General features: G+C 39.5%; 4 protein-coding genes across 6 annotated transcripts; 2 read left to right on the top strand and 2 right to left on the bottom strand.

Annotated features, from left to right (window-relative positions):
- Positions 1–82,326: 82,326 nt before the first annotated feature.
- On the bottom strand, positions 82,327–438,375 carry CFAP47 (cilia and flagella associated protein 47). Its single transcript, XM_063457869.1, has 65 exons — positions 438,288–438,375; positions 437,185–437,353; positions 435,621–435,772; positions 432,507–432,622; positions 420,490–420,628; positions 417,346–417,571; positions 415,680–415,834; positions 413,863–413,990; positions 413,165–413,397; positions 411,653–411,842; positions 405,800–406,019; positions 401,885–402,037; positions 401,568–401,757; positions 401,164–401,260; positions 400,246–400,462; positions 395,912–396,156; positions 392,055–392,185; positions 391,209–391,331; positions 390,073–390,204; positions 386,741–386,818; positions 385,226–385,370; positions 383,984–384,078; positions 380,975–381,143; positions 377,159–377,259; positions 376,579–376,738; positions 374,139–374,337; positions 370,827–371,033; positions 364,128–364,228; positions 359,552–359,689; positions 340,168–340,366; positions 339,170–339,382; positions 332,842–332,923; positions 323,973–324,104; positions 322,096–322,282; positions 319,356–319,453; positions 318,040–318,156; positions 316,455–316,589; positions 308,043–308,155; positions 292,747–292,897; positions 291,730–291,818; positions 284,329–284,415; positions 272,731–272,804; positions 270,916–271,061; positions 266,971–267,079; positions 265,610–265,836; positions 263,448–263,625; positions 254,950–255,146; positions 253,001–253,144; positions 244,531–244,704; positions 241,493–241,604; positions 234,246–234,377; positions 205,070–205,164; positions 187,316–187,491; positions 182,487–182,594; positions 178,533–178,644; positions 163,814–163,918; positions 157,449–157,605; positions 139,135–139,230; positions 120,569–120,728; positions 117,101–117,195; positions 106,227–106,385; positions 96,065–96,236; positions 94,033–94,194; positions 86,926–87,094; positions 82,327–82,568 (listed from the first exon to the last, which is right to left on the bottom strand). The coding sequence occupies exons 2-65, from the start codon at positions 437,344–437,346 to the stop codon at positions 82,359–82,361; spliced, it is 9,474 nt and encodes a 3,157-aa protein (XP_063313939.1). The 5' UTR covers positions 437,347–437,353; positions 438,288–438,375; the 3' UTR covers positions 82,327–82,358.
- Positions 438,376–445,962: 7,587 nt separating this feature from the next.
- ARHGAP6 (Rho GTPase activating protein 6) lies at positions 445,963–1,086,740 on the bottom strand. Of its 3 annotated transcripts, none has more exons than XM_063457838.1 (13): positions 1,086,021–1,086,740; positions 531,806–531,965; positions 506,689–506,760; positions 497,755–498,011; positions 489,727–489,922; positions 486,813–486,868; positions 485,368–485,518; positions 483,678–483,826; positions 481,765–481,944; positions 477,745–477,842; positions 458,266–458,525; positions 452,295–452,384; positions 445,963–450,417 (listed from the first exon to the last, which is right to left on the bottom strand). In XM_063457838.1, exons 1-13 carry the CDS (start codon positions 1,086,555–1,086,557, stop codon positions 449,738–449,740), a joined length of 2,886 nt encoding a protein of 961 aa, XP_063313908.1. In that variant the 5' UTR covers positions 1,086,558–1,086,740; the 3' UTR covers positions 445,963–449,737. The 3 variants fall into 3 exon arrangements, with proteins under 3 accessions (XP_063313908.1, XP_063313917.1, XP_063313926.1); XM_063457847.1 differs by having other exon boundaries at positions 452,295–452,381; XM_063457856.1 differs by lacking the exon at positions 1,086,021–1,086,740 and adding an exon at positions 685,061–685,378.
- AMELX (amelogenin X-linked) lies at positions 576,102–582,335 on the top strand. Its single transcript, XM_063444617.1, has 6 exons — positions 576,102–576,142; positions 578,220–578,297; positions 580,258–580,305; positions 580,453–580,497; positions 581,114–581,509; positions 582,084–582,335. Exons 2-6 carry the CDS (start codon positions 578,244–578,246, stop codon positions 582,087–582,089), a joined length of 549 nt encoding a protein of 182 aa, XP_063300687.1. The 5' UTR covers positions 576,102–576,142; positions 578,220–578,243; the 3' UTR covers positions 582,090–582,335.
- An 18,905-nt stretch (positions 1,086,741–1,105,645) lies between the features above and the next one.
- Positions 1,105,646–1,143,222, top strand: MSL3 (MSL complex subunit 3). Its single transcript, XM_063444616.1, has 13 exons — positions 1,105,646–1,105,848; positions 1,108,060–1,108,142; positions 1,109,582–1,109,677; positions 1,111,737–1,111,837; positions 1,116,941–1,117,029; positions 1,118,519–1,118,641; positions 1,119,053–1,119,213; positions 1,119,422–1,119,580; positions 1,119,666–1,119,928; positions 1,121,182–1,121,291; positions 1,122,395–1,122,494; positions 1,127,970–1,128,054; positions 1,142,706–1,143,222. Exons 1-13 carry the CDS (start codon positions 1,105,750–1,105,752, stop codon positions 1,142,803–1,142,805), a joined length of 1,569 nt encoding a protein of 522 aa, XP_063300686.1. The 5' UTR covers positions 1,105,646–1,105,749; the 3' UTR covers positions 1,142,806–1,143,222.
- Positions 1,143,223–1,153,433: the final 10,211 nt, after the last annotated feature.

Genomic DNA, 1,153,433 nt, shown 5'->3' with positions numbered 1-1,153,433 from the left:
ACCATGTAAACATTCACAGTGCAGGTGGAAAAAGTATGTGAACCCTTGGATTTAATAACTGGTTGAACCTCCTTTGGCAGCAATAACTTCAACCAATCGTTTCCTGTAGTTGCAGATCAGACGTGCACAATGGTCAGGAGTAATTCTTGACCATTCCTCTTTACAGAACTGTTTCAGTTCAGCAATATTCTTGGGATGTCTGGTGAGAATCGCTTCTTGAGGTCATGCCACAGCATCTCAATTGGGTTGAGGTCAGGACTCTGACTGGGCCACTTCAGAAGGCGTATTTTCTTCTGTTTAAGCCATTCTGTTGTTGATTTACTTCTATGCTTTGGGTCATTGTCCTGTTGCAACACCCATTTTCTGTTGAGCTTCAGCTGGTAGACAGATGGCCTTAAGTTCTCCTGCAAAATGTCTTGACAAACTTGGGAATTCATTTTTCCTTCGATGATAGCAATCCATCAAGGCCCTGACGCAGCAAAGCAGCCCCAAACCATGATGCCCCCACCACCATACTTCACAGTTGGGATGAGGTTTTGATGTTGGTGTGCTGTGCCTCTTTTTCACCACACATAGTGTTGTGTGTTTCTTCCAAACAACTCAACTTTGGTTTCATCTGTCCACAGAATATTTTGCCGGTACTGCTGTGGAACATCCAGGTGCTCTTGTGCAAACTGTAAATGTGCAGCAATGTTTTGTTTGGACAGCAGTGGCTTCCTCTATGGTATCCTCCCATGAAATCCATTCTTGTTTAGTGTTTTACGTATTGTAGATTCGCTAACAGGGATGTTAGCCTTTGCCAGTGACTTTTGTAAGTCTTTAGCTGACACTCACTCCAATTAGCCCTTGGAGATGTCATTAGTCTAGGGGTTCACATACTTTTTCCACCTGCACTGTGAATGTTTACATGGTGTGTTCAATAAAAACATGGCAACATTTCATTCTTTGTGTGTTATTAGTTTAAGCAGACTGTGATTGTCTATTGTTGTGACGCAGATCACATTTTATGACCAATTTGTGCAGAAATCCATATCATTCCAAAGGGTTCACATACTTTTTCTTGCAACTGTAGAGGGAGAGAGCACCAGTTTGATGTCCGTCTCTTGGGGGAATGTCATCTACAGACTCTTAGGGACACTTAAACATTTTTTACATATGGAGGTTTATTCACTAAATACCAATTTAAGTGAACTGCAAACCAAGCTAATACATTTAGGCTAAAATAGTCAAGCTGTGATTTCCAAATGAGCTATGTATGCGAAAATGTTGCAATTTACTCTACACCTCACTGTCTAGTGAATAAACCACTAGACTTAGTTTATAAATTACACTGACTGAAGTGTTAATCAGTTAAGTTAGAGGACAATGCGTTATTCCTGTTTTCTTTGTAACACTTTATGCATGCACTAAAGTGTTTTAACCCCATGATATTTTCCATGTAATATACACTGATCATTAATTATTTTCTGTCAATATCTAAGGATTCCGTTTTCCTTTGTCAATGTATTACTTCTCTGGCTGCTTTGACATCTAATTAACCCTTTCTCTGCTGTTTTAATTGAATAATACCCTTTACTGAAGTTAACACTTTTCTAGTACTGAATTTAGCTGTGACACTGAAGAGTGACATTGGAAAACACAGTAGCTATACGCTCAGAATATTGTAAAAGGCTAGTGACACTGTGTGACAGAAAACAAAGACACAGAGAGAGAATAATACATTGTAAATTAGAGAGAGAAAACCTGACAGCAGGATTAGGGGTGGTGTGTGTTTTATACAGATATGCAGTAAATAAAACACAACATGATGTCCACACGCGTCACTGCTGTGGTAGTGAGTGAATTTAAGGCCTGGCTAGTAGATTAGGACTTGACATTTTGACCCGTGGGGTAAAGGGTTATATAATTGGGGAACAAAGGATGTTGTCCACGGTTATCCAATACATCTCATTTCCATTTACCTCCTTAGTTATCTCCTGCTACATTGATCATCCTTACACTTGTCCATCCTTTTCTTTTTCACCAATACTACCCTGACCTCACCCATACCTTAATGTGCAACTCCCCACCAATTTTGTAATGGGATAAACACACTCACCACAATGAATTAGTCACTTAATTCCATGTTATGCAAACTCAAAAATTCAGCACGTTTCTGTTTTTACCTATAGTTAATTTCATTCTTGACCCCAAAACAACTTTCTTATAAATCTCCTTTAATCCAACTTATCTGAATCCCTTCATTTATTCTGCACCCACATATCAGTTATCCTTAGTTTTACTTTCTAGGATGAAATTACTCTTACAGGTAATATTATTTAGAATTATTTTTTTTATCTAATTCTAAAATACAAATGTAAAGGGTGCTGTAGAAGAATGTTTCATACCAGCTGTAAAATAATTAAATAAATGTTATAGTTCATAATGCAACATCTATTCATCAACAATGTCCTACTTTAATGCATCAAAAGTTCTGATTAGTTTAAATTCCTAAACATACTCTCTACTTTTTGTGCCCTGAATTCCCCTTCAAGCATTGTTATTTAAATGACCTTGGTATAGTGATTTCAACTACAGAAGTGTTAGCCCATAACACTGTCTGTGATTTATAATGGAAAAAAATCATTCTTGTCTGCTGAAAAATTACTTTGCAGAGCAAGGATCACTGATCCTTTATCCAAAATACTATAATAGGCAGAATGTGTAGTACGAGTTTAAGTAAAAAAATTAATTTATAAAATTACATGGCAATAGACATATATTTAAAAAAAGAAATATATTTAACAGATTGCTCAGATTAATAAGGTCACTTATAATTATGTGACAGCAAAGAACAGTTATCGAGATAAAACTCAGTTACAAATCAATAAATATTTGCTTTTGTCACTATAGCATCACTTGACAATACATCCAGTGATGGTGATCCTCTTGCCACATCATCTGTGTGACGAACTGAACCTTGTCACTGGTTCTTGGAGGAGCCTGCTGGCCAGTCTCTTGCCTCACGACTATGGCCCCTGCAAAGACCTGGGCTAATATACTTTAAAAGGCTCCATTCATGTGTTTTATGTACTTTTGTACTCCAGAAATAGAGACCGACCGTTAGCCATAATTCCCTGGAACTGTTTTGGGCATAGGACCATGTGCACCATGTGCATGGACAGTCAAAATTATGACTTCCATGGAAATCCAGGGCCCCTGAAACAATATGGGTGATTTTTGGATATGTTGGTCCCCCAGATCAGGGCTATCAGGGGATGTGACTTTTGTGCGGTTTCCATGTGTTTTGGGGGTACTTCCGGGGTGTTGTTGAAATGTATGTTTTCTGTGCCTGGAGATAATTGAGATTAGTACAGTTCCTGACTCAATTATCTCACAGGCACAAGGGAGGGATTATTCTGTTTTGTATGGGAGTGTCCTGGACCTGAGAGCCAATGTAATTACAGTGTGTACTTTGGCATAGTCCCCTCTCAGGTCCAGTGGGGAATGCCGCTGGAATATGTCACGGTAAACCCCTTGCATGGGGACTTGCATATAAACCGGCCAGTTTGCCTGAATAAATTGATTCCTGTTGTACCCTTCATCTAGTCTAGGCTGATGTTTGGGTATACGTCTGATTGCTTGGGAAATTTACTTGGATACTGCAGTTTCTTCTGGAGAACATTCGAATCAACACCCAAACTGCGAGCTAGAATCACTAGCAGTTTGAGAGGAAGCGAAAACGAACGGGTATCTGAAATACCAGCGTTCCTAACAATCTTTCCTCTTGATTCCATTTCCTTATATATAATTCATTCTCTTTCTACTTGTCTTGGGCCAGTCCACTAAGTTGCATCTTCAAGTCCCCTTTAATATCTAATTTATTTCCTAAACCATGTAATTGCCCCATCTTAATAAAGCCTTCTCTTAACTCATCTTTTCCTAGCTACCATCAATTTCTCTTCTCCCTTTCACTCAAATGTTCTATAATCACTTTGATATAATTAAGAAGAAAAGATCACAGGCACTCCAAATTTAAGCCGTATGCAGCTTTAATGTAACAAAATGCAACGCAACGTTTCGACCAACAAAGGTCTTTTTCAAGCTGACACCACATGGTGATAAATGTGCTTATATAGCAAACAGCATGACAAGCAGGAAATCAACCCATGATTGCATTTTGCATTTTGTTGCATTTTGTTACATTAAAGCTGCATACGACTTAAATTTGGAGTGCCTGTGATCTTTTCTTCTTTGTATATTGTCCTGGGATTGCTGGTCCTGATCTGGAGCACCCTTGGCCGTTTGGATTGAGTGCGGTTCCCACTATCTACTCTGCTCTTTGATATAATTAAGGGCTTGTGAGGCTGAAAACTAGTTAACATAATGTACCTCTTGGTTCCTTTTTTCAGCTCATGTGGAATATACAGTTGTGCTAAAATATTGGCATACCCTTGGAGAATTAGTAATATATGTGGCATTTTTAAAGAAAACATGAGTGAGCAGGCAAACACATTTCTATTAGTTCTTATGGGATTCACATTCAACTGTAGGTTAGTCATAACAGAATGACACAATCATAAAACAAAACATGGTAACAAAGAAAAAAATGAAATGAACGGTTCAAAAGTCTGCATACCCTTAGTTCTTTATACTGTGTATTGCCCCCTTTAGCATCAATGACAACATGCAGTCTTTTGCAATAGTTGTCTATGAGGCCCCTAAATCTTGCAGGTGGTATAGCTGCACATTCGTCTTGACAAAATACCTCCAGGTCATGCAAAGTCTTTGGTCGTCTTGCATGAACCGCACATTTGAGATCTTCCCAGAGTGGCCACTCCAGAACCGCATTTTGTTTGTTTAGAGATTCAGCAATATTTTGACTCAGAAATTTGACTGATCAACTGATTGACCCAAATTCAGATGACTCGCAGTTCATAACAAAATTAATCTCCAAGTCTATTAGTGACATGTCCTTTATGGGATGGAGCAAGATAAGGGTGGAAAGGTATCTTGGGGTGCCAACAGCACATAAATACTAAACCAAGCTAAAATAACTGACAAGGTGGCAAAGAGAGTCAGTATAATGTGGAAAACAGAAAAGGTACTTTTACCAAAATAGACAGTGGGAAAGCCAAGGGTATAAAAGGAATTAAAGAAGGATTGCGTGGTTGACAGTTTTCAAAGCAGCAGAGAGGTTGAAGAGACTTAAAGGAAAGCAATGGTCTGAGCACTGTTCATTATATGTATTAAATTTTCACAAATATCAGGCAGCCTACAGAGTTTCCAATACATTGTCAGTATTATTCACTATAATGTGATCTTTCAGCAGTTTAACAAGGAATTGCTTGAAAAAATCAGTTTGTTTCAAGCCCAGCAATTGTGACCATTGATTTGCAAACCCTTGGTGAATTCCTGAAAACACGGTTTAGTGAGTAGCTATTTGTACCTCTTGTACCAATACATTTTTTTTTAACATAATTCACTATAGCATATCAGGCCTCTTAAAGGCATATCTATAATGACAGGAAGCCAGATATGTTATTGATAGAAACTTTATCATCGGTTTAGAAATGTCAAAAATTCATCAGTGGGTAGTAGCATAGGCATGCGCACGGGGTGTGCTGTGTGTTCCTGAGCACACCCTAATCCCCGTGACCTGTGCTATGAGCCTCCATGAGCCGGTGAGGGAGATCAAAGATCTCCCTCACCGGCCTACAGGCAGGGGAAGAGGCAGGAGAGGACCCAGGGAGCTCTAACCAGCAGCTCCGCCGGTTCCTCTCGTGAGGTCGCAGCGTTGCCGTGGCAATGCTCAGATCTTGCAAGAGTGATCTCTAGCCCCACAGGTTAGAGTTCACTCACCACTGGACCACCAGGGATGGCAGCAGCACGGCCCCCCACCCTACAAAAGGTAAGAAGGGAGGGGGGCTATTAACTAAACGGTCCCCCCACCCCCACACAATACACACAAACAATACCCTTACACAGCACACACTAACAGCACCCACACACAAACATCACCCTTACACAGCACACACACACTAACAGCACCCTCACACTAACAGCACCCACACACATACATCACCCATACACACACAGCACCCTTACACATACATACATCACACTTACACACACAGCACCCTTACACACACACACACACACACACACACACACAGCACCCTCACACACAATGCACCCTTATACATACACACACAACCCTCACAAACACACACCACACCCTCACACACACACACACTAACAGCACCCTCACATACACACAGTTTATATATATATAAAGAGATAAACTTGTCACTCACCCTTTCAAAAAATCTTAGCAGTGTTCTTGCCTGGGTGCAGACCTCAGCATGGGTATGAATATTCCAATATTGTAATAAGGTGCACTCACAGGACTTTATCAATAACTTGCTTTTATTCTAAGAAGTGAATTACATGTGAAGAAAATATCATAAATCGACGTTTCGACCCCTGTAGGGTCTTTTTCAAGATCAATCTTACAGTGTACAACAATGCATATATATAGGTAAATGCTGGTAGTCACTTACCTAAACGGTGTGTGAGAAAAAAGCTGCCGCTCGATAATCCGAAAACCGGAAGTGAATCGGTGTGACCACGTGACAAAACGTGATGACGCGTGTGCGTGCGTCGTTGCCAAGCAACGAACCCAAAACAAAACATAGCCTCCGATGGAATGTATATTCCGCGAGCTGCAAACAGCTCTAGGGGGGATCAAAGGTGATCATAAGTGCCCAGTGACTAAGTGATAAGTGCCAATAGTAATTGGCGAAACTAATCAATATTACCCCATGGAGGAATGGGAAAATTCGTAATCTAGACTGTCAGAGAGGAGAAGGAGGACTGTAAAAAACTAAACCTAGTGATGTCACCCGTGAAAAATTATTATAGTGAAAGTGCCAATGAAAACATGTAAAAAAAGTCCTACTGGGTCCTCCTCGGACAGTTGTGCTAAATCTAACTCTAAGAATACTCAAGTACCCATTCTGTAATATGTGTTGCTATGTGCATGTATAATGCAAATTTAATGCCCATATATTTTTTTGACAACTAGTAAATAACTAGAGCATATATTAAGTACCAATATATAATACAAACTTAATACACATATTTTTACAGATAGTAAATAACTAAAACATATGATATTACCCATAAAACTTTTTGAAATAAATATCAACATGTCATACTGCAGAATACATGATCATAAACAATATTAAGCCATAATTCAATTCTATTGTATACCTGATAAATGCCTCACTCGTTACATAATTTTGTAACTTGAGGTATCGAATCAATTATTAAATCAATTGTTAAATTATACTACTGGGGACCCAGATATTGGACCCTCTACGTCCTTATACTTGTAATCTCATAGATATATAAATCGTAGTGCTTCATACCCCATAATAATCAAGCAAATCACTATAGTTACGGTACTATCAAATGTTATTATAGGATGAATCGGGACTAAGCATGCCACAAACATCTATATTGCCAGGTTATTTTAAATCATTAAACAAAGGTGGCAGAATTTCTGGTAACAAACGGGAACACAAAAGCTGAACCAAAATAGAATGCCAGAGATGCTTGCTTGTAATTCACAGAAACATAGAATAAGTATTATATTCGTTCAAGCCTCGAGGTGTGACTGTGTCCAAAGTGAAAATCCAATATGCTTCCCTTTGGAGCAATATTTTAGATCTGTCCCCCCCACGAGGTAAAGGCGGGACATGATCTATGGCCATAAATCTGAGTGTGGGAAGTCTGTGTGACGCTGCAAGATAGTGTTTTGCTACCGGTTTATCCGTCTTTTGATCCCTGAAGGCTGTCATAATGCCAGATCTATGCCCTCGAATGCGGTCTCGTAGGGTGAGGTCTGTTTTCCCTACATAGGATATATATATATATATGCAGCGTGTGTGTTTGTGCTTTAGGGTGCACACCCTTATGCAATAGTCTGTGCACGCCTATGGGTAGCAGGACCATTGCTACGTAGCAAGGAGAGCAGGGGATTCAGCACAAAGGTTACGTTTATGGCTCCTTCCACATGTATTCTAATATGAACCTATGTTAATAAGCTCCACAGCTGCTATACTAACCCAAAGACATGCTGTATTAACCCTTTACCTCATTGCATTAAAATGTAGCACCTACAGTAATATACCCAAACCATGCTGTATAATTAACTCCATATACAGTGCATTACAGTGGCATTGTCATAGATTATATAACTGGAAGTGTTGTTTCTCTCTCAGTATTACATGAGCCAAAAATGAAATAGTACCAGACTTTTCTGGACTACATTTGGAGCATCAGCCCCTGAAGGGAAGAATTCCGATGTATGGCAACTTTGATAGGTTAATATTCCAATGTGGATCTAGATTTATTTTATTAACTGTGTGAGTTTTTCTAGATTTAAACAATTAGCAAATATATTATCACGCTTAAAGATATTGTCAAGTTTTAATCCAAAAAATCTGACATGGCTTTTAAGATTATTTTGCTCTTTTTTAAACTGAATGTCATTGCTTCAAGCTTCTATCAAATTTTTATGTTGGAATATAGTTGTAAAAAAATTGTGTCTGGGTCAAGTCATGCTATCAAGCTATAGCAACTAGGTAACACAAATTATGGATCTAAGAAAGATTTATGAACTTTCGTTCTTTTTCAACATAGCTTTGTATTCTTCGGAGAATATATGATTTTTTTTTCTCAGAACTATGTCAACACTTAAGAGAAACAAAAGGAGACTAACTTACATTTTTGCTTGCTGCAAAGCAATAAAATTCCTGTAAAATTGATTTTAAAGTATACTTTAGGAGTATGAATACTGTCAAATAAATCAGAATTGCTGTGTTATGGGCTTTTGAGTTCCAGAGGTGTGAGCCATGTATCCCTTAAAGGTAATTGAATGCTTACTGGAACTCATAAAGTAAAAGTACTCTGCATAAGCGTGGAAGTCAGGAAATTATTACCAAGGTTACCTCAAGATAAATAGAGGGAAAGAAAATGCAGAAATGAAAAATGCAGAGTACCTACATTTTATCAAGTTTACTTACTTTCAAGGACAGTGAAACATTCATTTTGTATTCTCTAACTAGAAGATGTAAAATAACCAAAATAAATGTGTAGTGATAAGCTTAATAAATGGATCATGTTTTAAAGGCTGTGTGGGGATGAAACGTCACCCATTTATTTGGCACCATTAGAAAAGGTCGCATTATTGAAACTGGGACTGCGCTGGACTACTTTTTCTACTCTTGCATTTTTGACCACAGTGAAACGAGCAAACTAATATAGATGTAATGTGAAGGTTAAAACAGAAAACTATAGCACCCCTTCACTACATTGGAGAACGTTGGGAGTTGCACCTCTATCAGCTAAGAGCTCCTTCACAGTCCAGGAGTGATCTGCACCCAACAGAGATGCAGATTACAATGCTCTACCCCCAGACCACTAGGAAAAGACCACCATTGGACAAATAAGGATTATATCCCCCTTCTGCCAAAAGGTAGGCAGTAGGGGGCAAATAAGCACACGACACTCAGCCTACAGTCCACACAAAAAAATCAGCCATTATCAGTCACCAAATACAATACTCAGTGATTCCCCATTCACAAAACTGGCTTGAAAAATGAATGTTTCTTTCCAAGCCAGTTTTGTAAATGGGGAGTCACTGATTGACTGAGAACATCAGTTGACTACACTCCAATCAGCAGCATCCATGCTCGGTGAAATTTAAATTTCAGAGGCTGAATGCTGCCTGGGAGGGAGCTTAGATCTGTGCTGGAGTCAACTTTGGGGTTTAACCATTCGCTTAAGGTAAGAATGAGCCTAGGAGCCTCCTGGCACCACAACAACTTAATTTATATGAAGTTGTTTTGGTACTTGCAGTGCCCCTTTAATCTTTTATATTACACCCCTAAGAGCTTGATTTATTTAAAGCTAAATAGTTTTGGGTTATTTTGACTGGACACATTGTTACACATATAATGATGGCAAACTAATTTTGTTTGACTCCTGCACAGACAGCAAAGTAATGGTTCAAAGGATCACTGTGAAGGGCTTAGCTTAATGACTCTGAGTGGCGGTAGTTACTAACAGCAAGAAAAAGTAGTAATCATAAAGCCTAGTGCAGAACATAAAATAATCCTTGTCATAATACCAACTTCATCAATTCAATAAAAAAGGTAGAAAGATTGCAATTGTTACAGACTATAAAAAGTATTTGTAGTAGAACAAATCTCCAAAAAGGTATAAAGATGATTGAAGTTTGCACTGGGAAATAACAGAGATACTGCTATCTTTATTATATCACAATTGAGAGCGGTAAGATCAAGGATGGCCTTATGTTCAGAAATACTATATAAAGCATTATCTTTTATCTTTAGAGGTGTTTTATGGGACATTTTCCAGAAATATATTAGCTGTCTGACATATATAAACCTATCAAGTCAATGAAGTGGTGAAAGACCTTTTCAAGTAAAGATCACATGAAACAATTGTTATATGTAAGTCTCTATTATGAGTTTTTTTACGTTTTACTCTATTTCCTGTATAAACAATCTTGTGAAGATGAAATTGGTCATACAATATATGACTCTATATCCTAGTGGCGGACAATACACACAGAAGATAAATTAGAAGATCCTTACTCATTTTAATATCACCAGCGGCGTAGTCTAACCGAACAAAATAAAAAGAGAAGGCCAAAAATGAAAACATCCGGACACATGTTTGTATGTGAAAATGCAGTTCTACTTAAATCTGTCAAACAGGAAAATCTCACACTGGATTATTAATTAACTGAGAATTCAAAAATTGATTCAAGGTGAATATCAAGTTTGAGGTAAAAAAATGCTGAACTGGAAAAATTGTCTAATTCAGCTATTGTTCTAGTTCAGCTACTTTTGCCTTACATTTTAAATTCACTTGAAACTCACTTAGAATTCTCACGATAGTGAACAATCCTGACAATCGGGATTATTAACTTAATTCAAGTTGACTTCAAAGCAAATTTAACATTTAAGTTCAAAATAGTCACATTGGAAAAATTCTCCAGTTCAGCTACTCTGGCCTCAAATTTGAAATTCACTTTGAATTCTCACTTTAGTGAATAACCATATGTGTTTAAAATAATTACAGCATACAATTTCATATAAAATAATTTATGTTGGGTATTACTGACAGTAGCTGTAGGATAAATAAATAAACAATAATAAAGGAAGTCATCATGTTCGTGTAGTTCATGAGTGATGTTCTGTGGCAAAATAAATGTACATTTGCCCCTCACTTATGCTCTACTAACCATTTTGCACATTTATGTGTATGAAATATCACAGTTTGATTTTGCTCACAAATCCACCCAGGATTTGTTTTATTTCGGTATTCTAAGAAGGGTTTGATCAAATTGGCAAATCTTCATCCAAATTGCCACATTCTTACTGTGACCATGATCATATACACGCACAGTACCTTTTATTAAGGTGAACACTTGGGATTTTCTTTCCCTGTGTTATTTTTTATTTTATGCAAGGTGAATATTAAATGGCTGTGTGGGGAGAAGGGTAACAGTGAGCATTTGTAGGTGCAGGATAGTTATAAGCGTTATAGCTATGTGTGATGGTTTTGACTGTTTGGGGTGTATAGGTAGGTGTGAGGGATGTGTCTAGCTCTGTGTGGGAGCTATGAGTGACCTGTGTGGCAGTGCATGATGGATGTGTAACCAGTGGTGTATCCTGCTTTTGTGCTGCCCTAGGAATTACAAAGCTCAGGCACCTCCCCCATCCCGCCTTCTAAATACAGATACACACTCACTGACAGACACATATACACTCAGTATCAGACACACACATTCACTGACAGACACACATACTCTAGGTAACAGGCATACATACTCACTGACAGACAACATACACACTCACTATCAGACACACACACACACACTCACTCACTCACTAACAGACACATACAGTCACTAACAGACACACAGTCACTAACAGACACACACACACACACACACACTCACTAACAGACACATACAGTCACTAACCGAAACACAGTCACTAACAGACACACACTCACTAACAGACACGCATACACTCTCACTAACAGACATACACACAAGCACTAACACACTCACTAACAGACACACATACTAACACACTCACTAACAGACACACACACACAGACTAACAGATGTACACATAGTAACACACTCACTAACAGACAACAGACACACACACACACACTAACAGACACACACATAGTCACTAACAGACATGCATACACACTCACTAACAGACATGTATACACACTAACATACTCTCTAACAGACACACACTAACACACTAACAGACAAACACATACTAACATAATCACTAATAGACAGGGCCGGACTGGGAATTAAAAGCAGCCCTGGAAAAAAATTATTTACCAGCCCCATAATGCGTTGCGCCAGCATAGTGTGCAGATACAGAGTTAGAAAAGATAACTTAAAATTAAAATTATTACTCCAACGTGAAAAAAAGCACATATAGGCTTAAAAAAAAAGAGTGCAGATTTATTTTAAGCAGACGTGCCTTTGCATATAACCAATGTTTCAGTCCAACTACCATGACATATTAAGGAAAGCTTGGTAATGGGACTGAAATAGTGAATGTATGTAGGGCACAACTGTAAAAAAATTACGTTATCTTGTTTATTTTGAAGTCCTGTGGGTGCGCTCTTCACTTTAAATATGTTATTGTGCTGGAGTATGCACCTAGAAACAAGACTGGGCCAATATCTGCTCATTACATATGGTACATATTAATGACATTTCTTAGTGTATTATGCATATATAAATGTACATTAATATATGTGTAAATATTATAGGCATAATTATATATACATATAAAATCAGTGGTGGATCCAGAGCCTGATCTCAGGAGGGGCACTTATAGATTATTTAAAGAAATAATCCATGCACAATAACCACTACAGCTCTGTGTAGTGGTTATGGTGCCAGGAGTGCCGGGACCCGCCCCCAGAGTAAATAGTCAAACCATTGGGATATGGGGCTGTAGTAGGGTATAGGAGCAGTGGTGCAATGTGTGAGGGGTGCAATGTGTGTGAAAGGTTCAGTGTGTAGGGTGTGTGGGGCAATGTGTGTATAGGTGGCTGTGTGTGTGTGTAGGGCAATGTGTGTATGGGGGTCTGTGTGTGTGTATGGGGGGCAGTGTGTGAATGTGTATGGTGTGTGTGTGGGCAGTGTTTGTATGGGGCTAGAGTTCACTCTCACCACTGGGAACACCAGGAATCCCTGGTGGTCGCAGTGGTGAGAGTGAACTCTAGCCCGTAGCTCCAGGGCTAGAGTTTCCCTGTGGCACTCTCCCTCCCCCTCTGTCTCTCTCTATTCGCCCCTCTTTCTCCCCTTGTGTCTCACCCTCCCCCTCTGTCTCTTTCTCCCTCCTTTCCCTGTGGCACTCTCCCTCCCCCTCTGTCTCTCTCTATTCGCCCCTCTTTCTCCCCTTGTGTCTCACTCTCCCCCCTCTCCCTGTGGCACTCCCCCCTCTGTCTCTCTCTCTATTCACCCCCCCTCTCTCTCTCTATTCACCCCCCCATCCCCTCTGTCTCTCTCTCTATTCACCCCCCTCTGTATCTCTCTCTATTCACCCCCTCTGTATCTCTCTCTATTAACCCCCCCGTATCTCTCTCTATTAACCCCCCCTCTGTATCTCTCTCTATTAACCCCCCTCTGTATCTATCTCTATTAACCCCCCCCCTGTATCTCTCTCTATTAACCCCCCCTGTATCTCTCTCTATTACCCCCCCTGTATCTCTCTCTATTAACCCCCCCGTATCTCTCTCTATTAACCCCCCCTCTGTATCTCTCTCTATTAACCCCCCCTCTGTATCTCTCTCTATTATCCCCCCCCCTCTGTATCTCTCTCTATTCACCCCCACCCCACCCACCTTAGAGGAGTCGAGGAGTCAGGTGGCATCCGTGCTGTGAATTGTGGGAACCGCGAGGGAGCATGGTAGAGATATGCTCCCTCCCCCTTCAGCCCTCAGCAGTAGGAGTGCAGCCGGACCGGCGAGGCTGCAGTGTGGAACGCGGCCGCCGGCCCCCCTCTGAGTGTGCCACCGGACCGGCCACCCGGTGGCACATACTTGCGCAGCCCCCAGATGCCGCGGCCCACCGGGAAATTTCACGGTATCCCGGTGGGCCAGTCCGGCCCTGCTAATAGACACACCTTCTAAAAGACAAACACATAGTAACACACTCACTAACAGACACACACACCAACAGACACACACATAGTAACACACACACTAACAGACACACACACAAACACACACACTCACATTTAAAAAAAATTAAAATCCAATCCCTACCTTTTAGAGTGCTGGGATGGATTCTCACTTTCCCTGGGGTCCAGTGGGGCTGCTGGGTGGTCACTGCAGTCGGCGATGGAGCACTGATTCTCCTGTCTTGCACCCTTGCTCCCTTTATTGTGCATCAGAGACAAGGTCGGTCTGGGTTAGATGGTCCCTGCATGGCCGGTGCAAGGATTTTTTTGGTACACTGGCGAAGATGATTTTGGAGCCCAAAAAAGCATCTTCACCTGTGTTCCTCTTAACCAGCCGTTTGTTTCTAAACCCCTTTTTTAATTGTCTTACCCCGTTTAGTATCTTATCCCCTATTTTTCCCCATTGTGTTTTTCCCCCTTACACCTCCCTTGTGTATTGTATTTTTCCCCCTTACACCTCCCTTGTGTATCTCTTACTAACCCTCTTTGTGTTTCTTACTCCCCCCAGCCTCTTTGTGTTTTTTATTTCTCTCTCAGTCCCTTTGTGTCTTTTACTCTTACCAGCTCCTTTGTGTATTTCTTTCACCATCAGCCCGTCTATCTCCCCCAAGCCCCTCTGTGTCTCTGTTTCCTCTTCTCCAACCCCTCTGTGTCTCTTTCAACCCCAGCCCCTTTGTATTTCCACTCACAGGCCCTTTTGTCTGGTGCTTTCATTCCCAGCCCCTATGTGGACTTTTTCACTCCAAGGTCCATCTGTGTGTCTTTCTCCCCCTCATGTCCCTCTGTGTCTTTATCCCTACTCAGGCCCCCCTGTGTGCCACTCTCCCCTCCATGTCCCTTAGTATTCCTCTCTCCTTCCTTCCATGTCCATTAGTGGTCCCCTTCCCATAGTGTTCCTTCTCACCCACCTTAGTGTTCCTTCCCCCTCCCATAGTTTTCCTTCTCCCCCCCACCATAGTGTTCCTTCTCCCCCCACCATGGTTTTCCTTCTCCCCCCTTCCCATAGTGTTCCTTGTCCCCCCCTTCCCATAGTGCTCCTTCTCCCCCATAGTATTCCTTCTCCCCCCATAGTGCTCCTTCTTTCCCCCCATAGTGCTCCTTCTCTCCCCCCATAGTGCTCCTTCTCTCCCCCATAGTGTTCCTTCTCCCCACCCATAGTGTTCCTTCTCCCAACCCTCATGGTGTTCCTACTCCCCCCATGGTGTTCCTACTCCCCTCCCACCTCACATAGTTTTCCTCCTCTCCCCCCTTAGTGCCCATTTATCTCCCCCCTTTGTCCCCAGTAGGTCTCCTACCTTGTGGCGTGGCCAACCAGTGCGCATTGCGATACAGGTGCTTCAGTCTCCTGTACCCAGCCGGACTGACAGGAAGTGCTCTGTCAGTGAGCACGTCCTGTCAGTCTGGCCGGGTACAGCTCCTGTAACGCGGCGCACACTGCTGGGCCACGCTACACAGAGTGACAGTTAGGAGGGCACTGTGCTCCCACCTCCTGCCGGTCACTCCATCCTGGCGCCCCCCCGGGCCGGTGCGCCCTAAGGCGGCCGCTTGTGCTGCCTTATAGACGCACCGGCTCTGGGTCCCTGCAGCAAGGGATTTTGGTTAGATTTGCCCTGCATCATCGGAAGCTGTGAGAGATGCCGTCTGCTCAGGTTAGCTGGCAAGCCCCGCCCCCACACTGGGCTCTTTTGATCTCGCGGATGTAATGCTGGTAAAGCATTATGGGAGGTTTAGTCCAAAACATCTGGAGTGCCGAAGGTTGCCTATGCCTGATATAGTGCATTTGCAGGACATTCTGCCTCAGTTTTATGAAGAACTTATTTTCTTCAACATTGATCCAAGGGGATTTACAATAGGGGAAGAGGAGATAATTATTTAGAATAGCATTAAATGACCTTATTTCATTATATTGTAGCAATTTTAAAAGGGAATTTGCAAAGTATAAGCCAAAATAGTTGAGGTGGGAAAACAAGTTGACAATTTTCCAGTTCAGGTATTCTAGCCTAAATGTTAAAATGCCCTTGTCTGTTCACAACAGTGTAGAGGCTATGAATGAAACCAATTACCCTTTATAAGTCCTCACAGGCTCATCTATGCAAGGTAAACTACTAAATTAGTAATTTAATTTCCTGACTTTATGTATACCCTTAACTTAACTATTCTATGAACATAGGCTCCTCGTTTAAAAAAAAAATACGAATCCATGTATTCAATCTGATGAAAGTATTTATATATTGCTTAATAATGTAAAATATAGTTAAAAATAGCACTACTCTAATTATAAAGAAAAAATGTTCATTTCTTTTAATTCTATCTTCACCTTAATTAAATCAGGGATTTGTTTATTTTACTTAGATATGTTTGCATTATTTTCTTCTTGTAAGCTGTGGAAAGTAAATCTATTTTAATTTATCTAAATTTCATTCCTCTTCCATGGGTACTTTTTGGAAGTTAAATAGCATTGTTGGGATACTCTAAGCACCATAAGCAATACTGGCTATGGTGCCAGTATTCTCCTGGAGCTGTCCCATGGTAAACTGTTAAATCATTTATGAAAGGTTTCACACTTACTTAGCTCTAGCAGGTGTCCACAGTCTTTGCAGTGTACACTGGTATGCTAACGTTCATATTTCTGCATAACTTTAGATGCTATTGATTTTCTGAGAGAGTCAGCACGCTGCGGTGGTTATGGTGCTTAGAGAATCCATTTAATTTGTAGCATGTACGATAAATAGGTTAGTAATGGCTATTTTGTTGTATACTTATATATGCAAAATTAAGTTGTCTGCTGATGATAAAAAGCAAAGTTCAAGATTATGTGTTTTGACTGCTTAGGAAAAAAGACTGATAGTACACTTCTCTGTAACTGCGCCAATGCACTGGGAGAATTAATAGATATTACTATTTTTGGCATATGAAAAATAAATTCTTATTCCTAAACTTTAGTATGTAACCCTGGCAAAAGATGTAGAACAATGTAATAACAGTCATCAATAGACTCCCTTTGCCATATGGCGTTAGAATTTAGTTTAACTACTGGACATATATTTTATGGAGCCAAGTACTACCAGATTAAATTAAATTAAAAGTCTGTTCTGGAAAGAGGCCAAAATAAAGGTCTAAGTTAATATACAACTAAAAGGTTTAGTTTTTGTGATTTTTAGGATGTTCAGCAATTTGTAATAACCAATTCAGCGATATTATATTATGTAATGTAATAATTTTAACTAAATGTGCTGCAATTAAACCCATATGCTTTGGCACAACAATTTTAAAGTCATCCTCATAAGCATACATAAAGAAAATTGTCAGTATATATGGCAAACTGCAATACATGAAAAATTCAAAGAAACAATGAGTCTTTAATGTGCTAGAAATAAAGCAGATACACATATAAAACGTATTTAAAGAGAAAGTGGGCCAATAAGGAGGGCATGTGAGAGCGTAAAATATGAAGTCTTATTCTACTAGCCAGGCCATAAAAGTTACTAACCACTGCAAGACCTAGTCTGCTCACGTGGGGTGAATTCTATGTCCAAAGCTAAATTTTCACATGCCAATTGCTAGTGATGATTAGAGCCCTGTAATATGGATAGTTAAACTGCAAATCCTTCAATGTTCTCAGAAATACAGAGTCGACTAATGAAATGAACATGTCTTATTTAAATGAATGATAAGCACAGTGTTTCAGAGATCCATTTGTCTCTTCATTCCAACTTCCTGTGACAAACCACCAGTGTACTGGTAGTGATTAGGAACTCAAGTGCAGTGGTACACTTCTTCCTTTCAATCCCAACCCTTGGGGCTACCCTGTATCAGGCAGGGGTCTGATGAGTCTGTGGTGGCATGGAGACTTTATTATCACAAACGGCCAAAAGCAAGGTATTAGTTTGGGACAAAGGCAAATATCAAAATTCGGTTATCCGAAGTTCATGGTAGGCGATGAGATGCAGATACTGGTGGTTGCGCACCTGATTTAAAGGGCTGCCCAAATCATGTGACTGGCTCCTTCCCGCCTCAGGCTCAAACCCAGGATAGCAGAGGCAGCTAGCAAAAGAGTGGGGATACCAGGGACCACAACCCACATGGACAAGCCCCAGGGTGTCGTGGGCACTCATGGACAGGTGATTACTAAACTTCACTAAACTGGGAACTGTAGAGAATAAAGCAGATTTTAGGCCAAAACAGCCATTTTTGCAGTTTGTCTATTTTGACTTAAAACTTGAATTTCCCTTTCTTATTCTCCGCATTAACTCATCTTTGGTATTTTTGACATGGGCTGTAGTGTGTGTGTGTGTGTGTGTGTGTGTAGGGGTTGTAGAGAGTGTATGTTTAGAGAATGTAGTATGTGTTTGCTTACAAGGAATGTAGTGTGTGTAGGTGGTGCAGTGTGTGTGTAGGGGATCTAGTGTGTGAAGGACTCAGAGTGTGTATAGGATATCTAGTGTGTGTAGAGGATTCAGAGTGTATATAGGGATCTAGTGTGTGTATGTGTGTAGATTAGATGTTTCAGAGTTGGGTAAGGGATCTAGCATGCATCTGGGGTGCTGTAGTATATATACATATGTTTGTAAGTAGTGTATGTGTGTGATGAGCACAGTGTGTTGGGAGTGCTGTGTGCATGTGTGAAGGGTGCAGTTGTATGTGTGTGAGAGGGGTGCTCTGTGTGTGAGGGTGTTGTGTATGTGTGTGAGGGTGATGTGAGTGTGCTGTATGTGTGTGTGTGTGTGTGTGTGTGAGTGCTGTGAGTGTAAAGGGCAAGGTGTGTGTGTGTGTGTGTGTGAGGGTGATGTGCGTGTGAGTGTGATGTGTGTGTGTGTGTGTGTGAGGGTGCTGTGTTTGTGAGAGGTACTGTGTATGTGAGAGGGTGATTTGTGGGTCTGTGTGTGAGAGTACTGTGTGTGTGAGAGTGCTGTGTTGAGATTGTTGTGTGTGTGAGGGTCCTGTGTGTGTGAGGGTTCTGTGTGTGTGAGGGTCCTGTGTGTGTGAAGGTACTGTGAGTGTGAGGGTGCTGTGTGTGTGTGAAGGTGCTGTGTGTGTATGGGGGGTACTGTGTGTGTGTGTGTGTGAGTGTGCTGTGTCTGTATGGGGGTACTGTGTGTGTGTGAGGGTGCTGTGTGTGTGTGTGTATGTGTGTGCAGTGTGTTTGTGAGGGTGCTGTGAGCATCAGTCAGGATTCTGTGTGTGTGAAGGTGCTGGGGTGCTGTGAGTGAATATGTTTGGAGGGATTGTGTGTGTGGGTGGGGACAGATTAATTTCAATATATGAAATATGTTTGGTTTTTTTTTATTAGAAAAAAAACAACCACCTTTATATCCCCACCTCCCTTCTTACCTTTTGCTTGGGAGGGGGTCCTTGCTGCCATCCCTGGTGGTCCCTAGCTCACTCTCGCAAGATCTGAGCATTGCCATGGTAACCTCTGCAACCTCGCGAGAAGAACCTGCAAGCTAGTGCTCCTTCGGGTCCTCCTCTCCCTCCCCCGCCGGCGGCCGCATGCCAGTGCCTGTGGGCCTGTGAGGGAGATCTTTGATCTCCCCGCGGGCCTATGAAGGCACACAGCAGGGCCGGCATTCGAATAGTGCCATTTCATTTGCCCATAGGCCTGATGGCCAGTCCGGGTCTGTTCCCAGTACCCAAATCCTTGCTCCTTTGCTGCCGCTAAAAATTCCACCATATCCAAAAGGCAGTAGAGAGGCCTGGCTATGATGATTGGAGAGTCTTGCTTTTTGACAAACCATTGAAAAGCAGTTTGAAAAAAATAACTTAGGGGTGAACACCAAAGACTACTATTATAACTATTAGAATATGCTGTAATGGTTATGGTGCTTAGAGTGTCACATTAATTTATAATCACAAAGTGTGACAAGACATGATTTGACCTTGCCTCTGTTTCCTTGGAGATTCCAGATTTTCCTCAAAGTCTTTCACTAGGTTACTTTCTTTTATTTGTGAGAAAGATGAAAGGTAACATCACAAGATTAAATTGGGGGACTGACTAGGGCATATGAAGCTATTGCTGTCTCTCTGTTAAAACACAAATAACTATTGATCTGAGTCGGTTTGCAATTTTTCCCGCAACTGCAAGGTTTCAATCATTCTGAAGTGCATTTCAATAACGTTCTGATAGCAATTGTATGAAATTAAAGGCTCTCAGAATGACATCGTATCTGTCAGACATAAAAAGTAATCTATTCTAAGTTGATTTTCCTGACAATCAGAAGAACTTTGCAGTCATGTACACTCACATTTGAGAATCTCTAATAGGACTTGAGTACTGTGTTGTGTAACAGTTCAGTTTGATGAGCAGACGGTAAGTTACATTTCGAGCATCTAAGGACAGGAATTCCATTTTTTTCATCTAAAATTTTTTTTAAGTGATAATATTTCATTTCTTCATACTGCAGATGCTGCAGCTATTGCTCTAGAGGATACTGTGCTTGCTACTCCAGATAAAAATATTGTATTTTTTGCAAGACAAAATATAGCATATGTTCCTTTTAAAATGTATTTGGTGTCTAATGTGTATTTCATAACTGTAATAAAATTGTGATAAATTTGAGGAAGAGAAATTCCTCTTTTACAAAAAATCCAAATCAAATGCTTTTTATAATATTATTTTGCAGCTTGGATTTTTTTTTAAATGTTACTTAGTAGATTGATGAGTTAAAAATTTTAATACACTCGGTACTTAGCCAGCCAACGTTTAATTTACATTTATCTATTGTTTAAACACATTTAGGCAGGGCTGGCGCTACCTGTTAGCATAAGGAGAGGGGCTGACAGGAGGGAAGCGCTCAGCGCACAGTGCTCCCTCCTGTCACTCCCTCACTGTAGCGTGGCCGAGCTCTGTATGGTCCACTGGTACAGGGAGCATCTCTCTCCTGTACCCAGCCGGACTAACAGGAAGTGAACACTGTGTGCACTTCCTTTCAGTCTGGCCGGGTACAGGAAACAAAAGCTCCCTGTACCCGCGGACCATACAGGGCTCAGCCACGCTACAATAGAGGTAGAGGAGGTTGGGGGGGAATAAATGGAAAGGGAGGGGGGGCGTAAATGGAAAGGGAGGGGGTATAAATGGAAAGGGGGAGATAAATGGAAAGGGGGGGTAATAAATTGACAGGGAGGGAGGGGGAATAAATGGACGGGGGGGTAATAAATGGACAGGGGGGGTAATAAATGGACAGGGAGGGGGGGTAATAAATGGACAGGGAGGGGGGGTAATAAATTGACAGGCAGGGTGGGGGGATAAATTGACAGGGAGGGTGAGGGGAATAAATTGACAGGGAGGGAGGGATAAGTAATAAATTGACAGGGAGGGAGGGGAAATAAATGGACAGGGGGGTAATAAATGGACAGGGAGGGGGGGGAATAAATTGACAGGCAGGGTGGGGGGATGAATTGACAGGGAGGGTGGGGGGAATAAATTGAAAGGGGGGGAATAAATTGAAAGGGAGGGGAAAGAAATTGACAGGGTGGGGGGAAGAAATTGACAGGGAGGGGAATTGATGGGGTTGGGAGGGGAGAAGAGAGTGACAACGGGGGAGACGAGAGTGACAAGGGAGGGGGGGAGAGGGACAAGCAGGGGAGAAGAGAGTGACAAGGGAGGGGGGAGAAGAGAGGGACAAGGGGGGGAGAAGAGAGTGACAAGGGAGGGAGAGGGGGAGAAGAGAGTGACAAGGGAGGGGGGAGAGATTGACATCCATCACACACACACAATGCACCCCTTACACACAAAGACAATGCACCCCTTGCACACAGAAAAACACAATGCATTACACACACAGACACACACACACACAAGCAATGCAACCCTTACACACACTCAATGCACCCCTTACACACACTGATGCACACACTGCATCCCGTACATACACAGAAACACACCTTGCAGCCCTTACACATACAAACACAGATTCACACAATGCATTCCTTACACACATCAGGACATCCCCTACTCCACCTCCTGTGAACAAACTCATTGGTGGAACATGAAGGTGGACCCTGGGACCCAGACCTTGAGCTGTGTAAAGGGCGTTAAAAAATGGAGCTGCTTCTCGTTCTCCCAGAACATTGATTTTTGTGACCACAGTTACAAACAACCTCCAGAGAGCCTGTTCTACACCAGACCAGTGGAGCCAGACTGCAGCTAGAGCCCATGATCATCCTCATCTGGTTGTAAGTAGGCAATCTAGTATATTATTTGTGGCACTAATCTCTAAATTACCTCCCATTAAAGAAACACTATAGTCCCCAGAACCACTTCAGCTTAATGTAGTGGTTCTGGTGTCTATAGCCTGTCCCTGCAGGCCTTTTAATGTAAACACGGCGGCACTGCAGCACTTGCGTTAGTTAACATGGCAGATCATATGGGTGGGGCATTGTGATGTCATATGGGGGGGCGGCAAACTTTACTTTTGCCTAGGGTGGCAAAAATCCATGCACCGGCCCTGCATTTAGGAGTATAATTACTCTTTAGAATATTGTAATAACCAAAACAGAAAATGTATGCAAAACCAGAGGAGTTGGAAAAGAATCTCAAAAAAGGGATGAACTGGACATATTTTTTTTACAATTCAAATATATAATAAATTCTTAAGATCAGTTTTCAAATAACTAATGCTCACTGACCACCAGTGTTAATTTTGGTGGCAAATTTCAATTCATCTGAATTGTTTTAGTTTTAGTCTAGATTTAGTCGACTAAATCTCCAGTAGATTTTATTCAACATGACAAAAATCTAATGGATTTAGTTAAAGCCTCTGTCTCTTTTGCCCCTTTCCCAGCCCCTCTAGGTCTTTCCCTCCCAAGCAGTGGCGGCTCTAGACTTTGCAAGGCCTAAGGCAAAACTCAAACATGAGGCCCCCACTAACATCATTAGTGAAAAAAGTAGGAGTTGCCTTGTGTGTGTATAAGAAGCTGTAGATATATTGAAAGGTGGGCTTGCAGCGTTAGATACAGAGAGCTAGTCTCTGTATTCATCTTCAGAGGTTTGCAATATTGCGGCATCTTGTGCCGCTCAATTGTGAGCTGTCTGACTGTAGTTATGGCATAATTTGCAAGAAATACATTTAAATTGCAATTATGCTAATCATTTATACAAGATTGCGGGGTATGGTTGCATAGCCTGGCCGTCATGTATACATAAGAGCCAGTGTGAAGGGGTTATTGGAAACAAAAATGTATTTTTTGGTTGGGCTTTTAAAAAATAATTTACCAAATAACGTTACAGATAAGAAAACAAACAATGGGGGGAACTGGGACTCGATCGGAGGGGAGGGCACACTCATTAGGGAAAGAGGGGCCAGGGACGAGTGACCTGAACACTCTGAGATTGGCACCTGTATTGTGGTTTGCGCTGCTGATTTATGCACACTAGTTTACAAGTTAATGTATTACAGTAAATGTTCTGATGTTATGTTATAATGTGAATACACGCATACACCGCGGACACCCACAACCACCTCATGAAATCATGACCCGGAGCTAGAGGTTTACTTGCCCCACCGACGAGGATCGAATTGACGGCACGACTCTCATAGACAGAGCCGATCAGGGGATCCATAGGGATCCGGCAGACAGAGACCAAGACACAGGTTTCGGCCAACCACATGGACAAGGAGAGGGCTGGACCCACCCGGAGTCCCCTTGCCTCCTCCTACAACCTTGCAGGGCACAGCGACCATAGATAGGTGGGCGGAATCCGCGGACGACAGGAAACCGCAGGCTTACCGTTCCCCGTCGCTGACACCTCTCCGTTACCCTACGGGCTCAAATACACGCACACACACACCCTTGTTTTCCCTATCCAACAACCCTACCCAGACGAATCTACCTGACAAACACTTCAAAAGACTCCCAGACCCGACTGTGAATCGCAGGCCAACTGACACAACCACCGGACTGCCTTACTATCCTCTCCAGTAACGCCAGAGGCCTAAACAAACCAGAGAGGCGCTCGGGGGCACTGAGAGACTTCCACATTAACCCCTTAAGGACCCATGACATGTGTGACATGTCATGATTCCCTTTTATTCCAGAAGTTTGGTCCTTAAGGGGTTAAACGAGCCTCAATAGTACTGATACAGGAGACGCATTTTGGGGAAGGGTCCAGGCCGAAATTGACCAATCCCGACGGGTTACTACAGCGACTACCACGCAGGGAAGTCCAGGGGCACTGCCACCCTGATCAACAAAAGGATTCCCTTTGAGGAGGGGGGACAGATGACAGATAGGGAGGGTAGATATCTCTTCCTAAAAGGCACAATTGCAGCACAGACCTATACATTCGCAAACATCTATGCCCCAAACCACAGGCAACATAGATTCCTTGCAAATACACTTAAAAAGCTACAGTCCTCACGGAGGGGCTCCTTATAGTGGGGGGCGACCTAAATTTAGCGCTACACCCGCGCTGGGACTCCTCCTCCGGCACTTCCCGAATACCGACGCAACAGCTCAACCTAATCAAAACACTCCTGACTCGCCACAAACTGATAGAGAGCCCACCACCCAGACGAGAGAGACTACACCTTCTCACACCCACACAGTGCATACACCAGACTGGACTTTTTCTTCACCACACACTATCACCTACCACTAACACACAGTGCGGAACACGGAGTGGCGACGTGGTCAGACCACGCACCTGTGATCCTGTCACTCTCATCCCCCCCTGTACAGACCCAGACTCACTAAGTGGAGACTAAATGACTACCTTCTCACCAGGACTGACCTAACAGCCGACCTAACAGCCGACATAGGGGTGACGCTCAAAGAATACTTTGAGACGAACACGGGCGAACAGACATCGCAGACCATCAGATGGGAGGCCCACAAAAGTGTTATTCGCGGGCACTTCATTCGTCAGGGCGCTACCCTCAAAAAACAGACTGACAGCCGACTGAAGGAACTTGTGACGGAAATACAAAGGCTAGACACCCTCAACAAAAATGCACAACACAGGGCACACCAGGCGACATTATTACAACTATGATGAGACCTGACCAGCCTTCTCCACAGGAAACACCACAGAGACGTAGTCAGGCACAAAGCCTTCTTTCTACTCCATGGTAACAAAAGTGGAAAACTGCTGGCCAGAATGCTCGCCAAAAGGAGACAAACGACGTACATCGATAGAATGAGAGACACAAAAGGCACCCTGCAACGCCTACCCTCTAAAATCCTAGACATAATACGGGGCTACTACTCAGACCTATATGCCCTTCCACAACCCCACTCGGACAAGGTGAAAGCCAACCTCCTGGAGAAAATTCTTAGCTACCTGGCAGTACATCCCCTCCCAACAATAGACAAAGAAGCCGCCGACCAACTGGACGAACCCATCTCTATGGAAGAACTGACCATGGCCATCAAAATGACAAAACAAGGCAAAAGCCCAGGCCCAGACGGGTTACCACTGAGGTATTATAAAACATTCGCTGGCCACCCATATTCCCCTCTGCTAGATGCACTAAATGCACTACGGGAGGGACACCACCTCCCTTAACAAGCACTGACAGCACATATCACAATCATCCCAAATGGGGACAAGGACACAGAACATTTATTAAAAAATTATAGACCTATCACGCTCATCAACTGCGATGTCAAACTAATGGCGAAAATCCGAGCTACACGCCTTCAAACACACATCCCCCACTTGATACACCCAGACCAGGTGGGCTTTGTCATGGGTCCGGAGGCAAGGGATAACACAATTAGGTCGTTGACAATCATGCACGGACGGGGGGAGGCGACGGAGGCCTTCTTCTGCTGTCCACGGACGCAGAGAAGGCCTTCAACAGAGTTGACTGTCAATACATGTTCCATACACTGGCACAAGTAGGACTGGGACCACACTTCAGGTGCTGGGTTGAGGCGCTGTACGACGGGCCCACAGCCCATGTTGTCGTCAACGGAGCCCTGACACCCGAACTTGCGATACATAACGGCACAAGGCAGGGATGCCCTCTGTCCCCCCTGCTATTCGTGCTGGCACTCGAGCCCTTCCTAACACATGTACGATGCAATGCGGACATAGGCAGTCCTGTCAACCACCCCCCTACACCACCTTAAATACAGACAACTACAAAGCTATGTACGCACCCTCCCAGGAGGCACGACCCTGACGCGAGACCCCACCACATTTGAACGAATGTGTTTAGACCCCGACCCCCAACCACACGGGATCTCACTCATCTACTCCATGCTCCAAAGGGAAACCCCGACTGAGAAACCAAAGTTCATGGGGACGTGGGAACAGACATTAGGTAAAACCTTCACTGATGGAGACTGGGAAAAGATGTGCTACCTAACACATCACTGCTCGGTCTTCAGCAGGATGCAAGAAACAGCGTTCATCTACTTACGAACTGGTACCGCACCCCAATCACAGTCCACGCCATAGACCCAGAACACTCTGACCTTTGCTGGAGATGCAGCAAAGTGATAGGCACCACACTCCACCTTTGGTGGGACTGCAAGGCCATCCGACCTTATTGGGAGGGAATACACGGTCTCATCCAAACATTTTCGGACGCACCACCACCCTTCCTACCAGAAACCATGCTCTTACACCACACAAAGACCCCCAGATCACGCTACAAAAAGTCGCTAACCATATGAATATTGAACGTAGCTAAACAAGTGCTCCCACAATTCTGGAAGCAGACAGTAACCCCCCCACTGACCACATGGTTCTCCCAACTGGAGGAACTCAGGGCTATAGAGGAACTCAACATGAGTGCCACTAAATCCTCAGATAAAAATATGGAAATCTAGACACACTGGCTACTGACGACTACCAGAGCAGACTTTTTAAATAGGCTCAAATATGACGTACAAACAGTGAGCAGCGGGACCGTACAGACCGCCACAACAGTTGAAGACGCAGACCGAGACACCCCCCGACAGTAACCCACCCCCACACACACGACAACACAAACAACGAGAGCTGACAACTAGACCCAGTGAAACACCACCTACAGGGGTCGCCAGAAATCGCAACAACCTACACAGAGCTGCACAACTGCGCGGGGGTACTACCCGCGGAAAGAGGCGGTACCCATAGACTAAGCCCACAATTAGGGCACAGGTAGAACCTACACGCCACCGCACAAAACAAAACATTGCATGATAGTGCACGGCAGACCAGGCATGGAGTTTGCAACACGACTCCATGACTTAAAGGCACCGCCAGACACACACCCGACGACCCGAGAATGGACGTAACTAACTACATTGCCAAAATGGGCAATAACCCACCAGACATAACACGCAGGTGAATCACAGACCACCGCATCACACGTTTAACCCCTTAAGGACACATGACATGTATGACATGTAATGATTCCCTTTAATTCCAGAAGTTTGGTCCTTAAGGGGTTAAAAGCTATAGTCAATTATTCTAAAATGGGCCTGCGTGCCGCATGAAAGAAACTTGATGCGAGATCTGCGTATCTCAAGCACATAAAATACTGTACCATACTGAAACCTGTGTGTTTCAAGCCCTCCTAGACCTGATACGCTTGTAATCCTGCTATGGAATTTCATATCTTTCATGAGGCCTGCAAGCCTCGACGGTAATTACCTCTAGTTGATCTTACACTTGGAAAAATCAATAAAATTCTTATTTACAAAAAAAAAAAGAAAACAATGTTATAGACATTTTCCCCACCTATTCTATAATCCTATATGTGATTCCTCATGTATTGTATATGTGTGTTTGCATATAATATATATGTTGCTTGCAACTTTACCTTTGCATTACCCATACCACCCTCACATTGCAGACATAGACACACATACTAATACATACAAACATATAAACATTAATGCACAAATACATATACACACTGATACATGCACACACACACACACACACACACACACTGATGCACAGAGACATAAATATTGACTGTAACAGCACCCCCAGGCATAAAAGGGGTTAACAGCCGTTTAGTAGATCTTCCCTTCCAGAGACACAGGCACAGCTGCTGTAGACACCAATACACCGAACCGGAGAAGCATATGAATGCTCTCAAACATACGAATGCTGTAAACAGCCGTATAGGAAAAACCATACGAATAGGTTTACACTCCTAGCAGTCAAACTGGAACAGCATACAATAAATCCCCCAAAGAACGAGACAAGGCTCTGTTTTGAGGGTCAAGCAGGAACAGACAGAGCTGTGGGTTTATTGTTCTTATATACACATTAGTACCACCCACAGGGTTTTGGAAAACAACCAATAAACACATATAATACACTCAGACACTCCCACACAAAATCCTCCCCTCTGCCTGTGATACAATTACCTTACACAGTGGGTAATGTAATTATCACAGGCAGAGAAATACAGTTTTTCCACATTATTCATAACTTTAAAAGTATGCATCACATTCACATTACATTTTCAGAATCAGCATACTCCAAATACAAACATACGTCAAAATCATACAAATTAGTCCAGTGGTTCAAAAGATAGATCGTAGTCCTTTGTGACCAAATGAAGCATGGCTTTTCTGCCCAAAACCAGTTCCACAGAGTCTTCTATCCTGGAGATAATTGGGAAGTAATCCAATTATCTCCAAGGACAGAGGCAAAACTCCATTGAACACATGGCAGCAAAAGACAATAAAATACATAAAAATATATAACTGTGCAGCCATTGCATAAAACAGGTACATTCAACATATCCCCAGATAGCTCAGATCTGAGTGCACTGAATGGCGCTCAGATCACACACATACAGTTCAATTGCCATGGAGCCAAAGTCTTTCATTATACGAATGGGCTCCATGGCATAGCTATCTGGGGTATCACCGCTCAAACAGGGCAAGCACCGAATGACCCGGCTTTCGTGTCTTTGCAGGGGAAAATCAGGCGTTTCAACATGGGGCCATAGTCTAAAGGCAGCAGGCGGGCAACCAGGCTCCTCCAATGCACAGTGGCGAGATTGATCTCATCACATCTCTCCCCTTTTCCAAACAGACTAACAGGGTATCTGACCTCCTGCCAGTCAGTGCCCTGGTTAGTCCAGCAACCCACCCATAAAACACAATTAGTAGTACAGCCCACCCACAATAAATGGTTACTACACCTGAGTACGGGGAAAAGTTGTCCATGTCCAGGTGCCTCACCATAGCTGTGTGGGGGACTGGTACGCTGAATTGGTGGGTTGTGAGGTGGGCAGAGACCAGCTGTACTCTGCCCTGATGCCAGCACTACTACGGAAGTAGCCTGGTGGGAGCCTGGTTGCTGGAGGGGGAGACCGACTGTCTCCCCTTTGGATACATAGCTGTGCTGCTGGAGGGGGAGACTGATTGTCTTCCCTTTGTACAAAGCACCATGCTGCTATGGGGGGAAACCGACTGTCTCCCCTTTGGCTAAAACAGCCCTGTTGCTGGGGGACAGGACCGACTGTCCCTACCCCCTGTGGTTTGGGCACAGAGACTACGGTCCCATCTGCACCGGTGTGGGGCTTATCGTCTCCCCTTGGTGGGCTAGGCTGCCGCTGGGGAGGGGGGACAAGGTTCTCCCCTCCCAGTAGAAGACTCTGCTGCTGGGGAGCAGGACCGACTGTCCATACTCCCTGTAGCTTTGGCGCAGAGACCATGGTCCCATCTGCGCCGGTGGGGAACTTAGTGTCTCCCCTTGGTGGGCTAAGCTGCCGCTGGGGAGAGGGGGTAACAAGCTCCTCTCCCTTACACACTTTCAGCCACTGATGAGGGGAGACACTGCTCTCCACTCCCTGAATTTCACACACATTCCCTTCAAATCACATTGCCGCTGGGGATGCTGGGCGGTCGGCTCAGATCCCCAGCGGCAGTGTGATTTGCAAGGAATAGAGTGAGTGTGACAGGGTTAAGGGTGTGACAGTGTTTGGGAGGATGGTGAGATACTGACAGAGTGTGGAAGGGGGTGACAGGTGGCAGTGAGGGAAGAAGGGGGTTGACTGGTGATAGTGTTAGGGAAGGAGGGGATGACATGGGGCAGTGGTAGAGAAGGAGAGGATGACAGGTGGCAGAGTGAGGGTAGAAGAGGGTGACAGGTGGCAGTGATGGTAGTAGGGGTGACAGGTGGCAGTTAGGGAAGATGGGGTGACATAGTGAGGAAAGGAGAGGGTGACAGAGTGAGAGAAGGAGGGGGTGACAGAGTGAAGGAAGGAGGGAGTGACAGGTGGCAGTGAGGAAAGGAGGGGGTGACAGGTGGCAGTGAGGGAAGGAGGGGCGGCAGAGTGAGGGAAGGAGGAGGTGGCAGTTAGGTAGCAGCGGGTGACAGATGCAGTGAAGGGAGTAGGGGTGGCAGTGAGGGAAATAGGGGGTGACAGGTGGCAGTGAGGGGGTGACAGGAGGCAGTTAGGGAAGTAGGGGGTGACAGGTGGCAGTGAGGGGAGTAGGGGATGACAGATGGCAGTGAGGGGGTGACAGGAGACAGAGAGGGTAGTAGGGGTAACAGGTGGCAGTTAGGGAAGGAGGGGGTGACAGATGGCAGTAAGGGGGTGACAGGTGGTAGTTAGGGAAGGAGGAGTAATATTTGGGGCGAGAAATACCTTTTTTCCCTCGTGGTCCAGTGGCCTGTCTTCCTGGTGGTTCGGTGGGCTTCCTATCTGGTCTGCAGCTCTGCCGGGTGTGAGCTGCAGACCACATGATAGGAGACTCGCAATCTCCAGAAGTAAGAGCGTTGCCATGGTAACCCGCAGCAACGCTTTGATTGGCTGAGGACCGCAAGACACTTCAGTCTGCAGCTCACACCCGGCGGAGCTGCAGACTGAAGGCTGGCTCTCTGGGCAGACGGGAGGAGCTTTGCACCCGGCAGCACACATGGCAAGTTGCCGGGCTCCCTCCTGATGTCGGGCCCTTGGTCATGGACCGAGAGCCAGAAAAGTCACTCTGCCCTAAGTTGGTTTAGGCGGCCGCGAGGCCCCCGCCAGCACAAGGCCTTAGGCGGTCCCCTAAATCACCTAATTAGACAGCGCCTCTGCTCCCAAGCACTTGTCTGCCTCTTTTGCCCCTTCCACAGGCCCTTTGTTCAGTGTTAATTTTGGTGGCAAATTTCTCTTTAGTTTTTAGTCATCTGAATTGTTTTAGTCTAGTTTTAGGTGACTAAATCTCAAAAATTTTAGTTAACTAAAATTTGACTAAAATTGTTAATTGACAAAATTAGCACTGGTGACCACGATTTATCATTTTTGCATTTCAAATGGTCACAATCCTTTATGAATACTTTTTTTAAATTATCGACTACAGAAGTTACAGTTAAAGTCTATGGGAAAGGCTTTTGAAAAGTGGTAGATCCCATTTTATTTTAATCAATGTGTAAACATTATTGCAAAATACAAAGATATACAAAGATATAAAAAATGAAGTGGATATCAATCCAATTGATTTAATTTTTTGTGTATCTGCCCCTGGCCAAATTAAAGAAATAATGCGTGCATGCTCCCGAAGTAATTTACACCAGACACAAGTTTCCCACTCGGGAGCTGATGTCGGCGGGGGAAGAGAGATCACCAGCGCCTAGGGAGCCCGGCGCTGGATTAAGATAAGCTGCTGAAAGGGATTTAACCCCTTCAGCGCCAAGGGAGGGGGACCCTGAGGGTGGAGGCACCCTTAGGGCACTATAGTGTCAGGAAAATGGGTTTGTTTTCCTGACACTATAGTGATCCTTTAAGATGGTTGCCATGCTCTCTGACCTGTGAGTCATCACAGGGGTGGAGCCACTAGTTAAAGTGAGAGGGAAGTGAGACGGCAGTGTCCTACATTCCAGGTATATAACAATTCTATACACTGTTATCTGCAGGTCACAATAAGGAGAACTGATTTGCATACAATAGTGGAATTAACACAAAATATGGTATTACCTCGCATTTCCTTGAAAGTTCAGGATGTCTTATCATTGAGAATGTAACAGAGGCTGGAGATGAATTGGATTAATCTAACAGGGCTTTTATGGATCAATACATTTATTCAGAGTCATTTAAAAAGCAATTAACATTCCATTAAAACCAAATGGTTATGTGTAAGCAATGCGATACTATTTGGTCATTTATTTTAAAACTCACAGCTAAAATTCCATAAAAATAGCATTATTTTTTCAGACCAAGGCAGATGAGATAAAACAATGACATTAAAGATTTTCTTGTTGTTTTACTGCCACCTAGATTATTTGCTGATATAAGGTTAAACAGAGGTGTAGTACTCTGCACATTATGAAATAATGACTCCCCTGTGTACTCTGACCAGTCCTTTATCTTACAAGAAAGCACAGCAGACCAATGGCAAATTACTATTTAAATATTTATAAACAGACACATATTAAACATGCTAACATCTATCACTTTAAGATTATGATGAGGGCCATTATCACAGAAAAAATATTTCACCCTTGACCACAAGAACCATTTGCCTAATTACATTCCTAATTTACAGAAAATCTTTAACCATTTTCCTTAATAAATACAGGTGCTTTACTGTTGTAAACTGCCAGTAATAAAATTGCTGCATCTATTAAACAGACAATGTAATGCAGCCACTGTTCTACTGCTTTAACTACAGACATTGCCTTGAATTGTTTAAGGACATTTTGCGATCAATCTAGCTGTTTCTTCATAATAAAACAAAGTTCTTGGCTACAATGTTTTAAAATATATAGAATTTTCCCAAATAAAATTCTTACCTAGTGTAATGCCTAAAATGAACAGGGGTGCCCAAAAGGTAGATCCCCAGATGTTTTAAAACAGCTTACATGATGTTCTGCCATTCAAAAAGCATTCCAAAGGCATGCAAGGCATTGTGGGAGTTGTAGTTCTATAACAACTGGGGATCTTCCTTTTGGGCACCCCTGCTTTAGAGCATATAGGATTGTTGAGTGTTTTTGTTGCGTTTTTATTTTATTTTGTTTGCTGCACCTGATACTGCCAAATGGATGTACTCTCCTAATACGCTTGACCGCACCCACACTTAAATACTACTTTTATAATATACATGTAGCATGTTCAGTGTTAAAGAACACATAGAAAAGTATATGTAATGCGTTAAGTGTAAACAATATGCATGCAAGGAACATGTGTGAATGCACTTTAGAGCAGTGATGGTAATTTTTATCAAAAACAATCTATACTTAATATGAAGCTCAACCAGCTTTTAGTAGTTAAGGCACATCTGGGGTAGGAAAGATAGATAGATAGATAGATAGATAGATAGATAGATAGATAGATAGATAGATAGAAAGATAGAAAGATAGAAAGATTGCTTAGGGAATGAATGATACTAATAATTAATTATCAATGAATAGTAACTTGAAATGGTATATTTGTTTAACCTATTTTTATATATGCCCTGTTATTATAACCAACAAAATCCTTTAAGGCTGCTTTATGGGTCACAATCAGGTCCTTAAAGACAGCTTATTATGTATTTTTTGTCCATTGTTAAATGAGCGGGACAAACCATTTTAATGTAGATCTTTAAAGGTTGGTTTGTTATGATGAATGTATTCCATCAGTGGTCATCAAGTGGTTAATTGTATTTATTTTAGCAACATTGCACGAAAGGCTGCATTTAATTTTCCAGAAAACAAACCTATGATTGCAAGAAACTGCAGCTGAAGTTATATGGTACTGAACAATCCACACGTAACTAGCACTACTATGCAACACACAACTAACTAGCCACACTAGCATATAAAGAGTCAGGTAGCACAAATGATAATCACAGATAAATCCCATTACCAGTCACAGATATCTCTCTTTAAAATCACACTGAGATCCCTATGCAGGTCTCCTTAAAGTCTGATGGTCCAGTTTATTGCCTAGTGTAGTATTCACTGTAGTTATAAAATGAATAAAAATGTATACAGAACACTCACATGGCCCAGTCAGGGCCGTCTTTAGCGCGGGGCAAACGGGGCAGCTGCCCCGGGCCCAGTTGCTCCTGGGGGGCCCAGAGCAGCTGCTCCGTGGGCCCCGCGATTTGGGCAGCCCCCCTTGGACCCGGTGGTGCGGCTGCACAGAGCCGCACCATCCCGCATGCTAAAGAGGGCCCCCGGGTGGCCCATGCACTAAGGGCCACCCGGTGGACATGTGTCAGCAGGGGCCCGGTCGGGCGCTGTTACGCTTACAGCGCGACCGGGCCCCTTCCTGTTCGTCAGCCGGCTGGGAGGAAGTGAGTGCCGCGCGTCACTTCCTCCCACCGGAGATCAGAGCCGCACAGGAGGAGAAAGGCAGGGAGGAGGGGAGTTTAAGAGGAGAACTCCCAACTGCCTCAGCCTGCCACTGTTCCCCAGGGAAACCACCCTCCAGAAAAGGTAAGGGTGGTTGGAGGGTGGCTAAATGTATGTCAGTATGTTTGTGTGTGTATGTCTGTCTGTGTTTCAGTGTATCTGTGTGTGTATATCAGTATGCCTGTGTGTGTCATTATGTCTGTGTGTGTGTCAATACTTCTGTCAGTGTGTGTGTGTGTCTGTGTGTGTGTGTGAATACTTCTGTCAGTGTGTGTGTCAATATGTTTGTGTGTGTGTGTCAGTATGTCTGTGAGTGTGTGTGTCAGTATGTCTGTGTCTGTGTGTGTCAGTATTTCTGTCTGTGTGTGTGTCAGTATGTCTGTCTGTGTGTGTGTGTCAGTATGTCTGTCTGTGTGTGTGTCAGTATGCCTGTGTGTGTCAGCATGCCTGTGTGTGTCAGCATGCCTGTGTGTGTGTCAATACTTCTGTCAGTGTGTGTCAGCATGTCTGTGTGTGTGTGTGTCAGCATTTCTGTCTGTGTGTGTGTCAGTATGTCTGTGTGTGTGTGTGTCAGTATGTCTGTGTGTGTCAGTATGTCTGCGTGTGTGTGTCAGTATTTCTGTCAGCGTATGTGTCTGTGTATGTGTGTGTGTTAGTATGTCTGTGTGTATGTCAGTATGCCTGTGTGTGTCACTGTGTCTGTGTGTATGTCAGTATGCGTGTGTGTATCAGCATGTCTGTGTGTGTGTCAATACGTCTGTCAGTGTATGTGTCTGTGTGTGTATGTATGTGCGTCTGTGTGTGTGTGTGTGTGTGTGTCAGTATGTCTGAATGTGTGTCAATATGTCTGCCAGTATATATTTGTGTGTCAGTGTATGTGTGTGTCAGTATGTATCTGTGAATGTTTTAATATGTCTGTCTGTGTGTGTGTATGTGTCAATATGTCAGTGTGATTGGGGGTTGGGCGTAATTGGGGGGTTGGTGGATTGAGAGGGTCGCAGGGCCGAGGGAGCCCAACAAAATTCTTTGCCCAGGGTCCTATTCATATTAAAGACGGCCCTGGGCCCAGTGCCACAAATAGCAGGCTGTATCTATGATCACTTGATACATTTTGGTATTTTGCAGTCTCACCATTTGCTTCTGTCTTCATACTCAGAACATGGAGCAGGATCAATTATCCGCCTCCACACTTCAGGTATACAGCAAACTCAATTGCCTCCTGTGTAAAATGTGACCACTCTATCTAGTCATTTACAGATGCTTCCTCATATGAAGCAATCATGATTATCACAATCATTCACAAAGCGATAACAATTCCATAAATAATGTTACTAGAAACCTTTATTCCAGCTTGCCAGAACCCATCCCTACTTTCTACATTTCTAAAAAAACCTTAATCTAACTTGTCACACAGCATATAGCTATTAATTATTGTGCCTGGTATACAAGTGCAATTATTCTGATCTCACTAGTGATTGTGTCCCTTCTTTGCTTGCATCACTAGGCTAAGCTTAAAAAAAGAACTACCATCTCTCCATTGAAAGAAGTGGCGATGGAGAGCCACACCTGGAAGACCCCAGGTAAGATGTCAAGTCATTATAAAATGTTTTGACTCCTTATAAAGGAAGGGGGGGGGGGGGGGGAGGTAAGGCACTTCAGGCATGCTGCAGCTGTTATGGTTTTTGGAGTATTCTTTTAGCTACAGGGTCATATATACATATGTGTGTTTTATTCAAAAGCTAATTTATCAAAGTAGTTATAGACAAATCTCTGAGAATAATCTACTGTGTTTGCGCCTAAAAGTATATATATTATTACAGTGTGAATGCAAATAACTTTTTTTTCCCCCTAAAATAGACTTTAAAAAAAAAATCTATGTTTTGAGATGTGAGCATTTGTCATAATGCAAAAGGGGAGCACGCTGTGCTTAGACTATCGCAAAGTACTTGTACTCATTGGGCAGCAATCAGTACCTGCTGGACTTGTAAGTACATTTCAAATTACTAAAATATGTCAAACTGTTAGGCATTTCCAAGTCAGTTATAAGCAATTACAACTGGAAGGGTCTACTAGGTGCTGAAATTGAAATACATTGATGAAGTGGTTCGCACTATTACAGTCACCGTTTGAAAATAAATACTTGCTTAAGAACACTCAACATACATAGCACAGATAATGATTGTAATATAAAGAGTCATGATCATGGCATATGATTTTAAATGTCAGCTTAGACTCAACGCAACACATACCAATACACTGGTAAGGCATCTCCTGCAGCTGTGACAATTACAAAGAAACAAAAAGAAAAGCACACTGGCAGCCAATCACCAACAGACTAACAGTACATATTTTAGGCAGGACTTTTCATGGGTCAGTTCTGCTGTCTGATTCAAACAGGTAAGCCTGTTTCACCTACATTCTAACCCCAAGTGTATCAGTTCCTCCAGTGCTTCCCAATCTTGTGACACGTACTAAGCTAATACCAATAAGGAATACGTAATAATCTATTCAAACCACAGTACAGCAGTCATGCACCCCTTCCCAAGTAAAAAAGTTATTCTAACAAAATACGTATGATATATGAGAGCAATAGGTAAAGATAAACCGGCCTAAACAAGCTCACAATTCAAAGGAATAAGGGATATAGTTATAGGAGTGTAGGATTTAAGAGGAGAGAGGTTTCGCTAAAAAAAAAGTGGATTTTTTTTAAGGGCTGCAGACAGGGCCGGCCCCACCATTGGTCCTAGTGTGACAATGGCACCAGGCAGCACTTTGACAGGAGCGGCATTGTGCTGCCCCTGTACCTTTAAAAATTGTGCTGTGCTTTCAATTTGCATATATATAATAATGCTATATATATATATATATATATATATAGAGAGAGAGAGAGAGAGAGAGAGAGAGAGAGAGAGAGAGAGATCTGGGCCCCTGCTGCTTTATCCTATGAAGAGGGTGCCCAGAGATCATATTTCCATCTCCTTCATCAGGTTGTTTTCTCTGCCGAGCCACGGGAGTGTTGCCGTGGGTTGCCATGCAACGTTCCGTACTGCACGCAATGCATGCCGGAGCTCTTGTGACTAGCGAGAGGAAAGGACCTGATGAAGGAGATGGAAATATGATCTCTGGGCCCCTCTTCACAAGACACTTTCCTGTGCCCCTAGACCACCAGGGAATCTTGTGCCCCCCCCCCCCCTTCCTGCCTACAGGTAAGAGGCAGGGAGTGGGGAATACATTTTATCACTATTTATTAGTTATTAAAAAAAAATCTACATCCCTCTCCCCAGCCCATAAATACACATACAGTACATCCAGTACACACCACTAAAAATACACATACAGTACATCCAGTACACACCACTGCAAACACACATACACTACATCCAGTACACACCACTACAAACACACATACATTACATCCAGTACACACCACTGCAAACACACATACACTACATCCAGTACACACTACTACAAACACACATACAGTACATCTAGTACACACCACTACAAACACACATACACTGCATCCAGTACACACCACTACAAACACACATACATAAATCCAGTAAACACACATACACTGCATCCAGTACACACCACTACAAACACACGTACATAAATCCAGTACACACCACTACAAACACACATACACTTCATCCAGTACACACCACTATAAACACACATACACTACATCCACTACAAACACACACTGCATCCACTACACAAACACAGACACTGCATCCACAACACAAACCCACACACTGCATCCAGTACACAGACACACACTACATGCATTCAATACATATTCATACACTGCATCCACTACACAAGCACGCACACTGCATCCACTACACAAACACAGACACTGCATTGAGCAAAACCAAAAACCTTTATCAGATCCTACTTCTAACATTAAAAACATTTTAACCAACTTTTTAAAGAAAGGTCAAGACCAGGAAATTTTCCATGGTTTCATTTTCCATCCCAGTCATCTATCTTCTCCCGAAGATACATAAAAATGAAAAGCTTCCCACTGGTCGCCCAATAGTATCTGGGATTAACTCTGTCTTATAAAAGTTGTCTGAATACCTTGACATTCGCCTCCAACCCCATGTTTTTAATATGAGATCTTACCTGAAAGACAGTATGAACCTCTTACAAATTTTAAACGGTTTTAAATGAAAACCAAATTACATTTTGGTTACGAGTGATGTCCATTATATCCCATGACCTTGGGTGCGCTTCATTAAAAAGAATTCTGGAAAAAAATGGACACGTCCCAAAATCTGATCAATTTTATTTTAGAGGGCCTGGAAATAATCCTTGAAAATAATTATTTTGGGGTTTATGATTCATTTTATTTGCAACAGAAAGGCACAGCTATATGCTTTATGGCCGACTGGGAGGATACTTATATTTGGTCCAATGTACAATGGAAGTCCAACATTATCCTGTACCGCAGATATATAGATGACCTGTTTTTTATTTGGGATGGCACCGAAGATGATCTTAATTTTTTTTTTTTACGTTTTTAAATAACAATGATAGGGGTATCAAACTAAGCACTAACATCAGTATTACTAAAGTCTAATTCTTAGATCTAGAAATCTACACAGACAATGAAAAACTGCACACCAAAACTTTTTTCAAAAAAGTGCATACTAACACGTTTATAGATTTTAGCATCTGTCACTTACCTCCTGGCGTAGAAGTGTCCCTAAAAGTCAACTTACAAGACTAAAACTGTTACTATCCTCCTTGGCTTAGAAGTGTCCCTAAAAGTCAACTCACAAGACTAAAACTGTTACTATCCTCCTTGGCTTAGAAGCAGAGGCGGCTCTCTAATTAGGCGATTTAGGCGGCCGCCTAAGGCCTCGCGCTTGCTGGGGCCTCGCGGCCGCCTAAATCGCCTTAGGGCAGACTGAAATTTCGGGTCCTCGGTCTATGACCGAGGACCCGACAGTGAGAGGGGGCCCGGCGGCTTGCCCAGTATGCCGCCGGGTGGCCCCTCCACATGGTCTGCCTACAGAGAGAGCCATCCTCTGATCTGCAGCTCCGCCGAGTGCAGAGCTGCAGATCACTTACTGTGGTTCTCGCGAGCTTACAGAGCGTTGCCGCGGGTTACCACGGCAACGCTCTGACAGACGCTCGCGAGAACGAGGTCTGCAGCTCTTGCGGAGCTGCAGACAGAATAGTCATCCCACCGGACCACCAGAGACTGCTGCCACTGGACCACCAGGGAATTTCAACACAAAGGTATTTCAGTGTGTGGAGGCTTGTCACAGCCTCCACACACACTGTCACCCACACTGCCATGCCCCCCACACTACCCTGTCACCCACACTGCCATGCCCCCCACACTACCCTGGCACCCACATTGCCATTTCCCCCCACACTACCCTGTCACCCACACTGCCATGCCCCCCACACTACCCTGTCACCCACACTGCCATGCCCCCCACACTGCCATGCCCCCCACATGCCCTGTCACCCACACTGCCATGCCCCCCACAATACCCTGTCACCCACACTGTCATGCACCCCCCCACACTACCCTGTCACCCACACGGCCATGCCCCCACACTACCCTGTCACCCACACTGCCATTTCCCCCCCACACTACCCTGTCACACACACTGCCATGCCCCCCACACTACCCTGCCCCCCACACTGCCATGCCCCCCCACACAGCCCTGTCACCCACACTGCCATGCCCACCACTCAACCCTGTCACCCACACTGCCATGCCCCCCCACACTACTCTGTCACCCACACTGCCATGCCCCCCACACTACCCTGTCACCCACACTGCCATGCCCCCCACACTACCCTGTCACCCACACTGTCATGCCCCCCACACTACCCTGTCACCCACACCGCCATGCCCCCCCACACTACCCTGTCACCCACACTGCCATGCCCCCCACACTACACTGTCACCCACACTGCCATACCCCCCCACACTGCCATGCCCCCCACACAGCCCTGTCACCCACACTGCCATGCCCCCCACACTACCCTGTCACCCACACTGCCATGCCCCCCCACACTACCCTGTCACCCACACTGCCATGCCCCCCACACTACCCTGTGACCCACACTGCCATGCCCCCCACACAGCCCTGTCACCCACACTACCATGCCCCCACACTATCCTGTCACCCACACTGCCATGCCCCCCACACTTCCATGCCCCTCCACACTACCCTGTCCCCCACACTGCCGTGCCCCCCACACTGCCTTGCCCCCCACACTGCCCTGCCCCCCACATCCTCTTCCCCAACACTGCCCTGCCCCTACACACCGCCCCCAACACTACCCTGCCATCCACACTGCCCTGCCCCCACACACTGCCCTGCCCCCCACACTGCCCCAGCACTGCCCTCACACCCACACTACCCTGCCCCAACACTGCCCTGCCACCTACACTGACACACTGACCTGCCTCCCATATACCCTCCCACCCACACTGCCCTTCCCCCCACATACCCTGCCTCACATATACCCTGCCTCACATATACCCTGCCCCACATATACCCTGCCATCCACATGCCCTGCCCCAACATACACTGCCCTGCCACCCACAAACCCTGCCCCCCACAATGCCGTCAGTCCCATACCATGCCCCCCACACTGTCCTGCCCACCACATACACTGCACCCACGTTGCCCTGCCACCCACATGCCCTGCCCACCACATACACTGCACCCACGTTGCCCTGCCAGCCACATACCCTGCCCCCCACACTAACCACCAGACATTGTACCCCACATACCCTGACCCCCACACTGACCACCACATACACTGCCCCCCACACTAACCGCCACAGACATTGTACCCCACATACCCTGACCCCCACACTGACCACCACATACACTGCCCCCACACTATCACACTGATCACCACAGACACTGTCCCCCATATTGACCACCACATACCCTGACCCCCACAATGACCCCCACATAACCTGCCCTCCACACTGACCAGCACATAACCTACCTCCCACATACCCTACCACCCACAATGACCACCACAAACTCTGCCCCCCTACACTGTCTCTCACACACTCTGCCCCCACAGTTTCTCACACACACTGCCCCCCACACTGCCCACACACTGTGTCCAACCCTTCTCTCCCACAAACTGCCCCCCTACACTGTCACACACCCTGCCCCCCTACACTGTCATGCACACCCTGCCCTCTCTACACTGTGTCCCACACACCTTGCCCTCCCACACTGTAACACACACTGCCCCCCACACTGTCACCATCCTCCACACTGCCACCCCACACTGTCATCTTCCTCCTCACTGTCACCCACTCACACCCTGCCCCCTAAACTGTCACATTCCTCAACACTGCTCCCTCATCCTGTTACCCTTTCACGCACTTGCACCCCATATTGTCAGCCCCCAACACTGTCACCAATACATACAGTCACTCCTCCCACACACTGCTACTGCACACACTGTCAACCTTTCCAGTACTGCCTCCCACACTCTCACCTACCCGCCATCAGAATTCCACACACATACAGCCAACCCCCCACATGCTGTCATGCCCCCTTCACCCAGCCTCGCTCACATTAACCTCTCCTAATCTTGTCGCTCTCACCCCCTCCATCCATACCACAATTACCAGCCCTCGCTCTTTCACACTCACCCTATTAATCCCCCTAATCCTATCACACTCATCTTCTCTCATACTGTCACACTCACCTCAAACCCTGTCACACTCATCATTTTTCACATTAACCCTTTTACTCATGCCCAACCATGCCACACTCACCCTGTCACATAATCCTGTCTGACTCACTTTCCCTCGCCTGGTCACACTCCCTCCTCCAGCCATGCAACACATAACCCATAACCCTGTCAAACTCATCCCCCTTCACCCTATCACATTAACTTCTCCTATCCTGTCACTCATCCTGCCTAGACATGCCGCACTCACCCTGTCACATAACACTCCCTCATCCTGTCACTCTCACCTCCTCTCGCCCTGTCACACTTTCTCCTTCAACCACGCCACACTAACCCCAACAATGAATACAGAGACTAGCTCTCTGTATCCAGCGCTGCAAGCCTGTCATACATTATAACTACAGCTCATTTTACACACGATGCAACCGCTATATGTTTTTTACTATGAGTGTTAGTGGGGGCCTCTTGTTTGAGTTTCGCCTAAGGCCTCATAAAGTCTAGAGCCGCCACTGCTTAGAAGTGTCCCTAAAAGTCAACTTTCAGGACTAAAACTGTTACTATCCTCCTTGGCTTAGAAGTGTCCCTAAAAGTCAACTTACAAGACTAAAAAGTATTTATGTTGTATTCACAGGGTGAGTGCTTAGATCTGAAAGTGGTGAGCTTGGTAAAATAATTTTTTGTACTCCTGCATGCTAGACATTTTCTGCATTAATAAAAACCATTGTGTTTATTAAAAAGAAAAAAAGAGGGATTAGGGCTAATTTTTTTTTGCTGTAATTTTGTTGTGAGGCACCTTTTTAGGTTTAGGCTCCCCTAAAAACAATAATCGGTTTGTCTGGTAAAATAGTTTTTAAGATGTCATCCTCTTTTAGGATGTCACCGTGTTTTTTATATTATTTTTTCATTTTAAAACTGTTGTTGTTATAGTCTAAGACAATGGGGAGAGTAATGTTTTTGTGCATTCTTAGATTGTGGTACTGTAATAGATGATTTCTGTCTACTTAATTGATTTTGGTAATGAGAGTGTCCATATGCTGTTAGTTATAGTTTTTTTTCTTTTAATTTCTCTTTAAGTTCTTTGGCTTGTATAAGAAAAACTTATACGGACCATATAGTCCCAATTGCACGAACATAGCCATAGAAAAAGTGTCTCCCCCCTGGCGAGGTGGTAACCTGCCAAAACTCATAGGTAGAAAATAAATTAATTGGGTTTTTAATCTTGACACTTTGGCTCCTAAAGAGTTAAATGTAGACTTTGATCTTTTTAATTTCCTGTAAATATATTTATAATACATTCTTTTTATACAATTTCCATTTACTATCCCATTTGTCTTACCTATGTCTGTTTAAAATCTTGGTATTTTGAAACCTTTTATAACAGAAGTTACTTTTAAATATCTTAAATCTTGTAATTATTTTATATGCACATTTTCTGTTAATATAGTTGCCAAAAAAATGTGTAATTTTTATATATTCACCAGTGTTCTTACATTATATGTCCTCATTTCTATTTTATCTCATATTATTATCCTTAGTTGTACTCATGGATTTCTTCTACATATATTTTTTTTTTATCAATTTTTATTATCAATTGAATACAGTGAGTTTAGGGCTCGCAGGCCCTCACCAACCAAATAATGTAAGAATAGAATAAAGTAGCATTATACAAAGACAATATGGTTAAGTACAGATTCAAGTGCGCTTCCCGAGCCAGTTTATAACAGGTAACATTGTACAGTTGTATTTACATCCCATAGTGGGAGTTGCAGAGTGTTGTCGTATCGATATGTCATGGAGCTGAGTGCATCCGATTAGAGCTAGGGCGATGTGGACACAGTAGTGCCCATAGATACCCTAAGGATGCGGTTCTGCGAGTGGTAAGTATCTATAATAGTCGTCGATGAGTGTGAGTTTGTGATTCGTTGTGTTGGGTGGTGGCCCAACAAGGGGCCGTGTGTGTATAATGGTATACTGTCGGCATGATACGAAGTATATAATGTAGGGGTGAGGAGAACAATGGAATATGATGTCATGATGCCACGTGGTCGGTTCTATAGAAGCCGTCCACAAGCGGGAGAGTCCATCTTGTTTGATGAACACGTAGTCTATTCGGGAGTAGCGATTGTGTATTACCGAGTAATGTGTAATCCCTGACGGAGGGATGAATCGTCCTCCAGCAGTCAACCAACGCCATCTCCCCCAGCGACTTGCGAATGGACCTGATGCGAGATTGCGAGAGGCAGCTGTGGCCAGTGGATGAGTCCATAAGAGGATCTAAAGGGGCGTTGAAGTCCCCCCCCACGATCAGTGCACCCTCCGAGAATCCGTGCTTGCTTCGAATTGGGAACATATATGGTCGCGAGAGTGTACACTCTGTCGGTTATTACTCCTTTTAGGAAGAGGAAACGTCCCTGGTCGTCAGCCAATCTGTCTAGTTCCTGGAAGCCTAGGTCTGCGGCAAGCAATAGTGCGACTCTCGCTCAACGGGCTGTCGGGTGGTTGTTGCAGTAGTTCACTGGGTAGTGAGCACTTCGGAGTTTGGGAGCCGCATCCTCCCTGAAGTGGGTCTCTTGTAGCATCGCTATCGATATGTGTTTCTGTCGCAGGACTCTCAGTAGGTGAGAGCGGCGTTCAAGTATATTCAAGCCTCTGCAGTTAAGGGTCATGACGGACAGGGGAGCGTGGCTGTATGCCATAGTTCCTTCTGTGGCCGTGTGCGCTGATCCGCAGGGGAAGCGTCCGAGCGGGGCGGCGAACCGGGACGACGGTGCAGACTAGTGGGGTCGTACGTGTTACTATGAGGTACAATGTCCTGTGCGTCCTGTTCAGTTCTATGTATGGTTAGGTAACTGAATGTCCCGTGAGCTCCCGACTACGTCCGGGTCATCGTGGGGGCGTCTTCCCTCGTTAACTGTGTCAGGCCGGGATGTGTACAGCAGCCGCAAGGGGTGGTGTAAGTGTGAGTGAACACGTGTGTGTGTACGTAGAGAAGGTATATGTACGGTGTTGGTATTGTAAGTATGTCGATTATGTTAGATAAAATAAGGGTGGGCCGGGTGGGCCCCTCCTTTGGGGAACGTCCCCAGCGGGGTGAAAGGAGGTTATCACCCCGGAATCTCCTGAAAAAGGAGGGTCACTTGCATCGCAGCACGAGTGGCCAGGTGTCACCCCGATAACCAGATCGGTGAGTGAACGAGCCTGTGGCTCCTCTGAGGGTTTGCGCAAGTGAAAGTATAGAGCTGTGGTCGGAGTCTAAACCAGGATTGGTGCGACCTACGTGTCGTGGATAAGTCAGGTTTCGGTCCGTCCCGCTCCAACCAGTTCCTAGCCCAAGTGTTTGGGAGGAACAAACATGCAGGGGGTCAAACATTATTATAACAGACTGAACGTTGTGGGTATGAACATAGACAATATTGGTAACAACCAGCAGTATTATATATCCGCCACCGCCTCAAGCGTTTCCCACCACCAAATCTTCACCACCCCCTGCCCCGCAGCAGACCCCAAGCAGCATTTGTATCCCCAACCCACCCTTCGGGCTGTGCCGTGAAAAAGTACAAACCCATGGGTAGTCAGGTTTGGTCTAACGAGTAAGTTCAGCCAGAATGTCCCTGTCCCCCAATCTATGCATTATACTTGGACCCAGGCATGGGTGAGCCACATATGTTAGCTCTATGGGTTCCTTGGAAATCGTATAACTCCCTATTGTCCCTATGGTAGCAACCCTACTTGTTTCTTATGTTTTTTTTTTTTTTTCGGTCGGTCCAAGTTGCCCCATTGCCAGGTATGCTCTCAGTTCGGGTGCGCCGTTCCTCCATGCGAACCAGGTAGTGCGAAAATGGTGCTGCAGGTTCCCTTGCAATTTCCCCAGGATCCATGTAGACATCACCCATCTCCGTCCAGGCTAGTGTGGGTGTCAGGGCTGTTAGAGTATCAGTGAGGCCATTCAGCTCAAAATAAGTAGCGATGTAGCGTTAAGGACAAGGGGTCTCCCAAGGGCAGATAGGGCAGTATCCGCCTGGTGTTTCAGAGTGGTGGTTGTCATTCCTGGCCCCCTCGCGCATCTCGGCGGCGAGGAGGTGGGCCCGGTGGCGACCTTCCCCTGCGTCGGCGGGGCGCGCGCTGTGGTCTCTGGCCAGCATCCAGCGGTCCCAGGACCCAATCCGGTACAGGTACGGGTGGCAGTCCCAGTTCCTCCAGGAACCTGGGGACCTCGTCCGGCCAGCGGATCGATACCCATCCGTTCTGGTGCCTTGCCGAAATGGCGAACGGGAAGCCCCATTTGTATGTAATAATGTGATCCCTAAGGAGTTATGTGATGGGCCGTAGCGCTCTCCTGGCCTCCAAGGTAACTGGGGATAGGTCGTTAAATAATGATATATGTGCCCCTCTGTATTCCCATGTGGGTTGGGATCTGGGCGCCTTCATGATGGCATCTTTTATGGCAAATGAATGCAAGCAACAAATTATGTCCCTCGGGCCTTCCTCTAGGGAGCGAGGTCTAAGCACCCTGTGTGCCCTGTCATACCTGATCTCCAGCGGGTTGTCACCGGGCATAATCAGGTGGAAAAGGGCTGTCAATGCTGTTTCGACTTCTTCCTCGCCCTCTGCTTCTGGCATACCGCGTACTCGGATTATGCAGCGGCGCCCGCGGTTGTCAAGATCTTCGACCGTTCTTCTGAGCTGCAGGAGCAGGTCACCCTGTCTAGCTACGCCCGTGTCTGTCGAATCCATTCTGGCAGTTTGGGCCTCATGGGAGCGTTCCAGCTCTTTGACACGAGTACCCTGCGCTGCCACCTCTGTCCGGATTCCGGCCATTTCAGCCCGCAGGGCATCCTGGATAGTGGTGGTGAGTACCAGGAGGTCTGCCTTCGTGTCCATGGAGGCCACTATAGTGCGGATTTCTTTCCCGATGCCATCTAATGTGGAGGTAGAGGGAGCTCCGGAGGCGGAGGGAGTGGATGCCTGTAACGGATCGCCTGGCACCCCGACTTGGTACCTCCGTTAATGGATGCTCCTAGTGCTTCCTGAGGACTCCAAGCACTCTGGCAGACACCACAATCACCGTATCGGAGAAGCATATGAATCTTCTCAAGCCTCTGAATGCTGTAGACAGTTGAATAGGAACCATACGAATAGGTTTTCAATCCTAGCAGTCAAACTGGAACAGCATACAATAAATCCTCCCCAAATAATGAGACGACACTTCACTTTGAGGGTTAAGCAGGAACTCTGGACTGTCTCATCCAGCCTGGCTTTTATTACCCTAATCCACATACAGGCCACACCCAGGGGGAGGCATAAAATAACCAATCACATACATGGTTCAGCCCACACATCCCCTCCCCTCAGATAACATTAAACTCAATTATCCGGTACACTTTTTCAGCCAAGTTCTGGATGTACCCCAAAACCCGGGGGTACACCTTTAAATCCAGCATCGCTGGATAGCCCTTATTCAGGGGGACAACATATCCAAAATTCAAGTAATTCGGATGAATGGTTCGTGAGATATGGGGTTCCAAAGATTTGACCGACCGCATGGGTAAAGTATCCGAAAACAGTTCCATGCATTTTGGCCCTGCGGTCGGTCACAAACAAGGGAATGAAAACAGGCGAATTGCCTGTGTTATAGAGCCTGGAGAGGGTTTGAATGAATTCCCTTGTTTATGGGGCTCTTTCTACCGAACGGCGGGTCATTCGGTAGTTTCCATACGAATTTCTGGAAGTATGGAGGTCTCAGCGGTGTTTGCCTAGTCAAGTGTCCGATTTTAGTTCCAGACACTCGACGGCAAAACACCGCTGTTCGGTAGTTTAAGATGGCCGCCGCCACGTGTTTGTTTCCCGAATGGCGGCCACCCAGAGGACAAAGACCACACTGCACTGATTGCCAATTACCTGTTTGCAACATTGTTGCAAACTGTAATTGGAGGCACACTCATTCCTGGGTGGTCTGGTTGTTCGGTAGTTTCACTCAATATACTGAATGGAGTGATTCTACCGAACAATCAGAATGCTGCATACAAATCACCCAGGATAAACTTAACACATCTATAAATACATATATAATATTACAGGCAGTACACTTGAATATGCTTCACAATCTTAAAGGGACAGTAGTCCCAAAAGTCCCAATATGTCCATAGATGCTGTTAAAAGGGCCAGTAGCAGCAATACACAGTACAATATGCCCCAAATAACCCAGGGGCCATAGTCAGCAGGTAGGAGACTAGCAAACAGGCTTCTCCAGGGCCCAGTGGCGAGGTTGGTTTCGCCACATTTCGTTAAAAGGGCCAGTAGCAGCAATACACAGTACAATATGCCCCAAATAACCCAGGGGCCATAGTCAGCAGGTAGGAGACTAGCAAACAGGCTTCTCCAGGGCCCAGTGGCGAGGTTGGTTTCGCCACATTTCTCCCCTTTTCCAAACAGACTAACAGGGTACCTGACCTCTTGCCGGTCAGTGCCCTTGTTAGTCCAGCAGCCCACCCACAAGACAGAACCAGCAGTACAGCCCACCCGCAATAAATGGTCACTACACCTGAGTAATGGAAAAACTTGTCCAGGTCCAGGTGCCTCACCCCGGCTGTGTGTGGGACTAGTAGGCTGTTTTGGTGGGTTGCTGAGTGGGCAGAGACCAGCGGTACTCTGCCCTGGTGCCAGCACTACTACGGGAGTAGTCTGGGTGGAGCCTGGTTGCTGGAGACCGACTGTCTCCCCTTTAGCTGCGCAGCTCTGCTTCTGGGGACCGACTGTCTCCCCTTGAGTTACACAGCTCTGCTGCTGGAGACCGACTGTCTCCCCTTTAGTTACACAGCTCTGCTGCTGGAGACAGACTGTCTCCCCTTTGGCTAAACAGCCCTGTTGTGGGGGGGCAGGACCGACCGTCCCTACCCCCTGTGCTGGAAGTGCAGAGACCACGGTCCCATCTGCACAGGTGTGGGGCTTACAGTCTCCCCCTGGTACATTAAGCTGCCGCTGGGGAGAGGTGGTAACCAGCTCCTCTCCCATTAGAACACTCTGCCCATTGATGATCCGCCGCTGGGGAGAGGTGGTAACAATCTCCTCTCCCATGCCTACTTTCAGTCTTTGTGGAGGGAGACCGACTGTCTCTCCTCCCAATTCAGTGTCCTGCTGCTGGGGAATAGAGACTGGGCTCTCTATTCCCAAAAAATCACGCTGTTGCTGGGGGGTAGGACCAACTACCTCTGCCCCCTGTAACTCAGCCTTCCGCTGGGGAGGGAGGACGCTGCTCTCCTCTCCCTGCACTTCACACTGCCTTCCCGGCATATCACTCTGCTGCTGGGGGGTAGGACCAACTACCTCTGCCCCCTGTAACTCAGCCTGCCGCTGGGGAATGGGGACTGGGCTCCCAATTCCCAACAAATCACACTGCCGCTGGGGGGGGAGGACGGCCCCTTCAGCTCCCTGTAGCTTGGGCGCAGAGACCACGGTCCCATCTGCGCTGGTGTGGGGCTTACTGTCTCCCCTTGGTGTGCTAAGCTGCTGCTGGGGAGAGGGGGTAACAAACTCCTCTCCCTTACACACTTTCAGCCGCTGGGGAGCAGGGCTGACCCTCTGTACTCCCTGTAGGCAGGGCGCAGAGACCACGGTCCCATCTGCGCTGGTGAGGGGCTTACTGTCTCCCCTTGGTGAGCTGTGCTGCCGCTGGGGAGAGGGAATAACAAACTCCTCTCCCTTACACACCTTCAACCGCTGGGGAGAGGGGATAACAGGCTCCTCTCCCTGCACCGTAGACTGCCGCTGGGGAGCCAGAACGGCACCTTCAGCTCCCTGTAACGCACACTGCCGCTGGGGATCTGGGCCGACTGCCCAGCATCCCTGTAGGGCCGGTAGAGAGACCGCAGTCCCATCTCCACCTGCCATTGGTGGGTCTTCCCAGGACCAATCCGTGAGGCCCCTCAACATTTGTGAGTAAGGGCCACCTGCTTCCCCACCTGGCAACTCTGGTTGCTGCTGGGGATCTGGGCCGGCTGCCCAGCATCCCGGTGGAGTGACCTTGGTCCCATCTCTACCTGCCTGTTGTGGTTCCTCACAGGACCAGTCTATGAGGACCCCCACTTCGGGTTCCTCCCGCCGCCTCAGGGAAAGACGGCTAACCTCCTCGGATGCAGCCTCTACCCGGCTGCTGTAACGCTCCTGCTGCTGAGCATACTTCCTCTCTTTTGCCAACCGGAATTCTCGGTCCAGCCTTGTGTTTCGCTCGGCCATGACCTGGTTCCAGATCACCCGGCGTGTCTCCATGGGTATATCATCCCCATACTCAGCCACTCGCTGCCTCACCTCGGCCAGCCAATCATCTCCAGAGCCAGAACCTTCCATACTTGTCTGCTCCCAGGGGCGCTGCACGACTGCTAGCGTTGCCCTCAATTTGTAAATCCAAACGAACTGTGTCTCCGAGCTGTTTTACCTCACACTAGGACGCCATCCCACCGCTTGCCACCAATGTAACGGATCGCCTGGCACCCCGACTTGGTACCTCCGTTAATGGATGCTCCTAGTGCTTCCTGAGGACTCCAAGCACTCTGGCAGACACCACAATCACCGTATCGGAGAAGCATATGAATCTTCTCAAGCCTCTGAATGCTGTAGACAGTTGAATAGGAACCATACGAATAGGTTTTCAATCCTAGCAGTCAAACTGGAACAGCATACAATAAATCCTCCCCAAATAATGAGACGACACTTCACTTTGAGGGTTAAGCAGGAACTCTGGACTGTCTCATCCAGCCTGGCTTTTATTACCCTAATCCACATACAGGCCACACCCAGGGGGAGGCATAAAATAACCAATCACATACATGGTTCAGCCCACACATCCCCTCCCCTCAGATAACATTAAACTCAATTATCCGGTACACTTTTTCAGCCAAGTTCTGGATGTACCCCAAAACCCGGGGGTACACCTTTAAATCCAGCATCGCTGGATAGCCCTTATTCAGGGGGACAACATATCCAAAATTCAAGTAATTCGGATGAATGGTTCGTGAGATATGGGGTTCCAAAGATTTGACCGACCGCATGGGTAAAGTATCCGAAAACAGTTCCATGCATTTTGGCCCTGCGGTCGGTCACAAACAAGGGAATGAAAACAGGCAAATTGCCTGTGTTATAGAGCCTGGAGAGGGTTTGAATGAATTCCCTTGTTTATGGGGCTCTTTCTACCGAACGGCGGGTCATTCGGTAGTTTCCATACGAATTTCTGGAAGTATGGAGGTCTCAGCGGTGTTTGCCTAGTCAAGTGTCCGATTTTAGTTCCAGACACTCGACGGCAAAACACCGCTGTTCGGTAGTTTAAGATGGCCGCCGCCACGTGTTTGTTTCCCGAATGGCGGCCACCCAGAGGACAAAGACCACACTGCACTGATTGCCAATTACCTGTTTGCAACATTGTTGCAAACTGTAATTGGAGGCACACTCATTCCTGGGTGGTCTGGTTGTTCGGTAGTTTCACTCAATATACTGAATGGAGTGATTCTACCGAACAATCAGAATGCTGCATACAAATCACCCAGGATAAACTTAACACATCTATAAATACATATATAATATTACAGGCAGTACACTTGAATATGCTTCACAATCTTAAAGGGACAGTAGTCCCAAAAGTCCCAATATGTCCATAGATGCTGTTAAAAGGGCCAGTAGCAGCAATACACAGTACAATATGCCCCAAATAACCCAGGGGCCATAGTCAGCAGGTAGGAGACTAGCAAACAGGCTTCTCCAGGGCCCAGTGGCGAGGTTGGTTTCGCCACATTTCGTTAAAAGGGCCAGTAGCAGCAATACACAGTACAATATGCCCCAAATAACCCAGGGGCCATAGTCAGCAGGTAGGAGACTAGCAAACAGGCTTCTCCAGGGCCCAGTGGCGAGGTTGGTTTCGCCACAGTGCCATTTTGGGGCCACTGGCCTCGCCGCGTGTGTCTGCTAGCATTTGTAGGAATTCGTCCATCAGACCCAGTGACTGCTGCGATTGGGATCCCTGGGGGTCCCGGGAGGTTCACCCCTTCGGTTCCATCCCATTAGGGCTTATATTAGCGAATTAGTAGGGCTTTGCAAGGACCGGTGGAGCGGAGCTCGTAGCTTAACCCCTTAAGGACACATGACATGTGTGACATGTCATGATTCCCTTTTATTCCTGAAGTTTGGTCCTTAAGGGGTTAAGCTTCCATCCCGGTCGACGTCCAAGCCACGCCCGATCCATATATGTTTTTTACACTGTTTTATTATTTATTATTTATGCGCTCTCATTTAGATGCTGCCAGGATCGGGACAGGGATCCAACACGCAGAGTACAAACAGTAGCCAGATACGTATACCGGACCTTAGAATGGCCGGACTAACGTAAGTAGTACCGTATAGAATGGTCAAAGACAAGCCGAGGTCGAGGGTAACAGAAGACAGGTAAGCGAGAGACAAGCCGAATCAAGGGTAACAGAGATAAGCAGAGTAAGGTAAACAAGCCGGGTCAAAACCAAAAGGGATAATAGAATACACAAGCACTGAGTGACTAGAGCAAGCTAGAACCACGACAGGGCAATGAGCTAATGAAGGAAGCTCTGTTAAATACCCTGTTCAGAGCAGTAACCACACCTCCGAGACGTCCTGATTGGTCCTGCAGCAATTGACTGACAGGTCGATCCGGGGGAGTGTCCTGATGATGACTTCCTGCCTAGATGGTGTAAAAGGCAGTCACTCCCTCGCGGCCGGCCTTGCATGACCGGATAGACCGCGGGGAAGGGAGTCATCAGACCGTCTGGAAGGTGGAACAGCTAAGTCTCTACCTCTTTTGGAGGTAGAGACCACAGGTACCCTGACAGATGCCCCTTTTCTTTTCTTAATTTTTTTCTTACTATCTCATTCCCCCCCTCCCTGTACTACATTTCCCACAATCCTGTGAGATAGGAGGTCCCCCCCCCCCCAAGCCTTCCCCTTTCTTCTTATTGCCATGGAGACTCAACCCGGCTAATCACGTGATCTGGGCCGTGGCCACCATTTTGGATATTCCCACACTACATTTTAGGATACACAATGCTCGTTTTTATTAGGGACTGCCCCATATTTTTTCCCCTTACCCCTTTAAAACATACCCAGGCTGCCTAATTGTTTAACTATTCATGCCTTAATTCCACCATTTACTTTTAGCTGGTGGAGGCCATCTTGGTGTCCCCAAGCAGCATGTCCCAGTGGCTATCTTGTTGCCCCCTCTTAAAGCTATCCCATTCTTTCTAACTTTTTAAATTTATTTTAAAAAAAAGTGTTAGAACTTTATTGTTATACCATTAGGATTTTAAGCATATATTTAGTTTTATGTTTTTATTTCAATTTCTATTATGAAACGTTACCTTATTGTTTTGTCACATGATCTATGATGTCACTAATCAGAATGATGTCAGAAATTGCAATGCTATTTAAATAGGATAGGCAATGTATGCTGTAACACTTTAAAAAAACCTTGCTAACAGGTGAAACGTGTTAGTGTTTTATACAGCCTTTTGCTAGATTGTTTTTATTCTATTTATCTCCAATAAAGATAGCGTATTTAGCTATTTGGAGCCTCCTAGCCTACCCTTTTAACCCCTTAAGGACTGAGCCAAATGTACACGTTGTGATCAAAACAAAACGTAAACAAAAACTTGAAATTGCGCTATATACATCTATGATATTATATATCATTTTATTCAGGGGAAACAGGGCTTTCATTTAACATCAAATACTTAGGTATAAAACATAATTTAATATGAATAAAATATAAAAAAAATGGGAGAAAATAAGAATTTAAAAAAAATTGTTAGTTCTATGTGACATTCTAACTGTGAATGTCATAATACTGTTTGCTTTTACTGCAATAAAATACACATATTTGTATTCAGTGATGTCTCACGTGTAAAACAGTACCCCCTATGTACAGGTTTTATGGTGTTTTTGGAAGTGACAGGGTCAAATATAGCATTTTAAATTTTTCAGTTTTTTCACATTGAAATTCGCCAGATTGGTTACATTGCCTTTGAGACCATATGGTAGCCCAGGAATAAGAATTACCCCCATGCTGGCATACCATTTGCAAAAGAAGACAACCCAAGGTATTGCAAATGGGGTATGTCCAGTCTTTTTTAGTAGCCACTTGGTCACAAACACTGGCCAAAGTTAGTGTTAATATTTGTTTGTGTGTGAAAAATGCAAAAAACTCATTTGAACGCCGATTTTGTCCAGTGTTTGTGACTAAGTGGCTACTAAAAAAGACTGGACATACCCCATTTGCAATACCTTGGGTTGTCTACTTTTGCAAATGGTATGCCGTCAGTCATGGGGGTAATTCTCATTCCTGGGCTACCATACGTTGTCAAAGGCAACGTAACCAATCTGGCGAATTTCAATGTGAAAAAACTGAAACGCAAGCCTTATATCTGACTCTGTAACTTTTGAAACCACCATAAAACCTTTACATGAGGGGTGCTGTTATACTCAGGAGGCTTCACTGAACCCAAATATTAGTGTATCAAAATAGTAAAATGTATCACAACAATTATATCATCCGTGTAAGTGCCATTTGTGTGAAAAATGCAAAAAACGTCACTTTCACTGACGATATCATTGTTGTAATACATTTTACAGGTTTGAAACACTAATATTTGTGTCCAGCAAAGTCTTCCGAGTAAAACAGTAGCCCCAATGTACAGGTTTTATGGTGTCTTGGAAAGTTACAGGGTTAAATATAGTGCTAGCAAATTAAATTCCCTGGACTTTTGGCCTGGGTTGTCAGGCAGGTTCCGCAAATTGTAATTAATAAAATGACCTAATTATGTAAAATTATTACATAAATATATACGTAGAATTATTATATATATATATATATAAATAAATAAATATATATATATATATATATATATATATATATAAATCCAACTTGCTTGCACTCCTGGTTAACTGCCAATGTTGCCTGGTGCTCATCCAGCAAAATTCATAAATATCCAAATAAATGGGTGGCACTCCGAGGTCTTTGTAGTAATAAAATGTAACTTTTATTTCATGTATATGCAGATTTTCTAATCCCTCACGCCGGCAACATCATTCTATACCGTCGTTTTATTGACAATATGTTGATTATCTGGAGAGGTGATGAGAATTCCATCAAAAATAGCATTGATGACATCAATACCAAGAACACGCCAATCCAATTAACCATCACCACGGACACAGAAAGTGTGGACTTCCTTGACATCCGCATATGCAAACGGGATCAACAATTGACATACAGTCTATATACAAAACCCACAGATAGAAACACATTACTGCACGCGGACAGTTTTCATCCAGAACATCTTAAAGCATCTCTTCCATACTCCCAATTCCTACGAATCATAAGGAACAACTCAGATCCGGTGATAGCTCAACAACAAATAGGGGAAATGTGGAATAAATTCAAGGATAGAGGCTACAAAGATCAAGTTCTACAACAAGCTTGGACTAAATGCAATAACGAGGACAAATCTAAAAACGAGAACACAGACAGGTTAGTGTTCCCCACAACCTATACCACTGTCTCTTCAAAAGTCAAATCCTCTGTTACATCCAACTGGCGGATCCTTGTCAACGATCCCTCCCTTCCTGCCGAATTCCACAATCCCCCTATGATGTGTTACAAACGGGGGAGAAATCAAAGAGATCTTCTTGTTAAAACAGACCCAGTACACAATCCTAATAACAGCACCTTTGTGCTGACTCAGAGTGATTGCTCTGTGAATCCACAGTCATGGAATGCGATCTGGCTATGCGTTCTATTGGTTGCCTAGCAACCGTGGAACGCACTCGGCAAGACTGCCGATCTAACCTCTCTCGGCACGGTAAGCGAATCGGCATTCTCCTCGCTACTTTTTTGGCGGGCACTGCACTGGACACATATGTTTTAGGTAAGCACTTACTTATTATGTATATATTGCACTATAATGTCTGTATATGTTATGTTTTATGTCCTGAAGAAGGCTCCAGATGTGAGCCGAAACGTTGATACTCTCTTTTTTTATTTTATTATGAAATAAAAGTTACATTTTATTACTACAAAGACCTCGGAGTGCCACCCATTTATTTGGATATTTATATATATATATATATATATATATATATATATATATATATATATGTGTGTGTTATACTTATGTATATAAAGGTAACCAAGTCCTTGCACTCAGATTGACCCTGCTATATTGAGCATAATGTTAAATGCCGGGTGCTAAAAGCCACAGCCAAAATATACAAATATATGTGGAATATAGGCTAGCACTCACGGTCTTGTAGTTAAAAAATCATCTTTATTCGGTTATTCCATAAAATCTCACCGTTTTAGCCCACATCCTGGGCTTTCTTCAGGAGCAACAAACAAACTTATGTATATAGATATATATATATATATATTATTTCATTCTAAGTATATTTTGATATCAATATATATATATATATTAATTTTAAAATACAGTTAGAATGAAATTACACATATATATACTTTTTTTAACGTATTTACATATATATTTTATATTATATATAAATATATATATACATATATAATGATAATGATATATATATTTACTCAATATCATTGTACGTGTATTTTGATATTAATATATATATATATATAAATTATATATATATATATATATTAATATTAAAATATACTTAGACTATGTATGTGTATATATGTGTATGTGTGTTTATGTGTATATATACTTAGATCATATATATAATAAATATATATTATTTAATTTTACACTGTTTTAAACTTTTTTATATTTTTTTCAGGTAGCAGGGGGAGTACCTGTCATTACAGGCACTCCCCCTGCTGGCAATGTCTTGGATGGCTATGCCGTCCATGTGATCGTGAGGTCCTTGCGAGGACCTCGCGATCACATGGCCCAGGGGGGCGAAGAGGAAGGAGGGGGACTCCCTGGGCTCCCAGGTGAGTCTGAATACCGCGATCGTCGGCGTGGGATCACCAGTGACCGTGTAAGTACATAGGTAGGCGGGGACGTGCTATGCTGCTCCCTGGCGTTTAGAGCCAGGACCCTAAGGACGGCATAGCACGTCTCCCGTCCTTAAGGGGTTAAACATCAACAATTTTATCATCAAGAACCTGAGCACTCGCAAGTGTTTTATTTTTCCTCCTATACACTGAGGATACCGGTTTTGCCGCTATTTGACATACAGAACACCTTTAACCCGAAGACGCCTTTGAAAGTGTATCAGGACCGTCATCATATCCATAGACGGGTATTGTACCATCCAGGCGCATATATCTGGAGCTGAATATAAGCTCCAACATTTTTTTCTTTATTTACCACTGTCAGCGTTTAACATACTACACTATAGCCGTCTCCTCTCCTCTCTCCTCCATATTTCCTTGGGCTTGAGAAGACTACCACAGGTGCTGCTTCCTGACACTGCTTTCCACAGACACTGCATTCACTACACAAACACACACTGCATCCACTACTCACACAGACATTGAATCCACTACACACACATACTGCATTCACTACACAAACATCAACACTGCTAGCAGTACACACATTGCATCCAGTACACAAACACAAACACTGCATCCATTACATACTCTGCATACAATACACAAGCTTAGACACTTCATTAATTACACACTGCATAAATTAATGGATGTAAGCTTGTTTTAGAGAGCTTTTTTTGGGGGGAGAGTGAGGGGGGCAGCATTTCCCCTGTGGACCAATGCCTTGGGCCGGCCCTGGTCGCAGATATGAGAAGAGTTGGATGTTCCATGGGAGGGCATTCCATAAGAAGGAAACCCTGGAAAAGTCATACAAACGAGAGTCTGGGGTATGGATGTAGGAACGGGACAGTAACAGGTAATCAGCAAAGAAAAGAGTACAGCCTGGAGCATATCTGCTGATGAGGGAGGAGATTTAAGTAAGAAGTAAGCACAAGAACTTTAAACTGAATCCAAAAACAGCATTTCCCAGTTGGTGTCCCACAGAACTCTAGGGTTCCCCAAGAACAAAATTGGAGTTCCATGACGATCTGCCCATCGGGTGGCCCAAGTCTTAGGGGCTACCTGATCAGTATTCTGTAGTATTGGATGCTGGGAGGAACTGACAGTGTGTCACTTCCTCCCATATAGAGAGCATGCTGAACGGGATAGGGAAAATGAGCAGCAGCCAGCAGCACACCAGCCTCAGTCAGCAGCCTGCTGCACTTAAAGTCACCCTCCTGTAGAAAATAGGTAATCTAACAGGAGAGTGACTGCAAATATAAGCATTATGAACTGTGTGTGTATCTATGAGTCACTGTTGTATCTGAGTGTGGGTGTATCTGTGTGTCAATGTGTGTATCTGTGTTACAATGTTGGTATCTGTGTGTATGTGACAATGTGTGTATCTGTGTGTATGTGCCAGTGTGTGTATCTGTGTGTGTATGTGCCAGGGTGCTTATTTGTCAGTGTGTGTATCTGAGTGTGTGTGTATCTGTCAGTGTGTGTTTCTAAGTGTGTATGCGCTAGTGTGTGTGTATGCGCCAGTGTGTATGTGTATGTGTCAGTGTGTTTCTGTGTGCCAGTGTGTGTATCTGAGTGTGTATGTATATCTTTGTGCCAGTGTGTGTCTGTATGTCAGTGTATCTGTCAGTGTGTGTATCTGAGTGTGTATGTGTCAGTTTGTGTATCTTTGTGCCAGTCGCTATGTGTATAGGAGTGTGTATGTGTCAGTGTGTGTTTGTGTATATGCCACTGTGTGTGTATGTGCCAGTATGTGTTTGTGTATATTCCACTGTGTGTGTATTTGTGTGTGTATGTGCCAGTGTGTGTCTGTATGTCAGTATCACTGTCAGTGTGTATGTGCCAGTGTGTGTATCTTTGTGCCTATATGCCAGTGAGTATATTTGTGTGTATGTGCCAGTCTGTGTGTGTCTGTGTATATGTGCTAGTGTGTATATGTGTGTCATTGTATCTGTCAGTGTGTGTATATCTGAGTGTGTGTATGTGCCAGCACGTTCTGTGTGCCAGTGTGTGTATCTGTGTTAGTGTGTATATGTCAGTGTGTATATCTGTGTGAGTGATGGTGTCAGTGTGTGTATGTGTCAGTGTGTGTATTGTCAGTGTGTTTCTATGTGTGTTTCTGTTTGTTAATATGTATGTATATCTGTGTAAATGTGTATGTGCAGACATCCGAGCAATCAAACACCAACACAACATGCAAACACACCCTTGTAAACACAAACATGACATACAAAGACACCACTGAACTCTAACGCTAAAATTATGTGCAAACACTCGAACACTAAAACACCAATAATACACACAAATGTAAATCCGCATTTAAAATCCAACACTACATCCAAGCACACCAATGCACATAAATGAAAGCATAACATACAAACACACCCCTGTATTAAAATGCTAAAATTATATATAAATAGTGTTGTCGCGAACCCGAAATTTTCGGTTCGCGAACGGCGAACGCGAACTTCCGCAAATGTTCGCGAACCGGCGAACCGCGCGAACTGCCATTGACTTCAATGGGCAGGCGAATTTTAAAACCAACAGGGACTCTTTCTGGCCACAAAAGTGATGGAAAAGTTGTTTCAAGGGGACTAACACCTGGACTGTGGCATGCCGGAGGGGGATCCATGGCAAAACTCCCATGGAAAATTACACAGTTGATGCAGAGTCTGCTTTTAATCCATAAAGGGCAGAAATCACCTAACATTGACAACTGTCCTCAAAGCCCCTGATACACACTGACACAGAGCAGAATAGAGACTGTTCCCCGTCCTCAGAGACCATGATACACACTGACACAGAGCAGAATAGAGACTGTTACCCCTACATAGGGTCACTTGGCAGATATGGCGGGGTCGTGGGAGGGGGAGGATGACTTTCACCTCTTCCCGTTAGATTCCCGTTGTGCTGTGACATCACCCTTATACGCTGTGTAAAGCATACTATTTAATTTGATCAGCATGGCCACTTGAGTTTTTATAGTTTTCACGCTGCTTGTAGTTTATATATGGTTCACAAAAATCAAACAAACGATAAAGTAAACATGTAAGGATTCAGAATATTCTTTCAAACCCTTACACATTGTGTGTACGTATTTTTTGTCTTAAGTTTGTGGCTTTAAAGAGGTTTACGTTGTTTCTATGATGTGCATAACATGTTCTTGTAAATGTTTGTTAAATTTTTCCTGGAATTGTAATTTTTGAATCTGAATAAAGATAGTCAAATCCCTGATACACACTGACACAGAGCAGAATAGGGACTGTTCCCCCTACATAGGGTCACTTGGCAGATATGGATTGACACCTATCCTAATGATCCCTGATACACACTGACACAGAGCAGAATAGAGACTGTCCCCCCTACATAGGGTCACTTGGCAGATATGGATTGATACCTGTCCTCAAAACCCCTGATACACACTGACACAGAGCAGAATAGGGACTGTACCCCCTACATAGGGTCACTTGGCAGATATGGATTGACACCTGTCCTCAAAACCCCTGATACACACTGACACAGAGCAGAATAGGGACTGTTCCTCCTACATAGGGTCACTTGGCAGATATGGATTGACACCTGTCCTCAAAACCCCTGATACACACTGACACAGAGCAGAATAGGGACTGTTCCCCCTACATAGGGTCACTTGGCAGATATGGATTGACACCTGTCCTCAAAACCCCTGATACACACTGACACAGAGCAGAATAGGGACTGTTCCTCCTACATAGGGTCACTTGGCAGATATGGATTGACACCTGTCCTCAAAACCCCTGATACACACTGACACAGAGCAGAATAGGGACTGTTCCCCCTACATAGGGTCACTTGGCAGATATGGATTGACACCTGTCCTCAAAACCCCTGATACACACTGACACAGAGCAGAATAGGGACTGTTCCCCCTACATAGGGTCACTTGGCAGATATGGATTGACACCTGTCCTCAAAACCCCTGATACACACTGACACAGAGCAGAATAGAGACTGTTCCCTGTCCACAGAGACCATGATACACACTGACACAGAGCAGAATAGAGACTGTTCACCGTCCACAGAGACCATGATACACACTGACACAGAGCAGAATAGAGACTGTTCCCCGTCCACAGAGACCATGATACACACTGACACAGAGCAGAATAGAGACTGTTCCCCGTCCACAGAGACCATGATACACACTGACACAGAGCAGAATAGAGACTGTTCCCCGTCCACAGAGTCCATGATACACACTGACACAGAGCAGAATAGAGACTGTTCCCCGTCCACAGAGACCATGATACACACTGACACAGAGCATAATAGAGACTGTTCCCCATCCACAGAGACCATGATACACACTGACACAGAGCAGAATAGGGACTGTTACCCCTACATAGGGTCACTTGGCAGGTATGGATTGACACCTGTCCTCAAAGCCCATGATACACACTGGGGGGAGCTACTGTCCTCCCCAACCCCTGCGCGGTGGGTGGGGGCCATAAATCACAATGGGGGGACCTACTGTCCTCCCCCCCTCGGCCCCCACCCCTGCGCGGTGGGTGGGAGCCATAAATCACAATGGGGGGGCCTACTTTCCTCCCGCCCGGCCCCCATCCCTGCGCGGTGGGTGGGGGGCATAAATCACAATGGGACGGACCTACTGATAGGAGTGGAGTATTGTTCATATCAGTTTAATACCTTCCGCGTCTCCTATCAGTGGACGTGTATATGGCAGCCATTTTAGGAACCGCACACCTGGGACCCGAGCAAGGTCACCTCGTTCAAGCTGCTCTGGTTCCTTGATGAGCCAGCTGCCCGTGAGTTAACATGTCCCGTCGAGAAGCACTCTGTCCTGTAAAGCCTCACCACAAAAAAATTAAATAAATAACAGCACTCGGAGTGGTGAGTTTAGTAAATGTTCATATCAGTTTAATACCTTCCGCGTCTCCTATCAGTGGACGTGTATATGGCAGCCATTTTAGGAACCGCACACCTGGGACCCGAGCAAGGTCACCTCTTTCAACAGGCGACATGATTTGGCCCTGTAAAACTATCCTGGATATTCTCTACAATTTCTATGGATATGGCATTGATTTATGTAACAGGGAGATGGAAGAAGATGCTTGGTCGGTCCTCTTACTTGAAATTTGGGGCACTGCGCGGGCAAGCTACTGTGCCACCAGATAGGAGTGGTGAGTTTAGTATTGTTCATATCAGTTTAATACCTTCCGCGTCTCCTATCAGTGGACGTGTAAATGGCAGAGATTTTTAATTGTTGAATCACCTCCCCTTTTTAGGCCAAGGTGGTAAGATGCTTAGACCACTGGTATATTGGTGCCATCTTGGAGGATTTTTTTTTGGTTTGGTTTTTGAAGCCACAGTGCTGCACCAGTGGGCCTAAAAATTAGGCATGTACACATGCCTGAAAAATTTGGTATTGTTGCAGCCGCTGCTGTAGCAGCGGCCAGAAAAATTGATGTTTGTTTCACAGGCAGAAAGTGCCCTAAAACATGGCGGCTTGAACCCTAGTTGGTGGCGGATAAGTCACGCAAGTCAAACGTCATTCAGAGCTAAAATACAGCAGCGTGTGGACCATTTTTAGCCCAAGGCAGCTCATCTCATCAGGCCTTTTTTAATCGAATGTATCGCCCAGTGTCAGTCCCTTCGGGATCCATCCCTCATTCATCTTAATAAAGGTGAGGTAATCTAGACTTTTTTGACCTAGGCGACTTCTCTTCTCAGTGACAATACCTCCTGCTGCACTGAAGGTCCTTTCTGACAGGACACTTGAAGCGGGGCAGGCCAGAAGTTCTATCGCAAATTGGGATAGCTCAGGCCTCAGGTCAAGCCTGCACACCCAGTAGTCAAGGGGTTCATCACTTCTCAGAGTGTCGATATCTGCAGTTAAGGCGAGGTAGTCTGCTACCTGTCGGTCGAGTCGCTCTCTGAGGGTGGATCCCGAAGGGCTGTGGCGATGCATAGGACTTAAAAAGGTCCGCATGTCCTCCATCAACAACACGTCTTTAAAGCGTCCTGTCCTTGCCGGCGTGGTCGTGGGAGGAGGAGGAGGAGGATTACTTCCACCTCTCCCCCTGTTAGATTCCCGTTGTGCTGTGACATCACCCTTATACGCTGTGTAAAGCATACTTTTTAATTTATTTTGCAAATGCTGCATCCTTTCCGACTTGTTGTAATTCGGTAACATTTCCGCCACTTTCTGCTTATACCGGGGGTCTAGTAGCGTGGACACCCAGTACAGGTCGTTCTCCTTCAGCCTTTTTATACGAGGGTCCCTCAACAGGCAGGACAGCATGAAAGACCCCATTTGCACAAGGTTGGATGCCGAGCTACTCATTTCCCGTTCCTCCTCCTCACTGATGTCATTGAAGGTATGTTCTTCCCCCCAGCCACGTACAACACCACGGGTACCAGATAGGTGACAACGAGCACCCTGGGATGCCTGTTGTGTTTGGTCTTGCTCCTCCTCCTCCTCCTCCTCAAAGCTACAATCCTCCTCTGACTCCTCTTCCTCACAATCCTCTTCCAGCGTTGCCGCAGGTCCAGCAAGCGATGCTGATAAGGCTGTTTCTGGTGGTGATGGTGACCACAACTCTTCCTCTTCCTCTTCACGCTCATCTACAGCCTGATCCAGCACTCTTCGCAGGGCACGCTCCAGGAAGAAAACAAATGGTATGATGTCGCTGATGGTGCCTTCGTTGCGACTGACTAGGTTTGTCACCTCCTCAAAAGGACGCATGAGCCTGCAGGCATTGCGCATGAGCGTCCAGTAACGTGGCAAAAAAATTCCCAGCTCCCCAGAGGCTGTCCTAGCACCCCGGTCATACAAATATTCATTAACAGCTTTTTCTTGTTGGAGCAGGCGGTCGAACATTAGGAGTGTTGAATTCCAACGTGTAGGGCTGTCGCAAATCAAGCGCCTCACTGGCATGTTGTTTCGCCGCTGGATATCGGCAAAGTGAGCCATGGCCGTGTAGGAACGCCTGAAATGGCCACACACCTTCCTGGCCTGCTTCAGGATGTCCTGTAAGCCTGTGTACTTATGCATAAAGCGTTGTACGATCAGATTACACACATGTGCCATGCACGGCACATGTGTCAACTTGCCCAACTTCAATGCCGCTATCAAATTTTTTCCGTTGTCACACACCACTTTGCCGATATCCAGTTGCTGCGGAGTCAGCCACTTTTCCACCTGTGCGTTCAGGGCGGACAGGAGTGCTTGTCCGGTGTGACTCTCTGCTTTCAAGCAAGTCAAACCCAAGACGGCGTGACACTGCCGTATCCGGGATGTGGAATAGTACCTGGGGAGCTGGGGGGGTGCCGTTGATGTGGAGCAAGACGCAGCAGCACAAGAGGACTCAGCCGAGGAGGTTATGGAAGAGGATGGAGTAGGAGGAGGTGGCAGCAGGACTGCCTGCAATTCGTGGCGGTGTCACCAACTCCTCTGCAATGCCACGCATTCCTTGCTTGTCAGCCGTCAGCAGGTTTACCCAATGCGCAGTGTAGGTGATATACCTGCCCTGACCATGCTTTGCAGACCAGGTATCAGTGGTCAGATGGACCCTTGCCCCAACACTGTGTGCCAGACATGCCATGACTTCCTTTTGCACAATCGAGTACAAGTTGGGGATTGCCTTTTGTGAAAAGAAATTCCGCCCGGGTACCTTCCACTGTGGTGTCCCAATAGCTACAAATTTTTTGAACGCCTCAGACTCAACCAGATTGTATGGTAAAAGCTGGCGGGCTAATAGTTCGGACAAGCCAGCTGTCAGACGCTGGGCAAGGGGGTGACTTGGTGACATTGGCTTCTTACGCTCAAACATGTCCTTGACAGACACATGACTGTGGGCAGATGAGCGGGAACTGCTCAAGGCGGGAGACGGAGTGGCGGATGGTTGAGAGGGGGCAAGAAGGACAGCAGTGGTTGATGTGGCTGAAGATGCTAGACCAGGAGGAGGATGGCGACTTAGAGTAGGCGTGCTGCTTGTACTCATGTGTTGATCCCATAGGCGTTTGTAATGTGAGATCATGTGCCTACGCAAAGCAGTTGTACCTAGGTGGGTGTTGGACCTCCCACGACTCAGTTTCCTTTGGCACAGGTTGCAAATGGCATCGCTGTTGTCCGAGGCAGACACACAAAAAAAATGCCACACTGCTGAGCTCTGCAATGACGGCATTCTGGTGGTGGACACAGCATGCGTTGATTGGCGTGCTGTCGGGCTGACCCCGGGTGCCAATGCATGCTGTCTGACTGTGCCACTAGCTCCTTGCGACGACCCCCCCCTGCTTCCAACTCGTCTCCTCCTCCTCTCTGTCTCCCCATCTGAACTTTCGCCCTGTTCTTCTTCTTGCCGAGCGGGCACCTACGTGACATCCATGGACGCATCGTCATCATCAACCGCTTCGCTTGTATCTGACAACTCAGAAAAGGAAGCAGCAGCGGGTACAACATCATCATCATCACACCGTACCTCCATGTGTTTAATGCTGCCTGCCTGAGACATATCCCTGTTATCTACATCCTCTAGCAATAATGGTTGCGCATCACTCATTTCTTCAAACGGGTGTGTGAATAACTCCTCTGACATACCAAGTAAAGCGGCTGTGGTGCTAGTTTTGGTGGTGGCGGCAGGCGGGTGAGTGGTATCTTGAGAGGTGCCTGAAGCTAAGCTGGAGGAGGATGGTGCGTCAAGGTTCCGAGCGGAGGCTGTACAAGATTGGGTGTCCTGTGTTAGCCAGTCAACTATGTCCTCAGAACTTTTCAAGTTCAGGGTACGTGGCTTCTGAAAACTGGGCATTATTCTAGGGCAAAAGGGAATTACAGCACCACGACCACGACGGCCCCTGCGGGGTGGCCTGCCTCTGCCTGTCATTTTTTTGGGGATTAGTGGTACTATGCGTGCAAGCTACTGTGAGACCAGATATGTTGATATACCAGATATATATTGGCAATGTGAACTGTAACAGTTCTGCAGAGCACACACTGTATGTAGCGGAACGCAGTAAGCCTGTCCTGCAAAATGCCTGTGTGACTGTAATTGTTATATTTTTACCTATGTTGAAATTGCTATTCGCCTATTTAATATGTGAATTGTATGTTATTCGGTAGTTTCCATCCGTACTATATACTTATGGAAACTACCGAACGGAGAGACCACCCCGGAGAGAAGTGTGCCAGCAATTAAAGTTCACATTCTCTCCAAACCGCAAGTTAACCGGCTCATTAACAGTGTGTCTGGGTGGCCGCCATTCGGCATGCGTACACGTGGCGGCGGCCATCTTACGCATGAAAATCTCAGCGGTGTTTTGTCGTCGAGTGTCTGGAACTCCAATCGGACACTCAAACAACCAAACACCGCTGAGACCTCCAGAGCTCCGTAACTGCCGAACGGAGAGACTTAACGAATCCCCATTCGGTAGTTACAAAGTACCGAATGAGGGAATCACTATCTAGGTGAATTAAAGTATGGATGGCAATTATAAATGTCTGTTTTAACTGCCGAACGGAGACCGACCGCAGGGCCCATTCTCATGGAACCCTTTTCGGATACCAACTCGTGTGCGGTCGGTCAAACTTCACCTTCCTGTAACTGCCGAACCACTGGTCCGATCTGGGTGAATTTTGGATATTATATTCACCCAGATCAGGGCTACCTAGCGGTACCCTAATATTAAGGATATGTGATGGTTTAGGGGTACATCCAAGTTTGGGGTAAAGTACTGTACAAGTTAAGGGGATTATGACTCACTCTGAGGGGAGGAGATGTGTGGGAGGTAACAAGCACTGCATTGGTTACTGTCATAATTACTGTAGTTCCCTCCCTTGCATGGGAGCAGGCTTTATAAGAAACCTTGGAATAAACGATTGTCAGTTCTACTCCTGAAACTGTGTGTCGTCCAGTTATTGGGAGTGCTGTGGGGATTTCGCTGTACCTTTTTACCTGCTGGAAACTCTGCTGTGGATTTACTAATGACTTGTTCCTGAGCCTTCCTTGGATCTAAAGTGGAGAATAGCTGCGAGAAATCAGCTCTCCGCTACATTGGTTGGCATTGCTGGGATCCAGACTCACAGAGGAACAAGGATTAATGGAGATTGACCTTTCTACGCTAAAGAGAACCACATTGAAAGACCTTCTGGAAGCGAAAGGTGTTTCTGCCAGCAGCAAATCCAAAGCAACGCTTATCACCGAAGTAATGGCAGAGTACAGAGCAGAAGAGGTCCAGGCCACGGAACAAAGACCTGAAACAGAACAGGAGGAGTTCCAAAGGCATTTACAATTCAGACTGGCCTTTTATGGGGAAAACCCACCAACAGAGATCATCTCTAAAACAATGACAGAGGTGCAGGAGTTTGTGATGAGAAACAGGAGACCACAAACACCGGAAAGAAGTGCAGCAGGAGCTGTGGCACAAGAGGGTAAGCCTAAAATTCCCTATCAAGCGTTTAAAACGTATGTGGAAGCAGAGGAGGATATAGATGCCTTCCTCCAAGATTTTGAGAGACTGTGTACGCTGCATAACATACCAAGGGAAGAGTGGGTACCCATATTAGCAGGACGGCTGTCAGGAAGGGCAGCTGAAGCTTACCGCACTGTGCCTGATATTGAAATTAGGAACTATAGCCGGGTAAAAGAAATTATCCTGGCCCGGTATGCAATAACAGCAGAGGCATACCGGAGGCGCTTCAGGGAATTGAAAAAGGCGGACAAAGATTTGCACGCAGAGTGGGCTTGCCGACTAGAAAGGGCAGCTCTTGGGTGGATGCAGTCGAGTAAAGCGCGGTCCATGGAGGACTTGTTACAAATGCTGCTGTTGGAGCAGTTTTATGAGGGGATATCCTCAGAACTACAGGAATGGGTGAGGGATCGTAACCCCACCACCCTCACCGAGGCTGCCAAAAAGGCAGATGATTTTATGGACGCTCGCAGACAAACCAAGGCAGTGAGTACCAAACCTGTCATGCGACCACTAGGGGGGAATTCCTTCTCTCCTAACCCTCAACCCCCACCAAGACAACTCCCTCCACCAGCACCAGCAGCAGCGCAGCAGAGATACCGCACACCTGCTTCTGTGCAATGCCACCGATGCCAGAAGTGGGGACATTTCCAACGAGATTGTCCGCAGTCTAGAGACCGCACCACCTGGATCCGACCAGGGCCTCCACCACCACCACCGAGAGCAGCAGCGCATCACTACAAGGACGAGGTACCACTTCCCTACAGCTCTGCCGTCCCAGTCACGACTGTAGAACAGTGGGAAGTGCTGCATGAGGCCAACCCCTTACAAGCACTGGCAGATAATCGGCAACACCATAGGCAGACCGTGTATCTGGAAGGGAAGCCTATGCAGGGGCTCCGAGACTCGGGGGCCACCATCACCCTGGTGCAAAGCCATTTGGTTTCGGACAAAGCTAAACTGAATAAGACTGTGGCTGTCAGGGTTGCAGGGGGAGCCGTGTATCGGCTGGACACAGCCAGGGTACACTTGCATTGGGGTGCGGGGTTTGGGAATGTGGAAGTGGGGCTAATGCCGCAATTACCTGCTGAGGTGGTCCTAGGGAATGATCTGGGCAAACTCACCTCCGCATTTGAACCACAAACTACTGAGGAAGCACACCCAGTAGTCACCAGGCAACAGGCCCGCACCCAACACAACAACGCACTGCCGGAGGTCCAGGTAAGAGATTCCTCCCCTTCCCTAGACTGTATCCCTTGGGCCCCTCCTGACGAGTTTGTAGCCGAGGTGATCACTGACCCTACCTTACAAGTATACCGAGACAAGGTCACCTCTATCCAACCGGGGGCGGAGGGGGAAAGATTTGTATGGGACAGGCAGTTATTATACCGGGAAACGAGTAAAGAGATAGCTGGGTCAGACCCCATTACTGCAAGACAGCTGGTGGTACCTCAGAGGTACCGAACCGAATTACTCCGGATAGCGCACGATATTCCGCTATCCGGACATTTGGGGGTCAGCCGTACCAGATATCGGCTGACCCAAAGTTTCTTCTGGCCAGGGATTAGCCAGGAGGTGCGCAGGTATTGTAATACCTGCGATACGTGCCAGAGGGTAGGAAAGAGAGGGGATAAGCGTAAGGCGAAGCTGCACCCCCTACCCATAATTGAGGAACCCTTTCATAGGGTTGCAGTAGACATTGTAGGCCCCTTCCAGAAGCCTAGCCCATCAGGCAAACGGTACATTTTGACCGTAGTGGACTACGCCACTCGCTACCCCGAGGCGGTAGCCTTAACTAATATACATGCAGAGACGGTGGCTGAGGCGCTGATGCAGGTTTTCTCCCGGATGGGGTTACCCAGGGAGATCATCTCGGATCAGGGCACTCAGTTCACGGCAGAGGTCACCCAACAGCTCTGGAAGTTCTGTAAAATTAAGCCCATAATTAGTGCTCCGTACCACCCCCAGACTAATGGGCTCTGCGAACGGTTCAATGGCACCTTAAAACAGATGCTCCGAACCTTCGCAGAGACTCACCGAGACTGGGAAAAATTCCTGCCGCACTTACTGTTTGCTTACAGGGAGGTGCCGCAGGAATCTACGGGATTTTCCCCCTTTGAACTGCTATTCGGGAGGAGAGTAAGGGGGCCCCTGGGCTTGATTAGAGAACACTGGGAGGGAGACCGTAGCGCTGACGGCACCCCTATTGTACCATATGTGTTGGCCCTCCGAGATCGCCTGGAAGCCCTCACAAAGACGGTAAAGGAAAACCTACAGGCAGCTCAGACACGTCAGCGCACCTGGTACGATAGAGGCGCCAGGGACCGCAGTTTTCAGGTCGGACAGAAAGTTTTAATTTTAAAACCTGTCAGACACGATAAGCTACAGGCCACCTGGCAAGGCCCTTATAAAGTGGTAGAACAAAGATGTGACACCACTTATATAATTGGCCACTGCGCAGGGAATGGGGGGCGACGCATGATCCATGTGAACATGCTGAAGCCTTACCAAGAACGATCAGAGGAGGTGACAGCTATCTGCGCCCCCACCTCTGAAGAAGGCGACAGCCTACCCCTCCCCAATCTGTTAGAAGACGGACAGCTGGCTGGGGATTTAGGAGCGGTTGTACTGGGGGATCGGTTGAGCCCACAGGAGCGTATCGAGGTACAACAACTACTGCAAGAAAAGCAGGAGACCTTTTCTAATGTACCTGGATACACCCCTCTGGCTACCCACCGAGTAGAAACCCCTGGTCAACTTCCCATGCGCCAGACTCCGTACCGCATCCCTGAAGCGGTACGGGAGAATATGCGCAAAGAGATTGAAGAGATGATACAGTTAGGAGTCATTGAGCCCTCAGATAGCCCCTGGGCCTCTCCAGTAGTCCTCGTACCAAAGCGGGACGGCACGACCCGTTTTTGCGTGGACTACAGGAGATTGAATCAGAAGACCGTATCCGACGCATACCCGATGCCTAGGATAGATGAGTTGCTGGACCGGATGGCCAGGGGTCAATACCTTACCACTATTGATTTGTGTAAAGGGTATTGGCAGATTCCCCTGGCCCCGGACGCCATCCCTAAGTCCGCCTTTGTCACCCCATTCGGCCTGTACCAATTTAAGGTCATGCCGTTTGGGATGAAAAACGCGCCGGCTACCTTCCAGCGGATGGTGGACCGCCTCCTAGATGGGTTCCAAGACTATACCTGCGCATACATATCTCGATGATATTGCCATATTTAGCGATACCTGGCAGGAACACTTGGCCCATATAGGAGCGGTTCTAGACAGGATCAGGGAGGCTGGTTTGACCCTAAAACCAGCGAAATGTAGCATTGGGATGGCCGAGGTGCAGTACCTGGGCCACAGAGTAGGCTGTGGTAAACAAAAGCCGGAACCAGCCAAAGTAGAGGCAGTATCACAGTGGCCTACCCCGAAAACTAAAACCCAGGTGTCAGCCTTCCTAGGGACAGCAGGGTATTACCGGAAGTTTGTGCCCAACTATAGTACCCTGGCCAAACCCCTCACTGACCTGACACGTAAAAACCTTCCCCGCCAAGTAACCTGGACCCCGGAGTGTGAGCAGGCATTCCAACACTTGAAAGATGCACTTGTTAATGCCCCTGTCTTGGCCGCTCCCAATCCAACTAAACGTTTTCTTGTTCACACAGACGCTTCTATGTTTGGATTGGGGGCAGTATTGAGCCAAGTCGGGGCCGATGGCGGAGAACATCCAGTGGCTTACATCAGTCGCAAACTTTTACCCCGGGAAGTAAGCTACGCCGCCATCGAGAAGGAATGCCTGGCTGTGGTGTGGGCCTTGAAGAAATTACAACCCTATTTGTATGGACAGGCTTTTTCTTTGCTCACGGATCACAACCCGTTGGTCTGGCTGAACCGGGTGGCTGGGGACAATGCCAGGCTGCTGCGCTGGAGTTTGGCGCTGCAGCCCTTTGACTTTAACATTCAATACCGCCCGGGTAAGCAAAATGGAAACGCCGACGGGTTGTCACGACAAACTGATCTGGAGAAATAATCCGTGAGCACCCCGGTCATCCCCAAGCCGATCCGTGTGGGATCAGACTGTGTATGCCGGCTTGTGGGCAAGGGGGAGCAGTGTAGCGGAACGCAGTAAGCCTGTCCTGCAAAATGCCTGTGTGACTGTAATTGTTATATTTTTACCTATGTTGAAATTGCTATTCGCCTATTTAATATGTGAATTGTATGTTATTCGGTAGTTTCCATCCGTACTATATACTTATGGAAACTACCGAACGGAGAGACCACCCCGGAGAGAAGTGTGCCAGCAATTAAAGTTCACATTCTCTCCAAACCGCAAGTTAACCGGCTCATTAACAGTGTGTCTGGGTGGCCGCCATTCGGCATGCGTACACGTGGCGGCGGCCATCTTACGCATGAAAATCTCAGCGGTGTTTTGTCGTCGAGTGTCTGGAACTCCAATCGGACACTCAAACAACCAAACACCGCTGAGACCTCCAGAGCTCCGTAACTGCCGAACGGAGAGACTTAACGAATCCCCATTCGGTAGTTACAAAGTACCGAATGAGGGAATCACTATCTAGGTGAATTAAAGTATGGATGGCAATTATAAATGTCTGTTTTAACTGCCGAACGGAGACCGACCGCAGGGCCCATTCTCATGGAACCCTTTTCGGATACCAACTCGTGTGCGGTCGGTCAAACTTCACCTTCCTGTAACTGCCGAACCACTGGTCCGATCTGGGTGAATTTTGGATATTATATTCACCCAGATCAGGGCTACCTAGCGGTACCCTAATATTAAGGATATGTGATGGTTTAGGGGTACATCCAAGTTTGGGGTAAAGTACTGTACAAGTTAAGGGGATTATGACTCACTCTGAGGGGAGGAGATGTGTGGGAGGTAACAAGCACTGCATTGGTTACTGTCATAATTACTGTAGTTCCCTCCCTTGCATGGGAGCAGGCTTTATAAGAAACCTTGGAATAAACGATTGTCAGTTCTACTCCTGAAACTGTGTGTCGTCCAGTTATTGGGAGTGCTGTGGGGATTTCGCTGTACCTTTTTACCTGCTGGAAACTCTGCTGTGGATTTACTAATGACTTGTTCCTGAGCCTTCCTTGGATCTAAAGTGGAGAATAGCTGCGAGAAATCAGCTCTCCGCTACACTGTAGGCCTGACACACCCGCTTGAAGACAAGTAACTGCTATTCAATCTATAACAGTGAAAAACAAATTTTCTTTGTAAAAGCACGCTATAGAGACACCAGATATGATTGGCAATGTGCACTTGAACAGTTCTGCAGAGCACACACTGTAGGCCTGACACACCCGCTTGAAGACAAGTAACTGCTATTCAATTTATAACAGTGAAAAACAAATTTTGGTTTTAAAAGCACGCTATAGAGACACCAAATATGATTGGCAACTGTGAAAGCACGCTGGAACAGGTCTACAGAGCACACGCTGAAGTAGGCCTGACACCCAGACGCTTGCAGACAACTAACTGATCTTCTATTACAGTGAAAAACAATGATTTCTTTAAAATCTAAAGCTTAAGCTATTGTTAAAACAGATATGAGTGGTGGCACTGACTGTGCAAATGGGCAAGGCATCCAACCTGACACAGAAGCTGGCAGGCAGGCAACTGCTCTTCTATTACAGTGAAAACAAATTATTTCTTTTAAATCTAAAGCTTAACCTATTGTTAAAACAGATATGTTAAAACAGATATGAGTGGTGGCACTGACTGTGCAAATGGGCAAGGCATCCAACCTGACACAGAAGCTGGCAGGCAGGCAACTGCTCTTCTATTACAGTGAAAACAAATTATTTCTTTTAAATCTAAAGCTTAACCTATTGTTAAAACAGATATGAGTGGTGGCACTGACTGTGCAAATGGGCAAGGCATCCAACCTGACACAGAAGCTGGCAGGCAGGCAACTGCTCTTCTATTACAGTGAAAAAAATATATTTCTTTTAAATCTAAAGCTTAACCTATTGTTAAAACAGATATGAGTGGTGGCACTGACTGTGCAAATGGGCAAGGCATCCAACCTGACACAGAAGCTGGCAGGCAGGCAACTGCTCTTCTATTACAGTGAAAACAAATTATTTCTTTTAAATGTAAAGCTTAACCTATTGTTAAAACAGATATGAGTGGTGGCACTGACTGTGCAAATGGGCAAGGCATCCAACCTGACACAGAAGCTGGCAGGCAGGCAACTGCTCTTCTATTACAGTGCAAAAAAATTATTTCTTTTAAATCTAAAGCTTAACCTATTGTTAAAACAGATATGAGTGGTGGCACTGACTGTGCAAATGGGCAAGGCATCCAACCTGACACAGAAGCTGGCAGGCAACTGCTCTTCTATTACAGTGAAAAAAAATTATTTCTTTTAAATCTAAAGCTTAACCTATTGTTAAAACAGATATGAGTGGTGGCACTGACTGTGCAAATGGGCAAGGCATCCAACCTGACACAGAAGCTGGCAGGCAGGCAACTGCTCTTCTATTACAGTGAAAACAAATTATTTCTTTTAAATCTAAAGCTTAACCTATTGTTAAAACAGATATGAGTGGTGGCACTGACTGTGCAAATGGGCAAGGCATCCAACCTGACACAGAAGCTGGCAGGCAGGCAACTGCTCTTCTATTACAGTGAAAACAAATTATTTCTTTTAAATCTAAAGCTTAACCTATTGTTAAAACAGATATGAGTGGTGGCACTGGGCAAGTAGGCACAGTATCCAATGTGAACCTCACACAGAAGCTGGCAGGCAGGCACCTGCAATTACATTACACAGGAAAAAAAAAAAAAAGCAGCCTGATGTTCTAGCCCTAAAAATGGCTTTTTGGGGTGCTGTCCTTACAGCAGAGATCAGATGAGTCCTTCAGGATTGTAGTGGACACTGAATGCCCTAGCCTAGCTATCAATTTCCCTATCTAATCAGCAGCAGCTAAACTTTCCCTCCTCTCACTAAGCATGCAGCTTCAGAATGAATCGAAAATGGATGCTGGGAGGGAGGTTGGAGGGTGTGGAAGGGAGGGAGTGCTGCTGATTGGCTGGAATGTGTCTGCTGACCGAGAGGCACAGGGTCAAAGTTTGCCCAATGATGACGAATAGGGGGCGGATCGAACTGCGCATGTGTCCGCCCGCCGCGGCGAACGCGAACACGCTAAGTTCGCCGGGAACTGTTCGCCGGCGGACAGTTCGGTACATCACTATATATAAACACCAACTCTACACACAGAAGCACGCCTGCTACTAATTACTACAATCTGTTTACTCTCTGTAGAAATTTGGCAAAAAAGAAAACCTGATGCTCTCATAATTTCCTAAGGAAACAAGAAGCCAGTGTAAAGACTGGCAGAGGGGTCATGTGTAAGAACTGCTGGTCACTTTGCAGTCTGACAAGTATAGGGTTACAATAATTGAGGGAGGATCAACAAGAGCATGGATAAGTGTCTAAGTTGCATCCCGAATGAGAAAAGGGTGAACTTGGAAAATGTTTTTAAGGGGAATGCGACAGGATTTGGTGTTCATATTATATAGATTATATGTAAGGGCTAAAGGAAAGGTCAGAGTCAAAGAGCACATTAATGCAACATGCCTGCGGGGTAGAGGTTATAAAAGCTTCATTGATCTTAAAGGAAACTGAAACAGACATAGCCCGAGGACTTAACAAGTAGTTACATAGTAAAGATAAAAAGGAATTGGGGGCACACCCGGAACATGCATTTTGCAGGAATGGTGCTGCCGTAGTGACCAACATTTATACATAATACAGATTAAAGAACAGCACACACATAGAAATACATTTTTACATTTTACAAGGCTACTTAAAATATGGGGATTCAGTTCCACCATATGGCCATATTGTATTAAGCCCCCACTACTTCACAATACCCCAATATCGGTGGGTCCTACACTAATTCCAATGTGGGAGACAAATTAAATAGTGCTAAATAACCTAAAGTGTATTTTAATCTGTTGTAAGAGTATTGTAAGAGCACCATTCCTGCAAAATGCATGTTCCAATTCCCTTTTGTCTTTACTATGTATGCTGGGTAATTGATGGAGAATAATGAAATGGAGCTATACACCTTCATTTCTTTCACAAATTCAGGTAGAGAGTGCAGGGGGTTAGTCAGGGAGAATAGCAAGTCATTTGGGTAAGCAGTAAGTTTGTATTCAGTGTCACTGTCAATGAAGCCGGTAATAGTTTTGTTGGCTCTAACAGCATTCAGGAAGGGCTCTAAGGTAACGGCGAACAGCTGAGGTGAGAACAGGCACCCCTGACATGTGCCATTATTATTGTATATTGAGTCTGATAGTAGGCCATTTACTCGAATCCTGGCATAACACTGCGAGTAAAGTGCACCCACCCATTTTTGCCACTCAAGACCAAATCCAAAACCCTGCAGGACCTCCTCCAGGAATGACCAGTCCACCCAATCAAACACCTTTTCATCGTCGGTGGTTAGAAATTCAGATGGGACCTTGGAATGCCCTGCTTTAAACAATAAGTTGATCACCCTGATAGTGTTTCTGTTGCTTCTCTAGTGGGGATGAAACTCACCTGATCGGGATTGGTCTCAGTGTGCTGGCCAATATTGCAATAATGAATAGTTTCAGATCGCTATTTAATAAAGAGATTGGGCGGTAGCTGCTGCATACTTCTGGGTCCTTATCCGCCTTGGCAATAAGTGTAATGTACGCTTCAAGGGTCTGGGGAGGGGTTCCATCTTTGTCCATGAATATGTTAAATGCTTTGAAGTATGGGGTCAGCAGTTTAGATAGGTGAGTTCTGATGTATGTGTCTAATGGGCTGTTGGGTGTCCATGTGCCGTCTTTATTTGATGGGATATTATACAAGCGGGAGTAGTATGCCTGGAATTCACTGGCTATCTCTGTGGAGGTATGGACTCATTGACCTGTGTTGGAGTGGATTTTAGCTATATATGTTTGCTGGTGTCGTTGTTTGAGAGCTCTCGCTAAGTGATTGCCACATTTGTTGCCGTTTTGGTAATATACATGTTTAGTGATTAGCATAGAGTGCTTGGCCCAGGTGTCAAAGACATCGTTCAGGCGTTGTCTGGTATCTGTCAGTTCGTTTAGAATGTCGGTGGCGAGGTACTGTTTATGCTGTTGTTCTAAAGGTTGCACTTTAGTTAAGAGGGTTTGGATGTCTTTAGTCTTTTGTTATTTAGCTGTAGAGCATGTTCCACAGTGTCATTAGGGTGATATTGGAGGTGTCATTCTCTTTGAAATAGTTGGTAATGGTGGTATAAAGTTTGGTCCTGTTGTCAGGTGACAGCAGTAGGGAGACATTTATTTTCCAGAACTGATTGAACGGCTGTGGAGAGTCTGGAGTGATAATGAGCAATATCATTGCATGGTCAGACCAGGTCATGGGGAGGATGGCAGTATCTTTCAGTAGGTGCAGGCGTCGGTGCAATAAAAGGAGCATGTCATTCCTAGAGTACGACTGCTGGACATGGGAGTAGTACGTAAAAAGTCTTTGGTGTTTGAGTATTGTATATGCCAGCTGATGTTTGTAGTATGCTCGTAGTTTACACCTGTGCCGCGAGTCACTGTTAATATTATCTGATGTATTGTCCAGTCTGGGGTCAAGGGTAATATTGAAGTCCCCTCCTGTGATTAAATTCCCTCTGTAAAGTCTGCGAGTTTGGTCAGTATCCTCACAAGAACAAAGGTATAGAGTATATCTGCAATAAGACCTTTGACAAATGTACATCTGCCATCACAATCCATGATGTGTGCTTGAGGTTGAAATGCCTGGGTGCTTGAGAAGAGAATTGCTGTGCCTCTAGACTTAGATTTAGTCTAATTGCCGTAGAAGCCAATGGGAAATATGTGGTCTCGAAATGTAGGGGCTTGCTGACCCTTAAAGTGTGTTTCTTGCACAAAAATAATGGAAGCTCTGGTTGCATGGAAGTCTCTAAGGGAGCGTGTCCTTTTCTCCGGTGTATTTAATCCCCTGACATTAATATATAATCTTGCGACATTTGTGATGCTGTGGATTACTGTGTAGGGAGTCAGTTGCCATAAGAGCCTGAGTAGGGAAAAAGGGGGTAAGAACCATTTACATAAAAAACATTAGTAAGCATATACATCATTGTAGTTAGTCGGGTATCCATAAGGTGTTGGGTATGCTGTAACAGTAATAAAAACTGTTGGGGATTGTCCAAACTGTGGATACAAGTGACCACTCTTATGGAGCGAGCACCTGAGGCAGTGGGAGGCAAAGGTGCCTAGTATATAGAAGCCGTATTATCACTTTCCATAGTGCCTATAAAGGACTGACGTGAGACTGGAAGCATGAGACACGATTATACACTCTGGGTACAATGCAGTAAACGGCCCCGGCTGCCACTCCAGGTGTGCCGAGCACTAGGAGGCCGGCCGGCCATGCAGCACGGCATGGAACCCAGGGCCTCGGTTGAAAGCCAGGAGGGCTCTAAGCTCTATCTGGTGGTGCTGGGTCTCATCCCACACGTCCCGGTCTGCGCTTCGACTGTGTGTTATCCAATCTGTCCTGTTCCAGCATTAAGTATCGCTGGGGATTCCCCCTCAACTTAACGATCCACCATGAAGGCCTGATATCAACTATAACCTCCCTGGAGGACATACTGAGCTAGCCAAACGTCTGGAGTTACAAGTCCCCTCTATACCACCATGGCACAGCAATATACAACCACAAAGTCCCCTGAGTGGGCAGACAGTGAGTCCTCGTCTTCCTCAGCGTATGGCGTGGCTGACATTTTAGACCTTTGAGTGGGTCACAGCTGTTCCGCTAGAAATAGATTAATTTGGGCAATCTTCTTGCTCTCGGGCTCAGGCTGTTGTGGCTGGGACACATCAGGGGACTTATGCATGCGTATGGCGGGCATATTCCAGGGGCAAATCATGCATGTAGATAGCTTAGTGCCTCAGGGCTTGGAATCTCCAGTTTCATGTGTCTATCTTTGAGCTCAGTAAGAACACGCCCTCAAATTTGTATTATATGCTCTCACAACACTGTATTATATTGTATTATATGCTCTCTCAACAGATTACAAGACACTTTAGTGGGGACAGAGACTGACCTTGAGCTGGCTCCTCAGAAAACTCACTTAAAAACCTGGATTTGGGGGACCACGCTGTCTATCCACACGGCTACCTCACAGAACTCACCACAGAATACCTCACCGCAACACCCTGTTCCACACTGCAAAGTCAAAACGGCTAAAACGCAGATCTGGGGTCTACCACCCACCCTCGGACCTCGACGGGGCTGGACTGCTGGGCAACCTTGTTCTCCCCGGGGTGCCTGAGACATATGCTCCACAACCCGATCGTAACAAAGCCATGGGACGGAGGTCTCAGAAGTCACAGCCTTACATAACCACGGGGTAGTTGGACATCGGGGCCTTCCCCAGCGGCAATCACAGCCGGCGCAGGAGTGCCGGGCTGTATCAATGGCGGCGCAGAAGAGCAGCGCTGTATAAGATGCCCAGTCAGGACCCACTCCACCTGAGTCACTCCCGCATTCTGAGCTGACAGGACTGAAATGTGCACAAACATATACACATGGTGGGCCAGCATCTGTAACAAAACAAGACTTCACCAACCTTGTAGTGGAGATAAAGAAGCTGCTTGCAGCAGATGTGGCGCTCCTTAAGGGAGAAATGCAAACAGACCTGGTGAAGACCTCTGAAGAGGATATTGAGGCCCTTAAACAGGGTCTGTCATCATTGAAAGACACCGTACAAACCCTACAAGCATCAAGTCATACTCTGTTGCTTTCCTATACCACACTGGACGACAGATCTAGACGCAACCACTTAAAAGTCAGAGGCATACCTGATGCTGTCACGCCAGAAGAGCTCCCACACTATGTAAGGCATCTTACCACCAAGCCAGGCCAAGAAGATATCCATGGGCGGAACATATCATCTCCCGAAATGTGGAAGAGCGCCTACCACTGCAGTACGCAACGTCATTGTCTGCTGCTGTCTAGCCCAAGATAAAAAAAAAAAATCCTACTAACAGCACTGAAAGGCAAGACACCTCTTGCCTTTGAAGGCTCTGATCTTACATTCTATCAAGACCTCACCCATTTCCACCCTACAGTGGACAGTGGAGATGGTCTTTGACTCCTGTTACAAGCCAATTGAGAGTGTCTGGAGTGGAGTACCGGTGGATGTCACCATGGTTCCTTGTGGTCACATATAGGAAAACACAATATTTCAATGCTAGCGGAATCTCCGGGGGCTCTGGGCCTATCCGTTCCATCAAACTGAATCTGAAGGACAGCAGGCCACTCATGTTTGGGAGCCATCTCAAATTGTCCTTTTTCTACCCTCAAGTCATTCAGCCCAGACACCTGGAACTTGACTTGCAATGTTTTTATATTTAGTTAGCTTGAGTTTTTATATTTAGTTAGCTATTTGAGTTCACTCCTTTTCATTTTTAAGCTCCCCACACTAAATGTAACCTCCTACACTAGAGCTCTGATGATATGGGCATAGCCTGTTTTAGAAGGTGTCCTGCTCCACACCTACTCTTATCCCCCCCCCCCCCGCGACCCCCACACTTAGGGGTTACCAAGCCAGCTTGCACATGTAACTATAGCTAAGGATATATCTGAATCTTCACAAACCTATCATAACTCCACTCACAACTGCTTGGTTCCCAACTCAGGCTGTCCCCTCACCACAGTACGATTCTTGCATATAAATATTAATGCTTGATTCTCATGACCCTATACAAATTGCTATATTGAATGTTATCTAATGTTATATTTTGCATCGATGTATATGATATACTACTGTTTATTGTCTTACCGAACAAGCATTGATAAGAAAAATAATAAAAGAGATTGACAAAAAAAAAAAAAAAACTTTATTTAGCACTAGCACTATTTAATGAGTCACCAATGTTGGAATTAGTGTATAATGTGTATATTAGGTATAAACTTGCTGACCAGTTTCATTCTCTACATTTCAAGACTTTTTAAGGAGTTAAAAAAAGGAATATTGCAATTATAAATGCTACTCGACATTAAATGCCTGTTGTTTACTGTGTACTTACTTTTTACTCCAGTGGCCGGGCCCATTTATAAGCGTTTTCCTATTCACATATTTTTATTGAAGATTTTTCAAATAATATATACATTTCTAAAATCAGATATTATAATAATAATAATAATAATAATATCAATTAAAACAGAAAATAACATATTATAAAACGGGATAAATATCCAGTGGGATACGAATAATAACTTATCAGTTTATATACACTATATTATTATATACAATCAAATATATACAACATATTAGCAATCATCATCCATTCAGAAACAAACTACAAAATTAGATAATAATTCTGATGTTTTTTTCCCCATAAAAGACACTCTTATTTCAGAATTTTAGCTTTCGGTGTTGGTAAGCGGAAATCTATTTCGCAAAGTATATTTTCAAATATGTTTTGAATGACCTCATTTATGTGTGGTGATTTAATAGATTTCCAGTGTCGGGTGATAATTGTCGTTGGAGAAATAAGAATATGGCCTAGTATAATTTTATTATAATTTGGTAAATTTATGGGAATTTACTTGAAGAGACAATGCTCTGGTGTCAAATTATCAATTGTATTGTTAACAGTTTTAATTAATGTATGTATTAAATTACAGTAAGGTCTAATTTTAGGGCATGACCACAGCACTTAACACAAAGATTCCATTTCTCCACACCCCTTCCAGCATGTAATTGTATGTGATGAATTCAATTTGTGTAATCTGGAGGGAGTAAGGTGCCAACGGTGTAACATTTTATAATGGGACTCTAAACGTGCCACGCACTGTGTAATACCCCTCAAAGCATTTACAAAGTTAATCCATTCTGTGGTGTTAAATGTTTTACCCAGTTCTCCCTACAACTTTATCATTGAATCAATTTTTTTTATTTAGTTCCCCCACCAAATGAGTGTAGAATATAGAAATGGCTACCTTCCGAGCAGGATCCAAATAGTATATCTTTCTAATTTTGATATTTCCAATTTACTTTGGTTCGGATCCTGTCCTGAAAGGCCACAATTAACAATAATCAGATGAATTATTTGGTTGCATATTATTTCATCGAAAATGTTCAAATCATAGAAACATAGAATGTGACGGCAGATAAGAACCATTCGGTCCATCTAGTCTGCCCAATTTTTTTTAATATTTTCAATTATATAGAAAAGACAGGGAAGGCAAAAAAGGGGGAGGGATGACCCATTTAAAAAAGATTTTGGGGCAAAAGTTAACTGTAGTTTAGTGCCTATACCACTTACCATTACACCAACATTTTAGATTTAGGCACCATTGATGAAAGTATGTAATTTATTTTACTGGAGTACTTTTTGATGGCTTTAGACAGCCAGAAAGAGATTCAGGCAGAGAGAGATACACAGATAACTTGACATAGAAATACATGCCATGTTAATTCATTTTAATGTGCAAACTAAATTAACAATATAAGAGCAGTTTGGTTTTAAATTGAAAAGCAGCATTTATTAATATTTTTATTGATTGCATTTATACCAAGCTTATAAAAATATGATAAGATATTCACACAGTATCTACTTTGTTCTTAAAACCAAGGGTGTTCCTTTAATAGGCGAAGATACTGCTGTTGTTGCAATTTTCAGGTTTTCACGTATATAATTACGCTGCTGTACATATACTGGCTGCTTAATACCCACAGAACGTATTTTGGGTGAGACATTTTTAGGAGGCAAAGTTTTTGGATCTCGTCCTTTGATTTCATAAGTCCACTGCATGGTCGATGTCTAGAAGAGCAAACAAAATAAATTATATTAGATTTTACACAGGTAAAGGTACTTTCCACTGAATTTCTAAAAAAAGAAAATGATAATACAATATAAAAATACTGTCATGAAGTATTTATATTAAAATTGGTTCATCTTTTTTAGTGTGCACCAAAAAGAGCAACAGAAAATCCAACAATGGGACATAATAGAAAAAAGTACCACAATTTGACCAATCACTGTGGAAGCCAATGGCATTTCCCTGTTGTTAGCTCCACATTAAAATTGCTATTGATACATATTTTCAATGAATCTTAAATGTAGAAATAAAATGGTGAGGGAAAAGGGCAGGTGGCAAGATCTTCCAAACTTCAAACTGTACTACCAGGCCACACACCTTCAATTGGGGGGTTGAGTGGCCCAAGGCCAATATGCACAAACTTTGTAAGGTTGTGGAGGCTCCCCAGGTTGAGAGGTCAATGGATGTGTTGCATGGTTAGAGACAGCCTGGAGAACTATATTGGCAGCCCCTTGACCTCAGAGGATACCATTCTCTACAGCTGGTTTGAGTGTCTCCTGATTCGCCATTTTGGACAAAGATTCACACAATCATTAAAAGGTTTTCAGATATTCTTCCATTGTTCCGGTCTTCCCCTGTGCTGCTCCACCACACAGCCACTAGAACATCTGCAAAAAGTCCATGACCCTATTGATCCTAGAAGCTTCCAAGGCAACTAGGTACGCCCACCTGGGATCAAATATAACACTTATAGAGCTTTTCCTCAAGGAAGAAATTTTACAAAAAGTCAGACAGATGGGAATTGTTCATCTGGATGGCCAGAGCATACTAGTCTTCTAGGACTTGTCCAGATTGATACTGCAGGCCAGGATGGCTCTCTCACCTGTCACCTCAGCACTTTGGGCAGTCACCTTACCATATTGTTGGGGATATACCTTTACCCTCTCTGCTTGACATTTCCCTCAGATTCAGGTGCAGTAAAGGCTGTACCCATGATTCCTTCATCTGGTGTCAGGCTAACAACTGCTCCTACAGCCTCTACCAAGACAGGGACCAAGGTCAGGCCCAGACCTTGATGGCCTTCACCATCCCAACTCAAAGATGAGCAAGAACTGATGTAGTCTTGGACTGGATATGGCCAGATGACTTGTCTGCTGGACAGTGGTCCCCTACACCACAATTTAAGTGGTAATCCTGATACCAATACTTGCCCAAATCACAAGCACTCTTCTCTACTCCCCCCTCACCCTGGCCCCATTCCTATTTACCCGCACAGGCACTTCCCCTGCTGGCACTTCCTCGCAAGGGACTTCACATTTTACTCTTAAACTCATAAAATGTATACAAGACTAGACTACTTCTTTATGCAGCATTTGCTTACCCTACTCTGAGAGTTGGGCATTCTGCCAATGTTTTGGTGCGACCAATGCCCACTGGGGATGAAGATGTGTGCTCTCTTGTTCCACCCCAAACAATTCCCTTGGCTCTCAAATGAGTCAATACTATTGGAATTATCTAGTAGTTGAGGAGACCAGATCAGCCATTTGTGACTTTTTATCCACAAATTTGACTCTTATGGGCCTCCTAGCTCATAAAATTGGGGACAATTTTATGAGCTGGGAGGCCCATAAGATGGTTCTTCAAGGGCATTTAATTTCACTTTGTTCAGCCCATAAAAAATGTCATTCATAACATATTGCAGATCTTACTCTGGAGATTGCAGATTAGGAGAGACGTCAAACAAATGTTTGATGAAAACTCATCCAGGGACTACATGACTAAGAGAAGCCAGTTAACGGTCATCCTCATTCAGTCCATTAAAAGAGCTTTCCAGCATTATAAAAATGTGATTTATGAACACGGTAACAAATGCAGTCAACTACTGCCACAATTAATCCGACATTGTCAGACACAATGCTACATTCCAAAAATCAAAACGAAATAAAAAAATCAAGACTCAACCCAATGAATTCAACACCTCTCAGAGAATATTCTAAATCTTTTCTACACTACTGAAAGAGCTTATAAAGCCTACACCCATAACTTTAGCCCCCCAAAAAAGATAAAGGATTGAAATTACATAGTTAACTACACCCACTCTGCAAATATGCCACAACTAGACAAGTCTGTGTTAGAGGATCTATACAGACCAATTGCCAAGGAACTCAAAACATCGAAAACAGGCAAATCTGTTGAGGATAAATCATCCTTTAATTATGTTCAGGGGGACCCAAATCAATTCAAGCGCTTGGAGTAGCAACACGTGGTGATAGTTGTGAATCCAGAAGATCTGCTTCTAGTTTTAATTGGGGACAATTCGTTTTATACAATGGGGGATACGTGCTTACGTGGGAAACATATTTACTGTTTTTTTAACAGTCATAGGAAAGGAATGTAAGAAGAGACATATTTCTAAATGTTAAAAGATAAGTAGTTTAGCAAGTACTCCGGTGGGGGCTAGTTGTTATAAGAAAAAGAACTTAATGTAGGACAAAGTTAATTTAAGCATAAAGCATTACATGAGTCCAAGTTAGCCAATTTTAGTATTGGCTAGCCATTTATGGCACCTACAAGCTTGAGCCTTGGAATCAAGGTGCATTCCTTCACATCACCGAGCCCAGATGACTTTTGACTCCTTTATCACACAACCTTCTAACCGAATATAGGTACAATGCTCCTGGACGCTCTCGTCTCTATCCTGGATGGAGCCTCACCCTCAGTGCCTTTTACATCTGCAAACATTACACTTCTACTGAAAGAGGGCAAATATTTAACATTATGCTCTAGCTATAGGCCAATATCAGTTCTTAATATAGATCTTAACCTCTTATCTAAGATACTAGCAGAACACCTGTCACCATCCATTCCTGATATTCTCCGCGTGGATCAAAACGGATTCATCTCGGGTCGTGAGCACAGTGACAATATGATTAGAGTCTTGAAGGGGTAGCAGTGGATTTGTCTGAAATCCCTCACCTGAATTAAAGCTCTTTATGCAAACCCCCAGCGAGGCTCTGCATCAAATACAAACTACTTCAGATATCAGAAATGGGAAAAAGATCTTCAAACTACCTTCTCTGAAGAGGAATCTAATAAAATGACACGTCCCATACAGAAGTCGTTGGCCTTAGCCCGACTAGAGGAAAATGCTTACAAATTCTACTGCAGGGGGTAGCAAATTTTAGTATACCTGCCATGAACCTTCCGTACCAGAGGCCAGGTAAATTTACCCCTGATATTTACACACAGCTCGAAAACATGCACCCACCTGCTTCTAGCATACACATAAAGAGTGCTTACATTGATATATTCTAGACAGAGAATATTATTAAGGGATGAGCATACCTCTGTCAACTAAAAACCAGTTTTCCTATTGATAACAATGAACAAACTGCTATTCAGTAAGCAGGATTACTTATTGTAATAGAATTCAGCTCCATGCATGCAGTAAAGCATGTAAGCTATATCCATTTAATGTGGGATAATAATTAGCAACTCTACCAGATATAATTTGTATAGAGGTTTTCTTCTGCACACTAACAAATTTAAATGGAATTATAAGCATCACTATTATGCTTTGCTAAGAATCCTGGGCCTAAGTAGCCCAGAAGAACCTTTGTTATATCCTATAGATTTCAAATGTATGTAATTGATTGCGGTTTACAGCTCCTTTTATTTTACAATTAAGAAACATTACTAAAATGACACAAAAATCTACAGATACAAAAAAGAAAAGGTAAATTATTACTAACAGGACAGAATGCTTACTGTGGCTCCATACAAATTTGCAAGACATCTAATGCTGTACATATGCATTTAAAATGTCTATGTCATCAATTAAGAATACAAGTCATATTATGAAACATCAAACTAAAGCAGGAAATAAGTGACATATCATTTGGCCATCATGAAGAAGGCAGCAGACGTTTAAAGTAATTGTTTATACAATCCCTACAGATAGCCAAAGCCATTAACTGGGAATGTTAATAAGCAGACGTCTACTTCTAAATTAGAATACTGATAAAATGTAAAGTGCCAAAACTAGATTGCATTTGTTTAAGTGCTGGCATGCTTGATACTAGTAAAGAAAAGATCACTGAGGAATTCATTACTGAACTCAAGTATCACTTGCCGCTTATAACAAACGTATGGCGCCAGCTTTGTCTATGAAGCTTTTTTTTTTTTAACAATTAAGTATTCATTTATGTACAATCTAGAAGGGGCAACAAGCAAAACTCTTGTGATATAGACATTTATCAACTGGTGTCTTAAAAACACAGAAGCCAAAAAATGATAGAAAAATAAAATGTTAAAATATGAATTGATAGTTCCCTTTTTTTAAATACATCAAATTGTTACCTGTACAACCAGTGTTGCTTTGTGTTTCTTGCTGTACATAGTGGGCTTGAAACCTACAGTCATAAGTGTTCCAGCTGTTCCAAGAGGAAGCAATTCTCCAGTTTGTGGAGATACTAAAAACTCCTTATCACTGCCTGGTAAGAAGTATGCACTAAACGGCTCAGGGTACCTAAATAGGACAAAAACATATTTACAATTACATTTTATTCATCAAACACAGTTCAGAATTACAAGAATCTGTGACTTTTTTTTAAATGAGCTAACTGTGAAACCTTTGAAGATATTGGTGAAAAAATACATATTTATTTTTAGACGTACAATATTCTTTGATCTATTTAGATTCAGCTTCCTCTTTATAAGTTAAAACAAAGTTAATACGTTATAAGCAAAAATCAAGGTAAAACAACTTACTTGATGACTTTTGTCCGACCCAGTGCTTCTAACAGAGAAACATTAGTGACCTATGGCACATTTAATAATGAAACATTTACAGCATTTGGTGTCATCGTGATGGAACGTAAAGACCTCCCATTAGGAAATGCTTCTCGTGGCTGTCAGTGTGACAGTCACTAGAGGAGTGTTTTCTTACAGAAACAGCTTCTCAGAAAGTGCAGTGGTTACATTTGTGAGAGAAAAGGGGCAGCACGTATGCACCCAAATCACAAGATTAAGAAATAGTGTTTTTTGTACCTACAAGTTTCTAAGTTACAATTATGGCAATTCAAGGGTCTCACGTCATGCTCTGCCTGATGCTCTGCCTGTCATTGCTGTACAAAGCTGAGCGGATTTCTACAGATAATGTGGAAGTAATTTCGCCTGTATCCATGAGGCTGCACAAGGGGTGGACTACGGCTGCTGGGGAGAACTTCTGTTGTTGTTAAACCGTTCCAAAACAGTGTGACATAAAACCACGGAATTATAACACCATAAACTCTACAATGCACCTGCAATGCTCATTTAAACTGTTATTTTAAAAATCCTTATTTTTTTTTAATTGTTTTGTTTGATTGTGTTTTTTGTGTTTTTTTCCTTTTTTCTAGTTATTTTTCAGTGATTAGAAGAATACAAATGTCAGAACCATGTTTTCCTTCAATCTATCACTATCAGTTGTTTTCAGACACAGACAAGAATGGTTTTGAAATTATGTTGACCTGACCTTGAATTATTTAGTCAAGACTCTTTCCCCTGACGAGCCCCTAAACAGGGCGAAACGCGCGTCGGGTCTCTAGACATTCCGACAAAGCTCTTAGTACTTTCGTCAAGATACTCATCTATGACTGCCTCCTGGGTTTTTGAGCAAACCAATTTGTTCGCATTACTGACCGCGGTACTGGGAAGGTAGTACAGTGACGAGTAGTATTGAGTGCTATTCCGACCGGGGTTGTATATACATACACACTTTTACTAAGCTCTCTGCACTTTCGTCAGCATACTTACCTGATGGTAGTAAGTGACGAGCAGTATTGATACCGTTACCGTTTGTGGTGCCAACCATCTGGTACTATAGCCACTATAGCCAGTACTTACTTTTTATACCAGCAAGTTCTTTCAAACCCTTTCTAAACCTCTCTTTCCTATGACTAAATGCCCATGAAGGCATTTTTTCCTACTTTGTAGCAATCCTTAGGCTTTGATTTGTATCTCTATGGCGCTCTCTCAGCTATCACCCTATGCTGGACTAGATATTACCACACTCCGTATCTAGCCAACAAAACTTCTGTAGCATTGAGAACTATCAGGATCAATAAGATTTCTATGATCCGTGCAATAGTTATCCCTCTATACGGACCCCCCAAAGTATCTTGGTGTGGTGCCAAGGGCTACACTGCTTACCGTAGCACCTGTGAAATTGCTGAGACCGCTAGACTCACTTGTACGGATCATCCCCATTGTAACACAGTATCTATAACGATACATTATTACAGTGACCACCTCAGGATAACTTGGTTAACTTCCTGTAGCGCTAGAGATTCACTAAGTGATTTCCTACTGAGGCTTGGACACTTCCTGTAGCGCTAAAGATTCACTAAGTGATTTCCTACTGAGGCTTTGACACTGGCTAATAGTTTGGCTATAAGGTCTGGACCACAGGGATTCTCAGAGGTATATCCTCATCCCGGTCCATCCAGACTACCTGTACTGGAACCGACAAATTATTTGAATGGTTGTCACTACAAGCTTACCATTTTAGTGAGAGATTTAACTATTATGGGAGTATTGGTGTAGTGGATCACACTTATCGTGGCAACACATCTTCTGCTACACTTTGTGTCTTTTTGTCCTCCCAACCCTCCCCCATTTGTTTTCCTGTTTCCCACCTCACCCCCTAGGTACACGCCTCCATAGGTGTTATATCCATTACTCTGGCTACCAGCTACTATTTAGCCACGATACACTGGATTAAATACACTGGGGACAGTTTACCTTAGGAACGTTTTTCTGTTACTCATTAAAATATTGATTTTTAAACGTTTTATATTCTAGAGCACATTATTTTGAATAATTGTGACACTTGACGTTGGGAACGTCCCTTGTGATACCAATATTCACTATTGTGTTTTCATTTTTTAGGACAGTGTTCTCTCTCTTTGTTCTTGTTCAAACTTTTGAGGGTTACCCCCTCTCTGTCCAGTTACATTATAATTATCGTATGGGCCAACCCATTTTCCTATCACAAGAAAAACGATAGTACAAATAAAATTGTATATATATTATGCACTACATATCTTGTTTAGGTCAGTGTATAAAAGAAGACATCAGTGATCAAGATGATTCACACTAGTCTCAGTGTCCTCAATAGTTACCTACTCTCTGCTACAGTTGCCACCCCATCTCCCTCCAGACAATATTACGACAGCAAAATGTATATGTTATGAGAAGACTTGAACCATCTTCTAATATTTTAGTCATATCTAGAAATAAGAACATGGAATTGTCCTGTCCTCACATATGGGAGTCCAGAACGTTTGATCCTGTGTATTAAAACGTAGATATCAGTTTAGCTTGAATGCCATCAGACAAATGCGATATTACAAGAGACAATATTGAGTTTATTTTTTTGAAAAGAGTGAACAAGTGAAAAACATTTTTAGCATGTTTAATATTTGAGTGAAAGAGTTGCAGAGTGAGAGAAATCCACAGTTGAAAGATAGTTTTTCCCTTATACACTAGTAAGCACTGCATGAGATGTTTTGGTCCTGCTGGTGGATTCTGACCCTACTTCCTTGAGTTTATGCATCTCCAAGCAAGAATGTGAGAACATTCCCATATGCAATACTGTAGATTATAAACCAAATGTAGGGTCGCAAATAGGTGAAGGGGGTATTAATACTCACCAAAATTATAACTTTAACTAGATATTCTATGCCTTTCTATAAGTCATTGTGCCAAAATATCATTAGCTCTTTGCAGAATCAAGAGAGAAAAGACTCTCTACGTATGTCCTCAAAGTGGCATATCCATTTTTTATTGTAAGAACTTTGGGGGTCTTCTACCATGGCAAGCACGTAATATATATGAGAGAATTTCCCTTTACTTGAGAAGGAAGTGATGTAATAAAGCTACTAGGATCTATTTGGGGGGTGGATCAATATATACTATAACTTCACTAATCCAACAGATAGTTTGTTATGATTTTATGATTATATTAATAGGAGTCCGTGTATTCATACAGAGATTTAAGCAAGAAAAGACAAGCTCATATCTCCCAACATATCTGAACATGGGACGGAAGGCAATCATGATATAATAAGAGGTGGATCCTCGCGAAAAGAAGGTGATCCTACCTAAATAGGGAGTAGGTGAGTCTGATGTACATGCAAAACTCAGTAGCAGGTAAAAATGGCTTGAGGATCAACCCACTCACTGTTAAATTAGAGATAATATTATATGTAACTGAAATTAGGATAATAAGATGAATATGAGTAAATTGCAATATATTAGATAGCAATATCTAAACATACCCTGAAAGTTAGCATGAAGTTAGCTCTGTTATCTTTAAATTAAACATAAAATATCTGAAAACTATTTTTTTTTTGTTTTTGTTTTTTTCTAGTTGTTTTTCAGTGATTAGAAGAATACAAATGTCAGGACCATGTTATCATTCAATCTATCACTTTAAGTTGTTTTCAGAAACAGACAAGAATTGTTTTGCAATTATGTTGACCTGACCTTGAATTATTTAGTGCTTCTGAATCCACAGTAATCTTTTGAGCAATTTTTTTTTTTTTTAAGTGCAAAACAATTGGTTTAGAAAAAAACATATTTGATACTCACATATGCCCTAATTTGTTACATTAATATGCATTAAAATTAAAAAAGTTAATGTTATGGTCTAGATCATCCAGAGCTTCTAAAAATTTATTTTCATAACAGTGTAATACACACAATGGTTATGATGAGTACTTGCACTACAGCCCGCAAGCTTAGGTCCTAATAACAATGGTTGGTGGTTTTGCCAATGCATTTTTAGATGAAAGTCTGCAATGTTCATTTTTGTTTAAATTTAGGACAACACTGTCATGAACTGAAATTATTAAACAAATTTGTGTTTTGTGAGAAAGATGTAATTACAGAGGAATATAAAAGGTTTACTGGTTTCCAAAATCCCATTATCATTGTTTTCCCTTATCTGGTAATAGTGTTTCTGTTGCAAACCTCCCTGAACATTACAATCAAACAAATTAGGAATACAGTTTGCGCTTTCAGGCTAGAGGGACCAGCTGGGTTTAATGTGCCATCATAATCTACATATCTACACCATACAGAAACATAATTCCTTCCCCTTTTGATTTGCATTACTGTATTTTTATTTCTTAGAAAAGTCTGAATATAGTAATTCTGCCTACAGATTATATGTACCACAATAACCTGTTATCGGGTTACACTGGCCTAGAATTACTATTTTTTTTTAAATGAAGTTTTGCTTTTTATAATTAATGTTTAAGCTTAGTTTATATTACTACATGACACAATCATATCTGCAAAAAAACAGAGTTCTGGAACAGCCAAGATAATTTTGCTGCTATTCTATTACATATTTTTAAAATACCCTGGCATAATAAAATATGAAATAATTGCATTTCAATAAGAGACCAAACTTAGCTGAAACTAGTATACAGTTAAATAACTAAACAGTTTTGTGCTAAAATAGGATCTCCTCCGCAATTTAATTGCTACGTTTCACCTTAGACAACTTTTCACTAATATGCATGGAAATTTGAATGCAATTAACACAAATAAGCAGAGAAATATTCAATGCTGTAATTACAATATAATCCTCCCATGGAATGCAAGTTAAAAATCATACAAATACCTGTAACCTACTCTGACCCAACCTCAACAAATCTTTGGCAATTGTGACAATATATATATATATATATATATATATATATATATATATATATATTATAGTTCAACTCCAAATGCCTACTGGAATAATTATAGTCTCATAAAGGTCTAATGAACCGATAATTTGATCATAAGCATTAAGCAAAATATCATGTTTTACATTTAATAACTCTTATAGTTTTGCTATTCCTCTTGTTTTAAGACACAAAAGGTAATTTAAATGTAAGCAATGACTTTTAAATAATACTAACAAACATCTATAGAGAAACACAGAGTAAACGTACTTGTTTTCCTCATGGCTGAAACCAGTGAACTTTGGCTCTTTCTATGATAATTAGCCAGACTCAGGGTAGATCACAAATATTAGTTTGCCAATGTTAGCAATCATCAATGTAAACTCTATACATATAACCTTTAGTTAGTACCAAGAGGGATGGGTCGGTCAGAAGGGCTTGTCCCTGTAAGACGTAGAAGGGTGTGCACACAGCACCCATCATAGCTGCACAGGACCTGGGTAGAAGATTTTACTATCTTATACCCGGGTCTAGCAGGGGATGAGCTGCCATCACCTGCTGCCTGGTAATTGCAGGGGGACTTTTCCCTAGCCACTACACAGCAGGGATTGTAATTCTGCTACTCTCCTCTTCATTTTACTAAAGTGAGAATTTAAAATTAATTTCAAAGTTAAGGCCAGAGTAGTCAAACTGAAAACATAGATTACTTAGATAATGTTTTGGCTATTTTGACCTAAAAGTTGAAATTCACATTAAATTCACCTTGTTATTCTTACTTTTGGGGAATAGCACTTTGTGTGCCTCTGATTGTGTATATGACCGTGTATGTGGTGTGTGTGACTGTGACTGTGTGTGTCTGCGTGCATCTCACTGTGCAATTGACCGTGTGCATCTGACTGTGTCACTACATGTATGTGACTGTGTGCGTCTTACTATGTCACTGTATGAGACTGTATTTGATTGTGACTGTGCTTGTAGTAACCCTCATATAAATATAGACTAAATCTAATCAATTATTCACTGGCAATATACATGTTTTGTGCTATGTGATCTATCACCACATCCTGGTGCAGCTGTTGACGGATGAACAGTTGATGAAGGTAAGGAATTAAGTTTTTCAGTGTTTATATCAAATGATAATGCACATTAATTTTGTGACTTACAAATAAATTACCAGAGTTTTGTGTTTAATCATTTTAATGGCTACTGCTCTCTTATATTTTAAGCCCATTTGCTAATAATTTGATTTTGGGTCTAAATTAAAAATGCTCATCAAGATAAGAAATGCATGTGAATCATCTCACTGACACCATCTGCTATAGCTTTCTAAAACTTATTTAACTTTTTTGGACTCTTCATTCTGTCAAACAAAGAGGAAAAGATTATGGAATTGCCAAGTAATTGCTTCAGTTCTGATCCTGAAATAGCACTTTGGATGAAAGCCGATAAAAGAAGCATTAGTGAAGATACCATTAAAGTGGATCTAGAGAAGTATTATCATTGCTGTTGTCAGACAGATCATCACCTGAAACAATTCTTTTTGATTTTATGATATTGAACAAAAGTTTCTACAAAAACTTTTACATCCAAAATTATAATGTCAAATAGCTTTTACATGTAAATTGTTTCATATTGATACCCACCTGCAAAATTCTACTGAAACCATTTTCTGTACGCATTAAACATTACTATACATTTTTTTTTACCAATAACTTAAGTCAGTAAAATATTTGCTCTATGTTACCTTGTTTGACTTGTAAGTCTGAAACCGACAACGGATTCTTTGTTTAGACCTATGGCTTCAATCTCAATCACATCATCAACATTGGGCTCAGTAGCAATTAGTTGAATGGGGAACTTCCAAATTCCACCTGTGGCACATTTTACCACTAACGTGACAGAGTGTCTAAAAAGAATGGATGATTTTTATTAATGAAGAAAGACTAGAACATTTCTGATTGTTTACTCAAGTTAAATGGTGATTTTACATTGGATTTACATTAGATATAGGTCCAAAACAAATAGCTTTTTATTCATTTATAATCGAACATAAAACTAGATTGTACTTCCAGTAGCAGAACACATTATTTACAATTGGTATTTGAAGAACGTAATATATTGTTTAGGGAGGTTATTCAATTAAATGCCTTTAACATTTCTGGAAGTTCATTTCGCAAAAACATGAAGATAAAATGGTTAATAACAATGATAATAATATAAATAAATGTTAATATGCTGACAAATCAAACTTTCATTTTGGAATATGAAAAATATCTCCATTTCTGAATCAAAACTGGAAATTGATTGTATGTTCTTTTTTAATGTGTTATAAAATACCGTATATACTCGAGTATAAGCCGAGTTTTTCAGCACATTTTTTTGTGCTGAAAAACCCCAACTCGGCTTATACTTGAGTCAATGTCTGTATTATGGCAATTTACATTGCCATAATACAGACAGGGGGCTGTGGGGGCTGCAGAGCGGTTACTTACCTCTCCTGCAGCTCCTGTCAGCTCCTTTCTCCTCCGCGGCGGTCCGTTCAGCACCTCGGTCAGCTCCCAGTGTAAGTCTCGCGAGAGCCGCGGGGTCATAGTGCGGCTCTCGCGAGACTTAGTGTGAGCTGACAGAGAAGCTGCACTGACCGGCGCGGAGGAGAAGGGAGCTGACAGGAGCTGCAAGAGAGGTAAGTGCTCTCCGCAAGTTCCCCTCCCCCCCACTGAACTGCCAATGCCACTGGACCACCAGGGAAGGAGAGCCCCCCTCCCTGCCATGTATCAAGCAGGGAGGGTGGACGTAAACAAATAAAATAAAATAAAAAATAATAAAAAATAATAATAATAATTAAATTAAAACATAATAATAATAAAAAAAATAATAATAATAAAAAAATATTAAAATAATTTTAACAAAATAAATAAAATTGCCCACCCCCCACCAAGGCTCAGCTACACACACACACACACACAGCACTCATACACACACACTGCACTCATACACACACTGCACTCATACACACACTGCATTCATACACACACACTGCATTCATACACACACTGCATTCATACACACACTGCACTCATATACACACACTGCATTCATACATACACACACATCACTCATACACACACTGCATTCATACACACACACTGCACTCATACACACACGCTGCACTCATACACACACGCTGCACTCATACACACACGCTGCACTCATACACACACGCTGCACTCATACACACACGCTGCACTCATACACACACTGCATTCATACACACACTGCATTCATTATATACACACACACTGTAAATAAATATTCAATTAATATACATTTTTTAGGATCTAATTTTATTTAGAAATTAACCAGTAGCTACTGCATTTCCCACCCTAGTCTTATACTCGAGTCAATAAGTTTTCCCAGTTTTTTGGGGTAAAATTAGGGGCCTCGGCTTATATTCGGGTCGGCTTATACTCGAGTATATACGGTACATTTTTTCTGCATTATGGCAAATTTAAATTAATATTTGAATTAGCTTCTTGATCCAAGAAGATATCAGACTGCAATTCTGAGGTCAAGAAGGATTTTTTTTTCCTAGTTTGTTGCAAGTTGGATGTGCTTCAGACTGGGGTTTTTTTTTTTTTTTTTGCATTCTTTTAGATCAACAGCAAAACAAATGTGAGAGAGGCTGAACTTGATGGACACATGTCTCTTTTCATACTATTTTACTTTCAAAACATTCCCCTACTCATCACACAAATAATGTTGTACATAAAACTTACCGCACTGCTTTATTGGGTGCAAAGATTAGGTTGAATGTTAATGTGACAATCCCAGATGGCGCATCTCTTTCTTTCCTTACCAGCTCAATAGCCACAGATGGTTCTAACTGGGATTTCAGTTCTTCAGATTCATATGTTATTTCGTATAAAAATTCTTCTGTCGTGCTGAACCCTAAACAGACACATAATCTTAATGACCTTGTTTCTGGATATCAATAGCAACTCACGTTTACTTTTGTGGCAATTATATCACAAGTAAATTTTATTTACATTCAATGTTTAATTTAGAAATATTATTTTATATTTCAACTTTTATTTTAAATTAATAATTGTTTTAGTATGATTGTTGTCTTGCTTCATTAACAGAACCTGTGAAAATGGATTTTGTTAAAATAAAATTCTCATGTGTCTGTGTGTCAATAACCATTTATTACACTACTTCTAATTGTAAAATGTAACTTAGGAATTAAAAAGAGATAGTAGTCAAATGCAGTTACAAACGACGACAGATTTCCCTCTGCCATTTCTCATCAGTCGTTTAAAGCTTAACTTGGTAAACATCTTACCAATGGTTGTTAAGAAATAGAAATGTGGAAAGATACTAAAGCTATTGCGGCTTCAAATACAATTATTACTATGATGAATTAATTTCAAAACAATTCATTCAAACCATTTACAAATGACATTAGCAATAACAAAATATTTTGAAAACATATGGACGTATTACTAACTTTGAATTTATAATATAAAATTCACAAACAATCCATTTTTTGTTGAGTATGTTGAGTAAAATTATATACTATGACATCATAACTCCCAATTGAAAAAAAAAGAGTCATGGCATTTCATTAAAATGATTGTATTTTTTTTTTCATTATCCTCTGGTACATACAATTGTGTCAGTGTTCATGGTTTGCTTGTTCTCATGGATTTGCAAGAGCTGAATGTTTTGTGAAAACCCAGAGTTGGCAAACTCATGAAAAAAGCAGGTGCAAAAAGTAATCAGAGTGAAATAACAGTCAGCACTTTAGTATGTCTGTTTTATTAATGGAAAAATATATAAATATATGTTCTATCTACTTATCTATCTACCTACCTATCTACCTACCTATCTACCTACCTATCTACCTACCTACCTACCTACCTATCTCTATCTAGCCATCTCTATATCTATCTATCTATCTATCTATCTGTCTCTATCTAGCCATCTCTCTATTTATCTATCTATCTCTATCTAGCCATCTCTATATCTATCTATCTATCTATCTATCTATCCATCTATCCATCTCTCTAGCCATCTCTCTAGCCATCTCTCTAGCCATCTCTCTAGCCATCTCTCTAGCCATCTCTCTCTCTCTCTATCTATCTATCTAGCCATCTATCTAGCCATCTATCTAGCCATCTATCTAGCCATCTATCTAGCCATCTATCTAGCCATCTATCTAGCCATCTATCTAGCCATCTATCTAGCCATCTATCTAGCCATCTATCTAGCCATCTATCTAGCTATCTATCTAGCCATCTATCTAGCCATCTACATAATTTCAGATACTATAACACAAGTAGTAGTTAGTGTAAAAACTACTTATATCTGAAATGTAAGCTTTTCTAATAGTTGGAATGTTCATCATTTTATCAACAAAACTGTGTCAATTTGTTCATAAGATAAATAATTTGTTAGTGTTATAATACTATATAATGCCAAAAACATGAAGCTATTTAGGAAAGTAATAATTCTAGTGGAAACTAGGTCAGGATACAATGTCTGGTGTGGGACTGAAATATTACATCTTATCCTCAAACTAAATGCTATAGGCATCACATATTAAAAGCACCATTTAGGTTGTTGTTTTTTGTTGTTTTTTTATCTTTTTATTTGCATATTGAGGATATTACTAGTTGACATAAGATATCTGACGCAATTACATTTACATTAATAAATGTTAGCTCTACCCAGCTACTTTTGTTAGTTATTAAAGGCAAAATTGCACATTTTTGTTTATACTCCTCATGTACAGGTTTTATGGTGTTTTGGAAAGTTACAGGGTCAAATATAAGATTTGTCAATTTCTGATTTTGCAAATTTAAATATGCCGGATTGTCTTTGAGACGGTATGGCAGCCCAGAAATTAAAATTAACCCCACCATGGCATACCATTTAAAAAAGGAGACAACCCAGGGTATTCAAAATGGGGTATGTCTAGTGTTTTTTAGTAGCTACTCAGTCACAAATTTAGTGTCCATATTTGTTTTTTGCATTTTGTACACAAAAAATTGCATTTTACTGGTGATATCACTGTCGTGATAAGTTTTACTGTTTTATAACACACAAATTTGTGTTCAGCGAAGTCTCCAAAGTTCATTAATCCCCGCCCTTCCCTCTCCCCCTCCCTCCCATGTCCAGGTTTTATAGTGTTTTGGAAAATTATAGGGATAAACATAGGACTTGGAAATTCAATTCTCTGGACTTGTTGCCTGGGTTGTCAAGCTGGTCCCTCAAATTATAATTTATAAAATGACTTAATTATGTTAAAAGATTACAAAAACATACACATAGAATTTAAATATATATACATATATATGTATTTAATTCCTACATGTATATTTATGTAATTATATTTATTCATATGTATATATTTTTATACATATATATATATACTTTTATTCTAAATTTATTTTGATTTATATTTTTTTTTTTTTTTTTTTTTATTTATATATATATATCAAAATACTTTTAGAATGAAATTGCATATATATATTTTTAATCAATTAATTAATGCATTTAATGTACTTATTATTTTAATTTTATTTATATATAATATATAGATAGATAGATATAGTAGAAAGGACCGCACTCCAAGGTCTTTGTGATAGTTTTCAAATAAAATGTAACTTTTATTTAATCCATATAAAAGTCAACGTTTCAGCCCCCACATGGAGCTTTCATAAGGACCTGATGAAAGCTCAATGTGGGGGCTGAAACGTTGACTTTTATATGGATTAAATAAAAGTTACATTTTATTTGAAAACTATCACAAAGACCTTGGAGTGCGGTCCTTTCTACTATATCTACATGATTTTGCCAGACCTGCACCGGGCATTAAGAATTTATCCAGGAATGCAAGACCTTGTTACATATATATATATATATATGTATATGTAACTCTATAATATATAACAAGGGCTTATATATATATATGTATATGTAACTCTATAATAAGTGTATTTTGATATTGATATATATAACTATCAATATAAAAATACACTTATTATGGAATAAATATATATCTATATATATATATATATATATATATATATATTCCATATATCTATCTATATATCTATATCTATATTTATCTATCTATCTATCTATCTATCTATCTATCTATACCATAAATCTATCTATATCTATATCTAGATAGAGGAGATAGATAGATAAATAGATGGAATAGATAGATATGTGGAATATATATATTTTCCCTCTGATTGCTTTAATAATACTTTTTTTTTCTCTTTCAGTTTAGGCAGCCCCCCTGCAGGTACCTGCATAGGCAGCTATGCCTGCCATGTGATCGCTCTTTGAAAGCGATCACATGGCCCCCCGGGGCCTAAATTGCTGAGGGGGGACTGACTGGGCTCTCAGGCAGTCCTCCAGAAGTGGACCGCAGCAGATATGAGTATTAGCTGGGCACTGGGGCTCAAAGCCGTTAGGGTGTTCTATGCTGCCATACAGGATTTAAAGGACCACTCTAGGCACTCAGACCACTTCAGCTTAATGAAGTGGTTTGGGTGCCAGGTCCCTCTAGGATTAACCTTTTTTTTTATAAACATAGCAGTTTCAGAGAAACTGCTATGTTTATAATAGGGTTAATCCAGCCTCCAAATCCTCTAGTGGCTGTCTCACTGACAGCCGCTAGAGGCGCTTGCGTGATTCTCACTGTGAAAATCACAGTGAGAGCATGCAAGCATCCATAGGAAAGCATTGTAAATGCTTTCCTATGAGACCGGCTGAATGCGCGCGCAGCTCTTGCCGCGCATGCACATACAGCCGAAAGGGAGGTTCGGAGGCGGAGAGCTCCCCGCCCGGCGCTGGAATAAAGGTAAGTTTAAACCCTTTCCTCATCCCAGAGCCCGGCGGGAGGGGATCCCTGAGGGTGGGGGCACCCTCAGGGCACTATAGTGCCAGGAAAACGAGTTATAATGGGGACGGCATAGAGCGCTCTAACGGCGTTAACTGGTTAAAAATGCAAAATCTGTGGTCTATGTTCTTTTGGGGTTTAATGTTAACCCTGTCAGGTCAGGACAGGAACAGTTTTGGCATGTTTGCTTTCTCTTTGTTGACATGTAATATCCCTTTTTCTTATACCAAAGGCTAACTTCAAATAGACAAACCGCAATGTATGATTTCTTTTAAAATAAATACATAAAAGTAATGCATCATATAAAGGACAGTTTGGCCTTTCTGTTGTCACTATACATACAGTACATTATTTTTAACTTGCTATATATTATAAATATATAGCAAAAACAGAGATATGCATTTAAAAAAAAGTTACCTATGGCAATTTGTAACCGATTAGTACAGCTAAAGTAAAAAATCTTAAATAGACAAGTGTCCAGAATTTCAAGGTACCTCATATTCCCGTGAGGTTGGTTTCGGCTGTAACAGATGATATATCAAAGCTGGTAATTACTATTTTGCAGTTAAATGTTTTCAAAATATGCCATCCCAGTTTACAAAGTATCATAAATCCAAAGACAAGACCAATAAAGCATCTAATGTTTTAATTTATTTGAAACAGTGAACATTCACAGTCTGGAATTGAAGACATGAACCCCTAAATGCTTTACTATGTGTCACTTTTAAATATTTTTGAAAAGCACGAGCAGTCTTCATATATATCATACATGATGATTGCAATCAAAATACATGTGACATGTTTAATGTGAATTATTTGCCTTGCCTTTTTTAAAAGACCACACATCATATTGTTCCTCTCAGGTGAACTTACATTGTGCCACTATTATTTTCAGAATTTTTTTTTTTGTGTGCAAAAGGTTTACAGACATGCAGGTAATGCCACAATAGCAGGTACCGACAACTTGTATTTGACATATATATGGCATAGGTTGGATCTGCACAATTTTTTAAGTTAAAACAGTCAGGCTTAAAGAAACATGAGTCAAGCTTACATTTACAAATGACAGGTCGAGGGGGTGATGTAGGACTCGATCTAGAGAGTGCATGAGGGTTGTGTTTTGCATGTTGAACTGGGAGAGTAGAGTAAGAGGGAGGGGTAAAGTAAGGAGTGTGACCAGTGGTGCCCGTTGTGTAATGAGAGGGGCAGTAGCCCTTCTCCATGCTAGTTGTGTAGGTCTGAGCACCTCTGGTGTTGAGATTCTCCTCTGTGTGGGGTGCCCCTAACCTTGGGGGTGGCGGGGGGGGGGTATATAAAATTAGTTTGCCAGCGGGGATCGTTGGTCCGTGACCGCGTGTAGGTGCGGTATATTAGGCATCTTTTAAGGCCGTGTGGCTATATCGCTTGTGCTGCGTTACAGCATGTATATCATGGTTGGCAGGGTGGTCAAGAGTGTGAGAGAACTGCAGAACATTTGTTGGTAAAATTAAAGGAAAAGGAAGCAAAAACAAGCAAACATAAAGGAAATGCAGGCACACCATGGTGCGATTTTCTGTAGTATGGTATATAGTCAGGTTGGTGGAGGCGCTGCTGCACCAGATCTTGGTTCAAATATCGCAATGTTAGCTGGATCCCAGGATATAGGATTCGGCGGCCCAGATGGGATAGCGGTGGGCACGTGTAGCCCCAGTGCAGTCAGGAGCGTTGGTCCTTCGGAGACAGTTCCCAGCTTGTGTGTGGCTCATTCGTGTGATACCAGTAAGGATCGTGGGGTCCCCCATCTGTATGCGATCCCTGCCGTGCGTAGTTGAGATGTGATTGGTTGTAGAGATCTACGCCATTGTAGGGTGGCCCTTGTGAGGTCCTGGTAGACCGTGAGCTGGGAGCCTTCGAATGTATATGGGGTTTTGTCCCTCAGGGCTGTCAGCAAGTGTCCTTTGTCCTGATATGATATGCAGCGGAGTATAATATCCCTGGGGGCAGCTGGTTGTGCCTTGGTGGGTCCTGGTAAGCGGTACACCCCATCAATAGTAAATTTTCTCGCCGCTGGGGCCGGTAGGACCGAGGCCACTAGGCGTCGCAGGTAGTGGGGAAGTTCCTCTTCTGTTACTGTGTCAGGGACCCCGCGGATCTTGACGATATTACGCCTGTGGCGGTCTTCTAGCGCTGAAATTTGTGAGGTAAGTACCTGGTTAGCGGACTGAAGGTTGCTTAGGGTGTGTTGTATAGTTGATATCTCTGTGCGGACATCGTGTATGTCATTCTCTGTGGCACTGACGCGGTCTGTGACCTGCTGGACGTCCTTTTTAATTGCCGCTGTGTCAGCTGCCAGTAGTTTCTGTATGTTCAGTAAGAGAGTTTGTAAGTCCTGTTTAGTGGCCAGGTTGCTGGTTATGGAGTCAAGGTGTGTGGTGTCTGTGTCATCTCTCACCATTGTGGCTTGTGTCCCCTTGTGTTCCAACCTGTCTGAGGAGCTCTTCGCGCACCCGCTCTCTCCGGCCGCCATTTTGGATGGTGCCGATTTTTGCAGCATTGTGCTTATGTCCCTTGAGTCCTGGACATCTCCGTGTGAGGGCTTTTGCTGTTTGCGCCTCATGTCCACCGGGTTTGCTGTGGGACTCTGTGGGGGCTGTGGAGGTATCTCTTCCGCTCTGGTAAGTGCTGCACCTCCAAGAAGCGTGTCCCAGCTAATGTAGGCCGGTGCTTTGAAGGCCCCGGACCGGCGCTTATTTTTGCCCGATTTCGGCGGCTGGAAGAAGGGCATCGGTGGGCAGCAGGTCAATCCCCCGAGCTGATGGTGGTGTCGTCGGGGTCGGATTGCCCCTGGTATGTCCCTTTTTTCACGGAAAATCATTTTTTCTATCGGAGCCCAAGTAAATGGCGTCCGCTCGGCTGCGCTGGCAAGCTCCGCCCCCCCCTATTTTCAGAACATTTCTGATACACAAATAGTCTCTTTTCCACTAAAGGATTGTACCTCTCCATGGGAAGGACACTTAAAGACACTGTCTAGTCCAGATCAATATTTTATCATTAGAGTGTACATGCTCTATAATGTCTATATTCATTCTGTTTCAGACCCCAAATTAAAGAGGTGAGACAGGAGACAAGTGCTCCTGATTCCCTGATCAGTAATGAGTAATTACATGTTTACAGACATACAGGAAGCTTCACATATATGCTCATTTAGAGAAAGTGAGAAAAAGACAAGTACTAGAACTACCCACTAAACAGCATGCTTTACCGCCAAGTCTCACAAATGTGAAGAATTTAATGCCTCCTTTTATTAAAGGGACACTGTAGGCTCCCAGACCACTTCAATGAGTTGAGTTGTGTGAAGGACAACTTACTGAAACATATTTTTCTTCCATTTTCACTGAATATAGTTTTGAAACGTTTAGTTGAACGGCAATCTATTATTCATGGAATGTACTTTTAACATACTTCTGAAATTGCTTACGCAAATACTTTTCATGGAATTGTTATGTACCAAACATTCTGACCACAACTCCTCCATGCTCATAGGTAAGAAGAATGCGCTAGCTGTTATGTTATGCTCTCGATCACCTGTTATTAATTACGTAGACACTGTTCGCTTTCTGTATAAAAACTTTGCTCTCCCATTAAAATTTTAGAAATCAACTTACATTGACAACCTGTGTCTGCGTGTCTGATTTCCCGAGCACTTGATATTATCTAATCTGGAAACGCTGGGCGAGGGTATCAGTGTCACTGTACCCCAAATTATTCCAATCCAAATGCAATTGAGCAAAAATCGTTTTCACTGATTCCTCTTTATCTTGTGTAAGGTCAGTTAAAGGAGACAAGAGATCCTGTAACCTAGTCTTAGCCCATGCTTCTAGGGCAGTGAAGTAGGAGGACCCTGAGTCATACTCATGTAGGAACCATTTGGGTAGGTGGGTTCTCTGGAGATTGATTTTAACAGGATCTGTGGTTTGGGAAATTACAGAAGCCATTACTGGCCCAGCTTTAGCCTTAACCAGTGATTTTAGGTCTGCCCAAGTGCAAGAGTAGGTGGCTCTAATACTCTCTGTTTAAGCTCATGGGAATGTGCATGCAGGGTGGGGCGCAGGGTCGCCCCAGCGCCGAGGGACATCGGCGCTGGGATCAGGTAAGTTAATGAAGGGTTTTTGTATTCCTGGCACTATAGTATCCCTTTAATGGGAACTGTCTGGCATCTTAAACTGTCTGGCATCTTAAACTGGAACATTTACTATATTCATAACTTCATGTCTTGCTTTACATCTGAAAGAGTTAATTATTCTTGAACATCTCTAGGGTTTTTTTTCTTGGCATCATGGCCAAAATATTACATGACAGATGAAGTCTGTTCAGATTTCCTTACTTTGTGATTATTCCACCCTATTTATGAACTGGAAAATTGTCTTATTACATAGAAAACACACATGATTAACAGCACTAATCACATATGCAGTAGCAAATTTATTTTGCTGCCTTTTCACTAGTAACTATTAAATTCCAACAAGGCCACAGCTGTTTGACAGGCATCAAGTTTATATATGACTAATAACATTAAAATGCTACAAACTACATCGGAAAATCTGTCAGATTTTTATGATATATGTTCATTAAGTGTCAAAGCATTTCATCACCTTTCTCCCATGCTTAGAAGGATTTCATGTTCCAAATCAACACCTCCCCTTTCCTTCTAATGCCAGCATTCATAAACAGATTGTATTTCATCTATAAAGTTATGCATTCATACCGCTAACAATATCACTTAATGCAGGAAGTATATAGAAAACAACTGTATTTCAATCTAAATGACATATTGTGGCAGTGATAACTATAATTTTATTCAGAATGTATAACCTCAAGCTGTAAACGTAACTAATGCAGTCAAAATATAAAACTGCACAAATGACTAAGATATACCTTAATGAGGCATGTTGGAAATGATTCAGCAACATCATTTATATACATACCAATGGGTGCTAATTAATAAGAAAGAAAAAAAAAATGAATTGCCAGACTTTCCAAGGAACCTAATAAATTAATAAAAAAGAGCCTGAACATTCTTCAGAATAAGCAAAATACTTGCATAGTACAGGAATGAAAAATGCTATTGTTTTTAATTACATTTTTTTGTTTAATGTCTATAGCTCACAATTGCCATATATTTTCTTGATTTCTTTCTTCGTTGGCCATGATGCATATGAATCAAATATTCTAAAGAGCCAATGCACCCAACAATGTAGTTATTTTTCTATGTGGTCAAACCCATGGTGCATTTTTGACATTTCTAAACAGGTTAAGACTACACACAGAGAGGTTAAAAAATCAAAAATAAGAAATACAATCTTATAGAAGTGCTGCTTATGCGCACTTAATAAACAGGAGTAAGTTCAACATGAATAAAACAAAATCCGCAGATATGCACACACAATCAGGAGACTGAGTTACTTGTATGCACACTCTACTGCCTATGAAGATTTGCAGTGCTGTTTCAAAGCAACAATTTTATAAAAGTGGCAGCACAGCAGATTATCTGTGGCAATCAAGAATGCCAATAGAGCTGGACACCAGCAATATAAAGCTATGTAGAGATTGTAGAGATCTGCTTGTCAGAGCCAGTCCTAATCTAACTCAAGTACTGTACAGGGAGTATTTCAAATGCTGCCACCAACAGCCTACATAACTCCAAGATAGATTTATAGCGGAGCGAGATCACAAGTAGCAATAAAATAACAAACACCAGATAACAGTGTTAAGAAAGTGGAAGCCCTATATTGACCTCTTGGTATCTGGTGCATGATTTTCAATAACATTGGTATTATTGCAGATGTGAGATTGTGATCTGCCATCACCTCCTCTAATATATAAGAATTGCCTGTGACCAGCAGATGTGAATATTACAATAAGTCAATAGAAGTTTGCTTGGAGAAGGTGCAGACATGTCTGCAGTTGTTTTGTGTATTGTTGTATTTATCAATAGCAGTAATACAGTAATACAGATATAAAGGCAATATGTTAAGGAATCATACCATTGCTGACTTGAACTTCCTCCTGTACTTGATTTGTACTTTCTCCATGTTTAACGCCACAAGCAGTTTCTGGCATAGCAGTCTGACCCGGAACAACACCCGTTAGCAAAACTTCTACTCTTTCTTCAGTTCGACTCCTTGCTTGACAACACACAACAGCTGGAAGAATGGTTAACACAAAGTCTGTTGAAAAGGGCATTCAAGGTGGATTTAACTATTCTTTTTTAAAACATAATTTAAAAAAGCCATACTTCATTCGTATCTCATACATACTTCAACCATGTCTCCACAAGCGCTGATCCGCTTCCAATAAAAATAATCTTAAACCATGAAGTAGTGGACATACCACAACTAGTTCTTGATCCTGATTGTCAAATTAATGTCACAAGTACAATGTCACATGTCATGCACCCCCTGTACCGTACAACAGCCTATCTGATGTAAACAGGAAAGGTAGGAAATAAGTCACCTTTTATGTATTACACATGCCAATCCTGGAATTTTTTACATTTGCATACCCATGTGTAGCGGCAGAACTGCTGCCAGTAAGCTGCATCGGGGCCCACCAGGTGGCCCAAGTGTTAAGGGCCACCCGATGGGACCTATATCTTCAGGGGCCCAGTCAGCACTGCGGCCGTGTAATAGTGTAAAAATTGCAACCGCACGTTGTGCTGGGAGGAAGTGACGGCCGGTCACTTCCTCCCAGCTCCCTTCGAGAGGGAGGGGAGAGAGACAGGCTGCGAGGACGAGAGGGCCAGCCGACTCCCATCAGCCCCAGCCACCCTCCTGCAAAGAAAAGGTAAGAAAAGTTAGCTATGTGTGTGTATGTCAGTATGTATGTGTATGTATGTATGTCAGTATATCAGTATGTATGTATGTGTATGTATCTGTATGTGTATGTATGTATATGTATGTCAGTATGTATATGCATGGCAGTATGTGTATGTATGTCAGTATGTATGTATATGTATGTATGTGAATGTATGTCAGTATGTATGTATGTATCTGTATGTGTGTGCATGTATGTATGTATCTATATGTATGTGTATGTATGTATGTTTATGTATGTCAGTAGTATATATCTGTATGTATGTCAGCATGTATGTATGTATGTATGTGTGTGTGTTTGTGTGTGTATCTGTATGTTAGTATGTGTCTGTGTGTCTGTATATGTCTGTGTGTCTGTTTCAGTATGTGTGTGTCAATATGTAAGCATGTATGTGTGTATGTCTGTTTCAGTATGTGTGTATCTTTGCATGTGTATCTGTGTCCTTTTTTGTATCAGTGTGTTTGTGCCTGTGTGTGTGTATTCCTGTGGGTGGGATTTGGTGGCGGGCTTGGAGATGGGCCCCCAGGGGCCCAGACCTTGAGCAGTGTTAGGGGCCCCAAAACTTCTGATCGCAGCCATGATTGTAAGCTATCCATGGAGTGCTACTATAGTTCCCTTAACAAATAGTCCCTAATTTACGTTAAATATAGTTTGAAATGGCACAGTTGCAAAGTGTTAATGGAATTATACACTATACCAACTACATTTTTAAAAAGCACATTGGCCAAACTTAAATGGTTCACGTGTACAAAGACAGTCAGGTTGAAGAGAACATTAAAAGAAGTGTATAGTGGAAATGTGTGTATTAATACATTTTTAAGACCACCAAAACAAATTTAAGCTAGTGTTAAGGGGCTGTTGTAAGATGGCATATTACCTCCATACCCCCAAAAATAAGACAGTTATAACAATCAAAAAATGTTTAATGCTACTTTTTTTCTTTATAATAATTATACAACATTTGAAATCAGTATCAACAATATCATGTAGCTGTCACATTAGCATTTTCACTACTCATTATCTGTAAAAATTATATAATCTTTCCAATTTCTAAATTAAGCTCTTTCGTCCACAGTATCTTTAATGTAATTTTTCAGAAACAATCATTTAATCAATATAAATCAAGCAGGTGTGATCATTTTGTATTAATTTGCTATATTGTTAAAAAGTACTTCAAATTCTTATATATCAGACAGGAACAATAGTATCGTTTATTCCTGCAGAAAGGTCCACACAGTGGAAATTAAATCACATTTAGGAGTTAAAACTCTAAATTTCTAATAACACATTATATTATAGATATTTTCTTTTCATAAGTGGTATGCAGTATGCTCTCATTTATTGAGAGGTCTGGAGAAGGCAACCTTAAACAAAAATAAGTCTCTGTAGGTGACATTTGGCCAAGAAAATCTAAATAAAATTTATGACACAACATATCTATATACACCAGCACTGAAATGCCCCTTTTACACTAAAAATAGTTTTGCAATACCTCCCAAATACTTATTTCACTCATTGACGTGCAAATCTATTTATAACTTTTTTGACATGTGATTTTCTGGATTTTTTTTTATATTATTCTGTCTCTCCCTGTTAAAATAAAGTACACCTACCATTAAAAATATAGACTGATCATTTCTTTGTTAGTGGACAAACGTTAAAAATCAGCAGGGGATCAAATACTTTTTTTCCCCCTCACTGTATATAGGAGCTCCATATTGTTGGTGTGTCTGAATACTTACTAGTGCTCCATAGCAAACTTCAATAAATATGTTTAGAAATCAGTCTGTGTACATAAGATACACTGTTATTGTAAATAACATTTTAGATGCCTAAGCGGTTATTTAATAAGTCACCTACAAGTTTTTAGAACTGCCCAACCACTGGTCACATCCCCACTGACTCCCCAAAAATTCAAGTTTCCCTCAGATAGATTATTACCTTCTGATACTTTATTTAATATATCTGATAGGGAGAGTATATGTGTACATTGCCAGGGAAATGAGCACTAACCATAGTTTAGAACAGAAAAGAGTGTGGGTGAATCAGAGATCTGAGCATCCTCAAGAGTTATTGGCTGTGTATGTGTTTCCCTTTAGTCTTGTGTTAATGAAAATATGTGTGGCAGTGTTTTGGGCATTCCTTTGCCACAGCAAAATCTAGGGGAAGGGGCCCTCATAATTCTTATTAGAATTTATATATTTATTTATTATTTATTTATTAAAAATTCTTAAGAAACGCAGTCTTGTTACCCATAGGGTCTCGATGCGCATACCAGCAATAAAAACAGATAAAACAATATCCAGCAAACAACAGCATTGAAATCAAGTGCATTTAAAACCAGGGTTAAAATTTTCATGTAATCCCGTACGCCTGAGCAAATAAGACTGTTTTTAAGCTCCGGCGGAACTTCAGTAGATCATTCTCAAGTCTTAATGTCAGGGGCAGGGAGTTCCAAAGTTGCGCTCCCTGAACATCACTCGTCCTCCCTCCGCACTTTTTCTTTTTGAAATTTGGAATCTTCAATAAGTCCAAATCAGCTGATCTCAAGGATCGACTGGGAGCATAGCGTGTGAATTTATCCTTCAGATAGTCTGGTCCCATGCCATGGATTGCCTTGTATACCAAACAACCAGTTTTAAACAGAACCCGTTCACGAACGGGCAGCCAGTGCAAGGCTCTTAATGATGGAGTGATATGGTCATTGCGGGCCACACCCGTAAGTAGCCTTGCAGCTGCGTTCTGTATCAACTGGAGCTTGTGTATGATGTTCTGAGGCAGTCCAAGGTATAGAGCATTGCAGTAGTCCAATCGACTACCGATGATGGCGTTGACCACCGAGATTTGATCGGAGGGGGCAATGAATCTAAAAGTAGACCTCAGAAGTTTCAGGTGGTAGTGGCAAGAACTTACCACCTGATTAATCTGGGGCTTCAGTGTCAACCTGGAGTCGAGGATGACTCCCAGATCTCTGACCTTGGCGGCAGGACTCAGAGATATAGTGGCAAATTATTCTGCAGCATTTTACATTTTAAAAAAATTGGATATTTGAAGGCTCCTGCTCAAATGAGCTTACAATCTGAGAGGATTTGAGGTAGGTGAATGAATATATATTATTAGGTGTCTTGCCCAAGGACACTAACTGGTAAGATTCTAACCTGTGCATCCATTGCTGTAACTAGCTGATATATAACAACTATAGTACATTTTGACAATAGCACTTCCAGGGCTGGGGCTGCATTAAGCTCATTGACACGTGTATGTTGGGGAATTCAGTACAGAGAATTCAATTTCTTATTTGCTATTAACTATAAATATGTGTATGTTTCAAAAAACTGCTCCATAAATGACCTTTCAAATAATATAATGCTAAACTAATAACTCTACTAATTACTATTTGTTACAGCATCTCTCCACCTACCAGATATACAGTAGAAAATAGAGCCTGTCTTGCTTATAGGAAGTCAGGTACCACCCACTCCACTCCACAGAAGAAGGCCCTAATCATGTTTTCTATATATGCTATTACTAAAAAGAAACATCATCTGATCTACTTCTAACAAAATTAGCCCCTACCACCCACTATAACTCCTATATTCTCACTATAACCCAATCCCCCCACTAAAGCACCTATCCGTCAACTATAGCCACTATTACCCCAAATGCAGCCCCTAACAGTCCACTAAAGCTCCTGTCCCCGAACTACAGTTCCAAATGCAACATTAAAAGCAGCCCTCTATACACACATCCAAACACTCACCTAGTCACATTCACCATTCAATCATACCCCAAACTAGTACTTTGCATATATACCGTATATACTTGAGTATAAGCCGGGTTTTTCAGCACATTTTTTGGCTTATACTCGAGTCAATTGTCTGTATTATGGCAATTTACATTGCCATAATACAGACTGGGGGCTGTGGGGGCTGCAGAGTGTTTACTTACCTCTCCTGCAGCTCCTGTCAGCTCCCTCCTCCTCCGCGGCGGTCCGTTCAGCACCTCTGTCAGCTCCCAGTGTAAGTCTCGCGAGAGCCGCGGGGTCATAGTGCGGCTCTCGCGAGACTTACACTTGGAGCTGACAGAGGTGCTGAAAGGACCGGCGTGGAGGAGGAGGGAGCTGACAGGAGCTGCAGGAGAGGTAAGTAAATGCTCTGCCAGCCCCCTCCACTGAACTGCCAATGCCACTGGACCACCAGGGAGTGAGAGCCCCCCTCCCTGCCATGTATCAAGCAGGGAGGGGGGACGAAAAAAAAAAATATAATAAAATAATATTAAAAATAATAATAATAAAAAATAATATAACAATTTTTTTTAAATAATAATTAAAACCTCTCTTGATCAAGCAACCACTGACTGAAACAATCTAAACATGTTTAATATAAAATACCTGTGCAGTTTTCCTCATGTGCCACAATGCTTTACAATTTGAAATGCTTCTGTTTTACTATGTTTTAAAATGCGTTAAACTGTGGCAACACACACATGTATGCCAATCATATGCACAACAAAAATAAAGAATTATAAATAATAATTAAAAAAAATAATAATAAAAATGCCCACCCCCCACCAAGGCTCTGCAACACATACACAAACACACACTGCATCACACACACTTACACTGCACTCATATACACACACTGCACTCATACACACACACACTGCACTCATATACACACACACGCTGCATTCATACACACACCCTGCACTCATACACACACGCTGCACTCATACACACACGCTGCACTAATATACACACACGCTGCACTCATATACACACACGCTGCACTCATATACACACGCTGCATTCATACACACACGCTGCACTCATACACACACACTGCATTCATACACACACTGTAAATAAATATTCAATTAATATAATTTTTTTAGGATCTAATTTTATTTAGAAATTTACCAGTAACTGCTGCATTTCCCACCCTAGTCTTATACTCGAGTCAATACGTTTTCCCAGTTTTTTGGGGTAAAATTAGGGGCCTCGGCTTATATTCGGGTCGGCTTATACTCGAGTATATACGGTATATGTATAATGGTATTAAAAGATATTATTACAACTCTAATATCATGACTGTTCTTCCCAATGAAGGCACAATGTCAGATTGTAGACTGAGAATCAGGCAATTTAATGAGCACCGGGAGTGAATAAATGAAGTTAAGTAATTTTGAGACAGTGTTTATTTTACCTGCATAACTTTATCTAATTAAATACATATTTATTCCAAACGGTGAAATCATTACAACGTTTCTCAAGTTTTGAGGATAGTTAATTATGCCGTAAAACATTTAAGTAAAGTAAAAATGTAATTGAATACATTTTAGATGTGGATTCAGAAGACCTAAATGAAGGGCATTATAAAAAATCACGTTAACATTTTTAATATTCTCTTGATAAATAAAGTTTCGGGTGACAGTTCCACTTTAATTCATAATGTTACTTAATCCGCCTATTTGATTAAATGAAGACATTTGATTATGGTAAAGATTTATGGACACATAAAATCCGTATATAGCTGAGATTCTTGAAAATGTCTTGACATTCATTTAGTTCCAAAATCCACCCTCACATAAAAAATGTTAATGCTTTTATAGGATTACTTCAAGCATCATAACCACTTCAGTCTACTGTTTTTGCTTATGAAGTCAGGAGTACCCTGCCACTGTTTTCTGGTAATAAAGCAAACCATTTTGAAATGGTTTGCCCTCTTACTTAGTTCTTGCTCGATACTGGGTCTCGCCTGGACTGATCCAAAAAAGTAGGTACATTTTCTGTTGGTACTTCATGGAGAACATATTCCATTTGGCAATGAAAAAGAAACAGAATCAGTGAAGAGAATTGACCTTTACTTTGTTTCTAGAGAGTTGTCTCTAATATAGAATATCCAGCTTTACTATAACAAAACTTTGCACAATTTATGGCTATTTCATATTTCCATTTAATACTGGTAATACTTAGGTTCTTTTAAGTTACAAAAGATGCCAAATGAACTTCCCTAATTAAAGAAAAAATAATATACCAAAGCAGAGCACTATAGTTTATTATATTATCAGAAATAAAGCATTGGATCATTGTAGCCTATTTAATGTATTTTGATAATTAATTCTTAGATTACTTAGCACTGAGATGCTTAGGTGGATCACATTTTAACCCCTTAAGGACCAAACATCTGGAATAAAAGGGAATCATGACATGCCACACATGTCATGTGTCCTTAAGGGGTTAAGGGGTTAAGGAAAGCATTGCAGGTAGCTATACTGCTAGGAATACTACTTTGTATTTGTAGCACTATGGTATCCCATGAAGTATGGAAGCAACAGCAGAAGAGGGACCTGACACTTGTGACAAAGAAAATGACACAAGGGTACAATTTACTAAGCATGTGGTAGGCCATTTTATTTCTTCTGAGGGTAATAGTGAAATTGAAGTTTGTTTTCAGAAGAACTGAGACATTATAATATAGAGCATTTGGATTTTCTCTTTTTACTCTAATGAGATTTTCCATTAACTGTGCTTTGGAGTAATTCCTGTCTACTTCGTCTCTGAAGGAAAACATTCATCTTGAGCATTACACAGTTTTCCGTGTTTACCAATCATTAAATTGTTCACGGGTGATTGCGGACGGTGAACCAGCAGGAGATAACTTCTTTCAAAAAATAATCAACCTCGACATCTTTCAATAGATTTCTTGCCGTTTCCACTTTAACTATTCTCACAGATTAATTCAAGTTTACAATTTAGAGAGGAGTTTCAGAAAATCAGAAAACACAAACAATAGTTTCAAATACATATACAAATGTATGCATTAATAAAAATCCCAGTCAGATTTCAATGAATCAATATAAATTAATGATTTATATCTGTTCATCACACTAAAAAGTTTTCTGAAACTGTTATGATCAATTAATGCCTTGCACAATTTTGTGGATTCCTACTTGTCCACAAGCAAATATGTACAACTATACCACCTTCAAACTTGACATACTATACTGTTGATATCTTAAAGACTAAAGCGCTTGGTTCACGTCTTAAAGACTGTAGCGTGAGGAGCTAATGTTCTCATTCTATTTGTTTTGCACATTTACTTAGATGATGATACAATTATCCAACTCCATGAATAAGCTGAAATGTTAAATATCGATTATACTCAGCAATTTACTTGCAATGTGCTTAACGATTCAATACTGCAGGCATCTATACTATTATATATCACACTGTAAAAACAATTAGTATAGTGATTTAATCATCAGCAGGCACTAAGACAACTAGATGGATGAATGGAAAAATGGATGAAAAAATAAATGTATATTTTAAGATTCACGAAACACATTAGTCTGAGTTTATTTAGAGGCACCAAGTTATTACGTTTTGCTTATCGTATAAAGGAAGATAAGTGGGGGTTTATCTATACAAAATACAAATGTAACTATCGTGTTTTCAGAAGAGAAGACAGATTAGAAGGTGGAAAGCTAGTATACAGATATTTACATTATGAGCATTCATTTAATTCTTCATAGATGGCAATAAAATATGTTATAAAGTATCCCATATTGTACAGAGGGAGGCAGGTGAAATACTTGTTAGATATGAAGATATGAAGCGAAGAGGAGGGAACGTAACAAGGTTGAAATGGACCTTATACCCGGGGCCGGCCTTAGGGGTGTGCAAGCTGTGCGGTCGCACAGGGCGCCATGGCGACAGGGGCGCCCTGGCAACCGACACAGCTCGATGTCTGCAGCTATCATGGATGGGCTGGGGAGATCAGGAGATCTCCCCAACCAGCCCACAGTACTTAACTAAGCAGTACTTACTGCACGCTCCTACACTCCTACCATACTGGCCGAGCAGCACTGGTAGAAACCAATCCCAACAGCAAGGCTTCCAATTCCTGTGCTCAGTGCTCTGTGTGAGAAGGACTAGGTGTGATGTCATAACCCCGCCCCTCCACACAGAGCAAGCACAGTGTGCTGTGAAGGCAGGAACAGAATGGGATACAGGTAAGAAGAAAGAGAGAAGAGGTGGAATAAGATAGAAAAAGGTGTGTGTGCGTGTGTGCGTGTGTGTGTGTGTGTTGAGTGGCATATGCAGTGGCTCAATGCAACTGCTGCTTTTACAGAAGAACTACATATTGCAAGTTCAAAGGGGTTTTGAACTACTAGCACCAGCACCTAAATTGCCTTGCTTTGGGAAGTGTCCTAAAGCAGGGCAAATCAATCTAGATCTTTATCTATTGCAAGTTTGAGATTTCATATATCCACCAAAAAAAAAAAACATGCACAAATAATTGCATGCATATTTTGCATTCATGCATGCGTACATCTACTAAGTTGCTAGAAAAAATAAATGGCTAGTTCCTTCAAATCGAGTGAAAGGTATGTTGGATGTCACTATGTTACAATCTCACCTGCAACTCACCACCTGCCTTCTTCTATGGTGGCACAGAGGAGTCCACTCACAGTGTGTGCCCTGTGATTGCACAGGCTGTACACCCCAAAGGCTAGCCCTGGGTAGTTGGTGAGAAGCGGGGAGTAGAGACATTGTAGAAGTGACAGTGATCAGACAGTGATATCCATTAAAAATACACCTGAATTTGGACATGCCTTACAAATACACACTGCATACATTATTTGCTCAAATACTCTCATGCATTCGCACACGATGATATCCATAAAAATAGAGCCTGGAATTCACACAAACGCTCACTGACTTGCCTAATAAACAAACCCTGCATTCACACACATTCACTGATTAACCCTACAATTACAGATCTACATACACTCCAAACTTATACACAGTTGTTAACACACTCTTGCATTGATACTCTGCCTTTGCACATATTGGTATAACGCAGTTGAAGTTACACACCTAGTAATGCAAATAAAATGTACCCTTCAGAATTATGTATTTAAAAACAAACTCCAAAACTAAACATATCAAACACAGGCACTGCTCATAAATACACAGACCTGAATTCAAACAAACTTCTACTACTAACATTTAGAACCCTGCATTCACACAGTCTCTTGCCTCATGCAAATAAACTCCTGCATATACACACAGATACTACATGAAAATATATGCATCTTGACATTGCCCACAAGTCCAGCCCTGCAGTGACAAACCCTAACACCACACATTACATACTTACATTCAGACATGCTTTCACAAATTTGCCCTATTCAAAAAAGGCAATTTGCAATTGCACAATCCAGATGCTTTCATAAATTCACACATACTAGCAATAGACCTACGCATATGCACTTACTGTCTTAATACATACGCTCAAACTTGCATTCATATACATGCCTTCACTCTATATGCATCAAAGAAATGCAGGCATTATTCATTGAACTAGTAATTATGGAGAACTGACAAGTGGAAATTGTAGGCCAAATCAGCTGTTTTGTACTAGATGTTTCAGAGTATTTTCTCAATTCAATACAATTAACTTTCTCATGAATACAATTGTGTGCATTTTGGACATAACAGTGGTGGAGCGCCTTAATTTGCCTAGTGGTTCAAACTGCTGTCAGTACATTCCTAGAAGGGAAGGCCTGGAAGCTTATCCATAAGAATGGGAGGTTTTTAATGATGAGAGGTAATGGATAAGGCTGTTAATGGCCAGGGGGGGCACTGTGAAGATTTTTCACACAGGGCGCTTAAAGGCCCTGCTTATACCTCACATTAAAATGGTTTGTGATATCCTGATTGTTACTGCTTTGATAATTGTTGTGCTTTACCAGCCAAAATATTAAAACGCGTTATCGATAATCGGCTATGCACACCATATTATAATAAATTTCATATTGGCTTCTGACTGTAGAAATATAAACTAAATCTGCTTAATGTTTTTTTTTTTTTTGCCTGAATCAACATAACAATTTTAAACAATTTTAAACAATACATATGGGACATATAAATAGTGTAGCAACGCAGGTAAATTAGCTTACACTTATAAAATTAATAGAAATATAACTTACACTTTCAAGATAAAAAAAGGGGGCATAACAGCTTTGAAAAACGTAATACCTGGAGAGGACTTCAAAGGCTTTGCTTCTGGTATTCCATGAATTGGGTAAATCCACCTTATACCTGAAATTTCTCCATTCTCAGTCCTGGTTATACTGTTTACAAATTCAAAAATGCAATGATTTAGTGAAAATGGATCGGATACTTGCTTGACGCTGCAGACAATGTGAAATATTGACTCTATTACTGGGTTATTCACTATAGTAAGATACATTTAAATGTACGGTAAGTCCAAGGTAGCTTAACTGAAAGCACAGCTGACTTCCAGTTTGGCTATTTTGATCTAAATGTGACATAGACTTTGTATTCACCTTGAATTCTCTCTTTAGTGAATAACTTTGTCAAAACAAGTTTCTGCCATTATTTAACAATTAACGGATTAAATGAATAAACATTCTTAAAACGGCTAATGCTATCAATATATATGATGGGCATATGGACTTTTTGGAAGAATGGGTTGAACTACTTAACATTTCTTTTCCTACAGGACAAAGGAAATCACCTATCAAACCTGAGAATTTCTAGTTATGCACATCTCTATTTATGGCTTCCATAATATCAGCTAATGATAAGTACTGTTCTATAAATATTCCTCTTGAGTCCTTTGAGAAGAGCTCTGCATTATTTAGACAGAGATATTTGAAACAGAAAGCACATGCAAGGTTTCCCTGCTTATTTACTAAATAAAGAGAAACATTTGAAAGTAGAAGATGCCGTTTTCTATTTTCATTAACAATACCGTTAAATATTGACTTAAAAGCAATTAGGTAGTGGGCCTCCTCTAAAACAACGAAACATTCTGAATAAAATGCAATGGCCTTTAACCCCTTAAGGACACGTGACATGTGTGACATGTCATGATTCCCTTTTATTCCTGAAGTTTGGTCCTTAAGGGGTTAATAAGCTTTCCAAATGATTAAATATTGTTAGAAAAACCTTCCAAATTATTTATCTCCACAAATTCGCACACTTTTATGGTGACTTTTGTAACTAAATAATTTGGCAAGTTTTTTTCTACCAGTATTGAATTATTTGGAAAGCTGATTAACGCAAGGTTAATATATCTAATTTAACAAAATATATTGTTTCCTATTCTATGAAGATTAATTTAAGAGAGCAATGTGAGCAGAATCTAGACTTCTAAACATAATAATAATAATAAGAAGAATAAAAACATTTCTACCATGTCAGAGTATAGGCTAAGCATGTATGCTACTGTTATTTAAATCTCCAGTTATTTAAATGTGCATAGGGATTTTTCTGATAATGCAATGGTAACTTTCTTGGTGGGTACAGTTCTATGTATGCTACTATGACCAATTTTCATTTAGTCTTATTGATACAGCACTTACAGAAAGAAATATACAATACACTTATTTATGACTAAATTGCAATTTGTTTTAATTTAGAGCCATCAGCATGAAATCTGAGTATCATAACTCCGAAGCGCCATATGGACACATAACCAAACAAACAACTCATGCAACGAACAAGCATGATTGTTTTAGTCACCAAAAAAAATAAATTCTAGGAATTGAAAAAAAATAATTATTAGCTCGCTTGTATTAATCGTGCATGTCACTAGCATAAACTAGTTAGCTGAACCCCTTTTTGTATGATTATAATTTTTGTCAGAAGCATTGACTGTGGGTGGACGCGCCACATAGTGATTTTCCCGATTAACCTGAGACTCCAATGGCAAGACTTAAACGAGGCTTCCCAGCCATGGTAGTTGCCTGCATGCAATTCTACAAAAGATTAAATCAAGGATGTATTGCTTTGTTATTGTAAAATTCTTTACAATTAAAAAAACATCTATATTGTCCTTAATAACTTGTAAATATAAATATTAGACTGTTTTGTCCTTAATAAAGTAACTTATTATTTAACCCACTCAACTGGCATGGATCAGATTTGTTGTTCCTGCACATTCAACAAATGCTCAAATAGATTGAGGTCTGCTGAATTTGGAGGCCAAGGCAAAACCTTGAACACTCTTTCAAGTTCCTGAAACCATTCCTGAACAATTTTTGCATCAGGGTGCATTATCTAGCTGAAAGAGGTCACTGCCATCAGGGAACAATATTGCCATAAGTTTGTTTACATGGCCTGCAACAATCTCTAGGTAGGTGATATATGCCAAAGTAACATCCACATGAATGCTATGACCCATGATTTCCCAGCAGAAAATTTTCCAGAGCATAACACTGCCTCTGCTGGCCTGCATTATTCCTATAGTGCATCATGCTGTCATCTCTCAGGTAAACAATGCACATGCACCTGGCAATCCACATGACCTAAAAGAAAATGTGATTCTTCAGACCAGGCAACCTTCTTCCATTGCTCCATGATCCAGTTCTGACACTCTGATCAGTCTGCAGCTACACAGCCCTATACAGGCAAACTGCAATGCACTGTGTGTTCTGACACCTTCCTATTATGGCAAGCATTATGTTTTTCAGTAGTTTGAGCAGCTTGATCTGTGTGATCAAACCAGATGGCCTTCATCCCCACATGCCCCAATGAACTTTGGACGCCCGTAATCCTGACGTTCACCAGTTGTCCTTCCTTACACAACTTTTGGTAGGTACTAACTAAATATAGGGGACACTTGCCATGTTTGAAATGCTCTGAGCCAATTGTCTATCCATCACTATTTGGCACTTGTCCGAGTCACTCAGATCTTTTCACTTGACCATTTTTCTGTATCCAAAACATGCACTTCAAGAAGTGACTTTTCACTTCCTGTCGACAGGTACCATTGTAATGATATAATCAATGTTATTCACTTCACTTGTCAGCAGAGCCATCTTTATTATTCATTGGACCCTGGGCAAAGCATTTGCTTGGGCCTCCTGAATCATGCCACCACTCCTCCCTTGCATGCGCTCACAAATACACACACACTGACAGCTATACTGGCACACACACATACACTGACAGCAATACTGACACACACACATCCTGACAAGCATATTGACACACATTCACAGACACACACTGGCACAAACACACTCACAGACATACTGACAGATGCACATATACTGAAAGACATTGACATACATTCGCTGACACACACACTGACAGACATACTGACATATGCTGACAGACATCCTGATATACAGACATATACTGACAGATATTCACAGACACACACACACACACACAAACTGAGACATACTGACATGCACAGACATATACTGACATACATTCACAGACACACAAATACACAAACTGACAGATGGGCCACCCAGTGGGCCCCCTTAGTGTGCGGGTCCCTGGTAGCACTGGCAGGCCTATGGAGGGGGAAAAGACATGGTTGAGGGCAGCAGGGCTCTCGGGGCAGCTGCTTGGGGCCCCCCAGCTATTTTGCAGATACTGTTCCTATTCCTTGCTTTTAAAAATACTTTTTAGTTGTTAACATACTGCATGACCTGTATAACACAATAAAGTTGTAGTGCAACGCACCTTTTGAGCTCTGTCTTTGATTCTTCAAAATTATCCTGAGCCCAGATGTCACCATTTGCTTTTACCATGTGCACTACAACCAATGCTTCACATAGTTTCATTATGTCTGGTGCAAATAACACAACAATATCGAACTTCTCCTTGGGAGCCAATGGGATTCCTGAAAAACAAAAACATATTTGTATATATTAAAAGATGCATATTCAAGCTGCACACAATCTAATTTTAATCATTATATATGAAAACATTGGTGAGAAACAGATTGTGAACCATTCAAGATTATCTGAATTTATATTATTTTATATTTATACTATTTACGAAAAATTCTGATCAGATCTTTACTGACCATAAATTAAATCTAAGTGTTTTAAAAATACTTTACTTAGCTGTTTAAAAAAACAGCTATGAAACTGTGCACCCAGGTCTTACTCTGCAGAGGAATTTTATCATTCAATATGGGGAGGAGACACATTTCCTGAGATAGATTGATGTTTCTATCTTGCTTCACAAGCTTCCCAAAAGCTAAATAATAGGTCTTTATAAATATGTAACTATCTGTATGTTGATTTCAGGCTGCTGCTGCTGCTATTGAGTAAATATTGTATCATTCTCACTAAATAAAACAAAAAACTAAAAATAACAAGCAAGCGTGAGGAGATGGCGCAAAGTTGAGATTTTCGGTAGTCAGTTGTAGACTAGTACTATCATCAAGGAAGAGAATCAGGGGTTAATCATATGAGTGTTGCCAACTTCAATATGCTTTTTCTGGCATCTGAAATTGATCTATACCTACAAAATTTGAAGGCCTGTTCCTAAGACAATGTTTAAATGAAGAGGTACTACACTAATAAAGTTATTTAGAATGACTGTTCAATGCACAAAATAAAACAGGAAATGATTGAGACATATAGAGGACTTCCAGGTCTCAATGCGCACCAAGGTCTACATTCTGAGATGCTATCATGTGATATCCTACCTGCATGGATGTAAGCTACAGTTTGACAGTGGCTATGGTAAGATGGTGCTGATGTTTAGAGCCAGCAGACTAATATTTATCATGATTTGAGACATTTTACACTGCAATGGAGATATTTTTTTTTAGATTTGTGAAACTTCTTAAATTTAAATCAAGCTGGAACATGTGACAGAGTGGGCACTAAGGTCTAACTAATTAATCGGCCTCAGTTGATGGGACTTTTGCCATCTAGGGTTAGGATATCTTGCAACATTACTCCATTTGTCCCATGGTTGATGGAAGGCATGTTATGATAGCGAAAAAGAGTTACATGCCCTTTCTCCTAAATCCCTATGTATATTTAAACAAATGGAGGTCATTTAGATACTCCAATGGCCATTGGAGGGAATGCCTGCCTGCCAACGTCAAGGCAGACCCGCTCAGGTGGGTCCTACACTGAGACCCTTCACCTTGCTTCCTTGAGCTTCTGGCAAAGATATCTCTAATGAGACAGAGAGGGGTATTTTTTACATACACCCCTATTACTTATTAACCCTTAATAGGGATCACATAGGATGGACAGCAGCATTGTAACATAGCTGTGTGATACAAAAAGTGAATACAAATACGAAAAAACAAGTCCTTCGCTCACTCCCATCACTCCTGGGCAGCAGCAACGATTTGGAGTAACTAAATAACTTCCATTTGTTTAAATATACATAGGGATTTAGGAGAGAGTGCAGGTAACCTTTTTTTTTTTTTTACTGTATGTATTGGGGCTGATGTGTATTGTGGCCGTTGCTGCCACCCAGTAGTGATGGGAGTGAGCACAGGACTTGTTTTTTTTTTTTATGTTATGATAGCGCTCTTCAAAAGATATATATATATATATATATATCTATATATATATATATATATAAATATATAGTCTAATTTGATCATAACAGAAGTATTGTATTTTCTTTCTTTCTGTTTTTACATCTGCTTTTATATGTTATTTACATTCTGCCCATGTGGTTCACAAATAAGTAAATCTTTATCTGGAAATTGATTTGGAAATTGTATGGGCTGCCTACATTTGACCTGCCTACTACAAACAAATAGCCCAACTTGAGGCCAAACCAGAAAACTCCACTCACTTTCTTAAATTTAAACTAAAATGTTATCATATTTCAAGACCAAGAATTCATTAATAATAAAACACTGTAATATAGTTTCATATTATAGTATAATATTGTATTGTGAGGTTGCAAACCCACAACCCTCACTATACTAGTAACCCTGGGGGCAACTGCCCCCCTGGCTCCTTTTAGCATAATATTGTACTGTGAGGCTGCAAACCCACAACCCTCACTATACTAGTAGCCCTGGGAGCAACAGCCCTCCTGGCTTATTATAGTATAATATTGTACTGTGAGGCTGCAAACCCACAACCCTCACTATACTAGTAACCCTGTGGGCGACTGCGCCCCGACTCCTTACCAGCTATCCAAAGGTGAACTAGGGATTCATTTAGAACTTTGTTATGCAGAGTTATGGCTTTAGTTGAAAGCTGCAATGTCACCCCAATGAAAAATTAGTATTTCATAAAGATTAGGGATGTACATGGGCAAAAAATGTGGTTCTTTTCTGTACTGAAATTTTGGGTAATTAAAAAAATGTGTCTGCTTTGGCAATTTGGACCAATGGCATTCGGTTTGGTTCGGCATTTCCGAACTACAGAACCTCGGCAATTCGGAACTTCGGACATTCGGAAGCATTCGAATGTCCGATTACATGAAACTAATTGCACATGTCTAGTAAGTGGTTGTGGTGGCAGTCCGGGCACTGAGAGCCCTATAGATATGTAAACGGTTGTGGTGGCAATCCTGGCAATAGGAGGCCGACAGATGTGTAAGTGATTGTGGTGGCATTCCTGGCACTGGGTGCCCCCTGCCAGAACTGCCACCACAACCACTTACACATCTATAGGACTCCCAGTGCCAGGACTGCCACCAAAACCACCTACAGATCTGTGTGGCTTCCAGTGCCAGGACTGCCACCACAATCACTTACACATCTATAGGGCTCCCAGTGCCCAGACTGCCACCACAACCACTTACAAATCTAAAGGCCAGGAATTAGCTTGTGGTCAAGATTTTTGTTATCATTCACGTAATTTTCCCTCCCTCTCTCTTGTTTTGCCACTTTTCAGAAATCCAAAACACTTTGGCAATTTGGACAAATGTCATTCGGTTCAGCACTTCCGAACTACAGAACTTCGCACTTCGGACATTAGTAAACATCCAAATGTTCGAATTTCCCGAAATTCTTCCGAATATACATTTGGAACGAAACAAATTGCACATGTCTAATAAAGATGGAATTTCTATGAAATACTAATTTTGACTGTGTTGGAATTTTACTGAAATTCCAACCCAGTCAAGAGAAATACAGAGACAAACTACGGATTACTTTGTCTATGTATTTATCCTCAACCTGACTTTCTTAGACTCAAGGTGGAGTCTAAGAGTCAATCTACTGGAGGGTCTACTGTTATCCCCGATCGCCTTCCTTTTTGTAGTGATGTCACCTCTTGGCGTTGAAGAGGAGAAGTGGGAGCCTGCAAGGGACAGGTTCAGGTAAGAAAGCTCAACCTTTACCAGCCCCCTAGGGCCACCGGAAGACCAGGGCAATGTCATTGTCAGCATGTCACAGTCGAAGTCCCCAGGCGGTGACTGCACTGCTTTAAGTTGCTAACATATTATTTCCCATTCATGAGCTAAATAATAGGTCTTTATAAATATGTAACTATCTGTATGTTGTTTTCTGGCTGCTGCTATTGAGTAAATATTGTATCATTCTCACTAAATAAAAAAAAAACCAAAAATAACAAGCAAACGTGAGGAGATGGCGCAAAGATGAGATTTTCGGTAGTCAGTTGTAGACTAGTACTATCATCAAGGGAGAGAATCAGGGGTGAATCATATGAGTGTTGCCAACTTCAATATGCTTTTTCTGGCATCTGAAATTGATCTATACATACAAAATTGGAAGGGCTGTTCCTAAGAGAATATTTAAATGAAGACGTACTACACTAATAAAGTTATTTAGAATGACTGTTCAATGCACAAAATAAAACAGGAAGTGATTGAGTGTTACAATAGGTAAACACAGAAGAAGTTGAAACTCTAGAAGAAATGGGGAAGAGTAATTCCTATGCACAGGGTCACTACGCAGATCAAACCTTCTGTACAGAATATAGCACACAAAATAAAGATGTGGTTGCTAGTTGCTTAAAAAACATTAACCTATCTGAAGGTTGGATCCTGTATATAAGAATGTGATAGAACAAATCAAAAGCAGGAATCACATGAAAAGCCAAGCATCACAACATTGTAAATGTGTACAATATGTTCCCGAGAGAATATAGACCAGATATAACGAGTTACCTTCCCATTACCCGTTAATCCCTGGCAATTTGGAACAAGATCAATTGTGTAGTACAGAGTTCTACATCATGGTCCTAAAGATCACTCTGAACAATCTTCCATACAAACTATGGGAGGGTTGCAAAATCACACTTTAATCATATTTGTACAAAAGCCAAGATCAAACCTTATAACCAACTCCCGGAAGAAAATTTAATTTCAGATAACAGATTCAAAATAGTTTTGGAATACCTCCCAAATACTTATTTCATTCATTGACATGCAAATCAATTTATAACTTTTTTGACATGCGTTTTTCTGGATTTTTTGTTTGTTATTCTGTCTCTCACTGTAAAAATACACCTACTATTGAAATTATAGACTGATCAGTTGTTTGTCAGTGGGCAAACTTTGAAAATCATATATGTATATTTTGATAAGGAGTTTCCCATTATATCATATACTCCTAATATTTAATTGAATCAGTATAATTTAAAAGCCAAGAAACAGATTCTTTAGATTAAAAAATAAGAAAGCTCTTAAAAGTGGAGCTATTACAATTAATATTTTCCTCTTTTAAGGAACAAAAATAAATATCTATCTATTTTAGGCAATCTATGCATAATCTTCTATAGTAATGAAAGTCTTTTATCATGGACCTATGATAAGCATGGTAAAATTGCATATTTGGGTCTGATTCCACAAATTTGCTATTTAACAAACTCATCAATAATAAATGCTGCCTTGACAAGTAAATGGATATTTTAGATCTAAAGTTATGCTTCATTTTTAACAATCTATTTTTCAACTAGAAGCAGAAAAGGTGTTCAGTTTCAGATTAAGATAAAGTGATGCTAAAAAGCTTTTTTTATCTTTTTCTGGAAAACTCACAGCTACATTTTACTATATTTTTACTATATTTTATATTGCAGATACCAATTTAATCAATCTGCAGAAAAAACATGAAAGCTTAAGTTTTTGTTTTATTTCCACCGATAGAACCCTTAAAAATTTAAAGTAGTGCCTACAGAATGAACAAATTAACACACAATGATATCTAAATATATTTCACCAAGATTCTGACACGGAAAATTTCTTTTTGAACATGTAAAAATAATCAAGTATAGGCTGCACAGTGTATTTGCAAAAATCAGGAAAACTTTAAAAGATTAAATGGTCAAAAATAATATGCAACGTTTTGGCCCATGGATCAAAAAACTGTGTGTGTCTATATCTACATCTATATCTACATCTACATCTATATCTATCTAAACATATACAGTGAGGGAAAAAAAGTATTTGATCCCATGCTGATTTTGAACATTTGCCCACTGACAAAGAAATTATCAGTCTATTATTTTAATGGTAGGTGTATTTTAATAGTGAGAGACAGCATAACAAACAAAAAATCCAGAAAAATGTATGTAAAAAAAGTTATAAATTGATTTGCATGTCAATGAGTCAAATAAGTATTTGATCCCTTCAACTTAGTACTTGGTGGCAAAAACCTTGTTGGCAATCACAGAGGTCACCAGATTTTAGTTGGTCACCAGATTTTCACACATCTCAGGAGGGATTTTGTCACACTCCTCTTTGCAGATACTCTCCAAGGCATTAAGGGTTCAAGGCTGACTTTTGGCAACTCGTATCTTCAGCTCCTTCCACAGATTTTCTATGGGATTAAGGTCTGGAGACCGTCTAGGCCACTCCAGGACCTTAATGTGCTTCTCCTTGAGCCACTCCTTTGGTGCCTTGGTTTTGTATTTTGGGTCGTTGTCATGCTGGAATACCCATCCACGACCCATTTTCAATGCCCTGGCTGAGGGAAGGAGGTGCTTACCCAAGATTTGATGGTACATGGCCCCGTCCATCGTCCCTTTTGATTTGGTGCAGTTGTCCTGTCCCCTTAGCAGAAAAACACCCAAAAAGCATAATGTTTCCACCTTAATGTTTGACAGTGGGAATGGTGTTCTTAGGGAAATGGTAGCATTACTCCTGCTTCAAACACGGCAAGTTATGAACTTAAAAAAAAACTATTAATTTTTTTCTGCCTGGAGATAATTGAGTTATTACTTTATCTGACTCAATTATCTCACAGGCAGAGAAGAGGGAACTATCTGTTTGTATTGGGAGTGTCACACTTTGTCACTGTATTGTCATTGGTTGTAAACTTTGTGTCCCTGTTCCCCACAAGGTCCATGTGGGAGTGCCCCTTGCCTGGGTACTTGCATAAAAGCCAGTGTGGCACCCATTAAAATCATTCCTGTTGCACGCTTCATGAAGTCTAGGCTCATGTTTAGGTAACTGTCTACTTGCTGTGGAGAAAACTTCTTGGATGCTGCATTCGTCTGGAACCGTTCTTATCTACACCTGAACTGCTTGCTATAATCACTCAGGCTTAGCAGTTCGGGAGGAAATAGGTGAACAGGGTATCTACTATACCAGCATTCGTAATATGGGATTTATATGGGCCATAAACAATGCCATCACTGGGATTGGACAAAAGTTCATGGTGGAGCATCATGCTTGTTTGTAAGGCAAGGTAGTCCCTACTTTGTCTTGTAGTATCTTTGGTTATCATTTGAAATTCAGTGAAATTCAAATGTAATACAAATCAGTATTTTATAAAGAATATATATTTATGAAATACTGAAAAATGACAGATCTACTTTAACCCCTTAAGGACACATGACATGTGTGACATGTCATGATTCCCTTTTATTTCAGAAGTTTGGTCCTTAAGGGGTTAAAACATCTGCCTCAAGTGAAAATATGAGGATTTGGTTGTACCTTATGGCTATACTATGCACACCATCACATTAAAGTCTCCAAATACTGGTGCATATTATTTAAATTATAACATGGGGATAAACATGCCAGCAGCATTATTTACTGCATAAACTGCTCTAAGTTGCTCTCTTCTATAACTAATGGCTCTTTATTGGTGGTCACGTGTGTGGAGTGGTGGGAAGCTTAAACTTGGTGTCTAATCAGAGTTTTATGGCAATAATACATGCCTTCCAACATTCTAAATTGACCCAAAAGGAAATTTTAATTTTATGGGAGTGAGTGGATGTGTGGCCAAGTATGGGGCTGACCTGAGAAATTTTAGTTGACGTCCTAATAATAATTGTTGCAACTAAAATGTATAGAAGAATAACTAAGTATCTTATTTACTCAGACTTATTTCTAAACAGATCTGTAGTAGTTTGAAAAAAACGGTACTATGAGTATTATTGTTTGGAGCTCGGTAACTTAGATACACTAACAATATGGAGCTCCTAGATAAGAGGGGCAGAGAGATGTATTCCCTGAATAGTGAATGTCCCTTCTAGATAGGGACACTTTGGAGATATAATAATGTGATTACATTTCCATATTTTTGTGAGAAAGGTCATTTTAATTAGCCATGATTATCTTAAACTGTGTTTTTGTATTCATGTATCATTAGTTTTTGGTGATTTTGTATAAATGTAAGTCATGTCAGCAGTGCCACAAATAAGAAATGCACTTTTCGGTGTGATTCCTAAATCTCACTAAAGAATTTTAACTTAAACTATCCAATTTCACAGTATAAGTAACATTACATAAAATGACAGCACATGTACTGTTGTAGTCCTGAACTGCAATCTCTGTCTAAACCAGTGGTCATTTATTTTTTTATTCAGATAAGAGTTTATCAGTTTGTATACCCTGAAAAGGTGGGACTGGGGAAAACTAGATCTGAATCACTTGTGGAATAGACAAAGTTTTTGCAAAAAATAGAAATGAAAAGTTGAAGGAACCAGCCTTAAGATATATTAGCCTTTTACAAAATAAGCTACAAAATGTACATTTATTCCTTAATAACTTTACTGCATGTATTCTACATGCCCCAGGACAAATAGAAGAGTTAGATAATCTACTAGTTGAGGAAATAGCTAAAATGACAATGAAGGGGGAAGTTATCATCATGGGTGACTTTAATCTTCCTGATGTGAACTGGAAAACCAAAATAGCTGCTTGTGCCAGGAGCACACATATTCTAAACTCCCTACCGAGATTGTCTCTAAAACAAGTCATTGAGGAGCCAACTCGTAAAGAGGCAATACTAGATTTAGTTTTAACACATGGAGATTTGGTATCAGATAGTACTGTAGGTGAAAGTTTAGGACCCAGTGATCATCAGTCAGTGTGGTTTAATATAAGAACAGTGACTGAGTCACACCACACAAAAACAAAAATTATAGACTTCAGAAAAACTGAATTTTCTACAATTAGAATATGTGTAAAGGAGTCATTATCAGACTGGAGCAATTTAAATGGAGTCCAAGAGAAATGAGATTATTTAAAAGTTTCACTGATGAAGGCCACAGAAAATTGCATTAGACTTGTCAGTAAAAGCAACAAAGCCACTGTGGTACTCCACAGATGTGCCCATATAGTAAAAAACTAAAAGTTAGCATTTAGAAATTATTAAAAAAAAACAGAGTGAAGAAGATAGACAGATCTACAAGATTAGACAGAAAAGGGCTAAACAAGTTATAAGAGCTTCCAAATCACACACAGAAGAGAAAATAGCAATGTCAGTAAAAAAAGGGGGACAAAACATACTGTACATATGTGCACTTGGACCCATTCTCTTCAATATTTTTATTAGTGATATTGCAGAAGGTCTTGATGGTAAGGTATGTATTTTTGCTGATGATACTAAGATATATAACAAGGTTGATGTTCCAGGAGGGATAAGCCAAATGGCAAATGATTTAGGTAAACTAGAAAAAGGGTCAGAGTTGTGGCAACTGACATTTAATGTGGATAAGTGCAAGATAATGCATCTTGGATGTAAAAAAACCCAGGGGCAGAGTACAGAATATTTGAAAGAGTCCTAACCTCAACATCTGAGGAAAGGGATTTAGGGGTAATTATTTCAGATGACTTAAAGGTAGGCAGACAATGCAGCAGGAAATGCTAGCAGAATGCTTGGTTGTATAGGGAGAGGTATTAGCAGTAGAAAGAGGGAAATGCAAATGCTATTGTACAGAACACTGGTGAGACCTCACTTGGAGTATTGCACACAGTACTGGAGTTCTTATCTAGTATTGATACTTAAGAGAGAGTTCAGGGAAGGGCTACTAAACTGGTTCATGGATTGCAGGATAAAACTTACAAGAAAAGGTTAAAGGAACTTAACATGTCTAACTTGGAGGAAAGATGAGACATGGGGATATGATAGAAACATTTAAATACGTAAAGGGAATCAACACAGTAAAGGAGGACAACAAAAGGACATAGTGTCATGATCTGGAGCAGGTCAGATAGGAGACTTTGGCCAGAGTAAACATTAGAGGCTTTATTGGTACGTTTAAACATAATTGAAACAACAGGAAATCCTATAACTGAAATTATAGGAAAGAGAGAGGAAACAGAAATAAAGTAAGCAATATGCCCTAAATAGAATATAAACATGAATGTGAGTAAATAACAAAAATAGGGTAAAATAGAAGGACAAAAGAGACAGAACAGAACAATAAAGTTGCAGGATTAAAGGAAAAGGAGAACTTTAGTTAGTAAGCTCCCTGTTGGAAGGAGTATTGCTCAAGCAGGAAAATAACACCATGTAATATTACTTTGAGGCAAAGTCCAGAGTGGTGTTTTGCAGGCAGGTATAGAGCAAACAGGGTGTATGGATTAAGAAAGTATAAATCGGGATGACAGGATAAAGCTGGATAGTTGTGAAGTTCACGTTGATATTGTGCAGACTGGAAGACAAGCAGGAATGCAGAGTTATTCAGGCAATTCTGGAGCAGGTTGGTATGGAGCAGGTTTGGAGCCAAGAAGGTAAGTCCACAGGAGTCAGGATCTGAAGTGTTTCCGGCAAATCAACAACTTCAATGTAAAGGCGATATGGTGAGTTGGGTGTAGCCTTTTGTGGGATCTTAATTAGTCCAGGCAGGTGAGGATGATAAGGTTTAGTTTCAGAACTAGAGACAAGGGAGGCCACTAGTGGTCAAATATAATCAGCGCGGGAACTTGGTTATTAAGGAAAAGAAAAAATGGAACAAAAAGTCTTGTTTGTCAGAACAGGATCCTGACACAATCTTAAATTAGAAGAGCAAAGGTTTAAAAATAATATCAGAAAGTATTACTTTACTGAGAGGGTAGTGAATGCATGGAATAGCCTTCCAGCTAAAATGGTAGAGGTTAACACAGTAAAGGAGTTTAAGCTTGCGTGGGATAGGCATAAGGCTATCCTAGCTATAAGATAAAGGCAGGGACTAATGCAAGTATTTAGAAAATAGGACACACGAGATGGCCCGAATGGTTCTTATCTGCCGTTTACGTTAGACACATTTTTAAAATTCTTTTTGCTTGCTTCTATTGGTAAATATGCTAGTTTAGCTAATGCAAACAATAATAACTGCTACAAACTGGGCTGAACACAAGCGTAATACTATGACAAATACTATTAAACCCCTATGCTATGCTTCACAGAAAGTGATGGCACCCTTAACGACATATGAAATTTCCATAATTTACTAAAATCAATGCTTGATCACCACAATCACAGCGATTGTGGGGTTAGTGCTGCTGCAGGCTGCTTTGATGTCCGAGGAAGGCCAGCAGCCTCCAATCACGCTGTCCCAGCACATGTGATCGCTGTGTAAATAACAAATTCCAACCCTCCCTTACCTTAGGCTATTAAAATGTAACCCTTTCCATGCGTTTTGATCACAGTGATTAAAATACAGATCATAGTATTTTACTGTGATCTGATTTTTTTACCGGTTTTTAAATCAAATTAAATTAATTTAATTAGTTATTGTAATACTTTTAAATTGGTTATTTAGTTTGCTTGGGTGGATGGAAGTTGGTGAGAAATTGGGGAGTTTTGTGTCAAGCTAGTTAGGGGTTAACAGTAAAAAATGTTTTTGAAAAAGTAAAACAAATATTAAAAGAATAAATAATTTTTTAATTTTTTTTAAAAAATGCTTATTACCACTACTCTATGTGCAAACTAGCGAAAAAAAGATGCCACACTAAGGCTCAAAATATGTTATTTTAAATACTCTAAAATGGGACATGGACCCACCATAAAAATTCAAAGTTTGAAAAAAAATGAAATGGCTGCTTTTCAAGGGGGGATGTTCCCCTTCAACATCCACATATGCCTGGTAAAGATACATACTGGGCTATTGCTGTACTCAGACCACATAGCTGAGCAACATATGAAGTATTATACTGCCATAGCACACATAAGGTTTGCAAAATAAACAATAAAATATGTGTGAAATATGTGTGTGTGTGTGTGTGTGTGTGTGTGTGTGTGTCAAAAAGGCAGAAGAAAAAAGCTTACTACCACTACACTTGGTACAAGCTAGTGGAAAAATGATCCTACGCTAAGGTTCAAAATATGCCTTTTAAAATAATCTGGGGTGTCTTCTTTAAAAAGTGGTAGGCCTTTGTGGGGTAATTTGGATTAGCAACCTGCTAAAATGCTTCAAAATGGAACATAGACCCATCAACACGATCTATGAAAATTCACACTTCAAAACATGAAATTGTCACGTCTCTTACAGCACTGTAACTTTTAAAATAAGAAACAGTGTCTACTCTAGGCCATACATTGGGCATATTGTTTTACTCAGAATATGTAATAAAGCATGATTTGGGGGATTTTATCACTGTAGCACATATCAAACTTTGAAAAACATTTGTAAAAAACAAAACAAATGGCGGCAAGTTAATGCACAATATACACCATATAAGATATCCCGGAGGGACTGCTTTCTCAAATGGAACAGTCAAACTGATATACTGCTCCAAAATAAGACATAGGCCCAGCAAATCTATCTATGAAAATTTTAACCATAGAAACTGAAATCTCTTATATGGAATTGTAGCTTCACAGAATAGTGGCAAAGGCATACAATGGGGGTATCATTTTACTCAGCAGATCATCTGAACATCTATATGGTGTCTTGTAAAGGAATAGCATGTACTCAACCTTGTTATATGTCTGTATGTCAAAAAAGCACAATTTTACTATAATAATTAGCAGTGATTGTAGCTGAAATGGGTACGTAAAAAGTGTCAAAATAACCTTAGGTATATAACCTGTGATGTCTACTTTATATAACTATATACTTTTGTGTGGCAATTTTGTTTTCTATGATTGCCATTAAACTTACAAGACATACCAACATACAAAACTGTTTCACATTGACATTTTATGTTACTCCTTATATTTTGTGACCTGTAACTTTCAAAATAAACTGAACTCAAAGACATATTATGTACTCTGTAAATCAAAACAAAATGCTTGTGTCCTTAAGTGTAAGTCTAGCTTCCTTAAGGAGTTAATATCATTTGCTGTGATACCTGGAACTGTTAAAACACACCAAGCTAAAGTGTTAGGTATATGAAGCTAACCTTGAAGACTGAGAATTTAAATGTAAACATGTACATCAACACATACACTTTACTGCAAAATATCTATTTCATTAATCTTGTTTGCACGAGCATATATAAAGCATAAGATTTTATGTCAAATCGAAAACTAAATTGGTTTTGTTTCAGGTACAATTGAATTTTTGGTGTGTATGAATTATGTTTGATCAGGTTTGACAGATAATTTGTATTTTCCTTCATAATACTGTGCTTTTTCATTTTACATCGAAAATTGGATTTAAAAAAATATTATTAATATTTATACATATCAGATCACTGCCAAAAAGCACAGGATAAAATGTCCATCTGCTGTAAATTATTCTGGCTGTTGCAGGGGAATATATCATTGGCATAAACAAACAGATGCTTAAATTGTGCATTGGCAACAAATTAAAAATACTGCCAGAAAATTGAGCAAGTGATACCATAATTTAATATAACTGATCAGTCCTGTGCAATTTGTTTGAATATCTCCTTGCATGTAATGGGTTAATTTTTGATCTGATGGGTATCAAACTGATGTCTGCAATAAAAGTTGGGACTTCCATCTTTGTTATTATTTCAAAAATGTATTATTTAGATTTGTGAGCAAGGATGAACATGGCATATAATAAAAAAAACATAAAACAAAGAAAAAAATAAAAATACTGCCTAAATCAAATCTCATCGGGGGTAAACAACACCAATTTTGGTCACAACCCTGACACTGATCCCAGGGCAGCCAGCTGACATCGCTGATGCTGTTCTTTCTCACGCCCGGCTCCAAGACTCGATGCCGAGGTGGCAAGGCCTACCACACGGGCGAATGGCAGCGAGCCACAGCAGAGGGAATCTGGCCCTGGGGCACACCCTACCTGGAAGATTGGCATCACAGCCTACCAAATACAGGTGAGATGGGGCGCAAGTCTCAGAAACCGCCACCACACAGCCCAAAGCCGCAGCGCAATATAGGCCAAATGCTGCATGCTCCAGGTGCAGCGTGGACCCCAACTCACCGCGACACCTCCCCACTGCCCTCAGAGAAAGGGGAACCACCAGACAGCCCACCACTCAGTCCCTGTCACCCAGCTCCCCCACGGGTAGCAAAGGCCACCAGCCTCAAAGAGTGACATACAGGCCATGCTGACAGGCCTACAACAGAATCTCAGGCAAATGTGGGAGGCTGATCTGGCAGTGATACAAGTTGATGTACAAGCAGTGACAGCACGTACACAAGTGACCGAAAACGAAGTTGAGGGCCTGAAACAGGGACTACAAGCACTGGAGGAGAAGGTACAACACCTACACTCCACACAGACAGCCCTGTCCAGACAAGTCAACCTACTAGATGACAGGGCGAGATGCACAAACGTAAAAATCAGAGGGGTACAGGAATCCATGCCGCTGGAAGAATTACCACACTTCATCAGGCGCCTTGTGACCATACTACTACCAGCCAGACAAGCCAAAACTTTCCTATTCAACAGAGTTTATAGAATTGCTAAATCCTTGCAAGCACCCAACGCAGCTCCTCAAGACATCATTCTACGGTGCCAATCAATGTCAGAGAAATTGGGACTCTTGGTGGCGCTGCAAGTAAAGACTCCTTTAGCGTTCGAGGACTGTCGACTCTCCGTTTTTCAGGACTTGAGCAGGCCACACTACTCTGACAAGCACTACAAGGCCACGGACCCCTCAGAAGGCCCAGCACTTATGGCAGCACTGGGACTCCCTGCCCTAGTGATGACCTCAATGACACAGCCAGGCCACCAACCTGGGAATACAGAAGCAGCCACAGTCGGCACACCTAGATCCCACAGAGGCATCAAGACCTGAACCAATGCTCACAGCCTTAGGCCTCTAATAAATTAATTTAGCTATTAAGATTAGCACCGTTTGTTAGCTTATCTACTTTTGGTTAATCATTTTGTTGCAATACCCAATGGCAGTCCCTAAGTTGTGATAGGGACCTATTGGAGGTTCCACCAACCAGCTCTGGTGGCACCTGATGCCCCTCGCCCTGGGGTAACAGGGTATTACCAGCACAGGAGCTCTATACCCTTGCATAGCGTAATGCTTTTAGTCACATCTGCCACCATTAGACCTCTGCCCTACGGGCGCAGGTAGCCTCTCCCACAGCTCCCACCCACCTAGACACATACTCGACACAGACACTAAACCATCTCACGACTACACATAGCCATCACCACTACTATAAAATAGCTCATGACCCACAGTGCACTTCCGATGGGTGCCAACATGGGTGTAGGCCAATTGGGCAAGGGGCTCCTGGAGGGAACGCCACAACACACCACACACCTAACACGGCTCAAGTCCTGGGCACCACAAGGAGCACCTTAATTCAATAGACTTAAGCGACTAGACCGGAGTTTGTCCCCCATAGCCAGAAGGCATACCAGATACCACACGCCTCACCCATTCTATGGCTCCAAGCTAACTGCGCTGACACACATAGACAGGTGTATACACACTCACAGTTTCCCTAGTTTAGGCCCCCGTTACAAAATATCAGCCCAATAAAATTGAAAATGTATGCGAAATATACCTCAACAATCCATGTATTCAATGTGAAATATTTCTGAATTGTGTACATGCAGTTGTGGTATTACACATATGACTGTCTTTTCATCGCATGAAAAATAAAGAACTTAAAAAAAATCTATATTTATTTAAACAATATAACTTTTCTTCTGTAATATCTCTCATTTAATCCTGCTTTTATCAAGAGTTTTTCTGTGATATTTAAGTAGCACTTACCTATTGCTTGAACATAATTTTTCACATTTGATTGGTCAGGCTCTACCCTATTTCTGTCAGTTCCTCACAAAGTAAATTATACAACAAGCAAGCTTACCCCACAAAAAAAACTTCTTGCCTTGGCATAATGTGTTTTTAATCTGCTCTTTTTTGCATCCATTATATCCAGTCATAGCTAAATCATGTTACTTTTATCGCAAAGCTATAATTTACAACCATCCTTTTCTAGCTCAAGATGCAACCATAGTTCCTATTCAGGAACTCACTATCACCAGATTATTGCAACATGCTGTCCTTCAATCTCACATGTGCAACTGAAGCACTGATAGTGGCCTTGTTCACTCCATACTTGATTACTGTAAGCCATCGGTCATCGGTCTGACATGTGCCCATGTATAATGATTTCTGCTGCTTGGATATTTGTGACCTTTTTCTTCACTCAATTTATACGTTTGCACACAATAGAGCAATGTGCTTAACAAAGTGACTAAATACCAGGTATATTTTAATGACCTGATTAAACTTTAATGCTTACATTCCCGATTCAAACACCTTTCACTCTGATCTGGATAAACTACAAAATGCCCTTGAAAGCTAATATATACAATTCTTCAGAAAATAGCAACTCCTCTGCATCTCTCTGGCACTGTTGCACGAGGCAACTGGAAAACGTTTTCCAAGTATTAAGAGAGAGAATATAATATCTAGGTGTACCAGTACATCTTATTTAATTTGCGTAGTTGAATGATAACTACCCATCATCAGATTGTAAGTGTTCATCTGTATTTCTTTGTATATTAATGTGTAAGAACATTCTTCTATGATATATGCTGAGGCCAACATTAAAAATGCATAAAAAAACTATGTCCCTGTGCATTTATGAGTGGATGCAGTATTTGTCCAAAATGTCTTCAGTATTGTAAAAATGTACTGTTATATGGTTTATTATTGTTAGGATTTTTCCATAATAGGTTAATTTCTCAAACTATTGAGACTGCTAACCATGCTTACACTTAGACAATCTATATTGTATATAAATATAAATATTTATTACAACCAAACTGAAGAACTGTTTAGAGTACATTCTGGAGATGAAACTCAAATGATTTTACAAAGTGTTTGCTCAACAATTTTTCAAAAGACAAAGAAATTTGCCTGCAACCAAAGTGAAAACAGAACTGAACTCATTTAGAGAATCTTCCTAATTCTGTTATTCTGACCTAAAAAAAAATTAACACACCACTTTTCTTCCTCATTATTACAATGGGAGAAGCATGAGGTGTTTTTTTTTTTTTCTTAGGAATATTCCTTTCTCTCTCCTTCATTAAATGATTATACCAACTATAAGTTGGTCACTGGCTCCTACATATATTTTAGAAAAAGCTATTTGTAGCCCATCTTGAACCATTTACGTTCATATAATAGACAAAATAGAATTGTGCTAGTTAATTTTTGACTTGGGAAGAGAATTTCAATTTAGACCTGTCTTTATTTACTGAAGTGAGAATCACCAGGAATTCAAAATAAATTCTAAATTGAAGGCTAAAATAGCTAAACTTAAAACAGAATTGACTTAGAGAATCTCTGATATTGGGTTATTTTGGCCTAATTTTTTTTAACTCATGTTGAATTCCCCTGAATTCTCACTTTAGTGAATCTCTCTGTTAGAATGTTTTCTATTCTAACAGGTTAATCACCTCTAAACATGACTAGATATAAAGCTTACTTTAATAGGAAACGGATTGTGAATAGTCATAAAGGACACCTGACTCTCCATTTTTCTAGGTTTTTTGTTTATTTTAACTTCTGGCAAAAAAGGATAACTGCAGGCCTCCATTTAACAGCATTGGTTTATTTCATAATGCACCCTCATGTTATAAGGGTTGGTTTAGTTTTCACAACTAGATGCCATCTGCAGGTTTAAAGTGGATATGTGGTAGGTGTACATTATAGAGAGAATTATATATAATCGCCACCTGAGAAAAAAGTGTCCAATAGAGCAGAACCATGTTGTCCTTATTCAAGAACCTCTAGAAAATATTTATTTCTAAAAGTTGTTTTCTGGATCATTTTGAAGCTTTATCATCATTCTGACTCCTCTATATAATATGTTAAATATTTAACGCAAGAGATTACATATGTAATTAATAAAAGTTAAAAATAATAAAACAAAACCCAAGATGGGTACAAATAGCATCTATGCCCCAGGACATACTTGAAAACTAGTGAGGGCACAATATACTCTTTTTAAATAGTTTTTTAACCCCTTAAGGACACATGACATGTGTGACATGTCATGATTCCCTTTTATTCCAGAAGTTTGGTCCTTAAGGGGTTAAAGCACTGAACCAAAGAGTGCACCTTTGTTTCACTCGTTTTTGGCAAACATACAAAGTTAGCTATTAAATAACTTAAAGGCCAAGTTCATATTGCTAGGAATCAAATTTGCTTCTTTAAAATACTGCATCTAGAGCACTATTAACACTTACGACACTTGAATTTGTATACGTATACACAATGTTCAGTGTATGAGGCACCATGTATAGTGGAAAGTCCAATATTATTTAACAAAATTGTATAAGTATGATCTAGACCAGGGATAGGCAACCTTTGGCACTCCAGATGTTGTGGACTACATCCCCCATAATGCTTTTATACCCATAATCCTGGCAAAGCATCATGAGAGGTGTAGTCCAAAACATCTGGAGTGCCGAAGGTTGCCTATGCCTGATCTAGACAAATGTAGGATTCTCATAGTCTAGTTATTCATCTACTGTATTTGTGAATTTAATAGGTTATGTTACTTATCATTTCGTTTCAAATGCATAATGGCAAATTAATTAAATACAGTCAGATACATAGACACTCCTAAGCAACTCTATAAAGCATATATAATCGTGCTACAAGCAAAATCAAAAAGCAGAGCTTCTGCAAGGTGTACAAATGCAGCAAATACATGCAACTATTCTACAAATTATTACAAAATATCACAACAGAACTTAGTAAATAGGTACCTTGTGTTTGTTTCAGAGGCAGACAGAAAGCAGATTGTTTACTGATCGAATGGCGCAGAATAGATGCACTTAGACGATGCATGGTCTGTTCTTGATCTGAAAATATATAACAAAACATGGAAAATACTTTTATACTTCAATGTCAAATTCTAGGAAATTAATTCACTGATGGTTGAAATGTGATCAAAGGCCATTTCTAATGAAAGTACTTCACGGATGAATGTTCTTCAAAGCACACTCTCAAATAGGAGGTGACAGCGTCTCTCTTTCTTTCTTTTTCTCTTTGCATTTTTAATCACTATGCCTGTCAGGCCTGGAAAAAAAATTAAGGCTTCAACCTGAAAATCAAACTTAATAACAGAATTGTTTATTCCTGACCCTAGCATAATAAAACAGAATTAAAAGAATGAACAAGCACTAAAAGTGTTGAAAAGGTAATGAAAAGGATTTCATGCGGGTGAAATTTGTTAATTTAAATATATTTAATTTAAATATAAAGAACCTGACAATGGTATTATAAGGTTTCACAAAGAAGAATGACAATTTAAAATTATGACATATCTAAAAGAATAACTAGTGATAGAGCATGGCCGAAATTTTGAAATTCACTTTGGATCCTTGACAGTTCACACTAGTGAATAATTGTAACAGTGTAAATGGAATTAGTCTGTGGTCTATTCTCAGGGTATATCTTGTATTTGTCTTAGTTCACTATCCTTATTATTGATAGTGTAGTACATTATATCATAAATGATATTTTCAAAGTTGTTTTCTTTTTAAAACATATTCAGACAACTATAACACATTTATTATGGAATGTACTCAATGCAGGAACTATCAGAAAATAGAACAATTTGAAACTAAGAATAAAAAAAGATGGAACAATTAATGAACTAAGCAATTTGCCTGATATTGTTACTACTAAAACACACATAGCATTTGTTTTAGATAAGAATTGAAGAAGAAAAGATACAAAGGGATTGTCATTTTAAAGTCCTTTTGAATGGACATACGCTTAATATTTTGTCCACTATTCACTTCCATTTAGCTTTTTAAATTGCTTGCAGAATAATAGCCTATACAGATCATAAGCAAAACTAAAATCAATGAAAAAATAATAATAATAATAATTGCAGCATTCGTTTCAAATTGAGTTTGGTAAAATCTTTATTTTCATAAAGGTTTTTCAGGCAGTATTGTTTTCAAGTTCAAACAAGGTGAGTTTGTTTCTTCAGTCTTTTCATATAAACTCCTACCTTCAACCTGATCCAAATTTATTTATAAATAAACATTTCTGGCTTATGATGTCATCTCTTTTGGTCTTCAGGGTCTGAATTATTGACCACTTTTTTGTAACATATTTTAATACTTGTATTATTATTAATTAATAATGTATTGCAATTAAAGTTATTTTTTAATTGAAGAGACAATTTTCACAGAAATGTGGTCTTCTATTGACAATTCCGAATTCTGTAAATATGAAATTATTATTTTTACAAGTTAGAGTTATTAAAGGTGAGGGAAAAACGTTATTATGGTCATTAGAGGCAATATATATATATATATATATATATATATGTTAAAAGGCCTGAACTTGTGGAGGCCTGAATTTGTGGGAGGAGTAAGTCCCCTACTTAAACTCCCAGCCCCTACTCACCTCTGCCTTTCAGCTGATTGTTTTGTCCCCATAGCAACCAGCACTTCCTGTCCAGCTTCCCTCCAGAATTTTTTCCTGTTTCCAGCAGTCAGACGTCCTGACCAGTCCTCTGTCCGTTTGAGGCCTTCCACTCGGTTCCCGGTCAAGGTACCCGGTTTCCGGTCACGAGACCGGCACGTTCACGTAAGTTAGGCGTAGGAAATAGCGCCCCGCTATTTCCCGCCGTTCGGGCCTAAAAACGTAGGGGTAGGCTCCCTCTATCATATTCGTACAAATACACGCTTTTTTAACAGATTTCAGTGTTCACGCCAAAACAGACGAACGCTCGGCACTTTATCACTGCTTTTACATATTCGTACGGAAACTACCTAATCTATTATTATTTATATACACAGTAATATTATTACGGGCATTCTCTTATTTCCGTTTGGTCACCCAGGACCAATCTATTTCGTACGATTAAAACACAAACACCTTGCTCTAAATCCATATTCGGCTAGTTCTTATTCAAATAGGCTACAGTATGCACTAAGTTCTATTTCACGAATTCTACTTTTCTTTACGTATATTCCCTGTTCGGTCATATTGCTACTGATACCTTTTTTTGTCAGTTTGGGGATATAATTAGCTTGTTTAAAAATCTGCCTTGTGATTTTTCTTTCTATGTTAACCAGTTAATTTGTTTTACTACTTTTTAAAATATCCACGTCTATCATAAACGTACGGTTTCTATACACTGTGGCAGGATGGCCAGGCTCGTCACAAACTTCAAATGCAACAGTCAGGATAAAATAGTACTGCAGTTTATTGTCACTTTCCACAATATATACAAGGTTGTGCTCTCCCACAAAATAAAACAAAAAGAAAATAAATCCTACTCCAACTTGGAGACTTACTAAACAGTATTACTAACTATCCAACTGGCCAGCTAATCTGGTTCCCAGTTTTAAACAAAATGAAATACAGCACTTTAAGCAGGTTTCACACAGTACCTTTGTCTCAGGCTTAACTGCCTCCTCTCCCCCAGCTGTTAGACTCTCTGATGTCTTCAGAGGCTAACCTTTTAAAACCCTAGTGCTGGTTAATTACATTCACCTGGTTGATAACATTCAAGGGGTGATTCCCACCAATTAACCCCATCATGCTGGGAATAGAGAGCACTCCAATCTATTACTAACATAGAAAGCCTCTATGACCTTGCCACAACACATATTTACCTATTAAACACTTCATTTTGTCACATATACTAATAAATACTGTTTATAAACACAATATCCGGCACATAAACGTCTGTACTATTCATTTTCCATATAATCACGCTGTCACATATTTTTGGCTTTACAGACTGCATCGGTTTCTCGCTTTTTCTGCGCTAAAGTTGTTTATTTCAAGGTCTTTTATTACAGGAACAGGTATTGTATTTTATCACTTTGCATTATAAAGCCATAGGCCTAAAATGTTTACATATTGGGTTTTATTACTTACCTCCACACCTGTCGTTAACTATGGAATTTTTCTTCGGTTAACCCTTAGCTCCAGTATTATTCTAGGCTTCCCCCGGTTCTACACAGTTAAACCGTTTCACATAACGTAATTTCTTTATGTCAAACCAAGGTATAGTTCACAACTCGTTTGTTACTACACCTCATATAAAACCTATCACGGTCTCAAGTTCATTACTACTTTTCCACAGGCTTACGCCCACGGTACGTTAATTCTTTACTATTATTTCTACTCAGACATACGGTCATACAGCCATCAGGCTCCGGAAAACACCAAAACCTGACCCGGTACTCAGCCATACCTTCAGGTACTTACGTCTATACCCAAATACGTCCAATCGTCACCCCAAGGCCTCATCCAGCCTTCTCACAAATATCTATTTCAGCCCAGTCACACACTTAAACCTTCCAGATCCCTCAATGCAGGATCTCACGTTGCGCCCCTAACAAACAACCTACTCCCAATTCAAATCATACGCCACCACGATACGCATAAATACGTCAACATCTGTCTTAAAGCCTCAGGACTCTTCCTCAAGGACAGCATAAGACGAGACTTACCACACTTATTACCACCAGAAGGTTCCAGATACCATTCGCAAGAAGTCAAGGTTAGTATCTACACAACATTCCAGTCCTCTCACCTTATCCTTAAATATACAATCGAACTGGCTACAGGGTCTAGGCTAATGCCTTAGCGCACCCTATCAGAAAACCCGTCCCAGCGAGGCCTTCCATCCCCCCCCCCCCACCTCAACACGGAGGTACGGCCCCACGCCCAAATCATAGTTACAAGCCTCGCATGCCCTACTACAGGGCGCTAGTCAGGGCCTCACCTGTCACGGCCACACCTTTTGATTTCTCTCTACTGTCACCGAGAGGCCAACATCCCGCCACCACGTCTGTGGCAACTACGTCATAAGCCAAATCATAGGTAGAGCCTCTCACCGCCACTTGGCATTAGCAGGGCCTCACCTATCCAAACATTCAACAGTTAAGTTTTTCGCTTTGGCATCTAGCATTACAGTCCAGTTCTTCCATATACACCACCCCGCCTACTTACCTTATGCCCCTTCTAATATATCTTTCACATAATCATTCCTTTTAGAATGTCCCAAGAACCTATTCCAACCAAAGAATTAACAGAAGAAACTCCATTCACACCTACCAGACCCGGGTCTCCAGGCGAATCACTCACTCTTTCAAACCCCACGTCCTTGAGAGCATGGACTATTCCCAAAATTACGGCCGAGCTTAGGCTCAGGGGAATCCCCTTTCCGGCCAACAGCTAGGAAGGCTGAACTTTATAGGCTACTTACTCACCAAGCCCCCGAGCCCAGGCCAGGGACTAGCTCTCAAGGACAACCACCAAGCAACAGCACGGCCACCCAGGATACCCTGGCAGAGATCTTGGCCAATCTACAGACCCTCAATAGCAGGCTATCTAAGGTGGAAAGCGCCATCTCCTCCCCAGGTACTACCACGGTAGTCCCAGTCGCTTTCACGGCTGTACCTACTATACCAACATGCCCTCCTATACTCCCCCCTCCAGCACCGGGCACAGCCATTACACCATTTGAGTCACCAGCACACTCCGTCCCTGACTCTATCAGGAAAGATATCCTAGACGGGAAGGATGTGTGTCTGGTGTCCTTGCTCATAGCCTCACAGGATGTACTTGAGAACAAGGCATTCAATTACGGTGATATCTCTGTGGTGCTCAAGACAAGGGATCCCAGGCTTAATCATCTGGTGGATTATCTCACCACAGGGTTCACTAAAGGGTTTCTCACGGGTATTGTAGCCATTCCCCCAGGTACACTAGAATGCCCTAATCTCCAGTCAGCACGTTTAGACCCAGTCTCCATAGACACTCTCATTGCCTCTGAAATCACCAACGGTTTCATGATCGGCCCCTTCACCTCTTCACCATTCTCCTCCTGGCGCACTAACCCCATTGGTATTGCTATTCACAAATATTCTAAAAAAAAAAAAAAAAAAGTCTAATTATTGATTTATCGGCACCGCACTCCTCTTTTGTTCCAAGCATAAACGCACTCATTCCAGCAGACAAATTCTCACTTCAGTACGTAACCATCGACGACGCCATACAGTCCATCATATCATCTGGTAATCGACCCTGGCTTAGCAAAACGGACATCACAAACGCGTTTAAATTACTACCCATGCACCCCTCACTCTGGCACTTACACGGTGTTAAATGGCGAGGGAAATATTACTTCTCTACACGACTCACTTTCGGTTCTCGAGGCAGCCCCAAACTGTTCGACATTTTCGCAGAGTCACTATGCTGGCTGCTTCTGAACGTCGCCAGGTGTCACTCCGTTATCCACTACCTCGACGACTTTTTACTAATAGAGCCAGGGTCACCTTCACCCACAGCAATCAGAAGCACTACTGCACTATTTTCCACACTTGGAGTCCCTTTGTCCACAGCCAAAACTATAGGCCCCACAACTAAATTGACCTTTCTGGGGATAGAACTGGACTCGGTTAACCTCAGAGCTAGCCTCCCCCACGACAAACTGTCACGTTTGAGAGGGGAGATGACTTGTTCCTGCGGAATGATGTTTGCACTAGAAAATAACTTCAGTCCCTTCTCGGATCCCTGAACTTTGCGATGCGCATCATTCCGCAGGGAAGGTCTTTCATATCCAGACTCCTTTGCCTGCTGCACGGAGTTCCGGACTCTGGCACAGTTTCTTTGGACCCCCACGCCAAGGCTGACTTGGGGGAAGTTTTTTGAAGGACTGGAATGGAATCTCCATGTTTATCCCCCCTCTCTCCACCTCTTCACCCATCATCCACACAGACGCAGCAGCCAATACCGGTTTTGCAGCCATTTTTGGGAACCACTGGTTCAGGGGCCATTGGCCCACTGATACGGATGCCTTGCCAGGATTCAGAGAGACCTCAGCACTATTTGAAATTTATCCCATTGTGGCGGCCGCACACACCTGGGGTCATCTCTGGTCTGGCAAGGCAGTCAAATGCTACTCTGATAACTCGGCAGCTTGCGAAATCGTGAACAAAGGGCGATCATCTTCCCTGACCATCATGCGGCTGATTCGCAAGCTGACCTGGTTGGCAGCATCCGGCCAGTTTCACTTAGTTTGTTTTCACATCCCGGGTATTCACAACACGGCCGCTGACTCTCTTTCTCGTTCTCAATTTCAGGCATTTTCTCAGGCACTCCCAACGGCTCACCTACAACCATCCAGGACACCACGGTTCCACGATCTAATCCTGGATTAAGCACACTCTTGAACCACGCTAGAGCACTCACTCACCAAGCATTATCACCAAACACGGCTATCACTTACAATAGGGCTCTTAATATATTTAATAAATTCACAGCAGAGTTCGGTTTACAAGGTGACTTCTCTATTCAAACCATGGTGGCTTTTGCCTCTTTTTTCCACCTACACCTTAAACTATCTCACAACACCATTAAACTATATCTCACGGGGGTCCAGCACCACAGCCTCACCTTTTTTTCCTAACAACACACCTTTCCTGTCTTCATACCCCGTCAAAAAGGTTTTCAAAGGAATATCAAAGGTTTCACCTCCACTCTCTACCATTAGATTACCTATAGATGGGCCTATCTTCAGGTCACTTAGCAATCTCCTTGACACAGCCCCATTCGACATCGGCACAAATACGGTGATCAAATCTGCTTTATATCTCGCTTTCTACGGTTTTCTCAGACCTAGAGAGTTCACCGTAATTTGTCAAGGAGATACGAAGCTAAGACTTAAAATATCACACCTCACTAAAATAGAGGATCACTACCAACTTTCGATCCCTACAACTAAAACCAACCAGTCACTACACCCTACTATAATTCCTCTCTTCCCTACTGATAATGCCTGGTGTCCGGTAAAAGTACTAGACCACCTACGGTCAACTCTGCACGGTCACCTACTGGACTCTCCGCTCTTAACACTACAAGGGCACCCGTTAACCACAGCAAAATTGATGGTTCATATCAGAATTCTGTTATCTAAGCTCGGACACAACCCGATTGCATTCTCTAGGCACTCCTTCCGTATAGGAGCAGCCTCTAGCACTAACACACCGGTCCATATCATCAAGAGACTGGGGCGGTGGAAATCCTCCATATATACTGCATATATTCCACAGCCGGAGAAAGAGCTTCGCCAAGCTTTCAGCAACTTGGTTTTGTAAAAAATGCAATAAAGTGTGTATTTCTCTAATTTATCTTTTTGCCCTCTTTTATTTACAGGCCCACTCGTACGTTGGTTTCGGCACACCACAACCAACTTTGCTCACAGTTACTATCCATTACGTATTTAAATTCCGAGCACAAGTTAAAAGGCCTGAACTTGTGGAGGCCTGAATTTGTGGGAGGAGTAAGTCCCCTACTTAAACTCCCAGCCCCTACTCACCTCTGCCTTTCAGCTGATTGTTCCCACCCACCTACACCCTGTTATAATTACATTCTCCTTGGTGGGCCCTCTTTTATTTACAGGCCCACTCGTACGTTGGTTTCGGCACACCACAACCAACTTTGCTCACAGTTACTATCCATTACGTATTTAAATTCCGAGCACAAATATATATATATATATATATATATATATAGGAAACATGGGGGGATGGTTGCACTCACCTAAACATGCTTAAATGGGGTGCTGCTGGGTGCCATATTATACAATAAAAAATACACAAGATCCAGCGCACTCCCCTATCTGCTAAACAGCAACTTCAATGTTGACAGATTTTATTAGTTTGCAAAAGTTTTTTTTTTTTTTTTTTTTTTAAAACACCTAATCTAGGCAATAAATGGGGATTTAGTTACATTATATGATCATACATTGCATAAGCCTGCCACAACGTCAATGTACCCCAGCTTATGCAATGTATGATCATATAATGTAACTAAATCCCCATTTATTGCCTAGATTAGGTGTTTTTTAAAAAAAACTTTTGCAAACTAATAAAATCTGTCAACATTGAAGTTGCTGTTTAGCAGATAGGAGAGTGCGCTGGATCTTGTGTATTTTTTATTGTATAATATGGCCCCCAGCAGCACCCCATTTAAGCATGTTTAGGTGAGTGCAACCATCCCCCCCATGTTTCCTATATATATTTGGGAGTCTAGCCAACTCCTTGGTTTTGCACCCCTCCCTGGTACAGGTGCCTCATCTCAGGTCCCTATTTAGCCTTGTACTGCAGAGAGCCTCAGATGGAATTTTTTCCCAAGTAAGTGGTTAATCTCATAAGAGCAGACATTAGACTGTGAGAGTAGGACCTGCCAAAGATGGGGTACATTGACGTTGTGGCAGGCTCATGCAATGTATGATCATATAATGTAACTAAATCCCCATTTATTGCCTAGATTAGGTGTTTTTTAAAAAAAAAACAAAAAAAAAACTTTTGCAAACTAATACAATCTGTCAACATTGAAGTTGCTGTTTAGCAGATAGGAGAGTGCGCTGGATCTTGTGTATTTTTTATTATATATATATATATATATATATATATATATATATATATATATATATATATATATATATATATATTCCAGGATAAAAAGAATAAAAGTAATTCAGTGAATAGGTGGCCAGGGGCTGGAGGACCACTGACCATATTTCTTTGAAGGAAGGTATAGAGTAGATTTCGGCAAACTTTAGCACTCCAGCTGTTAAAGACTACATATCCCATAATGCTCTTACAGTCGTAAGGTTAGCAAAGCATCAGGGGAGGTGTAGTCCACAACATCTGAAGGGCTGAATGTTGTCTACCCCTGGTATAGAGCATAGACAATTAGGACCACGAGGATAGGAATATCCTGGTCCTCTGTAAAAGAGTAATAGCAGCAAGAGACTTGTGGACTTTCTGAGTTTTGTATATGAGGGATGAGCATGTAATGGCACCCTATATAAAGATTTGATGGAAAATTATAGTAGACCTTCTTCATCCATGTGTCAAAGTTAGCATAATTACACAAAGTAAGCATAAATACACTTAGTCAAGAGTGGGGAACGTCAAACGACAAAATCATTTGGTCCAGCCCGACATGGCGCTGCAGGCAGCATATTATTAGGTGCATTATTCGTTGGTCACGGACGGGCAGCAGCACTATTTTATTATGTGGAGGAGGACCGTGGAGGCGCGCAGCGTCATGTACCAACATGCTCCTCCTTCACGGTGTTTCCTGAAGGCGCGGAAGGATGCACTTTGACTGGAGTGGTTCTGAGTGTGGCAGTTCCCTGTCAGCAGTGGACATCTTTGAAGGAGCATGAGGCGCCTGATTAATTCTATTTGATCTGCTCTGATCTGATCAAATATTGTGAGTTACTCTGCTTGGCTTTCCTATTTTAAATGCTTTTTAAATGGGGCAGGGTAGGAGTTTTGTAGGCTGGGGGGGCTGCAGATTGTGTTTCTTGGTGTGCTGAGGGGTTGCAGAATGTCCTGTGGTGGATTGCTGATTGTGTTGTGTGGGGTTGGGGGAGTACATATTGTGGATTGGGGGATTACCGATCATGTGTTGTGGGGAGTGCTGATTTTGTTGTGGGGCTTGGGGGGTCACATATTGTTTTGTGGGGATCACAGATTGTGTTTTCAGAAATCGGGGGATCACATATTGGGTTTTGGGGATTACAGATTGTTTTGTGGGGATTGGGGGATCCCAGATTGTGTTTTGGGGGATTACATATATTTTTTTTTTGGGGGGGGGGAGGGTTGGGGGGATCACAGATTGTTTTGTGGGGATTGGGGGGATCACATATAGAAACATAGAAATATAGAATGTGACAGCAGATAAGAACCATTCGGCCCATCTAGTCTGCTCAATTTTTTAAAATACTTTAATTAGTCCCTGGCCTTCTCTTATAGCTAGGATAACCTTATGCCTATCCCATCCATGCTTAAACTCTTTTACTGTGTTACCCTCTACAACTTCAGCTGGAAGTCTATTCCATGTATCCACTACCCTCTCAGTAAAGTAATACTTCCTGATATTACTTTTAAACATTTGCCCCTCAAATTTAAGACTATGTCCTCTTGTTGTGGTAGTTTTTCTTCTTTTAAATATAGTCTCCTCCTTTACTGTGTTGATTCCCTTTATGTATTTAAATGTTTCTATCATATCCCCCCTGTCTCGTCTTTCCACCAAGCTATACATGTTACGATCCTTTAACCTTTCCTGGTAAGTTTTATCCTGCAATCCATGAACCAGTTTAGTAGCCCTTCTCTGAATTCTCTCTAAAGTATCAATATCTTTCTCAAGTGAGGTCTCACCAGTGTTCTGTACAATCGCACGAGCTCTTCCCTCTTTCTACTGCTAATACCTCTCCCTATACAACCAAGCATTCTACTAGCATTTCCTGCTGCTCTATTACATTGTCTGCCAACCTTTAAGTCATCAGAAATAATCACCCCTAAATCCCTTTCCTCAGATGTTGAGGTTAGGACTCTATCAAATATTCTGTACTCTGCCCTTGGGTTTTTACATCCAAGATGCATTATCTTGCACTTATCCACATTAAATGTCAGTTGCCACAACTCTGACCATTTCCCTAGTTTACCTAAATCATTTGCCATTTGGCTTATCCCTCCTGGAACATCAACCTTGTTACATATCTTAGTATCATCAGCAAAAAGACAAACCTTACCATTAAGACCTTCTGCAATATCACTAATAAAAACATTAAAAATAATAGGTCCAAGTACAGATCCCTGAGGTACCCCACTGGTGTCACTCAGCCACTGCCTTACCCATTCAACAATATTGGAATCCAAACTTAAGGATTGCAGTTTATTGATAAGCCTTCTATGTGCAACAGTGTCAAAAGCCTTACTGAAATCTAGGTAAGCAATGTCTACTGCACCACTCTGATCTATTATTTTAGTTAACCACTCGAAAAAAAATCAATAATATTAGTTTGGCATGATCTCCCTGAAGTAAACCCATGTTGTCTCTGATCTTGAAATCCATGTGTTTTTAGATGTTTAACAACCATATCCTTTAACATGGTTTCCATTACTTTCCCCACTACTGAAGTAAGGCTTACTGGCCTATAGTTGACCGACTCCTCCCTACTACCTTTCTTGTGAATGGGCACCACATTTGCTAACTTCCAATCTTCTGGGACTACTCCTGTTAACAATGATTGGTTAAATACATCTGTTAATGGTTTTACTAGTACACCCCGAAGCTCTATTAATAACTTTGGGTGTATTCCATCAGGTCCCATTGACTTATTTGTCTTTTCTTTTGACAGTTGAAATAGAACCTCTTCCTCTGTAAATTCCCATGTAACAACTGACTCATGTGTCCCTTTTTCTAACTGAGGCCCCTTTCCTTGATTTTCATCTGTAAATACTGAACAAAAATATTAATTGAGGCAGTCAGCTAGACCTTTATCATCCTCTTCTACATACCTTCCTTCTTTTGTTTGTAATCTAACTAATCCTTGTTTTACTTTCCTTTTCTCATTTATGCATCTAAAAAATGTTTTGTCCCCCTTTTTTACCGACTTTGCTATTTTCTCTTCTGTGTGTGATTTGGAAGCTCTTATAACTCGCTTAGCCTTTTTCTGCCTAATCTTATAGGTCATTCTGTCTTCCTCACTCTGGGTTTTTTTATAATGACTAAATGCTAACTTTTAGTTTTTTACTATTTTGGCCACATCTGAGGAGTATCACAGTGGTTTCTTGAATTCTTTGCTTTTACTGAGTCTTATGCAATTTTCTGTTGCCTTCAGCAGTGCAACTTTTAAATAATCCCATTTCTCTTGGACTCCATTTAAATTGTTCCAATCTGATAATGACTCCTTTACACATATTCTAATTTTAGAAAAGTTAGTTTTTCTAAAGTCTAAAACTTTTGTTATTGTGTTTTGGGGGATCACAGATTGTGTTTTGTGGGTTGGGAATCACATATTGTGTTTTGGGGGATTTGCTTTGACAGCAAGAGTCAGGTGCACCATATGACCATACACTATATATATATATATATTTTTTTTTTTTTATTTTTTTTTTTTAGTTACTAAAAAAAAAAAAAAGAAAGTTGTTAAGAATGCAGGCATATATTTTCAACAAAAAAACACAAAGAGCCTTTCTTTGTAACAGATAAAGAAAAAAACATTATCTCTAGTGTTATTAAATTTATGTTGATTTTTACGGTTTGTTTTAATCTGTATGGTGTCTTGGCAGATGTTGATATAAAAGAAATATGTGCGAGTGAAAGCTTTTTTTACACATGCTCTAGGACTTCCCGCTGGATAAATTAGTTCAGGGTAGTTTGCCACAATTCTTTGCTGGGAGCTAGGAAGAAATTTAATTTAATTAACCTTGGGTGAAAAGTTCATGCTTTGGCATAACCCCATTACTTTCCCCAGCTCAGCTATGAGAAAGAAAAAAACACCAACTTTCGTAAAGAATCAAGGGTATACATGACTTGATAGCATTGTATTGTGTGCTAATGGCCTTACTGGCAAAACTCTGTTTTATTTAATGAAATGTCATTATAAAAGGCCAAATAAAGTTATTTTTACATGCATGTACAGCATAGCTAATTTATCAAAAGAAAAAGTATTATAGCCATCAACCATCACTACCCTCCTCCCCCACTCCTCAAACTCTACATCTCCCTATTGTGTGGCTGTCACACAGATATCATGAGCACATTGCCCAGCAAACAGAATGCTTGTGTGAGATCAGCACAATCAGCAGTGTTCCTAGGATCAAAGAATATCTTGAGATTAAACCCCCAAATTATTTGTTGATCCCTTCCTAATGCTCCTCCCAAAAACCCCAACTATGCCCCTCCCCCGATTCCAGCACTTAACACGCTTCTTGTCATGCTCACAGTTGCTTGCACAAACAAACAGATTCCCATACATGCACATGTGCACAGACAGGCTCCAGACAGTACAGAGTGTTGCTCGGGTAACTACAACTACAGGAAGTCTGCTCTCAGCAGAGGAAGAGTCAGGAGGCGCCACACACTGAACCACCCTGCCTTAAAGGTAACTAATGGGAGGGAAAATTAAACTGGATAAATTGTATATTTTCTTTAAATAAATCTTTCATATCCCTACTTGTCCATACATGCACCCCTCTTCATGGCCAGTGGGTGCATTTTAAGGTAGCACTGCCGGATATTTTCTTGAAATAAACATTTGATCTCCCCACCAGCCCATGAAGATCCCCCTCTTCATGGCTAATGGGTGCATTTTTTAAGTAGCACTGCTCGATATTTACTTTAAATAAACATTTGATCTCTCCATCATCCTATAAATATACCCCTCTTCATGGACAGTGGGGGCATTTTAAAGTAGCACTTCTGGCCCTGTGGAGAGGGAAAAAAAAGGGAAAATCCCCATATTCGGGGCTTTATACCCCTTAAACCTCCCCCAATACTCCCGCTTGTCAATACCCATGCGCACAGTCATGGTTCCTACACCTGTATAGCCTTGCAACAGGGCCAAATTTTTGTCTAATACACAGAATTCAGAAAGCACCCCCTTCCTCCTAAATATATATAAAAAATTGGTCGGGCCCCTCACCTAGATACAAACACTTTGCATAACACATAAACACACACACATATATTGTTATACACATACACTGTTCCACAATAGATACACCAGAGGGGACACACATACACAATGTCCACAATGCATGCACAAATGGTCACACACATAAACAATATACAATGTTAGGCACATACACTCTTTTAGACACATATACACAAATTCCTAAGTCACATGCATTGTTTTACAAAGTCAGCACAAACATTGATGCACACACTGTCAGACACACAGTCAAACAAACACACTCATACACACACAGACACTAGCACATACACACACTGGCAAATACACAGACAAATACACACAGTCAAACACACTCACAAACATGTTTGACACATGCACCATCTCAAACACACACACACACACAAATATTATCAAAAACATACACACATTTACTAACACACATACACTAACACTCGTTCTGACACATAATTAAATATATCTCTGTCTGTGAATCCACTTACGTTCTTTTTCAATAATTTGTAAAGCATTCTATATAAAAGAGTTATATACGCATTGTAAAATAGGTTAATAGATGAACACCATAGGCGTGCGCACGGGGTGTGCCGGGTGTGCCTGGGCACACCCTAATCCCCGCGGCACGCCTATGGATTGAGTCCTGCATGAACGGCGTTCCTGCACTTTTTTTGTGCAGGAACGCTGTTCCTGCAGGCACTCAGCGCCCCCTTCCTCCCCCCATGTCCCTCCTGTCATGGATGGGGGGGGGGTGGGCAAGATGTTATGGACCCCCCCCGGTCGGCTCTCTCAATATCAGCCGCGGCGAGGGAGCTGTGAGCTCTCTGCTCCCTCTCGCCGCGCGCTGCTTGCTGATGCTGGGAGCCGGAATATGATGTCATATTCCGGCTCCCAGCTACAGCAGACAGCCCACGCGGCGAGAGGGAGCAGAGAGCACACAGCTCCCTCGCCGCGGCTGATATTGAGAGAGCCGCCCGACCCACTGGACCCCAGGGACAAGTCCACGCCAGCACTCCAGGTAGGGAGGCTGGGTGGACATTTTTTTAATTAAAAAAATCATTTGTGTGTGTGTGAATGTGTGTCTGTGACTGTGTTTGTGTGTGTGTGTGTGTGTGTCTGTTTGTGTGTGTGTGTCTTTGACTGTGTATGTGTGTGTGTCTGTGTGTGTGTATGTGAATGTGTGCGTGTCTGTGAATGTGTGTCTGTGAATGTGTGTGTGTGTGTGTGTGTGTGTGTGTGAATGTATGTGAATATGTGTGTGTCTGTGAATGTGTGTGTGTATGTGAATATGTGCGTGTCTGTGAATGTGTGTGTGTGTGTGTGTGTGTCTGTGAATGTGTGTGTGTGTGTCTGTGAATGTGTGTATGTGTATCTGTGAATGTGTGTCTGTGAATGTGTATGTGTGTCAGTGTATGTGAATATGTGTGTCTGTGAATGTGTGTGTCTATGAATGTATGAGTGCGTGTCTGTGAGTGTATGTGTGTGTGTTTGAGTATGCGTGTCAGTGTGTGTGTGTGTATATATATATATATATATATATATATATATATATATATATATATATATATATATATATATATATATATATATATATATATATACACACACACACACATATACATACACACACTGGAGTGTATATTATTTTTTTGGGGGGGGGTGGGAATCTTGGTTCCCACACTTTATTCCTCAGGACTTTATTCTCCCCTGTCGGCTCACGCAGAACCGGCGCTGAGTGTCGGCTCTGCTCTAAGCCTCCATGGGCCGGCGGGGAGATCAAAGATCTACCTCACCGGCCCACAGCAGCATGAAGGGAGGCAGGAGAGGACCCGGGGAGCTCTAGACAGCAGCTCCGCCAGGTTCCTCTGGCGAGATTTGAGCGTTGCCGCGGCAACGCTCAGATCTCACGAGAGTTAACTCTAGCCCGCAGGCTAGAGTTCACTCTCCACTGGACCACCAGGGATGGCACATGGCAGCAAGGATCCCCCCTCCCTACATAAGGTAAGAAGGGAGGGGGGATATTTACTAATCTGCCCCCACCTCCACAATCTGTCCAAACATACAGCACACACACACGTACAGCACCCACACACAAAAAGCACCTACAGACATACAGCACTCTCACACAAACAGCACACACACAGCACCCTCACACACACATACAGTACACATACAGCACCCCCACACACACAGTACACTAACCGCACCCTCACAAACACACACAGCACCTTTACAAACACACAACACCCTCACACACAGCACACTAACAACACCCTCGCAAACACACACACACAAATAGCACCCTCAGAAATACACGACACCCACACACACATCACACAAACAGCACCCTCACACACACAGCACCATCACACACACATCACACAAACAGCACCCTCACACACACAGCACCCTCACACAGCACACTAACAGGACCCTAACACACACACACAAACACCCTCACACACAAACAGCACCCTCACACACACACACACCCCCTCACCCACATAGCACACTACCAGCACCCTCACACACACACACAGCAGCACCCTTACACACACCGCACACACACACACAGCAGTGTTTGTATATGTGTGTGTATATATATATATATATATATATATATATATATATATATATATATATATATACATATACATGCGGCTTGTGTTTGTGCTTTAGGGTGCACACCCTAATGCAATAGGCTGTGCACGCCTATGATGAACACATTTTAATGAAGAGAGTCTCTGTGCTGTTCCAGGTATCTAGTTATGGGGGAGGAGGATAGTTGCAAACTGGGCATTACAACATTCCATTCTGCTTCCTTTAAGCTTCTAACCATGATCAGATAGCCAGCAATTGCAAGAATATAACCTCACAGCACCTGCAGCATGCCCCATTGATACTAAGCAGAGGGTGGAGTTACGAGGATTAACTTCATACTTTGAACATCTTACATTACAATATTATTAACACTCTGCCCTGCATCCTGCTATTTTATTGTGAGAGCTGTCCAAAGATGGTGAGAAAGCACTGACATGTTACCCTGCCTGCTTCAGGCCTGATCCATGCATTTGGCAGGGCCCTAAACAGGCAGGGTGACATCACATTGCTTTCTTACCTAAAACTGATGGAAGTGGCCCACAGTAAAACAAAACTAAAGCCTCTGCTGAGGAGATGTTTGGTTTTGCAGGCAAGTTTGAGGTTATGCAATGGTGCTTCACATAACAGGGAGTGATACAGTGCCTGTTAGATGTTGTAAAGTCTATATAAGGGCCACCTCAAGGTCCATTTTATGGCTACCTTAAGGCTCCTGTTCATTTTACAGGCAGATAAATTAGTGGTGTTGTCAGGATTATGACATGCCCCCTTCTGGACAGAGATGACTGCAGGTTCATGAGGCCACTAACTATCTTTGCAAAAAGTGGCACAGTTTGCGGGAAAGCGATAGCCTAAGGGCTCATGTGTATGTATTATTGAAGTAGTGTTAACTTGAATGGCTAGAGTTTGTGATTGTGCTGTTTTGAGTGAGTACATGATAGTTTTGTGAGTTTGCTAGATTGTGTGTTTTTTTACCAACAAATAGTATTGACAACGGATGATGGTTTAATATTTACGGACAAGGATCGCAAGTGTTCAAGTCAGCAGCAGACAGGCAAATTGGCCACTGTGTATCTTGGAATTACATTTAACTTCTCACCTTGGCTACATCTTGGCTAGACATTCATCATTGATCATAGGCTACACATTCATCTCAACCCTTCAGCCCCCTACCACACACATACAAACACTAACTGGCTGTAAGTTGCTCATTAACTTGATTAAATTCAAAACATTAGAAAAAATGTACAGACATGGTTTTATATAAAAGGATAGGATATACTTTTTTGAAATAACAGTACACTTATATGTAATGTACAGTATTTCAAACTTTCACTTATCCTCAAACAATTCAATCTTTTCTTCAACCTTTTCGCTGATCTGGAAGGATCAGTACAAAGACAAGATAAAGAATAGGAACAGTATATACCGTTTCAGAAACAATAGGATTATCTACAAATGTTAGATATAAATGACACCATGAAACCAAACAAATGCATCATAACTTAATTCATTTTAGTTTTACTCTATATAACCGCAATGACTTACATATACAATTTAATTCAACACAATAAAATTTAAATGGAGACATAATACGATTTGATGCTTATAAATCAAGATATTAAATTGGCCATGTTGTAGGGTGCATAACATTTTAGGACAAGTGAAAAAAAAATACAATTAGGAGAAATAATAAATCTAGAATGGCATAGTCATGCTGCCAAAATAAAACGCCTTATAACCCTAAGGAACCTAAACTGCTGGGAAAAAACTTTTTTGGTAATGTATCTATTATTTTACATTACGATTTTTAGACAGGATAGTTATTGAGATATTCATCATTATTAAACAGTGAAGCATACTCATATTGTATTATCTCATTATTTTACTTCTAACCTTTAGCTACATCTGGGCACCATTTGTAATTGAATTAATTCAAAGCAATTTTATGATAATTACATTTTTATAGTTACAGCTATTTTTATCCATTACCTGTTAGAATCACATCAATAAGAACATGTTCATCTGTTGGATTTCTAAAGGGAATAGTAATAGAGGATAAACCACCGACACTAGCACTTATGCTTGCCGACTCCATGGGCTGGGGTATGAGACCTATCCCAGAAACATGGAACATCCATTCTTCTACCTGCAAGGAAGTTGGATGCATGATATTAATCTTTAAATCACCTTTCAAAGTCAAATCAAGAAACAATTATTGCACTACTTTTTACATTTAAATTTATATGATGCATTTTTTTTACAAACAAACATTTAAAGGAATACATATCATTTCATTAAAAGAACAGTGATATTTCAAAAGAAGTTCAGTATATATATAAGAGCACATTTAGAGAATTAGATATATCATATAATTATACTGTATTTTCTTCAATAAAAACAACTCTGATCTGAGTGGGCATTGGAATGGTACTGCCCCTCATTACCCTGCCAATTCTCCTCATTAGAGGTGGTACATTTCATGTTGCACAGAGTCACCAGTTTTGCTCAGAAACATCCATCCCTGTCTCTCTGAATGAATGAATGTTTCCAGAATGTTTGCCATGAAAGCTATCAATGTTCTGGGTTAATGGGTTGGGTTCAATGTGCAACGGCAGACTTTTATTTCTTTCCTGCGTAGAAACTACACAAATATGTATTTGAGTCCATATTTACATATCGATAACTTGTGGCGAGTCAGATTGTTCTGAATAAAACAACGTCCCAGCTATATAAAGAGTCAAGAAAAATCACCTGCCACATGGGGTACCTGCATGACAAATATGTGGATTTATACGAGACTATAAACTGGGTAGTATTTTGTTCAAGTGCCCTTAGAACTACAACTCATTGCACTTACATGTGTATTTGTTTCTATCCCTTCCTAATGAAGCCTCAACCAAATGAAGTGAATGAGGTCCTGTGTATAAGAAAGCAAGTCACTATTATGAATGGCATACATCTGGTTGACTCTCAAGCTTGGACTCTTACTAAGAAGTAAGATGTTATAGAAGTGTCACATCTTTAGAAAATCATACAGAATGCTACAAAGACTGATCTGCAAGTACATATTGCCAAACTAAAGCAATTATGAAGTCCAAATAACTTTCAGAGACATCTAGGGAAAAAAGAAAGCTGCATAAGAATCATAGAATAATATGATAAATAATGTAAAAATACAGGGTGTGCGTGTATGCTTGTGATAAAGAGAAATATATCCAAAGTTATTTTCTAACATCATATTAAATTACAGTCTTGGAGGACGTAAACCTAAAGCTAGATATACATTTATCACAGGCAATACAATGCAGACCACAGAGACATATTATATCAAAGTACATGGAAGTGAATTGGGTCTGATTCAGTTATTCATTGTTCAAGTATAAAAACTGCAAAAATAGCCAACTCTCTTGTGGACAATGCAGGTCTCTGAGGAATATTTTTGCCAGTTTCATTAAGGACCAGGTGCATCAGAGCAGCATATTTTTCAACATCCTTTGTAGATATGCCAGGAGCATATAAGCACTCCTGTTATGTTTGTTGATAGTACCATATTTACTCTGTCCAAAACTCCCTGATGGCAGAATTCTCTGTAATTGAAGATTTAGAAGCAGCTGCATGAAGAAGTAGTTCAGTAAAACTCGTAACACCATTTAAGTGTGCTCAGGTTGTTTTGTTCTCAAGAAAGAACAAATTCCATCATCAACATGAGCTATGGTAAATCTAAAAGTCAGTATAAGAAAAGCATAATCAAAATCATTTAAATGTCAATTGCCATTGTCTACATTTATCTGATTTTATTTATTTGTTTCTAAAAAGTGTAAAGGTTACTTTTAGTGAGCTGTGTTACGGTGGATGAAAATATTAAAAAAGTGATTAATGTGAATGAATAATGCACAACACAATCTGTTCTCAGTACAGAACCTACTTTACATATAAGGGTAAATGTGATCCATATGTGATTAATAGCTCACATTACCACATCGTATACATTAAATCAAGCAGTGCTGCTATTGTGTTTGCTAAATTGACACTTCCCCTCCTAAATACAGAGGCTATATGTAGGAGGGTAAGTGTATATTTATATATGTATTGTTTAGTGCTCCACTGGGTTCACTCTTTGTGGTTTAAGTGCATTGGGTTCACTCTATTTTAATAAGAATTTTCTGTTTAGTTTGAGGTACTTGCATGTGTGTTAAGCTGCTGTAATTTTCTATTTGTTTGAATGCAAAGTGCACTTTCTGATAGCCCAATAAACCTGTCCACCATGCTAATCTATTATCCTGACACACTCATATTGGGGCATCTGCATAAAGCCCATGGCATATGAAAATCAGATTTCCAAATTTTAGGAGAAAACATTCATGCTGTCTATAGCTGAGATGGAGAATTTTTCAAAATCGGTTATTATGGCCTAAATGGTGCCACTTTCACTTCCTGTAATGCAAGAAGCACTAGTCTTACTTGTGGTACTAGAAAGCAGCTGAAATGTACAGCTCAATAATAATAAATTTCCTACCCTAATGCCTTTAAAATAGCAACAATATTAGAAATGCCAAACCACCTCCATAGCAACATTACACATGCATAAAGTTATCAATCAGTGAATAGGAGAACACTGTTGATTTACATCACATTTTTTCTGAATATTGTCATTAAATAGTAATTTAAGAGATCTTTTGAGGAAAGAAGATGGTGCCAATTTTCATTTTATCTTAGCCTAGAGCCCCAATTGCCTCTGGGTCACAAGTATTGAGTTAAAGCAATCTAACAGATAGTATACATGAGCAATAAGGCATAATCACTTGAGAAGAAATTTCATTAGCCTGAATGCAAGCCATTAGTCTGACTTGTAAGATGCAGAGGTATAAGACAGAGAAATGGGGTGGAAATTAAATTGAATATTTGTCGTAATTTCAGCACTCATATTCGTAAACGCAGTCCCAATCCATTTGATTTTCAAATATCAAATGTGGTATTGCAACTGTAGAGAATACTTATTCTGAAGGGCTCTTCATTCAGATTTAAACCAAAAACAAATGAAGCAGATAATAACTCAAAATGGTTTTCTCAATTCAGCATACAGGCCCAATCAGAAACATTTAAAGCTCACTCTAGAAGCTATGTCATTAGTTGATTTTAGATTAGTCAGCTACCCAGCTATGAGATGGTTTAAATTGCTAGAACTGTCAGTTCAGGTACATTTAATCAGTGAAATCAAGGGAGGAAAATCAATGCCATTTTTCTATAAGGTTAAAAGTTGCTTCACAATCTGCAGACATTAAAAAGAATATGCGTGCCATGGATAAAGATAATATTCTTTCAGCTGTTGGGCACGTACATAACATTTGTTTTGCTTTCCATTTTGCTAAAAATTAGCAGCCTACAGTAGGTCACTGTCAATTTGGTAAATATTGCACTGTGGAAAAATGTGAATGTGAACAACACAAGACAATCTAAAAGGTCGACACTTAAACTTAAAATGTTAAAGTTCCAAAGATCAAGAGAATAACACAGGTTATCATTCAGAATGAAATAAATTAAGCAGATGCCAAGGCCAGATTACTTATTGGATCCTGTCTCAATTGATCATAAACCACTTACTTTTTCCCCTTACATGCAGTTTTATTCTTAACTCAGTTTACAGCTTTGATGAAGCAATGCAGGCCACATAATGATATATGACACTAAGGACATTGAAGTGTCTCTAAAAGTAAATTTTTGAGACAGCTCTCTACGTCTATATATGTTTAGCCATGTTTATCCTGACAACTATAGGTTTAATTTGCTTTTGGTATGTACATAATAGATTGTTATAGATAGGATTAAAGTAAAGAAGGGGTATATGGTTTGAGGGCTAACATTTGGATATAAGGAAATTTTGTTTAGGTTTGGGGGGTTAAATTTAACGGTCGGAAAAAGGGTATTTAAGGTATGTCTGGGTACATAAATACATAGTAATCTAGGTTGAATAAGTCCATCAAGTTCAACCACTATACTGTTGATACAAAAGTAGACAAAAAACAAACAAACAATTGTAGACATTTCCAATTTTGCCACAAAAAAGGGAAAAGCCCTTCTTGATTCCATAGTGACAATTTAATCAGATTTCTCCTTGGATCAACAACCTGTTCATGTACATATTAAAACGGCACTGTCATGGCCGAATCCAGGTTTTTGTTAACCCCTCTCCCAACTTCACTACACCTAATTGTCCCCCCAGTCACCCCCAAATGCCCCTAAGCCCCTAATCTTTATTTTCTGCCCAGACCTAGGTCTTGGGCACCGTCAGCTTTGTGTGGGTAGATGATGGCCCTGTAGGACACGTCATCTGCCCACACTAGATTTAGTTTCATTGTATCCCCCTCACTATTTTTAAGGTGAGGGGGGTAGGTAGGGATTCATTGAATTTTATTTGGGTGGGGGGATGACTAGGGGCTTGGGGACCCTTCGTCACGGGGGGATATTTTTACAGGACAATAGGTCCCCCACCCCTATTGTAATTTAGGGCCCCCACCTGCCGCACATGGGTGGGGGTCGGGGGGGGGGGGCAATAGGTCCACTCCCTTATTGTAATTTAGGACCCCCATCCGCCACTCATGGGTGGGGGGTGAGGGGGCAATAGGTCCGCCCCTTATTGTAATTCAGGACCCCCACTCACCGCTCATGGTTTGGAGGCCGGGGGGAGGATAGGTCCTCCCCATTGTCATTTAGGGAACCCACCCGCCACTTCAGTTTAATTGCCCAAACTCGTGCGGCATGGGTGGGGGGACACAAGGGTTATTTGAAGAAAAAAACATTACAACAGTGAGCAGCCACAGACCGTGGGAATTAGGTAGTTCTCTACTAAGTGGCTGTAAGATGCAGCCGCGTCATTCGAATGAAATTCTGCTCCGAACAAAGTCCCGAACTGCATCCTAACATGAATGAACAAACTGTTAGGACAAAATTCAGTAGTTTCGCCGGCGTTCTGTCTAAATGACAGGACGTTCGGGAATACTGACAGGAAGCATCGCAAGATCACGGTGGAAAGGTGAGACTTGTGGGAAAATTTCTCTGACCACAGGAAACGGAGCACACTTTGTTCCTCCGCTGGTCAGAGATGATCAGGCGTAGGAAACCTCCATAAGACAAAAAAGTCCCTACTTTGTCTTATGTTTTAATGAAAACTAGGGCAGACAGGAAGAAATGAAGAACAGATCCTGACAGAGGGAAAGAAGAGGAATCGATTGGGGAAAGATAAGTTCGGCATGACAGTGCCGCTTTAAGTATGTATTTAAATATTCTGTTTTTGCAAACAAAAAAATATTTTATTTCTTTAAAATATCTATAGAATTTGGCAAGACAATGTCTTTAGTTAGATAATTACCCATTTTTGTTCTTACTGTAAAGAACAATTTTCTCCACTAAACATTCAAGTGATGAGTTAAGGCATAAGGGCAACTAATGCCCTATACACCCTGGAATATAGTTTGCCATAAATGGTACTGTACAAAAAACTGGACCCCTAATAAATCCAGAAATATTTTATAAATAAAACAAAACACGGAACTGCCTGAGAAATCGGAACATAAAAGCTGTTAAAAGTGTGTTCTGCTATTAATATATCAAAGGGATATTATAGGCACCAAACAACTTTAGTTTAGTGAAGCAATTTGATGTATAGATCATGTCCCTGCAGTCTCATTGCTCAATTCTCTAACATATAGGCGTTAAATCACTTTTGTTTCTGTTTATACAGCCTAGCCACACCTCCCCAGACAGTCTGCATAAAAACATTGCTTCACTTAGATGTTAACTTGGTTTAGATGTTTTTTTCATTTCCTGCTCTGTAAATGTCCCTTTAATCTAACACAGAAGGTCCTGCAGTTTCTAGGAGACTATTAGCATAGCAGGAGATAAGAAATTCTATTACTATTAAACTGACTGTGTGGGATCCTAGACTATCTAGGTTCCTTTTCAGCAAGTGTTAAGAAAAGCTGTGCAAGTCACATGCAGGAAGGTGCCTAAATGGCAGATAATTGAGCAGTTAGACTGCAGGGACTTGATCTATACACTAAAACTGCTTCATAGAGATAAAGTTGTTTTTGTGCCTATAGTGTCCCTTTAAAAAAGACAGAAATACATTTTCCTTCAGTATATGTGAACAAAAGAGATAACTGCGTTATGAGGGTCACAAATATTCTGCTCATTCATAAAGTTAGGTTAAGAGAAAAGGAAATGGCTGGCACCAATAAGAGTTGCCCACCATCTGTAATACCTTGAGTTATGCCACTACAAAAAAATATATAGAAACACAAAGTTTAATTTAACCCAGGAAATACAATGTTCAAGTTATAGGTTAGTTATACACATACCTGTGGATTTTTAAAGGTGATGGATGCTCTGTGATTTCCTTTACCAAGGGCAGATGGGCAAAACTTGGCTGTAACTTCACTAGTAGTGTGAGGTGGCACCAATACCTGTACAAAACATAGCATAAAGAGATGGTGATCAATAGATTTGAGGCAGTAGCAGTTATAAGCAAAGCAGATCTCCTGGTGATTAGTGTGCTGCACTGTAAGCTTTCTTCACCTTAGGCATTCATGGCCTGCTAAACATGATAAAGTAAACAGTTGTAATATAGCCTAAAGCAATCACAGCACCTTCAGTAACTAATAAGGTGAAACTGAATACTAAATAGAAAGCTATGCTACAAAGTCTTAATGCAAGCTAATACATGAAATTCTTCAACTTATCTAGGTAGTTTTATATGAGATTTTTTTTTCATACTAAAAAGAATGTGTATTATGTGTATTTTGAATAATGGCAATTTAATTTGAAATCCGCAGTGGTAAGATTGTGACAGTCTGATAGTGTCAACAGGGGATGTACAAATGAAGACACTATTCCTAAGGCTAAACATTTCCCTTAGTTTTATGTCAGCATCTGCTCTTGATTGTATAATGACATCCGAACATCTGACATCTAACATCTGAATTGGTTTTAGATCAGTGGATATATTGCTCAAAAAGAAAGTCTTAAAATTAGTTCCAAAAACTTCTCAAATAAAACTTTTCCTATATTACGGATAATCTATTAAATAATAATAATTTTGTATGATTTTAAACTATAAAGATGTTTCAAATGTAACTGATTTTCCTAAAAAATCTTAAACGTATGTACATATAGCACATTATTATTTTAATTCTTAATTTTTTATTTCAATTCATAGTTATAGCAAAACAATATATAAAAGCATGAATGTAAGTTCATACAAAATATTATGCAGATTGATAAACCAAAGCATATACCAGCAAAGCATGCCATAAATTGAAAATGTTTGATTATAGTAAGTATGCTCACAGCTGAATACAAAGAACATCCGAAATAACCCTAATATTTGACTAAATAGCTATTATCAGTTAAGCTCTCGGTGCTATAAAAATAATGCCTAAGGTTGCTTCAATATATGGATGTATGGGTATGAATTTGGGTAAAATTAATACTTGCCTATCCTGATTGGCTCTAGGTGTCAGTGTCATCTAGAGTATCTAGAGGTGGGGGGGGGGGGGGGGGGAGGATTCTATTAGGTTAGTAAACTGATCCAGTTTAGTGCAAAAAGCATTAGACTAGTGATCAAACTAAAGTAAGCAAGTTGAAACAAGGTAAAGCCACATCAAGCATGGACAAGCTTCCTCATAAGGAAGGTCAGGTAGTGACAGATGCATAAAAGTCCAGTGTGGACGGTTTAGGTATAAATGTTGCCGTCACTGGATTCCATGTGTGAGGTGCAAATTCTGCTGCCCAGAGCCCTGGGGTTTCAGAAAGTCATGTGGGAGACTCAAGGTAGCAAGCAATGCCGTCTCATTGGCAAGGTCATGAATTACATGCCTATCTTCACCTTTAAGGACCATGAGTGCGCATGCCATCCACCAGCAGTACTGGATGTTTTGCTTTCTGAGAAGAGATGTGAATGGCCGTAATGACCGTCTCCAGTGTGCCTTCCAAGAGATCTGCGTAAAAGGTGAGTGACATTGATTTAAAGTCATTGGGTATGCATTTATTAATGGCCTCCAGGACTGCACCCTTGCCTTTGCCACTCTGGAAACGAACCACCTGGTACTTAGGCACTGCGTCTGAAACCTCAGATGACTTGGGCACTCGGAAGAATCCTTCCAGCCCTATCACCTCCCCTTGTCTTTGGGGCAGGATCGCAAATAATAATTGCCTTAGTAGATGTGGCAATTCTGCTGCAGGGATATCTTCCCTGATGCCCCTGTCCTTCACATTGTTTCTATGCCTCATGTCTTCCATCGCTGCAAAGTGGAGATCATAGCTTACGGCCTGTTGTTGCAGTGAAGCCAATTGTTGTGTGTAATTACCTGTAGCTTCAGGGCTTGCATGCTTTCCAATAGGCCCTGAATATCCATATGGATCGTTGCTGTATCTGATAGTATATTAGTCTGGAGGTCTGCTAGCATCGCCTTCAGCACACGGTTAGTGTCAGACTTCATGGGGGCCAGCCTTGGAGATTATTTCTCCAGGCATATCATTCAGCTCCTCCTTGTGGTGAATTTTAAATAGTGTGGAGCTCCCAGTAAGTGTGACCGCTCAGCTCAGTTACTCGGCTCCACCCCTCATCACGACAATTGTATATGTTGGGGACATTAGTACATAGTGTTGTTGCTCATAATAATAGAAGGAACAAAATAACCAATACATCCAATGAAAAGGATTGTAACACGGAATTATCTTCAAAATTATGACTGCAGCCAAATAATTTAATATTTAATTAATATTAGTTTGATTGTGAAATGTACCAACTAAAAAAGAGGTCTGACATTTGGCTTACATTCAAAATAACCTGAATTACAGGGTTAAAATTACGTAATAAATGAAGAGTAGCCGGTTTAAAAGTAATGACAGCATATGAAATACAATGACAACCCTATTGGTAAAGACATGATCACAAGCCGTAGCTCAGAAGAAGGGATAGGCAGATATGATTCAGAACTGAACTGCTTGAGCAAAACATGCATGTCATTTTTAGATAAGGCAAACCGTTTTAAACAGTTTGAAGCCAAAGATAATGCACAGAGTTGAATAATCTGGATTAAGAAGCTCAAATCCTTAAATCACTTAGAAAAAAGTAATTTGGTTTGATTAGTCATCTTACAATCTAGTTTCAATAGAATCATAGGTTTATGTTTAAAGAAAGCCAAAAGAATGCCATCAACCTACTAGGTCTGTTGACAATTACCACACATGGTAACGGTGTCCTTTAATGTTATGTAACTAATTTTGAGACAATAATTTGGTTAATCGCCAAACAATATGAGATCATTTCACAATACTAGGTGTATGTTCCCAAATTCAAAGCTGATCTTAAATCAACCTAACTTCACAAAAAATCAGTCTAAAATAATTCCTTTAATTCAGTAATGACAATACACAACTACTACACAACACTTTAATGTGTTGCTTACGCAAGCACAAAATAGTAGCTGGACCAAATAAATAGGGAAGCTCTGTTACCCTTTATTGTAAAGGCCACATTCTTGGTTAATGTGTTATCTCTCAGTGTAAGAGTCTGTCAAATAGTATATGTGAAAGTGTGCCTAAAATTGTCCATAGGTCTGTAAGACTAGGTTTGAGTGTCTGAATTTGTCTGTAAAGAATTAATGTATGAATGACTAAAAGAGTTTCAGCAAGTGTCAAAAACAGGGTTTCTGAGAGTGTGTGTATTTGTTGTTGTGTGTATGTGCTTTTAAATGTGTCTGTGAGAGTGCTTGTAAGAATGCATGATTGTGTTTGTAAATATTCATGTACCCATTAGAAGGTGTCTGAATTTGTACATTTGTATGTATAAGAATAAGTCTTTGAGAATGTAAGGGAATCTTAGTGAGTCTGTGTGCCTGCAAATGTTAGTCCATCATTATTGATTACCAACATTTAATAAATAATTATATTTATAGTATGATATAAACAGTCATGGTTTCACACACATTTGCAGATGATCTAAAATTCATTGTAGCTGTCTTTCTCTCTTTTTTTTTTTTATGCGTTCAAAGAGGCACTGTCACCTCCCCCCATCCAAATGACTATTTCATAAAGATACAATCTCTATGAAATACTCTCATTAAATGTGTTGGGGTTTCTGTGAAATTCCAACACAGTCAAGAGATATATTAAAACATATTAGGGACTACTTTGCTTTAGTAGTTTTCCTCCACTTGACAAGCTTAACAGAAAGGCGGGGGGGTACATTTTGTCAAGTCTTGTCAAGCTCCTAGCTTTCACTCCATAGATCTCAATAGTGTAACCTCGATCATGTGGAAGACTCTAACGCTGACGTGGGCTCCTGACAGCAGGAAGAGCTTGGCAGCTTTTGCGAGGGACAGTCTCAGGTAAGTAGAACTCACCTTCTGCTTTTCCCATGGAATATAATGCAAAGACAATAATTGATGGTGACAGAGCCACTTTAAATTTTATTACTAAAGAACAATAATGGGTATCTAGGCACTGGGGAAAACAATATTATTATGTTGAAAACTGCTATCAACAGCAAATTTATACATATAAACCATTAGAGTAATAGTTTGCAGTTCTAATACTATAGTTTTAGTGTATATATAGCTGGTAATTAAATATATTGATATTTGATTCTTGTCCTGCATTCTATAACATGTGGAGCACAATGTTTGACTTGTATATGACAGCAATGGAGACAATTGGCCATTGAGTTTACTTATCTATAAAATACAATCAATAATGCACTCTGTTGAAAGAGATGAATGTTCTGGTCTGTGATTGTTAAAAGCAATATATGTTTATAAGTAAAGGAAAATAAATCAGTATAATCAATAACATAAATACAGAGCTAAGTAGTTATTACATGAACATTTATTGGCACTGTGACATGAGTTTAACTGGCAGGTAATCTGCTAAAATAACAATGTCTGTTTTAGCACATTTGTGCTGTATATTAAACAGTGTAGTCATTTTAAACATGTTTGTGGGGGTTTTTTAGCACATATTTTTAATGTCCCACAGCCAGACCGGGCTATGTACCCCAGTGCCAGGGTCAACGTCCCAGAACGGGAGCAACAGAGCCACTGGTCCCACAAAGAGTCCCGGGGCAAAGCACCAGCCTGTTTGTCATGAGTGCCAGCGCCAGGGGCATTTTGTGAGAGACTGTCCTTCCCGGCCCATGGTCCTAATCGCCCAGTTCCACCGGTCCAAATGGTGGGAAAGTGGGGTCCTGAGGAATATGTTGGGACAGCAGAAGAAGCGGGTGGACCAGTACCATGATTGTTCGGACTGGCCCACCTGGTTCCTAGGAGTGACGCCGGTGCTGACCACACAGGAGCCCAGAGATGACCTAAGCTGCCACCACCACCAGCGAAAGCTGGTAAATGGCAACCTTCAGAAATACTGCGTGACACCGGGGCTTTCTTGACTATTGTTAAGCCTCATTTGTTGGGAGGTGTCCCGCGATTGCCCCAACCCCAAGTGATTGCTGTTGCTGGCGGAGGGCGACTTGCTATTTCTATGGCCTGTGTGGCTGGACTGGGGTGCAGGCTGTGGATACAGGGAGATGGGAGTGTTGCGAGGCCTTCCTGTGGATATATTATTGGGGAACGACATGGTTCCAATAGAGAGCTACTTCGTCCAGGTCATAACCTGGGCTCAAGAGGCTAAAGCAAAGAACTTTTTCCCAGACTACGTACCCCCTTTAGCCACAGCTACTCAGCCACTTCACCAGCGACCAAGAAGAAGCAGAAAGCGCCCCACCCCAATCGTTCCGGCATCGCTACCACAGGGCGGCACTGGCACTGTGAGGATGGACCAAGGGTGCCGACAGCCGCCATCCGAGACAATGATTCACTGGTAGTGAACCTTTTCACTCAACCCACCATACACAAAGGTGGCACTCCCACTCTGGCAAAGGATCTGGTCAAACCGAACCCCCGTGATCTGACTAAGACTGCGTGGACTGACCCTGCTGGACCCTAGATTAGCTGGGATGAGGGACAGGGTAGAGACAGGAGAGGTAGGACCACAGGGAGAGAGGATCTTTTGGGTGGGAGGACTGCTGTACAGGGAGAGTAATGTAAAGGAGGCGGGGCAGGAATGGAAAGTGACCCGTCAACTTGTTGTCTCTTCTTACTGCCAAACCCAGCTGATGACCCTGGCCCATGAGGTCCCTCTGGTGGGCCACTTGAGAATCAGTAATAATGCCAAGTGGATGATCAGGGGAACGAGCATCCAGTAGTTTTTATCAGCTATGCGGCCATAGAGAAAGAGTTCCTTGCTGTAGTCTGGGCTCTCAAGAAACCTATATTCATGGAAGGGAGTGCACGGTGGTAACAGACCACAATCCCCTGTGCTAGCTAAACCGAGTGGCAGCTGACAATGGGCGGCTGCTGAGGTGGAGCTTGGCACTTCAGCAGTACAATTTTACCATCCAATATCGCAAAGACCAGTCACATGGTAATGCTGATGGACTGTGTAGGAGAATAGAGGGGTAGCCCTATCCTCCTGCAGCCTGTGACCAGGGCACAAGGCCGGCGCGTCCATAAGGTGGCTGCATTAGGGCACCTGAGCGGGGGTGGGAGGAGAAGGTGGCTGCAAAAATCCAAATCCCCAGCCATCGGCCAGGGATTCAGATTTTTCTACAGGCACAGCCTACCTTGCCCTTGCTTGAAGATGTCAGGAGGAGGGTGCAACTTTCACCATCCCCAGAGTCCCCTGCAGTCTGATGCTGACGCACCTGGCTTCCGCCCACGTATGGGCCAATTTGCTGCAGATACAGGGAGGTACGGGAGAGAGCTAGAACAGCCTGCATAGTAAGTAATATTCAGTGTTACACTAACATTCTAGCCTACTGCAAAATCATTGCTGTATGCAATGCTACTTAGAAAAGCATGGTTATGCTGACATTTTTGCTTACTTTTACACTGATTATCTGCAAGAACATATTGTGTTGTCACATAATGACAGTGATGGACATATAGGAATGTTGGGTGTCTCATTAAATCTTTGATTTGTTTCCTTGCAGACTCCAGTGACAGTGAATGTTAGTTCAGGCAGCCCAGTCAGTCCACTGAGTCATTTTGCGCAGCCCTATTCTCCAAATACCTCTCACCTCCCTCGCTTAATTCCAATGCAGTCATCATGCAGCATGGCAGAATGTCAGGTATGGTTCTCAAAATGTGCTAGTTCTATGGATAATATTATATGGATTAATAGCTCTGTGAGCTAGTTAGCAGGTGTTCTATACACTATGTAGTATCGTATAATAGTTTTGCAAAGGTGTGTTATGTAACCGGCCGGTAATGAGAAATTAACAAAGTCCACGCAATCACAATTAAAATATAAAAGAAATGGTTAAAAACACCCACAATTAAAAAGGAAGGCTAGAAGCAAATACATACTCACTTGGATTCCAAATACACTGAATTAAGTGCAATTAATATAGAAATACTCTAACAATAATAAGCATTCAAAATGAGTTTATTTAAAAATAAATCTGAATATGTCAAACTTAAGGATAGCCCTAGATTTAATTTCAATAGGTGCTGCATTCCCTAAGGTGGTTACCTAATAAAGAGATAATAACTGGATAGTGTTCTCTTTCGTAATAGTTTTGTTTTTTTTAAAGTTAAAAACACTCAAATTATCAAAATAAATACAGGCATATTCAGGGATAAACAACCAGTGGTGTCCTCAGAGTTCTCCAAACAGCCCTTGTCACACCTCCCTACTTGTCACTTGCAAAGCCTTCCTAAGCACTTTATGTAAAGAGAAATCTAATGTTTAACCTTCCATTATCGTACATTCTGGAGAGAACCACTAAGGGACATGGAGGGGAGAGGAACAGTAAGAGATAGATGGGGACACCTAAGGGACAGGGAGGGGAGAGCACTAGTAAGGGACATGGAGGGGAGGCAAGAGGAACACTAAGGGACGTGGAGGGGAGAGTGACATAGAGGGGGGCCTGAGTGGGGAGACAGACACACATGGGGACATGAGGGGATAAAAAGACACAGAAATGAGGCTGGGGATGTAAGAGACACACAGAAGGGCCTGGGAGTGGAAAAACAAAGGGACTGGGGGTGGAAGAGGGGCTGGTGAAGAGGAAAAAGAGACACAGAGGGGCTGGGGGGAGACAGATACATAGGGACATACACAAGAAGGTGTAAGACACACAATGGGGAAAAATAGGGCATAAGATACACAAACAGGGGTCAGACATTCAAAAGAGGCACACAGATGAAGATGCTTTTTTTTGGGTGGGGGGCCGCCAAAATAACCTTCGCCTGTGTACCCAAAAATCCTTGCACCGGCCCAGCCTAGGTAGTAGGGTCTCAGCCTGGCAGCAGGACTTTCTTTGGGGAGGAGAAATGTTACAAAAAGACTTTAAAGTGCAACATGGCACAATATGCGGAGCTTTACCCCACGCTGAGATACCTGCCTGGCCGAACTAGGTATGCTTTTGTTTTCCAGGTGGACTTGCAGATGGGCAAGGGAAATGTAGTTTGTATATACTGATGTGAAGTGAAATTAAAGGCAGTTTGTACCAAGAAAAAAGCTGGTTGTTTCTTTCCTTGCTGTAACTGCTTTAATGTGGATAAAGAGACTCCAAGCCCAGGTATAGTGATCAGCTGTGTAAGTTAAGTGAAGTATCCATGGACAATATTAGGGCTTTATTGTCACACTAATAATTAACTTGAAATGTAAAATCAAGTTACCAGTAGTCTATCTATACCCGTTGTTGGGAAGCAATGCATTACAATATAAAGATTCAGTTATTCATCTATTTCTAACAAAAGTTAAAATGATTACCGTAATTGTTTAGATTATTATTATACCACATAATGGGTTCTCCATTGACTAAGGGGTCTATCTAACAGACAATTATTTGTCATTTCTCATATAATCCCTATCTTTTAGCCTGTAAGGAAGGCATTAAAAAGTTAATGAACTGAACTGATTTTTCAAGGGGTCCTTGTATTGTACTAGGCTTTTACTTCTGATGACATTTCGGTCACTCTTAATGAACTAGAGCAACTAGGCAACGAGGGGAATATTTTTAACTCTCTGGATAGTTCACTTGCAATAAGCTTGAGTCAGAAGTCAGGATAATTAAATTCAAACCCATTTCTATGTTAATGACTTATGAAATAAAATTGAACTTCAAACATATTTCTGAATTCCTATAGCAAGATAACAAAACATTATGAATTACATTCACAAGAAGCTAAGCTATTAAATACTGAGTTGTACAGATAGACCATTTTACACCAAAAAACTGTTTTCTTAGCATAGAGAAGCTAAAAGAGGTGCCAACTGAAAAATAGCAAAACAGGTCATATAGGTGAATGAATGTAGTCTGTTTTTTTATTCATTTATGGAAATAGATCTTGTATTAAATATGAAAATGAGTGATTTATTTAGTTACTTTCAGCTGTGTAACCTTTTACGCCATTCGAATGCAGTGCATTGAAACTGGTGGATAGCTTTATGAATAAATAAAGGAATTGGAATTTATTTCAAGTCACTGAGTTTCTTCAAACTTGAGATGTTTTTTTATTCAGCAGTATTTTCACACAGAAGAAACATTTTACCACTTAAAATAGGATTCCAAATGATATATTTTGTTATTCTGCTATAGAAATGGTGCGGTTTTGTAGCCTTTAAATGGAGGTATTAGGGTATAGTATAAACATTAGCCCTTTCAGAAGCCATTTGCACTATAACTCTCTTCGGGAAGAATATGAACTATGGAAAGGATTCAAAAATGGAGGTTATTTGAGTCTTAAAATTACTGTTGTAAAAATTTAAGTTTACATCATGACAGGAGGCTCATATTTTGAATTATCCTTCTTTACTAAACTCCACAGCAGCAAAGAACTTTAACATAGAAACAAGGCAAGTAATCAGAAAACAGTTCGGCACATATATAGAGTGGAGTGACTTAGGCACCTCCTCTTTCTATGCTTTTCCACAGTATCACGTCAGAGCTTTTACTTTCATTTTATGTTACTCACTGTTGAATGGGTAAGGCAGTGGCTGAGTGACAGGCAGCCGAGGGTTTAGTCAATAGAGTATATTCCAAACATGGTCTTGTCAAAAGTGGGTTACCTCAGGGGTCTGTACTTGAACCCATTCTCTTTAATATTTTTATTAGTGATATTGCAGAAGGTCTTGACTGTACGGTATGTCTTTTTGCTGATGATGCTAAGATATGTAACAGGGTTGATATTCCAGGAGGGATAAGCCAAATGGCAAATGATTTAGGTAAACTAGAAAAATGGTCAGAGTTGTGGCAGCTGACATTTAATGTGGATAAGTGCAAAATAATGCATCTTGGACGTAAAAACCCTGGGGCAGAGTACAGAATATTTGATGGAAAGGCATATAGGGGTAATTATTTCAGATGACTTAAAGGTAGACAGACAATGTAATAGAGCAGCAGGAAATGCTAGCAGAATGCTTGATTGTATAGGGAGAGGTATTAGCAGTAGAAAGAGGGAAGTGCTCATGCCGTTGTACAGAACACTGGTGAGACCTCACTTGGAGTATTGTACGCAGTACTGGAGACCGTATCTCCAGAAGGATATTGATACTTTAGAGAGAGTTCAGAGACTAAACTGGCTCATGGGTTGCAGGATAAAATTTTACAAGAAAAGGTTAAAGAAACTTAACATGTATAGCTTGGAGGAAAGACGAGACAGGGGGGATATGATAGAAACATTTAAATATATAAAGGGAAACAACACAGTAAAGGAGGAAACTATATTTAAAATAAGAAAAACTACCACAACATTAGAGGGGCAAAAGTTTAAAAATAATTTCAGGAAGTATTACTTTACTGAGAGGATAGTAAATGCATAGAATGGCCTTCAAGCTGAAGTGGGAGAGGTTAACACAGTGAAGAAGTTTAAGCATGCGTGGGATAGGCATAAGGCTATCCTAGCTATAAGATAAGGCCAGGGACTTATGAAAGTATTTAGAAAATTGGGCAGGCTAGATGGGCCGAATGGTTCTTATCTGCCGTCACATTCTATGTTTCTATGTTACAGTATCTCACAAAAGTGAGTAAACTCACATTTTTGTGAATATTTTATTATATATTTTAATGTGACAACACTGAAGAAATGACACTCTGCTACAATATAAAGTAGTAAGTGTATAGTCTGTATAACATTATAAATTTGCTGTCCCCTCAAAACAACTCAACACACAGCCATTGATGTTTAAACTGTTGGCAACAAAAGTGAGTTCACCCCTAAGTGGAAATGTCCAAATTAGCCATTTTCCGTCCCTGGTGTTATGTGACTTGCTAGTGTTACAAGGTCTCAGGTGTGTTAAATTTGGTGTTATCGCTCTCACACTCTCTCATATTGGTCACTGTAAGTTCAACATGACATCTCATGGCACAGAACTCTGAGAATCTGATAAAAAATAATTGTTGCTCTACATAAAGATGGCCTAGAGACTATAAGAAGATTGCCAAGACCCTGAAACTGAGCTGCAGCACGGTGGGCAAGACCATACAGCGGTTTCACAGGATAGGTCCCACACAGAACAGGCCTCTCCATGATCGACCAAAGTAGTTGAGTGCACATGTTCAGCGTCATATCCAGAAGTTGCCTTTGGGAAATAGATGTATAAGTGCTGCCAGCATGGCTGCAGAGGTTGAAGGGGTGGGGGGTCAGCCTGTCAGTGCTCAGACCATATGCCGCACACTGCATCAAATTGGTATGCATTGCTGTCGTCCCAGAGGGAAGCTCTCCTAACGATGATGCACAAGAAAGCCCGCAAACAATTTGCTGAAGACAAGCAGACTAAGGACATGGATTACTGGAACCATATCCTGTGGTCCGATGAGACCAAGATAAACTCATTTGGTTCAGATGGTGTCAAGCATGTGTGGTGGCATCCATGTGAAGAGTACAAAGGCAAGTGTGTCTTGCATATAGTCAAGCATGGTGGTGGGAGTGTAATGGTCTGGGCCTGCATGAGTGCTGCCGACACTGGGGAGCTACAGTTCATTGAGGGAACCATGAATGCCAACATGTACTGTGACATACTGAAGCAGAGCATGAGCCCCTCCCTTCAGAGACTGGGCTGCAGGGCAGTATTCCATCATGATAACAACCCCAAACACACCTTCATGACGACCACTGCCTTGCTAAAGAAGCTGCAGGTAAAGGTGATGGACTGGACACATGGTCCAGCATCTGTGGGGCATCCTCAAATGGAAGGTGGATGAGCGCAAGGTTTCATCCACCAGCTCCGTGTTCCCACCGAAGGATGCCTTTGTATGATCAAGAAGTCCCACTGATGAAGGTCGTTCAGTTGGAACTCCCTTGGTGGCTCTGGAATATGCAAGCCTGGAATGGTTGGGCAATCTTTGGACCCTGATCACATTTCATACTAGAGTTGGATGCCAGCCTGTGGAGCTGGCGTGTGTATAGCGCAGAAAATTGCACAGAAGAACATTGGTCAGAACACATTGGAGTGGTCAGAGAGTTCTTTGCACATCTATTGTCTGTAACCGATGGGGAGTGCATTCACAATCCATAGCTTGGAATGGGAGAGATTGAATTGTTGCACCCACCTAGGATGGACGTGTCAACAATGAGGTATATCAATCGCCTGGGCAGTGCTTGCTCTCAATAGCTGACAGACATCATGAAGGAAATATACAAATAATGTCTGTCTCGCAACATTTTCCTGAGACAAATCTCACCGCAAATTGGTTCTCCAGGCAACAGAGGGACGCCAAAAATTGGAAACTGGAGATGACAGTGTTTTCACTCAGCTCCATGAGCATTGGAACATTTTCCCTCAGTCTGTTTCTCTCCTGGCTCACATCCCTCTCCGGCGGTCTTCAGCTGGCTCCCAAATCTGGAATGCATGGCTGTGGATGCTTTTCTCCAAGACTGGCCACCTCGCGGGGCATATGCATTTTCCCCTTTGCCATTTTGGTTAGAATGATCCATCATCTTCGCAGTCATCGAGTGACAGGGTGGCCACTCAGGAAGAGCAAGCCTTGGTTCCTGGATCTTGTGGATCTATAGTGCAAAGACCTTCTCCTCCTTCAGGATGTTCAAGATTTTGTGATGGATGGCTCATCCTTTGATCCTGGTTACATCTTGTGGCATGGACACTTTCAGTGGATCTTGGCACATACCTACATTATTGGCGACTGCTAAGGACCTCTTATGGGACTCATGGTCACCAGCCACTAGACACTGCTATCTGTCGCATGGGATTCCTGGTTGTGCTGCTTGTGTGGTGAGGGATCACAATCTGTTTACTGACCCTGTTACTATGTCTTGCATCTTTTTTTCTTTGGGAAGTTCCTTTAGATCAATTAACTATTTCGGCTGCCCACGTTCTAGTTCAGGTTACGGTTGGTAAGGACCCACTAGTACGTTGTATGTTGTGTGATATTCATTTATGTCACCTTCCAGGCACCAGGCTAGCTTGTGGCATGTTGATGAGGTTTTGTGCTTTTTGCTGGCTGGCCCCCACCCACCGCTCAGTGGTGGGGGCCAGGCGAGAGGACCTTAGGTCCCCCCCCTCATTCTAATTTAGGGCTCCCATCCACCACTCAGGGGTGGGGGTTAGGGGGAGGACATTAGGTCCCCACCTCTATTCTAATTTAGGGCCCCATCCACCGCTCAGGGGTGGGGACTGGGGGGGGCAATAGGCCCAGGTTAGAAGTCCCCACTCGCGTGGCACAGGTGGAGGCTTAGAGGGGGATGTGTTTTTTTGTTTTGTTTTTTACAGTGAGCAGCTATAGGCGGTATAGCGTGTAGGGGCATAATTTACTAATACTAAGTAATCTTTACTTAGTATTAGTAAATTTGGCTGAAAGACCAATTCAGATCTTTCAGCCTTTAGTAGATAGCTTCCTAATACCGTGGGAATTAGGGAGTTATCTACTTATTCATTCCTGTCATTACATTGACTGGCTGAGTAACTTACATTTTATATGAATGTACGTTACTTGATTGTTGCAAATGCTTACAGCTGAATCCTGGCTATGTTTGTATACTTTTTATTTAAACTTGTATACAGTGTAACATTCTTCTTCTTCCACTGGGTAAGTATATTAGTACTTAAGCAATACTGTGCTTCGGAACTTCGGAACTTTGGTAATTTCTGAACTTCGGGACCTCGACAATTCGGCACTTCGGCTATTTGGACATTCGGAAGTACCCGAATGTCCGAAATTCCCCAAATTGGTCCGAATTCATATTCGGACCGAAACGAATTGCACATGTCTAATGTAAAATACCCACCTCTTGTCATTGCTAAAATTAAGATGATAAGTACACTAAACCTAGCATAATCTTCAATTGTGACTTCTTTCTTTGTGTGTGTATGGATGGATATTCTGAAATAACTAGAGTACTGGAGCATGCAGTTTTTTTATCAGACTAGTAATTCATTTTAAAAGACAAGCATCTCAGGTCTGATGCAATACCAATCAATATGATGGAAGTTAACATTTGTAACATATGACACAGTAAAGGTATCAGTGCAATACTGCAATAAAAAGATAATCATCTCTCCATGGCAGGATAATAGTTCATTTAAAGCCTAAGCAGTGCTTCTGTCCAAATAGCTATGTTTAACATAGCATGCTGTTGCCAAGGGAATCTACAGAATGCATGTAGGAAATGTAAAATTGGGACATTGCTAGTTGTGTTTATTTGCATATTTTACCATTCTAGGAATCACTGAATATTAGAATTAGAACATTGAATTTGCATATTAAAATGTGCATATGTTTAATGTGAAAGGGTTTAAAAATGCAGTTTTATGATAACACGTATATTTTTGTTAAGATGAGGTTGGGGTCCACTTATGATTGACTATAGTATTGACAGAGGCCACAAAAAACTGCAGTTCTGTTACAGTTTAAATTAAATTGTTATCACAAGCACATACTTTAAACAATAGTTAGTATTTCTATGACATAGCATTTAAAAAAAAAAAAAAAAAAATGTTCACCCAAATAAAGATTGTATCTTGATGGATACCACATTTTCTCACTTAGTAATAACTTACTGGCATCGTTGGGTCTACTTCCACTGAGAAATGCTCAGGGTTACTATTGACAACATCAAGCTCTAAAGTCTCCTCTGTTGGATTATGTAATGGAATAATAAGGCGAGCCCATCTGGAGAGAAAAAAATACATATAAATAAACTTCAAGATATAACTCTATCCTTTTGCTGTCCTTAAATTCACACCCGTATTTTTCAAGAAGTCACAAACCCACATTCTTCTAGACTGTAAACACTTATAATTATGAACCGCATTCCCTTTTTCCCAGGTAGAGACATTCAGTCTCTTCACAGGGAAATAGCCAATCAGAGGCAATGATGAGCAATTTACCCATGAAGAGACTAAAAGGGCTCCTTCCATGCAGGTGCATGCAGCACACTGATCTGAGGTCTGGATGCTAGTCTGAGCTATGCTTGGGTAGAGCGCATCGTTCCACTTCCATTAGCTCAGGGTAAATAAAGGAAGCAGGAGGAATCCCTCCCCCCCCCCCATGGTGTTTTTTTTTTTGACAGCCAGAAACATGTTTCATTAAATTATTTATAAAAGTGCTGATTTGTAAGAGAAATCTGCATTTTTATAAACTGTCATTATTATGGGATAATCCTCACCCATAAAGCACTTCAGCAAGCTGAAGGGCATTATAGGTGTGGAGTGGTCCTTTAAAGGAGCCTTAGGTCTAACCCTCACCATAATCAAAATGTTTTAAAAATCATGTAATATAAAAGATACTTAATGCTGAAGCACACGTTCGAAAGCAATCCCATCTCGGGCATTCAGTATTGTGGTTTATGAAGTATTTAGATTTTTCCAGAATTTTCTGAGAGAGACAGAGTGCATAATTTAAAAGTACGGCATGGAGGTCTTTAACTAGAAAACAAGTGGCATCTGTACTGGGTTACAAAACACAACTGACCTTTCAATCTATATACCAGACTTGATAAACGTCTGGTGGACAGACTGTAATATTGATTGAGTTGTGTACAATAGACATATTTGAATTTTCAGTTAGACATCTACAAGTATTTCATGCTTGTGCACTCCTTGTGAACAGTCTTTATGTACAGTATTCATTCTGTGAATTATTTGCAGATTTAGAGGGCATAATTATCTATCTATCTATCTATCTATCTATCTCCAGCTGATGTATATAATGTAATTGATATATGTACATATTCACAAATTATATACACTGGTCAAAAAAATAAAGGGAAAAATTAAAGTGGAAAAACACACTACAGGCTGATCCAACTTTGATGTAATGTCCTTAAAGCAAGTCAAAATGAGGCTCAGTAGTGTGTGTGGCCTCCATGTGCCTGTATAACCTCCCTACAACGCCTGTGCATGCTCCTGATGAGGTGGCGGATGGTCTCCTGAGGGATCTCCTCCCAGACCTGGACTAAAGCATCTGCCAACTCCTGGACAGTCTGTGGTGCAACGTGACATTGGTGGATGGAGCGAGACATGATGTCCCAGATGTGCTCAATTGGATTGGTCTGGGGAACGGGCAGGCCAGTCCATAGCATCAATGCCTTCGTCTTGCAGGAACTGCTGACACACTCCAGCCACATGAGGTCTGGCATTGTCTTGCATTAGGAGGAACCCACGGCCAACCGCACCAGCATATGGTCTCACAAGGGGTCTGAGGATCTCATCTCGGTACCTAATGGCAGCCAGGCTACCTCTGGCGAGCACATGGAGGGCTGTGTGGCCCCCCAAAGAAATGCCACCCCACACCATTACTGACCCACTGCCTAACCGGTCATGCTGGAGGATGTTGCAGGCAGCAGAATGTTCTCCACTGCGTCTCCAGACTCTGTCACGTCTGTCACATGTGCTCAGTGTGAACCTGCTTTCATCTGTGAAGAGCAAAAGGCACCAGTGGCGAATTTGCCAATCTTGGTGTTCTCTGGCAAATGCCAAACGTCCTGCATGGTGTTGGGCTGTAAGCACAAACCCCACCTGTGGACGTCGGGCCCTCATACCACCCTCATGGAGTCTGTTTCTGACTGTTTGAGCAGACACATGCACATTTGTGGCCTGCTGGAGGTCATTTTGCTCTGGCAGTGCTCCTCCTGTTCCTCCTTGCACAAAGGCGGAGGTAGCGGTCCTGCTGCTGGGTTGTTGCCCTGCTACGGCCTCCTCCACATCTCCTGATGTACTGGCCTGTCTCCTGGTAGCGCCTCCATGCTCTAGACACTACGCTGACAGACACAGCAAACCTTCTTGCCACAGCTCGCATTGATGTGCCATCCTGAATGAGCTGTACTACCTGAGCCACTTGTGTGAGTTGTAGACTCCGTCTCATGCTACCACTAGATTAAAAGCACCGCCAGCATTCAAAAGTGACCAAAATATCAGCCAGGAAGCATAGGAACTGAGAAGTGGTCTGTGGTCACCACCTGCAGAACCACTCCTTTATTGGGGGTGTCTTGCTAATTGCCTATAATTTCCACCTGTTGTCTATCCCATTTGTTACATTGTTACATTGTGGTGTTTAAGAGCTCCCTTTGTTTTTTTTTTAGCAGTATATATATATATATATAAAATATGAAAATATATGGGGGGCGGAGCCAACTACCGAACCGAGCAGATGCACTTCAGAAGGCTCTGTGCCATAACAGGCAAAATAGCTGACTTTTTGGTGGAAATTGGGCACTTACCGACCCACAACTTACCCTGCACATCGCAGACATCAAGATGGGCAGGAAAAACAAAAAACCCAGGGCAGACAAAGCTCCTGCAAGCCATGACATCGGCGAACTCCTGCGGAACTCTCAGAAAGCCGCATGGGAGAAAATGGCGCTGGGGGAAGAAGGATTTTCGGACTCCTCTGACGACGGCTATACCAACACGGGAGAGGGATCTTCCCTGAACAGACCTGTGGGGCGAACGACCAAACCGTCTCCGCCGGGTGATCCCGTCACTGTAGACCTCCTAAAGAGTATGTTTGCCGAACTTAGGCAGAACCTGGCTAAGGACATAGCCTGCTTTAAGGACGCCATTGCGGGCGCAACCACGAGGCTTGACCTTCTCGAGACCACAACAAATACTCAGGACACCCGACTAAGCACCTTGGAACAAAAGGTCTCTGACCTCCAAAAGCAACAACTCAGCACCGCTGAAAAAGTGGAAGCCCTAGAGGATAACAGGAGGAAACATAATCTTAAGGTTAGAGGGGTGTCTGAAACCGTTGGATTGTCTGACCTCCCACACTACATTACGCGCCTACTGGCTACACTGCTACAGCCTAAGCAGGCCAAAAACATAAAACTGGACGGACTTTTTCGTTTACCGAAACCCACAGCAGCACCACCCACGGCCACCGCGGACCTTATAGTACGGTTCCAATCTCTGCAGGACAAGGCTACTCTGCTGGCAGCGGCCCGGGGGAAAACCCTGTTTATATTTGAGGACTCCCAAATCTCCTTGTTCCCTGATTTAACGAGGAACACTCTCTCATGGCGCAAATCGCTCCAACCCCAACTGCAAAATTTGCGCACCAAGAATATCCCCTATCGATGGGGGGGACCTAGGCTAATCACCATAACATATCAAGGGACTACGCATCGGGCAAGGAGCTCGCAAGAACTAAGCACTCTTTTGGGCCAGCTGGGCCTCTCAGCTACAAAGGAAGCGACCTCGACCAATCTGTCTCACCTGGATCCTTCCACAGTAGCTGAGTTCATCCCGCGGCCACAACGACGACAACAACTACTGGATAAGGCTGCTGGACTGACCTAAGCTGGAACAGACACCTGTCCCTCCAGAGGACTGCCACACTTTCCACCACCACAACTAATGCATAAGCAAACACGTTTCTAATGTTATTTTGTCTAACCTATTTATGTTTCTCAGTTAATATTATTATCTCTTTTGTACTAATCGAACCTACCTGTGTCAGAGTGGGTGGGTATACTAATATTAAATATTATTTGTAATAATAATTATACTTACTTTCCAAGTTCACATGGCAATGGGGCAAGTGTTTTAGGCAATGGTTTCTCTGATTTTAGCTTTAATTCATACCAAAATTCTCCACAAACTTCAGACTGGAAAATCACACTAAAAAGATATATACAATGTACGTTTAATTATATATTAATACATCATCAAAACAGAGAAAATAACATATATTCTGTTGTTATATTATGTATGTAAATATAAATAAACAAATGCAGATAACATTTAATTAATTTTATAGTTTTTCCTCTACTATGAACTAATTTAAATAAAATGTTGGCTATTTTAAGAAACCTTTTAATACATTCCTCTCACATCACATTTCTTCTCAAAGACTGATGGTAAATGTTGTAATAAATACAGGTTAATATTAACATGATTTAATTGATTGTTGACAGGTAAAAAAAAAAATACACAAAGCTGATCCATGTCTATAGGTACTTAAAAAAACAAAACCTATTGCTATTCTAAACTAAGTAGTACTACATATACTTAAGTAGTAATACATTTCTAAGTATAAAATGACAGTTTTATTCTTAAAGCGACAGCCTCAGCACCAAAACAACTGTAGCTTAATGAACATATAGTTAAAAAATAGTTAAATAACTTTTTTTATTAAGTCTTAGCCACGCCTCCCCATCTGTGACTCACACAGATTTAGAATTTTTCATCTCCTGATCTATTAATATTGAGCATGCAATAGTCTCACATGTGATACAAGTCCAATTAACAGAGCATGGAGCTTCAAAAATAAACACATTGCACTGTAAGATATGATTGACCCCTTACGGAATGAGCCAAATGTAAAACAAAACGTAAACAAAATGTGGAATTTACGTAAGTAAGTGAGGGGTGGAATGTATCAGTGCTTGTAATATGGCTGCTAGAACTTCCCTGGAACCAGGTTATTTGAAAGAGCCTTGCTAACAGGTGAAACTCATTAGTGTTTTATACAGTCTATTTGCTATTTAATTTTATTTTATTAATCTCCAATAAAGATAGTGACTAAGTGGCTACTAAAAAAGACTGAACATACCCCATTTGCAATACCTTGGGTTGTCTACTATTGCAAATGGTATGCCATCATGAGTGTAATTTTCATTCCTGGGTTACCATACGGTCTTAAAGGCAACGTAACCAATCTGGCAAATTTCAATGTGAAAAAACTGAAACGCAAGCCTTATATTTGACTTTGTAACTTTTGAAAACACCATAAATCCTGTACATGAGGGGTACTGTTATACTCGGAAGACTTCGCTGAACATAAATATTAGTGTTTCAGTAACAGTAAAACGTATCACAACAATTATATCATCAGTGTAAGTGCCATTTGTGTGTGAAAAATGCAAAAAATGGCACTTTCACTGATGATATCATCGTTGTAATGCATTTTACCGTTTTGAAACACTAATATTTGTGTTCAGCGTAGTCTTCCAAGTAAAACAGCCGAGTAAAAAAAAAAATAGTGCTAGCAAATTCTCTGTACTGTAAATATATACGTAGAATTATTATATATATACACACACACTTTTGTATTTATATATAGGCATATATATAGTAATATAAATAAATAAAATATATAGATATAGATATATTATTTAGTTCTATGTGTATTTTGATATCAATATATATTGATATCAAAATACAGTTAAAGCGAAATTACACATATGTATATTTTAATTTATTTTTAACGTATTTACATATTTATTTATTTTATCTTATATATAAATATATATAAAATTATAACTATATATATTTAAAGGGAAACTCCAGTGCCAGGAAAACGATCCGTTTTCCTGGCACTGGAGGTTCCCTCTCCCTCCCACCCACCAGTGAAAACCCCTTCAGTGACTTACCTGAGGCAGCGGCGATGTCCCTCGCCGCTGTCTCCTCCTCCGCGACGCTCCTCCATGTGATTGCGTCGGCCGGTGGGCGAGACTGATCTCGCCCACCGGCCGAGGAGACCTAATGCGCATGCGCGGAAATGCCGCACATACGCATTACGTCTCCCCATAGGAAAGCATTGAAAAATCATTTCAATGCTTTCCTATGGGGAAATGAGCGACGCTGGAGGTCCTCACACAGCGTGAGGACGTCCAGCGACGCTCTAGCACAGGTTTCCTGTGCTAGAAACCAGGAAGTGACCTCTAGTGGCTGTCTAGTAGACAGCCACTAGAGGTGGAGTTAACCCTGCAATGTAATTATTGCAATTATGAAAAACTGCAATAATTACAGTTGCAGGGTTAAGGGTAGTGGGAGTTGGCACCCAGACCACTCCAATGAGCAGAAGTGGTCTGGGTGCCTGGGGTGTCCCTTTAATCAATATCAATCTACGTGTATTTTGATAATATATATATATATATAGATATAATTTTATATCTATATATCTATATATATATATATTAATATTAAAATACACTTAGACAGTGTACGTATATGTATGTGTATGTGTATCTGTAAAAAAAGGTTAAAACTGTTTAAAATAAAATTATATATATGATCTAAGTATATATATATATATATATATTAAAACTGTTTAAAATAAAATTATATATGATCATATGATCTAAGTATATATATATATATCTATATCTATATCTATATATCTATATATATATATATAGATATATATATATATATCTATATATATATATATATATATGTATATATATATATATATATATATATATATATATACTTAGATCATATATATAATTTTATTTTAAACAGTTTTAACCTTTTTTTTACAGGCAAAAAAAACATTTGCCACTCCCCTTGCTGGCACTGCTGTGGACGGTTATGCCGTCCATGTAATTGTGAGGTCCTCGGAAGGACCTCACGATTACATGGCCCAGGAGGGCTGGAACGGCAGCAGGGGGGACTCCCTGGCATGCCAGGTGAGTCCCCCCACCGCGGGTAAGTACATTGGACGGCAGGGACGTGCTATGCCACCTCCCGGTGTTTAGAGCCAGGTCCCCAAGGACGGCATAGCGCGCCCGCCTACCTTAAGGGGTTAAACATGAAACCTTTCTTTTATGGAGGTTGGGTGAGTCCAAACCAGGAGACATGTAGCAAGGGCTCCATAAACAGAAACAAAACTGATTTCACTCATAAATGGCAAAGAATTGAGTATTGAGACTGCAGGGACATTATCTATATACCAAAACCACTTAATTACATTAAAGTTGTCGTGGTGCTTAGTATATCACTTTAATGTGATTAAAAAAAAAACAACTATATCATGCTTTACTTCTGCTTTTTAGTTGATTAGTTGAATCCAAACTTTGTTTTATTCAAAAGCATTGTCTTACCTACGCTTAACTTCTATTTTATTTAAAAGTAAGTTAGACATGCCTGCTTAGTTTGATACTCTTACTTAAATCGCTTAAACAATGTGCACTTTTTCTTTGTCATGACATTGATTTTGAAATGCTTCCAATTGCTTTTGTGGCAATGTAAGCCTGATTGATACTTCATGCACTATGAAAATAAAGAATTATAAAAAAAAACAAAAAACCACATATATTACATTACTAGTTATTTTTTTAGGTTATGTTTACCACAATAACACCTAATATCGTTTTTTGTTTTGTTCTGTTTGTGTTTTTTTTTTTTTATAGCAAACAGATGTCTATATGAAATAACTTTAACTTTGCCCAGTATATTAGTTAATAGGCGCTCACATTTCTTTAACTTGCTATGCAACTCTACTTCTTCAATTATTCCTCTTTATCATAAAAGTTGTATTTTAGAAGTTTAAAGGTTTTGCACAAAAAAAACATAGAAATCACGGAAAATTAAATGTTTGGCATTCAATGACTTACCAGCAATTTTTAAAATTAGTAAAGTGCAAAATATTTAGCATAGTACTTTCTTATACTAATACTTGTTATGATATACAAAAACTTAACTTACAAATTGTCAATACATTATTTTTAATGTCCGCAGCCTTTATAAGTTAATAACTAACTTGTATTTTAACTAGGAAATGGATTGAAAGGGATGGAGGACGATTAAGAGTATCACTTGACATTTAATTGAATAATATTTCTACGGGATTGACTCACACATCCAGGGCAGACCAGATCACTAGCTTCTTTGGTTATTTTTATACATTGTTAGATTTTTTTTTGGCACATACTTGAGGTTTGTTTCTCTGGTCATTGTCATAGAGATTTGTAAAAAAAAAAAAAAAAAAAAAAAAAAAAAAAAAAAAAGTGGAAGTGGAAAAGATTCAACTCCATAGATTGAACTCCAAAATTTACAAAGACATAAAGACATTACGCCACATCAGGTGGATTCATGAATTATTGTTTTTTTATGTTTTGTTTATTTTTTCATCAACCTCTCCAACTCTATCTCTGCAACCTTAGCAATGGTTTCTTAACAGCAATTCTCTTCTCTTAACAGCTAATGTTAAAACATTTGTAGTACAATTAGCAGTTATCATTTGTGAGGGTGATAATCAAAAACCTGTGGGTAGAATCTCTGGTTTTGAGGCCACTTGTGCTGGTTTATTTATACCTGACAGTCTGACCTAATAAGCAGTATACAAATAGTTTGTTGATTAGTTACAATGGTAGTTAACTCAAAAAACATTCAACAACGACACTATTATACATAGCTTAGTGCTCTAGCATTATGTTTTATAAGTTTCAGACTTATTCTTTGCAGTGTTTTCAAACTTAAATTAATTTTCTGCGTGCAACCATTTCATTTTCCATTTAAAAATATAGTAGTCTGTGGTCTTTTTGTTCATTATTTATATACATTTGGTTAAGCAGAATTAACTCTCAATGCTTGTTACTACTCTTTTCTGTTACCTTCCATATGTTGTTCCTCGTCTTGTTGGAGAATATTTTGCCATGTAAGGAAATGTTTCTCTTGATTGCAGAATAAAACTTTTCTCTCCAGTAAGATCAGATCCAGTTAATAATACATCCATGGACAGAATGCAACTCATGGGATTAGTAATAGGTATATCAATACCAACTGTTTCCTGGAAAAGTAAAAAAAAAAAAAAAAAAAATATATATATATATATATATATATCCGAGTAAACACAATGTTTTGGGATTTGCATTTTTAGACTTTTAGACTTTATTATTTTTATTCATTTATATTAATATTAATATTCATTTTAACACATTGAACCAACAAGCAAAATTAAACTGATGTTTGATAATTTTTATTCTGAAAATATATTTTTATTAATTGGTGTTAGGGCCGCGGCTTAAATAGGAATATTAATCTTTTAATATCAATATACAATAATTAAACAAAAAGTTACAAGATTAATATTTTTTATAGTTCTTGATATTATGGTTGAATATGTGGATAGATATGAAATGTTGTAATATTAAATGTCAGTTTACTACAATAATTATAGCAAGTAACAGGCTATAACAAATGATAACACTAACACAAAATTACGGTACAATACAATGCAGAGCATAAACAAACTACAACATTTAACACGTAGTGGGATTAAACATTTTTAGTAACCAGTTCAGACTTTTTTATATGTTTCCAACTCCACACGGCTGGCCCAAGACATTGTGCTGCCTAAGTCCATGACTCCATTTGTCCATGACTCCATTTGTATTTATTACATAAATCAGTATTTTAAATCACTACAGCATTCACTTAACCAATGTGCTTTATTTTTGTCAATGCGTTTTTTTTATTTGTACCTAACTCTTCCTTTAGATTTCATGACTGACATAAAATCAGTATTGAAATAAGTGTATTTGATTTTACTTCTACACCGACCCATAAATCAAACGATTATATCTGCTGAATATGAATGAGATCCACACATGCTAAATAAGTAAGTCACGGAACAGTGAAAACCAAAAAGCATAAAAAGTCCATCTTACACATAGTACATCTGTAAATGACAAGTGCTTCTATATGAAAACCAGTCATGTAAAGCAAACTGTAATTTTAATGGATTTGTGTTGACTGTATCAGTAGTAAGGCTGTTAGCTGTCAAAACTGTACAAATGAATCATTAGGTCTTTGCTTCATGGTTGTGTAATGATTCATTCTGGACCAACTGCTAAAATATTATCATATCAGAAACATTCATAAAGAGACTAGACATTTAAGATAAGCTTATAAATAGGGAGATGAGGATTGCAAACTCAATCACTCATTTATTTGTTGCAGTAAAAAAAAAAAAAAAAAGTTTATCTCTATATATACAACATGTGCATTTGTGCAGTTAAGGAGGACTCTGCGTAGTACTATAAAGGCTAGCTTGCGTTTGTCCTTAAGGATAAGGAACTATTTCTTAGAGTTTATTTTTCATTCCCCAGTAAATTATGTGGAAGCAGTAGAAGAATAAATCTGAAAGGTTTGTATGCCATGGAATGACTTTATATAAAAAATAGATCTTCCATGCTGTGGAGTGGGCTGGTATGCAGAGAAAAGAGGGAGGAATGATGATCAGTTGGAAGCCTATAGGAGGAGAAGCAAGCAGCAGGTAGATGGGTTAAATCTGTTCTACAACACACAGACCTCCTGCGTTCGATTTTCCCCATAGCAAGGCATTGGATATTGCTTTCCTATTGGGAGGTCTAAGGCGAGCACGGCCATTGCCGCGCATGCACATTAGGTCTCCCCCGCAGGCTGATGTTGGCGGGAGAGAAGCGTCAGCAGAGCCTGACCCAGCGCCGAGGGACATCGGACCCCATAAACAGAGGGTTAAGATCCCACAGGGCCCTACACTAGTTACCAGTTTATGCATCCCCATTGGATGGTTAATGTTGCCAAGCAAATGAATGATTATGGGGCCTGTGGGCACTAGGCGGTTGCCTACGATGGCTTTATGGAGAATCTTGCTCTGCCCATAAAGTGTCCAATAATAATAATTTAACAATACGTAATGTAATATTAATGGCTGTGGGCTAAAGATGACAACTTCTCTAGAGACATTCCCTTGCGATCTCTTCAAATAGACAAATAAACACAATCTATAAAAAAACAAAATGAAAATGTTAAATAGTGTTATATCGCTTTAAGACTGGAAGCACTCACAAATAGGATTTAAGAGATCCGAGGTGTATCCCCGATTTCCTGGGGAACTAACACCTTCCTGTTTCTCCGTGGAATTGGGAACCTATTATAATTTATTATTACATTGAAAAGTGATACAAACAGATATTTTAGAAGAAAGCAGTAAACGTTGAGTAATAATGGGATAGATGTTTTTCTATGATAAAATTGTAAGGCACTTTAAGATGTAACCATTATTACTTAATTAAGATTTACTTTAAAAATATCAAGTATTTTATTATGTTTATTGATACCAAATGAGATCTTGGTGTAAAAGATTTACAAATGTTGTTTTACTGTGTTTTGTACAATAATTACTATATTGTAAACTTTTTTATATGTTTCAGTTGATTGTAATAGTTTATCAATTAAAGAAAATTGATTCTGAGTTTCTTTCTATTGTGAGAGAGTTGAAAGCATTGGCTAAGTGGAATGCACACTTTATCATTTTGGAGGCATATAACGGGGTATGGAATGTAAACATTATTGAATGGGAGGGGATTGAAAGGAGGGGAAAAGATTATTGCCGAATTTGACCACTAAAGAATCAGAAGATGAGGGACCTCATACACCCACTGGACCACCATTTAAATGGAAACTTTGGTGAGATTGATTAATGCTTTTTTTTTTTTTAATTCTTTATTTTTCATTGTGCAAGATATAACAAGACAGCCTCCAAAGCCACAACGGCTTATGCAGGCACATTAGTAATACTGTCGTACATTTTGTAGCATTAATAGTCTTAGCACAAATTTTTGATAGATAGTTATAGTCAAACTTTATAACGTGTTAGATTGTATGTTTAAGTGTAAACTTGTATAGATATGCCACATCACCATGCATCTAATCTTTTTCTACTTAACAGTCTTCCTATGAGTTGGCTGAGGTACGTTCTACACATTTTTGGTGTAATGGGCTGGTTGGTCATAACGCGTATATTTGCTGTGCCACTGGTGTGGGTAGTGGCTAGTGCTGCCGACGTGGAGCATTTGGCTAGTGTTTTAATTCTGGCACAGAAGAGTAGCTTATAGGGTCCGGGCCCGTTGCGTGTTTTAGAGTGTATTTGGGTTGTTGATAGTGTAAGGGATGAGTGTGTGTGATTCGTTGTTGTGTAAGAAGTCGTATTTCGGAGCGTGGTTGTCTATGCTTTCCCCAGTCTTGGCTTATCTTGTCTGCTTATAGAGGTTTTACTGTGCTTTAGGGCTGGGTTAGTGACTAGAGTGGGTGACTATGCCCTTTAACCCCAGGGCATTAGGGGGGGGGGGAGAGGGGTCTATAATCTGTATGCAGGACATCCACCTCGCCTTTCCCTGGCTTGTTGACTGTGTCTGACCAGCAAGATTAGTTCTAGGTTGAGAGTGAGTATTTGGTATAATATCTAAAATACATTATAAGCTAACAACATTTTAACTTAGGTCTGGGTTTGTAGGCGCTGCAGGCTTCAAGGTATTGTCCCAGGGTGCTCGACTGGTGTGTCCGTGGCAGTATTGGGAAGTCCTAGTGTGGCCATCAGGGCTGGAGCTTCCTCCAAGGTGGAGATCTTGTAGTGGTGTTCGCCCTTGGTCACCCAGAGCATTCTAGGAGTTGGCCATCAGTATGGGATGCCCGCTGTTTGTAGGGTGGACGTGACGGGTTGCAGGCTTTTGTGCCACAGTAGGGTATCTCTGCTTAATTCCTGGAAGAATGTAAGCTGGTGTGTTTCAAAGTCGTGTGGTGATTTCCCTTTGATTGCTGTCATCAGAGCAATTTTATCCGTAAGTGACTGGCATCTCAGAATGATGTCTCGTGGGGCTGCCTGTGGTGCTTGACGAGGTTTGGCAATACGATATACGCCATCAAATGTAAAATGTTTGGCCTGCTTATTTGTGAGGAGTGAGGCCACCAAGCGTCTTATGTAGTGGGGCAGTTCACTACATAATTATTTTAATGTTCTTTCTCTTGCCCCTGTCTTCTAGTGCATTTTTTTTTTCAATTCTTTATTTTTGTGGTGGGAAAATGCATCCCATGCATGCTTAAACTCACTGTGTTAACATCTACCACTTCAGCTGGAAGGCTATTCCATGCGTCCACTACCCTCTCTGTAAAGTAATACTTCGTGAAATTATTTTAAACCTTTGCCCCTCTAATATAACTACACAACTCTTTGTCAACCACGGACTAAAGGGAGTCTGGGATTACTTAACAATTATCATATAGGGGTTATGCTAATATGTATTTATCTGTGGGCCAGGCCAGATTCTGCTACACAATGGATAGATGCATCCATTTACATTGATCCCCGTCTCCACAATACTGTGGTATCCTGTACCTAGAGGATATTTGTCCTCCAGCGTACCCTTCTATTGCTCCAACAGTTGCAATCTAGAAGAAACATAGGATAGACATGACATAACTGACTACATTAGAGACACCCTAATCTCATAACCTTTCTTCCATGTGATGCAGGGCCTTATGCCTCTCACACCGAGTATGTAATAGATGTTATACCGAAAGCACAAAGTATCCCCTTACAAAGACTAGCACAACCCAGGGAAAAAAAATGTCACTACTGCACTACCAATATTTCCAGATATGCCAATTTTAAAAACCCTATATCACACTAGCTAACTTACACTAAATTTGAGACACATAAACAAAAGCTTGGGCCATGGATTTGTAACATTCATTTACAGATAAAGACTGGAGCAGACTGTTCATGCTCAATTATGCTTCCTCACTAGACTCTGTAATGTAGTTAGTCAATTATAAGTTAATGAGGAGGTGGCATCTCACCCCTCAGGCCCTGCATCGTATATTCTCTAATGTAACTAAACAATGTTGGAGGTGTGGGGAACACATGGGCACTTCAGCTCACATTTGGTGGCTTTACATCTATTTCATGTCTACTCAACTCTCTCACTGGTAATTCAGTACCCTGCACCACTATACAACAGTCCCTCTCAAACAGTATACAAGATCTCTGATACCCCATCTACTAAGCACAGACAATGCACTGATTCATCTACACTGAAGGTCAACTGCAACTCTCTCTCAAAAGAATTGATAGACAAAGAAGAGTGGTGATGAGACACAATAAGGGCAATTTAAATAGCACATATGTCACAACTTGGGCCCCATGGCTACACCATTTGCACATATCCCCAGCTGGGAGGGATGGAAAGCAGGGGAGAAAAGTATCACTGAAAAGAAAAAACAACAAAAAGCCAGTTGCCTGGGGCAACCAGCCTGTAAGTGTGCCTGGGGAATCCAGAAAAGGGGGTAACCCTTACATACGTTTATAGAGAAAAGAACTAAGGAGGAAGATCTAGAGAGAGATAGGAAACTCCTAATCTCTACTACAGATCGACCACGGTAGGAAACCCCTTCCTAGCTGTAATGCTAAAACTTAACCTTTAATGGAGATGTGACGTAACCAGAAGGGCGGTACGAATTGAACGCCGGTTTCGGCGCGAACGGGTCCGCCACTCCCTCCTCATGTTACCGGCTCGTCAGGTATAAAAGAGCCAGCAGGAGGACAGGACGACGCTTTTACCTCTGACGAAGGCGCATTTAGAAGCGCTGAAACGCGCGTTAGGTAGTTTAGTCAGGAGTGATTCCAGATCTTGAGACTTTAGTCTAGCTAGATTGTTTGTTCTTATTTTGGGACTTTGGGGGTTTACTAGGAGGGGCTTCTGTAGTTAGGAGTTCTAGTCGGCGATTCAGTTAGCCGTGTTTAGACTCACTTTCTCTGCTCTATGTGGGTGGTCTCCTGTAGTCACATTGTATGGGAGCTCCTACGGATACATGGTTTTGTTACAAGCTTTATCTCACAGTGCTATTTGATTATTGTGTCAATTTGTTAGCCTGTGAGCACCAGCTTGTCTGTATCCTCAAACCTTCACATTTAAGAGCTTTAGAAGGCAAACAAAGTATCACTCTGGCTTTCTCCCTCTACCTTCCCCAATGTGTGACTAGTGTGGACTTTAGATCCCTAATTATAGGTGGTTTTCAAGGACGACAATTTGATTTTTCTACGATTGTTATTGTCCATTACAACAGTAATTAAGGGAACACTCCTTATTTTTATACTTTATTATTTTTGTTTTCTTTTTTACCTTTATTATTTTTTCTATTGGTGTTCACATTGTTTTATTACATCTCCATTAAAGGTTAAGTTTTAGCATTACAGCTAGGAAGGGGTTTCCTACCGTGGTCGATCTGGAGTAGAGATTAGGAGTTTCCTACCTCTCTCTAGATCTTCCTCCTTAGTTCTTTTCTCGAGAAAAGTACCATCCTAGACAGTAAATTATACCATTAACACAAGTCTCAGACAAGTAACCAGTGACACATCTCAAATTATTCTCATTACCCTGTAGGAGCTTCCTGGGAATGCTTATACTGTGAGCCTTACCTTACTATGTTATCCCAATCTCAGGCGTCAGTTCTTTATTTCTACTGTTAACCATAATTATTATTCTTTTATTTTCATTTGTTGCACCTCTGTTGTTTTTCTATTCCATATTTACAACCATTTATTTTGTGAAGTAATATCATTGCTATCTTTATCACTTTATACGACTGGATAAAGAATATTGTTTTGTATCTCTTTAATAAAACCCAATAAATTCAAAAGAAAAAAAAAAAAGAAAAAGAAATGGAAAAGAAAGCACAGCATTACATATAAAACAAGGTTAACACAAGTTATAGGTGATTTTCCATTGTTTTCATTTCCAAAGAATTAATTTAGTCTTTACTAGCGATATCTATATAATGGCACAAGTGGGTGTGTGTGTTTAAAAAAATCTACTTTTCAATCTAACAATATTAAGAACTGTGATGTTACCTAAAGCCGTTTCACCAGAAATGTCTCCTATTTCATTCCTGTACTTCTGATTTGAAATGGTTCAATATTATGCTTCATAATATCATTGTATTAATGTTTTTTTTCTCCCATATTATTTCACTAGCAAATTCTATTTTGCAACCAAAATTATGTTGTTTTAACAGAAGATTCCTTAAGTGTTTTTCTTTGTGCTACTATTGTATACAGTAAGGGATTTTCCATGGTTTTTGCCCTGATGACACTGTCCTTTGGCAAAAATACATTATGTATAGCTGTGAACCTTGGCTTGATACCATCTCTTTTTATATACCTCACGGATGTCCAGTATTTTATATATTACCTGGCAAAGTTAAAAAAAAAAAAAAACAACCTAGTTGTAAAAGCCTTGGGGAATGATATCCATTTATATTCACTTATTTGGCTATCTGATGGTGTGGAGCAGAAAATAATTTACAGAGATGTTTGATAAGTCAAGTAGAAAGAAAATAACATAAGTTGAAGCTTCATTAATATTTGAGAGGAGTCAAAAGAACAGATATGGATCTCTGCAAGCATTCTATTACTGTATGTTGATTTAGACACAAAGAATATAAATACAGCAGATCTCATAAATTCCACTTGGCTTTCATTGAACATATTCAGAATATTGTCATTATAATTGGGGACTCTAAAATTGCTGTAATGTTCAACATAGCTGAACATGCATGAGAATGATGTACCAACAATAAGACACTAATTGAATGATTCTATCGTATTTTTTACTTTTGTATTCAATACCATGTCAGAGTTATATCTTGTGTTATAGCAAAACAACTGCATATCATTTATTTTCTTTTATTTTTTTACATTTTAGCAATATTATGTATGTGTGATAGAATTGCTTTTGTTGCTATGGAAGCAGTACTGCTACCATTGCTCTCATAAACGAAAACACCATGCTGATAAGATCACTGGCCCGCTTAGTCTTAAAGCTCATTTAGAAGACTGAAAACTCTTTATGTTATACTGCGATGCCTAATCATCAACTTGGAGAAATGCTCAATGGAATAGCATATACATTTTTACTTTCTAAAGTTTATTGCTTAGTAATTTAATCCTGCAGACTCAATGGCATTCTTCTCCACATCAGTTTTTTTTTTTTCTTGTTGTAAAGCCAATCTTATATAAAACAAATGTGTTAAAACATTTATTGAGGATAGAGGGCAGACACAATTCAAAAACTCTCCCAGATGATTTACTTTATTCACAATAAATATCATTCACAAACAAAATACACAACACAAAGTAAACAAAATATGCAAGCCTATATCAATTCAAAAGTGGCTAGAACTCTACACCATAGGTTCGCGGGTTATTTGTGTTCTTTAGAAAATCAGATTATTGATCATTTAAGGAATATCTCCTTTAAATGTTAAAATACATATGTGAAGGTCAATAGTGACACTTAGGAGCTCACTATTCAGAGAAGGAAAATCAATAGAAAGAAAACATGAAATGAGCCCTTTAAAGAAGACCTACCACTGTAGGCATAAAATCCCATTGGTAATAACATACCAATATTACAACTTCTTTTTCAAAATATAATCGAAACATAGAGAGAGAGGCTCTATACCAATTTTCAGAAAGAAAGCAAACTGCTCAAGACTAAAAGAATCTTTTAAATACTTGGATATTAAATTTAAAGTTTTTTTTGTGAGATTATTACCATTTATATCTTGCTTCATTACATAGATATCAATCATTTAAATGGAGGATATATATATTCATAATTGTGGTTGTTCTCATCTGTTCATTCCTTTTATTATCCCCTTAATGTCAATGTTGTTTTCAGCACAGTTGGAAAAGCATATTGGTGTTTCACTATCTGCTGTGCTATGAATTGGCGAAGCTGAACCACTTAAATTGCAGTGGATTTAATAGCCAATTATTATTTTATACCACGATAAATACATACTACAGATAAAGTGCTTTTTTTGTTTTGTTTTTTTTTTTGCTTCTGAGGCTTGTACTGTATTTATATGTATAAACATACACATATCACCAACTATACCCTATAAAAACTACTAGCTCAGAAGCAGGGTCCAGGACCAGATTTCCACACATTTATGTAATTGGAGTTGGGTGGAGTGGCCTTGTTATTTCACAATTAACTTAGAGGCTCAGGGTTTGACATTTGGTTTGATGGTTTGACTAGTTAAAGGGTAAGTGTTGCTTCTCTGGAAATTGCACCACTGCACTTATAACGTTTGTAAATGTTTTTTTCATGAGATGCTTAATTTTCTTTTCAAATTTGCTTTAAAGATTTAGCAAATGGCATCATAACACAATTCAGACAAGGCAAAGCCAGAGCAATAATTGCAAATAAGGAGAAGAAATAGAAACAGTTCTCTGACTGACAGCTGCAAAGAAAAGAACAACTGATGGCAACATGATGGAAGCTTGTATCACTGCAATTACATATCCTGGGCATGGTAGCTGCACTGTTTTTCTGCCAATCACCGTGACCCACTGACACACGAAAATAAACAAAGCACTCCCATGACAAAATACAAGTTGCGGTGGTGTCTTCTCTCATGTGCCCAAAACAAGATGGCGCCTTGAGTGCCATGTCTCTGGCTTCCCCAGCATATCTGACAGAACACAGCGATGACACCTCCATCTCTTGCAAACAAACTGCTCCAGCAACAGATGGGTCAGTAAAACACATGCCGGAAAATATCCTCCATCAAAGCAGATTTAAACTCCCTATCAGCAAAAATCAGAGCAGGCTTACAGGCAATAGGGGAGAGTATCACACACTTGGAATAAAAATCCCAAAAATAATTTAGCTGCTATGGACACCAAACTCCAAGCTATTAAAAATAAGCTGTAGACTATGAAGATATGACCAGGAGGAATAATATCCGCATTAGACAAACAGAGAAAAGTTAACCGGTAGAGTATATACAGAACATGTTTAAAACAATCCTACCAGAGGCTTCAGATCAGATGCTTATACTAGGCTGCATACATAGATTTGCAAAACCCAACCACCTTTCACCCTCGGTCCCCAGGGACACTATTACCAGAGTGCATTTTACGACATAAAAGAGCAAGAAAACTTATACATTATGTAAATTATTAGCATACAATTATTAATGGATCTATCAACTTTAGACATGGCCACAAGGGGCACTTTTGCGACCATCACTAGATCCCTGAGAGAAGCACACATCTTGTACCAATAGGGTTTACCAAGAAATTGTTGGTGTGGAGGAATGGAGTGGAGAAATCCATCACTACACCTGAGGAAGGTACTCATCTCCTAGTACAATGTAACATCCCACGTTCTCCTGAGACTTTGACTACAGCCTGCAAGAGAAGATCATCATCTAAAGTACCAAAACAATGGCACAATATACCTGCCTATACTTGAGCAAGAAAGGTCTGCAGTAAGCAAATTGTCATTCCTACACGCAGGTCTCATTTACATCCTTATTGTGGAACTTACAAGTTAGTAGACATGTGCAATTCGTTTCGGTCCGAATATGAATTCGGACGAATTTCGGACAATTTGGACGAATTTCGGACATTCGGGTACTTCCGAATGTCCGAATTGCCAAAGTGTTGAATTGCCGAATTGCCGAGGTCCCGAAGTTGCCGAAGTTCCGACGTGTCAAAGTGCCGAAGTTCCAAAGTGTCAAAGTCCGAAGCACAGTATTGCCTAAGTACTAATATACTTACCCAGTGAAAGAAGAAAAATTTTACATTGTATACAATTTTAAATAAAAAGTATACAAATATAGCCAGGATTCACCTGTAAGCATTTGCAACACTTACAACAATCAAGTAACATACATTCATATAAAATGTAAGTTACTTGGCCACTCAATGTAATGACAGGAATGAATAAGTAGATAACTCCCTAATTCCCACGGTATTAGGGAGCGATCTACTAAAAGGCTGAAAGACCTAAATTGGTCTTTCAGCCAAATTTACTAATACTAAGTAAAGATTACTTAGTATTAGTAAATTATGCCCCTACTCGCTATACCGCGAGTAGGGGCATGTCTATTAAACAGTGAGCAGCCTATGGCTGCTCACTGTAAAAAAAATAAAAATAAAATAAGTTCCCCCCTCCTGAGCCCCTGGCCCCCACCCCTGAGCGGTGGGTGGGGGCCCTAATGTAAAATAATGGGGAGGGACCTATTGTCCTCCCCTGGGCCCCCACCCCTGAGCGATGGGTGGGGGCCCTAAATCAGAACAAGGGGGGACCTAATATCCTCCCCACTGGCCCTCACCCCTGAGCGCTGGGTGGGGGCCCTACAGTAAAATAAGGGGGAGGACCCCGAACCCCTAGTCACCCCCTCCCCCCCAATAAAAATGATCTCCCTACCTACCCCCCTCACCCTAAAAACTAATGAGGGGGGGGACCTTTAACTAAGTACCTGTAAAAAAAAAATTACCATTCGATGTTTTCTTTCTTCCAAAATCTTTTTTCAGCCCCAAAAAGGTCAAATAAAAAAAACCATAATAACCGAAGCAATTATAAAAAAATAAAAAAATAATCCTTCTTCACCCGGCGAGGGCTCCACGCAGACTGAGCTCTGCAGGGTGGGGGAAGGCTTATAAAGCCTTGCCCCGCCCTGCAATTAGGCTCAGAGCACTCTGATTGGTGGGTTTAAGCCATCCAATCAGAGTGCTCTGACAGGTAAATGAAGAGACTGACAGGTAAGTCTCTACATTTACCTGTCACAGCACTCTGGTTGGTTTGAAATCCACCAATCAGAGTGCTCTGTGTCATTTTACACAGCGTGGGAAAGTTCTTTGGAATTTTTCCACTCTGTGTAATTTGACTCATAACTCTGATTGGTGGATTAAGTAACCAGAGAGTTATGAGTCAAATTACACAGCGCGGAGCCCTCCATGGGTGAAGAAGGATTTTTTTGCGCTCGTCCCCCCCTCATTAGTTTTTAGGGTGAGGGGGGTAGGTAGGGGGATTTTTATTGGGGGAGGGGGTGACTAGGGGTTTGGGGACCCCTAGTCACCTGGGGGGGACATTTTTTTAGGGCCCCCACCCGCCGCTCAGGGGTGGGGGCAAGGGGGGAGGACACTAGGTCCCCCCCTATTACAATTTAGGGCCCCCACCCGCCGCTCAAGGGTGGGGGCCAGGGGGGGACATTAGGTCCCCCCCTATTACAATTTAGGGCCCCCACCCGCCGCTCAAGGGTGGGGGCCAGGGGGGAGGACATTAGGTCCCCCCCCTTATTTTACTGTAGGGTCCCCACCCACCGCTCAGGGGTGGGGGTCAGGGGGGAGGACATTAGGTCCCCCCCCTTATTTTACTGTAGGGCGCCCACCCACCGCTCAGAATGGGGGGCCAGGGGGAGGACATTAGGTCCCCCCCCTTATTATAATTTAGGGCCCCCACCCACCACTCAGGGGTGAGGGCCAGGGGGAGGACATTAGGTCCCCCCCTTACTAGTATTTAGGGCCCCCACCCACCGCTCAGGGATGGGGGCCAGGGGGAGGACAATAGGTCCCCCCATCATTTTACTTTTAGGGCCCCCACCCACCGCTCAGGGGTGGGGGCCGGGGGGCACTATTTTTTATTTATTTTTTTAAACAGTGAGCAGTCACAGGCTGCTCACTGTTTACTAGACATGCCCCTACTCGCAGTATAGCGAGTAGGGGCACAATTTACTAATACTAAGTAATTTTTACTTAGTATTAGTAAATTTGGCTGAAAAAACAATTTAGGTCTTTCAGCCTTTTGGTAGATAACGCCCTAATACCATGGGAATTAGGGAGTTATCTACCAAGCGGCTGCAAGAGAAGTCCCGAGGTGCCGAAGTTCCGAAATGTCGAAGTGCCGAAGTTGCCGAATATCCGAAGTGTCGAAGTTGCCGAAGTGTCGAAGTTCCGAAGTTGCCGAATTTCCGAAGTTGCCGAAGTTCCGAAGTTGCCGAAGTGCGAAAATCCCGAATTTTGGAATGCTGAACCGAAACGAAAATTTTCCCCAAGCACATGCCTACAAGTTAGAGTGAGTGCATGTGCCAACCCCAACTGAAGAGCTCCTTTATTGGTGGTTCAGTACACACTCAACACCCTGTCTGTTTAGGAGCAGTGAAGCCTATGTTGACCTTATACATTTGAAAAAACTTTTTAAAAAATCCTAACAGAAAATAGTAAAGACAACCCAGTACGCTGTATACATCTATGTTTTAACAGCTCAGTAACACATCTTGAGCTTTTTCCACTCTGCTGCAGGGTCATTTGAGCCATGGTCTGTTACCTCCAGGTCTAATAATGAAAACAAGTGTTATGGGAATTCCATTTATTAATAGTTTCCCATTTACCTAGACACGTGAATATAATTGGTTTTGTATCAAAATGGGTTACCTGGCTAATTTCGGATCGTAGTGCAGGCCCTTGTGCATCTAAGAGCGGGAGCCAGGAGGGGACAGATGTTTGTTATAACAATCTGCTATTCGCACAGATTTATCTCAGTCACTAAACTTTTGGTCATGCTTACATATTTCTCCCTTAATGTCAAGGAACACACAAGAGCAGACTAGCGTTGTAAGAGGCAAATAAAGCTAATGCACAAGTTGTGTTCATCCAAGAGACTCATTTAAAAATGGGGTCATGCCCCAAAACTCAGCTTACCCAAATTTCCAGTATTCTACCACACCTATTACACCACAAAAAAAAAGTGTTACTTCAATCCTGACCAACAGGGACTTCTTAGCTGCCAGGAAAGGGGACAAGGACCTAATTTTAACATGCCTCATAAAAATACCGCCTTCACCTTGGTAAACATATATGGTCCACATGAAGAACAGCTGCAATTTATCCAGTCTATATTCCCGTGGCTCTCCATCAATGCACATGGCACAATTGTTAGCAGACTCCAATTATACCCTAGAGCCCCAGTTAGATTCCTCCTCCTCCCAGAAACTGCAACATGAACTCTACCCCAATGTAGATGCATTACCAAAGTCCTGAACCACATATTGGCAGAAATGGTGTTTTGTGATCCCTGGAGCTCCCTAAACATCACTGACAGAGATTATGCCTTTCACACCTCTGTATATGATTCATACATGCAAATAGGCAGGTTTCTGGTGCACTCGCTCTCCCTATCACTGGTGCGGACTGCCTGTATTGGAGAAATAATGTGATCAGACCATGCTCCAATATTACTAAGACCTTTCCAGCTAAGAGAGAGGGGCTGTGGAGACTGAATGAGCAACTGCTGCTTGATCCACTAATCATATCTACTGTGACAAACTAATTACAATGCTACTTTCAAACAAATGCAGAGACAGACACACATACAGATACAATCTGGTTGGTGCACAAAGCCTATATAAGAAGTATTTTTTCTGAAACATGTATGCCACCAAAATAGATTATGAAAGAAAAAAATATATGGACTTCTTGACCCAGATAACGAAGACCCAAACTTTAAATGCAATCCCTCCACATAAAATGTATGGGGTTTGAATATCATCCTATATCCCAAGCCTTGTTCCTGTGATTGAATTTTCCATGAGAAATGCCATTCTTTAAGCGTGATCTGACCATACATGTTATCATAGCGGCTAAGAGCTTAATAGTGCTAAGATCATATTGTTCCCACACAGGGAGACCTACTGACCACAATCCACACAATGTATTTGTATGAAACTATATCAGAAATTAACACAACTCAGAAAAAGAAATGCTATACGATTTGGGCTCCACGGTGCCAATAGCAAAATAACTGAAACCTGACAATAACAAAAAAAAAATGCAAAAAAACGTTGTTGGACTCAGTGTCAAGGGGTGTACCCGGTGTGGGCATTGATGCTCCTTAACCAAGTGATTAGCTCACGTGATCCACTAGTCTAAGGGAATGCTTTGCAGGGAAACCGGGCAATAGCATTCAACCCTAGTTTATCATAAAACTGATGTAGAATGGTATAGTGTCTTTTTCTCCGTTGCACTGTTGTTTCTTCTTCATGTTACCTTTGTGATTTTTTTTACGTAATACAAGACGATATTGATATGATTCTGACATTTTAGTTTTTATAAAACTCAATAAAATGCGATAAAAAAAAAAAAGGATGACTGACAGGGAACTTGGATGGAGACACCAAGACGCTGGATAAAGATTCTATATTTAATTCTATTTTTTAAATCTCACAGTAACATATTTTTTTAAATATTGGCATAATTATACATAATATTAAGATTTTTGATGATTTTAATAATATGTTTACTTATTGCCTACATATTTAACATATATGTTTTTTATTTGTGCTCTGAAAAATAAAATGACATGCAGAAATCCACAATTCTATCCTGAAACTGGAATCCTATATCTTGACTAACTGTCAATCATACTCATAAATGTATTTTTCTGCCACAGTGAAAGAGGAGAAACAGAAATAATTTTTCAGTTCTCCTTCTCATTTGCTTTGTGTTCCCTGTTTGTGGTGAGATTAAACCAGATGTCACTTTCTAAATCTTTAAAAAGAGATTGTAGGCACTATAAACATATCATCTCATTGAATTGATTATAGTGCATGGAGTTCCCTGATGTCATCCCTCCATCCACTGTTAAACCATTTTTGAAACGTTTAACCCTGAATCAAGGTCCCTAGTCACGGGTGGTATGGCAAAGGAAGAGACTACACACTTCCTCAGTCATACCTGTTCATACCAGTAATAACAGCTGTGTTACACTGGGAGCAGTCAGTGGACAGTTTTAGCCAATCACTGCCACCAGTTTCTGTTGGGGATATTGCCTAGGACAGAGGGGACAGGCTGCTGGGGACTTAAAAAACAACAACAAAAAAAAACATTGACAGCAGTTGACATTTTGGTTGTACTTTATAAAGAAATGTCATCTGATAATCATGTGATCACCTGAAAAGTGATTGTGTGTACAAAGCTCAATCATTGTGTTTTGTATTGTGCACATTAAATACAGATGATAATTTTTTTCCACAAATTGGTAAATTTATAAGAATAACTGAATGAGCACTAGAACGGCATAAAAGTACATTTCTGATTTACTGACATATTAACTGCAAAACTAACAATTCAAAAGGAAAGTATAGGTGCTGGTAAACAAATACTAACAAGGTAGCCGTATTGGCTTCTTAGATTTAAATACGTAATATATATATATATATATATATATATATATATATATATATATATATACACACACATACAAATGAAAATTTATGTACATGTCTTGTAATATTGAATTAGGCTGGTTTCTTATATTATAAAAAATAATGCATCTCACAATGACCACATTCAAAGTATAACTAGTCTCAAAAACTAAAGTTAAAAATTAAGGTACTAAAACACAGAATCCTAATTTTACATGATAAATACATTTAAAAAAAAAAATACAAAATCACCAATTCAAATTACTATCAAACTAAAATTATATTTAATTAGTTTGCTAATTTGTCCTTTAATTTGTGCAATTGACTAAAAAGGAAGCACTAGTTAACATTGCATGTTTACATCATCAAGTCACAGGAGATGTTTGGTGTGACAGGCTGCCAGGCAGGGTAGCCAATAATGGATAACATACCCAAGTTCTACTGTAGGTTATTGGTTTAAAAGGTTATTGGTTTAAAAGTTTAACAATGAGAGGAACACAAGAGTGGTTAAACAGGCACTCGCTGTGCACTTTCCCTCTATCCTCTTGACACCAGGTGACCGTGGTGGGCTGTTGGGTAATCAGAAGCACACTTGTGACACACAAGAGATCCTGTGACATAACTGGCCTGAAAGCAACTTAGAAATGTTTGGATGGCTCCTGACAGAATGTATGAATGAGGTGTGAAATATACATATAACTATATCTTCTGCTTTTTGAAGTAGTCATGGTAGTAGGAATACAGATGTGCAGTGTTTCTGCTTGAAACATTATGTGCTGTGGGGTAGTAACTCAGGCTGCCAATGTCAATTCTGTGCATATATTTACTTCAGCACACAGACGTAATGCAATTCTCCCCTTACAGGCAGAGCTTTGTGTCCCCTCCCTTCATCCCAGCAGCTTTCCCATCTCTCAATTTCTTTTACATTGTTTGGGCTCCCTCCCATCACACTCCCTCTCCCACTCCTATTGCTGGCTCAGATGGTGCGCATGAGCATTCTTTATGAGAAGCCATGGATTGGATGCGCATTGGTTGCCATGACGTCTGAAACATCATCTGGCGCTTGATTCCAGGTAAAAATAAGTCTAAACTAATTTAACTAGCGATTGGGATATATGACATATCATATACATATAAACAACAAGCAATGAAAGACAAAATATATTATATGTTTATTGGAAATTATATCACCATGACCTTATATTTTTACATTTCTCAGCATTGACTTAATATGAAATTGTATGCACTGTATGCTTAATTTTTCATATTTGCACATATGTTTTTTTTTACTGAAAAAAAGCTACTGTAGCATTGCCATTTGTATCCTTTCTCATTATCTTCATTATAAAGGTTTTACAGAATACATTTTTTATTGTTTACACTGTTACACTTTAAATTAGCCATATGGTCTTGCTGCTTCCTTTAAAAAAAATGAAAGAACTAAATCTACTGCTTCCAAATTTAGTTCACAGCTTCACTTTAGCACTAGCTTAACAAATCTTTAAAAATAATATTTTATAGGGTAAAATAAATCTAACAGCACTTACCAAGACAGGACAATTCACAATTATCGTTCTTTCAGGTGGAGCTGGGTGACTCTTAATTTCGACTGAAAACCACACTTTGTAAGGCGATTTCTTTCCTGTGGTATAATATAAATATTTTAAACGATATATATCATGTATTTAAACTCTTTCAAGCTGATTGTAACATGGGACAACATGCAGGTACTGTGATTATTACGGTGTTACAGTTTACCTCTTGTAAAACTTATACTAAACTTAAAGGACCACTCTAGGCACCCAGACGACTTCAGCTTAATGAAGTGGTCTGGGTGCCAGGTACCTCTAGGATTAACCCTTTTTTTTATAAACATAGCAGTTTCAGAGAAACTGCTATGTTTATAATGAGGGTTAATCCAGCCTCCAAATCCTCTAGTGGCTGTCTCATTGACAGCCGCTAGAGGCGCTTGCGTGCTTCTCACTGTGAAAATCACAGTGAGAGCACGCAAGCGTCCATAGGAAAGCATTATGAATGCTTTCCTATGCGACCGGCTGAATGCGAGCGCGGCTCCTGCCGCGCATGCGCATTCAGCCGATGACGTCGCGATCAAGATGGAGAGGAGGAGGAAAGCTCCCCGCCCGGCGCTGGAAAAAGAGGTAAGTTTAACCCCTTCCTCTCTCCAGAGCCCGGCGGGAGGGGGTCCCTGAGGGTGGGGGCACCCTCGGGGTACTCTAGTGCCAGGAAAACGAGTATGTTTTCCTGGCACTAGAGTGGTCCTTTAATAATTAAACTCTATTAACCTGAAGAGTGGATTGGTGCCCTCAACATTAACTAATCTTTTATCTGTTTAACTGCATATGTATAAAACTCTACCAGTTGTTTGGACCAAGTGACAATCTGTCATGTAAAGGGGAAAGTCTGTGATCTGGTGTTTCACAGAAGGTAAACATGCATAACGTTTGGGAAAGAAAAAAAAACAAAGATTGTTTAAAATGCACAAACATATTTATTATGTTATTAAAATACCATATAAGCATGATTAAAGTTACATTTTAAGTTGTGTCTAGGTGATAACGTTAAAGTTACACTTAAGTATTGAGAAGACCCAGTTTTTTAAAGAATTACATAAACGCATTAATGATGACAAATCAAGCGAGCAAGAACAGGTGCCAAAACCTCTACTAAAATGAGCCAATGTCTTCCTGAACACATTTTACTGGCGGCAATATTTTACCAGGTGGCTTATTTACGCTAAAGACAGTGCATAGAGTGGCAGATTGCAGTGTTCATTTTATTGAATAACAATTTTCTACATAGTTTTTGTCAGCTGTAATTTTTTAATGACAAAAACTAAACTATAACTAAGCTAAAAGGACAAAAAATTATGGCGTAAATGCATTGCAATTTTTTTTATCAACAAACGAAAATGAAATGAAAATGTTAGGTAGGGACTGTCACTGCCATGAATTCACAGATTTGGACTACGTGTTCTATTTCCTTGGATTCTGCCAAAGCCCCAGTCCTAAAAGCAGTAGTCCTAATTCTGCTCTGCTGCCATCTGGAATAACACCAACTGCATGGTGCACACAGGAAGATATTACTTTGTCCTGAATGCTCCTTCATTCGTACTGTCACGTGTGTTGTTTAAGCTCCACCTATCTCCCTCGCAAGTTAACACTATACAGTTTCAGAATGAGGACTGTTCTCTCACCCCCATTTACTGCCCCATCCCCATTTCCACATTATCTCCCCAAAGTATATTTGCTTCAAAGCACAAACCTATACAACAATTGCACTCTCTCATTCTTGCAGCCATTTTGCACTTCTGTTTGTAAAAAAAAAGCAATATTCTTGTTTGTTTATGAAACGTGTTTTTATTTAAAGGGACACTAAAGGCACACTATATCCCACCAGACTTTTTGCAGTAAACATTGTCTTTTCAGAGAAAAGGCAGTGTTTACAATGCCCCCTAGGGACACCTACCCTGGCCAACTCGTGAGATGGCCACTGAAAGTGGTTCCTGGGGCAGTTCTACACAGGAGCCAGCACTGCCGTTCAGCGTCTCCATGCTCTACATGGAGAAGCTGAATTTTCCTCATACAGATGCATTGATTCAATGCATCTCTATGAGGAGGTGAGGATTGGCCAAAACTATGTTTGGCCCCGCCCCAATTTTACCTCCTTGTTCCTGTGATTTCCTTTTAGCCAATCCAATGCTTTTCCTATGGGAAATCAATGGATTTGCTAAAAATCGTAAATTCTGATGATGTCACCAAGGAGGCGAATCAGGAGCGGGGCCAACGCTGGAAAAGAGGTAAATTTTAATCTCTTCTAAGAAGGCTGCTGGGGCAAGCCACCTAAATGGTGGTTTTAACACTATAAGGTCAAGAATACAAGTTTGTGCTCCTGACAAAGATAAATAATAAAGATGTTATGTATCACGAAATGTTAAATCTGTGTTTGTATTGCATGTTCAAACCTTAAAGGACCACTCTAGGCACCCAGACCACTTCAGCTTAATGAAGTGGTCTGGGTGCCAGGTCCCTCTAGGATTAACCCTTTTTTTTATAAACATAGCAGTTTCGGAGAAACTGCTATATTTATAATAGGGTTAATCCAGCCTCCAAATCCTCTAGTGGCTGTCTCACTGACAGCCGCTAGAGGCGCTTGCGTGATTCTCACTGTGATTTCCACGCAAGCGTCCACAGGAAAGCATTATAAATGCTTTCCTATGAGACCGGCTGAATGCGCGCGCAGCTCTTGCCGCGCATGCACATTTAGCCGAAAGGGAGGATCGGAGGCGGAGAGCTCCCCGCCCGGCGCTGGAATAAAGGTAAGTTTTAACCCTTTCCTCTCCTCAGAGCCCGGCGGGAGGGGGTCCCTGAGGTTGGGGGCACCCTCAAGGCACTATAGTGCCAGGAAAACGAGTATGTTTTCCTGGCACTTTAGTGGTCCTTTAATACCGATAATATGTATGAACATGTTAATAGATTTTTACTCCTGGAGTATAAATGAGTTTGGGAATTTTACTTAAATAATTAATTACACTGCAACTAAACCTATTAGATTTTAGTTGTGTCCACTAAAACTAGACTAAAACTAAAATAATTCAGATGATTAAAGTACAACTAAACCGAAAATGGCTTTTTAGTGATTATGACTAAAACTAAATTGAAATTTGCAGTCAAAATTAACAGTGGCAGACTGTAGTGGCTGCAAGGGCCAAACACCACTAAACCACTAATTGCCATCTAAGTTTACATTCTATTGTTATTCTTTATAGTACCTTATGAACAGCAGGGCATTCAAATTTTAGTACTGCGTAGAAGTATTGTTAATGTGAAAAGCTTTTTCTTGATTTTAATTTCAACTCCTTGAGCAAGTCATATTATCAACTACAATCTCAAATACACAAACTGATAAAAACCAACACATTGGCTTTTATTGACGGGCTATTTTCATTGTATAGCACAGTGTATCCTCATTTATAGAAAATAAATGTTCGGTTTGTGTTCCTTGAAACAGTAAAGCCCCTTCTAAATGGTGGGGGGGGGGGGGAGGGGGAGGAACCAACAACAGTATTAATTATGATTTATTGAAAAATAAAGAACCTAATGATAGTATAGAATATATAAAGAGACACTTATCACTGATTGAACTTTTGAACCAACTAAAAAATGTACATCTAGAACCATGAAGCTTTAACTCATGAAAGTAACAATGTTGGAATAATAAATAATGTAAAACCCTTGACTGCAGTTACATTGCTCTGTAGTGAACTATGAATGCGTAACTTCAGACTTCTTTTAAATTAACATAACTGTGTGGGTAAAAACAAGGCTTGAATAAGCAATTTTAACTTGTTTACAGATCTAACTGTAGAAACTATATAAGAAGGACCAAAGATGCTTACACAAACATAGGTGTATACAATAAAGTTTAAAAAGTTAAAAAATGAATAACACTATATTGTACATCACTAGACACAAGCAGCTCATAAGATCACAGTTATCTGTGTCTTGCCATTAAATTGCATGCCCATTAAGATGTTTATTGGCTATGTTACATGATAAGCAGCTAACAAGTCTCCTGTGCATCAAACAATATGTAAATGTTGAAAAATCATGCATTTGATAGAATTGCAATTAAAGCAAAGGAGAGCCTCTATAAATGTCAGACAAATTTTATCCATGCATAACAGCTCCTCTTAATGAATCAGTAATTGTATTCTGGACTTCCTGTGATGTATTTATTCCAAAATCAAAGGTCAAACTGGCTTTTCTAGTCATAAGTATGAATACTGGTTAATAGATAGACATTTTAATTAATCAGTAAATCACTAAAAACTAAAACTAATGGAAACGCAGAAATTGCTTGCTGAGAGCATAGGTGTGAAATGCTATATCAGCCAATAAAACATTTTACTATTTCATCAAAGTCAAAAATGTATTTCATAATGCATTTGTTGTGTATGAAAAGTAAAGAACATTTGTGACTGACTGGTCATAAAACTAGCTGTGCATTAGCATTTTGACACATTAGTCATCTATATCATTTTATATATTCAATCTTTCTATTTGTTATAGTAGAAGGTATAAAGACTAATGTGCATAGTAGATTATATTTTTGTTTTTTAAGAACAGCTATATAATGTATAAAGTTATTAGTGAAAACATACTCTAAGGTACTCTAAAGTACTTGACCAGACAGTTTGGTCTCTGTTTGCATATGTATTGTCAGTTATTTAAAATGTTACTCAAAGCACCATTACCTCTTATGTGATGTAAAGTGGTAATGGTGGCTGGAGTCTGTAAGTGCAGAACTTTACTGTAACCCCTCTGCTGCAGGGGGTGTAACTCCACCTGTGACAGCAATAATTGTGGTCAGCTGACGATCTCATTTAATAGCTGGCAGGATTGGCATCCGGCTTTGCTACTCTGCAGAAGCCAGATGCACGTCACAGCCAGCCTTAAAGGAGACAAGGCATCTGGCTGAACCATGTAAGAGGGCAAACCATTTCCAAATGGTTTACCCCATTACTGGGAAACCATATCATGACCACTGCAGTGACTCCACTGATTTAAATGCAATATAGTGACATAGTAACATATAATTCGGCTATTTAAAGTCTATCAATGTAACCTATTATTATATATCATTATATATAATTATATAATAATACAAATATCAGAATTATTTACATGACAGTATGCATTGGGACTTTCTTTCATTTTCAAATAAGTCCCGTAGTATAGCTATTATTAACCAAATCAATGGCATTTATTTTATTGACCTTGGAAAGAAAAAAAGCATAAGACAACCCTACCAGGCACTAAACCCTCAGTCTGAACAGGTTTAGGATAATAAGCTGATCTATTTAATTGGCAAACAACCTTTCACTCGTTAGGTTAAAAATTATATTTTACAATAAATATAAAACAAGGTTACGAACAGCTATAAATATGATATTAAAAATCACCAAACAGTTGTGCATCTTAATCTGTTTGCGCATGGTTTCCTAGCAGAATAAAAATCATCACCATAGTGAAAGCTTAAATCATACATGTTTCCATATACTAACTATGCAATGTCATTTTGATAAAGACATCATTTTGACAACAATAAAATCTGTGAAATGCGCAGACCATCCGTGACTAGTGTGTCAGATTACTGCTTCAACAGATTTCAAATACATTAAATACTGCCACGTCTGTGTGAGTAGTACAGTACAGATAGTGTGCAAAGTAATCTGTAAATAATAATATTTAGTGAGATTTCCTGTGCATATGGAAAAGTTGTAGCTGCCACCTCTCAGAAATCATCAATCTATGATGTGGTATGTAATGAAAATCTGCAATTGCTTGGAAGCATTATGGCCATTTTACGAACTATTTTCTATTCTGTCATGGTATGTGAACGGCCAATGATAATGGAATGCTGCCTAATGGAGCATTGGTAACATTATATCAAGTGCATATGTATTTTAGCGTATTAGAATAACACAGTAGCGGAGTGGAATTGCAATATGACAGAAGCTATTTCAATTATGGAGACTGCAACGGTGTCATAAATGATGCTATATTAAAACACATTATGACACTTGTCAGTAGTGTTACAGCACATGGGGAATGCAATGACCATTTATTTAGACACTTTTAATAAAAAACTAAACAAAACTAAAAAAAAAACACAGACATATTAATAAAATCACATTCAGTATCTACATATTTTGCTAGTTTAAACTTTAACAAAAAACAGCATACACTTGCTAAACTTTGACAGCTCTGTAGCCAAGATTAATTTTAGAATTCTTCAAATGCAAAAACATTTTCCTTTGGTAGAAAAATGAATGGCACCAATTAAATGACCTACACATAAAATAATGCAATATATATGATAACATATGTATATGCAAACATACTATGACGGATGTCATTCTCTTGAATCAGTAAAGTGTGGATTGCATTAAAGTATTAAAGAAAAAGATATCCAAGATTCCTTGCAAAATTGTATACATTTTAATTATCTTTGCAATTGATAGATGGGTGTACATGCAATTGATACTGGTTAAACAACATAGAAATAACACTGCAAGCACAATGAATATCATTGTATGTACACATATAAACATTATGTAAAACAACATTTTAGATATTACTGCACAGATTATTTCTATGAATGTGAACTATAACTTTTGGCTAGGTATCCTGTCAACAAAATGGCAAGGTATTCAATTCTTTTTGCTGAAATCACATAATGACACTAGAAACTAAAAGGTTTAGACATATCAACAAGCTGCAATTTTCACTAGGGAAGGTTGTATTGCACAATACTTGTACATTCCTGACCCATGTAATTGGTTCGACATTTCTCAGAGTAATTATATTTGTTTCTGGGTAACTTTCCTATCTATCACCTGCTGCAAGTCAATTTTTTTTTTTAATTCTTTATTTTTGTTGTGCATTTATATATACATCACAGGCAGGTAAGAGGTGCCCCAAAAGCAGTCCTCCAACTTTTCCCACGCTCAACATGCGGGGCACAGAATGAACAGGCACATTTTGTAATAATAACAAGGGAAAACAGTCGCTCGTGACAGTGGCTACATGGTTAATTTAGGCTAGAACTATGCGTAAACTATTGCATTATGCGTGGACGGTAAGCTTGCATGAAATTGCAGTGAGATAAAGTTAGTTACTATGCTCTTAAGTTACTTACTATGCTCTTAAGTTACTTAGCAGTGCTGACATATAAAATATATCATGAGAAGGTAGACAATAAGCATGCATTTGCTAGCATCATGTTAATGTCAAATAGATATTAGTATACTTGAGCTCTTTGAATCATGTTGCTAATATTTAAGTACTATCGTCGCTCATTCTATGGGATTACACAGGGGTAGGCAACCTTTTAGCAGCACTGTGCCGATATAGGATTGTGATGTCCCGTAGCGTGCCGGTCCTATTTTTTTTATAAATCGAGGTGTGTGTGCTGCCGTATTCTGCTTGTGTTATTTGTACTGTAATTGCTTTGTATCGTTGTATTTGTGCGTATATATGCAGGGCTGTCTTTAATAATGACTGGACCCTGGGCAAAGCATTTACTTAGGGCCCCCTGGACCTTGTCCCCCCTTCCCAGACATGCAATCACAGTGGCAGACCTAAAGTAGAGAGGTGCAAGAATTCTTGGCGGTCTCCCTGTTGCACGGGTGATTACAAGGTAGATCCCCATCTGTCGTGCAACTCCAGAAATGCATTGACAGCTGGGGCTCTACCATTTACTCATGTTTGCAGGTCTGTATTTAGCACTAAGCAGTTTTTGTGTGTTTTTGTGGAATATGTTTGTATGTGGTGTTGTCGTGATTGCAAGCACACACACACACACACAGATATACTGACACACACAGAGACATACTGACATACACACAGACATGCTGTCATACAAACATACTGACACACACACAGATATACTGACACAGATATACTGACACACACACAGACATACTGACACACAAACATACTGACACACACAGATATGACACACACACAAACATACTGGCACACACACACTGACAGACATACTGACACAGACATACACTTTAAAACTCACCCTCCAGTTTCCTACCTTTCCTGCTGGTGGCTGAAGGCGTTGGGAGTTGGGGTCTAGAGCTCTTGGCCAGCCCCCCTCCAATCTGCCTACTCTTCTTTCCTGCGCGCTCCTCTCTTTGTGGGAGGAAGTGATGCGTGGCCGTCACTTCCTCCCAGCCTGCTGCCGAAAAGCAAGGGGCCTGCTCGCGCTGTTAAAGCACCTCAGCGTGTGCCGGGTCCCTGCTGACAGAAGCCCAGCGGGTGGTCCTTTGTGCATGGGCCACCCGGTGGGCCTCCTTAGTGTGCAGATTACCAGCCAGAGGGTTAGAAATAGTTGAGGCCAGCAGGGCTCACGGTGCAGCTGCCCAGTTTGCCCCACGTTAAAGAAGGCCCTGCGTATATGAGCTATTATATTGTTTATGTTCATGAGTAGTTTATGGTATTTTGTATGATACATATGAATGTAAGCTGTGTATGGGTGCTGCTTGTGGAATTGTGTGTGTGTGGATGGATATGTCAAAGTGTGTGTTTGGTAGTGTGTGGGGGCTGTTTGGGGTATTGCATGTGTGTTTGTGTGCATGTATGTGGATTGTTAGTGGTGTTTCGTTTGTGCGGATTGTGTGTATGTTTGTGTGTGGGCTGTCCGTATTATTTGTATGAGGGGAGGGTTATTCTGCATTTCTGTGTATATCTAGCAGTGTGGGTGGCTTCCCTGGGTTCCAGTGGGGACTAGTCTGGCCAGTTACATGTCAAGGACAGGAGCTGCAACAGCAACTGCGAGCTGCTCTACTACAGTGTGGCTTCCTATTCACAAGTGCTGGGAGGAAGTGATCTGAGATCACTTCCTCTACGTGCTGCAATGCATAAATTGAGCATTGTCCTTCACCACCTTTTCGGATTAGCAGATATCTGAAGTTTTACTGGGAATCCTGATAGGCCAGAGCCTGTTTGACTCTAGCAGCCTTGAGTGCCGTGCAAAGACACCTCGAGTGCCGTGCATGGCACTAGTGCCGTAGGTTGCCTACCCCAGCACTAGGGTTCTGCTTGGGACCAGAGACTAAATGCGCAATTATTTAAGTACGTAGATTACTGATGTGTATACGGGCGCTTTTATAGAAGAATAGTCTAGCGAAGGTACTCGCTTGGGTAATGTACCACCAGGCAGACTATAGCTTACTGAGTTATTGACAACGATAAGCAGGGTATCGAAACCAACATGTGCTGTAACCTCAACTGTTGGCAGCAGGTAAGTCCGGTTAGTGGTTACTACAGCCATGGTGTCTTCTGTTAAGGCTGTCGGTGATGTGTCCTGCGGTGTGCGCCTTAGTTGCCTTCCTTCATGAGGCTCTGCGTGTCAGGATCGGGACAGGGATCCAACACGCAGAGTACAAAGAGTGGAAAGGTACGTATACCGGGCCTTAGAATGGCCGGACTAACGTACCGAGAGTAAAGAATAGTCAGAGGCAAGCCGAGGTCGAGGGAACGAGAAGACAGATAAGCGAGAGACAAGCCGGGTCAAGGGATAACAGAGAAACAGGGTAGTACAACGAGCCGAGTCAAAACCAATGGAGCAAACTAGAATACCAGAGCACTGAGTGACTAGACAAGCTAGAACCACGACAGGGCAATGAGCTGAAGTAAGGAGTAAGCTTAAATACCCTGGCTCTGGATGGAAATCACGCCTCTGACAAGTACCGATTGGATATCGGACACTTGAGTGACAGATTGCTCGTGCTAGCGTCATGACGTCACGTATTGAGCGTCCTGCTAGAAAAGGACGTGGATTCCTCGCGGCCGGTGTTTAAGTGACTGGATGAACCGCGAGGAACGGAGGAAACAGCTCGCCTGGACGGATACACCACCAAGTCTCTACCTCCCTTAGAGGTAGAGGCCTCAGGTACCCTGACAGTACCCCCCCTCTCAGATACGCCCACCGGGCGGAATGAACCGGGGCGAGATGGGAAGCGAAGGTGAAATGCTCTGCGAAGGCGAGAAGCATGGACGTCCTCCTGAGGTACCCAACTCCTCTCCTCAGGACCATATCCCTTCCAGTTGACCAGATATTGCAATTTTCCCCTTGAAATTCTGGAGTCAATGATGGAGTTGACCTCGTACTCCTCCCGACCCTCCACCTGAACAGGACGAGGCGAGGAGACCTTAGAGGAGAATTTGTTGCAAATGAGGGGTTTCAACAAGGAGACATGAAAAGAGTTAGGAATGCGTAAGGCAGGTGGCAGAGCAAGGCGATACGCAACCGGATTGATACGAGTGAGAACCCTGTAAGGGCCTATGTAACGAGGAGCAAATTTCATGGACGGAACTTTTAGGCGAATATTCTTAGTACTCAACCATACCCTATCCCCAGGAACAAAAACAGGAGCCGCTCTTCTATGTTTGTCAGCGTGTTTCTTGAACAGCGAGGAACTATGTAATAGAATTTGTCGAGTCTGGTCCCATAATTTCTTCAGGTTGGCGACATGATCATCAACCGACGGTATCCCCTGAGAAGAGGAAACCGAAGGAAAAATCGAAGGATGAAAGCCATAGTTCATGAAGAAAGGGCTAGAGCGAGTTGAATCGCAAACAAGGTTATTGTGTGCGAACTCCGCCCAAGGAATCAGACCGACCCAATCGTCCTGGTGTTCGGAAACAAAGCAACGCAGATACTGTTCGATCTTTTGATTAGTACGTTCAGCAGCTCCGTTAGACTGAGGGTGATAGGCAGAGGAAAAGTTCAATTTGATGCCCATTTGAGAACAAAAGGATCTCCAGAAACGTGAGACAAATTGAGAACCTCTATCAGAAACAATCTCTGAAGGGATCCCATGTAGACGAAAAACTTCTCTCGCAAAAATCTCCGCCAATTCAGGAGAAGTCGGAAGTTTGGGTAGTGGCACGAAATGGGCCATCTTGGTAAATCTATCCACCACCGTGAGGATAACAGTCTGTCTTTTGGAAGCAGGCAAATCAACGATAAAGTCAATGGACAAACAGGACCAAGGTTTCTCAGGAATGTCCAAGGGGTGTAACAGGCCACATGGGGATGCATGAGATAGTTTAGTCTTGGCACAAGTCTCACAAGCTGCAACGAACTCCTCAATATCCTTACGAAGTGAAGGCCACCAGAAATCCTTGGATATCAGAGAGTACGTCTTGCGAATACCAGGATGACCAGCTATTTTACTTTCATGAAAACATTGTAAGAGCTCCAGTTGAAGTTCAGGGGGAACAAAGTTTCTTCCCTCAGGAGTGTTTCCGGGAGCTAGATGTTGTGATTTCAAGATCTGGTCAAGTAGCGGGGAATGAATTTTGAGACTGGTATTAGCAATAATATTGCATTTGGGTACAATGGAAGACAAAAGTGGTTCAACTGAAGCAGAGGGTTCATATTGGCGAGATAGCGCATCGGCTTTAGAATTCTTTGACCCAGGTCTGTAAGTCAGAACGTAATTGAAATGGGTAAGAAACAACGACCAACGAGCCTGCCTGGAGGACAGACGCTTGGCCTCTCCGATATAGGACAAGTTTTTGTGGTCTGTCAGGATGGTAACAGGATGTAATGTACCTTCCAATAAATGTCTCCATTCTTTCAAAGCCTTGATAACCGCTAGTAATTCTCTGTCACCAATGTCATACCTGCTTTCAGTACCGGTCAATTTTTTAGAGAAAAATCCACATGGATGTAATGGTTTATCAACACCCAACCTTTGAGATAGAACAGCACCTAAACCAGTCTCTGATGCGTCTACCTCGAGCAAAAATGGCAGAGAAGTGTCAGGGTGAACTAAAATTGGAGCGGAAGCGAAAAGCTCCTTGAGAGTCTTGAACGCAAGGAGAGCTTCAGTAGTCCAATTCTTAGTGTCAGCCCCCTGTTTGGTCATGTTAGTGATGGGTGCAATAATGGAAGAATAGCCCTTAATAAAGCGCCTATAATAATTGGAAAAACCAATAAATCTCTGTATGGCTTTAAGACCTGTGGGTAAAGACCACTCTAGAATGGATTGGAGCTTATCCGGATCCATCTTAAATCCCTCCCCAGAGATCACATAGCCGAGAAAGGTTACCTGGGTTTGATCAAAGCTACATTTCTCCAACTTGCAGTACAAGCCATGCTGGAGAAGCTTGTGCAAAACCCTCCTGACTTGTTTGTGATGAATCTCAATGTCACTAGAATGAATGAGTATATCATCTAGGTATACAATGACGCACTCTTGCTGAAATTCCCTAAGAACCTCATTAATCAGATCTTGGAATACTGCTGGCGCATTGCATAACCCAAAAGGCATGACAGTATATTCATAGTGGCCATATCGAGTATTGAATGCCGTCATCCACTCATGTCCCTGCTGGATTCTCACCAAGTTATATGCCCCTCTGAGGTCTAACTTGGTGAAAATTGTAGAGCCCTTCAAACGATCGAAGAGTTCGGTGATCAAGGGAATCGGGTAGGCATTTTTAATGGTTATCTTATTCAAGCCTCGATAATCAATACAAGGTCTCAAAGAACCATCTTTCTTTTTAACAAAAAAAAATCCAGCCCCGGCAGGAGAGGATGACCTCCTGATGAATCCCTTGTCTAAATTTTCGTGAATATATTCCTCTAGGACTGAGTTCTCCTTTATAGATAATGGGTATACATGACCTCTGGGAGGCATGGTACCAGGGAGTAGGTTAATTTTGCAATCAAAGGACCTGTGTGGGGGTAAGGTATCGGCTTTCTTTTTGTCAAATACTGCCTTTAAATCTAGATACTGAGACGGAATTTGTGTCTCTGTAGGATTGTCAGAGGTATTCGATGTATTAGTTAATCCAAGAGGTAAGACCTTCCGCAAGCATTTTTCTTGACAATTCTCTCCCCACGAAACTATCTCCCCTGATTCCCAATTAATAATAGGGTTGTGTCTCCTCAGCCAGGAGTACCCCAGAACTATGGGAATAGACGGAGAAGAAATGAGCATCAAGGATATATCCTCTTTATGCAGGATGCCAACAGTCAAGTTAATCGGTATGGTTTCATGAAAAATAACAGGCTCAAGTAACGGTCTACCATCGATGGCCTCAACAGCCAGAGGTGTCTCTTTTAACTGGGATGGAATAGCATGCTTGGCAGCAAAACCCTGATCTATAAAGCTCTCAGCAGCTCCAGAATCGATTAGTGCCATAGTCTTAACTACTCCCTTCTCCCACTTTAAAGAAACGGGTAACACAAGCCTGAGCTCCTTGTAGTTGTGAATAGAGGACAAAGTAGAAACACCCAAGGCCTGTCCTCTAGAGGAACTTAGGTGCGAGCGTTTCCCGAACGATTGGGACAATTTAGGCGTAAATGACCCCTGACTCCACAATACATACATAAACCCTCCCTTCTCCTGTACTGTCTCTCCCTTTCAGTGAGATGAGTACTGCCTATCTGCATAGGTTCAGGAATACGTAAGTCTTCGAACTCAGAGATTTGAAAGGTAGGCGCTAGTTTAAAGGAGGGTCTACGGGTCCTATCTCGAGTGTTCTGCCTCTCTCTTAAGCGTTCATCAATACGAGATATAAAAGAAATTAAATCCTCCAAATTTTCAGGGAGTTCTCTAGTAGCGACCTCGTCAAGAATTACATCTGATAACCCATTCAGAAACACATCTATATAAGCCTGTTCGTTCCACTTAACTTCTGCCGCCAAGGATCTGAACTCTAGTGCATAATCCACAAGTGTTCGATTGTCCTGTTTAAGGCGCAACATTAATCTAGCTGCATTGACCTTTCTGCCAGGAGGGTCAAAAGTTCTTCTAAACGCAGCTACAAAGGCATTATAATTATAGACGAGTGGATTATCATTCTCCCATAAAGGATTGGCCCATCTCAAAGCTTTTTCAATGAGCAGAGTAATAATAAATCCAACCTTTGCTCTATCTGTAGGATAAGAGCGGGGTTGTAGTTCGAAATGGATGCTAATCTGGTTTAGAAAGCCACGACACTTCTCCGGTGACCCGCCATAACGTACTGGTGGGGTAATACGGGAAGAAGCACCTACAGTGGCTACCTCTAGACCTGAGACTGCAGGAGAGATAGAAGGAGTACGTGTCTCCTCAGGTGGATTACTAGCACGAGACAAAAGTGCCTGTAGTGCCAAAGCCATCTGATCCATCCTATGTTCCATGGCGTCAAACCTGGGATCCGAAGAACCAAGCTGACTGTTTGTACCTGCAGGATCCATTGGCCCTGTCGTAATGTCAGGATCGGGACAGGGATCCAACACGCAGAGTACAAAGAGTGGAAAGGTACGTATACCGGGCCTTAGAATGGCCGGACTAACGTACCGAGAGTAAAGAATAGTCAGAGGCAAGCCGAGGTCGAGGGAACGAGAAGACAGATAAGCGAGAGACAAGCCGGGTCAAGGGATAACAGAGAAACAGGGTAGTACAACGAGCCGAGTCAAAACCAATGGAGCAAACTAGAATACCAGAGCACTGAGTGACTAGACAAGCTAGAACCACGACAGGGCAATGAGCTGAAGTAAGGAGTAAGCTTAAATACCCTGGCTCTGGATGGAAATCACGCCTCTGACAAGTACCGATTGGATATCGGACACTTGAGTGACAGATTGCTCGTGCTAGCGTCATGACGTCACGTATTGAGCGTCCTGCTAGAAAAGGACGTGGATTCCTCGCGGCCGGTGTTTAAGTGACTGGATGAACCGCGAGGAACGGAGGAAACAGCTCGCCTGGACGGATACACCACCAAGTCTCTACCTCCCTTAGAGGTAGAGGCCTCAGGTACCCTGACACTGCGGCAGCTGTCGGCTTCGTGCTTCAGGAATGGCTCCAGTAGGCATCCCGCTTTCGGCACAGGCGCAATCCCCGTAGGGCACCCCAGAGTCCTTTGAGTCCCAGGCACCCGCTGCAGGGCAAAGTGTCCGTACATCGCCGTGTTCCCACTACCCGGTCGGCAAGTGAGTGCGGGTGTGGTGCTTAACAGGCTACAGTGTCCAGGTGTGTGTTCTTTCCGGGTACTCACTCAGTGTTAGTCCGTGGAATTAGGTATAGGGAGCTCCGGTGGGGTGTGCACAGTTGGGGTAGGCACCAAGCCTGCTGCCGTTGCAGAGTTACTCCAGAGATGGTCATGGCTCTGGCTGTGTGTTGTGAGGCTCAGCGCATGAGGCTCGGCCTGTGAGTTAGATGCGTCGCTGTCGGACATTTTGTTGGGGCCGCATGCTAGCCGGTAGTTGAGTCACCCAGGGGCACTGCAGATGTTTATGTGCCCGGTGGGGACCGGGATAACCCCCGCCGGTCCAGAGGGGGGGGATGAACGGTGCCGGGGGGGCCACAACTGTGCTGTTCAGTAGCCGGGTCGGAGAGTGAGGCAGCGGCCGTCCGCCCCACTCCCCTCTCTGGTAGGCCTCGGACCCCAAGCCCCGGAGCATCTCTCCAGGACCCAGAGTCACCTGAAATTCGGTGCTCCAGCTGCACCGGGACACTCCAGGACCCCGTACCATGCATTTCCAGGGTCATCCATGCCGAGTAGAGTAGGTATGTGCCCATCTTTAGTTGGATTCCTCAGGAGCCATGTTGTCTAGCAGCCTGGTAGCATGGCCGCCCGGCCCCGCCCCCTGCAAGTCAATTTTTAAGTGTGATACTTATCCTATTCTTATATTCCCTTTTTATCAGAATGTGTCAATAAGTATGATGTGTGAGCAGTTACACTGATGACAAACGAAAGAGTAAAAATAATAATCAAATAAGAAGAAGGACTGGTTCCATAATATTATACACTTATTTGTACAGTTATTTAAAAAAAAAAAAACGAAAAAAAAAACAACTGGCTTGTTTGTAAAGCATAAGTACGTGGTAGGGAATATGTACAAAAAAAATAATAATGGACCACTCCCTTATACCAATGCTATATAAATAATCATTCACATAAATATTAAATCATATGAACCCCTTTATGAGCATACAATTTAAAATATTCCTTACATAGCTATGACCTTGAAAAAACACTGCTAGAATTATAAATTGTAAATTGATGTTCAGGCACTATGGGATCTTAATCCTTACCTGTCTCCTAGTACAAGTCAAAACTGTTTATTCCATAAATATTTCAGTCTACAGATGTAATATAAAAGATAATATTAGTGTCTTACCTTTTTTTATTGGACAGAGTTTTAGGAAGACAAGCGTTTGGGAGATCCTCCCTTTCCAAGTCTATGGCATTTGAGAGAGAAAGCTCCCAAATGCTTGTTGTTCCAAAATTCTGTTAGTCCAATAAAAAAGGTATGATAAGATACTAATTTTATTTATTTTACATTTGCATCACTTGGCTAATATAGCTAACATTTCTAGTACATTACAGTTCATAAAGCGAAACATATATCACAAGAATATACTTGAAAGGGTTACTCCAATCTCCATGCCCATGGAGAAAGGAATTTGTATGTGGAATGTTTCTACTTGAACATCTAAACCTACAGAGATATCTGCAATTTTGTGTTAGGGGCATGGGGCATGGGGCATGATACACAAGGCCTAGGCAGATCAGATCGTAATCAGATCACCCGGGAGGTATCCAGGCAGCCCACGATCGCAGGGGTTGTGGCTGCGGCCAGGCCCTGGAGTGAGCGGCCCGGTCACAGCGGCAACCCCTGCAACCATGGTAGGTACACCACTGACTGGCCTTATATTAATATTTTTGGATAACATTTTCAAATTATTTAATATTTTTGGATACATTTTTAAAATTATATAATGTATTGAAAAATATTTTAATATTTTTTATATATTGATATATGCAGCAGTATATATAAAAAATAATAAAATGAATATGTGCAATAGATGTAGGAAAGCAAAAATATGCCATAACAGTCTGTCCACAACTGTTTGAGATATTTATCCTGAAACAGGAACCAGAGGCTAACGTTGGAGAAGCAGCTAATTAAATTATAGCAGTAGATGATAAATAATTAAAAGTATTAATCAGGTACCTATTTCAAGTGACCAGAAAAACACATTAAAAAACAAGATAACTAATCCAAAATCACAAGTTCAATATAGGAACGTAAAGAGCACTTGTGAGGTAATTAATCAAACATAAAAAAAAAAAATCAGAAAGTCTAAGTCCAAGTGTGATGGAATGGTTGTTGGTGTCTTACTACCCTGGTGTCTGCTGATGAAACCATTGACCATAGGGTCACATTGGGGAAATGAACCAACATAGATTGACATATCCAGAATCTGACGATCCAAGCTTTTAGCAAAATCAAGGATGTCTTCCAGCTGTAGAAAATAACTGGCCTTGGTGTTGCACCACAAGATTTAAGGGGTTTCCTGACCTATATACAGTCAACACTTCTGGGCCAACTGTTTCTGGCACACATCTTACATGGAAGTTATTCCTCATAAAATCAATGTTTCAGCCCTTTATATATCTATGTAAAGTGCAATTTGCTGGGACAATGACAGTACCAGATGTTGAAGTTGCAATACCTCAGTAAGAGTAGTATCCCTTTCTTTCTCCTGGCCTGCCACTCATACTCTAATAGTTTCATGTGTTCAAATTGTCTTGTATTGAAGATTCTACCTTCTCACGCGTATGAATAATATCGCACTTGGTGGGTAGTTGTTGGAATATTGTTCTGATATCAATGAGCCTGTCTGGCCTGATAAGCACCTCAGAGCCTGTAGATACGGCGTCATCAGTATCCTTCCACTTCTGTTCCACCATCTTGGACTGAGTCACAGAGTGCTGAGAATCCATGAAATAATGGTACATTGCATTTCATCTCTCTGGTGAAATTGAGCTCTAGGCAAACATTTGTACATTTTAGTGATTGTGTCATATCTATCTGTTGTCAGTCTAAATATTTGACACTAACATTCCTTGACATTTCAGCAAAACACAATGTTTAATCTGGAAGCAGTTGTGCGTTTGGGAAACTTTGATGTAAGTAGGAATGTTCTTAGTCATTAACAGAAAGGATATGTAATCTTTGAATTTAGAATGTATCCAATGTTTTAATCTAAGTTAGAACACTAATTAGGGCACTCTCAAAACAATATGCAGTGGAGGAGTAGGTTTTTGTTGCAATAAATCAATCAGTAAATCTATTAGCATTGTAAGGACTAATGGATCTATTAGAATTATATTAGCATTGTAAGGACTAATGAAAGACAAACTATTAGCATTGTAAGGACTAAAGGAAGACAATCTATTAGCATTGTAAGGACTAATGGATCTATTAGCCTTATATTAGCATTGTAAGGACTAATGCAAGACAAACTATTAGATTTGTAAGGACTAATGGATCGAATAGCATTATAAGGTCTAATGAAAGTCAATCTATTAGCATTGTAAGGACTAATGATTGTCAATCTATTAGCATTGTATGGTCTAATGATAGTCAATCTATTAGCATTGTAAGGACTAATGGATCTATTGGGATTGTAAGGTCTAATGAAAGTCAATCTATTAGCATTGTAAGGTCTAACGATAGTCAATCTATTAGCATTGTAAGGACTAATGGATCTATTGGGATTGTAAGGTCTAATGAAAGTCAATCTATTAGCATTGTAAGGTCTAACGATAGTCAATCTATTAGCATTGTGAGGACTAATGGATCTATTAGCATTGTAAGGTCTAACGATAGTCAATCTATTAGCATTGTGAGGACTAATGGATCTATTAGCATTGTAAGGTCTAACGATAGTCAATCTATTAGCATTGTAAGGTCTAACGATAGTCAATCTATTAGCATTGTGAGGACTAATGGATCTATTAGCATTGTAAGGACTAATGATTGTCAATCTATTAGCATTGTAAGGTCTAATGATAGTCAATCTATTAGCATTGCATGGACTAATGGATCTATTAGCATTGTAAGGACTAATGGATCTATTAGCATTGTAAGGACTAATGATTGTCAATTTATTAGCATTGTAACGTCTCATGATAGTCAATCTACTAGTCTGTTAGTTCACCCATTGTACAGCGTTATGGAACTTGTTTGCACTTTATAAATAATAATAATAATAATTAGAATTGTAAGGACTTGATTGAACAGGACCCTCCGCACTTACTGTTCCCTTATGTTAAATATGTTTTTTAGAATTAAATGTCCATTATGTCCATAGATCCATTAGTCCATGCAATGCTAATAGATTGACTATCATGAGACCTTACAATGCTAATAGATTGACAATCATTAGTCCTTACAATGCTAATAGATCCATTAGTCCTCACAATGCTAATAGATTGACTATCGTTAGACCTTACAATGCTAATAGATTGACTTTCATTAGACCTTACAATCCCAATAGATCCATTAGTCCTTACAATGCTAATAGATTGACTATCGTTAGACCTTACAATGCTAATAGATTGACTTTCATTAGACCTTACAATCCCAATAGATCCATTAGTCCTTACAATGCTAATAGATTGACTATCATTAGACCATACAATGCTAATAGATTGACAATCATTAGTCCTTACAATGCTAATAGATTGACTTTCATTAGACCTTACAATGCTATTCGATCCATTAGTCCTTACAAATCTAATAGTTTGTCTTGCATTAGTCCTTACAATGCTAATATAAGGCTAATAGATCCATTAGTCCTTACAATGCTAATAGATTGTCATTGTAAGGACTAATGATAGTCAATCTACTAGTCTGTTAGTTCACCCATTGTACAGCGCTACGGAACTTGTTTGCACTTTATAAATAATAATAATAATAATAATTAGCATTGTAAGGACTTGTTTGAACAGGACCCTCCGCACTTACTGTTCCCTTATGTTAAACATGTTTTTTAGAATTAAATGTCGGTCTTGTTTACGTATTGTACAGTGGTGCAGAATATGTTGGCACTATATAATAACTGAAATTTTAATTGTATTACGTGTTAGAAAAACGCATGTATCTGTCAGGATTTTACCAGCAAAAATGTATCAAGATTTGGTAAAAAAATGTATATAATGTCCTGAAAGGCAGGCCTGTGTCTTTAATGATGTTCTTGGGAAAAAAGCATCAGTAGTTGGAGTTGGATCTCTTTAATCCCTTAAGGATACATGACATGTGTGACATGTCATGATTCCCTTTTGTTCCAGAAGTTTGGTCCTTAAGGGGTTAAAGTGCTTATTGTTGATCAAATACATAGCTATTTATCTAGAGGTTTATGACATCTCACTGGGTCCAAGTCAGAGTCAGGGTTGAGAAATTGACAGGGCCCGGCAAGTCAGGGAGTTGAGCACCTCACCATCTTTAAACTTCACTGGTTGCCACTGACAGTATGATAATATTTGAGCAGTATCAATGGAAAATGAATATGCTTAAAAAACTTTAAAGACTTAAGTTTGTGTTTGTGCTTTGATTTAAAACATTCTTGGGGTGTAATGTTTGTCCCATGTGGCTGCATTCCTCTGTTCACTTGCAATATACAATGAATAAACGAACATATTAACAGTAATGTAATACGACCTTAATCTCATCCTAATCATTCTGTCTCAAATAATTAAATGTATGTGCCACCTCTAATATCTTTAATATGTAAGAGTTTGCTTGAGGGTTACATGGAATATTAATTTTTAACCTCTGCTATAAGCCTAGCCTTTGGGGACCAAGACTTTTGCAGTTCTTTTTAACTAGTATATACGCTTCAGAGTATGTGCTGTTATCTTTTATTAACCTTTCACATATGTCAGAAATATTCATTTTATGTCCTCTAACTCAGTGAGATTTATATGCTGCAATGATATATCCCTGTGAGCTGTCTCTCTTTTGCAGCTTAAACCACGTCAGGCCATAATGCTCAATGCATTTTATTACTCACCTACCACATAAGGCATATTTATAGACTTGGAAGTGTTTCTCTGAATCTGCCATATAACTATATAATTCAAAGAACCCAATCGCCTCATCCTAGAAAATACATTAAGCCCAATGACATATTGAGAAACATTAATAGCAAAAATTTTACCTCTAAGCTAACTACAGACAGATCAGTAAAAAGCATCTGGTCTGCAGGTTAACAGATAATTAAAGAAGGGAAAATAACAGAGAAGTCATTAGAAGAAAAATCTAATCTGTCTACCAGCTTGGCGTAGTCATTTCATTTAGATGACATTACCCCCCCTAGAACTATCAAGTCCCAGAGCATGTTTGAAGGTATTTAAATCTAGGACACAAGTATAATAAGGAAAATAAAAGTGCAAATCCATATGTCATTTTTTTCAGACAGTTTTCATGTGCTCAGCAAACATCATAAATGTTGCCATCATAAGATTTCATTTTTAAGGACTAGCACTAAGTTGTATCAAACAGACAGCATACCATTTCTTTTCAGTTATCTTTGTAGACATTGTGTTAAACACATCTTAGGTGAACGAGTTTACTTGAAGCAATGTGCTGACATATTTGTGAAATCAGTAAGTTGTTTTGCAAAGAAGTTTAACACTCTACTGTTGTAGTGCTAATAAGATATATGGTATATGTTTGTTTTATTCTATGCTTAAAGGAACACTATAGGATCAGGAACACAAACATGTATTCCTGATCATATAGTGTTAATAACACCATCTAGACCTCTCAGCCCTCCATTTCTCCCATAAATAAAGCAAACTCTTACTATTATTGCAATCTGCTGCTGCTGGCTCTGCCCTAATCTGCCTGTTTGACTGATCTGAGCCAATCACAATGCTTTCCCATAGGAAAGCATTAGATTGGCTGAGAGTGTAATGGAGTCAGATCAGGGGCAGAGCCAGCACAAGCCAAACACAGCCCTGGCCAATCAGCATCTCCTCATAGAGATACATTGAATTAATGCATTTCTATGAGGACAGCTCAGTGTCTCCATGCAGAGGGTGGAGATTTTAAATGTCAGAGCTGCACACTGTCCAGTACTGCCACAGGAAGCACCTCATAGCCATACGAGGAGTGGCCAGTGGAGGTATCCCTAGGCTGTAATGTAAACATTGCAATTTATCTGAAAATACAGTGTTTACTGCAAAAAGCGTAAACGTGAATGATTATACTCACCAGAATAAATACAACAAGATGTAGTTGTTCTGATGACTATAGTATCCCTTTAAAATATATATCAGATGTAAAATACATTTATTACTAGATCACTTTTCCAACCTCTCCATGAATCATGTGTACAGGAAATGGAAATAAACTAAATAAAGCCCGCTCTGAACAAAAACAATTTATAAAAAATGGTTAATTGTCTTTGTCTGATGAAAAAGTGAATGAATAGATGCCATAGAACATGTTAGTATGAGTCAAATATGTATATACCCATAAAAATTGGATGCAATTAAACCACAAAGTACAGTGAGGGATAATGAAGTTAACTGATAAAAAGAAAACAGTTCTATTAGGTTCTATAATTGAAAAGTAAAAACTATCTTTCGCTGTGCTGCATTGTATGCTTATACAAATCCTGCCTAAGAAAAATATATATACACAAGCAGAAAGGCGCTATGTGATATTAGTGATAATAAATAGCTTATAAATCAGTGAAACACTATATTTTGCTATAAAGCTGCACCTTAAAATGAGAAATAGCTCAAAACATCACTAAAAATACAATACAAAAAATAATAAAAATAAATCCTGCCTAAGGCCTACAGTAAGGAAACAGTGCAACAAACGCTAATGCCGGTCAAAGAAAAATAATGAAATAATCCTAATAATCACTTCCGTAGAAAGTGACTAATAGGATAAGATCCCAGTCCAATCTAGAAATAGCCTTGAAAATTAACAAAAACTTTGTTAGTATCACTTAAAATTACTGGAGGGAGACATTTATCCTACAAAGTGGCTTGATCCTCATTTTCCTACAGAGCACCACAATTATGGAATAATCTCAAGGACACAATCAAATCTTCATTCAATCTAAAATCTGTTAAGAGATTTATGGCAAAAGACCTCAATACAGAAATGCACTTGTCATGGTTGACTATATTTATTACCTGTTATGTTTTAATTTTTTATATGTGTGTATGCATATATATATAATGTTTGTATATTGTATTTTTTGTAAAATTGTATCCTTTTGTAACAATGGTTTTTGTGGACCGAGGATGAGAAAACAAGAGACATTGCAATCCTTCCTGGTAAAATATTATATAAATAAATAGATACTGGATAGTTTTCCTTCTTGTCTCGTATTTCTTTAAACTTGCCTACATCTCAACACATGCAATATTTTCCAAATGGTAACACGCCATTGAGGGCTAATCTTGTAACTGATACATTTCCAAACTACATATTGCATGATGTTCAAAAATCCTTTGAGTCTCACAAACATCTGGGGCACTAAGGTTAGCCATCACTTGAATATGAATTTGTTAATGACTATTTCACTTAAAAGGGACTTTAAAATTGAGACTGTACAAACAAAAAATATTTTATTTCAAAGGAATAGAACTAGGTATAAAGAAAGTCATCAAAAAACAAACAAACAAACAAACAAGGCCTGCATTTAGTTACAGTACAACTGCCCTTGGGATGGTGGCAGTATTAGACAACAATTGAAGGTAAATCCAACATGTGGAGTAATTTGGATGAAACAAACGTCTAAGTTGGTTCAAATTTTTTTTATTATTATCGTAAAGATTTGGCATGGTGGTATCATATTACCATGGTTTAAAAAATACAAGTCATAGTTGCAGAATGCCAAGAAATTTCAAGTTTGCAAAAGTTACATAAAATGACAAAACATATTCTGTTCTGAGAAGGGGGATGTTTTACATTTTGCGTGCTGGAACATGGAGAATAGAAACGGCTATATAGATGGATGGTCAGCATTTACAAACAAACATTGACTTGGGAGCTGCTGTTCCAGTAATTATTAAAGCACAAGCAACGGCAAACACTTCTACACTCAATCAGAATCTACAAAAAAACAACTTATTCCTCGGATGTGACAAAGCGAACTGAATGTGTAACTGTTCTCTCAAAGTATGAAGAAGGAATTTTGTAAGTGTCAAACATAGATAGGTCAAATTTATTTGTGGCAAATTAAAATTATGAACGATGCTTTTAGATTAACAGTATTATCACAAAACAGGAACACCTCGAATACACCAGCTACTATGGAAACAGATAACTGGATAAAAGGATACAATAAAGATATAGCCTAGTACTCAAGTAACAACTTGAGAAACATCACAAATAGTGGTAGAGGAGGAAGGAGAACTGTAAAGGTTAGAAGAGTTGGATATTATTCTAAATGAAAAACATATATATTGAACCACAGATGTCATATACGTCAAAAAAAGTAAAGTGATTTAAAACATATGGATATTCCATGTGAATATCAATCACCTACTGATTGAATCAGACTGAAAACATTTAATGGCTGGTAGAAAAAAATTGACACCTTCAACTAGCTATGCATGAAGCTAATAAAGAGTATCAATACACCAGTATGGTGGACCAATTTGATCAAATATAGTAAACTAGGTTTTGGTGGGCATACATTTCATAAACTGCTTGCTAGATAACATGCTGATCTCAGGAAGAAATGTTGTGGGGAAAATGCTGAGCCAGCCCTAAAGAGACTAATAATGAATAATTTATTAATGCTGGTTAATAGTCAAAAAGTATAGTGCCTAAAGAGGAATATTGTGCATACTCTGTGAACAAGCAAAGTATTCATGCATCAGAGAACGATGTTTATGTGCTTGCAAAATTAGCTGTATTACAAATTATGAGTCACCTCAGATTTAAGGTTGAACTCGAAGGACTATAGTATGGAATAGTAATCAGAAATAATAGTAAATACCTGGTGCTAATATTTGAAATAATACCAATATAAAGTGCTCGAAATGTGCAACCAATACCTTAACAAACAAAAATTGAAAAATCACATCAACATTACTAATGCAGCAACAAATGTGTTTTGCATCCCAAAAACACATAAATAATAAATCTCAAAGAGTAAATAAACATTGGTGTGGAAAGAATACATTTTGCAAGACACTTATAACCAAGGACACAAATACAAAATATGTTACTGCAAAGAAACAAATATACAAAAAACGGTGCAATATTGTAAATTCAAAAACATCCTATAGAAAGTACAAGTTCCCCTTGAAATGTAAACACACAAAATCAGAGTTACTGTGCGCCACTCAGACAATCAGATTCTGGGAGGCCCAGCCCCTTTAGAGTGTCTGATGCTATGTAGCAGGTAATGATGAAATCAACTGCCACATATCCAAAAGTAGTAAAAATATGTATTAAATATTAGCTATTAAAAACTCTAATCAGTGTGTGGAGGCATAAAATACAAAGGGAGAAATGCATTGTGGATTCTTAATGAAGGTTTATTGGCTACTTTATTATTGGGAGTCTGCCATATACCTTTTTTATTGTTATTATTACATCTGCCTGGCATCCTGTCTATTGTTCCAGTGAGGATCTCACCAAAGAATCACAGGTGCGGATTATTGGAGCTGGAGCTGATTTTTGCTCTACCAAATTTGACTACCAAAATTACCAAATTACCAAATTTGCTCTACCAAATTTGACTACGACTACATAAAATCTTCAAAGCACAGCACTTAAACATTGTGACATATTGCACGATTGGATCTTTGCTTTTTTGTATATGTCTACATGAATTTTAAGCATTTAAGCGACAAGACACTAAGGAGAAATCTCCTTACAAGTCTGCACGATACATTATGTATACAAACTTTTGAATAGAAGGTATTCCTATCTGGGACTGCTCTTATGGGCCTGGTATCCAATTTTTTATTATCTTGCATTTTCTTATCAAGGACAATATTCAGGTTTTATTGTTCACTCTCTTTGGTTTTATGTCAATATTTTAATTTATAATACCTATTTTTAATCTCTGGCGCACCCTATTTCTTGTTTTTGGGGGTTTTGTTTTTGTTTAAGTGTTTTTGAGAAAACCCCCTTAACTAGTTGTGCTGCCTCTAATATCTCTATTTTTTCTCAATTGTCTATCGCTGCCCCGTTACTTTATGGTAGACTTTGATAATGGTATATCTACCTCTTAAAGCGTGTACTTCACTTGTCAAGATGTTGTAAAGGGTTGTTTCTTTACCACTAAAATTATCCTACAATTATTATCATTAATAGTTTTCCATGGAACTCTTGCCTTTTTGTGTTGCAGGGCTTACCAGTGAGGTTTTTGTTTTCTTAGAATGTACCAAATTAACCCCTTCAGGACGGAGTCAATAGTACACGTTCTGATCAAAACAAAACGTAAACAAAAACTGGAATTTGCGCTATATGTCTGTTCACCCGTAGTTCCCCTCTTTCATATTATATGCACCCACACTTATCATATATCATTTTGTTCAGGAGAAACAGGGCTTTAATTTACCATTAACTATTCATATATGGAATATAATTTATTATGAATAAAATAAAAAAAACTGTGAGAAATGTATTTATTTTTAAAAAATGTGTAGTTCCGCCTCACATTTTAGCTGTAAATGTCATAATACTGTTAGGTTTTACTGCAACAAAATGCACATATTTGTAATCAGCGATGTCTCACGAGTACAACAGTACCCCCCATTAACAGGTTTTATGTTGTTTTGGAAAGTTACAGGGTCAAATATAGAACGTTCCATTTTCAAATTGAAATTTGCCAGATTAGTAATGTTACCTTTGAGACGGTGTGGTAGCCCAGGAATGAGAATTACCCCCATAATGGCATACCATTTGAAAAAGTAGACAAGCCAAGGTATTGAAAGTGGGGTATGTTTAGTCTTTGTTAGTAGCCACTTAGTCACAAACACTGGCCAAAGTTAGCGTTCATATTTGTTTTTGTGTGAAAAAAGCAAAAAACGAATATTTGGCCAGTGTTTGTGACTAAATGGCTACTAAGAAAGACTGGACATACCCCACTTGCAATACCTCGGGTTGTCTACTTTTGCAAATGGTATGCCATCATGGGGGTAATTCTCATTCCTGGGCTACCATACGCTCTCAAAGGCAACATAACCAATCTAGCAAATTTCAATGTGAAAAAAATGAAACGCAAGCCTTATATGTGACTCTCTAACTTTCCAAAACACCATAAAACCTGTACATGGGGGGTAATGTTATTCTCGGGAGACTTCACTAAACACAAATATTAGTGTTTTAAAACAGTAAAACACATTACAACAATAATATAGTCCATAAAACTGCCGTTTGTTTGTAAAAAATGCAAAAAACGTCACTTTTACTTAAAATATCATCGTTGTAATACAATTTGCCAGTTTGAAACACTAATATTTGAGTTCAGCGACGTCTCCCGAGTAAAACAGTACCCCCTATGTACAGGTTTTATGGTGTCGTGGAGTATTACAGGGTCAAATATAGTGCTTGCAAATTAAATTCTCTGCACTTTCTCCCTGTGTTGTCAGGCATGTCAATCAAATTTTAATTAATCAAATCACATAATTACGTTAAAAGATTATTTAAATATACATGTAGAATTTTAATATATATACATATATATGTATTTAAATTCTACGTGTATACTAATGTAATCTTTTATGTAATTATATGTATTTATCTATATATATATATTTGCGGTTATTTGTATTTTATATATAGATAGATATATATAGAATGTCATTCTAAGTGTATTTTGTTACCAATATATATATATTAATAACAAAATACAGTTAGAATGAAATTACATATGAATATATAATTTATATTAAATTTTGTTTCAATATTTTATTTATTTATTTTATTATTTTATTTATTTATTATTTTAATTATACGTATATATATATAATATATATGTACATCTATTTTATATATATAATATATATACATATTTATATATATTATATTATATATTATATTAGTATTAAAATACACTTTGTATGACGTTACATATATATAATATGTATATATATTATATATATAATATATATACATATTATATATATATAAAAATATTTTCAATTTATTTTTTAACATGTTTAATTTCTTTTTTTATACTTTCTTACCAGCAGGGGGACTGTCTGATATTTTAGACAGTCCCCCTGCAGGCAGATCCATAGCCAGCTATAGGGGGCCATGTGATCGCTCTTTGAGAGCGATCACATGGCCCCCGGGGGCCTCATTTGCCGTGGGAGGGCTGCCTGGGCTGTCAGGCAGCCCCCCAGAAGAGGATCGCGGCGGAGGTAAGTATAACTTACCTCCTGGGGCTCAAAGCCGTTACGGCGTTCCATGCCGCCGCAACGGCTTTAAAGCCCATTATAATGGGGACGGCATGGAACGCCGTAACGGCGTTAACGGGTTAATGATTTGGCCACTGTTGATTTGTTCTCTATGATGGATTTTTACTTTTTGTTTGCAGCCTAAGGATAGTTGTTTCACTTGCATTGAGAGCTACTTTGACCACATGTTGTGGGTTCACATCAACAGCTTTCTAATGTGAATGCTACACCTGGAATCAACTTAAGACCTATTACCTCCTTAATTAATGACAAAATAACAAAGTAATAGCCCACACCTGTCGCCCACACCTGTCCATAAAACAGCTTTTGAGTCAATTGTCCAATTACTTTTGGTCCCTTGAAAAAGAGTGGGCTACATATTAAAGAGCTGCAATTTGTAAACCCTTCCTCCAATTTGGATGCGAATACCATCAAATTAAAGCTGAGAGAGAGTTATTTTATTGTAACTTTCATTTACTTTTGTAAACAGCCAAAATAACAAAACTTGTGTCAGTGTCCACATATGTCCAGACCTAACTGTATATTCTGATAGAAACATCCATTACTTCATAATACTACTAGCACATTGTGTGTGTTTTGAATACTTGTAGATCAGTATGGATGCAGCTAGACTTACTGAAACCAAATTCTGCAGCCGATCATTTGAGTCGAAAGTATGAGGATACACTATACACAATGATTGAGAATAATTTTAGATAGACAACATACACCAATAAGCAATGGTGGACTCAAAATGTGTATTAGTAATTCAAAGAATAGTTCAATGTTAACAGAGTCATTGTTCTCTAATAGTAATTTAAGTGATATCTTCCCCTGTTCAGTTAAATCATCTAGCAATGGAAGAATAATCTTATAAAGAAAGACATCATCTGTATAACAAAAAAAAGACTTCCCATGACATACTTTTTATTGGAAAACATACCTATGCTTGCTACATGGGACGATGATGATTTATCTGATGATGAAATACTAGTGTCTCTGCTATCTGTATTCTGTGGTGGACTGTCCTGTTGAAATCGCTGCTCTTTTTCTTCATTAGTAAATGAAATGATACCTTGAATAAAGATACAACATTAATTAAATATTAGCTCAATTAAGCAGGTGATAGGTTTTCTTTGCCAGTCAGTCAATTTACAAGTAAAATGTAAAGTTGTGTATATCCTAGCAATGACATGCAATACTAGCAGAGATACAAAAATCGTTATTGCAAATCCTTAAACCACAATTTAAAAATATTTGTGTTAACAAATAAAAATAAAATAAAAAGACTAAACATGCAGACAGTGAACACACTTTCATATACAAATAACCACTGAAAATACAATTTTAAATTGCAAATAATATGACCTATCATATTATTACTTTCTTTGAATCCTCTGAGTATGCAACTTGACCTGAACATCAGAGCATTACTTGAAAAAGTAAAACTAAAGTAGCGCAGTTGGTGAATGTGACAGCTATGATGCCTGTTCAAACCTCAGGGTCACAAGCAGGATTTCCAGCAGGGCTGACAGAGTCATTTTCACTCTTCAGAGAATCATACATTTAGTTCTATTAGTAACAACGCATACTAAAAAGCCATCAGTTTGGTTTAATTAAAAAATGCTTGCAATCAGAGTTCCATTGGGAAAAATATAAAATTATTATTATTAAAACTGTAGGATGGTGTTACTCCAAGTACCCTGACCATTTCATTACTTTGAAGTGGTCATGGTAAATCAAGTCTGTATGTGCAGTGTTTTACTGAGGGAGATTTTGATCATGGCATTGGAAGGTAACTTGTTAGATGTTTGTTTGTTTCTAAGTTTGGAGGGGGCAGATCAACAAGGCAAGGGTTACTTTAACCAAAAGAGAGCAAAAAACAGGTCGCAAGAGTATTCTGAGAACGGACAGCAACTTAAATAGCCTGCCCTTCGGTGGGTCCCCGCTCAGAACTCATGCTGGTGTTAGCTCATCTTGTGCCATAACAGAGAGAACATATCTGAAGCATATCAGACTGATCCCACCCATACGAGCAGTCCAGATCCGACATGCCAGCAAGTTCTCTCTGCACGAGAGACACAGCAACCCCAGATGATCGTTTCAGCCTTGTTAGGCATCATTAGTGAGGCATAGCTGATATCTCTCTAGGCACAGTGAGCAAGGGGTCCATGTCTGGATTACCCTTTAAACTTATGGAGAGCAAAAAACAGGTCGCAAGAGTATTCTTTCATTTAAAGTTTTTCTTTCATTTAACTTTTGTAGTATTAAGAGTTAGGTGGCGCTACATTTACTCTGCATCACCTCTGTGATTTCAATGTGATTTCAAGCAACAAGTTCCAGCGTGAGCAAATTTTTTAAGTCACCCAGTACTCCCTCCCCCCCCCCCCCCCCACCGAGGTGAGGTACTCTTTCATGTAGTGTGTCAGTGTTTTTTTTTGAGACATTGACGTTTGATATTCCGGCACACATCTTTCATTCTTTTTTATTATATGTACTTTTGATTTATTCTCTTCCTCTAATAGGAAGGTATTTATGTTGTTTATTGTTTTTCTGCTTCACTAATACAAGTGCCAGAGTGTGGCTCTGTAGATTTTTACAACATGTAGTGAGTCTACCCTCTTTCTGCTTTCACATTAGACCTTCAGTTTTGGACTGCAACACGCTGTTTCTGTTTAAATTGAAACTGTTGCAGTTTCCCCCATTTGGGAAGGTTATATTATGAACAGTTATAAGAACCAGAATCTTTATTGATACATTGCTGGATTGTGTTACATATACCACTACAGAGGTTTACTTACATTGAAAGGGGGGAAACAACTTCTTAGATTTTTTATACTGCTGTATTTCATTAAAGGTATTTTTATCTTTTAATTATAAGAATTTTTTTTTTCTATCCACCTACACTGTTGGAGCGCACATACAATATCTTGAATTTGTAGTTTCTATTTGCCAAGTTGCTTTTTTTGTATGTAGCTGCCCGTTTCATTGTACATATTGGTTACCAATTTGTATCCATGTATCTAGTACTAAAGCCTTAAGATACACTATATTCTACCATATTATACTACTATATCCTACTATATTCTACCAATACATGATGCCTACTAACATTACAAGTCAACTTTATCAACTCAAAACTAAGACCAAGAAATTTAGTGAATTCATGCACGGTTTAATCTGCATTACAAAACAGGGAAGCCAGCATTGAATTGCCTTTGAAACTTTTAGCACATTTTACTTGGACAACATTGCTTAGTTTATGATATTTCCTTATTTTCAGTGTAGGTTAGCAGATGTTTGTACTATATCAGGTTGTTTATTTGGCATGGGTTATTTCCCACTGGCATCTTCTCCTTATGACAAAGTGCACCCGCCCAACACTCGATATTTCATGTTATATTATGCTCCATGAACAAGCCAAAGCAAAGTGCACCAGCTTGTTAATATTGTATGTTCATACAACTTAGAACTACAAAATGATATTGATTAATTAGAAATGTACTTGATTTATAGCAGACAAGTAGGTGTATTGTGAGCACATATCATACATCTGGTCAAGTCGACAGACTCAGTGAGCAGAGCCGGAGTCTTTTTATAACAGTGAGCTCTTTGGGTAATATCATTAAAAGTTAAATATGATCATATTTAGACAACATGGCTTTCTGGTGAAACATGGAATTAGCCTATCCATCTACGGTTGCCACCTGGCTAGTATTTTACCAGCACAGCTGTTTTTTTGAACATGTCTGGTCGGTGGTGCTGGTACTGCAAAAATACCAGCAATACAGAACGTATTTTCGTATTTTCAGAATGAACACAGCATGTCCAGCATTTACACACATTGCTACATGACAAAATGACACACTCCCTTCCCTATTTATACACAAGAAACACAGAATGACAGACACTACCAAACACATACTCACAGTATACCCACATTGACAAACACAAATACAGCATGCACACAGTCAGACACATTCTGACAGAAAACAGCATACACACAATGAAACACACTATACCATATACAAACAATGACATACATACATACATACATACAGTGAAACAAATATACACACAAACTCAGACACTGCATAACCGTACTGACACAAACACCAAATATATGTTTTTCTCTTATGTAACTCCCTGCGATATTACATAAAATCATTTGATATTCTGTGATATCATGCATGTATTCAAATAATTATGTAGATTAGCATAGCTGGTATTTTTTTTTTTTTTTTAAAAGACATCCCTCTGGAATGTTATTGCAGGTGACAAGACAGAAAAAATATTCAGAAGCGGGAAATGTCACTTTTTTATTAAATATATCACATGTTGAAAAAAAAATATTCTGTAGTAAAACAAGGAAATGTTATCAGCAGTTTAATCACACTATGTGATATATGTAAAACAAGTATGCAACAAAATGAGGTTTATACACTGAACCAGAAATTGCTGCTATTTTGGCCTATAAATTACAATTCTTTTCTCACTTCTCTTGAATTTCATTTGTGTAACCCATCAAGGTTATTCAGTAAACGTGCAATTAGAAATTGATCACAGAGTCAAGTAAGCCAAGCAGCTAAAATGGCAAAAATATCCAAAGTAACTATTTTTCTAGCAAACATGCTTTGGCTTACACTTTACAATTCTTTGGTCAATTCTCAAGAATTCCTCGTTTACTATTCAAACCTGGGTGTGTTAATTAAGATAATAATTGTTCAAATTCATTGGAAAATATATGCACAGTAAATAGCAGTATAGTCTACTAGCAATGCAAAGTGTAGCACATAGTTTCACTAAAGTGCAGTTTTACATAAAGCTCAGTCTTTGGGGTCAATTTGAAAAAACAGAGATTCAAAACAACATATGTGGCCTAACAGCCAAGATGGCCGGACGTGCTCTTGGTGAGCTCCTGCACAACTGAGCAAAATAGCGAAAATTCCGACTAAATAAACCAACTAACATACACAAGCGACCACAAAAGCGGTGCAGGAACGTACAAGGCACACAAGGATGCCCATCCAGCACCACTGCACGATGCAGACACTCTCACCGAGCACGAGGCCTACAAAGCAGCGGGACCCGAGGCCTGGAGGAGGCGGCCGACCCTCCAGCACGAGACCTGTGCGAAAACAAGCGTCGAGTGAAGCCCTGCTACCCCCCCCCCCCTGGACCGGCGGGGGTCATCCCGGTCCCCGCTGGGAGTGATCACCCCAGCACAGCAGCCTAAACGGACGACCAATCCAGCACCTCACCGAGAAGGTAGGGGTCCAGGCAACATGGCGGTACGAGCGCGCCTGGCGCCAAAAAGCCCCCTCTCCAAGCCACCCAGGGACACCCGGGAATTCATCACCCGGCTAAGTAACAGCCTGCAGGCACAGTCCAGCACCATGGGCCAATCCCTCCACCAAGCACTGAGGGTGATAGCGGGATGGATTCGCCCGACCATCCGGCGCCACATAGACAGATACCTGCCTGGAGCCCCCAGAGCGGCCTCCGGCCAGAAACAGGGAACAAACAGGCGAGAAAAGGCCAATGGTCCCTCATGTGCCGACAACCGACCCCACGCACACCAGGGAGAGCCCACTCACCACTCGGCTACACCGGAAACCTCTGAGCACCGAGACACGAATCCACAGCCAGGAACTCACGCTGATCGCCGCGAGACCGCCCGGGAAGCAGCACAGTCTCCTCCTAGCGAACGGCACAGGCAAAGAACCCCACGGAGGCACTTGGGACAAGGACTTTTGCCGCAACGGCAACTCAGGAGAATCCCCAGGGAAGACATGGATCTGCCAAGCTGAGGTATTGGCTGATCGAGCCACATACCGTCGAGCAAGGTACCCATGTCCCCTAAAGGACTTGCAGTTCAACCCCAGCCTGCCGGTACCAAAATAGATGTTAAAAAGACATCATAGTCACTCCCATATAGCTGCCTACAGTTTATTGTTTCTTGCTTATTCATTCCAAAACTGGCGGTGAAACTGCTGATTTATCTATACACTTAAATATGTGCAACTGATACCTAAAGCATAAACGCTCCTAGTCTTACTAATGCACAGCGTTACACTTATCACCTTAAGCGAAACTAGTTTGACTATATACGCTTGCCTGTTTTAGCAGGTTTCACTACACAATACTGTTGTCTACTAAGTCCTACCTAGATCTAGCTTAACTTGCAGTTATCTTTAATGCACCAAGTCTACACACTACATTAGATATGATTAATCGTTCATGTCAACCTCTTAACCATTAACTCATTAACTGTTTGACGCTAGGATGCAGATGCATGTCATGTTTTCCCCCTTTGTCACTCCTCTGTTTTCGACTTTCTGACATGTCCTTCCTACTATCTATACAAGCGAGAACCTACACCATTATATATTGTCTTTCCTAATATTGACATGTACCTACTTCGCAAACGCCAAGACAAATAATGTTATGTTCAACAATGTTTCAAAAAAAAAAATGTGCTTTTACCTCAATGCCACGTATGTTTAAACCTGTGAACTTACTGTGATTATGCTGTTGTGGCAACGTACATCATTCTGTCAAACCATGCACAACAAAAATAAAGAATTAAAAAAAAAAAAAAAAAACATATGTACCAATTTGATTGTGTTGTATATATTTTCCATTTCAGTTGCTTTATTCTATGTTGTGTCACAACAATTCACTGATTTTCAGACACCTTTATATCTGCTTTACCTGAAAATAGTTTCTTTAAAATGTAGACATTGGAGAAGGTTTAAGCAGTTTCTGTTGCCTCATATTGCAAAAAAAAAAAAACACTGTTTAATATATATGCCCCAATGAAACATGCATGCATTGATTTATTTAAGTTTTTTTTCCATTGGGATATTTCTAAAAACAGCTTGCAAATGCTGCACATCTCTTGTCTGCTGCCTATGCAAGCCCTCTTCTTTTAACCCAGCCAGTCTCACTGTGGCTTTCCAATCACAGACTTCCCAAGGCAACTCAATGAGAAGTCTTTGCAAGACAGGTGCTCTGGGCAGTTGCTTGACTCTTAAATCTGCACTTTTTGTAAAATAAAAAAAAAAAGAGATCACACTCTTCACACATAAAGCACATCAGCTAGCTGAAGTGCTGCAGAGGTCTGGAGCATCCATTTAAGTGCTGTCTAGCAGCATCCCCTTTAGTGCTTCTATTTGTTCATATTCACATATTACTCAAAACCAAAGATTGCTTACATATGCCGGCAATTGCATACAGATATTATTATATCTCACTGCTTAAACTAACCAACAACTTTTCAAATGAAAGCCTTTCTAGATGCTGGCTAGAGTTGTACCTACAGTATTTATGATACATTTCCCACTAAAATCCCAATTTTATCAAATGTAATAACTATGTTGCAGAATTTGATTTTGACGCTGAGCAATGCAGAATTTCAGTGCAGCACCAGGACATACATTTCCCAGCCCGAGTATGATCATACTTATGGATAAAAGAAGGGCCACCATCATCTTAGTCCCTCTCTCATTATTAATCAGTAATAGAGAAACACATATCTCTCTTTCTTTCACAGTATATCAGTTATAGGAGAGGGGTTGAAATAAGGAATGAATCTGCAAGCCAGGTGCTCTGGGCAGTTACTTGACTCAAATCTGCACTTTTTGTAAAATAAAAAAAGAGATCACACTCTTCACACATAAAGCACATCAGCTTGCTGAAGTGCTTCAGAGGTCTGGAGCATCCAATTAAGTGCTGACCTGGAATTTAACTTCAACTAATCGTGAACAAGCCAAGACATAAATGACCCAATTCTGCTCTCGCCCTATCTCTATATCTAAAAATCATGCAATACAAAAGTTGCATGTATCACGAGAAAGCAATGCATTTTGTGGCTCCCTCACTGCCATTATTTTAGCCATAACACAGTACACCAAGAAGTATCTATGTATAATTTGCTACTGATCGTTTATCGTGTATTTTTACATCTGACTATTGTGATATGTTATTGTTTTTAATGAATCTTGAATGTTTATGTGTATGAGGGCGAGATTACATTACACTCAGTACAAATACTATATGCTATGTATAATTTTCAATGAGCTATTTTATAAAAAAAATCCTTAGTTATTGTGTTTCCAAGTAGGCGCTAGTTATAAATAAACCTAGATACATTCTAATATGATAGATGCCAAAGCAATTTGTTATTACCTTGAAATAAGCCACGTTTCCATGGTGATACATTCACAGTGTAAGGCGTTGATGTGCCAGGGTTTACAGTAATGGTTTGAGGTCCACCTACAATTGGAATATCTGATGTCACCTGAAAATTAATAATAAAATGCAACTACAGGTTATATACAAAACATCAAGAATTATATTTTGACAACTACATAACAGCTTAAGAAAAAATAATGAACTGATAATCCCAATAATGCCTAAATTAACAGCTGTTGAATGTTAAATACTGCTGTCATAAACAGTGAAACTTAGCTAGTTGGTAGAAATATACACAGCTAGTCATTAAGCATTCTGTGCATTAAAGGACCACTCTAGTGCCAGGAAAGCATACTCGTTTTCCTGGCACTAGAGTGCCCTGAGGGTGCCCCCACCCTCAGGGACCCCCTCCCGCCCGGCTCTGGAAAGGGGAAAAGGGTTAAAACTTACCTTTTTCCAGCGCTGGGCGGAGAGCTCTCCTCCTCCTCTCCGCCTCCGTTCCTCCCCGTCGGCTGAATGCGCACGCGCGGCAAGAGCTGCGCGCGCATTCAGCCGGTCGCATAGGAAAGCATTCATAATGCTTTCCTATGGACGCTTGCGTGCTCTCACTGTGATTTTCACAGTGAGAATCACGCAAGCGCCTCTAGCGGCTGTCAGTGAGACAGCCACTAGAGGAAAAAGGGGAAGGCTTAACTAATTGATAAACATAGCAGTTTCTCTGAAACTGCTATGTTTATAAAAAAAATAGTTAACCCTAGCTGGACCTGGCACCCATACCACTTCATTAAGCTGAAGTGGTCTGGGTGCCTAGAGTGGTCCTTTAAGTTTATACATTAGAAGGAGGTGAAAATTTGATATTATTTGAAATTAAGCTAGCATAGTGTAAAGATAATAAACTGATGACAAGACAACTATAATAATATACAACTTTTAAGATATTTTCTAGTGCTGAGGTCCCCAATAGGTAGATCATCAGATGTTTAAAAACAACAGCTTCAATGATGCTTTGTCATTCTAAAGCATGGGTCCTCAAACTCCGCCCCCCCAGATGTTGCTGAACTACAACTCCCATGATTCTCTGGCTATCTATGTAATTCAAAGAATCATGGGAGTTGTAGTTCAGCAACATCTGGGGGGCCGGAGTTTGCGGACCCATGTTCTAAAGGCATGCAAAGCATCATGTAGTTCTACAACAACTGGGGATGTACTCTTTGGGCACCCGTGCTCTACTGCATTGTTCTTAATTCCTGTTCAAGTAAAATACTAAAATGGCATAGAGTATAAATGTAAAAAAAATAATTTATGAATAAAATTAAATATGCAAATTTGCTAGCAATTTGTAAGTATAGATGCTCTGCATTTTCTGTAAAAATCTACATACATTTCCACCTTGTCATTTCATGTACATTAAATAGTCTCTGTTATAACAGTGGCATCATGAAATACACAGGACGCTTATATAACACTAGCCCTAGGAAGTAACTTGTGCTGTATCTGTTTGATCCTCTTGGGGTAATCAGAAAATGTCCCCAGTCTTGCATCATAAAGAAGCACCCATTCTATATCGTTTCTTCTAACACTCACAAAAAGCTCTGCTCAATAGCCTGGTCCAAAACAAAAATATCCGGCATATTGATTTCATAATCACACTGATTCAGTTAGCTGCACAGAATGGAACATGGTTTGTGGCATGTGTCTTCAGAATAAACAACATTCCGGTGTGCTCTTCAAACTAAGCCATCAGGCATGAGTTATGTAGTATGTCACAAATAGTTAATAATAATAATAGCTATTAAGGAAGCAACTAAGTGAGAGAAAATGTAAGTGTAATACTTTTCATTACTTTCCTGTTGCTAACACATCATGCTGGTAGATAAAAAAGGTCAGACCTCACAAAAATAAAGTTAAAGATTTAGTGGTATACATAAGTGCAATATTTGTCTTTAAAACAGAAACAAACTAATTCTTCCAAACATTTCAGCATTTGCAAAACAAGAGACCTTGCTCTGCAGTTTTATTTTATTGTGTCCATTCATCTCCCTTCGAAACGATCTGCCAGAAATCTAATGGTAAGTGTGTAACTGGCACATATCAATTGTAGCATTCACAAGAGTTAACACAAGCAACAGTTATTTCATGACCTAAATGGTCTAACTTAGAAAAGCACAATTTTTTACTTTAACTCTGTTTCAAAGTTATTTTTAGAATGTTTACAATTTCAATACAATCACGGAATAAAAAATATATTTATACAATTCTTTTCTTATTGTATGATCTGTAGGACTAGAAAAATAAGTTATTTGCAAAGCATGTGCTCTAAATTAATATATTATGTTTTATTAGTATTTGTAATATCTTCCAACCACAACACATTATATTCTGGACAGACGACGGATATATTCCGTCATGATTCCCTTTTATTCCAGAAGTTGTGTCATTAAGGGGTTAAACTATATTTCATCTCATTTGGAGTTAGGTAATCAAAAGTTCCTCATGCTTAAATAAATACACACACACGCAGTGTTAACAGACCAAGGTATTGACAGGTAAAAACAAGAACAATGTAAAGCACAGAGGTTCAACACCATTAGCCACTTTGGTTAGAACAATACCAGTAAAGTTCTTAGTTATGGAACAAATTTGAAGAGGAAATAGACAGTAATACATACACAATAATACTATGGCAAATGAGAAGTCAAGCAACATGCTGCAAATTTCATAATTGGAAGGTATGTATGTACCTTACTACTGCACTTAAGGAATTAAGGAATTTTTACTAATTTAGTTTATGTATATTTTATGTCATATATATTAGATGTCATTTGCTTATATTTGAATACCTAAAATCATTAAAACATGTCAGTTAATAATTATATATATATATATATATATATATATATATATATATATATATATACACACATACATACACATATGCAAACATCTTTCTCTGCAATACAAATGAAAAAGAAGGAAAGTACATAAATTGATCTGAACTTTATTCTAAACTCTGAAATTGCTTCAACTCTTACCTTGAATGTCAATTTGTTGTTAGTATAATTGGGCACCATAAGGACCTTCTGTGTAATTTGCCTCACTTGGCAATCTATCACGATATGATCCACTGCCAGGGGTTCTTGGCCAATACCTTTGAGGCCAAATATATGTTCTGTGCCATCTGTTTCATTTTGAAGTATTAGTCTTCCCTGTTAAAAAAAAAAGGGAAGGTATTGAGTCTTTGGCTGTAAACATCTCATTTTTAAATTCCAAAATGCATCCTTTAAACAATTAATTATACAACCAGCTTAAGATCTGAATTACATAAATTGTTTTCTCCCTTGACATTTTGGTTTACAGAATAAACTGCATAAATAACTGAGTTTAATTATACTGCATTATAAACTTAAACTCAATAATGTATCCTATTGTGTAGCCACAAAATGTTTTAACATAATTTAATCTTAATATAGCAACACATGGGGAGTGACCAGACGATGATAAAGTAAGGTGCACGGGCAGGGAACTCCCACTCGATACCTTTCCTTAAACACTGTACAAAGTATAAAACTGCACAAATTACCTACCTTGAAGAGATTGTCTATACGCACCTAAATGCGATCAACTGGCTCTAAATTACATAAAGTAGGAGGGTGAAGCCTGCATGTGGCTGTCGAACCTCAAGGGCAAAGAGCCCAAGATGGCGAATCCAGGCCTGTGTCTCCAGCCTCTAGTGTGGCAGACTGTTTCAGCTGCGGCAAAGATGGCAGTGATTGAAGTCACCATTCAGATGATGATGGACAAGTTCCAGGCTTCAATGAGTATCTCCATGCTGACAGCAAAAGTCCACAAAGAAAATGCTTCATTGGGACCACATGGACAATCTACAATCTTTAACACAAAATGACTCACCAAGGCATACAATTCCATGGTGGATGTGCATGAGACCCTAGAACACTGCGTGGCAGTGGCTGAGTTAAAACAAATTGATTTAGAGGATCGTTCCAGGAAGAAAAATTTCCGGCTACAAGGAGTGGACATACGCGGGCAATCATGTACTCTAGAATTTTGTGGATCTTACTTCCTTTGCTGCCCTTCACGGTACTCAATGATTTGCTCCTGTCCGAGTACATAGTTTGCAGCGTCTTAGCTTATCCTGCACCATAGACTCATGACATACCCTCCCAGCTGGTGCTATGTCTCATCACTTTTTTTTTTTTAAAACAACTTTTTATGCAGGTTCCCACCACCACCTACTCTCTTCACTCATCCCTTCCACCTTCCTTATTTTCATTTGATTTTGTTTTCTTCCTGTGTTAAAGAAGATTTCAATATTTAGTCTTTCTTTTATAAGGGGTGGGGAAATGAGATATACGGTGGCGAAAGATGTACAACAGGTGAACGTTGTACACGTCTTGTAAGCTGCTATCCTAGAAAAGCTCTATTACATTGAAAGATTCACAATGTCCTCAACTGTACTAAATATAAAATGCATATTGTATTTGCATACCTCCCTTTTTGCTTTCTGTTCCCTGAAAAATGCAAAGTTCAATGAAGAATTTTAAATAAAAAAAAGCAACACATAAACTCAACTATCATAGTTATATCAAAATCACCACTGTATGACATATGGGCCATCACTAAATCCTGGACCAGTGGTTATCATATCTTGCAAGACTGAATCGAGAACCACTGATGTACCACATCTACTTATATTGTAATGATGGGAAGCCATGTCCTAAAAAAAATATACATATTACTTGTAATAAAAGTAAGTGTATATATATATATATTGTCTTATTATTCTGATGAATTAGTACTCATAGTTCCAAGTCTGTATGTAATTGGGTCAAATGTCTTAAATCTCTTAATAAGTAAGAAATTCAGCCATGATAGTTGACTAAAATGCCAATCTGACAAATAACCTAGTAATGTGATAGAAAACTGATTTTATAACAAGACACGGAGGCTCATATTGCATAACCCTTTCTTTACTGTCCACCAATAGCAGCAAAGAATACAAACATAATGAAAAAATGAAGAACATACATTAACATAGGCCCCTCCCCGCTCAGGTCCCGGTATATTAGGCAGCACTTCCCTTCCATATCCCTATTTCTTTGCTGCTCCGATCAAAGATAAGTACATGTCACTTTGCCTTTATAGTTATTTCTTTCAATACCGTTTTAAATTTATTCTCAGTATTATTAGTTGTTTACTCTATATAACCTTTAGCTATTGTTACTATATTCTTATTATTGTTATTAATTTTATTAGTATTTTATTAGTATTTTATTAATATTTTATTAATATTATATTTACATTATTCTATCCTGATTTACCTTATTGCTTCTTGCTTTAATTGTTTTTCCTCTCTGCATACTTGGTAGTTGCTATTGTGCCCAGGGTCCAGACCCCCTTTATTTTTCTCTTATTCTCCGTTTTACTTTCTTCTTTGCTTTTCCCGCATCGGCGCCATTTTGCGCACGTTTTTTCTCAAGCTGTCTTTCATAATGCACACTAGCCGCTCACCGTTCGGCAGTTAGGGCCATTCGGCTGTTTGCTGCGTTCGCCTGTTTCTTGCGAACGGCCCGTTCGTCAGTTTCGTATTTTGTCCTATACTCACCTTATTCATCTAATTCATCTAATTCATCTAATTCACCTCTTTTAAAACGAACGTTCGGTTGTTTCTCTTTATTCACCTTACTTCATTTTTGGCCGCGAATCTCGCGAGATTCTCGGCGGCCATTTTTCTAAACTTCCTGTCTTCTTCCCTATTCCCTGTCAGAGTGTGCACTGGTCTGGGCCCTGGTGAGATCGTTTTTTCTTTGCTTGTTAGTACTTTGGGTGACTAACCCAAATCTGTTCCTTGTCAGTTTTTCCTGAGATTTAGTATTGATTACCTAACTATTCTCACTCTATCTAAAATGCCTAAACCCAGACTAAATTCTGGTTCACCTCCCTCTGGGGAGTCTGATGCCCCACTCAGCAGGGGAGAAGCCCCTGTCACCTCAGGTAATTCACCTGCTCGCTCCGACAGAACTACCCACTCAGATGGGACTCAGTTCTTAGCGCTTCAGCGCTCAGTGACAGACGCCATTATGGCAGCCATGGGGTCCATGTCCTCTACTCTCTCCCACACCATTTCCCAGGCCCTCCAGCCACGTCCGCATCCTCCTGTGGACCCACCGGGAGATTTACCCAGGAAAGCTACCCACAAATCTAGATGTCCCTCTGCCTCCAGAAACACCATGACTGGCGTACCTTCGGTCGCCCCTGAAAGCGTGTCACAACCACGCAAGAGAGCCTTTCCGCGCCAGGCAGAACGGGCGCGGCTATGGAAATGTGCCAGAGCACAGGTAGAGAGCGACTCCGACTCAGAAATCGGGTCAAGTGAGGAGGCTAGGATCGAGTCTGACAGTGACTCTGAAGCGGATGCCGCTAATACAGGTTTTGATCTCCTTCCCTCTGCCCAGGCAGAGACGTCCGGAGGCGAACCAGGGACTAGGCACTCCGCGGCTGCGGAGTCCGCCCTTGTGGATCCGTCGGGCGTTCCACTCTTCGACCCGGATGATTTACACCATCCGAGATCAGCAGAGTGGCTCCCGGCCGACCACGTTGCCACATATTTGGAGAAGTGGGTGCGTCACCCACTTAGCAAAGCGGCACGCAACAAATTGAGGGCAGAGTGTCCAAGGCCTGTTGTGCCTAACAAAGCTTGCGACACTCCCGAGGTAGACCCCAAGATGACCCAATTCCTTACCAAGCTAGGCTGGAATCCCCGTAAGGGGCTCGAATCCGCCTTAAAATCCTGCCAGGATAAGCACCTGGACATATTTGGCCCATTGGCTAAACTATTTGATTTGGCGGAAGACGCCAGAGCGGAAAACCGCATGGTTGACCCTGAAGTCCTCCGTGGCTGGGTCCAGAGAGCAATCTGTATTGCAGGGAATGTTAACACCTCATTATCAATTGAGAGACGTAAGGCTATCTTATTTAAGATAGAGCCCAAATTGGCTAACCTCGCCCTAACAGAAGCCGGTAGGGACGCCCAAGGCCTCCTCTTCGGCGATTCCTTTATAAAGGACCTGGGTCGATTTGTTGGGGCATTTACTGCCCTGGATAAGGCTCAATCCTCTATGAGGCGAGTTTTCCAGGGACGGGTCTCTACCAGGGCCGGCAGATCCAGGAGCCGTCTGTCCGGCCGGAACTATTTCCAGTCCCGTGGCACGGGACGAGGCTCCTTTCACCAACGCTCTCAATACCAGGAGGCTAACACCCGCCCCTCCTTCTTCCCATCTCGAGGACGCCCGTGGCGATCTAGAGGCTTCCGAGGACAATCTGGTTTGAGACGACCCTACGGTGAGTTACCTCAAGCCTCATGTTTTTTCTCATGTTTGTGTAGGGGGCAGACTCCAGCATTTTTTGCCAGCTTGGTCACAAATTACCTCAGACCCCTGGGTACTGACTACCATTCGAGGGTTTCACATAGAACTGATAGACAACTTCGTTCATATTCCCCCTCCTCGACCGATCTGCTTTTCACTCCAGGATCGCAGACGGACCGACATGGAGCTTTCCACCCTTCTTACCAAAGGGGCTATAGAAAAAGCACCTCCCGAACCCACAGGGGTCGTAAGCAATATTTTCCTGGTGGAAAAGAAAGGCGGATAGTTGAGGCCCGTCATAAATCTGTGCCCCCTCAATGCCATAGTCCGATACCGCCATTTCAAAATGGAAGGTATTCACCTACTACGGGACCTTCTCCTTCACGGAGACTGGCTAGCAAAGCTAGACCTCAGGGATGCATACCTGACGGTGCCGATTGCATTGGACTCCCGAGACCTCCTACGCTTCCAATGGCAACACGAGACTTGGTGGTTTACATGCCTACCCTTCGGCCTCTCCTCAGCACCGTGGTGCTTCACAAAGCTACTACGCCCTGTGATGGCATGGCTACGCAGCTGGGGAGTTCGTCTAATCGTATACTTAGACGACATACTCCTTATGGCTCAAGATCACTCCACTCTCCTTGCCCACCTACGGCTGGCCATAAACCTCCTTTCCCGCTTGGGCTTCGTTATCAATTGGGAAAAGTCATGCCTAACCCCCGCCACGCGGATGGAATTCCTAGGATTCCTCGTGGACTCAGGGGAGGCGACTCTGAGCCTGCCAAGGTCCAAGATACTCGCCATATGCAAGGAGTTACGCAGAGCACTGGTACGGCCCCAACTCACCCTGAGACAGCTGGCACGACTCATTGGCCTACTGGCCTCATCTATACAGGCAGTGTTCCCGGGCCCACTACACTACCGGGCACTGCAAAGACTGAAGATCGCACACCTGAGAGCCGGTGCATCCTACGCAGACCAGATGTCACTGGACACCGAAACGAAAGACGAACTGCGTTGGTGGATTCTCAACCTGTCCGCATGGAACGGCAAGGCGATCTTCGGCCCGCAACCGGAATTCACAATCGACTCCGATGCAAGCCTCCACGGATGGGGAGCCCATTGCGAAAGGGATTTCTACAGGAGGCCGTTGGTCGGCAGCCAAGTCACGGCTACACATCAACGCACTGGAACTTCTGTCAGGCTCCTTCGCCATCCGCAGCTTCGCGAGGGACAGAGCCCTAACTTGCATCCGTCTGCGCATGGACAACGTCTCCGCGGTGAGATATGTCAACCACCTGGGGGGTACACAGTCAGCAGTGCTGGCCGCCCTGGCGAAGGACTTTGGGGAATTCTGCCTGGAACGGAACCTGATGGTCCAAGCGGAGTATCTACCTGGTCTCCACAACGTCCAAGCGGACTGGGGGTCACGTTATCTTTCAGACTCCAGCGACTGGAAGTTGGACATGGAGGCGTTCTCCAGTTTATCGTCTCTCTGGGGTCCATTTTCCATAGACCTCTTCACTTCCCAACTCAACACCCAGCTATCTCGATTCTTCAGCTGGAGACCAGACCCGATGGCGGAGGCAGTAGACGTCTTCCTGCAAGACTGGAGCAGGGACCTCCTATGCCTTTCCACCGTTTTCCATGATTCCACGCTCCCTCCTCCAGACCCGCAGACACCGGGCAGAATTAGTCATGGTGACCCCATTCTGGGAAACCCAGTCTTGGTTCCCCCAAATTCTCGAGATGACGATGGACTACCCACGGCTACTACCGTCACACCACAATCTACTGCTAGACCCGATGGGACGGTGTCACCCGCTCCGATTGGACGGCTCCCTCCCACTCCTGGCATGGCGGATCTCCGGGGACCCTGGGAAATCCAAGGAGTTTCGGACACGACTAGACGCCTGTTGGCGGAGGCATGGGCCCCAGGAACTAGACGAGATTATGGGTCAACTTGGCGAGCTTGGACTAGCTGGTGCATGGCTAGGGACGCGGATCCCGTTTCGGCCCCTGTAACCATGGTCCTGCAATTTTTGACGTCCCTCTTCGAGGCGGGGAAGGCTTACAGGACTATCAACCTTTACAGGTCAGCCATCTCTGCAATTCATCAAGGTTTTGATGGATGCCCAGCGGGTCAACATCACTTAGTGTGCCGGCTCCTCAGGGGCTCGCGATTCTCCCGACCACCCAGGCCTCGCTACTCCACGACATGGGATGTGTCCGTTGTACTATCCTTTATCTCGTCGTGGCCCGCTAACTCAGCGCTCTCCCTGAAGCAACTTTCTGCCAAATTGGTTTGCCTGCTCTGCCTCATATCTTGCAAGAGGGTCTCGGACGTTAGAGCCCTGGACTTCGATGCCAAGTCATACACCCCGGATGGGGTCACGTTCAACATCAGTCACCGGACAAAAACCTCTATCAAGTCGGTGTCCTATCCAGCTTTTCCTGCCTCTCCAGCATTATGTCCCGTGGCTTGCCTTCGCAAATACGAAGATCGTACCAAACTTCATCGTTCACATGTCTCCCCACAGCTGTTCCTGTCCTTTCGACCACCCTTCCGACCGGTCTCTAGCACCACCTTGTCACGCTGGGTGCGATGGTTATTGGATCAGGCGGGCATCGATACCACTATCTTCGGCGCCCATTCGGTCCGGGGGGCCTCAGCATCCTCGATGATGACCGCAGGGGCTCGTCTGGAAGATATTATGAGGACAGCCGACTGGTCTAGGGAATCTACTTTCCGTGAATTTTACTTTCGCCTGGCCCCACATACTTTTACGGCAGTAGTTAATCAGCTTTAAACTTGCAATATGAGCCTCCGTGTCTTGTTATAAAATTGCATGATTTTGCTATTACATGACGAAAAGTCATGATTTTATTAAAGACACGGAGGCGAGTATTGTCCCGCCCACGTTTATTATTCAGGTTTCCCCACCCATTTTGTATGGTCGCAATGAGTCACATCGAATAATTTTGGTACGGTAAGTGGGGCCATGTCTCAAGGTTTGGTTTATGTTATGATAAGTTTACTAATCACTCTAGGATGTGGGTTTGTATTCATTTGAAATTTTTTCTCCTCAGTTGGTACCTGACAATAGTTGCAATTATCGATCTTAACCTCTCGGCTCCTGTTTCTTTATGTTTTCACAGCCTGATCCAATAAGATGGCATGTTGTTATCCAACTTGAAAGGACTCTTCCCGCTGAAAATCTCTGGTCCTACAGCTCATCTGGTCCTGCTTCCCTGTTGTGAGATTCCCTAATGTGGACTATTGGACTCTGTTCTTGTTCTTGTTCGGACATTGTTACAAGGTCGCATCTTCAGAAAGAGGGATATGGAAGGGAAGTGCTGCCTAATATACCGGGACCTGAGCGGGGAGGGGCCTATGTTAATGTATGTTCTTCATTTTTTCATTATGTTTGTATTCTTTGCTGCTATTGGTGGACAGTAAAGAAAGGGTTATGCAATACTCGCCTCCGTGTCTTTAATAAAATCATGACTTTTCGTCATGTAATAGCAAAATCATGCAATTGTATTAGACTATCTTTGTCAGAATTATATAACATAACTACACATATTGTGTTGAACAGAGATCTTCCTAAACAATTGGAGTACCAATTACAGAAAGTCCAAAACAGTAAAGCAAGAATTATACTGGATACAGAATCTTGGTAACACATCACTCCAGTATTGAAGCAACTACATTGGTTTCCAATTAAACTGATAGTTCTCATCCACCTGTAAGGAATAGATTTCTGTCCCAAATTGTCTGACAAAGTGATAAAAATCCTACATAGTAGAAGTCAATGGTCAAACAGCATTGCCCACCCAGCAGTCATTATCACAAATAGGGTTTGTACATTCTGTGAATCAGAAAACGCACATTCTCTGTGCTATAAATACATTATATCAAACCTCTGAATTGCAATATGATAATGGTAACATGATTTTTTATTTACAATATATTGTGATTGTAACTGGAATCATATATTTTATCATTTATCAGTTTATCATTTACATTAAAGAGAAAACTAAGAGAAAGGAAATATGTGGAAGTCATGAAAATAGAAAATCAGCTCTTTTGTTTGCACAGCTTTGCACTTACCAGACACATGCATCGTGAAACAGGCTTAAACATCAGAGAGTACTGAGCTGTTTCACCTGCTGGTATAAACAGATATGGAGGGCCATAAAATGAACCTCCTTCCAAGACAGCTTTTATCTTCCAGTCTTGTTCGGTCATGTTACTCTACAAAATAAAGATTAATATTTTTATTTTTAGTGCAGAACATAATCTAAGGTAAATGAATATACATGAGGCAGAATGTTATTATCATTATCATAGGACCAGAACAGAGGAATAGTCAAATTACCTAATGTATAGCTAATGATGCAGAGCACATCCACTGATCATCATTAACTGCTAACCCAAACACTTGCTTAATATTATTTGCCATTAAAGTTTTTAAGAGAGTTCTAGCTTTCTGTGTTGCTTGGTAACCTAATTTGCCTAAAAGAGATAAAAATGCTCAATAAAAATTGATTTTGAAGCAAAAAACAATTCCATAATGTTGTTTTTATTGTATAATTTTAGTAAACTTTAATATTGTGTTTTTTCATTGAAAATTACACAAATCTTCACATATCCCCCATGGAGCCTGGCATTGTTCTAAACAGTTACACAGAAATTTGAACTATAAGCACTTTGTTATCATCTGCTCTAAGGCTGACAAACAGAAAAACTAGACTAATTATACAAACAATCTAAACAAAATATGAAAGTTATCTTTCTAACACCCCTTAGTATATTTTGAATTTAAAACTTTGCCTAAGTGTTCGTTAATATGTAAGCTGTATTAGAAACATAGAATGTGACGGCAGATAAGAACCATTCGGCCGATCTAGTTTGCCCAATTTTTAAATACTTTCATTAGTCCCTGACCTTATCTTATATTTATGATAGCCTTATGCATATCCCACGCATGCCCAAACTCCTTTGCTGTGTTAACCTCTACCACTTCAGCTGGAAGGCTATTCCATGCATCCACTACCTTCTCAGTAAAGAAATACTTTCTGATATTATTTTTAAACCTTTGCCCCTCTAATTTAAGACTATGTCCTCTTGTTGTGGTAGTTTTTCTTCTTTTAAATATAGTCTCCTCCTTTACTGTGTTGATTCCCTTTATGTATTTAAATGTTTCTATCATATCCCCCCTGTCTCGTCTTTCCTCCAAGCTATACATGTTAAGTTCCTTTAACCTTTCCTGGTAAGTTTTATCCTGCAATCCATGAACCAGTTTAGTAGCCCTTCTCTGAACTCTCTTTAAAGTACAATACTCCAAGTGAGGTCTCACCAGTGTTCTGTACAATGTTATGACCACTTCCCTCTTTCTACTGCTAATACCTCTCCCTATACAACTAAGCACTCTGCTAACATTTCCTGCTGCTCTATTACATTGTCTGAAATAATTACCCGTAAATTCCTCTCCTCAGATGTTGGGGTTAGGACTCTATCAAATATTCTGTACTCTGCCCTTGGGCTTTTACGTCCAAGATGCATTATATTGCACTTATCCACAATAAATGTCAGCTGCCACAACTCTGACCATTTTTCTAGTTTACCTAAATCATTTGCCATTTGGCTTATCCCTCCTGGAACATCAACCCTGTTACATATCTTAGTATCATCAGCAAAAATACATACCTTACCATCAAGACCTTCTGCAATATCACTAATAAAAATATTAAAGACAATGGGTCCAAGTACAGATCCCTGAGGTACCCCACTGGTGACAAGCCCATGCTTTGAATATACTCCATTGACTATAACCCTCTGTTGCCTGTCACTCAGCCACTGTCTATCTTGCAATTACTTGTCTCTCATTTAAATGAAAATACATCTATATAACCAAATTACAAAAAAAAAAAGGCACATTTGAAATTAATCACTTTGCAAACACTGTATTACATTTTAATAATGTAATTATTTGGCATCAATCACCACATCACAATAAAAAAAATAGCTGTTATTTTACACATAGTATGTCCACTTACTACTGGTATGTCTTGAATCACTGCTTCACAGGCAGGAGTAATAAATTCAAGCTCGATGTCTGTGCTGCTTGGGTTGACCACACACTCAATCATATACACTCGTACATCATGAGCAGAACGTAGCAAGATTTGGCAAGGATAGCGACCAGGTTTCTCAGGGACAAATCGCATTGCAAGTAAAACCCTATTCGTTCCATCTAATACAAAATGAAATAAAAAAAATGGAGGTTCTCAACTAGTCATACTTTTTCAGAATTTGCCTTGCATTTTTTCACTTAACAAATGCAGGCCTCTTTATGAAATAAAGTTGATTCATTTTATAAGAGAAAGGGTATCATACAGACACACATCAACGTTAGTGATGGCGAGGACCCACTTATCCAACAAATGTAAAATACCTAGGCAAGGTGAAACCAGACAAGGACGCTCAAAATGCGTAAAATATTTTTATTTGTTTGAAAAGAAGACAAATAGTATTATAAATGGGTTATCATATTATTATTTTTTTTACTTATTAATCTCAATCTTGTAGACTTTTAATTAACAATGAATGATTTTCTACCCTGGCGCAACTATAGTATATCATGTAAATAAATGTACCCATCACTGTGCACATGACTGTGCCCATAGTAATATGGTGCAATGGCATTGCCCTTATCATAGAAGTGCTGCTTTTTTTATTTGACTCACCTGTACTACTCACACCAGTAATTACTTCATTAGCGTTTACCGCATCAACGGAACTAAGATCTTTTATTTTCTTAGAAGTGCTGGTTTCACTTAAGACAAACTGGATAGAATTTCAATTCTTATTCAGTTGTGGATACATTGTGCATACATAATTTTACCACAATTAAGTTGTAGACTACCTTTTCTTTGGTTGTCCTGACTATATAGTATTTGTACCAGTATTCTTGATTACAAATACATTTAAGTAATATAATACAATTTTAATAGTAACATTTCTATATTACTTAACCAAATAATGTTAGATCTGGTCAAACATTCTGGAAAAAAAGATGGAGAACAATGGGTTTTTTTTTTCTATGAAAAAGTTGCTCAAAGCAGGAAGAAGAAAAACTTCATTGCAAAGTGTCAGAATAAAGAAATATAACATGAGTATTCCTGAGTAGATAAAAGGTTAAAATGACTTCACCCATTGAAAATCCATTTATTCAATAAAATAGGAGATATAAGTGTCTGAATCTTCTTATTCTTTTCCTAGAATGAAATCTATCTTGTCTGGTTCCAATTCTCAATGCTTTTAAAATCATTGTCATATTTTTCTTTTTGTTCAGAGAAGATATTTCTTTTGAAATATCATACAGCTGCTTTTATCTGTGGTATATTATATATGAATATATATGTAATAAATGTAGAATTAAACTGTAAATACAATGCCTTTCACAAGGTCCTACTTCAGATATGATGCATCCTTTATTACAATACAATTTATCTAAGATTCCCTAAGCTAATTTGAAGGACCCTATTACAGGGCACACAATGTCACGTCTTGTTCTACTATCCATGCTTTAAGGTAACTCGCCACCAAAAGTGCATGCAAAATAGGATATTTGTAAAATTCTGTTTTGTCCCCACCAGTGAATATCAGTTCTGTTGTGCACATGTGTGTTAATGCAGTTGTGAATGTGCGTTGAGGGCTAGTATGTGTGTATATGCTAAGCTGTGCTGTATATGCTAAGCTAGTTTGTGAATGAAGAGTTGTTTGTGTATTTGTAAGTCCAGGGTCTCTATGTGTAGATATATGTGTGCTAAGCTTTGTGTTTATATGTAATTGTGTATAAACAGTCTCCATACACACAGACACACTCTCGAACTTTCCCCACCTACTCTGGAGAAAGTCTCTGTAATTGAGCCACAGCTTTCCTTGCCTGTATTGAAGGATTGCATCAGCTGCTCTCTGAGCTCTTCCCTCGGAGTTTAATTAATATACAAATATATGAAGCAATATTCTTACTGTAGAAAAAGCATTTATGTGTATATTTGGCACAAACAAATAATTGCTTTTCAAAAGAGATTATATAAACTAATTATAAAATGACAAGTCTGATAATTAAGGTATAATACACAAAAGGTTAATACATTACACTACACTTTTTTTTACATATGTAGAAATTAAGGGTCTTGCTGGATTCCAGGAACAACTGGGGCTTGAGCTCAAAGGAAAACAAAATAATTCCCACACTTAGAGAGTATTCCCACTCTAAACCCATGAACTGGGATCTCAATGGAAGCATAGCTTCACACTCAGGTACTCAATGCAATTCCAACATGCTACATACCTAAGAGGGGTTCAGTAAAGTTCTGTTACCCAGCACCCATTTCTGACAGTCACCTGAGTGATCTCACCTACTTCCCATAAGTAGCCTGTTAGAGAACTATATTACTCATCTTTCATTTCATAATACCTGGTTGCATTAAGAAGCAGTTGCCTGATTTCAAATGAAAAAAAAAAAAAACAGTAATACTAAAGGTTTTTAACACTGGATAAAACCAAAAACTCAGTTTATTGCTGCAGTGTATTAATGTAGCAAATTGGTAATAATCCAATAGACCTGGAACTAAAATTAAACACATAATAAGTCTGCAAGAAATCAGGAAATCATTTTTGCTACAATTATCACAAATTCCTGGTAGGATACTATCATCAAAAGTCTATTTTTTTTTTTTTTTTTTATGAACTTGGCCAATGATTTTTTATTTTTTTTTGCTATAGGTGTATGTGCATGAGCCTGCTACGGTCAAAACAATTCATTAGTACACAATAGTATTAGACTAATATAACACAATTTAAGTTTGATATTCAATAAATATTAACTGTGTGATTTGACAAAATGTCCTGCCTAAAAAGGTAACTTGATAGGAATGAAGCATATAAGAAAAGTATTAATAGTAACAAGAAGAATTTGACCTGATTAAAATACCATATTTACTTGAATCTAATGCTCACTTGTATTGGTAAAATAAAGTCTCCTAACTTTGAAAGCACATTAAATTCAAGTCCAATTCCAGTACTGACAAAAAGGAAAGCACAGTGCAATCAAGACAAACCACACATGCGTACTGCTTTCTTTTGCTGACTCACTTGCTCCTCACTTTACGACCTACTCGGACAATGACCACTTTGAGATACAATGTGCATAAGACTCAAATTCGCTAGGGCGAAATTTGCATCGCTGCGACATTGATGCGAGACTTGGTTTCCTTGTACAGTAAAGCTGTATCTTGTACGTTGCAGCAGTAGTGTCTTCTTGAACAAATGCACATTACATTCCCCAGCGAAAAACATTTTACGTCTTCCAGGTTTCAAAATGTAAATGCGCATTAGACTCGCTGGCGCATTAGAGTCAAGCAAAAACGGTAAATATGCATTATTTAGAATAATCCACACTTAAATCTTTTTTTTCCAAAGATTATGGAAGAATATCATAATTAAATATTTACAATATAGTAACTAAAGCTTCCCATTTTAAGTATTTAATTAAAATGCCACCGTTGGACAGGATTGTTTACAATGTGACACAAATAAACACAGATGAGGTGAGTAAAATAAGAGGAGATAAGGAAAGAGACAAAGTCATGTCCGCCTGTTACCATCTGTATTGCAACTGTATGGATATATGCAAATAGTGTTAGTCCATTCCTTATAATGTATGCAGTCAATCAATATGATGAACAAAATTGAGCTCGGATTGCTGCTTAACCCCTTAAGGACCAAACTTCTGGAATAAAAGGGAATCATGACATGTCACACATGCCATGTGTCCTTAAGGGGTTAAAGCTCAAGATTAAATTTTTGGTGGTTTTTACATATTCAATTTGATATTCCGTCTTTTGCCAGCTGCAAAGGGGGCATATCACACTAATTACCTTTTCATTGAAGTCATTTAGTGTTGCATTAATAAACTAAAAGGGACTGAAGGCAAGTTCTAAATGAAGGGGCACACATACTATTATGCTGTCAGTACATAAAGACTATTATACCGACAGTGCCATAATCAAAATGGCTATTAATAATTTTTTGCCCACTGTATTTTTCCATTATCTAATGTGAGTGTACATTTCCATATGTTTATTTAATAAATAAGATACAGACTTGCATTTTATTTTTGTGAAAAAGTATAATACAATCGCTATGTCACTAATTTTAGTCTATACAAAGTGTCAGTATATGTATTGCTTCTTGTGCTCTACAAAAAAGTAGTCTGCGCACTGCATGTTAGAATAGCAAGTTAACAAACTTAACTGCAATAAATATGACAGAATGACATTTGTGTAGTGTGTCAAAATGTCAAGGTTATGGTTATGGTTAATAAGGCTAGAGTTAGGGTGTTTGATTCAAATTTACTGTCATTTCATCAAACGAGATTAAACTGTAATTAAAAATGTATTAAAAATGTTCTATTTCTTATGAATCTTGTGTGTGTTGTTTCACCCCCCCCCCCCTCCCCCAAGTACTACATTCTGCACTGTAGAAAATATGTTTAAACATTATGTAATGAGATAAAAGCAAATACTATTTATTTTACATATAGAAATGGAAAAATAATTTACAAATGTAAAAAATGTAAATATTGAAACAAAACGGTTATTCAATTTTGAAAATAAAACCAGGTAATATTTATTTATTTATTTATTTATTTTTAAATGCACCAGTCTTATCAATAATACCTTAATTGAATAGATGTAAACTTATCGTGTCATAAATACATAGAAACATAGAATGTGACGGCAGATAAGAACCATTCGGCCCATCTAGTCTGCTCAATTTTCTAAATAATTTTATTAGTCACTGGCCTTATCTTATAGTTAGGATAGCCTTATGCCTATCCCACGCATGTGTAAACTCCTTTACTGTGTTAACCTCTACCACTTCAGCTGGAAGGCTATTCCATGCATCCACTACCCTCTCAGTAAAGTAATACTTCCTGATATTATTTTTAAACCTTTGTCCCTCTAATTTAAGACTATGTCCTCTTGTTGTGGTAGTTTTTCTTCTTTTAAATATAGTCTCGTCCTTTACTGTGTTGATTCCCTTTATGTATTTAAATGTTTCTATCATATCCCCCCTGTCTCGTCTTTCCTCCAAGCTATACATGTTAAGTTCCTTTAACCTTTCCTGGTAAGTTTTATCCTGCAATCCATGAACCAGTTTAGTAGCCCTTCTCTGAACTCTCTTTAAAGTACAATACTCCAAGTGAGGTCTCACCAGTGTTCTGTACAATGTTATGACCACTTCCCTCTTTCTACTGCTAATACCTCTCCCTATACAACTAAGCACTCTGCTAACATTTCCTGCTGCTCTATTACATTGTCTGAAATAATTACCCGTAAATTCCTCTCCTCAGATGTTGGGGTTAGGACTCTATCAAATATTCTGTACTCTGCCCTTGGGCTTTTACGTCCAAGATGCATTATATTGCACTTATCCACAATAAATGTCAGCTGCCACAACTCTGACCATTTTTCTAGTTTACCTAAATCATTTGCCATTTGGCTTATCCCTCCTGGAACATCAACCCTGTTACATATCTTAGTATCATCAGCAAAAAGACATACCTTACCATCAAGACCTTCTGCAATATCACTAATAAAAATATTAAAGAGAATGGGTCCAAGTACAGATCCCTGAGGTACCCCACTGGTGACAAGCCCAAGCTTCGAATATACTCCATTGACTACAACCCTCTGTTGCCTGTCACTCAGCCACTGCCTCACCCATTCAACAATATTGGAATCCAAACTTAAAGATTGCAGTTTATTGATAAGCCTTCTATGTGCAACAGTGTCAAAAGCCTTACTGAAATCTAGGTAAGCAATGTCTACTGCACCACCCTGATCTATAATTTTAGTTACCCAATTAAAAAAATCAATAAGATTAGGTTGGCATGATCTCCCTGAAGTAAACCCATGTTGTCTCTGATCTTTAAATCCATGTGTTTTTAGATGTTCAACAATCCTATCCTTTAACATGGTTTCCATCACTTTCCCCACTACTGAAGTAAGGCTTACTGGCCTATAGTTGCCCGACTCCTCCCTATTACCTTTCTTGTGAATGGGCACAACATTCGCTAACTTCCAATGTTCTGGGACTACTCCTGTTATCAATGATTGGTTAAATACATCTGTTAATGGTTTTGCTAGTACACCACTAAGCTCTTTTAATAGCTTTGGGTGTATTCCATCAGGTCCCATTGACTTATTTGTCTTTACTTTTGACAGTTGAAATAGAACCCCTTCCTCTGTAAACTCACGTATAATAAATAACTAATTTATCCTTTTTCTTAACTATGGTCCCTCTCCTTCATTTTCATCTGTAAATACCGAACAAAAATATTCATTGAGGCAGTCAGCTAGACCTTTATCCTCTTCTACATACCTCCCTTCTTTTGTTTTTAATCTAACTAATCCTTGTTTTACTTTTCTTTTCTCATTTATGTATCTAAAAAAAGTTTTGTCCCCCTTTTTTACTGACTGTGCTATTTTCTCTTCTGTGTGTGATTTGGAAGCTCTTGTAACTTGCTTAGCCTCTTTCTGCCTAATCTTATAGATCATTCTGTCTTCCTCAGTCTGGGTTTTTTTATAATTACTAAATGCTAACTTTTTGGTTTTTACTATTTTGGCCACATCTGCGGAGTACCACAGTGGTTTCTTGAATTTTTTGCTTTTACTGACAAGCCTAATGCAATTTTCTGTTGCCTTCAGTAGTGCAACTTTTAAATAATCCCATTTCTCTTGGACGCCATTTAAATTGCTCCAGTCTGATAATGACTCCTTTACACATATTCTAATTTTAGAAAAGTCTGTTTTTCTAAAGTCTAAAACTTTTGTTTTTGTGTGGTGTGACTCAGTCACTGTTCTTATATTAAACCACACTGATTGATGATCACTGGATCCTAAACTTTCACCTACAGTAATATCGGATACCAAATCTCCATTTGTTAACACTAAATCTAGTATGGCCTCTTTACGAGTTGGCTCCTCAACGACTTGTTTTAGAGACAATCCCAGTAGGGAGTTTAGAATATGTGTGCTCCTGGCACAAGCAGCTATTTTTGTTTTCCAATTCACATCAGGAAGATTAAAGTCACCCATGATGATAACTTCCCCCTTCATTGTCATTTTAGCTATTTCCTCGACTAATAGATTATCGACCTCTTCAATTTGTCCTGGGGGCCTATAAATCACACCTACACGAATTACTGTGTGATTACCAAATTCTAACGTAACTCAAACGGACTCTATGTTCACCTCACTAACTTTTAGATTGTATGCTATCCTTCACATACAGGGCCACCCCTCCCCCTTTCCTGCCTTCCCTGTCTTTTCTATATAAAGAGTACCCTGGTATTGCTATGTCCCAGTCATTTTTCTCATTATACCATGTCTCAGTAACAGCGACTAAATCTACACTATCAGTTGCCATTATTGCCACAAGTTCATGGATCTTATTCCCTAAGCTGCGAGCATTTGTAGACATGACTCATGTTGCTGGGTGTAATGCTAATAGCAGTTGCAGAGAAATCAAGATGTAGCAGGAATAGACTTAGACGTAGCAGGAATAATAGAAAAAACATCACAGGGAGAGACAAGGCATTTAGAATCTGTCCCTGAGCATGCATTCGAGGGCACCTATACCACATTAAACACCTCAATCATGCTATAATATACTGGATAAATAGAAAAAAATAGGAAGAAATGACACGTACAAAAAAAAAGTGTTAAGCCAGGTTCCACATTACTACAATCACGCCATGTGCTATGAAGAAAACTGTGTGGGCAAAGTAACAGAACCAGATGCAGAATAGAGCCTCAATGATTGTTTTGGCGGTCCAGCCGGTATTGTATTACATAGTTATATAATAATCTAGGTAGAAAAAAAGACTCAAATCCATCATAGACAGGCTAAGTTGCTGAGACTCAGAATGGGTTGACTATCAGATATTTCTCGAAGAACATTTTTTAAATATTCCGAAAATCATGGATATAAATAAAATCTGTATTATTATGCACACCCAAATTCAGCTTTCCTTTAAATTATTCCACATACAGGGTCAACAATTGTTGCATTGATGCAGTTAAGCGCCAATTATTTTTTAGAGGTGTTTTGTTTAAATAATTTCATTACAATATCAATTAAAGCCACTGTAATTAAATAAAAGACCATTCCAGATTTTCTGTAATTAAAGTCAACATTCCTTGGGCTACATTCATTGTGTGAGACAAAAAACAATTTCATGCTATGCTATTCTGCAGTTTAAAATTCATTCAGTGTTGACACCAATCCCATAAATAGTATATTGTAAATTAAATATAGCCTCTACTGTTTCAAAATGAACATAGGATAAGCAAATTTGAATTGTTCCAAAATAGTTGTATGCAATAATTATTACTAATGATGGTAGTCTTAAGAGTGCTCTGTTAACATAATTTTGTTTAAAAAAAAAAAAAAAAGATAGCAGGCTTAACCACTTTACCTTGTTCGTTGTCCACCGGGACAGATGTATCAGCAAGTTGCATTTTTGCTGACACCGGGATAGAAATATTCTTGGGAATCTCAAAGTGCTCAGGCATGCTAATTTCCACATCATAATCAATCAATTTCATCTTTTTGGAGCAAGATGAAAAAGAGGAAGATTTGAATGATGATTTAGCCTGTTTGTGTTAGATGATAACATAAGTATAAATTAAAACAATTGCGTAAAAAGAATTGTGTTAAGAAAGAATATATAACAATGAGGAGAAATAAAGATGATGATACTTATAATATAAAAGATAATTAGGGCTCAAAAAATCATAATTTATGAAATGGTAATAATCTGTAGATATATCAAATCTAAAATAGTTTAAACATGCATGGGATAGGCATAAGGCTATCATAACTATAAGGTAAAGCCAGGGACTAATGAAAGTATTTAGAAAATTGGGCAGACTAGATGGGCCAAATGGTTCTTATCTGCCGTCACATTTCATGTTTCTAAAATATATGTAAGAACAAGCTCATATTCACATGCAATAAAATTAGAAAACAAAATTACTAAATATTTTTGAGATGCAGTCTTAACCCCTTAAGGACACATGACATGTGTGACATGTCATGATTCCCTTTTAATCCAGAAGTTTGGTCCTTAAGGGGTTAAACAAATATGGCTACCCTACTTAACTGTGGACCATGAAGATGCAAATATTCTCTCTCTCTCTATATATATATATATATATTTTTTTTTTTTTTTTTTTTTACAGTGACGAATGGAAAGCGGGTTGGAGTCGGCTACAAAAGACTTAATTTGTGTAATTCTGTAAGAGTAGTGCTACAGGATAGTGATGATGTTGTATGTTAGTAAAACTGGCTCATGTTGGAGGGGCTATTACTAGGGATCTCTGCTAAAATAATTGTTTCTTTGTTTATATAAAATCACATTTGAAGCATCCATGTAATTGTTACAGGACTATCAAAAGTGTACCAAAAAATACTGAAAACAGTAAGTGTAATATATTTATTGCAGTATTCAATAATATAGTATAATCATTCTATATACCTATAGAAGACCATTGTAGCAGAGAATGAGGACATCTGAGTTTAACTCAGTTATTTCAAACTCACCCACTGTTACAATCACAGGAACATTGGGATTTAATCAATGAACTGGGATTTATTCACAGGAACTGTGCAAAACTGACAATTTCAAATTGTAAAAAATAATTTCCATGTTAGCTATATCTTCAGCTCATCTATTCTGGCCTTCTATTTGAATCCCATTTGAATTTACCATAGTGAATAGTGAACAAACTTCAATGACTAAAAATTCCTTAGCATTTCCTGGCATCATAACCACCACAGCTATAGTGGTTATGATGCTTGCCGAGGAGTAACCATTTAAAGTGACATTTCATATATATTTAATTTACCGTACTTCGATGGATAATATTTTATACAATGTGTTTTCACATGAGCTAGTGTGAGCTGCTTAAAACCATTTTAACTGTTTGAACTATCCCTTCCGTATGGGAATAATACTACATTTACAACATTCAATAGTTTAATCACGTAATGGATAAACAAGTATAAATAGCTTCAAGTTAAAAAGTCCTTTGCCGCTGAATTTGTTTATATTGAATTATCTTTTGTTACTTGTTAAAAAAAACTGGACCTTTCTTCCCATACAATTTTTAAAACTATAATGGTTTACTAAAGCATAAACTATTTTGATTCAGTCTTCGTGTTTTCAAAGTTGGATGATAATGATTTTTTTTTTCTTTTTTAAGTAACTGTGTACGATAACTTCTTCGAGACATAAATAAAATAAAGGAGAACAGTGGACACCTGAAGCTAACATAAGCACAGAAGGAGAGATTACTTTTCAAGGCTCTGAAAAGCTGCAGGGTTCCAATAGGATACGGCAATCAGCCTTTGTGCTTTCTCGCCACATAACCTGCTTTGTTGCGGAACTCTAGCATATAATTATTTTTGCAAACACATTTCACAGTACATTAATAAATATAACTTTTAGAACACTCTTGAAGGTGGATTCAGTGGTGCTCAAGTTAATTTCAGGAAAAACTAACAGAATGCTAATCCCTTATAGTAAGCAGAATCACAGCATTTGAATAGATAATAAACAGTGCGGGTAATAATTACCTTAATGTTATTCAGCCCTAATGCTGCCACTGCAGCTCGCACAGTGCTGCCCTCTAGTGTCCCAGTGATCTTTCTCCGTTCGTACTCCAAAGAAGTCATTTGCATCTGTGCTGCAATAGCTAATGCTTTCTCTCTGGCTTTATTAACCAGCGGGATTTGTAGCGTTTCTTCAAGAACATTCCCCTCGTTGCATTTTAAATACATTTTCTTCTGTCCACTTCTGAAGCCTAACACCAAGTAAGTAAGATTAATAAGTAAAAAAAATAAATTATTATACATTGAGATGCTACAGAGAATACCAATATATAATATATAACATTTAAAAAGGGACAAAAATTAATGAGTCCAACAAAGTTGATAACTCATTTACTCAATATGACCCTACTTTCCGAACCTCATTTATTTAATCTGGGTACACACTACCGGTGTTTTATGTTTCATTAGAACTGTAACAGAAAAATACATAAAGGTACAAATAGTATCTATAAACTCATATATACATAGATAGAGCTACACAAGTTCTCAAAGTAGAGATATTCCTTTTGCCTTGCTAATTGTATTTTTTTTTTTTAGAACTTTGCCCAACAATTTACCTGGTCTTGCAATGTTTTAGACTTTTTACACTACAATCATGACCTATAAACCTGCATGCTACCGAGAGATATTATATGATGACTTTTGCTATAAAATCATAAAACAAATGTGCTATTAAAGATTTATGTTGAAACAGATGGGTTTATACTGTTATTGCTCAGTTTAAACTACTGGGTATAAAACATTATGAAAGTCTTTATAAATTCTATAACACCAAGGCCAGGCAAGTACCGTTTTAATCAGTTTTGATATCCAAAGGTTTCACTGCAATTAAATGAATCCACTACAAAGTAATTGTTTTCCTGCGCTCTTTGGTGACCTCTGTGGGATTTCAGCAACTGATCTGTAAGCCATTACAAGGTCATGTAACCTACTGGCTGGGAATAAGTATATGTCCCTTTTTCAGACAGCACAATAAATACATTTCAAGTCTACACTGTAACTATCAGTGACAGAGAATGCATTCATAGGACAAATATTCACAAAATAAAACGACAAACAATTGTTAAAATCAAAGAACTGTTTTTGTCGCTGCAAATTTTACTTACGGTATATATTAAGCTATATGAACAGCAGGCAAATGCATGGATAAAACCTTACTTAAAACTAATTAAGTGCTAAATAATGGCATAAACAATACATTTCTGATTCTGATTTAGTCTCTGTTAACTAATGTCCACATGAACTACCACACTTAATCAATGAATCTGTGTCAACACTATTTTAAGGATCATACTTTGAAAGTGGTACATGACAGGCTAAACTACCTTGAGTGGCATGGCTGATACGTAAAATATTTTCACTGTCCACAGGAAGCAAAGCGGAAGGCAAAGGAGGTATACCGGTTCCTTCTATCATATATACAAAGTCTCCAATCTGAAATGAAAGCATGGGCAAACATGAGTTAGATTTTGTTACAATTCACATAAATATTTTGTGAAATATTACACAAATATTATTGTAAAATAATACAGAATTTTCAATTCTTTACACTGGTACGCATATTTCCTGAGGTTCTCCTGAAGCTGTAATTTAAAACGGCTTCAATAAACAAGTGGTTTTTCAACTGTACTCTTTTCATTTGCAAACCTGTAACTTGTGGACTTTTAGAGCTGAGTTGTTAAACCATGACTCATGAGTGTAACAGCGTGCTAACTGTATGCTTACTGAAATCCCATCAATACTTAAATGTATACTATAGGCACTAAAATAACGTTAGCTTAATGAAGCATGTTTGGTGTATAGATCATGAACCTGTTCATGACCTCTGAGGCTCCTACAGGGTTCAAAAGGCTATTAACAGAGCAGGAGATACAACATTTTAAATTAAACAGATCTATCATTAGATCTCCCTGTAGAGGAAGTGTTTAGGAAAGCTGTGGAAGTAACATGCAGGGAGGTGTGATTAGGGCTGTATAAACTAAGTGATTTAACTCCTAAATGGCAGAGAATATGCACAAACTGCTTCACTAAAGGAGCACTCCACTTACCACATGGGGGGAGGGGACAAAATCACTTTTTAGTAGATATACCCCCAATGAATACATTCATGAATTTTCATGCATATATTCATTTTGGGTATATCTTAAAAGAGTGTATGAACTGCAGCCTGAGCAAGTCATCTACTTTTTTCCAGGAAGATACTTCACAGGAAACTAACCAATCAGAGGCTTCTCATTGAGAAGTCTCTGAATTGGTGCACAGAAGACACACCGGCTCATGCACACGCACACCCAGTTACAAGGGAGCTAACGTAAGGAGATTGGAAACCCCCCTGGCTGTTTGATTGACAGCCAGGGGGGTGTTCCCTAATAAAAATTGATAAAAGGGCTGATTTTGCATTTATAAACTTGGGTTAAAATGAGGCTACTCCTCACCCATAAAGCTCTTCAGCAAGCTAAGGTGCTTTTGGGATATGGAGTTAACGAGAATCAAAAAGTGGATAAAAGCATGATCACAAATGAAACAGGGCCTCAAGTACAGTGAGTGTTTGGTTAGATTTGGTTGGATGTTGTACAATAGGCGTTTTGGATCTTTTTAAATATCTCCTTATAACTTTATTATCTAGTATCGAGGAAAGTGTCGTTTTTTTCACTTGAGTATTCGATTTTGTTTTTTCAAAGCCTTTTCCACTTTTTTTTTTTTGAGTAATTGAAAGGGTTAAGCCCTGAAATGTACTAATGCTGTTCCGCTGGCACTAGGTACGCAACTTTTTAGTTAGTGAGTTTTTTGTTGTGGGAACACAGACAGATAAATGGCAAGAGTGTAATGCCAGAAGCACTTACACTGAGTTGGTGCCTGCAGTGTCTTTTTAAGCAAGCATCAAACAGGCTACAGAGTTATCCTAAGAATAAAACTTTATGACCTGTAACTTGGATTTCTTGAGCTACTTTAATTGAACATATTTGAAAGAAGAGGGTGCAATAATTTACCAATGTGCAATGTGTTGGAGAGCTTTAATTCTAGATGTTTATGAGTCACTGAAAGAGATATTAAATATTATGTTTTCCACCAAGATCCATCCATAAAGTCAGGTGAAACAACGGTTTTAGAGAAAAATGTCCAAAGCAGTTTATTGCAAATTAATCTCATCTGATTTTTTTTTTTTTGGCCAACTTTAATTTTAAAGATGAAAAGTCAGACCTTTGCATAGAGACCATTTCAGTTTCTATGTCACAACACAATCATTCAAGTGTATCAAGAAGACTGTTGGAAATTTAGCTCAAATGTAACTCAAAGGATTATGTTTTTGAGTTCTGAAAAAAAATGTAAGTACAGTCTTCATGTTTATGATATTTCTAATGTAAGAATATGTGTCTGTTGTATATATGCTATGTCAAAGATATTCTGGTTAAAATGTATTCATTATCTGAGCTGCTGTTTTTTCTAAGTATTATAAAGACAGCAGTTGCCCTGTGTGAACAATGGCAACCTGATGTGCACTGGTTAGAAGAAGGCCATTGACCCTCGCTCACTATTTCACTAATACTTTTATCCACTGTGTTCATAAGTAGAGGCTAGATAAAATTATCCTATATATGTTAAACTAAAAACCTATTCCATTACAACTTTGCAAAGTATCATTTATTAATAAACGCTACAAGAAATTGAAGCATATTGTTTTTACAAACATTATGTCTTAAATATGTAAAACATCAAAACAAAGGTGCTATGTTTGTGTATTTCCCTGTTTGCTTTTGGCTTTGTTTTTTTTAGCCTGCATATTTACACTGGATGAATGTAAATTGTTTTATAATGTGTTTCGGATTTCTTCCCCTTTTAGCCCCTTTCAGCTTATTTTTATTAAAATAGTCTATTTCTTGATGCACTATACATGTGACATCATAGATAATGTGAATTAATACTTTTGTGATAGGGGGTTCAGAATGTTTCAAATGCACAGTGGGTTTCTATCACATGTGAAAGAAATATATATATAAAAAAAAAAAAACGGTTATTTGACAGATATCATTCAAGTGAATAATGTATTGTTATCTGTTGCTCATATTATATTGATTTGTAATATAAAGTCCTGACATCTATTTGGCTGCTTGTGAAAAAGTCTACAGTAATAAAATAATTGAAAAATGCATCTTGAATGGAAGAGAAAAGAGAACAGATAGAAGTGACATATTGAAGGACACAGCAAGACAAGAAGACTAAATTTACCAAGCATTATGCTATTTCCTTACTCTATCAACACTGAGGCTGATAACATATATTTATATTTTTTACGTCTAAAAAAGAATCCAACTAATTTCTAACATTTACAAGCCTGTACAAACATACTAGCATTATTTTTGTGTATGTTGTGTGTGTTTTATTAACCATACTGTCACATATAGAAATTCTGAAGTCCCAAACCTCTGCAATTCTATCCTCCACTCTCAAAGCTGTATTTCGTACATTTCTATATACTGATATCAAGAACCCCCACTCTCCTGAAATGCTTATGTCAATGTTGCAAATAAAACATATACAACAAGTTTATACTGGGAGTAAGGAAGGTCATATAATAAGAATATCCCATACAATAACAGTTTGAAATGTCCACTTGTGCCAGTAAGTAATGGTGGTCTTGGATAACTTGCTGGCGAAGTCCAGCGTGACAAAGCCACGCATGAAAAAGCATACATAGGTTATACTTAGAATGTTTGAAGGGGGAAAAATAACCCATTCTAACAAGCCACCTCCCTATGGTCATAATTGGGTAATATATCTGTACATAGTGCAAACGTAGCAGTATGGGGAAGGGTTAGTTGAATCCTCACCCATGGGATTTTGCATTTAATTTCTGTAATGTTATAATACCATTTTTTAGTAATAATGTTCACGTCATAAGAGTTGATAATAAAGTGCTTGTTTTATTTTTTGGACTTTAATTATTGTATATTGGTAATTATTAACTCCAAATACCAATATGCACATTTCCCATAATTTAGGAATGCCAAATGCAACAGTATATTTGTGTTGTGCGACTGTGTTTGAATCATTTCCAAAACTGGATGTTGTTCCATTTATAATTAGAAGTGGTACCTGTTTGTCAATGTGCAAGGTTTAATAAACATAAACAATTAATCTGTTTTAAGATAATCCATGCAACTCCATTATTGTTTAAGTCATCTTTATATAAATTCTATGGCAATAGTTTAGAAAGTTTGTATTTTATTTTGTTATATGATGTTAGATCAGATTCTGTATTTAATATTTACCTGCTCATTACTGAAAATAATTGTACAACAACGATTTCCAAGGCTGAATGGAAGAAAGATAATTTGCAGAGAAGCAGTTTCATTTTCTTCTAAAAAAAGCAAATTTGTTGAACAAAAAAAGTGGCGTAAAAAACTGGGTTCGAATTCTGTAAACATAAGAAAAAAAAAAAAAAAAAAAAAGGTTTATATTAGTACATTGTTCTTAACCCGGAAATATATATGCAATAAACTTTAAAATACTGATTGTGGTGCAGAAGATAGTTCTTAATACCAGAGTTTTAAACATCCCAACATACAGGTTAACTACTAGACAGAGACCGTCAGGCTGCATACAATTAAAAGTTAAAATATCGTTTGTGGATTCAAAGCAAGTGAAGCAAAGACGGTGAGATTTCACTGATAAAAGTCCTACATTAATTCAACTGAATAATGAAGAAATAGAACAAATTTAGCTGCTTCCCTTTAAAATGTCTTTAGGGTAACTATAGTAAAACAAACTTTGTATTAAATGGCAGGATGTTTTATTAAACTTTTATCACCCGTAGTTATTTATTTTTTCTGTTGTAAATTTTTATTTTTGTTGTGCTTCAGAGGAACAAACAGTCTTGCTCTGCCCCAACAGCAGTAAACAGTAAAGGGCAATCGATTATACAGCACATTTTTTAGTAATAGTATTTTTGCATGCATAATAGTACGTTCAGGCTGAGATAAACAGTTGAGCAGATGTTTACAAGGAGTAGCGTGTGTAGTTTAGTTTAGGAAGTGTCAGAGTGGAAACACTGTGCTATTTATACTGGGTAACATGACAGGCACATATGAATCAGCTTGCTACTGTTCAATGGTAACAGGGATAAATAAAAGAGCTTAACGTGCAGGTACCGTCCCTATTACTTGGAGCCTACAAAGTTAGTAATTAGCTATGGCTACCATAGTTTTTTTTTTTTATTAGGTACCCTATTCAACTAAAACAGGGAAAACAATTCAAAGAAGACTAAACCAGTTCCACTGTGCAATAGTGTTTAACAATGTAATATATATATAAAAACAATAGTGTATTAAAAGATCCAGAAGATTTAATAAATTTTGCCATGTCACTGAAATGTTTTATAATATAATGTATATGTGTATGAAACATGGGGGGGGGGGGTTGCACTATTATATAATATATAATAAACAATACAGCAGCACTCCATTTAAGCATGTTCAGGTGAGTGCAACATATATACACATTGTTAAACACTAACAATGTCAAACTGGTTTATATATATAGTATTTATATTGCAGTATATTGATAAGCAGATGATTGACTGAAAAAGAGTATGAGCAGTAAAAAACTAAATCTATAGTTATATATTATATATTTATTAAACATATAATATATAAATATACATATGTTTACTGCTCCTCCTTTACTATCTATCCTCCTTTCCTTTTATATTGGTGACTTTTCAATTAATCTGTGAATATCAACATTTAGTGGCTGTCCCCTAACCATCATCTTTTTTTCTCATCGATCATCTCTTTTTTTTCCCACCACAGACAGAACTACAAATCATGATTTAACTTGTCTATTGTCCATTTAATTTGTTTCGTAATTTAGTCATTTGGCGATCAGGAGATACAAACTTCAGACAACCCACAAACTGTCCAAAATTCGGACAATATGCAATTTGTTTAAAGCACAAATCTACTGAGCACTGTATGATTTGTGTGTATCTAAAATCAATATCATATCAAATACAATTGTTTAAGTGCAATGCCATCTGAACAGGGATTTCAGTGGAAAAACAACTTATGTAACTCAAAACAATTTACCTTGGGAAAATTCTCCATCGTCATTATTTTTTTCACAAATCACATTGGAAAGACAATGTTCATTGAAGTCAGTGCTGCAAAACAAGTTAGTTCAGACGTTTGTACAAACTGTACAACTGAAATTATTTTATAATTTGTATGACATTTCCTGTTTTTTTGCGTTTACATTATGTTTGTAATTGTGAAATGTGAATTCTACTTCTATTTTAAAATATGCAATGTTTTAATGATTACAGAAATTAAAGACTTAGAAAATAAATGCATTGTTAATGAATAGAACTAGTTAACAAGTGACATTCCAGATGTTGGTCCAAACATAAGATCTGTGATGATAGAGTTATCATTCAACAACATGAGCATTGCTGATAGGGGCTATGTGAGCTATATTTTTCAAAATTGCAATTAAACAGATTAGACTTGAACAGTTACAGGGACTTGGCAGAGCTGATACAAGATCTCAGATGGTAGCGCAGGCACAAGTCAAAGAAATTACAGAAATGGACATAGCGAATAGTTGGATTAGACTAGGATAAAGACTCTATGGAGAGCTGACAATGACAGGGAGTAGTGATGTCGCGAACATGAAATTCTCCGCAAATGTTCGCGAACGGGTGACCCCGGCGAACCGCCAGACTTCAATAGGCAGGCGAATTTTAAAACCCACAGGGACTCTTTCTGGCCACAATAGTGATGGAAAAGTTGTTTCAAGGGGACTAACACCTGGACTGTGGCATGCCGGAGGGGGATCCATGGCAAAACTCCCATGGAAAATTACATAGTTGATGCAGAGTCTGGTTTTAATCCATAAAGGGCATAAATCACCTAACATTCCTAAATTGTTTGGAATAACGTGCTTTAAAACATCAGGTATGATGTTGTATCGATCAGGTAGTGTAAGGGTTACGCCCGCTTCACAGTGACAGACCAAACTCCCCGTTTAACGCACCACAAACAACCGCAAACAGTCCATTTGAACAACTGCAAACTCTCCATTTTTTTAATGTATAAATACAGCCACAACCACTTATCCCAACCACACACCTTTCCTAATGTCCTATCCCATTAAAAGCATATTACCGCATATTTAATAAAACAGATAGACCCCCTACTTCATCCAGGTTACCGATCGATGGTTCGATATTCTGAGCCCTCTCTGATTTACTGTACACGACTATTCAATATTCCCACAAATTTTATATAGCATTTTGTTTGTTTGAGACCACCTTAAAAATATTGGATATCGCAAAAAATCATGAGCACTATATACTTTCTCTACAAACCTCTAAAACGAACCAAACTACTCATCCATCCGCTATACCACTTTATCCCACCTAGAACTAGTGCCCAGTTAAAATACTTGACTCTTACTTACCCACACTCAGTCATGCCACACACATTTCACCACTATTCTCACTGAAACCCTCTGACTACGGCTAAATTCATCTTCTACATCAGAACACTACTCCTAAGATTGGGTTGTATCCATGTCTCGGGTCTTTCATTTAGAATAGGGGCAGCTTCGGTCTCCTTCAACACTGACACTCCAGTGCATATTATTAAAAGATTGGGCAGATGGAAATCCTCAGTCTACAACCGATATATTCCTCATCCCGAGAAAGAAATTAGGAAAGCTTTTAAAAGTTTGGCTTTGTAAATTTGATGCAATAAGTGTGTTTTTCTTTAATACCTTTTCACCCTCTTTGCATGAACCCGATTTACATATATTACTAATATGTTTCTGAACATATATATTATATTATTCACTCACTCACTCACTCTCTGGGCCGGCCTAAGACATCATGCTGCCTAGGTCCAACGATAAATGACTATGGGGGATAATGTATAATAAACACAGGTTACTGGCTATGGAGGGATAATGTATAATAAACACAGGTTACTGGCTATGGGAGGATAATGTATAATAAACACAGGGTACTGGCCATGGGGAATAATGTATAGTAAACACAGGTTACTGGCTATGGAGGGATGATGTATAATAAACACAGGTTACTGGCTATGGGGGGATAATGTATAATAAACACAGGTTACTGGTTGTGGGGGAATAATGTATAATAAACACAGGTTACTGGTTGTGGGGGGATAATGTATAATAAACACAGGTTACTGGTTGTGGGGGGATAATGTATAATAAACACAGGTTACTGGCTATGGGGGAGATAATGTATAATAAACACAGGTTACTGGCTATGGGAGGATAATGTATAATAAACACAGGTGACTGGCTATGAGAGGATAATGTATAATAAACACAGGATACTGGCTATGGGGGAGATAATGTATAATAAGCACAGGTTACTGGCTATGGGGGGGATAATGTATAATAAACACAGGTTACTGGCTATGGGAGGATAATGTATAATAAACACAGGTTACTAGCTATGGGGGATAATGTATAATAAACACAGGTTACTGGCTATGGGGGGATAATGTATAATAAACACAGGTTACTGGCTATGCGGGATAATGTATAATAAACACAGGTTACTGGATATGGAGGATAATGTATATTAAACACACAAAAAAAAGAATAATAAAAAAAAATGAATGCAGTTTCAGAATTAATCTAAATTTTATGGCAAGACAGGAGGCTTCATATTTGCTTTATCTTTCTTTACTGAACCTCCCAGCAGCAAAGGAACAGTTAAAAGTAATGTAAAAAGTTCAACCAATCAGAGGGTATAACAGTATTATATGATGTCATCAAACTCCTCCCATATCCTCTTTCTTTGCTGCTTGCCTCCCAGGTGAGTCTACTCCAATTATATTGCTGTATCATTTAACCTTTAATACAATATTTCAACTAAAAAAATTATTACAATGGTCATATACCTTTAACACTTTATTCACTTATCACTTTAACAACACTTTCTGTGGAAACATTTATGCTCTATTTATTTTAATTTCATTCTATTCAATCTTGGACTACTTTGTCAATTTCCTATTAAACTTTATTTAGGTTTCCCCTTTAAATCGCAGGAGGTTTTTCCTCCTGCGACTCATTACTGCTTTTTACTATTCTCAGTTTCGCGCCCTCGCGTTACCCCGCCCGTTCGCATCAGCACTTAGCAAGTGCATTGTTTCCCGCCCTTTTGCTGGCGGCGGCCATTTTATTCGCATTCCAGTCACCAGAGCAGCGATCAACTCGCCTGACTTCGGATCTGGTAAGTACTATTTTCCTCTTCTGTTATAGCACCTTAAAGTGCTAATACCTGAATTTATTTTAGTGATTTTTTCCCCCCTTTTATTTCCTTCTCAGGATTTTTTCCAACACCTGCTGTATTATCATTGTTGTTACTAAATAAAGGAAGGCTTTGTGGGTGACCCCCACCATTTTATTATCTGCCACTTCATTATATTGAGTGTCTTTAATATCAATTCTTAAGGTGTTTTTAACACCAATATTACTGTTCAGGGTGACCCCCTTATACAAATGCACTATAATTAAAGTGATACAACACTTTAATATCAATTCTTAAGGTGTTTTAACACCAATATTACTGTCTACAAATACACTATAATTACAGTGATACAACACTTTAATATCAATTCTTAAGGTGTTTTACACCAATATTACTGTTAAGGGTGATCCCCTTATACAAATGCACTATAATTAAAGTGATACAACACTTTAATATCAATTCTTAAGGTGTTTTAACACCAATATTACTGTTAAGGGTGACCCCCTTATACAAATGCACTATAATTAAAGTGATACAACACTTTAATATCAATTCTTAAGGTGTTTTAACACCAATATTACTGTTCAGGGTGACCCCCTTATACAAATGCACTATAATTAAAGTGATACAACACTTTAATATAAATTCTTAAGGTGTTTTAACACCAATATTACTGTTAAGGGTGACCCCCTTATACAAATGCACTATAATTAAAGTGATACAACACTTTAATATCAATTCTTAAGGTGTTTTAACACCAATATTACTGTTAAGGGTGACCCCCTTATACAAATGCACTATAATTAAAGTGATACAACACTTTAATATCAATTCTTAAGGTGTTTTAACACCAATATTACTGTTAAGGGTGACCCCCTTATACAAATACACTATAATTAAGTGATACAACACTTTATTACTACTCAGTGGTGAACCCCACTGTCTATGGTTATAATTAAGTGGTTAACCCCACTGTTTACTATCATAGTGGTACAACCCACTTGTGTATATTTTAGTGGACAACCCCACTAAATATTGAGTGCCGCCTACGTATTAAACTACACAAATATTTTGGGTGACACCCATCTATACTCTGAAATAATTTTGGGTGAACCCCATTCAACTCCATTCTTTCAAATTAATATACTTAACTGTTTGGCAACCGCTCTAAGACATACCATGTCTGACAATAATGAGCCCGCTATATCCCAGGTACTCAGAGCCTGGTTGGTTTCAACCATTGCAGATTCCATCCCCAAGGCATTAGCAGCCTTTCATGAGAAGACTTCGGCCGAAGTCACCCCTACTGCACGTCAACTCTCTGATTCCGAGGACTCTCAACCCTCGGATCAGGAGGTTACACGCAAACGCCCCTGGAAAGGGGAGAGTAGGTCTGCGGGCAAGGGCAAGGCTCCTGCCAAGTCCCAAAAATTGATTGCCACTCGCCCCGTTCAAGCTAACTTTAACCCCTTAGAGGGTCTACATCCCACACGTTAGACGGGGTTGACAATTATTTCCTTGGATATTCTGGTGAGGACCCCTCGGCGAATGCGCTAGGGGATACCCCATCGGAATTTGTCAAGGAAACCTTTCTCACACATAAAGATCTAGATGCTATACTACCTAATCAAAAGGACCCGATTCAGACATCCTTCTGGATGCTTCGGGTGATCCTTCATTTGACCCCAGGGTCATCAGACACCCACGGTCGGCAGAATGGGCTCCACCAGAGCACATTTCCAACTTTTGTAAAATGTGGTTATGCAAACCACTGGACAAAGAAATTAGGGCAAAACTCAGAGCCGAGTGCCCTCGACCGACCATTCCAAACAAGGTAGCTCTCACGCCAGATTTGACCCAAACACAGTTAGAGAGTGGGCCCAGAGAGCCTTATGCTTACTAGGCAACGCCAATGTGGCCATGTCCACTGAGAGACGCTAGGCGGCACTGTACAAACTGGATGCAAAATTAGCCGATCTGAGCTCCCGAGAACTGGGACCAGAGGCAATGGATTACTGTTTGGGGACTCGTTCATGAAAGACCTTTACAAACATGTAGTGGTGTTCACCACCCTAAATAAGGCTCAATCCTCCTTGCGCAGGGTTTTTCGTTCTCAGTCAGGCCGTTTTTCTGGGAGAGCTGGACGTTATAGAGGCTGAACGAACAGCAGAATCGCCTTCACAGGCTACAGGCCTCGCCCCTCTGAAAACTATTGGCAATCGGGACAACCCCGACACTACCACAGGCAACTATTCACTAATAGAGGGTCTATCCGGGGACGTGGATCTGCCTTCCTACGCGGAAGAGCTGCTCCAGGTAATAAATCTCCCTTCTTTCAATGTACCTATAGCAGGTTGATTAACCAGTTTTTCCAACAGTGTTCAAATAGATTTCCTTTCCACCCCTTCCAGGACACCCCATTTACACCACTGCAGATGTCTGCAGCAGACAACCTGACACTACAAACCGAACTGCGCAAGCTAGTAAAAAAAGAGCCAATAGAGAAATCCCCTTTCCCGCATACTTTTCTAAGCAACATTTTTTTTTGGCCACAAAAAACTGGAGATCTACGCCCAATAATCAACTTAAAAAAAAAAAAAAAAACCTGAATCACTTTGTCAGGTATCGCCACTTCAAGATGGAGGGCATCCATCTACTCAGGGACCTTCTTTGCGTGGGAGATTGGTTCTCCAGCTTCGATCTCAAAGACGCATACCTCACAGTTCCTATTGCTCGCAACCATCGAGCTTTCCTTCAATTCCTCTGGCAAGAGGAAATCTGGCAATTCACATGCCTCCCGTTCGGACTATGCTCCGCACCATGATGTTTCACGAAACTGATGAAACCAGAGATGGCGCTACTCCGATCACAAGGGATTTGATCCATCATATATTTGGATGACATCCTGATAATGGCACAAGACATTCGCAAATTGTTATCAACCCATCAGATTCGCTTACGCGATCTGGCCCATACTATAGGCCTACTGTCCGCCTCTATCCAAGCCATTTACCCAGGACCTTTACACTACCGAGCCATGCAACGGCTCAAGACATACTACCTACACCGTTCCACCTCCTACGATCAGTACATCCAACTGACAGACGAAGTTCGTATAGAACTTCACTGGTGGCTTCACAATATGGAAGCCTGGAATGGCAAAGCCATCTTCGGATCACAACCAGATTTCATTCTGGAATCCGATGCCAGTCTCCTGGGATGGGGCACCACATGCGCCCAAGGGTCCACAGGGGGACTTTGGTCCCCATCCGAACAAGCACTGCACATCAATTGTTTGGAATTGATTACAGGATCTTTCGCAATTCGCAGTTTCACGAAAGACTGTTTCAACTGTAGTACTGCGCATGGACAATGTCTCTGCAGTGCGCTATGTGAATCAGTTAGGAGGCTCCCGATCCAAGCTACTATCCGATCTGACCAAAGATCTTTACCAATTCTGTCTAGAACGGAACTTATCTATCAGAGCAGAATATCTTCCGGGCACGGACAACCTAGTCGCGGATTGGTTCTCTCGCCATTGGAGGGATGTAAGCGACTGGCAATTAGACCCCCGCGTGTTCCACCAAATTCATTGCCTTCGCGGGCCCCTTACACTGGACCTGTTTGCATCCCGTCTGAACCGCCAGACGGAAGCCTTTATCAGCTGGCTCCCAGACCCCAGTCATGGGCAGTCGACGCCTTTCTACATCCTTGGCCGGAGACAGGAGCCTATGCGTTCCTACCTTTCTCCATGATCCAACGCACCCTCTACCGGGTCAAAGCCCTAATAGTGACGATAGTCATTGTCACTCCACTAAGGAGAACCCAGACTGGGTCAGCTGGTGTTTTTCAGCACCTCTGACGATCATCCTAAATTTTCTGTCTACCCTGTTTGATCAAGGTAAATCCTATCGATCAATTAATGTCTATAGATCCACTATCTCTGCGGCCCATAATCCCATTGACAATGCGTCAATAGGGAAACATCCTTCAGTCTGTAGACTTTTACGAGGGATCAGGTTAGCCAGACCCCCTCTTCCTAAATACTCCTGTTTCTGGGATATCACTCAAGTCTTTTCCCTTTTAGAATTCTGGACCGCTAATGAAAATTAGCGAACAAAACTAATTCTTCCTCCGTATTCTACCTTACTTTCCTAATAGAGAGTCACTCTGCGTGGCACTCTGCGTAAGGCATTATTTAGATGCCACCACCACTCTACGCCCCCCTACGGGACCCCTCCTCGTGTCTTATGTAAAACCACACAAACCGGTATCCGCACCCACCGTCGCACGGTGGATCAGATGGATACTAGCGCAAGCAGGCATTGACTCAAATTTTGGCGCATATTCAGTCAGAGGAGCAGCCACATCCTCAGCCTTTCGCGCGGGAAGCTTCCTCTCAGACATTTTGTCATCTGCAGATTGGTCCAGAGAGTCCACATTCCGTACATTTTATTTCAAACCTATGACACATGCTGCATCTTCTATCATATAGGAGCGTTAAAACAGCAAATATGAAGCCTCCTGTCTTGCCATAAAATTAGGGATTATTCTAGCTTTAGTGACTGAATAATCTAAATTTTATTAACGACAGGAGGCGAATATTTTCCCCCCCTTCTTTATTTTCACTTTTTAACACCCGCCCAGGTAAGTTACTATGCATTCCAGTCTACTGGTTACACACACTTTATACACCATCTGCCATAGGTTCACGCCATAACACTTCTAATCTAGTGTTTGAAATATTCAATATTATATTCAAAGAGTAACTACAATTTGTTCTTAACATACATGCCATAAATTGCATTCACCTAGTATGAGAACCTATACTTTCACGTCTCTTCTCTATTCCCTTAGTGTGAAAAATACCTACCTTTGTATATACGGCTCCTTCAAGCACGCTGAAGATTCCACATGTTGACTACTTCAGGACTCCAACTTACAGTTTACACGGTTGACACAGACATATCATCGACCACAGCAAGAAAGAGGATATGGGAGGAGTTTGATGACATCATATAATACTGTTATACCCTCTGATTGGTTGAACTTTTTACATTACTTTTAACTGTTCCTTTGCTGCTGGGAGGTTCAGTAAAGAAAGATAAAGCAAATATTCGCCTCCTGTCGTTAATAAAATTTAGATTATTCAGTCACTAAAGCTAGAATAATCCCTAATTGTATGCTGTCTAGGAGGTGGGAGGGTCTGGGAGGGAGGGTCTGTTGCTGATTGGCTGGAATGTGTCTGCTGACTGTGAGGTACAGGGTCAAAGTTTACTCAATGATGACGAATAGGGGGCGGACCGAAACATCGCATATGTTCGCCGTCCGTGGCGAACGCGAACACGCGATGTTTGCCAAGAACTATTCGCCAGCGAACCGTTCGGGACATCACTAACTAATTCTGTTGTGCCTCCATGGACGACTGAAAAGGCATTTTTTTTTTTTTTTTAATTCTTTATTTTTGGTGTGCATAAAAGGTTTACAACGTTGCTTGTATGACCACATCAGTCGTCACAAGCGCAAATTTCAAATAGAAAACAGAGATGTGGTATGTGAGGGACATGCACACATTTTTGTGTTATAAGCTCGCTTAACATCGTGACATCAACAAGTTGAACAATATATGAACAATAATAAAAGGTGGGTACATGCTTGAGTAGTGGGGTATTATCAGAATTGTGCCATAAGAGTTAGTGCTATAGTAGTGTGCTTAAGCTGTAGGATATTCGCACACTGTAATGGGGAGGAACTACGTTGGCCTTTCGTTTTAGCTGAGGTTACGTGGGCGTGCATAGTAAGTGCTTTAGAGTGAACGCTAGACAAGGTTACGTCATGGTGATGCAAATAGGTCTTAGATATTCTAGCGATTAAGAATATAGTAATACAAAAAAGAAAATTCAAGAAAAAATTATAAGAAACAAAGAGCATAATTTGAGCTGAAACGTAACCTCTATTTTGATACGCCTATTCATGTAGATAAGGAGTACACGTCCCTGTGGCGTGTTCCATAAGTAGCCGAGGTGAGACTGCGGCTTAAAAGTATGTACGTCTTTACGTTTTACAGAGGACAAAGATAGCTAAATGTTACTGTTGTCAGAATAGGAGTGTGTGTCGCCCGTTGCATTAGTGTGGCCTATGCTGCCGTGTGTGTGGAGCAGTGTTAATGATAACCCTGTTGTTGCGGTCGGCTTGCACCTAATGTTGGAGTGACTCGTGTGACGTCCCCTTACGAGATGACCTATGTTCGGCTAGGCCGTTATACTGTCGGGGCAGGGTAATTATTCATGTAGTCTCGCCATAAGTATATGGATGGGTGGGCGTAGGAATGCGTCCCGTGTGTAAATCATATAGAAGGCTCTAGTCTACAGTAAAAATAAAAACAAAAGAAAACGATACATTCTAAGTAAATTCACATTTACAGTACTAAGATCATTATGTGACCTGAACGCTATTTCCAGTTGCTGGGCTATATATTCAAACATGCTATTCCATATGATAGACACAGTAAGCTGGTTTAAGGCTTGCTATCTAGTATTATAGTTTACTAATAGACGACCTGTTGCTGAATGAAGGGTCTGCTGTGGCTAGAGCTTAGTCACAGCATCTTAACAAAAAAGCAGAGACTCAGTAATTAATATTAGGTACTCGTCTTGGGAAAAAAGTATTAGGGGTCAATAGGAGTCTAAACTTGAAGGGTGCGCCCAAAGGTCAGCTCCCATGCAGGATAGCGTCCGGGCAGTAGCAAAGTTCACATGGTGTGAGTGTGGGCCACGGCTGGATGCCAGATGATGAGGCAGTCCCCATGTACCTAGCCGATACCCGTTCTGGAGGCCGTGGTTGCAGATCTGGAGTGGGACGCTCGCGAGGTGCCGGTCCGCTGTGGCATCTTCGGTCCTGGCAGTGGTATGAGGTTGTTGCCGGCTAGGTGCGCGTTTGGTGTCTGAGTGCCTCTCCCCTTTGGGTCTATTTCAGCGGTGCTGGCTGTACGGCGGACGGAAGATGTCGGCGGGCGCTTTGTCTGGCGGTGGTGCTTAATTGGTTGTTGCGGGCCATTGGGGCCCCACATGGCGGGCGGTTTGCTGGAGCCTCCTGATGGCGCCTTTGCTCGGCGTCTATGTGGCTGTTTCAGGCAATTGGTGCCCCGACTTCGCTTCTTCCGCCGGGTCTCCTTCTTGGCTTGTGCCCACTCTCGCGGTGGCAGCGCTGAGCTTGGATGACCCGGCTGCGTGTTGATGAGTGTGCAGTGGCTCGTTGCCGGTGTTGCTGGTACCGGTGCGGGGTGCGAGCACCCAGTTTCGATGCGGTCCCAAAAGCGCTGGCATACCGCATCAAATTTTGCCCTGAAAGCTCTTGCCCAGTCCTCGGTATCTTGCTGTTGAGGATTAGCGGCCCTGCTGTCGGCCATCTTAGGTAGACCTCGTGGTGCCGCCCGGGCGGCGTGGTTCGGGTCTGCGTCCCAGGGGTGAGTGCTTGCCTTTTGCTGGTGGACCGGGATAACCCCCACCGGTCCGGGGGGGGGGGGAACTGGGATCTGTCCACATTGAGTCCCACAGTCGTAGTGGGGGGAGAGCGGCCGTCTCTCCTGCACCCACCTGTCGAGTAGGCCTCCGACAGTCGTTCGGCACAAATTGCTGATTTCTGAGTTTGAGGGGTATCATTTTGTTCTGCCCAGTGTTCCCAATCGATTGCTGGCTCTGTCGGCCTGATCAGTCTCCGTTTGGGTCAGGAAAAGCAGGTTAATCAGCAACTCTGTGCAGGAGCCCATGAGGTTGTCGACCAGTTAGTTCTGCGGCCAGGCCCCGCCCCTGAAAAGGCATTTTATGATCTAAGGTGCCTTCTTTTTAGTCTGTAACAAATAATGATTTCACTATGGTCTGAACAAACTTTGGTCTGAGCAGGATGATAACAGATGGAGGCCACATCAGAGTGACATGCATATTTTTGAGAAGACCAGCAACTTTCCAGTTGGGTGTGCACCATTTTGGCAGTGCTTTGCTTTATGGGACGCCAATGTTAGGGATAGCCTATATTCCCATAATTACAATTCTTTCACTTTACACACATATTTATAGTTATCTTGCAATGAATAACCAGTACACAGATATGTTTCTTTATCATCAGAGTTAATGAGCATAAAAGATGATTTATGAAAGCATGTCATTATATTAATTTGAGAATTACTTAAACTGCTTGAACTATTGGTTTTGCACTTCCCTTTTTTTTTATTCTTTAGAAAATATATTTTACTTCCTGGGTAGCATGGTGATCATTTTCTACTATGTTACAGTGTCACAAAAAGATTACATAATAGAGCATTGGTTGTATGAACATATTTAATAATAATTTCAAAGACAACTATCATTGATTGAAGTCAAGATATATACAAATGACATACCTGTGAGCATATTTTTGCTTTATCTGGTTGACTTCCTGTAACTGATCAAGCGATGATAAGTAACTTGTGGATTCCACTAACATCACCCTGGTAGGAAATGAAAAATATTATATTAGATAAGTTAAATAAAGGATACAGTACATGTGAACAGTACTGCTTGAAAATCGATCATTTTAATTATGAAAAAACATGTATATAAAATGTAAAAGTGTCATTTTTTTTTCTTTAAATACAAAGGTTACTATACTTAAGATGTAAAACCATGTAGACTTCTAAGTTCCGCAGCTACATATTCTAAGAATTCAGTCTACAAGATACCATTTTCCATTTTGCAGCTGTCACATACAGCCTTGATTTAATAAAGTTTCTAAGTAAAATACATAATGATAATCAGTAAGATTGTAAATTAGATATATGTGAATAAAATGCTATAAAATGCATGTAGTTCTAGAATGCTTGCTGAAAGAAGAAATTACATTAGAAAAATAAAACAGTAATATTGTATTTTTGGAAAACTTGTTTTAAATAATCCGATCATGTTGTTGCAGAGAGAAATCCTTTATGTTGCCTTTATTTTGATCGAAGCCCAGCAAGACATAATGGAGGAGATTTATAAAAGTGTTGTCTACCGTCTACTCAATCTTCTGGATTTTTTAATCTTTTGCTTTTTTGGATCTTAACCATCATTTTTCAATATGTACATTTTTTGCCTTCAAAATGGATTTATGTTTTTTTTTTTTTTTTTGCCATTTGTTTTTTTTAAAGAAAAGTGGCAGAATTCGTCCACTACTATAAATCTGGTGGTCTTCTGAAATATACATTTTTGTGAAAACTGGTGCAATTTACTATATAAAAAAAGTCTTTTTTTTATAGAAATGTAATAAATATGATCAATACAATGAAGGAATTTAACTGTCACTTTTCCAAAAAGCTTTGATTAATAAACATTCCCCCAACGTTTCTCTCATAAGCATTACATATCAGTTACAATCATAGTAAAGATAATCAACCTATTGGTAATACCTTCATATGGTCACTTAGTTGGATTAGAGTCCAAGCTATCCAAACCTGTTTAGGCCAATAGAACAGGTGAGGCTTTATAGACAGGGGATAACCTTTGCTTGTATAATGGGGAGGGTGGAACAGTAAGAGGAATAGAGGGAAGAGTATATTTTGTGGTAGACAAGAGTAAAACACAATAAGGTCCGTAATAGAGAGATTAAAATCAATAGAGAGTGACATGAAGTGACAGTAGGAAACAGACTTAGATGAAGATAAGGTCATATAGTGATGCAGTGTGGGAGAGATGTTGATTAGAGAGAAGCACTATAGAATGGGTGATACTCTGAATACTAGTCCGACCTATGCTTCTTACAGAGATTATGGTACAAGGGGTCTCAGTTGCTGCCTCATACGTTAATAACCTCAGCAACTTGCAAAAATATTTTTGTCAGTCATTTTTAAATCCCGTGCCAGAACCCAGAAAGAGTTTCTCATGTTTTAAAGGATTCCCAGTGATAGGATGAGGTACATCACAATTATCAAGTTCCATTTATTTACCCATAATAAATAGGTTTATGTAGCAACAACTCTGGGAAGACCACTGTGAAAATACTAAAAATCTGAAAAGGGAGTTTTGTGAAATCGATATTACTAATTATGGCCTTGATTTAATATTGTTGGGTAAGCGTTTCAAATTATTTAAAATGTTTGGACAAATGTTTATAATGATTTATTTCAAAATGCTAAAATATCGAAAATATATCAATCTAAATGTTATCCAAAAACATTAAATCATTTATAAAGCTTATCTGGCTAAGAGGAAATCTAGTTAACTGTCAAACCCATGGTTTGGATCTGATTGTGTATGCAGTGCACGTTTGTTTCCTACCTCACTGGCAACAAAATAGTTAAGGATATCATACATGTAACGAATATAAATAAAATGACATGATTTGTTAATTGCCTGATTCCATGCATACAACAGTGTATAAAGCTCAAACTGGCGTCACCTTTTTGTGAAATATTTTAGCCTCACTGTTTTCCTTTATTTTCTATCTATTCCAGAACAGAATATGACAAGCAATTTTAATAAAGTTGTCACAGCTCAATATCCCACCTTTCACTCCACTGTATACTAAATAGCTGCCTCTTTTCTTGATTTGTACTTACTTTAGCCAAGATTAGCTTCGTAAGCAGCTTAATTCTGCTAGCTAATGCACAAGGGATGTATCACAAAATTGAGCATATGCAGGGATATATTTTTATAGCACGTAATAGTGTTATTTTGTGGTTATTATCTATATATTGGAAAAGCAATCAGTTAGAAAAACGAGGAAACATTTCTCAAGGGATAACAGAATGCATATTGAAATAAACATTAGCATAAGGCTTCTAAATCAAGCTGATGAAACAAGCACATAGTAAAATATTAGGATGCTGTTGTCCAGGGATGTAAAATGTAAAATTGAAGTATTTTAAGTTGTCTGCCATTCCTTTTCATACATATTTTGGGTACAAAGTATTAGAGACAATTTAGTATTTATTATATTGCAGTGAAGCATACAAATTCAGAAAATGAATAAAAATGAATTATAAAAATGCAATTTTTATAACATATGGTACGTGTATTATAAATGCCATGGAATAGTAAGTAACCTAATGTCATTTTAGGCATAGGTAAATTCCCAAAATGTCAGCATAAAATAAATATGCTTATATGTGTGTAAATACCAATATACTTTTATTATATATGCCTGTCTAAAACAAGTAACCTATCAAAAAAACATTGAGTGCTGATACTATTATCTGTAGATATACCCCTATGTGAGCTATAAACCATATCTAACTCTACTTACCAATTTATTCATGACGATGACGATAATGCAGGAGGGGAAACTGTGTCTTTGGGAGTAGAGCAACTACAAATTATATGACCCTAAACTGATAGGAACTAAAGCTGAGAAATACATTATTCAGCTAAGTGAGAGTGAGAGCTGGAGTGGATGAGAAGGTAGGTAATGTTTTTTTTAAGATATATTTTGTTTTGCATTGCAACACAAAACATGTTTTATTAATTTTCCAATTAGAGAGAATCTGTAGTCAACAGAACAACTACAGCATAATGTGTAGGTTCTGGTGTGTATAGTCTGTCCCTGCAGGCTGTTTAGTGAAAAGGCAGTGTTTACATTACTGTCTAGTGACACCTCCAGTGGCAGTCACACGGTCACTAGAGGTGCTTCCTGGGTCAGTGCTGCACAACATGCAGCAACAAAGTTCAGCATCTTCATGCTCTGCTGAACATTCCCGATAGAGATGCATTGATTTAATGCATGTCTATGAGCGTTTTGCTGCGTTTGTGCATTTGCCTCCCAATGATTTCCTATGGTCAATTCTGATGCTCTCAACCAAGGAGGTGGAGTGTGGGCGGGAATGTTTAAAATCTATTTAAGGGGGGTAAGAGGAGGCCAGCCAGCTAAAATGGGGTTTAACACTATAGGGTCAGGAATACATGTTTGTATTCCTGATCCTATATTGTTCATTTAAGAGCTGCCATATTTGTTTGGTTTGGAAATATGCACAACTATTTTTTTTGTATAGACCTTTGATATGAATTTTTTTTTTTTTTTTAATAACAAAGAACATTTTCTTTATCTAGGCATTTATGCTTTGAAGCAGGGCTGGTGTGTCCTATAGGCAACTTGGGCAGTCGCCTAGGGGGCGCAAGATTTGAGTGACCCGGCAGGAGGGAAGCGCACAGCGCTCCCTCCTGCCAGTCACTCAGTGTAGCATGGCCGGGCGGCGCAGACTGCAGTAGAGGAGCATCTGTTTCCTGTACCCGGCCGGACTGATAGGAAGTGCTCACTGTCTCTGATCTGAATAGAGTTGTAGGTTAAATATTACTTGAAGCCAAAAAAAACTAAGTATTGGAACTACCTATTCCTGTTAACACTTTGATATGTGACTTATAATGAATGTTCCAAATGATTACTCTTTGTTAAGTCCAAACTTTTCAATAAAAATAAATTAAATAAAAAAATATTACTTGAAGCATCTGGTTCCTGTACCCGGCCGGACTGACAGGAAGTGCTCACCGCCTGGCCACGCTACAAAGAGGTAGGAGGAACACTAGGGCAGGGAGGGAAGACAGCACTAAGGGACACTGGATGGTGGGGGGGGGGCAGGAGGAAAGAGGAGAGAGCATGAAGGGAAAGATGGGGGGAGGAAGAGCACTATGGGACAAGAGAAATGAAGAGCACTATGGGATGGGGGGAGGGGGGCAGAGAAGAGCACTATGGGGCGGGGAGATTACTATAGGGAAAGGGGGGGCAGGGGAGAGCACTAAGGGTCAAGGGCAGGGGAGTGCACTAAAGGGCAGGAGAGAGAACTAACAGACAGGGGCAGGGAAGAGCACTAAGGGACAGGAGGAGACAGGAGAGCACTAAGGGACAGGGGGCATGGGACAGCACTAAGGGACAAGGGGGGCAGGGGAGATCACTATTGGGCAGGAGAGATCACTAAGGGACATGGGGGCAGGGAGAGCACTAAGGGACAGGTGGGGAGGGGAGATCACTAAGGGATGGTAGAGCACTAAGGGATAGAAGGGGATGAGAGAGCACTAAGGGACAGAAGGGGATGAGAGAGCACTAAGGGACAGAAGGGGATGAGAGAGCACTAAGGGCAGGAGGGAAAGGGAAGAACACTAAGGGACAGGAAGGGAGGGGAGAGTTCTAAGGGACAGGAGGGGAGATCTCTAAGGTACAGGGGAAGAAGAGGAGATGAGTCCACAAAGGGACAGGAGGGGATGAGAGAGCACTAAGGGGCAGGAGGGAAAGGGGAGAACACTAAAGGATAGGAGGGGGGGGTTCTAACGGACAGGAGGGGAGACCTCTAAGGGACAGGGGGAGAAGAGGAGATTAGTCCACTAAGGGATAGGGAGAGTGAAAGAGATCATTAATGGTCTCAAACACAGACACACCGAAACATACAATGCATCCTACACTCACACAGAAACACACCGTGCTTCCCTTACACACACAGAAACACACTATGCATCCATTACACACACACACACACACATACACACACAGATACACACACGATACATCACTTAAACACACACAATGCATCCCTTACACATACACAATGCATACCTCACACACAATGCAGCCCTTGCACACATACACAGAAGCACACTGCTTCTCTTACACACACACATACACAGAAACACAATGTACCTCTTGCACACACTCAATTCACCTCTTACAGACACACACACTGCATTTCATTACATACATACATACATACATACACACACAGAAACACACACCTTGCATCCCTTACACATACAAACACAGATTTACACAATGCGTCCCTTACACACACACATACACACACTGCATCCCCTATACAGACACACTACATCCCTTACACAAACTGGTATCCTTATACACTACATTCCATAAGAACACACACACATTACATCCTCTACAATAACACATAACACATCCCCTACACACATACACCCCACTCCCTGTGAGTGAACTCATGGGTGGGCCTTGAAGGCATAAGGCTTATGGGCGGGCCTTGTAGGCATACTAACGGTAAGGCCCTGTAAGGGGCCCCCAAAAAATGGAGCTGGTTCCTGATCGTTGATATTTGTGTGCACTGCCTCCAGATAGCCTTTTTTAACACCAGATCAGTGGTGCCAGACTGCAGCCTGAGCCCATCATCATCATCATCTTGTCCTAATCTGGTGGTAAGTAGGCACTACAGTATATTATTTGTGGCACTAATCTCTAATTTACCTCACATTAAAGGAACACTATAGTCAGCAGGACCACTGCAGCTTAATGTAGTGGTTCTGGTGTCTATAACCTGTCCCTGCAGGTTTTTTTTCTTAATGTAAACACACTGCCTTTTCAGAGAATAGACACTGAGTGCAGCACTGGCGGTGGCTCATTTGGCAGATCATATGGGCGGGGCATTGTGATGTCACATGGCGGGCAGCAAATTTTTGTTTGCCTAGGGTGGCAAAACTCCTTGCACCAGCCCTGCTTTGAAGTAAAAAAAAAAACTAGCATGCAAAGAAATGTACTGTGCCTCTGCACTCTTCAATTCTCTCTTCAACTCTGCAATTCATTATCACAAATAAAAAGTGATGTGTCTGATTTTATTGTCATCAGACTTTTCTAAAACTGATCAAAATAAATAAATTGTATAGTATTCTGTAATTAAATTATTAAATTAGTGCTTCATAATACACTTTTCCTCATAAAAATATAAGCATGATTCATTCAAAGAAGCAATAAAAATAAGTAACAATGAATATTTTTAGCCAAAGCAAATTACCAGCTGATCTAAAACTCACAATTAGATCAGTAAAGCATTGGCAGGTTCATTGGACTGATCCAGAAAAACTCAAACATTTCTTCTGAATAGAGTTGCAGGTTAAATATTACTTGAAGCAAACTGTCATATTTGAGACAAGCATTTTTTGCTATGCAGCAAATGAAAATAACTATAATTGGTGTTACTTTTTTTATATTGGCATATATTTACTTTTTGTTTCCCCAGGGCATAGTGTCTACAAAAAAATAAATGTCATTTTCATAAAATAAACAAGTACATTTCGCTCACCTATTACAAATTCCATCTGAAAAAGCAGTCGGTATGTTTAATAAAAATCAGCTTTCATTCCCCATGATTTAATCTAGGTAAACTTTGAGAACAAACTCCCAAAATTGTCTCTGTTGATGTCAAAGAGGTTTATTCACTAACCTAGATACTAAGAATGGAACTGGAGCTTTTTTCAATTTTTTTTTACATACACATGTTCCACAATACCTGGTTTAGTGAATGAACCCTAATGTGTTAATTTGGTAAAGAAGAGAAGTGATGTAATATCATTGCGTGCAGGTCGTATAGAATAGATTAGACTACAAAAGTCTGTGGAGTCACGTGTTCAAAGTTTGGTTTCATTGACACTCTGTGACAGTTGCAATTTACCCTCATTTTTGTACACTGATATCGATTCTGGTTAATACCTTCTTGCACTGAATTTCTGGATTGTATACCCATTACTGAATCTCATCAGACCACTTTTGATCTCAATATGTCTGACTCCGAGTTTTCTCTGTCTACCTCAGGGGTGCCCAAAAATAAATCCCCAGATATTTTAAAACTACAGCTTCCATTTTGTAGGCATGCAAAGCATCAAGGGAGTTGTAGTTCTGGGGATCTACCTTTTGGGCACCACTGGTCTACCTGCTTTCAGACTTTGAGCAGTTGTGATCACACAATCCCAGTGTTCACGCATTGGGTGCATTTGATTAACCTTATATTGCACAGAACATTCCATCCCAGCTTTAAGAAATGAGGCATGGAAGACAAACAACTCACCTAAACTTTCCTTGAGTTTTGTAAGGACTCTGAACTAATACACTGATTTTCTTCAATTCATAGCAAGGTGATTCTTCCTTATACACACCCTAAAATGAAATAAAACATTAATAAAATTAGTTTTGCACATTGCATGTGTAGATGATCATTACCAGGTCTTGTATAGATATAAATCACAGAAGGATTCTGTCAGTGTAGCAAGGAATGCGGACAGAGGAATGTCTCCTTTACAATAAAGAAATTCAAAGACCTAGACTATCGCATTACCTATAAAGAATGAATCAGTAACACAGCATAAATCATCTGTACAGTATGGTTTACATGGATTCTGCTCTATATAGCAGCATCAGCATGGTTAATATAAGCTGATGCACGAATCCTTTCTAAGTGCATGAATACAAAGCTAAGCATTTGCAAATGAAATCTGGCTGCGCTATAGACTGGAATCACACATTCACAGTAATACTGATTTATCTAAAAAATATGTTTCTCTACATTTCTATCCAGTTGAATAAGCAATTGAAAAACCAACAATCCCTTTCAAAGCATTCTGACATGGCCCTGTACAACCCAAGTTTCCATACGGTCAACCATAGGTGATTCCACCAGCAGACAAGCTGGGTGGATTTATCTGGTAGGAATGTGTATAACTTGTCACAAATTGCTGTTAGACGGCAATCTGTAGCACACATGAGATGGGGGCTTTTTGAAACAATATGTAGTGGAGATTTACTTGCCCTTATTACACAAGTTTCAGTGTTATGCAAGGTGATGCTATAAGGACTTCTATGTGAATCCAATGGGGTTCTAATGCTGAGTTAATCTGGCTCTCACAAGACAAATAAAATGTATTTACAACACTCTTTCCATATTCATCCTGCTTGCTCCAAAATAAGTGACACTTACAATATTGAAGATTATATAATCGAATGAATGGTGAAATATATATCTCATCTTAATTTTTTCCTTTTTCCATTTAAACCATAAGGGAGGAAACTGAATTAAAGCAAAACTTACCGTAAGTACAATGCTAGTCACTTTTGATTGAAGTTGGAAAGCCAAGGTGGAGCCACCAGCCCCACTGCCAGGACTTGACACCAGAAACATGGTGGCTTCATTAGGATGCAAGAAACGACTCTTGTATTCCACAGTTATAGATGTCTGGCTTCTGTAAAGATGTCACCAGAAGTATGCGATTTAAATAACTTATTTACCAGACAAGATTAATTCAGCACCTACCAGTTTTAAAAGCAGACTGCTACATTTATAGTAATATCACAATTCATGGCACATACAATAGGTACAATCCAATTTACTTGGACATAATTTAGGTCACAACTGAAGCATATTGTGTTATTTATATAACTGTAATGGAAAACAAAAGTGCTGGACTGCAACTGATTTTTTCACGTATAACTATGATTATTTACATGATATCATTATCATACATATTGTTTTTGTTTGTTAGAAATATAAGTACGGCATTAATGACAACTCTGTGTACTCATCTGATATTACATTTATTCTCCCAATTAAAAATAATATAATATATGAAGTCTATGATCCACTTTTTTTTAATATTGTAAGCATTGAGTACTTATGTTAAAATAGTTGTCTCCTATCTCCAGCCTTCTTGATTTGTGTAGCTGATATATAAAAATGAAATCAACACAGCCCATTAGCTCTGAGCAACACACAATCTTTCCAATCTTTTATAGCTGATGAAACTATAGTTCACATTTTACAGAAACACTGTTAAAAGTAAAACCTAAGAAAAGAAAGATCTTCTATGTCTTTCATTGGAAAATAAAACTGAACATTTTTAAAATACTTTATTTTTAAAAATATGTTTTTAACTGGTGAAATAATCCACACATTAACTAACGTACAAACTCTTTGAAGACTTCAGCAAACTCAGCCAAGACCGCTTTAGCTACTAAAGCCATTCATGTCTCAGCAGTATTTTAGTGATGAGCTCAGTCTCAAGGGAACATCTACATTAGACGATGCTAAAGTAAGGCACAGAAAATGTTTCACATTTTTGACCTCTACATGAGAAAACTTTGCAGTGTGCATTCATAACTCTACATACAAGAATGTTATAAGGGATCACTGAGATAGCTAATGGATTTCTTATCATAGTCTCCTACTACAAATCTTATAGTGGATTTTGTTCTTTGGAAAAAGTGATGGCATTTATATGAGGCTAATCTGTGCAGCCGGAAAAGAGATTCTTTTTCACAGCAATAGTATCCTTAGCAAGGGCTTACGAACTGTCAACAATGAAAATCTGTACAGTAAAGAGAAGGTAAGCACTAGGACACATTATTATCCCTGTTGATTTCTTTGACATGTGGTAAAAGATATAAACAAAATTGCAAAGAGTATTATTGCCCTGTTTGGTTTTTATTTTCGCATTTTAATATTATTCATCATAATATTAAGATGGCTTTTTTATAGGAAATGTGCCCTTTTTAACCTATTTGCTTTGTAAAAGTAGGTGTGTTTTGATTTTAGTCTCACTGTTTGCATAGAATGTTAGCAGAAGTATCATCAGTAACACCGTTTCAAGGTGAATGCAGTTTATTCAGACGTACAACAGGTTAAGTGCGGCAGATGCAGCACTTGTAAATTCCAACCTTGTAAAACATTAGATTTAAAAAGTAACACTACAGGGGAGTCTTTTAAAAAAAAAAAAAAAAATTAAGCATTTTATAAATTGTCAAAGCAAAAATGTATTGATGTAGCCACCCCCCACTTGAGAGGAGGCGACATTGAAAAACGATTAGCCATGAAAGAAACCGAATGGATTTATAAATTAAAAACCTCAGTTCCTGATGGTTTAAACACAGACCTAGACATTCTGATTTTTATGGGCTGATTCCATTACAATTTTTTTTTTAGATTGTTATAGATTTTTTATCATGTATATCTTTTATCTTGCATGATTTTTATTATGTATATTTGTTATGTATGGATTTTTTATTCATGGACTTCTTTATCTTGCACTACCCCGGCTTCACTATCCTGAACAATATTGTTTATCTTTAACCCCTTAAGGACCAAACTTCTGGAATAAAAGGGAATCATGACGTGTCACACATGTCATGTGTCCTTAAGGGGTTAAATACGAATATCGCTGCTGTATCGCTTATTATTAATTACCTCTCTTGTTTTTCTCCTCTTTTTAGGATTTATTTTATATTCTCTATTTTTTTATATGTATTTCATATATTTTGGCTATACCCTCCTGATGACCTAATTTTAGGATATTCCTTTATTGATTTTATTGATTTTAGAATGTATATAATTTTCTTTGAGAGATCACCATGTTTTTCATGAGAGATTGTTATATTTTGATAGCTTATTTGACTACTATGTATGTTTGATTCACATATCTATGCTTATCCTTTCTTTTTTGTACTCATTTTTATATACATATATATATATATATATATATGTATACCTTTTTGAATGTACACACACACACACACCCACACACATATATATATATATATATATATTCCTATACAGTCTTTATTACCTTTTGGCAATTTAAGATGCCCTTTACATATATTAGATATGTGGATCCAATGTTTTATAGCATCGGGTCAATGACCGGCTTTTTGAATATGAGTCTGGGTCTTGTCTTTTTTGCTTATATCAATAAAGTATAGCAATAAAGTGAGACGAAACGCGTTGGGCATACCCTGAGCCCCGAAAGGATTTCAACACACAGTGGAGTAAGCATTGTTCCATTCATCTTCCGAACTGAGGGTCAGTGAAGGAATATTTGCGGACACACAAGACTACCACTGCAGACTGTTATACCTGGGGAATCAGCCTATTTGAGGCAAAAACGTTTATGCACATATTGATTGGTTTCAATTGTGCCACAACATTTGTGAGTGTCCGATTTTAATTTGTTTTATCAATTCTTTGTAATTAAAGTTTGCACTTTGATGTTTTCCTTCCTTTTTCATGTGAGTTCTTCCTGCTCATCTTCCATATGGTAACTACATCTACCACTCAGTTTGTGATAGTGGTGCCCTATACTGTATTTTGACTTTGTTCCTATACATTTTTTCTTGTGCACTGGCACAACAGGTTGACCTGACTGGATCTAGAATATAAGAATAATTTGGATATGATTATCTTCATTTTCTCTAATACACTCTATTGAACAATTGTTCCCTTAGGAGGAAGGAGATTAAATGGATCAGAGAATTAAATAGCCTATGGCCTACAGCATTAACAGAGATTCTGTTTTAAGTGAATTTATATAAGTACAGCTTTTGAAATATCAGAATAATTTGGGTATGATTCCCTTGATCTCTTATATGCTCTTTTGAATGGTTGTTCTCATTAGTATTAATATAATAATTTTTTTGTCTTATACATTTCTCTTCTTTTGCATATATTGAATATTGAAGCTGCAATGAAATATACAAAATATTTGGATACTTGACATCAGCAGCTGTTCCCACACATTCATAAAAGGATTTTAGTAATTTCCTTCATTAAAAAAATAAAAATAACATTTATGTAAATACTTTATAATTTGATATATTGCTTCATTTCAAAAATAGTTTTGTTTTAAAGGAACACTATAGGGTCAGGAACACAAACATGTATTCATGACCCTATAGTGTTAAAAAACACTATCTAGCCCACCCTCCCCCCGGTTCCTCCTAAATATAGTAAAATCTTAACTTTGTTCAAGTCTGCTGGTGCTGGCTCTGCCACTGATCTGCCTACTTGGCCGACATCATCAGAAGAAATGTTCTCATCCATCCTTAATGCTCTTTCATAGGAAATCTTTGAATTAGCGGAGAATGTAAATTTTGATGATCTTAACCATATGCCACCCTGGCCAATCAGCATCTCCCCATAGAGATGCAATGCATCAATGCATCTCTATGAGAATAGTTTAGTGTCTCCTTGCAGAGGGTGGAGACACTGAATGTCAATGCTGCACAGTGTACAGCACCGCTCCAGGAAGCACCTCTAGTGGTCATCTGAGGAGTGGGCACTGGAGGTGTCCCTAGGCTGTAATGTAAACGCTGCCTTTTTTTCCCTGAGTATTGTGTGTCAATGTGTCTCTGAGTGTCTGTGCATCTGTGTGTGTGTGTGTGTGTATGTGTGTGTGTGTAAGTATGTGTCATTGTGTGTGTCTGAGACATAGGATCATAATAAATCCAAAGGATGCACTCATTTTTATAAAAAAAAACTGTAATGGTTTAATGTGATACAAAAATCATTACATCCATATAAATGATCTACATTTTCTTGCCCATAGGATTGAAACACTGATCATTTTCATGAATGTAACTATTTTTTCACAAGACCTATGAGTGCATCCTTTGGATTTATTAGGATATATACAAACAATGTGTTTTTTAATGTAAGCATGTTTTTGTATGGAGTACATGTGTGAATGTTGGTGTTTGAATGCAGATGTGCATTTGTATGTAGTATATACACAGCCACACAAACTGACACACATGAAAATTCACAGTCACACACATACATACACTGACACAGATACACACATTGACACACCATTAGATATGCAGACACACAGATAGACACACGTTACACATACAGACACACATAATGACACATAGTTACACACATATACCCACACGGATACACACACAGAGACCCTAGGCCCGCATCCTTGGTTAAGATCATCAAAATTGACAAAGCATTGTGAATGGCTGAGATCATCACTTCTGAGGATGTTGGCCAAGGAGGCAGATCAAGGGCAGAGCCAGCACATGAGTATGTGGTATGCACTTGCTGTATCTCATCTGGTGTTTACTTGCTGCAGGCCATCTGTGTGTAATGTGTTTGCTGTGTGTCATCTGTGTGTGGTGTGTGTCATGTATGTGCGGTGTGTGCTCACTGTGTATTGTGTGAGTTGGCTGTGTCATGTGCATGTTTTTAGCACTGACTGTGATTGGTTCAAGTGTGGTGTATGCTGGCTGTATGTGATATGTGTATGGTGTGTGCAGGCTATTTGTGGTTGTGATAAACTGAAACACACAGTCAATGACACACTGACCCATATACAAACACACTGCATACTGACACACACTTGGATTGTTTCACACACAAAGACACTGCAGACTGATACACACATCCACTAACACACACTCACTGCCCCATACACATAGATGAGGGATACAGAGCAAGGAATATTTTTTTACTACACGTCTTCATGTTGACTCTTGACTAGGAGTGGAAGCAGCACACTTGTACAGTTCAGATAGAGACATGGGCAATATGACACTCTAACCATGTTCAAACATCTCTATCATTGTACTGCTTCCGCATCTGGTAGCAGGACAGTTCAATAAACTCTGAAACAACTTACTCTGCATGGTCAACCCTTGTTGGCCTGTCTGTTTGATTGACACGTGATCTGACATTCTTCAACGGCAATCCTTGCCACAGGTCCATTCCTTTTTATCCTACCCACCAGTGGCCAACTTCATGGAATGCCGATGTTTGGAGTTTGTGTTACTGTTTAAAATGAATCTGTTTTATCAGAAAGTGTGAAGGCAGAGAGATGTGTGGCTAGGACGATAAGTCACATGATTTACACACTTAAACCACTTAATTAAGCTGAAGTGATTTAGGTGTTTAGCCTGACCCTTTATTAAAAGAATAAAGCATACATATTTGCATATGCACATGCATATATACTAACACTTTTTTCTTAAAGAAACAGGAAACACTTCTGAGAAAATTATTTTTATCAGAAATGATTTATGTTCCAACCAGAATGGGTAAAAGGTGTAAGGTATTTAGCATATCACAATGTTATGTGTCTATTTTATTTCCACAGCAAAACATAAATCTGCATTAATTGACCATGTAAAATGCGAAAGTACTAGAACATTAACTCTTAATGGTTCTTACTTATTCATTAGCATTAGATGAATAAAACTATAAATTGATTTCCTTTTTCTGACGGCTGCAATGTAAACTATAAAGCTAACAGAAACTCTCTTATGACCTAATCTATAAGTATTTTTTTAATCAAATTATTGGTGACTTTTTTGTAACAGGATTCAGGTCAGATCTTTTTCTTTCGACATTTGTAAAGGTAAAAGCTTAGGTTTTTTTATACAGCAAAATCTAGACTAAACTAACTGATATCGTAACATATAGAAGTTAAAATGTCAAACAGGGAATTGCCATGCAATTCTTTTCCTGAAAGCTACAGACATGTGAGTCAAATAGTTGGCATCCTGCTACCTTTAAGGAATCATATTTAAAGTTCAGTAGGTGTGAATGCAACAAAGATCTTTAATGGACAATACTGAAATCAAGGAGTGCTGCCTCACATAGATTAACTAATATGTGAATGCAATTTTCTAAAGTAAGAACAGGAAAACAATGACTGACAACCAAAACCTGTAACAAAAGTCATTTTTGGAATCAGAATTTAAAGGACGCTTGCCTTATTCAAAATAAATGTAAAAAAACAAACAACAGTAAATAAATTATTATACAAGCAAACAAATCACACCAACTTGCACGTTAAAGTTTCTGACTAAATATCACAACTATCAGTATGTACAATCAACATGCAATTATTATTGTGTTTATTTTCTCTTTCTAATTCACTACCGCACAAGTCTCAAGAATGATCTTAAGAAATGTTTCATTTGTCATAAAAAACATGTTCCAAGTAAAACAAATTTGGAGAGGGGAGAGGGGGTTAGTGATAGTGATTTTCTGCCTAGATGATTATTGCTTTCTGGTTGCTTTATCTCTTTTTTTCAGTAAATTGAGAATGTGCATCATTAACAAAATAGTGGGACTATCACTCTAGTAAACACTATTAGGGCATTACACAATGACCTCTGCAGCACTTCTGTGTGGTAGCTACTGATATCTTCCCATAATTATGTTTTATAAATATTAAGGACTATTATTATTACTATTTTTTTATTCACAGAGACCACCTTTATATCTCTAAGTGGCTTTAACATTTTATTGCTAACATTACTGTTATCTTTTTATCACTAATACATTGTATAACACTGTTTAGTAGATTCACCCCTCCTGCATTTTTTCACTGCTAATTTCATATTTTACATAGTTAAGTGAGGATATATCTCTTTTTAGAACGATAAGTGGCAGTAACTATCTCCTGGTACCAGCAACTTGATTTTTTTTCTTTTTGCTATCTATATTCGTTTTAGTATTCTTTTTAACCTAAGGTGTGGGTTAATTTACTGGGATTTGAGAAGTTACGTGCCTCTTTGTGAGACCACTATATAACATTCCTACTTATCAGAAAGGAAACACATTCTTTTCTGGTGACTCTTTACTTTTGATATCTTCCCATGATGCTCTGCACTGTGCGTCTTTATCCTATGACGTCAGCTTTGAGGACAAAATCATCAGACGTTTCTCCTGTATTGCATTTCAATTCAAATGGAAAAAACAAACATACTTTGTGTTCTTTTGCATTGCGTTAAGCACACTTTCATATAGCTATTGGAATGTGTGAATAATTGTAAAGTGGAATTTCCTCTCCAAAATAGTCAGACTGTCAGTTATATGAATGTATTCTCACTATTTTATGACTGTCTGTTGCCTATCAGGGCTTTTGATGTTGAATCACTAAATGATGGGCTTTTTCAAGAAAATGAACTGAAAAACTGAAAATCAACGGACATTTGCAAACTGGTGTGAACTACACAGTGCTTAGAGTATTCTGAGTCAGCTCTTATTACTAAGAGTGGGATATATCAATATACAAATATTTGTAAAAATCACTGCTGCTGTAAGACAGTCAACAATGGCTGCCAATCAGATACACTTAGTTCTGGGTTTTCATTGTCAATTTGTACTTATTGTAGACAAACTATTGTGGACATGCACAATAGTGAAGTTTTCTCCTCCCAGAGAGAGAACTGAGCTGTAGAGCTGTACATGGTCCATAACTAAGCTGTGAACAGGACTGTATATAAACCGACAGTAGCAGTATGGACACTATGAGTTTTTTTGAGCAGTTCAAATCATCCTATGTAATAACTAGAACAGATCTTTGGGACTAAAATACATTCACCTAACCATCTCCTGGGATAGGATCAGTGCCTCATTCCCCATACACACAGATTGAGACACTCTTGGTGTGAAAGGAGCCTCCTGCATCTGCAGACAGACCCACAAACCATTGCAGTGGAGTAACCTGTTTTATTTGCCATTTTTCAAATGCACTATCTATCTATCTATCTATCTATTTATCTATCTGTCGCACTAGACATTTCACAGCACTACAGAGTAAAAAAGCAAACAAAATTATCCCAGATGTTGTACACCTATACTAATGTGTGTGAAACTGCATTTTATCTTTGGGTATTCTGAACCAATCTCATTGTAAGCTATGAATGATCATTACTTATGGTGTTACATTGTGCCATAAATCAGAATTGAGAGGGAGGAGAATGATCAATTAGAGTAAAACAGTCAAATCAGCGAACTCTCTTCCTGTAATGCAAAATAGAATGCCAGACAGGAGCTTAAGGAGTTTTTTTACTCTCCTGTGCTGGAAACATACCAATACTGTACATCAAAAAGCATTTATCTATAATAAAGGCTGTAAAGTTCAGCAATTCTCATGCATCACAAGCATTTCAAATCGTTCTGCCACATTTTCTTCTGGCAAATTAGCAATGACATTCTGTGATGACAGTTAGATATGAAAGCGTTTTCTTCCACAACTAGATTGTGTCTTCTAAAGACGTTGAAATAAAAAAGTAAGGTATTAACTTGTCAAAAACTCAAGCTGTTATTTTAAATTATAATGTGCTTTGGACAAAAATTCATTACAGACAGCCATCGGAAGGTAATGTTAATGTCTGCCGATGTAAGACAAAAAAGTATATTAACAGGTAATAATAATTCCAGATCAATAACTAAATGCATTACCGTTATGACCACTTTATCATATTTTTAGATAGTATTTTAAGGCTGACTCATGGCTAGGATTTTCTGCTATAAAATTAAGTGACTCTTCAAGGTCATTGGTTAAATCTACTATTGCACTGCTCAGTTACAAACTACACAATAATGATGTATAACTGAGCAATGCATTGAAGAATTATTCATTCCTTAAGGCTTTGGGACTCAAATTGTTAAATGAATGTAAAGGCATAGCTTAGGGTGATCAGTAGAATCACACGCCACCTGTTATCACATTGGAGCAACCATGATGTCTCATTAACAACCAGCATGACAGACTAAGCGAGGCAGCTTGCTTAAGATATGTAGTACATATAGACTGCTAATTATATATAATTTATCTTAGGAGACAGGCTGAGGAGAAAATTAAAAAGCATAGCAAATGAGTTAACTTCATATAAAATCTATATATAAAAAAAATTAAATGACTTTTATCTCCCCCCTCCTCCCCCATTTCATTCTTTTGTGAAATCACAGCCAACTTGTTGTTTAATTGTTTTCAATATGGTTTATAGAGCTTTATACTCTTGTAATTTTATATAACTGCCTCAACCGCATTATGATTCTAAATACTGTTTTTGTTGAGCGGTTTTGTCAATCAATATTTTATACAGGTTTTGGTAAACCATATAATATATGAACATTTAAGTAATGTGCAACTTGCTGACTAGCAAATAAGATTGCATACGATGATAGCACCTCATTTTGTTATAATTGTAACAAGAAAAAAAACAGTACTGCATAGTACTGAGATGATAGCATATTACAAAACCAGACTTGACATGCATAGAGACATCTCTTATCATAAGAAAGAGTATAAGTTTATTGGTACTATGCTGAAACAGGGTCAAACACAGTTGGTGAGCTTTACTAGAGATATAACTGCTTGGATACTTGAGTATGGTACCACTGGGTGGAAAATAGACAGGTTGCCAGTACAGAACACAAGAAAAAATTACTTCTACAAAGTTAGATTAAGATAGATTAGATTATGAAATAATAATAGCTTAAAAAAAGTTTTGGGAAAAAAAACCATAATGAGCAGCCTAAGGCTCACAGTCTCCAGCCTTATATAGGCAATTCCCTTGTAGGGTATCAGCTCCTAGTCACTGGCACAGTCCCAATATTACATCCGCTCCAACTGCCCTAGGCCTCAAGAGAACCTGCAAGCATTGCCCAATGATTCGACTACTTGCAGTGCCCGGTGCCTTGGTTCCTCAAGAGAAAACGTGATTGCAAGCTCAATGGCGTAGATCCAAGGACCTCTAATAGCATGAGCTGTGCTGAGGGAGGAATCCCCTAAAGACTCAGCCCAGGAATTGGAGAACAGTAATAGGACGTTTTGAGTAGTCGGTCTGTAAATTTCGGCTTAGGTTCTGGATCTTGGGTAGGGCACAAGCTGCATAGTTGTACAGTGTAATCCAAAAGCAAAGACAGAGCTTGTCAATTCCTGCATAAGAGCAAAGTCTCATGCTGCCAGCAAATGGTGAGCTGTGTCCTGAAGATTAAAGTGATCCATTCCAGTGGGGACCAGGTTGATCCCCACCAGTCCAAAGAGGTGGGATGGAGACCAAAGGAAAGCTGATGCAATGCAGGGGATCAGCCGCTTCCCCATGCATTTAGTTTATATAAATATATAAATACTATATATATATATATATATATATATATATATATATATATATATATATATATACACACAATACACAAGATCCAGTCTAGCACACTCACCTATCCACTAAACAGCAACTTCAATGTTAAAAGATTTTATTTGTTTGTTTTTTTTTAAAACACCTAATCTAGGCAAAAATAATGGGGGTTTAGTTACATTATATGATATGATGTATAATTTGGCCCCCAGCAGCACCCCCATTTATGCATGTTCAGGTGAGTGCAGCCAAACCCCCCTTGTTTCATAGTTTGCAATCACTATGTACACACACATTGCATTCACTATACACACACTCACACTGCATTTACTGTACACACAAACTACATCTCCTACAAACTCTGCATTCATACAGAATGCATACCTTTCAAACACATGCGTATCCACTATACAAACCTGCAGATTGTCCTCCTTTACCAACATTCAGTGTGCATTCTGGAACGCCCGGTCAATCTGTAGTAATATTAAATCAACAGCTATACACAACCTTGTCATCTCTAACTCACTCACAATACTGGCACTCACTGAGACCTGGCTGTCCCCCTCTGATACCGCTACTCCTGCTTCTTTATGTTTCGGTGGACTACAATTCTCCCACACTCGACTGTAAAGGAGGCGGTGTAGGCATCCTTCTCTCCCCTGAATGTACCTTTCAACCTATCCTCCCTGCCCCTGCCCTTTCCTTTACTTCTTTTGCAGTCCACACTGTCTGCCTTTTTAAGCCCACTCTTTTAAGAATTGCCATCATCTATCACCTCCCTGGTCATCCTAGACTATTAATTGAACAATTTTCTTCCTGGCTACCACACCTTCTCTCCTCTAGCACTCCCTCTCTCATACTTGGGGACTTTAACATCCCAATCAACAACCTCAACTGCCCTGATGCCTCCCGTCTGCTCTCTGTAACCTCCTCCTTTGGCCTCACACAGTTGTCTACTTCAGCAACTCATACAGCAGGAAACACTCTTGACCTCATCTTCACCAATCTCTGTACCACCTTTAATCTCTCCACTGTTCCATTTTCTTTTGTCTGACCACCATCTGCTAACATTTGACATCAGCATACCCCGTACCCAAATTTCACCACCCTCAACTCTCCAATCTCGCAGAAACCTCAACTGGCTTGATCTCCAGCATTTCTCCACCAAACTCCAAACACTCCTTTTACCCATCCCAAATCTAACTTGCCCTAACTCTGCAACCTCACTCTACAACTGAACTCTCTCCTCTCAACTCTACATCATGTCACCTCCTATAGTTAAATGCAGAAAGCACACCCAATTACAACCCTGATCTTCAACAATCTCTGTACCACCTCTAATCTCTCCACTGTTCCATTTCTTTTGTCTGACTTCCATCTGCTAACATTTGACATCAGCATACCCCGTACCCAAATTTCACCACCCTAAACTCTCCAATCTCGCAGAAACCTTAACTGGCTTGATCTCCAGCATTTCTCCTCCAAACTCTCCTTTTACCCATCCCAAATCTAACTTGCCCTAACTCTGCAACCTCACTCTACAACTGAACTCTCTCCTCTCAACTCAACATCATGGCACCTCTTATAATAAACGCAGCAAGCACCCCTAATTACAACCCTGGCACACCGAGCAGACTCGTTACCTCCAAAAATGTTCTAGAACTGCTGAACGCTGTGGGAGAAAGTCTCACTTTGCATCTGACTTCCTCCACTATAAATCTATGCCGTGCTCCTACAGCCTGCCTCTTTCCGCTCCAACCCCACCCCCTCCACCATTCTACACCTGCTACAGCAGAAGAGATTTCTGCTCTGCTACCGTCCTCCAACCCTACCTGTTACCTCATATCTCATCAGCACTTTGTCTCCCTCTCTTGCTCCTCCTCTCACTAAAATTTTCAATCTCTCCCTTTCCTCTGGCTCATTTCCCTCACCCTTCAAACATGCAACTGTAACCCCAATTCTGAAAAAGCCCAGCCTTGACCCCAACTCCCCATCCGTCTACCGCCCTATCTCATTACTGCCATTTGCCTCCAAAATCCTTGAGAGAGTTGTGTACACCAGACTGACTGACTTTCTTGAATCCAAGTCTCTGCTTGACCCCCTTCAGTCTGCATTCCGCACTGGCCATTCTGTCAAAATGGTTGTGACCAAAATATCCAACGATTTAATTGCTGCTAAATCTCGCGGCAATTACTCTATCCTTATGCTCAATGATCTTTGTGCTGCCTTTGACACTGTTGACTATCAACAGCTTCTTCACATTCTCCGTAATTTTTGTCTACAGGATACTGCTCTCTCCTGGTGCTCTCCTACCTCCCTGCTCTGTCAGTCCCTGCATTGGCTTCCAGTTAGATATAGGGCTCAATTAAAAATTCTGGTGCTTGCTTGCTTAAGTCCCTACATAATGCTGCTCCAACCTACCTATCCTCCCTGATGCACAAGTATGTCCCGTCGAGGCCCCTACGCTCTGCCAAAGACCTACGTATATCCTCTGTCCATACTCCCACCTCTAATGCTCGCCTCCAAGATTTCTCCAAGGCTGCACTTCTTCTGTGGAACTCCCTTCCCTTCTCCGTAAGACTTTCACCCAGTCTCCACTCATACAAAAAATCATTGAAAACTCACTTCTTCAAGAAAGCATATAATTTAAACAGTTAGCAGGTTTTTTTTTTCCCCCAGCCTCCATGACTCCTCTCCTGCAACTGTCAAAAAATGACCTACCAAGCCCTCAGTGAATACTTTTCTAACAACCTACTTCATACCCTTACTTTTACCTTTTGTGTCACTATTCCCCACTCCCTCTAGAATGTAAGCTGAGGGAGCTGGGCCCTCCACCTCTCTGTTCATGTACGTCCAGTTGTCTGGTTACAATTACATTGTACAGCGCTACGGAATGTTATGGCGCTATATAAATAATAAAATAATAATAATAATAATATTCGAGTGTACATTTTTAGTTTATTTTAGAATATAGGAAGCATTTATTATTTTGCGCCCCATTAGCATCCTAAAGCCTCTATACCACAGCACACTACATCCCTTATACACACACACATGCACATTAAAGGCCCTAGACACATACACAAGAACACTACAGCCTCTATACGCATTCTTTTACAGTGCAACCCCATAGACAATTACATACACGACACCCTCCTGACACACACACATTCCTACCAACATTTTAAATGGACAAAGAGTGCCACTTTAGTTTTAAGGGCGTGGCAAGGGACAGGACTGTTCGGAGAAATTTTAGATAAATGTAAATGTTCAAATGTAATTTAAACAAGAACAATGTATCTTATTTGCAAAGACTGACTTCTAAACACATCTATAATAGTTTTAAAGGCACATTACTGTGAATGCTATTGCTCTGGAGCTCTGCATTATGTATCTACTAGAAAAGAGTTGCATTATGATACGAAATTGGTACAGAGGCAAACGGTCCTAATATATTTGTTGGCAGGTATACACATCATCACACTCTGGGAGGTATACTCTCTCTTTCACTCCACAGCTACTAGACACATACATACACACACATACAATCGTAACAGCCCACACATACTTTACAGCCCCTGGACACACAAGCACACTACAGTGCCTAGCCCTTAATGTACACTACACTACAAACAGTTGTATCTACGTATACACAATATCACAAGCAGCCTCTTCAAACACATACAGTAGCACAGGTAGCCTTCCAGCAGATGCAAAAAACTATTTTACATATTTTTCCTAGTCTGGCCCTGTATCTATCTATCTATCTATCTATCTATGATATATCATATACATATCAAACAGCTTTAAAATATTAAGCTAGCTTTAAAGTTCATAAAGATAAAAAAATAATAATAATAAAAATACCTGACTTAAGCAGATGTGCTAAGCTAATAAATTGCATCCAATAGATGAAACTGATCCAACTTCAACTTCATTATTAGCAATTCTGGTTAGTGGGTGCTGGGTTAAGGACATTCCAAGGACTACCAGCTTTAGTTAAACTGGGTTACACGGCCGACAGCCTAATAGCACCACCACAAATGATCACCTTTGAAAATTTCTATCAAAGTGAAATAAATATATATATATATATATATATATATATATATATATATATATAAACATAAGTAGTAAAGGGCTTGCACTCATGGTCGTTTCACGTAATAACATTTCTTTATTCCATATTCATGTAAAAACAGATCAACGTTTCAGCCCTCGTCCGTGGCTTTCTTCAGGATCAATGCATATTGATTGATCCTTAAGAAAGCCACGGGCAAGGGCTGAAACGTTGATCTGTTTTTACATGAATATGGAATAAAGGAATTTTATTACGTGAAAAGACCGTGAGTGCAAGCCCCTCACTACTTATGTTTATATTCTTGGCAATTGCTACAAGATGCACCCGGCATATATATATACTGTTCTTTCATTTAAATGTGTAATGTATGATTACTTGAACAGTGGCAAGGTTATTCACCACAGTGAGAAAGTTTAGGGATTAAAATTTAAGTCAAAAAATGCTGAATTGGGAAAATTATCCAAGTCAGTTTGGCTATTTTGGTTTGCAATTTTAAATTTTCTTTGAATCTACTTTGAATTCCCAACAATTCACTCCCTAGTGAATAACTGGTATTATGTTGATTCCAAACATATTAAAGAAAATAGATTACTTACTTTGGAGCAATTGTAATTGTGTTCCCCTTGGGCAGAGAGAAATCAGCTGACCCTTTCCCTATAATTGTAGCATTGTACACTAAGGGTTTGCTGCTTGGATTTTTCACACAAACCTGTTTCAGCAAAACAAAAACAACAAATTAATTAATATTTACTGCTTGCATGTAAAGCTATCAATCATTCAAACATGTAGTTCAAGTTATATCTGTTAACAAAACCATACTGAATTATTCATTGCAAACATTGCAACAATGTTAAACAATTATAACAGGTTTTTTTTTGCCAAATGCTGATCTGTTCTAATAATGCTTGACATGACATTGCAAATTCCATTAAACACAGAACGGATTTCCAGAAGCGATTACCCAATTGTGTATTTTGAACTTTTAGACATTTTATAAAATCAACAGCAATGATAAATACACTAAATTTAATTTTATATGCAAAGTTTACATGGAAGATTGGATTCTTACTTGTTCTTACCACATACTAATGGTACAAGGCAGTTATGTCCCCTGTTCCCTTTATTATGTATTCTGTCGATGGAACCCCTGGCCAAACGAATTTGGAATGACCCAATGATAGAGGGTGTTGCGATTGGTGGTGTTACTGTTAAGATCAGGCTCTTTGGAGAAGATATTATTCTGTGTTAAATGATCCCAGTTGCTTCTTTTGATTCCTTGATGTACATAACAATTTGGGTATGTTTTCTATTATAGACTAAACAAAACTAAGACTTAGGCTTGGCCCTTTTATGTTCCATGGCCTCTCATGGATGGCTTGATGGATACATTCAATTTTGAGAGAATGTACTTACATGTGGCTTACTTGGGCATTAGCTTGACCAAACACCTGTCGAACAAGCACGCATGTAACTTAGCAAAAGTCTATCCAAAACTACAGAGGGAGATGGATTGATGGGGGGGGAAATAGAGATATCATTGTTCGGTAAGATATATTTACTAAAAATTAATATTCTCCCAAAACTATTATACATTTTAAGGGCCATACTATGATCCATCCCACTTTCCTTTTTTAGGAAACTTAAAGGGACACTATAGTCACCAGAACAACTACAGCTTATTGCATTTGTTCTGGTGAGTAGAATCATTACCTTCAGGCTTTTTGCTGTAAACACTGTCTTTTCAGAGAAAATGCAGTGTTTACATTACAGCCTAGTGATAATTTCACTGGCCACTCCTCAGATGGCTGTTCGAGATCCTTTCTGGGTCATGGCTGCCTAAAATGCATCTAAACATTCAGTATCTCCTCCCTCTGCATGCAGACACTGAACTTTCCTCATAGAGATTCATTGATTCAAATAATCTCTACGAGGAGATGCTGATTGGCCAGGGATGTTTTTGAATCATGCTGGCTCTGCCCCTGATCTGCCTCCTTGTCAGTCTCAGTCAATCCTATGGGGAAGCATTGTGATTAGATCAGGCAACCACTTCTGATGATGTCAGCAGACTGCTTGTTTTTCTGAGTCTAACAGCATGCAGAGTTACAGCGTCAGGCTTATACTATATTTATGGAGGCATGAGGGGCCCAGGGGGGGTTAGATGGTGGTGTTAACACTATAGGGTCAGAAACACATGTTTGTTTTCCTGACCCTATAGTGATCCTTTAATTCTGCTCTAATAAAGTATACCGGTCAGATAAACCTAGTAGGATCAAGTTATTTGCACTGCAACATCTCAGAGTAAATGGTGGTTTGTGTGTTTGATTTCCAAAATTATTATTTTGCAACGAATAACAACGAATAATTTAAGTTTAATCTGACTGTCGATCTTCCTCAGTGGTTATTAATCGAAAGAGAAAAGTCAGTTCCACATTTGATTAAAGAACTTTTATGGTTATCTCATAATTTGTGCCTTAAAATCAGGAAAATGCTCAAACAGCTAGGACAATGTTATTGACTTGGGATATCATGTTTAGGCAGATAAAGTAAATTACTTTGTGGTCCAGGCTATGCCAGTGTCCATTTTAAAATATGATACTCCTGGGATTGATGTTGGTTTCCGGGGGGCCAGGGGGCTCGCTTTACATAATATGGACGATTTCTTTTAAAATAATTAATTGTTACCATTTTATAAATTTAAATTAATGCATGATTTAGAATATTCAGATGCCCCTAATTATGAGATTGTAGTTTTCAGATTGAGTGACATATTTGAAGTCACAACTAAAAAAAAAATCATATTGATGACCCAGGAAGGAAACATACTAATCATTGTGTTATTCCTATAATAATGCTAAGCCTCTAACTAAATTGGCTTATATGGAAGTGTGGGAAATGGATCTCCAGAGAGAAATATCTCTGGATGACTAATTGGCTTTTCTTTAAATCTGAAAAGTATCACCCAGTGTTCGATTCTTTTGGAGAACCACTATAAAGTGTTATATGGGTGGCATCTGACCAAATCCAGGCTCCAGAGGTATTCTCCAACTCTACAAATCTCTGCTGGCATGATTGAAGGCAAACAGACAAATATTCCCATATGTGGTGGCATTGTCCATGTTCACAATTATTTTGGAAAAAGTCCATACAATAATCAGGGATATTACTCCTTCTGTTGTGACTCTGACTCCATAACTATGTTTGCTTTATGAAGAATTTTTGCTTGATTGCAGCTTATGTGCCTCTCTTTTTACAAATTGTTCTGTTTGTATGTGCAATGTATCCTATTTACCACCAATGCATGTAAAGCGCTTTTCTGATTTGTGATAGTTTACGACACCTAATTTGACACAATGTCGTGTTTTTTTATAAAGTATATGTTGTCAATTTTACAATAGATGGATTCCCCCCTCTTTCTTTTTGTTTGTTTGATTTATTTGTATTCTTATTTTTTATTCTGTACTCATTGCTATATGTTTCATTGTTTTACTATGATTATTATAAATGTTAAAAATGAAAATCTTGCAATAAAAGAAAATTACAAGAAAGTTAGAATCCAACATGCATTCTCAGTACAGAAAAAAAAACCTGAAACCTTAACTAAGTAAGTACTTTATGCATAAAAAATACTTTACTATAATGCAAATGTATTTTGTGAGTAAAAAGTCACATATGTTATTAATTCCAATTTATTTACTCCACGACTTGTTAATGCTGGTATTATACTGAATTCTCTGAACTAGGTTCATGTTCAGTGAAAAACCACACATATTAACACAGGTTGACCTTCTTTTCTCTTGTTACATTTACCTTCTTTGTTAAATCACAAAGTCCTTCTGAAGCCCCTGGACTCTCCATGACAACTACAATTATTTTAATTCTGACTTTTTTCAGACAGGATGCTTAGAGGAACAATCCAATCACACTAAGTACTACAGCCCAGTGTAGTTGCTATGATGCCAAAAGTGTCCTAGCATCCACCCAATGTAACTTATGAAACTGTTTTAAAATGACAAATCACCATTGTCCACAAGGCACCTGCACTGCATCTGGTCTTCTCCTGCATGAGAAGCTGGATGTCTTCAAAAAACTAAAGCACAGTCAATGCAGGCCAACATGAACCAAATGAGAGCAGACCATACAGAGCTATCTGGGTTTTCCTGAAATGAGAATCTAGAAGCATGGGCTGCAGGTGCGGGTACTCGGCAAGACTCAATTAAGTTGTTTTAGAACAGTTTGACAGATTACACTGGGCACTTCTGGTGGAGATGGTCCTTAGAATGTTGCTTTAATCTTTCCTTACTCATATAGCAGCAAAGAAAAAAACCATGTAAGCAAACATGAATAGTGCACCCAAATAAATGAAATACTGTTGTAACCATCACAATGTTACCTTAAAATAAACTATTGCCATTTATCAGTATTACTTTATGCTGTCATTTCAACATTATTGTTTAATTTTAGAAGTCTTGTATTATTCGGGAACTTCTTTTTATTACAGCATTCTTATTGACCTATGTATTGATCAGTTTAATTTAAATATCTTTCCATATACTATATATATAGAGTCATGCAACGCCAATTTAGAGTAACCATTGAAGTACAGGATTTCAGGCTACCAAGTATCATATTGGGTGCCAAAATACATAAATGTTTATCTGGGTCTTTGCAATATATGAACTGTATACATCATCAGTCAATAGCCTCCACCCATAGTACACTACCCCCACCCCATTTATTTATTTATTTTTAGCCCCCCCCCCCCCACCCGCTGCTCATGGGTGGAAGCTGGTAGGGATACTAGGATATCTCCTCCACATTTCTGCTTCATAGCTAGTGATTCACTAGTGCTTATTGCATATTATTATCCTCAGTGCTAGCATCACTTATCTTGAGTGGGTTGGTAGTTTCTGGCTTTCCTTCAAATGTTTCTGTACTGTAATTCAGAATTTCTTTAGAGGTTGTACCCAATGGTGGTACTTGTGTAATGCCTCTCAAGTGCTTATTGCTTATTTTGATTCTCAGTACTGGCAGTGGTCATCTTGCATATGGTGGTACCCATGTTTGTCAACCAATTTATGAGTGCACACATTTTGGTATTTAAAAAATGTCTAGTTTAAGAGCAGTTTCCATTCACAGTTGGCAGACAGCTGAGAGGTTGCACACTTCAGAGTCTGCTACAACAATTTTTAACATTTGTATTTGTAGGTGGCATTTTTATAACAAAGTGTTGTTTCCGTTTTGAAACCTAAACATTTATAATGAATACCAATTGTCTCTCTTATATATGTGCTAATAAACAATATGTTTATACACTGCCTTTATTGCTCATTTATAGTCAACTTAAATTACGTCTTGAAATTTTTTTTAAAGTTTGCTATGGCTGGAAAAAAAAAGGACTGACCCTAATTGCCAAATGTAAATGGGAATTTGGATATTCTTGACTAGCAGTTTTCAGCATCTTTAGAAAAATCAGTCAATAAGACTGTAATGAATACTAGTTTATCGGATGTAGGAATCTTATTTACAGCATTTCAACTCTAAACGAGTTTTCTTCAGTGCATGTATCAGGGGACTGTACGGTATTATACCATTAAGGACTTTATTTTCCACAGTTACTTATACTATATTTTATTAATTTTTTGTTTTAATAATTGTTACATTTTTTACCGATGCTGCTTTTATACTAGATCACCTGTGCTATTGGACCACCTATTCCAGACTTCTACCTCTGCTTCTTAGACACCTTTGAGCTATATATTCAGAGCCTGGCACGGCTCTATAATATGTGAGTGTTAATCTGCACTAAATGCTTTTGAGTTTTACTATACAGTACAGGGAGTGCAGAATTATTAGGCAAGTTGTATTTTTGAGGATTAATTTTATTATTGAACAACAACCATGTTCTCAATGAACCCAAAAAACTCATTAATATCAAAGCTGAATATTTTTGGAAGTAGTTTTTAGTTTGTTTTTAGTTTTAGCTATTTTAGGGGGATATCTGTGTGTGCAGGTGACTATTACTGTGCATAATTATTAGGCAACTTAACAAAAAACAAATATATACCCATTTCAATTATTTATTTTTACCAGTGAAACCAATATAACATCTCAACATTCACAAATATACATTTCTGACATTCAAAAACAAAACAAAAACAAATCAGTGACCAATATAGCCACCTTTCTTTGCAAGGACACTCAAAAGCCTGCCATCCATGGATTTTGTCAGTGTTTTGATCTGTTCACCATCAACATTGCGTGCAGAAGCAACCACAGCCTCCCAGACACTGTTCAGAGAGGTGTACTGTTTTCCCTCCTTGTAAATCTCACATTTGATAATGGACCACAGGTTCTCAATGGGGTTCAGATCAGGTGAACAAGGAGGCCATGTCATTAGATTTTCTTCTTTTATACCCCTTCTTGCCAGCCACGCTGTGGAGTACTTGGACGCGTGTGATGGAGCATTGTCCTGCATGAAAATCATGTTTTTCTTGAAGGATGCAGACTTCTTCCTGTACCACTGCTTGAAGAAGGTGTCTTCCAGAAACTGGCAGTAGGACTGGGAGTTGAGCTTGACTCCATCCTCAACCCGAAAAGGCCCCACAAGCTCATCTTTGATGATACCAGCCCAAACCAGTACTCCACCTCCACCTTGCTGGCGTCTGAGTCGGACTGGAGCTCTCTGCCCTTTACCAATCCAGCCACGGGCCCATCCATCTGGCCCATCAAGACTCACTCTAATTTCATCAGTCCATAAAACCTTAGAAAAATCAGTCTTGAGGTATGTCTTGGCCCAGTCTTGACGTTTCAGCTTGTGTTTCTTGTTCAGTGGTGGTCGTCTTTCAGCCTTTCTTACCTTGGCCATGTCTCTGAGTATTGCACACCTTGTGCTTTTGGGCACTCCAGTGATGTTGCAGCTATGAAATATGGCCAAACTGGTGGCAAGTGGCATCTTGGCAGCTGCACGCTTGACTTTTCTCAGTTCATGGGCAGTTATTTTGCGCCTTGGTTTTTCCACACGCTTCTTGCGACCCTGTTGACTATTTTGAATGAAATGCTTGATTGTTCGATGATCACGCTTCAGAAGCTTTGCAATTTTAAGAGTGCTGCATCCCTCTGCAAGATATCTCACTATTTTTGACTTTTCTGAGCCTGTCAAGTCCTTCTTTTGACCCATTTTGCCAAAGGAAAGGAAGTTGCCTAATAATTATGCACACCTGATATAGGGTGTTGATGTCATTAGACCACACCCCTTCTCATTACAGAGATGCACATCACCTAATGTGCTTAATTGGTAGTAGGCTTTCGAGCCTATACAGCTTGGAGTAAGACAACATGCATAAAGAGGATGATGTGGTCAAAATACTAATTTGCCTAATAATTCTGCACTCCCTGTATACACTATGTGTCTATTATTGTTTTGTCAATTCTATATATGAAAATCTACTGTACGTGAGATCATATTCACAAGTATAACTATTTTTATAATTTATATTGCTCTTTAAAAGATGTAAATACTTGGTATGTTAACATGCAGTGTGTATTTTATGTTCACTATTTTGAGGTGATGGGGTAACACCACGTCACTCAATACTGCGCAATTTCATTGGAAGCACCATACACTTGCTCTTATTATTATTAGGAATCTTATTTAATTTCCTTTACCTCAAAGTAAAATGATTATAAAAAATGATATACAAGAGATATTTATCCATTACATTTTTCAGCAATTAAAGCTACAGCAGCTAATTTGTGTGGACAGACCAGATGGGCTAGTCTTCGCTCACCACATGCATCAATGAGCCTTGGATGCCCATGACCCTGACACCAGTGCACTGGTTGTCTTTCCTTGCACCGTTTTTGGTATGTATTAACCACTACATACCGAGAACATCCCTTAACAAGTCTTGACATTTTGAAGAGATGTTCTGACCCAGTCACCTAAAAACCACTGTTTGGTCCTTGTCAAAGTCACTCAGATCTTTTCACTTGTCCATTTTTACAGCTACCAATACATTCTATAACTTCTGTCCAATGCTCCCCAATATATCCCACCCCGTGACAGGTGCCACTGTAACAATATAATCAGTTATTCACTTCACCTGTCAGTGATTTTAATGCAGTGGCTGATCAGCGTATATACATATAAATACTACCGCAAACCCATTAGGGACAAGCAAATGCTACATGGGTATCACCAGTTTGAAGTATGTGGGCTTTTTTTCAGTGAATTTAATCCCTTAAGAACCAATGGGTATAACTGTGCAGACATATAGTACCTATAGATCAGTGATTCATAACAAAGTACTGAAGGCACATCATCAGCCCAGGATCTGTCATTATGGGAAATGCCTAAATCCGGGACTGTTGGAGTGTCTTAAAAACTGGGTTGGGAATCACTGATATCGACCATGTGTTAGCTTGACTTATCATTTTATTAACCATAGACCTATGTATATTGGCCTGTATGTGTAAATTGAAAGGGATGTTCCATTTTGTTATGCCTAAGCAGATATTATTTATTCTTAATGGGTTAAACCTGCAGGGTTAAATGGCAATTTAAGCTGTCTATAATACACTGATTTCAACAGCAGTTTTCTTTTCATCTTAATTAAATATTCAAAGCAAGTCAAACTACAAGAAGAATACATTCATGCATATTCTTCTGTGGGTGCCAAAAGAAAATCTCCAAAATTGCTAGTCAACCTGCTCATTATTGTTTTCCTTTGAGGATGAAACTTTCCAATCAGCACTTTACTAGGTGCAAATTCCCATATCATTTCCATAATAGTTTAGTAGTACTGAAACTAAAATTATCCCTATAAAAGTTATATGAACAAAACCTATCTATTGAAAATGTACTTGTCCATAAATAAATATGCCAACAAGATGCATTCTCTAACCATGCACACAACTAAATGACTCCTCATTCATTTGGTACTAACTGAATGAGTCTGTGATCATTGCCATAGTTACTAGTTACCATCATAATAAGCAGTGACACTTACCTGTCTTGAAACTGTCTCATGCAGAACCCCATTGAATTCAATCGTATTTTTAGGCACATACAGTGGCAATTTTTCGTGCAAGTAGACACACAACATAAGCAGCAATATTGGATTTGGATCACAGATGTCAGTTGCCTTTAATAATAGACATTAATGAAATACAAATTAATAAAAAAAAATCTATAATTTCTAACTTTCAACATTTATAGTATTAATGTTTTATAATACATGTTAAAAATAAACCATTCAAACTATATCATGCATGCAACATCTAAAATATCCAACAGGTATAAAGTCCTGTCAGTAGCCGGGACAACATACAATAATTGCAATTCAAACTACAAAGGCAGTGTACCTTACCAAGTTATTATCAATTAATCTATTTGCTTTTGCACGATTGTGATTCAGTTGAGTCTATTCTATGGACCTATCTCAATTTCTCTTCCTCTCTCAGAATCTGTTCTTCTTTTCTTTATTTCTTTAAAACATAAGATAAAGTAGGGACTACTTTGTCTTATGTATTTTTCCTACGTCTGCCTTTCATTGACACAAGGAGGAGCTTAAGTCAACTCCATTTCCTTTTTTCCCATCATACTCACCTTCCCTCCGTGTTTTTGCGTAAACTCCATTCACCATTCCCGAATGTCCTGTCATGTAGACTAGGGTGCCGGCAAAACGGTCACATTTCGTCAGATGAAATTAGGTCATTATGTTTGATTCTGAATTTTATTTGGAAGAATGAAATTCCAATCTGGGCCGCAGCTGCATCTTGCAGCCATTTAGTAGATGGCCCTCCAGATCCCACAAGGATTAGGGAGCTATCTACTAAAAAGCTGAAAGACCAAAATGAGTCTTCCAGCCAACTTTACTAATACTAAGAAAAAAATACTTAGTATTAGTAAATAAGGGGGGGTAAAATATCCCTCCTGTCCCTACTCGCTTTGCCACTGGCTGCTCACTGTTGTAAAAAAATAAAAAATAAAATAAAAAAGGGGGACCTAGCACAGTGGTGACATAGTGTCCCCTCCATCCCCACTCATGCCCTGTGAGTGGGGCTATTCAACTAAACGGGGGATCTAGCATCAGCCCCAGGCAGTACCCAGGTATTTATTTTATTGCTGTGTGCTGTCAACAGCAGTGTGCAGGACTGCTAGTTAACATAAGCCATTACTAAGACTGTGGTCAGGAGGCTGACACTCTCTTACTTGCAGTGCAGTGTTTATATGAGCTGTATGGAGAAGGTCATTAGAAGGAGTTATTGTAAAAATCAATAGATGAATTTAATAGTCACTACCATGCACCAAGGCAGACCTCACTGCATACACGATAAAATTACATGAGTCATTCAAGGTTCAGGCAAAAAGAATGAAAATAATAAGAGTGGGTGTTCATAATTTTTTTTTCTTGCACTATAAATTCATGGATACATGCTTTATTGCTTCTCAGTGATCCATAGAATGCTTATCAGAGAATATTGTGTTGTTTTTACAAGACCATTCTAAACGTAAGTGACAATAAAAATATTGTCATTATATAAAATGCATTTATAAAACATTTCTCTATTGTATACATATCTAATTAGTACCTGTATGTCTATTTTAAGGTTGATTGCACGTAATGCATTGACAAGGATCAGGCAATTATGTAGACATTCTTCAGGGCTTTCAGGGTTGGTATACATGCATGTAAAGTGAGTAGAAATCTGCGGAAATAAATCATCAAGAAATTAATTACATACAGTATATGGCCATCTAGAAAAGTCAGTAGACCATACATGATGAACTAGGATGATGAACAGAAGTGGTATAAGACAAGACAGGGGTGTAGTACAATTGCAACAAGATCTAACATGCCAAGGGCCCAGGGACTATGCAACACAACTTTTAGCTGCAATCTACCAGCTGCAAATCAATTGGCACATATATTTCATACATATATTCATACTGACTTTTTGGTGCACTGTATTTTTTTACCTAGGGCACAAGGAAAAAATTCCTTATCTGAGTGTCCCTAGTCTCTGTCTGAGTGCAATAAGAGTGGAAGCAAGGAAAATTGGGAAAAGTCTTCAGCCACACCTGCGCACACAAATGTTTGCAACAGTGAGCGGTTGAGAAAATATTAATTTATGGTGGGGAGGCCTTTCTCTTGGTTTTGTATTATTGCAAAAGTAATAAAAGCTACAAGTAAAAGCATAAGAAATAGTCAAGGGCATGTTCACCATTATTACAACATAAATTAAGATAAAAAAAAAAAGCAAGAGCATAAATTTCAATTTAAATGACCAAAAATAAGAAGTAATTTATATTAATAAAAATATTATTATCAGTTAATAATGTAATTATGTAAGCTCAGCTATTATTCCATAAAAAATTATTTTAACGCATCATACAGGTTTACTCCCTTAAACTAGACCAGTTAAATCCCCCCCCCCCCCCAGTTTTAGGAATCCTGAATGTTTAAGGGTTCCATATTTTAGAATATACACAGGTTGCTTGATTTTCACTAAAATTGAGAATTTAGTGTGAATGTGTCGTAACACTAAATAATGAGAATATGAAGGGACACTATAGGCTCCCACACCCTCATCTCAATGAAGGGATCTGGGTGCCATGTCCCTCTCAGTTTATCCATACAATTTAAAACATTGAAATGCTTCTGAAATAGCAATGTTTACATTGCAGGGTTAAAATGCCTCTAGTGGCTGTCACATTGATAGTCATTTAGAGACGATCCCGTAGAAATAGTTGAGTGAACTCACAGAGACGTTCTGATTGACACAGCTTGGCGTTTTGCAGCCCATGCACACTAGCCTCTCAATGCTTTCCTATGGGAAAGCATTGTTTTGGCATAGAGTACAAGTTCAATTATATTAAGTAGAAGTATATTAAAAATTGTACTTACTAAATATGGACAATATGCTGCCACCTGAGCCGAGAGTACAAGACCATCTAAAAGGTCTTTATCAAAGTTCATTATCCATCTTGTGGCTGGTACATCACCTAATAAAAAAATACATTTTTAAAACACAATTATACTAAAGGAATAGCAAACAGCAAAGTGTTCACACAAACTCCTATTTCGCTTTAAGGGTGAGAAAACAGATGAAATCTATAAACATTCAGCATATAGCAATATATGATTTGTTTCCTAAAATATCCATAAGCAAAGATTATCTTTCAAGGTTAGCAATCATCTTAAAACATCTTCATAATCTCTATATCCTGCTGCAGTGTACCTGGTATAAGCCTGTATCTCCCTCCTCCCTGGCTCTAGCAAATCTACTTTTTGCCAATTGCTGCAGGGTTGTATGAATGCAAGGCTGTGTTTTTTATAGAGTTAGTATTTGAATACTGAGCTGTGCTTCTGAGTAATGTTGGTGTTTGCATAGTCATCTGTATTTGTGTACAGTGTTGGTGTTTGAATGCAGTAGTGTGTTTGGATGCAGTGGTATTTTTCTTTGCAGGGGTGTGTTTTTGTAGTGTCAGTGTTTGATTGCAGGAATCTGTTTGTGTGTAGTGTTTGTGTTTAAACGTACTGTCATTTTTGTGTACAGGGTTCTCATTTGAATGTAGTGGCGTTTTTGTGTGTAGTGTTGATGTTTGAATGCAAAAAATGTGTTTGTGTGTGATATTTAAATGTAGGCATGTGTTTACATAAACATATACATTGCCATGCACATATATAGATGCTCATTGCCACACACAGAAACAAATGCTAACACAAATGATATGCTTGTCAAACGAAAGCTACAAAGTGCCTTTGAAAAATAATTTTGATTCTTGATTGAGAACTTTAAAATATACACTGATGACTGGTGTTTTTGGATAAAACCTGCTAAAAATGAAACTAGAAAAAATCATGGGGTGCGTCAATAGTAGGAAATATATGATTAATGTAAATAGTGTGTGAGATCAAGAAGTGACATGTTCAGTGTCAATAATACAATTAAAGCATAAACACTAACCATACACCATTTGTTTGCCTTTTGGGGGGGGGGGGAGGTTTACGCCCCCTTTTAATTTCATTGGGTAACATGAGCCACCCTTTGGAAATCTTCATGTGATATTCCCCTTCGTTATTGTGCAGTCTTATGGATCAAGAACCAAGGTCCATTACGTTTGAAGGACAAAATTTAAACTTGTGAAAAATGTCAAGCCACTTTAAAAATATATATCATCATGTACCTGTGTTTTATTTCAGTGGCAAGATTTAGACAAAAGGAATTGGAAGAACACTCTCACTATCAATACAACTTAAGAGTATTTGATTGGCCTCATAGTCTTGCTGTGTATTTTTTTTTTCTCAAATCTCTTTAGTTTTGCTTTAAAAGAAAAATATTGTGCGTCTTCTGCACCATAAACTTCCTCCTTTCAAGAAACATCTTTTTTATAAGATATGTTTGTACGGTAAACTGTGTAGATGACCCAATGAGAGCCTAATTAGAACTACTGATTTTACTCCACCCCCACAGCCAATTACTGTACTCTTAATAACTGTACGTTATTTCAAAGCAATGCCAAGGTGAAGAGGACAAATAATAAGACGACAGTGATTGTTGATGTTAGCAACTAAGGTCACACTGATCTTTCACTGGCTAAGCGAGAACATACTCAGAGTACATCACATGTAATAAGGAAGTTGCATTGTAAAAATAATGGGTGTGGCTGAGGGGGTGGAGTTAAAAACTCTAATTCTTTTTTTAGCAAAACTAAATGTGGTGAATAATACAGCATGAATACAAAACCAAAATCTATAAAATGCACTTATGTTCCCAAAATGTGCCTGGAGTGACCTTCTAATAAGTAGGGAAAGAGGAGTTCAGTAGTGGTAGAAAATGTGTCTGCATTAAATATTACACAGCATAGAACAAATCATTGCATGAACACATTTTTTTCTACATGTCATATATTTTGACTGTTTGGATGGGAAAGAATACCTGCCAGCTAATGTCGGATGAATAAAAGCAGAGGAGATGGAAAGGAGAGATTTCATGCATGGAATGTTCCACTAAACACTAAAACACATTTCATCAGACTTCAAGCACAACATCGCTATCTAAATATGAACTGAAAATCTAATTCATCAGAATAATCCTCAATGAAACTGAGATCTCAAACATTTGCTTTTAGGTACTAATGTAAACATATGCCATATGTTAATGATTAGATCACTTCTTACAGAAAATCAACTAATCCTCACCTCCTGCAGCATCAAGTCGACCGATATCCATCAGAAAACAAGGTTACATTCCTTGGAAAGCTTTCTATGTTTGACATTAATTCAACATATTATTCTTGATTTGCCAATAAATGAAGCAACAGTTTGCCATGGTCCTCTGTGGACCTGATTTTAATGTCTCTGCACTTTCCATCAATGTTATAGTAAGATATTATGTTATAGAACTATATTTTACAAGGTATAATAATGGCATTTTTAAGAAAAAAGCTATACAGCCCCTTACTTTTTCAAGCAGCATCCAAGTACACTGGGGAGTCAGCCACCACAAGAATAATTAGATGTATATTCGCACTAACGTACCTAACTAGGGACTTATCTGGCAGCACATATCAGAAGAATGCTCTTATAACTTTTAAAAGACTGTGACACAAAAAAACCTACAACCCAGGGGATCTGCATTTACCTTTTTGACAATCCTTCCATGCTACTTTTCTCATCTTCTCGTAATTCACATTGAGCCAGGTAAGGAGAATTCTTTCTGACGTGGAGTATATGTTACTTGACAAAGGCTCAGAACTCATTTTAGGAATAAATTCAGTAACACGGTCAGTTATGCTCTTTCTTAGAGACACGCGTGCAAGAATCAATACCTTAAAGAAATATAAAATGAAAAAAAAACAAAACATTAAATTTTGCATACACAAGAATCAACTGAATAATTCCAGGGTGATTCCTGGTATTATAGGCAATTATACACAGTACGAATTGTTAGGATTTCATGGTGAACTTTTAATAAAAAAAAAAAAAAACAATGGAAAAAAAAACCTTTTAGTAGCTTGTTTGATTAAAGGGCATAGTATGATTTATTCAGAATATATTTTACATTGACATACTTTTCATTTGAAGTATCCAAATACTTAAAGGGACACTATAGTCACCAGAACAACTGCAGCTTAATGTAGTTGTTCTGGTGAGTATAATCATTGCCTTCAGGCATTTTCATGCAAACACTGCCTTTTCAGAGAAAAGACAGTGTTTACATTGCCCCTAGGGACACCTCCACTCCTCAGATGGCCACTGGAGGGGCTTCCTGGCTCAGGACTGCACAGTAAGTAGCCCTGCCATTCAGCGTCCCCACGCTCTGCATGGAGACGCTGAATTTTTTTTTTATTTAATGCATCTCTATGAGGAGGTCCTGATTGGCCAAAACAGCATTTGGCCCCGCCCGAATTTTTGCCAATCCAATGCTTTCCCTGTGGGAAAGCATTGGATTGACTAAAAATCAGCCATTTTGATTATGTCACAAATGGGGCAGAGCCAGCGCGGCGCTGGAATAAAGGTGAGTTTTATACTTTTACAGGGGGGCAAGCCACCTAAATGGTGGGTTAAAGACTATAGGATCAGGAATACATGTTTGAATATATGAAAGCTTTATGGACGTGTTGACACAGGTTGTCACTAATAAATTAAAAAGTATAATATCAATAAATAAAAACTTCAGTGACACAAAGCATTGCAGTTGCAATAAAGGATCTTGACCTTCAGCAGCATAGTATAACCACTAGAAACAAAACAGAGGATGCACTGGACAAAATATTGTTTAATAATAGCTTTTCGAAGAACAAATACATTGATTGAAGATTAAAAGAATACATTTAGATGAGAAATAGAGCAATGGATGAATGCATTAACTTATTTGAGCTTCCGAATACAAAAATGAAGTGAAGAATAAAAAGTAAAGAACAAAATCCTAGAAGTAAACTGTATACAGATGTAGATTCACAGCTGAAAAAAGAAACTGGAGCTAAGGAAGAATCAATGAAAACATTAACCTTTAGGTTGTGCTGCAATACAGTTCTAAGCAACTGACAGAACTTTTGAAACATTCTACACTATGCCTTTGGTTAGTAGACTATCAGGATTCAATAGAAATGTGTCTGACCACTAATTTCCAATTTTTGAGTATGGAAAAGGAAACTGTTCATATCACTACGCAACTAAAAGATGGTCCAAGGAGGAAGCCCACAGGATATTGTTTTGGTGGAATTTGCAGGATCAACAACAAAATGGCAAATAAAACCAATGCAAGCAACAACTATAGTAGTGACTTAACAACTAAATAGCAACACATGTGCTACTCGGTTTTCAGTTTAACACAATTTACTACTAGTAGAAAAACACTAAAGGTTTTTTATATATATTTTTTTTAAAACCTTATAAACTCCTACCACTTCCATTTGCATGAAAAAATATTAACAAAACATAAACAACTTTTAAAGAAATATTTAGCAAAATGTTTAGAATACAATTGTAGATTTTCATACATCGTTCGTTTCTTACCTTGTATATCTGTAGCAATACATCTGTCCATGCACGTTTACTCACAGAAAGAAATGCATTGGAGTCAATCTGCAGAAAATTGTTTTCTGCGTTACTCTTATTTCCGGTATTCTGCAAATCTTTAAACTGGATCTTAAAAAAAATAAAGAAAAAAAAACATCTTTAACAATGAGAACGCAATGCAGTATGGAATATTTTGGCATAAATAGAGGAATATACAGGCACAAATAGGAAAAACGCCAAGAAAACCAACAAACACATAAAAAGGAAACATTTAACAATAAGTTGTAATGAACTGAAAGCTTAATTGCAAATTTTAGGCTAAAATAGCCAAACTCCAAACTGTAATAACTTGTGGCCAATTTTGTCATTTGGCTTTGTTCATAGAATATGTACATTGTGACATTTGTTAGTTGATGTATGAAAAACACATCTATGTTCTGTGAATGTAACCATGCATTATAAAGCTATATAGTGAAAGGAATGAAAGGAGAGTCCATTTAAAGAGGTAACATAATATATATATATATAAATTCTAAAATGAGGGGAGGGTGGTTTAAATAGCAAATTATGGAGTGCTATTACTAAGCACCAACAGATAATAAGCACACATTTTCCTCTCCAGATTGACAATGACATTACTAAGTTAAATAGTTACATAGCTGAAAAGAGACTTGTGTTCATCAAGTTCTGCCTTTACATATGTTTTTTGTTGTTGATCCAAAAGAAGGCAAAGAATGACAGTCAGATATCTCCTTGGATCAAGTAGCTATTACCCCACTAATAAGAAATTATATCCCTGTATACTGTATTATGTTTTTTCAAGTATTTATCTAATTGCTGTTTAAACATCTGTACAGACTCTGATAAAACCACCTCTTCAGGCAGAAAATTCCACATCCGTATTGTTCTTACTATTAAAAAAACTTTTCTTTGCTTTAGACTAAATCTCCTTTCTTCCAGCCTAATTGCCTGACCTCGTGTCCTATATATAGCCCTGTCTCTGACATTGGCCTCAATGAATTTTTTTTTTGGATAAGCTTTTCAATTGACCACAATCTGTTAGAAGAAAAAAAAAAGCTTCAAATTATTTATGTAATAATGTCCTAAGACTTTAATGGTGGCTAATCTAAATAAAACAGTTGAAATATTTTTCTAAGAGAGTGTGATCTTTGGAATATTTCTAAAAATATAAAATCAAGGGCATTTGAGTCCGTAGCAAAAGGCTCTTGCCTCATAACCCCATGTTATCAACCACTAACCCAATGACAATGTGCCCTGTTTAAAACCATAATCCTGTACATACAACTCTACGTATGCTGATGCTGCTACCCAAAACCAGTCCCAAAAGACAGGATTATAAGCACACCTGTATTTTAGGACATCCAGGGTAGGATGCCCAATGCAAAGTAGATGGCATTAGAAATCTTAAAAAAATTAAAAATTAAAAATTAAATGACGACATGATTAGTTGCTCAGCTGTCAGTCATTAATAAAGCGGTAAACGGAAACTGCTGATATAATTAGGAAAAGCACAATATGTTTTTTTCTAGTACACACTAATCATTAACCCTTAAAAAGCAAATATATCAGATGTAATTTTTTTTGGGCAAACAAAAACTGAGGTGGAGCGGAGTGTCATTCCATCTTTCACTATGAACCACCCTCCACAGCTGGTGATATAATGATAAGGGCTGTGTGACATTGGAAAGAATGCCCAAAGAAAATAAAGCATAGAGTGAGTAGTGGAACAATAAGCACTGCAAGCAGAATGTTTTTTAAACACTCAATGAGCCGGAGTGGAGGGGAGGAGAGGGGAGGAGCAAGGGGAAAGGTGGGGGGAAATGTGGGAGGAGTGTAGGAGGTGTAAAGTGGAAAAGGGAGAGGGAAAAGACTATACTATAGAAAGCAGAATGAAATGAATTTCAATGTTCTTCAATTTCAAATATTTAGGCTCAAATGTTACAATTGGCTTGTTGATTGACCACATATAATTTATGTTTACTGAATATACGCTTTAGAAAAATAGTGATTGGATAAAGATCATGAGACATGATTGAAAAGGACTGTGGGTAGAATGGAAAGAGAAAAGATAAAGCCTCAGGATTATGACTTTAAAGCTAACATTGGCATATGTGGATACAGTAACAAATGACCAGAATTGTATTTCTTTCTTTATTTTGGTATCAACTAGTTTGTTTTTCAAAGAGGCGTGGAAGTTATAAATCTTTAAAGTGATTATTACACTAATATTTCCTTCATGACATGTCTTTCCTTTGGCAGATACAGGAGCAATACAAGCTGATTAAAATTGCTGTTCAAGTACCAGAAGATCTTGGATCCACCATATGGTTTGACTAATGGACACTGTTGTATGGGGCTGTGGGCTTCCAGGCCCACAATTGGAGATTGTGGATTACAGACCCTGGAAAATAAGCTGGGAAACAAGAGTCCAACGTATGTAATACAGCAATATACAAGCTGTGTTAAATTGACTGTGGAGAGTTATTACTTCTACTTTTAGTGACATTTATACAGATTAGTTGTGCTGCCATCTGTATGTTGATGTATTTATGTGCATAAGATTTAGAGGTGGCCACCAGCTTTGTTTTAATTTAATTAATTTTTTTTTTACCATGATGCACCATGAAAGTGAACATGGTTAAAGATTGGACTAGCATATCATGAGCGTTTTAAAAGAGCATCAGCACAACTCCTAAATGACAGAAAATTGGGCAGTACGGTTGCAGGGGCATACACTCCTATTCTGCTTCATTAAGCTAAAGGTGTTTTAGTGCTTATTTTTTCCAGCCACTGAAAAAATGTTTTGACAGTAGTCGAAAATTTAGCACAACAAAATGGAGGACTTTTGCACTTGTTTTTACATACATTCATTCATTGGAAGCGGCAAATTTGTGAACCAATATGGAACACAAAATAAAAAAAAATAAAGGTGCAATAAGGAATATATTGGTGCAAATAGAATAAGGGCCAGAAAACCACATAAAAAGTAAGCATGATGTTGATAACTGGTAGCTTGAATCCTGAATGTGAAGCCCTGTAGCCCAGGATGCAGGTTGTCTTTATGGGCAGGTGGGGAGATCAAAGAGTTCCCTCACCAGCCTGTTGCACGCACTGTAGGCTGGTAGGGAAAGCCCAGATAGCCTCTACTCTTTTTCTCTGGAAAGTGCAGACCTGCTATATTGCAAACATGTGGTCCAGGAGAGTTGCTGCAGGTTACCATTGCAACACTCTGATACTACCACAATCTGAGTTCACAAGGGCCATCCAAAGATGTCTTCGTTGGGCAGGTAGTCAAAACAGAGGCTCTCCACACTTGGCCATTAGGGATCATCATACGAGGGTGAGGTGGAAATAAACTGTATTTTATTTTGAAAAAAAGTTATAATATATTTTAAACAAACTTAAAGCAGCACTGCCATGACTGCATCTTATTTGTTTTTTTTGGACTGAAATTTCGGCTATTCATCCATTCGTCCGAAAGACGAATGAACAAATAGAAATTATAACAAATAGAAAGAAGACCAAATTACAATTCGCTCTTCGTTTGTTTTGTTTATTACAAGGAGGGAGCTACTTGCTCCCTCCTAAATTCACCCATTCCTCCCTTCACTCTATGGGGGGTCAATATTACCCTCATATTAGTATAAGGGAGGTTACATTCTCCCTCCTGCCCCTAATCACTGTATTTTTATGTAGGTCACCAATTTATTTTGGGGGTTAAGCCGGGTATTTTATGACCCTCGCAGCACTCCTGAGAATGATGCTTTTTTTACACAATCACCTTTACTAATCCAAAAATCTTCAATTTTTAGTGTTTTTTAAAACAATTATATCCATGTAATTATAAATGTGTGTCCATCACAACTGAACACATATTTTTAATTATGAAGAAATTATAATTATGAAGAAATTAATAAAGGGTAGTCTGGCAGATGACCCAGGGATTGGTGGACATCATAAAAAGAATACAAGACTGTTTATATTATGTCAGCTGTACAGGATTAATAATGTTGTGGGGCTGATTTTCATAGTTCAGTACTACTACTACATGAATGGACGTTCTAATGCTAAATTATTGGCGTGAAGAGGTGTCAGCTTGGTTAGAAAACTGATTTATAGGTGAGACTTAATCTCATCTGTGCTAACCATGCTGATTCTTTTGTGGGTGAAATCAAGCAAATCCAATCTAGTGGACAGTTTTCCAAAGCATAAAGGCTATAAAATTAGTAAAGGGAGCACTATTCTATTCAAGTCTAATCTATGCTGATGCCTAAAATGTTGTGAGCCGATATCCATGAAGGTGCTGCTGAGATGTCCAAAAAGTATACATGATACACAGTGCCTTGCAAAAGTATTCACCCCCCTTGGCATTTTTCGTGTTTTGTTGCTTCACAACCTGGAATTAACCTGGCTTGTTTGAGGATTTGCATCATTTAATTTACAGAACATGCCCACAACTTTGAAGATTTTTTTTTTTTTATTATTATTATTGTGAAGCAAACAACAAATAGGACAAAATAACAGAAAAAAGTCAATGGGCATAACTATTCACCCCCCTAAAGTCAATATTTTGTAGAGCCACCTTTTGCGGCAATCACAGCTCCAAGTCACTTTGGATAAGTTCCTATGAGCTTGCCACATCTGACCACTGGGATTTTTGCCCATTCCTCCTTGCAAAACTGATCCAGCTCCTTCAAGTTGGATGGTTTGCACTTGTGAACAGAAATCTTTAAGTCTGACCACAGATTTTTTTTATTGGATTGAGTTCTGGGCTTTGACTAGGCCATGCCAACACATTTACATGTTTCCCCTTAAACCACTCAAGTGTTGCTTTAGCAGTGTGTGTTGGGGTCATTGTCCTGCTAGAAGGTGAACCTCCGTCCTAGCCTCAAATCACACACAGAGTGGTATAGGTTTTGCTCAAGAATATTTAGCACCATCCATCTTTCCCTCAACTCTTACCAGTTTCCCAGTCCCGGCTGCTGAAAAACATCCCCACAGCATGATGCTGCCACCACCATGTTTAACTGTGGGGATGGTGTTCTTTGGGTCCTGTGATGTGTTGGGTTTGCGCCAGACATAGCGTTTTCTTTTATGGCCGAAAAGTTAAATTTTAGTCTCATCAGACCAGAGCACCTTCCTCCATACATTTTGGGCGTCTCCCACATGCCTATTCGCAATCTCAAAGCATGCCATTTTATTTTTTGCTGAAAGTAATGGTTTTCTTCTGGCCACTCTGCCATAAAGCCCAACTCTATGGAGCATACGGCTAATAGTCGTCCTATATACTGATACTCCAGTCTCTGCTGTGGAACTATGCAGCTCCTCCAGGGTTACCTTAGGTCTCTGTGCTGCCTCTCTGATTAATGCCCTCCTTCCCCAGTCCATGAGTTTTGGTGGGCGGCCATCTCTTGGCAGGTTTGCTGTTGTGCCATGTTATTTCCATTTGGTTATGATAGATTTGATGGTGCTCCTGGGGATCATCAAAGCTTTGGATGTTTTTTTTATAACCTAACGCTGACTTGTACTTCTCAACAACATTGTCCCTTACTTGTTTTGATAGTTCCTTGGTCTTCTTGGCAGTGTTTGGTTAGTGGTGCCTCTTGCTTAGGTGTTGCAGCCTCTGGGGCCTTTCAAAAAAGGTGTGTATATGTAATGACAGATCATGTGACACTTAGATTGCACACAGGTGGACATCATTTCACTAATTATGTGACTTCTGAAGGTAATTGTTTGCACCAGTGCTTTTTTTTTATGGGCTTCATAACAAAGGGGGTGAATACATACGCACGTGCCAATTTTCTGTTTTCTATTTCTAAAAAATAGTTTCATGTATAAATTTTTCTCATTTCACTTCGCCAACTTAGACTATTGTGTTCTGATCCATCACATGAAATTCAGATTAATAAAACATTGAACTTAAGGCTGCAATGTAACAAAATAGGTAAAAAGTCAAGGGGGGTGAATACTTTAGCAAGGCACTGTAGGTGAGTATAGAACAGTCTACATATAAAAGTTATGGATCTATCAATGCATAAAAAAAAAACTAAAATGTAAAAAAACAACAACAAAAAACTGTGTTTTAGATAAACCATGGCCTATGTAATACTTCACTTGCCAACAATATAAAAGTTCTACAGTTTGCCTATGTCATATTCTACTACTACATGTATAGCAAAACGAAGGGGAAGAACTGTTGGCACCAATAACAGGATAATTGTTCGGAGTGTGAAGTGCTGTGCTGCTATTTATGTTATTGCTTGTTGGCACACTCTGGATGAGTTACTCATTTTGACTCAATTCGAATGCCTACTAATATGAATGTTCATTCACATTACTTTATGTCAAACATACCGTCAACAGCTATTACAATGTAACCCCGTTCAAAAGGATCAAATAAATCATAGATCTCAAATTAGACTAAATTTGCAGGATTTAAAATGTAAAATGTGATCTTCCTTTTTATCTAAGAAAAAACAACTGTATGTACAAATAAAACAAATCACTAATTATTTTACACTGGCTTAATTATGGCAGCAGCATAATGTTTAGTAAAAAAAAAGGTAAATTATCAATCAGCACAGTTATTGTCCTTGCTTAGGGAAATTTTTGAGGCAAAGAAAGATTTCCCCGTCAGCTATAATTAAACGTAAATAAATATTTCTCAGTAATTAGTTACTTTCCAACACTGACTGTCAGGTTTTATGCATTTGCAAAGCCTAGTTTATTTGTTAGATTTGAAACTCTGAGGAATATATCAAATGAACTGCGAGGAAATGTAAAGTTGCATATTTGGCTGGATTTGCATAGAGAGACAGGAATATGGTTCCAAGGGTGGGAACTTGGGGTGGGAGTTTTGATTTTGGCTCAAGCCCCAGGCACTTCTGAAAGCTTAAAACACCATTGCACCTTCAAAGAAGAAGATCTTGAAAGTTATTGTATATCTCTGTATTTAGTTCCTGATTTCTACTTTTTAAGTGTTTTAAATCTTCTTTAATTGATTTCACAAAGATAAGTAACTTTCCCACGCAGGACAATAGCCAACATTTCTGATTTCAAAAAAGACATAAGAGAGGGTTGCACATAATCATACAAATCACAGGGTGCTAACTGAGCATGGGTCAGCATACCCCATCAATCAAACTTTAAAAGAAAAAATCTCAGCCACTCACTGTGATAACTTCAAGCAGATTTAATGGATACGGCAGCGTTTTGACCTGTACCCAGGTCTTTTTGAAGCTTGACAAAAACCTGGGTACAGGTCGAAACGTTGCCGTATCCATTAACTCTACTCGAAGTTATCACAGTGACTGCCTTAGATTTTTTTATTTTTTTTTAAAGAAAAGTTCAGACACATGATATAAGACATCAAATTATTCTTTATATAAGCAAACTCCATGTGTGATTTAAATGATCTGCTAAGGACAATCATAGGGTGAGGTACACATGCTTATGGTGAGCCTACTTGCCTACTGGTAAGGTGTGGTTGTTGTTTTGACAAATGATGTAGCAAATGTTTCTGTGCTTTACCATCTTTGCCAACTGTCCATTTTTTGTATGGTTTGTCCCATGTTTTGGGCTCTCATATACCTGACAACTAGGGGTGTTTGTGCTATGCTGTCAGCAAGATTCATCTTCACTTCCTTCCAGCACACAGAGAGCTATGCAGGGAGGTAGAGACAGCAGGCAGAAAAGTTATTGTCTGCATTAATTTAGCACCAAAGGTGTGTGTACCTTGCTATGTCAGTGAAACAGTTTTCTTATGTCAGGATGTCACTGTCAAAATAATAAAATATGTGTATTATGGGCTTATCCAGCATTTTGATGATTGTGAAGCATTTCTTGGCAAGCCAACCTAATTTCCGACATGGGGCGGTGCATTAAAGGTTTGTATGTATCCGTGTATGTATCTGTCAGTATATTAGCATAAGTTTATAAGCATGCTTTTTTTGTAATAGTGTTAGCGTATGTGTTTAACAATCTGTTTGTGTATGTATTTAATAGTGTTTATGCGTTACAGCATGTGTATGAGAAAAAGTATGTGTGAGTCAGTGAGTGTGTGTGCAGAGTAGTTAAAAAAAAAGCACTATATAATTATGATAATGTCATACAGTCAACATTTGAGATATTTCTCTCCCATTAGCGAACATTAAAGTAACGAGGCCGAAACATTGACTGCATTTGCATAAAATAAAGCAGTTTGGTTTGGTTTCAGTACAAATTTACATTGGAGAAGTGAAAGAGAACACTTGTCTGTTACAAGATGTGCCAGAAATAGTGATAAATCCATTGTGTTGACTATTCAAAAATGACGGTTAGGGCACAAAAAAAGAATAATCAACAAATTAATTTTTTTATTTTGAAAAATCTCCCCGGAAGTGTCTCTAGAATCTTTGGAAGAAGATTTATTGGCAATCAGCCAGTAAAAAAGTGACAATGCTTGAGACCAGTCGGTAATTAGTAGCTGCTAGTATGAGCCGTAAGAATTGAGGGTGTCTGAGCCGTTACTGTGCCATGAAGAAGGCACATATTAGGAGGATTTTAGTTATTTATTTTTTTCATTTTGGTCATCACTGATAGCACAGAGTAAATATGTTTAGATCTAAAGCAAATCAAAAAATGTTGATCTGTTACAATGAAATGTACTGCTTAATGTTGGTTAAAATATAATGTACTGTATAGATAGAGCCTACAAAAGAAGATGTGATCCAAAACATATTAACATTTACTGAAAATATATTTACAACCCACAAGGTTAATGAAGCATACTGAGTGCAGTTATGTGATTTTATGAGTATCAATATAAAATGACAGCATTACAGTCTCCAGAAGCAGCATATTATACCTGTACTTGCATCCATCTTTCGTAGTCGAGTGGTTCTAGTAAGAATTCTGGTTTGATATGAGGAAGAAATGCTCCTTGGTTTCTGTGTGAACAATATACATAGAACTGGTTAAAAGGGTATTTACTAATAATACTAAAATGGAGAGTATGCAATTGGACCTCCAAAACGTTGCTAGTAACATGTTAGCTGTTATAATAATATGGAATGAAAATTAAACATTGCGTTTGGTTATTCCTTTTGGAACCATGAATCATAAGAAATGTGTCACAGAAGACAAAATAGGAAATTAGTAGATGACTTAATAATGTCAGCTACTAGATTTCACCTATATGTTATTTTCCTCATTAGTTCCAAATGGGATGAGCATACAGTCCTTGCCAATTCTAAAAGATTTTTCCCATATAGTTTAATCTATATGGTGTGCTTGATCTATTTTAAGGTAGTATTAAATAGGGACGAGATCTCAGGGAGAAGGACATGGAAATCAAACAGTACGCATGTAGATCTGTATTACCATATACTAAAATGACAGAGCCACTCTGGTTATTGAAAGAATATGAGACATTTGGGGTCTCATTTGTTTTGGTAGTCAATACAAAAAATACAGACCTTCCTTTAAGGACTAATATGATTCTGTTATGATTCATGGTGGTTTAATGTGGCTGGGCAGATACAATACCTTACAATGTGGCTACCTGATAGTATATTCTAATATTGGGAAGACCCAGACCACCACTCATGGTGGTCACTCTTGCCTTCTTACTCTGCATATAAAGTTATATATGCTTTGCTGTAACTTTCTGAGCAATGTCTGAAACATAAGGGTTCTAAAAAGATTTTGAAGTTTATGGGGGAAAAAAATTACTGTCCCTTTGCAGATTAACAAATATATGTACTTTGGTTTTTTAGTTTTGTAAATAAGTCTGTATTTCTTCATTTAATTTGGCAAAGTTTTGCACAAATATATCTGCCATGTTGCTTGTATCTTTTATTCAAAAGGCGGTGAGGAAGTCAGATCTCCAACCAAAAAATAATTTTGGAACATAAAAGAACAGGATATCTTCCTCCAATCCAAACACCAATGTGAGTATTGAATATATTTAACTTGCAATAAAAATACTTGTAACTAAGTTTGTAACATTAAAACAGATGGCATGATAATAATATGCTTGGCTGAGTGGTAACCAGGAGATCCTCTGCAAAGGGATTTAAAGGGTTAATCACCAAGGTGCAAATTGCCATTGTCATCCAACACAATTCCATTTCCCTTGTTTGACTTTAAATTTGAAATTCAATTCACTCTGAACTGACTGCAATTTTCATTTTACTGATTATCCCCTGAATGTTTGACCAAAATAAATAGCTCAGGAATCTTTGGGTCAATTTACATTGTAGATGCCAATGGCAATAGAGCCAAAACATAAAAGAGGGGAATCTATATGGCCTGCTTTTATTCTGAAGCAAACTAAACAGTTATACTTCAGGGAGCAATTGATATACATAAAGTGGAACAAAAAATGCAAAAACATCTTAGATGACAAGTTTACTTAAATGGTGGGTGTCGGGGGAGTAGAAAGCTAAGAGAAATAAGGCAAGTTAACATTCTCCCTCATTGGTGTTCCCATGTTGCTCTAATTCTACAATTCTTTCACAATATTAAAATACATACCAGATGTGTACTCAGTGTCAAAGCAATTCCTATGTGAATCTCAATCTAAAGGTTTTTGTTTTTTTAAATTCCAGTGACTTAACCTGACTTGCCCAGTAACAGTAAATATCTAATGAGAGACATTTCTCATATAACCTGGCTCAATAAGTGATACTAACAAGAGAAAATATTAAGTTGCCAGGCAGGTTAGTTAGAGTGCAGGGGGCTGTGTCAATTTTTGTTTCTTTTAGCATTGAAATGTTAATAGGACTGAAGTGGAGTACATTAATCCCAGTGACCTTTTGAATAAGATTTAATTCCATTAATTGTCCCCATAGTTGCGTAAAGGTGTAATTTTAGAGCTAGTGTATGTTTTTTTTTTATGGTGGTACTATGTCTTAAAGAGTAATATTGAACTGCTCAACCAGATAATTCAATTGACAAGGATTTTTTCACCTAACAACAACAGCAACAACTCCTTAAAGGGACACTGTAGCTCATTGAAGTGGTCTGGGTGCTGTGTCCCTATTGCACTTAGTGCTACAATGTAAAACATTGCAGTTCCAGAGAATTGCAATGCTTACATTGCAGCTCTAAGTCTGCCCACAGTGACTGTCTACTAGAATAATAGCATTGAATTGAGCATTGAATAGCCATGCATGCACATTAGCTCTCCATTAGGGAGCGTCGGCAGAGCTTGACCCAGCGCTGAGGGACATCAGGGCTGGATTTGGGCAAGTAGCTGAAGGGATTTTAACCCCTTCAGCACCGCGGGAGGGGGGCACCTTTTAAACCTATACTGCCAGGAAAACTGCTTTGTCTTCCTGGCACTATAGGATCCCTTTAAAGGACCACTATAGTGCCAGGAAAACATACTCATTTTCCTGGCTCTATAGGGTCCTTGGGTCCCCCTCACCCTCAAAGTTCCCTCCCGCCGGGCTCTAGGGTGAGGAAGGGGTTAATCCCTTACCTTTTTTCCAGCGCCGGGATCCCTCGGTGCTGGGGACTCTCCTCCTCCTCTCCCGTCATTGGCTGAATGCGCATGCGCAGCAAGAGCACCGAGCGCATTCAGCCAGTCTCATAGGAAAGCACTCTCAATGCTTTCCTATGGACGCTGGCATCTTCTCACTGTATAAATCACAGTGAGAAGCGCGGAAGCGCCTCTAGCGGCTGTCAATGAGACAGCCACTAGAGGCTGGATTAACCCTAATGTAAACATAGCAGTTTTAGAGCAGGCAGGGTTAATCCTAGATGGACCTGGCACCCAGACCACTTTATTAAGCTTGTGAATGAATCAATTTGAATCACCTGTAACTTGCTCCATTTTACATTTTAAAAATCACAATCCAGTTCAGTACATGGAAGGAGAAACAGAACTATTGCTTCAGTTTTTTTTCTCCTTTTTCAGTACTATCTTTATGCTGACCGGCAGATGTAAAGAGCAAGTTTATAACAATGGAGCCAATATGGAGCTGTTCAGTTCCAGTATAGAGGTAAATACAGCTACGTGAATTTCTACATTTATTAAATATGTGATAACTAGCTATAACATTAACTATCCTAGGAAATCAGTTCCCATTTAATGTTATTCCCCTCCACAGTTAGGACAGCAAGTCTTCATTAAAAGCAAGTACGAAGACACATAAATTTGCATATATACAACCTGCAAGTACACACTGCTACCTCTAACATCCCAGAATTAATTACAGAAAATCTTTGATCCATAAGTGTGGATGATGAATACATGTTTAAATTGTAACCGAGCAAATGGCACGGTGACATGTAGTGGGATTATGCATTTACTAGTGCTGATATTCATTGTGGAAAAATAGCACACGTATGTAAAAACATATATACATCAATTTCAGATATATTACAAAATCTCTTTAAATGAGCTTTGAATGACAAAACTGATTACGCAAAACATATTTGCTGTTGAAGAAAGACTGTTCTTTTTCTCAAAACATCTCCGCGATAATTCATCATACATTAAAGGTTCAATTAATGTTTATTGCTTGTACCGCCTGCTTAATTTATGTCAATTAGCTCTTATAATTGATCTACCCACGTTTTTCATTGAGTACCAGGCTAACTTGTCCACTTTAATTAATTTTTCAAAACTTTAATGATTGCTGTCAACACAAACACCAACATATAACCCACAAAGTGTGGGAATGGTTGATATTCATCACACAGCCAGACAGATACACACAGAGGCTTGTCTGTGACAGTGAGAGCGAAAGAGTGAGATCTGTACAACAGACATTTTGTAGATTATGTCACAATTCATAAATAAAAACAATTGTGATCTAAAAAAAAATCTGTTAGATATAGAGTAGATTTATTTAACATATGTTTTTCTATCTTGTGTTAATATATTTTTTTTAAATAATTGGAAAGGTTGTTTTTTGTGTTTGGTGAAACTCTACAGAAATCAATGTCATGTTTCGGTTTTTTTTAATAGCGTGCCTTCAAATGGTCCTGAATTAACTGTCACAACAGCCCCAGACTGTTTTATGTTAAATACTAGAAACAAGTCCTTAAAAAAGCACTTTATAAATAATAATTAGAGTATAACTGTTGCTTGCTGTGTGACTCTACCTCAAGGCATTTCTACCCTTATCAGAATGATTTACTAATGCTCTATATATGGGCAGCCCTAGAGGATTGCCGCCCAGGAGAAGTGGAAGTCTGAGAGCAGGACTTGTTGCAATGCTGCCGCCCACCTCGTGTGTTCTGTATTAAGGGTTAATAAGTCTTTAGGCGTTTAGAAAAATACTCCTCTCTGTCTCATTAAAGATTTTTTATACCTGAAGCTGAAACAAGCAAGGTGAATTGTCAGCATAGGACTCCCCTAAGAGGTTTGCCTTGACGTAGCAGGTGGGCTTCCATCTAATGGCCATTGGAGTGGTACTAAAAACCTCCAGTTATCTAAATATGCATAGGGATTTGGGATAGTGCACAGGTAACTCTTTTCTATGGTTTTCATTGTATGTATTGAGGCTGATGTGTACTATGGTCATAGTTGCCACACAGGAGTAGCGGGAGTCTGAGTGCAGGAATTTTTTTTTGTGTATTTGTATAAGCACTAGAGGACTGCCAGAATGCCTGGTACAAATGTGCACCAGACTGACATGATATGCCCCTTTATTTTAGCGTCTACATTATCTGTGACATGAACTGGGTTGCCAGTGTTGGAAGGCATATAATAAAACAGAAATCTGCACGTTTTGGAGCCTTTTTCTCTTTAAAAAGGCTCCTTTAAATGTGAGTTTTTATTCACTGACGTCTAATATTAATTTGTATTTAGGGAGAGGTATTAGCAGTAGAAAGAGGGAAGAGGTCAGACCATTGTACAGAACACTGGTGAGACCTCACTTGGAGTATTGTATGCAGTACTGGAGACCATATTTCCAGAAGGATATTGATACTGAGAGAGTTCATAGAAGTGCTTATAAACTGGTTCATGGATTGTACAATAAGAATTTAACATGTATAGCTTGGGGTTCCCAATTAATTTTTCCCATGGAACCCTTTGACATGGTGTACCAACATCACTCTCACTAACAAAAACACATATAATATTTGACAGACACAAAAACACATACAAACTCCCTAACAGACACACATACATTTTGTTTTACATTTTACTCCACCCAGCTCCCCTACCTTTAGGAGTGCTGGCATGGAGTCCATGGGGTCCCGTGGGGCTGCTAAATGGCTGGCGTGCTGAGCATGCAGTCCCTGGGGTCCAGTGGGGCTGTTGAGCGACTGTCATGCGGGCGGCGAGGGAGCAGTGATCTCCCTGCTCCCGGCTCCCTTGTGCGACTCTTAGTGATGCCGGAGCCGGAGTGATGCCATAGTTCGGCTCCTGCATCACTGCTGTGTGCACGAGGGTGCTGATCGGGGAGATCACTGCTCACTGCTCCATCGTTGCCCGCGGCCATTTTATTTTTTACACTTTTGGCGGAACCCCAGTTGGTGTTCCGCAGAACCCCAGGTTTCCGCAGAACACCAATTGGGAAACTCTGGCATGGAGGAAAGACGAGACAGATGGGATATGATAGAAACATTTAAATACATGAAGGGAATCAACACAGTAAAGGAGGAGACTATATTTAAAAGAAGAAAAAACACCACAACAAGAGGACATAGTCTTAAATTAGAGGGACAAAGGTTTAAAAATAATATCCGGAAGTATTACTTTACTGAGAGGTCAGTGGATGCATGGAATAGACTTTTATCTGAAGTGGTAGAGGATAACACAGTAAAGGAGTTTAAGCATGCATGGGATATGCATAAGGCTATCCTAACTATAAGATAAGGCCAGGGACTAATGAAAGTATTTAGAAAATTGGGCAGACCAGATGGGCCGAATGGTTCTTATCTGCCGTCACATTCTATGTTTCTATGTTACCACACAGAATTGCATTATGTTTTGGTTTGTATTTCCTTTTATATGTCTACATGCTGCCCCGGTACATGCATTAAGGGGGTAAGTGTTATCCTACACAATTTTTAACGCTGCCCTTGCACTTTGTGTTTTTGGTGGGGCACATCACCTAAACACTGAGTTTTGTTTTTTTATATCAGGGAACCTGCATCAATTGTCAGTGACATACATGGTAAAAATAGTCAATAATGCAGTTTGCATAACAGAAATGGGATACTTTTCTTACTTGAGGAAAGTGAGCAATGTTGCATGTTGCCAATGAAGCTGTAGCACTCTTTCTGTGGGGTCAGAGGGCAGTGACTGGCTTGCAGAAATTCCAGGCAGCATCTGTCCACTCAGGTAGAACAGCATGTCATAAATGGTTTTTGTTTGTTTGCCCAGATTTATTGTTTTCACAACCTTTCGTTCAGACTTTGATAACTGAATTTTGCACACCCCACTGCAAAGAAAAAACAAACAGAAAACAGGAGAAATAAATATTTAAAATGAAATTTCATACATAAATCCAACTATTTAACGGTTATTTTTAGCCGCATTGTTACTTTAACCAAATGTAATTGCCAACATGTAACTCTCCAGTTATTGTGTAAACACAAATTCCATGGCACTAATCTCCAATCGTAGACACAGTTATTTTTGTTAGGATGGTTGCTGGGAATATATATATATATATATATATATATATATATATAAACAATCCAAGTAGATGGCTGCACTCACGGGCAGCCGTGAGTGCAGCCATCTACTTGGATTGTTTGAATATTGAAGCTATTTTTGGTTGGCACCCGGTCATAAACGGATATTGGAGCATGAGTGCAGAAGCTATTTTGTTTTTTGTATATATATATATATATATATATATATACAAACACACACATTTCAAAAGGGTTAATACATTTTTTAGTGGCAATATCCATGACCTTATGACCACTGCTGCCAGGTATTTTATTTCCACAGTTTTGTTTTTGTGACTGTTTGTTTCTGTTTACAGTAGATAGAAAGGCAGACGGATATATAGATATATAGAAAGGCAGACAGATAGGTAAGTAGGCAGTCATCATCCTGTTTTTTTTTTTTTAGCTGAAGTGCTTATCTTCCTGAGAAAGCCCAAGGTGAATGTCACAGCCAGCCATACGTGGGTAATGATCAGTAACAATGTTCTATTGTAAAGAAATAATAGTAATATAAAAGAGTCTTATGACACTGCAGTTATAGTTTTGTTACCTCCAAAGTGAGTTTGGAATTGAGATGGGATTACATCCACTAGCCCATCCGAAAAGACTGAACCACATCTGAACTGCAGTTAAAACTTTCTGGAAGAAGAAACCTTCTTCTGAATCTTCTTCTGGAAAAAATGACAGCTCAAATGTATCCTTTGTCCTTTGGTATTGTGTTTTTTCATTTTCTGGGAAGCTGTCATCTTCTGAAACAGATAGCAAACATTTTGTTATTTAAGCACAACAATATTCTTTACAGAAAAACATTTGCGAGCTATGATTCTACCCTAATAGCATTAATATAGGTACTCTATTATAACTGCATGACTAGAAAAACAACATTATTTCATTTTTTCAATTTCCATCTAATCCATTGTTTTAATAATCACTTCAGTATGCTCAAATTAGATTATTAATGTCATTAATCTAGCTGAAAAAGCCATTATCTTCAACAATTCGTAGTTCACCAAAGAAAAAGCTAAATTCAAAAAGGGCAATAAAAGTGTATTTTTCATGTTTACTGATGCATTCACGTCTCTATGATGTAACCAGTATTTTCTCCAGAGCTGTTTTGAGTGAATAACTGATGTTTCATATATGCTAAGTGTGCGGTTTGTCACAATTTTGGTAATATACATTCATAATGCCCATCTGAGACACCTCAAGAGATTAATCACGTTCATCTCCAGTCATTCTGAAATGCCTTTTTGCCTACAGAGGAGATCGCCTCCCAGCTGTAGTCAAATGGGCAATATAACTCCCAGCTTAATGCCAGGTATCCGTTAGCTCTTGTGGAGAGCCCACTAATGGTTGAGTAAGCTAATTTTTGCAGTCTACCTTCTATTCCAATCCTGCCGCTGCGCATCAGACTGGCCAAGGCACTAACTCATGTAATGAAATCCCACCAGGATCTCACTAAAGGATTGTTGTTGCAAGCTGGGTCTGCATTCAGGTATTCCGGATCCAATGTAATCAGGTTAACCCCAACAGTACAATTAAGCATTTAAACAAACATAAAAACACATATTCCCTCCCTCTGTTCAACTCTGCAACAGCAACAATATACATCTGTTATATACATATGAGAGGGAATATATATGTTTTCTGTAGTTCTGCCTAAGTCCAGATGGCACATGGCACAAGGGGTAGTAGAAAATGAGAGGGTTAATATGCTGTGGGGCTTTAAGATCCAGACAGACAAGCAAGTACTGGCCATTGTGGTGGTGGACAAGGAATGGAAGACTGCAGGGGTGTTGGATGTGGTATTACCCAATGATTATAACACCAGGAAGAAAGAACATGAGACGATGGACAAATACCAATGACTGAAAGAAGAGCTATAAAATATGTGGAAGGAGAAGGCAGTCGTAGTGCCACTTGTGATAGGGGCACTTGGGGCTGTGACTCCCAAGTTGGGGGAGTGGTTTCAACAGATTCAAGGTGAAACATCTGAGATCGCTGCCAGAAGAGTGCAGTATTAGAAACAGCTAATACACTGTGCAGAACCCTCAGACTCTCATGCCTCTGGAGAATGATGAATAAATATACCACCCAGGAGGGGTGAGAAAATCAATAAATATATTTATTTATTTATAATATCCCTTCATTCATAATAACATGTTTACGCAAACAGCATACCTACCCAAACGCTTTGTATCAATGTGTTTTTCAAATTGCAATAACTTACAAATGAAAGGATTTTATAATTGTATTTGGGCTTTAATTCAATTTTATATTTTTTTTATAAGTTTTTCCACTATCCGTTAAACATGGGTCAATTGACATTTTAATTTCATTATTAATGTGCTATTTAATTACTTTTTTAAAAACATATATAGTAGTTGTTTGTTTGTTTTTTTGCAATAACTGAGTAGTGAAGTAATTATCTGCTGAAATATGATCAGTTCACACCCCACAACCAACACCTACAGGTTTCCATCCACTCTCTTGACCAATTTTGTCCAGTTTGCCCAGGACCATCTCCTTTCTTTTGCCCCTAGGAAACATAACCACTACGGTCAGCTGCAGTGCTTATGTTGCCATTAATCAATGGATGAATTTCCTGGTTTTTTTTTTTGTTGTTTTCCTTAACTCATCCTCAGCACTGTCAGCTAACCATCACAGTCCAGGTTCAACATAATTGATAGGAATAACGCAGAAGTGCAAATTCGACATGATCAAATCAGTTGAAATATGGACCATCGCTGGGTGTCAAAGAGAGTCTTGTTTTTTTGTAAACTGCTCCCAAACAGTTTGACCAAAAAATAAGTTGACAGCCCCCATATACTATTGGAAGTACAACCACTATACTAAGATATTATGTTTAAAGTTTGTTGAGTGTTATTTATAACATACACAAGTTTTGTTTTTTTACATATGCAATGATTAGCAAAAGGCTAATTTTCTGGCAGCTGTAAAAAGTACACAATATGGTTTTAATAAGTAGACACTTTAAATTGTAATTTCTAGATTACTATAAAAAAATAATATTGCAAAGTTTATACAACTATTACTAATAATGATACCAATGGCTAAGAGGACATCTTTTTGGCTATATTTAAATATTCCACTAAACTATTTCCCTTTTTATTGAAATGGTATATTTCTGCGGTATTTATGAAGTTCCCTGCATTTCAAGGTGAGTCGTCCTCTTCTTATGACAGTTAATTTATAATATTCAAGCTGTCCTTCAATAGAGGCAGCTTTAAGGCTTCATAGAAATATTGAATATTGCTATGTCAAAAGTAGTACAATTGTGCCAAAATTAGCATCTGCAAACAAGTAGCTTAGTTATTAGTAGCTGAAGAAAACACAATCAGTACAGCTGTGACAAATATATGCAAAAGTGAATAATTTCTAGTTTATGTTATGGCTCCAGTAATCTCCCTGTCCTTTTCCTATATTACCTGCAGTGTGGACCAAAAAGTATCAGTTCTTGAAAATAATAATGCAGCTGTGCTCTTTCTGGTCTGTACAAAACTCCTGCATACATCTCTATACTTATCTCAAAGAGCAGTTGCACAACTAAGACGATTCATGCTCAGTGTTCCAAATAACACTTATGGGTATATTCACTAAACAGCATATTATAGTGAACTGAAAATGGAATTTCACAATTTAGGCAAATATAGTCTCCGGGAGGGCAAACCCTGGACCGGTGGGGGTTATCCTGGTCCCAGCAATGCTATCTTGTTTAAATCCTCTGGTTATTGAGGATGGACCACTGTACTTATCTGTACCCAACAGCAGATCTCAAAATGGCTAACAGGCCTTTTCCAGCAGAGCCGACTCTAAAGCAGACCCCCAGAGTTCTCAATGACACCACCATAAGCTTTATGACAAGATTGGAAGCAATGTTTACCAGTTTCTGGCCTAATCTGGAGGAGCGATCTGCAGCTTCACCTCTCTTGCGTGAGAATGTGGGCCAGTATGACGAAACACAAAGTTTGTAAATCGCCCAATATCCCCACTGATTTTCATTTTGTGCATGGAACCCCTAGTAAGACACATTAAAGCCCAGAAAGGAATTAATCGCTCTTTTTGCGGACGATGTCCTATTATTTCTTTCAGATCCAGAATCATCAATACCTCAATTATTGAGCATGCTTGAAAGATATGGCCAATTGTCATATAAAAATAATTTTAAAAAATCACAGGCATTGGTATTAGGGCTCTCAGCAGCTACTACACAACGCTTAAAATCATTATACCCATCTGACTGGCGCAAAACATCCATATCCTATTTAGGTATCAAACTTCCCATAACACAAACGCTGATAATAAAAGAAAACCATCTACCATTAATACATAAATTAGACCACCAACTTAAAAAATGGGAAAATAAAGAAATATCCTGGTTGGGTCATATACAAACAATAAAAATGATGATTTTGCCCCATATTCTATATATTTTTCGGACATTACCAATTACCATTCCAAATACCATACTTCGGAAGTTCCAGGCACTTATCAATGCGCATATCTGGAAAAGGAAACCCCCACGAATCGCACAAGACCAGCTTTGGCCCCCATTTGCGAAAGGTGGTTTAGGTGTTCCAAATGTTAAAAGTTATTATAAGGCTACACTACTTGCTTAAGGTCTTTCAATACTTGAAAGGGTTTCTCCTCCGTTATGGCTGGCACTAGAAAGTGCACAGTTTTTACAAGGCTCATTATCGTTCGCACTATGGTCTGGGAATATAGTACCTAATAAGGCAACATAGTTGTTCCCAATCACAAAAACTCTTCTCCATATATGGAGAGAGTCAATTCTTAAACTTTCAGTAGGACAAGATTTATTATTTGTTGCACCCCTGCAGACTCTGACTGTTTTTACGCCAGACCTGCAGCTGGAACCTTGGACACAGCTAGGCGTTTGCCATATACGGTCATTACTTAATGGCTCAGGTGCTAAATCATTTCCTGAATTGGTTAAAGAGTACTCCCTACCACCCAGAGAAATATTCACATATCTAAGGATTAGGAATATTCTACACACAAACAAAATTAAAGAGATTCAGTCACCAGCACCGTTTGCACTAAAATGCAGCCTAAGAAACAGAAATATGTTCTAAAATGGGAAAGTGATTTAGGGGAATCATTCCTGCTAACAACTTGGTTTCAGGCACAAAGGAAAACTAAAGAGGTTTCCGGTAGTCCTAATCACTGGGAAACTTACTGCAAAATTATTATGCGATGGTACTGGGTGCCAGCCAAATTAGCACATATTTTTCCAGGGACGAGCAACTTATGCTGGCGTTGTTTAAAACACGAGGGGTCTATACTCCATATTTTTTGGCTTTGCCCGAGCATTACTAAACTATGGGAGGATATAGAAAAAAAATTTAGGATAGCATTGAAGGTTACTATTCCATTCAGACCAGAATGTTTTTTACTCCATATATTTCCTATACAACTTAAGGAAGAAGCAATATATATGATTATTCATTGCTTAACGGCAACAAAAATTACCATTGCTTATAAATGGAAACAAACACAAACACCAACAATATCAGAGGTCTTGAGCAGATTTGATTCGTTTATCCTCTATGAAAAAATGGCAAGCCGAGTTAAGGGTAGAGAGGATTTATACAAACGAAGATGGCATCAGTGGTTGGAAATAAGAGATCAGTATGTGCCAATGATGACTATTGCTACATAGCCCTTAAAAAATAAATATGAAAAGGAAAATTGAAAGGAAAGAAAGAAATCTTTTTAATATATATTTTTTTCTTCTCCCCCCCCCCCCCCCTCCTCACTTGTAGACAAGATAATGGTTTGCAATATACGTAAGAGAGATAAATGATACTGCATGTGATGATATTGTTTATAAATCTATATGCAATTGGCAAAAATGTTACGGTCTGTTCCCCCCCACCCCCCCTTGTTTTTCTTTTCTGTATCCTATGTATTTGATTGTTTTTTTGGGTCATATCTTCAATGACCGATGTAATCAACATAAAAATTTAAATAAAAACAAGATATAAAAAAAAAAGTTTGTAAATCGGGTACATCTCTGGGTGTACCCGATTTACACACCCAGACTGGGTCCCTGGGAAGCCAAGCTTCTGCGGAGTCCCACTGCATTTCATAAGAGCTCCACGAACGGTGAAGAGCAGATGGCAGGAACCACCTCTGACACGACTTTGCAGAAAGTCTGCCACTAAGCCCCGACACTACACTCTTGCACTGCGCTCCAGAGGGGGCCAAATCAACAAGCGCAACTGGCACTTTCAGAGGGTTCCCACTCAGCAAGGCCTGTGCCATGCATTGAGGCAATCCTAGAGCCCTGTTCCTGATGCTAGACACTGCATGACCCACAGAGGCATGAAGCAGGAGTACAACAACTCATGGGGCTGGTGGAGTGTCCCTTTACATTTAGATGGAACTCCCCCTATGGGGTGCCAGACTTCTATTCACGAGCATAGGCCTAGTGGACATATGACAGAACAGCAGAATCTTTGTAGCCATGTATATTCTTTTATTTTCTTTTCTTTTGTTGTATAGTTAATTATGTGATAGGCCTAACTCTTATTTGCTGTAGTACCTTATTATGTGTTTCACATAGTCTCTTATTAATGGGACACTATAGTCACCTGAACAACTTCAGCTTAATGAGGTTGTTCAGGTGAGATCTATAGCTCCCTGCAGCCTTTCTCATGTAAACACTGTATTTTCTGAGAAAATACAGTGTGTACATTGAAAGCTAGGAACACCTCCAGTTGCAGTCACTCCGAGTGAACCAGACGGACTTCGGGGGTTGATGGAGGCATAATATGTCAGCAGACTGCTTGTTTTTCTGAGTCTAACAGCATGCAGATTTACAGCTTCAGGCTTGAATACAGTAATATTTTTACTATATTTATGGAGGCATGAGGGGCCCAGGGGGCTAGATGGTGGTGTTAACACTATTGGGTCAGGAATACATGTTTGTGTTCCTGACCCTATAGTGATCCTTTAAGCATCTACCATAGTTTAATCGTCCAGTGGTTTATTTATCTTAAACCTCTACACAGTTCTATGTTACAGCTTATATACTTCTCCAGGCTAATTCCAAATGGAAGGACGTATGGTGACAAGCTGTTTGTTTTTATATTTCAATGTAAGTCATTAAATACTTTTTTACTTTACTCTGGAAGTGCACTACATTTTTGTATATATCTTTCTCTTTTGAGATACATACATCTACTTTATGATGAACGTGTGAGGAGGGACAACACCACATTGGACACTGAAAGAAAAGATACTGCTTAAGGCTGTTTTAATTCTACGAATTTGTGAGTGACCAATTGTGATTACATACTAATATCTGTCCCACACACAGTTAAACGCTATGTTTCTCCATTGTGTCTGTATTTAGCAGATATTCCCCTACTCTATGTGTATATATCTATTGAAGACAAGAGGAAGTCTTCGGGGATCTACCGGGAAAACTTCACCTAAAAAATATTAAGGGAAGTCCTGGTTTGTTTTGAACTATTCATTTTTTCACTGGGTTGTGTTCACATATATTGTTGTTTTTGTTTGCATATCTTGATCCTCACTATTGTGACACAATCACTATGGCAACTCACTCATTTGCAAATATACAAAGAGGTAGAAATGTAAGATTTGAAAAAATGTTTCACCAAAATATAGACAATATCCCTTTAAGGGATTCTGATAACTATTACTTCACCAAATTAGAACGCCTAATGGTGAAAGAAACAAAAAAATGGTGGGAAGTGTCCTACCTAGAGGGTTATCTCAAAGAGGGATTAATCCCGAGGGGATTGAGAGTGGAAAAGATCCCAGCATGTGGTATAGAAAATGAGGATTTTTTTAAGGAAATGGGATTTAATTTTAGATACCTGTTCTCAAAACCTTATGAAATTGATCATTGAATTTGAAAAACAAGGTAGAGAACAAACAGAGTTAGACTTAAAAACATTAGAATCTGAGGGCAGCCAAAATATAGAACCCAATAAATATAAAGAAAAAGAACAAGAAATTTGTAACGTAATAAATAATTTAGAAGAAAAGATTGCAGAGACTAAAAACAACAAAATGAAAAGAGACAGACGAGATAAAACATTTAACACCTTTTCCACTAGTAATAAAATTAAGAATAAACACAAACGACACTTCGATAGAAACAATAGGAATTTTGAGGGACCACAAAAAAACTTTCAATTTAGAAAATTTGATACATATAAAAGAAACACTTCACCCACTCGAATAAGGGATTCCCCAACTAATTACACACGAAATTCACCTAATAAAATGAGGAGACCTCCCAATAATTATACACGAAGCCCAATCATTACGAGACGAAAAACATTTACCACGAATACTGCCCCACAAACTCAAAATCCCACCAAACAAAGGGGAAGAAAAGAATCAATTTCCCCAAATCGATGTGACACTCCCCCTAGAAGGTCCTATGCCCAAGCAATAAGAACAAATTTGGAACACCAAAATGAGAGGGAGGACCTTTTTTTAGAGGGAGGGACCCACAGGGATGGGAGAATAACCCAATTTTTCAAACCTCGCCACAACCATCAGGGAATTACATCAGACATCCACTCAATCTCCCCCAAAAGAAAAAGAATAGAGGAGAATCCATGGAGAGAGGACTCTCTAAGACAAAGACACTAGAAAAACACTATGGAATCTATAATTTAACAGATATTCAGCTATGTGACACTGATTTGAGAGCATTAAGTAAAGGTCTAAAATTTGCCCCTAATCAGAAAATGAATTTTTTTAACATATATATTGATGTGCAAAAATATATCCGTAAGATGACACTTAAGAGATTTTTTTTTAAAAAGGGAAACAGAAGAAGAAAATACACTCTCAAAAAGTTTAGACGAAACTAGTTTGGAACAGAAACAATTTAAAAAGAAATCAAATTTTTACCCAGTAGGGGACAGAGGCCCTTTTCTGGAGACATTCAATAGCATGGTATGCCATGATTTAGAGGAATTAGAAAAAGAAAAAAACCTAGGAGAAAATAAATACAACATGAGTAAAGAAGAATCAGCAAGTATAACAAAACTACAAAAAATGGACAACATAGTAATAAAAGAAGCTGATAAGGGGGGAGCCATAGTCATAATGACGAAACAATACTATATGAACGAGGCATACAGAATCTTGGGAGACATAGAAACCTACATAAAATTAACAGGAGACCCAACTAAAAAATTTAATACCATCTTAGGATCCCTGTTGGATCAAGCTTATCAAAATAACATAATTTCTAAAAACAATAAGGAATATCTTTTTAATAATTTTCCAATTATACCCATTTTTTATTTTCTCCCCAAATTACACAAAAACCCAACAGCACCCCCGGGGAGACCAATAATCAGCGGTATAAATTCTGTATCTGCCCATTTATCAGAATTTGTGGATCACCACCTTCAAAAATATGCGCAAGAAGCGCCTTCTTATTTAAAAGATACTGCCCACGTTTTAAGAATCATGGAGAATATAATCTGGGAACCTGACTATGTCTGGGTGACCCTAGATGTCACATCACTGTACACAATAATAAAACACAGGAAAGGCTTGGTTGCAGTAGAACGAATTATGGAGAGAGATGAAAACATGTCATCAAATTTTCGAAATTTCATTTTAAATAGTATTCATTATATTCTTAAACATAACTATTTTTTCTTTGATGATTCGTTCTATCTCCAAACCACCGGTACAGTCATGGGGACCAGGTTCGCCCCCAGCTATGCAAACATATATATGCGGGATTGGGAATCCAACCACATATGGAGTGGGCATAGCTGGGCAGCGAACCTGGTCCTATGGAAGCGTTTTATTGATGACATTTTATTAATTTGGCGAGGACCACAAAGCGATCTGTCATCATTCATAGATTACATTCATCAAAATGAGTATGGCTTAAAGTTCACACATGAAATAAACACTACCACTATCAATTTCTTGGATTTAAATCTCTTTGCAGGGAATAAACAAATCCAATCAAAATGCTTTTTTAAAAAAACGGAGGGTAACAGTTTTATCCACAGAAAAAGCTGCCATAAAGATAAATGGTTGGAAACTATACCAAAAAGCCAGCTAATACGAGTAAGAAGAAATTGTTCAAAAAACTCAGACTTTAGAGAACAAGCTGAGCATTTAAAAAACAAATTTGTGGCAAAGAAATATGAAACAGCATTGCTAGATAAAGAAATCAAAGAAATAGAAAAAAAGAATAGAAGAGACCTGATAGCTTCTAACCCTAAAAAACAACCTAAGGATAATTACAACTTTTCCTTCATTACCCAATACAACACACAACACTGGAAAATAAAAAAGATCCTAAACAAACACTGGGACATTCTGCGCAAAGATCCCATTTTAGGCAAAGTCCTACCAAAAAAAACACCAGTCATCTTTAAGAGAACGAAAAATCTAAAAAATGTATTAGCCCCAAGCTATGCTTTGAAAATTCCACGTAAAAGTATTACCCTAAATATTAGTGGCTTTACCCCGTGCAATTCATGCAAAGCATGTAAAAATCAAAAATTTATAAAAAAAAAAGATTTTACAAGCTTCGCTACAAAAGAGAGATTTAAAATAAAATCGAATATCAATTGCAACACAAGAAATGTGGTATATATGCTACAATGCCCCTGCGGGAAACAGTATGTGGGGAGAACTTGCCGAAAATTAAAAGAGAGAATATTAAAACATCAAAATAATATTAGAAAGAAATCAATGAAGCATATAGTACCACTACATTGCAATATGTGCAACAAATTTGATTGGCAAAGCTTTACATTCGTGGGTATAGAACAGGTGGACCCATATTGGAGAGGAGGAAATTTGACCAAAAAGCTCTCCCAAAGAGAGACTTTTTGGATTAGTAAACTAAAAACCACTCCAACCCTTGGGTCTAAATTTAGATATTGACTTATGGAGCTTTTTTGAAGACTAAATAAATCACCTGTTAGACATTCCAGTTTATGTTGTTTCTTTGTGTCTTGTATGGGTATCATAGCACTTCTCCCTCATTCGAAAAATGAAGGACCCTATCACATTTCTATCTTCAATTTTTATTTCCATTATATATATATATTTCATTTCATTTCAATTTTATTTTTAATTTTAATATTTTTATTCATTTTTTAATTTCTTTATTTAATTTTTCATTTTTATTTTATTTTCATATTTATTTTTATTTTCATATTTATTTTTATTTTTATTTTCATTTTCATTTTCATTTTCATTTTTATTTTTATTTTTATTTTTATTTTCATTTTTATTTATTTATTTTTATTTTTTTTATTTTATTTTTTGTATTTTTATATTTATTTTTATTTTTATTTTTACTTTGATTTATTTTATTTTATTTTTATTTTTATTTTTATTTTATTTTTATTTTTATTTTTAATTTAATTTAATTTTAAGTCTATTTATATATATATTTTTTTAATATTTTATATTTTTTTATTTTTAATAAAACCCTTTTTCTTCATAAAATTCTAAATATAGGTAATGTGATATCCATAAATCATCTGATCGGAAAATATAAAAGGATTTTATTCACCTTTAAGTAGAAAGAGACAGAAGTGCAATATAAATGGGTTTCACCAGCCACATCAATATTTATATGTATGTACATTAATATGTATATGTATGTATGGATACTGCATTACAGATGGATACTATATTTAATAGTGGTAATATAGACATCTGCTTTGCATTCTTTTCTCCTATCTTGTAAATACTGACTTCTTCCCATCAAATGAAACATGTATGAAATGTATGCAGAATGGATAACATATGTCCCTATACAGATCTCATCATTAAAACAAATGTATCTGTAAGATTTATAAATATCGACTGTATTATAAATATAGACCATATTGTAAATATAGAGGTTATTTCCACATCTCTTGCAAGTAGTGCCATCCAGAGTTTTTTTAATTGTTCTCCTCTCCCCCCGGTTTCCTTTTACCCATATGTTTTGAGCTAACACATCATCGCAAGAACGACTAACTAACGGCCGGGACCCATTTCCGGGTCGGTGGAACGCAAAATGAAACGCACACGTCGGACGCGATGACGTCACCAGGTTCAACAGCGCAACGTACGCGATGACGTCACCGGGTTCCTTGCCGCGAAAAAGTGAATTGAAAGCCAGCTGATGGACGTTTACAATTCAAAGGGGGTGTATATAAGGACTGGGAGGGGGGATTGTATTTTATGCTGCTATTTTTCATTGCACTTTACTGCACCAAGTCCCTGAGGGGACGTATGGTGACAAGCTGTTTGTTTTTATATTTCAATGTAAGTCATTAAATACTTTTTTACTTTACTCTGGAAGTGCACTACATTTTTGTATATATCTTTCTCTTTTGAGATACATACATCTACTTTATGATGAACGTGTGAGGAGGGACAACACCACATTGGACACTGAAAGAAAAGATACTGCTTAAGGCTGTTTTAATTCTACGAATTTGTGAGTGACCAATTGTGATTACATACTAATATCTGTCCCACACACAGTTAAACGCTATGTTTCTCCATTGTGTCTGTATTTAGCAGATATTCCCCTACTCTATGTGTATATATCTATTGAAGACAAGAGGAAGTCTTCGGGGATCTACCGGGAAAACTTCACCTAAAAAATATTAAGGGAAGTCCTGGTTTGTTTTGAACTATTCATTTTTTCACTGGGTTGTGTTCACATATATTGTTGTTTTTTTTTGTTTTGTTTTTTTAATTCCAAATGGAGCTGGGCTTCTGTTGTCCTATCTATTCTTTTAGAAAAAAAAAGTGCAGTCTTGTTAACATTTTACGCTATGTGTACTTGGTATTTATACTCATGTGACATGTCAGCATGCTCTAGCGTCTTCTGCTTTGCACTACAAACTAAAGAATGCCAAAAAATAAATCACAGCTTTGCTATTTTAGTCTGACTTTTGCAATTCAGATTTCTTAATTTACTGATTAGTAAATTAGTCCTTTTAGTTGTATTATATCACTGACTGTGTAAAGTGCACATGTTTTATTCAAAATACTTTATTATTATTATTATTATTATTATTATTATTTATGCCAACAAGTTTTGTAGCGCTGTACAGTGGGTGGGCTAACAGACACATATTTGTAACTTGACAGGTTGGATACACAGGAACAGAGGGATTGAGGGCCCTGCTCAATGAGCTTACATGCTAGAGGGAGTGGGGTATAGTGAGACAAAAGGTAAGGGTAGGGTAGAAAAGTAGGTTGCTAGGACAGTATTCATTGAGGGCTTAGTGTTTTGTTTTGATGACAGTTGCAAAAGAGGAAACAGGGTTCGGGGAGGGAGCTGTTCACAGTTTAATTGATGTGAAATTGGCTGAATATCTCAATTTCTTTTAATGATATCTGTTGTGTTTTTCCTATAAAGAGAAGTATAGGTATATTGATTTATAAATCGAACATGTTTAAACTTTTGTTTTTTAAAAATATTATATAAAGAGATTTAGCATTGCATGTGACTGTTACAATATATAATAATATGCATAAATTTGTTACAATTTGAAATAGATACAAAGTAGTCTTAAGATTCCTTTAATAAAACAGCAATGTAATTGAACAGCCTTTAAATACACTGAAATGACAGTTAGCCCATATCCATTGAAAAAGCTGCCGTAGCGGAGAAACGCTTTTGGTGAGGAGCTGACTCCCATCACCAGCATCCAGTGCACGCGAAGATCCTGATTAATTCAGTGCAGGAGGAACAAGCTGCTTACTCGGGACGCCGAGCAACTCACTTGAAGGTCTGCACTTTATTTAGTAATATATTAGACAACTAGTACGGATGAATCTATGTACTGTCTATATTTTATGGAAAGTTTTTAACATCAATATTTTTATGAGCATTGTATCAAATAAAGTAAATATAAAAGTATTTCATCTCTGTCTCCATTAAGTGGGATGATTCTATAATATACTTTTATTTTTTCATTTTGTATATATCAGGATTTGCACCACCAAATGAGCTGCTGATTGGGACTACTTGAAGAAAGGAATCTTAAGATTGATTACTGGACTTTAACATATATCTCTTAAGGATTACTTATCACCTGTGTTTTGATGACAAATTTTTATTTTATAAGATAAACCAATTTGGGGGTTTTCTTATGATATTATTAGTAGTAAATTTGCTAGTAATACACTAGTATGCATTTGCACTGACTGCTGGCATTGAATTACCAACAATAACCTAAAGACCCCAAACTATAGAAAGTGCTCAAGAACATTAGAAAAATGTGAAGACTATCAGGCTAAAGTGAAAGGATTGAAGGAGCCTAGACTGAAAGGGAGGTGTTACAGAATTGGAAGCTGTAAAAAAAGAAAAGTTGACAGAGGTTCTAGTTGTAATTGTGTCAAAATTGATGTGTGCCTGCGATGGATTCCATATTTTGTACAGTACAGGGTTTTTACATTTGTACATGGACAATTTCTAAGAATAGACATTTCTCTGGAATTTACACCGCTGAATAAAACATTAAATGTCACTTTAACTTGTGAGCACCTTGTTTTTCATGGAGATGCTCTGTTATATTTAAAATTTATATTAAAGATGAACGAAGAACATCACAATTCTGTTCAAACGAGGCAAAGCCTGGACAAACATTACAAAAGAAATGGACAATCAGAAACATTGTTGTATACTCTTCTTCAATGTATGCTTTCTATATGTTGACTGCCAGGTGCAAATGACAGATCGTATCACAATAACTGACAGAGAGCTGTGATGGAGTTGCCCAGTTGCAGTATAAGATATGTTTTTACATTTATTTTATTTTCACACCTTATAAACATAGCTTGGGAAATTACAGCTCCTCTTTAAGTCAACAGCTGGAATAGTTTGGGTCAGTTTAGATGCTTTGGAAATTGCGAGTTCATAATGCACAGTGCACAATCACTATGAGCCTATGCAGTGTTGAATTTAGGGCTCATGGGTCTAGACCTGAAAAATGTTATGGGCCTAAGAGAGCAGTTGACAATACATTGCATAATAGCTATGGACTCTATATGTGACATATAGCATTGCAGCCTATTTCAAAGCAAGGACCTGGAACTGTTGCTCCAATAGCCCCTATGTTAACCTAGCCCTGATACTACTCAGAATTAGGGCACTATTAGTAAACACATTATTATCTATTCATTTATAAAGCACATAAACAGAACAAGCACCATTTCTGGGCAGGTTACAATATGGTTTTATAACTTGTTTATTATCAAAAATATTTTGCGGATAAGTGCAAAGGTCTGAGCAGTAGTTTCATTTACTGTATTTCATGAATAAAAGCTTAATGAGCAAGCCTCCATGGCTGCATCCGCTGTAGATTCTGCAGACACTGGTGAGAAATACGTGTCAATGTGTCTCATTGAAATCCTACAATGACTGAATATTCTAATTTTTCTGGTCAGGCCAAGCCTTAAACATTACTCAGCACTGCGAGCCTGGGGAGTCCATAGCATACATATCTACTCACCAGGGTTAATTTTCAGTAGCCTATGGCTAGTGGCAAGTTAAAAATGTATGCCCTGCATTTATTTTATATGACTGTGCAAATATGTGTTTTTATTCCTGTCAAATAAAAATAAAACTATACATATTTGGGACATAGCTCATCTCCTTATAGTTATATAAAAAACATCCAATCAAACCCAAATAAACACAGCTCAACAGTGTTGTGGGTAAGTAGCTGCTGTCTGTAACTTGCAGGGGCTACAAATTATCTCTAGGTTTCAAATCTTGGTGCTACATCTTTGTAGCCTATCACTAATAATAACTGCCACTATTGATACCAACCATTTACACCCGGAGTAGGTCAAGACAGGTAAGTCTCTACATTTACCTGTCACGGCACTCTGAATGGTTAGCTTGAAATCCAGCCAACCAGAGTGCTCTGTGTCATTTTACACAGCGTGGGAAAGTTCTTTGGAATTTTCCCACGCTGTGTAATTTGACTCATAACAACACTCTGATTGGCTGATTGAAAGTAACCAATCAGAGAGCTATGAGTCAAATTACACAGCGTGGGAAAATTCCAAAGAACTTTCCCACCTGTGTAAAATGACACAGATCACTCTGATTGGTGGATTTCAAGCTAACCAATCAGAGTGCTGTGACAGGTAAATGTAGAGACTTACCTGTTAGTCTTTTCATTTACCTGTCAGGGCACTCTGATTGGATGGCTAAAGCCAACCAACCAGAGTGCTCTGAGCCTGATTGCAGGGCGGGGCAAGGCTTTATAAGCCTTCCCCTCCCTGCAGAGCTCAGTCTGCGCGGTGCCCTCCATGGGTGAACATGGATAATTTTTTCAGTGTCGGGTTTTTTTTTTTTACGGCGTATTTATTTTGCACTCAGATTTTTTTTTACAGGTACTTAGTTATTGTTCCCCCCTCACTTTTTTTAGGGTGAGGGGGAAAGTAGGGTCCCCCTTATTCTAATTTAGGGCCCCACCTCACTGCTCAGGTGCCCCCCCTTATTCTAATTTAGGGACCCACCCACCGCTTCAGGGGTGGGGGCCGTGGGAGAGGACAATAGGTCTCCCCCCTTATTTTACTTTAGGGCCCTTACCCGCCGCTCAGGGGTGGGGGCCAGGGCGGGCGGACAATAGGTCCCCCCCTTTGAAGTATTTTAGGGCCCCCACCCACTGCTCAGGGGTGGGGGCCGGGGGGAGGACAATAGGTCCCACCTATTCTTCTTTAGGGCCCCCACCCGCGGCTCAGGGGTGGGGGCCAAGGGGGAGGACAATAGGGACCCCCTCCTATTTTTCTTTAGGGCCCCCACTCGCCGCTCAGGATTGGGGGCCAGGGGGAAGGACAATAGGTCCCCCCCCTTATTTTACTTTAGGGCCCCCACCACTCACTCAGGGGGAGACTGGGGGGGCAATAGGTCCCCCCTTTAGTTTAAAAGCCCCCACTTGTGCGTCATGGGTCGGGGCTCGGGAGGGAGGACTCTTTTTTTTTTTTTTTTTTAACAGTGAGCAGCCACAGGCGGTATAGCGAGTAGGGGGAAATTATTTACTAATACTAAGTAATCTTTACTTAGTATTAGTAAATTTGTCAGAAAAAACAATTTAGGTCTTTCAGCCATTTGGTAGATAGCTCCCGAATACCATAGGAGTTATCTACTTACTCATCCCCATCCATTGACTGTAATGGAAGTAACTTACATTTTATATGAATGTGTGTTACTTGATTGTTGTAAGTGTTGCAAATGCTTACAGCTGAATCCTGGCTATGTTTGTATACTTTTTATTTAAACTGGTATACAGTGTAACATTCTTCATTCTTCCACTTCGGCACCTCGACACTTCGGAACTTCGACACTTCTGAACTTCGGCAACTTCGGAACTTCGGCACTTCGGCAACTTCAGAACTTCGGCAACTTCAGCTATTCGAACATTCTGAAGTCTCTGAATGTCCGAATTGCCCGAAATTCGTCCGAATTGACATTTGGAACAAAACAAATTGCACATGTCTACTATTCACATTTTTTGTTGACCAGGGGGATTAATTTGGTGTATCCTCCAGGTCTTCAATATCTTTAGTTTTAAATAATAATGAGTAGCAACAGGGTTAGAAACAAGTCGGAAAGCAGCCGCGAAGTAGCTAAGCCCAATAGAAAATAATGGAAGCTCTTAGCTGCTTCCAGTAGGAGAGCTCCATGTCACTACTGTAGCCGTTAACTAGCCTCTCCTTGCTAAAATACCTGTTGCTATTTTAAAAACTAGGTACAATGTTGTAAACAAGCCCTCAGTTTTATTTCAGACAACTGTCTATTTGTAATACTAGCTGCCTGAAAGATCAGATTTTCCAGGCAGCAAGCAAAGGCTATACTGTCTCTTAAGATAAAGGACATTCGGGGGCGGGGCCAGACCACCGAGCTGGACGGTCGCAAGACAGACCAGGTCCAGCAAAACCTAAGCCATTCAGCCATTAAACTACGGCTTTTGGCAAAAATTCTGGCCAGCAACGGCGGCCCTTGACGGGCAAAGTGCACTGGACCCAGGGAGAGGCTTGCTCGCCGAGTATTAGTCCCCTGGGAGAGAAATCTTCAATGCTGAAGTTGAGGCATACTCTGGCGGTGAGTGGAGCGGACGGCTTCCGCCCCGCTATCCTGCCGAACAGTGTCCAGCCTGGGGCTTATGCCCTCGAGGAACCGGCTCCGTTCCCCCCCCTCTGGACCGGGGGGGTGATCCCGGTCCTCACCCTGAAGCCCTGACCGCTACGACTGGGACTAAGGCCTCGCAGCACTACCAGAGGCAGACTTTAAAATGGCGGAGACCACGCACCTAACTTCAAGATCTCAGTGGGAGATGCCTACTCCACAAACGCCGCATCCAACGTGGCTCAACAGCTCTAAAGGATCAGCCACCCATAAGATCCAGCCGTATACCCGCACTCTGGCACCCTACCGGGACACTTACCTCGGGTGACTCTCTTTAAGCTCTCAGCTCCGGTAAGGAGATGGAACAACAACCAGCGGCGGGAAAAGGGGCACAGCGCGCCAAGCCTGCATTTACCTGACCAGCAGGGCACATCAGCCCCTACTCTGCACCACATCACCTTTTGGACACACCGGGGTCCAAGTCCAGCGAGTCGGATGCCGCACATCACCCCATGCAGCACCTGTTGTCCAGCCCACAGCAGCCGCAACACGGGCAGACCACCGGACAACAGCGGGAACAAGCTGAATCCACGGAATGCAGGACTTTACCAGACACAAGGGAACTTTTTAATCATGACCTAACCAGTCTTTACTTTCCCCAGTATAACTATGTCGAAATATTATCTGTCTTACTGTGCTAACTGCATTCATGTGTAGCTATGGGTGGATAAGGGTTGATGCTGTATCTCTCATACCTTACTTACTGCATCCATGTGTAGCTAAGGGGCCTAAGGGGTGATGTTAAATCTCTCATACCTAAGCATGTACCCAGCTAAACTAAATATACTGCCTGCATGTAACCTTATCTTGCAACTAACTGCTAGAAAATGTGCAATGCCTAGCAACCACTATGTGTTATATGAAACGTCTACTTAACCAAAAAATGTGCAAGTTACTCTTATGCCACAAATATGTTCACCACTCTACGAACACTGCGCTTGTTAGAGCTGTTGTGGCTATACAAGCCATGTTGCAATCTCCTATGCACAACAAAAATAAAAAATTCAAAAAAAAAAAAGATAAAGGACATTCAAAAACTCATATTTATCTATTAGTTTTGTAATTATCTATTGCGTTATTTTGTATATTCTAATTTGGTAAATTATTTTAAAAGCCAGGGTTATCCCTTTAAATCAAGCTTACGGTACAACGCAATGTAATTATGTTTCCATAATGAAGGGGCTTTCTAACCTTGTGTCCAATCTAACAATCAATTAGCAGAATTAAATGTGAGTTGCCATCTGTTTGCCATCATATAAATACACCCTTCAACAAGCATATGATGGCTTGACAAGGGTGGTATTTTGTTTCAACAATACTAATTATGAGATCGTTATTGGTCTGCCGGTGATTCTTTCTAATGACATATTTTCCCTTGGATGCTGGTAATACTGTGTTAAAATGTTGACAGCTACACTTTATCTTTGGGATTGCTGTTTGCAATACTTTTGAAAATAACAGGGAAAGAAAAAGAAAATTGGAAAATTGCATAGCTTTTGAAAATGTATATGAACAAAAACAACATTTAAAGAATTTAACCAGAAATCATTTTTAACTTTGCTACACTGGACATAAATATTACAATACATAAACAAACTGTACATTAGCTTATATCTGCTTTCAAATGCACAATTTTGTTTTTTTATCTTCAAATAATGGAAATGGTATATGCATAAAAAACCCTTGATAGAACCAGAGGACATACCCAAGAGCGATGCTTCATATGTCGAGCTTGTAACTGCACCAAGGGAACTAGAGGAAGTACTCAAAGATGGTGTTCCTGGAATATAGCAAGGACGTAGGACAGCTTCCCCGGAGCATTTTCCATTCTTTCCATTATGGCCTAAATATTAGAGCATGCATTAAATAATATTCTACACGAATAGGGATAAGTAAAATAAAATATTGCTCACCTTGTTCCGGTATACAAGCACTGATTCTTAAAATTAGATTTTAAACTACCAGAGGAGGCGATTTTTACCAATTTTTATTCACAGAAATATAACTATAATTGTTTACATATTTACCCCTTAAGGACACATGACATGTGTGACATGTCATGATTTCCTTTTATTCCAGAAGTTTGGTCCTTAAGGGGTTAAGGGACACTATAGCGTTAGGAATCCCAACATGTATTTCGAATTCTAGTGTGTCATGTAAATTATTTTGTGTTTCTTGCCCACACCTCAGGGCAATCCTAAAGGATTGGCTGAAATCATCAAGATTGAAATGGTAGATTTACATACTTTTTACCATTGCAGTGCTGCTCACTCCTTAGCTGCCCCATCTCCTTGGGGCAACCACAGAGAGAGCAGCAATGTGATGGTGAAAAGTACTTAAATCTACCTTTTCAATCTTGATGATTTCAGCCAATCCTTTGGGAGCAGAATTTGATTGAGAACAGAGTTTGGTACGATTCTCAAAGCAAAAGCATTCAGAGTTATATTAAGCCTGCAATGAAAACACTGCAGTTTTTAAAAAAAATACAGTTTTACATTGCAAGGTTAAAGCTATAAGTACATTTATCAGGACCACTTCCATGAAATTAAGTGGTCTGACAGCCTTTAGTGGTCCTTTAAATGAGTGTGATTTTAGTTATCTGAGCTCCACACAACCACTTAGGATTAGGTGCCTTCACTTGATGAAAGACTAGGAGCTTTCACTTGGTGCAGCTTGGGAGAGCTTAATGTGTGCTCTGAGCTATTACACTTGAGACCACAGTCCAAGTATGGAATGTAATCAATTCCTCAATCTGGAGCAGGTTCGACTAAACATGGACTTTCTTGACTAACCAAGGTCTTTCTATTCCCCTTTTTTTCAACTGGTGGGGATTATTGTAGTGCTTATTGTGGAATCTGTAGCCTAAGGAATTTGATTGTGTTTAAATAACAGGGGCACACAATAGCACAAGACAAGATTGCTGCTGAGTCTATGCTGGTGATCTGAATAGTATGTGACAAACTTCAGTCACATATTGAGATCTGTTTAATGAAAGGTAACCAAATATGTGAAAAATGTGGGGTTGAGCTGAGCCAACGGGCAGGGAATACCTGAATCCAATACTCATCACTCTGTGAAGTTACCAATGCCCAAGTCCAGCTATCAAAGCTCCATATGCAGAACACCTTTTAAAACCTAGTCACATAGGTCTCAAGCCCAGTTGGCAGAAGGTGCCAGCTCATATCCGAGCCTGGAGTTGGTATGGTGGAGACTCACAGCAAATCCACTACTTTATGACACATAGAGCTTGCGGCGTCCTCTCACCCTACAGTTTACCTTGGGCTTCATATCTATATCAGGCATTAGTTGATTCAGAAATATATTACAAACTGTTGGGTCAATAATTTATTTGTTGCCCCTCTGATATCATTGTCACATCATTCTAGATCCACGGATATAGTGCAGTTATCTGACACCCTCCTCAGTTTGCTCATAACTATAAGGCCGCCTGTTGGCTTGCAAATGTGTGTTTGCACATTTACAATGTTTCTGTGCCCCCTCCAGAGTTTCAAATACAACTTACAGAGATAGAACAAGCTAACATCATTTTCTAAAGGCAGACTCATTTGTTTTATTACTGTTGTCTCCTAATACCTCTGTAGCAATGCTCTGTAAATTGTTTATATGTGAACAAAATATTTAAATATATTTTCAGAATTACTTACTGTATCTTCTTTTTGTTCATTTGTTTTATATTAAAGGAATACGGTCTTCAATTTTATTTTAATTTCTTAATATAATCTTTATATTGTGGCATACCATCTCGTTTTTTTTTTTTGTTTTTTTTTTTTGGGGGGGGGGGGGGTTTACACGTGCATTTTTAAGTTTTTTTTACAAAATCCCTTGCATATCTTTCCTACTTCCTACTTCCCCTTTCTGACAGCTACTATTATACAACTGTCTATTACTCTGAAAATTGCCTGACAGAATATGCTTCAAGCAGAAAAAGTAAATGCTTTTGAAAAGCAATGGATGGTATTTTCTTTTATTAATCCACAGATTATTTGGGACATTTACCTCTCTATTTACCGTATATACTTGAGTACAAGTCGACCCAAATATAAGTCGAGGCCCCTAATTTTACCCAAAAAAACTGGGAAAACTTATTGACTCGAGCATAAGAGTATAGGGTGGGAAATGTAGCAGCTGCTGGTAAATTTCTAAATAAAATTAGATCCCCCCCAAAATTATATTACGGTAATTGAATATTTATTTACAGTGTGTGTGTATATAATGAATGCAGAGTGTGTGTGTGTTTGTGTAGTGTGTGTATATAATGAATGCAGTGTGTGTGTGTGTTTGTGTAGTGTGTGTATATAATGAATGCAGTGTGTGTGTATATAATGCAGAGTGTGTGTGTGTGTGTGTATGAATGCAGAGTGTGTGTATGTGATGCAGAGTGTGTTTGTGTATGTGATGCAGAGTGTGTAACTTTGGTGGGGGTGGGCATTTTTATTATTTAGTTTTATTATTATTATTATTATTTTAATATTAAATTTTATTTTTAATATTATTACATTTATTTTATTTTAATATTATTAACATTTTTATTTTATTTTAAGATTATTAAAATTTTTATTTTATTTTATTATTATTAAAATGTTTATTTTTATTTGTTTTGTCCCCCCTCCCTGCTTGTTAGCTGGCATGGGAGTGGGCTATATTATTCCCTGGTGGTCCAGTGGTGTGTACTGTGCAGGAGGGGGGCTGGCAGCGAGCTGTTACTTACCTTTCCTGCAGCTCCTGTCAGCTCCCTTCTCCTATGTGCCCTTCAGCTCCACAGTTCAGCTCCCACTGTAAGTCTTGCAGTCTCAGTGCCACGCGGAGCGTTGCCACTGTAACCTGTGGCAACGCTCTGACACCGCGGCTCTCGCGAGATTTACAGTGGGAGCTGAACGGCACGGAGGAGAAGGGAGCTGACAGGACCTTTACCTGCTGTAAAGGTAAGTAACAGCTCGCTGCCAGCCCCCAACAGGACTACCGGACTTGTAATGAGCCTGGCGGTCCTGGTCTGTATTATGGCAATGTGACTCGAGTATAAGACGAGTGGGGGTTTTTCAGCACAAAAAATGTGCTGAAAAATTTGTCTTATACTCGAGTATATACGGTATTTAGATCTGAATTGGTGTGTATGTTTATATATACACTTAGTATATCATATGTTTTGTACACCATATTTATATTATGTACTTAGGATTGTATGTTAGTTTGTGGATGTCAAGGATTTATGGTTGCTGCATGTAAATGGTGTGAGCACTTTGTGTAGCACTTTTTTAAAAATAATTTGTACCAATATTTATTGCACTTATTTCTTAATATTTTAATTATTTGATCTTAATTCAACTTTTTAATTACCTTATTGTTTTTTTATTTTTTTTTTTGGGGGGGGGGGGGGGGTTATGTGTGTAATTGTCTGTATTTACTGACCTCATTTCCATGCTTACAGGAGCCTAACAAAAAGCACAGTGTAAACACCCTGAGATGCTTTAGGAATCTCTAGGAACCTTGGAATTGTCACCACTAGATTATCATCAAGGCCAAGTCAATTTAGATAATTAAGGTTCTGAAATCTTACAAAAATCATTAATGGTTCAACTGAAAGGTTACTTAAGATCCATGCCACATTTACTATTTAACTTTTTTTTTCAATCAGTTAAATTTAGTACAAATTTAGTAACCGACCAGAAATATTAAGCAGGGCTCAAAACAGTTTTTTTTTGTGTGGAATAATCCCAATTTAGTTCCCTGGGATCCCGCATCAAGGGACATCGGATAACTGTCCCCGGTTAGCTCAGCATGTACAATCACTGTGCATCTGATACCCCCTTTACTGGTTGGGCATGACAACTTTCTCAGTGGGCTGTCCTTTACTGGTTGGGCATGACCACTTTCTCAGTGGGCTGTCCATTGTGGGTGTCACCATTTGCATCACTGGCAACACCCCCTGGAAGGCCTGCCAACTTGTCCTGATGACATACCTCATACGACTGGGTGGTATGATGTAGAGTTGATTTTTTTTTTCCACTGAAAAGGGAATGTTAAAGTCTTTTCACTTAAAATGCAACAACAAATATTATTTTGTCAGGGATGCCCAATTTGGGTACAAGTATCAAGTATACAAGGCCAGACGACCATCATGCAGCAACCAGAGGAAGAATTGAAATTGGTGTAATCATTCAGTAATGTATACTACATCAGTGCATTTGCTAAAAAAAAAACATTTCATGTAATTGAAAACTAGGGCAAATATAAATATATGTATTAAAAGTCAAACACATTACCACTTTTTAAAATAACTTGCTCGTCTGTACGGTGGTATGCCAAATGAGGGTACACAGTGAGAATGCAGTTCTCTGCTATCGCTGCAACATGAAGTGAAAACCTGCAAATTATAAAATCAAGATTATATTTTTATTCACAAAGAACTAACATAATCTGTAATGCAGTACAAAGAACAAATAGTTGATACAAGCAGATAACGATAATAACATGATACATTTAGAGCTACTTCTACAAAAAACAAAAGCGCCTTTGCCCTAATAACTGTTCTTTTAGCCTAACATTTGCAATACTGTCAGGTTCAGAAATTGGATACATGAACCTGGGAGCTGGGACCTAGCTAAAGTATTCTTGACCAGACAGTTGCAGACGCTCCCTATTTTAGTAGGTGTTCCTTACATTATATATTTTTATTTATTTTGGCGGTCATCAAAAGCCAGAATTGGGGAGCCAAGTAACATATTTTAATACACGTATGCATTTTTTTTCTGAACGTTGTCATTTAGTAAGATGTTCAGAAAAAAATATCTGATTAGATGTTTTGTATCTCATTTTATTGTGCCAGTAATACTGTGATAATTTGTGTTTTAGTGTAAATTTATAATATGACAAAATGACCACAGGCATTAGAGTGCTAGCCTGAGTGAAAAATAGCATCCAAGTGAGTTGGTATTGATTTGTATAAGAACACATGGGAGAACTAAATAAAAGTAAGATTGAGTCTTAAGTGCAATAGAAAATCATTTTGAAGATTAATGATTTCTGGAAGCAGAGAAAGGCAGAAGGTCAAAAGGCATTCTTGAATTAAATATGATCAGTTTGATGCATGAAATACTTCATTATCATTGACCTTCATTTACTGGCTTTGTATGGTTTCAGATTTTATTTATTTATTTTTCATATATTTCTATTTATATGCAAGATATATATCACATCACACAAAAGTGCACAGATGATAGAAACACACAATAGCAAAGTGACAATTTGTAATAGTATAACAGCTGCAATAACAATTGGCTTACACATTATGAATTTAAAATAAAATAAGGCAATAGAACAAACAGAGCAAGGGCAGGCAATAAAAAGTGAAGCCCTGATAAAACTAACAAGTATTTTAGTATAAGGGTATAAAAGAGTTATGCAAAGTAAATAAGATAGCAACATTTGGGCAATGCATGGCTTCAGGAATAAAACCCCTAAGCAAGGGGCAACAGGTAAAGGGGGAAGTAATGCACAGGGTGAAAATCCCAACAATAATGAGCAATTTTACTAAGATGTATGTGACTGGCCAGGGCCGTCTTTAATATTGATTGGACCCTGGGCAAGCATTTGCTTGGGCCCCCTGGACCCTGCCCTCTCTCCCACTCCGAATCCCAAGCTACCTGGCATGCAATCACAGCCTCCACTCTAACGTAGTCATGGAACTAATGGAACTAAAGAGGGCCTGGTGCAAGAATTTTGGGGGGGGGTCTCACCTCTAGGGCAAGAGTGGAGAAAAGATAGATACCCATCTGATGTACAACTCCCACGATGCTATGCCAGCTGGGGATCTACCATTTGGCCATTCTTGTAGAGTTGCATATGTGAGCAGTGTTTGTGCACTTGAATGTAAGCATGTTTTTGTATAGAGTATGTGTGTGCATGTAGGGGTGTATTTGTATGTACTTTACCATTGGAATGCAGTGGTGTACTTGTGTGTAGTGTTTGCGTTTGAATGCAGGGATGTGTGTTTGTATGTAGTGTTGGCTTTTAAATGCAGGTGTGCTTTTGTGTGTAGAGATGGTGTTTCTGTATAATTTTTGCGTTTTAATAAAGGGGTGTGTTTGTATGTAACGTCTTTAATTGCATGCAGGGGTGTGATTGGATGTAGTGTTGTCTTTTAAATGCAGATATACATTTGTGTGTAGTATTGGTGTGAGTGAAGGGCGTGTTTGTATACAATTTTGGAGTTTGAATTCAGGGGTATGTTTTTATATAATGATTTGTGGGTGTGTTTGATACACGTTGACGCACATATCCACATATCCACACATAAACACACTGATATATGCACACACCCTAGAACAAAACATAGAAAGAGGTCCAGGCACTCCAGGATTCAAAGAAGGCAATTTATTTAACCCACAGCCAATCAATGTTTGGCTGTGAGTTAAATAAATTGCCTTCTTTGAATCCTGGAGTGCCTGGACCTCTTTCTATTTTTTGTTCTATCAAGTAATTGGTTCTTCTACATCAGGTGCCGCAGAGCACAGGGTTTGGACAATGGCAGGGGGCCAATGGGTCAGCTACTTCGAGCTGCCCCGTTTGCCCACCTTTAAAGATGGCCCTGACTGGCCCAACACATCTGAGCAAATAAAAACAAACATCAAAAGTATGATAACAATAGAAACATAGAAGTAGCACATAGATCCACATGTCAGGCCAAACTAGACCCTTTAGGACAAATGGGGCAATTTTTCAGACATCCCAAACGTGGGTAGTAGAAGTCACAGGAAAGGATGAGGGTGAAGAAATGTGAAGATTCTTCAGGTGAGAAGGTCTTGTGAGGAAGCCATTCTTTTGGATAATAAGACAGCAAGGCAGTCCTCATCTATCTGTAACATCTCAACAGGATGATTTTGGAGCTCTAGGAGATCTATTATGTGATACACATCATTTACGGTAATGGCTTCTGCTTGTTTAAAAGGCAAAAAAAAAAAGCAATTAGGCACCGTAAGACCTTTGCTTTCCAGACTAGGTTTTATCAGTTATTCGAAGCTCTCTATAATAACTCCAAGGTCCAGATTTTGAATGCAGGGTTCATTTCAGATCAATTTGACATAACAAATGGAGCCTGGCAGAGTAGGCCTCTGACCCTGCTCTTGCATGTTTTGGCATTGGAGCTGCTAGCAGCCACTATTAGAGAAAATGCATTGATCCATGGGGTGAAGCTAGGAATCTGGGAATATAAGTTACATTTACTCATGGACAATGTCCTTCTCACACGTACCCACTCACATATCTCCATGTCTAATTTCCAAACGCAAATACAGGAAAATAGTAAATTGTTCTACTATAAATTCATTGTCACAAAGGTACAAGCATTACCAGTAAACCTGGAGGGCAAAAGAGGCTAAAGGAGGCATTTCAGTTAGACTGGAGATCACACTAACTCACTTTCCTAGGCATAAGGGTTTCAAGAAACATGGAGGATCTATTCCAAGCCAATTATGGGAAACTAATTAAATAATTCATAACTACACTACAGAACTAGGAGGTCAAACAGTAAAACAAAGCAGTTTGGGTCTAACAAATTTGACAGCGTATTACCAAAATGTTTTATGAATGCAGTAGTTTCAACACAATTACAATCATTTGCGCCCCAATGGATGGACAAAGAGGTCCACTGGACTATATCAATGGGGCTACACTGTCCCTTCTGTCTTCCTAGACAAATGAGAACTGCCCTACCACAAATGCTACACAGCACTAAATATTTACTCCAAATGTGGGACCGTCTAAAAGATACACTGTGTGGGTATTCCCCGATACCCTTGGCTTCATTGCTGCAATCTTACAGGGTCTTCTAACAAACTCAATACACCCCCCTTTTGAAAAAAATGTGTTTGCAATTGGGACCAATTAAAAAAAGTGTTTTCCGGTCAAAGGGAGGTGAGGTGACATGGATAATTGGGTATATTGATGCTTGGCAGAAAAATCTAGGAACCCAAATAGACATTGAACAATGGAATAGAGAATTTAGTGTCCAAAAAGGATTAACCTCATGCGCATCCTACTTAGAATTGATACAAAGGATCTTTCACAGATGGTAACTAGTACCTGCTAAAATGGTGAACATATACCCAGGGAGCTTGAACACATGCTGGAGATGTGGTGGGAAGGTGGGAACAATTTTCCATGTGTGGTGGAAATGCCCACCGGTCATAAAGTTTTGGAAATCAATAGCAGACCTACTACCCTCTCTCCTCAAAATTCCCAGTGAACCCAAACCTTACTTATTTATGTTGGCGCAAGGAATATCCCAACCACCCCAGGATCTAATTGTGGCAAGTTTCCTAAACTAGCTTACAAGACCATGGCAGCTACAAAACTCTGAATAAGACCACTAGCCTAGCCAGGGATGAATAGGATGCATTCCTTAAGGGGGAAAACAATGAAAACAATGAAGGAACAGAGAAAGGGGGATATGGACGAGGAAAAGCTGAATAAATTAAAAAGCAAAATAGGATAAGGGCAAAAACAAAGCACATTATTTTATTTAAAGATCCTAAATCCTTGTTATATATATATATATATATTACACTGACACAACTTGTAAATGTGCTACTGTTGCTAATGTAATTTGTCAAGGTGACACTGTTGTTAGTAATTGTGTCATTCGTGTATGCTATATGAATGCTGTAGTTATGGCACAATAGTGTTAAGGAGACAAATTGTCATAGATTACATTTCATTTCTTGTTGTAATTTTATGAAACACAAATAAAAATTGTCAAACTGAAAAAAAAAATAAAGCACGCCCGTATCATCTTGAACTAAAAACTACTATCTAGAAAAGAAAGATGTGAATGAATACCAAAGCTAAATTAGTAACATATCCATAATACACATTAACATAAGGAAAGAAAACTAGTTTTCCCTGGAACTACACATTTTTTCGTTACATATGTACATCTTGAAAGAAAGAGAAAATGCATTTATTATCTGTTACCCATTAGCCGTTCTGCTGTTTGCATACTTATTTCCCTAATGTGCACTTGCAAAGAAGTTGCAGAAAATAGGCAATAGTCATTAAATATATTATGTGAATCAACATTTGCAACCTGCTGGCAGCCAAAAAAAGCTCAGGCTCCAACAGCCAGGACAGAAATCCTCATAAGCATAGGAAGCTCATTTTCATTAACCATACTCAGATTTTGTCATATGTTTTACACCAGAAGACAGTCTCTGTCTGGGAATTGACTATCTTTTTAATTCTGCGTAGTATAATGTTATTTTCCTCAATGAGTACAAAACTGCAAAGCATATATTTAAAGGATGAAAGAATGTAATTGATTGCCAAGTGTCATTCATTATAAAATATAGCTCACACACAAAAAAATACACAATCAAAGTTTGTTTCTCTTATTTTTCAACCCACACTGGAAATTTGCCAAATGACTAATACTGTCAAATCATATCTGGATTATAATCTTTATTCCTATACAACTTTAATTGAAAGAAAAATAAATGCATTTAAAACCACGCTATGAAGTATAAAATTCTATTGTTGCATCATTTCAGTATCTCTAGTCAGGCAGAACAGCTGTGAAGTTAACAGAACTATGCAGAAAAGTGCAATCTCCAAAACAATGGAAGAACAATGTAATATTCTTAGTAGAACTCATACTGAAGAAACAAAGGATGATTGTTACAAGATTTATGTTCCATCAAAAGCAACTTCCCTAATCATTTAGAAGCAGAAACAGATAGGTTCAAAAACAGGCATGCCTCATTCTGGACACCGGAGGTTCTAAAAAATGACTGTTCCTCCCTTAAAATAAAGGATATAATGTAACAAAGGTGAACTTGCCATATTACCAGTGTGATTAATCTGTTTTGTTGTTTTTTTAAAGTCCAAGTAGCATTAAATATCATGTGTCCGCGTTTCTTCGAGCAAATAGAACGACCTAAAAGCATTCACAGAAAACTACTCAGGATCACATTTTGTTTTTGTAAGTTGAATGTTTTACTTTCATTCGGTGAAGGCTTGTCTATAGGGGCAGCTAGGGCCACTCTCTATCAGTTTTATTTTTCTGTTTTCTGTAAACTAACAACTTTAATATGTATCTGTGTCATAAAATGTTTTCTGTCCTTTTAAATATTAGTACTGCAGTTCCCCTTGTTATCTGCTGTTGCTAAAGAAAGTAAAACAAAACAAACAAAAAAACAACAACATAGAGGTATGTGGCTCTGGTGACCTTGCTCCTGTACCTACAGCTTCCTCCCACCACTAACAGTCTCACCACTCCTTCCCTCACAACTCCCTCTCTCCCTTCCTCACAGCCCCCATTCTCCCTGCGCTAGCAGCCCACTGCTCTGTTTTTTAAGGTGCTGGTAGCGGCTGCTAGCATCATATACGAGAGGAAGCCAGTTGGCCATGCTCTGTTTTATTTGCGCTATTTTCGTCAGCGCTGCTGTAATCTGAGGTTCCTGCCACCGATCTCCTCTCTTTGCACTCCCTGTTCGGTTCCCATGCTGCCTGACCGTAGAGCTTATTAAGGCAGCACTGCTTCACACATCGGGTGTCTGTCTTAATAAGACCAGTCGGACAGCATAGGAGTAGGCTAGGGAATATAGAGAGACAGTCTGAACCACTAGAGTTTAATTTAGTGGTTTAGGTATACTGAGTCAGTCCATGGAATCTCAGCACTGTAAACATTGCCTTTTCTATGGCAAGATGCTAAATGGCGAAGCGTTTAAATTGCTGTACATGCTCAGCAGACTCCCAATGCCTTTCTAGGGAGAAGCATTGAATAATGATTTCAGCCTGGGGAAAAGCAGCAGCCATGGCAGGATGTGGGATAGAGAGTAAACAATTCTGCTTTATTTTACTACTACAGGAGGGCCCATGAATCTAAATCTGCACTAGAATGTGTTAAAAAAAAATACATGTTTTCATAAGACATTTGTTATAAGTAAAAATGCTAAAATTGCACTCACTGATTATTGTATTCATCGCTGAATAGTAGTTCAACCAAGCAGGAAGCTGGTCTGGATGATTTGAAGATAATCTGTAGAACGATCCTTTCACTTTTGTCCCCGGAGTTGGAAATGGTCTGTCCATTTGGGAAGTGTAAAGAAAACAGGTTTTCCTGCTCACCATTTTCAAACTCTATATGTGGACATTTGACTGTTATTTCAGATTGCCTATGGAGAGATACAAATGGTACAGGTATTAAAAACATTAATAAATGAGCATCAATAAGTAGACTGCTATAACAAACTGATTTTTTTAATATACATATGCAAAACAAAACAGATAATAGTATGTCACTTTAAATTGGTGTCAAAGTAAAATAACATATCATGAAACCAATACAGCCATGCATGTGAAAAAAGTGGCGTTTACATGCAATCAAAACAATAAGTTATTACTTATAGTGGTATAGCAGCAATAGTACTCTGTGGTTACTCGTAAAAAAAACACCAATCTCTATTTAAACAAAAATCTCTGGTGATGTGCCCCCACCTAAAGGCACTAAAATAAATATTTGTGAGTTAAGACACTTAACCCTGAATACAAAATATGGCAGATGATTCTCATACATAAAAAAGAAAGAGAAATAAATACTAGTGCAATAATGTTTGATCTTAAAAGGTGCAGAATTGCATACATGAAAATTATGCTCACAATGTTAAGAGCCTTTTGAGTAAATCAAATAAATAAAAGCACACACAATTGCCAACAGGACTGCACGTTATATTCAATTGTGTATGTTTTCATTTATTTTATTAGCTTTTTTCAAATTGATTATTTAAAATACATGTTTTTGCACATTCTTGGTCTGCTACTCTGCTTCTTGGGTTGATAAAAAGGAGGCTTTCCCACTTTTTTATTTGGCAAATTGTCTTCATACATGGAGCCAGTCATTTATGGGCTCCAAGTAAAGGTGAGCATATAAATATATATTTAACCTATAATATATTATGTGTTATGATACCACACCATTGTGTTTATTTATATGCACCTTATGGAAAGAAAGTGAGGTTTCGCGAGAAGTGGTAGTGTTGCCACCAAAAGGTCACAGAAGTGGTGCATTCAGAGCCATATCCTTCAAAATGCTCTTAACATTGTGAGCATATTATCCATTTATGGAATGCTGCACCTTTTAAGATCAAGCATCATTGCACTTTTTTTTTTTTAATCCTCTGTTTCTATTATTTGTTATACTTTCAGCAATTGTTCTGTAACATTTGCAATTTACTGTGACCATTTATATTTATTTTAATTGTAATTTGATTTATTTATTTTTACAATCTTATAATATCATTTTTTTAAATGTATGCTACAAAACCCTGGTCTGAGTAGCCATATTTGTTTCTTGTCACATGTCTGTTTTATTCATTCATTTATATATACATTTGTTTTGTGCTTTATTCCCTATGTACTTCATTGCTTTACCCAACTAGTTTACTAATCCCTTTTGTTGTTTATTATTGTTATCAGCTGTTATTATTATTATACTCTTTCCCCATTACTCTTTTTCTATTAGATTTATCTAGTTTCCCCTTCTCCCTTTCCCCTCCCAATATAGCTGCTCCCCTCCTTTCACTCTTTTTATTGCCATCCCTAATATGGCTCACACAAGTTGTATTGCCCTCCCTAACATGGCTGATACATGTTCTACAATAAAGTTATGACAAACTAAAAAAAAAAAAAAAAAAAAAAAGATTTTGTAAATTAAAAATAAAAAAGGTCATATGACCATGACGTCATTTTGGCCCGAAAATGAAGTAATTTGAAGTCTATATAAAGCCAGTGTTGTCAAGTACATGTTTTTATCCACTTGAGAAAGCCCTAAGTAGAGACACGCGTTGTGGAAATTTTAACTAACTGTATTTTAATAAAGGTATTTTGGCCACTTTCTTTGTTGAGAGTTAGCCTTTTTATCTTTTTTTACCATTTTTATTATTTTACTACCTGGCACCTGAGTTTTACTTATTCCAGAGAGATATTACTCCAAAGCATCCTTGGTGGGGATTATACCACTTACGCACTATCATTGAGCAGTGCGTCTGCCCAATTAAATGTGAGTAACCATTTGGTATTTTTATACACTCTCCTGGTTTTATCACAGTCAGCGCTATTGTTGTTTTTTATGTTACATATGGTCCCCATATGACAAGATATCTACTTATAACATTCCCTCACGTATCCCATAAGTGGGGATTATACCACTGTATGCTGTTTATACTAGAGCTAGTTTTTAGCTCTCAAAAATGTGAGTAGGACCATATAGACCTTTTCTATTGGCTGCTACCTATTTGGGTTTTATTGCACTATTAGATTTTCCTTTCTCTTTCATACGGATCACACAAACCCCTTGATCCCACTATTCCATAGACGTCTCTACCTCAGATAGAACTGTGATTGTTCTCTCATCCCAAGGTTTTCTGGACTCTTTTTGGACTGTTCTTTATATATATATATATAATATATATATAATATTTCTATATTACTACTTGCTTATATTTATTTGTACATATTATCTCTGTGGCGCCACCTTTTTCTACTTCCTTATACCTATATACCTATAGGGCCTGTGAGGGAGCCCTATCCTTTAGGTGTGCTGCCTTTATTTAAGTTTTTAAGCGCTGATCCTTCTGTACACTTTTCACTTAATTATTGCACTAGTATTTATTTATTTTCCTTTTTTATGTGAGAATCAACTGCCCCATTTTGTATTTAGGGGTAAGTGTCTTAATTCACAAATATTTATTTTAGTGCTGCACTTGCATTTTGGTGTTTTCTAGGTGAGGGCACATTGCCTTAGAACTTTTTTCATATCTTACTCATTGCATATCAGTTGGGTTAATTTAATGACCAGAACAAAAATCTATGTGTGGCTAATCTAGCAAAGCTATTACAGTCCAAACTAAACTAAATGTTCTTTGTTTACTATATTGTTATATATATTAAACTATATTGCTTATTTTTGTAAATTGTTTCAGATTAGCACAATGTTATATTGGCCAAACATGGACTATGCAAACAGGCTTTAGGTACAGATTACAATAAACTGTAATGTTCATCATGCTTGTATGAAGTTAATTCTCTTTTCACTCTGAAGCAGCTGAAGTGGATATACAGTTCCCTATTCCTTTATAACATTAAATACAGTAGTATTTCATTGACAGTATACAGCTTTCATATATACCCCTTTATTAAAAAAGTAAGGAAAAGAACCCTGAGTATAAATTGCATGCATCAATTTACTTGAAAGCCTATATGTTCCTTATTGCTTCTCTTACCTGAAAAAATCAATTGGGATTATATCAACAATTGCTTGAGCTTCTGTATCCAAAGGGACAGGAGTCATTAGCACAAAAGGCGGATCAAATACTAGCTTTGGTCTTGTGACATTTCCAACCAAATACAGAGGTATGAAGTGATTGTCAGGATTATCATTCAGGATCACATGTATTTCAAATACAAAATTGCCAGGACCAGCTGATCAGGAAAGAAAATTACAAGATTTAGGAGAAAAAAAATCAAGATTTGTGCAAAACGTTAAATGCTTATATTAAATTAACCATAACAACTAATATGACTTCTGCAACTTTCTGTATTTCACACTTTTTTTTCTTTTACTTACCCTGAGTGCCTTGTGTAAATGCTCACCCCAGCAAGAATTGTTAAAGGAACCCTATAGTCACTAAAACAACTTGTATAGATCAACTGTATAGATCAACTGTATAGATCATGCCTCTGAAGTTTCACTGCTTAATTCTCTACCATTTAGGAGTTAAATCATTTTTGTTTTTGTCCAACTTTAGCTGAATGAAGTAGTTTTGGTGTATAGCACTAGTCATGCCTCCCCTGGCTGTGACTGACACAACTTGCATTATAAAGAATGGTTTTATTTTCAATCAAATGTTATCTTACTCCAGATGTTTTTATCTTCTGCTCTGTAAATTGAACTTTATTCACATACAGAAGGCTCCTGCAAGCATGTAACGGAGCAGGAGAGAAGGAAATCGAAATTAAGCAGACTGTGCAATAAAGGAAGTGTAAACATTAGATGACTCACTGCAGGAAGTGTTTAGGAAGGCGGTGCAAGTCACATGCAGGGAGGCTTGACTAGGGTGAATAAACAAAGTGATATAACTTCTAAATGTCAGAGAATTGAGCAATGAGTCTGCAGGGAATGATCTATACATCAAAACTACATTCAGCCAAAGTTGTTTTGGTGAAAGGAACACTATAGGCACCAAGACCACGTTATCTCAGTAAGTTCTATAGGTGCCATACCCCTCCCTTCCACCCCCCTTAAACCTCCATCTGAAAACATTGCTGTTCTGCAGGAACTGCAATGTTTTCATTGCAGGCTTAACCAGTGTCTAGTAGTTATCATACTTACAGCAACTAGATCAATTTTGATAATCTCAGCCAAAGAGGCAGAGGGCAATGCCGAAGACAAGCACTGCATGGGAAAAAGGTAAGTAAGCTCACATTTTTAATATTGGCAGTCACCTAACCAGTGACTAGGGTACTGTATTCCATCCTAACGCTATACTATTCCTTTATAAATGGTTTAACACTGAACCGAAGAACATCCACAGGGACCTCCAGACATTGTAGCCACTTCAATGAGATGAAGACGTTGCAGTGCCTACAGTGTCCCTTTAAAGTGAACTTATCATGATAAATTCACTTTATTGAATAACATCTCCTTATGCAGTATATGTATCATGTATGATGTGATCAATTATATATTTTTTGCTTCAGTAGATCCTAGATGGCTACTCACTTCTTGGCTAGTAATGACAAGGCAGAAATCTTGGCAACTTTTTATGTTACAAAAATATGAATTGCTCCTACTTGGGGACACTTCGAGCAGAACAAACCTCTGTTATGACAATATGCTAGCTTCACTGCCAGCACATCAACATCACAACAAAGAGAGATTAATCATTCCATTCCATTATTCCCCCACAAAGTATGAGAAACACATGCTTATACACTAATTGAGCGGAAGAACTGCCTGGGGCATGGGTAGACAACATTCGGCACTCCAGATATTGAGGACTACATCTCTTCTAATGCTCATATAGCCATAATGCCGGCAAAGCATCAGGAGAGATGTAGTCTGGAGTGGCAAAGGTACCTCTGGCCTGAGGGAAGGTTCTCTATTTAGTCATTATTTGGCATGAAGGTCTATGCCACGTCTATTCAAGCAAATGATTTTTTATATACAATTTCCTCCCAATCTATACATTTTCTAGTACAGTGTATAGATTAGTTTTCATTAACTTTTACGTTAAACACACTTGTGCTTTACCATGACAGGTGCACTTTAAATATGCTCAAGTACAACCAGCTGCCTTTCTATTACATTGAAAGAATCAGCCTATATGCAATGATATTGTCATTTGATTTCAGATTACATACACTAGTTTCAGGGTTATTCACCAAGTGAGCATTCAAAGTGAATTTCCAATTAAAGGCCAGAGTAGCAACTGAAAGTATTGCTGATACTAACACCAGGATTGTAAACAGTCTAAATAAAAACAACTCAATACAAACCTCCAACCCCCAGCATGGCAAATCAATTTCAAAGAAATGATAAAGCATGTGAGAGGTTTTCTAGTACACCCAACCAGTGCAAGCAATATTTTGTATAATTAGGAATATGCTGTTGTATTAACATGGAATAAAAAATAAAAACAGCAGATGATGTAAAGCACTTACACGGACAAAAGGAAACAGTGATGCAAGTCATTTCTCCTGGTTGGAGCAAACCTGAACGTTTGCTGAACTTAAATATTCCATCTTCTATGACTCCTCCAGCTTGATCTAGATTGAGCTTCCAGTTCACAACGTGCTTGGAGATGTTGGTCAATTCAAGTTTCTATGCATAAAAAGGGTTAAATCAAGGATGCAGCTTATATGCATAATCTATATATGGTGTTTTAAAGGAAAAGTAAGTACTCCTAGTAAGCATTTTGAAATACAATAAAAAAGTGTATTCTCTGAAAAGAATAGATAAAAGTGTGGCACCTGATAAGGTTCTATTACTATACTGTCTCTTCCACGCATTTTGCACATACCTCCACTGAAGTACAACAAAACTGTGTCTGACAAAAATGTCTGAGATAAATTGGGAGAAACAAAATATACTGGTCTTATACTTCCTATACTTTTTATTGTGATTTTACAAGACTTCCAGATGTCAAGCAAAATATTCTGCAAGAACAGAAATGCATTTTTGTAACTATAACGGCACTTATTGAGTAGACCTTTTCCTAACATGCATACAGAAAATTCTTACCTCTGAGCAAAGAGCTTGATCTGTAATACCCAAATCCAAAACTCCAGATTTCAGTTCAAATTCAAATCTGTTGCGTGAGAACCTGATCAAATGTTGTAAAACTGGAAAATACAATGATGCATTTGTCTATAATGGGTATATTTGGTGTTACAATTATTTAACACATTTGAAAAAGTCAAAACATCCATCACTCTTAGGGCAGCGTTGGATATACAAGACACTGCCTGGGATTGATAGATACCACCATAATAGGAAGCAGATACTTGTTGCCGAATTCATCATAAAGGTTTACTCCTGATGATGGTGCTCATATGTTCTCTGAGAAGCTAAAGAGAGACAGACAGTATGCTGGTGTGTGACTCTGATCATCTTCAGACAGGCACATGTATGTAACATACAATCAGAGAGTAAAGGCACTTCAGATTGCCAAAATGAACACATACATTTGGTACAAGACTTATTTCTGCACCATTGACAGTGTTTACTAATCCACAGTAGCCGAGGATCATGCATAAGATCTACAGCAGAGGTCTGTAACTATCAGTAGCTGAACTAAATAATCAGAGGGCCATGTTGCAATATTTTATTTTTGGACCTCGACCACTCCAGACAATTAACCTTTAATTCACCAAAAATGTCCCCATTTGCCCCCGCCAATTAGCCAACTCTATAGGTTTCTCATCCCCCACCCCATGACTCCTTTCCTGCAACTGTCAAAAATGACATACCAAGCACTCAATAAACCCTTCTCTAACAAACGATTTAATTTCCCTACTTTAACCCTTTGTGTCACTATACCCCACTCCCTCTAGCATGTAAGCTCATCGAGCAGGGCCCTCAACCCCCTCTGTTCCTGTACATCCAGTGGTCTGATCTTAATTATGTGTCTGTTAGTCCACCCATTGTACAGCGCTACGGAATTTGTTGGCGCTATATAAATAATAAAATAATAATAGTCACAAGACCATAAGTCCCCATGTCAAGTCCTTTCCCTCCCTAATTTAAACTGCCACTTTCCCCTGACAATTAACCCTCTTCATGCCCAAATTACGGTAGATTTTGCCACATTTGCCTGCTTATGAACCCTTTCTATTCCCTAATTAGATTTGCCACATTTTCCTGCCAACTAACCATCTCTCTTCCCAATTTAGATTGGCACATTCCCCTGCTAATTAACCAATTCCATCTCCCACATAAGTGACCCCCATTCTTCTTCGAATTCACCCCTTCCTTTGCTCTATTACATTTTACCATTCTCTTTGCTATCCACAAACCGTAGAAGGGTCCTGTCATATATCTGCCCAAATTGCCAGGCAGACCTGTCCTTACTCTGACTTTTGGCAGAATTTGGCCAAATTCAGTAATTCGCAAGTATCCAAATTTCCCAATCTTCAGAAAACAAAATGAAAGGACGCATAAGAAATCAAAATAAATCGCTTTGGATCCATCCAATTCAATAAGGAGAGCAAATTAGGGAGGTATCTAATTAATAGCAAAAAGAGCAAATTTAAGAAAAAAGTTTTTGCTCCAAAATTTAGTATTCTTAAATATGACAATCCCACTGTAAATTGGTAACCATATGTGGGAAAGCCATACATATGAATATCAAATTAGGGAACTGTTTAGCAGATAGCTCCCTTATCTGGTCATTTGTATCCTTATGGCAATCCCATCTAAGGAGAGCAAAGTAAGGAATTATCTACTAAACAGTTGAAAGATCAAATTAAAAATGTCGTTCAGTTTAGCAGATAATTTCCTAAATTGGTACTTTGTGACTGCCACCTTCATTTATTTCCCACAGGGAATAAAAGGCGGCTGAATTTAGAAAATTAACAAAATTTCAGTTGAAATTCGGTTCATCCGAATTGATATGTTTCAAATTTTAAAATTGAAAATTAATAAATCAAAACGAAACATAACCATTTTTTCCCCAGTGCGCATCTTTAGATTGTACATGATTCTAAACAGTTTTTTAAGAAATATAATTTGCATTAATTTATAGGTAGATTATTAACATGGCAGAATACTTGTAATGGTTTATTAGATCGATAGTGATATCACAGAACCAGTACGTTTTTTAATAATATATTACATGTAAACTATACATGATAATTTAGGAAATAAATTAACGTGCAGGTGGTGCCTTGTGTTATTTCCAGCATCTATTTACTTTAATGTACAGTATTTACACTCTTTTTTTTCTAGCAAATTAGTGCTCTGAATTGTGTGCAACATATGCAGCAAGTTAGGACCCATGCAGTGAGTTCGTTATGTGTTAATGCAGCATAGGCTACTGTAGCTCAAATGGAGTTATTCACTAAACAACTAATATAATCTGGATAGACAAAATCCAGTGAAAAGTACTGAACCCAAATCACAATGACAATTCTCATAAATACAAAAGCCAAACACGATCAGAATTTGGTCTCCCTGAATGAATCTGCAGCAATTGCCTGGATACATTCGGTGTCTGAATTAAAATCAGTGCTTTCGCATCTGAGTCCTATACATAGTATAGGATTCAGAAGATTCACAAAGCATAGGGACCGAATGCATCCAGCACATTTGCAAACTCTCATTCACGTGCCAGCAGGCAAATAGTTAAATAACCCACAGCAGTACAACGGTTATTTATGTGGAATCTGGGCAGTGCATACATTTAATAGCTAGCCAGCTGCCACATTAAAGAGTTACAAATAAATAAATAAATATAAAGCTATAGTGGTAAATACCGGAGATTAATACTATAAGGATGGCTTAACACAGGGATAGGCAACCTTCGGCACTCCAGATGTTTTTGACTACATCTCCCATAATGCTCTCACACCCATAATGCTGGCATAGCATTGTGGGAGTTGTAGTCCAAAACATCTGGAAAGTTGCCTATGCCTAGTTTAATATCTCCCTATGTCCCCACCTGTACTGTGGTAGCTGGGGGAATGTTTACTAAATGTTAAAAACAACTGCTGCCCAGTTGCTAGAAAGGCGCCTGTAAAAAAAGGGGGCCTGTAAAATAATGGGATTTAATAAAATAAACAGGAGGCAGATCCTTATGTCTTGCCTGCCTAACCTTTGCCAGCAGGTGAGGGATATATATTAATATCAATGGGGGGGTCATCTCATGTCCTCACACATTGCTGGTAGGTGGGGCCCTAATTATAATATTCTGGGAAGAGGACCAGAAATGGGGGCTGGGGACACACACTATATATTTAATGTAGCGTCTGGCTATTAAGTGAGGGTGAGCTGCCTCATTATTAACCCTTGCTCCACCGTGAGGGGTTTTAACTATCTGTCCACTAGCCGCTAACACTGCCAGCAAGCAAATAGTTTGAATTTGAAGCCTGCCCGGACTTGAAGCATTTAAGTTGGATTTCAGACAAATTCCAGACATTGTTAAATATTGTGAACAATATCCAAATTTTGCAGTCTGAATGGTCCCGCAGAGCAGTGAATGGTTTTTCCCAATTTGGTATGGTGCCATGCGGATTTTAGTGAATAACCCCAAATGAGTTAAACTAAAAGAAAGCAGACCCACGTGAATCAAGAATGCATAATTATCCATCCATGTGATACTGTTTTGACAAAGTAATATGCATTTCAAAATGTTTTAAAAATTATGGATATTCTTCCTTTTACCTTAACAGCATACCCTTAAAATGAAATATTTTTATTTTTGGGGAGGAAAATCTAACCCATATCATATTAAGCCAGATTTTTAAGTATGTCCATTCACAAATTATAGGACTTTACATTGTACTATGCATATTGAGTGTCTGGAAACACAATAAAAGAGATTTCATTCACAGTACATACCAGTAGCATTCACCCTACAAACTGGTGTGGTGACATTCACCATTTGGGGCCTGGGAACAACTATATGCTTTTCAGAATTGGTTGGAGTGACAGGCAAAGAACTGTCAGAATGAGATAAGCGTCCCATGAAATTAATATTTATTGGAAGTTGAAAGTCATATGCTGCCACCTGCAGGGCAAAAAAATAATAATGCAATTAGATTGATTAATGTTTTGATTTGCAACATACAATGCTCACTTATTGAAAATTTTTAATGTAAATATGACAAGTATGATTTTTTTTATAGATTTTTTTATCACGTTAACAATTCAGACTTAATATATATTAAAAAAAAACAAGGTGTTAGAACAAGTTAAGTTTGCAGTGGGCATGTGATTAACTAAATAGCACTGAAACCTATGTCAATTTCTACTGTACCATGCAGATGGTAGGTAGAGACAGTACAGAATTCTTCCCCCTCTCTTTTTCTCAGTGTATAAAGGGTGAGGATTGTAAAAGATGTATTGATGCATAGAGTCAAGTATCAATAAATATTACTGTCACAATTATAATGTGAGAAGATAAATGTCAGAAGATTTTGTAGTCCACATACGTGTTACTTTCATGCAGGATAAGATAAGTGTAAAGGAAATGATAGTTTGGTTGTCCAAATTCATGTTCCAAATGTGGCTGTTTATAACACAAGTAACCATAAAATTGCAACTAATTCCCAACTCAAACCTAAATTCCCCTAAAACTCTTTCCTTTAACTGAAATGTACTTTTGAAGTTTTAAGAACAAACAAAAATAGGCAATAGAAGCTGTTGGTACTCATGCATTGGTTTCCTCTTGCTGTCTACAGCCTTCAGATATATGAATAAAGTTTCTGTTGGCTTATACCTTTCTGAATGTGGTTACATTGGCTCCCCCACCAGGAATCTGGTATGTCTTGTTATGTAGTTCTGGAGGAGAAAGTCTTGTGCCAAGCTTCTCAGAAAACTGTGTGCATCCCAGGTATAAAAAGTTAAGTTACTGTCTAGTGCTAAACTGGTCCAGACTGTTGTTTAGTGACTGTACTCCATATTATGTTTTATTTGGTAATGTTTACTTTCAGTGAAAATAGATTTATTTTCTTATTCTAAAATACAAGTTGCTATAAAAACATTAAATCGTCTTATGCCTCCAGAAATGCTCTTTACAATCTAATAAAATATTTTACAAGGACATCTGCAGGTTACAAAGAAACTTCCACGGACTAATGAAATAGTAATGTATAATGGCATATTCATAAAGATACAAGACGGTATTGCTCCCATGGCTTCTTATAGCTAAATTATAGTAATTGCAATTAGGTGTGCTTCACAATAAAGTACATCTACCAATGTGAAAAGCATTCCAATGTGTTACTTACATATTTAAACTGTTTATAAGAGGGATCAATTGTTTCACAGAAGAAAAATGTAATAAAGACTAAGAATGCAGGATATTTTCCTACTATTGTGTTTGTATTTCTGTGTCGTAGAAGGAAACAGTTCCACGGATACACCAGGAGTCTATAGAGAGTCTACCAAACAGTGTGGAAGGACCGCAGGAACCATCATAACAAACACTTCACAGCATTATCACAGTAATGAGAAAACAGAATAAAATGTGTAGTGTGAAGCACAATAGCATCTAGCACCATCTCAAGTGACAATCTGTCTTTTAGTTTGCTGGTATGAACTGAAACATGATGGCAACGGTTGAAACCTTAGTTCCTATAATAATATAAATTAGGATGCTGAGTTGTGCTGTTGCTGAGAATACTTATAAAGGGGGCCTGTCATCTTTAACAGAAGTGATAACACGGACAGGTTTAGGCAGGCATAAGAGATCTATCCATTTTGAGGTGGCTTCAGGTATTTGCAAGAGAGGGTGGCAAGAGGGGAGTGTGGGGTGTGCGTTTTTTTTTTTTTTGCTTTAGAAATATATTTCTACGCAGTTAATGTTCTTTGCATCTTTGCATCCACTATATCTTTCTTCTCTAATTTAGAATTTTCAAAATCTGAAATAATTGCCAGAAATTAATGCAGGAGACCTCAATTCCTTCCCTACCACAAACTGATTTGCATTATATATCAACTAATTAAGGACACATTAGATAGATTTTGAAAACAGCCTTGCAATTATTTACCCACGGCATTAAGAAAGCATAGCTTTTTTATCAAGCAGTGAGCATAAGTAATCATCACTGATGGAGGAATGTATTTTAGAAGCCTCTGGCAGGAAATAAAAAGTGTATGCATCTGCTCTTTTTAAGTTAAGCTACATTACAATTAATACAGTAGTAGCATCTTAAATGAAATTATTTAAGCAGTATTAGCCTCTTTAAACATTTGTCTAACAAGAAATCATCGGGATGAAAATATTTAATTTCATGCATATCCAGGGAAATCCACGAATAATGAATTTAATCTAATTAACGCGTACTTTCTTCTTATTACGCTTAGCGATATCACAATTAATTGCGTTAAAAGCCTGTCTGGTCTCTGTAATTCAGACTGCACAATTAGCTCATTAAAAATGTTTTGGGTTTTTATAGTAAACAGCAAAAAAAATCATTATATGGAGTCAAATGGTTCCTCCGAGCATCATAACCATTAATGCCCGCGTACAGAACAGTGGTCCAGTTCCCCGGCAATGAGGCACACTATTTAGCTATGGTGTGCCCTCTTACCTGGATTTCCTCTGGACTCTTACTCTCCTTTCATCTCTGGAGTTGCAAAAGTCAGAAGGCGATCCAGTCACCATTTATTAGCTGAGAGCTTTAGCAGACTGCACTCAGTCAATGAATGGCACACTGTGCATGAAAATCCGCACACCAATGACATTAACCAGCCTCGAACTCTTGTGCAAAGTAATAAAACTTCATTTGTACAGTGTTGCAACATAACATATCTCAGTATTTGCAGCTTCAGTATGACCACTTCAAATCACTGACATGATCATGACGAGTAACCCTTTCTAATTTGCACTGTATCCAAACTCACCTCTTTAGGATTAAAGTTCAAAGCACATTGGAAGGACTCCTTCTCTTCTAAATCCACAACATATACACGAGGATATAATGGATCAACATCAACCACTGGAACAAACGTAAAATGGTTTCAGTCATTATCATTTAAAATAAACATTGTCACTGTCAGCTAGCAAATAGTATGAGCTACTATATTTGTCAGTGGAGGCAAGATGTAAAGGTCTTGAATTCAAAATTAATTTCAAAATTACACCAGTAAAGTCAAACTGAAAATAAAGCTGAAATGGATAATTCTTCCAATTACGGTACGATGGCTTAAATTCATGCCTTAAAAGGAGATGTTTATCCTAAGGCTTCCAATCTACCACAAAACTACTGAAGACAGTGTGCTGGCTCCTCTATAGCTTGCTTCGAAGACCTTTTTGGAATGAACCTTTGAGTTGTGTGAAAGGTTCACTTAAAATGTATTTTGCAGATATCACACCCTTACAACTGTTTGATTTATATGAATGAAATAAAACATACACACATAGATTATCATCATAATGATGCTAATTATCATTGTTAGTTACATATTTCAAGGAAGCACAATGGGGGCGGGGCCGAGCTGCCCTGCTGACTAGTCGCATGGATGATTAGTCCCCGCAAATTGCAAAGCTCTTGGCCCACAACTGAGACCCGACCCTTCACCCAGCACCAAGAAGCGGCAGTTAAATGTACTACGTAGTGCTGATCCAAGAGCTCTGCCTGAAACTCACAAGCTGACCCTTCAGAGGGGAGAAATCAAGGTTATGTAGCAGAGGCCTACTCAGGCGGTGAGTTACATGTATATTAAAGATCCAGCAAATTTTCATATAATCCATTTCAGCTAGGGCAAATGAGGTGGAGAAATATATACATTTTTCTATATGCTTTCTCTATGGTGATTGACATGTGCAAAGGACAGAGCTTTTATAAAGATTGAGCTAAGATGGAGGTGCCCAGTTGCAGAATAAAGGGGTGTGGATTTCTCCATTTAACTTTATTTTTGACACCTCACAAATTTGTTAATTATGTAGGATAAGATAATTTCCTGGGAAGTAACTGTCCCCCTATAAATATAAATGCAAAGATTGACCATATGAATTAAAAGAGGGTTAAGGAAGCATCGACTAGTCAGTAAGAATAAAATGCTCAGATATCCATTAAACAACTTCATTTCTGACTACAGATGGTAAGCTTAAACATGTAATCAACTTGTTGTGGACAGAGATACCTGATTCGTCTTTGAAAGTCATAGAAAAGTCATCATATTTGGAAAGGTCAAATTCTACTTTTGAACGTGCCAACCCTTTGTTTTGAAGCATAAATGGTATGACCTGAGTGGAATCCGCATACACGCCCGGAAAGAGGAATGAGCTCTGCAAAACAGAATGACATATTGAAAATTTTATCAGCAATAATTGTACAGCAGAATAATCATCCAAATACAACACATTATATCCCTACAGTGTGCATATTCATTTACTACATAACTTGGGTATTTTCTGCAAGTAAACACAAACCAATATTTGGCTTTTTTCACTAATATGTGAAAGAATCCTCACCTATTAAACATATCCACACACTTTAGTCTACAACAAGACCAAGCAATGTTAAATAATATTTCATGATTTGTCAACTCCTCCATATCTACTTCATATAAGAAACTATTAAGCAAGATTTGCACCAAAAAATGTACTGTTTTTTGGGCTATATCAGTAATAAATTCTGGGGTGTGCAAAAAAAGAGGCAGGTGCATATTAGCCAGAAGTTTGAATGTTTGCATTCCACATAGAGACACAGATGTGGTTTGAGTATGATACTCATTAGGTCTACCATGACATAATCCAATCTGTTGGCTGTCCATAAGCTTGGCCGTAGTAGGCAGTGTGTAGTTAGCATGCAGAAAGAGTTTGTGAGCTCAATGGCTTTTGCATTATAAGGCTGATATAGCTAGCAATTTGTCAATGTATAAATAATATGTGTGTTTACTTTATTTATATTATGATAAAACCTCATGTAATCACTTCCCTTCTAGTAAGAGCACCAATTTGAACAACAATTCTAAAATAATATCAACCTCTTACCAATGACACCCTATTTCTGGTGTAATAAAAGTTATTCAATAGGGATATTTATAAAAGTGTTTCTTTAGAAACTTGGGGGAAAGTTCTAAATATGTTGCAATCACCATGGAAACTAAAATAATCAGCAGGAACATTCCATGTGATTCTATGATGATCACTTCAGTTTTCGAACTTCATCCCACCTTTTTGTTAGCAACATTTTTATAAATCTCCCCAATGCCTATGTGCTTTTCACAACACAGTAAGAGATTTCGAAAGCTCCCAGCTGCATGTGTTTTCTTGTTATGAGCTCAGTCTTTTATACCGAGCTTTGTCCTTGTAATCTGACATGTTATTTAGATGTTAATACTGTTGTTCTGTTGCAGTTTCTGGTGTTTTCCAGACAAGCCTTGCTTTCCTAGTGAGCCGAGGTTATCCATGAAGAACAGACACAATTTCAGCTAAATCCCCAAGCTCACTGGGTTTTATATTTTAATGTATTTGTTTCTGCAAAGCAATCATTGTGAGCTGTGCTTCCAACATGCAGGACGTTAATTACAAATGCTTATTTCAGACGTGTGACAAGCACATTATTGGTGAATCAAACTATAGCAGGTGACCGAAAGGATTTGAGCTAATATCCAATACATGTCACAATGAATTCTAGCACATCTTATACTCACAACAGAAATATCTACTTCAGGAGGCACTACTGATCCTCCAATTCTCAGTTCTAGTGGTCTGGTATTGCGTACAGATACCTAATAAAAAGGAGAATATATTAGTAAATTCAAAATACAACTTGCTCTAATTTTTGTTTAGTTATTGGTATTTTTTTTCATCTATGTACCAAAATAGACAGTTGACAAATTATGATTTTCTGTATAACTACTATTTTTTTGTTACAAAACAGTAATGTTCTATCATCATTTTTTTGGTCCATGCAATCCCACAACCTATTTTAAGGTCATATGAATCTTTCATGGATATTTGCATACATTGTTATAATTCTCATTATTTATAAAGCGCCAACAAATTCTGCAGCACTGTTACGTGGGTCGACTAACAGGCAAGTATTTGTAACCAGACGAGTAGGACACACAGGAACAGTGGTGGTTTAGGACTCTGCTCAAATAAGCTTACTATTTGTCTTACTATCTGTCTCATGTACATGGAATGTTAGGAACAGTGTGTCTATTAACCGCTAGAATGTGTACTTACTGGCCAAGTTGCGTAAACAGACACGTTCATTTTGACTGTTTAATCATCTACATATTAATTAATATAGAACGACCACTTCCCAGGATTTTTTGTATTTTCGCAAATATGTGTTTCGGAGGTCTGAGAAATAATGTTTAATGTAGATATTCATACTATTCTATCCTGGTACTGAGTGCCTTCATCTTGGCTTGTCAGTAATTGTTATGAGCTTGTTCCTGTCACTGAACATGAGTATGTTTATGTTTCTCGTCTTTCAATGCAATATGTGCCCTGGCTCTGCCAAGACTGTCCTGGATTATGTTATTGATTGCTAAATACTCAATATGATGTATGAATAAATTGAGCCATCACATGAAAAAAAGATTAAAGGAACACTAAAGCCCCACTCTTGCATAACAACTTGATCTCAATTACTTTGTTATGGGGGCTGGAATCCCTGAGCGCCCTCTCAAACAGTTTAACACCAAAATTGTGTCCCTGAGGGCCCGTCATGCTGCCCTAACTCTCCTGTCCTTGGTCTCTGTAGTAAAAAAGAATCATTGGCTGGCTATCCGATGGGTGGCTGAGAACATCAACTGACGCTGTCAAAAAATTCTGACTGTTCACATTGAGTAACACTTACATTGTACGGTATGAGTGCGCCTGGGGACTTCAACCCTTATAACAAATTTATTAAGCTGAGGTTGTTATGAGGTGAAGCAGCTGCTTAATACAATGTATAGGCTATTCTCAATGTTTTATTTGGAGAAATATATTTTAAAAGAGCCATTTCAACATTTCCACGTTAATGCACCTCCAAAGAGTGACTTGTGTAAGATAGCATGTTGATTTGAAGAATACTCGACTTTAGAAAATCTCATTTGAATTTTAATAAATTTGTTCACTCAACGTTTACCTAATAAATAACAGTTATATTTGTACTCCTTACTTAAGGTTTGGTGTACTTATTAAAGCTATATATTTCCCTATTTAATGTAAACTTAGTTTTTATCTCCTAGTTCAAAGAGTCTATAAATCTTCTCAGTATAAAGAGCATTCTTATTACAGGTTTCTTCAGGACACTAAAGTGTTTCTAGCTATTTTATATACTACTGTCCATTATTGCAGTTTGTATTTAGTTTTTCGTATTAAAGACAATCCTTTCCTGCATTCTATCCTTTCAGGGGATATAGAAAACTGCTATTTTAGAAAAATAGTGTCCTGTGACAGTGGGAAATAAAGTATTGTGCCACCGGCAAAGAAACACGTACACTACAAAGATTTAAAGGCTTTCAAACTATCTGCATGAGCGTTTATTTCTATCATAGAATCCAGCCATTAGAAACTGTGATTTCGGGTCAATAAAAGATAAGAAAAACATAAATTTGGCAATGACTGCAATCAGTATAAAGCAGTCATTCATTCGTCATTGCCATAAAACATTTTGGTAAACTGTAAATGTGTTTATGAGTTAAGCATGCATTTAACTTAAATATTTTGCTTTTATTATGTAACATCTCTGCTGAAGATACATCTTTTTTTTAAAACTTGATAAAGATGAGTGTTGCGTTAACTTGTACCTGCTTGTCATTTAACAAGCATTTCTGAAAATGACAATTATTTCTATTTGTTTTGGGGTTTTTTTGGCTGTGGGGGAGTCACCACGTAATTCTACTTTTCATTTACTAACAATGACTGTATGTGTAATAGACATGCATTTAAAACATTGTCGTTGGGCTGTTGCTTTCTAAAGGCCTACTATTATTTGAGTTATACTAAAATGTTGCTGCAATCATAAAAGTTCATTATTTTGCAGTAAACAATGCCAGCATTATGAAGCAATGTTGCTAGGGTTCCCCTGTGAGAATCAGTTTGTCTTTAACATTAGAATGAAAGGTTCAGGGAGTTATAAAGTGTTAGGAAGTGTCCACAACTCTCAGCTATACAAAATCTATCTGAAAGTGACAGGAGTTAGTTTACATAACATCTTGACATTTTATATCTCTAACCCTGTATCACCCTTAATGAAATCAGCTCTGTCACCAAAAATAAGCTTTATCTAATCTGCTTCTATGTAGCTACCTGTATCTGAATCTTTTTTTTTCTTTTTCTTAGCTTTATGAAGCAGTTTTGGTGTATAGATCATGTCCCTGAAGTCTCACTGCTCAATTCTCTGCAGGGTCTGCTCTGTCCCCACCTCCTTCTCGCCCCGGCTACTGAGCCCTTTGCATGCAGAAATTGAAAGTACATAGACACTGAGGTGTGACAGTCGGGGGCGAGGAATACAAACTTAGCCTTTTAGCAGGTGATATCCTGCTCATCTTGTCCACCCCGATGGTCACTCTAGACAACCTTAATAGGGTCATATTCAGTAAGCTATCCTGCTGCCTTCAGGGGCACCTCACCCCAGAACCCTGGGTGGAACTTCTTAACAGGGAATACAAGGATCTCTCCCTATCACGTGCTGCACATGAGTCTGTGCAGCCATATGGCTTTGCTTGGCTAAAAGATGGAAGGGTGACCACCCCTACCTGCACAGGCCCAGGTGGAAGTCAGGATATGGTATGTACTCAAAATGGTAAAGTTGACTACAGCCATCAACAAAACCACTGATCATTTTCTCAAAATCTGGACACAGGGATGGAGACCTTTATTCCTCCAGTCATCTGGAGTCTTCTAGTGGTAAAGCCACTGGGAGGCCTTACTGTTTTTGTTTATTACAAACATTAAAATACAATTAATTCTATGATACGAGTTTAACTTCTGACATTTCTAATGTGTAAAAGAAAAAACAAAGGAAAGCTTGAAAATTTACTTCAACTCTTGTATCAAACTTCATGACAGCATCTGGAGTGAAAAAGATTCGTAGTGTGACGTGTCCTCCCACAGGAACTACACCGTGAGATGGTGTTATTGTCATTCCAGGCAAGGGATTCAAATCCACAACCTAGGCAAACAAATAATAAAATGGGCATCGGTTGATATTATTACTCTATGATGTATCAACAAGTGTGTATAATTTAATATTTTAAAATAATTGGTTAAACAGTCTGTTGTAAATGTTTAATCCTTCATGCATAGGGTAATGTGAACAGATGAGTCCTACAGTAATTTGAAAGATGGCTCATTTCAGCTCATTGCAGCTCTGCAGCTTTCTAGAAAACATAAATAAGATCACCTAAACAGGATTATTCACAGATTCCTTTATCTTGCTTTCATAGCTTACTATGGCTTAGCTACAGGAATCAGAACTCTCTCTTCTTAAAGCGTTACTCCAAGCACCATGACCACTTCAATGTTTTGAAGTGGACATACTAAAGCTGCACCAACTGAGATATTTTAAGTTGCTGCCGGAAATGTTTTAGTTTTTTTTTGTTACATTTATATTTTTTATTTTATCCTTCTTGCCTTTTTTTTTTTTTTTACATTTTTGTCAGCTTGTATGGGTACATTCACTTTATACTCAAAATACCATAACCCCCACAGCATGCAGTAGTGGTTATAGTGTCATGATTTCCCTGTGTAAATGTAATTTAATCCAATTGATTTTACATTTACTTGATTATGTCAAGCATCTGCAAAGAATACGTTTTACTTTTTATCCAATGGGTACCAATAGCCGTGCTGTCCAAAAGCCAAGAAAGCGTGAAACATTTCAAATACAGTTTCATAAGTTACCATACGGTATTCGTAGCACCACAACATATTGCTGTCGTAGTTATGTTTCTTATCGCATCTCATATTTTGGGGTTTATGTCTCATACATAAGATTGAAGACACAATTTTTAATCATGGATCGGTGAGTGTATTTTTTACCTCTTTTTTTGTTTGTTTTAAATTTATTCTCCAACTATCACAACCACTACAGTCAACTGTGTTTTTTTAAAAAATTATTTTGGGGTCAAATATTGCTAGTGACTTAAAATGATTAAAATGCCACATAAATATTACTTGAAAATATGCATGGTTCACTCCTGTATTCTGAATAATGGCTATCTTGCACGTTGTTAGTCCAAGTGGAGCGTGGTGAAAAAGCACTCGTTGTTCAGTAAACTGGACACTTGTAGACCCAAGCTGCAAATGAAAACAAATTAATAAAATATAACTGCCCTGTTTTATAATGCAGAAGTTTTGCAGAATAGACCTGTTACATAAACATAAAAATGAAGAGAGTAGAATATTTCACAATTGTCTACATCACAAGCACAAAACAATTTTCTGTTCTGGAAAACAAAATGCCTTTTTGCAGATTTTGATATATGCTATTCTGTGCACATAATGTGTTCTCTTTCAAATAAACTCGCACACATCGGGGAAAATAACTAGGATAATTTTTGCTTGAAATATAAATCCTGTCAAATATTTAATGTACGTAAATAAAAAGAGAATTGTTTATGGCACATATCACCGTCTACATAATAACATTCAAAAGGCTGTTTAAAATGAAGGATGTGATTACAGTAATTATTAAATGAAGCATAATTTTATTCAGAAAACATTCTTGGTAGTTTTTATGATCACTTTAGCAAATAAAACTTCTATGATGGTCTAATTTATTACAATAGGCTCGTGTTGTTCAGTACAAAATCCATATATTATTATTGATGGCTTTTATTAAATAACTCTGTTTTGCAGATGTAGTTGTTGTGAACTTAGCAAACTTAGCAGAATTTAATAGTGATATACAAGGGAAAGGGGAGTTTTCATCTCTGTAGGGAAGTAGCATTGTGTAAAAAACATGAACTTAGAAAGATGTTGTATAAAGCACATTTCAGCTCAAGACCGGCATACAATTACCTCAGCAATGCATTTCAGCTTCAGTGTATTTCCCTGTTGAACACATAGATTGAATTCACCTACGTCTGGGGAGTTGAAACCTGGATGCCATACAACTTCACATTCAAGGTCTTTGTGAGCTTCAACTATACCTAGAAAGGATCAATTTAAAGAAAGTGCTATTGTAATTTTATAAAAATATGAGATAGTTCTATCCAATTTTATCTCTGCTCTAATAAATCACTAAAGTAAATAAATAATGAAATTCTAAAAGCTCAATCTCAAAAATTGGAAAACCCAAAAAGAATTTAAAAAAAAAACGTTTGAGCTCCATTAGGAAGATAAAGTGTAGCAGAAATTCAGAGAATAATAGGTTTTAAGTTCCCCTGAACTGTGCATTCCTAATAAAAGTCTAACAAAATGAATTCAGAACTCACCAGTTGGTTCCCCATTTAAACATTTAATTTTCTTCATATTATGTGACTAGAAATGCCATATGACATTTTATGGATACTCCAAGTAGCAGGGGAAAAAAATTCACATTATATCATAAAAAATAAATATATATATATATATATATATATATATATATATATATATCTACACATTTATTTAACAAATTATTAATATTCTTATATTATTTATAAAGCGCCAGCAAATTCCATAGCGCTGTACAATGACTGATTTCGAAATTACAATTTTTTTTACTTATATCTGTAGATGACCAATTGCCAACCTTGTTGGTAAATATCTGTCATAAGCTGGTATTATTAACAAATGTCAGTAGATATAAGTGACAAGCTACAGATACGTTACCAATTTTGTGCTTATTTGTTACAGTGTACCACTTTTAAAGACTACAGCAACTGCTAGGAATTTTAGTAAGTAATTGCTATTCGGCAAAACATACAGAAAACATTGTAAACAAGATACTTTTGTATCCTTATCAAAACGTTATCACAAGAATGTAGGGTCCCTTAGCACTTATAGCCAGGCCCTCAATGACTGTATGGTGATGAGAAAGCCTGATTGGTCAGGCGAAATGCGTCAGTGGTTCTGTCTCCAATTACATCATCACAACGTCTTGTGGCCCCGAAGTACAGCTGTTTCGGAAAAGTAAAAGCAAAAGCCTTGCAAGCGGCTCTGACTAATAGCGAGATAGAATTCCAACATTTGAAAGGCGGACACAAACAGGGGAAACCAAGAAGAGTGGACGGTATATATCGAGTCACTTGGTGCCGAGGCACTCAAAGTGGGTTTAAAACCAAAAGGTCCCATCAATGGTTTTTGTAATCTTTTTCAAACATTTTTTTCAGTGTAATATACAATATATAGAATTTGTGTACAATGGCGCTTAGAATAGGTGCAAATGTATAAAGCTGCTACCACCTAGAGTGCCGTCCTCTCACAGCTTGGCACTCACAGATACAATATGGTGAAGATACTGAGTGATATACACAACAAAACCCAGTGTAAGGTGGAGCGCTATATAATAACTTACCCCCCTTGGGGCTCTCAGTTAACCTAAGGGGGGAAATAGAGTACAATAGTGTAGAGTGTTTGATACAATCTGAGTGAAATAACCAAAAAAAATGGTTCACTCACGTGGTTCTGAGCCTAAACAGGACAGGCTCAGATCTCTCGAGCAGGCGTGTCCTTAAGGAGACACGGACCCTTTAAAGGATGGTTCTCTACGTTTTTCTCTCTGGAAAGTGTAATAGAAACCAAAATCTGGTGCAATAAATTCCGAATACCAGTGTGTGCAGATAGATAAATGAAACTGCTCACCTTGCATAGAGCCTCAGACTTGGCTCTAAGTTATTCAGCAAATGTGTCTATAAGAGGACACATACCCTTCTTTAGTTGAAGCGGGAACTGTAGATGTAGACTATTCAAAATCTCAGGTGGACAGATAATAATAAATAAAAGTGTATTTATTGGTAAAAAATATGTGTATAACACTATAAAAACAACAAATGGTATAAGTATAAAAACAAATGTCCGGATCATCTCAGAAGTTTGGACATTTGTTTTTATACTTATACCATTTGTTGTTTTTATAGTGTTATACACATATTTTTACCAATAAATACACTTTTATTTATTATTATATGTCCACCTGAGATTTTGAATAGTCTACATCTACAGTTCCCGCTTCAACTAAAGAAGGGTATGTGTCCTCTTATAGACACATTTGCTGAATAACTTAGAGCCAAGTCTGAGGCTCTATGCAAGGTGAGCAGTTTCATTTATCTATCTGCACACACTGGTATTCGGAATTTATTGCACCAGATTTTGGTTTCTATTACACTTTCCAGAGAGAAAAACTTAGAGAACCATCCTTTAAAGGGTCCGTGTCTCCTTAAGGACACGCCTGCTCGAGAGATCTGAACCTGTCCTGTTTAGGCTCAGAACCACGTGAGTAAACCATTTTTTTGGTTATTTCACTCAGATTGTATCAAACACTCTACACTATTGTACTCTATTCCCCCCCTTAGGTTAACTGAGAGCCCCAAGGGGGGTAAGTTATTACATAGCGCTCCACCTTACACTGGGTTTTGTTGTGTATATCACTCAGTATCTTCACCATTTTTTTCAGTGTATCTAATAAAAAGGGTTTTATGATACATATATCATATATATGTTTTAAGGAGTGCATGTATTTTTTTTTTGGTATTGTGCTTATACACTTCCTATATTGAACTGTTTGAAGTAAACACATTTTTTGCATTTACCAATCATCTTTTTGAAGATTTTATTTATTTGTTTAGTAAAGATGCCTTACACCAGTGGAAGGCAACCTTTGGCAGTCCCGATGTTGTGACCTACATCTCCATAATGCTCTTACAGCCATAATGATGGTAAAGCATCAGGAGAGATGTAGTTACATCATCCGGACTGCTGAAGGTTGCCTACCCCTGCCTGTAATACACTGAGTTTGCCAGCTAACTCTCAAAAAATATCTGCCTGTTTTCACTGGTAGGGAGAGTGGGAAGTGACTAGTTGAGAGCATCAGGGGATGCTCTCGACCAGGGCCGGCGCTACCATAAGGCGGCAGAAGATGCATTTTTTTTTTTTTAATGAGGGTTGGGGGCGCCAAAATGCATCTTCGCCTGCGTAACTAAAAATCCTAGCACCGGCCCTGCTCTCGACTTATCACTTCCTGGTATGACTCAGTATGGCGTAAGGCTGAGCTACTCCAGCAGACGCTCACAACCAACCACAGTCAATATTACACATGACAATAAGTTTGGCTTTCTGATTCACAACATATAGCTATTAGGCTATGGACAGCTCAAACTACTGAGGCTAACCATTAATTAAATTCAGTTAGTGGCAAATGTCTTGTATTGAATATTTATATATAAATCCTGTGACACACTTGTGAAAATCACATATCATTATGTCAAGTACCCCGTAGCATGATATCTCTATCTTCACATTTAGTTTATTTCTGCCTATCTCTAGAAGGCTCAGATGTTTAAACCTAATGAAGATGCATGAGGGTTATGAATGTTTTATTCAGTCTTGTCATCATTCCACTATTGTATATATATTTCTCCTTCATTCTTCATATTTTTCTTATTCTTTTGATTTTATCTCCCTATCCCTAAAGTCTCTTTCTTGCTGTAATGGGTTTGACTATCATGTTCAAATACTATTTTTTTTACTTAAATAAAAACAAAACACAAGATAATGTATTCTTCATTTACTGTAGATGATATACTATGGTAAATCTAATAAAGAATACTTTAAGATCGGTGTTAAACCATTTTTTTTTTTTTAATTACAGATTCAAATATAAACCTTAATATCAAGCAGACAGAATGAAAAAGTAATGGAAACAATAGTTACAATAGTTCACGGATTCACAATACCTCTGGCTGGACGTATGGAGAAAGCTATTCCTTTTTCTGATATGATTGGCTTCCAGCTAAATTCAGCCAGGTGATTCCTGCGATTGTACAATCTTATTGAAGATCTAAATCCTGTTTCAACTAAAAAGTCATAGTTAGGCCTCAGAACCAGTTCACGAGATGACAGCTCAAGGGCAACAGCAACAGCTTTTGCAGTTATCAATACGTATCCAGTATGCTTGTTATTCACAGTGTAAGTAATAGACCTGCAATAAATTAACAAGGCATTTTTAGTATTTTTATTTATTGGGCTTGCAAGACTAAGTCGTATATTTAAAAGTCAGCAAGATAGTTAGAATGCATTATAAATGGATGTTTAAAAATATTCTATCGTTAAGAAAAAATAGAATCTCACATTTATTCCCTAGTACTTTGTACATTCTTGACAAGAGCTTCAGGGTCACAAAGGACTGCATGTTGAAACCATTTTATCTCATAAAGGTGGCTGATGAAAAAGGAGCACATCAATTAATAATGAGCGCATCCAGTCCCGGTGAAGTCTGCACTAGTAAATAAACTGCTGACGGATGCCAAAAGGTTATTCTCTAAAATGGAATACCATTAAGGATTGTAAACTGCCAGTGGAAGAAATAAGTCATGCTGAATTAGTGCTTTCATAACTGAACATGATTATTGAATAATATATTTTCTATATTATCATCAGATCACTTTTTGAAAAACATCATCATATCTGATGTCTTGTTGACAATATGCTTAGTGCTAGGGAAAACGTATTTAGTAAAAATAATTACATACATACAAAATTAAGCCCTGCGCTCAAACTCCCACTACTCCTAGCTGGCAGCAATGAGTATAGAACACGTCATCCCGAATATATACAACAAAAACTAGGGGAAAAATGGCATACTCTCATAATTACCATGCACATTTAAAAAACTAGAGGTTCTTTTAATGGCTGTTAGAGTGACACAAAAAACTCATGCTATTTCAGTGTGCATAGGGATTTGGGATGGTGCACAGGCAACTTTTTCTTGGTTTTTACATTTTATGTATTGAGGCTAATGTGTACTATAGTCATTGTTGCTGCCCATGAGTAGTGGGAGTTTGAGCGCAGGGCTTAATTTTGTATGTTTGTATTTGGTTTTGTTTTACACAGCCACGTTACAGTGCTGCCGCCCACCCCATGAGTTCCTTATTAAGGGTTAATAAGTGTATAGAGGTTTAGAAAAAAATACCTCTCTCTGTCTCATTAGAAATAGAGCCTTTTAGCTGAACGCAGCAAGGTATAATGATAGTTTATGACTCACCTAAGAGGTATTGCCTTGACATGGCAGGTGAGCTTGCACTTTAATAGCATTGGAATGATACAAAAACAATTCCAGTTATTTAAATGTGCATAGGAACTTATTTCTTTGTTTTTAAAAAAAATAATTACGTTAACTTGAAGCCAGCTTAAACATAACGTGCTAATTAAACAGAGATACATCTAACAATGTACATGAAACAAAAAATGTATAACAAAACAAATTTACAGTGAAACAAAACTAGTTTAGGAAAATGTGTTACGCTTTACTAGCTATAAATGTTATATTGTATCCTACAGCAGAATTTTTGATTACCCTAAGGATAACTAAGACAAGCTGTTTCCCATGAGGAAAGGATAGTACTGAAAAGTGATGGCCCATTTATGCCTATAAGAAGAATGGTGACATGACACAATATAAGGAAACATACTGTGAACCATGATGCATTCTGACATCAATGTGGCCCACAACATGTCCGTTAACCTGGCATAGCCAAGTATATTGCAACTCTAGCTTTTAACTTCCACATGCATGATCCTTTATTTCTTGGCAGATGTAATAATGGATTGAGATGTTGAGATCTAACCACAGCAAAGGCACATAGCAAAAAAAATTCATAGAAAGTCATAATCGGGCCAAAGGCAGTGTCACAAGCACTTAATGTCAGCATGAAGGGATATCTGATACATGGAAAACAGAAAGAAAATGAACAGACCATAATACGGTGTAATGTTGGGTCTCACAGAATATCCTGTAGAGTAGCTTTGTCACCCTATACTTGCTTCAATTTGCTTCTCTTCCTTACTCCTAATCTGTTATCTTTTAAAATCTTTTTCTTCCAAAATATGAAGACAAAGAATGAACTATTTTGCCATATGTTTTTTTTCCTCCAATTGGCAGAACTTCTTTTGTCAAATGTTGTCACTTTTCCCAGATGTCACTAGCGATGGCTAGGGGAATAAGGCATTGACACAGTCATTACAAGACAATATCTAGGGAGGCTCCTGCAGACTTGTGGAATCCTCCACAGACCTTAGTACTGTATGCTGTACCTTGAGGGGGGTCCAGTAATATACATGGTGAAGAAAACACTATAACATTAGAAATTCAGGTTTGTATTCCTAATGCTATAGTTTTCATTTAAAGTGAAATAAAACTTGATAAAAGGAGAGTAAAGAATAACGACATTTAATTCAGTCACTTCAGCAATATCCAAATATCTTATGAATATATAACTTGCAGAGACAAATATGCATATTGAGAGGAATGACAGATGCTTGCTGATTAAGACAATCCAGTGGTGCAAGCCCGATCGAAAGGGATACTAAAATACAGACAATTTGTCAGAATTTAGGCTGAAAAACAGGTCACTCTGATTATCTTTGATTTCAATGTATCACGAAAAAATGACCTGGACAATGGCACATTTTTTGCTTGCTTTGTGATTTTGACCAGAATTAGCTTAATTAAAAGGCAAAAAAATGAGCTTATCCAGAGGAGTAACTAGAAATCACTGGGCCTCAGTGTGAAAATTGCACTGGGGCCCCTTAATGTGTCTCATCCACCCCCCCAGCCCATCCATGCATCTCATTCCTCCCTAGCCCCTTCATGCATCTCATTTTCCCTAGCCCCTCCATGCGTCTCATTTCCCCCAGCCCCTCCATGTGTCTCATTTCCCTCACAGCCCCTACATTTGTGATATTCCCTACCCCCAGCCTCTACTTATATGTCTTTCCCTTTCCCCACCCTATCCATGTGTGCCATTCCCCTTTCCCCCAGCCCCTCCATGTGTCACTTCCACCCAAATGTGTGTCTCTCCCTGCCTTCCTCCTGTACCAGCTCACCGCTGCGGTACCCTGTCTGACAGGAAATGGTCTCTCAGTAAGCACTTCCTGTCAGACGGCTCGGCTACGCTACACACAAGGCGGGAGGGGAGCAGTACAGCATAGCTCTCCCCTCCTGCAAAATATATATGCGTATAAATATTATGTATATATTTTGCAGTATAGTGACTCATTTTTCATGCCCTTTTGCTTCATTTTGATGAATCGATATTTGGATGAGTCAAACCACCACAGCGACAAAATATTGTCAACAGGATGAAATTTGTTATTCCAGCCCAATCAATTAGGCAGAACAAAATGTTTTCACCATGCCCAAGTCTACAAAAATATCATGTACACAGTATTCCCTAAAAGTAAAATGCTCACCGCCGCAGTGAACAACAAAAGAAGTGTACATTTAGACAAATGCTAAAATAATGTTTAATTTATCTACATTATCCATTTACCAGCTTGAAATTGAAAAATTTTACTCCAGTCACCATGGCATATTGAACAGAAAACAGATTGCACTGTGTTTATTTTTTTTTTTCTTAATGTCCCACATCCCTTGGTTATTTTAACGACTCCTGTGTCCATGTTAAATTATAGAAATGCATCTCTGCCTTATTACATTTTTGTAGTTCTGTTAGTGGGACATTTGTTTTAAGTGTTATAAATGTAAACCACATACATACAACAGTACTATGAACATGCATTTGGTATGTTTCTCCTGTGGGCACTGTACTTGTATGTGTATATATATATATATACATACATACATATATATATATATATATATATATATATATATATATATATATATACACATACATATTGACTGATGTATATATATATATATACACGATATATATATGATATATATATATATATACACACATCAGTCAATAAAGGAGCATTCAGGATTTCGTTTGAAAAGTGTATTCACAGGTTCAAAAAACTAACTAACTATAAATATATATATATAATTGTATTTATAAGAAATTGAAAATCTCTGATTAAATAATAAAAGAAGAGGTCTTCAATTATGGTGGATACAAATCTAATCTTTTGTGCATACTAGAGGCAAAAAAGTAATAATAAGAGAATACAGATATTACAGACAGAAGAGACATGAACATTAGATGTGCTTATTTGAATGTGGCAATGCTAAAAGAGTATAATGTATTACAAGTGAATGTGTTCTTACTTCTTAAATTTGCCAAATGAACTTGTCTCAAATGCCACAGGGATTTCAGTCTTGGACATCGGTGGCATGACATACGACAATGGACTTGTTTGTTGAAGCTCCTCACAATCTATTTCTACCTGTACCCAGATGTTCTTTGGCAAGCTATTAATAATACTCATTTCTTTTACAGATAAAGAGCCAATACATACTTCTCCAAAATCTATTGCAGAAGGACCTGTGAAATAAGAAAAATACACTACAGCTTAGAAGCTTCACAATATTAATGTAAACGAATTCAGATAAGTTCTATTGAGTTTTTGTATTACTTTTATACTTTTCATATCATTTCATATAAATACTGTTTTAAATACATCAACCTACTAAATAGTTGGACATTAAAGCATTATAGCAATCTAAGACTAAGTCTTATATTTTCCCAGTTCATTGCAAAAAAGCATTTATTGTAATCAAAATTTTGGTGGGACAGTCCTGATTTTAGGGTTCTGTCCCGCCATCCATGATTTGTTCACTGATATTCCACTGTTTCAGTGCTCTCTGCATGGCACCAGTCCCCAAAAAAACTTGGAGCTTTTTGGTGACTAGTGCCATGCAGAGAGCACCGAAGCAGTGCTTACTGCACGGTTAGCCCTCAGTGGGTCCGACTGCACAATTAACAGGAAACCTGGCATTCATTCTGCTCATGACTGCCCCTTTGGGTGCTTATTCGCAAAACTGGCCTACCTTCTTTAACCCCTCCAACCGGCATCCCGTGAATATGTAAGACCTAAGCAATATGTAAAATATTTCTATTTGTTGATTTAAAAAAAAATATATAGAAAATTAAGTAAAGGTATCAATAAAGATACCAGAAATGAAACATATATTTTAAACTGTTCTTACAAATGTATTTTCTAATAACTAGACTATAACGCTTACCGATCATAACTTGATGAAGTTGTTGAGGTGTCAGTGTTAGGCTACAATCTTGCTTTTCAGCAGCAGTGCAGGGAATGGCATTAAAACCACCGGTAATCTAAAATAAATTGTAGAACATGAAATATTGAATATTAGAGCATGTGTTAGGGTTAGCATAAGAGCTACGGCTAGTGTTAGGGTATGAGATAGGATTTTTTTAATCTTAGGACAGTACTAGAAAACACATGTACTGGTCTGCTGGAGATTAATGGAAGTTATAGGGTGGAGCTGAATTAAAATGGCAGGAGCTAGCTGCTGTTTGGAAGTGTAACTCCCACTAAACCCAGGTAAACAAGGGCATATGTGTCCTGTTCCGCCAACTAAACTTTACATTCAACCGACAAATTTAGCTTCATGATACTAACTTCTTTAGTTAAGGATCTAGCTTCCCCATCAGCAAGTTTGCTTATTGTCAGCAAATCCCCATCAATTGTAGTGGCAGTTTTTGGTTCTTTAGGTTCATTAATGCATTCCTTTATTGAGATCTTTGGAGGATGAAGGCCTTCTGCTGGTGTAATTCCAATGTCTACCGGATTGTTGACATCTTCAAATTCTCTATAAATAAATATTTATTGTTGGTGAAACATTGCAAACATTTAAATAAAAGCAAGGAGAAACATAGGAGCCATATAGCAGAAAAGGAAATGGTAAGAACACATTTACATGCATGAGAAAACGATACCTAGCTCTTTCTCTTTCCAGACGTTGTTCTCTTCTGTTTTTAATATAATTATCATAATAGGTCTTGTGAGCCTTTTTCACGGTTTCTTCAAATTCAGTGTATGCATAATCTGGATCAACATAGTTGTATCTCTCAACTTTAGTGAAAATTGTTCTGCAGTAGGAAAAAAAGTTTATCATATTATGAATTCTAATTCAAATTTTGGAGGTAACTATGAAAAATGCTAGAAGTAGAATTTAAGGAATTGATGTCATTCACTTTTTTAATTTTTTATTTATTTTGCAGGCACTTTCCTCTAGGATAGGTTAAGACATCTCTATGCCAGTGGGACCGGCTATTCTGCACTATATATATATTTTCCTTATAGTAAAGGAACATTGCTCTGGATATACAGACAGAGTCTTGATCTAATAGGGAGAATTGGACTGACAAACTTGGGGATAATATCATACTATTTGGAGCTTAAAAAAACCTCTAAATTGCAATACCTTTCAGAAATTCAAAACATTTGTTTTCTTCACAAATATCACGTGCAAATACATGCCTCCCAACAGTCCTGATTTCAGTAGACAGTCAAGATTTTTGTGTCTTGTCCTGGCACTCTTGCACTATGTTCAGGCAATCACACCACTGGCCTGCTTCCTCTACATTCCTCCCACTAGCATACTGATTCTTGGGCAATCAAAATCATAAGGTATGCAAATATGGGACTGCAAATTGCACTTAAATTAGCTTTTTCAAGCACAGCTATTATTCAAAGTTTTTAATTTAAATCCAAACTCAGATACAAATTCCCCAGTATATATTTGTGAACATAAACTAGTGATCGAGATATTAACAAAGGCTCTATCTCTATATGTGACAATGTGGCTCAAATTATGTTTTTTATATATATATATATATATATATATATATATATATATATATATATATATATATATAAAATGCTTTTACATTTTTTGGAAAAAAAATAATCTCAGTGGTTGTTTACAAAAAATGTGTTAATGTCTTCACTGTGTAGCAGATAGAACATATTTAGATCATTATGGTCTACGCTTGGTTATTTACTAAGAGAATTCAAATTTAAGGCCAGAATAGCTAAACTAACATAGCAGACTCAAGCTGAAACACTACACATCCAGACTCTTACCACCAAGACCACTTCCAAGAGAACTGACAGTTTATTTGAAAGATTACATAGAACTAGCTATTAAAAGCACAAACCATTTTTAAATTTGCCATCAGAATATCACATATATATAGCAGTGTCATGCACACATCATTAGCAGGCGTGTTGTTAGCTTTGGTGTGAAGTAGCTTGACGAAGACTCCACCGTGAGTCGAAACGTTGCAGTGTTCCACATGTTCTAATAAAGGTGCCTGAAGACACTAGAGTGCCTGGACCCTTTTGCTAATACTGTTATTTATTATCTTTTGGGCTTGTGCTGGTCCTTGGTTAAGCTAAGCACCCTGTCATGTGAATTGAGTGCTGTTCCTTTTCTATTTTTGCAATTGTAGTACCCCTCAGCCTGTCAGCGAAGGTGCCATCAAAGGCACAGTTGAGATTTTTTGCGTTAAACAGTTGTTTGTGTAGATGCTCTTGAAGGCTTTGCAGTTAGATTGTTATTATTCTACCATGATAGGAAATAAACTTGGTTAGTGTTTCTGGTTACTGTTACTGTTCTGTGGGAAGCGTTAACTCTGAACATTTTGGTTTCTAGCTCAAGCTGACCATTTTCTGTTGGGAACACATACATACCGTATTTTTCGCTCCATAAGACGCACCTCACCATAAGACGCACCTAGTTTTTAGAGGAAGAAACCCAGAAAAAAAATATTCTGAACAAACTGTCCCATAGTGTTTCTTACTATGGGACAGTTTGTACAGAATATTTTTTTTCTCCCCTGTCCCATAGTGTCCCCCCCTCCCATAGTCTTCTCCTCTCTCCCATAGTCTTCACTCACCCCCTCCCCATAGTCTTCACCCACCCCCTCCCCATAGACTTCATCCACCCCCTCCCCATAGACTTCATCCACCTTCCCATAGACTTCATCCACCCCCTCCCCATAGACTTCATCCACCCCCTCCCCATAGACTTCATCCACCCCCTCCCCATAGACTTCATCCATCCCCTCCCCATAGACTTCATCCACCCCCTCCCCATAGTCTTCATCCACCCCCTCCCCATAGTCTCCATCCCCCCATCCCCATAGACTTCATCCACCCCCTCCCAATAGTCTTCATCCACCCCCTCCCCATAGTCTTCATCCACCCCCTCCCCATAGTCTTCATCCCCCCATCCCCATAGTCTTCATCCCCCCATCCCCATAGTCTTCATCCACCCCCTCCCCATAGACCTTATCTCCCCCCCTCCCCATAGTCTTCATCCACCCCCTCCCCATAGACTTCATCCACCCCCTCCCCATAGACTTCATCCACCCCCTCCCCATAGACTTCATCCACCCCCTCCCCATAGACTTCATCCCCCCCCATAGACTTCATTCCCCCCCATAGACTTCATCCCCCCCATAGACTTCATCCCCCCCATAGACTTCATCCCCCCCCATAGACTTCATCCCCCCCCATAGACTTCATCCCCCCCCATAGACTTCATCCCCCCCCCCATAGACTTCATCCCCCCCATAGACTTCATCCCCCCCCCATAGACTTCATCCCCCCCCTTACTGTCCCCCTCCCCCTTACTGTCCCCCTCCCCTTGTCCCATAATTACTTACCTGTCTTGCAGCGTTGGCCGGCAGCACAGGGCGCACCGCGGTAGTGGAACTTGAATTTCATGTTCCGGTTTCCGGCGGGACTGAAAGGAAGTGCGCACTCAGCTTGTGCACACTTCCTTTCAGTCCCGCCGGAAACCGGAACATGAAATTCAAGTTCCACTACCGCGGTGCGCCCTGTGCTGCCGGCCAACGCTGCAAGACAGGTAAGTAAAGCTTCATATTCGCTTCATAAGACGCACAGACATTTCCCCTCACTTTTGAGGGGAAAAAAAGTGCGTCTTATGGAGCGAAAAATACGGTACTTTATATCCATAATAGACTACTTTCTCCAGCTGTTCTTTTAATAATTCATATGTTTGTTATGTTTTCTATTTTTTATTGATATATTTTTTTCTTGGTGATTAATATTTGCAGTGGCATTATTTTGATTTTTTCTTTTTCAGTTTCGTACCTGGATTAATATTTTAATAAAAAAGATTAAAAAATGTTTTAAATTATTGGTGACACAACCCGTTCTAGGAATAAATCTGTTTCCTATTTTGTAATGAACCTTGCTAGGGGTTACCTCATCTCTTTATTCCTAGAACTTTGAATTTGGTTCTTCCTTGTGAATATTATTATTATTATTATTATTATTATTATTATTATTGCAATTTATATAGCGCCAACAGATTCCGTAGCGCTTTACAATATTATGAGAAGGGATTTAACTATAAATAGGACAATTACAAATAAACTTACAGGAACAATAGGTTGAAGAGGACCCTGCTCGATCGAGCTTACATTCTATAGGAGGTGGGTGTAAAACACATTAGGACAGGATATATAATTCTACATTTCAAAATATCTAGCCTTTGCAAATCTCTGCAGTCTAAACATATAATACAATAGACAGAACTGACATCTTTCAGCTATAAATCCTGTGTCTAAAGCAATATTCAGTAGTAATTATGAATGGTGTGCATTATTTCCAGAAAATGTATTTGTTCTGCTGAGACATCTCTTTATAATGGGTAACCAAAATATAATCCACTCATTACATGAAAAACAGTGTTCATGTATGGCTGGTCTAAACAGAGTGAACGTAAACATGGACATGGTGGCACGCTCTGTTATTAGGTACATAGTGTTTCCAGATGTAGAGTCGTTAGGAAACTATTGTAAAATAAAGCTGATTACCTGTATTGTGTCTGAGGGTCACTGGGCCGAAGGCTTGCAGCTCGATCGTTAGGAAATGCCACAAGTGTTCCCTGGTCTGTTCTGCTTTTGCTCTGGTGATCATGAATTTGTGTTTTTGCTGCATTCAAAGTAGCAACTCGGGTGGATCCAGCAAATGTTCCTTCATTATCTACAGCTTGGACAAACTGTACAGTGGCATTAGAAACCACAGGAGTAATACCTGCAATTGGTTAACAAGGTTAACAGAGAAATATACTCAACTTTGTAGATATACGTAGTACTCTTTTATGTAACTCTCTGTTACATAAAAACATTATATATATATATATATATATATATATATATATATGTATACGTGTCCTGATGACAGCTCCACAGAGGAGCTGAAACGTTGACTATTCATGGAATAAAAAGAGAAGATTTGTTAATGGACCCCTTGAAGTGATGGCATTCTCATTCTTATCTATACTTTAGCGACCAGAGCACCAGGTATTTTACTTATAAGTTGGAGTGCAGGAGCTATCATAATATATATATACAAAGGATTCTGGGTAGGCATATGCAAATTAGTTCAACAAACAATCACATTCCATTTTAAACATGGATTCCTTTGAGTCTGTGTTTGCTGTATAAAACAGCTTTGAAACACAACTTGGGAAAAGATGCAAAGCCAGTAAATCACTCACGGACAGCTGTTTCATTGTTGTAGTAACATCACTGTAAATTTGTGATTCCTGTGGGAAAAGCAAGTCTTGTGGCTTGACTGGTGTGCAGATTGTTGTTTAACATTGTATTAACTTTGTATCACCAGACATTGACAGACGGGTGCAGGAACATTGTGTGTGATATTAATATGATAATCTTGAAATAAAGTCATGCATGCAGCATGGGCCATATTTTTAGGAAATTACTCTTATAGCTGCTTCAGTTAGTGTAAGAGGTTCCTTACATTTATATTTATTAGGTTTGTGGAATTCACTAGGTTGACACTTGGATTGTTGGCATCTGAAAAAATAGTATACTGTGAAAGAGTTATCAGCAAACCCAGGGAAGGCCTACAGGGAAAGTAAAAGATCAAATACAAATGATTTGGACTAAGGGGTTTGGCCCGGTTGTGTTTTTAACCACAATATCTACTAGTGGAAACATGTAGAATTAAGAGATAAGTGTCACTTCTATGTAAATTAGATAAATAAAACATTGCAAATCACCTATAAGGTGTGTTGCTGTATGTGATGTTATTTTCATTTTTTAATGTGTTTTAAAGATGTATTAAATTGGCAATCCAGTTCATTTCAGGCACAACCAGGGCACACAATGCAAATTAGAAGCAAAAACCAAACGTGTTTTTCTGCTAACTATGTTAGCTGCTAAACATGTTGGCGGTAAAGGGTCACATTTATTTCAATGATTTACAAAGAGCCAAGATGAACACAAACATGTACTGGTTAAATGCACATGGATTTATACATATAATTTCATTTTTCAAAAATAAATATTTGCTAACTAGAGGAGATAAGAAACCATAATATTAAAATTCATAGAGACAGTTCTCCTTTAAAAGGACACTATAGCCACCAAAACAACTTTAGCTTAAAGTTGTTTTAGCTTATTTTAAAGGATAATTTCCACATTGGTTGAACAAGTTGCTAATTTAAGAAATATTTTTGTCTCTAGTGATTCCTTGTACTTACAAACCTGAAATATTTTTATCTCTAGTGAGTCTATGTCCTTACAAACCCGAGCTTCTAAAAAGTGATAGCTTCAAGGAGATCAAAATAAAATGTCCGATTATGTTAATTTCCTAATGTATCTGAAAGATCACATGTAGTAATTCACTTGGACGGAACTGACATCAAAATAGCCAAGCTGGAAATATAGCTAAATTGAGGATTTTCTTCAGTTTGTCCTAAATTTAGCAAAATGTTCAAATCCTTTGTCATTCTCTACAATCTAAATTTAGACAAGAATCCCCTTAGCCTTAATTTAATATTTTTGGATAAGCTTTGCAAATGATTCAAATCTGTTAGAAAAACTGTTCAAATTATTTACCTACATAAACTCCCATAGACTTTAATGATGACTTTTGTAGACAAATCATTTGGAGAGTTTTCTAACAGATTTGAATCATCTGGAAAGCTTATTAAATCAAGGCCTATGTCGGTTATTTGAGAAAATGTAAGAACCAGCATGCATTAGTTATATTGTTGTAAATATTAATTTTGCATTAGGATAATATTTGAGCCACACAACTGCCTTTCTGCACATATTTTGCCTATAGAGATGCTGCAGGAATTTTCCACACCAGAAACCATCTAATAAAATGCTGCATTACATATGACATTTGTAACATTTTCTAACTCACTTCAAACGCATTAGGATGCTTTAGAAGTCACGCAGGGCTTGCACTGCCCCTAGGTGTCCAAAGACTAAACGTGTTGTGGAGAGTGCAGTAAATGCCAGATAAAGGGAACAGAAAATTAGGACATAATATCTAGGCTAAAACATTTTTTGTATCTTTTTCTCCCCATTTATTTCATTACATTTGTACTCAGTTCTAAACACCTTATTAACTGTACAGAGTAAAGGTTCATATTAAAGCTTTAACCACAGCTGGTCTAATGATCCCCTACATCTGAAGAGGTTTATATCTTAAAAATATATATTTGTGGTGCCGCATGTCAATACACCAGCTTGCTTTGTTCTGAAAACTGCCAGCCTGGCACAGAATAATCAGCTACGTGCCTACAAACATAGCTTTAATATCAATTACATGTAAAATAAAATACATTTTTATTTCTTGTAAGTGAATTGACCCAATACGTTTTATTTGCTGTAAGTGAATGTAATAATATCACATACATAAAGAAGAAAACAAAATATAGCATTTTCTTGTGAGTGTTTTTCAATATTTTTTTGTAATTCCTACTAGTACATCCTAGCATGCAAATTAAGCCCTGCGCTCAAACTCCCACTACTCATGGGCATCAGCAGTGACTATAGTACATATCAGCCCCAATACATATACAATAAAACAAAGAACAAGGTTACCTGCTCACTATCCCAAATCAATGTGCACATTTGAATAACATTTAGTGTCACTTCAATGTCCATGTTAGTGTAAACTAACCTGTCATGTCAAGTCCACTAGTGTTTGCTATATGTGAAAACTGCAAATTGAGTAGTAATTGTAATAGACTATATAACTCAGGATTATGGTGTGTAAGGAAGTGATTCATAGCAAAAGAAAATACAAATCATCTCAAAACATTCACCCGTTACCACCCAAGAGATATACCACTATAAAGAAACCTTCTTAAGACCTTTCTACATCACATATTTTGGTTCACCACTACAATACATTTAATTAACAAGGGACAATTTAGCCAAAAATACTCTCAGAAACATCATAAGACTTTGGTTATAAGGTTTAATTAGAGAGCAAATACATGGCTTAGACCGTGAACATTTAATGATATTAAAAAGAGTTTTAGTATTGCACAGGGAGTTTATAAAATGACATGCTGTAAAAGGATATTTAAGCAAAGAACAAAATGGTTTAAATTAGAGAAACAATATGAAACCTCAGTTCTATCTCATGAAGGATGTATGGGAACTAAGTATAATTCTCCTTAGCCTTGCTTTTGTTACTGTGTTCACTGACACAGACACTAAAGCTGGAGGGCCATTCACTATCTGATGGTTTGCATTGTCACGCCCCAGGAGCATTATTCAATTTCGTACTATAGAATATTGCTATTAAATGTGACTTATGTAGTGGATGCACAAATTGGTCATCATGTAGAGGCAGTATGGCTGAATACAGCACGAGAAGAGTTTAACTTGATTTTGTAAGAATGTGATAGATGTCAGGAAATTTACAACATGAATATCTCTTTAAAATCTGTGACCTCCAACCAATGTTCCTCTGCCAGGTGTGAAGTCTTACACATTCTGCCTGAAAGTCTAGCATTATTAGATTAGCTGGCTAACATACAATTTGCCAGTATTTTATCATAGATACTGGATCCTTTTCATATGCTATTCAAGTGACCATTAGCAGTCAGGGCAGAGGAGACAATTGTCTGCCAAAGAGTCAAATCCAGATAACAATAATAATAACCCAGAGATTAATAGTCATGCCTACTGTTTTACATATGCAGAATGGTGAAAGCACACCCTACAAAAGGAGTCTAACTATAGCTACTACACATTAAGTAGTTTAAAGGAACTGTGCAGTCTGCCATATTAGTTATAAATAGGAAGTGTCACTTGTCTGTGAAATTAACAAACAGCAACAAATTCATAGTTGTAAGATGCAAAATCTTCCATGTAGTTTGGAGTTTGCCTAAAACAGAAGAGGGAGGCCACTTAGAGTTATATAGGTACACCTTCCCTCTGTCTATCTATACAACTCCAGGCCAGCTTGGAAACTTGAAATTAATGCAGCAGGTATAAATCTTATGACATGCTAAGGACTAGTGTGCTTACTATGAACGCAATCTATTTTTGACAGTCGCCATTATTCCGTGCTGGAACCCCCGTGCAAATGATACCATTACTTTAGCTTCTACGTAAGTAATTAGGATTTCTGGTAATTCGTTATTTTTGTTTTTAACTGTTGTTGGTTTAAATAATGTGTTTGTCATCTGTATTTTGTATGCATTGTGACTATTTTATTTGTTTTTTGTTCATAATAAACATTCCTTTATTAAGTTCTGCTTTAGTCTGGTAAAGAATCAAGTTACAAGAGACCAATTAGTCATTTCAATTGTGAAGATAATGTGCCAAATAGTTTTTAGTGGGCTGGTAATTTATTTTGCTTGGGGGACCATTGCACCCCATTTATTAATTGTCATAGTGGTGTCAGCTTTTGACATTAAAGTCACCAAACACCAGACACTATACTCACCAAAACAACTTTAGCCTAATGAAGCCGTTTTAGTGCATAGATCATGCCCCTGCAATCTCACTGCTCAATTCTCTGCAATTTAGGAGTTAAATCACAATGACTATGTCTACAGGCAAACAAAATTGAACACCAAAGTTTTTAAAAGCAATAAACGTCTAAAACAGCGTTCTGCCGCTATGTTGACACATCCAGGATGGTCACCATCCCCCGCTGTCTCCGGAAGTCGGAAACAGCAGAGATTATGTGACCGTGATCTTATTACTGCCTGCCGTTGTCCATTTTCGACTCACTTAGTTGGTTATGAGCATTAATACAGGACCGTCATGTAGGAAACCTCTCATTCTTTCCGACTCAGCTATTTTTGTTGCTTCAATCAGTATTGTGCTTATATCTGGCTTCACATAGGAGGGAAATAATATGTTTTTTATTTTGTTTTGCCTTGTAGATTAGTGGTATCTGAGGATAGTTTTTTTTTTTTTTTTTTTTAAGATAAACAATGTGTGATATACAAAAATATTTGTATATCACACATTGTTTATAAATTACTTGGGTTGTATTTTCTTTTGTTTTCTTGTAAAATTTAATTAGAAAGCATTTTATTTAAAAATACATCAAATAAATTAAAAATGAGATTATTCTGCTCCTAAGTACTACAACCTGTTTATTATCTGTAGAAATCAGTGTATGTATACAAAAAGGTGTGCTAAGGTGCCAAAACAAAATTTAGGGGTTGCACAATTTTGGTACACTATGTCAAAGGGTTCCACAGTAAAAATACTGCAAACAGTGAAAATGTGATGATGCGTCCTTTAAATTAAGTGAAATGAACAACAGTAAAATACACATGGACATCATACCCGACCTAAAACCAAAAGGGGATTATCAAACAAGCCAAAGGATTATGGATTTTCAGTTTCACCACTTACAACACCAAAGCTTACCTGGATTGATTTTCATCACAATTTTCTTTGTTACAGGTTTGCATATAGCCAAAAATGTAAGCCGTTTCTGATGAAAAGCTTTTGTTTTCAAAGCTGGCAAATTATCTTCTGAAGTTGGGCCCAAAATATCTACCACTTGTTTCACTTTAAATGTTCCAACTTGATGTGGTATAAATGAAAACATCACATCCTGGTGAAATAAATGGACAGTACAATAGTAGAAGATACAATACACACAAGATTGATTGCTATATTATTCCTGCTACAAATTGCTCTTAGAGAAAATGCCTTCAATTTCTAGAGCTTTTAGCTACAGACAGACAAAAAATGTTTGCAATCCAAAAGATGCAGGAAATAAAACTATAATTCATTGTATTTTCATAAAGCTGAAAACCATAGTTTGAAGTACAAAATACTTTGAAAGCTGTAAATCTTCTTTCTTGCATTCTATGTCATGGGAAGCTATGATTTATTTAGTACACTTGCCCTCTGAAATATGATTAATTTGAATATTTCATTTGAGATGTAGATTATTTTTGCCAAAAGGTACTGAAATTAGTGTATTAAAAAAGTCTCCTATTTATTAAAAAAAACACACAATATTTTATGGGTTTTTTTTTTACTATATCATTACTCAACTGCATATATATATAATTTGATGGTATTGTTTTTACTTTACCTTTGGAACAAAGCCTTACAAGCAAGTACTATTTTCAAGGAAGGTGTTTATTGGTGAATAAAATGTCAATTAATAAAGGCCGATTGAGTGCTAGAAGAGGTAAGACATGTAATGCAATTATGTATATATAAATATTAAAATGCAATTTTTGTATATATTTATCAGGCACTTCAAGTTATGCTTTGGATATTTAAGGAAAATATGTATCTCTACATAAATCACATAAAGGAGGGTTTAATTTAAGGTCATAACTGTTATTGATTAGCCATGATGACCAAGTTCAACCTCGGAAATACTTAACACAAAGGTTTCATGGAAAATGTGTGGGTACCATTTCAACACCTGGTCCAACTCAAAACAAAAGTATCCACTCTGCTCTCAGTATATACATCGGTCTTTCAATGCCAAGAGCAACAATTTCAGAATATACTACAAAGATGTACTGGAGGATTTTGTGCATAAAAATTATCCCTAGCTTGCTCTACCGAACGTATGCTTGTTGGGCATTAACACTGGCATTAAAGTTGAAGGGAGATATCTAGTATGGAAATATCTAATTTTTTTAAAGGAACCACTCAAATGGAAATTTGTTTTAAAGGTGTAACAAGGTTAATTCATAAAAGTGCCAATTTCTATTGAAACCTGTAATTAAAAAAAAAATTAAAAAAATAAAAGGACGCACTCTTCACACAAACACACTTCAGCAAGCTAAACTGTTTTAGGTGTTTGGATTTTTTTCCTTTAAGAGAGACTCCTGATAACTAATATGTGTAAAGCTGAGTCTTTAATGCCGATATTTATCACCAGTGAATATATATCACTTTTTTACATACCAGAGATTTTCCAGGCTGTATTTTTGCGTTTGCTGGAGAGATATGAAAATGGGATATTTTGTGAAAGCTAAACACCACAGGGAGGAATGGTGATTCATTTTTTAGTGAACATAGAATATCGATCTGTTCCCCGATGAAGCATTCCTTAAAATTGTACACTGTTCCTGGATTGAATGTTAATGCAACAGGGAACGCAGAGCCTGTTATAGCCAATTCCACATGTTTCTTCTTTTCTGTAATGCATATAAAAGAAAATCAAAGAAAAAATTATGTAAGCATGAATTGTTTTCCTCTTGTAAGGGAACAATGGCTAATAGACACAATTCAAAAAATATAATAATCAAAAGATATAGGAGAAGATGTGCATAAAATATAATATATACCAGTTTGGGGGGAATAATACAGTAGAACATGTTAAAATATTCAGAATCCATTCACATATAATAATTAGAGAAAAATCAATGTAACCCATGGCAAAGCGGCAGGAACTAAAATACTACACATTGCCAACAAAGTACGGTACATTGTTTTGTGGAGTTTGCACACAGTGGCATACTAAAAATGAAGAGTACAGTTGAAATAGATTGAAAAGGATTTAAAAAGACAAGACAACAACATAATTAAAAATCTAGTTACTATAGATGAAATTAAAGTTGGGGCTTGCTGTTCTCTAGCATCTAGAAGTGTTCCAAGTTTACCGTTATTGCCTGTGTTAAAGTCTGTCTGTAATTGAAGAAAACTACTTCCTCCCGGTTCAAACCTCAAAAACAATGCATAGTCCTGCTGAGGTGGAAGCATGTCAGATTTGATGTCTTCAGTAAACTGTCTGTAAATATAATACTTGTTAGAATTTATTTAACATAAACAATTTGTAAGCTTCCTGAAAACCCCATATCCTATGTCCGTTACACTTGTTAGACATTATATATAATAATTAAGATAGATTTTTTTTACATATAAAGATCATCGTAAAAAGATCACACAGCAGGTCTCCACTTAGGAAAAGTAAAATGGGTCACATGACATAGTAGAAAAGAACGTACAGAATAATATAAATGGGAAAAATATTGGTGGAGGTGGAAGAGAAATTAAAAAATTCTGACAAAGAAAATGGTTACTGATGGGATTAACGCTTAGGAGAAGTTTAGGGAGAGTACTGATTTGGAGGAAAAATATGTGAATGTGATGGGTTGGAGGGGTATGGTTGTCAAACAATTAAATGGATTTGGAAATATTGGACACTAATGCCTTACAAAAAAATTGTAATAGTAAAATACCGTATATACTCGAGTATAAGTCGAGTTTTTCAGCACATTTTATGTGCTGAAAAACCCCCACTCGACTTATACTTGAGTCACTGTCTGTATTATGGCAACTTACATTGCCATAATACAGACAAGGACGGCCGGGCTCATTACAAATCCGGCGGTCCTGTTGGGGGCTGGCAGAGAGCTGTAACTTATCTTTATAGCAGCTCCTGTCAGCTCCCTTCTCCTCCGTTCCGGTCAGCTCCCCTGTCAGCTCCCACTGCAAGTCTTGCGTGACTTGCAGTGGAGCTGACAGGGGAGCTGTCAGGACCGGAGGAGAGAGAAGGGAGCTGACAGCAGCTGTAGGAAAGGTAAGTTACAGCTCGCTGCCAGCCCCTCTCCTACACAGCCCATCCACTGGACCACCAGGGAGGGAGAGCCCCCCTTCCTGGCCAGCTAACAAGAAGGGAGAGGGGACGAAAATAAATAAAGATTTAAATAATACAAAATAAAATAGAAATAATAATATTAAAAAAATATATTAAAATAATAATAATAATAAGTTTAAAAAAAATAATAAAAATGCCCACCCCCCACCAAGGCTCTGCATCACATACACAAATACACTCTGCATAACACACACACACTGCACTCATATACACACACACACTGCACTCATACACACACACACACACTGCATTCATACACACACTGCACTCATACACACACACACTGCATTCATATACACACACAAACTGCACTCATACACACACTGCACTCATACACACACTGCATTCATATACACACACTGCACTCATACACACACACTGCACTCATACCCACACTGCATTAATTTACACACACACTGCACTCATACACACACTGCACTACTCATACACACACACTGCACTCATACACACACACACACTGCATTCATACACACACACACACTGCATTCACACACACTGCACTCACACACACACTGCACTCATACACACACACTGCATTCATACACACACACTGCACTCATACACACACACACTGCATTCATACACACACTGCACTCATACACACACACTGCATTCATACACACACACTGCACTCATACACACACACACTGCATTCATAATATACACACACTGTAAATAAATATTCAATTAATATAATTTTGGGGGGATCTAATTTTATTTAGAAATGTACCAGTAGCTGCTGCATTTCCCACCCTAGTCTTATACTCGAGTCAATAAAATATAGAATAATACACTCACTTGGGACTGAAGCATATATTGAGAGTAGTCTTAGAAAAAGGAAGCAGCACACCTTGATTGGGTAAACAAGAAATCAGATTGCCAACGTGTGCATCTCTTCTCATGTAATCTGTATTGAACAAGATGGCGTCTGTATTTCTGTGAAGATCAGTACCCTTAGAAGAAAAAAGACAGGTGTTAAAATATATACAGACCATGAAATAAAAAAAATCTAATTCAGAATCATAAGAAACTGAAATAAAAAAATAAGTAAAGTAAGAAAATATAAGCTGTTTTCGACCTGTAAAGCTAGTATTTATAGAGGTTGCCCAACATATTATTTTTCATGGGAGAAGACAATGAACTTTAAAGAGGCCCATTAATAAAATATTATAAAGAAACACAATGTTTAAGATGAAACATGATTAAACTAAATTAATTAAACAATAATGCTTTTCATATAGGAAACATAAAAAAGAAATACTTAACAGGCCACATTTACATTTATAAGCAATTTTTTGTGCGTGTAGCTGTGAGATTCACCCTCTATTCATCAGGAGTTATTTGAAGCATGCTTCAATGAAACCCATGTATAAGTATACTATGTCAATGCCATTTATAAGATTGATATGGGGATGTGAGCATGCGTTAAACTCTGTTAATTTTTCGTTTACGGGTTTCAGGACCAAACACAGGAAAGCTGCAGTGAACAACCACGCACTCTCCAAAGAAAACATTATCAGTATTAACCCTGATGACTGAAGACAAGGTAAATTATCAGGGAAGAAATAATATGAGTGCTAATAAATTATCTGTGTTCAAGAAAACCCTTTGCAATCTGTGATATTATGTTATTATCTTATTTTAGGTAAATGAGAGAAAAGGGCAATAGGATGGCATTTTAATGGTCATGTTGAATATTTTTCAACATTTTGCAGAAATAGCAAAGCATTAGATGCATTCTGATATTCAGGTTTGTGCCAAAAGGGAATCCCAGTGTTTTTGTTAAGGTAAAACAAATGGGTAATCTGATTAGTCTCTTATTATATAATTAGCATAATATGACCTCTCTGTTAGAGCTTAAAGGGACACTATAGTCACCAAAACAACTTTCTCACAGCTCAATTATCTGCTATTTACGAGATAAATCACATTGTTTATACTTCCCTACATGTGACTTACACAGCCTACATTTACACTTCCTGTAAAGAGTCATCTAATGTTTACACTTCCTTAATTGCAAATTATGTTTAATTTAGAACATCTTATATCTTGCTATATTAATAGCTTTCTAGACCCTACAAGAGCCTCCTGTGTGTAATTAAAGTTCAATTTACAGAGCAGGAGATAAAAACTTTTAAAGTAAGTTACTTCTGATTGAAAATGAAACAATTTTTTCATGCAGGCTGTGTTAGTCACAGCCAGGGGAGGTGTGGCTAGGCCTGTATAAACAGAAACAAAAGTGATTTAACTCTTAAATGGCAGAAATTTGAGCAGTGAGATTGAAGGGGTGTGATCTATATACCAAAACTGCTTCATTAAGCTAAAGTTGTTTTGGGGACTATAATGTTCCTTTAATTGTCCTCTGTGCTAATATCACACCTTCTGCCAATTTTATCAGTTCTAATGTCATAGGCATGCTTGTTCTACTCAGACTTTGTGAGAGATATGTACAAGATCAACCTACCATCTCTACACCAGGAGCATTATCATCTAGAAGAGAAACCCAGCTGAGTTCCTCTGGGCTATTGTTGTAAAGAACTGCTTGATGTGTCTGTGATGTTCCAAAGTATGTGGCTGTAAACTGAATGCACTTTAAAGGTTTACCGGACATATCCAATAACTCCAAATTTTGTTTGATTATATTCCCTTTGATTGATAAATGTATCTCATCGCGATCTTGGAGTTTCACCCTGACATAAAGAAAAAAAGATAAGATAAAGCAATGCAATACAATTAAAGATGAGAGCCAAATTCAGAATTACAGAAATCTGAACTACCAAATCCATAAACAATTAAAGCAAATAATTTGTAAACTCCCTATTGTTTGCTAAACAGGACCCTATGATTATATAAAACGAAGGTTTTTTTCAATATGGTTAAATTATAAGTTGTATTGGGTAACATTGAAGGCGTGTGCAGCAGCCTCATTGCTGCAACCTCAGAGGGGAGATCAGAGTGGCAGGGGCTGGGAAGAGGGGTGGGCCTCTCCCTGTAAAGCATTTCTACAGGCACCGAAGGACATTAGGGGCTTGTCCCCATTGCATCATACTCACAAATGGAAGATCAGGTGTCGCAAACGACAACACAACAGGGCCTTCTTCTGTTTCTCAATCGGTAAGGACTTCAACTCTAAGAGACCCCAAGTACACGGCTTGAGGATGCTGGCCTTTATACTGGCAAACTCCCTGCTAGTATCCCACATTTTCCAAAAGTAGATATCGGCAGACCAAGACTTTCCTTCATGTAGCACTGCTGCTTAAAGGAACACTGTAGTCACCTAAATTACTTTAGCTAAATAAAGCAGTTTATAGATCATTCCCCTGCAATTTTACTGCTCAGTTCACTGTCATTTAGGAGTTAAATCACTTTGTTTCTGTTTATGCAGCCCTAGCCACACCTCCCCTGGCTATGATTGACAGAGCCTGCATGAAAAAAAAAACTGGTTTCACTTTCAAACAGATGTAATTTACCTTAAATAATTGTATCCCAATCTCTAAATTGAACTTTAATCACATACAGGAGGCTCTAGCAGTGTCTAGCAAGCTATTAACATAGCAGGGGATAAGAAAATCTTAATTAAACATAACTTGCAATAAAGAAAGCCTAAATAGGGCTCTCTTTACAGGAAGTGTTTATGGAAGGCTGTGCAAGTCGCATGCAGGGAGGTGTGACTAGGGTTCATAAACAAAAGGATTTAACTCCTAAATGGCAGAGGATTGAGCAGTGAGGCTGCAGGGGCATGTTCTACACACCAAAACTGCTTCATTAAGCTAAAGTTGTTCAGGTGACTATAGTGTCCCTTTAAGTTATGAGCTCCCTTTTACTTAGTGAAAGCCATCTTGCCATTATTTGCTTCTATGTTTCTCTGTGACATGTTCTTTTTCATTTACCTTTTCTCGTACTTATCACCATGTGTGGTGTGTTGTGCTAAAATGACTGCGCATTCAGTGCCAGTGGTCTTTTCTCATATAACAGTTAAGCACGTTTTAGTCATCTTGTTATATTTTAATTTAAAATGAGGCTTCTAAGTTCCATATATGATAGGGAATGATGTTCTCTGTGTGACAGTAGCTTAATTCCAAAACGCTGAACGTGTATTACATGATCACGGTTTTGCATATACATTCATGTCACCACTGCATAACTGTGTTATTATACCATGTGCCTTAAAAAAAATGTGATTGACAAAAAACAGTGTACCTATGAGATCTGCCCAGTAGTAGCTGAAATGTGCCCAGAGGCAGCTAAAATGTACATTTTGATAAATTTAGGTCATATACTAAAGTCTGTTTTATTGATGCTTGAAGCAAGGTATAAGATAAGCATGTAGGTGTTTTTATACAAATTAATTATTAGATATTTCTAATTGAAAGATAATCAGATAATCAAGGCCATGTTGCTCTGTGGAATTAGTTTTCTTTCTTCTCTGCGGTGGTAGAAATAGTTGGAAAACCAAAGACACTAAATACATAAATTATCAAAAGAGGCACATGACTCTGGATATTTCCTAATTATTTGATTAACTTTGCAGGGTTTACTGCTCTAGAACCCATAGCCTTAGCAATGTTTGAGATATACAAAGTAGTCTTGCTCCATTAAAAGAACAATCTTGCTTAATAAGTCATTTAAAGATGTCGAACGATGGAAACCTATTATCCAAAAATGGCAGTATCAATCACTCAGCTTGATCAATCACTCAGCTTGTACATGTATCTACTTACAAATGGGTGAACTCTTTAAGTGGTGTAAAAAAACTACATAATGTACAATGCAATTTGGTTATGCTAGCATATATAATTGCTTCTCAAACTCTAATTTAGATGCATGTTTCACATGCTCCCTAAAACACATAGTTATTGAGTTTCCACCCTGCTCAATTTTTTCCCACTTTTACACTACTTGCATTATTTCCATTAGCTATGTACACATTTAGCATTTTTGATCAAATCCAACACGTTATAATATGAAACGGATGCTATATTTTTTTCTTTTCTTCATTTATAAGAAAAGCTCAGCACATAGCAATTTGTGTTATCTTACAAATATATTGTTCCTTAATCTGGGCCTTCTTTCAAACATTTAAGCTTTTGTCAAAGATAAAAGATGTCGTTTTCTTCAATACTTTGTTTCCTGAACTAGTGTTCCACATCCTGAACCAAGTGAATTGAGCTGCATCCACTGGTGTGGCTTAGAAAAACGCAGCTGGGCTGTAAGGATTTTAAGCCATCATAGTCACGGAACAACATGACATTCAAAACATGATACTTCACTCTTCAGTAAATACACAACCATAGATTTTCAACAACTTACAGGCAACTGATGGTTAAAAAAGGTTTATAAGCTATGATACGTGTGAATATTTCCTGTGGTTTTGCATGACTTCTAGTTCTGATGAGTTGATAAAAAGCTCTACGGGATAAAATGTTTTCACTGGACAGAAAACTGTCAAGCCAACCACATTCAAGTACATATTGAGAATCGTACTTTAAAGTTAAACAAAACATTGCATGTTGAAGTTAAATAAAAACAATTCGATAAATACAAAAACATTTTTACAGGTTTAAAAAAAAAAAAAAAAAAATACTGTCATTTTATACATATTACTTACTTGGCCAATAAATCAACTATTCGGGGTTTGTCAGCACACAATTCAACTCTAATTAACTGCTGACTTTTTGACTCCACTATTCCACTGCTTGGTGTAATGGTGATGGGAAGAGATCCTCCATATTTAATTTTGAAAGAACCTATTGAAACAGAATTTATAAATGCATTCCTGTATTACATTACAATGCTGCTAAAAAAAATAAAAAGTATAGTTTGTCTCATTGCTATAAGTTACATTTTAACACGGAAAATGTATCTTCATGGGCAAATATCACTCCTACTGTAGATGGCATAGATAGAAAGTGCTACATTTTAATGTAGAGAATTACATGTATCCAGAAAAAATGTTGGACATGCTAAGGGCTTGGAGATACGTTAGGGCTTGGAGATACGTACATAAAAATATATTGGGTAACATTCTACAGACACATCAGGATTATAAATGCAACCATTCCACGTCAATAAAATATTAAAGGAACACTATAGGGTCATGAACACAAAACATGTATTCTGTGAACCTATAGTGTTAAAACCACCATCATGCCCCTTTGACCCACTAAATTTAGCAAATATTACCTTTATGCCAGTCTGCTGCTGGCTCTGCCCCTGATCTGTCGCTTGGCTGACATCATCAAAAGTGATTCTCTGAGCCAATCGCAATGCTTTCACATAGGAAAGCATTGGGTTGGCTGAGCTTGTCAAGGAGGCATATCATGGGCAGAGCCGGGACAAGCCAAACACAGCCCTGGCCAATGCATCTCTATGGGGAAAGTTAAGTGTTTCCACGCAGAGGATGGAGACACTGAATGTCAGTGCAGAACTGTCCCAGAAAGCAGCCATCTGAGGAGTGGCCAGTGGAGGTATCCCTAGGCTGTAATGTAAACACTGCATTTTCTCCGAAAACATAGTGTTTACTGCAAAAAAACTGAAGAGAATGATTATACTCACCAGAACAAATACAATAAGCTGTAGTTGTTCTGGTGACTATAGTGTCCCTTTAAGGCTAGGATTGATATTTATTTGCCCTACATTTAACTCTGAGACAACACACATAATAGCACAGAAAAATGCATTTCAACAGATTATCTTGCACGGTATCTACCTACCCAAGTAGGTGTCTAGTATTAGAACTTGGACATGTTCTTCTATTGCCTGTTGTTTATATATTGTTCTATATATATTGTATTTTCTTATTTACCAATAGTAAAATGATATGCCTCACTTGGAGAAATCATTGTAAGTGGAATTAAACCTTGCAATTTTTTAATATGATTCTATTCCTTAGGTATCAAATAGGGCAACAAATTGTATTTCTGAACCTTCAGCCACGAGGAGATGCTTTGCACCTGCTTTTATTTCTGTTCTGCAAGAGCTCTGGCAAACCTATCTCTCAGCATAAAAATCAATGAATTCTTGGCTATTTCAAAACTGTATTAGGAACAGAGGGAAAAAAAACATTCGGATTTGAAAAGCAACAGTAATGATGTCTGGCATCAGTGTAACCTCCTGCAGCCTTATTTTTAAGAGACATCCAATTTACAGCTCTAATTGTCCTGTTAGAGAACCTTCAACTCTGCAAAAACCATAGCTGTCTTCACAGTTTTTACCAATTTAAATAGCAAAAGGGACATATTCCATCATCAATATTTGTCAGTGCTGTTTTGTAGAATGGTTACTACTGTTTTCAATGCTATTGTGTAAAGGTGAGGATATCTGTGACCATGTAATCTTATAATGTTTAGTGTTTTTAAGGACTTGTTAACAGGTCTTAAAGCATCCATGTTAAATTAAGCTGTAGTTTTTTGGGGGGTCCAGAGTATAGCTTAATGTTCCAGAGTTTAGCTTCGTGTTTTGCAATATTTTAGTATTAGATTTAAGCTGTAAAATCTTACAAGTGGGAGACAATTTAATTCAAGTCATAACACTGCCACCTAATTGATATTCAGGAGAAGTTTCAGTTTAAATATGTCATTTTTGTTAAAATATCACCACATTGGTAGCTCACAAACACTAGTTTTGTTCAAATTAACTACATGCTGCAAAGAGAGAGCATTGTTTCTCTCTCTCATAAGAAGAATGGAGGAAAAAAAGGCATGTGCATATAAATGTATGAACTATTTTAAACGCTACAAAAATATAACTATTCAGATCTTGTCTATATCCAGATAGCAAGACATAAACTATTCTACAGACATGGAGGATATATTATTCACTTAAATTAATTTGGGAATAAATACACACGTTTCAACTCAGTCTCATCGATCAACCGAACCCAATAACTGATGACATTTTTATTCCTATGCTGTATCTTATAGACCTGTCACTTCAATTTACTAAATAATGAAGTGCTCCAAAATATCCTTACATCTATGTTCACCCTTACTAAACATGTATGAGATGTCATACAGTGTGACAGTGTTGGTGCTCAACGTTTCTTCACAATGCTCCCTTTTAATAAACAGCAAGAAATACTAATACTATTAAGATGAGAGTCTGATCCCTGTCTCTCCCACTTCAAGATATGCAATTTGATCTATGAAGGGAAATGTTAATGTTAGCATTTTTTTGGTATGTTAGCAAACTGGGAATTAAATTGGCTCCTTGTGGTCCTGTCCTTTTAACCCTTCAAAGTAAAACATGCTGTTTTGTGGAAATTGCAATGTTTACATTGCATGATTGCAGGTTTAAATCCACCTCTAGTGGCTGTCTTCCTGAAAGCCATGACAGGTTCTTTCGTGACACTGACTGATTAAGACTGATGGGAGGCCTGCTGCAGTTGTATTATCAATCATAGCAAGAGAGTAATAGTTCATACTCTACATGACTATCATAAACGCCCCTTTTCCGCTAAACTCTTTCCTTAGTCCGGAGTTCAGGCACTCAAAGCCTACACCTAAAACAAAACCTTACACCTTAATCCTAGGTTTCAATTAAACATACTGTGTACTCCAGTACATTAACCACACTCTAACCCTGAACCCAATCATTCCAAACACCCGTTATACTTCCACTATAACAGTTTCAAGCTTGAATTCCTGACATTGACTCCCCTTTATGCTAACAACTTCTAGCAATATTTTCAACTCTTAATGCATTTACACAGCTGCATACACTCACTATACTCACAGTTTCAAACACAATGCATTTTAAGTAGAAATACATATATTTCTTGAAAAAATCCAAGTTAATTATTGAAACGCCGATGATTTGTTTGCAAGTTTGCAACACGCTGTTTTAATAAAGACAGCAGATTGTTTTGGACAAAGACCTGTGCGTGTTCTCCTTCATTTATTGCTCTATCTATGTATCCAGAGACTTTGAACCAGGGCAAGTATTACATATTGACAATGAGCAGAGCTACAGTTATATATATATATATAAATAAATAAATATATATATATATATATATATATATATATATATATATATATATATATATATATATATAATAAAATTATAAACCAAGAGAGGTGCACTAACAGGACCTTGTAATTAATCTTTGCTGCTTTATTGTACAATAGTATACTGAAGTGTTGTGTCAACGTTTCAGTCCTATTTCAGTTCTACTCAGGGCTTGTTTTAAAACCAGGTCTTAAAACAAGTCCTGGATAGGACTGGAAAGTTGACAGAACACTTTGATGTATAGCATTGCACAAAAAAGAAGCAAAGATATGCACACAGGCAAGGATAAGACTGATAAACTGAGTGCTGTGCCCATGTGGAGATATAATTTTATATATATATATATATATATATATATATATAAATATTTACAGTATCTCACAAAAGTGAGTACACCCCTCACATTTTTGTAAATATTTAATTATATCTTTTCATGAGACAACACTGAAGAAATGACACTCAGCTACAATGTAAAGTAGTAAGTGTACAGCCTGTGTAACAGTGTACATTTGCTGTCACCTCAAAATAGCTCAACACGGAGGGGCGGAGCCAAGCAACGGACCTGAATGGCCGCACGCCGAAAGAGCTCTCCAATAAACCAGCACATTGGGCCTGATACCGAGAACCCAACTGCGCAGAACCAGCATTAAACTGACCCACCGACTACCGCTAACGACATGGGTCGCAAATCTAAAAAACCGAAGCCTGACAACCCACGGCAACAACAAAACATTGGAGACATGTGGAAAAACGCATTGGGCGCCCAAGGCCCAAATATGGCCGCTTACGACGGCTACAGCTCGGAAATATCCGATGACTTTACCACTGAAGCAGGAATGATGACTCCACATACGGGGATGCCACCCCGCCAGTCACCTCCGAGACCCGACTCCTCACCGGTGACCGTCTCGGTCATGAGGGGCCTCCTGGCAGAGCTCCAAACGACGATTCAGGCCGACATGGCCCAGCTGCGCGCAGACCTGCAGGGCCTGACAGGCCGACTAAGCACGTTGGAGGCAGACTCCCAAGGCGCTAAGCAACATGCCCAACGCTTGCAGCACTCAGTCCAAACTATCACACAACAGCACCTCACCTATGAGCAACGTTTAGCAACACTGGAAGATAAGAGCCGCAATCGGAACATCAAAATCCGAGGTATAGGAGAGGACATACCGGAGTCTGAGCTCCCTCATACACTGAGGAGACTGATACACTCGCTCCTACCCCCCAAACAAGCCAGACAGGTGCCCATTGAACACATGTTCCGCTTGCCGAGGTCAGCTAAAGCCCCAACAAAAGCCCCACGAGACCTCATAGTCCAATTCCAGAACCAAGGCGACAAACGGGCGGTGATGCAAGCCACACGGAACCACTCACCATACCCGTTCGAAAACATGCAGCTTTCCTTCTACGCAGATCTGTCAGGGTCCACTCTGGCATGGCGACGCACACTACAACCACTCACTGCTCTCCTGCGCCAGCATAACATCACTTACCACTGGAGAGGATCACGCTCTCTGCTTATCATCCACGGAACTGTATCCCACACCGTCCGTGACCTGCAAGGAGCAGATGAACTGCTGCCAACACTGGGTATACCCTCGACCCCTCAGCTCCCGTCAGGGTCCAGCACTACATCGGCCAACGGCTCCACCTGGAACCCCGCGACAGTGGTCCCCTTCGTCCCCAGAGGAGCAGGGCCGGCAAACAAGTCAGCAGCCAAAACCTGAGGCGTCTCCGAAAACACCAAGTTGCCAGACCATCATACTTCTGCAGCACTACTTACTGCATCTGATGGACTCAGACATATAACATGTCGTTGACAGTTTGTTTTTTGCTTTTGTTCTTGCCTATGTTCTCCTTCTCACTTTCTTTTGAATTGCTAATTTCCATGTTGCTTTAAATTTTATATTTATCTCTGACACAGAGCGCTAGCAACCGTAGCCATGGATACTCTATGGCGTCTTACACGAAGCTCCTTTTGAGCATCACCCCCCCCCCCCCCAGGGGTAATTGGGGTCCCATAGAATGGTGCAGACGGGCACACTAAACCACCCGCAACAGCTTAACCCCAGGGGGATAGAAGCTACCACACCAGAGCCGGCACAGTAGGCCATCCAACCCCAGACCTAAAGTTTGACACAACAATGCTTAGACCCCCCCCACGCCAGCGAGGTACCCGCTGCCCTATAGCTTCATAATACGAGACTTTCTCGCTTTAAATTTTCTAAGGCGATGTACCAGACAGTTCCCAGATATTTTAGTATGTCTACTACAACCAGCTTCTCTAAAACTTATTAAAATACAAAAGTGCTTCTTTCAGTAAAGTCACTGTGATAATCCTGATGATTACATGATTAGTGCTGTTGTGGCACATGAGATATGTTTGTAACTACCTATGCACAAAAAATAAAGAATTTAAAAAAAAAAAAAAAAATAGCTCAACACACAGCCATTAACCCCTTAAGACCGCAGGACGTACTATGCCGTCCTTATTTGGGCGGACAGGCTGTCACTGCGATCGGTATTTACCATGTGTCAGCCGATTTTAAAATCGGCTGACACATGGAGCCGCGGCATTTTCACTGTGCAGATCGCGGTCGGGGGACATGCCTGGCCCCCCAGGCAGTCCCCCTGCGGTCAGTGACCGCGATCTGCAGAGTCTGATCGCATGGAGAGGCTGTCTCTGCGATCTGAATGCAGAGACAGCCTCTCCCTGCGATCTGATCGCAGTGGCAGCCTGTCACTGCGATCAGAGTTACTATGTGTCAGCCTATTGGCTGACCCATAGTAACTGCAGGCAGGATCCCCCTGCAAATCGTGGTGGGGGGCATGCCTGGCCACCAGGGCACTCCCCCTGTTGCCAATTACCGTGATCTGCAGGAGGTGATCACAGTGACAGCCTGTCACTGTGATCACTGATCCTGTGTGTCAGCCAGTGATGTAAAATCACTGGCTGACACTGTCTCTGCCCCTCTGCTCCCCTCTTAACCCCTTAATGTTACAAAATAAAATAAAATACAGTTACACATCAAATATACTTAGATCATTTATATATATATTATATATATATGATCTAAGTATGTATATATATATATATATATATATATATATATATATATATAGACACACACATTTACACATACACTAAGTGTATTTTAATATTTATATATATATATAATTATATATATATATTAATATCAAAATACACGTAGAAGGATATTGATTAAATATATACATAATTATAATTATATATATATATATATTTTATAATAAAAAAATATAAATACGTTAAAAAAAAAAAAAAAATGAAAAAAAAAAATGAAAAATATATATATGTGTGTAATTTCGTTCTAACTGTATTTTGATATTAATATATATATATTGATATAAAAATACACGTAGAACGAAATAATATATATATGTATATACCTAAGTATATACGTATACATCACTATATGTATACCTATATATAAATAAAAATAATTGTAAAAAAATTATATACATATATATACATATATATATCCACACACGTGTATATATAATAATTTTACATATATATTTATGTAATAATTTTACATAATTAGGTATCCTAATTAATTACAATTAGCGGGACCTGCCTAACAACCCAGGCCGAAAGTATAGGGAATTTAATTTGCTAGCACTATATTTAACCCTATAACTTTCCAAGACACTATAAAACCTGTACATGGGGGGTACTGTTTTACTCGGGAGACATCGCTGAACACAAATATTTGTGTTTCAAAACCGTAAAATGTATTACAACAATGATATCGTCAGGGAAAGTGAAATTTATTGCATTTTTCGCACACAAACGGCACTTACACTGACAATATTTTTGCTGTAATACTTTTTACTGTTTTGAAACACAAATATTTGTGTTCAGCAAAGTCTCCTGAGTATAACAGTACCCCTCATGTACAGGTTTTAGGGTGTTTTCAAAAGTTACAGAGTCAAACATAAGGCTTGTGTTTCAGTTTTTTCACAATGAAATTTGCCAGATTGGTTACGTTGGCTTTGAGACCGTATAGTAGCCCAGAAATAAGAATTACCTCCATAATGGCATACCATTTGCAAAAGTAGACAACCCAAGGTATTGCAAATGGGGTATGTTCAGTCTTTTTTAGTAGCCACTTAGTCACAAACACTGGCCAAAATTGGCTTTCAAATTAGTTTTTTGCATTTTTCACACACAAACAAATATTAACGTTAACTTTGGCTAGTGTTTGTGACCAAGTGGCTACTAAAAAAGACTGGACATACCCCATTTGCAATACCTTGGGTTGTCTACTTTTGCAAATGGTATGCCATCATGGGGGTAATTCTCATTCCTGGGCTACCATACAGTCTCAAAGGCAACGTAACCAAACTGGCAAATTTCAATGTGAAAAAACTGAAAAGTGTAACATGCTTTATTTGACCCTGCAACTTCCCAAAACACCATAAAACCTGTACATAGGGGGTACTGTTTTACACGTGAGACATCGCTGAATACAAATATGTGTATTTTATTGCAGTAAAAGCAAACAGTATTATGACATTCACAGTTAGAATGTCACATAGAACTAAGAAAATTTAAAAAAAATCTTATTTTCTCTCATTTTTTTATATTGTTTCATATTACGTTATGTTCCATACCTAAATATTTGATGTTAAATGAAAGCCCTGTTTCCCCTGAATAAAATGATATATAATAAGTGTGGGTGCATTTAATATGAAAGAGGTGAATTACGGTTGGACAGACATATAGCGCAAATGCCAGGTTTTGTTTACGTTTTTTTTGGATCACAACTTGTACATTTGGCTGCGGTCTTAAGGGCTTAATGTCTAAACTGTTGGCAACAAAAGTTAGTACACCCCTAAGTGGAAATCTCCAAATTGGGCCCAATTAGCCATTTTCCCTCCCCAGTATCATGTGACTCATTAGTGTTACAAGGTTTCCGGTGTGAATGGGGAGCGGGTGTGTTAAATTTGGTGTTATCGCTCTCACACTCTCTCATACTGGTCACTGGAAGTTCAACATGGCACCTCGTGGTAAAGAACTCTCTGAGGATGGTGGTGGGAGTGTCATGGTCTGGGCCTGCATGAGTGCTGCCAGCACTGGGGAACTACAGTTCATTGAAGGAACCATGAATGCCAACATGTACTGTGACATACTGAAGCAGAGCATGATCCCCTACCTTTGGAAACTGGGCCGCAGGGCAGTATTCCAACATGAAAACAACCTCAAACACAACTCGAAGACGACCACTGCCTTGCTAAAAAAGCTGAAGGGAGAGGTGATGGACTGGCCAAGCATGTCTCCAGACCTAAACCCTATTGAGTATCTGTGGGGCATCCTCAGACGGAAGGTGGGGGAGCGCAAGGTCTCTAACAACCAGCTCTGTGGTGTCATCATGGAGGAGTGGAAGAGGACTCCAGTAGCAACCTGTGAAGCTCTGGTGAACTCCATGCCCATGAGGGTTCAGGCAGTGCTGGAAAATAATGGTGGCCACACAAAAAATATTGACACTTTGGGCCCAATTTGGACATTTCCACTTAGGGGTGTACTCACTTTTGTTGCCAACGGTTTTGACATTAATGGCTGTGTGTTGAGTTATTTTAAGTGGACAGCAAATTTACACTGTTATACAGTCTATGCACTTACTACTTTACATTGTAGCAGAGTGTAATTTCTTCAGTGTTGACACATGAAAACATATAATTAAATATTTACAAAAATGTGAGAGGTGTATTCACTTTTGTGAGATACTGTATATATTTATTTAGTTGTCAAATTTGAATATGTTTTAATAGTTTTTTGTTTTTTTTTTCTAAATTAATTTGACTCTTTCTTTACTTGCCTTTTTTAAGGTGGGAGAGGAGGGTGCAACATAAAATTCACTGCCTGACATGTAAATCCAGCCTGGCTACACATATTACAAATCACTATTAACAAATAAAGATGCAAAGATACTCTCACCAATAGCAAGTCAGAGAAAGTCAGACAAAAGCAGCCTGACATACTGCAGATATCCTAATGTTAAAGCAGCTATGTTGTAGAAATTCTAATGCAGTCAAAATATATAAGACAAAGTAAGGACTACTTTGTCTTATGGCAAAATCCTACCTTGACAAAAAGAAGAGCTACCATTGTCACGTTTCATCCCTACCACAGCAGTTGCTAGCGACGGCTGTGTGAATAAGGCTTTTGCGATCTTTTGGGATCCACCATAGATAATAGTGTTGTACTCTTGCACATACATTAGAGCACAGCACTGATGCTGGCTCATGGCAGATGAAGCACCAGAAGGTACAAAAAGAAGATGGCTGCGTCGGATGGGTACTGCATCAGGTACGTATAACTTACCATAGCTCCATCCCAGGCAAAATATGCTAACACAATATGCAAAGACTCCAGAAGGTGACAAGAGTCACTTTAAAAGAACAATCTCAGCTCCATACCCACAACAGTCCGTGTAGTGGTTATGGTGCAAACATTATCCAAGAGTTTGACACAAACTGAACATCCTTCAGGTGCTCATAACCTGGCTCCCCCAGATTGCTAATGTGACACCTCTATAGCATTCTTAGTTGTGGCCAAATTTGAACAGTATTGATTGGATATGAACTTTGGCTGACACACTCAGACAATTAAAGAGCCCAGGGCTGAAAACTATCTGTGATAAGACCAGCAGATGAAAAAGAACCATACGTAACACTCTATCACAATACAATGCAGCTACAGATCAGCAGATATAATCTCTCATTTTGCTAAGGAGCACACAGCTCTCTGTATACACTGTGTCTTGTTTATAAAGAACTCTTAATTCCATAACAAACTCTGCCCAACAGGTAGATCCCCAGATGTTGTAGAACTACAACTCCCATGATGCTTTGTCATTCTAAATGCATTCTGGCATGCAAAGAATCATGGGAGTTGTAATTCCACACCATCTGGGGATCTATCTGTTCGGCAGCCTTGCTTTAAAGAGTTCTTTATAAACAAGACGTTACAGTGATGTCCCAGATCCCTGAGGAAGTCCGCTTCCTAGATTATGTTCAATGCTAATAAATGTAAGTTTAATTTAATTTATTTTTCTGGCGGTTCTGTTACACCTAATTAAAGATGTTTTGGTGCCGGGTGGCTGTTGGAGGGAGTCTTACTTTAAGGAGTTAAACTTATCCCAAACGATTTAATCCCTAAATTGCCTCTAGCGTTGATGTCCACTCCTCCCCAGGCAGCATCCGGCTTCTAAATTTTCACTTAGAGGAAGCGCGGAGTGTAGCCGGGCAGAGGGACTGCTGATTAGCTGACACTTTCAGGGGAGTCACTGATTGGCTGAGAGCATTAACTGACCACTCTAATCAGCGCCCCACTCTTCCCCCCGTGCCAGCGACACTCAGAGCTTCCTGTAAGTATAAATTCAGAAGCCGGATGCTGCCTGAGGAGGAGTGGAGACCAGCGGTTTTTTTTTGGTTTTTTTTTAATTTGTATTTTATTGAAAGATTTTTCACAAGGTATGGGGTACAGAAAAGAATGGGGGGAAAACAGAGGGAACAATCACAGATCCAAAGGGTTGTCATACAATTGTATATTTGTACATGTCGCTTATAACTTCATACAATATAACTTAACCTTACATTGGGCATAGTATAGCATTTATTACCAATAGTGTACGTTGTGGTTTAGGTATAGGTATACTCCAGCACCAGCCTTGTCACCCTTAGTTTGCATTTAGTTCCGTCTTTCAAGCATGAGAGTTATAATGTGCTTCATTCTAGCCTTGGTTTTACACTATTTGATAGGCTATGTCTATAAAGGGGGTTACCCATTATGAAGTGTGGCTGATCCATTGTTGCCAGCTGTGGCGAGATGTGGTTATTTGTCTAGTTGTATGTGCTGTAAGCATTTCATATTTTAGGTATAGCCGTACTTTATAGTGCAGCAACATTAGGGGAGGGCATATTGTCTGTTTCCAATGGGTGGCAATGAGGTTGCTTGCTGCTAGAATCATTATTATTAACAAGTGCTTATCTGAGTGGGGGACATGGTCAGGTAATGAAAGAAAGATAGCGGTGACAGGTTTGAGTTGTAGCTGTTGGCCGCTGACTTTGTCCCATATGTTCTGGACTTCCTCCCATAGGGGGATAATGACCGAACACTCCCACCAGATATGGGTCATCGTGCCTTTGCATTTGTTGCATCTCCAACATGAGACCAGCGTTTTAAGTAATTCAGGGTTAAACAAAAAGTTTCAGTGCCTCCAGGAGTCTCCTCCACCAAAACAACTTCAATTAGAAGTTGCTTTGATGCCTGGAGTGTCCTTTTAATTGTATTGATCTGCACACATATATTATCAGATTAATATCAAATTTACAAACTTATGTAATTAATGCTACTGCACATATGATGATTACATACTAGTATTGCACAACAATTTATTCACAAATTGATATTAACACAACATCTTTCTTGAAATAAACCATTTAGCAACTATATTAGTGCAGAAAAACACTTTCCTTTATTGGCTGGTTAGCAGTCTCTACAGAATCGAATGCATGATTTATTACTTTTCTCCTTGTCTGTTAATCAATGCATGATGGTCAATTTACCTGGAGAGGAACCATGGTTCATAATGCCAATCTCTTTATATATAACTTTGCCGTTTGCAATTACACTCCCAAAATTAACTTCAGGATCAATTTCTAAGTAGCAGGAGGGTGTGAACCTGCAAAGAAAATACAATGAAAATAAATTGCTTACTAATGGTGTTAATCTGCTAATATTCCACTAAATGCCATTATTGCTAACAAAGCCTGAATTGCATTGTCTTAAATGATACAAATGTATGCAGCCCCATCTATATTCTGCTGCACTAATTGAGCCATCTTTGTAGAAGCAAATTATAGAGGAAAGATTGACTTTCTTAATCTGAAAGAGATAACGAAGCAACCGGAACAATTACTTTATTAAAACTACTTTACTTTATTACTTTAAGAAAATCTAGAGAATACCCTGGATTGCTGTGCTGATGCATATTGATTATTCCTTTACAAACACTCATTAAAAACTCCTCCTAGAATATTAATTCACAGTTCCTCATTTTCTTGAGTTCTATTCTCTAGACACTATAATCACTTCACCTCACAGAAGTGATTATACTGGTTTGAGTATGCTGGCACAATCCCTACATTCAATGTTAAAGGAACACTATAGTCACCTAAATTACTTTAGCTAAATAAAGAAGTTTCAGTGTATAGATCATTCCCCTGCAGTCTCACTGCTCAATTCACTGTCATTTAGGAGTTAAATCACTTTGTTTCTGTTTATGCAGCGCTAGTCACACCTTCCCTGGCTATGATTGACAGAGCCTGCATGAAAATAAAACTGGTTTCACTTTCAAACAAATGTAATTCACCTTAAATAATTGTATCTCAATCTCTAAATTGAACTTTAATCACATACAGGAGGCTCTTGCAGGCTCTAGCAAGCTATTAACATAGCAGGGCATAAGAAAATCTTAATTAAACAGAACTTGCAATAAAGAGCCTGAATAGGGCTCTCTTTACAGGAAGTGTTTATGGAAGGCTGTGCAAGTCACATGCAGGGAGGTGTGACTAGGGTTCATAAACAAAGTGATTTAACTACTAAATGGCAGAGGATTGAGAAGTGAGGCTGCAGGGGCATGTTCTATACACCAAAACTGCTTAATTAAGCTAAAGTTCAAGTTGTTCAGGTGACTATAGTGTCCCTTTAACCTGTTTGAGGCCTGTTTAAGGGGTATGACTATGAATTACACTCTGCCTAAGTCATACCAATTCCTGCCAATTAATGTCAACAATGGAAGCTTTGATAGGATGAGACAAATCAGCATATAAAACATTAGCTTTAGTAGCACAGGGCTGCGGGCTATTGGATATACTTATCCCCTGTGGAGAATGGAGAGCTGGTTCCAGAGATTCTATAACCTCTGCAATAAGTTGAATTTATTGTAGTACCTAGGCCCTAGAGCAGGGATAGGCAACCTTCAGCACTCCAGATGTTGTGGACTACATTTCTTACACCCATAATACTGGCAAAGCATCAAAGGAGGTGTAGTTCAAAACATCTGGAGTGCCAGAGGTTGCCTATGCCTGTCCTAGAGTGTCCCTTTAGCACTCCTCCCAGTCAGCTACTTCTCTACTTTCCTGAGTGTCACTCCCACTATATTAACATTATGCACTATTCCCAGTGGTAGGCAACCTATGGTATGTAGTGCCTTTGCATGGCATGTGAGGCTGCTGAACCAAATAGGCCAGAGTACCGCAATGCCTGGAGCATAAAAAAGCCTGTAGTTTGTACTCCCACTGTAAAAGTGCTGGAACGAAGTGAGAGCCAAAAGGTGTCAGCACCCACAGAAGGTGCAGACTGTGATTACCCTCACTGGCGAGTTCCAGCACATTGAATTTAGGATTTATGATCTATGCTCCCCTTTCTGGACAAAGTTAAGCAAGTAGGAGGGCACAAACAGTAAATGTAAACGTTTATTTCTGTAATGAGCCCCTACCCCACAACACCCTTTCCAAAGTCCTCACACAAAAAATACATACATTCTACACAAAGGCCACCTTTTAACAAACCACAAACAGCTTACACACATGCACAGCACACCACAGACATACCCCACCACACACCCAAAAACTACAAGCAGCTCACATACACACACTTATCAGAAACATTACACACACACAACATATACTTCACACATACACAAAGACCTACTACAAATAAATAGCACAAACAGCCACACACATGAACACCACAAACAGGGCACAAGCATACATAACACAACATACAGCCTACACACACATTATCACAAATAACCCACACAAAAACAACTTCACAAATAGCTCCTGCTACACACATGCACATAATATTACCAACAGCCACATTCACACACAAAACCCTACATGCCAACACCTCCATAGACACACAATACCACAAGCAGCAATGCATACTCAACACTACACACAACCCCTATGTACACTCACAAAAATCACACACAATATATACAACCCATACACATTTACAAACTCACAGAGCACCCACCACACCCAGATATAACACAAGCAAAATTCCTTAGAATATATAAATGGAACTTTACAAAAATTGGGCCCTAAGAGACTTCAACTTTTTACTTTAGCACAGCACTACCAAAAGGTTGCCTACTGCTGTCCTGTTTCAAAATACACCCTACTCCAACATCTAACAATGATTTCACAATCTACTACTGCTACTCCCACCATCACTACCCACTTACACCTACAATGTCCACTACTCCCTCATGACCTGTATTCATCTTAGTATGGTTGTCAAAGAGGACCCAGCTCCTAGCATGCTGGACCAGCAGAATTCATACCTCTAAATTGTAGGAGGTGGACAGCAGCATTGTAAAACAAGAATAATTACATGAGGATGTTTCTGTGTGACTAGACTTTCAGAAATTTCACATGACATGATAAAATTGTCCAAGAATTAAATAATATATAATTAGAATTGTACTATTATGAAAACCTAATAAGTGAGGTTTTACATGAATGGCAACAGGATTTAGACAACAACAAGAACATTGATCATTGATACAAAATATTGCTCACACTAGTAGAAATCCTAAAACAGAAATAATTTCAGCAATTGGCTGTAATACACTGTCAAGGATACACTTGTAGCAGCATGGTGTAACATACCCTAGCACAGTGACATCAATGACATCTTCATCAACCAAAATGCGTATCTTTTCACGGATGTCTTCATTTTCTTTAGGTCGATATTCTACCACTGCTTTCACTTGAAGTCCAGGTGCTATGGGTTTATCTGGATTGTTTACAGTAAGTGTAAACTAAAAAAACAAACAACATATTAAACAAATGTTGTACAAGTATACAGATAATACAACACATACAATTCATTAAACGCTGATTGTAAAAACAGCAGCCATTTTCTGTCTTCAGCTCCTAGTTCTTCATCAGCCATAAGCCACAGCAGTGATGTAATTGCACGCATATACAGGAGTACAACGCTAATATCTATGGAGGATCCCACCAGAAGAGAAGCCAGTTTCCCACAGACACAGCTAGCATTGGCAGGGAAAATTGACAAAAGTGATGGCAGTAGTTTCACCATTTGTCTATTGTTGTCAATCTCAGGCTTTATCATAATACAAGGTAGTTCCTACTTTGTCTTATGAATTTCCAGCAAAGACATTCCAACACAGTTAATGTGAGTATAAAGATTCCATCTTTATGAAATACCCTAACTTTTTAGGGATCCCAAAATGTTTTCTTTTACGTAGCCAAGACCCAATCCCCATATATATATATATATATATATATATATATATATATATATATATATATATATATATATATATGTTTCACTGATACAGTGTATCTGTAAGAGATGATTCCAGGGAAGTGGCAATCTAGCGTTGACTACATGCTTTAGCCACACCTCCTCTGGATAAGACTCATACAGCATCCATACACACTTACTGAAAAAGTTAGATTTTTTTTTTTTTTAGCTTCCCTTCTTTCACAGTGTGCAGCAGAGGACAAGGAGGGAAGGGGGAGTTGGGGGGCAATTGCGTCTTCCACAAATTATTGATGGCCGCTGTGTGTTCCACTACAGCCCCTCTCCTAGCTGCAGGGCAACACTTTTTACTCATGTCCCATAAGCATGTATATATTAAATATGTCTAGAAAACATAGAAAATATGACAATAGCAATCCTGTATATATATATAAAAAACTAATATTTTCCTTACTCATAAACAACTAAAAAATTTGAATTATAAAAATACCATTATAAAGCTTCCAAATGATAAAGCTTCTCCTGACATCATTTAAATTTATTTTTTTGAAACACCAACGTTTGTAGCTGTTGCAACAATGGCAAACACCGTCACTCTTTGAATAACGAAGTAAACTCTCATTTGTAAACTAAAAATATGGCACTTGCAACTTGCAACCTCTGCAAATGTTTGTGTGTATATTTACAGTTTTGACTGTGGTAAACTTATGTGCCCCCTCCTCTCCCCATATATTGTTTCTAGAGTTGCCACTGGACAGTCAGCCAATTACTATCAGCAGCTCTGGAAACTGACTAAACTCTCAGACTTGACCATAACAATGACATTTCAATGAAATTCCAACATAGTCAAAATGCAAATTCCAAAAATTATAATTATGGGAAAGTCATGGAGTCACTTATTTTGCATTTCAGAAATTATTCATTGAATTATGAATGGCTTACTTGTGCATCTTGAGGCCCCTCAATTTTGATGGTTTTGACTCCACCACTGATATTTTGTACAGTCAGTGTTGCTTGGTAATTCTTCCCTACCAATACATCCATGAAGTGAATCAATGGTGGTGAAACCCTCACTCCCAATACATTATCCATCATTTCCTCCATGTTTTTACTGTAGTGAAAGAGTAACAGGTTAGTATGTGCAATTCAAATGGTTTGTTAAAATCATAAAAATACAATATGTACATCAAGAAGAATGCAGTTGAAAATAAAATTTCTGCATGCATACAAACATATTAAATATGTCATTCATAGTATACCTTACAACATCGGGAAGCATAAAATCAAGACAGGTGGTGGGCCAGAAATTTGGGCATGCCAGTGCAGTGACACCTTTCACATCATTGAGCACAAAATGCTGACTGACGGGTGTGCTGCTCAGCCTTGCTCAGGATGTGTATGTGTTGAGCACTGCTGAAGTGCTGTGCAATGGGCTAAATGCTCTGCGTGCAGATTGCTTAGCGAGTGTGCAAATAATGTGCTTGCCTGCTTTTTCCAAGTACTTGCTTTCTGGTGTACTTGGAGGGTGCAGGACATGGGTCAGAAACCCAAATTCAGAATTCCCACTCAAAGCGTGTTGGCAAGTATGATTTATTGGCCAGAGAAGCCTGGCTGAGAGTGAAAGGAGTTACACTCCTAAATTCAGCATATCTTTAAAAAAAAAAACACCATCAATCCTGAAAATCTCTAAACACCACCCTATGTTACAGTAAACCTCTAGCATGCACACATTTATTTTTAATTTAAAATAATATTGTGCGTGTATATATATATATATATATATTATTTTAAATTTAAATAAAAAAAAAAACGTAACAGTATTATTCGCTAGAGTGATCATTCAAATTTAAGACTAGAGAAGCTGAACTGAAAGAATGGGAGAATGTTTTTCAAATCCGGCTATTTTGACTTTTAATTTGAAATTCTATTTACATTGAGTTCTCAGTTTAGTAAATATCCCTGTCAGCGGAGTCTTTTAAAATAAAGTTTGTTTTATTCCCCAGGAAGTGCAATAGTAATGTTTACAGCTGTGTACATATACATACCCGAGCTCCTGCGGGCCGCAATATTAATAGTTAATGAATATCAGTGCGCTAACCCTTCTCAATACGCAGTCCGATCGTTACTATGGAGACGGCGAATCAACGGAGAAGCCATTAGCGTCCCCATGGTTGCCGAGTAACGGATTTTAGGGGGAGGTGTGACTTGGAAGGGGGTGGGGCTATAGCGCGCCAGGCCGTTAATTGGTGGCCGTAGCATGCGTACATCACATCACGTGACTTCTGTGTGGAGTTCCAAATGCGAGAGATTCAGGTCAAATGCGCTCTCTGGAAACGTAATGTTGGTCTCCGGGAAAATGGCTGCAATTGTAACGCTAGCCCATGGATGGGTTTCACGTGTTAAAATCAAATGGAGCAGTAACTGTAAGAGCTGTGGTAGGAGGGATGGGGTGGAAGCCGTGTTAGGTGGGAGCATACCATCATTTATTTCATTAGCCACACCTGGAACTGGCAATTTTGCTTTCCCTTTATAATATTCCTAACAACTGTTCACAGTTTACTTAACCTTTGCAGGGTAATTCACAAAGGTGTAAATTAATAGAAAATTAAAGGAATTTTCACAATTTAGGTCTCAGAAGTTGAACTTGGGCAAAAAAAAAAAAAGGTCCTGAAACTAGCTATATTTTCAATTCAGTTATTTTTGACAATTTTTTTTTTTTTACATTTACTTTGAATAACTCATTAGTGTATTACCATGGGCCAGGTTCCTTTGGGTGTCTAAAGAAGCGTGATGCAAACACTGCCCACATTCTAGGGGCTTTCAATAAGGCAAAGTAGGCACGGCACCTACCTACTGTGCAGCTACTGCCTAATCTGCCCAAATATATCATTCTAGGGGGAGCGACCTTCTGATTACATGTGAATAAAAAAAATTAAATAATGAGTAAAATAAAAACACCTTTTTATAGTTTTGCTTAACCTAATTCCTACAGAACTAGTTAAAAATAAAATAAATAAAAATAGATTAAAGGGTTACAACAACTTCAGTTATTTGTCTAAAGAAGCGTGATGCAAAAACTGCCCACATTCTAGGGGCTTCCAATAGGGCAAATTAGGCACCTACCTACTGCGCAGCAGCTGCCTCATCTTCCAAAATTTATCATTCTAGGGGGAACGACCTTCTGATTACATGCGAATAAAAAAAATCTCTTCACAGATCCATGGGTGTGCCCCTTCTCGGTCTCTCCGCTCTGCCCGTGACCTTCTCCTGTCCGCTGCTCGTGCCTGTACGGCCAACTTACGCTTGCAGGGCTTCTCGCGGGATGCTCTCTTCCTATGGAATAGCCTGCCTTCCGCCATCAGACTCTCCCCTAGTCTTCAATCGTTTCAGAACCCATCTCTTTAGGAAACTTATGGCCTCCCAGAGTAACCCCACCTGTCTCTTGCTCTCTCCTAAAGGGCAGCACTCTACTCTCTCCTCCAGTTCTGCTTCACTCCCACCTTATTTGATTGCTTTTTCCTGAACTAATGTGTTTTATACCCCACCTCCTATAGACTGTAAGCTCTTTTGAGCAGGGTCCTCTTCAACCTATTGTTCCTGTAAGTTTTCTTGTAATTGTCCTATTTATAGTTAAATCACCCCACTCATAATATTGTGCTATGGAATCTGTTGACGCTATATAAATGGCAATAATAATAATAAATTGCGCGTGCTGGTGAATAACATGAATATCTTCTCCCTCGCAGGCAATGGAGTTCTCCCTTCCATTCTAAAACTCTCCTTCTCCTCCTTAGTCGGCCTGGAGTGGGCGCGTGCACTCTGTGCTCGCTAAATGGTCCAATTGCAGGAGAAGTCATGATTGGACCGCAAAAGGCCCCAGTGATGTCAGAGGGGGCATGGAAGTCAGCGCCGGAAGTTTTGCTGGGCGCTGGATTCAAGGTTCATAAAACTTTTTATTGCATTTTTTTTCTGTAAATTGGAGGGGACCTTCTCCGTACCAGGAGTGATGGGAGTGAGTGCAGGACTTATCTTTTTGTATTTGTATTCACTTTTTGTATCACACAGCTTTGTTACAATGCTGCCGCCCATCCCATGTGTTCCCTTTTAAGGGTTAATAAGTATATAGGGGTGTATATAATAAAAAAAAAATACCCCTCTCTGTCTCATTGGAGATATCTTTGCCAGAAGCTCAAGGAAGCAAGGTGAAGGGTCAGTGTAGGACCCGCTTAGGGGGGTCTGCCTTGACGTTGGCAGGCGGGCATTCCCTCCAATGGCCATTTGAGTAACTAAATTACATCCTTTTGTCTAAATATACATAGGGATTAACGAGAGAGCGCCGGTAACTTTTTTTTTCTTTGGTTTTTACTATATATTGGGGCTGATGTGTACTGTGGTCGTTGCTGCTGCCCAGGAGTGATGGGAGTGAGCGCAGGACTTATCTTTGTGAATTTGTATAACAGCATTGATATCTGCATTGCGTGTAATGCTGAGTGCGTGTTGCAGAAGACTGGGTGCAAAGCGGGGACAGCGCCTCGTGTGTAGGCAAGAACTGGTCACACACACAAAAAATAAAATAATAAGGAGGGGCAGAGCCAACTGAGGAACGGAGTGGACACATCTCTATGAGCTCCGAGCCCTAATCGCCCAAAACCGTTCAAAAGTCAGCATCTACAGCTAAAAACCGACCCCACACTTTGCAGCCAGCGCAAGCGAAGACAATGGGCAGAAAAACTAAAAAGCCCAGAGCTGACAAGGGTCCCAACAGCAGGGATATCGGAGACTTACTGAGGAGTTCACAACAGGCCGCATGAGCCAAGATGGGGCTGAGGGATGACTTATCTTACCCCTTTTGAAGACGCCTCCATCGACATCGTGGAGGGAGCATCGCATGACCTACCATCAGAACGAGCTGCTAATCCCCTAAGACGGGGGACCCGGTGACAGCGGACCTGCTTAAAAGCATGCTAGCAGACCTGCGCAAGGACATTGCCGCAGACAAGTCCTACTTCAAGAACGCCTTTGAAAGCGATGTGTCCAAGGTTACATAACTTGAAACCATCTCCAGCACCCATGACAGTAGAATCGCAAATGTGGAACAAACACTGGCAGACCTCCAATGCCGGAAAATAGCCATAGGAAGACCAGAGAAGGCAATACAACCTAAAGGTCAGGGGAATACCGGAGACTGTGGGTCTCACGACTTACCCCGCTTCATCAGATGCCTGTTTGAAGCCAAGCTGCCATCGAAGCAGGACAAAGCCATAAAGATAGATGGGTTGTTCTGTCTGCCCAAGCCAGCAAAGGCACTACCATCTGTACCCGCGGATCTCATCCTCCGCTTTCAGACCATCCAAGACAAGAACTCCCTTACTGCTGCCATCCGGGGGAAGACCCCTCTATCCTTTGAGGGAGTCACGCTACTAGTCTTCCCAGACCTGACAAAAAGCACTCTCTCCTGGCGGAAAACTTTGCAGCCACCGCTTCAGCACTTACGTGCCAAGAACATTCCAAACAGATGGGGCAGCCCAAGGGCACTGCTCTTCACACATGAAGGGACTACGTACAAAGCCCTCAAGTACTGAAAGCATGCCTGCAGACCCTCGGCCTCATGGATCCCTAGGACATGAGGGGACAGAACTTGCTCCACATAATTCTTGCAATCATAGTGGAATTCATCCCCAGAGCGGCTCAGCGTACATTGCCGGCCACAGCACCAACATGAAGAATGTCCTTGATGGAGAGAGACAGCCTGCCCGCTTGTAAGGTTTCATATTCCACCACTGTACACGATTAACTGCTAATTTAAGTGTTATCTTATGTTAATGTTTAGCACAGTTTTTTTTTTTACGTTTCACACCACCATCCTCTTTATCTCCACCGGTTAGTCACCCCTTATAAGTTGCCGAGATCGGGGAATAACGTCCCGCTCCTACTCCTCAAATATGGTTTACACCTGTAGCCTACTAGAGAATATATATCGGGTACCTACACTTTCTCCCTTCCCCTCCCCAAACCAACTCACTAAGGGAACCACTCCACCAAATTTCCCTCATCTGGAGGGGGCGTGCATCACTTCACGGACGCAAGACTCCAAAGCGATATACTCCTACCTGTCACTCCAGTTACTCACTCATTTACTTCGTACTTACAGCTTAATTGAAATTCCTGTATTTACTTCTGGAGGGCACAGGCATTCCCTCAGTTTAATTGTCTGTTGTACAATTGATTATACACAAGGCTCTGCATATCTAGGGCTATATGTCAATACCACACATTTATCTCACGTGTACTCTACTGGAGCTTCAGCCATAGTAACCGTTAACTACATAGTGGCTTCTCTATTCTAAGTAAATATTTACAGTTCTAGGATATAGCGTATATAGTCTACTGTCTGACCATTCTCATAGAAGTGTGTACATGATATCTAATTTTTATCTTTACCTCTGAAAACCAACGTCGCCGCACAGGTTTATGCTCAACTGTTCTTTCATGTCATAATTTTAAAAATGTGCAATTTTCTTCACTTGCCATGTTCGTGTTTCAAATGTATGATTGTATAAGGCTTGTTCATGCTGTTGTGGCAATACAAGGTAATTTGTAATCCTTTGCACAATATAAATAAAGAATAATAAAAAATAATAATAAATGGGTGTCACTCTAGTTCAGAGTCCGGTCACTCATTAGGCAATGTGAGATGTGCATTGGTAAGCCCATGTACACCCACGGTTCCCTCTGGGTTCGCGGTCATTCAGCTCATGGCGTGGCTTGTGAAGGCAGGTATGTCCCCTGGGCAGTGAATCTCATAGGTCATTCCATTATGTAGACAGGGAAAAGGGAAAACCCCAGCGGTACTGCAGGCCTGCAACCTACTCTGAGGTCGTTATGGATCTAATGACCCTCCTCATCTGCACTGTAAATCTGGACAAGTCCTGGAATATTAGAATATTAGAATAGTATTGACCAAATCAGTCTTGCCTCCCTCAAGATCTCCTCGTTAACAGCAAAGTTTTCCAGGCAGCATAGTATATCTTGTGGCAAACTGCCTTGTGGAGGCTTCAGCACCTGGTGGGCTCTCACTAGGCCAATCTTTTGGTGTGCCCTCCCCCAGGTAATGAGCAAACAGGGCCTGCAGTTGTCCAAGTCATTTGCCCACATGGTGAGTAACATAACAGATGCTTCACAGCCTCCCTCTGTGTCTCAGTAAGGGGTGTGTGGAGCTCTAGTGTTCTGGATTTTGTCGCAGCCACGTGGAAATTGAGGGCTGACAGGTCCGTGTCTACTAGCGCTATTTTCTCGAAGTTGGTTTAAGAGGGTGGCAAGGTCTACTTATGTCAGGAGTGTCGGCAATAGTGACCTGACTTTGTTATCTTCCGCTTCCTGTGATGGAGATCATGCCGGAGAAAATTCTGCTAAAACTGGGGATGCACAGCCAGGGCTAGGGCAACACTTGGAAGCCGCATCCGGCGTGGTCAGGTCACAGGGTGTCTAAAGATAGGCTCAAATAGAGGTTCCAGGTCCAGATCCATATAGGCCCAGTGTACTAGGACAGTCAGAATAATGTTTTGTGCGCCACATCGACAAAATACAATGTTGGTGTATGAGCTTTTACAAGCTTTAAACTCTGTTTCCATGAGCAAATGATTCATGTGGCCATCTTTGTTTGCAGCTAGACACGCCCCCACTAGACTAATTTCTAAGTAATGATCTGGACTGGACTTATGACCCTTCCTTACTGTTTAACTTATTCTCTGATGACAAAAGAGAATGAGATATCTTCCTTTGTAATATGATAGGTTTTGCTTTATAAGCAAATTGATTCTCTACTTCAGTCAAAACCTTTATATCTTGAAATTGCATCTCTAAAGTTTGTTTGAGTAATAATTGTATGTTAAATAAATGGAAATGATTTTCTCTATATTTAATTTACTTTTAACGCATTGCCTTACATACCTTGAGAAGAGTTTATTGCTCGGGTGAGAGAGACATATATACCAAATATTAATGGGCTTTGCATGTACTTTGTGAATATCTCTCCTAAAATTGTTCCCTTCAGATTTGTCCCACCTACTGGAATCAGGTTCTGTATATTCCTTTAATTAAACCCAAATTCTTTCATGTTGTACTTTTATTTAAAGGATAAACATATCTAGACTATCACTATACCAAACAAAGTTATATATAGTCAAAATTATATATAGTCTTAAAAAATGTGGCACACAAAATCATAAACATAACTCATCTTTATTAAGCATTTTTTTTATATTTGTAGACTGTATAATGGAAAGCTTACTAGCATGTGCCCAACATTAACTTTTATGTACAGCTGCATAAGGACATATTTAAATACTAGTAACATTTTCAAAACGTATTTGCAACAGATATTCCCTTACAAACCAAACAAGTGGACGTACTTCATTGCTTGGAAGGCCTGAAACAAGCTGGCCAGCACTGTGTCACAAGCACTTGCAGTTGCAATGGGTACAATGTACATGTCCATACTGAGAAATTTTATCAGCCAAGTTAGCGTCTGCATCACCACAAATTGAGTTAGAACCAGGAAAACATGTTTTACAAAACCGGGCTACCATTAATATAATAATAGCAAATAGCATGTGACCAAAGTCATGCAACTGTTTGGTAAGAATGCACAATTTGTTCTCAGTGGAATATTCAGCAAGCAAAGATATACCATAAAAATCAGAATGTTCAAGCCCAGCAAGGTGAGGAAAATATACATATAACATATTTCCATTAAAGTGCGCTGAAATGGTAAGTGTAAGTGTTTTGTAAAACTTTTTACACTGAATAAAATAAACGGCCTGCCCAAGCATGCCCTTTTGAAATATTTTGGCTTTAGTATGCTGCATAGCCTACATATTTAGCATGGAGTGCTTTGTTGTTTCATGTTAACTGGTGCATTTGGCAATCTTATTTCCGAAAGTGTTCATTATCAGGAATTCAAAATGAACACAAAGTGGCCAAACTGGAAACATTTTTCCAAGTCATTTGTGTTTTCAGCTTGGATACTTTGGCCTAAAATTTTAAATTCCATTTCAATGCATTGAGAAATCCTAACATTTCACACTATAGTGAATAACATTGTCTGTCTTTGAAGAGATACTTAAGACTGAAATCAATGCTTATTTGAATGTTTAAATAGATGATTTAACAAGAGGCTTGGCATATAGCTGCCATGATTTTTGCAAACTACTGCTGTTGTGGACTTCTCTGTTGTTAGACAGGGTTATTGTTCTCCTTGCACCATAATCTAGATAAAAAGCATAGGTCTAGTGCTTGGAATGGACCTTTGATCGGTACCAGACTAGCATTAGCACACAGGTCCATCTAAAAATGAAAAGGCTGTAGAATGTAGCAGCCAGAACCTGTAAAATAAATTATTTTATTATTGATCTACTGACACGTGTGTCTCACTGTAGTGTGTGTACCATCATTTTATTCAACTGAAAATATTTATAGAACATGTTACTCTAGTGCTATATCCCTTTTAGTCAACACTTCTAACAAATATCCTATTTTTCTGTTTTGTTATACCTCCATAACTGCTTTCTAAATGTAGTGTTATTCATTCCAACTAACATTATGGAAAATACCAAGGGAATGGCAAATTTTAGCCCAACATAGCTCAACTGGAAAAATGATCCATGCAAGGATATGTAAGGTTATGCAAGGATATGTAAGGTTATGCAAGGATATGTAAGTATACTATTTCTATTCCCTTGGCAATTCTCCACAAGTTGCAGCTTAGTGAATAGCCCAAATAGTATTTTTGCTGGCATGCACTAAAGCATTCATGTTTCTAATTACACAGTCTTGTGCATGCAAACTGTGAAAATAGAAGAGTGCCTTTAAGAATAAGAACTTGCCAGTTTGTATACGTGACAAAACTTCTGGTGACAGAGAGAGGATTGCATAAATATGGTATAAAATTAGAATTTAAGTGTGGGATGTTTTGATTTGGATACTGTAGTTCCAGTTTATTGGTTGGAAATAATATAATGGTTTGCTCAGGTTTGAATCCTTTTAATATGTTATGTTGTAACTGCTCTCCAATCCTTTTTATAAGATGGTGTATGTATATTTTAAATACATATGTAGGAAAGCCAGATCCTATTAATAAAATTATAGAATTCAATAAACCTTTTAGGCTATGAGCCCATACATTATGATGGGTGTATGGCTACATTTCACCGTATATATTTATTTAGTTTTGCCGTGATATTTATTACTATCTTTCTATCAGTGTGTGTGTGTGTGTGTGTGTGTGTCATACAAGATCCAGCACACTCACTCATCCACTAAACAGCAGTTCCAAGTCTTGCAGACTCTTGGTGTTATATATATACAGGATTTACTTCTAGCACTAACATTTCAGAGTCTTCATAAAATGTCCATGGATAATCAGAGAGAACATGTGTAATGTGCAACATAATGTAGCCAACATGGTTTATTGGAATGGATAGTAAGTACACTGGCACATAAACCAAGGATAGTCATTCTGCTCTTGCATACTGTGGGAATTATGTATAAAGAATGAAGCGTCTAAAACAAATCATAATTCATTTGGTCATATGTTTGCCGTTTTCCCTGTATAATTTGGATATAGCTGTAAAACTTACTGGCTTTATACATTGGAACAAAATGTAGCATAGTTGCAACTGTTTCACATGGATGGCAGGGTAGTATAAGAATAAAAGGTAGTTAAAACATGGGAAACATTTGAATCTATTTGGTATTTATATTGCAAACATCCTACTTTTTCATTAAACCATTTTTATATATGACTCTCAACAGTAACAAATGTTAGTAGTCACAGATACAGGGGCACAATAAATGTTATCCAACATGAACTATTCTGCTGTAAAATGTTATTCTGTGACATATTTTTTGCTTCTCATGCTGTGTTATGCCTTTGAGGGCCAGATCTCAGACTGCAATATTTCCTTGTAAACCGAGATCTCTTAAGAAAGAAATTCACAACATTTGTGGGTTGAAATTAAAACAGCAGAGTTGAACAAATCTCTAGTACAGCAATGTTTACCTATAATTTCCAACCTGTCACCTTAACACGACCCACTGTTTAGCGAATATCATTTCTCTCAAGGTTCTGTAATGCAATATGGAGGATGAATGCAATAGGAGAGAAAAGAGTATCAATCTAGCAGCTCTGTTGAATATTTGGACAGCCCATAGCTTCCTCTGACAAAAAGAACATGGGCATTGCATTATATTATTTATATTTTACAGGCTGTAAAATCCCAGATACTGTTTCTTACTGGTTTACAGTCCCCATCTAAGCAATGTTACACTATCATTTTGAACATACCCTTCCTAAGATTCTTAGAACATACTCAATGCAGTTGTGGTGAACTGTAAGGTTCTTGCAAGAAGATTTTGCTTTTAATACCTGTTATCACGGAATGTTAGTCAATATACAGTACAATCATCTTTATCATTTACTTATAGTAACTCAGTGCTCTTAGGTCTCAATATTTGGTTTTAAATCCCTGATTTAAAAAAAAGAAATAATTAGATTTGAAATTGTAACATTTAGATGTCCTGGGTCACGTCATCATAAAATAACCAGATAGACAGTTCACAAATGTGCCAAATCAGAATCCCTTTCTATTGAAATTGGTCAGTTTTTGAATAATTAGTGTAACCTATGATTAAGTACCTGCATAACACTGTACTATATGAAACATATGTATTTATATATGTACATAAGCAAGACATTATAAACATATTTATATATTACATTTGTTGGCATTTATTGCAGATTTTAAATATTCTGCATGCAAACACCTTATACAATAGCCTAACCACGAAAGATACATTGGGTATAATGCGCCAAGCTTCTTTAGTCGTGGTACCTACCACATCTAAGCAATGCCATAAAATAAGTATGCTCCTCTTTTTATTAAATATCCAGATAAAATATACATTTACAGATATAAAACCACTACAATATTGCAATTGTCCTGTTGGTAACACTAACATGTATAAAAAAAACACCCAGCCACATTCTTGAAAATACTGACCTACAATTACATTTATAAAAAACACGCATGTTTCAACTAATAAGTTGACCATCTCACATACTTCCAATACAATCGACTTTCTCAAATCTTTGGCACAGTTTGAATGTTTTATTTTAAACTGTATTTTTGGTAATTTTTTTACTTGAATATGTGAGTCATTTATACCAAAATTTTTCAAATGTAGTTATATTCCAATTATTGTATATATTTCAACATAAGATCTTTTCTTTTTTTTTTATCTTTTCTTTTTTGTGGGAGATACAAATTTAAAATTAAATGTATATTTTACCTTATATTTTACTGTAGTCCCAGTTTATTGATTGGAAACAATAAGGGATAAATATACATGTGTAATTTTATAAATGTTAAATACATATAATGTATACAATACCTTAACTAGGGCTGGCTCTACATCCAAGATAACCTTACGGGTAAATTCTACCATTATGCCCCTTCAAGAGAATTAAATATTAAAATAAACAGTGGGGGAAGACAATGGTAGAATTGGCAGCACACAGGTAACTTGGGCAAATATAGATGAAACTGGGTGTCATGTTCATCAAGCCATTCTAATACCATGCTCTAGTTGTCTGTCCAGCTTCACTTATGTCTCATTTTCCTTAATTACGAGTGTTGCATAGACCATACATGCATTTCAAGTTGATAAATGCAGCACTGAAATAACTAAATAGAGTAAAGGGACTGTCCAAGCTGTTTAGATGTAGCCAGCTCAGCTTGATCTAAAACCTGTTATGCTCAATAAATTCTTCTGTAATCACAACAATTAAAAGTACATAAAATATGTATCCTTTCTCCTAGACAAAGATTCACAAAGGAATACATTTTTTTCAGAATGCAATGTTAACCACATTTTGTTTAGCATTTTTTTTTGTCTTTGCAAAGCAACATAAAAAGGATTTTTCAAACTCCTTTCCAAAAATAAAAATGTTTCAAGGCACATAAACCAGCTTGTGCATATTTTACAACATTTTAACGATTATCATGGCAAAGTGCAGTGAAGATAAAAAGCTATTTTGATTGTTTCATTTATTTTCTGTATGTGCCATTAAAGTTTCATATACTAAACCACTGTAGAAGATACAATCATAGGGAATGTATGTGTACAGATTCCATGAAGCAGCCAATGAACTGTATATTTGGCTTTTTTCCTTATCATACATGACTGAATATTTAATGGCAAGGTCCCAGACTGAAGTTATATAGACAAAATAGTTAATTGGCAGTGATATATGCGCATGACTGCAAGAAAAAAGGTTCCACAACCATTGCAATTTTTAAAATCAAATTTAAAAATGTGTAAAAAAAAAATAAAAAAGTTCAAAATTTTCAGCAAGTTTGTATTTTTCTTCTGTACTTTTAGTCCATAAGCACACTTCAGAGCGTGTGCCCATCTTATTCTGTCTATATCTTATCTATCATACTAATGTTTCTGGAAGAGTGTCAGGATTATCTGCAGATAAGAGCTTCCAAATTTGACACCTTTCCCTTTGCCATTCCTGCCAGTCTTGTTCAGCTAAGTTGTTAGTACTGTTGCTTGGACTTTTCAATGAAGTCTGTCTATTTTGAACAGACTGTTCAGTGGATGCAGTCCTTACCACTGATGTTCCATCAGCTGTCTCTGGCCGTGGCAACTTCCATAGGGCCTGATCCGCTGAAAATACTGGTGGTGATCGATGAGTTTGAGTTGAACCTTGCTTTGTTGAGCCAGGGTAGGGTGGTGGAAGCCTTGCATCATTTTTACTAATATCTGAATGTCTTAAAGGTGCAAGTTTACTATGAACACAGGGCAACAAGGTCTCTTCCTTAGTAATATCTTCTACGCTGCCTGAGGTGAAGTGGGACTCACATTTCGTGAAGGGATCCAGGCTTCGTTTGCCCATCTCTGTTGGAGTGCTGCAAAAACGTGAGACTGGAATGTGAGACCGAAATTCAGGAACAGCAGTAGAAGTATGTGTCCTTCGTATATTTGACTTCCCGTTGTCTAATTCTGTTGGTGAGTTCTTGCAGGATGACCAATTCTGTCCCAACATGCCTTGGGAAAGAGAGTGTTGTCCTTGTTGTAAGTTGGTACTTTCATATATGTTGCCATAAGAACCTTTTGAAGACATGGAAACATATTTCATTAAGCAACAATTATTTGCTATATATATACAAACTTCACACGTGACTTAGTTTCATAGTTGCAACAGTATGTATTTAGATTTGACTGAACAATACAATTCTCACAGGAATATGCTCTGAAATGTAAGATTAATCTTTGTATTTATTAGGTGTAAATCAGTGTTTATTCGGAGAGTCCTCAAAAACCACCACTGATCCTGGTTTTATCAATAATTATAGTACAGTAGAACTAGGTAATCCAGAGTCTGGATCTTTGCTGTTCTTTAAGGACTGTTTTAAGAATCATCACCCTAAATATCACGATTTTCCATTGATATTCCTGAGGAAAAGTATACCAATAATGAAAAGAATATGGTTTAATCACTTGCTTTCATCTATCTTTAATTGTTAACCCATTTTATTGTTTGCATTGAAAAAGCAATAATATGTGAAGGGGTGTCTAGTTAGAAGGATACAGTATTTAAATGTTTTTAAAGCTGCAAATTATCTTGATAGAGCTTTTGCAGTACTGTGTTTTCAAGTGCACTGCCAATTAAGATTACAATTAACCTAATTGACTGATGTTTTATGCTCAGACAAACAATGGCATATGAATGTTTATAGAAAATTATATTTTTAATTGTCAGTAAAAAAAAAACTACAATAAAGTCATGTAGAGATATACGTTTGCCTTCTCTTTTATGTAATAAATGTGTGAGCAGTTTACTTGCTTCAGTGCTTTTTTTCATCCACTAGAGGCCAGTGCAAGTCACTGATGATATAGCCAGCCAGTCATACGTAAACTCAAGTCATCTGAAATCATTATTCAGTTACTACCATCCCTAAGCCCATTTTGTTCAAATGTTAAATGGGGAGGACCACCACACAAAAAAATAAATAATGGTTAGGAAGTCTGATCAAAATAATGTGGGTGGAACTCAGTATTTATTCAGTGAGTCCTCAAAAACCACCACTGATCCTTGTTTTATTAATAATTCTATTACAGTTGAACTAGGTAATCCAGAGTCTGGATATTTGTTGTTCTTTAAGGACTGTTTTAAGAATCATCACCCTAAACAACATGTTTTTCCGTTGATATCGCTGATTAACAGTTAGGCATGTTTACAAAAGTATACCAATAGTGAAAAAAAATGCTTCTTTAATTATTAACCTACTTTATTGTTTGCATTGAAAAAACAATACTATGTAAAAGGTCTAGTTAGAGGAATGCAGTATTTAAAAACATGTTTTTAAAGCTGAAAATTGTCTTGATAGAGATTTTGTCCTACTGTGTTTTCAAGTGCACTGCCAATTAAGATTACAATTAAGCAACTTGACTGATATTTTATGCTCAGACAAAAAATGGTATATGAATGTTTATAGAAAATTATTTTTTTAATTGTTAGTAAAATGAAACAAAACATATCAATCTTGCTGCACATAACTTGACTGAAATATTTTAACAATGGCATCCCATTCATTATTTAATTTTAACATTTCCTGAACAGATCATGAAATGTTCTTGCAAAGAAACAACGACCGGACTCTGGGCATGCTTAAGCATGTCTTTATCTCAGATCTGGCCCCATCCACCAAATCCCCGAACACAGCATCCAAGGTTGTGAGAAAAAAGTCTGTAATTTCCACAATTGAGCTGTTTGGATACCAATATTACTGTATGTTTACACTAAATGTCTTATATGCACACGGGAAGTCTAAACTACAATTTTCTTTTCATTTTTATTACCCAAACTATTTAACAGAATTACAAATGAGTAGCACAAGTTGTGGTCTGTTTAATACAGATGCACAAATAAATTCTGATAAAAAATAAATAAAAAATTGGCTTAAGTATTTAAGAAAAATGTATACCTGTATCTGCCGTTACTTGTTCTTTGGATGTGGACTTCAATGTTGAATGCCAGGTACCCCATATGTGGATAGTATCCTCTGGAACATCTGCTAAAAATAAATTTTTTTTCAATATAGTTAAGAATACTACTTGGTAAAAGTACATTTTATTTATGTTTGATTTCATAGAGCCTGGCTGGCTTTTTTGGTTTTCTCAAAGTTATACCAAATTTGCTATTTGCAAACTGGTGTAAGTTTTGCTGCAAAACAATCTAAAAGACTGAAAAAGAAAAAAAAGGGGGGGGGGGAGAAATGGAGCCAAAGTGTTGTGGCCCTCCTTATGGGGGGTAACCCCGGTGAGAGTTGGCAAAGGAAGAAGAAGAAAAAGATGGAGGGACAACATAAATCAATAGATGGTCCAAAAATTAAAACTAATAGTTTAATAAATACTATTTAAAAGTCCAAGTGGGACAGTGAACAAAACGCACAACACACTCTACATAGTCTGACTATGTAAGGACACTAGTGCAAAATGAAAAATATGCTCTCTTGAAGAAGTGAGTTTTTAATAATTTTTTGAATGAGTGGAGACTGGGTGAAAGTCTTACAGAGAAGGGAAGGGAGTTCCACAGAAGAGGTGCAGCCCTGGAGAAATCTTGGAGGCAAGCATTAGAGGTGGAACTGACAGAGCGGGGAGGCGTGAGAGGTGCGAGCGGACAGGAAAATGAGCCTCACTGCCACATTCATTATAGATTGCAACAGTGCAAACTGGGAACACGTAAGACCACTGAGAAGGGCATTGCAGTAGTCAAGGCGAGAGAGAACAACAGCATGGACCAGCACCTTAGCCGCATCTGGTGTTAAATAGGGGCGGATGCGTGCTATGTTTTTGAGATGGAAGCAACAGAATTTGGTGATTGATTGTACATGAGGGGTGAAGGAGAGGTTGGAGTCAAAAAGAACACCCAGGCAGTGAGCCTGCGAGGTAGAGGTGATGGTAGCGCCATTGACTTGGAGAAAGACAGACACGGGAGTAGTAACACTTGAGGGGGGAAAGACCAGAAGTTTTTTTTTTTTTGACAGGTTGAGTTTAAGAAAGTGAGCAGCCATCCAGTTGGAAATTTCAGAGAGGCAGTCAGAGACACAAGTCAATATGGGCGGAGAGAAATCAGGAGAGGACAGGTAGATTTGCGTGTCATCTGCATAGAAATGATAACAGAAGCCAAAGAAGCTGATGAGTTTACCAAGGGAGGCAGTATAGATAGAGAACAGTAGGGGACCAAGGTCAGGACCTTGGGGGATGCCGACAGAGAGTGGTTGTGGGGAAGAGGCAGAGTCAGAGAAAGAAACACTGAAAGAGCGCTGGGTAGGAGGAGCACCAGGAGAGAGCAGTATCCCGTAGACCAAAACTACGGAGAATGTGAAGAAGCTGTTGATGATCAACAGTGTCAAAGGCAGCAGAAAGATCAAGGAAAATTAAGAAAAGAGTAATGGCTGCGAGATTTAGCAGCAATTAAATTGTTGGATACTTTGGTCACAGCCGTTTCGACAGAATGACCAGCGCGGAATCCAGACTGAAGGAGGTCAAGCAGAGAGTTGGATTCCAGAAAGTCAGTCAGCCTGGTGTACACAACTCTCTTGAGGATCTTGGAGGCAAATGACAGTAGCGAGATAGGGCGGTAGTTGGATGGGGAGTTGGGGTCAAGGCTGGGCTATTTCAGAATTGGTGTTACAGTTGCATGTTTGAAGGGTGAGGGAAATGTGCCTGAGGAAAAGGAGAGATTGAAAATTATAGTGACAGGAAGAGCAAGAGAGGGAGACAAAGTGCAGATGAGATACGAGGGAAGAGGATCGAGAGAACAGGTGGTGGGGGGGGAGGACCGGAGCAGAGAAGAAACCTCTTCTGCTGTAGCTGGTGCGAATTAGTGTAGAATGGTGGAGGGAGTGGGGTTGGGTGATGTGTTGGCAGGGAAAGGAGAGAAATTAGAGATCTATTCTCTGATTGTAGAGATCTCAGTGAAGTGAGATGCAACGTTTGTTGTGGACAAGGTGGGGGGGTAGAAGGGCGAAGAAGAGCATCAAAAGTGTGAAATAGGTGTTTGGCATGATGGGACAGTGTATTTATGAGGGTGTTAAAGTAATTTACTTTTGCAGCGGAAAGAGCCAGGCTGTAGGAGCGCAGCATACATTTATAGTGGAGGAAGTCAGGTGCAAAGCGAGACTTTCTCCAGCAGTGTTCAGCAGTTCTAGAACATTTTTGGAGGTAACAGGTCTGCTTGGTGTGCCAGGGTTGTAATTGGGGGCGCTTGCTGCGTTTTATTATAGGAGGTGCCATGATGTAGAGTTGAGAGGAGAGAGTTGTAGTGTGAGGTTGCAGAATTAGGGCAACTTAGATTTGAGATGGGTAAAAGGAGAGTTTGGAGTTTGGTGGAGAAAAGCTGGAGATCAAGCCAGTTGAGGTTTCTCCGAGATTGGAGAGTTGAGGGTGGTGAAATTTGGGTACGGGGTATGCTGATGTCAAATGTTAGCAGATGGTGGTCAGACAAAGGAAATGGAACAGTGAAGAGATTAGAGGTGGTACAGATATTGGTGAAGATGAGGTAAAGAGTGTTTCCTGATGTATGAGTTGCTGAAGTAGACAACTGCATGAGGCCAAAGGAGGAGGTTACAGAGAGCAGACGGGAGGCATCAGGGCAGTTGAGGTTGTTGATTGGGATGTTAAAGTCCCCAAGTATGAGGGAGGGAGTACTAGAGGAGAGAAGGTGGGGTAGCCAGGGAGAATATTGTTCAATTAATAGTCTAGGATGACAGGGGGGGCAGGGGGGGGGGGGAGGACGTGGACTTCAAAGGAAGGAAAGGAAAGGGCAGGGGCAGGGAGGATAGGTTGAAAGGTAAATGTTGGTAAAGGAGGTTAAACTGCAGGGTATTGTGATGAGGTTTGTGCGGTTTCTGGTTGTCTTAGTGTGAGCAGACAAGGTGAAGGGCCCCGGGTTGGGTGAGACATCACCAGCTGCTAGAAGTAGGAGGAGAGAAAGTGATAGGAGGTGTGAATGGGTTTTATATGAGCGGGGTCTAGGATGAGATTGGGTTTGAGCAGGAGAGAGAGAATAGAGAAATGAGTGCAGGGCTTGAGATGATCTCTATTAGGAAACATGGGTTCTCCTGGGTCCTTTTGACTCTTTTCAATAATTGGGCCAAGAAGACTAGGACCCATTTATCTAAAAGGGGTTAAGCCCTAACATTATTAACCCTAATAGTGCCCAGGAGACTGGACATCACCTGGATTCATGCAGCGTTATTTAGTTTAAAAAGGAATAATCTCCTATTGTTATGTTTTGTATTGCTAAGTACCCCCACCTTTTCCACAGCATTAACCAGAATTCACTAACCAGATTGCATGTTTAATAACTCAGAGGGGTTAAACTCAACAATTACTTTAAAATAAAAAAACTGCAAATATAAATATACACATTTTCAGATTTTAAAAGTAGGCATTTGGAAACCGATGAATACAGGGATAAAATGTGTTAAACCATTTATGCCATCTATAGAATCCAAAATCAGAATACAATCACTTCTCATACACTCTATGGCACCCTAGGGTGCTACACGGTCTCTTTATATATAATCATGTTGCTACAGCAATGATGCAGTGCTGCTGAATTATTGTAGCATTTTGTTTTAAGCTTTCTCTTAATTGTAGCACATGCCGATAATACCAAAATGTGTGTGCTTGTTTTTTTTTCTTTTTTCTTTTTTATGAATCTTATTTTGAAGCCACCTGGATAGTCAAAAAACTTAAAATAATGTTAACAGCTTCTACCCTTATCTGCTGTTGCCCCACCCTGCCTTTATTTTTGTATTGCCCATGGAGTTACACTGATCAACCACAACATTAAAACTGCATGCCTAATATTATATAGTTCCCTACCCTTCTGCCAACAACTCTGATTTATCGAGGCATGGACTTGTCCTGTAGTATTTGGCACTAAGACATTTGCAGCAGACCCTTTAAGTCTTGCAAGTTGTGATCTAAGACCTACATGGATCGGATTTGTTGTTCCAGCACATAGAAACATAGAATGTGATGGCAGATAAGAATCATTCGGCCCATCTAGTCTGCCCAATTTTCAAATTTTCTACTTTCATTAGTCCCTGGCCTTATCTTTAGTCTAGGATAACCTTAGCCTTATGCCTATCCCACGCATGCTTAAACTCCCACACTGTGTTAACTTCTACCACCTTAGCTGAAAGGCTATTCCATGCATTCACTACCCTCTCAGTAAAGTAATACTTCCTGATATTATTTTTAAACCTTTGCCCCTCTAGTTTAAGACTATGTGCTCTTGTTGTCGTGGTTTTTCTTCTTTTAAATATAGTCTCCTCCTTTACTGTGTTGATTTCCTTTATGTACACAGATGTTCAATCTGATTGAGATCTGAGGAATTTGAAGGCCAAGGCAACACCTTGAACTCTTTGTCATATTCCTCAAATCATTCCTGAACAAACTTTGCAGAGCGGACCGGTCAGTGGCCAGCGGCTATGCAGCTCCATACAGAGCAAATTGAGATGCACTGTGTGTTCTGACACCTCTCTATCACAGCAAGCATTACATTTTTATGCTTTTTAAGCTACAGTAGTACACTCTTCTGTGTGACTGGGCCAGATGGGATAGTCTTTGCTCCCTCATGCATCAATGAGCCTTGGGCACCCATGACCCTGAAGATGTCCACAAGTTGTCCTCCCTTGCACCAATTTTGGTTGGTACTAATCACTGCGTATCGGGAACACCCCATAAGACTTGCTGTTTTGGATGTGCTCTGACCCAGTTGTCAAGTCATCTGTCACGGTTCTCGCCGCGACATCCAGACTGCAAGACGAGGTCGCCCCAGAAGTGCCCAACAAGGGATTTGAACCTGGGTACTTTGCGGTCCTGGGCCTGTTGTTTCTCCTCAGAGCCACCTTACAGTTCTAGTATTGCCCATAGTCCAATCTTGCCTTGTATCCAGCACTGGGGGCTGGCCGTTATCTGTGGCTGCTCCAATATTCTCGCACACCTGAAGCTGATGGCCGTAAGCCAGGTATATAACACTGCCTCTCCCAGAGGGCAGTGTCAGTTCATTGACTTTGGTTCCTGTTATTTCGAGTTCCTGTTGTCCTGTTGGTTTTCGGCTTCTGACCTGGGCTTTGTTCTTGTTTATCCTGAATTCTGGCATCCTCTGACCACTGGTTTACCCACGACTATTCTCCTGCTCTAATCCTTGTCTGTACTTTGACCTGGTTATCCTGAACAGCCCCCGTGCACAGACTCACAGGCCAGGTGAGTTCTTCCCTGACCGCCTTGGCCTGTGTTTAATTGCAAGGGTGAGCATATCTCTGCACACTGGACTCCCACCAAGGTAAGCCGTGACATCAGCACTTTTTGGCCCTTGTCAACGCCACTCAGATTTTTTGCTTGCCCATTTTTCCTGCTTCCAACACATGAAATTCAAGAACTGACTTCACTTCCTGCCTAATATATCCCACTCCTTGACAAGTGCCGTTGTAACAATATAATCAATTCTATTCACTTCACCTGTCAGTGGCATTAATGTTGTGGATGGTCAGTGTATAGTGAGTGTATGGTTAATCCTATATAGTCTGTTGTTTGTCCCTAAAAATCAATACAGTATACTGACAGTGCATAATTAGTTCCCTTTGCTATCACTAGAGGAAAACAATGCACAAGTCAGCATAAATTTACATGCGTCGTGATTCATGAGCACGTATTATTGAATGTGAGGACACAGCCAGTTACTTATTTCAGCCAATATCAGAAAAGGGGTAATGCTAATGTAAACCTTTTTTTATTTTTTTATTAATTCCATATTATATTTTAATGCATTAGCTATACAGTGCTTTGAAGAAGTTTCTAAAAAAAATCTACTCTGAATATTCATTTTAAAAGAATATTTATTAATTCACATATTTATCAATTCAGTAATTGAAATACCTTTTGTACACCATTGTGCTGAAGCATGTTCTCTTGTTTTTGAAAGTAATTGACCAACTATTGTATGATGTTCAGGAGCTCTAAACTGTCTCTCTGCATTTGCCAAGTCTTCTTGCCTTGAAATAGCAGATCGCTCAGATAAAACTGGTGAGTTATTATCATATGGAGAAACATCGCCACTGGAAGCTTTGTTTGAGTCTGTAGATGAGTGTCTTCCTTCAATGGAGAAAGAACGTTCCGATCTTAACAACTCCGGACTCCTAGCAGCACACAGAAGAAATAGTCTGTCACTTTACATGAATTTTATTGGAACTGATTAATTGCACAATGCAATAGCAATTATTGATTGATTTGCTGAATATTTGTATTAGCCATTACCTTTTCACATTTTTTTAGTTATGGCATTATTACCAAAACTGAGGTTTAGAAACATAGTAAACAGTGGTCAGGGGGCCAGGAGGGCCGTGCTTATTTAAATAGTGAGGATAGGTAGATAGGTTTAGGGTTCTGAAATGATTTGTAAGTAAGCACCAGGTTTTTAAATAAAACTAACGTTTATAAGATGTCAATGTAACGATTGATAAGGGAGAGATGTGTGAGAAGCGAGAAGAGAGGAAAATAAGCCTGGCTGCAGCATTCATTACTGAAAAGAAAAGCTGGAAATGAGTCAGACCAGTGAGAAGCTGGATGCAATAGTCAAGATGGAAGATAACAGTGGCATGGACAAGCACCATAGCTACATCTCGTGTTAGGTAGAGGAAGATGCAAGCTTTGTTCATAATATGAAAGTGACAGTTTATTTATTCACGGGATCTGACATTCTCGTCCAATTAAAGAGAAAGCCAAAGCAGAAGCCTGTGGGATAGTTGATAGTAGTACCAGTGACCTGTATAGAAAGCAATATGGAGTAGTAGTGCTTCAAGGAGGGAAGATGGAACAAGGTTTGTTTTGGAAAAATAAATCAACCAATCAGTTTGCAATAGCAAAAAGCAGTTGGATATACAATTTAAGAGGGAAGGAATAGGATCAGGAGAAGACAGGTATATCTGTATGTCGCTAACATACAAGTGATACACGAAACCAAAGAAGCCAATAGGGTTATTCACTAAAGTGAGATTTCAAAGTGAATTTTAAAGTTATAGCCATAATAGCTGGACTGGAAAATGTTTGCAAGTCAGCTATGCTACCATTTCAACTTTACTATGGCTTTACATTTGAAATGCACTTTATGTATTGAGAACCCTCATGGTTCTAAAAACAGAACCATGGGGGACACTGACAGAGAGACGCTGTGGAGGGCAGAATGCACCAGAAAAAGTAACACACTGAAAAAGTACTTGAAGAGGTAGGAAGGGAATCATGTAGACCAAGCTATGAATGGCAAAAAAAAGTTCTCGATAGTCAAAAAAAGCATCTTAAAGGTCAATAAAATTAGAAGAGACTGGTGACCTTTGGATTTTTCAGCAATTAAATCACTGGCACCTTGTAATAGGCAAACTGTAATAGGGAGACATGGCAATAGTTTGATGGGAGTTTATATTGGCTTTTTTTTCAGGATTAGAGTTATGGTTACATGCTTGAAGAGAGCAAGAAAATACACCAGAGGAAAGGGAGAGATTACATTTTCAGTAAGAGACAGGACAAGAGAAGGGATTTAATTGGTTTGGATCAACATCAGATCTGTTAGAAAAACCTTTCAAAATATTTTTTTTCTACAGAAATTACCATTTAAATCTATGGATTTTTTTTGTGAATAAATGATTTAAAAAGTATATTTTAACAAGTTGTGCTCATTTCTGATGCTGATCCAGACAAATTAATTTGTTATCTAAATAAACCAGAGGATAACTGCAGCTGAATAAAGACATAACCTTGAAAAATGGTCATATTTAGAAGTGTAAAACATAATTTTCAAGAAGGAGATAATCTGCATTTAATTGTCAATGCTGAAAACTGATATACTTTACTTAATGACAATTCCTAATATTATCATGATCCTTCAAGATGTAATGGAGTAAGCTATAATCGTGACATCTCTACCTGCGTTTAATGCAGAAATTGCCTTCCTTTAAATATTTTATGACAAACAAATCCCTATTTCTTGGTTTGACATTGGTAACAATACACATTGTATTTACTCAGCTTCTTCCAGCGCCGCGCATGGCTCTTCATGTCTGGCCCTGCCCCTGATCCACCTACTTGGCTGAGATCATAGGAAAAGCATTGGATTGGCTAAGATTGTCAATTCTTCTGATCTCAGCCAAGGAGGCGGGTCACAGAGCCAAACACTGTCGTGGCCAATCAGCATATCCTCATAGAGATGCATTGAGTCCATGCATCTTTATGGGGAAAGATCAGCATCTCAATGCCGTGCAGCACTTACCCAGGAAGCACGTTTAGTGGCCGTCTGAGGACTGGCCACTAGAGGTTTTCCTAGACTGTAAACGCTGCCTTTTATCTGAAAAGGCTGTGTTTACATAAACAAGACTGCAAGGACTGACTATACTCACCAGAACAACTACATTAAGCTGTAGTTGTTCTGGTGATTTTAGTGTTCCTTTAAACAAAAAAAATAATTTTAGCCCTGTGGAAGATTTTCAGACGAATCGATAAATATGTCAAAAGAATCAATTTGTTTAACCCCTTAAGGACACATGACATGTGTGACATGTAATGATTCCCTTTTATTCCAGAAGTTTGGTCCTTAAGGGGTTAAGGGTGAATGCAACAAATGTATACACATGTATACAATTTACCCTGAGCAAGTTGATTCTAAGAAATTTCACTAGGGGGTGTGTGAGTACTATTTATTTAAAACTAGACAGTGTAACAAAAATCTTAACTTGACTAGTTCAAAGTTACTATTTTAGAATGTTTATACACATATCGTATTTGCATTATAGAACAGGTTACTATTATATAAAATGTTTATACATATATAATACATGCATTACTGAATAGCAATATGTAGACTCCTAATAGCAAATTTTGTGTTTTGTATAACCATATTAGCACTCATATGCCCATACATGGGGGTAGATATCAGTACTGTAGTTGCTTAGGGCTTTTATGAACACTTATATGCAGTAAGTTGATGAAGTAGATGCACACTGGCTTGAGAATTACTTCCTCAGCGTAGAAATAAAAGTGCAATAAAAGGCTGCATGACTATATTAGAAAACTATGGGTAAAAAAAAAAAAAATCTATCCATCTACTATTGCATAGTATAATATCAAAGGGAATGCATGGCAAAAGCTGACAAGTGCTACCATTTTAAATACATGCTGTATCGAACATTTCAAAGTTATTCAATAATGTATACATTGCTAAGAATTCAAAGAAAATGTCAAACTCAATTTTTGAGAATATTTTAATTGTCTATTTTGGTCTAACATTTGAAATGCAATAAAAAAAAATTGGCAATGTATACTGTAATGAATAACTCAGCAAAAATATGTTACTTATATAGGTTTTCCATACAAGAAAGATGTAAAGATTAAATAGTTAAAATCATAGTTAAAAGTAATCTTGATGACAAAAAACAATCCAATAGTTGTCCCCTACAAGCACATAATTGTTCACCGCATGATCCGATGCAGATGTTTTCTTTACCACTTGTAGTGAGATTTTAAAAAGCCCAGATATGCCCAGAGACAGAAATATTTATTTCTGCAAAAATGAACAAGTTTGAGCAAAAGTAAATTAAAACAATTTCTTACTCAAACACAAACCGAGGCGTGCTGCACAACCACAGATTTAGCACGCAATGGAAATAAAGGCTATAGAAAAAAGCCAATCATGCTCGGCGATCAGAGTTAATTGCTTGCAGAATATGTAGAGGAATGCAGTAAAGTGGTAAAGAGGAGATACAAAACACAGCGCAAATGAGGGCTGCATGCCAGTAATATCACACAGTGGGAGAGGAAGACATTTCTTGTAACAATACAGTGGAGTAAATCAGTTATGGAAATGAAGGCAGAGATATAGGCTGACAGCTGGGAAAGCTGTTGGAAAATTGGAACATCAGGTATCAGGGTAAAACCAAAGACTAATGGGGCTCTTCACTAAAGTCCGAATGGCCCTGTACGGAATAAGGCAAAACCCTCTGTATTCTGCAAATCCAGGCAATGGGTGGCGCCCTTTAATATTAATAATAATGGGGGAAACCTTGTATATAACCCCGGCCCCCACCCAAGGGCAATGGGTGGGGCTATAATAATAATCAAGGGGAGACCTAGTTAATTATAAGAAAGGGGGGTGGAATGCCAATATAATGCCCTTCTGCATTATTTAACACCTTAAGGACACATGACAGAAATATTCCGTCATGATTCCCTTTTATTCCAGAAGTTGTGTCCTTAAAGGGACTCTATAGTCACCTGAACAACTTTAGCTTAATGAAGCAGTTTTGATGTATAGAACATGCCCCTGCAGCCTCACTGCTCAATCCTCTGCCATTTAGGAGTTGAATCCCTTTGTTTATGAACCCTAGTCACACCTCCCTGCATGTGACTTGCACAGCCTTCCATAAACACTTCCTGTAAAGAGAGCCCTGTTTAGGCTTTCTTTATTGCAAGTTCTGTTTAACCCCTTAAGGACACATGACATGTGTGACATGTCATTATTCCCTTTTATTCCAGAAGTTTGGTCCTTAAGGGGTTAATTAAGATTTTCTTATCTCCTGCTATGTTAATAGCTTGCTAGACCCTGCAAGAGTCTCCTGTATGTGATTAAAGTTCAATTCAGAGATTGAGATACAATTATTTAAGGTAAATTACATCTGTTTGAAAGTGAAATCTGTTTTTTTTTTTCATGCAGGCTGTGTCAATCATAGCCAGGGGAGGTGTGGCTAGGGCTGCATAAACAGAAACAAAGTGATTTAACTCCTAAATGACAGTGAATTGAGCAGTGAAATTGCAGGAGAATGACCGATACACTAAAACTGCTTTATTTAGTTAAAGTAATTTAGGTGACTATAGTGTTCCTTTAAGGGATTAAGAAGCCACAACTGCGTTGCTGCCCAGTCATTATTTTTTAAACATTTACAAGAGACGCCCCCTCCTGATGCATGGCAGGTTCTGGCATATGGATGTATCTCCATTATAGCAATATATATATAGGATTTTTATGTATTGATTTATTTTTTAAACTTTTTAATGTGGCAGCTGGCTTGCAAGCCCTGACCAGTCACCACATAAATAACCATTGCGCCAATGTATGTATGTATATAGTGTATTAAATACTGTAAATCTAATTAAATATACTCTAGTTAATTATCTTTCAAATTTAAAATGTTTTAAACATTTTAAAATGTAAAATATTTTTTTTTAAAAAAATCTATATTTTAATTATTTATTTTTTACTTGACTCTGAAGGTTAAACTGTTCATTTGTTGTGTGAACTTTAAGCAGGAGATGCTGACAAATAATTGAAAGATTCTAAGCTTTGGAGAGCCACTAAAACTTAAAGGAACACTCCAAGCACCATAACCACTACAGTGAGCTACCAGGAGTTCCCTGATACCCACTCCAAGGTAAATAGTCAAACCATTTAAGAATAGTTTGACAAGTTTCTTGGGGTCCACTGGGTCCACCATCACATTCTCTGCCTCACGAAGAACTGAATGGTCCAAGAAGGAAGGTGCCTCGGCCAATAAACTGGCCCTGTATGGCAGGGCTTAGCAGAAGCCCTAGGTAAGTTATTAAACAATTCTCAAACACTTTGACTACTGACCGTTGGAAGGCACAGGGCACTCTTAGCACCAGGTAGTGGTTATGGTGCTTGAGCATTTCTTAAACATCACCAGTAAGCACTTTGATGTAGGTGACTTGCCTAGCTGACCATGAATGCAACTTCTGAAACTACACATCTGGACTTTTTTTTTTTTTTTTTTTTTTTTACTATTTGAAAGGTCCCGATGGTATAAACTGATCCAATAACTCGAGTGCCGAAGGTTGCCTATCCTAGCTAAAGTGTGGAGAGTTACTAATTCAAAGTGAATATCACATTTTAGGTCACAATATGGAAACTGGAAAGACCTTGTAAGTATTTTCACTTTCACAATTTTGGCCTAAAATAGTAAATTTACTTTGAATTCCCAACAATTTACATTTTAGTAAATAACCCCGAGTGTGTTCAGGAGAGATGTCAGAAGAAGAGTAGAATAAGCAAAGTAAATGTATTTATGACACGTTAAGAAAACAACATAAAGAATATTACTGAATGGTTTTTTGTTTTTGTTTTTTTTACAGAACACGTATTAAAATGTAATTTCTTGAAGGAAAAAAAGGAAACAAAGCTTGGATCACAATAAACTGACTATTTTTATACAACACGATGTGATAAATGCTGCACAACATTATTGATGGCTATGATTCATTGTGAGCTTCCAAGCAGGTTATTCAGTTTTGTAGTGCTCGTGACATTAACTGCATGTGGGTGTTGTGACTCATTTTGTGAAATTGCATTTAACCAACCTGTTGATATATTTTATATTATATTAAAATGTATGAATATTGTACATGGTGAAAGGCTTATTGTATGCCGTAGGCACATGAATAGCAAACGCAGGCATTGTATTTTTTTTTTTGCGTAAATAATTTAGAGTTGATGGTGTTATAAATTATACCAATTAGTCGTGTGACAGTAAATTGATGCCTCAATGTTTGTAGAGGGTTGAGATAAGATACAGGTATAATTGCCCATAAAAAAGTAAAACACATGAAATTGGTACACTGTGGTTTCTGATGGAATTTACTGAAGAACAACAAAAATCTGCCACTTAGGTCATTTGCTGTGCACATAAAATGCACAATCGGTGATTTGTCCAAATTCCGCAATTCCGAAACACTACATGGGACGAATCACTAATAAACCAAAATAGAAATGTTGATTTTATTCCCAGATAAAAAAAAAAGAGGGAAAGAAGGAGGTGCAGTAAAAAAATAAATCTATTTTTATATGTAATATATTTAACAAAAAAATATTTTTAAAATGCACCTTTTAGCAAAATATATAGATAATATTAAGTTTCAATTAGTTTGACACATTGACGTTAAACAATTTTTTTATAGCTGAACTGATTCGGATAAACTAAATTATTTTGATGTGCACACACCTACTTGCTATTAGATGCCGTTTTCACAGATTTTCTGTATCTCAAGGTATTTTACAAAAATGTGATACTGCAAATGTGACACTGAAGAAGAACATGTGTCAGAAGATATGCATCCATGTTAATATGTCATCATATAAAAATAATACTCCCATTTTTACGTTGTTAGTGCAAACTCTAGCCAAGCCAATACCTATAGTATACTATTATATGGAGTCAGTGAAAAGCTAGATTTAGTTTATAGCCATAAATAGTAAAGGCACCATTTGTTAGCTGTCACTGTGAATTCTTCGCTTTGCTAGGTTTATTCCAGTATATATTATATGGAGTCAGTGAAAATCTAGATTTAGTTCATAGCCATAAATAGTAAGGGCACCATTTTTTAGCCGTCACTGTGAATTCTTTGCTGTGCTAGGTTTATTCCAGCTATACTGCTGTGGTACCCTCATACAAATTTGATGTTCTCATTTGTACCTAAGCAAGAACACCACAAAACTGAACACAACATAATAACTCTTACCACCACTCCCATGAAACACATCATTTGGCTACATGTCATCTTTAATCACAATCCAGCATCGACATATGGAAGCAGCACACAGACGTTATGATCCCTGGAAATTCAAGCAAGCTGTAAAGCTAGGTACACCTGCATGGTTTCCCTTATTATCCAAGGGGATCTTATCTAAGGATGTATGAGAGGGATATCTGAAAGTATGAAGTGTTCTTTAAAGTGTAAAGAATGAACTATATAATTGATTTAACCCACTTTGTCTGTAGCTACTCCCCCCAAGCCGCAAAAACTAAATATAAATTGGAGGCAAATGTTAGTACTCAGGGAAGCTACCGTGCAGAGATTTGTTTATGTATGTGATTAAATAACCTGGACAGTGACATCATGGGTCTTCCTGGAGCACTTAGAGATCTGACAATAATCAGACCTGAGTAAGCAATGTGGTGAATAACAGGACAGGCTTTCATTAAGTAACAATAGGAAGGAAGCCAAAACAGCACCTAGAAGAGTGAACTTCATGCCTTAATATTACGTGGTTCAGGAAAATAGTGACACATGAATGAGCCTCTTAGACAGATGGATGACAGGAAGGAAGGAAAAACTCAAATCCTCTGTAATAACGATGAACTCAGATATAAATTACAGCTTATTTTCCTCTAGCATCTCTTTCCAATAATAGTCTAGGCAGAATACTTTTATTTATAATCACACAGGCTACTTAAGTCTCTGTTTGCTTTTGTAACAATAGGACCCGATACTTATAATTGAATAATGATAGATATAAAAACCTGGAGCACGTTACAAATCGTAGCTTTGGTGTATGCCTATATCAAGCCTTGGAGTCATAAGAATCCAACAGAGTCACATCAGCCCCATTGATAACTTAATTGTGCACAATGTTGGAATATGACATATTATCCTGGCTCTCTTCTTTTTCTATTGACAAGGGGAGAAGACTATTGAGTTTGTGTAATCTAATGCATTGACATCCTCTCCTATTACTAGACCACTCTGGAGGAACATCATTCCACCCCTGCCAGGAAAAGGAAAACCTGATGAAATCCATGCTTAGTGTGTCTATGTAAACACAAATCCACAGATCCAGATAGAGTCCTATAATAATGATAGTTTGCATTTTTACATGCAACTTGAATATAATTTTAATACAAAGCAGTATTAACCAAATCTAGTTTTATTTGTATTTCCTTCAGCTTTAAAGTCCTCCCAAAATTTTATACAGTAGGCAAGCTAAAAAACTCACAAATCTTTTACATCTGGCACATTTTCTTCTACTATTAGTTTGTTAAAAATTCTGCACGTCAGTCAAATCACAAGAATATATTTTTAGCAAATATATTTTGCAGGTCATTGTCAGTTGACTGATAAGATGGTCACATGTTCAGTTTACAAATTACCTTTGAAAAAAAAATTAAAAAAATAGAGTGCACAGTTATTTGTGAATTGTAAGCTGGTAGTGTAACTCAAATACCACTAAGCGAATGATGTGGAACTAGATTTAGACATATGGTTAACTTTCTTTTGAATTGACATTACCTTAACTTGGATCATCCTTATGAAAATATAACCTAACTAGTGGACTATAGATTCTCACAGGCAAATTCTTCCTGGATTGTCCCAAGTTTGTCACTAAAATCCCCATCGGTTTTATTTCTCTGCTTAAAGGGACGCCATAGTCACCAGAACTATCCGAGCATCGGCCCTGCTGCATTCCAATGGTCAAAGATCTCCCTCACCAGCCCACATGCAGTATATTGCGGCCGGCGGTTCCTTTCGCGAGTTTCGCGAGCATTGCCATGGCAACGCTCTGGGTCTCGCGAGAGTGAACTCTAGCCCCACAGGCTAGAGCTCACTCACCACTAGGACCACCGGGGATGAAAGCAGCAGCAGGAGCTCCCCTCCCAGGCTAAAGGTAAGACGGGAGCGGGGATATAATCACTCACAGCACTCTCACTCACACACACACTGCACCCCTGACACTCACAGCACCCTCACTCACACACACACTGCACCCCTAACACTCATAGCACCCTCACTCACACACACACACAAACTGCACCCCTAACACTCGGAGGACACTCACTCACACACACACACACTGCACCCCTAACACCCACAGCACCCTCACTCACACACACACACTGCACCCTGACACTCACAGCACCCTCACACACATTGAACCAACATGCTCACTTTGTGATGGGGCGTGCTTGTCATTGGTGATGACAAAACACACCCTATCTGGCCTGCCCCCTTTCAAGTAGGCTGCTGTAATATAAAAATGCCCGGGCCAAATTTTCTACCCACTCCGGCCCTGATGTCAGCAGACAGAAACAGTTCACAGGCAGAGGCAGCATCTTCAGACTTGATTACAAGTAAGATTGTACTATATTTAGGGAGGCAAGAGGGAGCCAGGGGGGCTAGATGGTGATTTTAACACTATAGAGTCAGGAATTTGTTTGTGTTCCTGACCCTATAGTGCTCCTTTAAATATATTGTGCATGGATGATTGTGGGACGGTGTTGCACATCATGTACTTTCCCCTATTAGAGATTGCAGTTTAAAGGAAACTCTGCAACAGGTGTCACTGTGTCCTGCAAATATCAAACATACCTGCTGGGTTCACTCACTGAATGCTGTAGAACAATCACAGGTTGCTACAGAGTTGCTAATGATGTGTTGTGCTGAATACATTCTAAAGTGAAAATTAATCAATATCATTACTTGGTACCCTTAATTACATGGAGTTAATGGGACAACTTCTAGTTCTAAATGTTTTTACATTTAATGCAAAGTAATGCTTTCCAAGGCTGTAAAATTAGACAATGTAGCTCAAGTACTGTATGTATGATATTAACACATATTTTATTTCTTTCATCATACCATATCCTAAATTATAAATTATAAAAATCACAATGGGATAAGCATATGTAGTATTTCTCTAGTAATATATCTAATAGATTTCTTTAGTTTTAATCCTTTCCACAGAAAATGCCTTTTCCCAGTTTATATGTTTCTTTACTAAGAATTCAGTTCTTGACCCTGTGCTTTGGCTTTATGCCCAGATTTCTATCTGAATACACCCTCCTTACTGTTACATCAGCCATATTCTAAGAGCCATTTCCATCCATAATATCCATCTTTTTTTTTTGTTCTTCTAGAACATCTTAACACCACAATTTAATTTACTTTCATAAGGTCACCCATTCTAAATGACTTACTATTCATTTATTCATTCAGCCATTTTAGCCAAGAGTTCCCTGAGGCACAAGTGGAGGTCTTGCTTATTCTGCCCATTATATGAACTCTGTTCACACAGTTGTGTGACTTAATCACTGGCAAATTGTTATGTTTACTCCAATGTATGCCAATATTCTATGTTCTCCTTTACATAGGCACAGCTGTTAGATAGATAGATAGATATATTTATAAATATCGCTCTCTCACACACAATTACTACGAAAAATTGCATTGTTTGACATAATAGTACTTATCTATGCTAATGTGGCCATTTTTAAAAATTGGTCTGTTTCTCAAGTCATGCCCTACTTACATCTGTGGAACTCATGCTTCCCAACACACCTGGATCTCCTAACATATTCTAGGCAAATCTTGGAAATTGTGGCAAGACCATTTACAACTATTTTTGCCAGGCAAAACCACCTAAAGCTATTTTTGCCAGAGGAAAGCATCATGTACTGTACTTTGTCAACTGATGTCACAGTTCTTACCGTGCCATACAGGTGTGGTCGACCCACAGAGCCAGACAGGGGATTTGAACCTGAGTCCTTTTGCATCCAAAGCCTGCGTTCCTGCCTCTAAGCCACTTCAGCACCTGTGGATCTGACCTTGTTTACTCGGCATTACCTGCAGCACTAGGGGGCTGGGATCATTATCCAGTCCACCTGAGGGCAGTGTCAGTTTGTTGTTTCCTGTTGCCTAAGACTGATTTGGTTTGTGGCCCCTGCTTCTGGAATTTTCGTTATTGCCTGTTTGCTGCCTGCCCTGACCTTTGGAACCATGCCTGACTACTCTTCTGGATTTGCCCTTGTCTGTTTCCTCATACCCGGTTATTGTTCCTGTCTAAGCCCCTGTGCACAGATTCTTACCTGGTTACCGTGGGTTGTGTTTTTCTGCAAGGGTTTGTGTTTATCTGCAAAGGAGCATACATCTCTGCACTTCAGACTCCAACCAAGGTAAGACCGTGACAACTGGCTAGCGTGGTTGTCTTTAAGCTCAGATTATTGCAAAACAGACATACCTCCTTTCTGAATATGCCTGCCGTTGCTTCCTCTGTGGTCCACAGTGGGTTGCCATGTTGCCCAATTCTAAAGAAGCCCAATCTTGACCCTAACTCCCCATCCAACTATCGTCCTATCTCGCTACTGCCTTTTGCATCCAAGATCCTTGAAAGAATTGTGTATGCAAGATTGACAGACTTCCTTGAGTCCAACTCTCTGCTAGACCCGCTTCAGTCTGGTTTCCGCACTAAGCACTCTGTGGAAACAGCACTGACCAAAGTATCCAATGATCTACTCACTGCAAAATCTCGTGGTCACTACTCTATCCTAATTCCCCTTGACCTGTCTGCGGCTTTTGACACTGTTGATCATCAACAGCTTCTTCTCATCCTCCGCAATATCGGTCTACAAGATATTGCTCTCTCCTGGTGCTCCTCCTACCTCTCCCAGCGCTCTTTCATCGTTTCTTTCTCTGGCTCTGCTTCTTCTCCCCAACTCCTCTCTGTTGGTGTCCCCCAAGGTTCAGTCCTTGGTCCCCTACTGTTCTCCATCTATACTGCCTCCCTTGGTAAACTCATTAGCTCCTTTGGCTTCCAATATCATTTCTATGCAGATGACACGCAAATCTACCTGTCCTCTCCTGATCTCTCCCCGTCCCTCTTGACTAGTGTCTCTGACTGCCTCTCTGCTGTTTCTGACTGGATGGCTGCCCACTTCCTTAAACTAAACTTGACCAAAACTGAAATTCTGGTATTTCCTCCCTGAAGTGTTGTTACTCCTGTGTCTGTCTCCCTCCAAGTCAACGGTGCTACCATCAGCTCCACCACGCGGGCTCGCTGATTAGGTGTTCTCTTTGACTCCGACCTCTCCTTCAAGCCTCATGTTCAATCTATCGCCAAATCCTGTCATTTCCATCTTAAAAACATTGCGCGCATCCGCCCCTACTTAACGCCAGATGCGACTAAGGTGTTGGTCCATTCCACTGTCCTTTCTCGCCTTGACTACTGTAATCCGCTTCTCAGTGGTCTTACGTGCTCCCAACTTGCGCCGTTACAGTCCATAATGTATGCGGCGGCGAGGCTCATCTTCCTGTCCGCCCGCACCTCCCATGCCTCACCCTTCTATCAGTCCCTACATTGGCTTTCTATAAAATATAGAGCTCAATTTAAAATTCTGGTTCTTGCTTTCAAATCTCTACATAATGCTGCTCCCACCTATCTATCCTCCATTATACACAAGTATGTCCCGTCTAGGCCCTTACGATCTGCTGAAGACTTACGTCTATCTTCTGTCCGTACTCCCACCTCTGATGCTCGCCTTCAAGATTTTTCGAGGGCTGCACCATTCCTGTGGAACTCGCTTCCCTCCTCTGTTAGATGCTCACCCAGTCTCCACTCCTTCAAAAAACCCACTTCTTCATAAAAGTGTATCAATTAAACTGTTAATAGCTCCCAACTGATTCCTCTTCTGCAACTGTCATTAGTCTAATACTATCCTTACCTTTTGTGTCATTTTACCCCACTCCCTCTAGCATGTAAGCTCATTGAGCAGGGCCCTCAACCCCTCTGTTCCTGTGTGTCCAACCTGTCTGGTTACAACTACAAGTCTGTTCGTCCACCCATTGTAAAGTGCGGCGGAATTTGACGGCGCTCTATAAATATAATAATAATAATAATGTTGTCAATTTAATGAGGAAACTTATAAAGAAATATTTTAACGCCACATATATTTTAAGACTCTACCCCCTCCAAACGTCTATTCCCCCACCATAGGTCTACTTCACCCCTCCTCCCTATATGTCCACCCCCCTCCCCACACACACATACAGATACACACGCAGACACACAGATACACTAACACACACATATGCAAAATGTTTGTCACCCTCCTATTTCCTACTTTTTACGTGCAGGAAGGTGACTTTCCCTGGGGTCCAGTGGTGGCTCAGGCTAATGGGAGTCAGAGTTCCTACTCTGACTCCCTCTCCTTCCTCCCGCGTGGCTCTCTGATAGCTGGGAGCGTCTGACCTCATCACAGGGGGCCCAGTCGCCGCTGTTAAAGAGCATGGGCCACCCGATGGACTCCTTCAATGCATCCCCGGCGGTTACACCACGCGGGCCGGGGCCGCAACACATGGCAGCGGGCACTCGGTCGCAGGGGTCCGCACGTGCGACCCCGGTCGTTCCGCCAGTGGCGGCCTCATGTAGAGTGGGCTCTCATCGCAGGAATCGACTTACAACTTTCTATTTTAGCTTTTCCGGCAACCTTCTTGCCTCGGGCCAATATCTGGTGGTGTATGAATGCCACCGTGAACTTTGCTGCAACACAACTGCTGCTGATGGTAGCAAAGCTCTGTCTAATTTGAAGGCTGTAACAGCTGCCTCACTCACTTTCTGGTCAGGGAGCTATTCCTGGGAGAGATCATTCCTAAGGGTCAGTGGACATCGTGCTATGGTTTCCTTTTGAAGCACACTTAGCAGGACTATACCTGATATTTGTCGAGGAGGTCTATCCCTGCTGGGGCATAGGCTAACTCCGACTACCAAGCCGACTTGGCTGTCCATATGTCTACCTTGGTGCATATTGTGTTTGCTATTGTCTGCCATTATTTGTACCAATGCTGATTATCCATTTTACAAATTTTAATGCTTGGTTTAGCTTGACTATGTAGCAGGCGTCTAGAAGGTAATAGCGATGACAAAGGGGTATTTGCTGGGTCAATGGATCTCTTTCTTGCCTACTTAATCTTCATATAGCTATATACTTTATATAGTTTATAAGCCTTGATACTCAGTTATTTGCTGGTTTCCTTCCTTCTTATACTTTAAGTTAAAATGAGGTCTCCTAGTCCCATGCTGTGCTGTTCTCTATGTGACCATATCCTAATTTCAAAACACTGAACATTATCAGACAATCACTTTGTCTAAGCATTAATGTCACCAATGCTTTAATATGCTATTATACTTTGTGCCTCAATAAAAACGTGATTGACAAACTAAATAAATATAATACTAAAACTATACAGCTCATACAAGCTTTACTGCAAAAATAAAACAAATCCTAAAAACCATACAACTTCCTGATGTGACATGCGGTTTTCCGTCAATCTTCCTGTTCACCTGACATACCAGCTCTGTCAGCTATGCTTTGGTTTAATTTGTTAGAATCCGCTTTTTATATTATCACAATTGGTTGGAAAAACTTTTTAAGTGATTTATCTACAAAAAATTCTCATACTACTGTAGATAAATAATTGGATTGTAATCATTTAAAATTCTGATCCAAACCAAGTAAATCAAGGCCTGATGTTGGGAAGACTGAGCTAAAGTGTAGGGCAAGTGAATGATTTACTGTAATCTTGCAGCACATGGAGTGAAATTCAGAGCCCTTGAACCTATACATGAGTACTTTAGCTGTGCTCGAAGTATGAGCAGTCTTTCCCTATAGTGCGTTACGGACATTCAAATTCTGGATATGGCAAAATTCTGGATATGGCATTCCTAATCACAAGGCATTTCCCGCCAGTAGCTTAACGGGTGCATTTTTCCCATGCACTAGGACTCAGTTTAATGACCACTTAAATGGAATGACCACTTAAATGTCCTCTTACACTGTAGTTGTTATATCAGTACAATGGTTATGATAATGTGATTGACACCTAAGTAAAATTTGGCCAAAATACACATTTATTCTGAATAAAATGTCACTGTATGCAACAGGTACATTCTGCAAACACTTTGACAGAACCAAAGAGATTTCAAATTACACATATTTTTGTTTTGTCTTTTGTTTTGTTTTTGTCTTTTTTAATGATCTGGGGGAGGAAATTACCCTAAGCACTTATATTCTGGAGGCCTGGCTGAGCAATTCTTGAGTAGGAGGTTAAAATAAGGCACAGCTTGAAGTAAAGAGTGAAAAGCATAAATTGCTTCCCCAGCTTGCTGCAAAAAAAAGCTATATTTTTCAAAGTATTCAATTTTGTCATGGTATGGGATAATGACATTTATGTTTGTGAATATTCCACAAGTTTTCATGTGCTCTAATATTGTTTTTTTCTGTCAAATATATATTTCCATAAAAATAAATCCTAAACGGCATCTTTATCAGAGACTAGCCAAAATTACCTAATACTAATTTTGCTGTGTTGTAACCTACAATTAATGCACTGTGTGGGTTGCAATTTCCTTTGGGATTCATTTAAATTTATCATGAATATAATGATGTCGGAGAACAACTATGCACTCCAGAAAGTCAAGTGGTTACATGAGACCCATAGAAAGTATGCAGAGATGTGACATCATACCTGGCAGTCCCTTCCAAGTTATGTTACTCATTAGTCTAACAGAGAAACATATATGGGTCCAAGTATTGCATTTGCATTGTGTGTTTTTAGAATTTTGTAAACACCATGAAGCTCAACATTATACTTGTGAATTGGTCACTTATTCCTGAATTAACTAGTTGTACTGCTGATAGACTCAGATTGCTTTGCAAGCAGCAGTACTTTTCAATTTACAGGCCTCGATTTAATGATTCAATGCTGTTGGAAAAAAACTTTCAAATTATTAATACCGAAATTGCCTTAGACATTAATGGTGACTTCTGTTCATAAATGATTTGGAAAGTGTATATTGCTAAAACATCAATAAGCTGCACTTAAACGGAGACTCGAGACCCCTAAAGCACTTCAAGTGTCTGTTATATTTTTTTTTATTTTGGGAAGAGTGCAATTTCAATAGAAATTGACACTTTTATAAATTATATTGGTTACACCCCCTTGCTTTTCAAGCAGACAACAGGTCCTGTTACTTCCTGGTTTGGTTAGCTTATTTGCAATTAACTCAAGAGGCAGCAATCGCACCGAGCACATGCGTTGCAAATATTTCTCATTGAGCTCCATTGGGAAGTCTGATTGAACAGTAACATAGTCTGGGCGGGTTAGAAGAGGAGGGCTTGCAAAGGCAACAAACAAGAAAAAATCAGGTTTTGCAAGCTGGTTTTAAATATAACTCCAATTAAAAATAAATGCATTCATTAAATGCATGCAGGTTTTAATTTGGGGTATATCTACTGAATAGTGATTTTTATTTACTTTGCATTAGGACAGTGGAGTATCCCTAAAGAGTTTCACCATGCACAATACTTGACAAATAATCAATGCATGGAAAAGTGGAGTGCTTCAACTTTACTGAACACCTTTATGTGTGGATAAAAGAAAAATACTTTTTATACTTATACAATTAGTATAGTTTCTCAATTCAATAAGAATGACAACTCCAGTCAAGGTATCTTAAATATAAACAGAAGAGAAAAAAAGATAACCGTGACAACCAAACCTTCTATAACGAATGGATTTCCAGTCACTTCATTAATAGCTGCAATATTGGCTCAAAATGTAGAACATTTTGTCTTCGTCAGGCAGACAATCAGCCAAATAAGGTTGATTAACCAGTCCCAAATGAAAGTTCTGGGCTGAATAATGCTAATGCTAATTCTGTGCATATTCTTTGCGCCAGTTAAATGCTCAGCTGGTGCTTTTAGCCTTTGCAGAAGCAGGATTTGATTCAACTGGAATTCCAGGAGGCTCAGCTTTGCAAGACTGTTTACTGCCTTGCTGGGGAATGGTTCCATATAGAACGCTAGACATCATAAGCAATACAGTCTGCTCAGAGCAATCCTTTGATTTTTCTTCTTCTATTCGAACCTGATGTCCGTCTTATTTTGTCATTGCTTTGTCATAATTTTTAGTGCAAATGTAAGCAACATAACTGATATATATATATATATGTTACCGTTAAAGCTCGAAATCCATTAATGTGCACATTACCTAGCTAATCTGCAGATTAACTGATTTGCTCCGTTAAAGTACGGAATCAAGAGTTTTCCGAATTTTACCTAGGTAATGTGCACATTTACGGCTTCCGTATCGTTAAAGTGCAAAAGTTTGGTTCGCTCATTTTGGTTTCGCCTGTTTCTCTCCTTTCCTGTTAGCAGTTTCTAATGTAAAGCACCCAAATGGCGATGAAGGTGTCACTGTGAGAATTAAAGTATGCGAAGTAGACAGAGCAAAAACCGATGCCCGCTCGATTTTAGCTGTGGTTCTTAGTAAAACAGAAGGGCTTTTATAAACTTGGTACTAAAATGGGTATTTTAAAACAATTGTATGCCAAATCAGAATTCAGTGTTTGCAAAGAGAGATTTTTAACGAAAGAAGATGTCCCTGCTGTAGAAATATCTTTACGTCAAACAGCAATAAAACAATCCCTTGGTACTGGGAAGGGTTTCAGGAAATGTAAATCTAAATGTACCACAAATAGGTGTGCTTGTCGCAAAAAACAATTGCTATGTAATTCAAAGTGTCACCAGTCTTTAGATTGCACTAATAAGGAAGCATAATTTTATCCTATGTTTTGCAAATGCATTTCCTTAATTGTTTGATTCTTTCTATTGTAGTTTTTTAATTGATTGATGATTGATTCTATCAACTGACTTGATTCTTGTTTGATTGTATTAACTTGATTGATTCTTTGTCGATTGTTTGATTGTATTAACTTGATGCTTTAGATAGCGACAAATAAATAAATAAATTGATTCTTGTTTGATTGTATTAACTTGATTATTCACTTTAACGAGTGCCTAGTAGGTAATGTGCAGATTACCTAGGTAATTTGAGAAATATTTGAGAAATGAAAGAATTGTTGGCACTTTAACGGATCACCCTAGTTAATCTGCAGATTACCTAGATAATCTGCAGAATAACTGATTTCTGCACTTTAGCGATAACATATATATATTTTACAAGCAAAGTTATATAACAAGGTTCATTTTAGTTACCAAAAGAGTATTATGTTTATCAGTTGTAGTGCTACCAAGATACTCCTGCGCTATATATATACATAACTTTGTGGTAATATACTAATAAGAATTGACTAGACTTTATGAACTAAACAAAATAAATGAAATGAAAAAGTAAAATGAAAGTTTTGGGCCAAAATAAGTTGTGAATATAGCTGAGCTATGGATGTTAAATGTTGCAATTTAGTTTTTCCAGTTCAGTTGGTAGTCATAAAGCCAACAGTTTAATTTTAACACAGCATGAATTTAATCTGATAACTGCTCTTATTTGTTTTCATCATGGAGATAATTATTTCTGTCCTCCAGTGAATTTTTAACTTCCCCCATTAAAAATCAAAGCAAGCCAGAAACTGTTCAGTCCTATCCCCAATTAAGATGTTTAAATATAACGCTCTAATACACATGGGAAATGTTAATATAAATACATTGTGCATGAATTCTAAACAGGAAATAGTCTATGGAAATAAAGCACAGTGGACCATATACTATATACTTTAAATACTGATTATTCTTATTTTCTCTGTTAAGCATTATACATTTTTGTATGAACTATCATATTCGGCATCATACACTGAAATAAAAGGTCAGCAGGATTACATCCCCCTCTCCAGAAGCCAAATACCTCTTGAGACCATGAACTGGATCAGTGTAAACATTTCCACTAAACAAAACAAACATTCCCATAAAATACTCACGTGACTGGAAATAAATAATAAATAAAAACAGTTTTACTTACGATGACTGGGAAGCTTTTCTTCTCAATAAATAGTCCACTACATCTGGGTCTGTCTCTAAAAGGCTAATCAGTACTTCATTTTGCAGATCTGGTGGGACCTTTAAGAAAAAAACAACAAAATAAAATTTTGCTAATAAACAGGAAATGCCCAGCCCATTACATGCTCCATTAAATAAAAACACTGTGATATGGTAGTGAAGAATAGTATTAATGCCATATGTTTTGGTTTCTTTCACAATATATTCTAACTACAGAGGAAATTACAGTTTATCCTGATCTCTTTAAGACTTTTGCATTAACCACAGAAGGTGATTAAGAGTACTTCTCTAAATTTCTTTTGATCACGCACCCCTATCAGTAAATATCTTTCGAGACGAGATGTCATGCTCAAGTTGGTTACCTACAGGGATTAGGTGCCAGCATGTGGGACACATGGAGGGGTTTGGGGGAGGGAGTGAGACACATGGAGGGGCTTGGGGAGGGAAAGAGACACATGGAGGGGCTGGGGGAGTGAAAGAGACACATGGAGGGGCTTGGGGGAGGGAATGAGATACATGAGACACTTCTGCCATACTAAATTCCCTGTTGTATTTGCTGGCTTTAAAGCCCTTTTGTGAATGATTATAAAAATAGACCTTGCGGAAAAAAATATATATTTTAATGTAATATATATTTTTAATATGGATCACTAGATTAAAAACTCAGTATTGCTTGCTGTATTACAAGAACAATCCAATCACCAAAGCTGCTACATCCTGCTCTAGTGGGTATATTGCCAGGGTGCCTTGGAGACCTCCTAGCCTAACCTGTCAAATTATTTTAGAAGTTTGTCAACTCATCTGGGTCGCCCAGCACCCACACCTCATCTGCTGTTAAATATATTTTCTTTTTCCTCTTAACATTCGTAATATTATTCTCCATAATTCTTCCCAAGAACTTTGACTTGAAGTTGACTCCATTGAGTATCTTACCGCCTTTGCTTGGACAACTTTTACCTGACAACATTAAGGCCTAAGCCTAGATCCAGTCAACACCTGTAAAATGCAAATTACATCACTTTCTGCACCAGCCACTGGCCTTACAAGTTTCAAACCAAGGTTTATTCGATACACAAATCCTGAGTAAGGCAGATTGCAATGATTGAGATAAAACACAAAGCAGCCTATAAAAAAAATATATGCACTTCGAAATGCAATACAATGCACGACCTGCATAATTATATTTATTTATAAAGATATACATGTATCTTTATAAATAAATATAATTGCAATTTAGCATGTGAATCTTTATATCATCATTTTTGATATGCATTATTAAAATATTATATTCAATCTTAAATTTTATGTAAATTATTCCACTATCTGTAATCAGGATTTTAAATAGAGCCGTCAAATCATGGCTTCTTGCCCATTTTTTTGTATATAAGTGTTGGCTTGCCATCGGAACACAATACTCGTGAGAGATAATATTATTATTCAAGAACCGGGGGTTCTACTAGTTGTTTTTGTGTTATGTATTCCAACAAGTCATTTAGCATACTTACCTGAAACTCAGTGCTTTGATTTTTTTACATTATGTGTAGGCGCCTTGGGAATCTATTCATTTCAAAAGAATTTATACAAACAAACCAAGACGTTAAGTGAAAAAACATAATCTTTTCAAGGGTGGGCGTGTAATTGATTGTAGATTCCTGACAATCCTTTTGGGTACCTTACTTTTTTTTTTTTCTTCTTTTTTTTTTTTTAAGCTTTTATTGCGATGCTACAATACATTTATTTGAGTCTCTTAAATATATCCTGCAAATAATGTACATATGGTGCTATTCATATCTAGTAAGGCCAGAGATTGGAGTAGAAGAGTTACTCTGCATCATTTGTTCCTCTAATCCAGGGGTAAGCAACTTTTGGACTACATCTCACCTGAAGGTGTGCCAGCTTTATGGCTGTAAATGCATTATAGGAGAGGTTGCCTACCCCTGCTCTTATCCATCCAGGTTAAAATGGATATATATATTTTGATAGATACAGGCGAACTGATCAATGTCAAAAACAACTGGGACTTGGTACCTCATCTGGTGTTACCACAGGCCTCTTTTGGGTGCACTTTATTTGGGTTCCCGCCAAAGAAGATGAACAACCACTAGGTAGACCACAACAACAGAATGTTAAGAGGCATTCTAAACAGATTATCCTATACAGCTAATTAAAGTGCTAACGGTGAAAACCACATCCCCCATAATTGTGTCAATATGGTTTTAGAGAGCTGCAGGCTCTCCTGGCCTCTTGCCAGATGCTCAAATAATAGTTAGAGTAGGACCTGCCAAAGATGGGGTACATTGACGTTGTGGCAGGCTTGTGCAAGTTATCATCATATAATGTAACTAAACCCCCATTATTTTTTGCCTAGATTAGGTGTTTAAATAAAAAAAAAAAAACTAACAAAATCTGTCAGCACTGAAGTTGCTGTTTAGTGGATAAGGGAGTGCGCTGGATTTTCTTTTTTTTTATTTCTCAAAGTGAATTTGAACTTAAGTGATGGCATTGGTACTTAGAAAAGATATTGTGGTGTTTTGCATACTCTGAACATAACCTTTTACTTTTGCTTTATACAAGAAATGTGTTCATCAGGTTCGTGAACATCCATTCATTAAAGCAACTTTGAAAGTGTGGTGTTTGCTCCAGACATCACTGTAGCGTAGGACAACACTGTCCCCTGACCCCTATAAACTACAACACTGATGTGCCAGGAGGACTTACAAGGATCTTAGGAACTTTGGAATTTCAGGTGTTTGTCCAGAGGCTTATGGTCTTTACAGGAGTTACTCCCAGACAGACCACCAACTGGTCTGCATAGATTCGGATATCATCAAATTCAATGCTACTATGCTTCAATTCCGGGCAAACACCTGATACACAGGAAGTTCACCTCATTTGAGGAACTCTGTGCTGCTACGGAGCTTGATATTACGACACTGTATAATAACATACTGCTCACAGCAACACCCAGAGCCCCTGCTTGGCATATGACAACCAGTGGCAGAAGATCCAAATTCTGGATGCAAAAACTAAATTACAAGTTAATCACATACTGGTATAGAACCCAAATCAAGCTCCATCATATATTCTCGACAGTTCCAGAGGCTTGTTGTAGATGAGGATTTGAGGCAGGCACTGACATACACATCTGGTGGTCTTGCTCTAAGATTTCCCCTGGGATAGGATTCATGGTCTAATAATGGAGATCCTGGACACATCTACCAAAACAGCCCCTTCCAATGCTTCTACATTATACAAAACTACAGTTGTCAGCGTATAAGGAGACACCTGCTAAATTCTGCTAAAGCATTAATTCCCACCAGATGGCGCACAATGCACGTCCCTACAATTTGGCAGTGGATGAACGAAATGGAAGAATTGTATGACATGGAAACTACATCTCATCATGGATGGTCGGAACGATGTGTGCAACTATGGGCTCCTTGGAGAGACTACATGTGCTGTAGGGAGCAGGTCCCAGAGGGATCAGTTGAGCCATAATGGCACCACTGTAGAAACTTGGCATTTTGGTGGGCGCAAAACCCTCCCATAGATGCTGTGAGGCGGATGCTTTAGGTTGACCCCCTGGTGTGGTGAGGCCCATGGCAGCTGTGAGGGCTTTGATGGGACTCCTGGTCTGGGTCGGTGGGCCCTGTGGGTGTGGGGATTGGGGCTCCGGGGCCATGCGCAGCATTGTTGTTCCCCATATTATACCCCTTCTTATCCCGGCCCCCCCTTTTTTCCCTCATCCTTTTCCCCTTCTCCTTTCTTTATTTTCCAATTGCTTTCTCTTTTTCTTACAACCTTACTTTTGGTACTATAGATTCTGCTAGGAGTAACTTAGTGTTGGGCATCTGTTTCAAACAGCGACTAAGTTTGGTTTAAAACTCACTGTTTTAGGTATTATATATATAACAGTATTGTTCTGTGCTGTTTTACCTTCTTAAACATTGTGCAATGATTGTTGTTCCAGAAATTCACTTACCATAAAAAGGTTTTCATAGTTTTCTATCATTTTCTGCACAACACTAATAATAATTGTACTTTCTTCAGCCCGGGCAGTGCTCTGAACCATGAATTCCTTGTCTGACGACTTCTGCTTGTGCAACAAGTTAGGCCCAAATATTGTAGCCAGATTTAATGATGTCATTTTGTTCCCAGTAATCTAGTAAAAAATACATTAGACAGTACAAAACATAAAAGAATGTTCGTAAGAGCGTTTTAACGAGCAAAGACTACCAGGCTCAGTAAGGCTGTTAAGGTTTGTCTAAGTTCGTATCATTAAACAAACAGTCTTATTATGTTCATATGCATGATACAAAGTAATAAGTAATAATTATTAATATTTGAAGCTCTATATATCATAAGCTGACACAATTTATATATGTTCCATGCACAAGCCTCTATGTTCAACCTTTGAGAAATACAACTCGTGATCGAATTTTAATTATTTATTTTTTTTTTATATGGAGAACAATATGATCTTTATACCTCTCTATCTGCATAAAAGGCTACACGTAATTGTATCTTTTGACAAAGTGTCTGCACACTGCTTTCTCACTGGGCTGTACCTTGAGTAGCAACCTCTACACAGGACTGACTCTTCCAGGTGGACATGTGTCTGGGTGATGCTTCCACTATCTAGTGGAGATGTGCCTTTTTGGTGGTACTGCATACTTAGTGGAGTTATGTCTTCACATTACTCTCTGGAGACTTGGCAAGTCAGAGAGTGCTGTGCTGACATATCAATAGATAGAGATGATGCAGCTCTTTTACAAAGTGGTGTCCAGGATCACACAAAATCTCCCCAGTGGAGTCTAGTGTAACCATGATACATATAGGGGAACTGCATTAACATGTTGCTCTATCTACCCAATGGAGATATGTGTGTATCTCTCTATTTGATGGATATTTGACATCATAGCACTCTCCCTCTCTTTCTGCGTGGTGGAGTGTGTATGTGCAATGATACCCGGTAACGTACAAGAATGGGTACAGCGCTAATAATCTGTGGTGGAGTGAGCTAGCATGGAAAGCAAAGGTACCTCTATACCCCCCAAAAAATAACCAACAGAAACAAAAGATGGAGTACCAGGTTGCGCCTATCAAAACAAATTGTACACTCCTATAACATGTGCATAAGTTAATAAGAAAAGTTACAGTAATAGATAAAAAGTCCAGATCCTCAAAAAGGGTTATTGATCTTTTATGGCTATCAGTCCACGATATGGTATATATGGGAGAGACAAAGCAGAAAGAAAAATTTCAATAGTTCACTTAGAAAAACCTGTTTGAGGCAATTTGTGTTGTGTGAAACATATTGTATTTGTGTTTTCATCTGTTATATAGTGTTTTACTTATTTAAATGTTTGTTTTTTGTTCTGTGGATTATATCCTTCCAGGCTTATTTCTTTATGGATTTCCTTGCCTGGATAGACTGGAGTAACATCATTTGGAGCATGGATACATATATATTTGGTGGGAACTGTAAAACTAGCATATCATGAGGTGGGAATTGTACCACTACACACTGCCTTAGAAGCTCTATATTTGTGAGTAAATTTGTACCCTTATATCTATACCCTATTTGTCAGAATTACTACATTTTCGAGTCTGTTTTACTTTCTGCTCTTGTTCTTACATATTGTACTGGACTAATTAAAGAAATCAGTTAACTATATATCCGTCAGAGGGGATACATGCTATTATTATCTGAGCTTGCATGAAGCTCTGTTTAATGTGAGTGGCCATGCACCCTATACCTAGTGATATTACTGTGCAGTGACGTTTCTAGCATTTAGAGAGGTATCTGAACAGTGTCATATGCGATGAATGGAAGCTGCAAGAAACAAAGTAAGGTTAAAAGGTGGCAAAAGAGAATATATATAGTTCGCTCACTTCTTGTCCATCTTTTTCAAATGTATCATCTGCATGGCTGGCCACTGTAGACAGAAATTGTAGCAGTCTGTGCAGAGTGTCACAGTTGCAGGGAGGTAGCAGGTAAATGAGTAGCTGTAATATACACAGTTGTTCGTCTGTCTCTATCACTAAGAAAAAAAAAAGGTGACATTACTTCAGGCTTTTAAACTAAATTTGGTTTTATTAAGGAATACATACGCAGATTTTGAACCATAACAATGTATATAGTAAAATTAAAATCCCCTTTCATTGAATGTGTCAGTTTAAAATGTAAAACAGTTTCCTCCTGACCATTATTTGGTTACACTGAAATGCATTGAAGCAATAACAGCTTAGACTGCAAATGCTGGATAAGTGGGGCCTGCACATCCGCCATGTGCACAGCTCAGTAATTGCCTTCTCGTGGGCCGGCGCTTTCTAGCTAGTCAGAGTGCATGATGGGATTCCCAGAGTGCACTTGCTAAATGCTGGAACTTCAGCAGCAATGGGGAATAGAGACATTTTAGCCGCTGGCTGTGGAGGATACTCATACATACAGTTCACAGATCCAGAGTACAGAGAGGTGGCATGGGATCAAATATCCCACAATTCCTCTTACTGTGTGTGCAGCCAACATCTATAATAGCAGTGTGGTTGGTGCCTTACTGCCTTACATAGACTCACTGGGAAATTTCTACATTTATATATTTATTTATAGCTTAAATTATACACAGCACATACAGCCAGCACATACAGCCAGCACACACATTACATACAACCACTATGCACCACACATATACATATTCCATAAATCCAGCAGACATTACATACATATCACATACAGCCAGCACACAGCTGATACAGCAACACACATACACACATTACATACAGCCAGCATACACTACATATTGCTAGCACACACATACATTACATACATACAACACACACCACACATACATATATTACATGCTGCCAGCTCACACCATACAGCCAGACCTAAAGGGTGCATTTAGAACTATAGTGTCAGTAATACCTGTTTGTATTTCTGACACTACAGCGTTCCATTAAAATAAAAACCATAATACTGAATAGTCAACTTATCTTTTTTTTTTTTTTTTTTTTTTAAATGTTATGTTTGGTGTAGGTCAAAGGTAGCCAATCATAGCCTTATCAGTTAATGCTGAATTACATTTCCTAGAATTCTTGGTCAATCGTTGGTTGCGCAACTTTTATGTGTACCAAAAGTGCTATACATTTTATGTGTATTTTAATAGCATAATGCATGTTTTTGGTTTTTTTACATAATACATTACTATAATAACAAAATACTACAGAATGCATATATTTTCTAAAGTTATAAATATTTATATACATGATCAGGAAGGTCGAAACGTTGATGTAAAGTTTGTGAATTATTTGAATATTCATTGGGAAACCGAGAGTGCTCCTGTCTTTACTTTTTGTGTTTATCTACCTATCTATTACACATACACATATAAAACTTGCACCACGCCGTATATTTGTAATAAGTATCTAATATTTTAACAAATGTATACAAATGTATAATTATGCACATTTTGTATTCCACAGATTCTTTAAAAACAGATGTCCTTTCTTGTATGAGTGAGCAAATAGAACTGTATAAATGAAAAAAAAATTAAAAAAAATAATTCACAAAAGAAAAACATACTGATTGTGTTGATGAAAGCAGTATAGAGTTCTCTGGTGAGGAGTGGATCAGGCATATCTCTAAGGAACTCTTTTAGTAAGGCTGCAACATCATGGACACTATGCTCTTCATCTAACATAACATCAACACCCCGGTCAAATTCTTCCCGTAACTAGAAAAGAAAAAGAGAATTTTTTTTTACTAGTTTTTACTATTATTGATAATCTTTACTATCAAGAAACTTTAATTTGAGCCAGACCTTCTATAAAAGTATTCTATAAACATTAGTTATTACATCATTGGAATAATTTACTGCTTGACAAGCAGTTCCTCATTGCCATCAATTAAATTATTATTTTTAATAGTATCAATTCAATCTTTTCCCAACTTAAAATAATCATTCTATATAAATAAAGGAGTGCACTCAATGGAATTATTTGATGAAAATAAACATGTACTTTTAATGCAGCATTATAAATGCTCACATTTTAGTCCACTGGTACATTAGAAGCAATCTTATTTTAATCCTTGTTTATTCTCAACATACAGGTCTTTCAACATCTATATCTGCCTATACCTAAATAGATAAATGTCTTGATATATGTCTTAAAAAAGTGGCAAACAGTTTCATAACTTACATTTGGGGGCAGAAGAGCACTGTAGTGTTTATGGTACTTGGAGTGTTCCTGTATATTCCTGCAAGTATTTTCTATTGCTAAGGGAGTCTGCAGAACGGCAGGATTAAGTCTGAAACATGATGCCTGCCTGTGCATGATGAGTTAATTTGCATATTTATATCAAATGGAAATACTTGGTATTATAGGAAATTACTGTGTCCAAGGCAGACTTTTCTCAAGGTCCTACTTGAGAAGTGTAGGTGATGGACAGCAGCAAACAAAACAAATGAACAAAACAAAAACAGCTACGGGCTGCCAAAAAAACATCAACTTCTAGACCAGAACTAGCACTACGCTGACGAGACTCAAAAAGTCTCGTCATTGGTTTCTCGTCATTGGTTTCTCGTCAAAAGTTTCTAGTCATTGGTTCCTTTGGATCATGACCTATGCCTTTATTTAAAAAACCTGGATTTAAATTCTCAATTTCTGCATAAATACTGCTAACATTCATCCGAATGTCTTCACACAGGCAGACCAATCCTAAGGTCTGTTAGAAATGTTTAAATCTACCTCTTGATGCTGTGGGTAGAATCAGATATTTCCCCTTTTACTGATTTGTAATTCGTCTGATTATGAACATACACTGATAGATATCTATTGCTTCGTCTACTCTCACTTCTGAATGTAATTTAAGTATATGCAAATATTATTACTTTCATGAAAATAAACATACTTGAACATACTTGGAAACGAGAGAAATCTCAATGTATCCTTCCTGCTAAAATATTTTTAAAATAAATTTTAAAAAAAGTCATATGTAAATGAACTGGAGTGTAGCAGTGACAATACCTGTCGCACTCTCTTTTTGGAGCTTCCAACCCTGAAGATCCCTACTGTCTGCAGACCTGAAAAACGGCACATTGTGGGAATAAATACAGTAATTATCACTTTGCCCCTTCTGCAATCAATCACATATATATTTAAAATGATTTATTATAGTATAATGAAATAATAAAACCAATATCAACAAAGATCATGCTATTCTTTACAAATAAAAGTCAAATGTCATGTTACATAGTGCTATATCCCGTTTAAATAGGGTAAAAAAATGTGTTTTTCCTATTTTGTTCCAGCTTGTGTAAATATTTAAAATGAATGGATTGTGCATTCTTGGAAAACAATTCATCATTTAATAGAGTTCACAGAGTGTTGCCTCTCTCTGTGTCTAGATCTTTTCCTTAGTAGAAACAATATAGTTTAAACAGCAACTGGAAGAGATGTTCCTTATGGATACCAATAAACATGATGGTTGGTAAATATTTTCCTTATCATGGTTGATAATGGTACTTTTCAAAGCTCAATAAACCAGAAATAAATCAGTGATTTGTCAACTTTAGTAATGGAAAATACATCACTCTGCATATTTGCTTGCCACCATGATCTTCAAGACAATGGAGGTTCTCAAGAACAAACAAAGCTGTACTAGAAGTGAAGCACCGGTAAATATGACTGATCCAGTTAATGTCAGTGTTTTTCGGAAGTATGTAAAAAAAGTATACTAACTGAAGGCCTCAGTGTGACTAAACTATTGCATACATGATTATCATATTTAATGTGCCATTGTTTAACCCCTTAAGGACACATGACGTGTGACATGTCATGATTTCCTTTTATTCCAGAAGTTTGGTCCTTAAAGGGGTTAAATTCTAAAAAAAAATAACAAAAATGTCTCTAGATCTTTTTCAGTTAACAGGAAAGTCAACCATATTACTGATCCCCACAAGCAATTATGTAGACACATTAATTGTAGACACTGGAATTGGAGGCTCCTGTGCTAAATAGATAAATTTATGACTGGACATGAAAGGAGTAAGATGTATTTATTGTGCTTTAAAAAGTGTTACCATCAGAAGTAGCACTGTCATATTGCAAAAGTAATTATTTACAATTAAAAGTGTTTGTGTCTGAACATCCACACTTACACCATCCTTTCCCTGCAACATCCTTCCTATAACACAACTGTGAAAAGTACTAAACATGAATTAAACATTTCTAATATTTAATTTTTCTAGATGGATTAACTAATTCTATGGACGCTGACACACTTTTTTTTGTAATTAATGCATCAACTAAATTTTGTTGGATAAGCTTTAAAAATGATTTATTTTTTTAGGATAAACTTTTCAAATGACTTTTGCAACTTATTAAAATATCAAAACATATATCATACATAAAATATATACATAAAATATATATACATACATCAATATATCAACAAAAAGTATAAAAATAAATAATGTTTTTTTTTAATAATATTCAATCATTTTAAAAGTGTATCTAAAAATATGTTCAGGGTTATTGACTGAAGTGAGAATTCAAGGTGGATTGAAATTGAATTTGAAGTGTAAGACCTGTCATTATAAGTAGTTAAACTGATTTAACCCCTTAAGGACACATGACGTGTGTGACACGTCATTATTCCATTTTATTCCAGAAGTTTGGTCCTTAAGGGGTTAAAGCAGTTTGACTTCTTACCTGGGGTCCGCTGACCGCCGCTTCAAGCCTCCGGAAGCTCTCTGAGCAAAGCCCAGTTGATAGTCTCAGCCAATGAGCTAGACCTGCACGGCAGGGCTTTGTTCAGGAGTGCTAACAGACGCTTCCAGCTCTTTGCGGGATGTAGTGGCGGTGGGGAACAGTACCAAGAAGACCCTAGGTAAGAGGTCAAAATGTTCTAAAACAGATTGACTACTTACAAAGGAGGGGCACTCTGGGCACCACAACCATTACAACATGCTATTGTGGTTATGGTGCTTGGAGAGCTCCTTTAAGCAACAGAGGCAACTACTGTGGGTCAGTGACAGTGAATAGACTATGTTTTGCATACTCATTGCTGCCTCTTGCTAAGGTCAGTTAAGTGCGCTGATAGACTATATTTAAAGTTTCATGAACATTTGCCTATACCCATTTATAATTTAGTGTATGCAAAGTATAATGCAGAAGGGAAATAGCCTAGATGCCCACAAGGCATTTGCCGAAAATACTTGGCAAGTGTTTCAAGCTTGATTAAATACGTGTGCACATAAATGTGGGGGCTCGTACACAGGCCTTGATTTAATATTGTTGGATAAATATTGTTTCCACTTATTTAATATTTTTCGGATACACTTTTTAAAACTATTTAATATGGTGAAAAATATTATTTTCTAATTTTTTTTATTAATTTTTGATATACGGACATTTTTTATACATTATATATTTTTTTTCTATATAACAATTTTTTTTTTTGAAAGTGTATCCAAAAATATGAAATCATCTGCAAAGCCTATCCAAAAAAATTAAATCAAGGACATGGTACCATGCATAAGAACCCATGGAATTTTAATTTCACTTGGCTCTAAGCTGCTTAATTTCTGTCTGCTCTTAAATCATCCATTAATATATAGGAAATAAATAATGTCATAAGTGCACAAAACAACAAGCCTGTTCTACGTCTAAGACTGCTGACATTTACGTATGACTAATTTCCTAGGAAATGTGGGGTTTACCCTCTGTGAAATGAAATGACCAGGAAACACAAAAAGAATTCATAACTCGCTGTGTTTACAAATGCATTTTTAAATTTAGTTTCAAATTATGTCTAGTTCAGTAGAATACGGATATTAATCTTCAGTATTGTAACCCTCTAAGTGTGGGATTCACTTAGAACTGCATCATTTAGTACCCTTCATGTAACCCCATAAAAAAACATCAGACTCACACTTACCATTTTTTTCTAAATGTAGACAACAGCTGTCCACAAGCCTGGGAACTTGTCTGTATATAGGATTCAGGCTAAGCTTTTTGTCCCTTTCTTTTTCCTTTTTATTTTGAGTTTCTGCTGGCAATGACAGCTGTAGAGCTTCTAAGAGTCGAGACTGGCTGTCATCAAGGTCCGTAATAGAGTCCACAGACATTGCACCCTGCAACGCATGCACATACTTGTAGGTTAGAGATATCATCATGTATGTGCAATTGTTTATCAGTCAGACGGATTATCTCATCCTCAATCTGTCCACCATAACTTATTCAGGTACACACTTTCGATTGTTTTCAAACTGAATTAACCCAAGTTGTAATGTACATATATGTGAATGCAAGCAGTGGGTTATATTATATAATCTTATTGAATAACTTTAATGGTCATTTCCATGATGATAAATAAACAATGTTAATGTTTTACGTGTGCTTAAAACTGACTGTTTGTTATGACGTTCTAAGAGAACACAGAGTGTAAAAATTCCATCTGATATCACAGTAATTCAAAATTCAAAAATCCAATAGAAAGTATTTCTGTGGCAAACTATAATGTTAGTAGAGTCTTTGTTCCTTTTCTCACTAGGCAAGCTATCATTTGCTGATACTAACATCAAGTTAGGACATTGCTTATTTTATTTAACATATAAGGATGAAGATTACACAGGATCTTAGCTAGGCCTGTTACCCTTTTTTGCCTCCTCCCACTCCATTCTTCATAAGAGATGGTGGAAAGGCCCATGCAGATTCAAGGTTCTGGCACTTCTAAGCCCTGAGACCTAGGCAGCTGCCTATGGTCCTCTTATAATTACTCATGCTGTGCTTTAGCATGCTATTGTTCACTGTACTACTGTCATGGTTTCCCCCTGAAATGTTGATTCAATTCATACAATTTTAGTACGTCTTTTTTAATAATGATATATATATATATATATATATATATATATAAAATAAAAAAATACTAAAATTGTATTAATTGCCATGACATATATATTTATATTTTTATACATATATATATATATATATATACATATATATATATATATATATATATGAATTTATATAGATCCCCAGCACTCACATTTATAGTATACCAACGCCGGGCGCAAAACCAAGGCTCCAAATAGATAAATGATCCAATGAGGAAGGCTGCTTTAAAACTTGAGTTTATTGTTATCAATTAAAAATAGCGACCAACGTTTCGGTCCCCGCTCGGGACCTTCTTCAGGGTCAAATTCAACAGGATTATATATATATATATATACACACACACACAAGTATATTTGTCATCCTTTTTCATAGAAGCAAGTGAAACACATTTTGGAAAACAAGTTTATTTATTTAACAAATTTTAGCCTCCATTTATTATTGTTGGACAAGCTTTTTCAAATGATTTAATATTTTTAGATACACATTAAAATGTTTTTTTCAAATATCAAAATATATAAAATATCATATTATAAAGTTAAAACATTTTCAGAATATTAAATCATTTTAAAATGTTATCCAAAGTATTAAATCATTTGCAGACCTTAAACATGAAATCAAGGCCTTAGTATACTATTTTGCTACCTCTCCTCCGTTTATGTATTATTCATTTGCATTTATATGTTTTTCTAAAGTTCTGTTTGCTCTAATCCCAAATTACAGGGTTATTCACTGAACTAAGAATTCAAGATGAATTCCAAGTGAGTTTCAAATTTAAGATAAAACTAGAAAAACTCCCTAAGTCACCTTTGCTTTTCATTCAGCTTCTCTGGCCTCAAATCTGAAATTCACTTTGAGTTCGCTCTGAATTCTCACTTTAGTAAATAACCCACTTTAGTTGAAAACAGCTGCTGCCAAATCCTGAAAAACATCTCCCATAAGACTCTACCAAAAGTGGTTTATGGAATATGTTTAATTATCCCCAAAAACTATTGGTAGCACTTTTACTAGAATCCTGGGCATAACCAGAAAACACAGGTAATCCAAAGGTTGGCAATTTTTAACGGATTTATTTTATTAATTAAAAATTGTAAGTCATCGGCAGTAGGCCGTGCCCCTTTTCAATAACTCTCTGTGCTAGTCTAAACCAGAATCACATCAGAAATGGAGCCTATCATATTTGGCATGTCCCTTAAAACCTGAAACTGAAGCGTGCAGGCTTAGAAGAATAAAATGAAATATACTCTGATTTGCACAGATCATTAAAGTGTAATGAACAGCTGTTTGCAGTGCTTGACTAGGTTTTGTATACCACAGTTTATATCTAGAATAGTAATAAATGCAATATGGTAGGTGGTCACAGTGCATTAGGCTGTACAAAATGTAACTAGATAGCATAAACATGCCAAAAGCATGACATAAACCTACATGATTGCAGATACACAAGTCTGTGCATTCCTGTATGGTGTTAACCCTCGAAGTGCCAAAAAGAGTGCTATATTTCAAGATTACAGTAATAAATATTCTTTATATCAGAAATTCTAACAGTACCATTACAATGCTTTATGGGTTTAAAGCAAGAAATAAAATTACTAAAACATTAGAAAAGCAGAGGTTGTTCACACAAACAATATACCTAATTGTGTAACTAAGTGGGAGTCTTCTTCCATGACAATGTATAGCTCTAGCACCATAGTCAATACAACATGTCGCACTGACTTTCTAGGTTTTCACAAAATGTATGTGACAGAAACTAGACTTTCCTGGCACCCTCTGTATGCATACATCCCAACATGGCAGCTCAGGAAATTGGGGCGTTATCAGTGAAGCGAACCACGTTGCTTGAAATGCCCACAATTGGCGGAAATGTCCGGTAAAGGAATGATCCTCTTCAAAAAGGGGACAGGCAGCCTGGCTGGCCCCCCCTGCTATCAGGACCAAGCAGGGAGTGCTGCTGAAATGTTCCTTGCATGTTCCTAGTGCTTGTTTTTCAGTGCAAGTGCCTCTAATGATGCTCTTATGCTGTGCTGCCAGGGACAGGTTCCTGGTGTTACCAGATGCGGGACACTAGGGAACTAAAGCGAGAAGGCGAGACAAGACTGGCTCGCGGAAAGTGGAATAATTTAGAGGCATGTGTAAGCCTTTCTGGCACCTTCTGTAGCTGCAAATTGAGGGCTGGATTTCCCATTAGGCAGAGAAGGCATCTGCTTAATCCTCTAGGGGGGTGCTTAGTTTCAGCATTAATGTGTCTTTCTGAAGCTTAAATTAGATAGCAACTATGTAAAAGGAGCCTTGGTCAGTGTCCTCTGTACCCCTTCATACCTAAATGTAAAGCTGAATAAACAGTTATAGAGGGACTGCACCAGCATCACCAGTATCTGTGTGTAAGGCTGGACAGGAAGTAGAAGGAATCACTTCCAATCTGCCCACTAACAGCCTCTCATAAACTAAGTGATTTGCAGAAGGAGATGGGACAGCATTGAGTGATGCACACTGTATAACAGCTACCGCACCTCAACAATGAATTATAGGAGGTTGACTGAACTACAGAAAAAAATATGAAGGTGAGAATTTGCAAATAACCCTTCAAACACCACATGCCCTGAATACGTTTTTTCCTAGCCCTAACTATAACCCCTACAAAACCTAAACAAACACTTGCCTTCTTCTTAAATATAAGCACTCAAAGCCAAAACCTAAAAAACTTCTTACCTTAAACCTAGGTTTAACTCTATTAAAACCTAAATTCCCTCCCCCTCTCTGACATCAGTTGTTTTAAGTGTTCTCCTCTATCAGATTGATTTGTATTGCTTCAGACCTGAGGAAGAAAGGTATCTCTCGAAAAACTTGTCTTTGAAATATTATGTTAGTCCAATAAAAAAAAGTATCATTGCATACTGAAATACTCTGGTATTTTGGCATTATATATATATATATATATACACACATACCAAAAAAGTTGTGGTGGGGAAAAAGTGTGGATGAAAACCCCTTCCACCTGAAATAAGTGGATTGTTAATGCAATGTTAAACACAAATACACACACCAGGCAAGCCATAAGCCTTGATTTTACCACATAAATCTCACTTTATCAGTGCTCTCACTACTGCAAGGGATTCTGGGTAGGTGTATGCAAATCAGCTCAACAAAGAGCCAAATTTTTGCCTCATAATTCTACTTTATACATGGATTCCTTGGAGTATGTGTATGCTGCATACAACAGCTTTGAAACACAACTCAGGAAGAGGTGCAGTGCCAGTGATCCACTCATGGACAGCTGTTGTTATTTCAACTCATCAGCATGAGATAGGTCACGGGCTTGCTATGGAGGCTTGGCGTTACAGACACATACTCCATGGAATCCATGTATAAAGTGGAATTGTGAGGCAAAAATGTGGTTCTTTGTTGAGCTCATTTGCATACGCCTACCCAGAATCCCTTGCAGCAGTGAGAGCACTGTTAAAGTGAGATTTATGTGGTAAAAGCAAGTGGCTTATGGCTTGCCTTGTGTGTGTGTATGTGTGTATGTGTGTATGTGTGTATGTGTGTATGTGTATATGTATATGTGTATGTGTATGTGTATGTGTATGTGTGTATGTGTGTGTCTATATATATATTTATATTATTAATTTAAGTTAATGCCTGCACACTTGTCTTTTGATGTACAGAATGATTAGTCTTAATTATTTAAAACAATCCTTATTTAGAAAATGTTCTCCCCAGGACTTTTTGATTAGTTCTGCCCCATCTGCTCAGCACTGTCCTTGTTGCACCAATATTTGTCATGAAAGTCATATTTTAAACTTGTATTTACAAATAATATTCTGTCAACCCATATCACCGCTAGTGAAATAGGATATAGCTCAGCATTATTTAAATGCTTTCACACAATAACAATGTGCATATACTTGTTGGTAAGATATTAAACATTTTAGAAAATAAATTAAAGGGAACATATTTTTTCTTGTAATCCTTGTATAACGTGCATTGACCCCCCCCTAAACAACATTTATTCGTCTCTGACTTGTCCTGTGGTAGGTATTTGATGCAGTTATCAGTAAGGTGCTTTAGGCAGCTTTGGCACCAAAGACAATATGTGTATTTAATTGAGTTATGTACAAATGGATTTATTTGTAAAGCATTTACAAATACGGTTCTGTGGTAAAAAGGAGGGCGTAGGACTTGATACAAGTCATCTGCCTTGATTAAGCAAGATAATTCTTGCACAGAATTTTTAAGTTCCAAATTATTCGCTGGTTCCCACAATAAGACATGCTCATCACAAGTAAAGTTTTCTTGGCCAAGTTATGTATTTATTTGATCTGGAACTCAGAATAGCTTTGTGGTTTGTTTGTGAGGAAATTAAAAATCTAAGAAACAAAGGAAGTAGATAAAAACCAGCAAACAACTCTGCCTTAAAAAGTCGAGCCTTAAAAAAAAAGTCTGTATATATACGTACATACATATAAGAGGAAGTCCTTATGAAAGATTAAATGCTGACACATCAATAAAAGGTAAGTTTTATTTTTTGTAAAGTCACATAGTGCTATTCTATTTATATGTATGTGTGTATATATATATATTTTTTTTTTTGTTAATGTGTGTGTATATATATATATATTTAATATATGTGTGTGTGTGTGTATATATATAACACAGCAAAGGAGTTTAAGCATGCGTGGGATAGGCATAAGGCTATCCTAACTATAAGATAAGGTCAGGGACTAATGAAAGTATTTAAAAATTGGGCAGACTAGATGGGCCGAATGGTTCTTATCTGCCATCACATTCTATGTTTCTATGTTTCTATGTTTCTATATATATATATATATATATATATATATATATATATATATATATATAGTTTATTATCAAGAGCATAAGCTCAGTTGGGTAGCACACATCATTTCATTTACATAGAATTATTTATTATTATTATTTTATGCATCTATTTGTATGAAATTATGCAATCTCAGTTATGATTGTTATGGTATCAGCTATTAGCAAAAACAGTTAACCTCGAACAAAATATTTGAGATCACAATCTGGTTTCCATCACATGCTAGAGTAATTAAAATGTGACAACTGCACTACCTCATCATGTTCTAGTATTCTAATGTTTCAATATGTTAGGTAGTAAAATATGTATTAAATGAGTTCATGTTCTGGATCCAAGAAAAACCATGGCTGAAGTGACCACTGCTATTTCCCAAGTAAGCAAAAGCCACAAATAAACACAGAACAGATTCAATAACAGAGAGAAGGCTTTCATTAGTTGGGCAAGTGTTGCACATTCACAATGGAAACTAACTGCAGTATAAAGGTTTTGTCTATTGCCTTGCGTATACACTGCAATAATTTGCAAACTTGTCATTTCACCTCGATCATATGACCTTCGGATCATAAGAAACACACGTTTTCACTTGGTTGATAATTTTAGCTCAGGAAATTAAATCTTCAGATTAAACCACTATAATATCAACAGTATTCATGCTCCTTGTCAAACCTACATACACTACAAAAACTTGGAAAAAAATAAAATCAATGTATAAACTGTTCTAGACCATTGCAATCACTGGATTTTTACTACATATATGTTCTGTTGAAATATATTGATCATTTTACATGATATATTTAGATTAGTAGAATTTCACTCTGATATCACAGCTGTCTTCTTGATAGGAACAGCCAGATGACTTGATATAATTAAACATACATTTCCTATGATCCTTATCAAAACATAGAAAATATTTTTTTTCAGAAATCAATCAAACTTCTAGGGTGCATCCCAAATAAATTACATACAGGCTTATCCATTTATCTGAAACACCATGCAGGAAGATTTACATAAAGTGAAGGTAAAACTTTAGAATACATTATGTGTATGTGTGTTATATATACAGAATTGAGTTTGCTAGGATAAAATGTTCATTTGCTTTTCGTCTTAAATTACTGTCCCTGCAGTTAGCACTTTTTCAGTTGCTAAGTGTCTAGTGGGTTCATACCCCAATGGTAGTACCTGTACAATTCTTACGATTCCAAATGTAATTTCTAGCTGCGACTGTAAGCATTTAATGGTTCTGTTGCCAGCAAAATAGGTACCTTTTAGTCAGATAGTAGAAACGCCTACTTGCCATTTTATTAAATTCATATAAAGTATTTGTATTGTATTTTCCTCTTATTGTTCAAATATCTTTAGTTTTAATTTAAAGCAGTTTTGCAGTGTTTTTTGCTCCTAAGGTCACACCATCCCTTTAAAAAAAAAAAAAAGCAACTTCCTTTTTAGATGGACTTTGAACATGTACTCTACTCATCCAATAAGAGATCTGAGCTTGAATGTGGTGAAAAACACATCAAACATGAGGCCAAAACGCATGATATGCACTTAAGTTATAAGGGTACCTTTAATTTCCTTACAGTTGCAGATCTTCATAATAGTCTGCGATAATAAGGTAGTAACCTGCTCAGAATGAGTACTCACCACTGACCACTATGGGTATAAATTTCATTGATGCAAGGAAAAAGACTTTTCAGATTACTGACACACATGAACAAATGGTATGTCAATTACAACTGGTACACTTGGTTCTATGGTGAAATGAAAGAAAGTTGAGTTTTTCTCATTTACATTCTGTCAAAATGGTTGACAGAAACTAAGAACACTCTTTAATAAGTGAAAATAAACCTTACTTTGCTTTGATTTGACTATGGTTTTTAGCTTCTGGTACGGACATCCATGTTTGGATCGAGAGACCAATGGATACAAGAGTGTAAGTTTGCACGAGCATAAGTCATCTATAAAAGTTTGGCCTAGTCTGTACAGGCTAAATGGAGCTTCATAGGATGAGGTGACCTGCTCGGGTGGACCACTAACTGTCTACTTGCACCAAATGGAACACATGGCAGAATAATCGCTATAGCTGGCTGTAGTGGTTATGTTACTTGGAGTGTTCCTGTAAAAGAACCCCAGAATTTGTATACAGTGGGATGAACTTTATTAAGCATATCCATTTACCTGAATGTCCCCATAATGTATATATTTTATATATATTTTGGTATAGTACGGACTCACCCTCCTCCTTGCCCGAGGTGCAGCTTCTGGTGTGTTAGGAGATGTGGATTCATTTGGTGTTTCTGAAGTGGAGCTTAGAGATGAATTACTACTAGATAGTTCTCTATTCTGTCTCTTTGTTCCAAATGGCAGAATAGATGCTACAAAATCGGAGACTTCTTTCTGTTCTTCTTTTTGAGAATCTTGCTTTAACTTGTGCACCCTGTCGTTGGCAATTACTTGTGATAATGGCATACCAAATGCCTGTGGTAAAAATTCTGAAACAGATTGAAAACAAAATAATAATCAAAACTATAACATGGATCACTTATAACCGTTGAAATGTCCGATGATTATAGCTGGAAGATATTTCATATTCTGCCTTTGCAACAATGGCATTTTAAAAGCTTTTAAGATGTCATGTGCCTTATATAGCAGTATATGAGTTATAGATTCTGTGCAGCAATTTGAAGACAGATTCAGTGTTCAGTTTAAATTAAATTATTGCTCTGCTGACTTCAAACGAACATAAATTGCATTTAATTATATGGCAATGCACATATATTATATTTTAAATTGAACAGCACGATGCTTAACTATCTGTTACAGTAAAACAATAAAATGTAAAAAGAAATAAGCTACAGAACTGAATATAAAATGAACCAAATATTATTCAGATCTTGTTTATCATACACACAGTGAATTAGAAACAGAATACTGGATAGATTTATATCACACAGAGTTCTAGAAATTAAGAAACAATTGTTGAAGAACACGGAACATCAAGTGCAGCCAAGGATTCTGGGTAATAACAAAGGATTGCTTAATATGTTGTAAAAAGGTCCTCTTTTCAAATCTATCTTGCATTTTATCTTGCCATTGAATATGAAATCAGAAACTACCCTTTCTTTTCATATTAAAATGCAATATTTGTCTTTGTTAACTTATTGGGCTCAAAAAAACGGGAGTGTTCTGCTCTGTTGTATAAAAGGTTAAAACGTAGTTACAAGTTATTGCAGTGTCTCTCACTGCTAAACATCAGCATCAAAACATGTGAACTGGTCAGCTCTGGGAATTATCATTCTTTCAAACTCACTGTCAAACCTGACATGATACAATAGTTATTGTACTCAACATTATTCTTGAATCATGTATAAGCTGGGCTGCCATAGTTACAGGATCATGTTTTTCAGCCTCTGATATAAGATGCCTGAGGCAGTTTGGAACCACTGATGTTTTCAGCAGTGGGATTAGCACATTACCAAATGTCAACTTGTTCAGATACCAAGGTCTATGTAAAAGACAATAAATTGAATATAAAACTAAGCACAAATGCAATTATATATTTGTTTATGTACACGAGGCTGAACAAATACCATGTGCAAGCTAAACACCCCATTGAAATATTTACTACTGCTTCCCAATTGTTTATCTTATGTCTGTGAATACTATGAATATAAATTTTATCTGCCGTAAAATTGTATGTCTGACTCTAAGATTCTGAAAGGCTCTCCTTAAAGTAGGACTGTCATGGACGAATCCAGTTCCCTTCTCCCCCTCCCGACTCCTCTACATCTAATTGCCAAATGCCCGAAAGCCCCCCCATATTGCATATTTTTTTTCTCTTCCTTTCGTGCCCGGACCTAGGTCCTGGGCACTGCCATCTTTGTGTGGGCAGATGAAGTCCCTGTGGGACACGTCATTTGCCCACATTAGATAGCGCTGTTAAATTCCCACACATGTACAGTTAAACACTTGGGCATTCGCTATTGTCCAAAATTTGGATGGACTATCGTCTATTCATTCATCAGAAAGAAGAAGGAATGAATAGAAATTTCAGATAAACAAACAAACATCGAATATCTTCGTTCGTTCAGTTTATTACAAGGAGGAAGCTACGGGCTCTCAGCTGTCTCCCTTGTAGTATGTAAAAATAGAAGCAGAACGGAGCTGTGCTCCCCGCCACTTCCTAAGCCTCCCTTGTCCTCACTCAATGGGGGTCAATATGACTCCCATTTTAACATTAGGGAGATTACATATTAACAGAAGGGAGATTACAGGTAACCAATCAGGTAAGGCTCACTATTTACTATTTTTTAAAGCCTTTCCCCGCCCTGCGGAGCTCAGTCTGCGTGGTGCCCTTGTTGGTTGAAGATGGATTATTTTTTCAGCATTGGGATTTTTTTTGGGGGGGGTGCTTAGTTTTTATTTAATTTTATATGTTCAATGGGTATTATGGACTTTTATTTGGCCTTTTTAGGGGTTGAATAAAGCAGGTTTTAAAAAAAAGAAGACGTCAAATGGTAAGTATTTATTTACAGACATTTAGTTTTATTATGTCTAGACATTTATTTTATCTACAAAACCGTGAGCAGCCACTGTGTAGTAGACATGCACATACTCATGGTATAGCAAGTAGAGGCAGATTATTTACTAGTACTAAGTAATCTCTACTTAGTATTAGTAAAGTTGGCTGAAAGACCAATTTATGTATTTCAGCCTTTTGGTAGATAGCTCCCTAATACCGTTGGAATTAGGGAGTTACTTACTAAGCGATTGCAAGATGCAGCTGCAACACGGATCAGATCGGAATTTCATTAATTTGAATAAAAATGTTGAACCAAACTAAAAGTACCTACTTTGTCTTATGTTTTAAAGAAAACTAGATTATATAGAAAGAAACGGAGAACAGATCCCGAGAGAGGGAGAGAAGAGGAATTGATTGGGGAAAGGTAAGTTCGGCTTGACAGTGCCGCTTTAAGTAAATGTAAGTGCTGTAGAACTCTGTAGTATGCTCACATGCTGCACATTACTTTGAATTTTGATGCAGAACTCTATCAGTTCACTTTAAAATTTGACAAATGCTTAATAGGGTAAGCTTATCTTAAAGGGATCCTATAGTGCCAGGAAAACAAACCCACTTTTCTGGCACTATAAGTTTTTAAGGGGCCTCCTTACTTGCACCCCCATCCCACGGGGCTGAAGGGGTTAAAACCCCTTCAGTAACTTACCTGAATCCAGCGCCGCATGTCCCTCTGCGCTGGGTCAGGCCCCGCCCACGCACGCTTGCATTAGCATTTCCCCATAGAAAGCATTATTCAATGCTTTCCTATGGGGAATATATGATGCTGGAGGTCTTCATGCGTCCAGCGTCAGATGCCGTACTAAAGGTCCGTTTGGCTTCCGGAAGCCCCCCAGTGGCTGTCTGGTAGACAGCCACTGAAGGCAGACTTAGAGCTGCAATGTAAGCACTAAGTGCAAGAGGGACACGACACCCAGACCACTTCAATGAGCTGAAGTGGTCTGGTTGCCTACAGTGTCCCTTTAATATATTTTTAGGTATTATCTATCAGTTCTAAGTATTAGTTTGTGGGGACAATGTATTATAAATAATAACAATATTGTTATAAAGAAGAAAAGATCTGCTACAGTGTTAAGTATGTTGCACAGAACAATACAAAGTATGCAATAAACAAGAGAAAAGAATTAGAACAATGGATGGAAAAACACTCATCACAAATACTTTCCCCAGAAAAAGATTTAAGCTAACAATGGCAACAGAATGTTGGTTTGGAATCGGATCAAACATAAAGGCACATATGTATTTACTGTACTCATTCACCAGAAATTCTTTGAAAAATGTTAGACCAATGAACGCTTATCAACTCAAAAAAACGCTGGTTCTTTAGTTTTGCTTTATGTCAGATGGTTGGGTCTTATCATACCTCATTACAAGTTGGCAAAAAATATGCAGTAAACTGTAAACAAGCAAAAGCTGGGGAAAAAAGCATAAAAAACAACAAAAGCTGTTAAAGCCTCTATACAAGATAAAATGTTAGTAGTTGCTGTACAGTATTTTTATTGTTCTTAATATTTTTTTTAATAACCCTCAATGAGGATTAAACAATGCCTTGCAAAAGTATTCACCCCCTTGACTTTTTACATATTTTGTTACTTTACAGCCTTAAGTTCAATGTTTTATTAAACTGCATTTTATGTGATGGATCAGATCACAATAGTCTAAGTTGGCGAAGTGAAGTGAGAATAATATATACATAAAACTATTTTTTTAGAAATAGAAAACAGAAAATTGGCATGTGTGTATGTATTCACCCACTTTGTTTTGAAGCCTATAAAAAGCTCTGGTGCAACCAATTACCTTCAGAAGTCACATAATTAGTGAAATGATGTCCACCTGTGTGCAATCTAAGTGTCACATGATCTGTCATTACACATACACACTTTTTTTGAAAGGCCCCGGAGGCTGCAACACCTAAGCATGAGGCACCACCAACCAAACACTGCCATGAAGACCAAGGAACTCTCCAAACAAGTAAGGGACAATGCTGTTGAGAAGTATAAGTCAGGGCTAGGTTCTAAAAAAATATCCAAATCTTTGATGATCCCCAGGAGCATCATCAAATCTATCATAAAAGAACATGGCACAACAGCAAACCTGCCAAGAGAAGGTCACCCACCAAAACTCACGGACTGGGCAAGGAGGGCATTAATCAGAGAGGCAGCACAGATACATAAGGTAACCCTGGAGGAGCTGCAGAGTTCCACAGCAGAGACTGGAGTATCTGTACATAGGACGACAATAAGCCGTACGCTCCATAGAGTTGGGCTTTATGGCAGAGTGGCCAGAAGAAAGCCATTACTTTCAGAAAAAAACAAAATGGCGCATTTTGAGTTTGCAAAAAGGCATGTGGGAGACTCCCAAAATGTATGGAGGAAGGTATTTTGGTCTGATGAAACTAAAATTGAACTTTTTGGCCATCAAAGTAAACACTATGTCTGGGGGGCGGAGCCAGCAGCCGCACAGACAGGACGTGTCTATCAGGAGCTCCGTTCAAGCTGGGGAAAAACAAGCTGTTTATGCCCAATTTCCCCTTCTACACCAGCTCTTCCGACCTCTTAAGACAATGTGGCGCAAAAGCAAAAAATACCGGACGTAAAAACACCCAAATACCGCCGATATCGGCAAACTTTTGTGGAGGCCGCAAGCATCCCTAAGACCTGTCATGGCGCCGCTCTCCGACGCACCGTCCAGATCGTCCAGTGAAGACTCACTATCCAACCTGGACATGATGGCGGAGACGCAGAGAGCAGGGAAGCCCAAGGCACAAAGCAACCCGCCAGTCACTGAAGACCGACTGAAAGCCCTCTTGGATGATTTACGCCGACATATCGCGGCAGACATCAATTCCTTTAAAGAGGAAATACATGGGGTGTTGGTGAGACTACATGACACAGAAATCAGCACAGCAGCACACGAGGCCCGCATTAACAGCCTTGAGAGTGAGCTGACTAAGACCAAGAACGATTTGATCCAAACCCAGCACCAAGTTGCAGCGATGGAAGATCGCAGGCGATGGAACAATGTCAAAGTAAGGGGCCTGGCTGACAGCATTACAACCGCAGAAATCCCCCACCTCATCCGAAGACTGCTATCCAGCTTATTCGCGCCAAAACAAGCCAAAGCCATGTTACTGGAGGGGTGCTACAGATTACCACAACCGCAGGCGAACTCCCAGCAACTCAGCAGGGATGTAATAGTGTGTTTTCAGCACGGACAAGCAGGCCTTCCTATCAGCGGTCCAGAACACCACTCCTTACCAATTTGAGGGGCACTCTTTATTATTCTATCCGGACATCTCCAGGGCCACAATGACATGGCGGAGATCCATGAGACCAATTACCACAGTGTTGATGCACCATAGGAGACCCTACAGATGGGGAGCACCACGAAGCCTTTTGATACCTAACGAGACTGGGACTCTTAGAGTTGCCAACATCTCCGAAATGGGCTCCATTCTTCAACAACTTGGTCTCCCCCCCGCGGAGACGGGGACGCAAACACCCCACGCCTAAGTCAAAGCCACAGACATGGGACATGGCCACTATCCGCCCTTTTGTCCCGGCTACCCAACGGAACAACACCGCTATTTTTTATCCAAGTTACTGTTTTATATGTTGCACTGTTTATTTGATAATTTGGTACATAAGCATGCACAATGTGTAGACAGATAGCTGTCCCTGAAGACACGTCTCACCAAACCCTCACCCGCTGGCTCTGGGGTATACGTACCCCTTTCTTTCTCCCCCCCACCCCAACCATCGATCTCAGCACTTAGTAAAATGTTAAAAGGGGTGTTCCGCCTCTTGTGCTTTAGCCACACATGTTGATGTCCTACACTCGCTGATCCCAAGAGGCTCATAGCGTTCACTGCCCCATGACAACATAAGATTCCACCGATGACCTTCCAAGACGGGCAGTCGACATAGTTTAGATAAGTTGAATGGCCACTGTTTCCTATAGCGTTTTAAGAGAAATCCTTCAGACCTCATGTGTCCTACACGATTACTTATGAGAGAATAGGCAGGTTTGCTATACACTGCTGTTATGCATGCCCCTGAAAACGCTTTGCATCTTGTCCTAATGGCACACAACCTTCAGTACACACAAACTGGTCTGTGAGCCACTCTTAGCCCTGTTTAAGATAACCTGTTTTATTGTACTGCTAATTAGTACACAACTTGTCTAAATTCTACTAACAATAATACCAAAATGTGCATGAAACGTATTTGCCATGTTAATGTTATATAATGTATAACGGAACGCTTGCATCCGCTGTCGTGGCAATGCAGGCCACCTGTACACAACAAGCACAATAAAATAAAATAAATAAATAAATAAATAAAACACTATGTCTGCAGAAAAACCCAACACATCACATCAACCAAAGAACACCATCCCCACAGTGAAACATGGTGGTGGTAGCATCATGATGTGGGGATGTTTTCAGCAGCAGGGACTGGGAAACTGGTCAGAGATGAGGGAAAGATGGATGGTGCTAAATACAGGGATATTCTTGAGCAAAACCTGTACCACTCTGTGTGTGATTTGAGGCTAGGACGGAGGTTCACCTTCCAGCAGGACAATGACCCCAAACACACTTCTAAAGCAACACTTGAGTGGTTTAAGGGGAAACATGTAAATGTGTTGGAATGGCCTAGTCAAAGCCCAGACCTCAATCCAATAGAAAATCTGTGGTCAGTCTTAAGGATTGCTGTTCACAAGTGCACACCATCCAACTTGAAGGAGCTGGAGCAGTTTTGCAAGGAGGAATGGGCAAAAATCCCAGTGGTCAGATGTGGCAAGCGCATAGAGACTTATCCAAAGTGACTTGGAGCTGTGATTGCCGCAAAAGGTGGCTCTACAAAGTATTAACTTTAGGGGGGTGAATAGTTATGCACATTGACTTTTTCTTCAAAGTTGTGGGCATGTTCTGTAAATTAAATTATGCAAATCTTCAAACAATCCATGTTATTCCAGGTTGTGAGGCAACAAAATACAAAAAATGACAAGGGGGTGAATACTTTTGCAAGGCACTGTACATCTCAGCCCTACTCTACTGATTGCAGAGTAGCTCTTGTAAATGTGATTTGCCATTGTATTAATTAACTTTTTATATATTTGTATGTACAGCTAGCAGAATTGGATACTTTTTATAATTAACATACTGGATATTTCCAGTGTTGCCATACAAAGATGTCTTCAGATTTCATTTCGTTGGGATATTGTCATTCCATATTGAGGTCCCATCCATATATTCTCTGATATATGCAACACTATATTTATTGCATATGTTGCACTAGTCAACTGATCTACTAGCAAAGGACTGACCAAATGGCCCCAGATGTTCTAGAACTTCAACCATGATGCTCTGCTTGTCTTTAGAATGGTAAAGCATCATGGAAGTTGCAGTTCTACAACATTTGAAGATCTACCTTTTGCCCAGCTCTATGCTAGCAGAACATTGTACGTCACTACATCTAATTTAGTATGCACATATGCTTTCCATTTCTTGGGCTCATCGTCCTCCTTACTTGTTCTTGGAAAAGGATCTATATTCACATTGTTACATGATATTACTAAAAAATGAGTAGAATCTGTGATACACATAAACAACAATTAACCTTAAGTATGAATGTAACAACTGTAGAAAAACTCCCTTGCATCAGTTATCTTAAATTATTGAAATGACCACTTACATGTTTGTTGGTAATAGCTACTTAGAAGGGGAGCATTTGTGTGGTATGGTGTATAGATTAAAATACACAGTTAAAATTATAAGAGAAAAGAATGAAAATATAATGGAAGATAAAAAAAAGAAAGAATGTGAAAGAGACAAAAAAATATAAGTCAAACAAAAAATGTTCAAGAAATGATATGATGGTGAAATTCAAAATCTTGTCTTTTCAAACATTTCTAAAAAAGGTCAAAAGTGCTTTCTATGTAAATGAGAAGTGCAAGGTGAGCCGTTTTACGGCTTACTTGTGCTAGGCAAACACGCACAATAAAGGAAACCTTAATCTAGTGTCTCTTCTGAATATAACCACTTTCAAAATCTGAAATGAGATTCTTTATTTTTTTGGGCAGACTATATATAGAAAAATAAACTTATAGTCTTAGATATCCAATGTATTATTATCAACATGCTAACATGCTTACTCAAAAACTGTTGACACTTCTATGGGACTTTATTTTAAAGGAACACTATAGAGTTAGGAATACAAAACTGTAGAATCCATCTGCCTTTATACCCCCCACCCCAGCAAATAAAGCTCCAAAGTCCCTCGGCACTGGGTCAAGCTCCTCTTCCCGCAATGGCACGGCCACGGGAGAATATAATGAACAAGCGCGGCAAGTGCCACACATGTTAGGGCTTCCCCATAGGAAACCACTGAATCAAGGATTTCCTGTGGGGATTTTCAAGATGCTGGGCATCTTTCAGCATTTCTCCATGAAACACCAGAAAGCACCCCTAGTAGCTGACTGCAGTTCTCAGAAACTGCAATGTTTTAGATTGCAGGGTTAAAAAGACAGTAAGATGGTCTGGGTGCCTATAATGTCCCTTTAAGCCATTATTTATTAAGTGTGTGTTTTACCTTTGTCCTTATTTTTCTCCTTCCCTAAAGAGTCCAGTTTCTTCCTTAAAGACTTTTTTCTCTTCTGTCCATCTGTAAAATAAATTGAGAATGCAAAGTTGGGTTTATTACAATATAGGGTACATTAATGTTCACATAATTTGGTGTGAAAAGAAAGCTGCATTAAATGCATGCTGAGATTATCTATCTATAAATGCCTACTACAGTGAGTTCTGTGTGCAGATAATGATCACATTAAGCTACTTTATGCTTAGTAAGTCATTTATAACTGCATGCAGGGCTTGAACATGATGTAACGTGACTATGATGTAAAGCTCATTTTATAGATACAAACATACAAAGTGAACACGGTGGTACAGGAATGCTGCATTCTTGAAAAAGTCAGGGTTACTCAACATATACTTGGGGTAATTAGAACAGCCCTTTAAATGGTTAGGCAGTGCTATTTGCATTTCTGACCAGGAATGAACATGGTGCCTCCAGACAAAATTTGGTGTTCCCCATCAGCCCAGTAATCCATTTGGGCAGTGCCCAAAATATCCCTTACTAAAGAAGCAGAATTAACATTAAGTTTCGGTTTACTAAATTGGCCTTGTATCTAAATATAAAACCAAAAATGTTTGATATGTGAAAGACACCACCATAAAAGATCAATTAACATGTTTACACATACATAATTGTTTTGACATAATATAACATATTTATCAAACAGTGTTTACAGTACTCATTTTTTACATTTTGTAATGTATGTCATATTTAAAAAGTTTACAAAAGAATAATTAAAAGCGTACGAAATACAGGTCATAAAGGCATACCTTAATTGCATTCAAAAATTGAACAGTAGTTAGTATGTTTAATCTAAAATGTAATATGGTAGAAGAATTCTGACGTATACCAACCAATGCAACGGAAGTATGTTTTGGCAATTGTATGAAGATGGGGAACATTGGCCAGTGACAATGTAATGAGTCTGCAGCCTAGAATTTAGCCAAACTTACTGTAATATTGCTGTCCTTCAAAGAAACTATTTGCTGGAAAGCTTGAGGTCACAAGAGACTACCCGACCCTTAGGTTACGTTTGCTTAATAATGTATACAAGGCCCTTTGTGGTTTCAACCAGCCACAATATTATGGACCTGAGCTACTGAGAAGAGAGTCACGTGTCTGAAAATTTTGGAAAGGTGTCTTTGGAGGGGTATTTCAGGTGGTGCCTTAAATTGACAAGCGATCCAGGAATAGTGTAAAGAAAAGCAGGAATGGATCAGAAGTACAGGAGCTAAAAATAACAAGGTTTAACAAATGGGTCTGAGAAAAACAAGGGAATGAAAAGAACAAGGATACACCATTTGTGATGGTGGCCCTGCATATTTTACACACACGTACAAGTCACATTGAAATAAAAGACTGTTTGTTTTTCTTGTCTTTATTGCAAGAACTGCGTAACAATTTAGAAATATCATATTTAGTATTTAAATTCCATTTTCATTCACTAGGAAAAACATTTATAAAAACATATTTGATTTCCCTGGGCATACTGAATTGTGTATTTATTGAGTTATCACATGGTTATCATACTTTAAATGTGTGTTTGCTTGACTTATTTGTGATCAGATGAAAGACACTCTATTCATACATGAATATGTAAGGTCATTCTGGTACTTGATTTAGCTTTATTATATTCTGTTTCTAAAAGGTCAGTGTGTACATAAAAAACAATCTTGTACCACAGACAAAATCATATTGTATCAACAACAGAATCAACAGAATTCCAGGTATTTCCAAAACATTATTAGTTACCTGTTTCAATTGCCTGTCTATTTCAAACAGAAATGTTGATTATTGTGTATGAGCTGTGTATTCCTCTGGCATTTAGACTGATCAAATACCTATCTGTTGTCATAGCAACAATAACTATAATAAGAGGTGCATTCTGACTATTACAAGGTTGAGGCAGCACACACATGAAATTTTAACAGACAGCAAACCTATATAGTAGCATTTGATTGAAGGAGTACAATGTTTGGATGCGCATGTGTATCTCATCTACCAATGCTTCTCTTTGATAAACATTGGATTGGATGAGATCATAGAAGATGTCAGCAGAAATGCTGACGTCTTCAGAGACAGAGTGGATGTCTGCAACGGCAGAGTCTTGGCACTGGAAATGAGGTGGATACATTTAATACAAGTTAGATTTTTATCAGCAAAGGAAGTTGGTCACTGTGCACAGCGATAGAACGGAAACTATCAGTTCCCCCAAAAAACTATTATTTTCAGGACTATAGGTTCCCTTTAACTTTGTCTAGCGTTATAATAGGAAAGGCAATATTTATAATGTAATAGAATTGGAAAATACAACATATACATTATGCACATGTAAATACATTACACTGTCTTTCAATAAATTCTGTCAAAACACTGGCAGAATTAATGTCACAAATTCAGAACAAGGAACAACCCTTTACTTATTTCAGGATAAACTAGAGGTGCAGGTCCAGGTCCAGATAAGCATTAAACCATTTAAAAGCAATTTGACTCATACTTGTGGGATGTCACTGGTGGACTCCTGGCACCATAACTACTACAGTATAACATGGTGGTTAAGCAGCTTAGTCTATCATTCCAATGAGAGAGCATTTCAAAAGCAGTCTCTGCACAGGTAGCTCTGATAAGCCATAGATCAGTTCCTATATAGATTTGAAGGATTTTATAGTACCTATTGCTTGAGCAGTCCACGTTAAGCTCGTACAGGAGTTTCAGACCTCAGGCAACCCATGTTGTGGTTCTGAAACCAGTCAATGTGGAAGTAATTCTATTTTAGTTATTGCATACCACATACCTCACTTTAAGTGAAGACATGGAATTTCTGCTTGTGTTCTAAAAATGGTAATTCACTTCTCATAATTCATGTATTCACTAATAGCACATGTTTTCCTCTGTTATTTAGCTTGGCAAATTACATTTGGCATAAAAAACACTTTAATTTTGTAAACACTGACCTTTCAATAAATCCCTTTGCCAAATGACTTTATAAAAGGCAGTTGTTCATTTTCTATTTGCTTAACTTTCTAACTTTAGGATGACATGGCAGGACCAAACTAACTAAAGTCCTTAATGAATGCTGTTGCCAGGCTGATTTTTCTCTCCCATTGTGCCTCTTACACCTTACCCCTCTATCTATCCTCACATTGACTTCCTGTACCACATAGGAAACAATCAACCATATTAACTCTTACCTACAATGCTCTTAACAACTCTATCCCCGCTACATTTTTTCTCTAAGTGTCCAGTGGCATTCACCTTTCCACTTTCTACCCGTTCTGCTAACTTGCACTTACAGGACTTCCCATGAGCTAATCCACTCCTTTGGACAGATTCTCCTTCAGTCCTTTAGGAATTCCTTCAAAACCCATCTTTTCAGAAAAGCCTAGAGAATCCCAGAGTAAGTGTTATTTCACAAACCTATCTCTTGATCTCTCTTAGAAAGCCACAATCAACTTTCAGCCTTCAATTCTGCTTCTTCCCCACACTGTCACTTGGATTCTATCCCCCACGCTGCCATTCCTATTGTGTTTTTACACCCCTCCTTCTCTATATTGTAAACTCGTCTGAGCAGAGTCATCATCGACCTATTGTTCCTGTACCAATTCTAATTGTCTTTGTATTGTTACATTTCCCACTTTATAATATTGTAAAGCACTGCAGAATAAGTTGGCGCTATATAAATGCAGATAATAATAACAGCACACCTGGAAGCTACTATGATCTCTTAGACATTTTGCACTCTACTATATGAGGTAAACCTCTAACCCCAATGTACAGACAAAAAAAAACAATAGTGGGCAACTCAAAAATGGGCACTGAAGAATGGTTTATCGCAAAGTAAATCACCTCGAAAGATATGACTTTCAGCTGTAAAGCCTTAGTCCAGATCACGGTGACATAATGGCATTTGCCTCGCACTAGTCATAACAGAGTTAAAGTGAAAGATGCAAGCTTAGTTTTTTTTTCCAAGAACCACCCCCCAAAGAGTTCTAACTGTCTTTTAAACCTAATGTTAGAAATAACTTGTCAGCAGAAGGATGAATTAATACATTGTTTTCAAAGCAAAATTCAGTCACAACAGAGAAAGAACACAAAATAAATTGAGTTAAGAGTTTATTGGCCTTTAATTGCATTACTCAGTACAAAGCATTCATTCCTCCCGCCCACCAAAATACAAAACAAAATAATTATAATTTCTCTGCAACCAAATGTCTAGAAGTGGAGCAATGGCAACAGACACTTGCAAAAAGCAGTAATATGCCTAGCTGAATATAATCAGATCTTCTTTGTGAGTTAAGTGAGTCGATCAAAGTCTATGAGAAATTCTTCCTTCTTAACAATCTGAGGAGCAAATTTAAAGAAGTAAAATAATAGGAGATAAAACTTAAAAATCAATAAAATAACGCAACATTTAAAGAGTTATTTAAACACTTTTAATGAAAAGAATATTTTAATGGGCACTAATGGCATGTACACTCCCTATAATTTATCTAATAAAGATAAAACTTGCCTGAAATTCAGCGCCGGCAAAGCTCCCCATGAAACCTTCCAAGAAGGGTAAAAGCTTATTAGGTCTGTCGCCAGAGCGCAGTGCGCAGTGCGCACTGACAACAGACATAATTCTTGCAAAGATTTAACTATTGGCAACTTGGAATTCTGTCACATGTGCTGGGGGTGCAACTAGCCCCCCAGCACAAAGTGATCATTTTTCTGTATGTGCAGCGTTTCAAGCTGAAAGGAGGAAAAGACGTGAAGGAAGAAGGCGGCATAAGAGCAAATGCAAAAAACAAAGCTAAATTATGTAACCCTATTTGAATTGAATCTACTCTTAAAGTCGTATATAATTATACTTACATTTAAACACAGTCATGTATTCCTGACACTATAGTGTTAAACTATCTAGCACCCAGAGAAATGAGAACAAAATGCCCTATCCAAATAGGTTTCTAATGAGGTTGAAACATACAATTTAATTTGATTAATAAAACACAACATTTAATCAAAATAAAAAAAATGTATACAAAACTATGTAATCAAAAAAATGAAAAACATAATAATAAGAAAATAGAGAATAGAAATCCTCCTCCTGAAGATCCTGCATGGCAAAACCATACCTAATTGGGAAGTCTTAGATTTACTGTTGGTATCAACGTTTTAAGCTGGTGGTTTGTCATTTAATCCCTTTAAAAAAACAGCAGATAGGAATCTGTGCTGTTTGGTAACCCCGTTTGTAGGCACAGATTTAATATTTTAAATAAACTAGATAAGCATTTCAAATTATTTATTATTTTGAAAAAACATTTTAATGTTGTAATATTACGAGTCCTCGCATCAGGTAATATAATTTCTCTAAATCTTCACTATAGATACTAAAAAAAAAAAGCTTTCATCGGCAGAGCTCCCAGGCTCTCTCCAGTGACCACAAAAGGAACTCCCTAAGGATAGAAAGGCAGACTTTAAAAAAAAAAATACTTAATGAGCTACATCTCCCCAAGGAAGCTTCTGCCAAGTTCACAAAGCTTGCCTTCAGGGACTGTCTACAAATTCATCATTTGCGTGTGTGCTGTCTATACACCTTAATAACAGTCTTTTTACAAACATAAACTCTTTTGCACAGTTCTCATTTATAATACAGCCATTATTAAAGGGACACTATAGTCACCAGAACAACTACAGCTTAATGTAGTTGTTCTGGTGAGTATAATCATTATATGCAGGCATTTTCATGCAAACATGAAGGCATTTTATTGCCTCTAGGGACACCTCCAAGTTGCCATTCCTCAGATGGCCACTGAAGATGCTTTCTGGGGCAGTGCTGCACAGGAGGCAGCACTGCTGTTCAGCGTCTCCACGCTCTGCATGGGTACACTGAATTTTCCTCATAGAGACGATTCAATCCATCTCTAGGAGGAGGTGTTGATTGGTCAAAATGGCGTTTGGCCCCGCACCCTTGCAGAATGTAGCCAATCCAATGCTTGCCCTATTGGAAAGCATTGGATTGGCTAAAAATCGGCAAATCTGATGCTGTCACCAAGGCGGGCCCGGTGGACCCACGTGGCTCTGGAAATAAGGTGAGTTTTAATTCCTTTTAAGGGGGATGAGGGGGAGGCAAGCCACCTAAATGGTGGGTTTAACACTGTAGGGTCAGGAATACATGTTTGTGTTTGTGTTCCTGACCCTGTAGTGCTCCTTTAATATTCAGTTGTGTTAGACTTACTTTAAACAACCTGGTACTTATAATATATTTATTGGTATAAAATGATAAGTGATAACACTAACCACTATTTGAATGAATAATCCAGAAATGGGATAGTAACACACTCCAAGCTGTTCTAGAACTTCAACACAAATTAACCTTAGTAAAAGGATAACAAGCCATGAAACAATACTTTTTAAGGTAACGGCAGTCTTTATTCAATCTATTATTATTATTCACTGTTTGATGTCTAAAGAGAAGTTTGAAACATCAAAATATGTATGGTTTTTTTGTACAAACTTTAAAAAAACAAAAACCAAGAAACAATAAATCACATCAACAAGAAGAGTGGAAATTTAAAGAAAATGCACAAGCGTTACAATTTAATTGTATATTTCCTGCAAGTATAATGCAAATAATGAAGCTCACATTTAAAGCCTGCCTATTGAGACAAGTATGTGTGCACTACTGGGTTAACCCCTTAAGGACACATGACATGTGTGACATATCATGATTCCCTTTTATTCCAGAAGTTTGGTCCTTAAGGGGTTAAAGCAGCTTCTTCAATGACTAGAACTAATGTGTAAACTGAGGGAAAGGAAGTTTCCAAAGGAAAGAAAGATAGATTTTGTCTCCAAAGTGGCATTGTTCCTCCAAAAGTGGTATGCATTTCCTGTTACTGATTTCTTGCATAATCTAGTGTGTTAAATATTATGAGCTCTTGGCTATTAATATATGTAGGAGCGCTGAAAAGGGGAAATACAGCCATACATAAATACATAGAATACAATGAAAACCATGGTTATTAGTCAGATTCACAATTTTAGTGGTAGTCTTTCAATTTATTGAGCACCAAATAGTGAAAGGTATTGGAGAGTTTCAAGCAGGCTTAGATTTACCCTCCTTCCCTTCCCTTCCCTTCATTTATATATTTAGATTAATGCATGTGTGTTATAGTACTCTTATATTCTGAGCCCTCTAGCTAAAAGGTACAATGGAGGCGACGGGAGGAGCATAGGAACTGGCCTCCCGTGGGGAGTGTTGGAGGCGGCAGGCTGAGGAAACACGCAAGGGAGCAGTAGTCTAGTTGCAGCTCCTGTCTGCTCCCTGGCTTGCTGTTTAGTGATGCCCGGAGTCGGAATATGATGTAAATCCTGCCCTGGCATTACTACAGAGAGTGTACAGGAGAGCTGAGAGGAGCTGCAGGAAGATGAGCAGGCAGCCCCAATTTACACCATGGAAAGATCCACTCAGCTCTCCCAAAAGATAGGGAGGCTGGATGGAAAAAAAATTAAAATAAACATGGCACTTTGTATTTGTGCGTGTGTGTCTGTCAGGGTGTGTTTGTGTGTGTGCGTGTGTGTGTGTCTGTCTATTTAGGTATCTGCCCCCCTCATGCCCCCCACATGAGAAAAATGATTTTACTCACCATTTTCCCCACGCCATGCCAGTTTCGCCACGGCTGGTCCTGCCTCCATGGCTGAGATCATCAATTTTTATGATCTCAGCTAAGCCAATGCTTTTCCATTGGAAAGCATTGAGAGGATATTACATATGTTCTCTATAGGTAACATTCAGCGCCTCCATGCATGGAGACGCTAAACATAGGTTCAGCACTGACACAGGACTCTCTAGTGGGCGTCTGAGTGACTGTCACTAGAGGTGTTACTAGGCAGCAGTGTAAACACTGCCTTTTCTCTGAAAACATAGTATTTACGTTAAAAAGGCTACAGGTACAGGCTAGAGGCACCAGAACAACTACATTAATCTTTAATGGTTCTGGTGATAATAGCATCCTTTAAGAATTGCATTTTTCTCATTGAAATTTAAACTTTGTTATTTTGGCTTCTAACTTTTTTAGCTGGCTCCTAGCTTCCAAACAAATCCTACAGGGGTTCATGCTTGCTCTCCTCCAATTGGTGCAGCGACTCAGCAGCCTGCAGGAAAGGAGAAGAAGCACGTCTATAGTCTCCTTCTCATGAGGGCTGGCCCCTACACACATTGCTACAGAGCATGTCCCCAATAACTGCTCATTCAGCATGAGAATGGGCTGGCCGGTGAGGGAGGGCTGTGCCATCCCTCTCGTGAATGCTGTCTCAAAGCCATGGACCTGGTTCCAAGTACTACAAATTACGCCCCTTACATACAGTATAAAGTGTACCTTCTGCTAGCAAAATTTTTAGAAAAATCTAATTTGCATATGACTGATATCACAACATCAAACACTAAAACAATATATTATTGTGTTTTCACTCACTCAGTTAAATAAAACAATGCTTTTAAATTTATGTATTCCATTCCATTAAAATAAGTAAATCAGTTTTTTGTGGTCAATATGGGTTCACACAACTGTTAACTAATGAATGTAATGTTAAGCATGTATTAATTCTATTTACAAATGAATTATTTGCGAACAGGTGTATATTCCAGTTAGAGTTGATAATTATCTTTATTAGAACATGTCCTTCAAAGCAGCAGAAACAGCACGATTTCCAATCACATTTTGTGTCTCTTTCAAACATTTCCCCAGTGATCACAGATTATTGCTATATTATCCTGGCATATTTTCACACTTACTGTTCTTTTAGCCTTCGGAATCAGAAGGTAAACAGACTACTTTATCAAAAAGAAAGCTGATAGAATTTTCTTATATACAAATTAGTTTTATCTAAAATAAAAAAACAAGGTTTATTCATTAATGAATTGTGGAGAATAATCAAGACAAGGACATGTTATAGGCCAAAACGACTTGAGGAATCTTTCCAATTTTGCTACTGTGGCCTTAATTTTGCAACTCCTTTGCAAAAGCAAATTTGTTCAAAGACATTTTCGTAACGCTCAAAACATATTACTAAGTGGTAATAGATTTAATAGTGAGCAGACTGCATGTAAGAGTATCCCTTAACATCAAATAAGAACACTACCACTCCCATAACATTTTCATCTCCATACAGGAGTGTCTAGGCGCCATCTTAACTTCAGAGGTTAAACTATTTTCCAATTAAACTATTTGAAGTTTTAACCCCAGCGCCAGCACATCTCTTCCTTCCTCTCAGCCACCTGTATGAACCGGAAGGTTTGCCAGGTGGCCTATGATAGGTTAAGTGTCATCTTATACTCTTAGCCTATCACTACAAAGGGAGGAAGAGAAGAGGCCCAGGTGTTTTGGGGACCAGCTTCAGGTTTAAATCATTGAAAAAATGTTGAACATCTGAATGTAAGACAGCCCGCCCCAGTCACTTCTGCCTCCATAACAAATTCATTGAGATTAACTTTTATGGATGTGGGGGTGTTACTAATGCCCCATATCTGATGTTTTATTTGCAAACCTTTTACTATTACTGGTACATTTTAATAATATCTATTATTATTTTATCATTTTGCTAGATTTCAGCACTCTCCATAGGTGTCCTAGATATAACATGCATATTTAATTTGAAAATTGTTTTTCTATTAATATAAAAGCCATTTGTTTACATGTAATTTAGTATTTCTGTCTATAATTTGGTAATGAATATGTATAATTAATACATCTATTTCAGTGCATCTCATGCCTTACCCATGACCTGTGGAAGCAGCCATCTTGGCAAGTCCTTTTTGGTCACATGCACCACAACCAGATCAAAGACCATGTGCATTTTGAGCAGCTAAAACTTGGCCAAGATGTGTCGTGCAGAGGAGTGACAAGTGAAAGGGACATTTGTTCACCTCAACACTGCAGCATTGCACAATGGAACGTATACTTATTACAATGGTGCAATTTAGATTTTTTTTTTAACCAGTGCCAGCACCACACAAAAAATGAGTTGCTTTAAAAAAAAAAAACTGACTTTATAAGAAATTGTTACTGGACCCACTGAGAAAATATATAGAACATACTTCCAATATCCTATAATGGGCCAGTTTAAAAGACTATATCCGGGTGGATTACGTGTCATTACAGGTTATTTAGAGGATGAACTAAAAGGCTGCTTGTGTGTCCTGATAAATCTTGAATGGGATTGAATGTAGTTTTTCTTTACACCTGATTTGTAAACATTTATACCTTAAATTATTGTGTTTACTATTAAGCATATAATATTGTGTTAATATTCGGAGCAAGCATGCATCAGACATACATACACTGTGTAAAAGCAAAGTACTGTGTACAAGCATTACATCTAATTCTAAAAGCCATCCTCCTGTTAGCATACCATTTGTGGCTTCCTTGAGGTCTTACTGCTTGCTGTAATTGATGGTTGTGTGAGGTCTGCAGCAGGTCACTCGTTTAGCTTCTCTCCCACCTGGCTGCCGCCTCCTCTCCCTAACCCGCGGGCTCTCTCCTTATAGCTGGAAGGAAGTGACTGGCTGTAACTTCCTCCCAACGTTACCGATACTAGGTCATGCTCTTAAACGGCTGCGGCACCCAATAGAGGCCCTGCTCACCAATACCCATCGGGAGACCTTAAGTGCATGCATCACCCAATGGGCCCCTCTAGCATGCAGATCGCGGTGCAGTGCAGTGGCTGCGCTCCCGCTGTAGTTCAGCCGCTGGTTTGAGAGAATCAGATGAGTATTCAGTCAAACAATGCCACCCATCGCATTTGATAGTATCAGCTGACAGGGCTGGCCTGCTGGAAACATTTGCTCAGCACTAAATGCAAAACGTGGTTTAACAGCTCCACTGAAACCCCATGCATCATAACCATTTCAATAACATGAACCGCTTATGGTGCCTAGAGTGTCCCTTTGGAAACGGAAAGATAATACAGCAGACAACTCAAAGATCTGTATGCATCAGATGAACGACTTCCTTATTAGAGAGATAAACAACAGTCCACACATAAAGGACACCAACAGAGATGTCTGTAAAATGTAGCCACATACTCTATGGATCTGTCCACTATGCAGCAAGTGTTTGCAAGCTGATAACTGACCATTGCACTAGATTGCATTTTTCCAACCTAACTGCTAATTTCGTTTCTTTTAGCATTGTGCACAACATACATAGTGAACACCTAATTTGCACTGAGTATACAAAACTTTTTCCTTAGCCAATCACAGTAAATACTGGAAAGTATACAATGTTTGTAGTGCTTTCTGCTAAAAACAAAACAGGTTAACTCCTGATTCAGACTGGAAAATTGAAACATCAGTTGTCTAATCGTAAGTAAAGCTTGGACTCATTTGCCCTGGATTTGCAAGGATTGCAAATAAACACTAAGCAGTAACTGCAGGTTCTTGTGAGGTAAATGCTATAGCTTTCCATTGTTCAAACAGTAATCTTCCCAGTAACGCTTTGCACAGCATTCTAGAATTTAGAAGCTGAGAGAAAACATTTATATTTTCTTCTTGAGAAAAATAATTTATGTTGCCAAAAGTATTTGATAATTATATTGAGCCTTTAAATGGTTACTCTAAGAATCATACAGGTTTAAATTTAAACTATGGTGCAGACTGCACTCTCCACACTGTATAAAAAGCTATAAGACAGTCCCCAGAGTGCTGGTCTGCCTTAATACAGTTTGTACTAGATGCACATATTGCTTACACACACACAACTTAGATTTTTCTCTCTCTCTTCCCTGGAGATAGAGTCAAGCTTTCACTGCAGGCATGTGCAGTAGGTGGCTGTATTGAACCCTGCAGGTGCCACACTATAAACTCGTCCTATGTGATGAGTAGGATTACTGTTGGGGAATAAACTACTTATCCCATAAACCTCTGCAGGCTTTGTGTGATAACAGCAGACCCCATAGAGTATCCTATTAAATGGTGGACCTGCTTCCTGGCGAGGTAGGGCACTGCCCGAAGCTGCAATCAATTTATGTATGCTATGTAGTATCGGGTTCTTGGAAGATATTTACTTATTTTTTATGCTTCATCTATTGTAATACATAAATAAATCAGGGGTGGTGATTTTTACTTTATTGTTTCCCTTAAAGTTAAAGCATAAAAAAAAAAAGTTGTCAAATATTTATTCCTGGCAAACCTTCTGGCATTTAAGAGGTACTATCTGCATGCTGTGTGTGCAATGCCCCAGAGCTGATTTCTCATGCACAACACAGTCAACTAATAAAAAAATGTTCCTTTGGAAACAATGCTACACCAACAAAGTAAATGATGGTGTACTAATCTTGTTTGTTTATGTAGGCCAATAAAAGTCTCACGATCGACTAGCATCCGATAAATAATTAACATACATTAGATTTATATAATAAGTGGCCACATGCTGGATGTGTTTAATGTCTTCTCTTAATGCTGGGTTACAATGAGCATGCATTTTTATCTTGATCATTTACATGATGTTTAACATGAAACAAGGGTTTTCAAGTACTTAGAGCAGGGTCATACAGCCTTTGGCACTCCAGTTGTGGTATACTATATATCCCTGATACTTTGACAGGATTTTGGCTGTAAGAGCAACAAATGAGATATAGTCCACAACATCTGGAGTTCTTAAAGTTGCTTGCCCATGACTTAGATTGTACTTTTACTAAACCAACGTGAGCACAGAAAAAGCATATTTATATAATGATCAGTATACTAAGCACTGCGAGGGCCTGAGTGAAGCCTAGCTAGAGTTTCATAAATGTTCTGGATTTTATTAAAATAGCATTGAGCAACATTTGCATAACAATATTTATTATGTGCTGCTTTGAAAAAATGAAAAAAAGATTTCGTTTTCTGACAGTTGCCAATACTAAAGCATTTTCAGCTCGAATTCACTCAACACGTAAACGGGTACTCTATGCTGGAAGTATCCCTCGTTTTGGAATGCATTATCCAGACTTTTTAAGAACCTTCTGTGGTGCCAGTGCCATGGGTAAAATACAGCAGGAGGCAGCCTTTCCTACATCAGGAAGTGGCTCAAACAAAAAGAAACCTCACTGTCTTGTCTTCAAAACCTGATTTTATTCTATAAAACTCTGTCTACCAATGAGTTATAGATTGGTCAGGGCCTTGAATTAAGTATTATACATCAGACCTGATATGTTGATACATCAGACCTGATATGTGGAACGGCTGAAAAGACTAAAAGCAACCATATCAAGGCAGCTATCAGTCTATTGACAACCCCATTCACAGTTTTGTGAAGTTGTCTGTGCACAGCATGAATGTATGCAGTTTCCCTCACCTGCGTGCAAGGGTTGTGCCAGATGTGCCCAGGAACTCGATAATGTAAAGCCACATTGTGTTTCCTGTCTACCTGCTTAGGTCTCTATAGGCACTTTTGCAAGATGAGGGTTAGCTTATGTTTTTAAAGAAAAAAAAAATACTGACCATTTCTGTATACAGATTGTAAAGACAAAATAGTGTATTTTATACATAATCTGTTAAATTATTACATTTTAAATAAGGTTTAGATGGCATTTCTCTCTGCATGTGTAACCTAATGTAAAATACTGTTCAGGCCTGTTAACATGTGAGGACATGCAACATGTGCAGTACATAGTATATGTATGGTCAACAGTATGAAATATAGACTTTTCATTTAATGTCAGAGAGAAAAGGACAGTCTTATAGCTAAATTGTTATAAGCAAAGGTGCAAAAAGACAGGGTCTCTAAACCTTGTTGCACCATAACCTCTGTAAGTAGCATAGGTTATGCATGGAATATACCTTTCAGAGAAGTAAAAAATAGTGAATGGTTATAAAATAATGAAAGTTTATTTTTGATTAGTTTGAGTTATAGCATTTTTATGCCATATACATAGATACGGTAATAAAGCAACACAGAGGTCAACATTACAACAGGACAGAATTGTGAAACTCAGATAGCATTTCCCAATTGTTGTATTTCACAATTGTTTGTAATTTATTAGCTGAAGCAGTTCCAAATAAAAATGCATTAACTAAAAGTATTATATCTTTCTATTGTGAAATACTTTTTAAATCATTTATGAATAAATATGAGTATCAAGTATTTTTCTGTTTTTCAAAAAATGAAGAATGATAGAAACAGTTCTAGTTTGCCAGGAATTATATTTTCATTTGGAACAAGGAAAATGGTATGTCCCTTGTTGGTCTACTTCCTGGAAAAAACTTTGAATTTGGCAGAATGTGTTGAGTTCAATTAACAGACCTGTGACGTTGGTATTAGAACTATGACAAGAACATAGTCAAAACTAAGCAAACCAATAAACAGAATATAAATGCCTATATCACTACATAAAGCCCTCAAAAGGATTAATACACAAACCAACACACAAACCAAAGGACCATATTTGTTAAAGGACCACTATAGTGTTAGGAATACAAATGTGTATTCCTAATGCTATAGTGCTCTAGTCACCGTTTAGGTGACTCGTAAACTTAACTTCCACCCCACATGTCGCTGCCCTTTCCACAGATGAACGTGACTCCTCGGCTATCAATGTTATCAGCCAATCCAATGTGTTCCCATAGGAAAGCAATGGCAGCCACTAGAGGTAGGTTAACCCTGATACGAAAATGTTTTCAGGCACCCAGACAACTTTATTGAGATAAAGTGGCTTGGGTGGTTATAGTGTGCATTTAATGCTATACATGATCCCTGGTGAGGCATTTACTCTGATTTTTAAAGTAATCTTGCCAGGCTCCTCATATATATGCATACCATTATTTAACTACAGTGGAGCAATGGAATAGATAGGCAGTGGAGCCTGCTAAAGTATTGCAGTGGAGTAATGTAAAAGCGTGCTAAAGCTTTACAGCAGAGTAATGGTAAGTACCTGGTAGAGCTACACAGTGCAGTGATGGTAAGTAGCCCATGTGGCTATGCAATGGTGTAATGGTAAGCACCTAGTATAGCTATATAGTGGAGTATGGGCAAGCACACGGTAGAGTTAAACAGTGGAGTAGTGGTAAGAACCGGATAGAGCTATGCCATGGAATAGACACAAGAGCTTGCTATAACTACGCAATGCTGTAGTGCCAGTGGTAGGACTCTGTTAAGGTTATGCAGTGCGGTAGTGGCAAGAGCCTAGTAGGGTGCATAACCTTAGGGTGCATAACCTTACCAGAGTCCTAAACTGGCACCTGGTAGAGGTATGCCGTGGAGTAAACCTATCTTACAAAACCACTGTAACATGAGGTTGGTGTGGTAATCTCAATGAACACTTCAACTCTCCTCAGTGCCTTTCCTCACTGTCACTGGTAAACTGATACAACCTTCTTTTCAAAGTCTGTCAAACAACATTCAAATAAATATACTCGAATAACCGTATTCTGTATATGTCACTTCATTTTTTATGTTTCACATACTTTCCACAGTAGAAAGAAAATAATTTCATATCTACAGACTTGTTTAATAAGGCTCACATTAACCATTCCAATTCCAGACTCATTTAACTGGCAGGGTTTGTATAAATGACACGATACCAATAGGTTATAATTGCTGTCAATCAGTATATTATTTTTACATGGACAGCAAGAAATGTCTTCATTCATGCTAACAAGAAGCACCTTTCAAAAAACGCCTATTTCAATAGCAAGTTGTGGTACTTTGAGAGTCAATTTGTAAACTATAGTATTAGCTGACTCTGTTATGTTGCTCTAAGTTCCAAACATTAGTTCACAACTCACTGTTTAATAAACAGATCACAAAGCTGTTGGCAGAATTCTACCAGATAGGAGAGTTTGAATACCTAAATGACCCAGCCAAGGCACTTTTGCTATTTATTTAATATGGAATTTCTTTAGGGGTGTATTTACTAAACAGGGAATTGTTATGAACTGCAACACTAAAAATGTGCCTAAAATGTAAAATTAAACAAGAAAAACTCACAAGCACTCCAAATGTGAAGCTGCGGCTTCACATTTGGAGTGCCTGTGAGTTTTTCTTGTTTGCCTTATCGTAGTGGGATTGCTGGTCCTGCTCCGGAGCAACCGTGGCCGTTGGGAGTGAGTTTGGTTCCTGCCATCAACCTTGCTATAAAATGTAAAATTAGGCACAAACTGCAAGTTTGAACAATGTATCTAACTCACATATATTACCAACAATGTCATTGTAGTCTACATTTTACAAATTTGTTTTTAATTCAGCACAATTCACTGTTTAGTAAATAAGATCCATAGTTAAAGAGGAATTGTCACTTCCCGGGATTTTTAATACATATATATATATATATATATATATATATATATATATAATAAACAATACACAAGATCCAGCGCACTCTCCTATCTACTAAACAGAAACTTCAATGTTGACAGATTTTATTACGTCAATGTACCCCATCTTTGTGGCAGGCTTATGCAATGTATGATCATATAATGTAACTAAATCCCCATTATTTTTTTTGCCTAGATTAGGTGTTTTTAAAAAAAACTTTTAAAAACTAATAAAATCTGTCAACATTGAAGTTGCTGTTTAGTAGATAGGAGAGTGCGCTGGATCTTGTGTATTGTTTATTGTATAATATGGCCCCCAGCAGCACCCCATTTAAGCATGTTCAGGTGAGTGCAACCATCCCCTATGTTTCATATATGTATATATATATATATATAAAAATAGGTAAACAAGGCACTCCTCCTGTATAAACTCTAATGAATCAACAGCCTGGGTGCAATCCCGCGTTCCAAATATATAACAATCAATGAAGGGAGCACTCCAGGTCTTCAGTTTAGTGGAAAAAATATATTTACTGTATCAAAACATGGTACAGGTTCTGTGCAAAACGAAATCAACGTTTCGACCCTGCTGGGGTCTTTATCAAAATCATTTTTTCCACTAAACTGAAGACCTGGAGTGCTCCCTTCATTGATTGTTATATATATATATATGTGTGTGTGTGTGTGTGTAGAAATCCATACCACTTTTTTCTGCTGCTGGATGCCTCCATCTTAATTCCCTGCCAATCATTGTTATAAACTCTGTCCTCTGTCATTGTTATAAACTCTGCACCTGGCAGTCAGATTAGATCAGGGGTGCCCAGAAGGTAGATACCCTGATGTTGTAAATGTTTTGTACTATACCTCCCATGGTGCTTTATTATCGGTGTAAAAGCATTATGGGGTATTTAGTCCACAACATCTGGAGTGCCGAATGTTGCCTACCCCTGTATGTAGAACTACAACTCCCATGCCTTTACAAATGCTTTTAGAATGACAAAGCATCATGGAAGCTGTAGTTTTAAAACATTTGGGATCTACATTTTGGGCACCTCTGGTTTAAGCGAAAACATAGAGAGAAGAGGATTACAATGTTTCTCTTTCTCCTCTTACTTTGTGATGTTTGTTCTGTCTTTGTCTTGTATGAATATGATTATGACGGTAATTTTACAAATTTTGTATATAAAATCATAAAAAAAACGGGCATCTCATAAAGAAAATGTTAATACAAGTTATGTGCAATTTTCATTGTTTTATTCAATAGTGTAACAGTTTCACCATTCAACATGTTTATTTTAACTGCTAGAGGATCACAAAGGGTATATTCTGCAGCGTGATGCTGAGAAGTGTACAATGTTCTGTTTAAATTTAAGTATTTGTTATAACTTGCTGTTTTCGACAATATCCATAGCTAAATTTAATGAATCACAAGAATGAAGTGTGTTTAAAAATGGACGATGCTTGTTTTAAATAGCTAATTGCAGCCTATTGTGTGGAACTCTATATAAGCAGTTATTTACAACTAAAAATGTTAAAAGCTCATGGCATCAATGAGAAGAATGTACTCTGGGAAAGTATAAACACCTAAATGCCAAGTTTATTTTACTCCACTGGAGAAATCTAGATCTCCCTGTAAACCCTTTAAGTGTCAGAAATGAGAACCATGCATTGGTTTTCACAAGCCACAGCCAGTACAACAATGTATGCAGCTGAGAACACTGGAACAATGAAGCAACTCAAAAGGAAATTCAGTTTTCCTTAAAGGGACATTAAAGGTACCCAGATTACTCTCAATGAAGTGGTCTGGGTGCCATGTCCCTGTCATTTTAACCCTGCAGCTGAAAATATTGTCATTTTGCAGGAAAGGGTTAACATGCCTATAGTGTCACATTGACAGCCACTAGAAGCACTTTCAGTGAAATAGCAGAGTTAATCTTGGCTAGGATTACTACAATTGTTATATAGACGTAAATAATAGTATGACCTTGCTTGCTATAAGGTACCCTAAATATTGAGGAATACATCAGCTCTACGATATAATTATTCTAAAACAAACAAAATATTATACCAGATTCCAAGTGAATTTAACACTGAACCCAGGTACCAGATTAATGAGCTATGTGTACAATCCTGATTTTGTTTGAGACTGGGAAAATACACTAAAAACTAAATAATTTGCATGGGGCTTCACTTTCAGTAGAAAAACTAAAAGGTGAATTGCAATGAAAGAGAGGGGAGTGACATCACATCCCTTCCTCTCTCTATACACAAGAAGGGAATGAATAGACACCTCCTACTGCCCCCTGCACTCATTACAGCCATCGACTACAACTTATATTACTATTTTAATCGGAGGTAAGGGGGGTCGGATTGCTAAAGAGCTATTAAGACCTATAGTGTCAGGAATACACGTTTGTATTCCTGAAACTATAGTGTTCCTTTAAATAAAGTTTTATATGGAAAAAAAAATCCACGTTGCAAACAGAAACCAGCTATCCAAAATAATGTGTTTGTTATGGATAAACATATATGAAATTTTTCCCTCTGGCAAAGGAACAGTGACCTCCGGTCAGGAAGCATGGTGGTAAGTATATGACATGACAGCTATGGATGACATCACCATAAACTGGCTCTCACACAGAACTGGCTGGCATTACCAGATTAGACGCAGAGCAGGCTGATTTCCTGAGACAACATAAACAAAACAATATCAAGGAAAGGAGCTAGACTAAGTGGGGCTTTTAAGCTCATTCCTTTTCTGAGTTAATACAATGGTGAGAGAAGAAATGGGAAAAACTAGTAGTACATTGATTATCTATCTATCTACCTATCTGTCTAACGGTCTGCCTGTCTGTCTACCTATCTATCTGTCTGTCTGTCAAGAATACAAACATGCCTAGTTTATAGTTAAAGTGTTGTTTAGGTGGCCACTCTCCCCCCCACCCCCCTTACCCCTGATTTAAAAGTTGTCTGTCTATTTGGCTGAGATCATCAAAAATGACATTACACGTATTAGAGCAGATTCAAAGACGAGGGCTAGTGATTAGGGGTTGGGATTTGAGTTAATAGAGACGTGCACTGAATAATATCCTATGGACTGTAACACTATAACATGTCATGCTAAGTATTGTTTAGATAAGGGGTAGGCAACCTTTCATTAGTACTGTGCCGAAATAAGATTTTGAAGTCTCTTGGCGTGCCGATCCTCTTTTAAAATTGAGGTGTGTATGTTGCCGTATTTAGCTTGTATTTATGGGTGTCGCAGTTGCTTTGTAGCATTGTACTTGTGTATATGTGAGCTGTTATATTTGAAAGTATATGTTAACAGCAGCACTGTTTAGTGCGAGGCTGACAAGGCATTTGCCTTGGACGGCACTTTTAGGGGGGGAAGCAATAAAAGCCACCCCCAAACAACCTGGCAGATGCCATGTCAGCCTCTTGTCTTGGGGGGGCAGGAGATAGCTGGCTGGCCACCTCATACCCCCTTGAGGATGGTATCAGAAATATACACATTTAGGAGGTGGGTGGCGAGTGCTCTCCACTAAGCTCTTCCTGCTCAGCTCCCTTGCGCGCTCTGCAGTGATGGCGGAGCCGTGATATGACGTCACTCTGGCCCCGGCATCACTGAGAGGTGCACGATCGACCTGAGCAGGAAAATCAGAGCTCCCTCGCCACCTGCATTGACTGCACGCCCAGCAGCTCAGCCCAACAGTCCCACTGGACCCTAGGGAAATGTAGGTAGGGAGGCTGGGTGAAGTGAAATTTAAAAAATAATAATAAACTGTGTGTGTGTCCATTAGTGAGTTTGTATGTGTGTCTGTCAAAGAGTGTATGTGTGTTTGTCAGGGAGAGTGTATGTGTGTGTCTGTCAGTGTGTGTGTGTGTGTGTGTGTCTCTCTCTCAGTATGTGTATCTGTGTGTGTGTGTGTGTGTGTGTGTCTGTCACTGAGAGTGTCTGAAAGTGAGTGTGTATATGTGTCTGCTAGTGAATGTATATGTATGTTAGTGAATGTGTATGTCTGTTAGTGAGTGTGTGTGTGTGTGTGTGTCTGTCAGTGTGTGTGTGTGTATGTCTGACACTGAGTGATATGTGTCTGTCATTGAGTGTGTATGTGTGTTTGTCAGTGTGTGTCTGTCGGTGAGTATATGTGCACCTATTTGTGTGTGTGTGTGTGTGTGTGTGTGTCTGACTCTGATTTGGTGTATGTCTGACTCTGAGTGTGCATGTGTGTCTGTGTGTGTGTGTGTGTCCTTGTCCATAAGTGAATGTGAGTGTGTGTGTGTGTATGTGTGTGCGTCTGTCTGTCAGTGAGTGTGTTTAACTGTGAATGAGTGAGTGTGTATGTCTGTCAGTGAGTGTGTGTGTTTCAATGAAAGTCTGTGTTGGTGAAACAGTGTGTGTGCCAATGACGGAGCCAGTTATCTTTGGCAGCCTTAAGTGCCAAGCAAAAGCACCTTGAGTGCTATTAATGTCAACATCTGAGGAAAGGGATTTATTCTGATGACTTAAAGGTAGGCAAACAATGTAATAGAGCAGCAGGAAATGCTAGCAGAATGCTTGGTTGTATAGGGAGAGGCATTAGCAGTAGAAAGAGGGAAGTGCTCATGCCATTGTACATAACACTGGTGAGACCTCACTTGGAGTATTGTACGCAGTACTGGAGACCGTATCTCCTGAAGGATATTGATACCTTAGAGAGAGTTCAGAGAAGGGCTACTGAACTGGTTCATGGATTGCAGGATAAAACTTACAAGGAAAGGTTAAACGAACTTACCATGGATAGCTTGGAGGAAAGACGAGACAGGGGGGATATGATAAAAACATTTAAAGGGACACTCCAGGCACCCAGACCACTTCTGCCCATTGGAGTGGTCTGGGTGCAAACTCCCACTACCCTTAACCCTGCAACTGTAAATATTGCAGTTTTCATAAACGGCAATATTTACCTTGCAGGGTTAACTCCTCCTCTACTAGACAGCCACTAGAGGGCACTTCCTGGTTTATAGCACAGATTCTGTGCTATAGCGTCGCTGGACGTCCTCACGTAATGTGAGGACCTCCAGCGTCGTTGAAATCCCCATAGGAAAGCATTGAAAGCTTTCCCCGTCGCCGGCTGCGCATGCGCAATAGGTCTCCCCCCGCCGGATGACGTCGGCGGAGGAGGAGCGTAGACGGCCCCTGAACCAGCGCCGAGGGACATTGGCGCTGGATAAAGGTAAGTCACTAAAGGGTTTTTTAGCCCCTTCAGCAACTTGGGATGGGGGGTGGGAGGGAGAGGGGACCTGCAGTGCCAGGAAAACTAATTGTTTTCCTGGCACTGGAGTGTCCCTTTAAATACATAAAGGGAATCAACACAGTAAAGGAGGAGAAAGAAGAAAAACTACCACAACAAAAGGACATAGTCTTAAATTAGAGGGGCAAAGGTTTAAAAATAATACTTTACTGAGAGGGTAGTGGATGCATGGAATAGCCTTCCAGCTGAAGTGGTAGAGGTTAATACAGTGAAGGAGTTTAAGCATGCGTGGGATAGGCATAAGGCTATCCTAACTATAAGATAAGGCCAGGAACTAATGAAAGTATTTAGAAAATTGGGCAGACTAGATGGGCCGAATGGTTCTTATCTGCCGTCACATTTTATGTATCTATGCATGGCACACGTGCCGTAGGCTGCTGACCACTATTTTGGTTCATCTTAAATAAAAGAAATATTGCAGATCATACTCTATCAGGGTTATCAATGAATGGAGATAATCAATAACTCAGGGGAGGAAGAATGTATCTGATTGAGGGCAACATGTAGCAAAACAAGTGATGACCTATTTCATTAAAATGGTTATCACTGATGAGAGTTCAACCAACGCAGCATTTTTCATGTTTTACTTACAAAGCTCACTGTTTTTATACAAAGCCTCTGGGACAGTGGCATATCGTGGGAAGTCAAGGAGCATTTCATTTGACCCTGTGTGGGTAATTCTAGAACATCATTTTCTCTCCTTGTATTATTTGTTTTTCATTCCACTATGCTGACATGATTCCAATTATAATTTCTTTATCCATGCAGCTTCTACATGTAATAATATTATAATCTGTTTTTCCAAGGGACCTTCATTTAGTGGTTACTACTCCTCAACGTAACAACTTTAGAAATTTGAAAGGCTGAAATGACTGAATAGAGCCAACAATTGTAGCGTTTACAAACTGAGGCCTCAATTTAATATTTTGGATACACTTTTAAACTTAATTTTCCAAAATATTAAAATATATAAATATATATATAAGATATTAGTATGTAAAAAAAAAAGTACAACATATTTGTCAAAATATTAGCAGAGTTATTCACTAAAATAAATATTCAAAGTAAATTTGAAGTGAATTTCAAATTCAAGGTCAAAAAAGTCAAACTTAAAAAAAATTCTCTAAGTCAGCAATGCCTTAGAATTGAAACTAACGTTGAATTCTCACTTTAGTGAATATCCCTGTTAATAATTTTAAAAGTGTATCCAAAAAACGAAGGCCTGAGTAAGCACAGCAAGACTTCCAGTGGTTTACAACCTAAAAATGGGACAAATACTGACTGTAAAGCATTATGAAAATAATACCTATTTTACTATGTGATATTCTTTCTCCACATTAATTCATTTAGAGTTTTTATGTGTCATAAGTTTTTGTAAACTAAGTTTGTGCGACAGTAGGCAACCATGAAAAGTTATTATGGTGCTTACACTGAACCATTAAGTCACTTTGTGTTGCAATTTTATGCCAACAGCACTACATATACCATAGACTGCTGCTGGTCAGTGGTTTAACGTGATAAGATCAGATTCCATATTCCAGAATGAGAGGCTGATTATTTAAGAGCTTCTTCCAGATCTTAGAGGAGCTTATTTTTGGATCTATTATTTTTTTCTGAACATGGAGCAGTTGCAGTAACTTTAAAAGCAACTATCTTTTCAAACATTTTTATTGCATGTAGATTAATGTTCTATAAAACGCATTGATAAAGTGTGTATGGGACACTTCATGTGCAAAGTGTCACTTTCAAGCTTATCTGACCGGCACTGATGTTTGCCTTTAGTAGGAGACACAAAATCTCCCCTGCTTATTGTCTTTGCTATCCGCCCATTCTCTTGGCTGTGTTCCAATCAGCAAAAGTAAAGAAACAGTATTAGTTTTGTTTATGTTCATTTTAAGAGGCATCACAACCTTGTGCTCCACTATATCCATCTTGTCTATTAGCAATTATTTGTAACTAATGTCCATTGCTGCAGAATATGTTGACCTTTATAAATAACAATATGAACATCAAAGAGAATGTTAACTGATATCCAAATATCAGCACATGCTTATTTTGTATTTTATTGCTTCAAAATGTATTTACTTTAAAACAGGCTGTGGATGAAATATATAAAACTTGGTGCTACAATCACCTATGTGTATCACTCTAAACACATACAAAATGTAAAGTATTATATCAATAAAAAATTGTTAATTGTAAGAGCACACAACAAAATAAATACAAATGCAGACTGTGGTAACATTTATAATAATTTTGTTGTGTGCTCTCACAATTATTTATTAATATAATACTTTGGATTTTAATTAGTTTCCCCTCTGGTCCCGCACTCCCTCAGCTAAAGCGTTAAAAAAGCTTTTAGTCATTTATCCGACTCCAGCATCTATGTCCCGTGGTGCGCACTCAACCTCCTCCAACATTATCCGACAGTGGGAAGGGGCATCACGCATGTGCCGCAAGTGCTGGATGTTCTCATGAGGACATCCAGCATCAATTAGGCAACCAAAAGTCCAGTAGCAAAATCTAAAGGGTTAAAAAAAAAACTTTTAGTCATTTATCCGATTCCAGTATCAATGGTGTGCGTTCAACCTCCTCCAATATTATCCAACGGGAGGAGGGTGCAACATGCATGTGCCGCAAGTGCTGCATGTTCTCATGAGGACATCCAGCATCAGTTAGGCAACCAAAAGTCCAGTAGCAAGCAGGAAGTACCACTAGAGGCAGTCTTAGTCCTGCAATGTAATGATTGCACTTTCTCAAAACTGCAATGATTTATATTGCAGGACTAAGTCAGATGGGGTCACTGAACCCAGACCACTTCAATGAGATGAAGTGGTCTGGCTTAGGATAGAGTCCCTTTATCTATGGAGTTTTTGGTTGTTGACCATATTTTCAGACCAGTTGTGTTCTGACTGCCTGAAATCACCACCCAGTGAATCACATCAGACTTGGTTTGACATAGATCTGTTCATTTTTCTCTCTTTTTCTCTTTCTCCCCAGAACCTTTCTCAAAAAGCTATTATCTTCTCCTTCTGCTGGTATATTTAGCATTTGTATAGTCAGATATTACTGAATAAATAGACTTTTTTTATTTTTACAAATCATGTTGCGTTACACTGCAAACCAATAAATAGTTTCCAGAAGGAAACATATAAGGGGTTTGGAGGCATAGCACTGCACTAAGGTTGCAAACTCATCACGAGCCAGGTTTGAGGCAATGCAGTCTATTATTACATGCCAAAAATTCCTTGATCGTTATTAAGTTTCCTAAACATGGACATTGTGGCAAATACAAGTATCAATTTACAATTATTACTGAGCTGAATTAATGCCTTGAAATATTTAATGATAAAGCTGTTCTTCCCCCAATCTTCAAAGTAGTACTCTTTTAGTAATCCATGCAGGGCGTTGTTCATATTAAAAATCCAAGCAGCAACAAAGATTGAAATGAAACTGCTATTAAACCAGCTTGCAGAAAATAACTCTTAAATATACAAAAAATCCATACCTTTGGGAATAGTGATCTGACAGCTCAAGTCATAATCTTGCTGCAGGCGACCAAATGCTACTTCCTGTAGTCTTGCCCGCTCCAGTTCAGAAAGGCTTTGTATTGGAACAGATTTCAGACGAACACTGCGACCAGACATACTGTTCCATGTATAATCACCCTGATGAAAAATACAGGAAAAATAAAAACAAAAATTTATTTTAACTTTGCAAAGTCATCTAATGTTACTTTTACTTTAACATTTGTTACCTGGGAACAAATGTGAATTAAAGAAGGTTAAGCTTATTTTTTTTTTTTCGAAATCTTTTTATTAAGTTTTATAGTATAAAAAGACAATGACAACACAGAAAATACAGTACCACACCGAGAAATGTCTTACAGTGCCCCATCGAGAAAGGTATTACAAAAGATAAGGAACAATCTTTCTTGGAAGGGACAACAACACAAAGGGTATATCCAATTTACATCATAAATATCTAGGAGATAACTCTTCCAGTGCATACAAATTTGAATTACAATCTAAATCTCACTACCCAGAGTGGAAACACATATAAGACAAATATAACTGGTCAAAAATAAAGACACATAATATCAGGTCAAAAGTTCCATATTCGAAAGAAAAAGAAAAAAAACCCAATATAAGTAGAGAGTAGCACTATTATCAATGTATGGTCAGTATATGGTCAGAGAGCCCAGAAGATAATCTCCATTGCTAGAAGTCTTAAAAATCTATGTATAATCTTTTATATTTGACCAAATGTTTTATACCAGCCTTTTAGTCACATCAACAAGATTGGAATATAACGTTAGAGTATCATCATTAGGGTAATCATTCAAAAGTATGATCCCTTTTTCCATCTCCAGTTGATATAATAATTGGGCTATAACTTGGTCTCTATTAGGGATCAATATACTTTTCCAAAATCTTGCAATAAAATCTTTAGTTGCTAGTAAACAATGTATAATTACAATTTCTTGAGTATCCTTTATTTCTTCACCCATAATATGGAGAAGGGCAATTTCTGCTCTATGCTCCAGTCTGGGACCACCAAACCTATATATTAAATTGAATGAAATCTTCCACAAAGGCTTAATTCTGGGGCATGCCCACCAGATATGGAGCATAGAGCCGTCGTGTTGGAAACACCGCCAGCAAATTGACGGATTGGAGTTAGATATTTTTGCTAATCTAGTCGGTACCAAATACCATCTATACATAATTTTAGTATGGGTCTCTAAAACATTCAAACAATGTATAACTTTTTTAGTTAAGCTTATTTTATACTTGTATGTGTTCCCATATAGAAAAATGTTGTTTAATGGAGTTCAATTTTCAATGGTAACTTGTTCATATGGAGAGACCATTTTGGTGCTTTTGTTGATTTAAGTATAACTTAAACTATTTCAGAGAACCAGGGATGGACATGGTGAACCACCAGTAAGAGGTAATAATATAATCACATATTCTGGGGCAGTGCTGCACACTATAGGGACAGGAGTACACGTTTATATTTCTTACCCTATAGTGTTCTTTTAAATACAATCTTACACAGATTAATGGAGAACTGTCACATCACATATCAAACTGTTGTTAATATAACCATTCTTCAAGTTTTGAAAGGAAGTGTATGTAGAAAAGGAGAAAAAAAATTCTCCTTGCCTTTAGTATAGTATAGGATGCTTCAACCATACACATAAACTGAGTCAGTGTTACTTGACAGTTAGTCGGTTTGATGATGATCCTGCACTGTGCAGGGAGTGAAACTATTAGTTTTCAAACACTGTTATGATCGTTATGATTTTCTTACTTGTACCAAGGTTGAAAAAAGTTGTCAAGTTGAACTGTAGCAAAGTTCATCTTACTGTAGTGGAAAACTGAAATAGTTGCCTTCGAATTACAAACTCTTCTTTGTAGTTTGTTATCTCACTGAAATTCGTTTTTTAGAATGTTTGTTCAAACTTTATAACCTACTGTTTTTTTATATGCAGATGTTACGGATTCCATAATATACTATAAGTACCTAGATCCTGTACTATGCTCTGAACCAACATTACCGGATCATTTCTCATATTTCCCATATCCTTTTTCTTAAATGAAATCTAAAAACACAAAAACTAGCTGGACAGGGTGATTAAATACTTGAACATGTAATACATATTTTAATCTTAAACACATTTGTTTTTCTTAACTTATACACAGATAATGTTTGCTTTAAAAATATACTTGAACCTTTAATGTAAGCAGTCAAATAGGATATTTTGTTTAAGTGTTTTGATAAAATGTATCATCTTGCCAAATGTTGGATTAAGCAAGATTCACAATATGTGAAAAATTCACTTGCATGCAAGAATTCACACTCCATATACAATAGATGTCCCTGTATTGTACAGATGGATAACATAGACCACGGGAGGCCCGGGCTGTTACCTTAACGTAGACATATAAACTGCCTACACCCTGGGTTTCAAGCTTTTACCTTAACGTAGACATATAAACTGCCTACACCCTGGGTTTCAAGCTGTAGCCCTAAACGTTTGCACTACTTGTAGTCATACAAGAAGAGAGAATTATGGTGTGTAGTTCAATAACTGCTAAGGATCTATGGTTTTGCACTCCTTATTTGCACAGAAATATAAATAGTGAATATGGCTATATATATATATATATATATATATATATATATACAAACACAGCTGCAGGGGTGCAATTGCACCCTGTCACAGCTGGAGAGCGCGTCTGGGAGGTTGTCTGCGTGCTCTTCCCTGGGTATAATCAGTCAATTTTGTCAGACCTTGATGGCAACATTTGGCTTAATGTCCAGTGGTGAGTTAATCCATGTCTCTCTTTGTCATGCTATCAAAGAGGCTGAAGACAGCAGTCTTTGGGCACCAGGGAGAGCCTTGGTTTATGTTAAGCCATTCAAGATATTTAAACCAGGGCATGGCATCGGGATACTCTAGGCAAAATAAATATTTTAGATGATTTTTTCATACATTGCCCCTTTAATTTAGAAATACCATCCATACAAAGAGTGTTTTTTTTTTTTTATTTTACCACTCAGTTTTTATTTTATTTTTAAAGTCTGTTCATAGTATAAATTATTGCTCACTGCCTACATTTGTGAGAGGTAGGGAAATATAGCTAATAGAGATCAATGTCAGAGTAAAGGCACGTTAATGATGCAAATTGTGTTCCCAATGACATGCATGCCTCAATAGAGGTGTACCACTCTAACACACAAGAATGCAGGCTAATTGGCAGCACAACACTCATAAACAGAAAACTGCTGGAGCATACTTGATGGGCAAAATGCCCAGAATCAGCTTGAGCTTTCTTGGGACTTGTATGCGTTATCACAGAACACTAGAGTAGCAATTCAGTAACTAACAAATATGTATCAGTAAATTTATCAAATATTCATTCAATTGAGTAAGATCAACTTGAAAATATGCCAGGAAATCTGTAAGGATATTTATCCATACGGGTGATCCTCATTTAGCGACCTACCTGTTTTACGACGGCTCACACTTACGACCAGGCATAAGTGCGAGCTGTCGTGGGGATTCCCTGCTCTGGTGCGCATGTCTATGTTCGGGGAAACTTCCCCGAACATAGACGAACGCACAAGAGCAGGGAATCCCTCTAATCGATGCTCGGGGAAATTTCCCTGTGCATAGATCAGAGGGATTTCCTGCTCTGGTGCGTTGTTTATGTTCGGGAAGTTTCCCGAACATAGAAAAGCGCACCAGAGCAGGGAATCCATCAAATCTATGTTAGGGGAAATTTTCCCAAACATAGATTACAGGGGTTCCCTGCTCTGGTGCGTTCGTATATGTTTATTGTATATTCCATCCTAAAGCATCTTCTTTCAGTTATACTTTAAGCATCCCTTTAATCAATTTTTTTTTTTTAATCAATCCAGATTTTGTGGACTACACCTTCCCTGATTCAACATTATGGATGTATGAGCATTATGGGAGATGTAGTCCAAAACATCTGGAGTGCTGAAGGTTGCGTACCCACTAACTAATATGTCCTTTTCTACAGATGGATATATAGCTGTTCTGATTCCACCAAACTAAGGAGTATAGGAGGAAATAATCTGACTTCCTAATTGCAACTTTCACTTTGTGTCAGATAGCAGCTTTATATAATCTAGAATTAAAGAAATCTGAGAAAACAAAGCTTGAAGTTAAATTTAGATCAGGCAAAGATAACACATTTCTTAAGTTCACATAATTAATTAAGACCCTAAAGACATGTTTGAGACATATTTTGTTCCCACGTGAAAGAATGCTTTTATGATAAAATCAGACTTTGTGAAACATGCTTAAAATTAAATTAAAGGGGCTCCTTAGACTACAGGCCCTTTCACATCTCTTGTAAAAGCTTGACAATTGTTTGAGATTCCTTATCACAGATCCTGAGATATCAGGTCAGAGCAGGATTCCAGGTAGGGATATTTTCACTCTAGTGAGCAAGATCTTTTTGTGTTACTCTGTGGAACTTGAAGATATTTGGAGAGAATTTAATACATCTCCCAGAATATCTCTTTGCAATAGGGAGTGAACTAAGGTGAAGAATCCTCTTCCTGCCCTATATTATCATCTATATTGTAAACTGTGTACATTTTACCTTACCACAAAAATAACAAAAATAATATGAGCATAGGAACTAGAGATGTTCCTGTTAATGTGATCAAAGCACTCGCTTGTCATAACGCATTATATATTAACCCATTAACATAGCGTTTTGTCTTTTGTTTGTTTTACAGCCAGAAGTCTTCTACACACAGGACCAGTAGTATTTGCAACAGAATGTTGGCATTGTGTCCATTTTCTATGGAAAGTCTGACTTACAAACCTGTCAGTGAGCAACGTTCATATAAACAGTTGTAAATATGTTTTATTTAAACTATCAAACCTCCGCAGTAACTCATGTGGCAGTGTGAAGAATTATATATACCCAGGACAATGGTGGGACATCCTTGCGCTGTAAACATATAGTGTGTTCAAATTGCTACTAATACAAATTACATGGATTCATCCAAAACATTCTATTGTGCATATATAGTATAGTATATACCTTCTTGTATGTGTATATATACAAGAAAGTATATACTATAATATATCTACAATGCACAATGCATATATATATATATATATATATATATATATATATATATATAGCGATTTATCAAGTTAAAAATAAGTGTTATTTTGGGGCAGAGTGATAAATAAGGAGCAATCAAGTTTATTTATAGAGTACATAATATGTATAGGAGTTCAGCTTATTTTGAAAGTTACAGGTTACAAAATACTAAAATAAAATTTTAATGTGAAACGATTTTAGAAGTTGGTATGTTTGTCTTGTAGGTTTAGTAGCCACCACTGAAAACAAAATTGCCACACAAAAGTATATATTTCTATAAAGTAGATATCACAGGCTATTTACCAAAGGTTAGTTTGACACTTTTTACGTAACCATTTCATCAGCAATCTCTGCTAAATATTGGAGTAAAATTGTGTTTTTTTCTCTATTTTGGCATATACACATATAACAAGGTTTTTGTAATGTGTATTTCGGTGGGGGGAGGTAGAGAGTGCATTTTTACATATATGTTAAATTTTTGCTGAGTATTTCTTAGACTTGATATGTACCACTGTCAAAAAAAACCCCAAATTATGCTCAATTACATCTTCTGAGTAAAACAATATGCCCAATGTATGACCTAGACTCTATTTTGTGAAGTTACAGTGCTGTAAAAGATACGTGACAAGTTCAGGTTTTTAAGTGTGAATTTTCATGGAGGGTTTTGATGCGTTCATGTCCCACTTTGGAGCACTTGAGCAGGCTACATATTCCAACTACACCATAAAGGCATACCATTTCTTAAAGAAGACATCCCAGGGTATTTCAAAAGGCATATTTTGAACCTTAGCGTGGGATACTTTTTCCGCTAGCTTGTACCAAGTGTAGTGGTAATAAGCATTTTGTTCTGCCTTTTTGACACACAACGTTTGCACAGTATATTTTGCAAACCTTATGTGTGCTACGACTATATAATACTTCATATGTTGCTCAGCTATGTCGGCTGAGTACAGCAATACCTTAGTATGTACCTTTGCCAGGTATATGTGGACATTGAAGGGGCACATTTGAGACACAGCAATTCCAGTTTTTTTCAAACTTAGAATTTTTACGCTGTGTCCATGTTCCATTTTAGAGTATTTTAGCAGGCTATATATTCCAACTACACCATAAAGGCATACCATTTCTTAAAGAAGACATCCCAGGGTATTTTAAAAGGCATATTTTGAACCTGAGCGTGGGATAATTTTTCCACTGGCTTGTACCAAGTGTAGTGGTAATAAGCAATGTTTCTGCCTTTTTGACACACAAAGTGAGTTTGTGCAGTATATTTTGCAAACCTTATGTGTGCTATTAATACTTAATTGGTTGCTCAGCTATGTCATCTGAATACAGCAATACCTCTGTATGTACCTTTGCTAGGTATATGTGGATGTTGAAGGGGCACATTCAGTATTTTTCTAACTTTGAAGTTTTATGCTGTGTCCATGTTCCATTTTGGAGTAGATTAGCTGGCTGGTTATTCAAACTTCCCACAAACACATACCATTCATTAAAGAATACACCACGGGGTAATTCAAAAGGCATATTTTGAAACTTAGCGTTGGATCATTTTTTTTGCTAGTATGTTCCAAGTGTAGTGGTAATGAGCATTTTTTAACGTTTTAAAACTCGCTTTAAAATTTTCTTTTTACTTAATAAATGTTTTAAACTTTCTAAACTTGTTTTACACTTTTAAAAATATTTATAAACTTTTTTTGTTTTACCGTTAACCCCTAACTAGCAGTAAGCAGCACTAACAGTAAATTCCCCACATTCCCATAACCCCCACACACCCCGGCTAGCAAAATATATAATTTAAAAATATTTAAATGAATTAATGAAATAAATTGAACCGCTGAGGGTAAAAAAATAAATAAAAGTTAACCCTCAGGGGTTCAAAAAAATTAGATCACATTATAATACTGTAGGCAGTGATCAACTGGCAAGGAAGGGGTTCATTTTTATTTTTTATTTGGACTGTGTAAAGGGGTGTGGTATTTTTATTTTTTTCTTAAATGTTATTAAAACATTTTTTTTAAAACTTTTGTTTTTAACTTTTTTTTTTTTTTTTTTAATTCTTTATTTTCATTGTGCATGAAATAACAATAGGCGAGCAGAGCCACAACAGCAGCTGCAGGCTTTTCATAGCATTTTTACAAAGTAAATTGTGGCAGATTGAACAGCACTTTTTTTTTTTAAACAAACATGCAAGTATCTGACGTTATGACAATAGTATTTTTAGGTAGGGATCAAAATGATTAAACAAGATTTACAAGAGATAGTAACCACTGAGAACCTCAAATCATACAAGCAGAGAAAAGGAGGTAGTCTCCTTGGGGTTAATTAACTTATACATGTTATAGTTGTTTACGGTATCACACTGCTAATAGTGTTAAGGTAAGTATTAAGGTAGCTTATGTGCACTTGTCGGGATAGAGTATGCAGAGGCGTGACTGAGGGTACAGACTAGACACATGTAATCCCGTTTCTAGCAAAGCTATGCTATTAGATTCTCACTGTGAGGAAACATGCCTATGTAGCAGGCGTCCAGAACAGATTTCTAAAACAGGCTTATATGAAGAAATATCTAATGATATACGAAACGCTATGTTTGACATTGGTGCCTTAACATAAAACATGCTGGGATATAAAGGGATAAAACATTGCTTTGTGAAGAAGGAGGTCTTTAACTGTTAGCCCGGCCCGGCTGGTAGACTATACTGTGTATGCGAGCGTAATTCAGGCAACAATATTATGGTGAAATAGGCATTAGGAAGTCCAAAGAGAAAACATAGGGAAAAAAGGCAATCATATGGAAAAAACATAAGAGACTACCACTGGTGGTAAAGAACTGGAGAGCGTATATGGCTCTAGTCCTTGTGGCTGACCAGTTGCGGAGACATTTCAGCCTATGCCTGACGTGTAGTTTCCCGACAGCCAGGGAGAGTGACTTCGTACTGGGGAGGTGCTGGTCCTCTGTGGTTTCTTCGGTCCTTGCAGTGGTATGAGGTGGATGTTAGCTAAGTGCATAGTTGGTGACTGAGCGCCTCTTCCCTGCGGGTCTGTTTCAGCGGTAGTGGCTGTGTGGCGGGTGGGTGATGCCGGCGGTGCTTGTTGTGCCGCTCCTGTCCCAAGGAGCCGCCTGTTGGTCAGTTGGTCAGAGGTGCGCTCGGAACTTTTGGGTGGTATGGCTTGCACCTTACCGCAGGCATGTAGGTAAGTTTGGGTGCCCAAGTTGGGGTGAGCAGTCGCTGTCTTAGTCGCTGGTCTGTGCCTGTGTGGGCGAACGCCCGCTTGTAGTGCCTGCAGTGGAGAGCCATAATAGCGTCGGCGGGTCAGCGGTCGAATCCACATGGCCACCGCCCTTGCCGCTTGGAGACTGGGCATGCCCCTGCTGCTTTGTAGCTTGTAGAAGGCCGAGCAGAGCCTGTCGAGGGCCTCTAGAGAGGAGGGCTGCACTCCCTTGCTCGTGGTTCCCCTCTGTGAGTCATGACGGTCGGCCATCTTGGACACGTTCCGTCTGAGTACTCCTTGCTGCTCCCAGTTGTGAGTGCTCGAGTCTTGCTCTCTGCTGTTCTTACCCCTTGTGCGTAATTTAGGCTTCGGGTACACGCTTGTGTGGACCAGGATCACCCCCTCTGGTCCTGGGGGGGGGGGGGGTTGAAAGGCCCGATGCTGCGGGTGCCACTTGTTTTGTCGGGTCGGGAGAGCGGCCGTCTCTCCCGTCCACCATGCGTTGTAGGCCCCAAGCTCCCGGCCCGGAGTCCCAGCGTGTTTAACGGCTTGTAAGGTGTCATTCTGATCCCCCGCTTGCATAGTGCCGGTTGCTGTGTTGGGAGGTCCGATTCGGGTAAAGTTGCTTCAGTTTATCGCCGAAAATCGGTCCCAGGCTCGGGAGCTTGCAGAAAGCGTGTCTGCTCAGCTCCCCGGTCAGGCCCCGCCCCTCTGTTTTTAACTTTTTAAAGCATGTTTTAAAACTTTTTTTTAACTTTAATCCCTAGCTAGCCTAACACCAAATTTGGGGTTTAACTTTAATTTTTTTTTTTTTTTTACACAGGATGAAGAGGATCAGCACTGATCCGTCTCCCTGCACTTCACACTGACCGCGGAAGAGAAGGGAGGCGGATCGTGAGTCCCTGCAGCACATGTGCTTGCTCTGACAGCCTGTCAGAGCGATCACTGCTGCAGGGACGGGGCAATCAGGTGCTCCCGAGGCAGACCAGGTGAGCGTTAACTCCACGATCACCACGATCGCCGCGATCTGGGGTTAACTTTAGTAAATGACGAAAATTTTCCATCAAGGGTCCTTAACGCAAGCACAAGATTGACGGAAAATTTCCGCCTTTGGTCAGGAAGGGGTTAAAGTAGCCCTGTTTATGGTGTGTTCCTTCTGTTATAATGCCAAGGATACAGCAAGTCTGATTTTTTCTTTTTTATTGCTAATAGTATGAATTGCCAAATGGAAGCACATGAGAACTGGATCCACGTTACTGAATTAGTTTTAGCTCTGTGATGTGTGTGAAATACCAAAATGTTGACATCATACTCAGGGGAGATTGAATCCAGACCCATAACAGAAAATTTACTGGTTAGCATATGGTAAAGAAACGAAAGTCTTAATATTCAATCAGTGTCCAAGCATTTATAACTTATCTAATGTATAGTATACAATCATAACTTTGAGGCATAATTCTGTAGACCAGAGTTGTCTTCCTGGAGGTCCTGATGAGTCTGAACATCAATTTCAAAGTTTTTTCTATGGGCCCTGGCTTGCTTGTAGGCTTAATAATACCAGAAGATCATTGTTTTTTTATTTAATATTTATAACATGTATCCATAAATATATATATCATTAAAATAAACAGATATCATAAGGTACAAATGGTTTCCCAGATTGTACCACTGCAATCTATAATGAATGCGGCGGCAAGGTTCATTTTCCTGTCCGCCTGCACCTCCCACGCCTCCCCCCTCTGACAGTCCCTACATTGGCTTCCAGTTAGATATAGGGCTCGATTTAAGATTCTGGTGCTTGCTTACAAGTCCCTACATAATGCTTCTCCAACCTACCTATCCTCGCTAATACACAAGTATGTCCCGTTGAGGCCCCAGCACTCTACCGAAGACCTATGTCTATCCTCTATCCGTACGCCCACATCTGATGCTCACCTCGAAGACTTCTCCAGGGCTGCACCTTTTCTGTGGAACTCCCTTCCCTTCTCCGTTAGACTTTCACCCAGTCTCCGCTCCTTAAAAAAATCTTTGAAGACCCACTTCTTCAAGAAAGCATAAAGTTTAAAGGAGCACTATAGGGTCAGAAACACAAACATATATTCCTGACCCTGTAGGGTTTAAACCACCATCTAGCCACCCTGGTCCCCTCATGCCTCCCTAAATATGGAAATCTTACTTGTTTTCAAGTCTGGAGCTGTAACTCTGTATGCTGTTTGCCTCAGAAAAACAAGCTGTCTGCTGACATCATCAGAAGTGGTAGCCTGAGCCAATCACAATGCTTCCCCATAGGATTGTATGAGACTCACAAGGAGACAGATCAGGGTCAGAGCCAGCATGATTCAAACACAGCCCTGGCCAGTGGCGTACATACCAGGGTCGCAGGGGTCACGGCTGCGACCGGGCCCGGCCCACCAGGGGGCCCGGTCGCCCCGGCGACCCGGTATGTACGCTCTGGGCCAGCCTCTTCTCCTGGGGGGCCCAGGAGCCGGCCACCTCCGGGCCCCCCGAGGCTGGCCCTGCTTACACCCGGCGGCCGGCTGGTGCGCGAGGGAGCACTCTCCCCTGAGTGCTTCCTCTTCAGCTCCCTCGCGCACCGCACTGATACCGGAGCCGGAAGATGATGTCATCTTCCGGCGCCGGTATCAGTACGCGGCGCGCGAGGGAGCTGAAGAGGAAGCACTCAGGGGAGAGTGCTCCCTCGCGCGCCCGCAGGACCAGCCAGCCCGCCGGGTGACCGCCCCCCCCAGGAGCCCAGCAGCACCACTGGACCCCAGGGAATCCCCTCAGCACTCCAAAAGGTAAGGAGGCTGGGGGGATTAAATAAAAAAAAAAAACATGTGTAAGTGTAAGTGTGTGTGTGTGTGAGTGTGTTAGTGTGTGAGTGTGAGTGTTAGTGTGTGTGTGTGTGTGTTAGTGTGTGAGTGTTAGTGTGTGTGTGAGTGTTAGTGTGTGTGTGTTAGTGTGTGTGTGTTAGTGTGTGTGTGTTAGTGTGTGTGTTAGTGTGTGTGTTAGTGTGTGTGTGTTAGTGTGTGTGTGTGTGTTAGTGTGTGTGTGAGTGAGTGTTAGTGTGTGTGTGTGTGAGTGAGTGTTAGTGTGTGTGTGTGTGTGTGTTAGTGTGTGTGTGAGCGTGTGTGTGTGTTAGTGTGTGAGCGTTAGTGTGTGTGTGTTAGTGTGTGTGAGCGTTAGTGTGTGTGTGTGTTAGTGTGTGTGAGCGTTAGTGTGTGTGTGTTAGTGTGAGTGTTGGTGTTTGTGTTAGAGTGTGTGTCTGCTAGTGAGTGTCAGTGAGTGTGTTACTGTGTGTCTGTGTTTGTGTGTGTGTGTGTTAGTGAGTCTGTTTGATGTCTGTTAGTGAGTGTGTGTGTCAGTGAGAGTGTATGTTTTGTAAGTGAGTGTGTATGTATGTCTGCCGCTGAGTGTGTCTTTGTCAGTAAATGTGTGTGTCTGTTAGCTAGTGTGTATGCATTTGTTTGTGAGAGTGTGTGTGTGTGTGTCTTCAGCACTTACCTTTCTCCAGCGCCGGACTCCCATGGCGCTGGGGATCCCTCCGCCTCTCAGCTCCGAATGCGCATGCACGGCAAGAGCCGCGCACGCATTCAAACCGCCCATAGGAAAGCATTACTCAATGCTTTCCTATGGACGTTCAGTGTCTTAAAATGGCGCAAGCGCCTCTAGCGGTTGTCAGTGAGACAGCCACTAGAGGCTGGATTAACCCTCAGTGAAACATAACAGTTTCTCTGAAACTGCTATGCTTTCAGCTGCAAGGTTAAAACTAGAGGGACCTGACACCCAGACCACTTCATTGAGCTGATGTGATCTGGGTGTCTGTAGTGGTCCTTTAAGTGTGTGTGCATCTGCATGCAGTGGCGTACATACCGCGGTCGCAACCCCTGCGACCAGGTGCCCGCCGCCATGTGTTGCTGCCCCGGCCCGCGCAGAGTGGGGGGGGGGCCCACGGATCAATTTTTGCACCGGGGCCCCATGGGTCATGTGTACACCACTGGCCCTGGCCAATCAGTATCTCCTCATAGAGATGAATTGAATCAATGAATCTTAATGAGGAAAGTTCAGTGTCTGCATGCAGAGAGAGGAGACACTGAATGTTTGGATGTATTTTAGGCAGCCATGACCCAGGAAGGATCTCTAACAGCTATCTGAGGAGTGGCCAGTGAAGTTATCACTAGGCTGTAATGTAAACACTGCATTTTCTCTGAAAAGACAGTGTTTACAGCAAAAAGCGTGAAGGTAATGGTTCTACTCACCAGAACAAATTAAATAAGCTGTAGTTGTTCTAGTGACTATAGTGTCCCTTTAAACTGTTAGCTAGTTATTACCGCCCCTCCCATCCCCCCATGACTCCTATCCTGCAACTGTCAAAAATAACCTGAGTTCTCAGTAAATAATTTTCTAGCAACCTATTTCATTACCCCTACTTATACCTTTTTGTGTCACTATACCCCACTCCCTCTAGAATGCAAGCCTACTGAGCAGGGCTCTCAACCCCTCTGTTCCTGTGCGTTCATTTGTCTGGTTACAATTACGTGTCTGTTAGTCCACCCATTGTACATCGATACGGAATTTGTTGGCGCTATATAAATAATAAAATAATAATAATGATATGAGAGACAACTAAAAGAGGGTTTTATCTATAAGTGTGGGATAATATGGAGAGTAGCAAATACAGGCTATACTTGGCAACAGGATCAGCTTCCAGGCCAACCTCGCAGAATTGCCATGAAGAGCACAAAATAATAGAACATAGCTGAAAACATCGTAGACAAAACAACATGAGGTGAAAGACCTCCCTGCACTGGCCTTATGTGGCAGATCAATGATCTCCTATAGGAAAGCATTGAGAGGCAAGTCTGGATGTGTGTAAAACAGTGGCTGCATTATAAATGACTTGTATGATATTTATCTCCTCCGACAAAACCAAGTAAAGAAAGCTTAAACTTATTTTGCTGATTGAATTTTATACAGTGAACATTAAATATCATATGTGTAAATAACAATAGTGATAATATATTTTTGTATGGAGCTTTTCTCTAAAGGGGACTCAAAAGCTAAGAGTACAGTGTCAGATGTGAATGAATCATTAGCTTTTTAATAATTATCATCATCCAGTTTAATTGTTCTATTGAGTCTCCAAAAGATGAAATGCTGAGTAGGTCCATGTGGTATTTTATGTGCAATGTAGAGATACAAATTGACAATTACAATCCTATTAGAAATGGAACTGTGCAGGAAACTAGGAAAATATATAGAAAAAAATATTTTCATAAATAAGACTTCCCATTTGAAGTAATAGCAACCCCGAAGACTTCCTCAATTTTCAAACACAAATATATATGGGCACTAGGGGTAGATCTTCTAGGGAAAATAACAAGAAAGGCACAACATAGTACTTAAATGTGTTATTAAGGAAAGTGGTGTTCGATACAATTGGCCACTCACACTTTGGATGTTAAATTCATGCCTTCAGAATATGTTTAAAGATGTCATTGGGTTTTCTTTCTGTTGCTATGTAGTCTCAATTATTATTATTATATATATTATAGACGGAATGTCTATATTGATGCTCAAAATACATGAATCAAAAGAGGGGATAAGAGATGGGTAGGTGAGGGATTTGAAGTTAAAATCTGAATTTGAAATGCGTAGGACGGGTGGACTGGTATTTCATACTACCATGTGGTATTTATTTTCATATTTCATATTTCATACTGGTATTTCATACTACCATGTGGTATTTATTTTTAAGTCTGACGTTTGAACAGATAGCATGGCTAATAATGTTACTCCTCCCATATGCTGACTTAAAAATATATTATAACATTTATATAACTAACTCAGAAGACAACCAAATCAGACTGGTTTCTCAACAGGTTTGCATCTATACCATACCATTTGTAATATACAAGTTGCACTTTTCATTTTATTAATAGTTTTATTTAACACCACTCTGTCATGCGTCAAATTTACTTAATTTGCAGAACTACTACCAAACCAAGTCGTCCATCAGCTATAGAGTTTCCTTGCACCTAAATATAAAAAAAATACTTTGCCTATCTAATTCTAATATGTTTAAAAGGTGTCAGCATTATAAAGCACTTAACATACTTTTACGTAAATGCACAGATAAAATGCACTCCCAAATGAGGATTCTATTTAATGCTCTTAAAACTCCACAGTTTTTACAGCGGCACTAGAGCAGAGACAACAGACACGGCTCAATGGTAAAGCAAATGTCGAGTTTGTGTTAATCATTCAATGCAACAATAGATAACTACACAGCTCGTGGTGCTGAACGTATGTATCTTCTTTTTTTTATGTTCACTAAGATGAAAAGCTCAATGCAGACAAATACATGTTTTTCCAAAATAGGCATTCCTACAGGTGGGCAAGTGGGGGAAATTGCCCAATTGGAGTGTTCATTGCCCCCTCCTCATGTGCCTCTCTGCCGATCATCATGGTCGGTGGAGGGATCAAAGATCTCTCTCACCGGTGTTCTATCAGAATCTATTCCCACAGCACTCGACTATTTACAAATCTCTGCCTCTCTGCTCCTTTGCTCCTCCATCCATGTGTCTGTTGAATCACTGGATGTATAGTATAATGCCAAAACTTTGGCTATTAATAGATGTGGTCACACTGATGATCAATTAAATCAAGGATATTTGATTATAGCAGAAGTTTGCTACTTAGTCTCTAAATTCCTATGGAAGCAGCAAGGGTAGACTTAGTTTTTCACACATGGCTTCTCCATTTTGACTTTATTTTTGATAAATAAATCATAACACAGTGTAATATGTTTTGTTGTTCAATTGAGTTTGTATTGTAGTTTTAAGACCTGCTAAGGAACAGATGATTGTTATTATGTTCTGATATGTAAAATCATAGAATTCAAAGAGAGTGTACTTTATTTTTCTCATTACTGTATATATATAACTATATAAAACCTACCATATCTCCTCACTACTTCCCAAGCTCCCACCACAGCCTCTACTATCCCCTATACCCACTACATACTACAACCCACCCTTGAACACACTAGAGCCCATACACCCTGCACCCATTAAAACCCATATCCTCCTCTGCACCTACTATAACCCCTATTCTCCCTTCAACCACTACACCCCAACCCCCCTATACCTCTATGACCTATACAGCCCGTATCCCCCCTGCATTGACTACAACTCCTATCTCTTCTATGTGCCCACTAAAACACCCCTGTACTCGCTAAAGCACACCATCTACCCACTACAGCCTCTATTACCCCTTGCTCCCACTACAGCCCCTGCTTCCCTGCACACACAATATCACCTATCCCTTACATAAATGCACTCTATTACCCCCTGAACTCACTAAAAGAGTCCCTATCCCCCTGTACAACTACATCCTATGTTACCCCCTGCACTCACTACAGCCCCTATCCCTCCCACGAATTCATTACAGTCCCTATCCCCTGCGACCACAAATCATATTATTTAGTGGTGGACCGTATTAGTTACCCCACCCCCGTTTTGACTGTGGTATTTTTTGTGCCCCATCTGTGTACTGTACCTAGACTTACCACTGATTTCCATTGCATATTGAGTGTCAAGTTATTACTCAACCTTGCCCCACTACAGTCTGTAATGAATGCTGCAGCTAGACTGATTTTCCTCTCTAGTCGGTCCTCTCACACCTCACCCCTCTGCCAGTCCTTACATTGGCTCCCTGTATCCTATAGGAGTCAATTCAAAGTGCTAAACCATACATTTAAAGCACTGAACAATTCTAGCCCCTCTTATATCTCTTCACAGATCCATAGGTATGCCCCTCATCGTTCCCTCCGCTCTGCCCGTGACCACCTCCTGACCGCTGCTCGCACCCGTACAGCCAACTTGCACTTGCCTCCCAGAGTAATCTCTACCTTACATACCTGTCTCTTGCTCTCTCCTATAGGACAGTGCTTTACTCTCTCCTCCAGCTCTGCTTCACTCCCACCTTGATATTTCCTGTCCCAACGTGTCTTATACCCCACCTCCTATAGACTGTAAGCTCGTTTGAGCAGGGTCCTCTTCAACCTATTGTTCCTGTAAGTTTTCTTGTAATTGTCCTATTTATAGTAACATCCCCCCTCTCATAATATTGGAAAGCGCTACAGAATTTGTTGGCGCTATATAAATGGCGATGATAATAATAATAATAATAATAATAATAACCTTCAGGTACTAATGTTTTAAATGCTTCTAATGTCAAGAATGAAGGCTCATGTATTGTACTTGTTACCCATTGGCTGCTGTTTTTTCTTTTATCTCCTGGAGGTCCACCTGGATAACACTTTCAGAAGTGTTTTCTTTCTTGGAGTTTTCCTAATGAAATATTTTCTCTTTATCTAAAATGCATGTTAGAAACCTGGTTGCAGGAAGGGAGTCTTGGAATCTATACTGGTTTTTCTGGACTTTCAAGAATTATTAGGCAATCATATATTGTGAAGCTAGGACTCTTATCTTAAAGTAACAAATCAATGTGTTGGGCGAAACTTGGTGACAGGTAGGTGCTTTTTTCTGCCTAATGCATTCATAACATGTAATATATAATTACAAGTATGTTACTACACTATTGCAAAGGACAGCCAATAATAAATGTTTCTAATATCACCATGACAATTACAACGGATTTGTGATGCTTTACTTGTTTTAAACAGTATTTTAATAAACAAAGCAATATTTTGGCAAACCTGTTAATTTACCCGACTCCACTGAATGTTAAAATAACTAAAATACTTTGCATGATGGGTGTGATCTTACATGCAGGAGTTTATATTTTTGTTTTTCACTGTAAAGATACAGAATGCATTAAAATTTCTGTGATTTTTTTTACAGGATTTCTGGTAATTATTATTAATATTTATATAGCGCCAGCAAATTCCGTAGCGCTGTACAATGGGTGGACTAACAGACACGTAATTGCAACCAGACAAGTTGGACGCACAGGAACACATGGGTTGAGGGCCCTGCTCAATGAGCTTACACAGAGGGAGTGAGGTATAGTGACACAGAGGGTAAAATTAGAGGTATCAATGTAGGTTGCTAGAAAAGTATTCACTGGGGAGTGCTGGGATGAAAGCTGTTAACAATTTATTTGATATGCTTTCCTGAAAAAGTGAGTTTTCAATGATTTTTTATAGGAATGGAGACTGGGTAAAAGTCTAACGGAGAAGGGAAGAGAATTCCACAGAAAAAGGTCCAGCCCTGGAGAAGTCTTGAAGGCAAGCATCAGAGGTGGGAGTACGGAGAGAGGATAGATGTAGGTAATGGACTTTACACTTACTTGCACTATACAAAATATACTTTAGTAGTGACACACAATGATATTACACACATACAACACAACCCTAATTTGAAACATAGAATGATAATATGAACTTGCCTGCAAATAAATTGTTCCTTCAACGTATTTGCAGAAGATAAAATACATCCCTCTATTCACACATTTGTTTTACTACAATTAAATGCATACTTGCTTTTCACAATCTACTTATCATATGCTTTCATACTGGGACTGTACGCAAAAAAACACATACATACACACAGATCATTCACAAGTGCATTCACACTAATTTTACACACATCTTATAGTTAGATCAGTCTGATATGCAAATGTTATAGGTTATTTTTGTTTATCATAGACGGCTACTATAAAAGGCTCCTGCCTGATAAAAAATAAAAAGAGACCAATATGCTCTCAGCAATCTAATAACTATAGAGATCCGTGGCAAAAGAGCTGGGATGCATCCCCCAAAATCCCCCCTAGAAGTACCTATGTATCAGTGTGTGTATATACATGTATGGAGTAAGAATGGCAGGAACTAACCTCTGGCATTCCAGCTGTTGTGGAACAAAATTCAATGATATAAAAATAATGCAATAATAAAGATACATAATATGTAATTGTGTAAGGAAATAATGGTAATAAATCAGTTGACTTTTTTAGCTCTTGGCCTTAATTTTGCAAGTTAGTTCTAAACTAACTAAATCAAGCCGCAACTCACTGTCTATTAAAGGGACCTCGAAAATATCTCCCATTCAACCACATCAAAAATATTATTCTAATCATTTGGTGAAAATAAGACAGATGCCTTCCATGCCACATCTGCATAACATCTAACATAAGTGAAAGCCATATTTACAAGTTCTACTTCTATATGTACAGAATAAAGGTGGCTACTAACAACATGCCTATATACACTTGAATCTATTAATGTGTTAGTCGTTACTATTACTATAATATTGTGACATATCGAAAGACAGGTACACTTTAAGGTTGTGGAAAGATAATATTTTAAGTTAATAATATTTCTGAGATAAGAACACTCCTTGAACATTTCACCCAAATCTTTATCATTCAACCTAAATAACTGCACCCTTGATAAATAACTGAATAGGTGCACAGATTAAAAATGTATAATAAAACATGTTTATCAAATAAAATCTTAAGGTCATATTTGTGGAGCCAGAAGAAGAAAAAAATAGTCTGTAACAATCTTTTCAATTCCGACTCAGAAAAGTTATAGAAATTCCTTGGTATAGAAATTATTGTAAAGCCTGTGTGACAGTAATCTCCATCACCTTGAGTTTCATATGGACACTTTATTTAGGACTCTGGACTAAGCCTATGTCTAAGTCACCATGTACCCATTACAGGTGCAGGGTGTATATAGTTGTTTTATTGTTATATGTTTTGTGTGCTCTCCTGTCCTGCTGATGCTAGCTCCAAGTAGGTGAATTTGGCCGTGGAGCAAATTTGATAGCAACAGCAATATGCACTACCTGAGTAGCAAGGCTTGTTAATTAGCATGTTCAGTTAGATTTGCATATTGCAAATTCTGCAGTCTTGAGAGATATTTTGTGCTGGTTATTGTCTTCCCCATTCCCTTATCAATATTTTATTATGCCATTATAATTTTCTGTATATTTTGTGACATGTTTTGTTTATTTGAATTTTATTATGTTTGTCATAGCAATCTAAATGTATTGATCATATGGGCTAGTCCCAAGTAAAATAAAGTATTGCATCTTAGTTCAATTTGGAACTGGGCATCCTGTGTTTATTTTTAGGGGTCCCAGTGCTAGAGTCTTCAGACCTGTTGGCTGGTTGAATGATCCCTCCAGCCCTGGGATAAATCAAAAGACCTAGGCCCGAGAGCTGCAATTGCCTTTGTAGATGCAATAACTATAATCACATTGTAGGCAGTGTTCCGGATATCTGCCCAGAAGGAGTGAGCTGTAGTGGAATAGGCAGAGGGGACAATACCTGCCTGGAAGGAGAGCTGCAGCGGGATAGGCAGAGGGGACGATTCCTGCCTGGAAGGAGAGATCTGCAGCCGAGTTAGTTGGAAGAGCTCCATAGAGACCGCAGTTAAGCTTCAGCGACTGGGGCTGAAGCGATCCAGGGTCCTTGCAAGTGGCTAGGAAGTAGACTTGGCGGAGGTACTCTATGGAGCTCCGTCACAGCCAGTTTTCTATGGAATAATGCCACTTCTGTTAAATATAATTGTTTATTCAGGGCTCAAAATTGCAAGTGCTACACTACAAGTCAGGCCTAAAGGTTACTTATCATTGCAAGCGTGGAGGGTACATGGCACATTCACTGGGTGTAAATGTATGTTCTTCAGGGCTGGATTTTCACTCGCCAATGGCTATTGGGTGCTAGTTCTAGCACAATTGTAGATCTACTACTTGGTCAAGTGTTCTTTTACTTACCAGTTTTTCAAATATTTTGTTGACTCATTAATGACAGCAAGCACCCCCCCTCCCCTTCCAATGCTGCCCCTGTCTTCCCCACAGCCTTCCTCATCCTTCCTCATCCAGCAAGGGGTATGACTTAATCAGAGGAGGATTGGCTGAAGGAGAACATGGCCTTGGCACTGAGGTGAATTTTAGCTTTTATTTTGTTTGTTTGTTTTTTGGGAGGACAGAAGGGTTGTTACTCTGACCAAAAACAGTATAAAAACTGGTGACATTTCTTCTTTAAGTTAATTTCCCTTTCCAGTTATTCCCCTAACAACAATTTAAAGAGTTACTTCCCGGGATTTTTAACATTTCTATATATCCCCTATGTTTAACAAATCTGTGTCTCAAATCTTACGTTAATGGACACTGTAGGCACTATTACAATTAACTCTCATTGAATTTGATCTAGTGCCTAGAGTCCCATGCTGTGTCCAGTTATTCAGTGTTAAACCATTTTTGAGCAGTTTAACACTAAATAAGTGGCCAGTAGCACCCCTGCCCCTAATGTAGATGTGGCTAAGGCAGAGATTGCCCACTTCCTTCTAGGCTTACCAATTCATAGTAACAATGGGTGCTTGATAGACTGAGGTCACTTGACACTCTCAGCCAATCACCCACTGCTACTTGGGTTAATACTTCCTCATTAGCCCAAGTAACAAAGAGGGTATGAAATGCTGGGGACTCTAGTTTAGCATTATAACATTAAAAATGGTTTACTGTCTGAATGGAAGGATTACACTAGGAGACTCTAGACATTATAACCATTATAATAAGATAAAGCAGTTACCGTGCCTACGGTGTCCCTTTAAATGTAAAAATCAACTGCTTTATCCTGGAACTGAGTGCCTTCGTCTTGGTTCCCCGTCAGTCATTGCTATAAACCTTTCCATTTCACCTGTCAATCACCATAGAGAGAAGACAAGAAAGAGATACATTTCTGTTTTTTCTCCTCAAATGCACTGTGTGCCCTGGCATTGCTTGGACTAAACTTAATTGTGAGTCCATTTGTTAAATTCTTATTTAACATTAAAAGACAAGGAAGTATCATATCAAAAATGGCAAATACGAGTTGCTTGTTTAATTGTTTAATTTTCTGAAAAGTGATAATATTATCAATGACTGCTATTTCATCTATTGGACCTGAAAATGTTTTGACATGTCGTGGTCTTTAAAAATATATACAAAAACACAGAAAACAATAGTGGAGATATATAATAATATTGTTTTTAACTTTAATTCTTTGGAACTTCATTATTGCTGCATTAACGTAGTCCTGAAAAGACCGTAGTGGAGGTCAACTTTACAGCATTATTTTTATGTGCCTACAAAGTACTATCGTTTTGTGAGTACAATATATATTAAACGTGTGTTTGTAATATAACATTTTTGCACTATGTGTTTGCTTCTCTTCTTGCCCTGCATGAATTATTGATTTTGAAGCTGAAAGAAAGAAGGTCCATCTAACGTTACATTTTATTGTTCTGCCTGCAATCAACTTGCGTTTGTGGATGCAATTTACCTCAGATATTACTATGGTGTTTTAATTGTAATACACTATTTTTAGCCATTTAACTGCCCTGGTCTTTGTCAGTCAGTCACTGTTAATACTTCTTTATTGGTTGTTTTTTTTTTCTACAATATGGGCCTAAGGTAGGGAGCGATGGCATTGCACCACAATTTATAAGAGCATACACATGCTGACTCTATATGCTTTATTAATCTCCATTTAAACAGATGTTCCAATATACTTTTTGACTAAGCCGAGACAACTATGGACCTTCCCCCTAAACTAGGAAAAAGAATACCACAGACATCACAAACTGAGTGTCATAAAAATCAATTAGTATGCACACAAAACCCACACCGGGCACACATACAGATTATACTTTAATGTATTTGTTTATTTATTGTGCAGCGCTACGGAATCTGATGGCGCTATATAAATAATAAACTAATAAAATAATAATTACAAAAGGTGTAAGACATTGACAGACTATTTTCTTATAATTTTCTCAGCAAAACGGAATAGTTTGAAAGGGATGAAACATAATATTTTTTAGGAATAACAGTATAAATAGTAAGGATAACAGCAGTGAAGAACTGGCTCAGAGATATTTGTGAAGAAACTACACCTATTTTTGGAAGATTAGTTTCCCAAACTGGCAGCGTAATGTGGAAAATAAGTCCATATGTGGGTATAATACTATTTGCTGTTATTATTCAAGAGGTAGAGGCCCCCCCCCATTCACTCCCCCCCCCCATACAAAAATTGCTCCAATGAAAAATATAGTGTTAAATAAGTAAAAAAAAGTTTAGTAAACAATATAACATTTTAAAGATTTAATCTAATGTGTAAATGTACTACCTTAAGGTGCTACTCCCAAAAGCAATTTATTTGACAGTTTTAAGGATTCTGATTTAGTTCAAACATTGAGCTATATTCACTAAACAGTAATATGTGACTGCTTAAGAACCAATTTCAAAATTAGAGTAGAGCAGTCAAGTTGTAATGAAATCTCTAATTCCGTGGCCTTTTTTTTTCTGTATATTTTTTTCTAATTCTCCTGTATTGTTCTCATGTCACCCAATATGCAATTTAACAAAAAGATCCCCTGGTTATCATAAAATAAAAAAAGATTGGAATTATATACACAAATGGTGTAGAACGCGATGGCTCGCACTGAAAAACATACATGTAGACGACCTCAGAGTAATATAAATTAATACTGACCATTAGACTTTTTATATTGTACACAACTGCCAAATGTAGCACACACATCATAAACGACCAAACACAAATGTACCATCAACAGAAATGGACTGATTATCCTTAAACCCCTCAAGGACCAAACTTCTGGAATAAAAGGGAATCATGACATGTCACATATGTCGTGTGTCCCTAAGGGGTTAAACAATGTTCTTCCGCCTTTTTATTGAGTGAACATGATTGAAACATGCTCTATAATTTATCTGTATACAACAAATTATATTCTATTTCCCAGACTGTCAGTCTCCTCTGTAGTTAATTATAATACTTTGAACACACATTTAATTATGCCTTGCAGTTTAATTACCCCAGGCTACTGTATATCAGATCTTTATCTGTGTAATATTTGTACGTTACAGTGGTATGCTTTATGTCAAAAATAACAGTTAAAAAGACATTATTTAACATTTCATTTGCTGCTTTCATTCAACTCAAGAATGCTAGAAAAAGCCAGTTCCAACTCTTATTAAGCGGCTTCTTTAGTATCAAAGATCCAAATTTCAAACACTAGTCAACAAACAACACAAACAGATTTGTTATAAAACAGCACAACAACCATCAATCAAAGTAAAAAATAACACAAACCGCTTGTTTCTTACCCATCAACTAGATATGTCTTCTTCTTTAGCTTTCAAATATGGCCATAGTGATATCTACATATAAATATTACTTGTATTCCAATTAGAAATAAATAGAAAAACAATTAAAGTCTTCATCACATGCATATGAAAAGCTCAGCCTGAATTATCTGTGAATTCCAGAGAAAGATCGAGTACTTATTCACCACTACAAACGTTGAAAATGTGCTGCAGATTTGATCCTTGCTTAAAAAAAAAAAGAAAAGCAGCAAAAAAAAAAAAAACTCACTTCATTTCATAGCGTTACTGATAGCAGGAAATTGATGCCATTTCATTAATATATGGAATCATAATCGCTGGTCTCACAAATATACTTTATCAGCCAAACAAACCTAAAAATTGGGTTTTTATAAAAACAAAAGAAAATAAAGTGAAAATCCATACACAGGACTCCGTGCCTCTTGGCTGGGCTGTAGCTGTGCAAACTTTCCTTTTTAGGAATAGACTAAAGAATGTTGGAAGGGTCGGGTAACATCCCTTTTAGTTTTCTAAAGAACATTTGATGTTTCTTTTGCATTTAACTTGATCTACTCAGTTGCTTTCACAAGATGCACTCAATTGTTACCATGGAACATCACAGATTGTGTTCTGTTATAGGTAGCTGTACGGTTAATTTTTTTTTTTTTGTAGGTACTGTGTTATCATGCTGTTAAAGGAGATTTTAGACTGTGTTATGAATCGGAAAAAATATGATTAAGGAAAAAGGAATTTCTTGATAAATAGAATTATTAGGAAAAAGAATAGAGGGAGGAGAGAGTTGCCTTATAACCTTAGTAAAAGACAGAAATCATCAAATCGCCAAGTTCTAGTACATTTCCAACTGTTTTATAATTTATAAAATTCAAAAAATGTTCTGCAAATCTACAGTGTTGTTCCCAACTCCCTGCCCTATTCTTTCACAGATTTGACAGAATAAGAAGACAGAATGAGTTAAGGCTAGTTTAACTGAGAAGATGTCTGGGCACTGACTCAGCTAAACCCTTAAGGAATCATTGCGGTTATACTTAAATGTAATTTCTGGCTTTCTAAATCTATCTAATATATCTATTTATCTATCTATCTATCTATTAATTAAGCGCTTTCTCAATATTAAAGGAGTTAAGCGTATCTTTCAGCGCACCTTGTTTCTTTACATAGTATATACATATACACATATCCCATACCATGCATATCCCCTAGTGATTAATTCTCTAAACACACAGGAAGAACATTTATCACATACGTATACTGCTATGCAGAGCCATGCAATGGATAGAAACATTGCTTCCTGAAATAGTTACAATAGACTTGTTTAAACGTCACACTTTTAGCACCTTCTCATGGCCACAACTTGAAGACATTTCTGAAGAACTCACTAAATTACTGGTGCAAAATTGTAGGAACATCTTAAAGAATTAAACTACTTTTGTTCTAGTTTCATTATTTTATGTTGATTGGAATTTGTGTGTAATGTGTTATTGCACATTATGGTTAAAGGAACACTATAGGGTAAGGAACACAAACATGTATTCTTGATCCTACAATGGTAAAACACTATCTAACCCCCACCTAAATATACTACAATCTCAACTTTATTCCAGTCTGCTGGTGCTGGCACTGACCCCTCATGTGCCTCCTTGGCTGACATTATCACAAGTGATGATCTCAGCCAATCATAATGCTTTCCCATAGGAAAGCACTGTAATGGCTAAGATTGTCAATTCTGCTGATCAGCCAACGAGGCGGGTTGGTCGATGGAGCCAAACACTGCCCTGGCCAATCAGAATCTCCTCATAGAGATGCATTGAATCAATGAGGAAATTTTGGTGTCTCCATGCAGAGGGTGGTGACACTGAATGTCAGTACAGCACACAGTATAGCAGTGCCCCAGGAAGTACCTCTAGTAGCCATCTGAGGAGTGGCCATTGGAGGTGTCCCTAGGGTGTAATGTAAACACAGCATTTTCTCTGAAAAGACAGTGTTTACTGCAAAAAGCCTGAAGGGAATGATTATACTCACGAAAAACAAATACAATAAGCTGTAGTTGTTCTGGTGTCTATAGTGTCCCTTTAATGAAAAAATCTAAGCACCATAACCACTACAGTAAACAGTATTGGTTATGGTGCTAGGACTGGCCTTCCACTCCCCTTTGCAAGTAGTTAAACTGTTTTAAAACAGTTTTACTTCATATACTTGGGTTCTGCTGTTCCCCAGCTCCATTAAGTCCTATAGAGAGCTGGAAGCTGCTAACACGAGATTCCATTAGTTTTCCTTAACTGGGCTTAGCTCAGATAGAAACCTTCCAGATCTTCATAGGATTTTGTGGAGGTAGGAGGTGTCACCCAACTGGTCTTAAACAATAGAGGGAGTGGAAGGGGGGTGGGTCACTGGAATCTCATGGTCCCATAACCACTTCAACGTGCTTGGAGTCTTCTTTTAATTAACCTCATAGATTTGTAGTTTGTTACTACATTTAAAATTAGAGTGGTTGTTAAAGGGACATTGCAACACATGTATCCGAATGTCAAAAATTGAGAGAGGCTGAACATATTAATTCACTTAGAATGGAAGAAAACTGTGTACAGCACATACCTGGTATTTCATAGCTGAGCATTCTTTGATGATGACGATGTGTGACGTGTACATCTATGAGCTATGTAACATCCCTAACAATGTTCACATTCTTAATGAATAATTATGTTTACTTTGCAAGACAAGGTTAATCTCTAATTCAATTATTTTTGTTTTGGGGCACTTAGAAACCACAAATAACTGTGCCTGAAAAATGTGCTTTCACTCAAGGGGCCTCTTTTGGTTCTAAGCCCAATTTAGAATATTTTTACATTTCTATTCCTCTCAGCCTTTCATCAAGATAAAACTTGGTGAATCGCTATAAAACTCATGATTAATGAATAAGTTAGTTACAGGAGTTTTGCATTGTGGCCCACATTTGATTTTGGTTTATTTGCCCTATTTTTTCTCTGCGAGCTCCGTCCTGGTAAAACATTATAGAACTGCAGGTACGTAACATCTAAAGGGTCAAAGATCATGCAAGTTAAAGGAACTGCGCTGTGTAAATTGAGAAGTATGGAGTTCAATACATCTAGGTCATTTTTGGTTCTCTCTCTGGTTCTATCTTCTGGTTTCTCTGGTAGGCAAACACATGACGAAGTAGCAGCTCCACATATTTAACTAAGCAATCGTACAGGCATAACATTTGTGTCATGTGATGTCAATAGTTATATGAGTGAGTAATTTGTGGGAAACTCTTGTATATTTGAAAACAAGACAGTTCCGAGGGGTTGAACTATCTCTTTGAAATGTGATTGTGGCTGTAGTTCTTTGGAATTAACTCTAAGAAATATCAAAGCTTTTTGTAAGGTGGAGCCCGTTTTAATGTATCGCAGGAAGTGATGCACAATTTCCCAATCTGCTATAGACCAATGTCCAGCAGGAAGTGATAAATGATCCCTCAGGCTGATGGATTCCTATATTTTTAGCCCTATCAACATATTTCAAAAGTACATAAGTATTCATGAATTGATTTTTTTAATAAGGAAATTAACCTGCATCTCATATGTTCTGTTAGAAGAACTGTATGTAGCAAGGTAGTGGATTTGTAGGCAAAGTAATGGATTTGGAAACATTCTCCAGCTCTGCTATGGCTATTTCTGACTTGAATTTTGCAATTTTTTTGATGTTGCTTTGGGTGATTGCATTTGTGTATTTAAGCACGCAGTGCTTATTGATGTGCTTTATGTGTATGGAGTTTGTCATTTAAAAATAAAAAAGTTTATAAATGTGCCAATTTAAAAAAAAGAAAAAGAAAGTAGCACTTTTACAAGTGGATGCCAAACACCTCCCGGCTCCATGAGTGACAGTTTTCTTTTGCTTTCGTTACCTTGATAGAGCATGCCAGCCTTCCCCCTTCCAATGCTTCTCAAAGAGCTCATTGAATTGCATTGGAAAGCTGTGATCATGGCTCCAGCACAGAAGCTTCTCAGTGAGAAGTCCCTGACTGGAGTATATCCCAGCACAGACTAAAAGGCTGTGCCTGGGATAGAGGGGATGGGTTGCAAGGGCTACATACAGCAAGTTTGCAGATGTGCAGAAAAGAAAATACATTGTGCGGAGGTATAAATAGTGGAGGGGAAAAAAATCAACTGAGTTTTTCTTTAATTCAGTAATGTATTCTAAAAGATGTAATTGTTCAACTCCTCTTATTTTATGTCTCCATAATGTACTACCCTCCTCAATCTCTCTTCATCTCACCTCTCCATACTCCAACCCCTATCTGTACCTCTCCTCATTTATCAATCCCCATCTGTGTCTCTCCACCTGTCCAAATCCCCATCTGTGTCTCTCCACCTGTCCAAATCCCCATCTGGGTATCTCCACCTGTCCAAATCCCCATCTGTGTCTCTCCACCTGTCCAAATCCCCATCTGGGTCTTTCCACCTGTCCAAATCCCCATCTGGGTCTCTCTTTTGTTCCAAATCCCCCATCTGTTTCTCTCCACCTTACCAAAGCCCCATATATGTCTCTCACATTGTTCAACCCCCATCTCACATAGTCAAAACCCCATCGGTGTGTCTCGTACTGTCCAACCCCCATCTGTATCTCTCATGAAGTCCAAACCCCCACCTGTGTCCCTCTTCACCTGTTAACCCGCATCATCTGTGTGTTTATTTTCACTTTATAACCTCCATGATCTGTAGCTCTCTCAATCTGTTAACCCCCATGGCCAGTGTCTCTCCACCTGTTAATTTACATCTGTGTCTCTCCACCTGTTAAACCCCATGATCTGTCTCTCTCCACCTGTTAACCTCCATCTGAGTCTCTCTACACTTGTTAACCAGCCAGGCAGCCTCAAATACCAGTTGTGCTGGTAAAAAATACCAGCCAGATGGCAATCCTAAAATTATGACGTGTGGTTGCAACACAATGCAGCATCTGTACATTGATATTCAATGAAAGAATTGCTTTATAATGTTACTGGCTTAATAACAAAGGTATAATTCAACTGCCAAATAATAATATAGCACTCATATCTGTTCCTGTGGAGCTTCCGGTGCACTTCCTTTAGATGCGGTTTCAAATAAATAGAGAGTAAATTTATGTACTTGATAAAGCCACTGACTCCTTTCTTTTGAAAGTTGCATTAATTAAAGACAGTGTAGCAACTGATTAAACTGGTCCAATTCTCAAAGGTATACAACAGCAGATCACACCGTCATGTGGTTTTTCTCATCTTATTATTAATACCAATGTAGATATGCTTTCACATTTTATAAACGGCAAAAGGGAATCACATCAACAACAAAAAAATCACCAAAACATAATTAGTGAAGGAATACACATTAATAAGTCATCAAAATCAGTGAGATAGGATAAAGTGGTCAATAGATAATTTTGTAACCTCATTTTATAGTGTAGTGTTAGAGCACAGAAAATGTGTTCCCTGGGTGATATAAATATTTTGTCTTTTCCCTCATATGCTATGTTTTTCAATGTAAACTGCCTTATCAGAAAAAGGCAATGTTTACATTACTGCCTACTAACACCTCTAGTGGTAGTCACTGAGATGGTCACTAGAGGTGCTTCCATATCCAGTGCCGCAGAATGTGCGTCAACGTTCAGTGTCTCCAATGTTCCACATAGAAGTGCATTGAATACATGTTTTTGTTGCTCATGTGCAATAGCCTCCAATAGTCTCTGAGATCATGAAGACTGATGATCTCAGCCATGGAGGCGGGGACAGCTGCGGATGAGAACAGTGTGGCATGGAAAAAAAGGTGAGTAAAATTATCTTTTTTAGTGTGATTGGTGCGTGTCTAGTCACCTAAACAGCCACATCAGCACTATAGTGTCAGGAATTCATGTTTGTATTCCTGACACTATAGTGTTCCTTTAAACCCACTACATTATCTTGCTTTCAGGGGTAGGGAGGAGAAATATATTCCAAGCACCCTATGCCAATTCAATAAAGCTAGTGGCAGCTCTATGACCCATCTGCAGAAAAGACAAATAATTTAATGAAACACCCAAGTGGTAGTATATTTTATTATATTACAACTTATTAAAGGAGCAGTCCAAGCACCATAACCACCATGGCATGCTCAAGATACTAATTTCCAACAAGAGTGAAACATAGTCAAATTGTAGGTATTTTAGAGATTAAGTTATACTCACAAATTAAATAAAAACAAAACATAACTTGTATAGTAGCTATAAAGACTTAGAAATGCATAAAAAACCCCACTAACTATATAAACATGTGTTACAATGTGTATTAATATTAATCCCTTAAAGATAGAAGTAATTGTAGAGGTTCTGGTTGAGACAAAACCTGGAATTTAAATGTATGTCTGTTCAATCATAATTTACCTCTTTCATAATAAATGCACCCACATTTATTATATATCATGTTGTTCAGGGAAAACCGGGCTTTCATTTCACATCAAATATTTATATATGAAACATAATTTAATATGAATAAAATATAAAAAAGTATTAGAAATTAAGAAATTTTATTTTCTTCTTCTTATTATTATTATTATTATTATTATTATCATCGCCATTTATATAGCGCCAACAGATTCTGTAGCGCTTTACAATATTATAAAAGGGGGGATTTAACTATAAATTGCAAGAAAACTTACAGGAACGATAGGTTGAAGAGGTCCCTGCTCAAACGAGCTTACAGTCTATAGGAGGTGGGGTATAAAACACATTAGGACAAGAAATAGCAATCAAATAAGGTGGGAATGATGCAGAGCTGGAGGAGAGAGTAGAGTGTTGCCCTTTAGGAGAGAGTAAGAGACATGTATGTAAGGTAGAGGTTAGTCTGGGAGGCCATAAGCTTTCCTAAAAAGATGAGTTTTAAGGCACTTCTTAAACAATTGAAGACTTGGGGAGAGTCTGATAGGCAGGCTATTCCATAGGAAGGGAGCCGCCAGCGAGAAGTCTTGCAAGCGTGAGCTGGCCATACGGGTGCGTACAGCGGACAGGAGAAGGTCACAGGCAGAGTGGAGAGACCGAGAAGGGGCATACCTATGGATCTGTGAGGAGATATAAGAGGGGCTAGAATTGTTCAGTGCTCTATAGGTATGGGTTACGACTAGAGAGGAAATTCAGTCTGGAGGCAGAATTCACTACAGACTGTAGAGGGACAATACGGCTTTTGGAAAGACCAATCAGGAGAGGGTTAGAATAATCTATGCAGGAAATTACTAATTACTAAGGCAGAGCAAAAGATGAGGCTCAGTATTAGGAGGAGAAAAGAAAAGGAGCTCAGTTTTAGAGTGATTGAGTTTCAGAAAGCGGGAGGACATCCAGTCAGAGATGGAAGATAGGCAAGCAGTGACACCTTGCAGGACGGCAGGGGAGAGGTTTGGGGAGGAGAGATATATCTGGGTGTCATCAGCGTACAGGTGGTAGTGGAATCCAAAAGAGGTTATACGTTTGCCAGGAGAGGCAGTATAAAGAAGGGGACCAAGAACAGAGCCTTGGGGGACTCCAATCGAGACAGGACGAGGGGAGGAACTATCATTAGAAAAGGAGACATTGAATGAGTGTTGGGAGAGATAAGATGAAAACCACGAGAGGACAGAGTCACAGAGATCGAGTGATTGAAGAGTTTGAAGAAGGAGAGCATGATTAACGGGGTCAAAGGCAGCAGAGAGGTCAAGAAGAATTAGTATGGAGTAGTGGCCTTTGGATTTAGCTGCGATTAGGTCGCTAGTAACTTTGATAAGAGCAGTCTCAGTAGAGGGGAGAGGGCAGAAGCCAGATAGAAGAGGGTCAAGGAGAGAGTTGGAATTGAGGAAGTGATACACACGGGCAAAGACAAGTATTTCCAGAAGCTTTGAGGAAAAAGGGAGCAGGGATATGGAACGATAGTTAGAGTGGGAGGACGGGTCAAGAGATGTTTTTTTCAGGATAGGTACTACAGTGGAAGTCAGCAGGGTCAACGCCAGAAGAGAGAGAGCAGTTGAAGATGTGTGTTAAGGAAGGCACAGGACAAGGGGAAAGAGATCTGATAAGGTGAGATGGGACAGGATCAAGCAGGCAAGTGGTGGGACTAGAGGAAAGGAGAAGCACAGCCACCTCTTGTTCAGTAGCCGGGGAGAAAGTCTGAAGGGTAGGAAAGCCATGATCTACGTACGGTTGAAAGAAAATGGCAAGGTGGGGAGAATTCTTTCCTTAGCTGTTCAATCTTGTCGGTAAATTAGCATGCAAAGCTATCGACTGTAAGGTTAGTTTGGGGGGTGGCCACAGCAGGGCGAAGAAGAGAGTTAAAGGTGTCAAAGAGACACCTGGGATTGCAGGAGCATGAACTAATGAGATAGAAAAGTATGACTGTTTGGTGAGGGCACGCGCTGCTCTGTATGAACACAATATGAATCTATAATGGAGAAAGTCTGACTGGGTTCAAGACTTCCTCCAGGAGCGTTCAGCACAACAGGAGCATCTTTGCAGGTAGCGTGTTGATTTAGTATGGCATGGTTGGGGGGGTGCCCTCCTCGAAGTGCATGTGAGGGTAGTGTTATATGTAGAGATGGCCAGTAAGGGACAGGAGAGGGAAGGGATGGATAGCAGTTGTGAATCAATATCAGCTGCTGGAGGTCAATAGAATTAAGGTTCCTCCTGAGTTGAGGGGAGTTAGGCTGAGGTTGTGGGGTGAGGGGGTACTCGAGAGCAAATGATAAGAGGTGGTGATCAGAGAGAGGAAATGGAGTGTTGCAGATATTAGATACTGTACATGCATAAGAGAAAATGAGGTTGAGGTTATTGCTAGCTACATGAGAATTAGCACACTGCGATGGCCCGATGGAGGAAGTAATTGAAAGTAGTTTAGAGGCTGCTGAGGTCAAATGTGGGTTAATGGGAATACTGAAGTCCCCAAGAATTAGGGATGGAAAATTAGAAGAGAGGAAGTGGGGTAGCCAGGCAGCAAAGTAGTCAAAGAAGAGGAGAGGGGAACCAGGGGGACGATAAATAACGGCAATGTTAGCAGAGAAGGGTTTGAAAAGGTAAATTGAATGAATTTTAAATGATGGGAAAGAAAGGGAAGGGGGGTGGCGAGTTTTAAAGGAGCAGTGGTGTCAAAGCAGAAATTGTACACCACCACCTTTACTCTCAGCTTGTCTTGGGTTGTGGGTAAAGTGAAGACCACCAAAGGATAGTGAGGCAAGGGTAGCAGTATCAGAGGGAGAGAGCCATGTTTCTGTTAGTGCAAGTAGGTTTAGGGAGTGTGAGATAAATAGGTCATGGATGGAAGTTGATTTAACAGTGCTTCACACAGAGCGTGCATTGCGTGCATTCTTAGTTTTGCATAGCATTGTCACTGTGAATATCATAATACTGTTAGCTTTATACTGCTTAAAGTACACATATTTGTGTCCAGCAATGTCTCACAAGTAAAACAGGACCACCTATGTACAAATTTTATGGGATTTGGAAAGTTACGGGGTAAAATATAGGGCTTTCCCTTTTTCAGTTTTTACACATAAAAATTTGCCAGATTGGTCTGCTGGCCTATACTGCATTTGGCACCGTATAGCAGCCCAGGAATGAACATGAACCTGATCATTGCATACCATTTGCAAAAGTAGACAACCCAGGGCATTCCAAAATGGGTTATGTCCAGCCTTTTTTAGTAGCCACTTAGTCACAAACCCTTGCCAAAATTAGCGTTCATATTTCTTTTTTGCATTTTTCACACACATTCTACACTTGCACTGTTGATATCACCGTCGTGATAGGTTTTACTTTTTTGAAACAGTTTTGAAGTTTCCCAAGAACAACAGTAGCTCATCTGTCCAGGTTTTATATGTTTTTTTAAAGTTAGAGGGTTAAATAAAAATAAGTAATTAAAAAAAAATATGTATGTGTAATTTCATTCTGACTGCATTTTGATATATATATAAATCAAATTTCCTTTTTATTATTATATAACGATGAGTTGTCAGACAGTCCCCCCTAATCGGATTACTGGGGTAGGTAAGTATTGTCAGGTTCAGAAGCTGCCACCAGTTATGGCATTATATGCAACCATAACAACTTTTTAACCCACTTAATGTGGGATGGCATAGAACCTGGCGAAGGCATTACCGGGTTAAATGTAGTGAAAATACAATTAATACAATATCTACCACATCAGTGGTTATTAGATATGTGCTTCTATTGTCAATCACTTAAAACATTATGGCCCTGGTTTAATATTTTTGGATAAGATTTTAATATAGTGAAAAATGTTTTAATATTTTGATATATTGACATGTGTTTTTTATTATATAATATATTTTTGACAGTTCCATATTTTGAAAAAAATAATTCCAAAAGTTTATGCAAAAATATGAAATCATTGGAAATGTTCATGCAAAAATCTTATCAAGTACTATGTACACATAGAAACACACAGATCTAGGATAAGTCAGAGGAAGATTACAGGAAAAAAGACAATGCCTTTTAGAAAACATACATTATAGACATTAGATTTCAAACTGTATATCAAATAATAAATATAATGATTTTGATTGTTGGCCTAAAAATATATTCAAGGAAAGGACCAAAAATATTCTGATATTATATAAATCCTGACTGTGCCAGGCCTTTGTAAACTCCAGGTTTTTTGAATGTCATATCAATGAGCCTTTTGGGATTAGAGCTCGACATTCTGGTTTACTGAAACAGCAGCATTTGCATAGTTAAAGTTACTATTCTTACATTTCTCCATCTCTGATAAAATAGGAAATACTAGGACCTTTAAGATTCAACAACATGGAGTTGAAACAACATATAAAAGACAGAAATAAGAATGCTACAGCTGTACTGGGGGCTGAGGGCTGGGGGGACCTGATCTTGTGATCTCCGAAGAGCAAATATCTTTCAAGTCACTCCGAAAAATCAGGATGTTAGCACAACTATCATGACATTTTATCTACGGCTACCGAACAGTGCCCACTTTTCTATTACACCTAGTCATTACTTAATTATTTTAAAATTCTCTAACTGGGACCAAAATGTTTGTTGGACGTCACTATTTCTGTTGGGTTACGACTGGCAAAAACAAATGTCATTGTGTCTTTACCAATCCCAACTGCATGCAGTCCAGTGGAGCTAACGGAAAGTTCCGAGAATAATTATTTCCAACTCTTGTCTAGACTAGGACTCATTGAAGGGTGGAGGGTATCTGCCTCAGAGCTACGTGACCACAGGTATGAGATAGCTTCCCTTTTAAGTTTATTTAAAATATGATAATGCAAGTTGTGGGCATGATGGCAGAAAACTAGTTGTTAGTGGTTTGTAGCTGCCTTGATCAGCAAGTGGTGTTGCATGCCACAACACGGTTGTTTATCCTTTAATACAGGTGTAAAATACTTACATAAGCAATAAATCAGTCCTCACAGTTGAGACTGTTACAATGTATGATTGATTATAGTGTCTCGTTTGAATACTCTTACTAATTGCATCAAGTCAGTAAGCAATTCTATTCGATTTTTTTTAAACAGGACATGCTACAAGCATTTAATTTCATATTTTTACACTTAGAAAAGAGTTGATGAATAGAGCTAATACTGTCCTGAACAGCATATCACATAAACTCCTGCTCTGCAAGCTTATTGGATAAGATCATATAACATAGCCTGATTTGTAGATTATCTTAGCTGCTGCATGTGTGTGGATATATATATATATATATATTGCATATTTTCAGGCAGTATTTTTATAATGCTTTAAAAATAGGGACTACTACCAGCATGCAGTGTCCCTTTAAAAATGTATTCACTGTCTGAATATATCATGTGTCTAAATGTCTAATGCCATATTACCAGAGCATGTCAGTTTGAGGTGGATATGGCGACATCTCCCGCTCCAACATCACTTACATTATTCAGCATGGTAATAAGCAAAAGTCAATTTTAGAGATTTTTAATTCCCTCTAATTTAAAGGCTGGTCATCATCAGTAGAATCTGATCAACCCTTGGGTCACAGGTTTAAATCCCAGCAGGGTTGACTCAGCCCTTCATCTTTCTAAGGTAGATAAAATGAGTACCATTAAATTGTGAAATAGTCTCAACCCCAGAATGTTCTTCAAAACCAGGGTAATCTGAATGTACCTTTCCTGGTTAAATACTTTCTTATTATTTACTCATAAATTAGTGCATTGAGTACAAAATTGTATAGTATAGAAAGTACGGTAACTACAATTACAGCGTGACTATTTCAGCCTCAATTCTGTAATTTGGTTTTCTATTTACTGCAATTCACTAATTGGTGAATACATACCATTGCCATTCATTTTACCCTTGGTGTTTCTCATTTTTAGGGAGCTCTGGATGTTTGAAGTATAGTATTAAACAGCCAAGTTCCAACTATGGCACCAATAAGAATTTAGATGGTAAGAAATCTGTATTTAAGTTAATGCGACTTTAACTCTTTCCTCTAAGAACTAGTAAAATTGTATGACTCATGTTTGCTTTGTAGGTGGCCTGGTGTCTTCTGAAACAGTACCAACGTTTATCCTGCTAACTCCACAATGTCTTAGCACACTGGATAACCTTTTTTTTTTCTTTCAGACACAGATCTACAATGTCTCCTTTCTGTAAAGTCTACATTATATCTCAATCTAAACAGCACATAGTGGATCTATACTGAGAGTGCATGCCTTTCTTTCCCAAGGCTCCAGTGAAGATATACGTCAGCGTGTCTATTTCAGGATATCAGTTTTGGACGCTAAGAAGACTTTGTTCAATTCACTTTAAGGGACAACCCCAAACATGTTCTGATCATATTCCTAGCTCTCTGATGCTGATGTTTTGCATTAATGGTCTCTACAAGTAACATTCTTGAGACCTGGTTCAAAACATTTGTTTTGTGCTGTTTTTCTTCTGCTCTACTGTTATTTTCAAGAATCAGTCTGGGCATCGAGACCACTTCATTTCAAGTGATTATGGTGCCTAGTGTCCCCTGGAACTTTTACCGTCTAGTGTTAATCCATTGTTGAAACTTTAACATGGGACTAGTGTCCACAGGTGCCTGTTTGCTGCTTATGCTTACTTCAGCCTATCACTGGCTGTCGACCGACCGTGAGTTCCATTTATTTTATGCAAAAAGTTTTGTTTTATCAAAACTATATAACAGGTTGGCTTAGAGTATCAACGGGTTGCTCTCAGTAAATTATATGGGCCCTGCAATACAGCACTAAGCTCAGGAGAACTAACATGAGTTCCTACTTCTGGCTTTCCAGTGTTGGTAGTGGAGAGGTTCCAGGTAAGAAGTCAAATGAGAAGTCAGCATACTAAGAAAAAAAAAAGTTACAGTTTTGTGTGATTAGAAATTATTTCTACAATATAAGATAAAATGTTCATTTATTAGTACAACAATAACATATATAGTGATGTATTCTAATATATATGTATTTTGTTATGTATTTTGTATTTGTGCTGCCCTAGGCACAACTAAATTCGGGCTCCCCCCCCCCCCACCCCCCCAATTCGTGTCAAGGCCACTTTTTTGACTGACAGACACAGGCCCTCATTGATACACTCAATTGCAGATACACAGTCATTGGCACACACTTAGTCATTGGCTCACACACAGTTTAACCAACACACACATTCACTGACAGACACACACTGACAGACACACACCCTCATACACATAAAATGACAGGCAAACACTGACACACACTCAAAGACATACCATCCTCACTGATGTGACACACTCTGACAGACACACACTTTCACTCACTCACAGACACACACTGACAGCTACCAGGGCCGGACTGGGGATACAAAGCAGCCCTGGAAAAAAATGTTATGCCAGCCCCATAAGTCAATGCGCCATATATTGCCGTATGTAATATTTAAGGCTATATCTTACCACCCCAGATGACAGATGATTGAGTAATATATATATATAAATATATATATACTCATAAATGAAAAAAATCAAAATGCACTCACAGGTCTTCAAATTAGTGGACAAATTGGTGCTTTATTTGGTCATCAAAAAAGTGTACAAAAATCAATCGACGTTTCGACCCTGCCGGGTCTTTTTCAAGATCTTGAAAAAGACCCGGCAGGGTCGAAACGTCGATTGATTTTTGTACACTTTTTTGATGACCAAATAAAGCACCAATTTGTCCACTAATTTGAAGACCTGTGAGTGCATTTTGATTTTTTTCATTTATGAGTATATATATCTGACGCCAGCAATTTGTACCCAGGCACATGTGATATAATTAATTATTTTTGGAGGAGAGTGCCAAGCTTCCATTTGTTTATATATATATATATATATATATATATATATATATATATATCTTTTTGAATATAATATATTGGTCCTTTCAGAGTAAAACGTTTAATTATACAGTAAGCATACTCACATGCAGACACTGACATCTCAATGACACACACAAGCTCATTGATACACAGCCTCATAGACAAACAATCTCACTGATATACATCAGCTCATTGACATAATAACACAAGCTCACTCACTAGCAGGCACACACATGCAAGCAAGCTCACTCACTAGCAGACGCACACACACTGCTTAATGTAGTGGTACTGGTGTCTATAACATGTCCCTACAGGCTTTTCAACGTAAACACTGACTTTTCAGAGAAAAGGCAGTGTTTACATTGCTTCAAAGTGACACCGCTAGTGACAGTCACTTAGACGGTCACTAGAGGTGCTTCCTGTGTCAGTGCACCTACATTCAGGGCCTCCACACTCTGGAGGCGCTGAACGTTCCCCATAGAGATACATTGATTCAATGCATCTCTATGAGGAGAGGCTGATTGGTGTAACGTTTTGCAGCCAATCCTATGGCAAAGCATTGGATTGGCTGAGATCATCAAGCTTGATGATCTTAGTCATAGAGGCAGGGCCAGTCGAGGGGAGACCAGCACGCTGCGTGGGGGAAAAAAAGGTGAGCAAAAACACTATTTTTAAACACACATATGCACCATGACAGACACAGAAACACACATATACCATGACACACACACACACACCATGACATAGACAGAACCACACACACACACCATGACACAGACAGGCACACACACACACCATGACACACACACATATACCATGACATGACATCATATTCCGGCCGCGGTCTCATTAAGCTGCGCGCTGCGGAGCATAGCCAGAACAGCTCCCGCAGCGGCCGCCAGCAGACCTCCCCCAGCAGCCGCCAGCAGATCTCCCCCAGCGGCCGCCAGAAGACCTCCCCCAGCGGCCGCCAGCAGACCCAGGTGTCTGCCCGGCCCCAAGTGCCAACGGCCCACCGGGATCCCGGTGGGCCAGTCCGGCCCTGACAGCTACACACGCACTGACAGCTACACTCACTCACAGAGTGTGAGAGAGCAAGAAGAGCAAAGGACAACACTTCCTTGCCGCCTGGATAGAATATTAGTAGTTTAACACCTCGGGGGGGCCATAAGAAGGACAGCCCCAAGATGAGGCAAACAAGTATTTGTTTGGGAGCATGGGGTGGTGTTTTTTGGCGCCCCCTGAATGTGCCACCCTTGGCAAATGCCTTGTTGGCTTGTGGTAAATACAGCCCTGCACAGCATATATAAACTAGTCCCACCACCAATGTAGAAATACTTAACTGGTGTGTGATTATCTGTGTTAGATTCCTGTGTTAGTATCCATGTGTTAGTGTCTCTTTAAATACAACAGTATACCAAAACATGTACAGGGAATCAGCTGTTTCCTATAATATAAATGAACTAAGCACAATGTAATACAGTGTGTATATAGTAAATAAACGATATTTACTATATACAAACTGTATTACACTATGCTATGTTTACATATTGCTATTTTTGTACCTTACGGTTTTCATTGTTTTTAATAATTGGTCCCTGAGGAAGTCCCTGAAAGAAAGAAATGCGTTGGACCTTATTTGTATATTCCTTCTAATAAAAGAAGCGTATTTTACTTACCCCCCTGTTGGAGGGTGCCTCTGGAGACAAATGTATTGGAGACACCAGGAAGGGAAATAGCCCCCAAATAAAGGGGGGGGGGGAAGGCACCTCTTATGCACATAATCACTCCAATATCTTGTGAGTGCAATCCTATATAGTGCTATTTACTATATACACACTGTATTACATTATACTATGTTTATGCATAGTGTTTATGCTGATTTCCTGTATATGTTTTTGGTATACTGATTTCTCTTGAGTCTTATAAGATTCAGTTTATTGGTTATTTTTATGTCATATATAAGACATTCAGTTATATAGATTTAACTAGTGGATCTGCAGAACACCATATGTATTTAAACATTTTTGAAACATATTTCGAAACCATGTGTTTTAAGTCCTGGAAGAACATATGAATTTTGTAATTTCATACCTACCCTACATGTGTATCTAAATATAAAATGATCCATAGAGAGAGTTGAAGACAATTTTATTTTGCAATAACAGGCATATTAATACCAGAGTCAAAACATATTATAAACACGTCTCAAGATTAAAGCTGTGTTTTATTTTCATGATTTAGACTGCTCTTTGATCATTGTCCTTAAAAAAATGTAAGCTTTTGAAATATGCACTTATTAAATACATACACACACAAACACACACTGCTGCCCTTCTAGAAGTTGAAGGTTTGACTTAGTATGCAAAGGATGCATTGCCTTTAAGGTAGTCCACCTTTGCACTTACTTTGGTATTCAGTTCTCCTGAATGCATGCTGACTTTCACACATAAGTCAAGGAAACATAAGTAAGGACTGTCGTGGTGTGAGAACTGTATAGGCCTGTCATCAGGATAACACCTTCCTAAAATATGTGCAATTCTTTAAAATTACTGAGATAGTCAGCAAGTAGAGTAATTGCTTTCAGACATTCAGACTCATACATATTTATTATTGTTCTTCCATATCAAAGTACAAAGGATAGGAGGAAGGGCAGGAAATTGTTGTAATGGTACTTACCCGGTCCATGTGCCGGCAGGGGTCGTCCAATGTGCAATGATATGAAAGGTAGCAGGAGGATAATACATTTGAATGAATGATAAAAGATGCATCCATAATATCAACATGGTCACTGTGTTACAAACTGTATACAAAGAACCAAGTGCAAAAAATGTTCTAAAAAATTATGAAGTTTGGAAGGACACCTTATTCAAGGAATCTATAGATAGGTTAAGACAGTAAGTTAAGAGAGTATCCGGTCAAGAAGAGCAGAAGTCTTGTGAGTGGAAGTCACATGATGAGATGACTCTGCTTGGACCTACTACAAACAGTGCATCTTCAGACCAGCTCTGTGCATGTCTTGAGTGACCCAGCTCAGATTTCCATTGGATTCTCTTGATATTGGTAGTAGTTCAGTTTTTTACATACAGTAAAAGTGCAAATGATTTAGGAAGTTTTATGAATTAACAAAATACAAAGTGACTGAACAGGATAAAAATCGATATTCGGTGTGACCACCTATGGCCTTCAAAACAGTATTAAATATTTTAGGTACACCAGTACACAGTTTTTTTTTCCCATTCTTTATATGTGAATAGGCAAAATGGCAGTATAAAACACTGATCCAATGGATATCATAATTTTACAAACTGTGGATAACAGGGCCAACAATCCTGTAACATTAAGATTTTGAGAATACCTGTAATAACTGCCATGCTTCTTTAGATTGTAAGCTTGTTTCGGCAAGGACTTGTTTCACCTACTGTTCCCATATGTCATATGTGTTTTGTTAGAATTAAATTTTGTCTTGTTTACCTATTGTACAGCACTGTGAAATATGTTGGGTCTATATCAATAATTTTTATTGTAAGTGTACTGTACTTGTTTTTGGTGGAGTGTGCAATTCGTATCAAATAAAAAGATGAAAGAAAAAGTAATAACCAAAAAAATAAATAGGCAATTGGAAACCCACCACAAGATACATCTCCAGATCTCCCAACCTGTTCTTCAAGCAGTGTAAGCCTCCCAACGTTTCCACACCTTATGAAAACTACCATAATGTTGTAAAGCAAAGCCATCAGTTTGTCCATTAAATGGTTGTCCTCTATTTTTGCCTTTACTTCTTGAATGGAGCCTCAGTCCTCAGTCTTCTGAAGCCCACCTGGCATCTAAGGTGATCTTGTTGTATAATCTTTGGGACAATAAAAATGACCAAGGATCCAGATCAAATCAGCAGTGAAATACAGGCTGCAACAATAATCTAATGCAATGAAAAGGTGTAATTTTCTGTTATTACACAGAATAACATATGCAGGTATGTGTTTCTGTTTTCACAGACCTTCCAACAAAGAACTGTGCTAGTCTAGAACATATGGTATATGATTATTAGCACCTGCTTGGTACTTAATCACACACCTGGTTATATGTCTACAAAATCCCTGACTTTGTGCAAGTGTACCTAGAATTGATGCTGTTTTGAAGGCCAAAGGTAGTCACGCCTAATATTGATTTGTTCGGGATTTTTTCCTTTGCTCACTTATTTTGTATTTTGCTAATTGATAAAAGTAAACCATTAACCTTTCTATTTTTGAACTCATTCTTACTTTACACCTGCCTAAAATGTTGCTCACTACTGTAAATAGGTAAATAGGATGTTTTTAAACAATATACATTTTGACAATCATAATAAGTAGGTATTCAAATTGTTGTTTAATATCAGATAGGTTCAGACAGAGTTCTGTTACAGTATGTAGAATTGTAGAAGCCTAGATTATGGTTTGGATGTTGCCCCACACCACACTTATAATTTGGCCTAATTCTTTGGTCAACATCTTTGTTTTATCCAATTTTGCTCTCTGAAAATAAGCCAGTTAATAAATTCAGCCAAACCTCCACATGCTTACGCTGTGATGGAGACTAAAATCCTAAAAATGTTTATCATATTCCTAATATTCTGTACTTTTGTTTTTGCAATTGTTAAATTATAAACATACATTTTAAAAGGCTCAACTGAACAGTGAGTTAATTCAAATGAATTGTGATACTAAGTACTAAACTGAAGAAAAAACTATCCCAACTCTGCTCTATACCTCACCTCAATTTACAATGTAATCCATAAACTCTACTAAAATGTTTAGGGGGTTTATTCGCTAAACTGACAGCACAGGACAATTGACAAGGGAATTGCAAGTCTGAAGTCAGAATAGCCAACATGGAAGAACACTCCTACTCCTAGCTATATAACTCAGCTATATCTGGCTAAAAAGTAAATAATTTTTGTCAATTCTCAAAATTTACGCTTTGACAAATAAACCCTTTAGTAACTTATAGAAAGCACAAACTGAATAATCTTGGGTTTGACAGCCCTGTGACACTGCCAGAGGTAACATTATACCTCCAGCAGCTATGGGGTTAATTTTTATATCAAAGCAAATACTACCAATACAGACTCTAGGCACCATGACCATTTCAAAGCACTGAAGTGAGTCTTGGAGGAACCATTTAATATCAGTAACTCTACACTGATCAGCCCCAACATTAAAGCCACCTGCCTAATATTGTGTAAGTCCCCCTTGTACTGTCAAAACATCTCTGATGTGTCGAGGCATGGAGGCATGGACTCCACAAGACATCTGAACGTGTCATGCGGTATTTGGAACCAACACAGTAGCAGCAGATCCTTTAAGTCGATCAAGTTGCAAGGTGAGGCCTCCATGGATTGTATTGGTTGTTCCAGCGCATTCCACAGATGCTCAATCAGTTTAGATCTAGAAAATTTGAAGTCCAAGTGAACACCTTAAACTCTTTGTCATGTTACTCAAACCATCCCAGAAAAGTGTTACCAATTTGGCAAGGTACATTATCCTGCTGAAAAAGGCTTTATGTGGTCTGCAACAATCTCTAGATAGGTAGCACGTGTCAAAGTAAAATCCACATGAATACCAGGACCCAAGGTTTCCCAGCAAAACTTTGGACAGAGCATAACATTGCCTCTGCTGGCCTGCCTTCTTCCCATAGTGCATCCTGCTGCCATCTCTTCCCCAGGTATACGATACATATGCATCTGGTCATCAACCTGAACTAAATATGATTCATCAGATGGCAACTTTCTTCCATTGCTCCATGGCCAGTTCTGATGCTCATGTCCCGAATAAGGGCATTTTCTGTGGTGGACAGGGGTCATCACGGTACTATGACCAGTCTGCGGCTGCGCAGCCCCAGATGCAGCAAACTGAAATGTACCATTCTATTATGGCCTTTCTATTAAGTTTGTCATCAATTAGAGCTACAGTAGTTCATCTGTATGATTGGCTAAGACACACTAGCCTTCGCTCCCTACGTGCATCAGTTAGCCTTTGGCGCTTAGGACCCTGATGCTGGTTCACCGGTTGTCCTTCCTTACACCACTTGTGGTACGTACTAACCATTGCATATTTTTGATAGCTTTTTCTTTTCTTCTGCTGTTCTTCCATTTGTTTTTAGATTTGCATATGTCTGTCTCATGGAAAAAACACTTTACCATAATACACTAAGCTCATCAAAATGTGTTGTAAATTAGGTGGTGAGTAAATCACTAGGTTCACACTGGCTGACTGTAGCAAATGCATTTAAAAACATAAAACAAAACTCAACGTGATATTTGTATTAAAGTATATGATTCCATTTACAAAGATCCTAGAGCATACTCATTTCATAGGACAAGATATGTGCTGACACTTAGAATATTGGATTCACCTCCTCTGAAACATGATTGGTTGCTTTGCAAACATAAATTGATTTAAATTGCTGCCAGACTTCTGGTTTACACATCTTCAAGCAACTCTCCTAGAGCCAAAGTTACAGGTAACAGTAAAGGTAAGAAACTTATTTTACTGTATTATCACAGTACTAATAAAAAGTCACTAGACCTAAATGTATATGAAGGTAAACTGGAATTTATTTTTGAAGATTCATGTGGGTTTATATTAAATAGGAAGCTCTCCTGATTCGCTTCAGTCTGAATCAGGCGACCCATGTAGCAACAATCAGTTACAGCAACCTGCAAGAGGTGACTTTGTCAGGGTTATTTTCTAAAGTGAGAATTCAAAGTGAATTTCAGATTTGGGGCCATAGCAGCTTAAACTCAAAGCATAGCTGACTCAGAGATTTTTTTCCAACTTGGCAAATTTGACATTAAATTTGAATTTACTTCGCCTTCATCTTAATCTCTCCCTTTTGTTAATAACCCTGTGAGTGTCTGTGTGCTTTTTATCCAGAACGTATTGCTATGTAAATTTTGGTTACTGGAAGTTATACTTACATGTCTGTATACGTCTGTGATATTCTTGAAAATAAACGCAAAGCACAGATTTTTATTCATATAATAAAGTATTAAAAATATGTTAAAGATAAAGTGCAAAAATGCAAAATGTAAACCATGCACATAACCATGTAACCCTTAGTACAAAGTGCTCACAGTATTAACCTAAAAGAAAGTGTATCATCAGGTATACTATCCCAGAGCTGGAGACTACAAAGCCCTCGCTAAATTAACCCACACCAGATGAGCGCTTACTATATTATTGTCTAAAGATATTCTTGTCTGGAGCATTACATATCAAAATATTAATCTTTTAGTTAAATATTGTCTGCTGAAACTTTTTAGCTTAGTTTAAATTATATGAGAAAATATGGGATGTCTCAGCACTGACGGTTTCTCCAAAAAAGCTGGACATATATGTAATTTTAATCTTGAAAACCATACGGTTATTTATATATGATTAGGTAGTTCTCCTACTATCAATCATTAATATAATTTATGCAACTTTTTTCACTGTTGCCCATAGTAAATTAAAGGAAGTCTCCAGACACATAAAGAACTCCAGCTTGTTGAATTGCTTTAGATGTCTGGAGACTGTAATTTTGACAGTTTAAAAAGTGCTGATTTCAATAGAAATCAACACTTTCATAACTGGGGGGGGGGGGGGGGGGAGAAACAACTCCAAGGCTGTCAGGGAGCGAGGGAGGCTTTTATCCACTTCTTTTAGCTCCACAAGTCTAGCAAGCCCGCTATTCTCAATGAGCTATAGTAGAGTTTATTGAGAAGCATTGGAAAGCTGTGATGGTACGCACACATGTGCTCACATCTCCAGACAGAGGTTTCTCAACGAGAAAGAGGATAGCTTACCAATGCTGCAAGTCAGCAGGCCTTCAACTGTTGCCAGCTGTTATTTTAATATACCCTCAAAGAAAACATGCCAAAAATACTAAAGTGTATGTTTTCTTGAAGGGTTGGGCAGGGGAGTGTGCTAAATAGATAACAATAAAAAAAAAAATCAATGGAGTGTCCTTTTACATCACTAAGAAGAAAATCTTAAAATGTATCAGCATCCATCTGAACAGACCAGTAGTAATGATGACTGAGATAGGTGTAGAGAAACCATGTAAATTATTTTGAGGTATTTTAGGTACTTTTTCTTTGCAATCTTTATTGTCGTTATGTTGACTTTCTTATTATAGCAAATCCATTTAACATATCCATATTCAGAATACAAATGATATTTTAAAGGTGTTTGGCAAACATTGTTTTCATTGTTAACACCCTAGGGTATTTTTTCTCTATCCCCTTCTGTGCTTTGTACCAGAACGGTGCCAGGCAATTCTTTTGTGATACTGTGAGTGTGTGATATATGTATGCATCTTTTCACTGAATTTTCACACATATCTATGTTTTTTTTATATATAATATTACAAGAATGTGAGGACCTCACCCAGAAAAACTACAATAAGGGGAAAGTGTGATAACCTCTAAGTACTGCGTGTATCTTGCAGGTGTCAATTAGTTCAGTGTTTTTTGTTTTTGTATATATTGTTTTATAGTTCTCTGTGGAATACGTTGGAGCTACATAAATGGTAATAATGTAGAAGTGGCCAGCATGTTTTTGTTTTATAGGTTTAAAGATTGATCCAAAGAACAATGAAGTGTTGGATTGTGTTCACTTCGCTCCTTGGAGCTGCCTTTTCTTTACCAGTAAGTCCCATATTTTCCTAGATTTTCAATGCCTTTTTTTTTGCAAAAGGTTGTTCTTTGATTTTTGTGAAAATATGTATTTTTAAGTCATTAGTATAAGCATCTGTTCTCTGACATAACTTTTTGGTTAAATGTCTACTTTTCTTAAAAATGTCCACTGAGCACCAAGTTGCAGTGGTGTGTTTTGAGCCTCATCATCTTAGATGAGATGAATTCTTAAACATGATGCGCTCAGTTGTGCAGAGTGGGCAAAAAGCCAACCTTATTAGAAAAAAAAGTTGGAAACCAGTACTAACACTAGTAACTTTAGTAAATCACTTGTCACATCACCAAAACACACTATTTAGTGAATAGTACATAGATTTTACTGATGTATTTCAGAGGGAAACCGCAATTACAAGTCACATTTGACACATCTTCAATTCATGGCCCAGACTCATGAGTCTCTATGGAAACACTACAACCAATCTCTATCCATCAAAGGAAACTAGAACTTTAATTTATAGCAGTGATTCCCAAACCACTAATTAATAGCATAATAGTGTGTGTCCACTGTTTCAAATAATTTGTCACATTACTTAACCCTCTAAATGTTCATAGCTAATCAAATGGTTACAATTTAAAGTGATAAAATATGCACCAAAACTGAAATATTAAAGGAACACTCCAAGCACCATAACCATTACAGCACCAATGTTAGAAGTGAAATCAATTGGCTGATGCTTTTGGCCAACGAGAGCTTCAGGCTCTCGGTAGAGGCAGTGCCGGTGTCTGTCATACCCCAGATCAGAAGTCAAACAGTTAGCAAATAGGTAGACATCAGGATAACCTGATACCATAACCACTACAGCACACTGTATGGATTATGGTGCTTGGAGAGCTGATTGAAATTAAGCATCTTCCTTATTAAAAGTGTAACCCACCTACATTGTTTTGCAAAACAATACTGAAAATCTGATTTGTCAATCTTAGGACTATGACTCTCATGTGGCTCATTGGGCCTATAGGCTTAGTTTTGGAAATCTACAAAAGCCAGAGCTCTAAATGTCATTCATGTTAATGCCCATGTGCAGTTTTAATTACAATAACCAGATGGTAAGAGTCGTGACATAGATATTGATGTGGATGACGAGGGAGTTAATGGAATGGACGAAAGCCAAAGACCAGATGAAGCACGGATACCATAAAGCTGTATAGAAGCTGAAAGACTTCCCATATTTTCCATTTCAGCTGACAGGGGCTCTCTCCCTCTAACTTACTCATCATATGGATCTGCTCAGAACCCACAGGACCAAAACTAAATATATATTTTCAAAGGTCACTCTACAAATACACCGTTAAAAACCTAGCTAGGAATATATTTGCTCAAAAAAAAAAAATACTCACAGATTATCAAAGATGGAATTTTTTTCAGCAGGTAACTTGTGACTTTCTACCTACTAGACTATAACTCACTTTGTCAGTTACCATCTATGATTGACAGGAACTTGTTTAATATCTGAACATTGAAAGGTTGACATAAGAAACCCAGATAGGCAGAGATTCAGATCCCTTCCCAACACTTCCATACTGCTTAGAGGGAACAACACAAAGCACACAGTAGGACCTAAGGATAATTCCTGTTTATTGTGACAGTCCTGACTTGTCACTGATGCTGAAGGGATAATTATTTACAAAGTGGTCAACACCAAGGTAATCCCTCTCCTGGAGAACAATATTTTAAGTCTCAAGAGTTCCAGATGGCTGGAGAATAGATTGTCTTTATTATTTATGAGTGTATGAGCACATGATTCCCAAGAACAAAAGCAAAAGGCCTATTTATAGAGTATGTTGTGATAAAAACTGTTTATAAATATTCTTTTGCTCCATTCACTTTATATATTATTTTAACGCAAACCGCCATTCAAATATGTATCTACTCTGTAAATAATTTAAAACATTTGGACATCTTTACCTGCAGCTTCCCCCTAATCCTCAGCACCCAGGATACGTCAACTTCAGCTATGAGGTAGGAAACATTCTTTGTTTATTTATTCATAGATATATATCTAGAACATTCTATGCCTGTCTGCCAATTATCTTTATTTTCTGCATTTTGTGAGAGCATATCTAACCGCTCATACCTGAGGTGATTAAACATTCTATTTTCTTTAAGATATTATCACCTTTAAAGTGGTACCAGACCATGATGAAACATCAGGTAAGAAATAAAGCCACAATTACTTTATATGTTTTTCTAAGACTGAAATTGATTACTATATACAGCAATTGTAACATGAGTGCAATGTACATTAACACTGATAACATGCACTGAAATCATTTGCTTGGAGACATGAAGAAACATTTTAAATTGACAATTAATATCATCATATTTTGGTATTTGTTGATATTTTGTTTTTAGAAAGTTTTGAGATTTTAAAATTGTATCCAAAAAATATTACATTCTTTGAAAACCGTTTTCAAAAATATTAAATTGAGACTAAAGTGAGAAATGTGTGCATTTCTCTTCTAATGGCTTTCATTTTATAGGCTTTCCAAATGATACCATACTGTTAGACAAATTTTCCAAATGATTTATCTACAAATATTTAAAAAACTGAAATGGTGACTTTTGCAGACAAATCATTGGGAAGGTTTTCCAACAGTATTGAATAATTTGGAAAGCTTATTAAATCGAGGCCAAATTGTGAATGAGTTGATAGAAGACAACCTTAAATCATTATGCATACAACCAAATACATTTTGATTTACATTGCTATAAGACTGGAATCAGAAAAGGTTAAACTGTAAATTAAAGGAGTTCTGTTTTCTTTTAGTATCCTTCTTATGGTTATGAGCCTATGTCTGGATGGCTGCAGAATACCATGGTACCAATGTCACCACCACTGCTTCCCCAGCAACAACTACCGCATCAGCATGTCATTCCAAAATTGCCATTCCATCATCCTCTACTGCTACCTCAGCAGCCAATGATCCCTGTGCCTCCTCATCATTCAGTGGTGCCTCCACCACCCCAGCAAACACACCAGCAAAATCCAACCTACCCTGTCGGGAGTTTTCCAACAAGCAACCAACCACTAGAACTCCCCAAACCTGACCAACAAAACCTACCAGGGCAGCCCTTGTACCCAATCCAGCCACAGCCCCCTCTTGTTGAAGAAAGACCCCATGATCCATGGCAGCCAGCAGGAAAAAACAAGCAGGAGGAACTGGTAAGAATCACTTCATTATAAACAATATGCATTGTTTAAAGATATATTCACTTTATCAAACTCTGAAATCATAATCTAATGATCGGTATGTAAATATTAAGACCTATGACAATACATTACTTGTTTAATGTATTAATCACAGAGCATGACATAATGTGACCTGACTAATATGGTCATGGAATTTTTCAAACTTGAGGAAGACATACAAGTCACCAAATAACTACTCCGATACTATACCACCAATAAGACTGAAAAAGCATCGACATGGAAAAATACAGAATGACATTCACATGAATGTAACAATGCCTTGTTTATATTAGATTTATTTTTCGCAGAAGATTTATTTAAACAGAATTAATAAAGTTTACTGAAACTGTGCAAGAGCAAAAATATAATGTTTAAAAAATACGGATACTTTATTTTCATTATGTTTTATTAACACATGTTTAGATAGAGTTCAGATTATCAACATTGTGGCATGTTATATTCTAGTATTTCTGGTAATTATACACTTTTATTTTGAACTGTAACTCTAAAATAATTTTTTATATATATTTTATTTTGTCTCCTTTAGGATTAAACGTTTTTGAAAATCAAGAAATTGTCCAATGCAAAAAACAAACGATTTGACAATCATCACTGCATGGGATTCAACAAGAAATGCTAATTTTAGACTTTTATTGTAACTGCATTGTAAAAGAGAGAAGAAACAAATCATGTCACATAAATAATTGAACATGCTCCAAATTTGTAAAGTTTGCGTAGCTGACATATGGAAAATAATTGGTGACTCAGAGCTGTGAGAATAAACTGCTTTAATCTAAAACTGTGTGATGTTTTGTGAAGTTTCCTCAATCCTCTAGGCATCAATATCTTTATACAGCAGTAGCTTTTCATTTCTTAATGATGCATTACAAAATACTTTGGTAAATAATCTATTTCATTTGAATCCAGTTTCCTTAATCCTGCTGTTAAATTGGTAAATAATGACTATAGGTGTGACCTGTCCAGTATTCCATGGTTTGGTGACTTGGTGCCACCTACGCACTGTAGTCAAACATATGAAAGAAGTTAGATTTGTGCTTCACATGTCACAAATCTCACTCAGTTCTGTTGTAATCCTTCAGCTACACCGGAGATTCCATGGAACTTTGTTCTTTTCATCATCAGCCTTTGAGTTTTCGCTGCTAGGTCAACAACTCTGGACCAGATAGAAGAATTGTCCTTGTCCCATAATGAGTTACCTCCAACTATTTTAAAGGTGGGCTACCTCCCCTAATCTTCCATGTATTAATTCATCTTAAATCCTTTGCATAAATATTGGGGTATAAAAAGTGACTATATAATAATAGTCTTATTTTATAAGGTTATACGACAGCAGTTTTATGATATACACTTGTCAAAAACTAAATTAGAAATGGAAAAATACCTTGTTGAGGGATATTTCTAAGGAACATTCTATATGGGTGAAGGCAATGGAACTGATACAATGTTAAGAATCTTAACAATTATCTACTAACCTTGCTGTGTAAAAAAATACCCTCATAAAATTAAATAAACATGCCTTTAATAGTTCATTGTTAAATTATACAATATACAGGAATTCCCCCAATTATAACAAAGTATATGCATAATGCATACGTTCCAAAAATTACAGCATTGGTGTATGTGCTGTAGCAGGTAGATCTCTCCCAGCAGAGAGACACATAGAATATTCGGAGTTAGTACTTCCTGATTTTGCACTTCTTTCTCACTATCCTGGCTTTGTTCTCTGGCATCCTGCATTTGTAGACACCTGACACCAAGTCCCCAGTAAGTGTAATATGAGCGCAAGTGCTTAATAAGTGCTGGGACTGACCAGACTGGCTAAGTGTTATCCCAACAAAAATACCAAATTTCTGCCCATCAGCATGAGAAAAAATAAAGAAGGGAGTTATAACAAACAATTCTTCTATCTATTAAACATCCATATTAATGTTCAAACATCAACATGATGACACATCCAAAAATAAGCCCTAGTCATTTGCTAATCATAAATTAACGGTATTCCATTCGTGAGATAACAAATCTATTTTCCCGAACATAGATCCGCAGTATTCTATTAGCGAGTAAGCTAATCTATGTTCGGGAAAGTTTCTCATGAACATAGATTTGCAGGATTCCACACCCTAGTGAACTGGTCTATGTTTGGGGGAAATCTTAGAAATAAGAGATTCCCTGAAAATAAGCCCTAGTGCGTTTTTCAGTGTAAAAATTAATTTAAAACCTGGTCTTATTTTCGGGGAAAGACGGTAGTCTCTCTCTTTAAACACCCTACGTACAGTTTGCACTTCTATCTTTTTGCTGCTGATTAGAGCTTATATTAGGAGCATCCCTGGAAAATAAACTAGGGCTTTTTTGGGGGGACGATTTATTTTCGGGGAAGCACAGTAGCTACTAACTGTTGAGAAAGTTTTTCTTGAAGATGCAAAATGTGTCCAGTTTCACTTGACGTGTGGTTTGCCTCTCTCTCTCTCCTTCACATGGAAAGTTAGAATTTTAGTACTTCTTTCTTTTTGCTGTTAATCTGCCTTCGTTTGGAAGTTTGAACATTAATATGGATATTTAGTCAAAAGAAGAACTGTCGTTATAGCACACTTCTTAATTTTTTTTCTCTTGATGGAGTGCAACATTTTCGTATTTTTGTCAAGATTTAGCTTTTGGGGGATTACTCCTATTTTCACCCCTTTTCACCCCTATGTTTTCTGCTTGTTGCTTATGTGATATTTAACCATTACTGTATCCTGTAATGTGGAAGCAGTGGATGATTTGATTTTTGTAAGTGTTAGTCTTGCAAGCTTGTGTGCCAGATTGATCTTCCTACTTTTTCAATCTGGTCTGAACATTTTGGGTCTGGTTCACTCCTCTACTGGATACCCACACCCCTCATCATATCATGTTAAGCCTTCCCTTCCTCCTTGGACCCACACACACTCCCGTTTAAAATTCATACCTCCCAGTGTTGGAAGGCATGGAGTCATATTCCACAGCCACAGATGCTTGCAGCTACCTTTGTTATTCAATATTCCTTTAATTGTATGACACTACCTGAGTATGACCAGCACCAATCTCAGTTAGGCTATTGCATGCATTTCCCCATACTCCACTGAAATTAGGGATACAGATTACAAAATATGAGTCTCACCGTGAAATACAAGATTTACAAACATGATCTGCCAGTTGAAATAACATGCACATATATTCACTCGTGGTGTGCCAATCCATGCGTTCATCATATAGCTATTTCTGAGTGGGGTTTCTTTAGAGAAATATAAAGAAAGAATATGTCAGGAAAAATAACAATTTGTAATCCAGATGTTATGGAAGCGTTTGAGGAAGCATATGTGCTGTTAACCCTTAAAGTGAAAAACATTGCAATTCGTACACATCAGAATTTTTTTTCTTGCTAATTTGGCTGATTCCAAATTTTTTTTTATTCTGTTTAATCTCACAAGCAAAACTCTCATGGATATCGAAAACAAGGCCAAATTCAATTCATATTATTTAACACATATATAGAGATGGATTGTAAAATATAATCTTCTGCAAGATCTCAGATCTTAACTATAAAACGATATTTCTTGAATCTATTCTACGGTATGTTTTCAATATAATAACGCTAGGCATTAGAGGGCATCAAAATATTAAACACTAATGATTTACAAGATCTGTACACCAGTATTCTAATACAAATATGAATTAATTAAGTTTAATTATTAATTTTACAGGCCTGTTAGAAACTTTGGGGCTTAACAGCAAAAACTGGATATCTTTATTACATTTAGGTGTCCCATCGCATTTTTTAAATCGGTTTAGGATAATCTGTTTTAAATGAACATTAAAGTGGCATTGCAACTTTTGAATATTTCATCAAGATGAAAATTTTATAAAGGACTCACAAACTTTACACTGAAATTCCAACACAATGAAGGGATACATAAGACAAAAGAGGGACTATTTTGCCTTACTGACAGATCCCAAGGCTGACTCTATTTGACAAAATGTGGAACTTTAGTGATTATTGTTTGTCTTTTCCCAGCAGTCCTCTGTGGGAAAAAGCGTCTTATCATGTGAGAAATTCTATGGAGGATTTTGCAATCTTGCATGATCTTTCATAGACTTCAGTTTTGCAATGTTGAGCATGAGGGAGAGTACAATAGTAACGAAGGCTCCTGGCGGATAAAGCACTAACAGACCCTGGGAAGAAGATGGTAATGCTAAAGTTGGAGGGCTTCAGAAAGTATATCTCCCTTTGGCTTTTCCCCTGGCTGCTGCAGGCCAAGATAATAAGCAGTACAAAATATGCAGACCATACACGTGATAGCATCACTTTAAAGGATTGTAATCCACAATTGTGCACTGTTAATTTTGGCAGCAAATTTCGATTTAGCTTTAGTTATAGTATTTTGACTAAAAAGCAACATTAGTTTTAGTTGTATTTTAGTTATCTGAATTATTTTAGTTTTAGTCTAGTTTTAGTCGACTAAATAGAGGCTTTCTAAGTGAAAGATCCACAAGTGGTGGTGGTCCAAACACGGTCCCACCCACACTCGTAGAGGAAACACCTAATTGGACACTCCAGAGGTGTCCTGTGCGTAGAACCAAAAAAAAAATCTGGATATTCTAACCAGTAGTGGGAGTATTTTTTTTGGTAAATAGAGGCTTTAACTAAACCCATAAGATTTTAGTTGTGTCGACTAAAATCAAATGAGTTTAGTTAAAGCCTCTATCTGTCTCTTTTGCCCATTACCCAACCCCTTTGTGTTCCCCAGCCCATCTGGGTATCTCTCTCCCGAGCCCTGGTCTGTCTCTTTTGCCCCTTCCCCAGCACCTCTGTTGCTCCCGCACTCACCAGTGTTAATTTTGGTGGCAAGTTTCAATTTAGTTTTAGCCATAGTCTTTTGACTAAGAAGCCATTTTAGTTTTAGTCGTATTTTAGTCATCTGATTTTTTTTTTGTTTTAGTCTAGTTTTATTCGACTAAATCTCAAACATTTTAGTCAACTAAAATATAACTAAAATTGTAAGTCGACAAAATTAACACTGCAATTGTGCAGATGAATCATTCTTCTTGTGCCATATTTCTTCTGCAATATAGCAGGTAATTAATTAATTGTGTTGGCTTGTAGAGAACTGAAAAACTATTTACTCACAATGACAGGTCATAATAATATCTACTATTCACTAGACTGTCGCCCACTCTGACGTTTTAAAATACCAATTCACAAATAATCTCTCCTGTGACACACATATATGAGCTGGACAGGAGTATCAATCTGTCGTGCTGATTCACTTACCCCAAATATCTCTATAAATGGTGCCCTGCTGCCAGCCTTCGGCAGGCGGATTGTAAACCAATATATTGAGAACAGCTGTGCATGGATTTGATGTTGCTGAAGGAGATTGTTTTCTGCTCCACATCTGGTTGTGGAATGCAAGCACGCTGAAGTCCATCACTTGTTTACTGAAAAAGAACTCACTGCTCACTGGCGAGCTACTGCTCGGAAAGATGTGAGGGTGGAATACTTTTACAGACTTCCTGTATTAAATGCCATTATCATCCAGGGATCCCCGAAACCAAAACAATGCATTATGAGCTTTATTTGGTTTCCTCTGGCTTTATCCCAAATAATATGAAATCTAAATAGAGCTGTATCAGTAAATAAACCTGTATCCAATAGACGGCAGGTTTGTTTTAATAAATTACACGTTGTTTGTATTCATAAATAACACAGACATTCCTGCAGATCCTACTTCAGCAGACTGCCTCAATCATATTATTTTGGACTGCAAGTCTAATGACCCTCAGACAGTCAAAACAGAGAATGCTAGTTTTTGGAAATATGATGCACTTTATTGCTTTGCATTGTTTGACAAAGCTGAATCCACTGAAAAGGTTAACGTGATGTACATTACTTTTTGTTTAACTATTATATATTTATTACTTTATCTTCTAATTCGGCTTTGAACAGTTCTGTCCTTTATACACAGCTGGATGAGCTTACCATTTCACAGAATGGTAATAAACTGTGGTCAGGCATACTTTTTTCAAGCCACATTTATAATGTTATAAGACACAGATTTACTGAAATACGGCTCTTGGTTTTACATTAAGCTGTTTTGCATTTTATTATTTTTGGCAAAGAAACAGGATTTGAATATTAACTTGATTCTATCATTCACTATGAGAGACATAATGCCTCTAGCTGCAAGTCAAGGAACTACATGGGTGGGAAGCATTTGTGAACAATTATCTCATTCTTACATTAGACAATTCAGAATAAAAACAGGGGCGGCTGCTGCAGGAAAAATATGCATGATGCATTAAAGTGACACAAAACTTTGAATTTAAAAATAAAAAATTTTTTTCTTTAAATTTGTATTTACTTTTTAAAGGGACACTATAGTCACCAGAACAACTACAGCTTATTGAATTTGTTCTGGTGAGTAGAATCAATACCTTCAGATTTTTTGTTGTAAACACTGTCTTTTCAGAGAAAATGCATTGTTTACATTACAGCATAGTGATAACTTCACTGGCCACTCCTCAGATAGCTGTTAGAGATCCTTCCTGGGTCATGGTTGCCTAAAATGCATCCAAACATTCAGTATCTCCTCCCTCTGCATGCAGACACTGAACTTTCCTCATAGAGATTCATTAGGATATACTGATTGGCCAGGGCTGTGTTTGAATTGTGTTGGCTCTTCCCCTGATCTGCCTCCTTGTCAGTCTCAGCCAATCCTATGGGGAAACATTGTGATTGTATCAGGCCACCACTTCTGATGATGTCAGAGGAAGTTCACAGGCATAGGCAGCAGCTTTAGACTTGAATACAAGTACGATTTACTATCTTTAGGGAGGCAAAGGGGGCCAAGGGGGCTAGACAGTGGTTTTAACACTATAGGGTCAGGAATACATTTTTGTGTTCCTGAACCTATAGTGCTCCTTTAAGATATATGCCATTCTAGAATGTTATTCATTATAAAGGGAAATATTGTCAGTGTTAGTTACTCACTTTGTTACACTATATCATATGTCTTTGATACAGGCATTTTTTTAGTATCAGAGGTACTTAAGATACTGTATCAAAAACTTACCCCAGCCTAATAACTCATCATGTTATGGAAATTTAGACACAATGCTAACATATCTTTGCTGTCCTTAAGAGAAACTGGCAGCAATATAAACAAGTAAAAATATAGAGTGTTAAGAGACACAAAAGTGGTTAATAGACACAATAAGGCAAAAGGGGGGATAAGATACACTAATGTGGGTAAGATACTCAATAGGAGGATAAAGATGCAAAACTGGTAATAAAAGCAACAAAAAGGAGACACAAAAAATAAGTAAGAGACAAAAAAAAGTTCAGAAGGATGAGTAAAAGGGGCATAAGGGGGTTAGAGGCACACAGGCAAAGATACGTATTGGAGGTTGGCAAAATGAGCTTCGCCTGTGTAGCCAGAAATCCTTGCACTAGCCCTGCTTTGAGTTGGAACTGACCTGTTTTAAAGGATATCAGAACTCACTAAGCAGATTGCTGCAACAGCTAATTTGTTGGAATTCAATACTAGTTTGATACCTCTGTTTGATACAGTGCGAATATGGACTCAAATGCATGTGTGCTTTTTTTACCTTTCATTATCTGATTGAATTAATGTTGTTGTTTCACAAATGATTTCTCCTGTGACAAATAATTTAAAGTATACCCCCAACCAAAAATATTTCTCATTGTTAATATATTTCCTTAGCTTGTGGAAATTAATAGACATATGGTTTAATTACAAACATGCTAGACCACTTTTATATTCCAACAGTAGAAGAAAACATTTTTTTCAAAGTTAAGACTATGGGATATGTATTTTGTGAGAACTCATATCATTTACACAGATTTATCATCAAGGTGCACCAAAAATAGACTGCCAGTTCTAGGGCATATTTTAGACCTCGCTGCAAAGTCTGATAGCGGTCTGGATAGTGTTTTGCCAAAGAAAAAAAATATGCTGTATGACATGCAGCAGTTCGACATGGAAAGTCTGTTAGGGCAATATATTGTGAGATTGTGAAAACCTTCCTTGTCTACTAGTATGCTATCAGTCATCATATATCTCTCATACATTTGAAGCATTTTGCTGCATTTATCTGATAGTAAAAGGCCATTAATTTTTTTTTAAATGTCAAAAAAGGTTTCAATGTATTAGAGGTTGTACAACGAATTTGTACTAGTAAGAAAAAGTATATGTTTAATGTTTTAAGTAACCAAGAATGAGAACGTGAACTTAATTCAAAAATATATTTATATAATGGGTGCAAGCCACAGTAGATGTTTTTTGTTTTATAATATTTGAAGTGCTTTTTTAGTGAGTACGCTCCAATACTAAGTGTCAATGTTCTATTCTGAGATCACTATACACAGAATAGGAACATATCGGAATGCGGTTTGCACCGCAGAAGAAGTTTAGAACATTTCTTGTCTTAAATAAAATGCTGGCTACAATATCTAAACAAATCAGCGATTAAAAACGTATAAGTTATGGTAGCATTATGCCTATGGCAAGAAAGTACATAAAGAGACCAAAAAATAAACAGGTGTGTAGATGTATCATTTGCAAATGAATGCATTAGCATTATTTTTTGGAGAACCTTATTTTATGTGTGGAAACATTTTAAGTGCGAGTGTACTTTACTCCAAAGCATTGTGCTGTGACGCTTTATCTACACATATCACTCAGTGGGCAAGAAAAAGGAAAGGGAACAAAGTGTAGTTATGCAAAGATGGTTTTGTTCGGAACAAACTCCTTGAATTCCTTTGTTCTAGTCAAGCTTTTCAAAAGTGTATTATACGTTTCCATGCAAGGAGGAAAATTAAAGGTAAAATTTGCACATCACGAAACCGCTTATGCTTCTATTATCAAGAAAATAAGTGCTTGAGAATTCTGCACCCTCTGATTGGTTAGCTCATTTAGGGTAGATCAGAAAAAATACATTCAATACCATTTGCAGAAAAGCTATGTTTACAGTTTTATTTGATAAATCTTCTAGTGTGAAATTGGAAATCAGATCTGTAAACGCTCGGACAATATAGCTAAGCTAGGATACTATCAACATAATAATTTGCCTTTTAAAACATACGTATTACATATTCATTTAAAGTGACACTGTTACAGAAAGGGCTTTCTAAGCTGAAATTTCCATTGTGAAATTAAACATTGCATTATATAAAGCAAAAAAAAAAAGGAAAAAAAAAGGACATCTCTTGTTCTGCGCTATATACCCTTTACACAATGTACACAGTTATTATTATTATTATTATTATTATTGCCATTTATATAGCGCCAACAGATTCCGTAGCGTTTATAGCTCGTTTATAGCTAGTTTCTACATAGACTTTAAAATAAATACATTTAACAATATTTAACATTCCTCACCTCTAATTGCAACTCTTAGTTATAAAGTGAAGTTGAAAATACAATCACCGTTTGTCTGTTTAAAAATGAACATCACTGCTTGCACTTACTTGTGCTTAGAAAACATTAACCTGTTTTGTGAAGATTTGTTCTACATGATAGCATATGGCACCTGCTTAAACAAATACATTTTATGCCAATATTCTACAGCAAAACAGGACACTGGCTCATTGCAGTTTCTTTTACTTGACCAACTAGTTGTAAAATCAGTGGTATGTGCAAGCAAATGATGGCCAATTGATTTAAAGGGACAGTAAATGTTTGCATACATACTTCACCATTAAAGGGTTACTCCAACCATCATGACCACTTCTGCTTGAAACATTTGTTGAAGCCTGGCACACATGACTTAGTCAGTTCGGAACACATTTGTGGGTTGCCTATTCTACATTCTGTGCACAAATTATGTACGTCATCAGCGGGCACAGTATAACATACATCTCTTTTCCCTCCCTGCCTTTGTGTGCTCTCTCTCCACCTAAATTCAGTGTAATTCTTTTTTTTTATTATTCCATCCCTCCTCTCCCTTGCATAGTGAGCCAATAGAAGGGTAGAAGGGTTAAGAGAGCCACTACTTCAAAAGTGCTTGTGACGTGATTTTGGGGTTGACAGGATTATAATTCACCATTTGTCTGCACTAAACAGAAAATAACAATAAAAGAAACCTTCTTAATACCACCCACACTTAACTCTAATGTCAAGAAGCTGGCACCACCAAGGTAATTTATATAATGGAAAACCTTGGTTTCCCCAAGCAAAGTAGATTAAACCCACAAACACAATTTAGCACAACAGCTATGCAATTTGCAAAATACTATTAAACCCACTCCAGCAAATATTGTGGAATCTTATGGTAGGTCAAGTTCAGTTTCATTTGGGATGGCATTGTGTTATATGCGTGTCCTTCTTTCTCTTCCCAGAAAAGCCATCCCACGTGACCAATTTATGATACCTGATTACTTTACATTATTGCTGGGTATGCAACTCTTTAATCCATAGCACTTGATTCCTATCTGTTAGGGCCCCAAAAGGTTTTATGGCAGGATCATGGCTACAGGTAAAGCAAGGGAGGTGGGGGGCTCCATTGGCCATGTAGCAAATTATGTTTGTTTCACTGATCCCAAGTATAAATATTTGCCCTTCAATGCTTGTTTTAATAATAGAGAGGGTTCTGACAAAAGAATGATAAAATAAAGGCTAAAATAGTAAAATCTGACAAATTATCTAAAGTAACAAGTTGTAGATTTTTGTTATATCTTGGTTTTTAGCTAAATTGTGCAATTTGCTTGTCAAGTTGAGAAAATTATTTTATAATAATAGATTTTACTCGTAAAACTGCACTCTCTGCTGGTATACAGGGGTGGATTAACAATTGGAGTGCAAGCAGTGGTAGCAGGGTTATTTGGCCTTTGTGGTGTCTAGTCCATTGTGAATTAGATAATAATACATGCTGACAGCAACCAACTTGTGTTAGCAACAAAACACTGATTTATACAAAAGTTGCAGCATATTACAGCATTGTGTGAATATACTTCAATCTATTAGATTGCTCAGTGGTCTTGTGGCTGGGATTTACTTATTTTCCCCTCTATTCCACCCATTGCTAGCAATCAGTGTGATGGCTATTGTTCACAATGGTGCTCAACTCCTGGGTCAGTCTGCAGATATTTTGAGTAACTTCTACAGTGCATTGTAACAATTTACAGCTTGTGCCTGTTACTTTGTCTCCCTCTACGTCCTAAATCTTGTCTGTTCCAGGAATCCAATAAAGGCGGAAGTCATGATACTTATATCATGAAAAATAAAAACAGAGGACAGATTTTCTGGAAGAGACCACATCATATATTTATGTAGCACCCACTATTGTCAATAAGCAGAGATGCATCTATTTTACTTTTGCAACATGATCACTAAAAGAGTCTGCACCCGACGTTCAAGTCCTGGGTCTAAGGAATCCCCTCTGAAGTGGATTTGCAGTTAAAGGTACATCTTTCTTTCCTATATTTGTACTTTGAATTCAGCCGGAGAACATTTTCATGGTTATTTTGTGTAAACACTGACATTGTTTTACATTCCACAATCTTTTCTCTTTCTAAAGCATCCAGAACCCTGATAAGAATACTGTATAAATTATTCACATTCTCTGTAATTCTTAAGTATGCAAATCATTTGTAATGCTGAGATATATTTATCTTCCATTGGGAACTTTTCATTTTATGTCTAGGCAAACTGGTACAACATACTGTGTGTGGAACAATGCAAAAACCAATCCCCTTATAAGGAAAAATGAAATATTGCACATTTAAAGAATGATTCTAGACACACATACACATATTATATACGTCTATTTAGGCAGGGAGAGATGTAATTTGTGTTATGTAGGGCTTAGTTTTTTTTAGGGGCACTGAGTAACATAACCACTACAGCTTGATGCTGCCAATAGTCTATTGGCATTAGTTCCCCTGACAAACTGTTTAGAAGTATTTTGACCCCAAAAAAAGGACTCTCGTGGTACATAGAGCCTGCTTGCTCACCAGTTGCACTGATAATGTCAAACTTACACTTCAGCATTTTTAGTATTGATTTCTTCCAACCAGAATAGCGGTAAATGGCTGAGAGTGTTGTGGGTGGATTATTCCAGTACTCTCAGCATATCTATGCCAACCACGCTGGAGGAAATCAACATGTAACAACAAGTCTATATTCATTATTATCAACAACTTTATCTAATGAAGCAGTTTTGGTGTATAGATCATGCTTCTGCAGTCTCACTGCTCAGTTCTCTGCCATATAGGAGATAAATCACTTTGTTCATGCAGCCCTAGTCACACCTGCATGTGACTTTCACAGCCTTACTAAACACTTCCTGTAAAGAGTCATCTAATGTTTACACTTTTTTTATTGCACAGTCAGTTTAATCTAGAATTTATTTTCTCTTGTACTGTTAATAGCTTGCTAGATCCTGCAGGAGTCTCGTGTGTGTGATTAAAGTTAAATTTATAGAGCAGTAGATAAAACCTTCTAAAGTAAGTTACATCTGATTTAAAACGAAACCATTTAGTTTTCATGCAGGCTGTGTCAGTCACAACTAGGGGAGGTGTGGCTAGGGCTGAAAAAACAGAAACAATGCTTAAATGGCAGAAAATGGAGCAGTGACACTACAGGGTGTATGATCTATACACCAAAACTGCTTCATTAAACTAAAGTTGGTTTCGTGACTATAGTGTCCATTAAAAAAACTGGGGGACATAAAACTGGGGGACAGTAACAAGAAATACAAGGCAAGATACAAGCAGTAATGATTATTTTGCGTAGATTGCCCTCCATAGATCAGCAGACGTCACACTTCCAGGAATCCTGTCCTTAAATCAGCCTACTCTCCAATTACTGACAAACATATTGTCTCTGCTTCTCTAGCTTCTCTCCCAGCATATCAGTAATGGGTAAAGAGATGAATTAATGGCTGTATCCGTAATTGGTAATTGCAGTCTGGGAGTTTAATTTCCACAAACCTTGGGCAGGCTGGGGACATGTATTTCTCAGTGCTGCCCTGAGATTAGATGCCCCTACATTTTCCACTGCAGTAATGTCCAAGTTAGCATCTCTACCGATATTTGATATGCCAACAGAGTGGCTAGGGAGACAGAATCAAGCAGGTTCTGTTTTCTCTACACTTCTCTTTAAAACACATTTCACTGACGAGAACAATCTCTTATAAGCGAGATTTAAATATTTTGGTATTCATAAATATGGATGGATTGGCAGTTGGACAGACAGATGGATGGACAGACAAAATCTAAAGGTATAGAAAATAAAATAAGTAATGCTAAGTTCTAAAACATCCTGAGAAAGGGTGTCCAATAAACCAGTGACACAGGAAATGATCACCATTCTTTGCTATATCTGTACTTTTGCATGTCAACAAGGAAATACTGAAACTATGTTTATTTCTAAAATACGTGTGCTGCTTTGAAATGACAGAAACAATAAAAAAGTGCATAAAATCAAACTTTGTAAGTTTTCATTTTACTTTACATAGTATGGCTCATCTTTATGGAAGCTCTTGGTAACTAATATAAAAGCACGGTTAGATTTGTTATTTGAGGCTGATTAGTTTATATACCCTATCATTTATTCTAAAACAACCTTTCATGTGACACCTGCAAGTTTATCTAAAGGTCCATGCCATGTGAGTAGGAAACTTGGATATGTCATTGTTGCTTATGGCTGTGACTCAAAGTGTATTTCAAAAGCAGAACAGAACTGAATAGAAAGTGATTAGCACAATGCAGAAACTTAACTGAAAATGTTTATGTACTGAATATGAAAGGTACCCCATTCATATATTAATACACTATAACGATAATATATTATAATACAGGGGTCAAGTCCTGGGTAAAAAAGTGCAGGAACTCACCCAAGATCCACTCCCCGCCCCCTCACCCCCCCCCCCCCCACCCCCCAAAAATGATACGCTTGTATGCAGGGGCTGAGCAAGGGTACGGGGCTGAGGAGGGGGACAGGAGCTGAGGAAGAGGGACAGGAGCTTGGGGGGGGGGGGGGGCATGGGTTGAGGAAGGGGACATGGGCTGAGTTAAGGGATAGGGGCTGAGATAAGGGATAGGGGCTGAGGAAAGGGATAGGGGCTGAGGAAAGGGATAGGGGCTGAGGAAAGGGACAGGAACTGAGGGGCTGAGGAAAGGGACAGGAACTGAGGGGCTGAGGAGGGGGACAGGAACTGAGGGGCTGAGGAGGGGGACAGGAACTGAGGAGGGGGGCAGGGACTGAGGAGGGGGACAGGGACTGAGTAAGGGGATAGGGCTTGAGGAGGGGGACAGGGACTGGGGAAAGGGACTAAGGAGGGGGACAGGAACTGAGGAGGGGGACAGGAACTGAGGCGGGGGACAGGAACTGAGGAGGGGGGACAGGGCCTTAAATAGGGGGACAGGGACTAAGGAGGGGGACAGGGCCTTAAATAGGGGGACAGGGACTGAGGAGGGAGACAGGGACTGAGGAAGGAGACAGGGACTGAGTAATGGGACAGGGCTTCAGGAGGAAGACAGGGCCTTAAATAGGGGGACAGGGACAGGGACTTAGGAGGGGGACAGGGACTGAGGAGGGGGACAGGGACTGAGTAAGGGGATAGGGCTTGAGGAGGGGGGCAGGGACTGGGGAAAGGGACTAAGGAGGGGGAAAGGAACTGTGGAGGGGGGACAGGGCCTTAAATAGGGGGACAGGGACTGAGGAGGGGGACAGGGACTGGGGAAAGGGACTGAGGAGGGGGACAGGGCCTTAAATAGGGGGACAGGGACTGAGGAGGGTGACAGGGACGGAGGAGGGAGACAGGGACTGAGGAGGGGGACAGGGACTGAGGAGGGGGACAGGGACTGGGGAGGGGGACAGGGACTGAGAAGGGGGACAGGGACTGAGGAGGGGGACAGGGACTGAGGAGGGGGACAGGGACTGAGGAGGGGGACAGGGACTGGGGGGGCATGGACTGGGGAGGGGGACAGGGCCTTAAATAGGGGGACAGGGCCTTAAATAGGGGGACAGGGACGGAGGAGGGAGACAGGGACGGAGGAGGGAGACAGGGACTGAGGAGGGAGACAGGGACTGAGGAGGGAGACAGGGGCTGAGGAGGGGGACAGGGACTGGGGAGGGGAACAGGGACTGAGGAGGGGGACAGGGACTGAGGAGGGGGACAGGGACTGGGGAGGGGGACAGGGACTGGGGAGGGGGGCAGGGACTGGGGAGGGGGACAGGGCCTTAAATAGGGGGACAGGGCCTTAAATAGGGGGACAGGGACTGAGGAGGGAGACAGGGACGGAGGAGGGAGACAGGGACTGGGGAGGGGAACAGGGACTGGGGAGGGGGACTGGGACTGGGGAGGGGGACAGGGACTGAGGAGGGGGACAGGGACTGAGGAGGGGGACAGGGACTGGGGAGGGGGCAGGGACTGGGGAGGGGGACAGGGCCTTAAATAGGGGGACAGGGCCTTAAATAGGGGGACAGGGACTGGGGAGGGGGACAGGGACTGAGGAGGGGGACAGGGACTGAGGAGGGGGGCAGGGCCTTAAATAGGGGGACAGGGACTGAGGAGAGGGACAGGGACTGAGTAAGGGGATAGGGCTTGAGGAGGGGGACAGGGACTGGGGAAAGGGACTAAGGAGGGTGACAGGAACTGAGGAAAGGGACTACAGGGCCTTAAATAGGGGGACAGGGACTGAGGAGGGAGACAGGGACTGAGGAGGGGGACAGGAACTGGGGAGGGAGACAGGAACTGGGGAGGGAGACAGGGACTGGGGAGGGAGACAGGGACTGGGGAGGGAGACAGGGACTGGGAGGGGGACAGGGACTGAGGAGGGGGACAGGGACTGAGGAGGGGGACATGGACTGGGGAGGGGGACAGGGACTGGGGAGGGGGACAGGGCCTTAAATAGGGGGACAGGGACTGAGGAAAAGGATAAAAAAACAAACAAAAAAAAAACTAAAGTGCCTTCCCCACTCCCTGAGGCTTACCTTGGGCCAGGAGGGGTGGGACTGTATCTGGAACCTGCAGCCTGCAGTCAGTGGAGTAAGCTGGCCTCTCCTGATGATGTCAGTAGGAGGGGGCGTGACTTCCTCTGCTCCCCAGCGGTCCTGTGAGAAGAGCAGAGAAAGTCACGCCCCCTCCTACTGACATCATCAGGAGAGGCTGGACGACTCCACTGACTGCAGGGGGAGAGGTGAGTTTAAAAATCCGAGTCCCCAGTCAGAGGCAGGGGATTCGGATTTGTGCTCCCCCCTGCTCTGGCAGCCGCTTGTGCCAGCCCTGGGTCCTGCAGGACTAGTAATGGGAACGGCGTTCCTGCTGTGGAAAAAGTGCAGGAACGCCGTTCCCACGCGTTCCTGCAGGACTCGAGCCCTGTTATAATATGTAGCAACATCTCTCCAGACCTAGATGTTACTCAGCTAATGCCTACGTCAAGAGAATTACAAAGCATATCCACCACAAACCTCCTGATAGCAGAGAAAGAGGGAAAGGGAAGCTTCCTGTATCTTAAAGCAGCACTGTCACTGTCTGGCGACTTTGCGTACTTCGCAAAAACTCTCAATGGTGACATTTCTGCTGGAGGTCCTGTGGCCAAGGGGCAGGTAAAGGTGAGATTTGCTTACTTGAACCTGTCCCTTGTGGGCACAGTGATCTTTTTCTGGCGGGTCCTCTTCAGCTCCTGCTACTTCAGTGCCTCACATGCGCGAGAGTGCAGCGTTGAGGTTTTTTAATGAATCCTGCAAGACCTCAGAATCCTTCATAGACAGAGCCAATTCCCTGCAGCCATCATTGATGATCTCTGGGGGGGATTGACACTTCTGAGTGTCAGGCATAGGAAATGTACGGAGACAAAGGAATGCCTACTTTGTCTAAGCAAATCTTTTGACTGGATTACAATTTTAGTGAAATTCCAACACCGTCAAAATTAGTTTTACATAAAGAAAAAGAAAGGTTGAAGAGCTGCAGACTGTGAAGTAGCTGTCAGTGAGCACTGTCCAATCAGAGTGTTGCTGTGGGTTACCATGGCAACCCTCTGACACTTTCAGTGCCAGAGCTTGCGAGACATCTGCCACAGGGTCTGTGACTCTGGCATTTATTAATTGGAAAACCTACTGCAATTTATTAATGGTAACCTTGCTTAGCGTATCCTTAATGGGCAATATTTTTATGGAAAAACTGGATGTGGCATGTTCTGTGGGGCAAAGTGACACTGTTTATAATGCCACTGACACAGGCAAATCAAGAGGAAAGAGCAGGCAGACTCATCCTTATCGAGGAAGATGCTTACCAATCACAGCCACTCTTTCTGGTCCGTGGGGGTATGTACTTATCCCATAAACTGAGAGTGAGTGCAAGAATCCCTGCACTATTATTATACTAATGCAAAGTTATGTTGCTCAGAGTGATATTTTTTCCCAATATGTAATCAGACTTTAAGTCAACATCATCAAGTGGATTAACATTTTTAATGCATATAGGTACTCCTCACTTACGGACCGGGTTCCGTTCCTATGACCCGGTCATAGGAACGAATTGGTCGGTAAGTAAGTAGTTAAGGGATTCCCTGCTCTGGTGCGCTTGTCTATGTTCGGAGAAATTTCCCCGAACATAGACAAATGCACCAGAGCAGCGAATCCCTCTAATCTAGGTTCGGTCAAATTTCCCGGACATAGATTAGAGGGAATCCCTGCTCAGTTGCGTTTGTCTATGTTCGGAGAAATGTCCATGAACATAGATGAACGCAGCAGATCAGGGAATCCCTTTGATTCCCACTTACCACCCCGCAAGAGAGCTGGTCGTAAGTGTGAGCCGTTGTAAAACAGGTAGGTCACAAAACGAGGACCACCTGTATTTGCTTTTTTTTTGCATATCTACTTAATTTTTCTAATTTTCCACTACTTTTACTCTATTTGTTATTATAAATATTTGAAATTTACACCACAGTAATCCCCTATGTCATTTTAAGTTTTGCATGAGATTGCAAAAATATTTTATGATGTATCTGTACCCCCAGAGATAAAAATGAAATAGACAGAATTGGCAATTTGTTTATATGTCCACGGGCCATTGGTTATATGATATGAACTGGTAGAAGCTTTGCAACAGATTTTTTTTTATCATTCCTAGAACTGGCCATGGCTCATTATATTGAGTAATGTTTTACAAGATTTTTATTGAGTGGGCTGTGTAGCTTTTATATTCATATCATTTACCCTATTAAAAGAATATCCAAATGCTATAAACACTCCTGGACTGCTTTGATAAATGAGTGATACGAGAGATCGGTTAACGCTCTAGTTCTCCAATAGGTTTTGAATATTTGAGGAGAGGAAAATAAATAGCCCACTTTGTCAGAATTGTATCTATTAGGAGATTGCATGCAGTCTTAAACCCTGTTCCTTTCTGTATGGAATGGGTGTAGGTCGTTGATGGTTTACAGCTGTGAATATTTCAAAGTTAAACAAAAATATTTGTTAAATCAAGATTCCATTTTTCATGGGAGAGTTACAACACACTTTTTCAATTCACTTTAGTTTGCAGGCTGTAGTGACTTGAAATTAAATAAAATAGCTTAGATGGAAAAAAGCAGAATCAAGCGTCTATAGGTGGACTACAGTTAGATTCCAGATAGTTTCAACTATCCCTAAAAATTATGTGTAGTCTTAAACATAAACAGGAAAAAAAGAAGCAGATTAAAACATCCAACATGGAATCAGATTATGTTTCCAGATAGTTTCAGTCTGTTACAATTATATACAAAATGGTAGCAATAACCCAAATCAGACACCAGTAAACACAGGGTAACTGCCAGAGTCATCACCAGCGATTGAACATGATAGTACTTCAAATTATCACTATGTTAGCTAGACAGGCAAGTGACGTCAATCTATGATACATTAAAGGGACACTATAGTGACCAAAACAACTTTAATGAAGCAGTTTCGGTGTATAGATTATGCCCCTGCAGTCTTACTGACATTTCTCTGCCATTTAGAAGTTAAATTACTTTGTTTATACATCCCTATTGACACCTCCTTGCATGTGACTAACACAGCCTTCCTATATACTTCCTGTAAAGTTATATCTAATGTTTAGACTTCCTTTACTGCAAATTCTGTTTAGTGTAGAATTTCTTACCTCCTGCTCTGTTAATAGCTTGGTAGACCCTGCAAAAAGCCTCCTCTGTGTGATTAAAGTTCAATTTACAGAGCAGGAGATAAAAAATGTTAAAGTAAGTCACATCTAATTGAAAATGAAGGGCTGGTTGAAAATGGCTAGGACTGCATAAACAGAAACAAAAGTAATTTAACTCCTAAATGGCAGTGAATTGAGCAGTGAGACTTCATGGGCATGCTCTATTCACAAAACTGCTTTATTAAGCTATAGTTGTTTTGTTGCCTATAGGGTCCCTTTAAGTGTGTACTCTAGTTAATAGTTTAAAGAGGTGACTTTTCATGAACTTCTTAAAAACTGAGAGAGAGGATAAAAGCTGGAGGCTTTGGATGCAAGTTCCAGAAATAATGGACAACTCAAGACATGCCTAGCATGAACGAGAGGGGTGGCCTACTAATCTAAGAGCTTCTATAGTATATACAATGGGCAGTCTTGGAAGAGAGGATAAGGAAGTAGAAAAGATGTAGGCCATGTAAAAAGCCAAAAAAATTGTGTATTCAGGGATTTTTTTTCTAAATGTATAGGTTTATTTAAAAATTTATTTTAGAAATGTATTTGAAGGACGGTCGATTTATATGTTAAAATCACATTTTGAAGTACACTTCTTCAAGTGAAGAGAAGCTGATGGAATAGACAAAAATTGATAACCATTCATTGTTGAACTATGTGTACTATAACTTCAGTCATACTGGATTTCTATTGGTTTTCTGTTCTTGAATAACAGACAGATACTGACTGATCACCTATGCTGTAGAACATGTGCATTTACTAGAATTAAAGAATGCATTGATATGACCTTTATAAAACTGGGACAAAAACGCTGTATCCACAAAATCAGATAGCAATTAAGAAATCCAAATACATTTGATACACAAATGTTTTGTTAAGTATGGCACAGATTACTTGGAGGGACAGATAGTGTCTATATTTCATGAATTCACAGTAAAAATCATTGTATGAACCGGACATATAGTTTACTTACTTACAATCACTTTTCTGGTTAAGTTGGGGTGGTAATTCAAAGATATTGTCCTAGTTCTAAGTAATATGTTATACATGGTAAGAGAGTTAGTTATTGGACAGTTTAATAAGTGTCTATACAAAGTTTTCCAACAATAATCTTGTACTTGATTTTCTAGATGGGTAGCTTTAAGGAAGGAGATTATAATTGTAAAACAATGAACAGTTAGAAAGGTGGCAGGAGGAAAGAACAGGTGTATATTCTATGCCTGTGCGTGGGTGCTTTTGAACATATGTGCATATGCATGTGCGAGAGTGCTTTTGGGGTCCAGTCAGTAAATTGTTAACTTGGGTGTCTTGTCCACTGGCTTGGATTTTGTATGCTAAAATAACAGAGTTTGTTGTACAATTGTAATAAGTTGAGTACAAATGTACTCAACTTATTACAATTGTGACTTAATTGTCACAAAGTAAATTGTCCCTGTTTGTTTTTAGAATGATCTGTCCCTTTTAATACTCCCTTTACTGTAAGCACAGGCAGATTAAATCTCTAATTGACGTTTCACCCCAGGCTACTGAAGATTTGGATTGGCTAGTAAACTAACTGAGAAAGGTGACCAAGCAAAATAGAAAACAGAGTTAAAGAATGCCAATTAAGAATACTGGTATTATAATTGAACATGTCACAACTAATTGACTCCAAATGATGATGACCTTAAGAATCTGACATTTTTTTTTCTTACTGTTACAATTCTACATTGAAGAAGTTATTGTGCATAGTAATGAACATATAATCCATACATTAGCCTAGAACAATAAGGCTAAGGCTATAACAATAGGCACAGCCCTCCATTACAACACAAGTGATTGCAGTTTTTAATAGTGCTTGGCTATGGGGGCACTGAGGGGTCCTCACAACACTTTGGGCCCTGGAGTGCCTGCACTAGCTGTACTGTCAATAGTTCAGCCCTGGCACGGCCTGTCATTAATCCTCAGGTGGCAAAGCCACCTCATAGCAGGTGCAGGAGGTCCCACGGAGACAGTTCACAATCTGCAGTGCTGATGATGCTCAAGTGCAGGCCCAGATTAAGAAATTCATGGCAGGTGGGGAGATCAAACATCTCCCTCATTGGCCATGCCCCCCTCCTTCTATTGTTTCAGATCATTGTCATGCCTTACCACAGCAACTGTCGATTCTCCCACCAGACCACAAGGGGTCAGGATTCCACCCTCCCTTGCCAAAAGTAAACCTCTGGGACTCAGTTGTTTTTTAAATAAAAAATTGGTTTTGTTTTATTTATTTATTTAAGTCTATTACTTATAATTAAAGGTTGATTTGATATAAATATAGCCCATATGCTCCACTACTGCCTGTATTCCCCATCATGGCTCCTACTCACCCACTACTGCCCCCATTCCCCAAACAGCCCTATCATTCCACTACATCCACTATCATCCCATTAAGCCCCTATCACTCCCATCACAGCCCCTACCCTATCACCTCATTAAGCTCCTCTCGCTCCCATTCAAGGGGATACCCTTACTACTGCCACTATCCCCCATCAAGCCCCTATACCTCCTATCAAAGCCCAAACCCCAATCAGATCATCTACCACAGCCCCCCCCCCACATTATAGCCTCTATATCCCCCCTACCCACTACATCCACTACTACCCCTGCACCCTAAAGTCAGATGTTTTACAAGGCAGGTGCTTTGGAGAATTGCTGCCTCTTGAGATGACTGTTGAAGATGAAGTTGTCTGATTTTCTATTGAATTTTGCACTTTTTGCAAAATGAAAAAAAGAAAAAAACACTTTTAACACATTAAAGGGACACTATAGTCACCAAAACAACTTTGAGGAGTTTTGGTGTATAGAACATACCCCTGCAGCCTCACTGCTCAATTCTGTCATTTAGGAGTTAAATCATTTTGTTTATGAACCCTAGTCACACCTCCCTGCATGTGACTTGCACAGCATTCCTAAACACTTCCTGTAAAGAGTCATATAAAATGTATCCTTTCTTTATTGCAAGTTATGTTTAATTTAGATTTTCTTATCCCCTGCTATGTTAAGAGCATCCTGTATGTGATTTAAGTTTAATTTACAGAGCAAGAGATAAAATTGTTTTAGTTAAATTACATCTGATTGAAAGTGAAACCCGTTTTTTTTCATGCAGGCTCTGTCAATCATAGCCAGGGGAGGTATGGAAAGGGCTGCTTAAATAGAAACAAAGTGATTTAACTCCTAAATGGCCGTAAAACCTGAGAGTTATGATCTATACCAGGGGTAGGCAACCTACGGCACGTGTGCCATGCACGGCACTCGAGGTGTCTTTGCACAGCACTCAAGGCTGCTAGAGCCAAACAGGCTCTGGCCTATCAGATATCTGCTAATACAAAAAGGTGGTAAAGGGCAATCCTCAATTTATGCATTGTAGCACATAGAGGAAGTGATCTCAGATCACTTAATTCCAACACTTGTGAATGCGAATCTGCACTGGACTAGAGCAGCCCGCAGCTGCTGTAGCAGCTCCTGTCCTTGACATGTACCTGGCCAGCCTGGTCCCCACTGGAACCCAGGGAAGCTACCCACACTGTGTAGATATTCACAGAGAGGCAGAATAACCATCCCCTTATAAATATAATACGAACAGCCCACACACAAACACAACACACAATCCACACAAACTCAACACCACTGACAATCCACATACATGCACACAACGCCACATGCAGCCTCTCACATGCAATGACCCAAACAGCCCCACACATACACACATACTACCAAACACACTATGTAACATATCCATGCACACACACAATTCTACAAGCAGCCCCCATACACAGCTCACATTCATAGCTATCATACACGATACCACAAACTACCCATGAACATATACAATATAATAGCTCATATACGCACAAATGCAACGATACAAAGCAACTACAATATAAATAACACAAGCAGAATACGGCAACATACACACCTCAATTAAAAAAAAAAAAAAAAGACTGGCACGCTACGGGTCATCACAATCTTATTTCGGCACAGTGCTGCTAAAAGGTTGCCTACCCCTGATCCATACACTAAAACTGCTTCATTAAGGTAAAGTTGTTTAGGTGACTATAGTGTTCCTTCAAGCTAAAGTTGTTTATGGGTCTGGAGTGTCCCTTCAAATAACCCTTGAATTCACTCACCTTATTCCTGCACTGCACGCATTAGGTCTTACCCACAGTAAAGCATTGAATTAATTATTTTCTATGAAGGATTTGAAGACACTGGATGTCTTCATTCACAGCGTGAGGACATCCAGCATCATTTCATGGAGTCCAACTCTCTGAAAAAAAAAGTGGGAGGCACATCTAGTGCCTGTCTGGTAGACAGTCATTAGAGGCAGATTCTATAAAACTGCAATGTTTTATATTGCAGAGTTAAAGGGACACTGCACCAGGACCACTTTAACAAGATAAGGTGGTCTGGGAGCCTATAGTGTCCCTTTAAGGTCCACTTGCAGTGACTTGCATGTCAGTGAGGAAAAGGCAGTCTCCAAGATGTCCGTTCACTAAAAGACAATACTTTGCAAAGCTTTTTTGCAAAGCTACAATTGTGTATGGCTTATTATTAGCTTAGCAATATTGCTATTATTTACTACACACTAATTGTACCTGACTCTTGAAAGCAGTTCCGGTCAATTTTTGAATCTGTAAAAATAACGCCTGCTGTCTTGAACTTATCAAATAGACTTACAAGTAGCTGCACATATTAAAAAAAATATTGAAGAACATGCGCAATGTTGCCACAAATCAGCATTACAATGAAATAAAATATCAAATTCTGACTACAGCTTCAAGCAATTAAATGGACACCATTTACATTCACTTGATTGAATTTCTTTTGAAATCAACGGTAAAGCCAAAGCAACAAAGAAATGGTCAAAGGAGATCAAAATATGAATTTGTGTGTATACACGTGTGTAATAAGCTAATTATGTTTCTGTTTGGCGAAAAGGCTAGTCATATATAAGTGAGTGTGAATGAGTGTGTGAGTGACAGGTTATGTGAGCAGCTATTTGTGTGTAAGTGTGTGCGCCAAATTTGGTTTGCATGAGAGTAGCCGATATGGTATGAGGGGTGATAAAGGTATATGTACTGGTGTGTTGATTATTAATTAATAATTAAAAAAGATTAATGGATATATACCTAGTTTGTTACTTATCAATTAGAATTGCTCTAACTTTTGGCCCTGGTTCCTAGATTCCAGAGAAATCTGTCTTAATTTAGTTTTTAACTAAATGAAATATTAGTTTGAAGGTAAATTATGAATCTGTTACATACCACCCTTGTGATATTCTCCTCCACAGATTCCAGATGTGTTTTCATGCATTCAGTTTGCAATTTGCTGTGTTTTTTTTACAGTGTATAAATACAGTTTATGAAAAATAAGAAAGATTTACATTATTAAAAAGAGAATTAGGCGTGTGCTGAGAAATGGTGATGACTCTGGACATTTAGTAATTCCCAAAGTGATTCACAAAACATCCATCACTTAAATGTAAAACACACTGTTTGTTTTAGCCACTAGATTTTTCCTACATCTCAAATATATTGTTTTATGCAGAGGAATACACAATATACATAGTTTAACATTATACCGCAGAGATAACGGAAGACATTTGCGTGCCTTGTTATTTAAAAATTGACTCGTTACTGAGTGACAGCCTGGCGGGGGTTTCACACTGCACCCTTCTTCTGGTTCTGCACTGCTCCAAAAGTTCTTAAACTGAGCAGGAGTGTTACAGAGTATTCTGTAGAGTATGTCTGTGGCTGGTGCATTCAGCTAAACAGAGAAATTGAGGGAAGACAGACTGAGAAAAGAGGGGTAAACATACAGAACGAGGGGTGAACATGCAGAAAATTGATAATGGACAGACTGAAAATAGTAGACAAACAGAGAATGGGGATGGTGCTAGAAAAGTTGGAAACCTTTCCAGAAAATGGTGATCGATCACTGTAAAACCTCAGCCTTGCAATGGACCTATTTTTCTGGACAGGAGCACCACCATCTCAAGCATGGTTGGGGAACAAAATCACTGGGACAACATGTAGTACAGAACTAACTAACTTAATGGTGGAACAAAGGTTTTATACAAAGAAGGTGGATCCTAGGTGGATCCCAGGCACACCAATAAAAACTATAATACTTATCAATAAATAACCCTGCAATTTAAACATTATGCCTTGTGAAAGAGAGCTGTCTTGGTGCATGAACCAATAGCAAGTGAATATGTGATGTAGAAATGCATGTCAGGCTCATGCTCATAACATTGGTAAAAGCGTATAACAAATCATTGATATAAAACATATATTACTAGGTGGGGGTATTTTCGGAATAGTAGGGTATAGGAGAAGGGTCTTTTCAGAATAGGAAAGAACAAAGATGGACATGTGCCAAGAATACATATGTGACGTTCTGGCGTGGTCATGTGCAAAACTACGTATGTGACGTCCTGGCAATGTACAAGGCTGTTAGTCTTACGATTCAGCTAAACAGACATTAACTCTATCAGATGGACAGACAGAATTAGAGGGTTGGGTTGGGCAGACTCAAAATAGGGGGAGTGCAAATAAATGTACATTTAACGTAAGCACATATCTCCCATGAATTTTCCATGGATAGACATATAGTTATGACCACCTTGGTGTTAATGATTTAAGAAGGAAAATTAATGACATACACTCAGCTTCCAGTCACATGAGCGAGATTTTTCATCTTGTCACCAAAAATACGCTGGTGATCAATATGTAAGTGCTAATTCTGCTCTGCAGATATGTACATAGTCAGCAACCTTTACTATGCTTTACACATCCCATAATTCCCTAACAAGTGAGCAGGTTTATAGAAATCCTATGTCAACCCTATGGTGCACCAACCGGGATCGTTAGATTTCACGAGAGCCATTTCTTGGTCTTTGTAGAAACGTTCATTTATTTATGCAAAATACATGCAAAAGTAACAGTGGTATGTACAACCGCAGCAAAGGGCCACTCTAAGAATTTACCACCTATTGGTTTACCACATTAAAACAATTTTCAAATATATTTATTTCCCTCCAATGGCCATTGGAGTAACTAAATGACCTCCATTTGTTTAAATATACATAGGGATTTAGGAGAGAGCACAGGTAACTTTTTCTGTGGTTTTTACTGTATGTATTGGGGCTGATGTGTACTGTGGTCGTTGCTGCTGCCCAGGAGTGATGGGAGTGAGCGCAGGACTTATCTTCTTGTACGCAGGACTTATCTTCTTGTATTTGTTTTCACTTTTTGTATCACACAGCTATGTTACAATGCTGCTGCCCATCCCATGTGTTCCCTATTAAGGGTTAATAAGTATATAGGGGTGTATATAAAACATACCCCTCTCTGTCTCATTAGAGATATATTTGCCAGAGGCTCAAGGAAGCAAGGTTAATGGTCAGAGAAGGACCCGTGTAGGGGGGTCTGCCTTGACGTTGGCAGATGGGCATTCCCTCCAATGGCCATTGGAGGTAACTAAATGACCTCCATTTGTTTAAATATACATAGGGATTTAGGAGAGAGTGCAGGTAACTTTTTCTTTGGTTTTTACTGTATGTATTGGGGCTGATGTGTACTGTGGTTGTTGCTGCCATCCAGGATTGATGGGAGTGAGTGCAGTACTTATCTTTTTGTATTTATATTTATATAACTATTCAGCTATAAATGTAATATTTGAAAACTATCCTCAAGTTTTGATTACCTGTAGTCTTCTTCCGAGAAAGAGAATCCGTTGTAAACCATTTATTTTTGAATGAACAAGCATGTGTGTATAATGTTATACATGCATGCATTTATTGTATTTGATTTCTCATGGTGATAATAAATGGTAAAACAGAATGAATACACAAAGCAGCAGCTTGCAACATCTCTTTTATTTGAGATAGAAATGGAAGCAACTTCAATTCAATTGTGCGAGTTATTCTGTTTCTTTAGAGAATTCAATTTCTTTTGAGTGAATTAAAAAAATGTGATTAGCTACATGTTACCAAACTCTATTAGTGTCCATAGAAAGGGGGAAATGTGTGTAAATGTTTAATATTTCTACTGGGGCTTCAACGCATCCGCTTGGAGAAGAGAAACCTAGGATGAAGTTAAGGTGCAATTTTTTTTTTTCTATAATTTAAAACATTTTACAGATCATCCAGTGGTACAGTACAACATAAGAAAACCACTTATCAGTTGCAGACTCAAAAATTAAAAAGTATAGGTTATGTTTAATATGTTCACATACTACATCTGCCAATCAAATAATTAAAGAATTAAAGAATTTAGAAGACAAAATAATATTCCAAGAAAAACAAAATGAATACCCTCAAACAGTACAGCATACAACATTTTACAAAAGTAAAATTATAAACCAATAAATAAAAAAACTAAATAAATTTACATCTCTTTTTGAGATATAAACAGCACAATCACCAGTTTATGAATCTCATGGGCCAGTCTGTTTTAAGATTTAAACTGTAAGATCAGACATGTCTGAAACCAATATCCCACAAAGTACAGCTGCTAATCCAATTAGCAAGATTTCTGTGCCATGCACATTCAGAAACCTTCTGTGTATTTATCTGATTCTTTCAATGAATCTGACAAAGCAATTACACAAACACAGTATAAATAATGAAATGCATAAGGCTACCTTTAATTTGAGGCCCACACAAGTCACAGGGTTGACACAGGAATGTATCAAATGGATCAAAGGTCAGAGAATTCCATCAGAGACATTAGGCACAGCTGTTGTGACCAATGGGAAATGTTAAAGGGACACTATGAGCACCAATGCAACTTTCTTACAGTAACAGTCATTGCATTTTTTACATTTGTACGGGTCACAAACTGAAATGGTGGTTATCATTGGGCATCTGAAAGAAATGCTAGTTAAAGAGGTTATGCAACAGCTCGCAAAAAAGACCGATTGGTATTCAGTCAGCCTCTTAGCACAAAAGTATCTGGCCACCTGCAGACATGCAAAAAGTACAGAAGGAAAAAAGTAAAAAATAAATAAAAATATGAGCATTATTTTCTGCAAATTGTATTAAATACATTTGTTTTCTTCTCTAGATAGATAAATAGCATTAGTGCCATAATGAAGCTTGTAGCCTCCATACAGTATAATCCCAGCAGCACATGCAAATGCACACATAGTAAACACAAGGTAAAATGACAGTGTGCTACAAATTCACAATCCATGGCAATAGTTCCAGACAGACAGTTCACTCGCTCATGTGGTTTAGTGCAGTGTATTTCTATTTAGCAAAGTTTAGACAGTAGACCCTTAAAGGGACACTATAGTCAACAGAGCCACTATAGCTTAATGTAGTGATTCTGGTGTCTATAACCTGTCCCTGCAGATGTTTAATGTTAACACTGTCTTTTAAGAGAAAATACAGTGTTTACATTGCTGGCTAGTTACAGCGTGTGTCAGTTACAGCTAGTGTCAGTCACTCAGATGATCACTGGAGGTGCTTCCTGTATGAGTGCTGGAGAGTTTACAGCACTGGTGTTCAGAGTCCCATGCCCTGCATGGAGGAGCTGAATGTTCACCAAAGAAATGCATTGATTCAAAGCATCACTATGAGGACATGCTGATTGGTTGCAGCATATGTGTTTTGCCACATATCCACAATAGCTTCCCAAAGCTTTCATGTGAAAAAGCACTAGATTCGCTGAGATCATTATGTTTAATAATCTCAGCCATTGATGCTCAGCAAAGTAGGGCCAGCAGTGGTGGGACTGGTGCGGAGTGGGAGAAACATTGAGCTTAAACACCTTATTTCTCCACAGAGGAGGGGGGAAAACCTAAACAGCTATTTTAACACTGTAGTGTCAGGAATACATGTTTGTGTTCCCGAACCCTATAATGTTCCTTTAAGTTCCTTTTATAATTTTGGTGGGATTATGGTACTTCCTTTTACTTGTAACTGATGCTATCCATAGCCTGGAATATCCATTATCACTGAGATCAGAAAACAAGATCCCCAATTATTATACTCCCAGCTGTGAGCCTTCTAGTTTCCTATTCCCCAGGAGGCCTCTAGTCTTGCATTCTATAGTGAAACTTATATGTATACAGTATGTAGTGTGACTCAGTTTACCCTAATTGCCCTCCACTGCCTAGTCTAATTCTACTGCATGTTATAAGTCAAGCTCTGGAAATGGAAAAGTGTTCATTTTAAGAACTGATGCATCAGAGTAGAATGTTAGCACATTGTTGCATTTTTTATTTTATTTATATTCGTTTTGAATGTCTGCTTTAAAGGCAAAGCAGAACATTCAGATTACTTTGTTGCAACCTACAATTCCCTGAATATGTGAAGCATCGTAGAAAAAAAAAATCAAATATAGAAGCATCCACCACACAGATCAAGCAGCAGACACACATATGTCACCTCAGTAAACATTTTAATAGTGTGGACTGTTAGCTCTCCTCCACAATAAAATGTAATTTTCTCTAAAAGCTTGCCTATTTCCTTACCAACATTTCACCACAATAATTAATTATATTTCACCACACTACATTTATGTTGATACAGATGTGATTTATATACAAAACAAGAATATATATTTGGTTAGAGATCTTTGTAAACCAATGTGTGCGCGACTGTTACCACATGTTTTGTTGACAACACATACACGTAGTGCATGCCACACTATTTCTGAATAGCAACGTTAGTAACCAAAAGACTTTTTATAGAAATAACAAAATGGTTCATTTATTCACAATGTAGCTCTTCTAAATACGCTAGTGATCAATGGTATTTTTCTTTAAAATTCAAAGTCTAGCACAAGAAAAAATGGACACCCGACATAAAAATGAAAATAATAAACCACACTTAGCATATAAAATATACCTGACCCTAAAAGAGTTTGCATAATGCATAAATACAATGGGAAGCAAATAAAATGTGCCCTTAAATGGGAATCCAAGTTGGAAAACATTTTGAAGGAAGCTGAGTGAAAGCGTATCAATATAAAATATGTCTCGCTGTTCTCTCTGCATAATATTTTCAGAACTGGCACCAAATACATTAGAAACTGAATCAAGCGTAGCTATGGACTCATTCTGAATATCAGTGAAGTGGTAAAACAGTGGGGAATTTTCCATATACGGTAGATCTGTGATTTAAATTTCAAGAATTTTGGAAAAAGTCACAAAAGGAATGAGTCAGCCAGAACCAGGATAGAATGTTTTAGCCTTGGGGAAGACTCCAACATGGTTGCCTAGGAATGTCTCTGATGAAGGGCCATTAAGACTTGAAACACGTATGCATCATTTTCTTGGTGCTTATCCCCCCTTGCTGGTTTCCTGCCTAGCATCTTGAATTAAGAAATAAAGTGTGTGTGTATATATATATATATATATATATATATATATATATATATATATATATATAATTTTGACCTTAGGATGTGTGAGATGTGCGGCTGCACAACTCATACATGCAGGGACAGTCAGCCGCCTGTAAGAAAATTAGAAGTCGGGCTAATTGGCAGTGTGTGTGTGTGACTCTCTGCCTGTAACTGTGTGTGTGAGAGAGACTGTCTGCCTGTAACTGTGTGTGACTGTCTGCCTGTGACTGTATGTGTGCGTGTGACTATCTGCCTGTGACTGTGTGTGACTGTCTGTCTGTGACTGTCTGCCTGTAACTGTGTGTGTGTGACTGTATGCGTGAGTGTCTACATGGGACTATGTGTGTGTAACTGTATGTGTGATTGTCTACATGGGCCTATGTGTGTGTGACTGTCTGCCTATGACTGGGTGATGCTGCTGCCTGTGACAGTGTGTGTGTGTGTGTGTGTGACTGCCTGTGATTGACTGCATGTAACTGTGTGTGTGACTGATTGTCTGCCTATAACTATGTATGTGTAACTGTGTGCGAGTGATGATGTGCCTGGGACTGTGTGCATGTGGCTGTATTTGACAGTATATGTATACAGTGGAGTACTAAGAGTGGGGCAGGAGAGTGCGGTCCACTAACTACAGGGGGTACTATGACTGCCTGTGCTATGATCCATCCATTATTATACAGCAATCCACCAGGCAGAACTATTTGGAGGATCAGTGGGAGGAGTGTGGAGGCGCACAATGTCACACCAACATGACATTGATGTGCACCACTTGTCCATCTTAACAGAGTTCCAGCAATAGCGGAAAGGGTGGTGTAGGGGTTTTGTAGAAGGGGAGCAGTAAAGGGGGTTTGTAGAACAGGGGCAGGACATGCTTTTTGTAAAACAGCAGGCAGGAATGGGCTTTTGTAAAAGGTATCAGGACAGGGGTTATACAAAGTTTACACATTTGTGCAATTTTTAAAAATGAAAACATTTTAACAATTTTAATTAAAAAAAAAAAACATTTTAAAGTGTGTGTGTGTGTGTGTGTGTGGGCGATGGGGGGAGGGAACAAGGGTGGTGCCAGACACAGGATCTACCTCGGGTACCAATCGCTCTAGGTACGCCCCTGCCCTTTACTGTTCGTGCTGTTGCTAAATAACTTGCGTACTTCCAGATTATTATTTTATTATTTATATAGCGCCAGCAAATTCCATAGCGCTGTACAATGGGTTGGGTCAGTTTGCACTTGAAGATATTAGTAAAACTGAGAGGTAGTGAAACTGCTGCTCAGATTTAGACTGAACATCAAGGAAAGACACATTTTAGTTTTTAGTGCTTACCAATAAGTGATAACTTCCCCTTGCAACGTAGGTTTACTAACTATGTACAAAGGGATTGCTGGTTTCCGATACTATTGCACTTGTAGCATATTTTTTTTAACAATGGTATGATCTTCTCCAGACAGTCAGCTTTCTGCTGTGCCTGTCTTAGTGGAGGAAGTGTGACCAGCTCATGTGAGTCTAGGTAATGTGAGAAAAACTGAAATTGTCTGTAGTTTTCTACACTGGCACTCTCCTCACTTTAATGTAGTCTTGGAGAGAAAATAACAGGCTCCTTCGCATAAAATAAAAAGACAAATTGCCAATGCTAAACCCCTCCCTCCATCACTTCTATAACAAATAACTAAAATAGCAAAACTGACAATGACAAATGTGGCAATAATAATTAATATTATAACAGCAGTAGATACACACTGTGCTTGCTAATCATGCCTAGTTATTCTCAAGTACATATTATCCCATAAACGATGACACCAGATTGCCAACAATTATCTCAGAAAGTAGAGCGACATTTCAAAGTAAGTATCTAATTAAACACTACAGATGAAGACTCCCTTTGAATTAGGTTGCATTGGGGCATTATACCTATAAATCAGATTATGGTTGGTTATACTTGGATATACATGGAGAATATATATAATTATCAGGGTTATTCACTAAAGTGAGAATTCAAGCTGAATTCAACGTGAATTTAAAATTTAAGGTAAAAAAAGCAGAACTGGAAAAATACTCTAAGTCAGGCTACTCTGACTTCAAATTTGAAATTCTCTATGAATTCACTTTGAATTCTCACTTTAGTGAATAACCTTGAATATTGTATCATAATGACATATATGTTCATTAACATTTCTGACCATGTAAACATTTTTTAAAAAAAATCAAATATTGGGGGATGGGGCCTGACAGCCAAGATGGCCCAATGTGTTTTCTGATAGCTCCGACACACTGAAGCTTTAAATAAGCCTTACCTGCTGAAAATCACCCTGGGTGCAGCTTCACACTACCTGTACACGTGCCTGGGAAAACAGGGATACTCAGGTTGACCCAAAACACTGACAACTTGAGTCGTCCGGCATGAGGCCTAGCTTGTCATGCAGCATGGTGCCCGGGGGAGGCAGCCAATCTCCTGGCGCAGGGCATGGTGTCACCACAGCTCACCTTGTGGTCCTGCAGCCTCCCCTTTGGATCGGTAGGGGAAATCCCAGTTCACATTGGAGAAACTTACCTACCACCTTGCTGTACAGTTGACCACATGGCACGCCCAAGATGGCCATCGCATTGCAACACTCACACCAAGGGTACACAAACATCCTAACCTGCAGGGAGAAGTTTGAAGCCCAGTTTGATCAAATATGTTGGAGGTTCTGGGAGCACATCTCCAGCAAGACACACACCATCACTCCACTCGAGTTGCCGTGATGGAGCACTGGCCCCACTCTGGGCTGTGGGGCCCATACGGAGGGAATTCCTACCAGCTGCCCATGTACCCAACGGGTTTCCTGACCACTGGATATTCCTTGGGCTCGAGACCCTGCCGAGAGGGCCCATGAACACCGCCTCGGCCCGGTGGGGGGAAGAAACCTGGTGCGGCAGTTCACCTACTATTTCAGCTCTTCCAGAAATGTCACCTGTGATTGTAACCCATGTTAAAGCTATGACTCAATCTTAGATCAAAAACTGTGCAGCCTTATCTTATACCATAATGTTGTTTATCTGGAAATGTTAGCATAAGCTTGTTCCTGTTGTTGTGGCATTACAAGCATGTGTGTTACCCTGAGCACAGAACAAAAATAAAGAATGTAAAAAAAAAATCAAATCTAGGCCTTGATTTTTTGGATTTTTTTTTTTTGTTAAGCTTTTCAAATTATCACAGTTTGTTAGAAAATCTTTCCAAATGATTTATCAACAAAAATTCCTCTGGCTTTAGTGGTGACTACTGTAGATAAATCATTTGAAAATAAATTCTAACAGACTGTAATCATTTCAGATGCTAATCCAAATGAATCAAAACGAGGCCATAGTTTATATTTCATATAAACAAAATCTTGATGAAATACTAAGAAATGACAGCTGTGACGGACCGCCTGGTACCTCCATCAATCGCTGCTTCCTAGTACTTGCGAGCACCAAAAGCACTGTGCCGAAACACCATAACCACCGTAAACCCCACGAACCGCCGCAGCTTGGTTGGGGTCTCGCCGTCCTTCACCCACCCTGGACCCAAGACCAGGATCCAGCTTCCAGTGGGCAGACCTACTCACAGAGAGCGTAGCAGGAACAGCTCTTATAAGAGCTAGTGATTATAATTCCTGGGGAGTACAGTGATATAGCAATCCCCAGGATAGATACAGCTGTTTCCCCCACACATGAGATGAGACTATGTTGAGGGAAAGCAGGAACAGAGTTTTAATGGAGGCACACTGGCCTTTTATGCAAATTTCCCAACAAGAGTGACACCCAGGTGGACCTTGTTGGGCACAGGGACACAAAGTGAATAAACCAATAAAAACAGAGTCATACAGTGAGACACTCCCATACACAAGCAATATAATCCCTCCTCTGTGCTTGGGAGATAATTGAATCAGGAACTGTACTAATCTAACCCAATTATCTCCAAGCACAGAAAAACATACAATTTTCTGAAACTCCAAAAAGTACCTTAAAAACACTTAAAACTCCATAAAAGTTACATCCCCTTAAAAACTCTGATCTGGGTGAACAACATATCCAAAAATCACCCAGATCGGTTCAGGGGTTCAGGAATTTCCAGGAAGTCATAGTTTTTCTCTCGGTCTGGAGTACAAAAGTACATAACTCACATGAAGTATTTTAACTAGGTCTATTGCAGGGGCCATAGTCACAGGCTACTTTCGCCACAACAGCATCTTAAACTGTGGCCTCAGATTTAATATTGTTGGATAAGCTTTTCAAATTATTGCAATATGTTAGAAGAATGTTTCAGGGGGGGCGGGGCCTGACAGCCATGATGGCCGGCAGCACTTTCTAAGAGCTCCGGGACCAACGAGCTAAAACAAGCAATTTATGAATAAAGCGACACCCAAAGAAGCTCGGTACGACCGGAGAACAAAACAGAAACAAGCTGGGACCATGGGGAGATCCGTCCCTTACGAAAATGCCATATCATCGCCCGGCCCGGCCATGCGGCCTAGCTCTGAGCGGAGCCATGTGTACGGGGGAGGCGGCCGATCCCCTGGCACAGAACAGGCGCCCTACAGAAAGCTCACATCAGCCCTGCTATCCCCCCCCCTTGGACCGGTGGGGGTTATCCCGGTCCCCACTGGGGTTTCTTACTGCGACACCGCTGAATGTACCCATGCAGCCACAGAAGGCATTCAATTCCGCAGCCACAGTCTCACCCACACAACCTCGGGGAAGCACGGCAAGTCCCACCAACTGCCTCACTGAGCAAGCAGACGTCTCCGCGAGGCTGGACGAGATATTCAACAAGTTTTGGAGGAATCTGGCCCTGCGCCAGCGGCAGCAAGTGAAAGCAAAGCAGAATGACAACTCACCTCAAAGCCCACGAGGTACACACAAAATGGCTGCTGCGCCGGGTCCCAGGCTCCCTCGCAGCCAACCTCACCATCCAACTCCCTATGTCACACAGCGCACTGAAGCCGGGACCGCCCGTTCTTCTCCTGGGCTGGGAAGCCATAAGGGCGAGCACCCTACACACTGCCCATGCACCTACAAAGGCCGTGGGGGGACCCATCGACACAAGGGAACGACCATCATCTCAGCTTGGGCAGTGGAGTGGCCACAGATCTATCACAGCGCCAAGCCAAGAGCCACGCGGGGCACGACACTGAAGCAGTGACCACGCAGACAGCAGCGCTACCGTTACCTACGGCAATACACCAACAAGGCATTCCGCCCATCTCCATCGGAGTGGGACAAGGACTGTAGGCGGGCTCGAATAAGTGGCACACAATTGCAAACCAAGGACTCAGCCTGGGGCCGGAGGGAAACCCAATATAACTACTGGACATCTGCTGCCCTACCGAACCCCCACTTCCAGGGTTTCTGTTTCCCAGAGTTGGGAATCGGCTGACTTTAAGCAGATCACTAACCAGCAACGTCCCCACTAAGCTGGAGACTTTGCTATGCATGCTTATAATGCCTATTTATATGTGGTATTATTATTATTTTCTTTATGCACACTATCTTCTCAAGTTTAATTTTCTTGCTTGCACCCAGTGGAAATGAAGCTATATATATATATATATATATATATATATATATATATATATGTGTGTGTGTTTTAAGCACCCTGTCAACTTAAATCGAATGGGCAGCCTATTACCTCAGCATGTTCTGGGTGTATGTCCTAGCATACCATCTTAGGAATCAGCTAGCCACTAGTGACTCTGAACCTTATGCCTGCTCTGTTTTAAGCCTAACCTGCCTAGGCCGCATGTCTCTAACGCTAGATAGGACTGCCCAGTATGTTTATTTACAGTTCTCATCTTTTTTTTCTGCCTTTATGTCCCAGACATGTGCCTCACTGACCCCCCTTCTGCTCAAATATCACATGTAAACGTCAGTACCATATGTAGTTGGGACATGCAGACTAAAATATATAATTGCTCTGTTCATATATGTTGTTACGCTACTTTAAACAAAAAATAACAGTGCAGTACGCTTTGAATTTCTATACTAACCAACATTGTCTTATGTCTATTACCGATGTACCTATGCTTATTCATACCATTGCCAAAGGATGTACTCACTACTGCACTGTCAAAAATAAAGAATTAAAAAAAAAAAAAAAGAACGTTTCAAATGATTTATCTGCAAAGGTCACCATTAAAGTCTATGGGAATTTTTGTAGATAAATCATATGAAACGTTTTTCTAACAGACAGTGATCATTTGCAAAATGTATCCAACAATATTAAGTTGAGACCTATACTGAAACTTTTAATTTAATTTCCAACTCAAAAGATTTGATAAGACAATGCTAAAAAACATAAACTTTTGTAATTTTCACAAGATGTTTTGTGGATATTCACTTAGTCTTATTGGGTCTCCCACAGAACTCACACACAAAAGCGAGAGTACAATTGTGACGAGATCTCCTGAAAGGTGAAGCTCAAGGAGCAGATTATGCAGGCTGAAAGTGGTGGCACCCATAAGGAGCTGCTTTTAGGCAAGTATATCTCCCCCTTGCTTTTAGTTGGGCTGATGCACATGAAGCTGGGTTTGTCACCTGATGTGTTCTTTGCAAAATATTCAAAACTGCCAACTCTGACAGGGACACTTAAAATGCATGCAATATATAGTTCGCATGGAGTTAAAAACAAAAGGTTTAAAATATTTCCTCTAAACAGTTTTCCCCCATAGTCACATTGAAAGAAACGTAAATTCCTATCCAATTACGCATACTATATTTCATAAACTGCCAAAGTACTACAGTAAGGAAGGTTTTTATTGATTATGGCAAAGAAAGCTTCTAGCGCATAATTTATTAACAATTAAAGTAATTGTTTTTTTTGTGTGTGTTTTGTTCACCACTTTCAAACCTCTGTTGTACATATAATGTGTGTATGTAGGTGATTCCCACTTGCATCTTATTAAATTGAAGAATCAGATTGGTAAAAATAAAGAATTAATAGGACAGCTCAAGAACATAAATATCTTACGTGTTCATTTAAAATGTCAGTTAAAAATGCTTTTTTTTTTTGCTATGTTAAACAAAAGCGCAAACATTGAACTTTTAGAAAAATTTTGATAACGGTAACATAAACTAAAAGACTTTGTGACTTACTGTCGGTTTTTGAAGCAGTACAATGGACGCAATGTACCTAACACCTGCTAGCAATTTCGTTTTCATGTAAATGACGAGATATTTCAGGTAGAGATACAATTCAAACAGGAGCAATTATGATGATACTTGCTCCTGATGATAAAAGATGGGAAAAAAGGAGGGCGATGGAAGGAATAAGCAAATATGGGGAGGAGAAGGCACAATAAAGGAGAAAGAATAAATGTATGGGAAGGGTTTGCAATAACCTAAGTAAGGCAGACCAATTCTTTGAGATATAAATATATATTTGTTATTCTTATTATAATTAATACACACAGACATATTCTGCAATTCTTTCAAATAGAACCTCCTAGGATTCTATCTTCAGTGGCAAAGAATGGTTCTGATTAAGATAACGGTGTTTAAGGAAAATAAAAGTTAAACGTTAATGCCAATTGACCAAAAGGGAGGCGTGTATTAATAAAATGGAAATAAAACACAAAAACTTGTTAACAAATAATCAGTATGTTATCGCTTATAGCACTAGTAGTGATTCTAGAAATAAACTGTATAACCAAATAGCAAGTTCTACATTTCATAAATGTGCAAATACACTCACTAATTGGAACAAGTTTAACACATTGGTTGCTCTCATATAAAATGTTCTCTGTTCTCTTAGCATACTATTTTGTGGAAAGTATATTTTCCATGTACATTTGAATAGATTTACTATCATGATTTTTGATGGTTATGGTGCCAATACTTGAACCAGTTCATCTTTGCCACATCTTTTTTAGTTGTGGACGTTTAGTTAATTATCCCTCTAAACCTGCCAATTGTATTGTATATAACATGTAGTCAGTTTTCATGTTCGGCTTTAAATATATTCATATAATTTAAACATATTTTACACTAGCCGAATATTTGTTGATTAGTATGTCATCAATTGAAGAAGAAAATAAGCAGTGTTATGTTATGTTATTGCTTCCCTTAATAAGACATTTGTTTGTCGTCAGTGAACCCACATGTCTTCCCGAACATTACTTATACAGGAAAGAAAATTCTTTCACAGTCTAGGAATGTCAAAATAGCATAAATAACCTGTCAGTCAAATACAAATGGGATTAAATAAACAAGACATAACTCAGTAATTAGCATAACATCTAATGAGTGCCCTGTCACACACACACACACACAGACAAACACCCACACGTATGTATATATATATATAAATATATGTATATATATATATATATACGTGTGTGTGTGCGTGTGTGTGTGTGCTAGCTGTGAAGTTGCTGTTTAGTGAACTGTGAGCTTTGGAGTTGCTGTTTAGTGAATGAGTGAGTGTGCTAGATCTTGTAAGTTGTATGCTGTACATATATATGTATATATGGGAAAGCCACTTGTAAAATAGATACAGACACATGTCTGCACCTACATGCATGCATGTCTGTCTATCTAAAACATGCAACATTTAAAAAGTACATATAGATATAATGTGTTGGTATTGCTTTTGATCTGGTTAGACCATTTTAGAGTCTCTTACATCCATCCATGAGCAAATGGCAGTGTTCATAAAAAAATATATATATATATATTGAGTAATTAAAAACCATTCACTTGACATGGTACCTGTTAAACAACTGTCCATATTCAACAAACTTGACAGTTAAGTAATGTTAAAGGGATGGCACCAGAACCACTGAAAAGTAAAGTGGTGGTTCTGGAGCAAATAGTCCCTGCAGCCTTAGAAGTGTAAATGGTGCCCTTTCTGAGATCTGCTGTCTGTAGCAACCACTATTGGCATTCACTTGGGCAGACACAAGAGGGACTTCCTGGGTTAGAAGGTGCAAAGATTGCATTGTTTCCAGGCTCTACATCGAGTGCTGAACACTACCCATAGAGATGCATTTACTCAATTTTTTTCTTTGAGATGCTGATTGACACAGCACAGCAATTTTCTGCAAATGGGCATTTGCTTTGAGTGCCTCCTTATGGAGAAGATTTGGATTGGCTGAGATCATCAGAATTGGTCATCTCAGCCAAGGAAGCTGGGTAACCATGGCAACAGGAGAATAAAAGTAAAAAAAAATTTTAATGGGAGGGAGCCCTGTTATCTAAATAGTTACTAGAACACTATGGCGTTGGATTACATGTTTGTATTCCTAAAGCTATAATGTTCCTTTAAAACAACGTGATAATATAGATCAATCTTCATGGTCACAAATAAGATGTTCTTGAATTGCCCAGCTGTGTCTTATTGAACATAGATAAAAAAAATAGTGTTTACATTTCATCCTGCCTAGCTGAGTCCCCCAACGTAAGGGCATGTGGTTTTAGCTGCCCCTTTTATGTGTAAAGAAATCTCTCTACTTTACTCGCTCTCTCTAGAACATTGATAACATTGGTTTCTCTGCTGTTACCAATACCATTCCTCTGTGCATGCTGAATATACGAAGACCTTTTTAAATAAAAATTATGTTAAAAAGCAGATCTAAAATATAGCAGATAACACTAATTTTTTACTTAGGTTTCGAATAAGGACAAAAACACATGTTTGACAGGAAGACTAGCTAGCAGCACTGCTAAAAACACTGCAACCTAAACACAGAATGTTGACATAGTTGCTAAGGGCTGCACAAACGTTAACAAAACTGCTACATGACAAAAAAAAAGATAAAGAATTTAATACAGATTTACTCACCCGTACAAACAAAATAAAGCAAACAACCCCCCCATAAAAATGTAAGCATCTTAAAGTCAGTCAGTTTAAGCTGTACATCTAACAATCATATTTACTGAGGAAAAACAATTGTTACATGTATTGTTCAATCCTTTGATATTCAAAAAGGCATGAAATATATTTTCAGAAAATTTTGAGTGTAATGTTTATTTTTATATTTATTTTCCTGTGGTATACAGTTGCTAAACTGCTTTAACATATAAGTGGAATAGAAGAAAGCCAATGAGCTCACGATCTGTAATGGGTACCTATTTAAATGAAAGGCCAGTGAAGCAATGAAAAACATATGTTCCTACAAATGATCATTAACAGGGTTTCAGATCTTGATTAAAGTAGCACTTCCAAAATTATAACCACTACAGCTTGCGTAACGTTCATTGTACGGAGTCAAACCACTACAAACACCGGAAAGCCTTACCAAAAACATCCAATAGCTCTCTTGAGTTAAGTCCTACAGTGCAGGTCTTAGCTCATTGGTTGAGAGTGTCAGCCAATAGAGTGTGAGATAATCTCCAGTCAAAAACTTCTCTTTAATAGAAATATTGATTACAGTTCTTACTATAAGAATACCATAGGCGTGCGCAGCCTATTGCATTAGGGTGTGCACCCTAAAGCACAAGCACACGTCGTGTGTATATATATATCTATACAGGGAGTGCAGAATTATTAGGCAAGTTGTATTTTTGAGGATTAATTTTATTATTGAACAACAACCATGTTCTCAATGAACCCAAAAAACTCATTAATATCAAAGCTGAATATTTTTGGAAGTAGTTTTTAGTTTGTTTTTAGTTTTAGCTATTTTAGGGGGATATCTGTGTGTGCAGGTGACTATTACTGTGCATAATTATTAGGCAACTTAACAAAAAACAAATATATACCCATTTCAATTATTTATTTTTACCAGTGAAACCAATATAACATCTCAACATTCACAAATATACATTTCTTGCATTCAAAAACATAACAAAAACAAATCAGTGACCAATATAGCCACCTTTCTTTGCAAGGACACTCAAAAGCCTGCCATCCATGGATTCTGTCAGTGTTTTGATCTGTTCACCATCAACATTGCGTGCAGCAGAAACCACAGCCTCCCAGACACTGTTCAGAGAGGTGTACTGTTTTCCCTCCTTGTAAATCTCACATTTGATGATGGACCACAGGTTCTCAATGGGGTTCAGATCAGGTGAACAAGGAGGCCATGTCATTAGATTTTCTTCTTTTATACCCTTTCTTGCCAGCCACGCTGTGGAGTACTTGGACGCGTGTGATGGAGCATTGTCCTGCATGAAAATCATGTTTTTCTTGAAGGATGCAGACTTCTTCCTGTACCACTGCTTGAAGAAGGTGTCTTCCAGAAACTGGGAGTTGAGCTTGACTCCATCCTCAACCCGAAAAGGCCCCACAAGCTCATCTTTGATGATACCAGCCCAAACCAGTACTCCACCTCCACCTTGCTGGCGTCTGAGTCGGACTGGAGCTCTCTGCCCTTTACCAATCCATCCATCTGGCCCATCAAGACTCACTCTCATTTCATCAGTCCATAAAACCTTAGAAAAACCAGTCTTGAGATATTTCTTGGCCCAGTCTTGACGTTTCAGCTTGTGTGTCTTGTTCAGTGGTGGTCGTCTTTCAGCCTTTCTTACCTTGGCCATGTCTCTGAGTATTGCACACCTTGTGCTTTCGGGCACTCCATTGATGTTGCAGCTCTGAAATATGGCCAAACTGGTGGCAAGTGGCATCTTGGCAGCTGCACGCTTGACTTTTCTCAGTTCATGGGCAGTTATTTTGCGCCTTGGTTTCTCCACACGCTTCTTGCGACCCTGTTGACTATTTTGAATGAAACGCTTGATTGTTCGATGATCACGCTTCAGAAGCTTTGCAATTTTAAGAGTGCTGCATCCCTCTGCAAGATATCTCACTATTTTTGACTTTTCTGAGCCTGTCAAGTCCTTCTTTTGACCCATTTTGCCAAAGGAAAGGAAGTTGCCTAATAATTATGCACACCTGATATAGGGTGTTGATGTCATTAGACCACACCCCTTCTCATTACAGAGATGCACATCACCTAATATGCTTAATTGGTAGTAGGCTTTCGAGCCTATACAGCTTGGAGTAAGACAACATGCATAAAGAGGATGATGTGGTCAAAATACTCATTTGCCTAATAATTCTGCACACAGTGTATATATAGATATATATATATATATATCTATATATATATATATTTTCACAGACACACACACATACACTGCTGTGTGTGCTGTGTGAGGGTGGTGTGAGGGTGCTGGTAGTGTGCTATGTAGGTGAGGGTGTTTGTGTGTGTGTGTGGTTGTGAGGTTGATGTTAGTGTACTGTGTGTGAGGGTGCTGTTTTAGTGCTGTGTGTGAGGGTACTGGTAGTGTGCTGTGTGTGTGTTTGTTAGGGTCCTGTTAGTGTGCTGTGTGCTGTGTGAGGGTGCTGTTTGTGTGCTGTGTGTGGGTGCTGTGTGTTTGTGAGGGTACTGTTAATGTGCTGTGTGTGGGTGTTGTGTGTTTGTGAGGGTACTGTTAGTGTGCTGTGTGTGAGGGTGCTGTTTGTGTGTGAGTGTGCTGTTTGTGTGCTGTTTGTGTGAGGGTGCTGTTAGTGTACTGTGTGTGTGTGGGCGCTGTGTGTGTGTGGGTGCTGTTTGTGTGAGGGTGCTGTTAGTGTACTGTGTGTGTGTGGGCGCTGTGTGTGTGTGGGTGCTGTAGGTGTGTGGGTGCTGTGTGTGTGAGGGTGCTGTTTGTGTGCTGTGTGTGAGGGTACTGGTAGTATGCTGTGTGTGTGTTTGTTAGGGTCCTGTTAGTGTGCTGTGTGTGGGTGTCGTGTGCTGTGTGAGGGTGCAATTTGTGTGCTGTGTGTGGGTGTTGTGTGTTTGTGAGGGTACTGTTTGTGTGCTGTGTGTGGGTGTTGTGTGTTTGTGAGGGTACTGTTTGTGTGCTGTGTGTGAGGGTGCTGTTTGTGTGTGAGTGTGCTGTTTTTGTGCTGTGTGTGTGTGTGGGTGCTGTTAGTGTACTGTGTGTGTGGGTGCTGTGTGTGTGAGGGTGCTGTATGTGTGTGGGTGCTGTGTGTGTGCTGTATGTGTGTGAGTGCTGTGTGTGTGGGGGTGCTGTATGTGTGTGTGTGCTGTGTGTGAGGGTGCTGTGTGTGTGTGTGTGCTGTTTGTGTGATGTATGTGTGTGGGTGCTGTGTGTGTGTGCTGTATGTTTGCGTGATTTGTGGGGGTGGAGGTGGGGGCAGATTAGTTAATAAATCTCCCCCCTCCCTTCTTACCTTATGTAGGGAGGGGGACCGTGCTGCTGTCTTCCCTGGTGGTCCAGTGGAGGTGGGGGCAGATTACTTAATATCCCCCCTCCCTTCTTACCTTATGTAGGGAGGGGGGATCATTGTTGCTGCTGCCTTCCCTGGTGGTCCAGTGATGACCACGGCAACGCTCAGTTCGCGAGAGGAACCCGGCGGAGCTGCTGGCAAGAGCTCCCCGGTTCCTCTCCTGCCTCCCTCACTGCCTATGAGTCAGTGAGGGGAGTGTCACGTTTAAACATTTCATATGAAGGAACACAACTGCAGATTTCTTATAGTTCGAATATTTATTAGAAGTAATTGGTATTGACTTTAATTCCAATATACAGGTACTGTAGCATTAAGTAATAAATGATAAATGAAGTCCACAGTTACATGCACTGTAGCTTTAAGGAGTAAACGGAACTGAAGCAGCAAGAGTCCTTTAGTAGTATTAGTTAATTAGATGATAAGAAGTTACAATAGCTGTTCCATAGACTTTAACTGAAGAAAGATAGATGCAGCTAACTGAGACAAGTATGTGTTGAAGTTAGCTGTAACGGTTGGCTTTAACGAAGGACTTTGGAGACAGGAAATAACAGCTTTAGATGCAACGTTTATCAGAGAAGTTTTACTTAGCTTCCGGCTTATAGAACACTGGTTCCCGAGATTCCTCAGAGGCAGATTATCCTGCATGGATAGAGTTCAGCTTTAGCCGTGGATGAGGAGAGGCGAAGGGAACTTGAAGTCTTCTATTCCGGTCCGGTAACAGCAGGATTTCACAACTAAGTTGCAGCCGGTTCGTGAGTACAGAACGTAGTTCATTAATCCAGCCTCGATCAGCTGGTGCGGTCAGATTAAATAGGGAGACCGAGTCATGAAGAGGTGTGGCTAAGCTCCGTGGAACCAGGAAGTAAGGGGATATTATAGTTAAGGCATGACAGGGAGGCTTAGAGCAGAGCCGGCGCTCGGATAGCACCGGCTCTGCATGAGCCGACATGGGGGATCCTGAGATCTCCCCTGCCGGTCTCACTCCAGAGGCAAGCCGCGGGGATTAGGGTGTGCCCAGGCGAATACACTGAATGTTTTGCAGAGCAGTGTTAACTACCTTTTACAGTGAGGGAAAATGTATTTGATCCCCTGCTGATTTTGAATGTTTGCCCACTGACGAAGACATGATCAATCTATAATTTTAATGGTAGGTGTATTTTAACAGTGAGAGACAGAATAACAACAACAACAACAAAATCCAGAAAAACGCATGTCAAGTTATAAATTGATTTGCATGTCAATGAGTGAAATAAGTATTTGATCCCCTATCAATCAGCAAGATTTCAGGCTCCCTGTCCACAGAAGTAATCAATAAATCAGATTCCAAACTCTCCACCATGGCCAAGACCAAGGAGGTCAGGGACAAGATTGTAGACCTACACAAGGCTGGAATGGGCTGCAAGACCATCGCCAAGCAGCTTGGTGAAAAGGTGACAACGGTTAGTGCGATTATTCGCAAATAGAAGAAACATAAAATAATTGTCAGTCTCCCTCTGTCTGGTGCTCCATGCAAGATCTCAACTCGTGGAGTTTCAATGATCATGAGAACGGTGAGGAAACAGCAAAAAACTACACGCGAGGATCTTGTTAATGATCTCAAGGCAGCTGGGACCATAGTCACCAAGAAAACAATTGGTAACACACACTACGCCGTGAAGGACTGAAATCCTGCAGCGCCCGCAAGGTTCCCCTGCTCAAGAAAGCACATGTACAGGCCCGTTTGGAGAGGATCTGCAAAAAGGGGTGGGACAAAATCCCTCCTAAGATGTGTGCAAACCTGGTGGGCAACTACAAGAAATGTATGACCTCTGTGATTGCCAACAAGGGTTGATAGACTGATCATTTCTTAGTCAGTGGGCAAGCGTTCAAATCAATCAGCAGGGGATCAAAAAATGTTTTCTCTCACTGTAAGTTTTAACTTGAACAAAAAAGTGTGGGTATCGCTTTTTTTTCCAAAGCTGTTCATCTACCCCTTTTAAAATCAAGCATGAACTCCTCCATCATATGTGCAGCTGGCATCCTCAAAAGTCGAATGTGCAACACACCAGTGTTTGCACTCAGTGCTCACTGTAATTCCCATTAGCCTCAGCCTGAGATTTTTGTCTTTTTTATTTTACTATTGTCCTGTGGCTGGTAGGGAGAGATAAATAGGACACGCTTGCATTAAGAATCTTCTTCCATAAAGATATTAAAATATATCCATATTGTGTACGCTACTTGATCAAGCATATTGTTGGACGATCATAAAAAAATAAAAAAAAATAATATTCCTTTGTTGAGTGGCTCCTCTTGTCCTTAAATGTCCCTTCCTGACCAAAGACATATATAGGCTTACTTAGCAACATAACAATCAGCAACAATGCTCTCAAAACCTTCTATAACACTACTAAACATAGTTAACACAACAACAGAGTATTTTTGCATTGCACTATATGATAGAACATACAGAGTGTCCACGAAGGCTAAAAATGGAAAATCAACATAAAATTCAGAGCCCTGATAGACTCACAGAAATCCCAACTGCAGTATGTTGTTTTCTGTCAGTATGTATTGTGGATGGAGTTCTGGGAACCAAGAGGCGGATTTCAGAGCTTAGGCCACTGATAACTGTAGGTTTTCAAACCTTATAAGCTGTCTGAGACAGGCAGGAAAGGGAGGGTAACCACTTAGCTTTAACTGTTTACCTAAACCTTTACAGAGCACAGAGCCAGCTTTGAAGGTTTCAATGGAAAGGAAAACCTCATTGTTTTCTGTAATTAAGAGATAGTGAAACTAACCTTGCTTAAAGGCATAGAGTTTACCATATGAAAAGGATTTGGGGTCAGTTAAAACCAACAGTGGCTTCGAATTAGTTTCTCTTACAGAAAATCCCACAGTGGAAAGTTAGTTTGTTCATTTATTTTTATTTTTTTAATTCACCAGTATTTATAAATTGTTGGGGGAAAAATAATCTTCATATTCTCTCTTTATAAAGGTTAAGAAATGAAATAGTGTGTATCAATTCTAAATTGCTCTTTGAGAACAATCTTCTGAGAAGATAAAAATCCTACCTAACAAGGAAAGCAAGGGAAAAAAAATCTGTATTTAACATACTACGGTGTGACTACCAATCATGGTGGCAAACACATTATAAAAATAAGTATAGATAACTACAACTAGAATATCATATACAAATATATGGAATCAGCTGAATTTACACAGGGGGGATACATCAAAGTACTCTGTTCTACCTGGTGTCTTGGAATGTTCGTTACTTTAATGTGCTAGATATGCATTCTTGTCCATGTTAAATCCTATCAATGCTTTTTTCAAGACTGCCACAACCGTATTATTGTAATTTGCGCAACTACAATACCTCAATAACACACAGATGGACACAAAAAAAAAGAAAAAAGTGTTCTGTGATAAAAATGTGCAAAAACGTAAACGATGTCACCAATGGAATGTGCATGCTAGTTCCACTGGCTTCCATGGTGACTGCCCAACTTTTAATGCTTTAAACAACTTTTGAAAGCAGAGCAAATTGATATCACCCCTCCCCCTTAGTTCATCGTATAAAGACATCCAACTACATTAAAATTGTGTGGAATGAGGATAGCTTTTAAATTCTGCACATTTCCTTTTTTGTCTGTGTGCAGCATGTCAATTTGGTTGTGTGCTAGTGGACTAAAATGGGAGTTTTCAGCTGGGAATTTACTCATTACCCTCATATATGTTGATTCATGCAGCTCATTGTTTTTCCAAACTTCCTCCCACCCTTTTCCAAGAATTTTCAAACCCACATGGAAAAATTGCATTTATCTGTATAATTCAGATCAGATTTTCTTTTTATTTCATTTCTCATTCAATAAAAAAGAATGCAGCTCTCACCTAGTGAAATCTACAGTATTCAATTTGCAATTTAAATCCAGGGAAATGATTTACTAAATTGCAAGCTGTGCTGCACAAGCCATCTACATTCCATCTACCTATCTTTCTGTCATTTATCTATCTGTTTGTCTCTATCTATCTATCTATCTATGTACATTCTATCTATCTTTCAGTCATGTATCTATCTAATTGTCTCTATCTATCTATCTATCTATCTATCTATCTACATTCTATCTATCTATCTATCTATCTATGTACATTCTATCTATCTTTCAGTCATTTATCTATCTGATTGTCTCTATCTATCTATCTATCTATCTATCTATCTATCTATCTATGTATGCACATTCTATTTATCTATCTTTCAGTAATTTATCTATCTGTTTGTCTCTATCTATCTATCTATGTACATTCTATCTATCTTTCAGTCATGTATCTATCTAATTGTCTCTATCTATCTATCTATCTATCTATCTATCTATGTACATTCTATCTATCTTTCAGTCATTTATCTATCTAATTGTCTCTATCTATCTATCTATCTATCTATCTATGTACATTCTATCTATCTTTCAGTCATTAATCTATCTAATTGTCTCTATCTATCTATCTATCTATCTATCTATGTACATTCTATCTATCTTTCAGTCATTTATCTATCTGATTGTCTCTATCTATCTATCTATGTATGCACATTCTATTTATCTATCTTTCAGTAATTTATCTATCTGCTTGCCTATCTATCTATCTATCTATCTATCTATGTACATTCTATCTATCTTTCTGTCATTTTTCTATTGGCACTTTTGGTAAATATGAGCAGAGAAGGCTGTGATTTGTTTTTATTGTTTAACTTTTTGATCTTTTGTTCAAAAAAATACACAAAATTCTCTGCTCTCGTAGATATCAAATAATTGCAAAGACAATACATGTATTTAAAAAATACAAAATAAAAAAAATCTTTCTTAAATATATGTGTGGCACAATTGTTGGCATCCTTTGAGTCAAAATGTTGTGCTTCCATCCATTGCAAAGATAACAGCTCTAAGCCTTTAGCTATAATGCCTGATGAGGTTGGAGACTACATAGCAAGGCATCTGGGACCATACTTCCATACAGAATATCTCGAGACCCTTCAAATTCCGAGGTCAACGCTGGTGGACTATCCTCTTCCGTTCACCCAGGTTTTCCAAAGGGTTCAAGTCAGGGGACTGGGATGGCCATGGCAGGACATTGACTTTGTGGTCAGTAAGCCATTTTCTAATTGGATTAGATGTATGTTTGGATCATTGTCCTGATGAATGATCGAAGCAAGGCCCATTTTAAGCTTTCTGGCAGAAGCAATCTGGTTGATATTTCATACAGTCATTAATGCCATGTATCATAACAAAATGTCCAGGTCTTCTGGCTGAAAAAACAGCTCAAAAACATATTTAATTATGGTGGTGGCAGTTTAATATGGCTGTCTGTCTGTGTTTTTCTCATACAAATTCATAGGGGTGCCAAAAACAACAGTGCCACATATATATTTAACAAAGGTTTTTTTTTTTAGAAACCTGTGTTGTGTCTGCAATTGTTTAATATACACGATAGCAGAGTATTTTTTTTTTTTAACAAAAGATCAAAATTATCAACAATAAATGTTTTACAGCCTTCTTTGCTTATATATACCTACTGTGCCAACATTAGCAGAGGGCACTGTTGTCTGTCTGTCTGTTTATCTATGTAGAAAACTATAGAAAATTGTTTTAACATCCACTTTATTTACAGTATGTGAAACCCCAGTTATTACAGTGTAGAACGAGAGTAAAATGGAACAGGCTATAGCAAGACTAACAATCACATACCTGGCCACCAGTACTCTAGATTTAACATTCACCCGATTACCCACAATCATACATACCATTGGGAGGTATGGAAACCAAGTGAAAAAGCTGAGAGAGCTTTGGCGTTTATGATGTAGTGCATACCACAAGTGACACGTATACACCAGAAAGGGGTCTGTCATCCTTATGTACATTCTTGATATGCTGACAGGTATTTTTTTCTAACTAGAGTTACCCTTGCCAGTGCTGAAACACTCTTGTATGGGCACAAATGTGCTGGAAATCCCATTGACGGCGGGTGTGTAGTGACAGGCTCATACTGATATTTATGGGGACAATAGAATACAAGTAAAAAAATATGATGTTTTCAAAAAACAGGGTGTAAAAATAAAAAAGGTGAACCACCCCATAGAAAGTGCAACGTTTCGGCTCAGCTGAGCCTTAATCATGCATGCCGAAACGTCACACTTTCTATGGGGTGGTTCACCTATCAATAAATATACCATCCTTACTATTGGAGTGTTGCCTCCGTTTACTACTTTTGACTTTACTGGTTGGTCCAGCGATGTCAGCCTGACATGGAGCACCTCCACTGTGGATGGCTGGAGCATTTACACGGTATCAGTGTGCAGGGTTCTTTGTTTATTTTGGACAGTAATCCTTTCTATTCTCCCTAACTGTAAATGATCTACCCACAGCTGGCATTTCATCACCTAGCTAATGTTTGTAGAATGCACATTAATGCATACTAAGAAACCATAGGACATCCTGATTTCAGGATTTTACAGAGATGGGACAATGGATCTTGAAGCGCAAACTATTGTGCAACAGATACAGCCACATCAAAGGCATTTGGGATAAAAAAAAAGCAACAATAAATACTTAAAGGTAAAGAATCACTAGTTAAACATCAAAACAAATATATATTACAACAGCTCTTAAAGGGACACTGTGAGAACCAGAACCACTACAGTTTAATGTAGTGGTTCTAGGACATATAACCTGTTCCTGCAGGTGACCACTGTATATGCAGTCTTTTCTGAGAAAAAGCTACATCTAGTATCTGTCACTATACTCTGTATTGAGACACTCATCATAGAGATGCATTCATTCAAGCATTGCTTATTGGTGCAGTGTGGCAATTTGCCATGCATGCAAACTATCCTCCCAATGTTTCCCTATGGAGAAGTGTACACAAAGAAATGCAGCTTCATACACTGCATAACACTCAGAAAGTATCAGTATTACATAGTGATGCAAGTGATTAGCTTCATAGAAAACACTGCAGTTATTTATAGACTTGACTTTTTTAGGATCACATGTTATATGAGAGTATGGTGGCCCCCTTTCCTCTGTATGCAATTTGCCTCAACGTTGTGTATCTTTCTAAGCTCCTTTTTTACACTATTCACACCTGCACTTGCATCTAATAAATAACCACGCAAGCCGTTCCGAGGTACTCAGAAGTGCTTACAACATCCATTACCATGAAGGGTTGCCAACATAAATAGAACTGTTTGGAGTGATGTTCTCTATCTATGCCAATTCTCCATTAACAGTAACTTGAAGAATACTTATCATTCATTGAACAATCCCGTACCGAAAAACAACATGAACATACCTCATCTTGTATACGTAAAAGAACAGAAAATGAACTAGAACCAATGTTACTGATTTTTGAATACTTGAAGTACCAGTGCTCTTTTCAAAATAATGTTTACAGAAGCCATTTTCCATGTGTTTCTCGATGGATGACTAAGACTACGGATAATATGTCAAGGTAGATGATGGTTGTCATGCAAAATACCTCACACTTGTTATATATTTGTCCAGTGTTCCTTTATACGCTGTTCCTCTGTAAACTGTACTTTGCAAAAGTTGCCAAAAAGAAGCACTCCCGGATGAGTTTGGAAGAGCAACATATAAAAATGCTTAAACAAGTGAATATAGGCCAAAAAATGTCAAATGAGCAGAATATTCCATATCACTGATGTACTTCAAAATAAACTGTGAACAAAAAACAATATTCAGACATACAGGATTAACAAGGAAGATGACGATAATGAAGCAATCTACTACACTGAAACAAAAATTTTCCTGTTGTAATAAATTAAATTAATAGGAGCTCCCGATGTTCCTGGTAAAAGGCCAAGGAACACATTAGATGTTTTAGGCCTTTTCATCAAGTTTATCAATGTCTGGCAGAAACAATGCTTAAAGGAAAAGCAACCTGTTCATTGACATACTTCTTTTATTTCTATCTTATTACAATCAAAAACATAATAGAGCATTGTATGTATAGGCATATAATCACCATGTTCCTATTCAACCTCCACATTTAAAGTGAAATAATTAGAACAATTCCTGGATGTAATAGCTAATGTTTTTGTATTCAAAGCACATGCTGAAGTAAATTGTCCATGTGTTTCAGGCATCACATGAAGACACACACTTCACCTATGGCCTCATATATAAATTCCAAAGCAGGGTACACTGCATGTTTAAACTAATAGGGCCAATCACTAAAGTGAGAATCGGAGTGAATTCTTGGTAAATTTCAAATTTAACTCTAACTTAGTTGTTTCCAGTTTGGCTACTCTGGCCTTAAATTTGAAATTCACTTTGAGTTCTCACTTTAGTGTAAGTATTAACAATTAAAATTCAGCAGAGACTCGTCCACCTCCTTCATATTGGTCTATGTGAAGCCACACAGGTTTCCTAGTTCATAACATTTCAAACCCACGTTCACATACTTAAATGTTCACTCATTTTTACACTGGTGACTTATTACCGGATTTTAATAGTGTTTTATTTCATTTCTATGCCAGTTATGCAACTAGAGAGACTATTATTCTCATATAGAGATATATAATGACCAGTACTGGTTTTCCAAAGTGTTTAGTACAGTTATTTATTATACAGGGACCATTAGACTCATTTCGAGGTATATGAGAACAATGATATTAACGAGCAGGAGCTGAATGACCGCTTGACCCAAATTTTCAAATGGAAATGTTGCATTTTAGCACCTTTTTGTTTTCCTTTAGAAACATACTTTTATTTTAAATATTATGAATTTTCTGAACAGTGTAATATTTTGAAACAGAAGAGTTTAGAAACATAAGTTAGGAGCTAATTTACCGCAGCCAAATGGCACCTTGTTTTTTTGGGAATAGCACAAAATTATTCATTCATTCTTGTAAATTCTGTCTTGCAACAAGTCTCTTGTTATCCATAATGCTTGCTGCTGGCTGTTTTTAGATAATGCAAAGCACTTTAACTTTATCTAGTCTTATGCCCATTTCTGGTTATTGATTAATCGTCCATTATCATCTGAAATTTGATGACTATAACAGTTAGTTTATTGATGTCCTATTTCAACTATGATTTTGCATACCTCCAAACTCCGGTGTTCTGCAAATTGGGACACTTATGGGAGGGAGGTTAAAAGGGTTGGTAGGTGACACAATCACCAAAGGAGGTGGACCCGCTGGAAAGAGGGGTGGGTCCACCATAGTTAATGGCATGCCAGTATAGAGTGAATGCACACCATGCTGCCTGCCTGCCAGTCAGGCAGGCTGGCCCACTTAGGGTAGATTATGCAGAGAGCACTGTCTGAGTGCTCCCTGCAGTATCCTAGTGCACTAATCATAGCGCAAGTGCCTCTGTTGATCCACTCATGTTATCATTGATGGGGACAGCTCCCTGGACAGCGCACCAGGGAACTAAGGCGGAACAGGACACAAAAATCAGTACTGTCCTGCTGAATTTGGGCTGGTCCCATTTGCATCTTCAGTTTTTCATCCCTAACTGCTCCATTTCAGAACATAATTCAGCATGTAAGTAATCTGCCTCATACATTACAATACAGGTACAATTTGTACATAGGCAATAATCTAAGAATGTACCATATAGTTATTATCAAAACGTAGGTAACTGACCAAAACTTCCATTAACAGTTCATTTAGCGAAAACAAATAAACATATATAACATCTTTAAATGAAGGGTGTCCACCCTTAAACCTCAACTAAGTTCGGCAATAATTTCTGGAATAGTAGTTTAGTTAAGGTTTTAAGAACCAGGTCTGAGTGGCAGTGAATTCGGGAAATAGTAGTTTTATTACAGCTGTATGGCTAAGGCTGGACAATCCTTTTCTAAAACTTTATGCCAAAGCATTCCTATTATGTCAACGCAGGACATGAAAACAGAGGGGAGAACAATAGGGTATTCTCCATAAAGCTCATTTTGCTGTTTATTGCTTTCATGATCACTATTTCTTGACCTATGGATATCCGAGTTAAGCTAAAAAGCCAAACAATACCATTTATGAACTGGAGAATTCCAAATGATTACTAAACACCTACTACATCTCTTCCGTACTAATCAGGAAATATCTCTCAAAGAAATACATTTATAAATGATATCACGCAAGAGCAGCCATCAGTATAATGGCTGTTTTTTTTTGTTTTGTTTTTTACATAAAAGTATATTAAAACATATGGTATTTGAAAATAAAAAAAAAAACATCAGTTTTACTATAAACTAGTACCTAAATGGGAATATTCTGTACATTACAAATTATATACTTAAATGTTACACTGATTGATTAGACAGATGCTGTCATCTGAACAGGCTTGCATTCCCGCACCCATTATGCCCTATTCTTCTAACATTCTTCTTATTTTTTCACCCACTCCAAGTACACATTCCCATATAATGATTATATCAATATTTGCTTCAGATTTGGCACACCAATAGCCCCAGTTACAGACATGTTGCACGATTGGGCTGTAGTAGTACGGTAATTACGAATGTTTACATTTGATGCATGATATAGTTAATTATTGTTAAATGTAACCATTTACTAGCCACCTAATGATGCTTTTGTTTGCAATGATTTGGTAATGAAGACAAAACATCTGTACTACCAGTGATAAAAAAAACAATTACAGCCACCGCAGTGTACCATGTACACATAGAACTGGCCACTAAAAGTTGCCTCTGGTTATACTTACAGCCAGTGACCAAATGAACTACAAAAACTATCAGGAAGAGCCAAGTTCAATGAATTTATTTCATATTACAAAGCATTTTTCTGTAAAATGCAAACCACCATAACCACTACAGTTTATGTTAGTTGTTCTGGTTTACAGAATCTTTGGATTAATGAAACCAAAGCCTGGCTCCTTACTTCTTTATCATGAGTACAAATCAGTCCAAATTTGGATGGCAATAAATTACTTTTGAGTGCTTTTAAGCAACTTAGTCCAGCTTTCTCTGCTGTCATTTGTATACAAATGTGGGTAAAAACATACTGCATAATCTCAAGGTTTCCCTGGACTGAATAAGGAAGGGAAAAACATGACTGCTGCCCAGGAAAGGGGGGATGGATTAAAGGGGATACATATGTAGCGAGTAGGGTACTGGTATATATGGGAGCCTGGGGGGTGGGCCCTGGCCACTCAGCAGGTAGTAACAGATCTAACAGGAGCTTTTCTTCAATCTCCTACCTTCCTACACCTCCTGAGAGTTTAAAAAAAAAAAAAAAAATTATAAGAATAGAAAAGAAGTTTTTACTGACCTTAACAAATTTATCTACTCACCTTTCCAAGTGAAGAGCTATGGCAGCGGTGTCCAAGGATTCCCTGGTGGAGATGCTGCAGGCATACATGGCGGCGAATGGCTCTGGGTCGTTGGATGAAGTGATGGCCGGCCTGCAGGGTGGCAGCGACGTTGCAGCAGTGGCGGAGCCCGAGGAGAGGCAAGATGGCGGTAGGAGGCCTAGGCGATCCAGACCTCCTACGCGCCTTTCCCCCAGCCCGGTGCGGCGAAGCAGCGGGAGACCGAGAGTGACCGGGGCGAGCGGAGTGAGCGGAGCGGCTGGAGGTGTCCCCTTATCTACCCGGGCTGCAGGAGGGCGGCTGCGGCGGGAACTGGAGGCTGTTCGGCGGGATCAAGATGGCGGCGGACGAGGTGCGAGGTCGAGGAGTCCGGCTTCTTTTCCGGCCCAGCCGGATATGACGTCTGAGCGCGCCCGACGCGCGGGAAGAGTGACGTCAGCAGAAGCGCCGCAGGGCGCGTACGTGACGTCTGTGCGCCGGAGTGTGCGGACGTCACAGGCCCCGCCATCTTGGAACCGGGCAAACCGGTCCGGAGAGTCGGGCAGCCGGGAGGCTGGTCTGGAAAGTGCCCAGGATTCGTGGAGGGACGGCGGCCGGGCTGCCGGTCGGCCCAGCACATCGGGTGATGGTGGCCATGGCGGTGGTCGGCCGGAAGCAGCGGAGGATGGCGGCCTGTGGAGAGGCCGGCTGGATCTAGAGGAGGAACCGGCCATGGGAGAAGAAGACAGTGCAGAGGAGCAGGAGGAACAGCTGGAGGACCGTGTGCCTGGCAGCCTTCCTGTGTCTGGTGAGTCAGCCTGCGCAGGCGCATGGGGTAGCCTGGGTACCGGTATAGGGTCCAGGGAGTCGCAAGGCGAAGTTTTGCGCTTGCTTAGGGCTCTAGTGGCAGGGTTACCAGGGGCAACGCAAGGGGGGGCAGTAGTGCCTGCGCTAGGGCCCGCACCAGCAGCTCCAATGTGCGCTTTTCGCCCCAGCATACCCGGGTGTGAGTTGTCTCCGCTGGGCATGCATGTCCCCAGTGAGACGCGCGAGAAGATAGTGCGTGGTGAATTTGTGGATTTGTTATCCCTGGTTCCGCCAGACAAGGATTCCGTAGATAGGCCTCGAAGGGGGGAGCCGGGGGAAGGGGACAAGGGCAAGCAGCTCCCGAGGACTTTCGGGAACTGGTTGCAGGGGTTTGCGGTTTTCACCAGCGTCTTGTCCAGGCGGTTTCCGGAAAGGGCCCCTTCATTATTTGGATACCTAGATCTCATTTGGGGGGCTTACAAAATTTACGGCGGGCAATGCTGGTTTCGTTATGACGTTTCGTTATGACAGAAAATGGCGGTGTGCCCCGGGTTGGACTTCGGGGTGAGAGCCATTGCAGGTGGTATAGTTCCTGCCGTTTTAGACACGAGTGTTCTCACTGTGGAGGAGCGCATCCTGCAGCGCGCTGTTTCAAAAAGGGAAAACAGGCTCCTCCAAAAGGTGGGGCGGACGCCGCACCTAAAGGCCTGGACCCCGGTGAGCGGGGAAAGGATGGCGCCGTGGCTCGCGCGGTATCCTAAGCGGCGGGAGGCGTTGCTGTTGGCGGACGGGTTTTCGTCGGGGTTTTGGGTTCCGTTTGTTCCCTCGGCGGAGCCGCGTTTTGCTAACAACTTGCGCTCGGTTCAGGGTAGGGAAGGGATGCTGCGGGAAAAACTGGAAAAAGAGGTATGTTTGGGGAGGATGGCGGGGCCGTTTGCCCGCTTGCCATTTGAGAATCTCCGGGTGTCGCCGTTGGGTTTGGTTCCCAAAAAAGAGGAGGGAGCTTACCGCATGATTCATCATTTATCATATCCAGCAGGTGAGTCTGTTAACGACGGCATTGATAAGGAGTTCAGCCGCGTCCGGTACGCGTCGTTCGACAGGGCGTTGGAATTGGTCAGGGACTCCGGGGTTGGAGCCTGGTTAGCGAAGTCCGACATTGAATCGGCTTTCCGCTTGTTGCCAGTTCACCCGGAGTGTCATCACCTCCTCGGTTGCCACTTCGAGGGTAGTTACTACTATGACATGTGTCTGCCGATGGGGTGTGCGATTTCCTGCTCCTATTTCGAGTCTTTTGCGTCGTTTCTGGAATGGGTGGTCATTCAGGTTTCGGGTTTCGGTTCAGTTACACATTATTTGGATGATTTTTTGTTTGTAGGGAAACGGGGGACAGGGGTATGTGGGGACCTTCTGCGCGTTTTTCGTGAGGTGGCAGCTGATTTTGGCATCCCGGTCGCGGAACAGAAGACGGAGGGCCCGGCAGAGGTGCTGTCGTTCCTGGGGGTGGAAATTGATTCCACCAACATGATTTTTCGGTTGCCGGAAGCCAAGGTCGCTTTGCTGTTTTGTTGGATCGACCTAGTCAAAGGAGCGCATAAAGTACAGTTGCGACAGATGCAGGTGCTGCTGGGTCACCTGGCATTCGCATGTCGGGTTTTGCCGATGGGTCGGGCGTTTTGTCGCCGGCTCTCTTTGGCGACGGTGGGGATTCGGGAGCCGTATCATTTTATACGGGTTACGAGAAAGCTTAAGGCGGACTTGCAGGTGTGGAGTTCTTTCCTGGAGAAGTACAACGGCCGATCGTGTTGGTTGCGAGCGGCGGTTGGTAACTCGGTGTTGGAACTCTTCACGGATGCGTCCGGCTCCCTCGGTTTTGTGGCATACTTCCGGGGCCGGTGGTGTGCGGAGGCCTGGCCGGACAACTGGCAGGGTAAGGATCTTATGCGCAACCTGACCTTCCTGGAGCTCTTCCCGATTGTAGTTGCAATGGAGTTATGGGGTCACGATTTACGGGACCGAACGGTTGATTTCCACACGGACAACATGAGTGTTGTACATGTGATAAATCGTGCAACGTCGGCTTCGCCGCCGGTGCTGGTGTTGCTGAGGCGATTGGTCCTGTTGAGTTTGCAGCATAATGTGTGGGTTAGGGCGTGTCATGTTCCGGGAGTGTTGAATGTTGTGGCTGATGCGCTTTCTCGGTTCCAGTGGCAGCGTTTCCGAGAGGCGGCACCAGAGGCGGAGCAGGTGGGGCAGCCTTGCCCGCAGTCTTTATGGGAGCTCGGTTCCGAAGATTGATGGGGTTGGTGACGGAGTCGTTGTCAGCATCATCGTGGAATTCCTACCGGGCAGTGTGGTCCAAGTGGCTCGGGTTGGTTCCGGGGGAAGGTAGCCTGGCGTCGGACTCAGGGCGCTTTGAGGTAACCTTACTGTTTTTGGAGCAATTGTTGGAGGAAGGGCGGTCATGTGCTGCAGCGGAGAAGGCCATGTCGGCCCGGTCCTTCTTGTTTCGGTTCCTGGGTTGGAAGGATATGACCAGGGAATTTAGTATTCAGAGAGCCCTGCGTGGGTGGCGTCGGAGGAGGGTCCCGGATCAGAGGAGGCCTATCTCGGTGCAGCTTCTGTGGGAACTTCTGGCGGCGCTGCGGCGGGTGTGTAGCTCAGAGTACGAGGCGTTGTTGTTCGGGGTCGCTTTTTCTTTGTGTTTTGTTGGGGCGTTGCGGATCGGAGAGGTGGTGGCCGCCAGTCGTCGGGTGGCGCCGCCGCTGTTGGTGTCGGATGTGCGGTGGGTGGTCAAGGGGCTGGACATTCGGATCCGTAAGTCCAAGACGGATCAAAGAGGTGAAGGAGCGTGGGTACGTATTGATGCAGCGGGCGGAGAGTATTGCCCAGTGCTCCTGTTTCGGAGATTCTTGCTGGTCCGCCCTTCGGGCGGGGGTGTGCTGCTGGTGCATCAGGATGGGTCTCCTATGACGCGATATCAATTTAGCAAGATCTTGCGTGAATCCCTGGTGGCGAGCGGGAGGAGCCCGCAAGGGTACTCGGCCCATTCCTTCCGGATTGGGGCAGCCACACAGGCTAGTGGGATGGGATTTTCACCGGCGGAGGTGCGGGAATTGGGGCGGTGGAGTTCAGGTAGGTTTCAGCTGTATGTCCGGCCGCACCTCTTATAGGGTTTAATGTCGGGGTGAGTAACAGTTTCTTCCCGTTCAGTTTTTTCTGTTTGTTTATTCTAGGTTCTCGCCCACGTTACGTATGGATACTAGGGCATTCTTACATCTATTGGGCAGCGAGGCGGGCGGATGAGCGCCCTTATGGCCGCAACCTGGGGTTTTCATATGATCAAGTACGGGTCCGATGGAGGGGCATTCGCGGGTTGTCGTGGAGCCAGGTGTACCCAGAGTGTCGTTTTCTGAGCAGGTTTGTTCCCAGTTCGGTGATGTTGGTCATCCATGCAGGGGGAAATGACCTGGGGCGGGTCCGGACAGTGGATCTCATACACGATATGAAGGACGATCTCGCCCGTTGCATGGCACTGTTTCGGGATGTAACGTTGGTATGGTCCGAGGTGATCCCGAGGCCCTGCTGGCAGCTGTTGCCTTATGCAAAAGGGCTGGAGCGCAGCAGGCGCAAGTTGAATGTGGCGGTTTCGAGATTTGTTCGTCAGCTTGGGGGCATCGTAGTCCGGCATGTGGAGTTGGAGGGGGATAACAGCGCACTGATGCGATCCGATGGGGTACACTTAAGCTTGATTGGTTTGGATATTTTCAACGTGGGAATGCAGGGTGGGATTGAGAAGGCGCTGGCGGCGGGGGGCGCGATGCCGGGCGAGAGGGTAGGGGGCCGGCATCGCGGTGGCGGAATACCTGGCCAGCGCATGGGAAGGCAAGTGCCAAGTCGGATTGGGGAGTCGCAGCATGCTTGGGCTGAAGGCGGAAGGCAGGCTGCTTTGGACTCTGGAAAAAGGATGTGAGATCTGTCTGATGGATGAATCACCCCATCAGCTGACATTTGGTTTAATGCTGGTCAAAATGTTCAATAAAGCTGTGGCCGTTGCCCTTATCCATTATACAGGTGTTGTGTGTTTATTGGGCAACGTAGGGGTTGTGGGTCTGCAGTCAAGGTTTCCCTGGACTGAATAAGGAAGGGAAAAACATGACTGCTGCCCAGGAAAGGGGGGATGGATTAAAGGGGATACATATGTAGCGAGTAGGGTACTGGTATATATGGGAGCCTGGGGGGTGGGCCCTGGCCACTCAGCAGGTAGTAACAGATCTAACAGGAGCTTTCCCACCCTCCCTCCCTAGGATTGTGCCTTTTGGTAGAAAAGTGGCGGTGGTGGTGGTGTCTTTTTTCTTTGTGTCTGGTTGTCTCTGTTTTTGTTTTGTCACAGCGGAATACCTGGCCAGCGCATGGGAAGGCAAGTGCCAAGTCGGATTGGGGAGTCGCAGCATGCTTGGGCTGAAGGCGGAAGGCAGGCTGCTTTGGACTCTGGAAAAAGGATGTGAGATCTGTCTGATGGATGAATCACCCCATCAGCTGACAGTTGGTTTAATGCTGGTCAAAATGTTCAATAAAGCTGTGGCCGTTGCCCTTATCCATTATACAGGTGTTGTGTGTTTATTGGGCAACGTAGGGGTTGTGGGTCTGCAGTCAAGAACATATGATGCAAACCAATTGAAATGGTTTGACAAGAACAGGAGGATGGTACCCAAAGTCTCCATGCCCAATAATCAATGCAATACACTTTAGTGGTTATAGTGCTTAGCATGTGCCTTTAGAAATATAGCATGTTGCGTAAATAGCATTTAACACTTTTTGAACTCTTTATCATTTATTTAATGTATCAGCATTATTTTTCCAATTTATTTTGAATTAAAACTGTGATGAAATACTCTGCAAAAGTTGAACATTGTAAATTTACCTTAGAATTAAATAAGAGTGATATTACATTACAAAAACCATTGTGTTATAAGCATTTCAACCTAACACTAGCAAAGCAATAAGTGTTTGTCAAATAAATTTGCCTCTTGAGGTTGTATTAAAGAGTCCACAAGTTTTAGCAAGTATTCCTAAATTTCAAACAGGCATATTACAAGCTGGCCGATTACATACATTATAAATGCCAAGTGCCTGCATACATACTTCTAAACTGTTACTGAAATAAAAAGGTGACTGAATTCTTCATTGTGCTTCAGAATCCCTTCTCATGTGAAGACAGACAGATTATAACTTGCCCCACTTATAGAAATAGTTGGATACTTATAAGTGAAATAATGTTTTATGTAAAGCAAGGGTCATTTAGCTTCGGTATTACTTGATATTTAAAGGTGGGTAAATTAAGTACTTTTTATGGTTTGCTTTTGAAAACAATAAGCAGGATACAAGCATAGATTTTGATCTATGCATTCTTACATGGTTGAAGCATGTTTATTCTTGTCGTCTTTAGCCTTGGTTCACATCATGACATGACATGGATAAATAAAACAAATCAACTAACTATACAGATATATACTGCATGGCATTACCAAGCTAAATAAAATACCATGAGTCCATGTTAAATAAACAAAAAAGGAAACGTATATGAATACACGTCCTATGTTAAGCAAATTAAAAAGGCAATATAAGCACAATCACCATTATGATTGTAAGACATGTTCAGCCAATGAATTACATCCAAATATGGGTGGAACTGATGCTCCTCATGTGGGAAGGTAACCTCTGTAATGGCAGTATCATACCTCTGAACATTGGGAGGTATGAAATTTGGAAGGGGGGTGGGCCTTGAAGGGGGCATTGCCAGTGATGCAAATATAATTGGAGGGCCCAACGGGAGTGGCTGTCCAGGGTGTGTGAACCTAGCATCAAGCATGACAGTCTAATAGACAGTGTTCTCCCACAGCTAGCAAACCTCACAAAACAGTAATGGGAAAGAGAATAACAAACTGGGGGGTGCGACAGTCACAAACTAGTTGAGCAGTGATTAAATTACTAAAATGTGCTTTAATTAACCATTGAGTACATACAATGAATACTTTCTAAGCATAGCCAACTAAGATTAGTGTTATGGTAAAGTGGGAAGGCCAGTAATGCAAATCCATACCAGGCTGCAAGCCTAATGCTCATGCCCATTGATTAAGTGCAGACAAGGAAGTACTGTGTCAATGTTATATGCCCTAAGTTTAGCGCAAGCATGTCTAGTGATGAACTCACACTATCCTTTTGGGGACAGTTCCCTGGTTTAACCCCTTAATGACCAAACGTCTGGAATAAAAGGGAGTCAAGACATGTCACACATGCCATGTGTCCTTAAGGGGTTACACAAAAGCAGGATACCAGAGCACAAACAAAGAATGGTGGGCCAGGACAATAAAATTTTTACAATTTTGAGGCATGCCCAAGTGTCCCAACTGTCATCTTTAGTACGTAAAGTCTGTCTTAAGGCCACAAACCTCCCTATTGCACTTCAGATGGAGAAATCTTCTTTAAGATTGGCTTGTATGAGTAGATATAAAAGCTATACAGAAACAAAATAATAGAATTATACCTAAATATAGTTTGTGGAAGTTTCAAAACACTTAAATTACATATATCAGTAGGTCAGAAGTAATGTGAAATCTATTTTTATAGTCCGTCTTCATTTGCATTAGACTATTAATAGTACTGAATACAGAAATGGAATTATCTAAAATATATTAATACTATTTTACGGCTATTAAGACTGTTAATTTCAGTTTGTCAGGTGACACATTTCATCTGCTGTGTTAATCTTTGCATTCCTCCATAGTGACTTGTTCAGAAAAGAAAAAATAAACACACACAAAATTAACATTCCTACTATCTGATGAGAGTGGATGTCAAACCACCCATGGGGAATCTTTAAATAAAAAAAATTTAAAAATCCCTGTAGGCTATACTTTTACAGCTATTCTAAAGCATGTCTGACGCTCGATCTGTTCCATCAAAATACAGCTGTATGCAGTCTTGAAAAAGACTCGAGTGAAGAAAATCTGTTCGTTTATATGAAAAATGTAAAGCAATATCATGCTCTCACACAAATAATTAGTACAATCCCTGGACTTTTATAAACAACAGCCCAATTATTTATAATCATGGTAATCTTGGTAAAAGCTTTTTAGAAGTATACATGCAAGCATTACAAACTATTGAGACAACTATTCATTATTCCATTACAAGATTTGTAGAGATGTCAAAGGTTGTTTGAAGAAGCCAAGTCACAGGTAGACATCCTCACTTGGGTTTGTAGTGGAGAAGAACATTTAAATACAAAATTGTAGAAACTAATAATACATTTGGTTCTTGATCAAGTGACCTTAAAGTGGACCTATTCTTTTTCTTTTTTTTTTTTAATTAATAAAGACTGCACCTTTATGAGATTCTGGCAACAATACAGCATTTGATTAAAATGTAGCCAAAAATTTGTAAACTTGATCAAATCTGATGATCAAACTTGATCTGACAACAATACCGCACTGGCATTTCAATATTCCAATGCAAACAGTATACATAAGACAAAATAGGTCTATTTTTTGTGTATGCTTTTGGACAATAAAATATAAAAATTAATTCCCTGCATCTTGTCTTGGCCGTCACTAGTGATAACCTATAGGAAAAGGTATCTGATGATCTGCTGTGTAATGCATGCTTAAAGTATCTGTTTGGGCATGTGCCACAATATCTTTGGAGAAGTAACAAAAGAGACACAACTACCAGAAAAATGAAAATGGCGGTGGCGAGGAAGAGGGACTTATTACTCCTTATTACTCGCAAGCCAGAGGACATGTTTCTTTGGGTGAAAAATTGAAATATCCCTCAAGGTATATTTAATACAATGGTGGCAGGAGCTAGGACTGAAACAGCGGTGTGCAACAAGAGCTTCCTTCTTTAACCCCTTAAGGACACATGACATGTGTGACATGTCATGATTCCCTTTTATTCCAGAAGTTTGGTCCTTAAGGGGTTAAGCAGAATGATGATGACTGGTTCTACACTGGTGTCCTGTACTAGTAACACTGTCTCCCAATATTAGGATTGTATAAACAGAGTGTAGGGTATAAACCAGTCTCAGAAAAGGTAAGCTCATGGGATGCATTTCACTCTAGCAAATTCTTGGGAAATCATGAACTGCACTGGCCTAGACAGTCGACATGAGCTTGCAATGTCTTGCTCAATCTTGCTCTAATGTGTGTGTTTTTATAGTCTGGTCACCTTTGTTTAGCTGACACTGCAATCTCCTGCTCAGCTCAGCGGTTTGTAGCATCAGTTTAATAGTTGTTGCTTTATTCAGCCTCTATTAGCATCCTACACAAACTTGTACTCCATATGCTGTATTTTTCCAACATTTATATCTATTATTGGATTACTCTCGCTTTATTTTGATAATCAGGGCAAATCAGAGCAGGGATTATGTTTTCATCATCATATCTTGTCTTCGTTTCCATTTAGTTACATACTTATCAACATTCAAATCTTTTGCAATAGAAATATTATGAAACATTAAATCATCTTCCGCAAAAGTTTTCAGGATGCTGAGTAAGCTAAAGGATTATTCTTATTAGTTCACAGGGAAGTCATGTCAACAATAAAGACAAATTAATTACTTGGAAAAAGAAGTTCTGATTTAAATTTGAAAGTTATTTTAACTTGACCAGATCTGGTCATGATTTAATAGAGACAGTGTTATATTAAAAGAAAATTAAAGGGACACCCCATCTAAGAACCAATGCCTCATGAAAAACAAAAAATGCTAACAAAAATAAAAAACAAACAAAATGTCTCTTGTCCACTCTTGTCTCTAATTTATAAGGAAGGGCTAATGCACCTCTATACACTGCAATATGTTCCCTCCAGTTTGCTTTTTCAAGTAAAATAGGAGCACTTTCAAGTAACGAGAAAAAAATATAAACGACAACATCACTCGCAAATGAGTGGAAGCCAATACTGAAATTACTGAGTACAAAGAGGTGACATCACACACCCATACACTGTAATTATCCAATAGAACATTGAAGGAGTCTGTGATAAGCAGAAATTTCTACCATTTTCTAGTTTAGCGTTACCAAAATGGAGACTTCAGAAATAGAGAAATATGACCATATACTCTTTCTTGTGATTAAAATCGAATGTTTTTTGCTATTTTAATCACAATAAAAACAGGTATTGTGCTATACTAAATTTCTTAAATATTGTAAAATTAGCAAAAGTACACTTTCATATGAACACTGCGAAACAACTAGTCTATACTATTTTCTTTCCAACACAAATTATTATCTGCCATTTATATAACACAGACATATAACTTTTAACTCAGTGAGTAGCGTATCATGGTCAAAAAGCAATGCTTGCATAGCTATACAAGAGGATGGTGATAGAATGGAATGTATACCCATTGAAATACAACACAACGCAAATTCAATTAAGGAACTCTGGCCAGACAGCATAGCCTTTGGCACTGTACATTCACCAAGACAACGAGTCAAGCACTGGCCTCACTGTTAACTAGAAACACTCTATCTCATTTTCCTTTGGTATGCAGAAACATTGTGTTTCACTCAGACACACTTCAAAAGCTATAAATCAGGTCTGTTCTAAGATGGTTTATTCTATAAATGACAAATTTTGAACTGACATGGTGAACTGAAAAATGAATTGCCACACTGATTATAGCGGAACTGAACAATTCTTCTAAATCATAGACTTTGGTCTATATTTACCAATTTCAATCAAAAGTCATTAGTGATTAGCGATTAAACCCCATGATTTCCTTTTATTATGTGAAGTTCTGCATTTCTATATAAAAAAACAAAAAAACAATGTGGACTGGATGTTCTGTAAGACTCACTGTATTTCAATTGAAATTCAGGGATAATATAATTAATATTGAAAGAATATATATTTTTTTCCTTTCCAGTGCTTTCTTTGAAAGGTTTAATTTACTGCATCCTAACAATAGTGTTCATTCAGTGAGAGGTAGCATTACAAGAAAATGAAGCAGACAAACAAATAATAGACATTTATTCTCTTTTTCTTGTTACTACATATTTTTTGCATTCAATCATCTTTTGACCACTCTTTTATTGTAAGACATATATATATATAAAATAATTGTTTCACACCACAGGAAGAGGGGAAAACTCTCAAAAGCTTGTCTTTTAATTATATTGTTAGTCCAATAAAAAAGGTATTGCACACTGGTATTTTGGCATCTTGTCTACTGGACAAATACAGCTAATTCAATGTATTTAAAATAATTTACTGAGTTTTAGACCCAACCACACCAGGCTTTTAAACCAGTGTCACAAAAACAGTTTGTTTAAAATGTCATACAATGTCAATAAAAAATTGAAAAATGCATATGTTTGTGTTACTAGTTTGTCTATAATTGTGTTTGAGTTTGTCTATAATTGTGCCTTACATGGTGATCAGGACACATTATCCGAGTAATCAATCTGTACATCCATAAATATGGATCATAAATTAAATTCTGATGCGTCGCTAATATAGAGTTTGAATATCTTCATGAGTGTATTTGTATATGATCTGTTATCAGCAAATATTCAATTTCACCAATAATAATGTTTGCTAATACTTTTTTTCAGTTTCCTTTGCATGTTGCTGTGTGTAATTGAATTTCTCATCATTTATTAGATTTATTATTTGCTAAACAGGCAATTAAGTTGAACTGAAACCTGGATTTGCTAAATTTAGTTTACCTTTCTAGGCAAGATTTGTCAATCTCCAGTTTAAAATCTCCAGTTTAGTTATACTCCAAATTTTGCTTTTTTGCCCTAATATTTAAACATTGTGTTTTTTTTTTATTTTTTTCATTTTACGGAAATTAATGTTTTATTGCAGAGACTTATTGCAAGTTCAACAAGTTCATATTTAATACAGAAACAACGTAATCCATAAAGGTATACTGTCGATTAATAAGACATTTATTAAAGTGACCCTGTCTTTTCAGTCTTTAGAAAACTATTATAGTCCTAGATTTCTAATTAGACTATTTAGAAACTCTACAAATTCCTATACTGCCCTTCTGATAAAGCAGCTCTAAACTATTGCAGTATGAAGTCACACATGCTGTTCCTCCCATAGGTACAAATAATTTCACAAAAAACAAACTGTAAAAATAATTAGTAATTTATATATTACCATTCTGGAAATTCTAAAGGCACCTACACATACCTAATACTGGACAAATCTCCAGTTAGGATCACTAGTCAGGAAAGGGAAAGTTGCTAGTCCACATACATTTGTCAAGTAGTTTTATTATTAGAATTACAATTCGTTAGAGTAAATTCCATAATGCAATGCCAGCTGGGGATCTACCATTCGCCCATAACTGCAGGGTTGTATTTATGAGCAGTGTTTGTCTGTTTGAATGTAATTATGTTTTTGTATGGAGTATGTGTGTGCGTGTTGGGCTGTAGTTGTATATACTGTTGCCATTAGAATGCAATTGTGTGTTTGTATGTAGTGTTAGCTTTTAAATGCAAGTGTACTTTTGTGTGTAGCGTTGGTGTTTGGTGCTGTTTGTATCTAACATTGGCATTTTACTGCAGGAATGTGTTGTTATGTAATGTTTGTGTTTGCATGCAGTGTTGTCGTTTGCTGGGATATATGTGCATATACAGACACTGCCACATACATATATATTTACACAGATACACATACACATTGATCCACAGACAAACACACTGACACCTTGTACAAAATAGGTAGATTAGGCGCTCACTATATGCTTAACCCCTTAACACCGCAGCCAAATGTACAAGTTGTGAACGAAACAAAACGTAAACAAAACCTGGCATTTGCGCTATATGTCTGTCCAACCGTAATTCACCTCTTTCATATTAAATGCACCCCCCCTTATTATATATCATTTTATTCAGGGGAAACAGGGCTTTCATTTAATATCAAATATTTAGCTATGAAACATAATTTAATATGAAAAAAATGGGAGAAAATAAGATTTTTTTTTATTTTTTTCGTTCTTCATGACATTTTAACTGTCAATGTCATAATACTGTTTGCTTTTACTGCAATAAAATACACATATTTGTATTCATCAAAGTCTCACGTGTAAAACAGTACCCCCTATGTACAGGTTTTATGGTGTTTTGGGAAGTTACAGGGTCAAATATAGCGTGTTACATTTGAAATTGAAATCCGCCAGATTGGTTACGTTGCCTTTGAGACTGTATAGTAGCCCAGGAAATAAATTTACACCCATAATGGCATACCATTTGCAATAGTAGACGACCCAAGGTATTGCAAATAAGCGATGTCCAGTCTTTTTTAGTAGCCATTTGGTCACAAACACTGGCCAAAGTTAGCGTTTGTATTTGTTTGTGTGTGAAAAATGCAAAAAACGCCAATTTTGGCCAGTGTTTGTGACTAAGTGGCTACTAAAAAATACTGGACATACCCCATTTGCAATACCTTTGGTTGTCTACTATTGCAAATGGTATGCCATCATAGGGGTAATTTTCATTCTTGGGCTACCATAGGGTCATAAAGGCAACGTAAGCAATCTGGCGAATTTTAATGTGAAAAAAATTAAACACAAGCCTTATATTTGACGCTGTAATTTTTGAAAACACCATAAAACCTGTACATGAGGGGTACTGTTGTACTCAGGAGACTTCGCTGAACACAAATATTTGTGTTTCAAAACAGTAAAAAGTATTGCAGCAATAATATCGTCCCTGTAAGTGCTGTTTGTGCGTGAAAAATGCAAAAAACGTCACTTTTACTGGCGATATCATGGTTGTAATACATTTTACTGTTTTGAAACACTAATATTTGTGTTCAGCGAAGTCTCCCGAGTAAAACAGTACCCCCCATGTACAGGTTTTATGGTGTCTTGGAAAGTTATAGGGTTAAATATAGTGCTAGCAAATTAAATTCCCTATACTTTCGGCATGGGTGGTCAGGCAGGTCCCGCTAATTGTAATTAATTAGGATACCTAATTATGTAAAATTATTACATAAATATATGTGTAGAATTAATATATGTATATATATACATATGTGTATATATACGTATATATATATATATTTTTTTTTTAATATTTTTATTTATATATAGGTATATATATAGTGATATATACGTATATATTTATGTATATAGATATATATATATTATTTCGTTATAAGTGTATTTTGATATAAATATATATATATTAATATCAGAATACAGTTAGAACGAAATAAAACACATCTATATATTTTTTAATATTTTATTTTTAATAATTTTTTTTATTTAATTTTTTTACGTATTTACATATTAATTTTTTTTATATTATTTATAAATATATATATAACAATAATTATATATATATTTAATCAGTATCAGTCTACGTGTAATTTGATATTAATATATATATATATAATTATATATATATTAATATTAAAATACACCTAGACGGTGTATGTGTATGTGTGTATATGTGTATATATATACTTAGATCATATATATATAATATATATATATGATCTAAGTATATAATTTATTTTTTTTTACACTGTTTTAAACATTTTTTATTTGATTTTCAGCCAGCAGGGGGACCAACTGTCATTACAGTTGGTCCCCCTGCTGGCAATGCAGCAGGCAGCTATACCGGCCATGTGATTGTGAGGTCCTCGCAAGGACCTCACTCTCACATGGCCGGGAGGGCTCCTGGAGGGCGGACGTGCCGCGGGGGGCTCCCTGGGAGTCCCCCGAACCGCGATCGCCGGCGTGGGACCGCCAGCGACCGGGTAAGTTACTAAAAAACGGAGGGCGTACTATTACGTCCGGCGGCGTTTAGAGCCGCTTTTAAAAGGACGTAATAGTACGCCCTCCGGACTTAAGGGGTTAATAATAGTTAATAGGCAGCAGTAAACAATACAAGGAACCCCAACCTTGTAATAAAATAACGTGAACAGAAAAAAAGAAAAGGAAACCACGCCCTAAATATGAAGAGGTATACAAATGATATACGTACGCAATAGTAGTAGTGGTGGTCTCTATACAATTGACCTCAAAAGATAAAACATACAGAATAATAGTGCAGTAAATCAAGTACAGTGGGTACGTGAATGGATACTTGAAATAATTCACACTCACATTTCCCAGAGCTAACTAAGAGCTCAGCCGTTAGTACGCGTGGACGGAACAATCCCCGTCTAAGGATATGTGTAAAACAGTAGATATCTTGGCCGCCTCAGATAGATAATATGTAAAGAGACAGAGAAATCCAGATAGTGCAGTATATACTGTTAAAATAAATAAATGAAATAGTAAAATTCCGTACTCACATTTACTAGAGCAGAACTTGCTCTAGTTTGTATAGCATAGGTGGTATAGTCCCCACCAAGGAGCAGGATGGTAACCAGGAAATAGAAAGTAAAATCCGAATGTTATATATGAACAAGGATAATTTATTTAACAAAAATAAATAAAAAGATAAAAGTACTATGTATAAAGTCTTTTAAAATCCACTTGACTCGTTTCACCTGTCAAAAGGCTTCTTCAGAAGTGTGGATGGTGTCCTGGTACCTTTCGTTTATATATGGAGTTCATTAGTGATGATTCTGTCCTGGTGTGTGTTAATGATACTTCCTGCTTCCTTTAACCAACGGTGAACCGCACATGTCACACCGGAAGTGACGCGGCGTTGTATCATTGTGGTTATATATTTCAAGTATCCATTCACGTACACACTGTACTTGATTTACTGCACTATTATTTTGTATGTTTTATCTTTTGAGGTCAATTGTATAGAGACCACCACTACTACCATTGTGTACGTATATCATTTGTACACTGACACCTTGACTCACATGCAAAGAAATATATTCTGAGACATGCACACACTCAGACACACACACATATGCACACATTGACACACAGATACACACACTGATACATCCAAAGATACACACACTGACATATTGACAGACACACAGATACACACACACTGACATATACAGACACACACATATAAACACATATGCATACATACGGTCACACTCACACAGATATACACACTGACACACAGATACACACATATAAACACACTGACACATACATAGATACACACACTGATATATACATACATAGATACAGACACATCATAACTGTCATGTTTTCAGCCATACTCTTGTTAACATACCTTGTATGTGCATGAGGGTAGCTTCCCTGGGTCCTGGTGGCTGAGGCTGTTAGGGTTGTGGGGCTTGCTGGAGAAGGCTCTCCCCTTTCCTGTAGTGCCTACACCCTTGTCCCACTTGGTGCTCTATCTGAGGCTGGGAGGAAGTGACCAGTTCTTACTTCCTCGTACTACTGCCACTGTTTAGCAATGCTCATCGGGACCCAGTGCAGCCGTTGACCTGACTCCAAGTCTCTAACCTCTGTCTCTGAATATCTTATGTTTTTTTTTTTACTTATGGGAGGCTATCTTAATCAAAAGCCCTCTCACAACTGCTTTATAAATAGTATATATAATATGCAGAATATTTTTAAAATAGAAAAGTTGCCCTAGTTTTGCAAAAGAATAAAAAATAAATGGGATATTTAAAAAAAAAATGTACTTCAAGATTGTACTTGCAAAAATGTAGGATGTTGTGTCTTGATTTAATAATTATATTTTAGGGAACACAGAGGTTGTCACTTTATTATGGCAATAAGGAAGTATACACAGATGTTACAATCACACTGAGTCAGAAAATATGAAGAGCAAAATGTTTAAAGCCAAGAATATTTTTTTTTTTTTTTTTTCAATTTAAGATTTTTATTTTTTTTTTGAAATTGAAATATAGAACAGTAAGATGTGTCACAGAATGCATTACCAAATATTGCATACATTACAGTAGAATACACAAAAATTGAGTTTCACAGTAAATACTCATGGAATGTATACAAAACAGTAGATAACACAATAATTAAGGTTCAAAACAGAGTAAGTGAGTAAGCCAACTGATAAACTGTCATGGCAAGGTAGTTACTCAACATTTATTCAAGTTGGTCAACTAAAAAACCAATAAATAAAACAATATTTAAAATTCAACCAGGTAGAATTAATAGGAAATAGCCTGACAGAGAGGGTAGGCGCAGTTGTTGCAGTGTTGCTAGTTATGGCAGGGAATAATTAAGTAATTCAATGAGACCGTTTGTACGAAATCACAGGTTAGATTCGAGCATTGCATTAAATGTGTGTGTAGTCTAACTGAGATAGTAGATTGACGTGAGATTGTGTTTAAGGTGGGCATTCGAATGTTGAACGACATGAGTTACGTGGTGGGGAGGTTGTAGGGGGGGGGAGAGGGTTGGGAGGTGAAAGATTCAAGCGGATTTAGGCTTAGAGTATTCGATGCCTTTAGTTGCCAGGAAGTGCAGCCAAGGCTTCCAGATTTTGGTAAAGGTTTGAAAATTTTTTGTTTGTGCATAGGTTATTTCTTCCATTTGTCTGACCTCGTCTACTTTACTAATCCACTCTCTGATAGAAGGGATTTGCGCTTGCTTCCAGTATATAGGAATGAGTTGTGACGCCGCCATTACTAAGTAATTGAACAGTGAAGCTTTGTTTTTTCCGATATCTGGAGGGGCTAAGGAGAATAAGTAATGTTGCGGTGTAAGCGGAATGGTAGCAGCAAGTATCAGCTGTGTTATGACCTGAATCCTCTTCCAGAATGTTGCTATCTGTGGACATAGCCACCAAATGTGGGCATGATGCGCTAGGTCGTGATTGCATCTCCAGCATGTCTGTTGTGTCAGATTATGTATTTTTTTAAGTTTAGCTGGGGTGAAATGCCAACGGGTGATGCGTTTATAATTACTTTCTTGAGCAGCGGTGGATGAGGTGGATTTGTGTGCGATCATGAAAAAATTTTTCCAGTCAGAGTGAGGTATGTCTATTTGCAGTTCCTCCATCCAATGTTTTGTGCAAGCAGGTAAAGATATGTCTCTAGATTTCCTTATTAGTCTATACATGATAGAAAGTAATTTCTTTGTGATTGTGTGTTCTGAACAAAGTTGTTCAAAGTCAGTCAGTGGTCTTTTCTCTGCAAGAAAGAGATTGGCACTCTTAAGGAAATGGATCAGTTGGGCATAGTGTAATCGTTGGTTGCCCGTTGGGGTGGTGTTGGGAATTAGATGAGTTAAGGATTTTATGCTATCGTTGGTGTCGGTGATATCTTTTAGTTGTAAGGCCTCGCCAGAATGGTAGAGGTCATACGTGCTCCCTGATTGCCCTCTTTGAAAATCTGGATTGTGCGTGAGAGGATATAGCGGGGAGGGGTGAGGGGCAATTGATGATGTTTTGGTTAGCTTCTGCCAGATTTGAAGAGTAGGTCTAATCGTGGGATGGTTATCAATTGTGAGTTGACGCTGAGCTGGGTTTGTGAATAGCCATGGTCTTAAATGTAAAGGTATGGGCGAAGATGCATTTTCAATCTGCACCCAGTGGAGGTTTGGGTTAGGTCGCGACCATTCGTAAATTCGGGCCAGGTGGGTTGCTTTGTGGTATGTTTCAAGATCCGGGAGGTTAATTCCTCCTTGATCCCTAGTGTTGTTTAGTGTCGAGAGGGCTAAACGTGGATGTTTGTTGGTCCATATAAAGTTGTTAATTAAGGTTCTGATTGTTTTGAAGAACTTGTTAGGTATCATGATGGGTAATGTTTGAAGCGGGTATAATAGTCGCGGCAAGATATTCATCTTTATTATATTAGATCTACAGAACCAGCCAAAACAGGGTTTCTGCCAGGATTGCAGATCCAAGTCAATGGATTTCACTAGGGGAGGAAAGTTTAGATCGAAGAGGTTGTTTATGTTTGATGGAATGTGAACTCCTAAGTATTTAATTGAATGAGGGGCCCAAGAGAAATGAAAGTTTTCCCGCAGTGTTTTATTGTGTGAGGAGGGGGAGCAGATTGGCATTAATTCACATTTCGATAGGTTGGCTTGGAAGTTGGAAATCGTACCATAAATCTTCATTTCTGTGAGGATGTGTGGTAATGTGGTAAGCGGGTTAGAAATGGTGAATAGGAGGTCGTCCGCAAACGCCGTAACCTTGTATTCGTGGTTTGCAATTTGAACTCCTTGAATGAGATAATTATCTCTGATCCCTTGTAAGAAGGGCTCTAAGACGAGGACGAACAAGAGAGGGGAAAGAGGGCACCCCTGCCTTGTGCCATTTGTAATTGTGACTGGGCGAGATAGTTGGCCATTAATGCGAATTCTTGCTGTCGGAAATGAGTAGATGGTAGATAACCAAGTCAACCAACGAGGGCCAAAGCCTAAGTGTTGCATTGTATGTGTAAGCAGCGCCCAGCTGACCCTATCAAAGGCCTTTTCCGCATCTATGGCCAGCAAGGCACTGCGAACCTTGTGTTTTTGAGCCCAGTGAATGATGTTTATAATTTTCGTTGTGTTGTGTTTAGCTTCTCTAGTGGGGATGAATCCCGCCTGGTCCTGGTGTATGAGTAGAGGAAGAAAGGGTTTTAGTCTGGTGGCTAGTATTTTGGTTAAAATTTTTAAGTCGATGTTAATTAAAGAAATCGGCCTGTAGTTTCCACAGAGTGAGGGGTCTTTTCCTGATTTAGGAATTAAAGATATATTAGCCTCCAAAGCTGAGGTGGGCAGTGTGGTTGTTAAATTTCGTACATTGAATGCCTCTATGAAATGTTGGGCTAATGTTGGGGAAAGTATTTTATAATATTTCCCAGTGTAACCATCTGGACCAGGGCTTTTACCCAATCGAAGTGTTTTGACAGTGTTAGTGAATTCTTCTATTGTGATGGGTTCCTCTAGGTAAGCAATATCGCTTGAAGGGAGGGTTTGTTTGATCCTAGTACTCAAGAAATGTTGGATATCCTCCGAGGCAGGAGTTGATGTATTAAGGTTGTATAAATTAGTGTAGTACTTATGGAAAGAATTTATAATGTCTGGCATATGTCTGGACGTAGAACCGTCTTCCGATTTGATTTCAGAAATGAATGTGGACTGTTTTGGTTGTTGGAGGGTTTGAGCCAAGAGTTTGCCTGCTTTTCCCCCCTTCGTATAGTATGTATGTTTGGTCAGAGAGATTTTGCGTTTGGCGTGGAGATGTAAAAGTGTAGTCAGTTCAGATCTCTTTTTTAATATGTTTTTATATTCCTCTAGGCCTTTGAGCCCTTGGTGGTGTCTACTTTCAAGTATTTTTAACTCACGAATCAGTTGTGTGATCGTGTGTTCTCTCTTCCGCTTTAATTGGGACGCTATTTTAATCAGTTCGCCCCTTACTACCGCTTTGTGTGCCTCCCAAATTAAAGCAGGCGAGCTGTCGGGGTGGGCGTTGTCCGAAAAATAGGAGGTGATTGTATGTTGGAGTTGCGAAATTACCTCAGGGTCGTTTAGGATTAGATCGTTAAGTTTCCATTGGGATGTCGGGTTAGGTATGGAAGGGATCAACAGATCCATCGTCAGAGGTGCGTGGTCCGACCAAGTAATCGGCCCGTACGAGGCCGATTTAGCTAAGTGGAGGAATCTGTGTTGGAGGAAGAAGGCGTCAATACGGGAATAAGTTCCCGATGGAGGGGAGTAAAATGAATAATCCTTACGTGTAGGGTGGATGGTTCTCCAACTATCGAATAGTTGTGCTTCGAAAAGTGTTGTGGAGATTTGTTTCCGAGTCTGAGTTAGGTGAAGTTGGGATGTGGCAGTGGAGTCAAGGTCACCATCCAGTGAGATATTGATATCCCCGCCTGCGATAAGAATGCCTTCCTGGAAGGAGGTTAGTTTATATAGTATTTTTTTCAGTGTTGCATTTTGTTTTTTGTTGGGCAGATATAAATTGGCTAACGTGACTTTGGTGTCTCCTATTTTCCCTTTTACAAAGACAAACCTCCCTGAGTCGTCGGATAGGCAGTCTTGATAAACAAACGGGGTACGGTTTCCTATCAAAATTGCCACTCCCTTGGACTTAGAGCCTGTGTAGTTACCGTAGTATGTTGTCGGATAGTCTTTATTTCGCAAATTGGGAATCGAGTCAGCTCGGAAGTGAGTTTCTTGAACAAATATAATGTCAGCTTTATGTCTTTTGAAGTCAGATAGGGCTATGGTTCTTTTCTCAGGGGTATTTAGTCCTCTTGCATTTTGTGTTAATAGTTTAATAGTTGCCATTTTTAGATTCCCTTTTTTTTTTTTTTTTTAATAAAAGGGGGGTGGATGGGGCAGGAGGGAGGGGGGGGTGTTATATATGTTCCAATAGAGATTACGGGGTACGGAAGTGGTCCTGGTTAGGGTTAGGTGGAGCCTATTCCCCGTTAATATTGTTTGTTAGCAATCTTTTTGAATTAACTTGATGTGACGTAATTATTTATTAAAGAGTTGTATATATATATGGGACTTAAGTGTTTGACTTAAGCCACGTATGATGTGAGGTTGTGTGAAATTCGCTTCTATAGAAGGTGGACCCAAAGAAAGACCCAATCAAGGTTTATCTTGTAGCACAGTTATGTTCCCTGCAAGTAGATAAGTTTATATTAGTTTCTGTTTAATTATTCCTTTAGGGTTTGAATGTTTTTCTTTAATATTATGTTTTTTTTTTTTTTTTTTTATTATTTATTTATTTATTTATTATCCTTATTTTGATTTCTATTATAATTTTTTTTTTTTTTTTTTTTCGTGTATGTGTATAGTATAGCCCAAGCAAACTGCGGACAACTAACTCCTTAAGTAAATATGTGGTAAAAGTAGAATCAAAGTGAAGAAAAGAAAAATGAAATAAAATAAAAGTAGCAAGGATAAACAAAAGTACTAACGATAGTCAGACGGCAGTGTGCCAAGAGGCAGCGGCGCTCGTCCGAAGAGTGTCTGGTGGTTGCGAGGAGGGCCCAGGTATGTGTGCCCCCCTTGAGACAATGATGAATTCCCAGACAGTAGTGACACGGCTAGTGATTGCCTGTGTCTTGTCACGCTCTAAAGCGATGACAGGTGTGCTAGTTCTCTCTCCGTGCACAAGAGGAACAGCTAATTTCTCGGGCGGGTGGACAAGAAGTGGCCCTGTGTAGTGAAATCCACTATTAAAGTTTGAATTTTTGAGGAGACAAGTGTGTCAATGTCAATGTGTTAGGGAGTGTTTTACTAATACCCAAAAGCGAGTTTGCTGAATTAGTTGTGACGCCAGGCTCTCCCAGGTTCGTGGGTTGAAGGGGGAGGGGAGGGTGGGGTGGGAGGGGGGGGGAGAGAGAGGAGGTGGACAGGTATGAGCTCTAGGCATATTATAGGTAATATATACATGATATACAAATATACATCACTAGACCTGTTAGTACATAAACATAAAATCCTTCCAAATACAGATTGGACGGTGGAGCAAAAAAGTATTCATTGTGTGCTCGTGTTGAAACAAGTTGAAACCCAGCAGAGTGTGTTGATTATCGAGGGGGAGGGGGAGATGGAGAGAGAGAGAGAGAAAGAGAGAGAGAAGGAGAAAGAGAGAGGATAAAGGGACAGAAGGGTGGGTGGGGTGAGGGAAGGGGAGGGTAATGTAGGGGGGTTGAAATTTGACTATTCCATGTATCAAATCTATAGTGCAGGGAATATTATGATACCTTTAAGTTGTGGATGACTCCTAGTGTTAGAAATATAGTTGTGTATATCAAACCAGATCGGTTCCGGGAACTATCTGGTGGAGCCCCGTCATCCTTTGTGTGAGTGTTGCTGAAAAAGAGGAAGGGGGGAGGGAGTTGGGGGGAAAGGTGTGGATAGGGGTGGAATGGGGAAAGTATAGATGGGTAAGCGTGGACATGAGAGTCGTAGATACATAAATACCTTACATTAAAATGTGCAGTAAATGATTTGTACAGAGAAGTCTGTTAATACATATTCATTAGGATAATTCCAATGTGTAGATGAATATAAAAATGTGATTATAGGAATATAACAGACATTATCACCATCTACTACTGTATAACACCTCCTCTCCTTATGAGCGAAAGAAGAGGGGACAAGTATCACACCAAATTTCATAATATATAATGTCTGTATTTAGTGACATAGCGGTGTTGCAAAGACCTTAAGTTGTGTGAGGAGGTAACAAATGTAGCGATGGGGAGGGGGTAGATTGTGTGTAGCAGTCCCTGTAAGTCAAAGTTTACATATACCCAATGCCTACGTTATGGGAGACCGGTTTCAAACGGGTAGGGATGGTAGGAAGTGGGGGAGAGGGAGAAACGGGGAGGGGAGGGATTTATGTGATGCTTATACAATGTTATAAAGGTAACTATGAACAAAATATAAAATACACAATGGAGAATAGATTGACTTAATGGATGGGCTTAAGAACTCAATACTGTTATAATGATAGAGTATCGCATGTATAAATGTTTGGGCGTAATTATTTATTTATTTTTTAATTGAAATTTATATATATATTTTTTTTTTCCATTTATTTTTTTTTTTTATAATTTATATATTTTTTTTTATTATTATTATTATTTATTTTTTTTTTTTTTTTTTTTCATTATTAATATTTTGTCAATTTTTTTTACGAAAATCTCCATGAAAATGATGCAACAAATTAATCGTTATATGATGTGGCCCATACTTGTTGCCGTTAAGGCTTGGGGCCTGGTTCAACACCTAATAGGGAGGATTGTAAGGGGATTGGTAAAGGTGAAAGGTCGGGATGAAAGGGGGGTTTGTACAAGGTGTAAGCTAGATAACGGTCCGTGTGTAAAATCTGGTATGTAACCTTTACAGTTGGGGGATATACAACCTGGCAGGAGTTGAACCGGCAGCTTCCCCCTACACCTATGTTAAGGCAGAGTTATCTCGGAGATCTAAGCCTCCAAGAGGATCTTTTACAAGGTAACTTTTGACTGAAGTCTCTGTGAAGATGGCATGGAGTGCAAGTTTCTGAGTCCGACTTCGTCGCAGGAAAAATTATAACTCCGGTGAATTTTCAGCTGGATTTCGAGTGAGTGTAACGTGTGCTGTGGATCTCCCGGGTAGGGAAGGTTGGAACAGGTCGGTAACCGGTGGTAGTAAAGGACAGTTCCTGGAGATCGCGTGTGCTTAAGGGTATTGCAGTGTTAAGTCCCAAAAGATTTAGTTGAAACGGGAGTATTGAGACTGATTGAAGATTTACTTTCTGTTTTCCCTTTGAGGTGCTGGAGGTCGTCTGTTGGGAGAAAATAGACGGATGTCGGGTCGGCGTTTCTTCAGAGGGGTATATCCTCGCTGGGTTGAGGGAGCAGAAGAGCTAACTGTAGATGCAGGAGGTGTATTCCAGTCCATTATAGCTGTGTCTGGGAGATCCAGAGCTCTCAAGAAAGGCTTCACATCCAGATACGAGGTAATCGTGAGTAATGTGCCTTTGTGTTGTACGATTAGGGCGAATGGGAAGCCCCAGCGGTATTTAATGGAACGCTGGCGTAGTAGTGAAGTAATTGGTCTCAGGCATCTCCTCGCCTGGAGAGTATACCAGGTAAGGTCCGGAAAAATTTGAATTGGTGAATCGTGAAATAGAAGTGGTTGGGAAGTATCCCTGAGAGAGTGGAGGATGTCCTCTTTAACGGAAAAGTAATGCAGTCTACAGATGATATCTCTGGGGGCGTCTTGTGCCAAGCCCCTGGGTCTCAGGGATCTGTGAGCCCTGTCAAATAAAATAGGACTTTCTCCTGGTTTATTCAAGAGTAGGTTAAATAGTTCGGTAAGTGATGAGGTTACATCCTCCCCTTGTTGCTCTGGAAGGCCTCTCACTCTTAGATTATTACGACGGCCTCTATTATCCAGGTCGTCGACATACCTCTGAAAGCTAGCCAGTGTGTTGCCTTGTGATTCAACCATAGTAGCTAGGTTGGTGATTTGTGCCTGGGTGACATCTCTCTCTTCCTCTAGGTCTGAAACGCGGTTGGTCACTTGTTGCATTGCGGCCTCGACGGACTCCATCTTCGCTTCCAGTCTGCCCATCATGGTAGCCAGATCAGATTTTGAAGGTAAATTTTTAATTAGATCTCTAAGATCAGCTTCCTTCCTTGAGTCCAGGGTTGTAATTGATTGCTCGGAGCCCGATGGGCTGGAAGGATTTTGCTCCGTTCCCCTGTCAGGCGCGGCCATTTTGTGGTTTTCAATGCTGGGTTCATTATCCAAATTTTCTTTGAAGAAATGGTTTAGAGTGCCCGATTTCGATAACGGGGTCTTCCCAGTCTTCTCTTGATTGTTTCCCTGTTTTTTGGGGTTCCCCATTTTTGAATAAAGTCTCCGATGTACGCGGATTCACAGTCAGGCCTGGAGGAGCTGGATTAAAGCACGTCCATGCTGCTCCGTGATCGGCCACGCCCCTCCAAGAATATTTTTTTTTAAATTATAATCATTGTTTAATATTTTGCATACTGATGTTAATTGTTTGCTGATTGAGAAATTAAAGATTTTAATTCCAAAACTAGGACAACTTTTCTATTTATTTATTGTTATTGAAGATCAAGTCACACACTATTATCTCCAATAGGATAGATACAAATTATGATATACTAACTTCTAAACGTTCTTCAGCAGACATCTAAACTTTTTAAACATGTCTATAACATTTCTATAACCAACTAATGTATCTCTTCCTACATTCAGATGTGGCTATTTACAAAAATTGGAATCATGGAGAACTGACTAGAAATTGAAAGTTTAGACCAAAATAGCCAAGACACCAGGGCCGGACTGGGAAAAAAATTGGGCCCGTGCATTTTTTAATCACAGCGGCCCACTAACAGGGGGGCAGGGTCAGATAGGGTGTGTTTTGTCATCACCAATGACAAGCATGCCCCATCTCAAAGTGAGCATGTTGGTACAATGCTCATCTAAAGCAGACCATGCACAGAGCTATGCTAAATAGCTCTACCATGAGAAAAAGGCCCTGTGTTTGTTCTGCACAGCACAAGCAAATTTAATAACATGCTTGCGCTGTGTTTGCTTGAAACTTGTCTCTGGTGTCTCCATAAATGGGATACCAGGAGACAAAAATGCCAGGAAAAAGTATTATGCATGAGTTTGGAGCCTACTTGTGGGATTGCATGTGTATAGAGTGAGCTGATTGTGCTGTGGTATTATGTAAGTAGGTTGGTTTCAGTTGTGTTGTGTTTGTGGTGTAAAGTGTGTCTAGTGTGTATATAGGGGGCATGGGGTGTGTAGAGGATGTAGTGAGTGTGTGCAAACAAGCTGTAGAGTGTGTGTATAGGTTATGTAGTGTGAGTAGGAGTTATAGAGAATGTGTGTTTAGGGAATGTAGTATGTATTTGCTTACAAGTAATTTAGTGTGTGCATAGGGGATCCAGAGTGTGTATGTCAGGAACGGTGTGTGTGTGTAGGAAACAAAAGCGATTTAACTACTAAATGGCCTAGAAATGAGCAGTAAGACTTCATGGGCATGAACTATACTCTAAAACTGCTTTATTAAGCTAAAGCTGTTTTGGTACTAAGAAAATCCCTTTAAGCCACCTGAGTTGGAGAGTTTTGAGAATTCTCTGAATTTGACACTGTAAATAGTAGCATACCCCTTAAAAGAACAATCCAAGAACAATTACTGTTACAGGCCAGTGGAAAGTGGTCAAACCATTTACCACTGTTTGACAATTTACCTGGGTCCCAATGGGCACCCACACAGCATTCAGTATTTTCCTGTCTCTATTTAATAAGGTATGGCTGATACAAGCCTGCGCTCATTGGTGAGAGCATGACCCTAGTTTGAGCAATCTGGATTCTACTGCAAGAGATGACCACATGTAGGCAATGCAGCATGGACACCAGGTGAGACCCAGGTAAGTTGTCAATCCATAGTTGTTACCATTATGATTGCATCCAAGTATACATTTTTTATTGTCGTAGCGTTGGACCCAAATGCCATGGAGCCTATGCAACATTAATCTATGTGGAATTCACACTTGAAGCTGAAGACATGATAAAATGAAAACACATGGCTCAGATGTGACATATTCTGGAGTTTCAACGGAAATTATGGAAATCTACATTCCCCTTCTCACAGACTGCCTCTGATTCAGGATTAAATCTGAATAGGAAACAATGTTTCATTTATCTTTGGTCCGTCAATTTGGTTCTCCAAGCCTTTCATCTTCATTTTATTTTGTTTTTGTTGAGTTTGGCACAAGAAAAAGTGAAACATTTTAGAGCCACAGCTTTTAGAGGAAACAAGAGAGTGTCTTTAGGAAAACAAACTGCAATGACTAATTGGATCCCAACCAATGATGCAGAAAAAAAAAATATTAAAGACACGGATATTGCGGAAGCCATCTTAAAACAACACAGGGGTAGTTGCATGAATACATTATTGTTCTTAGATGAGAGTAATAATGTAGAACATCTTTAACCTCAAGTCTGGGTTTGATGACCATATGTAACTTATGACAAGAGGGATAATGAAGTTAAAATAAACTATAAGCTCTACCACATTCTTACAGAAAGATTCTTTAAAGGGACACTATAGTCACCTGAACAACTTTAGCTTAATGAAGCCGTTTTGGTGTATAGAACATGACCCTGCAGCCTCACTGCTCAATCATCTGCCATTTAGGAGTTAAATCCCTTTGTTTATGAACCCTAGTCACACCTCCCTGCATGTGACTTGCACAGCCTTCAATAAACACTTCCTGTAAACAGAGCCCTATTTAGGCATTCTTTATTGCAAGTTCTGTTTAATTAAGATTTTATTATCCCCTGCTATGTTAATAGCTTGCTAGACCCTGCAAGAGCCTCCTGTATGTGATTAAAGTTCAATTTAGAGATTGAGATACAATTATTTAAGGTAAATTACATCTGTTTAAAAGTGAAACCAGTTTTTTTTTTCATGCAGGGTCTGTCAATCATAGCCAGGGGAGGTGTGGCTAGGGCTGCATAAACAGAAACAATGTTATTTAACTCCTAAATGACAGTGAATTGAGCAGTGAAATTGCAGGGGAGTGATCTATACACTAAAACTGCTTTATTTAGCTAAAGTAATTTAGGTGATTATAGTGTTCCTTTAACTGTAAACTCAAACGCCAGCAATATTGGTTGCAGTATATGCATATGTATATAGGCTTCCTGGAAATTCTATATCTCTTGGATTTAAGGAGATTGGCTACTGGCTATTTTTTGCATGCTAGCTCTGTAGAGATAAGATGAAAATAAAATATTACTTTTTATCTTTTCGTCTGTTGTGTAAACACAAGTACAAGGGAACATAACAAGCATTCTATTCTCAGAGAAGTATTAGGCAAACCATGTTAAGTCAAAGTGGTGCAAAGGTAATGCTTTTCACATTTGGCTATAGAATCTGTAGCCTGGACTAATGACAGCAGAGCAACTGAAGGGTTTCTTCATTGGAGGTACATAATGCAATACCATTCATGAATTCCATGGAACCATATCTGTAGAAAGGTTTTTGAGTGTGGTAAAACTGCAGCCATTGATCACAATCAATGATAGACAATCTTAGTGTACAAGATGTGCATCATAGCAAACAACTACAGCAGTGCTCAACTGCTTATTGAATAATTCCATGAGGAAAAAGGTAGCTTTTTTTGATTCTTGATTAAAAACAACAGTAGACTTATTTCTAGCTTAATAATAAAATAATTTACTACAGACTAACTACATTTTTGTTTGGTCTCATAAACCTTTCTTTTCCATCAGACAAGATCAATAAAGTTACAGAATCTACAGTTTGCCTGTTTTGCACTCTAATACATCTTAATTATTAAGCTCAAACAAAGGCATGTTCCAGATACCAGGACTAGCAGTAGCGTAATGGCCAGCTGCCCTAGTCTTCTCCTCCAGCCCAATGCAGAGCAGAGGGCTGTCTTTATGGGCCAGTGGAGAGAACATAATGGCCCGTTGCACCCACAGTAAGGGGGAGCCAATAGAGCCTGTGATCGGCACCCTCTGGGCAGAACGGGTTTATGGCTCCAGTGAGCTCTGGGTAGTTCAGAACGTTACCATGGGTTCTCAGCAATGTTCTGATAAATCAGTCTGGAGCTCGAGAAACCCATTACACCAGGTCTGCCTATTATATATACTAGAGATGTTCTGTTCCCCGGTACATTCTCCTGACATTCAACTGGGGAGGAAAGGTGGCGGGGAGGACAGCACATACGTGCCTCTACGTGCCTCTACAGAGCACTATACAACTAATCTCCTCTACTGATATTATAGTTGGTAAATAAAATATAATTGATGCATGTACATTTTTACCTAGACTACGTTAGTAAACACTGTTGGTAATATTGTAATTTCCTACAACAGGTTAGGCAAAAATAATTAATTAATCAATTAACACTACACATTTTAACTAAAACTATTTCACATTTATTTACATGTTTTTTAAAGAAACTATTTTAGTGATAAATGGCAGGTTGCAGAGTCAAACCGATCAAAGAAATATAAACCATCCAGCATATTTATATTACATATTTATTTTTACACTCTTAATCAGTTTTTTTTAAATGATTAAAGATTATACAAGGTCAGAAATAAAAGTAAACATTACGATCAGGTGGAATCAGTTTAGATGATAGCATGGGAGCCATTGGTTATGAATGCAGTAGGGGTAAGTAGGTTAAGAGGAGACTGGTAACTTAAACCAGTAGTTGGGATTCAAAAATGAAAAATGTTGGGGAGTGTCCTGGACTCGACACGGAGCTGATGCATGTGCTAGCAGCTCCGTATCTCGACGGCTATTAATGAGCAATTACAGCCTGATTATACAAAAATCTCCTCGCAATGTCACAGCCTAAGGGGAAGCAGACCACAGAGAGGTGGGGGAGGGAAGCAAATTTCTTTGCATCCAGTGCCGGTCAAGTTGTCCATAAGCCCCAAAGTTAATTCTCCCGAATTTTGCCTCAATTAAGAAAGCCACCACTAGGGGAACACACATTTAGATACATTGGGAGGCAGCAGGACTCTTTCCTGCAGTGCCATTAGTACTAGGAAGTAGCATACCGCAACCACCCAATGCACACTCACATGCAATTGCTTAAACATGTCTAAGTTCTATATTGAGGAGAATTTAATATGTAAACAAATTAGAAATTACTAACAGGGCTGAAACACATAGATGTAAATTATGTAAAGCCATCGAGGGAGGGAGCTCCCTGAAGACGTGAGGCACTAGGCCTCTGCCCCCACCGTATGACAATGCAGTGCCAAGCCATTTCACTGGCATTATTTGTTGTTGTATATACTTTATTTCTTATAATTCATGTTGTTTTTGGAAATAACCTAATGTTACTCACAATGTTATACTCAGTGCGGCGGGGTTAGTCGGTGACCTAGCACTACCTCTAGCGCAGACAAAGCTCCTACCATTAGTGAGCAATCAGAAACAATATTCCCCTGAACCTACAGGGATGATATTAAGAGTACTGAGGGTTCCACAGCTTGTCTTGTTCAGGCTGGGGAGAGCGGTGGCCCTCACAATAATGAAATACTTTACACTATCCACTGAATTTCAACCCAGACAACCACTGTGAAGATATGTACCTCTAATGTAAACTGGGGCTTAATATCCCAGTGAAAAGACATCTTCTCAGTCGAGAGATCAAAACTTTAGGTGCTTACAAGAGACCCATTTTAGGCACAATGACCAAAATACCACAGACTTCCCACATCAGTTTCATGCCACCTCTCCAACCAAGTCCAGAGGGGCATCCACATTACTAAGCAGGAACATCAGGTGTACCTTGCAGTGCCACGATATAGACACCAAAGGCAGATACGTCATAGTATAAGGATTGATAAATGACATGCTACACACTATAGCAAACACTAACCAACGAAATTTCTTAAACAAAATCCTACAAAGGGTAGCTAGCATTCAAAAAGACATTACAGTACTTTGTGGGGATTTCAACCATGTTTTTGATCAAAAAATGGATACAACACTTTCCCAAAATAGCCGCAGTCATCACCCACTGAAACGGCAATGCAAGACCATTCAAAAACTCCTCCACACTTACCACCTCTATGACGCATGAGAACTACACATCCCCACAGATAAGGCATACACACACTTTTCCACAATCCATAACTCATACTCAAAGATAGATGGGTTCCAACTTAAATCAACTTGTCTCGTGCGAAATAAAACAAATCACATGGTCTGATCATGCACCGGTGACCTTAGAATTTTAAAATATGTGACTTTATACATCGCAGCCCGTGGAAGATCAATGACTCCCTGCTGCAGGACAGGGACTTTGTTACAACACTGGACAATGACCTAAAGTCCTATTTTAAATCTAATGACACAGGGGAGGTGACAAACGCGACAGTGTGGCTAGCTCACAAGATGGTCACGGTAGTGAGGGGTTTACTGCTCCGAAGAGTGGCCTACTTGAAAAAGATCACCCATACTAAGCTCGGAGCTTGGCAACAAGAACTTTATGACTTTAACAGGCAAAACCAGAACAGTCCATCTCCTGAAGGGAGGGACCGCATTACACAGGTAACCAGACTCTTTCACAGCAATTGAACAGCTAGGCACACACATGCAGAAACTCCAAATTACCCATTACTTACAGGGTAATAAGGCGAGTAAGCTTTTGGCGCACCATCTAAAATGAGACAAGCAAATCAAAAGATCTCCTACCTAATGGACCACAAGGGTACAAAAATTACAACACCTAAGGGCGTCAGTGACATCTTTGCCAAATATTATTCTAATCTGTACAACTTACGAGATGACACACTAACTAATGACTGCTTAGAGGGAGTACGGTTACCAAGGCTCTCACAGCACCAGCAGGATGACCTCACCAGACCGATAGAGGACCAATAACTACCAGCCATTATTAAATCCCTCCCAGCGGGGAAGTCCCCTGGACCAGACAGCTTAGACAACTTTAACTCAACTTTGACGTCGTACCTGGTTAAAAAGTTAAACAGCGCTGTTCTTAGTGGACTACTCCTCAAGGAAATACTACTAGCCCACATTGTCACACTTCCAAAACCGAATAAGCCCACGACATCTCCACAGAATTTTCGCACCATCTCAAATACTGACGCAAAAATATTCACTAAACTATACGCAAATAGACTGGGGACCCTACTGCCACACAGTGTACACAGCGATCAGGTGGGTTTGTCAAGGGAAGACAGGGGTCGGACAATACAAGAAAGGCAATTAACCTCCTGCATAAACTGCAGACACAGCATTGAGGGGGGGGGGACTGTTTGTCTCTCTCAATGCTGAAAAAGCATTTGACCGGCTGCACTGGTGGTTCTTGAGGGCAGTGTTGTCCAGATTCGGAGCTTTGTGTCAGTGATAGAGGCATTGTACAGTTCCCCCCTTAGCACAGGTACTTAATTCAGGGTTTCTGTCTGAGCCATTCCAGCTTACAAATGGCACGAGGCAGGGTTGTCCCCCTCTCCCCCCTGTTGTATGTACTGGCATTGGAGCCCTTAGCAATCAATATCCTGGAAAACACAGCCAAATTCATAGAGGCATGGCAAACGGATAAAGGCAAACTCTTTACCAAAGACCAATGGCTACAAGCAATCACAGCTCACAAAGATAGATCCAGATGCGCGTCACACCTGGACCTCATGCGTAAAATCCAATATAGGTGGTACCTGGTGCCAACTAGATTGGCAAGCATATACCCTAATACTTCAAAACAATTGGACGTGGGTAGAAAGCTCTAACCCTAGTGAGTGGAGAAAATGATAAGGCTAGATATATGTATACGACCTGTAGGTAAAATAGACTGATAGCAGATCTCAACTAGTAAAATAAGCCCCCCCATAAAGGCTAAAAAGTAAATAAAAAAGAATAGCGCCCTAAGCATACCAGGAGATCAACTAACAATTCTGGAGTGAGGAGCAATATAATTATATCTATCTTTTTATCTTCAAAACAATGCTGGAGGTGTGGAGCAGATGAGGGCACGATGTACCACATATGATGGACTAGCCCAAATATGAGGGGATACTGAGGGGAGGTGGAGAAGATTGTTACGGGGGCCCTGCAGATCACGACCAAATTGCAGCCTGGATGTGGGTTACTGTTTATGACACTTGATACCTACACAAAGCCCCAAGCTTGTCTAATGTATCCTATACTGATAGCTGCAAACCTCCTGATTGCTAGGCGATGGAAACGGGTTCAATCACCAGAGAGAGCGAGTTTGATACAACAAATCTCAATGAAACCAAGATCAACACACACTTCAACCAAGCAAAACATATGGTAGCCAAGAGTTGGTGGGATGCACATCTCAGGCATGGGTTGGGCGACAGGGAGAAGGAGGATCAGGAATAAAAGCTGATGGTGGATCAGTGCACAGTGGCACACAACAACTAAAAACAAAACATAGATCCAGGGGAACGGAGACACTTAGTGCTCGATTAGGGGTTGACAAGACGATGCTATACTCTCAGATAAACATACCCAAAGGGAAGACACAGAGAAACCCACACTGTACCAAGTTTATGACACTTTCATACTCTAAGCAATTCAATAGCAATAGCTAGCTTATCACATATGGGCATGATGGAAATTATATGAGTCTACATGGTGAGTGACGAGAATCCAGGACAAGATGTCTAATGATAATGCACATATTGAGAGCTACCGTGGTGAAATTTGGAATGTTCATAGATATTGATATTGCTGCTGTAACACATTATTTGGTTTTCCACCCCTTTCTTTTTTCTATATCCCATAATATGCTTTAAAACCAATAAACATTATAAATGGTAAATAAAAAATGCAAAATGTTGTCTGTTTTATCTAGTAGTATAGAGACCAGAAAGTTAACAAATCAAGGTAATTCAGCCTCAATTTATTACTATTCATTATGTTATTCTGTAATTCAGGGAGGATTCATGAAAGTGTTGCAAATGGAAAATCTGGGCAAAGTTCTAAAAATCTTTGAACTATAATCATTATAGCAACGTTTGGAGTCAGCAAGAACATTTCACTGTTTTCCACAGTGACTGCTCAACATGTAGAACTATGAACTTCTATTTTTTGTTGCACCACTTTTAGAAATCTCCACTTATATGTTTTTATTCTAGAGTACATAAAATAAAGTATATAATCCAAACCCTAGATTACTAAATGAGAAAAAATAAAAAAATAAAGAAACACACACACACACAATTGAATAAGCATAATTAAAGGATTCTAAATAGAGAGGACGGAGAAAGTTATATAATATAGACAAAATGTGCTGAGTGGAGTAGTATTTTAATAAAGTGGTTCCTGTACAACATTACACTATCTGTACTTTCTTCATTTGGCTTAGATTTAAGATTTGACCCATGGAGACAGAACTTTCCAAATAGTGTTCTTCCACTGTGATTGCCAGATTACCAAACACCTTAGAATTGATTGCCATAATTTGATTATATGAAATCAAAGATAATCAGAGATAGGCTTGAGGCTCTTATTGACGTTTAACACCTACATAATAGTTCCAGATATTATAGGCATTATAATCGCAGTAAGAACTAACTGTCCATAAATGGCTAAACCAGTACAAATTCATGTTTTTCTTTATTACATTAACTCCACATTATGACTTGCTTCATGACTTAAATAATTTTAAAACAGTGGTTAAGTTACAATATTGAGATACTAGGAATATTTTGCGTGGTGTGAAATCAAGTTTGTGTTTACATTTTGAATCCCCCATTAATCTAGCATGTATTTTCCTGTGAGAAACAGCAATCTATCTGATATGTGCTAATTGGATTAAAACAAGTGTGCTGTTTTTTTATTGTCTAATCATATGTGAGATAAAACCTAGTCTTCCATATACTTGCCTAAATCTCTGCAGTATAGCCGGTTTACAAAAAACCCTAGTGCTAACATTTGATTTTTTTGGAATTGACTTATCATTCCGTCTGAATTTCATTTATTTTGTTCCCAAGTCATTTAATTAAATCTTTCCACAGGATTACTTTACTATGAAACCAAATAACAAGTAGTTCTGTTCAAATGTCTGCAAATGTCACTTTTATTTATGTATTTAAAATGCTTCCTAAAATGTTAATCACCTCTTTTACTTCTTCACCCTACAGCACTTTCAAATTACAGAGAATAATATAGGATCTCCATTGAATAATGGATAAAGGTGACGTTTAGTTATCTTACAAAATAGTCTCAAGACGCATTTAACCTTCATCAGGTACAACAGCAAACACCACCCCTTCACAGTGGAAGGTTGTATTTAGATATAATGATGGTTACAAGGATTACCGAGAATGACATTAGAAGAGCAAACGAGGCATTGGAAGTTGTAAAGGCCATGACCCTTGATGTAGAGCCCTATGTTCACACACACATGGCAGTTATGTAGAAAGAACTTGAATAGTTCACACCTTTTACAACACAAATTCAGAGTACTCCAGTTTTATTTCAGGTTTTGTGTATCATTGTGTAATGATGGCCTGCAAAGTTTCCTCATCATCCAATTAGCACTACCATGTCTCCCCAACATCTAATACCTGCTGTGTCTGCTTGGACAATACGTGATTTGTGATTTGTGCATATTAAATTTGTGATTTGTGCAGTTTGTGCTAATTTCAGTGTCGTCTGCACACATCAAGTACAAGGTGATCACTGAGACCTGAGCCCTTCTATGCCTGGATAAAGTCTAAATTTAGAAAACATCTGTGAACACATCATCTATTACCATTGCCGTTTAATTCTGATTGCTTGGTGTAATTTTTTTTCCTTTCATAAATGGATTGCTTTCCTACGTATTTGAGACAAGGCCCTCACATGACAAATTGTTGTTTCCTTTATAATGCAGAGTTTAGTTAGTCAGGAAGCTACAATACAACTGCCATTTATCATAATCCCACACGCTTCATGGCAGGCAGATTGGTAATTGCACCAATTATTTCTTGAGTGTCCAGAGAAAGTTAAAACATATTAGCACTATGTTACATATTTGTATTAGTTGTAAATATCTTTTCTTAGATGATAAACACACATACGCATATACACTTAGAACTGTGGAATACTGGTAAACACATTCTATATGGTAAAACTACCAGGATCAGTGGCGGAACTACCAGGATCGCAATGGTCTTTACTGCGACTAGGCCCTGGAGCTCCACTTGTGAAGGGAGGCCTGTTCAGATAGCCAAATGTGAATTCGGTGTAAAACTAACTCTGTCATCAGCGCGCCCTGCGTGCTAGTGACATATGTAATGCTCTTCTCTCTTGCAGTTATAAGGGAGGAGAGTCCTGTTAGTAATGTCCAAAAGAGCATTGTAAATAAAAAGAAAGTGATAAAAATGTTTGGAGTAAACCTTTAAGAACAGAAATAAATAAGTCAGAATATTTTGAGTTATTTTAGTTCATTTTTTTAACTAACGTTTTAATATTTAAGTGTTAGGTGTATCACTAATAACATTAAATTAAATAACTATTATTAATTATAAAAACATATATGACTACACAATTTATGACTATACAACTATATATTACATTTTATATATTTTATTCAATAGATTTGGTGCAGTAAAACACTTTTTTTAAAATCATGGAAAAAAGCAATAGGCCATTTTATTTACTATATTGCATCAATTATTTTACTGTTTATGAACAGACTATCAATTCCAAACGCCTTTATTTGTCAGTTTATCAACCTGCACTGAATGAATCATTACTATATTGAATCATACCAAAGTTCTTTTAATACAGTATCTTTTTAAGAACGTCATTACCTGCTGGCCCCTTGACCAGTCCCTCAGCTGTGGCATGCATTTTTTGTTTTCACTATACTTTTCCTTATTCAATCAGTTGCAAGACGGAGATGAAAAACAGAGTGAAAACGGTGCTACAAAGATATATCTCTTAGATGGCAACACATTTGGAACAGTTGTTTTGTTATACAAGCAAAAGTTAAACTTAATATTCAATGTCACATTTAAAGCGATACTACAGTCATCCAAACAACTTTAGCTTAATTAAGTAGTTTCAGTGTATAGCTTATACTCATGCAGTCTCACTATTCAATTATCTGACATTTAGGAGTTAAAATCACATAGTTTCTGTTTATGCAGCCCAAGCCGCACCTCCCCTGGCTGTGACTCATGCAACCTCCACAACATAATATCGTTTAATTTTCAATCAGATGTTACTTTTTATCTACTGCTCTTTTAATTGAACTTTAATCACACACAGAAGGCTCCTGCAAGGTCCAGCAAGCTATTAACAGAGCAGGAAATAATACATTCTAACAAACAGAATTTGCTATAAAGGAAGTGTAAACATTAGATGATTTATGACAGGAAGTATTTTGGAAAGCTGTGTAAATCACATGCAGGGAGGTGTGACTAGGGTTGCATAACCAAAGTTATCTAAATCCTAAATGGCAGAGAAACGAGCTGTGAGATTGCAGGAGCATGATCTATACACCAAAACTGCTTCATTAAGCTAAACTTGTTTTGATAGCTATAGTGTCCCTTTAAGTATATTCATTGTATTATGTTTTTTTTGTTTGTTTTGTTTTTAAACCTACAAATAGTGTTTATTAATAGATAAATTATCTCTATGAGATACATACATATGAGGAAGGTTTAAATAACTGCTTAAGGGTGAGATATTTGGACAACTGTTCAAAGTTCAGGGCCACTGATTTGATTCCTTGCAGGGATTAATAAAAATCTGCCTTGACGCTTTTCATCAGTCAACTTGAGTGGCAGCTAATTAGAAAATACACCTCCTTGCACATATGCAAGAAGATATGTGGTGTGAGAGAAAGAACTTTAGATTAGTGGATCTCCACTTTATGCTTTCCTACCAGACATTATGTGGGTTGCAATGCTGAGACCAATAATGAACAGTCCACACCAACAAATCAGCCAGGTTCAAATTACTTATTATTACTTATTTTACATTTTCTTAATTCATTTTTTTTCAGATGTACAGTTAAGAGTAGAAAATACTATGAACAGTTCTCCTGCAAAGGAAAAGACAATATATCAAACATAGAAACATAGAATGTGATGGACCATTATAACAAATATAATATATCAAACATAGAAACATAGAATGTGATGGACCATTTGGCCCATCTAGTCTGCCCAATTTTCTAAATACTTTCAATAGTCACTGGCCTTTTCTTATAGATTGGATAGCCATATGCCTATCCCACGCATGCTTAAACTCCCTCACTGTGTTAACCTCTATCACTTCAGCTAGAAGGCTATTCCATGTGTCCACTACCCCTCTGTAAATTAATACTTCCTGAAATTATGTTTAAACCTTTGCCCCTCTAATTTAAGACTATGTCCTCTTGTTGTTGTAGTTTTTCTTCTTTTAAATATAGTCTCCTCGTTTACTGTGTTGATTCCCTTTATGCATTTAAAGGGACACTATAGTCACCAGAACAACTACAGCTTATTGAATTTGTTCTGCTGAATAGAATCATCACCTTCAGGCTTTTTGCTGTAAACACTGTATTTTCAGAGAAAATGCAGTGTTTGCATTACAGCCTAGTGTTAACTTCACTGGCCACTCCTCAGATAGCTGTTAGAGATTCTTCCTGGGTCATGGCTACCTAAAATGCATCCAAACATTCAGTGTCTCCTCCCTCTGCATGCAGACACTGAACTTTCCTCATAGAGACTCAATGATTCAATTCATCTCAATGAGGAGGCGCTGATTGGCCAGGGCTGTGTTTGAATCATGCTGGCTCTGCCCCCATCTGCCTCTTTGTCAGTCTCAGCCAATCCCATGGGGAAGCATTGTGATTGGATCAGGCCACCACGTCTGATGATGTCAGCAGACAGCTTGTTTTTCTGAGACAAACAGCATGCAGAGTTACAGCTTCAGGCTTGAATACAGTAAGAGTTTGCTATATTTATGGAGGCATGAGGGGCCCAGGAGGGCTAGATGGTGGTTTTAACCCTATAGGGTCAGGAATACATGTTTGTGTTCCTGACCCTATAGTGATCCTTTAAATGTTTCTATCATATCCACCATGTCTCGTCTCTCCTCCAAGTTATACATGTTAAGATCCTTTAACCTTTCCTTGTAAGTTTTATTGTTCAATCCATGAACCAGTTTAGTAGCCCTTCTCTGAACTCTTTCTAAAGTATCAATATCCTTCTGAAGATACGGTCTCCAGTACTGGATACAATACATCAAGTGAGGTCTAACCAGTGTTCTGTACAATGGCATGAGAACTTCCCTCTTTCTACTGCTAATACCTCTTCCTATACAACCAAGCATTCTGCTAGCATTTCTTGTTGTTCTATTACAGTTTCTGCCTACCTTTAAGTAATCTGAAATAATTACCCTAAATCCCTTTCCTTAGATGTTGAGGTTAGGACTCTATCAAATATTCTGTACTCTGCCCTTGGGTTTTTACGACCAAGATGTGTTATCTTGTACTTATGCACATAAAATGTCTGCTACCACAACTCTGACCATTTTTCTAGTTTACCTAAATCATTTGCCATTTGGTTTATCCCTCCTGGAACATCAACCATGTTACATATCTTAGTATCATCAGCAAAAAGACATACCTTACCATCAGGACCTTCTGCAATATCACTAATAGAAATATTAAAAATAATTGGTCCAAGTACAGATCTTTGAGGTACCCCACTGGTGACAAGACCATGCTTTGAATATACTCCATTGACTACAACCCTCTGTTGCCTGTCACTCAGCCACTGCCTTACCCATTCAACAATATTGGAATCCAAACTTAAAGATTGTAGTTTATTGATAAGCCTTCTATGTGCAACAGTGTCAAAAGCCTTACTGAAATCTATGTAAGCAATGTCTACTGCACCACCCTGATCTATTATTTTAGTTGCCCAATCAAGAAAATCAATAAGATTAGTTTGGTATGATCTCCCTGATAAACCCATATTGTCTTTGATCTTGAAATCCATGTGTTTTTAGATGTTCTAGAATCCTATCCTTTAACATGGTTTCCATTACTTTCAAGTGCAACTTGCTAAAATGTTAGCTTCCTTAGCCCAGTGGAGTAAGGTATATGAGCAGTTCTGAACAAATGTCCAGTTTTTCTTCAAGCTTCTGCCCAATAAATATGCATGTTTTACTGGCCATATACAGTGATTACATGATACATCACCACATGATAAATGTTTCCTAACATACCATTAAGTATAATATAGTAGTTTGGTATGTTTTATAACTGAGAAATATGTGTGAACATTTTTTTTAAATTTGAACTACTACCAAACAGCAGAATGACAAACTTAAAGGGAGACCCACAGCTTACTGTGATGTAATGGAACAAGCACTTTTTGGGGTTAAAGCCCCTCCTGTTTTTATTGCATAGTTTTTAAATGGTTTGACAAAAGGTATGAAGATACCCCATCAATAAATGCCCACCTTATTATAGGTGCATGTCAAAATCCAAATCTGGGAGCCTGTGTCAATTTGGCATTATTGAAATAGATAGCTGCTTTATATAACAGTCTAATTCTGAGTGCCAAAATGTTTGCCCTTCAAAACACTTATGACATGCATTGCATTATTTTGTCATTAATTCTTAATTGAGTAGCTATGTGCATATCTGCTTGTGCCCATTGAGTAGGTAAATACAATTTCCAGGTAAGTATTCATTTTAATCTATACAAACTATGATTTTTTTGTTATCCTCATGCTTTGTCGAACACTTATCTTCATGTTTTGTCGAAAACTGAATACTTTTCAAGAATAATATTTTTAGGTGCATTTGGACTAAAAATTGTAATGACTTGGTATGCGAACAATTTGCTACTTCCTCACTCTGTTATCACCGATCCATAACTGTTGAAATACTTGTTGTTATCACGTATGTTATCTTTTCAAACAGACATGTTAAGAAATGCAGAAAGACACTGAAAGGTAAATGGGTCTACCTGCTTTCTTAATGACCCTTTTCGTATTTTCCGTTTTACATGCATCATTAAAATTAACAGAACCCAAAACATGATTACTGTAAAGAATAATGTGATGCAAAGGAGAAAGTAATTTTGTTTAAGTAATTAATGTTTATTGGTACAGTCATATACTGATGATCACAAACAATGTTTTACTTTTATACTCAAACCTAAATTCACTAATGGGTTATACATTTTATGAAAATGTGCACGATTAAGTTACATTACATTTTAAGACTTACATTTTATAGCATAATTTGTTTTATATAAACATATCAAATATGTATCAAATTATATATCTAGCTCCAACATGGACCTTGATTTTATTCAGTTGGATACACTTTTAAAACCATCACAATCTGTTTGAAAAACTTTTCAAAGATTTATCTACAGAGGTCACCATTAAAGTCAATAGGATTTTTTGCACATCAGTGGTAACCAATAAGGCACAGCTGGCATCTATTTTGTGATGTTATAGAGACTAATTCAGCAAGTGCTTTCTGTTCAGTTTAGTGGGAGCATGGATCTTAATATGTATTTGCATGGTATGCCACACAAATGATTCTATCCTGCCCCTTTACATGTGACAGTTTACATAAAGTTTGGGGTAATGTGTTGCAGTTGTGGGCTTAACACAATATGGTTATATGGTGTAGCTGAATCATCATATTAATTTGCTAAGATAGGAGATTTTAAGTAATATTGTAAAAGTTAAAACATAATTTTTTTCTCTGTGTGTTCTTCCTTGATCTGTAGTTAAAATAAAAAATTAGGTCACATGAGATGGTTCAGTAAATAATGTACCCCATCTAATGCTTAAAGGTGTGCCTCTGTATGTGGAAAATCATTGCAAATATAAGTTACCTAATGCAATCCACCGAAAAGCCTTTATACTGCATCTTGCGTTTCAAACAAATAACCTCCTCTAGAATAACAAGTACCTTAACTTGGAAGAAAAGTTCCCTGTGTTTGTCAAGCAGGAAAACACCCCAACAGACTTAAAAGATGATGAATATTGTGACTTATCCTCCAGAATATGTGAGAATTAAGGCAAGTTTTTCATTTGAATACTGTGCGAAAGTAAACCAAGATGATTATACTTTGTTTTAAAAGTGGCAGATCACATAATTCACAGAACATTTGTTTGTTCAGCTAATGTTTCCTCTAAGATTACACACCGCACCGGATTTAATGCCATTTTAATCGCAGGTATATCCATTCCCTGATACTGTCTTAGCGTTGTGATGAAACTCCAAGGCTAAAATTTGTAAGAATAGGACACCCTCAACATCTGCAATGATGTGTAAAAAGATTTCAAAAACTACCTTGACAGCTCTTGGCCAGTGATCTGTGTGCAAACAAAATGAACGAGGCTTGTTTTACTAAGATTACCAAATTTGTGTAGTACTACTGTCGACGACCGTATGCTCCATTAGGAAGATATACAAAAAGAAACCCCTTGACAAAAAGCTAAACACTACAAAAACTTGAATATGAAAAAAGCAAGAAACATAAATATCAATGTAAAAAAAATAAATAACTCAAACAGAGAATTTAAAATGATGACTTAACCCAATGTTTAAATCTACGCACTCATAAATAGCATTTTGATGTTCAATTGCAAAACATGTGCCTCTCCTTCAAATATTCATCAAGAGTATACCATAATTACCATAACATGCAATTGCACTGTTAATTCTGTGTCAGCAAGGGATGAAGCTTATCAAATTACAAAAATGTGTTCAACTGGATTCCACCCTTTTCAAGGGAGCTCCACACTAGAAGAATAATGTCAACACATTTACAGGGATATGGAGCAATGCGTTACTTGGAAGTTAAGGATTAGGCACTTATCTTTCTCTGTGGGTATTGGTCCCAGAAGGAACATGCTTTCACAGGTAATAGCAGCTTAGAGAAAAGTGTTGTATTTTAGTTTTCCATAGAATACACTGGCTTTAGAAACCATCTTAAAAAAAAATCACACAGACTAACAAAAGTGAGAAAAAAGAAAAAAAATCAAGGTAATTTGAGCTAATGTGACCTGTAATGTGACTTTCAGCACCCGAGAGCAGACATAATATATGTTCAGGAAACTAATTTTAACGTGACCTGTACAAATATTGGCCTTTGGCATATTTTACTCTATATTTCAGATGGTGAATTAGCCAGTAGTATGAATATATTACCTGCCTATTACCTATCAGAAGTTAAATTTGTCATACACACAATAAATTGATATGTTCACTTTAAGATACAAATATGATTAAAGGCCTCTGGATAATGTTGTGCTTACAGTCTCTTAAAGGGGCCTTTGGTATACTGTTGTTAACATAGTTACAATGTAGTCTAGGTTGAAAAGTAGTCTAGGTTGACTAAAATCTATCAAGCGCAATCTTGAAACCATTATTTTATGCTGTTAATCCAACAGCATAAAATAACAGATTTCGAACTATGGTTGCGAAATATAGCTATTGTATTAAAGCTGGCAATGTCTAGCTATAACTGCAAAAAAAAAAAGGGCTCAAAGTCAACAAACAGTTTATTCGGCACTGAGCAAGAAAAAACAAAAAACAGTGGGAACAGGTCAGGCTAAACACCTAACGCGTTTCTGACCTGCGGGTCTTTAAACACAGGAGCGACTCCTATGTTAAACCGACACTATAGGCACCCAGACCACTTCAGGGGAGAAAAAGCCTGACCCAGCACTGGATTCTGGTAAGTGACAAAGGGGTTTTAACCCTTTCATTGCTGCGGATAGGGTGTGTGTGTGAAAGCCACAAGCGATTTTGTATTCCTAGCCTATAGTTTCCTTTTACGGACGAAATGCGTTAGGTATTTAGACTGACCTGTTTCTCTTGTTTTGTTTTTTTCTTGCATGGTAGTGAATAAACTGCTTGTGGACTTTGAGCACTTGTTGGGGCATTTAGTTTTTTCGATGTTTGAAGTTATATCCTTATTACCTGGAGTTCCTCTGCTTGGTGCCTTAATTTGCACAAAGGTAAGTGATATTACTGTTTTTCCATTACTGTTATGATTTTCTGTTCACGCACTAGGATTTATGTTAGCGTTATATCAGAGTTTGTTATCTGGGTTCCAAATATTTCTATTTTTTGGTTATAACAAAACAAAATTTCCCCACAAAAGTACACAGTACAGATAACACAACTGCCGTGTTTTTACAACCAGATGTAAGCTCCAAATGCAGTCAAGAGACATATGAACTTTTAGATTGTCCGCTTGTTTGGGGAGGTCCCTCTTTGTCTACTCTCCCCATGTGTCATACATGTTTTGTTAGAATTAAATGTTTGTCTTGTTTCATATTGTACAGTGCTGCTGAATATGTTGGTGCCACATAAATAATTGTAATTATGAACAGGGATTTTCAGTAACATGCTGAATGCATAAGCTGCCAGAGAAAATCATGGATGAGACATCCTTAGGATCTGCCATGACTGAGAACACTACAAACTGCCTGGTATCACTATGCATAAACATCACAACAGTCTGTTCCAAGAAGCCAAGCCAAGGAGACATGGCTGATGTCTGTCATTATGTGGGTGGAGTAGTGCACTTGTACTTGACATGTGAGTGAGGAGCAGCCGTGACATGACTTAACTTCACCAAACACCTATCTATATCATATATCCATCTGTGGTAACATCCATCTTATGTGGTAACATGCTGACACATTATATTATTTTCATCTAAATAACCATCATTTAATGCAAAGCCTCATCTTTGTTCAAAACTTCTATTACTTGAATAATAAATGTTCGGTTATATTTCATTTAGATTTAGGTGTTGTATTCTAGTGTGGAGTATATTTACTTATTTACTTATGGCTCCACAAGCACAGTAGACACTTTAGAACAATGTGTTTCATAGAAAGTGTTAGCATTTTAACATTTATCTCATTTTCAAGAATGCTCACCTTTACAAGCAGAATTGTGCTAACCTAGTACCTGTCAATCATGTGGCAAAGAAATTCAGGAGCATGATTTGTTATCAAATGACCATAACATTGCAAAATGTTGGTGAAAAAGCAGAGTTGCAACAATTCTCAGCTTTGCTGAGTTGGGTAAATTTATTTTCACCACTGCTATTTTGGTCTATATTTTGAAATTCAGCTGACAACTCATTGTTTAGCATTTGACGTAAACTCGTGTACTGACCTAAATTTGCTGTTGCTAACGCAATCAACACAGAAATACTTCAAGTTTTGACTCAGTGCTCCACTAGTTACTTAACAACACTATCAAACTAATGTTGCACTTTGGGAACTACTAGTACTGTTTTACTTTCACAACTCATAAAACATGTTCAAATATAAAGCGCTGACATTTTACAGAGACTTTCAGTGCTCCAACAGTCTAATACATTGGTGAAGTGATCATCAAACTGCTCGTGGAGGACAACCAACAAGAGGATTTTGGATCAAAATAGCCAAATTAGAAAAAGTTTAGATCTTAAAAAAAATATATTCTATGTCAACTACTAAATATGCCTAAATATGCAATTCTCTTTATCAATTATCTACAATTCCCTATTAAACAAATAGACACAAACATACAAAAAATTTAGGACAAACAACATTTCTTCAATTAAAAACCCCCATGGTTGCTGTTTTTTTGTTACTATCACAGTCCAATGTGACTTGCCACTAATACAACACAGACTTATAACAACTTTTATAAATAATAGCTTCTGTGTACTAGTGAGCGACATATCCACAAATCAGTGCATTAGCAACCAATCTACATGATTTAGGTCAAAGTAAGGTGAGAAAGCTTAATCACTTTCCAACTTGCTGCTCTGTGTGTTGTTTTTGCTGCAGGACGGTATTAGCCACATTAAAAAAGATAACAAAAAACACTTTTCATTAATTGTTCACATTAAAGGAACACTATACAAAGCTGTATCCCTAACAGTATAGGAATCCACTGCAACTGCCTACTTCGGGTGAAAACACCCTTTTTTCACTTACCTCATTCCAGCGCCATTGTTCACCAATGTCAGATTATGGGGGGGGGGGGGGGGGGGGAGGACATGCACTGTGTTAGGCCTTCCCCATAGAACTGCTTTTCTACTGGGTTTTTCAAAATGCTGGACGTCCTCATGCAAAGTGTGAGGACGTCCAGCGCCATTTACGGAAACTATAGACAGTCACTAGAGGCAGCCTTAGCACTGCCATCTAAACATTGCAGCTTTTCTAAAACTGCAATATTTTATATTGCAGGCAGGATTAAGGGAACTGGCACATTGCACCATGACCACTTCAATGAGATGAAGTGATCTGGGTGCCTATAGTGTTCCTTTAATATAGCTTCAACAGATAATACAAAATTATGTAAACGTTTAACACATATAAAGTCAAACTTGTTGTCAAACTTAACAAGGTAGAAACTACACAAAATATAGCAAGTGCATTTTAATGGCCATAGATTTCTTGTGCAAAGTTTATCACCAATATTGTATTGTCTTTGGATGTTCTGTAATACTGTTTGCAATATTGATGTCTTAAATAGTTGTCTAGGTGCCATACAAATGATGTTCAGACAACCTTTGGCTGTCAAGGCTTAACCTTAATACAAAAAAATAACGATGTATCTGTAGTGGAAGTCATCCAATGAAATGAAAAAGCACACCCGAAAAAAAACATTGACGAGATCTACTTCGAAAAAAGAGACAGAGAAAAAAAAAACAACAACAATGTGCCTGAGGCCATAGTAAAAAGCCATTGTTCAAAAATTCTTCTCGGGTAAGAAAGAATTCTTTTTCTTGGTATGTGCAAAAATGCACACAGCAATTACTTCCCTGTAATTCTTTACTCACCATTTGTGGTAACAGTAGCTAACCTAAACGTTGTCCGTGGAGATGATTAACTAACCTCAGACATAAATGTATGTGTTCACTCATAAAAAAAAACCAAGAAAAAAAAACTTTATGGCAATTTGTTCATTTGGTATTAACATTGTAATGTAAACACTAGGATTTATGAGTTTACTGATATTAAGTTGGGAAAATGCACATTTTCTGGTCACAACTTAAAAAGCTTTGGCAGGCCTCCATAACATGACAATAAAAAGAGCTCTCTTTGTTGCATTGACAATACATTATTTAGGGGCATAAATAACCATAGATAGAAACAGTCTGCCACATCAGTAAAAAAGGAAATGTTTCTTAAGAGCATTACAGAAGGAAGTGGTTTTGTGCAGCCAGAATATACAACGTATTACGTATCAAAACCACTTACAAGGATAAACAGTTGCAGTAAAAAAATTGTTTCTGAATTCTCTCTTCTAAAATGTTATCACATCAACTAATAATTCTTTAGGATTTTCCCAAAGTAATTTTGGTTCTAATTAACATGTTATTATGTTTAGGGGAAGGGGTGGGGACAGTCCTGAAATGCCACTATACATTCAGTCCACAACACTGTTTAACCCACAAAGGACCAATGGCATGTTTGTCATTACAATCTTGTCCCTAAAGATATTATGCCATCTTGGGTTGCCTTCCATATTTACAATGACCACCTCTTTACACCCCTGCAGGAGTAGGACAGTTTAGAATTAATTGTTACTATGACAAATTGCCATTGGTCTTTACAGGTTTATGAAAAACACACATTTTATTAAAGACAATAGCACCCTTAATGACACAGGCATAATTTGCAAGATATACGAGCAATTGAGTTTTGCTGTAATAACTGAATCGAATCATTTACTTTAGAAAATTAAAATATTGATGTTTAGTCACTACACTGGGATATTAGGAGAATTACATTAAAAAAGCTTGTCAACTTTACTTAATAATTCCCTATTGTGTTGTAAAGTATTATAACCTAGAAATATATGGGTCACAAATTACAGCGTTTGATTTATACTTAATCTCCTAGTTTTGTTTTACAATATTTTGCACTCAATATTGTGTCAAGTAATCAAGTTATTACAGACATAAAACAAAAAAAATCCCATGCTAATTAGCATTGGACGCATTACATGCTCTATTACGTGGTATAATTGTTAAAATGCAATTATGCCATTAAATTCTGTGAAAAGGGGGATTGTGATACACCTAACCTGTACCAACAAAAAGGCAATTAGCATTTGCTAAACATATAAAGGAATATTACCTCACTAAAAACAATGTTCAATGGGAAAAAAAAAACTGCTTTGATCCAGATTAAAAACTTTCTCAAGATCACTAGCCCTTCCTCTGCAACTGTTTGACTGATTAGTCTTTAATTTCCCTTCTCTTCTATTTAGCTCAGCCACAGAGGAACCAAAAAGATAAATAACCCTAGTGACATCACCCCCTGTACATTCTTCAGGAAGAACACAACTGTAAATCAGTCCCACCTCCCCGCAATGTACATGTAGGAGAACTCATCATTAGAAAGCAGATGTTGTCTATCACTCTCTGCATACATCCTGCTAAAGCCCTCAGCAACAGGCTGCTCTACAAATGTCTGGGGCTCTGCAAACGCTGCTGCTCAGTGCAAAGTACATTTCATTGCTCTCCCCGGTCAACTTATATTACCAAAAAAGGATATATGTTCCTTAATATCACAAGATAAGGACTTTCTGGACAATCTATGCACAATGTCCATTCATCACCAAGAAAATCACTGAGTAGTCCCTGATCGTCAACAGAAGTCCACCCTGCAGCTTGATACAGTGACAGTGGCTGGTTAAGCCTGCACAAGCTTAGTGACATACAATATATCCATATATATTTATATAGAGTAGCTGATACTTACAGCATACCAGAGTCTCTTGTCGCTGAACACGGATTCCCCCAACATTCTAGAACTGAGATCAATCCACAGGAGAATGAGTTCAAGCCTTTAAAACCACGCTGATAGAATGCACAGGTCTTGCAGCTCTGCAAACTGCATCCACATTATTACAATCCCTCAGACTCGGTACTTCCCCTTCATTTCCAATGAACTAAGTGGAAAGTAACTGTTCCCAGGCTTGGGGGCGCTCCATATACACCCCGGTCTCTGTACTCAGCGCTTGGGGTTACTACAGTGTCCGCAGCAGTTGCTCAGGTTGAAGGCTCCCTGTCTTGCCATAAGCCTGTGCCTGGAGCAAGGCGTGAGAGGAGGGAGGAGAGAGAGAGAGACTAGAGGGAGGAGGAACAGCGAGGCGGGCTGTGTGACCCCCACCTACTCATACCTATTAGACAGGGCTATTAACTCATTTCCATGGGAAGTATTGGGTCAGGAATTCACCTCCGGCCAGGCAGGGGTTAAATCCGTATATGCGCAGGAAGGAGCGAAAATTGCTTATCTCAAGTGCCTGTTGCATATCCAACACTCTCATGTAACAATCATATCGCCAAAGGCTGCAGGAAACATACTGGTAGGCTATTCATGAAGGCTAAGGGACATGCAAAGAGTTACCTCGCAATTGATTGTATATCTAATGTGGTTACAGTGTGAAAGTCAAAAATAAATATAATCTGGGTGGTGTGTGTCATACATACATACATACATACATGTACACAGAAATCCAGTGACCAGAACACTCATACCCACTGGCCCACACACCTATTTGTTGACCCATGCACACGCTCACTCACACTCTGTGACGAACACACCACATACAACACACAAACTCACTGACCCATGCAGACACACTGCACACTCTCTGGTATAGACATTGTGAAGGCTCATTAACCCTTAATTTCAGGGTTAGTCACAACTTTCAGAACCAGTACTGGATCTATAGACTGTCCTTTTCTCACTCTATGCACATATTGGCCCACGAAATGCATCGACACATCCCAGTTGCCGACACAGGGCACCAAGTGAGAGCTGTGTGTATTGCGAGGAGTGCACTGGCATTGCACTCATTGTTAATGCAGCACTGGGACATACCAGTGGCGGATCCAGAGCCTGATCTCGGGAGGGGCACTTGTAGATTATTTAAAGAAATAATCCAGACACAATAACCACTACAGCTCAGTGTAGTGGTTATGGTGTCTATAATGCCGGGACCCCCTCCCAGAGTAAGTAGTCAAACCGTTTAAGAACAGTTTGACAACTTACCTGAAGTCTGCTGGGAAATGGGGCTGTAGTAGTGCATTGGAGCAGTAGTGTGTGTGAGTGGTGCAATGTGTAAGGGGTGCAGTGTGTGTGTGAGGGGGACAGTGTGTGAGCGTGTGTTAGAGCGGCAGTGTATGTCAGGGATGCAGTGTATGTGTGGGACAGTATGTGTGTGTAACAGTTGCAGTGTGTGTGTGTGAGTATTGCAGTGTATGTGTGAGTGTGGGCAATGTGTGTATATGGGGCGGCAGTGTGTGTGTATGAGGGGGCAGTACAGGTCTATGGGGGTCAGTGTGTGTGTATGAGGGGGCAGTATGGGGGCAGTACAGGTCTATGGGGGTCAGTGTGTGTGTATGGGGGCCAGTGTGTGTGTATGAGGGGGCAGTACAGGTCTATGGGGGTCAGTGTGTGTGTATGAGGGGGCAGTATGGGGGCAGTACAGGTCTATGGGGGTCAGTGTGTGTGTATGGGGGCCAGTGTGTGTGTATGGGGGCAGTATGGGGGGCAGTGTGTGTGTATGGGGGGCAGTATGGGTGTATGGGGGGCAGTATGGGTGTAGGGGGGGGCAGTATGGGTGTATGGGGGCAGTGTGGGTGTATGGGGGGCAGTGTGGGTGTATGGGGGCAGTATGGGGGTCAGTGTGTGTGTATGTGGGTCAGTGTGTGTGTATGTGGGTCAGTGTGTGTGTATGGGGGGCAGTGTGGGTGTATGGGGGGCAGTATGTGTGTAATGGGGGGCAGTGTGTGTGTAATGGGGGGCAGTGTGTGTGATATAAGGGTATGGGGTCTTTTTTTTTTATATATATTTATTTTTTATTTAAATAAATATTCTATGTCCCCCCTCCCTTCTTACCTTTACTGGGGGAGGGGGGACATTTCCCTGGTGGTCCGGTGGGCGATTCATTGGTGGTCCCAGTGGTGAGAGTGAACTCTAGCCCACGCTCCCGGGCTAGAGTTCACTCTCGCGAGATTTGGAGCGTTGCCGTGGTAACCGCGGCAACGCTCCAAATCTCGCGAGAGGAGGACCCGGAGGAGCTGCAGCCTGACCTCCGGGTCCTCCCTCTAACTCCCTCCCTCCCCCGCCGGCCGCCAGCACAGTGCCTCCGGACCGGGGAGGGAGATCTGTGATCTCCCCTCCGGTCCGCACGCACATTTAAGGGCTGGCAGGGGAGGGAGAGGGAGACCGTCGGTATTCTCGGGGGGGGGGGGGGCAATTGCCCCGTTGCCCCCCCCCTGGATCCGCCACTGGGACATACATATCCTTGTCTAACCAAAAATAGTGGGTGTTACACTCTTAGGTGGCAGCTATTTGCAACTGACACCATTAATTCAGCTCACAGATCCACTGAATGTAAATGGAGGCATGTGCTGCTCAGAAGTATAATTCCAACTAACCCTGGGGTAGAACAGGACATCAATTCAAATTCTGCCCAAAATTAAGCCCCAGTGTGCAGGATGGTGAACTTTGTACTATTTCTCATTTATTAATTATTACTGTATTAATGGTCATTTTTGGATACATAATGATGAATCGAGAGGACACATCAGAATGAATTGTGTATTTTGGGAAAATGCCATCAAGGTGTTCTGGAGACAGCATAATATTTTATAGGCTAGGGATAGTTTGTTTGGGTTAGTGTTAGGGCTAAGGCATGCGTGGGAGCACAGCCCTGGGCAGGAACTGCTATTTCATTATGTAGCTGTCACTTATCACATGGTATGTGGTAAGCTATGTACACCATATTGTTGACCACATTAGTCCATAACATCATTAACACTCCTTAAAGGGATCACAAAAGAACTTTTTCATTTTACAAAAAGTGCAGATTTCAGTAGAAATTGCAATTTTTATAAATTAGCTTTGTTACAACCCCTGGCTTTCAAGCAGACAGTAGGTATGGTTGCTTCCTGGTTTGTTTTGCGCTGTGAAGTTAAACTCAAAAGGCAGCAATTGCTCAAAGCCTTGCAAATACTTCTCATTGAGCTGCATTGGGAAGTCTGTGATTGGACAGACACAGAAAGTCTGTCTAGAAGGGGGAGAGGGGGGGGGTGCTTGTAAAGTCTTCAGACAAAAGAACTGCAGCTTTGGCAAGATTCTTTACTTTTTTTTTACCCAATGAAAAAGCACACAATTAAATGTAGACATGTTTTCATTGGCGGTATATTTACTAAACATTGATTTCTAATTTTTCTATTTGGGCAGTGGTGCTCCCCTTTAACATATGGAGGCTCTGGTCAGATACTTCTGCTTACCTCCTTCCATTCTTTGTTTTTAATGAGTTTGGAGTGTTGGAATTTGTGAATGTCTTAGAGAGATATACAGTACACATTTCTCCTCTGTTTTTCTTTATACTGTCATCTCCCATTCTCTATTTTTTCTCTCTTCCTTTTTACCTATAGAATCTGTACCAGAAACACATTTCTTAACTGTTAATTTTATAACAATGGCCAGTGGCGGAACTACCGCGGTTGCAGGGGTCACAGCTGCAACTGGGCCCATCACTCCATGGGTCCCAGCCACCCTTTGACCCTGGTGCCTGCCGACTAAGTAACCCGGCCCATGCGGTATAACCGCCGTGGACACATTAATTGGGCTGTATGTCTGTATGTATGTGTGTGTGTGTGTGTATGTCTGTATGTATGTGTGTCTGTATGCATGTCTGTATTTATGTCTGTATGTATGTCTTTGTGTATGTGTGTGTGTCTGTATGTGTGTCTGTGTATGACTGTCTGTGTGTCTGTCTGTATGTGTGTGTGTGTATGTCTGTCTGTGTGTCTGTATATGTGTGTGTTTGTATATATGTGTTTGTATGTATGTGTGTGTGTCTGTATGTGTGTCTGTATGTATGTGTTCCTGTATGTGTGTCTGTGTGTATGTGTTTGTCTGTATATGTGTGCATGTCTGCATGTGCATCTGTTTGTCTGCATGTGTGGGGGGGGGAACGGGAGGGGGAGGGTAGACGTATGGGGGGGTGGCAGGGGGTAGACGTATGGGGGTTCCCAGGGGGAATTTTGCACCGGGGGCCCCGTGGTTTCTAGTTTTGCCTCTGCCCATGGCCTTGTGTCTTTTATTGTGGCGTTTGACTAACTACATTCTTGACCCTCCTTTGCTTATATATATTAATATTTTGTTTTGAAAAATCCTTATAAAGCATTTAACTACAAATAAAACGATGGCTAAGTCTAGTATGTTATTGATGTATATTGTTCTGTTTATGGTTAGTGCGTTAATAATGCTTAATGTCAGGTTTAGAAAGCTAAGTTCTTCAACTGACACAGTAAGGGTACACACATATATTTGGGTAATTGGTTATAAATTACTATTGTTTACACAAGCAACTTCAAAACATGTATATTTAGAAACAGATTACCGTCTTGAATCATTTAAAATGATTAAATATCACACCAAGAGTTTAACAGAAATTTGAAACATTTCACTCAAAAACTCAATTAAGCCAGCATTCTGAGTCCATTTATTTTAAATGAGCCATATATCACCCATTGACATGCAGTCCACCATATCAGAAAATATTCCACATGGTATAGAGTAGCAACAAAAGCCCTATAGACCAAAACATGTGGTTCAAAGTGTTGTCGATAATTGTGTATGTATAAAACAGGTTTTATCTATGCTGGGATTATATGAAAGTCTGTAGTATTGAGGCTAGGATCATGATGTAAGATTTTCAAAAAGACCCTTTGGAACAGTGAAATTAAGAAAATGTAGGTCTTCATATTATTCCACGAAATTATACTGAGTTTTTAATCTAAAATTTTAAGAGCAACTATAACCTGTCTAAAATGTACCCAATTGAATAAAACATTGCAAATCACCTACAACTATTGTTATTATTTTACACGAGATTCTCCATTTTCTTTTAAATCTCTATTTAAAGGGACACTATAGTTACCAAAACAACGCTAGCGTAATGGAGCAGTTTTGGTGTATAGATCATGCCCCTGCAGTCTCACTGCTTAATTCTCTGCACTTTTAGGTACAAAATCACATTGTTTATGAAGCCCTAGCCACACCACTCTTCATGTTACTTACACAGCCGTCCTATACACTTCTTGTAAAGAGCCATCTAATGTTTACACTTCCTTTATTGCAAATTTTGTTTAACTTAGAATTTCTGTACGGTGTAATAGCTTGCCATACCCCACATGAGCCTCCTATATGTCATTAAAGTTCAATTTACAGAACAGAAGATAAAAACTTTCAAAGTAAGATTGAAAGTGAAACCATTTTTTAAGGCAGGCTGTTTCTGTCACAGGCCAGGGGAGGGTGGCTAGGGCTGCATAAATAGAAACAAACTTGATTTAACCCCTAAATGGCAGTGAGTTGAGCAGTGAAGCTTCAGAGGCATGTTATATACACAAAAATGGCGTCATTCAGCTAAAGTTGTGTTGGTGACTATAGTGTCGCTTTAAGATTCAGCAAATTTCATCATAATCCTGTTCAGCCAAGGCAAAATCAAGGTAAGCATTGCAAATCAGGTTAATAACAGAACATTGTTTGATTTCTCCTCTTTTCTATTTCCATCAGGGTTCTTTGGCATTACCTTCACAGAAAAGCAAAAACCCATGTCAGGACAATGCCCAAGAGGAAACTGGGAAAATAGCATGCTAGAGACAGACACAATCTTCTCTGCTTGCACCACAAACGTCTGGATCATGGTATTAGTTACATGCTCAGCTTTCTAAATATTGGAACACATTTACGCCATATTAAAGGACCACTCTAGTGCCAGGAAAACATACTCGTTTTCCTGGCACTAGAGTGCCCTGAGGGTGCCCCCACCCTCAGGGACCCACTCCCGCCGGGCTCTGGGGGGAGGAAGGGGTTAAACTTACCTCTTTCTCCAGCGCCGGGCGGGGAGCTTTCCTCCTCCTGTCCTTCTTCCTTGCGACGTCATCGGCTGAATGCGCATGCGCGGCAGGAGCCGCGCTCGCATTCAGCCGGTCGCATAGGAAAGCATTTACAATGCTTTCCTATGGACACTGGAGTCTTCTCACTGTGATTTTCACAGTGAGAAGCACGCAAGCGCCTCTAGCGGCTGTCAATGAGACAGCCACTAGAGGTTTTGGAGGCTGGATTAACCCTCAGTATAAACATAGCAGTTTCTCTGAAACCGCTATGTTTATAAAAAAAAAGGGTTAATCCTAGAGGGACCTGGCACCCAGACCACCTCATTAAGCTGAAGTGGTCTGGGTGCCTAGAGTGGTCCTTTAATGATTGATAAAATAATGTGGCCTGGATATTTTTTTACATATAGAACTTTTCCTGTAATTAGACATTGTTGCAAAATTATACGTTTCTTATATCCAAGTGACATTGTGAATTATGTGTTGGACGTGCATAGTCTTCAATCTGCAGAAACTTGCAGGGATGCGTAGTTTTCATTGGTTTAGAGATTGCTACATTGGAAAAAAGTTGCTAAGCACACAGGGTGCAGTTTATGAGATTAAGCAACAGTACTACCAAAAGCTCAAACCATTAATTTTCAGATCATCAATCTTAATAATGTCATCTTTACAAGTAATATGCTTCCATTTATCTATATGTTATATTACTTTACTATCAAAACTGTAACCATTTGGATTATTAGATATGAATTCAAATGTGTCTATTCACAAGCAGCCAAAGATATACAAATGAGAATCTCTATATTTCAGTATTTAAAAAAAACACAAACAACAGTTAAGCTTTCCTTTATCCCACTTTTCTGTATCAATAAACAAAAATTCTCCTAATTGGGATTTTTTATGGTATAATACTTTTCACCCGTATCACTTTGTACTAGTTACTTTTTTGCTGCTCATTGCTTTACTACATCATCTTGATGTGACACTATTAATGCAATGAAAATACATGTTAACCCAGGAACTTTCAGTATAACATCCATGGTTTCCAAAGTCTGAAGATGTCCACTAGCAACCCAATCCCTGAGACATTTCAGAAATAACTGGTTAAGTTTCTATTTCCCATAGAGTCACTGGTATAGTCAATTGACTTGTATAAAGTGCAGAAACCAAGTAAACAATTCTCTAAAACATTGAATATTGCAATATTAAGCATAATAGGAGTCCAGAATTCACTGGATGTAGAAGATTTAAAGTAACACTCGGGGCACCATAAAAACCTAATCGGAATTTAGTTGTTATGGTGCACAGAGATCCTGGGTGTCAGCTTACTTCAAGGGGTTAAACCATTTACAAAAAGTTTAACCTCAAAGTCTTCATTCTGGCACCATTTGCTCTTCCCCTACTCTTCCTTTCTTCACTGAGGCTTCCAACAGGAAGTCCTGAACTAGGTACCACTATTAGGCTGAGAGGGTCTCCATTCACAAAACAAAGTCAGAAAAATACATACCTTTTCAACTCTGTTTTGTGAAACTTTAAAATTGATATGCTTCATATGCTTAACTATATGTTAAGGTGCCGGGAGTTGTTATGGTGCCGGGAGTGTCCCTATAGGACTAGATCAAAACATGAAAAAACAGTATTTTTTATTTATCTATGTATCTAAAAAAAATTACATATATTACAGCCTTTGTGTGTATTGTTTTGCAATGAATGTATACATTAATATCTATAATACCAATTTTCACTACATCTCCTTGCTTACCTTTGCTCTATATGGGTGGCTATCTCTAAATCTTCTTTGGTGAGACAAACAGCTTATCTGATCATAAACTGTACAGTTAAGGAGGAGCTAGTGAGCATTAGCACGTTTTCAAATCATGCACAAGTGATTGGCATCTTAAAAATGCAACCCGGCAGGGTTGACTCAGCCCTTCATCCTTCCCAGGTAGATACAATTAGTACCATTAAATTGGGTAATAGTAACGACCCCTGGATGTTGGGCTAAGGTAACATCCCCAGGACGTACTTGAAAACCAGAGTAATTTGAATTTACCATTCCTGGTTAAATACTTTGTAATTATTATTACTATTATTATTTCAGCTCTTCCAATTGTGCATGAAATTAGATAGACAAGTAGATAAGTGGTACTTTCAACTAAAGAGGACTAAAGATGGTTGCTCCCATGTAGCAAGTGTAAACCAGGAGAGTCACTGAAAGAGTAATTAAATTACATGTATTTATTTAATCAATTAGAGAAGGAGTGTTAGCAATGTTGCAAGTCCCCAGATCTTTTAATAAGCAATCCTTGGAAACGTTTTTGTGACTTGAACGCACAAAAACCCATTTATTAAAGGAACACTATAATTACAGAAATATAAACATGTATTCCTAACACTACAGTGTTTTAAATACATTTTAGGTGGCCGGCGGCCGCCCTCTTACCCCACTAAAAAGTGTTAAAACGTACCTTTATTCCAGTGCCGAGCGAGTCTGCTGTGGTTGGCTCCATTCACGCTCCTCCACCTTGGCTGAGATCATCGAAATTGACGACCTCAGCCAATCCAGTTTTCCTACTGGAAAGCATTGGAAGGCTATTGCTATTGCATAAGAAAACTCAGCACTGCACCAATCAGCATCTCCTCATAGAGATGCCTTAAATCAATGCAGATCTATGAGGAACATTCAGTGTTTTCAATGCATGGAGATGTTGAATGTCAGTGCTGCACAATGTGCAGCATTGACTCAGGAATCACCTCTAGTGGCCGTCATCTACGAAAAGGCAGTGTTTACATTAAAAAGCCTACAGGTACAAACTATACACACCTGAAAACCTACTCTAAGCTTTAAAACATACTACACAGCAAGGCTATATTAGCATCAATCCTTGCATGCAATCATGCAGTTTAGGGTTTTAATACCCCAGGATTATGTTATATTTTAACACCTTCACTACTAAGAGGTTTGTGGAAAAACACCCCCAGAGTATTTTGGGTATCCTGGAAATCAATGTTTAAATGCATTTTTTTTTCTCGTTTCAGTATCTATACCTAGCACAATAATAAATGTAAACAAAAATGAAAATTCTGGTTGAACCGGAAAACGTATAAGTAAAATAATTTCCATGTTTAAATTGCACATTAGGCCAAAGAGTTGAAGTATTACAATTCCATTATTATTTTTTTCTAAAATGGCCAAATTCCTTGCTAAATCTCCTTAATTGTCTATTAAATAACATATTCCTGCCCTGTATCTCGATTGACATCTGTGGTAGCCACCAGCGAAAAGCTTGTCACTTAGTTTTTTTTTTTTTTTTAAAGAAAAGGAGAAGGTAATAAATGTGAGAAAATAATTCTGTAGAAATGGCAATGTTTTAATAACTGGGTTAAACACACCTCTCGTGGCTATTCTCCTGACAACCACTAGAGAGACTTCTACTGGAAGACGCATTTTTGGCAGTTCATGCATTCATTCATTAATTCACTCATTCATTCATTCGTTCATTGTTTTATTTATTTATTGCCAAGAAAAGGTAGCAATGATAAATTAACAGGTACATTGAATACGAGGTTATATGTGTGTACCTGTAATACTGACGTATTAATTAGCAAGTCTTCCTTCAGTGATTTGCTGAACACTTAATAAAAGTCAAATAACATGGAACTAAAATCTTTCCAGAACATCCAAGTCCTTTCACAACATTTTACACTGAGTCCTTTGCCACCACAAGGTCCATGCATTGTTTATATGAGCCCCCAGTGAGTAAATTTCCTTTTAATAGAGATGAGTTAAACTGCTGCCTTGATGTTGCCAGATGTTTTGTAAAAAGTCTCCTGCATGTTCAGCTTTGTTGGATGGTTTGAGCAGCGTAAAGGAATACAGTTACAAAGCACTCAAATACAAGCACTCACTTTAATGCTGATCATGATGATTTAAGAGCAACTTTTGTATAGATCTGTCAATGGAAAAACATGGAAGATAAAGAATATTTCATTTAAAACACTAGACTTGTGATTCAGTACTTTTAAATACGGGCTATTTTTAACTAATAGGTACGCATAAATTCTAAAACTATAATAACTAAATAAATAAAACTATAATAACTTTAAATTAACTACTAGTTTGGATTTACAATTTTAACATACAATAAGCAATATTTGCTTATATGCCTTAACTCCTTAAGGACTGAGCCAATTGAACAAGTTGTGATCAAAACAAAACTTAAAGGGACACTATAGTCACCAGACCAACTACAGCTTATTGAATTTGTTCTGGTGAGTAGAATCATTACCTTCAGGTTTCTTGCTGTAAACACTGTCTTTTCAGAGAAAATGCAGTGTTTACATTACAGCCTAGTGATAACTTCACTGGCCACTCCTCAGATGGCTGTTAGAGATCCTTCCTAGGTCATGGCTGCCTAAAATGCATCCAAACATTCAGTGTCTCCTCCCTCTGCGTGCAGACACTGAACTTTCCTCATAGAGATTCATTGATTCAATTTATCTCTATGAGGAGATGCTGATTGGCCAGGGCTGTGTTTGAATTGTTCTGGCTCTGCCCCTGATCTGCCTCTTTGTCATTCTCAGCCAATCCTATGGGGAAGCATTGTGGTTGGATCAGCAGACAGCTTGTTTTTCTGAGGCAAACAGCATGCAGATCTACAGCTTCAGGCTTGAATATAGTACGATTTTGTACGAGGCATGAGGGGCCCAGGGGGGTAGATGGTGGTTTTAACATTATAGCGTCAGGAATTCATGTTTGTGTTCCTGACCCTACAGTGATCCTTTAAACAAAACCTGTAATTTGCACTATATGTGGTTCAACTATAATTCTTCTCTATCATATTAAAGCGGCACTGTCATGCTGAGCTTTCCTTTCTTTAATCGATTCCTCTTCTCTCCCTCTGTCAGGATCTGTTCTTCATTTCTTCCTGTCTGCTCTAGTTTTCTTTAAAACATAAGACAAAGTAGGGACAACTTTGTAATATGGAGGTTTCCTACCTTAGAGCAGTGGAGGAGCAAAGTGTGCTTTGTTTCCGGTGATCAAAGCATTTTCCCCACAATTCTCACCTTTCATCCGTGATCTCGCGATGCTTCCTGTCAGTATTCCCGAACGTCCTGTCACTTAGACAAAATGCCAGCAAAACTACCGAATTTCGTCCTAACAGAATGAGAACAGTTTTTCCATTCGTGTTAGGATGCAATTCGGGACTTTGTTCGGATCAGAATTTCATTAGAATAAATGAAACTCCGATCCTATTCGTGCCGTGGCTGCATCTTACAGACGCTTAGTAGATAACTCCCTAATAATAAACCTCACCTTAATCCTAACCCATACCATAAATATATACCTAAGCCTAATTATAACCACAATTCTTATCTTAATCCTAACCATATAAATAGTATTGGAAGGATGTCAGCAGATGAATTACCTTGCATATTTCAACAGAGGGATTCCCTTGCTGGCCCTAATCCTAATAAAACATTAAATCGTAAACCTATTCAAATTCTAATCCCTATCCTAAATTTAATTCTATTTAAAATATAAACTTACGACCGCACAAAAAAGCATCATACAAAACCAAATTACCACGCAAAAAATAATAGACACTATCCAATCCCTCCCATCTGGAAAATCACCTGGCCCAGATGGACTGACCAACTCATATTGCAAACAATTCGCACCTATTTTAGCCCCTTACCTACAGAAAGCATTCCACCACACCCTACAATCAGGGACAATACCGACAGAGATGCTCATGGCACATGTTGCCACCCTCCCTAAACCAGGGAAACCCCCAAATAGATGCCAAAACCTACGGCCCATCTCTCTGTTGAACACAGTCGTGAAAATTATAGCAAAGATCTTCTCCAACAGGCTAGCTCCTATTATCCCCACAATCATAGGGGAGGATCAAGTAGGTTTTGTAGGGGGCAGACAAAGAGCGGATGGCACACGAAAAACACTAGACTTATTATACGAGATGCAGGAAAAGAGAGCTCCCAGTGTCCTATTATCCCTAGACGCAGAGAAGGCCTTTGATAGGCTCCACTGGCCTTTCCTACTGGTAGTTCTCCGAAAATTGTAATCCCCACCCCAGTTTCTATCACTCGTTACCGCACTATACTCCTCCCCAACAGCCCGTGTCGTGAATGGGGGATTTATATCGAAACCATTTAACATCTCTACTGGCTCCAGACAAGGCTGCCCACTCTCCCTGATACTTTATATCTTAGCGCTAGACCCCCTCACCCAACTAATACGCAATAACCCGAACATACATGGGGTCAAAGCCAAAGGACGAGAATACAAGCTGTCCCTATTTGCCGGCGACATCCTCTTAACTCTTGAACAGCCACATATATCCCTACCCAACTTCCATAAAGTCCTCTCCCTATACAGTAAATGCTCCTACTACAAACTGAACATCGCAAAAACCCTCGCCCTGGGAATCAACATCCCCACCACAGACCTGACGATTCCAAAAAACAACTTTAACTATGACTGGAGACAGGACCACATAACATTCTTAGGAGTCAACTTTACACCTACAATGAACACACTCTCCAAGTTGAACTATGCCAAATTACTCACTGAAATTAAAACTCTCCTACAAGGTTGGAAGGGAAAGTACATTTCGTGGACTGGCTGGATAGCCTCGGTGAAAATGGTGGTCCTACCAAAAATCCAGTACCTATTCCGTACACTCCCACTTAAACTCCCCAGAAAATACCTATTAGAACTATAAAACACCTTAAACAACTATGTATGGGATCACAAGAAACCAAGAGAGGCAAAAACCACGATGTACGGACCGTCCTCCCTCTCCCGCCCTCTCCCTCTACCCCCGCATGCAACACTACTGACAACACAGGCAGTATGCAGATCCCCTATGTTTTAACCTATACTACTCAAGGTCATGATAGGTCACTGCCACAATCACCAGGTAGCGAAACATTGCCTAAAAGTCACGACATAAGGCTATTGATTAAGCTGTGAACAGATGTGGAACATATAAAGTTGTATACCTTTAAAACGTTACTGTACCTGTAATACGCTGATTTTCGCTGTGACCCTTATCACTCTTACCTTCTGTACCCTCCTTATACTTGAAAAATAAAAATAATAAATGAAAAAAAAAATATATATATAAACTTAATAATAAACCTAATACTAAACCTGATTATTAATCCATAATCTTAATCCCTGGTTTAATTCTAATCCCAGATGTTTCCTTCTGCTAATATCAATTCTGATATCAGCAAAGGGAAATCTAAGCTAAAACATAGTGGTATGGGGTGTGGCCTGACCACTGGAGAGGAAAGTCGCATGGCCTCAGAGCTCCGGCAAAACGACAAAAACTAACCCCTAAAAACCGAGACAAAAGGCACCCAGAAGACCCTAACATAGCTCTAATGGGCAAGAAGACGAAAAGACTAAAGCCCGACAGACCCCAACAGGGGCGAAGCATCGGGGACCTCTGGCAGCAAGCACGAGGCGTCCAGGAGGCCGCAATGGCGTCCCTTCATGGCGGCTGCTCCGACTTCTCCGACGGAGTTTCGGATGAGGAAGATGGAGACCACATACAGACAGCAATGCGGCAGCCAACAGCGAGGACGGAACCCCCACACAAGGTTCCCGATGCTGCTCCAGTGACACTGGCAGCCATCAGGGAGATCATGGCGGACTTCCAATCGAAAATCTCAGCGGATGTGGCCTTGCTCCGACAAGACCTGCGGGGACTGACAGACCGTCTCGGTGAGATGGAAAATACCACGCAGACCCATACAACACAAATCTCCGACCTGAGGCAGAAAGTCGAAGAGCTCACACAACAGAGCCGCAACCACGAGAAAAAGTTTGCAACACTAGAGGACAAACGAAGGCAGAAAAACTTGAAAATCAGGGGAGTAGGGATGTCGGTACCGCCAGACGAACTCCCACATTTTGCCAGGCGACTCCTGACGGCCATACTTGTGCCGAAGCAAGCCAAAGCGACACAAATCGAGGGAATATTCCGTCTACCAATACCTGCCAAGGCACCACCCGCAGCTCCGGGCGACATAGTGCTACAATTCCAAAGCATCAGGGACAAAGCAGCCATAATGGCGGCCACCAGGGGACATACCCCATACAACTTCGAGGGGATGGCCCTGACATTTTTCGCGGATTTATCCGGGGGAACCCTTACTTGGAGGCGGACCCTCCGACCCCTTACTTCCCAACTACGTGAGAAGAATATCAGTTACCGCTGGAGCCAAGCACGGGCACTTATCATACCTCACGGGGAAACGGTCATCACTATACATGACTTGCCTGATGCAGCACACCCCCTGCAGACGTTAGGACTGCCACTGGACTTGCTCCGTCCAACGAACCCACACGGCTGGAATCCCGAGACCACACGGGACTTTGTACCCAGGGTCAAGGCCCACACCTCTCGGGCTGTGATCACAACCTGAACACACAAATGACCAACCCGGCAAAACCGGGATGAACCCTGACAATACCTGGCCGCCAGCACAACTGGACCCCGTCCCTCATGTTGAACTGTCAGCACGCCCACATCCTAGAGCACACGGAGGCATGATACCCAAGCCTCTACCACAGGGGCCGAGACATCGCCCTGACCCGCCACTTACCGTGGAACTGCTCCCCCACCACCTATTGCCCCAACAAAGGGAACTTTTACATACGGTGCTCGGTACCTGCCAACTCAGCTTACCCATACCTGACACCGGCACCCCAGCCACGGAATACCCACAGCTGACTTCCACCCGATCAAAAGTGACTCATACCACAGTTTTGCTTTTTCATTTTATTTTCCTACTGTTACACTCCTTCATTAGCTTTGATTTTGTTTATTTTTAGTAGGATCCATAAAGTACCAGGCTTGGGCCACAGAGCACAAGCCACTCTCCAGTCTGATCCCACCGAGCCATTAATACCTAATTTGACTCATAAAAATAACACTTTGTTTTACTTGCACCCACCAACTGTATATCTCTCTATTGTACCAGCACAGTTTAACTATCGTGTTTAACTAAGCCTTGTTACTCCCCCTAAGAGTCAAAAGTAGCCTCAGCTTTATTGTCATAAGGCCAAAGATGGCAACGTAGCCAGTACGCCTAGGATCTCTTGTTTTGATTATGTACACCTTCTGCAAGCCCATCACTACAACGGGGCTCTCAACAACTTGCTTCCCCATGAGGTGTCATGTAATCGCTATGATGCGGTACTTATCCATATGTCTAGTTTGCTTCGTCTGTTTAAATATTGTGTTTAGCATGTATAACAGGAGTGACCTAGCCTGGACCAACTGAATTTGTAGCCACAGAGGGGATCCCAACCTGACACCTACTTACTGCTCCACACGACTGATATATGTACAACTTAGGACTCCGCTCAGAACCGCGATCTAGTCCCAAGCTAAACATGCGATAGATCGCTGCCTAGTGCCGAGTAACTGCTACACTGATAGGCACAGTTTTCCTAGTCCATGGGGAACGCTATGGCGCTCCAACCTGTATAAAATCTATAGAGGAACGGAAGGCTTATCCGTCCGTACACCTGACAGCCGGTATCAACCCCAGTAGACACTCGTCAATTCACAGAATAATCATAATATAATACACAGTAATCGAAATGTCATAGCAGAAGCTAAGCTCCTTTACCACAAGCTGTTTACCACCTGACTTCACCACATACATATATATAAAAATTGTGCTAGTTTTTATTGTACCTTGATGTTATAATGTTTGAAATGTGCTAGAGGTTTACCTTTGGGGTACCTCACGAGCAATTGGTGTAAACTTACGCACTACAAAAATAAAGAATTAAAAACAAAACAAAACAAAAAAAAACATAGTGGTATGTTGCTGTGCTGCCATCTCCTGTCTATTTTCAGTATGACAGCTTCCTTTCTTTTTAATTTAATGCAATATTTGTAATGCATTGATATCAATGCTGGGCAACTGACAAATCCACAAACTGATCAAAATGCCATTGGGGCATGGAAAGAGACCCTCCAAGGTCTATTCAGAGCCTGGGGTCTCCAAATCACTAGATTGAGTAAGAGAATCACTGTGGCTGAGCTTGATCACTCAGCTACTCTGTTCTGATTTAAATGGCTATAGAGAGTACTAACTTTCAGCACTTTTGGGGGCCACTAAATATTGCTCTAGTTATACCTGGATTTCATGGTGTGAGCTTACACTACACTGCTCTCTGTGTGGTTTTAAATCCCCTTTGAAAGAACCGCATGCTAATCTCATTATGAGTCTGGTGTCACTAAAAATGGCTGCAGCTGACAGAGGGGAGCTCCAGGTATCCATTGATACCTAGGAATCACTGTTTTACCCCTGCTCACACCAAATCTGCAGGATGTGTCATTACCCCCTAAAGGCAATAACGCACATTATAGTTAGGACGCAATAAGACATTTTAATATGCTTAAGGAGTTAATTGCCTTTAGTTCTGACAAAAATGTAAACAGCAGTCTCTAGGGTCAATTCACAAATTAATATGTTGCCAAGGATAAAGGTCAAAAGAGCTCAGGGCCACTAGCCTCCTCCCATGATGAAGTGTCATACAAGTTTATTAGTTCCCTCGATTGAACATATCTCAGGAGAGACTCACTCGTTCCAATTTGCTATCATAATATTCATATTTGGGAAATGTTCAATGTGGTTTATTATGACTTTCAAAGAGCAGTCATTCCATTGCAGCGTTTAGACCCTGATTGTTTTTAATTTTGTATAAAAACCTCACTTTTAATGAAAAGATATTCAGTTTTTTTTCCCCTTTGGACACTTGTCATCTACTTGTTTCCTTTTTTATTTGCTGTTTCCTTCTCAGACCCATTTGTGGCAGTGATTAGCCTAGTATTTAGGAGAAGTGTTACACAAGCATCCAGTGATAGGGAATTAAGCAACAATGTATTCAATTAAAGTACATATAAAACATACCAAGTTTTGGCTAAGCAGCCTTAATCGTGTATAAAACAAAAAGAAAACTATAAATTAAAAGGTAATAAAAAACATCCAAAGTATGACCTCAAAACAAACACCAAAACAAAAAGTGAACGAATACAAAAAAGTTGAGTGATCGGATATATACAACACCCAGGGGAATAGAAACAATGCAATGGAAAATAACACCTAAAAGCATAAGGATGCACACCACAAATAAATTGTCAAGTACAAAAGCCAATCTTTATTATTTAAAGAGATAGTTATAATGCAAACCAACCATTAAGACATATATACAAAATATATGAAGAAGAATAAACAAGATTAGCAAGAAGTAGGAAACCGAGAGGCATGTTTTGAAGAGACGGGGTTAAAAATTACATCAGAAATCAATTCTATTGATTTAAAGGTGTATAACCAGAAAAAAAAGCCATGCTTCAGCTGATACACCAAATTGAAGACTTACAAAACTGAGGAATTAGAAAAAACTTGAGAAAAAAAAAGGGATATCTGAATCAATTGGCCCAAAACTCATGCTACATACAAAATTTAGTCGAGTATTAAAAACTTTGCTCTATACAATATTAGTCAAATATTACAAAGACTAGCAGATGCAGAAAATGTCATAGTTGATCGTTCTCACTGACTGTATAAGCTCCTGAACATATGTAACTACGTACTTGCCCAGGTATATAAGGTAATACAGAAACATTGAAAATCTTGTGATGGAAGGATCAAAAATTTTAATATTTCCAGATATTTCACCTATGACAATGAAACTGAGGAATGTGTATGCCCCATTACTAAGGCATTACAGGTGAAAAAGAAAAGATACAGACGGGGATACCCCTACAGTCTGATGGAAATGCAATATACATTAAAGCCTTATGATGATATATCCTCTTTCCTGAAAAACTTGAATTTAATGGAGATTGAAATCTTGGATTGGCCTCAACTCCCTAAGTTATTGAAGGATGCAGAGGAAAAAGTGGGAAGTCAAGACGCAAAACAAAAAGAGGACAAACAACAACTCCAATAAATTCTCCTCAAGTAGATATGTAAAATGGATCATGATCAAGAAACAGGGAACTATTCCTGGAATAGAGGAGAAGAAAACAGAAGAGGAAAACATTTTCTTCTTTCTTTCCTCCATTTTATGTGGGATGTGTCATTAACTCTATTAGAAGGGAAGGGCAAAATATCCAAATTATGAAAATAAGACTGGGATATCTTACAACTAGGCGTAGAGATCTAGAATGGTAAAAACAGACTACATATGGTATAATATAGTATTAGACAAAAAGGGGGTGGGGGGGGGGGGGGAATGCACTCACAAAGTAGAAATAAACACAGGCTTATCTCCCAACTGGAGTATATCTGCTTCAGTGTGTCTTCGGTCCTCAGCCACCTTGAGATGTACAAGACAAGAGAACAGCAGGATGGTACAATATTGTTTTAAAAAGTATAATTTAATGGACAAATACACTTACAAAATCATGAGTAACATAGGCATATCTCCAATGCCACTAGACCACATCGGAAGGAGAGAATCACTATGGAAGTAGAAACCACTGTTACCGTAAATAAAAGCAATCAAAATAATCAAATATAAAAACAAAAACAAATAGCATCTACAAAACTGGAAAAGCAATCAAACTTGTTTTGTCCCTTCTGGAAGCTGTTGTTGTATATATAGGGCACTGTGACTGAAACAACTGTCTTCTAATAATTAATTGGTGGTACTTCCGGGAATATTGTACTTTCCTTTATGGAACACAATGACCCTTTGGCTACTTTTGGTCTCATACTATATTTCACCATATGTAGTCTGTTCTACCAATATATTTATCTACATCTAGTAGACAGATATTTCAGCCTTATTTTTGGAATTTGCCCCTCTTCCTTGTTTTCAGGTAGTACTATTTTTCATCATCGTTTTACCATTCCCCAGGGTGTTGTCTATAGCAGACCTTGATCATGTAGCCTGTTATTTGTTTTCAATGCATTAAAGACCCATTGTAAATCCTATGTTGATTATAGTGAGTTTTAAAAAAATGACATTCTAAAGACAATGGACTAGATTATCATGCCGTTGATACATAAATGAAGTCCCTACTGTAGTAGGGAGAATGATATTTAAATGGACACTATAGTCACCAGAACAACTACAGCTTAATGTAGTTGTTCTGGTGAGTATAGTCTGTCCCTGCAGAATTTTTGCTGTACACACTGTCTTTTCAGGGAAAAGGCATTGTTTACATTACAGCATAGGGATACCTCTAGTGGCCACTGCTCAGATGGCTACTAGAGGTGCTTCCTGTGGCAGTGTTGCACAGTGTGACTGAGATTCGGTGTCTCTATTCTATGCAGAGGGACACTGAACATTCCTCATAAAGATGCATTAATTCAGTGGATCTCTGAGGAGATGCTGATTGGCCAGGGCAGTGTTTGGCTCCACCCCCGGCCTGCCTCCTTGGCTGAGATCAACAGAATTGACAATCTCAGACAATCTAATGCTTTCTTATGGGAACACATTGTAATTGGCTGAAATGATCACTGTTGACAATGTCAGCAAAGAAGGCAGAACATGGGCAGAGTCAGTTCTCATAGATACATTTTTACTATATTAAAGGGGAGCAAGGGGGAACCAGGAGGGATAGATAGTATTTTTAACACTATAGGGTCACAAATACATGAATAGTGTTTCTTTAATCACACTAATTAAACTCACTGGTAAGGATTATCCACTGGGTTAAAACCATCAATCTGAGTATCCTTGCATGCACCTTACTAGGGTATTAATGCGGGACAGGAGCAGCATACAAACATATGTAGCTTTGGTTATTTACTTGAGAACATTAACACATTTTGATAATATTGAATGTACACCTATTACAGTCCTGAAGATTTTAGCTGCTCTCATGATCTGTGTCATGCTATCTCTATTTCATTGTATATTCTAAAAGCTCTGATTTGGCCAAGTTTCATACAGGGTTTGGTAATGACAGACACTACAAGTGAAATGGTATACAAAACTAAGATACTAAGATGTCGAGATGTCAAGATCCCAAGAGCATATTACCTATATAGCTTGGTTGCTTCATCTAAGTGTTGCTTCTAAGTGTATGTGGTTGGAGATATTCTGGAGAGTTTTACAGAAGCTTCAACTGTCCAAGATTTGTGCTAAGAGTTTTCTTTTTTACTGTTACAGGTAAGATTCATCTGTAGGAAAAGGTTACTGATTGCACAAGGTTTAATTTCCTGTTCCTGGTAATTATAAGGCATTTGATTTGATTAGTTAGCTACTTGCTATTGATTGCTGTGTAAATTAGCTATTGTTTGCAAATAAGCAGAGGCCTACCCAGGTGTTAAACATTCCTAGTGGGTGGTGATTTTAGGAGTATATAAGGTTTGTTGTCATTAGCTTGGCTAATATAGCTTGGTTGCTTCATCTAAGTGTTGCTTCTAAGTGTGTGTGGTTGGAGATATTCTGGAGAGTGTTGCTTCTAAGTGTGTGTGGTTGGAGATATTCTGGAGAGTGTTGCTTCTAAGTGTGTGTGGTTGGAGATATTCTGGAGAGTGTTGCTTCTAAGTGTGTGTGGTTGGAGATATTCTGGAGATAACCTGGAGGTAATCTGAGGTATTCAGGAGGATTAATAAAAAGTTAAAATGTGTTTGATTTAAATTATTCACCTCATTGGAATGGCAGACTTAGTTCAGTGTAATAGTTGCTATGCATTTGTTTCACGTTCCACTTTTTGGAGGTTTGGTTGTTGTCTAATCTGTAGACAGTTCTCTATCTTGCGGCAGGAGATTGTATTTTTGAAGTCTGAGATTTGCAAATGATCTGGTAAGCAAACTCAGGCTGGAACTGCTGCAAAGCCACTGCCGCAGAGACATAATAGGAATGGCAGATGGATCACTGTAGGATCTGGTAGACTTAGAGTTGTGGATAAAAGGCATATTGCACAGTCTGTTGCTCTACATAATTCATTTCCTGCACTTTCAGAGTGTAATGGTGTTATGGAGACAGGCACTGAGGGTAGTGGTGTTCTGGAGAGTGGCACTGAGGCTAGTGGTGTTGTGGAGAGAGGCACTGAGGCTAGTGGTGTTGTGGAGAGAGGCACTGAGGCTAGTGGTGTTGTGGAGAGAGGAACTGAGGCTAGTGGTGTTGTGGAGAGAGGCACTGAGGCTAGTGGTGTTGGGGAGAGAGGCACTGAGGCTAGTGGTGTTGTGGAGAGAGGCACTGAGGCTAGTGATGTTGTGGAGAGAGGCTTGGAGACTATGGTGAGGCCTAATAGAAAGCAGTTGTTGTTGGGGGATTCCATCATAAGAGGTGTGGAGATGGACAATGGTGGTCTTGTGAGGTGCCTTCCCGGAGCTACTGCTCACAGAGACAGGAGATGTATCTGTAATATTGTTGAGCGAGCAAAGCAGGAAGGGGAATTGGATGTATTTGTCCATCTAGGGACAAATGACTTGGCTTGCAATGAGGTTTCAGAGGTTAAGGAAGTTTTTAGTGTTTTTGCCAATTATATACGCAGGTTGCTTCCACACTGTCATTCTCTGAAGTTCTGCCTGTCAGGGGTGTATTTGCCGCGAGGCAAACAAGGCATTTGCCTTGGGCGGCATTTTCCAGGGGGCGGCAAAAAAAGCCGCCCCCAAACGCCCAGGGCAAATGCCTTGTTAGCCTTGCGGCTAACAGACATCCTGGGCTGGTGGCTGCTGGGCTGGTTGCTGGGCGGGCGGCTGGCGAGGGAGCACTTCCTCTGAGCTGTCTGCTCAGCTCCCTCGCGCGCCGCAGAGTGAGGCTGGGAGCCGGAATATGACGTCATATTCCGGCTCCGCCTCCCAGCCTCACTCTGCGGCGCGCGAGGGAGCTGAGCAGACAGCTCAGAGGAAGTGCTCCCTCGCCAGCCGCCCGCCCAGCAACCAGCCCAGCAGCCCGACCGGCAGCCCCACTAGACCCCAGGGAGAGGGAGAACCCCCCCAGCATTCCCAAAGGTAAGGAGGCTGGGGGGGTAAATAAAAAAAAAATGAGTTAATGTGAGTGAGTGTGTCTGTTAGTGTGTGTGTGTGTGTGTGTGTCTGTTAGTGTGTGTGTGTGTCTGACTGTGTGTGTCTGTTAGTGTGTGTGAGTGTGTCTGTTAGTGTGTGTGTGTGTGTGTCTGTTAGTGAGTGTGAGAGTGTGTGTGAGTGTGTCTGACTGTGTGTGTCTGTTAGTGTGTGTGAGTGTGTCTGTTAGTGTGTGTGAGTGTGTCTGTTAGTGTGTGTCTGTTAGTGAGTGTGAGTGTGTCTGTTTGTCTGTTAGAGTGTGTGTGTGTGAGAGTGTGTCTGTTAGAGTGTGTGTGTGTCTGACTGTGTGTGTCTGTTAGTGTGTGTATGTCAGTGTGTGTGAGTGTGTCTGTTAGTGAGTGTGTGAGTGTGTCTGTTAGCAGCTAACAGACACACTCACACACTCACTAACAGACACACTCACTAACAGACACACTCACACTCACTAACAGACACACTCACACACAGACACACTCATACACTCACACACACACACTGACAGATATGCATCCATTAGCTAACAGTTAGCTAATGGATGCGTATCTGTCAGTGTGTGTGTATTTAGAAGGCGGGGGAAGGGTTGGGTGGGGGTGGCGGGGGGGGGGGGGTGAGGGGGCGCCTGAGTTTTGTCCTGCCTAGGGCAGCACAAAACCAGGATACACCCCTGCTGCCTGTGCATAACACTCCGAACGACAGGCGGATGCGTATTAGGGACTTTAACTTGTGGCTTGGTGAATGGTGTTGGGAGCAAGGATTTGGCTTTATTTCTCATGGTAGCTCTGTTTGGAATGGAAATAAACTGTACAAAAAATATGGTTTGCATCTTTCTCAAAATGGAACAAATGTTCTCAGTGAGCAGTTCAGAGGTTTTGCTAGGATGTATTTAAACTAGGAGGGGGGGCAAAAGGGTGCTAAAACATCAATCCAATTGTCCCCCAAAACAAGGACAGAAGGTGCCTGTAGCAAGTGTGTTAAAAAATTATAAGCTTAGAGTCATGTCTACCAATGCTCGCAGTTTAGGGAATAAGATCCATGAACTTGTGGCAATAATGGCAACTGATAGTGTAGATTTAGTCGCTGTTACTGAGACATGGTATAATGAGAAAAATGACTGGGACATAGCAATACCAGGGTACTCTTTATATAGAAAAGACAGGTAAGGCAAGAAAGGGGGAGGGGTGACCCTGTATGTGAAGGATAGCATAAAATCTAGCCTAATAAAACTTAGTGAGGTGAACATTTAGTCCGTTTGGGTTACGTTAGAATTTGGTAATCACACAGTAATTCGTGTAGGTGTGATTTATAGGCCCCCAGGACAAATTGAAGAGTTAGATAATCTACTAGTTGAGGAAATAGCTAAAATGACAATGAAGGGGGAAGTTATCATCATGGGTGACTTTAATCTTCCTGATGTGAATTGGAAAACAAAAATAGCTGCTTGTGCCAGGAGCACACATATTCTAAACTCCCTACTGGGATTGTCTCTAAAACAAGTCGTTGAGGAGCCAACTCGTAAAGAGGCCATACTAGATTTAGTGTTAACAAATGGAGATTTGGTATCCGATATTACTGTAGGTGAAAGTTTAGGATCCAGTGATCATCAATCAGTGTGTTTTAATATAAGAACAGTGACTGAGTCACACCACACAAAAACAAAAGTTTTAGACTTTAGAAAAACAGACTTTTCTAAAATTAGAATATGTGTAAAACATTATCAGACTGGAGCAATTTAAATGGCATCCAAGAGAAATTGGATTATTTAAAAGTTGCACTACTGAAGGCAACAGAAAATTGCATTAGGCTTGTCAGTAAAAGCAAAACATTCAAGAAACCACTGTGGTACTCTGCAGATGTGGCCAAAATAGTAAAAAACAAAAAGTTAGCATTTAGTAATTATAAAAAAACCCAGAGTGAGGAAGACAGAATGACCTATAAGATTAGGCAGAAAGAGGCTAAGCAAGTTATAAGAGCTTCCAAATCACACACAGAAGAGAAAATAGCACTATCAGTTAAAAAGGGGGAAAAAACTTTTTTTTGATACATAAATGAGAAAATAAAAGTAAAACAAGGATTAGTTAAATTAAAAACAAAAGAAGGAAGGTATGTAGAAGAGGATAAAGGTCTAACTGACTTCCTCAATGAATATTTTTGTTCGGTATTTACAGATGAAAATGAAGGAGAGGGACCTCAGTTAAGAAAACATATAAATTAGTTATTTATTACACGTGAGTTTACAGAGGAAGAGGTTCTATTTCAACTGTCAAAAGTAAAGACAAATAAGTCAATTCTCTGATGGAATACACCCAAAGCTATTAAAAGAGCTTAGTGGTGTACTAGCAAAACCATTAACAGATTTATTTAACCAATCATTGATAACAGGAGTAGTCCCAGAAGATTGTAAGTTGGCGAATGTTGTGCCCATTCACAAGAAAGGTCATAGGGAGGAGTCGGGCAACTATAGGCCAGTAAGCCTTACTTCAGTAGTGGGGAAAGTGATGGAAACCATGTTAAAGGATAGGATTGTTGAACATCTAAAAACACATGGATTTCAAGATCAGAGACAACATGGGTTTACTTCAGGGAGATCATGCCAAACTAATCTTATTGATTTTTTTGATTGGGTAACTAAAATTATAGATCAGGGTGGTGCAGTAGACATTGCTTACCTAGATTTCAGTAAGGCATTTGACACTGTTGCACATAGAAGGCTTATCAATAAACTGAAATCTTTAAGTTTGGATTCCAATATTGTTGAATGGGTAAGGCAGTGGCTGAGTGACAGGCAACAGAGGGTTGTAGTCAATGGAGTATATTCGAAGCTTGGGCTTGTCACCAGTGGGGTACCTCAGGGATCTGTACTTGGACCCATTCTCTTTAATATTTTTATTAGTGATATTGCAGAAGGTCTTGATGGTAAGGTATGTCTTTTTGCTGATGATACTAAGATATGTAACAGGGTTGATGTTCCAGGAGGGATAAGCCAAATGGCTAATGATTTAGGTAAACTAGAAAAATGGTCAGAGTTGTGGCAACTGACATTTAATGTGGATAAGTGCAAGATAATGCATCTTGGAACTAAAATCCCAAGGGCAGAGTACAGAATATTTGATTGAGTCCTAACCTCAACATCCGAGGAAAGGGATTTAGGGGTGATTATTTCTGATGACTTAAAGGTAGGCAGACAATGTAATAGAGCAGCAGGAAATGCTAGCAGAATGCTTGGTTGTATAGGGAGAGGTATTAGCAGTAGAAAGAGGGAAGTGCTCATGCCATTGTACAGAACACTGGTGAGACCTCACTTGGAGTATTGTACGCAGTACTGGAGACCGTATCTTCAGAAGGATATTGATACCTTAGAGAGAGTTCAGAGAAGGGCTACTAAACTGGTTCATGGATTGCAGGATAAAACTTACCAGGAAAGGTTAAAGGATCTTAACATGTATAGCTTGGAGGAAAGACGAGACAGGGGGGATATGATAGAAACATTTAAATACATAAAGGGAATCAACACAGTAAAGGAAGAGACTATATTTAAAAGAAGAAAAACTACCACAACAAGAGGACATAGTCTTAAATTAGAGGGAACAAAGGTTTAAAAATAATATCAGGAAGTATTACTTTACTGAGAGGGTAGTGGATACATGGAATAGCCTTCCAGCTGAAGTGGTAGAGGTTAACACAGTAAAGGAGTTTAAGCATGCGTGGGATAAGCATAAGGCTATCCTAACTATAAAATAAGGCCAGAGACTAATGAAAGTATTTAAAATATTGGGCTGACTAGATGGGCCGAATGGTTCTTATCTGCCGTCATATTCTATTTTTATATGTTTCTAATCCATATCAATTGCATTTACAAATATACTCAATCCTTCTCATCCATCGTTATATTGGCTATTCACTAATTTCAATGTGTTGGGTGCATTTACTGTAAATAATTTATCAATAAGGAACCCACAGAGTAATTACAGATTGACAAAATAAAAAACTAAAGTCAAAGGAATATTTTAGCTAGGTAAACAGTAGATGTTCCCCTCTCTTTTCCTTTTTTTCCCTCTGTTGTTTCTATTTAGTAGATGACCTCCATTTTACAATTATTTAGACCTATCTACCCAGTCAAGTTTCCGTTGCACTATGCCCCTGTGCACGCATTTGCTTGGTGATCATCAGGAGAGCAGCACTGTGCTGTGGTTCTCCCCTCCTGCCGCTGTGTGTAGCATGACCGAGAGGACTGCAGTCTGACCGGAAGTGCTCACTGAGAGAGACTTCCTGGTAGACCGGGTACCATGGTGAACAGGTACAGGAGGGGAGGGGTGAAGTTCACATGGAGGAGCTGGGAGGTGGAAATGAGACACATGGAGGGAATGGGGGGGGAGGGAATGAGACACATGGAGGCACTTGGGGGGAGGGAATGAGAAACATGGGGGAGCTGGGGAGGAAATGAGACACATGGAGAGGCTGGGGGGATAAGACACATAAAGGGCTGGGGGGAGGGAATGAAACACATGGAGTGGCAGGGTAGTAGAATGAGCCACGTGGTAAGGCTCAGGGTGGAGGAGGGGGGAGTTTAAACACATGGGGAGTCCTAGGGCTTTTCTTTGCCCGTTGGTTTCTAATTACACCTCTTCATATGTGGTAGATATGAGTAGATACATTGGGAATTCAATAACACATTTCTGTTCTTTCTAATCAATACATTTTTATTATTTTATTAAAATATGCTCTTTTCATGTATTTTTTTATGTGTATAATTTACTTTGTATGAGTGTAGTTACCTCTGGCTCAAACAAGGATTTTTTTATTTATGTACTTATTTTACTAAAAAGTAACCTATAATTATTGGTTTCAGCATAGGGGCAGCTTGCATGCTGTTAAACAATTAGAAGAGATCACAGTGATAAAATCTCTTTCTCTCACAGTACGTAATTCAGGTTGTTGACCATAACCTCATACGAAAAACGAATGAACACCTGGTAAGATTTCAAGAACCAATGCTTCCTGTTTACTGCAGTTGAGTACATCACAAGTTAAAAGCTATCTTTTCTTATTTTTTTCTTTTTTTTAATATCCTTTTGTTAAAAAGAATCTGTCAGAATACACGCTCAATGTATTGTGAGTGCGATTTCATGTTTATCCTTGTTATGTTCTCTGCCTGACATAAAATAGCCTTGGCTTATGATCTTACAGCGTGGGCTTACACTATGAATCATGCACGACAAAGAAAAAACCTAGAGGTAAAATACAACAAAAACCCTACAAAAGATAGAAAACTTCAAAAACACACACTGATTCAGTACAGAAAAAACAACAACAACTTAAGGGTCTAAGCTTTTTTGTAATGTATTAAAAAAACATGCAAAAGTATCACCAGGATTTGTTGCTTCTGCAGTAAACTCTCCATAAACCGTACATTTTTAATGGATCTCTGAGCATATTTCACAACCCTCTGCCCAATATATTGTTGAGCACAAATAAATTGATTTATTAATGTAAAATACATGAATGCAGCTGCTGTAGCATGTTGCCGTACTACGTGACTGTGTTTCCTTAAAAATGTATTTATAACATTCACCAAAAAAGAAATAAATCTTCCAAATTGTATTACATTAAAACACAATACATAAATTGTTCACAAATTTGCACACTTACAAATATAAAGTTGCTTATATGTATATATAGTGATAGCTATGTAAATCCAGCTTAGTGGCCAACTCTGATTCTCAGGCACAGAACTGGAAACACAAGTTTTCTTAAGTGGCAAAGGTTTGGATATCACTGGTACCTGAGCTTTAACCATTCCTCTTCATACCCGAGATCTTACCACCTCTGGCAGCCACCAACAATAAAGATGATCACTCTTGTTAAAGCCGCTCTGTAACCTCAAACTTACTTTTCTCTTATTGTTTCCTCTCAACTTCAAATCGTAGACTCTGTTCTTTTCTCTATTTCTGATCTATTGCTCTTTAAAACAAAGGGACTATATAATTTTCCTACGCTTGGCAATCTCATCTAAGGGTGGAGCTTAAAGGGAAACTCAACTGCCTTTGTTAATTGAGGAAGTGAAGCTTGCCTAAAGCTCCACCATTTGTCAAGATTGTCAAGCATACAAAAATGCACAAGACAAAGTAGTCCCTACTTTGCCTTATGTTTTAAATAGAAATAGATCAAAAATGAAGAAAAGAAGAACAGATTCTGAAAGTGTAAGAGACAAATTAATAATGGAAGAAAAGTAAGTTTGAGGTGTCAGAGCCACTTTACCTACTCTCTGTTTCATCCATCTGGAGACCTGTATAATGGCATTGCAGCCTTCAAGTTCTCATCAGCAGGTGCTGTGCTAACATAAGTCACTTAGGTATCTCTGCAAATTCACACTAGCATAATTCCCATTTTGATATTTTTGAGGAAAAGAAGGTCTTATATATAATCTAATCTTTGAAAAGATATAAACAAATGAGGGCGAAACTAGGGAGTCCATTGCACCATAACAGTCTGGTATGCCATGTATTGTACACATGCCTGAATTTAGCCAGGTAACTGTTCATGCTGTATGTGGACACTATACCCGCACACAGAGCCGTCGTCAGGGGGTGACAACAATGGCGGTTGTCACAGGCCTGGCAATCCTGGGCGGCCAAGGCTTATCTGGGAGACTCGGGCCGCACAGTTTCAATGTAGCATTTATCACTACATACATGTGAATCTGTGGGCCCCCGGCTACCTGTATACTGCAGAGGGGCCCAGCACACTCTGCCTTCACTTTACAGCTCCTCTCTCTAACACACGCGAGCCTCGTGGTTGTCAGAATCGTGCCCCGCGGCTGACAGAATCGCATGCCATGTGGCACGCAAGCTCAGGCTTGCAACAGTTGGAGTGAGGAGCTGTTAAGGGAAGACAGAGTTTGATGTGCCCCTGTGCAGTATACAGGTAGAAGGGGGGGCCCGCACAATGCCACCGGGCATCATGGCAAGGGGAACTACACTATTGATTGTGCTCTGTGTGCCTGTTAATTCTACCAAATTTTTTTAAGGGGCATCTTTGGAAACACTACACATTCCGGGATCATTTGTAGCATATTCAATACATATCTTCTGTAAGCTATTGTTAATAAACAGATATTAGCGAAAACAAAATAGTCTCCAGCCTTAACCCCTGCATTTATCGTATCCTACATAGTAACATATACCATGATTAATACTGATCACTACATTTTTCTTTCTTTAAAAATGTTTTAAAAAGGAAACGTCTCAATAATCATTTCAGTACCACAGGACCACCAGGGAATGCAACCTCCCCACTCCCTGGCCACATGTAAGAAACAGTTATAAAATAAATGTAATAAAAAAAATCTTTTATCCCCACAGAATGCAGCCCCTATTTTACAATATTTAGACACACTACATCCACTACACAAACACACACTCTGCATTCACTATACACACAACATCCACTACACACACTCTTCACCAAAACACACACACACACACTATATCCACTACACAAATGCACAATCTGCATTCACTATACACACTCTGCATTCGCTATACACACAGCAACCATTACACAAACACACACTCTGCATTCACTATAAACACTGCATCCACTACAGACACTCTACATTCACTGCACACAGCATCCACTACACAAACACACTCTGCATTCACTATGCACACTACATCCACTACACAAACACATACTGCATCCACTACACCAACACACTCTTCATCCACTATACGCACTGCATCTAATACACAAATATACAATCTGCATACACTATACATACAACATCCACTATCCCACAATGCATCTGTTACACGCACTGCATCCACTAAACACACTGTGTCTATTACACAAACTGCATCCACTTTACACACACACATGCATACTGCATCCACTCCATACACACATTCTCCATCCACTATACACAAATCATATTTAGTACACACACACTGCATACTTGTGGGCAGACTCAGGATGGGCTCTGTGGGCAGACTTTGAACTGTGTCAGGGGCCCCAAAATTTCTGATGGCAGTCCTGACCGCACACATGCATTACTTTTACATTGTTGTAAAGCTGCATATACAAAAATGCATTTGGTTGCTTACAAATACTGATAAGCAGGGTGTTTGAACATTTTGTGCATCTATTTTGTCTTGCCAACAGTATTTAACATAACATTTCTGCTTCCACATAAACATACCAGATTCTTTCTGAAATATATCAAGATATAATAGACTTTAAATAAAATTAGCTAGATAACAATACAAGTATAACCCATAAGCCTAAATGACAATGACAAATTGGTAAAAGCAACCTTTGTATCCCTTACAATCCATTATAAACTTTCTGCAATGCCCAAATGTTTTCATTGTGGGTATATCTCAAAACATCTTGCAAAAGCTGCAGGTCTCTTGTCTGCTGCTTTTGCAAGCCCTCCTATTCTAACCCCGCCCAAACTTTATGTGGCTGTCCAATCACCGACTTCCCAATGCAGCTCAATGAGAAGCCTTTGTAATGCAAGGCGCTCTGGGCATTTGCTGCGTCTTGCACTTGGCTCCAGTGATTGACAGTCACGGGGGTGTAATAAGGTTAATTTAGAAAAGTGTCAATTTGTAAAGAAATCTGCACTTTTTGTACAATTAAAAAAATGAGAAAAGACATAGAACATTTCAGCCAGCGAAAGAATGCACCTTTAAAGAGGAATACAAACATTTTACTTTACACATACATAGTATAATAAAAACAGTTAAATACAGGACAGCAAGTGAGCATTTAATCCGATAGAATTTGTTCTTACTGTCCTACTAATTGAAGTTTAAAACTGTAATTGAAGTTTAAAACTGTAAAATACTACACAGCAGTACTGAGGAACTTTCTCATTAGAAACAAAACAATTATGTTGTAACCAACTGAGGACACCTGAGCTGAATACGAAATTACCACAATACTGCTCTGTGCTAAAAATGAAGTTTCCCCACTCAGAAACGAGTGTGTATGTAAAGAGATTGGTGACAGGTATAGAGAGGAGAATAGGAAGATACATGCCTGTCAGGCAAGGGGTAGCAATAGGGATGGCTACAGCACAGCCCCAACAATTGTTTTGCTAATCAGGAGGCTTTTTTTGGGAGTGGGGCTTAAGTGCTACTGGCATACTCACACCAAAATCTCTGAAACCTTTTATCCCCTTCTATTTACATTGAGAGAGAATGCAATTTGCATATTCTAGTTGTTAATCCCAGGGTTGATTAAGGATTACAATTTTTTTAAATAAAAAAAATATTTTTTTTTAAAATGAAAAATAAATTTTTACAATACAATAAATTTTTACAATACAACAGCTTTTGCAAGATGTTTTGAGACATAAAATCAACATAAAAACAACATACGCCATCAGACATAAAATCAAAAAGACTAATTTGGTAAACAAAGCTTGTGGCGTTAAGCTATTTTCTATTTTTTTTGTGTATTTCCGTATGCATGTTGCTAGGAGATAATGGAGCAACATTGCACACACCAAATATAATATTATAACAATTATTATGTAAAAGAGAATGCACTGACTTCCATTAATTTTAGTAAGCAAGGGTGTGATCCCATAGGGGCTCAGTCCTAAACCCACGTGCCCCATTTTATGTTTATAAATATACAAGCACACTACATTCATTTTTCTTTGTCACCTGCATAATTTACTGAAACAGTGACATTCCGTCAGTGCACATGTAGCCACATTTCTGTAAGAACGGCTCAGAAAGACAGTAATGCCATGTACACGAAACACAAACATGCTTGGCTTCCATGTTATTAAACAAACATATAATAAATATACATGACCAATGGAAATGTTTTGTTTCTAATTAAAAGTAATTCATTACCTTAAATTAATTATTTTGTAAGTGAAATACGGTATATGGTAAATACAAAGTTACCATATAAGTTCATACCTTGTTATTTGAGTCATAAAATCATCACAGGTTCTTGTGTGTCAAAAATATTTCACTAGAAAACCTGTAATTGAGATGGATGGCATGATGGGTAATTGGTTTGCCAATGTGATCATTTGAATCCAGGTTTTTGGGCAGCATAGTAAATCTAATTGAATGATCTCTGTACTCCATCTATGGACTGTTTAGACAACTGCCAATGATTTTATAAAGTCACATTAAATAAGAACCCCCAAAACTTCATGAGCTGAAGGGACATGGGCTTGGCTAACACTCTCGCAAAAAACCTCCATTAGTTTTTCTTAAAACAATCAATATCTATCTTGCTATCTATATATCTGTCTGCTTATCGTGAGTCTATTATCCCAAGGGCAAAATTGGATAAAAACAAAATAAGAAAGTCCAATTTTGCTCTTCTGTAAATATAATGAATTCCATTCTTCTCACAGAATTTGCATATTAATTTCAGTCACATTTAGATATGCAGAAAAATAAGGCGAATTGCTTTGATATTGCATTAAGTTTGCTTTTTGTCATCTCCTAAACAGTAAATGAATAGCTCACTAAATCATCATACTAATGTGTGCAATGGCTCTCTCCATCCACCTACTTATATCTATTTATGTTATGACTGACCAATGACCATCAACCTGGTATTTTATAGCAGTGGTGGACTGTATATTACAAACTCATTGACACACAAGTTAACTGACACTGCTGCCAATTGTTGGTGGGATTGTATGGGGTGGTTTAAAGTGGCATCACCCCTCTTCCTTTTGTAGCCTGTAGTGATCATTTTTTATATCAGACTGCTGCTTTGAGACTAGAGAAGAAAAAAAAATTAGCATCCTGCTGCCCCTCCACCAGATGTTAATATTCAATACTAAAAATACCCTCACATCTGGGACTTCAGCCCCTAAAGCTGCCCCCCCAGAAATGACTCTGTTAGGAAAGGTCCCAGGGACTTTTAGCTTCAGGTTTTTTTTTTTTTTACTCTATCCTGTTTTTGAGGTCTGGTGGGATTTAGAGTTTCTAGTAAAGCCCAAATTCTGCTTTTATGTTTGTAAGATAATAGCTAAAATCCTACTTGAACATGGAAGACTTGCTTGCGGATATGTATACTATCTAGTCTGTTACAGCTTTTATAAGCATATGTTCGACAACTAGAAGGTTATTAGACGTTTTTTTAATTCCTGTGCCCCTGACAGTGGGTACATAGATACATACATAAAAACATATTGATGTTTTTGTATATGTGTATGCAGGCAAATGTGCATAGTTCTCTGTTAATGTCATCATCACATATCCATTAAACTAGCATGAAAAATGTATTATTAACATTTTTTTTCAATTATGTGTGTGTTACAAATCACTATTTGTAACTGCCCCTTTAAATTGAACATTTCCCTGCTTCCCTGGATTGTGGAGAAGCCTAATTGCCAGCCTCCTTCCTCGTGACTACGGCCCTGCAATATATTGCCCTGTAAGACTTACATTTGGGCATAAGAGATTTTGGTATGCTGTTCCGGGCCCTTTAACTGTTTGGTACTTCGATACTGAACTTCGGATACAATCGAAGTACTGAAGTCGCCGAAGTAGTCGAAGTGGCCGCCATTACATTTGAACACGTGGCGGCGGCCATTTTCAGGCAGTCGAACGCGGTCAGCGGTGACCGGTACCTTCCCTTATCCTTCGACATTACAGCTGGAGACTAAGTCCCGTTCGAACGTCCAAACACCCGTTCGAATGGGACTTTATCATCTTTTTATGGGAAATAGATCGCCCCTCGACTAGCGACCACCAAGGAAGTTTTAACCGTGGTTTACTTCGACACTTCGACAAATGTCGAAGTGCAATCGACTATTCGAACACCGCCTTCGGATGGAACTTTACTGGTTTTCAGGACAGAAATAGACCGACCACACAGCCCGAATCTGTGGAACTGTTTTTGGGCATGCAAACAGGCGTGCGGTCGGTCCAAAGATACTTTTTAATATCTCTGGAACCACTGGACGGATTCTCACGAATTTTGAGTATGTTGTTCCACAATTTATGTTGTTCATAAAAATGTGTCATGTAAAATGGGAAAGTTATGAAAATGTATAAAAATGTGTAAGTTTTAGCTTGGAGATAATTGAGTAGATACAGTAGGAAACTCAATTATCTCCCAAGCAGAGGGGAGGGAACCTGTGGGCTGTACTATGCTGTTATTGGTGATTTTATGCCTCCCCCTGGGAGTGTCCTGTGTGCATGTAACCTCAATAAAAGCCAGGTTGGGTGTGCCAGCATCTCAGACCTCTTCTGACCCTCTAACTTGTAGCCTTGACTCATGTTTGTAGGGGACAGCTATAATCACTACAGGGATTGCTATGCTCGTCATACTCCCTTAGCTACTGAGCTCTTGTAAGAGCTCTTGTTCCTGATCCTGCTTCGCTCTACGGAAGGAAGAGGTTCGCCTATTGGAACCTGGAGCCTGGTTGTAGGTCCAGGGCGCAGAGCAGACGGCGAGATACCAGCCCAGCAGCGGTGGTTCGTGGAGTCTGCGGTGCTTATGGTGGCTGCGGTGCTGATGGTCCTTTGGTGAGCGCTAGGAGCATCCTTTTCTACGGTACAACTTCCAGCCAGCCTGGAGGCAACCGTAACAGTGTGGATATAACATTTTCCTTTCAATTAAATAATAAAATATATGACTTATTCAGCAAATCATTTATTAAAGGAAATAAATGTGGTGAGCAATACTGACAGGTTGACATTAGCATGTTATAGATTTTATTATATAAATTGTAATATCTGGCTACATTTTTAAAATGCTTTCCTACAGTCCTCCATAACAGCTGGAATATATCAAGTTACCTCACAGAAAGAACAGATATGCTTTCAACTTCCTTGTCACAGGGCCAACATACTATAAATATATATATATATATATATATATATATATATATATATATATATATATATATATATATATATATATATACACCGTTGTAATCAAATTTAAATTCAACCCCCAAATTCAACCCCCAAATAAGGTTTGCAATGCATCTGTTTGCAATGAGCAAATCACCCAAAAGCAATTGAAATAGCTCAACACAACGAATGCTTCAAGTGGTTTCCCCAAATTCAACTGAAAATGCACAATGGGTTTAGAAATGAAAACAAACAAGATGTGTTTTAACCCCTTAAGACCGCAGCCAAATGTACAAGTTGTGAACCAAAAAAAATGTAAACAAACCACAGATTTTGACTATATGTCTGTTCAACAATAATTTACCTCTTTCATATTAAATGCACCCACACTTATTATATATCATTTTGTTCAGGGGAAACAGGGCTTTCATTTAACATCCAATATTTAGGTATGGAACATAACGTAATATGAATAAAATATAAAAAAATGAGAGAAAATATGATTTTTTTTAAATTTTCTTAGTTCTATGTGACATTCTAACTGTGAATGTCATAATACTGTTTGCTTTTACTGCAATAAAATACACATATTTGTATTCAGCGATGTCTCACGTGTAAAACAGTACCCCCTATGTACAGGTTTTATGGTGTTTTGGGAAGTTACAGGGTCAAATATAGCATGTTACACTTTTCAGTTTTTTCACATTGAAATTTGCCAGTTTGGTTATGTTGCCTTTGAGACTGTATGGTAGCCCAGGAATGAAAATTACCCCCATGATGGCATACCATTTGCAAAAGTAGACAACCCAAGGTATTGCAAATGGGGTATGTCCAGTCTTTTTTAGTAGCCACTTGGTCACAAACACTAGCCAAAGTTAACGTTAATATTTGTTTGTGTGTGAAAAATGCAAAAAACTAATTTGAAAGCCAATTTTGGCCAGTGTTTGTGACTAAGTGGCTACTAAAAAAGACTGAACATACCCCATTTGCAATACCTTGGGTTGTCTACTTTTGCAAATGGTATGCCATTATGGAGGTAATTCTTATTTCTGGGCTACTATACGGTCTCAAAGCCAACGTAACCAATCTGGCGAATTTCATTGTGAAAAAACTGAAACGCAAGCCTTATATTTGACTCTGTAACTTTTGAAAACACCATAAAACCTGTACATGAGGGGTACTGTTATACTCAGGAGACTTTGCTGAACACAAATATTTGTGTTTCAAAACAGTAAAAAGTATGACAGCAAAAATATCGTCAGTGTAAGTGCCGTTTGTGTGCGAAAAAGGCAATAAATTTCACTTTCCCTGACGATATCATTGTTGTAATAAATTTTACGGTTTTGAAACACAAATATTTGTATTCAGCGATGTCTCCCGAGTAAAACAGTACCCCCCATGTACAGGTTTTATAGTGTCTTGGAAAGTTATAGGGTTAAATATAGTGCTAGCAAATTAAATTCCCTATACTTTCGGCCTGGGTTGTTAGGCAGGTCCCGCTAATTGTAATTAATTAGGATACCTAATTATGTAAAATTATTACATAAATATATATGTAAAATTATTATATATACACGTGTGTGTATATATATATATGTATATATATGTATATAATTTTTTTACTATTATTTTTATTTATATATAGGTATACATATAGTGATGTATACGTATATACTTGGGTATATTATTTCGTTCTACGTGTATTTTGATATCTATATCTATATATATATATATATATATATATCTATATATATATATAGATAGATAGATATATATATATATATATATTATCAAAATACAGTTAGAACGAAATTACACACATATATATTTTTAATTATTTATTTTTTTATTTTAATTTTTTTTACGTATTTACATATTTTTTTATTATAATATATATATATATAATTATGTATATATTTAATCAATATCCTTCTACGTGTATTTTGATATTAATATATATATATATATAATTATATATATAAATATTAAAATACACTTAGTGTATGTGTAAATGTGTGCGTATATATATATATATATTATATATAGATCATATATATAATATATATATAAATGATGTAAGTGTATTTTATTTTTAACTCTAATTTTTTTTTTTTTTACATTAAGGGGTTAATAGGGGAGGAGAGGGGCAGAGACAGTGTCAGCCAGTGATTTTACATCACTGGCTGACACACAGGATCAGTGATCACAGTGACAGGCTGTCACTGTGATCACCTCCTGCAGATCGCGGTAATTGGCCACAGGGGGAGTGCCTGGGTGGCCAGGCATGCCCCCCACCGCGATCTGCAGGGGGATCCTGCCTGCAGTTACTATGTGTCAGCCAATAGGCTGACACATAGTAACCTCTGATCGCAGTGAACAGGCTGTCACTGCGATCAGATCGCAGGGAGAGGCTGTCTCTGCATTCAGATCGCAGAGACAGCCTCTCCCTGCGATCATACTCTGCAGATCGCGGTCACTGACCGCAGGGGGACTGCCTGGGGGGCCAGGCATGTCCCCCGACCGCGATCTGCTGCAGAGAATTCCGCCGGCTCCATGTGTCAGCCGATTTTAAAATCGGCTGACACATGGTAAATACCGATCGCAGTGACAGCCTGTCACTGCGATCGGAAGCTGCAGACCGCGGTCCCCAGGCACAGGGGGGCTGCCTGGGGGGCCAGGCATGCCCCCCGACCGCGATCTGCAGCGGCCATGTTCCGCCGGCCACGTGGGCCTGAAGACCGCCCAGGACGTACTATGCCGTCCTGCGGCGTTTAGAGCCACCAAAATAAGGACGGCATAGTACGTCCTGCGGTCTTAAGGGGTTAACTGCAGACTTTCAGCTTTAATTTGAGGGTATTTACATCTAAATCAGGTGAATGGTGTAAGAATTACAACAGTTTGTATATGTGCCCCCCACTTTTTAAGGGACTAAAAGTAATGGAAAAAACAAAGAAGCACAGGGCGCCACAGTCACTATATAAATAATGGATAAGGGGTTAAAGAAGTAAAAAATGAGATCAAAAGAAAATATAATAAAGTAGACAAGAATTTATTACATAAAAAACTCCTCAGTATACAGCACAACACATGTGCAATTAAAATATATATATAAAGGCCACAATGGGCCTGAGACCCATAGGTATAGCAGCTTGACACAATAGATACTGGACTAAATATATAAAGTGCAAATACAAAAGAGCAGATAGAAATAAAGTGCACAAATTGAACCACTTGTAAATGCACTTGCAAATGCAAAAGTGCAAATAAAGATAAAGTGCACAAATTAGATCATCCAAGTGCACATACAATATTGCACAGTAGATAGAGAGCTCAGATGATAGGATAGACTCAACGCATTTCGTCTTGCGACTTCCTCAGGAGCATCTTCTCTCTTCAGACTCCATTCTCCTTTTAAATCTGCCGGTTCTGCAAATTTCTCAGTGCGCGCGCCGCATCACGTGCGCCGTCATACGTCATGACGCACACGTGATCAGCCCGCGCATGCGCAACCAGGCTGGAACGCAGAAAAACTTTATTGCTACTTTACACAGTCGCACAAAAGACGTCCTATGGAAAAAACTTCTCTAAAAGTGCGATCTGAGTGTACAGATCCTGCCTATCCCCCAGCTGACCCCTAACATTAAGTGCTAACAGCCTAAGGGGAAATATAAATAATACTTATAATGGAAAAAAGGAGAAGAGTAAATATGAATAAAAATAAAAAGTTAAAAATAGAATCAAATATGTAAATAAATGTAGTGAATGGAGGAAAAGTCTATTTATATTCCCAATAGGTACCAAGACCATATACAGAGTACATTGATGGTTCTACATGTACATCAATAATAGAGGTATATGAATGTATACATATAGCAATATATGATAAAAAATATCATATAGAAACATGATCTGAAAGGACACCAAAGGCCATAGTGGAATCTTCGGACTCACAGCAAATCATCTGTCTCGAAAAACTCCTTTCTTACAAGGGTTAACTAAAAGCAAACGAACAGGAAAAAAAAAGAGGCAAATATAATATTATAAGACACATATAAAAAGGCATCAATTGCTCACAACCGCAAAAATATATAAATATACATAAAATTTATGTGATAAAAATACTTAAAAAAGGACTTCATAAAAAAGGAAACTAAAACATCAGGTAAAAGTGGAAAAACAGTGCAAGAAAGATGTTTTATTATCAGTCCATAAAAAACAGTATATCTAGATCTGTATTAAGCCCAGAGGGAATAGAGGACTTCATTTTATATATCCACTCTGTCTCCCTCATAGCTAACATTTTTTCTGTATCCCCACCTCTCCAATGTGGTATAATAATATCAATCCCAATACATATAAAATCCTTAATATCGAATTCCCTGCAAGCGATACAGTGTTTAGGTACACTATGTTTCATATTTTTATTTCTAATTCCATTAAAATGTTCCAACAGTCTTACATGTAGTTGTCTAATAGTACGTCCTATATATTGGACCCCACACTTGCACTGTAATAAATAAACCACATTTTTACTCTGACAATTAATAAAATGTTTAATCTTAAAACTTTCTTTAGTCACGGTGCTAGTAAAATCAGTAGTCTTATTTTTCTGGAACTTACATGTACTCACCTCCCACATTTAAAAAAACCCTTAGGTTTTTCTGATAAAAAGTTGACTTTCTCATTTATGTTTTTATTTTTAGGTAAAACACTAGGGGCTAAAATGTTCCTTAGATTATTAGGTCTTTTATATATTACCTTAGGATTTCGAGGTAAAATCTTTCGTAAATACTTATCTTGCAACAGGATAGGCCAATTCTTTTTAATCGATTTCTGTATTAAATCGGCCTTGTTGTTAAATTTTGTCAAAAAAGCAAATTCCGTACACTTCTTTGCATCATCCTTATTTCTCCTACTTTTTACCAGAAGGTCCTTCCTTTGTAGACCTTCCACCTCTTTCTGAGTATTGGATAAAAGTTCTCTAGGATAATTTCTGTCTAAAAATGTCTTATTTAAAATTTCGACCTGTTCTTTAAAATCCTTCTTCTCTGTGCAATTCCTAAAAATCCTCATATGTTGTCCTTTAGGGATATCAGTTAGCCACTTACGATGATGACAACTCGAAAATTCAATAAATCCATTCCCATCAGTCGGCTTAAAAAAGGTTTAACTCTGGATTTTTCCTTCTCTTACAAACAATGTTAAATCTAAAATTTTATACTCGTATCATGGATTTCATCCGTAAATTTCAGACCATATACATTGAGATTAATATAAGTTAAAAACTCAGCTAAAAGGCCCCTGCTCCCCCTCCAGATAAACAGAACATCATCTATATACCTCCTCCACTGCACCAGGTTCGCACCAAATGGATTATTCTGCCAAATATTATTCTTTTCTCAATCAGCCACAAAAATATTGGCATAACTTGGTGCGAACCTGGTGCCCATCGTTGTCCCACAGGTCTGGAGGTAATAAACCCCCCCGAACCAAAAATAGTTGTGGAACAGGATGAATCTAATGAGGTCTAGAGTAAAACTTGCTTGTTCCAAATTCATTTCAGGGTCATTAGTTAACACATTTTTCGAAACCTTAATGCCTTTCTCATGATCAATTACAGTGTATAAGGATGTCACATCCACTGTCACCCAGAGATATTCCTCTTGCCAGTCTAACCCTTCGAATTCTTTAATAATCTGGGCAGAGTCCTTTGTGTATGATCTTGCCAACGTCACATATTTCTGTAAAAAAAAATCTATATATTGCGAGATGTTACTGGTCAATGACCTAATACCACTAATAATAGGTCTTCCTGGTGGGGACTCAAGGCTCTTGTGGACCTTAGGAAGGTAATAAAAGACAGCTGTTCTGGGGGAGAAAATGAACCATGAGAGACGCCAGAATCAGGCGTAGCGAAGGTCTGTTTTCAATAAGAGAGACTACTATGAGCCATACCGTGAATAATTTTTCTTTTCAGAAACTTGAGAGATTGGCCGAAAAAGAGGTAAAAAAAATGGTGGGAGATAAAATATCTCCAACAATATTTAAAATTAGGGATTATACCTAGGGGGTTACGTATCGAGAAGGAATCAGCATTCGGTCAAGAGAACTCTGAATTTATGGCTAAATGGAATGCCACTCTTGATAAATGCTCAAACCAACTAATGGGGATCCTGGTCGAATACCAGGACGATTGTCTAAAAAATATTGAAGAGGAAATACATTTGGTTGAGTCTGAGATCAATAAAGCTTTTGACGAAGAAACAATTAAAGAAAATAGTAAATTATTGAATAGGAATGTGGAAAAATTGGAAGAGAAGATTATAAATACTAAAGAAAAGAAACTGAGTAGGGACAAGGATGATTATAAAAGAGGTACACAAAGAGAATGGAGAAAGAAGAGATTTCAAGGTCCTCAATATAGGAGAAATTAGGTAACCAGATCCTATGAGGGTGGTAATATGAGATATAGAAGGGATAATACCCCTATAGCATCTAGAATTAAACGGAAGGAGAATAGAGAAACAAATCGGGAACCTTATAATTTAAGAAGTACAAATTTTGACGAGTCTGATAAGGTAGTAAGACGTAAAGAGTCACAGAGGATTGTGACAAACAGTAAAACAAGGGATAAGGTTGATCAACAGAAAGTTTTTTTAGAGAACCGCCCAAGGAATATGCACCAACGAGGTCAGAATGTTTGGTTCCACAGGAACAGATTTTCCCCTTTACAGACCACCCAAACACCCCCCAAAAAGAGGAAGCTCCTAGGAGCAACTGGAGGCCTAGGGGAAATAGAGGAAGGGGAAATGTCAGATTAAATGAAACAGGAAATATGGAAGGCATTTTTAATTTATCTAAAAAAATTTTTACTATGGAACAATTAAAGATTTTAAATAAGGGACTTAAGTTTGCCACACAAACCGACCCGAACATGTTTGAATTATTTATTGATACCCAGAAATTTTTAAGGAAGTTGACAATTAAAAGATTTTTTGAAAAGAAAAAAGAGGCAGATTTGGAACAGATGGATATTAAAGGAGATTTGATGACAACTATGACCCCACATGATGTGGAAACTATGACACCAGTAATTAATCATTCAGGTTTGAAAAATAAATCTAAGTTTTTTCCCACGTGGGAGAAGGGAGACCATATACCTGTATTTTGTGAGATGATAATGAGTGAATTTGAGAGACTCTCTAAGAACAAAGGCAAAGAGAATTTGACAAAAATGGAAAAACAAGCTTTGAAAATTTTAAAGGACAATAAGGAGATAGTGATCAGACAGGCTGATAAAGGAGGGAGTATTGTGATTTTAAATAGGGAGGATTACATGAAAGAATCACAGAGAATATTAGGGGACTCTAATACGTATAGAATTTTAAAGAGCAATCCCTTATGTGCTTTTAAAAGGGAACTACATAATATTTTAAAATTGGGTATGGATAAAGATATTATCAGTAAGGATGAATTCCAATATCTTTTCATTTCCTCCCCCAGAACAGCTGTCTTTTATTACCTTCCTAAGGTCCAAAAGAGCCCCAACCAGGAAGACCTATTATTAGTGGTATTGGGTCATTGACCAGTAACATCTCGCAAAATATAGATTTTTTTTAAAGAAATATGTGACGTTGGCAAGATCATACACAAAGGACTCTGCCCAGATTATTAAAGAATTCAAAGGGTTAGACTGGCAAGAGGAATATCTCTGGGTGACAGTAGATGTGACATCCTTATACACTGTAATTGATCATGAGAAAAGGCATTAAGGCTGTGAAAAATGTGTTAACTAATGACCCTGAAATGAATTTGGAACAAGCAAGTTTTATTCTAGACCTCATTAGATTCATCCTGTTCCACAACTATTTTTGGTTCGAGGGGGTTTATTACCTCCAGACCTGTGGGACAGCGATGGGCACCAGGTTCGCACCAAGTTATGCCAATATTTTTGTGGCTGATTGGGAAATGAATAATATTTGGCAGAATAATCCATTTGGTGCGAACCTGGTGCAGTGGAGGAGGTATATAGATGATGTTCTGTTTATCTGGAGGGGGAGCAGGAGCCTTTTAGCTGAGTTTTTAACTTATATTAATCTCAATGTATATGGTCTGAAATTTACGGATGAAATCCATGATACGAGTATAAACTTTTTAGATTTAACATTGTTTGTAAGAGAAGGAAAAATCCAGAGTAAAACCTTTTTTAAGCCGACTGATGGGAATGGATGTATTGAATTTTCGAGTTGTCATCATCGTAAGTGGCTAACTAATATCCCTAAAGGACAACATATGAGGATTTTTAGGAATTGCACAGAGAAGAAGGATTTTAAAGAACAGGTCGAAATTTTAAATAAGAAATTTTTAGACAGAAATTATCCTAGAGAACTTTTATCCAATACTCAGAAAGAGGTGGAAGGTCTACAAAGGAAGGACCTTCTGGTAAAAAGTAGGAGAAATAAGGATGATGCAAAGAAGTGTACGGAATTAGCTTTTTTGACAAAATTTAACAATAAGGCCGATTTAATACAGAAATCGATTAAAAAGAATTGGCCTATCCTGTTGCAAGATAAGTATTTAGGAAAGATTTTACCTCGAAATCCTAAGGTAATATATAAAAGACCTAATAACCTAAGGAACATTTTAGCCCCTAGTGTTTTACCTAAAAATAAAAACGTAAATGAGAAAGTCAACTTTTTATCAGAAAAACCTAAGGGTTTTTTAAAATGTGGGAGGTGCAGTACATGTAAGTTCCAGAAAAATAAGACTACTGATTTTACTAGCACCGTGACTAAAGAAAGTTTTAAGATTAAACATTTTATTAATTGTCAGAGTAAAAATGTGGTTTATTTAATACAGTGCAAGTGTGGGGTCCAATATATAGGACGTACTATTAGACAACTACATGTAAGACTGTTGGAACATTTTAATGGAATTAGAAATAAAAATATGAAACATAGTGTACCTAAACACTGTATCGCTTGCAGGGAATTCGATATTAAGGATTTTATATGTATTGGGATTGATATTATTATACCACACTGGAGAGGTGGGGATACAGAAAAAATGTTAGCTATGAGGTAGACAGAGTGGATATATAAAATGAAGTCCTCTATTCCCTCTGGGCTCAATACAGATCTAGATATACTGGTTTTTATGGACTGATAATAAAAACATTTTTCTTGCACTGTTTTTCCACTTTTACCTGACGTTTTAGTTTCGTTTTTTATGAAGTCCTTTTTTAAGTATTTTTATCACATAAATGTTATGTATATTTACATATTTTTGCGGTTGTGAGCAATTGATGCCTTTTTATATGTGTCTTATAATATTATATTTTCCTCTTTTTTTTCCTGTTCGTTTGCTTTTAGTTAACCCTTGTAAGAAAGGAGTTTTTCGAGACAGATGATTTGCTGTGAGTCCGAAGATTCCACTATGGCCTTTGGTGTCCTTTCAGATCATGTTTCTATATGATATTTTTATCATATATTGCTATATGTATACATTAATATACCTCTATTATTGATGTACATGTAGAACCATCAATGTACTCTGTATATGGTCTTGGTACCTATTGGGAATATAAATAGACTTTTCCTCCATTCACTACATTTATTTACATATTTGATTCTATTTTTAACTTTTTATTTTTATTCATATTTACTCTTCTCCTTTTTTCCATTATAAGTATTATTTATATTTCCCCTTAGGCTGTTAGCACTTAATGTTAGGGGTCAGCTGGGGGATAGGCAGGATCTGTACACTCAGATCACACTTTTAGAGAAGTTTTTTCCATAGGACGTCTTTTGTGCGACTGTGTAAAGTAGCAATAAAGTTTTTCTGCGTTCCAGCCTGGTTGCGCATGCGCGGGCCGATCACGTGTGCGTCATGACATATGATGCGGCGCGCCCACTGAGAAATTTGCAGAACCGGCGGATTTAAAAGGAGAATGGAGTCTGAAGAGAGAAGATGCTCCTGAGGAAGTCGCAAGACGAAACGCGTTGAGCCTACTAGGAGACCCTGCGATTTGGTATCAGCAGTTTTATTAACATTTGTGCTGGCTTTATCTTTTTGTGCAATACTGTGTCTGTTTGTGGACCATTGAGTGCTAATTCTATCCTATCATCTGAGCTCTCTATCTACTGTGCAATATTGTATGTGTACTTGGATAATCTAATTTGTGCACTTTATCTTTATTTGCACTTTTGCATTTGCAAGTGCATTTACAAGTGGTTCAATTTGTGCACTTTATTTCTATCTGCTCTTTTGCATTTGCACTTTATATATTTAGTCCAGTATCTATTGTGTCAAGCTGCTATACCTATGGGTCTCAGGCCCATTGTGGCCTTTATATACATATTTTAATTGCACATGTTTTGTGCTGTATACTGTGGAGTTTTTTATGTAATAAATTCTTGTCTACTGTATTATATTTTCTTTTGATCTAATTTTTTCCTTCTTTAACCCCTTATCCGTTATTTATATAGTGACTGTGGTGCTTCTTTGTTTTTTGGTACATATTTGGGGTTGGAGTGACCTCCTCACAGAGGCTTGCCTGCACTTATTCCTTTCACTGCACCTCACCTACCTCTTACCTTATTCTGTATTCTAAAAGTAATGGGACAGATTAACAGTCATAAATCAAACTTTCACTTTTTAATACTTGGTTGCAAATCCTTTGCAGTCAATTACAGCCTGAAGTCTGGAACGCATAGACATCACCAGATGCTGGGTTTCATCCCTGGTGATGCTCTGCCAGGCCTCTACTGCAACTGTCTTCAGTTCCTGCTTGTTCTTGGGGCATTTTCCCTTCAGTTTTGTCTTCATCAAGTGAAATGCATGCTCAATCGAATTCAGGTCTCGTGGTTGACTTGGCCATTGCATAACATTCCACTTCTTTCCCTTAAAAAAAACTCTTTGGTTGCTTTTGCAGTATGCTTCGGGTCTTTGTCCATCTGCACTGTAAAGCGCCGTCCAATGAGTTCTGAAGCATTTGGCTGAATATGAGCAGATAATATTGCCCGAAACACTTCAGAATTCATCCTGCTGCTTTTGTCAGCATTCACATCATCAATAAATACAAGAGAACCAGTTCCATTGGCAGTCATACGTGCCCACGCCATGACACTACCACCACCATGCTTCACTGATGAGGTGGTATGCTTTGGATCATGAGCAGTTCCTTGGTAATAGGTAGAACTCTTTTTGGGTACAATTCACTTTTATAATTTTGTTATAAATTTTTATCAATGCTTTTATACAGGTCTCATCTTACAAAGCTTAGTTTAAGTCAGTTGGGTTTTACAAATATATACATGTATAAATGTAGATAATAGTATAGTGTATTCTGTCCGTCAAGAAGAGCAGTGGAAGTCAGGAGTGGACAGCCTAATTCCTTGGCTGCTCTGTGCTGGCTGCAGGCTTCTGCTCTAGGCTCCTGCCCACCCCTCCATGGCCTAAGGGGTAGGGGATTTTTTTTGTCAGCCCATGTCCCCCTCTACAGCCCTTACCCACCACTTCTTTAGCCCCTGTACCACTTTTCTAGCCCCTGACCACCCCTTTTTTTAGCCCTTGTGCCCCCTCTAAGGCCCCTGTTTCCCTTTATATAGCCCATGTGCCCCTTTTACAGCCCCTGTCTACCTCTTCTATAGCCCCTGTGCCCTCCCTTCTACAACCCCTGTTCCCACCCTTCTACAGCCCCTGCTCACCCCTTATATTGCCCTAGCCCACCCCTTCTATAGCTCCTGTGCCCCCTTTACGTTTATGAGCTTACTATAAACTTTGTCAGAGTGCACTTTTTGGCATGCCTCTCAGATAGGAGAAGTTATTTAGCTCCCCCCTTTACCCACCCATTCAGTTGCAGACCAGTTCACAGTGCATCACCAGAGCCTGCTCTGCACAAATTATATTCATCAGACTCCCACTCTTCTCCCCTTGTCAGGATGTTGCAAGGTGAGGAGATCTTCCAACTGCACATAAGTAAATTTGTCACGTTTACTCAATGGATAGCATTCCCATGGATAGGACACCGATGGCTTAGACCAGTGTCCCACCTGGAGTGTCTGTGTAAAGCTTAAGAAAGAAGAAGCAGGTAAAATATAAAATAAATAAAAATCATATTTACATGTTTTTTTCAGCCTGCAGAGTGAGGCTGTCTCAAAGTGATGCATGTGCCTTAAGGCTGATTTCTTGCAATCACTTTCTCAATAAACATTTAGTCAAATACTGCAATGTGGTTTAGCCTGCCATGGTAACAATAACTGCACAGACTTGCTTCAATTTTCTAGTCGGCTACCTTTTTGCCCAGGTCACTTAAAGTAGTAAGACCATTCAGCTATGGTTATTTTTAAGTTACTTTTAAATGGTTCACCATTATTATGCTATCACAGGAGGTGTTCAGTAAATATTCCATATACATTATGAGTAAGGTTACCATAACCACCATGTTTTCTGGGACACATGTATAAGATTAAGTAATTAGACAATGAAGAATCCTGGAGAATATGCATTAATCATACTGCAGGGCAACCCTTTTCATGTATCTTCATAAATATGACAACATTATGTGTGTCCCAAAAAACATGGTGGATAACCCTAAGTACGAGTAATCTATTTTAATCTCTTAAATGTAACATGACACTGAAATAAATTATACCAAATCATGTACTATAGAGGTTGTGTTTCTCTTTAAATTTACATCATGATAGGGTGGAACAGTTTTAAATATTAGGATGAATGACTGACAGAGCACAGAATACTTGTGGAAATATTTAAGTGCATTGTGCTTAAAGTTGTCAAAACAAATTTCTTACTGTACCACGATTCAGCGAGATTAGGTAAATGAAAGGATCTTGCTGAAAACGTGAATGTCACATAAGATGTATGTACATAATTTGATTCAGTGGATATTGAAATTCAAACATATCTTCAAATCTAAAACTGAGTTTTAATGTATAATTAATCTGTAAGATCAGCCTTACTACAGTTACAAGTATAGAATACTTACACTTGTTTCTCAGCTTTCCTTCTCATACTAGTATTAAAGCATCACATATAAATATACTTAAGCCTATGCTTTCTTCTTGTAATACTACTTTCTATAGTGCAGATAAAAAAATATTATTGAGACAGCAGCCACTACCAATGGGAAACTCACACATATGAGAGCCAAAAGATGCACTTGGCTCTAGTGAAGAGCACTTATAGGACTGTGAAGGCAGGACTGTCACATATAAATATACACAAGTCTATGAATGTAACAATATATGCCTTTATGGTAAAATTAGGTTTTCATAGTGTAAACCATATAAATAACTTGGTGTAATCATAGTTTCATAGATCAACTCACATGGTACTGTCAGGATCGGGACAGGGATCCAACACGCAGAGTACAAACAGTAGCCAGATACGTATACCGGACCTTAGAATGGCCGGACTAACGTAAGTAGTACTGAGAGAATAGTCAAAGACAAGCCGAGGTCGAGGGTAACAGAAGGCAGGAGAGCGAGAGACAAGCCGAAATCAAGGATACAGAGGTAAGCAGAGTAGAATAAGCAAGCCGGGTCAAAACCAAAGGGATTAAGCAGAACACAAGCACTGAGTGACTAGAACAAGCTAGGACCACGACAGGGCAATGAGCTGACGAGAGAAGCTCCGTTAAATACCCTGTTCCGAAAAGTAACCACGCCTCTGAGGTGTCCTGATTGGTCCTGCAGCATTTGACTGACAGGTCGTTCCGGTAGTCTCCTGACGACTTCCGGACGTGATGCTGTAAAAGGCAGTCACTCCCTCGCGGCCGGCTTTGCACGACCGGATAGACCGCGAGGAAGGAAGCCATCAGACTGTCCGGATGAAGGAACTGCTAAGTCTCTACCTCTTTCGGAGGTAGAGACCACAGGTACCCCGACAGGTACAGAGCCAAGAAAGCTGGCTCCACGCTCTGTTTAATTATCAAGTCACCACAAAAAAGTTTAGGAGCATCCCTCTTCAACTCTCCAGATTTATTGGCAAATTAGATTAAAGCAATAAAAACAAGCAGTTCGTAGAAATAGGATATCATGGTTCAAATCTAAATTCCAGCATAGTGAACTACTAAAATATAAAGCACCATTATCACTGTACCATTATTAGACGATGTAGCAATATATGATGACAGAGTACGTTTTCACCCTGTAACATATAAAATAAGAGATTTTACATAATTTACTATGTATGTATCCTAGAATAATGTATGTATCACTGTAATTTGCTATTGTTTTGTGAATATATTTATATCTTTAAATTAGTTGGGTTTCTTCTCATCATTTTTTTTCCAAACTCCTGTCTAGCATTCTCTGTCACAAGACAGACATCATGAAGCTACAAAACATGTTATCAAACCAACATTCCAGGTTCTTGATCAAAGGTCAAGTATAGTCCTGGATGAAGACCAGTCACTGTGGAATTGTGGATGTGTGCATGGAAGAGGATTTATTATACTATGGTACTAATCTATGAAATGTAAATACCATATTATAATTGTATGATAAATTATTTTTTAATTTGTGTAATACTGAAGTACCATATCCTATAGGCTGTTATCAATAACATTTTCAAGGATGAATGAGGTGAAAAGAAATTGAATGGCGTTGAAAAGGGATTAATATTAAGTCCAAAAGTAGCATCATAATCACCAACTTATATGTGTTGATTTAGAACTTTGCAAGCCCTATGTCACACCGTATATTACATTTTAAAGGGACACTATAGTCACCGGAACAACTTTAGCTTAATGAAGCAGTTTTGGTGTATAGAACATGCCCCTGCAGCCTCACTGCTCAATCCTCTGCCATTTAGGAGTTAAATCCCTTTGTTTATGAACCCTAGTCACACCTCCCTGCATGTGACTTACACAGCCTTCCATAAACACTTCCTGTAAAGAGAGCCCTATTTAGGCTTTCTTTATTGCAAGTTCTGTTTAATTAAGATTTTCTTATTCCCTTCTATGTTAATAGCTTGCTAGACCCTGCAAGAGCCTCCTGTATGTGATTAAAGTTCAATTTAGAGATTGAGATACAATTATTTAAGGTAAATTACATCTGTTTGAAAGTGAAACCAGTTTTTTTTTCATGCAGGCTCTGTCAATCATAGCCAGGGGAGGTGTGGCTAGGGCTGCATAAACAGAAACAAAGTGATTTAACTCCTAAATGACAGTGAATTGAGCAGTGAAATTGCAGGGGAATGATCTATACACTAAAACTGCTTTATTTAGCTAAAGTAATTTAGGTGACTATAGTGTTCCTTTAAGCTTTTTTGTAGTCTTCTTATAAACATACATAGCAAATGTATTGCAAATTTCATTATGATATCTGCTGCCGAGTTCTTTCTCCTATTTGGCCTCTGCTTGCCACCCTTTGGGTGAGTGCCATTTCTAATTTCTTGTGATCTGAAGAATTGTCTCTTTGAAGTTAACAGAGGTCGTAAAGAGGTTTCTGGCAGGCATGATGTGTTCTAAACAAAAAAAGGCTTACTGTGTTATTGTATATATTGATAGCATATTAGCTATTTTCACAATATTATACTATTTGTTAGCCAGCAATTTGTGAGGTTTGTTGAAACCTACATTATGGTTTCCTAAAATACCACTTGGAATTCACACATGAATCCTGAAGGCATGTTGTTACCGTACTGGCAGCCTCAGCTATGAACATCAGCTCAAGTCAGTGTCCACAAAATTGTTATTAAATATGGAGCCAAATTGTTACATCATTAAAAATGAGCATTAAATACTATAGGCATGAATATAATAATAGTCAATGTGGAGAAACAAGACTCCAAAATGCAGCAATATCAAATGAAGACTTAAACTGTGTGCCCCAATATTTCCCCAACCCATAAAAACAACCTAGTTAATCCTTAATGGGTAAAAAAAAAAGCAGATATTGTTTTGTTTATTCACTCTGAACTCAAGTTTACTCTGAACTCAAGATTAACCATAAGGCGGCCCTACGAAGCTGTCTATTGCCCAGGGAGTTAGGCAGAGACTCTGCAACCCTAAATTTTCTTGGCTCAATTAACCATAACTATGTGAAGAATGAAGGGGTGGGGGGCAAATTGTGAGAGCATATGCCTTCTCTGCCCTCACCCCTCTGCCAAAGTTGTACAGTCATTAGTATACCACTTATTCCATCCATATCCGGAGGTTTTGGATAGGAGTGAATAAAATTTGTTTTGGGCTAATAGATGCTGTCTTTGCTGGTCCATTAGAATGCCCCCATTCAACATATGTTATTCTGACTCAAACTGTCAAGATAAATGTTGTTGTAGGTCACACCAAAACAGGAAAACATGAAGATCAAAGCACTGGGAAAGAAGCCTGTTATAAGTGTGGAGTATGCTAGAACATAGGACCCCCTATGAAGTGTATTAAAGTTAGTTATGAACTATAATGCATATTAGAAGTGAAATTAGTTATGTTAGAGAAGTGTGCTCCCAGAATATTCTTAAAAAATAATAATAGTGTTTCATACAATATTTATGTATTGCAATATGTTTTTAAAAAGGCACTGTCACCCATCCCTCCACCCTGAAAAATTAGTATTTCATAAAGACCTAAATTAAATACTCATTCTGACTGTGTTGGATATAGAGAGACAAAGTAGCAACGACTCTGTATCTGTATTTCTCCTCTGTCTGACTTTCTTTGACTCAGGGTGGAGTTTAAGAGTCAATCTTAACAGCCATCACTAGGGATGGCTGCAGGGGATTGGCTGTTTTTTTTTTTTTTTTGTGTGGATGCCGTACAGCAGTGACATCTGCTCTAAAGAAGACATGCCAGATTAAGATGGCCACACCTGCGAGGGACTGTTTCAGTTAAGTAAATCTCAACTTTATCTGCCCCTCAAAGCCAGCAGACCCCCGGGCGGAGATGTCACCATCAGTAACAGTGCCACTTTAGTAGACTTGACGATTTGCTTTGCTTCGAAGTACAACTACACTGATTGTATCATTTCTGTGCCCTGGTTTATATGATTCATTTCCGTTTTGGGTTTTTGGCACTAAAAATTCTACCAAGCCAAACCAAAATATAACCAAAATCTAGGTATCCTGAAAATGCTTTGTGTGACGGAAACATTTTTGGTTGAATTTTACCATGCACTAGTTTAGTTTTTAAAATGAGTAAAATAATAAATACATAAGAATATTAATAATATACATTCCACCAATAACTACGCTTGCTGTTTTCCCCAGAGATGGAGCTAAAGGCTGCAGCAGAAGATCTCAGCACTGGAAAAGAGGTGAGTAATATTTATTTAAGTTCATTTTCCAGCAGAAAGGGGGTAGACACAAGGGGGGTGGACAGAAGGGAACAATTGTTATTTTCGGGACTGTAGGTTCCCTTTAAAATTAAGTATAACTTTCAAAGGATTACATTTCTTTACACTTCTAATCAATGCTCAAATTACAAAGTGGCCTAGATTATTACGTAGGTGTCTAAACTATTGAACATTTTGGTAGGAGGCGCATAACAATTTAAACAATTCATATGTTCCAGTGGATCCAGAAAGTCAGGCCAAACCAGATACACGGTATAATCTTTAAGCATGGACTACGGGATTTAGGACACGTTTAACCATAGACATAAATCCAGAAATTGTTCGGTAAAAATTGAAGTAGGTAGTCACAGGATGTTTTCACATTAATAGGATATTTACTTATCTATTTATTATATATATGAAAAACAAACGCCTTGCAAATTTCATATTAACGTATCTACAAACTTTTAAATCACTAGAATGTTTTACTAGATTAGTTAACCATAATTTATGCCTTTTATATGATTCAACCTCCTCCTTCAGAAGCACAGATAATAAAGGACAAGTTAGGTTGCTCCATTGTTATGATTCTTACTTATTATGCCCACATACAATATAATTATTATATTCTGCTAAAATGTTCAGAATCTACATTCCCAAAACACCAGCATGGTCCATGCAAAAACTCATAAGCAGGTTATGTAAGTATTGCAAGACACAGGAGACCATATATTCTCAAATACTTCTTTCCTATCCTTCAATATTTTTACAAATGGCAAATGAATAAAAAAAAATCACAAGGCTCTACATTTAGAAGAATGTAAACTTTTAGGTGCCCCTAAAGAACAGTATGTAACAAAATTGTACAAAATTACGTGTTCATATATGTTGATAAGCAAGGTATGCATCCTATTTTCAATGTTTTTTTCCAGTGTTTTTTTTTGTAATAGAAATAAATTAGTAAGAATTTAAATAGTTAAGTAGCAGGGAATATTATTCCTCCATAATATCACGAGCATATGAAGGAGAAATGCCCAGTTATAAACCTTATTGTTACTAGACATATAGGAGATGCAGTCGACACAACAGAATGCAGTACAAAATAATTCTATTTTGATACTTTAATCTCTTCATAATATATTATACTTTTATGTTCTACATCATGCATGTCAAACTCATGCGGCCCACAACTAATATGTTTGCGGCCTGAGGGAGCGCTGAATGTAAATTCTCCCTACTCAGCTCCCCGCAGTGATGCCGGGAGCCAGAATTCGACGTCACTCCAGCTATATTGGCAACCATAGGTAATTTATTAATTATTAATACATTAATTGTGATGTACATCAAAGTGAAACACATCAAATATACATTATTATGGAATTAGTTACCATGGTGGTTAAAGATAACCACATATCAAGAAGAGAGAAGGCAGGCGGAAATGGAGGCTGTTCTTGCAGCCTCTCACTCCTCCCTCGCGCGCCTTCTGTGATGCTGGGAGATGAAATATGACGTCATTCCAGCTCGGCATACATAAACAGCGGGCAGGAGGAGTGAGGAGCTACCCACACAGTGTGTGTGTGTGTGTGTCTACCAGTGTGTGTCTGTCAGTGAGTGTGTGTGACATGAGGGGGCGGCAAAATGGATCTTTGCCTAGGGCGGCAGAAATCCTTGCACCGGCCCTGCTCAGCTCCATATGTAAAATCATCTGATAGGAACAGAATATTGAGATTTGAATTTGTGCACATTCCATAAAACCAATGGAAGCTTTTCCTGGCAGCCAATAGTTAAGATAATTGCTTCTATTCCAGCAATGTGGTCATCTTAGATCACTACTTAATCATTAATTAAACAAATGTAAAAAAATTAACAGTGCAGAACTTATTTTACCAAATGATGTGTGCAGAGAATGTCAAAGATATTTTTGTGAACAATTATAGTACACATTAGAGAGACCTTGTTAATAACTTTAAAGGAACATGTATCCCTTCACCTCTTTCAAAAACTTTAGGACTGCAGGATGAAAGAAAGGAGATAAATATGTTGTTGATTTTTTTTTCTTTCATATTTACCTACTTCTTCTTTCTTATTCTTTCCATATTGCAAGGTGAAGAAAATCTATTAAATTGTAAAAAAAAAACAAATTCCATTCAAAAAGTACCCTACTCCGAGACTTAGAACAAGTCACAAATCAAACTGCAAGTAAGATAAATGTCATAGTTTTTACATTTTTCATAATTCTTGGATTCAGACCTTATTCTGTTTATTCAGTTTTTTTCTGTCAATATTGTGTTGGCCCAACTGCAGGATAAAGTAACTATTTGTGTCCGTTTTCTGATGGAATTTATTTTCCTCTATGAAGTTTATATGTTTGAGTTGCCCATTACTTTAGTGCACTTAAAGGGATATTCCTGGATTTTAACAAACGTTAATTAATCTGAAAGTACATCATGTAAAAAAGCATTCTGCTTTTATTGCAGGATGGTAAACTATTGCACATTTGCTGCATTTTGTTGTCTGACATGTTTAAAGGAACACTATAGTCACCTAAATTACTTTAGCTAAATAAAGCAGTTTTAGTGTAAAGATCATTCCCCTGCAATTTCACTGCTCAATTCACTGTCATTTAGGAGTTAAATCACTTTGTTTCTGTTTATGCAGCCCTAGCCACACCTCCCCTGGCTATGATTGACAGAGCCTGCATGAAAAAAAAAAAACTGGTTTCACTTTCAAACAGATGTAATTTACCTTAAATAATTGTATCTCAATCTCTAAATTGAACTTTAATCACATACAGGAGGCTCTTGCAGGGTCTAGCAAGCTATTAACATAGCAGGGGATAAGAAAATCTTAATTAAACAGAACTTGCAATAAAGAAAGCCTAAATAGGGCTCTCTTTACAGGAAGTGTTTATGGAAGACTGTGCAAGTCACATGCAGGGAGGTGTGACTAGGGTTCATAAACAAAGGGATTTAACTCCTAAATGGCAGAGGATTGATCAGTGAGGCTGCAGGGGCATGTTCTATACACCAAAACTGCTTCATTAAGCTAAAGTTGTTCAGGTGACTATAGTGTCCCTTTAAGATAAGTGACGAGATCGCCATAAGGGAAAATATAGCTGTATGTTTCCTTAGGTTTAATTAATATACGCACTGTCAAATAGGTTTTCCATAAAACAACACATGATAAACTATAAAGTAACTGTGACGTCTTATGGTGGACCAAGAAGTGGTAGTATGTGTTCATGGTGTTCATACAAAGTTACATGGAATGTATAGATTTATACATGCATTTCTGCTATAGAAAACACAGGGCATATCCCAGCAGAGAGATTTCAGCTATGTAGTGTTTTAGATGCCACCATATAACGCAAAACATTCTGAAGTGAATATCTTTTTTTCCATCTTTTTTTCTCTTCATTATATTAAATGTAATGATATATAAATGAATATTTAATGCATTGTATGCCTTTAAGACATTTAAAAAAAATACAGATGGTAAGTCTAACTCGTAGCATCCCTTTAAATGCGTGTAACATTACAGAAAAAAAAGGTTTGTACCTCCAAATGTAAGCTAGTCTTGTTATATGGGTGATGCTTGTGGAAAGTGTATGCTGCCATCCATGATGTATTTATAGAATTGTCTCATGTTAAAAGGGAAATTTGTTCATAGTGACAATGAAGGATTAAATGTGTATGTGTCACAAGGCTATGCGAGAAAGAACTTTTCTTGTGGGCTGCTCTGTGTTTCTGTGTTTCATGCAATCTTACCATGAATATATTCCCTACGCAGGAAACTAAAATAGTGGCAAATAATGCACGGGGACTCTTCCAAACAGAGGAGGTAAGTTTGCATTTTCCCCAACATTTCACTTTAATTTTAGGGATGTGAGTGTAGAAGGGGGAAGGGGCAGGGGCAGAGCTATGCTGAGAATTTTTTTTTTCAATTTATATTTTATTCATGGTTTTATAGTTTGAGATCAATAACTGTGTTATTTTATGTAATACTTACTTATAAATCATATGACATTTAACCAATAAAATGTAAATGTTCATAATAACATTATGGGAAGGAAGCAGTGTCAGACACATTATCAACTTGAACGGCCGTGCAGTTCCCCCACCTTGTTTTCTAATTGACCTGCGGTCCGATCTCCCCCCTTTAGCTTCAGAACTTGGGAGTTCTAATTGGTGCTGCGCCTGTACCCGTTGGACCCAGTCATGTGGGCTATGATCTCTGGGGACCAAGCGTGCGCCAAAGCTGAAGTAGAAGTATTGGTCCCTTCTAGTCTGCCCCAGATCAGAGGTCTGCTGCCAGTAAGCTACATCTGGTCTCACACTCTGACAGTAACCCTCTCTGACTCAGTGCCATGCCCAAGTACGTATGCGCTGTCATTGGCCCCTAGTGAAACAAACTCTAGCGCAGTCCAGCTCTATGGCCTCATTTAAGCGCTGCGCAAGTAGGGAAGTAGATGCTGCAACCTGCTCCTCTGCTGTGTCTATACTCTGCTTGTGTAACTTAACGGCTATAGATTTAGGAAATGCATAATATTCACTTATGGGTGCTATCCCTGCTGCCTCTAGCTAAGCTATTAACAAAAGGTTCGTTCTGCAACATATTTTCCTCAATTAGGGTCTATAGTGTTCAACAAGTATGTCCTCCACGGATTTAAGCGGCTGTGTTCCCATCTTGAACTAAGTATACTTAGTGTCTCTCTGCAGCCACAGTCCAGTGGTTGCGTACGGTAAAGTCATGGGGGACCTACATTTTCCAGTTCATGGTTACTCCAGTAGGTCTGCACATCGGCGCGGGTTAGGATCTGTCCTTGGTTCACTCGCCTCTGTGCCAGTCCATGTCATCGACCGTGGTCGGGTATGACCCTCTGCTCTTTTTGGAGGATCTGGATACCTCACCTCTGGGCACTGGTGTCAGCTTTTTGATCTTGTTTCCGGGTGATGTGCCTTGCCTGCATTTGTTAATGTTCTCCTGTTCGGCTGATGTGTTAGTGGGTGGTGGAGCATTTTGCTGCTGCAGTGTAGCCAGACCCACGAGTCGCAGGAAGCTGTCAGGGTCGTCCTCTGAGGTTAATGTGTGGCTCTTGCCTTTGACATTTGTTGCAAGGGACCCCTCCATATTCCAGTGGTACCTTATATTTGCGTCTCTTAATTTCTTGGCTATAGGTGCCGGTTTTCTTTTTTCTACAAGGGCAGGAAATGGTGTATCCGTGTAAATAGCTACCCTGTACCCCTTGTGAAGCACTGACCCTAGTTCTCTAGATCGGGTCATTATGGCAGCCCTCACGGAGATGTCTCGGGTTACCATGATGATGTCCCTGGGAGCTTCACTGGGTGCCGTTGCAGCTTTTCTAACTCTAAATGCTGTGGTGATCTGCATCTCGTCTGTGGTGCTTTTGACACCCATGTCTGCTGTGAGATCTTGGACATAGTGTAAGAGCCGTGTGTTTTCCACTGATTCGGGGACACCCCTGAGGCGCAGGTTTTTACGTCTGTGTCTTGGCTCCATGGTGGTCACTGTGTGTCTCAGGTCTTGTACCTGTGAGGTGAGCTCCAGCAGACTCTGGTCCGTGGCTCGGATTTTCCCGTCTCTAGATGCCTTGCGTGTTTCCAGGCCTTGGACCATCCGGCGACCTGCTTCCACATCAGTCTGGACCTTCTGTAGGTCTTCTCTCCAGACCTGCCTCATCTCAACCAGGAGCTTTTTTACATCTCCCTTCGTGGCGGGGGCCTCGTCTTCCTCTGTTTCTGGCGTGTAGGAGCGGGCATCCAATCTAGGTGAGGGTAGCGATTCCTCTTCCTTTATGGAGGCTTCAGATGCCTTGGGTGAAACACAGGCCACAGGTGCCATTTTAGGTCTCTGTGGGAGTTCAAACGACAGCCTGATATCACGCTGTCTGGGCACGGCAGAGCCCTGGAGCTTCTTATTTTTCTTCCCCATTCTCTCTGCTTGGGGATAGTTCATGTCTCTGGTAAAAACTATTATTTTTTTCGTGGACTTAGTCGTCTATATCCAAGATTAGAGCCTATGCTGATAAATTTTAAGTGACTTACTAATAATAATTCATGCAAAGAAAATGTAATGTAGAACAAAACCTATGTGTTTTATTTACAAAGACTGATTTCTAAACATATTTATTGTCATTTTAATTACTGTGAGTGATATGCCTTGGAGTTCTGTGGAGCTCTGTTATACACTCAGACACATCAACACTATGGAGTTCCTAAAAACATTATAATAGAAAATAGGGACTGTCCCTCCTAAATAGGGAAACTTAAAAGGTACACGTTTAGATCAATTCTAGGGGGTGATTTAATTTATCCATACAGTGAACAGTATGCTAGGGGTAAGGTATAGCAATAGAAGACTGTTTTTCTGTTCCAGAGAAGGGAGGGATTTTTAGTTTTTCTGCTTATTTTCCTGCCAAACCAAGTTAATCTCTGAAATGTGTTAGAATTGGCAACAATGCATTTCAAATCTGTGCTTCAAAAGAAACCCTATGTTCGACAGTAATTGTGTTCAGTTTATTAGGAACATTACTCAATTTCTCCGTATTTCTCTATCACATAACTTTTTTCCTACTTGGGAAATTGATCATATGTGTTAACGGACAAATTTTATTGAATAAAAAGTATTTGGAGACAAATCTTTACCAAGAGGGATATTCTAATCTCTTATGTTTGAAAATATGGTTGTGGCATATTCCCTATTTAGTACTCAATTACAGTAACAAATGCTACAGTAACGACTGCTGACATTTTTATTCTTTATATACCCAATGAATTTATTTATTAAATTTACCTGAAAACTGAATTGCAAAATATAGGCTAAAATAGCTGATTTGATACAATTCTCCAATTTGGCAACAATATAGACAGATAAAAGTTAAAGTACTGAGGCAGTCTGTCAATTTCTTAGAAAAAAATAATATAGGCTTGAGTATTTTAATTTCTTTTTCATAACAGCAGAGTATGTATCGCAATCTTTACTGAAATTGTCTGTATTCATTCTCTGCTATGCTTACAAGAAAACTATTTCATGCATCTAAAACTGTTAGTATAAACAAGCATTTCCTGTCATTACTCCTTAATATTCCCACCCAGAACTATAAATTAATTTGTTTTGTTTTTCTTGACAGTGTGACAGTACCTTTACCACACATATACAGGGTTATTTACTAAAGTGATAATTCAAAGTGAATTTTAAATTTAAAGGGACACTATAGTCCCTAAAACAACTTTAGCTTAATGAAGCAGCTTTGCTGTATAGAGCATGTCCCTGCAGTCTCACTGCCCAATTCTCTGCTATTTAGGAGTTAATTAACGTTGTTTGTACAGCCATAATTACACCTCCCAGCATGTAACAAGGTCTAATGTTTACATTTCCTTTATTGAACAGTCTGTGCAATTTAGCATTTCTAAATTGGAATATTTTGAACTTAAATTTGAAATTCACTTTGAATTCTCAATTTAGCGAATAACCATCATGACAGTTGAAGATGTACACACATACACCATTAACCCCTTAAGGACCAAACTTCTGCAATAAAAGGGAATCATGACATGTTACACATGTCATGTGTCCTTAAGGGGTTAAGGACAACTTGCTTTCATCATTCCCAGATAGTCCACTAGTATTGCATAGAAACTGGGCACATAATACATAATCTTTCCTTGTCCTGACTCCTACTCCTCATCTGTTCCTGTCAGCTCTGCTGATGTGACTGATCTACCCCACATAGACACAACTACGTGCCCTAGAGCTGTAAAATCCAGTGTTGCCGTAAAAAGTAAGGTAATTGGGATTATATGGATTCAATTTTATATTATTGGTTTATATTTCCAAATGATAATTTACTCACAGTGTTGGGAGGCAAATGGTTTAGTGGTTGTCCTTGATGCAACATTTACAGAATGCCTTTTCTAGGTGATGGCTGGGTCATATCCAACGACGTGTTAAACACTGCTTTGGCATGCAAAGTGTTAGTCCCTTAAAACTGTACAAAGCGCTTTTCTGACTTTTTAAAAATAGGTTCCCTGCTTTTAGAACACATGGTACAACAATATGATATAACACCCGCTGCTCTATCTGCGTTGAGAGGAACCAGGTAGAAAGTTCCGTGTTGCTTCTGAATTGTGGAGGATGCATTCCCCCCATGCAACTTCCTGGGGTGCTGGATGCAAATGTGGGCCCTAAATATGCCATATTTCTTAAACACTTTAAAAAGATATTTTAATTCCACATTTCTGTATGTATTATTTTCTGTATCTATTCTACTTTTCCTTTTTGGCTAAATTTTAATGTTAATTAACAGATTGGCTGATATATAATTTGTAAAATAATTTCACTCTGGTTGCAGTGTGGTGGTAACAGGGTGCAGGGAAAGGCTGCCCCATCTTCTTCCACAGGACCCTCTTCAGCTCTTGGCACATCATCTACCAGGAGTACATGTCAGTGTACGAGGAAGAGTACATCATGATGTCTATAGAGGATCCTGCAAGAACACCTTTGTCCCATAGTAACGGCTGAGTGCTTGACAAAGCTTGACAGCAGTGGCTTCCCCTTTTTGTCAACCAGATGAAAATGACATAAGGAAAAGTAGTCCCTATTTTGACTTGTGATATCTTTTGAATGCATTAGAATTTTAGTGAAATTCCAACACTGTCAATATGAGTATTTCATAATGATTTTATCTTCATTAAATACTATTTTTTATGGTGGAAGGGATGACTGAGTAGCTTTAAAACATATAATATATGACATACTGTTACAGGTAAACCATTTCCTATTTCTTCTGCTTGTTAGGTTTATTCCTCAAAAAAAGTGTGAAATAATGGTGTAGTGATTACCAGCTTTCCCCTCCCCCTTCCAATTCCAATGACATCCTGGAATAGGCCTGGACTGGCCATCGGGCAAAAACCCGTGGGACACAATGGTCATGGGCCAAGGCTGACAGGGGAGATCAACGGATCTCCCCCGTTGGCCCATGTAAAGCCAGTGCTATACATCACTTGGCTTGCTGTGAGACGTCACAGTTATTTGGTGAGGTAAAATATCTCCCCAATTCGTTCAGGACACCTTACTGTAGGAGAATGGAGGAAGATCTGGAAGAATATATACACTCTCTGGAGCTCCTATGCACACACTAATTCCCCTGTACACAAAACACACACTTCATATCTTAACACACACTCTACAGCCCCTACACACAATACATCAGCTCACTCTACACACACACAATCCCACAAGCAGCCTCTAAATACAGGCACAATACTATTTTAGGGCCCTTTTTTCACTGGTATCTCACTTATGGAGAAACCAGAGAAAAGCTGCAAGTAAACTCAGTCGTTATACAAACGTGTCATTAAATTCACCTGTATTGAGCAGAACACAGGGCATTTTCCCCTTTTTGCACTAGCTTTTCAGCAGAGCTTTGAACATGGGCTGTCCTAGTAGAGTATTAAATCGACCTGCTCACAAGTGTGTCTCACTATATTAAACTAAAGTAATGTTTCTGGAAAGGATTTAGCAGTTGTGATGTTTTATTATAAAAACTGTTTACTAGTATATATATTGATATACTGTTATTTTTTTTTTCAGTGTTCTTTTCAGTATACTGTGCATATCTTAATGCTAATACTACTCCCTTACCATTTTCCCCTAATTTATATGTATTATCTTGTCTTCCTTGTACCAGCTCTCAGTATCTGGGTTCCACCATTTTCTTCTTCTCCGTCCATAACATAGAGAATAAACAAAAAAAGAAAAAAATGCCATACTACCTGTGTATGATTTACTGAGAAGATTAATCTTCTCAGTAAATCATACACAGGTAGAATGGCATTTTTTTTTCTTTTTTTGTTTATTCTCTATGATATTCACTATTTAGGGGTTATCCCCCTTTTTGTGCCCTCTACCTTGTGATATCTAAATTTTGGCCCTAGGTTAATTCTTTTCATTTTCTTCGTATAATATTCTCCGTCCATAATCTTTAGTTTGCCCTGCTGTGAAATACTTCTGACTGATGGAGTGTAAGTAACTTGCCTTGACAACTAAAAATCAACCTTGCTTATGTTCTGCACATTGTCAAAGATCATACTCCAAAGAAATGTGAAATTTTAAAAATATAAAAATGAAAGGAAATAAAGGACAAAGTAGGATTCATGTAAAAAAAAATGTTCAATCTACTAAATTAATCCTTTCAAAGATCATGGAAAATGTTATTCTGTTGAACATGTTGCCACATAAAGATGTGGAATTATGCAAAAAGAATAAAAAAAAAAAAGAAGAAGCATGAAGGAATAAGTGATTTAAAAAAAAAAAGAGCCGTAGTTTAAAAACAGGACATCATCTTTTTTCTTGACTACATTTTCCAATTGGTCCCAGAGAGTAGTTAGTTTTGTGTGTATGAGTGATAGTTGTCTTATTGCAAGCTCATATCTCTTGTTCTCACAAATAAAAGCAATAATTTCTGACCTAGAAGGTATTTGTGGTGTTTTCCAATAACGTGGTAATGTTGAGGTAGCTGAGATCCGTATATGGGAAATAATGATCTTATCTACCTTATCTAGAAAAGTGGGAAGGAGTTTAAACAAACCAATTTTTGGAGAGAGAGAGTTGATAGGTGCAACTACTTGAATTAGGGATAAAATAATGTCCCAAAATGTTTTTATTCTATTTGCAAAATTATTGATTTGATTTGGTTTAATGCTAATATGATATAACCCTTTGATGTTATTTTACAACATATGTTAAGTCTGTACTACTAAATGGTATTGCTGGATGTTTGCTCTAGAGCATACACCCTATTTATATATCACCAAGTAAATCTTTAAGGGTTATAACTCCCTCGCATCTCCCCTCCCCCTCCTCTCTTTCCCCCTTTCTTCCCCTTCTCTTTTTCTTTCCCCCTAAACTATAGAATCACATTAGATATGTTTCTCATTTCTCATTTTTTTCTTTTCAATCCAAAAAGTTCTGTTAACTACACAAGGAGAAAACTATATAATAAATAGGGGGGCGTGGCCGAGCCAAGCATGCAGCAGGACGTGTAGGGACCGAGCTCCTCACCCCCTGGCTAACAAATAGCAAATTAATAGCGGCCCAAACGATCCAAAATGGTCCGAAACAAAAAATCCCAGGTCCAGGGTGGCTCCCCATGCCGCCACACGGGCACGATGGACAACTTCATCTGCACACCGAGCACACAGGGCAGCTCCGGACCGCCGGAAAAAATGGCGCCCGGATCCCCGAGCCAAGACAGCATGGGGGATTCCCTCCCGGACGACACAATGACTCAGATCAGGCAGGAGCTGGCCATGATCTTATCCCAAATGCTCACCAAAGCTGACTCGGGTGGCCTCCTGAAGGAACTCCGGACGGCTATCAGGGAGGAGATCACGGCCTTGCGGACAGATTTGACGGCGGTTGAGGTGAGAGTGGAGGCCCTGGAGACCGAGGCGCAGGCCAGCCGCACGCAACACCGGGCCGCGGAACTGGCGACCACGAGACAAGGGAACATGCTGCTATCCCTCCGACGCCAAGTTGAAGACCTGGAAAACAGGAGTCGGCGGCAGAATATTCGGATCCGGGGACTCCCAGAGCCCGATACAGCCCCTCTGCCTGACACCCTGAGGGCCCTCTTCCAACAGATCCTGGGCCAGGAGTGCCCCAGGGAGATCCAGTTTGACCGTGTGCACAGGGCACTGGGGCCCCAGCGTCCAGACGGCAGGCCTTGCGATGTCCTTTGCTGCCTCCACGCGTACAGTGTCAAGGAGAAACTAATGGCGGCTGCCAGGGGCATGGAGAGCATTCAGTTCCGAGGCTCAGAAGTAACCCTCTATCAGGACCTCTCCAGCCTCACATTGGATGCCAGGCGTGCCCTCCGACCCCTCGCGACCACCCTTACTGATGGGGCTTCCCCTTCAGCCTTCAAATCAAGCACGGCAACACGTGGATCCAGGTGCGCTGGCCCGACGACATTCCCAGGGCACTGAGGACCCTCAGACTGCCGAACATCCGGATCCGCAACTGGCTCCTGGACACCCCACTGGCACCCAGACAAGACCCGGGCACGGATGACCACCCGCCCGCGACATGGAGAGAAGATGCCCAGACACCCAGGATGTGGGGTGGACCGGGCGGAGCTTAGGAGTGAACCTGGAACAGGGAGAACGAGCGGTCCGGTACCGACCGGACCGCGAGGTACTGGGGTGGTCCTGGGCGACGGGGAGCAGCAGACCCTTAGCGGGATAGTTTAGCATAGGTGGGGTGGGAGGATGAAGTAACCCCTGGAGCATCAACGGAGCCGCCTCCTCTGCCGGGCGGGACGTCCCTGGCTCCCGGCCCCGCAGTGCCCCATGTAACCATGGCCGTAGTATTCATTCATTGTACCTGCCCCCACCCAGACCGCTAGCGAAAGTTAACCCTAGAGGTCAGTCCCTCCCGAACCCACCGATCCTAGTCTTCCAGGCTGCAATAATTGTACCGCACCAGTGCTAACTGCGAAACTCACTGGCCCTATCCCAGAAGTTTAGGCCTATTGACAATATTGGGCTGCGTGTGATACCGCGGCCGTCCAATAAGAGCAGCATTTCATGCGAGAAAGAGGCCCCTCAAGGACCATATTGTGGTGATAGCAAACAACGAGTTTGAGCAGATAATAGATGGGCAGTTCCTACAACTACTGGCCTGAGAACACAACTCCCAAGAAAGCTGGTAACGCACATTGTGGACACATAATACACATCTCACGTGGCATTTTGTTATACTTAGACAGCAGTCGCACATAAGCAAGTAAGGCCACTAACGGGAGCCAGCTACAAATCATAGAGTGGCACCCTGCACACACCAGCTACCCCCACCCCCCGAGTTAGCTTAGGGACCGGAAGCGGTAGCTCCTGCCCGGGGTTTTGGGTGGGCTGTGAGGGCACCTGGAGTGGGGACGGGGAGTGGGACTCAGGGAAGTGAACTGTACGCTCTGTGCCTGGACAGCACCTGAGATGGGGGTCAATGGGGTCTGCAGTGGCGGGGGAGGGGACGGGAGGGACCACAGGGGGGGGAGATCAAGCGTGGGGGGATGGTGGGGGGGGGACCCGTCCCGGGGGAACCAGCGGAGACCGACTAGCGGCGACCGCCTGTCCTCACCCCAAACCTTTTAGTCTCCTGGGTTGAGGGAGACTTGACCAGGAGAGACCCACCGGAGCAGCCCGCCCGGAACTGCCCCACACCACGATAGCATCAGAGCGGGACCCTGACCTGTATATTCTCAAACCAGACCGCACTTTAGTAATGGTTGGCCCAGACAGACGCTGAGGGCCGGTGGGGAGGACACGATGGATCCACATATATACAGGACAGGTAGCTCCTATCTGAGGACACACCCATCCTTCACACCTGCCCGCATTGCAGGCCGCAGGCACACCCACAGACAGACTGTAAAACACACTAGGACTGGGGAACGGAAGGGTTGTTAATTTAAGACACGGAACGCCCAGACCGAATCCGCCCACCTAGACAGTCAAGTCAACCTTTGTACATAGTTTCATTGTTGTGTTTGTTTACCTCATTTGACCCACTCACCCCGCGACCACAGACGAAACCACCCCATCGCGACACCGCGACCTGAGGACACCGACTATACGCGAGCCTACCACATCTGACAGATGCACCCAGACTCCCCCCCTCTCCCCCACGACCTCCTCCCCTCCCCCCCTCTCTCCTCCTGCGTCACCGTCTCCGCCCTCATGCCCTCCCTGGGGGCTGGGGGGTTTGCTCCATTTCCAGGGTGGTGATGCCCCGGTACTTCGGGATTGGAGGTACCCTTTGGGGTACTTTGCCAACCACAGAGACTCCAAGAAAGCAGGAGTGGCCATTCTCTTCGCTAGCACCGTGCCCTTTCACTGCATAGAAGAAAAGGCGGACCCGAATGGGCGCTACTTATTCCTTAAAGGCACAATAGCGGACCGGCGCTACACCTTCGCCTCCGTATACGCCCCTAATGCCAGACAACACCGCTTCCTTGCAAATACTTTACGGCTATTGGAGAGCTTCCGGGAGGGGCTTCTGATTCTTGCAGGCGACATCAACGTCCCAATGGACCCCCGAATGGACACCTCGAGGGGCACTAGCTCACTGTCGGGAACCTGCCTCCGGGCCACTCAGACGGCACTTCGAACAGCAGGGCTGGTGGATGGATGGCGGGTCCTTCACCCGGAGGTGAGGGATTATTCCTACTACTCCCCAGTACACCGTGGACACAGTAGGCTAGATTACATCTTTATCTCACAGGCGTACCTTCACTTGCTTCACTCGTGTGAGATCCTCTCTGCCAACTGGTCCGATCACTTCCAGTCCTGGCCGTCATGGCGTCCCCCCTCCATAAGCCCACACGCCGGCACTGGAAACTAAACGACCAACTGCTGGCCGACACGATAGCCCTCGCGGACGCTAGGACAGTGCTTCGCCAATACTTCAATGAAAACGACCCCATGGAGACATCGCACCTGACCCGCTGGGAAGCACATAAGTGCGTAATCAGGGGACACTTTATCAAGGTCGGCACAGCGCGAAAGAAGGAACTACACAGGCTCCTAACGGAGCTCCATACGCGGGTCGCCCAGCTAGACCAAGAGCACAAAACCACAAACTCAGAAGAAGCATACCGAGCGCTATTGGAAGCCCGACGGGCTCTACAACGCCAACTGTCAAAGCAACTGGCGCACTCGCTGAGGAGGTCCAACCGCCACTTTTACGAGTTCTACAATAAGTGTGGCCGCCTGCTCGCCAGAATGCTTCAACGGAAACGCCGCCAGAGCCACATCACCAAAATCAAGACGCGCAGTGGTCCCCTCACGCAAGTCCCTGACAAGATAATAGGGGAATTCCGGTAATATTACGCCAAACTCTACAACATTACACCTGACAGAACAGACATTGAGACAAACAGGAGACAAACGCAGATACAAGCATACCTAGATCAGCACGTTACCTGGACCCTCACACAAGAACAAAGCGAGGAACTCGAATCCCCCATTACGATCGAGGAGCTTCAGGGGGCCCTAAAAAACACTCCGCTCAACAAGGCCCCGGGACCGGATGGGCTACCCCCACGCTATCTTAAGACCTTCGGAGAGATACTGCTGCCAGAACTGCTGCCGGGCCTGAACTCGCTTCTGGAGGATGGACGGTTCCAGGGGGACACCCTTCTGGCAACCATAACGGTCATACCCAAGGAGGGCAAGGACCCGGCCGCATGCTCCAGTTACAGGCCGATATCGCTGCTAAACTCAGACCTTAAGCTATTCACAAAGATCCTAGCGACCCGCATAGGCCGACTGGTCTCCACTCTAATCCACCCGGATCAAACAGGCTTCATCCCGGGGAGAGAAGCCAAGGACAACACGATCCAGGCACTTAACATCATGCACTCACAACTGCACTCCGACCGGGGTAGCCTTCTCCTTTCCACCGACGCCGAGAAGGCTTTTGATAGGGTGGACTGGCAGTTCCTACAAACCACGCTATGGAGGATGGGTTTCGGTCCCAACATACTGCGCTGGATCGCGGCGCTATACGAGACCCCGAGGGCCCAGCTTCGGATCAACGGGGTTCTCTCCTCGACATTTAAGATAACAAACGGGACCCGGCAGGGGTGTCCTCTGTCCCCCCTCCTGTTTGCCCTCTCTCTGGAACCATTTCTGGAGGCGGTCAGACGGGATGGGGGTATTACGGGGATCACCCAGGGCGATCGGGAACACAAAGTGGCAGCTTACGCGGATGACCTCCTCTTCTTCATAAGAACACCACTGGTCTCGTTACCTAACCTTCTCTCGGCTTTCGAAGCGTATGGAGCACTCTCAAACCTGAAACTTAACGCGACAAAGTCGGAAGCTCTCCCCATATCCCTGACACACGGGCAGGTGGAACAACTGGAGGCACGCTTTCCCTTTCGGTGGTGCCCGCAACGACTAAAATACCTAGGAATCTGGCTGACGAGGGACCTGGATCGGCTCTACCAGGAGAACTTCCTCCCCATCCTCCGCACACTCCAAACGGACCTGATGTGTTGGGGGAAGCTATGTGTATCATGGTTTGGACGGATAAATGCAGTGAAGATGAACTTGCTACCACGCCTGCTGTATCTGTTCCAGACCATTCCAATAGCTCTCCCACAAGCCTTCTTCAAGTCCCTGGGCTCCACGATACTGAAATTTGTGTGGTCGTCGGGCCCACCGAGAGTGAGGAGGGCTCAGCTTACCCTCCCGAAGCATCGTGGAGGCACGGGACTGCCATCTATACAGGGATACTACCAAGCCTCCCATCTCTCCCGCATCATCGATTGGCATGTGTCGGACACGGACAAACAATGGGTTCACCTGGAACGGACGTGGGCGGGGGGACGAATCCCGCTGGTGGTGTGGACACGAGCTGGCACATTTGGTGTGGACACGAGCTGGCCCATTTCCACTCTAAGTGGGAACAGGCTACGGGGGTCGCCCTGACGGACCAGCAGTGGGAGAAGATACACATCCTAGCGCACCAAGGGATACTGAGCACCAAAATGCAGGAACTTAACTATAAAGTCCTGACCTGCTGGTACAGGACTCTGTCCAAACTGAGATCCATGGGGCTGACATCAGATGGTACATGCTGGCGATGCAACGCCGCCGAGGGAACAGACCTGCACGTGTGGTGGGCATGCCCTGGGATCACAGGCTATTGGCAACAGATCCATGACAAACTCGTGGAAATCCTAGACGAAGACATACCCATGGAACCCATGCCTATGTTGCTCAACCACACGCAGATGCCGGTACCACGCTACAAAAAATCTCTAATTAGGCACTTCCTCAATGTGGCCAAGAGCCTGATCCCAGCCAGATGGAAGTCGACGGATGTCCCCACGATATCACAATGGATAGATAAGGTGGAAGAAACATACACGATGGAGACCCTCACGGCTGAGCTACGGGGGACTCAGGAGCACTGCACCCGACTGTGGACCCCTTGGATCACCTACATGGCGGACCGGGGACAGGGCGTGCCGGTGCGGGCCCGCCAGGGGCCCGGGGGAGGAGCTGGGGACAGATAAAGGGAGACCGTGAGAAACAGGGACGAAGGCCACCCTTTTTTTTTTTTTTCTTCTTCTTCTTCTTCCCCCCCTCCTTCTCCTCTGCTCCCTACCCCTGCCTCGCACCAGCGCCCAAGGGGACTCGTCTGACCCCCCCTAACCCCCTTAAGGCCCCTACCCACTCAAGACTAACCTCTCGTGGCCTAAGCACGGCCACGGGAGGGACCGACAGACCCGCGCGAGTAGCATAGCGGCACCAGACTCCACAGGCGGACATAAGCAGGAGGGAGACTGGGCGGAGGGGGACACACTCGCTGCACACAACTAGACAATCAACGGGACATAGCCAGGCTCTAATACTAGACGGACCCCGGACGAGACCAGAAGGCCCCACCATAGTACCGATAGGATCACTCAGGGGGTTGGCCCGTACAGGGACCCCTTCCCCCCGACCAAGACAGAGGCGACACAGGCAGCTTGGGGGTGGCCCTCTCCGCCCAGGACAGCTCTGGGACGCTACAACACCTATCCCCAAGAAACAGACGGTGGGAGACACTGCCCGTACACCAGGCCGACGAGGCCGAGACCCTAGAGAAAGTTACGCTCCACAGGGCAATACCATCTACCACCCTCCACCTAGGGGAACGGGCACAACCCGCACCTCGAACCGAGGAACCCCAACCCAACCACACAGCGAACTGCATCGCCCAGTCGACCACCTCCCTACCCGTGACCCTCCCCGCCCAGGACCTGGGACCACGGGGCGGGTGTGGGGGCCGTGTGGTGGGGATTGGGAGTAATGGCACCCTTAATTGTCCTCCAGAGGCCGACTCCACCAACCCACACGGACTCAAACACCTGCGGAGCCCCACCAATAGGCCTGTAACTCAGCGGAGGGAATGATTCGGGGGAAGGGTATACCAGTTGGGGTCTTTAGCAAAATATTGTTATATCGAAAAATATTTGTAATGTTACCTAAACATAAAACTAAATAAAGAATGTCAAAAAAATAAAAAATAAAATTGTACTGTTGTTACTATAAACTAATTTTGTTTTTGTTTGTATTCTTTTTGTACATTTGATGTATGTATCTCCATATACAATTTGTCTTGTATGTATTCAGTATAAAAGTACTGCATATATTGATGTAAAAATATAAAACCTTTAATAAAAAATATTTGAAAAGAATGGTGAATTATATCTAAGCACTGGATGTGCGTGCTGCAAATCAGCCAGATTTGTGAAAGAAAATATAAAAAAAAACCTGTGTATTACAATGTTAATATTTTGAAATAAAAGATGATTGATCAAACATGCAATAAGCTTTTTGTTAGCATGCTCAAAAATGCATTTTAATATGTTGCACCCTTTTTGTCCAAAGATGTTTTAAAATTATAGCCTGAAGTACTGCAAACTTGCTTTCCAAGATATACGTTCTTCAAATGTGGTTCCAAAAACACTTTTAAAATGTTCTAGAGCAGGGATGGCCAAAAGGTAGAGCACGACTAGTTGTAGAATTACAACTCCCACAATACTTTGCATGCCTTTATAAAGACAAAGAATCATGGAATCTGTAGTTTTAAAACATCTGAAGATCTACCTTTTTGGCATCCCTGTTCTAGAGACCTGGGAGAGTGCCTTTTAAAAATCCCATTAGCTCTATAAAAATCAAATGAACAACTGAATAGGAAAGATTTATTGTGTGCATTCTGCTCTGCTCTAACTGGTAGACAAACATGCTGAAATTAGAACGTAATAAATTGACTATTGAAATATGTAGAAAGTGTTTCCAAGGTCTATGATGTACGCAGAAATATGCCATGTAGGAGTCATGAAGACGCCTTATCTAGTTTGAAAGATTCTGTCATCTTTGAACAGCCATGACGTACGTCATTCTAGTTAAACAAGATTATTACGATTTTGGAAAATAACTCAAATATTGTTCTGTAAATGATTTAAATACACACCAAAACTTGTAGGATAACAGCACCTAAAAGACAAAGTTTTGCATCCCTGTAGACATTTGTGATACTAAAAATCAATATCTCTGTCTCTATTTAAGGTATTCTTATGATAACATCATCTACCATAAACCTAATGTTTGTCTAGGAAATGAGAACCAAAAGTGTCTGTGAACAACAATTCTCAGTTCTGTACCAGATGACATCATTTTTACTTCTTTGAAAGTAATTACCCTGCCAGACAGTGTTGACATATGACATGACCAAGCTTATCATCAGATTGCTTTCCCCCTGAGAAGTAATGTAAATATTCTTTATAAATCATCTAAAAAAATCATAATCCTATATGTGTAATTGATTCAGTAATACAGTGCTATGCAAGGGCAAAGTCCTTGTACTTATCCTTCCATGCTGTAATTAAAGTGCAGTTCATTGATATTTGATGTTTTATAGTTCAAACAGCAGTGCAAACAAGATTACAAGGTAAGGCATTTGACGGAAACTTGGCAAATATTATGCTAAATTGTCACATGAGCTCCCGGTATTATGTATGTGGCAGGAATTAAAAAAAAATGCTAGATGGAGTTAATAGGCAAGGCTTGTGTTCTCCTGGTATAAGCATGCCAGTGGTATGACTTATACATCCCTTGGGATCAGTTTGATTAATGATTATAATACACTTATGGGTGCAAGAATTCATCTTTGCTGTATATCTGTAAGTCCTTGATGCAATTCAAATGCAGCTTTAAAACTAAATGACCTGATCACCTATGCGTTAAGGTTGAATGATTGAACATGTTGCACTTATACAAATATAGGAAGCTTATAGTGCACTCTAAATGGAAGGAAGTGTTGTTTTCTGTCATTGTGAGCTTTCATCTTATGTCTTACATGAAAAAAGTCAGGCTCAGGCATGAAAACAATGTGGAGTGATTTCATCTGCTTCACTTTTTTTGCTGAAATTCTACTATCTGAAATGACATTATATATATAGAAAGACTGAATGGGCACAAGACAGCTTGATAGACTCATTGTTGCTTAAGTTGGAAACAAAATGGAAAAATAACGCCGGTAGATATTGATACGGTGGGCGCAGACTAGATAAGTCAGTTGGCTTTTATTCACTGCTAATTCTACTTTTATATACAGGAAATAAACACAATTAGACTTCCATGTTAGTTTCATGGCTCAGATCGAAGAAAACTTACTTATCCTCTATATTTAGAAGATGTTTCAGTGAAGTGTGAAAAAATCAGGGTCATTCACTAGGATGCCCTATGTTGTTTGGAATCGCAGAGATGACGTGGACCAATTAAACCACAGGCGAACCAATCTTAAAGCCTTTTCAAGCCATTACACATTGCATCTATTGTATAGATGGACAAAATCTGATGAAAATCTCCAAATTCCAACTGCAATACCAATTCTCATATTTTATAAAGACAAATACGGTTGGAATTCAGTCGACTCGAGCGAGTCTGCAGCAATCACCTGAATGCCTTCGGTGTCCGGATTAAAATCAGTACTTTCACATCCAAATCCAATGGAGATAATAATTTTATTATTAGTTTGATATCCAAGGTCAGCCACTAGGACTTTAGTGAATAATCTCATAAATGTAAAAATCCACACATCTATCCTGAAACTGGATGCCCCCATCTTAGCTCCCAGTCAAACTTCACCAATTTCAATGCTTTCCTATGGGGAAATGAGCGACGCTGCAGGTCCTCACACAGCGTGAGGACGTTCAGCGACGCTCTAGCAAAGGAAATCTTTGCTAGAATCAAGGAAGTTCCCTCTAGTGGCTGGCTAGTAGACAGCCACTAGAGGTGGAGTTAACCCTGCAAGGTAATTATTGCAGTTTATAGAAAACTGCAATAATTGCACTTGCAGGGTTAGGAGTATTGGGAGTTGGCACCCAGACCACTCCAATGGGCAGAAGTGGTCTGGGTGCCTGGAGTGTCCCTTTAAATCACAAGAAAATAAATAGAAAAAGACCACTGAGAAAACTAGACATAACTTCTAGCATACTGTACTAATTAAAAGTGATCATTCTATTAAATAATTGCTGTTTTAGTTTGATATTCTTTGGATATTAACACCAGTTGGATATTAACACCAGGGTCTAAATTCATCAGTTCTCAAAAAGAAATGGGTTAATTGTAAATATTTGTATTTTTGTCTCATTCAGATGTTCTGGGTATTCATGTAATATAACCAATAGCTGAATACAATTAAACTAAATAACCCAAGAGAAATCAAATTAACTCAAGTAAAATTACTTGAAACATGTCTATTTCTGTAAACAGTGTATACTTTATTAAGTATCATATTAACTTGAATACTACACTAGAACAACAAAATGTAATTCCCCTGTGTAGCCCCCAGGCAGTAGGATTCCGAGCTTGATACAAAACAGAACTAAAGTTTCTTTTTTTCCATAAGATTAATAGCTGTTCCAGTCAACAAAAAAATCTTGCAATGAGCTCACATGACAAGAATGTGGTAAAGAAAAAAAAAAAAAGTCTCTTCAGGTAATGTGGCAAAGGGTCAGTGTATGTATTCTTCTGTATGGCATCTGGAAATTACTGCTGGGATTCTGGGTAGGCGTATGCAAATGAGCTCAACAAAGAACCACATTTTTGCTCCTCTTCCTGAGTTGTGTTTCAAAGCTGTTGTATACAGCAGACACATACTCTAAGGAAACCATGTATAAAGTGGAACTATGAGGCAAAAATTTGGTTCTTTGTTGAGCTAATTTGCATACACCTACCCAGAATCCATTGCAGTAGTGGGAGCACTGTTAAAGTGAGATTTCTGTAAAAAAAAGCAAGTCTTATGGCTTGACTGGTGTGTGTATTTGTGTTTAGCAAAGTATTAACTATATATGTCTTCTTAAGTCCTTGCACTCAGACTGATCATCTCCTTAGTTAAATACCAGGTGCATATATAGCCATAGCCACAATATAAAAGTGTAAAATAACGGCTTGCACTCATGGTCTCTGAAGATAAATAAAGTTCCGTTATTGAAAGTATTCCATAAAAAGATCGACGTTCCAGCCCTCATCCGGGGCTTTCCTCAGGATCAAAACATGTGGGTGAAAGTATTCCATAAAAAGATCAACGTTTCGGCCCTCGTCCGGGGCTTTCCTCAGGATCAACACATGGACACTGCCACAAGTTTCGTTAATTTGACTGTTTACCAAAATAAATTCAAGTTATAGTTACATAACCCCTTCCCGACCGGTGACGGAAATTTTCCATCAACCTTGTCCTTCAGTTAAGGACCGTTGACGGAAAATTTCCGTCATTTACTAAAGTTAACCCCAGATCGCCGCAATCGCGGCGATCGCGGGGTTAACGGTGCTCCGGTCTGCCTCTGTATTAGAGGCAGACCGGGAGCACCCGATCGGGCTGCCCCAGCTCATGTGCCCGCTCTGACAGCATGTCAGAGCGAGCACATGTGCTCAATGCACTTCCGGGTTCTGTGTGAAGTGCAGGGAGACGGATCTTCACTAATCCTGCCCCCTGGTGGAAAAAAATAAATTAAAGTTAAATCCCACCCCCCCTTTACCCTGTTTTAATAAAATTAACCCCTTCCCTGCCAATTGATCACTGACTACAGTGATCAATTGGCAGGGTATACATTTTAATGTCATCTGATTTTTTTTTAACCCCTGAGGGTTAATTATTATTTTTTTTAACCTTCAGGGGTTAAATTTAATGTATTAATTAATTTAAATATTTCAAAATTATATATTTAGCTAGCTGGGATGGGTGGAAGTTAGTGGGGAATTGGGGAATTTGGTGCTAGGCTAACTAGGGGTTAACGTTAAATTTTTATTTAAAATAAGCTTTAAAAAGGTAAAAAAAATTTTTTTTAACTGTTTTAGTAACGTTTAAGTAAAAAAAAAATACCACCCCCCTTTACCCAGTCTAAATAAAAAATAACCCCTTCCCTGCCAGTTGATCACGGCCTACAGTGATCAAAATACAGATCACAGTATTATACTGTGATCTAATTGTTTTTAACCCCTGAGGATTAACTTTTATTTATTTTTTTAACCCTCAGGGGTTCCATTTATTTAATTAATTCATTTAAATATTTTATAATTATATATTTTGCTAGCTGGGGTGGATGGGAGTTATGGGAAAATGGGGAATTTACTGTTAGTGCTGCTTACTGCTAGTTAGGGGTTAACGGTAAAATAAAAGTTTAGAAAAAAATGTAAAAGTGTAAAAAAAGTTAAGAAAATGTAAAACATTTAATAAGTAAAAAAAAAAGTTTAAAAACGTGTTTTACAAAGTAAAAAAAGTTTTACAAAGTAAAAAAATACATAAAAAAATGCTCATTACCACTACACTTGGTACAAGCTAGCGGAAAAATGATCCCACGCTAAGGTTCAAAATATGCCTTTTGAATTACCCTGGGATGTCTTCTTTAAGAAATGGTATGCCTTTATGGACTTATTGGATTATATAGCCTTGTAAAATACTCTAAAATGGGACATGGACACAGCGTAAAAATTCAAAGTTTGAAAAAAACTGGAATGGCTGTGTCTCAAATGTGCCCCTTCAATGTCCACATATACCTGGCAAAGGTACATATGGGGATATTGCTGTACTCAGCCGACATAGCTGAGCAACATATGAAGTATTATACAGTCGTAGTACACATAAGGTTTGAAAAATATACTGCGCAAACTCACTTTGTGTGTCAAAAAGGCAGAAAAAATGCGTTTTACCACTACACTTGGTACAAGCTAGCGGAAACATTATCCCACGCTAAGGTTCAAAATATGCCTTTTGAATTGCCCTGCGATGTCTTCTTTAAGAAATGGTATGCCTTTATGGGGTAGTTGGATTATATAGCCTTGTAAAATACTCTAAAATGGGACATGGACACAGCGTAAAAATTCAAAGTTTGAAAAAAACTGGAATGGCTGTGTCTCAAATGTGCCCCTTCAATGTCCACATATACCTGGCAAAGGTACATACGGCGGTATTTCTGTACTCAGCCGACATAGTTGAGCAACATATGAAGTATTATACAGTCGTAGTACACATAAGGTTTGAAAAATATACTGCGCAAACTCACTTTGTGTGTCAAAAAGGCAGAAAAAATGCGTATTACCACTACACTTGGTACAAGCTAGCGGAAATATGATCCCACGCTAAGGTTCAAAAAATGCCTTTTGAATTGCCCTGGGATGTCTTCTTTAAGAAATGGTATGCCTTTACAGTGTAGTTGTAATATGTAGCCTGCTCAAGTGCTCCAAACTGGGACACGGACGCATCAAAACCCTCCATGAAAATTCACACTTAAAAAACTTAACTTGTTATGTCTCTTTTACAGCAGTGTAACTTCACAAAATAGTGTCTAGGTCATACATTGGGCATATTGTTTTACTCAGAAGGCTTAGCTGAGCATAATTTGGGGGGTTTGAACTTAGTGGCACATATGAAATGTACAAAATGCCCAGCAAAAATGTAATCCATATGTAAAAAATGCCCAAAATTCTATTTTACCACATACTTTGGCATATATTGGTGAACAAATGGTGGCATGTTAAAGCACAATATGCACCATATGAGATACCCTGAGGTGTCTACTTTTACAAATGGTAGGCCTTTGTGAGGTTTTTTTGAACAGTCAAACTGCTATAAAACCCCAAATTGAAGCATAGGCCCATTAAATCCGCCTCTCAAAATTCTACTGTAAATGTTGAAACGGACAGGTCTCCCATATGGCACTGTAGCTTCAAGAAATAGTGCCAAGGATGGGGGTACCGTTGTACTCAGCAGAAGTAACTGAACACATAATAAAACTTTGTACAGGAATCGCACACACCAACTTTACAAAATACACATGAGAAGTTCTTTGTTATAAGTTTGTGTGCCAAAAACCCCAAAATACTAAATTTTACTCCAATATTTAGCAGAGATTGGCGTGAAATGGCTACTTAGAAAGTGTCAAAACAACCTTAGGACAATAGCCTGTGATGTCTACTTTATATAAATATATACTTTTGTGTGGCAATTTTGTTTTCTTTTATGGCTATTAAGCTTACAAGACAAACATACCAAATTCTAAAATCGCTCCATATTAAAAGTTTATTTTACTCCTTGTGCTTTGTAACCTGTAACTACCAAAAAAAATCTGAAAATCCCAGACACATTATATATTCTGTAAATCAGAACAACTAAATGAATTTATTTTTAATTACGTTCTTTAACCTGCACTAATTAGGCACACATTATTATTGCAAAAACTGTACAAAAAAACACAAATGTTTTCTTTTTTTTTTGCATTTTTCTGTATTTTTTTAATAATAAATAAGCATTTATATATATATATATATATATGTTACATCAAATTAAAGCCCTTTCTGTCCTCTAAAAACAGTATATAATATGCGTCAGTGCAATAAACAAGAGAGATGCAAATTGAAGTTGAACGCATACAGCAAGAAAATGCAAAAATTGCTTGTGTCATTAAGCGAAAGACAAGCTTCTGAAGCTGTGTCCTTAAGGGGTTAATGAATATGTGTTGATCCTGAGGAAAGCCCCGGACGAGGGCTGAAACGTCGATCTTTTTATGGATTACTTTCAATAAAGGAACTTTATTTATCTTCAAAGACCGTGAGTGCAAGTCGTTATTTTACACTTTTATATTGTGGCTATGGCTATGGCTATATATGCACCCGGCATTTAACTAAGGTGATCAGTCTGGGTGCAAGGACTTAAGAAAACATTGCATCTTTGATCTGCATTACCCGAACCCATTGCTCTCTATGTTATTATATAGATGAGTGCATGCAGATCTCTCTAAGTATGTAGTAGCTAAATTGATAAATATCTAAAAATAGCAAATAGTATGGGTGAGAGAAGCACTGTATGTTTACATCCACAAAATAATGAACATTTCCTTTTTGATTAAATACAGTTTTTATTGAGAACGATTAACGTGTAGACAATTATCACATAATCTTAACATTCATAACACCATTAATTGTCACTCCAATATTTACATTTTCTAACCCTCTCCCTTACCTGATCTCACCTATACCCATGCTTATAAGACTGCATAAATCAAATGTGGAAACACAATCAATAAAATAGTTGTAGTTAAAGTGAAGCTCTCCGATCTGAACTTTTGCAGATCTGAACTACAATCCCATAATGCTCTGCCAGCCATTTATTCAGGATTAAAAAAATAATAATAATTGAGTTATCTCATTGGGCTTCCTGCTAAGTAATTAGCACATGTCAACAAGCTGCATGTTAAGTTCATCCGAACTGAGAGACTTTTGAGAAAAACATCACTGTTTGATATTGTATATGTGCAATATAATCACAATTTAAGATAATTACATAGAAACATAGAATGTGACGGCAGATAAGAACCATTCGGCCCATCTAGTCTGCCCAATTTTCTAAATACTTTCATTAGTCCCTGGCCTTATCTTATAGTTAGGGTAGCCTTATGCCTATCCCACGCATGCTTAAACTCCTTTACTGTGTTAACCTCTACCACTTCAGCAGGAAGGCTATTCAATGCATCTTACTCACATATGCCTTTTTTAGAACACAGCCCGGTCATCTGCAGGAATAAAAGCAGGACAATATAGCTAATCTCCAACCAACAACAACAGCCAATGAGCCGGGTAAGGTACCCAGGGATCCGATTAACTCGCAAGGGGTGCGTCTTAGATTCCCAGAAGGGCAATACAGCCATATGCCACAAACATAAAGAGAGCACCTTAGATACGGTGGGAAGGACGGTATGAGGGTACAGCAAAACCTGTGCTGACATGCGGAGAATACGAAATAGTCCTATAGTAACTAATATATTGCGGATGAACAGAGCTGTGTTGACGAACGCAAATGTTTTTACTGTTTATACTCAACAAAACTGAAATGTGCACATACGCAATACCTGTCATATGTTTACTGTTGTAATAGGGTACATGCTACAGAATATATTTGTATGAACCGTGGTGGCTCACCAGGTTTTGTAATGCACAAACCAAAATAAAGAATAAAAAAAAAAAAATCCCTCTTTTTTTTTTTTGTAATTCTTTATTTTTGTGGGTATGCAGGAATTAAACACGTTGTACATTATGTGCAAGAAGAGATAACATGTATGATATACATTTGAGATAATCAATATATAACAAGTGTAATTGCACAGAAACTATGCCACCCGGTTATTTATTAGGTAAAATACTGCTTTACTCCCTCAGGCTAGAAACCATGTAGACGTGCAACATCTCGGAGGGGCTAGCGTTATGTGCCCTGCTTAGGAGTGTTGGGGCTGTAGGCTCAGCTTAGGCACGTGTACTAAAGGGTAGGGAAGAGAGGTTATTATGGCCGTTGGCCATTTAAAGGTTTGGTGCGGGCCCTCACATAAAAAGCGGGGTGTTTGTCAAGTCACTTGTCTCCCATTGGGGAGCCTGTAGGTAGAATTTTGGGTCCCTGCACGTACTTTTGTGGTAGGGGGGAAGGAGGGTGGGGGTAAATCTGCCTAACCAGGATCAGTGGTTGTCTGCTTGCGGAGCCAGAGTCTTAAGTGTGTCTGATGCCCTGTAACCTTTAGAAACTGAAAAGCTTAAATTACTTAGAAAACGTGATAAACTGAAAAAGGAACGTAACCAAAAGGCAAATGCTTGTAAAGTAAATATAAAGACCAGGTAAATGTAGCATATAAGAAGTGTTCAGTGTATAGTCCTGTAGTAGGGGATCTATAGGACAGTGTACAGGTGCACTTGCATGTGCGGTCGCTTTTCTCACATTGAAGAGTCCGTCAGCTTCGGCATTGTTCCTCTGGGCACAAAGGGGGTTATTTCATCGATGTGCCAGGATGGGCTGGCCCCTGTTGCTGATTCAGGTAACAAAAGTCCCAGTGACTGGAGAAACTGAGGTGCTTCGGATATGTGTGACAGGTGGACCGTCTTACCAGCGTGATCTGTAGTTAAGCGATGAGGGCCCCATTTATAAGAGATAGAGTTCTCTCGCAGTAGCAAGGTGATGTGACGGAGGGATCTGTGCCAGGTGAGGGTGTACCTTGAGAAGTCTCTGTATAGAGTCAGGCTTGCTCCCTCAAACGTAACAGTAGGAGAGCCTTTCGCGGCTCCCATGAGAGTCTGAGTCCCGGACAAATTTAATCAGCACTGTCTCTGTCTGTGTGTGTCTGTGTGTCTGTCAGTGAGCGTGTGTCTGTCAGTGAGTGTGTCTATCTGTGTGTCTGTCAGTGTGTATGTGTGTCTGTCTGTGAGTGTGTCTGTCTGTGAGTGTGTCTGTGTCTGTCAGTGAGTGTGTCTGTGTGTCTGTGAGTTACAGACAAAAGAAATTAGCTTACTATATAATACACTAGAAAGACACACCCCCAAAAAGTGTACCTCACACACACTATATAAAATATGCACAAAAGCGTGTATAAAACCCCAAGGGTGATATACACAGGTAGAGGGTGGTACAAAACAATACAACCTGTTTATGGCTGATCGTGAACGTGGAATCTATTGAATGGCAAAAAATACAAAATATGGTGAAGTAAATAAGGCAGAGATAAATTTTGCACGTGGTAGAGAACTTACAAAAGAGAGATGGTAATCACGCCTGTCACCCTGTCAGGGGTATTGTCCAAATGAAGGATCAGATGTATATGATAGAGACTGGATAGCAGTGGAAGCAGGTGACACCTGCTTCCACTGCTATCCAGTCTCTATCATATACATCTGATCCTTCATTTGGACAATACCCCTGACAGGGTGACAGGCGTGATTACCATCTCTCTTTTGTAAGTTCTCTACCACGTGCAAAATTTATCTCTGCCTTATTTACTTCACCATATTTTGTATTTTTTGCCATTCAATAGATTCCACGTTCACGATCAGCCATAAACAGGTTGTATTGTTTTGTACCACCCTCTACCTGTGTATATCACCCTTGGGGTTTTATACACGCTTTTGTGCATGTGTGTCTGTGAGTGTCTGTCTGTGATTGTCTGTCTGTGAGTGTGTGTGTATGTCTGTTAGTGTGTGTCAGTGAGTGTGTGTGTCTGTCTGTGTTTCTGTCAGTGTATGTGAATTTGTGTGTGTGTGTCTGTCTGTGAGTGTCTGTCAGTGTGTCTGTGTCTGCGAGTGTGTCTGTGAGTGAGCGTATGTCTGTGAGTGAGTGTGTCTGTCTGTCTGTCAGTGTGTGTATGTCTGTCAGCGAGTGTGTGTGTGTGTCTGTTAGTGTGTGTGTGTCTGTCAGTGTGTGTGTGTCTGTCAGTATGTGTGTGTGTCAGTGAGTGTGTGTGTGTGGGTCAGTGTTGCATTGGCTGCGACTGGACAGTGGAGAATCTGGAGGTGCATGGAGGCACACAACAACACGTCACATTCTGACGTGACATCAACAAGCTCCACCTTCACAGGGTTTCAAGAAGTAGTGGGAGGATCAGATTTGGCACAGGGTTTGGGGTATACCAGAGGCCGGACTCCAGAGTCGCATACTGGCAACGGCAATGTGAGTGGAGTCTGCTTGTTGACTAGAGCGGGGTGCTGGGATTTAGTATATGACTTGGATTTAGCATATGGAGGAGGACTGGGATTTAGTATATGAGGGGGCTGGGATCTAGTAGAGGGGGAGGACTGGGATTTAGTATATGGGGGAGGACTGGGATTTAGTATATGAGGGCGGACTGTGATTTAGTAGAGGGGGGACTGGGATTTAGTATAGGGGGGGTCTGTAGTTTAGTAGAGGGGGATGCTGTTTTTTTTTAATACTGTAATTTTAAAAATAAACCTACGTTTCTATGAACTTTAAGTTTTTTTCTTTTTTGCGGCCCACATAAACTTAAACCTTGTTTATGTGGCCCATACTAGACTTTGAGTTTGACATGCTTGACCTAGCAGTGGATTCCAGGTGTGGCATTCCCATTTGGAAGCTGTTACTGTGAACCCACATCATGAGGTCAAAGAAGCTCTCAATGCAAGTGCAGAAACATTAGGAGTGGCTAAATCAACAGTTTCGTACACTCTGAGAAAAAAAAGTACTGCGAGTATGTGTTTGAGAATGTGTAACTGATTGGGTGTGTGGGAGCATGGATCTGTTGACTTGAGAGAAGATGACCTTGATCTGTGGCTTCTGGGTAAGTCGACTTTGAGACCCCTGCATTATAGCAATTGAACACAGATGTATAACTCAATCTCTCTTATGCACTTGTAGTCCTTATCCTTTTTATTTTCATAGGTAGCTTAATAATCTAAAGGGCATTGGCTAGGTGAAATACTCTACACTTATAAATAATCTCATTCACCCATCCTTCATTTGTAATATTATTGTATACATTTATTTTCCATATAAATAAACACAGATTTTACAACAGATCTGTTACCTTGGGAAAGTAGCAAGGCTTGATGAATAAGATGACTCTGTTCTAACAGGTTATATCCTAAAATGTAATTGGACCAATATTTGAGTCTTGAACCATGGGTTAGGAACCACTGCTTTATATATACATTGTGCAACATAAATACTTATAGGTATCAATCCTCTAAAGCGCATATCACATGTTGTATATGTATTAAAGGCACAGAATACATAGAATTACAGCCAAACTATTTTCTATGATAAAAGGTTGTTGGATATTTCTACATAAATAAATAATGCTGGACAGCACTAAGTTGTTCTGTGGACAAAACTTGTAAAATATAACTTGTCTGTAAACTGTTTAGAACTGAAATTCCTTTGAAAATACTAATTCCTTCATGACGTTGGTGAATTTGCTTTTATGAGATTGTGAACCCAATTCTTTTTAAACACTAAACGTTCACTGAGAGTCGATGCTCGTCACCGAATGTGGCTTTCCTGTCTAGTAAACAGACAAAGAGCTACAAGTGAGCTTCTTGTTCAGCAATGAATTCCAAAATAGCTTTCATGAAACAATTTTTACGAAATGGAAATTTGTACAGCGTGCCAGGTGAATAAGTCTTTTTTGCTTCACTAAATTTGTTGTTTGGGCTCACGGGAAATAAGGAGCAATAACATTTCACCCATGAGAGCTGACAGAGCTTCATACTTAGCATTTCTTATAATACATCAACTCTAGATTGTAAGCTTCTGATCACTTCCTTCACAGCCTGGTATTTTGACTTGTTTCTGTATGTCAAGTTGAATCTATGAGTACAGTTTATTTACTATATTATTCTCTATGGGATTTGTTGTTGCTTTATACGTAATTGAATAACAGCCTCACCAAAGATCTAGTTTTTTCAAGTTCAGAAATGTGCTGTGCTGGATCTCTGTCTCTATTTATGACGAAGACCTCCCTAAAATGGCACGTAGATCAAAAAATCTCACTTCCTCACTAGCTCAGATCATTTTCATGGTCCTGACACTTCTCAATGTCTCTGAGCTCTACAGCCAGTGTCTGAGTCATTGACTGAGTGGTGGGATACACACAACACTCCTCCTCCACAAACGAAATGTAACCACACAGAGTCACAATCAACCACCACACACACACCATTCAACCACCAGACACAGGCTTACTCAGCATTTCCTCCACAAACACATACATTCAGCCACCATTTACTCTCTCCCACACACAAAACACTCAGTTACCACATACACAACAATCAGACACCACACACATGACATTCAGCCAATGACACACAAACACACCAATCACATAAACTTTGAGGAAATGTTTGTGTGTGTGTGATGTGGTTCGTAAGTTATAGTGTCTGAATGTTGAAGACTCCAATAAGGCTTGGGCAGACATTACAGGCATGTGTTGACCTTAGTGAAGCTCAGGCGCACCCAGTAAGGCATGTCATTGCTGATTCTCATAGAGAATCCTTGGAGCATGTCCAGTGGTGAACAGTCTGGCTGAAATACAGGAAGCAGGGAGATATGACATGAAATCAGAGGAGGGGCAGAGAATCTTATTAAAGTAAAGATTAAAACAGGGACGTCTAAAGCTAATTTTTACACTATTTAAGGAAAAAAGCATTTAGTGAAAATAGGTTTACTTTGGGGGGGGGGGAAGGATATGCATTTTTTTTTTATCTATATAGTTCCTTTAAGGATGTCTGAATGTGACTTTGAAAGGCAACTGGATTTTGAAATAAATAAAAAAAATGTTTGTGCAATATTAGTCAATTTCAAATTTCAATGTGTGGATAATTTGTGATTACATAATTTTTTTTGTATAATTTGTATATTGTATGAAGTGTCAATGTGTATCACAGCCTAGAGCTTCTCTGTGTTTCCTATATTTGTGTGCATGCAATGCCAGTGTATGTGTGTATATATCAGTATTCACGCATGTGTGGGTGTGTATGTATGTATATATATATATATATATATATATATATACATATATATATATATATACATATATATATATATATATATATATATATATATAGAGAGAGAGAGAGAGAGAGAATTTGGACATGAGACCCGATGACAAATTCAAAGTGCAATTGTAGAGGGGAGTACCTTAAGGGCTAACTGTGTTGAGGAGGTCTTTGAGCACCACAGCAAGCCAGTATTGTAGGTATTGCGATCACACTCCTTTCTATAGGTTGCACACCCATAAGGCACACACTGCATTTATAAAGTCTTCTAATGGGTATGCAGTAGGGATGTGCATGGGCAACAAATTTGGTTCTGCGCTTCCGAAATTCTGGAATTCGGCACTTTGGCACTTCGGTTCGGCACTTCCGAAATTCGGGTCTTCAGCAATTCCCTAACCCTACTAGGGTTAGGGGTGGGGTTGGGGTTAGGGGTTAGGGTGGGGATGGGGTTGGGGTTAGGGGTTGATGTAGGGTTAGGGTCGGGCTTGGGGATGGGGTTAGGTTAGGGCTAGGGTTAGGGTTAGATCCGGTCATCATTCCCCTAATTTTTCCTCCCTCTCCTCTTTTGCCAGGTTTTAGAAATCCGAAGCACTTCAGCACTTCCAGAATTCAGCACTTTGGCAATTCGGTTCGGCACTTCCAAAATTCGGCAATTCGGACATTTGGAAGCATCCGAATGTCCGAATTGCTGAAATTTGTCCGAATTTAAATTTGGACCGAAACGAATTGCACATGTCTAGTATGCAGAAGCTGGACAGTTATCCAAGTCATGTCGGAATGGAGATGACAAATAGCAGTTGTTATGAAGGATTACAGAGAAGACAGAGCTTCAGGTACACAAATGTCACCGGGCCCCAATCCACACGGGCTCTTTATGGTAATCGGTGGATAAAAGGTTACTACTATTATTAGTGTTGGTTGAAAATAAACTGAAGTGAATGGTATGAGGTGGGAAATGGGCATCTAGACATAACTCATTACCAAGCAGTCAAAATTATATTTTTAAGCAACAACTCCATGTAAACAGAACTAGTTAAATAAGCTTGCAGAGACATTTGTTGACGTCTTAAATATGTCTTGCATAGTGCAAAACCAATGCTGGATAGACAACAAAAGAATTCCTAGCTGCAAAAAAAAAAAAAAAAGAAACATTTGTATTGGAGCCAATGTTTAATGAACATAGTTTAAAATTAATATCAACCATTATTTCCATTGCTTTGCCAAATCAAATGACTTCATGTGGAGTTACATTTCTCTTTCAGTAGAACAAACCTTGAAATGATTGTGATGTATAGAAAATTAGAATAATAACTAAAATAACCCTAAACAGCCTTACGATCTGTACATGTTAGGTTGCAAGGGTGATGTAAATGTTTCAGCTGTCTAATCATATTAGGTCATTGAACAAAAGGCAGTCAGTTATTTGTAATTTAAGACAACAGAGTGTACTCTACCTCAGTTGCACTCAGATGAAAAACAAAATGGCTGCTTCCATGGTATATTTGAATTTTTGGATAGAAATGGCATAGCAAAATTAATATTGTAAAAATCATCCTTCTGTAGTTAAATGCTTGACTTTATGATACATTTGCTGTTTAAGATCCCTTGCCATGCTGCCACTTGCACTCTCTTCAAATATATGAATGTAGAAGTATCATAACCTGTTAGCTAAATCAAACTCTTCTTAGGTAAACAAGACTAATTTAGCATGTCGTTCCTTAGAACTGAGTTTTCCAACTCCCTTATTAATTTTGTTCACCAACTCTGGATTGTTTCAAGGTCTGCAATGTGTTTGTCATTAACAGGTGACCAATACTGTAAACTAAAAGATATAGTGTTGCAATGATAGATTTATAAATAAAGTAATCCAAAATAATAATGACCTCTACACATTTACTCATAAGAGAGTGGTCAATTATTCATCCATTCTTACAAGTAGAAGTTAAAAGTGGCATTTGGCACACTAAATAATTCCTAAAAAAGGAATCACAAATGCATTCTTGTATAAACACATGAGAGGGTTCTATTTAATGTTGTGTTGTTAGTACTACATTGGAATTTCAGGGATAACCTGTATTATATTCGGGCCTAATCTACTTGCAGTATTTAAAGGAACACTATAGTGTTAGGAATACAAATATGTATTTATGAAACTATAGCTGTAAACATATTATTTAGGTTCCCTGCCCCCATTAGTGGATGTGGCGGAACCAACCTTGCCACTGACCACTGGAGGAGCCTGGTCGCCCACCTCCTGCCGCTGGACTATGGCCCCATGTTAAAAAACCTTTATTTTCCATGCTGAAAGGCCTATTTGTGCCTTTCTGCCTGGGCGTTTGGTAGATTGAATCTACCGAACAAACTACTGACCGATCGACCACTTGGGAACTGGAGTGTGCCGTCAACTAACCGCAGCTTAATCGACAAACGCTGGGTGGCCTTTGTTCGTTTGCCGAACACGTGGCAGCGGCCATTTTAAACTCCCGAACGGCCAGCAGTGTTCAGCTCCAAATCTATGGAACTCAAAACGGACACTTATTTGCACGAACACCGCTGAGCCACCGACTTCCCTTCTCCTGCAAAGAAACGAACACCGGTTCATTCGGGACTTTCATTATGTGAACAATGTTATCCCAGATAGTTATGCCATGGAGCCCATTCATATACCGAAAGACTGTATGAAAGATTTTGGCTCCATGGCGATTGAACTATGTGTATGTGATCTGAGCGCCATTCGGTAATAATGCGCTCAGATCTAAGCTATCTGGGGATATGTTGAATGTATATGTTTTGAGTAATATTTGCAACATTGTATATTTTTCTGTCTTTTTGTAACATGTGCTTAATGGAGTTTGCCTCTGTCCTTGAAGATAATTAGATTACTTCCCAATTATCTCCAGGACAGAGAGGAGGGATTGCAATGCATTGTGGGAATGTGTAAGCTTATGATTGGTCCTTTTACCCTTTGTGTCCCAGTTTCCAATCTGGTCCCCTAGGGGAATGTCCACCAGGTGGGAGACCTGCATAAAAGCTGGGCAGGTAGCCCCAGTAAATCAGTTCTGCTTGATCCTCAAACGAAGTGTTGTCTTTTTCTTGCGGGGAATTGGATTGTATGCTGTTACAGTGTGACTGCCAGGAGTGTAAGCTGTTCGTATGGTTTTTCCTGTTCGGCTGTTTAACAGCATTCGTGTGTTTCCTGTTCGGGAGTTGGAGGATTTGTATGGTTCCAGTTCGGTAGTTGGAGAATTTGTTTGTTTGCGGTTCGGGAGGTTGGTGATTGCAGTAGCTGCCTGTGCATCTGAAAAGGGGAATATCGCCTAAACGGTTTTTAACCTCTTGTGTGCAAAACGGTCCATTACAGTGGAGTAAAAAGGGATTTTACTGACCTTCATACCAGCTACGTGTCGGTCTTGCCGCATCTGGTTCCACCCTATTCCACCTCCTTGGCCAATCCAATGCTTTCTCATAGGAAAAAAATTGGGAGGCTATTGTGCATGACTGGCAAAACGCAGTGCTGCGCCAATCAGTTTCTCCTCATAGAGATATATTGAATCAATGCATCTCTATGGTAAATGTTCAGTGCCTTCATGCAGGGTGTGGAGACAGTAATCATCGTGCAGCATTGAGCCAGGAAGCAGTGTTTACATTAAAACGAATGCTGGGACATAGTTTATACACCAAAACAACTACATTAAGCCGTAGTTGTTCTGGTGACGGTATTGTCCTTTTTATTAAATGCTGCTATGTCTTACCCGGCATCTGAAAGTTTTCTATGACACTTTTAGTAAAGCTGTCAAACACACATATTTCCGTGCTTCAATTATGCTCTGAACAGGCTGTATCACCAGACCCAGGACCATCCCAAACATACTGGTCACTAGTAAGTTATTGAACATCCCAAATATAAGTCTGCAGTCAGGGTGTGTGTGTGTCCGTGTGTATATCTTTAAGTGTCAAAGTGTCTGTGTGTATTATGTGTTAGCATATATTTTCACAGTGGAAACTGCTGCTGAGTTTAAATTCGTATTTTTTTCTTTTTTTTTGGTCCTCCTCTTCCCACCCCAAATTGTGCAATATGTCACATGATACATTATAGGGCTGCATTTTACACTCAGTCCAGCCCTGTAATGTATACATCATACCTTGTGCACACTACCTTATAGGCAACTATACATTCAAGTTATGAATTGAAATTGAGATACAATGGAGAGAATTTAAAGTAGAAGTGGTATTTTGTTTTCTGCTTGCAATACGTTTATTTCATGATCACTTACCTTTATGTATTAATTATAAATGCTCATGAGTTCAGCACTGCTTTTCTCTGCTATTATTCTCTGTAACGAGGTAGGATGGAGTTCTAATCACCAATATATAAAAAAGAGTTGTTATATATGATGTCTAATTGTATGGTTTCCCTGTAGAAACCCTTTTCCCCAGATCTCATTGTGCAGCACATTTTGGCAGAATAATTATGATTTGGGATACGAGTGTAACTGAAAAGAAAAAGATAAGAAAGAAAGCATATACTATATCAAATAACTAGGCCATTTTATTGAAGATGGCTGACCACATATTTTTCGGTACTGTGTTCACTTGAAAGGGTGTGAAAGGATAAAAATCATAATCAATATCTATCCAATACTTTAAAATTCCAAATTACAACCCCATAAACTATTGTCATTTGCTCACTGTGCCTAGAGAGGTATCGGCTACACCTTGCTGAACATTTTTTGAGATCTGAGTGTGGAATAACTGTATGGCAAGCTACTGAGCTTCTCTAAGCTTTTGTCCAATCTTAAAGTTCTCACGTTGTGTTTTTGTTTCATTGCATTTGCTCGGGTTCTCTTCTCCTAAGCTTAAAGGGCAATCCAGAGGTGGACCCTGTGCTCAGTCTAGACGGGTATCAGCTATATCTTGCTTGACAGGTCCAAAGAAGGACACAGCAATTGTCCAAAGTTGCTGTATCGCTTGTGCAGAGAGAGAGAACCTGCTGGCATTTCGGTTTTGGACTGCCCTTATGGGTGGGATCAGTCTGATATGCAAATTATATCAATTCTCTTTAATGGCACAAGTGAGCAAAAACATTTTTGAGACCTGAGTGAAAACTAACCGAAGGGCAAGCTACTGAGTTTCTCTAAGCTTCTGAAAGTTCTCAGAGTTTCCATATCATGTTTTCTCATGTTTTTGCTATTTTGCTCATTTAAACCTATTCTTTTAGAGATACATACTACATTAATCTTCATGATGCATTTTTGCAACAGTAGGAATTTGAAGAAAGAGTGAAGCTGCCACTTGACTCCTTGCACCAAACATCTTAGGGTATAGAGAAGGGATGCACATACATGGCATATATATAAGATGAACTACATATTAGGGGAAATAGTGCCATTAAAGGGTTTTTAGAACCATCAAAGTAAACCATGAGACCAAAGTTCAAATGTCTTATTAATGACTCAAGAACTCCCATATGGCATTATGTTTCCCTAATACAAGCTTTCTTGCTATGTATCTTTTATTTGACATTATTATTTTTACAATAAAGTTAGTGATAGCGTAACTATTAAGGCAATATAGTAGTTAATGGTTAGTGGTAGGGCATTATAAGAGTTATACTTACTGTTAGTGTGTTATGTAGTGTAAGGTTTAATGTTTAGTCAAAGAAGTTGTGTGAGGGTAAAACCAACATTCCAAGCTCCATAACCTTTGAAACCCACTGTAGTGGTTATTGTTCTAAGAGTGCGCTGGCAACCTCCTAGAATAATTCATCAACATTTTTTAGAACAGCTTAACAACCTAACAGTTCCAGTGCTGCCTGAGATTAGTGGGAGTTACAGTCCCGGGCAACATCTTTTTCACCTGCCATCAATAAAATGTCAGCAGGTACCACTTGGGAGTATAAATTAAACATGTATATCCTGGCTCTTCCCCTAGTTTTCAATGCGATGATCTCTGCATTATTACCTCTTATATGAAATAATAGTTCAGATTATGCAATCTCAATGTATTTTTTAAACGAAGAAGTTTAATATAATTGCAGTTATGTTTCCCTGTTACATGATTGGGACACAGATTAGCCCATTTTACATGCCATAATATTAAATAGCACTGTGGAGTATCAGTCGAGTAATTCTGAACTTACTAACTGAAAGGAACAGATCAGTGTTTATGATGATCAGATTATAATTTAAGAATAATTTGACTTGAAATGTCCCATCGTATAAATGAAACTGAAGGGCAAACTGGACACAGACAAACTTCAATGATGGAGCTTTTACATCAAATTGTTGCATTTTGTATCGTTCTGGGCAAGATTTGTCTTGCACTTTATTCAAGTAATAAGTATACATTGGGAAGCCACAAAGACAAAGGTACACATGCAACCGGTTTGTTGTGTTTCCAGTACAGAAAAGCTGATTAGTAGTGATGTCGCGAACATAACATTTTCCGTTCGCGAACGGCGAACGCGAACTTCCGCAAACGTTCGCTAACGTGCGAACCGGGCGAACCGCCATAGACTTCAATATGCAGGCGAATTTTAAAACCCACAGGGACTCTTTCTGGCCACAATAGTGATGGAAAAGTTGTTTCAAGGGGACTAACACCTGGACTGTGGCATGCCGGAGGGGGATCCATGGCAAAACTCCCATGGAAAATTACATAGTTGATGCAGAGTCTGGTTTTAATCCATAAAGGGCATAAATCACCTAACATTCCTAACTTGTTTGGAATAACGTGCTTTAAAACATCAGGTATGATGTTGTATCGATCAGGTAGTGTAAGGGTTACGCCCGCTTCACAGTGACAGACCAAACTCCCCGTTTAACGCACTGCAAACAACCGCAAACAGTCCATTTGCACAACCGCAAACTCCCCATTTGCACAAGGTTGGATACCAAGCTAGCCATGTAAATGCAAGCTATTGTGACTCCAGATATGAGTGGTGGCACTGGGCAAGTGGGCACAGTATACGCTGTTAGCCTGACATACACGCTGGCAGGCAGGCAACTGCAATTATATTACACAGGAAAAAAAAAACTGATGTTCTAGCCCTAAAAAGGGCTTTTTGGGGTGCTGTCTTTACAGCAGAGATCAGATGAGTCCTTCAGGACTGTAGTGGACACTGAATACACTAGCCTAGCTATCGATTTCCCTATTAAATCAGCAGAAGCTACACTGCTCTCACTAAGAATGCAGCTTCCGGGTGGCGGGGCCTAGCTGTCATGGAGGAAAGACGCACTTCGTGTGAGCTCCCTCAATATCTCACTTTAAGCAGCTATCAACAAGCGAATTTCACCCCAGAAGGGGATGACCCAGCAATGTTGCTCCTTCCTGACCGACCCGACATGCTTAATAGCGGTCAGCAACTTGACATAGTCTTACTTACCTCTGCGTGGCAAGTGTGGCCTGGTGCTCACCGGGCGGGAGAGGCGGCCTATCTCCCGATCCTGGGATGCCCAGGAGCAGCTACTTCCCGGCAGGAGCTCCGTTACCCCCCCGCTCGGACCGGTGGGGGTTATCCCGGTCCACCCCTGAGAGGCTGTCTGGAGCTAATGGACGCACAGAGCAAAGCCGCCCAGGCTGACATACTCATCTGCGACTCTCCCAATATGGCGGCAGCCGCGTGTCCTCCTGGTACCAGCAAGCATGGCAAGATATTCAGTCTAAGCTGGACAGACTCTTTAATCAATTTTGGAAGCAAATAACAAGCAGGAAGCCCCAACAAGCTCCACCACAGCCCCAACAAGCTCCACCACAGCTAAGCGAAGCAGTCCCCATTAATATCTACCAACGCAAAAGGCATCGAAGACGGGACCGTAGGCACAAACAGAAATGCAGAGCCTGCCCCACGTCAAGCACTTGCCTCCACCTTAAGCCACAACAATCCCGCACCGGACGTGAAGCACCACCGGGACAGATCCGACCACCCAACAAAACAAGCTTCCACCACCTCAAGCCGCGAACCCGGCACTCAGCCAGAGACTTGCCTTTGTTGTTCCAGGTATCAGGGACTCCCAGGGTCTGCACCTGGCGCCCAGAAGGGATCGGATGAGCACAAGCAGTAAACAGCAGCCTGCCAAGCATGTCCCACTATAGCCGATCCTCCACACCATGCCTTTGATCACATGAACTGCTCTCTGCACATTAACTAATCGTAAAGTAGCAAGCGTTTAAACATGTCATTATTTCACCTCCTAAAGTGTTTATTGTCGTAGTTCCTTACATACCTTTACCTTAACCGTTCATGTATTTTGTTATTCACTAGTCTCATCTCATGGGGTGACTCACACTTGATTTATAACTAGTGGTGGAGCTGCTGATGTAAATACACAGTTGATAACGTGCAAGCTACACCCTAAACATGACAGCCATCTTTCACAACAATATACTGCTATATACTCATACCCTCAGTGCAACTAGCCATGATATATGCACGTTCAGCCTAGCATGCTCAAATATAACACACTTCTGTCTAAAAAAAAAAGAAAAAAAAAGAATAAAATAAAAAAAAAGAATGCAGCTTCCGAATGAATCTAAAATGGATGCTGTCCAGGAGGTGGGAGGGTCTGGGAGGGAGGGTCTGCTGCTGATTGGCTGGAATGTGTCTGCTGACTGTGAGGTACAGGGTCAAAGTTTACTCAATGATGACGAATAGGGGGCGGACCGAACATCGCATATGTTCGCCCGCCGTGGCGAACGCGAACAAGCTATGTTCGCCAGGAACTATTCGCCAGCGAACCGTTCGGGACATCACTACCCCTGAGTCATTTGTCAATAGCTTTGCGATACTGTCTGCCAAACTCCTGTATTCACCAGTATCTCTCCAGCTTCCTGGACCGGCCATTGTTTGGTGTTATAGTACACAATCCTCCCTGTGTCAGGATGTGGTTGTACAGTCCCCAATGCAGTAAGCTTAATCACCAAACATGATTCTCTGTAAATCAGGCTTTATTAATGGTATCAATGGACTTGTGTATTGTCTGCAATTTGAATCGTCCGCAATTGGAACCCCTCATATTCAAATAAAGTGGGCGTTCTTAATCGTGCAATGCACATCTAAAATATTAAGTGATTAACAAGATTATTAATAAATAACAGCAATCCTTTGGAAAAAAAACCCTATGCACTTTTTGGAGTTTTGACTTCCTAAATATATAGATATTAGTGCCTCCTTTAATAAGTGGGCTAGCACATCAATGGTTAAAAATGGTTACCATGGAGACCTACGCTAATTCCTTCACATTTGTGAACACAAATACTTATGTCCTAAACTCCTTTCAAAGATTATACAGACTTAGAATCGGTTTAGTTAGCTGCAATCGTTGATTTAAATGCTTTTATAAACAAGCAGTATCCTGTTGTTTGGGTTGTCATAGAAACCTAGGGAAGCCATTCCTTAATTTTGATTTAGCTTTACAAAATACAAATAACTGTCTTTCTTGGAATAATAGTCAAAAATCGAATCACATTGCTATGGAAACATTTTTAAAAACAGAGTATTATCACTTGAGAAACGTATAGTTACTATGGTAACCCATCTCAACAAATAAAATGGAAGCTTAGTAGTCCCCAAAACAAGTGAGCTGTAAGCCATGTTATGATTGGATCTTTTCATCCACGTGAACTTATTCATCATAAAGAATTCTAAGATAACTCTGTGCTCCATAGATGAGATAAGAACTTTCACGCTGTTAATATACAGAGAGGAAACATATAAACGTTGCACCTTGCAACTATTGGGAATGGAAAGTTACATTTGGACACTATGTGGGTATTTATCTCACACCTAATAGCATTAAAGTAAGTTAAACAGACTATAACAGTAATACTGTAAAATAACTGTTATATCACTTACAGAACCAATCCTATTATAGTAACGGATTATTCACCCTTTTTGGTTAATAACAATGTTCAAAACATAGGGTTTTGAAAGTTAAGAATATCACTTCCCTCTTATTATGGTAGCAAATTGTTCACCCTTTCTTAAAAACATAGGGTTATATGTTAAAAAATACCATTCCAATTCTTAAGAGTAATTGCCTACATAATACTCTTACAGTTTGTGGAGAAAGAGAGAGAGAGAAAAACATTGAAAAATAAAATAAATGAAATTGGTTCTCTATCAACTAATACTTTAAATATATGTTGCTAGTACACAGGCTAATGGGAGCTTTTATTTAAGTAAAGAAATTAAACAATTAAAAATGTGCATTCAACTTGTGGGGTGTAATGTATCCAATTGGAAAATACTCATTGTTCCTTTTTTTCCCCAAGTTCTTAGCTTTATGCGGTCTTCTCCTCTCTAATGTCTAGGAAAGTGACATATTATTCCAAATTCTGGAAAACTAGCAGCTGCATTGTGTTTTTCTGCAAAGTAGGGTGTTATGGCTCCCCCGGTAGGAGAGGGGTTACTGCCGTATAAGACGTTACCTTCCAGAACACAGAGGTAGCCACTGAGCGCTCCAAACTGCCGAACAGCAATCACACGAACCAGTTAGTCTCCCAAATAGCCGAACAAGCGTAATTCATACGAATAATCACCCCAATGACAAGACAAAGCTCTGTATTGAGGGTCAGCAGGAATCTCATTTATTGAGGGCTACCTGCCCGGTATTAATGCAGGTCTCCCACCTGGTGGACACTCCCCTAGGGGACCAAATAGGAAACTGTGACAAGGACATTACATTGACCAATCAGAGTGTTACACATGTAGCCATGCCCCTTTAACCCCTTAAGGACCAAACTTCTGGAATAAAAGGGAATCATGACATGTCACACATGTCATGTGTCCTTAAGGGGTTAATTACCCAAGACCCTCTGCTCTGCCCGGGAGATAATTGTGAAGTAATTCAATTATCTCCCAGGACAAAGACTAAACGCCATCTTAAGTGACTATGACGAAAAGGGTTAAAAAATATATAACTTGACAATATTACAGTATAACATAGGTATTCAACGTGTCCTCAGATAACTGGGATCTGAGCGCACAAAAGTACCAAATAGCTCTCACATCCTAGGCACACAGTCCAATCGCCGTGGAGTCAAAGTGTTCACAATGTCTGTTCTCCATTCGAATAGACTCCACGGGATGGCTATCTGGGGTATGGCTTTTAGTAAAAAAAAAGTACAGAATATAGGGTGTTCGTGGGTTTTCTACCGAAGGAGAAGGGAGGTCGGCGGCTTCAGCGGTGTACATGCCAAATAGTGTCCGTTTTGAGTTCCATGTGTTTGTTGTCAAACACCGCTGAGGGTTCGTGTATTTAAAATGGCCTCGACCTCATGTTCAGGATACGAATAGTGGCCACCCAGCTACAGGCACCAATTAAGAGGTGTCTGCGGTTAACCTCAACGTTCTAATGGGGCCAAGATGTTAACCAGCAGCACACTTCTCTACTGGGTGGCCGTCCATTCGGGAGTTTTGTTCGGTAGTTTCAGGGGAAGTAAATGGAGTCCATACGAACGGGGAAAAACACGAATAAAATAAAATCACACGAATCAAGCAAACAAAGGAATAGTAGTTCCATGTAAGTCCAAGACAGAGAGATCTGTCACATAGGGTATCAGTCCTTTATTCTAATTAATAGTTTCCTCATCATTGTACCAACATTTTGTAGTCCACAGAGTCACTGTAGTGTGTTTTTTTTTAGTAGAAGGACTTAATCTCCTTGATTGCTTTACTTTACATTAATTTCTTACTTGTTTTGCATACTAGACATTGATTGCATGCAAAGAAACCCTTCTTCCTATTGTTAAATCTATTCCTGAGTGGGTGTTTGTGGTTTTTGACCAGTTTATTCATGATGTTAGGATCCCTATAAAAAGGATTCTTAGTTTGTTGCCTAACAAGTTAGAATTTGATCCCTTCTGATGAGATTCCAGTGTTATTTAAGTACTGGAACCTCTTATTTATAGATCCCAGGATCATAGGAGGGATTGTTTTGTTCTTGTTAATATTTACCTTTTCTTTCATTCTGTTCTTTAATAATAAGAATTTTGTTTCCACTTTCTTTTGAGCCATAGGTAATTCCTCATCATCGTATGTTTTTCCTGGAACTTTTCTTTTATGATTTATGCCTGTTCATTGTATGCCTTTACTTCCATATATTCCAATTTCATCTCAACCTTCTAAACTCAATAATTGGGATGTTATTCAGCTAAATTAGATAGTGACCGCTCTCTTTCAGAATTAAACTGTTGATGCCCATTTCTTTTCTTTAGGTCTTAGTCTTATTGACACATTTGTCTGCATATAATACCCGGGCTAACATTGTGGTGCTCCCTTGCCAAGGAAGAAAATGCCATCTATATATCTCGTCTATGCTCAGACATTTTATTTGTGTTTCCTTGATGTTACTGGATAAAAACATGTGGTCATTTATTTTGAGTTTTTCCCTAAAAAAAACTTCTTACATTGTTATCACCGGATCTCTGTTTTCCAGACTTCTGTTAGTTAGAATTGGGACCTAAAGTTAATGCTCCAGAATTGTTGTTGTTGACGCTCCTGTCCCTCGGTTTAGAGACATTTCTGTGGATAACCCAGAATCGTTGGTCTTTCTGTATTCCCCTGCTCTAAAAAGATTCTGTTTCTCCTTAGCAGCGTGAGGTTGGGGTTACCTGTTCCCTGGTTGTATTTCTTGATTATGGACTTGCTCTTGTCAATTGCTTCATGTCTATGTTTGTTTGTTTCCTACAACTTCTGACTCTGTTATTCTTATAGTCTTCTAGATCCCTTAGAATTTTTCTTTTTAAGTTTCTCTAATTTCAATTTCTAGTTTGTTAACATTTTCCAATATTTACTTAATTTTCTCCTCCTGATTTGGATCTTCTATTGACTGCTCCAGTATGTTTTGTATTAGATTTTTTCTCTTTATCTAACTCTTTAAGTTGTTTATTGCTATAACCAATGACGATATTGATTAACAAAAAGGAACAATCTTCCGTGGTCTCGTACTATCTATCCTTCGGTTTTTGATCTTCTATAGTTTAGGCATGGCTTCCCCAAACTATGGCCCTCCAGATGTTGCCGAACTACAACTCCCATGATTCTCAGCCTATCTATTTCATTCATAGAATCATGGTTTAGGCCAGGGGTAGTCAACCTTTTTCTACCTACCGCCCACTAATGCATCTTTCTTGATGAAAACATTTCCTTACCGCCCACCAGTTTTCGTGCAAGTGTTGAATACTTTTTAGAAAGGAGGGTGTTTTTTAAAAAAATCAATGTACGTACATTTATCTTTTTATTTCTACTTTATGCATGCTTATAATGTTTTTAACTTTATAAAGTTTAATGAGAAAGCAAAGTAAATTGAAATTACTTTTACTAGTGATTAAATTCCTCCTCAATTCCCCTCCCCACCTTTTTTCCCACCTTTTTTTTCTATTTTTTAACCTTCCTTATAGCAATGCCCAGTAGGAAGGCTGAGCTAGGTAGCCCACTTACTATTATTAGCCATCAACAATTCTCTCCTTTTCCTTCTTTCTCCTTTTTACAAGTACTCTGCTCCTTCTTTCTCCTATTCTACAAGTACTCTGCCCCTTCTTTCTCCTTTTTACAAGTACTCTGCTAACAGACAAACACATACACATACACACACTCACACATACACTTACAGACACACACACTCACAGAGAAACACATACACACAGACAAACATACACACACATACACACATGTACTTACAGACACACACACACACTTACATACACACACACTCACAGACAAACACACTCACACATACACTTACAGACACACACACTCACAGAGAAACATACACACAGACAAACATACACTCACACATACACTTACAGACACACACACATATACTTACAAACACACACACATACACACTCACAAATACACTTACAGACACACAAATTATTATTATTAATATTAAATGTCCACCCAGCCTCCCAACCTGGAGAGCTGGTGTGGATCTGTCCCTGGGGTCCAGTGAGGCTTTACTTTGGCGTTCTAATCCAAGGCAGCGAGGGAGCTCTAACCTCTCTGCTCTGCTCCCTTGTGGGCTGTCTTCCAATGCCAGGAGCTGGAATAAGACGGCATATTCCAGCTCCCGCGGCATCAGCAAACACTGTGCGAGGGAGCAGAACAGAGAGGTTAGAGCTCTCTCGGATTAGAACTCTGCCGCGCTGGGGGGTCCAGAAGTTGGCCTGGCAGGAGGGAGCACTTCTCTCCTGCCAGTCACTGAAATCTTGCGCCCCCAAGCCGCCCGCGCCCACCCGCCCACTCTAAAAAGGAGAATTCCTCTCAAAAAGAGGATTTAGCCGCCGAAATCCCTACCGCCCACCAGGAATCCTGAAACGCCCACGAGTGGGCGGTAGGGACCAGGTTAACGACCCATGGTTTAGGCAGTGTCTCTGAACAACCTGAAATCCCCTAGGGGTAATGCGTTGCCACTTCCTATTTTATTTTTAGTTTGTGTTTTAATAATCATTCCAATTTTAAAAACATATAATTGATATTGTGTTTTTTTTTTTTTTGTGTAACTGTTTAAAATATCATTGCCAAAACATTTAGCAACATTGGTGGAAATCTGTTTTCTACATTTTCCAATATCTATAAGGTACTGTCTTTTAAAATAAAACATATAGGAAAAAAAATAGAGCACATTAAGAGATCAAACAGTGGGACAAATGGGTATATAAAAATACTAATTATAAAATCGTTTGGAAAAAGTCTCTATAGTTCCCAGAAGATGGAATTTTTAGATCTGGTAGTATACACAGATAACCTCTTTAAAGAAGTGGATATCATCAGTTTAATCCTGAAAGATAGCTTATCTAATTTGTCTAAAATTTTATTCACACTATTGTTTTTATGTATGTGTTTAACCCCTTAAGGACACACGACGTGTGTGACACGTCATGATTCCCTTTTATTCCAGAAGTTTGGTCCTTAAGGGGTTAAAATTAAAAATATATATTTTTTCAATACCCATTGGAGCTTAAATATCTGACCCCGAAACCTGAACCCAACCCTAGTGGAAAGAACCGCAAAGGAGGTTCTACCAACCCGAACCTGCAACAGGGCAGGTACCTTATGGCCTTTTTTTCTTCTAATGATCTTGTAAGTGCAAAATTAATGGCACTAATTGCCTTATTTCTATTAGTACTTCACTATATGTTGTTAAAGCCTTTTTGTAGATGTTTAGCGGTGTCCCAAATTTGAGTACATATATACATATTTGTTGATATGAAAGGGGTTACTATTTTGGAAGGCACCCTGGAAAGCTACATCTATATGAGTTAAGTGTTTCTATTATACACAATGCTGTGAGGGTGGTGTAATATACAGGACTACATTTCACCTAGGTTCAAGAGAAAAACCAGGGAAAGATTAACTTTCACTTAAATCTAGCAAACCCGCTTGTAGTGTTGCTTTAAACCAGGGCTAGGCAACCTTTGGCACTCCAGATATTGTGGACTACATCTTCTATAATGCTCTTTCAGCAATATTACTAGCAAATCATCAAGGGAGATGTAGTTCACAACATCTGGAGTGAGAAAGGTTGACTACCCATGCCTTAAAACGTGACCAAAAATGTGCCCTTATATCCTGCAGTACCAGTTGGCTTGACTTTGTACACTGCTTAAGTTCTAAACACGAGGCATTAAATATGCTTAAAGTAAATATATAGTTATTAACATTAATGCTGATTTTGAGTAGATCCTTAATGTGAAAAAAAATTACAAAAAAAACAAATAAAACAAATATATATATAAATACTAGAAATTGTTTGAAAATAGATTAAAACATTACTTGTAACAAACACACGGAGTACTTTAAAGTTTAGAACATTATGAAGTTTGCCACAGAACATAACCTTGATTTTCTAAATGATTTCTGTAGGAAGATAATATGCAGAAATGACGTGCATTCTCTTTATACTTCAACTTAGCACAGCGGGACTCTAAATCCTAACATAAATCTGAATAACCATAGTGGATCATTTCATGCAATTATGTAGTCACGAAGTGAAAAGAGAGATCACAAGCCCTCTATTAGATAACGTGCACCAGTCCTTTATGCTGCACCCTCTTTAAAGGACTCATACTGAGAGTTCCGGTAATTTATTGAAATTGTGCAGTATATGTTCAGTTAGATACTGCAATAACATAGTAATATTTCACATACCAGAGCTCTTTAACCCCTTAAGGACCAAACTTCTGGAATAAAAGGGAATCATGACGTGTCACACATGTCATGTGTCCTTAAGGGGTTAAAGATCTCACATTTAAATTGATACTTCATGCCTAATAAACAAACAATACTGTTTCATGTAAAAAGAGACATTCTGCAGGACCTCACTGACCAACTGATAACAAGGTCTCACACGTTTCTTGATAGACCTGTTAAAACACTTGCTTATGGCTCTATTATATGCCGAAGGCCCAATCTATTCATTTTGTAAGAGATCTTCATCCATGTTCTAACACCAGATAAAGCCAACCCAAATGAACACAAAAAGTAAGTTTTCATGTACACATTCCATGTAATAGATGAATTTGCTATTTGGCATAAAATCAGGTATAGCCCATATTTAGAGTCCACATATTAGAAAGCCTTTGTGCTATTTACAAAAATATATTTTTCCGTAGTAAGTGGTTAGGTAGCACAATGCCAGAGAAACACACCATGCAACTGGCAAACACATCCATAAACAGAGAACTATTGTTACTGTTTATCGTCAAAATGTACTCATTTATCCCCTTAAGGTTGCATGAGGTTGGCCTTTTATTTATGAAGCTGAGTCCTTAAGGGGTTAAACATTTGTATGCAGCAAGGATACATTGAGATTTTACTTAAAGGGACACTATAGTCACCCAGACCACTTCAGCTCAATGAAGTGGTCTGGGTGCCAGGTCCCTCAGGTTTTAACCCTTCAGATGCAAACATAGCAGTTTCAGAGAAACTGCTATGTTTACATTTGGGGTTTATCCAGCCTCTAGTGGCTGTCTTCCAGACAGCCACTAGAGGCGCATCTGCAACGCTGGATGCGAATTTCGCATTCATCGCGCAGAACGTCCATAGGAAAGCATTGAGAAATGCGCATTCACATTTGTCGCATGCGCATTCGGCTCCACTGACGTTGGATGTGGGAGCTGACGTTGGCAGGGGAGGAAGGGTCATCAGTGCCGAGGAAGCCCGCCGCTGGATTATAGTAAATTACTGAAGGGGTTTTAACCTCTTCAGCGCCCTAGAGGGGGACCCTGAGGGTTGGGGCACCCTCAGGGCACTGTAGTGTCAGGAAAACTGCTTTGTTTTCCTGACACTATAGTGATCCTTTAATTCCAGGCACCAAGAGAACTTCAATGCATTTGCTAAATTATGATTTCATTAATTCTGTGTATTTTTTGCATGCTCAAATCTTTATGATGTTTACACAAAAAACAATAAACACTTGCAGAATGCTGCACCAGAAACCTGACTCTTAAGCCTCTGATGCCAGAAACATACTTCCTTATCAGTGTATCGGTGTATATACACAGCTCAGTCTCTCTGAACTACAAGTCAGCCTGCATTAGAAGGAGATGTCACCCAAACAAAGATATAGTATGGATTTCACTACCTATCTGTCTTAGTCACATTCACCCTACTTAGCAGAGGCTTGTCCATAGAGGAACATAGAGCAACTCCTCACCAAATAATTGCTGTTATACAGTGAGGGAAAAAAGTATTTGATCCTTTGCTGGTTTTGAACGTTTGCCAACTGTCAAAGGAAAGATCAGCGTATAATTTTCATGGTAGGTGTATTTTAACAGTGAGAGATAGAATAAAAAAAATCCAGACTAATGCATGTCAAAAAAGTTATAAATTGATTTGCATGGTGTAACGGATCACCTGGCACCCTGACTTGGTACCTCCGTTAAAGGATGCTCCTAGTGCTTCCTGAGGACTCCAAGCACTCTGGCAGACACCACAATCACCGAATCCGAGAAACCTTTTAAATTCTCCCAAGCATATGAATGCTGTAGACCATTGAATAGGAACCATACGAATAGGCTTGTACTCCTAGCAGTCAACTGGAACAGCATGCAATAAATCCTTCCCCCCAATAATGAGACGACACATCACTTTGAGGGTAAAACAGGAACTCTGGACTGTCTCATCCAGCCTGGCTTTTATTACAATAATACACATACAGGCCACACCCAGGGGGAGGCATAAAATAACCAATCACATACATGGTTCAGCCCACACATCCCCTCCCCTCAGATAACATTAAACCCAATTATCCGGTACACTTTTCCAGCCAAGTTCTGGATGTACCCCAAAAACAGGGGATACACCTTTAAATCTTATTCAGCCCTTATTCAGAGGGACAACATATTCAAATGTAGTAAAAATAACACTGTAAAAGGGATTAGTAAATTTAAGACAAAATATACATCAGAAGAATATACTATTAAAGATTTTTTTACCTGTTTTACTAAAAATATTGTATACCTTTTAATCTGCCCATGCGGACTACAATACGTGGGCAGAACCATTCGCCCTCTACACAAGAGAATTTATGAACATGTCAATAATATCCGAAAAGGTATAGATCATCATAGTGTGTCTGCTCATTTAAAAAAATATCATAATAAAGATCCTAGTGGCCTTACATTCTTAGGAATTCAAATTGTCAAAAAATCATGGCGAGGAGGCAATTTTATTCAACAGATAGGGAAAGAGGAGATGAAATGGGTTCACACACAAGATACCCTTGAACCTAAAGGTCTTAATATTGAATTTGATTTGTATAATTTTACTTCATGAATTTTAGATATATTTTTAGATAAATTTTTAAGCTGATATGAATTACTTTTCCTTTTTTTTATCCTTCTGCTAGTAGGTATTTATATTTATATTTATATATTTATTTATATATTGTAGCTTAGTATCTCTTTAAGACTTAGTATGTTCTAATATAAGTAATATGTTTATTTTATATGTGTCTGTAATATTTATTGGGACATTTATGTATTATCAGTATCTGTTTGGCTGCTATTTTTATCTATTTTTTGCCTTATTTCATCCACTTTGAACATTTTATGGGACTTCATTATTTAGACATTTAGTGGATCTACCCCGTTTGTATATAACTTTGGCTAACCATTCAACTAACTCCACGCCCACTTTATGGGCTTTAAAAGCCAGGACCAGCTACATTAGGACGTGATCTGAAGAAGCCGATGGGGCGAAACGCGCCATCACGTTCGCACACGACGTCATCACGCTATCACGTGACTGTACGGAGCTCCGAACCCGGAAGTGCCTTGCATAGTGCCGAAATTTTGGTGCGTCCAACTCTGTAACATATTGAATTGGACACTGGCCTTCTATGTGGGAAAGGGAGCATTTTATTTGGAAGAAATAAAGATCGTTTTTATTCAGCTGGCGTCCTGCTGTTTTTACTATCATCTAAGTCCTATGGTGTGGACTACATGCTGGAGAAGTTAGAACAGACTTTTACTGCTCTTTCCTTGTGAGTTTTATTCCATTTTTTGGGTTGTTTTACGTAGTTTTATACAGTATTATGCTATGTTTCTTTTTCCTTTTTATGTACCATATCTCCTATTTGGAATAACCGTATGCCATTTATTGTAAGTTACTATTTTTATTTTTTAATCACTATTCACTTGCAATTTTGCACATTTGTTATATTGAGTGTGATTATACTGGACAGACACTCCCCATTTGCACTACTTTGATGCACTGTTTTGCACGTTAAATTTTTAAAGGTACAGCGCACCTTTCTATTTATATTCTTTGTATGGTGTTTTTTGAGCTTGTACACTTTTAGGTGCTGCTCTACCTTTATTTTTTATTTTTATTTTTAATATTTGCACTAATATTTTACACTTTTAGCGCCTATATTGCTTGTTTGTTTGTTATTCAAAAGTTCAAAATCAGCAGGGGATCAAATACCCCCCATCACCCCCCATCGCTGTCATAATAATGATAATAATAATAAACATTAAGAACTATTACATAGAAACATAGAATGTGCTAAAAACCATTTGGCCGGGGGCGGAGCCTGACCGCCATGCCGGGTGGTCGCATCCACCCGGAGCTCCGATCAAATCGCCGAATTTAAGCCCCAACTGCCGAGACACTGTCAAGCCAACCGGGCACAACACATACTCACCCCACGGTGGCCTTGGCAGGAGCAGGGATGGAGCATAGTGGCCTCGCCAGATGCACCCCGAGTGGCAGGTCCGACCCGCAGCCTAGCAGTTGATGCGGAGTGGTTGACGCGGCCGGTCTCCCGGCTCCGAAGTCCCGCAGGGCATCGCGGACCCCTTCCCCCCCCTTTGGACCGGTGGCGGTGTATTCCTGGTCCTCCACAGCACTACTGCAGGCCTGGAACAGCGCACACACCGCCAGGTGGAGAAGCACAGACGAGAGGACGACTCACCAAAGATGGCGGCTGCCTGCACTGTGATGCAAACCACGCTGATCCCACACCACTGGAGCGGCTATTTACAACAATCAGGTGGCGAACACCTCAGAGGACGGCGGAGGGAGCCGGTCTGGAGACCTCACAGCGGTATACGCCTCAACAGCGACAAATGGGTACCCCACAACTCGCGAAGAACAGCATGACCTCCCTTGAGGCACACAGGCAACGGAAAGCGGCGACAGCCTAACAACATGTCACTAACTTGCCTCTCTATCGGCTCCCACTCTGGACTAGCTGATCAAGCCACTAAAGTTGGCGGGGGGTGAAAAGCCTGAACCACCCCTGCGACTACTCATATCCCGCAGCGCAACCCAGCAGGTTTAGCCCATAAAATAAGCAATGTGTTTTAAACTGTTATTTTATGTTATGTTATTGTATGATGCAGCTGCGAATACGCATGTGCCTCTTGGTGAGATTATTTGCCACTGAGCTCCAGAGTTAATGCTGGGCACTTCTTCCCACTGGGGGATGTGTAAAATCCCATTGTCACAGATGCTGAGGTCTCGCAAAAATCTTGCTTTCCAACTACATATGTGCTTAACTACCTAGAATGTCATACTCTATAATCTGCGACCCATCACCTCAGGTTTAGGCCTGTAGTCAGTAACCCTCTCAATTAAGCAACGGTTAGCTTAACTATGCTCATTTATGATATTGTACTGTCAGGATATTACTAGAACTGATAAGCTATGCTAAAACCGAACACTACTAGTATCACCATTGTTATGCTTAAACATGATGATCATCTTCTTAACAAAGTAAAAATGTGCAAGTAATCCTGTATACCCCATTGTTATCACTGTTGAAAATCGGTGTGAGGAATGCCGTTGGGGTACCTTTTTTTTTTAAATTAAAAAATGTCCACCCAGCCTCCCTATCTGGAGAGCTGGCGTGGACCTGTCCCTGGGGTCCAGTGGGGCGGGCGCCTGTCTCCTTATCAGACACGGCGAGGGAGCTGTGTTCTCTCTGCTCCCTCTCGCTGCGCCGGCTGTCTACTGATGCTGGGATCCGGAATATGATGTCATATTCCAGTTCCCAGCATCAGCAAACGGCGCGCGGCGAGAGGGAGCAGAGAGAACACAGCTCCCTCGCCACGTCTGAGAAGGAGACAGGCGCCCTCCGGGGGGTTCATCATTTGGCCATCAGGCCACCTCTTGGGCCCCCCCATGGCAGGGGGAACACAGAGGGGCATTTGGGGGCGGCATTTTATTCTGCCCCCTGAGTGCCTGCAGGAACAGCAGGAACGGTGTTCCTGCTGTAAAAAAAGTGCAGGAACGATGTTCCCACGCGTTCCTGCAGGACTTGAGCCCTGCCTGTAATATGTAGCATTGTCATTCAGGTGCTCTTTAAGTGTGCTCTTACTTACACACATGCATTAAAATCATATGGTCAGTCAGATATATTGTCTCATGTGTTTTTTAGAAGAGGTGATCATCAAATTCAGCCTAGTAGTAGCCTATCATATATTTTAATCTTTGAGAACACTTCAATTTAAAAAGTTTGCTACGTGCGGAGAAGATTAATTAAGGCAAAATCAGGTGCTATTCTGGGGATAAATAAGAAGAAATCACGATGGAAGCCATTAGAATGTCTCTCAGTATTAAGCACTTTGCATCCAAAATGGCACCTGTTTTGCCTTTACAAATATCCCCTTCATCTCTAAATTATACAGTATATGCAAACTATATTCTGTATATGTGTTCACAGCAGGAATTCCTATCACTACAGTGTCAGAGGTTATTGTCTTGGGGGAGTTAACAGCAGACTGACCACTAAATGGTGTCTTTTTATTCAATGCTCTATAATCAAAGGTTTTTGCAACCAAAGCCCTAGAGCCATTTTGAAGACCTGATGTTTAACCTATTGGTCTCTCAGCTTCTATTAGTTTACTTGTTTTTGTCTATACATGATTTTAATTGCTTATGTCTGTTGATAATAAACTGGATGCCTTCCTCTGACACAATCACTGTTAGAATTAGTTCCAGTCTGGGACACAGACAGCTTTTGTGTGTCACTTTAGGTAGAAGATGAAAAGTAAGTCTTATTGTTAAGTAATGCCATCAATTCAGAATCCGTGCTTTGGATATTTATAGATACAAATAAAAATTCCCTCAACAATGCAGTGGTATCAGTAGGCTTGCATTTAAACAAAAACTACGCAAGAGCTACTAAAAGAAGCCTTTCCTGACACATAACGCCAGATGCTAAGGAATGAGAAAAACAGAAAGCATGGCCACAGACAATTTTATGTACCCATACAGAGTTGCAAATGTTTATACCTGAGAACTTTCAAATACTAATGAGCACAACAGCCATGAACACATTAGACATTATCATTCTGTACAAATGCGATGAGCGGTAATTATTCTAAACCAACTGAAATTTATCTTTTGGTTTGCTTTTTTGACACATCATCAAATAAAATGTTACCTCGCATTTATGTAGTAAGAATGTGAATAAAAAAACAAAAATATGTGTGCTGTGTCTTTAAATACAATAATAAATTAGTGTAAACACACTTTCTTATTTTAAAAAAAACTCAAGGTGTATATAAATCACTAAAGTGATCTAGTATGTAAATGCTTGAAGCCTGGTAATGCTAGATTTGGAAAGAAAAAAACAAAAACAAAAATAAAATAAAACAATTCTATGGCAAAACACCATAGTTACATCATTCTGTATATTTTTAGTTCATTTAATTTGGTACCTAGAGTTGTAAGTTTTGTAATAATATATATAAAATTAAATCATTATTATTTTTTTAATGTTTCAATCAACATGCACTGTTTCTGTCTGTCTGTGTTGCTTCACATGAAAAGCTGGTGCACGTATTCTATATAGGGGTGTGCAAGCTGTGCAGAGTTTCAAAAGCTGGGGAGGCGGGTGCAGAGCTAAATATGAAGCAGGACGGGGCTAAATTTGTTGCAAGGGATAGCTAGATTTGTAAGCTGGGGTGGAGTTAAATGCGGCTTGAACATGTGTATTACTGTCTTACTGTATTACTATATTATTATTTGTGTATTACTGTCTGCCTGTAACTGTGTGTGCAACCTTTAACTGTGTGCATGACTATCTGCCTGTAACTGTGTGTCTGTGTGTGATTGTCTTCCTTTGACTGTTTGGGACTGTCTGACTGTAACTGTGTGTGACTTTCTGCCTGTGACTGTGTGTGAGTGTCTGCCCTCTGTGTGACTGTGTGTGTCTTTTTGCATCTGATTATGTGTGACTCTCTGCCACTGACTGCGTGTGTGATTGTGTGCCTGTGACTGTGTGTGTGCGACTTTCTGCCTGTGACTGTGTCTGAAACTGTCTGCCTCTGACTTTGTGTATTTGTCTGCCAGTTAAAAACAGAGAAACATAGAAACATAGAAACATAGAATGTGACGGCAGATAAGAACCATTCGGCCCATCTAGTCTGCCCAGTTTTCTAAATACTTTCATTAGTCCCTGGCCTTATCTTATAGTTAGGATAGCCTTATGCCTATCCCACGCATGCTTAAACTCCTTTACTGTGTTAACCTCTACCACTTCAGCTGGAAGGCTATTCCATGCATCCACTACCCTCTCAGTAAAGTTGCTTCATTTAAATTTTAGCCCTTGCAGTGCCCGTCTCCTCTGTGTAGCTCCACCTCAATGTCCAATGCTTTCCCACACAAAATGATTGGAAGGCGAGTGTGATGTGCTAATCACATGGTGTTCTGAGACCAGCTGACTAAAATAACAGAGCTTTACTCTGCTATTTTATGGGAGCGTCTCTAATGGCTGTCATATTGACAGACACTAGAGGCAGGTTAACCCTGCAATAAAAACATTCCTGCAGAACAGAATTGAGAAGTGGTTTGGATGCCTATAGTGTTTCTTTAACTGTTCAGCAAAATACACCATAAAATAAGTTCATTCAGGACAAATCGAGGGCAAACATTGCAAATAAAAAGGAGAAACAGAAACATTTGTTTAATTTTGCCTCTTCTTTGTTCCTTTCTCTATTCTGACTACCAGGTGTGATAGCGTTCATAACAATTATAAGGAGCGAAGGGAACTAAGATGGAGGTACCCAGTTGGAGGTAAACACGTGCAAGATAATGAGGTGTGGATTTCTACATTTCATTTTCTTTTTCACACCTCACAAACATATATTTGTTAAATATAGGTATAAGTAAACATAACATTAAACCCCTTGAGAAGTGACAGTTCCTCTTTAAGAAGCCCACAATACATCTGGCAAAGGCCTCCTTTCCTGTTTGCTACCGCATTCCTTTGGTTAAGATTTAACTAACATTCAGGTTTACTCCTTCTATGTTTTATTAGTGGGGAGTACTAGTAAACAAGAGATTGAGATAAATGTAAACTTGCTGCTGTTTCCTTTTTGTTTACATCTTAGCTTCCTGCACTGATCTAAACATCACAAATCACAAATACATTGCTGTTTTAGGCCTTGTCTTGTATAGAACTATGGATAACACTGTGGCACTCAAATTGACAACAAGATACATTGAATGAATGCAGAGACAATGCTACAAAAATGTTGGCAAAAATAGCTGAGTTAGAAAAATTCTTCTGTTACACTAACTTCACTATTTCTAATATAGGGTTTGTTCAATCAACAGGGAAATTAGGTGAACTGAAACTGCTGGATTGCAACATTAAGGCAAAAATAGCCAATTTGGACCTGTCATTGATTTGGAGAATGTTTCTAAATTAGGAATTTTTGCCAAAATCTGAAAACTTTATTTTCAGTTAACCCTAACTTACTGTTAACTAGATAAACGCTTAAAAAGAAGATTGATATTTCATTATAAATCATTGCTTAGTGAATTGCCCCCTAATGGTTTACATAATATTCATTTTTAACTTTAAACAATTTGTACAATAATGTGCGAGAACAGAATTTGTTCCAGATTCCACATTAGGGAAGAAAAAAGCAAAGATCATCAAAGCATGCTTCAGAACTTACTGTCTGGAAGAAATTAGATCTCATTCCTGTGCTGCATACTGTTTGGGATTTCAAAAAGGATTTAACTGCTATAGAATCAAAATGACAAGTTTGTTTTTTCCAATAATGTGTTACCATCTAAATTTAACAATATAGTTTTTGAAGGATGTGTTGCCAAAGTGTACTATACAGACAGCGAAGTGTGATGTTTTTGTCAAATTAAGATCAGTATATAAAGTATGGCCATAATGCCACCAGTACATATAGCGTTATCATTTAAATTTAATTGCAAACAGGATGCAGGGATTATCAGCATGCACTTTAAATTAATCTGTTACCCGTAAATTGTGTGGAGCTAAGGTGGAACTAGCAAAGGGCATAAAGATCTACAGCTAGATTTACCTGAACTTTACTTTATCCTCCTGTAAGCTTACTGCTATACCCCACCCATCATCCATCTTCCTATTCACATAACCCTACCCACCTAGTTAACTTAAACCTACCGACCATCCAGATACCGACCCTACTGGCATATAGCTTCTGACAAAAACAACATATGTGTATCCACCAACAGGCAAATTCACCTTCCCTCTCACCAATCACTCCCTAAATGCATTATGCAGAAGCTCACCTACACGCATCATATACAGGTTCTTATACAGAGATGTACCCAGGGGCAGAATTGCCTGGCAATCCCTCCTCCTATGAATTTAAGAAAAAAAAAAGTTGCTTCCTATTTGTGAGCATGGGTATATATCCTACAGTATTACCGCCATTCAGATTGCACTATATAAATGCAGTGTCTGGGTAAATTGGCTAAAAAAATTGGAGAAACTAGAGAGGGAATTGATAATAGTGAATGAATAAGCCCTAGAGAGATAAGAACGAAATAGACATTATTGCTCACAACAAACAATAAAAACGACTGACATTGCTGGAAGATATGGTGTGAATGAAGGTGTGAATGAAGGTGTGCATGTTTTAAAAATTTTTTTTCTTTTCTGTCTCGAAGATTTGTTGGGTTTCCCCTCCTCCCACTTTTTCTCTTCGGTAAGGTGATGCCCCTCAAGGAATACCAATAGGAAAGGGAATAAAAGAGTTTATAAAGTTTAAATAAGTAAGGGAATTTTAATAAATAAATAAAACAGAGGAGTTAGGGAAGAGCCAGTAAATATTTATGATGACTAATATACCAAGTCATAAATGATGAAATATTCGAACCGATAAAAAGGCAGGTATGATCTGAAATATTTTAAGAAAAAAAAATGCAGTTTCTGCTTTGTGTGGTAAACAGGGCCGGCGCAACCATTTGGCGAACTAGGCATTCGCCTAGGTCACCGGCCTACAGGGGGCGCCCACCTGGATATTTCCTGGTGGGCTCCCACAGTCCTGGGCTGCAGGGCTGGGCTAGCAGCTATAGAGCGGCCCCCCTCAGCGCTGGGCCGATCCTCCAGGCGCCCTCGCATGCCTTCTGTAAATGCCGGTAGGGAGGCTGGATGTCTGTGTCAGTGTGTGAGTGAGTGTTGTTTAACTGTCAGTGTGTGTGTGTGTGTGTGTGTGTCTGTCAGTGAGTGTCTGCCTGTGTGTGTGTCTGTCTGTCAGTGAGTGTCTGCCTGTGTGTGTGTGTGTGTCTGCCATTAATTGTTTGACTGTCAGTGTGTGTGTGTGTCTGTCAATGAGTGTCTGCCTGTGTGTGTGTCTGTCAGTGAGTGAGTAAATGTAAATCAGTGAGTGTCTGTGTGTGTATCTGTCAGTGAGTGTCTGTCCGTCTGTCTGTGTGTGTCTGTCAGTGAGTGAGTGTATGTCTGTCTGTCAATGAGTGAGTGTATGTCTATCTGTCAGTGAATGCCTGTGTGTGTCAGTGAGTGAGTGTATGTCTGTCTGTGAGTGTGTGTGTGTCTGTCAGTGAGTGATTTTATGTCTGTCAGTGAATGTGTGTGTATGTCAGTGAGTGAGTGTATGTATGTCAGTGAGTGTCTGTCTGTGTGTGTATCTGTCAGTGAGTGTCTGTGTTTCTGTCAGTGGGTGAGTGTATGTATGCCATTGAGTGTCTGTCTGTATGTGTCTGTCAGTGAGGGAGTGTATGTCTGTCAGTGAGTGAGTAAATGTAAATCAGTGAGTGTCTGTGTGTGTGTATCTGTCAGTGAGTGTCTGTCTGTCTGTGTGTGTCTGTCAGTGAGTGAGTGTATGTCTGTCTGTCAATGAGTGAGTGTATGTCTATCTGTCAGTGAATGCCTGTGTGTGTCAGTGAGTGAGTGTATGTCTGTCCGTGAGTGTGTGTGTGTGTGTCAGTGAGTGATTTTATGTCTGTCAGTGAATGTGTGTGTATGTCAGTGAGTGAGTGTATGACCCATGGGGCCCCGGTGCGAAAATTGATCCGTGCCCCCCCCCCCCTCGCGCTTACTCTGCGCGGGCCGGGGCAGCAACACATGGCGGCGGGCACCTGGTCGCAGGGGTTGCAGGGCTGAGACCGCGGTATGTACACCAGTGCATGCAGATGCACACACACTTAAAGGACCACTACAGACACCCAGATCACATCAGCTCAATGAAGTGGTCTGGGTGTCAGGTCCCTCTAGTTTTAACCCTGCAGCTGAAAGCATAGCAGTTTCAGAGAAACTGTTATGTTTCACTGAGGGTTAATCCAGCCTCTAGTGGCTGTCTCACTGACAGCCGCTAGAGGCGCTTCTGCCATTTTAAGACACTGAACGTCCATAGGAAAGCATTGAGTAATGCTTTCCTATGGGCGGTTTGAATGCGTGAGCGGCTCTTGCCGTGCATGCGCATTCGGAGCTGAGAGGCGTTGGGATCCCCAGCGCCATGGGAGTCCGGCGCTGGAGAAAGGTAAGTGCTGAAGACACACACACACACTCTCACGAACAAATGCATACACACTAGCTAACAGACACACACATTTACTGACAGAGACACACTCAGCGGCAGACATACATACACACTCACTTGCAAAACATACACTCTCACTGACAAACACACACTCACTAACAGACATCAAACAGACTCACTAACACACACACACAAACACACTCAGTAACAGACACACACAGTAACACACTCACTGACACTCACTAGCAGACACACACACTCTAACACAAACACCAACACTCACACTAACACACACTAACACACACACACACTAACACTCACACTAACACTGCGACCCTGGTATGTACACCACTGTACCGAGCCATAATAATACCACGAGCTGTAATAATAATCCAAACTGTAATAATATACCGAGCCATAATAATACTCTGAGCTGTAATAATAAACTGAACAGTAATAATATACTGAGCCATAATAATACTCAAGCTGTAATAATAATCTGAACAGTAATAATATACTGATCCATAATAATACTATGAGCTGTAATAATAATCCAAACCCTAATAATATACTGTGCCATAATAATACTACGAGCTCTAATAATAATGCAACCTGTAATAATATACCGAGCCATAATACACTAACACTCACACACACACTCACTCACACACACTAACACTCACACACACACTCACACACACTAACACTCACACACACACTCACACACACACTCACTCACACACACTTACACATGTTTTTTTTTTAATTTAATCCCCCCAGCCTCCCTACCTTTTGGAGTGCTGAGGGGATTCCCTGGGGTCCAGTGGTGCTGCTGGGCTCCTGGGGGGTCGGTCACCCGGCGGGCAGTCAGGCTGGCCGGTGCGCGAGGGAGCACTCTCCCCTGAGTGCTTCCTCTTCAGCTCCCTCGCGCGCCGCGTACTGATACCGGCGACGGAAGATGACGTCATCTTCCGGCTCCGGTATCAGTGCGGTGCGCGAGGGAGCTGAAGAGGAAGCACTCAGGGGAGAGTGCTCCCTCGCGCACCGGCCAGCCTGACTGCCCGCCGGGTGTAAGCAGGGCCAGCCTGGGCGACCCCTGCGACCCTGGTATGTACGCCACTGAGTGAGTGTATGTCTGTCAGCAAGTGTTTGTCTGTCACTGAGTGTGTGTCTGTGTGTCTGTCAGTGAGTGTGTGTGTCTGTGGGTGCGTGTCTGTCAGTCAGTGAGTGACATGAGGGGGCGGCAAAATGGATCTTTGCCTAGGGTGGCAGAAATCCTTGCACCGACCCTAGTGGTAAATTGTTATCTTGCAGGCTGGGCTCTCAAAGCCTACGTTATCCATTTGTTTTTACTCAATACATTCAAACTCTGCAGAATGTATTAGTGCCATAAAATAGATAATAATAAAGACATTGTGACAAGAGCAGTAAACATTCAAATACCAGGAATTTAATTATAGACATTTTATTTGTTTTACTTATTACAACCATGCACCTTGTCTTTACAGTCTGCCTCCTGTGAAGTCAATCAGCATTGGGGCACACAGTGTACATTCAGAAAATCAAGCAAGACTGGAAAATGTCCTGACTGGGATTTTTAAAAATATAAATTTCTCTTGAAATTAGCTGTTAGTAATATGGGATGCACCTCTCCCTGGTTCCTACATCCTTGACTAATGCAGTATAGCACTGGATTACAACCCCCACCTTGGAACTAGCCGAAAACAGACAATGTATTGTATTTTATCATCATCAAAAAGTAATTTACTGTTGCAAAACTGGTCAGAATGTACTATCACTGCTCCTTGAGGACTATACTTATTAGTTTCTTTAAATAGACACAGGGGCCTGTTTATCAGAGTTCTATAGTCGAGATTTATGGCAAAGGTGACCAATAAAACAATACATTTTGTCAAAGTATTAGTAATGTCAAGGAAAACAAGATTTTTAGCACTTCCGCTTTGTGTGTCTCGTGTAAGAAAAAGAGATGACTGTTTTTTTTATATATATATATTATGAATATATAATCATTACTATCCTGTATAAAAGTTGAATGCTAATTATTTGAGTAAAAATAGTAATAAAATAAAATATGCATAAAGAGTATTAAGATAAACGTTACAGACTTGCCTTTCTCAAAACCTTTATTGTTGTCTGTGGCTCTACTAATTCATAGAAACTTAAAAATACATAAATGTTTACTGTATTGGACTACAACACACATCATGCTAAGGCATAGACTGAATAAAAGTGATTGTATTCTTCTGCTGATGTACACTTTGCAGCAAGAAAAAAACATTGTATAATACAGGCTTATTAGTGTCAGGGTGCCCGATCGACACCATGTGGCTGCACCCTATAGGTGCGCTCACACAGGCCCCAATCAGCACCATGTAGCTGCACCTGATCAGTGCAGTGCCTACGAGAGACGTCTGGTGTAGTGACTGAGTCCAGCATTCTTGAGGCCGCTGGCCGCTTCAGTCCCACGATACTAAATAGCGCCACCAACAAAAATGTCATATATGACGTAAACGTGCGTGAAGCATCACCTTTTCGACGCACACGCACGCACGATACAAATGTGCAAAATATAGTGGTGCTGAACAAATCTTGAGTGCAGCCAAACCCCACTGTGAAATGAACCACCCAATTTCACCATAACAATATATGCAACAGAAGACAAAAAAATTAAAGGGTGCGTAGCGCACTCTGTGTTTGTTATATGTCAGTGCGCTATGTTTTAGTGAATCACAAAAGGATATAAAATATCATATCCTTTTATATATTTTTTTTATATATTTTATATATACATATATACCAAATATAGTTTCCTTCCAGTAGTAGCTGAAATATATAAAAACTTATATAGGGTAGTACAGCCAATGCAAAAAAATAGTATACTGGATATAGGACTTAGTCACATCTCACTCATATTTTCAAGAGCCTGCATGATACTGGCTCAAGTATATCAGCATATGGGTGGTGAGGAATTCCTCTCCAGGTGAGAATCGTGTCAGTAAATCCTCCTAATCAACATAAAGATGAAGAAACACCAAATTAAAAATACAACATAAAATATTTTCACATAAGAACAAATCAACTCTTACATCTGAGTAAGGTGTCTTTAACAGATAGTTCTTAAAGACAATACCAGACACAACACGCTTCAACCCTATAAGGGTCGTCTTCCTCAGGTCCAATCTAGTCATGTAGGGGATAGTGCAAGAATACATACCCCCCTAAATAGATAACATATGATCCACATGTGCTAAATCACTAAGTAGACCATGCACAGTGAGCATGATGAAGCTAGAATCCAGAAGCAGTTCTTTACAACCACTTGGTATTGAATTAGGAGAAAACAGAAGACAATGAGCATGCAGACTGTAGAATAGAGACAGAAAGTTAGGTGTATAAGAATCAGGAAGTCAAGAGAGACTTCTACTCAAGTGGACCTACTGACGGTGGTGGTGAAGAGAAGTGTGTTCATTCGAGAAGAGAAGTGACCAGGTGTATGGTCTGTAGTTGACTCAGAATAAGGTTTGAATTTGTATTAAAGAGTTGCACCTGGGGGACAGGAAGAAGCATGGGTGGTGGCCACGCTAATATGGATGAGTATGCCACGGCTTGGAGATGTGTGATTATTTATAGAAAAGTGTTATTTAATGATTTAACCCCTTAAGGACACATGACATGTATGACATGTCATGATTCCATTTTATTCCAGAAGTTTGGTCCTTAATGGGGTTAATGGTTGATTATTTTTTTCTCAAGTAAACTGAATAATTAAGAGAATTAAAAAAAAAAAAACCTAAACCTTTAAATAAATAAAAAATATTGCATTCTACATGGTTTTCAATATATGATATATAGCAGGGTAACAAACATTAAAATGTGATGACATTAACCACCCAAGAGTGCCTAATCAAAGCAAGATGTGTAATTTAAAGATGAGGTTTGCTTCAGGTTATATAAACATACAGGATCATATCACAATACATCCCTGAACTGGTTAAATGTATCCAGCATTCCTTTCAGACTGAGGTCATTTAATGGAAACTGTATGTAAGGAATTTACTGCTAAAGAAGCAATGCTCAGATTTAGATCTCCAACTACAAACCTTCACTGATTTCTTCACAGATTTGCAACATACTTGAAGAGTTCTACAGAGGCACCATTTGGTCTAAGGTGCGTAAAACAGATGTTTATTCCTATATCATACACAGAGAGATAGTCGTATTCACTGAGACATCAACCATTCACCGTTATTAGTGTACAACTGCGCATGCAGCATGGGTACATATTGTGCGTTTTTAGTATATGATTTGTTTTCTAAAGCAGTAAATTCCTTTCAGCTGCATAAACATTAACAACTCCAGTATTCTTTCATTATTTAATCATTATAAATATTATTTAAATGTATAATAATTGTTTTTTTACAAAAAAAAAACATGATTGTACTTGAGTGTGTTACCTTGCTATATATATTTCAATTATGTATGTTTCATATCATTATGTTATCTACTTTTAATTTTGTGGGAAAACTTGCTAAATGAGAGCAGGAGATCTTCGACTGTGTAACTGAAAGGAAGATAATATTACCTATATAATATCGGTAATCTTTATTAATGGTCAGTATTGAAAATAACCATTTAATGGAATGTGAGTCCATGACCTTTTTATGTATTATTGATTCAACTTAACTGGAGGTATTCAAAAGATTCTATACAAAGTCATTTTTTTCCTGATTGATTGTATTCATTTAAATATACAGGGAGTGCAGAATTATTAGGCAAATTAGTATTTTGACCACATCATCCTCTTTATGCATGTTGTCTTACTCCAAGCTGTATAGGCTCGAAAGCCTACTACCAATTAAGCATATTAGGTGATGTGCATCTCTGTAATGAGAAGGGGTGTGGTCTAATGACATCAACACCCTATATCAGGTGTGCATAATTATTAGGCAACTTCCTTTCCTTTGGCAAAATGGGTCAAAAGAAGGACTTGACAGGCTCAGAAAAGTCAAAAATAGTGAGATATCTTGCAGAGGGATGCAGCACTCTTAAAATTGCAAAGCTTCTGAAGCGTGATCATCGAACAATCAAGCGTTTCATTCAAAATAGTCAACAGGGTCGCAAGAAGCATGTGGAGAAACCAAGGCGCAAAATAACTGCCCATGAACTGAGAAAATTCAAGCGTGCAGCTGCCAAGATGCCACTTGCCACCAGTTTGGCCATATTTCAGAGCTGCAACATCACTGGAGTGCCCAAAAGCACAAGGTGTGCAATACTCAGAGACATGGCCAAGGTAAGAAAGGCTGAAAGACGACCACCACTGAACAAGACACACAAGCTGAAACGTCAAGACTGGGCCAAGAAATATCTCAAGACTGATTTTTCTAAGGTTTTATGGACTGATGAAATGAGAGTGAGTCTTGATGGGCCAGATGGATGGATTGGTAAAGGGCAGAGAGCTCCAGTCCGACTCAGACGCCAGCAAGGTGGAGGTGGAGTACTGGTTTGGGCTGGTATCATCAAAGATGAGCTTGTGGGGCCTTTTCGGGTTGACGATGGAGTCAAGCTCAACTCCCAGTCCTACTGCCAGTTTCTGGAAGACACCTTCTTCAAGCAGTGGTACAGGAAGAAGTCTGCATCCTTCAAGAAAAACATGATTTTCATGCAGGACAATGCTCCATCACTTGCGTCCAAGTACTCCACAGCGTGGCTGGCAAGAAAGGGTATAAAAGAAGAAAATCTAATGACATGGCCTCCTTGTTCACCTGATCTGAACCCCATTGAGAACCTGTGGTCCATCATCAAATGTGAGATTTACAAGGAGGGAAAACAGTACACCTCTCTGAACAGTGTCTTGGAGGCTGTGGTTGCTGCTGCACGCAATGTTGATGGTGAACAGATCAAAACACTGACAGAATCCATGGATGGCAGGCTTTTGAGTGTCCTTGCAAAGAAAGGTGGCTATATTGGTCACTGATTTGTTTTTGTTATGTTTTTGAATGTCAGAAATGTATATTTGTGAATGTTGAGATGTTATATTGGTTTCACTGGTAAAAATAAATAATTGAAATGGGTATATATTTGTTTTGTGTTAAGTTGCCTAATAATTATGCACAGTAATAGTCACCTGCACACACAGATATCCCCCTAAAATTGCTATAACTAAAAACAAACTAAAAACTACTTCCAAAAATATTCAGCTTTAATAATAATGAGTTTTTTGGGTTCATTGAGAACATGGTTGTTGTTAATAATAAAATTAATCCTCAAAAATACAACTTGCCTAATAATTCTGCACTCCCTGTAGTTTTAAATCTTTCTATAGTTAATTTATAATAGTAACCCGTCTTACGGATGGTTTCTATTCCCAAGAAGGTTTGTAGATAGAGATTTCGCGAACATAAAATTTTCCATTCGCGAACGGCGAACGGGAATTTCCGCAAATGTTCGCGAACGGGCGAACCGGGCGAACCGGGCGAACCGCCATAGACTTCAATAGGCAGGCGAATTTTAAAACCCACAGGGACTCTTTCTGGCCACAATAGTGATGGAAAAGTTGTTTCAAGAGGACTAACACCTGGACTGTGGCATGCCGGAGGGGGATCCATGGCAAAACTCCCATGGAAAATTACATAGTTGATGCAGAGTCTGGTTTTAATCCATAAAGGGCATAAATCACCTAACATTCCTAAATTGTTTGGAATAACGTGCTTTAAAACATCAGGTATGATGTTGTATCGATCAGGTAGTGTAAGGGTTACGCCCGTTTCACAGTGACAGACCAAACTCCCCGTTTAACGCACCGCAAGCAACCGCAAACAGTCCATTTGCACAACGGCAAACTCCCCATTTGCACAAGGTTGGATACCAAGCTAGCCATGTCCCGTTCCTTGTCCTCACTGATGTCATTGTAGGTCTCTTCCTCCACCCAGCCACGTACAACACCATGGGTCCCCGAAAGGTGACAACAAGCCCCCTGGGACGCCTGCTGTGTTTGGTCTACCACCTCCTCAAAGTCACCTTCCTCCTCTGACTCCTCTTCTTCAGACTCCTCTCTCTGCGTTGCCTCTCTCTGCGTTATTATAAGGTGTGTTAAGTAGTACTATTCCTATCAGTTTAATCCCTGTTACGTCCCCTATCAGGGGACGTGTATATGGAATCGATTTTAGGAACCGGGAGATGGAAAAAGATGCTTGGTCGGTCCTCCTACTTCAAATTTGGGGCACTGCGTGTGCATTCTAATGTGCCACCAGATAGGAGTGGTGTGTTAATTAGTACTATTCTTATCAGTTTAATCCCTGTTACGTCCCCTATCAGGGGGCGTGTATATGGCATCGATTTTAGGAACCGGGAGATGAAAAAAGATGCTTGGTCGGTCCTCCTACTTCAAACTTGGGGCACTGCGTGTGCATTCTAATGTGCCACCAGATAGGAGTGGTGTGTTAAGTAGTACTATTCTTATCAGTTTAATCCCTGTTACGTCCCCCTCATCAGGCCTTTTTTAGTCGAATGTATCGCCCACTGTCAGTCCCTTCGGGATCCTTCCCTCATTCATCTCAATAAAGGATGAGGTAATCTAGACTTTTTTGACCTAGGCGACTTTTATTCTCAGTGACAATACCTCCTGCTGCACTGAAGGTCCTTTCTGACAGTGTCGATATCTGCAGTAAAGGCGTGGTAGTCTGCTACCTGTCGGTTGAGTCGTTCTCTGAGGGTGGACCCCGAAGGGCTGTGGTGATGCGTAGGACTTAAAAAGCTCTGCATGTCCTCCATCAACAACACGTCTGTAAAGCATCCTGTCCTTGCCGGCGTGGTCGTGGGAGGAGGAGGATTACTTTCACCTCTTCCCCTGTTAGATTCCCGTTGTGCTGTGACATCACCCTTATATGCTGTGTAAAGCATACTTTTTCATTTATTTTGGAACTGCTGCATCCTTTCCGACTAATTCCGGTAATTCGGTAACATTTCAGGCACTTTCTGCTTATACCGGGGGTCTAGTAGCGTGGACACCCAGTACAGGTCGTTCTCCTTCAGCCTTTTTATACCAGGTTCCCTCAACAGGCACGACAGCATGAAAGACCCCATTTGCACAAGGTTGGATGCCGAGCTACTCATGTCCTGTTCCTCATGTCCTGATCTCACTGAAGGTATGTTCCTTTTTTTTTTTTTATTGCAGATTCCAATAGAAATTGGCCCATTTGTAAATTAACAATGTTATACAATCTGCTTGTTTGTCAGACAACTGGTCATGTTACTTCCTTGTTTGGTCAGCTCTGTGGAGCTAAACTCAAGAGGCAAGTCTCTCGCATTGAGCAGTTCCTGCTCATCTGCCCACAGTCAGGTGTCTGTCAAGGACATGTTTGAGCGTAAGAAGCCAATGTCACAAAGTCACCCCCTTGCCCGGCATCTGACAGCTGGCTTGTCTGAACTCTTAGCCCACCAGCTTTTACCATACAAGCTGGTGGAGTCTGAGGCGTTCCAAAAATTTGTAGCTATTGGGACACCGCAGTGGAAGGTACCCGGATGAAATTTCTTTGCACAAAAGGCAATCCCCAACCTGTACTCGATTGTGCAAAAGGAAGTAATGGCATGTCTGGCACACAGTGTTGGGGCAAGGGTCCATCTGACCACTAATACCTGGTCTGCAAAGCATGGTCAGGGCAGGTATATCACCTACACTGCGCATTGGGTAAACCTGCTGACGGCTGCCAAGCATGGAATGCGTGGCTCTGCAGAGGAGTTGGTGACACTGTCACGACTTGCAGGCAGGCCTGCTGCCACCTCCTCTACTCCTCCTACTCCATCCTCTTCCATAACCTCCTCGGCTGAGTCCTCTTCTGCTGCTGCGTCTTGCTCAACATCAACAGCACCCCCCCCCCAGCTCCCCAGGTACTATTCCACATCCCGGATACGGCAGTGTCACGCCGTCTTGGGGTTGACTTGCCTGCACATTAACTAATTGTAAAGTAGCAAGCGTTTAAACATGTCATTATTTCACCTCCTAAAGAGTTTATTGTCGTAGTTCCTTACATGCCTTTACCTTAACCATTCATGTATTATGTTATTCACTAGTCTCATTTCATGGGGCGACTCACACTTGATTTATAACTAGTGGTGGAGCTGCTGATATAAATACACAGTTGATAACATGCAAGCTACACCCTAAACATGACAGCCATCTTTCACAACAATGTACTGCTATATACTCATACCCTCAGTGCAACTAGCCATGATATATGCACGTTCAGCCTAGCATGCTCAAATATAACACACTTCTGTCTAAAAAAAAAAGAAAAAAAAAAGAATGCAGCTTCCGAATGAATCTAAAATGGATGCTGTCCAGGAGGTGGGAGGGTCTGGGAGGGAGGGTCTGCTGCTGATTGGCTGGAATGTGTCTGCTGACTGTGAGGTACAGGGTCAAAGTTTACTCAATGATGACGAATAGGGGGCGGACCGAACATCTCATATGTTCGCCCGCCGTGGCGAACGCGAACAAGCTATGTTCGCCAGGAACTATTCGCCAGCGAACTATTCGGGACATCTCTATTTGTAGCTAGCAGCAGATGAAAACTGATTATTATTTTTTTTGCTTTGCAGGGATTTTTTACAACAGATATTACCATAGTAGCGGACCCCGGGTAACCCGACCAGCTACCTCTACTAATATCTTCCTTCACCATTCAGGAACCTTTCAACAAGCAGGCATCCATTTCCCCCCAGTAACTGGACGAGACCCAGCTCTAGGAGTTCAACATGATTTTATTGTGCCACACTCAGCTTTTATGCATAACCCCTTGCAAGGGGTCTTCCACACAGACACACAGGGATTTCTATCACAGGATCTGCTGTACCTGGGAGCCCGGGCATGGGAAAAGGGACCTAGTCTCTTTGTCTCCTAGGCACAGAAAGTCCGTCCACCATACAAGGGGTCTCCCACCCCCAATGTCTTCATCCCAGGATCCACTGTGCCTGGGAGCCCGGGCACAGTGTCTCCCAGGCACAAAAAGACTGCCAAACTAGCCAGTGCCCCAAAAGGTGTCCCACCCAACCATATGAACCCTCACACCATACATTTCCTAGACTGGTCTAAGTTCGCGCAGCTCGCATGTGAACCCCGGCAAGGGAAGCATCTCCTTTCGGGATACAAATGCTCCCCCCTGGTTGGCATTAATCTATACGAAATGGCGGCCACCTAGGGGAGCATTCATTAATTACTTCCCTTGTGGTTTCGCACTTATCTTATGGGTGTGAACGTTCTAATTATTTGGGTGTGAACCTTCTAATGGGGCACCGCAGCAGTCCCCGTTCGGGAGACAAATGGGTTCCATTCATATGAACGCTCCCGAACGGGGAAACAGGGCATAATACACAAAAGCCAGGGGAAACACATAACAAAAAGGGGGAAATACATAAATAAACAGTAGTTCTGCCACACAGCTCCCCCTTAACCACAAACCTGCATACACAGTCTGATCCCAACCGATCGAGTTGTGATCTGTGAGCAGTGTGAATTGCTGTCCATTGATATAGGGCTGCAGCATTTTGAGTGCCCACACCACCGCCAGGCACGCCTTCTCAATGGCGGCGTAGCTCAGGTACCTGGGTAGTAGTTTTTGACTGAGGTAAGCTATTGGGTGTTCTCCGCCATCATCCCCGACCTGACTCAGCACTGCTCCCAATCCAGGGCGTTTTTGAGGGCATGGAACACCTGCTCACACTCTGGGGTCCAGTTTACTTTTCTTATTGGTTAGGTCGGTGAGGTGCTTAGCTGGGGCTCTGTAGTTGGGGACGAACTTCCTCTAGTGGCCTGCAGTCCCCATCCTGTCTATTAGCTCATATATACGGGGTCCAACTTGTCATTGAGCCTCCTGTAGTCTACACAAAACCGGGTAGCTCTGTCTCATTTCTGTACCTGCACTACTGGGGAGGCCCATGGACAACCAGCAGCTGTTTACCGGCTGGAAACCTACGGCTCTTGGCTCCCCGATTATAGCAAGTGCGCTGGCGCTCCTGGGCCGCCCTGAGGTTCCGCCGCACCAGATGGGTGAGTTCCTCCAGTCGGTTCCGCAGCTCCAGCATATAGGGGACAATGGGGGGGTCCCTTCCTGATCCACATTTCCCTCCCAGTGTTCTCAGACAAGATCTAGGGGCCCTGAACCCTCCGCCAAAATAACAATTCAAATGGAGAATACCTTGTAGATTCCTGGGGCACCTCCTGATTTGCGAACAGGAGATGTGGCAAGAATCTTTCCCAATTCTTGCGAGTTGCTGCAAAGGTACGGAGCATCTGCTTCAACGTGCCATTGAAGTGCTCGCACAGGCTGGGGGTGGTATGGAGAGCTCAGGATCGGTTTAATGCCGCATAACTTAGTCTGCCGCACATTAGTCTGGGGGTGGTATGGGGAGCTCAAGATCGGTTTAATGCCGCATAACTTCCACAGTTGGTTAGTTATCTCAGCAGTAAACTGGTTGCCCCGATTGGAGTCAATCTCCCAGGGAAACCCCATCCGAGAGAACACTCGCATCAAGGCTTCAGCTACAGTCTCTGCCTGAATATTGTTCAGGGCGACTGCCTCTGGGTACTGAGTAATGGTCAGAATGTACTTATTCCTATGCACTCCGCTATGTGGTATAGCAGCCCCCTTTCCCAGATAAACTGCTCTCCTTCCAGCCCGGAAAACCAGGGGAAAGACATAACATAAAGGGGAAAATACACAAATGAACTGTGGTTCTGCCACAACCATTATTTATCTTAACACCTTCACAACCAAGCACTGTTAACAATTTTAGCACAGGATTTGAAACATGTGATGCATGACAAACAAATGTTGGATAAAGTATACACTTTGCACATGAATTGCCATTTAGAGATGCATGAAATAAAAATTATGTAAATTTAAAAGTTTGATTTATTATTTTATTTACAGAAATACAAAACAATTTTTTTTAATAGAATTTTTAAATATAATTTAAAATGTAAAAGAACCTGCTAATGGTTATTAGTAAGAATCCCAATGACATATGCAGCAATACAACTTGATAAAAAAATGTGAAACTAGACAGAAAAAAACTTTTTCTAGAAAAATATTGAAAATGTATTCATATGTCAACCTTTATGTGCCAAAGTTCATTTTGCAGTCGAGCTTATCTCATAAGAAGTACTTTATTGTAGTGATATGTGTTGCTGGCAGTTGTCAATTTTCTGTAATAACTAATAACTAATAAATGCATGGGGTTAAAGACTGTAGAGGGGGCAAACTCAACGAAACACAAAAACACTTACAAATACACACATACAGACACACCCTTACAGTGACAAACACACAGACACATCATTTGCATAATCAGATAGATTTGCATATTATGGTTTATGCAGGAAGGGGATGTATTTCTTGTTTGTCTTTGTCTTCCACACAGTTTATAAATATTGTATTATATTATTATGAGTGCCTGTATAATTCCACACATGATTTGGTTATATGTATTGAATTGAGTGTGTCACCATAAGGTAATGTGGATAGGGGCTAATCCTGAGTGGAAATAAAATATTGTGTGTTAGTTTCTTTGGAAATTGTGTGTCCTGTTTGGTTTGTTCAGTAACAAAGTTTTCGGACCTGTTGGCTAACTGCACTGGTTCCAGATTCCTGGGAGCCCCAAGTGCCTTTATAAAGGCTATAGTTGGAGACACTGTATGCAGAGGTGTTGGTATCTATCTGAGAGAGGAACAGAAGAGGCAAAATCAGAGGAGACGATACCTGTCTGGAAGAAGAGAACTGCAGCCTCGCCCAGTGAAAGAGGTCCTCAAAGACCTGAGTCAAGCTTCAGTGCTCCAGAGTCCCTAATAGCAGAAAGCAAGCTGACGTGCCAGACGTACTCAGTTATAGTACGGAGCTCATCTACACTGCCAACATTTTAACCTCGGGCCATTTAGCTCCTTATACAGGGAGTGCAGAATTATTAGGCAAGTTGTATTTTTGAGGATTAATTTTATTATTGAACAACAACCATGTTGTCAATGAACCCAAAAAACTCATTAATATCAAAGCTGAATATTTTTGGAAGTAGTTTTTAGTTTGTTTTTAGTTTTAGCTATTTTAGGGGGATATCTGTGTGTGCAGGTGACTATTACTGTGCATAATTATTAGGCAACTTAACAAAAAACAAATATATACACATTTCAATTATTTATTTTTACCAGTGAAACCAATATAACATCTCAACATTCACAAATATACATTTCTGACATTCAAAAACAAAACAAAAACAAATCAGTGACCAATATAGCCACCTTTCTTTGCAATGACACTCAAAAGCCTGCCATCCATGGATTCTGTCAGTGTTTTGATGTGTTCACCATCAACATTGCGTGCAGAAGCAACCACAGCCTCCCAGACACTGTTCAGAGAGGTGTACTGTTTTCCCTCCTTGTAAATCTCACGTTTGATGATGGACCACAGGTTCTCAATGGGGTTCAGATCAGGTGAACAAGGAGGCCATGTCATTAGATTTTCTTCTTTTATACACTTTTTTGGCAGCCACGCTGTGGAGTACTTGGACGCGTGTGATGGAGCATTGTCCTGCATGAAAATCATGTTTTTCTTGAAGGATGCAGACTTCTTCCTGTACCACTGCTTGAAGAAGGTGTCTTCCAGAAACTGGCAGTAGGACTGGGAGTTGAGCTTGACTCCATCCTCAACCCGAAAGGCCCCACAAGCTCATCTTTGATGATACCAGCCCAAACCAGTACTCCACCTCCACCTTGCTGGCGTCTGAGTCGGACTGGAGCTCTCTGCCCTTTACCAATCCAGCCACGGGCCCATCCATCTGGCCCATCAAGACTCACTCTCATTTCATCAGTCCATAAAACCTTAGAAAAATCAGTCTTGAGATATTTCTTGGCCCAGTCTTGACGTTTCAGCTTGTGTGTCTTGTTCAGTGGTGGTCGTCTTTCAGCCTTTCTTACCTTGGCCATGTCTCTGAGTATTGCACACCTTGTGCTTTTGGGCACTCCAGTGATGTTGCAGCTCTGAAATATGGCCAAACTGGTGGCAAGTGGCATCTTGGCAGCTGCACGCTTGACTTTTCTCAGTTCATGGGCAGTTATTTTGCACCTTGGTTTTTCCACACGCTTCTTGCGACCCTGTTGACTATTTTGAATGAAACGCTTGATTGTTCGATGATCACGCTTCAGAAGCTTTGCAATTTTAAGAGTGCTGCATCCCTCTGCAAGATATCTCACTATTTTTGACTTTTCTGAGCCTGTCAAGTCCTTCTTTTGACCCATTTTGCCAAAGGAAAGGAAGTTGCCTAATAATTATGCACACCTGATATAGGGTGTTGATGTCATTAAACCACACCCCTTCTCATTACAGAGATGCACATCACCTAATATGCTTAATTGGTAGTAGGCTTTCGAGCCTATACAGCTTGGAGTAAGACAACATGCATAAAGAGGATGATGTGGTCAAAATACTCATTTGCCTAATAATTCTGCACTCCCTGTATACACAAAGAGCACATGGCGCTATCAGTCAAATCGATCGGCACCATGCTGAATACGGCATCTTTATACACAATCATAAGCTGGTGGCTGGTAGGCTCCTCAGGGGAGCACTAGATTTGGTTTCATCCCCTTCCTGATCTAACAAAACAAATAAAAAATGGTGCAACCTGTCGGTTGGGGCCTAGCGTGGGACCCTTACACGTGTATGGTTGTAACACCCTAATATAAACAGTGGGACCTCGGTTTACAAATTTAATGCGTTCCCTGGGACGTTTCTTATTGCAAACAATTTGTAAACCGAAACGCGGTTTCCCATAGGAATGCATTGAAAACCAATTAATCCATTCTTGAAGTCAGAAAAAAGTCAAAATGAGCTGGCATGGTAACCAACCCAAAATGCAGAACACACAGTAAAAGGCATGTAAACGACAAAGCTCAGCTCCCTACCTTTCCACATCTTGAGAAATGCACCAAAAAGTCCCAAAACAACTGCAAACAATTTCCAGAATGGCTCCAAAACTTGATGCAAAAGCCGCTCCAACACCTACACAGTCGATGCCACCTGCTACCAACAGGCTCCAGCATGCAGGGAGCGGTGCTATAAACCTCCCTGGTGCAATGCATCCTGGACAAACTTGCTTTGTATTGCGAATTTTTTTTGTAAACCGAGGCATTATATTCAATGGATTTTCATTTGTAAACCGAAAATTATGTTAACCGAGGTCCCACTGTATATTATTATTATTATTATTATTATTATTGCCATTTCTATAGCGCCAACAGATTCCGTAGCACTTTACAATATTATTAGAGGGGGGATTTAACTATAAATAGGACAATTACAAGAAAACTTACTGAAATGATAGGTTGAAGAGGACCCTGCTCAAACAAGCTTACAGTATATAGGAGGTGGGTCGTAAAACACAACAGGACAGGAGGTAGCAATCGAACAATCAATTATTTACAGTTTATATACTGTACTGCAACTTCGGATATTTCTCTACTTCTAAATTCATTGATTTATCATTATTATTAACAGGGGTTGACTTTGCCTTAAAAGTTCCCTTTTTAATTATCCTCCTCAATGGGTATGATACCTTTATGAGCCAGTAGCATTTTGGAGAACCATTTTCCTGGACATAATTTATATTTTTAAGTCACTTTTAGTTAGCCTTAATTACTTTAGTGCCTTAGCATTCACTTTCTGATGTATTAAGAATGGCATGATGGAGTGTATTTTTGGTACTTCCTTGCGAACTTAGGCTGGAAAATTTGGGTGTTAGGAACACCAATTGTGCAGCACGCTTTCAGCTTGATTTTGGGCAGGTGCAGCATATATGTGTGTGTGTAATTAACTTCAAAGTGTTTTAAAAGCATTTAGCATAACATGCAGATATATTTTATACTCTGTTAAAGAGACACTCCAGACCCCTCGGGTTAGAAGGGGAGGGCTTGCAAAGGCAGCATACAAGAAATCTTTTTAAAATTACCCCAATGAAAAAATACATACTCAGTTTCCATTTGAAACACTAAAGAGTGTTTTTTTTATTTATTATTATTTATTTAGAATTTGGGTTGTGGAGTGTCCCTTTAATCAATGTTTTTGTTTTCTTTTTTGTTTTTAACCGTGTTCATCGGAGGGAGGCTTACCATTAATAATAAGCAATGTTGTACTAGAAAACAAACGAGAAATGCATCCCTTATAAAAATGTCTTTGTTAATACAGACATACATTTATATTAAAACCAGAATGGGACCATTGGAAGTACAGAGAATATAAACATTTTTGTACCACTGTATATTTCTACAAAGTAGGAATGCATTTGCAGTGAAGAACCACAGATGAAAGGGAAACCCCAGGTGCCATAGCTACTACCATTTATTGTAGTAATCATGGTGCTGTAAATTTATCCATACAAATTTACCTTATAATTGCAGCCCTTAGGTTTTTTAACCTGTGGAATTTTGAAATAAAATTGGGAAAACGAATCAGATGAACCAAAAGGGTGTGAAAATGAGTCAGTCAGTTTACTGAAAAATATATACATAATATAGGCACATTTAAGACCAAGTAAGAAAAAGGAACCAATAGAGGGTGGGCACAGTAAATATATTTGGTATTAAAAGGATTGTAGTGATATCAAACAAGATAAAACTTCCACAGTGCAAATACAAAAAATATTGCATATCTGAAGTCAGACGCCTGGTCATTGGCATATGGTCACTGGCTCTTTTGAACCACTGCTAAGGGTACCTGCAAGAATGCAGTATGTGCCTGTCTGTGCTCAGTTGCATGTCAAGCTTGGAACTTGAGTTTCTGTGCTCAAGAAAGACTTCTTAAAATTTTACTTGAGATATCCAGCCGGCATTATGCATAACAGTAATTATTATATATTTATTGAATATAGATTATATAAAAACAGATTTTTATTTTTTTACTGCTCAGGTTTTCCCTCTTGATCCCTTCTCCCTTCATCTGTAAATAAAATCAACATTTAGTGGCTTTAGCCATCAATCATCTCTTTTTATTTTTTTGTGTGCGATGGGCAGAATTCAGAATCACTTATCAAACGAACATGCACATCCATTGAGTGGTTTGTGATTTGGCTACATTTCAGTTCGGAGTCTGGGAATTTAAACAGTCTCTGAATTGGCCCAAATTCTGACAAATTGCAATTCGGAACAAAACACATCTCCAAGTATAATGAAGATGTCATTCAAGATATTCTACTTCACTTGCAGGTGCATGCGCACACACAGATTCAGAGGGTACTTTTAGCCAGATAGGGAGCTATATTGTGTGTGCATGATTTAAGCACAGCCACTGCAAAAGACGGAGATTGTCTTGAACAGTGTGTGCTTAGATGTCTCCAACTCATTGGATGGCTCAACTGGGAACCTAAATGCTATGAAAGGCTGAAGTGGTTATAGTGTTTGATATGTGCATTTAACGGACGTTTTAAAAATACATAACAGGTAACAGCTTCTTTGAAGATAACACCTACATAGAGATCACAGTCAAATATAGGATGAAGAAATATCCTGTAAAATAATATTTATAATGTAAATTTTCTTTGACTCAAGACTGCATTATGAAAATATATTGCTTCAACCTAAGTCACTGGGAGCCAATTTTTAATTGGCAATGTAACTCTTATTTTGTCAACAAGTGAGTCACAAATTAAGAAAACAAAAGGCCAAGACATTAACGCAGAAGATCAGTTTTTGATGAGCATAAGAGGAAATTGGATTTATTACAGATATTTTCCCATTGTGTATTTCATTATCCGCACACTGCGAAGACAGTTCAATAAAACATAACAACACTAAGCCGGCGTTACGTCATGGAATATCTGATTCAAATTAGCATTTCCAAACAGTAATGTTAAATTGGTATCATTGTATACAGTCAAAATGACAGTGGCCTATATTTATCAGTGAGTTCTGTACACTGGGGAAACAAACAGAAGGTACATAATATTGAAGAGGAACTATCAGATTTCTATGTTTATATTGTATACTGTAATCACACTAATAATCATATATGATGCACTTGGTTTTTATCAGTTCTAAAACAGTATATAAGAGTCTGAATGATGGCTAAAACAGAAGAGTATGTAAAAAAAAACCAAACATTTTTACCATGACTTTTGTCCTTTTGAAGCATGCTTGTATTTCTGAATTCTTTATGTTAATCTCCTAACCTTTGCCATGATTTCTTGTATTTAAAAAGTTGGCATATTAATATGAAGCCACATATTCTCCAGTATGACCAGTATGAACTCATTTCGGGAGCTTATTCAAGAGTTTTCTTTGACTCAGTACATGCTGTTTTTTTTTCCAATTTGACAATATTTATTGAGTTTCAGTGAGTTTGACAATACATCTATACATACATGTGAAACTGGTATGAAAGCTTGAAAATGTTGTTAATCAGTATACGCAAACAATAATCCCTGTGCTAACATACAGTTTCAGCCGTACTGCATTTTCATTGGAAAAGCTGGTCTTTATACAAGGGTACAAAACATAGACAAGACTAATCATAATGCTTCACAATAGAATATATCCATTGACCGAAGTGATCGATGTGAGTAGGTGAAGCACACATGAGTAAGAAGTAAAACAAAAAATGTTTAAAAAAACTAGAAACATCTTGGGTACCTTAGCAGCGTGTGTAGTGTCAGTGCTGTGTAGATGACAGTATGTATGGTATGTATGGTCTTAAGTGTTTTGGAAGCCAGATGGCATAGCATAAACCTTTATGGCATGTACAATACAACTCCACGTTGTCACACTGGGGCACTTGTGTAGAGACGTGGAGAGAGGCCAACGAAGAGCTGTAGCATAGCCACAGAGATTGGGGAGGCCCAGACCCCCTCTATAATTGGTTTCTGGTAGCTGCTCTTTTGTTGGTCAGATACATTTTCCAAAGATGTGTTGTAAGGTACAGAGGAAAGTTTTTGGTATCAGGATTTACAGTGTGGACAAGGTATTTTAGCTTCAGTAACAGGGTCATTTTTATCGCTGCTATTCTCCCCAGCCATAACACAAATTTTTCTTCCTAGGTTTCGGCAAATTTGGTATAATTGTATTGAAATATACTTGAATGGGTTACTTGACTCTATTGTTATGGTGTTGGACAGTTCCCTGTTGTGGTGTTAGATGTTCAATTTCTTTTTGTTTAGCTTGTGTTGTGTTTGTATCTAAATTTATGTTGTATAATAATACAATATGCAGCAAATTCATAGCTGATGCTTTTTGGAATCATCACCCTCTCCCCTGCTGCAATGTTATGTATGTTATTATTATTTGTTAAGCCTGTCTCTCTCAGTTTGTTTGCCAAAAGTGTGCATGCTCTGTTTCCTTGCTCATAGTTTAAGTGTTTTAAAGTGGTATCTTACTCTTGTTAAGTTAAAGGGATACTGTAGTGCCAGGAGTACCAAGCTGTATTCCTGACACTACTGCTCCCCTCTCCCTTGTGTCTCCCCCCCCTCGCACCTAGTAATTAAAGGGTTAAGAACCCTTTATTTACTTACCTTTTCCCAGCAACAATGTCAGGGTTGCAGCTCTACCCCATCCTCTTTCCTGCGTTGACCGGGGTCTAATGTGCATGCTTTCCTATGGGGAATCTGTCAGTGAGTGTATATCAGTGCATGTATCAATGAGGGCATGTGTCTGTAAAAAAAAGTGGCCTTGGGGGGGCGGGGCCTGACTCCCAAGCCATCGGGCACAAATCTGAGCACCCTACACGACTCAAACATGCCAGCAGCACAAAGTGCCCGGAAACCAACACTGGAGTACACGGGGAACAGATTGATACCGGTCCCAAGCCGATACGCCAAGCAAGCACCCTCACCGGCCATGCGGCCTACACGGAAGCGGAGCCTGCAGCGCGGGGGAGGCGGCCGACCCCCCAGCACGGGAACTACTCCTATGCTTCACTCGGCAGTTGCCCCGCTGCCCCCCCCTCTGGACCGGCGGGGGATATCCCGGTCCTCGCTGGGGACGACTACCCCCACAATGCGGCTTAACCAAGCGACGGAACCCGCAAATACACGGGATCACAGGGGCGCACACAAGACGGCGACTCGAACCACCCTCCTCGAACCACCTAAATGCACCCTAACTTACTACTACCGGCTTCGCTCCAGCCTCTGGTCGTCGCTCCACTCACAGGGTCGGCGCTTCAAGCTGGCGATGAAGAGTGTAGCGGCGTGGATCCGCCCAGCCACTCGACGCCTTCTGAGCAGAGGCCCATCCCGAGCCTCCAAACTGCTCCTTCCTCGGACCTCAAAAAAGCGGGAAACAAAGACTTACCTCCCAGGCAGCTGCTGCCGACCTCACACGCACCAGAGCAAGACCAAGCCTGCACATATCCTCTGCCACTCGACAACGCCGGAATCCCCCGGCCAAAGAAAAATGGCAAGGCCTCCAACTGGCGACGGACTCGGGCGGGGAACCTCACCAAGGCATACAGGAGGCGAACTCTTGCTGCAGCGCCCACACCACGAGTACACACGGCCCACCTGCCAAGTCTCAAGGGTTGGTATCGGTTGACTGGGATACTAAACACCGGAGCTGGACTGTGCTCATACAGGGACATTACAAGGTCTTATGGTACACCCCAGATCTCTAAGTGAACTGACCTATTCATGCCGACAAAATCGCTGGTAGACAGCCTCACACTGTGGATAATATCAGTGCTTTATTCTGTGTTGTTTTCATATTTGCTTAGCTCTGTCTAAAACGCTGTTTAACATATATACATATAGCGCATAATGACTCTTCTTCTCGTATCAAATCGGTTGTTCAGCATAGCGTTCCCGTAATACCTCATTGTTTGGTAGCATTGATTATTTATTCTAATCCCTTATTTTTTGGTTTGTAATGCGCTACGGAGACATACACTTAAACGACAAGCCAGCCCCATATCCTCAGCGCAACCAACATTGTTCTACGCAAGCCTAGCTTAGCCTGCCACAACGTAAAAATGAGGTTTAATAGCTTGATACACTCTTTTTTTAATTTTTATTCTTATATTTTTTTTATTATACACAGACGTAAAGATGGCGTAAGCATCAACGTCTGGCCTATCCGGACGAGCATTCCCATAGATAGGACGTAATAATTTCACACGATCTGAAACGCGAACTAACCACACACAAGCTGGCCTAGACTAACGTTTGTACCCTTGTCTAATCTTGTTAATAGGCCTGTTATTTTCATTTTAAAACAAAAATGTGCAAACCTCTCATGCCACTGCTAATCCTATGTTTAACCGTTCATGCACGCTGTTGTGGCGTATGTTTATGCTTTGTAATCACCTGCACGACAAAAATAAAGAATTCAAAAAAAAAAAAAGTGGCCTTGACATGAATTGGTGGGGGAAATTCAGATTTTGGGGGTGCCCGAATTTAGTGGTGCCTAGGGCAGCACAAATCCAAAATACACCACTTCCTACAGTGTCCCTTTAACTTAATTGATTTTCTTGGTAACTTATGCAATTTTGTCTTTTAGTCTGAGTGTGATTTTGCTTGGTTAGGTCATACAGTTCTCTCTGTCATTTCAATAAATGGGTTTGAGAATTTTTTGTAGGTATGATGCCCTCTGGATAAGGAGGCCCTTTATTCTGTGCCACACACAATGTTAATGGGGTCGTTTCTAGGTTATTGTTGTCTGCAAACTATTGTTGGATTGCCATTTCCAGCCTTTGGACAAAATCAGGAACTTACGTGGGAGATTCATAAAGTCTCCATGGCCTATAGTGTTTGAAGTCATAGTGTTTGAAATCATAGTGGTACTTAAGGGTAAGTAGAACTGGAGCTTGATCAAACAATGACATGATCCCTACTTTGCAATCAGATGCCTGATTTAAATGTGTGCCCAGCATAAGGAATCTGTCTATGTGTGAGTAGGAGGTGTGTACTGAGGAGTATTATGTGTACACCCTATCACCTGTAGAAATCAGTTTAGTAAGTGCTTTGCATTGTCATGTTAATGGTCTAGTTCTCCTACTATGTGTGGGGAGAGTATTGGCAAAGCTTGGGTTCAACACATGGTTAAACTCAGTACAGTAATCACTTTTTGCGTTATTTTGTGTAAAGAATGTCTTTGTTCTGAATTATGAGAGTATATGTTCACTTAAGTGGGGTTTTAGTATTTATCCCCTGCTTTTGTGTTAAATTTTTTTATTTTAGTCGCAAATAAGACAGTCGAACAGCGATGCAATAATGCATATGTACGTGAGCCTACGCAGAGGCTAAATAAGGCGTTTTTAATGCAATATCATACATCCATATGTAGTGAGCATACAAGATCAAAGTTGCTTACGAGAATGGTATATTGAAAAATTATATATTGGTACATTTTTAGCTGGACACCAACCCACTGTGTTGGTGTTCCAGCACAAAACGAAACCAACAGCAGTACCAACAGGAGACTCCAGGGGTCTCTAGGGGCTTAACCCCAAAAGAAAGAAGAAAAAAGTACTCAATGCTATTCACATTGCCAAAAAAAAACATCCTGGAAATATATCATAGTCTAGAAGGAGTATATGTATATATGAATACAAAGGGTTGGGGTATCCCAATATAGTGTAAAAAAGCTAAAGAGGATAAAAAGGAACATGTTCCATAAACACTAATCTGTGATTATTATCACTAATATAATCTTGAGCAGCAGGTAGCTAAATTCGAGCTTTATTGTGTCTGGCTCTTAAAGGCTTCTGCACTGCTATTATATTAAATGTAATATATCAATCAGAGACAATAAATAGGACTACCACTTTAAGTACAACCTCCAATAGAACAAATCTACTTCATGTCATTAAATCATTTTAACCTATCATCAGGTGCCAACTAGAAAGAAATATCCATAAAAGTTAATAAATAATATGAATAAAGAAACTAAGTATGTACATAATTATAATATAAAAGTAAATTAAGAGGTGTAAGTATATAAATTACATGTAATGTATCACCTCAAAACTTGCCTCTAATAATACAAGTAGTATCATATATCACTAGCTGATGCCTAATTATATGAAATCCTCAGATACTAACAAAAATATAAATATAAGTAATAATACAAAAAAGGGAAATACATACATACAATATAATTGGAAGTAGATTAGGAGGTATAGAAAGTAGATACCATGATGCTTAGAATGCTTATGACATATCTACTTATACAGTATAGAGTGATTCTAGTAAGGAGAGTAGAGGAGACAGTTAATAGTAAATACTGCAGATAGGTCTCTATAATGAAAAGTCCCTCACTTACTCCTACTAACCCTGAAACTTATAGTGGGAGTCAATGGAAAATTGATTCTACCTAAATACAACAGTGAAACAATTCAAGTGTCATACTGTGCTCAATATGTGATGTCCATAAAAGAAAGAAAAAGAAACGTCTGACGCGCGTTTCGGTGCTATATAATGAAGCACCTTCGTCAGAGGAAAACAAGCAAATGCTCGAAAGATCGCTTATACACTCTATCTGCCAGACCCCCTTGCCTGATTCCTCCAATCGGAGCCAGGTATTTTCGGAGGTGTGTCTAAACCGTCGCCGGGTACGTATGGTAGGCGGGACTAATATGATGACACAATTTAAGTAAGCGGTGTCGGAATAATGTGTGTTACCAGCTCCGCCCCAATTCTGTGTTATGTCCCGATTGACAAAAGGCTTTATGCTTCCCCTATTCAAATAAAGACCAAGTATCGGTCAGGATTGAAAACATAACTATTCATGCATATAAATCTCGTTTAGGAGACTCATAGGACAAAAGGGAATAAAGTGTCATTAGTTGAATTCTAAATAACCCCTTTATCCAAAAGGGATAGATACATTATCATTTCGCCAAAATTATGTAAACTACCAGAATTTATGCGAAATGCTTGTATATAGATAAGTAAAAAACATCTTTGCATGTATCAATCCCAACAATGTAGTAACATTATCTGTAAAGAATAGTTAATAGACAGTATTACCATCTTAGAAAACGTGAATACACTCCTCTGCATGAAAAAAAAAACATTCTAAGGGAGTCTATATTCAATGATAGTATAAAAACCATGTGGGCAGGATTAATGACGTGGGCATGGAATTATCCGCTATTGCTGTGGGTATGACCAGGATTACTTCTGTGAGCGGCCCAGGAGGCTGTACGGGGGAGCTGCGGGCTTCCAGCCTTTCCAGCCTGTCATTGACCTTCCCCATAGAAGAAATTAGGGAGGCAACCATAGCATGGAGAGTCGGATCTTGAGAGCTACTTGTGCCTTCCCCTGCGTCTATATTAAGGGTATCGGTTCTTAACAATTTAAACAGTTCTGCTTTCCTGGCAGTCTCCGGGAAAGGGATACTGTGTTTGCGTAACTCCGCCGTAATGCGGGGGATAGTCCATGATCTGATGGACGAGGGACTTCCCATGTCGCCCTTGCGAGTCGGGGTAAGTGACCTAGCCGGGGTGCTAGGGATTGACATATCCTCATCATCGTCTGGGAGTAGGGACATACTGAAAATAATAATAGACATTGTTGATAACCCGGGTTGGGAATTAACCGATGGCTAGCTAGTGCCAGATGGCAAAAGATTATTCTAGGATTTGTGGCAGGTGAGGCCCTGCTAATGCCAAGTGGCTAAAGAGGCTCTATCTATGAGTTGGCACGAGGGGTCTGGTAACCTACCCGGTGATGGGATGTTGCCTCTCCATGAGTAGACGGGGGGGGGGAGGGGTATTTGGCAGTTACTGGTGTCGCCCTCTCTATATAATTGCGAGGTGACTAACTATGATTTGGCCCGAGGGGCATATACCTCGAAGTGGAGGATGGGAGTTGGCCTCGCGGACCGCTAGGGCTAAGGGGCAGGGGAAATAACTAAAGACGGCCGTGTCGAGAAAAAACGTGAACCAACATACCTGCAGAAAATGAGCCCTGGTTCCTGTATAAGAGAATAAGAGGTCTCTTAAGTAGGGGGATTTAGACTAGATGACCCGTCCAGGGGTATTCGGGGTTCCTGGGGGTATGGAAATCTAGATAAGGTACTCTTGTAGGATATACACATAAGATTGTATAACTGAATGTAGTAAGTGTTTTGGGGGTGACTGCAGAGAGTACTGTCCCCCCTTCAGACACTTGTTCCCAGTCACCCTGTACATTAACATCGGCAGGGGTTAATTATCTTAGAATGTAAAAGTTTACAACAGCAGCTTAGTATAATAACCTCTAACCAGCCGTAAGTAATGCATATACTATTATCATTGTTATATCTGCAAAGCATGTAGTACAACATATATGTGTTTAACCAGAGTTCTATGCAGTAATTGTTACAGAACAACACAATATTTTACCAAATTAAAAGCATGTAATAGGATATATTGTATTCCTTCTCTTATGGCTGAACTAAGGGTCAGCCATCACCAAACCAGTACCATGCCCTCCTTCCCCTTAACTAGTGACTTAATACTGGGTATAATTCAGACCAACCAGCCCACCTCCCCACCCTTCCCTGTATAATATCGGCGGGAACAGGGACTCCTTACGGTGTAGGAGTCTATGAGGCCTGTTCCCGCCTGTGTTGATTAGTTGCACCTACCCCCACAACCCCTCTGGCCCCTTTAACACCTGTATAGCTGGCGGCTGGCGGGAACAGGGACTCCTCACAGTGATGGAGTCTCTGTACCTGTTCCCGTCTGAGCCGTGCTGCCCAGCTAGCAAAAAACATTCCCCCGTGGCTTACCGCCCCCATCGAGCTGGGGGGGGGGTGGAGGCCGGTTGGGCCGGGCTGTGGAGCCGGTCGGGCTGCGCTGGAGTGCCGATGGGGCTGTGGAGCCAGTCGGGCTGTGGACCGGCGTGTAGGGTACTCACGGTGTGACGTCAGGAAAGCGCCGCGTCTCACCGGAAGTGACGTGACGCAACAGGAAACCGGAAGTGAAAGATGCCGGCGAGTATCAAGCTGTTCGTCTAGACCAATGAAGGTAAGTGAGGGAAAGGGGGGAGTCCCTTAAGTAGGTCTATAGCTCCTCCCACAACTTCAGGCCATGCCTTCCAATTTGTAGTCGGAAACATAATTGTAATATGTATAATTCATATTTGGGCAAAGTTGGTTGAGGTGTGCTGAAACCAACGTATGGGTAGGCCTGTATTAAAGAGGGAGATTATGGTATTATATAATTTATAAGGGGTGAGGGAGGTGGGATGACCTGAATGGGAACGGCCTAGGTAAGAGGGAGTGGGGTTTTATAGGGTCAAACTCCTCCCACAAATACCTCTTGATAAAGACCCCAGGAGGGTCGAAACGTCAATTTTTCTGCACTTTGCACAGGATATGTATTATTTTATGATACAGTAAAAACTACTTTTTTTCCACTGAGAAGAAGTCCTAGTGTGCTCCCTTTATTTATATATATAATAAACATGGACTTTAACAGCTTCTCAACAAGTGATTCTAAAACTGTATGTGGTAATAGGTGCAATCATAAGTACGTGTGACGGTAGGAGTTATTCAGCCTCTATCAGGCTACATTAAATCTGGTTAGAGTATTTGCAATCAGCATGAGCATGCTTGCAGTCTTTGTCTTCTTTTGGTGTAAGGGTTGCTGCTCCAAGAATATAGGACCAGCAGACTGCACCCCAGTTTCCATTCTGAGGAGAGGTGATTTTTTGGGGGGATTTAATTGGGGGTGAGGTTCATTTTGCTGCACAATAATTTTAATGGGGTATCACCAGTGATATTGTATATGGTGCTGGCGCAGCACCTCTGTGCAATGTTTCTGTGCAATGTTTCATTATTGAGGAGGAGATGTCAGCAAATATTTGCATTTTTCTGTGCTCTGTTGGTCCGCAGAATCACCTTCTAATGTAGCTTCAACAACGGGTCCCTTGGTGTGGTAGAGGAGATAAATGCACTCTGTCCAGTAGGAGCATGTCTTCTGGCAGATCTGGGGTGAGTGACTTAACCCCTTAAGGACACATGACATGTCTGACACGTCATGATTCCCTTTTATTCCAGAAGTTTGGTCCTTAAGGGGTTAAAGAGGGTTCAATGACATGTTTGCAAATCCCATCGGTTTACTTTTTCAGGTATGCCCCGTATCTGGAGGTTTTGTCGGCATGACCTACCCTCTCGGTCTCTAAGTTCGAGGTCATATTCTTCCAGTTTGGCCTCTAGGTGTTGAATGTTATCCACAAGGCCATTATGCACCTCCTCATATTCCTCCAGCTTGTCCTCCACCTGTGATGTCCTGGCAATCAGCTTTCGCATATCACTACAGATGTCTCAGTTGATTTCTGCATTTTCGGCAGCAATTTTTAGACATGGTGTCCAGCATGACTTGCATCATCCCCATGGTCACTGGTAGAGCGGACCTGTGTGCTGACTTGTGGTCTTCTTTGCCACCATCTCGGGTAGGCTCTGGGTGTGGCAGGGCATTTCCCTGCCTGTGACTGACTCTAAAGAAGTTTGCCCTCTCTACCTTTTCTGTGTGCCTCTTGTTTTTGTTTTGTGCCATATTGCTTCACAAGATAGGGCAGGATTGCAGTGTGGTTTTGTATGTGTCACTGTTTGAGGATATTTTAGGAGTGGAGATCTCAGCTCATGCAGCCAATCACTCCAAGGTCCAAGCCACGACCCAGAGTACACACTGATTTTAATAATCACAAATCTGTCAGCAGTAAATTCATACTGACTTTAAAAGACTTGAGAGTCCAACCAAAGTGACTTCACAGCAACTTCTTTAAGGACTGTGGGGATTTTAAGAATTTGCCTAAAATGCTCTAGAAATCACAGTTCCTAGCAGAGACTTTTTGCACTCCGGAGGTAATCTCAGGGAACATTTATATTGCCCAAAACATATAAACCCTTAACAATTTATGCCTACAACTTCATATTCTTTTCAGAGATACCATGCTCTTTTAATCTGCTTATAAAAAAAAAAACCATTTAATAACAAATAAGAGTATATCATTCAACCTGTTCTCACATCTTTCTCCAAATGAACAATCCTGTGGTATGCTACTATAAATATAGATGGGAGAGTGACCTCAACCACAAGATCACTGAAGAAGAGTGTACCTTACACAAGAGGACCTTACACAATTCACATCTTACATTATTGTGCAAAATCACAATGAGATGGTATACGGTAACTGGGGGATTCACCTACATGACCTACACCTCACAAAGTAGTTGTTAGATATGGTTATGGAATAAAGTGGAACATAAACCAACATATAATGAGTATGCACTTCAATATGTGCTAAGATTCCAGATCACATCTGACCTCATTGGAAATCTCACCCAGCACTATTGATTATATATCCCATATTTCTCCTTAAACCATGTTTATATTGTTATATGAATATTATGCTACTTGTTTCTGGCCACTAAAAAATCCTTAGTCAAGTATTGGAACTACACTGAACAAAATTATAAACGCAAAACTTTTGTTTTTGCCCCCATTTTTCATGAGACTTTTTCTATGTACACAAAAGGCCTATTTCTCTCAAATATTGTTCACAAATGTGTTAGTAAGCACTTTTCCTTAGCCGAGATAATCCATCCACCTCACAGGTGTGGCATATCAAGATGTTGATTAGGCAGCATGATTATTGCAAAGGTGTGCCTTAGGCTGGCCACAATAATAGGCCACTCTAAAATGTGCAGTTTTATCACACAGCACAATGCCGCAGATGTCGCAAGTTTTGAGAGAGCATACAATTGGCATGCTGACTGCAGGAATGTCCCCCAGAGCTGTTGCCCGTGAATTGAATGTTCATTTCTCTAGCATAAGCCATCTCCAAAGGCATTTCAAAGAATTTGGCAGTACATCCAAACGGCCTCACAACCACAGACCACGTGTAACCACACCAGCCCTGGAACTCCATGTCCAGCATCTTCACCTCCAAGATCATCTGAGACCAGCCACCTGGACAGCTGCTGCAACAATCGGTTTGCATAACCAAAGAATTTCTGCAGAAACTGTCAGAAACCATCTCAGGGAAGCTTATCTGCATGCTCCCTGTCCTCATTGGGGTCTCGAGCTGACTGCAGTTCCTAGTTGTAACCGACTTGAGTGCGCAAATGCTCACATTCAATGGTGTCTGGCACTTTGGAGAGGTGTTCTCTTCACGGATGAATCCTGGTTTTCACTGTACAGGGCAGATGGCAGACAGCATGTATGGCGGTTTGCTGATGTCAGTGTTGTGGATCGAGTGGCCCATGGTGGCGGTGGGGTTATGGTATATGTTCTGGACAATGTACACAGGTGCATTTTATTGATGGCATTTTGAATGCACAGAGAAACCGTGACGAGATCCTGAGGCCCATTATTGTTGTTTTTCATCCACGACTATCACCTCATGTTGCAGCATGATAATGCACGGCCCCATGTTGCAAGGATCTGTACACAATTCCTGGAAGCTGAAAACATCCCAGTTCTTGCATCCCAGTTCTTGCATTATAAAAAACTGCAATAATTACACTTGCAGGGTTAAGAGTAGTGGGAGTTGGCACCCAGACCACTCCAATGAGCAGAAGTGGTCTGGGTGCCTGGAGTGTCCCTTTAAGCTGTAGAACTTTACCCAAATCAAGCTAATTTGTTTCTTAATAACTGATGGAAGATGTGATAAGGCAGAGAGCCATATAAATTGAGTAATGCTGTGAATGAGTCCTAGTAAGTCCTCAAGGGAACGTTTCGCTCAGCTATTTCCAAGTCAGTTAACCCCCCGTGCTCCTTTTGAGTTTATAGAACTATACACTGAAAATAAATCCCAACATTTTATCCCTTCAGTTCATGCTCCTAGCAACTCACTAACAGTACAGATTGTTAGTTAACAGAGGTGGAAAACATTTTTTGGAAAAAATCCCATTATGATGGGCAGGGACTTTTCACACAGTTCTTCTGTTGAGATCACGTTTCAATCTGTGATAAATTAACAAAAAAAACAATACTAAAATTCGTATTGAAAAACTAAACAGCAAAATTGTTTTTCGTATTTAGTTTGCAAAAGTAACATCTACAAAAACCCTTACCTCTTATCCATTAAACCGTGAATTCTGGTGGTTTGCAAAACAAACTGAAAAAGTTTTTAATAGATTTTACACTAAAGGTACTTCAAAAGACAAAATTATCAATTTTGCAAGGGACAGGATATTTGAAGGCCAAAGTCTGACCTTCAAATAGTTGAAAAAGAGTAAAGGATGAAAGACATTAGGTTTACATGTAAATCTGAGTATTACGGTTGATGTGCTGTTCATACTTTTCAGATGACATGTAATGCTTGCAAATTTGGAACATACTTTATCTTATCTTTTGCCTCAAGGCACTTCTTACATTAGTAAACTTAATAACAATAAATGTAGTGTTACATTTAATGTAGCCATCAGGTAGTCATAACAATATTTAAAAGGGCTTTGTAAAAGTCTTTCTGTTCTATTTCATAGTTACTCCCCCAACACACCCAAGGCATATAATTTACTGTCTGCTGTAATAAAGCTGCTTTTGATGGCTGTCATTCCAACCTGGGCTATTTCATATGTCCTGAAATAGATAAAAGAACACAACGGTTTTAAAAGGCTACTGTTAGATAAATAAATTACAAATGTGTTACCAATGTTTTTGACCACTAATGTTGTTTATGGGAAGTCACATTTGTGTTTCTGTACCATAAAACGAACCTAATGAAGAAGGCTACAACATCTCTTCTGCATTTCTTTAGATGTGAATAATACAGCTATCATTAGTATTTAAAAATATGTAGCGGTACCATCATCTTCCATTTGTCCAATAAGAGTAATAACAAAAATATTGTGCATAAATTTATATATGTAGGTCTATATTATTAGACTTGATGAACATATAAAAAGTAGTTTGAAAGAATAGAAGGCCCATATATATGGTATATTTTGTATTCAATCTAATCTTATAGTATGTCTGGTGCATTCTCTTATGCAATACATTATGGTAAGTGACTTACGGTTATGAACATGGAAGATAATGAATGCTGGTGTCTGTGTCACAGGACAGTAACTATGCAGCCTACGAGAATCGAATGTGATGGTTGGTGAATGTGAGTCAATATTTACATTAGATAAAAACAAATATCAGGAAATAACTATCTAGTAATACTGCAATGACTAATTCAATTAAGATATCTGTGTATAAACATCCCAGGGTAAGTACAGTAGGAGCAGCTGTGGTTCTTGTAATGATACATTCCTTTATTAAACGAGAGATGTGCATTACAACAAACATGCAACATTATTCCTTGGAAACATGACAGAATGTACAGCTGTATGATAAAACAAAATGTGAATATCATATTATTTGATTATTACTTAACTTTATGGAGCAATAAAGAATACTTAAAAGTGAGTTAAGAAAATATTCCTTTGCACACAACTCATTTTACCATTTTAGAGTAAAATGGGTTCATTGATAAGTTTTACTGACCAGCCATTACTTGCTAAAGTAGTTTGTGTCTAGGGTCTAGTGTGCTCCATTTTAATTTCCTATATAATCATTATTATGTTTGTAAATGTACACAGGGTCAATACATTAGGTGGACTGGACACCTTTTGTTTCTAAGAGGAGTTTGTATGTGTATTTTTGTTTGTTAATAAAGCTGTGGAATTTAAGCACTATACTCCTGTGGGAAGTATGATATTCATTTCTAAATACATAGATGGTGTGTTAGAGTCCTCTATGTCAATAAGCTCTAGTAAATACATTGTAGTTTATATCTTCATGCAAATAAATAAGTGAACAACCTGGTCCTTAATTATATAATTTAGTTTTTCCATCAGTGATAAGGAATTACTGGCAGAAGTTACTGTATACTTCAAAACTAAAGAGTTTAATGGGAGCTGTTAATAGCATGTTACTCCCTAATTATGAATCTTGTAACCAAAATTTACAGGCTACCGCTACCACTCCACATTTAAAATCCGTTTCTGTCTGGTGTTAAGATACAAAAAAAAAATCAGTCAGTAATCACAAAACTCTAATACATACTATAGACAGTGACAAGCCTCTCTCAATATTAATAATATCAAATATTAATATAAAAAAACATATCCTATGAACCAATTCCTCTGATCATGGTTTAATATGAAAAAATTTTGATTTGTTTCACAACGTGCAATAATGTACATAACAGAAAGTGTTATTTTTGTGCAATTCCTTCAAGAATTCAACACAGTTAAAACATAAAAGTGCTTGATGAGCAAAATGTAAAAGCTTACAGTAGTAATGTAAGAACATATATTACTTTCTATAAATATGTTATCAACAAATACTGGTGGCCGTGGTGGGTATTCACTAAGCAGTTTATTTTGGTAAACTGACACATTTCTTGCTTAAGTTTACGCAAATATTTGAATTTGGGAATATCTTTAACTCTGCAAATTTAGATTATTTTTTCCCTCAACTAATTTTCTTAGATAGTTGACAGTTGCCAACTTTGAGGTAAATTGGACTAGTTGTAGACATTCAAACATTCCTTAAGATAAATTGCATCTTTTTTTTTTTTTTTAGCTCCCTTCATTGCTCCCTATTTTATCTTTCTGGAATACAGATAATATAGGGCACAAGTAGGAAGGAACAAAGAGATTGGGGGAAAAAGAAAGCTAATATTACTATGTTCTTCCCATAGTGTAAGCTCATAACACTAGGTTGTTTTGAATAGAAAATTAAAACTTTTAATGCACTCTTAATGCTTTCCTTTCCTCAATCTTAGACCCAAGCTCTAATTAACTAACATAAATCAAGGAGAATATCCCATACTGCCATGAGTATATCCATTAAAATGAAATTATTGTAGGAATAAAACATTGTATATATTCATGGCTAATCCATGGTAGACATTTTGATGGCTGAATAGTGCATCCTTAGTTTTGAAGTAATGGAATTGTACCACCGTGTCACGTGGCGTATCAGGAGCAAGCCTCTGATGTTTAGGCAGGCGATGGGCCCAATCCATAAGCCACTCTTGCTCCTTAATGTTCGGCGCCAAGACTCTGCAAAGACATAGTATGTAGTCTGAGAGGTTTTCTCTCGTCACGCTCTCTGGGATCCCGCGGAAGCGGACATTATTCCGCTGCAAGCGATCTTCCATGTCCACTATCTTCCTTTTGAGCTGCTGATGTTCCTCAGCTAAGCTCTGTACCGTGTCTGCCAGCGTGTCGTGTGCCAAACATAGTTCATCTGTGCGGGTCTTCAGGCAGTTTGTCCACTCCCCCAACCATGTCTGGTCCTGGTGCTGGATGCCGAAAAGGCGTTTGATCGCCTACTCTGGGAATACATGGTACAGACTCTAACCTACATGGGAATCCCTCCTGCATTCCGATTGAACATTTTAGCCCTATATCAATAACCGTCAGCCAAGATGTTCAGTACAGGGTTCATATCCAACCCGTTTGCAATACATAATGGCACATGGCAGGGGTGTCCCCTCTCCCCACTTATTTTTATCCTGTGCTTGGAACCCCTGATAAACAACACTAACATACAAGGGCTGAATACTCCAGGGGGCACCAAAAATCTAGCCTTATTCGCGGATGACATCCTTACACACCCGGAATCCTCAATACCCAGTCTCTTAGATCTACTGATGACATATGGGAAGGTCTCGTACTATAAAAACAATACATCTAAAAGCCAAGCTCTGCCTATCAATATGCCGCACCCCAAAGTTTTAGAATTTAAATCTCATTATGATTTTGACTGGCGCAAATCTTCCTTGTCATATTTATGCATAAAATTGACAAAATGTATCCAGACTATAGCAAAAGAAAATCACCATCCGGTCATACAAAAACTTAAATCATCACTTGATCAATGGGAGGGCTTGGAGGTGTTATTGTTGGGCCGCATTAATACTATTAAAATGATGGTGCTTCCGCACATTCTCTACCTATTTTGGGAGCTGCCCTTACCTCTGCCAAACAAACTAATAAAACTTTCCCAGACTACAATTAACGCACACGTATGGAAGAGGAAGCCTCCTAGAGTAGCCCATCGAAATTTGGGACTTCCATATGCTATGGGGGGGGAGGGGGTTAGGCATGCCGGACATTAAGGCATACAAAAGGGCCTCAATCTTAGCGCAAGGGATCCATATCCTCCGGCTATCCCGACACTCCCAGCGCCCACTCTGGCTATCCCTAGAAAACGCTTGCCTAATCCCACACAACATAGCACATTATCTATGGGTGAGTGTGACTCCCCAAGCTCCCACAGCGCACATGTTGCAATGCACAAAGTTTTTATTGCATTCCTGGAAAAGTTGGAGTCCACATATCGTGGACACAGCGCTACTCTTTCGGGCAGCACCCCTGGAAATACTGACAGCCTTCTCCCCTGATTTACAAGTAGGGCAGTGGCAAGACATGGGTGCACACCATATCCATGACCTGCTTGCCAGGGGGAAGATAAAGCAATTCCCTTACCTCCAGAGGGACCTCGCACAACCAGCCAGATATGTTAGGGTAAAAACTATACTGCAAACGCGCCTACTGGACAAGCCAGATCACCCCACAGAGACCCTACTGCTACCAAGCCAAATAATGACACCCAAATTGATCAAGCCTTTAGGAGAGGAATCAGGGTGCGGGGAAGGAAGGCTGTTCACAGTTTAATTGATATGCTTTCCTAAAGAAGTACGTTTTCAAAGATTTTTTTAAGGAGTGGAGATTGGGTGAAAGTCTACCAGGGAGGGTAAGGGCATTCCATAGGAACGATGCAGCCCTAGAGAAGTCTTTAAGGCGAGCATTAGAGGTAGGAGTACGAACAGAGGTTAGACGTAGGTCTTCGGCAGAGCTTAGGGGCATAGATGGGACATTTATGTATTAGTGAGGAAAAGTAGGTCGGAGCAGCATTGTGTAGAGATTTGTAAGCAAGTATCAGGATCTAAAATTGAGTCCTATATTTTACGGGAAACCAATGTAGGGACTGACAAAAGGGGATGTATGAGAGGTGCGGGCAGACAGGAAGATGAGTCTCGCCACCGCATTCATTATAGACAGTAACGGGGCAAGTTGGAAACACGTAAGACCACTGAGAAGCAGATTACAGTAGTCAAGGTGAGAGAGAACAGCGGCATGGACAAGCACCTTTGCCGCATCAGGCATTAAATAGTGTCCGATGTGCACAATGTTTTTGAGATGGAAGTGGCAGGATTTGGGGATTGGTTGCACATGAGAGGTTGGAGTCAAAGAGAACACCTAGGCAGTGAGCCCTAGAGGTAGAGCGGATGGTAGCGCCATTGACTTGGAGGGGCACAGACAACGGAGTAGCAACACTTGAGGGAGGGAAGACCAGAAGCTCTGTTTTGGGCAGGTTCAGTTTAAGGAAATGAGCAGCCATCCAGTTGGAAATAGCAGAGAAGCATAGCCCAGACTGAATTTGATGTGGTGTGACAAAACATTAGTGCCTATTGCTTGTGTGTTTGTGTGGAGGAAGGTAGGATGCTGGAATTTGGCAACTGAAAAAAGAAGTCATTAGGACATCTATAAAAGCAGGCCATCTGGCCAGATTCAAGCACTCCAGTTTGTACTCTGGGAACTATGTGTCATCTAGTTACTGGGAGGGGAGAGGGCTAATCACTGTTCCAGCTTGTTCCAGCATGGAGGATTCAGCGGGGAAAGTCCTTGTAAGGACTACAGCTCCCAGGACTGTGTGTCGTCGAGTCCCTGGGAGTGGATAGAGCTAGTCCCCTATTCGGCTCCAGGACAGAGAGGTTCCAGGACCCTAGTCAAGCCACAGCGACTGGGGCAGAAGGTTTTTTCCCTGTTCTAGCTAGAAAGCGGTCCTTTGGTGGAGGTACCCAGCCGGGGTACAAGGAACTCCATTACACCCATAACAAAGGATACCCTATCTTATTGGGGTCACATACTGGAGTCTACAAAGATGAAGAAGATTATTTTATTTAATAATGCTAAATAAAAAAATATCCAAAGTAAGCAAAAATAAAAGATACACTGACCATCAGCTTCACAATTAGTGGTTATTATCTCCAAACACTCCAGACCTGACTTAAGCCAAAAAAGGTAATTGGTTTGCCCACATCTTTGATCCATTCACTAAAGCATCTATGTAGATAATTGGTTTTATTTTGTTTTACGCTGCAAAGAAAAACAAATTATATGAGAACAAGCCCAATTTACTTCCACTTCTGCTCTAGAGCTGTTCCTCACATGGTTGGGCATCTAATTTTTCTTCACCCTCCTATGTTAAATCTGTGTGAATCATTGTTTTCAGGACTCCTGGGCACCGTCTAAAGCTAAGAGGTAGAAGAAAGGGTTCTCAGCATATGTCAGTCAAATGTAAAAAATACATTATGTTTGATTTTAATTATGCAACACTATTTTTTTGTGTGCATTACTTCCACATACACTTATAATATTTGCATTCTTTTCACTTTTTGGGGACAAAATTTGCCCATTTGTTATTTGTAATACTACACCATTTTTTGAGAATTGTGTGAACCCCATTAAAGGGAAACTCCAGTGCCAGGAAAACAATCCATTTTCCTGGCACTGCAGGTCCCCTCTCCCTCGCACCACCCAATCCCTGGTTGCCAAAGGGGTGAAAACCCCTTCAGCAACTTACCAGAGGCAGCAACGATGTTCCACGTCGCTGCTTCTTACTCCGCACCGCTCCTCCCTGTGATTGCGTTGGCCGCTGGGCGACTCTGATCCCACCCACCGGCCGGGGAGACCTAATGCGCATGCGCGGTAATGCCGCGCATGCGCATTAGAGCTCCCCATAGGAAAGCATTGAAAATGCTTTTCAATGCTTTTCTATGGGGAAATGAGCGACGCTGGAGGTCCTCACACAGCGTGAGGACGTCCAGCGACACTCTAGCACAGGTTTCCTGTGCTAGAAACCAGGAAGTGCCCTCTAGTAGCTGTCTAGTAGTAGTGGGAGTTGGCACCCAGACCACTCCAATGGGCAGAAGTGGTCTGGGTGCCTGGAGTGTCCCTTTAATGTTGCATCAAAATATTGCTAATAAATATTATGATTATTATTACCATTTATATAGCACCAACAGATTCCGTAGCACTTTACAATATTAAACTTAAACATTCTGTGGATGGGTATAATTTAAATTTGTATCTGCATACTCCAAACTATACAAACAAAGGTGTTTTTTATGTGCCAGCTTTGCATTCAATATTCCCAATACATTTTAGCACGTTAACGTTTTGTTTTAATGAAAAGAAGGAGTTAAACATTCCTTTATTGTATGTGTTCTGGCAGAACTATGTTGAATACATCAAATATATGTTGAAGTGAAAGATGATTTATAGTATAGTTTTATTAACTTACAATTGAACTCACAATGACCTTTTTACAGTATGGGATCATGTTTACCTTCTGAAAGCATTTCAGCTATGCTCTCCCTAAACATTTAACAGGCAGGCGTACTTCTCAGGCTACTGTATCTCTACTGCACAAAATGCAGCTGCAGCCAACGCTAAAAATAATTAAAAATGTTTACAATTTTAAAATTTGGGGTCTCTGTGTCTTCATATTTCTTGACATTCAAATAGAGACATTTTAATATTTGACTGTTACAACATGTTATCCCCTGCAGAAAATATATTTAACAGATCTCAAATAATTGATGTGTGCCTCCCTGGGTGATTAAAATATTAGGTCAAAATGGGGGCATGCTGAGTTGTAATTGTTTTCGGAGAACTATTTAATAGTCTTGCGTTACAGAGCCACCGATCAACCAAGAGAAGACTGGGTGGAGTAACACTTGTTTGACAAAGTATTTAGTGGTAAACCCTGTGAATCTCACTTGGGAACGTTGTGAAAAGAATAACAGAAAGAACATGGAACCTGGCAGGTTCACAGTGAATCCTTATATTCTCAGTATTTCTTAATACTTCATTCTGCTTTTCCAAGTAGCTGGGTGTGATCAGTCTCGTTGGTTTAACAACATGTATGTTTTTTTGAAGGGTTAAATTATGTATAAAACATATCAAAATATCTTCAGGAGGAACAAGGTTTTCCTTATGATTCGGGCTACTGATCTTTTTCTTTGCAGATCATTTTAGAAATTACTTATGATTGCTGCCGTAGGCGTTTTATTGAATATTCAGATCTGTATAGTGAATGGAAATATCACAGATGGAACTACTAGCATTGCTGCTTTGACAGTGCCCTGAAGTCCTGGTGGGACTGTGGAAAGTTTTGTAAATAGACACAATAGCAATGGGGATACGACACTACAATGCATGTATAATTTTCTCTGTTGTCACCTCATCTTTCATATGAGAACCTTAATCAACACATGTATTACACAATTTGCTTAAAGGGACATTATTGGTATCCATACTACTTCATCCCAGTCTTAGATCTGCAATATTTATATTGCATTGCTATGACTGTCTCAGACAGTCACTAGAAGCTCTTCCTGCATTTACATAGAGTTTAACTCGGTGATATAACGCTGGACGTCTTCACGCTTTGCATGAGTAAATCCAGCATCTTCAAATGAGCATGAAATTTTCCCCATTTTTGCCAATAGAGGTTGCGGGGACAGAGCCAAGTCCGAGGGACCTCAAAGCTGGAAAGCGTTTTTTTTTTTTTTTTTTTTAACCTTTGAACACACGGGGGCAAACAATAGGTTTATGCCTGAGGGGCACTATAATGTTAGGAATACACTTTTGTATTTCTTTTTTTTCTTTTAAATTAAATATGTATTAGTTTTTCAATATAAAACAAATATACATATACAATACAGATATACATGAAATACAAATAAAAACTTACAAACAAACTTTGGGATATACAAACAAACAAACAAACTAAAGCTATTCTTATAGTTTTTAGTCTATTAAAGGGAAACTCCAGTGCCAGGAAAACGATCCGTTTTCCTGGCACTGGAGGGTCCCTCTCCCTCCCACCCCCCAATCCCCGGTTACTGAAGGGGTGAAAACTCCTTCAGTCACTTACCTGAGGCAGCGGCGATGTCCCTCGCCGCTGTCTCCTCCTCCGCGTCGCTCCTCCTCTGTATTGCGTCGGCCGGTGGGCGAGACTGATCCCGCCCACCAGCCGAGAAGTCCTAATACGCATGCACGGCAATGCCGCGCATGCGCATTACGTCTCCCCATAGGAAAGCATTGAAAAATTATTTCAATGCTTTCCTATGGGGAAATGAGCGACGCTGGAGGTCCTCGCACAGCGTGAGGACGTACAGCGACGCTCTAGCACAGGTTTCCTGTGCTATGAAGGAGGAAGTGACCTCTAGTGGCTGTCTAGTAGACAGCCACTAGAGGTGGAGTTAACCCTGCAAGGTAATTATTGCAGTTTATTGAAAACTGCAATAATTACACTTGCAGGGTTAGGAGTAGTGGGAGTTGGCACCCAGACAACTCCAATGGGCAGAAGTGGTCTGGGTGCCTGGAGTGTCCCTTTAAGGCTATGGAAGGAGAGTCTGGAAGGAGTTACCGAAGGTGGATAGGTTTTCCAGCTGAGCGTATAAAGGGTAACGCAGGGAAATAGAAAATGAAGGAAAATCTTTTCTGGTTTAAATGTAAAAATTAAACCACAGGGTCCATATTCTGTTATAAGTTTCTAAATTATCATTGTTAAAATATATTGCCTTTTCCATGTTGCCTTGGTAGGTTTTTTTTTGCATTTTTATCTTATTGAAGTCAGGAATTTGTGTTTTCTTTACATTATCTAGCTAGGCATAGTTTTGTCTCTAACAGGATATGGATGACCAGGCTTAGTATATATTTTGGAACGCTAGAGGTTACTAGATGAAAAAGAAATAAAGCTGGAGTGAGAGTTGATATATTAATGTTTAGATCTTTAAAAAGTTGTAGGACGTTATTTTTTATTTTACTTTATTTGTTAAGTAACAAATATGTTTCATAGAGCTAATTACATTTTCAAATCTCCAACAAATATTAGAGGTTAATGACTGAAATTTACAGAGTCTAGAGCAGGGGTTCTCAACCTTGTCCTCAAGGACCACCTACCAGTCCAGGGTTTAGGGATTACCTGGGTGTGTCTAAGGTGTTTAGAAAAAGAAAAAAAAAACACCTTAGAGTCTAAGGTGTTTTTTTTCCCCTTTTTCTAAACACCTTAGACACATCCAGGTAATCCCCAAATCCTGGACTGGTAGGGGGTCCTGAGGACTGGGTTGAGAACCCCTGGTCTAGAGGGAACCAGATACCATCGATTAAGAATTTAAAGAAAAGATTCATGTAAATTTATACAATGTGTTGTTTTCCTTAATAATTCAAAAGATTTTCACCAAGATTGTAATGGGAAAGTGATATCCAAATCTTGTTCACATTTTGCAATGGAACTTAATTTTGTGTCTTGATTACATTTATTAATAGTTTGTCTAACTGTAACAGATCACCTGGCACCCCGACTGGGTACCTCAGTTGAAGGATGCTCCTATCACTTACAGAGGGCTCCAAGCACTCCGCCAGACACCACAACCACCGTAGACCCCACGAACCGCTGCAGCTTGGTTGTGGTCTCGCCGTCTCCTACCCACCCTTGACCTACGACAAGGCTCCAGGTTCCAGTGGGTGAACCTCTCCTCCAAGAGAGTGAAGCAGGAACAAGCTCTTAAAAGAGCTTAGAAGTGATTATCCAAGGGAGCATGCAGAGCATAGCAATCCCTTGTAGTGATATAGCAATTCCCCCAATAAGAGACAGGACTCTAGATTGAGGGTGAAGAAGAACTGATGTTTAATGGCAGGTACTCTGCTTTTATGCAGTGCTCCCCTGCAAGGGAGATGCCCACAGGCAATCAGACATTAACCAACCAGATAACGGTTACATCCCACAGATTCCCTCCCCTCTGCTTTAGAGATAATTGAGTTTCTTACTGTATCTACTCAATTATCTCCAAGCTAAAACTTATACTTTTTTATGCATTTTTATAACTTTATGATTTATTATCACACAGGAATAAAACTTATATTTTTATGAACCACACAACTTGGGGACAAACATATAAAAAATTCGTACAAATCGGTTCAGTGGTTCCAGGGATATTGAAAAAGTCTCTTTGGACCGACCGCACGCCTGTTTGCATACCCAAAACAGTTCCACAGATTCAGGCTGTGTGGTCGGTCTATTTCTGCTTTGAAAATTGACAAAGTCCCATCCGAAGGCGGCGTTCGAATAGTCGAACCAACTTCGACTTCTGTCGAAGTGTCGAAGTAAAACAAGGTTAAACTTGCGCGGTGGTTGTTATTCGAGTGGCAGTCTATTTCACATGAAAAAGATGACAAAGTCCCATTCGAACGTGTGTTCGAATCTTCGAATGGGACTTAGTCTCCAGCCGCAGTGTCGAAGGGTAGGGGAAGGTACAGGTCAGCAGTGTTCGTATTATGCTATCTCTTTCTTACTTTATTCCTCAGCAGCAAAGAGAAATATATAACTGAAAGAGAAAAATGTAAAATATGAACAATATATAACAGATACAACCAGATCTGCCTAGTAACAGGGCAGCCGATCAGTCTCTAGGAACAGTCCATAAGTCTCTATCCTTGTACTTCCACTTCCTCTTCTTTGCCTTCTGAACCGAAGACCCAAACCGAACATCCACCTCAGTAATTAACAAACGTCAACTGGTAAGAACTAAATCAAGCTGTAAAAACAAAGAAATAGGTGGTAAACTCCAAACTTAGGATCTGAGTGTAACAATGTCAGAATTATGTGACCTGCAATTATGTGTGCATCATAGTCAGAATATTATGTACATATGTCTCGTCACACAAACATCCTGTACTTAATACAAGTAAAACATGTGTACTTACCGTGAGATAAGAAGAAGATCCCCCCCGATTGAACCATAACCGTAACCTGACCCAGACCCACGGGTGGGTGGGCGGAATAATACTCGCCTCCGTGTCATTAATAAAATCATGACTTTACGTCATGTTATTAGTAAAATCTGGGAATTTTATTAATGACACGGAGGCTCCTATTATGCTAGTTTAAAGCTGAGCCACAACCAACGAAGAAACATGTTCAATCGGGCGGAAATAAAAATCGCGGAACGTAGATTCCTTAGACCAATCTGCCGCTTTCAAGATATCGTCCAGGCGACATCCTATCGTAGAAGCCTTCGATGTCATGGCACCCCTAACCGAATGAGCCGAAAAAATTGAAGTATCAATACCTGCAGCGGAAAGGAGACCCTTAACCCAGCGGGCTAACGTAGTCGATGAGACTGGCAGAAACGGTGCCTTCAAGGAAATAAATAGTGGAGGCAAATCAGTTGACCTCAACTGATGAGTACGATCCAAATAAACCTGGAGACAAGCCACAGGACACAAAGCAGGTCTGACGGAGCATCTAGGGTAGTCCACCAACTTGGAAGCCGACTTAGTCCTCCTCGAGATGTTAAACGATACACCTTCGGGGGTGAACGAGACCGCGTTCCAGTCCAGAGCCCTGACGTCCGATATCCTCTTGCACGAAAGGAGACATAGAAGCATGACCAGCTTCCATGACAACTGTTTGAGCGTCAGGTCCTCATTACAGGGCCAGGAGTCCAAGAAACCAAGGACAACGTTAACATCCCAAAATGATGAGTATCTAGACCTCGAAGGCCTAGCAAAACGGATACCCTTCAACAGGCGGCACACAATAGGGTGTTGTCCAATCGGAGATCCATCAATCCCTCGATGTCCGGCCGAAATGGTCGATCTATAAACATTAAGGGTACGATAGGCCAAACAAGAATCGAAACTTTCAGTCAGGAAACTGAGCAGTGCATTCAGAGGGGCAGAAAGTGGATCCAGCAATCTTCCCAAGCACCAGCTAGACCACACGTGCCATGCGGACTTGTAAGCCGTTCTGGTACCTGGTGCCCAGGCATTCTCCAAGAGTCGAGCAGTCGCCTGCGAAACGTCCGTGACACACCAGGGTCCCTTGAGATCAACCAAGCCATGAGTTGGAGCAAGTTCTGGTCCACCAAGTCGTGCGAGTTCCCATCCGGATCCAGAAGCACATCCGGCCTCATTTCGATCATCCGTGGGAAGTCCATGGCCACCTCCAGGAGACGGGGGAACCACGGTTGAGATTGCCAGAGGGGAACTACCACTACTAACGTGCAATCCTGTCCAGTCGAGTACACCAGCGTCCGGGATATCAGGTTGAACGGTGGGAACGCAAAGTGGCGCCCTTGCAGCCACGTCTGTAAGAACGCGTCCACCGCAGTGGCCGCTGGGTCCGGCCTCCAACTGAAGTACTGAGGCAGTTGGGAGTTCAGTCTGGATGCGAACAAATCCAGGTGTAGTGGACCCCATAGCCGATCTATCCTTTGAAAGGTCGAGGATAGCAAATGCCAATCTCCTGAACCTTTCAGGTAGCGCGAATTCCAATCCGCCCACTCGTTGTCCAGTCCCGGAATGTGTTCGGCCGTAACCGACACAGCGTTGTGGAGGCAAAACTGCCAGAAATCCTTTGCCAAGTTCGACAGCTGCTTCGATTTTGTTCCACCTAGGTGGTTTATGTACCTGACCACGGACACATTGTCCATGCGTAGGAGTACGCAGCAATTCCCCTGAGTTGGAGATAGACTCCGAATGGTGAACGAACCTGCCAGAAGTTCCAGGCAATTTAAGTGTGAAGTCGACTCAACTTCGGACCATCTTCCACCGGTGGAGACACTGCCACAGCGAGCATGTCCGGCGCGGAGCCGAAGATGGCCCGGCCGTTCCAGGCCTCCATGTGGTCCAGCCACCACCGTAGTTCGTCTCTGGAGTCGCCGTCCAGGGTCACTATGCTCTCGTACGAGCCCCCCGATCGAAGATGGGTGGGACCCCTTCAAACGTTGTAGGGCCTGGGAAAATCGCCTGAATCGATGAGGCCAAGAGGCCGATCACTCTCGACAGTTGCCGGACGGAGAGAGAGGTGGCTCATAGCGCACGCCGTATCTCCTTCTTCATCGACCGAAGCTTGGTCTCCGGTAGGAACAGAAACTGGGTGACCAAATCGACCTCGAAGCCCAGGAATTCTATCCTCTGTACCGGGGCCACAATGGATTTTTCCCAATTCACGAGGAAGCCCAGGCGATTCACCATCCATCCCAGATGTCTGAGAAGTTGGTCGGGGGACGAAGACATAATCAGTATGTCATCCAGGTAGATAATCATGTGGACCCCCGAGCCCTGAGGAAGGCCACCACGGGCTTCATCACTTTCGTGAAACACCATGGAGCCGAAGATAGACCGAACGGCAGACAGGTAAACCGCCATCAACGACCTTGTCACGTAAAGTGCAATAAGTCCCAGTGCTCTTCTGCCATGGGTATTGTCAAGTAGGCATCTTTGAGGTCCAATTTGACCATCCAGTCTCCCTGACGGAGCAGGTCTCGGAGACAGTGAGCGCCCTCCATCTTGAAGTGATGGTAACGGAGGAAAAAATTGAGGTGTTTGAGGTTTATCACCGGTCAGACACCTCCGCCTTTCTTGGCGACGAGAAACAAATTGCTTAGAAATCCAGGGTGGTCGTAGGGGATTTCCTGAATAGCTCGTTTGGCAGACAGTTCTGCGATCTCCGCGGTAATTAGCTCGGACTGCCCGTCCGGCAGTCTCAGTTCCTGTGGGATAAAAGTCTGGACAGGGGGAGACAACAAATCCAGGCGGAAACCCCTGACCGTATCCAGAACCCATACATCTGTGGTGATCATACCCCACATATCGAGAAATAGTGCTAATCTGCCCCCACACTCGCCCTGCAAAACATAAGTTTTGGGGTACTCACCATAAGGGCGTCTGTACGAGGGTTGTCCACATCCTCCACGACTTTGCCATGGTCTCCCACGTGAGGGAAAGAAGGGCGCTGGTTTATAGTCCTGGTAGTTTCAGGGGCGGAAAAGGAACCTCTGTGAGTCCGCGAGGGACCTCGAGCTCCACGGCCGGGCGGACGGCTCCTATACCTCCCGGCCCCATGGAAAACCTTAGGGCCAAAAACCCGTTTCAGGTTTGACTGTGCCTTATCGAGAGTGGTGAAGGTACGTACAAAGGAGCCCAAATCCTTGACAAAACACTCTCCAAAGAACATACCTTTGGCCGAGGCACCCGGTTCCTTCACTGCAAGGTTGACTAACTTGGGCTCAATTTTGAGCAGAATCGCCTTGCGGCATTCAGCCGACATGGCTGTATACGCGTTGCCGAGAAGGCAAATCAATCTCTGGACCCACCCAATCGCTTCATCGAAGTCAATGGGTTTCGTTGGCAGCGGGGCCCAGGGTGCCCAGGATCTTGTCCTGGCAATTATGCAGCGAAAATTCCAGCCCCTTTCTGGGTTTCCAACCCGTTTTTGCCAGGAACTGGGAAATCTGAGGGTCAACCTCTGGCGTCTTGCACGCCGCATCAGGCACCGAAGGCCTCGGGCACTGGGCCCTCAATTTACTGGGCCCTTCCTTGGAGAGAGGGGTACGCATTCGAAGCGCCAGATAACTGGCAATGTGCGCAGGCGGGTCCCATTCCGCCGAGCGAGGATGGCGAAGGTCATCGGAATCGAACAGGGGGTAACCCTGAGGATCACAGATGTCTTGCCCCTCACCCGGAGGAAGCGCCGAAGTGTCAAACTCCGCCTCATCGCCGGAGCCCCCTTCCTCATAGGAGGCGGAATCAGGGGGATCCGAGTCTGACTCTCCAGTCTGATCAGTATCCGATCCATCACCATCATTGGCACGCGCCCGTTTCCATTTCCTGGCCGATTTTGCCCGGCCAGCGGCTCTTTTGCGCGGAAACACGCCATCTTGGATGGCCATAGGCACGTCAGTCAGGGCAGGTAACACCTGCGTCACATCTGGAGAGACATGTTTAAATTTTGCTTGTGCCTTGCGACCGGCCTGAGGCTGTAGTGCAGGCAGGGGAGCAGGCAACATGGCAGGGGCCAAAGGCTGTGTCAGAGCCTGCTGAATAGTGTGAGAGAGGGACGAGGACACAGTCCCCATGGCCGAAGCCAGAGCCCTCTGCATGGTAGAATCAATAAGGGCCTGGAACTCCTGAGAGGGTAAGGCCCATTTCTCCGGTGATAGGGGGCTGAGAGGGGTCCATAATGGGGTAACTAGGGCTACCAGAACCTCTAGCTTGCATAATGAGCAGAGTAAAATAGAAAAACCCAAGTACTGTACCTTTAAATATCTATTACAGGTACAGGGCAGTAACAGAAGTTAAATATCTAAACTGAACAAGAAGTAGGGAGCGCAAATAACCTAAACAGCAAAGGGGTTGAGTAACCCACTAAGAAAAATACCTGCACAGTAAAACACAGCAATATGGGAGAGGTATAGGGAGCCGACCTGTTGAACCGACCCAGCCACGTGTGTGCCGATGCAGAAAATGGCCACCGTGTGCAGAGCGCACCGCGGCTACTCCCAAGCTCCTCCCCCGCCAATGGCCGGGGAGCATGTGAAATACACGCGGCCGGGAACTCCCTCGCACCAGCGGGTGCGAGGAGATAACGGTTGGGCCGGCAGATAAACGCGCCCGCACACGCGGCCGCGAGGGGAACGGGAAGGGAACCAGGGAGCACAAAGCTCCGGTGCAAATCTCCCCTGGTAGCCGCGAACCCTGTCTGGGTGAATAAAAGAGCAACACAGACAGGAGAAGCTGCGGAAAAAACGCAGGGGAGGCAAATAGCAAAAAATACAATAAAATCAGATAATACAAAACGTAAACATACAGAAAATGAGACAGAATAATACCAACAATAATCAATCACTAAAAAACAGGGTGCATAACCCTAGCAAATAAAATCAATCACAACAATGCAGGAGAGAAAATAATACTTAGCTGGTCTGAGGAGAGCAGCAAAGAAAGAGGAAGTGGAAGTACAAGGATAGAGACTTATGGACTGTTCCTAGAGACTGATTGGCTGCCCTGTTACTAGGCAGATCTGGTTGTATCTGTTATATATTGTTCATATTTTACTTTTTTTCTCTTTCAGTTATATATTTCTCTTTGCTGCTGAGGAATAAAGTAAGAAAGAGATAGCATAATAGGAGCCTCCGTGTCATTAATAACATTTGAATTTTATCCAAGCAGGTAATGATTTTTAGGTAGGAGTTATTTAGGAGATAGATTATAAAGTGTCTGAAGATCAGAAAAATAACTAATCTTGTTATTCAAATATATATATGACCTATATTATTTATACAGTTATCTATCTAAGTGGACAGTTTTATATCTTGTATAAAACATGTTTTAATATCTAAGGGAGCTTGTTTGGATAAAAGATGTTGAGTATCAAAGAGGATTTTTATAGGCTCGATAGATCTTTAAATCTGATGAATTATTAGGTGGTTAATATTAAAGGGACACTCCAGGCACCCAGACCACTTCTGCCCATTGGAGTGGTCTGGGTGCCAACTCCCACTACTCTTAACCCTGCAAGTGTAATTATTGCAGTTTTTTATAAACTGCAATAATTACCTTGCAGGGTTAACTCCACCTCTAGTGGCTGTCTACTAGATTATTTGTGCTAGAGGGTCGCTGGACGGCTTCACGCTGTGTGAGGACCTCCAGCGTCGCTCAATTCCCCATAGGAAAGCATTTAAAAACCTTTTCAATGCTTCCTATGGGGAGACCTAATGCGCATGCACGGCACTGCCACGCATGCGCATTAGGTCTCCTCAGCCTGTGGGCGGGATCAGTCTCGCCCACCGGGCGACAGAGTCAGTAGGAGGAGCGACGTGGAGTAGGAGACAGCGACGAGGGACATCGTCGCTGCCTCAGGTAAGTGACTGAAGGGGTTTTCATCCCTTCAGCAACTGGGGATTGGGGGGTGGGAGGGAGAGGGAACCTGCAGTGCCAGGAAAACAGATTGTTTTCCTAGCACTGGAGTTTTCCTTTAAGGTTTTTAAAGGTTTTTGTATCTACCCAGAAAAGATTACAAGGATCAATATTTCAACACAATTCGTTTTCGTGGATATACCATGATTTTGATTTTGAATTTTCTTTTCCCCATTTAAAAAAATGGGAAAATATTATTATATCGTGTATGTGAAAAATGTCAGGAAGGGACAATCCACCCTTTTAAATTTTAAAAACAGAATTTGTCATGATATTCTTGTTTTCTTCTTCCGCCAAACAAAGGATACAAACAATTTGTGAAATTGATTCAGAATTCCCCTTGGGACTCTAAAGGGTGAAGTGCGAAAGAGATATTCTATTTTCTCGTCATTGATAATATTAATTCGACCTATCCATCAGACCTGTATCTTATTACAGCTTATTAGAGATTGTTTTTAGATCTTGCAGAAGTTCTCCATAGTTATTAACTAACCAATTTTCGATTTAAAAAAATATATTAATCCCCAAATAATGAATTGGATGGTTAGACCAGTTTAAATAATATTTTTGGCTTAAATTTTCTTTTTGTGTTGATGTGAGGTTATAGTAGACAATTTGAGTTCTATACATATTAATTTTATAGTTGGGGAAAAAAAACTATAATCTTTAATACATTTCTGGATGGGCAAGTGTTAAAATTAAATCATCCTCATATAGATTTGTTTTTTGTTCCTGTTTATCCAAATAAATAACATGAATGTTAACGGATTGTCTAATGTATTCGGCCAAAGGTTCTATTGAAAGCACATATAGAAGGGGCGCTAATGGGCACCCCTGTTGAGTACCATTCGCAATGTCAAACCATTGGGAATTTAGTATATTACCGACTTTAGCTTTTGGAGAAGAGTAAAGTGACAAAACCAAATCTCTAAATATTCCCTTAATACCAAAGGCTATAAGAGTTTCTGATAAAAAATCTCCAGTTAACTCTGTCAAAGGCCTTTTCCGCATCAACAGAGATAAAAACTGAAGCAATACAGTCTTTTTTGATTTTCAGAACTATAATTGAATTTTTTTTTGTATGTTGTCGCTACCCGATCTACCTGTTATAAATCCTGACTGATCGGTATGAATTAAATCAGGAATAATCGATGACAGTCTATCAGCTAGTATTTTTGAAAAAAATCTCATATCCAAATTTATGAGTGAAATTGGATGATAGTTACTTATAAAATTGGATCTTTCCAGGTTTCAAAATTGGTGAAATTGTTGCTGCGAGAAAATCTGATGAAAATGTATTTGACAAATTAATTTCCACAAATAATTTGCAAAGTAATAAGGTGATAGTAGGTTCAAAGGATTTATAAAAGAACGATGTATAACCCTTGGGGCCAGGAGCTTTCCTGCTTTTTAAATTAAGAATTGCCTTTTTGATTTCTTCAGAAGTTATAAGTTTATTTAGGTTGATTGTTTCTGTATTTAAGTTTAATTAAGTTTTTTGAAAAATGATTTAAGTTCTACTTCAGAGAATGTTTCTCCTGGAAGATTATATAATGAGGTGTAGAAATTTACAAAGGCTTTCCCTATACTGTGGGGGGATAGATAGGATTTATCTCCGTTCACTATTTTTTTATGCCTTGCCTATTAGGAGGTTTCAGTCTATTTGAAAGGGGCGTCCCTACTTTATTATTGCTATTATAACATTTTTTATTAAGAATAAAAGTCATATTCTTAACTCTTTTGTCAAATATTTGGTTAATTTGTTCATCTTTAATTAATATATTGGGATTAGTGATGTCGCGAACATAAAATTTGCCATTCGCGAACGGCGAACGCGAACTTCCGCAAATGTTCGCAAACGGGCGAACCGGGCAAATCACCATAGACTTCAATAGGCAGGCGAATTTTAAAACCCACAGGGACTCTTTCTGGCCACAATAGTGATGGAAAAGTTGTTTCAAGGGGACTAACACCTGGATTGTGGCATGCCGGAGGGGGATCCAAGGCAAAACTCCCATGGAAAATTACATAGTTGATGCAGAGTCTGGTTTTAATCCATAAAGGGCATAAATCTCCTAACATTCCTAAATTGTTTGGAATAACGTGCTTTAAAACATCAGGTTTGATGTTGTATCGATCAGGTAGTGTAAGGGTTACGCCCGCTTCACAGTGACAGACCAAACTCCCCGTTTAACGGACAGCAAACAACCGCAAACAGTCCATTTGCACAACCGCAAACTCCCCATTTGCACAAGGTTGGATACCAAGCTAGCCATGTCCCGTTCCTTGTCCTCACTGATGTCATTGAAGGTCTCTTCCTCCACCCAGCCACGTACAACACCAAGGGTCCCCGAAAGGTGACAACAAGCCCCCTGTATTATTTTTTTTAATGTACACTACTGTTACACCAGATATGAGTTGCACTGGTGTGACACTGTGCCCTGGCAGGCCCTGAAATGCACACGTGTGAAGGAAACTGACTGCTATTATTTCACAGTCAAATTTCTAGTTTTTTTTTTTTAATGCTATTATATTACAGTCAAAAAAGTGTTTTTGTTTTTTTAAATACAAGCTATTGTGACACCAGATATGAGTGGTGGCACTGGGACCACCTTAAAAATATTGGATATCGCTAAAAATCATGATAACTATATACTTTCTCTACAAACCTCTAAAACGAACCAAACTACTCATCCATCCGCTATACCATTTTATCCCACCTAGAACTAGTGCCTAGTTAAAATACTTGACTCTTACTTACCCACACTCAGTCATGCCACACACATTTCACCACTACTCTCACTGAATCCCTCTGACTATGGCTAAATTCATCTTCTACATCAGAACACTACTCCTAAGATTGGGTTGTATCCATGTCTTGGGTCTTTCATTTAGAATAGGGGCAGCTTTGGTCTCCTTCAACACTGACACTCCAGTGCATATTATTAAAAGATTGGGCAGATGGAAATCCATATTACTAATATGTTTCTGAACATATATATTATATTATTCACTCACTCACTCTCTGGGCCGGCCTAAGACATCATGCTGCCTAGGTCCAACGATAAATGACTATGGGGGATAATGTATAATAAACACAGTTTACTGGCTATGGGGGGATAATGTATAATAAACACAGGTTACTGGCTATGGGAGGATAATGTATAATAGACACAGGTTACTGGCTATGGGGGGGATAATGTATAATAAACACAGGTCACTGGCTATGGGAGGATAATGTATAATAAACGCAGGTTACTGGCTATGGGGGATAATGCATAATAAACACAGGTTACTGGCTATGGGAGGATAATGTATAATTGACACAGGTTACTGGCTATGGGGGGGATAATGTATAATAAACACAGGTTACTGGCTATGGGAGGATAATGTATAATAAACGCAGGTTACTGGCTATGGGGGATAATGCATAATAAACACAGGTTACTAGCTATGGAGGATAATGTATAATAAACACAAACACACCAAAAAAAAATTATACAAAAAAAATGAATGCAGCTTCAGAATGCTGTCTAGGATGTGGGAGGGTCTGGGAGGGAGGATCTGCTGCTGATTGGCTGGAATGTGTCTGCTGACTGTGAGGTACAGGGTCAAAGTTTACTCAATGATGACGAATAGGGGGCGGACCGAACATCGCCTATGTTCGCCGTCTGTGGTGAACGCGAACACGCTATGTTCGCCAGGAACTATTCGCCAGCGAACCGTTCGGGATATCACTAATTGGGATTAGTTTTAATCTTATTTTCTAATTTTGCTAATTTTATTTAGAGATCTGCTAGGTTTGCCACTTTACTCTTCCTAATTTTGGCCTCCAATTGGATTAGATTACCCCTCATCACACATTTAAATGTAGACCAGAGAGTTTCAGTGGACATTTGTTCATTATCATTATCTAAGAACAAATCTTAGATTTTCATATCAAGATGCTCTATCAAGATGCTCTTTATTTACATCAATGGTCTGACCATGTTGTAGAGCCAATGCTTGAACTTTGAAAATTATGGAGGTTTGCCTCATCTGTTAGAAAATAAAAAATCTAATCTAGAGTAACTATTATGGACTCTAGAAAAACACGCCAGATTTTAAAGAGTTTATACAAATGTAATTTATTTTGTAGCCAGTTACTATTCTTTTTATATCTTTTGTTTTTTTCGGGATAATATAACTGAGTTCCTATCCATTTTTAATCAATCTCCCCCTATGAATAGAATTCCGATTTTTATTTGGTCAATTTTGAGGAAGACTTTGTTGAAAAAAGACTGTGTAAATTCATTGGGGGCATAGAGATTTGCCAAAGTATATATTATGTTGTTAAGTTTGCAAACAACAATTATGTATCTGCCTGTAAGATCTTTTTCTATGTGTATTAATTCAAACTTAATTTTTGCAGAGCAGATAATAGCTACCTCTCTGTTTTTTATCAGGTAGATTGGCACTTCCTATCAGGCCCGGACTGGCCATCGGGCATACCGGGCAAATGCCCAGTGGGCCGCGATGGCCGTGGGGCCGAGGCCGGCAGGGGAGATCACAGGATCTCCCCGGCCGGCCCCTGCAGGGGCGGCACTATCCTAGCGCCGGCCCCGCTGTGTGCCTCCATGGGCCGGTGGGGAGATCAAAGATCTCCCTCACTGGCCCAGAGGCAGTTACAGGCGGCCGCCGGCTGAGGACTGTGGGAGGATGGAGAGGACCGGCGGAGCTCTATCCAGCAGCTCCGCTGGGTCCTCTCGCGAGGTCTGAGCGTTGCCGCGGTTACCGCGGCAATGCTCAGATCTCGCGAGAGTGAACTCTAGCCTGCAGGCTAGTGTTCACTCTCACCACTGGACCACCAGGGAAGGATTGCAGCACCCTCCATGGCAGCATGGCCCCCCTCCTCAATGGATATCTGGCTCCCACCCCCCCCCTCCCAGGCTAAAGGTAAGAAGGGAGGGGGGGTATACCCTTTTTTTAATTATTATTAATAAAAAAAATATTTAAATTTAAATTAAAAAATCACATTCACACTAACAGCCCCCTCACACACACAGCACCCCCAGACACACACAGCAACCCCAGACACACACAGCACCCAGACACACACAGCACCCAGACACACACAGCACCGCCAGACACACACAGCACCCAGACACACACAGCACCCCCAGACACACACAGCACCCCCAGACACACACAGCACCCAGACACACACAGAACCCCCAGACACACAGCACCCAGACACACACAGCACCCCCAGACACACACAGCACCCAGACACACAGCACCCAGGCACACACAGCACCCCCAGACACACACAGCACCCAGACACACAGCACCCAGACACACACAGCACCCCCAGACACACACAGCACCCAGACACACACAGCACCCCCAGACACACAGCACCCCCAGACACACATAGCACCCCCAGACACACAGCACCCCCAGACACACACATCACCCAGACACACACAGTACCCCCAGACACACACAGCACCCAAACACACACAGCACCCTCAGACACACAGCACACATCACCTTCAGACACACACAGCACCCTCACTCACACACAGCACCCTCAGACAGACAGCACCCTCAGACAGACAGCACCCTCGCTCACACACATATACATATATATATATATATATATATGTATAATATATAAAATAACCCTCAGTGAGTTAACAGACAAAGAAAATTAGAAACCTAGAATGTGACGGCAGATAAACACCCTCACACACAGCACCCCTCTTACATACACACACACTGCGCCCCTCACACATACAATACGTCCAAATATATATATATATATATATATATATATACATATATATATATATATATATACACACACACACATACACACAAACACAATACAGCACCCCTCACACTGCACCACTACACACATTACGCTCCAGATACATGCTAGATCCCTTACCCTATATGCACTCTAAAACCTATATACACACACACACACACACACACACAATCTCCTATACACACCCTGGGTCCTTTACACACTAGATCTCCTACACACACACACTGCACCCCCTACACACACACTACATTCCTTGTCAGCAAACACATACAACATCTCTAAACACACTGAGATACAGTTATATACACAAACAAAGTGGAATAAAGTGTGGTGGCAACCTCAAAGGTTGTCACAATCACCTGAGTGGAAACCCCTTACACCACTCAAAAGATACAATAAAGAAAATACATACAATGTCGTAGGTGAATCACACTTCCAATAATGTCTAAAAGAAATATACAAAAAGCAACATAGTATAATACTGTTATAACAATGTAGTAATAGGTGTGGGAGTCTGGTACTCACAAGCCTAGAGCCAAATCACAGCATATGGCTCTCATGGATGTTGCCTTGGGACTCTTTGTGCAGGATGTCCCTCTCCTGTTCTTGGACAGCCTTCAGTCAGGAAATAATCCAAATTTCCACACTTCCAATGGTGTCTTTTTAAAAAAAATCACTTTTTATTGCTCCACAATTTGGAGTGAGATAAAATAAAATGTAGAAAAATTCCACAAAATAATAAGATATAATAAAATAAAATATAGGTCATATAAAACAGACTTGCAATAAGTCCTGCCACTGGCAATTGAAGTCCAAATGCTCCGAAACGCGTTTTGCCCCGTGCCAGGGGCTTTTTCAATCGGTATATGGGAGTCTTCTCTCTTTCGGCGTCTTCTTAACTTCCTCCTTCATTGTACTTCCGGGTTTCAGCTTGCGCTTGGAACGCAACGTGCGTTCCACAGCCGACGGCATATTCATCACTCCCTTACGCTTGGAACGCAACGTGCGTTCCACCGCCGACGGCATGTATGTCACTTCCGGATATTGACGGTCTCTGTTAATTGATGTCACTGGAACGCATGTTGATTCAACCATGCGTTCCACCAACATAAAAACGTTACAGATATATGTATTATTCCTTTTTCACGAATATAATCTCAGTTTTGGTACCTTAAAGTGATATCTTTTAGATGTTCTTTTCCCCTTTATAATTAAAAAAATATATTGTGTTCTTCCTTTCTTTTAAGTTTCAGCAGCATACTTATTTACTAAAAAGTATAGTATGGGGAAAAGGACATCATATTTGACTTACAATTTAAAGTGATAATGTGCAAGAATATGTGAGTGATATTTTAAGAATATCTAAAATACATTACAAATATACATAAAATTTTAACATGGATTCTTTTAGAAAAGCACCTTTAGTTCAATAAAACTCTCTCCTTGTATTAAAGGGCTATTAAGGGAACTACTTGTTAGAGTAAAATATTTGATATATATCCATTTAAAAAAGTGGCAGATCTCAAAGTCTGAATTCAGTCCGTGAGGTATAAGGGTATTAAAATTATAAATAAATTTCATTTCTTCTGTGCCAATTTTTTTATTAAAATCTCCTCCCCTCCAGTCTCTCTTTGCAAGCTTAAGTGGGCAAAAAAATACGTTTTCAGCATTTTTGTTGTGGTGGGTTCTAAAATGGTTTGACACGCTGTGGGTCTCTAAACCTTTTTTAATGTTCCGCACATGCTCAGAGATTCGTATATGTAGGCATCTGATGGTCCTGCCTATATACAGTAAATTACAAGGGCATTTCAATACGTATATAACTCCTTTCGAGAAGCACGTTAATTGTTCTTTAATCGTGAATTCCCTATTTATAAGGTCTTTTATATTTGTTAGGTGTCTTTTTTGACTTTTGGTGGTTCTGCATGCTAGACAGGTCCCACAACCGTAAAAACCTTTATTTTGGTTTTTGGTGGAGACACCAGAGACAATTTAAAAGCAAACACAGCGCAAGCATGTTATTAAATTTGCTTGCGCTGCGCAGAACAAATTCAGGGCCTTTTTCTAATGCCAGAGCTCTTCAGTGGGGCTCTGCGCATTGAACCAACATGCTCACTTTGAGAGGGGTGTGCTTGTCATTAGTGATGACAAAACACACCCTCTCTTGCCCCGCCCCCTTCTTAGGGGGCCGCTCTGATTGAAAAATGCCCGGGCCTAATTTTTTTCCCAGTCCGGCCCTGCTTCCTATTATTGGAAATTAGAATATTTCCATAAATGTTGCCAATCGTTTATCCAATGTGTTTCTTGTAAAAAACAGATATCAGTTTTATTTTCCAGAAACATAGTATGCCTCTTTTAATGGGATTGTTTAGGCATTTATAGAGGTTACTTTGAATACCATATTGCAATTTATTGCTCAGCGCAATATCACCTTCCCAATCCATCCTGCTTCCACCCAACGGAGGCAACACAACTAAGCATACCATTTTTGTGTAGATCGTATATAAAGAATAACTTAATACAAAAAAAGACATTTACCACAAGACATACCAAACTAAAACACAACAAATAACTAGCATGACATCGCCAGAGAAAAAAAATAAAAAGAAGTGTCTGGCGATAACCCTGAAAAAGCATCTCCCAAGCAGTAATTTCAGGGAAAAAAGTTTGCAGATGGCAAGTGTGATGAGACATTATTAATACAATAGTACCTTATTGGAGATATTGTCCTGATTAAAGAACGTCTATGTATAAAATTAAACCAGTAGAAGTATGTTAAACCTATTGGAGCAGAAGCCTCTTGTATCCGAGAATGAAGTACATGTTAGCAGTATAGTACCTTAAATTAGCTCTAATTTTAACTTCAAAAGTCATATATTGTGGCTTTATACCTTCTATTAAAAAGTAATTTGGCAATAAATTAGCATTCTCAAGTAGACATGCATATAATTAAACTAAATGGCTCTGTCTTAAATCTAAATATCCTCACTTTTGTATTTCTGCTATAGTGTTCCTTTAACCATCTATTTTGTGTAGCTCTTATATCAAAAAACACTTTTTGGGTCAAGCTCACAATAAAATTTATAGAGATTAACATCGGAGTCCAGTGGTTTTACCACAGCATACTTGGATTAGATTGTCTGCAATGGGAGTTGCTTGAATAGAAGACCTTTTCTATGCGTTGGGTAGAAGTCCTTTTACTATCTAGGGATAAATCCTAGCTAATAATTTAGTGCTGGAGAGAAAAAAATACAAGGAATATAAAATGATGAAGGCGGGCTATAGGGGGGAAATAAATTGATGGGATTGGGGAATGGATGGGAATAAAGATATAGAAAAACAAAGTGAAAGGAAAAGAAGAGGAAAGAAATGCTGACAAATGAAAATACTAGAGCGAAAAATGGTGTGACGGCTGAGAACATTATACAACATGTTTCTAAGAGTGAAAAATAGTGAAATACCTGTTTAATGAAGAGAAGAAGAGAAAATTAGAGAAAGAGATGGAGAGTTAGAAAAAAAAATCTAAATCCTAAAATATACCCTAAATATATGTTTTGTTAAAATAGAAACAAATGCTATGTATTTTGGCTCTGTAGGGCAGTGCTCCTCAACCTTCTCCTCAAGGCACACCTAACAGTCCAGGATTTAGGCATTACCCAGGTGTGTCTAAGGTGTGAAAAAAACAAAAAAAACACACACCTTAGACTCTAAAGATTTTTTTTTCTTTTCCTAAACACCTGAGTAATCCCTAAATCCTGGACTGTTAGGTGTGCCTTGAGGAGTAGGTTTAGGATCACTGCTCTAGGGATGCAAACCTGAGATCCTTACATTTGAACAGGCAATAAAAATATTAACCCATTGTACAGTGTTTTTGCACTCCAAAGGATGATAGGTGGGTCATCAAAAATGCTTTATTCCACAAAATAGTGGAAGGTGGAGGATGTTTAACCACATACCAAAGAAGCTGGACACATTTTGTGTCTCTCCTGGACACTTTTCCACAAACAGACACACCTTTATTTTGAGCAGCCATTATTTTACATTATATATATATATATATATATATATATATATATATATATATATATATATATATATATATATATATATATATATATAGTGTATTGCATATACTATGATGTACTACAAATACTAAAATTAGTACAGATACCAACGGATTATCTTAAATGGCATTGACATAAATACCTCATCAATGAAACTGTCATTCTAGTGAAGGTTCTGATTCAATGACTTGAAATGAATTTGAGGGAATGATGAATGAGTTTCATTTTAAAAAGTTCTTTTTAGCCCTTTCACTGTAGTCAGCTACACTGAATACAACACAGGACAGGTATCAAGGTCCAGATTTGAAGATTCCCCTTTGGCTACACTGCATCTTTTATCATGAAGCCAATGCCTTTTCATCCCAGCAACATTATACACTTTTCGTGAACATGGGCTTTCTGAAAGGGGTTTTTGAATGGATAAATAAACATGTCGGTAATACAAGAATTTGTAGTTGTCCTTGTCACATTAATTTGCTCTGAGTTGGAATTTTGCCAAGTCTAGGAGAGAAAGTGACTCATACCAGTGTTCCATAAATCCTAATGGTATACAGGGGGGTGTGTGTAAATCTCCTATTGCATTTAAACTCTTAGAAAAATGTAAACGATTACTAACACTTGAGTATCATCTTACAAGGTAGGAATTTGGACTCCGTGACTAATGAATACTTGTCAAATAAGAAAATACACCATACCATCCTTTCAAAAACATTTTTTATTTAAGCCTTTAGAAAATAAAAAAATTTAATACTAAACAACACACAATTGTTGCTAAAAGAAGGAATATCAGTCAAAGGAAGATTTTTTTTTTTTTTTTAAATTAGGAACTCGGTTTATTTGGTTATTTTAGCATTCCTTGGCTTGTAGTAGATGCACAGCTGTTATACTCTCCCCCTACCAAATAGGAAGAAATTTTAAATAGGAGCTATGAAACATGATTTCTACTGGAGTAAATAAAATATAGAACATTTTCAAATCAAATTTCATTTTCATTGATCTTTGTGCAGCTATTTTGTTCTTTTAACGCATTCTTGGTTCTGGAATACAGGGAGTGCAGAATTATTAGGCAAATTAGTATTTTGACCACATCATCCTCTTTATGCATGTTGTCTTACTCCAAGCTGTATAGGCTCGAAAGCCTACTACCAATTAAGCATATTAGGTGATGTGCATCTCTGTAATGAGAAGGGGTGTGGTCTAATGACATCAACACCCTATATCAGGTGTGCATAATTATTAGGCAACTTCCTTTCCTTTGGCAAAATGGGTCAAAAGAAGGACTTGACAGGCTCAGAAAAGTCAAAAATAGTGAGATATCTTGCAGAGGGATGCAGCACTCTTAAAATTGCAAAGCTTCTGAAGCGTGATCATCGAACAATCAAGCGTTTCATTAAAAATAGTCAACAGGGTCGCAAGAAGCGTGTGGAGAAACCAAGGCGCAAAATAACTGCCCATGAACTGAGAAAAGTCAAGCGTGCAGCTGCCAAGATGCCACTTGCCACCAGTTTGCCCATATTTCAGAGCTGCAACATCACTGGAGTGCCCAAAAGCACAAGGTGTGCAATACTCAGAGACATGGCCAAGGTAAGAAAGGCTGAAAGACGACCACCACTGAACAAGACACACAAGCTGAAACGTCAAGACTGGGCCAAGAAATATCTCAAGACTGATTTTTCTAAGGTTTTATGGACTGATGAAATGAGAGTGAGTCTTGATGGGCCAGATGGATGGATTGGTAAAGGGCAGAGAGCTCCAGTCCGACTCAGACGCCAGCAAGGTGGAGGTGGAGTACTGGTTTGGGCTGGTATAATCAAAGATGAGCTTGTGGGGCCTTTTCGGGTTGAGGATGGAGTCAAGCTCAACTCCCAGTCCTACTGCCAGTTTCAGGAAGAAGTCTGCATCCTTCAAGAAAAACATGATTTTCATGCAGGACAATGCTCCATCACACGCGTCCAAGTACTCCACAGCGTGGCTGGCAAGAAAGGGTATAAAAGAAGAAAATCTAATGACATGGCCTCCTTGTTCACCTGATCTGAACCCCATTGAGAACCTGTGGTCCATCATCAAATGTGAGATTTACAAGGAGGGAAACAGTACACCTCTCTGAACAGTGTCTGGGAGGCTGTGGTTGCTGCTGCACGCAATGTTGATGGTGAACAGATCAAAACACTGACAGAATCCATGGATGGCAGGCTTTTGAGTGTCCTTGCAAAGAAAGGTGGCTATATTGGTCAATGATTTGTTTTTGTTATGTTTTTGAATGTCAGAAATGTATGTTTGTGAATGTTGAGATGTTATATTGGTTTCACTGATAAAAATAAGTAATTGAAAAGGGTATATATTTGTTTTTTGTTAAGTTGCCTAATAATTATGCACAGTAATAGTCACCTGCACACACAGATATCCCCCTAAAATAGCTATAACTAAAAACAAACTAATAACTACTTCCAAAAATATTCAGCTTTGATATTAATGAGTTTTTTGGGTTTATTGAGAACATGGTTGTTGTTCATTAATAAAATTAATCCTCAAAAATACAACTTGCCTAATAATTCTGCACTCCCTGTAGGTTCTACAAGATCCTGATATGTATTTTCTAGAGCATGGTTATATATTTTCCTTTGAGGACTGTGAAGTCACATTCCCCCAAAAGCCATCAATTCTGGAGGCACAATTAGAGGTGTCAATCTGAGGTGATTAGATTGACATCTATAAAGCGCCATCATCAGCCATCCTGTGTACATAAAACACTTTACCAAAGGAGAAGCTGACATAAGACATAAGAAGGGGAACCCCACACAGTAAATGGATGTTTAATGGGAAGGAAGAGATTAAAAGTGTAGAGCAAGTATTTATAGTAGCAATAGGTACACTGAAATTGCATCATGTGATGTTGAGTTCTACTAGCATTTAGGAAATTGAGCAGAGGGAACAGGTGAGGAGATAAGACCTAATGTGGTGAAAAGAAATGCAACTGATGTAGCAAAGGAGAATGAATATATTGTGGTAGGAGAAAAGTGGACTGTTATTGAGGGTGGGGAAAAAGGTATGTCAGAAAAATAGGTAAGGGTACTTGTAAATGGGCTAACATATGGATCTCATGTAATACTATTATTTTTATTGATGTGCACTGTGGCTACATGTCTTTCTGCTCTAAAATTAAAATTAAAGTAATGAAATGTGATTTAGATATGGTGGATACAGCTTTTGGTCTCAAACATTTATCTCAAACTGTTCTAGAGCATCCTTCTGTTGATGTTTAGTGGCAAGGTCCTGGATCCTATGCTTTCAAGTGAACACTTTAAGCACTATAGCTAACTGTAGTGATTATGATGCCAGGATTGCCAGGGCACCTTCCTATGATAAGTAGTCAAATTACCTGGTTCCACAGGTTCATTGGCTTCATCCAATCTTTTACTGCATAGTTTAACCTGGGCTATCTAGAACCTATGTGTACGTGTGCTTAGCTGATGCACTAGTTTTCCCTGCCTAGATCTATAAAACTAGATTCCCCTGCATGGGTAGACTAGATACAAGGTATGATGCCATGGGTGCCAGGTGTGTCCAAGGAAAGTCTTCAAACTAAAACAGCATGCGTACTCACTATGGGAGGCCAGCTGTAATGGCCATTGGAGTGTTACAAAAAAAACCTCCAGCTATTTAAATATGCCTATCGATTTAGGATAGTGTGCACGTAACTCTTTGCTTTGCTTTTTATTGTATGTATTGGGATTGATGTGTACTAAGGGCAGGACTTATTTTTGTGTATTTGTAATGGTTATGCTGCTTGGAAATTTCCTTTAATTCCACTGCCTCCATCCTGTGCCAGAATTCTACCTTGGGCTGTGACGGGTATCACTAAACATCTTCATGCAAAATATCAATGTTGTTGTTACTGAATTGGCATAATCACCATAAACAGTAATGACTCCTGTTGACAGCAAACCAATCTAAACATGTGTTTTTGTTGCTTTTTAATATAACCCACAGACCAACCTTTTAACAGATACAGGAGTTCCTTTCAGACCTCTATTTATACTAATAACATTAAAATTTAAAAAAGAGTGCATAGAATTAAGTGAACAGGTGTCTTATTCTCATATAGTTAAAGGTAGTAAACAGATCACCCTTTCTCTTCCTTGTAGGTTTCAAGTGTCTAGTTTTAATCTTCAGGAATGCAGATTTATTTGAGGTTTTGGAAAGCTAAACAATATCTAAAACCACAGAAAAGATGCCATTCATGAGGGATCAGTCTTTTTTTTTTTTCATTTTACCAGTCATGCTTTTTTTTCATCCACTACATTTTTCGCATGCAAAACCCTGGTCTTGTGCTGTTTAATGCATACTGAACTTCACTTCCACATCTGTTATAGCAGGGAGGATATACATTCCAGCATTCCTTTGAGAATATAGACAATTTTATTTTATTTTTTGCAATAGCAAAACACTGAGAGATGCTTTTTCCAATGCACTCTTTTGGAAAATTAAAATTACTCCACTGGCATTATTTTTACCAGTGTTCGGAACTAGTCATGCATTCAATAAAATACGGTTTTAATAGGTTAAATTATTTAAATTCTTGCCACACGGATGGCACATGTGGCTTTTATGTCTTTTGCATGAGTAGGTTCAATTCTGAATTCATACGCTCATATGGTCTGCATTAGTAGAACCTTTATTTGTGCACACAGAAAAATGTACATTAAGGAGTATACATGCTTAACTAGTAATAGTTGGGAGCTGACAAGGGAAATGCAAATTTTAAGCAAAAATAGCAAAACTCGGAAACTTTTTTTTTTTTTATCTTATTCATATAGCTTGGCCGAAAATGTTAAGTTCTCTCATTATTATTATTATTTTATTATGTATAGAGCGCCAGCAAATGCCGTAGCACTGTACAATAAGTGGACTAACAGACCATTCACAACACATATTTTATAGATTGACACTATCTGTGTAATTTCTAACAATACAAAAACAATATGACAAACAACAATACTTAAATGCCCAAGAGAATAATTATGTAACACTGCATGGCTAATTGGAACTCTCATATTCATGAATGCATTATATAGACATTAAATGAACGCTATAGCATTAGGAACACAAACATATATTCCAGTAAACACCAAAGAAGGGGAGGGATCCTAAATAACAGTTCCAAGAGAGGGAATCCTAAATAAAAATTAAACTTTTATTACAATTTCCTAAATATGACATCAAATTGAAAATCACACACAACCTACTCCAAATATAATTAGTGAATAAAATAATATGTTTAGCGGCTGGTGGATAAAAAAAAGTAGAAAGCAGTCCAGTGTGTCTGATCATGTCATAATTTTACCTCTAGATGGCTAATTTCTGGGTTATCAGACACAAGTAGTAACACTGTGGGGAAAAGCTGTTCATGTGTTCAATTAATAAGAGTAAATATGCTTGTTAAATATAGCCAGTAAGCATCAAAGTGGCTAACTACATATATATCTATGAGTTGGGGTTTAAGGAAGTCACACTGTTTTTGCTTCTTCATGCTTTAAAAAAAACTGTGTGTTGTGAACTTAGAAAACAAATTAGTGGGAGATCCCAGACAGCTGACACTTGTATCTTTATGCAGGGTGAAAAAAGTGATGTATGTCCTTACAAAGAGTACAGAAGGTAGAAAGAGAAGGAAGTGTGATTGGTAAACATTTAGGGGTCAATGAGATACGAAATAGCCTATCATGGAGGCAGTATAGTTAAACAGAAAAATTCAGATGGGTAAGGCTTAGAGAAATATCAAAGATCACTAGTATAAAAGGTAGATTCTGTTAAGTTCAGATGTTCAAGATAGTACTGAGCTGAGCCATCATACCTATATGGGTGAATGAAACCAGCCCATGGGCTTAAACAAAGCTTCCCTATAGTAGGAAAGGTAATAACCACCCTAGCACCTCGATTCATTAATCATCTTCTCCATCTAGTTACATCAGCAGTGTATTTCATCTCATAGGGTAGATACACTGTTGAACAAACATAACTGGAATCAAACAAACTGTTTTCTTCACCTGTGGAGTGGGTTGTGTTTGTCTTTCAACTTGATGTTATTTTAATTTAGTTGTAATAACGGCTTAATTTTTATTTAGGATTCCCAGTCTTGGGAACCACTCTACAGGGGCTCTCCCCCTCTATGGTTTTAACGTGTAGCCATCTGTCACATCCTGTTCTGTTCTGATGTCTGACCATGGCTTCTGGTATCCAGTACTCTTTTTACAATTCTTGTTTAGACCGTGGTGCCCGCCACCATGTGATGTGGCCCCAGCCCTCACTGCAGAACTTCCGGGGCCGCACGTTAAGGGGCCCATCAGGTGGCACGGGCCACCCGATGGAAATTAGTTTTCAGGGGGCCAGATAAGCATTGTGCAGGGCCGGACTGGCCCACCGGGATACCGGGAAATTTCCCGGTGGGCCGTCGGCATCTGAGGCCGGACAGAAAGCTGGTTAACCTGTGGCCACAGGGGGAGCTGGCTGTGCTGGCTCTGTTCCCCGCCCGCGTGCGCTACTTAATGAGACCGGGGCTGGAATATCTGGTCTCATTAAACTGCGTGCTGGGGAGCAGAGCCAGCACAGCCAGCTCCCCCCTGTGGCTGCCGGAACAACCTGGAGCCAGCTCCCCCCTGCGGCCGCCGAACAGCCAGCTCCCCCTGCGGCCACCAGCACACCCGACCCAGCTGTCTGCCCTGCAAGACTGTCCTTTCGCCCACAGGTAGCTATATATATTATGTGTCAGTCTGTCAGTGTGTGTGACTGTGTTGTGGTGTGTGTGTGTCCTGGTCTGTGTCTGTCTGTCATGGTGTGTGTGTATGTGTCATGGTGTGTGTCTGTCTGTTATGGTGTGTGTCTGTGTCATGATGTGTGTGTGTCTGTCTGTGTAATGGTGTGTGTGTGTATGTCTGTCTGTGTCAAGGTGTATGCGTCTGTGTCATGGTTTGTCTGTGTCATGGTGTGTGTGTGTCTGTGTCATGGTGTGTGTCGGTGTCATGGTGTATGTGTCTGTGTCATGGTCTGTCTGTGTCATAGTGTGTGTCTGTCAAGGTTTGTGTTTGTCAAGGTGTGTGTGCCTGTCAAGGTGTGTGTCTGTTAAGGTATGTGTGTGTCTGTCAAGGTGTGTGTGTGTGTGTGTGTGTCTGTCATGGTATGTATGTGTGTGTGTGTCAAGGTGTGTGTGTGTGTCTGTCAAGGTGTGTGTGCCTATCATGGTGTGTGTGTGTCTGTCAAGACATGTGTGTCTGTCAAGATGTGCGTGTGTCTGTCATGGTATGTGTGTGTGTCTGTCATGGTATGTGTGTGTCTGTCAAGGTGTGTGTGTCTGTCATGGTGTGTGTGTGTCTGTCATGACTTTTGTGTCTGTCAAGATTTGTGTGTCTGTCAAGACATGTGTGTGTCTGTCAAGACATGTGTGTGTCAAGGTGTGTGTGTGTGTCTGTCATGGTATGTGTGTGTCTGTAATGGAGTGTGTGTGTCTGTCATGGAGTGTGTGTGTCTGTCATCTGTCAGGGTATATGTGTGTGTCTGTGTCTGTCATGGTGTATGTGTGTGTTTAAAAATAGTGTTTTTACTCACCTTTTTTTATTTTCCACGCCGTGCTGCGGGGCTGGCATAGATTTTTTTTCCAGGGCTGCTTTGTATCCTCAGTCCGGCCCTGGTGCTGTGGCACTTCAACAGCGCGACCGGTCCCCCTGAGATGACATCACAGCTGGGAGGAAGTGACTGCCCTGGTCACTTCCTCCCAGCAACCACCAGGAACTCTGACTCCCATCAGGCTGAGCCACCACTGGACTCCAGGGAAGTTACCCTCCTGCACCTAAAAGATAGGAAACAGGAGGGTGACTAAAACGTTTTGTGTATGTGTGTGTTTGTGTATGTGTGTCTGTATGAATGTTTCTCTGTATGTGTGTCTGTTTGTTTGTATGTATGTCTGTTTGTGTGTGTGTGTGTGTGTGTGTGTGTGTGTGTGTGTCTGTGTGTATGTGTATGTCTGTGTTGGTGTCTGTCTGTGTGTCTGTATGTATGTGTCTCTGTGCCTGTATGTGTGTATGTGTGTCTGTGTGTTTGTTTATCTGTGTGTGTCTGTATGTATGTGTGTGTGTGTGTCTGTAAGTATGTGTGCGTATGTCTGTGTGTGATTATGTCTGTCTGTGTGTATGTGTGTGTGTGTCTATGTATGTGTGTGTGTCTATGTATGTGTGTGTCTGTATGTATGTATGTGTCTGTATGCAGGGCCAGATTAAGAGTCCAGTGGGCCTGGTGCTAACAATTATGAGGGGCCTAAGTACAGAATCTTATCGACCAAAAACACTAAAACAGTCATACCTCTCAAGCGTTATGTATCTGGTGGTGATGTTACCAGAGGGAAACTCATAAGATGGAGCTATAAGAAACCTCAGGTTCTCTTAAAATCATAATCTCTCTCTAATTCATGCTTTCATTTTTCAAGTAAATCCATAACCCCAAACAGCAGTGTCCAGTTAAGCAGGAAGTCAATGGGCGGTGTAAAAGGGTGGGCCACTGACGCGCATCATGTAACCAGAACTCCCGAAAGGGACGAACATGCCCAAAAAGGAGGCGTGTCTGCTCAAAGAATTGGAAGTCTAGCCTGGCATGAATGCATGTCAGGCTGCCTGCCAATAATGCATGCTGGCCAACAGCATCCTGAGTTTGGCATAAATGCATCTAATGATGCGCTCGCTTCATGCTTTCTAAGGACTGTCCCCTAGCACTCACATGTCTCCTTACCTTCTTACTAGCAGGCAGAAGCTCATGGTATACAGTCTGAGACAGAGAAAAGTTGGGTGTAGTGATTGTAGAAGAAAGGGAATATGCTACAGTGTTAGAGAGACCAATGTCAGCATTACCTTAACTAATTTCATTTCAGCCATTTCAAACAACTTTTGTTTCCATATATCCCTCTTAAGTTTCCATTCTTAAGCAAGAGTATGTGAAGAGTAGTTAGGGTTGCCACCTTTCTTGGAAAAATTACAGGCCTTACGAATTTGCATAACTAATTATGTATGCGTGACATCACATTATGTAACTCACAAGGAGTAGAGAAAATTCAGTGAAATCACCTAAAAACTACTTACAGTTTGATTCTGCTGTATAGATGGATTGCTCCCAGTATCTCCATGTCACCCAGTGTCCCCATGTCGCCCAGTGTCTTCTAGTGGCTTTGTCCTCATGTCGCCCAGTGTCCCCATGTTACCGGAAGTGACGTGTAATTTTTTATAATCTTTTTCCTTTTAAATTCTTCTTTTTATGACAGTTTGTTTATTAAGATTGTCAATATATTCTCTTTCCCTCCTTTTCCAAGACACTTGAGTGCGTTTGTCAGATGCTCCACTTCTGTCACTGTTGTAAATATAAAGACCTATATTCACCCTTTTGTGTATAAATATTGGCACTCCTTTCACTTTATTGTATATATATATATATATATATATATATATATATATATAATGAATTTATTCATGTAAGGGAATACATGAAGTTGCTCTCTAAAATAATAACACTATAGTGCTATATCCATGTAAGCATGTTACTATATATTCATCCCTATTTTAAAATTGACACTGTTTTGATTGTGCTTATTAATGCCCTTATCTATTGACTCCATATCTTTATGGGAGTTCTGTTTCCTATTGGACTCTTTTTGCTTTTTGCCATCAAGCAAAATGGTGACAGTGGATTCATTTGAAGAGAGATCGGTATACACGCGTCACGTCATTTCCGGTTGACGAAACCGGAAGTAAAATACTCCGATCACAGCGGTCACCAATCAAGAGGGTGGTAAGCTGCCCACCAATGAAAGACACAGACACCATTTAAAAGAAGACCGGGAACTTGAATGCAGATACCGATTGAAAAAGCCATCAAGGCGAAACGCGTCTCGGAACAAGCCACAGGATTTGACTTTTATTATTTATTATTATTTATTGTTTTTATTGTGTATTTTATATTGAATAAATCCTTTTTTTTTAATTCAATTTGACCTGTGGAATTCTGCATTCGACATTCCAAGTTCCTGCTACATCTAAAGAAGGGTATGTGTCCTCTTAAAGACACAAGTGCTGTGTAAACTTAGAGCCAAGTTCTAGGCTCTAGAAAAGGTGAGCAGTTCCATTTATTCACCTATATAAATTGGTACCTTAAAACTACTACACTAGAAGCTGGCATTTGTCATTTCTCTAGAAAGTGAATCAAAGTCATCCATATCTAAAGAATCCGTGTTTCATTATATACACGTCTACCAGAGTGATCTGAGCCTGTCCTTTTAGGCTCAGAACCACGTGAGTGAACCCTTATCAAGCCATTTAACTCTATCCTTCACATAATATTCTACACTATTGGTTTTCTATTCCGCCCTTAGGTTAATGGAAGGGTATACCTGTACCAACAAACAACCTCTCTAAACTGTGCATCTACAGTAAATATTGATGATAGCTTTTCTTATTTTACTGATTTATGTTTTCTTACATTAATTTTAATAAAACATATGTATACCACATTAAAACTTGTGGGTATTTTCCCTTTGTAATCTCCCTTTTGTAAGTAAGAATGCTGTGGGTAATAAATAAACTCTTTAGCTGAATACATTAAAATGGTTGGAAAACATTTGGAGATAAGATAAAATAAAATGTATATATTTAATATATTTATACATTGAATTAACAGAAATATGGGTTTAACATGTTATTAGGTAGACAAATTCATTTATAGGAAGTTAATGTTATGATTAAATAATTCCACATTAAAGCATACTAATTGCATTATAATTTTAAAAAATGCTAAAAAGGTGAACATTAAATGTAGATTTACAGTACAATATTTCTTTATTTCGGAAAAAGATAAAAGAACCTAGAACTCCCTCGTGTGGTGCTTTCTATGCTAGCATTTCTCAGTAGCATTTAAAATGAAGAATGAAAATCGTCAGTGCAGGTTCCTTATTTACTGTCATGTTCTATAATAGCTAGCAATGATTTTACATAAACACATGGGTTTCATAGCAGAATCAAATGTGTACTACTCTAGTCAGTCTACCATATTGAATGGAGAAATAACATTTCTATCCAATGTCTTAACGTTTACTAAGGATTTCAGCATAATTTACATTTATAGGATTTTTTCTTAGACTATAGAAGAACTAATATATTCTATCTGTCATGCTACATAAATCAACCATACCATATTACCATACCAGACACAAGGTAACTATACATGCTATTACAATGACATATTTTGGGTAAAATCTACAGCACTTTTTCTTATTTTTGAGATATACTAAGCCCGCACCAAATTTCTTGTCATAAAGCTGAAATGGCAAGTGATGAATTCCTCTGCAAGATCTATAATATGAACGAATTACAAATCTATTTTTGTTGTAGTGGTGGTTGTAAAAATCTATGCAAAAATGTTGGAACTGGTATTAAAAAAGAATGTAAAAAACAAACACTTGGACATGCTACACAATTAAAGGCGAATGGAAGATCTTAGTTGTGTAAAAGGCAAGGTAAGTGCTCAGCGCTGCTTGTTCATTACTGACCACACAGTGAGTATATTTTGCATTATCTACTTATTATTTCCATAGATTTTACTTGTCTTTTTAGTATATTTTACTATATTTTTTTATGATATTTGTTGTTTCCATTAGTATTTTTGAAGTTGGGTAATATTTTCTATGAATTGTGTGGATTATAAAGTATTAATAATGCATATCATGCAAGTAAGAGACACAGAAACCCCCATTATTTTAGTAGTGGAGTATTGGCTCTTCTTGTTAAGCCACAACACACGTGTGGCTCAGAGGAGACTAGCTTTCTCAAATGGGTTACAATACATCCTTACGGATCTCAGCTTTTCAATTTGTATCAAACAGCTGTCTAAATGTGCTTTTATATTAGGACTGTCATTTACCAGTATTTTGCTGACAGACTATTAAAATCTTATCTTCGGCCAATAACAATTATTTCATAAAATTACTCAATCCTAATCACAATAACCTTCACAGAACGGATGCAGATCAACCAGAACGCGAATGAAAACTCAAACAACATTACGTAATCACAACATAGCAACAGAGTAATTTAAGCTGGAAAAAAGATTTAAGTTTATCATTTTCACCCTTTCACAAATCTCTGTTCATGTCATTGATCCAAAATAAACGTAAAAAAGGAAAACAAACGCATTAAATCAATTTCCACTTTTATGTCACAGAGAAAAAATAAATTTCCTATGACTCTAATATAACATTCAATCGTTTAGTTTATGCTTGTTACCAGTGGCGTACACACAACCCATGGGGCCCCGGTGCAAAAACTGATCCGTGGGCCCCCCCGCGCGCTTACTCTGCGCGGGCTGGGGCTGCAACACATGGCAGCGGGCACCGGGTCGCAGGGCTGCGACCTGTGCGACCGCGGTATGTACGCCAGTGCATGCATAAACACATACACTTAAAGGACCACTACAGACACCCAGATCACATCAGCTCAATGAAGTGGTCTGGGTGCCAGGTCTCTAGTTTTAACCCTGCAGCTGAAAACATAGCAGTTTCAGAGAAACTGCTATGTTTTACTGAGGGTTAATCCAGTCTCTAGCGGCTGTCTCATTGACAGCCGCTAGAGGATTTTCTGCGATTCTCACTGTGAAAATCACAATGAGAAGACGCTGAACGTCCATAGGAAAGCATTGAGTAATGCTTTCCTATGGGCGGTTTGAATGCGCGCGTGGCTCTTGCCACGCATGCGCATTCGGAGCTGAGAGGCGGATCGGGGCGGAGAGATTCCCAGCACCAAGGGAGTCCGGCGCTGGAGAAAGGTAAGTGCTTAAGACACACACACACACTCTCATGAACAGACGCACACATTTACTGACAGACACACACTCAGTGACAGACATACATACACACTCACTAACAGATGCACACAAACATACTCAGTAACAGACACACACACACTAACACACTCACACACACACTCTAAGACTAACACACACACACACTAACACACACAATCTAACACACTCACTAACACACACACACACACTAACATACACTCACACTCACAAACACACACTAACATACACTCACACACACTAACACACACACTAACACACTCACTAACACACACACTCACACTCTAACACACTAACATACACTCACACACACTAACACACACTCTAACACACACTCACACTCTAACACACACTCACACTCTAACACACACTCACACTCTAACTCACAAACACACACTAACACATTTTTTTTAATCCCCCCAGCCTCCTTACCTGTGGGAGAGCTGAGGGGATTCCCTGGGGTCCAGTGGTGTTGCTGGCCCTGCAGTCACCCGGCTGAACGGGTGCGCGAGGGAGCACTGTCCCCTGAGTGCTCCCTCTTCAGCTCCCTCGCGCGCCGCGTACTGATGCCGGAGCCGGAAGATGACGTCATCTTCCGGCTCCGGTATCAGTGCGGTGCGCGAGGGAGCTGAAGAGGAAGCACTCAGGAGACAGTGCTCCCTCACGCGCCCGCTGGACCGGCCAGCCGGGTGACAGCAGGGCCAGCCTCGGGCCCTGAGGTGGCCGGCTCCTGGGCCCCCCAGGAGAAGAGGCTGGCCCAGTGACATACATACCTGGGTCGCAGGGCGGCCGGGCCCCCTGGTGGGCTGGGCCCGGTCGCAGCCGCGACCCCTGCGACCCCGGTATGTACGCCACTGCTTCTTACCCAGTTACAATCCTTCTCATTTTCTTCTTTTTTTGTCACCCCAACTTCTTTTACATTAAAACAGTCTTGTAGACCTCCAACTGAAATGTGATATTTCAAAAACCTGTCAAAAACCTGCTACGCTGTTTCATTTTGTTTCTACTTTATAAGTGTAAATTACTGTGTTTAGTTATGTTGCCTTGCAGAAAATCTGTATCTAATAAAGGGTCTGGATTTCCTTCAACATGTCTTCCTCAGAGGCTATGAAGCAATTATATAACATTGTTCATTAGATAATGTGGTAAGCCCTTTTTTCAGACTTGTGCCTACAATATCATTTTTTTTTTGTAGCTCTACAGAATCAAGCAAAGAACCTAATCTAACAGACAAGGCTCAACATTAGTGAAAGTGAGAATACTTATGTCAGCATTGATTCAATGAAACGCATTACCAAAGAACAAATGTCAAAATAATCAGAAAGAAGAGGGAAGGTAAAGAAATAAGGAAGGGTAAACAAAGAATGAGAGAACTAGAAGGTAGAGGGATAATGACGTAAGCATGGAGACAGAGATAAGCAGGTCAGATTTATCAGATTTCAACCTGTCTACCAGTGGCACCTATGTTATCTACAAATCATAGATTAAGCAATAGTGAACTGGATTTTTTTTTTTGGGGGGGGGCAGAGGGAGCTAGTGACACTTGATTATGCTTAGTCTTCAAGCATCTGAGATGTAAATCTGGTCCTAAAGATGAAGTAGAGAGAGTTACTACCTAGTGAAGAGTCATTGGGAAAGGATAGGGAAAAGAAAGAGAGACCTCACAATCTGAACACTCCACATATGCAGTTTGGTAAACCCCAACAAAAAGACAATGAATGAAGATTAGCATCCGAGCCACTGAGCCTAGGAACCTTCAATCATCTGCAGCTCCTCTTTATATTATATTTGTTAATACATTACTTTCTGGTTCTACACATAGTGCTTATGATTTTGCACTTCATGATGACAAACAACTTTCTCTAAGCTTGACTCTCTAAAAAATTCACGTGATCAGGGCATAGCTATAAATGTCTTCAGTAGTTCCATTCTCAGAAGAATAAGAAGGATTCTCTTATTAGATCAAAGATAAGGCATGGTTAGAATTTTGGAAATTCTATGGACCAAAACAAAGTGTTATGGTTCATTAGACATCTAAGACACATACACCTTTCTCTATTAAGTGAAGAAAGGAAATGCGTGTTCCTTATCTTCTCTACAAACTAATATCTAATATATATGCATCCTGTGTAACCCAAAATAAACATGATTGAAATGTCTTGTATTTCTAAGGGAATACATGTAAGAAGAAGCAAAGTGAGAGTGAATAAAGAGAGAGACATATAGATTAATATTTGTCCAGTACTGAAAAGAGCTTGAAATGTAAAGTGATAACAAATGATAACACCGGGTCAATTTTGCATCAAAAAACCTGAAAGTTGGATTACTTCGATGTAAATGAAAAATAGCTAACAGGGAAACGCAAATATGTGAAGAAAATATATTTGGTCGTATGGACAAATGCTGCATTAAACATTAGTCTGCAGAAACATCTGTAAAATGTAAAATGTAAAATGCTTTAGCATCCTGCCTACTTAATGCTTAGGGGTGGGTTCCAATTAAAAAGCGTCCTCCCTTTTCCAACTATTAGTGTTTGTTGTTTGCATGGTTTCTTCTTTCTTTCATGACACCCCATGGTTCCACATGCTGAATCCTACTATATAAGCTATGTAAATATAACTAATCCTCACCCTTTTTGTGCCAAGTAATAAATAAAATAAACATGACATAATTTTAATTTCTCTACTTATCATCATTGAAACTATTATTTGGAAAGGAAGGTCCACTTAAGGAACATTTTAACCTTTAATCAAAATGATAAACCAGGAAAATTAAACAGAAATTTACAATTTGGCTAAATGTCAAATAAAAGTTCTTCCCATTCAAGTGCGTACCACAAAAAATAAAGTTTCACTAACTTTACTTTAGTCTATATATTATGGCGTGGCCTGAAGCATTAGGGATATGTCCAACTAGGTATTCACTAAAAAGAAAATTCTGAATTGAAAAATGTAACCAGAAATCGCTTATCTGAAAAAAAAAGATGCAATTCATCTTTTTTCTTGTCACAGTATGCTAGAATTGGTTTGCCAACTTTAAAATTTTATGGAAATGTTTTTTTGTTTTTTTTTTCACTTCATGAGTTAAATTTCCCACAGTAGTGGTAGCTAGAGTATAGAGTGTGCTATCTACTTTATTATTATTTATAAAGCGCCAATACTGTTCTCAGTGCTATTACTAAAGAACAAGAATTTGTAACCAGATGAGTTGAGCACACAGGAACAAAGGTTATTGAGGGTCCTTCTCAAACTAGCTTAGATTCTAGAGCGAGTGGCGTAAAGTGGCACAAGAGGAAAGGATAGAATGTATTTCATGTATGGGGAAAAGTAGGTTACAAAATAGAGTTAGCTTATTGAATGAGACAGTTGCAGGAGAGGAAGTAGGGTGGGTTACCAAGGTGAGGGGAGGGAAAGCTATTAACAGTTTAATTGTTATGCTTGGCTAAAGAAGTGTGTTCTTAATGTTCTTTTGAAGGAACTGTGACTAGAGGAGAGTCTAAAGGAGCAGGAATGGGAGTTCCTTAGGAATGGCACAGTCCTAGAGAAGTCTTCAAGGTGCGTGTCAGAAGTGCGAGTACGAGTGAGTTAGCGAGGATAGGTAGATAGGAGAGAATGTAGATATTTGTAAGTAAGCACCAGAATTGCAAATTGAGCCCTAAATTTGAAAGGCAGCCAGTATAAGGAGTGACAGAGGGGAAGGTATGGCAGGTGTGGGCAGAGAGGAAGATGAGCCTCGCCGTCACGTTCATTGTAGGCTGCACTGGGGCCACTTATTGTGTTAATATATACATTTTTTACTTACCGTTATAAACCTAAATAAAATAGAAATACTCCTCAGCCTCAACTTCAACATATCCTAATTACCTGTATGCGTTCAGATTACCACAACTTTTTGAAGCAAAAGAGTTTCCGTGGGTTGGCCTATTATGGAAGAGGACGTTCTTAAGATATACATTCTACTGGAAAGCTGGAAGACCAGATGAGTTTGAGGTCTCTGTACAGCCACCTACATTCAATATCTGCATGCAATATGTGAGGATGTTAAACATCACATAACCAAGTAAGATCCCTTAGAAGCTGATTGCAGTAGTCAAGGAGAGAGATTATAGCAGCATGGACCACTTTAATGCACACATGGTTAGCTTTGATCTTGTATAGAAATGCCTTTTCATTTAAATTTCCTGGTTAAAAATCGCCTCAACATACTTAACATACTATAATATAGTCAAATTGCTCCAGAGGTACGCTCACCAATGTGTATTTTTCAATTTATGGATTAAATATTGTTTTTATGAAATAACAATGTCCATTGATTCTGCTAGAAAAATAAATCTGAAACACAAACACAGAGAGGAAAGATGGAGAAGGAAAATGAGTGTGCAGTTTTTTGTATTTTTAAAAATTTTAAATAGTCCCCACGCCATTGTATTTAACCCTCCACTGTCTTGTTATGGCTTAAATAACATTCACCTAATCACAATGCAGCCACCATACTGATCCCACCCAAAAGGGCTGTGCAATTCCAAAACACAAGCTGACTCCCTCTGCACTAGAGATACAGAAACCCCAGATGATCATTTCAGCCTTGTAAGGCCTCATCAGTAAGGTATAGCCAATACTCCTCTAGTCACAGTCACAAGGAGTCTGCATCTAACCTACCCTTTAGACTTTGGGAGAGTAAAAAAAACAACAACTCAAATATCTTGTTCTTTGGTGGATCTCTCTGTAATGGCACAAGATGAGCTAAAACAAGTTTGCACCCTCAGTATTCTCTTGCAGTATTCTCTTTTTCTGCTCTCAGTTTGATTATAAAGCCACACCACAACTTCCTTAGCTGAAACTCAGACTCCTTGAAATAAATATGTTATTTTACAGCACAGTGTGTTTTCTTCCTGTTCACACAGAAAAGTGCTGCAGACAATTAATAGAACAATGGATAAGATATTCTAGATTATTATTATTATTATTATTATTATTGTTTTAGGTATTTATATAGCGCTAACATATTCTGCACACATATTGAACACTGTGCAATATGGAAGGTTTAAAAATTAGACCACTTTTTCAGGAAGTGTGAAGGGAACCTGTGTGAGTCACAGCCAGGAGAGGTGCATTAATAAAGTTATTTAATTCCTAAATGGGAGAGAGTTATGCTGTGAGACCGAAGACACGATTTAGACAATTTTGTTATTGAACTAAAGTTGTATTGGTGCTTAGCGTGTTCCTTTAAAGACATACTATGCTCAATGAGTTCACAAAAAGAACTAGAGATCTGGAGGAATTTCTTATTTTGCCTACTGCCAGTTGTCTTGAGTGCATTAAGATGAAAACACCATAAGAGTGGTATCTTTGAGAGGATGCCAATGAAGAAATCAGTTTTCTCCAAGAAGAAAATTGTCAACCATTTCTAATGTGTCATAGACCAAAATTGGCATTTTTGTCATAAATGAGAAAGGCTGTTTTGGTTAAAAACTTAACACTAAATTCTAACTAGAAAAAAAGAGCAAGGCATGTTGTTCTAGATATCTTTTTAACCCCTTAAGGACACATGACATGTGTGACATGTCATGATTCCCTTTTATTCCAGAAGTTTGGTCCTTAAGGGGTTAAATCTATTTCTGTCACTTCTACACCAGAATACACATTCACCTTTATAAAATAGGTTAAACTATAAAAACCTATATTATTTTGACAATGGACTCATTATGTTGGTTCTCCTGTGTAGTGAATATCTCTGGAGTTTATTTCTTGATTTGACCTAGTTAGCATACTCGGTTTTCTGACTTCTTGTATGCCAGAATTGGCTAAATATTACCTATGCAGAATTCTAGACAATACACCTGACTGTGACAGTTAAAATAAGTCACAGATTGGTTTGATGAACTCATTTTAGTATATTCATTCATGTGTTTCACGAATTAAGGTGCTTACTGCAAGGTCTGCAACAAATGCAAGTAGTTGCTGTACAGCTCTGTATAATTCATAAAAAAATAATACAATTAAAGAAACACTATATATGTACAATATACCTAATGCTATAGTGCTTTACTCTCTATTCAGATTCAGGATCCCCTAAATGTTATTTAACACCTTAAGGACACATGACATGTGACATGTCATGATTCCCTTTTATTCCAGAAGTTTGGTCCTTAAGGGGTTAAAAAAGGGGGGGGGAGGGTTTTACTTTTCCAGAACTGAGACTTTCTCCATACAGCCACCTACATTCAATGTCTGCATGCAATATGTGAGGATGTTAAACATCACATAACCAAGTCTGATTCGGTGATTGCAGTGGAACCACCATCTAGTGGCTGTAAGGAAGACAACCTCTAGAAGTGTATTTAGCTCTGCAATGAAAACATTGCCCTACCTACAAAATGCCAATGTTTTACATTCATGACTAAAACCACAGTGCCAATGCACCCAGACTACTTCATTTAGATGAAGTGGTCTGGGTGACTATAGTATTCCCGTACAAATGAAAGATTAACACTTTAAGCAATTTAAAGTAAATTTCCAGTACATTTGGAGTGCTTTTAACATGTCTAATACTTTGAAGGTAAACTATCATTAAAGAAGATTAATGACACCTTCACTGCAAATAACATATACACACACTAATGTTCGAGGTATGCTTTTACAACATTGTGTATACGTTAAATATATTCACAGCGCCATTCTAATTCACTTATTGTGTGCAATATATACATAATATTTATATTTTATTTTTTTGCAGTGCGCAGATTTGTTTCCAGAATGAGTTTTTTGTGACTGAAATTCTGCCAGGATAAACTGACATATGGGTGACTTTCGACCATCCTGAAATTTTTTGTTTATTTCTTTAAAAAAAAAATTTTTCTCATCATGCACAAGTCTAACTAAATTTAATGTGATTTAAAAACAAAAATATTCACTAAACTCAAACACCCGTATATACATTAATTTATTGATTCTACAAAATTGACCCTTAAACAAGTAATGGTAGTTTTTAACTAAAAAAAATAAAAAGAGAATTGAAAAGAATTACATAATTCAAATTGTAGCCCTGTATTATATTAGTCGTATTCTTATCAAGTAAAATTAATTAATTTTATTTTGTTTGGCTTTCACTCAATATCAAATGTCCAATGAATATGGTGCAGATGCCAAAGTAAGCTTACATTTTATTCTTCTGGAAGCAATTGCAAGCATGTGCACTTAATATTTCCATGATTTATCATGAGAACTGCAGATTTTACAATATAAATAACCAAAGTGGAGTTGTATGTTCTTGTAAGAACAAACCCAAATAACTTTTCAGAGAATAAACCCCTATAACAAAAGTAGCTTCCGATTAACAGACAAGGATGCTTTCTTACTGCCTCTTCTGTCTAATTTTCTTTCTGTGTTCTTTTGTTTCAAGTCATAAACTTAAAATTATACAGAAGGGAGATTTTCATCTATTGTTCCACAAAAAAAAAAAAAAAAAATCTATATATTATTATTATTATTATTATTTTATTATTTATATAGCGCCAACAAATTCCGTAGCGCTGTACAATGGTTCCAAAAGTAAGAAAGTGCACACAATGCTATATATCCATTCTACAGTATTTCAGAATAGAACATTTACAAAAAGTAAAAAAAGAAAGGAAAAACAAAGCAAAATAACCCAATATAACATAAAAAAAACAAACAAAAAAACAATTTGCACTCCTGTTAGGAGTTTTCTTGGCCTCGGCAAAGTTACTATGTGCGCGTCTAAGAATTTTACTAGCTGAGAGAATCATATTGTTAAATGTATGAAAATGCAGCGCTAGAAGAGATGCAAAGAATTTCTAATATATAGCCGAGAACTCATCCTCTTCCATAATAGGCCAACCCACGGAAACTCTTTTGCTTCAAAAAGTTGGGGTAATCTGAACGCATACAGGTAATTAGGATATGTTGAAGTTGAGGCTGAGGAGTATTTCTATTTTATTTAGGTTTATAACGGTAAGTAAAAAATCAGCACAAAGATTGAAAATACTCTTTGGGTCATGAACATTTTTCCCCAATTGAATCTAAAAAGGGTATGTTGGCGGATGGTTTGTGATCTCTTAATCTGTTAGTGAACAGCATATCAGTCTTACAGGATTTAGACAAACTAAAGTTTTAAACAGACACTCCATTGCCCAAATACAAATAAGTATCTACACTGCATATATCTTGTATGTAGTCTTTGTAAACATTCCCCTTCTTCCCCAACCCGGGCTTTACATAGCTTTCCAAATACAGCCTACACACTGTAGTTGAGTAAAAATGTATTTGTAATACAGGACTTGAGCTAAGCTACCCAGAAAAATACAGGACGACAGCCAGAAGGGTGTAACAAGGTTAATATAAAAACAAGGTTAATCAAGCTTCTTAGGATTGCTTTTATCAAGAGATTCTAGAGTGTGTAATCTGGTATGGTAATGTATTTGTTTTTTGGCCAAAGATATATATTGTATAAAACAAAATCTCTTGTATTACTACTTTATGTGTTAACCATAGCTGTCATATCTGCTCGAACATTCAAACAAAAATATTCCTGTATAACTTCTGAAGTTTTTTTTTTACATCCTTTCTATCCAAGAAACTATGATTCATCCTTCAGTATCCTGCCCCCTGAATATACCAAAGTCATACTTTAATAGTAACAAGGAGTGGTCTGTCCAAGCCATAGAATAGACTTCATCATTTGTGCATGAAGGCACAAATGATGGTAGGTAAAGAAAGATAATTAAGTTGCAAATACATTCCATGCACCCCAGAGAAGTACCAGCATTCTCTAACTTGGGGATCTTGACCCGAAAAGCATCAATTAAGTTATGCAGTGAGGAATTCCCTGCTCATTTTTAGCAGATGCATTTCGTGGCTGCAGTGTGACGTGCCAGTGTTAGTGTAGGTAGGTTATGGTCCAAAGCATGTCAAAGTCACCAAAGAGAAATAAAGTACCCCTACATATCTGTGCTACCTTAATAAACACATCTCTTAAAGTTGCAACGTAAAAGGTGTTAGGGAGATAGACATGTAAAATTGTGATATCTTGTCCATTCAATGTGCAAAAAACGAACTGATAACGACTACTAGGTTCTTGTTTAGTCAAATTCATTGTGAGCGATATATCCTTATAAAGAAAAGGATGTACCTGCATATTTTTTATGGTTTTCTAAATGGTAGGCTGTGATAGAATTTATCAAAATATTTGTTTTTTCTGCCCCATGACAGATGCATTTCCTGGATTTCACATGGGTCTTGTGTCTCCTATGACCTAAAGGGATATTGCACAGATTGGAATAGTGTGTCGGCTATTAAGCAGTACAATAAAAAAGAAAAAGGGGGTGGGGCCTGACCTCTGAACAGATCAGACGTGTCTCGTCTGAGCTCTGGGATCTGGGCCGGAAAATCGGAGCCAACTCCGCACCATAAGTAGCCACCAACCCAAATTGGCACCCAAACTGACCACAAGATGAGGACACACACAGCGATACCACTCAAGACACGGTATGGCGCCGGAGTAACCCGACCACGGCCTGGGGCCTTCTCGAGCTTGAGCCGGCTGTCCCCGCCCCCCCCATTGGACCGGCGGGGGTTATCCCGGTCCCCACGGGCGACCACCACTGCCGACTGCCGAGCCCAAACACGATCCAGGCCGCACAACCCAGCCCAGAGGGAGCACTCCAAATGGCGGATAGCCCGCAACCACATTGGCATTCAAAGAGCGACCCGCCACATAATGCATAGCACCCCAAAGGCAGAGCCGACTTGTGGACCTCACATGCCCCCGAGACAAGCCAGCAACCCACCTTAAGTGGCTACCAGTTCCGGCAAAGAACCGCAAGTGGAGAGACAAAAGGCGGGAACAGAGGGGGTTCCCCTCGGCCACCCCTAATGCACAGACCACACAACCACATCAAACGAGCCCAATTCAGCTGAAGACTTCAAGGAGCTCCTGCCCCGAACGCCAAACTCCGGCACGGAAGAACTGAGACCACAGGAGGAAACTCCATACTGGGATCCTCAACAACTCCTACATGGGGAAGGACCGCGGCCCACATCGGAAGCACTCGAAACCGCGAGCCGCAGAAGCAGGCCCCCAGGATTACCCAGGGCTCTGAAGAGGGCTTAATTGAACTCTGCAGCCGGGCCTCCTACAGCCTTATATGTCCACAACCAAGCCTAGGCATCGGCTAATTCTAGACACTAACTATGGACTCTATGATGCCGTACCTGCAAACACTGAAACAAACGGTATCCACTGACTCACACACACTCTGACTTACCTGCCAGCATAACCAGTAGGTAAAGCAACCCATAAACGCACAACATGACAACTTCTGTTATAAACATGCCACTGCAGACAAAGATACCGCACATAAGCCCTGACAAATACCCCTAGTATTAACCACGTAGACCCCAGACCTGACTAAGGGAGCGACAGCAACTAACCCCATGAAACTCCATGTACTCCACGGTGGCGCCCGAGGTAGACCAAGCTAGAGTTTAACTAATTAGACCAAACAACGTATTAGAGACCAAACACTCATATGATTATAGCCAGCAAACGTCTAACTTTCTGTCATGCTAACTCCAGTGAAGCAAACTGTAATTCCTAGTCATGCTTGTATTTATGCTCCTACTGCATAAACTGACAATACTAGCGGTGAAAACAGCTGGAGCACCAAATGCGTAATACTCTAATGTTATCATAATATCAAATTGTGCAGATCTTCTATATGCCATATGTGAAATGTATGTTGAAACTGTGCTTGTGACTGCTATTGTGGCACCACGACCCATTTTGTGAAATATTGCACAAAAAAAATATATATATATATATATATAAACCCTTGTCATGTCACAGTACTGCAATGCAGAGCCTTATGGTCCTCTTCTGCCTTTCCGATCGTCCCTAGATTTCGAACCTTCCAAATGCGCAAAAGCAGCTGATCGACAGGCAGATACTTTCCGGTCTCCAGACAGTGAGAGGGATGCTGTATACTCACGGCGCTCCTCTACTAATACTAATATGCCTCCTAGCATACTTTCAGGTTCCTGGGAAGCCATGTAATCACTGATCTTATTATTGCACTTTTGAGGGTTGCAGGGATGATATGAACCAATCAAAATCCCCCTCAGCCTATCAATAAAGTTTTATGCCTCATGGTCTTTGCCCTGTCCTGGTTTCCTATTGGTTCCTTGTGTAGTGCATTAGATATTCTCAGATTTTGTTGGTTGGTTATTTAGCCTTTGACTTGTTTATTTACCTTGCAGACCTTTGAAATCTTGACTGGCTAGTTCTCTCATACTCCCATATTTATCTTATCCCAATCTTGCCTAAAATTAAGTTTACACTCTTTATCTGTTTTTTACGTTAAACCCAGCCATTCTAATATCTGTTAATATGTTCTGTCTTCCTATCCCTGACCTAGACTTGTGAGCTGCATAGTGTGGCCATGACACATCAGTAACCATAATAAAAACTCAACCGAGCAAAGGGCAGTCTCCAATATTGAAAAGATATCTGGCTGGCACATTTCTAGAACAGCTAAACAGAATTTAGTGGGAGTACTCTCCCCTGTTAGTGGAAGCCATATACATGGTGCTGCTGTGGCATTGCTATACACGAGTGAGATCAAATAATAAGTAATCACAGTGCAACAAAACAGCAGAAAAACATGATAAAGAAGTTAAAAAAAAAAAAAAAACTAATAAACAGTAGCAGTGAGAACCTGGATGATACTGTCTACTCGCCTCTAGATGGCAGCTTTGGTTTCTCAACTGCAAATGTGGAGGAAAAGTCTCATATTGTTTCTTCATCTTTCATTTACTCTTGCATTATTTTTTTCTTTTGTATTTTCCCTTTCTTTACTTTGCTTGGTTTTTATTTGTATTTCTGTTCCTTTTTCTTGTATTTTTTTTATTTTTACAAGGAGAAGAATTAAGAGTCCAAAAAAGAGAAAGAGGAAAAAGGTCAACAGACTTGAACTTCAGAAATAACTGTCCAAGATAAGGAACTGTCTCCTGTAAGCTGTACAGTTGTTCAGGTAATATTGTCACTGTCAAGGGAAGCAGCATGGAATACTGTGAGTTTGGATTTGGAAGCAGTTTGGCTAACCTTGCAATTATGTATTGCAGGACTTACAGTATCCCACAGCTTAAGTATCTAACATCCCATCTTCTGGCATGGCAATAACTATAGTTATTCCACCCATTGTAAAGCGCTGCAGAATTTGATGGCACTATATAAATAACATAATAATAATAATAATAATAATAATAATAATAATAATAATAATAATAATAGTTGTTTCATTTCTTTATAATTAGGAATTTAGCTGGGAGACCCTATGAGTACAGTACCTTGTGGTCACTCACAGTGGTAGTAATATCCTTACATTCTCTTCTTGTTGCATGCTGTATTGTGATAAAACAAAGTATATTTTCAGCTATGCAAATTTATCTAGTTGTGTTGGCTTAAAGATATTGTGTTTTCTGTGTTAAAAAAAATTAATGTGAGCTATCAACTAATTTTATTTGCACACAGCTCTGGGCACTGTATCAGCTCTTTAAACATTGGGAGCAGTGGTGTATTTTGGATCTGTGCTGCCCTAGGCATGATGGAATTCGGGGCACCCTTTAATTTACATTTTCTCCACGCCTTCCTGTCAAGGCCACACCTCTTCCTGTTAACACACACTTTGACTGACAAAAACACACTCTCAGATACACTGACATACACACACACACACTCACTGATTTGACACAATCTGACATACACACACAATCACTGACTCACTCACAGACACACACAATCACTGACAGACACGCACACACTCACGGACATACACACACAATGATGCAGACACACACACTCACTGACAGACACTCACTTACAGAAACACACACACTGCCAGGCACACACAATCACTCAGAGACACACACACATACATACACACTCATTTAGACACACAGGCTCCCTCATAGAAACACACACACACACTCACAGACACAAACTGACAGACACACACAATCAATTGGATACAAACACACATTCACTGACAGACACACACTGACAGACACACACACACTCACTCACAGACAGACACAGTCACTCAGACATACAGGCTCCCTCACAGACTCACACAATTACTCAGACACAAACTGACAGACACACTCACTCAGAGACACACACACACACTCACAGACACACACTGACAGACATACAAACATTCACTGACAAGGCACACTCACAGACACACACTGACAGACATACACACACACACACACACAGACTCACTGACAGACATACATACACACTGACAGACATACACACACACACACACTCACACATTCTGCCCCCTCCCCCACCAACACTAACAGATTATTTTTTTATTTTAATTTAAATCCACAAAGCCTTCCTACCTTTGGGAGAGCTGGGTGGATTTTTTACCTAGGGTCCAGTGGGGCTGCTGCCGGCTGTTTGGGCAGGCGGCTAGTTGATCTCCAGGCAGGCGGGTGGCAAGGGAGCGCTGATTTGTGAGCTCTCCCTGCTCAGCTCCCTCGCGCACCGCAGAGTTTTGACGGGAGCCGGAATGTGCGCTCCCTTGCCACCAGCCTGGACATTAGCTAGCCGCCTGCCCCAAGGCTCACAAGTAATTTGCCTGGGCATTTGGGCATTTGGGCTGCCCCCTGGAATGTGCCACCCAAGGCAAATGTCTTGTTTACCTCGCGGCATATACAGCACTGATTGGGAGCCAATCAATTCTGTCATTGATAAACTCAGATATTTGCATGTAATAGCAGTAACAGAGTAATGGCAAATTCATTGTTGCCCACTTTTTGAAGATTCCCAATGTGGATATTGTCCCTCCCAGAATGGTCTTCAAATGTGTTGTCTTTTCTGTTATTTAACAAGCACTGCTGTCACTTGACGTTGATCTGCAAGTGCATTTTGTGTGTCTATAATTTCATCCAGTTTATTTTCAATTTAATCAGTCAGTAATAGTTTTAGTAAGCTTATCTGTAACTGCCTTCATATCTGATTTGATATCACTGCAAAACTATTGGAGGAAAGGCTTGACTTGTGAGGGTAGTTTCCCAGTGCAATGCATTCTACCAACTTGGGTGATTATGGTGTATATACAGTGGTGTATTCTGGTTTTGTGCTGCCCTAGGCAGAACAAAACTCAGGCGCCCCCCCCCCCCCCCGCGCGCCACCCCCGCCCAACCTTTACCCCGCCCCGCATTCTAAATACACACACACACATTCACTGACAGATACGCATACACTAGCTAACAGAAACACACACACTAATAGAAAAACTCACACTCAGTAACAGACAAACTCACACTCAGTAACAGACAAACTCACACTCAGTAACAGACACTCACTAAGAGACACTCACTCACTCACTAGCAGACACAAACTAGCAGACACACACACTAACATACACACACACTCACAGGCAAACACACACACACAGTCAGACATACACACACACACACACGCACAGGCAAACACACTGACACACACACACACTCACTAACAGACACACACACACACTCACTAACAGACACACACGCACTCACTCACTAACAGACACACACACTCACACTCACTAACAGACACACACACTCACACTCACTAACAGACACACACACACTCACTAACAGACACACACACACTCACTAACAGACACTCACATTAACACTTTTTTTTTTACTTTAACCCCCCCAGCCTCCTTACCTTTGGGAATGCTGGGGAGGGGGGGGGGGGCTTCTTTTTTCCCTGGTGGTCCAGTGGCTTTTTTTTTTACTTTAACCCCCCCAGCCTCCTTACCTTTGGGAATGCTGGGGGGGGGGCTTATTTTTTCCCTGGTGATCCAGTGGCTTTTTTTTTTTAACTTTAACCCCCCAGCCTCCTTACCTTTGGGAATGCTGGGGGGCTTCTTTTTTCCCTGGTGGTCCAGTGGCTTTTTTTTTTAACTTTAACCCCCCCAGCCTCCTTACCTTTGGGAATGCTGGGAGGGGGGCTTCTTTTTTCCCTGGTGGTCCAGTGGCTGCTGGGCGGGCGGGCGGCGCTGCTGGGCGGGCGGCGAGGGAGCACTTCCTTTGAGCTGTCTGCTCAGCTCCCTCGCGCGCCGCACATTGAGGCTGGGAGGCGGAGCCGGAATATGACGTCATATTCTGGCTCCCAGCCTCACTGTGCGGCGCGCGAGGGAGCTGAGCAGACAGCTAACAAGACATTTGCCTTGGGCATTTGGGGGGCGGCTTTTTTTGCCGCCCCCTGGAAAATGCCGCCCAAGGCAAATGCCTTGTTTGCCTCGCGGCTAATACGCCCCTGTGTATATAAACGGCTATCCTCTACAGGGTGCCATTTGTCTTTTGTTAATAAAAAAACAAAACATACTTGGCTTTGTCTCTGTGCAATAATTTGCTGTGGATGCTAGCTGTGTCCTCAATCTCACTCAGAACTCGCAGTATATGAGACCAATCCACTCCATAATGAAATATAGTTGATAATCAAAAAAACAGATTATGCAGACCACATAGCTTGCAAGAAGCAGGTATATGGGTTGCAATGTGTCTGGAAATCGTCAAGTAATCAAAAATAATAATAATGTAATGATAATGTCCCCTTTAAATCAAAAATATATTGGTATCTTAAAAATAGATAGGGTAAATCTAATTCTTCCAAATAATATTCGTGTAGAGTCTATCTATGCATATCATATAACCAATGAACTGAGCTTTAATGTGTCAGGCTCAAAATGGTCCTTACTAGATATGCTGACTCATGAATTTAGAAGGAGGAAGAAATGCATGTTTCGTATAGTTGATAATCAGAAAATTAAATCTGAATGATCCTATAATTCTCCATTGTACCAAAAAAGGTTTATTTTCTATGGCAATGTAAATTCAATGTCCCATATTAAAACTAAAATATATATTCCATGGTAATGTAAAAAAAAGTGTTAGGCACTGATGTTGGATGTGAAGGTCTGGCTCGCAATCTCCTTTCCGGTTCATCCCAAAGGTGTGCAATAGGGTTGAATGCAGGTCTCTGTGCAAACCACTCAAGTTCTTCAACCCTAAAATCATCAAACCATGCCTGCATGCTTTGTGCACCGGGGCACAGTCATGATGGAATAGAAAAGGACCTTCCCCAAACTGTTCCCACAAAGTTGGAAGCATAGCATTGTCCAAAATGTCTTGGTATGCTGAAGTATTAAGATTACCTTTCACTGGAAGCAAGAGGCCTAGCCCAACCCCTGAAAGACAGCCTAGTACCATTATCCATACTCACTCAAACTTTACAGTTGACACAATGCAGTCATGCATTCTGCAGGCAGGCGTTCTCCTGGCATCCACCAAACCAAGACTCGCCAATCAGAGAAACGTGATTCATCACTTCACAGAACACATTTCCACTGCTCCAGAGTCCAAACGCGGCGTGCTTTACACCACTCAATGCTTGACATTGCATTGCATGCAGCGGCTCAGCTCAGATTTTATACACCTGTGGCAATGTGTCTGTTTGAAATATCTGAATTCAATATTTAAGAGGTGTGTCAAATACTTTTGTCTGTATAGTGTATGTATATATATATGTTTTAAACTCTAACAAGTACAACATGTATATAAATATATATGTTTTGTACTTGTAAGAGTGTAAAACTCTTTGTTTTACCCCATAATTTGTTGGATACTTTTCTCCATTTTGTAATTTTGCCATTTATTTATCAATAAAAATAGCTGGTAGATAGACTGAGACAACAGTACATGCATTGATGCATGCCTACATAAATACATAACAAATGGTTAAAAAGCAAAATAAATTTAAGTTCAGTTTCTTCTAGCTGTTCATGGGTACAGAAAAGCAAAAAAAGAAAAGAATTTATAGTTTGTAGTGTTTTACTGTTTGGTGGTGAGAGATGTAGTTCATGTTTGTTTAGGAGCGCTTGGAGCAGATTCAGCTGACATGTTTTTTTGCTGATTTCTTATCTATCATCACCTAATATGCAGAATCATGGCTTTCATCAACCTGTCATTACCCTTAGGACTTTGATCATAAAGGAGTAAACAAAAAGAGAACCAACACACACTCGCAACTTTCTCTATTGTACCTTAATTATACATATGTTGCCTGTGGTGTTTGGTACAGTTACTATCTAATGCAGCATTCGTGCCAACTAACACACGATTAAGGCCTAACATAAAATGCTTTGTAAAGCTGGGATATATTTAAGCATTTTCCTTATAAAATGAATAAATTATGGAATAAACAAGTCACTGCTGTATTTTTATGTTAGGCTTTTCAGAATTTTTTCAAAGTATTAATTAGAGGACTTTGGTTAATGTGTCAAGAGAAGATTTGATGTGTTAAGCCATATTTTTTAATTCTTTATATACAACTGCTTAAATAGGCCTGGTATTATATCACACTTACATTGCTCAATTCTGTCCCGGTTGGACTAATAGAACCATTGTTCAAAGAAGACATGTAACATAATAATTGACTCATACATAAAGGATGCAGATTTAAAACCATAGCTTTTAAGAATGGATTAGTTTAAATATTGTTTTTATGAATTTAGAAACTATGCGTTAGCTCTATACAATAGCATACTGCTGTATTAAAAAATTTAAAAAAATGTGGATGCTATTGTAAACCTATAAATTACTAATGGGTGTAGAAACCAGAAACGAGCATGGATCCCCCCAGATAGGTTTTAAGTCAAATGCTTTATGACTTAAGCAAAATGTAGGTTTTCTAAAACCCACATTGCGGAGCTGCAGACCACCGGTCTCGGCGATCACGGCAGGAGGGGCATTGCAGTCTGCCCCGGGCACCCCCCTAGTAAGTGGCACCAGGGCGGACCGCCCCCCCCCTTAGTACGCCACTGGTCATATCATATGCGTAGAATTTCTCCTTATTTTCGGTTCAGTGTTTTAGTGTTCACTGTTTTTAGAATAGTGTAATTTTAATTTTGCTAACAATTTGAATGTAGGCCCCTCTTGATCTTGAGGCCCTAGGCTGAAGCCTAGTTAGCCTATAGGAAAATCCGGCCCTGGCTACTATACTCTCTCAAAGGCAACATAACCAACCTGGCAAATCTCAATGTTAAAAAATGGAAAATCAAGCCTTAATTGACCCTGCAACTTTCAAAAAACACTATAAAACCTGTACATGGGTAGACTTTGCTGAACACAAATATTAGTGTTTTAAAACAGTAAAACGTATCACAACAATGATATCATCAGTGAAAGTGCCATTTGTGTGTGAAAAATGCAGAAAACATCACTTTAACTGACATAATCGCTGTGATATGTTTTACTGTTTTGAAACACTAATATTTGTGTTTAGCGAAGTCTCCCGAGTAAAACAGTACCCACCATGTACAGGTTTTAGGGTGTCATAGAAAGTTACAGCATCAAAGCATTAAATTACAGTTCTAGCAAATTAAATTCTCTGGACTTTGGCCTGGGTTGTCAGGCAGGTCCCTCAAATTGCAATCAATAAAATAACTTAAAGGGACACTATAGTCACCTGAACAACTTTAGCTTTATGAAGCAGTTTTGGTGTATAGAACATGCCCATGCAGCCTCACTGCTCAATCCTCTGCCATTTAGGAGTTAAAGCCCTTTGTTTATGAACCCTAGTCACACCTCCCTGCATGTGACTTGCACAGCCTTCCATAAACATTTCCTGTAAAGAGAGCCCTATTTAGGCTTTCTTTATTGCAAGTTCTGTTTAATTAAGATGTTCTTATCCCCTGCTATGTTAATAGCTTGCTAGGCCCTGCAAGAGCCTTCTGTATGTAATTAAAGTTCAATTTAGAGATTGAGATACAATTATTTAAGGTAAATTACATCTGTTTGAAAGTCAATCATAGCCAGGGGAGGTGTGGCTAGGGCTACATAAACAGAAACAAAGTGATTTAAAATCCTAAATGACAGTGAGTTGAGCAGTGAAATTGCAGGGGAATGATCTATACACTAAAACTGCTTTATTTAGCTAAAGTAATTTAGGTGACTATAGTGTTCCTTTAATTATGTAAAATTATTACATAATTAGAATTTAAATATATATACATATTTATATATTTGAAATTATTTATATAATTATGTATATATATATATATATATATATATATATATATCATATTATTTTTATTTATTTATATATACATAGATATATAAATAATTTCATTCTAAGTGTATTTTTATATGAATATATAGTTTTTAAATAATCCTGCACTCTCCAATTAAAATACTTTCTGTTGTCCGGTGCTTGTCCACAAAAGTATAAAAATAGAAACTAGGTAGCACCCCAGGGACTTCTTAAATGGAATAAGACGACTTTTATTGTCCATAAAAATTGACGTTTCAGTCTGCCCTAGAAAACTTTCATCAGGATACTCAATATCCTGATGAAAATCTGCTAGGGCAGACTGAAACGTCAATTTTTTATGGACAATAAAAGTTGTCTTATTCCATTTAAGAAGTCCCTGGAGTGCTACCTATTTTCTATTTTATATATATAGTTAGAATAAAATTACATATATGTATATACAATATATAAAGTTATTATATATATTATATATAAACATGTGTAATTTAATTTTAAGTGTATTTTTATACTAAAATATGCATATATATTAATATAAAACACACTTAGTATGACATTATATATGTAAGATATATATACATATTATATATAGATATAATATATGTATATATATATCTCATATATATATATATATATATTTCTTTTTTTAAATTTATTAACATTTTTTATTTTATTTTAACAGAAGCAGGGAGACTGCCTAAACAGGCAGTCCCACCGCAGGCAGCACGATCGACAGCTATTGAGGCCATGTGGTCGCTCTTTCTTTCAGAGCGATCACATGGCTTGCGAGGGCCTAATTTGCACAGTCCCGCTGTCTGGGCTGTCAGGCATCCCCCCAGACCAGGAGCAACTCCGATCACCGGCGGGGGAACGGCGGCTATCGGGTAAGTAATAAGAATGGCTCATATTTGCCGCGGACGTACTAGATACGCCTGTGGTCCTTAAGGACCGTTTTTTGTCGGACGTACCTAGTACGTCCGCTGTCCTTAAGTGGTTAAAGGGACACTATAGGCATCAAAACAACTGCAGCTTAATGAAGTAGGTTTAATATATAGATCATGCCCATGCAGTCTAACTGCTCAATTCTCTGCCATTTGTTACTTAAATCCCATTTGTTTCTGTTTATGCAGCTCTAGCCACACCTTCCCTGGCTGTGACTGACACAGCCTGCGTGAAAAAATGTTAATGAAAAAAGATGTTCATTTACTTTAGAAGTTTTTATCTCCTGCTCTGCAAACTGAACTTTAATCACACATAGGAAGCACCTGCAAGGTTTGAAGGCTATTAACAGAGCAGGAGATAAGTAATTCCAGATTACCCAGAATGTGCAATAAAGGACGCTTAAACATTAGATCTCTCTTTACAGGAAGTGTTTAAGAAGGTTGTGCAAGTCACGTCCAGGCAGGTGTCACTAGGGCTGCATAAACAAAGTGATGCAACTCCTAAATGGCAGGGAATTGAGCAGTGAGACTGCAGGGTAATTATCTATACACCACAACTTCTTAATTAAGCCAAAGTTGTTTTGTCCCTTTAAGTGAAACTAATATTTCTATTTTAAGCAAACAATAGCACAGAGTTTGAATTCCTTAAATATTACCAATTATAAAACAGAGACCCCAGGGCACAGGAGATAATATATTTTCAGAAGACAGAGATAATTTTACATAGTAAACAAGCATTCCAACAAAATATTTCCCTTGTTCTGCTTTTTAATACATGCAATATTTGGTCACATACTGTGTCTGTGGTGTTCACTGCATATTTTCTAATAGGTTTGGCTTAGCTTTGTTTATGTTATTTATACCACAGTCCAATTTTGGAGCTCAATTTTAGTTCTTGCATTTCTACAGCTATCAAACAGAAATGAATAAGTAAACATAGGAAATGATTAATGCACTGAGGATCATAGTTTGTAAATGCACACAAAAGCTTTTTAATTTAAAGAGCCTGCACTACTAGTTCAGAGCAAAAATACTACATTGGGGAGCAACTAAATGATTTAAGTCTTTTGCAAAATAAACATACTCAGAGTCTCAGACAGAGCTCACTACCATCCTGGAGTGGATCTACCACAGGTGCAGCCGGTGGGGACCTGATGTGTATTGGTGAACAGCCCGGTCAGACGCAGTGGCCCTTTAACAGAGCATAGTATCAGATGCAGGGAGAAAATTATAGCCAGTATTTCCTCTTACATTTAGAGGTAGCTGTGAGGGAGGCAAAGAGAAGGCAACAGAGGGGAGTAAGAAGCAAGATGTGAGCCTGCTTCAGCCATCCTTGCACTCAGCTTCTCAGCTTCAGACAGCAGCAGGACCCAGGGAAGCCACCCTCCAGTTCTGAATATAAAAGGTATGTTAACAGGAGGGTGGCTAAAAATAATAAACATTATTACATGTATTTATATATTTATCTATGTCAGTGTGTGTATGTCAGTCTGCATATCTGTGTTTGTGTCAATGTGTATGTGTATCTGTGGAAGTATGTTTATGAAAGTGAAAGTATGTGTAACTATATACATATATATTTTGGGTTTTATATGTTTGTGGAAGTGTTTGTCTAAATGTGCATACATCCAAGCATTCAAACACCAACACTACATGCAAACACATCCCTGCAGTAAAATTCCAAAATGATATACAAAAACATCCTTACGTTCAAAAAAACAATGCTACATATAAAAGTACACCTGCAATTAAAAGCCAAAACTACAATCAAACCTCCCTCCCACTCCCCGTATTTTAATGCAAAAAGTACACCACTGCATTCCTTTGGCAACGGTACATACAATACACCTCTATATGCACAAATACTCCATACAAAAGCATGATTACATTTAAACGCACAAACACTCTTTACAAATACAACCCTGCAAGGGAGGGCAAGTGGTAGTTCCCCAGATGGAATTTGCCTTTTGGCCATCATTAGCCATGCTGCACAGAGTGACCGAAATAAGGGGGAAGATCTGTGCACCTCCCTCCTGCCTGTCACCCAAATATCGCACCTTCTGGCCTGTACACCTTAAGGTTACATTATGGTAGCACTGGCCTTGTGTGTGTGTGTGTAGCAAATTGTGTGTTTAGAGTTGTGTATATGTGTGTTTCTGTGTGTGTACAAGTATGAAGAGAAAAATGCTTTACTAGCGCAGTTCAGTACATGAGGGAAAAATGTTAATGACACCACAAAATAATGCAAGATGGGAGTCATCTACAGAGGAGAAGATTTAAAGCAACTTTCCAAAACTGGAACAACGAGCAGAAAGAATCCATTGGTTCCCATGAAGACTTCTCCATTTGTAGAACCTTTGTACACCAATGCTTTTTTATAACCCCACACCTCCCTTGTATTTGTATCAGTTCAACATGGAGTCAATGACAATTTCTTGAAGGGAAAGAGACCGTGTTGTAATGAGGCAGAGCATGGGCAGTGCTGGGAAGGATTTAGGGAGATAAGTCACATTTGTGGGATTAAATAGGCACAATTTTGTGCTTTCATTGGATGGATTCTTATTGTCGATTGTTTGTTGATTTGTGCAGTTTACTTGGTTTCTATACTCATATTTGCCATAACCTTTAATTTCATATTTGTAGGTTCCTTTCACTTAAATGAATACTGTCTAACTTTTCACTAAAAAATTTAAATGTATATGGTATTATTTTATTGACATTTTTATTGAGTGGGGCCATTGTAACGCATGCGCATTAGGTCACCCCTGCTGACTGACATCAGCGAGAGAGAAGGCGGACCCGAACCAGCTCTGAGGACCCAGGTAAGTGACGAGTTTGGTTTCCTGGCACTATAGTTTCCTTTTAAGATTTCCCTTCAGTGGAAGAAAAAGGGCCTAGCACAACCCCTGAAAAAGTGTCCCATACCATTACACTGCGTGCAGAATTATTAGGCAAATGAGTATTTTGACCACATCATCCTCTTTATGCATGTTGTCTTACTCCAAGCTGTATAGGCTCGAAAGGCTTCTACCAATTAAGCATATTAGGTGATGTGCATCTCTGTAATGAGAAGGGGTGTGGTTTAATGACATCAACACCCTATATCAGGTGTGCATAATTATTAGGCAACCTCCTTTCCTTTGGCAAAATGGGTCAAAAGAAGGACTTGACAGGCTCAGAAAAGTTAAAAATAGTGAGATATCTTGCAGAGGGATGCAGCACTCTTAAAATTGCAAAGCTTCTGAAGCGTGATCATCGAACAATCAAGCGTTTCATTCAAAATAGTCAACAGGGTCGCAAGAAGCGTGTGGAGAAACCAAGGCGCAAAATAACTGCCCATGAACTGAGAAAAGTCAAGCGTGCAGCTGCCAAGATGCCACTTGCCACCAGTTTGGCCATATTTCAGAGCTGCAACATCACTGGAGTGCCCAAAAGCACAAGGTGTGCAATACTCAGAGACATGGCCAAGGTAAGAAAGGCTGAAAGACGACCACCACTGAACAAGACACACAAGCTGAAACGTCAAGACTGGGCCAAGAAATATCTCAAGACTGATTTTTCTAAGGTTTTATGGACTGATGAAATGAGAGTGAGTCTTGATGGGCCAGATGGATGGATTGGTAAAGGGCAGAGAGCTCCAGTCCGACTCAGACACCAGCAAGGTGGAGGTGGAGTACTGGTTTGGGCTGGTATCATCAAAGATGAGCTTGTGGGGCCTTTTCGGGTTGAGGATGGAGTCAAGCTCAACTCCCAGTTTCTGGAAGACACCTTCTTCAAGCAGTGGTACAGGAAGAAGTCTGCATCCTTCAAGAAAAACATGATTTTCATGCAGGACAATGCTCCATCACACGCGTCCAAGTACTCCACAGCGTGGCTGGCAAGAAAGGGTATAAAAGAAGAAAATCTAATGACATGGCCTCCTTGTTCACCTGATCTGAACCCCATTGAGAACCTGTGGTCCATCATCAAATGTGAGATTTACAAGGAGGGAAAACAGTACACCTCTCTGAACAGTGTCTGGGAGGCTGTGGTTGCTGCTGCATGCAATGTTGATGGTGAACAGATCAAAACACTGACAGAATCCATGGATGGCAGGCTTTTGAGTGTCCTTGCAAAGAAAGGTGGCTATATTGGTCACTGATTTGTTTTTGTTATGTTTTTGAATGTCAGAAATGTATATTTGTGAATGTTGAGATGTTATATTGGTTTCACTGGTAAAAATAAATAATTGAAATGGGTATATATTTGTTTTTTGTTAAGTTGCCTAATAATTATGCACAGTAATAGTCACCTGCACACACAGATATCCCCCTAAAATAGCTATAACTAAAAACAAACTAAAAACTACTTCCAAAAATATTCAGCTTTGATATTAATGAGTTTTTTGGGTTCATTGAGAACATGGTTGTTGTTCAATAATAAAATTAATCCTCAAAAATACAACTTGCCTAATAATTCTGCACTCCCTGTATACCTCCTCCACCAAACTCTTATAGTTGGCACAATGCAGTCAGACATTCTCCACATATGCCAAACCCAGATTCGCCCATCAGACTGCCAAACAAAGAAGCATGATTTGCCACTCTACATAACACGTTTGCATTGCTCCAAAGTCCAGTGGCAGCATGCTTTACACCACTAGATCTCATGCTTGGTGAATTGGTGATATGAAGCCTGCATGCAGCTGTTTGGCCATGGAAACCTATTCTACGAAGCTCCCACTCCACAGTTTTTGTGCAGATATTAATGCCTGAAGAAGTTTGAAACTCTTCAGCTTTGGAATCCGCAGAGCATTGGCGACTTTTACGCACCATGCACCTCAACACTCGGTGATCCCCGCTCTGTGACTTTGCGTGGTCTTCTGCTTCGTGGCTAAGTTGCTGCTGTTCCTAAACGCTTCCATTATCCAATAATACCACTTACAGATGACCATGGAGTATTTAGCAGGGATGAAATTTTGCAAGCTGACTTATGGCAAAGATGGCATAGTACCACATTTGATATCATAGTACCACACTTGAATTTACTGAGCACTTCAGAGCAACACAATGTATTTCACAAATGTTTGTAAATGCAGACTGCATGGATAGGTGCTTGATTTTATACACCTGTGGCAATGGGCCTGATTGAAACACCTGAATTTAATACTTAAAGGGACACTAGTAACCAGAGTCCCTGCAGCTTAATGTAGTCGTTCTGGTGTCTATTGCCTCAGAGAAAAGACAGTGTTTACATTGCTGGCAAGTTATACCTAGCTAGTTAGTGGCTAGTTAGTGGCAGTCACTCAGGCAGCCACTAGATGTACTTCCTGTGAACCTACATTGAGTGCTTCCACATTCTTCATGGAGGATCTGAACATTTCCCATAGAAATGCACTGATTTAATGCATCTCTATTAAAGGCTGCTGATTGGCGTTTTACAGCATAGGCGCTATAGCCTTCCAATACGTTACTATGAAATAGCATTGAATTGGCTAGGATCATCAAAACTGATGAGCTCAGCCATGAAGGCGGGGCCAAGCGGGGCCTGTCTCAGTGAAACCCGCACTGCGTGGGAAAAAGGTGAATAAATCACCTTTTATTTTCATGCAGAGGGGGACCGGGACCCTAATGGAGATTCCTGCATTGTAGTGTCAGTAATACATGTTTGTATTCCTGACAGACACTATAGTGTTTCTCTAAATAGTGTGTCCGATTACTTTTGTCCATACAGTGTAAGTTCCATATAGTAATAAACTGGGTACTCTATATAGGTATTACAAGATATGAATTGTATCTCGTTTTTATATTTTACTCTATAAATTTCCTGGGAAATTATATTTGACCAGATTTCATGTCAAGGTTTCACACTTCCTCTCATAAGCAAAAACATGGATACAGGTTGCATATTTTTTTCTTCTTCTATAAACTGGACATCTCTAAAGTTAATTAGCTTATTGTGCATTTCTATACCTCTCCCTACGTAGAACCTCAGCAGTTACTGTGGACAATGTGGGAATTTCCCATTCATTCTTGACTTCAGCCCAGTTATGAGTTGATAGTATTAAAATGCTGTTCACAAGACTCTATTTTAAGAATAATGTCCATAAGAAATAATGTATAAAATATACTGAGTTTAGAGAAGCCACCAGGAGCTTCCAATATGGTTATGGATTTAAATACTCTATCCCTTACAGTAACTGAGGTTTTTACAAAAATGTTGTATGCTTGTGACTTAGGCCTGTTTTGCATTTTTCCACCTGACTTTCCTTGTTCCAAATTAAGTACACTAATGTATTTTTAAAGACCGTTTTTTTTTCTGATACAATGTACATATGCATAGCAGACTATTTTTACAAAATGAGAAAAAAAGAAGAAAAACTATTTGAATTAATTTTGGACATTATTGGACATTATAGGAGTGTGTTTAGTAGATGGAGCCCACTATGCAGGAGAAAGCTGGATAAACTTATACCAAGATCGCAGTATATATTTAAAAAAAAAAAAAAAGGAAAGGACTTTAATTCACCAAATAGCTACATATTCCTGATAGATGCTGAATTTTGACAGTTTTATTGGAAGAATTTATCTATAGTGCTTTTAGATTGTCTTGAACAAAAAAACATTCATAATAATGGCTGTATAGACTCTTGACGCCTAAAAGCTAATTCACTGTTGCTTGTATTGTATAAAGTTAATAGCTACAATAACACCATATGTTTTTTCTTCTATTAAAAAAAGTATACATTTTGCTGGACGGCTCATAACCATCCAGCTGATTTGAAGGAGCTCCCCTGCACAATTTTTCAGTTTAACTGCTGACAAATGCTAGTTGAAATAAATAGCTGAATGCAGAGAGACAAAATAATCAAAATCAATGTTTACTTACAGAATAAAAATAGTTACAGAATTGTGAATACCTAGTCCAGAAATAACATGGTGTCAAGAGTTTTCTTACATTCTTATTTGCATTATTATAGTGTCTTCATATAGCAACATTGCGTTTTTCACTGGTAAATATATTGGGTAAGGTGTCATGGAAATCAGAGACGAGCTGGAACTCTAAGAAGGAAGACTTTGACTGACAATATAGTCAAACATGGCTCCTTCCAAGGAAACCAGTACAAACCCACTTAGGATGCCAGTACAAACCTGCAAACCTGCTCAGTTACTTCCACAATGAGACACAAGTGAAGCTTTCCATGGGTGCCCACTACCTGCATGTTTTGCTAACCTACTTGTCATATGTATGTGACATCAGTTCATCCCACCTAAGGGCACTCCATTTTAAAATGCAAATGTCAAGCACATAAAATGCAAGGTATTAAGATTTATTTTTGTGTATAAATAAATATATTTTTTTCCCATACATTTTTAATAATATTAATTTCTGAACATATTTTTAGATTTATATATATTTTTAATTTGTTAAGTTTTATTTATTTTATTTATATATATTTGTATTTATCATGTATTTACATATTTTTGTATTTTATATTTTTTTTATGTCTCAGTTCCCACTCCTAAGGCTTTTACTTATATTTATTTACATTTTTAGATATTAATTTCATGTTTCATGTATTAGTAGGGACTTATTTATTTTACAAAGATGATGTCCCTAATGCACTTAAGAAGGCCGATAAAACATACCCGCAAGCACTTTATTGTACAATCTGAACACAATTTCAGTGGAGGATGGTGTATCAGTGGATCAAAGCAGAATTTACAGTGCGTGGTCATGGTCAATGGATTGGTGAACAACCCAGGCTGGAGCTGACCTTATGCAGTCACGACAATGTGATTGCGGTGCCACGTGACCCGTAACTCTACTTTTCTGTTTATTAATGTGGATTAATTAAGACCCTATATATAGTTCGATGTTGACAGGAGTGCACCAGAAACACCTGAAGAAGACAATCAGTAAGTTAGCCAGTGAGATTTTTATGCATATCTAACATTTATATCTGGCACAGCTATTCTAGTTTTATATTTTTGTTTTTATTACTTGTTATCTGTAATATATGTAATACATTTTTGGTTATTGGTTCCTACAATATCCCTCCAGAATCATCTATGTCCGTGAAGAAGGCAACCTCATACTGCTTACATAGAGCCTGTTTATAGCTCTGGGCCATGTGAGTGGTTTTTACTGTTATTAAATTTGCCACACCATGGAATATTTACTGCAACGTAAGATGTCTATGTGTCTTGTCTTTTTTTTGGTAGATGCCATCTAGTTTACCCCTATAATTACTGAGAAGTGTATCTGTATTTCTGCTATTTGTGAATCTGTGGGATAATCTCAAATATATTACACTGTGTGCACTCTACATTTTTTGATTACTTTTATCTTTGATTGCGAGAGACAGTTTAGCACTGCTTTTGCACTTTATTATTCATTTATAAGAAGCGCTTCAGAACGTTATTGTTTTCTTAAGGTGATGCCTAATGCAGATACAGGGACACTATAAGCTCCAAAACAACTCTAGTTTAATTACCGTAAGTGGTTGTTGGTGTATAGTGGTGCAGTGTAGCATTTGCCATGCATGCACAATAGGGCCATGGTTGCACTGGACTTGAGATTATTTGTCCAGATGATCTCAGAAAAAGGTAAATGAAAGGCTATAACAAGACCAAAAGAACAATGAATGAGGGGGTGGGGGGTGAGTATGACTATTATTTTACTTAGTAAATTGGGGACATTAATCCAAAGTCACAAGAAATCCTCTAACATTATCAATACCTATATGCATTGATAGTTTTATTTTAAGGAAGAATCTTAGAAAGCCGAGATGATTGAGTGGTGACAGAGAAAGAGGCAAACATGAAGGTGGTAGATAAAAGCTGCTAGGAAGGGTTAGAGAATATTACTGGAAATAAAGACAAATAAAGACACTATAGACAATAATAAAATAAGACAAATAAAGACACTAAAGAGAGGAAGGGCACAATGTTAGGTGGGAGAGCTTAGGCAAGGTTGAGGAAAGAGATTCCAATGCATGTAAAAGTTTGTTAAGTGAAAAGGAATCATTAATAAAGGTACTATTAAAATATTCATTTGTTGCAAATGCCATTTAAAATATGTTGTTCCACATAATATTCAGTTCAGTTTACGACTAACTTGCATTCTGAATAATCCATGCTAAGGTAACAAAATAGTTATTTGTAATGTTAGTAAGTAAGCACAAGAGGGCACAGTTAAACCTGCATTCATCTCTTAATTATGCAGCACAGTCCATCCTGTGTTTTATAAGAATAATGCACAAAGTATGCATGTTCAGGTGAATGCAGGCCTCTTCTTATATGTGTGCATACCTACATATACACTGAACAAAATTATAAACACAACACATTTTTCATGAGCTGAACTCAAAGATCTAAGACATTTTCTATGTACCCAAAAGGCCTATTTCTCTCAAATATTGTGTTGTGAGCACTACTACTTTGCCAAGATAATCCATCCACCTCACAGGTGTGGCATATCAAGATTGGACAGCATGATTATTAGACAGGTGTGCCTTAGGCTGGTCAGAATAAAAGGCCACTCAAAAATGTGCAGTTTTATCACACAGCACAATGCTACAGATGTCGCAAGTTTTTAGGGAGCGTGCAATTGGCATGCTGACTGCAGGAATGTCTACCAGAGCTGTTGCCCGTGAATTGATTGTTCATTTTTATACCATAAGCCATCTCCAAAGTCGTTTCTGAGAATTTGGCAGTACATCCAACCAGCCTCACAACCGCAGACCATGTGTAACCACCCCAGCCCAGGACCTCCACATCCAGCATCTTCACCTTCAAGATCGTGTGAGACCAGCCAGCCAGACAGCTGCTGCAACAATCGGTTTGCATAACCAAAGAATTTCTGCACAAACACTCAGAAACCATCTCAGGGAAGCTCATTTGCATGCTCGTTGTCTCGACCTGACTGCAGTTCGTCATCGTAACCGACTTTAGTGGACAAATGCTCAAATTCGATGGTGTCTGGCACTTTGGAGAGGTGTTCTCTTCATGGATGAATCCTGCTTTTCACTGTACAGGGCAGCTGGCAGACAGCGTGTATGGCTTTGTTTGGGTAAGCGGTTTGCTGATGTCAATATTGTGGATCGAGTGGCCCATGGTGGCGGTGGGGTTATGGTATGGGCAGGCATATGTTATGGACAACGTACACAGGTGCATTTTATTGATGGTATTTTGAATGCACAGCGATACCGTGACGAGATCCTGAGGCCCATTGTTGTGCCATTCATCCACAACCATCACCTCATGTTGCAGTATGATAATGCACGGCCCCATGTTGTAAGGATCTGTACACAATTCCTGGAAGCTGAAAACATCCCAGTTCTTGCATGGCCAGCATACTCAAGACATGTCACCCATTGAGCATGTTTGGGATGCTCTGGATCGGCGTATATGACAGTGTGTTCCAGGTCCTGCCAATATCCAGCAACTTCGCACATCCATTGAAGAGGAGTGGACCAACATTCCACAGGTCACAATCAAGAACCTGATCAAATGGTGGTCACACCAGATACTGACTGGTTTTCGGACTCCCCTCTTTCCCCCAATACAGGAAAACTGCACATTTTGGAGTGGCCTTTTATTGTGGCCAGCCTGATATGCCACACGTGTGAGGTGAATGGATTATCTCGGCTAAGGAGAAGTGCTTACTAATACCGATTTAGACAGATTTGTGAACAATATTTGAGAGAAATAGGCTTTTTGTGTACATAGAAATAGTCTTATAGTTCAGCTCATGAAAAATGGGGGCAAAAACAAATGTGTTGCATTTATAATTTTGTTCAGTGTACATATATATAAACAAATACATAGGTAGCAAAATCCAAATAGGTGATGGTGGGGAAAAATTATGATTGAAAACTCCATCCACCTAAAGTCTGTGGATAGTTAATACAATGTTCAACAACAATCTGCACACCAGTCAATCCATAAGACTTGCTTTTCCCACAATAATCACAAATCTGCAGTGATGTTACTACCGCAAAGGATTCTGGGTGGGTATATGCAAATTAGTTTAACAAAGAATCACGTTTTTGCCTCATTCCATTTTAAACATGGATTTCTTTTCAATCACAATTTTTCCCCACCGTAACCTTTTTGGATTTTGCTTCCCAAGCACTACCAAGCCTCATTAAGCAAACCAGTAACCAACCTCATGCTGATAATTTTCATTAACAATGAAACAGCTTTCCATGAGTGGTTTACATATATATATATATATATATATATATATATATATATATATATATATATATATATTATTTTTTATTTTATTTTTATTACAGGAATTTGAAATTGAAAAATAGTTTTGAGGGTACAGTTGTCCTTTACCTTATTTCTGATGCTCTGGAAAGGACTAAGGAGGCAGGATTGCGAGATTAGAAACTATGGACGTGACGGGGCAGGTGAGAATTGTGGAAAAATGGGACTTAACAAAGGAAGTGGAGCTTGTCTTAAGCTCCACCCTATGTAAAGATGTGTCACGCCTAGGAAAAATACATAAAACAAAAAGATCAGAAATTAAGAAAAATAGAAAAACAACAGATTTGGAGAGTGGAAGAGAAGGAAGCATTGAAAGGTAAGTTTGGGGTGACAAAGCCACTTTAATTATCCCAACACACACAAACATTAAGAAAATTTAGTGGAGCAGCTCTCTTCAGTTTTATCTTCTAGATAAATAGTGCTAGCCAGAAAATACTATCTATTGTATGGTAAACATAGCAAAACAAACATCACATAGAGTATGTCTTCTTGTGATCCAAGAAAAACAAGGTTAACATAACATTTATATTTATATAGAAACTACTAACAGCAGAGGAAATAATAGAAATAGCTTATAGAAATAGGAAAGGAAAGTTCTGTGCACTATAGAAAACTGGCTCTGTGAGATGGGTTTTGCAATTCAGATCAGCAGCCCTTATACCTAACGTTGCCTATTTTTTACTTTTTCTGTGAATATTGAGCTTTGTTTTTCCATCCACAGCATATTAGCAATATCTCTACACAGAATGAACCCTTCCTGTCAGACTGGCTACTTTATTTACTCCTGAGTGACTAAGAACCATTGCCAACGCATCACTTGCCTGTGAGAGATATGTAAAAAATTTGCAGAAGTTAAACAATAATAAAGGTTAGCCATAAACAGTAGCATAAAAGGCAAACACAGTGACTACTGTTACAGCGAGGTAGTGTTTGAAAAAGACAAAAAGGTGTCCAATGATTTAATCCAAAGTATAATTTCGAATTATAAATGTTTCTTCTATTTATAGAACCCATACACATCTCTGTTCTCAAGGACCACACATAGATCAGGCATTAAAGGATTTATCCACCAACAGGTTTATTTGAGAATTCAAGGTAAATTCAAATTGAATTTCAAATTTAAGGCCAGAGTAGCCGAACTGAAAGCATAGGTAACAGAGAATTTGTCCAATTGGGCTATTTTTTACCTTAAATTTGAAACTAACTGATTTCACATTGAATTCTCACCCTAGTGAATAACCTTACAAATATTATGTTGTTGTGCGGTGAAAACTTCTACTAGTGTTGGGGAAAAAAAACTCTTTTGGTGTATTGACTAACAATGGCTAACTTTGTTTTGACAGATGTTAACCCCTTAAGACCACAGCCAAATGTACAAGTTGTGATCCAAAAAAAACGTAAACAAAACCTGGCATTTGCGCTATATGTCTGTCCAACCGTAATTCACCTCTTTCATATTAAATGCACCTACACTTATTATATATCATTTTATTCAGGGGAAACAGGGCTTTCGTTTAACATCAAATATTTAGGTATGGAACATAATTTAATATGAAAAAATATATTAAAAAAATGGGAGAAAATAAGATTTTTTTTAAATTGTTTTAGTTCTACGTGACATTTTAACTGTGAATGTCAAAATACTGTTTGCTTTTACTGCAATACAATACACATATTTGTATTCAGCGATGTCTCACGTGTAAAACAGTAACCCCTATGTACAGGTTTTATGGTGTTTTGGGAAGTTACAGGGTCAAATATAGCGTGTTACATATTTCAGTTTGTTCACATTGAAATTCGCCAGATTGGTTACGTTGCCTTTGAGACCATATGGTAGCCCAGGAATAAGAATTACCCCCATGATGGCATACCATTTGCAAAAGTAGACAACCCAAGGTATTGCAAATGGAGTATGTCCAGTCTTTTTTAGTAGCCACTTGGTCACAAACACTGGCCAAAGTTAGTGTTAATATTTGAAAATGCAAAAAACTAATTTGAACGCATATTTTGGCCAGTGTTTGTGACTAAGTGGCTACTAAAAAAAACTGAACATACCCTATTTGCAATACCCTGGGTTGTCTACTATTGCAAATGGTATGCCATCATGGGGATAATTTTCATTCCTGGGCTACCATACGGTCTCAAAGGCAACCTGGCGAATTTTAATGTGAAAAAACTGAAACGCAAACCTTATATTTGACTCTGTAACTTTTGAAAACACCATAAAACCTGTACATGAGGGGTACTGTTATATTCAGGAGACTTCGCTGAACACAAATATTAGTGTTTCAAAATAGTAAAACGTATCACAACAATTATATCGTCAGTGTAAGTGCCATTTGTGTGTGAAAAATGCAAAAAATGTCACTGTCACTGACGATATCGTCGTTGTAATATATTTTACTGTTTTGAAACACTAATATTTGTGTTCAGCGAAGTCTTCTGAGTAAAACAGTACCCCATATGTAAAGGTTTTATGGTGTCTTGGAAAGTTACAGGGTTAAATATAGTGCTAGAAAATTCCCTGAACTTTCGGCCTGGGTTGTCAGGCAGGTCCTGCAAATTGTAATTAATAAAATGACCTAATTATGTAAAATTATTACATAAATATATACGTAGAAATTAGAGCACTCTCTGGTTTTGAAAAATCAGTGAGTGCTCTCATTTCTTTGGATTTTATATTTTGCACGGAGAAGCACCTTGGTCTGAAGTCCTCTGAGAGCTTATTTGTGTGTGTGTGTGTGTATATATATATATATATATATATATAAATATATATGTGTATATATATATATATATATGTATATAATTTTTTTATTTATATATAGGTATATATATAGTGATATATACGTATATACTTATGTATATAGATATATATATTATTTCGTTCTACATGTATTTTGATATCAATATCTATATATATTAATTTTAAAATACAGTGAGAATGAAATTACGCATGATTATATATTTTTTATCTATTTATTTTTTATTATTTTTTTTATTTTATTTTTTAACGTATTTAAATATTTATTTATTTTTTATTATATATTAATATATATATATAATGAAAATTATATATATATATATTTAATCAATATCATTGTACGTGTATTTTGATATTAATATATATATATATAATTATGTATATATTAATATTAAAATACACGTAGACAGTGTATGTATATTTATGTGTATATGTGTATATATATACTTAGATCATATATATAATAAATATATATATGATCTAAGTATATATTATTTATTTTTACACTGATTTAACTTATTTTATTTTACTTTCAGGCAGCAGGGGGAGTACCTGTCATTACAGGCATTCCCCCTGCTGGCATTGATTGCTATGCCGTCCATGTGATCGTGGGGTCCTTGCAAGGACCTCGCGATCACATGGCCCTGGGGGGCCGAAGAGGACAGAGGGGGACTCCCTGGGCTCCCAGGTAAGTCCCCCATACCGCGATTGCCGGCGTGGGATCGACGGCGACTGGGTAAGTACAAAAGATCGCAGGATGTTCTATGCCGTCCTGTGGCGTTTAGAGCCACTAACGGCATAGAACGTCCTGCGGTCTTAAGGGGTTAATGAAGCACATTTCCCATGATGCTCAGCCAGCCCATGATTTGCCATCACTGGTTTAAAGAGTTTGAGATTACTTCATATTTAGCTAGTTAGTTCATAGTTTTGCATGCTGATTTTCATACAAAGACACGGTTATTACTAAAGTGAGAATTTAAAGTGAATGAAATATGAATTTCAAATTTTAGGCCAAAGTAGTGAATAACTTTAGTGAAAACCCTGACATATGGCTATTCACTAAATAGGGAAACGTAGCAAACTTGGAGAAGTCACACTACAGAAACACTGTTGGTGTTATTCACAACACTAAAGTGTGAATTATAAGGTATTCAAAGTGAAATCAAAGCAAATGTCAAGAAATCAAATTTGTGGTCTTCAATTTGAAATGTACATTTAATTAACATTGAATTCCTGGCAATTCATACTGTACTGAATACCTATGTATCTACATTTTGAAACTTAGAATTTCATTGCCAACACATGCAAATGAGATAACATGTTCTCTTCGTCCGCTCTAGTCTTTGTTCTCTTTCTTTATATGCAGGGAAACATTTTTTTATTTGACCCTCTGCCTATTTATCCTGATAGAAAACTTTCCTAAAAAAGGTTGACTATCTTGCTTTCTTTAAAGGAGCACTCCACTGCCCACATGGAAAATTTTTTTTTAAAAAAAATCACTGTTTAGTAGATATACCCCCAATGAATACATGTATGAATTTCCATGCATGTGTTCGTTGGAGTATATCTTAAAAGAGCTTACCAAGGCTGCAGATCTTATGCACTGCAGCCTTAGCAAGCCCTCCCCTTTTTTCCCAGAGGAGTCTTGCAGTCTTTTCACAGGAAAATAAACAGAGGCTTCTCATTTAGAAGGGCGCACAAATGTCTTTTCGGAGGTCTGGAGCTGAAGAGCTGGTGAGTGGGGAGAGTGTGCCTGCCAAGTAGTGCGTGTCAGCCACTTCCATTAGCTCAGTGGAGCTAACAGAAGTAGGAAGGAATCCATCCTGGCTGTTTGATTGACAGCTAGGGGGCGTTCACTAGCAAACCTATTAAAGTGCTGATGTCTCATAGAAATCAGCACTTTTATAAACTAGGGTTACACAATGCTACTCTTCACCCATAAGGCTCTTCAGCAAGCTGAAGTGCTTTTGGGGTGTGGAGTGTTTCTTTAAGTTCTAATTGAGGACCAGTGACGTTCATTACCTAGAGCAGGCATACTCATAACTTTTTCGAAGAGAGCATCAATTACCTTTTGCTAGAAGGCTTGTGTGACGATCACATGTTGGAAGTCATCAAGTAAATAATGTGGTAATATGCATGTATGAATGTTCATTGTTGCCGATATCATAGATGTGCTAATACTGATGCAAAATAAGGAGAGATATCTTTTATATAGTCAAATGTAAAAAAAAAAAAAAAAGAATTGACAGGGTATCGATTTTACAACCATATTTTCTTTAATTCCAGAAAGATTGTTAACTGTATGAGTAAATCAGGAAGGTCACATTCTAGGTCAGTGAAAGAGTTCGGGGCGTAAAAGAGCCATACCGGAATATGTACAGATTGTTGTAAAAAATGAATTTAATTGATTTTATAGACTGCTTCCTGTAAGGTAGGAAAGGACATAAAAAACTGAGGGTTTTTTTCTCTATAACACTGAGAAAAACTGATTTTAATGAAGGTTTAGACAATAAATAGAGTCACAGCTGAATATCTCAAATGAATTAATGGCCCAAGTTAAATAATTACCCAAATATTTTATCCAAAATGCATACTGATCTATAACAGATCGAATCTGTATAATAATGATTTGATAACAAATCTAATAATTATCAAAACAGATTTACCCCTATGAGCAATTTAAACTAAACTGTTTGCAGGAAATCGTTTATTAGTAATAGTATTTCTAAACACACATTGTTTAAACCACTTCATGCTAAATCCTGTACACACACAGGCAGCTAATGCCCACCACTTGCACCCAAACGTTTATATACAGGGTGGGACAAAATTCAGAATAGGTTTTTGAGGAGTCAATAACAATTTTATTAATGAACCAATTTCAATGATATTGCATACAATTAATGCTTAACGTATGGAGATTTGTTTGACTAGGTATAGAAGATTACATTACTTTTAAATGAGCTCTATTTGCTGCCTCACAAACTCAGGCTGTTTCGATTGCATTGCTCATAACATTATTTAATGGTTGAGGCTTTAGTGCTGGAATTTCTGAACAGATATTCTCATAGAGCTGCTCAAGTGTACGCTGTTTGTTCACATACACCCGCTCCTTCAGATATAGGACGTAATTGTGAGCGAAACGGGCGATTAATCCGTGAATTTCTGGAAATTTCTCGAAATTCAGGAGGTCCATTGTGGTCCTGGCTTTATAGCAGTAGACCCATCTTGTTGAAACCACATTTTAGGACAATTTTCTCTTTGTGTCAAAATAACAGACCTGCCATTTTGAAGATAAAATACCACTATTTTTACTCGTTGTTCTTTCATGAAATTACCCATGATGAATCATCCAGGACTCGGTTATAATATGTACCAGCAACAAAAAAACTACTAGCAAAGAAGATATTTACCTGTCAGATCCTACTCTGAATGTTGTCCTTCCCTCTATAATGGGTTGATCAAAAATGATCTTGCAGTCAGTCTTTATGTCACACAAAGAAGGTCTACATATGACATCACCTTCCTATAGTGTTGCTAAAAGCTGAATCTGATGGGACTCAAATACAACCTTCAAGGGACTTATGCTAACAACAACATTAGTCAGCACTACTTTTCAGGTACAAACACTAATTTATAACAGAGCCACTGCTTTATTGAATGTGGCAATAGAGCCATATACAATATATGAACATGCAGATTGCAATGGCATTAAGTTGTTTATTTGTTACAAATGCACATGGATAGGGCATTTGAGCTTTTATAGTGTTGAAACCACTATATGTGCTAAAATAATACCAACAGAATTGAGAATATGTCTCATATCTCATTTTCATTTGCTCGAAAACAAGATTTTAGTTTAAACAGATTCCCTGATATATATATTGTTTTATTTTTTTTCTCTGTACATTTCTATTAATTTTTTAGCAATAGACAAGCAGTACCCACAAACAGCTTGGAAGTCCTCCACATTCATTTTACAATAGCAAAAAGTGAGGAAAAGTCGTATATATCCCAGACTCACTATCCTCCTGCTCTTCGCTGTTGCAAATTGTTTTGTGTATTCATGTACATCTACTAAGCATGAAGGATGCTGACGTCATCACCTACTTCAGGGAAGACACTGAGGATGAGCTGTGTGCTACATTTCTGCGGTGACCAAAATCAAATTCAAGCTGAATTTGAGATGAATTTCAAAGTAGCTGAACTGGAAATATACTCTAAGTCAGCTATGCTTTCCATTCCGCTTATCTGACCTTAAATTTAAAATTCCTTTTAAATTCACTTTGAATTTATACTTTATTGAATAACCCTGATGGAGACTTTGAGCAAAAACCTCTCTAATAGTGCTCAAAGGGCATGTGTCAACAAAATATATTGGCCTTCACTTTGGAAAAGCCACAGATACTGTTTGCACAATGCTCTGCTCAGGAAAATAAATGCAAATAGCATGTATGTTACATGAAGTTAGCTTTATACTAGAGAAATTTAAAAAGTGAGTAAAATCCATGAAACTGCGGCAAATAGAATACACATTACATGAAAATTGCAGACATAAATTTGGTTCAATAAGAGATAAACAGATTTTCCTACTCGATTATAAAATAAAGAATAACATAAAAGCAATAGTACATCTATCCCCAATATTGAATGGATTGATTTATTCATGCTATCTATGCAATATGTTTCTTACTGATTGTAGGCAACAGGTTCTATGACCTCACAATGTATACAGAAACCACAAGTAGTCTGTGCCACTATCACGGTAGAAATTATAATAAAGTGTAGTACATAAAATATAATGATATTTCACTCACTTAATGTGGACTGCACAGATAGATGCTCCCAGTACTGGTTCCACTACTCAACAATCAGTTATTCAATAAAATCAAACTGTTATAGATCCAGATGGCTATCTATGGGGGTTGATTTTTTGTCTTAGGATGTAATTTGATAGCCCAATTCGATGTCTGTATTTATATTATGCAGTTGATTTTGCTACAGTGTTTTTTTCATCTATTTTATAGTTGAAGTACCATGACTTTTGTGAGAGTCTTTCTTTTTTTTTTTTTTTTAAAGTTGATATTCAAAAGCAGACATGTCATGTTAATGGAACACTTGCCAATAAGAACAATTGCATAGTGCAAAAACACAGGCATACATGGTATTTTAATCAAGTTACCACTTTTAAATTAACTTTAAGAGCGAAAAGAGGAAGATATAAGAAGTTATTTAAAAATATCAACTAAGGGTACAGATGACAATCCGTGTTCACATAGTGGACCCAACATGCTCTAAATGAACTTTGGGAATTACATTATTAACAGTGATAAGTGCAGAGATGATGATTAGCATGTGAAGGTGGTTCGGTCTGTCAATGGTCCGAAGGCGTTGGAGAAGAGCTGGGAGGGTGTATTTTGGGTGATACATGTTGAACTCAAGGTAACCAGGTAGAGGTTTGCCTGTTGTATGTGCTCATATAATAAGTGCTCAGTGAGTTCCTCCATACATATAATGTCCTCCACTCTGGTGCGCCACTCTAAGATGGATGGTATATGTGTAGGTCTCCAGCATAATGGAATCAAAGTTTTGTCAGCTAACAAGATGAATGGTAATCATGATTTCCGGAGTTTGGATATTGATATAGATGTGCGTAGAAGCAGAACATCCCCTGGTGCTAAATAGGGAGGCTGCTTATGTTTCTAATTAGGGCCAGATTCTCTGACCTGTATATCCTGTCCGTTTGACAGCGCCACCATATATGTATCAATGTCCCTGTTTCTGTACTACACATCCAACAGACATCTGGGATATATGCATTGTGCTTGTGTAGTTTTGCTGAGGTGTGATACCATCTAGAAAGTAGTTGAAAATCCTGCCACTAAGAATTTAGCACTAATTGTAAGTGAGTAGGTAAGTTGAAAATTCCTATGCCACTGGGGTTGAATATCTAAGTCCACTTCCCAAGTTCCATTTATTGGAACTTATAAGCCAATACATTATAGATAGTGGGCGAGAGGGGTGTTCCCATTTGGAGCAAGAGTGTTCAAAGTTCGTAAGGTGTTTCCAGCCAATCCAGTCGTTGGCAAATTCTTTTGGTGCTTCAACACCATTCTGTATATTTGCTATATTTTAAGATTAGTCTATTCCTGTAAGACAAATTAACTGAAAACTAAATTGAATATTTGTATTCTCAATGTAAACTCCATTATACACATCAAATAAACAGCTTACGATGGGCATCTTAGGCAATTAAGATAATTAAGTGGGGGAAGGCTATTGTCCCTGCTCTTATCCTTAAGGTTCCTGTTGAAATGGCTTTTTTTGAAGAATTTAACCCATAAAATAATGATATAAATATAACTCCTTCTGTTGGCAACCTGAACTGACCTTGTTTTATTTTTTCACTAACTCTGATTTCCAATGTTTTGATTCTTGGGTAGTAGACTGTTTCACCTTCCTGCAGAGACATTACCTCTTTCCCCTTTTGATGTCTTTGAAGGTATTTAATCAATCCCAGCTTTCTTAACTGGTAACATATTTGCCTGTTTTCCTGCCTCATTTTCAAGCATATTTTATGGTGCCTCAGGATACCTTTCATTATCTACATTGGGATTATGTGATGGCACTATGCTCATGCCTTTACATAGTTTAATTAAGATTATATCATTCTAAAAACTGCTCTCTTTCTTTCTAAGGCCACAAGACTGGAAATAGGCTCTTTATATGTTGGAATTTAACACTAAATCAAAGCCTTCATTAATTTCTCTTAATTATTTTGATGCATTTCTACATCTCTATGTACCTGACCCCATAACAAACCATACTTTGTTTGTTTGTTTCCATTGAATTATTTGTGTATGTGAGCCAATGGCACCAAATGGTCATGAGGTCATCTGTGATTTCAGCCGTCTCTGTGTGCCCATGATCCGCTATGATTCCCATGCACTCCTCCCTTTTATAATTGTTACAACATGTTTTTTTATGTTAGCCAGTAATATTTCATCATTGTGTACTAAGATTAGCCATCTTTATATAATTCAGCTGTGAACACATGTATTTATGGATGGAAAGAAAATCACTGCTGTCAAGCGCCACATTTAGTTAGGTAACCTTATTGGCACCAAATACTGGAATGCAAAATACAATGAGACAGTAAAATGATGGCAAACAAAAAATATAAAACATTTTATATATATAAATAGGCCCGAATTCTGTAACTATAACCCCAATGAAAGAGCTGCTCTCCTTTAAAAACTAGCACCAATAAACAAAAAATATAAGTCTAAAATAATATTATTATTATTATTATTATTATTTTATTATTTATCTAGCGCCAGCAAAATCCGTAGCGCTGTACAATACAACCTTAAATAACAAAAATGTCCTTTGTTGGTTTATGGGATGGCTTATAAAGCCGTGTCCAGGTGAATTACATTTTCTTTGATATGATTACCTTCAGCAGTAACAAGAATAACAATATTAAATCTAGAATAGAAATTGAGGATATTGTATAATTTTCTAATAATTTTATTTTTGGTAAATATTATCCACTTCTGTTCTATAGTATAATCAATAGGATCTAAAAAAAAAAAAAAAAGTGTTCAGAATCTATGTATAACTATTGCATTTCACAGTGTTTTTTTCTGATATAACAGTAACTTACATATTAAATCTATTTTCTATATTGCTAAACACAATATCTTTATAAAATTATTTTACCTGGGTGATGTATTTCTTATGGGGTTAGGAAAAGTAACCGTTATTCCTTTCAACCTTTAGAATGGTCAGTAAAATATATCCACTATCAGAATCTTAATGACTGTTTCCCTGCAATACTGATTATAAACGCATAAAAAAAAAAGTAGAGAAAATAAAAAAGAATCTGAGGAGACTGAACATCTTGTTGCTAACAGTGAAAAATTAACATGTTTATAAAGTAGAACACATGGGGATTTTTTTTTTCATGGTCAGAAATAGTGTGAGTAGGAAAGGATTGGAGAAACGCCAGATCTTAGATATTTCACAACTGGGGACATAGTGGTGATTGCCAATGATTTTAGGATTTCTGCATCCAAAAGGTTCTACTTATCCATTTTCACAATAACAAAATAACAATGCATGAAATGTTATCATCTGGCAATGCTACTCTGTTGAACTGGTATTTACCACAACAACAGATCTTAATTATTTAATTAAAGATTGAGAAATTGTTGGGTAAACAATCCATGAATATCTGTTATGGGATCAATTAAGCTGAACCTGTGTTATATATTTATTTTATTTAATTAGGGTATGCAAATAAATTGTTTATGTACCCTTAACAATTTTTATTCACATTCTGTTAACATAAGATACAAGCAGATTGAGGATTTTTTACAAAATACTTCTCTACCAAAAAGAAAGGAGATCTAAATCATTGTGCTGGAAAAAAGTCAGTAAAGACTTAGTCAGTAATAGCTAATCTAGGCAAAACAGATGCTTGTCAAACACATTTCCCATGATACAATGCCAGATGTAAATTTTGCCTGTACTAAGTATTAACCAATGGAATTGTATGCTTATGGTAAATTCATCCAATTCACAATCAGTGTGTGGGTTAGTATGAAATAGTATAAAATCTCCACGATCTTCCATAATGAGAAAGGAATCTCAGTCTCCCTCTTATTCCTATAGTCCATGTCTGGTGTGTCAAGGCTTGTGGTAACCTGCGGCAATGCTCTGAATTGCAGAAGATCGCAAGGTCTCTACTACACGGTCTGCAGCTCTGTACCAGGCAGAGCTGTAGATCAGAGGCTGTGCTAGGCAGACTGCACGGAGAAGCCTCACACCCAGTGGCATACAGGTCAAGCCGCTGTCCCCCTCCCACCCTCCCCGGTGTCAGGCCCTCGGTCATGGCTCAAAGACTCAACGCAACCGGTTCAGCGAACTTGTTACATTTTAGAAACAGGTTTGCGCAAACCCAGTGAATCCCACCACAGGGGCCAAGGGATGCCTAGCAGCCACTATCTAAAAAAAATTTATACAATCTTAAATATATGTGGGCATGATGATAATATTGTAAAGTAAGCTGTTATCAACTTTGCAGATACAGCATATTAAAATTAAGCCTACATATCCCCCCCCCCTCCCAAAAAATGAAGGTTATGTAACTGCTGATAACTGAACTGGCCTTTCACCTGTGATGCAAATGGTAATTAAATCAACCTTTTAAAAGCGCAATATTCATATTTTGTAGTATTTTTTAAAGGAGCTTGAAACTACTTAAAAATGAGTGTAGTACATGTAGTTTAACCCCTTAATGACCAAACTTCTGGAATAAAAGGGAATCATGACATGGGTTACTAGTGCCTAGTTAATTCCTGTAAGTGTTTTTTGGAAATAAAAAAAGTCACACATATATAAGTGAATATATAATTAGGCTCTCAGTCTTGGGAAGTGCTATGGCCTCGTGGATGCCAGGGGCTGAGATTCCCATGATTCCACTCCATAAACTATAACTTGGAGGTGTAATGGGTGGGCACACACAAGTTCAGACACAATGGTGGGACTACCGCCACTGCACTGCGGCTACCTGCTCAGGAATCCCATCGGGTGGCCCCTGCACGTAGGGCCACTCGATGAACATCTTTGATCGGGTGCTTGGCGTAAGGGAGTACAAGTCACTTTCTCCCAGGTTACCATGGAGCTACGAAGGAGGGAGAGTAATCTCTGTGTGTGTATATGTTATATGTATGTCTGCTATTTATGTGTCTGTGTGTGTATCTGTGTATGTATGTGTTATTTGTGTTTGTATGTGGGCCAGTGTTTGTATCCTTCTGAGTGTCATTGTGTATATCTGTGTGTCTGTATCTGCATGTGCATCAATGTGTGTATTTGTGTGTCTGTATGTGTATTAGTGTGTCTGTGTGTAAGTGTAAGTTTATGTGCATCTGTGTGTGTGTCAGTATGTGTCTGTGTATCTGTATGTCTGTACCTGTGTATCTGTATGTGTGCCAGTGTGCGTATCTGTGTGTCTGTATCTGCATGTGTGCCTGTGTATCCAGATGTGTCAGTGTGTGTCTGTTTATGTGTATATGTGTGTATATGTGTGTGTGTATGGCAGTGTACATGTATATGAGTATGCCAGCATTCAAACTCCAACACTACACACAAATATATCCCTGCATTCAAACATCAACACTACATAAACACGCCCTTACATTAGAAACCAAACACTACACACTGGTAAACTACTGCTTTCAAATGGCAAGAGTACATAAAAACTCCACACAAATACTAACCTACATTCATACACACATACTCCATACAAAAACATGCATACAGATACTGATCAACGGTAAGTACAACCCTGCAAGGATGGGAAAATAGTAGATTCCCAGCTTCTGGGAGTTGTACTACAAATGGTAGTCTGCCTTTTTGTCCATCTTTGTGATAGCGGGCCCAAAAAAATTCTTGCACCACAGCCCTCTCTATTTTGAAATAAACAAAACACTGGACGTGTCTAAAATGAAAGTACTGCATAATAAACAACTTAATAAATGCAACTTCTTAATAAAGAGTAATTTGTTTTGCCAGAAATCAAAATCAGACAAATATAAACTAAAATATAAACTCTGAATCAACATCTGAAGTGACAAATTCAGGGCTGTCTAAAATTTTAACAAAATATCTTAGTAATATCTGATCTGATTTCTGTGTAATCATTATTTTAGGTGATGCTGCCAAATTAAATTTGCATATTTGAGATTAATTTACATTGATTTCAGCAATTATTTAAAATGCAATTTTAGTTATTTCCACATTTTTTATTTTAGGTGCATATTTCATCCTTATTAAATAGCCCATTAACAATGAAATATTAGCATTTTATTATGTATTATGCAAAAAAAATAACTAAGTGTTTACAATTTAGTTTATTTATTTTTTTACATTTCCATTTAGTCTTATATAAATAGTTGGGCTGAACTTAGAATAAACGTGGAATAAAAATCAGACCTAGAAATTATCCCATGCCAGCTGATCCCCACCCTTTGCTACCTTATGCATATGAAACTACCTTGCCTCCTCTATTTGCTCCTCAGGTCCCCCACAGGACTTTCTAAACTTTTCCTACATAAACTCTCACACATCAAATCCTTTCTTCTGTTAACTACCTTCCATCAGAATTTTGTTATACCTCAGTTTTGCTCCTAACTCCATCATTCCTAGACTAGTGTGAGGAAATTCGATTTGGCCAAACCATTTTTCCATAAAGATTAAATTTTCTCAAGACGCCTACATTTTTGGCCTTATGTCAGTTTGGCAGAATTTCAGTACTAAGAAACTGATTCAGGAAATAAACCAGACCAACCAAAATGGCGTGATAATTGGCCAATCAATATACTGCAAAATATGAACCAATGCAATATATGCAATAAGAACCAAAAAAGTTACCTGCGCTCTTCCCAAATCTCTATGCATATTTAAACAAATGGAGGTTATTTATTATTATTATTATTGGCATTTATATAGCGCCAACAGATTCCGTAGCGCTTTATAATATTATAAGAGGGGGAATTTAGGTATAAATAGGTCAATTACAAGAAAACTTACAGGAACGATAGGTTGAAGAGGACCCTGCTCAAACGAGCTTACAGTCTATAGGAGGTGGGGTATAGAACACAATAGGACAGGAAATATAAATCAAAATAGGTGGGAGTGAAGCAGAGCTGGAGGAGAGAGTAGAGTGCAGCCCTTTAGGAGAGAGTAAGAGACAGGTATGTGAGGTAGAGGTTACTCTGGGAGGCCATACGTATTCCTAAAAAGATGGTTTTAAGGCACTTCTTAAATGATTGAAGACTAGAGGAGAGTCTGATGGTGGTAGAAGAGAGCTGCTCACGAGAAGTCCTGCAAGCGTGAGTTGGCTGTACGAGTGCGAGTAGCGGACAGGAGAAGGTCACGGGCAGAGCGGAGAAATCGAGAAGGGATCTATGGATCTGTGAAGAGATATGAGAGGGGCTAGAATTGGTTAATGCTTTATAGGTATAGATTAGCATTTTGAATTGACTCCTATAGGATACAGGAAGCCAATGTGAGAACTGACAGGAAAATCAGTCTGGCGGCAGCATTCATTACACACTGTAGCGGGGCAATACGGTTTTTGGGAAGACCAATTAGGAGAGGGTTACAATTATCCATGAGGGAAATTACTAGAGCATGGACAAGCTCCATGGTACCATCTTGCATTAGAAAGGGGCGGATGCGGGCTATGTTTTTAAGATGGAATCTACAGGATTTGGTAACAAGCTGAATGTGAGGCTCAAAGGTGAGGCCAGAATCAAATATGACACCAAGACAGCGCGCTTGCAAGGATGGACTGATGTGGATACCACTGACTTGAAGGGAGAGCAAAAGAAGAGGATCAGTATTAGGAGGAGGAAAGACAAGGAGTTCAGTTTTAGAGAGATTTAGTTTTAGTAAGTGGGAGGACATCCAGTCAGAGATGGAGGAAAGGCAAGCAGTGACACGTTGCAGGATGGAAGGGGAGAGAGGTCTGGGGAGGAGAGATATAGCTGGGTGTCATCCGCGTACAGGTGGTAGTAGAATCCAAATGAGGAAATAAGTTTGCCAAGAGAGGCAGTATAAAGAGAAAATAGAAGGGGACCAAGGACAGAGCCTTGGGGACTCCAACAGAGACAGGATGAATGGAGGAGGTATCATTAGAAAAGGAGACACTGAATGAGCGTTGGGAGAGATAGGAGGAAAACCAAGAGAGGACAGTGTCACAGAGACCGAGTGATTGAAGAGTTTGAAGAAGGAGAGCATGAGCATGATTTAGGTACTCCAATGGCCACGACAGGGAATGCCCAGCTGCCACGTCAAGGCAAACCTCTTAGGTGGGTCCTACACTAACCATTCACTATTCACCTTCAGAACCTCAAGGAAGCAGGGGGAATAGTCAGTGTAGGACTCAACTAAGAGGTTTGCCTTGACGTGTAAGTGTGTAAGTGTGTATCTCTGTGTGTGGATGTGCCAGTGTTTTTATCTGTGTGTGTGTGCACCAGTGTGTGTATCAAAGTGTGTGTATCTGAGTGTGTGTGTGTATATGTGTCTGTGTGTATGTGCTAGTGTGTGTATATGCCAGTCTGTTTGTGTCAGGGTGTGCGTGTGTCCAGAAGTGTGCATGTATCAATGTGTTTGTGTGTATCTGCATGCTAATGTATATGTATATCTGTAAATGTATGTGCATACATCCCAGCAATCAAACACAATATGCAAACACACCCCTGCAAACACAAACATTGCATACAAACACATCTCTTAATTAAAATTCAAAAAGTATAGAAACACACCCCTTCACTCAAACACCAATACTACACCCTAGATCAAAGGTTCCCAACCCAGTCCTCAAATACCCCCTAACAGTCCAGGATTTAAGGATTACCATGTTGTGTCTGAAGTGCACACACATATATTATACAACAACATGCTCACATTCAAATGCACAAACACTACTCACAAATACAGCCCTGCAAAGATGGGCAAATGGTAGATCCCCAGCTGGTATAGCATCGTGGGAGTTGTACGATAGATGAGGATCTATCTTTTCTCCAATCTTTCACTAGAGAGGAGACTGAAAAAACTTTCTTGCACCAAGGCCCTCTCTACATTAGTTCTGCCACTAGCTTGGGGTGGAGGGCATGATTGCATGCCAGGGGGTGAAAGTGAGGGGGGAGGGCAACATCCAGGGGGCCCAAGCAAATGCTTTCCCAGAGTCCAATCAGTCTTAAAGACGGCCCTGAGAAAATCCCATGAGTATCAAGTGCAAAGAAAGCCACACATTTGGACTGGCACCCAGGCCAAGTCTCCCTGAGTGTGTGTGTGAGGGGGGGGGGGAGGAGGGGGGGAGGGGGGAGGTGGATGTTAAATGAGGCTTAACAGGTTAAAGTGAGCATGTGCATAAACATGTTTGAAAATGAGTTAATAAACCAAAAATTAATAATATGGCATTTAATTTTAACATTTACATTATAGCATTGACACAATAAACATGGTTTAGATAATTAACTGTATGTTTTGTGTTTTTACAATGACATTGTTAATGAAAGTATATAAAATATACCAGAATATTACTAAAACTAAATAATTACTACTTTCCCCCACTGACCGATGAGTCAGTATGAGCAGCAAGTTTAAAAACAGTGCTCTGGAGTATTAAGGAATATAGTTAAGCGGAAATTACAATAATAGATTGAAGATCGGAAACAGGCTTTGAGGTCTGGAACAGTCAAAGAGAAGTTTGATAAAACAAACGATAACAACTTTAGAAAATGAGAATGACTTCCTGGGAAGAAAAATCTTAATTACATCTTTTGAAAGGATGATTAACCCCGTCTGACAGGCAGTTTGAATAAACTAGCACAGTTAAAAGAAACAACTGTTATTTTAAGATAAAAGGTAATTAACATATATTTCAATATGAGAGCCGAGGTATTCTTCTATAATTCAAGAACATATGGTACCTGTTCACCTTAGACTGGGGCAAGAACACCGTTCTACCTGCTATGTATTAACTGAAGGACAATATTTTTGGTCTTTAAAGATTTTATTCTAAAATGGATTATGCCATTAATTTAGTGATAGCAAGGCTGTATAGACCTATAAAACTAAAAAACAGCTAAATAGGACACACCAATTAGCTGTTATGACGTGACTCACGTACGGGCTCGCTCACGCCTGGAGGAGGAGACTGGCCGCATTTGAAAATGAAGAGAGCTTTCATGCCACGGTATACTAGTACCGAATGGGTGGCTGTTTTGAATCCGGGATATGTGTTTTTATACCCAGTACACATAGGAGTGACTTGTTCTGGAGAGAAGACCGTTTGGAGTTGATGTGCTGCCAGTTTTGGGGTCGAGCAGGATTGCAGTGTATGCAGTGCTATACTCCTTGGGACAGAAGAGCAGAATCCATTTCGCACATGTTGCTGGTGCCTGGGGACGAGCAAGTTTACAGCGTCTGCACTGATATAGCCCAAAGGAATAGGGGAAGAGCAGAAACTGAAGAGATCTGATACAGTAATCAGATCAAAAAGAGACAGCTGCTCCAGCATAAAAAAGATGAGTACAACATAATAACATAAACAATTTAAATATGCTATATACTCTCTAATGCTGTAATGGGAGGAAAGTAGAAACAGAAAAATATATAAAGAGTGATATAAAGAGAAGGGAAGAAACAATTATTCCATTCTGGATGGATATACTTTTTTTTGTTTGTTTTGTTTCTCTTTTCTTCCTTTGACTCTCAGTTTCTACTTTTTTTTGCCTTTCTGGCTTAGAGATTCACCCTTTAGAAATATAACCCCAAGGGCAATATTATCTCATCACCTCTTAGAGATATAATTTTGATGTTAAATGGCCATCAAAAGCCAGACAACAAAAAGGGATGAGAGAACATAAACTAAACAAAAGTCCCCAGTTGCTCAGAAAGAGAAATTGTATTTATTTATTTCCCTTTTCAGGAGTATATATGAGAATTTCTTAAATACTATGTATTTTAGCTATTTATAGAGTTTTTCTAATACATAGAAGCGTTTAGGAGAGCGATGAGGCAGGTGGGAGTAAGTTTACGATCTTTTTTTTTTCACATATGTATTTTACGGGCATCAACGCTATATACGTAATACAATCACACCGATCCATGCAGACCAGATATCCTCTTTATGTCTCCATATGAGATATACCGGTAGTTATTGCATGATATATTTCATGTGAAGTAAGAATCTGGAAAGAATCTTATTAGATTCTTGTCCAGAAAGAATAGAGCAAGAGCTCCTAATAGGCCCTCATTATGTTAATGAGAAAATTGTAGATACATTTTTTGTATTTTGTGTTGTATGTGTAGCAGCAGAGAGTGGAATTTAAAAAGGGGGAAGTATGGTTAAATTGATATCTGTAAACGTGCAGGGTCTTAACTCATCGATAAAGAGATCAATGGTGATAAGCCACATAAGAAGAGCAAAAGCAGATATATGCTTTCTCCAGAAGACCCACTGGAGATGACTGAATCAAAGTCAATGGAATCCAAATGGATTTCCTTTGGTAACTCAAGCCTCAAGAACAGATAACAAAAAGAGACGCGGAGTAGCTATCCTATTCTCGAATACTCTACAGGTAGAGATTCTATACAAATGTTTAGATAAAGATGGTCGCTATATGATTCTGGTCTCTAAAATAAGTAACATTAAGTATACTTGGGTAAATTTATATCTTCCAAACGTTCCCCCAATAACTATATTAAAGAAAATACTAGAAAAGGTAGATGAAGTAAAGGAGGGTATTCTTGTAATAGCAGGGGATTATAACTCAATCCTAGATCCAACTCAGGATAAACAAATACCAGCAGGAGCCATTATTAATAGATATATTTCAAAACAAGCAACATCTCTAGCAAATACTCTTAATTTAAAGGACCACTATAGTGCCAGGAAAACATACTCGTTTTCCTGGCACTATAGTGCCCTGAGGGTGCCACTCCCGTGGCGCTCAGGGGGGAGGAAGGGGTTAATCCCTTACCTTTTTTCCAGCCCAGCGCTGGGACTCTCCTCCCTCTTCTTCCGTCATTGACTGAATGTGCATGTGCAGCAAGAGCCGTGCGCACATTCAGCCAGTCTCATAGCAAATAATTATCAATGCTTTCCTATGGATGCTGGCGTCTTCTCACTGTGAAAATCACAGTGAGAAGCACGGAAGCGCCTCTAGCGGCTGTCAATGAGACAGCCACTAGAGGCTGGATTAACCCTAAAGTAAATATAGCAGTTTCTCTGAAACTGCTATGTTTACTGCAAAAAGGGTTAAACCTAGCTGGACCTGGCACCCAGACCACTTCATTAAGCTGAAGTGGTCTGGGTGCCTATAGTGTTTCACCTTGAGGATAAAGGTTTACTCATCTCTCCATGGTTCACCACTCTCTATCGATAATTGACATTATTCGGGGCAATCACATGTTAGTAGATAAGTTTAAAAGAATTGAAATCATTGATAATGTGTGGTCTGATCTTGGCATTTTGGAAATGGATTTGGATAGTGATTTTCTATCCTGTAATAGATCACTTGGAGACTTAGGGATTCCCTATTGGAAAATGAAAGAAACCATAAACATATAAAAACATAAAATAGAAGATTATTTGCTGGATAATAATATATTAGATACTTCTTCGGGCATATACTGGTGTGCCTTTAAGGCTGTGATGCGTGGTCATTTTATAAAAATACAAAGTCGAATAAAGAAGCAAGTGGGTAAACCGCTATCCCATCTATACCAAGATCATTACAAATTGTCTAGAGAGTATAAAGTAAATCTATCAAAGGACACTTTGGACAAACTTATTAGAAATAAAGCCTTAATTAGGGATAAAATCACAGAAAGAATAACAGCAAATCTTAAAAAAATGAAAATAAACTATTACTACAGAGGAAATAGGACAGATAAAATCCTAACAAAAAACATTAAAGAAAAAACAAACAGATAATAGAGTTCATGAATTAATAGTTGATTCTAAAAAATATATTAACCCTGTAGAAATTGGGAGGGATTTTAATGATTATTATTCTAATCTTTATAATATAGAATCTAAACCTGGATTGGCATTGATAGAGAAGTATCTTTCTAAGACTTCTCTTCCTATGCTTAAAAATCATCATAAAGATCAATTTAATAGATCTTTTACCAGAGAAAAGATAGAAAGGGCTATATCCGATTTGAAAAAATATAAATCTCCAGGACCTGACAGTTTTCCAATTATTATATCAAGTCATATGCCTCTAAGATCACAGATGTCCTGGCTAAAGTATTATAATTGAGGGTGGGGAATTTTCTGGAAAGATGACAAGAGTAAATATTTTCCCTATATTAAAGCAGGGTAAGACCCCAACAGAGATCCCCAACTACCATCCAATATCTTTAATTAATGTTGATATGAAGATATATGCGTCAGTGCTTTCCACTAGACTGAAAACCATAATTGGAGAGTTTAATCCATTTTTATCAAGTGGGTTTTGTCCCGGGAAGAACTTCTTCATCAAATTTTAGAAGGATTATAGATGCCTTGGGTTATGTGAATGAGAAGAGGATTCCCCTCATGACTCTGTCATTGGATGCAGAGAAGGCCTTTGACAGAGTCGGGTGGGACTTCTTGGCTTCTGTTTTGGAGAAACTTGGTTTTACAGGGAGATTTTTACAAGCTATAATTGCCCTCTATGACAATCCTTCAGCTAGAACAATAGGCCCTAACATCTGCTCCTCCTGGTTCAATCTTTTAAATAGAACCAGGCAAGGTCATCCCTTATCTCCTCTTATTTTCATTCTAACTATAGAGGAACTGGCAGCTAATATTAGGAACTGTAATAATATAAAAGGTCTTAAGAGAGGCCAAAAGTCAATATTTATGCTGACGATATCATAATCACTGTAACATCACCCAAGAAATCTATGATAGCTTTAATGAGCAAAATAGAAGAATATAGCTTAGCATCTAATTTTAAGTTAAACATCAATTAAACTATAAATATGGCTTCTAACATTAAGAAATCAGAAACAGATCAAATTCAGAGTATATTTTAATTTATATGGGCAAAACAGAATTTGAAATATTTAGGCCTAGAAGTGGTTGGAGATTTTCAAAGGACCATGGAGTTAAACTTTTTAAAACTCCTAAGACAGACCAACATATTGTTAAAAGAATGGTGGGGAAGAGTAAATACCATTTGAAACTATGTTCTACCGAAATGGTCGTATCTTTTCCAGATGATTCCTTTGAAGCTAACTCCCCCATGGATATTAATGATTCAGATAATTTTCAATGGTTTTGTCTGAAAGGACCAGACCCCGAGAATAAGTAGAAATAGCTTAGCACTGAAAACTAAAAAAGGAGGAATGAATATGCCTTTATTGGGGGATCTTTATAGAGCTAACATTTTAACACATATATATAGATCTCAGCTACATGGTTTAAAGAAAGAATTTTGGTGGCAAGCTGAATGTGAAATGACTAATATGAACAATTGGGAAACGGACATTTGGAATACTGAAGACCGCTATAATCTAAAGAAAAGCTGGAAATATAATCTTATTGTAAGCAATTTGATGGAAGAGTGGGAAAGATTAAAGAAAAAAATTAACTTAGGAAAAATAATCTAGAATTTCTTTAAACTTGAGATAGTGGAAGCTAATATAGAAAATATCATGTTAAGAAATTGGATAAGCCATGGTATTAACCCCTTAAGGACACATGACATGTGGGACATGTCATGATTCCCTTTTATTCCAGAAGTTTGGTCCTTAAGGGGTTAAAGAGGTAGTTCAAATCATGGTTGGCACTAATATTAAACTGTTTCCCCGATTACAAAATGAATTCTCTCTACAATATTATTCTCATATTTGAGAATTAAAAACTTCATAGGTCTTTACAAGACAGAATCTACATCAGAAAATATTTTAAATATATATAGGCTGTTAAATGGCGATATTGTAAATAGACCTTTGCCAAGATCTATGGAATTTATATCCTTTCAATCTGTGGATATTTCAGTGATAACTAGATTGGAAAAAGTATTGGGCCATCAAATAGCTACAACTGAATGGGCAAAAGGTTTCTATTTGGTCACAAAAAACATCCACTGCCTAATCTATGTAGAGACTCATGTAAATGTTATATATAAATGGTATTATAAACCAGATAAGCGTCAGAAAAATATCTGCCACAAATGTGGATATATGTTGGACATGCAATCAAGCTACAGGCTCATATATTCATATATGGTGGTACTGTCCAAAAATACTTGGACTTTGGAATAAATTGTTTGATTGTCTTGCACAAATTGGTATTCCCAATATTATTAGGTCCCCAGAAGTGGCCTTTCTCCATCTTGACTGGCCAAGTTCAACTAAAGTAGAACAATTTTTCATAATTCATTGTTTTGTATCTGTTAAAATCATGATTGCACGTAGATGGAGGCAAGTAGAATTGCCGATCTGGAGCGAGATCAAAAAACTAATAAATAAACAATTGGTAATGGAGCAAGGTCTATTCCATCTAAATAGTTTCATTATAAAGAAAAAAAAGTGGTGATATTAGAAAGAGGACAGAAGCTTTAAATAAGTGGTCAGACAGATAGATCGTGCACGTAGATCAGGGGTCCTCAAACTGTGGCCCTCCAGATGTTGCTGAACTACAACTCCCATGATTCTCTGACTATCTATGTAATTCAAAGAATCATGGGAGTTGTAGTTCAGCAACATCTGGAGGGCCGGTGTTTGAGGACGCATGACGTAGATGATGATGTATCCCTTTGTTAGTACAATGTTGAAGTATATATATATATATTTTTTTACTCTCTGCTGTTACTTTTAATATGTCTGTCTTGATTATTATGATGGGATATGGTATAGATGTCCTATATAATGTAATAGATGTCAAAATATTTTCTTCAAATAAGTACACTGCTTTTGAAGTTTTAGACATCTTGTATAGGTAACAGATGATGTTTAACTGAGAGATAGAGTCATACATTATATATCTGTCTGTTTCTATGTATGTTATAAAATGAGAAAACATTTCTATAAAGATTTAATAAAACAAACAACAACAAAAAAACAGCTAAATAAATTATTGGTCCTTATGGGGTTAATCAAAATTAGATATTGCATATGTGCAATGGGAGCCAAGAGATATGTACACTGGAAAAGACAAAATATAAAATATTTATAGCAAGTGGAAAAGATGATAAAAGAAAATAAAGCTGCTTTAAATATTTTACTTGATTGTTGAAAACATAATACCGCTATCCATAATTTCTCCCACTTCTATAAATAAGGAATAAATCATTTATAATATAATTTCCTATTATACAATTCAAACCCCTTTGCAATACACACACATAAACACTGAACAAAATTATAAACACAACACTTTTGTTTTTGCCCCCATTTTTCATTAGCTGAACTCAAAGATCTAAGACTTTTTTAATGTACACAAAAGGCCTATTTCTCTCAAATATTGTTCACAAATCTGTCTCGGTGTTAGTGAGCACTTCTTTGCTGAGATAATCGATCCATCTCACACGTGTGGCATATTAAGGTGCTGATTAGACAGCGTGATTATTGCACAGGTGTGCCTTAGGCTGGCCACAATAAAAGATCACTCTAAAATGTGCAGTTTTACTGTATTGGGGGAAGGAAGGGGGTACGAAAACCAGTCAGTATCTGCAGGGCCGGCCTTAGGGGTGTGCAAGCTGTGCGACTGTACAGGTTGCCTTAGAGCAGGGGGCGCCCTGCGGCCGACACAGCTCACACATGGCCGGCTGCCCGGGTGGAGGATTTCATTATTCTCCATCCGGGATAAAAAAAACAAACAACAAATAAAAACGAAAGCATTGCTGTGGGGGCGAGGCTTAGCGTGCGGCGGGGCTAAATGACAGCGGGGCTAGATGTGCCGGACCGGGCAATTGCTGCATGGGAAGCAGGAAGGAGTCCCTGATTCCCCAACAAGCAGAATCTAGGAGCTGCACTACGTCCACCTCCATAATGAATAGAGGTAACAGTGTGTGCTTGTCTGAATGTGTGTGTTTGACTGCCTGTGTGTGTGTGTGACTGTCTGCCTGTGTGTGTGTGTGTGTGCGTGACTGTTTGCCTGTGTGTGTGTGTGTGAGAGACTGTCTGCCTGTGTGTGTGCGTGACTGTTTGCCTGTGTGTGTGTGTATGTGTGTGTGTGAGACTGTCTGCCTATGTGTGTGTGACTGTCTGAATGTGTGTGTGTGTGTAACTGTCTGAATGTGTGTGCAGGGCCGCCATCAGGGGGTGACAACCATAACTGATGTCACGGGCCCGGCGGCCCTGGGGGGCCCGGCCGCCCGGGCCCCATGTGTAGCGGCGGAATTGCCGCCGGTGCAGTTGCACCGGTGCCCGCACGCTGATGGGGCCCATCGGGTGGGCCATGCACTTAGGGCCACCCGATGGACCCCATATCTTCAGGGCACCCGGTCAGCGCTGTGGCCGTGGTATAGCGCGACCGGGCCCCTTTAAAAAAAAAAAAAGCAGCCGCAGCAAGTGCTGCTGGGAGGAAGTGGTCACTTCCTCCCAGCTCACTCCGCGCGGGAGGAGCGCGCGCGTGCGCGGCAGTGAGGGAGAGCCGGCCGACTACTCCCATCAGCCCCAGCCACCCTCCTGCAAAGACAAGGTAAGAGACAGGAGGGTGGCTGAAAAATGAGCTTTGTGTGTGTGTGTGTGTGTGTGTCTGTATGTATGTCTGTATGTATGCATGCATTATGTCTATGTATGTCTGTATGTATTTATTAATTTTGCACGGGAAAAGGATCAGAGAAGTCTAGATATGAATACAGCAAAGTGCATGTTGGATCTCTTACTAGGGAACACTTGGCCATTGTTTCCAGTGTTTCATCAATTTCTAGAGGTATGAAATCAATGTTTAATAGTAATTATTTTCCAAAGTACATATTCAGGGGGTGACTAGTTTTTGCGTATTTAAATACCATAATTTATTGCAAACGTATCCTGGTAAACATGGGAGGAGGGAGGGAGATTTTATAAATGTAATCATAACCGAGAAGTGGAGCAAAGTTTTAAAAGAGTGCAATCAATCGTTGAGGACATTTATTGTTACCACTATGATTGCTCTTCTTTTAGAACTTTGCCCAAACCTCCTTTTATCAAAACATTTCTAAATTCTCTCCATGTGTCATTCTATGCATGTCAAGGTATTTGTGTGCATCAAAATAGATACGCAAAACATGTAGATTGTCATAAATTGAATTATTTATTTATATATCTTTAAATAGAAAAACTGAATTTAGTGGAGCATAAAATTCATCTTCATGGATTTTCTTTTCTGTATTAGTACTTTCAGTATATACATGTATGCCATTAACATTGTGGGATGTCAAATTTGACATTTGGGTAGAAACTGATGCAGTGTCATCCACATATAGAAAGTGCCCTTACTCAGGCACTTCCTAAAAAAGATTTCAGTTTGTGGTGGATGTGAATAATTTTGGGGCATGCATTATGTTTGTCAAAACAAATGGACTTTCATTTTTCTCAGCATGATATTGGCTGTCTGTAATAGCATGCTATTTGATGTTACCTAAAGATCATATTCAGTATGGGAGATTGATTATGGTCGTCTGAATTACATGAAAAACAATATGTAGACAACTGAGTAGAATTCAGGTACAAGCTGGGGCGATTTTGTTAAGCTTCCAGCACAAACATAAAGCTATGCTGTTCTAAAGTTTGTTGATGTTGGAAAAAATGTTTTGATAGCACTTTGTCGGTAACACATCATCTACATATTGTACTAGGCAACCAGCTGGGACAAAACCACAAGGTACGTATATAACTTAGTATACATATTTATTTGATCTCACGAACACAAGGTGTAAATAGGGTTGTATTTAGAGATTAAAAATTTCCAGAAATTAGGAAGTCCCGTTCTTTTTCCGAAAAAAATTGACATTTTTAAAATATGCATAGTGGAGTAGTTTTACAAACTGAAAATAATTTTGTTACACTGGGAACATGAAATGCAGTGTATATCAAAGTATTATGCTTGAAATAAATGTACAGAATAATCAGTAAATAATAAACTAAATTTGCTTCTTTTTTTTTTTGTTACAAACGGAACAAGGTCTGTAAATGTTAAGAACATTTCAACTATACATGAGAACAGGTAACTCCTCCCTTTCCCTCAAAAGCTGCAAAAAAACAAACAAAAATAAAACCATCAACATAAAAAAAATCTTCTCTAATCCTCCTCAAAATCTTTCACTGGGTGAGTGATCACAAATACCCTATCAGATTTGCACGTTGGCACAAATTGCAAATAAAAAGGTAAGTAACTGGCATTATTTGTGCCGGTAGGATGTGGCCACATGGCATTGTGGAGGTGGAAAGACCACCTCAATATTTAATCTTCCTATTGAAGGTTTAACATTGGAGTTGTCCTTTAACTGGCATAAGAACTTTGGAGGAAAAAGCTACTTGCACTTTCATTGCTATGGCCCTCATCGTTTAATTCCATAAAGTATTTCTTAATGTCTTTAGGACACTTCTGGCGTGCAAGGGTGTGTTTTGTCATCCTTGGAGCATTTGGGAAATAATATTTCTTGTCATAGTATTGATGTAGATTAATTTAGAAATAAACAAATATGTTTAAATGTCTATCTGTTCCTGTCCAAATCTGAGATGATTAAATTGCGTATACGCAGAAGTAAGCTCACACTGACACATGGAGTTCAGGTTAAAAGCACTTCAGAAAATTTAATACAATCTGGTTGGAAAACAGTTGTGCAGATCTTTTTAAAAGCAAAATGACATCATCATTGAATATCAGATAATAACTAATAAACATCATTGATTGGATTAAACATTATGTGACTAACTTCGTGTCCACCCACCAATATTATTAATTGGCTCAGGGGTTTGAGTGACCAGCTAGGTGTCCTCCCACCGGGAGGTGGTATTGTTCTGGGCAAGGGTGTGGACAGAAGGCTCAGGCGCCATCTTTCCCAGCATGAGGTTTACTCGGTGGAAAGGGGGGCTTGAGCGTCATTTTACACAGTCAGTGATATCAGGCCTCATGTCCAGGTGCAAGGTCTCTTATGAATAGAACATTTCATTACTACTGTGTTCTCGTGGCCTTCAAACTATACTATCTTACAAGTCCTAAGGAGTAGCCGGCAAGTCTTAAGGAGTAGCCAGCACCTCCTGGTACTTGTCCTTGTAGGAAACACGGTCTTTGTCTACTGTATTAATTGGGTTGGGAAATTCAGTCACGTAAGGTAGTTTTAAAATGAACAAGTTAAGTCATGAGGACAAAATGGAGGATTTGAAGAAGTAGGTTAGGAGGACAAAATGGAGGATTGTCACAATATAAGGTTAAAATGGAGTTAGTACAATAATTCAATACAAGTACAATAATAATTTTTAATAATTCCACATCAGTCCCCCCTATGAAATGTTAGATTCTAAGAGATAAAACTTTATTATGTTAGTATCAGAAGACGTGTTAACCCAAAGGCACAAAAATGACTGGAGTAACGGTTCTCAAAGTCTTCTTAGTTCTTCAGAGGGACATCATAAATAGACAAGCTTACATTACCATATGGACTTGTGTTATCTGGAATATAGGCACAACAAGTCATGGTGACAGGTAAACGTTGTTGGTTGCAATAGATATAATAAATGCAAATCAAAATATTATTATTATTATTAGCAGTGACGGTTGGGAAAATGGACTCAAACTTTCCCTTTACTGCAAAATCATCTGGTACCCCCCTTGGCACACCTATGGCATCAATATATATATATATATATATCAAACTTTCCCTTTAGAGGGGTGCTCCTTTTTATGTTCTGAAGCATGAATGTGGTGTGTCAAGAGTACCTTGTCATGTATTATGTGTATGGACATAATAACCTTGGCTAGGGCGCATTTGCTTATGCATTGTAGTATTAAACCTGTCCCACGCTACATCAGCGTAGGTGGACTCGGATCAATTAGTCAATATTAATATCACCACAAACTCAGGATGGGCAAATAATCCTGAGGGAGCTTGGCGTTTGGATCTCTTTAGCTTCACGAGGTCTCCTTTTGGGGTCCTCGGCTTTCCATCGATGGCAGGTGGTCAGGCATTATTATGGCCATCAAACACCTACTTGCTGGTATCTTTTTATTTAACAAGTCATTTTTTTCTTTAGAGTCAAAAGTGTGTCAAAATCAACAAATGTCACTTCTCATGTTGCAGAGAGAGTCTTGAATCTGGAACAATGAATCCACTGAGTGATCTCTGCAACTTTCACAATGCACTACTGGGTATATGGTCTTGGATGTCACATTGATGACCGGCTAGGCTTCTGGCCATCCTGACAAAATGTCTATGATAACTAGTGCATATTTGACCCAGTAGCTCTTTGTCATCTGGATTCTTGAAAGGGATATTGAGAGTTAGCTAGGTGCTTAGGATTCTCCTCCTCTTCTGCCTGAGCTGTCCTTGGCACAAATAACACAGGATCGGCAGTGACTGGTGATTAGAGGAGTAATTCTAGGTGCTTTAGAGTATTTAGAGATCAAAGAGTTCATGAGGGTCTTGGATAGGTATAAAGTTCCATGGGCTCACTGCCCAGTACATGTTTTTGGGTAAACAGAGCTTAAGAGCGTTGGAGTACAGCCCGTCTTCAAGGGTTGCCCCTTTCTGTTTTTCCAGCTTTGTATTTCTTCAGGGTCAGCAGCTGCTTGTCATTCTTTCAGAAGCTTGAGATCTGTAGGTAGGATCTACATGGTGAGTATAGAAGTTTCTTTAGCGGACACCCTTCTGTCCACTTCCCTTGGTGCACTTGTGGCTTGGTTGGCAGCTTTTGGGCAGCTGAGTGGTGCTTCTTATCTTCCAGATTGATCCAAAATAATGTGCTGCACCCAGGGCATGTCTTGAGTCAGTGTAGATATTGGCATGTCTTCCTTCAGGCATTTTGTATGCCACTGAGAAGGCTGTCAATTCAGCGTCTTGAGCAGATGTGAGTGAGGAAAGTGAAGGTGCTTGACGTACCTGATCTTCTGTAGCAACAGCAAATCCAGTATGGTACCTTTCCTCTTTATCCGCAAACAGAGTGGAGTCAGGATCTGGTAAAGCTACTTTGTCTTTCTATTCACAGTTCTCTTGCTGACCCCCCTCTGTAGAGATTTGTAAATTGAATGTTCATGTTTTGTTCTAATGAGTCAAGTTCCTTTCATGAGATTTCTGGGGACTTAGTGAAGAAAAAACATGAGGGACAGCCACCTCCCTTACTTCCATGGGAATCTGGGTCAGGGCCGCACTATTTCCTTGAGAGTGCCCAAAACAGTTCTTTCAGTGTGGTATTCCCCCCTGGGAAGTGGCGGAAGAGTGGCCAGAGCAACTTTTCTTCAAAATATAATGTTGTCAGGTAGAGGCAGAGTTGTCTATGAGTGGAGGAAATTGGTAAGGAATAAGAAGGGAGGAAGCATATAAAGGATATAGATATGGTGGTGGGGAGATGGAAGAATGAGTAGTGGATAGAGTGAGAGGGAAGAAGGTGGAGTAGGAGGAGGAGAAGGCGGAGTAGAGGGAGGAGTAGGAGGAGGAGAAGGAGGAATAGAGGAGAAGTAGGAGGAGAGAGGAGAAGGTGGAGTAGAAGGAGAAAGTGGAGTAGAGGGAGGAGTAGGAGGAGGAGAAGGAGAAATAGAGGGAGGAGTAGGAAGAGGAGGGAGGAGTAAGAGCAGGAGGAAGGGGTAGGGGGGGTAGAGGAGAAGGAGGAGGAAAGAAGAGAAGGTGGAGTAGAGGAAGGAGTAGGAGGAGAAAGTGGAGTAGAGGGAGGAGTAGGAAGAGGAGGGAGGAGTAAGAGCAGGAAGAAGGAGTAGGAGGAGGAGAAGGTGGAGTAGAGGGAGGAGTAGGAGGAGAAAGTGGAGTAGAGGGAGGAGTAGGAGGAGAAAGTGGAGTAGAGGGAGGAGTAGGAGGAGAAAGTGGAGTAGAGGGAGGAGTAGGAAGAGGAGGGAGGAGTAAGAGCAGGAAGAAGAAGTAGGAGGAGGAGAAGGTGGAGTAGAGGAAGGAGTAGGAGGAGAAAGTGGAGTAGAGGGAGGAGTAGGAAGAGGAGGGAGGAGTAAGAGCAGGAAGAAGGAGTAGGAGGAGGAGAAGGTGGAGTAGAGGAGGGAGTAGGAGGAGAAAGTGGAGTAGAGGGAGGAGTAGGAAGAGGAGGGAGGAGTAAGAGCAGGAAGAAGGAGTAGGAGGAGGAGAAGGTGGAGTAGAGGAAGGAGTAGGAGGAGAAAGTGGAGTAGAGGGAGGAGTAGGAAGAGGAGGGAGGAGTAAGAGCAGGAAGAAGAAGTAGGAGGAGGAGAAGGTGGAGTAGAGGGAGGGGCAGTAGGGGAAAGTGGGGGACTTGTAGATGAAGGGAAGGGATCGGTGGGAGGAATGGATGGATTGGTTAGAGGAATAAGCGGGGGTGGGCAGGTAAGGGAGCAAACAGGTGATGTAGCAATGGAGGATACATCAGGAATCAAGACTAGGTAGAAATGCAATGGAGGCTGCAAATAGCCCATGTACAACAACTATTAACTGGCCCTATGCTTTCCCTAGAGAAAAATAATAAAAGGCTAACATGCTCATCTTGTCTCCACAAGCCTCGAACGTTTCACTCCCATGGGTGGCCCATGATGGCTTGCCCACCACTTCTCCACACGGGGCCTTGTGCCCGCGGAGACAGACGCTATCCCTGACTCTCGTTCTTAATTTAATAATTTATATCTAACATCTCAAAATGTAATTTCTACTTATATCACAAATATACATTATCACAATTTTATGTCTCGTAAATGGGATAAAATTTATTCTACTCTTTACTGATAATGTATTTTTAAAACATACAAAATAGACAAATAACATTGCCTTCTGCAAAATAAATGGAAAAGATAATGGAGATTTTGTTAAGCTTATAAATGGCTATACATTAATTCACATTTCTTGTTCTCCAGTTTCTGGCTGTTGATGACAATGTACAATGTAATAGAGCAGCGGAAAATGCTAGTAGAATGCTTGGTTGCATAGGGAGAGGTATTAGCAGTAGGAAGAGGGAAATGCTCATGCCATTGTACAGAACACTGGTGGGACCTCACTTAGAGTACTGGATACAGTACTGGAGACCATATCTTCAGAAGGATATGGATACCTTAGAGAGAGTTCAAAGAAGGGCTATTAAACTGGTTCATGGATTGCAGGATAAAATTCACCAGGAAAGGTTAAAGGATCTTAACAGGTATAGCTAGGTGAAAGGACGAGACAGGGGAAATATGATAAAAGCATTTTAAATACATAAAGGGAAAACAACACAGTAAAAAGTGGAGACTATATTTAAAAGAAGGAAAACTACCATAACAAGAGGACATAGTCTCAAAAATAGAGGGACCAAGGTTTTAAAAATAATATCAGGAAGTATTACATTACTGAGAGGGTAGTGGATGCATGGAATAGCCTTCCAACTGGAGTGGTAGAGGTTAACTCAGTAGAAGTGTTTTAAGCATGCGTGGGATAGGCATAAGGCTAAGCACTTGCTGCTAGTAACAGATCTAGAATTAATATACTATAATGCCCAAAGTCTCAATTCCTACGCATATGCAATAATAAAATATCTGGGCTTACAACAAAAATTATGTTAGTCAGTCTTTAAACTTGGCTTATTCATTTGTTCAAGAAATCTTGGTTTATTAGAACTTTCTTTTAGTAAATGTTCTTTAAGATAACCCTTCTTTCAGCATGTTATCAATCTTTGTACACAAAGCTAAAACACACTTGTTACTTATACGTGAAACGATAGACATATATATTCTATCTACATATTAACCAATACTTGTCACAGACACCTTCCTGACACAGGGAAACTAATAGCAGGATAATCCTAGTAACCGTAACCTTTTTGTTCATAATATATGGGAATTAAGGAAGACAGCATGTCTTTAAGATAGGATGAGCATGACACAATACACGGGCGGAAAATAAATAAATAAATAAAATAAATAAATAAACTCACGGAATGCAAACAATATACCTACAGCCATTAATCACTTTTCCTCTTCACAATCTAGCTTAACAACTTTGCATATTCCCTCTATCCACATTGCATAGCAATGCAACAAATCACACTTGCCTTTACATTTTTAACTCGTCCAAATAATTCTCTATTCCTGCATCAGATTCACTTTCCTAACCTTCGTAATAAACACTGAGCTACATCCCTGGCTCCTTATCTTATACAACAGTCTTGGAGAAAATACTTTGTTCCATTGCTAAATCTTATCATTAGTTTCTGAATAATTTTACTGAACGCAGAACTGAAAAACCAGGAATGTCACCCCTCCCTCTCCCCCCTCGCGTCTCACAGAAGGCAAGGAGAGAGCCAGCATGAAGTTTTTTAACCATGTCAGCGCTGGAAAGACAGTTACGTTACAATTATTGCAAAAGCAAAGAGACACAAAAACACAACATTTAATAATACTCTTCAGTGAAACTCAATACAAAACCCCCACCCTCTACCAGGGTAATGGCTAATACAAAATACAAAAACAATTATTATGATATACATACATTCTTAACCCTTTGTGATCTAGTTCTTCCTCAGCCCAACCTTCCTGCTGAATAGCATTGCTACTCTGTACCAGTAAGCTTGCTTTCTTCTCTGTCAGTAATCTACCACATGAAGGCACAGCAATTTTACACACTTTAGCAATCTCTATCTTCAACTAGATCACACGCGCTAGTCAGCCCTTATTGGGCTTTTCTAACCCTGTTCCATTCCCCTCCTATACAGGCGTCCCAGATATAGGGGAAAAAGGTTTTAAACAGTGTCTACAATGGTGGACTGACACTCGAGAGGGGTGGGTCCCCCCCAAGTGCGTCTTCCCAAAACGTAGACTAGTCACTAATTGGAGCGAGGTGAGAAGTGTGTGACCAATCACTTCTCTCACAATAGAAATAGGAGAGGATAGAATAATAATATAGGAAGTATAGAAAAGGGAAAAGGCAGGGAAAAATCCTTAGAGACAGACACAGGAGTTTAAATAACTCCTAATTACACAAACAAAACAACAGTACAATTGAAATACAGTGCATGCATCACAGTTCAAATGAAATCAACAATAATCCCTTTCCTTTACTCGTGTGCTTACTCCAAAGTCACCTCCCTCAATCCCGTAGTATCTTACTACCAGCGGCCAAGGATAACAGCTAACACCGGTCCGAAATCCATATGCCTCCCTCGTCACAGCAGCCCACTAATAGTGTCTGCGCTACCCTCACTCTTGTAGTGCCCCTATAAAGACCCACTTTATAAGTCCCACTACTCCGTGGTGATGAAGACAGCAATGCCTGCCCGAATTCACACACCACCAAATAAAAATTGGAATGGCTCCAGCTCAGCGCTCAAAGCTGGAGGGTACCACCACTCTGCAAGCAGAGTAACGTGCACAGAGAAGCTAGCTAGGCTATCAAAGTGACACAAGAAGGATCCCCAGGAAACTATGAGTCTACACAATCTCCACAGATCCAACACACCTCTTTTTCCCTACAGCCCCAGCCACGAGGCTCCTAAAAGAGTTAAACAGGAAAAGATGACCCCCAGGAACACATCCACAGGTCAACCCCCCTTTTTCCCTACAACCACAGCACCGTGGTTCCTAAAAGGGGTAAAACAGGCAACAGAAGACCCAGGCAAATCCCCTCAGGTCCACCCCCCTTTATCCCAAAAGGGGTAAAATACAAACAGATAGACAGATATACTGAAGACCCAGGCAAGTCCCCTCAGGTCCACCCCCCTTTATCCCAAAAAGGGGAAAACAAGCAAGACAGAACCCCAGGCAAAACCCCTGCAGGTCCACCCCCCCTTTATCTCAAAATGGGGAAACAGGCAAACAATTCAAACACACCCAGGCAACAGATAGACTAAAATGCAGGTAAACAAGTGAGTAACGAGACACCGGGCAAGATATTACCTGTCTTTGATGTCCTCCCGGGAAGCAGTCACAGACACGTGGATGGGTCAATCAAAGGGGCCGGAACATACCGGTGGCTCTGCAGAAGTCTCTACCGTGTACTTGGAGGTGATCAGTCTCCCTTCCTACCCCCAGGATTCCCCCGTCCAACAGCATCTTCCTTAGGACGGCTCACCGGCCAGAGGCCATAGCCCGATGCCCCACGTTGGATGCGCCAAATTGATGTAGATTAATTTAGAAATAAACAAATATGTTTAAATGTCTATCTGTTCCTGTCCAAATCTGAGATGATTAAATTGCGTATACGCAGAAGTAAGCTCACACTGACACATGGAGTTCAGGTTAAAAGCACTTCAGAAAATTTAATACAATCTGGTTGGAAAACAGTTGTGCAGATCTTTTTAAAAGCAAAATGACATCATCATTGAATATCAGATAATAACTAATAAACATCATTGATTGGATTAAACATTATGTGACTAACTTCGTGTCCACCCACCAATATTATTAATTGGCTCAGGGGTTTGAGTGACCAGCTAGGTGTCCTCCCACCGGGAGGTGGTATTGTTCTGGGCAAGGGTGTGGACAGAAGGCTCAGGCGCCATCTTTCCCAGCATGAGGTTTACTCGGTGGAAAGGGGGGCTTGAGCGTCATTTTACACAGTCAGTGATATCAGGCCTCATGTCCAGGTGCAAGGTCTCTTATGAATAGAACATTTCATTACTACTGTGTTCTCGTGGCCTTCAAACTATACTATCTTACAAGTCCTAAGGAGTAGCCGGCAAGTCTTAAGGAGTAGCCAGCACCTCCTGGTACTTGTCCTTGTAGGAAACACGGTCTTTGTCTACTGTATTAATTGGGTTGGGAAATTCAGTCACGTAAGGTAGTTTTAAAATGAACAAGTTAAGTCATGAGGACAAAATGGAGGATTTGAAGAAGTCAGGTTAGGAGGACAAAATGGAGGATTGTCACAATATAAGGTTAAAATGGAGTTAGTACAATAATTCAATACAAGTACAATAATAATTTTTAATAATTCCACATCAGTATTTGCAAATTACAGCATTGTTCTCAGCAGAAATTGCATTGTGGAAATGTTTACCAACACTGAATGTTGGTCTACCCATCTTACTGAGAGGAGGAAAAGAAAAGCCAATTTACTGGCTAGACAGACTCAGACTATAGGTAAACATTACACAGTTAAGGGGGAGAACATTAATAAGAATCTTATAGATAAAGGTTATAAAGATAACATAATTTTTCAGAGTAATTTAACTTGTTACCTGTCAACTATAGACTGTAAGCTAGTTTGAGCAGGGTCCTCTCCAACCTATCGTTCCTGTAAGTTTTCCTGTAATTGTCCTATTTATGGTTAAATCCCCCCTCTCATAATATTGTAAAGCGCTACGGAATCTGTTTGCGCTATATAAATGGCGATAATAATAATGATAATAATAATAATGTATGTCTATGTATGTCTGTATGCATGTATGTCTGTCTGTCTATGTATGTCTGTATGCATGTATGCATGTATGTCTGTCTGTATGTCTGTCAATATGTATGATATTATGTATGTCATTATGAACGTATGTCTGTATGTATGCATGTATCAATGTATGTCATTATGTTTGTCTGTCAGTATATATGTATGTATGTCTCTGTCTGTATGTATGTATGCCAGTATCAATGTATGTCTGTATGTCTGTATATACGTCTGTATGTATGTATGTATATATGTCTGTCTGTATGTATGCCAGTATCAATTTATGTCTGTCAGTATGTATCCGTGTCCTTTTGTATCAGTGTGTGTGTGTGTCTTTGGGTGGTATTTGGAGGCGGATCCTGTGGATGGTATTTGGAGGCGGGCCCCAGGGGGCCCAGACCCTGAGCTGAGTTAGGGGCCCCAAAATTTCTGGTGGCGGCCCTGCGTGTGTGTGTCACTGTTTGCCTTTGTGTGTGTGTGTCTGTGTAACTGTCTGAATGTGTGTGTGTCACTGTTTGCCTGTGTGTGTGTGTGTGTGTGACTGTCTGCCTGTGTGTGTGGCTGTCTGCCTGTGCCTGTGAGTGACTGTCTGTCTGTGTCTGTTAGTGACTGCCTCTGCCTCTGTGTGTGTGACTGACTGCCTGTGTATGTGGCTGCCTGCCTGTGTGCGTCTGTGTGTGGCTGTCTGCCTGTGTGTGTGTGTGTGTGTGGCTTTCTGCTGGTGTGTGCGTCTGTGTGTGGCTGTCTGCCTGTGTGTGTGTGTGACTGACTGCCTTTGTGTGTGGCTTTCTGCCTGTGTGCATCTGTGTGTGGCTGTCTGCCTGTGTGTGTGTGTGTGACTGACTGCCTGTGTGTGTGTGGCTGTCTGCCTGTGTGCGTCTGTGTGTGGCTGTCTGCCTGTGTGTGTGTGTGTGTGTGTGTGACTGTCTGCCTGTGTGTGTGTGGCTGTCTGCCTGTGCCTGTGTGTGACTGTCTGTCTGTGTCTGTTAGTGACTGCCTGTGTGTGTGTGTGACTGTCTTCCTCTGTGTGTGTGTGTGTGTGTGAGACTGTCTGCCTCTGTGTGTGTGACTGACTGCCTGTGTGTGTGGCTGTCTGCCTGTGTGCGTCTGTCTGCCTGTGTGTATGTGTGTGTGGCTGTCTGCCTGTGTGCGTCTGTGTGTGGCTGTCTGCCTGTGTGTGTGTGTGTGTGTGTGTGGCTGTCTGCCTGTGTGCGTGGCTCTCTGTCTCTGTGTGTGTGTGTGTGGCTGTCACTTGTGTGTGTGTGTGTGGCAGTTTGTCTGTGTGTGTGTGAGACTGTCTGCCTGTGTGTGGCTGTCTGCATGTAATAGTGTGTGTGTTACACTGGCTAGCTGTATGTACATGACTGTCCATCTGTACCTGTGTGTGTTTGTAATTGTCTGCCTGTAACTGTGTGTATGTGTGTGTGATTGTCTGCCTGTAACTCTGCGTGTGTATGTGTGTGTATTGAATATTTATTTTTAAATCAATATTTATTTAATAAATCCCCTATACAATCACTACACTTCTAAATGACGGCGGGGCGGGGCTAGAAGTGCTGGACCGGACAATTGCTGCATGGGAAGCAGGAAGGAGTCCCTGCTTCCCCAACAAACAGAATCTAGGAGCTGCACTATATCCACCTCAATAAAGAATAGAGGTAACAGTGCGTGCTTGTCTGAATGTGTGTGTGTGTTACTGCCTGTGTGTGTGGCAGTCCGCCTGTGTGTGTGTGTGTGTGTGTGTGTGTGTGTGTGTGTGTGTGTGTGACTGTCTGCCTGTGTGCGTGTGGCTGTCTGCATGTAATGGTGTGTGTGTTACACTGGCTGGCTGCATGTACATGACTGTCCATCTGTACCTGTGTGTGTTTGTAATTGTCTGCCTGTAACTGTGTGTGTGTATGTGTGTGTGTGTGTGTGATTGTCTGCCTGTAACTCTGTGTGTGTATGTGTGTGTAATGAATATTTATTTTTGAATCAATATTTATTCAATAAATCCCAGTGAAAATCAGGATTCATCCATGAAGAGAACACATCTCCAAAGTGCCAGACACCATCGAATGTGAGCATTTGTCCACTAAAGTCGGTTACGATGACGAACTGCAGTCAGGTTGTGACTCTGTTGAGGACAACGAACATGCAGATGAGCGTCCCTAAGATGGTTTCTGACAGCTTGTGCAGAAATTCCTTGGTTATGAAACTGATTGTTACAGCAGCTGTCCAGGTGGCTGGTCTCAGACGATCTTGGAGGTGAAGATGCTGGATGTGGAGGTCTTGGGCTGGTGTGGTTACACATGGTCTGCGGTTGTGAGGCCAGTTGGATGCACTGCCAAGTTCTCTGAAACTCCTTTAGAGACGGCTTATGGTAGACAAATGAACTTTCAATTCACGGGCAACAGCTCTGGTGGACATTCCTGCAGTCAGCATGCCAATTGCACACTCCCTCAAAACTTGCCACATTTGTGGCATTGTGCTGTGTGATAAAACTTTTATTGTGGCCAGCCTAAAGCACACCTGATGCTGATTGGACACAGGTGTGCCAGCCTAAGACACATCTGTGTCCAATCAGCATCTTGATATGCCACACCTGTGAGGTGGATGGATTATCTTGGCAAAGGAGAAGTGCTAACTAACACAGATTTAGGCAGATTTGTGAACAATATTTGAGAGAAATAGGCCTTTTGTGTACATTGAAAGAGTTCAGCTCATGAAAAATTGGGGGTAAATACAAAAGTGTTGCAGTTATAGTTTTGTTCAATATATATATATATATATATATATATATAATGCAAAGTTACATTGCAAATATTTAGAATATATTTTTGACCATTAACATAAAATACAATTTTGAATCATATTTTTATTCCATTTTATATTTACTTCTCTGACCACTGTTTACATTGCATCTGGTAACATCACCGGAATATATATCAGTATTTGTCAAGACTAATAATACCATTACTTTCTCTGTACATATTCAAATATACTTTGCATGACTGCTTGATTTTCAATGATCAATAATACTAATATAATGTCTAAACATGCTTGCTACTGTTCAGTCAATATGCACCAACTGTTTAATTTATCAGTTACCTTTCATGGTGTTGATGTCAAAATTTTAGAATTCCATTGACAACCAGAAGTAAACTTTAACAAGGAATACTTTATAGACCAATGTGAGACATGCCTTTAGTCATGTTTAACATTTTAATGTGAGGTCAGTGAAGCAAATTAACATCTGCAAGTCACACCACGGATGCCTGTTTTCATATATTAACATGCTGTTCAAACTGGTTAACCTCGATGAGGGAGCACATGCCACAAGCTAATATGGTTATATATCAGGCAAGTGTCACTGTTCAGAATGAAGGTTGAGTAAAGGCAGATTCCATTTTCCAATTTATGAAATGTTAAATGTAAAAGTACCAGTTTAGCAATTCTAAATGGCACCCAATATACAAATACATTAACAAAACAACCAGTTAACTAACAGTTATTATAGGCATATACAGATGCAGCTATGTCCAGGGGAACATGGTCACTTTGACTTTAAAAAATATATTATAACATTTAAAAAATATATTATAACAAGTGCCAAAATCACCTGATATTAATAAAGTAGATTTGATGCACAGTCCCAGTCCATTTTTTTGTTCAATTTTAAATATTTAAAAATGGCAATGTGATGAAGGTTGCATGCCCCATCTGTAATATAACGGAGACATTGCAATCATGGGGCTCAAGGGGTCGACTTAGTCATAATGTACTTCTGATCACATATCCTAGCAATGAATCTGCATGGAGTCAAAATGATCTGTTTAAGTTTTCACATTGGTGGCAAATCATACCTCTCCCTCTTGTTTTTCTTTTACTGACAATATTTTTTTTTAAGTTGTATATATATCTGATTGTAAACCATGCTTGTCAAATAAAAGTATTAATAAATTGAGAACAAATGTAATTTGGTTGCCAATAAATAATGTTTACATAGAGAGCATAGTTTGTAGGAAATTGTCAGACCAGAGTGCTGCTATGCTCATTAACCCTGACCTAGTGTTAATTATCCGTGATGTTCTCTCTGTTTTGTGAACAGTTATTGCATATTCAAAAGAAATCATTTGCTTGCAAAGAAAAAGTAGAAAGAATAGTTAATGGAATACATGTCATATTATGTAAATATTGTACATCTGGGATTCCTTAAAGAGACACTCTGTACACTATGAAAAGCTAGGCTCCTTGCTTATACTTTCTTAGACTACGGAGGAATGATCTCCCTGAAAAAAATGAACGTAGAAAATATTAATAATTTTTTAAAAGTCACCAGTTGCTCTATGATAAAAGACATATAAAAGCATTACGAAAAATATAACATATGGATTACATAGGTAAAAGCAAAATCAAGATTGTTCACAACTCCAAAAACAAGGGAAAACAAATAGACCCCCAAAAGTAGATATTTCTAAAAAGAGGACCCACACAATCCTGTCAAATATATGCAGCTGTATGAGGTACACTGATTTCCTGTAAAATACTCAAAAAGTCATAAAATAGGGACTTTACATCTCATGCCCTAAAATAAGCATACATTAGAATACATAAGAATGACAAAATAAATCACACCATCATTCCTAAAGCTATGTGTTGGTTATATTTTGCACAAAAGCATTTCCAGTTTGCACATCTAGTTAGTGCATGTGTATTTTAAACCTGTACATAAAATATTACAATTTAAGTGAAGAAATTAAGCATGTACACTTTTTTTTTTCTCTCTTTCCGCCTTCATACATAAGGGAGATTGTCATTGGGAAAGAGGCAGGGCGTTCCAGCGACAGGTCTCAAGCGCAGACATGGTTTGGGGTCTCCACTCTGGTGTAGTTTTGCTACTCTATTTTTCATTGCGCCAATATGGTTGTCAATGATTATTATAGTATTGGGTTTTTACCTAAGTGTTGGATGACTGTTGACGTGGGTCTTATTCAGAGCCCTACGACAAGTAGTTTATGTGTTGGTTTTTTTTTTGTTTTTTTTAGTGTGATGTGTTTTCTTGTTTTTTTTTGTTGTTTCTTTTCTCTCAGGAAGTCAAAAAATACTCTCTTGATATATTTCTATGTTGAAGTTTTTATCCTTGAATGTTCAGGGGCTTAATACAAACAAGAAAAGGCATAGATTGCATGATTCTTTAATAGTACAAAATATACAGGTTGCTTTTTTACAAGAAACGCACTGGCTTAAAGATACCAGACAAACATGGGGTGGAGATAATTTTTAAACTGTGATTCAGGCCTCGTTAACAAAAAATAAAAAAAGGGGTGTGGCAATTATATTTAGAAAATACATCAATCTAGACATTTTACACATCGAATTAGACCCAGAAGCGAGGTTTATTATTGTGGTCTGTAAGATCGAAGATAAAATCTTTACATTGGTCAATGTGTATTTACCTAATGTTGATCCAATGGCAAAATTTTCTTTGATAATGGATAAAGTTGACAAAATTAATAAGGGATACTTAATCATTGCCGGTGATTTTAACTGTGTCAGTGATCCATCTATGGATAGAACCACGCTATCCACCCTGTCTAATAACAAAGGGCCTATTAAGCAAGCGAAGAAACTAAATAATATCTGTAAGTAGTACAATTTATACGATATATGGAGATTACTGCCTCCTTGCAAAAAAGATTTCTCCCACTTATCGGGTGTATATGGCACCTACTCCCGGATTGACTTCTGTCTAACAAACGCCAATACAATTCCGCTCTTTAATAACATTAATCTCAAGGAAAATACATGGTCAGACCACAGTTTTGTCTTATTTGACCTTGGCAATTCTCCCCCTTTCCCCCGTAACACTTGGAGACTGAATGATGCCATTTTATAGGACTCAAATAATAGGGAGGATCTGACCAAACTATTGGAGTATTTTTGGACAGAAAATAATCCGGGAGATACTTCCCCTTTAATAAATTGGTGTACTCATAAATCCGTAATGCGGGGCTATATAATTAAAATTGATCATCTCCTAAAGACAAAGAAAGGTACAAAATTGCCTGATTTATATATTGAATGTTATTCATGTTCTAAAATGAATAAACTACAATCTTCTCCGGAGCTGAGAACTCATTTAAAAGATTTACAAACTCAAATAAATTTAAAAGAAGAGGAAAAAATTAAGCTAAATATAAATAAACTTAAATTAAATCACTATATCTCGGGCAATAGAGCGAGTAAAAGTCTAACTAGGAGACTACGTAATCAATACGCTAAAAACAGGGTAGAGAAATTGGTGGTCGACCAAATTGTATACTCCACTCCATTTGAGATTGGACAAAAGTTTAACCAGTTTTATCAAAACTTGTACAATTTAAGGCTGTCCCCAGAAATCAAGGACATCAAGGAATATTTATAAAATTTCCAAATTCCGAGAATTCCTTCCCAGGATCTGACCAATTTGAATAAAAAAAAATTCTCTTGAAGAGGTGCAATTTCAAATTGATAGATTAGCGATAAATAAAACTTCTGGCCCTGATGGCTTTACAAATGTATATTATAAATATATGAAATCTTATCTATTAAAACCGCTTACTGACATGTTCAATCAAGTTGTAGAAAATGAGGTCATACTAAAGGAATTATTACAATCAAATATTGTCCCAATTTTAAAACCTGGAAAAGATAGTACGGACCCTAGAAACTATAGACCGATTGCATTAATTAATGTTGACATGAAAATATATTCCGCCATTATTGCCGAGAGACTGAAGTCGGATATTACTAAACTGATTGACCCAGATCAAATAGGGTTCATCCCTGGAAGATGGGCATCAAACAACACTCGAAAGCTCATTGATATTATTGGTCTAGCTAAAGTTCATAAGGAGCCCCTCCTGGCCCTGTCTTTAGACGCAGAAAAAGCATTTGACAGGGTTGGGTGGGACTATTTAAGAGAACTCCTTAAGGCATACGGCTTTAAAGGTTGGATATATAAAGCAATTATGGTATTATACTCTTCTCCTTCCGCTAGAACCGTAGGTCCTAATATTATTTCGACTTGGTTTGATCTTAAAAACGGAACAAGACAGGGGTGTCCCTTGTCACCACTTCTCTATATTTTATCTCTTGAACCTCTCGCGATTAATATTAGAAACAACCACTTAATAAAAGGGGTCCCTACAAAAATACGGGATATAAAGATTGCATTATATGCTTATGATGCTCTGGTTATTCTTACATCTCCGGAGGACTCATTAGCCGCATTAATGAAAGAAATTGATAATTTTTCTAATATCTCTAATTTCAAGTTAAATGTATCAAAATCTACTGCTTTAACCATCAATTTACCACTGACACAGGTCGAAAGGCTATCCCAAAAATATCAATTTATTTGGACTGATACAGAAATTAATTATTTGGGTCTTAGTTTCCCTGCTAACGCCTCCCACATTATGGAAAGGAACGTTATGCATTTAATGAAAGATATGAATCAAAACTTACAAAAATGGAAAAACTTAGAAACCCTATGGACAGGTAGAATTAATATTATTAATTCTTATATTCTACCAAAATGGTTGTATCTGTTCTCAATGGTCCCTCTTAAAATCCCTAAGACCTGGCTATTAATGATCCAATCTAACATCAATAAATTCATTTGGAAAAATAAAAAGCCTAGAATAAGTCAAAAAAATATTTCTAAAAAACTGTCTCAGGGAGGGCAAAATTTTCCAAGTATTACTAATCTTTATTATGCGAATAATATACGACATATATATATTTTACAAGAAACAAATTTCTTTTCTGAACCATGGTATATTATGGAATCGGAAGCTCTACATGCTTCTAGTCTTTATTCTTATATTTGGTCAGATCCTGGGAAGCTCTCGAGGGACTTGCCCAATTGTTTAATGTCACTGGCCCAGTCTTTGGAAATATGGGCGGAAATTAGGAAAATTTTCGGCTTAACTAATTTAATCCCTAGAACATGTAAATTAAATATACTAGAAAGCAATATAGAAGATTTATCATTGAGATATTGGCCTAACAAAGATACACTAACTTTATCGGATATTATGCCGGGTGATAATAATCTACCCTTTCAACAGATGGTGGATAGTCTCCATATACCATCTAAAGAATTGTTTACTTACCTCCGTATCAAACATTATATTCAGAAACATGTTGTCCAATATTATTTTCCTTGGGCTAAAGAGTTGCAAACTATATTTTCATTTCAAACTGTACCCAAGATTATTTCAGTTGCTAATTCGCTTTTTAAAGGTTTAGATACCTTTCCATACAAACTGGTTAAAATATGGGGAAAATAACTTGATTTAACGATTTTACCAAATGACTGGTTTTCGTCTTTAATTCTTGTAAATAAATATGTCCATGGTTTAAACCTGACTGAGTGCCACTTCAAGTTACTGTATAGATGGTATTATACTCCAACAAGATTGGCCAAAATGTATACTTCTCAAGACCCCACTTGCTGGAGATGTGGCACCTACTCAGGTACATATACTCATATATGGTGGTGTTGTCCAGCACTCAAACCACTATGGGCCTGGACTTTTAACATTATATCTGAAATATCTTTGAATGAGGCATCATTTAAGGATGCAAATAGAAATCCAGCCTCGGCCCTCCTTCATCTGACCTGGCCCTTTAAATCAAGTAAACATATTTGCTTAGCTATTCATTGTTTTATTGCAGCTATAATCATCATAGCGAGACAGTGGAAATCCTCTGAGCCCTTTCAGAAGATTTCCCTAATTAATCAAGTCAAATTCCAACTAACAATGGAAAATGAAATTATTAAAAGTCAGTCAGTGATCTCAAAACAAAAAAGACTGGTATACAATTTGGCTAAAAAACTGTTCCCTACTCTATGGTAACTCATAAACCCTTTAGGTGTTGGGGGTATGGATGATGTAACTTTAATTGGTTGGTAGAATTTACCCCATGGTCAACAAGTTTCTAAATCTCTGTTTATTCTCAGGGATATACTTCTAATTACATTCTCACAGACTCTTGTCTAAGCTATATAAATGACTTCCTGTGGGTTGTTTTTTTCCTTCTTTTCTCCAATAAGGATGTTTGATTGTTATATCCTAATGAATCTAATCTTTTTTATATAATATGACTTATTTATGTCAATTGGATGTATTTTGTATGATTGTGTGTATGTATTTTTGGTCTATGAATTGTCTTGTAATATCAAAACAAAACCTATGAATAAAAAAGATTAGAAATAAAAAAAAAAAATAAGCATACATTAGAATACATAAGAATGACAAAATAAATCACACCATCATTCCTAAAGCTATGTGTTGGTTATATTTTGCACAAAAGCATTTCCAGTTTGCACATCTAGTTAGTGCATGTGTATTTTAAACCTGTACATAAAATATTACAATTTAAGTGAAGAAATTAAGCGTGTACACTTGGATGAGATCACAGAAATCTTGCACTACAGCTGCTGCGACCTAAAACTTCCATCATGTTTAGTCAGGGGCTTATCAACTGGAGTTAGAACAAAAAAACAAACAAAAAAAAAAATCAATATCATTGCAAAGTCCGTCAAGCTCATCTGAAATTACATGAGTACGCTGGGAAAATAAAGGCCATTCTAGGCATCATAACCACTATAGATACATTACGTGGTTATGGTGTAAGAGTCTGCCAAAAAAAACGAGGCTCTCACGGCACCTACAGCCAACCCTATCTGGTGTGCTTGACTAGTGTGGAAGTTAAATTATGCCTAAGCTTGTCCAACTTTGGGAACCAATGACAGTCTGAGAGTACTGTGCTAATCCACTAACAGCCTTATACATTTATATAGTAGTTTAATACATATTATCTCAGTATGTAACATAATAGCTAATGAGAAGTTGTTTTAGTGGTAAAATAAATTATCATCTAAACTGATATTGTGGCAAAATAATGATGGGTTCCTGGATACAGTATATTTTTATAACGAAATAATTAGTTTAAGAGCTAAACTAAAAATAAATGTGTTTCCAATAGAGACATAAAAAATGATAACTTGTTAGAACTAGAATTTAAATGGTAATGGCACATGCAATTACTTTTACTTATACACTATAATGTGGAATATGGTGCAATATAAAATAGGTATTGTTATACTTCAATGTTATGTGCAGGAATAAAATGCTTTCATTCAGACTTTATTGCAAATTGTATAAATAATCAAGTATAAATTGAATCCATTGTCCCTGTTTCATAGTCACACTAGCATTTTTTTTATTTCTTTTTAATAGGTTTTCAGTTATCTACTCAGTACCACATATTTCTGCAAGCAGCCATAATTCATTGACAATGAATTTGCATTAAAGGAACACTGCAGTGTTAGGAATACGAAAGAATATCATTGAGATCAATGGTCTCCGTCAAACAAATGCATTCCCACAGGAAATCAATGAGAGCATAGTGTGCATGCTCTGCAAAATGCTGCTCTGTGCCAATCATATGGTCCCTCTAAGACCATCTGGTTGAAATTGTGTCGTTTTTTTCCACTATTTCGGCAGAAACGTCTCTAGGGGCTTTCGGTATGACTGTCACTAAAAGCAGGTTAGCCCGGCAATGAAAACTTTGCATTTCCTGCAGAATGGCAATATTTTCAGCTGCATGATTAAATAGGTGGGTTGGGGACCTGGTACCCAGACCACTTAATCGAGATGAAAAGGTCTGCGTGCCAATAAAGTCCAATTAATTAAGGAATAGATTTTTATTTTAAAATAAAGGGGAGATTGATTGAGTCGGAAACAGGTGCTATTCTGGAGCAAATTGTTAAATAACAAACAATCACACAGAAAGCAACAGAATGTCTTTGACTTTTAACCTTTAGCATTTTGCACCCAGAAAAACACATATTTTGCCTTGATAAATCTCTCACAATCACCTTATTAGCAGAATAAGGAGCAGAATATCTCTTTTTTTTCCCATGCTTTTTTTTTTCGTAACGGGATTGTCAAAACCTCATTTCTAGATAAGTAATTTTGTCCGATATCTGAACAATGTACACTTAGTGCATAGACATTGCTTGCAGCATGCCTGTCATTTCAATGAGTTTATTTAACTAATTTTAATAATGTACTTGTCATAATTTCTTAAGCCAGATGCATCAGTAGTAAAACAGATGGCACTGGGGTAACAAACAAACCCCAATATTAACATACTTGAAAACAAGTTAATTAAAGGAAAACTATAGCATTATGAATATCTTTTAAAGCAGGGGCTTAAAAGGTGAAATGGATTAATGACACAATTGATTAAGCAATGTCAGGATGCTCTATTATAACAGCTGGCCTTTGATCCTGATTTCTTGTCCCCCCCCCCCCCCCCCCTGCACTGGATATCACCTTGCCTTTATGACTATTGGGAAGTGTTTGTGTAATCAAGTAACACCTTTTGACCAGCTAATGTCAAATGTGCTTTAAGTTCTTTGAATATCCAATTGACAGGAGATGACTGTATTATGTAAAGACAACCCCTTTTGGATGTGTACAGAATTCTGTTATAAGATCTGTGTTTTAGGAACAGTATTTTGTCATACACTTGTGTGACGGAGTACTGTCCTCCAAGCTTGTATTTCTGCTGTGTCCATTCCTTGTCTTCATACCTGAGAGAAAACATTGCTGTCTGCTGAATTTAAACCACAACAAAAGGTAACTTTTATTTACCCTTAAATCCCTCAGTGCTCTTATCTCCATACTGGTGCTCTGCCTCCTTGGCTGAGATCATCAGTCTCAATGTATAGGGTATACATACTTATTTATTTGGCATACTCCCAGGTAGGTTTCTAAGCAACAGCATTACAAAACAATACAAACAGTACAGACCTTTAAGCACTGCTGTTGCAGTTTCTGAAGAACTTTTAATTTCTCAAGGCCCTGAAATCCTCCATTTTTAGAAAAGCCATAACTTCTCTTCCTCAATGATAGGGCAAATTCCCAAGCAGGCACTAAAGCACTCTACAAGTATATCCAGTAGCTAATAATGACTAGTGTTTCCCTGGGTGAAGAGATTCTTCTTGCGGCTTTGTCCTTAGAAATCACTGACATCTTACATTAGTAAATATGATTTGATAACATGGCTCATAAAGACATTTGGACATTGTGTGTGACATACAAAATATCACATAGGGCACTATATGAAACATTGAATGACAAAAATAATGATATTGTGGGTTGGGGAGGCTATTCAGCAATATTTAATCCTAAAAGCTAAACACAAGCTGATAAACACCAGTAGATAAAATGAACCATTTATAACAATAGATCATTTCAAAATGGAAAACAATCAAAGAAAGAGAACACAAGGAGTTCCAAACATGTTAAACATATAATACTATTATTATTGTGCCATTTTATCAGGAAACATTCTCTTTTCGTCTCTACATTTTTTTCCATTTTTAAAACAAGGCAAAGTGAATTTACTTTTTTAGTTAAAAAAAATATAGCTTACGCATAATGTTTCCAATTCAGCTGTTTTTATCTAAAATATTATATTCTCTTTGAATTCCTAAAAAAAAATCACACTTTACTGATTAACCCTTGAGTTTAATAAATAAATGTGTCAAAACTCTTTACATGAAATTATTATTGTTTTAGTTAATTCATCTTCCTCAATTGTAACTCAAGTCCCAAATGATTCACAATATACACTATACAAGTATGCTTAGTACTTTGAGATAAACTTTCTAACTGTGTTTCAGCGTAAAGAGGAAATGTGACTTCCCTGGAATATACTCCATTGTAAAAAAAAAACATTAAACATTATCTATAACTTGTGTTTTTGTCTTTTTTTTTAGAAGATGCTCCATTTGCTTTTAGATTTATTTGAAAGATTTAGCAAATAACATCATAATTAAATGCAGACAAGGCAAAGCCAGGATAAACATTGCAAATGAGGAGGAAAATAGAAACATTGTTTTGCTTCTCATCTGTATGCTTCTTCTATACTGACTGTCAGATGCAAAGAACAGAGCTTATAACAATGACTGAAAGGAGCTAAAATGGAGGCACCCAGTTGCAGGATAAAGAAGCATTGATTTCAAAATGTTATTAAATTTTTCACATCTCAAAAATGCATATTTATTAAATACATTAATACATAAACAAAATATTAATAATCCTGGGAAGTGATAGTTCCCCTTTAATTTTGCTAACTACATCACTTCTAATCTATGTACAGTATAATGCTTTGGATAAGATCGATTAAGAGTCGTTAAATACATTAATGAAATAGATTTTTCACACAATTCTCAAATGCAAGCTGTTATCCATAAACTAATGTTGGATCATATCTGGATATAACATTCATTTTATACTGCATAACAAAAAGGACTGTATGTCTTGCATTCATTTTTTTAATGTCTTCACAAAGAAATACACATTTTTATTTTGCTCCATGTAATGTGGTATATGACAACATTAGATAATGCATTAAAAATATGCAAAATGGGGCATGGCTAGCCGAGAGCCTAACAAGACGTGTTTATGTGGAGCTCCTGTTGAATACTCTAAAACACACACATTTGTTATGAAAATTCAGCAGCCTGACCTTTCAACTGGAATATTGGCGACCCTGAAACCCCCATAAGAGAGATGGGGTGCAAACATCGAAAGATGATGTCTTTAGAGGACCCTCAAATGCCTGATATTAGGTGGTCATTTAAAAGGCCACAGCAGCTAACACAGCCTAATATGGCGCCGGGGAGGCCACAAGGCTCCAGTGAATTGGAGGTATCTGTGGATGAAGAGAGACCCACGGCATCACAGGCCCCCAGCCGGGTATACTGGAGGGATGATTCAGACTCCGACACTTCACCCTCTACCAAAGGGGATATTAATAAGCTCCTGGCTCGTTCTGCACAAGGTCTGGAAGAAGGACCTGGATGGAGCGCACCGAGGTGAGTGGATTCACCTCCCGCATAGAAGCAGTGGAGACTCGAGAGGAGGAAAGAGACAGCATACTCACGGAGACCCGAGCCGAAGTAAAGAATCTATCCTAGCAGCTCCCGCATCTTACTCACACTGTCAGAAAGAACATGCCTGAAATGGTAGGCCCGGAGACCATGCTGGAGTTCGCTAACAAAATGGCAGTAGAGATGGAGGTGAGGGGAGAAGGGGGACTGCCGCCCATAGTCTTCGCATTTAGAATCCAAAAGTCCCCAACTGCCCCAGTGGACGCTTCCAGGGACATCATTGCTTTCACTCAGGGCATTGCGGTGAAAGCAGCGATCTTGACCTGCTCACGAAACACACCTACCACCAATGTTAATAACTGTCATGTGAGAATATACGATGATTTACCATTTTCTGTCCTGCTGGAGAGATACAGATGTATGCCAGTCACTACAATACTCAGAGATCATGGAGTCAAGTACCGGTGGGGAGTATCAGGTACCCTGGTGGTGCCACGTGTAGACACAGTGTTATCGCCGCCTGTCGGCAAAAGAGGACCCTGCAGATTTTCTAAAAAAGCTACAACTGCCGCAACTGATGCTCACTACACTCGAAGCAGGCCGAGGCAGGAAATCACCAGACTCGAGGTGGCGGAATGGAGACCATGACTACAGAACCCTTCACAGGTCTGACAGCTTAGATGAGAGAGGTCCACTGAGTTGAATGGCTGGACTAAGCAAGGCCTGCAAGAGGCATAAACCCATTCTTATTTTGGAAAAGTCTGCTCCTTGAAATTTCTATTTTTTATTTTTTTATTCTTCAGTTAATAATCTTACACTACCAGAGGCTACTTCCAACGCTATGCGAATTGCCAATGACTTATGCTATGTTTGTAATTCCCCGAAGTAGGAATACTGGGGACTAATATGGGGGTGAGTGAGAGAGAAAGAATATGACAGTGGTCCTCTAGGGAGGTATACATATGAGGGAGGGAGAGACAGACCTGAGACAGTTGAGAGATATTGTACACCCAGATTACACGGTATGCCGTCACCCGACGACACATAGAGACCGGAACCCTACTATGGATCACTAACCACCCAAAAATTTCAGAGGATCTGCCTTAAACACCGACCATTTGAGAGGGGACTCGCAGGGACCACCCACCAGATATAATCTGACGTACTATACAGCATTTATGAAGTTATAGCATAAGGGGGACAAATAAGGGAAAGCATGCATGTCGTATAAGATGAATAGTAAGAAGGTGGACGTAGTGCACATGAGAGGGGATGATGGCAGAGGTGCAATGTTATCTTACACACAGTGGAGAGTGACCCCTTAAAGAGGTGTGAAGAAAAGAGTATGTGACCGGATGGTGGCACTGAGTGGACAGTTTGAATGACGCAGTGAATGCAACTATACAGGGAAAGTATGAATGTGTGAGGGGATGCCCCTGGAGAATGTATATGGAAACCTGAGGATTTATCAACAGGGTTCTTAACTGTTTAAAGTCAACTATTGTTTTATACTCTTGACGAATGTATGTTCTTGCATATTACCAAAACATGTTGAGATCTTTCCACAAAAAAAAAAAAAAAAAATATATATATATATATATATATATATATATATGCAAAATAATTATACCCTCTTGGGTTTGCAGTTTCTTGTGATGAGCTCTGCCCAACTAGGAAGAAGTTAAAACCTATCAGCTAATCTTAGCCTTCCAACTGTTTCCAACTAGATTGCTAAGCATAGCCTCCTATTTTAAAGGGTCATTAGATAGGTAGTTCAGCACTAGCAACATCCCTATCAGTTAGGAAACATTATTATTGATGAAAAGTGTTTAAGTAGTAACGTTGAGAGCTAATGTGAATGCAACAAGACTGTGTATGTGCATGTCTGTGGCTACAAAAGTTGTTAAGGAGCTTGTTAGTGAAGATGGGCATCAGCACATCGAGCACACGTTGTTCAAGCAGTTGAGTGGGCAGGGGTAGCATATGTTCCCCCCGCAATATCTAAATAAGGAGGTGGGTTTATAACTGCATATAACTGTTAATAAAGAATGTGTAAAGGGACAGAGGGGCATGGTTGTAGCACTAAAACCTGTATAAGAAGTATATGTTATTTTGGTACTTGGAGAGTCCCTTTAAACATTTTTAAGTAAAATGTAACTACTGAACTGAATGCTTGTCAGTTGTTCTAGATGTTTAGATGACTGCACTGTACAATTTAACCTTATTTAATTTTATAAAGAAAGGAATTTCTTTGCATTCTTAAGATATTAGGGAACTTACACTCACAAAAAAAAAGGTATGATAATCTGTCTCTCCACTCTGTATGCAACATTATTCATGCCAGTTTTTAGATGTCTTTCAGCCAGATATGACCATCTGCCAGAGTAAGTTCTGCTCTGCACATGGGAAGATGAGTCAATGTCTATATGCATTAAACAATAATCAAATCAAGCAAAGTGTTTGTACAATTTCCTTAGCAATATTTTGTACTGCCAAAACTTCATGATGTGTTAAATCTGTTCACATGACAGAATACTTTTTTCCCAATTGATTAGTCTTTTACTGGGATTTATATGATCCTGTTATTAGTCAAAAGTATATGCTTGAACTACCAAGTTTACATGAAATTTCTGCATTATCTTTTTTGTTATGAATCATATTGTTTAGATTGCAAATAATTGCTCCACCATTATGCAAAGATGTGGGATGGTAAATGGGTGGGGGGAAATGCCCCTAGGCTGCTCTAATTTAGGCACAATGATATTAAGTCAACAGCCCAAAGAATTCATCATTGGAATATTTAGATGTTTGCATCAGAGCAGGATTAGCCATAAAATGACCCTAGGAGACCATGCTGGAGTCCAGGGCACAAGGGTTAGATGTTTGCCACAGAACCATGAATTTGCTTGGCATCATTTATCATCCTCATGTGAAGAATGAAGGGGGGATGCATACTTGTAATCTGCCATGGGCCCTGTGAGATTTTTCTTTGGTTTGTGTACATTCAAGAGATACTATAAATGCGGGGAATACAAAACTGTATTCCTGGCACTATAGCTCCCTCTGCTCTTCCCTCTCCTCCCTCATGCTCTCCCCCCTCACCATGGCAGTGAATGAAAGGTTAGAATCCCTTCATTTACTTACCTGATCCCAACGCTGATGTCCCCTGTGCTGGGTCGCAGCTCCACTTCCTCCAAGTGTTGCTCCCGCTTTAGGCCTCCCCACAGGAAAGCATTGAATCAATGCTTTCCTATGGGGAATTGGCTGATACTGAAGGCCCTCATGCAGAGTGACCAAAAGTTTGTTAAAATCCAGGAAGTGCCTCTAGAGGCTGTCTGGTAGGCAGCCACTGGAGGCAGACTTAGTGCTGCAATGTAAACAATTCAGTTTCTCTGGAATGCAATGTTGAACATTGCAGCACTAAGTGCAATAGGGACACTGCAACTTGTTGTATGCCTACAGAAAACCTGGTCAAAAAGGAAATAATATAATTACACATTGAGGTCAATTGTATTACATCATAGCGCATGAGGTGCAGAATATGCATACATAAACTTGTAATAATAATTATTTTGTTATAGTAAGGATAGTATCTGCAGTAGCTTTCCCACAATAGAATGTTCCAGGATGGTTACAGTAATATACTGCATAGGATATTAGAAATAAATCCTTCACAAAGAAGGAAAACAAAAACAATGACGTGTAATGAAACCATAACTTGACTACATGTTATAAATAGAGGGTAAATAATTTCAAGCATGTCCTGTATAACAAGAATAGTGATCCAAAATTTGAGTTGCAGTTTTAAAAATAAAGATGTACGCGTTTATTCACCAAACAGTTAATTATGGTGAACTAACATTAACAAATTGGACCAAAATAGTTAAGATGGAAAAACAGCTGTACTATAAAAGTCTTCCATGCATTTATTTTGCCTTAAATGTTACATCCAAATCAGTGGCGGTGCTAATGTAGAGAGGGCCCTGGTGCAAGAATTAATTTGGGCCCACCATTGTGCAGGGTTGGTCAAGGTAGATCCCAATCTGTTGTACAACTCCCACAATGCTTGGCACCAGCTCGGGATCTACCATTTGCCAGTCACTGCAGGGTTGTATTTAGCACTGAGCAGTGTTTGTGTATTTGAATGTAAGCATGTTTTTGCATGGAATATGTGTGTGCAAATGTAGGGGTGTGTTTGTATAGTGTGGGTGTTTGAATGCAGGCATGCTTTTGTGTGTAGTGTTGTTTTTTGAATGCAGTGGTGTGTTCATATATAATGTTGGTGTTTTAATAGGTGTGTTCATATTTAGTTTAGATGTAGGAATGCTGAGCTGTATGCATATACACACATACAGATACACAGATAAAAACACTGACACACATACACAGACACTGACACACATGCAGATACAAACACTGACACACATGTAGATACATAGACATACAGTTCCGCTGCTGATCTATATTTCATATGAACACAATTGAGGAACAATTGAACTAATCATACACTTCAAAAACATTAAGTAAGAGAAAGCAAACTGCTTTTACTAGGTAACAGTTTCTATGGAGAAATGTTATGACCAACTCACAATTTATTTATAACTGTTGAACTAGTAAGAACATAATTATTTATTTGAGATAAATAATATCATACCATACCTAAATAAAGAAGAGCTGGAGCAACTTGAGTAAGTTACTAGATTTGCTTTCACTCCCGCACAGCTTCCTGTGCACTGGGAGGAAGTATTCTGACATCATATCCTCCTAGGTGGCCATAAATTGTAAGTAGAGCCAGAAATTTGAACTGGTAAGATGTTCACAGTGTGTCTAATTGTCAGTGTTGTCCGATTAGGGGAAGAGACAGCATTATGTTAAGCCCCTCAGAAAAGTCCACATTCTTGAACAGGCCCCTTACAGGTTACCGCATGTGTCCCCACAAATAGGAAAGCACTGATTCAATATTTTCCTAAGACGAAGCTTGGCTGTGCACAGAAGCTCGCCTTGCATGAACATCAGGTCTCCCTCTGTGAGGATCATTGGATTGTAGCAATTATGAAAGAGGCCATGCATCCTCCATGACGTTGTGGGAGGTGGAGAGGTAAGCAGATTGATGGACAAAGGACCATAAATTATTTTAGTTATTTTTATCACACACGAGGCCAAACGTTAGGAATACAGGTTAATATTCTTAACACTTTAGTGTTCTTTTAAGAAGCCAATGCTGTTCACTGTTCTTTCCTTTTTTACATTTTCCTGGAAGGACATTAAAGGATCACTATAGTGTCAGGAAAACAAAGCGGGTTTTCTGACACTATAGTGCTCTGAGGGTGCCCCCACCCTCAGGGCCCCCCTCCCGTGGCAATGAAGGGGTTAAAACCCCTTCAGCAACTTACCTTAATCCAGCGCCGGGCTCCCTCGGTGCTGGTGACCTCTCCTCCCCCGCCGACGTCAGCTCCCCCATCTGACGTCAGCGGAGCAGAATACACATGCGCGGCAAGTGCCGCGCGCGCATTCAAAGTGTCCATAGGAAGTGGTCTGGGTGACTATAGTGTCCCTTTAAGGAATACTAGATGCACAGTTTTAAACAAAGCTTTTTGTCACTCTTGCATTGATATAAACACAAAGCTTCTTTGTGGACAAAAACTAAAAAAATAGTATAGGTTCAGCAGCTTTTTTTCATAAGCACGACAATTAAAAACATGTTCATCTTGGGTCCTGTAACCCCTATCTAACTGTATTAATACATTCAATTTTTATTATAAGGAAAAAAGATGAAAACTCTTAAAGTGTAGCATACAATTGATAAAGATGAGTTGTAGAACAAAGTGCTCAGTGATTACCATGGAAACCAGTTGAATGCTGATGCAGAGTGTCGCATGTAGCACTATGAAATTTTTTTGCTCTTTATTCAAAGTCAGTGGCTCAATTGGGGCAGCCGCAAAAGGCACTACTGTAGCATTGGTCGAGTAAAGCGTAGTCACATAACAAGAAATGGTAAAACATTGATTTGCATCTGTGAGTAACATTGAATTGGAACATCATGGGAGATACCATGTGTCCTCCATGACATCGCAGGAGAAGGAGAGGTAAGCAGCCCCAAGGGAGCTCAGCACTTGAAAAGTGTAAGTAAAAGGCTTTACTTTATGAACATGTATTTCAAAAAGGGGAAGGGACCTCTATAACTAAAGACAGGGACACTAAAACAAGGGAAATACATGTTTAGTGTTCCTTTAACAAAATAGCTGGACATTTTTTAAATGAGCAAACCATTAGCAGACATTTTATTTTACAAAGTACGGTAGTACTCCTGGCTTACTGGACCAGCTTAGCTTATGTTATAAATTCTCTGATCATGAATGCAGATGTGAAATCTCTATATCCCTTATTGTATGACATCATACTTTAGCTTTTTAGAGTTGCCAAGAGGTTTGAGGCTTTTATTGGAATTTGGAATTTCCAGTATAAACTTTTAAGCAAAATACATCTTACAGGTTTATTATATTAAGGCTGGATGTATAGTATAATCATAATGAGTTGATTAATGGCCAATATAGAGTAATTGAAGAACTTATTTAACAATTCTATTTTACATAATTTATGTAGTAACTTGTATTTTCTTACTACATATTTTTAACAAATAATGTTCAGTTCAGGGCGATCTGAAATAGCACACAGTGTAACAATAATTGGAATAAATACGTGAGAACTGTCTTATAAAAGTTTGTTGTCTAGCATATTGTCCAAAGTTAGTTTTAACAATTGAAATATTGGTTTATAGATAATCTTGTAAACATGCAATTACCTAAGTTTGAAATATAATATCCATGGCAATTTTTCCCATAGCTAGTAAATTATGCTCTTTATTTTGACCATGTATTTTACAACGAATCTGGGAGTTATAATCACAAGGCTATGAGTTGCTTGGAGATGAGATAGAATTGCTCCTTCTCTAATCTACAATCTGTTCTAATGTTATGCAGGTTGTATTGCTCTTTCCAATTTGTTCATTTGTATATTAAACCATAACATAGTGTACTTGAATACTCGTTTGTACTAAAGTTGCCAAACAAACTTGGATTTAATATGAGTATAACAGTAAAATACATACTGAGAAGATAGATAGGGAAATGCACTGAGGAAGTGAAGGACACAGTCCTGTGAGCTACTGCAAACATAATGAGGTTTGAGCTGGTAACTGATAATTCAGGAGGTACCTGGGATGGCACAACCACCATTTTTTCAGGAGATGCTTAGTAAGGGAAAAATATTATGTGTGCAGAAATACTAAATATTAGCCGCTATGGCATTGCATTTTCATGCTTGGCAACTAGGTCATGGTGCTGATACTATAAGTCCAGCTTGAAACTCTGCTTTGATTTACTTTGTGAGTGTGGGTGTATTTGTGGTGAGCAGTCACACATTGCCTCACCCCATTCTTTCAAGCTCGCTGTCTTGGTGTCATTTTTGGTCCTGGCCTCACCTTTGCGCCTCATGTCCAGTCTGTTGCTAAAACCTGTCAATTCCAGCTTAAAAACATTGCCAGAGTAAGCCCCTTTCTTACGCAAGATGCTACGAAGGAGCTTGTCCATGCTCTAGTAATCTCTTGCATGGATTACTGTAATTCTCTCCTAATTGGTCTCCACAAAAGCCGTACTGCCCCCTACAATCTGTGATGAATGCTGCTGCCAGGCTGATCTTTCTCTCCTATCGCTTCTCTCACACCTCACCCCTCTGTCGATCCTTACACTGGCTTCCTGTACCCTACATGTGTCAATTTAAAATACTAACCCTTACTTATAAAGCTCTAACCAACTCTAGCCCCTCTTACATTTCTTCACTGATTTATAGGTATGCCCCCTCTTGATCTCTCCGCTCCACTGGTGACCTTCTCCTGTCTGCTGCTCGCACAGTTACTGCATATTCAGGCCTGCGGGACTTCTCAAGGGCGGCTCCTTTCCTTTAAAACAGCCTGCCTACCCCTGTCGGACTCTCCCCTAGTCTTCAATCCTTTAAGAAGTCCCTTAAAACCAATAATTTTAGGAAGTCGTATGGCCTCCAAGAGTAACTTCCATCTCTCAAACCTTCCTCCTGCTTTCTCCTAAATGGCCACACTCCACTCTCATCTCGAGTTCTGCTACTTTCCCACCATGTCTATTTGCTGTGTCCCTCAATACCCTTCCTATTGTCCTCAACTACCTATTGTTCCTGTTACATTTTGTTATTGTCTCGTTTGATAAATTCCCCTCTTGTAAAGCGTGTGGAATAAGCTGGCGCTATATAAATACCAATAATAATAACAGCATTCACAACACAAATAATGGATAAATCAAAGAAATGTTGATTTCAGGTGGTGAGAGACAATCCTCAATTTATGCATTGCACCACCTAGAGCAAGTGATCTTAGATCTCTTCCTCCTCGCACTTGTGAACGGAAATCCGCACTGGAGTAGAGCTGCCGTTGACCTGTGCCTGGACAACCTGATCCCCATAGGACCCAAAGCAAAATACCCATTATTGCAAGATACAAACCAAGCTGCAGAAGATGCTTCCTCATCCAAATAACACAAACAGGCCACACACAAACAGATACAGAGTCCACACAAGCACAACACCACTGACAATTCACATACACTCACACAACTCCATAAGCAGCCTTATAATACCAATACCATAAGCAGCCACAGCCCTACATGTACACATACCACAGAACACATAATGTGACATATCATGCATAAACACAATTCCACAAGCAGCCCCCATACACATCCCACAATCATAGGTATCATACATAATACAACAGACTACTCATGAGCATATACATGTTAGAAAGCAACTGTAGCACCTAAAAAAATAACACAAGCAGAATACGGCAACATACACACCTCAATTTAAAAATATAGGACCAGCAGGCAAAGGAACGTCAAGATCTTGTTTTGGCACAGTACTACTATCAGGTTGCCTACCCCTGATCTAGTCCAATTAGTATACTAATACCTTTCAGTGACAGACAGACAGTCACGAAGTTCAAAATCATTGAAGGATTACATTGATGCAGATTTACATCTTGAATATGCTGTGCAATTTTTGGCACCTGTTCTAAAAGAAGGATATTATGGCACTACAAAAAGTACAGAGGCAGCTACAAAATTAATAAAAGGAATGTAACATTTTATGTATGAAGAAAAGTTAACAAATTTAAACCTCTTTAGTTTAGAAAAACATTGCCTCAGAGGGGATATGATAACATTATACAAATATATCCGGGACCAATACAAAGCATTGTGCAGAAATCTATTCATAAGCAGGACTTTACATAGGGTATGAGGTCATGCGTTTAGACTAGAAGAAAGAAGATTTAGTCTAAGGCAAAGAATCGTACTATAAGAACAATAAGGATATGGAATTCTCTACCTGAAGAATTGGTTTTATCAGAGTCCGTACAGATGTTTAAACTAGATGCATACTTGCAAAAACAGAATATTCAATGATATAATTTTTCAACTGTAGTGTAATAGCTTCTTGATCCAAGGATAACTCTAACTGCCATTCTGGGGTCAAGAGGGATTATTTTCCTAGTTTGTTGCAAAATTGGAAGTGCCTCAAACTGGGTTGCCATGCATTCTTTTGGATCAACAGAAAAAAACAAATGTGAGGAATACTGAACTTGATGGATACATGTCTCTGTTCCGCCTATATAACTATGTAACTATGTAATATCAGTAGTGATGTCCCGAACGGTTCGCTGGCGAATAGTTCCTGGCGAACATAGCGTGTTCGCGTTTGCCACGGATGGCGAACATATGCGATGTTCGGTCCGCCCCCTATCCGTCATCATTGAGTAAACTTTGACCCTGTACCTCACAGTCAGCAGACACATTCCAGCCAATCAGCAGCAGACCCTCCCTCCCAGACTCTCCCACCTCCTAGACAGCATACAATTTAGATTAATTCTGAAGCTGCATTCTTTTTTTTTTTATTCTTTTTTTTGTTTGTGTTTATTATACATTATCCTCCATAGCCAGTAACCTGTGTTTATTATACATTATCCCCCATAGCCAGTAACCTGTGTTTATTATACATTATCCCCCCATAGCCAGTAACCTGTGTTTATTATACATTATCCTCCCATAGCCAGTAACCTGTGTTTATTATACATTATCCATCCCATAGCCAGTAACCTGTGTTTATTATACATTATTCCCCCATAGCCAGTAACCTGTGTTTATTATACATTATCCCCCCACAACCAGTAACCTGTGTTTATTATACATTATCCCCCCATAGCCAGTAACCTGTGTTTATTATACATTATCCTCCCATAGCCAGTAACCTGTGTTTATTATACATTATCCTCCCATAGCCAGTAACCTGTGTTTATTATACATTATCCCTCCCATAGCCAGTAACCTGTGTTTATTATACATTATCCTCCCATAGCCAGTAACCTGTGTTTATTATAAATTATCCCTCCCATAGCCAGTAACCTGTGTTTATTATACATTATCCCCCCCATAGCCAGTAACCTGTGTTTATTATACATTATCCTCCCATAGCCAGTAACCTGTGTTTATTATACATTATCCCTCCCATAGCCAGTAACCTGTGTTTATTATACATTATCCTCCCATAGCCAGTAACCTGTGTTTATTATACATTATCCCCCCCCCCCCCCCCATAGCCAGTAACCTGTGTTTATTATACATTATCCCCCATAGTCATTTATCGTTGGACCCAGGGCCGGCGCGTCCATAAGGCGGCACAGGCGGCCACCTTAGGGCGCACGGGCTCTGGGGGCGCAATATTTCAGTGGCCGGCAGGAGGGAAGCTCTCCCTCCTGCCGGCCACCATCTGGGCCCCGGCGCGGCAGTGCTGTGATGTGATAAGGTGCAGCGAGGGAGCTCTAATCTCACCGCTCTGCTCCCTCGCGCGCTGTCTGCTGATGCCGCGGGAGCCGGAATATGACGTCATATTCTGGCTCCCGCGGTATCAGCAGACAGCCCGTGAGGGAGCAGAGCGGTGAGATTAGAGCTCCCTCGCCGCGCCTGATCACAGAACTGCCGCACGCCGCCTAGCAGCCCCACTGGACCACAAGGAATGATCCATCATCCACACCAGCTCTCCAGGTAGGGAGGCTGGGTGGAAATTTTTTATTTATTAAAATAATTAGTGAATGTATGTCATGTGTCTGTGTGTGAGTGTCTGTGTCTGTGAGTGACAGTGTGTGGGTCTCTGAGTGACAGTGTGTGTGTCTGTGAGTGACAGCATTTGTCTGTGAGTGACAGCGTGTGTGTCTGTGAGTGACAGCGTGTGTATCTGTGAGTGACAGCGTGAGTCTGTGTGTGAGTGTCTGTCTGTGAGTGACAGTGTGTGTGTCTGTGAGTGACAGAGTGTGTGTCTGTGAGTGACAGCATGTGTGTCTGGTAGTGACAGCGTGTGTGTCTGTGAGTGACAGCGTGTGTGTCTGTGAGTGACAGAGTCTGTCTGTGAGTGACAGCGTGTGTGTCTGTGAGTGACAGCGTCTGTCTGTGAGTGTCAGCGTCTGTCTGTGAGTGACTGAGTGTGTGTGTGTAAGTGAGTGTGTCTGTGTGTGTCTGTGAGTGATTGTATGAGTGTGTGTGCATGTGAGTGTATGAGTGTATCTGTCAGTGTATGATGAGTGTGTGTCTGTCAAATCAGTGAGAGTATGTTTGTCATTGAGTCTGTGTGTGACTATCAGTGTGTCTGTCAATGAGTGTCAATCAGTGTGGGTCTGTCAGTGTCAATGAATGAGTGTGTGTCAGATCAATGAGTCTGTGTCTGTCAGTGACGTCTGTGTGTTTAACATTGAGTGTGTGACTGTCAGTGTGTACAGAGTGTAGCGGAGCAGAGCGTGGTACAGGAGCTTCTGTTTCCTGTACCTGGCCAGACTTACAGGAGGTGCTCACAGAGAGAGCACTCCCTGTCAGTCCGGCCGGGTACAGAAAACTGAAGCTCCTTTAGGGGATCTGCTCCGCTCGGCAATGCAACAATAGAGGTAGGAGGCACACCAGGAAGGGGAGTGTGACCACTAAAGGGGTGTGGGGTGCACCAAGTGACAGGGAGGGAATGGGAGAGAAACACCAAGAGACAGGGAAAAGAGGGGGGAGGGGAGAAGAACACTAAGGGACAGGGAAGGGACCACTAATGGTTGGGGAGGGGAGAGGGGCTGGTTAAGAGGCACATAGGTGAAGATTTTTTTTTTGTGGGGGGGGGGGGGGGGGGGGAATGCATCGTCGCCTATGTACCTAAAAATCCAAGCACCGGCCCTGGTTGGACCTAGGCAGCATGATGTCTTAGGCTGGCCCAGAGAGTGAGTGAGTGAATAATATAATATATATGTTCAGAAACATATTAGTGATATATGTAAATCGAAAAGAGGGTGAAAAGGTATTAAAGAAAAACACACTTATTGCATCAAATTTACAAAGCCAAACTTTTAAAAGCTTTCCTCATTTCTTTCTGAGGAATATATCGGTTGTAGACTGAGGATTTCCATCTGCCCAATCTTTTAATAATATGCACTGGAGTGTCAGTGTTGAAGGAGACCGAAGCTGCCCCTCTGGTAAATGAAAGACCCGAGACATGGATACAACCCAATCTTAGGAGTAGTGTTCTGATATAGAAGATGAATTTAGCCATAGTCAGAGGGATTCAGTGAGAGTAGTGGTGAAATGTGTGTGGCATGACTGAGTGTGGGTGAGTAAGAGTCAAGTATTTTAACTGGGCACTAGTTCTAGGTGGGATAAAGTGGTATAGCGGATGGATGAGTAGTTTGGTTCGTTTTAGAGGTTTGTAGACAAAGTATATAGTGATCATGATTTTTTGCGATATCCAATATTTGTAAGGTGGTCCCAGTGCCACCACTCATTTCTGGTGTCACAATAGCTTGCATTTAAAAAAAACAAAAAAAACTTTTTTGACTGTAATATAATAGCAGTCAGTTTCCTTCACACGTGTGCGTTTCATGGCCTGCCAGGGCACAGTGTCACACCAGTGCAACTCATATCTGGTGTAACAGTAGTGTACATTAAAAAAAAAAATACAGGGGGCTTGTTGTCACCTTTCGGGGACCCTTGGTGTTGTACGTGGCTGGAGGGAGGAAGAGACCTTCAATGACATCAGTGAGGACAAGGATTGGGACATGGCTAGGTTGGTATCCAACCTTGTGCAAATGGGGAGTTTGCGGTTGTGCAAATGGACTGTTTGCGGTTGTTTGCGGTGCGTTAAACGGGGAGTTTGGTCTGTCACTGTGAAGCGGGTGTAACCCTTACACTACCTGATCGATACAACATCATACCTGATGTTTTAAAGCACGTTATTCCAACTAATTTAGGAATGTTAGGTGATTTCTGCCCTTTATGGATTAAAACCAGACTCTGCATCAACTATGTAATTTTCCATGGGAGTTTTGCCATGGATCCCCCTCCGGCATGCCACAGTCCAGGTGTTAGTCCCCTTGAAACAACTTTTCCATCACTATTGTGGCCAGAAAGAGTCCCTGTGGGTTTTAAAATTCGCCTGCCTATTGAAGTCTATGGCGGTTCGCTGGGTTCGCCTGTTCGCGAACATTTGCGGAAATTCGCGTTCGTCGTTTGCGAATGGAAAATTTAATGTTCGCGACATCACTAAATATCAGTGATTGCATACCTGATCCATTGCAATTGTGTACAAGTATACATAGATGTCTCAAGGTTTTTACTCCATTTCCAATGTCTGGAGGTGCATGACATATTCTTATGGCCATAGAGTCCTAAACTCTCTTAATATTGGATTGCACATGCTGCTACCAAACACTTTATTTTCTCTCACTGTTATGTCAGAGTTGGATTTTTTTGTTGAGCACAATTGTGGTTTAACCCCTTGTCCATCAAGCTTGTTTATGGACGAGTTGTCTTTGTTTAAAACTTACCTTCTTCATCAATCATGTACAGCTTTTGAAGCTGCCTGCTGTTCAGTATATTTATTCAGGTGGCTGGCCTACCTAAGACTAAGTTGGATGTCTTACTCCAAAAAATCAGTACAGAGGCTTAAAGCTTACTGAAGCAACATCTCGAAGAGAAGATGACTAGAATGTGGATGGAAGGGACAGCAAGGAGGGCCCCCAGATAGGTTAGAGTAATAATTTCATAAGCCCATCCCTAATGATTCCACAATCCAATCCCTACTGATATGATGACAGTAGTTTTGTAATATAAATGTGACTCTTAAAAGGACACATGAGACTTATATTACAACATAATATAAGAGATAAATATTGTTTTGAGATCTGTGTTGGAACATGAATTTGTATGAAGTGTGGAAATTACGTGGAGCCAGAAATTATTCAAATATTCTAAGTAATTATAGCATGTAATGGGTAAGGCATTTCATCAGGAACTCTGCATCACATAACGAACACAAAGCTGCCAGCAGGATTATTCAAAAGCGTTAAGGGATAAGCGGTTATTGTGCTTTTATGATTAAACTGTAATTCTAACTCTGTGAATGAATTCTACAGTTCTTTATTTTGTGTGGGTGATACAAAAATACATTCACTAAACAATGATATTTAAATCTTACAGATTGTAATTGCCTCAATTAGGCAAAAAATAATGGGGGTTTAGTTACATTATATGTTCATATATACTGCATAAGCCTGCCTCAACATACCCCATTCATTATATATATATATAAACACACACATATGCTGCATAATCTCAAGTTTGATGGTCCTTTTGATATTTAGTGCTCAGCACAAAGATGGAGTAATATTAATGCTCTAACTCTCAGAGCTTTACATCACCATATGTGTAACGAAAGGTGAGTTTAGTTATACCTGAATTCAATATAGTTGCTTCTCCAATAATGGAGATAAAGGACACACAGGTGTTCCTATATAATAAAAAATATAATAAAAAAAGAACTCATAGGATAACACTGTTACAGGAATGAGTCAAAATTTAAAATTTCTGTATGGTTCAACTCACATTTATTTGAGCCTGTTGTATCAAAACTGCTCAGGTAATATCGCTTTAAATGCAGTATGTAGATCCAAATGAGTTGGAGATTGTTCCTCAAAGAGAGTTTCAAGGAAGGCAACACCAGCTAGTATAAAACCATAATATTTATTACAAAAAGTATAAAAAGTCTTACATTAAGGTTATTGGAGTGTCATCCATCAATGAATAAAAAGCACAACGCGTTTCAACGCTCAAATCTGCGTCTTCCTCAGGTGCACAGACGGCACTCCAATAACCTTAATGTAAGACAGGATCAAATAAATGTGAATTGAACCATACAGAAATTTGAAAATTCGACTCATTCCTCTAACAGTGTTACCCTATGAGTTCTTCCTTTTATATTATATAGGAAAACCTGTGTGTCCTTTATCTCCATTATTGGAGAAGCAACTGTATTGAATTCAGGTATAACTAAACTCATCTTTCTTTACACATATGGTGATGTAAAGCTCTGGGAGTTAGAGCATTAATATTACCCCATCTTTGCTCTGAGCACTTTATTTCTTGTACTATATATCTTTTCACTGTTGGTGGAATTTTTGTGATTACCGTAATTCCACAGTGTTTACAGCTGCATGCTTTAGCGCTCACATCATTACTGTTTTCTTGTATACCTTTTGATATTTAGGATGCCTATTTTAGTGGATATAACATGACGTGAAAATATATTATTACCACCGACAAATTTGACTTAGCATTCGTCTGGCACGTAAGTGGGGTCTGTTACTATTAGTGATAGAAGACTAGGAATTAATCTTGCACCCTATCGGATTTCATGGGGACTATGAAAAATGAGATCTCTTCATGTTATACTAACGTATACCTTACAGCTCATGGACAAAAGTGATAAATCTTTATTTATTACTGGCATTTATAAAGCGCCAACATATTTCACAGTGGTGTACAATAGGGGAAAACGTACAATATACACAGATAAATACAAACGGTAGAAAGCTCTTTTATACAAAGTGCTTAGTTAGATAGCCCGTGAGCTTACAATCTAAATTATACTGATCCACTATCGTGGGATAGGGGCTCAATTAAATTTTTAATAGCAAACCTATTGTTATTTGCATTTGAGGTTGAATTTATGCACGGTTTTGCTAATTGCTGCCAGTGTGTACTATATAACATTAAACAGGACTATTTGTTAGCACACTATGGTTACAATAAGCATACTGTTACTATTCTGGATATTGTCAACCCACCACACATTCCAACATTCATACAGTTTGAACTATTGTCAGGTGATTTATTGAACGACTTGAGCTGGTTAGCAAAAGCTATTGTAACCTACTGATGATTCTAAAGTAATACTGAATAGCTGGGAAATGATGTAACTAATCCACTTGCATTAACACGGATATGTTCTTGCAATAAAGGAGAGAATGCAGACCTGGCAGTTTTCTCCTGATAACTCTCATCTCAGTCACTGAACGTTAACTGGCGGAAAGAGATATGTCTGCCTTTGTACTCCTGTGGTGTTCATTCCTAATTCTAAAGTACCTTAGCTACACTTTGGTTTCCCCCATCATATTTTTCTGCTCTAATTTCAATTTAAATTATGAATGTATCACATATGAAGGAATATGTCCAGTATGTACTTAAGTAAAGTGCAATGTGTAGGAGAGGTTACAGTTAATTATGAAGATTTTTTTTTTTTATTATTAATCTCCTTTTTATAAATAATAATTAATCTTGCTCCACAAGCCATTCATTTATCCTTCTTCAATACAGCAGTGATTCACTGTTTGCTATACATATTGCTGGGTATGAATGAATGACGTGTTTGCAAAGCTGTAGTGCAGCTATCACCGTTCTATGAACAAGGTCTTCATTAAATAAAGGTCTACATTAAATAAAGGTGAACTACACATTTGTTGAAGAAGTGGAGCGCTGAATTATTGATTGGAAAGGAAGGGTATACAAATAGGGAACCTAACAACCTATTAAAAAATATATAATATACAATAGAAGCAGGTTATACCCTTAACCTTTAACTGCAGTCTCTATTACTACAGTAATGTGGATGAACCTATCTTTCCTTGATAGGTTCATCCACATTACTGTAGTAATAGAGACTGCAGTTAAAGGTTAAGGGTATAACCTGCTTCTATTGTGAACTACACATTTACCTGTAAAAAAATTTTTTTATTTGTTATGGTTAAGGACTAAGATGACTGTCCAAACTAAAGCCTAGAATTTGTGTTTATCATTATATTTTTTTATATATATTATATTTATATAATAAATACATTTGTTGATTTATAAATTTATATATGTATATTTAGTTCTCATTTCAAAGGGGAGGTTGGTTTTGCTGTTGATACCAAATATGTATACGTAACACAAAATTACATATGAATAAAATATTAATTCCTTATGGGCAGAGACAGTTATCTAATATCAGAACCAAAACAAAACCTAGAATGTTTGCTATGTGTTTGCTCCACCATAATTGAAGGGTTTTCTTTAAGTGCATCCATGCATATTATATATTGTATATAAGTATGTATATAAGTATGAAAAAAAAAGTTAAAATGGGACAGAAATAGAAAAACAAAATAAAAAAAAATTCTCATAATAATTTTTACATATCAATTGCAACTAAAGAAAAATACAGTGGGATCTCTGTTTACAAATTTAATGCATTCTCCGGGACGTTTCTTATTGCGAAAAATGTGTAAACCGAAACGCGGTTTCCCATAGGAATGCATTGAAAACCAATTAATCCGTTCTCAAGGTCAGAAAAAAGTAAAAATGAGCTGGCATGGAAACCAACCCACAATGCAGAACACAATAAAAGGCATGCAAACGACAAAGCTCAGCTCCCTACCTTTCCACCGTTTGAGAAATGCATCAAAAAGTCCCAAAACAACTGCAAACAATTTTCAGAACGGCTCCAAAACTCGATGCAAAAGCCGCTCCATCACCTCCACACTCGACGCCACGTGCTAACCACAGGCTCCAGCATGCAGGGGACGGTGCTATAAACCTCCCAGGTGCAATGCATCCTGGGGAAACTTGCTTTGTATTGCGAAACAAATTTGTAAACCGAGGCATTATTTACAATGGCTTTTCATTTGTAAACTGAAAATTATGTTAACCGAGGCGTTTGTAAACCGAAGCCCCACTGTAATTGAAAATAGGCACATGTATCAGTCCTGAATGTTAGATGTCTTTATCTAAATTCATATTTGGTAGTTAACACTAATCCTATAGCAACCTCTACACTAACCTTATAACATCCCAGCCACTAATTCTATGCTAACACTAACTCTAACCATACAACTACCCTAACCTTACCCTTAACCTTAAACCTAAACTATCTCCAACCCTAAAGAGCATTAACCATAACCCTTACCCTATACTAACTCTACTCTAACCCTAACTCATAGGGATTCCCTAAGCTGATGTCAGCAAACACAGCAGAGGGAACTCACAGAGAGATTGCAGGTTGTGAGGGACGTCTAGACTGATAGCAAGCTCATAACCATCATTGCTCAGTAAATATCTCAACCACAGTGATTTCAATGGATTGGAAGGGCAGAACGCAACGCTCAATGTGAAAGTTGCATACAGCTAATCTTTAAGTCTAGGCCACTAAATATTGCTCAGTTGACAGCCGGGATCCCCAAGTATTGATGGATATCTGGGTCTTTCTGGTGTAAGCAGGGATTTAACTATGCTCACACCAGACCATTAAGATGCAACATTGTTAGGATGGCATGACATGCCATAATGTTGTTAAGTAAGTAAGGAAAATAGAAAAACTGAGTTTTTCAAAAGTGTTTTTTTAATAATTTCTACATAACAAGTACAACTAAAGAGTTATTACTCAAAATGAATGGTATTAGTCTTGATTTTTAAAAGCTTTGAATGTGTTAGCAGTTGCCAAAATATACTTTTATAGATTGTAGATGCCTCTTGGGCATTTAGCTAAGAGCATTTTGGACAATTTTACTTGATCCATTTAATCCGTCTGCCAAATCTGCTGATTATATGATTTTTGTGTTTTTGACACATTTAATTTCTATGTGGAAATTCTCAAGCTATGTGCATCCCATTACAATAACATCCCACATATGTATTCTGCTACTGACCCCAAGTTCAATTTGTAGGGTTAAATAACAGACTCCCTAATTTCAACATAACGCTTCCCTTACTTCCAAGAAATACTATATGGTGAAATGACACTATCTGTGTTATTAAACTAAGAGGTGTTATATTTTGACACTATGTTTAACCCTAGCTAAGCGTAATCTTGTCCTAATCATCTCTAACACCAACCCTAACCCTACACCAACGCTACCCCTATGTCATTCCTATCCCTGCACTAACCTTAACACCATCCCTAACCCTGACATTATCTCTAACCCTACATCAACCTTAAACAGACACTCTAAACATTAACCAGTTAGCTGAATATAACAGTTTTAGTGTATAGATCATGCCCCTGCAGTGCCATTGCTAAATTGTATGCCATTTAGGAATTATGTCACTTTTGTTTTTATTTCTGCAACCCTAGCCACACATCATCTAAATGTGACTCACACTTTCTCCATGAAAAAAGTTTAATTTTCTATCAGATTCTACAGCATAGTGTGTTTATCTTAAAAGTTCTTATCTCTTCCACACACATGAAGGTGTTGCAGGCTCTAGCAGGTTATTATCAGTAACTATGAAATTCAAAATAAAATATTTAAAAAAAAAAAGAGCAATAGGAGAAGCTAAATAATTTGGACTCTTTTTCAGGAAGTGTGTAGTGAGACTGAGTGAGTCTCAGCCAGGGGAGGTGTGGCTATGGCTGCACAAACAAAACAATCTAACTTTAAAATAACAAAGAACTGAGAAGCTTAGCATAATCTATACATCAAAATTTTTTGTCAAGCTAAAATTGTTTTACTGCTTACAGTTTCCCTTTAATACTAAAACACTAGAGCTACACCAACCCTAACCCTAATGTAGGAATTCCCCCTGCTTGCAAAGTACAGAGCACTCTGTATGTCATCTATTCTGTTTCATCACAGCATGAGATGGATGCTGCCATTGATGATCACAAAGTTATCAGCACTCAGTACCATTCATTTTGGCAGAGATGGATGCAGGGAGACCTGAAAGAAGTATTTTCCAACCCCATGGGTATCCCTCTCTCCAAGAATCACCTAGGTTAAATCATGCAAGGTGGCTTAAAAAACTGTGTGCAGCTCTTACTTTGAGCACCGCACAGAAAACATCAGTGAGCATATGGTCTTTAAATATAATCCCAGCTGACAGAGGGGAGCCATGGGTAATTGCTGAATTTCCCTGGTGTGAGCAGAAATGTAACCTTGTTTGCACCTAAAATTAAATGCAGGTTATTCAGTGACATCCCAGGGAACTTTAAAGCCCACTGTTTCTAGGACAGCATGGAATGTTCTAAATATAGTTAATAAACAAAATTGAATAAGAAAAAAAAAACAAGTAGTATATATGTTATAGTAGTAGAACTCCAATGATGATGATGATTATTATTATTATTATTACTATTATTATTTTCCACAAACTCTCAGCATATCAGAGGTAAAAGATATATTGATGCCAGAATGGGTGGACCCAAGGTCAAGAACAGTTAAGTAATCAAGGGTTAGAAAATAAATAGAATAAACAAGTTTTAAGTATGCCTATGTACCATAATCCATATGCCTTATATGACCCATTGGCATAAGACAGAAAAATTTGAATGTATGAAATGATATATGTCTGTAGTTATAGTTATATGTCAAGTTCTATAGTATGTTTATATGATTTTTATTTATTTTTTTACATACATCTCTCATAATCTATTTAGAAGTGCATGTGCTAAATAAAATTTTTATTTTTATAGTATATCAGTGGCCAGATAGTAGTGTCTATCTCCTTTTTTTCAATGTGTCTAAAATGTGCTATAAATAATTATTTGTATGTTTGGGCTAGAATGGTTATAAACATAAACACAGTGCTAGACATAAACATTATTTTTTAGCTATTTACTATTTATCGCACGCATGATGGGTAACAAGTTCTCATTCGCTGTACTTACTAGAACATTTGCATATATATATCCCTTTGTATCATTTCCTGGCATGTCTGAACAATAATTGCGTGCAGCATGCCTGACCAATAACTGCATGCGGTTGTACACATTAACAGCATGCCTGACCAAGAACTGCAAACTGCAATACTCATTGTCAGCATGCCTGACTTACATCTGACTAAAGACGTAATCTACATACACAGGATGCCTGAGGAATAACTCAATGCAGACATTTATATACACAGCACGCCTGTCATATAAATGCTTTGAGTCATGCAGACATACATCACGTATGAAGAATACCTGAATGCACTCATACACAAAAAATATGCTTTATTAATAGTGTTGTAACACATACAGATATTCAACATACCTTACCAATAACGGCATGCGATCATACACAAGCACAGCATGTCCATTCAAAAACTTGAAATCAATCATACACATAAACATACACAACATGTCTTACCACTAATTACATGCAATCATACAAAACATGTCTAGCCAAAAACTGCATGTAATCATACACGTATGCACACATGACATACATTATTCATAAAATAATTAATGGTAAAAATTGTGCTCTATTACTATTGCCAAGTTCATAATTTATTTTTCTGGTCATCACAGATATGCCATAAGATAAAACCAAAGTCCAATAACATTTTTTTTTTTTGCATTACATTGTGATGCCTGCGGATTACTTCTCCTAGAATAAAATTAATTTTAAATATATTCATAATTTGCATTTTTTTCTTCACCAATTCAAAGTTCAAGTTTTGGTGGCTAACAGAACATTTACTGTACACAACATATCTTGCCAATAAGCTAGCAAGCATAAACTGCAGATTCCTTATTTATCTCAATAGCTTTTTATAGAAAAACTGTGTAAGCTTCGGCTGCCTAGAATTAAAACATTTCTATAATAACGTCTTAGATGTCTGTATATGTTGTGAAATATTTATCTTGTCGGAAGACTTTGAGATTACTGTTCTTTGATCTTATTTAGTAAATCCATTATGACAATAACAGCACAAAAAAAATCATTTTTCAATAGCTGAGAGGGATATTTTAATGTATTGTGTTGATTAAATTTTTAAAAAAAAGTGTACAACATATTAACATGCAACTTCACCTTTTATGGAATGGTTTGTTTGTAGTGGTACAGTACAAACATGTTCATTTGTATATTCCATTAAAACAGACAGTTTCACTTAGATTTAAGAAATACAGGCTAGAGAGGTTGCTTCAAGTTGCTAACGAAGCTGGAGTTATGCCTGGGAAGAGAAAGGGAAGGGACTATAGACATGTTAGGAGAGGAGAAAGGAAAGTTTAGTGGACAAATGTGTCAAATATAGTGACAAGCACATGAAACATTACATGGGAAGAGAACGTGGACAGGAGAGGGGCAGTAGGGCAGAGTAACTACTTGAACATCCCTGCACATACTGACATTTAATGCATAAGGGCAACCCTGCATTCAAATCCTGATAGACCTTCCTAGTTCTATTCCTATCTACATATGCCGAAAAGTCATTTGATATGGTAGATTGAGGCTTCATTCATGCAATGTTGCAGTCATACTGCTTCAGTCCCTACTTCCAGTTCTGGGTTGTGGTGCATTATTAAGCTTCCTAAGCTCATAACATGATTGTCAGGTCACTCACTGACTCTTTTCTTGTCCAAAATGGTGCTGGACAAGGGTGACTCTGTCACTACTCATGTTTGCGCTTACCTTAGTGCCTTTAATTTGGCAGAATTGCCAGAGAGTGGGTGTATGAGGCATCCCAGTGTATCGAATCTATAATATTATTTCGTCTGTAGATGACCTCCTCTTCTTCACATTTTATCCCCCAAAATTCTCCCAGCATTCCCTGATGAATTTCAGAATTTTGGCACTCTATCCATGCTCAGGATAAACATGACAAAATTGGAAATTCTTAATGTTAATGTATCACACTCAACTATACCACAGCTCCAGAGATCCCCTCTTTTTGGTTGGTGCCAGACAAAGATGAAATATTTGGGCATATGGCTAATCTCTGATTTATCTGACTCTTTACATTCAATATTTCTTCTTTTCTGGACAGACAGTTTCAAAACTGGAACACATGGCTGTTATCATGGATAGATCACATTAATTTAATCAAGATGACCATAATTCACAATCTTTTTTATTTATTTCTACTACTTATGGTTAGCGCTCCCAAATTCAATTGAAGAAATAAACAGAAGTACAGAATCACAGGAAATGCACATATATTTCTTTCTTTAATCATAGCCCCTCCATACTAGGTTGCCAAATGTGGCTGACTTATGTTGACAGCACTCTCAGAAGAATATCCCACTGGCAGGGCCAGTGCTAGACTATTTAGCTCTCTAGGCAAGAACACCCATTTGCCAAAAATTGCCAACTTTGTGTGTCTCTTCTTTTCCAAATCCCTTTGTGTGTCTCTTATTTCCCTTCCCCAGCCCCTCCATGTGTCTCTCCCCCCAGGATGTTTGTAGGTCTCTTTCTCACCCCCAGTCATTTTTTGTGTCTCTTCCCCCAAAGCCCCTTTGTGTGTCTCTTTCTCCCACAATCCTTTTTGTGTCTCTTTCTCCGCAGCGCATTTATATGTGTCTCTCCCCCGGGCCCCATTGTATGTCTCATTTCCCCCCAACCCTTTTGTGTGTCTCTTCCCCAGCCCATTTTTGTTCTCCCACCCAGCTGTTTTGTGTATCTTGCTCCCCAGCTTGGCTGTATGTCTCTTTTTCCCCTTCTCTAGCCCCTCTGTGTGTGTCACTGTCCTCTTATCCAGCCCCTCTGAGTGACACTGTGTCCCCTTGGCAGTCAACCGGAGCCCAGAATTTTTTTTAAAATTTACTTTTAGAACTGTACCAAGTGGAATCCCTTAAGCTGCTCTTGCATACTACATCATTGTACCATTACTCTTGTCAGTTTTCATATTAAACTGCTATGTAATGGATGGTGTTCCATTGTTTGAATCTACCTTCTCAATAAGTTTTTCTTTAAAACAAATGCATATGTTTGTTGCAAATGCAACAAAAATCAATGCACATGCCACTCCATTCGCATACACTAACATTCCAAACAAATACATTAATTTACACTCAATCATATGCACGCACTAAACACCCACACAGCTACACCTCCAAATTACAGAAAAACTCCTGATGAAAAAAACATTTAAAAAAATATTGAAAAAAATAATAATTGTATATATAAAATAGAAGTGAATCCTAGCTAATCCATGGTGATTTCTTGAAGAACAGAGGTTAAGGAGACCCTTACTCTCCCAATAGCAATTACAGCTCCTGTAACTTACACCCATAGGGTGAGGATATCCCCTCAAAAATAACAAAAAAGAAAGGATAAAAGAACGTGTACTCCAAAATACCAAAATAAACACAAAAACTGGCAAAAAAGTCACTAAATGCAATTATTACCACTAGGGTACTTACTCAGAGACATTTAGGCTCAAACAAACCACTAGACATGTGCAATTTGTTTTGGTCCGAATGTGAATTTGGACGAATTTCGGGCAATTCAGATATTCAGGTACTTCCGAATGTCCGAATAGCTGAATTGCCGAATTGCTGTAGTACCGAATTGCCGAAGTGCCAAAGTTCCGAAATTACCGAATTTCCGAAGTGTTGAAGTTCTGAAGTGCCGAAGTTCAGAAGTTGCCGAAGTTCCGAAGTGTCAAAGTGCTGATGTGCCAAAGTTCCGAAGCACAGTATTGCCTAAGTACTAATATACTTAGGTACCAAAAGACAAGTAAAAAATGGCGCTAAAACTAATATGTACAGTACAATATAAATATAAAGCAGCACTATATATCGTGAAAAAGCTCCTCTCACATAAATTGCAAAAACCAAAAAATAAAGTGCGCTGTACCTTTAAGACCATCAACAATGTAAGTGAATAATTTTCACACAAATATTAAATAATAATAATACATTTTCAAAAGGTTGTATAAAGTGCACTGTGCTTAAACGCTACAAATCAAATTAAGTGATATGAATACCACATTTATATGTGATATCATAAAAGTGCATTAGTGTCAAAACACATAAGTGCTAAATGAAAAATAAACTCACTTATAAAAGTTTTGAGGTTGCTTCTGTTAGCACTTCAGTGATATACTCAAAGAAAACAGAGAAAAACTCATAGGGCAATATGCATAAAATTAAAATACTGAAAATATAGATCAAAAACACTCACAAGAGTAGAGCAATTTAGTCTGCTCTGAACTGTATTGGCATCTCGATATATAGAGGCTTGAGGCTGTGATGGTAGTTAAAATCCTTTATTAGACACTCCAATCATTAAAAGTAGTTGTCTGGCTGTATGTCCTTTTCCTCACCGATGTGGTATAGTCCCAAACAATTCCGTCGGTCCTTTTCAGGCTCTCAGGGCTGCTCTCTCTCACACTTGTTCCGGGAGGCGGGGCTCACAGCCGTTGGACGTAATGACGTCAGAGCGTGATGACGCGTTTCGCCGACGTGCTCAGCTTCATCAGATCCGCCCACTAGTCCATCACAGTCTCATTATAAAGCTTTTACACAGGGCGTGTTTGCCCAAAAGAGTCCGAAATTTCTGTCCTTTGATTGGTTACCTTAACCAACTCATTAGCATCCATGAATATCAAACGTTTTTGTACACACTCGATAGGACAAGGGAATTATTCACTAAATGTCTAAAAAAAATGTAAAAATTTATTTGTCATATAACTTATAAAATATAACAACAATATATATACTTATATGATATACTAACTATTTTCACAGTACCTACTTAAATAGAGGAAGAAAGGGATAAAAATTAATCCATTGTATAGTATCATATTTCTGAATCACATTTAAAGTGCTAGATTACATATTTTAAAGTGAAATATGCAACATGCAACATGCAAAAAGTATACTTACCCAGCGAAAGAATGAAGAATGTTACACTGTATACAAGTTTAAATAAAAAGTATACAAACATAGCCATGATTCAGCTGTAAGCATTTGCAACACTTACAACAATTAAGTAACACACATTCATATAAAATGTAAGTTACTTAGCCTGTCAATGGAATGACAGGAATGAATAAGTAGATATCTCCCTAATTCCGACGGTATTAGGGAGTTATCTACTAAAAGGCTGAAAGACCTAATTTGGTCTTTAAGCCTAAAGATTACTTAGTATTAGTAAATTATGCCCCTACTTGCTATACTGTGAGTAGGGGCATGTCTAGTAAACAGTGAGCAGCCTGTGGTTCTGTTTTTTTTTTTTTTTTTAATTGCGACAGTCATTATGGATTTTTATTTTAGAAAAAAGAAGACATCAAATGGTAAGTTTTTTTTTTGTTTTTTTTACAGGTACTTAGTTAATGGTCCCCCCTCATTATTTTTAGGGTGAGGGGGGTAGGTAGGGGTTAATTTTGGGGGGGAGGGGGGTGAGTAGGGGTTTGGGGACCCCTTGTCACCTAGGGGCAGATTAGATTATTATTTAGGGCCCCCACCTGCCGCTCAGGGGTGGGGGCCAAGGGGGAGGACATTAGGTCCCCCCATTGGTATTTAGGGCCCCCACCCACCGCTCAGGGGTGGGGGCCAGGGGGGAGCACGTTAGGTCCCCCCCTTATGCTAATGTAGGGCCCCCACCCACCGCTCAGGGGTGGGGGCCAAGGGGGGAGGAAATTAGGTCCCCCCTTATTGGTAATTAGGGCCCCCACCCACCACTCAGGGGTGGGGGACAGGGGGGAGGACATTAGGTCACCCCCTTATTCTAATTTAGGGCCCCCACCCACTGCTCAGGGGTGGGGGCCAGGGGGGAGGACATTAGGTCCCCCCTTATTCTAATTTAGGGCCCCCACCCACCGCTCAGGGGTGGGGGCTAGGGGGTAGGACATTAGGTCCTCTCCCTTATTGGTATTTAGGGCCCCCACCCACCGCTCAGGGGTGGGGGCCAGGGGGGAGCTCATTTGGTCCCCCCCTTATTCTAATTTAGGGCCCCCACCCACCGCTCAGGGGTGGGGGCCAGGGGGAGCATGTTAGGTCCCCCCTTATGCTAATTTAGGGCCCCCACCCACTGCTCAGGGGTGGGAGCCAGGGGGGAGGACATTATGTCCCCCCCTTATTCTAACTTAGGGTCCCCACCCACTGCTCAGGGTTGGGGGCTAGGGGGGAGGACATTAGGTGCTCTCCCTTATTGGTATTTAGGGCCCCCACCCACCGCTCAGGGGTCGGGGTCAGGGAGGAGGACATTAGGTCCCCCCTTATGCTAATTTAGGGCCCCCACCCACTGCTCAGGGGTGGGGGCCAGGGGGGAGGACATTAGGTCCCCCCTTATTGGTAATTAGGGCCCCCACCCACCACTGAGGGGTGGGGGCCAGGGGGAGGACATTAGGACCCCCACCAACCGCTCAGGTGTGGGGGAAGGGGGGAGGACATTAGGTCCCCTCCCCTTATTCTAATTTAGGGCCCTCACCCACCGCTCAGGGGTGGGGGCCAGTGGGGAGGACATTAGGTCCCCCCCTTATTGGTAATTAGGACCCCCACCCACCGCTCAGGGGTGGGGTCGGGGGGGGGGGGGCAATAGGTCCCCCCTATAGTTTAAAAGCCCCCACTCGCGTGGCATTGTTGGGGGCTCAGGAGGGGGACACATTTTTTTTTTTAACAGTGAGCAGCCACTGGCTGCTCACTGTTTAATAGACATGCCGGTATAGTGAGTAGGGGCTGAATTTACTAATACTAAGTAATTTGTACTTAGTATTAGTAAATTTGGCTGAAAGACCAATTTAGGTCTTTCAGCCTTTTGGTAGATAACTCCCTAATACCATGGGAATTAGGGAGTTATCTACTAAGCGGCTGCAAGAGAAGTGCCGAAGTCCCAAAGTTCCAAAATTCCGAAGTTCCGAAGTTGCCAAAGTTCCCGAAGAGTCGAAGTCCTGAATTTCGGAATGCCGAACCGAAAATTTTCCCATGCACATGCCTACAAAGCAACATTTAAATAGCCCTTTACTACCTGTTAAAAATTAATTATTAGTAGCTAAAAGACAAAACCACGGACCCAAGGAGCATAAAAAGTTCAGAAATATTGTACAAGTAATTCTACTGGTAAAATTTGTTTAACTTTTGGGCACCCTATAAATGGGAATCTATTTAAGGAATTCAGTGCTAATGCTATATATTAGGCATTTGGGGATTTGCCTCCATTGAGTTTGTTCTTACTTAATATTTGAAAAGGTTTCTGTTAGGGGACAAATAGAAACATAGAATGTGACCACAGATAAGAACCATTCGGCCCATCTAGTCTGCCCACCTCTGGATGGTACTCAGTATCAGCTGTTAAATTCCATTGCATTTCTAAAATAGATTTTTGATCAATTTATGTCATAGGATATTCTCTTTTAATTTTGTTATTTTAATGAAACACATTTCTGCCATTTGAATATTTTTAGTTAAAGGGGAAGAATAAAAGAGGCTGAAATAGTGCCAATATCTGGTACACTAATAGACAGGGGTAACCCCAAATGGAAATTAGTAAACAAACAAAGGATGTGTACCAGGAGGGATTGGGTGAGATGAGATGTACTATGATAAAGTTAACATATCACTGCAGAATGTCATAAGACAAGGAGTAATGAGAAAAAAATTGAAAGAATAAAGAAAATAAATAAATTTTATTGGGTCATATAACACATGCCGGTGGGATGGTTTAAGAGGTGCACTGCCGGGCCTGCCCAATATGTACAGCCGGCCGGCACAACTGCTGAAAATTTTTAAAATAGGGTACCGCGAAGGCGCAGCTTCCATGAGCTGCCGCCCCTGCCCTGCACCGAGAAAAGGTACAGATTATCATGGGCTGCTTTGAGTGTCTCCAACCCTCAACTGTGAACGTAAGGGAGGGCTGTCTATGTATTAGGCAGGGTGTGTGTCTGTGTAAGAGAAAGTGAAGAGGTAGGCAGGTGTAGAGCACACAGTGCTCCATCTCCTTCCAGTCACTTCATGTAGCGTGGTAAAGTGGACCACACCGTGTTAGAAGATCTTTATCATCTATCCAGTCTGAGAGGAAGTGCTCAGTGAACAGGGAACAGCTTCCTATCAGTCCGGGTAGAGGAAACAGAAGTTCATCTACCGCGGTTCACTCAGCCACACTACAAAAGGGGACGATGACGCACACAGAGGGGCTGGGGAAGGGTACAATAATACACAGGGGTTAGGAAAGGGGACAGTGACACAGAGAGGGGCTGGGGGAGGGGATGTTACGCTACTAGGGGGGATTTGGATTGGAACTCAACTGCAGTTTGTAATCTCCCTAATTACAATAGTGAAGAAATGGAGAATCCTTAAGTATCAATACTGTAGCTTTAATAAAAGAGAGAATCTCTGGTAACTTGATTAAACCGAAGTTTTAATAAGTGTTAAACTTAAATGAATTGCATTTAGGCAATAATCCAATAAGAAGAAGTGCAAGTAATCAACAACACAAAGTTCATTATTAAGTATTTCTTCAGAGATGCATTAAGTAACATTAGTTCATGAGAATAATCTTCAATAGGAACAATAATCAAGTAGCTAAGAATATTTGCAAAGCAAGAACAGTTCATAGTAAGCATGATGGGAGTTGTCCTTCATGAGATTAGTAACTTGAAGCACTGAATGTAATTGCAAAGCAAGAAACAGTTCATAGTGAATAAGCATGATGGGAGTTGTCCTTCATGAGATTAGTAACTTGAAGCACTGAATGTAATTGCAAAGCAAGAAACAGTTCACAGTGAATAAGCTTGATGGGAGTTGCCCTTCATGAGATTAGTAACTTGAAGCACTGCATGTAATTGCAAAGCAAGACACAGTTCATAGTGAATAAGCATGATGGGAGTTGTACTTCATGAGATTAGTAACTTGTAGCAATGAAGATTTGAGTAAGCAAGCATTAGTTCATTATTAAATGATATTGCAGACAAATAGCTGAAAGATATACTTAAAGTTAATATGGGTAGTCCTCCAATAGTTCAGAGATATGGTCCACTTGTAAAGTAGCAAAGTATCCGTTCTCCAGTAATCCTTATGGCATTTGATCAAAGGCTGGAACGGCTTGTCTGAGCTTGTGGAGAGGTAAGTCTGGTGGAAGTAGCTCCCAGTAGCTGAGCCTGTGGAGCCCGCGGTCTCGCGGAGGCAGCTCACACCTTAGCTCACACAATCAATCACCAAGCCCCCTCTCTCTGGCCCAGTCTCCCTAAATACCGTCAGAGCTGTGTCAGAGGGTGGCGGGGTCCGGCTCCTCACCACTGAGTGCCGAACCCGGAAGTGTTACTCCATGCCAGGGGACAATGACACAGAGAGGGCTGGGAACGGAACAATGATACATGCACAGAGGAGATGGGGAAGTGGACAATGACAAACAAAGGGGCTAGGAGAAAGAGACCCATAAAGGGGAAAGTAGTGAGTTGTCAAAATTACTTGCACTGACCCTTCATCTACTGCTACTCTGCAGACACCATACTAAGGTGCATACACTATACATACACACACACAATGCATCCACTACACACACTGCATACAGTATACAAAAACAGACTTTGCATTCAATACACATACTACATAACATAATGGATGTGGGTGTGTTTTGGTGGGCGTGGTTTTAGTGGTGGTGGGGGGGGGAAGGGTGGAGGGCTGCATTTAATTCTTGCTCCCAGGCAGCACAATGTCTTGGGCCGGCTCTGACTAGTACACGTTTACAAAATACTTCTGTGCGAGGCAGTCTGCTATATATGTGGACAGGCAGATCAACTGATATAGAAAAATCACAATATGCAATCAAATTGTTGCTACACTTTTTTCCTAAAATGATTGACACTATGGCCTTTAAAAACTACCAGGACACTGATTGCTTTTAAAATCACCCTGTACTGAAGAGAAACACAAGATATTTTATTGCATGTAGTGCCTAAATGTCGAATCTTTCAAAGTGATTTGATACACAACTTTATTGAGAATGACTATAGTTATTACATAATTCTATTTTTCTTAACAATTTTCCTTTAAGGAAAAATTAATCCTCCAGCAGCATTATTTGATACTTCTATTGGCTAACTAGATTGTGAGTCTTAACTGCTTGTGGCATGAATGCTAATTGTGCATTGAACCAAGTTGAGTATTCCGGGTAATTAATGTGTTTTAGGGGTTATGCTATTGCTTGGCCATTCTGCACGGTTTCGCCTTAAGGCATAAACATTTCTAGTCTGTTTCAGAAAAGAGAAGTGGGTATATGAAGCTTTCTTTGGCAGTTACGTCCCTATGAGAATTCTGTATTATCTATGTTAGATCTCAGATGGAATTTTAACATGTAAAGGATATAAACTCATTTTGTGATTTAAAATAAATAGTAAAAATCTAAATATGTATATTCCACATCTCAGAGAATTGGACTCTGGCAGGAGTTCAAGAGTGGTCTGCAAGTCACCTAGGATATTTCTCTCTTATCCTCTAATTTACCCTATATTCTGTTTTACCCTCCAATTATTCACAAACCATGAGCACTATTATATATATGCAACGTTTCTAAAAATAATGTCTGGATGGTAAATATATATTTTCATATATACAGCTGCTGGCTGTATAACTTATAGATTATATCTATAACAACTGGAATATTAATGTATCACTCTGATAACGTGTCAATGACAGGTTGACTTTAAAGTATGCATATAATGCATAGGGATTAGCAAGGTCCCCAACATTCTCATAATGAAAGAACTTTACTATTTTAAAACCAAAATTACTTAATTATTGTAGGAGCACAAAATCCAATTTTTAAGACCTAGCTTTAAAAAATGTGCAATGCAATAATTTTAAATAATTTTAAAAAATCGAGAAACTAAAAAAAGTAGACGTACAAAGTGCTATTTTTTCATGTTCCTGTTTTTAAGTAGGATAATTTGAAAATCTGTGTACACTTTTATACATAATAAAATCATATTACTGTATTGTACTATCCACCAAATGTGTATGTTATGTGATATTAATTTTTTTTTTATATTCATTGCACTTGCTTCTTATTTCACAATTTGCTTTTAAATCAAAGTGTTTTTTAATGCGGCTTATAATGTGCATAATTACATTTGCAGGATTATTCACTTAAATGAGAATTCCAAGTAAATTCAAAGTGATTTTTAAATTTATGGACAAAATAGTCAAAGTGGAAATAATTTCTAAGTCACCTTTGCTTCCAGCCTGGCTACTTTGGCCTTAAGTTTCAAATTCATTTTGAATTCTCACATTAGTGAATAACCCTGATATGTGTATAACATCCTAAGATACAATGCATGTGTCCTTTGTAGTCAAGTAAATTACTTATCACTGTATTGATACTGTGTGTGTGTACATGTCCATTTAATACATTCTATCTTTTGTGTTAATTATCACTTAAAGGTAAACAGGAAAACATACTCGTTTTCCTGCCACTATAGTGCCCTGAGGGTGCCCCCACCCTCAGGGTGCCACTCCCGTTGCGCTGAAGGGGGAGGAAGGGGTTAATCCCTTACCTTTTTTCCAGCGCCGGGCTCCCGGCGCTGGGACTTTTCTGACATCCCTGGCTGAATGCGCATGAGCGGCAAGAGCTGCGCGCACATTCAGCCAGTCCATAGGAATTCTTTCCTATGAACGCTGGCGTCTTCTCACTGTGAAAATCACAGTGAGAAGCGCAGAAGCGCCTCTAGCGGATGTCAATGAGACAGCCACTAGAGGCTAGATTAACCCATATGTAAACATAGCAGTTTCTCTGAAGCTGCTATGTTTACAGCAGGCAGGGTTAAACCTAGCTGGACCTGGCACCCAGACCACTTCATTAAGCTGAAGTGGTCTGGGTGCCTATAGTGGTCCTTTAAACATAAATTGTTACCAAAGATTTACTTATGGTCTTTTTCCTATGAGTGAATTATCGTATCTCACAGGCAGTATAGACCCAAAGCTCATAAGTGGGCAAGTGAATAAGAAAATTTGCTCCCTAGAAATAAGGTGATGGGTAGACAGAAATTAATCCAGAAATAATCAGGTCAGTTCCACGTTTTTAGTTGTTACAGAATTTCTCTTCAATAGAGATACAGCTACTTTATCTAAAAATATTTATTCTAGTATATCAGTGACAAAAAAAAATATATACAGCACATTCTGCACTCAAAGGAGGATCGAGAAGCATCACTCTGGTGACGCTCTGGAGTCATGTGGCCAATCAAGTTGGAGTGTACACAATCACCAAAGAAATCATGTGCTGTATAAACTACAAGGAACTTACTGACATCCTTCTAGGTCCCTGGGCAGACTTATATCCTGGGCCCATTGAAAGCTAAATAAATGTTTACTAACTAGATGTTCAATATAATTTACATATAATTTGCATGTAATACTGTATTTCCTTTGGATATGTTATTCTAAGGCAAAGGAAAGGTTGATTTATTTTATTTTATTTTTTTTTGCCATAAGAACATTAAGGATGTGGAATTCTCTGCCTGAAGAAGTGGTTTTATCAGAGTCAGATGTTTAAACAGCAACTAGATGCATACTTGCAAAAACATAATATTCAATTATATAATTTTTAAACTGTAGGGTAATAGCTCCTTAGCAAAATTGGAAGTGCTTCAAATTGTTTTTTTTTTTTCTTGCTTTCTTTTGGATGAACAGCAAAAAACAAATGAGGAAGGCTGGACTCGATGGACACATTCTTTTTGTAACTATGTGTCCAGTGTGAAGAACTGTGTATGAATGCATGTTTGAACCTGAGTGTGTAAACTCAGTGTGAATGTACGTGTGTGTTGTCTATGTGGATTCCCATACTTTTTTGTGCATAGAGTACCACTTTAAATGCATATTTGTATTTGAGCAGTGTGTTAGTAAATGAATGTAAGAGTAGTGAACAAGTGCATGATAAGAGGTATGTATTTTTGTCTATTGCTAATATAGTAAGGCAGTCATGTATTTATATGTAATTTAATAACATACAAAGTGGGGATGTGTGTGAAGTGTTGAAGTATGTAATTCCTAAAGTATTTTGCATAGTATTAGAGAGTATAACATGTGGAGGTTTATTTGCATGCCTCATAAGTGTGTGCATTCACTGCTATTTGAATGAGTAGGACAGTTATGTGTGAAAGCAGGGTTGTATTTATATGGAATGTTGATGTGTGAATGCAATGGTGGATGTACGTTGACTATCTGTGAATGGAGGTGTGTATTTTTCTCAAGGGCCCGTGTATGTGAATCCATTGGAGTATATAAATGCCAAGATGTATTGAAGTGGAGTCGGCATATGAATACAGGAAAGAGTAGTATGGAGTGTCTATGTAGAAATGGAGGAGCATATTTTAACAATGTGTGGATGGAGAAATGTATTTGTGAGCAGTGCCAATGTGAGAGTAAACACACAATATGCAGAAAAAGGAAAGTAAACATTTGGCATGTGTAATGGTATAGACCTTAGCTGGAATTAGTAATATGTGAAAATGTATTCATATGACCCAAAATTTATTATTTCATGGTGAATGATAGCCCGTTGTCTAGATCAGGCATAGGCAACCTTCAGCACTCCAGATGTTTTGGACTAAACCTCCCATAATGCTTTGCCAGCATTATGAATATAAGAGCATTATGGGGGATGTAGTCCACAACATCTGGAGTGCCGAAGGTTGCCTATCCATGGTCTAGATGCAGATTATGTATGAGAAATGCTTCTGCATGCACAGCATGGGAAATGTTAGACTACATTCAGTAAAAAGTAACACTGTTTGACAGAGAACATCGTCTTTTAAACTCACGGCACTGTTTATACAAAGTAGAAATATACCACTGTGTGTAGTCCATTTGTGCTGCAAAACTCTATGGAACAAAAACCCTTTGGGAACTATACATTAAGGATTAATCTGAGAATGAAAAAATAGGATTGGACTGAGTGGCATAATAAAGTTGTCACAAAGTTATATTTAAAATATATCATGTTTAATATTTCCCTTTGGTTAAATTATTATATAGTATATATTTATTATATAGAATATATATTCATTATATTGTATAGAATACAGTATGGAAATAATTTATTTTATATCCAACAGTCAATTATTTTGCATTATGTCATCTATTTTTTTCTGTATCCAAAATGTAACACCATAAGACCATTTAAATTTAGCGCAATGTGCCTGAACTCTGCCTGGCATTAATATTTGATATATACTCTTGAGAGGGACAGTATATATAGTTCTTACTTTAAGTACATTTTAAGGGCTGCGGAAATCAGCCCTTAAAGTAGTCATATTAAATTATTATATCCTTTGTACTATGGTAGCATTTTAGCCATTCCATTTCTATTTTTTTCTAAGCAAAATCATCTCTTTTAAGTAAATACTGGTATGTCACAGACCCTACCCATTACCCAGGAAAATAAAGGAATAATACACTGGGAGTGGTGTATCCAAGATAAACATGATCAGGAGATGACTAGCACTTTGATACCAATAGGCCCAGTGTTGTCCAATCCCTCTGATCACTAATATTAAAAGTATCCCACACTCTAAATTAGAGGGGGCAACCCTCTAGTCCTAAATAGAGAAAATATCACTCATGGTGCCAAAGAAATCTTTGTAACATAAGGTCCCTTTGTCATTCTGATGAAAATCACAGCCTGACTACTATAAGGACATTCACTGCATTACTGACCCTATGAACCTATGCATAACTAGTGTATTTTCCTTGTAAACTGTAATCCAATTGAATACATTCTCTTCTTATAACTGTGCACATGATTGTTTTATGTTTCTTAGTCGTATTTTAAATGTGTCTCAGGGAAGGTTACTGAAAAGAGGCAAAAATAGAGAGAGTGTGTCAGACTGCTTAAGTAAACTGGGGGGTAACCCCTACTGAATAAAGATTCAAGAAAATGGAATACAAGTGAAACTGGAGAGTGCACTCACAATTGTAATAATGCACCTGCAGGTTCCTAGTATCTAGAGCAGCAGTCCCTAAGTTAAAATATAACTTTTAATAATTAATAATAAAATAGTGATGTGTCCAAAGAAAAAAAGAAAAATATAACCAAATAAGGATAGAACTCCCACGTGTATACAACCAGGTATTAGATTAACTAGGATAATGTAGAGAAGCTAATCACACTGTAATAGTGGCATAGTAAACGAGCACAGGAGGGAAGGGGTTAATCAGGAAAATCTGTACCCCAAAGAGAACCCCAGCATTCCCTCAACCTCCCCCAATATTGTAAATGTAGGCACTATCGGAATAGTTAACTGCTGAATACTATGCTGTAACAATTTGAAGAAATTTCTTATCGTAGAAACCTTTCCCTGTTCTGAGAGATTCTATGCTGACTAAAATCAAGCGGTCAATCGTCTCTAGGAGGGTGAAAGTATATAAAGACTTTTGCATCAAAGATAGGAGCGTCCTCCCTAGCTGTCAAAACCACCCTCCCCTCAGTTCTTCCCGACGCGCGTTTCGCCGACAAGCGGCTTATCAAGGGAACCGGTTGTGAGTAAAGTCAGGATTTAAATATCCCGCCCTCTGCTATGATTGGCCATAGATAATTGCCAATGCAGAGGGAGGGAGCTTGAGTCTCGTCCGTGATTAACCCCTTAAGGGTCTAAAAAAGTATAAACACGGAAGGGACACTTTTGAAAAAGAAGAAGAAATGTCACTGTTCATTATTAACATAGAAAGGTAAACGTTCAGCACGAGCTGCATTGATACTGTTGGCAGCACTCAATACAGTATGTGTCAAGATCGATACTGTTACACTTGTAAGTGTATTTACACTTGTAGTAAAATGAAAAAAATAAAAAAATATTTAGATAGACAAAGTTGCAACTTGTATGTTAGTGTTCCTTCTCGTTTGTATAGTGCCAGTGAAGTTAGAACACTTCAATCCTTATGATCTTTGCAAAAACCATGTAATACAAAGTTATTAAAGGGAAACATGAAATTATGTGAGATCAAACCCAGTATAAATATTGGGCAAAATGTATTTATATATAAGAAGAAAGCTTGCAATATGTTCTTTAACAATAAAGTACTTGAATTATACTTTTGCCAATATGGCCACTTGAGTCCTTACCAGAGTGACTCTGTCTGGACCTTTAGCTCAAAATTCCTCTAGGTGTGAATAAACGGAGTGAAGTTAAACTCCTCGTTTAATCCTTTGGGGTATAGTGTTTGGAAGGAATAAATCCATCTGGACTCCGCTTTCAGTAGAGAGCCATTAATGTCACCCTTCCTATGATTTTGAGACACTTTTTGAATCACCTGGAATTTGAGTACACTGGTTTGATTAAGTCTCACATGTCTCGCAATAGGAGTGTCCAAATGTATGTTCAAGATGGAACTGACATGTTGGAGAATCCGTCTGCGTAGTTGTTGATACGTGTCTCAGGGAAGAATCACAAAATAACTGCTGCTGAGTGGGCAGGATTTGGAGAGAAAAGTACTGCAAATGTCCCTTTTAGAAGAGAGAAAAGATAAAAAGCAAAGCACGACAGAGGCTGAATTTCTAGCAGGAAGCTAGTGAACCTTCTCCCACCCTAAAATTAAATGGCCCTGCCTATAACTCATATAGTAAGAACTGTGGAGGGGTTTAAGCGGATAAAATAACAAAAAAGATGCAAATATAATACATTTATCTTTCTTGGAAATGTAAAATTGGCCTGTCTTCAACCAAAATGCATGGACAAAAACAACATCATAATCTGAAGCAACTAAACTAAAATAAACATACTATCACAACTTCCCACCCCAGATTTGTTCAAAACACATCTGACAGATTTTCTGCAGCTTTGCCATGCCAACATTTAGATTGTTCATAACTGTCCATCATTTGTGCACATGTATGAAACAATTTGTACTCTTAACCCCTTAAGGACACATGGCGGAAATATTAAGTCATGATTCCCTTTTATTCCAGAAGTTGTGTCCTTAAGGGGTTAAATTTGGGATTTCTTGTACTGTAAAGATCTTCTCAGAATTGTGAGTCTTATAATAGAATGGTTATAAAATGTTCACATGCAATCTCAGAGAACAACACTTTGTGGTGGGCCATCCCTTGGAATCTCCTGTCCATAGCTTTAATAGGAGAGACCTAAGCACATCATTCCAGTTTTCATGCTGAGCCTTGCATTTTTATTTGAAACAAAAGCTCGATATTTGTGGACACATCTGTATTTGTTTTCTCTTTATATATTTAAGCAAGCTGAGATGGTACCAGGTATGGGTTCTGCAATTCTAGGTTATTTAAACAGTGAAAGACTTTGTCTCAACAGACACAGACTCAACATCCACTCTCTCTCCTCAACTGTTTTTTTTAAGGGTGAGTCACGTTTATCAATGGCTGTTATTCTATGGAACTTTGACTTTTGGACATAACTTATTTATAACATGATGATACCTTGTAGGCAGTTTTTTCCCCCCTAGAAATCCATTTTTAGTAACAGTGGTCCCTTAGTTTCACATTTTCCCATGAAATACATTTAAGATGTGTTACAGTATTAATATGCAAAAAAAAAAAAAGACATTACTTAAACGTGCTGCTCGCCAAATGCTATAAATTTTCTATTAAATATGTCATTTGGAGAGAAAAATTCCCTGTTCACCCATTCAGTCATGTTTAGAACAAGAACGTGAACCGAAATAGTCTATTAACCATTTCACTACTGACTTCTTTTTTGTTTAACCCCTTCACTTTCAATCAAATTGTGTTTGAACATTTTTTTATTGTAGCATATTTTTAAAACATTCAATGCATAGCCAGTACATAAATGTATGATTAAACAGTACTTTTGTGTATAGATAGCTTTTCAGACAAATATTAAAAGGCAATTAAAATGCAAACTTTTTTTTCATGCATTTGTCCGTTCTTTATAGTTTGTTTTAGTAAATGAAAAACATTAGAGAGTATGCAGTACCTTTTATCTTGCAATATTTCACACATACTGAAATTTTAGTATAGATGCAAATATACATTATGTTTTCTCACAAATAATAGATTTGACGAAAATAGATAAATAGAAATGGTCAAAAACTTGGTTTTTATGTATCTGAGTTGTATCTGGGTGATCCAGCTTACTGATAATGGCAAGAACATTTACAAAGAATGTCTGCAATTGAGCATAATACTCAGTACAATTAAATCATATATATCTAAATTAAACGTGTTTATGAAGCATTCTTTGTAATTGCAATGCTAAAGGGTATACGAGGTACATGAAAGATATCATTCACTCTTCCGTGGCCATAGGAATGATAGAATATTTGAAGCTTCCTACCTGTTTAGAAGAGGCTGTTTTCTTAGGGCATATGCAAACATTGTATATCTGGAATGTGTTCCTGGCTAAGAAATGTGCTCCTCTACAAAATGGTGAAATATCCTGGATTATAAATAACGTTGAGTGATGCTTTATGGACTAAATTTTGTTTTGCAAAGCAAATGAAAGTTAAAAAAAAAATGTATATACAAGATTTTGGCAGTAAAGGGATCAATCAATTAGGATAAATTATTTAATACATTCGATTCATAGGTATCTCAGTATTTTCTGTATGTCTGTCAAGCAGAGTCATTTCCCTCAGCCATCACCAGTGACGACTGCAGGGACATTAGAACTATCTATGGCGGATCCTACAGTCAGGACTGGCTGGAAGGGGATGACAGTGCACACAAGGGACAAGTTCTGATGAGTTGAACTTACCTGAGCCTGCCCACCCTGGCAATGTCACCATCGAGGGTCTTTGCAAATTAGCAAATTTCCCAGAAAATAACAGTTCCACATTAAAACACTAGTAGAAACTAATGCTAACTGTATCAGTCATTACATGTTCTTGTTCTGTAACATTTCTAAATGTTAGACAACACATAACCATGTGGTACTATGAATTCTGTTTACCTTTAGTCAATTGTATATTTGCTATAGAAATAAGTACACTTTGATATTTATAAAATAACTTATACATTATGATTCAACACTGTGTGGATCCATGTTCCATGTGTATCTTATATTCTCCTTTGTCTTTACTTCCTAAAAGTTCAACACATTTCAAAGATATTCTTAATAACCTAATTTATTATAAGTATGATGCCATTTGAAAAGGATCCTCTACATCAGTTTTCAATTATGACTAAAGACACAAAGTATTATTTCGCTTATTCAGCTTAACAGGCTGTAACTGGAGAACATGCAGGCTAGTTATAGCTGACCGCTTAGAATAATATAGTGTACAAAAGTTATCTGAAAACTACAATATGTTTTTTATAAAAATGAGGGCATATCATGGCCCATACGATTCATTAGTGTCAGCGTTGCCTTCATCTAGAATATTCAACTGTAATTATTGATGGCCACTGGGAGGCCACCTATTGTCAGAATAATACATACCTCTCTAGATATATATATGAGATGTGAGATTAAATTAAAAGAGCAGTTTTGTATAAATTCGCCAATTGACTTCTCATACAGGCAAACAGTCTTTAACAAAATTATTTTGTAGCTCTCTATTAGGAAGCGTGAGCAATATCTAACTAAACAGCAAACAAGAATTTGGGCAACAAATGTTATGGTGTGGATTAATGTCCTTCTTTTCCTAAGTAATAACATGGCGTGAATCAGCATCACTAATGTGACATTTGGCTCAATATGTAGTATAGATTAAGATGTCATATCTTGTTTTTGTCAACATTACATGTTCTACCATAATAATTACAAAATACTATTAATCATAGTTGATTATGTCAATTCATTGGTTCTCTACATGTCATTTGTGGATCACCAGTACCATCCAGAATCTTCAACAGGAAGCTCAAAATGATATAATATGTATTGTAAAGCACATGTGTTTGTGGGTGAGTTACAAGTTGAAAATGAGATAATTTTTTCCTGAATAGTAATTTAAACTTTGCATTACATGTAATATACTTTTTGATGACTGCATGCAGAAGAACGTCAATGGCATCCATCACTATTCTCAAATGAATTCATGAAAACCACAATTTTTTAAAAAAAAATTGTATTCTTTATTTTTGACTCAGGCCATGGTCTCAGTAAAATGTTACAGAAGAAAACCAACTTATGCATAACAACAAACACATATGGTAGAACAAGATAGACAGGGTTTTTGTCATAGAGTGATATTGGACCAGGAGCTGAGGGAATTTAGTTTTGGGTAGTGGGAGGCAGCGTGTATTCATAAGCCTAGTGTGGCCTAAGAGTCTAACTTTACTAAAGGCAAATAGGCTGATTTTACTTATGGTAAAATAAGAGTGTTATGGTCCATGTGTCAGACTGTATTTTATGGGGAGCACTTGCTCTACTGTGTGAGCCTTTAGACAGCATGCTCCTGTGTGTGATGTTGCCCATTAACCCTGGGGGGGGGGGGGGGGCAGGAAGGATCAATTATACAGTGTAATTGGAGAGTGTACTTGTGAACATAAACATCAGGGAGGGAGATGTCTCGAAAGCTTTGGATGGCATGCCCGTGTAACAAAAGGGCTGTTATGAGTTAGGTGTTAGTCCCTGGCTTCTTCAGGTCATGGCTGCTATGGATGTTCTCGCCCCAGTCTGTCAGGGAACGAGAAGGGTCACCTCGGCAGGGTCACTTGCTGGCGGTTGTGCCGCTGGGTGGTTTGGTCCCGCAGTAAACAGAGAGTCCTGTTGCTAGGAGATTCGTGGCACCCTGCATATCTTGGATCTTGAATGATGTGTCGCCATGGTGGATTAATAATGCCCAAGGTCATCTCCATTGGTATTTTATTTTGTGCAGGCGGAGGAGAGCCGTGAAGGGCTTCATTGAGTGGAGCCAGGCCAGGGTCGCCCCGGATAAATCTGCGTAGAAGGAGAGCTGCATACTCTGAAACACGTATGGCGTTTCGGTTCTTGTTGATTGAAGGACCGCTGATCTGTCCTCATGGCTAATGAAGCGCACCAGAAGGTCTCTTGGCGTTGGGGCTTTAGCAGGTCATGGGAGGCGAAACATCCCACCTAGGGATGTTTGTTTGGCCTGTTTAGGGGGCAAAAGAGCTGACAGCAGGCGCCGGATGAAATGCGGTAGCTCTGCCTCCGGTATCTCCTCACAGATGCCCCTGATCTTGAGGTTCAGGGTTCAGGCTTCATCTCTGATCCTCCGGGTTTGCAAACTGATGGTCCATTATGCAGGTCTTGTATTTCTTTTTGTAGCTGCGCCGTGTCTTGTGCGTTTCAGTGGAAGTCGGCTTCCAGTGTGATCAGGCGGCCTGTGAGGCCTTGCAGGTCTCCGCAGATCAGGACCATATCAGCTTGTATTGTGAGCTGAAGCCCCGCTAGCCGTACTCTCATCACCGCTGTGGTTACTGGATGTAACGGATCGCCTGGCACCCCGACTGAGTACCTCCGTTAATGGATGCTCCTAGTGCTTCCTGAGGACTCCACGCACTCTAGCAGACACCACAATCACCGAATCCGAGAAACCTTTTAAATTCTCCCAAGCATATGAATGCTGTAGACCATTGAATAGGAACCATACGAATAGGCTTGTACTCCTAGCAGTCAACTGGAACAGCATGCAATAAATCCTTCCCCCAATAATGAGACAACACATCACTTTGAGGGTAAACCAGGAACTCCGGACTGGGACACCCAGCCTGGCTTTTATTACAAACAGGTACATACAGGACACTCCCAGGGGGAGGATGAAATTAACCAATCAAATGGATGTACCTCCCACACATTTCCTCCCCTTAGATTAACACTTAACATAATTATAACGTACACCCTTTTCCCCAATTCCTGGATGTACCCCAAATACCTATGATACACCCTTAAATCCAGCATCGTTGGATAGTCCTTATTCAGGGGGACAACATATTCGAAAATCAAGTCATTCGGATGAATGGTTCGGGAGATATGGGGTTCCAAAGATTTGACCGACCGCATGGGTAAAGTATCCGAAAACAGTTCCATGCATTTTGGCCCTGCGGTCGGTCACAAACAAGGGAATGAAAACAGACGAATTGCCTGTGTTATAGAGCCTGGAGAGGGTTTGAATGAATTCCCTTGTTTGTGGGGTTCTTTCTACCGAACGGCGGGTCATTCGGTAGTTTCTATACGAATTTCTGGAAGTATGGAGGTCTCAGCGGTGTTTGCCTAGTCAAGTGTCCGATTTTAGTTCCAGACACTCGACGGCAAAACACAGCTGTTCGGTAGTTTAAGATGGCCGCCACCACGTGTTCGGCTCCCGAATGGCGGCCACCCAGAGGACACAGAATACATTACATATATTGCCAATTACCTGTTTGCAACATTGTTGCAAACGGTAATTGGAGGCACACTTATTCCTGGGTGGTCTGGTTGTTCGGTAGTTTCACTCAATATACTGAATGGAGTGATTCTACCGAACAATCAGATGAATACTGCATATCTATATCCCAGGTTAACTCAACATATAACTACATACAGGATATTAAAGGCAGGGTTAAAGTACCATGTTCTACAGTCTTAAAGGTACAGTATCACAAAAGTCCCAATAAGTTCACGGATGGCCCTTAAAGGCCCAGTAGCAGTAATATACAGTACAATATGCCCAAATATAGTTTTTATACAGCAATATGTCCAGGGGCCGTAGTCGCAGGGCAGGAGGCTAGCAACCAGGCCTCTCCAGTTCACAGTGGCGAAGCTGGTTTCGCCACATTTCTCCCCTTTGCCAATTAGACTAACAGGGTACCTGACTTTCTGCCGGTCAGTGCCCTGGTTAGTCCAGCAACCCACCCACAAAATAGAAATAACAGAGCAGCCCACCCACACTAACCGGTTACTACATCTGGGTGAGGAAGAATTTCATCCCGGTTCTGGTGTCTCACCACTGCTGTGTGGGAGACTGGTAGGCTGTCTTGGTGGGTTGCTGAGGGGGCAGAGACCAGCGGTACTCTGTCCTGTTGCGTGCACTACCACGGGAGTAGTCTGGTGGGCGCCGGGTGGCTGGAGACTGACTGTCTCCCCTTTAGGTGCACATCTCGGCTGTCGGAGGGAGAGACCGACTGTCTCCCCTTTGGATACCTCACTCTGAGGCTGTGGAACAGGACCGACTGTCCCTACTCCTTGTGCTGTAAGTGCAGAGACTACGGTCCCATCTGCACAGTTGTGGGGCTTAACATCTCCCCGTGGTGGGTTAGGCTGCCGCTGGGGAGAGGGGTTAGCAGGCTCCTCTCCCTGCCACTCTCTCTGCTGGGGGAAAGGGAGACCAGCTGTTTCCCCTTTCATTCCCTTGTCCTGCGGCTGGGGTGCGAGACTGACTGTCTCTGCTCCCTGCAGGACACACTGCCACTGGGGAGGAAGGACGACACGTTCAGCTCCCTGGGATACACACTGCTGCTGGGGAGGGAGGACGCTGCTCTCCTCTCCCTTCACTTCACGTTGCCTTCCTGGCACATCACGTTGCTGCTGGGGGGCAGGAACAACAACCTCTGACCCCTGTAACTCAGCCTGCCGCTGGGGAGGGAGGACGACACCATCCGCTCCCTGGGTTACACACTGCCGCTGGGGAGGATGGACGACACCATCAGCTCCCTGGGGTACACACTGCCGCTGGGGAGGAAGGACTGCACCTTCTGCCCCCTGGGGCACACACTGCCGCTGGGGAGGATGGACGACACCATCAGCTCCCTGGGGTACACACTGCCGCTGGGGAGGAAGGACTGCACCTTCTGCTCCCTGGGGCACACACTGCCGCTGGGGAGGAAGGACGATACCTTCTGCTCCCTGGAACACACACTGCCGCTGGGGAGGATGGACGACACCATCAGCTCCCTGGGGTACACACTGCCGCTGGGGAGGAAGGACTGCACCTTCTGCTCCCTGGGACACACACTGCCGCTGGGGATCTGGGCCGACTGCCCAGCATCCCTGTAGGGCCGGTAGAGAGATCTCGGTCCCATCTCCCCCGGCCATCTGTGGGTCTCTCCAGGGCCAGTCCATGAGGTCCCCCACTTCTGCAGCTGGTAGTGAAGCAGGAGGTACCTCGGCCCCGTTTTCCCAGCTGTAGGCTAGCAGGTCTGGGTCTGCCACCCAGTTTTCCCGGTCTGCGTCCCTGCTCTGCGGCTGGCCGGAATTTAATAGTTCTACATAGTCCATCTCCAGCCCTTGTTCCATGGCAGCGAAACGGCGGAGGTCTTGTCCCAGTCCAATAGATCTCGGGCCCTGTAACATCTCACTCCGGTAATGCACGATAGCCCAGTACCGTGACTCTGCTGGACTGCCGAAGTCGACGTCTTCTGTTAGGGCCTTCCACAACAGGCCAGGGCTAGTGTAGTGATCCCCCTCCGGCTGGATGCCCTCTGCCCTCCACGTCTCTGGCTGGACAGTGCACCACCACAGTGCCCGGTATGAGACGTCCAGGCTCAGTTCCCTTTCCACGAGGTACTCAAGTTCTCTTACCCGCTCCCCTCCGGGTTGGTCCCCCAGAAGCGGCATCCGCCAGGCCATTTGTTCCTCCAACTGGTATACGTCACCAGGAAAGCGCTGCTGCCGTTGATACTGGACTTCTTCCAGGGCATCATACCATAATTCTATCCGGGCATTATCTCTCCATTCTAATTCACTCTTTTCCTCAGGTGTGTGTGTTGCCCAGGTGTGCGTGTTGCCCATTTTCCCAAAATCCTTCGTAGATAGGGTCGCTGTACGGGTACTGGCGTTGTCCTCACTTTGTACTCCAGGAATGGTGTTGTCTGTAGCTGTCCCTCTGGTTGTAGGAACGATCCCACCGCTTGCCACCAATTGTAACGGACCGTTTCACTTACAAGAGGGTAAAACCCAGTTTAGGCGATAATCCCCTTTACAGATGCACAGGCAGCTACTGCAAACACCATTCTCCCGACTGGAGACACACAAACACTGAATCCGAGAAACCTTTTAAATTCTCCCAAGCATATGAATGCTGTAGACCATTGAATAGGAACCATACGAATAGGCTTGTACTCCTAGCAGTCAACTGGAACAGCATGCAATACATCCTTCCCCCAATAATGAGACGACACATCACTTTGAGGGTAAAACAGGAACTCCGGACTGGGACACCCAGCCTGGCTTTTATTACAAACAGGTACATACAGGACACTCCCAGGGGGAGGATGAAATTAATCAATCACATGGATGTACCTCCCACACATTTCCTCCCCTTAGATTAACACTTAACATAATTATAACGTACACCCTTTTCCCCAATTCCTGGATGTACCCCAAATACCTATGATACACCCTTAAATCCAGCATAGCTGGATAGTCCTTATTCAGGGGGACAACATATTCGAAAATCAAGTCATTCGGATGAATGGTTCGGGAGATATGGGGTTCCAAAGATTTGACCGACCGCATGGGTAAAGTATCCGAAAACAGTTCCATGCATTTTGGCCCTGCGGTCGGTCACAAACAAGGGAATGAAAACAGACGAATTGCCTGTGTTATAGAGCCTGGAGAGGGTTTGAATGAATTCCCTTGTTTGTGGGGTTCTTTCTACCGAACGGCGGGTCATTCGGTAGTTACTATACGAATTTCTGGAAGTATGGAGGTCTCAGCGGTGTTTGCCTAGTCAAGTGTCCGATTTTAGTTCCAGACACTCGACGGCAAAACACCGCTGTTCGGTAGTTTAAGATGGCCGCCACCACGTGTTCGGCTCCCGAATGGCGGCCACCCAGAGGACACAGAATACATTACATAGATTGCCAATTACCTGTTTGCAACATTGTTGCAAACGGTAATTGGAGGCACACTTATTCCTGGGTGGTCTGGTTGTTCGGTAGTTTCACTCAATATACTGAATGGAGTGATTCTACCGAACAATCAGATGAATACTGCATATCTATATCCCAGGTTAACTCAACATATAACTACATACAGGATATTAAAGGCAGGGTTAAAGTACCATGTTCTACAGTCTTAAAGGTACAGTATCACAAAAGTCCCAATAAGTTCACGGATGGCCCTTAAAGGCCCAGTAGCAGTAATATACAGTACAATATGCCCAAATATAGTTTTTATAGAGCAATATGTCCAGGGGCCATAGTCGCAGGGCAGGAGGCTAGCAACCAGGCCTCTCCAGTTCACAGTGGCGAAGCTGGTTTCGCCACACTGGAGAAGCTTCTGTTTGTGGGTGAGTTTGGAGAGAGGCTGTCAAGACGGGTGGATGGTATATTTTAGCCCTGCTTGTAAAGTCGTCTGACATATCCGAGCAGTCATCAGCGTAGTCACCATGTTTGTGCCCATGTTGTTGTGGGCCTGCCGCCATAGGTCTCCGATAGTGCCGCTCTGCCGAGGTTTATCGGGCTTGGCCTTTTTAGTTTTTAGTCCCATGGTATCAATTGGAGCTGATGGATCCGTTTGGTACGGTTTGCCATTAGAGGGTCCAGAATGTTTGCTTTGTACAGAGCTCCGATTACATGTGGCCACTCAGGTCAGTGGCTTGGCTCCGCCCCCCAAAAACACAAATGTTTTATGTGAAAGCACAATGCACGAGAGTCCGAATTCTAAAGTCAAAATGTATTCTTGCAGAGTGCATTTACTGAACAGAGATAAGCACAGCACTAACCCTTTTAAGGAATACTCCAAGCACCATAACCTCTACAGTTTGCTGTAGTGCTGAAGTTGCCAGAAGTGCCATGGTACCCATTCCCACAATAAGGAGCCAATCCACTTTGGAATGATTTGATTTCTTACCTGGGGTTCGCTGGGCACCTCTTCCTGCCTCCACTACTAATGCTTGAAATCTAGAAGTTCCTAAGCAGTTATTTCTATCAGTTCTCCTGAACTAAGCCCTGCAGTGCAAGGCTTAGTTTATTGGCTGAGAGCAGTCAGCTGACAGACTTAGCTTAGGATGGATAAGAGAAGTTCCTGTTCAGAAACTTCCAGCTCTCCAGCGTTAGTGGTGGGGGTGGTGAGCGGCACCCGGTGGGCCCCAGGAATGAAATCAAAGCATTCAAAAATGGTTTGACTATTTGCAACGGGGGTGTCAGGGCACTCCAGGCATCATAACCACTACAGAAAGTTGTAGTGGATATGGTGCTTGGTGTGTTTTTTGTAACAATTTAACCTGCATCATACATTTCAAATTATTTTGTCATCTTATTTTTTTTGTCATGAATTATTTATTACAATATAACAAAATGTTGCTTGCTCTCTAATTTATTTCCAATTTATATTATAAAAATATTTGCAATATTGTATAATATTAAGCCTTTCTGAAGGTAATCTAGGCACTGACACAGCCTTGGTTAACTTCTAGAGATGAAGTCCTTTCAACAGAATTCATCCAGCTTAAAGAGACACTCCAGGCTTTAGTGGGCTCTTGACATATACTCCCTGTGTGCTATTAAGGAAATACCCACATAAAAATATAACAAAGAAACTGTGGGCTGATTGGGAGATGTTTATATCTGATGTGAAAAGTACATAACGGGTCTCTGTGGACATGCATTTGTCCTGCAGGTCTACATATTTCCCCTGCATGTTCTTGTTGAAATATTAGAATTTTGATGAAATTTAGATATCATATATTTCCTTGGGAATGCCTTGTCTCTCATACTTGGTCACCCCCCACCTCCCACCCCCCTCCCCCACACACACATACACACGATCACCACCACTTTGTTTCTATGTTCCTCATCCTTTCTGTTTGCACAACTCTACTTGTATCCTATTTGTATTTTGTCATGGTGTATATTGCTTCTAAATAAATCTTTAGTAAAGTCAAATATAAACAAAGCAAATACAGTAAGTAAGAGATAAGAAACTTCAGCATATTCCTGTCCACTAACATGTACAGGGTATCAAATGAACATTGGTAACTGTCAAAAAAGAAATTAAAGTCTCTGAGGAAACAAATATTATAGGTAGACCTTGTAAGCAAATGGATTATTCTTTAACCACATGCATGACTTGTCTGCAAGAGATGTAATTTGAACTTCTTGGAGACTGTATTTTCTCTTTTTAAACTGTTATAATGTCATACGAGAAGAGAGCTATGCTGGGAGATACTATACAAACCAATAGGGAGTTTTTTGAAAAGGAGAAGATCTAAATGTCAGTTTGATGGAATACTATACAGCTGTCAATTAATCAGAACAATTATTACACATTCAAAAATAGTACATATAAAAATAATGACACTTTATAGGGATATGTGAACACACAGCTATTTCAAAGAGGTCCCTTGGTTAATCATTTCATTTATTAAATGTGCTTTTTGCTAAGGTTTCATTTATAATTATAGGCTTTAAATGTTTAGCTTTGGACGCACACCCATTAATACATATCTGAATTGCCTTACTAAGACAAGTTTTCATTTATCCTACATTAATTGTTGAATGTATTTTATATGAATTGCTTCCTCAAGAACTTTCATTTATATTCCTGGAAGGTCTGTTAATAACCAGAGACTCTCGTCAAATTAAGTCTTCACGATATGGCTTTTATGACTTTGAAAAGTGTTTCTGTTTCCTTAAATCATTCCATCTGTTGAGACTTCCACTTGGCTATAGTAAATCAGTACTTGACTTTCTTTAACCTTTTGTAAACATTCCAAACGTCGAATCATCTTACCACATCAATGTGAACATGTAAAAAACAGTACATCTAAAAGAACAATTGATTTAGTAGATGCACTTTTAAAACAGTATACATTTAATAATAGGCCTCATCAAAGCCATGAGAACAATATCTAAATAGTGTCAATTTACTCATTTTTTTCATATGTAATCTATCCCAGGGCGAGATTAAGAGCACATTGGGCCTGGTGCTGACAATTCCAATGGGTCTAATTACAGAGTCTTATTGACAGAAGACATTAAAACAGTCATATCTCCCAAGCGTCATGTATCTGATGGAGGTGGTGCTGGAGGGAAACTCACAGGATACAGCTATAAGAAAACACATACCCTATTTTAATCTTTTGTATTCATCTTTCAAGCAAATCCATACCATCTGGTGAAACAAGACTTCGGTGGGCAGGGTAAAGGGTGGGTCACTGACGCGAATCACAGAACCTGCACAGCCTAGCGTCAAACTGCCTGACAATCTGGTTAGTATGTTCTACCGACATACTACACAGACAGCGTCCTGAGCTTGCGGCTTATGCGTCTAATAATTCTAGATGCATACTTGCAAAAACAGAATATTCAAGGATATAATCTTTCAATGTAGGGAAATAACTGCTTGATCCAAGGATAAATCTGACTGCCATTCTGGGGTCAAGAAGGATTTTTTTTTCCTAGCTTGTTGCAAAATTGTGCTTCAAACTGGGTTTTTTTGCCTTCTTTTGGATCAACGGCAAAAAACAAATGTGAGGAAGGCTGAACTTGATGGACGCAAGTCTCTTTTCAGCTATGTAACTATGTAACTATGTAATAATGAACTTACTGTACTCTTTATGGGGACTGTTCACAAGCACTCACTTGTCCACTCTTCTCCTTGCACTCTTACAAGCAGGTAGATGCTACTGGTAAGCAGTCTATTACAGAGAAAGGGTGAATGTAGTAAGTGTAGAAGAAAGGGGACATGTTGCAGTGTTGGAGAGACTGCAACAGTAAGATAATTTGCACAGTGCACAAAGTCAGCTTTACCTTAACTAATTTCCTTGTCAGCCAGTTCACACAAGTTTTGTTCACCTACATCCCACTTAGGTTTTTGTACACTTTACCATGGTGGTAAACTGTAGTGCAATAATATCCTCAGTAATATCAAGTAATATCTTGCTTCTTGTTAACGCTTATAATGCCAATAAAAATAAAAACAACAAATCATAATAAGGTATATCTTAAAATAATAATTAAATTACAATTCCGTTATGATATAGCACAGGTGCATTTACAGACTGTATTTTATTCAGTAGGTTTCAATTATACATCTATCCTAATGGAAGCACTTTTCTATAGCCCTATCCCGACCTCGAACGTATCAGGTACGTCCAATAAGAAACGGTCCTTAAGGATTAAGGATCGCTTCCAGCCTCTAACGGTATTGAAGCATTCTGCAATACCCCCCCTCACTGCCGGGCCGCTGGGTGATCGCTCGCCCAGAGCAATCACTTCCAGGTTGCCCCACATGGCGACCGACAGTGAGGCAGAGCATTGGAAGTCATCAGGCAGGCTTCCGATGCTCTGCCTGTGCTGAGTCCCTCGAGGGGTCAAGGAATAAAAAGGAATAAAATAATAAATATATATAAAAAATAATAATAAATAAAATAAAATAAATAATCCTCTCCCTCCATATGTACTTACCCGATCGCTGCCATTCCCCCACCGGTGATTGGTCTTCTTTTTCTATGGGGGAACTGTCTGACAGCCCAGACCGTCCCCCCTCTGCAATTTAGGACCTCCAGGGGACATGTGATTGCTCTGAAAAAGCGGTCACATGGTCGCAATAAATGTCCATTGTGCAGCCAGCAGGGGGACTGGCTGAACTGCTGGTGAAAAAAGTTTAAAAAAAATAAATAAAATAAAGTTAATAAATGTAAATATAAATATATATATATATATATATATATATATACAATGTCTTGATGGAGAGCACTCACAGGACTGAGAGGTATTTCAAATAGTGCTTTATAGTGCTATTGTAGCATCAATGTTCAAATACAGAGTCTCAACATTTTAGTCCAACCGGACTTTTTTCAAGACAAGATATCTTATATATATATATATATATATATATATATATATATATATATATATATATAAAACGTTATACCAAGTGTATTTTTTTATTAATATTTACATATATTAATATAAAAATACAATTAGAGTAAAGTTACACATGTGTGTATATATATATATTATATATAATAACTATATATTATTTCTATATATATATATATATATATATACCGTATATACTCGAGTATAAGCCGAGTTTTTCAGCCCATTTTTTTGGCTGAAAAACCCCAACTCGGCTTATACTCGAGTCAAGGTCTGTATTATGGCAATTTGCATTGCCATAATACAGACTGGGGGGAGAGGGGGGCTGGCAGAGCTGTAACTTACCTGTCCTGCAGCTCCTGTCAGCTCTCTCCTCCTCTGCGCCGTCCGTTCAGCACCTCGGTCAGCTCCCAGTGTAAATCTCGCGAGAGCCGCGGCTCTCGCGAGACTTACACTGGGAGCTGACAGAGGGAGCTGCACGGACGGCGCAGAGGAGGAGAGAGCTGACAGGAGCTGCAGGACAGGTAAGTTACAGCTCTGCCAGCCCCCCTCTCCCCCCCACTGAACTACCACTGGACCACCAGGGAAGGAGAGCCCCCCTCCCTGCCATATATCAAGCAGGGAGGGGGGACGAAAAAAAATATATATATAAATAAAATAAGAAATAATAATATAAAAATAATAAGAATAAAAAAAAATTAATAATAACAAAAAAAAGGGGTATAAGGACCACTATGGGAGGGGGGGGGTATAAGGACCACTATGGGAGGGTGGGGGTGGGTTAAGGACCACTATGGGAGGGAGGGGGGTATAAGGACCGCTATGGGAGGGAGGGGGGGTATAAGGACCACTATGGGAGGGAGGGGGGGATAAGGACCACTATGGGAGGGAGGGGGGGATAAGGACCACTATGGGAGGGAGAGGGGGGGAAAAGGACCACTATGGGAGGGAGGGAGGTATAAGGACCACTATGGGAGGGAGGGGGGTATAAGGACCACTATGGGAGGGAGGGGGGGGGATAAGGACCACTATGGGAGGGAGGGGGGGATAAGGACCACTATTGGAGGGAGGGGGGTATAAGGACCACTATGGGAGGGAGGGGGTGGGATAAGGACCACTATGGGAGGGAGGGGGGGTATAAGGACCACTATGGGAGGGAGGGGGGGTATATGGACAACTATGGGAGGGATGGGGGGGGGGATAAGGAACACTATGGGAGGGAGAAGGGGGATAAGGACCACTATGAGAGGGAGGGGGTGGGATAAGGACCACTATGGGAGGGGAGGGGGAAGTAAGGACCACTAGGGGAGGGGAGGGTAAGGACCACTAGGGGAGGGGTGAGTCAGGACCACTGGGGGGGGGGTGAAGGAACACGGGGGTGGGGAGGTAAGGACCACTGAGGGAGGAGGAGGGGAAGTCAGGACATATGGGGGGGGGAGGGGCGGCAAAAAAATTTTTGCCTACGGCGGCAAATATCCTTGCACCGGCCCTGCACACACTGCATTCACACACTGCATTCATACACACACACACTGCATTCATGCACACACACACTGCATTCATGCACACACACACTGCACTCATACACACACTGCACTTATACACACACGCTGCACTCATACACACACGCTGCACTCATACACACACACATACGCACACACTGCATTCATTATACACACACTGTAAATAAATATTCAATTAATATATTTTTTTCAGGATCTAATTTTATTTAGAAATTTACCAGTAGCTGCTGCATTTCCCACCCTAGTCTTATACTCGAGTCAATAAGTTTTCCCAGTTTTTTGGGATAAAATTAGGGGCCTCGGCTTATATTCGGGTCGGCTTATACTCGAGTATATACGGTATATATATATATATACATATATATATAATTATAAAAAATAAATAATAATTAATTATAAATAGATAAAAACAATTATATTTTTTTGCAAATAAAAAAAAAATATATATATGCAATTTTATTCTAACTGTATTTTGGTATTAATATATATATATATATATATATATATATATATCTCAAAATACACTTAGAATGAAATTATATATATATATATATATATATATATATATATATATATATATATATATATGTATATATAAATAAATAAAAATAATACAAAATACGCATAAGTCCATATACAGAATTACATAACTAATTTCATAAATATATACGTAGACTTCAGATATATAAATATGTATATATATTTAAATTCTACATTCATATTTAGGTAATATTTTTACATAACTAAGTAATTTTATTGATTGCAATTTGGGGGACCTGCCTGTAACCCAGGTCAAAAACCCAGAGAATTTAATTTGCTAGCACTATATGTAACCCTGTAACTTTCCAAAACACCCTAAAACCTGTACATGGGGGTACTGTTTTACTCGGTAGACTTTGCTGAACACAAATATTAGTGTTTCAAAACAGTAAAACATATCACAATGACGATATTGTCAGTGAAAGTGACTTTTTTGCACTTTTCACACACAAATGGCACTTTCACTGATGATATCATCACTGTGATATGTTTTACTGTTTGGAAACAATAATATTGGTGTTCAGAAAAGTCTCCTGAGTATAACAGTACCCCCCATGTACAGGTTTTACAGTGTTTTTGAAAGTTACAGGATCAAATACAAGGCAGTTTTTTCACATTGAAATTTGCCAGATTGGTTATGTTTCCTTTAAGAGCGTATGGTAGCCCAGGAATGAGAATTACCCCCATGACGGCATACCATTTGCAAAAGAAGACAACCCAAGGTATTGAAAATGGGGTATTTTTAGTCTTTTTTAGTAGCCACTTAGTCACAAACACTGGCCACAGTTAGCATATAAAATAGTTTTTTGCATTTTTAACACACAAACAAATATAAATGCTAATTTTGGCCAGTGTTTGTGACTAAGTGGCTACTAAAAAAGATTGGACACACCCCATATTGAATACCCTGGGTTGTCTACTTTTCAAAAATATATGGTTTGATGGGAGTAAATTACACTGGCCGGCTTCAAAAATGTCCCAAATAGGACATGGGTGCATGATGACCAGCTGTGAAAATTCCAAGTTGGAAAACTGGAATGCGCACCCTACAAATAAGGTATTTTAGCCCCCACAGACCCTGACACTTGTACTTGGGAGATGTTGCTGAACACATATCGAAGTGTTCTTTGGCAGTAACCCTTAAAGTTCTTAGTACATGTATTCTTATATTGCTATATCTGTTAAAAAATCACCCATAACTTTTTTACATTTTTTTTAATTTGGCATAGATTGGTGGTAAAATGGTTGCATGAATAGAGTCAAAAGACCCCAAGTTTAATACCCTAGGTTTACACCCTTGCATACACAGGGATGCGGTTTCCCTGCTCAACATAATTTCCAAGTCTGAGTCAGTTAAATATCTCCAACACTGACCACCCCTAGAAATACTGTTACTGCCTATCGTAGCACTTGTGAAACTGCTGAGACCAGTAGATTCACTCATACGGATCAGTCTCATTGTAACATAGTATCTACAAGCGATACATTATAACAGTTACCACTTAAGGATAACTTTATTAATTACTTGTAGTGCTTTAGATCCACCAAGTGATTTTCTACTGAGTTTTGAACACTGGCAAACAGATTGGCTACATTGTCTGGACCACGGGGATTCTCAGAGGAACACCCTCACCCGGTTCATCCAGACTACCTTTACTGGAACCAATGAATCATATGAATGATTAGATTCTTTTGTCGTTATTCACTATATATTTACCAATTTAGTGACAGATTAAACTATTTTGGTAACACTGTTCTAGTGGATTAGACCAATCGTGGCAATACATCTTTTGCTACACCTCTTGTCTCTTTGTCCCCCTCCTATTTTTCCCCTCCTTTACCCCCTAGGTACACGCCTTTATAGGTGTTATATCCACTACTCTGGCTGCTAGCTTACAGTTAGCCACGATATACTGGATTTAAACACTGGGGACAGTTTACCTTAGGAACGTTTTTTGTTACTCATTAAAGTATTAACTTTTAACGTATTTTCTAGAGCACATTATACTTTGATAATTGTGACACTTTATGTTAGGAACGTCTTTGGTGATACCAATATTGACCATTGTGTTCTTATCCTTCAGGACAGTTTTTCTCCTTTTTCATTTTCAACTTGTGAGGGTTACCCCCTCTCTGTCCAGTTACACTAAGATAATCGCATGGGCCAACCCATTTCCCTATCATTTCACCCTGAGGGTTTAATACCTATTTGGCCTTGCTGACAAGCTCCTATACAGATCAATAGTGGTTGTTCTCTCCTCCATCCAATTGTCTCCTCATATTCTACCACGTTGAATTCTATTACTTTTATTAATGACTGACCTTCTTGATAAACTTGGTGACCCGAACCTAGGTCAAGAGGAAATCACAAACGTATTCTCCATCAATCCATTATCTTCGCAAGGCATTAGCAATGACAACATTAACACGGCATTTTTTTAAATTCAAAAAACTTATCAACAACAATTAAAGAGTTTCTGGGAACTTACGAGCCTCAAACAATACCTTGAACAGAAACTGGTTCCGAGAGGCCTACGTCCCGAGATTCTACTCCCTGATAAAGTTCAAACCGATGAACAACTCAACGAATGGAACTCCATCTTGTTGAGCTGCTCCTTTAAGTTAATGGACTTCTTGGTAAAATTGGAAACTAACAATTTCGAAGCCTGCAACTTGAAACTTAACGGTGAGATTACACAAATTAAAAACTACAAGACAGATGACCTATACCCGTCTATGGAAACCAAACTACAACAGAATATAATTAACTTTAAACAACATCTAAAAACAAAGAAACATAACAAATTCCAAAGAGATTTCAAAGATTTTAAAGACGGAAACATCTTCAGACAGACTAACATCACTAGACGTAAAAATACCTATAGAGGGTCCTCATCCGGGGAAACTGACTGGTCAGATCAGGAACAACAGCCACAAAATAGACGGAGACCCCCATTCTCACGGAATAGGTCACGCACAAGAGAGACGAGCTCACAGCCAAATTCGAACAGGAGTATCCTCAAAAACTCTGACAAAGCGGTCTCCTTTCTTGATATTCCCATCTCAGGGGACACCAATATTTCGGAGCCCACTGCCCCAGTTGCAAATCCTTTTTTAGACCAGGTACAGCCACACCAACTGCGGGGTCGCCTAAGAGACAGGGACCGATGGTCATACAAGACCCAAAATCGGACCCAAAGATAGTAACAACTGATAAAATAATTAATTTGTCCGACGTACATCTCTCAAAACATCACATGAGTCTACTAAACAAAGGACTATCCTTTGTACCCACCCCAACCTGTGACAAGTTCAATTGGGCTAAGGACCTTAACCTTTTTGGAAGAAAATTAGCTCTCAATATTATGCATACCAAAAAAGACCAAGCAGCAGCCAATGAACTAGGTCTAACTATCCAGGAATATGAAATGTCGAAAACACTGGACAGTCTCCTATATGAAAATGACCCAATGAGACCACTCACAGAATTCAAACCACCAAGCTACTTCACTCCCAATTTCTCGGACACCCCTCATGTGGACCTATTCCTTCAAATGTCACTAAACGAATTCGAGACAAACAGAGACCTGAACCGCAGAAAAAGCAATTTGAGTTTTTGTGAACGTAGAGCTCCAAAAGAATTACAACAACAACCTGACCTGGTAATAAAACCAGCCGACAAAGGTGGAAATATTGTGCTCCTTAAACGCTCAGACTATGTCCAGATGTATTTATCTCATCTTAATGACAGCTCATATTACAGAACACTCCCTTCAGACCCCACCAACATCTACGTTAAAGAACTTGAAACTTTACTACATGATGCCATGAGCCAACAGATCATCAACCAAGACGAACTCAAATTCTTGTTTCCAAATAGAACGCCGACCATCGCGACATTCTACTGTCTACCCAAAGTCCATAAGGGTATTCAACCTCCCCCTGGTAGACCCATCGTCTACGGAAACAAATGTCTAACAGAAGTAAATTTATTGAAAGAATTCTACACCCCCTAGTACTGAAATTACCATCCTATATTCAGGACACAAAATCTACCCTACTTGCATTACAGGACATGATTGTCCCCCCCTATACACAACTAGCAAGTTTGGATGTGGTCTCCCTCTACACCAACATTCCCCACCAATTGGGGCTTAGGGCTTGTAGGTTCTTCCTAGATAACACATCATACAATGACTCTCAAAAGGATTTCATCTTATCTTCACTCGAGTTCGTCTTGACACACAACTACTTTGTGTTCAATGGCTCCTATTATCTCCAGGTCTCCGGGACAGCCATGGGGACAGCCTGTGCACCCACGTACGCAAACCTATTTTTGGGATGGTGGGAGCAGCATGTCGTCACCACCGCTAGGTTTAGCCAGTTTCATCTTAAGCTGGCACAGGTATATAGATGACATGCTGCTCTTTTGGACAGGCTCTGTGACCATGTTTAAAGACTTTGTCCAGCTGTTAAACGATAATGACATCAATCTCAAATTGACGTACGTAATTGATGAACACCAATTAGTGTTTCTGGATTTGAAGATTCTCTTAGAACAAGACGGTACTATTCAAACCGAACTGTTTAGAAAGGAAACTTCTACCAATAGTCTATTACATTGGACTAGCCACCACCCGTATTGACTCAAAGCGTCAATCCCCTATGGCCAATATTTGAGGGCAAGACGCAACTGCTCACAAGATGAAACCTTTTACAAAGAATGTAGGATCCTCAAATCCCGCTTCAAAGAATTGCAATACCCAAACCGGGTTTTGAAACGGGCATTCCAAAGAGCAAATAGCATCGACAGAAACTCTAGCCTCCATTTCACAAGACCAGCTCAGGACTCTAAGGCTCCTCGCTGTATTGCTACCTTCGATCAAGGGTGGGACCATATGACCAATATTTTAAAAGGAACTGGCCCATTCTTCAACATGACCCAGTTCTCCAAAAAATATTACCCGGCAACCCCTCCTTAACAGCACGGAGACCTTCCAACCTTCAGGATCAACTTGTCCATAGTTACCTTCCGTCCCCCTCATCACCATCTAACTGGCTGTCTGATCTCAAGGGAACCTATAAATGCGGCCATTGCAAGGCCTGCCAATACGTCTCACCTACCAAGTCGGTGGTTTCCACTCAGACGCGTATTAGCATTGAGACTAATGCCCTGATAAACTGCGGCACCACCCGACTCATCTATCTCATTACTTGTAGCTGTGGAATCCAATACATCGGGAAGACCTATCAACAATTTAGAAGAAGGATTCTGCAGCACATCAATTCTGTCAAGAATACGGTCACCCCAACCACAGTGGCTAGACATGTCCAGAATTTTCACAACGGCATCGCTGACAATCTACGTTTTCAAGCCATTGAGAAACAAATGCCTAATCCAAGAAAAGGCGACTTTAATAAAACTCTCTTACAAAAAGAATCTCGCTGGATATTCATCTTCAAGACTTTAGCCCCCTGTGGCTTAAATGAGGAGTTCAATTACACACCATTCATACACCAGTAATAGGAGGTCATAGTGTACCAAGTAACTAATGATCCTCCCTCTTCCGGTTTGTCCAAATATGTAAATAACAAATTATTATATATATACAAGATGTCTTATCTCGTGCTCTCAAACACGTTATGCCCGAATTGACAATAATGTGATGAACATCTCTCTTTTTTACAATCACCGTTATTATGTTCATTAAGGGCTGGAATCCGGCCATTTTTTGATCTGTATACTATTTCCTTAGCAAAAGACTTTCCTTTAAAATACTTGAATACATAGTTTCTATTTTCCATCCATGCAACTAGGTATTGAGGTACCTTTATACATCCACAATTGAGGGGTGCTTTAGCCTTATCAGGCTTAAATACACCTGTTTATCATACTTCACCACCTCCTGGCATAATAACATTATTTTGTGTATTATACCACACTCTAGGATCCCTAACAATTTACAGGGAGAACTACTAGCACTATAGACTCGCTCAGAAATGGATATGACGAGAATTGAATCGAAATCTCAATCAGTTTGACACCATCATACTTTTTGACTCCACTGAGCCCCGTAGTTCTCCATCATTTTCGCCGGCCGAAAACGGACCAATCGGCCGCAAGGGCGGGATTTATAACTCTGCCATTGGAGGGATTCATTTCTTTCCCCTGACGAGCCCCTAAACAGGGCGAAACGCGCGTCGGGTTTCCACACACTCTGACAAGCTCCCAGTACTTTCGTCAGCATACCCACCTATGACTGCCTATCCGGAATTAGAGCAAACCAACTTGTTCGCATGACTGACCGTGGTACCGGTAATACAGCGAAGTGACGAGCAGTATTGAGCGTTATTCCGACCGAGATTTTATACACATTCAGACAAAGCTCTCTGCATCTTTCGTCAGTATACTCACACAATACAGATAAGTGACGAGCAGTAAGTGACGAGCAGTATTGAGCCCTGTACCGACCGTGGTGCCACGACGAAACCATCCAGTATACCAGCCACGTTTGCCAGCACCTACTCTTTACACTGGCAACCTTTTCAAACCCTCTCTTTCCTGTTACTAATGCCCATGAAGGCATTTTTTCCTACTTTGTAGCAAACTAAGGATGCTATCAGCATTCCTATGGCGTTCTCTAAGCTATAACTTCATGCTGGGTTATATATAACCATACCCCGTATTTAGCTAGCGATTATATAGCATTTAGAATCATTAGGACCTATAGGATTTCTATGATCTTTTTAGTAGCTATCCTTCTAAACGGACCTCTCAGCAGCCACATTACCTCTCGGCATGCTCAATAATCACTAATGACTGGGCAGCCTTGCATACACAGGGATGCGGTTTCCCTGCTCAACATAATTTCCAAGTCTGAGTCAGTTAAATATCTCCAACACTGACCACCCCTAGAAATACTGTTACTGCCTATCGTAGCACTTGTGAAACTGCTGAGACCAGTAGATTCACTCATACGGATCAGTCTCATTGTAACATAGTATCTACAAGCGATACATTATAACAGTTACCACTTAAGGATAACTTTATTAATTACTTGTAGTGCTTTAGATCCACCAAGTGATTTTCTACTGAGTTTTGAACACTGGCAAACAGATTGGCTACATTGTCTGGACCACGGGGATTCTCAGAGGAACACCCTCACCCCGGTTCATCCAGACTATCTTTACTGGAACCAATGAATCATATGAATGATTAGATTCTTTTGTCGTTATTCACTATATATTTACCAATTTAGTGACAGATTAAACTATTTTGGTAACACTGTTCTAGTGGATTAGACCAATCGTGGCAATACATCTTTTGCTACACCTCTTGTCTCTTTGTCCCCCTCCCCCTCCTATTTTTCCCCTCCTTTACCCCCTAGGTACACGCCTTTATAGGTGTTATATCCACTACTCTGGCTGCTAGCTTACAGTTAGCCACGATATACTGGATTTAAACACTGGGGACAGTTTACCTTAGGAACGTTTTTTGTTACTCATTAAAGTATTAACTTTTAACGTATTTTCTAGAGCACATTATACTTTGATAATTGTGACACTTTATGTTAGGAACGTCTTTGGTGATACCAATATTGACCATTGTGTTCTTATCCTTCAGGACAGTTTTTCTCCTTTTTCATTTTCAACTTGTGAGGGTTACCCCCTCTCTGTCCAGTTACACTAAGATAACCGCATGGGCCAACCCATTTCCCTATCATAATACCCTAGGTTGTCTTCTTTTAAAAAAATATATACATGTGAAGGGTTATTCAGGGATTGACAGGGATTGACTTTCGTTAATTTGGAAGAAAAAAATGGTTTGGAAATAGCAAAGTGCTACTTGTACTTATTGCTCTATAACTTGCAAAAAAAAAGCTAAGAACATATTAACACTGAGTATTTCTAAACTCAGGACAAAATTTTGAAACTATTTAGTATGGGTGTTTTTTGACGGTTGTGAATGCGTAACAGATTTTGGGGGTCAAAGTTAGAAAACGTGTGTTTTTTTAAAAAAATGTTTTCATTATATTTTATAAAAATCTTTTAAAGTAAATTATATGACATGATGAAAATAATGGTATCTTTGGAAAGCTCATTTGATGGGAGAAAAACTGTATATAATATGTGCGGGTACAGTAAATGAGTAAGAGGAAAATTACAGCTAAACACAAACACCGCAGAAATGTAAAAACAGCCCTGGTCCCAAACGGTAAGAAAATTGAAAAGCGGTCTGGTCACTTAGGGTTTTTGTACACCCTAAATGTTTTGCAAAACATAACAGAAACTATTCTTAAACTAAATGGAAGCTCTGTAATTTAATTACTAGCAGAAAGAAACTATCTTTTTATTTTTCTTTAATTAGTTTTTTTCTTTTTTCCCAAACTGCACTGAACTTCCTGTTGTTCCATCCCACGATACAGAAAATATCAAACTTTAGTTCAGTGTAAAATAATAATGGAACTACAAAAATGGGATACTCGCCATTTGTATTATTTAATGCAAGTTTCCAAATAGTTAATAACTCCAAGGCACACACTCATGCAGGTTCTCCCCAAGGGTTGAACTAATGAAAAGATTGTCACGTTGCAAGTATTTTTTGGGGCCCCTCTCTTATGCAAGGTTGGCCAAAAGGTAAATCCTCAACTCCCACAGTGACTTGCCAGTTACGGATCTACCATTTGCTCATCTTTGCAGGGTTGTATTTTTGAGAAGTTTCTGTGTGTTTTAATGTGTGCTTTGCTTGCGTTTGAGTGCAGCGATGTATTTGAGGGTAGTGTTTGCATTAAAATGTAAGGGCATTTGTGTATAGTGCTGGAAATTGAACACAATCGTGTCAGTGTGTTTGTGTGTAGTGTTAGTGTCTGAATGCAGTTTTATGCATACACTGCCACACACAAACACACACACACAGTGACACACAAACTTCCACTTAGATCCACATAAACACTGACACAGACACACACCCTGACATACAGATAAACATAAACCCTGACAGAGACACCTACACCCTGTCATACAGTACACAAAAACCCTGACACAAACAAAAAAACCTGACATACAGGTACACATTAACCCTGACACAAACACACACATTATACTTCGCACCCGTGGTAAGATCAGCTACTTGCACCCCATCCACCCAAAACAAAAACTGCCAACTTTGTGTTTCTTTTCTTTCCCTCATCCCCTTTGTGTGTCTCTTTCTACCCAACTCCTTTGTGTGTCTCATTTCCCCCTTCCCAGGCCCTCTGTGTGCCTTAACTCAACCACCTTTGTCTGTCTCTTTCTTCACCCCAGCCCCCTGTGTTTTTTTCTTCCCCTAGCCCCTCTGTGAGTTTCTTTGTTCCTGCAGCCCCCTGTGTGTATCTTTGTCCCCCGATCCCACTGTGTGTCTCTTTGCCCCCTTGTCCATTTATGATCTCTCACCACCCCTGTCCCTTTATTGTCTCTCACCGCCCCATTCCGTTGGGTCTCTCTACTCCCAACAGTCACTTTAGAGTCTTTCTCCCCTGTCCCTTTTTTGGTTTCCCTGCCCCCTGTCCCTTTGTGGTTTCTCTTCCCCACTGTTCGTTTGTGGTTGCTCTACCCCCCACTTATCCTTTATGGTCTCTTCTCCACCCCCCCCGTCCCTTTGTGGTTTCTCCCCCTGTCCCCACCAGCTGAACTCCTTTCTGTGTTCCATGGATGAGCCGCGGTGGATGATCTTCTATTTCCTCTACTTGGTCTGACAGGAAGCTCATCAGCGCTCCCTGTAAGTACTATGACCATCAGGAGATGACCACTGTGCTGTGCTCTCTCCTCCGTCCAGTCACCCAGAGACTGCGTCCCCACAGGCGGTAAACTTTAGGCAGCTGCCTAATCTGCCTAGTGGTCGCGCCGGCCCTGCATAGAGGTACACATGAACCCTGATACACACATGCTGACATGTAGATACAAATAAACCCTGACACAGACACACACAGTAATGTCTCTTAATCTTCTCCCCAGAGGTGTAACTAGAAACCACCGGGCCCCGGTGCAAAAATTTCCCGGCAGCCCCCCTCAATGTGTCTTCTTCCCCTCTCCCCAGCCCCTCCATGTGTCTCATTCCCTCCCCCCAGCCCCTCCATGTATTTCATTTCCCCCAGCCCCTCCATGTGTCTCATTCTCTCCCCTCAGCCACTCCATGTGTCTGATTCCCCCCAAGCCTCTTTATGTGTCTCATCCCCCAAGTGTTTCATTTCCTCCCACCCAGCCCCTCCATGTGTCTCATTCCCTTTCCCCCAAAGCCCTATGTGTCTCATTTGTCCCTCAGCCCCTCCATGTGTCTCATTTCCCCCAAGCACTCTCTTAGTGAGCACTTCTTGTAAGACAGCTTGGCCCCACTACATGCAGGGCAGGAGGGGAGAAGCACAGTCCATCACTCTCCTCCTGGTTTCCCGGGCCAATGCGCCAGTGCACCAGCTCTGAAGGAATGCAGGCGGCCCACGGTTGCAGGGGTCGCAGCGATGACCTGGAGTGAAGGGCCCGGATTTCACTGCAACCCCTGCTACCATGGTAGTTACGCTAATGCTTCTCCCAGTCCCGCATTGATTCTGTCCCAGGATCCTATTTACTCCCTCTAACCTTACTTCACTAACAATTAATAACCACTCACCCCCATACAGCTCCAAACACAGCACTACTTTTCCAGATGTGCTTAGGCTCCTCCTAATTCCACAGTAGCCTCATGTGGACTGTGATGTAGTGACTTGTTTGGAGCTCAAGCACCAAATACTCTCCTCTTGTGCAGCCAGGCCTCCCTCTTCCTGTGCTGCTGTGGCAGCGGGATCTTCCCCTGAGGTCTAGTGTGGCCTCGAGGGCGTTCGCAATCAGCAGCACAGTCAGAGCGGTAAAAGTACTGCCCTCTCTGCTCACTCCAAAGGGCCTCCAAACTGTCTTGAGCCCCAGTGCAGTTGCACCAGCTGCACTGTCGGTAGTACCATCACTGGTTTTGGAATTGGAGAATTGAGCCCATTGTGACCATAGGCATGTGCACGGGGTGTGCACGCTATGTGCCTCCCTCTGTAAGCCGGTGAGGGAGATCAAAGATCTCCCTCACCGACCCACAGGCAGGGAAGGAGGCAGAAGAGGACCCGGGGAGCTCTTGTCAGCAGCTCCTCCGGGTTCCTCTTGCGAGGTCGAAGCGTTGTCGCGGTTTCCGCGGCAACGCTCAGATCTCGCGTGAGTGAACTCTAGCCCCCTGTGGGGCTAGAGTTCACTCACCACTGGACCACCAGGGATGGCAGCAGCATGTTCCCCCTCACTACAAAAGGTAAGAAGGGAGGAGGGGTATTAACTAAACGGCCCCCCTACCCCACACATTACACACACACAGCACACACACACACACTAACAGCACCCTTACACATACACACACACAGCACACACTAACAGCACTATTACACACACAGTATCCTTATACACATCACCCTTACACATACACACACACAGCACACACTAACAGCACCCTTACACACACATACACTAACTGCACCCTTACACACACAGCACCCTTACATATACACACACATACACACACACACACTAACATCACACACATACAGCACCCTTACACACAAATACATCACCCTTACACACACATACAGCACCCTTAAACACACAGCACCCTTAAACACACAGTGCCCTCACACACACAGCGCCCTTACACACACAGCTCTCTCACACACACAGACAGCGCCTTCACACACACACAGCGCCCTCACACACACACTCAGCGCCTGCACACACACACAGTGCCTACACATACACACAGCGCCTACACACACACACAGACACAGCACCCTCACACACAGCACCCTTACACACACAGCGCCCTTACACACACACAGCGCCTACGCACAGCACCCTCACACACACAGCAGTATATATGTGTGTGTGTGTGTGTGTGTGTGTATGTATATGTGTATATATATATATATATATATATATACGTGGCGTGTGTGTTTGTGCTTTAATGTGCATACCCTTATACAATAGGCTGCGCACGCCTATGATTGTGACTGGTATTCATTTTAAAATGTGTATATTAGCACCTTCACTGCCATGCAATTTAAAAACACAACAGTAAAACTTATGTGGTGTCATTGAAAATGCATTTTACTTACCGAACATTTTATTTCTTCTCCAAAAACCACCTCGCATGGACACACATCCCCAGATGGGAGAGATATTCAGGGGCGCTACGGGCAAGTACAGATCCCCACAACCCCCCCCCCCCCTCTAGCTGCACCTAGTATGAGGCACGGGCTAACCGGGGAAAAAATAAAGGGAATAAAAGAAAATTAGGGACAAAAAAAAATTTAAATAAATAAAATAAAAAACAACCACAAAAAAAAAAAAAAAAAAAGAGCGAAAATCAATATACCCATTTAATCTTACAAAAATAAATAGACTTGTAAAAAAGGGGGGGGGAAAGAATGTGTATATCTGCCAGTACGTATATATTTTCAAGCACCTATAACAACAAAAAAGGGGGTAGATAACTCAATCAGGGGGCATAAATAATAAAAAAAAAAAAATATATAAAAAAAAATATAAAAAATTAAACAATAATAAAAAAAAAAAAAAAAAAAGCTCCAATGCCAACCTGAGAAGGCAAAACGCCACTGGGGCAATTGATTTCAGATAGCTTTGGGTGGGAGGACCGGGACGAGCTCCAAGGATACGGAGGGTCTGCTCCACAACCTGCCCCGATCGATGGCATGCAGCGGTACAGAATAATGACGCATGCATTATGGGGCAGAGATGCTAAATTTACACCTCCAGACGTGGGGTGACTCCTGGGTACAGGGAAGCCCAAAGGAACAGTCCCCAAAAAACTCATAGGACTGACAAGGTCGAATTCCCCTAAGAGACACATGAACGGGCAAGATTACCAGGGCATGACGACAACCTCGCAGGCGTGCTCACGCATAATCCATAGGGCCTATAAGGACTAGTTGGTACAAGTTCGGGACCATGCATCCGTGCGCTAAACCCAACTTTAAAGGGCTAGCAGCACTGATGCAGACGCACCACACAGGTCTGGCAAGAGATAAGACCAGACAGTTTATTTTTCTTTTAAGTTGTATAAGTTTTACCTGTTTATGTAAATGTGAATGTGATCAAATTAACGACCTCTCTTTTTTCCTCCCCACCCCTTCCCCTCCTCATGGTGGCCGGAGCGTCCCAACCGAGGCGATCAAAACAACAAGGATCAGGGACACCCCAAAAGCAACACCTTGGAATCAGCAAGACGACCACACCCGTAAGTCAGCTCACATGCACTCACCCCAGACACCACAATGTCCACTCGCATAAACTCCCTAAATGTCAAAGGGTTGAACGCCCCTAAAAAGCGCAGGCTTCTATACAGAGAACTTAAACGACTAGGCCCAGACATAGCATTTCTGCAAGAAACCCACCTACCCAAGACTCTGGGAATATCCCTTAGAGACCACATTTACAGTACAGGTTATGAAGCTAGAGCACACTCCAAACGCAACGGAGTAGCTATACTAATACACAAACGCTGCCCACTACGGGTCACAGGGGTCAACACAGACAAAGACGGACGATACATCATACTCTCCGGGACGTTATACGCACACACCATTCACCTTATAAATATCTACGCACCTAACGAACCAACCAGGGATTTCTGGGATCAAATGGCAGACAAACTGAAGGCTCTACAACACGGCATGATTATAATGGGAGGCGACTTTAATGCTGCTCCGTGCCCAGCCATTGACAGGGGGAACATAAGGGGTTACCCACGCTCACACGGCAGAGGGAGACAAGATAGACTGGTATTTGACTTCATTAGCACAGCGGGACTCATAGATGTGTGGAGGGCCCACCACCCAGGAGAGGTCGATTACACATTCTACTCCACACCCCACGACTCATATTCCCGTATAGACTATTTCCTAGTTAACGACCAAGCTATCCAAAGGACCATAAAATCCACAGTAGGATCTATCACATGGTCCGGCCATGCAGACATAAGCATAGAATTAGGCAACCTTTGCACAGCAACCCAATGGAACTGGAAATTAAACACCTCCCTACTACAGGACCCAGATATCAAAGAAACTATACGCAAGGAGATAATAGAATATTTTCAGTTAAACACCACTCAGGACCTAACACCCACCACCATATGGGCCGCTCATAAAACGGTCATCAGAGGTGCCCTCATTAGGGACACCTAAAATCCCTCCTGCGTGACCTTCACACCCAAGAACAGAGACATAAATCTAACCCCACCCCCGAAGGGCTCACAGCCCTACAAACGACCCGACGCCACATCAAAGAGACCCTACTAGACGATGTAGCGAAGGCGATGACATGGTCTAAGAGAACATTCTTTGAACAGGCCAACAAAATGCACACGCTATTGGCACGCACACTCCGCCCGCGACCAAAACAAACACACATCACGGCAATGAGGGACCGCACAGGTCAGATTAAGACAGAACCTACAGACATAGCTCAAATATTTACCGAGTTCTACAAAACCTTATATAACCATACCCCCACGGTTGCAGACAAAACACCTCACATGCGGGATGAGATCAGACAACACCTTAGCAAAATAGACCTCCCAAAATTGACCCCCTCAGCAATAGAATCCATAGGGGAAGAATTCACGGCAGACGAAATCGACAGAGCCATATCACGCCTTAAGGGACGTAAAGCCCCGGGTCCGGACGGATACGAGGGTAGCTATTATAAGACATATAGAGAAGAACTGACACCCCACCTGTTAAAGTGGTTCAACCACCTGATGCAGGGCGGACATCCTGACCCAGATATGTCCACGGCCCACATAGTATTAATACCAAAACCCGGAAAAGACACGACCTATCCAGAACACTACAGACCCATATCACTGATCAACCACGACGTAAAACTACTGGCCAAGATTTTAGCAGACAGACTTTCTCCACACTTACATAACCTAGTCCACGCAGACCAAGTGGGATTTATCCCCGAACGACAGTTATTTGAAAACACCAGACGCAACATAGACCTAATTTGGACACAAACGACTTCACAAACCCCAACGCTCATCCTCTCCCTCGACGCTGAAAAGGCGTTCGATAGAGTTAAGTGGATATACCTGTTTGAACTCCTACGACATCTCCGATTCCCTGAGACGTTCATCAAAACAATCCAAGCCATGTACACCGATGTTAAGGCTCTCATACGGATCCCAGGCGCCACAACAACCCCCATCGCCCTACATAATGGCACACGCCAAGGCTGCCCACTGTCACCCCTCTTGTTCGTACTCACATTAGAACCCCTACTACAAGCAATCAGATCAAACAGCTCCATAGAGGGAATCACGGTGGACGACCAAACATACAAAGTATCGGGATACGCAGACGACGTCCTTCTCACCCTTACAAACTGTCACGACTAGTAATGTGGTCCAGCACGCAGAAACTATGTAAACATATACATAAGTAAGAAAAGGAAAATAATAGGAAAGAGCGTAAACCGGACCTTAGAATGGCCGGACTAATACGCTAGAGACAGAGAATGGTCAAAGGGAAAGCCGAGGTCAAGGAAGCCAGAAAATACTCAATACCGATAAACAAGCCAAGTCAGGGAAACCAGAGATCAGAATAACCAGGGAAACGCCAAGGATCAGGATACCAGGAAATCAGAAACACGAGAATAGCACTTTCAGGAAACCAGGAAACTGAAACCACGACATGGCAAAGCAATGGGGAAAGCTAGGGGTTTAAATACCCCTCTCTAGGCTATGATTGGTCAGAGGGCGACCTCTGACCCCAAAACGTGCGTGTGCGTTGACGTCGTGACGTCACGCACACGTTGGTATAATTCTCGGGGGCGGGGCTGGTAATAGACGCGACCACGCGGTCGGCGCCATCTTGGATCCGGGCGCGATGCCCGGAAGAACTATGTGCGCGGTTCCCGGCTCGCCGACGAGCAGGTAAGCTCGTGTAGTCGGAGCGGTCGTGCCGGTCGGGCACGACCGTGAGGCTCGGCGGTCCGGCGACCGCAACAGTACCCCCCACTCGAAGACCGCGCACCGGGCGGGAAGGACCCGGCTTAAGAGGAAAGCGGTTGTGAAACGACCGGATAAGACGGGGCGCATGGACCCGGTCAGCAGGAACCCAACAACGTTCCTCGGGACCATAACCCTTCCAGTCAACGAGATAGGACAAGACACCTCTGGAAAATTTGGAGTCCATGATAGAATGGACTTCGTATTCTTCTTGATCACCCACTACCAAGGGTGGAGGAGGAGTGGATACCCTGGTGTAGCGATTGCAAGTAAGGGGCTTGAGCAGAGACACATGGAAAGTATTCGCTATTCTCATATGAGCCGGTAGTGCCAAAGAATAGGTCACTGGATTAATACGTTGGGTAACTCGAAAAGGACCAATGTACCGAGGGGCAAATTTCATGGATGGGACCTTAAGCTTGATATGTCTCGTGGAGAGCCACACCCTGTCACCTGGAAGATAGACAGGATTAGCGCCCCGTTTCTTGTCAGCTTGGACCTTTGCTCGGAATGAGGCTTTCTGCAGAGCTGAATGGACGGAATCCCAGGTATCATGAATCGATTCTAAACGGGTGTCCAAAGCGGGGATTTCTGTGTCTGAGAATGCAGAAGGTAAAACAGCGGGGTGATAACCCTGATTAACAAAGAATGGACTGTGATTAGAAGATTCATGAGTGGCGTTGTTTCTGGCGAACTCAGCCATGGGTAAGAGCTCATACCAGTTAGATTGATTGGCATTTATAAAGCAACGTAAATAGGCTTCTAAAGACTGATTCGCCCTCTCTGCTGCTCCATTTGTTTGAGGGTGATATGCTGATGAAAAGGAGAGTTCGATGCCCAATTGTTTGCAAAAGGAACGCCAAAACCTAGAAACAAACTGGGTACCTCTGTCAGATACTATGTTTTTGGGTACACCGTGCAACCGAAAGATCTCTCTCAAGAATATTTGAACAAGATCTTGAGCAGATGGTAATTTCTTAAGTGGGACGAAATGTGCCATCTTCGTGAATCTATCAATAACCATAAGGACTGTATTAAACCCGTTTGAACTGGGTAGATCCACAATGAAATCCATGGCCAAGTGGGTCCAGGGGGCACTAGGTATGGGCAGTGGTTGTAACAGTCCAGGAGGTGACCTAGGAGGAACTTTAGAAACTGCACATATTTGACATGCCCCAACATAATCTTTGATGTCGTTTCTGAGAGCAGGCCACCAAAATCTCCTGGAGACGGCTGAGAGAGTTTTATGGACTCCAGGATGGCCCGCTGTGAGGTTGTCATGGAACAAATCTAGTATCTTCTTTTGAAACTGAGGTGACACATATAGTTTGTCCGGAGGTTTTCCCACAGGTGCCTGAGTTTGATCTGCTATTATGGCACAGAAGAGTGGAGAAGACACTTCGGAAACAGTAGTGGCAATGAGGCATTCAGGAGGTACAATAGGATATATGTCCTGTTCTGGTACTTCATCTGTCTCAAACTGCCGAGAAAGTGCATCTGCCTTGATGTTTTTAGTACCAGGCCGGTACGTAATTACGAAATTGAATCGGGAGAGAAACAATGACCACCTAGCCTGACGAGAGGACAGTCTCTTAGCTTCCCCAATATAAGCCAAATTCTTATGATCAGTAAAGATCAAAAGTGGCTCTTTGGAACCTTCTAAGAGATGCCTCCATTCCTTAAGGGCAAGTACAATGGCCAAAAGTTCCCTATTCCCTATGTCGTAATTCCTCTCTGCAGGTGTGAGTTTGCGAGAGTAAAATCCACAGGGATGTAAAGGCGTATCAGGACTTTCTCTTTGAGACAGAATGGCTCCAACTCCTGTTTCTGATGCATCCACCTCTAGGATAAATGGTTTGGATGGATCAGGATGGGTCAGGACAGGTGCTGAGGAAAATAAAAATTTTAATTGTTCAAATGCCTCTCTTGCTTCTTTGGGCCAAGATATACAATTTGTTCCTTTTTTTGTTAAATTGGTTATAGGGGAAATCACGGAGGAAAATCCCCTTATGAATTTGCGGTAGTAATTCGCAAAACCTATAAAGCGTTGAGTAGCTTTAAGGCCCTTGGGTAATGGCCACTGTAAGACTGCCTCCAGTTTACGAGGATCCATCTGGAAACCAGACGGAGATATAACGTATCCAAGGAATTGTATCTCCGTTTGGTCAAACTGGCATTTCTCCAGTTTACAGTAAAGGCCGTTTTGTAACAGGGTTTTCAGTACAATTCTCACATGTTCGTGATGTGTCTCTAGGTCTGGGGGATAGATGAGAATGTCGTCCAAATACACTAGAACGAACATGTGAAGGTACTCTCTTAGGACATCGTTAATAAAATCCTGGAATACCGCTGGAGCGTTACATAATCCAAACGGCATAACCAGGTATTCGTAATGTCCCATTCTTGTGTTAAATGCGGTCTTCCATTCGTGACCGTCCTTAATCCTGACTAGATTGTATGCACTTCGGAGATCGAGCTTGGTAAAGACTCGAGCTCCCTTCAATCTGTCAAATAGTTCTGATATAAGGGGAATAGGGTAGGCGTTTTTAATGGTAATCCTATTCAAACCCCTATAATCAATACAAGGGCGTAGGTCTCCTTCTTTTTTAGAGACAAAGAAGAATCCAGCCCCGGCTGGTGAGGAGGACCTACGGATATGACCCTTTCTGAGAGCCTCCTTAATGTATTCCTCTAAACAAAGATTTTCCTGGGGGGACAAGGCATAGATTCCTCCCTTGGGAGGCATAGTCCCTGGTAATAAGTTTATGGTACAGTCATAAGGTCTATGAGGAGGTAACTCTTCTGACTGGACCTTGTTAAATACCTCTTTCAAATCCATATACTGTTGTGGAATTTGTGTGGTCAAGGGAGGTGTAACAGGAACATTAATGGTGCCAATAGGTTGTGGGATTTGTTTAAAGCAGACATCTTTGCATCTCTCACCCCAACTCACAATCTCTCCTTCAATCCAATCCAAACGCGGATTGTGTTTAAGGAGCCAAGGGAAACCGAGTATTATCGGAACTGTAGGTGAAGAGATAATTTGAAAGGTCATTTCTTCAGAATGGAGAACACCCACTGAAACAGTGATTGGCAGAGTTTCGTGTGTGATGAAAGGCTGGGTAAGAGGCCTCCCATCAATGGCCTCGACTGCTATAGGTTTCTCTTTATGTCTTAAGGGCAGGAGATGTTTTGCAGAGAATTCCTTGTCTAGGAAATTCTCCGCTGCCCCAGAGTCAATCATAGCCTCACATTGAATAGTAGTGTTCTCGAAAGATAAGGTTACTTTGATAAGGAAACGGTTCTTAGTCAATTTAGGGGACATATACATCACACCTAAGGTCGGTCCCCGTACGTGCCTTAGGTGTGCAAGTTTTCCGGCCGAACCGGGCATGATGACCTTAGATGCCCTTTCTTGCCACAATACATACATAACCCCTCGTTACGTCTGTGTTGTCTCTCTGCCTCAGTGAGTTTAGCACTACCCAATTGCATGGGTTCTGGTTCTGGAAGAGGCGTCTGGCTACTCACCACTGGGTTAGAGAAACGAGGAGCTATGGACAAATTAGAGCGTCTGTTACGTTGTTTGTTTTTCTCTCTCTCTCTGAGCCGGTTGTCAATGTCTATCATGTAGGTAATAAACTCATTTAGACTAACCGGAAGGTCTCTAGCTGCAGTCTCATCTTGTATATTCTCAGCTAAACCTTCAGAGAAAGCAGCCACCAGACCGCTATTGGTCCAATCAACCTCAGACGCTAAAGTCCTGAACTCTATAGCATAATCGGCTACAGAACGACTGCCTTGCTTGATTCGCATAAGGGCTTTGGCAGCGTTCTTCTCCCTGCCTTTGGGTTCAAATGTAGCTTTAAAAGCCGTAAGAAAAGTATTGTAATCACGAGCTACTGCGTCACCACTCTCCCATAAGGGGTTAGCCCAGGTCAAAGCTTTTCCAGATAATTGGTTCATCAGATAGCCTATTTTAGATCTATCTGTTGGGAATGAACCTGGAGAGGCCTCAAAGTGGTATTCAATTTGGTTTAAAAAACCTCTGAATTCCTTAGAATCACCTCCATAGCGTGGGGGCGGTGACAAGGTTATGGACGGTGGTTTATGTGGTACGGGAACCACTACAGGTGGCGGAACCACAGGTGGTACCGGAGGGACCTCTAAATAGGCAGTCCTCTGGAGCAAGGTCTGAAATGCCTGGGCAAATTGGTCTAACCTGTGGTCCATATCCTCCACCCTACTCTCACATGCGATCATATGCTTGCATAGTTCTGCAGGATCCATGGCCATGTCGTAATGTCACGACTAGTAATGTGGTCCAGCACGCAGAAACTATGTAAACATATACATAAGTAAGAAAAGGAAAATAATAGGAAAGAGCGTAAACCGGACCTTAGAATGGCCGGACTAATACGCTAGAGACAGAGAATGGTCAAAGGGAAAGCCGAGGTCAAGGAAGCCAGAAAATACTCAATACCGATAAACAAGCCAAGTCAGGGAAACCAGAGATCAGAATAACCAGGGAAACGCCAAGGATCAGGATACCAGGAAATCAGAAACACGAGAATAGCACTTTCAGGAAACCAGGAAACTGAAACCACGACATGGCAAAGCAATGGGGAAAGCTAGGGGTTTAAATACCCCTCTCTAGGCTATGATTGGTCAGAGGGCGACCTCTGACCCCAAAACGTGCGTGTGCGTTGACGTCGTGACGTCACGCACACGTTGGTATAATTCTCGGGGGCGGGGCTGGTAATAGACGCGACCACGCGGTCGGCGCCATCTTGGATCCGGGCGCGATGCCCGGAAGAACTATGTGCGCGGTTCCCGGCTCGCCGACGAGCAGGTAAGCTCGTGTAGTCGGAGCGGTCGTGCCGGTCGGGCACGACCGTGAGGCTCGGCGGGCCGGCGACCGCAACACAAACCCAGGTAACTCAATGACGGCATTGGACAAAGAACTAACAGAATACGGTGCCCTCTCAGGTTACAAGGTCAATCTGTCCAAATCCGCTGCTCTCCCGATAGCCATGTCCGCAAACGACACGACACACATAAGGAACCATCATCACATACCTATAGCACAAAATGCCATAAAATATCTAGGGATACAACTGACTGCAGATCCCAAAAAGCTTTACGGGGCGAACTACACCCCCCTTCTTAGGACCCTTGGCGCTGACCTCGACAGGTGGACAGATAAGCCTATATCCTGGATAGGTAGGGTCCACACGATAAAAATGAACATCCTCCCCAGACTCCTCTTCCTCTTCTAAGCCCTCCCCTGCCCCGTCACTAAATCGGACCTGGCCCCCCTGCAGAGGACAATCGGGGACTTTATCTGGCAACACAAACGACATAGAGTGGCCCGCAACATATTATATAGACCCAAGGACTGAGGGGGACTGGGTTTGCCCCATCTCTATAACTACTACTTAGCGGCCCAACTGGCTCAGGTGGCCATGTGGCACTCGACACCGGGCGACCGTAGATGGGCAGACCTAGAATCCGGCATGACAGGAGCCGACCTTCCCCAATTCTATATCTGGCTACCCAGAGAACACAGGGACACCCTACGCACTAATTGCCCAGCCATTCTAAACGCCCTCCGGCTGTGGGACACTACAGCCCTAAAACATAAACTAACCACGACACCCTCCCCAATGATGCCCCTGTTGAGAAATAGAGCTTTCCCACCAGGAATGAGGGCCCGGGATTTCAAAAATATAGAGGAGGCGGGACTACAGAGGGCGATACACTTGTATGAAGGGAATCAAATAGTGTCATTCGACAAGTTGACAGAAAGGACCAGACTAGGCCCCTCAGACTTCTTCAGATATGTCCAACTTAGAGACTTTGCACAACACAACCTAGCAAAAACGGCAGCAAAAACTATGCCTACAGGTTTCGAACGAATATGCCTCAAAGAAAACCCCCCAAAGGGACTTATCACAAATATCTACGCACACATATGCACAAACGGCACCGACTGGGGCGACCTGCATTACACCACACAATGGGAAACCGACCTCAATGAGACCCTAGAGGGCACAGATTGGAGAGAAATATGGGACGCAAATAAAGCTATCTCAGTATGCGTCACCCAACAAGAGCAGGCCTACAAGACCATGCTGAGATGGTATACAACCCCGGTTAAACTATACCGCATGCAAAAAAAACAGACGATCTGTGCTGGAGAGGGTGTGGACATAAAGGGACTTACATCCATATGTGGTGGGAATGCCCAAAAGCACAGACCTTCTGGAGGGATATTGGGATCCTACTCGAAAAGGTATTCCATAGGCATATAAATGTGGATCCATGGGTGTTCCTCCTCTCTAGATCGCTAGACGACTGGCCGAGGAAGGAACAGAAACTCTTACATAAAATTACGCTGGCGGCCAGACTTACAATGGCGCAGGCGTGGCTTACACCAGTAATCCCCCAGGTAAACACGGTAATCCACAAAATAAAAGACATACAGGTTATGGACAACCTCACAGCACTAGTGAGAGGCAACATAAAAACCTACGAAAAAATATGAGAATTGTGGATGGCTGGCGATTGGGAGTTATAACACGAGACCATAACAGGCCCACCCCGCAGACCCAGCACTCCAAGCCGACATAAAGAGCATCCCTCAACACGGCGCTCCGACCTCCACCATGAGGAGCCCCTCCCCCCATCCTTCCCCCCCCCTCCCCCTCCTGTTACACCATAACTTTACGGATGGGGGACTGATCACCTCTATCCATTCACAACCAGGGGAGGTCATGATCCTCACAAATCCGGCCACTCCGTAACGCTGGAAGGTGTATAAACCAGAGATCTGAACCCGGAGTAAGAATTTTTTGACCAACCGACATGACCCTCCTAGCATGTTTTTCTTACGTTTTATCAAGTTCCTTTTTACTGTGTTCTTACTATGCTTTATCTACGAAATATACAAAAATGACACCAAAAAGCGAACGTATGCAAACCTAAGTAATCACACCCGAATGGCAGACGCAGTATATTCAAATACAAACCGAAACGTGAACTGTTTCCAAACTAATGTACACGACTGAATATGCCTTGTAACTAATGTTTTAACACAAGTGTGTATACCAATGTCATTCCAAAAATAAAGAATAAAAAAAAAAAAAAAAAAAAATGCATTTTAAGCTCAGGATATATAACTAACTTACTTACTGATATAACTTCAATTTTATGTACAGGCTGCTTTTCTGGGACACCTAACAAGTTATGATCAAGTGGATCTGCAAAATACAATGTTTCTTTTTAATAATCTAATGGAGAAATTGTGCTGGGGAATAAATCATTAACGCGTGTCTTCTTTGTCTCATATTTTTTAGAAAGGCTCAAAATAAATAATTCAGAAGAACAAATATTTTTAGATCATACGGCAGATATGGCTTAATGTAATAGTGACTATCTTTTTACTACTAGAAATCTGCAGAACTCATCAAATCGCATGCAAAATGTGCAAAAATATCACATATTGAATAAATATGTTCATATGGTCCTATTCCCAGCAACTGAAGAGTGACCTACAGCTACTTACTGCTAAGGTAAGTGTTTTGTCACATAGGTAAATTCATCACTGGAAAAGCCTTGATGAATTAAAGGGACACTATAGGCACCCACACCACTTTAATTCATTGAAGTGCTCTTGGTGCAATGTCCCTGTCACCCAGTCCTGCATGGTAAATCATTGCCGTTTTAGGGAAACCACAATAATTACATTGCAGAACTAACACTGTGCCTAGTAGCAATCAGAGAGCCACTAGAGGCACTTCCTGCTTGCTATGCAACTTTTGGTTGTCTGACGCTGGATGTACTTAGACTCTGCATGAGGACATCCAGCATCAGAAAAAAACCCAGAGGAAATCATTGCATCGGGGGGCTAGAGGGAAGTATAGAGTAAGGAACACAACTTTGTATTCCTTATACCCTAGTATCCATTTAAGGAAATGGACACTTAAGAGGGTAACCCTTCCCTCTAAGGAGAAAAAAGATGTATCTCACCATTTACATAGATGCGTGTAGTGAGAAGGAGACTTTATGAGATTACATGGAAGTGATAGTGAGTGAAACCTTGAACTGTGAGCATTCTGTACATTTAATTAAAATACCCCTGAATGACAACTGCAATGTTTTACAGTACATAATGGGGTAATGCAGAAAGTGCAATTCAGGGATACAGCTCTTTAAGAGGAGCTGACAGCATTGACCTTTTTGGAATTCTGTTATGTTTATTACACTTAGGGTTAAAATTTCCACTTGCCACTAGCCATTGGCGAGTGAAAATATAGCCTCGGTGAGTAGAAATTTACCCCTGGAGGACATGCTATTGCTTGAGTAAGCTTTAAGGACTGGACAGTAGCATATAACTACAACATTTAAGCCCTGGTTGCACTACTAAAATGTAGAATTCCCCAGAATCCAATCATAATATAATCTGACAAATGTAAGACATTGTTAAGTAATAAATGTATACAAAATTATTACATTATCCTTGTAACATATATTATCCCATATATATTATTAGCAGTATTCCATTGACTGTTTTTCATATTCAGTTACTTTATTGAAAATGTAACATTTACAGACTCCAATTGCACTAAAAAACATATGGAGATGGGATTTTGTTTTAATGTCTCCATGTGTTTCTTGTGACCTGTGCAGTCACATGTCAAATAAATACATATTTAATTATGGCAGAAAATGATACAAATTCCTTTACATTCAATTTTTCAAAATACCCATACTTGAACTGCACAACATTAATCCACCACCCTCACCTCTCTTATAGCTTTATCCCCAAGAGGTTAAACATTTCTTCGTTTCCAAGGCAATTAGATTTTCAACATTAGCAAAACTGAATTTAATTATCACCTTATTTGTCTACATTTGTCAGACATTTCTCCAACTTGTTTAACCATCTGTATGACTGGTATTTATTTAGTGTTTCAGTGAGTTTATGGCTAAATTAAGTTTGTACTTTATGTTTATTCATTTATAGTTTTTGATTTTGTCACCCACACAATTATATAATGTTTTTTAAACACATGGTTCTCTTGTTATACTATGTATAGCAATAAACATACCATTGTTTATGAAAAATAAAATATATGAAGGGGTAAAGATGAAGAAAACATGTTTTAATTAATATAGCTTAATACTTGACAATTAAGTAACTAATTTGTCCAGATTTTGACAATAATGCTTATATCTATAATTTAATGTCTTTATGCCACGCAGAGTGTATTACTGCTCTGAGGCTAAATATTTTCAATGTGAAGGCATATAACCCTTATAAAAATCAGGGGTATATCAGCTAAGGGTCAATTGAGACTGAAATACATGAAGGTCTGCATAATAGATAGTAATTCCTGAATACTAGAATGGATATGCTGAATGAAACATGTCTAACATATACATGTATAGACGAAGGAAAATTAAGCAACTGCACTCATTCAAAAGAACACTCAAACCGGGGTCTAAAAACAATCCCCACACAATGGTTCCAGTAAATTTCCTTCGGATTTCTGAAACGTGGCAAAACAGGAGAGGGAGGGAAAATTAAGGGAATGATGACAGGAATCTAACCCTAGACCTACCCCTAACCCTACTCCTAACCCTAGCCCTACCCTTAACCCTTACCCCAACCTTCCTCTAACCCTAGCCCTACCACTAACCCTATTCCTAACTCTACCCCTAACCCTACCTCTAATGCTAACCCTTACTCCAACCTTCCTCTAACCCTAACCCTACCCAAATCCTAACCCTACCTTTAACCCTAATGCTAGTCAGGTTAGGGGTCGGGTTAGAGGAAGGTTGTGGTAAGTGTTAGGGGTAGGGTAAGGGTTAGAGGAAGGTTGGGGTAAGGGTTAGGGTTAGTGAATTGCCAAAGTCCCACATTTCGGAAGTGCAGAACCAAACCAAATTTTTTGCCCATGCACATCCCTACTGACCATGCTCATTACTAAATGGTGACGTTAAAATAGTTTCGGCAATATTAGCCCACAGACTAAAATAAAATATATATTAAAGATCATAACTCATCCAGATCATATTGGGTGTGTCCCATTAAGATGTTCTTCTTATAACACAAGAAGGATGATTAATATTATAGATTCAGCTACAAGAAAAAAACATACCTACACTGACCCTGTCGATAGATACTGAGAAAGCTTTTAACAGGACCAGCTGGGACTTTGAGTCACCTACTACATCACTATGGGATTCAGGGCTGGATGCATCGGGCAATTATGGCATTATATACACTCCCCTCTGCAAGAATAGTCCAGACAGGGCTGCACTATAACTCCACTGCTCAATATTATGACGATTGAACCCTTTGCAAATAAAATAAGACAAAATGCGGATATAAAAGGAAGGGAAATTAATTAAAAATCTATTTATATGCAGACAACTTTTTAATAACAATTTTAGATCCAATTAATTCATTACAACATTTGATAGAAGAAATAAGGGAATACTCACAAGTAGCAAACTACAAGATCAATATAGACAAAACCACAATTTTAGATTTAAACATTGATAAAACATCAAAATAAATTATTAAAGCAAAATATAATTTCTCCTAGACGAGCTTTAAACATTGATAAAACATCAAAATAAATTATTAAAGCAAAATAAAATTTCTCCTAGACAATTAAGAAATGCCGTATTTAGGTATCAAACTGGCAAGAGATATAAATAAAATAAGAGAAATCAACTTTTATCACTCCTACACCACACTAATAACCTATTTAAAAATTAGAGAAATATAGAAACATCATGGATGGGTAGAAGTAACATAATAAATGCATACCTTCTTCTAAAATTGCATTATTTGTTTAAGATGATCCCTTTAAAATTCTTAAATTGGTGGTTAAGTTTAGCTCAGAAAAGTCTCAAAAGTTTTATATGGAAAGGGAAAAAACAAGACTAACCCAAAAAGTGTTAGCCCAAAAACAATCAAATGGAGGAGTAAATCTGCCTCTAATTAAAAATTCCTACATGGCTAATATGCTATATCACATATACAATACTCAACTAAATCATGTAAAAAATTAAGGTTGGTATCAAATAGAGACTAAGACTTGCCATGTGAAAGATCTGAGTTCTTTATTATGGTGCCCAGAAAAATCAAAAACAATTAAAGAGGCTATTGAGGCAGATTTTGGGGTTCTGGACAGGACTAAAAAACAAATGCGCCATAAAAGACCAGATTCCAGAATCAGTCCCTGTAAACTCGTTGGAACAATACATTATGGACATTAATCTAGAGCAGTGGAGACAGAGGGGTATTCTCTCTATAAGCCAAATTATTATTTTTTTAAATTTAATATTTATTGAATTTTTTTTGATAGATTATAAAAAGACAAACATATCACATAGCCGAGCAAGATGCCACAGAAAAAAAAGGCATTTTAACCCGGAAATAACATACAATACCTTACAAACAACAGCTAAGACAGAAAGTATCAATTTACAATATTAAATTCAATAATAGCAGAAAATAAGCATAACCACATCTACACAGAAAGACAAAGATGGGCTATAGCTTACAAACAGGACACTCACAATTGGTCTTACATAGGATAAAAATAAAAAAAAAGGAGAGTCAAATTACCCATAAATAAAGTTTCTTTAATATCTACTAAAGGATCAGAGAGATCAAAAGAAACTATCATAATCTTGCTTTCATCCCAGCTTGGCAAAAATTGACATACATAGTACCCAAATTCCAGCCCGTTACCAGCCTGTAATGTCTACAATAAATTTAGAATAAAACTCACAAAGTCCCTCATTAGGGAAGTTATTACTCAAGAGTAAGCTCTTCTCCATCTCAAGTTGATATAATAGTTGTGCTTTAAGTTGACCTTTATTTGGGATCTCCGTATTTTTCCAAAATCTAGCAATTAGAATTTCAGTTGCCATTAAGCCATGGACCATCATCAATTCTAGATTACCTTGTATTTCTAAGCCAAAGAGATGGAGTAGTGCAAAATCCGCTTTAAACTCAGGACATATACCTCCAATTCTGAAAATAAGATCAAATATCATATTCCATAGAGGTTTAATTCTGGGACAAGTCCACCAAATATGGAGTAAGGTCCCTTCAGGATGGAAGCACCGCCAACAATTTGGGGGGTTAGAAATTGATATTTTAGAAAGTCTTACAGGGACCAAATACCATCTAAACAATTTTTTTGTGAAAGTCTCAAGGATATTCAGGTTATGTATATGTTTCCTCGTCAACAAAAATGCTTTGCACCAGTTATTATAGGGAATGGAGATACCCAAGTCTTCTTCCCATTTAGTTAAGGCATTAGGTATATCCGGGACCCCCGTGAGTTTTATCAAATCTATCGCAAGAGAGAATACCTTCTTTACATCTAAGCCTGAAAAAATCTTCCTGAACAGGTTACCCTTATCATCAGCTAAAGAAATAATATGATCTTTAAGAAAACTCTTAAGACGTAGATAATTAAATATTTATTTAAAGGGTAAATCTAACTCCGTCCTAAGAGCTTCAAAACTTTTCAAGTGCTGTCCAGTATATAGATCTTTTTTCTTATAGTTACAATTTTTATACCAATGCCGTAGATTTATCTCTAACATAAACTGTTCTAAAGAACATATAGTAAGATTCTCATAAAGTTTTTTTTTAATTTTCAAGATATTTTTTAAATATGACCATTCTTTGAGTGTTTGAGATAAGGACAGAGCGGACAGGACTGGGATGTCATGCAGATCTTTATTCTGGCTTGCTTCCCTCCACAAAAGGAGCTCCAGATTATCCAGACCAATTCTGGTAGATTCAATTTTGTACCAGGCTTGTTTTCTTGGGTCACTTATTTGTAAATGGGAAGCATGAACCAGCATATTAGCCTGATAGATTTGTATAATCAGGGGGTATCCCAATCCACCCTGTTGGGTCTTCCTAGATAAAGTATATGTGTTAATTCTGGGACGTTTCCCTTTCCATATGTATAATGTAATACTACTTTGGACCATATTCAGCCAAAAGCGGGAAATCGAGAAGGGAAGCATTCTGAAAAGGTAGGCCCATTTGGGGATTATATAAACTTTAATAGTATTTATCCTTCCCCACCAGGAGATCTCATGAACTCTCCACTCTTTCAATAAGGCATTGGTCTCTTTTAGTAATTTCAAAAAATGTCTTTCCATAGTCCGTGTTATATCCGCGGGAATAATCAACCCCAAATAATTGATCTCTTTGTTCATCCATTTGTAATCAAAAACGCTTTTTAAAAGCGCAAGGTTATCTTTTTTAATATTGACAGCCATAGCTACTGTTTTATTCAAATTTAAACTATAATTAGATATCCTGCTATTGTTGTCAAATTCTTGCATTAGATACGGGAGAGAGCTGAGGGGATCAGTAATAGAAGTTAAAATATCGTCTGCGTATAAACACAGTTTCCAAACATCCTCCTGAGCTCCTATACCCTTAATCCGTGAGTTGAGTCTGATATTGTTCGCCAATGGTTCTATAGACAAGACATAAAGTAAGGGGGAGTGCGGACAGCCCTGTCTTGTCCCATTGGAAATACAGAACCACTCTGAACATAAGTCACGGGCTACAATTTGGGAAGTAGGATTAGAATATAAAGCACATACAGCAGTCAAAAACCACCCTTCAAAGACAAACTGAAAAAGGGTTCTCTTCATGAACTCCCACCCGACCCTGTCGAAAGCTTTCTCAGCATCCACCAACAGGGTCAGGAGAGGAGTTCCTTCCTGTCTGGCCCAGTCCAATAGGTCGAGCACCCTGCGAGTATTATTGGAAGAATAGCGTCCCGTTATAAACCCTTTCTGATCATCATGAATCAGAGATGGTAGGACCTTTTTCAGCCGTTCGGACAATATTGCAGCATAAAGTTTGGCATCTACATTGACCAAAGAAATAGGGCGATAGTTGGTCACATCAGATGGTGTTTTTCCCTGTTTCAAACTTGGAGTGATATGTGCCCTTAGTAACTCAGGAGATGCCGAGCCTTTGGATGCCATTTCGTTAAAGGTATCAGTTAGAAGCGGAATTAATTGTTTTCTAAAAATCTTAAAAAAAAAAAAGGTTCGTATAGCCATCCGGGCCCGGGGCTTTATTGTTTACAAGTTTATTAATTGCTGCTTCTACTTCACTCTGAGAAATAATTTTATTCAACATTGCCTTCTGATCATGGGACAATTCCGATAACTTAGAGTTTTTCAAGTAGCTCTCCATCTTAGCTAAGTCAGGAGATGTATTCAAATTATATAAGCTCACATAAAAAGATCTGAATTTTTCAGCAATTTCGTCTGGCTTGTAAATACAATTGTTTCCATCTACCAATTTAGAAATCTTTTGATCTGCCACTCTTTTTTTTTTAACTTATTTGATAGTATAGAATCAACTCTATTGTTCTTATAATAGTATTTAATATTGAGCTTATTAATGTTGCTCTCTATCCAAATCTTAATGTGAGCATTATTTTTTTCTTGACAGTGCTTAATAGATAGAGCTCTCTGATCGGAATAAGATTGTTTGTTGGCTTTAGAAAGATTGTAAAATTCTATATAAAGGTCGGACAAAGTGTTATTTAAGTTCTTTTTCTGCTGGCTTGCTAGTTTGATCCAATATCCTCTAATGACTGCTTTGCAAGAAGCCAAATTATAGCATCATATGAAGTAAAATCTTTCCCACAACTAAGACAAGAATTTCAGTTACCAGATTCAGACATTTTCAGTTATTTAAGGATTTAAATTTTTATAAATAAAAACCTAATAAAACAAAAAACTATTATAATATATAAACTTTTCAATATTATTACATACGAACCAGTAAATAAGGAAATATCAAAAGGAATGGATGTCCTGATCTCACATCATTCTCCGTTTTCCAAGTATGGCAGAAGGATATACAATCTAGTATAGACACCGAAAACTGGAACACAGTTTGGGAAGGTGTGGGAAGGTTATGCATTGTATAAACTGGTTGAAAACCCAATTTGTGATGTATAGGTGGTAACTAGTACCTACAAGATTAGCAAAAATGTATGATAACCAATCACCACTATGTTGGAGATGTAACAAATCTAATGTTTCATTCATCCACATATGGTAGAGCTGTTGTGAAATTATCAATATTTGGGGGGGAAATGGTTTGTTACATAAAAAGAAATACAAACATTGAAATTAATTTTACTTAGGAAATTAACCTTCTTCACTTAAATTGGCCAAATATGAATAATAAAAACTACTATTTAATTTTACATTGTTTCCTTGCTGTTAAATTTATAATAACACACAATTGGAAGACTCCCTTAAGCCGTTTACAGTTTCAAAAAAGAATGGAAAGTAATAACAGTAATATAAACGGTCATGGATCTGAACCATATCAAATCTGGAATTTTTGGATACAAAAATTAGAACTTCAGTAACCAATCTAGTCTCGCACTAAAATAAGACTGGCCATCTAAATTATCTCAGAAGAGGATACTATACTGGATAAAATCCACGGTCATCTCACTCAGCATTGGACAATTTAATGTGTTTTTTTTTCTTTCCTTGTAGTTGTCTTGTTGGACTTTGTCTTTTAAATGTTTTGACAATCCAACGGCTCAAAGAAATAGTACACTTAAGTTTTCTTATTTTATTTGAATAACTAAGGTAATTAAAGAAAATCAACTATATTTGTAAAATCTACTGTCACAATTTTAAACTAAGTCAACGTATTTCATTGATATGTTATATAACTAAAAGATTAATAAAAATGTATTAATAAAATAAAATAAAAAACAGTCACTTAGCACTTAAAGGATAATATCTATATCCTAAGAAGATGAATCTCATGATATAACTTCTGAAGCTGCTAGTTGGTATTTGATAGAAGTTATCAGTGATACTTGAGAAACAAAAAATAATATAAAAAGCATAAACTGAATGTATCTGAAAATAAAATAAAAATAGGAAAAAAAATACACGTGATCAAATATTTTATCTGTTTTTTAAAATCCAAGAAAATTTTATTTGGTTTGTAAAAAAAACAAACTAGTGTTACATACAATAAATATCCTAATTTATAGTAATCCCCATGGCAACCTAGGCACATACAAAGTTGTGTGCAGACACATACCTAGAGAGTATACAAAAAAGAGGGGGCAGAGGTAGATACAGCGCTAACTCTAAAGGCAGCAAGTCTCTAGTATGGATACCATAACAATCCAAAATGAAAGGACAAAAAAAATGAAAAGAGGTAACAGGCTGCGCCAAATATGAATGTTGACTAAACAAGTGTATGAACACATATATCAATGTAAAATAGCTTAAATAAGAATATGGTATAAAAGCCCAGAAGAGAAAGCCCTTATGGTACTAATATAAAACCTGCTGGAAATAGTATTCTTGGGGGTCAATCTGTTCTCCTCCTTGCTAAATAAATAATCAGGTATTTTAGTAGAGATGAGGCATTTTCTTAAAGTTCTGAAAAATACACAATATGAAAAAGACACTAACAGAGTAACCCAATATATACAGTGTCCTAGATAATGAAATGATGAAGGAACACTCACAAGGAGATAGCCTCCAATCAGATAAGGCTTTGAGTGGAACAATATCGCCTGCTCAGGAAGCACATTTATCGACTTTTTAATAAATAAATAAATAGCCAATGACTGTCTATTTAACCCCCACATTAGTAGACAGGAAGTTTTACTCCTCCCCATGCCCCCAACCATAGGCGTGCACAGCCTATTGCATTAGGGTGTGCACCCTAAAGCACAAACACACGCCGCATGTGTATGTGTGTATATATATATATATATATACACACACACACTGCTGTGTGTGTGTGTGTGTGTGTGTGTGCTGTGTGTAAGGGTGCTGCTGTGTGTGTGTATAAGGGTGCTGTTAGTGTGATGTGTGTGTGAGGGTGCTGGTAGTGTGCTATGTGGGTGAGGGTGTTTGTGTGTGTGTGTTTGAGGGTGCTGTTTGGGTGTGAGGGTGTGTGTGTTTGTTAGGGTCCTGTTAGTGTGCTATGTGTGTGAGGGTGCTGTTTGTGTGGTGTGTGTGTGATGGTGCTGTTTGTGTGATGTGTGTGGGTGTCATGTATTTGTGAGGGTGCTGTTAGTGTGCTGTGTGTGAGGGTGTTGTGTGTTTGTGAGAGTGTGGTTAGTGTACTGTGTGTGTGAGCGTGCTGTGTGTGGGTGCTGTATGTGTACTGTATGTGTGTGGGTGCTGTGTGTGTGCTGTATTTCTGTAGGTGCTGTTTGTGTGTGGGTGCTGTATGTGTGTGTGTTCTGTATGTTTGGAGGGATTGTGGAGGTGGGGGCAGATTAGTAAATATCCCTCCTCCCTTCGTACCTTATGTAGGGAGGGGGATCCTTGCTGCCATGTGCCATCCCTGGTGGTCCAGTGGAGAGTTAACTCTAGCCTGCGGGGCTAGAGTTAACTCTCGCGAGATCTGAGCGTTGCCACGGCAACGCTAAGATATCGCGAGAGGAACCTGGCGGAGCTGCTGTCTGGAGTTCCCCAGGTCCTCTCCTGCCTCCCTCCATGCTGCTGTGGGCCGGTGAGGTAGATCTTTGATCTCCCCGCCGGCCCATGGAGGCTTAGAGCAGAGCCGGCACTCAGATAGCGCCGGTTCTGTGTGAGCCGACAGGGGAGAATAAAGTCCTGGGGAATAAAGTGTGGGAACTCTCCCAAGATTCCCCCCCCCCCCAAAAAAAAATAATATACACTCCAATGTGTGTGTATATATATATATATATATATATATGTGCACACACACACACTGACACGCATACTCAGACACACACACTCATACATTCACAGACACACATACACACATTCACATACACTGACACACACTCATACATTCACAGATACACACACACATTCATATACACACACACATTCACATACACATACACTGACACACACTCATACATTCACAGACACCCATACATACATTCACAGACACACATATACACACACATTCAGACACACACATACAGACACATACACTGACACATATACACACACATTCACAGACACACATACACATTCACAGACATACACACATACACTGACACATATACACACAAATTATTATTTTTTAATTAAAAAATTTCCACCCAGCCTCCCTACCTGGAGTGCTGGCATGGACTTGTCCCTGGGGTCCAGTGGGTCGTGCGCCTGTCTTCATCTCAGCTGCGGCGAGGGAGCTGTGTGCTCTCTGCTCCCTCTCACCGCGCGGGCTGTCTGCTGTAGCTGGGAGCCGGAATATGACGTCATATTCCGGCTCCGGCATCAGCAAACGGCGCGCGGCGAGAGGAAGCAGAGAGCACACAGCTCCCTCACCGCGGCTGAGATGAAGACAGGCGCCCGACCGGGGGGGGGAGGGGTTTGGGGTCCATCACCTCTTGCCCCCCCATGACAGGGGGAGGAAGGGGGGCATTTGGGGGCGCTGAGTGCCTGCAGGAATGGTGTTCCTGCTCATAAAAAGTGCAGGAACTCTGTTCCTGCAGGACTTAATCCATAGGCATGCCGCGGGGATTAGGGTGTGCCCAGGCACACCCGGCACACCTCGTGCGCACACCTATGCCCCCAACTGCCATGTCGAAAGTGGGGGCATGTCCACTAAACAGAAAGTAGCCAGTGGATGCTTGCTGTAATAAAAGACTAGCAACTGGTCGGCTATTGCTTCCAAGTTGCTTTTTAAAATACAGACCCTGATGATACAAGCAGTCAGTTGAATACGGTATTTAAACATGATGTGACATATGAGGAAAGTTCTATAACATCTCTGTAATTATGAAGTGGCGGTAGTCGTCTCGGAGGGCAGAAATTATAACAAATGTTTGCCTTGCCTGCTGACAAGTATTGCAGTTTACACAAACATTACTACGCAAGACATACTAACTATATATCCTGTGTAGAACTGGAACACCCATTATAAAGGGGTTATGTCTGGCATACCCATCATAAAAGGGTTAAGATATTGAATTATTTTGCTGAATTTGCCATAAATTCCCAGTCTTAGCTGCCAGGAATGTAAAAATAAATAAATATTATACATATATACATATTTTTATTTGCTTAACATTAGATCTACTTTCCACTAATATTACACAATGCCCCTTTCTCATCTGCAAAGTTCTTCATGCACAGATCCCCAGAAAAGCCTTTGTATTGACCTTTAATATACTTGTATATGGTAATGGTATCCCTATGCAGCTGTCTTTTGTCCAAAGTAAACAAGGCTGATTTTGTAAGCCAGTTCTCGCAGCTGACATCTTCCATTCGTTTAATTAATTTTGTTTCTGTCTCTGAACTCTTTTTCTGTTCCATTATGTCTTTGACATTACAAGGCACACACGTGTCTGTAGCGGATTCCAAAAATATTAATGCAGAGTTTATACAGAAAAATGAGAGCTACTGCAGTAGTGGTCAACAAACCCAGTAGAATCTCTAGCAGTTAGTAAAGGTAAAGGGGCTGGGGATTCTAAATATATAAACAGAAACCTTTTGTTTTGTTTAGTTTTTTTGTAATTGTTGGGAGCAACAGACCAAACCCCTAAAGCATTTGCTAAAGTGATTTTGGGGTTAATGGAGTATTCTGTCTTTTTTGCTTCAAAAAGTGCTAATAAAAGTGCTAATTTAAAGAATATTTTGCAGTTTTATAAAGCTTCTGGGTTGTATCAGAATTGAGGCTTCTCATAGAGTCAACACAATCAGAATTATTATAGGTGCAGCATGCTGATTGACGTGTATACGCCTTGCCTCACAATTCTTCTCTATGAGAAGCATTGAACTGGCCAGAGAACATCAGTGCTGATGGTCTCCTGGAGGCATAGCGGAGCTGCAGAGAGGAAACCATCTTGCTGTTGGACTGGAGGTAAGGAAATCTTTATATTTCCTGAATGGGGAATGTAGACTAAATACACCTTTAAGCAATCCGTTATTTTTTGTAATGTTGGTATTATGAGGTTTTATTCATAATGTTGGTAGTCAGTGGTACCTGGTGCCCCTTACAGCACTTAGTCAGGCTATAAGCAGTATAACAATAATATATATGCACAATGTTGACCAATGCAAGAAGCCCAGACATGTCTGTCTCAAACATTATTTTCAAAATGGCAAACTATATAAATAATAATAAGAAAATTACCTAATCAAAAAGGATTTAAAAAAATTAAATCTAAAATCATTATTTGCTAATGTTAAAGGGACACTATAGTCACTAGAACAACAGCTTAACATATTTGTTCTGGTGTGTATAGTCTGTCCCTGAAGGCATTTTAATGTAAACATAGCCTATTCTGATAAAAGACAGTGTCTACATTACAGCCTAAGAACACCTCTAGGTATACCTATGGAAAAAGCATTAGATTGGATGAGATCGTCAATTTTGATGATCTCAGTCAAGGAGGTGGAGCAGGGGCAGAGCAAGCTGCAACAGACTCAGATTGTGCGGTAATAAAGGTGAGTAAATTCACCTTTTCCTTAGCTGTCAGGGGTCTTTCACAGCTATATATGTTTGTATTCCTGCCACTATAGTGGTCCTTTAAACGTTTTTCTAATCAACAAGGTAATCCTGGCTCCCACCTTTGTGGCCTTTTGATGCATTCTAAAGAGTGATCTAGACTCATTCTAATGGTTTGGTGCAAAAGTAGGGCTCTAACTGGCACCCAAAGGACTGCTGTCTTCCTAAACTACACTGGTATTTCAGAATTTGCACTTTTCTATTATCCATGTTAACCATGAGCTGCAACGGTTATAGTGCATTGAGTGCCCCTTTAAAAATTGACCTGTTGGCCTCGTTACCCTCATATAAGGCAGAAGGACACATTTCCTATGAACTGCTCTAAGCTGCTCTTAGACTTTTTTTTTGCAGACTTATTTATTGTTTGGTAACTGACTGTTAATTATCTGTTTATGTTTCTGTGTCATTTGGATATAATTATGTTTTGTATATTATGGTATGTAATATTCTGTATAAGTAAGATAATACAAATTGTTAATTAGGACATCCTTTTGGTTTGTATTTGAGGATCCCTCCAACTAAAAATCAATGAGCTAGGAACATCTGTACTTAATCATATATATCACAACACTTGATACTAGCATATGAAGATCAACACATAGCTCTGATTTAACCTGAATTTGAACTTTTTCCAGGATATGCAGGATGATGTTAAATTAATTTTCCATGTTATCATTTCAGATTAAAAGTAAATTCAATTATTAGATTTCATATTAGATATTGTATTGACAAATCAATTGGTGCATATTATATACCGTTATTTGAGAGTGATCTACAGTGCCTTGCAAAAGTATTCACCCCCCTTGACTTTTTACCTATTTTGTTACAATGCAAAAGTATTCACCCCCCTTGACTTTTTACCTATTTTGTTACATTGCAGCCTTAAGTTCAATGTTTTATTAATCTGAATTTTATGTGATGGATCAGAACACAACAGTCTAAGTTGGCGAAGTGAAATGAGAAAAATATATACATAAAACTATTTTTTAGAAATAGAAAACAGAAAATTGGCATGTGCGCATGTATTCACCCCCTTTGTTATGAAGCCCATAAAAAGCTCTGGTGCAACCAATTACCTTAAAAAGTCACATAATTAGTGAAATGATCTCCACCTGTGTGCAATCTAATTGTCACATGATCTGTCATTACATATACACACCTTTTTTGAAGGCCCCAGAGGCTGCAGCACCTAAGCAAGCGGCACCACTAACCAAACGCTGCCATGAAGTCCAAGGAACTCTCCAAACAAGTAAGGGACAATGTTGTTGAGAAGTACAAGTCAGTGTTAGGCTATAAAATAATATCCAAATCTTTGATGATCCCCAGGAGCACCATCAAATCTATCATAACCAAATGGAAAGAACATGGCACAACAGCAAACCTGTAAGAGACGGCCGCCCACCAAAACTTGCGGACCAGGCAAGGAGGGTATTAATCAGTGAGGCAGCACAGAGAGCTAAGGTAACGCTGGAGGAGCTGCAGAGTTCCACAGCAGAGATTGGAGTATCTGTACATAGGACGACATTAAGCCGTACACTCCATAGAGTTGGGCTTTATGACAGAGTGGCCAGAAGAAAACCATTACATTCAGCAAAAAACAAAATGGCACGTTTTAAGTTTGCGAAAAGGCATGTGGGAGACTGCCAAAATGTATGGAGGAAGGTGCTCTGGTCTGATGAGACTAAAATAGAACTTTTCGGCCATCAAAAAAACGCTATGTCTGGCCAAACCCAACACATCACATCACCCAAAGAACACTATCCCCACAGTGAAACATGGTGGTGGCAGCATCATGCTGTGGGGATGTTTTTCAGCAGCCGGGACTGGGAAACTGGTCAGAGTTGAGGGAAAGATGGATGGTGCTAAATACAGGGATATTCTTGAGCAAAACCTGTACCACGTGATTTGAGGCTAGGACGGAGGTTCACCTTCCAGCAGGACAATGACCCCAAACACACTGCTAAAGCAACACTTGAGTGGTTTAAGGGGAAACATGTAAATGTGTTGGAATGGCCTAGTCTAAGCCTAGACAATCCAATAGAAAATCTGTGGTCAGACTTAAAGATTGCTGTTCACAGGCGCAAACCATCCAACTTGAAGAAGCTGGAGCAGTTTTGCAAGGAGCAATGGGCAAAGATCCCAGTGGTAAGATGTGGCAAGCTCATAGAGACCTATCCAAAGTGACTTTACATGTGATTGCCGCTAAAGGTGGCTCTACAAAGTATTGACTTTAGGGGGGTGAATAGTTATGCACATTGACTTTTTCTGTTATATTGTCATATTTGTTGTTTGCTTCACAATAAAAAAAAAAATCTTCAAAATTGTAAATTAAATGATACACTTCTTTAAACAATCCATGTTAATTTCAGGTTGTGAGGCAACAAAACACGAAAACTGCCAAGGGGGTGAATACTTTTGCAAGGCACTGTATATTGTATATATTGTATTGTATAGATACTTTAAATTGTCTTTTTTTTAATTTATTTTTTATTTTTTATGGAACACTGTATTTCTAATGCTATAGTGTCCCTCTGCCCATGGCTGAATGTTCTCTAGCTCCCCCCCACTCCCCCCACCCCCTCTCCTCTGGTGTTGAAAGAGTTAATACAACTTTAAACACTTACCACTTTCAATTGCTGAAGTTCCTGCATCTGTGCCTCCTCCGATGTCAGCGATGGAGGAAACCTCATGCACATCAATCCTTTCCTATGGGTATTTAAAGACGTTGGATGTCCTCATGCAATGCTTGAGAAACTCCAGAATTATCTGAACCATCAGGAAGCACCTCTAGAGGCTGTCTAGAAGACAGTAATTAGAGGTAGTATTAAGCTATAACATAACAGGGTTAAGAGGACAGTGACACTGCACCAAGACCAGTTTGATGAGATTAAGTTCTCTCTGTGCCTATAGTGTCCCCTTAGGTAGTGGAACATCGGTATTAATCACTGTATGTCTTGGAACTGTTTAGAAAAAGAGCCTTCAAATAACTTTTTTTTTAAATAGGATTCCATATACCATAGATGAAACATTTTTCTATTTTAAGATTTGCTAATATTTAGAAACAAATCTGGTGAAATTCATCAAGGCATGTTAAGATATCTAAAAACAATATAGTACTTAACCCCTTAAGGACGTAGGCCAGTCAGGACCGTCATCGGCATTTTTCCATTGCCAACCGACGACGGTCCTGAACCGTCCTAAATTTAAAATGTACTTACCGTACCCGATCGCCGTCGTTCCCCCGGCGGCGATCGGCGGTGCTTCCGTTGTGGGGAGACTGCCTGCAGCCCAGACAGTCTCCCCATGGCGAATTAGGACCCCTGTGGCCATGTGATCGCCCAACAGGGCGACCACATGGTCACAATAGGTGTCCATGTGTCTGCCTGCAGGGGGACTGTCTGTGCTGACAGGCAGTCTCCCTGCAACTGTAAAATCAAAAAAAAATTAAAGTTATAGTTAATAAAAAACAAATTTTATTATATATGTGTATATATATATGATATATAGACATATATTATACCTATATAATATATGTCTATATATCATATATATAATGTCATGCTAAGTGTATTTTTATATTAATATGTACATATATTAATATAAAAATACACTTATAATTAAATTACACACGTATATATATAATAGATAATAACTATATATATTGTATATATATATATATTATTATAAAATACAAATAATAAGTAATTTAAATTAAATTAAACATGTAAAAATAATAACAATTTTAAAAAAAATTATATATCTATACGAAATTTTATTCTAACTGTATTTTGATATTAATATATATATATTTATATCAAAATACACTTAGAATGAAATTGTATATCTATCTATGTATATATAAATAAATAAAAAGAATACGAACTATTCATATGTCCATATACAAAATTACATAAATAATTATATAAATATACACGTAGACTTCAAATATATAAATATGCATATATATTTAAATTCTACGTGCGTATTTATGTAATATTTTTACATAATTAAGTTATTTTATTGATTGCAATTTAAGGGACCTGCCTGCCAACCCAGGCCGAAAGTCCAGAGAATTTAATTTGCTATTACTGTATTTTACCCTGTAACGTTCTACGACACCCTAAAACCTGTACGTGGGGGGTACTGTTTTACTCTGGAGACTTTGCTGAACACAAATATTAGTGATTCAAAACAGTAAAACATATCACAGCGATGATATTGTCAGTGAAAGTGACTTTTTTTGCTTTTTTCACACACAAACAGCACTTTTACTGATGATATAATTGTTGTGATACATTTTCCAGTTTTGAAACACTAATATTTGTGTTCAGCAAAGTCTCCTGAGTATAACAGTACCCCCCATGTACAGGTTTTATAGCGTTTTTGAAAGTTACAGGGTCAAATATATGGTTCAAATATTTTTACATTGAAAATGGCCAGGTTGGTTACGTTGCCTTTGAGAGCGTATGGTAGCCCAGGAATGAGAATTACCCCCATGATGGCATACCATTTGCAAAAGAAGACAACCCAAGGTATTGCAAATGGGGTATGTCCAGTCTTTTTTAGTAACCACTTAGTCACAAACACTGGCCAAAATTAGCGTTCAATTTAGTTTTTAACTTTTTTCACACACAAACAAATATGAACGCTAACTTTGGCCAGTGTTTGCGACTAACTGGCTACTAAAAAAGTCTGGACATACCCCATATTGAATACCCTGGGTTGTCTACTGGGTTGACACACAAAAAAAAATATGTACATGTGGGGTGTTATTCAGCGATTTATGACAGATAATAGTGTTACAATGTCACTATTGATACATTTTGATACATTTTAAAAATGTATGTTTTGAAACCGCAATATCCTACTTGTACTTATAGCCCTATAACATGCAAAAAAATAGCAAAAAGTGTAACGGATCGCCTGGCACCCCGACCGGGTACCTCCGTTAATGGATGCTCCTAGCGCTTCCTGAGGACTCCAAGCACTCTGGCAGACACCACAATCACCGAACCGATGCAGCATATGAATCTTCTCAAGCATAGGAATGCTGTAGACTGTTGAATAGGAACCATACGAATAGGCTTACACTCCTAGCAGTCAACTGGAACAGCATGCAATAAATCCTTCCCCCAATAATGAGACGACACTTCACTTTGAGGGTAAAACAGGAACTCTGGACTGGCTCATCCAGCCTGGCTTTTATTTCCAACTCACACATACAGGCCACACCCAGGGGGAGGCATAAAAGAACCAATGACATAGATGTTACCTCCCACACATCCCCTCCCCTTAGTGTGACACATAATCCCATTATGCATACAGTTTAAAATATACTTTTACACAACTTTCCTAACTCTAAAACCATACATATCCACAATCAATCCATTCAGGGGAACAACATATTAAAAAATGGCATGGATCAGACCAGGGGTTCAAAAGTTAGTAAAGTATCTTTTAAAACCCCTAGCTTTCCAGCTCAGACTGTTTTTTACAGAGCCTTCTCTGTGCTGTAGAAGTAATCTAATTATCTCCAGCACAGAGACAGACTCCATTAACCACATGGTTACAGAAAGACATAAAACACTTTAAAATACAGAAAGTTACTTTTTATCCATAACACACAGACATTTCACATATCCCCAGATAGCTGGGATCTGAGTGCACAAAACTACCGAATAGCACGCAGATCCTATTCACACAGTACAATTGCCATGGAGCTAAAGTCTTTCCCATAGTCTTTCATTATATGAATAGGCTCCATGGTATAGCTATCTGGGTTAACACATTCACACAAAGTCTGGTCCATAGTCCAAAGGCAATTTTTAAAAAGAGAGTAAAAAGAGTTTAAAAAAAAGCTATTTTTAAACTCAGGACAACATTTTGAATCTATTTAGCAGTTTTTTTCATTCGCTTTTGTAGATGAGTAAAAGATTTTTTACATAAAAGTCAAAAAACATGTATTTTTTTCAATTTTTCATCATATTTTTTCATTTTTAAAAAATTAAATTACATGAGATTATATAAATAATGGTATGTAAAGAAAGCCCCTTTTGTCCTGAAAAAAACAATATATAATTTGTATGGGAACAGTAAATGAGAGAGCGGAAAATTACAGCCAAACACAAACACCACAAAAGTGTAAAAAGATGCCTGGTCGCAAATGTACAACATCGCAAAAACAGTCCGGTCCTTAAGGGGTTCCAACAAAATGATTATCAAATGTAGACAATACAAAAGATCCAGGTTATTTCATAGTAAGGGTGTTTAAATAATTAAGCAATAACATACATAAACAGATGTGATTCAGTTAGCTTTTCATACACAAAAAGAGAGCCCACCTGCATGGCATGGCTGTCTGTGTTATTCACAGAATCTGTACAACATATCTCAATAATTCTATGAGGCTCTTTGATAATCAATCACAGGAGAAAAAATACAAATGTAATCAAAGTGATACAGTAGAACGCTAAAAATGTGTAGGTGCCATTGTTCTTACCCTTAATAAAATTATATGTCACGGATATATATTGAGTACATAAAAGAAGGAAGCAAAAACAAATACATAGTGTAGATGGTATTATTATTATTATTATTATTATTGGCATTCATATAGCTCCAACTAATTCTGTAGCACCTTACAATAGTATATGAGGGGGATATTTAACAATAAATGAGACAATTACAAAAAAACTTACAGGAACAATGTGATAAAGAAGACCCTTCTCAAATGAGCTTACAGTCTAGAGCAGCGGTTTCCAAATAGTGTGCCGCAGCGCCCCATGGGAGCCATAAGGTAACTGTACCTCCCACTCCCCTTTTGGCTCTGCAGGACCAGAGGGGAGATTAGAGATCTCGCATGATGGTCCGCTAGTAGTATAATGCTGGCAGCCGGCCGGGGAGGGAGAGAGGACCCGGGGGAGCTCTAACTTGCAGCTTCACCGGGTTCTCCTCTCTGGAGCTTAGAGCATTGCTGCGGTTACCACGGCAAGGCTTCAAATCTTGCGAGAATGAGCTCTAGCAGCTCCTGAGGCTGCTAGAGTTCACTCTCACCTCCAGGACCACCAGGGATTCCCCACTGGACCACCCAGGTTTGCAGAAAATGTCCCCCCTCCCAGGCAAAGGTAAGCAGGGAGGGAGATATGAAAATGATCATTTTTATTTAAAAGAAAAAAATGTGAATTTGCCCTCCCACCCCCACAGACCCCACACCACACAATAACTCCCCCCCATACACAAACACTGCTCCCCCCCCCACACACACACTACCCCCCATTCACACAATTACCTCCGATACACATATTGCCCCATACACACACACATTGCCCCCCATACACAGACATTGTGCCCCCATACACACACATTGCCCCCCCATACACACACACTTTGCCCCTCCATACACACAAATTGTAGACCTTACACAACCTGCCCCCACACACACTGTACCCCTCACAAACACACTGTACCCCTCACGCACAAGCTGCCCCACATACACAGACACTACACCCCTCACACACATGCACAAGCTGCCCCACATACACACACATGCACACTGCACTCCTTACACACACTGCACCCCTCACACACACGCACACTGCACCCCTCACACACACTACTGCCCCTATCTTCTTTTACAGCCCCTATCCCGGCAGATCCCAGGTAAGTTCTTAAACTGTTCTTAAACAGTTTTATTACTTTAGGAGGGTACAATGGCACTATTGGCACCATAAGCACTACAAAGTGCTGTAGTAGTTATTGTGCCTGCATTGTTTCTTTAAATAATCTACCAGTGCCCCTCCCAAGATGAACAGCAGGCATATCTACTGAACAGGGGCCCAGTATATGCCGCTGCTCTGTACATATATACAGCCTAGAAGTTTTTTTAAGGGCGCCTTGAACCTAAAAAGTTTGGAAACCACTGCTCTAGAGCATAGAGCTTGAAATAATAAAAAATAGGATCCACTCACATGGATCAGAGCCTGAAATGACTGGCTCTGTAATTAATGCCTTTATGGTAGCATACCATCATCCATCGAGTCTCCAAATGTGGATGTATGGAAAGAAAAGAAAGAACTCCAATGGTACAGTATATATTTTACTTCCATATATCAATTGCTTAAATCTTTTTAAGCACACCTTACTCAGAGCCCATAATTCCTGTCTCTGAGATTGAATGCCTGTTGCCTACTTCAGGGCTGGCAAGACCTCAAATGTATCCCTTCTGGAGCTTAGAATCACACAGGTCCATAAGCTATTTTGGGAAATATTTCCCAACATAGTTTATGGGAAAATATACAATGCTGAACACATTGAGTAAGTGATACAATAACAAAAACAGACAGAATCAAACAGATACAATAGTTATCAAGAGAACTGCCTGAAAACTACTATAAGAAAAGTCCCGTAATAGTTTAAAGGCATTCCTATATTAAGACCTGATGATCAACTTGGAAAAATATACAGAAATATTCAGACATATTGACACTTACAATTATCATTGTCAATAGTCAACATGTCTCTCTGTTAAACAACAAATCTAAAAATCACTTGATGGATTTAAAATTTGTATATCTAGATATATACTATACTATTTAGACTATTTACAACTGTATTAGATAATAGCATAAATTACTTTCTGGCATTTTTGCTTAGGCAAAGCTGAGGACCTTCCAGTTGCCAACTACAAAACCCTCAGAACCTATCTTACAGGAATAATGATGTGATGGTTGATGGCTATGCTGAGTGGCAGAGCCGATCACATGGCAAGTTGACATTGTTACATCAAAGTTTGACAGCCTAATACAGCTGTAATTAAAATGATTCAACCCCCACTGACAATCAGGTTTATTGCCAAAATTTACAGACTTTCAGCTGTTTGCAATGATCTAATCAAACAAAAGCAATTGAAATAGCTCAACACAGCGAATGCTTCAAGTGGTTTCCCCAAATTCTACTGAAAATACAACTTATAATGACTTCTCCAGTCTTAAAATTATGCAACCACCTGAATAGAATCCCTCACAACTGCACAAATATTGGTGTTGTCTTAAGAACGCTTGATGCAACTAATCAAGGGCTTCATTAATTGCTTGAGCTGAAACACTTGAAATACCTGAACTGGCTAGGGGTTTGTTGATTGTGACGTTTGACTGCATGTTAGAAATATGGCTAAGTCAAAAGAATGGTGCACAAAGTTAAGAGAAGAGATCGTTGCCCATCACAAACTAGGAGCAGGATTCAAAAAGATGGTGAAGGCACTGAATGTTCTTAGAGACACAGCTGGAAGCATATTTTGACAATAAACCTGATTTTTACTGGGGGTTGAATAATTTGTAAAACTGTGAGTCAGTTATTGAAGATGTGGCTGTCCTTGTTCAGTGTAACTCTGTGTTCCCCCTATTGTTAAATCAGGGCAGCCACATTGGCAGCATGGAGCTTTGTGAGTCAGTCCTGTAGCTACTTAAGTGGTAGTCAGTTTCCAGATTCTTGCAGCTTCTCACTTAATGTGCAGTAGATGCTTATGTAAAAGACATGTGAGCATATTACAGTGGTGTTCCATGCAGGTGCACAAACCACATGCACAAAGTCCATTTTATCATTAACATATATGTGCATATACAACAGTGACTGACCATCTGATAAGTGATAATCCTTGAGTTGAAGGAAGAAATAAGAAAATTGAGTTCTAGGAAAACGACTAAGTTTGTGTTTAAGTAATGACCACGTTATCTTCCACATCACTTGACAGTATTAGATATAACAGTATTATGCCTATATGTGTAACAGCCCCTCCTGCAGTGAACTAACGTGTTATTGTTTCTATTGGAAGGTAGGTAATAGATGGGTGTTAGTTCTTTATGCTTGACTTTTTTTTATGCTTGCAAGTTTTGGTTTAATCTGTTGATTTACCATTAATGTATTTGCAGTTTATCTAATAGTTACCTGGAAAGCTTTTCCAGAAGTTGCCTATTTCACTTAGTATTGAAGTTGTTGTAAAGTTGGTGCAATTGCTTTTGAAAGATGAGAAAATATTTAAAAACATCTAATATTAAGTTAATATTTGGCCTTAATTTAATTTATATGTATAAGCTTTTCCAATGATCACAATCTGTTAGAAAACATTTTTAAAATCAATTTTATTTTGTTGATAAATTATTTGAAATGTTTACCCAAAAATAGCCCGTAGGCTAGAGTTCATTCACCACTGGACCACCAGGGATGGCATCAGCACAGTCCCCCCTCGTCACAAAAGGTAAAAAGGGAGGGGGCTATTTCCTAAATGGTCCCCCGCACCCCCACAGTCCCTCCAAACAAATACACACAAACAGAACCCTCACACACACAGCACCCACACACATACAGCACCCTCACACACAGCACCCTTACACACACACACACACAGCACACACACTAACAGCACCCTTACACACAGCATTCTTACACATACACACACAGAATACACACACTAACAGCACCCTTAAACACACACACACACACCACCCTCACAAACACACACACACAGAGCACCCTCACACACACAGTGCCCACACACACACAGCAGTGTGTGTGTGTGTGTGTGTGTGTTTATATATATATATATATATATATATATATATATATACACGGTGTGTGTGTTTGTGCTTTAGGGTGCACACCGTTATGCAGTAGGCTGCGCACGCCTATGAGGGCAGGCACCTTCTCATATGGCACGCCAACCAGCAATGTGCAATGAGCAGTAGGCATGTGCCTGCACTCGGTGTGGACCGTCAAGGTGGGCGCTACCCGTCATTAGTACACCCTTTTTTTTTTAGGAGTTTTCTTCACCTCAACAAATGACTGGACCTTATTTAAGCATATGTAACAACATACCCAAAATTGTATTCATGTTGAAAATGCGTTGAATGTGCATATGCTTGTCTAACAACTCTAAAAGTCCATAAAAAAACAGTCTCCATTAGTTAAATTCTAATCAGTTCTATTATATTACCCATGACACACTTTAAAGTGCTCAAAAGCAATGCGACTACAGCTTGGCAAAGGATGATGTTTACAAAGACCATTTAATCAAACCAAATACAGTATGCTGTTTGAGATGAAATGTGTGATGGATGCAGTTTCCTATTATCATAAAGCAAGTCTACAACTACGGTTGGCAATGGTTTATACAATGAAACGCTAATAAAAAAAAATAACCCTATAATATAGATGCTTTAGGGGATTGAAATGTTCTTTTTTTTTCGTCATAACAAATTGTTTGCTTGTTTGGAGAAAAAGAAAGTATACCAAGCAAAAACAGCAGTGTAAAATATGGTGGATTTTCATTTTCTTGATGCCTCTATACTTTGGACATTTGCAATGACTATCAACAGAAAACTCCACAATAAAAGCACGGAAAACTGACAGTGGGGCCCTGTTTATGCCATCGAATGTGAAAATCGAGAAAATCTACCCTACTGCTCAGAGATGTGAAATTCAATGACTGCATTTTTTGCTTGATGATTTCCCAGTAGTGCACATTTGCTGGGAAGAAACACTAAAATCATGTATGACTTTTGTACTACATTTCCATTGTAAGCAAAATCGTTCATTTTTCATGGAAACATTGAGGACATTGTGGGCAAAAACATCTCTGATTTCTCAAAGCAAAAAGTGAGTAATTTGCTTGCAAACGTAAATAGCAAGTAAAAAGTGGGATACTGCTGTGCACAATTTAAAAAAAATAAACATAAAAAGCAAACAAAACTAACATTACATATAAATTGCTCACAATAGCTGCGATGTGTGGATGAGGTTTAAATGAACAATTCACGCGACAGAAATTATTGCCTATATGAACTTAATCAAAACATTGAAGCTCTACCTCGCCAGGACATATTGCAAAATAGCACTGTTTCTTTGTTAGGCAGTGTAGGACTATAAGCTTTATATACCGCTTATATATAAAGGAGAGATTGACCAAGGAAAAAGAAGGTCGGTGTTCTGAGGCAAAGTGCTAAAGCAGGAGCATCACCCTAGGAACCAAGATTACTTCTAAAATGGTAAACAAGCACAGTGGCAACTTGACAAGCTTCCTTGACTTTAGCCATAACAAGTGATGACCTATATTTCTACAAAAACAAGACACCTTTACCTTTGTTTGATATAATCTTAAGAGAAACTTCCCGTAAGCATTTTTTTTCTATTTTAGAATAAGCGCGATTTCTTTATCTTCCTTTTGTGCTCTATACAGAGATAAGAAATCCTTTACAATGCATTGTTACCTGAACTTCCCAGTCAACACATACTGTGAGAGACAACTAGCAGACCAGATACTGATTACTGTTAAAACGGTCATCCAGAACTGGAACTCTATTTAGGGACATAGCTGCTGCTAATAGCAACCAAATGAGCCAAAGATAGTGAAATCCTTAATGAGTAACATCTCAGTCATTGAGGTCAGTTTGTGTTCATACAACACTTGTAAAAAAAAAAAACTCATATGCTCATTGGTTTACACAATAATCTCTCTAAAAAAAATATATAAAATTAAATTACAAGATATTTTTAAGTGAGGCTTATTGGTAGTGAAAGCTGTAATGTACTGTAGGGGTTAATGCCCAGTGTTAACACAGTGTAGGGGTTAAAGTGTAGTATAGTGCCTTAGATCAGCGTGATTTTCCATTTGACAGCTATTTTAACTGCCATCTTTATAACAGAAGCAGTTGTTACTTGGGAGAGTAACTTTCACTATTCATGGCAAACAGGGGCATGTATATTTGCGTACTGGCCAAAATTGACTGTGCAATCTGCAATTCCTCAGTTATTTTATTATGAGCATACAGTTTAGTGGAGGAGGAACACATACTATTTTTGGCAATGTAGGCCTTTCCAATACTTCCCAGCACCTGCTCCTTCTCCTGCTCCAACACAGAAATTAAAGAAATACTCTCATCCCAATAAGAACATTAGCTCTTTAACCCCTTAAGGACCAAACTTCTGGAATAAAAGGGAATCATGACATGTCACACATGTCATGTGTCCTTAAGTGGTTAAATATGTCATGGGGCAGGAGTGTCTGGGCACTGTGTTACCTTCAGGGGTTAAACCATAGTATTTATCTCAATGGGAGACCAGGCTGAGAGCATCATGCCTATCACCGGCCATGCAGCTAAACCTTCCTCATATCCAAGGGCAGGCATAGAGGAAGTCTGGGTGGGAGCTGTTTCAGGCACCAGAGGAACAATTGTGTTAAATCATATAAAATGGTTTCACTCCTAAAGGTAAAATGCCACCTGAACATTAAAGTAAAAAGTGCTGAGAATTCAAACTGAATTTCAAATTTACGGCTAACATAGCAATACTGCAAACAAAGTTAACTTGAACAAATTATCTTATTTGGAAATTTTAACCCAAGTTTTGAAATTCACTGTGAATTCAAGGCAGTTCCCACTTTAGAAAATAAAACTTTAGACCTTTTATTTAGTTAGTTAAAACCATTATTTCTTTCCTACACAAGCCTTTGCAATAAATTTTCCATTTAGTTCTGCTATGCATTTGATGACTTCTGTGTACAGAAAAGTTTTTTTAAAAGGCTAACAGTGAAGAAAAAAATAAATACTTATTGTTATAGTGAATTTATATAATTCTGTGTAGATATGCCTGCACTTAGTAATGAGCAAAGCTAATCCATTCAAATGTTTTCTACCATTTAACAGCAGAGCTCCATGATAGTATGAAAACAGCGAATGGCACTGGATAAAGTTACAGTGAGGAATAACATTATGCATACATGGACATTCATCATACAGAACTGTTGCTATATTAACAGTGTGTGATTGTTAGCTTAGATAAGCCTTCAGCAATGCTGGATGGGGCTCAGTTACAGCATTTCATGCCAGTGTTTTGCATTATAAATATTTGATTTCTGCATATAGGAAATTACAATGCAAATGTTCACCACCAAGAACAAACAGACTGAAGGGTAGATGTATATTTATGGAAGCAAACCATTGGTGAAATTTAGATTGTTTCATAGATGGAGTTAATAGTTATGTAGTAACGTGTTCTCCCCTCTGTTAATCTGTAAAAGAGAAATACAAGTAACTGTGCCAAAACAAACTGGACATATCGGAACAAGAGATAAGGGTGCTGCTCAAATTAAATTAGAGTCTAAAGAAACCTGGGTGTTATTTTACAAAATATGAGATACTGCTGGATGTCGAAAGAGAAGATTAAATGACGCAGGGGGGGTAACTTTTAATAGTTCAACAGACTGTACATCTCCTGCGTCCTTTCAGCGCATATTAAATAATTGGAAATTAGTTAATCCGTATTTGGTTTAACTTCTTCAGGCTCAAAAGACTGGGCATTTCCTGGTTTTCCTATGGGAACCATCTTATTGTTCAGGGTCTAGATTCTAGAAGATTGGACATCTCTTGGCTCCTTAAGGGTGCTATAATATTATACATGGTCCAGGAGACTGGGCATCTCTTGAGATCTTTGAGGAGCCAAATATTAAAAAGGGACCAGTAATCTCAGCATCTCTTGGGCCCTTTAAAGAGGCTAATGTTTTTTAATGGGGGTTCCAGAAGACAGGACATCTCCTGGGCCCCTATTATTTTACTCTACAGCCTGTAGAGGAGGTCACTTGCTGGACCTCTTCTAGTTTTCACATGGAGATATTGTCAGGATCGGGACAGGGATCCAACACGCAGAGTACAAACAGGAGAAGTTACGTATACCGGACCTTAGAATGGCCGGACTAACGTAAGGAGTAAGCAAAGAATGGTCTAGAGACAAGCCGAGGTCGAGGTAACGAGAGAGCAGGTAAACGAGAGACAAGCCGGGTCAAAAGGGTAACAGAGGTAAGCAGAGTAGAATAAACAAGCCGGGTAAGAACCAAAGAGACAAATAGAGGTAAGAGCGCTGAGTGACTAGACTAGCTAGAACCACGACAGGGCAATGAACCAATACACAAAGCCTCATTATATACCCTGGTTCCAAATAGATGATCACGCCCCTGGCGAGTCCTGATTCGAGCTCAGGACTGATTGACAGGTCGGAACGGCTAATCGTCATGACGTCGGCTACTAGAGCCACGTCATAAAAGGAGGCGGATCAGAGGCGTCCGGCGTGTAAACGGCCGAGAGGACCGCGAGGAACGAGTGAGTCAGTTCCTCTGAAAGGACGGAATTCTCAGTATCTCACCTCCTCTGAGGTAGAGACAACAGGTACCCTGACAGTACCCCCCCTCTCAGAAACGCCCACCGGGCGGAAGGAACCAGGATGAGACGGAAACCGGGAATGAAAAGCCCTGCGGAGGGGAGGAGCATGCACCTCCTCCTGAACCACCCAAGACCTCTCCTCAGGACCATATCCTTTCCAGTCCACAAGATATTTTAACCTCCCCCGAGAAATTCGAGAATCGAGGATGGAGTTGATCTCATACTCCTCCTGGCCCTCAACCTGAACAGAGCGAGGGGAGGGTACAGTGGAGGAAAACCTGTTACAAACTAGAGGCTTCAACAAGGAAACATGAAAGGAGTTAGGGATGCGCAAGCCAGGTGGAAGAGCAAGGCGATACGCAACAGGATTAATTTGAGTCAGAACCTTGTAAGGACCAATGAAACGAGGCGCAAATTTCATAGAGGGAACCTTCAAGCGAATGTTTCTGGTACTCAACCATACCCTATCCCCTGGAACAAAAACCGGAGCCACCCTTCTACGCTTGTCTGCGTGTCGTTTGAACAACGTGGAATAACGAAGGAGAATTTGTCGAGTCTGATCCCACAACTTCCTCAAATTGGCAACATGGACATCAACCGACGGTACCCCTTGGGAAGGGGAAACCGAGGGAAGAATAGGAGGATGAAAGCCATAATTCATGAAGAAGGGGCTAGAACGAGTAGAATCACAAATGAGATTGTTGTGTGCAAACTCCGCCCAAGGAATCAGACCGACCCAATCGTCCTGGTGTTCGGAAACAAAACAACGCAAATATTGTTCAATCTTTTGGTTGGTGCGTTCAGCAGCTCCGTTAGACTGGGGGTGGTATGCAGTAGAGAAATTCAATTTGATACCCAATTGAGAACAAAAGGACTTCCAAAAACGGGAAACAAATTGGGAACCTCTATCAGAGACAATTTCGGAGGGTATACCATGTAAACGAAAAATCTCTCTCGCGAATATCTCAGCCAATTCGGGAGAAGACGGAAGTTTAGGGAAGGGTACGAAATGAGCCATCTTAGTAAACCTGTCAACCACCGTGAGAATAACAGTCTGTTTTTTAGAAATAGGTAAATCGACAATGAAATCCATAGCCAGACAGGACCATGGTCTCTCAGGAATCTCCAAGGGGTGCAAGAGCCCACAAGGAAGCGTATGAGGTTGTTTAGTCTTCATACAGACCTCACATGCCCCGACGAAATCCTTAATATCCTTACGTAACGAAGGCCACCAGAAATCTTTAGAAATCAAGGAACACGTCTTGCGTATGTCAGGATGCCCAGCCACTTTGCTGTTGTGAAAGCATTGCAGCAGTTCCAGTTGAAGTTCAGGAGGAACGAAGTGCCGTGCCCCGGGAACCTGTCTGGGGTCCAGATGCTGCACTTTCATGATCTCGGCAAGCAACGGAGAGTGTATCCTGAGATTCGTGTTGGCGATAATATTGCACTTGGGAACTACAGATGACAAAACCGCCTCAGATATAGTAGAGGGTTCATGTTGGCGAGACAAAGCATCGGCCTTAGAGTTCTTAGAACCAGGTCTATAGGTGAGCACATAATTGAAATGAGTGAGAAATAAGGACCAACGAGCTTGCCTGGCGGACAAGCGCTTGGCTTCCCCAATATAGGACAAGTTTTTGTGATCTGTAGAATAGTAACAGGGTGCAAGGTCCCTTCCAATAAATGTCTCCACTCCTTTAAGGCCATAATAACCGCTAATAGTTCCCTGTCACCAATGTCATATCTGCTTTCAGGCCCAGACAATTTTTTGGAAAAAAAAAACACATGGATGTAATGGTTTATCCACACCTAATCTTTGAGACAAGATAGCACCTATACCTGTCTCCGAGGCGTCTACCTCGAGTAGAAAAGGCAAAGACGTATCAGGATGAACCAAAATCGGTGCTGAAGCAAAAAGATCCTTGAGTGTTTTGAAAGCAACGAAAGCTTCAGTAGACCAAGTCTTAGTGTCAGCCCCTTGTCTAGTCATATTGGTAATAGGCGCAATAATAGACGAGTATCCTTTAATGAAGCGCCTATAATAATTAGAGAATCCAATAAACCTCTGAATGGCCTTGAGTCCCCTGGGCAAAGGCCAATCTAAAATAGACTGGAGTTTAACCGGATCCATCTTAAACCCGTCCCCAGAAATAACGTACCCAAGGAAGTTTATCTGAGACTGGTCAAAACTACATTTCTCCAATTTGCAGTACAATCCATGTTGTAGAAGTTTGCGCAATACCCTTCTGACTTGTCTGTGATGAGTCTCAATCTCACTAGAATGTATAAGTATATCATCCAGATATACAATAACGCAATCATGTTGAAACTCCCTAAGAACCTCATTAATCAGGTCCTGAAATACTGCTGGTGCATTACAGAGACCAAAAGGCATTACCGTGTACTCATAATGCCCGTAACGGGTATTGAAGGCTGTTTTCCATTCGTCTCCCTGTTGGATTCTCACCAAGTTATACGCCCCTCTGAGATCTAACTTGGTGAAAATTTTGGAGCCTTTTAAACTATCAAAGAGCTCAGTAATCAAAGGAATCGGATAGGCATTTCTAATAGTTATTTTATTCAATCCCCGATAATCAATACAAGGCCTTAACGTACCATCTTTCTTATTCACAAAAAAGAACCCGGCCCCGGCAGGAGAGGAGGATCTCCTAATGAATCCCTTGTCCAGGTTCTCACGAATATACTCCTCTAAGACTAGGTTCTCCTTAGTAGATAAAGGATATACCGTGCCCCTCGGAGGCATGGTACCGGGCAAGAGTCTGATCTTGCAGTCAAAGGACCTGTGTGAAGGTAGAGTGTCAGCATTCTTCTTGTCAAAGACTGCCTTTAAATCCAGGTATAGGGGTGGTATTTGTAAGTCAGTAGATTGGGTAGAATTAACCAGTGTGTCAGCTACGCAAACCGGTGAGACCTTCTGTAAGCACCTGTTTCGGCAACCATGACCCCAAGAGATTATTTCACCCAATTCCCAATCGATAATGGGGTTATGTTTCTTAAGCCAAGAATACCCTAAGACTATGGGAACAGAAGGAGATGAAATGAGCATAAGGGATATACCCTTCTCGTGTAGGATACCAACAGTTAAGTTAACAGGTAAGGTCTCATGAGAAATAACAGGTTCAGATAATGGTCTACCATCTATGGCCTCAACGGCCAAGGGTGTATCCCTTAGCTGGGATGGGATAGAGTGTTTAGTGACGAAGGCTCGGTCAATAAAGCTTTCAGCAGCTCCGGAGTCTATCAACGCCATGGTATTTAATACTCCCTTCTCCCAGACTAAAGAAACAGGTAGTAGAAGCCTATGATCTTTATAGTCATGTATAGAGGACAAGATAGAAACACCCAAGGCCTGTCCTCTAGAGGAACTTAGGTGCGAGCGTTTCCCGGGCGGTTAGGACAGTTTAGGCGTAGGTGACCTCTTGCTCCACAATACAAGCACAACCCCTCCCTTCTCCTGTACTGTCTCTCCTCTTCTGAGAGACGAGTATTGCCTATCTGCATAGGTTCTGGAAGCGCTAAAGTTGTAGATTCAGGACTTTGAAATGAGGGAGCTAGTCTAAAGGAAGGTCTATCTCGAGTGTTCTGTCTCTGTCTTAACCGTTCATCAATTCGTGAAATAAAAGAAATTAAATCTTCCAAATTTTCAGGGAGCTCTCTTGTGGCAACCTCATCTAGAATTTGGTCTGATAGTCCGTTTAGAAATACGTCCATGTAAGCCTGTTCATTCCACTTGACTTCTGCTGCCAGGGATCTGAACTCTAAGGCATAATCAACAAGGGTTCGGTTATGTTGTCTAAGACGTAACAGTAGTCTAGCAGCATTAACCTTTCTACCTGGAGGATCAAAAGTCCTTCTAAAAGCAGTGACAAAGGCATTATAATTATAGACTAACGGATTATCATTCTCCCACAAAGGGTTAGCCCATCTCAAAGCTTTATCAATGAGTAGTGTGATTATGAATCCAACCTTCGCTCTATCTGTAGGATAGGAGCGGGGTTGTAATTCGAAATGAATACCTATCTGGTTTAAAAAACCTCGACACGTATCCGGAGAGCCACCATAATGTACAGGGGGAGTTATATGAGATGAAGCACCTACTGTGGCTACCTCTAGGCCTGAACTTACAGGAGAGATGGAAGCAGTACGCATCTCTTCTGATTGGTTACTAGAACGAGATAGTAAGGCTTGCAACGCTAGAGCCATCTGGTCCATTCTATGATCTATAGCCTCAAATCTAGAGTCAGGAGAACCGACCTGAATGTTTGTACCTGCAGGATCCATGGCCCTGTCGTAATGTCAGGATCGGGACAGGGATCCAACACGCAGAGTACAAACAGGAGAAGTTACGTATACCGGACCTTAGAATGGCCGGACTAACGTAAGGAGTAAGCAAAGAATGGTCTAGAGACAAGCCGAGGTCGAGGTAACGAGAGAGCAGGTAAACGAGAGACAAGCCGGGTCAAAAGGGTAACAGAGGTAAGCAGAGTAGAATAAACAAGCCGGGTAAGAACCAAAGAGACAAATAGAGGTAAGAGCGCTGAGTGACTAGACTAGCTAGAACCACGACAGGGCAATGAACCAATACACAAAGCCTCATTATATACCCTGGTTCCAAATAGATGATCACGCCCCCGACGAGTCCTGATTCGAGCTCAGGACTGATTGACAGGTCGGAACGGCTAATCGTCATGACGTCGGCTACTAGAGCCGCGTCATAAAAGGAGGCGGATCAGAGGCGTCCGGCGTGTAAACGGCCGAGAGGACCGCGAGGAACGAGTGAGTCAGTTCCTCTGAAAGGACGGAATTCTCAGTATCTCACCTCCTCTGAGGTAGAGACAACAGGTACCCTGACAGATATGGATGACATGCTGAACTTGCAAATTACATGCTCAGCAGGTATAACTGAATTTAGTTTCCTTTTACTGCCACATTTGGGAGGAGTGCAATGCATTGTTCTCTGCGGAAGCACTGAAAGGGTTAATTGTACTGGTGTAGTTCGCCTAGTGAGATGTTATGCCTGATTTCACTAGGCACGGAATTTGTATTAGTAAAATTCCAGGTTTCTTTGAGCCTGTGAATAGCAAACTGTGTCACAATTTCTTCCTCTGGAGCACTAGGGCTAGAGATGAATCACTTTATTAACTGGCACCATAGTAAAGTCACACCACAATGTTAGTTAATAGTGATTTTGGTATCACTGTACCATAATATGCCCATCGGGCTCTATTAAATTGTTCCCATAACATACATAGATTTAGTAATCTGTCAGCACGTTATTCTAAGCATGTTAGGGTCAGAAGATCCAGAGCATCCAATCTGAAATCCATAACTCTGAACAACCAGTCAGTATAGGTCATTTTCAGGAGCTGGTTAGAAGCCATAGTTCAGTGAATACCAGACTTACATCTTGCTTACAATTAGTCAATTTAGAGATTATGGCCAAGTCTTCTGTCAACTAATATTTATTATCAATCACAAAATGGGGTGTAGCACTACTGTTACTAAATAGATCAGAATGATTTTGAAATACATATTATAACCTCTGCCTTACCTCTGGCACGGGCTGGGCTGTGGGGGGCCTGGAGTATTTGTTCATTATTAAACCATTTCAGAATGGTTAAACCTAATTAGGTAGGTTTAATCCAGCAGACTACAGGCACTATAACCAATTCAATTAGATCAAATCGTTATTGTGCTTGTCCCTTTAAGTGGCAAAGCATACTATATATATCGTTATTGTGCTTGTCCCTTTAAGTGGCAAAGCATACTATATATATATATATATATATATATATATATATATATATATATATATATATATATATATATATATATATATATATATAAAGTTAAAATAAATAAGCCATTGGCATAATCTGCATTCATTTATGTAAAAAAAAATAAAAAAAATCTTAAACTAGAATTTAAAATATAAACTTGTTAAAAAAGTGTTACATTTTCTATATTTTAAGATGAAAATGAATATGTTATCTTTAACTACAATCCATATGAATACCATGACTACAAATTCTCGATTAATAGCGTTGTCCTGTGATTTATATCAGTATGAAACAGACATAATGAAATTTAACACTTTTGATTTCTGTTACAAAAAGATACTAAGACTGTTTTTCTTCCTTGTAACAATAATGTTAGAGACAATGTAAAGGGTACTCATAACATGAGAAATATGGTTCTTTTAATGAGAGTTGGAATGTGAGACCTGTTTTAAGTCTAATTTGAGTTATATAAACAAATGTTTCAGCTGAAAGTATTCTATGACTTATTTAAAGCAGTAGTACGTTCTGGTTCACATCCAAAAGCTGAAACACTATTATGTTAATGTTAAGAGGCTAACTTTTCCTATCTCTTGCTTATTCCTTCATATATTTTATATTATAAAGTTGGTGTCTATGACAGATGAAAATGTCAAGTGGTCATAAATATTAAAGCTTGAGTTTTCTAAATCATACATACGGCATGCATGCATATTGTATAAATCAGAGTGCTCAAAAGTTAGATTGCCAGTTGTTGATAGAATAGAACTGTCATAATGCTTTACCAGCCTTTAGAATGGCAAAGCATTTAGGAATTTGTAGTTTTAAAAGAGCTGGGGGTCTATTTTGGACACCGCCAGTCTAAATCACTGGGTACAACATAGGCATTCACATTATGTTATTTTTTAAAACCACATACACTGTTCTGGCTTACGTGATATTGTCTAAACCATGGACCAAAACAGACTTACCATGATATAAATTAACTATGGAGGATATTTATAGTGGTATTCGGTGGAAAGTACTAAAAGTAGTGCAATTGCAATAGAAACCATAAAAAACAGCAGGCACATTCATTTACTGACTCTTCCTCCTCCTCTCACACATGTTTGCATACATTTTTAGAACATAACACAAAATCTCCCCCTGTATCTTCAGTGCAGCGTTACATAGTGTAGTCTAACCCAGCAGTTCCATCCCAGGCCTCACAGTACACCGACAGTCTGAAATGTAGGCATTTACCAATTCTTTTTCGATTCTTACAAAACCTGAACCATTGCTGTACTATGAGGACAAAAATGGAAATCAGTGCTCTAAAACATGTACGAAAACCACAAACGCTTGCATGATATAGTCTTATGAGTACAATAAATTATGTCTACACTATGAGTACAGACAAGATTCATAGATTTTGTCTAATAACAATAAATAAATAAATATGTAGAATTCACGTTTAAGGCATTGTATATAGGATAGATATAATTAACTTTAGTTTCTTACATTCCTTCGTTTAATATGCAAATCATTTTTAGAATATTGTGTTGCTAATTAGCATAAATCATATGTTTAGTACTGTCAATAAATGTAGTGCTTTGCACCTGATCCACAAATTGTGAAAACACATTGAAAAATGGTAGATACACCTGTTAATTGCATTAGGAAGTTCCATTCTGTCCTCCACAGTGTGGGCTTCGACAACATTAAGATTAAGCATGAAACTGTCAGGCATAACAGGAGATCCTACATGCAGAGTGTAACAGAATGGTAATGCATACCGGACCTTATTATGGCCGGACTAACGTCACAAGAACAGAGAGTAATGATAAACGAGCCGAGGTCAGGGATGCCAGAAACCAGGAACAGTGAGAGTACAAGAGCCAAGGTCAAAGGAGTACAAGAGCCAATGTCAAACAAAGCCAAAAGACATCAACATGTTTATCCACCATCAGCATTCCCTGTGAAGAAAACACCGTTGGAAGGACTACAGGATGATAACCATAGTTCAAGAAGAAAGGGCTATGTTGAGTTGCATCGGAGATAGTACTATTAAGAGCGAACTCAGCCCATGGAAGCAAGCCAACCCAATCATCTTGATGAGCGGACACAAAGCAACGTAAATATTGTTCTATCCTTTGATTAGACCTTTCTGCTGCTCCATTAGATTGTGGATGATAAGCTGACAAGAATCTGAGTGTAATCCCCATTTGAGAACAAAAGGCTCTCCAGAATCGAGACACAAATTGAGAATCCCTGTCAGAGATTATTTATTGAGGTATACCATGCATACGAAATACTTCCTTGGCAAAGACAGTAGCCAACTCAGGAGAAGAGGGCAACTTGGGTAAAGGAATGAAGTGTGCCATTTTGGTAAATCTATTAACAGCAGTCAAGATTACCGTATTTTTGTCCGATGAACAATGAAATCCATAGCTATACTAACCCAAAGTTTATTGGGAATGTCTAGAGGCTGAAGTAAACCACAAGGGAGAGTATGGGACAATTTGGTCCTACTACAGACACAGCATGCCAAGACATAACCTATGATATCTTTACGCAAGGATAGCCACCAATACTCTTTAGAAATTAAATCACAGGGGGGGGCGTGGCTAGCCGAGCAGCAGATAAGACGCGTTGGTGTGGAGCTCCGGCTGAACACACTGTTTATACCGACAAACTGCCACGAATTTACAGAAAAAGATCAAGAAAACCAGCCTAATACTGATCCAGATAACCCCGACGTCAAGATGGGGCGAAAAAATAAGAAAATAACCTGCCTGGAGGGCTCATACACGCCCGACATCAGACGGTCTTTCAATAGGCCGCAAAAGCAGTTACAACCTAAGATGGCGCAGGGTGACGACCAAAACTCCAGTGACTCAGAGGCATCGGCCCAAGAAAGGGGCCCCCCGACCACACAGACCACCAACGCAGTGTACCAGATGGAAGACTCCGACTCTGATGACTCGCCCTCTACAAAAGGCGATATTAAAAAGCTGCTGCTAGACCTACGAATAGGGCACATGAACGTAAATAGGCACAACACCACCTCACAGACAGGGGAGGGCTAGTGACAAATGGGGACAGGGCATAAAGGAGTGAGAGCGGCCACTGCACTGGGGGAAGGGATGCGAGAATGTGGATGTAACGGAGTAGACAATAAGGGACATAAAGTGAGTCGTACAATACGAACGGACGTAATATAACGTCTGCCGAGCGTGATGAGCCTGGGCGCGCAGCAGCAGCGTAAAGCTAAGCGACAAGTCACATAATTATCCTGAGCAGTGACTGCTTGAAAGGCAGTAACAGTTGCCATCCCCAGGCAGCCACTCCGAGGCTGAAGAAAAGCATGACAGTATTCCCGCTCACCCCCCAGACAGAGGTCAACTCACATCCCGACCTTAAGTCGCCCACACTCAAGGAAGTTCCATAATTATACCCACCAGCTTCACACTTTTAATATATTATTTACATGCTATGATTTATTAATTCAAAACATTGCATTATAAATAACGAAGACTACTGTTAACGAGTCCATATGTAGCTGTTTCCCACTAATAACCATTATCTATCCTATAATATGTTTTGAAATGACCAGTTAAACTATCAAAATGTGCATCTCAAGCTTATATTACAACATTGTATGCATTGAATAGCCAGCAATTGCCATTGTGGCACTGCGGGCCCATGTGTTAACCTTGTTGCACAATCAAAATAAAGAATGAAAAAAAAAAAAGAAATTAAATCACAGGGTTTACATATACCTGGGTGGCTAGCAATTTTACTATCATGGAGGCAAAGGAGTATCTCTCTCTGGTGTTCTGGGTGAACATATAATCTACCTTCAGGAATATTCACAGAAGCTAAGTTTTGCTAAGCAATGATATTAGATACCAGAGGAGACCGAATACAAATACGAGTATGAGCAATGATACGTTGCAAGGGTACTAAAAAAGTTTTGTTAGTTTCAGGACACGCTAAAGGTTTGAACTGCCTTGATAAAGTGTCTGCTTTTTTAAACCCGGTCTATAGGTCAGAACATAGTTAAACCTAGCCAAGAAAAGGGACCAACAAGCTTGTGTACCTGACAAATGTTTGGTTTCTCCAATATAGGAGAGATTCTTATGGTCAGTTAGTATGGTTATAGGATGTAAGAGGTTGATTATGGTCTTTCCGCTGTGACAATACAGCTTCTAAACCAGTTTCAGGTGCATCGACTTCTGATAGAAAGAGATCACCCTCGTTTTTAGACAAAAAGAAAAACCCTGCCCCTGCTGGTGAAGAAGATCTTCTAATAAAACCCTTTTTTAGGTTTTCCTTCATATACTCTTCTAACACCATTTTCTCTTTAGCTGAGAGAGGATATACTGTGCCTCTAGGAGGCATGGTTCCAGGAAGTAGGTCAATGGCACAATTATATGACCTATGAGGTGGCAATAATTCAACTTTAGCCTTATCAAAGACTTATTTCACCAGTATATATTGTTCCGGTATCTCTGTAGATAAGGGAGACATAGTAGGAACATTAATAAGGTGAATAGGGTGTACTTTAGTATCCCTTGATACAATTGTTGCTCCAAGAAACTATATCGCCAACCTCCCAGTCAATAGAAGGATTGTGTTTTCTTAACCAAGGGAACCCCAACACCACTGGGAATGTAGGGGAAGTAATGTGTTGAAATACACAGATTTCTTTATGTAACACACCCACCATTAAAAGAACTGGTATGGACTCATGTGTAATCATGAGTCCCTGGAGTGGTCTACCATCTATGGCCTCAACGGCCAAGGGTGTATCACTTAACCAGGAAGGATGATAATTTTCTTTACCAAAAGTCTGATCTATGAAATTCTCTGCAGCACCAGAGTCTATCAAAGCCATGGTATTGACTTTATTGTTATCCCAGGTTAGGGTGATGTTAATTAGAATCCTTTGATTTTCATGATTCGTTATGGAGGACAAAGAAAAAACACCCAAGGCCTGTCACCCAAAAGGACTTAGGTGCGGGAGTTTTCTGGCCTGTAAGGGCAATTTAGGCAGAGATGTCCCCTTTGTCCGCAATACAGACACAGTCTCTCCTTTCGTCTGTATTGTCGTTCAGCCTCACTTAATCTAGTCACATCTACTTGTATAGTTTCAGGTAATGCAAGTGCCATGGAGTCAGGATTATTATTACTAAATACAGGTGCCATCCGAATAGGAGCTCTTCTGGGACTCGGGTGTTTTGCCTGTATCTCATTCTCTCATCAATGTGAGATATAAATGTTATCATTTCTTCTAAGTTCTCTGGAAGATCTTTAGTGGCTATTTCATCTAAAATAGCATCTGATAGACCTTTAAGGAATACATCAACGAAAGCTTCATTGTTCCAAGCAACTTCAGAAGCTAGAGATCTAAACTCAAGGGCATATTCCACCAAAGTTCTAGTTCCTTGCTTAAGCCTAAGAAGAGACCTGTCCGCATTGGTCATCCTACGGGGTGGGTCAAATGTACACCTAAATGCTTCAACAAACGCAGCATAGTTATATACCAGTGGATTATCAGTTTCCCAGAGGGGATTGGCCCATGTCAATGATCTCTCCACCAAAAGAGTTATAATGAAACCTACTTTAGCTCTATCTGTAGGATATGAATGAAGCTGGAGCTCAAAGTGCATACTGATTGATTTAAAAAAACACGACAAGCTTCAGGTGCCCCACCATAACGTAAAGGAGGTATGACATGTGACGATGCCCCAACAGTAGCTACCTCAAGTCCCACATACTGTGGAGTAACTGAGGGTGTATGGCCTTCATCTTGTATGGGACTAGACCGGTTTATCAAGGTCTGTAAGGCAATAGCTATCTGATCCATGTGATGATCCATTTCCTCGAAACAGATATCATACAGACCTGCCTGGGTACTTACACCTGCCGGATCCATATGGCCCTGTTGTAATGTCAGGAATAACAGGAGATCCCTACACGCAGAGTGTTACAGAATGGAAACGTTAACCGGACCTTAGAATGGCTGGACTAACGTCACAAGAACAAGAGCCAAGGTCAAAGGAATACAGAAGGTTGAATCGTCCAACAAAGCCAAAGTCAAAATCCGAGATAACCAAACAAAGAAACACACTATTGGGATTAAGAAGAACCATAACAGGGCAATGAGTCTTTCCCTGAGCTTCCCTTAAGTACTATGTTCCTTGATCTTAGTCACGCCCCCAAAATGTTCGAATTTGAACGCTTTGGTGGGCCGTGACGTCATTAGCACCATGACGTCGGTGCTCATCATAAAAAGGAGCGGAGCTACCGCGGCCGGCTTGAAAATCTCTGGGAACGTGAGGAAAATCGTTTAGTATGTTCCTAATCCCTTGCCGGATGATGCCAACTTGTGGCACAGCCTGTGCTACCACACAAGGTACCCTGACAGAAACATCCTAATGTTTTGACCAGGGATAGCATTTTGGAGGCAATGTTTTGTTGTAAGCAAACACCAGGTATTAGTCAATATGTGGGGCTCCCCTATGTCAGCAGGGGCCATACTTGGTGGCCCCATCCTGACAGATAAGCTGTATGCCATTGCTCAATGTAAGCGCTACATACAGCCCTTTAAATCTATTTAAATTCCCCTGGCTGAGCGATCGTCCTCTACAGTGGTGATTTTTAGCCTGTCTCAGTTTAGGCAGACCCCCAGGACCTAAAAAGAACCAGACAGAGTTTACCTGCATGCCCCTCTGTTAATTGTGACCACTGGTTCCCAGCTTCGATAACTTAATGATCACCAGGGACAGTGTGAGTGGGAGATCTTCCTGTTATGCTGAAAAATTACAGTAAATGACAATCACAGACCACGGTCACAGACTGTTTTAGTGGGGAAACATCTGCTGATTTCAACAGAGGGATTTCCTCTGAGTTAAGGACACAGTAAGGGGCAGTTTTAGGTTAGGGTTAGTGTTAGCGTTATGTGTTCAGTAATGGGTAATGTTGGAGTACGGTTTATGCTCTTTTAGGGTTAGAGGTAATGTACGATTAGGGTTAGAGGTAATTTTAAGGTAGGTGTGTGGTTAGAGTTAGTGTAAGCATCGGGTTAGGGGTAGGCTTGGTGTATGGTTAGAGGGATTGGTATAAGGTTAACATTAACCACCAAAAATAACTTTAGATCGTTGACATGTGAGGCATTTTACAATTAAGGATATGTGAATCTATTTTGAGTTAATTTTCTTTAATGCATTTGATGTGTAAGTATTATAAGCAAAATATTTTATTTAAAAGTGGTGTTTTTTTAATTTTTTGTCCCATTTTAACATTTTATTTATACAAAATGTTGTATATTAGATTACATACAGGTTATTAAAATAAAACACTTTCTGTCCTTTAAAAAAACAATACATAATATGTAGCGATTACAATAGAACAAACAAAATTATAGGTTCAGAAGCTGGATAATTAACTCTATTCTTAAGGGGTTAAACATTAAATAGTGAATTGTGGTTTATATACAGCTGATTTGAAAAAGTAAAATAATTAATCAAGTGATAAACTCTCAAACTAACATGTGTTTCAAATTTAGCAAAAAGTTTATCAAATATTTAAAAAAAATATAAAAAATGGCTTTTCTACTTGTTCTGCATACTTGCCCTCCAAGATCATGCTAACCTATCATGAGTATTAAATAAAAACTGAAATATCATGACATCCTCATAGGACACAGGTCATATCAAACTCTCTCTTCAAATAAATCAACAGCAACATTTCCCATGAGAAGCCCCAGGTTATGGAAAATCCATACACAGTAGCTGAATTGTCAACAGCAATCAAGACATCTAAGATTGACTTTGATAACAATACTCTGTAATATAAAAACAAAGTGTAGACTCCTTATAGGATAGCCATTTTTCATAAGGCAATTTGGTACAGATGTAGACTTTGGCAGTGAACAATAAAGTTAAAAAAGACAGGGATCCAGAGCAATGTGAGCATTAGAGTCTGAGCTTTCTAATTTGTGACCAGAAATTACATAGTTACATAGTTACATAGCTGGAAAGAGACTTGCGTCCATAAAGTTCAGCCTTCCTCACATATATATTTGCTGTTGATCCAAAAGAAGGCAAAAAAAACAGTCTGAAGCACCAATTTGCAACAAACTAGGAAAAACTTCCTTCTTGACCCCAAAATGGCAGTCAGATATCTCCTTGGATCAAGCAGCTATTGCCCCACTAATTAGAAATTATATCCCTGTATGTTATGTTTTTGCAAGTATTTATCCAATTGCAGTTTAAACATCTGTATGGACTCTGATAAAACCACCTCTTCAGGCAGAGAATTCCATATCCTTATTGCTCTTACTGTAAAAAAAACCCTTTTCTTTGCCTTAGATGAAATCTCCTTTCTTCCAGCCTAAATGTGTGACCTCGTTTCCTATGTATAGCCCTGTTTATGAACAGATTTCAAGATAATGGTTTGTACTTGTAGTAAATAGAAAGGGAGGGGAACAGCGCTACAGTACTGATCACAAGGGGGGATAGAGCTGCACACCTGAACCCTTCAAAGAATGGAGAGAACAAAAGACAACAAATACAGGGTTCGCTAAATAAAATAAAGGGAGATGAAAAAGTCTTTAGGTACAATGTGGACCTTGAGTGAGTGTTCTTAGGTTCTTTCTTTGGGATCTCAGTAGTCGAATATGGAATACAAAAGCAGAGAGGGGAGACCAATAGTGCAAAACCGTAATGCGGAAAGGATCACGAACAACACAGACGTGGAGAAGTGCCAACTTACAATTTAAAGAGCTAAGCCCAGCTCTAGGTAAAACAGCATACAGTGGTATTTAGTACTCCCCACATGTAGGATATTGCTGGACAATTGGAGGTGTCTTCACAAGATTCTTTACACCATCCCAGACAGACGTCAGCATATAAAATATATAAAAGATGGAAAAACCCAATGGTGCAATAACTTTGGTAATACTGCAACAACAGACAACACTGAGGTCCTAAGAGTGCCAACTTACAATTTAAAGAGCTATGACCAGCTCTGAGTAAAACAGCATACAGTGGTATTTTAACTCCCCACGTGTAGGATATTCCTTTAATGATGCTTGCAGTGCCGGTCTTATGAAAATAAAATCACAAGAGAGGGCCATAGTGTTTTCCATATATAAAATGACAGTGGAATAAAAAAGAAACGTACTTACAGTGTTCAGAGCAGCCACACTGCTCTATGAACCAAGCGTGGGTGGAATAATCCCCACCAGGGATTTCTTTTGAAGTACTGGATCTTGTTAAAAAAAAAATCAGCCAGGATAAAACAGCAACATATAAAGTAAATGTACTAACCCAAGGTAAGTGGTAGTCACAAAATACTTTAATTAAAAACAAAGTAAAAATACACAACGCGTTTCGCCAAACAGTAGGCTTTTTCAAGTAGAGAATGGTTTGTACTTGCCCTGAATATATTTGTATAGTGTTATCACATTCCCTCTCAGGTGCCGTTTTTCCAAACTAAAGAGATTTAAATGTTTTAACCTTCCTTCGTAACTAAAATGATCCATTCCTTTTATCAATTTTGTAGCTTGTCTCTGCACTTTTTCTAGTGCCACGATATCCTTCATTAGAACAGGTGCCCAAAACTTCACTGCATATTCAAGGTGTGGTCTTACCAGCGATTTATAAAGAGGCAAAATTATATTTTAATCCCGAGAATTTATGCCCCTATTTATACATGACAAAACTTTACTGGCCTTAGCAACTGCAGATTGACATTGCATACTGTTGCCTAATTTGTTGTCTATAACAATTCCTATAATACTTCTCGTGTGTGGTTATCCTTAATTCACTACCATTTATGGTGTAAGTTGCTTGTGCATTCTTGACCCCGAAGTGCATAACTTTGCATTTTTCTGCATTAAATTTAATCTGCCATTTTAATGCCCAGTCCCCCAATCTATCTAAATCCCTCTGCAGCAAAGCAATATCCTGCTCACCTTTCTATTACTTTACAAAGTTTTGTGTAATCTGCAATGCTTATTTCAAGATAATTTATAAATATGTTAATTCGAAGCGGTCCCAAAACAGAACCCTGAGGGACACCACTTTTGTCCAGCCTGAAAATTTACCATTAATGACAACTTGTTGTACTCTATCCTTAAGCCAATGTTCTACCCAAGAACAAGAATATTCATCTAGATCAATTTATTTTAGTTTAAAGACTAACCTATTGTGAGGAACCGTATCAAATGCCTTGGCAAAATCCAAGTAGATCACATCCACTGCAACACCCTGATCTATACTTATACTTCTTCATAGAATGCAATTAGGTTAGTTTGACATGACATATGTTTCATAAAACCATGCTGATTATTGCTAATAACAAAGTTCTTCCCAATGAATTCCTGAATATTATCCATTAATATCCCTTCAAATATTTTCCCATTCAGAGAAGTTAAAGGAACACTATAGTCACCTAAATTACTTTAGCTAAATAAAGCAGTTTTAGTGTATAGATCATTCCCCTGCAATTTCACTGCTCAATTCACTGTCATTTAGGAGTTAAATCACTTTGTTTCTGTTTATGCAGCCTTAGCCACACCTCCCCTGGCTATTAATGACAGAGCCTGCATGAAAAAAAAACTGGTTTCACTTTCAAACAGATGTAATTTACCTTAAATAATTGTATCTCAATCTCTAAATTTAACTTTAATCACATTGCAGGGTCTAGCAAGCTATTAACATAGCAGGGGATAAGAAAATCTTAATTAAACAGAACTTGCAATAAAGAAAGCCTAAATAGGGCTCTCTTTACAGGAAGTGTTTATGGAAGGCTGTGCAAGTCACATGCAGGAAGGTGTGACTAGGGTTCATAAACAAAGGGATTTAACTCCTAAATGGCAGAGGATTGAGCAGTGAGACTGCAGGGGCATGTTCTATACACCAAAACTGCTTCATTAAGCTTAAGTTGTTCAGGTGCCTATAGTGTCCCTTTAAGCGCACATGTCTATAATTTCAAGGCAAGGACTTTGAACCCTTTTTAAAGATAGGAACAACGTCTGCCATTCTCCAATCCTCCGGTATAATACCTGAAACAAAAGAATCTTGAAAGATTAAATACAGAGGTTCACTTATTTTCCCACATAGCTCCTTAAGTACTCATGGGTGAATACCATCAGGCTCCATAGCTTTATTTACATTAATTTTCTTTAACTGCTGTAGCACCTTGTCTCGAGTCATCCATTCACAAGTTATCTGCAAGTTTTTTGCTGCAATCATTTGCATATCTCTTGCCATAGGGTCCTCATTAATATATACTTAAGAAAAATAGTTCTTTAAATTTTTTGCCTTTTCCTGGTCTTCATTAACTAACAGACCCATCCCTGTTTCCAGTTTACCTACACTTTCATTTTTTTTTTTTTAGAATTGATGTACTTGAAAAAAAATTTGGGTTGGTTTTGCATTCTTTGGCTATCAATTTCTAATTTTCTAGTTTAGCCACTTTAATTGCCTTTTTGCAAGTATTATTGGCTTCCTTATATCTTATGTAGGATGCCTCTGATTTGGCCGATTAAATGCTTTAAATTCCCTTTTCTTATTTTTAATCTCTTGTTTTACTTCTCTGCTAAGCCACATTGGTTTTAATTTGTTTCTTTTATCTTTATTACCCAATGGTACATACTGAGAAATGTACCTTTCTAATATTTGTTTGAATAGTTTCCATTTATCCTCAGTGTTTTTTTTTCACTAAGGAGTTTATGCCAGTCGATTTGTTGTAGAGCTGTCCTAATCTTATTGAAAATGGCTTTTTTTAAATAATACGTTTTAGTATACCCTGCATGCTTTTGCTTTTTTCAGTTTATTTTTACATTATTCATAAAAAATTTAATCTTGTTCCAATGATGACGAACATACCCCGTTTGTCCCGCCTCCTTTTCATCCCTGATCCTTAGTACTCCAAATTTATAACTATCTGAATAAACTTTTATATTGAAATTTATTTCAATATTGGCTTTCCCTTCCCAACCACTGATGTCCTGATCCACCAGCATACCTCCCATCAGTCTGGAATCTTGTGGATCCATTTCAATGTGCTGCTGTCCTGAGTTGGTTCCATGGTGTCTTACATGTGGGAACATCAGGCAACTGTCCTCAGCAATTGTACTTAATAGTGTTCTTCAGTAGTGCTCTGTGCATGGCCTGCCTTGAGCAAAGGAGGCTGTTAACCGAGGATGGATTCATGGCTAACACAAACCATCTTTGGTTGGACGAGTCCACTTTCTAAGTGGGTCTGCCCATTTTCGGCATTATCAATAATGCAAGTGATATCAACAGACCCGCCCAAACTAACCTAAACTAACCTTCCTGTTGGGAGTTATGTAGCTAGTCAATGGAATCTATATCTCACTTACTTTCCCCATAAAATACTTAAGTAGAAATTTTCTTTCTTTTTTTCTAATGGTGGTTTTTCTGACATCTTATAAATTTTACACCGCATAGTTTATAAAGGATGTTCTTAGATAAGTTGCTTAGCAATAGTGTCCAGTGCCAGAAAACAGATATTGTATAGGATAGTATTAAAAAAATCCTGTGTAATCGTATATAAATATGAGTGTATGTAATACTGTTACATGCTATAAAGAATGCTGTAAAGATGGTATATTCAGTAAAGAACAAGTTTTATAAAACAAATGCAATGTGAAAATAGAAGTTCACAGAAGGACAAAACAACTTTTCAATTAATAGAGTATTTAAGTTGTACATAAACCTAAATCACGTTTGTTTATTTTAGAAGTGAGTCTCCTGTAAGCTATATGATTACTATATAATAACATACCACAGGTCAATTAAAATAATTTCCCAGGGAACATTTTCTTGCCAACAATGGAATGAATTAAACTTTCCACTATGAACAAAGAAAAGCAGGGAAAGACCACTCACTTCCTGCCTCCAAAACTGACCCAACCAAATAATCCAGTAAAACAGTAGAGCAAATTCAAATGTAGTGCAAAGAAGACATTAACAAGTATAATTCCAACTCAATGTGAATAAAGTTAGTGACCTAAACTTTTAAAGGGACCCTCTACTGACCAAGGTGTAACCAGGTTAATTTGTAAAAGTGCCAACTTCTATTGAAATCTGCACTTTTTAAAAAAAGAAAAAAGAGGACACATTCTTCATACATGAAGCTTTTTAGCAAGCTAAAGTGCTTTAGGAGTCTGGTGTGAATGATGGATTTTGTGTTGGTGAAAACTTAGCATAAACTAAGCACAAAACAACGTCTCTCCAGGAGTCCATATGCTTCCCTGAATATTACCGTAGAACAAAAAGTATAATGAAACATTAGATATTTAATGATCTCATTTTATGTATATTGCTCTTCGTAATTGCTAGTGAATAACAAATAAAAATCCTAAACTGATACTGTTGTATATTAATGTTACACATCTAAAATGTTTTATTGTAACTAAATATTTATATATATAAAAAAATTCAAGGCACAAGTTTACTGATACATCCTGAGAAACAGACGCAGTAGAATCACCAAAGCAACGCAGAAGACAAATGCACACAAGCCACACTCAAGATTCAAGAGGACAGGAGAAGTAGGAACCTTTTCAAGAAAGTCAATAAAGGGCATGTTCTTAGGGGATTCTACACATTTATTTTTATATAAAACACTGAATTTTAACTAAATTTATATTTATTAACTAGAGGGATCCAATGGTCTGGTGCCCTCATACTTCTTCACAACGTGGGTGATGGAGTGAAGGTTAATAAATACCCCACTTACTTATTCCTCCAGAACATGGCAGCCTAAGGGAAGGTCAAATACTTTTAGAAAATGTTGGTGAATATATCTCTTTAATTTTGCCCAAGCAACACCACAAAAAGGCTCCTTCTGGTTCCTTTGATAGATATGGGAGTAGCATGTACCCTGCAATATAGTTTAACCCTTCACCATTCACACCTTGCCAGACTCTTCTTCCTGAATTCATTTCTGCACAGTTCCTGAGCTAGTTGATCCACTCTCACAGCTATTTTGGGTAATTCACTAAATATTTGGAGTAATTTTGTACTATTTCACAGTGAGTCCAATCCAAGGAAACTTGAGGTATTCAGAATACAGTTAGTCTGATAGTTTACCCATACAAAGTACCACACATGCACTAAAAATTTACATATGCTTAAAAGTTAAGAATTTACTGATATACCCCAACTGATTACTGAATAATAATAAAATATATTAAACAAAAACCATTTTGAAATTACATGTATTCTTTAAGATATATAGAAGGCGTATGCCTGAAGTTGTGGGAGGGATTTAAGCCTATTTAAACCCAGCAAACCCCTCACTCACCTGTCTTCGACGATTTCGGAAATTCCCTCCCACCACACCCTCTTTATTTATCATTATATCTGGGTGGGCCCTCTTTTTTCAGGCCTAACCTCGCGTCGGTTTCGGCACACCTCAACCGACTCTTATATATTAAACTACACACACTTTATTGTGCGCCCCTTCCATAATCCCGTACACAAATATATATATTTCTTTAAGATATATATATATATATATATATATATATATATATATCTTAAAGAATACATGTAGGAATGTGCAAATTGTTTCATGGTTCTTTAAAGTGTATAACATTTTGTATAACAAAACAAAAACCATTTTGAAATTACATGTAATCTTTAAGATATATATATATCTTAAAGAATACATGTAATTTCAAAATGGTTTTTGTTTTGTTATACAAAATGTTATACACGTTAAAGAATCATGAAACAATTTGCACATTCCTACAGGCTCTGTACATTCATACTGGCTCTAATTTTACCCTTATACTTGTAGAGCTACTTCTTTCTACATTAACTTGCAGTAGATAATTAGCTCTATCAGCATACAAGTATATTCACAGACATATGAATATGCGTATCCACATACCTACATTCCAAAAGTCAACTAAGCAATAATTCTAGTGTTGAGCTTTTCTGCGATTGCTTGAAATGGCAATATAGTGAAATCTGTCAAAATCTTTGTACATCAATCTTAGTGGATGTAATAACTAATAATTTACATTTCTGTAATTTGACAAAAAATGTATAAGGGCATGATGGATCCATTAAAAGCCAGATTAATGTTTGTCTTACTTTTTCTGTAAAATTCAGTAAAAGTTAATAATTACGTAAGTGACAAAACACGTATATAATTTGCACATAAAACAGCGACACGTACTATAGGCTTTCCTTCTCCCCGTTTTTTTTTATTCTTCCAGTTTACAGAAGATCAAACTGTGAAGGTCAGCCTGAGGTTAAGCTGTGCTCGGTTGTGCATTGACTTAAAATAGATATGTCTAAAATTGGTAAAGTTTCCCACTGTATAGCACATTCCACAATTTGGAACACAGTCACGTTTTCAAAGCATTCCAATTGTTATTCAGTGTAAAAGGAATACTGCTAGTTCATAAAATGGTAATTTTACTTTATGAAAATCTTTATCATAAGGCTATTATTTTCTCATCTCAAATCATATATTTATACTTTAATGAATATTAATGTTACTTTACAAGCTGCTGGGTTTGACTCAGAAAAATGTAGACTCAAAGGAAAATGAAAAAAAACCAAAAACATTTCCATTGCCTTTCATACTCCATTATCCTCAAAAAAGCGTTCTATTTTTAATTTTAAGTGTAAGTTCCAAATTTGTTTTGTGAATTTAAAACATCTGGGTATTTACTTTAATAAAATGGATATCCAACTGCTGTTCAACTTTTTGTTTGTTAGTGTGAATACTTGTTTGTGAGCAGAGAAGTAAAGTCATGTAAGGTCTCAAAAAATGCTGAAGCTATTTCAACAGAGGCAGTGCCAAAACCCATATAAAGAAACACATAGAAGTAATTTAGAAAGATAATAATAAGCAAAAAAAGGCGGCATGGATTAAGGATATTATTACCAGGTGGGCTATTCATCCATGCTTTTTCATGTTGTAATGATAACTTATTTAAAACATTGTCATGCATAAAAATGAATAATTAAAATACCTATGGTTATTATCAATTGGTTTTTTTTTCAGTTGTGGTAGCGATACATTAAAGAGGTACTGTCACTTTTTTGCTGGTGATAGCTGGGGACAAAGATCCATTGACTGACATGGTAATATGACTATAAACACTACAATGAGCTCTAATGGTCATGATGCTACCGGACAGCCATTAGAGGGATTTACGGATCATTAGGCGACTTTTTGTCACCTCACTGACGCTGGTTGTCCTCACGCTATGCATGAGGACTTCCAGCATCACCGTATTCGGCCATTGCCACACATGCGCATTAGTTATTAGTTCTACCCCGCCGGCCGCGGGAGGAGGAGCAGAGTCTATCCCAAGTCAGCACCGAGGGACATTGACACTGGACCCAGGTAACCTGTGGCCACTGGAGGGGCTCCCTGGCTCAGGGATGCACAGTAAGCAGCCCTGCCATTCAGCGTCCCCAGACTCTGCATGGAGACGCTGAATTTTCCTCATAGTTATGCATCGATTCAATTCATCTCTATGAGAAGGTCCTGATTGGCCAATTTCCTATGGGAAAGCATTGGATTGGCTAAAATCAGCCACTTTGATGGTGTTACAAAGGGGGCGGGGCCAGCGCTGGAAGGTAACATAGGTAAGGGTGTTAACCCCTTCAGTACAGCTGTGGAGGGGGAGAGGGGAGGGAGGTAAGCACTATAGTGAGCTTTAATGCCAGAAAAACAGCTTTTTTTTCTGGCACTATTGTTTCCCTCTAGTAACAACATTTATGTGAGCTATATGGTTACATGGTTATTCACTACAGCGAGAATTGTCAGAAATGTAAATTGAATTTAACACGTATTTCAAATTTAAGGCCATAGTAGCCAAACTAGGAGCACAGAAGCCCAATTGACTTGGAGAATTTTTCCAGTTCAGCTACTTTGACTTTAAGTTTGAAATTCACTTTGAAGTAATTTTCACTTCAGTGACTAACCCTTAGACTTTACTACAGCTTTAACAGTAGCTATAACGTCATATAATATTTGGTACTTGATATTGTGCTAATAAAAGTAGGTGCACTCTAATTCAGTTTTGTCTTCCGCATGTAGAAAAGATAAAATGAAGTGACCATGTAATATTACTGTGCACTAAAATGTGGTAAATAAATTCATCTTTTCTCATGATATCAAAAACAATAAATTTTACCAGAAATGTAACCCATTAAGGACACATGACATGATTCCATATTATTCCAGAAGTTTGGTCCTTAAGGGGTTAAATAGGAAGACATGAAAGTTTTCTGTCAATAGACAATACATTTTGTTGTGAAAAAAAGCAATATTGGAACATGGAAAATAGTTTATTTATAGATCACAAAAAATGGGGTATTTAAATAGAACAGATTGCAGAACATTTTTGTCTTTAGTTTGATCTCACATGGTGCCAAAAAAAGAAAACAAGCTGTAGAAAGAGAATTTCATAGTGATTTAAATGATTTTCAACTCACTCTCTGTGCTAAATATGGATCTTTGTTTTTTTGGTGCTTGCACAAAAAAAAAATGTAATACTTTCCTGTAAAGTTTTTGGGATGCCACCTAAATAGTTAAATGTCAATGTGCAACACTTACTGGGTTAGTGAGTAAGTGAGTAACCCTGTTAGAGTTCTCAAATCAATCCTCTACTCTCTCATCTGAACACCTCACTCAGGTCAACATTATAAAGTTCCACCCAACCCATCAAGATCAAACTTTGATGGAGAGATCCCTCCTAATTTAGGATGAAAGTAGAAGAAGGAAAATAGTAATATATTACCAGCCACTACAGGTGGCTGGGCTTAAGCATTCCTCCCAACCACCCCGAGTTTGGCAGGACAGTCCAGATTTTTGATCCTGTCCCACTGTCCTGACTTATTTAATGAGGACCTTTCAATTTAGTGCCAGATAGCATAACGCTTATCCTAATAAACTGTACTAAAACGTTTATCGGCGTGACATGTGCAGCAGCAGTTAGTAAAAAACATAACCACTTCCTTGTACTTCCAGGAAATCAGTATTAAATGTTCCTAAGAGTGCAGTACCAAATGTTGCAGCCAGAGACCAGGAGGAATGTGTAAATACAGAAAACCCCTGACGACATGATTATGCTTTACTACTAAATGCTGGTTCTGGGGGCAAATGTCTGGCACACATGAATGCCCACTATTTCAAGACAAGTAGATGCTTGTGTGCGTGTGCATGCACATCATCATGGTAAAATGGCCTGCTATTTAATAATGCAGCAAAGGTAAGAGTTTCTCTACTTCACCTGCACATTTCAATATTAAATACTGGAGGTTTGAATTTATGGTTGTGCTTTTTTTTAATTAGAAATTAGACAATTTCTATAGTCTTTCCGTCTATCTATCTATCTATCTATCTAATGTAAATAGGACCCTGATAGATGTTTGGGTCCCCCTCTAACACAAGGGTGGCCAAGGGTGTCTTACAACTCTGATGATACCTTGCCAGCTGAGGATCTACATCCTTGCACAGTTGTATTTGTGAACTGTGTTTATGTGTTAGAATGTATGCATGTTTTTGTATGAAATATGAGTGGGTGCATGTAGGGGTGTATTTGTGTTGTGTGTTTGTACATATCTTTGTCTTTTGAATGCAAAGGTGCATTTTGTGTAATATTGTTGTTTGCATACAGTTATGTGTTTGTGTGTTGCTGTGTTTATTTGAATGCAGGGGTCCAATGCTGCGAGACCTGTTGTAGATGTGGAACACCCATGGCCTGAGTATGTGTCTCTCACTGTATGTGTGTTTGTCAGTGAATGTGTGCCGGTCGGTGTGTGTCAAATCAGTATGTCAGTGAGTGTGTGTGTCTGTAAGTGAATGTGTGTGTCTGTCTGTCTGTCAGTGTGTGCCAAATCAGTGAGTGTCTCTGTCAGTGTATGTGTCAGTGTTCTCTGTGGGTAAATGTGTGTGTGTCAATTTCCTCTGTGTTTAAATATGTGTGTCAGTGTCCTATGTGTGTGTCAGTATCTGTTGTTTGAATGTGTATCAGTTTTCTGTGTATGTAAAGTACAAGTTTGTCAGTGTTCTCTGGATGTAAACATGTTTGTGTCAGTTTTTTCTATGTTTAAATGTGTGTTTAGTGTCTTTAGTATATAACTATTATGTGTGTATTATGTACATGTATTATGTATTATATTTTCATTTTGTGACTTTTATACTTCAGATTAATAGTTCATACACACCTCCTTACAAACACAATATTCACATTATGTCATATTTATTTTAGAAACATTATTGACAACATTTTTTTAAAATTAATTTTACATTACAGTTTATGAAATGTTTTTCATACAATTGCCAATTTAAAGTAACTAGTAATAAACTCCAATATTGCATATTAAAATACATCATAAACACCATACTAAGCACAGCCCTGCAAGCATGGGCCAATTGTAAATGCTCAACTAGCAAACTATTGTGGGTCTTGTCACTTGTAAGACAGATGGGGATCTACTGAGTGTGTCTGACTGCCTGTAACTGAGTGTGTCTGCCTGTCTGCCTGTAACTGAGTGTGGTGCGGCTGCTACTAACTTTGTGTGTGAATGTCTACCTGTAAGTGTGTGTGTGTGTGTGTGTAACTGTCTGCCTGTTACTAAATGTGTGTGTGTGTGTGTGAGAGACTGTCTGTCTTTAAAGCGGAGGAGGCAGCTTGGCACCTCTGGCTTGCACTTCTGTTGGCTGCAGACCATAAGTAGCTGTCTTCTGCGCTTGGGCCAATCAGTGCATTGCCACGGATTGCCAGAGGAGAGCTCTGACACTGGAAATGTCTGAGCACGTGAGACAGTTATTCATAGTCTGCCCCCGGTGAAGGAGCAGACCAGATTCCCAGCACACTGGACCACCAGAGATATCAGCATTCCCCTTTCACTGGTACAAGGTAACAGCGTAGGGGGACACAATAATAATGTTTTTAAATCATTATTAATTTAATAAATCCCCTATACAAACACTACACTCCTATACACACACATATACATGGATTAAGGTATATGACCAGGGAGGATGAGGAGGGGGATTCACTGTGAAGATTTTTTGCACAGGGCACCTAGGGCCAGCCCTGTATGCATATTATTACTAATCACATGAATTGAGTAAAACTATTTTTTCATTTAAACATTTAAACATCCTTTTCAGCACACACACTCCCACTGATCTAAACATGCACTCATTGGCACGCACATTGGTTATCCAACACACACACTTTTAATGACAGACACCCACATTCTCACTTATAGACACACATACTGACATACACTCACAGACAGCCACACACTCTCAGATACACATATACTGACACACACACATATTGACACACTAATACACATTCTTTCACACACTCACAAATAATATATATATATATATATATATATATATATATATATATATATATATAGTGTGTGTGTGTGTCTGTGTATATATGTATATATTATTGTTGTTATTTTTTAATTATTTTATTTATTTATTTAACCCCTTAAGGACACATGACGTGTGTGACACGTCATGATTCCCTTTTATTCCAGAAGTTTGGTCCTTAAGGGGTTAAACCCACCCAGCCTCCCTACCTTTGGTGGCGCTGGTGTGGGTCCTCTCCCTGGGGGGCCAGTGTGAGATTCATGTAATCTTCATGCTCTTCGGTGGAGCTGGAGGACCCCCACCAGCTCCTTTGGTGGAGCTGGTGTGGGTCCTCTCCCTGGGGGGCCAGTGTGGTCTTCATGCTCTTCCTGCCATATAGGCATCAGTGATGTCATATCCCAATTCCGGTGTAATTTCAGGGCGCGCGAGGGAGCAGTGCAGGAAGAGCAGGGAAATTACAGCTCCCTATGGTCTATATTATTGGTAATTTGATGTCTACATTGCAAAATCCAAACATTGATAAGTCTTAAAAATAAGACTTGTAAGTAAACAAAGTACATATATTGCACTCCAAGTGCCCTGGACAATCCTTAGTCTGGACTTTAATAAATAACCCAGTATATGAAAAGTACAGTTGATAATACTGTTTTCCCTATGTAGTCCAATTATCTAATACACAAATCATGATCAAGGAGGATATTTTATATCATATTAATAGAAAAAATAGGAAATCACACTATATCAGAAATGTGTTGTGTTTTTTTAACCTATGATGTCAAAGTCAATGTCCTATAAGATAAGCTTTAGACAATGTTCATGGCAGTAATGACCATTTTCCAAGCATGTGCTGCTGTATCTCCAGGTGGGAGAATTCTCTAACTGGAGCATATGTCAGCATATGTGGATCATGTTCCAATCTGACGTTGCTTCTGAGCTCATTGTTCTTTTTATTACTATTGTCTAGCTATGAAGTATCAACATATCTTACAGAGATACGCAATTAGCAAATCTAACATAAAACGATGTGATAAATGTTAGATAAACCCTTGCAAGGATATAGAAGGGCACTGCTCACACAAGCCTACAATCAAACAAAGCCAAATGTCAAGAGAAAAATACATATTAAGCTTATGGGGAACAATATATATATATATGTATCTTAAAGTTGTTTCTGATTACATACATTTAAAATGTCACAATCATAATGGGGAGTTTTAATTGTCAATAGAGCTATTCATTAAAGGACAACTGTCATTAAATTTTCTCTTCTCATTTTTTAAAAGTGAATTGTATTTAATGAAACATAATGATATTTTTTAGATGATGCACATTGCTTTTATTTTATGAATTTTTGTTTTAAATCTGGCTGAGCAGCCATGTTGGGTCAGACTCTGTTATCCGAACAACTGCTGCTCAACCTAACTTGCCTGCTGGTGCAGTTTCACGTAGAACAACAGGCAAGTTAGGGTGAGCACTAGTTGGCCAGATAACAGAAGAGTCTCACCCAAAATAGTTGCTCAGTCAGATAAAAAGTTTAATTTTCTCATTAAAAAAAAATCAATCTATATCATTTAAAAAATCTCATCAAATGTATAATAAAAGGAGAAGTGAAAATTTGATGACAGTTGTCCTTTAAGTGTTGCAACATTCTTAAGAATGCAGTGCATTGCGTCACCACACCTATATCGAAGGCCTTGTTTATAACCTGGGGAAAGATTTAGGATAGAAAGAAGTTGTGAGAAGGTTATATTAGAGGGAGTTGTGGGAAGCTATACGTATGGATAGGGTTAAAGGGGGGTTAAAGGTTGGAGTAATTACTTATAGTAAGGGGTAATTAGGGATAGGATATTGTGGCGCAAGTAACCTTGCCATTGGTTCTTGGAGGGGCCTGTTTGCCAGCCTCCTGCCTCAAGACTACGTGCCTTTTTGCTATCCTGTTCGGGAACCGAACAGACGCATGAACCAGGGACAACCCGGGAGTTTGTTAACACCTATTAACACCTTGGAATGGTTCTAACTGTAGTGTTCTAATTGTTCGTCTGGATGGCCGCAATTCCTATGGACAACCACGAGGTGGCGGCCGTCTTGTTCACATGAATGCAGGCAGCGGTGTTTGGGCATGAATCTCATGGAACTAAAATCGGACACAAAAACTCCCGAACACCGCTGGACTTCCATCATTGCCTGTGTTCGGTTCTATACAATTTAGAAAGGCACTGTTTGGTGAAATTGTTTGTCTGGATGAGGGGAACAAGCTCCAGGGTAAGAACATTGACTATGTTCGGTAGTTTGTTTGCTTTCCAAACTACTGAACTAGGCCGACTGCAAGCCCTGATTCTCTGGAACTGTTTTGGGCATGGGACCATGCGTGCGGTCGGTCAAAAATAAGACTTCCAGGAAATTCCTGAATCCCTGAACTAATCTGGGTGATTTTTGGATATGTTGGTCACCCAGATCAGGGCTATCAGGGGATGTAACTTTTGTGGGGGGTTTGTGTGTTTTAAGGTATTTTGGGGTTTTTATAAAAATGTGTATTTTTCCGCCTGGAGATAATTGAGTTAGTACAGTCCATGACTCAATTATCTCCCAGGCACAGGGGAGGGATTGTCTTATTATGAATTTGAGTGTCTTGGATCTGAGAGCCATTTTAGTTGTGTGTTTGCTTCTGCAATGGTTTACTCACAGGTCCAGGGGGGAGTGCCCCTTGCATTGGGACTTGCATATAAGGCCAGTTGTGGCTACCAATAAATGAGTTCCTGCTTATCCTCAACATAGAGTCTTATCTCATGTGTGGGGGATACGGCTGTATCTACTCTGGGGATTGCTATATCACGATACTCCCCGGGTTATAATCACTTGCTCTTGTAAGTGCAGCCTGCTTTGCTCTCTGGACTAGGAGAGGTCTACCTACTGGAAGCTGGATCCTGGTCTTGGGTCCAGGGTGGGTGGAGGATAGTGAGACCCCAACCAAGCTGTAATGCTGGAAGTAGGGACTACAGGGCTCATGGTGTCTGGTGGAATGCTGGAAGTACTCGGTGAGCACTAGGAGCATTGATTGGGGGAGGCACCTGGTCGGGGAGCCAGGCGGTCCACCACAGATATTATATAAGTTTTACACTGGGCATGAGAACTTTGCATTATTGACAACTACCAACGTTGGATAATAGAAAGTACATTTAAAACCACTGGAAATTAGGTATTAATAAAATGCAGTTTCTAACATAAAATGATCTGTTTGGTCTTATTTTGCTCGTGCACCTGTAGCTTAAACAAATTGTACTATTGTGACTTCCTATTACAAAAAGTGCAGACACTGATATATATGCTGGATAGCAGGAAATTGTACAATAAAGTAAAATAAAAATTGCTAATTTTGTGTCCAATTTTTATACAAAATTCCTAAAAAGAAAAACAATTTACTATTTTGGTGCACTGGCACCTATGTCCAGCTGAAGTCAGTTTATCCATGAATGAAGACACTAATAATGAGTTAAGTATGTTACTTTTCCTATGTAAACACACGTACACTTATATATGCCTCTCTTTGCTATATTATGACAAAGAATATGCTGGTATATGTAAGCCATTCAATGTCAAATATCCAAATTCCATAAAAAGCAACATGTACAATTACAATATTGACATGAATTATATATTTGATTATATAAAATATGCTTCAACATGAAGATAATGGCAGAAAACCACATTATACAACAAAGAATAACACTTTTACAATAATAAATGTTTATCATACTTTTTTTCATATACTATTCAACTTATTCACATGTCAAAAGTAGGAAAATTGACATTGACTTCCAACAACCAACACTATGTTAACAAAGCAAGCAAAGTTCAATAAATAGCAGAATTGATCATATAGGAATCGATAACACTCTTATAATATACCTTATAATATACCTACATAGACAATAAAATAATTATCCAACTTGTGTTATGAGCTGCATTGAAAAACCATGAATCAAAAGTTTTGGCCCAGAGCCACATAATTCTTATTTTTTGCATAAAAACAAATGTAACATGACAGCCATGTTCACTTATTCCTCTCAACCTCAATTTCTCCTGCAGAGATGAGCTATGCTATATTACACAATACACATAATTGTATGATCTTCTCAATCAACTAATCATTAGATCAGTCTACTTCATAATCAGATGAAAGGTCCCTATGGCAGGTGTTTTGACATGAACATGCAGGCTCCACGTCAAAACATCTATTCCACAGAACTTGTGGACAAAAATAAACATTGTATTGATAGTATCACATGGCTGTGAAGATTTAGGATTCCACTATTAGTGATACATGTACCATGGATTTCAACTCCAAATGCTGGGTTATGCAAGAAAAAAAATAAAATAATAAAAATATCTCTGTACATCTTCTAATAGCTCAATAAGTGTTTGCAGGCAATATACATGGATGCATTAATATATTATCCAATCACAAGATTGTTAAGACACCAGTGAACTCAGCATCCTACCTCTGACTTCCACACAATATAGGACTGGCTGCTTTGGGGCTGGACCTTCTTCTGCTGCAGCCACTTCCTGGGGGAGAAGATGCTGTTGGTGCTGCTGCTGGGGGTGAGAGCCAGAGGGCTGCGAGCCAGGAAGGGCAGGTCCCAGGCAGTATTCCTCTTGATCCCCCTAACATCGTAGTCAAAGATGAAGCTGGTGGAGGGGGATTTTTCCAGGGGCGTTGATGGGGTAGAGAATGAGCCTAGAGGCACGGGTCTCGGCTTGAGCCGCATGGATTTAGACATGGCTGGGGATTCTCCTGGGGGCAGGATAGAGCCCCCCGAGCTATCAGCCTCTAGCCACCTGTTTCCCTGGCTGCTGCAGCCGGCGATGTGCTCTTCATATTCCCCCAGTGGATGTTCTGCTAGATCGCTGCCATAGTTGCGAATGATGGCTGGGTCCAGGCTGCGAGTCTGCCTGAGCTTGTGTTTAGAAAGCACTTTGGGGGCTGTTGGTGATGAGCAGGAGAACACACTGTTTAATAAATTCTGTCCAGACATTCTCCTTGTTATTCTCTCCTCGCTGTCAGTTTTTTACTCCTTACTCCAGACTTTGCTGATTGGACTTCTCACTCTCTCTGTGGATCAGTTGTCTCTGAGAGTCTTCCAGATGGAAGTCTTAAATTATAGCAATAGCAGCTAACTCCCAAGTCAGGATCTTATTCCATCATATCTTTAAAGCACAGCATTTTTAATACAGGTCCCTGAAAACCACTTCCTTACAGCAACCACTCTAGATAAAGGGCGATGCAGTGTTTGCTTGTATCCAGTTAGTATATCCTAAATTACATTCCTTTATTTTGTAAGCTTTTGTTGCAACAGTCCTTCAGGACAGCCCATATACAACAGGGGAGATAGAAAGGAGTTGAAAGCCCTCTCATAGCTGAGCCACTCCTCCCCCAGCAGTGTGCTCAGTATGTTCTGACCTCCTGTGATTTACCTGTCACCGATCTTCCAATTCCCACATTTATTCCCATGGAATTGTTAACTCCTTGAAAGCATGGGGAATGGCTGACACATGTTGCACGAATCCCAGTCACATAAAGACTGAAAGGTAACAGTGGATCTTGACATTGCTGTTGCTCTGTGACTGTGACTGTGACTGTTATATAAAGAGTTAAAGAACACCGTGAATCATAACATTCGTTTTCCTTTGTGACTGTTCCTGTTATATAAACAGTTAAAGAATACAGTGGATTATGACATCGTTTTGCTTTATGACTGTGAAAAGGAGCTGTTCCTACTGTTTCAGTAAATCTTGTGAAAGCCTTCTTGATTGGCTAATATATTCAAGTTAAATATTTCATTTTAGGTAGTAATAAACTAGTTAGTGCATTGTGGAACAAATGGATTATGTTGTCAGAAAAACAAACACAACAAAGCATAGAGCTTTAAAGGTGTGAACTGCAACACCTTTCACATACAGCCAGACTACAATCCACAGCTCCTGAAATGTACCCATTCTGTACACCTTATTGTTGTCCTCTTTATACTGTGTGTACAGCATACCTGCTGCTAGGTCTGCTGTGTGTGCCCAGGTCATGTTTGTGCACCCAGACCTGTAGCTGTGTAGGCTGGCTGAGAGTAGTAGCTGTCACAGTCGGCAGTTTCCTTGGTGGTCTAGGTTTACTGTGCCTGCACCTATTCATTTACATTCCCTTTTCATGCTCAGTGTTGTGTAAGGGTTATCTCGAGGTTTAGTGCAGCACTACAGTCTAGAGAGTTAGGCAATTTGAGGTAACAATAGGGTCAGATCTAGGAATGGACATTAAAGTTGGAGATTAAGGAACAGATTAAGGGACATAATGCCATTTAGAGTTAAGGTATGTATTACATTTTATGGCTAGAATAAGATTTGGTGTTAGGCTAAGTTAAAGGGACACTTTATGCACTGGAACTGTCCTTCCATTTCATGTGAACCATCTTTAATGTTTTAATAAGAAACACGAGCTCTCAGCAGCCTATTTGTACTGATGAAGCTACTGAGAAAGCATTAGTTTGAGCAGCAGTGGGTGCAGTGATTGGCTCAGAGTGCTAGCTGACAATTTTCAGCCTATCATAGCCATCCATTGCTGGTGTAAATTGGTATAGTTAAAGGGACACTGTAGGCACCCAGACCACTTCTGCCCATTTGAGTGGTCTGGGTGCCTTGCCCCTCTCCCCTAAGCCCCGTTAGTCTCCAAAACCGCAGTGTTTTGATTACAGGGCTAATCCCACCTCTAGTTGCTGTCTCTCAGACATCCGCTAGATGGTGCTTCCGGATTCTTACAGCACCAAAAGTGTTTTAAATGACGTTCGACGTCCCCATGCTCTGCATGAAAACGTCGAGCGTCGCCAGAAGGTGAAGCTACAGTGCCAGGAAAAATAGTTTGTTTTCCTGGCACTATAGTTTCCCTTTAAGGAACAGTAATGTTATGTCTGTCTCAGCCATTTCTCCAGTGTGGTCATGGGCGGCCTGGACCCTTATTTGAAAATGGTTTAACACTGAATGGAGGGACAGCGCCAGGGATTCTAGTCTTATAACAATTTTAAAAAATGAAATGGTTATAGAGCCTAAAATGTCCCTTTAACTCCTAGTCCTAATTAACCATTAGTTTAAAGGGGAACTATCACTTCCCGAGATTTGTAATTTTCCATGTTCTTTTACCTTATGTATATAAAAAATAATTTTGTAGGGTCTAAAAATACATTTAAATGTAGAAATCCACACTGCTATTCTGGAACTGGGCACTTCCACCTTGGCTTCCTGTCAATCATGGTTAATAGCAAATCTTGCCATTTTCTGCCATTAAAGGACCACTCTAGTGCCAGGAAAACATACTCGTTTTCCTGGCACTAGAGTGCCCTGAGGGTGCCCCCACCCTCAGGGACCCACTCCCGCCCGGCTCTGGAAAGGGGAAAGGGGTAAAAACTTACCTTTTTCCAGCGCTGGACGGAGAGCTCTCCTCCTCCTCTCCGCCTCCGTTCCTCCCCGTCGGCTGAATGCGCACGCGCGGCAAGAGCTGCGCGCGCATTCAGCCGGTCACATAGGAAAGCATTCATAATGCTTTCCTATGGACGCTTGCGTGCTCTCACTGTGATTTTCACAGTGAGAATCACGCAAGCGCCTCTAGCGGCTGTCAGTGAGACAGCCACTAGAGGAAATAGGGGAAGGCTTAACTAATTGATAAACATAGCAGTTTCTCTGAAACTGCTATGTTTATAAAAAAATTAGTTAACCCTAGAAGGACCTGGCACCCAGACCGCTTCATTAAGCTGAAGTGGTCTGGGTGCCTAGAGTGGTCCTTTAAGCAAGTTTAGTAGAAGAGTAGAAATTGAAACAATGTTTCTGTTCCCTTCCTAATTTGCATTGGGTGCCCTGAACTGGATTATGAGGTACTTGCTAATTTTTTAATAAACATTTTAAAAGAAATGGAGCATCACATATAAAAAAAATGTATACCTTATAAGGAAATTTCCATGTGTTATTCAATGATATCATTTACAGAGAAGTCAGAGTGTCACTTCAAGCTTAAATGGTAACTAAGGTAAAAAAGCACAGATTCCCATGTGCTGATGTAATTAATAATCTACTGCTGGGACTGGAAGTTCCCTTGCTCCTGACATGTGTCCAATCCAAGTCTGCAATTCTGGTTTAAATGTTGCAAATCAGTTTTCAATTTACCACCAATTCAAATTAACAAGTGAAACACTATGATTTGTCACATCTCTGTAAGCCTGTTCTTCGATTACTGGCAGTCAAATGCTATTGAAGTATAACCATGAACTTTGTAATTATTAGTCCATTTGTGCTATATATAGCATAATGAAGCTGCATTGCAGACTTGTGCCAGTTGGACATTTTGTTGAATGAAGTAATTAATAGCAGCCAAGAAATAAATACAATATATGGATGCTGTCATTCATATAGGAGTTAACTGAATGATATGTAACGCTAGACCATCACGTATCTTAAAGCAACACTGTCACTCCAAACGTACCTTTCTCCTATTGTTGCCTCTTCTCTTCCTCTCTCAGAATCTCCTTAATTTCTGGTTTAGTTTTCTTTAAAACACAAGACAAACCTATACTGGCGCAGTGACTAGCTACCTTTTTTTAATATGGCCACCACAAACGTGTCACTCCCATCAGATATCTTATTAGCACACATAGTGACTCTCCCAAAACCTGGTAAACCTCCAACCTGTCCCAAAAATTTTAGACCAATATCCCTCTTAAACTCAGATGTGAAGATCTTCGCAAAACTCTTTGCACTCAGGCTGCAACCTATCCTACTGACTATCATTCATAATGATCAGGTGGAATTCAGAAAAGGAAGACAGGGGGCCGACAACACAAGAAAATTTCTCAATATAATGCAAAATCTCAATAACAGCAGACAAAAGGAGAGCCTGTTATTTTTAGACACGGAAAAAGCCTTTGATAGGCTACATTGGGGGTTGCCAGACATATTTTTATCCACAGTCAGAGCCGTATACTCTGCCTCTGCAGCGAATGTACTCAATGCAATTTATATCAGAACGCTTCAGTATCACCAACGGGACCAGACAGGTGTGCCCATTATCCCCTCTCCTATACATTATGGTATTAGAACTTCTCACAGTAATCCGGACAAACAAATCCATTCATGGAGTAACTATAGGATCTAGGGAATACAAAACTAATTTGTTCGCGGATGACATAATGTTGACGTTGACACAACCACGAATCTCACTGCCAAACCTCCTAAGAGAGATTGATGAATTTGGCTCCCACTCTTATTATAAACTTAACATTACCAAAATGTTACCAAAACTCAAGCAGAAGGCCTAAACCTAGATCGCACAGTGAATCCCTCCAGCAAAACCTTACCTTTGATTGGATGCAGGATCTTGTCACCTTTTTGGGGATCCGTATAACCAGACTACCACGAGACCTCTTAGATCAGAACTATGGTAAACTATTGAAAGAAATAACTCTAACTTTGAAATCCTGGGAGGAGGGATTTCTGTCATGGCATGGTAGAGGTGCTGCTTTTAAAATGTTTTTATTACCTAAGTATCAGCATCTACAATGCACATTACAAATCCCATTAGCAAAACAGTATACTACGGCAATACAAAAAGTAGTGACCAAATTTATATGGGCGGGCCTACCCAATTTAAAAACCTACCACAATGCCGCAATATAAGCTTCTGTAATATCAACTCATAAAACAAGGGAAATCCTTCAGTGGGTGGAGATGGAATCCTGCTGGTCCCCTAGACATGGGATACACCTCTTGTTTTGGGTTCCAAAACAAGCGAGACCGAAAAACCTGGAGCTCCTTAACAGCACAAAATTGACTCTGAAAACGTGGGACAAATATTATAAATACCTGACTGGTTGAGAGACATGTTCAATGGCCACTCCCATACAAAGCCTACACATTACCAATCCCTCGTTCGACTATGGTACATGTCATCGGCATGGATGCACCCATCTGCATTAGTTATATGACAACACTTCTTTAAAGACATTCCCTGACCTCCAAACCCAGTTGAAATGATCTAACAGGGCCCTCTTTTCCTACCTTCAAATAAACTCCACCCTAACACACACCCCAGTTACAATAACACAGCCAAATATATCAAAGACAGAGAGCTTGTGCATCCATCCCAATGCCCAGAAGAAAGCACTATCCCTGATATACAACGATCTCATAGCATCTAACATATCACCACAGCATATATTTATGAAAGAGTGGCACAAAGATCTTGACACGGAGCTCACCGATACACAATGGCAAGAGGCATTTCTGACCCACAAAGGTAAAACAGCGTGCATGTCACACATATAATTAATAAGAAAACTTCAATACAGGTGGTACTATGTGCCAGAGAGGCTGGCTCATGTATCCAGGTACCTTAAATGTCTGCTGGAGATGTGGGAGACAGGTGGGCACATTGCTCCATGTATGGTGGAACTGCCCTAAACTTAGATGCTACTGGAAAATTGTGCAGGAGGTCCTTGATGGGACCATGTCTGGGGAGTGTACCATATCACCTGGTCTGTGGAAATCAGTAGAGATTCCGAATAGAGAGGCACTTATAAAATAAATAGGAACAAACTGGGACTATAAGGTAATGGCATGCACACAAATCAGAACTGACCTTGTCACTAGAAGAGCAGCAAACATATGGAAACAAAAATGGAATGCGGGGACTGCATAGAAAGGGAGAGGAGAAGGGAGGGAAGCAAAAAAAAAAAAACAACCCCATGAGACTTATCCTTCAGGCGGGTGACGAGACCACACATACAGATTCATTGGAGATGATGACCAGTCCATATCAATTAAAGCTTCTTTCACTTTTTGTAAGCTGCTCTCCACAGGGGTGGAAGGCTTGCCTCTATGCGAGGCTTGCTCGTTCCTATGGGATGAAGACTAATCCACCCAGACCACCAACTGAAACGTGCCTCAGAACATTTACTATCTACAATGAAACTGTTTACCATTTTTCAGAGGCACCTAACATGTAAGCACTAAAACCCACATGTACATAGTTGGGGAAGATTCCTGCCCCCCACTCCTTAGGCCTATTGTGACCTCTTACCCTTACGGATTCTCTGTTTCCCTACCCATCTCAACACTCGATAGATCCCAAATCAAATTTACACACACACATGAGCTAGAGGAGCATGGGTTGTAAATTCACACTGACACCACAAGTCAAAAACAACTATTGCTTTGTCATAACTACCTCTGCGACATGAGAAAATACCATAGAGTGACAAACATTTGACTCATAGGCCTGCCCACTGGTATCAGACCTAGACAAGGAAGACATAAAGAAACACAGCTCGTAGGTCCCAAAAGCATAGCTCCATGAACTCGGGAAGGTATCCTGGTTAAAGGGGATGTATATTTTTCTGATGCATGTCCCTGTAGTGTAAGTATCTCTGAATATTACATGATGATATCTGATGTGTGTCTGTTAGCCACATACTGTGTGTTTGTTAACTACAGACTTGTGCGTACAGTTCTATACAGACATGTAAAGTCATACGTGAAAATGTTAGAAAGCATAAAACAGTCATTGATTCATATTGCTACAAGTGATGATGAATATGATATTGTACCTGGTGGAAAATTGTCTATTGTACCCCCATTTACCTCTGCCCCTTTTCTCTTTTGTACCACCCATTATATTTTTATTCTCAACTTATACAAAACAATAAAAATTGGAAAAAACAAACAAACATAAGACAAAGTAGGAACTACTTAATAATATAAGTAATGGAATGTAGATGCCAACAGTCGTGATTTTTGCCTTTCAGTCATATAGCCTAGTAGTGTAGTGTCCAACTCCTGGTTTACATTTTTTCAGCTATCTACATAACACGGAACAAACAGATACTGTAAATTTTGGTATTGCTGGGCAGGCCAAATAAAGCCAAGTAAGAATAATAGATGTTACTACCAAATTATAGGGTATAAATTGAATAAACACTAAATTTATATTAAATCGAAAACCGAATGGCAAAGTTTTAAGGAAAAATTGCCAAGCTGTGATTATAGTAGCTCTAGAGATTTTTCCAATATTAGTTTTTTTTTAAATAGTGTTGGAAAAAAGGTATATTATTACCATTTCTGCTTTTTTTTTTTTTGTCAAGCCAGAGAAATATTATTTCTGTTTTTAATAGAGGCAATTGTAACATTTTATTTGCCATCACAAAGTGAAAGAATGCAAAACAATAAACACACATCTGTCAAATTATTTAATATACAGCAAGGTTCTGCTTTGTATCCACTGCAAGAACATAGCATGAAACATTAACGTGTATTACTGCCATCTAGTTGCTAATGTCTGCTAATGTTAAAAAGACCAGGGTTAATATTTTACTATGTACTGTAATCCATAGAAGTCAGTTGAAAGTTGAAATTCGAAATTCAAGCTAAAAAAGCCAAATTGTGTCTAAAGTTGGAGAATTTTTCCAAATCAGATTTTTTGCCTAGATTATCAATTCATTTTTTTTAAGGTTACGCTTATTTACTAAACCTAAAATTTGAGGGAAATCACAACCTTTTGGATAAAATAGCTAAATTAAAAAAAACAAAATTAATTAAATTAAAAAAACAAAGCTATTTTTTCACCTTGACAAATTTAACCTAGAATTTGACATTTCCTGATTAATTCCTGATAATTCATGTTTAGTGAATTGCCATGATAGTAGTTTGCATCTGTTTCCTGGAAGTTTAATCCAATAATGCCTAAACTTGATCTTTCGGTTTAGGAAATGAAGTTCAGTACAGCAAGGGCTGACAAAAGTTGCAGGAATGCAGTTGCCCCTTCTGAGCTACTACCATGCAGAGATTGTGAGTCACGGCATCACAGCAACATAAAGGTGTGATGTAGCACAGTGTTTTTCAACCTTTTTACAGAAAAGTACCCTGCAGAGGATAATGACACGCACATTTACTCACAGAGGGCACTGACACACACACACACACATATACATAGATTACACTGACACACACAAATTTACACTTAGAGGACACTGACACAAACACACTCACTGAAAGACACACTCTCACTGATTTGACAGACAATAACGGACACACACACACACACATTCACTTACAGACAGACTCACTAACACATATTCTTACTGATTTGGTACACACCGACAAACACACACACATTCACTGACAGACACACCCACTCACAGACAGAAACACACCTATTCATTGACAGAAACACGCATTCTCTCACACACATTCACAAATTTAACATTTATGTGTTATCTTCATTTAAGTCCATCCGGCCTCCCTACTTTTGCGAGAGCTGGGTGCATCATTTCCCTGGGATCCAGTATTGCTCCTTTTCTTGGGGTCCAGTGTGGGTCTTCCAGCACTGCTCCCTAGCACGCTGTTTTGTGATATTGGGGCCGTAGCGATGTCATAACTTGGTTCCTGACATCATTGCACTTTGCAGGCATCAGCGCTCCTTCGCCGCCTGTCTTCATTCCCTCCCCAAGACACAGCACATTCGAGCAGAGTAGGCACATGCCATCCGGGTAAACAGGTGCCCATTCTGCCTTAGCACACAGCTGGTTATAGGCACATGTCACACAAAACAATTCTAGCGAACTTCATCTGTCAAAGCCATACATTGCACAAACTTTATGAGTAGGACCTTCCTCTGAGAGACCTGTGCATGCTTGCACATAAAGGCCTTTTGCGTACAAATGTTACCTTCCTTCACCTAAGTCCCATCTGGGCAGAGACACTTATCTTGATTTAATCCTCTGCTCAAGCAAAGAGATTCTCTGCTATAGAATTTCAATGGGTCCAAATGTTAATCTCTCTTAGGGTGAGGGCTTATTGCAGAGTTAGTGAAGAGCCTCCACTTAGCTGAGCACTGTCAGATGTTATTTCACTGCAACTTAAATGGACACCCTTTCACTGCACAGTAATATTTGAATGTTTACATGTTAAAGATGAAGTTTACATATTTTATTCTGGTTTTCCACTTATTGCGGTTTATGTCCAAATACTTCCTTTGATTTGGATTATAAATAATTTTGAGCATAAATTGCAGCTAACAAATATCATCAAAGGCAAGCACATTTTATTTAGTAGACAGCTCTACCACTTCATAAATAGTCTCCGGGTGGCATTTTTCTCAACCAAAAAAATGTACAATTCCAAACTCATCCTATTTCAATCACTGGACACATATTTGCACTGCCTTAACCTCTTCAGAGCTGGAGGCATGTGCAATTAATTAGAGGCATTTCAGGTTACCATCTGTTTCCAGTTGCATAAATCAAAGCCCTGTGCACATAATGAAATCTTGCAAAATTTACATTGAGATGCGAGAGTGGATTTTGAATTAAACGTTGCAGCCAGCATATCAAATTTAGTGACAGCAGTTCCAGTAGTTCCTCGTTTGACAGTTCCGGTGACATGTAGAAAAGGGGGTCACGCGTAAAATAACATTTAGTTACATGAACATTTTTGTTATAGTTTATTTTCTTTCATAAACATTCATAAATCATCAGCATTGAAAATATACAGCTCTGAGTTCTAGAGGGCAACATTTTTTTTTATATACTATGTTGAAAGTACTGTAATGAGGGTAGGCGTAACATGCCTATGAAAGATGTCTCTGAGTAGTTTAAGAACATCTAAGGTATATTTTGAATATTATCTGGTGAAAAGTATTTGTGTAGTGAAGGTACGTAATGGATAGAGATGGATAGATTATAATTTTTTTTTTAACCATGAAAAGAAATTGATGACTCAAGGCCATTATAACATTTTCCCACAAGCAGACAGACAGTAAAAAAAAAAATTGATGAAACATCAGCATTTTGTTTCAGATGATGCAGCAATTCTAGTTTGACAAAAAACAACTGTATTTTGTTGCTGTCTTTTTCTCCCCTTTTCCAAAATTGGTGCCTTGTTACCTCCGTTCTTGCATCTTGTATTTCATTCTTGTCAAACTATCTTGCTGGTTGCTTGGATCATGAAACCTTTTAAATACTTGCTGACTGGGGCTTGGTACTCATTGCTTCATCTTTAAAAGGTATATGGTTCAGCAAGTGTAACGCATTTGCAGTTTTCGTTTAACTTTGTTCAATTACTCCGATCTCTGTGTTGTATGTCTCAGATTTTTCCCAGTGTCTAGTCTTGTCCAGTCTAGTCAAGTCCAGCGAGATGCTATCAAATTTAAGCATGCTCAAAATTTCTCCTCTGTTTATTTAAATTCTAAATACTTATCCAAAAAAGTAAAAAAGAAATAAAAAAATATTATGTTATACATTATACACATAATAGTGTCAGAAGTAATGTACCGAGGGCCCTGGTGCAATAATTTTTTGGGGGATCCCTCTAGGTCAAGGGTGGCCGAAAGGTAGATCCACAACTGTCGAACGCCCACGATGATATGCCAGCTTGGTTTTTACCATTTGCCCACCCTTACTGGGTTGTATTTGTGAGCACTGTTTGTGCATTTGAATGTAAGCATGTTTTTGTATAGAGTATGTGTGTGCATGTAGTGGTTATATTTGTACTGTTGCCATTGAAATGCAGGAGTGTGTTTGTATGTAGTTTAGGCTTTCACATATAATTATTTATAAAATATTTTACCAGGAAGGATACATTGAGATTTCTCTTGTTGTCCTGGGTCCACAAATACTGCATTGTTACATTGTTGCATTAAAAATACAAAGTAATATTTCAATACACACATACATTTAACACAGAACAGATAAGAAATATAATCAATCATGATTACAGATGCATTCTGTGCTAATATACGCTGACAGGGATCTCCTAAAGGATTTTAGTGTGGAGGAAGATATACTTGCAGTGCTGTGTAGCAAATGAGGATCACGCTACTTTCTTTTCGTAATGCGGTAGACTAAATAAAGTGCTGGTACTGGATCTGAGATTACAGGAGGTAGGACAGCTGGGGAGAGCATTCTACTCAGATAAGGTGGGAGCTTCCCAGAAAAGCTCTTAAACACAAGGCTGGAAAGATGAAGGGTGCATCTAGATTCCAGCAATTTAGCTCTTTTAACAAGTCACAATGGTGGTTCATGTAATTACATTGTAGCGCAAAGCGGAAGAAGAAGTTATACAACATAGTAAGTTTATTAAGATGGGTTTGCAGTGCAGGTACATATACTACATCGCCATATTCAGTGACCGGCATTTGCATTTATGGTACAACCAGCTTCCTTACTGTGGGGCTTAGGCATTGAAAGTCTGTTTTCAATTTCAAAAACCTCACAAGTGACAGAGTTTAATTCACATGAAAGGTTATTAAATTAACCAAAGATTGTAGAAAATTGATATATTAATTGCAAAATTTGGTCTGAAACTTTCCTGGTTTAGTAAATAAACTCCCATAGTAAAAAAATAAAACAACAACAAATTAAAAAAACAGGAGCTTCCCAGTTCCTGTAAAGAAAATGTGCAGCTTGTTTTTACCCCTTCAGAAGTAAGAAAATCTGATTGGAAACAAAGACAGATGTCACAATAACTTGTTTAAAATGCCCATTCTATATGAAGGCTTGAAGTCGGCATTATGTTTTTCATACGTATATCATCTGTATAAATTTATTTTAATAAAGCAAGTCAACACCAGCATTTTAGTGCTGGTGTTGACAGATCACAATTTGTAATATTTGTAGCCACCCTCTTACATTTTATCTACAGGAGGGTGATGTTTTTGGGTTGCTGCTGGCTGAGGCTCATGTGGGTCTGCAGCAGCTTACTGCCCACTGCTGCCTCCTCCCTCTTATAGGACGCTCTCTGTTTGAAGCTGGGAGAAAGTGATGGGTCGTGGTCTTAGAGGGCTGCAGCACCCGACCAGGCCCCTGTTTACTTACCAGTAGTTCTACCAATGCTTCTTCTGTAGATTCCACATATCTTTAGGCTCCATATTTTCCTCTTAGAGCTCCACCTCTTACTACCTCATCCTTTTAAGTACACACATTTTCACTTACCCATACACGCACTGCTTAACCAATGCACTTTTTTTTATTGACAGACACACATCCTCACGCATATACATACACTTACGGATAGACATAACTTACTGACATACACACAGTCATTGGCTCATACACTCGGCTCACACACTGTTTAACCAATACACACTTTAACTGGCAGACACACACTGACACTCCCACTCACTGACAGATACACATTCTCAAATATACATACACTGAGTGACATACACATACTCATTAACAGGCATTCACTGTGGATGCAATTGGAGATCCAGCACTCCTAGTAGATAGCGTAGATGCAGGCTCACAAGTCTACCATCCAAAAAAGCTTTAAAATTGCCAGAGCGGCGGGTGGGGGCCCTAAATAAAAATCCCCCCCCCCCAATCAAGGTGACTAGGGGTCCCAAGCCACTTGTCACCACCCCCCACCCAAATAAAACTATCCCCTACCTACCCCCCTCACCCTAAAAATAATGAGGGGGGGGGGGGGGATAAAATAACTAACCTGTAAACAAAAATTAAACTTACCATTTGGCGTCTTCTTTTTTCTAAAATCTTAATTTTTCAGCCCCAAAAAAGGCCAAATAAAAAGCCATCATACCCGTCGAACTTAAAATAAAATAAAAAATTTGAGCGCAAAAAAAAAATCCCACCGAAAAATAAAAACGATGCTAAAAATATGAATCCATCTTCACCCATGGAGGGCTCCGCGCAGACTGAGCTCTGCAGGGCGGGGCAAGGCTTATAAAGCCTTGCCCCGCCCTGCAATTAGGCTAAGAACACTCTGATTGGCTGGTTTAAGCCAATCAGAGTGCTCTTTGTCATTTTACACAGCGTGGAAAAATTCCAAAGAACTTTCCCACGCTGTGTAAAATGATACAGAGCACTCTGATTGGTTAGATTCCAAGCCCACCAATCACAGTGCTCTGTGTCATTTTACACAGCGTGGGAAAGTTCATTGGAATTTTCCCAGGCTGTGTAAAATGACAAAGATAACTCTGATTGGTGGGCTTGGAATCTAACCAATCACAGTGCTCTGTGTCATTTTACACAGCGTGGGAAAGTTCTTTGGAAGAAGACAGGAAGAAACGGAGAACAGATCCTGAGAGAGGGGGAGAAGAGGAAGAGATTGAGGAAAGGTAAGTTCGGCATGACAGTGCCGCTTTAATGAAATATCATTCCAGGATAACTTGTCATGAAACTTTTCAGAGAGTTGAAAATAATTTAAAGGGACACTATAGTCACTAGGGATGCACTGAAATGAAAATTTTGGGCCGAAACCAAAAGTGTTTAGGAAAGCTGTGCAAGTCACATGCAGGGATGTGTAAATAGGGCTTCATAAACAAAGTGTTTTAACTTTTAAATAGTAGAGAATTGAGAAGTGTGAGTGCAGGGCCATGATTTATACACCAAAACTGCTTTATTTAGCTAAAGTTGTTTTGGTGACTATAGTGTCCCTTTAATTTAAGAAATCTATTTATAATCCAATAGTCACCAAAACAACTTTAGCTTAATGAAGCAGTTTTGGTGAATAGATCCTGTCCCTTCATTCTCACTGCTCAATTATCTGCCATTTAGGAGTTAAATCACTTTTTTTATGATCCATAGTCACACCTACCTGTATGTGACTTGCACAGCCTTCCTTAACACTTCCTGTAAAGAGTCATCTAAAGTTTATCCTTCCTTTATTGCAACTTCTGTTTAACTTAGATTTTCTTATCCTCTGCTATGTTGATAGCTTGCTAGACCATGCAAGAGCCTCCTGTATGTGATTAAACAGAGAAAGCGATACAAATCTTTAAGGTAAATGACATCTGATAGAAAGTGAAACCAGTTTTTTTTCATGCAGGCTGTGTCAATCAGAGTCAGGGGAGGTGTGACAAGGGCTGCATAAACAGAAACAAAGTAATTTAATTCCTAAATGGCAGTGATTTGAGCAGTGAAAACCGAGAAGCATGATCAATACACTAAAACTGATTCATTAAGCTAAAGTTGTTTAGGTGACTATAGTGTTCCTTTAAGACAAATTCATAGCGGTTTTGTTTTAAAATGGATAGTTCTTTTCAAATTCTTTTATTTTACAATTTTAAGAAATGTTAATAAAATTAAACAATATATTCGATAGATATAATAACAATCATATATAATGATTAATAAAAACATAAAGCAAAAACATATAGAGGGATAACATATGTAAGAAATAACAGTAAACAAAATGGGAGGGGAAAAACAAAAAAAGGGGATACAAGAGAATATTCTAAAGGAAAATAATCGTATGTGACTTTATCTATTAATGTTGTCATTTTGAAGTATGAAGAACACTTAATGTATATATCACAAGTTGTTTATACAGATTCAATTCAACATTTAAAATAAACATTACTATAATATGGTTTACAAAACATGACCATACCTAATGAATGTTTATAAATTCTCGTATTGAAAGCATTAACTACATTTAGTTGTTATGCCCCTCCGTTTATGTCTTTCCCCATGAATCTCATACTTGTCCCAATTGTGCATAGATTGTCTCATGACCATCTTATAACCTTTATTTTCAACAATCAAAGCTAAGCTGTTTATTTTTTGGTTGGAATAGTTGGAGATATCCAATATATCTGAATAACCAATTGCTGCTATCAATAAATGAGAAATCACATTTTTTTTCAGGTCTACAAAATATTGTAGGAGTCATCTTAAATAATCCCAAATTGAGAGGTTGTTATATTTGGGGCTGCAACTTGAATCAAATAAAGAATATATTCCCAAAATGTTTTAAATTTAGAGCAAGCCCACCAAATATGAGCTATGGTTCCCACCTTTTCATAATTTCTTCAACATCTATCAAATGTCCCTGGGAATATTTTATGAACTAAGATTTTTTATGAACTAATCTAAGATTTTAAAATTATTCTTGAGACCAGAATGAATTCCATCTTTTTGTTGGGACAGATGATAAATCATATGATAGTAACAAAAATATATGGTATGGATTTGATTGGAAGTTTAAATACATATTTTCCAAATTATTCATATGCAAACAATCAAATTGTTGGTCTATGTTTGGGATATCAAACATTTCCTGTAATTTGGTTATGATCAGATTGTATTGTGAAAGCAGAGAATCTTCAATGTATATCTGTTTTTCAAATTCTCAAATGATAGTACTGCATTTTTGGAGAAAACAAATATTTTGTCGAGTACGAGTACCACATTACCAAATCCATATTTAAATCGGGATTAAGATATCCAAATACAGGTAGTGGCATGGCTCTAGACTAGCATTTATTATTTGGATTAGTGGTTTCATACAATTTCGTCCATGATTGTACATTTAATTTGCATGTGGGGAACTTGTTGGTAACCATAGAACTTCCTTTATTAAGTGTGGTGACATCACTTCTCCGTCCAATGGTAAGTTTAATGTGTGACAAACTCCAACTCTAGGTTTAACACTTTAATAAGTGAAAATAAAACATAAACAATAAAAATCATTGCTCTTTCTTGAGCACTAACTATACACATAGTATTCTATAGTTTCTATAGTTGGGTGGCTTTCCCACTTTCCAACAAACACAAAAATGCACGAAACAAAAGTAACATATCAGACCCATCTCCGTTTGTAGCAGTCCAGCTATCTTGGCTGGAATATCAGACTCTAAGTGAACGGACTCAGGCTGGTCGTACAAACACTGTTGATTAGGCAAGTGATTGGCAACTGACTTCACCTGCAGAGCCTTCACTAGATCTGGATCATCCCATGGAAATTTAACCCTTAGAAGGGAGAGGTGGAATTTGCCAAAGCAAATTACAAAATACAGCAGATTTCCTCTCAATAAAAATTAGAACAAATTGATTTTCTTACTCCTAATGGGTTGTATATTTATTCCTCATTCTTGTGTCCTCTACCGGAGGCCTGGGAGTCTGAGGATTCTGCGGAGTAATTTAGCTGTTCCTAGAACTGCACTCTTCTGGCAGTGATCTCAGATGTCCCACCTGGAATCTGTTGAAGCCACTCCCCCAACTTGAGAGTCACAGCTCTGAGTGCTCCTATCACAACTGGGACTACTACTGCCTTCACTTTCCACATCCTTTCTAGTTCTTCTTTCAGTCATTGGTATTTCTCCACCTTTTCATGTTCCTTCTTCCTGATGTTACAGTCACTGGGTATTGCCACATCCACCACAACTGCAGTCTTCCGTTCCTTGTCAACCACCACGATGTCAGGTTGATTGCCCAGTACTTGCTTGGCTGTCTGGATCACCTAGAACTTGTACAGGGCTCCCAACCACCAACTTCCCCTAAAAAGACTATAATCACCAACTTATGCCCCTCCAGACCATCCCTTCCTGCTCAGCGGCCCGGGAGACATCAGAGACTGGGAAGGAACTCGCAGAGGCATGGTGAGCCTGACCGGGAGCAACCCACAAACGTCCTGGGACTCCTAATCGGATTGCGGAGCTGCTGCGATCCTTTAAAACTTCCTCGAGGTCACAGAAATACTGGGCCCCTACCTAGAGACATGTATGTAATATGTGGGGGTTTGTTGGCTTTGTGTAATGTGAGGGGTTTTAGGTAATGTGCGTGCTCTGTGTTGACCCCCTTCCTGCTTACATTTCTTGCAGTGGGGGGCTATAATCCTTGCTCAACCAGCCGATAATAAGGAAAATCCCAGGTTGTCCAGCAGTGAGCACTAGTACTCCCTACCCGAGCTGACAGAAGGAGGATAAGGAAAGCCCAGGTGGAAGGCAAAGCAGCCTGGACAAGATCTTGTGGTTTACAGCTCCTCTGGATGCAAACCATGGTAATCACTCACTCACATTGCAGGGCTCAATAGTGAGTGCAGGACTGTGAGGGAGTGATTACTGTGCTTTGCACACGAACGAGGTTCAGACCACATGCTCTCTGGTCCAACCCTGGCCCTACTGCTTTCCGGCAGCAGGACTAAAGGCGTAAAATATCTTCTTGCCCAAAGCTGCCTGTCCAGCCAGTGACCACTGAGCCCCTGACGTGCGCATTTCACCAGAGTGGCTCATCAGAGGGCTCCAAGACATTAGCAGCAGATCCTTTAAGTTGTGCAAGTTGAGAGGTAGAGCCTCCATTGATAGGATAGGTCATGCTCCTCAAACCATTCCTGAACAACTTTTGCAGTGTGGCAGAGTGCACTATTCTACTGAAAGAGGCCATAAGGGAACAGCACTGTCATAAAGGGGTGTACGTGGTCTGCAACAATCTCTAAATAGATGGTATGTGTCAAAGTAACATCCACATGAATGCCAGAACCTAAGGTTTCCCAGCAAAACATTGGCCAGAACATAAGACTGTCTCCACCGGCAAGCCTGCCTTTTTCCCATAGTGTATACTGCTGCCATCTCTTCCCCAGGTCAATCCACCTGATATAAAAGAAAACACGATTTACTCAACCCGGCAACCTCCTTCTATTACTCCATGTTCCACTGCTGATGCTCACGTTGCCATTGAAGGCCCTGTCGGCAGTGAATAGGGTCATCATCCCTTCATCTGGGGACACCAAGGAAATGGGCAGCACGGCAAGAGTGCATAATTTAACTCTGTGCAGCAAGAACTAGGACCATGCAGGGAAAGCTTCTACAGCACTCCCTGCATGGTTCTGATAGCTGGGGCCGGCCAAGCTGCCTCTCAGTTCGTGGGTTGGCACCTTTTTTAGGAAGACCAACTCCCTTTCAGATTAGACCACCCATTTTCTGGGTGGCCCAACCCATTGTGGGAATTGCTAGTGATGTACACACGTAACTGGCGGTGCCTCCTCAGGACTCTGTCGACAAGTCCTAAATTGCAGAGCCTGCATGTTGTGAGGTATGCTTTTGTTCCCTTAGGATCTGCCACACCACTACACCAGACATGTGATAGGAGCCTTGTGTGATGCTTCTCTCATAACAATTGCCCTCTTCACTTCCCTCACATTCATAGCGCAACTCATACTCCCTCCTTCTACTATTCGGTTCTCCCACACAACACTTTTACCAGCTTATTTTGACACAGGCCTCTTATTGATCTATCCCTTCTTCCCTCTGACATGCTGTTTTTCCTCTTGTGTTTCTTTACCCCTTTTTCATAGATTGTAAACGTGTTTGAACAGGCCTACTTCACCTCTTGCCTGTTAATATTCTGTATTTTAATCACCGGTCTATAATAGCCGCATTCTTCAATTTTAAATCACTTGGCACTAACATGCCTCCCAACATTTAAAATTTACAAAAGGGGGCAGTGGCTATTCTGAGACATTTTAGGTGACTTTCTAATAAAAATTTATGAAACCAAACTATAGTTTAGAACAAGAACTGATTTCTGAACCATTTATTGCACTTTAAAGACACATCACTGCGAGTATAATTGCTATGGAGGTCTGGTATAACTTTATAAACACCAATAATAATGAGCTTCTAGAAAAGAGGGGCATTAGGATAGAAAAGAGGAACAAAATAGGGACTGTCCATAGAAATGCCATCTAAATGCTAATAATAATAATATAATGTTTCCAATCTAACTATTTGCCTACATTTTAAAATTGTGTTATTCAACCACAAACCCCTCCCTGTTAAGTGGTTAAACTTGTTTTTAATTTTAGCATTTATCAAAATGAACCAATTACCCAACAAGCCCAGGGTAAACAGCAGATATCTCTCCGGCTACAGAGGAATTCCTATGATATCATCTTTCTAAATGAAAGTGAATGGGTCTGTGTATGGGTGAATATTACAACTGAATCAAGCTTAACTCATACACCTACACAGCACAGCCTGGAGTCTGATGGACTCGTATTAGTAATTAGAATATCTTCACCGCCAACAAAATGGCCGCTCGCGTTCTAATCTGGGACGACACACTTTTGCAAGGTTCGTTTCTCTAGTGTTTCGAGTTCGACGATTTTGTAACGTACGACACATCCTGCTTTGTCTCTAGCAGCTAAACGGCATTACTCTTTGCATTTGATGAAGTATCCCTGTTTTTCCCTGCTCGCAGTCTGATTGGCTGTTCTGTCTGTAGTGCATCCTCTACTCGCACGGGATTGGACGATTCCCTTGAGACTCGGTTGTCATTGGTTGGTTTTCCCTTAGTAGGCATGGCGTGCCTGTCTCCGAATGGCAGTGTGCTCCTTTTCCCCCATGGTCAGTGCGGCGCTGCGGGCGCCGCCGGAGTCTCGGTTCCTGCACTTCGCCATGATGAACAAATGAACTCGCGGGGAATGAAATTTAAATTCCACAAAGGGGAGAAAGTTCTCTGCTTTGAACCAGACCCGACCAAGGCCAAAGTGCTGTACGATGCAAAGGTGGGCACAGGAAGTGTGCATGAGATGGCTTGTCATACAGTGCTTCATTCCTCACTGGCCTCTGCTGGGAGAGAGAGGGCATCACAACAATACAATGCTACTCTGTGTATAGCAGGGGGTGAATGGGACAGGAGCTGTGCTGAGAACTTTATTTTGTGTGTGTGCATTATATTTATATATACACTTTTTATTTCATTGTATTTGTTTACACTGCACTCACACAATTCCTATTGTAAGTCAGCTAATGTCAACATGTCGAATTAAATTAAGATTGTTTGTTTGTCAAATTTGGCACAAGAGCCTTGACTAAATGCAAAGAATGCAGTGTGTGTGTGTGTGTGTATGTATGTATGTATGTATGTATGTATGTACCTGTTGGCTATTATTAAAGTCATGTCTAAGTTCTCCAGAAAGTAGAAGCAACGAGTGAGATTTAAAGGGACACCATAATCACCAGAACAACTACAGATTACCGGTAATGTGTTTTGTTCTGGTGAGTATGGGAATAGAGCGTCCCTGCAGACGTTTTTATGTAAACACTGCATTTCCAGAGAAAAGTGAGTGTTTGTTTACATTGCTGCCTAGGGACACCTCAAGTGGCAGTCAACCATTTTCAGTGGGAAAGCATTGGCTTGGTTGAAATCATCAAAGAGGCCAGTTCTGGCAGACCACCGCGGCACTGGAATGAAGGCACATTTAACCAATATTGTAAAGCGCTACGGAATCTGTTGGTGCTATATAAATGGCAATAATAATAATAACCTATTTTAGGGGAGGTTGGCCACCTAAATAGCATTTAACACTATAGGGTCAGAAATACACGTTTGTATTCCTGAACCTATAGTGTTCTTTTAAAGCGGTTCTGTAATTTGCAAAAACACTGGTGCTGAATTTGCCGCTGCGTGCCATGGGATACAGGGGAAGGAGAGATATACTTAACTGAATCTTTCCCTCGCAGCTGCCAGAAGCCCACCTCCATGTTGTGCTCTTATGCTTGGACAAGAGTAAAAATACTGAAGTCTATTGAAGAGACCATGGGATCCACGAGAGAGACTCCCCTCCCGCAGGTGTAAGGAGCAATACGAAGACAAACTAGTCCCTACTTTTGTCAGAGTATAATTTCTGACTGTGTTTGTGTAATTCAAGCAAAGTTAATTTCAATATTTTATAAAATATATGGTTTTCAGTTTATGGAACACTCATTTTGGAATCGGGTGAAAGGGGGTCTTTGGCCCCAGGAGTCTTGACTCTTTAAGTGCTGTTTTAAGAGGCAGCTAATGACAGATCAATTGGATACAAATCAGGGCTATTCAGTGAAGTGAAGTAGCACATTCTAATGGCAAAACCTTGTCAAGAGGAGTTGTTTTTTTTTCTGGAAAACTCTCAAGCTTTACTGAGTTTTGCCATTTAGATTTGAATTGCTATGACTTAGAAGAAACCAACATTGACTGTTTGAGTTTTTGTTGGCTTACTTTGCACATATATTACTAAAATGTAAAACTACAATAAATAACTTATTTCAGTTGTTATACTCATTTGCCCATACACATTTGTATGTGAGCATGGATTTTCATCTAACCTCATTCGCATGCATGAATGAGGTTAGGTGACAGGCCAAACCAGTCAGTATCTTGTGTGACCACCATTTGCCTCACGCAGTGCAACACCTCTCTTTCACATAGAGTTGATCAGGTTGTTGATTGTGGAATGTAGCCCCACTCCTCTTCAATGGATGTGCGAAGTTGCTGGATATTAGCAGGACCTGGAACACGCTGTTGTATATGCCGACCCAGAGCATCCCAAACATGCTCAATGGGTGACATGTCAGCTCATGAATAATGAGGGCAAAAACAATTGTTGAGTTTATAATTTTGTTCAGTGTGTGTGTGTGTGTATATATAATCAGTCCAGACTCTGGCACTCAACCCCCCAAAAAATATATTGTATGTAAGTATATTACTAGGGTGCCTCCAGGCCAGTAGATATGAAGGTAGAAACAGGAGCACTCACTTGGATTTTTCAAACGTGTATTAACAGTCTTAACACAAATCTACATCAACGTTTCGACCCATCTTGATAAAGACCCTGAGTGCTCCTGTTTATAATATAATTATGTGTGTGTCTTTCTGCCTTCATGACAGAGGTATTGTAGGCAAGTATTCAAATTGTCATCTGATGTAATTTTAATTTACACCCATCTCATTATTTCAGGTTGTTGATATAATTGTTAGCAAAGATGACAAGGGCAGAAAAAACCCAGAATATCTGATCCATTTCAATGGTTGGAATAGAAGGTAAGTGTAGTTTGTTAAAAGGTGATGGGATCACAAAAGTACGGTATAAAAAAAAAGTTGCCTGTCACTGGACATAGGGCTTCAAATTAAACAAAAGAGCAAATTTATTTTAAGGAGACCTGCATTTGCACATAACAAATGTTTCAGTCCAATGGAAATGGACTGAAATGGTGAATGTATGCTGTTGCACAGCTGTAAAAAACAAATGGCGTGATCATGTTGATTTTGAAGTCCTATGAGTGTGTACTTTACTTTGGCTGAGATCATCAAACTTGATGATCTCAGGCAATCCAATGCTTTTCCTATAGGAAAGCATTGGGAGACAATTGTGCATTTGTGGGGGAAAAAGACCAATTCTAATGCGCTGCCCATAAATGTATGCTGTAAAGAAACAACAATAATTTCATTAATGCCTTCTATTTTATACAAGGGGGGGGACTCTTGTGCATACATGAGTAAAATATGGTCATCTGGCTCATACATCTGTTAAGTTTTCTACTGGGCGATAGCTCTTCGTTGACACATTTACAGAGGTGAGCAGCAGCAAGACTTAATTCGCTGGGGGAGGAGACTTAACATCTCATTGAATTGATTATAGTGCTTTGGATCCCCTCGCTCTGTCCCTCCATTCCATGTAAAACTATTTTCTAGCAGTTTAACATTGAATGGGACTCCCAAGCCAGCTGCCGCAGCCCATCCCCACTGGAGATAGGGCTTGGGCAGAGATCACGACCTTCCTTCTATCCATACAAATACACAGTAGTAACGACGGCTGTGAAAGACACTCTCAGACTTTCACTCTCATCCATTGCTGTTTAGGTTAATATTTCCTCATTAGCCCTAGCAGCTCAGGTATGACAGGCTACTAGGGACTCTCATTTAGAAACAAAAACAGTTTGACACTTAATGGAAGTGTGGTGCCAAAAGATTATAGACTGCAACCACTTCAATGCGATACATTAAACTAAAATGGGAAGTAAGAGAATAATGAGAATGAGCAACAATTCAAATAGTTTTCCCTTCATTGGGTCTTTGCTTAGTTCGCAAGTTGGTTTTGTCAACACTATGCAAGTCTTTTAAGCAGCTAAAGTAAATTTGTTGGAAGTTGTTGCTGCTAAAGGAGGAGCTATATGTTACTAAATGTAAGCATTAACTTGCTTTTCCAAGCCTGCACTGTCATTACCCTGTTTCCCAAAAAAGTTGAAAAATGCAGCTGTTTGTTTTTTGATTTAGTCATATTGTGTCTATAATTGTGACTTGGATGAGGAACCAACCACATTTTGTGAGTATTTAAAGCAGCAATCTAGGTAATTACAAAAGTTTCACACGTTTCCTTGCAGCTGTAGTTGCCAAGAGGCTTAGACTGTCATAAAGTTATGTCTGTTGTCTAACAAGATTTTGTTTACACTTCAAATTTATTTTTACCTTTACAAACCTAGCTGGGATAGATGGGCAGCAGAAGATCATGTTCTTCGTGATACTGATGAAAATCGGAGATTGCAAAGAAAATTGGCAAGGAAAGCGGTAGCTCGCATGTAAGAAACCTCTGTGCATGTTAAGTAAACAGAAGATTAATGCTTGTTGTGCATTACCTGTGTTCTTTTTTTTAAAGGATCACTTCAGGCACCAAAACAAGTTCATCTAAATGACGTTATGGTGCCAGGAGGCACTCTTACCTCCAGGGTTTAAATAGTTCTCGAATGGTTTAACCACAAAGTTGCCTCTAGCACTGGTCTCCACTTCCCCTGGCAGCTTCCGGCTTCTGAATTGTCAGATTTAGGAAGCACAGTGTGCTGCCGGGCAGGGGTGCCACTGTTTGGTTAAGAACGCTCAGCTGACGCTCTCAGGTAATCAATGACTCTCCATTCACTAAACTGGCTTAAAAGGTAAGTTTCTTTGCAAGCCAGTTTGGTGAATGGGGAGTCACTGATTGGCTGAGAGTGTCAGCTGACCGCTCTCAGCCAAACAATGATGCCCCTGTCCGTCGGCACTCTGCATTTCCTGAATCTGAAAATTCTGAAGCCGCTGGGTGGAAGTGGAGACCGGCACTGGAGGCAACTTTTGGAGTTAAACCATTCGAGAGTGGTTCAACCCCTTGAGGTAAGAGTGTGTCCAGGGGCTTCCTGGCACCATAACAACAACTTCATTTAGATGAACTTTTTGTGTCTGGAGTGGGACTTCTATCTGAATTATATTCATTTTCTATCTTCTCTCTTTCGCTCGCTTTCGCGCTCGCTTTCGCGCTCGCTCGCTCTCTTTTGCGCTCGCTTTCGCACTCTCTCGCTCTCTCTTTCTTTCCACATAAATACTTCAAAAGTGCATCTCCCCTCCCCCATATTACAAAGTCCATATTTAAATTGAAATTGACCTAATTTCACCCCTTTGCTGTCTATCAGACAACCAGTCTTATTACTTCGTGGGTAGGAAGGGTGAGGGTTTGCAAAGGCTGCAGACAAGATCTGTAGTTTTTGCAAGCTGTGTTTAGACCTCCAATGGAAAAATGGATAATAAAATACATATATTTTCATTTAAGCTATATCTACTAAAGTATTTTCTGTAATTCCCCCCCCCCATTGGGCATTGGAGAAAATTAAAATATTCCGGCTGTACCAGTGGCGTACACACGATCCATGGGGCCCCGGTGCGAAAATTGATCTGTGGAGCCACTGCCAGCCTCGGGGGGGCCCTGAGGTGGCCAGTTCCTGGGCCCCCCAGATGAAGAGGCTGGCGTACATACCTTATCTATAAAGGATTTACCAGAGATGTGCTATGCCTATTGCTGTCATGGAACTAGTTCTAATCCGTTAATAACTGTCTTACCTTATCGTTTTATTTAGTTTATATGTATTTCATGTTAACTGATTTCTGTTCATTTTTTTTTCCTGTCTCTTACTCAAAACTGAATTTTTTTTAAACTGCTAGGGATCAATATATTCCTGGTAACTGTCAACTTCCACCATTGAAATAAATGGGGGGAAAATTTCATTATTTATCTCCAACCTTGTAATCTGAGGTGCAACAAAGGAGTGAGATGCCGTAAAGCTCCTGTAACCATCAATAACAACATTTTTAATTTACATAAAGTTAAGCATAAAAATGGAAAATACTGATTTGCTTTAATGCAGGTTTTATGTTAAACCAAAAAGCTGGGAAAATCAATGGACAACGGAGCCTTTGTACCAGAAACTATTTTAAGGTGTTTCTTTTTAAAGAGATGCATTCCAAATGTTGTGGGCTACATCTCCTATGGTGCTTTGCCAGCATTAGGTCTTTAAAAGCATTATGGGAGATGTAGCCCCCAAAATCTAGATTGCCAAAGGTTGCCCTTTCTAGAGGCACTTCCTCAAGAACAAGGAAGTGAAATGTGGCAATGTGACCAAATGCATTGAATTCAATACTTTACTATGAGATTAATTTGGATGCATGCCAGATGTAGTTGCGGCTCCGCCTCCAGTGACAGAGTAAAACTCGACTGGAGTGGCTATACTTGTATGCAGGATCAGTTTTTTCATATGATTTCTATAACTAGCATATGTCTTTCATTAAAACACTGTTTTTCGAATGCCAATAGACTCACTAGAGTTGTGTTTCTAGGAGAAGAAAGGGCAGGAAGAAGAGGAGGTGCAGATTACCTGGTGTAGACTCTGTTTTAAAAAGCCTTACTACTAATGAAAAAGAGGACAATGATGACAACAGTGAGTATTTTTGTATTCAGTGTGGATGTCTGCAGCATTCCAACTATGACGAACCACTCGCTTTTTCCATAATGCGACTTACGAAGACTGGGCTAATCTATTCAGAAAGGGAAGCTTCCTCGCCATCCTATCTGTTAAATATCATACTCCACAAAAATTTAGTTTGAAAGCAGACATTGTGATGAATTGCTTTTTATAGAGCACCAAGTCTGTGATGCAGGCCTCTTATAAGTACATAAGCACCTGGAAATATTAATAAAAAAAAGTTAGTTCAACTGTTATTTGCATATCTCTATATGTATGGTAGGCAGTACTTTGCATAAATAACTTGGACAACACAATAAACACAGACACAGTTTATTTATATTTCAATGGGGTTTGCCGTGGTGTTTTGTTTAAAGTTTAAAAGGGGCATACCACCATAACTTGATAACGGTATAACATATTTACATAAACTTTCCACTTTACTTCCAAAACTTTAACTTTCACCATCACTTAATTGCCCGTCAGTCATAGCTAACCTTTTAACACTTATCCTTCCTCATAACTTGAACCTGAGGATGACTTTGCCCCATCGCCTCAGCTGGGGTAGAACTATCACAGCTAAGGCCCTTTCAGTCATGTTTTGTAGATCCAGATTAACCTGAGGATGACTTTGCCCCCATGCTGTCCAACACCACGACATTATTATAAATAAAATTAGCAAGTAGGGGAGGGAGGGCGGGGGTCCATCCGTGCTTCTCCTGTCTTGAACGACCTCTGACAGCACTTGCGCTGCCACTTTTATACTTGCCTAGCTTCCTGCTCTTTTGCTCGCTCGTGGCTAGCAACCAATCCCCAGCCAGTTCTTGTCCCCAGCAACAGCTATGTCAACAAATCTGCCCGGCTACTTGTCCCACTCTGCCCAACAGCCTTACCGGGGTCATGAACTTTCCCTAACTGTACCAACAGGACAGCTTAACCATTTATTGCCACCATACATATATGCCATAGTGCTTAATGCCTGTGGCATCTTTGTTGATCATCAGAACATAGACAAATTTACTATGCATTTCATTATTTGTACCAATTTTCAGAACACTGTCACTGCTTCCTAACATCTACTTGAGCTTGTATGCCTTTCACCCTTCTGATACAATAAGGTTAAAAAGGGACACGACAAACAATTGGCAGGTGTGTCTTATGGGCCCTCCAGGCTTTCAGTATGTGTCTTAGTTTGGTCACACAATCTTGGGTACGATGCTAACTTTAATTGAATCATCAAGTAAAATGACAACACTTCGGCCGTGATATGTTGCCTTTTGTCATGAAATTTAAATCAAACAGTATAGTGGTGTGTATGCAGAAAAACAAACTACTCACATGTACGCCGCATTCCATGAGGAGGCCATGATAGTATTAATTCACATGAAGCGAAGTCCGATCACGTGAGCCAAACACCATATGAACATGGGTTAGCCAGGCGCAAACTACATCTGCAGCAGAATGCTTTCTCATCCTGATGTCTCCATGGTGTCAGAAACGCTAAAGGGAGTTATACAACGCACCAAACTTGTCTAATAATACTATTTAAGAAATTGTTATGGTTTATATTCATATGCAATTAACACACCCCCTATATAGGGTGCCACCAGTGAAATCTTGCTTTAATATACGTAAAGTCCAAAATATGTGGAACTTTATAGATTATACCGCATGGTTATATATACATACCGTATTTACTCGAGTATAAGAAAAACCCCAACTCGACTTATACTAGAGTCAGTGTCTGTATTATGGCAACTTACATTGCCATAATACAGACTGGGGGTTGTGGGGGCTGCAGAGAGCATTTACTTACCGCTCCTGTCAGCTCCCTCCTCCTCCGGTCCGGTCAGCACCTCTGTCAGCTCCCAGTGTAAGTCTCGCGAGAGCCGCGGGTTCATAGTGCGGCTCTCGCGAGACTTACACTGGGACTTGCAGAGAGAGCTGACCGGACCGGCGCGGAGGAGGAGGGAGGTGCAGGAGAGGTAAGCGCGCTCTGCCAGCCCCCTCCACTAAACTGCCTATGCCACTGGACCACCAGGGAGTGAGAGCCCCCCTCCCTGCCATGTATCAAGCAGGGAGGGGGGACGAAAAAAAAAATCTATACATAATAATATAAAATAATAATAATTTACCAAAAAAAAGTATTAAAATAATTAAAAAATAATAATAAAATAATATTTAAATAATAATAAAATATTAATATAACAAATTTTTTTATTATAATAATAATAATACTAAAAATGCCAACCCCCCCACCAAGGCTCTGCAACACATGCATGCACACACACTGCACTCCCGCGCACGCGCGCACACACTGCACTCCCGCGCACGCGCGCACACACTGCACTCCCGCGCACGCGCGCACACACTGCACTCCCGCGCACGCGCGCACACACTGCACTCCCGCGCACGCGCGCACACACTGCACTCGTGTGTGTGTGTGTGTATGTATGTATGTATGTATGTATGTATGTATATGTGTGTATATATATATATATATATATATATATATATATATATATATATATATATATATATATATATATATATATATATACACACACACGATTAATATAATTTTTGGGGATCTAATTTTATTTAGAAATTTACCTGTAGCTGCTGCATTTCCAACCCTAGTCTTTTATACTCGAGTCAATACGTTTTCCCAGTTTTTTGGGGGTAAAATTAGGGGCCTCGGCTTATATTCGGGTCGGCTTATACTCGAGTATGTACGGTATTTAGATTTCACTTCAGCAGTTCTGTCGCCATGGAGCTGCATCAAGCTGGAAAGGCATTACTCTGTAGATGTACTCAGTGAGTCGTTGGCTATTGGTCACATGGTTTGACAAAGACTACACAGTGGTGTGAAACTTGTTGATTAAATTAAAGTCTGCATCATAACTATCACGGTGCCTCAGTGTGACCGCACTTGATAGGTACAGTTACACCACAGGGTGGCCGCGACTGATTGGTGCGGTTGCACTAAAGGAGGGAGAGGTTACTCCCCTCACCCCCAGAGCCTCTCCCTCCATGCAGTTTGTGGATCGGCGGCCGGGTCCAAGGTTGGGAGGGGCGCCGGCCGCTGCAAGGCGGCCCTAATTATTAACGCCGCCCACAATGACATCACTTGTGACGTGACCATGTGTGGTCACGTTTTCGCTATGCATGCACGTTCTGGGGTCATGAGACCCAAATTAGCCAATAGCAGGATTTACTGTGTTATTTAAACCCAAACCTGCAGTTGTTCAGTGCCCTGTCGTGGTTTCCATCATGCTGGTTATCCGAGAGTGCGTTTCTGATTATTTGTTTTTGGTCTTGGCTTGACTTCCCGTATGTCTGGTATCCTGGCCCTTTGGCTTTGTTCTTTCTGTATTCCTTACCTTTGCTTGTGACTGTTAATTCTATTACGTTAATTCCGCCCATTCTAAGGCCTGGTAATATGTTGTTACTGTTTGTATTTATTACGTGTTTTATTTCATTCTGCGTGTTGGGCCACTGGTTCGTCCTGACAATAAGTGATTGTGTGCCTGGACTTATTCTACATGCTATGTGAATGTAAAGAAGTTCGCCACCTATATGATCGGCAGCATTGACATTTGGATTAATGGCATACCCCTTGTGCAGATTTCAAGAGATCTGCTTTTTTTTTTTTTTATTTGTTTTAAGTTAGGATAACTTTGGAACAGCCTATGAAACTGACAGCCAGGAGAGCTACTTTATTCACTGTGCTAGAACAATCGTTCACATGAAAGAGAAGAACTTTAATAGGGAATCGGTAGTTAGTGCTTCCCTGAAAGAAACATTCTATTGGGCAGTTTCCTAATTTGGCACAATGACCAAACATGTGCCAATTTTTACTGGACAGGAAGAAGACTGCAGTCACGAATTGTCTGTAGGATATAGAGCAAACTGTTGACTGGAGGACTTCCTCACAAATATGCAATAAAGTATAAAAACAGCGTATTATCGACTCCCTTTTTAGAAAAACTGTGACAGCTTTCCCGCCTATAAAACAATTGCAAGTCCAAAGCTGCCAATTTCCAAATGGGACAATGTGCCAAATAAATTTTATAAAAAGCGAAAATGTAGTGTTTATTTGAATCAATCAATGCAGGGTAAACCCATAAAAAGTAGGGGTCACCAACACATTTTATGCCTTGTAAGACATGGAAATGTGCATGAGGCACAAGGCATATTGTCCCATGCACTGTACCCTCTTGTATGTATGTATGTGGCCCTTACGATCTGCTGAAGACTTGCGTCTATCTTCTGTCCGTACTCCCACCTCTGATGCTCGCTTTAAAGATTTCTCGAGGGCTGCACCGTTCCTGTGGAACTCGCTTCCCTCCTCCGTTAGATGCTCACCCAGTCTCCACTCCTTAAAAAAATCGTTAAAAACCCACTTCTTCATAAAAGCGTATCAATTAAACTGTTAATAGCTCCCAACTGATTCCTCTTCTGCAACTGTCACTAGTCTAATACTATCCTTGCCTTTTGTGTCATTTTTACCCCACTCCCTCTAGCATGCAAGCTCATTGAGAAGGGCTCTCAACCCCTCTGTTCCTGTGTATCCAACCTGTCTGGTTTACATCTCATGTCTGTTCGTCCACCATTTGTAAAGCGCTGCGGAATTTGACGGCGCTCTATAAATATCATAATAATAATAATGTGCATCTTGTATTGATTGTGGCCTTTCATATATATATATATATATATATATATATATATAATCTATATCTCTCTATATCTATAGTAATCTTGTTTATTTCCCAATGTGGAATTGACAGCTTTTCTTTGCAATAAGTCTCCCTGGGACAGAGTGGAGCACCAGGGAGAGGGTACTTGTCACTTAACGAAAATGTGTGTGTGGTGTGGTTTGTTCTTTTTATTTTTATTTTTTTTTTCTGGGGAGGATAGTGATTCTATTCCAATCAGTGTTTAATGTTTATGTTCTGTGTAAATCCTGTTTTTAAAGTGTGCAGTCCAAATTATTTATGTTCTGTAGTACTGCATGAAAAGATAAAAATATGCATAACACAAACATTTGAGGTAACGGCTTCTATATTTGTCTTGTAGCACTAAGTAGTTCATCGGAGGACAGTGACGAAGGAACTGATGAGGAAATAAAAAGTGAAGAAAGTGATTTTGAAGAAAAGGCTGAAATGGTATAAAATCATAGAAATTACATACACGTTGATTTATTTTAATTTTATTTTTTTTATAACATTACCATAATGCTGCCACATGTGTCGGTAAGGTAATAAATTATAGTTCTGCCATCCAAATTACTTACTTCAGTGTTGTGACTCTGTAAGTGGTTGAAATGTTGCATAGTGTATTATGATTGTGTTGTTTTTTTGTGGGGAAGATTGAGCTTATTACAAAAAATATAGTTTATGATGTTATATGGATAATAGAACATTTTTGTTCCAATTCACAGAGGATACCGCACTCACACTTAGGAATGCAGGTGCTTATCAGGGCCAGGGTTGGCAAAAACCCAGTTTAGTAGCTAAAATTAATTGGGTCCAGGCATTTAGGGATTGCTGCAGGAAGACAGGTTTATTGAAACAAACTGCAACGTGTAGGCCTAAATGTTGCATATTATTATTTTTTTTATTTTCAATAAACTTGCCTTCCTGCAACAATCCCTGAATACCTGGACCTAATTTATTTTAGCTTTTTGGTTTCAAAGCTGAAATAAAAAATACCGAAGTCCTGTTTCACGGAACAGTGAATTAACAAGCTGCGATTAAAATTCTAGATTAAATTTGGCTTATGTAGAAAAAATCTACAATTTTACGAGAATGAAGTGATTTGTCTGTCTGCAATTTTGCTAGAATATTATTACATTAGGATGTAAACGATTTTGACTGCATTGTCTAATTTATTTTACTGCTGTAGCCAACAAATGTGCTATATGATCGATTCTTACATCCAGCCCACTCACCATAACTGGTAGTGCTACTGCAGAGGCAAGCAAAATTATACTTGGCTTGCTTTTGTTTGCAGCTATACTTGATTTCTTTTAACTTCAGTATTATGTTTGCTATATTAAATATTGCATCATATCAATTCAAAAATGGCATCAAGGCAGCATTGTTTTTTTCCATGTAATCTCTGGTAGTGCTAATAACTTGAAAGAGCAAATAAACAAAATGTTACTCTTTGTGTAAATAGGCTGCCTATTGGTATAAAGCCATCCTAAATTTGTTGTGGGTGGCTGAGTGAAGGGTCTTTATAAAAGACAGCTTTACTAAATGAAACACTTTTGACCCATGATTATAAATCCTTGAGTTAGGAAGCATGGTTGGATTCTTTCTGCAAATTACTTTTCTCTGGCATTTTTCTATGACCAATTTTGCCATATTATTGATTTTTAAACTAAATGTGAACAAACTGATTAGGCAAACTAAAGTATACTGGCTGCTTGTCAAATCACTTTTAGACCAAATAATAAGAATAGAAATGAGCAAATCTTTTTTGTAAACGTTTACCAAAGTTGACATCTTTTCAAACTCCATTTTAGGTTTTCATTTTGTTTTCTCGAAGAAGTATTTATTGGCAGATCTCACTACTCGGATAATAAATGCAAAAGTGTGCATTTATCAAGCAGCTTTTGTCTTTCACACAATCTTGCATTACTATTTATAGAAAGAAGAACAAGACGTTCACTCTAAACGTGACATGGAAGAAAAGAATATTGTCATTGAAATTCCTGATGTTTTGAAGAAGAAACTTGAAGAGGATTGCTACTACATAAATAAGCGCAAAAGGGTATATTGCACTTTTTATGAGTTACATGCTGTATGTTCTGGTTTTCAGTAATTGTTAAAGGGACACTCAAAAAAAACCCCAAAAAAAACTTAGTAGTTATTTGTATGTGTAACTCACTTTTCCCACCACATACAACCATTTTCTTTGTTTCCTACTGGGAATGGCAATCTTAAAAAAAAAAAATATATATATATATATATATATATTCTATACACAAACATTAAAAAGTGTTATCGCATGTGGGAATTTTAAAGGGAACATGAAATTCACCTTGAATTCCTGGCTAATCTCACTTAAATGTTTAACTTTGACTGTCTCCCACTGTTTCCTTGTTCTTCTCTATCCTTTAGTGCCCGGCCTGTTACTTTACTAATTTTGAATTTAATTTATTTTTTTTTGTTTCCTCCCCAGCTTGTAAAACTACCTTGCCAGACTAACATAATTACTATTCTGGAATCCTATGTCAAGCACTTTGCCATCAATGCTGCATTTTCAGCAAATGAGAGATTCCGGCATCATCAGACATCTTCAAATGTCAACATGAATCTTCACTATGTGCCACCTGAAAAAAAGTATAAAAAAAAAATTAAACTCCTTTTAATACTTCACTTTAAAATTGAGAGATGTTTGTGGTTTTTTGCTTTTTATATATTGAAGTTTCACGTATGAATTAACTAATTAGGATGAATGTTTAATTTATTTAGATTTAACTTTTTTTGTATTTTTATATTTTTTATTTATTTAACTTTTTTTATTAATATTTTTTCCCTCTTTTCTCAGTGTTGAACTTTGTAAAGAAATGGTGGATGGCTTACGGATTACTTTTGATTTCACTCTACCCCTTATTCTTCTGTACCCATATGAACAAGCTCAATTTAAGAAGGTGACATCAACTAAATTTTTTCTTCCTATTAAAGAAACTACTTGTTTTGGCAATAGGTAATTAACTTCTGATTTTGGTGGTTTATTTTATTCATTATTTGCTGTTAAAGACCACTGAAGTGTTTTTTGTTACTTTCCTCAGAAATCAAGATGAGGTATCCCCAAGTCCTCCTCTCCTAAACCCACCAACGCCACAGTCAACAGACAGTCAGCAAACCACAGGAGAGCCAGCTACTCCTAAAAGACGAAGAACTGAATCCGATCTTTTGCTATCTCTTAGGCGCTCTACGCGTCACAGTACAAGCTGTGATCGGATGTCTGAAAGTAGCGCTTCTCCTCAGCCCAAGCGACGACATCCAGACACCCCTACATCCATGCCAAAGCTGTTTTTACATTTGGAAAAAAGTAGGTAATCTTGGCACGAATAAGGCACTAAAGTTTGGGATTTCCAACTTTACTACTAAAACTGTGCCATTTCTGCCCTTGCTGATGACTGTTACATTGTTTTTTTTGATGCCTTGCAATGAGGCATTGTAGAAATGGTAATGTGGAGGGTCCCCTAAGGCACGTAACTGGGACAACCATACCAAGTGAATATCATGCCAATCAACTTTAGCCAGCCTAAAGTTTATTTAAAGTTGATTGCTGCAATCACAAAGTGCACTTACTATTATTGAAAGCCTTGAGTAAGTCTATCCATTAATAGCCAGAAAAAGTCTGCCACACATGCCATAGGTATTCAGAAATGGCCTATCACAGTGCTGCCTTGCCTTGACTTCTTTAGAAAATTATTGGCTTCCAATGAATGCTGAGATGAGCTGTCAAAGGGTTATTGGTGGCTTCCTCACTAATGAGGCAGTCCAGCAGCAGCAGCAGTGATTGATTGTCCCCTCCTACCCACCAAGGCTGGCTGATCACTCTGAATACCAACCACATTAATCATTTCCCTTGCCTTTTAGGTAAGGCAATGCGGTCACTGTGATTAGCTTGGGAAACCAATCTTCAAAACAGTGCATTGTTAAATCTAGGGATACAAATGGAGATAAAATGTGTCCCTTTTACCAAATTGTATCTTTTATTTTATAATTTTATAATTTATTAAAATTAGGATGTCTTTACTTTTAACCCTGTTCCCCCCAATAAATATGGTGTATGTTTGGCATTGTTGTACTATAAATATGCAACGGAATGCAAATCTTGGGTATTTCTGTGGAAAACAAAATTACTGCTGTATTCTGCAGATTGGTGGTGATGTTACAGTAAGTGAGAACTAAAAAAAAAAAGAGAGAATGCCCATATTGAGTTGTTAAGTTGTTTGCTTTTATTTATATACATCGATCTCTATATCTCTCCACAAACCCTCATCATGGCATGCTATTGAACTAAAAGACCACTCAATATGGGCTTTTTTTTTTCTCCTTTACATTTTTGTTTCATCACCGATTTTATTTTTATATATAATGTGTTCTGGGCATACATTTAGAGTATTGGAAGAGCGCTATGCTCCATGAACATGTCAGTTATTTAAAAATAAAAAAAGAGTTTACAAGCATGACCGATTTTGTAGCCAAAACTGTAGTCTCTTAAGAAATATTAATTTAAAAAAAGAATTCTCTTCTTTCTTTCACATATATTGCTGTATCTTTCTTGTCTTTTAGAAACACCTGTTCACAGTGGATCATCTTCACCTATTACTTTAACGCCTAGCAAAGAAGGAAGTTCAGTATTGTCTGGTTTTGAAGGTCGGCGAAACAATGAACTTAATGAGGTATGATTGTAGAGTGTTGGTCCCCCTCCCACTTGACAGTTACTAATTTTGCTCCGCACATCAAAGCAAATGGAAGTAGTTTATTCCTTGTGCTTACCTGTTTTACATGATTTAAAGATATTGTGTAATTAAAGAAAGCTCCTTCAAAATAGGGGAAAGTACTAACCTATTAAAATAAAGTTCTCCACAAGGACCTCTCCAGGAACCTGGGTATCTTTTTGATGCATACAGTGTATTCAGACCCCTTCATTGTTTCATATTTGTATGTAGCAGCCTCATGCTACAATTTTTTTTTTTGAAAAAAATTTAATTTTTTTTTTTACTTTGTATTTTATTGTTTTGATAAAACTGGGAAAGGGGGTGGGGGGATGGAAGAGAAGATAGGGGGGGAAACAATGATATCAAAGTATATATCCATACATCTGAAGCAGTTCATAGTATTCGTGCGATAATTACATGCATTTGAATCTGGGTGATCGATACATATTAAGCAAGAACTTCCCAACATGGGTTTCATCAGCCTGAATCTATGGTGACAGAACCAATACTTTCTGCTGGGAAGGACAACAAACCTGGGATACACTCAAAGGATCAAACCATACTTTTTTTTTTTTTTTTTTGTTTCTTTTTGTTTTTTTTACTAGAAAACACTTTTAAAAGAATTTCCACGGAATGGACTTATAGAAATTTTAAATACACATCACCCTGGACAAATTTCCACGCATTACGCTTTCTATGTCAAACCAGCACTGTGTTCAGGTCATAGTACTTGGTAAATTGCAGTTTTGTAGTATGCATGTTTTTTTTTTTTATTTTGTTTGTTTGTTTGTTTCCCCCCCAATGGCAGTACTCTTAATGAGCATGGAAACAATCATAGGTAAATCAGTTTAATAGCAGTAAACATACCAAATATATAATTACAGGTAATTAAAACAAATATTGTGAAGTCTATACATACATGTGTATGTGCCTTGTATGGGCTGATTTTAAGGTCTATGTTGATGAGATACACTTATTGTATTTAAATTATTTCAACTCATATGTTTGCCTTTACTGCTTGTATATACATTTTTCTTATTATTATTAATTTATTTACTTTTTAGGTATTGTCTTGGAAACTAATGCCTGAAAATTACCCTCAAAGTGATCAGCCTCCTCCTCCGTCTTATATTTATGGATCTCAGCATCTACTTCGATTATTCGGTTAGAAACAGATTACCATTGTTCATTATTTGGTTAATGGTTGGAAAGGGTTCGTTATTGATATTCTATGTTGTATTATGCTTTTTTTTTTTTTCTGCTGATATTATTAAGGTTTAATGATGACTGCAGTCTAACAACTCAGACAATTAATGTAAAATCCTAACACAGTGTTTACCAATCCATTCCTCATCCAGGATACTTTGCCATGGGAAGATCAATCCCATGTGAACCACTGTTGTTCAAGCCTCTTAATTACTTGAGAAATTGTATCTGGACTCTCCAGGTGGGTTGGGCTGGTCTGGTATTCTCCTAAAAAGGCTTCCTTTCTAATGAATAAACAATCACACAAGATCCCTAGAGAGTGGGGATCTCAAGTCCTGGTATATAGAAAGTGAACACCCTTTCTACATTTGTAAGCACTGTGCACTGACTCAGTTGTTCGTTCACATTTAGTTTGGGTTTGGGAATGGAAGGGTATTTAGGGATACTAATTAAGTGCACTAAGCATAGTGATTGAGGCTAATAGGAGTGTAGGATCGTTATAATACACAGTAAATCTAGATTTTAATATATTCAGAGTGCATATAAGCATATTACTACTACAAGATATCTTAAATCTAGCCTCCTTTTCAATATAATATCCTTTGTTCATCCTCCCATTTTATAGGAACTTAGGAGTGATACGAATTGGACTGATCATCATGCTCTGGGCTCATACTTTCTTATATGTAGAATGAATCTCTAATTGAATATTTCTACAGGTTTTCTCTTTTAAGCCATTGTTGGTATTACTTTTACAAGTACTTTTTCCAAATCATTTACTCTAAGCTTATCATATATGCCTCATCTAAATTGCTATGCTCTTCTATGTATGCACTTCAAGTCAAATTGATAGTTTAGTGGATATTCCTTTTTTCTCTGTCCATGAGTGTTGCTCCTCTTTTAAGCACACCCAATTGTACAGTTATATCTATGCTCTTTTTAGCATCAAATTTCTAATTGGTAGGTGTCGTTTTTGGTTACAATCATGGACAGGAAGGATGATAACTTTTTGATATAAACATTATCTTTCAATTTAATTAGCAGTTAATGAATGTGTAACCATATGGGTGTTCTCTTGCACAATAAAGCCTGGATGAGTCGCTCATAAATGGTTACTTTATACTGCCAATCTGTAACTGCCTTTCCCTTCTGCACTTAAAATATAAGTTCCATCCAAGTAGTTGACTCTATAAATACCAGGACATGAGATTCCCCCCCCCTCTAGGGATCCCGGGTGATATATCATTGGGGTGCAAGCCCAGGGTAGAACTGGTACTATCCACACTGAGCTCTCATTTGAGTTATTTGCCGACTTGAGGGGTTATTTTCTTATCTAAGTATTCCTTTCTAATGACACAAATAAGTTAGAAACCTCTTGAGACTTGGTAAGTTTGCTTCTTCACATTGGTAAACATTTATTGTATCTTAATGTGGAATTTTCCAATTGTGAGGACTTGACCAGTCTGGAAATTAGAATCTTAAGACTATATTTGCCGCAGTATAACTTGAAGCAGTTGAACATCTAGCATCGCTCTTCTCTGCTGCACATACACAAGTTTCAAAGACTACATTGTTCTTACATTAGAGGGAGAAACACATTTCTTTTTATGAAAAGATGCATCACAGATTATCAAGCAAGTAAAGGGACAGAACCGCAGAAACACCCATCCTCGTGTACAAATCCTTACTTGCCACATTTACACATTCCATCAATGTCCTGCAGCTTTCACCAAACATACTATAACATGCTCATAGACTCCACACTTTCTCCCTAAAGAGTCTTATTCATTACTTTAAATATAATCCATCACCAGCACATCCATTAATCGGCAGAGTGGCAACAAACTACCGCCCAAAAAGACCTTATATCCTTATATGAAAGGCTGTTCTGCAATTACCCTGTAGGGGAAACCTTATATGCAGATAGCCAGAAAGAAACAAACAAAAAAATCCGTTAATGATCCCTCTTGGGGAGAAAAAAAAAATAATTAAACACACAAATATATAGGTTAAAATTGGGACCTAGTGGGGTAGTCCAGAGAACTATATTTCCAGAGCAAGTGAAAGTGGGTTTAACTATAGTTTAAGATGTACCAAGAATTGTAACAGTTTACTTGTACCACAGAAAACAAAATGCAATTAATGTATCCAAATTGCAAATTGCGAGTTAAATGGTTCCTAGAAATGCCTTGGCTAATATCCCATGTATCGAGTGCTTATCTAGGCTGAACCAAATCGAAATGTATAAGGTATCAAAGACAAAAAATAGCTTTGATTCCACTGGCTTAAACTATGCCAAACGTGGTAGCAGGTTACTTGTACATAAAGCAGAAAAACCCCATATCGAAAATGTAGTAAAATACGCGTTTCGGCGATACTTTTTGACAAAGGCGACTTGTATCGCCGAAACGCGCGTTGAGCTATCCACACAGAGCGGATGATTTTCTAAATTTTAAAGCTTTGTTTTGGGACAATTCTGGGGTTTGACTAATGAACACTTCTTGATTTTGGGCACTGCCAAAGATCGTTGTCTATATGAACAGGATGCTAGGGACTCCTACCCCCAAATCTCATATAGCTGTTTAGGCATCCTGTTACATATTTTGCACAACGCTGTTTTTTCTGGCAATGAGGAACTGCTTCTATTTTAGCCGCAAACCCAGTATGTGCTTCAATGCACGGGATATAAATTACTGGCATCTATAGGAACTATTCCTCTCACTACCAAATCTGAAGTATTTTACTACATTTTCGATATGGGGTTTTTCTGCTTTATGTACAAGTAACCTGCTACCACGTTTGGCATAGTTTAAGCCAGTGGAATCAAAGCTATTTTTTGTCTTTGATACCTTATACATTTCGATTTGGTTCAGCCTAGATAAGCACTCGATACATGGGATATTAGCCAAGGCATTTCTAGGAACCATTTAACTCGCAATTTGCAATTTGGATACATTAATTGCATTTTGTTTTCTGTGGTACAAGTAAACTGTTACAATTCTTGGTACATCTTAAACTATAGTTAAACCCACTTTCACTTGCTCTGGAAATATAGTTCTCTGGACTACCCCACTAGGTCCCAATTTTAACCTATATATTTGTGTGTTTAATTATTTTTTTTTTCTCCCCAAGAGGGATCATTAAAGGATGTTTTTGTTTGTTTCTTTCTGGCTATCTGCATATAAGGTTTCCCCTACAGGGTAATTGCAGAACAGCCTTTCATATAAGGATATAAGGTCTTTTTGGGCGGTAGTTATTTGCCACTCTGCCAACCACTAGTCCTACTTTCTCTCCATATTTTCAGGGGTTATGCCCCAGTGTATCCTATAACCACCACAACTCTGGTGGATGGACTTTTGTCCATTTCCTCCCAGCGTTGTTCTTTCCACATCCATTAATCTCCCACATTAGTGTATCTGACTTCTTATGTTTGTGTTTTTTTTTTGTTTTTTTTTCTGTTTTTCCCTCTACTCTTTCAAAATGTATTTCCATCTGTCAAGGAAACTTGATATAGTTAAATCTAGTTTGCAAATTTCTAAAACACTCTTTAAAACCTATATTTTATCCTGTTCTGTTGGGATCCACATTCAGTGGAAGTGCTCTTTAGGTGCTTGTTAAATTGCATTTTTGTATTGCATTCATATTTGGTTTTTACATGCCCTTCTTTCTCTCTGATACTACTTTTGGCTCGTGGAACTGCACATCTTCTTTTACTTATAATTTCCACTTTTGTGAAACTTTTTGTACAAAGCTAGTATGAATTCAGTGAATTGCGAAGTAAGACAACTGCTTTTTTAAAAAAATATTTTTATATTTTTTTGTGCTGTATAAGCTGCTTCAGTTAATACACTGGGCATGTGCAGGACTGCATCTATCACTTTTCACAAAAGTATTGTGGGGTTGAACATCCCATGGAGATAATAAATAGTGAAATATCGCCACACCAGAGGATATTGGTATACCAAAGTTACTTGTTTTGTTCGGTAACAGGTTGCACTTTTTTTTGGATAAACTAATATTGCCACGTAAAACTTATGTACGTGAGTAAATGTGGAAGGGGGGGGGGGGGGGAAATAGTGCAACTTGTTTGCTAACAAAGCAAGTGTAACTTATTTATTCTTCTTTACACTTGTTTTGTTGGCTTACAGGTTGCACTGATGTTTTCTCTTCTCCCACATGTATTCATGTATATTTGAGTTTGACGCAGAGATATCGGTTTCACTTTGTCAAGTATACATATTGTTTTCATACTGTTTAGCACACCCTCCACTTTCTTGTCAGGTTCCTTGTGAGAGAATGTTTGTGTAGCTTCTATCACGTGTTATATTAGTATAGCACCATGTTTTCACTATATTGATTCACTTCTGTAATGCAAATTGCAAGATCGATATAGAGCTATAGGATAATGTGAAAGATTACAATTCAGTACATTTAACCAAACTGGCAAGTGCATTTATGTCTTAGGCTCTTGAAGGTTTGCCCTTCTCATTCAACCAACAGGAATCCCCTTGTGTCACGTGGTGTGTGTGTGTGTTTTTTTTTTTTTCTTCTTCTTCTTCTTCTTTTTTTTTTTTTTTTTACCTGGTATCAACCTTTCCAGTATCACTGATACCTGAAATGAAAAAAAAAAACAATTTGACTTATTCTAAAAAGATGTTCGAGTAACCTTTTTTGTGTTTTTTTTTTTTTTTTAATTAAAATTATGCATTACTATTTTAATATTCACTCACATTATGCTAAATTTGATTAATATTATAGTTACATAAAGATGGGGGGGGTTGGCTTTTAAAAGATTATTTTAACCATCATAATCACTACAGCCCACTATGGTGGTTCTGATGGTAGGAGTATCTAGGCATTATTCCTAGTTAGTTGGCAAAAGTGTGCTGTGTGGTTCGTTTTGATTTTTTTTTTTTTTTTCTTCGCAGTGGTTTGCCTACTTACCTGGTACTAATTGGCATCTGGTCTCCTGTGAAGCAGGGTTTACAACATGCTTTAGAAGCTGGATGTTGGTGCTGCTGATTTATTGGTTGAGAGGGTAAATGACTGCTCTCTACCAATGAATGAATGTGTTTCAGCATCTAAACTTTAAATTGGCTATCATGGAACTATTGTTCCGGTTGGCTGACCCACCCGTGACATGGTTAAAAGTGGAGTTACACCTCCAGCAGCAGAGCAATTAATCTATGTATCTGCAGCTTTTTAAAGCAGAACGCTATACATACAGGTTTCAGGCAGCATGACCACTTTAAATCACGGAAGTGGTGATGGTGCCTGGAGTAATCCTACAAGTGGTTGTCATGATACTGTGCAGGCAGGGACCTATATTGTAATGATAAAACAGAGAGCAGACCTATTCCATAGTATATTTTAGTTCAGGTATTGTCTTGTGTGAGTAAATTTACAGTAATTTTTTTTTTCTTTTCTTTGTAGTTAAACTTCCAGAAATAATGGGAAGGATGTCTTTTGCAGAGAAGAACCTGAAAGCTTTGTTGAAACACTTTGAGCTGTTCCTACGGTAAAATGAATATAACCTTGAGAACTGTAGACTTAGATATATTACAAGTGAATAGTTTTCAAATAATAAACCCAATTTCTGCTTTATGTTGGAGTTCTGGAAGTGGTATCATTTTAATCGCCATAGTTGCCTATATAGTTTTATTTATATATTTTATAATTTTTTTTTTTTTTTATCTATGGGGGAGGGTTTGTGTATGTGTGTGTATATGTGTATGTATATATATATATATATATATATATATATTACATATTACAATCCAGCGCACTCGCTCATTCACTAAACAGCGATTTCAGATGTCAGATTGCAATAGTTTTATTTAAAAACACCTCACCTAGGCAAAAAATAATGGGGGTTTAGTTACATTATATGATCATATATTGCATAAGCCTGCCACAACGTCAATGTACCCCATTCTTGGCACGTCCTATCCTAGCAGCCTAATGCATGCTCTTATGAGATTAATCCACTTAATGGATATGGAGCTGACCTCATTTAAATGTACCAGTTTCAGGATTAATTGTGTTCAAAGTTCAAGCATACTGGCTCTATGAACGATCACTGTGCATGTAGACCATGGCGAAATACATGCACAAAACCAATATTTCTGTGAAAATCTGAACAATAACATATCAAACCCTAGAAACCTTTAGAAAGTCATAAAAAGCTTACAAACTCCCCCAATCCACACCAAACCCTGCAACTTCCCTTAGATTTAACAATGCCTTTAACAATTATTTTGTCGGATGCTCCACCACCCTGATTGCCAAGCTAATAAATGACACACATCCTGAAACCACAAATGGGGATCAGGCCCCACTAAATTTGCAAAGACCCAATATAGAGAAGTGAAATGTTAGACCTGTACCTATTAGTGTTGTTAAACATCTTAATAACAAGGAGACCTAACTGGAGCTATTTTCCTTGATTTTGCTAAGGCCTTTGACACAGTAGACCACGACATTCTACTGCACAAACTAAAAAACTCTGGTATTGGTGATCGTCCGCTAACCTGGTTTCAATCATATGTATCAGATTGCTTGCAATAGGTATCCATTTCTGACTGGGACTCCCTCTCCCAGTCACGTGTGGTGTTCCTCAAGGTTCCATTCTCGGCCCCCTACTATTCACATTATTTATAATTGGTCTGCCTAATGTCTGCAAATCCTCAAATGTACACATGTACGTAGACAACACAGTAATCTATGCAAGCAAATCCGATCAAACTGCAGCTTGAGGCTGTGCTACAAGACCAGTTCACAGAGGTAGAAAAGTGGATTGCAAAAAACAAACTGTTCCTGAACACTGACAAAACTGTCACAATGATCTTTGGAACAGTACCTAAAGTACACAAATGACAAAATTCCCATCTATGCATCAAAACAAAATCAAATGGCGCAATGACAGCAGTCCACTCTTTCAAATACTTGGGTATGTTGTTAGACCCCAATCTATCTTTTGGCCTCTACATAGAAAAACTTGCATCTAAACTTTATCCAAAACTAGGTCCCCTGTACAGAGACAAATCCTGCCTAAGCCCTACAGTAAAGGAAAAGATTGTACAGCAAATGCTGATGCCAGTCATTGATTATGGGGATGTAGTGTATGCACCTGCACTGCAAACCCACCTTATTAAACTTAATACATAGTATAAATCGTTCTACCGCTTTGTGCTACAATGTAGTTACATGACCCAACATTGTGAAATTCTAAAATAACTAAACTGGCTGCCGCTGGAATCCCGACCCACCCTACCTGAGCAGAATGCTCTCCCCGGCTGTTCCCACCTCCTATAACCACCGATCCAGTACCAGCACTTTATTTAGTCTACCTCAATACAAAGAGAAAACAGCTGGATCCTCCTTTTCCTAAAGAGCACCGCAATTGTGGAACGACCTCCGGCACACTTTAAAATCTTCCCTAGGCCTAAAATCCTATAAGAGATTATTTATTTATTTATTTATTTATTTATTTATCAAATATTTTACCAGGAAAGATCCTTTGAGATTTCTCTCGTTTTCAAGTATGTCCTGGGTCCACAAATCATTGCATTGTTACAGTTAGTGTACAATAAAATACAAAAACAATATTAATATACAATATATACAAAATACAATATATACAAAATTTAACAGGTAGGAAATATATAATCAACCATGACAGGTGCATTCTGTTTTGAGGTATGTAGAGAGGGATCTCTTAAAGGACTTTAAGCTTAGGGAAGATTTTAATTTGTGCGGGAGGTCGTTCCACAAATGTGGTGCTCTGTAGGAGGATTGGTTGCTTTATTTTTGTATTGAGGTAGACTAAGTAAAGTGTGGGTACTGGATCGGAGGTTATAGGAAGTGAGAACAGCCGGGGAAAGCATTGTGTTCAGGTAGGGTGGGAGATTCCCAGAAAAGCTCTTAAACACAAGGCTGGAAAGATGAAGGGTGCGTCTGGATTCCAGTGACAGCCAGTTTAGTTCTTTTAGCATGTCACAATGGTGGGTCCTGTAATTACATTGTAGCACAAATCGGCAGAACGAGTTTTACAATGTGTTGAGTTTATTAATGTGGGATTGCGATGCAGATGCATATACTACATCCCCATAATCAATGATTGGCATCAGCATTTGCTGTACAATCTTTTCCTTTACTGTAGGGCTTAGGCAGGATTTGTCTCTGTACAGAGCACATAGTTTTGGATAAAGTTTAGATGCAAGCTTTTCTATGTGCAGGCCAAAAGATAGATTGGGGTCTAACATCATACCCAAGTATTTGAAAGAGTGGACTGCGGCCAGTGTGCCATTTAAAATTGTTTTGATGGATAGGTGGGAATTGTGTAATTTGTGTAACACATAGCTCAAAACAGAATGCACATGTCATGGTTGATTATAAATGTCCTACCTGTTCCATGTTAAATTTTGTATATATTGTTTTTGTACCCTATTGAAAGAATGCAATGTTTTGTGGACCCAGGACAAAAACAAGAGTTTCAATGTATCCTTCCTGGTAAAATATTTTTACAAGTTATAAATATATATAGATATTGGAAGTTGCACAGCCTCCAAGCTATGCACCCATGAATAGGAGTATATCCTGCAAAGTCTAAAAAGGAAAATATTTTTGGCACAAGTTTGTGCAGTATATATTTTTATAAACACCTCCTATTGGAGAACTGAAGCATTTTTATAAATTCTTTATTTTTGATTTTTCAAAATTGTATAACTTTGTGGGGTACAGAAAGGAAAAAGGGATGCAACATGTTACAAGCATATTGGTTACATTTTTAGATGATAACAATTCACTGTTTACATTCGGTGTTTTGGTTGTCTAACATGTAACTTTCGTTGCTCGGGGTCCAGAAGAGTCTGGTGGGGAAGATGGGTGGGGTTATTACCTCCGGTCAGCATAACCATCATTTTCCCTGAGTTTAGTTAATGTGTCGTAGGCGTAAGATTCTGGTATTGTTTTGGTGGGCTCAATCGTGTTCAGCGCCTTGTTTGTGGACTTTGTGAGGTGTCGTGGTCTTACTCTGTCCTTTGCGTTTTGTTATCTCTGTCCTCTGGGGGGGAGGTGGTGCCTCCGGGGTCGGGGGTTTAGAACTTGGGGATTGTCCTTGTGTCGTAATATCGTATTATCGTGTTTGGTTGAGCTTGTGGAGTTCACCTGAGTCAGGTCCGGTGGTTGTTTGTAGTCATAATGTTCGCAAGTTTATGTAGGTGGTTTCTGTTGATAGTGGTGTTTGGATGTGTGGTGTGGGTGTGGGTGGGTGTGGGAAAGGGGTAGAATGTGGCAGTTTCCCCCCCCCCCTCCACCTCACGAGGTCTCCTACAATGCCAACCAGGGGTCCCAGATCTTATGAAAAGATCTAGTGTTCTCGTCTACTAGTGCGGACAGTTCGTCCATCTCCATAGCCTCCTAACCCTTTCTCTGAGCCTCTGGGGCTGCTGGGATTTCTGGGCTGCCCCAGTGGGTAGCTATAGTTCTACGTGTTGCTAAGGCCACCTTCGCTACTAGTTTGTTTTGTGCTCGGGTCAGATTTTTTAGGGGCCTGAACAGCAGCCAGGTCCATGGGTCTAGGGGGACGTCAGTTTGTAGTGCTCTCGAGGTGGCAGCAGCCATTTCTTTCCAAATTTGGGTTAAATGTCGACATTGCCACCACATATGAATGTATGTTCCCTTTTCGTCACACCCCTTCCAGCAACTGTCTGAGTTTGTATGTTTCATTTGTTTGAGTCTCAAGGGGGTGAGATACCACCGAAGCAGGGTCTTGTACGCCTGCTCTCTGTGGTTAACACAGTCACTGTCGCTATTGCTTCCCATATGTCAGCCCAGTCCGAGGGGTCCCCTGGGGGACCAAGATCTTTTCCCCAGGCCTTTATGTAGGAGAAGGCGTCAGGTGGGGCTTTAAGTGTCATGAGATTGTATAGATTGGAAATCTGGCACTTGTGTATTGGGTTGTTCAGGCAGCCCCTTTCGAATGCAGTTGGTTTCATCACCGCCGCTGCGGCTATGTTAGGGGTTGACAAGAAGCTTCGGAGCTGGAGATATCGGAAGTGATCGAACGTGTTATACGGTGTGTCGTTCTGCAGTTCTGGGAAGGGAATGAGGCGGTCATTCCTGTAAAAATGACAGATTCTCGTGAGTTCGTTGTCCTCGTACCGGGTGAAATGTTGGGGTGTCATTCCCGGGATGAATTGAGGGTTTCTCAGTATGGGCATAAGGGGTGAGGGCGTATTTATGAGGTTGTATTTGTCGGTCACCCTGTTCCAAATGTGAATGGCTGTCGTGAGGGCTGGTGTCGTGTTTGGCTGCTGTTGTCTGTGTGGTTTCGGTATCCAGAGGTAAAGTGTTGGCAGGTCCTGTCCGAACAGGTCGTGTTCCAGGTCCACCCACCGCTTAACCCCAGGAGGGGCATGCATGGCTTGGATTTGTGCAATTTGGGATGCTTGATGATAGTCCCAGAAATTCGGCCCTTTTTTGTGTGGGATATACAGGGTAATCCGTTTTATTCTAGCTCTTTTTCCTGCCCAAATGTATCTATGTGCATTTGGAGATTTTTGAAGTCTGCTCGTGAGAGTGGGATGGGGAGGGTCTGGAAGAGAGAGAGAGAAAACGTGGCAGTAAGTTCATTTTAATCGCTGCCAGTCTCCCAAGCCATGAGATGGATAATTTTTGCCAGGTTTGCAGATCTCTCAGGGCCTGGTCGATTACTGGAGGGTAGTTTAAAAGTATGGAACCAAAGGTCCCTAGTGGAAGAGTTTAGTCAGAAATCCCTAACTTTAGTAGTCCTAATAATATAGACGATAAAAATAGACAGGAAAAAGGAGACCAGGATGGAGAGGGTGAATGTGGCTGGATACACATAGACCCTAGTATTCCTTTAACAGTACGGTATTTGTGAGCCTAAAAATTAGGTAACGTACAAAAACTGTAAGGAGATAAATTAGGTAAAGAGACCTGTAAGGTAGTTTAGTCTGTATGTAGAGTGTAGATCTGCCGGTATGTCGATTCCTAGGTAGTGAATACTATGTGTTTGAAAGCGGAATGCGTAGGTTTGTTGCAGTAATGTTCGTGTGTGGCATGGGATCTGTATTGCCAGGGCTTCTGTTTTCTCTATATTGAGTTTATATCCTGAGATTTTTGTATTCATCTAACAAGTCTAGCAGTGGGGGTAGGGATGTCTCTGGGTCGGTCAAGGTTAGAAGCAAGTCGTCAGCATATGCTGCCACTTTGTATACCTCCCTTCTTATTTTTATGCCCTGTATAGCCGGTGTATTGTGGATCTGTTGTGATAGGGGTTCGAGGGAGAGGGCAAAGAGGAGGGGGGACAGGAGGCATCCCTGTTGGGTGCCGGTATGTATTTGGAACGGGGTTTGGCGAGCATTTGGTATAAGTAGCCGTGCTGTTGGAGTGGTGTAAAGGGTGTGAATTGCTTGTAAGAGAGCCCTGGGGAAGCCGAACCTCGTCAGGACCGCGAACAAATATGGCCAAAGGATCCTGTCAAATGCCTTTTCGGCGTCTAGGGATAGTAGTAGCGTTGGGATCCGTCTGTGGGTGGCTGTCCATATTAGGTCGTAGGTGTGTCTCGTGTTGTCATAGGCTTGTCTATTGGGTATGAAGCCCACTTGGTCCGAGTGTATCAGTTTTGGGAGAAAATGTTTGGTAAAAAATTTAACGTCTACATTTAGGAGTGAAATGGGGCGGTAGTGTCCCGGGTCTTGTAGGGATTTGTTTGGTTTTGGTATTAGGCTAATATTAGCTTGGAGCATTTCCGCTGGGAGCGGTTCTCCTTTGAGGATCGATGTGAATAGCTCGCTTAGGTGTGGGAGTAAGGTTGCGGAGTACGTTTTGTAGTATAGTCCCGAGTAGCCGTCGGGGCCCGGGCATTTGTTAGGTTGGAGAGCCTTAATCGTCTCTGCCACCTCCTCTATTGTAACTTTTGCTGCTAGTGATCCTCGTGCTTCGTCAATGAGTTGTGGTAGAGGTATGCTTTGTAAATAGCGTGCTATGGCTTCCTCTGCGTCGTTTGCGTTGTGTCGGGATTGGGGGTCATGGTCATAAAGGGAGGTGTAAAATTGAGTGAAGGTTTCTGCTATCTGTTCGGGGAGGGTTTGTGTTTGGCTGTCCGGGGTGTTTAAAAGAAAAGGCAGCATAACCAGTTAGCCTCGATTAAGTCTGTTGGCCAGGAGGGAGTCTGCTTTATTAGATTTCTCATAAAACATCTGCCTTGTCCATAACAGTGCTTTTTTCGAGTCTGGGCCCATGAATTCATGGATTGCTTGTTTGTGCACCTGTATCTGTTGTAAGTCGGGTGTGGGGTTTTGTTTGTGTGCGTGTTCCGCATTGCCGAGTTCGGTGAGGTGTTGGTTTAGTCGGGATAGTTTCTCCTTTTTGTGAGATGAGGCTGCCTCTAATGACTGCCTTATGTGCCGCCCAGAGCATGCCTGCCGAGGGTACCAAGCCTTTATTGTTTGTAAAGAAGTCTTTTATGGCTTCGTTGATTGTTTTTGATGTGTGGAATGTGGAGTAGTGTTGGGTTTAGGCGCCAAGCCCATTGTCTGGTCGTGTTTGGGAGCTGTATAGTTATGGTAATGTCTGCGTGGTCTGACCACGTGATTTGTCCTATCTCTGTCCTGTCCGTGTGTTGCATTAGGGATGGGGAGGTCAGGAACATGTCATGCGTGAGTAGGACTTATTTGGTTGGAAAAGAACGTGTAGTCCGTTGTCAGTGGGTGTTGTGTTCTCCACATGTCCACTAGGTTCGTGTTTGTTAAGAAAGAATGGAGTAGTTTGTCTGTTTTTACCTTGGGTGGGGGCAACTGTCCCCGGCTCTGTGTTCTGCGTCTTTCATTGGACGGGGATGGCACTGCGTTAAAGTCTCCCCCCACCACCTTGTGGTGGGAGGGGAATAGTGCCAGGTGGGCTTGCAGGGCCGTCCAGAAATGTGCATTTGGTACCGTTGGGGCGTATACTGATGTGATTGCATATTTATTCGGGCCTAGGTGACCCGTTAAAGTAAGGAACCGCCCTTGGGGGTCTGAGGCTGCGTTAGTAAATTGTATGGGACAGATTTTGCGGATGAGAATGGCTACCCCGTTATGTTTTCCTTGGGGTGAGTTTGCCTGGTGGCTCTCTGTGTAGTATCTGTTACGTAGTGGGAAAGGGTCTGCTTTGCTCAAATTGCGTCTCCTGTAGGAGGAGGACGTCTGCTTTAGTTCTGGTGGCCCATCTGAGGACCCGGTGCCTTTTGTTCGGGCTGTCCAGGCCCTTGCAATTTATCGAGACACAAGTTAGTGTGGCGGTTGGCATTGTGTCGCTGCTACTTTTGCTCTCGGCGTGCGGGGTGGGGGGGGGGTCACGGAAGGGGTGCGGGGGTGGGTCTGCGCTGGGGAGGACGGGTCGCGGGGGTGCAGCTGAAAGGGCTTGGTCTTACGACATGCGTGCCAAGCCTGGTGGGCGGGGGGGTAATGTAGGGGTTGTGGATATGGTTCGATTCACCCTTGTGGGGGTGGGTCTCGTGTGAGGGGTGAGAAGAGAAGAGTAGGGATGGTCACGTCCACTTCTCTCCCCTCCCGTGATGTGTGACCTTGTGTACCTGGTGTTTTGTCTGATGTACCTTGACTCTCTGTCGAGGGCTTGTGGAGTCCAAGTCTGGGCATGCCGATAACTATATACAAACAAGAAAAGGAAAAAATATAATACCCAACATGTTTAGACTAACTGTAGCGATGTGCAGAGTGTCTCTCAAAAGGGGGGGGAAGTACTCCCCTGCCTCCTGTCCGTGCGGGAGGGGGTTCTCGTCTGGGGGGTGGGCGAGTATCCTCCGTTGACCAAGATGGGGCCTGTCGTTATCTATTCTGTCTTCAGGGGGGTCCCCGGAGGGGTGCGGTGCCTCCCGGGGGGTCCGTCATCTGCTTCCCTATGGGGCCCTTTTGACCTTTCTGCTAATAGGCTCTCCCCACCTCGCGGGATGCTTGCTAGGGTCCCAGCTTGTATCTGTTCTCTTCCTCCCAGCCCCCTCCCCCCCCTTTGGTCTCATCTATCCCTCCCCTGTTTAACAAATGCAACCGTGCCTCCTTGTTATATTTTTTTTTTTTTTGTTTATAGAAAAAGTATTATTCTAAAGGAGGGAAAAATATATAGCGTCAGTGAAGCTGTAGGATCCACCCTATAGTTAGGTGCTCCATGGGGAGTACAGCGTATCTGATTAGGACGCCTAGTCGGTTTCAATTGGTCCTGGGGATGGGGGTCCCCTTTTTTTTTTTTTTTTTTTTTTTATTAAAAATGTAAATACGGTCAGGGGGATCAAGTTCATCAGTTAAACATAAGCTTGGGGGAGTCATCCACGTCCCTTCCCTAATCTCCCTTTTCCGTTCCTTTTCTTCCCATGTCAGTTTTTTTTTTTTAACGAAATAAGACAGGAGGTTTAAAGTGCCAGTACAAGAAAACATTAGAAAGCATATTATAAGTGCTCTATAATAAAAAGGATATTAACGTGAGCCATGTAGCGTAATGGCGGTAAAAATGTCCTGGGAGTTAGAGTTTCTGCGTCAATCGTGGCAGGATCTTAGGGCCACTGTGGTCTTGGAGGTGCCCTTTTTCTCGGTGTGCTTCGAGGTGAATGGCTGATGGGTTCCTGATGTCTCCGGAGCTCCCCCTGGGGCCAGATGGTCTATTCGGTTGTAGAGGTAGAAGCGTGAGGCCTAGGGATTCTGTGAAAGGGATCATCTCTGCTGCGTTCGACAGTATGTGTGTCTGGTTTTCTCTGCGGACCAGCAGCTTGAAGGAATGCCCCCCACATGTACCGTATGCCGTGGTGGTTGAGGGTGTTCGTCAGTTGCCGCAGATCTCTCCTTTTCTTAAGGGTCGAAGGCGCCAGATCCTGAAAAAGGGCTATGGTCTGTTTCTGGAAGGTTGGGGGGTTTTGTCTTGCTTGTTGGACCAGTTGCTCCTTAATGGGGAAACGGTGCATCCACACTATTACATCCCTAGGGTGTCTGGTTTCAGCCCCAGAGGTCTAAGCGCCCTGTGTGCTCGGTCTATTGCAAGGTCTTGCAGTGAGGCCTCTGGCAGTAGTGTTTTAAATAGGTCAGTGAGGGAGGCCTTTAGCTGATTGTTGGTTACTGTTTCTGGCAAGCCCCTCACCCTGATATTATTTCTCCTGGACCTGTTAAGGTCTTCTATCTCTTCCTCTAGTGCTGCCAGTTATGCCATGTAGGTAAGTGATATCTTGGGAGTGGGAGGAGGTTGTTTCAGCTAGTTTGGTGAGTTTGGTGTCTGCATGGTCTGTGCGGTGTGACCGGGCCTCCAGATCAGTTTTAAGGGACTGTATTTGGCGGTTTAATTCTGCCTTAGTGTGTGCCTTAATTTCTGCAGTGGCTTCCTGCAGTAGGTTTTGTAGGTCCCTTTTCGTTAGGAGGGAGTCTGCTGTGGCCGGGTACCTGCTTTGTGCTGAATCCCTTTCGGAGCCCTCCATGTCTGAGCGGCAAACTTGGGATACCCCGAGTTTGGAACTCCCAACAACAACTACAGTTCGTGATGTATATTTTAAAATCCTTAAGCTAAGAGAGTGAGTAGTGGATCTGGACCTCCACGGCTTATTTTTATCAGATTACCACAGTGCCTAATATATCCACAATAGGACACATGAAGCCTAGAGTACGTAAATACTGGACTTCAGTACTTAATAAATGCTCAATGGATTTAATGCTGATAATATGGGATGTCAAGGAAGATCTACAAGAGGTACGCATGAAAATACAGCAAATAGTAGGTGAACATGCTGTTTTACTTAATTCACAAGAGGGCATCAACCAACAGGTTAAACTGAATGAGGAGGTACTCCAGTATAAAAAAACTAGTCCAATTCAAACGACAAAAGATGGAGAGGGTACAATTGGATTATAAAGACAACCGTCTCTTTTATGTAGAACTTAGAGAAATGCCGGCACTCCTGGATTTAAGAACAATAATATTTATTGTCAGAAGTCAATGTTTCAGTTCCTAGCTTGGATCTTTCATTAGGACGTGTCCTGATGAAAGATCCATGCTAGGAACTGAAACGCTGACTTCTGACCATGAATATTATTGTTCTTAAATCCAGGAGTGCCGGCATTTCTCTATTTTGTGTGTGTATGTAATTATTATACAGTCAGGTCCATAAATATTGGGACATCGACACAATTCAAATCTTTTTGGCTCTATACAACAACACAATGGATTTGAAATAAAACCAACAAGATGTGCTTTAAGTGCAGACTTCCAGCTTTAATTTGAGGGTATTTACATCCAAATCAGGTGAATGGTGTAGGAATTACAACAGTTTGTATATGTGCCTCCCACTTTTTAAGGGACCAAAAGTAATGGGACAGATTAACAGTCATAAATCAAACTTTCACTTTTTAATACTTGGTTGCAAATCCTTTGCAGTCAATTACAGCCTGAAGTCTGGAACGCATAGACATCACTAGACGCTGGGTTTCATCCCTGGTAATGCTCTGCCAGGCCTCTACTGCAACTGTCTTCAGTTCCTGCTTGTTCTTGGGGCATTTTCCCTTCAGTTTTGTCTTCATCAAGTGAAATGCATGCTCAATCGGATTCAGGTCAGGTGATTGACTTGGCCATTGCATAACATTCCACTTCTTTCCCTTAAAAATAAATAAATCTTTGGTTGCTTTTGCAGTATGCTTCGGATCATTGTCCATCTGCACTGTGAAGCGCCGTCCAATGAGTTCTGAAGCATTTGACTGAATATGAGCAGATAATATTTCCCGAAACACTTCAGAATTCATCCTGCTGCTTTTGTCAGCAGTCACATCATCAATAAATACAAGGGAACCCGTTCCATTGGCAGCCATACATGCCCACGCCATGACACTACCACCACCATGCTTCACTGATGAGGTGGTATACTTTGGATCATGAGCAGTTCCTTTCCTTCTCCATACTCTTCTCTTCCCATCACTCTGGTACAAGTTGATCTTGGTCTCATCTGTCCATAGGATGTTGTTCCAGAACTGTGAAGACTTTTTTAGATGTTGTTTGGAAAACTCTAATCTGGCCTTCCTGTTTTTGAGGCTCACCAATGGTTTACATCTTGTGGGATAATGAGGGAATAACACACACCTGGCCATGGAACAGCTAAGCAGCCAATCGTCCCGTTACTTTTGGTCCCTTGAAAAGTGTGAGGTACATATACAAACTGTTGTAATTCCTACACCGTTCACCTGATTTGGATGTAAATACCCTCAAATTAAAGCTGAAAGTCTGCAGTTAACCCCTTCAGGACGGAGTCAATAGTGCACGTTCTGATCAAAACAAAACGTAAACAAAAACTGGAATTTGCGCTATATGTCTGTTCAACCGTAATTCACCTCTTTCATATTAAATGCACCCACACTTATTATATATCATTTTGTTCAGGAGAAACAGGGCTTTCATTTCATATAAAATATTTATATATGAAACAATTTATTATGAATAAAATAAAAAAAAACTGTAAGAAATTAGAATTATTTTTTTTAATTTGTAGTTCCGCCTCACATTTTCGCTGTAAATGTCATAATACTGTTAGGTTTTACTGCAACAAAATGCACATATTTGTAATCAGCGATGTCTCACGAGTACAACAGTACCCCCCATTAACAGGTTTTATGGTGTTTTGGAAAGTTACAGGGTCAAATATAGAACGTTCCATTTTCAAATTGAAATTTGCCAGATTAGTAATGTTACCTTTGAGACGGTGTGGTAGCCCAGGAATGAGAATTACCCCCATAATGGCATACCATTTGAAAAAGTAGACAACCCAAGGTATTGAACGTGGGGTATGTTTAGTCTTTTTTAGTAGCCACTTAGTCACAAACACTGGCCAAAGTTAGCGTTCATATTTGTTTTTGTGTGAAAAAAGCAAAATACTAATATTTGGCCAGTGTTTGTGACTAAGTGGCTACTAAAAATGACTGGACATACCCCATTTGCAATACCTTGGGTTGTCTACTTTTGCAAATGGTATGCCATCATGGGGGTAATTCTTATTCCTGGGCTACCATATGGTCTCAAAGGCAACATAACTAATCTGGCAAATTTCAATGTCAAAAAAATGAAATGCGAGCCTTATATGTGACTCTCTAACTTTCCAAAAAACCATAAAACCTGTACATGGGGGGTACTGTTATTCTCGGGAGATTTCACTAAACACAAATATTAGTGTTTTTAAACAGTAAAACATATTACAACAATAATATAGTCCATAAAAGTGCCGTTTGTTTGTAAAAAATTCAAAAAACGTCACTTTTACTTAAAATATCATTGTTGTAATACAATTTACCAGTTTTAAACACTAATATTTGAGTTCAGCGAAGTCTCCCGAGTAAAACAGTACCCCCTATATACAGGTTTTATGGTGTCTTGGAGAGTTACAGGGTCAAATATAGTGCTTGCGAATTAAATTCTCTGCACTTTTTTCCTGTGTTGTCAGGCATGTCAATCAAATTTTAATTAATTAAATGACATAATTATGTTAAAAAATTACTTAAATATACACGTAGAATTTTAATATATATGCATTTATAGGTATTTAAATTCTACGTGTATACTAATGTAATCTTTCATGTAATTATATGTATTTATCTATATATATTTGCGGTTATTTGCATTTTATATATAGATAGATATATATAGAATGTCATTCTAAGTGTATTCTGTTTCCAATATATATATATATATATATATATATATATATATATATATATATATATATATATATATTAATAACAAAATACAGTTAGAATGAAATTACATATGAATATATAATTTATTTTAAATTTTGTTTCAATATTTTATTTATGTATTTTATTATTTTATTTATTTATTATTGTAATTATACGTATATATATATAATATATATGTAGATCTATTATATATATATATATACATATTATATATGTAACGTCATTCTAAGTGTATTTTAATACTAATATATATACTAATATTAATATTAAAATACATTACGTATCACGTTACATATATATAATATGTATATATATTATATATATAATATATATACATATATTATATATATAAATACTTGTATTTTATTTTAACATGTGTATTTAATTTTTTTTTTTACACTACCTACCAGCAGGGGGACTCTCTAATATTTTAGACAGTCCCCCTGCTGGCAGATCCATAGCCAGCTATAGGGGGCCATGTGATCGCTCTTTGAGAGCGATCACATGGCCCCCGGGGGCCTCATTTGCCGGAGGGGGGCTGCCTGGGCTCTCAGGCAGACCCCCAGAAGAGGATCGCGGCGGAGGTAAGTATAGCTTACCTCCTGGGGGCTTCAGCCATTACGGCGTTCTATGCCGCCGCAACGGCTTTAAAGCCCTTTAAAGCCGCGACGGCATAGAACGCCGTAACGGCGTTAAGGGGTTAAAGCACATCTTGTTCGTTTCATTTCAAATGCATTGTGGTGATGTATAGAGCCAAGAAGATTAGAATTGTGTCGATGTCCCAATATTTATGGACCTGACTGTATGTGTGTGTGTGTGTGTGTGTGTGTATATGTAACCATGTAGCATAGAGATAGGACTCCAAAGATATTTAAAAATAAAACTTAACTTTTTTTATTTTCTTCAATTAAGAGATCAATGTTTCAGTTTGTCACTCAAACTTTCATAAGGATAAAATAACATCTTAAAAGACAATCTTTATATACCCATCACCAATATACACTTACCCAATAAGTGAAGTGATACTGTCTGTGACAAACTTGGTCGGAGCCAGAATGAGTGATTGTTTGACCCCGATTACGTCATCCCGTTACGTCGCACAGTCTGTTCTGTACATCCAAGCACTAAGCAAACTATAATTACTATGGCAACAACCAGTGCAGAGAAGAGAAATCTTCCTACTGCACATCTAGTCTCTCATATATATATATATATATCACCCTTCCCCCCACTCCCCCCTCTTTTCAATGCATTAAAATAATGGATTATCTTCAACCTTTCCATCTGTCTATTATCAATGCTAAATGTCTTGTAGATGCTTAATTTTTTTTTTTTTTTTTTTTTTTTTAGTTGATTATTTGGTGCAGTTTATTCTGTTACTATTTCATTTTATTTTGTAGCAGAATTGATTAAATGTTATGCATTTTTCTTGCAGATTCCTTGCAGAATATCACGAAGATTTCTTTCCAGAATCTGCTTATGTAGCTGCCTGTGAGGCATATTATAGCACCAAGAACCCACGTGCTATTTACTGAACATGCCAACAGCTCTCAATTTTCTTTGTTTTTATGAAATGAACTTCTAGATGCAACATAAATTCCATAATCTTTTTTATTTTTTTGTTCTAAATTAACCCAAGACACAGTTGGGAAAGCAGAGGAAGAAAAAATATATTGACTGTAAAGTATTACATTCCTCACATTAATGCTTGCAGTTTATGCGCTAAAAAAAAAGTCAGTTTTATTTTTTTAATATATGTATAAAGGTTTATGTTGTCTTGTCTTATTGCATTTGTAAAACATGCATTTGTTTACTGCTGTCTTACATAGTTCATAGCATGAGCGTGAAATTGAGTCTCTTTAGTCCTCTTGAATTTCAAAATAGATATAGATGGCCTTATGGTGTTGGTGAACCTGTTGAATGACCTTTTATGTGGACATGTTTTCAGATTAAAAAAAACAAAACTTTGAAATGCGTTTTTTTTTTTTTCTTTTTACTATCCCCTCAAAATACACATAGTAAACACTATTCTGGATTGAACATCCATTTTGCTTCTTTAAAGCAAATGTATCACACTTGCTGATCTAGCACATTATTGCTTAAATTTCATCCTGCACCTGTGTATCCATGGCAAAACTGAAACTATTGTGGATTTGGAGAAAAAAAAAAAAAAATTCTTTAAATTTGATTTCAAGGGGGCGGGGCCTGACCGCAGAGCTGTGAGGACGTGAATCTCCAGAGCTCCTGAATAAGCTACAATCGAAATCTAATACCACGACTCAAAAAGCAACTAAACGGGCCACAACGGCCAGCAACCGGAAGAGGCCATCAAGCAGAGTAGAATGATACCCTACAAGCGGCAATACAAGCTAACCTCACCGTCGGGTGTCCGAGGCCAATCCACATGGCGAGCGCAGGAGGGGCGGCCACTCTTCCACCGCCAAGACTAGCCACCTCGTCGATCAAAGACCTCTGTTACACCACCCCCTCACGGACCGGCGGGGGTTATCCCGGTCCACACTTCACAGGGCTTCAGGTCCCTAAAAGCCTCAGAGAACGCAAACCACCTACATCCAGTGGCCAAGGTGGCGGCTGCCGACTGGGCCCCCAGGCCTCCACCTGCCCAATGTATATCAGCACAGCGGGTAGGCGAATCCCCCCATGAGGACCGCATAACAGCAGCCTTCAACCTTTTTTGGACAAAGTGGCAGGCCATACTGGCACAGACCCAAGCGACTGCAGCGGCCCCCCGACTGCCCACCACCTCACCCGCATGGCGACCGGCCCTGAAACGCACAGATAAGCTACCGACCGGCACGAAGCAGCAGGGGGAAACGAGAAATATGCTCAGACAAAAAAAAACACAGACCGCGCATCCGACACCGCTGGCATGGATCCCGACCGACTCGGAGGGCTCCCATACAAGGACCGCCACTAAATACAATAAACTGGCTCACTCGAGGGGCTGGGACACGGACGGCACCGAGCAAAACCAAGGCCTGCCAGCGCATCACCCAGAAGCAGCGACACAGAGCCGCAAACAGCACCCAGAGGGGCTACGCTCCCATACCAAAGGGACACACAGGGACTCCGGCCTGCAAAACAACAAGGGGAGCGGAGAAATGGCCAAACCGCCAAAGAAATACCCCCACCACTCAAGATACTCACGGAGGACCGGGAAGCAGCGGCGGAATCCCTCCAGCCTACTTGACCCGCGATGCCGAGGCCCTGCTGGACTTTCTGAGTGCTTTGTTGGCACCGACGACAGGAGTAGGTAGACTCCAACTGCCACTATACGGCTAGGACAGCTACCACACCACCTAACCCACGCAGCCGAAGAGGACTCTAACTCACACCATCCTTATCCATCTTCACACCCACTGCTCCCAAACTACCGGACTGACAAACCCACCCTGCCTTATGGGACTCTGCCTTGCCTGTAGCAGGTAAAGGATGACTTTGGCCCAAACATGGCCGGCCTGCGTAGCCTAACTGATCGATTTCCACTCTGTTTGACACATGTTTTTCTTTTCCCTTTTTTACCTCCTGGCAGAGGACACAGTGGGCTATTTAATACTGAGCACTGATATTGTCGTTCACCTATAGGGTCCTACGGAGTGGGACAATGGCTGGTCAATAGTCACCTAACCTGTCTATTAGCCTGTACTCAATATGTTCCTATCCCTCCAACATGTTACATACATGTCTAGAATGTTTTAGCTTGTTCATAGAGTTGTTTAGTCTCCTTAATAGACCGTTTGCTGCAACTTGTTTATCCTTCCATAATGTTCACCAAGTATGCTACATATCCTATGTGCACATTACTTTGATAAAGCCTCACCCAGCGTGTTTTCCTTTACTGCATATAGTAATTTAATAACCACCCTATCTGGTGGCACATTATGTTGTTTCTAAGCTACTCAGTGCATATGCTTCACCTGGTTCACTTATTTGGGATTTTAACGCTGAGCACCATATCTCTTCTCTTGCTACCATTATGAATAATGTGCGTTAGCAACGATATGCCATACAATTGTACTACTTTAATCCTTAATTTTCACTCACGCTAGTCAAGAAAGAAAACAGACCGAGGCAATGCATACTGTGATTAGAATATGACATACTCAAAATGTGCAGAACACCTTTACTATGCATGACTTCACAATATCTAAAGCTTTGATCATTAATCCTGTTAGCGCAACACTCGTTTTAATTGCAAATGTTAGCAATGCTGTTTTATGTGTTATGTTTTATATATTTCTATGATGTCTCATGCTACACTAGAACACCCACCCTGCACGGCCTACACATGCACCGAGCACTTCCATAGCGCTATGTTTAGCGGTACAACCATCCTAGCAAGTACCATGCAATACAGCGACACAGACCACAATGGCCTATACTATACCCTGGTACCCATTGCAGCGATCACACGCCACCCCACGCCACACTACACATAATTCTCTTGCAAGCATGGAACTAAAGTCACAGACATAACCCTCATTAAAAGGCGCAGAACAAACCAGTAAATATCGATGTTATAAGTATCCAATACTGACCCTAGATATGTGTAAGCTTTTCTACATAAAAATTGTGCACTGTTTCAATGCCATAACTGTACCATAACGATGACATGCTTAGGCTTACAAACACTGTTGTGGCGAGGTAAGCTGTCTTGTAACCTTTACGCACGCAAAAATAAAGAATGAAAAAAAATAACAAAATGTGATTTCAAGTTTGAAATCTAATAGTGGTGCGCAAGCAGATAAATCATTAGAAAAAATACATATATTCAAGTGCTCCTTGGAGGTTTTTCGAATACCAATGGGAGTAGTGCGGTATGGAAGCATTATGGTACGGAATGCAAAGGTTTTAAACATTTCTATCAGGTGATTAGATCTTAATTACAGCATAGCTGCATTATATGTAATTTCACAAAAGAGCCTGCCTTTCAGGCAATGAACATTTTTGCGAACGTCTGCTACACATAACTGAGCAATAGTGATGTACCGAACTGTCCGCCGGCGAACAGTTCCCGGCGAACTTAGCGTGTTTGCGTTCGCCGCGGCGGGCGGACACATGCGCAGTTCGATCCGCCCCCTATTCGTCATCATTGGGCAAACTTTGACCCTGTGCCTCTCGGTCAGCAGACACATTCCAGCCAATCAGCAGCACTCCCTCCCTTCCACACCCTCCAACCTCCCTCCCAGCATCCATTTTCGATTCATTCTGAAGCTGCATGCTTAGTGAGAGGAGGGAAAGTTTAGCTGCTGCTGATTAGATAGGGAAATTGATAGCTAGGCTAGGGTATTCAGTGTCCACTACAATCCTGAAGGACTCATCTGATCTCTGCTGTAAGGACAGCACCCCAAAAAGCCGTTTTTAGGGCTATAACATCAGGCTGCTTTTTTTTTTTTTCCTGTGTAATGTAATTGCAGGTGCCTGCCTGCCAGCTTCTGTGTGAGGTTCACATTGGATACTGTGCCTACTTGCCCAGTGCCACCACTCATATCTGTTTTTACAATAGGTTAAGCTTTACATTTAAAATAAATAATTTTTTTTCACTGTAATAGAAGAGCAGTTGCCTGCCTGCCAGCTTCTGTATCAGGTTGGATGCCTTGCCCATTTGCACAGTCAGTGCCACCACTCATATCTGTTTTAACAATAGGTTAAGCTTTACATTTAAAAGAAATAATTTTTTTTCACTGTAATAGAAGAGCAGTTGCCTGCCTGCCAGCTTCTGTGTCAGGTTGGATGCCCTGCCCATTTGCACAGTCAGTGCCACCACTCATATCTGTTTTAACAATAGGTTAAGCTTTACATTTAAAAGAAATATTTTTTTTTCACTGTAATAGAAGAGCAGTTAGTTGTCTGCAAGCGTCTGGGTGTCAGGCCTACTTCAGCGTGTGCTATGCAGACCTGTGCCAGCGTGCTTTGACAGTTGCCAATCATATCTGGTGTCTCTTTAGCGTGCTTTTACAAAGAAAAAAGGTTTCCAGTGTAAGCTAATCGCAGCCAGTCAGTGTTCTTCAAGCGGCTCTGTCAGGCCTTCCTTCAGCGTGTGCCCTGCACAACCCTGCCAGCGTACTTTGACAGTTGCCACTCATATCTGGTGTCTCTATAGCGTGCTTTTACAAAGAAAAAAGTTTCCAGTGTAAGCTAATAGCAGCCAGTCAGTGTCCTTCAAGCGGCTCTGTCAGGCCTTCCTTCAGCGTGTGCTCTGCAGACCTGTGCCAGCGTGCTTTGACAGTTGCCAATCATATCTGGTGTCTCTATAGCGTGCTTTTACAAAGAAAAAAGGTTTCTAGTGTACGCTAATAGCAGCCAGTCAGTGTCCTTCAAGCGGCTCTGTCAGTCCTTCCTTCAGCGTGTGCTCTCCAGAACTGTTCCAGTGCACATTGCCAATCATATCTGGTGTCTCTATAGCGTGCTTTTAAAACCACATTTTTTTTTTCACTGTTATAGATATTGAATAGCAGTTACTTGTCTTCAAGCGGGTGTGTCAGGCCTACAGTGTGTGCTCTGCAGAACTGTTCAAGTGCACATTGCCAATCATATCTGGTGTCTCTATAGCGTGCTTTTACAAAGAAAAAAGGTTCTATTCTGCTCTGTGTCAGTGTGTATCAGGGGCTTTGAGGACAGGTGTCAATCCATACCTGCCAAGTGACCCTATGTAGGGGGGACAGTCTCTATTCTGCTCTGTGTCAGTGTGTATCATGGTCTCTGTGGACAGGGAACAGTCTCTATTCTGCTCTGTGTCAGTGTGTATCAGGGGTTTTGAGGACAGGTGTCAATCCATATCTGCCAAGTGACCCTATGTAGGGGGAACAGTCCCTATTCTGCTCTGTGTCAGTGTGTATCAGGGGTTTTGAGGACAGTTGTCAATCCATATCTGCCAAGTGACCCTATGTAGGAGGAACAGTCCCTATTCTGCTCTGTGTCAGTGTGTATCAGGGGTTTTGAGGACAGGTGTCAATCCATATCTGCCAAGTGACCCTATGTAAGGGGAACAGTCTCTATTCTGCTCTGTGTCAGTGTGTATCAGGGATCATTAGGATAGGTGTCAATCCATATCTGCCAAGTGACCCTATGTAGGGGAACAGTCCCTATTGTGCTCTGTGTCAGTGTGTATCAGGGATTTGACTATCTTTATTCAGATTCAAAAATTACAATTCCAGGAAAAATTTAACAAACATTCACAAGAACATGTTATGCACATCATAGAAACAACGTAAACCTCTTTAAAGCCACAAACTTAAGACAAAAAATACGTACACACAATGTGTAAGGGTTTGAAAGAATATTCTGAATCCTTACATGTTTACTTTATCGTTTGTTTGATTTTTGTGAACCATATATAAACTACAAGCAGCGTGAAAACTATAAAAACTCAAGTGGCCATGCTGATCAAATTAAATAGTATGCTTTACACAGCGTATAAGGGTGATGTCACAGCACAACGGGAATGTAACCGGGGAAGAGGTGAAAGTCATCCTCCCCCTCCCACGACCCCGCCATATCTGCCAAGTGACCCTATGTAGGGGTAACAGTCTCTATTCTGCTCTGTGTCAGTGTGTATCAGGGGCTTTGAGGACAGGTGTCAATGTTAGGTGATTTCTGCCCTTTATGGATTAAAAGCAGACTCTGCATCAACTGTGCAATTTTCCATGGGAGTTTTGCCATGGATCCCCCTCCGGCATGCCACAGTCCAGGTGTTAGTCCCCTTGAAACAACTTTTCCATCACTTTTGTGGCCAGAAAGAGTCCCTGTTGGTTTTAAAATTCGCCTGCCCATTGAAGTCAATGGCGGTTCGCGCGGTTCGCCGGTTCGCGAACATTTGCGGAAGTTCGCGTTCGCTTTCGCGAACCGAAAATTTCGGGTTCGCGACAACACTACTGAGCAACCGATTGTGCTGATAAAATAAGTATATGTATATACAGGTAAGTATTAGTCTATCCAAAATCTGGGGGGGGAAAGGATGGATAAAATGAAGTTTGCAGATATATTATTCTGATTCTAGCCAGTGCTTAAACAGTTTCAGAAATGTATAATTTTAATATTTAGTGACTGTAAATGTAGAAAAGATGGTGAATCCCGTATCACATATGTCAGCATACAATTAATAGAAACAAAATACAAAACTGTACAAAAAGATAAACAAATATTCAATGAATGATAACTAGATAACAAGTCTTAAAGCTTACCCAGTCCTTCCATGTGTCTCATTATTTTACCCCTGCCATCCATATGTCATTCTCCCCCAGTCCTTTTCATGTGTCTCAATTTCACCCCAGCCCCTTCCATGTTTTACATACCCTCCCCCCCATCCCCCTCTTATTTAATCTTTGCTGTCAATGTAGCATGGCCTAGTGCACTGCAGTAACTTATCTCTCAGGGAGTGCTCTCCGTGAGCAACTTCTGTCAGAACTGGTAGAAGGAAACAGAGGCACCTCTACCCGTAGTCTGCTCGGCTGTGCTGCTTATGACTGTCAGAAGACGTTAGCTCCCCTCCAGCTGGTTACCCTGCGACCACCAGCCTGGGCCACTGCGGACGTGCACTGGCCCTGAAGTGATGTCAACACACTGTCGCAGCTGCGACCGTGGCAGGTACGCTACTGACTCTTGGTTTAAATATTCTATATAATATAAATATAATAGAAGTATATCTGCATAAGGATATTAAAAGAAAAATAAATAGAATTATATATAGATCGTAACATTAAAAATAGATTACAATATGGAAATCATAAAGATAAATAGTGATATAAAACCAAAGAAACCAGACACATCTGTGCATATTGTTAAAGTTGTAGGCATACAAGAAGACAGGAGGTGAGAGAGAAATTACCAAAAATTATAAAAATAAAAAATTGTATAAATCAAAATCTGCATTAAGACCCTTAGTAATAAGGGTGTTAAGCCTAAAAACCCACCTAATTTCTTCTTAACCTATTGGCCTTAAAGGGACACTATAGTCATCAGAGCAACAACAGCTTAATGTAGTTTTTTTTTCTTTTTTCTGGGGAGTTTAGTCAGTCCCTGCAGGCATTTTACTGTAAACACTACCTTTTGTAAGAAAGGGAAAACGAAAATACATCCTGTTTTATAGCTTCCTCAGATGCTTTTCTGGAGCAGATACTACAAATTATTTTTGTCTGGCATAGGCTGATTGCAAGATTTTTTACTTTCTCAATTGACTTATCTGGAGTCTCAGGGTTAATCATACTACAAAATGTCAGGCCTTAAGAAAATACAAATTGATTTTTTTTTTTAATGAGTTGCTTGAAATGGACCTCCGAAAATAACTATTTTTGGTAAAAACCCTGATACGTCTTACAGCTAATTGGGACGGCTATGGATAGTAGGTATACACACAGTTATTATTATTTTTTTTAAATAATGCACCAACATATTCCGTAGTGCTGTACAGTAGATGGACGAGTTGAATGCACAGGAACAGAAGGTGTTGATTGCTCTGCTCAAATAAACTTGCATACTAGAGGGAGTAGAGTAGCACAAGAGGTAAGAATAGGATGTATTTCATTGAGGAAGAAAGAGATGGGGAAACCGCGCCAAAAGGGAAGAGTATATGCAACAAATTCATGCAAATACATACACTATATGAGGTCCACTGATGTATGGTTTTATGATGACCTCAAAAAAAATAAAAAAGGAACAGGTGATAGTACAGTATGTCAGGTAAATATTTAAACAATTTGTAGCCCAATAAAATGCTAACTCACACTTTCTTGAGCTGCTAAGAGCTCTGCTGTTTAGCACATGGGCGGTACAATTCCCGTCTCAGGATATGTATAAGTTTCTAGTACTCTCCCCACTGAGAATTGGATGACCAGTACTAGAAATATGACAACGCTACCGCAGTTGCATATCATAACAGAAAAGGAAGGACTTGTTCTCCTTCATTGGCAAAGTTGTGCTCCAGTGTGATTTGGGGTTCATATAAAAGGAGAAACCAAAATGTTGACAAATGCTCTGAGCAAAAAAGCATTTGAAATAAGGAGATTGGTTTCTTTCCCATCACACATTTCAGGAAAATTTCGAACTCTAGAAATTGACCTGATGGCCTTGAGTGAACAGAAAAACCTTAATATTTATCTCAATCAGCCAGTCAATCTGAACTTTGTGGATGCCCTAGCAGTTCTCTTGGATTATCATCTGGCCTACATGTTTCCTCCAGTTGTTCTAATTCCAAGGATTTTGCTGAAAATTATCCCATAAACAGTAAAAATCATTGCGATTCTTCCTTTCTGGTCTTGGAGGAACTGGTTTGCAATGCGGTTGAGCCTCTCAAAAGGAAACTCCAGAAACTCTCAATAGAAATCTTGGAACAAAACCTGGGACCTTTATAGACTCTCAAGACTCAAGCTCACAGCATGTTATCTGAATGCCAGCTACTAGGTTCCAAAGGTTCAAGCCCGGAAATTATTGACATCTTGATTGTCGTCAAAAAAGAATCCATAAGTAGAGTTTTTTTTCCAGGATTTGGAAGAAACTTCTTCTTGGTGCCGGGTAGTTCCTGAAGATCCAATTTCAGCCCTTTAAAATTTCCCCTAATTGGGTTTTGCAAAGAATTCACTTCCAGCATCTATGAGAGTCCAAATATCCACTATTATTTTCTACACCATCAGAGACTTGGCTTCAGACCCTCTGATCTCCAGTTTTTTCAGATCAGTCTCCAAGCTTTTTTCAAGCTGTCAGGGAAATAGTACCTCAATGGGATCTTAATTTGGTCGTTCATGCACTATGTGAAGCTCATTTTGAACCATAAGAGGAGTGCAATCCTTACCTGGAAAATTGTATTTCCGATGATTTTTACATTAGCAAAAAGGTAAAAGTAATTTTAAAATTTCACCCTTCACAATAATAATTCAGAGATTGTTCTCCCAATGTTTTGTCAGAATCCTCAGAACACAAAGTAAAGCAAATGCCATTGCCTTGATGTAAATCACACCCTGCAGTGCTATTTAGAGTAAACAAGACCTTTTTATTATTCCATCAGGCTATTTGTTCTCTATCATGGTCAAAATAAATAACTCATGGCATCAAAAGCTTAATTAGCAAGATGGATTAAAGAGGCAATCATTCTTGCCTACAAGTGCTCAGAGGTTACTCCTTCTCTTCTTTTAAAAGCCTATTAACCAATGGCAAAATGGCAATTGCTACATCATCGGCATCTAAGACCCTGTGTACTCCAAACACTATAAATTAGACATATAGGTTTCTGAGAATACAGTTTGTATGGACGCAAGGTGCTTCCAGAAGTGGTGATATGATGTCTTCCAACCCTTGGGTTATCACTTGTCTATCCCTGTTGTTGTGCATTGCTTCTAATCTGGAGGGAGAATAATATTCTATTTATTGTAAATTTATTTTTCCTTAGGCAGTGCACATATTCCCATCTGTGAAGAAACCACACATTTAGTTCGTTAACTTTGATTTTTCTTGTGCGGTAGATAAAACTACCGAACACTGACCACCCCCCTGGCTCATTAACTACAAAGAAAAACTGCAGATTAAGTGCTCTCCCTGTGTGGCTGCCATTCATATGGCCGAACACCATGTGCTGGAGAAAACAATGGCCATCTTGTCGCATGAAAAGAGGCAGGGGGACTTGGTAGTCAAGTGTCTGGAACTAAAATCGAACACTCGACTTCCTGAACACCTGTCAACTTCGCGAACGCTTGCTTACTTTCACTGACCAGCCAGGAGAGCTCGATTCGGTTGGTTTGTCCCACGAACATTCCATTGGAACAATTTGTGAATTTGTTCGGTTTTTAGACATCCCGAAATGGACCGACCGTGACCTCTGAAACTATGGAACTGTTTTAGCATACGATCTTGTGTGCAGTCAGTTAAATTATGACTTCCATGGAAATCCCGAACCCCTGAATCGATCTGGGTGATTTTTTGGATATGTTGGTCCCCCAGATTAGGGCAATCAAGGGATATGACATTTGTGGGGGTTCCATGGGTTTTGAGGTACTTTCGGGGTTTTGTGGAAATGTATGTTTTTGTGCCTGGAGATAATTAAATTTAGCACAATCATTGACTCAATTATCTCCCAAACACAGGGGAAGGATTATCCTATTTTATGTGGGAGTGTCCTGGACCTGAGAGCCAATGTACTTACAGTATGTACTTT

Source organism: Pelobates fuscus, chromosome 1 (genome assembly GCF_036172605.1).
Source record: "Pelobates fuscus isolate aPelFus1 chromosome 1, aPelFus1.pri, whole genome shotgun sequence".
Classification (NCBI taxonomy): Eukaryota; Metazoa; Chordata; class Amphibia; order Anura; family Pelobatidae; genus Pelobates; species Pelobates fuscus.
The sequence above is the reverse complement of the archived record's forward strand: the minus strand, read 5'-3'. Positions and strand labels throughout refer to the sequence as shown.

Bases quoted from the DNA above. Each gene is read 5' to 3' on its own strand.
- CFAP47 (XM_063457869.1), bottom strand. From the start codon at position 437,346: ATGGAGGAAATGATGGATAATGTATTGGGAGTGAGGGTTTCACCACCA. The intron at 265,837-266,970 runs GTAGTTTAGCCT...ACTTGGTGTTAG, and splicing joins TATCAGCCATGCCACTCAAG to GCTTCAGAAGTGGACAGAAG. The intron at 106,386-117,100 runs GTATTACGTTTT...CCATTCTTCCAG, and splicing joins GCCTTTGAAGTCCTCTCCAG to CTGTTGTGTGTTGTCAAGCA.
- MSL3 (XM_063444616.1), top strand. From the start codon at position 1,105,750: ATGAACTCGCGGGGAATGAAATTTAAATTCCACAAAGGGGAGAAAGTT. The intron at 1,108,143-1,109,581 runs GTAAGTGTAGTT...TTACAAACCTAG, and splicing joins TTCAATGGTTGGAATAGAAG to CTGGGATAGATGGGCAGCAG. The intron at 1,119,929-1,121,181 runs GTAGGTAATCTT...CTTGTCTTTTAG, and splicing joins GTTTTTACATTTGGAAAAAA to AAACACCTGTTCACAGTGGA.
- AMELX (XM_063444617.1), top strand. From the start codon at position 578,244: ATGAAGTGTTGGATTGTGTTCACTTCGCTCCTTGGAGCTGCCTTTTCT. The intron at 578,298-580,257 runs GTAAGTCCCATA...CTTTACCTGCAG, and splicing joins GAGCTGCCTTTTCTTTACCA to CTTCCCCCTAATCCTCAGCA. The intron at 580,498-581,113 runs GTAAGAAATAAA...GTTTTCTTTTAG, and splicing joins AGACCATGATGAAACATCAG to TATCCTTCTTATGGTTATGA.
- ARHGAP6 (XM_063457838.1), bottom strand. From the start codon at position 1,086,557: ATGTCTGGACAGAATTTATTAAACAGTGTGTTCTCCTGCTCATCACCA. The intron at 498,012-506,688 runs GTAAAACACACA...AATCTGTTTCAG, and splicing joins GGAGAAAAATAAGGACAAAG to AATTTTTACCACAGGCATTT. The intron at 489,923-497,754 runs GTGAGTCCGTAC...CATGCGTTGCAG, and splicing joins CACCTCGGGCAAGGAGGAGG to GGTGCAATGTCTGTGGACTC.